We start from the raw sequence: 919353 nt of genomic DNA, 5'->3' as shown, positions 1-919353 counted from the left end.
TTTCGTGCTATTAATTTGCATTCTACGTGCATATTTCAAAGTTCATATTTTTAAATATGTCCATGCACAAATTCTGATCCAAGTTTCGAACATAGTTTGCGAGAAATTTAATATTACTCCAGCTAATGCATCGATCTATTGAGTAGAATTCGTAAATCTCTATACAGGCATTTCGTAGGTTGAAAGAAACGTAAAAGAAAAAACTAAAAGTCTAATTGTGCGGACGCAATCACAAAAGTTGGCAAATTGATCCTTTTAATTAGTTTCTTTTGCTAATGAAAATTTGTTCAGTTGATGGGAATATGGGAATCTAGACGGAAACGACGCTCACTTTTATCATGCATAGGTAAAGAAGGAAGTGAATTTCCAACACATGGGTTACCTTTGATATTTGAATTACAGTGTACTTTTATTTTATATGTGAAATTTATATATATAATTCTTCTACTCTTATCACAGGCATTCAGTTTCGTTAATATTGGTTCTTAATATTCAAATCTTCACACGATACTATAGATATATCTTAACTTAGGTTAAATATCTTTGGCACTTTTGGTAATTGCACGTTAATATTACGCTGTGATGTCACCCACACTGTGGTGCATTCAAAAGTGGCGCTTTTCTCAAAAAGGAAAAATCGCAGTCTTCCAGCTTTTCTTTCAGCAGTGAAACTAACTATCCTCCGATATTGATTTTGTATATGTTGTAGAAACCAATAATCTAAATAATTTTTTCCTGTACATATAAGTGATGGACTCGCCACTTAATTTCACTTCACGTATGTGTCAGTATTGACTGCCGGCCGCTGGCCCCTTATTTTCTGTTTATAAACGAGAGTCAGGCGAGCTTAAAGACCTCGGACATAATCCGCATATGCGAAGCTGTAAGAAGCGTTTGTCACAACTTATAATTCAATTAAAAGTGCATAGCATTAATATATTGGGTTTAAGTTTGTATAAGATGTTTCAATCCGATCGCCGCGAGGCAGCTGGCAATGCTTGCACAAATTTATAACAAATTAATTGTAAAAATAGTAGGAGAACAAATAATTGATATTATTTTATGAAAACATTACAGATTGAGAGAGCAACCCCAAACTCAAATCCAATACATTTATAATAATTGCGTTTAATTGAGTTATAACAGGCATTTTTTACAATCTTAGATACGCATATTGTGCACGGGACCTTTAAGGTCGTCAGATCCTCGTTTATAAACAGAAGATAAGTGGCCGGTAATCAATACTGACATATGCGCTTCCACAATTTACACAGACTGCAGGCAGAATTTACAGTAGTGGTAACGGTAGTTCTCCGCAAATATTTTAGAAACGCGCGTTCAGCACTTACATATGTGGAAAAATGTCGGTTAAAATGATAAATTTCACAACATATCCAAAAATCATTGAAATCAGAGGGTAGGTAGCGTTTCTACAGTTTCACACATCTAGAAGTGAGGGACCCTTATGTCTTAGTTCTCCCGCGAGAAATTTTAAGCGGAAGTAATCTTTTCGCTAGCTGAGCGGAAGTTTGAAAAAGTTTGAAAAAGCTAACGAAAGACAAGTAATTTCTCTATCCCTTCTTGTCCTACATCGCTCATATGTCTGTCCTTGTTGCACACAATTGCTTTTGCTACCTACGGATGTGCTACCATCTATACAAAAATACTTGAAGTTTCCGTTTCTTCCTACGTGGTAAATGGCAGTATATGACTCTCCCGTAGACAAAATGTGCTATTTTGTGCAACAAAGACAGATTTATATCTTGTGTACAACGGAAAGTCAGTACTGTGCGACAGGGACAAACAATATAAAAGAGAGGGGAAACACTGTACGACAAGAATAGACATGCTTATCGTTAAAGGAATGATTAATCATTCTACGATTGCTAGACAAGCGGTTAAATGATTAAACACTTGATTAACTTTAATCCCTCGTTTATTAAAATATTTTTATAATGTATAAGTTGTAAAAATCTGAAAGTTCTACTAATATGATTTTCGTAATTCCTAATCCGAATTGATTAATATTAATTAATTTCGACTAATACTATTAATTGCGCAACACATTGATCTTGAATTGTGAGAATGACAATTTTTTGTAGGCTTTGTGGGAAACAAATGTCAGGATAAGGAATTTTGTTCTTCGTGACCATTTTTTGTAGATCTGTGGAATCATTCTGTGGTAGGCAAAACTCGTTTTGTGGAAAATGACAGTTACTTGTGGGAAGTCAATTTCGTTTGCGAAGCGTGACTAATTCTTGGGAGTTGTTCGTAGGAAAAATAAAAAATACTTTATATTCGCATTTTCTGAGATTGTTCTTAAAAGCAAACGAACTTATCACGCAACTCCATGTGATTATTAATTAATAAGATGATTAAGTAAATCGTCGACTAGATGCTTTTTTATTATTAATAAAATGATGAAACCGAACAATCTACAGACACGTATTTACTTAATAGCTTGTTTCTTTTTACGACTATTTTCCCCTTTATCGTTGATACTAGTATAGCTACAAAATTCTTTGAAATCGGAAGAAGCTAAAGTATGGGTGTACTCTTTTGTAAAGACGAATCTATTTAGCAACATAGGTTGCATTTGGTAAGACGGAAATAGGATCAAAGTGACGAACTTTTTATAAGCGATCTACGTGCAATAGCAATGGCGTTTGGTGTAATTGTGTCGTTTCGATCGTTTCAGTTGCTGTTCTATCGTTCAACTTTGTATCTTGCGAAACGACTTCCATGTGCCATCTACAAGAAAAAAGAAAAGGTTCTTTTAAAATAGGACAAAAGAAAAGATGCGAGGAAAGAAAAAGGAGAAAGTAAAGAGAAAAAGGAAAACAAAAAAAGGGAATAAAAAAAAAGGAAAAGAGGAAAAGGAAAAGGCTCTTCCTTTTATTGTTATCAAATAAAATATTCGATGCTTGTAAAAACAATGATTCAGCTAGCTGAATGTGGCTTAATCATATAAAAATGGAGGAATTAATTTTTTCTAAATTAAACTCGGAAAATTAAGAAAAATCAGTCATCGAATATCTTGTGTTCACAAATAACCTAGGCAACGAATTAGTCAGTTCGTTGAATGTTGGTTACTTTTACTCTGAAAGTAAAATGTTTCAAAAAACCTAACTCAAAGAACGGAAAAGTATTAACTGCATATCAGGGTCAGGCACTTTTTATTTAAGATGAAAATAATGCGTAAAAAGTTCAAATAATTACTCCAAATAAACTGGCAAACTAATTTGTTTAAAAATAAGATAATTTGCAAATAAATTTCAGAATCTTATTTGAGGAATAAATTTTCTCCAAATAACTAATTTGCCAAATATTTAATTATTTCACATAACAGTAGACAAATAAAATACATGTAATAAGCTATACCTATGCAAAACATTTCTCGATGTCAGATTAAACATAGTCGACCTTCTTTTCTCTAATTTCTTAGTCGTCAGAGGATTCATAGCAGCTTCGTCAGCGATAATATTTCTCAGTTGTTCGAGGAATTCGCCGACGAAGTTACTTTGCGTGAAGAGCGGGTGTTGCAAGAGCGCTACAGACGTGGCTCTTGTTTCGGGATCCATGCGAAGACATTGAGATAAGAAGTCGACCGTCATCGAGTTCCAAGTGGGAAATAATTTACGAATCGAAACGACATTCGAATGAGTTGGTCCTACCAGCTCATCCGCACTTGCGTGTCGCAACTTTTGATTAGATCTGCTAGGACTGATCATCGTTTGATGCTTCGTACACAGTCTTCCTAAAAATTCCGTTGTAATTACTTCGTCAACTGGTAATACGAACGGATATCTATGAAAGTTATCATCGACGGTAAAAACTTACCCAAGACTTTGGTTATTCGATAGAGCTGATCTACGTCGCTCTCGCCAGGAAAGAGAGCATCTCCCGTAACCAGCTCCGCGTAAAGACAACCTACCGCCCAAACGTCGACCGCTTTGCCATATCGTGCATCACCAACAAGAAGCTCCGGTGCTCGATACCACCTTGTTGCTACGTAATCCGTGCAGGATTCGTTGATACTATTTGTGAAACGTGCAAATCCGAAATCACAGAGTTTGATCACTCCGTTCGGAGATACGAGAATATTTTCAGGCTTGATATCACGATGCATTACCTAACAAGGATCAGTGTTCGAATCAAGAATCCTTTAATCTCGATTTAGTTGAATTACCACCTAAGTGATAAGTATGTATTAGGGCATTTATACGGAATAAGATAAAGCTAAAAAAGATCATTAGATATATACGTATATTCCACGTGTTACAAAAATATCTTATCAACTAAATCGAGACTAAGTGATAACAACATGCGAACCTTTTGCATGCTGTACAATCTTTCTCGTCTACTTACATTTCTGCTATGACAGAAGCTCAAACCGCGAAGGATTTGATAAACATGTCGCCTGGACACTTCCCAGCCCAGACCGTTTCCGATACGTTCCAGCTCATCCAGCAAGGTGTGATCCAAATACTCGAAGACGAGATAGAATCGTTTCCTTTGGCGGAACACTTCGATCATATTTACTAGATTATCGTGACACAATTGCTGTAAATATATGCGCTATTCTCATTCTCGTTCTTACTGGCTCTAACGGAAAAAAATTTAATTCGATGTCGACTGTTGATCAGTCTCGAATTCCTATTAATCGCAGTATGAATTTCTTTTTAATACACGTCGAATTTATCATTTTTTGCATATTATATACATAATTTATATGTATATATTGTAACCAATACAACCAAGACCAATTTCCAAACTCACAAGACTAATAATAAGGTATGATTTATGACAGTGTTTGACAAGTAGAATCCAAAGATATTATTTTAAAAGTTGTGCGTATATACAGTTCATACATACAATCTTGGACTTGGACGTCGATCGATATCGTTAATTAATACTATACAGACTCATTATAAATATAATTCAAATATAAATATACGCTCGATGCACCACGTACTTTCAACATTCTGATTTCACGAAATGCCATTTCTCGCACTTGATGGTCCTCCTCGGTTTCCAGAAATCTCTTAATGGCTACGAACTGCCCACTTTCATGATGCCTGCATTTCATCACTACACCGTAGCTGCCTTCCCCTACGATTTCTAACATTTCGTATTTCTCCATTTTGCTTAAACAGATTTATATAACAAAGAAAAAATGTATACGTAAGGTATATAACAGGTTTCCTGTAACAAGGAGGTATGCATAGAAGGTAATAAAATAAATAACAAAATAACTTCAGAAATAAAGTAATATACACGCGCTGCAGCACGCTGAATTATAATTTATGATAATTATAGCGTTGAGAATATTTACATTGGTTATTTACACTTCTTAGCTTTTGGACAAATACAAATTATATCCTCGTAAGAAACTATGATCGTCGAGCTGTCAATGTACACGATATACATATCTCACTGTTTATTACACCACTAACGACGCGAAGAGTCAAATGATCTCAAATGTTCTTAAACGTAAAGTGCACAAAAATAGTACATGATCAAATTTGATTAATTATGAGGCAAATTGTTTAGCTTGACCCAAATATTCTACTAACACAGCTAACCTTATAAGACAGACGCGTTATATGGAAATTAACCCTCGTTAAAATTTGACATTCAGAGCAGTATGTTCAGAATAGTACGTACAAAATATCAAATACATGGTTAGACGTTAAAACGACTCTGAGATACTTTAATCGTCTAACAAAGTACATAGACACACTGCCGTTCAAAAATATTCGAATACTTGCTTACTTTTGATAGGATGAAATTTAATAACAGAATCGCGAGTAAAAATTATATATCGATACATAACGATTTCATTCAGTATTATTTCGTTCTTACAACACGATAAAATTGATTATTAAAAAACTAATAGGTACGCGTTGAAATACAGCCATCTATAAAATTCAACAGTTATGGAACGGTCAATGAAATTTAAAAAAAAACATTTCGCAATGGCTCATTACTTTTACTCTCTAAGATACGGATCGGATAAGGAAGTTTCATTTAAAATAATAATGAAATTATATTTAAAAAATGTTAATAAATACCACAGAGAAATAGACACATTTATGGATCACATATTGAATTTCGATACTCTATCCTTTCTAAGCAAATAACTTAAATTAATTGTTTCTTAATTCTAAAAAGAGATGATAAGTATTGATTTTAGTTATTAGTTTCTCGTTAATCTACGAATCGGCTAAAGTGTTCGAATACTTGTAAGCTGTACTTACTTACTCACACGTGAGCGTAATCCAAATCCTAGTTCGATAAAAAAACGTTCTATTTATCCAATTTCCATTTTCTTGCAAGATATTCGCAATTATGAGAAAAGTATACGCGCGGTCAAATTGAAGAAATCAACTTTTAATCGGTGTTTAAAAACACCAAGTTCCGACTTGCTCGCCATCGGACTGGTTGGAAGCGACACGCTGGAACCGGGAATCTTTGCTAAGTAAAGATCTTCGAGGCAAAGTCCGAGAAATACTCGTACTCGTGGTGGCAAGCTGCTAGATAGATAGCCAGCACTGAAATAGCTGCACCACATGGCGGGGGTCTCTTTAATGCTGGTTAGATCCATGTGTATGCGTTTTTACGTATACGCTGCTCGCGGAACATTGTCGATGTTCAGACTAGAGGCAGACCCTCCGCGGACGAACATAGTCGCCGACTGCGGAAGTACGCTTTTCGTGAAATCGTCTCCTAGAAGTAGCTTTTTCGATACTCACCGCGGCCTCATTTATCCTCGACTTATCATCCGCAAAAATTCAATAATTTCCGGCTAATCGCTCGAGATAGAAAAAGAAACATAGGAAAGGAGTAGCGTCATCAACATCACCGTCAACCATCGGCATCCACCATCGGCATCCACCATCGCCACTATCGACAACGAGCAACGACAACGAATGTCGAAGCACAGATAGTGAGACAAATGCTCGTTAATGAAAGGTAATCGAAAAACCCTGCAACTTAATCGAGAGTAATTGTGCAAGACGAGAGTAAAGCCAAAATCAAGGATAAAAAGGAACATGAATTAGTGAAAACGAAAGAATAATTTACCTCGTACGTTAAAACACGTAACATTAGGTAAATCGCCCGTATGATACCTACTTACACATGTAGGTATAAGACGAGAGAATGAACTTACACGAGAGCGAAATTATACAAGAGTGTAAGACAAAACTGGGTGAAATTATTTGCGTTCGTTTAGCCTGAATGATTTAGCAAAACTCGTTACTCCGATCTATATCAGGCTAAATGGGAACTCTTCTCGCCAACATGTATGACGCAATATAACGCGACGTATTTCGTGAAAATGCAAGAAATATATCGAAAGTGAGAGACTTCGGATTGCTGATATTTAATATTTAATTCTAACGTGCATCGCTACAACATCGTCTAAAAAAAAGTATTACTCGCTAACATACTACTCGTTGACAGTACATGCAGATTTCAGTGTCTGATGTAAAATTAATCTCGAGGAACAACTGGCTACTGAGAATGTAACGAAACGTCGAATTCGTATTTTTAAACGAAATAGTCAGCACAGGGTTGCCAGTGGTGTATCAAAAGTTCTTCGGGTCGGTGGTTTGTGAAGACGTTCGATACGAAGATGCATCGGTAAGAATGAACGGTATCGTTGCATTGGGAAAATGTCATTTAAACATTCCTCGAACATGCTCGAAAAGGTGATAATTCGAATCGAGAATCTCGTGGGACAACGGTAAATTCCTAAGCATGGCCGCTTGCCATCCAACGCCGGCGATTCAACATTTGCAGCCACAGGAATCGCCTCAGCTTGGCCTTGGACCTATGAACGCTGCCGGTAGCCAAGGTCAGAAGCCGATCCACCAACCACACTACTCGCCCCATTTGCTCAATTGGGTGTACCTGGCAATCGCCGATCAGAATTCTGCTCAAACACGAGATCAGGTTTAACAATTTCTCTCTTTTTCTCTCTGTGTTTCTCTCTTGTCGACTGAACATTTTTTCGATTAAAAAAGAAAAAATCAAAAGCCTTTCCATTGATACGATGGCCCACGAAAGTATTTAAATACTTATAGAAACCTTTCATAAACGAAATGTTACGTTAACGCGTTTCTTGTTTCTTAATATAATCTACCTTTTTATAATAAAACAACAGACGAAACATCGATCATGTACTATAGTTTCAAACTATAAATTCACGTCCCATAAATATAATTCACTAAGCTCCTATAAATTCAGAATACTTTTACACCTTCGTGAAATTGACTTTGGCAAAATAACCTTTTAATGACAATTGATAGAACGATGACCGATTGTGACTCCAGAGCAAACTTTTCCCGACGATATGGAGTGGTTTTTCAACGGCGACGTCGCAAACTCATACGCATCGTAGCGCACTTGATCCTTGTTGCGCGATAGGAAGCAACTTTGCGGATAATATCGGCGAGCTTGCGGATCGTTTCAGAGAAATAGGGCTACTAGATAGAAAACCAACCAAGAGGCCACCACCTAGTTACCTCTGTCACCTGTGCTTCAAGAAAGGTCATTACATCAAAGACTGTCCGCAGGTGTGTGTATGTGTGTATTCGTGTGTGTTTGTATGTGCGTATTTCTCGATCATAAACGATCCAAAATGTGATCTTCGTAACAATCAAATCGTATCAACGTAACTTCATATGGCTATGCATAGATATATAATGTTCTTGGATAGATCCGAGTAACAACACCGTCATAAATATTTCATGAAACCTGTCATACAGTATTTCCAACCTTTTGAGACTGACTTTCTCGTACTTGCACCTATTAACACGTTTTATTTGAACGAAATATTAATTAGTACCCAATTAATTCGGTGATCCTATAAAAAAAGTAGTAAGCAAAGTTGTGACGAAATTCTCCTCAACCTTTACGAATTGATTTCGATTATCCACTATTTCCAAAATTACATTTCACTATTTCAATTTCTTAATCGTTGGTACATGACACTGTGAACATATTACTGGCTGTGTGCCTACGCTACAGTTTGGAAAATTCTCCTCACACGATAAAATCTCTTATGTTGTTACAGGCTTATAATTGAGAACTCAGTCTTATAACTCTGAAGCTAATGATATTTGAACTCATGTTTATCAAGATTCTTTTGCGTATTTTGATGAGTATTAAATGCTTCTGAAATTTGGCTGAATATTTTGAAACACCTTGCTTATATGATCTGATTATCAGACGGATTCGAACAAATAGAGTTCTACTCTACGTGAATCAAACGTTCAAAAAATGAATTACTCGAATCACTTCGTTTCACTTGCTCCCGTCACCATATAATCGATAACTAAGTATTGGATAATAATCGTCGAAATGAATACCTATTCCAGGCACGTCCAAAAGGCGAGGGTTTGACACCGTACCAAGGAAAGAAACGATGCTTTGGAGAGTACAAATGTCCCAAATGCAAGCGTAAGTGGATGTCGGGGAACAGTTGGGCTAATATGGGCCAAGAGTGCATCAAATGTCATATAAACGTTTATCCTCATAAACAGGTGAGAATGTATACTACCGATTATAAATCATTGAACACTTATTTAAATATACTTGTAATAAACTATTCGAATATTATTTAATCGTGCCTATTCTTTAATATGATTCGAAAAGGCATACTAAGAAATTCATAAAAATATTTTTAAAAAATACTATCGACGATTTTTTTAAGTGCTAACAAAATTTCTAAATGTTTTGTATAATGTTTAGAATTATATTCGTAAAACTTTTGTAGTTTATTTTATCTAATATCGGAAATGGAGAAAATCTCGAAAATAGAGAGATGATCATTTTGTAAATCATTCATTCTATCAAAGTGTCCCGTGACCTGAACGTAAGCGCATATTTATCGAAACTATTTAAACGAAAAAATAAATACTCGGCAAACAAGTGCAAATGCAAGTAAACAAAAGCTAGCAATAGAGTTTCACGATTGCGAACGGTCGCCAAGGGAAAACTTGCTTTGAAGCCAACGTAACATTTCTTTTCCGACAAATTCCGTATGCATTGACTCTAACGACGCAATAGCGTTAAAATATAAATGTAGTTTTGACTGGTAATATACATTAAATTCGTACTAAAACTGTCTTCTGCCAAACTGGCAAGTAAATCGAATAACCAAGCGTTCACTGAGCGCTACGTCATATATTCATTATGCACCAACACAATTACGTTTCGTAATCTCATTACGTTTTCCGTGTTTCCAGAGACCATTAGAGAAGCCAGACGGATTGGACGTATCCGACCAGAGTAAAGTTCATCCGCAACACCTCTGTCAGAAATGTAAAACACTCGGATACTATTGCCGAAGGGACCAGTAGCAAACCAAAAACCACATTGTCTGTGGTGATAATTAGATTGAGGATTTTTATACATTTATGAGAAATTCGAAGGCGCAAGGATGCACGAATTGGGTATAATATGCAAAAATATATAAAGTATCCAAAATACTTTCTATAGTATCTAGTAGGTAACACAATTTTCTACTTAAATTTCATCTTGTTGATTATATTCATAGAAATATAAGTTTGTATAAATATCCGCAGTCTGGCGATAATGCTTTGGGACTAAACAATTTTAACATATTTCGGACCAATTGCATAAAAATATTACTATTTATCTGTAATTACCTGTTGCGGTCATCGAAAATTATAAATTTTAATCGTTGGTCGATCTTACGACTTGCATCCGACTTTTTACTCGATCTACGCGGTGTAATTCCCATGTATAAATTTTAGTCTTCCACTAATTTTATAATTGCTCTATATCTCCACCTTTGGTACATCGAACGTCTGGTGTACACCGAATACAAATTTTATACGAAACTCTCTTTTAATGAAAAATAATAAAACTAAGCTATGTACCATTGCATTGCCACGATAAATGATACCAAAAACACGAAAGCGTTAAATGTCTTTGATCTTGTATTTTCTATACAATCATGTACAACAGAGAGACATAGACATGTGAAAAAGGGGCAAATATTTAAAAATAAGTCGAATATCTAGGTTGCTTGTGCAGAATAAAAAAACGTAAGGTGAACAGGCATCCGCGAACAGAGGACCGAAATCAACTGCAGTTACGAATATTCTAGATCCTAGAATCTAGAACGATTGTGTATCCAACTAATTATAGCTGCTTCATGTTCAGAATTATACGATAATTTACGCGCATGCATGCGACATCAACGCGTACGTTCAAGTAAAAGACCTACATATAAAAATGTGTGTGCTACACTAGTGTTGAAGAAATTGAAAGGATAAAGGGAAGAAAATCCAAAGAAAATGTTGATTTATACCTCGTTTACGAAACTCTGTTTCTAAATCTGTCTCGACGCTGAACGTGCGCATACATACACATATCTATACGTCTGCGAAATAAGAAACATGGATACATAGGTTTCTCCTATATTTAAAAAGTCAAGCAGCACGGCTGCTTCGAATATTATTTAACGCGATTCTCAATTACATTGTCTACTTGAGTCAAGCGTTGGGATAGCGGTGTAAGTTTACCTTGTAAAATATTTCTTGTAACTGTGTCTCAAACATGTTACAAGGCTTACAGAAATTCATATATCATAATCAAGATATAACGAGTATGTACAAAGTGATTATTCGTAATCGAACCACAGAAATCACAGCCGTGTCAAGTAGTGACACGCGAAATTGATTCGACCCTTGACCCCAGATATCTCAGATTTTACATATTCATATGTACATACATAAAATGTAAAGGAATAGAAAAAAAATATAAATCAAGAAGGATGAATCCTCATCTTGCAAACTGTACGTATCGATGCATACATGATGGGCTGAAAATCATATTAGTGTAGGTCAAGATTTCGAGAATTTTGATTTTGCCAGGTATCGAAACTCTTGAAGGTATCATCCCATCAATTATCGTGAAAGATTCAAGAAAAAATCTTTTTTGTTAGGGCTCGTTTCAATATTTATTTTAATAATTTTGATTAAAATATAATATATTTTAATTTAAAAAATGTAGTGAAATTGTTATGATAATAAACGTAGAACGCTATGGATAAAGTAATGGATTGATTTAAACCTCTATGATTCTCAGCCCTCCAGGTATCGAGATACAAGCAGTAGATTAATTTGTAATTATTTTCGTACAGTTGCAAGAATTTGAACTGATTTACCACCACTCGTTCGCCTAGAAACAGTTTATAATAATATTATCCCCGATATCGTAATTCGCGTCGTATTCCGGTATATCAATACATAATGATACATCGGTTAAAAGAACTAAACGTTCATAAAGACGATTAAGAAGATAACGAAATTTCACGAAATACGATATCGCATCACACACATTATTATTATTTATGTATATATACGTGTAATGTATACAATGTTTATGTATACGTATATATTAATAATAATATCAAATGCATCATTATATATTATTATTAATATATCGTAATGTAAAATATACAAGAAACCAAAGGTTCATCTACTGCAACGTGTACTAATCTCCCTTTCGCTAAAATCTCGCCCAAAAATTTCTCTTCTGGAATAGCAATGGTAGAATATACATAATAAATATACAGTGGTCAAGGATTAGTCACGGCAAATAATCGATCCGCTGCCGGATCTTCAGTAAAGTATGCTGCAGAATTGAACATTGTTGTTGCTGCGGAATCTACAGTCATCGTCTGTAAAGAAAATACTCGGTTACATTTGCTAAGTATAACTGTAGCCACTTTCTGATCAATTAAGAGAAAAATGTTTCAGACACGTTTCAAAAATTCACTGATATCAAATGAAGAATATATCGAAATGTTAAATGTTACTGAAAATGTTAAGGTATCATTATTACCAATAAACTTTTGTTGGAAACATTTCTTTCTTAAATTACCAGAATTATTTCAAATACCGTGGCAAACGATTCGTGAACAAGATAAAAGGAGAGAGAAAGGAAAGGTAGAACGTAATAGATTTTACCTGAGATGTATCTGTCCGGAGAGAAGAATTTAGTGCTCCAGCGTGTTCTATTTGTTGATTATATGATAAATGTTGTTCAGATTGCGAATGTAATAATGCTTGCTGGTATTGCAGCTGCTGTCTCCGTTCTTCGTATTCGTTCTGCACATTTACTGTTATAGCCTTCTCTAAATCCTTATTTCCACAAATAATCGACTTTGATAGACATTCAGAATTCTCTTCATTCGATACTTTTGGTATCGTCGATGCCACTATTGCTGACATATCTTCGGAATCGATAACGATTGATGAGGGATGATTATGATGTGTATCATCGGTTGATACGTTGGGTTTCGGTTGAGGTGGTGCTATGGACCCGGGAAAAGATGGTTGTTGTTGCTCAATCAAACTGATTACTGGTGAAGTTTGTTGTGTCTGAGACAATTCAGACGAGGATGATATAACCGGGATAACCGGTGGTTCTGGAAATAATTCTGCCTTCAAATTAGGTAAAAATGCATCGATCGTTCTCCAAGTTGGAGTCCACAGATTTGATGTTGGAGCCAATACATTAGCGGAAGACATGACCAGTAACATATTCTTCAATGATTCCGGTATGGCTTCGAAAAGAAGCTCGCTATTATCGGCATGCATATAAGCACGGAGTAAACTTAACACGGTAAGCCAGAGTGGTAAAAATCCAGGAAGGGTTAACAACGGATTCAAATGATGAAGAAACACTTTTGATAATAACATGGCTGCTCTCACTCTTGTCTCCTCTACACCGATAGGATCATTCGATGCTATTGGTCCGAGTAACTGAGCCAGTAGAGGGAACAGAACCTGTTCCAAACACTGAGACCACTCCACCGCTGATAATTGTGCTAAATCGTGAGCAAGCAGAGTACTTTGAAGATATGTTATAGCTGCCGTGCGTACCTGTCTGCGAGCATCACAACACAACCTCGCGATTCCTTGCAACAAAGGCCTCCACACGTGTAACCATAATGAAACATTTTCTGTACCATTCCCTTCTTCTGCCCACCATCGAAATACTTGGGCGATCCTGGTATGAAGCGTGTGCATCAGATCCAGCAATTGTATAGGACTCTGTTGATAGGTAGCAGCGGTAGCTGCAGCAACAGATTCATCAGTTGGACTGAGTACTTTGTTCCTTTTTCCCGAACACTGAAGGACTGCTTCGGCGAATGTCCTCACGCAACGAATACACAATTCGAAGTTAAATGGAGTTACATGAGCCACATCTCTGACTAGAAACGTTAAGCTTTCACAGCATTTAACGAACGCAGCAGGGTCGTGAGGTTGTAAATCGCGGTCTAAGACTATCGTATCGGCAGCAACAGGCAACGGTGCTTCCGTCCCTGTTGGAGACACTAGTACCCATTCAGGCACAGGACTAATCGGTCTAGGATCCAATATCGATGTTCTAGAATTGGTTGCTTCATCCAGTACAGTGTTCGATTGTTTTGGCAGCAATGCTCCGGCACCTGCACACTCCAACAAATTGAACACCACTTTCCAATCTTCCGTACTGTGAATATTAGCAGCACCAGTTTTAAGCAACTCGAACAAACCGTACGCGATCTGTCTCGCGAGTGGTGTACTCGTAGAAGAAGGCAGATGAGCCAAGGGCAACAAAGGAGGCAAAACGGTACACGCATATTCTTCTCCTCGTAGTAACCTAATCGCTAATCTCAACATTCCAACAGTCACCCGTTCCAAAAGATATGGGTGATTTTCACGTGCAGCTGTTGTTAATAGTCCATCTAGATAACCTTGAACTACTGGCCAAATGCACGCTACTCTATCACGATTTTGAATAGTTACTTCCAACAATAATTCCAGCAAAAATACAGATACATCTTCATCGTGAGAATTTGGCAATACCAAAGCACCGACAAGAGACCGAAGCGATTCGACTTGCAAGAATTTGCTTTCCTCGATAATTTGTTTAAGATAACAAGTCCCAATAAATTCTGCAGCTCTTTTTCTTGCAGTCGTTTCCGCTGGATGAGACATGCGTGAGGTATCCATTGCTATATAGGAATATAAACTAGATAATATTCCCTGATCCACCGGAGCTGGTTTAGGTGTAGTAGGTTCTCGAAGTAACGATATCTTCCCGGATGGATCGATAAAATCTTCTCCTTCAGTCAGACTCTTCGGCAGTAGTCTTGCCTTGTATAACGATTGCAGACAATCAATGATATTTTTCCACGACGCTCTTATTGCATCCCCGTGTATATGAGTAATTTTGAACAGTGTACGTGCGGCTAATTGACACCTGCTACTTCCACCCAGTTGTAAAACTACTTGATCGGGCTCACCACCAGTCGCCAGACCCGTAAACTTGCATAAACTTACTATAAGAGTATCCAAATCGCTAGTCATCCCATAATGAGCACTAATTGAAGCGCAACTGCAACATAAATAAAAAAATGCGTTTTTATCGTTATTACCAATATATTCCTATTTTTTATTACGATATTTTAATCTCAGTTTAATTTAATTTAATTTAATCGATATATGAAACATACAGGTAGAAAGCTTCAGCGACTCGACGTTGTAACGATCTATCGGGCGCTTTATCATACGCTCTGCAAAGCGCACTTATAATAGGAGCCCATGCTTCTTCAGCTAGTTCCTTATCCACAAATTCACCACAATTCCCAATTCTTAGGTAGAAACTTTCAAGACCAACGCCTCTACGTAATAGAACTTTCCACAAGTAATTATCTTTGACCAACCCAGTCTGTTCAGCAGGCATCACGATTTCTTCACCCCTAACAAAAAATGTATAATATACAAACAATTCATAAACACTAAATACCATAATAATTATTGTTGAAGAACGTAAAGGAAAGTAATTTTACTTTATAGAAGCATATATCTCATCAAGCATCACTTGATCGAAATCGGCACCGCCGTTCACCTTTTTTAAATTTCTTTTAAATTCGTCAACAGTCATAGGATTGTTTTGTCGTTTTACATTGTAATTATGTTGATCAACGTTTAACATAATTACAGCATACGCTAAAGTAAATGCAGCATCAGCTGACGCAAACGGCCTTCCATTACTGTCCTAGAGATCAAACAGACGATTCTTTATATTTTAAATCATTATACTACATTATATACGTAATATGTGGAATACCAGACTTACATGCCAATGTTCTGCAAATTTTTCAAGCAACAAAGAAATAAGTGGAGCTTCACCAGGAAGTCTGAAAGATTCTAGATAAAGTCGTAGAGCTTGATCGATTCGCATATCCTTCAAATCAAAATTATGAACGAAACAATTTAAAACGCTTTTATTTTCTTTTTTACTAATATATTCTCCAATAGCTTTTTTGTCAAGCCCAGGGTTTTCCTTCAAGAATTTGGCTACTTTCTCTGGATCAGGGTTACCTGGACTTCCACCCAGAAGACCATGTTCTGTAAGTTTAGCGATTCCCTCTCGCGGATTTTCATTAAATTTTTCCGTACCGTGTACCAACCACTATATGGGAAGAATACATATTTTTGAAATTTTTCTTAACAATAGAAAAAAAGAAATAGAAAAGGATGAAATAAAAACGGAACGAAATGGAGAAAAAGACAAAAAAAATACAAGGTTTATTTTAAAATTAGCTAAATACAAACCCGCTTATTTGCCTTTATAGCCAGCAGTTCCTCTCGTGTTGGAAGATTTGGTGATGCACTATGCCGAGACGGTTTACACAATTCTTTGTAGCCTTTACATCTGATTTCCATTCCAGAGATCAATGTAAAAATGGCATCCAAGGAAACGAATTGCATATTCTGCATATTACCTATTAGTGCTGAAGCATTCTAATAACAAAATATATCGAGTGCAATTTGTAATAAAAAAGATATATTTAATAAACATCTATATTTGTTTCGCATATTGGAATCAATATATTGTATACCTTTGACAAAAGTTTCATTAATTCTTCATATAAATTAGTAGAATATAATCCGCAATCGTAGTTTAAGTACAATTCTGCTGGTAAACCGGGTATTCTCCATAATTGTACAATGGCCTCTAAAATTAAGGAAAATTGAATTTCCTTTACATAATCGCAGGTAAACTTCCACAAACTATAGGTAATAATATATAATATCCATACCTAGAGCTAGTTCACGTTGTTCATATGATATCCTATTCGAATCTGAACTTATTATTTCCATCAATTTGCTTATATAATGCTCCATTTGAAATTTCAAATGTTCCCTTTGTGATTCAAATAACAAGAATGATACTTGCAAATTCACTGCAAGGATCGACAATCGATCTGTGCCAAGAAGCTGGTAAATACAATTATAATTATTATACGGCTTTTTACATTCCTATTTCCAAGTAAAATTAACAAAAATAAATATGAGTGATTACTGCATCATCATTACCAAGATAAGATTTCTACAAAGATCATCTTTCACAAGCACCAATAATGACTGAAAATTGGAAAGATAATCAGCAGCTGTTTCTAAGACTACTTGTAATAAAGTGAGCCCGAGATGTGTCATAACTTCGCTATTTTGTTTATCAAGAGGACTACACAAAGACACAAGAAACCTAAATAATTCACGGACACATAGAGCACCATACGGTGCTAATTGTTGATGTGGCATAAAACGAACTCCTTGCGCATTTATATATTCTTCAACTTGTTCAGATTCTTTGACTTTAGATACTTTGTTCGCACTATTTGTATTTTCATCTACCAATAAATCCTCTACACTTCCTATAGGAGATTTTATTAATTCTACATTTTTCTCGTCGTCGACTGATTTTGTTAGATTTTCTGCAAAACCCAAAAAATGATAATTAAAACTGCAATTAAAAAAAATTAATATAAGTACCTTGATTTCCTTCCTTTAATAAATTTACTTTTTTAGTTTGATTGTGTTCATCTATTTCTGTATTTTCCATGCTTTTATCTACTTTCTGTAAAACTTGTTCTTTATCATTCACGATATTTGTTTTATCCTCTATTTCGTTAATATTTTCTTTACATTCTTTGATATCTTTTAAATCTTCTTTCTCCCTTTTTGCATCCGATCCATCTTCTTGCTTGGTGGTATTATTTATATTATTTAAATCCTTTTTATTATGATCCTTGTTTTCATTCTTTTCTTCTTCAGGTTTTTCAGCACTACCTTGATCCAAAGAACCTTGCATATCAACAATATTTCCCGCCGAAGTAACCGGTGTTGTGAAACAACCTGGTCTAACTCTATCAGTTGGACTTGGAATATCAATATGTTGACTTTCAATATCCCCTACACTATCTGTATTCGGCCTTGCTTTCTGCTTTGAGTGACTTTTATTTCTTCTATTTTTACTACGACTATTTTCCATATTATTTGTCCTCATTTTCTGAAAAGACACACATAATGTATCAAAATATTATATTTCACTGACTATTTAATAACTTACTTTCATATTCAAGACTCTAGTATCATCTACAAATTGGGGTAGTCGAGTGAAAAGATGTTGCACCATGTCTCTCAAACAATGTTCAGCTGCTTTCCTTAATAATTCTGTAACCAAAGAAACATTGTTGAAATTAAGGAAAAATTTTAATATGCTGAGAATCCTTACCACTGAGGCGTGATTCAAAACATATTCTAAAACAACTGAGCATAATTTCACAAATGCTTTCATTCGAAAGATAATCTCCAGCTGGTGATAGCATAAGAGCTCTCAAGACCTGGAGTATTCTCATTAAAACAACCCCATCTCCTGATGCATCAGTCCCAACAAATCTTGCATGCGTAACAGCATCTGCAATTGATTCTACACATTGTGCTATTGCAGGATGATCAGAATCTGTGAAAACAATAATATTCTAATACATGTTTCTGAAAATATCTTTAATAAATAAAATAAGGGATATATACTTATGAGTCCATAAGATATAATTTTATTAACAGCAGACAAAGCAAGGCTTGTAACAGGTCCAGTTGTTTCTTCTGATCTTATAATTTCCAGAAATGGTGCCATGAACACTCCTGGTTCCAAATAAGATAAATCTTTTGCCTCATTTAGTGCCTCTTTTAAACTATATAATCCTTTTATAAGAGTATCCTGATCATCGTCCTTGAAAATAACCACAAAAAATGCAGATTAAGATTCAAAAATGTATAACAATTTCAATTCAAACAATTACATTATAATATATTAACATCCATTACTATATGTTACTACTATTCTATTTACTACAACCTGTTTGCCTTGATAATGGTCAAAATATATCCACGTGACGATGACACGCGTATATGTAAATATAATTAATAATTCAATTGATAGACATAAGATTATAACTGTACGAAATGGAACATATGTTTTCCCATAAAAAGAGTTAGGATAACAAAGATCGTTCTAACCTGATGAGAGTGAGAGGACCATCGAGCGCTTCGTCTCATAGCCGTTACCAGGAGGCAGAGCTCACCCTCGACAACGTATAAGCCACCTCCCGGATAGGCCATTTCTACGATTCTGCCCATCTTTTTTACAACACTTGTCCTTTACACCATCTTTACTCCGGAGAAACCTTAGAAAATACTCAATAATCTGTAACGTCAAGTGTCAAGGGAACACTCAACACGATAGTCGTCGAGTTGTTAATTTGAAGAAGCGTTCAAAACTGTGCCATTATAACTCGCATTTACGCCATCTATACGCCATCCAACAAATAAATTAAAAATCATCGAGGCTTGTAATCATATTAATATAAATTATCTAATACTTTTTTAGACAAATAAAATTCTGCTTGCTAATTTTCAAATACAGTACTTTAATTTCACAGCTTTCTAAGAATTAGTTTCATGCTCCCGTTTGGAAATTATTTTATTAATGTTAGTTCATAAACAACAACATCATTAACAAAATTTTTAAAAAATATATATACAGGAAAGAAGAATAAAAAAGAATATAAATTTTTAATATCATCAAGTAATAGTGAAAATAAATAGATAAATTAGATAAGATAATTATCTTAATGCCAGATAAAGTATATGTATAGCATAAGATATAAAGTATAAGTATAGAATAAGATATCATCATTCACCATATGTACAACGAGTTCGAACATTAGGTGTGTTTTAAAGAATAATTGTAAGTATTGTTAGCCATTAAAAAAATTTTTTTAAATATATATAATGCATACATGCACATACATATACATATCAAATCTTTTTCATTAAAATAGAAAAGTTGACACCAATCTTTTTCATATTGCAATATATGCGTATGCATGTATGAAATTTATGGTAGTGTCATATTTTAACAAACTAATGCAGAATTAAGAAATGTAAGTATTAGAAATTGTAAACTTTGTATTTAAATAATTGATCTCTTTTGGAACAAATCGATTTCTTCAGTGACAGTATTTTGTTTAAGTAACAAAATAATGAGCTAAAAAAGAAAACTTCGCACTGAAGAGAGTGAATCATTTTTCTCACACCTATCAAATGCATATTTCATTTTAAACTAAAAATTGGAAATGAACATGTATAAAATTTCTTTAGGTTTTATTAGTGACATGTTAAATATAATTCTTAAAATGAACACAACTTACATAGTCGGCAAAAAAAATTATGAGACAGGTAGTAAAATTCGCAGATTTTTAATTTGATAGAAATGTAGCAAAATAACATTGAGATAAATTTAATTTCTATATAATAAGTAATCAAAATAGAAGAATACAAGACCAAGTGTAATGTTATATTATTATAATAACGATTTTACCAATTTAATATGATGGATCTATCAATTTCCAGAGCAGAGGAAATCGCTATGCCTACAACGAAAGATCAAATTCATGAATTCATTGGATCTCACAGCATTGTGATTTTTTCTAAGACCACTTGTCCATATTGCAAAATGGCTAAACAGGTATTAAGCAAATAATTTTCTTATTTTTATTTCAACTTCAATTAATGTGACTTTATTCTAGGTTTTTGATAAAATGAATAAAAAATACCTGGCTATTGAATTGAATGAAAGGGACGATGGAGATGAAATCCAATCTGTATTGGGAGAAATGACTGGAGCTAGAACAGTACCCAGGGTGTTTGTGAATGGAGTGTGCTTGGGAGGTGGAACAGATGTAAAAAAATTGTATGAGAATGGAGAATTACAAAAAATGTTTTAATATATTAGCTCGTACTATCCAATTTTACATTACCTGAAATATTTATGATTCTGCTTTTCAAATTCTGTACTGTTGATTTTTCTCTTCGAATTAATAAAGATTATTATTTACACCGTAAAGAATATTATAATTATCCTTCTATTTCTACAGTAATAGTAATTGGAAGTAATTGCCATCAAACAAATTTAAAAAATACTTGGTCACTTCTTACTTACATAAAAAATCATTTATAATTTTCATTTAAATGAGCATATGCATGTAAGTACTACTTTGTTTAAAAAATTCTAGGGAAAGTTAGATGAAACACAAGTTACTTGTTTATTCATCAATTTCTACTTTGTCATCTTCAGACGTTTCTTCATGTTCCAAACATTCTAAAAACTCAGTTTTCGTGGTGTTATTTAACTCTTTCTGCAAATTTTGTTTTATCACTTCAATAAATTGAAATCAACGTCTCCGTAACGGTTGTTTTAAATCGGGAAAATTGAGAAATATGACAGGGATCCTGGTCGTGAGTACCGTGTATGCAGAATGAGATTTGTTGAATTTTTTGCCAAAATGTTGCGAACATAAAAATTTGAGGTGTAGATCATCCGGTGTAATTCAATGATTCAGATGTTACTCAATAAATTTCGAATTTGAGCGAGCTCAAATCTCATTTGATAGAAACTGCTGTATGCAAACTATTTAAATTTGACCAATATGAAGCTGGTAATACATATAATGTTATAAAAAGATGTAGTAGCTGAATAGGACGAAAAAAAAAAACGATATATCTAGCATTATAGCATTTGACTATTTTTTGTAAACAAAACAGTCCTGGAACTTATTGAACAGAGTAGTAAATATATATATATACGTTACAAGATGAAAGTACATATATTGTGGGAACTATTTCGTCGTTTGTCACCACGTGTCCGCGATCTAGTATACCTTTATGTGAGTCAATTTACCTAAAAATATCCTGACAAACGAGTAGAACAGTGTATCAGTAAGTTCGTTAGGATTATACAAAAATGGATTTTTCTCAATATCGGAAAGCTCTAGTTTACGTTTTGACTTTTCTGGCTTACGCGTGGTCAGGCTACGGTGCTGGTTTATTATCAAATTTAAAGGATGCTGTATTAGCAGCAGAATCGGTATTTCAAGATTTATTTGAAAATGCAATTACCGTAGCTAGAAAAATTAAGGATATACACGAAGTGTTCGATGCAGCGGTGGAAGAGAACTGTATCTTTCAATGCCCAGGAGGTACATCTTTAACCTATCATTCGTTCATTATACTTTTTAACTCAGTCCCTAACATCAAAATTTTACACTTTACGCTCTACACTCGATCGCTAACAATCGATCTCAAAACACGATATCAATGGTCAAACTATGACATGATGATAACACGTCATAATATCCTGTATGTATTATATGTATGTATGTATAATTTTTGTATCCATCTTGGTACATTATATAATTTGATTACAAACAATCTCAACAAACTTATATTGGGATATATTCACGATCATATCTTATTAAAGAGAATTTAACTATACCGAAAACTACCTAATGCGATATACTATACACATGAGAAGCTGGCTAATGGGACAATATAGATGCAAGGGACTGTTTTCCTCCTTCACTACAATCACGCGTTGCTATGTAATCTTATTTGATATGCAACATTTTTGGCCAATATGTGTGCTTATCTGTATGATTTTATTGGTATTATCAGAAATAACCAATAAGACCCACATTCCTTTGCCTAACCTTCTTCTTACGAACGAACAGAAGCTAAATTTAATTGGTTACTGCTTAAAAAGATTGTAAAGCAAATAGTTCGTGATGATTTCAGGGGTCACACCGAAACCAGATTGGAATCATAAACCTCAAAGTAACGGATGTGGTTCTTTAGGAATTGAAGTAGGCAAATTTTCTAAAATACATGCTTCTGTATATGCAAAATACATAAAGAAATCTTAATCGACTTAATAATTTTAGATAAACCAGGAGTACCTACCTCTTACGGAAATGACGAAATGTTGCGATGCGCATGACATTTGTTACGATACTTGTAATTTGGATAAGGAGAAATGTGATTTAGAATTCAAGAGATGTCTGTACAAATATTGCGATGGATATCAATCGGCTGCGATAATAAATACGTGTAAAGCTGCTGCGAAAATGCTTTTTACCGGTACAACTGCTTTGGGATGCAAGAGTTACATGGATGCGCAGAAGAATGCTTGCTACTGTGGAGATAAATGGAATAAGAAACCAAAAAAAGCTGCTCAAGCTGGTGGAGAATTGTAGAAATAATTTTATAGAATACTTAATATTTGTAAGATGCCAATTACCCTCATACCTCGTTTGTGAATTTCTAGTAAATAAATACATTTTGTATTTACCATTACATTGCGTACATGACAAATATTATTTTTTTTTTTTTATATAAAATATTATTTTATCGAGAATTGTATTAATATTTTTAAACGAATATATATATATACGTATATTGTATATACTTAATGATACACATAAAAATATAAGTTGGTTTTCTGATTATTATTCAATCTACTTTTCTTTTCTCCGTCTATCTAACTGGTATCTCCTTGTTTTTCACGCTTTCAATTAATATCCCGTGAAGTAACCATATAAAAAGTTAATTCGAAAATACAAATTTTTTTCGCTCATTTGTTTTCCCACCGAAACAAGGGAAAGTACGCTTCACGTTGACAATGTCACTTCAACTTCACTTTTTACGAGAAGTTTTTGGAAAAAATTGTCAAGTAATGCGGCCTACGACAAAAATTTATTAAACAATTGTGACAGAATTGCAAAGAGAATGGGAAACACTGGATCCGCGCACTCATCGAAAAGAAAAGGACGAAAACGAGAAAGTGGTGACAGGTAAGACAATTTTCGACACATTCTGTTCTCGCGTTTATTTTCGATTCATTTAAATTCATATTATTCAAATTCGTGGTAGGTAAAAATGTTCTTTTCCAACATGGGTTTGTTCAATTATGAAAGATAATACATAAAAACGTACTTTATATGTTTTACCTTTGGGTAGCGTAGGTGATCGTCCAGGAAAAACTAAAAAATTTGTAAATGGTTCCGAATCTCGAACCAGTGGAAAAGAGATAATAAAATGTCGTGCGACTAATCCTTTTATCATCTTCTTTCTACGGTTACGGAGTAAAAAGCCAAAGGAACACGTAACCGTGATTGCTCGTGCAGCTGGAAAATTATGGACACAAATGACTCCGGAACAAAGAAAGAAATACGTACAGTTAGCAAACGCCGAGAAAAAAAGACGAGAAGAGCAAAGAAGGAAACGAAAGTTAAGGTAATCTTGAAACTTTATAAGTATGTGTATGTATCTCTAGATATCGATTGATTTATCATCGATAGCCTGATAAATTACTATATATTTTTGTTTAGAAGAAGAAAAGGAAGATAGAACACACATGTTGATGAAAAGTTATAAGATAAAAACGAAATTATATAAGTGCGAAGTTCGTCTTCTTGAGTGCTGAGTTAAGCACGCGCTTTCTACACAAGTTCTTACAAGTCTTTTATTCGTACAAAATATCATCGTGAAGCCTTTATTTTTGATTCCTTTTTATTTGTTAGTAGTTTTTTTTTTTAACTCTATGTACAATAAATATTGATGTATTTATACACTATCAATGATCTTTTTTATCATTCAAGAATTATGCTAAAAACTAGGCAAATTCCCTTGCCTCTCGCTCTTATAGTCTTGTCTGAAAAAATTAAATTCGTAATATGCTATAAATATATTATTTGTTCGCGACCATTCCCCGAAGCGTCGTGGACAAGAGGGAAATTACAATTGAACGTACATGAACGAGCACCATTTTACATTTCCCATATAGAGGTCGAACGAATTAACATCTCGCCTCTTATAATTTGATACAAAAAATAATTTCAGCATAATTTTTGCGACGCTCCGTGGAAGAGCATTTTTACGCATGTATCATTCTTTTCGAAACTAGTATGTGCCCTCTCGTTCAATAATAGAAAATAAAAATATTACATACAATAGAGAATAAAGAATGAATATATGTGTGTGTGTGTGTGTATGCGCGCACGCTTGCGCGTATTTCTTCCTGTATCTGTGCACGTAATAGGGTTTGAATAAAATGATATTCGCATTGATGTGGGATGAAAATGACGATGACGATGACGATGATGTTGTTGTTGTTATTGTTGTTGATAATGATGATGATGATGGTGACAATGGCAGAATAGCAATTATAATGATAACAATAATAATAATTATAATAATAATAATAATAATAATAATAATAATAATAATAATAATAATTATAATAATAATAATAATTATAATGATAACGATGACAGTGGTGACGAACATAATCATGACATCATAACCATGACCATAACGATAATGACGAGAATGACGATGACAATGGTAATAACTGTAATAATAGTAATCATAGCAGCAATAGTAATAAGAAATATAACAACGACGAAGACAATTGACGACGGCAAGAATGATATCTTATAAAGAATCATTAATGAGAAACACTATGTTCACATTGACGTAAAGGAAGATTACCGATCAATGGTAATGAACGAGTTGGCGATCATAATAATTAATTTGCAATAATACAATTATAATTATAATAGTAGTACAATTATTTTTATGATACAGTAAAGTACAGCGTGCCTCGAAGAAAAAGTAAATAACAACGTTTAACAATCGATAATATCAAACAGAATATTCTTTGCAAATATTATGTGTAGTACATATATATACACACATATATGTATATATGTATAATATATATATATACACTATTTATACACAAAACGTAACACCGTTGCAATTTCGGATGGGAATGCCCTACTAAAAATAGGTGTATTCGTTTTGTCGATTGTGGACTGAGCCATAAACAGTATATACATACATGCATGTTTGCCTAAATCATACGCGCGCGCGTGCACACACACACACATATATATATATATGTATATGTGTGTATATATATATATGTATATTCACTGTCAACAGATCATATTCAAGGTAGAATAGTTAATCGCATCTAAATGCACAAGACGAATTCACGTTTCGTATTGTACTATTCCATACTATGATTATAATTCGTACATACACATATGTTCTGCTCTCTTTTCCGCGCGCGCGCATTCGCATATTCACATTCGGTTTTATTTATTTATGCATTCCAAAACAAGTTAAGAATCCGTTTAATACGAGCTCTTTAATCTTTACGATGCAAGCGCTTCCGTTAACTCTTTAATATTTCTGGGTCTTGAATTTACAATCCTTTTTTTTATAGCGTTTGACGACTGATGGATTTTACATAAGCGCGTGCACGTGACTACGTGTTAACAGTAATAGTAGAAGAAAAAGGAGCAAAAATGCTAAAACGTGTATTAAAAGGCGAAATAGTCACAACATAAAAGAAAAATCATACGTTAGTGATCGTACGTTAAAAAATAATAAAATATTGGTGGGAGAAAGGTAAAAAAAGTCCAGAAGGTGACTGTGGAAGCGAATGCAAGGAGGTAAAAGATCTCTCGATAGGTAACATTTTTTAAAAATTTGCCAGAGTTCGTATAGAAGAGAGCATTAACTTGTCCAAAATGAAGTAATCATTGTTAGTCCATTTTTTTGCGGCCTCGTGTTATTGTAAGTGAGAGAATGTGCGTTTAGACGAATGGGGCTAACGTGGCCTCATCGAACTATTCAGAGGCTGCATAAGACCGCCATTTATGTAACCGTGGTACGTCGTATACACCGCCGCTGGATTTTGTTGATGAGGGTCCTGAGGATACGGTGCAGGTACATTAACGACTCCGACAGGTAACTGGCTAGCTTGATTCATGAAACCACCGAGTTGAGCCGCTTGATTCATGTAGCCGGTAGCAGGTTGTGCCACTCGATAACCATACTGGGCCATGAGATTCGTGTTTATCGCCACGTTGGGACTGACCCGACTGGCAGCGCTCTGCATTTGAGGACAAGTACTTCCAGGATCGAGAGTCTGGCGATATAAGCTTTCGCTTGGATAAGGCTGAGTCAGAGATGCCATGTTTGCATTCGCTGATGACCTCGAGGTCGATCTACTGGGTGGTCCGGGAGTAGAAGGCGGAACCGTATTGACATTATAATAATTTTTCGCGTAACCAAGGGGTACTTGAGGCGGTGTCGGTAATTGCCTCGATGTTTGTGGCGGTGTCATAGTGTGCGGTATAGGAGGTGGTGGCGTTAAATTCATCGCCGGTGGAGGTGTTGGAGGTATCATCTCTAACCCATTCGTTAGTTGTTGTAATTTTGCTAAACTGCACGAATTCGTGGTTTGGTGATTTCCAGAAGCTGACAAAGAGGGTGCTGGTGTGTGCGAATGCGGCGGCATAGCGCTCGTCTGAATGTAAAAATTCGTCGCTGTGGTGCATGGTGTGGGTGCACCGGATCTGCTGCTTCGATGTTGAATCACGTACGTGTTCTGAGTTGGAAAGGTCTGCGAAGCGACAGCCATATAGTTTCCTTGCGAGATAACGGCCATATTGTGCGAATGAGCAGCATGTGTGTGGGAATGCGGATGAGGAACGGGTGGTACGCTCATCGACGAAGACTGCTGATACTGCGGTGGTACGTGCGTCGTATGCGCTATCGTCGTATGACTTGTGTGGGAACTCGTATGACTCGTGTGAGAGGTCGTATGTCCTTGAGATGAGGCTTGAGCATGCGACGTAGGAGGCGTGGTTCGATGCGATCTGCTACTTTGCTGTGTCGATCTCGACCTATGGGTCGTTTGCGAACCACTGGCTCTTTTGTTACTATGAGATTGCGTCTGCGATTGCTGCTGTTGTTGCTGTTGATGCGCAGTCTGCTGTTGAGACTGTTGTTGAGATTGACCATGCGTCATGCTTTGATTCTGCGTTTGTTGGGCCAGAGACAATTGCATCGGTTGAGGCGTGTGAGACGGTGGCAAAGGTTGCGGCGTATGACTCTGTCGCATTGGCTGAGGACTCTGCGTCGGAATACTTTGCGGTGTATGAGATTGAGGAAGAGGCTGTGGTGTGTGAGACTGAGGTAACGGTTGCGGCGTATGGCTCTGTGGAAGAGGCTGAGGGCTTTGCGTTTGTATACTTTGAGGTGTGTGCGACTGAGGTGTACGTGGCTGCTGAAGAGGTTGCGGTGTATGTGGCTGGTGCATCGGATGGATATTAACATGCGTCGATGGAGTATGCTGGGGCATCGAACAATCGGCGTACTGTACTTGCGGCGAGATATTTACGGCGGCAGACGTAACTGGTGTAGTTATTTGCATGGATACCGAAATTGGAACGGAAACAGACGGTGGCATCGACGGTAATGCACTTGGTGGTCTTTCTACGCTATTCTGTGATGCGAGATCGCTAGCAATCGACGTGGGGGACTCCAGTCCTAACTGGCTGACGTCCAAATCACATTGTCCGTAATGCAACGAATGCACCGAATTTGTGGTTGAATCAGGAGTGTAAACTCCCATAGACGGCAAATCTGGTTGCGAAGGGGGTGTTCGTTTCACCGAACCAGGATTGTCCAAATGAGGCGTTGTCTTGCCACTCTCGGGCGAATTTTGTTTCAATTCTTCAGAGTGTGTTTGAAGATGAATAGTCGTTTCATGCTGCTCGATAACGGGCAAAACTTTCTCTTGCGGCGTGAGCGGCCCTGTTTCAGGCGACGCGATATTCGAAACAGCAGAGGATGATTCCTTTCTCTCCGTGGGCGTTGCGGGAGAAGTCTCTATCTTTGGCCTCGTCAACTCCTCTTTCGAACTCTTTAACATTAATCGATCGGAAATTCCATCACCTTCTCTACAGCTACCTACATCTTGATTAACAGCTTTCAATTTCTCGATTTCTTCTTCCTTAGGCGAAAGAAGGTCAGGTACCAATTTAGACGTTTCCAAACTACAAATTGCTTTCTCAGTCTCCGAAGCTTTGTCGGATTCACCCTTCATAATTCTATTTTCTTCCTCTTTCCCCTCTGCTGTTTCCACTAATATTTCGTCATCACCTTGACGTTCGTGACCACCTTCATCCTCTCTTTCAGCCTCGCCCTTATCCAAATCTCCCTCAGCTGCACATTCCGGTCTTTGTGTATCTTCTTGTAGGATACGCGATTTTGATTCCGACATCGGATTTTGCAAAAAGGGAACGGAGGAATCATCTTCGAGTTTCTTTTCTGGTTCATTCTCCTCTGCCTTCTCAGTTCGTTCGTTTGAATCGCTTTTTATATGCGTCACAGGTTTCGACTTCGGTGCAGGTACTTCTTCTTCGCCCTCATCCTCATCTCCTCCCTCATACTCTCCTGGGCTAGCAGATATAGTTGCTTCTGCTTCTGGAAGAACGGTTGATCCACAGATATTGCCAGCGCTACTACCATTGGCATTATCAACGTCTTCCATAGTGCTCTCGTTGCTCTTAGTCGTTTCTGCCACGTTATTAGCTTCTTTCCCGGCAGGTGCTACCAGTAGTTGCTCCGTAACCGAACACGACTGTTGCTGACTAGTTATAAAAGAGCCAGTCTCTTCAGAGCACGGCAACGGAGATAATGACGGAGGGAGTATCACAGGAGTTTCGGGTCGATCTTTCGTAGGAGTTTCAGGTTTTAATTGTGGCATCTTTAAAGCTTCCTTCTCGGCTTTTGCTCTTCCTCGTCTCGATACCGGCAAGGTTTTAACATCCTTCGCCTCTTCTTTTCCATTGCATTGGTTCTGCTCCAAATTTTTCTTTTCCTTACCTTGTTTCGTTTGCAAGTGCTTTGTTTGTCGACTGGTCACTTTTAACAAGATATCATCTACCTTGCATTGCTTCTTCGTAGGTTTCTGCACTACCGACGATGGAGACAATTCTATCGCTTTAGAAGATGACTTCTCCACTTCGCTTATATTGTCTTTATCTTTATCTTTTGAATAATTGTCCCTTTCTTTCGGCTTATCACGTTCTTTAGGTTTCTCTTTTTCTCTTTCTCGTTCCTTATCCTTCTCTTTCTCGCGTAGAGATTCCCGAGTTCTTTTTCTGGAACTAACCTCGGTCCTTTCCTCCTTTTCTTCTGCTTCAGTCTTTTCGGAATGTTTTCGTTTTCGCAGAGGAGTCGTCGATGACGACGATGTTGTCGTCGTAATCGCTACCGAAACACCAGTTACAGGTGTCTTCGGTGTTCTAATTCTTCGTCTAGACATTGTCGTTGTAGTGGTTGTTACCGTGGTAGTCGACGTCGTCGTCGTCGTCGTCGTTGACGTAAATGAAGTCGTTGGATTTGTAGAATTCGCGTTTTTTGAAGCAGTCACTGCACGAGAATTCCTCGATGTTGTCGTGACACTTCTCGGTTCTACTTCCATCGGTTCTTTAGTACTTTCTGCCGACGCAGCAACTACGTTTCGACTCCTTTTCTCTAATTCTTTAGTTTCTTTCGTGTCCTTCACTTCATTTGTCTCCTTTGCTTCCTTCTCTTTTATTGCTTTTGTCTCTCTCAATTCTCTCGTGTCTTTGGAAATAGGATCCTTCTGTAAAGATGACTTTTGGGCAGCCTTATGTTTGAATGGTAATGATCTTCTTTGTCCCAACCTTCTACCCCTTGGTTTCTTTTTGATCTTAACCTTTTGAATTTTTTCAACAATCGCCGGTACATGTTTGGGTTCCACTACGGGAGAAGATTCGGAGCTAGTGTCGCCACTTTCTTCCGGACTTTGATATGGATTAGGAATCTGCGTGAGCAATGGTATCCATCTAAGACAATCAGGATCTAACTTGATACGAGAACTTTTTCGTATCTTTGCCATATGAGCGTCCACTTTAGCCCAATCTACTACCACGGCCACCTTAGAATTCCCTTCACCGGGCAAATGAACCGATCTAATAAATCCTAGCAATTGCATAGCAGTTGCGATATCATGAGCTGACACGCCAGTTTCTTTCGTTATATCTCCCAACTTGATATCCGTAGAATCTCTATGAGCGTCAAGATATTCGAGTACAACACTTTTCCAGAACGAGTGGTACGACACCCGGCCGAGATCAGAAAGAGGTTTCTCTGGTGTACCAGGAATGCCCTCCACTTTGGATAGAAGATAACTAAATTCGATCAAGAACCTACCAAATCCTTGTCTTTGATATTGCGGCAAAGTCATGATACACGATACATTATATCTCTGCGCGGGACAATGTTTTTCTTTGCTGAAATAACCAATCAAATGACAACCATACTTGTCGTTTTTCGTTACCGCATAAAATAAAAATGGTTCTACGTCGTAGTAGAGCGTTTTATGGTCCAAGAACAATTTCGCTAGCAGACACAAATTTTGACAGTATATCTTGTTCACATTACCATCGATCTGAAACATAAGAATCAAAATTCTCATTGTCTGATTTATGAGTAGATTGCGGATATTTAAGTAATTTTATATTTTTATGAACATAATTAAATGAGTAATTAATGAAATCTAAATACAAATTTTTTTCGTCTACTAAGTATTATAATAAGTACTCTACATTTTCACATATTATATATATTCTATAGATTTTTGCAATCTTAAATTTCCCAAAAATGCATGGAGTCTATAAGATATATCATATAGAGAGTATTATCAGTGTATTAATCCTTTCACAGAGGCAAATCATTCCGTAATTTCTTTAAACTTTATTTTATTGCACTATTAAAGGCTTAAAGAGAAAAGAAAAAGTTTTGTTCGCGAACCGTACCTCGAAGACAGACAAGCCGTTACACCTATAGATCTCGGTTGCCGGAGGATGCCTCCATTGACATTTGTCCATGTGTCTATCAAGTACAGCCCGACTTTTCGTATACTTTAAACAAAATTCACAGAAGAATAATTTTGGTAGTCTTGCGTACTCCTGGGGAAACGGACTGGAATACCATGTTTCTACTTCGTATCGACCGAAAACTATGGCCGCGGGATTCCTAATACCACTTCCTGTACTTGTACTTGCTGAACTATTTCCTGGATTCACAGTCGCGGCTTCCTCGCCGTCACCATTCACGGCGGTTAAGCGAGCCGCTCTGTCTCGTGCTTCCTTAAATAGGTCAACATCCTTTTGCGTGACACCAGGTGGCAAGGTCTGAGGTAGAACAGGTTCCTCTGTAAACAAATATAACAAATTGGTTTCCTTTATGTTCTTATGTGCTTATTCGCTACTTTTATTTTTTTCTGTTTTGCAGTGAACAGAACAAGGAAAAGAAATTCCTTTATAATCCGCTGTAATAATTAATCCATTGAATTTGAATCCATGTCGATTTGTCCGATTTCTCTTACTTGTTTACCACAAAAGAAACACTAATCCTGAAGGGTAACTTGCAATACAGACAAATCTTTCATTGTACCACAAACGACATATACTAGGACTTTGATACGGTACCAACAGTGAAAAACTTTTTGAAAACAGATGAATAGACCAACAAAAAAAACTCCACGGGAATGTTATGATAATTTATTGATATGGAAGTGTACGGTATTAAAGAATGCAATTGAAATGAAAATATAATTATATTCGATGCGTGAAAAAAGAAAAGAAGAGGAACAAAAAGAATCTGTCCACTAGAGAAGCGGATATTGTAGTCGCAAAGCATAAATATTAACTTGTGCATTGACAATCTTCGGTAATATCGAGTGCGACAACAATTAATTAGCTGTTAATATTGTGAGTAGTATCCAAAGCAAAGCTATGGGGTAGGTGGTTTTCGTGGGATGTGTTGGCAGAGTATCAAGTTGGCTCTTCAATGGCAAAAGCGGATTTGTTTTCCTCTCGTTCCTTTCTTTCCGTTTCTCTTTTTACTTCTCGTTTTAGCTTTTCTGTCTCTCCTTTCTTTTGCTTTTTTTATTTTACTCGTAAAACGTATACATTTTTTATATTTCTCTTTATGGTGGAAGACGGCGAGTTACGACAATAGAGCCTGCTAAATGTCAGCAGCAGCAGGTAGACTCCGATATTATTAATACCAGGCAACTGTTTGAGATATGCCACCTAGCGTCGTATTTCTTCGTCCTGTAAAACTGTAAACTGATCGGTATTGGTCACTTTATCTTTTCTTCCCTAATACTTTCTCCTTTTCCTTTTTCTTTTGTCAATCTTTGATCGTATATAGAATCCCAATATAGAATCCCGAAGGATTAGAGAAACTTTTCCGATATCCGTTAAAGCTTCGTACTTATTTCATATTTGAAGTAATCACAGATCAACTATTCTAAATTCCTCAATAGAATAATTCAATATTTCAATACTTGTCCTTTGTAAAACAATAATAGCAATTTAATAGAAAAACAGCGACGAATAAGAAACGTTTATACTCTATTTTATATATCTGGCTAAATCTTTGTACAAGTATCGCCGACTGTACAACTGTAAAGAATTGATCAAGTTAGAAGTAGTGAGAAGTTAAACGAAAAAAATTGTGCAGCAGCGAAATTATCACGTGAACAGTCCCATAGTCGAGTGCGTCTATTTACGAACTACGTGCATTAATTATGTATTTGATAATTATGATATATGGAAAAAAAGAGAGTGTATGCCAGAGCCAAATAACGTTATTAGTAACATGCAATAACCATGTAAGAGTCCTCCGTAGTGCAAAACGAATGGAAATATCATCCATATAGCTTACAAATTTGATCTGAAAACGATGAAAGAGAAATGAATGCATTCATTCGCATTTTATATGACAGATGTTTCCGCAAGTAGAAAACTCGGATTTCCATAAGTTTCACACCACATAATAAGCAATAAACACGTCCTATCAAGGAACCTGATTGTTCTTATTACATACAGATAAATGTTTAATTCTCGATCATCCGATACATTGTACGATATAATTATCGGTGAAGTTTCATGAATTCAACGACGAAAAACAAGTTGTTGGCCGTTATTGGAGAACAATCATGTTATCTTGAAACAGATTACGTCAGACGTACATGAACACATACATCATACCACACCACACCGCCAACACATCCACGTGGTGGTGAGCGAGGATTAGATTAGAGGGAATTCTTCTTTGCGACTTGGGTGCATCATCGAGGTTAGGACTCGTGAACGGGTGGGGTAGATTCTTACCCTTCCTGGTGGAGCAGGGTGTCGCGCGGGGTGTCGTGGTGGTGTTGGTGGTGGTGGCGCTAGTACAGGCTCGTGGATTGGACTTTAGGCTGGGATTTGATTTCACGGAATCAGAACTCAGGCCGGACTTCGAAACAGCGGGCACAGGGTGGCGTGTTTGGCTCCCTTCCACGAGTGTGTTTTTCTTTCGCGAGGACTGATCGGGCTTAAGAGTCGATGTCGGCATTGACGTCGATGACGGTGACGACAGCGACGACACCGGTAACGAAGACGGTGATGATGATGATGATGGCAACGGTAACGGTAACGATAAGGGTGACGATAACGGCAACGGTAACGGAAACGACGACGCCGCCGCCATCGTCGTCGATGATGATGAGGACGACGACGACGACGACGACGACGACGACGACGACGACGATGATGACGACGACGACGACGATGACGACGACGACGACGACGAAGACGAAGATGACGATGACGACGACGACGACGATGATGACGACGACGATAACGATGATAATAATGGCAATGGCAACGACGGTGACGACGCGCCCGCTGCACACTTCACTACCGGCGCATCATCTTTCATTAGTTTTCTCCTTTCGTGCTCGTGCCTTTTACTATTAACCGCAGTTTTAACTAAATTTGACGGTGTCATTTTTGGTAGCTTTTCATTAAGGGAACTAAATAACGTTTCATCGGAAGGCGTAAAAATTCCAGGGCGAGGTACTTTCGCTACATCGTTGTCTGCCTCCATTTTCTTTTTTTCTTTCGATTTGCCTAGACCGGACGACGCGTTTTCACGTTTATTACTCTGCATCCCTCTCATAACTTTGCTCGCTCTATTATCACTGTCGTCTACGTTAGGCCGCTTTCTTCTATCAGGCGCGTAATTAGGCGTCAACGCGCTAGATCTTACTCTGCTGCTAGTAGGTACTGAAAAAAAGTGACTCAATCCATCGAAAAGGCCTTTCAATTGACCACTACCAGGTTTAACCTTATTGGTGTTATCTGTATTAGCAAAACTGCTCGCTATACCAGCACCGTTCCGATCGTTCTTCTGTTTCTTCTTCCCGTCGAACGAATTAACGGCTGGTTGTATGTGTAAACCGAATGTCGGTGTACTGCTTACATTGAGCTTAGGTAACGGCGCACCAAAGGTATTGGTAATGTTACTAAAAAAAGGCGATTCCATATTGAGTTTAGCCGCAGCCGCGGCGAAACCCCAAGGCTTGTCCTCGTTTAAATCACAAGAGAACGGACCTCTTGGTTTAGGAGAGTTACCGGCACCGCTACCGATAACACCACCACCACCACCACTATCGCCACTGCCGACGACGACAGCACGACGTTTTTCATGACCATCGTCACCGTCGTCATCCTCCTCCTCTTCGTCATCGTCGTCGTCGTCCTCATCCGAAGTGGACGTATTGCTGGACGCGCTAGAGCTATTACCATCTACCTCTTCCTCTTCTTCTCCCCCCTGCCCATTCCCTTCCGCTCCCTGCTCCTCCTCTGCGTCGTCTTCGTCGTCATCATCAGTTGAATCACTGGAGTCATCGGAAGAATCGCTATCGCTCGCGCCGCTGCTGCTGCTACTGCTAGACATTGGCGGTACTACCTTTTTACCGGGCATGGTTTGTTGTTTCTGGTTCGCGTTACCCCGAGTTAACCTAGGACTAACGTCCTGTGAACATTTCGATTTCTCACCGCCCCCCACCCGCTTCAACTTATTATGGTCCGCATTAAACGCACTCAGCCTAAAAAACTTCTGCTTCTCTTTGGAAATCCGATCGTTTTTCTCTTCTAGTAGCCTACCCTGGCCTGCGAGTGGGGTGGGGGGTTGTGGTAAGGGAGAGGAAATCAAAGGTGGTTGACGAGGGGAGACAACACCCGCATTACCGTCCGAGCTGCTGTCCACCTGTGCCACTCCTGCGCCGCTTTTCCTCGTCGGAGTCGAAATCGCCAAACTCTTTCTGGATACTGCCGATCTGAAACAGATATTAATCTGGTCAAATCGTGCATATTGATAACTCGTCGTCCCTTTCCCTCAGTCTTAACTTTTATTCTAATTTTGAACCCTGATCTTAGGTCAGGTAACCCTATACAGTAGTAGATGTTGAGAAAAACAATAGTTTATATTAATTAGTATAAATAAAAAAGCAACAATGTTTTTTCCGTGTGATATTTATATCATATTATCTAACACAATGCTATATTATATGCATAATGCATATACAAGAGAAATGTAGTTCAGCTTACTTCAGCGGTCCTTAACCTGCGAAGTGCTCACACACGCAAGTTATTGTCGAATAAAAAATATTTAGTATATGTATTTATTTACTTATAATGAAACTTTTCTCTCCAAAATGATTGTCGATGAATGATTTAATTATACATACTTGTTACATTGCTGATTTAGATTTTGAGTTAAGCTTGGTGGTCCGCGACAAGAAAAAATTATTTAAGAGAGGTACGTGGTAAACAGAAGATTAAGAACCGCTAGCTTCGTTCATATTTTCCTTCAATGTTTCGTATATTATCTATTAAAATTGCATCGCGCATATCAAATATACTCGACAAGTCATCACAAATGAGAACTAACATTAATCCTAAAATTGGTTTACATCAAATTTTCGCTTACTTTCTACTTTCACGTAACTTGCTAGGTCTCTTCCTCGCGCTAGTCGGCGTGCCTTCGAGAGAACTAGCTGCATCCTGTGTTTTGTTCCTTTTACTATCATCCTTCGATATTGGCGTATGTGCTGTTTGACAATGTCGACACCTCCATGGTGTTTTGTTCTTTTTATCAAGTGCTGGATCCAAGCAGGCAGGATGATAACACTTAACACAACCAGCGCATTTTACCAGGTAATTCTGCGATTCCCTTTCCAACTGGCATCCAGCGCAAGTTGGAGAACAGTCGTCACAAGACCACGTTATACCCCTATCGACAAGTATTGAGAGTTCCGGTGGTGCGCAAGAATTGTGCAAAGCTGCACCACACACACTACACCTGCTCAATTTCTCAGTAATATTCCGTTTTGCGTTGTTATTATTTCCAGCTATTGTTGCACCAAGGCATTCTTTGCAAATTGGTAGTGGAGCTGGAAGCTGTGACAAAATCAAATAATATATAAATATACCTACTTTACGATTATGTTATAAAGGGAATATTATAAACAGGATGATTTTAATACAACATAAATGAAAGTTATTATGTCTAGCTAGATGCTGAGAAGTTGACGGAGTTTCGTGAAAGTCAAAGATATAATTATCGAGATACATATTTTAATATATTCAATATTTTAATATTATGACGAGCAATATTTTATATACGAATGATAATGAAATAGTAATAATTGAGTTATTCACTCGTAATCAAATGATTAACGCTAAAGTAACCAATCCTTGTGTAATTCATACTTAAATATACAGTGTATCAATGATTATAATTCAAGGAATGAAAATAAGAAAGTATATAAAAGTATATAAAAAAATCAAAAAGTGTATATGTATAATCATGTTTCGATTTCGATAAAAGTATAATATATTAATTTTACAAAGATTTCCTGTATATTCTTAGCAATCAGAAAAGAAAGGAAACCTAAAATCTGCCATTTTACTGTATTTAGTATCTTTCATTTCTAACTAGTTGACATTTTTGTTTAGTTCGAAGCAGTAGAGTACACAAAGAATACCTTGAACATACAGGACACGCGTGATCAGGATTCGCGTCTCGAAACAACGACCTGTTGCGCGACCAGAGAACTAGCTATAACTAATAGTTATGGGATTGAACGATCTATTGCTAAAGCTTGCACTTCTTGGCTTCTTGACATATCCTCCGTCGATGCATCGACAGATTTTTATACACACGAAAACTACAAGTAATAGCCATACATACATACATATATACGACAAATGTTTCTCGGATACCTTTTACCTTTACAAATTTTCCGGAATTAATCCTGCTATATTCTTGAAATTTTTTATGTTTGAATCTTGTTCTCGTTGCAATTGAAAAGAAAATTAATATAACTTTTAACAAATCATTGGATACATTTTATTTGGAATGAAAATAATGAATTAAAAAATCAAATAATTACTTCCAATAAAATAACAAATAAATTTATTTTAAAATAAAATTGTTTTCCAAAAGAATACCAAAATTTTGTTTGAGAAATAGATAATTTCCAAATAATTTATTGGTCAAAAATATTTGATTATTTCGAATAATAATAGAAGATAAAGCATAACAAATAATTTTTATGCAGATAAGGAATCGACCTACTGACCTGAAATATTCATCTTAGAAGCAGCTAGACATCGAAACATTTATCAAATCAGGTAACGCGAAAGTTAAAAAGTATGAAAGACAAACATTTTTGTATTTCAAAAGTTTCATTGGATAAGTATCCAAACACTTTCATGAGCTACTGTATCTAGAACTAATGATTCTCCCCTTTCTACTCTTGTTCTGAAACACGCGCGCACCAGCGTCTGTGTATCAGACACATTAGAGAGTCTTAAGAAGTTCTGTTTCCGAGCATAAATTTCTGAGCATATCGGCCAACTTACTGAACAATTCAATATGAAATACTAGTACAAAAGCTCATAGGAACTAATTAGGTATTACCATTCCATTATCGATCAATAAATAAACATCGAGTTTATAAAAACTAAAAAGGATCATCTGTTTGAAGTTGAAGAATGTATAAAAGAAATTTTATATTTGAATTTACCAATAAGTTATATTATATTGACATTTCTTTCTCAATTTTATTTCTCTCATAGCAATGGCATGTAATACACGAGGACTAAAGGTGTATGAAGGGTTCCAACCGTGAACAGCATTGGACTGAATAACTAAATAGTGACACTTGGCAGCGAAACCAAGAACCACTTGAGAATTCGAGAAGGAAGAACAAGGAATAAAAGGGCAGCGAGCAACCGACGGGGAGGAAGGGATTGTCAGGATCGCGCCGGCGTGATCGCTGGATAACTTTCCGTGCTCTCTGCGGCCTGACACGCATAAAACGCGGTCGGTAGGAGAACATGGAGGAGAAATGAATGCAATAGAGGAGGGGAAGGAGAGGGGTGATTGAGAAAGAGAGAGAGAAAGAGAGAGACGTGTGCATGGAGGATCAATAAGAGAGGCGATATACACAAACGAGTCACCGGAAGTTGACCGCGATAGCATATCGTCCTGAGTCTCGCCCCTCTGTTCAAGTTCCCCTCTAGCGTGAGGCCGCGACTAACCATCTTGAGGCGTGGGCACACGCCGTGACTCCCCAGCTACGAACACGAGGGACCATAACGAGAGCGTAATATTTCCCTTGTTGACTCCTGAACTGAGTGAGCCACGAATCGTATGCGATCATGCATAACATACTCTTCTTGATGTATTGTCATACAAAACGTCCCAGTATTTTCTCATTATATTCCTGTATCTTCTACATACTTTATTATTTAGGATATTATTACTAATACATGACGTATTTTTTGAAAATGGTGCTCTTAGCGTATTCTCTTTCTTAAAAAAACCCCTTTCAACCTAAATTTTTATTGTGTATCAACTAACAAGTATCGTGCAACAAACAAAGCGATATGTTACGAAGTTGTTGATACTTTTCCAAGGAAGTGCGGCGGAAAAATTCAAATTCAATATTCGCTCAACTTGGATTTCTCGAAGATGACTCCGAATCGCAACTTATCAACGAAATCTAATCTAGCGTTTAATACGAATTAATGGGTGACGGGTACATTGACAGATTTCTAGATTGTTCTTTATGCGGTTTTACGATTGTATTTACTATGAAATTAAATTAGAGTGACGTTTCATAAATGCGTATAGGAATCCTACATGTGCGAATTGGTTTAATCGTAGAAAACGCTTTGCATTAACTACAAATATGTCACATATTGAAGAGAACGTAATAATTCTTCATATGGTAACTATATTCAATTTGGAACAAGGAGAAAAAGAAAAAATTAATCGCTTCTTTTATATTTACAAAAACAATAATTCCAAATTACTCCTAGCTAAAATGGGAAATAACAAAATATAATTCTACAAAGCATATAGTGTTTCAAAAATATAATTCAACCGGGAATGCATATTTTTCAATTGTTCGCGCCAAATAATTTTATTTGCTTTATCTTACTTTTTACACTAAAACAATGCATGACGCATGTCTCGTTATATATTACGAATACTAACGATAGGTTTACGTTGACACTACGGCTGCCAGTTCACATATGACCGCATGTTGTGAATTATATTATTCACTGCATGGAAGTGAATAGCAAGCGAATACCCACGTTTAACACGGCTCTATGAAACTGCACTTTCTGAACAGACTTCTGAACACAAGCAAAGACAAGCTGATGGAAAAGTCTAATCAACTTTCGTGAACACTGTTTGAACTCGACACTGGTAATAAAATATTTCTACCAGAATACGATAATAACGTAAATGAACGGATGTACGGAAGAGCGCGCAAGTTGAACGAATTCAGTTACAAGTGCGGTAGGTACAAATCAGTATGTTGCATACGCGTATAATACTTTATGTACTCTAAAACCTCCATCGGATTAATTCAAGTAACTTGAAACTTCTTTATTTACTTGGTTTGAAATATCCTTAATTCTTTCAAATATTCATTTTCACACTTATTACTAAATTAAGGACGTATTTATGTACTTCTGGGAAATGTAAAGATGCAAAAATGTCCCGAATGTATATAACATACAAATATATATAAAATATTTAACAAAATATAAAAGTAGTACATAAAACAAAAATATCTAAATTATTTAATATTTAGTAAGTGAAGCAAATTTGTCTAATTTCCACTTTTGGCTGTGTTCGTAAAAGTATGAATTTTCATAAATGTCTGTGTTTACTTAATCACGTCTTGACTAGATAAAAAATATACTTTAAGTTTGAAGTTGAGATACTTTTAACTATTTCTTGATTGCAGCAAAACAATTATAGCTCTGTCAGCACTTTTTGTTTGCGAGGATATTTGAAAGGTTTGATATTCTGTACATTTCTACGCTTTTAGCTTTCCCATAAATGCATAAACATACGTACTTTAATGACGAGTAATGAAAAAAATGGCTCACCTTAGCCACAGGGGGCTCCGGCTGGGTAACATGAGAAGTATCCGCATGTTTCTTGAGATAAGGTTGCCTGTCCGGTTGTCGGAAAAGCCTACCATCCTGGATCACAAGCCCTCGATCGGCTGCCCTTTTAGCAGACAGTCTAAGCGCTGTTCTCAAGTCGCCCTCCGCTCCTTCTTCAACCGTGTGACTCTGTCTGATATATCTCTCGATACTCTTCAGGCTTGAGCCCTCCCTTTCGCCCAATTCTCTAACAGCCTTACCCAGTACCTTGCTCAGATCGGAAGCTTTGCCAACTTTGAGCGGTTTCGATTGTAAGCCACCAGGATCTTTATACGAGGATTGTCCTTTATTAAAGATCTTGAGTACATCGCCACGCTTCACTGCAATCTCCAGATGTTCAGCAATTTCCTCCTCGTGATAATTATGGTGCTGACGAATAGCATGACATATCCGCTCGACACTCGGCCTCTGTTTCTGGCTGCGGATTTTTCGGATCGCGTCCAGGAACCAGGCCGACCATGTGTCAGCGGACTCGGGCTCGTCCATTTCTCGTCTCCGTCGGCCGTCTGCCGACGAAAACGGCGGCGGCGACACCGGCGGCGACGATCACGTACCAGGCCAGGTTATATACACCCAATTAACAATGCTCGACCGCCTCCGGGTCGGTTTTTACAACCAGTTCTTACGACTCACTCACATTCTGCGCCTGACTCTGCCTCGCACGAGTTTTCTACAAGCTATTGCTGCTTCACATTTCCATCCGTCAAGATCACACGCTCCTTATACTGGTCCTAAAACCCAGAATATGCCAATCAATCAATAAGCCTTTCTCGTTTTCCTCTCTATGTTTGTTTCCTCAGTTCAACTTGCTACTGTGATACTATATTACTGATATTAATTTTGGTTAAACTTCGTTTTAGCGCTAATCTGTTTGAAGTCTCTAATCTGTCTTAAGTTTAGGAAATCATCATTATATTGATTTCGTTCACAGACAGCCTATTCTAGCTTTTGGTCACGTGATTTCCTAAAACTCAATACTGGCATTTTTAAATTGTACTACTTGAATTCTATCGAAAGATACGGAAATACATAATTGGGCTACTCTAAAACGAAGTTTAGGCATAATTTTAATAGTTAGAGCTATCTTGTTATGAATTTAAAATAGGTTACAGCAGATGCTCTTCGTTTAGAATTTTCTTAATTTGAAATAAATTGCATTCACTATTTGCACTATTTGCACATATAGTAATAGTAAAATTACTACCAAGTACACTAAGTAGATAGGTAATAATAGCAAAATTATTATCTATTAGTATCATTAAAGTGTGAGTACATTAAGTAAACAAACAGTAATAACAAACTCACTATCTATTACTCACTTATTACTTTTTATAATTTTAATTACTATCGAAAATTTAGATATTATTAAATAATTATTGATAATATTACTACTATAGCAATACATATATAGCAATGCGGATTTCTATGCATGTATAAAAAATTTAAAGATACAAAAGTACATAAAGTATCCAAAGTATAATATTCGTTACAATATTTAATAGACGAAACAAATGTTCGCTTAGGTCCTACTCTTTTATTCACATAAAAATATGAATGTATATAAGTACCCACAATTATAATGAATATTTTACATATTATGTACATTTTTCGCGCCTTTAATTTTCCCACAAATGCATAAATATTCGGAATATAATCATAACACATGACGTGTTTTCTGCACCATATTAATCAGGTAAACTGTGTGACATTCGATTATATACTATTATAATATGTATGCGTATCAACTAGCTAGAATTTGAATCGTTGCAAGCTGTCCGAACGGATACACCTTTCCCGCTCGTTTTTCGTTTTCACTCAATAAATTCGTGAGAATTCTTTGAGCCTTACACAACAAAACACATATAAACCATATGTACTCTTTTATCAAACTAATCATCTCAAAATAAAACAACAATTTAAAAAAAAATTAAGCTACATTTTTTTACTGCTATATTCTAAGTCCGATATACCGAATCTATCGAATCATCATTTAAAAGTCGTTTAGAATCATTCAAAACTATCTGAAACTGTTCAATTTTTTATCTCGTTACGAACGATTGACCGATTTTCTTCTAAGCGGCAAACTTTCTCCTCGACGTAAGCAAACTCAACACAAGGTGTACGTATATGTACACGTGGAAGGGAGAGAAATATTTTAAATGACTGTAGGTCGTACTGATATTGCGTAATTTTGAACAACTTGTAGATACACGTGATTTATTAAGTCAATTATGCATATATGGATATACATTGGCTCATGAAACTATTTGGGCAATAACTACAGAAAACTTTCATGGATATACATACATATCATGTTTGGCAAATAAAACATTTTGAAATTGTATTAACACTGCAATGAAACTACACTGGTCATGATCATATTAGTTATAGTTAAAATCAATCTGAAAATGCATATAGAAGTTACAAAATATTCACGGGTAACATCTATTCAATAAACATAACATAGACATATAATAATACTTGCAAAACTAAACAAATAAGAAGTAATAAAAATGGTGCCACTGTATTGGGTTGGCAATTAAGTAATTGCGCATTTTGTCAATATCACCTAATAACAAAATTCGCAATCACTTAGTTGTCAACCCAATATATTGAAGCTTATTAATATAACGAATTAAATGTTTAAATACTTTTGTTACTCTTCGAAATAGATACATACATACATATATATATATATATACACGTGCGCGCGCTCACGCACACACAAACACACACTAAATAATCTTGTAGCTGTTATGTACATTTTCAGATTTGTTTGAAATTTTAGTAATATAATCATGATGATCCATTCTCTCATAACAATGCTAATGAAATTTCAAATGTTTTACATTTCATACAACACATATAATAAATTCATCAAAAAATTCTAGAAGTGTTCAAAGACTTTTGTAAACTATTGTATGTAAATTCAGATTTCCCAGAGCTGATCTAGAAAGAAACTATGGAAGTATTAAGCTCTTTCAACCGATAAAAATGTCCATTTATCAACATTGATACTCTTCCAAAGAAAAGGGAAATATTCTAAGAGCAAACTTAATATTCTAATTCAAAGAGTTCTCATAATAATAATTCTGATCGAGCGTACTACACGTGAAAAATATGCAGAAAAGAGAATTTTCAAACGGTTAATAATATTTAAGAGATATAAAACAATTTGAAAGGGTGATGAAATATGACGATATATTTGCTAAGATTTCGTAGGATTCGTTTGACCGATTTCATTCTAATTTCTCGACTATTAGTCTTTTTTCGTAATTATTATTCGTTACTTAGGCAAACAATGGTCGTCAACAGCGAAAGCTATTCATGCCGACCAATAAATTAAATAAACCTAACATTCTTTGTCCGTGAATCACTGAGAAACGCAATCCTATTATATGACTAATCTTTGTTTGACGTACGTGTCGCTGAATGAAGCTTCGCGAAATATGTAATTGTCTCGCACACGTTGAAACTAAAACTAGTTGGGAACGAGTGTGAATGACAAAACAGTGATCGACTGAAGGCTTAGCCTTTTCAAGGGCTTAAATTTTAAATATTAGCCTTGGCTCCATTTCATTAATTCGACAGTTATCGGCACGTTTACAACAATTACGAAGAACAGAAGTGTATAGGAAAACGAACATATGGAGGGAGAGAAGAAAGGAGGGAGTGAAGAGAGAGAATGGCAAGCGAATGAACGCACTACACATTCAGAATTTTCCGTCGAAAATCAACCAATGTATATGTATTATGCGCATAAATCTCTTTTCGGTAACCCTCCAATGTTCTATACTTGCTCGTTTCTACAGGTGTATGTAGTTGTTTCTGACTCGTTCTGTTATTGCCAAAACGAAATATCGAGTAAACGAATACGTTTGTTAGCTAATTTATTTATCGTTCGTCCGTTTAAGACACACGACAGTAACGAGGAAGAAGGGAGGCCAGTAGTCAGGCTGGCTGACTGTATTTGTTGGGACCTTTCTCACCCGACGGAGAGGTAAAAGAGAGGATGGCAACAGAGAGAGCAGCTGCCACTGAGAAAACGGACGGTTACCGAATGATTTCAACTACTGCCGGCTTGGCGTTTCTTACTCCTCGTTACCCGCTTTTACAGATGATTCTCCTTTCTACAAAGACGCTTCCATTTAAGTATTTGTTCCAACAAAAAATACTCACATACCGTGAACAGATCTTTGCTCAATGCCACACGCTTGAAAAATAAAATAAGAATAAAAAGCGTGGCTCGATTCAAACGAGTTTTCAATTACGAAAAAGAATAGTAAAGAGAATGGAGAGAAAATGATTCGGACCGAAAGATATATTTGCTAATAATCACCAACTGGTTACCGTCGGTAGCCATTTTAATCTCAATGATAGCCAATTTATAATTTCAACTCGGAAACACATACTTCCACGCCAACAGGGAAACTCGTCTGGTGTTTCTCAAGCAGGAATAACCGTTACGATTCGTTACAAGTCACATCCCTCGTAAGAAAGACACTGTGTATAGCTAGCGAATGTAATCGACGGCCGTCGCCCACGAAACCACCGCTAAACGCTACGAACTATCGCCTGTTAACTACTCTAGATGATACTACGACACCGAGTTTTTCATCATTTTGAGTGAAATACTTGGTGCGCGATAGGCGGGTAAAAAATGTGAAACGATTGAATTACGTGTCCAAGTAGACAGCGAGGACACAAGTTTCTCGAAACCCGACGGGCAGCCATCTTGGGTAGGCACGGCCAACTCTCGACTGTTTCGCACAATTTTTCGCGCCTAAGAACGATGTTTCAACCACAACGTCGTACTGTATAGCTTCCTGAATAAACGTCTGGCAAATGGATGGCATTTGGTTATCCGCTTGTTCGAGCATAGTAAGAAAAAATGTTAAGAAGAAGCAAGGAGAAACACTGCGTATAGAAGATTATCTCCCTCTCTCTTTTGCACTCTATTGCACACTCACTCTCTCTCCCTCTCACTCTTTCACGAGCTGGCAGCCCGACCCGCTGGCCCGTATGCGTCTGGTGATGATTCGCGTGGTTCTCTTGCGAGATTTAACGAGAGACTAATTGTTTTTACCTGATCAAGGTAATCCCATGTATAAATCCAGCGTGAAATGCACAAGAATCACTAGATACCGTAACACAGGATATTTAATCACGATCACCAATTATCTCGCGACAACGGCGTCACATTTCACACAAATCAACAAAGGTTACCCACTTGACAAAGATGGCGGTCGCGGGGGTTACACACTGCGCGCACGCGGTGGGGAGCGCACTGCGCACACCGCGCTCACTGTTACGGCAGAATCACGAAACAGTTGTAGCGGCACACGTTTTCCTCGACCAATCAAACCGTCCACTTTGACTCGACACTCTCATTACCGGTCACACGTGCGTCGCTTTTCGTCCGTTTTCTACCGCGCGCGCATACATGCGCATCACTTTTGTATATCTACATCGTGTCCCATGGGATCTACATCTCGAATAAAAGCTTTTCAAGCGCGGGAGTACAAGATGTATAAAGTATGATGAAAAATGACGGAATATTCAAAATAGCCTAATATCTACACCTAATAGATATTTATATATCTGTATGATATCATCCTATCTCTTTCTCCCTACTACTATTCCATATCCTACCTTCACTATGGCCGTCGCTTGCTTTGCGCTCACTTTGACCATTCCCAATCAGTTCCTCAACACTACACGCGCGCGTCTGCTACATGACGCTGTACAGAAGCTTTGTCAACGAGCTTCCAGGATCGTACCTGCCCCCTTCTGGGCCATCTACCTGGAGATATTAGCGACACACTTTTTAGTCTACAGTTCCTCCTCGATATATTTCTTTCTATTTCTTTTTTCCTTTGTATTATTAATACATAAACGTGATTTATTTTCTTTCGGTAGAATTGATTATTTAAAATATTCCTTTAATTTATATATAGAACAAATAATGATATATGTAATTAGTTCACGTTTCATCTACCTCAAATATATATTACGTGTTATGAAAAATTGAAAGAAACACCTAATTGGAATAAAATATCTTAAGATTTTAATGATTTTGGTATTAATTAATGTACCATTTTGTTTTTCTAATTGTATGTCTAGAATACAAGTCACATAATTTTTTAAAGAAGCGATTGATTTTTGCACGAATCACATCTTATGCATATATATGTGCATTTATGGTTACATCTTCATCTAGCTTCATAAGTCCTTACACATATGTACTTATATATGTGTCTATGAACCGACGCAAGCGTGTTACGAGGTTGTGCCGCTTTTTTAACTATTTCAACAACTGCGCTCACATCTGGCAATATCAGCGAAAGACTATTGCGCGTAGGTGATTATACATCGACTACTTTTCATGTTCTATAAACTTGTATCAATTAAGACAACGATATAATCAACAAGTAGTGTAATAATAATACCGTAATCTTTGTAATGTAAAGGTTCGTATTACATAATTTAAAAAATAAAATGATATTCGTTTAAATAATACTAGTATTATTAAAAGTACGAGCAATAATACATCATTTAGTTAGTGTTATGTCTGTTTACATTACTACCTTTTCTCCATCAATATACTACGCAATTAATACTACTAAAATTTTTCATGTATATGCATAGTAATTCATGATATATATTTTATTCTACTATATAATATTTCCGCGATCCTTACCATTTTCATCATTATATGCTAATGTAATATTTTTTTAAATAATATAAAGCGATACAAAAATAATATAGTTAGATATAAGTAGGCACAAAATTGTTTTGTGATTCTACAAATTGAGGTAAAAAGTTGTTAAATCATTTATTAAGTACAGAATTTACAATTACTAACTGACTTAAGTGTGATTAAGGAGTAAAATCAGGTTTTCCCTCGTAAGTACATCCAGATCTTTGTACAATTTGAGTTGCAGCCCAAATTCCACATTTTATAGAAACTTCTATGCTTTTTCCTTGCACAAGTTGAGCCAAAAAACCTGAAACAATGACAATATATGTTCTTTTAATCAGGTTATTAATTTTCAGTTAGAGAACCAGGAATTCATACCTCCTACAAATGCATCACCAGCTCCATTAGTATCCACAACCTTATCATTCGGAAGTTTTGTAGCAGGAATCTCAATTATAGTGTTATCTTTAACTACTAATATATTATCGGGACCTTGTGTTATTATAACAATTCTTTGTCTTTTCTTATTCAATTTTTCCATTTGTGATAATTTCAATGCAATTTCTTTCCTATCCGTAGTTTTAAAATCATTTGCTTTTGCAAATGTATCAGCTTCCGCCTCATTACCAAATAAAATATCTACATAAGGAAGAGCCTCCAACATTGGTTTCTTATAATATTCGCATAAAAATGGTGCACTCAGATTCATTATGAAAATTTTATTTTTTTCTAAAGCATGTTGAGCAATCATCAGAATTGTTTCCGGGCTTACAGTTAAGAAAAAGCCCTAAAATTTAATACTTTATATTAGGTTTAAATTTAACCAAATCAAATTAAATAGATTTAGGTTGATACATACAGAAATATAGATGTATTCTGCCATTTCTATAATTTTTTTATTTTCAGATTCTTCTATGTGCGAAGGTGAAAAACAAGTGGCTGCAGCCAAATTGGCACATAAGGAACGTTCATTACCAGTAATAAGAACAGCACAGGTACCAGTAGGTTCTTTCTTTGTATATTGATAACGAACATTTAAGCCATCTGCACGTGCTTTATCCTCCAAAATTTTGGAATACTTATCTATTCCAACACAACCCATGTAAGTTGCAACTCGTGGTTTCTCCAGGAACCACTATGGGATAGTCAATGTCTGATATTTCTATTAATGGAATATAATACATCAAATAATATAAAGAGTTTACTTGTGCTACTCGCATAGTATTTTGTACAGAACCACCAGCAATAAAATTTGCGTTATACAATTCAACTAATTCATCATACATTGGCTTGTGTTTTTCTTCAGCAAGAATTGCATCGTTCGATTTTAAATCATATTTTTCCAAAAAATTCCTATCTACAGTCGCTGAAATATCAAGAAGAGGATTACCCAAGCCTAATAGGAGGCCCTCCCTGAAATATTTTGAAATTATCTCAATTGCATGTATACACCCATTTCTCAATTAAATCTATTATAAATATTTTACGTTCAAAATAAATTAATATATTATACATGTATCTCCTCTCTCTTCCTCTCTTTCTCACCCAATAAGGATATATACATTCCAAAAAAAAAAACAGCATCAATAAATTATAACTTGAATATATTTTTTGCGATATTCCTGTTAAAAATTTAGGATATAAATTACACACACACATACACACACACATATATATGTATATATGAATGTTAGGGGGGGAAAAAATAATACGAACTTTTTTTATATATATTTACAAAAAAAAGTTCGAATAGTTTCAAATTTCATCTTCAATGAATCACAATCACGCAAGCACATGATCAATGGCGTGTAAAACCTAACCTATTAATACTTGAACATAACCTGAACCCTAAACTAGATTAAAGTGTGATAGTGATAAATAATAGAATAAAAGATATATATATATATATAAAATATTAAATTATCATACCGTAAGTGCACCGCCATTTGTTAAGATTTTGGGTACTTAAAGTAACAATCTACCATACATGAATATAGACGATACGCCACTAATTCGTGGCGGAGCTATTCGTTACTTGGTGTTGCAAAGTCCAACGAAATCACGTGCACTTTTAACTCTATTTGTATTAAAATGTTATCTTTACTGCTGTCATTTTATACGTTACCTCAACATTTTTATTGCACTGAATAGCGACTGATGAAAATTTATATATGATACTAATATTTCTATAGTACTAATATCAAATGTACCATAATTCTTTTCGCAAATGTTGTAATACATTATTATTAAAGATATACAAATATGGTACGCTATTATTATCACTTGAATAAACTTACATAACGCTTGCTTAATGCAACATATTATTAGTTTTCCACCGGTGCATATAATATATTATTATTTGTTAGTTTACTATGTTGGGTAATTTATAGGGGAAAGAAAATTTGAAGTAACTGTGTCATCTTTAATGTATGCAATATCTTAAAAAAGAAGGTATATATTATATATAATATTTACATGTTACAAGTTTGTCGTATTAATATTTATATTTTTATGTCCAAAATGTAATTAGCATTTGAGAAAACAATTTAATAGAATTATTTATATACAGACCACATATACTATTCTTTTTCTTAAGTGCTCAACTAATACGCATGTATTATACTTTATTAAATTCAGAAAGAGAATAATTTTTTTGTTTCATTTTACATTCTGATAGTATGCTTCATGTACGCATTATTTATTAAATTTAGCGTTTTTGTACTTACCATCAAATTTCAATATAAACTAAGACCGTGATATATATAAACTTTGATCAAATAAAACAATACATAGTAGTATCCTGCATCAGGTAAGGTATCGTATGCTTTTATAATTAATATACTACTGATGTTCACTAATTATTAAATGTATTGATATATACATATATTCGCATTTTTAACATATTTGATAAAAAAAAAAAGGGAGAAAAGGATAAAGAAGAATAAAGATTCGAACAATTTATATCGTATCATACTGAAGATCAGCAAAAAAACATGGTAATAAAACAGCGCATTTAAACAGTTACAAACACTAACTGTTACGATGCATTAAAAATTTTGTTACGTATAAAGGAATATTAAGGGTGCAGGAGTAGAGATTCTACTTTCCTTACGATACCTCCTTCTTGTGCTTCCATACATTCGAGAAAAATATTAAGAAATCCAGTGTTAACATAACATACAGAAGAGTGTTGGGGATGAACAAATTTGCAGTATCACCATATCCGATGTTACCTTAGAGGCTGGACACCTATATTCGCATATTCTTCGTATTGTAGTTTTTAATGAACATGCGCATACACTGCTGCATCTCCTAAGAAAGAAAACATGACTCTCAAAAAGTTCAGCAGACAAAGAAATGTACGAATTTTTAATATTTTCAGAGAAGAAAACACGTGTGGTTGCTTTTTTTGTTTTACTTGCATTTTCACGCGGATCAGAATGATACAGAGTAAACTTGCCTTGGTACATTGCGGTTTACACCCAACATATTTGTCCAAAGTGGGATCTGCGGTGCCCATATCCACCATCATCATTCACCACCACTTTTGACAGTCATGGCGTGCCTCTGTCAATGAAGTACAGAAGTTGTCCTGGTTGACAATTACATCTCACCTCATAGGATACGTTGTTGTGCTAATTTCTCTCTCTATCTCACTCTAACTCTCTCTTATTGTTTTCTTTTTCCCTCCTTTATTTTTTCTATTTATCTTTTTTCTTTTTCTTTTTCCTTTCGTAATCGACATCATCAAAGCCCAGCTCCTTCCAAGTATGTCCAAAAGCGCTTGAGGCAGGGGCTCTATCGTGTCCTATATCATACATCACATTACAATATGCATAATGTCTTTTTACATTTCTCTGCGGCGCGTCTCTATCACTTTTTTGATAATTGATAACCGACGACCCGGTACGAGACACGTATAATTTTTGTCGCGCATGTGAAGAATAACACGTCCCGGTTTTTTGGCTATTTTACTTCCGTCCTCACATACGCATGTTAAATGTATATCGTTGTCCCGGTTTCTACACAGCCGGTAATATATCTCTATTGCGCCTTACTTTCCGTTTTCAGATACAGCTTTTTTCCCTTTAATACGTGGATATCTTTTTTTGCTTTATCTTTCACTTTTCAAAATTCGCGCGTCACGCGTCGTCTACCATAGAGTGACTGATACACTTGCATTAGTTCGTGGAGGGACTCGTACGTATGTATTTCCGATAGCTACTTGGCTCGGGAATTCTCATACCGTCAACCTTTTTATGAGAGTTTGTGCACATCTCGGCAACCCGACGAATTTCAACTTGAACGGTTGCAACGGCTTCAACGGCGAATATGTTCGTAAGACTACGAAATAACGTGCATAGGTCACCGCAGACGTTCCCGATTGACGTAATAACTCCGGTAGAATGTAATCTTCGACGACTTGATCGATCGAATTGCCGTCAAACATGGGACGAAATCGTGCTTTCCATATTCAAGTTCCGAACACGATGGCACAACATAAGTACATACGTATCTATACGTATCAGTCGATAAATTTCGCTTTTTCTTTTTGGCTCGCTCCATAGACTTACTCGCGTATGCTAATCGCGTAAACAACGAACGTTGCTGTCGCATGTTTTAATTACGTAACATTAACTGAGACGTATATAGAATAGCATTATACGCCTGCCTATCTTTTTTTAATAAAATTTTTCCTAAAGATTCGTTTCATGTTTAAGAACGCATGTTTAACGATACATATGATCTTTAATAGCACAGAATTCCCTCGTATTTTATTTACAAATAGTATTTGGATCATGCTTAAGTATTTCTCTACATGTAAATTGAGAGCCCTATCGTTAAGCTGACCGAAACTATTATTACGATTGCTTACTAGAAGCTCAGTCCAACAACTTTTTCACAATCGTTAAATAATAAAAAATGGGAAAGGTTCGGTGTGTAAACATTGCAATACTTTCAGCAGGATATCCAAAATATGAGAAGAATGTGTAAAATAATTAAAAAAAATACATACTAACATTTGTGCAGCGAAAAATGGATATACATGTGTATGTGTGTGTACGAAATTGATACCATTGTTCATCTTATATTTCAACTACGTTTATCACTATTTCACGATTTGTGAGAGCGATCGTTCATTTGTATCCAAATAAGAAATAACGAAAGAAATAATGAAAGATGCGAAGGAATCGCATACAGAAATAACGCTATTTATACAACAGAACAATGAGCATGGTTATTAAGAAATTAATTATCCATAATACCTTCTGCCTATAACGTTACATACCAGTATTCTGTATAAATATATAATTTTACGTGTCTCTCTTAGACACGTAAAAACATATAAATGTATCGATTTCTAACGGGGAAACTAATCTAAATCTTTCTTTTACGCGATTACGAGAGAAAAAATAGGGAATACAAGGAGCGTAACTGCGCGGAGACACTGTACGTGTATGTTGGCCGATTTACTTCATAAAGAGGGTGCGACGACGAAAATGAGGTCGACGACACGCATATTCGATTATTCAGGAATTGTCAATATCGTGTATCTCATGATCACGGCACGTTTATAACGCACGACACGCAGGAAGCCAGTAAAAAGCGCGTACATCCGTTTAACTAACGATTATATGGGACGTGCATCTTCTTAGATAATAAACCTTACGGAGGTGATAGGGACTGGACGGTATAGTAAAGACTCTGGTTATAAGGGAGGAAGGGTGGTCATTACCTTGAGTGACGAAAAACGGTGCAAATGATGATTAAAGAACACGAAACGCCTTTTTTGTGAATCTTCACAAGTACATTGTTATTACATTCCTTTCTTTAAACCATTATTAGTATGATTATCATTAATCTAATTACCTTTGAAAACAGGTCGTATCATCAAAAAAAAGGAACAGAGGAAAAACAGGGGGAGAGAAATATTACACACGTCATTAATGTGTATACGCTGTTTAAAACGAAAAAACGGTGGTCATCGGTATATCTGTGTGTGTGTTGTGTGTGTGTATGTATGTATGAAGGGGTGTATCATGGACGCACCCGCGCGTGTGTACGTGTGTTGTCAGTGTGTATGTAAGTATGCATTTATAAGCTAAACGGAGCACAGCTGTAATTGCCGTATTAATCTTCGGTAATTATTCACGATAATTAATTCTAATATGTTAATAAAACGATATTACGTTACTACAGATTAACGATATAATGTTCGCACGACCGAGATTTAGATTCCCATACAGAATCGGCGCATCTTGAGTCAACTGGGTCTCTGAAATTGTATCTTTTAAGACTTTTATTGTTTGGTAATCGGGAACCGATTCGAACAGTCGAACCCGCACGCACTTCTCTCGTTGAAAGTAAAGTTACACATAAATACGACAGTATCCCTATTATCTCGTATCGAAAAGCATTATGATTATACGGCGGAAGAATATTTAGACGATATCGGTAAAACACACGCACGCACATCGTCGCCATCTTCGGATGTTATTTCATACGCTAGACGGTAAAAATTATCATCGCATGATATCGAACAACCGTTCTTTGTCATTTACAACACATTTTTTTACACGCATCACGAAACTCGGTTTTTGCTTGAACAAACTGAGATTTTATCCGAGGCGCGACGATAAAAGAATATCGCGCATGATGCCGATTAAACGCAGGACCACTTTTCTCTCCATTTCTTATATATATAAGTATATAAAAATATATACATATATAAACATAAGAAAAGATAGAAAAAGAAATGGGGGGAAGTGAACAATTAGATATTGACGAACAAACGTTTGAACGATGCTCCGATTTTGTGATTACGACACGTTGTCGAAAATCGCCCATCTAAATTATTACAAAAAGGGACCCGATGTATATTCTATGTTATATTTGTAACTGTTAATTTCATACTTTTCAATTCTGCTTAATGCACTCTCTGTACTATGATTAAACTTCAAATCGATCGATATTCTTGCTATCAAATCTCGATACTCGATGTATTACTGAAAGATTTCTTGCTTTTCTCCGTTTGCCACATTAGCAGTCGCGATTAAGTTCTTTTTGCTTTAGAAGCGCGTGGAAGTTTTGTACGATCGAGAAACAAGAATACACGTTACGTGCGCGTCATCGTCACAGAAACGGCATCGAACACGACGCGATATACATACATACTTATATACATATACACATGCGTCTATGTATACATACACGTATACATAACATACATGTTTATGCATATACATACGTATGCATCTATGTATAGGGTTAATAGCATCGTCCTACCAGCAGCGTTCTTCAACACGTTACACCAGTTTCCACGACAATGAAGATACGGAATTTGTTTTTAAGCATTTGCCATAATATTAGTAATACTCGCATTTTGATAAAGAACTGGATATAATTCAGGAAAACGAATTGAGTCGCGTTGAAAAATTGTCTCGGTAGGAGGATGCTACGACAAATATATATTTTTCTTACATTAAAAGAGAAAATTCTCGACATTACTGAATCGAGACACGCGTGAAAAAACTTCATATAGGTCCGATGAGGGAGGTTTACGGAAGGAAAGCGGGCGAACGTCACGACGAGATGCGTGTGCGCTTACACATATACACGCACGCACACACTCGCGCGCGCGCACGTATGCATGTATATAAAATGTGTACAAGGGAATTTTTTTTCTTTCTTCTTTTTTTTTTTTTTTTTTTAAGGGAAATTGGAGGAGAAGTGGCAGAGAAAAAGAAAAATAATAATGAAAGGAGGTGTAAAGGCGACGGCATAGAAAAAAAAAACCTGTAAATTCAATAAAATACTTTATCATTCTGTTTGTTGCTTGTTTAAATCGTCCGTATCATATTTTTTGCTTTTTGTCTTCTTTTTTTATTTTTAGGAGGATGGGCGGGGATTCTCGTCTAAATAGCGCATTACGGGGAGAGTACATATTTTCCGGATAGAGCGGGCGAATGGTAGATCTTCGCGCGTGCAGATCGACAGACATAGACGGCCAAGAGTATCTCGGTCCCGAGGCTTCCTGCTAGCGACAGACACAGACCCGACACACAGAGACAGACAGACCGACAGAGACCGATCCGAGCCCGACGCGACGATTTAGTATGGTGCGAACCGGCGCGACGGCGATGGCCCTCGTAATCCCGGTCTGGTAACCAAAATGAATCTACGTCAGTTATACGAGATCGATAAAAAAGAAATCGGGAAAAAAACCACACGAGCTAAGAGAGGAACAACTTGTGAGATACAGAAAGGGCGGATAGGTAAGTAGACAAGGGTGGTACGTCGTATTATATCATATGAAAAAAGAAAAATCGTACTATCTACGTACCGACAGAGAGAACGATTTATATACGGTATATATATATATAATCTTTTTAAGGTACGGGGGAAAGATAGTTACTCATGGGAGAAACTTGGTGGAAACACCGTATTGAGTACGTTTTTTCCTCGTTATTCTCGCTAATTATTTTCGGCAACGTGTATTAGTAGCATGTGTACTTTTTATGCCAACAAAAATTACTAAAACTTTCAAGTTATATATATACATTCTACCAGCACTCTCCGGTTTTCTCTTCTTTGCAAAATCCATACACCGCCTTTCTGCTTTCTTTTTTCATCAATGTTCTCTTGTTGTTTCAATTGATCCGGTTAAAACAATAGATAAACAGGTGGATAAAGGTAAATTAGATAGATCGTAACACTGTATTACTGTAATTGTAACGAATTTTCACCACAATTAAAGTTTTCTATATTTCCACGTGTCAGCAAGCTTTAATTTCAATCTGGTACTAACTGTAATTTTGTCAGTAAATACTTTCTTAATAATCGGGAATAATAAGAGAATATAAAAGAAGAAAAGGCAATTTGGCGCATCGTGGCATACAAAGAAGAGAGCATAATCAATTCAATTAACAATCGAATATTTGGACACATTTCGACACACAAATTCAGTGTGGATCAATTTTTAACCCGAATTGACACGTCTACTTACCTACGCTCTTCAAATGAATCTCGGCTGAAGTCCTCGTACATGCCTCTACTATAACAGCGGTATAATAAATAATCGAAACTACGAATGATCAAAGATCAATATATACACCATACTTGCTCCCTTGTCCAAGGCTTAACTTTGTGAATTAGTCCCTGTATAATGGATAATGCAAGAAAAATTGTCGCGTGCTGCCTAATATGACTGTTAAAAGTAGTTAAAAAAAGATCGGAAATGGTTCGGCAAGAAACTATTTTCATAGGCAGTTTTACGTTTAGACAATGTACAAAATAAAGGAAGACGCTACCATCGACCAAATATGACGACGAGCACAATCACTGAAGAAGTGAAGAGAAGAACGTATTTATGGAACAGACGAATATGTACATGAAATATGCTCGTGTACAATTATGGAAAATGCTATTTATCCACGGTTAACTACCTATCCATCCAGATGCACATTTGAACATCAACTGACGAATATATATTGCCCGAATGAGTCGTAATTATTCGGAAGAATGCTTGTGCAAACGTATGTACATACGGATTAAAACTTGAACCTGCACAAGGTGGCGCGCATTCGCATGCTAACCAGACATCTATCCAAGACAACGAAACGATTATCGCTTCAAAATCAAACGACTAATCGTAAATTCAACTCGGACTTATTTCTCTTATATATGTTGTTCGTGTATGTGTAGTTTTGTACATGTGTTAAGCTACGCGTACTTAAATTATATCCAAAATATCTGAATGCAAGCAGTAACCAAGTATTTCTATCCGCTTTATTTCATACGAGGTACATTTACTAGAAGGAAAACAAATTAATAAATGGACGCGTAATTCAAAATTCGCAATGATAAGAACATGGGATCTTTCTTTTTCTCTCTCTCTTCTTTTTTTTGGCCAGTCATATAAGGCAGGCAGCGTTAGACTGGATTTTTAACCCATGCGACTTTCAAATTATAAATCAGTTTATATAATCAGAACGTAACGAGCCATTTGCAGCCCAGGCTGGGATCATGTAGGATAATAAGGTTACATGCAACAACAAATTCAAAGTATTCAGAAAGATTGAGAAATTCAATCAACTCTGTTTTCTATTTGAAAGTTTGCGAATGGATTTACATACATGAAAAGCTTTGAACCTCGTGAGTAGAAGTCAGCTTCAAGAACTTATGGATCGTAATTTTGAAGCAAATTTTTCCCCCTATCCATCTATCTCTCTTTTTCTCGCCCTCTTTCTCTCTCTCTCTCTCTCTCTCCCTCTCTGCATAAATTTGTGTATTTGTTCACATGTATGTATGCATATGCACGTATGCAGAATAGGTATGTATTCGTGTCAATGTGTACACGCGCGTTTTCATAATTCTTTGCATATCTTTTCGCTTCAATATTGTAATACACGGGGCCGGTTTCATGAAACTTCCACGGATAACTTAACATTTTCAATCAATTCGAAGTGCAATTTTATAAATCAATTAATACAATTTTTATCCTTACGTTGCAACAACGTAATTTTACTAAAATTAAGATCGATAAAGCTTCGCATGAAACTGAAATCAAAGAGAAAAGAAAAAAGAAAAAAAAACTGAAAGAAAACGATCATACGTATATAATCATAGAGTCGATAACGTAAGAAAATAAATTTTTCGTTTTAATAAACGTAAAAACGAATTACTAAGAAATTAAAGAATTACATACTTTCCCCCGATTACTTGGAAACAGAAATAACTATTGAAATACACGACATGTGCATCATAACTTGCTTTTCCTCCTTCTAACATACAACTCGAAACTATCTATGACGCTGTTCGTAATTTCTTTCTCCGCGATACACATTTTACGATTTACAACCTTCCGTTGGCTATCGAAAAATTACGATTGAAAAATTTGATGAAATTACTTTGAACCAAGACTACATTGAAACTGATGCGCGTTTAATAGAATGTTTCCGAAGCGTATCTATGAAACTGGCCTTAACAACTATTAGAAACGCCGACATACAAACAAACTTACTGTCCAATGCGTCTGGAGAGCTGGTTTCTACTTACGAGATATTTCAAAGACAATCGATAGGCGTCGTTCCTGAAAATCGCGCCAGCCCTTTTTTTTCTTTTCTTTTTTCTATCTACAGCGTACGAGAGTTTGTTAGAATTGTAGGATCGCATCCTGGCTCGCGGTAGTGCGATCAAGAAATCTAGTTCGCATTCCTTAGGAACGTTTCTTCATCCCAGGCCTCCGCGCCACTCCCGGTTGAGTGATGTACGTAATAAGGAGCGCTTGAAACACAAAGGATTTATGAGAGACATACAGGCCAATCTCGCAGTTAACGCCATGGATCAAGAGAGTCTATGAACAGGGACATCCCTAGAAGAGCAGTCGACATGTTCAAGGTACGATCAGTCGAGACTCGGATTTTGTTGGCACCGAGGAAAATAGAAGCTGATGAAGTACAACGCGCCAGCGACAAGAACGAGGTATGACTACTCGCTAACAAAAGTGGTCAAAGACTTACTCTTGCACGACTTGAACGCTGGCCCGGGACTGTCTCTCTAGGGTTGCCCGCATTCATGGACAAAGATGGTACGCAGCCTGAGGTGCACTGAAATTTAGAATGTACAGAAACGTCCAAGCGTCATGATACACATTAGCATTTTATTACACAGACTCTGCACTCATGTGGGCATCGGGTCGACAATCTACATGGATTGGAAAAATATCGATTGCTGTTTCAACTATGTAATGCAACAAATAAAAATTATACGTGTAATACACAATATGACTATACGTTACCGTATATGCATACGTATGCGCATAATCATGAATATATACGCTCGCGTGTATACGTACACACATATCGTGTGATTTTATTTCAAAAAAATTGAAACAAACAAAAAAGATGTAATAACATAGAATCAACGAAAATTGTATAAAAATGATCAAATGTGAAACGGCAGCTTTGAAATTTTTTATCGCGAACAAAAGAATAACCTGAATTTGTCCGATGCAATTTAGAAATGACCATTTTTCCACAAAATAATATATACCCGAGAGAGAGATTTGAAAAATATGCGTGAGATCGAGAATACACAAGAGAAAAGAATAAAATACACGGTAAAGTAAGTACTCTTATTTGTCGACGAATAACCGAATCCCAATTCGCATGAGCTGTCAATCCAGCCTGGAACGTTCACAATGTTAAGTCGGACGAATGGGCAGTCAATAAATTGGCTCTACTCACCTGAACCGGCCATTGTTGCCACTTGGAGGGGGTGATCGGCGGCTGAACATGCCATACTCGTTACCACGGGAGAAGCCAGTGTCGCGCATGGATCCCATACCTAGAGGAGGCATAGGAGGCATTGGGTCTCGTCTTGGGGGTAGAGGTGGCATTGTCATTGGTGGAAAGTCAAGCCCGCACATGGAACTTCCCATGTCACAGGGCCCTGTCATACCCGTAAACCGCCTCTCGTAGAGATCCCTGGTGTCCTCGAAGCCTCTCCTGTCATAGTAGCTTTCGTAATCCTGGAACACAGATAAAGAAACATTGTTACGGACAATCACAACTATACAACAAATTTCTGTTCTTTCTGTTTTTTTCCTTCCCCCTACTAAATACTTCTATTCTGAACAGTTACTAAAATAAGAAAAAGAGAACTACTTACTCCAAAGCGGCCACCACCCATTAACCGATCCCGAAGGAACGGTGGTGGCGGCGGTGGAGGATACGGGTCGCGTCCAAACATTCGGTCTCTGTATCCGTTTCTATCCGGTCCTCCTCCCATTCCTCCTTTTGGGCATTCCTTGGACCAATGGCCGCCGCGACCGCATCGATAGCACTGTTCAGGATCCCCCATTCCTGGCCTTTGTCGCACTCTGCTTGTAGAAATTTGAACCTTCATCGGTTGACCATCCACCATTTGTCCATTGAGTTCCTTGATGGCATCGTTGACATCACCTGTTGCTTCTAGATGGACGAATCCATAATTTCTCACGATATCGCATTCTACAACGGTACCATACTTGGCAAACAACTCGCGCACTTGAGGCGCTTTCGTATTATCTGTGAGATTGCCAACAAATATTTTGGTTGTAGGAGTATTAGGTCCCTTACGACTCTTTGCAGCCTCACATTTGATCGGCTGTCCATGAACTATATGTCCATTCAAATTTTGTATCGCATTTCTCCCTGCTTCTTCATTCTCCATATGCTGTTAAAAAATATATTATAACATATTTGTTGTATGAATGTATTAAAGGCTCGTCAAATTTGGGCCAAGATGTAACTATCCAACAGAGATATACGTGTAAAGTAAAGAAAGAGGAAACGATAGATCAAACAAAATATTGTAGTAAAAGTATACGTTACATGGAATAAAGGAAACTTACCACAAATCCATAATTTTTGACCACATCACATTCTACAACCTTTCCATACTTTTCAAATAATGGTTTAATATCGGCATTTGATGTTTTGTCGGCTAAATTACCGATAAAAATTTTAAATGTGCCAACGCTACTAAAACCCGGCATTTTCGGCTCGTTGCAGAACCTAATTTCAAAAGAAAAAAGTATTTCAAATATTACTCGTTACTGACTTGTACAATTTTTCCAAACATACAGTATATACAAAATAAATACTATATTGCAACAACACTAGAAAACTATCTAATATATTTAGAATATTCATGACTTTTTGCATTTACATTTGTTGCTAACATGATTAAACCAACACACGCCACTCAACATTACTCTATCCCACGTATTTTCAACGAATAATTAACTTGCTGTAATATGATTTTTATACATGTTACATTGTATATTGAAATGTAATATTTACGAGCTTTCACTTTGTACAAATAAACATAGCTTCAAAAAATTGATTACGATATTCAATGGTGACGCGATTGTTTAGATTCCCCCTCTAGTGCACTTTTTCCACCATTTTGCTAACGATCTAACATTTCGAATTTCGAAGGTCATCAATTTTGCCAAGATATTTCATTTGCGCATACGAAAATTAACAGATACAATCAGTTTGGTAATTTCTAAATATAGGGTAATATAACTTTTTCAATTTTTACTTCGATAGGGCAATGAAAAGCTACACAAGCAGCGAACAAGTAGTGCGTTATAAAATACGTAGTACAGACAGCGTACCGACCTTGTCGAAATGGCGCACCAAATCTAGGAAATGTCTGTGGTAACGATCACCCTCTAATTATCATGTATAAATTTACGTTCAAACACCATACGCTTTCTCACACTCACCGAAGAATACTGCGTATTATTTTCAACGAATGATTTAACCAACGCTGATAATAGGCACACGACTTTATACACGAGAACGCAATCTAACAATGGCGTCTCACTTGCCGCGTCCGCTAGTGCGCGAGATGTTGAAGCAGTGGCCCCTATCGGAAAACTGCAGTACAGCAGACCGTGAGAATGAGGTGTCCAAAAACCTATCACGAACATACCTTCAACTATATTTCGTTCACTAGAAATAAGTTAACGCGGGAACTATTTCTATGCTACACTTATTTTCCTTCTTACCAATGTTAATCTTACGTTTTATCGCTCTTGGAATGGGATAGGTTAAATTTCCATTCTTTGAGCATAATATATGGAATATAATATATGTTTGTTCACATGCAATATTGAAACATTAAAGCATGTATTAAGGACTATTCAAGCTGTATTGAGGCTGCGTTCGACACACGTTAAAAACGTTTTACTTGTTATACATATTTAATTACATTAAAAGTTACATTAAAAGTTTTTTTTTAATTCTTCTTGTTCTATTAAAAGCTTAGTAAACAATTTAGAAGTAAATGAATAATAATCATTATATAAATTATTACACTATTAAAGACGACTATAGAGCTTTGTACTATTTTGCTAATACTACTGTATACGAATGTTACTAATACTTGCATAAAATTCTATACGATAATATATACTATTTCTACAATTCAAACTACAAATGATCCTTACGTGTGATGGATTTCAAGACTAAATCTATACCAAATCCATATCTCATATTTTATGATTCTAAAATATATGATATATAAGTACTATGTGGAAAATTACTATAGGGTAATAAAATTAAAATTTACTGGACGAGCAACATGCGACAAACCGTATGTATCAGGAGTTCAACTGGCATCAGTTTATTTGTGCATGATATACAAAAACAATTCAATGATAATTATATCGCATGCTATTAGATATAAATTAGTTTTTACGTTTTAATAACAAAAGAGAATTATTTATATAAAATTTTATGGTATTAGGGAGCTGAATAAACGTGAAATGGCGTGCTTCATGTATCTTCATGTCGACGCTACGAACCATAACTACATAATTTCAATGTTGCAACTATGTAACTATAAACTTATATCTATATGTTATTTTAATCTTATAATAAATTACATATGAAATATGGGGGAAGTATTAAAACACTTACCAAGTCAGTATTTCCGTAAAACAATCCGATAAAACACAACGGCAAACCACACGCTTTCCTACGTAAAAATGGCGGATCGAAACAGACTGGGAAGTGGAAAGCTGCGCGGCGTCTCTTTCAATACGAAACTCAGGGTCGCCAACTGTTGAAAACAAAACTTTCTAAAAATTTTCTGAAAACCAAATGCCTATTCAAAATTATTGGCACGTCTACATGTGTTTGATGTCATACTTATGTCATAATATGCTACATATTTTAATTTAATCACCTGATCATTTTTTTCGTAGATATTGTAAAGAATTACATTTTTAATCTAACTGCTTTATACAACTAAAGCAGAAGATAAAACTATATAATTTAGAACTAGACTGCGGAGTTTTATGCAAATTCGTAAAAAATAAAATTTTCGTAGAAAGATTGTCTTACCTACCAAATATTATAAAAAGCACTATACCTTGGATAGTTTATTTACTTTTTCTTATTATATGCATTCTGTGGAATTTTTGCGCTTTTAAATTTCCTATAAAGGCTTAAAATCCGTAATTTATTTATAACAATACCGATTTTTCTTACTTTAATTCTGTATAATATTATTTAATATAATATTTAATTTAATATAATATTTAACTTAATATAATATGTAATTTAATATTTAATTTAATATAATATTTAATTCTGTATAACTTCATAATACAATCATACCACACTAAATGTGTAGGTATTGATTTTCTATCTATAAAATTCTTTCCATTTTGTTGACCAATATTTTTTTGTTTCGTATATTTACAACAAAACTTATAGAAAAGAAAATAACCTTGTAGCGTATAACCGTTATTTAGTTATATAAATACTCACTTGCAACATCCTATGTAATCATATTAAAAGTGTTGCACATGTACGGAAAAGAATAGTATTAAATTTAGTACTTGTGAAAAATATAACTTTAATTATTTGTAATCCACCTACTATTAGCTATAATTTTAACATAGATACAATCCATTTTCATAGAAAATTTACGAACTCACCAGAGATTGACTTCGAGTACGTAATTTGTCGTATGTGATGACAATCTGTAACTAGTTAAAATTTGGATACATAATATTAAAAAGACAATTTTTTAAGAATTGTCGATGAAAATTTTTATAATTTCTAATTCTTGTAAATTTTACCGATCCGCTAAATAATTTTATAGAACAAATCGATATATTTATATTTTTATCAAAATAATATTAAATCTTACAAAATACTTTCACGAATAAAATTGCATTGCCAAAACGTGGCTTTGAAATTTAACAATCGACGAACTAAATGAAATAATATGACGTTTGTTAACTTAAAAATATAAATTATATACTACAATGTAGATAATACAATATCATATAAAGAGACACAGTATTTAACGTCAAAATCAACACAACGGAAAACCATATTAATAAAAAATAATTTTCCTATCTTAGAAGTCAATAATAAGCGTAGTAAAAAAAATGTATGGAAACTGAATATTACTAAAATTTACCTCGTATCCTGAGGTATTCTGACATATAAGAATATTTCAAATATTTATATTTTACAATCGCTACATATTTCATACGTTCTTAATATAAAGATCGTCTTTATATCTATAAACGACTTAAAATTTCATGTATCCTGTAAGATATTTCATTTTCCGAATAAAATTGTACACTCATTGTAGTATTGCACTTTTCAATGACAATCATATCAAAAGCATATGAATATTATAGATTAACACGATTCTGTTAATGGTGGGATTTTAATACGTATAAATTCGTAACATTGAATAGATACGATAAATTTAAATGCTATCATCAAAACGGTGTTTTCACTTTTCTATAGATTTTTGCTATTAAATTTATTTGAAATGTTTTTGTTTAGCGTTCATGCGCGCTTGTTTTTTTGGCTGGAAAAACAATTATTTTTTCTAAGTAGTAGCCATTGTTGAATACATTCAATAAATTTTAACACAGTGAGGCGCGTTAGAACATAGACTATTCATCATGTTTTGTCGCCTTTCACATAAAAACAAAAGATATACACATATACAACGTTCATTCATAATTTCTTTCTTCTTAACTCACAATTGATCATTCATTTGATCATACAAATTCGCACATTCATACATTTTCATGTATTTTTAAATCTTAATATTCAGTCTTCAGGCTTGCAGTCTGTCAATAAATCTATGTACACCGGGTTATTTACAAGGGAAGAAATTATTTTTCAGCTACTAGCGATAAGATAGAACACATTCGACGAATATCGTCGAACGCTATACGATTTTAATAGCATTATCAATATGTAGTTTTGATATTGTCTTTTTCACACGTAGCGCTGTTAAACGAACGGCTGGATTTGCGTGCCAACATTCGGCTATCAGCTTACTCAGCGCAAACAGAATCTGTAACAAAAGGCAAAAACATTTTTTAATGTAAAAAACGTTTTACTAAGATGCTATTATGTAAAAATATGATTATTTCTATTCTTACTGAATCATTTTCCCACCGCGCTGGTATTATTGGACGTAATCGTTTTACGCAAACTGCTAGTCGCATATCTTCAAAGTCTGGATCACTTGGAACAACATCATGGTATGGCAAAGCATATGGTTCCACCATAGAACTTTTGCTACCTGTAATGCATCTTCTGCAAGCTTCCCAAAGCACAAGACCAACAGAATACATATCTGCCATTTTGAAAGCATCAAAGGAAGATGTGTTTAAGGTTTCATCCAAAACTTCTGGAGCCATATATCGACGAGTACCCACTCGTGTATTAGGTGCAATATCAATTTCTCCACTTTCACTGTAAATAAAACATTTCACTCCTATAACTTTGTGTATATAGTGCAAATACTAAATCAAGTCTTACAATGATTATTTCATTCTTTCATACATACATATGGATATCTACAAACATGCACATGCATGTTTTGCGCAATCATCATGATAATGATAATACATTTCCAGATTACAATATTTATTATTTACCTTATATATCTTACTGCCAAACCAAAGTCAGCAATTGCACATTCACCATTCTTTTTCACTAAAATGTTTCTACTTTTGATATCTCTATGAGCTATAGCAGGCTTTCCACGTGTGCCAAAGATCTCTGTATGAAGATGAGCAATTCCAGAAGCAATTGAAAGACATATTGCTAAAAGGCTAGGGTGATCTAGAACAGTAGTTTGGAGATAGTCATATAATGAGCCTCTTTCATGATAATCTGTAATTAATAACATTTGTGTCCAGGATCCTGTGCCTTTGATATCAGCAGCAATAAAACCCAAAATATTATCATGCCTCATTAACACTGTTTGATAAATCTCAGTTTCCCGAAACCAAGATGCTTCTTCCAATGTAAAAAATACTTTCACTGCCACTTTTTCTCCTCTCCATCTTGCAAGCCATACTTCACCATAACGTCCCTTCCCAACACACTGAGACAAGGCTAGTTGCTTGGCAATAGTTCGTTGTACTAAAAGAGGTAATCCTGATCCAGAGCCACTACTCTGATCAATAAAGTCTTTAAGCGTTCCCTGAGAAGGCACTAGGCAAGGGCCCCTTTCTTTTCTTCTGTATCTGTGATATATGATCACCATAGCTATTGAAATTACCATTAAGCATATAGACAAAATGGTAGTCAATATTATAAGTGGCGCACCCGATGCTATGGCCATTGGATTAGGTACTGTGGTAGTTCGGGGTTTATAATCAGGATATAAATCTTTGTTACATAGTGCACTTTTGTTACAGCATATTATGCTTTTCCCCTGTAAGTGTGGCACAAGGTATCCTTTACATTGCATAAAACCTTGTTCATCTGGTGGTAGACAGCCAAATGACCATTCAGGCACATATTCTCCTGATTCTGCATCCCAAACTTCTTCTACTGCACTGAAACAATGACCACCAGGTCTCCCCTCACAAGTTCCATTTTCTCGATCATCTGGACAGTGCCCTTCACAATAACACGTAATTCCTAATGCTGAAACATGAAGAATAAACTTAAATAATTAGTCTTAAAACAATGTAACACAATTGTGGAATTGGAATAGTAAATACTATAAATTTATGTGGAATGCTAGAATAATCTATTGTAGCTTTTAGACCTATGATCGTAACATGCAAAATTAACGAGAATGTATCTTTCTTTTTTATTTGAAATCTTTACTTCAATTCTTTAATTATTCTATGTATAAATATTATAGTAAAAATGAATGAAATTAACAAAAATGGTCGCTAAGAATCGTTATTCCATTATTAACGTTTGAAATAACAACAAATGACGTCTGTATGATCCAAATGACCGTGAGTTCCAACAAAAAGGAATTATATGTATAAGAAATAGAAGGAGAGTCGAAGAGAATGAGAAGGATCGGGTAAATCGCTTATCTTCTGTCGCAGAATTACTCTTGTGTCTATTTTACGGTGACCGCTCTATTTATATCTTCAAATATTTAGATGAAAGATTAATCTTCTGAATGTGTGCTGTTCTTGTTCCATCCCTTTGGTCCTTCCCCTTTCTCGCTTCTGTCGGAATTCTTATTTATTTTTTTTAAAATAACGAATTATACGTAAACTAGAAAACTGCAAAATATTGTAACATTTTAAGTTAATTATGCAGTAACGGTATAAGTTGAAGATCACGAGCGTTAATATTTTTGTTAAATGTAAGCTTTTCCTTCGTGATAATAATTTCAAAAAATAAAAAAGGAGAAAAAAATAAAAAGAATTGGGTGATTTCTCAGGTTTGAAATGTGTTGTTAATAATCCGTAATTCAAATTTAAATTGTATTTTGCTGAGAGTATGTGTTCATAACCGACCAGTTTTTTAGCCTGCGGCATAATAACGCCGTGTGTGCCGATCGCACCGTACAAGGAAATCACTGATGCACGATTGTCCGACAATTTCCAAGAGAGGTAAAACATGTTTAGTGCGGTTTCAGTCACGTGTTTCTTTTATCCTTATTTGAAGAGTAAGGAGAAAAACAAGAAATGTCACAAAATAGCTTTATTAGGAAAATTAAGTTTTAATATTTTACTAGAAAAGAAATAACATCTAATGAATTTAACTGTATTGTTCATAAAATGAAATTTATATCTTGCTTAGGCATCACAAAAAAGAATAATTAATAAAATATTAGTTATTCTCATCTGTGTTTCGTTCCAGTGCAGAGTGGACATTCCTCATTTTTCATTAGTGTACTAAATCTTTAACACTATCTTTAACACTAACTTTAACACTATCTAGAGATATTTTGAATATTATAATCATTATGATTTGATAGTTCCAGAGTCTTAGTTATCACAAAAATGTGTTATAAAATGGTAAATCACGAAAAAAAGGGCATTTCTTGTTTTTACCTCCTTATCCTCCATTTATTTCACAAATGTCAAAAAAAGGTCTCATAATGGTCAATAACTGATTTGTATTTTTCTAAGATAGAAATTATTCAATAAGAGATTCGATATAATCCAGAAAAGGAGAACAAGGAGCTGAATTAAATTAAGTTGAATTGAATCGGATAGCTTCCTAGGTGCTCAAACGAATAAGTCTCGATAAGTTTCCATACATAGATATTCTTTTGTACGACTTTCGCGAAATAATTAGCACATATAGAGTAGCGAGAAAACTACTATTAACGATACGATGCATTTTAAACATAAACGATCTTAGCTTCTGCGCGTGACAAAAAATAATATTGATGTAAAACAGATATTAAGATTTCCCTGTAATCTTCAACTCCAATCAAGTATCAACAATTTAACTGGTATTCAGGTCTCTTCGCTAGAATTACGCCATTTTATTTTGGTGCAACTAACATTTACCGAAGATCAAAGAGTTAAAGCGTAATAGAAATCGCTTGACAGGAACCTTAACATAAGTCGATAGCATTTATAGCATTGAAGAGTACAAAACGAAAATTGAAGGGTGTAAGTAAAAGTGCAAATTCAAATTAAATCTTAAACTACATATTAACTAATAAGATATCCTATTGAATGTGTGTGTGTGTGTGTGTGTGTGTGTGTATCAAGCGACAAGGTTTTATCGGTTTTTATATTTTCTATAGAAGAGCGTATTAACAAACGATGCATAACGTATATATATAAAACTTTTTACATGTCTTAACTACAAATACATATTCTCGTTGTTAATTAGGAAAATGTATATGATATGTAATAATACGGTTTCAATTGATATGTGCAGAGTTCAGACATCATGATGGCGCAGTGTATCTGCCGCGCGATGAATATCGTGTTTAACGAGATGCGAACTGTTCTACATGTTTAAGTAACGATATTATATATGTACATATATTACATATTACAATAGCTTTTCCGAAGACACAATGATATGAAAATCCAAAGTAATTGCGCAGTTCAGTGATTTTTCCTAATTCTGATTATTTAATTTCAGTCCCCTTTTACGAAATAAAGCAAAATTTTTTAATTATAATGTTCTTTCAATTTACTCTACTTACTAACTTAACCTAATCTAACCTACCATTTTTATTAAATTTTGAACATTAAATAAATTAAATTGAAAATTCTAAATATGACATTTTTTCATAAAATAATAAAAAGTATATTAATTTCTCAAGTTCTTCCGATAAATCTGTTCGTTTCATGATGATAATTTTAAGTAAAAATGGAATTGGAATGAAATAGTGAAAATTGGGAGAAGTTACTAAACTATAATTATCGAATCTGACATTGTTGATACGAGCACGATAATACTGCATGAGATGAGTAAAAAATAAGGAAAAGGAATGGAATTTGAACAGTGTTTAGAGATAGTGGTGTGGATCATGAAACCTGAATGTAACACAACAACGCAACACAAGCCTACATCCAACCTGTCAAAATCCGAGGAAAGCAATGAATTTGGAGATTAAGAAGTCAGTCGTTCTCTCGAGAAAGCAATTTCGGCAAGGCCTAAAATTAATCTGAACTGAAGCTACGGGGACAAACAAACAACTAGACAGAAATACAGGATAGTCACACGTGAAACCAATGAGACCACTCGAATATGGCGCGAGTCACGTGAAAAAAAGGAAAGAAAAGTAGGAAAAGGTCGAGGCACAGTCGAGGGGAACTTTAGAGTGTATAACAGCAACGAAACACTGTTGTTGGTATTTCAGTACCTAACCTTAACGCCGAACCTCCTCTTTCTTGCTCGTCGCTCGCTTTTCTTCTCCTCCTTCTCTCATCTCCGAGTCAAGGGTAAGAAAGAATGTGCGCTACTTTGGTATAAGAATTCCTTTTGCAAAAATACACTCGTCGCGTAGTGAATCACAGTCTGCGCACTCACGAATATCGAAACTCGCGTTTGTTTACGAAAAATTGAAGTTTGTAAATAGTACCGATAAAATTGAATCGTAATAAGTGTTGTGGAAACACTGTCGAATCCGCTATTCGATACTATTATCGCTTAAGGCTTAAGGAAATTCTCTAAATCGCGCTAAAAAAGAAGATTGCCCTAAAATCTTATCTTATTTTGATCTTTTGCTTTCGCAAAACATTAAAAAACCAGGCATGTGTTTGTTGTCAATATGTTGAAAGAAAAAGTAGTGCTGCAGCATCATTAATCAAAACGAGAGCGACTAAGATTGAGAGAGAAAGAGGAATAGCAGCGAGGGAGAGCAGAATAGCATAGAGGAAGGGAGGGAGGGAGGGAGGGAGAGAAAGAGAGAGAGAGAGACAGGAACGGCAGAACGTTCATTCGTGTAGCAAAAGGCGAACAATGGTTAACAGCATACATTAATCGTTCTCACGTCGAGAATCCGCATCCGATCGATTCTTTGGTACATTGCACACTGTTGCACTTACTACTTTACGTAAAATACATCTTGTACGTACAATTGTAAAACAGATCACGAATATACTCACCACAAACAAATTTCGTGATAAACACTCCTAAGCTGATCCACAGGCCGTATTTACATCCGCGCCGACCTGGGGTGGCGAAGAGCGCAGCCATTTTCTACATCCGAGAGCACATACTTCACTGTGACGTAGGGCGAGACGCGTCGGCCGCAGAGCGCAGGCTGGATCAGGTTCGGCTCTTTCCGTCCTTCTACGGAAAGAACTGACAGCTTATTGGAGAGCTGGTTTTGTAGCACTTCGGCTGTTAAACAAAGACAACTGCTTGAGATTATCTAAAAGAGAGAAACAAAGATATGTTCACGTATCAGCAGCGTATCTTTAATTCGTGGTACCTGCACAAACTATTTCGAATTTTTTCTAATTGAACGATATTTCAAATAAATATGAAATTTCAATCAAAATTGGTCCATAAATATTCAATATATATATAGTCAACTTCTTATTTTTTTAATCGCATTTACGCACAGATACATCTTTGCAGTATTCTCAGTTTTCGTGATATATATTTCGTGTTTAAATCATTATCTAATTCATCAATGTTCATTTTAAATGATCATTTGAAATGAAATTAAAATTTTATCCGAGAGAGATTTTTCGAACAAGATGTTTTGTTTAGTTCCTTAGTTTCTCAGCTCATTTGTTTTTGTACTACATTATTCAAACGTGGATTACATACTTAATTTGTTTAATATCTTATACATGATTAAATTCTTGAAATCGCTAAAACACCGTCGTAGATCCTTTTTATCTTATCCGTAAAGATTTCACATTTGAAGCTACGTACCTGGTCTGTCATCGTAGCTATATAGTAGGGAGTGTGCGACGGCGCCCATAGGGCGCCATCGTGCCGCGACGAATGCGGTTTCTGAGATGTTTCTTATTCTCTCTTCTTTTCCTCTTCGTTGACTACATGTTCCTAGTACCGATGCTTTAGGGAACTAAATCAGAAAACTCATAAGGAAATACAAGAGAGAATGGTTTTTTTAAAAGGTGCGAAGGTTCTCGCGACTGACGCATGGACTTAGACAAAGCTGGAACTCAGCTTTATTGAATCTTTTCATTCTATCCGTATACATATTTATTGTCGACTAACAGACTAACCGTACCAGAATACAAAGATTTTATACAACTATATATTATGTAGCTCCACAGCAGAACATAAAATTACGATTCGTTAAACTTTATTCTAAGGCACTCTAAGTTATTCGCTTCTTTTTCTTTCGATAGTATTTGATATTTTTTATATTTTTTATTTCGATATTTTATAGTGATATGTATACGATATATACATATAGTCCACAAAGAAATCTTTCATCCCGAAAACCCGATTCCTTTACGTTGTGTACATTCTGACATATGCATGTATCGATATATCTGCATCGATATACGAGGTAAAATGATAAAACGCGTGCGAAATGAGAGGAATCAGAGAGAAGGGCAATACATATTTCGCCGACAGTTTTGAAAGTGGTGCATTCGCACTTATGCGGCGCCGTTTTGATAATCGAGCCGATTGGACAAAATGGAACGCACCATGGGGGTGCGCATCACGCTGAGCTTTCAACCTTTAATCTTTAACATCGAATACGTATACTATTTTTATTTCTTCAGGATGGATATCGAGTTAACTAACAAGTGAATGGGTAATACGTTTCCATCGAGAATGATATCTGAATTTGAGAAAAATAACTTTCTGAAAGTTGTGGAATTTCGAAAGACTATATTCATTGTCATGACCATACTCTTTGCTCAATGATATTTATCAAATATTACTGTTCAAACACGAGTAAATGACAGAAATTATCGATCGATACTATTTTATTCATTCATTTTTTCATTCACCTCAATGTTAATGATTCTCAAATACCAATCAGGGAAAAATAAAAAATTACAAAATAGTTTAAAATCTGATAATCTTTTATGTTTCATTAAGATGTAACCCAGCGAGGAAAAGGTGAATGTAAAAATCGTATACGAATGAAACAATAAGAGTAACGACTACGAAAGCAAATGGATTCGAAGATAAGATTAATAACATCATGGCGATATACATGTGCGTAGAGAGGATAGAGAAACGTGAACGTAGTAATATGAGGATATTGTACGTGTAATAAGAGGTACACGTTACGAGCAATATTATCGCGTGCGAGCGCAACGAACCGAGGACGTTTGATCAAAGCACCATAAATGTGCTTACTCAAGAAGAACTACATATAGGGATAAGATAAAAAGGCTGCATAGACATCGTAATATCATATATCGTGAAATACTGACTATACCGAGCCAGAAAGTATCCACTTCATTCATCAATTTATTAATTTACCGACTCGTTGAATCTTTCAACCCGACAACGCATCTCTCTTCATATACACACATATGGACTTAAGTAATACATAGTACTTACACTATATTACCGATAGTTGTTCTCTTCATAGATAATAAGTGGATTTTTATGTATCTGTGCGAAACTTAACAAAGTGGAGTATTCGTTGTAATTTTTAATAGATAAGATGAATTCCTATTTAAGTTCTATTTCTTTAATTGTATCTATAAAAATGTAAATTTACATAAAAAAACACAGTGTAATGATAAATATTAACAAATTAGAAAGAATACGTTACGATTCGATCGACAATAGACTTTGCTAAATGATGTTATTTGATGATGTTTGATTTATGTTCGATACAAAAACATCTGATCTGATTACTTACTTTGAGATTATAATCACTTGGGGATTTACCCTCTTGAGAATGAATTTGTTCAATTAAACGCGTTAAATCGAACTACCTGCCCCGATAACAGCTTTCCGTTCTTCCAACGAGTCTCGTGTGCCCATTAGGGATAACGATATCTTTAGAGCAAAGTGTTATCGCTAAAAGTCAGGTGTGTACCAGGGCATCTAGTGCTCGATCAAAGTAAGCCTACCGACGACAACTTGACAACAGAATTCGAAAAGCAAACAAGCACTCTTTTTCTTTTTCTTTGTTATTTCACTACTTACTACCTGTATTTTTTTCCGTCTCGCACGCGTGTCTAATTCCTGTTATTAAATTTTGTAAAAGTTCCTTATATGTAAATTTAGGAAAATTTTTCGTAACCTATCAAACAATATTTTATTGATTTTTTACGGAAATAGCTAGTCACTGATGAAAGTTACGCTCGGAACTAGCTACTTGTCATAATGTTAATGTTCAATTTGCTTTTAACAAAGTTCACGCGAATAATGTTTGATCTGTGTCTTGCATAAATCGCATTTTAATAAAATTTTTGTTACGAATTTCCACAAAAAGGTCATATGTAGCTGCTTGTTATTTGAACATTTTCCACGGAAGAATTTTGTGTACATATCGTGTGTATTACATAAAACATTTTAAAACTTCATTTTCAGATTTGTTTGAAATTTTATCATTATGATCATGATGGTCGCACCTCATTGATATTATTATAATGATATTTTAATGATACACATAATATATTTATAAACGATTTCTACGAATTCGCGAGTTATTGTATGTTGCTTAGTCAAGAAATTATGAGAGAAGATACAGTATTCGAAGTAGAAAGTAGAACATAACTATTGGGAATGGTACTTATTAGATTTCAGAGCTCACAGCGATAAGATAAGGGTATGTTGTACACTAGTTACGGTCCTGATACACTTAGTTAGTCCTTATTCAGAGATGCGATGGATGAAGGTGAGGCGCGAGGGCAGGCACCTATAACAAAGATCCATCGGAACCGGTTTCGTGTTCTGCCCTTTTTTTACATTCCCGAAAGAGGTCCCGCCGAGCCACGGGTGTGAAAACCGACACCCACCCCCACTTGTTATTTTGTCAAAACAAAGCCCTGTGAAAATTATAGGAATCACGCAGCATCATCAACTTACTCATTTCTCTTTTTTCCTCTGAACATTTACTCCTGTCAAATTATTCTCGACCGCACACGTTCTCAGTACGTTTTCTAGCCCTACCCTGATCGAACGTAACGCCGAACGAATTCCATCATTCTACCGTTCTACATTCCTCTCCATTCAATCGAAATCGAATATGCCACACATAGATTTTAACGAAATCTAAGGTGGAAGAAAAAGGAAAAGGCAGAGAGTGAGAGAGAGAAACGGGAGAAAAAGAAAGAAATTACAAAATTAATTTTTAAATTCACACAATCGTGAAAATAATAACAGAACAATAATTTTACAACTACTAAGATGTAAGAAGTTTTTAGACTGTTAGACTGCTCAATAAATTTTATCCGTAATACTAGTATTTCTTTTTATGTTTACTTCTGTAACGTTCCTCAACTATAACGTTCCTTGTGTCAGTTTCTATATATTTTACAAAATTATTCAGATCTTTTACTCTTGTATTTTCTCCGCATTTTGCTATTACAATAATAGTATAGAGAAAGTTACTAGATAATAGAAATATTTCTATATTAATTGTGTTCAATATTAAAGGTTAGTGTTATTAAGTCAATTTAAAGTTATTCCATTACAATTAATTGAAATTCACTTCATCTATCATTTTACTATGACAAGCTATTTCATCTGCATTTCCATTCGTTCGTTCTTTTACAGAAACCTGTTATGTTGACATAGGGTAAATTTCTTGTCAGGCGGTAACGATGATTTCGTCTATGTTTTTAGCACACGTTTCTCCTTGTCATTTTAATGTCACATGTTACATTACCGATATATCATAAAATAACATTGCGACATTAATAGTGGTTAGAATTAAAACTATCTTTGTGAAATTAAGAATATAATGTACAGTAGAACAGGATACATCTAATGAGTCATCAACTCATCACAGATCTTATAATTACAAATAAAATAAAGAATTTCATTTCCTTATACATAATATTTGTTCGTTAATTTTACAAATTCTCATATGAGAGAATAAACAATTGATTGGGACGGTTAGGTAACACAAACACACACATTCTCTCAAAAGAAAATATTGAATTCTTCATGTTAGATTTCACATGTTTTAATCGTCGTAATAAAAATTTGATAACATATACTATACGGTCGTATGAAATCTAGTTACGTATCTAACACTTATTTTTTAGTAATAACTGAAATTTTTTAGTGACAGAAACATGAGTGAAGATGTAAAATGCTCTCAATATAATGTTAAACGAAATAAAAAATTGTCAGACGTTTTCCCTTTGCAAGCATCTGGACGATCTCAGTCTATCAAAGAAGTAAGTAAATTCGTCTACATTGTTCTGCTACGTATGTATATCACATGATACACCACATTCCTAGCCAGCTTATTATACTTGTTCAATTCCTTGAATCGCAAATCAACTTTATAGAGTAATGTGACGCATACGATATCTAAGGAACAAGATTACTTGAATGAAAAAAATATTTTTAATATATTCCATTTTCTGCTCTCTCATGTGATCATTCATCAACCAGCAGATCCTATCCAATACTTGTATGAATTGCTCGATGATTTTATATTATTTAGATCGGGGCTCAAAGAGCCACGATTACTTTGGACAGAAAGGTATGTTACGTTACTGTGGTCACTGTCACGTTTGAAAATATATGTGTACATATTTTATTCTTATTCCATTTATTCAGGCATCTTAATGCGATATTCGAAAATATTCTCTTCCATGATTCGGAATTTTTACCTTTGGATGGTTATAAAACTGCTATGAAAACAATGGGCGTGCGTTCTTACGATCCATGTCCAGATCAGCTTGTCCGAGGATATGTAGATCGGCAAACTTTTTATACGGAAGCGTAAGAGATAACCTTTCGTTACCTTACCTAAGATGGATTTACAAATTATGTTTGAATATTTATAAATCAAAAAAGAATGGGAATGTTCGTATTCTTTTCCAGATTGAACAGCATGAAAAATGAATTGTTGCATATGGCGACCGAAACCAGTTGACGTACATAGGCGTGAAACAAAATTAGCTTATAATTCCTTTGCATATCGTATACTTCATCGCAGAGCGTATATATTTTATGTCTACTTATTATTAAATATATACAGTGGTTCACGAAAATATTCGAACACTTACCATGGAAAATTTTTATGAATATATTAATTAATAGAAATTTTTTATATATATTACGTGTGTTATACAAAACATTTTGAAATTTCATTAGCAATGTATTGAGACTCGATCTCCTGATTATATACTAATAAAATTTGAAACAAATTTAAAAATATGCATACAAACTACAAAATATTTAGCGCAAATATACGTTTCTTAAAGGTCACAAAGATATTTAAACAATCAAATATTCATTATATTAATAAACCTCGATATTTAGCGGAACCATCTTTAACATTATTATATGTTTAAGATGTTTGCAATAAATGTCTTGCAATTTCTATATGTATTTTCATGTTGATTTCAATGTCCAATGTAAATATAGTAATAGTCGTATCATAAAAGTTTTCTACAGGAAGTGTTCAAATATTTTTGTGAGCTACTGTATTATTACGATGCAAATTTTATTTATATGCGTAGAAAAAAATGAATTTCTTTTGCTAATAAATACGATCAACGATATGTTCTTGTGTCACGTTGAAAAAGTATAGAAACGAAAGGAAACGAAAACGAGACGAGACGAGAACAGAAACATGACAAAGCCACTCGAAGAACCAACCAGAGAGAGGAGAGAAGGGTGAGAGTCAACAGACGAAGCGAGTCGAGGTAAAACGAGTCGACTCGAGTCGAAGTGGACTCTAACGAGCATGGTAAAGAACGTCAGGCTAGAGAGAAAGTGAGTGAGCGTGCGTGCGTGCGAGCAAGCGAGCGCGCAACCAAACGATATAGTTCGAAATAGTTGTGCACAAGTTGTGTAAACGGTGTTGGCACGCGTAGCTGATCAAACCGATCGAGATTTGCGTGTGCTTTAACTTCATCGTACTATAACATCGCCTTGTGATCAAACCTTTCTACTTTCAACGCATTCAACGGTAACAAGCATGATCCTTAGAATTTCCTCCGTCTTGTTCCTCGTGCGTACACCATTACACGATCGTTCGACGAAGAATACGCAGTGCAGAAACCAGAGCAAGTAGTTTACACCAGTGAGCGCAATCTAAGGACATTCGTGATTTATTTTGTCTTTGAATTCTTTAACGCTAGACTATTACTACATCGTTATGCCATTCGCATTTCTAATAACGATGGTTAATCTGAAATCAAATATCGTGTTTTCCTGTAACAGCAACGAAATTATATTAGAAGAGTGAAATATCAATATTTCGAAGAAAGAAGAACTTTACTGTCGAATACTTGTACACGCATTCGTGTACAATTTTTTTGCTAGCACAGCACCAATTTTCTTTATCTAGTGTACATACATATGTGTAAGGAAACGTATATATATACATGAATGTTTTCCCTGTAAAATTGTAAAAAATCATAACCAACGATGTTGAAAACGTATACTACCACTGTTATTACTACGAGTTAAATCGAATTTGGAATTTAAGAAACATCGGATTGGGAAGATTTCCTCTTGCAGAAATGCAAATTCTAATTGAAATTTAGTCGAAACGATACGGAATCACGAAAAATGAGACTGCTCACATTTATGGCCTGTTCGGTGCTTTTACTGTCTTTACTGCTACTCATTAGCATCGTGTCATCGGCCCCTTCCTATGAACATGTTGCCCTTCAGGCTGCCGACCAATGTGATTGGATTGGAAGGTTAGTATTCTTTATTCTTGTTATATTCTCGATTTCGATCGATCCATAAAAAAATTAAATATTCAGTTTGAAATATTATGAAATATTTGTAAGCCTGTCTTTTTATCTGCATTTTTTTCCAATGACTTATTCCGAAACTCGCACAATTATCATTTTCCCTCCAATTGAATCTGTTACGCAAAAAATTCATCAATTTTATCCCCACGTTTACATTTAAGTGCTTATGCATACGTGTATATCTTTTTAAATTCCTCTTGATAACGGGTAACGAAATCATGTATGTATCTAATAAACATATATGTGTATATATGTACATATACATATATATAAACTTTTATTAAGCGCGAAACCAGTCGCCCGACTTACGGTGAAACCGGTTTTCCTCGTCCAACGAACAAACACAAGCAAACCTAAGAAAGATCGCATGGACTGGACTAGAGCATTCGATTTATCATCTCTTTCTCCTTTATAAGGGAGAACGAGTGGCTTGCGTGCATGTATCTATGTATCTCGACGTATGCACGTATGTATGTATGTATATATGCACAAGTAGAAAGAAATGTACAACAAGCTAAAAAGGAAGAATGATTACGTGGCCAAGTGCAGTTGTCGATAATAACCATTATCATCCTAAAAAACGAAAGAACCGTTTCTGCTGTTATAATTCCATTTCAACTGAAGACTTAAAAAAGAAAGAATCAAGATGATATAAAGATATAGGGAAATTGTCTGAATATCTTTCATCTCCGGAATATGTATAATATACCAAAATATAATATGATTGTACTCATATACATATAAGAAGATAGAAATAAGTAATGTATATTTAATCAGGACGTAAATAATTTCTTTCTCTGCCTGATTACGTTACAGCGGAGGTGGAGGCCGAGGTGTTCGACCAGTATATTTGCGATGTTCCAGAGGAACGGTACTTTGGCGGTATCCACGAGGAGCTTTACGAGTTGTTCTCTCGCCCCCTGTTTTAGCTGGATTCGTATCGAAAGTAAATTACGGAATGAATCACGGAAAAAGCAACGTCAATAAGAAAAACGACAGCTATTGGAACGACAACGATGACCCGTTTCAGTTATCTGGTTTCCGTACTTGTACCAAGATTTCAGGTCCAGTACGAGTATATCTGGAAACTCATGGCAAACTTCGGTCAATATACTCGCCGAGGGACGGCAAAGATATAGCTTCACATAGATGTTTTCATGCGAAAAAACAACCTGCAGCACTTTACATAGAAGCGGAAGAATTTATGTCGGGTGAACTTCACAATGCGAGATTACAATATGATTTAGAAGTACGGTACGTCGACATTCGACAAGGAGTATCGCAACGATTTAATGATGAGGAAGAAGACTGTAGACCGTGCACTATGGACGAACTAGCTAAGGCGTATTGTCAAAGCGATTTCATAGCCAGAGGTACCGTAAGTGCTGTCCAGAAACGACCAAATTTAGAAGCTGCCGAACTCGTCCTTAGAGTAACAAAAATTTTACGTCGGATCGAAGAGAATGAGGTAACAGCTTTTCCTTATCTCTTTTGCTATATCTGTTCACAATTGTATACATAGACATGTTTGTAAATTAACGTTCATTTTGATGCATTTTGAAACAGAGTAACAACGATGCAGATCCTATCGATTCCCATGACCGTAAAAATGTTCGTGTAAGGGTGCCAACTGCCTGTGATGCACGTCATGGCCAAGGAGAATTTGTGATAATGGCTAAACGAAGACTCGGTGATCTTGTTCTGGTCTGTGCACCGAGAATAGAAACTTGGGCAAAAACAGTCCGCGAATTGGAAACTGCACCGTGTGTTCTTCAAAGTTAGCACACCCAAGTTCCAAGAATCACCTGTAAATAATTTATTTTCCTATTCTGCGTTGTATGAATATCGATCTCTAAACTGTGATATTGTTTTGTGGAAATTTTATCGTGAGAAATACATGACTCTTTAGCAATATAACTAACAATTTCCATCTATCTCTGTTATGATTATGCATCCCGAATTTTAACCGAGCAGTAGCAATTATCTGAACGTGTGTTTGGAATTTTAATCTAATCAATCGCCAATCGTCAATTTAGAAATTTAAACGATTATGAATACACTTCTAATTCTTATTTGTTTCATATATTTATACAAGATTAAAATTTTAATCTATATGAGTTCACTTGCATTACACATTGAAACATTAATTTAACAGTCACATTGTGATATGTACACATACGAAATATTAGTATATCGCAGTGTAGAAATAATTTACAATTATTATGCTATGTTCGAAACTGATAAATATGCGCGTTCGGTTTATTTCATATTTCGCAATTCTGACTGTGAAGTGATCAATTTACAATCCTATATTATAGTAATGTTTATAAATAATAAACAAATTACTCTATCGTTAGATTTATATTGAGTTATATTACTTCTCAATCATCGATATCATTGATGCAAAAATAATCATTGATGTCGTTGAGACACTGTTGTTATTATTAATATTAATATTATTATTATTATTATTATTATCACAAATGATACGTATTAAGCCCTTTTTGTTTTACACGATGTAAGCTTTACACATTGCGAAAGCGAAGGAATAACACGATACATGGTCCCAAAGAAACGATCAAAAATTTACATATTGGAAAGTTATGTAAAATTAAAAAATTACGAATCAATATTTTCATATGGTGTGAAAGAAACGATGCTTGAGGAACAAAAATTGATCACCATTTACTAGAACGTATTTAATACAACTTTAGTTGTTAGTCTGTTCTTAATTCTTTGTTTACAGTACTCGATTTGTTCTTAATCCGTATTCGTTGCTTTGGAATAATTACAAGCGTTTCATTATCTCTTTTCTATTTCATCGTAATTCTTTTGTCGTGAAGTTTGTCTATAAGTTATAATGCACATATAAGAAGAATATATTGCAACAGCAATACTATTGAGAAGCGTATACACGCGAAATTTTGCAACGATAATATATTTGTCATTTGCTGGTCGAATATACATTGCAATTATGAATTAGATATGGATATACTACACGGTAGTTCATTTATCAATGGATTATATACAATACGATACGACAACCAGAATTTTTCATTTATTATGCGATTACCGTATTGTTGTATAAGGATAATTAGGACATAATGGTAAAATGAGATCGTCCATATTTGGCAAAACAACCAGTTTTTCAAATTCCCTGAGTAACTTAGTTTCTATCCATTTTGTTATGTAAACGATATTAACCGTTCTTTCACCAACCGCGGGTTTTACGGTAAGACTCACTTTCGGTACGGGCTTAAAACCGTACCATAAGCGATCGGACGGTGCTGGTGGAATGTTTAATGATAGACAACCTTCGATACTTGAAACGGTAACCATCAACCGAATTTCCGTATTGGAAACACCTTCCATAGCCCTTCGAACATAGGACAGTTCGGTGGCCTGATAATTGGAACACATGAAAAAGCAAATATTAATAGGTATTGATCTGAATGTTACTAAATAAATGTTTAGAAAATGTAACAAAACATATTTACATGTTGAAAATATTTATTTGCAGCTATTTTATCCACCATACTAAGAAATTTTCTTCCAGATGATTGCGTAGATCTGCAAAAAACAAATGAAGAAAGAAAGAGAGAAAAGAAAAACTAGATAGATTAAGGAATCGACATAGAACGAAATGAATGATAAAATGATATTACTATTATAACTTACGTTGTTTCTTTGGACATATTGTACGATTGCGTTCTAGAATTATCACAATCGTCTTCTGTAGACGTTTCTGGCGTATCTTCTACATCACTATCGAAAATTGGTGATCTAGTTATCACTTCGTTTGATTTTTTTGTTGAAATAATCGTATCATCAGGAACTGATCCAGTTCTTGTCAATTTCATTAAATTCAATTTTGTTTCAACAGTCATAGTCAAGGATCCTTTATATGTTATATCTAAATTAAGCCAGAGACCTCTTTCGTTAATTACTGGTTTTGTTACATTGTGAATAACAGGAGATCCTTGACCTATTGCTACCTCTGAAACCAAAAGGCACTCCATAAAATATGGTAGTTTTATATTGGATAACTTGCGTTGTATTTTATCCTGTATAAGATGTATAGTTTCAGGACACTTGCGTACGTCGAAAAGTATACGAGCTATTAGACAATTAATCCAAAGTGAGTTTTCAACAGATGTGGAAATTGCACCTTCTGACATCGGTGAACAACTACTATCCAAGTATTTTGCCATATAAGCGTTATAATTAAGCTCAGGTACGGTTTCGTGTGAATTACTAGCTGAAAGAGAGCTTTTTGTTTCTGCGTTGATTTTATGTTGCGTTGATTGAGTATTAGGTATATTGGACGATGTATCAATCGCAAATAGTAATGAATCATTTTTTTTAACTGATCGAGATGCAGCTAAAATTAAACGTCTGTACCAATCTTCTTTTTCACGATCAGTTCTGGCAAAAATAAATATTTTTAATTTATTTTTTCGTTCACCATTATTATGATGTTCTCCTCCCTCATCCCTCTTCCCTTCCCTCCTCTCTTCCTCCTCTTCATCTTCCTCCTCCTCCTCTTCCTCTTCCTCCTCCTCCTCCTCCTCCTCCTCCTCCTCCTCTTCCTCCTCTTTTTTCTTATTTCTTTTCTTGTGTACTTTATGATGATAATAACTACCATAGTCATCAATTACCATCTGTGCTTTTTCTTCTTCTGATTTTTCTAAATCTTGTCCTTCTTTCCGTCCATTCTTTGCTTTCTTTTCATTATCTCTTTCTCCTCCTACTTTTACTGTTATTTTCTTCCCTTCCTCTTCCTCTTCCTCTTCTTCTTCCTCCTCTTCCTCTACATCATCGTCTTCTTTCATCTCATTCTGCCTCATTTTCTTTCTTTGTGTGCTCTTCTGTTGTTCTTCGTTTCTACTCTGCTTTTCCTCTTCCCACTCTTCTTCTTTTTCATTCCATGTTTTTACGATTGATTTCTTACAAGTTTTTATTTCGCTTGATATATCTCTTCGTTTCTTTTTTTTTTTATTAGTACTAGTGCAACTCTTTCTCAAGTCTCTTCTTATTTTATCCTCCTCTTTCTGTTGTTCCTTGTAGTCTTCATCCTTCTTTTTCAACTTCTCTTCCATATAAATTTCTGTTTCTTCATTCTCTACAAAACATTCTTCATATTCGTTGTCAAGATAATCACTAACTGAATCATAATTATAATTTTTATTGTCTTCGTCGTCTTCATCGGTATCTTCCACTTCCACAAACTCACAAAATTCTTGTTTTACTATTGGTTCCTCATTCTCCATATTGACAAACAAAATTTCATTCTCATCTTGTGTTTCTCCATCTAATTTTTTTGTATACTTCTTATCAAATTTATATTTGACTTTTTCTTTTAGGTCCATTTTGTGATAACTATTTATCGAATATTCATCATTGGTTGTACTTTTCAAAATTACATTACAAATTAATGCTTCCTTTTCAAGGGCTATACAAATTGGATATTTTTTACTCCATCTTCTTCTTCTGGCAAGCCCGTGGGGAAGAAGTTCTATCTTTGCTCCAGTTAAATTATAAGCTCTTTTTTTAACGAATTTTAATTTATGTTTAGGCTCATCCCAGACAGCTTTCTTTGGAACTTTTATCCTGGTTTCCAGAATACGCAAAATATTTCCCTCCATTCTGAAGAAAACAGACTTTGTGCGTGCCACATGATAATTATTCGGTTCATAATTATAAGGCAATTCATTTAACCAACCTTGATATCTTTCAACCACAGCATGTTCCTCTACAGCTGGAATCTCTAAAACATGTATTGGTTGACTAGAAAGGCATTCTTCATCTGGCAAAGTGGTTAAAATCTTCTTTAGTTTTGTTACTATGTCATAGAAGGTAACAGTTACAAAAACACCCATCATAAATCCCAGTAAATACTCTGCTAATGGAATAACATAATAAATGCAGGAAATACCAATGAGAACAGCAATAGATTTATATGTTGCTTGGCAAATTAATTGTTTAATCAATTGTAAAAACACAGTTTTGAAATCTATTTTCTTTGAAAATGCTACTGAGCCTGTATAGGTCTGTTGTGGGAAGATGTTATAATTATTGTTACTACTAGGTGGCTCTGAATTTGATGAATCATTTATTGAAGAGGAAGGAACATCTTCGCTGACATTTTGTGGAAATTCAGAAGCTTCAATGCCACTCTCAACAGACTCATCCTGTAAACTTTTGTCTTTTAAGCCAGTTTTTACTCCAGAGAAACCTACGTATCTGGCTGCATTGCCCCTTTTACGAATATCATCCACCTTTTCATCGCTAGGTGTAACACACCCTTGATCCTCAAAATCACTGACGCTTGAGCTTTCTGCTTTGGAATGACGTCGTTTCCGTTTGTCACTTTTTATTTCAGACAGTTTTTCCTCGAACGTCTTGGTTATTTTTCCTTTAATATCGGAGAATACTTTCCATGGATCCAGGGATGGCGGCGTACCTTCTAGTAAAATATTTTCCGCACTGACAGAGCGGGTTTCCGAGTTGTTTTCGGAAATATCCGACTCGTGAATGCATCTCGATGGAGTAGAAGTTACTTTGGACGAGATCTTTTCGCATTCAGGTGTTAATCGCTTCTCTTCGTCTGTGCTAGGATATATTTCTTCCAATTCGTCGTCACTAGCATGGTAATGAATTACAGGAACTGAAGTTGCAATAGGTTTACCTTGCCGAAAGAGAAACAAACGATCGATCAAGTACCTTTTGTCATATCGCTATTACGTTAACTCTGTAAAATAGATACTTATTTATCAGATCTTACCTATCTATCTAAATTAGTCTCACCTTTTATCATGGCCAGTGTTATTTTTCTCGGGCTGTGCTTAGCACTCATGGTCGAAGCAAATTGGTTCGATAATCAGCCGATTCATAAACATCCTTTAATGTACATCATCACGAATGTCGACTACGTTATTGCTTACAACGATAATCATTTTATCATTTCTTATTAATCTCTTACTATCATTTTAATCTTTTCTTATGATAAACATAATCAGAGAAACATTTGCGCGTTTACTTTCAACACCCAACTTTTGGATTCGTATGATCCAAATATGTGTACTTATGTGTGTGTGTGTGTGTGTGTGTACATATATGCACATATAGATACTATATTCACACTAACATCAATGTTTAATAATAATATCTCAAATGTATATACATTTTACTTTGTACGCACTGCCTTAAAGTTAATACCTTGCCAAAATTATTCATATTTTTTCCACTGATATTTACTACTTGTCTCATTTTATTAAATCTATATTTCTGCCATATACGCTTTGCTATGTTTATATACAATATTTACAGTATATACTATAAATGTCAAAATTAACCAAAAATTAAAACAGTTGAGTTATGACTCAAGCGTTAAGATTATGCAATAGAGAGTCAATTACAAATTACTAATGTCTCGTGCTTATTATTAAATATACTTACAATTACTGCATTGTATTGACAATACAATACTTTGGCATACGCGATGCACATGAGCCACGTGTCCATGACGTTATCTATGTATACTTTGGATGTATGCGCGTATTACTGAGTTATCTGCTGCGTCTCAAATATTTTAATATTATACGTTTTCTTCTTACTCTTAAAATTCCCTATTAATCGTGATGAGTCATTAAATTATTTAATTCTATTTATAATACATCAGTTTTGAAAGTAAACAAACTGTGTATAACAAATTATGCATTTTATTTTTGTTAAAATATATACCATGTGAGATTTTAGTTTATGATTATCTTTCAACGTATACGTACTTAGTAGTACCTACGCGAATAGCAATGTTAACTGTGAAAACAAACTTCTATCGGTTTTTTAAAAAGTCATTAAATATATATCACGATACTCAACATGTATGTAATATTAAGTATATATAAAGCAAAAGGAAGACAAAGTATTTTGTAACAATAACATTTGACGATGGTTATTTATGAGAGATTTCCGAAAATTATGAAAACCCTTGGACGAGATGACGAAAAAAGTCGTCGTTTGTTATAGAGAGGGATGTAAAATTAGAATATCTTACCATTTTATAGATATAGTTTATTGCTTTTAAAACACCTATTTATTTGGGTTAACGTATAAACAACTAATTACATAAAGTACAAATCATGCGATTTGGGCTTATACTAGTCTTTTTGACCATTGGACTTTTCATTGAGAATGTCTGTGGTCAAACAGAAAGATCACAGAAATCAGATTATTTTAAGACCTCTGAAGGAGAAGTATGTTGATTTTTTTAATTCTTCTAATGTACATAATTAACAAGTTTCCTCTATAAATTTAAGATGAACTTTTTGTAGTACAAACAAAAGAGGGATACGGAATTAATACCAGAGCAAGATGATCCTCTCTTAATATTTTCTACATTAGATGGTTCCTTGGTTGGTATAAAACAACGCTCTGGAAATGTGCTCTGGCGACAAAGCGATGGTATTGTTAATAGGTATAATTTATAGGATCTAGGTTTTACCACACTAGTATAACCATTTTTAAGCATTTGTTGCAGAACCAATTGTCAAGGTACCAGTTGATCTTGGCAGGACTTCCATGTGAGTATATTGGAATTTATTTTGCGAAAGTATTATTATAGTATATAACTTAATTATTATTAAGTCCTGTGTTTGTTTCAGGCCTATGTTTTTACCAGATCCAAAGGATGGTTCTTTGTATATATTTGGAACAGAAACTGAAGCTCTAAAAAAGCTGCCATTCACCATTCCACAACTTGTGACTAATAGTCCTTGTCGTAGCAGCGATGGAATATTATATACTGGTAGAAAGATTGATACTTGGTTTGGCATTGATCCTAGAACTGGTGAAAGGAAGCAACTACTAGGATTTGATGAAGTTAAAAATACTTGTCCTCTAGAAATGCAGAATGTTGTATTTATGGGACGTACAGAGTATAACATCATGATGGTGGATAGCAAGCAAAAGAATCGAAAGTGGAATGTTACGTTTTATGATTATACCGCTACAAAAATGGAACCTGAAGGAATAGAAAATTATGGTTTGATCAATATATAACTTTTACATATTGCTTTGTTATATAATATATTACCATGAACGCAATAGCAATTTTATTTTATAGATCTGGTTCATTTCGCGACGAGTTCGACCGGACGGATTGTTACTGTAGACAGAAGATTAGGAATAATTCTGTGGGAGCTGGATGTACAGAGTCCAGTGATAGCAGTGTACATCGTAAGGGAAGATGGCTTGTTAACAGTTCCTTTTACTAGTGTTGCAGATCAAACTTTGAATCTTCTTCTAAAACGTTTTGCAAACAAACCGAGTGACATTCAATTATTGTTAGTAATTGATACTTTTGTAAATTATATGATTCAAGTATTCATCGTTATTGTTTTATGTGAAATTAATTCACGACACCTGTTCTCTTTTCACAGTCCAACATTATACATTGGCCAACATAGACATGGACTGTATGCCTTACCATCTCTTGTAGATTCAACAACAGCTACAATATCGAGTAATATTGGTCAGTTGCTACTTGAAGGTCCATTATCAGTTCCACAATTAGCAAAAAACGACAACGGAAATGTTTCTCTGTCTGATTCATATTTTGACAATACTGACTTTATTGCTCAGACTGGATATCAGGCAGTCATAACGTTAGGTAATGGTAATGATTAAAAATAATTGATTACGTTAATTAATACTAATATTATTTACTAACTGAATTTTGTGAACTTATTTGGAGAACAGGTCACTACGAAATACCAGCTGAATATAAATTGCAGGATCAACAACCACTTCAAATTACTGGTCGGTCTGATCCTGTCATCGAAACATTACCTTTGCAATATTTCAATTCCACAAAACAATCATTGTTCAGCTTACAAAATGATGATAAATTTAACAACAATGGAAATAATGGATCGTGGCGTGAGTTGATGCAGAATACTTATATAATGGGCAAGAATTGGCTCAGTCAGCAAGAAAATAAAGGATTGAAATTAACGTTAGTCGTATTACTGGGATGTATACTAGCAATGTTCTGGTACTTTAACGCACAATTTAAGGAGTTTCAACAACTTTCTCAGGTATGTTTTTTTTTGCATTGGTGCACATTTGTTTTTCATTATATTTAGTTTTCCTTTGCTATTAGTGTATTAGTTCTAGAAATCTCTAAAAAGCAGCTAGTTTACGTCATTGGAATTTCTAAACGATCAGCAATTCTTTTCCACAGGGTTCTCGGGAAAATAGTAGTACCAATGATTATTATGGAATGCGATTAAACACACTCGTAGTTCCTGAGGATATAGGTGAGGGAGTAGTCAAAGTTGGCAAGATAACTTTCGATACTGGACAAGTTTTAGGCAAGGGGTGCGAGGGAACTTTTGTATATAGGTAATATAGAAAAAAGATAGTATGCTTTCTCAGTGTTTTAATTAAGATATACAAAATATATGACATTGGAATTTTATACATATTTTCAGAGGTAGTTTCGATGGACGCTCTGTAGCTGTAAAGCGTTTGTTACCGGATTGTTTTACATTTGCCGACCGGGAAGTAACATTGCTCAGAGAATCGGATGCGCATGCAAATGTTGTGCGATATTTTTGCACTGAGCAAGATAGGATGTTCAGATATATTGCATTAGAATTAGCTGAAGCGACTTTGCAAGATTATGTGGCGGGAAAGTACGATAAACAAAAAATATCCGCGAAAAGCATTCTGCGACAGGCTACATCAGGATTAGCTCATCTACATCTTCTTGACATAGGTAAGTTTTAGGTTTCCCTATGATCGCTAAAACAATAAATATATTTATATCAGTATTGTCTTTATAATAACTTTTTGTTTTTCCTTCTGAACGACAGTGCACAGAGACATCAAACCTCACAATGTGTTATTATCGGTCCCGGGACCACGCGGAGAAGTAAGAGCTATGATATCCGATTTTGGTTTATGTAAGAAACTTCAGTTGGGTCGCGTGTCTTTTTCGCGTAGATCAGGTGTAACAGGAACCGATGGTTGGATTGCACCAGAAATGTTAAACGGGAACAGAACTACTTGCGCCGTAGATATCTTTTCTCTTGGCTGTGTGTTTTATTATGTTCTTTCTGATGGAAAGCATCCATTTGGAGATCCATTACGGCGGCAAGCTAATATTCTTTGTAAGAATATACATAGTACTTTGTTTATTTCCAACTTTTGTTTATTTTATTGAATGCGGATAAAACTGCATCTTCATTCTTTCTCTTTTTTTTTTCGATTTCTATTTCTGACAATGAACAAATTCGATATATCATAGGCGGAGAAAGTGATTTAATGGCACTTCATGATGGAATTTCCCAGAATGACAAAGAATTGGCGTTAGTGCTTATAAAAGCAATGATCGCAAGTAATCCATCGGAAAGACCACCTGTAATGGCAGTCCATGATCATCCAATATTTTGGGAACCTGCTACAATTCTTGCATTTTTTCAGGTGCTCTACTTATATTATTTCACACCTTCTTGTATTTAGATTATTTTAGCTGTTACCTATTAACTATTATCAAGGATGAAATTCATCCTTTCCAAGTCCTTTTAATTTGTGAATTAGGATGTGAGCGATCGAGTGGAAAAAGAGCAGATCGACAGTCCGGCCTTAATTGCACTGGAATCTAATAGCATGCGAGTGTTGCAAGGAGATTGGAGATTAATTATTGACATAGAAGTTGCAACTGATCTACGAAAGTATAGAAGTTATCGTGGCGGAAGTGTTCGAGATTTACTAAGGGCATTACGAAACAAGGTTCGAATACAAACGTAAATTGTAAAGATTGAGAGAATGACGTTTGAATTTTATCTTTCATTAATGGTTCCAATGATTTGTTGTAGAAACATCACTATAGAGAATTGAGTCCGCAAGCCCAAGAAAGCCTTGGATATATTCCCGACAAGTTTACCGATTATTGGCTTTCTAGATTTCCCATTTTACTTTCGCACGTATGGTGTGCCATGCAAGCTTTCCGTGAAGACCCAACATTAAGGGGATATTACCACGCTGATTACATATTCGCAAATACTTGTGAAACAGAATCTTTACAGATACAAAATACGCGACCAATAAATTACATGATAACATCAAGTCCCTGGAAAGTCCAAGATAATATAGATTGGAATCCGAATAGAGTAAGATGTCGTGGTCAACGAAGAAAACAAGAGAAGAAAAAGCTAGAAATGCCAGTTGCTTGGACCTTACCTTCGAATTAGAGAATCAATGAGTTGTGGTTTTATGTTATTTTATCAACATGATGTATATATATACTTCATTACCGAAGAGATAAACGTACTTTTTCAGAAACGCGCTCAAATAATGATACTGCGATTATTAGTAGATTTTTTAAAAAAGGTCAACTAACTCATTAAGCGCTGCAAAAAATTGAAAATATTTGTAAATAATGCGATACTAGTAAAGAATATTTGTAAATAAAGAGGAAAATAAAAAAAAAAACAGAAAGAATTCATCGTGTTAAATATGTATCGTTTATTTTGAAAGTGGTGCAGTCCATCTTTTGGTTGTTTCGAGAAAATTAGAGGTTAGCATATTCGTTAATTCAAAAATATAGATTAATTATGTCGTCTGGCAATGTTTTTACTAATTTATCGATATGTAATTTGATTATATAAATTTCTGTTAGGCGAATTTAATTAAAATAATATTTATTTACAGACTCTCAATGGACTTGCACCATTTTCATAATTAGTCAATTGTAAAAATCATTTAATTTCAATTGTGAAAAATTAAATCACTTAAAATATATTTTGTATTAATCCTATTTTGTTTATAAATAATGATAAGAAATAAAATAGGAGTAATATTTTTTATTTAGGACGTTAATTATATTTATATATTGTTAAACTTAACATAAAATATTGATATTATTTATTTATGCTTTTTATATTGCAGTGTTTCAAAATATTCATGATGCACAGGAAGTATATAAGGTAATAACTGCTCCATATCCTTATATTTTTCATATGTAATAGGTCTGGCATCGTTATACAAAGGCGTCAGAGCGATTCTTTCAAATTTTAGCGATCTTCCCCAACATGTAGGTGATAAATCTAATGTCTTAAAGTCTGTGTCCTCCATCGATGTTTTATATAAAACAGTATATGGTGCACTTTTGCAAAACCTCATCCAACATATTTTCAGTTAGTTTATCTTTTCTCCGTTAGTATTTTTTCTTACTCGTTTTTGAATTGTGTTTTGTAGATTTTTTATTGAAATGAAATTCTCTCGTTTCATTTCGTGTAAAATAAATCTTTTATTTTGTCTACATTGTTTTATAACATCATAATAATCCTGTGGTGCGTACAAAAAATTCTTTTTTCATACTGCCCCGCCACCTATGTCTATGGAAATTGGACTTACACCACTTTCATAATTAATCGCTACGCAATTTCTTTTATTGGCTAATTTTAAATTGAAGAAAGCATTGGCATTTTTTAAGATATTAAATATTAACTAGTTATAAATAAAAAGTTTACACTAAATTAATCACAAATTATGTGATATCTCATTTTTTTACCAAAATGGACTTACATCATTTTCAAAATAAACGGTCCATATATAATATACCTACATATGTATAAAATCTGTCAACTGTTTACGTGATATTTGCTTATTTGCTATAAAAAGAAAAACAAGACAAAATTTGTTTTCGATATAAAAAATATTACCTCAATGGTATAAAAAGAACGGCTTTTGTTTACGTAAAGTGTTCAACTTTATTACTTATTGTTAGTTATGGTGTATCATTGCTGTAGTAAATGTCTGATATGATAAAATATTACTAGTTTATTGGTATAGAAAGAAAGATTCTTGATTACATAAAACGTTCAATTTCATTTTTGAGTTACGTCGTATCATTGCTGTACTAAACGAGTGGTGTATAATATATGATAAAATATTACTACCTGCTATTACTACTTGCTTATATAAAACGGTAAGTAAACCTTAGTTTTGAATTATGTCATATTATCGTTGCAGCAAATGAGGAATGCGCGATTTGTGATAGAATTTTTCGAATCATAATTATTAATACTAAATAATAGCAATCAAAAAAATACATTTATTTTTTTCACGTTGCAATAAAGAGACAAATGTAGAAGTTTATGCCAATATTTGCCGTACGTGTCATATGTTTTATACTCCTATTCATAATATATATGTTGTCATTCATATATGTATAAGTGTATACGTACACGTTTTATTTTAAACAATCACATATATATCTATATGTATATTTTTTCATCATCTTCTCATTTATTTCAGAAACAATATTTAACGATGTAACACACGTAGTTACAAAATATTTTTCAGGTACGCTGAATCTCGTTAGTCGCGAGAACACGTCAATGTAACATAATAGCCAGATGTGTCTTTCATTCTCGCTCGTTAACGTGTGTTCGATGGAAATGTATCTCCACAGTTGTTCGACTTATTATTCGTTTCGAACTTGGACTAGACAGAAGAAGAGAAAGGAAAGATATTAACTACCGAAAAATTTGAAATACTATTAAGGCTGTACAAAATTTCGTTCCCTCACCATATTTTCTCTTGTTCTTTTTTTGTTTATAATATCCGTTTGTTATACATTATACTCAATATTGCATAATCTGATAAAGCGTGATAAAAGAAAATATAATTAAGGAAGAAGATATTTTGCTTAAGAAAAGAATGTTTTCATTCCTAAAACATTAATAAGAAATATCGGTTTATAGAAAGAAACGAACTATATTACACTTAGAGGTCTAATACATTCCATAAACGAATAGACGGAATGAATTTTTTTAAATTAATAGAAAATCTAGCGAGTATAATAAGGTAGATAGTCATGAATATAAACGACACGGATACATGTTTTATGGTTTAAGTTTAACGAGTCACTTATATATACAATGCACAGAACTTATCTGCATGTATCTAATATGTATCTCATGCATATTCTATTCAAGCTGTAAAAATCGACGTGTGTTGATTTTTACGCGAATTACATTAAGTCGAAAATATTTTCAATCGCTCTTTAGGTTTAGCAACTTCTCCTTTTTCGTTTGCAATTTTCATCCGTCTCTCTTCCCTTTCCCTTCTAACAAATTCAGGATCGTTCCAGTACTGAACTTCTCCGCTTGCATACAGTACAAAAACCAGATTAGTTAATACGAAAACAACAAAAACAATCCAAAATACGAGTCTCCATTGGGCAAGTGTCTGATTCGGAGTTAATTCACTAACGATATACGGTGTCAAAATACCGGTAAAAGCGCCTATTCCGTTCACTAAAGCCATTAAGGTGCCAGAATAGTTTGGACTGAGATCTAGAGCATTCACCTTCATACCTGGATAAAATGTACCTATGGTAGGAAAAAGAAAGAAATAGAGTTTGTAGTCAAATGGGAATAGAAATTTCCAAATTAAATCGAAAGAAAGAAATTGAGGAGCTCACAATAAAAACGACTATTTTCCATATTTATCTTTTTCTAGAAAAGCGGACTCCAACATTTTATATTCCTGTTCGATACATTTGAATTTTTATTAACGAAATATTCATCATATTACAGTATTATATGATTGAACCTCTCGAGAATCAAACTGATTAATTTCATCTGTCAGTATTTAGTCTCTTAATTTCATTACATGAACACGCGATTAATATTCAATTCTCAAGAAACAAATTTTGAAAGACAACATAAATAATAATAAGTTCTGAGGTAAATTTAAAAAGCAGTATTTATAACATTACTACTTTCTCGTACTTTTCAATTTATAAAGTTGATCAATGTGGTTTCTGAACGGCTCAATTACACTACGCATATCTCTAGTTAATCTTAGATTAACTAGATTAATCGTAAACAAATTATATTTTTAAGCCCGATTTCCATAATATCGATTGCAAAATATTGCGAGTTTCAATTCTGACTACTAGAATGTGTTATCATTTGAAGAATTAAAAATGTTGATAAGAGTCGTTTTTGTTGTTATCCAATGTATTGCATATATGTATACATACCCATTAATGTCGTACCAATGGTAAACATAATAACAACAGTTGTTCTGTCACATTCGGCATAAGATGCACCTATGATGAATGCTCCTGGTCCGAGCGAGGCAATTGTAGTACCCAATTTACGTACATTAGTACGTGACATTAGGCCTTTTGTGATCATCCAGTCGGCCAAACAAGATGTCACTACACTACAAATCCACATAGTTAAATAAGGTAATGCGGAGAGTAATCCATTGTCTTTGATCGAATACTTGAGTACGCTGCTCATATATTTCGGAAGGTCATTGACCAAGGTGAAAAAGCCCCAATCATGACCAACTTGTGCCGCTATTAGTGCCCAAAGCGGTACAGATTTAAGAAGGTGTCTCCATGGAACCGAAGGTGGTTTTTTATGCGTATGCGCGTGCATCCTTTCTTGTAGAAAATTTCGTTCTCTTTCGGATATAAATGGATGCGTGTCTGGATTATTGAAACATGTTACCAGCCATATCAAAAACCAAAGAATTCCGACACTACCGAATACGTAAAACACAGCCGGCCATCCTATCGCCGAGTAATGAATAATGAGACCGGACAAAGAGTTGGCAAATACCGTGCCGAGTTGAGCACCGGCGAATACCAACGAACCGATCATGGACCTTTCCTCCGGTGGTGTCCATTGGGCGAGCATTGCATTTAATGCCGGAAATGTTGTCCCTTCGCAAAGGCCCATTAACACGCGTACGATAATTAGACCTATTGCTTCTCCATATTCTACGACGAGCGGTGTAATTAGCGTGAAAACGCCGGTCGCCAATATACCCAAACCGAGGGAATATTTCCCACCGAATTTTTCAGACAACATTCCTCCAGGTAGATGTGTTATCACATAGCCCACGTAAAACGACGACAAGATAATACCCTGAATGAGAAAGATTAAAAACGTGTATTACAAAGTACATATAGGAATACATATGTACCGTAAAGCACAATTCGTAATTATTGCAATATTTTTTCTTTCGATATCGTAAGTACATATCATTCATATATATATATATATATATATATATATACACACATATACACTGCTTGCCATAAGTATTAGAAATCTAAAGTATTTGTTTAATTTATTGGGAAGCTCCAGAATATCTTAATTTACTTAATATTTTACATTATAAGGCGCTTCTGATGCAAATGAAATAACAGATTTAAAATAACATAATTTAGACGCGCATACCACTATGATTGTCTCAAAAAACATCTTGCTAATAAGCCTAAAGTACTGGAACCTCTAGCAAAAGTGAGAATAACATGTGCATTGTTTTTACCAAAGAAGTAGTAGCTAATAACCTTGGCAGTTGAATGCGATTAAAAAAAAAGTAATATAGTAAGAAACTAAAAGCAGTGAAAAGCATTCAATTTGTATTAAATATCAACAGGTGTCTGTGTACTTATACGTATGACAGGCAGTGTACATATGCACGTATGCGCGTGTGTTTTTACCTGCATCGTCTCACTCCACTCATACCGTTTTGCGTACGATTGCGTGCCATTGTTACCCCCTTTCCCACTCTCATTCCTGACCGGGCAAGTATTGTCATAGAAGTGTGTCGTATTCTCATGCATCGGAATTACCATCTCAGTAATTGTAATCGATAAGCAGACTCTCATCGCGTAAGCGTTAAAGAGCGCCAAAAAACCCATTATTGCGAATATCCATCGTTGCGGTATTCTTCCACCTGTGTGCATGTAAACATATCTCTTATTGGTAATAGCGTCGATAAATAAACTCACGCTGTCATGTCGCAAAGAAGAAAGCCCGAGGTTAACAGCGCGGAAGGAATGACGATTAGCAGCGGAGCCTTTCCCTATTGGCAGCTGTCTAACGAACCGTACAAACTTATCTAGGTAAAGGTCAGATTCCTTGCACGTATCACTGACTTCGGCATAGCGCATAATTTCGATTTCGAGTTGTGCTTATTGAAAAGGTAAACGGCAAACGTTGAACCAACAAGGAGTAGAAGAGAGGAATGGAAGAAGAGGAAAGAGCGAGTGAGAGAGAGAAATTCGAAAACGAACATATCCTTGATACAAAAGGTCATACTCCGATATTTAGCGATTCCGGTAACGATAATTCGTGATCTGTTTTTAATTATGTAATTATGATCTGAAGGGACTAAAGTTACGGATGACATGTTTTACAAATAGAGGAATTGAAATTCCATTCGCGATCATCTGTTATTAGCATATCATGTATCAAAATGTAAATATCGAGAAGGAAAAAAAGAAGTGAAATATAACCAGGGAATAATAGACGGATAAATTCTATCAACGGTCAGATTAGAACTCTAACCAAAAGATTAATAAAAAGCTGGGCGACAAGACGATGATAAAGAATATTTGTATATTACGGCAATATATCGAGACCCATGAGAAGAGTGCTACTTATATAGTTACGTACACGCTATCTATATCGTTTTCCTTACTTATAATGTTCTAACATTTTTTCATTTTCCAAGACGTGTTGAAATATCTGAAGTTCTCCGTATTTTTTTTACCTTCTAAATAAAGTTACATTATACAGACTATAACGAAATAATGACTAAATATTTTAAGAGAAACAAAAACGGTGCAAAGAAAATAATATATAAAACTTCAGTTCCCTTTAGTTTCGAAATGGTATAGAGAACATTTTAAATTAAAGAGGATAGTATGAATATCTATATCTATATACGTATACAATAAATTGTATTTTATCTGTGTCACAATATCAGGATGTTAGATGAATTTTTCCTTATTTTCTGGTATCTACCATTATTCAAACATCATTGACATCTTCATATCGTAAATTTTTCTATTTGTAGCTTTCAGTTTCATATCAAGTAACTATATGTATTGAATCAAAAGAAAAAATCAAATGTTTTTGTAGATGATAACGAATTATTAGCAATTGACTTTTTTTATTTAAAAAAAAAAAAATAAAATTGAAAGAATATATATGCGATGTATTTTCTAAATCATTAATGATCAATCATTATTGATCCATGATACAATCAAACGATCGCATAAATTTTTGTCACTCAAGTTTTTGTTTAAATATCACCAGACGCAGCATCAACGAGTTTATCTTATCTGATACAATATAAGGAAAATCCAAACATAAGAGGCCAAAAACTACCAATAATGATCATATCGGCAGACAGAATCGTTGATTCGCCGTAAAGATAACGAGAAAGCGATTGTCGGCTTATTTCGTAGATACAAATGATCTTAATTGCTATAATTTTGTCTTATATGTGGAATCAGTTATTTTCCTTACTTCGGTCAACCTTCTCTAGCTGCCGCTCTACATAAAACCAGTCAATGCTATATAAAATCTCCTTTTAATCGGAACACGGTATTTTTCATATTTTTTACCTTTATTTTTACGTCACTTTCAAAAACTTTATTCATGAATTTTTTTAGTTCTTTTCCGCTCAACACTTTACACGTTACGTTACTTTGCTTCGTTCTTCTTTTGAAGGCAAAGCAATCTTTTTTTTTTTAATGCTTTTTTGTGCCATGCGCAAGGGAATTCAAAGAATTCTCGATAAAAATTCAAATACATCACCTAGTTACAGATTACCTAAGATAAGGATAGACTATTATTACTGATTTCATCACTCATCTAATACTACAGATCACGGAACTTCTCGTAATGTTTCTCTAAATAACATTGACATTTTTCTACGTAGAAAATTATTTGATTAAGCAATAACTACCATAAATGTAAGAAATCTGCATCGATAGGTATGTAATGATATGCCAATGCGATATAACTCTACATCGCTTATGTACATTTCGTTGATCGTTAATTGTCAAGGTACAAAGCTAAGGAAGAAATTTATTACCACGATACCATGAAATATTAATATTACTTTTTTTTCAACAAATCATTTACGTAACTTTTATCGCATATGTAATTGATTTACCCACATAAGATTATTCTCCTTCTATCTCATTCTTAATCTATCTCAATTCTTATTCTATCTCACGAAACGAATAATTATCGAATAGATGAAGCAAAATCCACTGATATTCAGTTCGATACAAATTGTCGAAATTTATTCCTTATTACACGGGAAATAATAATAATGAATTTTTGTACCATTTAAATAACAATGTGGTACTCGGTGCGTATAATTTTTTTTACAAAAACTTGGACGTCTTACTAGCAACGAGAGATCGGAATTATAGAAAATTAAATAATATCATATTTACAAAATGCAGGTAGTACTTACAACATATTTTGCAGGCGGATAGCATTGTGCGAACGAAAATATATTTTCTGACGATTGATTATGATTGGAATGAGAAACACATAAAAAATTACACGCTTGAAAATCGAACATAAATTGTATGAACGATTCGAAGACGAATAAAATACATACGATCGCGTTCTTATTTTAGTCTATATACTCGGCGCAGCGAAAGGATAAATCTAGCCAACGAAAATCACGAAAGTTTATGAACAGAAACGGTAACAGGTATATATGCGTATCCCGACTACATGTTACGATTGACTGAATCGATGCTCTCCGTGCGAATTCATTTTATACTCGTACACGTGCTCCTCACTAAACGCAAAAAGGGAAAGGAAACGTGGATAAGACGCTAAGCGTGTTAGTAAAAGTTGACACGAAGGTATGTCTAATGTTAGGGGGGGATGATAACACGCAACGTATTATGTACCCATTTTTGATATTTTTTACTTGTTTAATATCAACCACATTAAGCGCTTTGATTCGTCGAAAGAACGTTGAAGGTAAGAGGCATTAGCCAGTACATAGATTGATTGCATTCTTTCGATTAAGGAGGAAACACAGTTATAAGCATAAGGGTAGGAGGGAAGAAGAGAGGAAAAGTAAAACAGAAGAAGACAGAAAACATCTTTCGTTTGCGGTTATATCTTAATACGTATTTTCATTTGAAAAATTGGTTGTATACGTATTGGATGAGGTACTTACTTTACAACTTTTCTGTACAACATGATTGATTTATCCTATTTATTAAAATTCCTTGAAACAGATTCCAGTTTTCTGAACAGAATCCATAATCCGAATAAATTAAAGGTTTAATTTTAATTTTATTAATAAGCGAGTAACTAAACCGTAAAATTTTCTTGACATATTACCGGATCATCGGCAGAATTACTTAAATTCAAAGATGAGATTGCGATATCGTAATATCCGTATATGTATACTAAACAGTTATTGTCCATCTTTTTAACATCAATATTTTGTATAAAAATTAGATAATAAATTGGAATTAAGATGTCACTGATAAAATTATACAAGTTTGACAAGAATAGATATTGTAAATTGCTTCAACGAGATAAGTTCCCAATGTCTCTTACACTTCAGTTTTATTGTTTTCGCCAATCTTAGATCATTATCAAATGAATTATCTCCTCCTTTCTTGAGTATACAACACAGTATTATGTATACTATTTAATTTACAACAGAAAACAAAAACATACAAGAGAATAAGAAAGAAAGGGACAGGAGTAAACAATCTCATCGAAAGGAAGGTATAGTATTATTTTCTCAGTGACAAATTTTATTAGAAAATAAAAAAATTAAGTCATAGTTGTATAAATAGAACTATGCACATAACCAGTCTCAGATTACTTTACCAAAATCTTAACTCTGATATTTAGAGTTCTTCCTTAATCCCTTATAAATGTGAGGTATTTCATGTACTAGCCGAATACTTTCTTCTTTTGCCTTAGCTATAGCTTTGTCCAACTCACGTGTCTATGGAATTTATATATATAGATCCTCTATATTCTTCATTATATTTATAAAATAATTAATTCATTTCATAAAGTAATACTTACGCATTCTTTTACTGTATATTTTTTGAACAAATCAAATAACTCATACACAGTCCACGAAGTCTCATCAGGTTTTCCCAAACTGATAAAGAAGCATTCTGAATGATGTTTTACATGCTCATTCCTGAAAGTAATTGGAATTAAGTTGCATAGTTGGCATCAATACTATATTAATAAAATCATTGCAATACATACCATGGGTCGTCATCAGGATCCCAGCCATCAAGTTGTTTGGAGCAAATAAAACATTCAACCAAGTCAGGTTCTTCCTTACCACCTACAGCAAAAAAACCAGCAGCAGCCATTTTCTCAGGATTACATGAATTATCAGAGGACTGAAAAGGCCAATCTTCGAACGTCTTTAATCTACCAATTTTCCAAAACATTGAATCGTGCTCTCTAAACAGACAAACATATAGCTAATTTAGGTTATACTGCATATTTGATCTTTATACTGAGAATTAAATGATATAGATTATCGTAACAATATCGTCAATTATTATTATAAGTAGAGAGTAAAATAATATAAAATGATGCTTACGGTAGTAAATCCATAATTGTATAAAATACGAAAATTTTTATTTTCAAACAAGATACGTTACGTTAAAATCCACCGCGTCCCACATAAACACATCATAAGTGCTGCGATCTATGCCTTCTTTACGTCATAATCTGTGATATCCTATGCAAACGAAGTACATGAATATGTATGCAAGTCGTATCAGTACTTGAATCTGCATATGCATTTTTGTATCTTATGATTTTGAATCTATTTTTACGTCATATGAGATTTCATCGATTCAGTATAAATAAGATTCAATTAGTATAGATCTAAATCTAATGTAATTATGGAATGACAAATTATTATTATAAATAAAATACTATGATATGTATATCCTTCTTGAATGAACCGTTGATTAAAACGGTAATTCCGAATAAAAACTATGTATATAGTATGTAATATGTAGTATATAGATGTTATTACTATGTTCTTAACCTTTTCAGTACGAGCATTGTCTATGCTCGATAACTATCAAATACATACATCCCCACGGTCGTACGTCGTCTATCGACTAATGTCAATAATAAATATACAAGACGACTAATAAAAATATTTACGTCAAGTATCATTACGCGGCGGATGAGCGCCGTACCGAAGAGGGTGATTTTTTTTCCAATAAATAGTTTTGTCTTCGAAATTGTTAATGATATGATTATTATGCTATTTTTTCATTTTTATTCCTTTAAATCGAATTCAATCCCTTTGCAGTTTATTTTTTATTATTACAATTAAGTGTAATATCAAATGTTTTCTTTCCGTGATATTTGCAACCTAAATTTATTTTCTTTTTAAATATGGCTATTCGCATGCAACAATGTGTATCGGTTAAAGTTTTCATTTTCGCTTAGAGTTTCAGACTATCCTTTAGGGACAAAAAACCAACCAAATAAAGAGTTTTTCAACAGGAATAGATGACAGAATCAACGTATTATACTTTAAAAACAATTGTTTTATATATTTTTAGTTCTATGGTAATATTTTTAATTCACAGATCATTATCGTATAAATATCGTAATAATTCTGGAATATTCTTACCATTAACTGCAATTTCATCACTAGGTTTCTTCAAGAAGGAAAAAATCAAATACCAAGAAATTACGAAACTACTTATAATAATGACGGGCAAATAAGGATATATTGAATGTATAATACTGCTTTCAGAAACGATATTTTATTATCAATAAAGGCAAAATACTATTTTACGTATTATTCTAAAAGATGGTCTGATTATAATGGTCTGACTGACTGTAATAGTTTTTTACTAAATATATGTTTGCAGAAAATATGTACATTTTCAGATTTGTTTCAAATTTTGAACGATTAGTATATATTTCAAAACATCTGATGTAAAGTTCCGCAAGCCGTAAGATGTCACGTCTGTTCAGTAGTCCATTTGTGATTCTATTATCGATATTTTTCCATGCTAGTTCTCGATATTACCAACTTTTGTTATTTTCATTAATAAGAAAATTATCAAATTATAAAAAGTAATCATGAAGACAACAACGGCGATGAAAAATCAAAAACTGAAAATTTAATTCACTACTTTTTAAACGTGTTTCTTTTTAAATTTCATCTATCTCTTTTTTAATTTTACCTTACGTCTTATTTCTTTTTCTATAAACTGTAATTATATGTATAGTATGTTTTTATTTTTATAGTACGTATTAGTTATGTTCATCGATGACTATTTCGATATTCGTTATTACTTACACCTGTTGTGATTGCCATAGCGACGCAATTCTTATGCTGTTAGGAAGAGTTTGTGTATTACAAGCTATCAGTTGATTATAATAAAAGTCGATTCGAGTTATTATAATATTATCTTTCATTATGTCCCTAAAAGAACTTGAAATATTTGGAATAATAGCATTTGACGGTTAGTAATTACAATCATTTCGCAATAATGTGAATTCATTAAATTTCCAATATAAAAAGAACTTTGTCATAATTATATAGCATATATGTATGTACAGCATATGTGCAAACACACCCGCGTACACTCATATACACAATATATGTAATAAAATTGACTGATTGTCACATTTGTCACCGTGTCATGTAATCCAAAAACTTTATACATATATATATATATGCATATAAAAGAAATATATATATGTATATGTTTTAAGCTTGCTTCTGCTATTTGCTATGATATTTTTGTGATATTTATCGTGTATGAAGGTCAAGAGTTTGTATTTGGTAATATACCACGAATATTATTCTTTCGTTTACCACAAAAATTACAGTGATTACATAGTCTGAATATCATATTTATTTGTAGGTGTAATAAAAAATGGTTTACGATTACATCCTGATGGAGAACACCTTGTGTATCCTATGGGTAACAAAATTACTATCAAACATGTAAAAACGAGTGAACAATTCTTTCTTACTGGACATAAGAATTTCGTTTCCGCTTTATGCATTTCATCTTCAGGCGATCTGATAGCTTCCGGCCAAATAAACCATCATGGTTTTAAGGTAAATTCATTTAAAATGGATTGAATAGTTAATTTCCAGACTGCGGATATTTATGCAAATTAGTATTTTTTTATATTCATATATTTCTTTAAATATAATAAATCTAGATAAAAATATATGTAATAGTTTATGTAGTTCGCATATTATATATATGTATTCTATTTTTACACCTTTACATTTTCCATAGAAGTATAAAAATTTACAATGTATCAATTTCATTAACTTCAAAATTAACTAAGAGAGATCGAATACTTTATTCAAGGCAATGGTTATAATATGGGATTATAGAAATCGTAAAATGAAATCTAGCTATGAAATGCACAAAGTTAGAGTCGAAGACGTGTGTTTTACGGAAAATGGACAGTATCTTATTAGTCTTGGAGGCAGAGATGATGGTCGTATCATAATATGGGATATTGAAAATGGAACTCCTCTTTGTGGTAGATATCTTCCTCTCTCTCTCTCTTTCTCTGTTTCTACATATGTATATATGTATTTTAACGCATTAAAGATTAAACAGCAAAGAAATAGATAAAAGTTATGTAAATGCAACATTATCGTAAAACGTAACTAAAGCATATATCTATATTACTTCCTCAAGGTAAAAAATACATTTGAATAATAGATACTTAGCAATAAGATACTACAAATATATTAGAATTATAGGTATAAAAGTTCATTACATAAATCAAAGCCACAAAAAATATTTTTACAATTATAAAAAAAAAATAATTTTTATTATTGTGCTTATAAATACTCCAATTTCTTTAAGCTTCATAACATAATAACTCTAGGTGAAGAAATAATGATAAATAAAATATGAAGTAAATTTTGAAAAAATCTTTCATAACTGTAATGTTGCAAACAGAATTGAAGTATCTAAATTAACTGAAAAAAAGCGTCAACGCACTTACGTCTTTATTAAGATAATTTATTTCTGTCAGTTTTGTGAGTGGTGCTCGTATTATACTGTTACACATTGTACAGGTACTTCTGCTGGAAACGAAACATGTGGAAATATTATAATAATTGCACGAGCTAACATTTGTAAAACAAGTTTTATCACTGGCGGTGACAGGAATCTTAAATTATGGCGTATCAATTCAAAGGATCAAAAGTTATACGGGACAGATATAAAAGTTGGAAAGATCAAACGTTCGATTAATTGTGCAGTTATAGATGAGAACGATGAAAATGTTTATTGCGGAACAACATCTGGCGATATCATAAAAGCAAGGTTACTCGTTTGATGATATCGATGATAATAATTTTAACCTTTTGCACCCGAGAGGCGTGTTAAATTTTAACTAGAGAATGATTAATTGCCTTTCTTTACCTTTGCCCATAAAATAATTGAAAAGTTTTATTCCTTTCGAATAGGCTAAACATAGAAGAATCCGAGGAAGGGACTAAATATCCCGTAATGATAGGATGTTACTCGAAGATACCAACGAACAAGAGAGGACGCATGAGGAACGCAAATGAACTTCACATAGAAGTATATCCAGGTGGTGTGAAAAACTTGTTGCTTTTAAAGAAAGACAAGTTAATCGTAGGTACTGGCGATGGAACAGTCGAATTAATTGAAATAAGGAAAGACTCAAGACTTAATGCAAATAAAACGAACAAGTCATTAACCATACCCGCTATTGTAGCAGTGAGTATACATAATTTCTCACAAACATGTATATTATATTTTCTTGTGTATATGTATGTATGATATGTAAAATAAAAATTTAAGGCTTTACAGCAGTAAGGAGGCAACTTCAATATTTAAATTCTATTTATTGGTTACATTGCTTTCAATCATTCCACATCCGTTGCTGCATGTATATTATGTTCACATTCTTAATGTATTCATTACCATTGTGTCTACGTCATACGCAATATCTAATATGAATTCTCTGCATCAAGAAACCACAACAAAGCACAACAAATAACAATATTTAAAAAAATAATTTTCTTTGTTGCATAGTATCGCACAACGAATGTGTGTGCCATGGTAACGTCCATGATTCGCTATCAAAACAATTTGGTATTAGTAGGAACCGCCTTATGTGAGATTTATGAGATCGAATTATCAAGCTTTCAGATGCGTTTAATCGTCACTTGTCACACTAGTTCAATATATGATTTAGCATTTCCAAGGTAAATCATTTGTTTCTACATTTAACAAGCTACTTTTATTTGAGGTACTTAAAACCGCAGAGATGTAACTGATACTTTTCTTATGTCGAGCAAATTATATTTAAAATTCAGAAATATCAAAAAGTTGCAGGTGAGGTGTATATGAAAATTAAATCATATTCTTTGTTTGACATATACACAAATTTTTAATGAGTTTCATCTTTTAATTTGAGTATCGAGATTTGGAGAAACAACTTGCGTCATTTTAGCATCAACATTTTTTTCATAAGCAACGTTCTGCGAGAAAAGTGACGTAAAATGCGAAGCAACATATTCTAAAAACGCGCTAATGCTAGAAAATGTGTTTATTGCAGATATAAATAACTGAGATAGTTTTAGATTTGCATTAGGCTTATCTTTACAACCTGTCATACTTGACAATGATCCATTACAGCAGAAGATAACCAATCTATAACATTTTACAAGCTAAAAATAAAGTCTAATAATGCACACACAACAACAGTGTCTTCTCACTAATAGTAGATTGAATTTATATTACAGTTATATGAGAAAAAATCGCTTGCACCATTTGCCTTCAATTTACCTGTATAGTTCCCTCAGCAGTTAATTTTTATAGCCTCTAAATGATACTTTTATACAACTTGGGATTATTTACATTATTTGGACCTTATTTTTTAATACCATAGTGAACCATCTCTTTGGTTTTAAATCATCTCGTCTGTATTTTATAAAAGATACAAAGGGGAAACAAAGTGCATAAAAATCCTATTATTTTTGTAGCAATAGTTCAGAGATATTTGCAACCGCTAGTAAAAATGATATACGAATATGGAAGTTGGCCACCCAAAAAGAATTACTCCGAATCACCGTGTCAAATCTTACTTGTTCCAGTATATGTTTCAATAGTAATGGTGGTTCTATAATATCGGGTAAGTTAATAGCATACAGTGACGAACAAAAGTATTGACGCAGCCAAACTCATTTCGTGAACTTCTAAGTGAATTTGTACAAAATACGATTCTTTACTCAACTTTTTTATAAAATATGAGAAATAGCATAATTCTTATAAGGAATTAAAATTTCTGTTTCGGTTACGATTCGTTATATCGCCTTTTATTTATTTGCAAAATATTGTTATTTATTTCTTAAACAGTTCTAGAACGACTGTTATATCGATTATACAGTAGGTAATTAAAATTCAGATTTCATAAAATTTCACAGGAAAATTCGATCTCTGCCAATATTTTTGTTCATTACTGTACGTTGCCACATATCATGCTTAATTTAATTTGCGTTAATCTATTGGAGGAAGCTTGGAACGATGGTACGATAAGAGGATTTGCTTTGAATGGCGGAAAACTACTATTCGAAATTAATTGCGCTCACACAAAATCTGTGTCAACAATCACTATTACCAAAGATGACGATAAACTGATTAGCGGTGGTTGTGATGGACAGGTATACGAACTTTATACCTCCTTAAATTTTCGAATTAGAATGCTCATTGTTGTTCTTTGTTAGAGCAATGTTTCAATTTCGATTTATTGAAACGTACACCTTCGTTTAGGTGCGAATATGGAATGCAAAATCTGAATTACGACATTTATTGCAAGTCCTAAAAGAACACAGAGGTCCAATAACGTCATTACATGTTTCACCTGATAACAAGAGTTTGATCAGTTCTAGCACAGATGGTACATGTATATTATGGGATATAAGGTAATAATCCGGCAAACATAAAAATTATAAACCTAAACTGTTATTCATAAGTATTTGGATACTTGGTACAATTTAATCAAAAGATTGTAAACTAATGTACAGAGTGTATAAAAAGTAAGTGTAAAAATCACCGTAGCGTGATTGTACGCCTCTGGATCGGTATAGATCTGTAAAAAAAGGGTTCATGCAAAATTGACTGAGTATGATTGTCAAGGTGAAAGCCTTTTTTATTGTAGCACATTCTATTCATCGCGAACAATAAAAGTTTCAAAGGAACCATGAGTCGCAAATGACTTCTTCTCCCGGAAAAAAATGTTAAAGTTTTAATAATTCTTAAATCAGCTTTATACACAATGTGCTTACATACTACAGTGATATACCACCAAAAAGTAGCACCTATTGTTACACATAGATGCTCTAGATTCACCATTACATATTTTATATCTTTCTTTATTTCTTTTTCTCTTACTGTCTATTTAAATAGCCCCGAATTTGCATTTCTATATCTCCGTCAATTCTTCCCCAAGATTATGTATTGATTCTGCATGGCAAAAACCACATTCAATCGGATGTTGTAGCTGTTTAACGGACGTAATCCGTTAAAAGAAAAAGATCCGTTGCCGTCAAATCTTATGAACAAGGAGGCCATATGTGAAAAGCAGGTCTATGTCCTATCCGTCTTGTTTAAAACATTTCGTTTAAAAATTGGTATACCGGTCAGCTATAGTGAGGTAGAGTACCATGTAACTAAAAAAATGTTGACCTTAAAAATCATGCTTAAGGTCAATTTTACACGAACTTTTTGCAAATCTTCGCCGATCTTGAAGTTCAAAGTTACACTACAATATATTTTACACTTTTTATACACCCTGTACACAAAAGACTTCAACATTAATAAAGAATTCAACACTATGATAACTCTTATATCTATTATACAATACGCGATTTTATTCATTTTTTTCTTTAGAAATTTCACGAGGAAGTTCATGCTAAGCGGAAGCACAATGTATATGGCAACATGTTTTGTTCCTACCGGCGTTCAAATTTTAACATGTGGTACAGATCGCAAAATAGCTTATTGGGAAACATTGGATGGTTCATTGGTTCGGGAAATTGAAGGTTCGATGGCTGGGACCTTAAATACTATAAGTATTAGTCATGATGGGCAATATTTTCTCACTGGATCAGAAGATTCTATTGTAAAACTATGGGAATATCGTACCGCTAGTACTATTCGTTTGGGACTTGCACACGCTGCTGCCGTTACTCGTTGTGTCTTTGCTCCAGACAATAAATTTATTGTTACGGCAAGTGCAGACGGTGCTATAATGCTTTGGGAATACCCCTTTTCGGAAACATCGATTGCACTGATTAAAGATGATACCAAACACACGCTAGAACCAACATCAGTACCTTGCCCATCGAAAACGGATGACGTGTGTAAACCAAATTGTAAATAATACACTACATAAACTACAATACACATTCACCAATTACTCGAATATCTCATAATAAATCAAAATTAATTGTCGATAAATTCGATGACTATGATTCCACATAGAAACATTCACATCTTATTTTTAAAGCAAGATATTTCACTTCTTTGTGTGAACAATATCATTGAATTGTTCAACACTACCATAAACGCATTGTATTTCACATAAAACCTGTCGGTACAAAACGATTCAATGATGTTATGTATGCATACAAATGGTGATAGAGAGAAAGAACAATTTTTTTTATAAATGTTCTTCTTTAAGAATAAATCATCTATTTCTTATTTAACATATTTACTTCTTTCTTGCATAATTATTTTTCAACAAGAAAGAGGAAACAAAAAGGATTAGGAAGCAAATAACAAATATAGATCATTTTCTATAATTATAGTAATAGTTACAATAAGTATTTTATGGTATCTTCACCTTATTTTCTGACATTCCATGAAATCTGTTATATTATCCATAATTAAATTTGAAATACTCATTGAATACTTATTGAATAGAATTTATATCTAATACCTAAGAAAGTAAATGATGATGAAAGTATTAAAATGTTTGTAATATATTTATGTGATAATTCATAAAATTATTATATTTCGAAGCAACACTTAACCCCAAGCTTGGCTTTTACAATAGTGAAGTATTAATTTTCCATCTGCACCATAACAATCATACAAGTTTTTTACTATCTGATCTGGTGCAGGTGCAAATGTTTGATTTACATAAAGAAACTAGTAAAGAAAAAAATGTATTTATATATATAAAAACATTATAAGTTCTAGAATAGATATAACCCTTACCTAACACTTACCAGTTTTTCATTAGAATCTAATTTAAGGTATCTTCTGATAAAATCAGAAATCCGACCAATGCAATAATCTTGACTGACAGACCATTTCTTTTGTTTCATTATCGGTGCGTTTCCAGTTGCTTTCAACAAAATATCAACTGAAAAATTGGTCAAATACCACATAATTATTTTGCACTGACTCTGAACTTGTTAAGTTTAAATTTAATATTATATCTCCTCTGCAAATAGTAAGTGTTTTACTTTTTGCTCTATCCTTTGAAGCAACTTGAACTCCATTTCGCACTAATGGTGTTTCTGAAGGTATTGTTTCAAGACTAGCAGGTGCATCTTCGTTTGTTAAATTTTCTCCCATTTCCTCAGATTTTTCAGTTATAGTTACATCATTTCCTTCTTTTTCGGACATTGTGTATGTTCGATTACAATTTTAAACGTTTGTCAAGAAAGAAAGATTATGTCATTGGAACTTAACCAAACTATGCAAGATTGAAATAAAGTATAAAATTGCCATAAAAGATAAATTATATAAAAGCAATCTTCAATTGAGTAAAAAGTAAATGTCTTAATGTTATCTTAAATTATTTTAGCGAAATGAATAATTTTCATGTGCAAAACATGTTTCACAAACTTAATAATTTTTATTGGATTTTATAAATATTCACTTTGGTATGTCACACAGGGATTCAGATCCATGATATATTAATTCTTTATCAAAATAAATATGTGTATAAGATAAATATATTAAGGCAAACGTATCGTTTCTTAGTATTGTCTTTTCTTAATAATTTCAGCAAATTAGAACACTAATATTTGCTAATATGCTGGTATTAAAAATTGAATGTTGTCATATTTGTACTACACCTAGGGAAATTTGAATCTCATGATAAGTAATTGGGATTTACATTGATGTTAAGACAAGAAGTGCGTGAAGCTTTAAAATAATCTTATGTTTTGGGGACGAATTCGGAACAAGAAATTATTTTATTTTCTAGTCCTAATAAAGTATGATATCAATACTAAACTACTCTTGCTATCATTTTATTTTTCCTATATAATTACTGTCGAAAAAAAAATATATTTTCACAGTAAATGAAAGAGAGAAAAAGACTCTCATACACATGGCGCCATAATTACTAGCAGTGTGAGATCATGATCTTGGACTAAAGCAGCAGTCCCCTATAGAAATATACCTATGAGTTCGAGTTCGTTTAAGTTTAACATTTGTTAGTGCTATTTTACAAATGGTGGATGACAATCAGTTTTGAGTCATGTGGGATAGGAGAAATATTAGATTTATGTGAATTATACATATAAAATTATATGTAAAAAAAGTATTCCTATACCATTTTAGTATATTTGGATAAAGAGAGATAAATAAAAAGAAAATATATAAAACTTTAAATAAAGAGCGATTATTTGCTAAAATTAACCGTGTCGGTTTTGTTGGAATAGAAGTTTTCCTACAATTGATATTTCAATCAAGGTAAGATTAATATTTTTACATATCTAATGTATTTATACTTCTAATGTTAAATTATTTAACTGATGATCCTCTTTGAATAAAGGTTGAAAGATTGGAATTGTGATAAAATTGTGAAAATGGAGGTGGATTATAGCAGCAACTGCGATATAAAAATTCCAGAATGTAAAAAGCTAGCACATGAAGGAAAGCTACATGATGCTTTGGATCAATTATTAGCATTAGAAAAATTAACACGAACAGTTAAGCTTTTAAAATATTGCTATATATAACTATATAACCATGTTTGATTATAGTACAAATAATAAAAATAATGATGGGTATTTTTTAGAGTGCAGATATGACATCTACATCACGGATCCTTGTGGCTATTGTTCAAATTTGTTTAGAAGCAAAGAATTGGGCTGTTCTAAATGAACATATAGTGTTGTTGTCCAAAAGACGTTCTCAGTTAAAACGAGCTGTTACAAAAATGGTTCAGGAATGTTGCACCTATGTAGATAAAATGCCTGATAAAGAGACCAAAATAAAGTTAATAGAAACATTGCGCACTGTAACTGAAGGAAAGGTAAAGGATTTGAGCCCTGTGATTGTTTCAAGTTGTATTTTTAAACATTCTGAAAAAACAATGTAATTCTGTTGTTGAAGATATACGTAGAAGTTGAAAGAGCAAGGCTTACCCATCGCTTGGCAAAAATTAAAGAAGAGGATGGAGATATCTCAGGTGCAGCAGCTGTTATGCTGGAATTACAGGTATGAATTTCTCAGAAACATATTAGGCAATTAAACATTGAAACATAATAATATCATACTATACCACCTGTTCTAGGTTGAAACATATGGTACCATGTCACGTTTGGAGAAAGCATCTCTTATCCTAGAGCAAATGCGATTATGTTTAGCAAAAAAAGATTTTATGCGTACACAAATAATAGCAAAGAAAATTAATGTTAAATTCTTTAGTGATGAAAATGATGAAGAAACTCAGACTCTCAAATTGAAATATTATGAGTAAGTATACTATTATCAAACTATCTAAACGAGTATGAAACTGAAACTTATTGCTGAAAAAATTTTATTTATTTCAGTCTAATGATGGAATTGGCCCGGCATGAAGGCTGGCATTTAGAATTATGTAGACATAATCGAGCAGTGTTGGAAACTCCAGCTGTTAGAGATGATCCTGAAAAAAGACATGCCGCTCTTTCACGTGCTGTTCTTTATCTTGTACTTGCACCACATGAACCAGAACAAGCTGATTTGACCCATAGGCTGCTTAATGACAAACTTCTAGATGAAATACCAACATACAAGTATTACTTGTTTACTTTTGACAAAAATATTTAAATGTGTGCATAAAATCTTCTATTTTCTATACTGACAGTCAGTTTTTATTTGCTTAATTTTTTTTTAGAGAACTGTTACGTCTTTTTGTAAATCCAGAACTAATAAAATGGTCAGGACTGTGTGAAATTTATGAAAAAGACCTTAAAGCTACGGAAGTTTTTAGTACTTGGACTGAAGAAGGTCGTAAGCGATGGGCTGATCTCCGAAATCGTGTCGTTGAACATGTGAGTTTGAAACCTCAAAATCGTTTCATTTCATATTGACGGAATTGCAATGAATATTTATTCTATTTCCTTTAACTTTTAGAACATTAGGATTATGGCAAAATATTACACAAAAATTACACTGACTCGCATGGCAGAATTATTGGATTTACCAGTTGAAGAAACTGAAGCATGTCTATGCAGTTTAGTAGAAACTGGCGTGATAAATGCTCGTACAGATAGACCAGCCGGTGTAGTTCGTTTCACAGGAACCCAAGAACCAGCTGCTCTTTTGGATGCCTGGGCTGCATCTTTATCAAAATTAATGAGTCTTGTCAATCACACAACTCATCTTATTCACCAAGAAGAAATGTTGGCCGTAGCTCAATCCTGAAAGATAAATTTCTCCTTTCTCTTTCTCCCTTATTCTCTGCCTCTTTTTTCCCTCCTCTCTTTATACTATACTCTCTTTTTCTTCAAATTTCTTCTTTACTAAATCCTTTATAAAAATTATTTGTACGAAACTACTACACATAAACAATTATACAGTTTGTATGTGCGACCTAAAAAAAAGCATTTAACAAGCTCCTTTCGATCTGTTTTTAACGCGTGTACTAGATCGTAAAATAAACATTATGCGAAGTATAAAACATCTTTTTTTTTATTCGCTTTTTCATTAAATAATACATCGTAAATGTACATTCAAATAGCTCTTACAAATTTTATTAACAGTAAAATTCAATATCTTCTTCTCGTTTTCGTTATTTATTATAACCTTTCAATACACAAAAATACGCGAGTCTTTTCTTCGTTTCCTGCGAGTATCAAGTTCAAATAAATAATTTGTAGGATAAAACAACTTCCCCAAATTGCGGCAATATTTTATTATTGTCCATTATAGGTTTCAATAATACTTATTGACCATGTTATTCATCATATTTTTATCATTGTACGAATATGTTTTAACAAACAATATCTATCACGCTACTGTAACTTCTCAATTTGTAAAATTCGTTATATTATACATAAAAGATAATGTAAAAATTTATATATATATATATATATATATATATATATATATATATAATTTGTATTATGTTCACAAAAGATTTATATGATCAAAAAAAAAAACTTATTATATATAGTGACCTCATTGAATTAAATTTCTACATATAATGACTCGAATATTTCACTTATAGAAACATTCTCTTATCAATTGGACTATTGTGCGAATTTCATTTTATTCATCAAACAGTTATCCGACATTTTGTTGATATCGGCATTCTGATAAAATAACAGACGATGAGTATCGAGTACACCCTTCTTTCCCCTTTATCCCTTAACGGGTAGGACGTGCGATAATATTTCCGTAGTAATAGAAAAAAAGTACGTTCAATGTAATAAACGTATGTAATAAAAATGAACAATAGTTCATAATTCAAAAGTATAATTTACAGTTTTTGTTGCGACCGTTTTTCGATTGAAAAAAGATATCGTTTCAAGGTTTACACCTGACGTTTTGGTCAATAGCGATGCTATCGCAAGAAACACTTGCACTATTTGATTTGGTATCTAAAGTGTAAAAGAAAGATAAACGCTATAATGTTAATAGTAAACTTTTATAACAGAACGAAAGATTCTTACTGCTCTCGATAGTTTTGCGTACAAGCGCTACCGCCTCTGCATAAGAAGGCGGAGGTAATTCATTGCAAATTTCTTGAGCGATTGCTTCGTAAGAGGGTGGACCTGGAGTTTGTATGTCGATACGTTCGATACCACGAGCACCGCTCAATTCCTGTAAATGCTGTATTCAACGATTAAATCATTTTGAACTATTCACCAATAAATTTATTTTCATTGAATTTAATACATTCGAAGATAAAAATAAGTTGGTAGGTAATAGAAGTATAGGTATCAATGAAGTTTAATTGAATGTATAAGTGTTATATATTTAAGTTTTATTCATTATATATCTTTAACGTATATACATTATTTATTGAATAATTGAAATTAATATTTACATTGTCGTGTAAAGAAACCGTACCTAACGAAACTTCATAGGTGCCTATCTCCACTACGTACCCATTTATTTTTGTCACTGATTGTATATCGACTATATTTGTAATCTAAATGTATTTACTATTTTGTATGTACTTTAATATTCGGATGATCTTTATTTGATCACACATCAAAAATTGTGCAAAACGTGCACACATACACAATATATACTTTTCGAGAATCGGTACTTTTCTAACATATATGACATAGTTAATATATATAATGTATAATTTATGTAAATGTTATAAAAATCAAGGGCGTATGAAATTAATTAATCAAAAACTATTCAAATATCGAAAAGATTGTAAAAGAACAGTTACTTACTCTGAACAATTGTCGTTGATGAAATATCATCTGTATAACGGACTTTCGTCGCAGGTAAAGCATACATTTGACAGCTACCATTAGTCCAGAACAAATGAATATTGGACCAATAAGCCACATGTGACCAAGTTTAAAAAATATGTGTCCGCCTACGATATCGTCCAAAGAAAAAATAGTAATAGCTGTCCCAATCATAAACAGAATGACGCTCAATGCAAGATAGCTATAGCTAGTGCAGTCACATTTGCCAAAAGTGTTTGCCGATTCTTCATATCGTTCCTCAACACGATGTACTCTATTCGATAAGAACGAACTTTCGAAAACCGTAGCCATATTCCATTAATAATAACCAAACGCAAGATTGAAATTGGATCGGCCGGGGACAAACCAGAACGAACTAACCTACCTATGTTACACTTAAATCCCTTGCGTTCTACACTTTAAAATATTACTTTCTCTTTCGAAAATTTCTCCGAAACTTCACTTTTAGCGAATATTAAATTCTAATCACGCAGAAACAAAAATAATAAAATAAACGTCATTTTAGTACTTAAGGAAAAATAACAGAGCAGGTATTAATCTTAATAACTGAGAATACATTCCGTTCCTTATGTATGTTGGCGATACCGGGTATGTAATAATAATAAAAATAATTAAATGGTATTCAGTTTAATATTACGTGTCTCGCCTATTTTTTATCAGAAAAATCACGTCTTTACAATTAAAAATGTTTATGATAATGTACATCGAAAGTTAGTGATCTGATTTGAATGTTCAAGAAAAACAGTATTTATCTAACGAAATATATGATTGTATCTGCAAAATAAAATTCAGTAGATATGTATAGATTACTTATTAATCGAACATTAGTTACAAATCAAGTTCTAAGGAAAACAAGTGACGAAGTAGCCGGTAGTGTTAAGAAAAATACCAAAATTACATCAAAAGAACAAAAAAAATATACAGAAACCGTTCTGCTTCCACGAACCGAATTTCCTGTACAACTTAATGGAAAAGCACGAATAGAGGCAGATAAACGCTTAACTGAAGTAAGTCATTATATTCTTAAGTATTCTATTGTTTATTTAAATATTTATTCTCCTAATTATATCATTATAGAAGTGTGGTTTTTCTGAATTGTACGAGTGGCAAAAGAAAAATCTTTCAGGGCCAGATTTTGTTTTACACGATGGGCCTCCTTATGCAAATGGAATTCCTCATATGGGACATGTTATTAATAAGGTTTTGTGTTTTTTCAATAATTCCTCTTCTAGATTATGCATTTCTCTAACTGTTTTAATGGCTTCTTACAGATTTTGAAGGATGTAACATTAAGACATAAGATTATGAATGGAAATCGAATCCATTATATACCAGGTTGGGATTGTCATGGATTACCAATTGAGTTAAAGGCTATTAAAGGTTATAAAAGTGAAAATGATCCTTTAGAGATCAGGAAAAAAGGTATAATTTATAGGTTTTTAGATCATAAATTTCTTTTGTCATTAGTTCATATGATACGATATATAATCAATATTTAACATTAAATCTTTCTATTTATTGTATTATTACTTTTTTCTTTTTTTATGCATATTCAGCCCGTAATTATGCTGAAGAAGCTATTGCTAGACAGAAACAAGCTTTCCAGTCATGGGGTGTGACAGCCAATTGGAGTGAATCTGAATGTTATTTTACCAGTCACTCATCATATATGAAAAATGAACTTCATCAATTTATAAAATTGTATGAGAAAGATATTATATTTAGAGATTTCATGCCAGTTTATTGGTCTCCTTCTTCAAGGTAAAATATTCAAAACTGAATAACTTAATTTCAGTTTTTTAGAAGTTTACAGTTTTCTCTTTATATCTTATATTATAGAACAGCATTAGCTGAGTCTGAATTAGAATACAATCAACAGCATCAAAGTAAAGCTGTGACTGTTCGTCTACGTATTAATGATATTCCAGAAAGGTTAAATTCATTTAAAAATCGTGCTGTATATGCATTAATATGGACCACTACATCGTGGAGTTTAGTGGCTAACCAAGCTATATCTTTCTCTTCAGATGTTACATATTGTCTTGCTGAAGATGATAAAAGAGACTTATATATTGTTGCTAAAGAACTATTAGGAGCTACTGAATCAAAGATTGGTCCTTTGAAACCAATAGTATCCTTCGAAGGTAAATTCGAAAGGTTAATTAGTATTTTTTAAATATTACTTGTCATTTTTTTATTTCAAATTTAACATAGATGATAAGTAGATAATATATGTTTTATTAGGCAAAGAATTGGAGGGCAGCACGTACTTTCATCCCTTCACCAAACAAAAATGCCCTTTATTAGCTGCAAATCACGTTACGACAAATGCGGGAACAGGTTTAGTTCATATTGCTCCTGCACATGGTCAAGAAGATTTTCTAGTTGCACTCAAAAATAAAATTCCCATTGTAAGCTAATTTTTTCTTGTTTGTAACAAATAATATTAGTATAATATCAATGTTAGATATTATTCTAAATATAATATCAATATTTAATAATGCCACGGGATATGCTATAGTTATCCATGGTAGATTCTAAAGGTCTGTACACTGAAGAGGCTGGGCCAGAATTTTATGGATTAGAAGTATTAACAGAGGGAGTTGATAAAGTAATGAATCTCCTGGCTCGAGATATATTGCATGTGGAAACATTAACACACAGTTATCCATATGATTGGCGAACAAAACAACCAGTTCTTATTCGTGCTAGTCATCAATGGTTCATTAATATAAATTTTATCAGGGAAAAAATTATTGTAAGTCAGCATTTTGTTACATTTTTCTATGTATAAATTATTACAAAATTTTGCTAAAACAAGGAGTATATTTCCTTTATTATTTTCATAAGGAGAACGTTGCGAATGTGAATGTATATCCTAAACGTAATCGTGCATCTTTTATGAATGCTTTACTTGCTGGAATAAGGAATCGACCGTATTGGTGTATTTCGCGACAACGTTCTTGGGGAACACCCATACCTGTAATATATAGCAAAACAACAGGCTTAGCATTTACGAATAAGTAAGTACATATATATGTATATAGTTATTTATAGTATACTGGCTTTACAGTATACACTTTTACTTATTGTTCTTTATATTCCTCCATTTTAGAGAATTAGTTGAACGTTTATGCGATTCGATAGATCGATATGGTCCTGATTGCTGGTGGGAATATTCTGTAAAAGATCTAATAGGATTAGACATAATTAAAAAATTGAATATTGATCCGGACGATATAGTAAAAGGAAATGTAAATTTCAATAAATTTTCAAAATTGAAGAAAGTAAAGTTTCAATATATCATTCATTAACATAAATCCTTCTTAGGATATCATGGACATTTGGTTCGATAGCGGAATTTCATGGTCAATGGTTTTACCAAACAAAAAAGCAAATCTTTATTTAGAAGGATATGATCAATTCAATGGTTGGTTCCAATCATCCCTAATAACATCTGTAGCTTTACAGGGGTGCCCACCTTATAGGTAAATAAAACGAATATAAAATGTTTAAAAAATGGCTGTATCAATATAAACGCTTTTTTTATTGTTTAGTGATTTATTTGTACATGGATTTGCAGTCGATGAAAAAGGCTTAAAAATGTCAAAATCAATAGGAAATGTAATAAATCCAGAAGAAATTTTGCTAGGTGGATCTAATTTGAAGAAAAATCCAGCGTATGGTGTCGATGTTTTAAGGTATTAAAATTTAATTTTGTAATATAATGGTAACACACTAATAATTTCATTCCATCTAGATGGTGGGTAGCTAATCACAGTTCCCAACATACACATGTGCCGGTTTCAAAAAATTTATTTGATGAATGTAAAACATGCGTTAACAAACTTCGTTTAATGCTGCGCTTCCTTCTGGGTACTTTACATCATCATCCGGGTATAAATTGCAAACCTGAATATCGAATTATTGATAAATACATGTTGTACTTATTATATTCGTATAATGAACAGGTAATTTGATCTTATTCTTCAATTAAAAAATTAAACATATTACTGTATTATTATATTACAAACTAATATGTCATTAGATGCAGCAACATTATAACAACTATGAGTATCATCATGCGGGTAAAACGACTATGCATTTTATAGCAAATGATGTATCAGGTCTTTACTGTACTATAATAAAAGATAGACTTTATTGTGACGAGATAACATCTTCGATGCGCACTGCAGCTATGCAAGTTATAAAAGAAATTCTGAATGTTCTTATCAGATCCATTGCACCAATTCTACCTCATCTAGCAGAAGAAGCATGGCTATATCACCCCGAAAATATCGGTATGTTATAGTCCTTTTCTATGAGAAATATGAGATTTCAAGATACTTTTTTATTAATTAAACTTAATCTTAATTATAATGTACAGCATCGATACCATTGCATTGTACGCAATATAAAATATCAGAGTCATGGAATGATTCAAAAATCGCACAATACATAGATGCGGCAATTCGATTGAGAAATAATGTTTTAAAAGTCGCTGATAAAACTACATGGAAATTATATGGCGTTATAGAAGCTACAAAAGATGATTTTGTTTTGCTTTCTGTGAGTATTATTTATACAAAAGAAACTAAAGTTATGTTTTGTATATTATTGAGTGAACACTCGATATTATATGAATGTGTACACTGACGTATACTTTCTCTATTTACGTGTAGCTTCTTCACGACCAGCAAAAACCATCAATGTCTGAATTATGTGAAATATTACAACTGTCATCGGTTACATTAATTGAAAATCATACTATCACTGAAACACAAATCAAACTATACGATATTCAGGAGAAGTTGTGCGAACGTTGTAGGAGATATCCTAGAAGTCAGAAAGATGATCTATGTCCACGTTGTGTTAATGTACTCATTAAAAATAAACCATTGATTGCGGTTGTGTAATAATTTTTATCGAAAATGCTGTTTCATATGATTTATCCTTACTCTTTCCAATTCTGATAACGAATACAATCATTAATCTCTTAAGAATATATTTCAAAAGCATTTTATGAAAAATTTTTTGTTTGTTGTTAATTATTGGTATGTCCAATAACTTTGAGAAGAAGAAAAAATGTAAAGATTACAATAGTGAGGATATTGGCATAGTAAGTTCTTAAATTTGCAATGAAAGGAAAGAAGCTGTATAGTATTACATTAAGGCTCTGCAGAGCCTACAGTGTTACGATAACTTTTAGCGGTTAAATCATACAGTGGATTTATATTAAGAGCATTTAGGAAATGCATTAAATGCGGTTGGTACCCGCTAGTGGCTAACTTAAACGCAACGTGCGACATGTATGCTCGTAACTCAAAGAATGCTTGATACATTTGTTCCAGTTTTTTAAAATTAGGATGTATATATCCTGTAGATTTCATTACCCAGTTTTGAGATCTTATTCTGTTATGAAATTTCAAAATGACTTTAAATATATTAGTTAAACATACGCGTACTTTTTCTCCACGACTATTCAGCATACATCTGAAAAGAACAATCATTAAAAATAATTAATACATTTTACATTCGTATATATTTTTCGCTTTAATCCAGAGATAATACCTTGATAGTATGCGTTTTATATAGTTTACATGTGCCATATAAATTTGATCTACAGTTAAAGAATGTTCCAGATCTTTTTCAAATTCAGCCCAACTTGCGTGTAACACGCTACACGTTAGATAATTATGCAACGCGTTCATAAATTGTGTCATTGAATGCCTATATAACTGCAGCTAAAATAAATTAAGATTAATAGTTACATTAGAAATTCTAAAAAAAATCATAAGATATAATGATACCTTATGATACTGTTCTGATGTAATTGCTTTTCGTTCTCTTTTCATAATATTAAAGTCCTCTTGCAACACCCATGAAACTCGACCGCTTGTTATTAGAAATTTAAATACTTTACTGTATTGTTGCATGACTGTCTCATCAAGTATAATATTAAGTGGCCAATTTATCTTATAGTTGAGAGTAAGACAATCCAATGCAGCTGGATCTGATATCTATAAAGATTTCATCATAAGTAAGATGTATTGATTTCATTGAAGAAAATGAAACTGCGATATATATCCAAAAAGTATAATTTTATAACAAGAAGGATAGCGTAAGATAAAATATTTACATGTAATTGAGCTGGTGTGTCCGTTGCTGAGAGATTGAGAAGTTCCGAATTAATATAAACATTGTTAAACGAATTAACGAGTGCTCGTTCTAGAAGATTAGTCAAAGTAGCGGAATTAAATAGTTCGATAGGTATTGAGATTTCATATAAACGAGAATACAGGGAATCTGTTAAGCTCTTTGCAAATTCCCCATTTAGCAAAAAGAAATAACTACGTAAACTATGCAAATGTGAGAGCAAGCTGTTTTCTTCCAAAAAGTATTTTATAATAGCATTATTAACGAGACGGCTCTGTACGTTGAGGGGAATACGAATCGACTTTTCTAAATAGGCCTGAAGAGAAATATGATCAATTATCTCGACATCGGTAATACTCAAAGGAACTATTACTGGCGATACGTTATTACTTTTTTCATCACGAGCCAATTCAAATAAATCTGAAAATGTTGAATCTCCTTTCATGGCAAGAGATGATTTCGTAATTAACTGAGTCGAACTCGATGATATTACTGTAGATGAAATTTCCAAAGGAGATGAGTCTTCTAAATTATATGTTGAAATGGGGCTCTGTACTGATGAAGTAGTAAAATTATCCGTTGTACATGACATCGGTGTTTCTAAGTCATTTTCTTTATTTGTGATGGCTATAATTTGGGAGCAACGAGTATCCGTTTCATTTGTTTCATACGTAACAGAGGTAAATTCGATTTGACGTATATCAAGTTCATTGTTATTTGGCGTCATATTATAATCTAATGGTCGCATGCATACGCCGTCAATTTGAGATTCTGTAATATTATCGATTTTCATAACGTTTAAAAGAGTGGGTCTTTCTGCTACTGATGACTGTGTGTGATGAACTGATAGGCATTCTAAAATCTCATTCATTTTCTTATTTGTTGTATTTTTATTTGTCGAAACTTTTGAGGTCGGATTCGTATTTAGTCTTTCTAAATGTTCGAAGTTATGAAATTCGTGTTTTTCATTATTGTTGCTTATTATTCTCTTATGTGCGTAATTTTCAAGTGAAGAACTTTGCCTTGAATCTTGATTAATTTGAGTAGACGGTATTGACATTACATTTGATGTTTGATAAGATGTATTCCTATAATTCTTATTTTCATCTTCAAGTGAGATTGGAGTTTCAATTAAAAAAAAATCTGAAGTTATTGCACAATTATGTCCTTCAGTTTTTTTTAAAAACTCGTTTCTTGATTCTTGGTTTGCTCTACTTAATGTATCCACTCTTTCATTATACAATTTCATTCTTTTCTTCCGCCATTGTGAACGAATGCATCGTTTATTAATATCATTGGCTAAACCTTCATAATAATTCCAAACAATTGTCCTGTAAGTGTTTAAAATTATAATTTTATACTTTTAATTTGATTTGAATATTAATAATATAGCAAATCATTAATTTTCAATACCGTTCTGAGGATTTTGATGTTTCCTTTATTCTACTTTCTTCTTTATCATGTTCGATTCCTAATTGTATCTTGTTTGATAACTCAATTTCTTCAGCCTTATTTGATTGTAAGTTATTTGTAAGTACTTGTTCTTGTGGACTTGTTAAAATATTTTGTTTTACTCGTGTTACTGTTGTTACTGTGTTTCCTGGTTCTTCTTTGTCTTCTAATAATTTCGTAACAACTAACGTTCGTAGCAACAATGCATCTACTTATAGGTAAATTTAGTTACTAATAAAAGCACACTTACCACGAAGTTTCAATAATGTATCACGTTCTGAAAGTATAGTTATTTTTGACATTTCTTTTTCTAACTGCTTCTGGTTTAAGATAGCTGTGGAAAGAGAAAGTATCGAACCAAGTGCAGCTTGACCTTTTTTTTCATATTCTCGATATCTTGATGACTGCTCATGTAATGACATTATGCTTAAGCAAACTTTTATTTCTGGTTGTTCAGTCACACAGATACGGCATACTGGATTCTAAATTCTCACGATACAGAGATCAGTACAATACGCTGTCTGTAGTAGAATTAACTACAATATGATATATCAAGTATACTTACTTTGGAGTCGCAAGTTTTTAGAAGTCTAACTGTTTTGCCACATTGAAGTATTGATTCAGCTAGATCATTTAAAAAACCTGGCACCTCATCATTGCAAATGCTAAAACTTTTCGTCCAAAATTTGTGACTTCTATTACGTAAATATTGTGGACGCGTTTTTATCATAAATTCTCCATATATATCGTCGCATATACCTTCAAATATCCATTTCTGTAAAAATCTGTTGTAATGAATTTAATTATACTATCCAACATTCCATGTTCAAAAGTAAATGGATTACATAATGAAGTAAAATATACAGATAAATGGAAATAAAGACGATAGAAAAACACCTGGTGTCACGGATACACCATGTTTATCACATTCTATAATACGTACCGAAAATAAACTTCACAGCAAGATTTTAATAATGAATAAAATACCAAAGCAATTTTGGCATCTGTCACTTTAATTGCTTCATTATAAATTCTAGTAAGAATGCTACTTCCTTCTTGGGACATGTACTGATTTTCTTTGTAAGGTTCACAAACTTTAGCAACTTTAGTGATTAATTTAGCCACAGAACGTACTTTTTGAAATATTTTTAATATTCCCTCTGATTCTTTTTCATGTGCAAAAATTCTTATTAGTGCTGCTTGATAGTAAAGCAATAATTCTTTGATATTTGTACATAGAGCCTATAAAATAATAATAGTATAAATATAATAGTCTATTTGTTTTCTAAATTTTTTATTCAATTTTGTTACAAACCTTAAATATTAGTCCTTCTTGTGGTAATTTGTTACTTTGTGATTTGTGTGTAATTAGATTCCACAAGAATTTAAAACAATTACCCCAATTAATAGCTTCTTGACAAATCTTCTTTATTGATTCTGGACTTATACCATATACACTAATGTTTCTTCGTAAGATAAATCCTGTCTAAAAAATTGTTTATAAATAATTTAAAAGCAGATTTTTTTTAAAGATTTTTTTGTTGCTTCTCATTAAAATTAATTAAAACACATACAGCACATCTATACTCAAAGGAATTTGATTCTATTCCCAGCAACATTGATTTTACATCACTTATAAATTCTTTGGCTGACACTTGTTCCAAAAGAAGTGAAGAATTCATTAACTACATTAAAAAAATAAGTACATGTAAGTAATGAAATACATGATTAATAATAAAATGCTTGAATATATATTTTACTTAAGAAATAATTATTGAAGATAAAATGAATGTTTGGATTTATATACTGTAAATAATTCAATATGTATGTTTCATAACAACTTACTTTTTCCGAGATTATAAATAAATCATTCATCTGTTTAACTTTTTCTAGATGTATTGCTGCAATTGGAGTGTCTGTTATAAACATCAATTCTTTAATAGATTGTATCTCTCCAAAGCATTCCCATGTTTGATGATCTATAGTTGGTAGAATATTAGTAATACTGCTTTGATTCCATATATGATTCCAAATGTTCATAGTACTATTTGATTCATTGCTAACACTTTGATCTAAAACTTTCCATGTATCTATAATACTTTCGTTTTCATCTGTATTTGTCTGCATAAAAGGGAGATACAAATAATTTGTTGTGTCTCGTTTTTCCAAAGGAAAGCTGCATATATTTTCACACTTGTTTCCAATCTACAAAATAAATCATCCGAAGAAAAATTTTAAACAGATTCATCATTTATCTAAAAATTCATATTTAACTCAAATTGTTGCGTAACATATATTCAATACAAAGTTTAAAAGCTATATCTTACCGTATTATTTTGTAAAATATGTAAATTAAGCTCTGAATTTATTGTATACTGTTGGTTTGGGCATAAAAGCATATGTGATGATATTTTATCAAATATATGATTGGACATAAAATCACATGCAGTAGACATGCTGAAAAAAACACGCGTAAACATATATATCTATATACAACGACTACTTGAAAATAATGATAAAATATTATTTATATAATTTACTCAATGGATTCAACCCCAACTATGGCTTTGGATTTTATTGAATTATCCAAAAAATTAAATTCATTCATAATATTTGTAGGTGCAATTCTTTTAGTTGGATATCTTTCGAGTGTTGCTTCAAATTTATCCGATGATATGAAACATTCCATTGGGTATATTTGAAATGGCGGTATTTTATTATTATTGTATGTGATTTCAGGAAAAGCAGGATTTGCTTTGTCGAAATAAAATATATTCTACAGATTGTAATAAAATGTATTAATACATTTATGAAATTCTAAAAATCCATCTTCTTTCCAAATACAAAAGTTTAAATCCTACCGTTAATGGCTCAGGATTAATATTACAATTTTTTAATTGCATTAGTAGCTGCAAAATAGAAAATACTGGTAGTTCACCGCATGGGAATTCTTCAAGATTTTCCAACAAATGTTCTAACATATTAGCATTGTATGAATGGTTTAATTTCAATTTCAATGTAAAAGCATGCTTTTGTAGTTCTAAAAGTGGATCTATCTCTTGAAGTACTTCATAATCTGTGGATATGAGTGAGATTAAAGAAAGGCTGAGTTGAAAGTTAAATAAATATATGAAACACATCTAGCATAATCAGGTATTAACATCACCTCGTCTAGGGATCAAACGATCACTTTTTTTCAGTAATATTTCAAAAGCTTTGATTCGAAGGTGTTTAATTATTTTGATATCATGATCATAAGTAAACTGTACATTTCGGTGGGAGGATCGATATGCCTGTAATATGTGCCTGCTCAATTGAGTTATGAGACCATAAACATCATCGTTATAACGGTCACTGATTTTGTCATTGGCACAAATGTATCCTTGAACGTTCATGACTGCACGTCTAGATTGTATAACAAACAGACAAATAATTGTATCACTGTTGGTTAACAAACAGAATCGTTTGATATAATACAACAATAATACTCATTCATAGTTTTTCACATATATTGTGTTTTTTGCTTGTTCATTCTTAGTTATTGTTATACAAGCAAATAAGCACATAAGAATACGTTGTATTTAATATATTTTCCGATATATGCGCATTAGCTAAATTCAAATTAACATCAAAACATCATTTGTATCATGATTGATGTTTTGACCCTACTATAACAATGTCTGCAGATGTTACTAACTTCTATTAAAATAAATCGACAAATTCGAATTATACGTCATTAACCTCAACAACCATATTCAAGACTTTGCTTTATTTGACATCCTAACGTTACTTCATTTTCAAATCAAAGAATACAACGCGCGTTACATCACGTGGTATTTAGTTCCTATCTTTCAAATTAAGAATAAGTAGAAAATACAGTATTTTTAGAAGAAAAGTTACACTTATATTTAGTTTGAATAGATTTTACGATGTGAACCAGCAGAAAAGAACTAGAAAAAATATGACAAGTTAAATAAAAAGAACATAGAGGAAATATAATAGACAAATATGTATCAATTAATTTCTAGGAAATGTAGAAAAATTTTTATTTTTAATACTAAATATCGTTTTATGGATCAATCAGAAAAAAACAATAATGTGATATTAGCTATATATATATATATATATATATATATATATATAAGTTGATTGTATAAATTTCGTTTCGTATACTACGGCATATATATGTATGTATATTTTTATCCATTCACTTCATCTGTGTATGGATGCTATCTTTTCCATAAGAAATTATAATGAATAATTCATATATCGATTCTTACGTTTTTTGTAATTATCATACATATTTGTTTAATGACCTGATTAATTATTAATTATTAGATATTCAATTAGTTTGCTCAGTTGCACCGTTACGTTAAAATCAATCGGCCGGTCGACTAATCGACCGGCCGGTCGATCAATCGAATCAATTTGTCAGACGATCAGTTAATCAGTCGATTAATCGATTGATTGTTCGATTGGCTGCTTGTCGAATTTGTACGGCAACTGATTATTTCAATAAATTGAATTTCATATGCTATTTCACGTGGTTCCTCGCGTTATCGTCGATATTAATTGGTGTAATCTTCTAATCAATCCGTTTATTTTCCTAATCCTCGGTCCTATAGTTTGCAAGGTGTGCATATACAAGGTAATTTTAGGATTGTTTCCTCCTCTGGCGGTAACTTATCGCTCTCTATCCGCATCTATGTATCTAGTTATCTGATTAATTATCTATTCGTTTATTTATCTATCTATCTGACTATCTATCTATATCTGTCTACTTCTCCTTTTTCTCCCTCTCTCATTCTATCCCAAAGGAGGGTTCGCTTACTCGGTGCTATGTCTACTACGTACTCCCGTACTCAGGAGAGCGACGCGTGGGCCCTTCTGGCACTGAAGTCGGCACCGGCCAGCCCGACGAAGATGCAGTGGAACCCGGAAGCAAAAGGTGCACCGATTGCACGGTTAGAGGGTCGCGAGTTTGAATACATGGTTAGACAGCATAGTATCACTATCGGACGTAACAGCAGCAAGGGTGAGGTCGACGTCAACATGGGCCACTCCAGCTTTATCTCACGACGACACCTTGAAATCTACTATGATCACCCGTATTTTTTTATGGTTTGCAATGGTAAAAATGGTGTTTTTGTTGATGGAATTTTCCAACGAAAGAGTGCGGCTGAGTTCCGATTACCAAAGACGTAAGATATCTTTCGGAGCTTTATCGAGCCGACTTAACCTTTCTTGCACGTTTCTCGCATGCCACTGGCAAACTTGTTATACGGTTTTTATACAGTCTCTTTTCAGTCATGACTTATGATAGCCTCATCATTTGGCGATATTGTCTTTTTCAAATTATATCTCATAGTTTCATATGTGATAACAATAAAAAATTGTCTTGTGATATTTCATGCAAATAATTTTAAGCAGAGAATTTATTTAAGAGCTTTACTTGTTCTTTGCACTTTCTCTCAGATACTTTATTTGTTTCTTCCTTTATTCTCTTTGATCAGTCGCATGTTTCTTCTGTTTCAGATGTACATTGAGATTTCCAAGTACAAATATAAGACTTGTATTTCAATCGTTAGTAGATGAACAAGAAGAAAGTAATGTATGTGTACGTTCTCCTCCAAAACATAGAGCACCATTACCACCTTTACGTATTAATATTCCGGATGCAGGCTATAGTAGCCCATTCCCTTCTCCTACTGGAACAATCAGTGCTGCTAATTCATGTCCTGCAAGTCCACGTGCAGGACAAGGAAGGAGAAACATATCTGCGGATCTACAGATGGTGGCTGCGTATGCAGCTGCTGTTGCAAATGACTCACAAAATTCTAATATGGAGAGACACGAGGGTGGACAAAGTTCTAATAAAATACAAATAAGTCCTGGTACAACAGCGAATTGTAGTCCTCCAAAAGAAGATTCTAAACCTCCATACTCATACGCTCAGTTAATCGTTCAGGCAATAGCATCTGCTGCAGATAAACAGCTTACGTTATCTGGCATTTATTCTTACATTACCAAGAATTACCCATATTATAGAACTGCAGATAAGGGATGGCAAAATTCAATAAGGCATAATCTATCGTTAAATCGTTATTTTATCAAAGTACCAAGGAGCCAAGAAGAACCAGGTAAAGGATCTTTTTGGCGAATAGATCCTCAATCGGAAGTAAAACTTATAGAACAAGCATTTAGACAAAGAAGACAACGTGGAGTTCCATGTTTTCGAGCTCCTTTTGGACTTTCATCCAGGTAGATAAATTTTACAAGTATCTTTATTTTCCAGTTCCATATATACCAATTATTAAAAATCCTAATCTAATGCTTGTAACATTTGAAATCATATAGAAGTGCACCTGCCTCTCCGTCTCACGTTGGAATTAGTGGTTTGATGACACCAGAATGTCTTAGCAGAGAAGTTTCGCCAGGACCAGAATCGTATCCAGATAGCACTGTATCTTCTCCGGCTGGTCAGTTGACTAGTCAGTCCGCACCAGGATCACCTGGTCATCCTTATGCATCCTCGAGTCAATCGTCTCACAAAGGTCGCCTAATGCAACAGATTACTGTTGTCACGAACGGTGTTAGTAGTGATACAACCAGAGAAGGTAATAGTGTTTTTATTATGGCTTTTTTTATGTTTCTTATTTTAGAGAAAAATCTCTTTTCAGATCCTACAAGTTGTATTCGCTCCCTTACCGGTAGTTTCCTAGGCCATGGACGTACAGAAAGCGGTAAAATAAGTGATGGTATAGGCAACATCAATGCTCCAAATGTTGATGTCGCCGCTTACCGCTTACCACTCTCTGTATGTCCACAGCTTTACGTTTATATCTTACCGTCGTCATCAATCATAAAAGTATCTATCATTTGAAATATACTACGATATTTTTTTAGATAAGTACGTCGTATCTGGAAATACTACAGAAGAGCATTCTCTTTCCCCAGCTGGTCAATATAGTCCAGCTCCTGTTATTGTACAGACCACGTATAATTATAGGTACGTCCGTATTCAATATTTTCCTTGCTGTATTTTTGTATCGATTCATTGAAATTGATTGTCATTTTGTACCATCAAATTCAGTGGAAGCTTTATTGGTCCCGACGCAGGCGTCGGAGTTGCGAAGCGTTCACACGAGGAATCGGATAGTTCTCCTGGATCACCAGCACCACTCGCTATTGTCGAAAGTCCTGAACCACCTGAACACCAACCTCCATCGACGAAACGTCAACGCGTTCATGATATGGACGACCACTGAACCATCGTTGTCCTAGACTATCGTTACGTAGGACATTTTTTGTTACATCGCGCTACTCGCTCATTGTCAAATATATCTGCACGCGCGTGTACCTCACACTTGTTCGTGTGTGCGTCCGTAAACACGTGCACGCTTAATGTTCAGAATTTCGAATCGATGCCCATATCCATACGTTTAAATCTCTCCATACATTTTCATCTTTGATGCGCGCGCGCCGACAAATACGTACATGTACACACTCAGTTCTGTACTGTTTTTCATTTGACCACATAGTGGTTACTTTATTTTCTGTGTATGATAAATACTCGATACAGTTTACTGTTTTACGCAACAAGTGGAATATTCGTAAGAAAAGCGAGAGCAGACAAAGTTATTCCCTCGTCTCACATTCTGAAAACTCGTTTTGATGTTGTATCTTTTCTTTTCTCCAACTTTTGAACTTGAATCAACTGCTGAAGTAGTACCAGGGTTATTCAGTCGTCATGATCATCAGTATGCACATACACGTGTTTCGTTGAGTAAATTTTTTATGTTTTTCTTTGATGACATACAGGTACAAGGAGGCGACGGGAGCTTTGATGTATTTATAAGAGGGAATAAATATTTGTAACACTCGTGGAAGAGTATTATATATAAGAAACATCTTGGATGAAGTTATACCGTACTATATTCAAAAGATGTTGAATCTCAATAGAAGGAAATATTATGTTAAAACAGCTCACGTTGTTCGCCTTAGTGCTTTGCAAAAGAAAAAGTCGCCTATTCTAGGACGATGCCAATAATGGTAAATGAACTTGTTTGAGAAATTTGTTGAAAATTATACATATTTTCAATCGTAAATAAGCTCATATGAGTTTGAATTACAAAGCTTTCCCCTCATGAACCACGTCGATATGGTTGATTGTTTTTGTTTAATATCCGGTTACTATTGGCTAAAAAAGGGGAATATTCACTGGCTCTTTCCGATTCTTCGATCTCGTCGATTTTTCACGTTGTATGAATCGATCAATGAAATTGATTATGACGCAATTCGCGTTCAGTGAAAATGCTCGCGAATCGTAGAGACAAACTTTAGATTGTAGTTATGCGTATGATTTTACAAAGTTTCTATTTAAAAAGAAAGAAATGAAAGAATGAAGAGAAAAGAAAAAGAACAAGCAATAATCTTATGCTGAATACGTCGATCGAAATTTCTTTCTGACGTGCCTGTTTATCTAACGAAGATATTAACTTACTATAATCATACAGGAAGAGGTGATAGTATTTTTGTTGCCACTTGTAAATAAACTCTTAAACGAACATTCATTGCTTCGAACTGTTTCTCTCTGTGTTGAACAAAATCGAGAAATGTCTGCTTGCTCTCGTGGTACGAGATAGATGAACAATAAGATGAAATGATAATTTAAAATGACGATCAAGTGTAAAATTCAAAATTATGTAACGATTAGCTCAAACTGGAGTAATTCTCTATCAGGACTTTTTCAATTTTTTTTTCGGTTTTCAAACTTGACAGGAACGCATTTCGGTTGCGCATTTGGATTGACATAGCAAAACGAAAGAGTTGTATTCAGTTTTTCACTGTCGATAATTATTGTATTGCAAAATCAAACTAAATAAATGTTATTCTGTTTTTCATCGAGCAAGTAATATATCAACGGTATAATATCGGTATCGTTTCACGAGAAGAGCAGAAGCGAGGTAGAACGACGCATCAGTTATTTGAATAACTTGAAATATCAATTATAATCTATCCAACGAATCGATCCTCTGAATCGATTATTTTTCTATTTTTCTTTTTATCTTTTCATCAAACTTGAGGGAAACAAGATGTTTCTGTTTTCTATCCAAAAATAACTTCCCCTTCATCAAAGTTATACTAATAATCGAAAACGCTTATTCTATATAAAAAATTCCGTATTTTTTGTTTTACGATTTCGACTTCGGATATGCATATTTGTTTCTCTTTCTTTCTTCTTTTCTAGGTTTTTTTTGTAACCCGTAACAATTATCCACAGATATTGTCCTTAATTGCTAACATCTTATTCGGTCTCTCGACTCTCTTGCTTTCTAAAATTCATATAATCATTTATTATTTACGAGTTTACTGTTGTCGGAAAAATTTTGAAAAACAGAGAGTCAAAAATGAATTCTACCAACTACTAACTAATAAGTAAAAGAAAGAAGGAAAACTTGGAGCATGGTATGAATAACAACATCCATTTCATGAGGATTAAAATAAATATTTTCATACACTCTTATCTCCACCTTTATTATACAATGTGGAAGAAGTGAACGTAATAAGAGAAATAAGACAAGCTCGCTATAATGAGTTAAGGTACATGTTTGCGAGAGATATGATGGGAAGTAAAGGGTACTTGTAAAATAGCAAGTATATATGGAAAAAGGGATTATAGGAGAAAGGGAAATAGAGAAAGGAAACGAGAAGGAAGAAAAGGGAAGTGAGAGAGGGCAAGAGGGAAAGCGAAGAAGAAAGAGGGTGTAGAGAGTTTGCGCGACGTTCGACCCGAATCTCTCATCGGACGTTAAGCCAGCCAGCCAGCCAGCCAGCCAGCGAGCGAGCCAGCCAACCAGCCAGCCAGCCAGCCAGCTAGATATTCAGTCATCTAGCCATCTATCCAGGCAGCTAGTCAGCTAGTCAGCCAGTCAGCTAGTCAACCAAGAAGCCAACAAGCCTCTCATCCAGTCAACGTTCCAAATTTTTGAGTCAACTATTGATGGAACCTCGATATCTTAATTGGTACAGTAGCGATTCGATTTACCCTTTTGTTTAATATTCCGTTCATATTTTGATTTTCTCCGAAGCTTCTGTTCCTGCTGTTTCTGTATCTACTTAATCTTCCTTCTGTTCTTTTTTCTTCTTACCTTTCACTTGTTTTCTCATATCTTGCGTTGATTTTTACTCTTCATGTCTCTCTTGTCGCTATATGTTTGACCCTCATTCCAACTGCAAGTTCTGCCCTCTCGTTTTCCCTCTGTGTTCCTATATAATCGTAACAAGTATACATATTCGTGCGAATTTATTTTGGACAATTGTTCTTTTGTTGTTTCCTTTCGATATACTCACAATCGCGTTCATACGTGTGTAACATAGCAATAATTGATCAAGCTACGAGTTTAATCGAACATGTGCTAATAAAGACAGAACAACAGTAGGAATATAAAGGGGAAATGCGAAAGAATATAATAATCGGTGATTGAAGAATAAGAGAGAGCGAGAAAGAGAGAGATATCTAGAGGGAAAAGATCAGCTTCTGCTAATGATCTTTCGATAATGCAGTGTCCTGGTATCCATTACCTCGTGAAAACCTTGTCTGCGCTCGCGCAGTATTTACCGCGTATTTGGTTTATCAGTATGATTATGTGAGAGGAACTTTTGAAAAATGATTCATCTTGAACATAATATATATATGATTATCTTATGATATCGGTATCGACTATTTCCGTATAACTGATAAATATTGTCAAAATTGCGTTGATACTCGTTGGTGGCGTTTTCGCAACTTCATCAACAAAAATTCTATATCCAGCTATATATAAGTCTGTATTTTGAAATTGTATATGAGACAACAAAATTTCGTTATATTTTTAAAATAAGTTATAAAAGACCGATTTATTTATGAACACACAAAAATCTTCGATTACTTCTTATTATTCTAAACATGTGCCACATTCTCGCGTTCTACAGGTAGTAAAAGTAGTCTTTATTGTGACAAATATAACGTCGACCTCGTTTTGAAGATACCTCAGCTAAGTAAGTAATTCCTTTCTGTTTTTGCTCATTCATGTAAGAAAAAGTGTAGTATGACTTCAAGAGCCACGTGTTCGTGTTATGTTGCGGGCGCTAAACAGGCGATGCAATATCGAGACAAATGAGTGAGTGGTAAAACGGAAGTTATTTTCATTATATTATCGCCATCCTTTTGTCTCATATTTGCGCGAGATTTTTCGTATAATTTATACATTTAAATCTTGTCTACTATCTTTTTATTTATAACTCTGTCGTGCTCTTTTTCTGTTCTTTTGACAGTGATCCCTATATTATATCGATGTGTAGCAATTTTGTTATCTCGGGAAAACTTTGAAATCAGCGCGGCGACTTGGACGAAACGGGAGAAACAAATAGGAGAAAAATAGAGCTGAAAGAGTGAAAGTTACGTAGTCGTGCGTACAGAAAAGGGGGAGTCGGAGAATATACGTAATTTGCTCGGTCCTGAACTGTCAACAAGAGGAGAGTTAACACGGATTGAATCAATTATAGCCCCGTTTTGGAGTGAACGAGCAAACGACGGAACGAGCAATTTCCGGGCTTGGTTAATCCATATAACGAGTAAATGAATTTTTGTTAAGAATTGTCTTTGACCATAGCCTACAGATTATATTCGCGATGTAGGTGTTAAGATGAAGAAACAAAGGTACCAAGTAAGAATTCGTTTCGCATTTTTCCTAATTGTATCTTTACCGATAAGCTTTTTTCAGTTTCATTCAGATCGCGTTATGTTGTTTTCACTTGCAGTATATATCTTAAAAGATATCGTAATATATTTAGTGGTAGATTCAGAGAAGGACGATAGGAGCGACCGCCTCTTCTCTCTAAGAGTATTAAAATATAAAAATATTGTATCACATTCTGAAAAGTGTTAAGTATATACTTAATGTGTTGTGAATGTATAATATATACATATATTATTGTTTACGATTTGTATGCTTAGCGGGCGTACTTGTTAGTGCATGGACGTTTTTAGAACGTTTGCAGAATATCACTTGAAAATGTTTATAAATATCTGATAGAGGAAACTTTACTACGAATCGTACGAGGAAATGACAAGTGCACATCGGGGTCGCGTCAGGACCGGTCCCCTGTCCCCTGATGAAACAAATGTATGTCGATCAGTCGATCAGATTCGCAGTTGTTATCCGAAGCAGTCTGAGATACCGTACGTTTAGTCGTGTAGCGAATAGATACAAGAAAGAATAGTATGTATATTTTTGATTTTATGCATCCTTCTTAATCTGTTATCCTTACAAATTACACTTCCAGAACGTAATGGCAACTCAGATATTTCTCTACTTATAATTTACTATTCGTATTAATGAGCATTGTAAAATTTGTATTCTAAAAAAGCTAGCGACAGAGCGTAATTATATTTATATTTTTATTATACATGTAATTGTTATTTTCGAAATCATTTATCTTTTAATTTATAGAGTTTATAAAAATGTATATATACATATAGAAATACGTGACAAATAACTTGAACAGAAAATTTTCACGCGAAGATCTTTTATATTTTTCTTTTATAGTTTTAAACGTACATATATTTCTAAATAAATGGCTTTGTATAATTTTGCAATTATATCATCGATGAAAAATTATATGAGAATTGTTTTCAAGAAAAAGTGCTAGGACTAATTTATTGAGAGATGGCTCTTTCTTCTTAATGTATACTGTCATTTTGCTAAAAAGATTAATTAGCAGAAACATTAAAAGAATTAATTTTAAATATATATTCTTATTCTACAAGTATTGAATTATTTTCTTTTTTTACTATTTGAATAAAAACAAGTTCGATAAGAAAATTAAAAATAGTTTAAGTATTAGCAAGAAACGAAAAGAATAATATTTAAGTTTTCTTTTGCCCAATGTCGAAGATGGTTTCACAATCATCAACAGCAAATACGTCCGATATGCAGACAAACTTAAATGTTAATGTTTGCGACAAATTAGGCCATAAGACTTAAACGTTGTTCATCGTTTAATCCAGATAAAAAGAGTAATAATGCTCTTGATATCGGAAATTACGTAGAAACTACAGTGTATGATTTAATTTAAAAACAAAAACATTTACAGTCAAATTCTTAATTTATCAATATCCAAATCGTTGTCAATTCGATTAGAAATGCAGTAGGTACGATAAAGGAAACCTTAGCATGTTTTGTCGCTTCATCTAAACGCATTTACACGCTTAAGAATGTAATGGAACATCAACTTTTTGGACTTTGTGAAATTCGATAGATTGAGCGACATGACAGAATTTTTCAATTTGGAGCGCTACTTCCAAAAATTGTTGAATCGCTGGATTATATATTGTCACGGAAAGATATTCAGAAAGTCACAGAAGTTAGAACATTGAGATGGAACACTTTGTGATAGTGAATTTTTAGTCACAATTGTTTGTCTTTTCGATTTGTTAAGTTCTACGGTCCAATGAAGATGTTTTTTCCGATAGCTTCGCATTGATCTTAAATCAACACAGAATACACTTGGGGATACTTTTAAACTTTTAAAAAGAAAATGTGACATGTGTGTGGAAACGTTTTCAAGTATTTACGAGAAAACTTGTGGTATCGTAGAAGAATTGTGATAAAACTATCCTTCCAACGATTCTGTTGCATATTATATTCAATTTGTTTACATCTCAATAAGAGAAAGTGTAACTAAGGATTCGAAATATCGATTTTCCGAGGAAAGTGTAGATTTCTATTATTTATCAATTCTATTTCCTAATTCAACAACTTTGAAAGATAATACCTTGTTTAAAGAAGCAGTTTGGAAAGTTGTTGAAAAATATCCCACTTTTTTAAAGAAACTTACCGATACGTTAAAGAAAATCATTATCTCTGAGTTAGAGTTGTGGAATGTAAAATAGGACAGAAAAAGACTCGATTCTTCATATAGCGCAATTAAATCGAACTCTGTGATTGTCGTATGTATCCTACTTTACATGTTCTTCTGAGAATTCTAATTACACTACTTTTAAGTGCTGCAAGTATAGAGAGATCATTTTCTACTTTAAGAAGTAGACTCGATACGTGGTCTGAATCAACTATAGTAGTGGATATATTGATTCATTGGGCTTGCGTTGTTAGATATACATTGTGATGTAGAATTAAGCGAAGACCATGTTATAGATCGATTTGCGAAAATTCACAAACGTAGAACAAAATTTATATTGTCAAATAAAATTTCGATGGTATCTTAATCTTATTAATTTTAACACTTTTTATACCTGTGTTCTTTATAAAACAACTGATTCTTTTATAATGTATAAATAATTAATTTAATTATTTAGTCTATAATATCGGATAGAGACATTAAAATATAGATTAGAAACAAATCTTAGATCTTGTGAAAGAAGATAAAAACTGAATACACTGTAGGATGTGCTCATGTATAAACATTTGAATTTATAGATATTGTCAAATAAAAGAGGACAAGCGATGCTAGGAAGCGGAAACCTGAAATTAGATTGACAGTATAAGGAGATCGTGAAACGGCGTGCCTAACTTGGAATGCTTATACCGGTGGTGTCGGGCACTTGGGGCTGGGGATTCTTCGCTCTTTTCCTGTTCGTTTTTGCCACCCCCAGTCCAGCTGCTATCCGCAGAGGTAATACGTTCTTTTGTTACTTGTAGACTGCAGACGTTTGTGTACACATTTATCGGAAATTTGAAGATCCAAAGATATATATAAAGTAAAATTCCATCTATATGGACGAAATTTTAGTTAATGTCCAATTCAACGTTCAATTCCTATTGATCGAATCCACTTATATGAACGTAAATTCTTATGATATGAACGAAAAATTATAGGAACTCCACTTATATAAATTTAATAGTGTCTCATATCATATGATCAGTTTGGTTATTCAATGTAAATACAAGGCCAAATTTTAAGACGTTGAATATTAAGATTTAAAGAAGAATGAAAATGGATATGTCTAACCATTTTTTTTATTTTTCTCTTCGTCTTCTTCCTTTCCTTTCCTTTCCTTGTTGTTCCATTTCCGTTTCACCTCTTAGCGGATCGAGATCATTGTAACAAGACAGTGGATTTATACGAAGATGTATCGAGTCCGGCTGTGACTTCCGCAAATTGGGGAAAACCACTATCTTGCTGGTATCGTTTTCGATCGTTTCGTGGAACTCCACGAGATTGGATCCTGCGAGTTCGTTTCAAGAAGTTTAAAGTTGGCGTATTAGAAAATGCCACCACCTGCTCCGGCGGTTATTTACAGGTATGTTTATTTTATTATACTACGCTTTTGGCTCTTTCGTACGATTTAACTAATATCGTTAGTGAAATTGTGCAATCACGAGTTACAAATTATTAGAATCAATTTTCTTGTATCATAGTAACAAAGTCGCGTTAACGAGCCGAATGAAATTTTACGATCAAATGTTATAAGCCAAATGAGCCAACAGAAGAGAAGGGTAAATACGATTTAACTAACGTAAATGGTGGAATTCGCAGATTGTAGATGGAAACACGAAAACAGAAGTGAGCAATCGAAAAGATCCTGGGATTTATTGTGGTGAGTCGGAGCAACCGCAAACATTTATTTCCGAGACAAGTTTCGTCCGTGTGATATTCCACGCGGATAACTTTACGGACCAAACGTACTTTAGCTTCGACTCCCGCGCGGAACAACAGTTCGAGGTATACTTGAGATACGGCCAACATCCTGAACTCTACCCAAATCGAAGAGGTGAAATTGTGCCCGGTAGCTATTGCGAACGAGTTTTCAAGGATTGCAGGCTACAAACGTGTTACGTACAGAGCCCTGCTTACCCAGGCATTTATCCGCGCGCGTTACATTGTAAGTACCGACTGAATACACGGCTGCCTTTTATAAAGCTCTACATTGAGAACGAGGAGTTCAATATTGACGGGCAAAGATGCGAGAATATAATGACTTGCCCTATGAGACCGATAAGCTCTGGCTCGGAGCATTGTCCGTACGACTATATACGAGTTTACGATGGCAAGGATGAAAATAGCCCGGCGATCGGTACGTTCTGCGGTATGGGAAAATTCCCGTATAGCATAATCGGTACCAGCGAGGATCTCTATGTGGAATTTGTCTCGTCACCAGCGGGACCTCTGTTAAATACCGGTTTTCACTTTAACGTTGGCAATTGGCCGGGTCACGTAGAGACTGCTGGCGTTCGAAACGGTAGCTGCGATTGGTTGTTAAATAGCGAATCTTTGCATAGCGGTAACGAAGGAATATTTCTCTCGGTCGCGCACTGGTATCCACCGTATACCAGCTGTACCTATCTTTTGAAAGGTCGAGCCGGCGAGATCGCGAGACTCTATTTCCCTAGTTTTCGAGTTAACCGGATCGAGTCACCGATACAACCGTACGATGGTGACTGCGGTGAAAGTTTAACACTATACGATGCCGATTGGCCGGACGATGCGAAAATTATCAAAACTTTCTGCGACACGTTTAGCAAACCAATGGAGAAGCACGATTTCGTTTCGAGCTCGAATGCTCTGTTCGTTAAATTCGAGAGCAAAACGGGAAGCTACTCCGGCAGCTCGTTGTATTATTGGGCGCATTATGATTTCTTTAATGCGACGAGGTTCGGCGTGCCTGTACCTGGAACCGAATGCGACGAAACGTTCGCCTCCTGGAAAGAACGATCTGGCAAATTTCGATCGCCGTTAAATACCCTGGTTTACAAGCGACCAGGTGATCCACCGGCGGATCTTTCCTGCACGTATACCTTCGTCACGGACAAACGATTATACGCACGAGTGATTCTTATCGTGGAATCGGTCTCTTTTAAGGTCCATCCGTATGCGCAATGCGGTAACTGTTGGGATAGTCGAGTCGATCGATTGATCGTTAGAGAACCGCCTGTCACGGATGTTAACAATGACCAGTATTCGCAACAGCAGCAGCATCAACAATATCAACAACAGCAACACCAGCAGCACGCATCGCGTCAATTACAAAATAGCAGTATCGGTAGGGGTCATTGTATTTGTCGATCGACGATAACCAATGGACCAAACAGCGACGGGCAACCGGTGCTTCGCGTGATCTCACGAGGGGAAAAACTTGAATTAAAGCTCCTAGTAGATGGTGCACACGCTGCAGCGAACTATTTTAAACAATCCTCACCGTTGTTCGAGGCAAGGTACGAGTTTGCTCATAGTCCATTATGTGGCCCAGCGATTTTGCCAGCTACGACCGACGGCGAAATTGAATTCCCTCATTACGAAGCACTCGGATACGTTGCCCCGCCTCGACAGATCAAATGTATCTGGGAACTACGAGTGAATCGAGACAGAGATGTTTGGTTACATTTCGACAAGATTAAATTTGCCTCAAGATCCTGCGAGGATGGAAAACTCGAGATATTCTTGCCCGGATCTACCGAACCGCATTTCGGCATATGCGGTGAAAATGTCAGTTACGTACGAGAAATGCCGATCATATCGGCAGCGCAGATCGTCCCAAATATTCGTACGTCCGGGGATCACGAATCTGGACATTTCAACGTGGATTCTATTCAAACTCAAACGCACTTACAGCAACCGGTATCGCCGCCGCCGCCGTCGCAATCCTCACTGCCAACGGATCAACAGCAAGAAGAATTCGAATGGCCGACGGTGATCGTTCAATTCACTGGTTCGATGGCACCGGCGAGAGCCGCGTTTAAAATCGCTTGGACGGAGTTGTATCACTTGCCACGCGATGCTTCGGGCGCTCTGAATACGCAGAAGCTCGAGGAATATTGTGGATTTCAATGTCCGGGCGACGCTGGTTGTATCCCCGCGCGACTTGTTTGTAATGGTGTTGTTAATTGCCCTATGCCAGAACCTCGGTCGATTTTCAAAACAACGCACAACGGTACCGGTTTGCTGGGAATAATCGAGGAACCGAACGACGAATCCATCGAAACTTGCGGCACCGATGTTGTCGGGGAACGTGGTGGCATGGCCGGATCTGGAAACGGTGTCGGTGGCTTGGCCAGCGTCGTTGGATCTGCTGGATGGGCTGGAGCTGGTTTAGGCGCTGCTCTTGCCATTCTTCTCGGTCTCATCTGCTTGGTCACCGTTTGCAAAATTTGTCGGCAACGAGCTACTTCTAGGGACATTCATGTACCTTATTGACACTGTCACGGACACGAACACGACAATTACGTAAATGTAATTACAAACGCGAACGTAAACGTACGAGTACAGACCCGCAATTTCTTCTTTTCGTTTCTTCTTCCATGTTGGGTTAATTGTTTTCTGTATATCTCGATGCGAGCACACTATCAGTGGACAACGTTCGTACTCGTGTCGTCGAGCGTAAATCTGTAACAGAAATTATATCGCTCCACTCGTTTTATTCATGCCAATGAACAAGAAGCAAGGAATAATGGCAAATTAGGCGGATGACTGATTAAATAGGTAAATAAGATAGGTAAACATTTTAGGTATACACACATCTATACCTATATGTACAACGTGCGTGTATGCGCGCGCGCGCCTCTTCCTGCAAATGTACAGAGTGAATTTGAATACGACTGTAGGTAGACTCTGAATTTTTATGGGTTTATGGAAAATTTAGACGGTAGAAAGTATGCAGAATTCATATAAAATGCAAAAATATATAAAATACAATATATTCGGTATAATATTCAGTAGATGAAACAAATTTCTGCTAATGTTCCATTTCCATTCATCTACAGTGCACGCATAATTGTTGCAAGCGAATATCTTTTAAATCATTCAAATCGAAAACAATTTGTTAGTTAACGAAGAGCATTTTGAATGGTTATTATTGTACCGTTTTAACAGATATTCGTTCGTTACAATTTATATGATTTACTCTGCACCTGCTTGGTAGCGCGTGCGCGTATCCACATATGTATAGAGAGAAGGCGAGATAGGGAAGGAAGAGAATGAAAGAATAATTTCAATCCCAAAATGCGTTTTTTCCCCACATGTAGTATCATCATAAAGTATCAAAGGAAGGAAATAAGTATTGGAAACGTGATCTTTTCTTTGCGGTCACACATATTACGCATACGTAATATACCCATGTATATGTATGTAGGTTCGACAAAGCAGCTTCATCGACAATTTAATTCGTGTTCAGTTTACGATTATATTCTTGTAATTTTTGCACAATGTACTCGCGTTATACATATTAATAAGAGTGCCTGCGAATGTTTGCACGTGTGCGTTATAAGTCTGTTAAAAATGATGCGCACGCGCGTTATTCCTCGAGGATATGCCAAATAAAAAATTGTATATATCGAAGTTAGAAAGTTTTTAGCATATGAGCGCACCTCGAGTGAATAACTCTTAAACCAAACATCGATAAAATTGCTATTATATTAACCGACAAGAACTTACGTTCTTTTGTATATAGTTCGAATTCTCTAATTAGATCACATTTAATATCGTAACAACTTAGAATATTAGCAGAATACCGATACAAGGTTAACGATACTTCACTGTGTCAGGGGTATGAAGTAGCGTACGCGTTACAGATGTAGCAAGCGAGTACGTGCTCACATGTACGTACATTATCGGAAATGATGTGGTAATTATATATATAGAATATGCTACATCTCACGGACTGTAATGATTTTGAAATATGTTAAGTCAACGTTCTAAATAATTTCACTATTACAATTTATCGCTAAATATAGAGCGATCAATGTTGTGGTGAGATATTATTCAGAATATTGTCTTCGACAATACACATATCTCAAGATCATTGAAATTAATGAGTTGTACTCTATTCTGTACAATTACCAATGCTGTTTATGAACATCGTGGAACGTGTAACAAGACAAACGGGAAACGACGCGTATTATATTTATCGAGCTCTGTTTGTCTTTTCGGTTAAATTGAATATAAATCGATCAAGTTGATTACGCTACTGAACTGCTGTGAATCAATTGTTCAGTTTTACGCATATATGATCATAGTCGATTTGAACGACGACGATGACACACAAAGAGCACCGAATTCTTCGAGACAATCGAAATTCACCCATTCTCCTCCTCCCCTATCCTATTTAGATTAAACTATACCATTCCATTGCCAATTTCGAAGCAAATTCATCGGAATATTAGTTGGAATCGTTTTTTGTAACGTTCTTTTTGTACTGTTATTATGATGTTTATCGTTTTAAAAAACGTGGCACGTATTTGTTGATGTTGCCACACTTTCGTCATTATATACACATACACACACATATATACATATTATACGCGTTATTGTTACATTAATTTATCGTCTTTATCATTATATTTAAGATAAATAATAATTACCATATTGTGCGATTACATGAAACATCATTGTTATATAATCGTTACTGTTATTGTACCGTTTCTCGTCGTTGTCAGCACCACTACCATCGTTGAAAATATCGCTACTGCCAGCAGCGTCAGCATTATATTATTATATTTTTTACAAATAAAAAGTATCCTCATTGATGGGGTAAAATAGAGTTTAATATTATTAGACAAATTGAATTCGATCATTCGTTGGATTGCGCAAGATATTTATTTCTTTATTTTGCTTTTAAGCAAATCAACGTACGTAAGTATATTTTATAATTTATGGATGTATTTTGTTTTCTTTATCACAATCCATTTAGAAATCCATGACTTTCTGCATTATCTATAATTTTTCGTTTATATAGTAAGAATCAGACATTAACTGAAGTTTCGTTTAAATAAATGCAGTATTTATTTTAGTGGATTATATAATTTTCTTTATAATCTATAAGTTACCCAATAAAATGTATTTCTAATATTAATAATTAGTGAAAAACAATTTTTCTGACAGACTAAAAAAAATATTCACTCTTAGAAGAGTTATATAACATTTGATTACAAAAGGCAGCGCAAAAACGATCATATCTGACGTTTGTAAAGTATTTCAGTATATTAGAAGATTATATGTACCACTGATACTTTGCTAAGCATCTAAGATATTATTTATTAAAATGAAAATATATATTGACGATCGACGAGTAGATTAATCTTCCGCCAGCCATATATCTGATGTACAGTCACCTCCTGGATAACTGAAAACGGAAATTATAATTATTATTTCGAAATTACATTGAAAAATAGGAAACGTTAAATAATATAATAAGACTCAAACCGCATTTCGTGTGCAAGTAAAATGTCATTTTTGTCTGTGCCAAAGTCCACCAAAAATTGTTCATCGAGTTTCAAGCCTCCGTTTTGAACATCAACATCTAGCTTGACCATGGTCGAACCATTTCTAGAATCGTATAAACGTATGTATGCAAGATATACGGTAACTCATAAAAGTATATCAATTTACAATAGAAAAATTTTATGTATATATTGTATGTTATATTTTATATTATATTTTGTATACAATTAATTAGAAACGATTGAAGGAACTGAAGGAAAGTATGCACATACTTGACATGTTCAGGATAAAATTGTTGATCCCATGGTTTGAAAATTGAAGTAGTCACATATAGACGTGTCCCATCGAGACTTAATTGAAGCATCTGCGGTGATCCATCGAGTCTCCGGCCTTTGACATAAACTGGATTCGGTTGGCTACTTAGTTCCTTGTCTCCAATTACACGAACTTTCGAATCGCTTAAAATTGAGCCTCCAAGAAATATTTGTCCGGTTAATTTCGGATTATCCATGTCAGAAATATCATATTGTCTAACATCCCCATGAAACCAATTCGATAGGTAGAGATACTTGTCGTCGAGACTGATCAAAATGTCCGTTATCATTCCTATATATGAAAACAATAAATTAGAATGATACATTATGAATAATTCTGTACTTTAAAGGTGAGTCTGCTGCTAGTTGACTTAAGTGTACCTTCCATTTCTGGAAATATCCATCCTTCTACTTTTTTCGGAGGAACTTGAATAACTTTTTTTGCAGCCCATTCGCCGTTCGGCGTTTTGTAAAACTTAAATACACTTGAAGAAATCGCACACCCGACGAGTCCCTCGTTAGCTTTTGGGTCATGAAGAAATCGTATTTCAAGTGGCGCGATTCCATCATCGCCCAAATTCAACACTTGCTTTAACTTTCTTTCATTCCACGAATAGAAATTCAAGCTTCTGCCATAAAGCGCTATAAAAGGGAAAGATCGAACGAGATATCAATTAAAATTACTTTTAGATTATACTATAACAATGAGGAAGTAGTAGCTAACCAGGATTGGAGCTGTTATCCGGAGAGAAGCCTTTTTTAAAAATTCTAGGCACGCTCCATTCACTCGCAACAAGTGTATCGTGATACGGTTGATACCAAAAATCGTAACCGAACGCTGCTTTTTTTTCTCCCATGGTCCATGTGGCTTTCACTTCGAGCGTTTCGGAATCGATACAGAGAAAATCACCAGTAGCGTCTCCATTCGATTTGCCTAGCGTAGAAATTAAAATTTCTCCGGTTGGCGCACAGTGACTTGTATGCAATGTCGATACTCCGTATTTGTGTACCTCCGTTGGGCTCAGTACCTAGTCAAGAAGAATACAAACAATACGTATCATTATATCACATATTTACTTAGAAAGCATCATAACTTAAAATAATTTAGTCCTGTATTAAAAGAACGTCGAGTTTTCAAACTTGATTTCCTCAGAACATGAAACTTCTAACGCGATTTTATGCGCTATTTTTTTGATTCTCGTTTTATTCATAATGTCATCTTCTTTAGAAACTTTCCAACAAAATTTGTAACGATTTGCAGTCTAATGTATGTAAATGGAATTTTCGGTTAATTATATACTTATACGTACAATAATATATGTATATATACCTAACAACATACAATACGTATACATAATAAACATACAAGATATTCAAACCTTTTTGATTGTTGGAGCCCGTTCATTGGTTGTATCGATAAAGTAGGCGCGATCAGACACCAGACAAGGAAGTACCAAGGTATCCCGTTTTCGTGGTACACCGTGGCAACTGCTACAGATATTCCATCCGGAATGATGCAATTCGTCGCCAATGTAGGGCATTCGCAATTTGTGAACGATCTATGAAATATGAATATTTTGAGTGAACAAGATTTGTCACGTATATAATGACTGTAAAATCATATCATCGTTCGTATCATTCGTATTATGACTATTTTACATATTCCAATTTCAAATAAAAAGCGCTCAATCCTTCTAATACAACAAAAGACCGTTTAATACTTTTGCATTTAGAAATATACAGCTAAAAGCCTGAAGTAAAAAATAATAAAATTCTAAAAATAAATTGGGAAGATCGGAGTTTTCAAACACGAAAAATTACGTATCATATTGGCACATATTTCACTCATATCATATCACATATAAATACTTCATTTTGAAAGGTTACAGATAAATTTTGTAAATGTTATTGCGATAGAAGTAACTTTCGATAAGATACTATTTTCGCTTTATTATCTCGTGTCACGAACATATTTGAAAAATTATTACAATTCGTTTCTTCTCAATTGCAAACCATAATTTTTCAGATTTCTTTTTTTTTTTGTTATAATAAAATAACTACTTGCAGCTCTTGATTTTCAGTTCTTTTAATTTTCCTATCCAAACAATGATATTTAAATAACGAATGTATATAGTAGTATATCTAATAAATAGCAAAGTACTTTATTGCTGTGTATCTTAATAGATCATAAATTTATAGTCATGATGAAAATCTATATTGATGATTCTATAAAAAGATAGTAAATCGTTTCTTCTTATTATTAATTCATCATTAATTGTATATTTTAATCGAATTGTATACTTAATCATCGAATACTTAATCAAATTTAAATAGCGTTATTACGAATCGATTAAAATATTTGCATAGTTATGAGCGGTAGTATATTCACGGGACTACTGTATTAAGCTATTATAAGTAGTGTAATTGTATAACTAAATTCTATGTGACGCTCATCGTACCTTACAATAATCGGGACTATCCGGATCTACGTCAACGGTGCACAGGACATCGGATTTATTTTGATCCGTATGAACACAGGCGACGTATAACAATTTCTCGCGTGGCCCTTCGAGCATCGCTGCACTAGGTGACGTGTAGCCAGGACCGTCGCAACTTTTGCAACCTGTGTGTATAATAACGTTCATTAAATTGATGTCAGAAGTCTCTATTTCACGTGTATCTAAATCAAAACTGTGCCATTGTGCGTATACTTGTATCTTTAGAGCCACGAACTCTAATTATTATGAAACAGAATAATGTAACAACTATACCTTTAGCCTTCGGCATTTTGCTGGCGTTTGCTCGATTTCGTCCGATGATCGATGTCAAATGACGTGGAAATTATTACTTTCGTTAAGTTACAATTGACGGACCAAAGAGCCGAAACTAGAAAGACAAGATTGAAAATGAGAAAAAAACAATTAGAACGATAAAACAGAGAAAAAGTTGGTTGAAAAGATAAAAAGTTATACTCTAATAATGGTAAAAAAAAAAACGTAAGTGATTGTTTGCAAATTGAAAAAGAATTAATTTTGTTACATCAATAATAAGTTGATCGAATATTTATGTATATAAAATGTGGACGTTTTCGACTTGATCATAAGCAAGACTGTTCTGGACTGATCGAAAACATTTAGCGTTGAGTGAAAGATAACGGTACTGGAATTCTCCACTTATTATCATCAGAGAGGAAATCCCTCTCTGTTATATGATGATATACTACGTAGGACTTTATAGGATATATCGTGCCACGAGTTTCAATATCGCTAGTGGAAGATAAATTTACATGTTTCAATTATTTAATCATTATTTGAGATATAATATGACGCAAGAAAGTAATGAGTATACTATAAATTGTGATAATTGAAGAATCTGTCTGATGAAACTCATCCCAAATTATTAGAAATATTAATCTTTCAAAAAGCGATATAAGAGTGATATGAAACGAGAGGACAAGTTCATAATTAGCTAATAAACACAAAACTTGAATAAATTATGATTTAGACTCTTCAAAATTTTAATTGGATAATCAATTGGATAACAGGCTTCAACTTAGTAATAAACGGATTAAGCTTGAAAATTACAAAGAGCGTTTTATGTTAATAAATTGGAAAATGTCTGGTTCTTTCAAGCGTACTGATAGTTCTAAATCTAATCTTCGTTGTTCCACACATACATATGTACTCAGTTTTAAATGGCAAAGTACTGTTCATCTAATATCCAAATAAGGAGATTATTAATAACTAACGTTAAAAAATGGATTTAACTGGTGTTCATCATATAGTAAAGTAATGTTTATACATATATCAAATATGTAAATTGGTGAGTGATTGTAGATAGTTATCAATGATAATTAACCAATTTTGTTATCAAAATCAAAATACTTTTCTTTATTGCCTCGGTTATACGATTCATATTTAACGCGCTAAAATTAACGTTACGGGGAGCCACAAAATACATAAAGTTCTTAAAATCAGCGCTACGAGGAGCCACAAGGTACATAAAGTTCTTAAAATCAGCGCTACGAGGAGCCACAAGGTACATAAAGTTCTTAAAATTAGCACTACTAGGAGCCACAAGGTATAGATAGCATACCGTTCAAAATATAACGAATTCTGTTTGTTTGGGTTAAATAATATTGATTACTTTTTTTCGAGGGATATCAAAACAGTTTAATGTTATAAGTTATCTTGGAGTGAGTAATAAAACCAAAAATCAAGTGATTTTATATGCAAAAATTAACTGAAAATGTAAGGTATTGTATGTTATAAAAAAATTAAGTTTGAAAATCCTACAGATCTATGTGCATCTAACTAAATTGTAATCTCACAGCTAAAGGTTCCTTCCTTTATTTTATTTCTAAATTTTAATATTTCTGTATTAAAAATTGACAATATTGAAGATAATCAGTTGCTTATTATCATTCTTACTACATTTAAAATAAAATGCCTGTTGATAACATGTGCTTGAATATCAAATGATTTTGTATTATTTAAATATTACATGTGCAGGATATGATGATTTTGTCCTAATTTTATTTGTCTTATTTTGTATCATTATATTATCACTGTAAATTCAACATTAGTCCAGTGATTAATGTATTTGTAGAACACAATGTACAATTGTTCATCAATTCATGTTCAATATAACATAAGAACAATAACAAAGGCTACTGTTGATTAGGTAAAGAAGATTTCGTAGAAAAACAAGACAGAACATAGCAATTATGATGCAAATCATATATCGTATGATAAACATTGATCTATAGAGTTGAAAACTGTTCAATAAATAAAAGAAGTTTGATAAGTTGTTATATAGTAACATATCTTGTTTAAATATTATTTCAGATAATAAAAAAATGGTAGCAGAAGAGTTTAATGAACTAATGGATTATTCTTGTATCAATTCATATACAAAAAAAAGTTTTAAAACAATAAAATTATCAAGCCAGTGATAAGCTAATACTAAGGACAACTCATATGTTATAGAATTATTATATATTTCTATTATAAACATTTTTGAGGTTTGTAAATTTGTTATGATCCCTAAAATATTTATCGATATATTCTTTTGCAAAACTTAATGACTCAGAAGAACAGCAGTATTAAAAATATAAGTATTGAAACCATCAAGTAAGTTGACTGTCAGAGAAAATACTTGAACAAAATCAAAGGAAAATAATAAAGTATCATTATTACTTTACAGTAAGAAATTACAATCAAAGTTATATATATCTGATAATACTGTAAGTGAAAATTGCAGCTTATTAAATCATAATAGTATATCCTCATTTGATATGAGGTATACTTTAAAAAGAGTTTCAAAATCAAAGATGGGATTAAAATCTCCAAAATTATGCTCAAAACCTAGAAATCCAATATTACTAAAATCAAAGATTCCTACTTTAACAGATTTGCATTGCACTAGTAGCAAAAAGAGCTCACAACTAGAAAACAGTAAAAATATTCTTATGAGCAAAATCTTAAGAGACAATGCATTTAAATTGAAAAAACCTATAGTATTACTGAAAAGACTTTCTGACATTATTAAAGTTACATCATCTTCATCACTACCTACGATAAGCATACATATAAATGATCAATTTAGCAATAGTAATATAAATATTTCACAGAAGATATTTGATGCCATATTTAATCATTCTCAGACTATGAGTCATAATAAACTTAAACAAATAAATACACCATATAAGTCACAAACGCGTTTTCTCGAAACATCTCCACATAATAAAATGATTAGAACATTTGATAATGTAAGTACAGCATTTGTGGAACCCTTTACGTCTTCGACACCAAAAGAGAAAGGAACATTTAATAGAAGGAATAATAAATGTAATACAAGACAGATATCACATAATGAGGACACAACTTACGAATTAAACGAACAATGCAATACATTAAACGTTCAAAATAGTATTATATCAACAACAGAAGAACAGCAAGGGGAAGTAAAAAAAAAAGACGATACCTATGACCTTATTGAACCTAAGACTCCAAATTTACGGAAGAAACTATACAAAAAACAAAAAACTAAGTGTGAAAATTTTGATCAAAAGATACAGAAAACGGATACGAAAGTACGTTTTGTAAACTGTTCGTCGGATTATAAATGTAATTCATCTTTAGTAGATCGCAATAAGCAGAAAAAACTTAATAATAATAAGAATAATTCATGTAAAAACAGTTCAGAAAAGAATATTATAAAGTCGCTGACTAGAGATTCTCGTAAAAAATCAAATTCCATCCCCGAAATTGTAGTAACAACACCATCCCGCAATCAAATTCCAGGTAATCTGTCAATTGCCATCGCAAATATTTTATGTTACAAAGAACATTCTTTATTTAAGATATTTCGTTATTGTTATGCAAAATTATAAATCAACTGAAACCTAAAACAAAGTAATATAAATATCTGTATTTATTGTAGATTCAAAGCCTGCTACAACGAAGAAAGTTCCAAATTTCGCTAAAATCCATCAGAAAATATTCGCCAAAGCAGAATCTATTATTGATGCAAAGAAACGAGTAATAGACAGATATACTGAACTGAGTAATATATCCATATCCATAAATAAGCTTTATAACACATATCAAATATGTACCTTTAAATATGCGATTATTATCTTTTAGCCACAAAAAATGAAAAGACTAACTCACGGGGTAAAAATCAGTTATTTAATACATTAAATAAAAATTCTTACAATCGACTTGAATTAAAAGTAAGAAAATTGGAAGCTACCGATTGTATCATGAAAAATAATACTTCACGAATAACAAGGTAAAGTTATTAAAATTATGAAAATTATAAAATAGAGAATAGTTACCAGTATTTCTTAAACTTTTTTATTGTAGGAATAAAGAGCAAAACAGAGCTATTTTGAAGGGTGTACGAACAAACCGACGTTTTGAACTTCAGATGAATTTTAGGAATGTGAACCAATAAAATAAATATAATTATGTTAGGTAATTTATATTATCATAAAAGAAGTTCTTGTGCTATTTATTTCATTATGCTCTCTAATATCAATAATTAAATAATGAATGAATGTAACATATGTCTATAACTGTTTTCCTTTCATGTTCTCTTTTACCTTTGTAAGCTTTAATAAGCTCAATTCTATCTTTTCATTTTCTTTCTTTTTTCATTAATGTTAGACGGGCTAGAAAATGAACGCGTCTCTTAAAAATGTCAAAGACCAAAATTTTCAGTGGTATATCCAATATGGTAAAAACAGTAACAATTGCCGGTCTAATAGTTTTATCGAGTCGAGTTGATTTAGGGTAAATCAAACGAGAAAGTACAACAATGATTTTGTGGAACGGAAAAAGGATCTAATAATACAGAAATATGTCGTACGAATTAACAAAAATTCATAACTGGTGAAAGACGACTTCTCGCGCAACGTGATAAATCGTCGGACAGTGTACTTTGATGGGCGAAAACAAAATCATTATTTCGCGAATATCTATTTGCTCGAAAATATGATAGTCGTGATGTCTTTACACTTTCGATTTAAAATGGGAATTCTGGATGGCTTACTTTTATCACAGCCACCGCGGCTGCAAATTGCGTGGCACTATTGTCGAAGAATAGTATCTTATAATAGTATATTTTATAATCTTACCCTGTAATAGTATTTTCTGCTAGTATCTCATAATAGTGCCTTCTCTATTTACGAGTAACGAGTATGTGACGCAGTGTTTCCCTTTAAAGTCGGACCATGTTTAATGTTTGTGATCCGCTCGTCTTTAACCTTGTATAAGGATTAAGGAGCCAAATGTAACGAACTTCTAACTTTAAACGGCCTATACAGAATGTATAACTGAAATCGATGAAAATCGAACTCGAGCTTGTAACATAAAGTTACTATCGAATTAGTTTCATCTATTCACCTCTAGATGGTTGTATGGTCTGTCTTTCTTTATTTTCTCTACTTTCCTTTTTCTTTCTCTTTTCACTTTTTTTTACTTTTCTTCTTCCTCCCCCTTCTAGTCATCATATTTCTTTTTATACTTTAGATAATTCTTTTTTATTTTCTTTCATTTCTTTTTTCCTTCTTTCATTCCTTTTCTTAGCTTCTTTCTCTTTTTTTTCCTTTCCCTAGGAGTCGTTTGTTCAGTGCACGACCCTTTTATTAAGCAAAAAGCAAAACATTTAAAATTTCTTATACATATTTAGCCTACAAGTATCATAGTTTGTTCACTAAGGAAATGTTTCTAGCGTGTAATATTTCAATTTTTTGCGTCGGCTCCAATCGAAAAGAAACCGCATCGCCTCAGTTAATGAGCAGTCAGCTAGGTGAGCATTTGGCGGGTCGGAACGAAGCATCATTTTAGTGTCGAAAAGTATGACGTTTATACGTGTTATTACAACCGTTCGCGGAGAGACGCGGTCGCGAGGAAAACGCGTCAGCGAGAGGCGTAAATTCTCGCTACGATTCGTGTAATCGACGCCGCGAAATAGTCGTTCCCCGTGTTTCGATTAAGATAACAGGGGTGGTTCAATGAATTTAACACTGTGTTAACAGGTTAATATAGCATGTATTTTTAACAACAAATTAAGTAATTATAAAAGCGTCATAACTTGTTTCGTAATAAATACACTTAGTGATTCACAGAAATTCGACTCAACTTTTGATATTTCTCGATATTCGTTAGACTTAGCGATTTTATTCGTCAGAGCTCTCGATGTATGCAGTATGAATTTTCATATGAAACTCATGGACCTTAGACCGATTCTTTGTCTTTCGGGGAGACAACCCCCCCCCCTACGCTCAGATTACGCCATCGCTCGTGCCGATGATCGCGTAGGTCGACTTCTTTGTGAGAATAAAATAACGGTCCGAAATCGACGGTTCCAGAACTCGCTGCTTGGTGATAACTATGCGCTCGTCGATACATTGTATGTTTTTCGTTGGGCAGATAAGAGGATATGGCTGCGACGCTGGAGGACCGCGAACGACGGTTAGAAATACGATCTATAGTGAGCCTCGTGACGTAACACGTGTTATCGCGTTTGAAGTGCATGATCTCTACAACGTAGTAATCCTTCATCTTCCATAAACCAGGTTTGTTTAACTAATACACGTTTATTTAATAATTCATCAGATAATGTTATATCGAAATTAGATAATTTCTTTAATTCATTTTGTTTGTGTTTTATTGGTCTCCTACTGGACTCACCCACTTCTAACTCATCTTCCTCATTTCTTCGATCCACCCCCCCCCCATTCTTCCCTATTATTATATGATTATAAATTTGATTTATGTCGAACTAAAAATTATCACCTATTTGCTTTCTATCTATTAATCAATTTTATCTAATGAAATAAAATTATGACATGTCTCAAACCATAAATATTCATTCAAATCATATTGGCCCCCAAGTGTTTATTTTCTACGAGCATCTCCATGTTCCAATTCGATGAATTGGTTGTTTACTTAGAACATAATATGCTTACTACTACAATCATATCCTTTCCAAGAATTTGACGACTTTTTTGCACGCTCGACTTACCAAGGCCCTTCCTTCTGCTCACTCCTTACTGACCGTAATTTGATAGGCAAACCGAGACGTGGGATGTTATTCTTGTGTCGAGAATCGGAGCGATTAGATGTGTTTAATGTCACTCAGACGGGTTTCCATCTCTCTATTACGCACTATGATGTTTTTTGTAGCCATTCTTTTACCTTTTTTTCTTTTTTTTTTTTCGTGGAGGAAATCCGCACAGACACCCGCCGCTTCTAGGGGGAAGAACGGCGTGGTAGTGTCGGACTCCAACCGACTAAAACCTCCACGATAACCGTCCCTCTTGCGATCGAGGGGTGCCCGGGAACCGCTGAACCCCGGGAACCTTCCCAGCACATTCTGTCCGTAAATGGCGCGGCGTGCTGCTGCCATGTCACGTCGCGTCCTCTCCCAGGGGCCGTTCGGATCCCCAACCGGACTGCTTGGTGGCTCCCGGGTGCTGGAGGGTCTAGTACCTAATTTCAATCCCCTTCGGAGGTCGCGGTGGCCCTCGCGCGCCTCGTGTAGGCGCGTCCTCGTCGGCCGATCCTCTCGGGTTGGGAAACCCGCTCCCTCACCCGCTCCGCCGCCTCCTTCCGCAGGATAACTAGCTCGCAGAAGGAGGCTACGGCCTTCCTGCCCCTCTCGCTCGTCAGCAGCGCTTCAAAAATCGCCGGCGGCGAGAGGTCGCATCCTATTTCCCCGGTGAGAGAATGTCGCGGCGCTGCCCACGCCGGGCAATGTTCCAGCGTGTGCTGCGCCGAGTCCACACTTGCTTCGCAGTGGTGGCAACGCGCGGTTGCCTCTTTCCCGATTCGGTGCAGATATTCCCCGAAGCACCTGTGTCCCGTGAGCACCTGCGTCACCCTGTAGGTCAGGGGAGGTGCGCCTCCGTCCAACCAAACGTCTCAGTTTGAGAGGACGGTCTCGAGGACCCTTAGCTGCGGCGCGCCCGTTCTTGTGTCGAAGCCGGTGCGCCATCTGTCGAGCAGCTCTCGCCGAGCCCGCGCCTCCGCGTCAGCGTCCGCCGCGCCGACTCCGCCCAGCAGACCCCGAGTGCGGAGATAAATCTCGCAACACCTCAGGGCCTGCAGCTCGAACGGGGGAACCCGCCCTGCCTTCGCCGAAATGGTGCGAAAACCCCTCGCTATTCTGATGGCCACCGCCCTGTGCAGCCTCCTGATCGCTCGGAGATTGCAACTGTTGGTCACCAGGTCCTCTGCCCAGATCGGAGCTCCGTAGAGGATCTTTGTTCGCACCACCTCGGCGTACAGCCTACGCACTCCGACACCGGGCCCGCCTAGCTGAGGCAGCAAACGTCCTAAGGCGTTCGCCGTCGCTTCGACCGACGGTATTAGACGCTCGAAGTGAGCGCTGAATGTCCAGTAGCTGTCGAGAGTCAGGCCCAAATATCTCATACTGGTCCCGACCCCGATCTCTGCCCCCACCAACCTCAGGCGATAATCCGCCGGAGGCGTCCCGTAATCGGACTTCCGGCAAAACCACATCGCCTCGGACTTCTCGGAGGATACCTCCAGCCCCAACCCTTTGATTGCGGCGACCGCGCAGGCCACCGCCAGTTCCGCCAGACGGACGGTCCTGCCCCATGTCGATCCCCATACCAGCACCAACGTGTCGTCGGTGTAGTACGTCAGCGCCGAGTCTGGGGGTAGCGGTGTCCGAAGTACCGTGTCGTACGCGATGTCCCACAGCAACGGGCCCAGTACCGAACCTTGCGGAACACCACGGCACACCGCCCTCCCCATCATCCTTCCGCCCCGCCCGGTGTAGATGATACTACGGTCCCGGAGGAAAGCCCGGATCACGCCCCGCAGGTAAGCGGGCACCCGATGGAACTCGAGGGTCCGGCTTATCCTGTCCCAGGGGATGCTGTTGAAGGCGTTGACCACGTCTAGCGACACAGCCAACGCCACGTAACCCCGCCGCACGGGCCCCTCGACGAGGGTGCGGACACGGCCGATGGCATCGGCCGTAGACCGTCCCTTCCGGAAGCCAAACTGGCTGTCGTGTAGCCCGGGAGCACGCCGGGACAAATGCGACTCGAGTCGGGCAGCCACAACCCTCTCCAACAGCTTGCCAGCCTGGTCCAGTAGGCCGGAAGACGGAAGGTGAGTCCGGGCAACGTCTCGGCTTCAGCAACAGGACTATCCGCCCCTCCTTCCATAGGACGGGGAATTCGCCCCGTCACTGTCCCCGCCGTCGGCTGTCCCCGAGCTGCTGCTGCACCAGCAACGCTAGAGTAGTGTCGGACTCTTACCGACTAAAACTCCACGATGGCCTTCCTACGCGTCTGAGAGGAGTGCACCGTGGACCTCTTGCGAATTATCTGCTCCGGTGCACCCCCTTACACGTCCGTTCGTTCGTTCCAGCCAGTCAAAAGTTCTCCTACCTATCGACTTCTGGCGCTAGGGGGGGAGCCATTGCCCCTAGCGCCATCCACCCTTCTTCTGGTCGCGGCCCGTTGGGACAGCGGTGAGGCGGCTCTCGGTCGTCTCTCTATCCCTCTCTGCCCGTTCCTTCGCGAGCATCACTTGCTCGCAGAAACAACGGACAGCCTCGTACTCTCGCGGCCCGTTTAGCATCGCTTTCACGATCGCCGAAGGGGCCAAACTCTCGCCGATGATGAGACGTAGGGTGTAGCGAGGCAGCTGCCACGCCGGACAAAATTCCAGCGTGTGCTGTGCCGTGTCCCTGCCCTCCCCGCAGTGGTAGCAGACGTCCGTCTGCTTCCGGCCGATCTTCTTCAAGTACTCCCCGAACACGCCGTGTCCGGTGAGCAACTGGGTCATCCTGTAGGAAGCCATTCTTTTACGTACGTTAGTGTCAACTTCGTTTAATCAATGTACGTTCTTATTCAATAATTTATTATAATTTATTATTTTGATTTTTTCATCGTCTTTTTGATTGGCTGATAGGTCATATAATGGACATTCAAGACGAAATTTCACTTTGATTAGCGTTTGATTTTTATATAATTTCTTCTTTCTATATATTTCTTTTAAAATCTTGGTCATTTCTTGTACAGATTATGACGGGGAAAACTTCCAGGCATCAGAAGGCGCCACTATGAAATTTAGATGAACGTTGCTGATAATTGACGATGAATCTGGAAGCCTTCAATGGTGATTTTGTGAGTTTTGATTTAATTTAGATTTTTCAATAATTTTTAATAATTTTGTATCACTCTTATGTTGTTCTTTGAAGAACTCTCTATTATTTGTAATGCCTTGGGTTTTTATCTTTTAGTGCATTTGCTAGTTACATTATTTTAATAGCGAATGAAACATACCACAATTTTTTAAGGTAAATGTTGACAAAAGGTGACCAAGACCCAATGATCTGGTCATATCTTGTCAAGCACGCTTTCCTGAGTAACATTCAGAAGGTTTTAGTCGCCGCTCGTTATTTTTGAAATGGTTATACTATATACATCGCATTTTGCCGACACATAAATACATACACGTGAGAGTTTATATTTTAAAGGAAACATTACACGCGTTGCTCACTCACTTGTGAAAATCCATTCCAACCCGATACTAATTCCACATGTGAGCGAAGGGGTTTAATTTTTGACTAAAAAACTTTTTCTTAAAAATTCCTCACTCGTTTGCTTCGTTCACGTGGGGGATTGGTATTGAGTTGGACAAGGATTTTACGAATGAGTGGAGTGAGCGAACGACGTTCTTTACGTATGTGTATATATATACACTGTTTTTTAAAAATCTTTTTTTTGTCCTTTTCAAAATATATCAAGGTCAAGGTCATTGGGTTTGCATCTCCTTTTGTCAACATTTATCGATCTCTTTTTGTGTTCATAATTCGTGGTAGATAAGCTTCAGCATTCCGAAGCCCTTCTCATACTTGTTCACTATTTTAAATAATCACAAGTCATAAATACACCGAGATCGTGTGAGGATTTGCGACGCAACAATACACGTAAACATAAAAAATCTTCAACATTTAACCTTAAATTTTAAGCTTAAATTAAAAACCTATCCGATTCATTTTCCCGTGCCCCGTGATAGACTCGCGTGATTATCCCTTTTTCTTCGCCCTCTTTCTAATGAAATAAACTTAAACGAGCGTAACGAATGGCGAGATTTACTATCCGGATGTGAAGGGGATGAAAGCAAAGAAAAAGATGAAGAAAAAGAAGAAACGGAAGGATATACTCGTATAACGCGGGATGGGAAGACCGGATTACGTTCGATGCGCGGAACAAGCCGGCCGTAATGAATCCGCAGTAGTTGCACGCGTTTTAAGTCAGACACCGTAATATTCCTACGCGGCCAGAGGCACGGTTTAACCGAAAGTTATGGTACAATCGAGTAGGTGTGTGCTGGATGTGAGTTATTACCGACTTGTTCCAGACCAAGCGTATCGCCAATTCGAGCTAGAGCTTTCTCACGTCTGCGTTACTCGAAAATTTTGTCGGAATTATAGTAAAGATAGGTAATATCCGGGCATCGGCTGTTCGGGCTCCCGTAATAAACCGAACGGCTCTTCTCTCGTAAAAATTATATTTGTCGAACGAGCTCGGCGTTCTAAGTGATTTTAAGCTTTTCCCGTTTATTTTAGACTGTTTGACGTCTGCTGTGCAAAATTTTTTGATTAATCTTGCTATGTTCTTCAAATTCTTTTCGAAAAAATTATATTTTTCTAATGTGAGAAATATCTTTACATGTAGTTTGCATAAAATCTGAAAAAGATCTTATTGGTATACGTGATCTTTTGATTCGATGTTTCATATTTATGATCGTATAATTATTTGCATAATTGTTTTGAAAATTGATCATCAGTTGATTAGTCGTCATGCCATACAAAACGTCACTGAAAGCACACAATATAGGAATTGAAACTATATGATGCGGAAAAACTAACGTTTGATGTATCGCGGCTGAAAGTATTAAGATATTCTAGCTTGTGACGTATGAGCGTGGCGGAAAGTTTGATCGATCGTCTCTCGGAGGCGATACGTTACAGGGAATTAACAATTACGCGATACTTCGCGACAAGCGCAAAAAAGTATCGCGATTAATCAAGTTCTCGCTTTATAAAATGCTCGCGCGTTCGAGAACTGGAACCTCAACCGACCATCATTTTCATAATCGCGCGTTTCTCTTGCAATCAGGAAGAGGGAAAAAGCGATAAATCACACTCTAACAAAATTTATTCTTACTTTCGTTGATCTTTTAGAAAATACGAATTAAAAGAAATTCATTTTCCTAGTCGGAACGAAGTTCGGTACGAAAAATAATTTCGAATTAGAAATGTTCATCGTAACGAGAACTCTATCGTGTTCTGCTCGCGGTTCTCCTTTTTTAAACAGGGAAACCCTTTGAAAGTACCGAGAAACAGTTTGCGAAACGTTCATGGAAAATTAGGCGGAAGTAACGGGCCTAAACCCTCGTTTCCACATAAAAAGATATCGAGTTTGGTTTCTCGTTTCTTTCTTCCTTTTTCCTTCTTTGCGATTTTTCTTTTTTTTTCTTATTCATTTTATTGTAATTTCACAATCTGTTTGCTGAAACGCGATATCGCGAATAATGCTGCTCGTTATGTGGGTTTGTCAGTTGTTGACTCGCGTATTCGTTTGCTTTGATGTAGCAGACTTTTATGGGCAGAGCCGGTGCATGGGGGCGGGGCAGGATACACGCAATAATTAAGAGTGCATAAACAAAAACAACCACAGTTGAGTGTAATGTGATTTCTTTTAATTGCTCCGTTTGCATCCACAGCGTTATTAGTTAGTGGGATGTTGTTCACGACATGGTTGTTTCATCTTGTTCGAGAGGTTGTCACTAGGGGTGGAATCAATTTCAGTCAAATCAATTTCGAAGAAAATTTCATCTAGGAAGTATTTGTATATATTTAGAAACTATTAAGCATTTTCATAAGTACAACTTGGAACGACTTCGAAAATTTGTAGTATTTGAAATTTACGTTTGAAAACGTTTGAAATTTATTAATATCGAAATGAGAGGCGATTGTCTTGATTATATCGGTAAAATTTCACACAAATTTCGAACATACAGGTTTTAATAATTCCTTAATGATCATTCGTATTTTCCGTAAGTGTTTTAACTATTTCAATACTTATGAACGAAGTCGTAGCCATACAGCGGGTATTTTTTTTTTTTTATAGAGAAATGTTTCTAGAAAAATTCACGATAAAGGAGAACCCGTATGTCCATATATGATATACACAATTTTTTTAGTGGACTTATGAAAAGATTATCAACTCGATCGAAGTCGGTGAGAATTCGAAATTTTGCCAACGAGCAACCTCTCATAAATTAACAAGTCCTACGTCTCGTCACACCTAAAAACGCAGCGCTACCACTTTTTCGTCCTCCGGAAAAATGTAAGTTTCATTTTACGTAAATTATGTAAAATCCAAAGTTTCTTAAAAAAAGAGAAAAAAAAAAGAAAAAAGAAAGCAGGAGAAGAAGGAACTAAGGGAAGAAAAAAAAAAAAAAAAAGAAAGGAGAAATCAGACTCTGAAACGTAACTCCACGGCAGTCGAAGGATCCGATTATCCTCGGCAAGCTACTTTTCAACGTGTTCGTGAATTTCAAAAGATCATTTGAAGAATCTCAAAAAGCGCTCGAATCTTTTCCGCGAAATTCTCCGAATCTGGAAAGCTGCTCCGTGTAATTCGGTCGCCTTCGAAACTTTTGAAAGAGAGATCGGATTAATCATTCTTATCGTCGACGGTTTGAAGCCTTGGACATCGTTCGTAACCACGAACGAAGATAAAGCTCTCGGTCGATTGTTCCTTTAAACCCTCTAATTCCGATGCACGTTTCCCCACGTGCTCGTTGTTTAAGCTCGATTGCCTCGCTGGCAATCGTTTGCGAGTCCTTTCTTGTCAATGGGCCGAGGAAAATCACCGAGGGAAGGAAAGGCGGCAAACCGGTTGATAGCTCTTCACCGTGGCAACTTGCATGGACAATTCTCCTCGTCTCGTTACCTTTGTGAAACGCAGAAATAGAGATTCAGCCACTTCACGGACGCCCTGCGTTCGCGCTTCTCGTTCTGATTTTCGGGAGAGATTTGTCTTCGATGAATCTACGCGAAGAATCATTGCTTCATGAGGGAGTGGTTCAAAGATAGAATAGGGGAAATGAAGTGTACGAGAAGTATCTTCTCGGATTGAAATCTCTCCAAGTCTTTGACGGATACGGATTTTGCTTCGTTGCTCTTCCATTTTATTGCTCGACTGATACGTAAAAATTTGAGACCTGAAATTTATGAAATGCGAGGTGACTTTTTAGTTTTACGCGTGTGCCATTGTTTCACTGCTATCGGTACTTCTGGATTATTGCAAATATTGGACCGATTCTTTTTTAGTTTGCGAGAGAAATGATTTTTTATTAATTACTAATGACAGAAATATGTTTCCTAGGGTAGTTTTATAAAGAACGCATAGTATGCTAGAAACTAGCTTTACTGAAAATGAAAATATACAGGGTGCGCCGTTAGAATCCGGACAAAAGAAGTTTTGTGCAGAAAGTTGTTTATTTAAGTCAATACACAAAAACACATGAAAATGTTGTTATATCTCATTTAAAGGGTCCTTGCTGAGAACTTTTATTCTATGTAACCACCCTCTGCCTCTATGACCTGCTCTATTCTTGCTCTAAAGCGCGAGCACGCTGACTTCAACTGGTCGCGTTTAATTGTCGCGAATTCTGACTCGATAGCAGCTCGTAGGGAGTTGACGTTGGGGTGCCTGCATTTATTAGTTTGTCTCTCGATAACGCCCCACACGTAATAGTCCAATGGGTTTAGGTCGGGACTGTTAGGAGGCCAGAAATCTTTCGACCAAAACATGTCCACATTGTCAGAGAGCCAATTTTGAACAAGATGACTTGTGTGAGCAGGTGCGCCATCTTGTTGAAATAAATACGGCCTTCCAGAAGCCGTAATTTCCATCCACGGCTTTATTACTGTCTTCAGGACCTCCAAATAAACCTCCTTTGTGATTCTTTCGCCTTTTTGGAAGAAGTGCGGAGGCATGACGTCGCCCTCACTTGAGACAACGCTCAAAACGTGAACACTTGCTGGAAATTTGGTTTTGCCCACAACAGGAACATCTTCGAGATTGTGGGCCAGCCAACGGTCGTTCCTCCGATTCACTTTGGCATCCACCCGGCGCGAAGACTTTCTATAATCGCCGCTGTTCTATCGTATTCCGGGTTTTGCTTAACGAGTTCTGTCATTTTGAGGTTATAGAAGACTTATTGACATATTTAACTAACTTCAGAGTCAATCAGCACAAACATCTGAATTCTAATATGGTGGGAACTACAAATTGAATTCTGTCCGAATTCTAACGGCGCACCCTGTATTTCTTCATGGTGATTGAGTGATTTTCCATCGAGTGAAAATAATAAAGAGATGAAAATACACGTCTGCGGAGATAAATGACGATTAATAATTTTACGATTAATAATTTCTCGAGTCTAATTACGATCCAACATTCCTGCACTAATCGTATCACAAACAAATCCTCCATTATCACCACGTTGTATCCCGAGACATCGAACCTCGGAAACCGATACTTCCACTTGGATCAACGCAAATCCTTCCAAACAAACTCTCTATCTCATTCTCCTCCTAACTAAACGTGCTTCGCACGACAGAAAACCTGCGACACGTAAATGGCATCTCAATCGAGATTAAACTAAGAAATCTCAACTATAGTCGTTTGCGGTAATCAACCACCGCGGCCGGTAATCAGTTGCGATGTTATCGACGTCAGTTCCTCTAAGCAGGCACGTGAATCGAGATCGTCTCGGGAGTCCATGTACTCGTAGGAATAACGTGGCAGGTCAGCTACTAGAAGGCCGCGCACAGAGTCCGTATGCTCGGTCGTGCGCCATGTAACACGCAGAACATTCTGTACCAGATCCGTTCGATCAATCCGATGTGAAAGGTATTTCCAAGCACCAGGTCCCTATGTATCCTTTTACGTTGATTCTGGCCAGCGTGTACACCGGCCACCGCCTTCTAAAGCTGAGTAGAAAAGCGGCGCGATAGAGTGATAACGCGGCTGAAAGAAAGTGGCTGTTCCATTTCGTCGGATCCGACGTTATTGGAACGAGCCTGTTAAAAAAGGTTGTTAAAGATGAGGAACGGGGCAACGTTCGCCGACTGTAGTCACAGGCTCTTTTCTTTTCCAAGAGATTAATGGAGCCGCGAAATCGTTGCGCTGCTGATATTGAGCTATTAATGAGAGAAGGGTTCTTCTTTGCTTGCAGTACGAGTTTATTAGAGAACGATGCGGTATAAGCATATTGATTTCGTGCGTTTGAGGTTTGGATTAACCCATTTACGTGCCAATTTTATACAATTTTTGTCCAACAAATTTATGTATCCTTTCTTCTTTATCTGGCCAGTCTTCGATTTTATTTGAAAGTACTCTTTCTTATATATCAAAGAATTCATATAGAATTTGAATTTGTCGCGTTTGGGTCCGAGTCTATTTGAAAGTACTGCTCCTTGTTCTCGAAATACCTATGGAACCAATCACTATTCGAACCTACTTGCGACGTGTTTTAGTTCATCACTCGACCCGACTAGTGCTGTTTAGCGTTTCGAAGGTGATCCTAGTTTGGAAACTAAACATGGACGATTTAGACAGAAGGGGTTCGACGATGAGATGCCTAAGAGATTAAGTAGCGAAGGGTGCAGTACTCGATACTAGCTGGTTACGTTTAAGCGCTGCTTTAGATGAAGAGGGTGTTTAGAAGGGTTAATCTGATCGCCTTTTAGTGAAATACTATACAATGGCTGTTGGAAGTATTCGAACATTTATTATAGAAAACTGTTATGTGTATATTGTGTGTACTCTATACAATATTTTGGAATTTCATTAGCGCTATTCAAATTTTACAATGTTTCTTATAACACGGAGGATATATTCATAAAAAGTCTCTACAAGTATTCAACTACTTTTGTGAGTCACTACATATACATTACATGTATAAAATATAATATTAATGTAGTATCGTGGACAAATAGTCTAAGAAATATGGGGTGAAACATAAATAATGTTGCGAGAAAGTCTAAGTGCTGACAGGCTCATCAATGTGTCGTCGGTCCTTCAGTCTAATAGTTACGTGGAAAAAAGATCTACGTGACCATGGCCACGGACGGTTGCGGAACACGTACGTGGGGGAGGGGCTATGAGAAAAGACAAAGGGATGCTTAAGGGAGAAAGGAAAATTAACAGTTAGTGTGAATTGAGAAGTCAGAGTGTTGCCAGCGTTGTCGAGGAGTGAGGTCCGCGTGAAAGAGAGCGTTGGAACCGTGGTGACGAGAGTTGTAAATTAACTATTTAGTTGTCTTAATTATAGAACATTATTGTATTTAGTTCACGTTAAATAACCATCGTTTCCTGTTTAATCCATGTTAAATAAATAATAAATAAAATCGTACATTAATATTAATATATAATTATATAAAATTTGCATGATGTCCTAATTCGATTGTCAGCTATTGTATATCTTATGGATAGTATTAGAATTCTGTGAAGCGAACTTCGCTCATTGAATCTACTACCCGATTTTTCAATATACTATATTGAACTCGATCCCATCACTAGCAACGACTATCGTTATTTGTAGCATCTCTACTTCGAACGATTGCAAACCGACCAAAACAATATTTACGAGCATGCGGGCCGATAACTGATACGAAGTTACAGGTACGAATGATATTTCTTGCCCGTGTCGGGCAGCCGTAATTGTTTGCTGGGCCGGTCGACGAATTATTGAACTCTCGCAAGCAAGAGAGTCAGCCAGTGTTGCCAAACTGCAACACATTGATAGCGACGCGTAATCTGTTCCTGTTTACAGAAATTTATTGGCGCGAAATCCGGTGCCAACTATGCAGTGACGCCTCGTTCTCTCTCTATGGCCGAGTGGTGTTAATGTTCCCCAAAGTACCATGCGCGCGTTATTAAAACGCGGCCAGTTTTCGGCCGGCCAACTGCCACTGCCACGCTGAAAACTGCTCGATCGAGCTCTTTCAACTGAGCGTGCCTCGAGGATATTTGGAATTTTGTCAAAATTGATGAAGATCATTGCGCTGAAGAATTTTTAAATTGCAATGAAATACGCCAAGTTTCAAGGTTCTTACTCTATTTTGCAACTAAACTCTTAACTCTCATTTGTTTAATTGGGGACAGTATCAAATGACATTTAATATAACGTCTAATATTTGACAATTTTATAAATTACGAATTCGGAGCAAAGGAGTTTGAGAAAATTTTGAAAGTCACCAACTAATTCTGTTAAAATGTCCTTAGATTTGGAACGGAGACCAGGGTAGGATGTCGGTTGTTTAATCTCGTACGTATCCTACGCAAGCTTGCCACAAAAGAGACACGCAAGCATGCAATGTAGGGGCGTTGCACATGCCCTTAATTTGGGAAACCAGCCCTACATCCTAACTTCCACATCCCAACTTTAGGTATTCTCGCGGGTTTGTGATACGTAGTAATCGCTATTGAGAAGCAAGAAACAACTGCATGTCTTCGAACTTGCTAATTAAAACCGTGAATTCCCTTGCTCGTGTACAATGGAACTAACCCGTGTCATTCAAGCCAGAAATTTCTCAGATATCCCAAAGTCATTAGTAACTATGACCTATTTAACATTATTGATTAAAATTACCGAAAAACTGAGTCCAGATTGCGGTATACGCAACATCGATCGCAAGAGAGTTTACTTTAACCAGAAGGCTAAAAAAGAGAATGAAAAATACGAGAAAGAAATGACTAAAATCGATATTTTATTAGTAGAGCGATTTTCACCAAATTTTCTGCAATTTAAATATTTGAATAGTACACGGAATAGAGGATTTTACAAAGGTGGATTTTATAAAGAAAACTTTCCTCGTAAGTCAAGGAGAGAACCTGGCTTGCATACTGGACGATAATACGCGGGGTACCTTCTTTCCTCGAAATCCTATGCTCAGAAGAAGGGAAACGTGAAGATTAGTGCGCGTCTCGTGCTGTTCTTAAATGCAACGTGCCGCAGATAGCCAGTAGGATTCAACGTGGAAACCACGATAACGAAAGCTTTATACAGTCAGTAGGTTCACGTCTGGACGTTGAGAAATAATTTATGTTGTATCCGTGCAAAATGTTTGCGGATTCCATAACTTCTTTCCTTCTAGACTTCCATATTTTCCTTGAGAATCGTGGCCGTCATAAATTTCTGACTTGCCACCTCTCTTAATTGCAGTTAATACCGTAATTTATTACCAAAGAATTTTCATTATCTCGATCCTTGAACGTATATACATTGTCGTTCATAATTATATAGATATTTCGCTCCATTTCTATCGACAATAAATTATGAATGACACACGAGCTTCGAAAATCTATTTAAAACTATCTCGATATTCGAACGAATCGATCGCTTTACAACGAGCGATCGAGCCACGAGAGGCGGAGAATCATCGCCATTTTATTAAATTCTTCGAGCAGAAATATTAGATGGAACTATAGACGTGTACTAGAATTTCTATAAAATTTTATCTTAACGTTTACATTTGTGACTATTTAAAAATGATAAACGGGAAGAATGATTTTAAGCGAACGAAGAATTTCTTTGGTAAGGTGCTGGAGAAGTTCGAATCTATTCGGTAGTTCTTCTTGCGAGTATCTTTTTTGTTTCCTAAAGTATTCATGAAGGATTTAAATCTGTCGCGTTCAGGTTCGAGTCTGCTCGAAAGTTTCCCTTTTTTTCAAGATACAGAGTTCGAATCTAGTCGGTGAATGTTCAAACTTACCTGCAACGTGCTAATGAGCGAGGTTGTATCGCATTTCGTATAAGCTGCATACACGAAACCTAACTCATCGACGATCCTTTCAACCTGAATCGCCCGAATCTCTGTCGAAAATCTCGAGGTTCGTACTTCCACGTAAACCTCTTGTGAACGTTTAACACCGTTGGCTCGTTTCAGCCGGAGAATTCCCCGGATTCTCTGGCGAACGTGGGATCTCCTGTCACGATGCCCTCAAAGATCGTATCGCGTCGGTAAGGGTTGCGTGGCAGCTGACCCGACGACAACGAGAGCATTCCTGCACCGTTGCACCCGAGCCAGTCGGTGCTCGAGCGCGTCAAGTAGAAGTGGTCTGCGCGTAACCCGTCCGCGCCTTGGTTCGCAGTGAAAACGGAGCGCATGCGTCGGTCGGGAGACGCCAGGCCGCAGATTCATTTCGCGCCGCGACGCCAAGCGGCTCCGCATCCGTGTAAACGCGGCTGGTCCATGTGCGTTCGACGTCGGCGCGTGCACGCCGACCAGGACAATCAGTGTGAGACGCGTGTCAAAGTATCGTGTACCTTCGCGCGTGTTCTTCAACGATCTTCGATCGTAATCTTCGTCGACTGCATCATCGAGTGATTAATCGAGTGGATACTTTGATAGAGCAAAAAGGAATTACCGTAAGAACGACGTTGTCCCAGGCTGCTCTTTCAGATGAATTGAGAGGTAAACGGGGACGAATGACGCGACAGACGAGCGACGATCGCGCCTTGTGGATCGCGATGATCGTCAGCAGCAAGGATCCACGTGTGATCAAGCGTGGGTTTCAACGCGGTTGCACCAGTCGAGCATTCGACGCAACACTAGTCCAACCTCGTTTCTGAGGATCTTGTGGAGAAGTCGTCGAGATTTTTCGCCTTGCAACTGTGGGTTCCTTTACGTGACTTGTTGTATTGGCGATCTGTCCGCGGGATCTCACGTGTGATTTATCGTCCTTACACGAGTTCTCGTGGATTCTCCCATCTCGATTCTTTGGTTCGTAGCTGATTTCCAGGTGTTGGATCCTGTACGGCAGAGGCAGTGCGTTATCCGCGAGGGAATTTATCGTGCTACGGACGATTAACTTGACGCGGTGGGAGTATACGTCGCGAGTGGATGCTTCTCGTTGAACGTCTGATTCTCTGGTGAAACTCGGTTCTCGCAATCGTCACGCGTGAATCTCTGCTTGATCCACGATAGTCTTTGTGTTATATATGTCTGGTAATAGTGACTGTAGATGCTACAGTGAAGTTCGAATCGTGTACTCGGAGACCGGAACGAGTTGCATAACAGGGTCTCTGCTTGAGTGTATATATATATAAGTATATATATAAAGGAGGATATCGTGCGAAGAGAAAGTGCACGAGAAAGGAGGCAAAAAAAAAAAAAAAAGGAAAGGGTGGAGAAGAAAGACGTAGCTGGAGTTTAGAGCCGATTTAACCAGCTCTGTCGGTTATCACGATTTTTCTCTCCGGTGTGTGCACCAGGGGAACGGTTTTACCAACAAAACGATCGACGGTGAGAACGAGTGAACGAGGTGTTAAAAATGCTGTGTCGTTGGCTCGCCGTCCTGATACTCGCTGCATTTCTCCTGGTTATCGAAGGGATCGCGGTCACTCAAGGTACGTGCAACCGAACCATCTCAAAAATTTGCGGAACGTGCACGAACATTGCTCGACTCGCTTCTTCGAATTCGCTCCTTCGAATTCACTTGGAGCATCTGTGTAAGAGCTCTCGTAGGTTCTTCAGAATGCATTCGCGTGCATGGCCCAGGTTTCCGAACGTTCAACGGCCAGTTTCAGAAGATTCTAGTGGAGTATGGTCGCTGATTCGGTATTCGCGCCCGTATGCACCGATCGCTCTTGCGGGTGCATTAACAAAGTGCGTGACAAGTGTTGCAGAATGGAACGTAAAAGTGTGAGAACGTTTCGATTTTGCGGTCGAAAAGAGATTCCGTTTTGTATTGTACGCATGAGTCACCTCTTAAACCCTGATGAGTTTGGAATGGTTCAAATATCGGAAGTTCTAATATCTGCATATGTTTCTTGAAAGCATTTATTTGTCGGACTGTTGTATCAAACGCAGAATTGGGTTGTGTGAAGTTATAATTATTTGTACTGTTTACTTTAACTGGCACATATTCTATGCAGAATAAAAATACATCTATTCTATTAGATCTAGATAATATCTTAATGCATGTTAACGGGAACTGTAAGTGTAGATTCCATAAAGTTGCGTTCGAGGAATTTTTGAATTTTAGAACTTTTAATTCTTATAAATCTAAAGTAATGAAATCAATTAATCAGTAGGAATGTACTTACATTGAGCCATATGAAAATTACTTAAATTAGTACACGTAGCTTAAAAAACTACGCACGATCAAAGTTACATTTGGCTAAAGGATATTTCCTGTACATCGAATTAATGCAGTGATAGGTATATAATACTCAAGCTACTTTTATTACGATAATACGCAAAAATCAATGCCACTACTTCCAAACAGTCATCGTGTCGTTAATTCTCAAACAATTTTCCTCCAAGTATCACAATTCACGCTATCTACGCCGTTAACGACTTTAACTTCCAGGGAGAGTACGACGTAAGTCGCATCTACCGATAACCCCAAGCCATAAAAGACGGTACAATTAATTTCGACGCCTTAACAACTCGGTACACGCGGGCGCCGCATTAAGACGCATCATTCACCTCAACGTTTCTTCCTCTCCCTCTCTCTTTCTCTCTGTGTCGCGTAATGTGACTGCTTGCGGACTCAAGTGTCTCAGGGAGTAGTTTATGAAGCACTTTGGAAGGCAGGCGCACGGAGCACAAGTTTCGAAGCCAGAAATTTCGTTTGCCATTCTGCTCGATAATTCCGCCTGCACGCGTGTTCTTCGCGTGGATTCGACCAATGCAACGGCAGCGCGCGCTTCACCGACGCGAGTTACTCGCTGTTCCATGAACTAATGGCGAGAAAAACGTGGCTAACAAACAGTGGCAGGCCGCACGGTGGAATGCTAATGAACAGCACACGATGGACGCGTTTACAAATTAAGCAAGACGTCAACGAGAAACGTTGCACGGAGCTCCGATGCTAATTGAATAATTAAAAGTCACCGCGGTCGCACGTCCGTCCACTGGAAAATGCAATGTCTGTGGCAACAGTGACACGCTGTGGCAAAGCAAATAATCACCGGCCGTAATTGTGCAATCAGAGGAACGCGACTGCTCAAGTGGCCACGGCGAAACATTACGCGGGGAAACTCAGATGCGTCGAAAATAACACCTCTAGCCGAATCTCGATAAAATATGGAAACCACTCATCGACCTACACTCATTCATATACATTTCAACACTTACTGTAGAAAATCTCAACTGCATATTTGTACAAAATATATCGTAGTTTCCACGTATTATACATTTCGCGTAGGCAGCTGTGTCTCATTTTAGCGCTAACAAAATTACAAAATGTTTTACACGACACGTACAATGTATTTATAAAAGTTTTCTGTAAGTGTGGGCATACTTTCAAGAGTCACTGTATGAAGTTATTAACGATGAAGACTGAATACGCTGTGGGGACTAGATGTTGTTACAGAATAACGTGTCTTTTGGAAAGGAGAATATTTTTGAAATTTGTTAGCAATCTGTCAGAATGACTATTAGATTTTTGTAAATTCCTCAACGAATAATACAACACGTTCAATAATTCATAAATAATTTCGCGTATGAGAGGACATAGCATAATGTGTTGGCGATTGGAATTTCAGATTAGGAATAAAAGTATATACGCGTCCACTATGAAAAATAATTCCGAGCTAAACTCAAAAATGTCACCTGCAAACATTTCAATATTTTTATAATTATATATAACAAATTAAATCAGTCGAAATTAATCTCGAACATCACGATTCGAATTCAGTATCCAAAGCGATCGTTTTTAATCCTAATTATATATTTAAAACGATTATTCATACCGTATACAAATTCTTTTTTACCAAACAAACATATACGGCGTCAAACATTTTGTAATTTCTATACACTGTTTTGATTAGGTTGTCAACTTTTCCCATACGATCTTCATATTCGTGTTTCATTACAGTGCTAATGAAATTTTAAAATGTTTTACGCAGCACACACGATATACGCACAAAAGTTTTCTACGCTAAGTGCTCAAGTACATCCGTAAGCTACTGTACGTGTACTTAATACGATGTTAAACCTATTAAAGAAAAGAAAGAACGAAGTGAAGAAACGAAATGTAAAAATTTTCGGAAAGTGTCCGGACTGACAAAAGATCGTACCATTGAATTCCTAAAGCGTTCGACAAAGTCAGCATGCATTAAAATGCAAGTTTCAGCCGGATGAAATCTAGAAATCGATGAACGTGCTACGAGCGTGGGTGCGAGCTTACAAATGGTTGGATCTTTAGACGATAACCAACTTTCAACGCGGCATGAGGTAAAGCTCATTCATCATCGTGTACTTCGGCGCGGCGCATTGTCCGCATCACGTGCACGCGCCCCGGGAACATTAAATCGATTCTCGTTCACGCGTGATTTACCGCGGCGAATTGAATCGTAAAGAGGCTTGCGTGCTTACGATTTTTCCTTTATAATTGTGCCTCGATTCTCCCGTTCCACGAAATCGCCGCCGTTCAGCGAAATTCGCACTGTTGGCACCGCGAAATAACTCGACAAACCCGTGAACGCGACCGATATTATTCTGGTTATGTTCACGAGATAAAAAGTTTTCTGCTAGACTTTTATGCCAGACTCTAATTAGAGATAGTTCATCAAGGTGCTTTAACTCTTTGTACATGGGAAGCATTTTAATATCTTTTTTTATTAATTCTATAATTAAAAATTGAATTCGAGAAAGAAGATTCAAAACTCCACATTAGAAAATAAAATATCCGTTAACGAATTTTTGACGTTTTTCCTTAGCTCTCTTTGATGTGCAATTAGAATCAGTATTTGTTCGAACGTTCCATTTTTGGCAGAAGTTTGTAATAAAAATGTTATGAACTTTCTGAACGACCCAGTGTTGTACAACAATCTCATAAAAATGAAACATCCAATGTCCGGCGTATCTACGTGGAAATTTTTAGCAGAAAGTGAAATATACAATATACGAACATGGTTTTTAGTATATCTCAAACATAAACCAAAAAGGAAACGCGAAATCGCATTGGTTGCACTTTATCATCTCTGAGCCTGCAAAGGGGACAAACAATCGCCTTATTTATTTTCCTTTCTCCGGAGATCTCATTCTGTCTCATTGGATTGCGTCACGTGTCAGGAGCCGTTTAGCGGTTGCTTTTTCTTCGAGAATCGAGAAAATTTTTGCACTGAATTCGGCCCTTGATACGCCGCGACACTGCTTTGCTTCGCTTCGTCGAACAGGATTACTTTTTTCCATGTATTTTCGGCCAGTGACAATCGAGAAAAACTTGTTAAATATTTCTATCAGCAAAATATCGTTGGAAACCTGTTCTTTGGCACCGTTAGCAGCTCGATAAAAACGAATGTACGCTACCGTTGATACATATCTAGACAGTTTGATCAATACGCGGCAATAATATTTGAATTTCTATAAAAGAAATCTGCAGCCAGGAAAAATTCCAGAAATACAATATAATAATATAAATATATAACATTGAATATAAATATAAAACGTTGTTATTGTCCATCAAATTCCATTGAATTTTAAAAATGGAGCGAGAGAAGGAGAGAATAATTTTTGGTCACAGCTTTATAAAAAGTTTCATGGAGTTACTATATAATTATAAGTATATTTTAACGTTTAAAATAATCTGCAGACAGATATTTTTAATTTTGTATAGACTCTGCGCTTCTAAATTCTATCGCAGTGAATTATGAAATACAAATGCACGCAGTTTATTACACGTAGACTCTATTCGCCTGGGGATCGTATTAATTTGAAATTGCTTGAGCTTAAATCCTACTACCGTTACCGTTATGGTTGTAAGGGAACAGATGTAGGACGAAGGAAAAGCCTTTATGAAAACATTACCAAGTTCCTTATTATTATCAGACAATAAATAACTTTACTGATTCATAGTAAAGAAACTTTGCGTTCGTTTCCTGAAAGAAAATTACAAAGAAACGTTTAACTATCATTAAACAACGATTCAGGGAAACTTGTTGTTTGGTTCTTAGGTATACTAAAAAAATCTTCAGGCAATGTACGATCTCGTTAATTTTAATAGCTTCTTACAGATAGTATCGTAATTTTTCTGAGAGATTTATGAATTACGTTTGATTTTCATTCGAAAAGTAGTAGTGAAGAAATCGCGTAATTCTTCCGTTCTTCGTTTATATTTTTATTTTTATACCTCAAAAAAATCAGCAAACGTTGCAAGTACTTGCTGAAGGAATAAAAAAATTGGACAATTACTTGTCAGTTTTAGCGGCAATATCTTCTACCATATAACCGAGCACTTCCGATTTAAGTTTTATAGTGACATAACATGAATTTCTAAAATCTTAATTACCGGCCAGAAAGTGTCTGAAAGTTACTTTATACATTCTCTGTGTCACAAACTTCGGGAAAACTAGAATATAGGGCAATTCCTCTTGTTTGGCATCAATTTTATATGTATTTTCCGTGACGACGAGTCGAACAACTTTTGGAACCAAGTTTGACCATTTTCTTTATGAAATGAAAATAATGAATAAGAAAGCAACTAATTACTCCAAATAGAGTAACAAATAAATTTGTTACTTGAAAGTAAATTTGCTTTCAATTAAATTTCTAAGCCTTATACGAGTAATAAATTATCTTCGAATAACTCGCCTGCAAAATCTTTGAAGAAACTTTCAATGTATTTGATCGATACGGTTTGTGAAAATTAATATTTATGATATTCCGTGTCGGAAAATAGGGCTTCTCGAGTTGAGAAAAAATTGAGGGTAACCCGATTCAACAGAACATCATGCAGGCAGCATGAACGAACAGATTCAACGTAATCACGCGTGCATCCAAAAGAAAGGCGCTGTATCGAGTGTCGAGGCAGAGCGTGCTCGATTTATGTAATACATAAAACAGAGCACGGCTTCGCGATATAAAGGCAGAAGTCTTGCGTCAGGGTGCTTGGAAGCACAGTAACCAGAGAGAAACGATGATTTATGGATCTACACCGCGAAAGGTTATGGAGATTTTTGCAGCGGTGGCTCTGTTCATCTCGAGAAAGTCATCTGAGCAATGTGGATATTGATTACATCGAAATTTCCCAACGTTCCATCGATAATATTTTCCGTGGCACGCGCGTGTATTGCTCGCCTGGCAGATAATTATTATACTGCATTATTCATTGTTATTATCTTATCGATTTAACGGGCCGCGTTAAACAATTCTATTACTGCTTGCATCAAGCGAACGTAGCCGTTGCAAATTGTAACGTGTGCTTTAATTGCTATCAAATATTACTCGATATATAACAGGTTTAATAGGTAATGGCAAACTGTGATGCTGAAGCGCATAATTTAGACGCAAATAAAGCATATTATTATTTAGGCAGCGGACGCCGATTTTGTAAATGATTGAATTACGTCGGAAGTTTGAAGCGAAATTTTGAAAACTGTTTAGAGACAATGTATTTTCGTCAAAAAAAAGTTTATCGAATAATACCGGACGTAGAAATATTGAAAAAAATATCCGAAGGCAATGTATTTTCATAATAACACTTTACTATGAAACTTGCAAACGGTAAAGAGAAATTTACTAAAGATTTGAAGACGACGTATTGTTATGTAATAAAATAGTAGAATAATAGTAGAATAATAATAATAATGCAGAGAATAATACCGTATCGAGTAATACAAGACGAAGTTGGTAACGAAATTAAAAAAGAAAAAGCTTTACAGACAATATATGTTGCTGTAATAATACTGTGGTTACATAGAATAACATCGTATTGAACGACACACGGCAGAGAACATTGCAAAATTTAGAATTGACGTGGCCCGTCATTAAAATGTTTTAATACCTGTAACACGGACTATTTAATTGCTTTATATTATTCAATTTCACGTCGAGTAATTATTTTATTTAAATATGTTGAAACGTCACGTAAAATCAGTTGAATGAAACTATTGAAGAAAAATTTAGCTGTTTAACGTGGAACGTATTGGCCTTTGTTTCGAGCATCGAAACTTTCTGCATGAATTTTTATACGCTAAATAAACTTTACGCATAAATTTAACGGGACCCTGGTACGTGTCTGGTTAGTCGCAAATGAAAACATATTAACAAATCTAATAGCGTAGGAAACATAGGGGCATAGCAAACGGGCAATCGATATTAGAAAATATTTCGACAATGGACACCATGTTTATTGACATTCGAAAATATATCGCATACTGGGAATATATCGATTTAACAGGCGCAAGGGATAGGTATCGAATGTACATACATATACAGTTGACATTAAGTAAACTGCGATATTGGCGTAGGGATTGTTCGAATGGTAATAGTTTAATGACGACGATTCTCTGATAATGCCACTGGTATTAGCGTTCCTCTGCCTACTAGATTGTAGCATATTAGATGAAGATTTATATGTGCCCAAGGCATTGCTAACTTCGAAACAGTCGTGTATGTGTAGGTGCACGTACACAGAAGCTAACGGGTTATGTACAGTCAAAATGTTGTCTCAAGTTCAAGAACGTAAGCTCTGGGATATACGGACTTAACATGATTAAGGTTATCGTATGGTGTTAGCGTACTATACCTCTTCGACGATGTACCATATATATTGAAAAAGCTTTCACGGGTATTAGAGCGGAATTAGAACACGTGGGAGATCTTTTTATTTGGCACTGTAAGATTTCAATTGTTGAATCAGTGCTAATTTTGTTATCGAAATGATAGAAATAAATTCTCACATTTTAACTAGCGGTTAACTATTTTACGTCTGATGTTACGTATATGCAGTAGTCTATTTTGCAGATTGTTAATTAAATAATTAGTATATTTGATTTGACAAAACTGATAACTTAAAGTGATGCTTGTGATGTTGAATGAATTTGATTATTCTTTCTCATCAAATATTATTTTAGAATAACTGATACTTTCGTGATATAGCATCCACTAATCTACAGAATAACAGAAATTTACGGTTTTATAAACCTAGAACTAATCTATATTTATATAAAATACTTTTAAGACAAATTTTAAAGATTAGACAAAGAATAGTAGAAAACAAAAGATTATCTTAAAATGTTAGTAGATGAGAATGTATATTGTTTTAGAACTCATGGTCTCAATTTTCTATATAATAATTCTTTACCAATGATCTTTCCAAAGCAAATTCCTTGATATTAAAATTCGATTGAGAAATAAAGCGAACAATTATAAGTTCTGTACGCATTCCATATGCTGGATAGGAGAAACGGAGTTACATCGAAAGTACCAACAGTAAATTTATTCTCATTACGACTATAAAAGCGTCCATTAGCACGTAACTTTCGCGTAGATTCCATCGTCGTCGTATCTGGCGGAACTCGAAAAGTATGTCGTTTAGTTACGACCATCTTACGGTATCGATTCCAGGGAAGGCTTCAGTACTATCGGTGATTTTTATCGAAAGTAGAGTGCTGTAACAGTGGCATCGACGGCTGTTCATCAATGACGCGAAAATCGTATTGCAATAGAGGCCGCGTTTACGATACTCCTTGGCGATCATAAATTACCCCTTTATAACACCATTCCAGCAGTTCTTTCTCTGTATCCCGTGGCATCACGCGATTTTTACCAGATATCACTGGCAGATTTAAAAGCTTCGTTCCTTTGAAAATTGTCCTGTAAGAGTTTTGCGTTTACGGTAATCGCATATATCGCTTCTCTTTCGAAGCTTATCATAAAGTGTAGTTACGAAGAAATACCACTAATAAATTCCTAACATCTTCTTCTGGAAAATCGTCTCGTACCGTGTATTTACGTTGCTTCTTTACAGCATAAAGTAGAGCGTAGTAATATCGAGCCAAGTATGATTATCCATAAAAAAAATATGTCGAAAATAAAGAATAATATTTTTTAAACTAAATCTTCGTTTACGAGAGAATCGATTTAGTAAATGTAGCAAGTACGCGTGCACTGTGCACGTACCTTTAGATAACGACATTTATAGAGTGTTTTATTTATCGTGGAGTCTTAAATTTCTTAGTTATTTTTATTAATATCAAAAAATCAGGACAAAGTTATTTGGTTCAAGACGAAGAATTTGTGACTCGTGATTTTCTTTCCACCACGTCATTTTCTTCGAGTTTTCAAGCAGATCCATATTTTTAAAAGTGAGACTGGATACCTTTTCATATATAGAATTATCAATTATAGAATCGAAGAATTCTTGAAATGGAATTGTCACACTTTTTTCTTGAAATAATTTGCGTTTCGAAAAATTGTTTATTATGAGAACGATCATATCGGAAACGTTTGATCAATTTTATGACTTACTATACATAAATCGTGAAAAGTTTCTGTAATGAATGTCCGAACAAAGGTTCAGTAGTTTTAATTTCTGCTACAAAAGGTCTGATTAAAAAAATGATTGGAAATCCAGGCTAATGTTCCTGTTTATAAGCTCGTAAACGTAGACGTGGACGATTGAAAAGAGAAAGAAATCCCAGTGGACAATTTGGGATGGTCTTCTAATTACGCGTCGCCCACGAACGTATTATATGTGACCTGCAATCATACTCTTCAGGAATAGTGTACAAAGGACTCCTTATCCAAGGGAATCGAACCATAAATTTCAGGTCCTTTTCTAGCAGTGTGTGGGTACTCGATGCATCAATCATTATCGAACGCGGTACGACTGGAATATTTTGCTGAAAAAGTTGCTTGACATTTTCCATGCATAGCCAAGTCCCCTATAAACTGACGCGAACGCCAGTGCTCAACCAGCGACATCTCGAAAACGACCGATGTCCCTTCAACCATGTGTCTTCGATGTTACGAGAGAGCAATTTATGATCACTTGGATGCTACAGTAAATGTAACTTCCATTATGAGGCCAGTATCGAGGCACGGAAGCTGTAAATCTGTCAGCGATATCTGTTAGAACTCCTACTCTGTTGTGAACTTAAAAAGAAAAATCGGAAGTTAGCGTTATACAGGGTGTATAGCGTGCAATTTACAACTTTATACGGCTGTAAAAGGGAAGTGAATCGAGAATAAAGAACGCAATGTTTTGAAATAGGCATTTGTTGTAAAGTACGTGCGCTTAATTCCAATATCGATAAAATAATATCGATCGAGTGATAGTTCGTATGGACAAGAAACCCATTTTTCAGGGTGACATAATTTTCTCATCAATGGAATAGCGTTCATTGTGAGCATCAAATCGCACGTAGAATCTGATAAGAAGGCGCTTCATTGAAAGATAAGAGTATGTGTATACCTATTATACATAGTTTCTAATTAAAAATATGTCAATTCAAGCATTATAATAAGTACATTTTATTCCTGATATTTCTATTTCGAAGCAGATTCCAAACCTTTATTTTACGTCTGGTAGGATAAAAAAAAAAGGAGAAAAAAAGAAAGAAAAACGAAAATATCCATTGTCGAAGAAAAATAGCGGTCCATTAATTACCGAATGGCAAAACGGGAGGAAAAAGGAAGGAAACCTGTGACGACACAATTACGCAGCGCCGGGCCGTGTTTCCGCCGAGTTCGCGGACACTGCTTCCGTAATTACCTGACGCACGCCTCGCATGATCAGTTTCAATTTGTGAAAAAAGCTTAGTCGGCAGGGAAAAAAGTCGAGCTGCCACGAGAAATTTATCGCACAGTTTCGTAGTCATAGATACACGGGGTATCAGGTTTTCCATTCCCGTTCAATTTTTCTACCCTTGTCTGTTCTTTTTTTCCTTTTTATAAACAGCTATTACCCAAGATAATTCATTTCTCTCGTTTCTCTTTTTCATTGACAGCGCACAGCTTTATTCCAAATCGTACGTTTCCTGTCATACTGTATTATTTACAGACGAAGTATTAGGTACCAACGTTCCGAAAGGACGATCCGATAATCATATACAGGATCAATGTGTGTAATTAACGTACAGGCTAAAAAAGTATTCAATCCTTAAAGAGTTAAGCTTCCAAATGTATCTATATGAGTGTTTGAATATTTTCGAGAGTCACTGTAAATACTATACTGCAGATAATATATAAAGTTATTTGATCGTTAATTATAATTAGACATTAGTTAGAAACGAAAGATTACAAATTTTCCGAAAGAAGTATTGTTCTTTATACATTATGCATTAGATGGATCTAGTATAATAGACTATTATATAGGAGATTACACCAGAAGGAGCTTTAGGACTCAGGGGTTTTGGGGGCTTCAGAGGATCAAGGTTATTATGTTTGTTAATAGGTAGATGAAAGGTTTAAGTAATTTTTAATGATTCAGCCGTAACATTGAAAAACAGTAACACGTGTATTATCCTTCATCTTTTATTACTATTATTAAGTATCCGACGAATTCATTATTTGGAAGCGATTTATTTCTCAAATAAGATCTTGGAATTTATTTGATTTGCAGAAACTGGTTGATCCTTTCATGTATTACTTTCGTTTTAAATAAAAAATGTCCAATTCTGGTATGGCACGTTGCAAAGGAATTAAATTTGCACAGTACACGCTTGCGTGATGTCAGCATACGAAACGAAGAATCTGTTTCCTTTATTTTCCATTGAGTTCACCCCAAGGACAGGCCGATGCGTGACGACGAGCCATGGGGAGCGGCGTTCGGTGCTTCCCCTAAAGCGAACAATCCGGATAATCTTGTGCAATGAGAATGATGACTCTGGGCATTCTTTCCTCCCTTCGTCGAATCAGCATCGCCATAATTACGAGGCGATTCGACGATGGTAAGGGTCTGAATGGTTCGTTATTACGTTTCAATTAGCAAGCCCGGATATTTACTGTAATTACAATCGGTTACATTATTAGGAGAAACTGAGTGTTCCTAACGAGTACAGGCCGAGACAGAGACAAACGAAATTTAGGTAATTTCCTGCTGGTGCCGTTCTACTTCTTATTGTTTCGAAATTAACTTGGTCAGTTGCTTGGCATTTGTTTAAGAATTTCAATTGGGGGAGAAGTTAATTAATTCCCACCTACCTGGTTCCGATTATTCACCACTCTGTGGCGGATGTCGAGTTTCGAACCACGTCCAACTGTTTGTTCAAAGTTCACTTGTGTGAATAATGTGCATGTCGATATGTTGGCATAAGCTTCATTGGAAAGTCTTGATTATCTTACTTTTGTAGCAGAATTTCCGTTCGATGATCTTTTTTTCGAACGATTTACGATGACTACCTGCGATGAAAATATTTGATGCGCTGCATAAGATATTTCCAAATTCCATTACGATTCTCACAATTATGTTGGTAGAGTTTGAAAGTAATCCGGAAATGTATATAGATAGATATCGTACATATTGACGATTTGATAGCTCCCGATCGAGAAAACCACCTTGGTTTTAAGGTGACTCGTTTACAACGGATTGAGTAGTTAGTTTTCGACTAATAGTTACGATAGATTTGTTGCAAACACAAAATTAGTAAAATGTAATGTACAACATGAATAGTGGTCTGAAACATACAAATATTGTAACTCATTAATGTAATGAATAATTGGCTATTTACATAGTTTAATGATCTTTGCAGAATGTATTTTTATATTATTATACTTGTATTATTACACAGTATACTTACAGCATACAGTATACAGTATATAGCATAATTACAGTATATTTGTATTACTATACTTGTATTATTATACAGTATACCTGTATCTTCCATAAAGATACAGCAGGATAGAAAATATTTTCTATCTTGTATATTTACTTTCGTTTCAAATTTTTCCAACATGAATATGATGGCTTCCTGCATACAACACGCGTAATACAGATATTCATAAAACGTTTCGAAAAGTGATATTTTGGGAAAAATGAATATCTGAGAGTAAAAAATATTTGAACTGTTTTAAGTTAAATGTCAATCAAATTTATCGATTTCCGAAAGAAGCAAAAGTTTCATTGAAAAACGATCTAGCATTTATTTAATGACAATCTATTAAAAGTATAAAATAAATGAAGCACATGGATTTATAAAAGCTGGGAACAAAAATGTTCCTCGTTAGACCTCGTCCGATTGAAGTCTTGGAATTGGTTAATTTTCATTGAATAACTCCTTCTTAATTAAGGTAACAGGATTGAAATACTGGCAGGGCGTATAATGAGCCTTAAAATTGTCTAGGTGTAATTAATAGCTTAAACGACTGAATGGCGAACTGGACGCAAAGCGAGTTGACTAACTAGAATTCTCTTGTAAGAGATTCGACATGGTCCATGTGACAACTGTATAATGAGCTTGTGAACAGTTAATAATAATTACTGTGTCTCGTATGGTCGATGCAGAATCCCATGCATACGAGAACACGACGATGTTTGAAGTAAGTACAATTTACAACGTTGTCGCTTTACGTGACTATTCCCACAGGAGAAATTAGACGCTTTGTTCGAGTTATCTTTAATCGTTATAAGTATGAACGTAACATTTTGATGTTCATGAATGAGAATATATTCATTTTGTGTATAAATATTTCGCAGCCAAAGCATTTCCCCTGCTACGAATTCACTAGTTTAATTTTATAGTTGCAACTTTAATTTTGTCAGAATTTTCTTTTTCTATGCGATATGAGTAATGATATTTTATTCTTCGGTATAAATTTGTGATTATTATATTTATGTTTCTCCGCATAAAATAAATTTGCCGTAACGATGCACAGACGCTATGCCTCGATACGAAAAATTTACAACTTAGTAATTTACTATAACTTAATATGATTATTTATGCAAATTCAGGGTAATTATATACTCTGGAAATATATCACGAAATATAACTAGCTAACATATCGTATTGGCTGAAATGGTTTTACGTAAGTTTGTAAGTTGGAAATAAATTTTACTTATCCATCAAGATGCACCATAGACCAAGAAACATATTCACAAACATATGTAGTGTGTATGGATGGTGAAATAAGATAATAAATAAATAAGATAAAAATTAGCAAATATAAAAAAAAAACAGTAATACAAATCTTCTCTTATTTTTGTGTGTATAACATAGTCGATGATTCGCTGGGCAAGTTTTCATTTATCCCTCGATGCGATTACTTTATCTTGCGTGTCTGGAAAATTGAGGTTTAATGTGAAATCCACTTTTACAGAGTCCATTGAACGTTATTGACGATCCGAAAGGGGTTAAACGAAAATTCTTGTATCCCGTCGATACGCAGATATTTGTCGTCGCGTTTTCAACGCTTCATCGCAAAATCGCAGGGAAATTTCTGAAACAAAATCTATAGTTTCAGAAACTTCGATTCGATGTTACTGAGAATATAATTAAGAAAGTAGAACCTCGGTAGAAAATCATCCTACGTGTCAAGCATTATGCAAAACACTGGATATTTTAGATATTTTTTTATATTACATACGCACATCCTACGGAATTTTAAACTTTCAAATTTCCTATAAAAACATAAAAATCTGCAGTTTACTTATCAGTGATAATGTATCCGATACGTTCGTTGATATAATAAACCCTCTGGCGATCGAAAAGTGTCTCGCGACTCGTATTAAAACTCCAGTAAGTTAGGTGTTTACGTGCTCCAATAATCCTCTTATAATCGTTTTGCAGAGTTAAAACGAGCAGGATCTGTATTATTACTGTCGTTACTTTGCCCAATGTTTCGATTTAGTGCTATGCGTCGTCGATTTTTTATCACGACAAAAATTGCAGGCTTCGTTTCATCGATATGCCGAATATTCATACGAATATGGGACCTTGTTCAAGACCGTTGGAAAGCTAAGAATTTATGACACTGCTGACTGGGCCCTAACAGAGATCCAGACCCGAAAACTCTTGAAAGGCCAACAATATCATAAACCACTAAAAAAAGCAAACTTTTATTCTTTATCCCCATCTTGAGAGGTCAACAGCGGGGCAGATGCGAAGAATCAGGTCAAGAGATGTTGTCTTCCACCTGACAAAAAGCAAAGGTCGTAGTCTGGCCGCCACACAAGAGGGGCAGAGGCGCGAAGGTGCAGTCATCAAGAACAGGGTTGTTCCCTGTCTTACGACACCCTCAGATCGTGGTCCAACCGCTGGACGCGACATAATAGTTGATAATTTGTGTCATATGTAGAGTTATAGAATAGTAGTAGCTATAGAAATAAAATAGTCAAACTCGAAGATGGTATTCCGCTGGGGGTAGCCATCCACGTGTTATTTGGCAATTAAGTTAGAAAAATTTATCAGATGTCCAGCTGGACAAATTGTAAAGTACAAATTAAATAAAAAAAAATATGTAAAAGAGGCAGTGCCTTAATAGTCACGCATGCATAAAATTATGCAGTCCGCTTTGTAATCATCTGTCTGGCCTGTAACTCCTTTCCTCCATCATGCTGCACACAAACCGCGAGTGTTGGGATGCGTATAGACCTTGTGGAGAAACTAAAATCTATACGTACTGTTTCATGGCTGCAAATATGGATGCCGGCTATGTCAGTTGAATAAAGTGTGAAATTCGATGACATTGATTAAAACAGAACACAAGATAAATGCATAAATTCCTCGTTAAAAAAATATTAGATATTATCTTATATTATAACAATCAGGAAAGAAATACATGCGTTTATTTAAAGAGATTGATTGTTGTTTAAAATAGAATTATTAATTGAAAAAAGCAGAGTTGCGAGGATTACTAGGTGTTTGGTTATTAGATTTTTTTATCAAAATTTTATATAAAGATGACAAGAAGAGATAAACTTTGAAGCGTTTTAATTTTGAAAATCGTGATGTGATTATGGTAGAGGGAGAAAAATTTTAATCAAGTATACATAAGTTAGCAATGGGATTGAAGGTGATTTATTTATCCTATTTTTACTTATTTAGTAAGCGAATCACAGAAACTTTGAAATCTGAAGTTTCAAGAATTGAGCATACGAATAGGTCAAGCAAATTGACTGAATAGAATACTAACGAGGTGAATGAATCAGAGAAGTTCATGAATTCAATTGACTAATTGCTATATTCTTTTTATATATCTCCGTTTCCTCGATTTCTCTTTGCGCAAAATTGATTATCTTACCTTTTTATCGAATTGTTTCACGTGCTGCGTACCCCGAAAGTACGTAACTGTCTCATTCCAAGATTAAAATTTTGGGTCGCAATTGCTTTTCTCTGAAAATAGAGAAATTAATTATTTAAGTCCAATGAAAACGTATTTATTATCGCAAAATAATTTGTATATTTATTCAACGATTTTTAGTAGCATTTATCTCATTCAATTAATGCTATTTATAATTATGTTCACGTTATAATTATAACGACCATCCAGTATTTCTTTTTCCCTTAGGCGACTGGAATTTACTATCGCGATTGTATTGGTAAAGTATGAAACAGATGTGGAAATGTACACAGAAGTCACAAGATATTTACTGCACGTAAATACATATTTCGCAGAAGTCACAAAAGGACTATAAAACAACTCGGACATTATTCAGTTCTCGTTAAAGCCTTCCATTATCCGACCGATAATCCATACTATCTCGCCGCCACTCCAAATAATCAACACTCTCCTCAAATTTACGCAAGCCAAAAATGATTGCAACGAGCGCACGCGAGTAACCGACGTGCAACAATCTTCGCTTAAGTTAATTGCAATCAGCCATTCGCCCGCCGACCTATTCCACGGATATTCAAGAATCGCGAAAAGCAACATCGTCGACACTTTGATTCTCGTGTTCTCGTTTTATCATTTGACCCCTTTTATCCTTTTATCCGGTCGAATCATGTACGACCGCTCGCGGAGAAACGTTTACGAGCCGCAAACGAAAATCAGCCACGTTCGCGCGCCGTTTATGCGGCATGCTCGTAGTTGCGGTTAATTTGCAACTGGCGGGGATTATTGTCTCGTGGGATATTTTCGGTGTATCCATGAGCATCGATGATACTTTCGAACGATTTGGTTCGTGGCGAATAATCTTTATCTGGCCTCGTCGCAGCTATGAACGTTGTGCCAGGTAGACGGCTGTAAAATAATTATCGTAACTTCTGCGGGGCGAAAGAATGGCCATAGAACGGTTAGAAAAAAACTACGACGAAAATTAGTTTCGCCTTCATTCACTTCGATCCTGTTTCCGAGCTTGTCCGCGAAAATCATTGCGCGCCGCGGCAATTACCAATTTGCATTGCGGCTCATATGACGCGGATGCATCGAGAAGCGCAGCGTGTTCCAATTCTCTTGTCGCAAGTTTCTATCTTCGTTCCTACCGTCTCTCTCCTTTTTTCAGCTCTTTCCATTAGGAAATTGAGCGTCGTGAAGTTCGAGATTGTTGGCAGTTGTTGCTTTTCCATATATTGCGTGCGGAGCAATATAATATTTAAGCCTAATCGAATGTCATTGGGTCGTGGATGACTAAGATACGTTAGGTTAAATTTGAATTAGATCATTAATACAGTGGCTACGAGAAGTATCGTCACATATTCTTATTTTCCAATGAAGCGTTTTTCTATCAGGTTCTATTCATTTCCTGTTCGCAGTATCACAGTTATCTAAACTGAAGCAATTTGAAACCTCTTTGCTATCAACGGCTGCGTACAGTGGCCTTTCGCAGACTTGTCTCTGTGTTCAAACAGCTATTATGGTAGCCGTCCGTCGAAGCTACTGCTGCGTACAAACGATCACTATAATGTACACAGTCCATACGTGTCACGTGCGAACAGTAGGTTGGCTAGTGAGATGACAATAAATTATTCATTATGGAGAATAGCAGCGATGTTCGTTCATACATTATTCTAACGAGTAAATTTCGTTTCGTGCAAACAGCTTGAATGAAGAAATTCCGTTTTAAGAAAAATGTTGACGTTGTTTAAAGGTGTCAAGGAAAAAAAAAAAAAAAGAATAGAGGACAGAAAATCGTGAATCACATTGTTCTTTGTTCTGGACCCAGCAAGGAGAGAAGATATTAATAAATTCGAAATAAATGAAATACTTTGCACGTTACTAATTATTATACTAATCGAGTGCAAGCGTCTGTTTTAAACGTTTATTATTTAATTAAATGAGTAATAGAAGCGTACGTACCACACTATGGAACAAGTCCGTAGATCGTAGAAACAATTCTGATGATCTTTATTTGAAAGCAAGCTGTTGGAGAAAGTTTCGAATTACCTTGCATTGCATGTAATATCTTCAATGGACGTGTAAATATAGTTCTTTGCAAAAATTGTCTAGCTGCGCCGGAGATTTGCAATCCTTAACTCTGACAAATCCTTCAGCTATTATCTCAACGGTTACTACACTTCTGCCTTGTGTGATCGAGAATCTTGTCGGTTCGCAAGAGATTCTTGGCAATTTTCTAAAAAGCTTTCGTGCATCGAACTTGTCGCAGATCCGCAGGAAGATGCTACAGTCTAATTGTAAACTTTCGAAGCGGTGCAACGTTCTTGCTCGTGAATTATAGTTTACTATCGAAGTTTACGATCTTACGCCTCGACAATTTCATGACACAAAATAGCAATGTGATTCGCGAATAGTTACAAGCGAGACATTATGAAACATAGAATGCTTACACAGAGACGATCGTAGAACTAACAACGACGAGTGATAAGAGCAGCTCACGCTACTTCTGGCACGATTCTAATATTATCGGTGCATTGTACATTTAAACTAAAATTTCCAAAACTTGTAACACATCCATCTTTCTTGCTGAAAGACCTTAATATACGCCTGTTTACGGTACGGCGTCTCGCATTTTCAAGCTTAAGCGATGTAATAAGTGTTTGCATGGCGTACTTCGCGAAGATAAGTCCGATCACATTTCAACGTCATCCAACACGGGCCAGGAGGACCCTGAGAAATCGACTGGGTTCGTATCTTCGTGTTCCTGTTTTTCGAGGGTTAAGATTACTCGATATTTCAACCGAGAAAATGAATGATTCATGAAAGCAGATTAAACATAACGATCAACTTTAATAATTGGTTTTGGAAAGAGGTATGATATACAGAATTACCTCGCTGAATCGGATTTTCGAATTAAGTGCGGGTTTCTGCGCCTCTCTTGAAGATTTCGAGAATAATAATAGCATTAATTATATAGACTAATATTAATTAAGGTAAACTCATACCTACAATAACCAAACTAATATTATTCGAATTTATCAGATTATTCCATTCTTCGATTATTTTATATTAAGATACTTTTCCTATCCAACGACTAAGATAAAAATCAGAAAATAAAGAAAAAATGAATTTCTCCTTTTGTCCCGACGTGATCTTTGAACATTTAGAAGAATTATTTTTCGTTATTAATAACACACATATCTACAATTTTTGTATCTCGTTTTTCGTTTCATATTTTTCCCGTACATAGAGCTTTATTAATCTGCTACTCTATTTTCTCGGAGAAGATGATTCCTACGAAATGAATCGAATATCTCGTTCCCGTGGATGGCATTCACCCAATCTAACCACGAGCTAATAACATCACCGGCGAGAAATATGAAGCTGCAATCTCATAATTGACAACGGGGATCGTGTAACGACATTCGTGTGACCGCGTGACAAGTCCAATTATCCGATGAGTTGTCCCCCTTGCGCTCGTTACGCGATGTTCCAATCTACTTGAGAACAGCCCTTAAGCACGCGTTTCGATTGTTAAGAGCTCCGTCGTCGTTTCGTTCTGTTTCGTGCACGTGCAGCTATCGTTTATTCGGTTTATCGCGACCCAACGACGGACCGAGAACCCCTCTGATAGTAGCCACGTGAAAATTCGCTCGCCATCGAATTATTTCGCCAAACGAACTATCGAATTTATTTTCCAGTCGTTTACACGTACCTCGGCTCACGTTTCATTATGTGCAATAACAGTGGCAAACGTTCCGTTTTCACAGGTTTCAGTACATTCACATCAGGCTAACAAGGTACGTAAATTGAAAGAAATTGCAGGATAAAATAATGTAACAGTCCCTGTAATTTTCGTTTTTAAAGCTATAGTTCCATCTCGAAGCGACGTAGTTTTATTCTGCATTTTGGAGCTTCTATACAAATAATAAACATTTATCGCGAATATAATAATATATAAATATGAAGATTGCAGGGAAAATAACGGGATACGGACATTTTTATTCATTTCTTTATTAATTTTATTTATTATTTCTTTATGACTAGAAGAGGACGTCTTAATGTAAAACGTCATATCTATGTATGAGGAGACGTGTTCTCACCTACTAATACGTAACATTTAAAAAAAGTGAATACTTAATTACGCGATGTTTCAATTTTCAGTATTAACGTATAAATTAACATGCACCAGAAGATACTATGATAAAATATTAAAAAACGATACATACGATGTTTGACAGTCCTTCCGTATTTTATAATAATGTTTAATTGCTGGTGGAATCCATGCACGCGAAACATTTGAATAGAGGTATACATTACTCGAAAACAATTGTTAAAGTGTAAAGTGTTCCGGCAAACGAACAGGGAATTTCGTAATTGTGCGCTTTATTCGCACGATTTTCACCGCCCGCGGGATATAAAATTCCAAACTGTTTAATCTGCCAGCAGACATTCTGCACAATAAAAAAATGATTGTTTTGTATTCGAGCGCGAAACGTGAAATTCATACGTTAAATGGTGCTTTTGTCGACAAGAAAGCCGTAACATGCCGATAAAATCGGTGGTTTTAGTTTTTATATTTGGAAGCAGAACTGGGACGCGCAATTAGTAAATATTTGCAACTGGAAACTTAACGATTGAACAACTATTTGAAAAAATGTCTATATGTCTACGGCAAATACATGCAGCGGAATTAGAAAGTATTCGTACACCTTTTTAAAATAGAATAACTTTTTCAAAATTGGGCCAAGCAACTTGATTTTCTTTTGACAAGTTACAAGAATTAGTTTATGTGGCGTGTAAAAAAATCTCTGGGAAAGTTACAAGTGGTTGCGAAGAAAAAGTTAATGGTCGCCTTTTACGACTTTTTTTATCTGGATTTGTAATGAAAATTTAAACGTCATAATTTGAAGAATTATGTCAGGTACGTACATGCTGAGAATTTCTTCGAAATCGGATAACGTAGTTATTATTTGTTTTTAAAAAATACAGATCATTTGGTCTAATTTTATAAAAGATATTCCGTTTTAAACAGTGTAGGAAAACTTTTTACGCCCACTGTACGTATATATAGTTGATCATAAAAATATTTGAACACTCGTCACAGAACACTTTTATGCATATTATGAATACAGCCTACGTGTTTCTTACTAAATTATTGCACGCTTACAACTGTTACTATGTTTCTTTCGATTAATGTTCATCGCTTTTTAAAAATATTATTTAAAAAGAAATGTTTTATCAATCGAATAAACCATCTGTTTCTCAATTTATTACTCTGACAATTATTTACTTAGCTTTAAATTTCTTTAATTGATCAAACAAAAATATCGATCTCAATACAATATTTTTTATATAATATTTGATACATATATATTTAAAATATTTATTTAGGAATTATGTATTCGAAGCACGTTTCGCTCAGGTCTGTCGCAAATCGATTCAAGTGAATATAATATTATAAACAATAGCGCATGTGCAATATCGTCTCAAATTTAGCATACGTTTTCCGATAACGATCCATTTCTAATCGAGAGGCTGCCGGTTTAATTAAAAACCATTCTCTCAACCTTCCAAATAAACACGCCGCTCTTCCAACCGAAGGCAATTTTTTCTCACGTGCGGGCCTTTTTCATTAACACGAAGAACTTGAAAACTGGACTGGTGTGAAAACGCGCCGCTTCGAGAAATACGACTAGGATATATCGAACTTCGATTGATTTCAAGCTTGCTTCTCAATAAGCACACGTTTTTCATTTTTCCTCGATGCATTTGGTACAGTAACATGGACACGTTCTCTGTAGCAAAGTGTAATTATGGGGGCGGATTGAGATGAAAGAAGTAGGACGTGTACAAATGGGATATTTAAAGCGAATTCTAGAGTTGAATTTTGTGCAGGTTGTCACGATGCTATTTCAAATTGCTATCTCGATTTGTATCCGCGATTTATTATCGTACGATATTATTTTGACATTGCCAACAGTGTATAGAGATTTTAGACAGTCATTTGTTTAAGGATTCTCCGTGTCCAACTTCTGTAATCGGAGGGTCGAACCAGTGCTGTTTGCTAACCGAAGGCACTGACATATGTCTACTGGCAGACATGTGAATTTGAATATAATGTTAAAATACGGTGGTTCTCGAAAACATTTGAATACTTGTGGTAGAAAATTTTTATAAATACAATACATGCGTGTACGATACTTGAAAAAATTATTTATTGAAAGAAATGTTCTACATTTAGATATATTCATAAAACAAAATTTCTGAAAATTGTCTCATCTTTTAAACGTTATGAGAAATATTTTATTTGAACATTTCACACATTTTCAAACGTAATATGCATCCTATACATTTTTGCATATTTAAATTGCCCACAAAAGTATAAAAATTTGCAGCTTAATTATAATAAGATTTGAAAAACTGTAGTAGATATTCAGCATGAATATTGTTTTTCCATACTATATTACCATAATTTTTCTATTACTTTTCATATTTCCTGACGGTTATGAAATTACCAAGTTACAAAAACTCTCATCTATTTTTATCAAAACTCATTCTATTTTTTCTCCAATATTCCATTATGTGCCAAGGTCCAAGAAGCTCTTGAATCCCACCTAAAGCATTATATCATGTCTATGTATACTTGTCGCTTTATTAGCACGTGATATTCCACACTCTGTCCTTATACTCTTGCGCTCTTTTTTTCTACCTAGCACAATATTCATTCACGAGAAATGGTAGAGCAGAACTTTTTTAAACCCTCTTCAGAAACAAAAAAGAGGACGAAAAAAAGGGACTGCATTTCGAGAGAGAAACCCTTGTAACAAAGCCGGCCGATGAACGCAGTAACGAAAAACGTCAATTGACCTTCTTCCTGGCTTACAACCCTCCATCATAACCCGTCACTCTAGCCGGCAATGGCTTAACGATGGGCATTTTTACACTGTCATAACCTGGGATAACAAGTTCGCGATTTAGCCCGAGGGCCAACCTCGACAACCGCCACTGATCGTCTCTCGAGGCTCTATATCAAGTCGTAGACGGCCTACGCCCATGTCTGACCACGCTCTGCCAAACTGGACGATCGTATATCCTCGCTCATAGGTATTAGAACATCCGGATGATCTTGCCCAGAACGTGATAATTAATCCGGATTGTTAGGGACGCAACTAATCGGTCAGAATCTTTCACTTATTTCCTGCTATATATTTTGAATATATATATTCATATTTTACATATTTTTGGATTGAAGGTGATTATTAGAATGCCGATGTTTGTACACATTAAAATTTTTGTAAACACAGATGAAGAAATAGAATGCAAATAGAATGAAGAAATAGATTTGTTTCACTCACCAAACATTCTAACATGTATCCTTTGGATATTATATATATTACGTTATTATCCTTATTATTACCTCTCTTTGAACCTGGTAAAAAATCTACATTTCCTTTCATAAACGACGATACATAAAACTGTGTATATATTTTATTTTTATATTATACGCACTCTGTGTGTCTTTGTAGTTTTAAATTTTCTGTGAATGTATAAAAATCCGCAGTTTAATTATAATAAATACGATTCGCTAGACCTGAAGAGGCATACCTGTGCAGGAATATTTCATGATTCTACTACTCGCGCAGTTGGCTTAAGACAAGGTCAAACCAGTCGAGATTATAATGTTCTTTTATTTATCGAGCCCCTCAAACGGCACATCGGGGAATTGCCAGACGGGGAACTCGGACTCGAGCATTTTTCATTAATGGGAATAAGCTGCGTGAAGAAAGTGGAGTTTCATAGTCAAGGGCTGAGAATACATGGATAGAGGGGTGGATCCGAGGGTAGTTTAATTGGCGGAAACATTTCGGAGAGGAAGGTTCCTGTTTTTTACGTAGGTGGGTGAAAGATCTTTTCGGCTACAAACGACGGATTTAGTGAACGTGATTTTGTGCGTATGGCTGGTTTAATTGGTATCGAACACTTAATCTGTCCTCGAAAGCGAAGATTAATCGATGTACGAACTTTCGTGGGAATGAATATTGTATGGTTGCAATATCTTTTGGGATTCTATATGAATTATTGATATAAGAAAAGAATATTTTGTTTTCTCGTTGTAGCTTAAAAATCTCGTACTATTATGTTGTGATGTTCTCATTTTTATTTTTTATATTGATCTGAAGTTGATTATTATACGTGTTTATTATTATACAAGGAATTCGTAATTGTCAGTGTATATTAAAATCACTTTAAGTACAAGTACAAAGATAGTGTATGCCGGTCGTAATCGTCGCTCGCTCAATGCTGCTGTTCAACTCTACGCTCGCTATTCGACTCTATGATTCGCTATAATGATTGTTCTAAAGAGCACGTTTGTCTATTTGTATCGACCTATGGTATTATAAAATTTCGAATGTAACTCCGGTTGACGATTATAAAAACGTTCGTTCACCCTTGAACCTAGCAAACCAAAACAACTTTGGCGCTCCAAGGCACAAAAATATGAGTCTCTTTCGATTCGAATCTTTCGTTGACTCATGCGCTGCTACAGATCTATTCGGATACAAATGTCCAGATTCCAAATGTATCTACGTGTGTTGTACGAATGTAATTTCAAATCACTGCGTTATAATTAATTTTCACAAATGCACAAAATAAAAGAAACAAAAAAGAAAAAATAAATGAACATTTGTTCAGAATCAATCCACTGATCGTTTATCCAAGCAAACCATACTCTCGACTGAGTTTTCGGATTATACTTGCCGTGTTAGAATGTTACGTGTCAACTGCTGGTAAGCTTCCTGTCACGATTACTTTCGAAACTTATTGCAGTTCGCCGCAAATTTCTCCCATACTAGGCTTTCGCGTGAGAAATATATTTTCGAGCCAAAACGACGTCCACAAACACGGTCACGCCGCACGGCAACTCGATCTGATTTCCCCGAGCGAAATCTTTTCGAAGAATGATCGTTCGCTTTTTGCACGGCTGCATCAATGGATTTTGACGCTTCGACTGAATCCGGTCGCGTATAAAATCGACATCTGAAATTCCATATTCCGGTGGCTGTCACGGGTTCGGAGACCGAGGCGACGAATTTCCGAACGATGGATGTGTCGCGTTAAGCTTCCATGTAGCAATTAAACGATTTTCGAATCAATCGATGCAATTGCATCTGCATGATGCGAGGCGAATTAAAATTAACCCTTGCGCGAAACTGTGGCCCCGAATGTTTTGCAAATCAGCGTGAGTAATAAAGGGTTTAATACACGTGTGTGATAACTGATTTTATAATACGAAAATATGTTAGATAAAACGTGAAAAGAGGCAATAATTCGAAATTGATTTCATTTGCCTCCGAAAAATTCCTTAGGATACAGTGGCTCTTATTAATATTCGGACACCATAGTGTTGGAGAGATAATTGCTCTATATATTTGTTTATAATAGCGATATTGAATTAATTATTCTTTAGTATATTAAAATTCTTTTGCGATTGATAGAGTATAAATTTTATTTATTTTGTGCGTATAGTCTTGTGCATAACAAACTATAAACTACAACGGCGAAATTTTTAATCCTTTCAAACTTTATCAGTATAATCGCGATAGATACGTATCATTATAATGCTAATGAAATTTCAAAATGTGTTCCTAACACACACAATATATACAGTGGTTAAAAAATGCATTTGAACACCATTACTGTAGCATTTACATACTAATTAATTAGGTCCAAGTATTATACGCCAACTTTCATATCACGTAGTAGTATTCTCGTATGCGAAATGTTATATTATGAAAATGAAATGTATAAAAATGAAATGCAAAAAATGTAGAATGTTCAAAAAACTCTTAATTATGAAATAAGGGTACAAATACCTTTTGTAGCCACTGTGCATAACAGTTTCCCATGGTAAATGTTCAATTATTTCCATGAAGCATCGTTAATATTTTTAAGAGAAGTTTAAGTTCGTTTATTTTTCTAAGACACCGTGTATACCATTATCTCACTTGTGATTTACATGAAAGTTAACGATGCATTTTAGAAGAAATTCGATTAATTCGATCAATGCCATTAATAAACACAACTAGGCAATTTATAGCAATTTTTACCGTTATGTACCAAATTACTCTCATTACTAGCATCGAAACAAATATAACAAAATGATCGTCGTTAATGTCCACCACTTCCCACTAATTACTGTCACCGTTTACCATTACCAAACAGATAAAACTATATCTGTTAATTTTATGCGGTATTTTACGCGGATACGATACGATCCTATAAATAATCAAGCACTCACTCGAAATCCGCCAATGTTTCCAACTCGCATGTCATTATTCTTGTCACACGGGAATTATATGCAAATAGACACGTATTCCGCGCGAATTCCTTTTCGATCCGGCCATTCTCGATAATATCGAAAGAAATAGCGATAAAAAAGGAAGCCGAGGGATAAATTGAGAAAGAAAATTGGATATACAAGAAATTAGCCATGCGGAACGCACGCGTGCCGGATCGGAAACGGAAAGAAGAGAAACAAAAGCTTGAAGAGGAAAAACAGTGACTATCTGGGGGCCAATAATCGAACGCAGCTTCCCACATGTTATGCGATATTATATTATACAACAGCGAAATACATTAACGAAATGGCGCGATGCTGATATATAAACATATTATATATAAACAATTATATATAAACATATATAAATATAACGCATTTAAATATTAGTTTAAAGATTAATATTTGCGTTTTGATGTACTTAACCTGTCAATTGTCTGAGACGAACAAATCATTATTTTTCGATAAATGATATGTCGATTAAAAGCTTAATTACGTTATCATAAACTGTTTGAAGCACTTCTGATTATGTAACTGTTGCGACCGTTCGCGGAGAGACGCGGTCGCGAGGAAACGCGTCAGCGAGAGTCGTAAATTCTCGCTACGATTCGGCTAATCGACGCCGCGAAATGGTCGCTCCCCGCGTTTCGTTTAGGATAACCGGGGTGATTTACTGAATGCAACTTATTCTACGATTGTAGAATAAATATATATTTGTATCACAATAACACTTACAGCTTATATAAGGTGTCGGTTTAAATAGTATCGGAAGTTACCACTAGAATGTTCGAGTTATATGTTATACAATGTGACTGATTTGGACGCGACCGTACAAAGAGTTTTCGACTGCGACTGATCGGTTAGAATGTTAGATTGCGACTTTACGATGCTTCTCAGTGAGTTCGTTGGACTGAGCGATCGTGGTAGACGTGTTGATTGAATTGACGACGAAGACGAACTGACTTGATCGTGACGATGCTGTGTCGGAGGTGAGCTAAGGAAGGGTGTGTCTAACGCACGGAATCATCTGATTTGTTGATGACAGTTTTTGGTTGGAGAAGTGAGGGTAATAGAAATTGTTTCTATTGGTTAGTAAGACTATCGATGGACTAGGAAGGGTATTAGCCACCCTCGATGGAAAGTTGGGAGTAGGAGGCATCGCACGTGTGAACACTTAGCGTTCACGTGTTTTCCAGACGTTAACCAGAAACCTTAGAAAACGCTTTCGTGGAAAAGCCCTTGTTTGCAATGAAAGACTTTCGCCAGAGTTTTCTGAGATTTATAGTCAGGCTGCGAGTGTTTTCAAGAGTACGCGATAAGGATGTGCGGACATCTGGCTGCCATCCGTCCGCGATGTGAGGTCCGGCTCAGGTAGAGAGTCGGCCGACGTAACAGTAACAAAAAAAATGTTACAAATAGCAGGACCTAAAATTGCTAAAAAAATACTTTCTATAAAAAATCACAGTCCTCTTGACTTTGTCGAATGACATCATATATTTTTGATTTCATAGCGTTGTAAATGATGTCAATTTAAAAATCGTGCACATCATTTCATCGCATTCATTGACAAACATCGCAGAGTGTATGTTGTTAAAGGATTTTAATCTGTATTCGATAATTGCGAGGGTATGAACGCATCTGTGACTCTCTGTTCATAGAAATTAATAAGATTCGTGATAATCAATGTTTTATTTGAAATTCACGAATAAGTTTACAGTCGTGAAAAATAAAGCAAGTGAAGTAAAGTAAAAGAGATAAGTAGTTGACTTCTACCTAATGATCCGATAACACAATCGTAAGTACGTTGATCCGCTTTGAATATTAATTCAGGCGATTTCCATCCTGTCATTTATTTTCCTGTCATCCTTCTGTCTCGAGAGGAAGTTTATTGTTGCGATACTGGTTAAGGTGAAAAATAATTGTATGCCCGGAGGTGCATTACAACATGCAGATGCGCTTAAACGGTGATCCATTTTCATCAGATGAATTAAACGCGCGTCTGTTTTAATGCGGGAATCGGTCGATCCAAGCTTGCACGTTTCCTCGAAACGAACGCAAGGAAGTTCGACTGGAATTAGTTCAACAAGTAGCGAGCGGATCTGGTTGGTTTAATTTGCAGATAAATGGCACAGATGATATTCTTCGCTATTTTCCAGTATTTGATTTCCGTTCGTTTGAATAGATTTTCAGCGTATAAATAGTAATAATAGATATTCGTGTACATTCATATGTTATAGGTATTTAATTCAATTTTAATTTTATATCTAGTCAAATTAATTTAGTTAAAAAAAAAAATAAAAATTGAATCTTCGCGAAAAACTACAACTTGAAAACCTCCACACTAACGATCCATTTCTACACTAATAATTCGCAAAACAGTCATAACAAAATGCAACATAAAAGTTCCATCATAAAAAAATTTACCTTGTAAAAGAGTCATTTTTCTCAATATCATCTTTTTTTTTTATCAGATACGCCTATTTAAATTAATAGGGTAGAATATTCGTCAATCGCTTATCACAGATCCTAAAACAGTTAATTTCCAGTTTATCCTTGAGAAAATTTGAGAATTCTTCGGGACTGAATTCTTTGTAAAATAACAACTCTATTAAGAGTAACTTGACTCAAGCGACGCGACGAGCGGAAACTGGAGAAATTCTCGTTTCTGGTCGGAATCGAAATACCTGGTCGGCGAATTCAACGTCGGTGGCCTTTGTACACGAACGATTCATTCACTTCGTTTCTCCAATGTGCAGGAACATCAAAGAATTTCTTCGTCGGACTTCCTTTTCGTCGCACTAACCACCGAAATGTATTCTTTCTATTTATCTTGCGCATTGTACTCGCAAAGCGTCCTCCACAACTTTCCTTTCAGCTTCAACATGCTACACGCACGCTGGGCTAAGTGGTTTTCGTCGAGGGATGTGAAAACATAGGCGACTGTTCTCGTGAAGTGATCCTGCCCTGCATGTATCACGATTCTTCCTCCTTATTATTCGGGAATGTTGACATTATTCGGGGGAAGCACGTGAACGGAGAAGTATCGTGATTTCGTACGAGATAACATGTAAATAAGATTGCAGCATTTACGATGTTAGTCAAGCTGATGAAGCGGTATAATTTACAGCGGAGTAACGAGGGTTGTTCAATTTCTTGGATCACCGACTATAGTTTGATGTTCCACAGATTTATCGGTGTTCCAAAGTTTTGACATTCGATATTGTATGTTAAACCATGTTCTCGTCAATAAATTCTGATAACAAATAACTTTCTTTGACTTTTGTAAGAAAAATACCATTTTAAATCTTGCAATTAAAATACGTCTTGTTGAAGATAAACAAATGTTGGAATAGTTTTGAGTGGTAGCGTTTAAGAATAATTACCACCCATCGTCGATAAGAAGTACATAATTAAAAATATTTAACGCAAAACCGTAGTTACGTCCTTTGGTAATTTTCGTTAGCAGTGAAAAGTCTGCAACGTTTTAAAAGCACGCTAACTCTGCGAGTAAGTGTAAGTAGTACGCGTAACCTTTCACGCGTAAATTTTAATTTCCTCGTCGAAAATTCCTCGAAATTGTTAAGACACCGCGGATGTTTGTATTATTCAAATTCGCGGGTAATGCTGAAAGGATGATGTAGCGCGTTTAAGGTACTAACTCGCAACAATGTGAGGCATGAAAACTTCAGTGTCGTAAATTATCCGCATGTGCTGCTTTCGGCGAGAACAGTACCGAACACGAGCGATATTTTCTTTTGCCAACACTGTGTTTACAACCTTGTTTCCTGAACATTTCGCAGCAACGCGACGTTCATATTAGCGAGCAAATATACGAGAGGGAGGAAAGGGCTATTCGCATCTAATACGTCCAGCGATTGTATTTACGGCGAATTGGAGTGTCCGCGCGATATATTCAAACGATGCTGGTACGGTTTTCTCTATCGTATAACAAAACACTATGCGAGTTATGCAACGTGGCCAACTCAGTTATTTCAGAAATATAGCTTCAATGAAATAAAGCTTTTGCGCTAAACTTGCATAGTACCGTGAGGTATGTAATAATTGAAGATCACAAGAGGACGTAAGTACAACGGTGAGAGCAAAAGATATTGGTACATATATACAATTATTTTCCAATAGGAGCACTGTTTCATCATCTTTTACATTTCGTTTTCGTAAAGTGAAATTTTTATAGCCATATAAGGAAAATATATCTATCTCTTATCGTTTATTTATTGTAATACTTGCCTTTCGGCTTTCGATTACACTTCTTACACTTATTATATCGTTTACTTATCCAACTTGTCTTACGTCAATTTTCTTATTTAATGTTACTTATTACTTTGTCGCAGTTGCTCTTTGATACTTTTCCTTCCTATACATGTACATATATTATTAACGTTCATATACAATGTATTCTTTCCTTTATTCGATTGAAGGAATTCTGATTGTAAGAATTTAGTATGGAACTAATAACAAAATACGACGTAATTAAAAAACTCGAAAGTGGTGTTACTGCGACAGAATGATGAAAAATATATGATATTGGAAAAGCCACAATAACTAACATTAGAAACAAAAACACTATATCGAAAATTATCTAAAGCACGCAGATTCTTTGGATATTGGCAAGAGTAAAGAAACTTTAAATATACGGACGTAATAAAATGGTTTTATCGTGACAAAGACGATGATAATGACGACCTTATTCCGGTGGAAACAGCAAACAAAAGTGGTAATGGTTTTCATGCCGAAGCGTTTGTTATATTCGAAAAATCGGGCTCCGATGGTTCGGAGTACAAAAAGAATGTAACTGTATGCAGTTACTTATGTTGGAAAAATGATGACTTCGTAGCTAAAATACGGGATCCGTAATAAATATTTAAAGAATCTTAATTAATATAGATTAATCTTAATCTGTATTTGAATGAATGAAATTTCACATAGGAAAAGTAATTCTATTATTCGAAAATTCCATTATCAGAACAACTTCTATCTTCTTATTAGTTCGCATAAGCAAAGCTCTACTGTAATTAGTATGTAAATGCTACAATAAATATAAAGACGTGCCAATACCTGCTGTAGTCACTGTACATTTTCGTCGATTTTTTGACTTTAATATCACTTGATGATTGATCTTAACGTGACATAATTGAAAAAGAAAATAACCTGCTGGAGGCAAAGAAAGAAGTACCGTGAAAGAAGTTTAACTAATATTTATCGGAGGTTTTATATACGTAGATAATATTCATGGTAATATGGGTAATATAAATAATGTAAATATATTATTTAATATTAATAATATAGCAATATGATGATATAAGTAATAGGTAATATAAGTGATAATAATATAGTTAGAACGAGATGAATGGAATTTCGCGAAAACAGTTTCACGAAAATTTTCACGAAGGTAAACAGAGAAAATTAGCGCGAACAACTAGTGCTTTCAACGAATACGATAACGATGGCAAACAGTCAAACCTACTTAGCTTATGGTATGATAGCGATAATTAAATACCTACTTCTGTTGTCACGTTTTAGCGCCGGAACAGCCGGTCAATGATACGTTCGGGTTTTCAGTTGGCCTAAATAACCTCGTTTCGCACAATTTGCAATTATTTGATAATCCGTTAACATGGTCGGTTTAATTGATTACTAATTTATTAACCCGAAGAATTCATTGAAATTACTGGAATTGAGAGAGATTATTATCGGACAAACCGCTACGATATATGTATATCGGCAAACGTGTAAGGGGGGCCATTGTTCCATCGGCACAATGCACTGTGCCTGAAATGCTGCCAGTAAATCAATTTTTCGAATTCCCTTGAAAGCAACCAAGAAAAATTTCGTCTGCAAATACGCTGGTCGAATCTCAGTGTATAATCGTTGGATTTCGATAGTATTCGCGGTATTACGTTGGTCATATGAAATTTCGCTTTTCTCAAGTAACACTCTGACCACATGTAATTTTTCCAGAATATCGTATGCATATTTAAACAAAGTAATTTGCACAAGATTCGATGTATTTGACCAAAGACCACATAGTTAAATGCGATTATTGTTACAATATTCGAATTCGAATACATGAATTCTTCATAATCTATGGTTTAAAATTAAATAATCTTAGAGAGGCTTGAATAATTTCAATAATATAATTATCATTTTCTTAATCGTGTTCTAATATTTGCGAAGCTACAGGAATATTATGAAATTTGTAACTTTTTCAATTACGAAAAAATACGAGTAACGCAATTACCTGCATAAAAATCCGGATATACATTATTTGTAGAACAACACGACCAAAATGAAATTCGTTGAAATTCTCTCTGGATAAAAGCATCCGTTGCCAATTATTAGAATGTTGACTATATCTATAAATATTGGATGTACGATATCGTAACTTTAACGTGAAGACTTAAATTACAGCAGACTTCTATTTCGTCTCTAAGTGAAAAATTAAATTCAATTACCGTTTTGCCGGAATAGTTTCCCAGCTGTAAGATATTTAAAAAAACCTGTAATATGGTATTTCACACTATTCTCGTGCGATATCGATTATTCCTTCTTCTGTTTCCTCTTTATTTAGTTAAAGAGTCAAAGAGAAAATTATTACGATATAATAAATCGTAATAAACATTAATTGAAAAAACATACTTACTATCAGTCTTAGCACTTATACAACAATATATTGGTAAGAAAAATTTCACTTTATTTTATTTCCATCAAAGTCAAATAGCAAACGAACATACTGTTATATATAATAAGAAATTTTAAACTATAAAAATTCCTATCGGTCATTTTAACCGGTTTAATAGTTCTAGCGTTAGAATGATCGCTCATTCCAAAACAACATATCGTTTAATCAAAGTATCGACTAAATGAACCTATCCATCCACGAACGATAGATAGAAGCTTCCTTAGTAGCCCTTGAAGCATTACGCGATCGTAAATTAGATGGAGCTTTGGCGGAATTATCGTTGTTGGACCACCATACGGTACACATAGGGGAAAACTCGATTCGTATATCGGTGGGACGTACATACGAGTATCGGACACTTTGTCGTTTACGAATAACTTAGCGGACCATATGAATTCACAGGTTGCATCCGATTTTCAAGCAGACCTCTCTAAAGCGTATCGAATCTTAGCGAAGGATGTAAATAGAGGCGCAATGTACCCTGGACTGCACGGGGTTAAAACTGCTGAACGAGGAATGAAAACAACTCGTCCGTGTTAACCTTAAGCCGCGGCAGCAGCGGTTGCATTCAATCACTATTGAAATGTGGCTTTCTTATCGCATAGAAACGCGTACGTATTCAGCGTATTACACACGTACCACCCGTTTGTATCGCGCCATATTGAGATTCTTCATCGTTTCCGTCTGTGACATGATAAATACCTTACGTATCGACCTTTTATACTTGTCCGCTTATCTCAATGGATTTTACACTCGGTTAACGCGAAAGGATATTCGCCCTCATGCCTCGTGATTTACCTGTAAATTGCAATCACTAGATTTGAATGGAAATGGGCCATCCTATCGCTGCTCTCTGCAATACGTCAAAGCGATTGTTTTGATCTTTCAAACGCCTTAATTTGTACTTTCACTTGTTTTCGACACAACTGTGTGTGTCTGTTTTTTCTCTCTCAAAACGTTTGACACATTTTGGTGTAATTCGTGGACACATCGAACGATGGAACTGGAAAACGGTGTAATTGGATAACAAATGTCCTCGAAATGACATAATCTAGGAGAGCCGTAGGATCTTAAAGTCAGACTGTATTAAATTTAACGACAAAATCGTTTGTGTCTGGCCGTGTTAATTCGGCCGTGATGATTCCGCGCCGTGACCCACATCCACCGAGCATATTATCTTGTTAAATCACCGAAACCACTCGTTTCACGAACGAAAGCCCATTAACGTGCTCTTTCTGTCCATCATTGCAAGGGAGAGTTTTATCTGAAGGGAGGCCGGGGTTGGCTCAAATTATTTCATCGATTCGAACGGTATTCTGGAGGTGCTTAATCGACAACGTCCTCCCGTTCTTTTCGAAATACATTTTTCCGATCAACTTGACAGAACCCGTTGTCCAGTTTCCTATAGTACAAAATTGCATTTTTGAGATTGCGTGTCCCATTGGAAGTTATATTTCATAGCCGAAATAGAAAAAAATCCTAAAGTCAATCGCAAAAGCTCGTACAATTTTCATACTATAAAATTCAGTTGCTTCATAAAAGATTTTATGACGAGCGGTGTATGGAGCTAAAATCTGGTTTTAGGGTAAAACGCACTCTCATATTTTAATAATGTTATATGTTAATAACATAACAGGCAACCATCGTGAAGTGAATCATTGATAAGCAACGCTTCGTTATTGTTGAGATTATCTGATAGAGGAACGCGTGAATGATCTTGTAATATAAATACGTATTGGAGTAAACACAAGTAAGCAAAGGACATTACCAAAAAATTAACCTTGGTACATAACCCTAGCTGAAGGTTGCAAGAAACAGCAACAAAGATCTACTTATAGCTCTTTTGATTCTAGACCTTGTAACCCCAAAACAACATTCATATTCAAGGACACAATAATATGAACTTCTCCTCTTTTAATTTTTTTTTGCTTGGCTAAATTCTATTTTCTTCGTAACGACGGTGTCACGGGTATACAAAAGAAAAAGATGTAGAGTTTTCCTAGAAATAATTACTTGAACAGTTATTAAAAGCTACAAATTTTGAAACCTTCAAAGTCGAATCCTTCGCGCAGCAACAATGAAACATGCATCGCTTCTATTATACGCGACTAGTCGAATATCACATGACGGTGAGTGTTTTTCAAAGGATATGAAATTGTTGAATTCGGTGAGATCGTTACGCTAGAGTTGAAGCGCTCTTGAATCGCAGTATTGTTTCAAAATTGTCTTCTTGCCTCGATGCAGATCGCGGCATGGTCCGTAGCCATTTTTCAAGGATTTGTTACGAGTCAAGAATTGCATAGTTGAAGTGCACGCGCTCGCCGTTATTATGCGCTTCTTTTGAGACCGACGTAAGCTTCTTCGAGAACAATACGTTCGACTGAGCGCGCGTTTAGTAACTTTCAAGATACAAGATAATGGCGTCTCGTTATGAAAAATACTTGAGAGCCGGGCTCTCGTTGACTTATGGCCGACGATTTGCTGTAACGCTTCGTCGTTATACAGAAATTCGAGCACAATGGAAGGCGAATGAATCACAGAATGGAACGAGACGAAAGTTTGTAAAGCAGGTTATTGCAATACGCTTACATTTCCAACACGGTATGTATTAAGAACAACGGATTGCTGAAAGTTTACGTCACCCGCGGACAGCGATTGTTATTTTTCAAACTTTCAACTTCTTACGATCGATTAATATGTTGGCTGCATATGCTGTATGAAAAGTTGCTATTCTCACGCTAGGAATGGCTTTTGATATTTTCTCGTTCCCACTGAAATCGAACATCTACGTTATTTCTAGCGCTGTTAAATGCGAGGAAAGGGAGTAACGAGGGAAGTTTGTCAGACGAGTAATTAGTTGAAAAGAAATAATTGTTGGAAGTTATAGCACTTTGTCTTTTAATAACCGAAATGAGTCCCATTCGCTCGGAAAATTCGATATTGACTAGAAAAATGACGTCCAAGTCCGCTCCATAAGCAGCTCCGAAAATGGAAATAATGATATTTCTTCGTAATTATTGTAACCTTTTCCTAAATGCGTACAAGTATTTTGTTATTAATTGAGATGGTGGGTCCTAAACATTTTTCTTATCCATTCCACCCGAAGTTCAGATTGTGTTTGAATTTAGTTCATTATGAATCTACACGTATAAATATAATTTATCTTTATTGTTTTTATCCACTCGTATCTTATATCCATTTTTCTACACCATATGCGTTAACGTTCTTCCAATTTTTCTAGTAATCTAGGAAAAGCTACGATTTAACAGAATATTCTTCAATATCCCAAATTTCGATTCAGAACCTACTTTTTCGATCTGCATGACAATTGTAAAATTTTATTTTTTAATTAAACTAGAATATTTGTATATACACGTACATACACTCATAACGTATATCATACTCGAACGCAATTCGAAGTTGGAGCGAGATAAATAAAAAAGAATGTTTAACCCACCGTCGGAATTGAAAACCAAGCCTTTTTTTATTCCATTTATTGCGTTTGCATGTATACAGAAAAGTTCAAAAAGTGAACAAAAATTACAGAAAGATGTCATTTACGCTCATTTTCAGAACTGTTTATGACAAACTTCCACACGATTTTTCTAATCGATGTCAAATTTTCCGAGCGAATGGTACTCGTTTCAGTTACTGGGAGGTAGAGTATTATAATTTCCAATAGTTAATTTTTTGTAAATTAATTACTCATCTAGGAAACTTATCTTATAAGAGAGGTTTAAATTGCTTCAAGACATCTAATGGCAATATAAAAGTTTACCCATTGTCACCTTAAACATTGTTCCAAACTACTTGACTTCATTTGTATATTAATGTAAATTCTTGTTATTCAATAAATATTGGTAATAATGGTAATGGCGAATGTTCAAACATTTTCATGAGACACTGTTTGTTTAATAATACCGAACGCAATGATACCTGGAAATACAGGGAACGTAACGCAGGACTAAAGAGCACACGCGATCCGGTTAACGAAACCGTTGCCGCTGTAACGTACAGTTGCCGGAAACATCAGAAGCGCGAATTACACGATAATAGAATCGAAGCACGGTTAATCGAACGCAACGAGACTTTCGTTTTAATCGCACCGCTTGCCCGAATCTCCCGCAGTCATCGATGTTGCTTGTTTCTCGCTATGCGCTAATTCGGTATGAAAGCGTGGAAAACCGATGCCTCTACCCGATATGGAAAGCAATAATTTCACTGGGAAACAATCGAACGCATAAATCCAAATCACGACGCGCATATCGCTCATTCATTGGCACCGTGACATAACTCAAACTTTCTATAAAATTCGCAGCTTTCGCCAAGTGAATGTCGCGTCAAAAGTGTCACGACTCGAAATAGTTTTATATTACCCATTTAATTAACTACGTATATAAAAAGGTGTAGTAGCTTACTTTATAAAGTCGTTTTGCAGAATCAGTGGTTACAGCGATGGTCAGTAAATAAAGCAAAATCGCCAGTTCGATAGACATGGCATTGGTCGTATATATTTTTACAACGTACACGATGTTTCGTTTCTGTTTCTTGAAACATTTTACGAAGATTAGTCTTGCGATGGGGCGGAGCCGAATCGAGAAGTGGAAAATAGCACGCTAGGGATGCGTTGGCAGTGCATCAAGAAGATAAGGAAGGTTACTCAGAGACAGCTTGGCTTGCAGAGAAAAAGAGTAGAATGGACCATTGCTTTGCTAACGGTGTGCATAAAACCGTCGTGGCCGATACGTACATTGGTTCTACGCTGGAGTCGATGTATCGAACCACCTTCCGGGATATAATCGTGATATACAGCCAATATTATGGGACCTATAGATACTGCAACAATGCTTTCAGACGCAGCGGGGTAGATGACAGAAGGGGCCGGACGTAGAACGCCGGTACCACCGGGGATGTAGAGAAAAGTAGGATTAAGCCCGGGCTCACGATGTATTGGAATCCTGTTGTTCGTGGTCGTCTGTGGCGCTCGTCTTCCGCCATGCTGCGCGGCGAAATTAGAAAATTTTTGGGGAACACGCGTGGAAGAATAACGACCGGTACCGTGTACGCTTCGATAACGGTTTATAAATGTTCCCTTCGGTATTTCCACGTTGCAGCGATTTACCACGGCTAGTGAAACCTGACCGGCGTTGGTTGATGATCATCGCGGAATTTCATTTTCTTTCACCTTCTATCTGAGATATCGCCGACGTTACTCAGCGAACAATGCATCGCAGATAGACTTTTCAGCGTTATTGGTTTTGGTAATTATGCTGTTTAGTGACATTTTCCAATATTTACTATTCAATTTTATTCAGTTTTCTAAAAATTCATGTTACTACCAAAGGAAGAAATCTCAATCGAGATAGCTAGTGAAAGAAACGTACCTTTTTATTTTATTAATAAAGGAATGCGTGATAACAATTAACGATGAAATTTCAAATGCTCACTTGATATCGTTCGTGATCATTTGTTGACTCGGGAGAAGAAGTATACAGATCTGTTTCCTAGTACTATCGAAGTCAATATACGAATACAAATTATTTATTAACCTATCGGTATGTATATTTTTTCTGTATGCTATTTGCTAGTATCCACCAACCGAAGATGGATATTTAGTTTACATAGTTTGGTTTTTGTACGCCATCGACAAACACAGAGGGTTTGAAGAGAAATTCGAGTTCACACGACAATGGTTTTGATGTTTACAGGATAGTTCCGTTTTTTTTTCTCTTTTTTTTTTTTTGCTTCCTGGTAAAAATTGTATCCTATCTTAAATCGAATATATTTACTCCGCGTTGTACAAATTTGTAGCAGATGTTTGCTAAGCTATTGCATTCGAAGTTTTCGTGTTTGTTAACAGTATGGTTACGACTGTACAAACATCTGAACGTTGTACTAACGCAACAAGATGCCGTAGATTATAAACGATCGTTTGATAAAAACTATTCAATATGCATTTGAAAAGTTTCTTCCAGATAAGACGCAAAACTCGATGGACTATACATGTATAGGGTGTTTTAGCTGTGCCTATAGAAGTCGATACTTTGGATTAAATAAAAGTTCTAGATATTCGATTATAAAACATTGCGATATACGCATAGTATAATAAACTATCAACTAATAATATTAGTGAATTCACAGATTAAAAATTGTATCTTGTAGCAACCCTTTAAGGATCAACTTAGATATTTCATTTCCTGTTTATTAATTAATTGATGTTATCGTATTCCGCTTTTTACCATTGTAGCGAAAGAAGGGGAGTCAAAGAAAACTAAACCACCTGCATAATATGCAAATTTAATTTATGCTACGATACCCTAATATTGAACTGTATATTTAAAAAATATATTTCATGTTTGAATACATTTTTGTCATTATTCCTTCCGCTTAAATTTAATGATATTATGAAACTTAAACAAAACCGTCGCTTACTTCTTAATACGTTCAGAAAAATGAACATTTAACAAGAAAGAGGAAAAGTTAAAAGAGGAAACAGTGTGCAGACACATGCAATGTTCATTAAATATAAAAGCGACACGAACGAAAGTTCTCTAATTGTTTTAGCCAGTATTTCGCAAACGACATAAACTTTAAAAAATCATAAAAAATAAACGATATCTCTTCCACTAGAATCAAACGATCATCCTCTTCGATCAATCAATCAGCACACCGGCATGTCCATTACATTCAGAGGAAGGCTGGAAAGCAGATCCTAAAAAACCATTAGAAAAGGAAGCCATTATTACCGTCACGTGTCATTACATCGATATTCTCTGATTCCCGCTTCTTGTTCGTTCTTGACGAAGCTCGGTTGTCAATATGCAAGAGAATAGAAGCCAGAGTAAAACTCGATAACGTAATGCGTCGGCGAGGGTTGCCACCCTCGCGGGAGGAAGGGGTGGCATCATGATATTCATCGACGTGCCCCATCGCTGGATATAATCGAACAATGAGCCGGCTGTAATTAATCGATCACGCGAGAAATATCTGACAGAAGTTGGGTGTACTTCGGGGCTCGGTGTGAACGCATTCCGACGCATTGATCAACGCGACGTGGGATCATTATTCGACATATGGACTACAGTGGCTTGTTCGGTGATTCAATTATAGTCGCTCGTTCGCCGGCCCGTTGCACGTTCCATCGTGTTTGGCATACTTGTACGATCTGCGTTTGACGCCGGTTGATTCATCCCGTGGCCGTGTTAACAGCGTAACGCATTTTCCGCCGGTTAATGTCGCCGCGAAAATCACCGGCGGAACATTGAAATCGTCGCGTAATGTCCCCGGGAACGGTACAATGGCATGTTGGATTTTCAATCAGACGAACGGGCGCGCGCGCCACCGAGCTTCTGGTTACGAGCGTGCTTCGCGAGCACTTGTCGTAAAAAATCTGTCCTGCCATCGCACGACGCTCGATGACGTTTCGAGTGATGCTCCTCTATAGCAACCGACGAACGAATTTGTGAACGGCATTGTGCCCGCGGCCAATGCCAGTAATGGCAAGATTAATTCGTCCCCATGATCGATGGACTCCTGGCCGCTCTAATTTAGTGGTCCGCTTGATTTATACTTACAATCACGTGTAATTTAGCGGATCAGATGGGTTTAGAAGAATTCTACAGGTTGTTTTGGGACACCCATTTTCGACGAACAATGTATCGCTCTGTTTGAGATTTTGTATTACAGTGGAATCTTCCTATGGAATATATTGTTGCTAAAAATTGCGCAAAGTGTATGGATAGTTGTAAAAGCATAATAAAAATATAATAGCATACAGCATATAGCATGTACTTGAAGTGTAATACTTATTACTTCAAGTAATCGTGTTTTAAAAGTTTCGCACCCGGTTAAAACAAGTCGATCGATCTGATACATTATGATCCACCGCTTAAGATGTTGAATTGTAAAAGCGATAACAGTTCATTCTTGCTCTTTTCCTTGAAGTATAAGGAAGGACAGGGAGACCATTATAACTGGTACAGCGTGGCGGAGCGTTTTGTTGCGACGAGAAGAGACGAGGCCTTGGCCGCGTAACGAGGTTAGTCGGAAGAATGAAAAGAAGAAACGGCTCGAATGAATATTGTGCCGAGAGATTATAATAACTTGAGAGGTGCACTGTCAAGAGTGGAAAGAAGTTTCGAGATTTGTATTCTCGTCTATGGCGAGATGCTCTTCTCTATAAATTTTTCTCTTTTGCATTTTCCTTAGCGCACCTCCAAAGGAGTGTATTCAGCTTGTCTTATCGTTGCTCTTTCGAGCGACTCTTAAAAAAGACGGTCGTCAAGTGCAAGATACGAATAACGAGAAGAATACGACAGTCTCGAATCTTACTTGATTTCACAAAAGTATTCGTACACTCGTTCACATCTTTTACGAACGTACTACGCGTGTCATTCGAAACAATTTGAAATTCCGCTAGTACTGTAATCACATCCGACTATCATAATTATATTGGAAGAATTTTAAACGACTTATCTACCATTGTTATCTCGAACATTTAAAGTAATTATTTGTAATCTTTTTTTCTATATCCATTAAGCGTACTTGCTTTTTGTTACAACGTAAACAGTGTCGTCGCTTTCTAACCCAGTTTCAAAGTTTCACGAGTAGTGCAGTAATCGTTTTAATCGAAGAAGTTTCCTACGATTACAGATTCTATTCTAAGGGAGCGAACAATTTATTACCTAGAAAAATAACCTCAACGTTCTAAAACACCAAACTTCAAATGGCCATAAATTTCAAACCTTTTCTTTATAAAGAACCTGCCCTTTCTATAGCTTCAGTCTAGTAATTTTCACACCTCCATATATTATAATTTCTTCCCTCTAAATTTCTTCTCCTTTTCTTCCTTCTAAACGTTAAAGTGATGTATTCAGCAGCATAAATTCTCCTAAATAAAAGTCAAAGGAGATATAACACAGGTCATATATTTTTATTTCATCTTTGAGAAAACCTATATATAGTACCAAGTTTGAAATTGTATTTTCAAATTAACAAAGTATTTCCTAAGAGATATAACTCGAAGAGAGCTTCTCTTTGACCTAATCCAATGATTACAATTTCTCCTCCAATTATCACCTTCGAATAAGAAAGAGCGAAAAATATTTCTCTACGAATTAATCGTCCAACATCATTCACATACCCTTATCTTCCAGTGAAGTTTCTTTTTATCAGAGTCTACCTTCCGTCTTTATGGTATCAAATTTTTTAACGATACGAGATTACCGCTAGATGATACGAAAATTAATATACTTGGACGTAACTAACTGGCATGTAAATGTCGTGTCAATATTTCTTGTAGCTAATGTAAATTCGAGTAGAATCGATGAGGAGGTAGAAAAGCCGACAGGTCTCGGGAATCACCGCCTTGAAAGAGAAATCATGGCAACTTCCAAACTCATTTCGCGGACGCGCTGCGTCACAAACGATGTTATATCCGACTCGAGCCGTTTCGATTCGTGCCGCGTGTTCTAATCAAAAGAGAATGTTTGCCAGTAGCAGAGAGTTACGAATCCCACGGTATGGAAAGCATCGGTGAATTGAGGATGATTTACGATTCGAGAAATCGTGGTAAATCCGCTGGAAACCTTTCGATATCGGGAGTATTTGCTGGACCGAAGGTCGACAGGGGATTTTCGCGAAAGCGTCATCAACCATGTTACTTTGAGAAACGTCTGAATGTCAATTTTCAGTTCCTTCGTTATTGAAATTCTTAGCCAACTTCCTTGGCTCTTTTAGAAATGTCTCAGTCAACTTGCTAGCTATTACTATCGAATGCTATATAACTCTGTTCGTAAGTATTGGAACATTTAAAGAAACTTAAGTAGTAAATTTGAGAAATCGTTGGCAGATTATTAAAATGTTTAAGAACTATTAGAGGATAAAAATCTGTGTCGACTGATGTACGGAAAAATATATGACTGTTAAATTTAAAAAAATGGAGGATATTGAAATTTTCTTTTTTATGATTTGCCTCAATCGCGAAACACACTTAATACATCGTAGAATAGCATGCTGCAGATTATACTTTAACTATTGTTGTAATCTAGACCACTTAAATAAATAGCATTCAAAAATATCTTAAATCCGCAGAGAAAAAATTTGGCAAAGATTTTAGAATCATTCGGGATTCGAAGCAGAAATGAATAAAAAAGGTTCACATCTAATAAATTTGATGAAAAAAAAAAAAAATAAATAAAAGAACAAGCGTATATATCGAAGTTCGTTCGTGTTCGCTGTTCGAAAAGTTAATAAAAATGCTGGCTTTACCGATTGCGTGGCTGGCATGCTCAACCACATTGCGGTAGGTCATGGAATCGTGCAATATTTATTGGGCTTTTGCAGGCAGAGACTCGATTTTCGCAGTTGGTTACACGTTCTCTATGGTCTAAGTAGCATTCTCGTGTTGTTTTATCGAATACGCTGATTGCAACCAACCCAGTATTTCATTAAACAGAGAACTATCGAAGTTTTTCTTTACTTTAATCTGCCTTTGCTTTAATCTTTCTTCTTTTTATTCATGACGAATCGAATTACGTTTATCTCATGTAGACTTTCACCGATTCTCGAATAGGCATCGTAATTGGAACACGCGTTCGTTGATGCGAGCTTCATCACGTTCGTTGATGCGAGCTTCATCACGTTTTGAAACTACAAAGCAAATTCTATCCGATTACACTTTGTTTCGTTTATACGATAGCTAGCATTCAAACATTTTTCCCAATTTTTCCGTGAAATTTAACGTAGCTACAATTTCGATAGGCGTGACGTTCGAGCATTGTTCAGAAAATACTGCAGTTTCCATCGGCAGAAGTTTCGGATCGGATAGCGTCGATGAATGAGAATGAATAGGACTTAGAGTTGCGGAAGAAGGTATTCAGAATGTATAATTAGTTGTCTGGAAGCTTCAGTGTGATATACCCATCGAACTTCGTATTTTATGCGTATATATTTGCAATCTTTGAACTTGTAGTCGCGTTTTATTCTCGCAATTATTTAATTTTATTAGTTTAATGCTATAATGAATTGCTGCGTTTTTTGAAACATTCTAGATTTAATTGCATTTTTTATATCGTTAACAAGTTTCTTATGTTTGAAGAAAGTATAAAAGAATCGTCGTTGATATGCACGAGTTCCGGTCTTAAGTGTATGTTAACGTTTTTCTTGAAACCTTGTTACAAACCTTGTAGCTTGTTAAAAGGAGTAAAATCGCGACATAGAAAAGACCGTAACAGGATTAATTACGTGTCCTGGGATTTTCCTTTCAGCAGTTCAAATCAAGTACCATAAAATAGGGCATACGGTCAGATACTTTGGTCAATTTACAGCAACTGTATACTGACTTACGACAGTGTTTGAATACTCATGAATAGACTACGGATTTTTATGCGAATTCATATTTCTACAAGTACAAACCAAAGAAATACAACTTGAGAGATTTACTGCAGCCACCAGATATTATAACAAGTATTTTTAACAAACGTTATAACTTTTCATCTTTTATATATTTCTGCATAGGTATTGTGCAAATTCCGTGTTTATTTGCATTTTTAAAATTTCCACAGATGCGTAAAAATCCGCAGTCTATTTATGAAATGTAACACTCTGTACGTTTTCGCAGCTTTAAATTTCTCATGAACGCAACGTTCGTAGTCTATAGTTACAAAGCATTACCACCTTTTTTGTAATGAATTATATCATTGTAGGTTGTCATTTGTCTCCGAGATTTCAGTAATTTAATTTTCAATCTCGCTAAAGATATCACGTTCCTTCATCTTCTGACCCAGTTTCTACATTAGGGGTAATGGTTTTCTTCCCTTCATGCTCCGTTTATGCCAGTTTATGGATCCTGCGAGGGAACACTGAAGGAAAAACTAATACCACAGTCTTTGTGTTTCATATATCAGGAGAATACACACGCGTTTATGATAAGATATTTGACGCATATTGGGACTGAACGATACAAAGGAAATATTTATTTATGTCTCGCGTAGGATGATGTGTAACTGAATCTCTGGTTACTCGATCAGAGAACCACAATCATTTGTGTGTACCTTGCTAATGAAGTTTCTTGGAAACACTATTATTTCTACATAATAACAGTTTTTATTTATCATTTAATTATCACAAAATATGTCGTTTGTTTATCGTTTTGTTAACGTTATTGTCCTCTTTTTTACAGGTATTACAGGTATGGTCAACAAATCTGGAACTATTGAAATTTCGAGCATGCCAAATTATCGGAATTTTACTCTATAAATTAGTTGTTCCTATAATTCATGCTGTTAGTAAGTATTAACTTCATTTTGTAATTACAACGTCCATTTGTGCTTGCCCTAAATATATTAATTCTAATTGTCCTATGAGTCACGTGTGGTAGTTTATATACAACTATACCTTCATTTGCTAATGATAAATATATCCTAACGTTGAAATTAATATTGGTAACATTAATATGATATAATCATCAGTAATTATGATTACAATTAATTACAGATATTTTTAGTACCTGTAAAAACCAAGAATCTGAAATTTCGATGAGTATTTTAGCATTAAAATTGTAAAAAAATTCAATTTAAAACGCTATTAGCTGCTTCCTAAAATATGATAGCTTCTGAATACATAGTACATATTTTTCTTGTTACTAATATCATTTTTAATTTTGTAATTATCTCCAAGGTAGACCATCTCTGCTGGTAGTGGTTTTATCAAAAAGTAGTCAGATATGCGTATTTCAAGTCTGTTGAGATTTAATAAAAATTTTAATTTCACTCGGCAAATAAGCTATGCGGAGAATAAGAAGGTCCAGGTTACGAACGATTGTGTTTCTCTCTCGGTTCATTTCTTTTTCTTGTTATTTACTTGTTCTAAAGAAGGATGATGAGTGTGGTTTTCCCTGATGCTGCGAAACGAGCCCACAAAAATGAGAAAAACGTGGTCTTGTTGTTCCAAAACCAGATTGCACACTTCGAGCTCATTCGCTTTCTCAGAATTGAGTTACATCATTTTTTGCTCTCTATCTCCAAAAGTACTCATTACGTAACCTCTGGTTGTTTCGAAGCCTTTCGCACGATCTCACTTTCTGCTTCCTTTTTGTATCGAGCAAGCAAAAATATATTTCGATAGAATAAACAAGTATTTTCATGAAACCAATGAATTACTTCCTTTTCAAAAATTTCTCTTTGACTTTTTCATCGATTTTGTCACGTATCTAACTCATATGTAGATATTAGGCTCAATTTGCATTGACGTATTTTCTATACTAATCTTCTACACATACTGTAATATATAAATTAATGATGAATTAATCATTAATGATTAATTAATTAAAAATATTAGACCGCCCAATTAGTTTGTGACGTTTGTTATTTAATTCTGCTATTTAAATTGTTGAAGTGATCGCCACTTCTAAGAAAACTCTACATCTGGTCTTCGGTTTTCTCAAGCGCTAAGGTCATCGATAGCGCATAGACAAAAGAACGCGTCGATGACAGACCATAAGCGGTACACGTGCAACGTTGGCTTCAGGGTTCTTTTAGTCTCAGGGTAACATTGCTAGCGTGAGGATCTGGACCAGCTTACATTGTATTCCACACTTTGTACTTTAATATTCACAATATATATACTTACAATACCTTACAATTTACCCACGCGTTTCTTTAATTCCATATACACCGAATAACCTTAACATAAATCAATATTTGAAATATACCCTGGGATGCTACGAAAAAATATAACCAACCCCTGTCCTACATTTTCTTATCCTCTTAACAAAAACATTATGTCGTCATTATGAAATTCCTTCGGTTTATTAGACCGCAGATTTCTCGGAAATTTATAACGTGTAAAATATCCGAAGTACTATCTTTAATAAAATTTAATATAAAATTTAGAATGCATCTTTTTAAATTAGTCTCATAAAAATACGAATTTGTTTAAATATTTGCAAATCTATTCACGATTTCAGATTTGTTTTACTTCTCGTGAATATCTTAACGCTTCTAAACGACGGTGTGCCTGGAAAATTTACAAACACAATTTTCTCAGAAACGAAGATACGTATGAAAAAATGTTACCGCATACTTTCGCCTTGTTTTCTCCTATACACCGCGTGCTTAACTATTTTTCTACCGTGTCGCGTATCTCTAGTTACGTGGCTTCCTTGGATAACACGGGCGTCCGTTCGTTAGCTATAAATTAAGCTGAAAAATCCGCGAACTGTCTTGTTTGAGCCCAACGAAATATGGCGACATTTTAAACAGAAATTTACGTGTACGTGAACGTATACGGGCACAATGAAGCTTTGTCTCATTTAGCCGATGATCATCGACAAAGGATCGTCCCGCACTTTAGAAATCAAATAGCTCCATTGAAAGCGGACCAATTCCACTTGCTTGCAGCCTTGGCGAAGGTTTATGGATAAAATACGCAACGCTTTGAATCTTACTGTAACTTTAAAGATGCTTGACTAGCACCGCGAAATATGGATAAAACGAGAATAAGGGAGTGCTTCTTCCTACTCTATCTCGCCGGGTCTTCCTCCCTTCGAGATTTTTTAATGAAATCTTGTCGGCCGAGCGCCGTTATATGGGTCGTTTTGGAAGTTCGCGGAAAAAACTTGAAAAGATCACGGAACAAGCGGCATTTCGCAGGCAAGAAAAATTCCAAATTGTTACGTTACAGACAGAGGTGTTGTTTGAGTCGCTTCAAAACATTCAAAATCGTTTCATACGCGTACAATAAAGTTCGCAAGCAAAAAAAGAGTTGTATAAACAAATTTTATTCTATATGTTTTCTATAATTTTATTCTATATATATTCTATGTATATTATCAACTTACTTTTTCATGTAGTACCAACGCATATCCGGTTATAACACGTATATGCGTATACACAGGGTGTCGTGCGTAATTGTAGAACGTGGAATATCCAGGAAACACTAAGAAATATTCATGAAATTTCACGAGCCTCGAGAAAGGCGTACTTCCCTTATTTTTCCTGTCTCGCGGAACTTAATTGGTTTTCCTTTATTACCGTTCTTCGTGTCGTCCGCAATTGAGCACGGTGAATGCGACTTGGTAAATTGGACAAATTTCTTGATACTTTTGACTTTGTACTTTTAACTTGAATTAATTCCATCACGATCTGCTGGCTTTCATTCATGTTTTCCGATTTACATCCTTTGAACGAAATTGTTGAGTTTATTGTAACTTGTCGGCTAATTTGTAATTGGTTTGAATCCATCTTAATGCAAGGTACGCTATTTTTAATTCAGTTTGCGAAATATTTCATGCGCTGGATTTTCTTTGTAATCCGCTCCTTTTCGACAATCTTATTTCTGTTTATAAACTTCTTAAAAAATAGAACTGTATGTACTTACAATCAAACAATCTCCCGAATTAAAACCCCGCTTCCTAGTTTCTCATTTACAGACACGATCTATTTAGTTTGATAAAGAATAATCAAAGAACAACAAATTTTACAAAATAGCTTTATTGAGAAAATCCAATTTTCGTGTTCCAGTTCTTCAATAAAAAAATCTTTTCCATTTTGATCTCGAAAATTAATCTTCATTATCGAAAGATTGAAAAGTGTACGGAAACGGTTTATTTCTGCGAATTGTCAGGTGCAAATACTTCGCCTTAATAAGCGTCATTTTCGCTCTATACGTCGTCTTTCTCCGAATGTGCGACTGTTATCGTTCACTTTGTACCGTTTTCAGCATTTTTTAGCTGAAAACGCTGCGAATTCAACGCAGCATGGCCGCATAGAACGAAAAGGAGTGAACGAGGGAAAGTTAATTTGTCGCAGCGTATCGCATTTGCGTCGTGACGCGATCTTGTTCGTCGTGGAGGATGCGACGTCGTTGCAACCCGGCAGCAAAACTGACGAGAGATTTAATTTCACGGATCAAAAATTCAAACAATTCGGTCGGAGCCGAAGCCTGGGCGAATTTCACGCGGCGCTGCCGCCGCGTGTTTTCTCGGCACACGAAAATCCTTCGCGTTACAGCCTTCCTTTTCTATCGCGGTTACAGCCAGCTGCGGAGAAATCGTATGATTCAGTTTAAGCGCTTGGCGCGTTGTGTATCGACGATAAATTTTCTCCGTGAACAGGTACACGTACGACGAGACGTTCGTTCTTCTTTTACTCGCTTAAAAATTTAACTTTTTCGTGTGCAACTTTTTTCGGTCTACGCTGTGGATTTTGGTTAATTTCTAGTAACAACGCCTTAAATATAAATTATTTTAAAAGAAAGGACAGACGAAGAAGAACTGTAACAGTTCGATTCTAAGAATTTTGGAATTTTGGAATTTTAGAATGGTAATCATAAATCGGAAACAGTTCCATTTGATTGAAGAAGGATTTTTAAAAAATCGATGTGCTAACTGTAAGTTTTATAACTAGACTGTGAACTTTTACGCGGATGCATATCTTTCATATTACATGTGTTTTGCATAGTTTACACGAACAACATAGTTGCATATCTTTCTTTGATTCACATTTATTATGATGCATACTTTCGTAAAATAATACGCCATAAAATTAGTTTATTAATTTATATCAAATATAACTGCTCGGAATAAATTGAATTCATAATTCTTTAAGAAACGTACGAAAGAATGAAATAAAAATTAATTAATATTCGAAAACAAATATTGGTTACGATACAATACTGAAAATTTCCAAAATTTTTGAGTCTCGGCATGATACTGAAGCAAATTTAAATATGTATATTTCTGTAAATACGTGTATTTCTTATAGTCTATAAACTAATTTTTTTAGATAAGTGATACAAATTTGCGGTAGAAAAGCTTGAAACTATCGTTATTTATTGTAACGCAAGTTATGATACCAAATATAGGTACAAAGGAACATGATTCACATTGCGTAAATATAAATATAATATGTATTTTTTATTACATTAATTAACGTATATCTTGCATGACATGGCATTTTTCCTACGTATAAGTTGAATATTTGAATACAGTTCAGCTGCATAAAAGTTCGCAGTCTGTTATAACTTTGACTGTATTTTAATATATTAATATATGTATAACAGAAATGTTAAATAAAAGAACAATAATGGTATTTTATAAATGGTAATTTGGTTACGTTATCATTCTCGTTCTGTTAAACTCTCCGCTGAATTCACACTCAAAAGCTCTTGCTCTCGATTCTCCCAGAAACTCTCTGCCTCTCAACTTTGAATTCGGAACTCAACCGCCAACTTTTATCTAGTTGTGCACACATTTTCCACAAGTATTTATTGTAGCACGCACACATTTCACTTTTCTCTGTTTTCCCTATCTCTTTCACTCGTCCACTTAAATTCTTGTGTAGAGACATATGTACATCGTTGAAACGTGATCTTAAAAGCCTGTTCAAAAAATATTCTTTTCTCAGCGTATATCAATATGTTATATCATCTTCGTAATTATAAGCAAACTCGCGTCAACTGAATTCAACAACTTCATTTTCTATACATATGGTACAGAGAGGAAAGTTCCGGTGAATCGTGCAAACAATAAAACCACTTTAAAATAACTTGGTATTCGTTTCAACTCGGTCTTCCATTATATATGCATGTCATCCACTTATACGAACAGTTCTCTCTTATCGTCGGCAACAGGGTAATCGCGATCGCCAATAAAACAATTTCCTCTGAAAACCCTAGAACTTGACGGTATACACCGGAGTTAAAGCTTCTTCCATGGAACGGAAACGCGAAACGCGATAGTACAAGACATCGATACTCTCGTTTTTCCCTATCGCTAAAGAAGAATACATCACAACGATGTCATTTAACCTTGTCATTTTCTACTTTAGAAACATCTATATGAATTAGTTTCAAAATAAAAAAACTCTGTCGCATTAGTATTGCGTGTAAGCAGTAACGTATCGTGATACGACCAATTTCTATAAGAAGGTTGAATAAGAATTAAATGCGAAAAGGAATCGTGTAAAGAGGATCGATTGTTACTTGGCGATTAATACGAGGATTAATTTGCCTGTACGTAGGTAACCACGATCGATGAAACTTCCATGGGGAAACTTTGAAACCGGCGCGGATCTTTCATCGTTTGACGGATCTCCGACGCCTCGAATAGCGGTCGGATAGACATTCGCGTGACAATGCCGAGTATCTCGTGCACCAAAGATAATTACATCCCTCTCTGGCATATTATTGTCCCAGTGGACCATTGTTACCTGGCTGCTGGCGATACAATGGTTTCCTCATGGTATCTGCTGGCCTATTGTCCCGTAATTTATATTGTGATTTTATGAGTTTTCGACGGAGCGTAACGCCGCCGTTTGTACCGTCGCTTACGGAATCGTGCTGTAAACAGCAGGCTGTCCCGATAAGAGCGTCACCGAGTCGTAAATCATAGAGGCAGGCTGATGTTCGCTGGTTGACGCTGTTGAATCTTTATCGCGAACGATTTCGTTCTCTCGTTTATGGTTGCGAAGAAAATTGAACAATTTTGAAAAAGGCAAATCCTGCTGTTTCCGATTCTACGTCGCATACTGTACATACATGACACGTTAACGTACTGACTGCCGTGCGAATTTTATATATTTTGCCTCGAGAGCTACAATAGACGGAGATATACTACACCGTATCATTCAATTTTTACAAATATTACATTATATTTGCGTACTTTTTCTGTGATAGTCATTATTTGTATAGAAAAGGACAGGTAATGTTTATTTTAATTTCTCAAAAAGGTTTTTATATTTTGTCCTTTTTTTGTATAAAATGTGAGAAAGCGTGATACACGTATAGTAGAATATTACAATACTGACAAGAGTACTGTTTTTCTTTATATTACTTTTTTCCCTTATACACTGCGCAATGTTTTATTAGATGTAATAATTTTGTTTTGTCGCGAAAGATAGTTGTACAGGACAGTAAGAAGTTTCTACAAGATTTCTTCTCTTGATGGAGAAAATTTTTTCTTGAATGAAATGTTTCTTTAGAAAACCAGCAATGTCTCTTCATATTTTCAGGATTGTGTTTTTCTTTTCCATGGAAATATTTCCACAGTATGGAAGGATAAGATATCGTAATATCAATGAAATATAGGAACATGTACAGTGTATATTGGATAAATGGGCAAATACCTAGTGTTGCTTTTTAACGATTTAATTAAGTATTTACGAAACGCTTAATATCCATGTAAAATGTTCAAAGTAGGTGGAACGTGTTGTTATTTAGGTTCTGTTTCATCATTATTTCGGAAAAGCATCACGATGTTACTTGACAAATCAACAAGCAACTGCATAAAATCCTAACTCCAAACATATAATTGCATAATAACGCGATAAAAATGTATTGTCTTGAAAGTTTCCTTCGGGTTGCGTATATCGTGGATTATTATATTTGTTGGTTTATTAAAGAGACGAGTGATAAAATTGTAATAGTCAGTGTATATTAAAATCACTTTAAGTACAAGTACAGTACTTGTACTCGTCAAAAAGATAACCCAAGCGTGTTATCTTTAATTTCTCAATGACGCGTGCAAAGATTTTCGTCTGTAACGTATAATACCAAAACATTATGTGCTCAAGATATGCGATTCGTTGAAAATAATTAAAAATCTTATGAGGTTTAGTGTGTACCAAAGAAAAACTATTCCATACTAAGGTCGAAATGATAACACACTCTGATAATATGTTTAGAGATTGCTCAGTAGTTCATGATCTATCAACGAGTAAAGATTACAGTAAAATATTAAAGAAATTTGTAAGTATGTGGGACGCGGAAAAAAATTAAACAAGTCTGAAAAAAAGCAAATTCTTGAACTAAAACAGCAACAGTTATCAGTAGTAAAAATATCGAAAGTAATAAGATGAAGTCGTAGAGTAATACACAATTTTTTAAAAAATGTTGAAAATTAAATAGCAAAAAGAAAAGCACTGGTCGGCCGTCATCGTTATCCGATCAAGACCTAAAACTAAATTAAAAATAAAGTAAAACTAACAGGCTGTAAACTTGATTAATTCCTTTTTGCACAAGCTATATGGCACAATTGTAATTAGCAATTAAGCGGTACATGCATCAGTTCAGATTTCCTAAAGCAGACTGGCTAACGATGCGTTCTCTGTTCGAAGCGATATCCCAAAAGGGAATAACAAATCACTTTCCAATTCTTCGAATAGGATTCATCGTGAATTTACGACGCCGCCGGTGTTATCGATACTGCATCGAGCGCTATTTTATTTGCTCATGGAGCGCGACCGCAAGCAAGGAGCACAAGGATCTTTCAGCCGATGGGGTTTACACGTTCGTATGTGTTTCTCTCCCTATTTTCCGACTTGAAACGGCCCGATATATGAACTTGCTCGAAATCGAACGCGTGTGTATTGCAGGCTGTGGCTCAAACGTACGTAAGCATATACGTTTATCTACAAACCGATGCTTTATGTTACAAAAACATGTTTTCGTAGTTGCGCCACGCGCTTTGCATTCACCTGTATTTGCATGCACGCGCGAGCTTTGTACACGCTTCGGCCATGTACGGGTTTATGTACACATCTGTATCCACTTTAGCTACTGTCCTTTACAAACCCATCTTCAACGTGCATTTATGGCGTTCAATATGGCTTGTATCAGCAATGGGACTAAGTTTAATATGTACATTATTATAAATGCAATGCAAATAAATACAATTACAACAATAAAAAATAAAACGAACAAATACAAATAAATAATGTATATTATATGTATGTTATAAATCCGATTCAAATACGATGCCCAATATTTACTTCTCAGAATTTAGGTGCTACTCGCAAGATACTATAGGCGGCTACCTAGCGACATGTAAAAATTTGGGAGGAAGTATTCGCCGACAGCTTAGGTAGCTTAATTTGGAAAGCACCTGCTCGGCAAGCGGAAAATCCTGGGTTCGAATCTCTGGCCCAGCAAGACCTGATCGGCTGAATATGTTTCATCTTACAGTGCAATAGCTTGTTCGCCATACTCGCCAAGTATTCTATCTTCACAAGCCGGTTTCGAACCTCAGGACGAGTACTTGCAAGTTTCGATAATCTGCTTATAACTACTTTGATACTCGAATGGATCGAACCCCTTACAAGTAACAATCGAATCACAAGGGTCAGGAAGAAGCACACCAACGTCTCTGTTGAATTTCTTCTAACAAATTTAGGAAAATTATGCGCGATGAACAAGGCTTCCTACAAATTCTATTGCAACGTTTGTATTTGTAATTGTTTAAAAACTAGCTGCCGGTCGGCGATTTCATGCGCACAGTATTTCAGTTCATGTTTATTATCTTCTGTTTGAAAACTCTTTAGAAGTTGAATGTCAACAAACGCGAAACACGTGTTTGTTTATTTTTAATGAGAAGTTTATATGAGGAGCTTCGAGTAGAGGACATAGAGATTTACCCTTTTATTTTTCGATTCATTATTTCCAAAAATTCTTTCTTATTTCACGCTACGTCATAAAAGAAGTATACTGTCCAAATTTGACGTTTCTACGTACAGCGGCTTGGGTTTGGCGTTGATGAGTAGATCAATTACTTTTGCATTATATTATCAGGAATAGTCTGCTTAACTATATCACCTGGAATATCTCGTTTGTTTCTGATAATATTAAAAAATATTTCAGGTATGAGTTGAGTGATTTCGAGAGAGACATAAGGTGACATGATTATTTTTTCCGTAGGTGAAGGCACAAAAGGTGTATAAAAGTCATTGATTTTGTTCTTAATGGGATCATGTATTTCTTAATTTGATCTGAATGGATATTGTCCACAAAAGATGTTATCCTATTTATCTTAATTAAAATTAATTAAAAGCTATTGGCAGACATTTTAGCAGATGTGTCAACGTTAATTTTGCAAAACTTAATGTATGAGAAACAAGGAAAGATGCGAAGCGGTATTCTATACTTATAAAGTTAAATGGACTACCCCGTATATATAGATAGATGATAGCCGAGGAAAATGATTTTAAGCGAATGGAGAATTTCTAGCAAGAATTTCATAAAGTTTTGCATGTATTCGATCAGTGTTTGATTTTCATTAGGAACACTTTTTTAATAGTATTTTTCAAAGTACTCGTAAAGAGTTTGAATCTGTCGCGTTTAAGTTTGAATCTACTTGAAAACGTTGCTTCTTTTCTCCGGGACATTTACGGAGATTTTTCCGAAATATTCGGTCTATGAACATTCGAACCTACTTTAGCTCATCACTGGTTTGTACGCGCACACTATGTCTCTGTGTGGTGGTGCATTCGTCTCACAGCTACTTCCTTTACCTATATATTTGATTACATACGCGTTCTCTCTACTGCGGGAATGTTTCGAAAATGTCGCGGTTTACGAAGCGACTCTCTTCTTCCTTTGTCCTCGAATCTTGAATTTTTCCATCAAGTACTGATCGAATGGTCTTTGAGCCATTTGCGGATGAAACGTCGGTTTTTATCGATAAAAAATATATAAATCGTCCCGTGTAGGTTTACACAAATGATATTTTTCTGTCGGAAAAACCGCCAACGAGAAAACATTTAAAAACTGATGGATTTCTAGAAAAAACGAATATAGAACAGAGAACGTAATACGAGATACAAACAGCCCGTTTATATTTTGTATGGTTATAAATTTTATAGAAAAAATTTCGTGGCTCGCCTGCGTTGGTTCTCGCATTAAAGAAATAATTACAGAATTTTAAACAGACGAATTTGAAGTATTTGTATTTGCTAATCTTCAGTAAAGAAATTAGTAAGTATTTTTTTATTTTTTTTCTTTTTGAAAGTAATGTCGGTACAACAATGTAAGTTAAAACTTTGTTATATTCAATCGATGTTATTGTAGTTTCTTACCGATATAGTATTTTAAAATCATGTCATGTTGATGGTTACTAAATGCTATTATCGAGTTTCATGTATGGTGGAACTTAATACCATGAATGTTAACAAACAGCAGTAAAACTTTCCAAAGCATACAAGTTATTAGTCAAGATGCAGCTGCGTATGGTTGCTTGATACCAATTTCACCCGAGAAGTTTCTTGTTTCAGTTTGTTAGCTTCATAGATGTTGCGTGCAATTGAAAATCGCAAGATTCATACCTAAGCAATAATTTAATATTTTCAACTAATTACTTAGTTCATTAGATATATGTTATGTACATATTGTTCGTAAATGTTAGGTTTGCAACATATACAATGTCCGATTTTTGTATACTTCACATTGTCCTAAAAAAGCTGTTTATACGTAAAAAGTAGAAAATTCAAATTGTGTGCGAGAAAGAGAATTCTCAGTTTTAAAGCGATACATAAAATAATCTACAGAGATTGAAATATTTATTGGGAACCATTTCATCTCTATACTGTGAATCTCGCTTCCATTCTCTTTGTAATATCAATTGTCTTTTTAACGTTTTGACGGTCACACGTTTCGGCGCAGATCTTACGCACCTTTCACTTAGCCTATTATTGTACAATCATAATACACTTTTCGAGAAAATCATATTAAATTCATCGCCATTATTGAATCTTTATCACGCTATCTTAATGTGTCTTTATTTTGTAGACTTATTCATTACATGGATTTATTTATTTATTTCCTTATTACCCCATGTAGTTGCAGAAATCGGGATTGTAATCATTTTCTGATCGTTTACTTTCACTGGTTTATGAGATTTACAAATTGTCGATCTTCTCAGTGCATTTGTAAATCGTTTCACTTCAACAGAACACTATCAAATACAAAAATCATTTGTTCACGCGTAAGTACTGATTGGATTAAAAGAAAGAAGCTGAAATTACGTAAATATGATTTGTTAAGTGCGGTACAAAAAGGTGTCTGTTCTGATGCAGATACAATAAGTTATGTAGACGAATTAAAATTTCACTTGTCTGCCAAGGAGGAACAAGCTAAAAAACTTAAAACATTTTTAAATTAAGTAAAACAAGAATATATTTATGTTACCACACAAGAGAAAGAAAAAGGAGAACGTATAATTAAAAAACAAGAAGAAAAGTTATTTGAAAAACAAGAAAGACGACTTATTAACGGCATATTAACATGCACTTAATAGAAGAAACAAAAGCAGTTAATATGCTGGAAGAAGAATTAGAAAATCGAGATGAAACTATGCCGTATTATGAGAACAAAGTATAAAATATGCAAAAGCAAATAAATAGATTGGAAAATGAAAAATTGTTGTTATTAGATGAATTTGAATTATTTAAAAGGACAGTTGATACTACAAAGAAACAAGATTCTATCTCTTGATGGCATCTTTGCCGTCTGTGGTGGCTTCGGCGTCGATTCAATTGATGTCTACTATCCTGCTGGTGATGTTGAAGAGGTATAACGCAGAAAATGAAGCACGCCATTTCCGCACGAGACTGTTCTTTCCGACTGCTAAGAGGTTAAACGATTCTCACTCCACGACTGCTTGGAGAAGACGTTCGCCACTCAAAAGCTCACGCAAGACTGATCTTCTTAGATTCGATCCAGCAAGGCCCAAAACGAAAGTGCCGAAAAAATATGCATGTTGATCGGTTTTCGCCGAACAAGCAAATGGCCAATTAGCAGGTGCGCTCGAAACGCGGAAGCCCTTGATGGGAAGATCTTGGAAGAGAATACTTTGAATTTAATTAGACAAGGATCACGGAAATTCTTTCGGATGGTCCTCGACCGATCGGATCGTTGGAATTACCCATATTACCTTTCAGAAGTCACCGCGTTAATGACACACCCGGCCATTGAGACCACAACGGACATGAAAAATTAAATTACAGTTAGAATCGCTGAAGGAAATGGTTCTAAGCGCTCAAATCTTGACTCAAACGTAACCTATTGACTGCGAATCCGTGCGTCATAAAATTACCGATAAAATTATCAACCTAAAACGTTCGCGTCTTTGTCCCTCCGGACGAAATACGTTGTTACTTTTAGATTTTGAACTTTCACGATGTCTATATATATAGACGACACAGTCGTGGTTCTTTGGGGTTCGATCGTTCTTATTTTAATAACTTACTTAAAATACACTGAATATCAGAAAATACACTAATACACTACAGATTATAAAACACGTAAAGACTAAAAAATACACAAATGAATCGAAGAGATCTTAGTTAATTGACCAATCGAAACATCGAATGAAAGTAATGCAGGAAAAGATCGTGGTGCGACGCCTAGACGCATTAACACCTGGATCTGAAACGCACGAAGGGTGCAGAGTTGTGCAAGGGGTGACGGCGAAACGTGTCTGGGTGCAAGCAGATCCTCACGAGGGACAACTGCAGAGAAAAGGGTGGAGAGTAGAGGCCGCGCACGCCTCGTCAGCGTCTCCAACCTTTCGGCCTTTCATTAACTCAAACAGCCCGGCTCCTTCGTCCGTAGAGCGGCTAAATGTAACCGTAGTCCCGGGTCGGATTGCATTCTGGAAAGTTGCCGGCTACGGCATCCGGTGAAACTAGCCGTTTCTTTCCGCTTGGCTTTCTCCTTTTGTCCAACTGAAAATTAACGAGTAGTCAGGCAATCACGAGTTCACACCGCCGACTGCTTTGCGCAGTTGGTCGCTGCCTGACAGCGATAGAAAATAGGTTCACCGGTTAGCAGCAGTCCGAATGGCGGAAATAAAAAGTAAATAAAAGATAAAGCAATATATTCAGCGATTTTATGAGAGCGGATGTTGGATATGTTTCTTCTGTAAAAGATGGTTCAGGCACGCTCATTGATTTAGTCGAGCGTCGAGTACTCACTCGCTATTAAATGGTTTAGGGTATAGAAAGTGTTTGAAATGAGACATATAAATTGGTCTTTCCTATTCAAAATATCCTCAATATTTTATCCAAATAACCAGCTAGCTTTCTCCTAACAAGTTTTCTTCTTTTGAAAGTATATCGAACCGAGTAGCAATTGAGAATTATGAGGCGTCGAATTCAGCCACACGTAAAAACTATATTTTACCGGAAGAAGACGAAAGAGAGTAGAAAGCGGAGGTTAAGAGCATATTTACTGCATTGGTATTGGTATCACGAGTTTGATATTTGAAGTACCAAATGGGGAATAAGTGCGATAATAATTCGCGTCTGCAAACTTTGCCATCGCTCACTGCGTATACTATTTTTATTGATATCAAACTGAGATACAAGGTCAAGAGCACTAAATCCTCAGTAAATATCATATATTTGTAATTACTCGCGATTTTAGTTTAGAGAAAAGTTATTGCAAATTGGAGAAATTAAGAAGCCTTTTTCTATCGAGGTTTATATAATCTATGAATACAGATAGATGACGGAAATATTTCGAAAAATTACATAGAATACAATAAATGATATTTTGTTTCATTGACTAAAAGAACTTCTATTTGAACGATTATTTCAATAAACGTTCATTTCGATAACGTTCGATGCTGCTTTCGAATAGAATGCATAGTAACGATGATAAAAAATTATTTGACGCAAAGGAGCTGTGTAAAGAGGAGTTATCGTGGCGAGAGAAGGGGAGGGGATGAAAACGCAAGGAGAAAAAGAATTTTATCCCTCTCGGCGTGCTTCTCTCGTCTAACCCCATTCACAGCTTCGTACGATGCGATTTTGGGGTCCTGTATCGTGGAAACTTTTTGCCCGCAAACAAGGATAAGTACTTCCACTCATTTCACGTGCCAGTCGTTGTTCCTTTAGACGATAGTCGACTCGAAATACGAGATCGGCTCTACAAGATTACTTCCAGCGAAAACGTTTGCACGTTCTATATTATTCGTCATTCTCGTTATTAATTTCTGCCTATAATGGCAATTCATTTGTAGACTTAAACAAATATCGTATCTAGTGTAGATCGATAATGAAACCGACTGATATTGTTACTTTACTTGATCACGTGCGTGCAATTTCGAAATTTGATATTTTATCGAGATTCGTATTTGTATTGAAGATTATTTGTAAATGATCGTTGCATAACGAGACACTTATCACCGAATTTATGAGTTTGTTACACACACGTAACCTAATTAAAGTTCCTGCGGCCGTGTCGTAGCATGAAAATACGCTCATAACGTGCTGAGTCACGTAGTCAATACTTGCATCTGGATTCAGTGTTTGGTGCATCGTGGCAAATGGCTTCACGTCCTCCTTTTCCAGCCTATATCACCCAGGTAAGCAGAATTTTTTCGCTGAGAATTTCGTTTGATAGGTACTCCACAAATAATCTTCCCTAACTAGCGCTTTAATTTCCATTGATCATCGATACGATATCCGTGTAATAAAAATTCCCCAGTTCTCTGTCCAAACTAATACAATTAAATAGTGGAAATAAATAAGGTTGCCAGTTCTAAAAGATTAATTTTACGAGAACAATTTTCCGTTTAACAAAATGTTATTTACTGACAAAATATATCGAAACTTATTTATTGCATATATCACCCTGTACTGTATGTAATTTTATAATGTTACAGTTATATTATACATAACTGTATGTACTTGTAACAATAAATTTATGCAAACAAAAGATAATCAGTAAATGCTATATAACATCTTAAAGAGATCTTATATATTAATTATATATAAAAGTAGATACATCTGCTTTGTCTTCCGCGATTCACGCAATTATCCCTTGTCCTTTCGACTTCTTTAGTCGGAACTCCTTTTGTGTAGAATCCATCGTTGCCAGCAGTATTTCGTTTTAACAGTATTCCCCTGCTGTTTTTAAGTAGCGCAGTCCAATTCCTTTAATATCTGCAGGCAGAGTGCACGAGTTCGAAACTTTCCACGCTAGAATACTACGTGAAAAAAGAATCAGCCCAGATTTCGCTGACTGTGCGGTGCCTTCCTCTCTTGACCAATTCCGCTTGCTTCGGCGATTTTTTATCATGATGGCTTTCGCATTCATGTAGTCCGGATCATCAATGATCGTGCAACAGCTCGATATGTTAATTAAGTTTGCACGCTAGGGAGATTTCTTAAACGTAGCAACAGTAAATATGCATGTAATATATTTATATCAACTTTGGAAATTAAGAAAGATATGTAGCGGCACATGAGTTAGAGGACGATTATTCGTGTTGGTGTATATAGTGATGAGACGAGTTGATACTTAGTGTAGTCTACACAGAAGGAGTTCCAACTAAAGAAGTCGAAAGGACAAGGGATAATTGCGTGAATCGCGGAAGACAAAGCAGATGTATCTACTTTTATATATAATTAATATATAAGATCTCTTTAAGATGTTATATAGCATTTACTGATTATCTTTTGTAATATATTTAAAACTGTTTGCAGTACAGAGTTAGCCGTCGTTCGCTAAATGTTCACTAAATGCGAATCGAGAGCGACTCATGTTGTTGTTTTACCTTGGGATATTGACACTGTCTTGATGTACCAAACGTAGTAATAAACAAACTTCGGACAAAACAATATAGCCGCTACGCGCAACCGTCAACCGAAGTCGAATTTAAACTTTCCGGTTTTTAACTCCCCCGACCAGTATAAATAAACGAACACGATCGTTAAGACAAGGAGTTAGTCAGTAGTCAATCATGAATTAGTAATCAGTTATCAGTTAGTTATTATCGAGCGTTCTTATAGCGAGTTAGTATCGAGCGAACGTACGCATACGCATATCGAGCAACATTTAGAGAACGACGGTTAACTCTGTACTGCAAACAGTTTTAAATATATTGACCACACTAATTATCAACTCCTCTCATCACTATATACACCAACACGAATAATCGTCCTCCATAGATGTCTCAATTAGATGTATATATATATATATTTTTGTATGTATATTTGCTGACTTTCGAAACGGTTTCACCAATCGCAATGATTGTTTTTGCATCTTGCAGAACATCTCTGTGTTTTTTCGTAAATTGTTGTTTATTGCAAAAATCTAATTCTTATGTATGTTCGTCTATTGCTCTGCGCTGGACTAAGCTGTTGGGATGAAAACTTTTACATCTTGTAGGGATAGTCCATCGATTGGGCCCGTTTACAAAATGATGTCAATTTCTTCAGTCTTAACTACAGTCGTCGCAAATAACTCGTTATTGATCGATTTCATTTCATCGCGTCTAATCGTTCCACCGGAAAACTCGTCGCTGCAAGCGATGGAATTGGACAGTTTCTTTACAAAATTGTCTCTGAAAGCGTACTTCGTCCGCTTTTCTACGTAGGTTTATCGCTCAAAGCTGATTTAACCCGTGTCTTTTATTACTGACTCCTCGTTTCGAGTATACTTGAGTCGTATCTTTGCACACTGAAGAAGTCCTCATCGTAATCTTTGAATTTCTGCAAGTGCTCTTCCGTCATGCGGTTTATTCGAAACTTTGTTGGTGCTAGAGTAGATACGTCTACAGCGTCTAAATTGTTCACGCAACTAAGAATGACGTAAACCTTCAAAATTCTTTTCGCCAAGATCAGTCACAGCCCTATTTAGAGTCCCCTACAATAGTCATTATAGTCCCTTGCAGTTTACATACAGTTACTGTCCAACCTACGGATAGGGGGTGACATTCTTCGTTCAACGTCTCCAAAATCCTTGGTCATCTGAAGTGTTGCTACTGCTGGAGATGTCAAAACGTAGCTATCGATATCTTTGAATCTACTTTCGATGGATTCGTTGTCAAATTTTACGAGCACCGAATCTGGAAATTTTCCATCTATCGGCTGATTTCTTCGAAGTGCTGGCCATGTAAATTTCTTTACGATTCCCATTGCTGTATATGCTAAACCATCAGAAATTGATATGTTTCGTTTGCCTTATAACTCGTGATCAATGGAAGAGTACTCGGTTTGAATCCCGAAAGGCCTGGTCGATTTTTCAGCCGACGCAACTTAGTCGTAGTTGCATCTGCTTATTTCAGCGCAGTCTCCGATGGTTCGGAGCCCATCTTAACATGTTGCCCAACTATACCAAAAACTATTGTTGCACACTTAGCCAGTACGCTCCAAGACTACCAGTGTCTTGGCGCGGAGAGACGGATGTTCATGTGCCTTGGAGTACTAGAATTCGCAATAATACACGTGTTGTAGTGTACAAGTCAAAGTAGTTGCTAATGATTTTGTAGTTGATGCGACTTTAAATAAATGACACAAAAAAAGATAACTCGTGATCGCTAAACTGACGTTATCGAACGCAACAATCTCTCATAATCCTTCTGCGTGTGCTGCATACGAAGCAGCAGTCTGATCGAGCGTTAAATAAATAAAATACAAATAAAATAGAAATTTCATATTTTTAATATTTCATACTTTTTCTAGGAAAGCATATTTTCTATTCAACGTGCAATCTTTTTCTCTTATACGTGCAATCGCCGCCCGGCTTTAGTTTCCAAGATATATGAAAATATTTTTCAGAGCTTGGGATAGGTTCAAATTAGGTTTGCCTTAGATAATAAATAAAAAGATAACTATATAATTTATAGTACGTTGTTATCAATATTAAATTGACGTTGATATTAATTGAAAACATCTCAGCCATAATATTAAAGCCAAAATATATCAAGATTAATTAGTGAATTTGGTGATGTTTCTATTGCACACGATGTTTATATCGCACACAGCAGTCTTTGATGTAACAGTGCGATGTATATGGAAGAAAAAAGGACCAAGCCGTTATCTTTCTTGATGCAAAGATTATGCAATTTGTTAGACATCCAGAATCGTGTTAGCCTGATTTTGCACGATCCTCCGCCTAATCCCCGGTCAATCCATGCAGCAGTCTGTGGTCCGTGTGTGCGTTAAGCGTCGTCTTTATGAACTTGTTGCAGCAGTTAGGCGCGCGTTATAAACGTGCGGGGGAATTTTCACCCTCTGGGATCGATGGTGATACGCGCGAAAAGCGATTCAATTAGACAGAAAATATCCGCGCATGTTCCGGTTGCCTAAGTATTCCAATGGAACTCGCAAATGCGCCCCGGCTTCGTTACCAGCAAATGCCAAGTAATTTCGCGTCTATACACGTGCGAGAGCAATCGCGTATCGAGGCAAGTTCAACACAATTTCGAGGGAATCCGGGATTTTTGGTGGAATTTTGCGTGAAACTCAACCCACTGACCCTCTCGACTACTACGCGACTCCTATTCTATTGTTTGAAACACACAATAGTCCTTCCTGCTGCAACGAATCTTTCAAGTTTCGTTCATTCGTAATTCGTCTTCGATTTATTTTGTAATTTTCTTTCTCAGACTTTTGGTCCACATTCTAATTACCAGTTGTATAATAGTTATTAGTAAATTTTATAATAGCCATGTAGCAACAAAACGTACTATCAAAATACGATAGAAACCCGAAGAACCACAGATATATCGTATTATATCTTGTATGCAAATTTGATGTAGAACTATAGATTGCTAATTTTACTTAGAGTTTACAGAAGAATCACGCGAGGTGTGATTTTTTCCTTTCCTTTACGATCATTCTACGAGCCTTACCGGCAAAGTTATTTTTGAGTTGCAATCTATCTATAATGTAACATATGCGGCGACACATGAGTCAGAGGACGATGCGAATCGAAAGCGGCTCATGTTGTTTTACCTTGGGATATTGACACCATCTTGATGTACCAAACGTATCGATAAACAAACTCCGGGCAAAATAATGTCGCCGCTATGTGCAACCGCCAACCGAAGTTGAATATAAACTCTCCGCTACTCTTCCGACCAGTATAAATAAACGAACACGATCCTTAGGACAATGAATGAGTATCGAGCATTCTTATAGCGAATTAGTATCGTGCGAACGTAAGCATTACCTTGTGTACGCATATCGAGCAACACTGAGCGAACGAAGATTAACCCTGTACTGCGAAGAATTTTAAATTTGACTATACTAAGTATCAATTCGTCTCGTCACTATATACACCAACATGTTTAATCGTCCTCCACATATAATACACACAATAATACAGTGAAAGTATTGTTACTACTCGTAATCTATGCAGATCAAAAAACTAATTTTTGAAATTTTTGTCTATCTGCTTGTTTCTTTGTTCGCTTCACGTAAAAGCTACTGAACAGATTTTGATGGGGCTCTCTCTGTTGTAGCCATAGTTCGGAGTCCGGCAAAGAAAATAGGATATATTTCATCTCGATCCGTTTTGTAGAAGCTGAGAAATAGCCTGGCATTCGAGTTGTATGTGCTCCTATGTTTGATAGAGGTCAAACAAGGATGCTTATCGCAGTGTTTGCTCTGAAATCGAACCTCCCTATAATTTAATGTTTTCTAAGAAAAATAACGGAAAATAACCTAACTAATCAAAAACATGTAGATATGTCATTCACAGAAATTGATCTGCTTCAAACTATTAATAATCTACGTAAACGAAGTCCTGGACGAAGCTATTCGTAGAATATCAAAGTGTAGTAAATAGCATATTCTTTAGGATTTTTATCTTTTTCACTCTGAATAGCCTGTTGTAAACTGTTGAGATTTCTGAAAGGTTAATTAGAAATACATGTAATGCTAGCAATTGCCGAAGTTTCTGACCTACAGAAACATCGCAAACCTTCTGAAAAACCTAACAATTTACGTCAGTTCAGGTATCGTGCCAGCTTCACCAAGAGAAAGCTCAGGATGGCGTTGATCGAAAGATTAATCGACCAATCGACGTACATACTGAACGGTTTTCAACAACACCTCGGACAGTTCGAGTACACAGACACATTTTAGAGTCGCTGCGGCACTCAAATCGATCGAACATTCTTAGAAACACCCAAATAAACTAAGTTAAACAGGTCAGTCGTATTTAGTTTCTGCTGTTACCTTACTTCTTTATTAAACTTACCTTCATTAAAGATTGTGTTATTTTAATGCAGTTTACCGCCTTTCAATCATCTCTATCGCAGTGAAGCGTCGCGTCATAGGGAATCACGTACAGCTTGCGATATCGACACGATCGAGACGAGCTTTTAGAAGCCTCGTTAGCTCGGTACCTCTCTGCACCGCTCCATTCGCGAAGGCCTCAGCACACATCGTCGCATATTATTTATAAAAACATGGAAATTACGTCAAAGAGGTTTGAGAAAGATCACGATAAGAACAGTTCCTGACAGTCCATATCGTTGACGTAGCGTCTCGTTGGTTGATTTCGTTGGGCCAGCGGTATTCGGTCACAATTACTGGTACGTAACAGTTATTGGATCTGTGAAGTCTCTCGTGAGGAGGAGCGTCCATTGTTCAATTGTTGATGAAGTAATTCTTCGACGTACAAAGTGAGTCTATTTTACAATAATTATTTCATTTATTTCGCTGATTTACTTCGATTCCATACCGAGGATGCACGAAAACAATGCAACTGTCAGGGCTAAAATCCCGTTTTATCAATTTGCTAATTTTCTTTCTATAGCTTTTCGTATTATGTAACTTCCTACAATGTATTCGTTCGGTCATAATTTTCGTTTTAACGATAAAAAGGAACCCAATGAATTACGTGTACGCAAGAGAGAGAAAGATTTAGTTCGCGGATATCGCCATGTAATTGACGTGCTTGCATGGATATAAGATCGGACAAAGGATTGTTCTCGGGTCAGAAAGTTTTTTTTCTATTGCATCATTATTAACAGACAACAACTCGCAACTTTCGCTCGAAGGCCACTCCAATTATAGTCGAATACAACAGCCGAATTACTCTTCGTATACTCTCGTACGTAACACGCTCCACATATCTTGAAAGAAGACAAAGGCATAACCCGTCAAAAAAAAAAAAAAAAAAAAAAAAAAAAAGAAAAGAAACACTCGAAAATAGCAGGATTTTCAGCAGCCGCAACTTTGATTCTTTCCACAAGATTTTCGTTATCGTATCGGAACAATTTTTTAATATCAACTCGACCTCAATTTATTCGCACGTAACATTGCTTTTTAATTTCCTGGTCAGATAACAACGAAAAGTGATATCATGAATTTAGTGGTGTAACGACGAGCTTGACAAGCTACACGCCGTATAAAAATTATTAATAGGATCCGCATCTCGTGGGACATCAATGATTCACGATTCTTGGTAAAAGTAAAACTTTCTTATGCAAAGATTAAGGTATCTGAAATTCAGTTACTTTTCTCTAATTAAACGTGATAATGTGAAGGGAGCTCTTCCGTTGTGATTACAAATTTCTCGCTCACGTTTTCTTCTCCTCCGAGCACGAAACTTCCTTTAAACGTATAGTGAAGCCTCCCATATTCGAAAAAATAGACGGCTAAAGATATTCAGATATTGGAATTTTCGATGATAGAACAATCGCTCTTTTGTATTTATTCTGTATTTAGTGTTATAAATTCCACATATTGAAATAGGAATCAAGAAAGTTGTTCGTTTGTTTTAATACTGAAAAATCTAAAATGATTATGGTTGCTCGATTACATATATATTTTAATATAATTAAGTGTATAGAATTACATTCTTTTTATGTTTATGTAAGACTAACGATGCCTTCAGCATCGAAGCAAGAGCAGAATTATTATATTTTCATTCAAAAGTTTTTGTTTAATACTTATATTTATGAAAACGAAATTATTCGATTCTTCCGAGATTCTTGAATCTGAGAAATTCGATTATACGAATAGCGTGTTCCACGATTGGTTCGGATAATCCAGGCTCAATTCTATTTACAGTGGCTCACGAGAATATTTGAACACTTATTACAGAGAACGTCTATGCACAAGTATATATTCTACATTATACATACATATTATATAAAACATTTTGAAATTTCATTAGCACAATAATGAGACATAACTATCATTATCATATTGGTAAAATTCGAAGCGGATCTCATTATACAATGCTAATGAGATTTCAAAATATTCCGTAGAGAACACGTACATAATATATTCGCGAAAGAATAGTTCGAGTATTTTCGTGAGTCGCTGTATTTCTGAATATATCAGGCGAATATGGAATTCATAATAGTTCGTCATCGTGAACGAGGAAGATCAAACACGGATGACGCGAAGACACGATGCCAGCTATTATCTGTGCAACACAGAACATGTATTCCGACGTAGAGGATATTATAGAAATTGCAGAAGACCCAAGACTGGTATCGATGTTTACTGGATGCTTCAGCTGCTTCGCCGGTAGCAAAGATTAATCCTATATGAACGAATATTCGGTGTATCTTTGTTGATACAACGAGGATGTATGTCCGAGCATTGCGTGGAATTCTCGCTCACAAGCTTTCCATCATTTCCTCGGGAAATGTGCACCATCTGCATACACAGGTAACGTTACGTTACGTTTTCAGAGCGTGCATTATACTCATATTGCATGTCGTAGGATACTGAAGTTCTGGAACACAAGCTTAAAAGTTAGATTCTGTTTGTAAGAAAACTGGCAGAACACCGAATATTTAATACTTTATTTTTGCACACTTCGTATTTTATTTAGAAAAGATATTCTTTTCGAGGAATGAAAATCGTATCTACGACCAGGGTAAACCTTATTTGAAGTAAAGATAAAAACCAACAATTTGAGATGATGACTTTCAGATCTGAATGATGGAATTTCATCGAGAATTAACTTGATGAAATTCAACATAGAGAATGTAGGTATTTAACTTTATTTTGCATCGAAATCAAATAAATCATCTTCGAGTACCTTTCTGTCTTAATTGACGATATTAAATGAAATAACAGTTGAGTTATAAACGGTATAAGTGAATTATTTTACAACGTAACGATATTCAGGATATTTCAATCTTTTAATTCTACCTGGAAGAATGCACATTATGTCTTCGTTAAATATCATATAAGTATTAATAAGTTTACTATTAAGGCGCAAATACATATACTATTTAAATAGCCCATAAGCAAAAAATTCCATTTTCCAAAGTTTCTTCTTGTAGACCGAGTTTCTGATTCTCACGTTTGCTTACTCTGGAATATTCTGTTGGACTGCGATGTTTCCATCTACACCCTACGCTCATCCACGAATGTAGAACAGGTTGTTTCAGGATGACGTTACAGGAATTTCACGTATTTCTCAGAAACAAGTTTGCGGATTGTAACATGTAAAAAAGCTGAGCACAGTCAACTCGAAAATGTAATTAGACACTGCCACGCCAAACGTAATAAGCAAGAGGGCATAATACTCTTTCATAAATATATAATCGCAGCGGAAAATGAGCGACATAATTTTTCCAAATTTCTACTCGTATCGTTAGTCTTTTCGTGTTCACGAAGTTGTCGTAATGCGTGGGTGAAAGTATCGCGCGCTCTACACAATCGAAAGAGAAACTTCCGCTTCCTGAAGCGAGGTTCTTGTTATGTAGACGAGTCAATTACGCGCGTTTTTGCTCTTGACACTTCAGGGTTTCTTCGAGCGAGATCGACGTGCACGCACATCTGTTTGAACGATCGGGATGTTGGTTACTAATTATTAATTTGCGTAATTACCGCACCGCGTGACACCGAGCAATTGGTTTTTAATTGAAGCTCGATGACTACCCCCGTTTTAATGCAATTCTGATGTCGTGTTTCGGTGGCCGATGAAAATTGGAAGCATATAGACATATACTGAACTGACGTAGCCAGCCATTCGTATTTTAATTGGTTTTTCTACGCAAATAATTTACGAGTGATAATTTGACGCATCTCGTTGTTTTGTATTTAATATGTTCCTTATTAATAATGATGGTAATCGCGTGTATTATTGTACAAGTATTATTTACATTATCATATTAGTTTACCTTCTCATTTTGTGTTGTAGAATCGTAGGAAGACAAATAACGTTTCATTTAAATCCACGTTTCAGCGAACGCGAAATTCAACGTGAAAAATCAATTGTATCATTTTCTCTCACTTTTCCTGCCAACTTACACATACCAGGCAATATACTTGAAATACCGCTACGGAGATAGAAGGTTCTCCGGATTTTTTCCTGCCGATATGTACGCGTCAAACCGCGCTTCGACCGACTTGAAAAACTGGTGCTGATAATAACGAAACGAGTTTTGAGATAAAACGAGCGAGCAGTATTCAGTTCTGTGCCACGTTCGGCAGATCCACTCGACAATCCCTCACCTTTTTTACCTCTTTTCTCTCGTTTTTTCTCCTCACCCTATTCCTTTTTTTCTTCTCTTTTGCAGTGTCATGAATCTAAAAAAAAAGGTGAACTATGACTTTTTGTTAACGAGAAATACAGGTACGAAATGATCGTTGCGAAGAAATCCCTCGCAAATGGCCCAGATGTGAAGCTGATAAAACATCGGTGAAAAGCAAAAGCTGACGATCGGTTTCAACGTTTGAAAAATGTGTATCGATACGCAGAATGTTGGATTATTGATAACAAAAACAGACAGACAGTTTTACTAGCAAGATCGACAATCAGACAGTTGTACGCTGTGTTTCGAAAGTATTTAAATATTTACCATACGTAACTCTTACTATCACGTGTTCGCCGTGTTACACGAAGTACTTCGAAATTTCAATATCGCTGTAACAAGATAATTTTTATTAACGTTTCTAATATTTTCTCTAATATTTTATGTGGACAGACTTTGTGAGATACCGTACATCTCCAATTCCAAATCCTCCCACTCAGTTTACATGTTGTATTGTTCAACAACAATCCGCGCGCGTTTAAAAAGCATCGATAGAACTCGTACGTATTATTCGACGATATGGAAAGATACTTGATTCGATACGATTCTCTGAAGTATACTACAGCAAGAGTATTTGAACGCACATAGGGGAAGGTCAGCTGCAGTTGTCGTGGTTGATAACTTCACGTATTCTGTGACTCTGGATTCTCTCCACTTTTCCGGCTGAAAAAAAGGAACTAGAACTTGTACGTTCCTTTTGTAACTTTTCGAGCGACTGACTTCTTTCTATTCCCTTTCATCCTTTGCTTCCTATCCCTATTTCCGTGAACGCTTCCGTAGACAATTGGCCCCGTATTCTTTTCACGAACAGTGACCATACGACTTACATTCGTGCCACGTTGAAAAAAATATCCAGTTCTGCAATTTTTAGGCTTGTAAACGCTGGATAAGCCGAGTAAGAATGTCTCGGTCGATCTAAATTTCCGCAGAGGAGCTAACACAGAGGAGTTCATTTCAGGTTTTTCGTATACCTTTAGCTTTTCAAGTCGGACTGATAAAACGTACAAGTACAGTGGCTGACGAAAGTAGTTCAACCTGCAAGCAAATTTACAAAGTAGTTAATATCATTGGTAATTATTATTATTACTAATTACTATATAACGATTCAATCGTAGCTTTAACTCAGACAAATAATCTTAGTGTCTTAAGAACATCTGCAGCCTATAATTGACACGAGAACTTCGTAACAATTATTTCGTGTTTCCCTGGAATTTGAGAAACTTTTTAACGATTCAGCTCCGATCGAAATGTACCCAGAGGACACGGCACAGTTAAAACACACTATTCACTGAGTCGTATTGGGTAGTTATGAACTGTTTCTATTCAAGCGATCGAGTATCATGAGCTTGTAACTTTCAGTTTGCGTTAATGTTCATAGCGAGCTGCGATGCATGTCATTCATTCGACATCACTTTCACGAGCCATTCGATAAAACCGGACACGATAATTCTGGCACGGCAACCGTTTCATCGTGCTATCGGCGTTAATTTGTATGCCCGATAAGCGTGGAAATTGCAGCGACGTCTGAATGCTTGATTTTCGTTCGACCAAGGTGGTAGTTGTTTTCGACGAGTCACTCACATCAGTTGAATAGATTTTGCTCCTGCTTTCACGACTGTTCTTCATCGAAGTTTGGTACCCTTCCATTCAACTGGGCCATTAAGAGTTGGCTAATACCATGATTTAACTCAATGTCTTTTGTGCGACTCATGGTTTTCAACGAAACGCCCGCCAAGTCATTATTCTTGCGAGAATAAATTTTGTTTCAAGTTTCAGGTTATCGTCTATGAAAGATATAATATCCAATATAATTAAATCGTGGACGTTCGTTTAAATTCATATTTTTGTGAACGCAACCGAAGAAATAAAGTGGCTACGAAATCGAAAGCTGGTTCGTTAACGAAAGCCGCTGTTCAGAGTTAATGGTGTGCTTGATAATTCTGTTGCCATAGAATTTCAATTGCATTCGACAATTTAGTATGCCGATCTCGGGACGATAACGCAAGAAGATCAAAGGGTAAAAGCTATACGTATCTATAATAAATGGTATCATTAATGGAGCCCAGTCGCCATAAGATCAGCGCGAAATATCCTGCAGCCATCATCTATAATAGTCTCGCGTGTGCCGATGAGTTCACGCTCGGATATATCCGAAAATCGCGATTATTTTTAGTCAAGAATATTTTAAACGGGACCAGAGAAAATTACTAAAAAATGAAGCCACCGATACTGATTAAAATATTCATTACTGACTGTAGGAAATTCGGTAATGAATATTTCAATTTCAGAAAAATTCTTGCCTAACTCGACTAACGATAAGATTCGTTAAACCTCAGATAATTATCGTCGTTGATTATGGAACGTGATAGTTATCAACGTTGGTTACAGAACGTTATATTACCGTTAAATAATAACTATGCAACGATGAATAATATGTAGATAGCGAATTTTGTGTAAAGCGTTAGAAATAAGCCTCGTGAATCATTTTCTTGGGAAATATCGGAGATAACGAGTAAATTCTTGTTTGACGTCGCAGAGAGATAAGGGAAATGCAGCACCAGCCCCTTGAGGTGCGATCATGTTACACATGTCACAATAAATAAGTTCTAAAACATCAAAGAGCCTTATTGCCGTATCGAAGTATTTCCAAAAGCTTAAATAATTTATTTCACGTAATATTGGTGCGATAACTGTGCAATTAAATCGTTCGCATAATTATAATGCTTCAAAAATGGCGTCGATAAATATTGTAAATTAAACGAATCTCTTATTATCGCCTTAGCTTTGTAGCAGCACTCGACAGTAAACTTTCCAATGGTTTCTGTCCCGTGGCTCGCTACACAAAGACCCTATTCTTCGGATAAGATGATTGCCGGAAGTCGATATATCCTAACAGAATATTTTCAGCCAGCCTAAGGGCCCGTTATAAATCTTAGGATTTATTTAGCTAAGGTTCTTCAAAGGGACAAATAGTCTTTCTCTTAACAGTCCCTGAATCTATCACCTACTAAGGGAAGATACGAGAAATTTGCTTTTCTCACATACGATGCTTCCCGCTAGCAACTTTCTCTCAAGGGTGTCAGCATTCTTTTCCAACCACCAACACAAAATTAGCCAATTAACAGCGACGTCCATTCCCCTCATTTTTCGAACCAAGGCTTTGCTCAACGAATCCGATGATCTCGCATCCGTAGACACACCCCGTCATAGATTTCTTCCGCTGCATCATCGTGACGGAAAGTCAGTCGTTAGACATCAGTCCGAGTCAATAGTTGGTAGTTTGCAGTAATAATTGATCAGAGTTCCTCGATATCTTAAGCGATCATTATCCGAACTTGCATCGCGCATCAAAACGCATCGACCAGAAGTCGAACTTGTAATCGCGAATCGCGAATCACGAACCGCTAATAGTAATCGCGAGTTCTACGGAAAGTGTACATGTAGAGTATATGACAATAAATATATATTGTTAAATATACTCAAGTGTTTCTTCAGTACCTATCACGACCTATTCACCTCAGCTTCTATAAACATCTATATCCATTGAAATATCCATTTTGCGTGTTTCCATCATCAAACTAATTCCAAACGAAGGAGAATTGTCTAACGCCCATTAACTCCAAAAACGTTCGGGATGATAGATGTTATCGTGACAAGTAGCGTGCCATTCTGTAGTACCCTGGGAGACATCACTAACTGTTACTACTGTAAATGAAATATGCCAGACAAGCAGAACATTCCGCCATTCATTTGTTCGTCGAACGGAACAATAATAGCGAAGATATATTGCGCTGTAAACGATACGTAATTCCTATGTTTATAATTCTACGTTTCTATAGAAATCTGTCTTTCTAGATGAATGTTATCATCGAAATAGTGAAAAATTTATTGTTAGAAAATTTAGATTTCATGTGAAAAAGTTATAAATTAATAATAACCTTATTATAACATAATAATTTATAATATAAATTCTCTTTCCTAAAATTTTGCTCACACAAATACCAATAAATACGATAACAAATACAAATAAATAAGATAGTTGCCTAATCTACTTTTCATCAAATACTAAATATATTGAAAACTCATTTAAGGAGGATCGTCCACGATACTTTAGCCATAAGATTCTCGCAAACAATATTTTCACAGAAATAATACAACGTTTAGAGTGGACTCAGTTCAGCTGGTCGCGAATGGAACAAAAGCTGGTGAGATTATTCTCTTCCTGCGGGATACTCGAAGCACAAGAAACCGAATAGAATTCGTACGATCGATCAGAAAACAATTTACATGGACGTGTCCGCCTTTCCACATACGTCTAGGTTTGCAGCTGTTACAGAAAGAAGGATGTGCTTAAGACGTCACGATTCAGCTGGGAAATTCTTCCTTTTATTCCCCTCTTGCGTGGTCACCTTTGAAGCGACCTTACATCGCTCTCGTTGCACGCCTCGTTCGGGAGTTTAATGCATTTCGAATTTCCTCCTCTTTCCAGGCAACGTAGCCTTTCAAAGTGCAGGACTATCGTCTTTCTGGGACTCGGCACTCATCGTGATTGCCCGACAGTGCTGCGATCATTTAAAAAGATTGTACGAATTCCGTGCTCGGACTGTGTCAATTTTCAGTTTCAAGATCTCGCGTTCCTAACATTGTGTATCCTTTGAGGCTCTACAACGCATCGTGAAACACCGATGCCGTGGATTTAATTTACGATGAATTTCAAAATGAAAATTGCGACTAACTGCGACTTTCTTTTATTGTACAGGGACTATTGCAATAAGATGGCAGCCCCACTTTCCAGTAATTTGAGTAAAACAATAAAAAAATAACGAAAAAGCAATCACTATCAAATCATTGTTTGAAATGTACTATACATTTGTGGTCGAATAATATACACAGCAATAAATTGAGTTATACGTAACTCTAACCAAATCCTGACCCGAAGGAAAGATATTATAAAAATTAAAAAATAAAGTCGAAAATTGTAATCTGAAATGCTCAAGAAAACGATAATCATGTCAATTCATAGGAATCTTACTTCGTATGTTCCCATATTCATCCATTAAAGATATTTAACGTGAAACTTGTTGGTCAGATAATTGTTGCATATTATTAGTAAATATTTTGTTACATATTTTCTATCGAAAAAGCGCGTTATTTTACGATTCTCGTTATAATTTAATACTACGCCAATAGTACCGAAGTAGTGTCGGACAGTGACTAGCCAGCCAGTAGATATAACGTCTACGGATGTCTTTGAAAGTGCAGTTCTATGAAGACATAATGACATCGAGCAACTGAGAGGAGACATTCTTTAAACTAAAGGTTATCCAAGCACTTTTCTTGGTACTTTATAAATGCATCAAAAGAAGAAGAATGAAGCTTATGTAACATATTCTAACAAAGAAGAAGTGGAAGTGACTCGTTTAAAAAGCAATGTGGGCTCATATCAGATAAGGTCAAAACCGCAGTTCTTTAGAAATGTGTTCTTTCCGAGATACCCTTACAAAATGTTGTACGAGGATTTTCTACAATAACGAAATGGCGACCTTTTAAAAATTAAATTTTTTAATTATATAAATTGCTTTTTAGTTCTGTTCGAATTGCTTTTGGTTCGATTTCGTTGGAATTCGAGCAATTTCTCCACGATAGCGGACAAAAGAAAATTTTTAATTGAAATTTTTGTATGCGAGTAGATATTTTTTATCTTGGTAATAGTTATCTAATTTACAATTTAAATTACATTTTATACAAATACATTTTACAATTTCATCTTTTTTTGTATCACTTATCTTTCAAATTTTCTCTTGTCCGCCATTGCATACAGGATTGCTCAATTTTCATTGTCGAACTTGGATTTTTACGTATAAAAGGAGAACGCATTTTGTATGCACGGAAAAATTGAAAAGTCGTTATTGAAATTTCGAATGATCGGTAATTTGTGGAAAACTAAATAGATGAATGAAAACGTGTACTAAATATATTTATCTACTTAACTTTTCTTACGGTACAGAAAATCAATTTCTACCGAAGCATCTAAACACGTTCAAAGAAACCAACATCAAACACGGCGTCTTGTAACTTTGCATCTTCGACAAGTAAACTTCGAAAGTCTCAACCGTCGTTGCTGCAAGGTTGCTGGCACTACCAGCAAAGGTATCACACACACGTAGAAACACAGGCTGGAAACAGAGCGATGTGTTCGGCTGTTAAATACGTCCGTTCTATAGAGAATTGCACGACATCCCGAAGACGTTGAATAAATTATGAAGCATTATCCTTCGTAATACCGCAGCGATAGCGTGACGCGACGATGTTCTCGATGTACTGCATGTTAACTAAATGAAATACAGCTGATTCCTATAAAGGAAATAGCTTCGTATCGATCGGATTTGAAGATGATCAATAAATGTAGGAAATCTGTACAAAACACTATATTTCAGTTTCTAGGCCTATCGTTTTTTATTTCATAAAAATGATCGTATAATCAAAATTCGTACTTATTAACTCTGCACGATTTCCCAATTTTTCTACACTTTAATATCGATATAAACTTGCATCTAATTAATATGTAAACGCTATAATAAATACAACTCGCGGATACTTTTTGTAGCCATTGTAGTTATTTCTCCTATTGTAGACTTCAGAACAGGAAATACATATTTACCCGTGCGTTGTCGTAAGAACGACGAATCTCAACAATTTATATCTTCCAGTGTATCCTCACGACATATGGGCTCAATAGCAAAATCTTCCCTGGATTTGAAATCTTACCTTCTTTTCCATGTGAAACGTTAAAGCTGCAAGTTCACCGCCGCTCAGCAAAATATAACAGAAAGAGGAAACTTAGAAAATAAGGCGTCTGATAAAAAGGAGCACTTTGAACGCGATCGAAAAGCATTCTAGCGAAAGTTCGCGTCATCGAATTTCTTCGTCGAAAACTTCTTCTCTCGATGGAGCTAATTAGCGGATCGCGTTTCCTATATTTATAGCTGAACCGATGTAGTACTTGGCGGAGCGACGATCTTCGTAGCAGCTCGTATATCATTGCGGCCTGAATGCGCCGATAGCTCGTCGAGTATCATGGAGATGAGACGCGGAAGGAGAGAGAGAGAAAGAGAGAGAGAGGGATATATATCCGCAAATTATTGAGCCGGTTGGTTGGCTTTCGAGTCGTATGGCTTGATTGAACTCGGCAGCAACGCACACGAGATCGTTAGACGATGGCCTGAGTATCGATTCTGCCTCGCGATCGAGCCTACAGTGTCGCGTACACCGACTGGTCTCTCCATCTCTCTCGTATCACGCGGCTAACACCGTGACACATCGTTCTCTTGCTCGTTCTCGAGAAAAGCGACCAGGTAGATAGTAGGGAGCCTCGACGTGTCGAAGCCACCTCACTGGTGTTAATCACGATTGATTGTTGTGTTCTGGGACGCGTGTAACTTTCGTTGTCGCTCGAGTGTCTGATCGAGAGACTGGTAACCAGACTACGGAGTTTGATGTAAATTTATATTTTCGAGAATATTCTTAAAAAGAAGTAGAACCTTGATGGAGAATCGTTTGGATTGATCAACTAATTAGTTGGGTCTATCTGCAAGAGACGCGGAGAGATCATCGTGCAATCGATCATTGTGCATTCTCTTCGCACGAACAGCGGAGGGATACCGATTACTATACTATGAAACCACGACGAAGCTATCACAGGACACACGAGGAAGGATAAGCAGTTTGCGGAACTGTGCGTTTACCTCTAGTGAGAACACGAAGCTGTTGTTTAAACGTTCTGATCAACGATTGTAGATCTACGACGATGGATCGAAGCACAAGTAGAAGAATTAATAGAGCGTTAAATTGTGAATCGATGAAAAAATGGTCCATCTGTGAAATATAATATTGTAACTCAAGTTCTTATGCTTAAGAAAAAAAAAGACAGTGCAGAATAATTCCAGAACTGGATGAGATAGATTTTGATAGATTTAGATAAATTTTGAAATACAACTCAAACTGACAGGTGCTATTACTATAACGTATCATAGCAAAGCTCAAAATCTTCGTTGATTAATTTCCATTCGTAACAGGAAACTTCTTTATTATGAAAATCTATATTATGAAATATAATAGAAATGCAAGTCTTCTTCCATATTATGAAAGTGAATACTAAACTCGGATAATACGCGTAAGAGTAAATCATGATATTTCTAGGCAAATACATCTAATATTAATGCTAACCAGATCTGAAAATCTAATGCTGACCTATTAACGAAACGCAAGTCATATCAGCATAAATATGAAAATATTGAAATATGATGAATATTAAAATATTTTTGTCTGCGAGTAGAAAGTTCTTCGAATCTTTTAAAGCTTAAGATTTTATTTGATAGTGTACCACCATAATCCCCGTAAGCAGTTCGTAAGTAAATGAAAGTTATATTAAAAAGACGACGTTCTGAGATTTCTAAAAGTACTTTGAACAGACTATGCACATTTCAACAGTATCGTAACTGATAAAATATATAAAAAATATTATCGCATTTAATACTTGATAAGAGGAGGAAAAGAAATTTCAGTGCAAAAGATATTATAAATAAATCAAACATCTTGAAATATTTAAAAAAACGTTAATAGTAATGCTTAAATTATAATTGCTAATTACTTAAATTAATAGTATAGCGATTAACATTAGATACTGCTAATAATAAAATTACATTAACAACATCGATTCAAAGAATCTGCCTTTTTCTCATTCGGTTTTATCGCTTTCTTTTCATTCGCTCTACGCTATCCGTGCGATTCACTGTAAAATTGATAATGCACCATGTCACGCGATTATCACATAAAACGAGCACAGCTGTATACCCGAAGCAATCACGGAAACGCGAGAAACACGATGATTCAGGAAGTGCTTTATGATACGTTTGTCGGCGATATCGATCGATATATTTCTACAGGCATGTATCAATGAAACCATATTGTGTTTTCGTCGCGTGCATTAGGTCGCAAGCTGACCACTTCGAGATACGCGATGTATAGTCCGCTAAAAGGATTTGACAAGATATAGAGAGACGAATACAGAGGTGAATTCTGCTTATCTGATATCATCCTACTGTAGTTAGATCAATGGTACAACACACAGTATCTGACACTATTAACAGTGAATATACTATTGGCAACACGGTGATTGACACGTTTAACCTAGCCTATTTTCGTCAGTCTAAAATTGGAAGCTAAACGATACTATCAGTCATGGATTATTCAGAATGAATTATTCTATAGCACTGGCTCTTATGATTCTTATAAGCCTGAGTAGCGATAGTAGTTATCGGAAAAGTGCATTTACAGAATGTCGTGTCGAAATTATTTTGATTAAACGTGTATGATAATTTTCATAAAATACACGACAATTGTAAATTTACATGAGTGATAATACGAGAGTAATTTTGCATTCAGTAAGTGAAACGTTTTGCTCCAATGAATTGTTGTTAAGCAACACGCGTCTTTTCTATTTTCGATCTTAATGCTATTTTCTGAAACACTTCAAAGAGATGAACCTATCACTCAGCTATAAAATTCTCTCACTGCTCCTTGGTCCATAACAAAACAATTTATAACACCCGAAACTTTTCGTTTACGTAATCTTCTTCATGAAACTTTAATTAATTCGTACGAAAGTTAAATTAAGTTCAATGCTTCTTTACACCTGACTTGAGAAAAAATGACCGATACAAGGCACGAGTGAATGATCTGATATATGTTTGTATAAGTATTCTATAGAATCTTATTAAAAACAAGAAAGTGATACTTTTAAAGCGTATGAGAGTAAAACTTTTAAACAGATCAAGTGAAACCAACGTAACGACTGAAAATTTCGCAATTAGTCTAACAGGCATAGAATTATGAATAGTTGGTCCAACCATCTGCCATAAAATCCTCTTTAAAAGTCTAGCAAATCCTGGATTAAATATTTTATTGAAAGTAGAAACGTGTTGCAGCCACGAATGAATCGAATTGGTACTTATGTGATTTTCAATAATATTTGTGAAATTCAAAGCGTACTACGTCTCAATTTTCTATGAAATTTAACTAGTTCCCGCGTAAAGTTGCGCTTTTCGTATGTTCTTTGAACGAAATAATTTAACCATATAATGATTTATCGTATTTTGCAAATTCCAATATCTGTTTAAAATACCTAAATACTTCTTTTATCAACATTTTTACCGAATTACATTTGTGCAAAGTGATATTTTTATAAAGATTTTGATATTCTTTGTATTTTTGCATTCACGTTCGTCTTCGTTCATTGCTACACAGTTGCGCTTGATACAAATTCATCGAACAGCACAAAATTAAACAAATGTAGTCAAATATCAATGAGTGCGCGGATTTTATTAATCAAAATCAGCGATACACGTGGCACGGTATCGCAAAATCAGCGATGTAAGAAACGGAGCAGAATTTTCCACGAGATCTGGTATTATCTTCTTTTATCGTAGTCAATCGGCAGCGTCAGATTGCGGGATTGAAATCAAACCTGGCCCAGCAGCTTCCCTTTCAATAAATCAACCAATACCCGAACATCTGGCCTTCTGAAACTTCTCCCCTCCTTCCTGGTCCTTTGAACCGGAATGAAAACCTCTTGGAAGAAAGGGAGCGAAGCTTTCAGTCTGTTTAGGTACGCAGAAGCAATCATCTATCCTTGAGGCATAGAAAAGGGATCGTTAAGCGTTTCTCGAGAATTTAGCGATCATTTGCTCGCTCGTTCTTTAATACTTCGTTACACACTCGAACGAAAGGTAATTAGCTGGCCATGCAGTGCAACCCCTGGATCTTGACTTCGCTTCATCCCTCCCGTCTCGCCTCCTGCGCCAGCCACTTCTTCATCCGTGGCCTCGTTTCCCGGAAACATTAGAATTAGCCGTGAAATTAGCATATTCAGAAGTTTTGCAGTTTAACGGACGACTTGTACGCGCTCTTGCCGGCGGTTGCACCGGATGTCTTAAAGCAGCCCCTGGTGCAAACAATGTAGTCACGTCGTCTTTTGGACGGAAAAACGTCTCTGTTCGGGCTAATTATCGCAGGTGGTAGAAAGGGATATCCAGCGGATATCCGGGTTAACGAAGAGTCGTGAACGGGCAACTTCTAACCTCCGTTTCCCTCACCGCCGCCTCTTCGCTAAGAATTCCTCCTTTTGGCGCGATTCTGCTCAGCGAAATTCTTTGAAATTGTGCCGTTTCCACGAAGCAACTGGCTGAATTGCCCTTGTAACCGAGTTTCCAGTTTGCCTCTCGATTTCGAAATTCAACACTTTCCCGCTCTTCACTGCCGTTTTCCACGACCTGTTGACTATATTTTCAGCATTTCCGAGAAATATAAAATAGCAATTATATCTAATGGATGTGTATATAGATATGTATATATATGCCTAGATATTTTTTCAAAATTATATAAACCATTTAGCGGTAATTGTTGTAACTAATTGAGGTCTGAAGTTTACTTATGCAAAGATCTTATCTCGTGTAATCTTGTTTGCTTGGACGTGGCTCTTTGTTAAACGTGACGTTATAATACCGTGCATTCAAACAATGGACAAGTAGCGATTCTCATAGCGCGACTATCGTTACGAAATTTCTTGCAATGAAAAGCGTTATACCTCTAAATATGCCTAAATGTACGTTTTGCATTACTCATTCTCGTTTGTTATTCCTTTACTTTTTAAACGCCTACAAAAATTTCAAATCGCGAGTATTTTGAGTTTCCTGTGCCGTATTAAAATGTCAGCATTGATTATTTTATTTCTATTTTATTGTTAAATACAGCTATTTATATATTTTGTTAAAATCATACCTACTATAGTAATAGTAGATTTTCTAATATATTCTGTTCACCGAATCGTCAACTCGTCGCGAAAATTGAAACAGCCAGCAAATCGATACAACGGTACATGATTTTTCGCTCAACTTGAGAAAAATATTTATTTTAGTTTTCCAATGCATTCATTTGCATGGATAAATGGCTGTATGCTTACAGAAAGAATCATATCCTGTGGCCGTTGTTGCTATCGATTGGGAATATTTAAAAGAACAATAAAATCGGAGAAATTAAATACGAATTCACCGTTCAAATTGTGTTTCTAGAGAAAAATACTCGAATTTACACAGAGAATTTGTTACGAAATTATGCGTAAAAACTCTTGCACCAGGAAACGTTGTACATCAAATTGAAATGATTTTTGCACAAATAATTTTAATCTGGTGCAGCAATTGAGAAAAACAGTTTATACGTTGCACACCATTAAAAAACATAAAAACTTCAATCGAAATAGATTGAGTTAATAATTTTTTCTTGGTCGTTTTCTACGTATTTCTGTTTTTAGCGAAATGTTATAAGGTGAAATCGATCTGTTACTAACGATTACAAATTTTATAATCTTCCGATATTAAAAGCCATTGAAATTGGATTCCTATCTAACAAGGTTACGCTAAAGCCGAATTTCATCGCCTGGTCTTCCGCTTCATCGAGATTTTTCCCATCAAGATGGTTCCCTGTCATTAATTAAACGCCACTTGAGAAGGAGAAAAGCTTTTCCCTCCCCAAGAAGCAAAAGTTGGAGGTTTATTTACTCCGACCACCACTTCCCAATAATGTCCCTACACCGTGGGCTTCGGCTGCCAATCATGAGAACTTGCTAAATTACCTGTGTTCCGTTCAGCCATCGAATTTATTTCGTCGATACAATAATGGCAAAACTTTTCTACTCTTGGCTGTGTGTGATTGAAATATCTAACAAAAGGAATTTTTGTAACTTCGAATAACTCGCAAGATATACAGACTACACTCGCAACTTTCTGTTTAATCTTTTTTTAACTCTAGCTGAGAGAGAGAAAAAGGTAGAAATGGATATTAACCGATGGAGGATCAACATTCCGTTAACGTAATAACTCATCCGTGATCTTTTCCAGTCCATCTACACGTTATTGGATTCCATTTTTTAACGTCGCGTTTATGAAAAAGAATGCCGAAGATTTGTTTAATATTTTCCGTCTTATTTTCTTCTGTCTATCTAAATTCTACAGTGTTACGAAGTTTGAAGGAACTGCAGAATTTATGTACGTCAATATGCTAAATTATTCATCTTTCTTAAATTATGGAAAATATTCTTGCGCTGGAAGAAATGATAATTAATTTATAACGGGCTGTATATTAGCGAAACACGAGTAGACAGCAGTAGCTAACGTTTTTTTCAATTAATTAGATTCTCGACAAAACCATGCATATTTACGCGCGGCTGCAGCAAAGTTTCGTAGCCGGGTATGCAAAATTCAAGAGAACGCCCAGGAGTCATATCTATTTCATCGACAGGTTTCAAGCTCGTGCTGGAATTTATAGCAGCGTTGAAGCTATCGCCGGTACGGAATTGGTAAAAAAAATATTTATATTAACGGCGTAAAGTTTACTGCTTATTACGCTTGAAAAATATGTGATATCGATCGCATGCAAAAGGGTAATATTATTTACGTTTGAAAAGGAGAAATATTAATCTGATAAGGGAAGCATCGAGGTATCATTTTCAATGGAACGCACAGCGCATGAAAAGCAGCTTTGTTAAATCGAATATGTTTTCCAATGCGACAAACATTTATTCGAATTATTTCGTGCTGTCATCGTTTCGTAGAGGATCCTTCTACTTCGACTGCAAAAAGTAGCTACAAAAAGTGGCTACAAAAAGTATTTTCACGTGCCATTATTTTCCAATCAAGCGTTTGCTTGCCAGTATGTTTCATTTTTGCGGTATCAATTTTTTGCAATCATGTGACATCATATCGCAGAGAAGATATTTGGAAAAAAAGAAAAATACGGAAAACCGTACCTAGAGTTAACTATTCCTTTCATCCAAGTATCGTGCAATTAATTCGTACTAAAGTGAAAACAAAACTGCACTTGCTGTGGATACGTAGTTAGTGAAAGCCCGAGGCTAAGGAAAACGAAAGAAGAAATTATATCAAGAGCAAGCAGGTCTAGAAAGGCGAGCCCGAGAAACAGGGAGCAGATTCGTTTGCCTGGATCTACAAATCTCAGTTTGGTTCAATTTTCCTTCACGCTAACTGGACGCTGACAGCGAAACGATTGTCAGAGTTACAATGGATTTCACAGCGCTTTATAATCGAACGGAGGTAATCGCCGCCTCCATTCCAAGTGCAATTACTGGCCACTGTTCGAGCGTCTCCAAAGCCTGCAATTAAACTTTATCTTTAATCGATGTAACCCTGGGATAACGATCCTTTACAGATTTCGTCCAGCTTTGTAAGTTAAACTCAAGGAATCGGGATATTAATTGTCAACTAGAATGTTCGAACGTGAAGCCAGATTTGGTGGATGCGATAGTGAAACGTCAGCGAAGAAATACAATTCACACAGGAGGAAGGTATCAAATATGATCGTGAAACTTTGGAAAATTTGAAACATGCGAAAATACGAATTTCAAAAACTCGACGGAGGTCTGTTCTCTTTCTGTTCGATGGTTTAATTTATATTAGTTCCATTTATGCGAGCATACAGTCCCTTCTACAGAGAAACCGTGAGAGAAAAAATTCTATTGAAAAGTTTTATTCCGATTTTCAATTTTCTGCCTTTTGAACTTCCTGTTTCGTATGTAAATCAAAAATGTATTTAAAAAGAGAAAGAGAAGTGAACGGTAGGACACAGTCTTTATCGAATAATAATTCTCGTTTTATTTGAAAGAAGACATTATGAAAGCAAATGAATGAATGAACATTTTTTAAACACTATATTTTCCGTGATTCTGTATTTATTTCACTCTCTCGAGCGAATTAATTACTTACTTAATATGTATTAAATCTTCTTTTCGTGTTTATGTTTTTAATTACTACTTAACGAGTTTCTCGCTTCCTGTGTTCCGAAGAAGATCGCGACTCACTCCCCTAAAACGTGCAATGAATTTTTAAATAGTCTCCTTTTAGATTCTCGAAACTAAACGTACACGTTTCTTTGCTTTTGTATAACACGTAACTAGACAGCGGATTTTTATGCGTTTGTAGAAAATTTGAAATTGTAAAATTGCACGGAACACACGTAACGCGAAAAAATGTATAAAATATCCAGAGTATAGTGCTTGCTATGATATTTTCTAGGTGAAATAATTTTTTACCAAGGCTCTAGCCTTTTTCAACTGCACTCTTTAAAGTACGAACGTGCGTGAAAGTCTGCGGTCTACATATAACGTTTCACATTTTATCAATACACGTCTTTTGTTACAAAATTTATGCTTAATAATTAAATATTCCAAATCGAATAAAAAAGGGGGGAGATAGGAGACACGAGTGGAAAGAATGGAAGGAATGAAATGAAAATACAGTTGACAATCGAATATTTTGCATCGTTTAACTCGAACCACGTCCAACGGTTCGCAAAGCAGAAAACAATCCGTAGACTCTGTGCAACGTAGCGAATATAACGTACACAGTGTTTTACACATTTCGCCAATAGCAACGGTTCCGTTGTAATTAAACGACGGTTCTTCGTAATTGAACGACAATGAATAATGCCACGTGGAATAGAGCAACGTGTCTTTGCGGTAATGACGCTAGTCCGCAGCCGAGGATCGCGTGTAATAAGTTAATTGCACTAATTACTCGTAACTCGACTTGAAATTGCTTCGATGTAATAACGAAATTTTCTACGATGAAACGCTCCTAGTCGGTTATCATCCGCAAACTTGCGTGGCACGCTTGCACTTCGTTGAATAAATTTGCTGACCGTTAATTTCAATGTTTTCGGAGTTAGCGTTAAACAAATTTGATATTTGATCAAACAATATTGTTGAATAGTCCACCGCATTTTCTTTGAGTGTCTCTCTTGTTTGTTGCAAGGCATTACAATTTAACTAGAATTACGAGGCATCGTAATTTAGTTATTAACGATAAAAAGGCAAACGTGCCATTAATTATCTAGAAAGATTATTTAATTAATTATGTACATCGTGTCGCATTAAATCGTAAAATGTACAAAATGTCACTTCTTCAAATGAAACTTCTTCTCGTTGTGATTTGTTTTATTTAGAGAACGCTCACTACGAGTATAATTTAAGATAAACGTAATTATGCTTTCTTGCTGTATCGCGAAATACAAGATGAAAGTTGAGTTATTTTTGGAAAAAACAAGTAGAACGACGCGACCTAAGAAACATAATACGAAGACGAGAATATTTTCTTTCAAATTTGGTATTACTAACGATGCTTAGAAGTACATGGTCAACACTCAAACGGGAGGAGAAACTTATGGTATATCGCCAGAGGCTTCTTTTTTAGCTCGACAAAAGGTTAAAATTTACTGTTTCTTTTCGCATTGTTTCGCGAACTATCCAGTTTGAAAGAAACTGCAAGAAACTTTAGACATAAACGAGAACCTCAGAATTAAGTCGATAATTGATAAAGTTACATAACGTATCGATCAATAAATTTCCATAGTTAACAACTCCTAATTAAATTTGCAAAATGTTTCATGGAATTGAAATTTCTTTAATACTTCGATATTGCGAAGAATTTTCGTTTCATGATCTATCTCATTTGGAAATCGACGACAGTTCTCTTGGAAAATATCGATTTTAAAATTATCGTCGACGCTATTTTAGGTATTACACTAGCGATTTCCAATCTTTATGCTACTACGTCTCCACAGAAAAAAAATTTTTTTTCGCGCCTCCCTACCTCTTATTTTTTTTAACAAATATAATAATATAAACACGTTTTAAATAATAAAAACTTATTTAAAAAAAAACTGAAAACTACAATTAACAGAATAATAACAAGATTTTGCTGTAATAAATACGTGGGTTACGATGTGAAGTTTTATTTATTGGAAGATATTAAAAAATTTTGGCCCCTCCCAGATTGGAAACCGCTGAGTTACAACATCAATTTTGATGTAAATAATTTCAAGAAAACTCCACAATCTGATTTAATGAAGAGGCAGTTTTGGTAATACGCAACTGGTTGATAGGATATCGTACTTGCGTATTTTAAAATTGTTCTTATGCGAGGAACACATCTATACGTCTTCGCGTAGCAAACATATTTTTTAAGTAAAAAAATCTCGTGCCATGTCTCTAGTTAAGGAGCATGAAAAATAAATAAGAAGCGCAAAGAAAAGTAAAGAAAAAGCGGTTTGAGACGGAAGGCAAAGGGCAAGAGAGGAAGAGAGAAATTTATCACGTACAGATGTCTGCGAAGATACATCAGGATAATGAGATCCGTGCTCCTTTCTCTGCCATAAACTTGTAAAAAAAGACTCGACGCTGTAACAATGTCCCCTGGTCCACGAGTGATCCATCCTCGTTCCTTCTTTTTACGACGGTTTCGAAGAGGCTCGGTGTCGGTGGGTAACGAGTGACAGTAGTTCCTTACGGCAGCGCTCAGGTTCAAGAACTTCGTGTGGGAAACGTCGTCGCCGACCTTGCAACACAGACTGTCCAGCGTCCAGTAACGTTTCCGCATTTTTACGAGTGTCTACTGTCGACTAGATTGCGATCGATCGCACGCTGACAGAGGAATTCATGACCCTAAGTCTGTGTGAGAAAACCAAAAAATACTGGAATCTCTTTGTACCACTGAACTAAATTTAGTTAGCAAAGCTTTGGAAGCCAAGGAGTTGCAAGTTATCGATGTTGATAGAAATAAATGAATATTAAATTTAATAACAAATAACCTGTTTAATAACAGGTGACAAGCTTAGTGATAAGACGAGTGAAGATAAGAACAAACTCTCGTCAAAGTAGAATTATTAAAGTACGAATACGTAACGATGAGACTGATCTAAAATAATTATAGCCGAAGATAATGTAACATTATATTTGTTATCAGTTTTTAATAACTGATAATCAGTTATCAGTTATTTGTAATCTTACCAATTATTTGTGAATTATTGATTGTTAATTGTTATCACAGTATACACGTGCTAATACATGTACTAACACGTGCATGTGTTTATATTGATATGTCACTGTAATTGAATACGTGGACCAGATCTGATCAGAAGTTCTTTGATTAGTAAAAGACACAAAGATGAATAGATTATGGTTGAAAAACTGATTCCTTTAAAAGTGTAAAATAATGGGAGAAAATAGATAAAATGTATTAGATGATTATTGATATAGAAATTACTTTCGAAAAAACTATGTGCTAATCCAATACAAACTATTAGTAAATTATATATATGTTCAAGAAAGTTCAACTTTTCTGGATAACTTTAGTTGAATTCAAGTGTTTGAATTAACCCAACTCCCAATTAGTGAATTTTACAGTCAATTCGTGAAGGACTTATTGGAAAAACAACCTATTCTCGAGTTAATCCATCTTACAATGGACGTTTTCTTAAATACGTGATATGTCCGTTACCTGAGAATATCTGCTTCTCGAGTTCAGATATTTCGAACGTTGTCTTCAAGACGACCTATCGTCCACTTAAAAATATCTGTCGTGCATCGATGCAGGAATTTATAAACCAAGCTTAACGCGGTGCGAGCGATGCGCCGACGTTTTTCCCCAACCTGTGTACTTACTTTAACTGACTGATGTCGCTTCGAGCCGCGTACATTCTGTAAACTTTCGTTGATTGGCGTGCTTCTAGCTCGGTTTAAGTGTATAAAAGCGGTACAGCAGAAGACATTTATGTGCATATTATACTTAACTCAGGTTATCGATTTTCTAACTCACTGGAAACTAAACACAAACATCCATAAAGCAGAGACAATAATGTTCTGTAGAAAGAATACCCAACAGCCATTGACCGTTCAAAACTAATCGATCAATTCAACTGATCACGCATCAAACGTCTGAACGAAACTACAAAAACACACCTCTATACCCTACTAATCGTAAAGGGTAGCTCCTCCGCTTTTCGAGTACAAAAAACATTGCCGTACAAAGCTTGCGCAAGGTCAGTTCTAGTCTGTGGCGTGCAAGCCCAAGAGACGGCGGTCAGAACCTACATTCGCAACGTGCAAAGGATTCAGGAAAATTCAGATTTCTGAGAATAATCCTGGATACTGGCAGACACTATGGCACAAGAAAAGTATCCGAAGAAACAGAAATGACAGGTTTCGTGACATACGTAGAAGAACTGACGCGCGAGATACTGAATAAAAGTCATGGCAACTCACTAGTACGTCAAATACATAGCGCGATATAATATACACGAAATTCCACCAAGAAACAGAAAATCTGTCTCTCAACTATCTAAGTCCGTAACCCCAGTGGAATAGATGTCGTGCTGACGGATTCTTGAAACTTTTCCCTTGTCACTCGTGCATTTGCAAGAAACCATTAACCGACAACCGAGCATAATCTTGCAGTTTGAGGTTTAGTGCGGGTATTAAGGCGAGCACAACTGTTCCCGATACTGCGTTAAAAACACGCATTGAGAAACCGAAAAGAGATTTATGTGTTACGTAGGAGGCTTTTTTGGAAACTTTCTGGTAATACCGCGTACTTGCTGTCGCTACGATAAGTCGGCTAAGGCTTGATGCGGACGAACGGTTTGTGGTAAATCGCCGCAGTGGCAGTGGGTTGGAAGAGCGAGGAAACATACGTATCCTTCTTTTATGAGACGGAAGAACCTTATTTCTTCGTTCTTGCAACGGTACCGCAGCGGTGTTGTACGGTAAAATGTCACTTGTCCGCAGCGAGCCTAACTGTGAACACACGCGAGCCACATTTTATCGCGTGATACCGCTGCGACCATATGTTCGTCTTTGTTGTTCCTGGTAGGAAAACAAAGAAGGATATATGGTCGCAGCGATATCACACCGTAACATGTCGATCTTCTGCATCTGATCTAAGGTTGATGACAGGTGTGGTTGTTAATCTTTGTTACCGATATAATAGCAGCCTGTACCAAGCACGATTATCAATTCGCTGTTGTAGAATGCAGGAACAATTATACGACGGTTCGCTAAGCTAAATATACGCCTTACCTCTGGTTCGGTCTAGCCTCCGTGATAACTTCAAGCCAAGAGAAGTTCTTGCATTCTCGAGTAGATTTATTTTCGAATTGACGCTATATCCGAATTCTGTTTAAGGCAGCATCCATTCGTGGTTCGTTCGAATCCATTTGTGGTAGTATACCGGCTCCAGTTAACTAGGAAGACTGTGCACGTTCGTGAGTCAATCAACTTCTCTGAGATTATCTCTACGAGTTCTATACTGTTAACCGCAAACTTATACCAGCCATGTTGCGCACATTCTACGGTCGAATCTTCTCCAGGCACACATACGAGTTACTAATCTAGTTAGATAAGAGAAGGTGGTTGCAAGTACGTTGCAGCAAACAAACATACATTTGCAATTAATCTACGAGTATCCTATTGGGTTGTAACATACACTTGTTCCGTTTTCCGACATGTTTATATCATATACAATGGGGGAAAAACAAGTGTACAAGTGGTGGAAATAGGTATCAGTGAAGTTTAGTCGAACCAGTTGACGACAGCTTTGATAACAAAACGAATGAAATTTTACTAGTTTTGTGAATTACAACTTACCTGATCAACTTATTTGATATAAAACCAGAGTATGTATTTGTGTTATGCATTTAGCATGACGATTAACGTTCAATCATAGTACGTATTTAACATAAAAGTATAGTACCTATGTGGTATGTGTGTACAATATTATATTAGTGTACAACATAAAAGTGTAGTACCTATGTAATATGTGTGTACAATATTATATTAGTGTACAACATAAAAGTGTAGTACCTATGTAATATGTGTGTACAATATTATATTAGTGTACAACATAAAAGTGTAGTACCTATGTAATATGTGTGTACAATATTATATTAGTGTACAACATAAAAGTGTAGTACCTATGTAATATGTGTGTACAATATTATATTAGTGTACAACATAAAAGTGTAGTACCTATGTAATATGTGTGTACAACATTATATTAGTGTACAACATAAAAGTGTAGTACTTATGTAGTCTGTGTGTACAATATTATATAGTACAATATTAGTTGCCTGAAAAGTGTCTTTCTTTTACAGACACGTCTTTTACAACAACGTATCTTTATACAAACATGAAACCCAATCTGTCGAACGTTGTGTTCTTTATTTTTATAGAACAAAATGGATCATACGTAATTCGATAAAATAATATAAAACGGAAAATCCGCTATTTCCTTATAAAACGAAAGAAACCTTTCGGACGACCTAATAATATAATACGTAGCGTAAAGAGGAGTCGATAGTATTGTGAACGATTTACGCTTACTTTGTTTTCTATGTAATTCTATTTCTACGTGGAAAACGCATTCCTCGCCAAAAGTACAGCGAAATAATCGTCAATAGTTTACACAGACGAGCAATCAATGGACGACACTTCCTCGCGCGGATTAATAACATTTCGGCCGGAACAAGGAAATTTCGGATGTCGAACTGCTAACAGGTCCATCGACAAATTGCTTATTTGCGTCAAATGCCCCGGGACGTTCAGTACAGGTCCGATTGCAATGCAATTCCGTCTACCCTCGATATAATGCTCTGTGTCTATACGTGCCAAAGAGGGTTATTGAATTAACTGCTTCTAACTTTGAAAGCTCCGGCGTAATTCACTTCCACCATCCACAGAAACTCATTGAAATACTTAAATATCTATCTCCCGCGATACCGTTACGGTTAACAACACAATGAAAATTTGATTAGCTGCAGAGAATATAATAATTCACCGACGATTATTTCTTATCAACGATCACGCTGATTATAAAAAACACAAGTCTATATCTTCAACAAACTTCCGAGTTTCATGTCAACTGGTAACTAAAAGAAGATACTCCATTAGGTTGTTTGTGATATTTGTTAACAGAGTTGAGAAAATCTTGACTAGATCTTTGAAATTTATAACGTGAGATTTTTGTCACGATACTGGACATTTGAGTTTCTCACATAATTAAAATTTCAAAAATTTCCGCCCACTCTGATAACTCTAGAAACAAACGAAGGGATATGTACCTTGAATGTATCAATTTATGCGTCAATGTATCTACCGTGTCTTAATTATAACAATTAAATTGTCCAAATTTTTGTTCCGATCTCACTTATTCTTTAAATTATTCCAGCAAATATGAATGATTTATAATCCAATAAGTCTAATGGCCTGCAAATATAGAGTTTCTCTATATGGGTGTTTATACCGTGTCGCTTAAAACACGACACGACCTCGGTGTATAATGGAGAATGTTAGTAAATTCTCGTAAAAGAGGTTCACAGAATTTGTAACACAGGAAAGCATAAACCCAGTACACATTCATTCTTCCACGAATCCAATCAGCTTTCGGTTTAAGAGACTTTCGAGACGAACGTAAAAACTTGCCAGACATTTCTGCGTATCTCTATCGCAAATAACAGGCACATATAACTCTGGTCGAAATCGATTTCAACCTCAAATCCTTCCTCAATTACGAGTGGAACGAATGCCAAACTTTGTCTATTTTAAAAAATTCCAGCTCAAAATTCGGTAGCCGTTCACCTAGATTACGTTTCCACAAGACTGGCACGAGATGAAACTCGAACGGTAAAGCGGCCGGATTAGCATGTTTCGATTGTTAAATATCGAATGAGATGATATGTTCTTTTTTTTTTGGAAACGAAAGGAGATTGAATTTACAAAAATGTAAAATATGAAATGAGGAAAAGGGCCGAATCAATGTGCCACGCTCTGTAATCAACGGTTTTCCAATTACGAATTTTATACATGCTTGCAGGAAATTGTTATAAAATTAAGTTTCACGAGAATGCGATAGAATTGCATACATGAAATGCAAAACAGTTTCTCATGTACAGAGAACCTTCCCGTACCAGAATTAATTTTTCCCGGTAACACGTAGTGCTGAAGCAAAACTGTGTGCCACACAGAGCGAAACACTGAGTTTTCTCTAGATTCACGAAATTAAATCATCAAAAACGTGCTTCTAATACGTGAAACGTGTTTACGCCGTGTAATACGTAATTTTGCGTATCCGACGGTTCCGGATAAATCATCCTGTGCCGACGTTGAGCGAAATTATAGTTTCGTTAATGAATTAAACTTCTTCTATATCGATATTTTTAATACGAGTACGATATATCAGTCATATTTCATCCTTTCTTTGCTGCAGAGCACTTCAAGGACAATAAAACAAATTTGTTCGTTCTGCTTTCTGGCTTTTGCACCTTCTATTTTCCCCGATCTCCTGAATATTCTAAAAAAATCGATTGTAATAATAGAAATTTTTATATTTCTAAATTTCTTATCTTTTTGGATTCAACGTTGTTTTGTCCCTTTTAGTTATGCCATATTAATTACTCTTGTACCGTTATACTAAGTGCATTTAGATATCGCATGGTGTTAAAATCAGAAAATCTTATAAAAATGCATTCATTAGATTTATTTTGTGTAATGTTGAAATGTAGCTTAAAGAAGGCCCAGCGAATTTGAAATCTCTCATTTCTATAAAATGTGCGATAAAATAATCTTTCTCGTCTTTCGACTAATAAGAATCAGCAACAACAAAAACGTTCCCTTTCATTTCGGGACGAGAGTCAGAGAGGAATTTCGTGTAATTCAGGCTTAAATATGTATGTAACACTTGACAGAGGGTACCTTCTGCCAGTTTGCATTCTAATGAAAGAATTCCACGGAAATAATTGCCAATCGACTAAATGGATTTCGCTACTATTCGCAAAGAGGCTGTAATTACGAAGCTTGAGGAAACTCCAGTGCTCCAGCACACCTGTCGCTAATAAAATAACATTTTATAACTCTTCCCAACGTCGGCTGCTGTTCTACTGCTTCTGGTTTAACTTCGGTTAAACCAAACCGTTTTTGGATCTTTCTTCGACCGATTAACACCTGTATCCATTCTTACTCGGCTGTTTTCTTCCCGAGATTCGAAAACACGCGGCGGCTGTTTGAAGAATAGCGAGCTTTGGGATACGTGTGACGACGTAATTGAAATCGCAAATACAATTTAAACTGTTTTTAAAGAACTATTCTCTTGGTCAGAAACTTCCACGTATAATCATGGAACTATGAGTTAATAATTTAATTAGATCGCAAATGTAAATACAATATAATTTGATGTATTTGTGGTTGCACTTCGTTTCAACATTTATTAAACGTTGCAGGTGATCTTTTCAGGGGAAACTTGAAATTGTTTCAGAGCTTAGACGGTCGATCAATAATTTTCTTCCGGAAGGAAATCCCCTAGCTCAGTTTCGTTTACATTTACAAAAATATACAATTTTATACTTGGAGATTATTGGAAATTTACTTCATATATCTACATATGTAATCGAAATCTCATTTTCTGATTCGAAATTACATTACGCGTCGCAAGAAGGCGGAAATAATTGCTTTCTGTGGGAAAGAACTATTTGAGGAGCGAATAAATCAAACCCGGTCAAATGAAATTAACAGCATCGCATTGTTCCTATAAAACTAACAATACCATGGAATTTCAGTTCTGGTAACAAATCTATCCACCGACGTTGCAACAAAACAAAATCCCCCGCGTATACGACCTAACGATAAATCTTCAGATCACTGCTAATCATAACTTCGATTCACAATGGAATTTCTTACAAAGAAACCAATATAATTCGGAAGAAACCATTAATCACGATTATTAAAGATAGATGTACGACAACTTCCATTACTAACCGAGATTTCTCATCATACGTGTACGGCGCTGTCTCTCGGGCATCTATTTCTTTGACTTCGATACACGCTGAAACGCTTGAATAATCGTATTCGGTCACAATATCTTACGTGCACAGACAGAACCGAATCGAATCCTCGATTTAACGTTTAATTCTCTCCGGATTTTTCACAGGAATAAAAACACCTATGCTCTGATTAAAACTGTCGAACGAATGGGAAATGCGATTGCGTGTATGACGGGCAGAGAATCAGCGGTGTAATCTAATATTTTCAACATTTTTATTCAATTACACACGTATTTCGACTGTTTAAAAAATCCTTTAATCTCGTAACTAATTAAGATGTAACTTTGTCATCTGTCGCGATACGGTCTCGTGACTCGAACAAATTTACCGAATCGTTTTATACGAACAAATACAGAACGCTTTTATTACTTTTATGAAAATTGGCAACACGTTTCGCGACGGAACAATCCGAGACGAGTCTCTTTTGTTCTCCGTTGATTTTCCGGAATGATAACCATATCCTGATTACAAACCCTTAAGAGACAGGTTGACGAACGTGAGAGCAGCGGACCGCACGCGTGAAACCACACTCATAGGAATATCATTTTCCTATGTATCAATTTCCCTCGCTAAAATGGGGACTGGCAGACTCGCGTCCTTGAGCAAGGCACACATGACGGAATGGTCCATGGTAGTGGAATTTGGAAGTCCATATATCGAGATAGTAACTGACAGGTGGCGTTCCCCCGTGGTACGTCTTAGCAGGCCCTAGGGGTCTTCTTTCCCCTCTTCTTTTTCCAATTTCCTTGCACGGTCCTGAATCTCTCGGGAGACGCCAGAAGAAATAAAAGTGCGCCATCTTCTGTCCGTCTTAAAAGTTCGGCCGACCTGCCAGGAAAAGACGAGTTTATGGCTGCGGCCTCGGTACGATCCGCTCGGGAGCCGAGGCAGAGCAACTCGCCCAGAGTCCGTCTTCTTCGTTGTTTGTCTTTCGTTGTTGCCCTTAAACTAGTTTCTGCTCTTCACTCACGAGTTGCGTCGTGAATTATTAGCGGCTCCCCGGGTCCACTTTTTAAAATGACCAGCTCGATTAACTGTTTCAACGTTCGCTGCTTGTCCATGGCTCGCGAAAGTATTTCGACACACCTAGAAACTTTGTAAAAGCACACACCAAAAATCAGTTGGCCAGGAAACGCAATTGCACGCGTGAGGTTGATAGTCCTTTAATCTGGAACGTTCGGCGATCATCAGTCGTTATAATTTCGTGTTATAACTGTAATGAGACATGACTCATGTTGGTGAAGTTTGAAACAAATCTGAAAATGTATATAAAAATTATAAAACATTTATTGGGAGCATACACCTCGTAAGGATTAGAAAAATAATTGAACAATTAATTATTCTATACTTGCATTCGGAAAACAACAAAGACAATAATAGCAGGGAAATTGTCAACTATGCAGCTAATTTAGATAAAAGTGGAAAATACACGGAAGTAGGAGGTGCAGTAATCATTAAGCGCAGAAGACAATGAAAGTTCGCGACAAGTAGCATTCTGACTGCAACACGTAATCTGTGTAGACTCACCACACGGAAATGAACGAACATTTTCAGCCGCAAAGGAAGGAAATTGTATGTTTTGTTTAGAAGAGAAACTCCTAGCATTGCCAGAACTTGCAATTTTCCTTGGATCTTTAGCTTCCTAGCGAGCACGCGGTGAATAAAAAGCTACGATATTTCTACAAGAGCTAAATTTTTGCGTTTTGTGCAGGCGAAGTTAAGCAAAAACGTACGTGAAATCAAAGAGAAACCCGATAAAATTGGATTACTCCGAAATGAATGCAAAATTCTTGTTTGCGGATTCCTGTAACGCAGGCTGGTAATTTGCATGGAATAATGGAAATAACGAAGGAATAATTTTGCATTCCATCGCCACTTATACCGAATCAATATCACCGCTGACAACGCAACCACTTTTCATTCTGTAAATAAAGTAAAAATCAGAAAACCAACAAAATAGGCATATTTTCCTTCTATCTTTGTTATTTAGATTTTCACGGAAATATGAACGCGTGACCTCAAAAAATATTCTCGTGCATCGATAAAAAGGTGATACCATAACGAATAATGGTACTCAATAGAATTTATTATCTGTCTTATTGTTAGTATCGACGATTCAGGGACCTATGGACGTACGCGTTACGGAAAAATTCGTGAAATCGTAAAGTAGCCTGTGCATATTAAAACTGTCCTGTCGGTAGATGTCTTCAGGAGCGATGAATATTTTATTACATCATAAAATATCCTGTACGTAACAACGTTCAGTCCGGTTCCCTTTATGCTCACGATCGATAAAACTGATTCATTTGTGCCCGGTGTCGTAAATCGGGATCACGTTTCACTTTGTTAAAACGATTTGTTTCCAAACTTCACTCCGCGTTCAGCCTCCAGACAAGTTTATGGTTGTTCAACGAGAGTTCGACCGCTGGTCAGAGCGTAAGGGTGAAACAACGAAAAAAAAAAGATAGGAAAAAAACGAGATCCTGCCGACGTTTGTCTGCCAATACTTTTTGGACGTATTTATTTTATAGTTAGCGATGCACTTTCAGTTACGAATTTGTGTATTTGAGTTTGACGTTTCTGTTTTACGCGTGGATGCATTATCGGAGCGGTGCGTTATGTTGTTTTCGTTTTATGTTTGGTACTTGTACGCAGCGTGTAAAAAATTTGAACACGCAATTTTTTGTGAATGGTATAAGTTTGAAGAATTGGAACTTAAATTACTCCTCTTAAATTCTTGAATATTTCAAGAAATCTACGACGTTCTGAAGTTAAAATTATGCAAGTTGAAAACAAAATGTGAGATTCCTAGGTTTCCTAGATGCGAATAAATAGATTGGAAATTTAGGATTTAACATTGACTGCCACGCCGAAATCACATGTTTCGCTCAGGATGCCACGGGAGCATTTTTATTATTCAAAACATATAATGACAAAATAATAATAAATTGATGATGTAAGACAACATTCTTCCCTAATGGACCATTTATCTTATTGGTGGTCACGGGTGACCACCGTGGGGCCTTACCATCAGTTGATAGCAACATATTATAACAAGGCTTCGTTTATTTCAACAAACCATTCGCATTCGTTATTTCGTCGTAAGCAAAACGTCTACAAGATATTGTTGAAAGGTGTAGAAGATATTAGTAAACAGTATTTGCTCATTCTATATATAATAGTAAGGTATGTTCACACTTCTAACTTCAATTATATGATTATAAAGCAGCATTTACAATTATTTTTTAAGTTGAGTTTATAATAATATTCGTAGATTACCCAACAAAGATATGGATGCAAACACAGTGCACCGTTAGATGCAAGATTTGTTGTGATTTTTTTTTTATTGATGTTCTAAAAGAATGTCTAATTGTTCAATGGGACACTTTTTATTTAAAACTATCTTCTATTTATCGGTTATATTGAAAATGCCCTAACTGTCAATTTTCATTCAATTTTTACAATTGTAAGAAGTTCAAGCGCTCCGCTCATCAATGACCACCGTGGCGTCACAGGAGAAATCGTGGTCGATCATATATATATTTTATTTTTCTAGTTTATTTATTGATTTTTACAATTTTTCCAGAAGGACATTTGGTAAAATACTATATCGTAGTGATTAAAAAAAATAAAAATAAAAATATAGCATGTGGGTGGCTACCCCCAGCGGGGTGTCATCTTCGTGTTTGCTAGGTTATATCTTTTATGAGATCATATATGACCAACGTGGCAATCAAAGTGTTAAGCATTAAAAATATCGAAAACTAGAAAATTCACGATGTTCGAGATCGGATCTCTGATCGTTAGGAATTTTAAAATTTGCCACCTAGTAAATTCTGAACTGAAAAATCTGTTGACTCAACGACTGCGGGTGAAATGAAAAAAAGTAGTAATTAATAAAAAAAAGAATCTACAAATGTCCATTTATTTATTAGGTTATAATTGGAAAACTCTAAAAATAGGAAAATTAACGTATCTCTGTAATTCCATTTCTCTAATTTCGGTTATATTTATTTATCAATATTAGGATAGAATCTGAGAAACCAGTTATTTACGATGTGTACACTGGTCTGGCCATCAACGTTCTGTTTACATGTAGCCCTAGCAGCTGAAACGTAATTTCAGAGATACATACATCAGTTCTAACGATATCAACGTGAAAAGGTGAAATCGGTGAAAGCGGAAAGTAGTACTTGAACGAAATAAAAGAGGCAAAGGAGCGATAGAATAGAAGAAGAAAAGAGTACTTCGTTTGATAAAGATTCGCTTGATTCGATAACTGTAAGTCTTCGAGTCTTGTTGCTGATTCATTCATCCGTAGCATATCGTTTTCCTCCTTTGACATAGCGCGAGATTTTCTCTTCGTACGCGTAAGAACGATTCTTCTTTTGTAACGAGAATTGTCTGTCACGGTTTGATTCATTATCTTGCTTTCTTCTGAAGACGCTTAGAAAAAGGTGATTTCAATTCGAAGGTGCTTTTCGAACTGCAAACAGGTTGGACCAATTACATCAATCGAAATTTTCTGTTTAAATATTTAATATCGTCACTGTATCATGTATGTTTAAAATGACGATGCAAATTGAAGATTCCCCCGATGATGATTTTACGCTTTTGGAAACGTAAAAATTCCTCCAAAATCAATTCACCACTGAATTGCAGCAGTTAACGGTAATAGAGTTGTGGCTGAATTATTGGTAAGAGAAACTGTACGTAGAAATTTAGGCAATTTAGTATATATACTAAAATTACAAATAAAGAAAACATTTTAAAATGCATTTGCATTGTTGTCATTCGATTGTTGAACGTATTACTTTCAGGACGATCCTCGTAATTATATCGACCGCGATCAAACTGTTTAGCTGTGACTAACGAACGATCTCTGCTTCAAATAATTAGAAGAATATACTGCATAACTTTTTAGATGGATTCTGTATTAAAAGAAGCTCTAAACCGCTGTAATTCAAATTTGGCATAAATTAACATTTTCGATATAAATGTTAATCTAAAATTTTGACAACTATTGTTTGAATGTGATTAAAGACGCTAGAGAAGGTTTCCCTAAAATTCTCAAGCTTCCGCTTCCAGCATGGTTAAATGTACACTTCCTAGCCACAGGATGTAAATTTAAATTCTGTCTGAATCATGGTTGCCGAAGTATGGGATCATGTAAATCATTTTCCTTGACTATAGTTGTAGAGCAATTAGCATGCAAATACATTTTCATTATTAGTCTATGAGTCGGCAAAGTACTCGAAGATATGCTCCAACTTTTAGGTCCTTTTCTAAATTAGCCTCTACGACTCGATTACCAATGCTCTTCTTCGCTTGCTGAAATTTAAAACAACCGAGGGGAAACCGTTTAAAGCAAATGCAAACATCGTAATCGAAGCTCGAAAAAGTGTACGCAACTATTTATTTAATTCGTTGATTTATTAAAAAAGAAAAAAAAATAACGCTTGGTTACAGTATTTGTTTCTTCGAAAAGAGTACAACTTCTTTTCTTACGTACATTTTACCGTAAAGACAACGAAAATACTCTAGGTATCCCGCCATACTATAAAAACAATAGAATATTACTCTGAAGGAATGAATATTTCATAAGATACCAGAAATTATTCAACAAAATGTTTTCATGAGATAACTACTTTCTCCAACATGTGAATACTTGTGAATGTGAATATTTCAGACACAATACATAGGTCTACCCACATCTATGTACATAGTCGGGTCATGTACGGGTCTACATAGTCTCTAGCAGTGTCTCCACGTCCACGTATTATATTTTTATCTCGAATTTTGTCGACGTAAGACTTCTTCATTCGCCTTATTTAAATGCATACCTTGAAGCAACGTATTAATCTTTCCTCGAATTCCTATAATTTCCACGTGATCGGACAGGTATAATTTTGACGAGCACGATACGCGAATTAACGCGTGCAACGAGGGTATAGTTTAACTGGGTTCGTTCGCGGAAATAACGTATCTGATCTGCGTGAAAGCAGCCAACAAATCAAATACCGCGTATATCAACCAGCGTACGTGAAATATTTCAGCGAAATCCTAGCTTTTGCATAGCCAGTGTCGGAGTACATAAATATTTAGCAGCAGTAAAAAAGCTACTCCCATGGCTCCGAAGTAATTCCTCCCTGGTCACTGGCTGAAAGTTGGAAACTTCGTGTCTCCAAAGCTTATTCTGCTACCCTCGACTTCTTCGGAGGAAAGTTGCCACGCCACGAAAGGAACAGATGAACGTGCGTGAGAACGACGAGAAAACATATCTCACCGTTCAGGCAACGCGTTATAGTTATACGTATCCACTAGTCGCGTGTCCAAATCTTTCGTCGCGATCTTACTTATAGTTAAGGGCATCTAAATCTTATAAGGATTTCTCAATTTCCTCGATCGGGCACGTCTTTATTTTTCTTCCAAGAACAGATACAGTCGGGGACGAAAATAGTTGGACAGATATTGGAAATAGGTAATGACAAAGTTTCGTTAAATACGGCTTGTTTACGCAAAAATGTAAATATTAATTCCGGTTACAAATTAAATAACGTATGTAGCATAAGAAGATATATAACAAATAAAACTTAGGTATATAACGTTGATATTAGTTCGATCGAGCCTCATTGAGACCTACTTTCACCATCTGCTCACTTATTTTTATTCCTGACTGTACCTCCGGGAAACATCCACGGGACTATCTTCCGACAAACATCAATAAAATCAAAGCCCACGGACGTCCATTTTCGGATTCGAGCAGCAGTGGCCATCGTTTCCATTGTTTTCACCGTTCTTGAAACCATCCCGAAAGCTTCGGGGAACGAGATGTTCCCCTTTAAGACGTGCTTCGTTCCCTACGACCACGTTTGAGGGATCGCTGGTTAAAGCTGCAAAGACTAATGCCGCCTTCTTACAAGTTCTCTATTCTTTTCAGAAATCCCTCGGTTCGTAATGGATGGAAGTTAAATTACAGATTGACCAACTTGCAATTGACTTCAAATAGTTATTCGAATAAAGCTTTCATTTTATTTGTTATTTGCTTCGTTACTTTCTCTGGAATGACGTTGTTTCAAGAATAATGTATTTGAGAAATAAATTGTTTGAATACCTTACCTTATTATATTTCGTTCGATACGTAGGTATTTGGAAGAGGTTTGTTACAAAACCTATGGTTCAACTACAATTTTTTTAGAAATCAAACAAATTCATGTACAATTGAATTTGCTTCAGACGCTTTTCGATTGAAATATAAATGAAATATACTATTCATTTTATTACAAAGGAAAAAAAAAAAAGAAAGATTTGTATTTCCCAACGAATCTGGTTCACTACGATGTTAAAGTAACCAATTTTCAACGATATGAACTGTATCACATTGACATACAACTACGGTTCACACGTCATGTGTCGCTTTTATGAATTATGCAAGCATCGGGCTCCGACTCTCGCTCTCTTCTCATCCACGCGTGTTTCTCCGGCTGTACGCTCGAAAATCCGGTCAGAGTCATGAAACGAGAATGACCGGCCGTGTCGTTACCTTTTATGATCGACAGAAAAGCCAACGTTGGGAATACAACTCGTCAGCAAGTAGTAAAAATTTCGCAATCTACCGATACGCAGACATCACAACCGATTCTCTGATACGCTCGACCACTACTTTTTTCAACCCTACGTTTTTCCTTTTTCTCTTTCAAAGAGAAACTCCGACGATACGAATAGTAGTCGCCAGCGATTAGTAGAAAATTGTGCTTTAGACATTGCGTGTCGAATTAAGATATAAATAATATAATATATAATCAGCGATAAAAAATAATGGAAATTTGTACGGAAGAAGTTTTGTCAAATATGGTTTGTTTCCACAAAGCTGTAAATATTAAATTCAATTATTTACTGAATAATCTACGTACGGCTATACAGGACGTGGCTTGTAAAGAAATAAGGGAAAATATAGAAGAACATTTTTCCTCCGAAGCTTGGTCTTCGAGAAACTTAGGTTTGAAAATTTGTGAGCTTAGACTTGGTTAATTATCGCATTTCGGATGCGAAAATAAGCAAAAAATGTGAAATAAAATTTTTCAGTTTAAGGCTTCATTTTCAAGGAAATTCAAATTACTTTTTTACTCGGAAACGAAGCGTCTTTTGAAAAAATGTTATTCCACATTTTCGACCTATTTTTACGAATAGAACGATCAGCTACTTGATAAATCTTCACACTCGATTTTCTCAAAAACTAAGCCTCGGACGAAACAATTTTACTCTGTACATTTTTCTTATTTTCTTTACAAGCAATCGCTTCTCATCCGCTTGACATGTTACTCGGAAACACCCTGTATAATAAAAGGAACGTAAATACATTTCGGTATATACAGGTCTTTTTTAATATAACGCTTCACGGAACAACTCTTCAATAATAAACAATGAATCTCTTTTAAGGTAACAGTTCAGAATGACTCTGCTGGATCTGGCTTTCGTGACATCTGATCAATATCTGCTTTTCTTATTTTTATCCTTTCGTTCTCCTAGTGACGATCCCGAACCATCTTTAAATTGATAACAGAAATACCCTGAACCATATTCAATTTGGAAACATTTCGAATCAAATTGAAAACTTAAATTGCATCGGTACCTGCCTCCATTACCTGTCCACTTACTTTGATCTCTTACTGTATATGGTTGCACCAAGTATCTCGCAGATTCTGCGCATTTTGAAACCTATTTCGAACGTTGCCAATATATTCACAATAGTCGAGTCTCATAACAGTGGCAATGGAATTTCAAAATGTTTCGTATGAATACCTTTTATATTCATAATATATTCGTAAAAGGTTTCTACAAGCGTTCGAATACTTTGCGTACTACCTCGCTGCTAGTTAGCCTGACGACACGAAAATGGAGGTAAAGCCGAAAGTTCACAACGTCGCTATCTTTGAAAAATACCGACTGTCCGAGCGACGAGCTGAGATTAATAATAATAGGCGAGTCGACTTCGTTTGATAAAGAACAAAGGACACTGAGGAAACTGGAATAGTTTTGATGGGAACGAATGGAACAATGGTACAGGGGACCCTTCAACTTTCTACAGAAGATGATGTAAAATTGTGCGCCATCTTTAAGTCGCGCAACTTCGTAATGTCAACTATCGAGGAAAGAAAAGGGTAAATTCTTCGAGAAAAGAGGGGAAACAAAAATCTACGTTAAATGAATTTACTAAGTTACGTGTTTCTTCGTAATCGCCAAGAATGTTGTTCAATTCTGAGTACGATAGAATAGAATTAAAGTGATTTCTGTAATTACTGCAAGCGCTGATCAGACGTCTCATTGAAAAAAAAAAAAAAAACAGTTTGAACTACATGAGAAACGCAATTAAATTCTCCAAAAACATTGATCTGACATTGTTGAAAAATTGAACTGCAATGGTAGAGTAGCAATTTCGTCGATACGAATGGGAGAAGAGAAAAAACACCAGAACTTGGTAATCAAGAAAACGGAATTACCTTGATTATTTAAACATACTAATTAAAAAAGGTGCACTGCGTTGGTATCTCAGGTATAATATACTTACGATCGTCGATTCGCTTAAGGCATCGTTAAGAAAGTATCACAAAGGAATCTCTTCGTTATCACCCGCGAAGACTAAAACTATGTACAAAGAAAGTTTCTGATTAAGAAACGACTGAGCTAACGGCGCAAACATTAACAGGCTATTTGAGAAAATAGGAGAAAACGAAGCGGCGGGTAGAATTCGCGTTGCTGGCGACGAACGAAATACCTTCGTTTCCTAAGATAAAACGATTATAATTTGGGGCGGCAGTTATGATCGCACAAGTGCCGCCGGTATCGCGCGAAACCGTGAAAATCTCGAGCGGAAATTCCGGTCGTCGCCGAAAATTTCGCGAATTCCTCTGGCTGCCGGGCGAAAAAGGGCAACAGGACGTTCATTTCCGTTAAAAGGCTTCCTTTGCCAAGCCCGCGCTCTTAATGGGTCACGGGATCCTTCCGCTGAAACAGAAGCCTCTGGTGCGAACAGCTTTGCAAATCAGCCTGCAATAAAGCGTTTCTCTCTCGCCTGGACTCGAAGACGAGTTTCACCCCTGGCAACTGTAACGAGCCAGAGGGTCGTCCCTGCAAGCCGACCTTCTACCGGCGCATCCGCCGCTCCCTCTCCCTTTCGATTCGCTCGTTTTCTGAATTTCAATATATTCGGCCGAGCCGCGTCCGTTAATTACCGACTTCTCGGTTTAACAAATATTTGGCGACTATTCGCCGACCGAGCTCGAGAGAAGCCGAAGGAAGTGTCGCGCTTTGAAATTTTAATTTAACGCCTCCGCGTTCGAGCAACGACTCCCATTAATTTCGAGAGCTACACGCGGACCAGCCTTCTTCACGCTGTCGTCGTCCGCCCTTTTTGCTCTTCTCATTGTTTCCCTTTCGCGCTGGACCACGATGATAAATCGTGCCACGGCTCCGCAGAATTTTTAAACTGCGAACTGGAATTTCTGTATCGCTCACGGGTCACAGCCCCTTCTAACGATCGCTCCTTCGGAATACAAATCCTCTTGATCGGTATGCTTCGCGTAAATGTAGCGGCTCGCGATAATATTCGAACGCTGCTACGGAAACTTTTTATGTACCGTCGTGCATAAAGATAAGTGGTAAATACTTGAGTAGTTGGAAAGGCGTTGTAGTTTTAATTCTCTTGGAATTACGAGAAGCACGGAAAACATAGGTACGGAAATACTGTTTCGCGTCTTTCTTTCATTATATGTGCATTGTAAATTGTCTTTACTTGATTGCGAAGTATATCTTTTATTAAAACCTCTTCGTCAATTTAGCGAAAGATCCAACGATTCGTCGAAACATCGCTATGAATAGATGCAACGTAACGTCGACGAATTCGATATGGAAAGGTTTTAATTTTAAATGCTTGAAAAATAGAGGATATTCAAATATTGCTATTTAATAGTTTATAACAAATTTTACACGTACGAAATAATATCTATGTACAAATAAATATTGTCATATAATATTTTAAATATTGTATTTCTTTTATATCCTACGATATAATTATATTGTTATAATATCGTAAAAGAAATAATATAAGTAAAAATTGGTGGCATTGCAGTGCTACAATTTCAAACATTTCTCAAAGTTTTCATACAAATTTCATCCGCAAATACTCTGCACGCTTTAATTATACAACCTATTTACATGAGTTTTATATTTTAAATAATGGAATTATGTGGAAATTATTATAATACGTTAATGGAACAGAAACGGAAAATACGAAATCCAGAGACGACAATGTCCACAGAGATCGCGGGAATATTATATGCAGCTAATTTATTTGAAATATTTACGAAACATCAAGTTACCGGCGACACTTCATTTCGATGAAAGCGGATAATTTACAGTGAAATTTCAATTACGATAAAACATTGGATAACGTTAAAATATCGCGGTTTTAATTTACGCTGTTGCCGACCAGTTTAATCACTCTTTCGTACTGCGAGTTCCCTCGGTTCGACGAAAAATTACTTGATTTATCTGTTTAAACTTTCTACTCGAAAATTCCCACAACTAGTCCCCGTACGAACGAGAGTTCGTGGTTATTCCATCGCGCGCTACGTTTCCAAATTTATCCTTTTTTTGTTTTTTCGGTGCAAATTGCCAAAGTTTCAGTAATAATGTCATATATTTTAATATCACAATACCGCGACAGCGCATTGTTTCGAATGACATTAATATTATGTTCGTTGGACCTCTTCGGCCTTGTTTCAACGAACAAAGGCTATTCTTATCGAATAGAATAGAAGAAAAATTGCCAACTTTGCGAACAATAAGCTCTTTTATCGAATACTTTTCAACTCGATAATCGTGTCAAATTACGTACTGGAAATTTGAAACTTTCTTCCGGATATGAATAATATAACTTGGATAATTTTAAGAAACATTTGATCGAATTTATTATAACAGGCCCGGTAGACATCCTGTTAACTTTATAATTATCCCGAGATATTAACTTTCAGTTTAAATTTTCGTTCAATGAAGTCTGTAGTTAGCGATTTCCGCTGATCTGACTCTCTTGGATCTAATTTATGATATTTTATGAAAATGGAATAATACGTGGCAGGCGTTGCATTCCTTTCAATAAACTTTCCCATATTATGAATAGGAAAATACAGGACAGCATTAAACAAAATTTTTAATTAAACATTCCGTTTACAATTGATGAACATTTTTATACGTATTTTCTTGGTACAATCAAATAACAGCTTATTCTATAAATGATCCAGTACAAATCAGCCAGGAGTGATTGTACGTGAAAAAATAAGTCGAAAATATGAAATAAATGTTTTTCGTATAACACTTCTTTTTCGAGAAAATCAAGTTTGAAGATTTGTGGAGAATATTCAAATTTAGTTAGGTATCGACTTAGGTACCAGTAAAAGAATCAACAAGAGGTTATTCTACATACAAAAATAAGTAAAAAATGTAAAATAAAATTTTTCCATTTAAGGCTTCATTTCCAAGAAAATGAAGTTTCCGCACATGTAGTTGAGAACTGATCTGGTGCACATGCATGATACATTTTCAAATTTATTTTTCTCAAAGGCAAAGCGCCTTATAGAAGAACGTTATTCTACATTTCTTTTACTTATTTTTACATACAGTTTAACCTTATTATCGATTATATACTACTGTTCAGTTCGTAATTAGCCAAGTCTAATTTTCAAACTCATATTCAATTTTCAAACGTATGAAAAAACATTATCCTAAATATAATTTCGGCTTATTTTTTCACGTAGAATCACCGTGCATCGAAAGAAGTTAACATAACTTTCATATCTTTTGAATTACTGAACTTACAGAAAAATTACTTGCACCTCCCGATATCTCCCTGTTCCTATTGTCAAACAACTTTTGCAAGAGTAATTTTTTCATAACTTCAATCCCTCGTAAAATATTCCACGATGTCGTTAATATTAATATTGCAAACGTTAGGAAATTCTGTACGAGTCTTCCATCGAGTGATTAACATTGTGCCAATTAAAAATAATCCTAGCTTTCTGCAATAGTGAACGGCAGTATATTTATCGAAAGCTCCAGGGAATGGAAGCAATTCAAACGGAAACGGATCGATTCGTATTGGCACATTAAATTGGCAGATCAATGGAGGCCATACTTACTTGTTTGCTTTTCAATTTCCATGATAATAGGACTGAACTGCCACGAGCAATTCCTTTCCATTGGTTTACATACACTTCCTCTCCGACAAGGGTCAAGTGTTCTGCGCTCGTTAACTATGTAACATGTTATTCGAGATTTCATTAATTCCTCGAGTGGTTAAAAGAACCAAAAGAAGCATTGTTAAACACACTACACGTTTCGTGTTCGTTGAGAAATACGTGTTTCCAGGATCCACTAACTTCAACCAGAAGAAATTTGCACATCGTCCAGTCAGATGGATGAAATATTTTAAAACAAATGCTTTAAGAACGTAACTGTTACTGTTGAATAAATTGGAAACCACTTTCTAAGCTATCACTCACGAGTATCTGAATTCTGCTCAATTTACAATAACGCTATTTGAATTTTATTAATGTGTACAATTTAATGATCAATTAATAATTAGAGACTTAATGATTAGAAGGCTTAATAGTAAAATATTTCGCTGTTTAATCGTACGGAGAATACCGCATACGTACATTTATTATATTTTAAATATCGCTGCCTGCATTAACGTTAGATGTTTTATTATCAACTTACGAGAAATTTTTAAATCTAATTTGTAATTCTGAATATAACTAAATATATAAAATGTAAAAGGAATGTAAATATTATAATAATTATTATTACTAATATATATTATCATAAGTAAATATTATATAATAATTGTAGATATTATGTCGTAGAATAATTGGACTAGGACATCGAAATTTTGGAATTTTCGTACGCCACAGATAAACATCTTTATATTTTCCTAATGAAATTAAATAATACAATAAATAACTACGTATCAAATGAAATATCAATTATTCAAATAATTATATTATTAAGAGCAAAGAAACGAAGCAAATAACAAAGAAACTACAAAATTTTATTCACTTAATTAGAACATAAAATTTCGATGTGTTAGTCCAAGTCCTAGGTACGCGTTCCTTTCATACGTTATGAAATTATCTTAAGATATTTTAATTTTTTTTTTTTTTTATTTTGGTTATTTTACAATTTGTCCTTGTGGACATTTGGTAAAGTGTTATATCTTGTTGGTGAAGAAAAAAAAAAATAAAAAATAAATATAGCATGTGGGCGGCTACCCCCAGCGGGGTGCCAGCTTCGTTTTTTCTAAGTTATATCTTTTATGAATTTTAATTTTTGAATTACGAATCAGATTAAGATGGATGTTGTCAGTTAATAGGAAAACTTTCGACGTTGATGAAATAATTTCAACAAAGGTATATTTCGATAATGCTTGATCCTGTTCTTGGTCTACTTTTCTCATCATCGGTGTCGCTCTCGTTCCCCAGTTCATCCCCGTGTGTTCATCGAGAACGCAAGCACTCTTAAGGCAGACCTAGTTTGCTCTTGTTACAAAGGTCGACAACTCGGTAGATCGAGACAGAGCAAATTGATAAAAGCATCGTTAATCGTGGACTATAGATGAAACGTTTGCAACTCGTATCGCGTTACTATTCCCTTAAGAGGTGTGCAAATGCGAGCTAGTTAAGTGCGAACGGATGGAAACGTAGTGTCTGATCGGTCTGACTTGGCAAACGCGAGGATAGTAACAGCCGTTTGTTTTTCAATTTCCCATGGAATTGTCGACACAAAAATATACACCCTAAATCCACCCACCCACCCACACATACACACATACACACACGATTCTGCTTCTGTATGTACGTTCCTACGTATATAGCAGAGTCATTGGCGCACACGTCCAACAGCCTTGAGGGATAACACCATTCGTTCAGGTCAGTCAGGACAGAAGAATTTTCCGCTCCGAGTAACGACGCAGGATTCTGGATACTGTCGATCGACTTTCCTCGTGATAGATAGTTGCACAGGAGTCTAGATTTTCTGCTTAGTCTCCGATCAAGTAGACGTTACTACAATCTATCTTGCGAGTAGTCGTCGACTGAAAGTCGCGATAAACTTTCTTTGTCTTCCGCTTTTGCGCGTAATTATTCCAGCGAGTCCATTTTTTTCACAGCGATAAGGAAGTCTTTACAGATCGTAAGATGTTTCTGCCATGTTCTGAGATACGTTTCACGCTTTTATGAAGAGTATCAGTAGGCGATGTGTGACTTTGTCAGCAATTATAATGTACGAAATAAGTGGTACAGAAATTATTGCAAGGTAAAATAGGTGTTTGCAAAACATCGAGAAAAAGTAGTGGTGTGTTAAAGTATTTAAGAAACATAAATTTAACATAATCTTCTTTAATTAGATTAAGATTAGAGTAGAAAATTTCAAACATCTTACGAGTAATTCCAAAAAACAAGAGAACCTACTCGCAGATTGAACTTGTATGTGAAAAGTTTATGAAAAAATTCATTGCTTTTTTATGATATAGGCTGTAAAAATACACTCCTCGTATGATATCTTGAAGCGTTATAAATATAGAATGGCTTCCAAATTTTGTTTAATAATTATCTAAGTGCAGCTGTTTATAATATTTATAAGAAATTTCAAGGTACACAAGTATTCAATAATCTCAATTAACTTTTCTATCAACTTCGCCAAAAGTTTCTATGTGATTTTAGCAATCGTAAGAAGAAAGTTGTTAAAACCCATGGATTAATTTGCAGGCACGAGTATACATATTTTAATTATTTTTGTTTGAACTTGTTCATTATTATGAAAGATGATGTGTGGTTTTGTATTTAATAGATTCATTAAATTATATGTAGATTTATTATGTAGGTATATTCGATTTCTATTGGTTTCCCACGTTGTGTACACATTCAAATTAAATTTACACGATTGATAGCATTGATTGGTTATAATCTGTATAAAGTAATTGTTTATTAATAATAATTACGCATGAAAATTTGAACTCATAATTGGATATGCGAGGATTAAATTGATACAATTGTTGGAACCACAAATTCTGAAGCCATTGCAAGATTGTTATGCCCACTCGTGAAAATTTTAGTTTCTTTTTTCTAATCGTCCTATATTAAATTCCATTATACATCCGAATCGAAAATACAAGGAACATATTTTATAATGAAGTTTCAATATTTGTTGTAATCTTGTGAATTATTGCTTTTCGATTATCTCGTTTTTCCTAAGTCGAACAAGTACGAGTATAATTAATTTCGTTTAATCCTATGTAATAGAAATCTGGAAAATTACGTTTAACGTGTACATGCAATTATCAAATAAATTTGATCAAAATTTTCCATTTCAAACCATTTAGTATTGGCGAGCAACACGAAAGGAAGAATATCATTTTTCTCGCGCGAACGTCTGTATCCATTCGTTTCATCGACCTGTACTACACAAATGCTACCAATTGTGTCTATTGTCGTGAAATTCGAGTACTAACATTTGTCCTAGAGATCCTGACAAATCATCACCACGTCTAGAGTTCACGAAGGCATTGCGTTGCCAAATTAATCCTTCGAAATGGCGAGAAAGTATCGCCGGTTCCTTTCACGTATCCATCGATGACGTGGACAAACTCGAACGTCTCGCAAAGGCAGCTACCTGCGATTTGTCAGTGGCCTGGCATCGTTTCGTAACGACAAAAATAAATATACCACGTAGCTGGCAACCGAGATCCACACTCCTTTTACGTTCTATCGAATTTCCTTTACAAATCAACAGAAGTTTCCATCGAACGGATATTTTCGTCTTACGTAATACTACGCTACGTTCGTGTATTAATTATGGCGAAAACTACGTAGAGATGAAGAGGGACTGGGTCTGATCTTGCTATGGACAAAAGGACCGCGCAGAAAGCTCAGGGATTACGAGATGAGATTTCCGCATGAAATATTTATGTAGCAAAGTCGACGCGTACATTTTTTACACGATTCTCTCTTTCTTCCCTGCAGACATTCAAAATAACCAAATTAATTGAATTTGCGGGCACATTGGTCTCTGTTTGCGGGCGGAGTTTCTTTAAAACATAGAAAGAGCCAATGATTATTTGGCGAGATTACTCGTAATCCTTATTTATAGGCAGTATCACAGAACTGTGGCGCCGCTAATTTCTTTAATCACGCCCGCGCTGAGTAATAAGTGCCACCTGTTCTTGATTGCTTTTTGCTTCGATTATCGAACTAACGATCGTATCCAGGATACGTGTTTTAAAACGAAGAACGCCGATTGCGAGCCAGAAGAGAGCTGACGAAATTTTTGAATTTGATGGATTTATTATATGCACCGTGTCTATCTCGTTGTTTCGCACAAAGTACATTATAGAACAACTAGACGGTTTTAAATGATATTTTCAATTACCTTGAAAATATTTTGATAGCAAAAGATCTTCGTACTTTCATAACTTAATTTGGTTTGAAATTATTATTCAAAATGAAAATTTGAAAGGTGTTTCGTATTTATTAGATTGTCCGAAAAGTTTCTTTCGTTTTATAAGGAAATAATAAACGCACAATGTTTTTTGTTTTATATTAAATATTATATGAAAATAATATTAAATGGATTATACTTAATTCAATAAAATAATATAAAACAGAAATTGTTGTTCATCTATTATCACCTTATGAAACGAAAGAAACTTTTCGGACAACCTAATATAACGATTCGTAATACACGAACTGTACATTGAGAAATCTTCAAATGTGCATTACAAAGTTTCTATATCATATCATAAAAATACTAAGTACTGGTTTTCAGAACTTTCAGTGCTACTTAAATTAAATATTTCTCATACTGCGATTAGTCGAATGCACGTCTATCTTCGCCTATGTTCAATTGCAAAATACGAGAAAGATATTCGACCAGTTAATCGATACCAATTTAGACCATTCGTCTCGCGATACGTTTGGAGATTGAAAGAATAAAGAAATAGACGACTCACAGAAAGCTCGTAGAAAGTGGACGAAGTAGCAGAGTAAAAAAGGGCCGAGTACCAGCAACTTGATGACACTGCTGCTCTGAGATAGTCGTCGGAAGGACTGCCAGGGAAGTTCATCGGGGACATCATTAGGGAAGATCCTCCATGTCAATGGGTAAAGGTAAAAAACTGTGAAGAATCCGCAGAGAGAGAGAGAGAGAGAGAGAGAGAGAGAGTTCTCTATGTAATTATAGAGATAAGAATCTGTAGTTAAAAATCCAAAACTTGAATTTCTAGACTGTATTAATTACTATACAAATATGGCAATACTTGTGAAGTCCAGTTGTGTATCATTGCACAAATTAGTAATTTCCTAAAATAAAGATCCATAAACGCAGAAAGTTTCACGCACAAACTATTAGGTTGTCCGAAAAGTTTCTTTCGTTTCATAAGGTGATAATAGATGAACAACAATTTCCGTTTTATATTATATTATTGAATTAGGTATGATCCATTTTGTTATATTTCTATTATTATATTCGTACATGATTCAATAAATTAATATAAAACAAAAAACCTTGTGCGTCTATTATTTCCTCATAAAACGAAAGAAACTTTTCGGACAACCTAATACCTCAAACTATTAGAAGGTACAATCATTTCTTTTTACGAAGAAAACGAAGTGTGTCGGTTCTTCCCTCTGCCCATTGCATTTGTCGCTCGATGCAGCAAATAACTAAGCTGACTTAGCGTGAAAATATTTAACCAACAATTCTGTCGCACTTTGTACCATAGCAAAGCATCGGAAACCCGTGGCACCGACAATAAACGCACCTTCGATGCAGTAGCGCGACCGAACACGCATCGATAACGCAACATCCGCACATTTATCCGCGACAATGGTCTCGTTTATTCCAGCGGCGGTTCCAAAAACCGTGGGCTCGGTCCACCTAGCCATCGTCAGAATCGGAAATCGTCGAGCGGTCAGAATCCCCAAGAGTGGGACACCGCGTCAAAGCCAGAAACTTGGCCGCGTTGTTCTATTATGCAACGGAAAAACCAGGAACAACAGCTGCGAGCGACGTTAGGAATAGAATTTACTATCTTTCGTCGACGAGTTCTTCCGAGGAGAAGCCGCGCGATGCTTCCTGAAATATCGATGAGACGCGCACGAGCACGGAATCGCTGCTGCTGATCTTAGTTAGCTTGGTACGTTTAGACCAAGCGAGCGAATCCTCGTTTCCTCCCACTTTCATATTAACACTAGAACTATCACACCAGTCAAATTGACTGGTTTGACAATTTTATTTTAAAATTTCTATTTCATGTTATATGTTTTTCCGCAATGACGTGATGACTTTCGCAACGATAATTAAAAGAATAATATAATGAATTTTATTTTATTTTTTATGTGTTCAAACTCAAAATAATTTTGTATCAAGGCTACTTATACCAATACCAATCAAACTGACTGATACCTGTCAAAGTGTAAGAGGATGCTGCAATCTGTTTATCGAACCCCAATTAACCAGTTTTCTCGTTTTGTACAACTACCCGCACGTTTTTTAAATTTTTACTGCGTATCATTCAATATGATGATATCAGTTATCAGGATAATTCCAGATCGATCGCTGGATCGCTAGATGCTAGAAATACCACAGCAGTCAAAATGACTGGTTCTACAATTTTATAAATGTGTCAACCCTCGTTTAGGGATCATGGTCCCAGATGGATTAATAATGGAAAAATAACATAATAATAATGGAAAAATGGATAAATAACATGGAATTGCTTCTGTAAGAAAATAATAAATCAATAAATATAAAAATATTCTATTATTACTTATTTTTTAAATACCAGTCATTTTAACTAGTTTTGGTAGAAATAGCTTCGTATTAACTATCGGCAGTTTTAGTGTTAATAAAAATTAGTAAAATGAAAGTACTAGTACTTTCAACGATCTTTCGCGGATGGAAAATAACATTTGAGACGGTATAAGTTCAACGTCGGTGAGACAGTAACTTTCCAGGAAAGAAACTATTTTATTTTTCGTTCAGGAAAGCTGTGATAAAACTGCCGACATTGAACGTATCATGTTAACACTGCTCGGTTTCGTCTCTACGAACATTTCGTTACGTTCGTCCTGAAGACAAAGGACACTCTTAGAGTGTTCGAACGTTCGATTTCCGATCCAGCGAGCAACAGCCAAACGGCGAAAGGATGCTCGTTTGCGCTTTCGTTTTGCTAAATTTGACCAAAGTGGGGGAAGAACGAGGATTTCCTTTCTTCGCCTAAACGCGCCATTGCTCGCGTGACTCTGGAATTCGTTCAACTCCAAGTAGAGGGAACGATCGTCTCGCGAACATTTCATCGATGATGATACGATGTGCAACGAATCGAACGTTCACCGCTGAAACACGCGAGAACAGCAGGATCCGGATCTTCGAAATTTATTAACAGTACGGAAATAAACGCGATCGAGCGTAAACAAGATTATACATTGCGTCCAAATGTTATATCGCTTGTAACTGTAACTAAAACAACAACCTGACCGCTCTGTCGGATCCAGAACCTGCAATTTGTTTGCGATACCGCGCATTTGCGTGCAGTAAAAATACATTAGAACGATGTTTGTTTCGATGTCGAAACGGTTCTAAATCATTTTGATCGTTGAATACATTCTGTGTTTAGTTTTTGCTGTTGGTTTTTGGAAATACCGAAACTGAATATTGAATATATCGATGGCACGTGATTCAACGAAATATTTTTCTATTTGCAAAGTGTAAAATGCATCGCATTGGAAATGTAAAACGGTTAACGTTGCCGATTTCTCTTCACGAGAATGGCCTGCTGTATCTTTCAATCATTGGATATAACCGCGGATATAACATGCAGATTTGATTTCGTATTATCTTTTAATTTCTAGTTCCACAGTTGTAGAGTATTTGCGTAAAATGTGAACTCTTTTCTATCGAAAATCTGGACTGGCGAGTATCGAGGAAAAAATAAATCACACAAACAGCAATGGTAAATCGTTTGAGGAAACGTATCGACTCTGACTACGTTACATGCGTTCGTGTCACTGAAAAACATTTGACATATTCCTTCGTTAACGAAAAATACATAGTATATACCGATTGAATGCAAGAATTTCGTTTAGTAAGCGTGCAATTGCTGGATAAATTTAGTTACAGAAAGTCAAAGTTTCGACTGTTACCGTAATGCTTCTAGAAAATTAATTACGCACGCTGTCAGATAACAAAGATTTCAAGTTACGCCAACTGAAATTGCCTGAACAGAGAAGTTGATTAATTCGAACGAATCTTGACGGACGACGGTAACAGGAAATAGACGAAATCGCACGAGGAACAGGAAAGAAAAATAGAAAACTGAAGAGATAGGAATGGAAGGAGCGACTTAGAAATGACAGAGAGACACAGTTAGTTCGCATTGTTGGCTAACCTCCGAAGCTAATCGTACGGTGTAAATGAGCTGTTTCGTTTCCCACGTTGATTGCATGTCAGCCATGGTGATAACGTTTGTATAGAGTCCCTTTATGCAGTCCAACCAGCAAGGGATTCCAAGGGATTTCACGTGCACCGTCGCTAAATTCAGCCGTGAAATTGTGGCACAACCTTTAGCCTCGTCACTGAGCTGTCACAGACAAATCACGTGATTCAGGTAAATGTGACCAAAAGCGTTGCCGTACGAATCGGTTTTGCCTTTGCCATCCGCCAATTCGATTTCAATTGAAAGTTATTAGCGCGAATCGAAAGTGTTTTCCTCCCCTTCCTGTCCTTTTCATTCCTTTTTCCTATCTTTTTCTCCGCCAGCTTGATGGCTCGCAGCGATTGATACTTTATTGATAGCGTACAGAGGAAATAATTCAAACTCGAATCACTTCGTGTATTGCTTTAATTTTAAAAAATAGATCTTCATCGTGTTTCTGCGGCGTACACCGAATCCATGGACGTTTACAACGACGTAGAACTACAAGAAACATCGACATGCATTTGGCTAGAATTAATAGTAGATTTATAGGTAGAACTATTCTGCCGTTGTAGGAACTCGGTTAGTTAGTGAACGTAATCTGAAAATAAAAGCTTGGAAAAAAATATATATTCGATGACTTTCCATTTTGTTTCGTGTGAAATTGTCGTTTATTTTTATTGGCGTTGGCTGTCATGTTTGATATTCGACGATACAATAATTAAATTTACGTCTGGACATCAATGTCCGACTGATAGTATAGTTATTCTATTTTCCAACAACGTAATATAAATTGCTTCTTAACTGTTTCTTTTTCGTTCTCTTGGCCATACCATACAACGACTTGTCTTAAAATTAATATCTTTTTTTTTTTTTTTATTTTATTTTGGTTATTTTACAATTTGTCCTTGTGGACATTTGGTAAAGTGTTATATCTTGTTGGTGAAGAAAAAAAAAATATAAATAAAAAAATAAATATAGCATGTGGGCGGCTACCCCCAGCGGGGTGCCAGCTTCGTTTTTTCTAAGTTATATCTTTTATGAGGTCTATTGGGTGTTTCCTTTTTAGTCTTCTTGCGATATTTGTTGTGTTGCACGTTTCAGCTGCCAGCTGGTTCGGGTGACTTTCTATTCTTGTTCTGTATCTTGTTGCGAATCTGGTAATCTCCTCCTTGACCGTTGGTATTCCGAGGTCTTTCCGTATGTCCTCGTTTCTAACGTACCATGGGGCGTTTACTATTGAAAATTAATATCTTGCATAGAATTTGTGAACATTTCTCCAGCAATTTTTGTTATACTTTCAATCGTGCGAATGATTTTGTGACTCGTGCCACCTCTAATAAGGCACCGATGTAAAGATTCTTTCCGCAGACACGGATTTATTCGCGCATTGTTATTATCCGGATCTTCGCTGGTCAGCTATTTCTGCAGCGAGAAGTATACGCCGTCCTGAAAATCTAATTAACCGGCTGCAATTACTGACCTCCCCCATGTAATTAAAGTTGATTCTCATAACCACTCGACATTGCGGCAAAATACACTTTTTGATGAATTTCCGTGACTCGTGTGCGCGCGGCCGCTTCCTTTGCAGAAATTTTCATGTTTAATTGCGTAGGAAAATCCCGACTGAATGATCGACTATTAAAACCGAGCTCTCGTCTCTCTCATTCTTTTTGCAAATTTCACGCAAAACGAAATTACGCGTACGTTATTGCATATATGATTCGTTAGTATTATTGTGTAATATCGCGGCCGTGACAAATTGCTGTAAAAAAAAAGAAGAAAGAAAAATTAATTCTATTTTACGCCGGCTATGATTATGAGCATTTTCCTTGGAAATAAACAATGACGTTTATAAAAATGGAGAAATAATAATTTACACGGAACATGTTGCTTTAAATAGGTATTTTATTTATTTATTTTTCACAGTCCATCCGACGGTTTTCCAGTTACATTTTACACTTTACACTTACGGTTTACTTTTCCAACCATTAAGTTTAACTCCCGTACTTAACATTTAGATTTAAAATCTGCAGCTTAAACCTGATCTCTTAACATATTCTTGCGGTAGCTAAACATGTTGCGTAAGAGATAATAAAAATATCTTATATGAAATATCGTCAGGTGAAGGTAAAACGATATTTCATCGAATATATAGCTTCGTGTTCGTACGTTCTAGATGTCTATAAATCGATAGAATTTTAGTTTGAAAATATTGCAAGTAACAATATCGAAACCTGTGTTTAATATTGCGAACAAAACATGATCTGTTATTTACGCGAAGAATGGAGAATTCTACTTGTAAAATAACACACAACAACTTATCACTCTTATATTTCTATAATTAATATTAAAGAAAATGGATTTAAGAAATCGCAATGCCGCGAGAAATTTAGTCAACTAACTTTCAAACTTGATCGAACTAAAATTATTAAAATTAACGTATTACTGGTATTATAAAATTCTATTAGGTTATCCGAGAAGTTTGTTTCGTTTTATGAGAAAATAATAGACGCACAACGTTTCTTGTTTTATATTATTTTGTCGAATTACGTACGATCCATTTTGTTCTGTTGAGACAAACACCGCGACATTTCACAGACTTGGTTTCACGTTTGTATGAAGGTGTATTGCTGTAAAAATGACGTTTACGAAAGAGAGACACTTTCCAGACAACCTAATAAATAAATAGCAGAGAACTATTATATTTCTCTCACAAACACAATTATCCTTCCGAATAACGCTTTACAAATTAAATAAATAACCAATAGTTCTCTTTCCTATGGAGTTGTATCCTATGAATACAGATTTTGACCATAAAAGATACACGAAAAGTTTCTAGAAACTAAAACCATGAATTCTGGTTTCCTTCGAGCGTGGATCCTCTTAAGGTATCATAAATTCGCAGGATATGTGAGGAAATTCGATATAAGAAGCGTCCGAGAATCACGCTCCTCGATTGATTCATGTCACAGGAGAGGTGACCAAGAAGGTTAGCCGGTCATCCTGGATATCACGTTCACGGAAATTCCAAGCTGGTGAAAAATTTGCGATGGACAGGTTTCAAGTATTGGGTAACCATTAAAGCTGGAAGATTTTCGAATCATTTTCTGTGTCGTATCAAAATATTCGGTAAGAGTACCTCTTTAAAAGTGACAAGCAAATAAAAATATGGAACAGGATAATAGGAAAAGTGAAAAAGATGAAATTAAAGAATAAGTCTGATAATATCGCCGAATTGCAACGTGCTAATCGCTTGTTCGAATCTTCATTATTAATATAGATTAAATTTACGAAATAAATTGATGCGTTGATCGATACAGCCTGATTTAATCTTCTATGTCACTATAACCGAATAGAAACCTCTGTAATAATTAATCGTGAGTTGCGATGCGATTTGTAAATGTTCGAAAAGTTTGAAAGCGATACAATTTTGAAATCAATTAAACCGTGTGATTTTTAAATCGAGCAATTTAATAGGCTTTAAACCATAGATTTGTATAAAGATCACCGTAAGTTTCAGGTATTACGCGTGTTGCATTATCACACGAACTGTATCTCCGTTTTATCCATACATTTTTCAATCCCCTTCTATATCATTGGGTTTCATCGTTCCCGTTGTAAAACACGTAGCTAACAGCAGCTTTTATTTTCTCTACGTTTGACTTTGCACCACATTTCATTCGATTTTAACCATCAAAACGTTTGATTACTTATAAACGATTCGTTTTTATAGATTCGACGTAAAGATAACATCGATAGCATCGCAAACACTTGTCCAAGCGTGTTCAGCGTTTTCAATTCCTATGAAAAATTTACTTTGCCTTCGTGACAGCCGAGCGAATTGACGAGTTAATGTACACCGCGGAATAACTAACTGGCTATCATAAATGTGTTCGGCGTGAAAATAAACGTGCGATTTTCGATCGGAGGAAAAAGGCCCGCGCTATCGCGGCTACTGTATTATTAATCGTGAAACAAACGGCTTGAATTACGACACCAAAATGCTCCGGGCAGCCATTGCTCGGACATGTAACGATTTTTGCTCGTTGCAATCGACAACTCCGTTATTTAGTGTTCTCTATCTATTGATCTGCTACGAACGAAACGACCGCAATGACAAAACTAGCCCTCGAATGTTACGCTCTGAACCAGGTATCGCCAACATTTTTGATATTTATTGCATTTAATTCACGGATTACTTCGAGATACTCGATATTCCAGATCGCTCATCCACGAGTAAATACATAGTGATTCATACCTTGGTAGATCCGCTATTAAGATTTCTCTACTACGAAATAAATACCGCGTGAAATACATCACGTGATTTTATGGACAGATAAAACGCAATAAATCGCCGCTTAATACTTATTTCACTTTGTTCTCTGAGAATTATCTTTGATTCGTTAACTTTGTTATACGCGTATCCTGCTTTCTAATTTTCTGAATTTACGCTTTTCAATTCCAGTTTTACGATCCACCGATTCTCCCGTACATGAAATAAATAATAGCAATAATAATTTTGTCAATTCGCTTCGCGCAACTTTTTATCATCGATAGCTTGGAAATCGAGTCAGACGATATCGATTGGATGCGACGGGCAGAACGAAGAACGGAACCTTTGCACAGAATTAACATACAAATCCCGGCGAAACTGATAAAATTTCCATCATCACGGGCAAGGCCAGAATCTGCATAATTCGGCCGCCGGTCGATATGATTCCACGAGGGAGGCGGTGTTAATAAAAACAAAATTCAAAACTGAATATCCTTCCGACAAGCGATCCGAAGCAACTCACTATTCTCCACGAGCTAAATTCCAGATTCCAGGGATCAAAAATTACAGCTAAGAAATTTTAATAAAGAAAGAAAGAAGATCACCGACGAAAATCCTAATTTTTGTTTAAATGAAAAACTGTGATCGCTAAGTCTGAAGGAAATTAAAAAGAAATTTAAATAATCGAACAACATGAATTTTTAAGTGTTCTAGTGGCTACGAATAACCATTATAAATGACCAAAATATATTTGGTTACCGATAACCAATAAGTATTGACGTGAAAAATTGTTTTTGGTTATCAATAACAATTATCGATGAATTTCTTTTCGGCTATCAATAACTATTATCAATGACGGAATTTTTTTTTTTTAGTTACCAATATTGTCAATCTGATAACTGTCATCGACGAAGGAATGGTTATCTGTAACCAAAATTATCTGCTAATTTTTTATAAGTTAAAATATATAATTCTTACATACTATAACTTTTTAAATTTCGTTATGGCCCTTATTGAATTCGCTCGACACATGCGTTGAAAATGGCCCGTCTTCGCCAAGCAATACCATAGAAATTACTGGCCAGATAGCCTTCACGTTCGATGTCCGTTAAGTCGTTTCATAGTGGCAGTAAAAAGCGGAATATCTCCTTTATACGTGTTACGGGGAAGTTAGCTTTTTTTCGCAGTCGTCTTCTGTAAATTCGACGAGGGACAGTTTGAATTTCGTAGCGGGAAATTCGCTTTTTCTTCGTTTCTGTTTTAAATGATCTCTTTTACGTCTCGTCGTTTTCTTCCTAACGTCTCGATAACGAAATACACGAATCGGGGTTCTACGTGAAATAATGATAACGTTAAACAACGACATAGGAACGATAATGAAAATTCGGTAAATTAGAGTCAACGTAATAACTTGCCGAATAACTTATCGTTTCTCGGTAAATTAAAATGCAGCCAAATATATGCTCGAACGTGGAATTTATTCGTTCCATTAGCAGCTATTATAATTCCAGGAGAAGCACTGGGAACTTTAATAAAAAAGTTCTGGTGTTTGATCGAAGGAGTTTGATATAAAGACAGGGAAGATAGAACTTAGAGGCGTGTCGACTGAAATATGAATAAAAACTCGATCCCGTCTGATGCCTGATAGGGTGAGCTGTTTTCGAAAAGTGACGTGCACAAACGGTAACTAGCTTTCCTTTGATCGTCGGAGAGCAATAGTTTCATGACGAAATCTAACGAACGGATACCAGTCCGGACGATAATAAAATCGTATCACGCTAGTTGACATCAAAGAAAATCCGACTGTGACTTGGACACGCTTGTTTTCCAACTTTTGAAATCCCGCTGCAAAAAGTCATGCTTCTCCGGAAAATGAAAATTTCCTAATGCTGTCAGAGTGAACGAATATGAAAAGCAATTAATAGGTTTTGCTTATGTTACACACAGGACAGATGTCTGGTAAAATGGTTGATTGGAGGCAGTTAACGAGAATTGAATTGACGTTGAAATATCACAAGAATATTTACATTTTCAAACGTGTTTTCCGGATGAAAAATTAGCAATAAATATACTTTGACACGCGAATTTAATGTTACACGTTTATATCTGAGGAGAATCGTATTTTATGTGACATAATGGTTGTCATTATTTGTTTATAGCTTCTATAACCTGACGACAGGCAATTTAATACAGATTTTTAAATATACAACATATTTTAAATATTTTAATTTCAATCATTTTATCATATTTGTATTTTATTCGCGTCATCAAGGTTTTTATATGTTTATTCTTACTAATTTTGTTTATCATCCAATTTTTTAAAGAAAATAAAATTTTTCGTCTTTGGCGGATTGATTATTAATATGTACATTTGTGTTCTAAATACTTTTGTATCATTTTTACTGCATTTTCTCCTTCTTAATATGCATTGTACAATATGTGTCATTTATCTTATTTCTTTGAGCAAAACTTATTTTTTCTCGATTCCTCGCCGCACATAAATTTTGCTGTTATTTATGGTCGTTTCTCCTGTTTATATTCCGTTACATGAAGATTTTAACCCTTATATAACGTACAAAATTTACACCTTTTAAGAGTGCATGATTCAATCTTCTTAAAAGACTTTATGATAAATGACCTCTCTGAAATGCTAAATGATGTTACAATCATTATGCAGCGAGAACGCAGTTAAAACTTAATGTTGCAAGGTAATTCAAACCATCCTTTTAACTATCACGTAGGCTGAAAACAATTATTCATCGTAAACCTAGAATATCAAACATTTGCGAATACATTTTTAATTTCAAAACATTCGAAGTTTTCTGTATCCCAGTGTTACGAAAGAAAATCTGAATATGTTAACGTGTTACATGACACACTAAATATAACAGTTTATAAACTTTCCAGAATCTTTTGGAGAGTAGCTGCAGGAAAACAAATATTTTGAAGATTATTTCGTTTACCAAATTTCAAATAAAGGAACAATTGAATCGTTCACTATTTGAAATTGCTGTTGTTTGAAACAAATCGATATTATCTACATTTCCAGATAACAGTACAGAAAATAAAAAGCTGAGATATTATTTCAGTCTAACGTAATCACGATAATCGGATCTCGTTACGGCGCCAATGAAATTTCAAAATGTTTCGTACATAACATACGTAATACGTATATTTATAAAAAAAATATATATTTTTTTCTTTACAAATGTTCAAGCGTGCAATACTTTCGTGAGCTACAGTATACACATTTCTTTTCCTTTAGAACGTTTCAATATATACAGCGAGACATGTTTCACCGTAAAGTCGTACAAATTCTGGCCGAGGATTAAAATAAACGTGCATTTGAAAGGGTCGCGTGCACCGGAACTTTGATACTTTAAAATGTATCTACATCGCTGGCTGGAAGTCCGCAGGAGACTGAAGAGACTTTGAACGACGACGCGTACGTGTCACGAAACCTTAAACTCCAGTGCAAGCAACAATCGCGAGTGGCGGATGGCAGGTCGATTTCGAGACATCGAGCTGACCTCAAACTCGCTTCGAATTTCTCTATTTTATATCTCTCTATAATTTTACGCTGTACTTCAACGTACTCCAACAGCCGACGTGTTTGGCGACGTCACGTATAATATAAGATACCGCGGCCAGAGAAATATACGAAAACTCGGAAAAGAAGATATACGAGAGGGATTTCTTTTCTTTGATTGTTTGAAGTCGTATCAAACATGTACGTGGGTTATTAATCAAAATAATATTAACTACGTCGCAAATAGAACGGAATCTATCGTAATAAATCGATTCATAAGCAACGTCATACTTACATATATTAGGCTATTTGGAATATTCGTGTTTTTGTCAGTTGATTTATTCTCTTACGTTTTGTATTATTATATGTTCGACGAGATTTTAGAAGATTTATTTATCGTCTGCGTAAACGAGCCTGTTTGAATAATTATTCGAAAGTCTGCTATTGATCGATGTAGTTTGGTCGAGTGATTAGATGATTGAGAGTCGTTTTCCAAGAAGAAAGGAAGATTTTCAATTTCGATAAGAGATAGATGTTGATTATTGGGAATAAGAATTTATAAAACCATCTTATTCGTGTCTGCATTTTTACGAAATATTTTTATTACCTGATGAAATTTATATATTGTTAAGGAAGACAAATTTTTCCAAAAGCAACTGAAAATCTAAAACACAGGCAAAACCTGAAGAAATATGTCATCTAATAGATATTGTAAAATTACAAAATCTAAAATTTGAAGAATATTACATTGATTTAATGTCGATTTAACATCTCTTTTCCTTTACATGGTCCTATCTCTTTGGACGTGTACAGCAACCCTGATATCGACATGGAAACAAGGTGAAGGATGAAGTCCGTTGCAGATAGAGGAAGGGTTAAGACCGTGTCTTTGGTGTCTCAGTGAATGGACTGATCAAAAGACGACGTTGTAATTTATCTTGCCTTTCACACCGTCATGTCGTCGTAGTTATGAGTTGCGGAGTATTGTGCTGATTATAAGATATAGAGGAAAGTCTCATTTCACATCGTCAAGGGTTTTACGGATTCTTATGGATTTTAGTTCTGTGCGATTCTTCAAAATTCCTCGCTTTTTGTAATATAATAAGTACACAGGTTCTTAGAACGTCTGACGATTGAAAATGTCGGTTGTAATTGTTAATGCGACGGAAAAATCAATGAAAGAAAAATTCTACGATACATTATGCGTATGTATATTCTAAGGTATATTTTATATCTTGTCTTGCATTTAAAACACACCAGTCCATGTTTGGTGAACTAGTCGGCGAGTAAATTATTCATACATGAATCTCCAACACTCGTTACGAGTACTTCAGAAGATGTAGAGAATTTCCGCAAGATTCAAAAAATTCAATAACTAAGGAGGTTCGTAATAGAACGGACTTTTAAGAAAGAGAAAGAGAAAATAAGGGAAAGAAAATACCAAGATATCTGGTATTCAAATGAATGCGTGAAGCGAGCAAATCGATATGAGCGTTCTACGATAACCTCCCTTGAATTGTTGGCCAAGCAGCTCGGAAACCGCCCCTTTACTGCATCGATTCAACCATCCGAGAAAAGAAGTCACGAAGGCCAAGTGCATGAGGCCGATCAATTGCAAGGAGAGAACCGAGTCTGACCAAAGACCGTCTCAATTCCCTTCATCCGGTCTCTCTAGTTAATTAGGAAAAATCTGGCGGATCTGGTCGTAAGATCCTAAAAATCTTTCTCGAGTCCACTTAGCCGAAGGAGTAGCAATATCCAGGGAAGCTCGGCTACTCGCGAAAGTAGAATATTAGTCTTTGAAGAATAAACCGGCAGAGTCGTGTTAGGCGGGTGCAATCTGCAAATATTGCGCCACTTCCTTTAGATCCTGTTAAAATTCTCGGATTAATAAACGGAACGAGACCCGAGACCAGGATGACGTCGGTTGTGTGTTTTCCTCGTCTCTTCCCATTTCCAACGGTGTCTCTAGATTCGAACTTACTCGGAAACAGAGAGAGAGAGAGAAAAGAAACTTAGAGAGAGAAAGAGAGGGAATCGGTGACTCTAGCTTCAATACAATTGAAGCATCGTGAAAAATCAACGAGCGCCTCCCCCGGAGATTGCAAAGATTATCGTCACGAGACAGAAGCGGTCGTGAGATTTAATTTGTTCGCGTAATCGCCGTGACGACAATAACGACGATTCGCTCCGTCGCATTCAGATCCGTTTTCAGAAGAAGATTCTCTCTTCCTGTTATTGAATTTTTCTTTATAAAACAGCGCACGAACGGTATAACTGGCTCTATACATATACAGTCGAGCGCATAAGCAAATGGGCGGTAGTGGTGAAAAGTTTCTTTAAACAACGGCTGGTTATACAAAAATATAAATATTAATTTCAATTGTTTACTACGTAGATTTGCGTTGTAAAAATATATAATAAGTTGAACCGAAGTACTAGTACTAGTTCGATTAAACTTCATTGATACCTACTTCTACCACCTGTTTCTGTTCTCGACTGTACTTTTGCACGAACGAAGCTCCAACTCGTCGATGGAAAATTCAAATCTTATTCAAATGTGGATGACCCGCCGTTTAGCCACGAAATTTCGCACTATCATATGGAAATACCGACGAGACGTTTGCGAATTCGAACGTTTGCCTTTCCGATAAATGGCGAAATGACGGAGGTATGTTTGTACGTATCAATGTTATTTCATGGAAAGCCAACATTTTCGTCTGAGAGACTTTGTAATAGAGTTATCGTGCCGAGATAGATTCGTATGTAAGCATGAATGTTTTTTGTTTGAAGATGGAAAACGAAGTCATTTTCTTTCAGTCTTCTAATTGTTCTTGTAATTTTATATTTAATACGCTTTCATATTTGTATACAAGGTACATGAAATAAATGTAATTCGATCTAGTAAAGATGGTGTGTTTGAACTACAGAAATTCCGATGCCTATGATCTTTTTCATAAAAGGAGAGGACACAAGGAAGTGTAATGAAAGCTGATATTAAATTAAAGGCTGCCATTTCAAGGCTCTAATATATATTTTATATTAAATTGATACTTTAATCAAAGCGCTATCAGGTTAAAAAAAACTCAACTGAAAGGTTTTCATTCGCGGGTAAAAGAGACATATCGTGTTACCCCATTAGATTAAAAACCTTCTTTCTCAAGAACTACAAGCTTGCAGAGTATCAAAGAAAACTGATATTTCGATACTAGCTTTAATCGATTAAATAACGTATGATCGAATTTTCAATATCAAATGTGACATAAACTTATGAAATACGCACGTATATTGATGTATTATTTCGTACTATATCACGATAAATATGAATAATAAATTCATCACTGTATAGATTAAAATCAAGTTTGATCTTTTGTATTTTCTTACTTTTCAACCGAATTAATCCGTATCATCAGCATGACAGCGTGATATTACAAAGTGAATGTTTGAAATTCAGCCTGTATATTCTAAGATCAAGGAATGAAAACTATCTTCTCTTAGAGAAAAATAAAAAGGAGTATCCGTCATTTAATAACTTCAGGTTGTAAAAGACGCTTGATAAATCAAATTTGCGAATAACACTTTTACTTGGAGTAACGAATCCAGAGTACTGCTCGCATATAGGGCTTTTACACTCTATAACATAACCTGCAAGTAACCTAATTTATGGGTGCATTAAGCTTAGTACGCTTCAAGTCAAATTCGACGCTTTGTCGTTGAAATCACGGTGTTCACAAGTTAGCCCGTTGTTGGATTCCGAAAAGGAGCCGCTCGTGTTCGACAAGAATATCGATGAGGAAACGCATAACTCGAAACAGTTTGGTGCTTTCACGAAATCTTCCTGTTAAAAGCTTAGATTAATCAACCTTTGACGATTTCTGGTTACCGGTGGTCGGAGAGCCATACAGTTATCTGGTTCAAGCATCGACAATCAATAATGAAGTAGGCATTGACAGCTGTCATTGGAATCCGCTATTTCTCTTGATAACGATAACAATAGCCAATAGAAATCACAATGCGCCACGGCGATTCCTTGTCGGCTGGGATCTCATAATAGTTACTGTCATAAAAGGCTATCGTGACCGTAGGAACAATAGACTCGCAGGTGCTACTGGCGACGTTGACGTTGCCTCCATTTCCAAAGGAGTTATTGAATTTCGCTTAGCTTGTTACTACGAGGCGAAAGATGACAAAATCCGTGATGTTGTGATTTTGATAAATATATTACATAATACATTTCGACGTCAAATAAATATTGAAAACTAGTGACACGTTTATTTGAATTTAAGAGTGACTGTAGGTGAATCATGGAACCTTACTCTCAGAAATCAAGCGGATGTTAACACAGACAATATCCAAATCCTTTTTGCGTGCTTTTCAAAAAAACCTTACTTTTATTCGAGATTTAAATTGAATGTATTAAGGTTTATGTAGACAGTCATAACGCTGTGTTACTAACGAACAGGTCAATTTGAAACTTGAATGTTGAAACCATCGCATAAATTTCAACATAAAAATATGCAAAATATGGTGATCTTAAAATTAACACTTTGACTGCCACGTTGGTCATATATGACCGTCCACGGTTTCTCCTGTGACGCCACGGTGGTCATTGGTGTCCGGAGCGCTTGAACTTCTTACAATTGTAAAAATTGTATGAAAATTGACAGTTAGGGCAGTTTGAATATAACCGGTAAATAGAAGATACTTTGAAATAAAAAGTGTCCCATTGGTCAATTAAGCATTTTTATTAGAACATCAATAAAAAAAAAAAAAAAAATGAGAACAAATTTTGCATCTAACAGTGCACTGTATTTGCATCCATATCTTTGAGGGGTAATCTACGAATATTATTATAAACACAACTTAAAAAATAATCGTAAATGCTGCTTTATAATCATATAATTGAAATTAGAAGTGTGAACATACCTTACTATTATATGTAGAATGAGCAAATACTGTTTACTGATATCTTCTACACATTTCAACAATATATTCTGGACGCTTTGCTTACGACGAAATAACGAATGCGAATGGTTTGTTGAAATAAACGAAGCCTTGTTATAATATGTCACTATCAATTGTTAGCAAGGCGGTCACCCGTGACCACCAATAATATAAACGGTCCATTGGGGAAGAATGTTGTTTTACACCATCAATTTATTATTATTTTGCCATTATATGCTTTGAATTATAAAAATACTCCCGTGGCGTCCTGAGCGAAACATGTGATTTCGGCGTGGTAGTCAAAGTGTTAAACATAGCTTCATTGCCCATTTGACTTTAATTCTATTAATAAATCCTATAAATAATTAGTTGATTAAGCAATTCCACAATCCTCGTGAATTAAATTGTACCTAACCGTTGTTTCTAGGCACATTTGCTCGGGATCAAAAGCTGGTGGGAGGAAATGTTTTCGGCAATCACAACATCACCAACGCACCGACGTTCGAAATGAACGTTCCACGAAACGTGACCACCGCGGTTGGCCAGACTGCTTTCCTTCATTGCAGAGTTCATCAGCTAGGTGACAAAGAGGTAAGAGGATTTACCTGTTACTTCGCGTCAGGTGTAACATTCACCTGATTGCAGAGAATAACGAAGAAGAATGTTCTCATCCTTTATTGCTATATTAGTTTCTTTCGTATAATGCGTTTCAACTGCCTGGTCATAATAACTTTCCTCGTGACAAACGTCCACCTTTACATTTGAATTCAAAATAAAATCTAATAAAATTTAAAATACATATGATACGAGAAGCGAAATCTTCGTAGAAACCGATTTTTAAAATCCCGATTTTTACGAATCTTTTTGTTTTAGCGAGCTGCAGCAATTAGTACGATCAAATTAATTTAACTTATCTTCTTGTTCTTTAAATATTAAGATGCTTTTTATTGAGATAATTATCACAACAGATTCATTTTTTTTAATTTCGTAAATTATACGAGTACCTGAATTTTCTAATGAAATATCTATCACACATGCGAATATGCGATGAATATTTGTAGATACGAATATCTTCGTTTTATAGAAACCCATTAACAGATCAAAATTTTACGAACTGTTGTTCAAAGTATAGTGTTTAGATAGTGTTAAGATGGTTAAATTTCGATTACATTGCTGATTCGAACCTCGAGTACTTGATGTAATATTTATGCACCATGGAAAAATCGGCGTCAAATCTAAAGGTTCAAGAATTTTTATACTTCTTTTATATATTAGGTTGTCCGGAAAGTGTCCTTCTTTCGCAAACGTGTTTTTACAATAGTGCATCTTTATACAAACGTGAAATCAAGTCTGTGAAATGTCGCGGTGTTTGTCTCAACAGAACAAAATGAATCGTACGTAATTCGACAAAATAGTATAAAACAAAAAACGTTGTTTGTCTATTATTTTCTCATAAAACGAAAGAAACTTTTCGGGCAATCTAATATATATAAATTCTGTAGAATTCAAACTACCGGTCAACCGACATTTTTACTTTTGCTTTGTTTATCCAGCTGAGTAGAATAAATCACGTGAGAAGAATTTAGGACTTAAATCGATTCTCGACTTTCCAAGTAAAATTTGTATTTTAAAATTTTAACTTTTATTGTATTTAATATAATTATTCCCAAAATAAATTCGATTTTCCAGAATTGATCGTCTGATTTACCCTAAGGATTTACGTTATTACATATATATATATATGTAATATATATAATATATTACATATGTAATTTTTAAAATGTATTAAAATATATTATAATGTAATATAAATGTAAATTAAAATGTATTATAATATATATATATTTATAGGTATATATTATATATATGTATATTATATATACATATTTCAAACGTATTTCTTTCGTTCAGCATAGAATAGAGCACTCCGCTAACAAGACGCTCTCGCGTAGAATCTTGAGAATTGAAAAACAGGGGAGAAACATTCAACAGGAAAAGAAAAGTTGTTTGACACAACGTTCATGAATAATTCGTCAGAAGTTTCTGAAATTTAACTTTATTCGTCAGTATTTTTCCGACTTTCTTCCAATACAATTCGTAGCACGGAGAAATATCACGTCGACTAGGGAAGAACACGCAGAGGAGAAATCGTGCGCGCAACTTCGCGTACGATCAAAAAGGATCACCCTGTTGCGGCCACGAACGACCGATCCTTTTTCAAAATCTTCGATCCGAGGCATACATTGGACGAAGCTAGGCGATTCCGAGAGGCTTCTAGGATACCATTACCGCTCCGTACGGTTTTCCAACCGCGCTCGTTGATAGAATATGCATAACGCGTGTTTCAAGAAGGGAGGCGGTCTGAAAGACGGGCCAGGCGAATACATGTGCAGCCATTAAATTTTTCATTTTTTCCTGCTGTGCCGAAAAAATTATGGATATATACATGGAAGGAGAGACGTGCATGGAAAAATTCAGTAACAGGTGGAAGTATTTGGCTCGATAGTATTGATCTGCTGACTATACCGATGCTATTTTCGATGCTACACGATGCTACTGATCGATAAATAGCGTAACATCTCGTGGGTGATAAAAGCATTATGCAACGTTCTATAAAAAATGTTATGAGGCTGAGGGAATTATTTTTAAACGACACGAGCGCATGTGTCACGTTTTGCAATAATTAATTTTTATTTCACCGAGTTCACAATTGAACCAAATTCGTATATAAGCTCTTTGTATTGGATTGCATTAAAAAATTGTAGCGAAATTTCTTGATAAAGCGAACAGATGATGAAAGCGAAAGGATTAATTAGAAGATATTCATGAAAAAAGAAACGTGTGTTTCGCAGAAGGTCGAACATAGTTTACAGTATATACATTTTTCATTAAATTATATAGAGCGTAAAGTATCATGTTAAAGTGAGATTCTCAGATCTCAAGAAAGAAGTTGAAGGAAATTCTGAAACGTGAAAAATGTTTCTGAGAGAGCAAATAAGTTGCAAGTTACAAGATAATTATTCCGTTTCTGCGAACGTGACAGATTACGTCTAAATGTTCCCATTGCGAGCAACCATAAATTCCTCTACCATGATTTGTACGGCCGATTAAACAGAAATTACAGTAACCAGAATTTGATGAGTATCTAGCGTGCAAAGTCTGCAATAAACGTCCTAGTTTTGCAAATATGAAATATGTAACTTATTGTAGCTGGTATCATGCGACGAGCCTGACAAACGAGCAACGTAATAGGAATTGCACATATTTATATATTAATCGACTTTCTGTTGATACAAGTTAGCGATATAAAGGCAAATACCGCGCTAATTCATTGGAAACGTAGGTGACGTAATGGTACAGCTTTCGCGGTAATAATAATCGGATTGTCACAAATTTTCCTGCTGCTCGTTAATATGGGTCAGAACGAAACATCTGCACATCAGAATAGAAAGACTACTTTAACACGTTAATACCTTTCCAAACGAGCAATTGGAACAGGTCTCCATTCATTTTCAGCGAAACGATGTTTTCATCCTTATACTCGTGGTGAAAAATTCCGATTCGTTATTTTCCTATTCATAAAAGCGTGCATTATTTTCTTGGTAGCACAAACGAAACACTATTTGAAGCTTAGTAATTTATTTAAATATTTACTGGGGCGTGAATTTAGATTAATAATTACTTTTAGCAGATATTCCAAAATTAACATTGCTTTGAGCATTTTTCTAAAGGAATAAATTTTAATAACATTTTAAAGTGAAATATGTTCGATGATATATTCTACAGTACATAGGACGTTTCATCTAACTTTGTCGTCTAAAATTTCATAAAAATAGTTGATGGTAAAAGAAGTCATTTTTTAGCCGAAACCAATGTATAGCGAGGATAGTTTTGTTCTATTGGACAAAAATTCACGAAATAAAGAGAGCAACTTCTAATTTTTTATTTGAAACTGTATACGTCATTTATTTGAACAAGTAAATTTAATAATAAGCCATGTGAAACTGTTGTTACTATACACCACACCAGTAAAACAATTTTCATTGAAGGCATTTTTATGGAATTTGAATTCTATTGGACTGTTGTATGTTGTAAATTGAAATAATCATCGAATTTCTAATGAAGCTAATAAAAATGACAAAAATTCATACTTCATCTATACGTTATTATTGGTTTCATTAAGAGTTCGTTTCATAAAATTACTGAAATTTCATATTTTCCAGAATCTCGTCACAAGTAGTGTTAGTCGGTAACTAGTCAGACACCTTCATTTCGATCGAACTTTACCGTAACGCAACGAATGTTACTGAAAATTTATAATCGTTATTTCACGCTTGTCTCCTATTTCGTCGCCATTTCATGAATAGAATATATTCTTTTAGCTAAATTTACTGAGTTGGTGGCAATTTTCTCCAACCACCAAAATACACTTTCTGTGCCGATGATCGATTCCGTTGGAACGCGTTTATCATGCTTTTCCAGCGTTCTCTGGGAACAAGGTCATTGTTACAGGATTGTCACGAAATTATTTGCTAACCGTGAGAAAGGACTGCTGCTCTGATTGCCGATTAACGTCGTAATTATTCACCGGTAGTTCAGTAATGTGAGTTTCGAGCATCTGTGACCAGAGCCAAAAGGTGACCAACATTCGATAATGGGACGAATGGAAATCTATGCTATTCTATATCTTCACTTTGATAACTACATTATGAGTCTTCATATATTTATGTGAAATTTAAAGGTGCACGAATGGACAGAATGCATAGTGTATCAGAGAACCTTGATCGATCATATCGTACAAATTGTTGAAAATATAAAATTACGATAAACACACAGATTGTGATAAACGTAGTGCTTGCTTTCTTTACGTACGAACAGTTAAATTCAAAGAGAATTTCGTGCGCCGAGTTCCGTAAACATACCCATTGGACTTTAATAAAATAGTGCAGCTTTAATAAAAGAAGAATGTTGAATTACAGTCACGTTAAGTCTTTTTTCTCACCGTCAAGCGATGTAAAAATTAAGGAAACGCAATTATGGCCTGTAAGCAGCTTTTAAAAGAAAATATAACATTGTTATCGCGGAGGAAAGTTGCTCGACAGATATTTCTTAATTTAATTCGCTGCGCTTCCAGGAATGGTACTCGTCTCTGAACGCTCTTGAAAAATGCAAGTTAACCATGTTGCGCGAAGAAAATGGCATAGGGCTGGAGTACACGCGATGCGTAGCGAAATCCGGGCCGCTTTTTCCATGCTTTCACGTCGAGAAATTTCGAGTTTCGGGTTTTCAGGCCGTGGAACCGACCGGAATATCGTTTCATCCCTTCTAATTAGGTCACAGCTCGTCGGTAGTGCTCCTTTCCTTTTAAAGCCATTGATGTTCGCCGAATGAGGCAATTAGAAGACCCTTAGAATCGGCTAGAAAGGCCGCCGGAATAACACCAATCAATTTTATCTTTAAATTTTAAGAGTACGTCCAGCCCTCCAGTTTCCATCGAATATAAATCAAATCTTCCCGGAAAAATTCTATCCGGTTAGGATGGTAAAATTGCGGTTAATCACACCAATATTCGCACACAGTACCATCTCTCTATTTATCGCTTTGTAAAAGGAAATAATTACGATTTATTTAGTCTACACACAATAGTATGAACTGCTTATTGTAAATTGAAAATGCGTAAATAATTTCTGTTTAATAATAAATCCTGTTTAATCGTACAGCAGATTTTTAATTTGATTAAGACATTCATTGCATGCTATAAACATGCTCAAACATATCAACATTTGACAAATTTCCAGTTCCTCCAAAATGTTTTAATTCAAAATTTAGATGTCTGCGTATTGATTTTTTATTTTTTAAAAGATTTAACACGGGTATTATTTTTTCAAGCGAAACTGTCGGCGATCAATATGGTTTACGCGAGTTTAAATGGACTTGGCCAATGAGTCAAACATCTCCGATTTTTCCAACGATTACTTACAACGTTCTCGGTACAAAATGTTCCATTTCCTTTGAAACGACTACCACGAATATTAATTTTATTATTATTAATCCTTGCACTGCAATCACCTTTGAAAGGAAAGTAATTTTCACTTTTGTCAGAGGAGAAAAAAATCGTCTTTCTGCTAAGCACCCTCTCGCTTTCATAATGAAAACAACCGTCTCTAAAGTGCTTTTCTTCTTTTAATTTATTACTCTGAAACGTAAAATAAATATCTGTAATTATACTAGCTCGAAGTAAAATAGAATTAACTTCTGTACGTTTGATATTCTCGGCTGGTTTTTGCAAAAATCTTGTAGAAAATGTTTTTTTCGAATAATGAATGTGTATTCAAAATTTATTAAAGCTGGAAAATTAAAACGCGTAGTCCAATTCTTTTCGTAAAAAATTCCCTTCGATGTAATGAAATAACTACAATAACAATCTCAAGGAAAGAAAGCTTTTGAAAAATGCTTTTCACATAATTTAATTAATAAATTTCACAAATTTTCGATGTTTATTGTATTTTTGCTTTTATGTACATTTACAAGTTGACATACGATATATATATGTAATATGTGAATATATGTAATAAATAGGCTCTGATTACTGACGTAATTTCATACTTTTATAAATATAAACAAGGACAAAATGATTCTTAAAATTAAGATAGTCGCAGAAAATGAAATTGATCAGTTTAGCTTCTGAGTGGTTGACGTTTAAAGATTGGGCGTAAATTTATTGCAATAACGATAAGGATAAGATAATGAATATGTTACAAAATAATTCAAGTCTCTCGTTTTTAAAGACCTATACGATGAAACAAGTTCCAATAATATTCCAAATCTATTAATAATCAACACGTGAAGCGTGAGCTGGTGGAATATTTTACTTCATGACATTGTCGACTGATAAAGTAATTTCAGGTTGCCATGCCATGGCTCTCATAAATTCACATAATTTTATGCAGTCACATTTATCTTGTTCATTTTATGAAACGTGGAAAACGTAAAATAACCGTAAAATTTAAACGCTCTTATAAATGATGGACAAGCATAGTAAATTAAATTTGTTAATTTTCTTACTGTATTTGACTTTACAAGTTCTACGAACATTATACGTTCAGTTCGCTCTTATCGTTAAAAAAAAAAGTGCGAAATTCCACAGAATGCGTATAACATGAAAAAATATATAAAATATCCAGAGCACAGTGCTCTCTATGAAACTTGCTAGGCAAAAGAATTTTCTGTCTGGTTTCTATTTTCTTAAATTATATTCTCGAAAATATAAAATTCGCCGTCTATTCGCCACACTACTAATTAAATAAATGTTTTCTATGCCAAGTATCTTGATATTTTCGTAATTAAGTCTACCATTACGAATGTAGAGCTAATAGCCGGCAGCGACGAACCGATTCGATTATGTTGTTCGAAACGGAGTATAATACAAAGGGAATTGGGTGAGTTGTTTCGCGATACCAAGCGTGTATTCTTCTTTCGTAACGAAGTTAATAATGTACGACAGGCCGCCTAATGCTGTTTAGAATGTTCTGGAATTTCGACAGAGTGTTTACCCTGGCATATTATGTCAGTGGTTTAGTCCCGTTCGAAATCGGAACATTAACTACGTTTGCACGTGTGGCGGTAGCGACTTCGCGCTGGCTTACGCGGCTTACACAGGCTGCCCATCCGTAAAATGGGACAAAGCATTTGCATTGCTAATTTCTTGCATCGCGTTACATTGTGCGCGTTTGTTGACCCGGAACAAGATTCCGTCGGGCCCAAGTCGCATATTTTCGTACGAGGGTTGTTCCTTATTTGCTACGACCATCCCTAAGGTTTGCTTTATTTACTTTCGATATTCATTACTGGAGCAACAAAATTTTAATCTTTACAGTATAGGTTCTTCTATGATATAGCCTATTTGATATAATTAGTGTGATATTTTAAATAACATCACTTACTACGCTTACAGAACCATTTTTGAACGTATTATATGTACAACATATTAAAGAAACGTTTTTTCTATAAGTTCCCAATTTTTCCAAGTATATGTTTCCAATTTCCAAATATTTTTCTCACTCGCTATACGTATTGTGCGAACTTTCGTGATATGGCAATTAATTATACAAAGTATTATGGTAGTTATATAAAGGTATTTGATTTACAATAAATTTAAGTTATTCGTGCTCGACTTAAATTATCTAACTTTGTTGCTCGAAAATATTCATATGACACGATATTCGCGGTTCAAATATATGCAATTTGTACTACAAGTTTTAGCTACGTTCTAGCCTAATTAAAAACAAGTTATCTAATTAGAGATAGTTTTAACATGAAATGTTTCCGTTAGAAGTTTAATGGGGAAAAAAACCGAATGAAACTCATAGCAGCGCATTTCATTTATACGACGTCACGTTTGTGAGGGTATAAAAGAGAAGCGTGGAGATACAGCCTTGCTAACAAAGAGTTATTGCCCGATGTGATATCGCGAACAGCTACGATAATACGTAATACTACAATGTTAATTTTATTAAGAGATACACAAGGCGAGGAAATACGTAATACTGAGTACAACGTAGCGAAACGACATTCATCTTCTGTTTGAAAATAACCCGCAATCCCTAGCTGAATATTAAATATAAACGAAGGGAGAGCGTAGGCTATGCGCCCACTTCATTAAAGGATATAAATATTACACGTCGATAACGAAACACGAAGATATTTTCATCGAAAGTGCTGTATGCGTTGCGCGCTAGTTATTCCAAACTGAAATCAATAAAAAGGAAAACAAATAAATCTTTGTCGTTCACAAGATCTTTTTCTATTCTTATAAACATCGCTAAAACTTTCACTTTAATCTTCGAAGGTGATGCGTCAAGCATACAGTTTCAATTTTAGCTTTTTGAGGTATCTCGATATTATCTTTTATACAATAGAATGTCCAGCTTTTAACGTTGATCTGAGATGAAAGGAGAAGAAAAAGTTAGGTAATCAGAGACCTAATGAATATTCGTCGTGGAACAAGAAGAAAGAAATTTCGTGTCAAAAGCTCCTGAATAAAATAGTTTTGGTCTTGACGTGTCGTTATGGTAGTGTACTAGCCACAATGTTGTTTTATAAATCAGATGCGTATCATATAATAATCGTTGGATTAGAGGGGGCTACGAGATTACGAAATAAATTTTCTAATAAATCTAAGTAATTTCCCCTGAAAAATCTACGAACAGTTCAACTTTCTAATATACAAACTCATGTATATAATACGTTTGAAAAGCGAATTTACAGCCGTTGCGAGTCAGTTTCAGCAGCGACGTTAAAGAAAGTTTAATTCAAACGAGACCTCTTGAGAATGCCACGGAACGAAGTTAGCCGAGCAAAGTGTCAGCAGTAGGCAGTTTCGTAATTTAATCGGTTCGAAAGTCTCATGGCTCCTTCCTCATTTCGCATAAATATCACTTGGGAAACGTTCCGTTTCGTTTATCGTCACACTCGAAAAGGCGCGTCAAGACGCCAGCAGAAAGATGAGTTGCTGTTTCCACGAAACACTTTGTGTTTGATCCACGTTGAACTGAACGATTTACTTCACCAAGATCAAAGCGAGGTGAAGATTCTAGTTGTTCGTATCGTCAAAATAAGCGAGGAATTTTTTGACGAATACTTTCAGTTTGTCTTTAAAAGAATATTATCGAATATTTCTATAATTCTTTTATATAAATGCTACATATGTATAATATATATATATATATAATACAATACAATACTTCGGTCGTTTAGCGTGTAAGTTTTGTACAAAAAAAATTCGAAATCACAATATTATTATCGTATAACACGCGTTCTTAACAATTCGACCTTTGGATAGTGCGATAAAATGACAGAATTCCGAATGACAGAGTTGCTAAATGATCGTTTGTTGTCAAGATTTTTCGCATTTCTCATATTAGTAGTTCTAACTCTTTAAATAATTGCGTTTACGTATGATGATACCTGAAATGGGGAGAATCAACTTAGAATGCGAAAAAGGGAAGAATCAACCTCGAATTCTATTATAAAATTAGTGGATGATTTCATACATGTAAATCCAGCTACAAGAGGAATTCTACATCGAAAATTTTTTTCGAAAAGTCCGAATTTCTATAGTAATTTCAGGAAATTTAATTCTAAGCAAATGGAAATTCAGTTTGGATAAAAAAGCTTAATTTTAATCTGATCCGAGTTAACTTCATTATGTTTCACCTAACGACTGCAATAGAATTCAAGGGTTAAATGGATTCCATGAATTTCTAATGTAAGCTGATTACTATCTAAGGTCATTAATATAGTGAAATAGCTAACGTGCTGAGTGTATTTTCCAGTAAAATAGTTAAATTATTAAAATCTTTACAAGGCCCTGTTCTAGAAGCTTCTCGATTTATTACGTTTTTGAAGTTGAGAACAATCTATAGGACTTATCTATTTGGAACACATTTCGCGAATAATAAAGAAAGAATTTAAATCTAAAACTTTAGCAGCTACCATAGAATTGTGTATATTTCGCGAAATTAAGGTGAAATTTAGGCTATAAAAGTAATATTAATATACCGCAATATATTCTATCTAAGTACAAATGGCAAATGGCAAATAAACAGTTTGAAAATTAAAAGAAAGAGATGTAACATTCAATTAAAAAGAATGTGTAATATAAATAGGATATATTAATGCATATTTTAATGCACGATATTTTAATGCACGAATTTAATGAAATAGGTTTTTCAAACTTCCAGAATTTTCAACGACACGTAAATTAATTGCAACGTCATAGAATTTCTATATAATTAATTTGAGTCGAATTAAAAAATATTCGCAATTGGTTAATTGCGCCTCTGTTTATTGCGCTGAAAATAATGTAGATCCGTATTCAACTGTGCTACGTTCTCTCGGTCATCTCTGACCCAATTATATTCTTCTAACGTCAAAAACAAGTTCAAATTTAAAACAAAATTAAAACGATATTAAGCTGGATTTTTTGTGTCAATTCTACGATAATCGTGTTCTTAAAACATTAAAAGTTTTCTTGTTTGTTAAAAACAAATTTAAATATATGAATTCGAGGATCGCGACAGCATCGAATCTATATAATTTTAATGATAAGACGTAGAACATGAAATTTCGTTGGAAGATCACACTTCGAAATTGATTAGTAAATTAAAGTCGTCGAAACGATAAAATCTAAATTGTCCGTAAACGAACGAGTTGCGGATAGTTTGAAGCGATTGCTTAAGCGAATAGAAATATTTGTGCATTCTGAAGAACAAATAAAGAACGTTACCTTCGGCATAATACATTTCCAGAAGTCGCTTCCAAGTTTCAACATCCCCACGTTCGTCACAGAGTTTTGATTGCTTAATGAGCTCGTTAGTGCTTCCTGAATTTCGAAGGGCTTCTGACGCGACGTGAAAAGGTTGCAGCTGTCGGTTTTTTCAAACAGCTATTTATGCGTTCCAAAAGTAATCACAACATGAAATAAAATTTCATCAAGATAAAATTTCAAGACATTTATAACGATTATGCCTAAATGATAACTGTTAAAAATAGATTTATTTATTATTAGAGAAATAACTAATTCATTGATGCTAAGTTACCGAGAAGTTGAAACACTTGAAAAGCAATATGAAGAACACGAGTATCGATTTATAATTAATATTCATAACATAGTAACAGGACGTACTTTACATAATTATACTCAAATATCAAATAATAGCAGGGATGCAGCTACCTTTAATTATAAATCAATTGTGATTTATTGAACTTTACTTATACTATCATTCAGTCAGATATCTGAATGTAATTTGAAAGATAGTTCGAAGTAAAATTAGTAGCCCACGAATTTGTAGATTACAAATATTCTAAATTAATAGGATTGTATTACTATCAATAATAATATTATACTTTATACTTTAGAAATTAGTGTGTTTGGGATGAGACTATGAACGGGTGTGAGTCTTTGTATGCGATGGGTGCATTAAATAATGTACGAGTGAGAGTTAGAAATATGTAAACTTAGTCTTTTTTTCTGATCTGTGAAGCTAAAAGATAAATAAATATACATATATTTGCGAAATTGTTTGAAATAATTTCTGTTAAAACATTACTGCATTATTTAACGGATGGAAAGCATTACAGTGCGATCAATCGTACCAGATCATCCTATTTGTTAATAGTTCAATATTTCAGTGAGAAACAAATGTTTGGACACAATTTCTAGGATGAACAACTGTAGTGCTCGATTAGTTAGAGCAAATTAATAGCAAGCGGTGTCAATTTGTTCAAATATAAATTGGAAGCAATAATTAATCGTAAATTACGAGTAACATCATTGGAAACATGTTGCTTTGTTCCAAACAGGATAAACTCTTAATTCTTCTGAAATAACAATTCTCCGCCATAATAATAGTTTACTCTGATCAAATCATCATCGTTTGTCGATAATTGTAAATGGAAATTCGATGAATCAATTTGTCAGAAAACTTTTCAAAATCTGTATTTAGCATTATTCCTTAATAGTCCACGCTGTAATTTCTACTAAATTGAAACTTGATCATTAATTAATTAGTAGGAAAACCTTTAAAAGTTTCTGTGTAAAATTATTTCTAGTGATAGTTTATATCGTAATTTCTATTAAATTTCATTAATTTACTAAATTGGAATTTGATTAATTAGTTAACAGAGGAAGGATAATGAGCAAATTACATCAAATTCTCACACTTACATATTAAAAATTCAGTTATACGTATAATTGCGTATATTAAATATATATATATTATCAAATTCCAATTTAGTAAATTAATGAAATATATATATATATATATGTATATATATATGCGCAATTGATTTATATAAAAGTATAAAACTTGTTTTAAACCAAAGGAAACACTAAAAAGAGCAATTTAAAACATTTTATTTCATAAGAAAAAGGTAATTTAAAAGGAAATTTAACAGAAAAGGTAAAAGGTGTTAAGGAAATAAAAAAAAGTTTCTTAAAACAAATCGATATTTTATTCATGCCCCTCTCTGTTATATCGCAACGAATACGGTTTCTTATCACTGAGAAAATTTTCGTCGTTCGAAATATTCTTCGTCTGATCGTTTTGTATCAGCTGCGATGACATACGTTTTGTTTCTTCTTTTAATAATTCTTTATAACAAGCCATGCAGATTCTAAAATCCCTTTGAAATCGTGTAAAACGTTCGAGATTCGTATCATTTACAGCGAAATGGTAAAACGTGTTAAAAAAAATCGCATAACTGTAACCAGAACGTGTTAGAGTTAACGGTGTAAAAGTTAATAACACGTGTTACAAAAAGCCGTGTAGAAGCGAATAGACCGCATAAAAGTACAGCCATGTAAAAGTGAATCGTGTGAAAAAAGAAGTTTAACCGTGTAGACAGATTCGCAGGTGTGCATAAAATTAATGCAACTTGCTGATTGTTAAAATATTTTCGCGATGTTCTACTTATTCAAACGCGGAACTAAATTGTATCCGCTGAAGAGTAATTCTGAAAATGGAATTACCTATAATACAGAAGCAATTACTAAGCTGAACTATTACCAGAAAATCACAGTCATCATTTCGAAATCCGTACAATTATTCGCAATAAAACAGTGTCGATTTCATAGGAAAAGTTACTCGTGTCGTGAGACAAAGTAATTTGTACAGTCGACACATTAAAGCGCAGGCAGTCAGTATAATTTGATACAGATATAAATTGTAGCGGTAGAAAGTTTTCCTGGTTACTCTGATGATCATGACCGACATAACGGAGTACAGCCTGGCCGTGGTTCCTGACCAATTTTCAGTAACAAATTATCCAGCTCGCGGCAGCTTGTTAACGCAAATATAACGCTAATAATACGACATGCATTTATCGGTGTCATTAAATCAAAATGCGCTTATTTAAATCGGCTGTACGTTGGCCACCGCAGACAAATCGCGCTAAATTTCGAATCGGTCGAAACCGACAACGTTGCGCAACGTTCAACGTTCGTTGCTCCCTAAGAATAATATCGTGCGTGATTACGCTCAACCAGCGAATATTTTTCGGTACCGAAAAAATAAGCAGATTTCTATTTTTGGATACTAAAAAAAAAAAAAAAAAAAAAAAATAATATGAATCCTATGTACGAATGTACGAAGAATATCGGAGAATGAAAATACGAATGCGTGGAAAGTACATGGTTGGATTTAACAGCTTTCGCAGAAATAATAGAAATCAACAATATAAAATGTGAAACTTGGTATATCGTTAAATTTAGAGTTTGCTTATTTAATCGTAAAATTTCTTCCGTTTCCAAACGGCTCCCTTTATCCGCTTGTGCATTTATCGCTAAAAAGTAGAATGTTCGATATTCACGGTAAATCGAGGAATGTTTTGCTCGGAAATCTAACACCCTCGACCGGCCACGGTGGCAGCCGTGAAATTAATTGAATATTTCGAATTTCTGATCAGACCAGCAGTAATCGCGATTCGATCACGCACCCCGGTCAGACCGTGCTTTTGGGGGAATAAATTAAATCCGGATATGAAAAGGTCCAGTACGGAAGACCGACGCGTTTAATCCAGACAATTGCTTTTCCGATGCTCGGCATTTTGCTTTGCGCCTGCCCGCTCTTCCAATTTCGTGTCCTCTCCTCCCTTTCGTCCATCTTGCTCGCTTCTCCTTTTTTCTTTTTCCTATATTTCTTTTTGTTTACTCGCCTCACGCCCTTTTTATGGCGTAGCAATTGGTCTGACAAAACGAACCGATAAAATTGCAAAATAACTTCGAACTGTTACCAGAATCCGATTTCTTTCCCTTTTCCTTTTCTTTCTCCTTTTTTTATTTTGCCCGTGCTGGTTTTTACAGAAACGTATTCGTTAAGATCGCTGCTTTATTATACGACGCGCCTTTAACGCGGGCCTTGTCCTTCCTCCTTTTTCACTTTATCGACCTTTTGTCGGAGCTTCGAGCCAGCTTTCGTGCAACATTAATTAAGATACTTTGCGAGCGTCGAAGCACCGTTCGCGAAAAAGAATTGGTCACTTGTGACGTGCTGTATTTTAGGTGGATGAGGTTTTAGTAAATTATGTATGGGATGGGGCACGATAGCGCACGGTGTCCGAGTATGGAATTTCTCAGAGAGTCAGCTTGTGGGTGAATTAATTTTTCCATATGCGACAGTTGCCAAATAAAATAACGTGTCATGTAAATAATGATTTTTCAAACGTTTCGTTGAGATAATGGATGCCTAAAAATAATGGAATCATTTTTGTCAAAAGTTTGCATTCGTATCGAACTCTTCGAACCTAATAGTGCACCATCTAAGAAAACTGACCAGTTTAATATTTTCCAAAACTTCTGCTAGTTTCATTGATACTCTTAAAATTGCGATGAACAACTTTGCATCTGTCTATTGATGACATATATAGAGTAATTTAAACCTGTTAGTCTCGCGGCACGCACACGACACCTCTCACATAATAAAACCTTGTAAATCAACTTTGGAATGAAAAAATAGCCTCCGAATGGCGGGCAGGTTTTGGGAAAAGCCGCGCGTGGCGGCAACCAGTTTTTCGTGACACACGGCAAGCAAATACGAATAAAACGTATTTCGTGAATATTCTGACACGCTGTGCGAAAAATTCCCGCAAAATGCGTGAGACTAAGCCGCCCAAAAAGCCACGTGCAAACAACTCGACTAACGAATGACCCGCCAGCGTTAATAATAAAAGTGTCCCGGTTGCCGTCCCTTCGACCCCTGACTGAGCATTAGATAAAGTCAAAAAGCTCGAAGGCAATCCCTTCTAAGGTTTCGCAACCGTAAAGTGAACTATGTATCACACAGTTTGTGTTTTAATTGTTAATCGCATTATGAATTAACCCCAAATTTAATTACTAATCGCATTTAATTCGATTAAGAACTTTAAACTAAAAATGAATTATATACAGTGACTCTGAAAAGTATTGGTCCACCGTTGTATTTATTATTTATTATTGCATTTACAAACTAATTGCAAATTTGTATACAACATATTACATACTAATATATGTTTATACCAATTGTATGTTTCATACCGCTATTCGTCTTGTATACTAATTTTTCACTAAATGTACGTTTGCAATAAATGTTTTGTAACCTCTATATAAATTTTCGGGTTGGTTTCAAATTTTGCTATTATAGTCACGGTAGTCGTGTCTTATCGTAGCGCTGACGAAATTCCAAAATGTTTTGTATAATCCAGATATTATATTCATAAAATTTGTTGTTATAAGTGCTCGAATACTTTCGTGACCCACTGTAGATACATCGCTGGATGTCAGTACTACGCATTAAAGGACAAATTTAATTTAAACACTAATTGAGAGCCAGATTTATCGTGTATTAACTAATTGATCATTAATTGCTCAGATCGTTGGAAGTTCGATATTTCAGTAGCTAATTAGCAATGGTCCCAAAATGCATTATAATATGTCTGGGAACCATTTGACTTCTAGCTTGAAGCCGCAGCTTCCGCAGCTCCACCCCTTCTTCAAATGCACCAGCAAGTGGGAGTATAACATGCCTGCTCCGTGTCCGTTGGTGAACAGAACTTTGGCAACGAAGCTGAATTTCCTCCGAGCCCTGAATCCGCGCCCAGAACCGACAAAAACTAATTTCTGTCTCGCTCTTTAGAAACTTCGGAGTTTATGACACGTTAGACTCCCATTGAAACGTAGCGAAGAAACGAAAATCTGAATTGAATTGCCGTTTCCACTATTACAATGGTTTTTTGCCAAATCTCCCAATAAAACGAAGAAAAAGACTAAGCTCCGTTGGCACACTGTAATGGAAGTTTCAACGTTGCTGTTCTATCTTACGTGTTATAGCTCAGTGAATGTGGAATTTCTTTTCGATAATTTAAGGGAAATATACAGGGTGTAGCAGAACACGCGAAGGATATTTATAGGGTAGACACGAGAAATTGCAGACATCGAAGTCGACGAAATAAACTCATGTACGAAAATGTAGTTTGTGATTCGTTTTTCAAATTATATGTAATTTCATTTTACGCTAGAGATATAGTGGCTGTGGAAAATATCGTCACACACCCTCACCTTCCAATTAAGTATTTCTTATTATTAGGCCGTCCGAAAAGTTTCTTTCGTTTCATAAGGAAATAATGAATGCACAACATTTTTCGTTTTACATTATTTTGTCAAATTACGTATGATCCATTTTATTCTATCAAAATAAAGATTACAACATTCTACAGATTAGGTTTCATGTTTGTATAAAAATACGTCGTTGTAAAAGATGTGTCTGTAAAAGGAAGACACTTTTGGGACAACCTAATAGCTTCTACGTATCTCGTTTTCGTAACACCAAACTATTATAACGATATGAGAATACTACTAAATGTGACGAAATCTAATATACTGGGATCTGTTAATCCGCATTTTTCTTTCTTTCACTCGTATCATAAACATAAGAATTACATGGAAAAATGTAGAATGGCAAATAAACATGTCGTCATATATTTAACGCAAGAATTAAATAGCGCACCGGTATCAGTGGAATTTCTAGCACGCAAAGAAATAGCTGACGAAACGAGGTCTCCCCTGGCGAGCACTAATCGCGACGAACCGTAGGCTGACATAAGAATAATTAATCGCTGGGACAACAAGGGCAACCATTGCCGCATTGCTGATACGTTTCTCGTGTCCCTCTCAACTCTCCTCCATTTCTAGGTGACCGCGCGTACACGCTGCAGGTGTGTCGAGAAGTATGTGGGTCAAGTTAACAATGCATGACGCGGGGACGGGGCGGTGATGGTCTAAAGACGTCTGTTTTTTTAAATATTGCCACCAGAAGGCGATAAGCGCAAATCCTGACGACCGAGAATTTTTCACACGGCCGACGTTCCTTCGGCTAGCTGCTTTGTTAGCAAAAAAAAAAAAAAAAAAAAAAAAGAAAATAGGAAAATGCCCAACCGCTTTCCAGCGGAGTAAGACGTTTCGTTTGCACATCGCCAAAGGAGAGCGCCGGAGTCGTGGACGTTCCGCGGTCGCGTTTCGTATTTCCTACGTATATAGAGTGTCCCAGATTTTTCTGAGAAACTTTGGTACACGCGGTTAAAAGGGGGCGATATTTAATCTTCAGCCGGGCTTATGACGAGAACGTGATTTTCCTGCTACTTGGGAGTTTTAGATTCTCTAGCCACTTGGCTTCTATTTTGTTTTTTTCTTTTTTAGTTGTGTTGGTGAAAATTTACATTTGCATAAACATTCGCGGTCTACCTAGAACCATAGAATGTATATGCAGAAAGTTTGGTGGGGAAAAAAACTGGGGCACTCGGTATGAGAAACGCGTACACGAGGGCTCTAGGGTGCACCTGGAAGTGGAGCTTTTCGGCAATGAGGTGCATTGTTTGGAATCTTGAATTATGTATCCTAAATATGGTGCATGTGTTTTGGGATATAGGCGTGGTGCGTTGGCAGTGTTATTCGTGGCTTCGGGAAGCGAAGTGTTGGTAAATTAGTAAGTACGACGATCGTGGAAGTTTAATGTAGTAATCCTCATGATACTTTCGGCTAGAAAGCTTTCAGCCCAGTCTCATCTTTGGAGGAATAATGTCTACGCGCTTATTTTACGGCGCATGTTTAAGAAAATATTTTTGAAATTAATGTTAGGAGCGAAGTTCTATTCTATACATGTCGTCTGTGTGATTTCATTAATATTGTACATGGATTAGATTCATATTAACATAGAGCGTAATGAAAATGTACTGTGACACGACTTAAAGTATAAATGATATTTTCCAATATCGGAATGTACTTATTTTCTTTCACACGTGGTCAATAGAACTATGGAACAAACAAAATTAATCTCATTTACCTTCGGTAATTGCATTTCAGAAGATCATCAACATTCTGCGAGCGTAAACGTGGTCCATTATGAAATTTCCAACTATTCGAAATAAGCTATCCTGCAGTTTGCGGAATTTACAACATTAATTAACTTGAACTGAATTAATGTAATCCCAGTCGATCATATTTGCAGATGCATATTAACAAGATTGTATTCCATTCAATGAGAAAGAATCAATTTACGCAAAACGCCAGGATATTAATTTTTCGAGAATTCCAATTTCAATAGATAAGTTCAGAATATAGTAATATACACCCTTGGACAAAAAGATAGCACATGTGTGCTATCATTAATTTCTCATAGATAGAGTCCGAATTTCCCAAGTTTGACGAATGGCATATAAACAGTACCTTGTAGTAATAAGGTATATGAGCTTGAAACTGTATCTTCGCTATTCCTCTTGTATTTATCAACAATGATTGTGAAATCCGGTCGGCGAAATGATAGCACACCAAGCATTTTGTTTCCATTCCTTAGTATTTCTGTGTATTCTGAGTGGTGTAGACGTAGTGAAAAGTAGAAGAATTTCATTAGAAACCTTACAAATTTCGATTCAAACAATGGGACGTGGAAAACAGCTAAATAGTGAAGAGATTCAAACAGTTTTGAAATTAAAGAAAGAAAACTTTACTATTTCTAAAATTGCAAAAGTTCTCAGTAGAAGTCGGAAAGTCATTTATAATTTACTGAAAGATGTAAATAATTATGGAACAAAAAAAAGCAGTGGGAGACCTTCCGCGATTAGTACTCGTGAAAAACGTGCAATTTTACGTGCCGCGTCAAATTCGCTTCTCACGTCACGTGAAATTGCAGAAAAAGTTGGCGTAAAAACTAATCCTCGGAATGTCAGACGTGTACTACAACAATCCGCGCACATAAAGCGGATGAAATTAAAACGAAGACCAGCTCTAAAGCAGATTCACAAGGAGCATCGATTATATTTTGCAAAAGAACATATACGGTGGAACAAGAAGTGGAGGAAAGTTATATTTACAGATAAAAAAAGATTTAATTTAGATGGCCCAGATGGATTCAATTTTTACTATCATGATGTAAGAAAAAAAAAATTGTCACAAATACGGCGTCAAATGGGTGGAGGTAGCATTATGCTTTGGGCAGGTATTGGGTATAACGGAAAGACTGATTTAATATCAATTCGCAGCAAGATGAATGCTATAACCTATCGTAATTTGATACAAAATCAAATTGCAAAGTACGCAACACATATTGCGAGACAAGATTTTATTTTTCAGCAAGATAATGCTGCAGTTCACACCGCTAAGGTTGTGAAAGAATATTTTTCAACAGAAAATATTGCAGTTTTGGACTGGCCTGCATGCTCCCCCGATTTAAACATAATCGAAAACTGTTGGAGTAAATTAAGCAATGCCGTTTATAGAGAAAATAGGCAATTTGAAAGTATTAATCAGTTAAAAAAGTGCCTTGAAGAGGAATGGAGAAATATATCGCTGGATTATATTAGAAAACTATATCGTTCTTTGCCGAAACGAATGCTGGAGGTGGTGGAGAATAAGGGAGGATCCACACATTATTAAATTTTAAAAGGTTTTTTATTTTTGTACAATTTAGTAGATAATAAACACTACAACTTTTGAAAGTGTGCTATCATTTCGCCGACCGGATTTCACAATCATTGTTGATAAATACAAGAGGAATAGCGAAGATACAGTTTCAAGCTCATATACCTTATTACTACAAGGTACTGTTTATATGCCATTCGTCAAACTTGGGAAATTCGGACTCTATCTATGAGAAATTAATGATAGCACACATGTGCTATCTTTTTGTCCAAGGGTGTAAGTACAAAAATCACGTTTTGAGACAATCGAAAAGGTACTTTTGATTTCATGTGTCCTTTAAAATGATATGGTATTTACATAAATATTGTGATAATAGAAAATTTGCTTACATGAAACTGTTAGTATACAAATGTAGAATATAGAATATAAGAAGAAAATAAAGAAATATATTGTAGACACATCTTCTATTATTTACTATTTTTTATCTATTTTATTTATTATTTATTTCTTATTACATTAAACTGTTACTATACAAATGTAGAATATAGAATAAATATATAAATAAAATAAAGAAATATACTGTAGACAAATCTATTATTTATTATTTTTATCTATTTTATTCATTATTTATTTCTTATTATATTAAACTGTTGCTACACAAATGTATAATATGGAATAAATATATAAAGAAAATAAAGAAATATACTGTAGACAAATCTTCTGTTATTTATTATTTTTTATCTATTTTATTCATTATTTATTTCTTATTATATTAAACTGTTACTATACAAATGTAGAATATAGAATAAATATATAAATAAAATAAAGCAATATATAGTAGACAAATCTATTATTTATTATTTTTTATCTATTTTATTCATTATTTATTTCTTATTACATTAAACTGTTGCTACACAAATGTATAATATGGAATAAATATATAAAGAAAATAAAGAAATATACTATAGACAAGAATTAATGGATTAGATATTTAATTGCTGGATATATTAATGAACTCCTTACGTTTTGAGAAAGTTTTAAAATAAACTACTCTGCTACCAGCCAAACTTGAGGGTCCATTTTAAACGTACATACGCTATATCCGCAGCTCCATGGAGTTGTTTATCCGCGAAAAAAGGAAAAGAGAGGAAAGGAGCAGAAAACTAGAAGGAAGATTCTGATTTACCAGCACCTCCAAAGTGGATGTACACACACTCTCATTCAAATATTTGTTTCTGCCACAATATACGCCAATAATTTTGACTCGAATAAAAGCTACTGTCTTTCGGCAACCGTCATACTTTTTTACATAAATTCTCGGTTATTATGCGAAATAGGGAAATACCTTACCGACCTCGATGACATTGAAATACGTCGTCAGGATCAACATTCTGAATATTTTTTCTCTGTACATACAACCGACGTTCAAAATATGGCGCAACTTACGTTCTATATTACATGTGTTATATATCAACTAATTTTACAAATTTTTGTTTCATAAACAATATTTTAATAACGGATGCTATACTTATTACATTTTTAATTAAACGAAGACTAGAATAAAGTGCAATATTCCATAAACCGATCGATTCATCAAAAATTATTTCTAATAGCGTTATCAGTTGGCCATCGGAAGTCGGCTATTGATCTAGTCCAACTCGTTGACTTTTTACGATTTTTTTATTCGCAGAATATTAAAAATGATTATCTCGTCAATGAGTTAAGCCTAGGTTGGGCTGTATAAAAATGTGGCCAGCTACGCCAAAACGGAGTGTAATCATAACTTCAACTGAATCTTAAAATTTAGTTAAAAACGTTGAATTTAATCGAGGTTTTTTGCGAATATCTTGAAAACCAAGGCCACATAACGTATATTAAAAATACCCGACAAATACTCAGAATGTTGATCTTGGCAACATATATCGTGACATGTCATCTATCCTGCGTTACTAACGAATTCCCTTCGTTTCACTTGCACTATCATCCAATCGACGATTCAATGAACTTGGAAGAAAATTCTGATTACACAGTCGTGGCCGAGCAACGAGCAATCCTAGTAACGCGCAACGAGAGCCAAACGTTTTACTTCCATCGAATACATTTCAGCAGCAACAAACAAGGAATAGAAGGCGTGTGACACCGGTTTGGCTGAACTCTGCGATGGCATCTCGTTCTTTCTCAAGACTTTCCGAATCCCTTGTTAAAAGTTATTTTCGCATTTTGATGCAGACCGCCTGTCGATTTTTCGCTTCGAATTCGCTAGAACCGGAGAATTTGGAAACTTCGGACACGCGGAGAATAAATTAGGCGATGGGATTTCGGGCAACCCTTTCTGGGACAATTGTCATGCGCATGCATCGAATGGCTCGCATTTAGAAAGAGTCTTTCCAGTAAAGTATTTCTTCAGAAAATTCTCTGAACCTGTCTCTTTCGAGGGAAATTCGTTCTCGTTCGTTTCTTCGACGAGACAGAAGGAAAAATAAAGCCTCGCGTGTTACTTTGGAATAATTAACTTCAAGATTTTTACGGTTTTACGTCTTTTCTGTACAATACTTTAAAGCTTAAGGTGTCGTAAAAAACGAAGAACCCTCTTTAAGAAAGATGAAGGAACCTCTGTTACGAGATACTAACTCGAGTTAGTTTAAGTCTACCACATTAACGTACGTTATGAACAATCATCGTAGGAAACTTTTACGTACATACGATCTGTATTGAATAAAACATTTTAAAATTTCATTATCATTTTAATAACATACGACTATTGTGATTATACTTATAAGATTTAAAATCAATCTGAAAGATACTTCTTAATTTATAAAATGACTCGATATACATAAGAATTAACAAAAGGATGATTGTAAAGAATGTTTTAATTTTACAATCGAACATCATTATTTTTGGCAAGATCGTTCGAGCTTTTTTAACGAAGATTGGCTGAGGATTTTAGAGATGGTTAAATTAATTAATGAAAAACGTTATTGGGAGAAAAAGCAAACATAGTTACCGCGTTACAAATTATACAGTTTTCGATATCGATATCGAAAAATTCTACACCAGATTTTATTACAAGCCATCACTCCGCGTAGTTAATTAAAAACATGCATTATGATATAAAAATCGTTTATGTGTTTAATACATACCATTATGTTCTACGAAGAGCTTCTCACTTCGCTTGTATGGCAACCAGACCATTAAATCGATATCCTTTGACAAAGAATGCGAATATCACGCGACTGAAGCGTTTTTACATAGAAGGTGGATTTGTATACGTGAAAAATGTATCATAACGTCGTTAAAAACTATTTTAGGAAATTTACTGTCTAATCCTATTAAAAGATATCGATCATAATTCACCGTAAGCTCTTGTTATGAACTAAAAATCACTATACATGTTTAACGACTTCCACTGCACTATCTTACAGGGTCTTTATTCCCTTTTTATTATAGTAGCATTTTTTATCATAGCAAGAGTGATTAAACTGATATGCTTTTACCAAGAACATAACGCTGATCGATGTACAAGCCGGGTTCCTTGGAAAATTAAGTTCGGTGAAAGAAAAATACATCGTAGTTTAAATTTTCTTCGTGTTAAAACGATCTTAAACCGGAGATAAAATAATGTTAGAAAAGATGTGCTAGCTATTACAACACGATTAGTGATATCAAAAAGCTTCTTTTTTTCCTATTTACAAAATATACAGTAGATATGAAATTATAATAAAAATTCTTGCTGCTTCGTGTCTTTTACTTATTTTCTCGAATATCAAATATAAAATAATAAATGTATAATACCGCTGTTCATGAAAAATCCATAAAGTGAAAAATTCATTAAAGCAATTCAGTTCGTTAAACAGTGTTAGTGTACAGTTCGTAGAGAGACAAAGCTCTAGCGCATAGTTTTACATTGGAATTTTAATATATAGAGCTTTAATACATCAACCAAAAACTGCAACGCGTTGACAAGCAAGTAAGCACGTTTGTCGAAAACAACGCGGTTGATCTTGCGTTTACTTGGAAAATACATTTTGTAATTTATGAACCAGCGACATTCACGGTATCAAAGAGGTATTGTTCGTATCTAATTTCCTTTGGCGAAGCGTCAGCTTCTGTATCTTTCCAAGAATAAATCCCACAACAAATTACACAATGGCAACTTTTCGATGATCTTTCGAAGGACGTTTCTGCGGTGATTTTTCGTGACGAAAAATTCGCTCGAGGTTCGATCGCCAAAGTTGTTCAATGTCACGAGAGGGTGATCGCCACCCTCTCGAGGAAACTCGTCCAACCAGAAGTCGATTGCCTTTAATCGAACCATCCGCAATCGAGGTGTTTCGTTCGTCGATGGAAAGGTGTTACATCAAACAGAGACGAACGCGAACGGTCCCTTAAGCTCCCCTGTCGTGATTCAACTTTCTCTAATTTGATCAGGTTTGAGATACCACCGTCCCGCCGCGAAAAACGTTTCAGATTCGATAGTCTCTCCCCAAACAGATGCCGGAGGAAACTTCGTGTCCAAGAATCATTCTATTCTTGGGTGAAACAATGAAACCTGATCCTTAACACATCTTCCACCTTTCATCGGACAAGATAGCTGGAGAAATTTCAGGGAACTTTCGCGCTCGGTTAAATTTTATTTTCGGGTGCACCGAATCTGTGTTTTTTTTTCTTTTTATAGAACGCATGATAGTTTCCGAGTAGAATAGAAAAAATATGAATTTTCAGACTCGCAGATCTTTGTTTTAAAAGCTATGTGCCTTTAAAACTAGTAGTTTCGCAGTCCAGAAATTCGTCAAAAGCTATCATACGATATGAATGATATAAAAAGGAATTGCCTAGCTCAGTGTGGCCCAAAACGAAGTTCGATCCAGAGCCTTCACCGACTGGTGCTGCACTCGTTCGCCCCATCTTGAAACGTGCCTGTCTCAGTGCGTCTTTATGATTTCAGGGATTCATAAAGTCGAATGTTACGTCGTCGTTCGTTTTATGGACATTATAAATGTCGGGCTTAGCAGGCTGGGCGTACGATTCGGTCTTTGCGCTTTGATAAATTTTCGTTCCTATGGCGTTCCAACTGTTGCGATAACGTGGTTCGCTCTTCTATTTGTCAAATTAGAGGCATTGGTCTATTGAACGTTCTCTGTTATGCGTACGCGTGCATTTCGAACTTTTCAGATCCGAGGAGTATAAAGGAAGAGAATGACAAGGAATGTAATTTCTACGCTCTGAGAACATATTTCGTACAATAATAAAATAATAAATAATATTTATGGATTTTTGGGAAATTTAAGATTTTAAAAATTTACAGAATGCGTATAATACGCGAAATTTTTTACCATACCATTTCTTTAAATATGTAATAAAAATATAAAATTGCGTAAACATACGCAGTCTAATAATAAGTAAGACAAATATTTAGGCAGTCGATGTTTGTTTAGTTGGTGAATTACGTTATATTAAAATGCCTGATCAAGCGACTTCCACGCTCCAATGTATACTGTATATCACAGTTTAATAAGAAGATAATTGTATTTCGATTCACCAAGATTGCATCAAAGAGAAAAAAGCGTCACAGAAACTCCTTTCAACCCTTTTAATCGGCGAGTTTTTATGCTAATATAATAGGGAAATTAATTTAAAACACTATGGCCATAAAAGTATGATGGGTTGTGGCAAACCAGCGCGGCGTCGATAGCTATTAAATCGCCGACGAAAGGAATCGATTTTTTTCTTCGACGATTAAGAATCCTCGTTAATTGTATACAACTAAGTGCCCTTCACTACATAAAGGAATCCCATTTTTAACGTTGGAAATGATACAGAGATGAAATGAAATCTATCTATTATACTAATACACTGATACATCAGTGGAAAATTATCGTTGCAAAAAAGCATTGTGTGCAGATTTTACATTGTTTTGCTATTCTTTGCACAAATTCAATGTATAGGAAATGAATTTAATGGTTAAATCAAACTAAAATGAAATATTAATTTAATACGGAAACTGTTTCAAAATATTTCAGTTATCTTATTCGAAAAACCTCTGTTGGATATATTTTTCCAGATATCAGGTACGATATTTACAAAGCGCAGGCTTTTTTAGTCGAAGATCATTCTCTCTGCTCGTGAAACGTGTAAATATTAAAAGTAGTAATTCTCTGATCAATAACACGGTGATACAATGTTTATAACAAATCCATGAAAATTCTCCGTTATAAAATATTAATTGATAATCGGCCACCTTTCAGTCGATATTACCCGTCGTTAATTACGAAAACGAATTAGCTCTGCGCTAATTTTTTGTTACTAGCAATTGGAAAAAAAATTTATCATCCTTCGAGGCCTTTATGCTGATATACAAAGAGCGAACTCATGAAAGCATTCTCTATAAACTCAAAACGAAGATTCTCATAAGCGTTTTTCATCGCATCGACATACACGAACTTTTATAGAGCTCTTTTATAGAACTTTTTTTTAAGCTCAAATAACGCGTTTTACTTTACGTTCTTTGCTTAAATGCACAGGAAAGAATTTTCTGTTGCAACATCATATTTAGTACATTTCCTGCTTCGTTCAATTTCGTTGACTGCGCTTCGTTCGCTAATTCTTGTAACGTGATCGTAGCAACATTTTATATATTTGTAAATATATTAGGTTGCCCGAAAAATTTCTTTCGTTTCATAAGGTGACAATAGATGAACAACAATTTCTGTTTTATATTATTTTATTGAATTAGATATGATCCATTTCGTTTTATTTCTATTATTATGTTCGTGTATAATTCAATAAACTAATATAAAACAAAAAACATTGTGCGTCTATTATCTTCTTATAAAACGAAAGAAACTTTTCGAACAACCCAATATAACATAAATAATATTTTTGACATATTTCAAAATTAGCGGACTCGGAACAACAGGGAACATTCTGAACGTATAATATGCTATTCTATGACTTACAGAAATAAAATGAAATTTGACAAAATTTAAATCAAAACTAATCTATACCTTAAAACGAAGATGATATTGGTGGAATCGAGTTAGAATTGCGTTTGACGGGCGCGAAATCAAATTACAAACTATTTCTGTCTCTTGTTCGATAAAACATTTCCTCTATCGTATCCATTCACATCAGAATAAATCTATTCGAACGGAATTATGAAACGTTTGAAACGAAGTCACGGGTGCTGCACTGGGATTGCTGGAATGAAATATCCACCAAAATGGTGAACCGATTTCTCTTGGAATACCAGTTTATGTTAGCCTCTGATCAATTTGCTATTGCAACTATGCATCGAGCAACCATATGTAGTTTCGACTGGACCTTGTCACGAGTTTATACTGTCAAGTAGCGATCACTGCGTCTCCCAGGCGGACGAATGATGAATTCATTCTAGTCGACGCATGATTGCGTTGTGTGCTCGTCGTTTGTTAATTACAGTTCTGTATAATGGATTTACGACTTCGCTGGAAGTCCCTGTCCTAGCGCGTTTGACCGTCTACGACTATCTTCATCTCGTTCGTCTTGATCTGCAAGGTCGCGATTTCCAAGAAATTTGAAACTACAGAAATACACAGAATGTGCATAATATGCAGAAATACGTAAGATATTAAAAGTACCCTTTACGATATCTAATAGATGAGGCATCTTTCTATAAGTAAGTTCTATTTTCTAAATTACATTTACAAAGATACGAATTTGCACAAATATCCGCGGTCTAGTTATAAGCGAGGAAATCGAATGATGTTTTCGCCGATATACGGACGCAGAAACCACACACGCTTGTAACCTCGAATATGTTAGCAATGTGATTTCCTATCGAGATTTCCGTCGGTCATGTGGAAACGTGTTCAGCCATGGTTTACAAAGATTAATGACTTCCGAAAGTGTAATGTATCATAAATTATATACCGCGTGTTTCGAAACACGTGAACTTACCTTCAGGAATAAGTTCAATATATATATGTATATAATATATATATATATATTTATTTTTTATATATTTATTTACAATATATGTACATTTTGCTTATTATCATTATATATAATAATAAATAATTATATTAATTAATTATATATGTGTAATAATAATAAACAAAATATAAGAAACACATAATATTGATTTATTTGAACGTCTGAACTGATTTACTTGAACTGATTTATTCGAACTGAAAAATGTATAATGCATCGAAACGTAAAATGTTATTTAGCAGGCATCAATTATGACTAAATATAATCCAGTTTAGCTGAACTTATATTCTTTCCAGGAAATTTCAATTAGATGAAGTATGAAGGATTTTAAAGATATTAATTAGCCCACTGCGAGAACTGGTCTTCAAAAGATGGGATATAATGGATTCTCTTAAAGTTTTAAATATATTCCATCCAATATGCTTGCAATTAAACCGACAAAGATATTTTGGAGGGCAATGAACTTTGCACACAATGAAGAATTACGTGTACCGTAGAAATTTACGTGTATAAAGGTTCTCTCATTTGTATCGTGACTAATAATTAAATTCTGTCTTCCGTATTTTACTTAACGTGTTATTTTTCATCAGCAATGTTAATCAGCATTCAGAATTCAATTAAGCAATTACACGATGTATTAAAATATTAATGAGGCTCGGTGGATTCACGCGATCTTCAATTGAAAATCTCGCGTATCTCCGTATTTCTACAACGCGATGCTTGTCACTCATTATATTTGTATACATCAAAATTTTCATCGAGCTTCATTATTTCGCTCTAATTGAAAATTAATCCGTACACATTTCATGTTTCATCGTATTTATTACGTCAATATTATTATATTGTTTAAAATGTATCTTTACACCTGCCATTGCTATTTATACCTCTTAATCTTATTTACGAAAGAATAGAAATATTAAATTTCTAAAATAAATTTACGGTCCGCCAAAGTTTAAAGATTATTATTTGAATAGTATTTAAAAAGTATGAAAAACGTGAAATTTTACGTAAAAAGAGTAATAAATCTTGAGAAGTAATATTTCATATAAAACCAATAGAAATACTAGAACAAAAATATACATTTTAAATTCTGCTGAAAATATGGCGAAAACTGAAATTTTGTGGGAAATTGAAATTCAGCCACCCTCCATAGGTCCATTTTCTCGTATATTATTAGAGATTCCTTTTAATGAAAAATTATTTTATTTCCAGTGAAATAAAGTAAATACTCGAATTTATAATACCTTTATTAAAATCCACCTGATAATCGAAGCGGAATTAATGCATGACGATTGATGTATCGAAACCATATATTTAGGTATAAGAACTCGTTTTGATACACGGTTGAATGCTGGATGATTTTAAATCTGCCATAATATGGTTGGATTTTTCGACAATCGCGCTTACTGTGCCAAAGCCGGCTCGATCCCTTCGAATATTTTGATTTCATTACAGCCACGAGGAAAACCGATAATCGTATAACCGTGTTGTATCGAAAATCTTGCGCAAATAAAAGTCCAACAATAAGAGTTGCTCTGTGAGAAATCGGCCAGTGAAACGCGTATGCGATCCTTGAAAATTCAATAGTTGTTCTATATATCGGTATAATATGATACGGTCGGCTATGTGATCGCGAACATGATTAAAAATAAGATTAACGCGGTCATGGAAATATATTTAAATGAAACATGTTATGTTATCCTATGTCTATTTACGAAAACCGGTATATTTGAAAAATATGTTTGTATTTTATAGAAACAAGTACCGATTGTTATACGATGAATTATTTGAATTTTCTGACTAAAAACTAAAATGGAAAGCGAACTGAATCACAGGAAGAGGTAATTAAAAATAGTCGATTAAAAACTGCAATTTCAATTCCATGCAAAGTGCAAAGATAAATGAGATAAATCATGTTTCCTGTTTTTAGGGCAGAATTTTTTCTATAATTCTATTTTAACATTAGCAAACATTGCCTTTTATTCGATATTCGGATTAAATATGTATCTCTGCCATCTTCTTGTACATGTTTAAAAAATTTCTTTTTTATTAATTAAATTATTTTTTTCAGAAATTTGATATTCTTAGTCTTCTTAAACTCTTCCTCCTTGCAGTTACGTTGTATTTAAGATATATAATAGTCACCAAATTTCATGAAAATTAACAAAAGTTAACTTATTGTTTTTTATATTATATTGACTTATCCTGTTTGATCTTCAAACAGCATCATATCAGTAATCGGATAAAATTATGGATCAATAATTGCTCGAATAATAAATTAACACCTCGTATACAAGTATTATTTTCTTGAAACTGAAACACGAATTCCCGATTGCCATAAAGCGTAGAACCAATCGTTCTTGTTAATTCGCAGTCCCTAAATAATTAATGCTGTTTATTGGAAATGATACGATAAATAACCCCGGTTTGTAGTCGAGAACAGGAGAAAATTGAAATTTATGCGATGAGCTGTGCACACATGCATCATGAATTATTGCCACTGTATTTGAAATAAGTGAGAATATGTATAAGATGATATCATACTTTTCGCGTCGGAGTGAGGCCATAAATGTAAGGTGTAGATGCAGAATAACGTGAATTATGGTTGTACGTTAACGCAGGAAATATATGTCCAATCCGCAAAGTGTGTCCGATAAAAGATCGGAATTATTAGTAATGGTTATAACAACTCTGAAGGAAAGTGGAAACGATGCGAATCCAATTTTCATAGTTTTTATTCTGATGCTGAAAATCATCCCTGATATTTTCTTATGTAAGATGATAGCTTCAAAATGAATATTCATTCAAATTGAGAAATCGGATTGACAGAATGACGGAAAAGAATAGCAAAATCCAAAGAGAAATTCTAACTCTCACGATATTTTACGTAATATAATAGTTTCGAAATAAACGTTATTTGTAACAGTTGCCATAAATATTCAACAGGAGATACGAAATAATTCTCGAGATATAGATTGCAGGATAAAGATTAAAAAGATTAATCTGTGAAATAATGCGTGACAATTTAATAATGTTTCGATGCGATTGATTCGACGATGCGTGTAAAACTTGCGACAGAATATTGTAAGAAACACTCATACAGCGAATTATGAGTTTATCGTCTTCGATACTTGTCTAAATATGCTATTAAACCTAACAATTAAGCAACAACTCTGGAAGCCACATTTTAGGGTTTCTAAAGTTCAAGAAGCCGGTTATACAACATGTACGTCAAAACTTATACGCACAAATATTTGATAACGATAGCAGTCAGTGAATTTGTTACTTGAAAATAGAAAATATTTTCATCTCTTCTAAACCCTAAAATCAGCATAAATTCTCTGCTTGGAGAAGAAAAATATTCGAAATTTCACAAGGGAGTGAGCATAGAGAAACAACAACAAAGGTGTTAACGAAGTTGGCTTTCAAATGCGCGCGTATTTTAGCCAAAAAGAGGATTACTACGCGTAACGTCCAAAAACTTGCTACAAAGTATGTACACGCCTGTTACCCTTAAAATGATTAATACAGTAAAGAAGAAAAGTGAGTGTACGCGTTTTTCACCATGACTCTGCTTTTTTGCTCGGCCCACCATAGTCCAGCGATGTCATAATACGTGACCGACGTGAATATCATCTCTTAGAGGTTTCATCGAGCCCCTTCGCTAGGCTCTTGTGAAATTCTATTCACATTGTTCCCATGTACTGGTAACTTGAAGTACGCTTCTAGCGCCGTGGTTGTTAAGAGGATTTTAAAAAAACTGACGTGCTTGCAAATAGCATATTTTCCAACGCGTTAGGCAGACTAACGTGGTGCCCTAACGATTGTAAATGTCACGCGGCGGATCATATTAGCGATACGTGTTATCGTTAATATAAATGATGAACGATAAACAACGGAATTATATAAAGCAAGCAGTTTTATTAAGGAAACTTTGTAGCGTGTGAAGAAATTTGCATAGGTTATATACGCATATGTAACTTGATTCAAAAGTTGAGACACGTGAGCGTTTCGCAGGAAACTCGGTTAAAAGTTGAGAGACGAGAGTTAAGACAAGAGGGTAATGCAATTGTGCACGTTGAAATTCAGTAGGTAAGATACGACATAGTGAAATGAGTGCATGTTGGTGGAAGAAGCTGAAATTTACAGCAATGTGGAAACAATTCGACGTAGTTACGACAAAGAAATTAAACGCTCCACCGTTTCTGTTTGCAAGCCATTCGGATTTCTTGATAAGTAAAATTTTTTCGAAGACACGCTAAATATTCGCGCGATGAATTTACTTCAATGTAACATTGGTTAAAAGATCCGGACGTTGCTATTAATTCAACAAGATTTCTGACAATTATTATAAAGTAGAACGTGGATCAGTGTAACATTTTTAATGCAATATAGCTAAAATAGTGAAAATTCTTAAAAGTGACTTCAAACTACGGGAATTTCGAAGGTGCAGAAACGCACAAAAACGCATAATATCATGCAGATCATAAAATGTAAAAATACATAAAATACCTAAAGTAAAATACCGGTTACAGTATTTTAGGAGACGAAGCAAATCTCCATTAGCCCTTTGCTTTTCTTAATTGTGTTTAGAAAGATATGAATTTGCATATACATCCGCAGACTCACTCATTTCGAAACTGATCTGTCCTTCATGTAACGCTCTCTGTTAACAGACAATCCGTGTCTTCGAGCAGGTTGAACAGAAAATTTTCGTGCAGGATAGAATTGTGAAAGCAAGTAGCGATGAGAACGTGCGAGAGAAAACATGGCAAAGGGGATAATCATAAGTTGGTGAAAGGCGAGCGCGAGAGGTATAGAAATAAAAAGAAAACGTCGCTGAATGGAGTGCCAATGAAAGGCTTTGTGAGATTGATAGAGTGAATCAGATATGAGCCGTGACGGGACAAAGCGCGAAATAAAGTGCGAGTCGAGACCAGCCAGCAGCGTTACAAAGGGTTAAAAGACGTGTTGCATTTTTCCGGATGAAGTAACTGTGCCTGTCGTGCGACGAAACTTTTGTAGAATCGAGCACGTCGGAATATCGATTGCTTCGCGACAATGCAAAAGACGAAGGTGATTTGACGCCGAACGTGGTCCGATCGGTTCCCGGAAGGAGTTTCGACTTCATTGACTGTGGCTCGTTTCATGGTTTGCCGGAAGTTAACGTAGATTTTTAAAGGTCGAAAAATACCGGCTACTTGTGTGCCGCGATCATCGTGAATAAGTTGAAGGAACTTGGATGAATATCACTTTTAATACCGAATAGTAGCTTGCAAAGTAGATGTTTGGCTTTTTACACGTTGACTGTCATCGATGCACTACGTTGCTAAATTTTTTAGAATGATTAAAATAAGATAAATTACATGGATTGGAAAATGTTTAGCAATGCAAAAGACGAAGGTGATTTGACGCCGAACGTGGTCCGATCGGTTCCCGGAAGGAGTTTCGACTTCATTGACTGTGGCTCGTTTCATGGTTTGCCGGAAGTTAACGTAGATTTTTAAAGGTCGAAAAATACCGGCTACTTGTGTGCCGCGATCATCGTGAATAAGTTGAAGGAACTCGGATGAATCACTTTTAATACCGAATAGTAGCTTGCAAAGTAGATGTTTGGCTTTTTACACGTTGACTGTCATCGATGCACTACGTTGCTAAATTTTTTAGAATGATTAAAATAAGATAAATTACATGGATTGGAAAATGTTTAGCAATGCAAAAGACGAAGGTGATTTGACGCCGAACGTGGTCCGATCGGTTCCCGGAAGGAGTTTCGACTTCATTGACTGTGGCTCGTTTCATGGTTTGCCGGAAGTTAACGTAGATTTTTAAAGGTCGAAAAATACCGGCTACTTGTGTGCCGCGATCATCGTGAATAAGTTGAAGGAACTCGGATGAATATCACTTTTAATACCGAATAGTAGCTTGACTGTCATCGATGCACTACGTTGCTAAATTTTTTAGAATGATTAAAATAAGATAAATTACATGGATTGGAAAATGTTTAGCAATGCGAATGATTTACATAACATTTCACGTTTTTTATGGGAAAAGGACATTTTACATAAAATTGCGTTACGTATTCGCATTACACTCTATTCGACAGTTCTCCTGAGTCTCTCTTGCGCTTATCATCAAAGGGTTAAACAACTATTATCAGCGTCAATCAGATATTGCCAATAAGAATCACATGGAGGACACGTAAAGATTTTTATCGATAATTAATCTACAAATTTTTCCTTAAAACACGTCAATTTATTACCAGACAAACGTCCAGCTTTATCGCCTGTCGAACGAAGGATTAACAATAAAAGCACAGTAGTTTCTAATGACTCTGGCACAGACAACGGGATACCCAGGGCTGCATATCAGACAGTGTTGTCAAACCTATCGAATGAGCGATCGAACAACTAGATTTGGCACGTTTACGTGCACGCATTGTAGCAAACATTGGATCAAAGCTATTGCTACGTTGGCCACTCTCTCTCTTTCCCTCTGCCTCTCTCCCTCTCTCTATCCGATCGTCCTTGGTTCATCCTACCAAAACGTGTGTACCAACAGGAGGGTAGCCAATTGCGTTACACGCTGCGAAAGCTATCGTTACAATGCTCAAAGTCGTCTTTACGTTCCGTTACGTGACTCGGACACCGGCGATAACGGCAAATCCTGGAATTCAGAGTAATCCAGAAGCCATTCTCCCTTTGCTAACTACTCTGTTTGCCCGGATCGCCTATATAAAGACGTTCATCGAAGATTGATTGTCTGGATTCGATCGAAATATTGGCCTACCGCCGCTGATTTCTGTCTGTCTTCTGATTACTCGGTTAACTGACTAATGAAATAACCATGGTCAAAGTAAACGTCGTTCGAGTACATATTAATCACCGTGATTTATTACGCTAATCTTTACGAGAATGGAGATATTCAACGTTTTGCAATGATTATAAATACATAGATCCTAAATGAAATCTGATACAGTTACTCGCATTAATATTCGAAACACTATCTGTGTATTCGTTGTTTCGTATAAGAGGGCTTGATTTAAACACTGTGTTGCTTATTCCACGGATATACGAATGATTTCTTGTAGCTTGATGTAAACAATTTCTTTCTAACAATAACGTTTAATCGCACAATGAATTTTTAACCAAACAAGGGATTGTCCCATTTGTTTCTTAAATTCGATACGATCTTCTCCTGTATATTTTCTAACGACACGAAACTCTTCTATGATAAGCGTTCAAACACTTTTCACTGTATATAAATAAATGCAATTATTACTCTTATTTGATTTCAATTTCTATAATGTTAATAGAATTAAACATTCGTAAAAATCAGAAATTAATAAAAATGCACTTAACAGGTTCCTCTCTCGCAGTCTTCGAGTAATATCAGAATTACACGTATGAGAAGGCCTGGCTAGATGAGTTTTAACAATAGAGTTAATAAACTGCCGCTGACATTCTCTGAATGCAGTCTGAAAATCAAGGTTCATAGGTTTCCTTTCACGGGAACTTTTACGATCGTATGTTACTTCCTTCAAAAGCAATGGAAGTTTCTTCACCGTCAAAGGTTCTCTGCAAAAGTACAAACCATAGTTACACGAGTCCTTCGATGTATCGAAAACCGCACGGTGCATTCGCACTCCGTAAATCGAACTGAGGTTTCACGTGGAACGGGTATGGTAAATTCCTTTGCAGAACTCACCACCCGTATTCGTGCATTTTCACGCAATTTTCCGCGAGCAAAACAGGATGCGAAACTGTTCAAAATCTCTTGGAAACGTTTTAACTTTGCATCGATGTGGAGAACATTTTAGCAAAACCAAAAAAAAAAAAGATAAAAAAGCAAAATAAATATACAAGTTTACCAAGCAGACGTTTATAGATTGAAATATTTTATAGATTGAAACAGAAATATTTTATCTCGTCTGAAAGTACTTTAACGAAAATACGTGTTATTTGGTTATTTGGTTTATTGAAATTTTTCCACTTGAAATTTAATATAAATAGTTATCTTAATTTTTTAAATCCTATCATGTTTCCAATAATCATATTCTATCTGACATAAAATATTTATTCTTCTATCAAAGAATCCCCGTTTAGCTCGGAAAACATATGAAACATCAAGAGAAAGTATTCGATCATTAAATTAGGAACGAAGGAAGATACAAACTAACAAAACTAGAGGAGAAATTGTCAAAAACATTTAATTAATATCTCGTGTCGTCTAAGACGAAATTGATAATCGAAGAATCGCTGAGAAATTCAAATGTTTGACGACTTTAACAAGTACTCGTTATCAATTTCCAGTTGTTCCAAAAGTATGCTCGGGTCTCATTACGATCGAAAGTCAGCGAACTGTTGACGGAGAATTTTGCACGTGAACTGGAACGTATTAATTTTATATGTGCGTTTTCGAATTCAGAAGCGAACGTCGGAGTTCTGTTGATAGAAACGGAAACTAAGCAAATTATGGACGTTCGATAATACGAGTTAGAGTCGAATAACGATAGAATAAGGAACGTTAGTCATCGGTATGAACGGATTGTTGTGAGTGTCGCAACTTTTAACAGAGAGCAATGAGCAGCGCGTGATATCTGCTCTGGGCCGTAATGAGTTTAATGCAGAAGTTTCAAAGTAGTCGTTCGTTTCCATTTCGCCGGAACTTTCTTTAAACTCGCCCCGTCTGACCTCCATTCCGCGGAACAGGATCCTTACGAATCGAGATTGAAGTCTCTGCAATCGTTTTTCGACTCAAGCTGACGGGATATGACGTGGCGAAACGTCATAGGTTAAACTTTTGATACTCGAAACCGTTTACATCCAAACACATCCGTCCGGTTGCCGAAACTTTTTAATTTCACCGAAGGAAGCTGTGTATGAAAATTTAACAAGCATCAAACGACGCGTTTATCCCACAGGCGGGCAAGAAAAATTTCCAGCTTGATGGAATACATCCTATCTTCTTAAAAACGCGATATCTTTAGGATAAACTGTTAAAGCTTAACGCTCCTTAGGCGATACATGTTATACCTTCAAACGTTGGAACTTTCTTTGGCATTTGGTACAACTAGGTTCAGCCTGTTAACGAATAAGTTTCAAACGTTTTTAAAAATTTAGTAAAAGGGATCTTGCGTAAGGAGTTATATCATAAAATTGTATCGAAGGAATATAATATATGTATTTGATATATGATAGAACATTTCGAATCGTTATCTCATACGAATACAAATTCCGAACAAAGAGAGAGCTCTTTCGTGCTGAAACTTTTTGTACAGAGATATCAACGCGTGATCCTTTTACCGGTACATTCTGCGCTCCAGCCACCTATGTTCGAACAGAAGACAAAAACGTACTTCGACGTTACATCTATCTCTCCATCTTTGACAATTTATGTCAGAGAAGTTTTTCCCACTTTATTCACAAGGTACTACAAGCTTGCAAGTATCCGTCTCGCCTCCCTCCGACACTTCGTACGAAGCTGCCATCGGATCATCACTGACCAACGCTCGTTTCACCGTGCCACCTCGACTCCATTCTTCTATACGACACTGACTTTTAACGTTGAATCGCGGCGAGTCAGTCTCCTCTAAAATCCCCGATAAATTTCCAACGAGGGAAGAAACAGAATTTTATGAAACTCTGGAGAATCGTTCGAGCAAAAACGACAAGCTGATAAAGATAGAGGAGGAGAGCTGAAAGAGAAACTCTCCGCCGGCAACTCTCAAGAATTAACTATCACAAATTACCATCGGCCTGTTCGATATCTACCAGCAGCGAAAGGCTTCGGGAAGCAGCACATCCCAGCTAGACGGCCCAGAATTCCAAGAAGTCGTCGATCTATGCGACCCATCCGGACGCTGCCGTCATTGACGGGACCAAGCACCGTAAGAAGTGGTGAAAGTTTCCGCAGAAAGTCCGATTTATCGCGCTAATTGAAAGCCGACTCTTAATTTAACTTGGCCGACAGTTTCTGCCGGATATCTGGCGGACTTTCGTTCGGCTGACCTGACAAGATTCCCAAGACTTTTCTTCCAAAGGCCTGGGCTGTCTGAGCAGGCCGAATGGAAACATAACAGTTTCGAGGCGAGGCTAGCAGAAAACGAAATGATCGAATAGCAACGGCTGTGAAAGAGCCGCAGTAACGCGGTTAATTGCGCTCAGTTGACTGCGAGGATTTTCCGCGAAGCTGTAGGCTTTATCGCATCCCCGTAGCGCACCAATTCCCCAAAAGACCTGAATATCGGTTCGTTCTACCTTCGGTTGCTCGATAATCTAGAGAATTCAATTTCGAAATTGCCGCTTGTAACAGTCTTGGCGACAGTTCGCATCATTGGATAACTCGTACAACGTTTCGCAAAATTTCCACTCGCGTGAAACAATGCGACAAAATAGTTGGCCAGCTCCCGCTCCATGTTTCTATGGAATTTGTTCACACGTTACGGCTGATTAAGAGCATACGTCACGTTTTCTATTCTATCGTCGATACTTGGTGGTGCAGCTTGTATTTTGTTTTAACAACCGGCGAGTAATACATTTGAGGAATATATGCATTTTAGAGGAGTTTGCGAAAGGCAACAAGTCCTTGAAGCGAAGATAATGAAAAAATCGGAGAAATTTAATATAGGTAAACGCATCTTGAATACCATTTTCTCTTTCAAAAAATAAGGTAATTAGAATTCCAATAATTTTTACATGTAGAGTATCTTTTCCATAAAAATGTGGCAATAACAATTTCCTTATCGCGACTAAATTTAACGCGACTCAACAAATGGCTCGGTCGATTCTACTCTGACAATAAACGAAAAAGAGATTGCTGCGTCAATTTATAGAGACAGCAAGGGAATCGTATTCGGTTGAAATGCTTTCAGCAACAGATGATAAGACGTCCTGAAGTGACTGTGATAATTCTTGACGGAACGCTCTCGGCTGTTCCGTACCTTCTCTGTAGAATGTTCATCTTTGAAAACCGACCGCGTTATATAAACCCGAAGGATTAAGTCTAATTCCTTAAGAAGCAGCTTCATCATTGACACACAGATATTGCTTTGGCAAAGAAGTTAAACGTTGCTTTGGAAAATCTTCTCATTATCGCAGGTATCTACCGAAAGTTGTCTGTTTTCATTGTCATGCCATAGAAATTAGGAAACTTTGTAAGATTTTCGACGGTCATTTAATGCCGACACTGATATTTCAACCGTACACAGTTTCTACGTTTCAGAAGGTAGCTCGTTTACTTGTGATGGTAACGCACGAAGATAAATCGTTTAGAGTACACAATTCTCGCATAGTACGAGAAACGATTTTAATAAGCTTTCGACTGGTAGAAGGAAAAGTCCTTTGAAATGCAAAACTTCTTGGTTGTAGAAAAATCCTGAGGACCTAGTGATACCTATCATACGATATTTTTCTCAATTTTAAAGAAATTCTGTTTGTATTTTTAGCAGAACTTATCGATCAATCTAATAAAGACCAATGTTTTACTATTTTCTGCAGTATATGCGTCTAAATTTATAGAATTACCGTTTTATAACAATTTTAAGTCGAGTGTCGAGCTTCTGGCACTTTTTCAGAGAATTTTTTCCAATTTTACTGGGATATTTCTCAGCTACTTCGGTAGAATTAATCGATATAGCATTTTTATCCATTCTTTCACGAGACAGATGATTTCATGCAACAGCGGAAACCACTCTAGAAAGATGACATAAAAACGGCTTCCGCGAGCCACGGCGACGGGGGCGTGAGGTTTCTAAATTTTCTTAGCGGAAGGTTACGTACAAAGCAGTATGGAACATACTGAAATCGTTGTATCAACAAATCGAATGCGAAATAAAATTTTAGATGAGCTGACAGATATTTTTCGCGTGGTCATCAAACTGTTGGAGAATGCAGCAGCCATAAAAATTCTCAAGCTCGGAAGTTTACAACACGAGCTTCGTCTCTGTAATCTTCTTACCTATAATAAAACATTTTTAAAACATGAAAGCAAGGACGAGGGGTTATTAAAGTATTACGCGACCACTGTCGAAATTTTTACAGCTAGAATTGGAAGTTAAAAGATTATAAAAAGTAATTTTATAATTATATATATATATATCAAATAATGATTTAGAATAATTAAAAATTATAAAAATCATTGGAACACCGAATTCTAATTCGACTAATTTTCAATCTTTCTACGTGAAAGGTATCTTCTCGTTTCCTGTCCGATCGGAATATTTCATAATTTCAACGAAAAATCGAGAAGCAATTCTTTTTGTAATCAAGAATTCGTAATTATTATGTGGAAACCCAGTACGGCTGCACTCGTTTGATCGTCATAATTATAGGAATGTTAGTGCGGAATCTTAGTATATACAGCGTTCGCAAAATGGTTGGAAGGCAAAGTTATCGTCACCACGACGCACAAACTTGCCATTATGACGCGATGAGTCGGCGATAATCGTTACCGTCCAAGTTAAGCGCTCTACATCGAGATTGAGTCTAGCTGGGATGACGTTTAACCGACCGCGTTTAACTTAATGGAGCTTTGCTCCGAACTACAAATTATCCGACTTAATCGAATGAACGGAAAAAGTTATTTGTTTCAGAGATCGAGGGAAAATGCAATTTTCTGCATTTCAGAACACTATATCCACGATAGTTGCGTTATCGTTCTATTCTTTTCTTTAAAAGATTAATATTTTTTATATGAATTACTTTTCTATTCCGTTCTTTGGTAATATCGGCCTTTCATCATTTTTACTTAAAAGAGACGCATTTCTCACGTAATGTAAAAATAGTTCGTTAATTTCTTCGTACAACGTCTCTACAACAATATCAAATTTTGTAGTAATACTTATTCTCAAAGCAGTTGCTATAATTATGGATTTGAATGGGTAGAACTTTGTAATGCATTTAAAAAGAAACGTACAGTAGTTTGTGCAAAAAAATGTTTATAAAATTTATGCTCCTTTGATGTATTAAAGGAACTTTTATTTGAAACATTTATTACTGCGACGAATAATATGTATAACTTTTTAGACATCGACCAATTTTCACACAAGTATTTAGAGCGAGGATACTCGTGTATTTATGTCAAGTATAAGAATGGAAAAAGAGCGAAAATACAGAGATATATAATACATCGAAAGTAAAATACATAGTCATACTTTTATTCAAGTTTCTGCTTTTCTTTATTATCTACAAAGATATAAACTCGCATACATATACATACGTTATGCATCGTAATTTCAAAATTAAGTTTCAGAAGAAGAGGAAAACAATGGAATCGATGTTCGATCAAAATACTGCACCTATAATTATCTTACTTATTCTGACATAAATTCTGCAACAAATAAGATTCACGTCCGCTACAATGACTTAGCGTTCTCCTCGAATGTTCTAATTTTTTACTGTCGGCCCGTTTCATATTTTTGACCGACTCATAGAGGGTACGGTACATATGCAAATGATTAGAAACGAGGCAATTTAAATGTGCAATGAGATGCATCACAGAGCGAAAAAACTATTTTCGTTTCGCGTTAGTTGTGCCGACTCCCGGCTACCGAAAAGCCACCGGATGCCTCGAGCAAAGAATGTTCCATTCGGAAATCCGCTTTTGCAGACCTCCCGAGGCTCTTTCTATGCTCACTTTTCTCTTTTTCCACCGGTTCAGAAGAGCAACCTGACTCGTGTGCTCACCGATAAACGGAATATAATTTCTTGTTTTATTTGCCTTTATCGCTGTTCATATTCCTTGGACCGGGAAATTATTGGAGAAGCCGATAATAAGTGCGGTATTGGCGCCGAATCACCTCCAATTGCTTATCGCAAAAATTTAATGACAATTTTTACATGACAATTTATATTGAACATACAGATAACGGCTATTTTCGTTCAGAAAATTCGATTGTATCGAATTTGCAATTTTATAGTAAAACGAATTTAATTTTTAATCGAAAACACCTATCCGCTTGCTTTCAGTGGTTCGTAAAGTAAGCAGAAAGGATCATTCTGCTAATCATGTGCGAGTTTTATGTTAAACTTCACTTTAACGAACGCTCCTCTCCACGGCTGACCATTCACGAGTCAAACTACTGCGCGGCAACGAAGCACACTTCAGCGCGAAAAGTGTCATCGTATATCAAAGAACTTCAAGTGAAGTTCATCAACGCTGTCAATACCAACAAATTGTGAAATGTATCAAGGATGTTCAATGCTGTTCCCCCTCCTCTAATCACGTTGTTAAGTTCCAAAAATAAAGAACCTTTAATCTTCAGGACTTACGGTATAATTGAACCGAACATACTATACTAAATATAATTAAAGAAAAAAAAAATGGAAGTTTATCGCTTTTGAGGATAAATGATATCGCTAATTACATTGATTATGTTGTCAATTACATTGATAAATATCAGACATAATGAGAATCTTAGGCAAACAATGCTGAACATAACGTATTGTTTCTTAATTACGTAAACATGTAACCTAAATCGGATAGAATGACCACCTTTGAAATCTATAAACACCCTTAGTAGAGCCAGGTAAACTAGATTTTGCATAATTAGCGAGCCGTCAGATTATTTTTACTACAAATGAAATAATTCCATAATGAGTTCGCGGAATATTACTAAATTATCATTTTTAAAATCTTACCTACATATATGCCCATCGTAAAATAATAATTCTGAATGTAATTATCCAGGTTGGCGAACATCAGCCCTTGTTATCTAAACAGGAAGATTGTTGACAAGGAATAAAATCAGCGAACCCTGCTGTCTATAATAAATTATCTGCGCAACGTTTTATCGCGTCTGGTTATTAAATACCATTCAGTCTCGAATTTCCCAGTCAGTTTCACAATACGAAGCGAACAGAAATACGAGACAAACGTTTCAAACTTCGTTTCAACGAAACAAAACTACAAGCGGCGGGACGAGAGTAGTCCTGTAGAAAATAGGCGAAAAAGAGATCGGTGAGATCGGTAACGTGTGTATTTCACGTCGATTGTTCGGCGACTTTGTATCGTTCGCCAAGTGACGATCGAAATTTTCAGGCGGCTTAATCGAATCAACGCGACGTTCCCAGCGATCGGCAATCCGATTTTCCCCGGCATTTGTCGGTCCCAACGTTCGCAGGAGCAATTTTCCATGGCGGAGAACTATGTCCACTTTCCGAAGACAGAACAGAGAAAGGAAGCAGAAGGCTTGCAACACGGCATGTTCACGTTTTACGGTCACGAGCCGTGGTAATTGTTTTTTTATTGACCGTCGAACCTTTCGCCAAGTTGAATGCTGGCACGTCGTTTCGTGTAAAAGCGCTCAATGGAAACTCACTTGCTGACTAACTGTCTGACTGACTCGCTAACTGACTGACGACGTCATCCTGTGGACAGTCGGTCCCGCAGTACGTTGATCTCGCTAACGCAGCCGCAAATTAGCTGTGAAAACTGGCCGCTTTGATGTCGAATCGACATTTCCGTTGCGGTTTACCTTTTACAGACTCGCGTAATTTCTTTTGACAGCATGGCGTAGTCGCTCGTTTCCATGCGAATGATTCTTTTCCACCACTCTCTGCGACAACTCGCGAGAATCAGGGAAAATGTCTGATTGGACGAGTGTTTTGTTAACCGTTTTGTTAAGCCGTTTGAATACGGCTGTTATCAATGGGCAATATTTAGATTTTAATTGAGTTTCAAATCAAAGAAATCTTGTTAATGATTCTATTTTAAAATTACCTTGTTATACGGATAATTACAGTTTGCTGTAATTGTGGGACTTCATTAAACCTACAGAGTGTATTCCTTTTCTTTATTAGATACACGATAAAAATGAATATTGTAGCAAACGAGGCATTTTCATTTCTTTCATCTTGTTGTACATTAATTTCCCTTTATAAAATAATCTCGTTAAATCGCTCTTAATTTTTAAACATAGAATTTTCACAAAATATCTTATCTACTAGCTCATAGGATCAAAATAAGACAACAATTTTTACGGATGCTTTCTAATTTCCACTTAAAAATAAGAAATGCAGATGCGTTGGTGTAGTTACTTTGCGTGTTGCTACTATACAGGGTGTTCCGGTATTTATGGTACAACCTGGAGGAGGTGATTGTACACGAAATGTAAGCCGATAATATGTAGTAAATTTTTAAATAAAAATCGACTTTGAATTTCCTCTAAGTACGCATGCACTTGACTCTGTCGTGGTTAAACGGATCACGATACAATCCATATGTTGTAGGTTTATGAGTAATAATGAAGCATGTAATTTTTAAGATTTACTTTATTAATGCAAAAATTGTCGAAAATGCTGGCCACCGTATTGCATACACAGGTGTGCTCTCCGAATTAAATGTTCGTGCACGCTTTTCAACGTATTTTCTGTTTTTAATTCTTCGAACTCCAAAATGATCCTCACTTTTAATTGTGGGAGGCTTCAGAATAAACTTTTGATTTAATATATATGTTTTTACATAAATGGGCAAAGTAAATAATGGTTTATATCGAGATCTGTTTAACCACGACATAGTTAAGTGCATGCATACTCGGAGGAAATTCAAAGTCGATTTTCCCAGAGAGAACAAAGCCTCAAACCACAAAAATTTATTGCGCTTTTTCTCATCTACAATCACCCAGTTCAGGTTGCACCATCAATACTGAGACACCCTGTATAATGATCAAAGACGCAACTATAAATTAAAGCAAATGCACGAAAACGTGACAGCAAGGTAAAATATTAAATATTATGGCTAAACATAGGATGCGATCGATAAAAATGTCGTTCCACTTTTTTAATCATAGATGTATTTCTCTGGCAGATGGAACAAATGAAAAAGCTCGAGCTACGGTATGAGAAAAAATATATGTGTATATATATGTATATATATATATAATTAGAGATTACAGAATACGTAGTGACCGTAATTATCTCAAACAGGCAAACATCTCACCTGGGGTTTCTCCACAGCGAAGCGTAAAAATGAACGGGGAAAAAAGCTACCAATGACCTCGTTTCACTGGCCACTCGTATCAGCTTTTATCCCTTCACATGCGTTTATTTACATAGCTTATTTCGTTAAAGTTTTATCTGCTTGATGTCACTCCGTGTCCGGTTTTATTACGCCAGGAATTTTCATTGAACGCCATACTCTGGAACGGCAGAAGAGGAAAGTGGATTAACCAGAAGGATGTCGAGGTAATCCTGAAAGTCCAATGAAAGTAGACTTGTGGTCTATTAAATATCGTTAATTACGTTGCTCGATAAAATGATAGTCGCGATTTCAATTCACCGAACTGTCCCAAACCATCTTCATTTCTTTGGGGATTGTGTGACCATCAAACACACATTTGTAATCGTTATAGATGTTAAAGAAGCATATAATATGAGAACCTTTAAAGTAAATTAAACATAGTATTTACTACCGGTATATCATTTCGAAGTGTCCAAACATTTTAGCCGATTTCAAGCAACGTTAGTAAAATGTATAAATGAACGAAAAACTAATGATCGAAAGCAATATTTACCATTTTTCATAGAATCGATAGATGATAAATTTTAATTATTTGCTTAAAAATTCACGGGTGGTATATTAAAATTCAAAATTCAATATTTTAAGAACACAAAAAATATTATAATGGGGGATGTAATTGACGAGTATCGTCTCTTTATCGAATTACATAAAATATGTTAAAATTTAATCAGATTCGATTATCACCTCGCTGGTATAATTTCGTTACGATTATGTGTAATTCCGGATAAGTCATATTGCCACGCTAACGATCCGTAATGTGTTATTTCGTTAATGAACGGCGATCAGAACGAAAGGCAGGCGACAGTAAATGCATCGCGAATCGATCAAATCGATAATGAATTTCCGGCGCTCTGTCAGGTAATTAAAAATCACCCTTATGCATCTGGGTCGCGGCTTGAATAACTGAATTCCGATCGATTCATTGATTTTCTATTTTTCCCTCTCGTGACACAAGCAGTCAGAACACCAGGGTTTGACGAGTGTTTGGCTTAATCGAGATGAAGCGAAGGTATCCGGTCGATCGGCTCGGTAAATAAATCATTGCTCATTGCACGCAACGTCGGAACTGATTGGTTTGGCTAGTTTCCAGCGATAGTTGACATCGACGACGTTGATCTTCGCCGTGGATTCAGATTAGGGTAAGGCACTGATCGGATATCTAGATGATGCCCTTCGATGAACATGCGGTATATGTTTGTTTTGAGTGTGTAGTTAACTTAACGACTCTGGAATTGCCCTATTACCAAGTAAATTTGTCTTCGTATCAATCTATTGAAACGCAAAACCAAAAGGTGCAAGAATTTTGAAGACGTTATGACTTCTTTACGCAATAAGTTAGTAATGAATAATGTGAAGTGTCTCGCCTAATTTTGCCATCCTCAATCCCTCTCTTGTTTGCTATGATACAAAAAAATGTTTCAGAGAAGTGTTGTTGATTATGAACATACCGTGTGCTTTTCTCTATTTAATCTGGCGATGGTCTTGAAATGTCCAGTAAAGATGACATTAAGAGTTTTACATAGATGCTGCCATTTCTTTCTTACATATTCTTGTAGCTGACATTCAGACAAAGAATTTAGGACTACAAACTCGTGTCCTTCGCACCATTCGCTATCGAGATACAAACTTTTAAATTCGACAGAGTAGTACAAGATACATGTCGTCTACACACACCTGCTTGGAACTCACTGGTTGTTGTGGAAGCATTAAAAAACTGCAACCTTGCGTTTCGGCAGTGTCATATCAGTAATAACAGAATGAAGATGTGTTGCCAACATACCGAATTCTAATGTTCACATTTTGATAACAGATAGTGCAAACATCACTTGTTTGTAGAGTTTTGAAAACGTCTGAATGTCAGCTACGAGAATATGTAACAAAAGATGAAGGTATCAGTTTAAAAATTTTAATGTCACCTTTACAGGACGTTTTAGGGTCATCATAAGGTTAACTAGATGAAAGTACAATATGTACTCCTCGATATTATACAACTTCTTTCTGAAACGTCTTTTGCGTCATCACAAATAAGAGAATAATTAAGGGTGACACAGTTATGTGAGACACTCCGTATAAACGAAATAGTCTCTTTCGTATTAAATGTTATGTTACATTTTGAAAATATTTTCCCAAGTACATCTATATTCCTATTGTTGGGTGCTTTGCCTCGCATTCGATTAACTTCGTATTTAATTAATTACATCAGTTTCACCGTCATCATCCATCATCACCGACTGTCGATAAAATAATCATTATTTATAGCAAATTTAAAATATAATACTAAATTTTTAAAATTTACTTGTTTGTTACTAAAAATATAATGATTATATATTATCTTTTATTACTATTTATTTATATTTCAGTTAAATGTATATAATAAAATGTATGTAATAAAAATGTATAAATATTGATAATGAAATGTAAATTATGCTCGTTACGAATATCAGTGCATACGTAGAGTATGCAAATTTGTCTCCTACTATATGCGTGCTTATTAGTTCAAATTACAGCTGCAAGGAATGTTGTTGGTATGACACAATCGACAAATAACTGATAATTTTTTGTATAAATAAAATTAAATAAGACATTCATTTATTTATTTAATTAATAGATTTTTCAAGCGAATAACACAGGCGGAAATCGTATTCTAACAATTTAAAAATTTTAGTACGCTACCAACTAATCACAAATTTGTCTCGTTATTCGGCTTTAAGATTAAATACATGTATGTATTATCTCTTCGAAATTTTAAAGATACTGAAAATTACAAAGTTCAACATTATTTTAACTTCGAGTGTTTTACAAACTCGCGTTTATCTTTGCAAAAACGACTCATTTATTATTAAACAATGAACCGTTAATTACTAAACAATTAAATGCAGTATATTCTTGCCGAACAATTCACAGAATTTCTACGAAATTTTATAATGATTTATGCAATGAGAAAATACGTTGCAGCTGCGATTGCTCATTGAGGTGTTTTAATTAGTTCAGCTTTTAATTAGCTTCTCTAGTTAGACGACATAATGACGGAATAAACGAGTATCTGGGCTTTTTTGTTAAAAAAGCTTGTTAAACTGGTCACGGATAATATTCTAATTACATTCTTGCATCAAATCATATGATAATATTTGAAATTTAATTTTCGAAATTAATATATTCTGATTTAGCTTTACGCTGTGCATAATAGTGGAAGTTTTTCAGTAACGTTTTAATCTACATAAAATAATACTTATGAAGCTTAGAAATATATAAAATTATTGAATTGTGTACAGCTATTGTTAAAATTGCAGGGAAATAACCGGGTTTTACCATACTCTTATAACTTTATCATTTTTCGTCAGATAGCATTTGTGATTGGTACTCGTAATATGTGACTCGTAAAATTTTCCAAATAATACATTAGTTCAATTGAGAAAGTAAGAACAGGACGAAAAATACATAAATCTATTCGAATTTTCTCATAAATATTCACCACTTAAAACAGTGCATTGAAAAATAATGCACACGTTCCTATTCATCGCTTAAACGAGAACGAAGCCAAGCATTTTCGCGAACGATTTACGGATGATTCGTTAGCCAACGAGCATCGCCAACGCGAGCTTATTGACAATTTTAACAGAAATTTCGGCGGCAAGCAGCAACGAAGTGTGTGTACGTTGTATTCGTGAGTAATGAGAAGAGCGAACCGGGGACAAGATTAGAACGATATCTCGGCAACTTAATCCTGGTAGCCACAATTTCCCCTTTAAGCTCGCCACTCCTCATCGGATAAAGTTCACGCAATTAACGGGCAGACACGGTTAAGAGGTCCTCGAATATGCGGATGCACTTTTAGATCGCTTATTTCAAAGAAAAGAAATCGCTTTTGCACCGTAATCGATCGGTTACTCCGTAACATCGACGATGCCACACGCTTCAGCTTTGATTTTAACGAATATAGGCTATCATGGATGAAATTTCACCCCTTACGAATTTCATTTTAATATTATCGTTAATATATTATACTTAGCATAGAAAAGTTTTATGTATGTACGAATTTATTTTTTATCCTGGTACTATTACTACTACTAGTTTGCAGAATATTATTGATATACGAGACATAATTATTTGCAAATCGCACCAAATTTACTAAATTGACCGCTGTGATCGCATTTTCAATGTAAGATTTATTGTTGCTCGCAGGATATGGACTAGCAGGCTGATACATGGAATATAGTTCGTTTTATTAGTCAACCATGAAACGCAGTAATTAACATCATACTAAAGCCAATACAGCTATAACAGTAAATCATCCAATTAAACCACAAGGATGCATAGCACATTCACGATGTAAAATATCATGTGAAAGAGAATGATAATCTCCTTAAGTAGGTATAATTTGTTACTGGAAATAAGGAGTAAACAAAATGATTGAAAACTGACTTGAAAATTTCGAAATGTTTGTGGATCACTTAACAGTTGAGTTGTCTAAGTATTGGCTATCGATTAACCGTGTTTACAATGGAATCTGAAATACGAGAATGGTTTTAGTTCTCTAAGGTCCTTTGAAGATGAAGTACTGGATGCTCGTTGCTATCTTCGAGTCTAGAACTTCCTTCCAGCAAGCGAAAGCAAATGTCTCTCAACCTATATCTATTATTATATTCGACATTACTGATTGTGTGAGATGTTACGTTACTCTGAGGTTGACGGAAACGTTAAAATTATCCAACTGCTTCCGGCATGAGTTACGTAGTATAATTCTGTCCGTACGAATTTGACCACATTTGAAATTATTCAGATTTGACGTTATTTCACTTTTCTTCGTGTATTGATTACTAAAATAGTAACATTCTGGTTGAAGTATCGCCAAACGCAACGACAACCGACCTGAACTTCTATAGACGAAACTCCTTCTTATTTCTTTGGAATCAGCCGACGCTTCCCTTCCAATTGTCACGAAAACAATACACAACAATAGAATAAAATATACCGGCGCATTCACAAAAGAAACGTCGATAAAAAGGTTCGTTCGCAACGGACGAAAGACGGACAATCGCGCGAGTTACGTTTAGACCAATACATCGGGGTCACAGACACGAGAAAAACAGCGTCCAGTGATTCAATCGGTTGTTCTCCAATGACTAACATCGACTGACGTCGAAACTTAGCTCCTGGGATGGAGCTGACCGTTCAACGGATTCTCAGATCCCGTTCCAGCCGGGAGACCTTACCGTGATTTTCAAGAGGAAAACGTGACAATCGTAGTATCATGCTTTTTTGTGGCATTTTACTAGATATTCTTACGGATCATGGATTTTGTACGAACCCAGAAACATCTCTTTCTATGAAAATGAACCGGTTCTTCAGATGTTTGTTAAATGATATTAAGATTCCATCTCGCTTTGTCTTTCTTGTTCTCTTCCTACCTATCGATCTCTATCTCTCCTTGCTTTTTACGCTAACCCCCGTTTAATCACCTTCTGTCAAATATTTTATCAGCTCCCTCGACAAACATGTCTCGCGCGGTCTCGTATATTCCGCTAATCTGTCGTCCGATAAGTAATTCCCGTTGAAAACCTGGAATAAGAACGGGGAAAGAAGCTACTAAGTCTCTTTGCTTTCGAATGGAAGCGTAAAAACTCGCGAAAAGATAAGATAAACAGCTTCTGTTTGGCCGAATTGTGGGGATAAACAGAGAATGGCGTCGAGGGTAATTAACTTCGTCTTTAGAGCAAACGAGACCCGTAGCAAGCCAGGAAAATAGCACAAGTTTCAGTGTTACGTAACAGAAAAGCTCGTAAAATACAAGGTACATTAGGTGTACTGCAAGTTGCGGTACAGTTGAAGAAGTGTGATTGATTATACGCGAAGAGAAATGAAGCAAATCCCCCGAACCATGTATTTGCAATACGAAGTTTCGGGAATATTTGTATTTTGAAAGTTGTAGCATGTACGTTGAAATTACATGCATCTTTTAGAAAGCTTATCCAAATGAGAAGTGGTAAAAATCTAGTGTAGCGAAGTCTATTACGAAGGTATTTTACTACAAACGCATCTTTAGGCATCCTTGGAATTTTGAACGAAAACATTTTCTGCCGACATATTGCACACACATAGATATACCATCCTACCTAACTGAAAGATATTTTTCCTCAGAACAAAGATGGAAAAATATTCCTCTTTAAAATTTCATAGAAAATTTCCATTCCTTATTTTCTACTTACAGTTTTTATACAGAAACATCGCTTTCTTAAAACTCTATCACTACTAAGTATTAATGGACGAAATGTCCAGTATTAGAAGGACATTTTCAAGCAACGTTAGTTAGTCTGAATTCGAGTAATCTCCACTCGAGAAACTGCTAAATTGGATTCAGGTATCTCAATGTGAACTTCATCTACACTCCCATCCATGTACAGATCTAACCATAAGCCTCTGATCTCATTCTCTCTCTCTCTCTCTCTCTCTCTCTCTCTGCTTCTCTCGATACTTAATCGTCTATCAATCGGTCTATTCCACTAATTATCCGTTCAATAAAATACACGACTACCATTACGTTCGACCAACTATCTATTACCGTTCTTGTGGATTTAACTATTCGCCTTTCCATCCGTCTCTTCTCTTACATTGCCTTTCGTACACGACAGAACGTTGGACTAGTGGACTCAGGAGTAGAATCACCAATGGAAATCCCGACGGAGAATCCGCGGCGATGACACTTTGCATTTCCGAATTCGCCAGATACCGTCGAACAGTAGTTGCCATTCCGCGACCTATTTGTTCCCATGGAAGCTTTCTGGTGTGCTAAATTCTATATCCAGGCCCGTCGAACTGCTTGTTGCAGGTGTTCACTTTCGAATTCGAATTGGAAGTTGCTTTGAATCATGTGGGTTAAATTAGTTATATATATGTAAATCAGGTGATGGGGTCGGGCTAATGTAGTTTAGAGAGTGCTAGAATTTTGTCACGAGGTATTGGTGTCATTTATTCATCGATTTGTTAAATTAACGTTGATTTTCGCTTTTTCTTTTTTTCTTTTGTTGAGGTAGTTACTTGTTTCAAATTTTTTCTTTATCCAAATTACACTTGCTTAGCCCTCTCCTTTTTACAAGAATCACTACTTCCTTTTACATAACTGCGATCTTATTATTCAAAATCATTTTGATATAGAGCAATTTCGATGCATTAAATAAGATTGCAAGACGCATAGGGAACAAGTTCTATATATCTTGGTTCTTTGATATGTTACAAGAGATTACTTCTTGAAGATAACTTCACTGGTCTTCCAGATCTTCGCAACCACATAATGGATGGTTATCACGAAGTTCAAAATGCTTCTAAGCTCCAGTGAAATTTACATCACTATTCAAGAAAAACTTGTCAAGCGTTTTCTACTTGATGTAGAGACCACGATTCAAGGAAAGCATTATCTTGTATATATATATATAACGACTTCCATGACGCTACGTTACATCAATGCTTTGACGCGAAACTCTGAAGCAACGTTTCACGAGTATGCGCAATATAAATCGAGCGATGTATTTTACAACGGTATAAATTCTTTACAAACAGCCGAATGCATCAAACCGACGCGTATCTTTGACCGCAATTAAAACGTGATCCCAAGATCATTATCGCGAATTTTAAATGAAAGCTAGAGCGCTACGATGAAACAAAGCTAATTCATCTCTCTACTCGACTGTAGAAAGATATCTCTGGTTGGAAATAAGATACAGTCGCGAATTCCGTACCCTGCATTTCTCTCTTTCGTTTTTAACTTTTGGCACGTTCGAACTTGGAACATTTAAACGCGTATTGGGATTTCAAAACAACAGTTATTCCTCTGCTTCTGACCATTTAAGTTCCCAACTCGCAAGAAGCAGCGCTGTGGGAAATCTTCCTCCTGAGAATCTAACCCATTCTGAATTCTCTTTACTTCGAAAAGAGATCTGTTTCGAAGAGATTCCATTTTTCCTTTTCTTTGCACTTCATACTTTTCTCTTTTTTTCTTCTATTTTGCTCATTTTTCCCCGATATCTTTACGAGCGTTTTATAATCAAGAAACAAAAGCGATATTCATTATATTTAGAATTTTTGACTACGCATAAGAACTCGTGACAAAAATATATATTATATGGGTATTTTAAATTAAAAGAACTTAAGAAACATCTATATAGAAAGATTCATGTAAGAACTGGATATAAACAAACCTTCCTTTTAATTTCTCTCTTCACAATTTCCACATTTAAAATATTTTATGTATTATACAAATTGACACTTTTTATCAAATATGGCGAATTTCTTTTGTCAATATTGAACGAATATTAATTAAATATTATGAATTTAAACAATCATGTCTATATATAACGGAAATACATATAAGCTATTAACTGTAATACGAATACATTTAAATACATAAACACTTGAGTACAAAAATTTTGAACAACATTTGATTCCAAAAGTTTCGTAACAGAATATTACTTACATGGAAATAGTTGAAATGGTCGAATATGGCTGCTGAAAGCGAATAACACATAAATCTATCTTGTTTTTTCCAGCCCGGTACATTTTTCATGACAATTTTTCACTGCTTCGAAGCACACTCTTACACGATAAAAGATTGAACTGAACTATGCGCTTATATGTCAATATATTATATCTGAAGTTCTGAAGTACAGTGTGTGCATACTTCCTTTAATAACATACTTCACACCGGTAGGACTGAAGTACATATATACATTACATATGTGATTGCAAATTATAGAATCAAATACGTTTGTGTAAATATATTTCATATGATTGTATATCTTAAAAATTCATATTGGGAAAAATGGTATGTGATATTAACTATTAAATATTGACAGCACACGATTAATAATCCAAGTATTAAACAATGTATTATGTTAGTATTAAAATCTTAAACTCAAATCTGGACGAATTAACATAATATGAAATAAATTAAACAAAAATTTTCACTATTTTCCAATTTTCTTTTTGAAAGCGAATTATCGAATCGAAACGTCTTATTTCACAAAAAAAAAATATATATATATATATACGTGAATATGTATGTTGAGAAAAGGCGGGTTTTTTCTTGAAGCGCTCGAAGCACCACCTACAGTCGTTTAGTATATCCTACAATTGTCAAGCAAAGTGGAAGTAGTGCGGAGTTCAGAAAGATCTGTCGTCTTCTTGTGCAAAATATGTATTTGTGCATCAAGAAAGCTGTAAGGAGTTGCATCTTGGTACAACTGTCGTCTCCATTTATTTACAGAAATGGTAAGTGAAAGAGCAAAACTTAAGTCTGTTGAATACGCGGCATATTTTATGTGGCAATGAGAAATGCTATGAAAGCCGGTGCAATTACGAGAATTGCAAACAGCAAATGTTTTGTGTGATGTTTAAATTCTTCATGTAAACATATGGCTATAAAAGAAATGTTATGATATCATAAGTTTTAGTAACATATCGAACATTTACAAAAACATTCACGCGTATATTCTACAAAACTTGCATAATAAATCTCTTGTAATTTCTCTTAACAAGATGGCGGTTAGTTTGAATCATATATATGTATATCATACTTCTTTATAGTTATACATAAGTACATTCAATGATGTTTATCGTTTACGTTGCTTAGGTTAGAAACTTATATAGATATATGTGTAAGATTTTATTTATTTATTTAGAATGGATTAAACAGGAAACGATGGTCATTTAACGTTAACTAAATACAGTAATGCATCCCTTTGTCTTTTCTTATAGCCCCATCACGTACGCGTTCCGCAACCGTCCGTGGCCGTTGTCGCGTAGACCTTTTTTCAGCGTAACTATTCGATTAAAGGATCGACAACACATTGATGGGCCTGTCGGCACTTAGGTTTTCTCGCAACATTTTTTATGGTTTACTCGATATTTCTTAGACGATCTGTCCACGATAATACATACAGTGCTGGACAAAAGTATTGGCACAGCAAGATTGTTATGATACAAATGCTTATAACTATTAAACAAATTGATATATATATATATATATATATATATATAGTAGTATATATAGTAATATATAGTAGTATATATATATACATATATACTACTATAACCATTACTAATATTGTATTACTATGTATATATATCTGCTGTATACTATACATACAGTGCTGGACAAAAGTATTGGCACAGCATGATTGTTATGATAGAAATGCTTATATATATATATATAGTAATATATAGTAGTATACTAAGTAGTACTATTAATTTGAAAATTTGGTAATTCATATCTTGTTGTTTATTTGTACATAGTAAGAAAATATTCTAATACATATATTCCGTGAATAAAATCTTACCAGCAGAGTAAAATACGACAAAAAAGTTCCCAAGAGAAAAAGTTTCTTTTAATCGCACATACGTGTCTATGAATGGTTATGATATTAAAGTACACAGAACAATCCAAGTTCCTGCTTCGCACCGTATGATGGAAAATAGATACCACGCTATAATTTCCGACTTACACGCGTTCAGTTTATCTCATGCTTAAGAGATTCGAAAGTTTCTTTCAATTTTATCCACGGACCAAGTACCCGTCGTAACGCGATATTTCACCAATTCCGTGACAACGAGAAGCCAGAAGTACGAATCTCGGCGAGGAATCTTTGTTCTTTCGTGGTGCGATCGATGAAACCCCTTAAACGTATTTTTCTCGTGTCACGATATTTCTTCCATTTCATAAAAATAATCCAGCCTGTGAGAGCCCCAGGTGCGGGGTAGAGGCGAGACAAAAGCGGAACTATCTCAAATCCGGAGTTTTTTTCGCGGATCGATCTCTTCCAAATGCACTTTCCACGCCCAGGAAAATGACAGTGGACAAGGTACGTGTGTGTGCAGTGGGAACAGCGTATAATTTCCCGGTATCTAGTGACCAGTGACCAGTGACACAGACGCGCCGGCACCGAGTCTTCCCTGGTCCTAGGATATCGATTAAGTATAGACCGAATTCATAGCTAAACGTTCCTTTTAACCTGGACAATAATTTTAAGACGAATCGCGTGGAATGCTCATGTTAAGTAGAGCGTCGTTCAAACTCGAATACGGTCCACCGATAGAGATAAGAAATTTAAGGAACGTAGCGATAAGCTGTTTTTAAGTCGATATTGACACGGTTCGCGAATGGATTGGAGTTCGTCATGTGGAAAGGAAATAGCAAAGTCAAACTGTACATTTGGTCCAATGAGGATTTAATTTTTTTTTTTAAACCTTCTAATAAAATGATAATAGAAAGGATTTTCGATAGGATTGTTCTTCATTTTAACAGTCGCAAGAATGTGATGAACCAATATCACAAAGTTATGTGAATTATCCTGTGCATAACAATTATAATTGTTAAGGTTATTCAGTGGATGGAATTAAAGAAATGCGTGGGCAAACTGCAAGGTATTGAAAGTATATATATTGTGAATAGTAAAATACAAAATATGTGGTACTATGTAAGCCGATCCAGATCCTCTCGCTAGCAACGTTACCCTGAGACTAAAAACAACTGCCGAAACCAACGTCGCACGTGTACCGCTTATCGTCTTTCCTCGACGCATTCTTTTGTTTACGCGCTATCGATGACCTTAGGCGCTTGAGAAACCGAAGACCAGATGTAGAATTTTCTCAGAAGTGACGATCACTTCAACAATAATACTTGCAGAAAGATAATACACCGAGGAGTCCTGTTTTGCGGCCAAGTTTCAGGACAAAATACAACACACACAAGAATACACAAAAATCACGCACCAATGCGACTTAAACCCAAAAAAACAAAAAAATAAACGCAAAAACCGAAAATCCACGACACATATTAGACCATGGCTACGTCGTACCGACGCGTATCGGTACTTTTGCCTAAACACACTATACTCAATTCATTGTTTATTGTGAATCTCAAAAATGTACAAAAAATCAAATATTGGCTAAATAAACTATTTAAAAAAAAAAAAAAAAACTTGCAGAAAGATCCATAAGAGAAAACAGTGAACTGAGTAAATTGAAATTCTAGTTCTAATTTTTAAATATCAGTTACATTTGAATTGACTATATTGAAATGGTAATGGTAAATTTGTCTCAGATATAGCAGGACAAAAGTCACTGACACAAGTATGGTCAAGCATCGGGATGTATCAAATTGAGTGAATATTAGATGAAACACTTATAAGATTCCACTATTTGAATAAAAATTTTCATTTCACAGTAAAATAATATAGATTCCCAGTGAACTAGTTTTTGTAGCGTACATCACGTGTTAACACGAGAGAACGCTAGAGAGAATCGATTCTATCAGAGCTTGTTGAATAATCGGAAAGAAAATCCGAGTTGAAGGAGGAACTACGTCATTTTCCTAGCACTATGATCTTTGAACCCGTCATAAATTCACGTCATACGATCATTTCCACTGCATAAATTGAATTCGTAAAATACCGATAATGTACGAGTTCGCGTAACGAGTATTTCGGCGCGATTATTTTCAATTAATCCGAGCTACGGTTCAGTTCCTGTTTCAAACGATATCTACGCATGACTGTGGATCGCATCGAAGCGCAGCTGTTTCACGGGAAAAATAATAGAAGGCGGCGTCGAATCCAGGAAGCGAGAGTTCGTTTTCATTTATAGCTAACCCCTTCGATAAAGATCGTTTTCGAAATTCACTTGCCGATGAATCTAATCGAGATCGCCCATTCGAGATTCAAGTCCCCTTCATCCTTTCGAAAAAGCATTTAGAACCCATAGATCATTTGCTGTGCAAACTCATGGAAACGAAGTGAATGGCTATTTGTCCGCGGGCTGGATAAACGTGAAAAACGTTCAGGCATTCTCGTCAAAAACGTATCGGCTCTCCTTTTCTTCGCGCGTCACGGTAAACAGTCTTTTGTGAGTTTGGTTCGAACAAAACCAATTCAGATCCGTGCTTAAGTCGATTCTTTTCATAGCGTTTCGGTAATTTCTGCAGCGGGACAAAGTGGTCCGGTAGTTTTATCACCGACGCCGGAATACGGTGGTTCTTTGTAAAAAGAATACATGGTGTCTATTCAGTTCATCTGTTTCCCCCATTTTATTTATTCTGTTGTTAAAATAAACTCCACATGCCATGGAACGTGCTTTTCAATATCTTCGTGTTTTTGTTTCGCTTCGTTTGCTGCGAATCTTTATTCGCGTGAGCGTTTCTGAAAAGGATAGGGCGCCTTATTTACGTAATACTGGAATCGCGTTTAACGCATCCCCTCGAATGGAACGAACAGCAGAACGAATTTTTTAACGAAAGGCTATCACGACGGTGATTTTCAATTTACAAGTTTCAACACTTTCACGCGCAACTCGCTTCAAAGAGTTGCCAAGCACCGGCTCCACTTCTTTTTATTCTGCTTGACTTTAGTTAACAAATTCATATAGTAATTAGTGATCTCTCAGTGCCTTGAAAGCAACGTCTATCAAATTTTTAATCTGGCGTTGACACCCGTAAGTGTGAAATAAACGAAAGGAAATATAAAAAAGAATGTCTGCGAAATATCCAGAGAACAGTTACTTTCAAAATGTATTAATTTTTAGTCACGTAATAGAGTGTTAGCGTTGAAAGATTTATTATTTAATATCATGTACATTACATTTTAATGAACTTCCTAAAAGTTTTGAATCTTTTTTAACTATCGTGTCTATCTCATGATTACAAGTCCTTTAGAGTAGAAATCTACACAGAGTAAAATTAAGAACTTGAAAGTACAATTATCTTTTTGAATAAGAAAGGGTTCAAAGAATAATCTTCAACTATTCATCCCTTATCAAGTTTCTGCATTTATGCATCTCCAATGATCTACTTTTAAGAGACGATTAAGGATAAAATTCGTAGAAGCCGAAGCACAATGAACCTCTTTGAGACAATAGAAAGTCATTTCATTGATCGCAATCTAAAAATGGAAACCCCATTCTCTATATCCTTTCGTTTGATTTGCACGCGCGCAGTAGAAGTTGTTATTTCGCTTGGCAAAAGATGCGCAGTGCAAGACGAGTGGGTGAGGCAGAATGTTAAGGAAACGCCGATTCTCGTACAGCTACCGAACAATAAAGTAAAAGTGGAAACTTTTCCAATCTAGATGGATCGCGTGCAGAAAGAAATCAGTCTTAGAACTTGCATTTGGATTAATCTTCCCGTGACCCGAGCTTTCTCTTAAAGCTAAGGTTAAATGATTCATCCAGCTCAATGGAATGTTCGGTCGTAGATAATACAATTCGGATATTCCAGCCGCTTAATTCAAACTTTTATTTTCCGAACTCTTTTACGATCTCATCGTGTTTCTCGGCCCCTTTCAGTTTCTCCTTGATTTTTTTTACTTGATCTGTTTTACTGGATTTTTTTTTACTTGATTTTTTTTATGGATACTGTTCCCATAATGGACATTATGAGCTATATATACTTAATGTATGTATATATATATACTTAATGTATATATTATATATAGTATATATGTGTATATATACTATATAATGTATATATATAGTATTTAATGATAGGTTTATTGATATTTTCTGTAGCATCACGGAACTTTTACTTAAAATCTACCTCTACAAATAAGCTTAATTTTTCATCTAACATTCCACTATATCGCTCATACTACGAACTCATAGTTAAAATTCTATTAATTATGAGTATAGTTTCATATTGCAGTATAAAATAAAAACTGAAGATACAATAAAAATTACCTTCTATTGAAGTCTAGAAAATATAGAAGAAAAAATTAAATTTTCTTTTAAAATTGTGCTGTTAGCTGTGAGAAATAGGGATCCAAAGTTAATTTTCTTACATTTTTATTCAATATTTAGAGAGTCCTTTTAAATTTTTGATTACTTTTATTAATCTGTTAGGTACACTCCATTAGCTTATTTATCGTTTCGTTTCGAACATTCACCCACACGGATTTTATTTTTCTTTCGCTTTCAATTTCAATTTCAATTTCGATTTGGATTTTTTTTTTTTCAAATTCAACGATATTTTCTATAGATGGCTTTTCGTGATCATAAACTTTTCTTGTTAGAATTTCTCACAAGTTCTCGATCGGATTCAGATCAGGACTCGATGCTGGCCAGAGTAATAATTCTATCACGAAATTTTGAAATTACTTTTTTTTTGTAGTGACGGCTGTGCGAATAAGAGCATTCTCTTCATGAAAAATTGTTTTTTTGTCTTCTATTTCAGTTATGAGAGGCAATAATTTCTCATGTAACATCTCCTGATATTCTATAGGGCTCAATTTATTCTTTGAAAGAACTTAACATATCCGAGCATCATCAGCTGGTTTCTTGGAAATATCGAAGAAAAAATACAGAAAATGTGCGTTGAATTAAAAATTATTCACAGCACTCTATTATAAAATATGCTAAAAAAAAAACAACAACAAAGAATTTAATACAAAAATTACTTGATTTAATACTGGTAATGGATACTGTATCCACACAAATATCTGTAATAATATAAATCAACAGCTAAAACATGCAATGGATATCAAATATTTTATTGTAATCTGATAAATTCTGCGCTTAAAGTATTCGCTACAAAAGATGCAATATTCTTAGCATTGGAGATTAATATTGAAAAGTATGACAAACAAATTGTCCAACGGTGAAAGACTTGAGATTGAAAGACGTGTCGAAGGAATTTTATCCTGTAGCCCGGTTACCAACAATATTCCACATCGTCGGGTTAATTAAAACAAACTTTGCTACGTGACCTGAACATTTTAACGAGCAGCAACCGGACAGTGAAAGAAACGAATTGCATGAAACAGCTACCATAGCTCTGCGGCGTAATATTTGAAACGATCGATTCGCTATATTCATGAACGTAACCGCGACGAGTGACAAGTTTCAAGCGCAGAATTTCTTTACCATTTGTATGGGAAAAAACGCAGTGGCAAGGTATCCGAGCGTAAAACGTACGATATGAATAAAATCGGCTCTGGAACAATACTCGATCGTCAAGTAGGAAGCTCAGAATGAACTGCGTGCTCTGTAATATTTCTTTAATTTCATTAGCAACTTTTTCGCACGGCGCGATATTAAGCGAACAAACAGCGATATCTGGGGAAATACATTTAATGACATTCGTGGGTTGCGTAGTGTAACCGAAAACTTTGGACGCTGAATTTTAATAGTGAGAAAATTATTATATTCGCGATAAAATCAGTTGGCCACAATGAAAATTAATAACACGCTGATAAATAATATCGTCATAGCTGTGACTTGCGTAAAAACCATTTGTTCCATTGCTGCGATTAAATGAGCGAATTGTATCCGCGATTGCGAATAATTATCTGTTTTAATTGCAAGGGAAATTCGTAAAGTGAGAGACGTCGCTGTTTTCGTTCGTTCTCGCGCCAGATAGTCAAATTGTGAACATTGTAACGTTAAGAGGGACGGAATCGCTGTGGCCACTATCCTGAATATATTGGTTATCAATCGACCATTCAAACGGTCGATGGAAAATTCAGTCGGTCAGAAATCCTTTCATCGTACACGTGGGAAACAAAACATTTTTTCAAACAGTTTCACCGCAGGCAGCCAGGCGCGTTTCGCGTGCACACAATCGCCTTGAATTTCCGATTGTTGCCAGGGTCTGGTGTTCTGCAATCTGCAGCAACCGATATTGCATTACCTGTACCTCGCTGTACGTCTCGCGATAACAAGGGCGGACGTAGCTTCCCGATTATTAGATTTTTTGGAACCATTGGTCGTCTTTCACTATGTCTTCTGCTACGATCGTAAATAAAGATCTGCATTAACCTTTTCGCAGAGTTCAATTGTATACTTCATATATGTTATATGACAAATTTCATATTTTAAATTTTATGTTTGCGAACGAATACGAGATATAGAATTATGCTTGAAATTATAATATCGGAATATTTACTGTAGATGGGATGTATTTATTGTTATAATATTTAATACTTTTGTCCCTGATTAACGATTAAATAATTCATAGAATTTAAAGATGAACATATCAGAATTTTCTAATAAATAAGTTAAAGCTTTGTTATGTGATAGACAATATGATACTTGATCCATTTGCAAACAATAATAAAACAAGATGATATAAACATCGATGGTTAAATTAATTCTCCACAATGATTTACGATAATCATTTAAAAACATATGGACGTACTTGTTTACATCACTTAATTCTTCATCTAATATATATCATTAAGAGAAATATTTTTAAAAAGTTATCATCCAGCTAACCATCTAGAATTCCAGATAATTATTTACATAAAAACATAACTGAGTTATGAAATGCTTTCGAGAGCCTATTAAATTTGAGCCGATCGAGAAGTATGTGTAATGTGGCTCGGATGTTAAAGGTTTGAGAAGTACGTTCGAACAATTACGCGTTCGTGACAATCTATGTTTCACGTTATCAGTTCAGTGGTCTGGTAAAGTTATGAGTAGACAAGGCTGGAAGAATCAGACGGAAGAAACTGGAAAGGAAAGAGATGGTTTCGTGGTTTGCTCGATAAAGGAGGAAATAATATCTTCTACCTCCGGCTAGTCGATAAGCATCATTCCGAGCCGGTGGATGGGAAATTGGATTGTCTCCTTTCATACATTTTACTCCCATTACCAAGAAAGTACAGCCGATACGGTCTAATTCAGTCTGACACTTACGATTAGTGAAACTTGTGTACACTACTTCTTTTATGCGCCTCCTCGAGATTCCACCATTTTCCAACACCCCTTCTCCCCCATCTTTTTGCATAGCTCGTTGTTTTTCTACTCTGTTTTCCTGTCGAACTATGCGGTAAACAAGCGTTCGTTGACTGAATCGCTTGATTGGAGCTTTTTTCCTGCCTGTTTGATACGACGACAGGTCAACAAGTTTGCTTGATTGTTATGTCAGCCTTGTTTAGGCAAGTGTTCCAAGTTAGAGAAATTGATTGATTGCATTCCTTTTTCTCTCCGTTTTGTTTTAGCATGTTATGAGTTTGAGTACTTTAAAGATGTACTACTGTTGTTGATTTCTAAAATTATAAAAAAATATATATATATATTTTACAATACGAAGCGCCCACTTTGTGGAATAGTCAAAGGTTTCGAGGGGGAATTTTTTGGGTCTGATAATTGTGGCATACAAAGATCGAATTGGTCAACTTCATAAAGTACATTGTTTGAAAGTACCTTAATTTTTGGAAAATAATACTTGTAAATAACGGAGTTGATCGGTCAACAAGGTAAAAGTTTTTACCTCGCCACTAAAGTTCTATTTTACCATTAGATAATATTTAGAAACTTCAATTAGTAATTAAATATTCTTAAAGAGATTATTTCTATTAACTTTCTAATTTTTTGACATCCCCGGTCGATATTTTCACGGTGAAACCTTTTTCTTCTCTTGTTCTCTTCCGCGGTTTAAATGCAGTTTTATCAAGTAATTAAACTTCAGCGTTAGGCAGTGTTCCTCTATTCTATTTGAAGTTCCAGAAACGGAAGTTGTTTGACTGTGCAGTCGGAAACTATTGCATAATGAATTACATTCGCTGCCAACTCTGATTTGAACTTAAATGTTAAATATTGCTAACGTGGCTGTCTAAAACCCACGGACAATCGTGTAATTCCTTGACGTATTGTTAAAGACATTCTATCAAGCACTTGAAATTAGTCATTTTGTATTCCGAACTCCTAAACTCTGCGAGCCCTATTCTGAATACTTCAGTTATCACAATTCCTGCATTATGCACTTAAGTTCTCGAATTTTGATCACAGATCATTAGAATCTCCTAATTGCAATTCAGAGTACTTGAATTTTTAAAATTCTTATATCAATTTCTTCCAATGCTAATTGGGAACCGTTGCATTCTCTAAATTCCAAATCTCAGACCTCTGATATCTTAAATCTTCGAATCTTGAGTCATCAGTTCCCTAGACGTTGACTTAGATGTTGAATCTAATTTTTTAAATTCACACATCAAACTTCCAAATTCATGGAATTCCCATTTTAATTTCTGAAAATCTTCCGAATGTCCACGTGCAAGTAAGCGTATAGATTATTATCAGATCTTCAAATCGCAAGCAAAGAGAGTAGAGCTCTTTCACTTCGTGGCAAAGATCTCGATAAAAAGTGCCTACGAAAACAATCGAGAAATAGAAACGAGAGCAGCAACGTTCCAGCCTCCTTTTTATCCAAACAGACGAAACGAACACGGATGATTATAAAAATTTCAGTCGGCTCATTCATGCCGTTTCTTTGCGTTTCTCCTACTCTGCGAGGCTTCAGTCGGTCGAAACGAAAAGGAGAGACCCGGAGCAGAGATCATTACGGCGTAAGAAAATAGACGGTATGGAGAAGTTAAAGGAGTCGAACCGCATTTGAAACGATACGTATACCAAAGTATTCTTCCTTTTTCTCTGATTTTCCCTTCTTTGTCCTCGTTTGCCTCCTCGACGATCTCGTTTCTGCTTCCGAGCCTCTCTCGTGCATGTCTCAAGGCTGTCCTGCGGCAGAATTCGAGAGCGATAAAAACCTCGGAACTTTAGATGCTTGCGAACAATCGTTTTTCCGGTCGCCTCGGGGTAAGCTTGAGCTTGAAGATTCGCACGTGAAGTTACGTATACAGATGCATAGGTGCGCGCGGGCCTGCATTCATGACGACGTACATTCAACCTGCATTTTCTTGCGTCTGGCTGAAACGAGCCGCAAGTTCGGAACTGTTAGAAACTGTAGGTGGAGAGTCTCGATCGAGAAAGTTCAGCATTTTTGCTTCTTACGCCGGTGAATTCCTCGCGAAACGTTTTAATCGCGTCTGAGAAATTTTTAATGACTCTCCCATTGTTCTGACCGCTGGGTATAATTTTTGACCGATCCTTTTGGATCGACAATATCTCCGATTATTTCAAATAGTGAGCTATGAATACGCAAATTATAATTGAATATAGAATATAAATAAATATCGAATATTGTATTGTTACGACCGTTCGCGGAGAGACGCGATCTTGAAGGAACGCGTCAGCGAGAGGCGTAAATTCTCGCTACGATTAGGCTAATCGACGCCGCGAACTGATCGCTCCCCGTGTTTCGTTTAGGATAACAGGGGTGATTCAATGAATGCACTTTATTCCACAGTTGTAGAATATAGATATATATATAGATATATTTATATCTCAATAACACTATAACAACTTATACAGAGCTTATAACAATAACTTATACAGAAAGTATTGATTCTAATCGTGGTTGAGGTTACGGATAATAGGTTCTAGCGAGATCGTGTGAAATACGAATGACTTGTATGAATGATGCGAAATGCTACTGATGCGACTGATGCGTTTAATTGTTCGAATGCTACTCAAGAGTTTTACTGTTCTGGGGCGATTTCTTTGTCTTTCGAGGAGACAACCCCCACCACCCCAGGATCACGCCACCGCACGCGCCAACGAACACGTAAAATCAAACCGATCCGAATCAAAGTCTCTGGAACTCGCGGCCAGACGGCAACAGTACGCTCGTCGATGCATTGTGTTGATATACGACATCGGATCACCTACCGCGGGCCGCCGGCGACGGTTAAAAACACGATATTAAAGGCGCGCCGCGACAATGTATAGACTTCTGCTTGCCAGCCTGCCCGCGACACGCGATCCGATGGAGGAGAGTGCTACTCGACGTAACAGTATTATATATAGATATTAAATATAGAATATGTATAAAGCTATATAATTAGTGCAGGATATTAAATTTGCTACAAAAATAATTTAATATATAATGTATGTGAATGTAGAGTCTGCTTGAAGCTTCAAACGGTGGAGAATACTCCAAGGAAAGTAGCAGGACAAAATTTTGGTACCTACATTTACTCATGTTTGTATTATATTTCTCGTACTATATCATGCTTAACTTGACATTTCTGAGAAAAATATGTTGGAGGCAATCCCTTCGTACCGTTTTAATCTCTAGCTTCAACAAAATTTATTTCAGCAGAACTGTTTCCTCTTAAAATCCCTAAAACCCGTAAAAACGTAAAAGCAAATAGCTACTTTTACAATTTCTCGCAAGAAAGTAGCAACTACTTCTTTCATCTCCCTAGCACCAGTCTCGTTCTCTTCTTCCTCAAACGAACTTTATCGCAGCACAAGGCGCTTTAGCGATTTCAAGAGTCAATGTCAATTTGTCACATCTAATATTCTTCTATCTACGTTCACATCCAATTTCTAAATCCGATCCATCAACATGCGAAATTGCCTTAAATATACAGAGTGTCGTTCTAAATCATCGCAAGGAACCATTACAATAATTCAAATAATATCCGAATAAAATTCCCTTGCTCCGCAATGACATCCTGCGCTCGTTATTTTCAATGTGTCGTCTTATAGAAGCGGATAGGTTAATGTCTCACGGCGGCAGCTGCCCCCAATCAAGGTTACCTTCTCACGAGCCAGTTTTCTTGATGAGAACAAATGAAAACACATGTAATCCAATCCGGGGCGAACAAAGGGCGAATGATATCGGGCGAATTAACCAGCCTGTAGTCCGAGCGTAGCCGATAGTTTCGAGCCAGCTGCTAATTAATCGCTTTCGTATACGCTGCCGGTGAAAAAAGCCACGATAAATTAACCCAGGATTGCCTGTTATTTTTCTTTCTTGAACGCCATACGTCACTATAAGCGCCGAGCATATTTTCTGGTTCATCTGCACCGAAATTGAGGAAATTCATTTCGTCGAACGTCGCTCTAGCGTTAACCAGTCCGAGCTAAATTACTGTCCAGTTCTTCGTTTGAAAAAGGTAATTTATTTTTGTTAAACTCGTAGATGTTTAAATATCTCAGATACGTTCAAAATTCTGCGAGTGTTGTCAATAACAAATTGCAATGTTTCGTTATAGGTAAATTTGAAATCGAATCAAAAGACATCGTGCAAGTGATAGAATAATCTTTTTTGGTCTTTTCTTTGTACTTTTCACATGTATGAACGGGGACACGATTAATCTAGATATTAATTTCCTTACGTTTGAATTTCATAAAGTTACATGTTCGTTTAAAGTACACCAAAATGTTTCCATAATCCCAGAGCTCATGAATGCAAACCAACAGAACACAGTCTTAAATTATACTGGATCTTACCGATTCTAAGGCGCTGTTGCCCGATATTCGTGCAACCGACGATTTATCATGATCGCAATGGTATCGATGTTCCCGCGCGATTTTGTTCCCATTGGAAGCTCTTTGCAATAGGTACGCAAATAGCTATCGCCCTGATCGGGGATTATCAGCCCAATCGTGCAAACTTGCTCTGGCTTTCGTTCGTGCCATATAAACTTGTTCCTCTATTTCCGTTGACTTCCCTTCTCCTTCTGTTTCTCCTCTTCCCTCATTTCCCCGTGGAGATTCTCCGTTCTATCCAATTATCGCCTATTTGGAATGTCGAAGCGGGTTAACAGGTCAGTCCATTTACGCTTGCAATTCTTATTGTTACTTGTCATCGTTGTTGCTGCAGTCTTAATGGTAACAAATCAGACTGGCGGAAGGCTATATATTGCTACGAAAAATATGCTGTAAACTACTTAAATAAGGTTTGTGTACCGTGCATATAAGATATAGTCTATGGTCACTAGTGATGAGCTCGAGTATTCGAAAATTCTAAATTCGTATTTTCTGTAAGTATTTAGAAAAAAGGAACGATACTTCCAAGGACACTGGAACTTGAACAGATTCGAATCCTCCGTGAGCACTTTGGGAAGTAAAATTTGATTTCCATATTTGGAAAACTATGTTGTCTACTAAGAGTCACAGAAGCGAACTACAACAATTTAATCGCATTCTTAGATCGCCGAATACTTTTCGTTTAACGATCGCCTGGGGAATTAATCATTTCTACCAGCAGGAAAGAATTAATCGACGTGGACTGTGTTTCGAGTTTGATACAGATTGGCGAGGCGCGAAACGCTGGGAGGAGCGTTTACGAGTGAAAGAAGGCAGGAGAAACAGTTTGAGAAGTTTCCGTATGAAAATTTCATGGTTACGGAGGTTTTTCAATTTCGTTTTGGAAAGTTTGCCCGCGGGCACAGTTTATAGGATTTCCCGCGGTTATGGACGCTTCTAAAGTTTGAATTGGGGCCGTGTTTCAGGCATCGATTCTGGGATTGGTCAGTTATTTTTTATTGTGGAGAGTTATAAGTTGTCTCATTATTACGTACCCGAAGAAAGAAATGGGGATAGCGTTGCAAATCGTGCCGGCGTTGGGAAATACTTTCCAGCAACCTTCTCCTTTTATGCCTCTTCATAATTTCGCTTCTCCGCGGAAGTTGCTCGCGAGTTTGATACAAGTCTTACTCGAGATGCATTTTTATTAACTGCCTCAAACACTGGTCTTTAATAAGCGTCTCCCTCTTCTTCAAGTTCCATCGAGGTAGAACTTACCAGTCGATAGCATTTTATATCGCTTTTAAGCAACGTCCTCATCAACAGCATTTTCAACAGTTATTACTCGATAAGCGATATATGATTCGGACTGTCTCTTGTTACTAAAACTGAACTTAAACTTTAATTTTGACCTGAAGATTAAAGGTAATGTAAATATTTACGAATTCCAAGTGCAGTCGTTGCTTCATTGTTAAAATGATGCATTGTATACCATCTTTGTATATCACGGAATTTTCTATATGAGTGGAAAATGTTTAATGGCGAAGATCATATAAACAAAATAACTGCAGATTATTTCAATACGAAACCAAAAAATTTATGTGTAGGAATAGCTGATAAAAGTATGGAGTCTAATGACGAACATTATATCGCAGGTTAACGAAAAAAGATGAATACATCTTCTCTCCTTTTTTCTCTATTTTTCTTCTACCGTCACTGACATATTAACATTTTGTTTCGATATTTAAAGCTCCAATCCCGAAACATTTACCGGGCGCAAGTGTCCAGATCGTAATGCAGTCGCATTTATAATTTTAAAACGTTTAGTTGAGCAGAAGATTTGTCAGTGTTGTTATTAAATTGTCCCATTTTCAAAATCGTGAGATAACGCAACCTGCCGCAATTGAGGACGCATTCTGTCCAGCCAGCAGATACGTAGTTGGTTGACCCAATCCAGTCATAACCATTATAGTTGGCTTTGCTCCTTTTTCCCCCTCTCGTTTCCTTCCGACCGCTTGGATTTTGCATCAACTGCACGTTTACTACCAATATCGAATCTTCCTCTGGTTTATGATACCGAACGGCCATTCTAATAAAAATATAACTGAAAACCGTAAGTCCGGAGTTCCAGAACTATTGAACAGTTTACTATTAATCTATATATACTGGCCTAATGTCGAAGTTGACTTACTACAAATTGGAAAATATTGAGCTGCTTGATATTATGAAAATCGTTAGTATTCTTTAAACGAATTCAATGCATAGTCGTATTAGTTATATTGGAAATACCTAACTCAAATTATTTGAATAAACCAAAGTATTAAGAGTAATTCATGAAACTCTTTTATGGTAATTCTCAAAAATTATTCTGTCACTGTTCTAATAACTTCGATAATGTTATTTCCCTAATGGTGGATAGCTAAGCAGTTTGTATACAAAGAAACAAACATGAAAGTTACATTTTGCAGTCGCATAAATCATTAAAAATATTTCCGGCACGCTCACTTTCTTAAAATTACAACATTACAATTTCCTTATATTTCAGTATAATTTATCTTCGTCAGCGGTGCATTCGTGATGCAACATTCTTAGCATAATCCGTCTGACAATAAATCATCTCTATACGCTTCTTATTCCGCGAATAAATGGACTTTCTAGTACGTAGAAAGTAAAAAGCCAAAGGATTAACTCGGGTATTTCGAGACGTGTTTTCACAAAAGTATTAGCTAGATGTACTAGAGCTTCTTTTAATTACTTGTTATTACTTTTGTTTTTCTTATCGTGGGTAATTCTGGATTATTAGTTACGAAATATTTGTTTCTTTAAATTGAAATATAAAAGCCTCGGCTTTCTGAATAATACCGTTTTAAAAATGTTTTTAGCATTTAGTTAGAAAGTTCCGAATTCTTTTTAATTAATATTTATTTCTTTTAATATCTCCTTAATTTAATAAAATTTTTACTAATATTCAAGTGTTTTAAACAATAGAGATAGTTATTATATTTCCTTCGTTGTGAAAATTACAACAGATACTCTCCCCCCCCCCCCGCTCTTAATGAAATAGAAATGTAATAAAAATTAAAAACTTTAGTGAAAATGAAAAAGTTTGAGGATACACTGGCTAATCAAACGTAGACAAAGTATAGTGAAACAATTCTGTATGTTCGTAATATATAATAACTCTTTTATTTCTATATTACGATAAAAAGAGGTTAGTTGAAAGACAAATTTATAAGCAACTTTCGAGTTGTGCTTCTATGCCTTTTCCATTCAATATCTCTGTACTTTTGGTCTCAATGTAATAAGTACGTAGGTAATCGTAAAACGTGTATGCATTAAACGGAAACATCAAAGAATTTATCGTATCTCATTAATCGTAAACCGGACTGGAGTTTTACTCTCATACAATAAAAGGTAGCGTTAAAAGAGCGAAATATCGTCGAATCTCGAACGTTGATTGGACAAAGTTGAAGAGATCCAATGGTTTCGCACTCGGTACTCAGTAGCAGGCATTTCATCAGAGAAATATTTCGCGTGTTTGGTTCGCTTTAAAAATTCCGCTCGTCAACATGAAATGCTTTGTGCGTTTGCCTATTTATTTCGTAGTCAGCAGTATCGATAATTGGCTTTCGCAGATCTCTGAGAGTGTTTTAAAGTGTATAACTACAAGCTTCTGGTCAACCACCAATTACGATCGTCTTTACGAGTTCCACGATAGAAATTTCTACTTTTGTTTTTATGTAATTTGATCTAATCATCGTAAAAGGAATGAAAATTTTTTGAACATATGAAATAAAAATATAATATTTGTGTTATGTGTTACTTGTTGAAATTTGAGCACATAAAAAAGCATCTACTGTTATTTTGTAAAATGAATATACAGTGTTAATGATTATTCGTTCTTTTTTATTTTCTTTATCTATTTATTGCTACTTAATAGGTCAATCGTTATTGGTTCAGAGTTAGTTTCAGTGAGAAATAAAAAGAATATTTTGCAAAATTGTTGGAATCGTTTGTTCGAATTCTGTTTGTGTAGTTTATTTCGGTAACCATCTGCTAAAATCTCGACGGGTGTAGAACAACTCCTGGGTAACGCACATGTCAGTACGACACGATAATTAAATTCTACAGAACTGGCACAAAGAGAGTCGACAAAATAGCGAACAAAATGAGCCGTTCGTACGAAACATTTAGAGTAAAGGATCGACCATGTGTGTACGCTTTTACATGACATTTCGTTTCCATGAAACGCCAGCCGAGCTTGCTTCTGCGCTTTCTGATTTTCTTGTTGATCCATACGACTCTTTTGAATATTTTAGGCCAGTTTTAATTGCACATCGTGCCAGAGAATAACATTTTATGGAACAGACTTTACGCTTTACTAAAATCTCACCGTGCTTGCGTATTATTAGAGACAAAAATATTTCTATTAATTTTGTACATTCAGATTAATCGTATTTTTTATTGTTTGTAATCATATTTCGCGAGGGATACCTTCTAAGGAAATTTTACACGCCCTGTTCCTTCCAAGAGATGCTTTAAACTTGATAGAGCACAAGAGTAATTGCAACTGATATAATTTAGTTTCGTTAGTCGTAGAAGTGTTATAGGAAAGTCTTACGAAAGCGGATTATAAACTTTTGCAAAGATTATGGCGAATTACTCTTATAAACTTGCTAATATTTTTCGGGTAGAACGTCTGTTTGTCGACTTTACCGTTACGTTTCTTGCTGTTTTAGAAACTAAGATTTTAAACGAATGGGCAATATTTAAAAAATTATTTTCGTTAAAAGAATTTGTTGTAATTGTTTGTTTCAGGATGCATCCACTTGTTAGGAGCAAAATTATTTATTAACATAAAAAAGACACAGCTAATGGTAAAAATTGGTCATTCAGGTATTAAATCTAGATGGTAGAATGATCGTTTTTATTTAAATAATGTTCAACTTAATCATCACTATATGCGATTCTTTTTATATCGTGCGACTTAAATACTCAGCTTTCCCATATTTTTCCATATTTTGCCATATTTTCCTTACGCATATACTACGTACTGAACTGTGAACATACGAAACGATAAAAGGTATATACACGTAGCATTTAACGCTTTCGAGACGAGTTTCTCTCCATCCAACAATGAAGGTAATGATATAATAGTATGAAGTATAATACACTCATATTTGAAGAAAAGTAGGTTAATCCTCTATAACATCATGTTAATATGAAGTGTCAAAATATTTCATATAATATATAAAATATGAACAGGAAAAATTTACCTTCGTGAGTCCATAGTCCTTTCATCCAAAGAATTTCTTCTAACACAATAATCTAACAAATAAAATGATCAAGTCCTTATGTATAATTATTAATTATCAAGTGGATGATAAAAATATGAACATCTACAGTTAGTCCTTTAACTTATCACGATCTTCCATCGTCGCTCTTTTGTCAACGCGGACACCGAACATTATCAAAACTTAAGATAGAATATGAATATTGAAATTCTCATTATTCCCCGATGCTACAAGCCGACCGTGCCCGGTTTGTACGACGCCAGATATAATTTAAAGTTTCTAAACTAGCCGGCTTAATTACGCTTGTATACACGGCTATTAGACATTTACAGCAAAGCTGAACGTTCATCTAACCTCTACACGCATAGGTCACTAGACACTTGTTTTGAAGAAAAAGGAAAAATGAAAGAGGAAACGACCATGTTTAACCGGGCTCAAAGATGATGAGCAGATGTATGACAGAATATTTGTTATACAGCATCATTTTCACGAAAAGTTTGTTATTTCACAGGGTTAAGGTTGTATTTCCTTCGTAAAAGAGCTTTTTGTGTATCTTTCATTATTTTGTTGTACAATATAGAACTGAAAATTGTGGATTATTATACGTGTTGGTTTATTAAAGAGACGAGTGATAAAATTGTAATAGCCTATGTATATTAAACTTACTTTAAATACAAGTACAGAGACAGTGCATGCCTGTCGTTATCGTCGTTCGCTCAATACTACTGTTCAACTCTACGTTCGCTATTCGACTGTATGACTCGCTATAATGATTGTCCTAGAGAGCACGTTCGTCTATTTGTATCGACTGGTGGTATTACAAAAAGTTCGAATGTAACTTCGGTTGACGATTGTAAATAACGGCAATAATGTTTTGTCCGGAGTTCGTTTACCTTTGAACCTAGCAAAGCAAACAACGTCGGCACTCCAAGGCACAAAAATACACTCTTCGCTAAAAAGACAGCCCAGATGTGCTATCTTTAATACCTCAATGACGCGTGTAAAGTTTTTCGTCTGTAAAGTATAATATTAAAAAATTATGAGCTCAGAATATGCGATTCGTTGAAAATAATTAAAAATATTATGAGGTTTAGTGTGTAACAAAAAAAATTGTTTTATTTTAAGAACGAAATGATAGCACATGTACAATAATAAAATAATAATCAACATAAATTGTAACCAACAATAATGTTACGACTGTTCGCGGAGAGACGCGATCGCGAGAAAACGCGTCAGCGAGAGGCGTAAATTCTCACTACGATTCTGATAGTCGACGCTGACCAGTCGTTCCCCTGTTTCGATTAGGATAACAGAGGTAGTTCAAATGATTGTAACACTGAATTAACAGGGTTAATATAAGCTTCTATTTTTAACAATATTTAAAATTATAATTAACACGTTTAATATGATTTAACGATGATACAACTAATTTATTATTATAATTCGACTCGACTTTATAATGTTTCTCGACGTATTCGTTTGACTAAGCGACCTGGATTTTATTTCTCTGAACCTCTCGATGCATTCGGTTTGAATTGCCCTCTGATTTTTTCCTCTGTCTTCTCTTGGAAACAACCCCTGCCACGCTCGGGTCTCGCGATCGTTCGCGCCTATGATCACGTGTGCCACCTATTTTGTGTAGGTAAAATAACGGACCGAAGGCGAATCAATGTTTTTTAGAACTCGCTGCTGACAACAACTATGCGCTTATCGCTACATTGTGTATATCTTGCCGGTCATGTAGACCATCTATCTGCGACACTGTAGTAGTAAGGGGACGGTTAGGAACACGGCCTATAGTAAGCCTCGAAGCGTAACAAATAATTACTTATCAAACATATAGTCTCCTGATTGGAATTTTCCAATGTTGATTCATGTGCCGCTACAAAATAATATTTTACAGTTTGGTGGAAAAATTGCATGTTTTGCGATTGTCTGAAGCATTCGCACACGTGTTCCGCGTTCTGCTGTATTTTCTAAGATGATGGTATAAATCTTAATTATTTTATAACGATGGCGATGGAAAACAACAACAAAAAGAAGATAGTCGTCGTCTATTTAGCAAGGTAAAGGTAAGATAATATGTTTTATTGCAGCGATATTGGAAAAAGATAACCAATTAAGTATAAATTTACGACACGAGCGTTTCATTATTCAAATTTCCGTTCACAGTAAATTATCCTAATGGCGATAATGTTGCTTGGATCTCAACAGTTATCTATCAATTTCAAAATAATTGCTGAAATTATGATATAACATAGTAGTCGGATCGTTTGGAATTTCTTGTAAATTACCAGGTGTCTGAACGAGTTTAACGCGGACAGAGGCGTTTCAAGAGAAAATAATTAAAGCTTCGGCCGGTGAATTTGAAATCCCATCAATTTTTGAATATTCATTAACGAGACCCGGATTGCATACTAAAATAAGCTTTATTATTTTCCCTCAACTATGAACTTTTTCGACAGAATAATCAACTAGCATATTAATCAAAAGCTGCTCCATTTCCAGTATTGTAAACATTTACTTCGTATTGAATATTCAATATCAGATGTGACCAATATATCTAAGACAGCAATATTTCATACGCGTGTAATTGTATAAAAATCGTATATGCTATTATTAGAAAAAGAGATACTGCAAATATTGTGAAAGAAATGGACGTTTTTGAAGCATGTGCTAGTACGTAAAATTAGTAAATCAGGCCTCGTTGTTTATTCGTCTTGCTTCTAAAGAACATTTACCAGATATTGGACGCAAATACACATATTGTTTTCTTTCAACGCTTTTCATTCATTGGATTCTTCGGTTACCTTTCTATTTTCATCGCGAGTACACATTTGTGTCTGAATTGTTATATTCTCGATAATCAATACGCAATTTCTTTGCACACAGACTGGATATATAAACCTACTAAGAACCGAGCAATGAAACAATGCTTGAAAGTTGTGCGATATTATTGAAAAATGTAAATAACTCATTTTGTAATTATTCCAGTCATTCTTTCGTATACTTCAGTTATTAGCTTATGATATATTACGATTTATTTCAAGTATTTCTTTCATTTATATACCGATATCTAGACTGCAGCTTTTTATGCAAACTCGTACTTTTATGAATTTAAAAAATAGAATGCAGGCAAAAAATCGTTCCACCTGTTGGATATCATAACGCATGTTAGATTTTGAATATTTTATATATTTTTTGTAAATAGTTAAATTTATCTTTCACAGAGAAGTTGGAAAACGCCTATTATTCACGTCCTATGACCAAAATTATCAAGGAATTAAATCAGGGAACAACTCTTATGTTTTCTACTACGTTTCCTCGAGCGCATAATTATCCATGCTCGTAAATAACGTCGGCATAATGTTTAAATGAACGTATATAGAGACCTGGGTTCCCTGGAAAGACGTTATTAACGTTTCTGTTTGAAAAAATGATTTTTAAAGTACGCGTACACTGAGTAAATGCATACGCGACAGTAAATTACGTATCTTCAAGCGACAGAAACTTAGTTTTCTCTGGCGGGAGTTGGCATTAATGGCACAGCGAGTCGCTATCATGCATGGTGCAAACTTGGAAACCTGACAAAAAGTTATCACGTTGTTTTTGATTACGTAGAACGAAGAATTTCGGTGGAAACGTTTGTTAAAACATTTAAAGGACACAGCCAGTGTTCGGTCGCAGTAGAAACATGAAATACGTGAAAAAGAGAATGCCGTGCATTTTTTATATTGGACCCTTCTGGCATTGTAAAACATATTTTAATCCTCTGAAATCTATATACAACTCATTTTTTTAAAAAGAAGCATCAGACCCCGTTGCTGCATTGTAGTTATTAAAATGTCCTGTATATTGCGTACATATTTTATATTTTTTATTCGTATCCTTCTTTCGATTTTTCAAATCATTTCGATATACATTTTGAGCCAAAGAGTTTTTGTAAATGATTACGTTCAATTATTTATGTCATTTTGCAATCAAAATATCTATCTATACGCTGAATTTATAAGTTGATGGAAAGATCGGTTATATTTTTCATTCCTCAGTGAATATCTACGTTTATTACGTATTATTCGATCTCATTGTTTAGAAATAACTTCTTATAATAACATAAAATAACATTGGTAAAATGCATACAGCACAATACAATACTTTTATTGTTGCGTGTATCAGATAAGGTAGATTTTGTTTGAAAGCCATAATATTTGATAGGGTATGGTTGTTGTAATATATCCGATTCGATATTGTGTTCTCTCCTTTCTTCTCTGTTTGTACGAGTGTATTTTCTTTCAGAAACATGCTCTATCTAAAAATCTGTATTTCCTAGCATTGACGTTTCCCTAGATCGTGGAATATGGCATTATCTTTACTTACAGTCACTGAATAAAAATATATAAAATACATCAGCGTATGCAATTTCTCGAAACATTTCTAATTTCCATTATCGATCCGCCAGCAATATATTGAAGCGATATATCCTCATTTGCTATTGCACGTTCGAAACTAGATTATTTCGAAAATTATTTTGATGGAACTCGTACGTATTTAGTACGTATATAGTATCGTATATAAATTTTGCTATTTATAAATACACAGATTATTCAATGATAACAAAGTTATAAATTAGCACACAACTGGAATTTTAAGTTAACGCGCGACAAACGTAATAAAAATGTTAAAAAATCTTAATAAGTTCTAAATTCAAACGTTAAAAATATATTTTATGCAAATATTAATATTATCATGAAAGATTAAGTTATCCACTTGTAGAACCATTTCACTGTGGACCTTTGGAAAAGTCGATTTCTCTAGCATTTTCTTGAAGAATATAATTCAAAAATATGTATATGTACAAAACTTAATGATATCGTTTGAAAGGCTGCTTGACGTTTTCAGGTTGTTAAAAATCTATTGCGTAATTACGTATTATTGTTAGGGAGAAATTGTTTACGTATTTTCAAGCTGCAGAGAAATAAGTTCATTGTTACTCATGTGTTCGAATATTACTGCGAATAACCGTACATATTTAATGAATAGTATGGCACGTGTCAAAATCGGTATAGCCACATATTGTAAGCAGCTACGTCGGTGGGGCCATTAATTACACCGACTAATTCCGCGAATTGGTCATTAAGGATCAGCTGTTCCGCACTTAATGTCAAGCTAACCGCGCAGTTCACTTCGTTCCTGATCCAACGATAGTCAGTGCTCCTTCGTACGACACGGGACACTGTAATTGGTTTGTTGGAGCTTAACTAACTACCGGATAAAGTCGAACGAACCGGCCGCCGTTTAAGCACGGATTATCCAGAACGAGGTGAACAATATTTACTGCTAATTGCCGGGCTTTAGTTTCCCCGATTTATTTCCGCGATAAGAAAATCTGGCGAACACGCAGCTGCCCATGGGATCCTCTTTTTTTCGATCAAGTATTTTTATCTAATTTTGACACTATCAGTCTCTCTTCCCTTACACTGAACACTGATTTCCATTGGAGATTTGTTACTTCGAAACTTGGATTTTTATGGAAATCTAACACCTTTTTCGAGTACCAGGAAACGAAGGAAATTATTGATATTATAATAAACATATTTTTCTAAAAAAATTGTTAGCTTTTGTACGCTCCTTTTATAAGGATTTGGATCTGCAAGGTTTTTAAATGAACGTTGTAGAGAATTCGAGTTCGCTGTTTAAATATGAGATTGAAAACCTTTCCATTTTAAATCTCTTAAAACGAATTTAACAGGATGGTATGAAACGAGAAAGTGGTTTCAAGGATCTTATATTTTACGTATGAAAAGAAAGGCATCGTTAACGTGAACGTGCCTTTAGAAACGTAGCGGCTAATTATTTCTTTGGCCGTTGAACATACAAAAGAATATCTAAACGGGGACGTTCAAGCGATGCGTACGTAAAATTATAAATTCCCGAGTACATAGAAAATTCCTACGTCTTTTTAAACGCTTAACAAGGGAGACCCAATTTCACAGTGGGCAATATGAATTTTTATCATGGAACTCGACTTATTCACTGAGTTATCTCCGCTGCAATTCCAGATCTTCGTTCGTCATAAAAACGCTACATAATTCGCGCGTCGTACGGAAGATTTAATCTCACAAATGAGATTCGAATACTGGCTCACCCAGGACGGTGCATTAAACAGGAATATCCTGCGAGCTTAAGCACACCTTTTGCCAAGAAAAAATTAGCTCATTCGAACGTGCCCGCGCAGAGAAAACGAAACTGCCGCTGATCTAGCAATTAACTCACCTGGAATTCTGCCAACTATTTATATTGCGCTATTATCATACGTTTCGTTCCCAGACTAGGCCTAAATAGTTATGCTTATCTTATCGTAATTTAGACATTGCTCGACGAATTAAAATATTCCAATTACATATCCGCGTTTATTAGATTGAACGTGGCAATTTATAGAAAAAGACATTTGAAGAGTTTGTTTAATCTTCTATTTTGTGTTATTTAAAGATGATTATTTTATATCATTCTAGAAAAGGATATTATACAATGGCTCTCGAAAGTATTCGATTACTTACCATAGAAAACTTTTATGTAAATTTAGTAACGGTGACAGTATTAAACCACAAAGCAAATGAAATAAATAATCGATTTTATTATCGTAGATTAATAAACGCAAGGAAATTCACACCACTCTATAGCGCGTAGATTTTAATTTCGGTACAAAAAGATCATTTATTTTCACTTGCGTTTCGCTCTCTCTAAATTCGCACATTTCTAAAATTTTTTAATGCAACAGAACAGAAAGTAAATAAATCCATGAAATTTAAAATGTTAAAAATTAACGATGTGACCGATGTTACAAACAAGGATTCGTATTTTCAACGCGTTGAAGGCCACGTGTGAAATAAATTACTTTCAGTTACGTCGCTCTTCAAATACATGTGCAGCGTGTTAAATTTAACAATTATTGCCCTATTAAAAAAACAGAGAATGTAAGTTGTCAAGTTTCTTCTTCGTAATATTTATCTGTATCTTATTCGTAGGAGATTATGTCTGAACTTACAACAGGATTACCCGACGTTTGATTCTCGTGAGCTTGAAATGATTCTGACGGCAGCCTGGATAGTTGCGGATCCATGATAAGCCTCACGTTGACAGTGCTCTTCCACCACCTATACCACGGCGACACCTGGTCCTGACGAAAAGAAAAATGAGTTGACTGAAGTGGCGAAGGCAAAGGGGAAAATCTGTACAAGCGGTCGTTCTTTTCTGGTCGATTTAAATTATCTAGATAGTTTCGGTTGTCACGGCCAAAAGACACTCTGCTCGATAAATTAGACCAGAGTGGCTTCGAAGTGGCCAGGCTTCGAGCTAGCCTGATCGAAACCCGAGCGAAACTGATTCCGGGCTGTCACGTATTCAAGATAATTCTTAATTAAATGTGCACCGGCTGGATTTCGATTCGACTATTCGACGGGAATTGAATTTATGCAACCAGGAACAAGATTTTGCTTGAAATTCTTGTCCCGTTTCTGTTGAGATATTCGCTTCAAAGATGTGATTTACCCTTTCTAGGAATCACTTGCTCCGGTTTCCCTGTAATCTGTTACTTTATACGTATTTTCCGTAATGATCGTGGTATAGAGAAACGAATGGAATTACGTGATGGGAATTGAAATTGAGAAATGTTTTCTCTAAGGAATTAAGAGTGTTTTTGTAGAATTAGAAAATTTCCCAAATTTTTCCAAATGGCATTTGTTTAGTATCGTAAAGATACAAACACATCTGCGCCATTTGTATATATCAAATTGGAATGAAATATTTTGTACACTTTCGTACAGTAGATTCCATAGTGATTATCCGATCATTCGTGGATATCAATAGTATTTGAAATTTACTATATAAAAGCAATTCGTTTTGAATTTTAAAAACATTGTTTTGCTTTCGAATGTAAATTTGTATGTTTTTTTTCTGTAATTATTATAAAGAACTCTAAAGGTTTCTAGGACATCCGAATGGGATGGAAATTTATTTCGTAAATTTTTGAATAAGATGAAATGTGGAACTGCATGGTTAGATTCTTCTAATTTCCTACTATAAATGTTATACTATATGTGCTATAAAAAGTATGTCATACCATTTGATGAAATTTATCGTAAACCCCTTCATAATATTGAATGTGGAATATCATTTAAATTAGAGATTTTTCACGTGAACAAGTTAACACTTTTTTACGGAGAATATCGAGCTGGGTGGACGAGTGCGTTTAAAAAATATGAGACATTTAAAAAACGAAATTGACTTTCATATGCTCTCTCTCTCTCTCTCTCTCTCTTTTAAAATTAACGATATCGTATGATGCGTCTGTAGAAGAAGATCATTCGGTTTATATGTGAAATATTTTCGACATTATCGATAGTTTCGAGTTAACTACTGCTCCGACAAATAAACAGTATACGTGAGGGTGCAAGTTATTAGATATTTTGTTATCAGCTATTGGTGTCCAATATCATGAAACATTGGACGTAAACCATGTAATATCAAGTATAAAGCGACAGCAGAAATTCCACCGCGAGTTCGCTATATTTTTACAGCTTCTATCAACCGTAGTCAAGATCCAAAGGATGAAAGGAACTGCTAGCGATTCCTGGTACGGCTAGCTCTTTCGTTTTTCAATATCTTGCTGCTCTTTTTACAATCCAACTCCTTTCCTTTTGCCCTTTTCCTCCATTTTTTTTTATCTTTCACGTTCTTCGTGTCTTCGTTACTTTGTCCTGCCTTCTAGTCGAGGCAATTTTATAACAGCTTTCTTCTTTGTAAACTTGAGAACTCGGACCGAGCTGTACTCAAGAAATATAGTCAGATACTGACGTGTAATTTTCTGCCTCAAAGCGATTGTCTTCTTTAGACATCAACTCGATTGTACGTTGGAAATTTTCATCGATGTTTCCCTTCTTCCGCCTTATCTTTCTTAAATCTCTAAGAAGTTACGGGAATCATAGTTTCTAGTGCGTTACATTGAGAAATAACTTTTATAAGAGTCGATCGATGCGTTACAGTGAAGACACACAAAGGCAATTTGCCATTGATCGTCTCAGTTACTTTACGCATCGATATTCTCTCAGCTAAGTTTGTTTCTCTTTTAGATCGCGAGCCTGTCTTTTCAAATTCTTTGACTTCTCTTCCCTTTCTATACTCAAATATCAAAAGTTGCAAATATAAATATATTTTACACAGAAGATTCCACAGAAAATGCAAACGAAATTTGCTGTTTTATATATACATTCTAATGTCCTATTCTAGTTTACCAAACATTGAAGACCAGCCAAAAATTTCATTGCAGAAATTTCCTTTCTTTTCTACCACCGGTGTTCCCCGCGGACATGTACTATCATCATGGAATTTTGTTTAAAATTAGAAATAATCGAACCGTGTCCTACGAGAAAGAAAGTCAGCGACAAACTTTATAAAGCGGATAGCTGTCGTTCCATTTACCAAATGCACGCCTTCGCGTGTCTTTCGCGTTATTTTCTTAGCCAGAAAGAGTGTGTCGCGGCACGTTTGTTCCGGTTCACTTGGCTGACGCGTTCCATTCACGCAGCCAAGCGTTGGCTCACCTGTTTCACCTCTCGGGCCACGACTTAATGCATCCGCTCCGAGGCAGCTTGTTATCTGGGTCGGCGGAATCGTGTCGCATAAACATAAACCGCGAAAGACAGTCGCAGCCACCACACGGGCGCATCGTAAAAGGCCGTCGACCTAGACCTGCCTCGGAGCTACCTCGAAATGCGCCGTGTCTCTAGCGGCAACCGCCGCGATATTTTTACCCCCGAACGAAATACTCGATACACTCGGCGTCGCGAGCTTGAAAATTCTCGCGAAGAAACAACGGGCGTGAATAAAACGCGGGCTACGTTTACCTCGGGGGAAACCAGGTTCGTTCCTCGGGCGGAAACGAATTTGGAAATGCGTCGCTGCTTTTCAGAGACGCCTCGTTCCGGGATAATTGCGTTTCCCTGGCAGGAAAATCTTTTAACCCTCTGGCTTATAGCCATGCAGTCATTCCAGTAACGGAGATTATGATCGAATTGCGGTAAACAAGGCTTCCATTTGTGATTTCCGTATTTGCGTTGGGATGTTGGGCGTGCACAGGTTCTAATGTGTGGAATTTAACAGTAACAGGTGTATTTAATAACGACAGAGTTGTTTTAGATTGGACTTAGATTTCCTTCGATTACCACTGCTGCTTTCTTCAACCTCGTTACGATTCTCGAATTTTTATACGCGTGGAGGATGAAGGTACACTTATCATAGACAACTTTCATGTATCTATATGTTGCATTTATTAGGTGTATGAAACTTTTTAAAATTTCATTGGCATGCGACGTGCATAATTATGTTCATGAAAGCTAGCTACAATTATTCGAGTACTTTCATGAGCCACTGTATTTGTTAAAATCGGTACAAGTCCCATTATTCTTCCTATAAAATATTTATATGTTTAAGCGAAACACGTCAAGACTCGATAAGAACAAAGGTGATGAGTCTGGAGCTTCCGTCCGGCCACCTCGCGAATACACCGGATGGATTTACAGTTACGAAAAAGAAAAAGTGAGACGCGGTACCATTAAAGGGATTACTCGCGGCAAGAATATGCTTAGAATTTCCGCGAAAGATCAGTCCGTGGCTGACACGAAAAAAATTCGCAAGTTCTCGAGATTACGCCGGGGCCATTAAAAAACTTGTTAGGAACCGCGTTACTTATTGTAATTAGCATTGCTGATTATAAATATATATGGGGCGTACTATCGACTGTTAAACTGAGAAATAAAATGGCACATCTGAAGAAGGTACTTCGTCCAAGAATGTTTAAAATACCCACATTTTTGGCACGGTAATCGCTTTTTTCATGTACGTATTCAGAAAACTGAGTCCATTGTGTCACGGAATAAATGGAGAATTTATTATCAGATTTACCGGTTGCTTACAAAGCTAATCCAGCAACAGCCAGTCGGTTAATTGCAAGAACGCGACCCGTCGCTTGAAATGGCAAACAGAAGTTAAATACGTTTTATTACAATACCATTGCTGGTTAATGCTTATACGTATAGATCTGCACCGTACGTCTTTTAAGGGCAGTTTTCATTATAGGTAGAAGCAAAATGAAATAAAGTAGTTATTTGAAGAAACGATCAATCGATGAAAGAGCTGATATTGTGAATATTTATTGCCACAAAGCAATCGGTTTGAAGAAGTAGGAGGTTATCATATTGTATATTGTTTTAAAAAAATATGATCTTGGATTCAAACAATGCTTTGGGTATTCGTGATTAGTTTAGGGACTTTTATGAAAATTTATATTTTTCTAAACAACCGTAAATCGAATGGAATTTAAGTAATATTTGATTTTGAATATTTCACATATTTTTACATAGTTGTATATTCTTCGCATTTCTGCATCTTTGCATTTTTAAGTTTTCGTTTTAAATCTTTAAATTTTCCATAAATGTATAAATATCCCCAGTCTACTTATGATACTAAGGTAGAAAGTAACATTTCCCTTTATGTGCAGCGATGTTTCATACATACATATTTTGAATTAAAAATATAATTACCTTCCCGAGTAAATAGACCGTTGTAATGTAACCCAGTACCACGATGGTGAGAAAAAACCATATAGCTCCTCTTGTCCAGAGTTTGGAAATTCCAATCTTATTTCCCTCGATGACGAAATATTGCATGCCTACGTTTTAACAGACGTATAAACGTAATTAACGTATTTTCAGTTATAATTTTATCCCAGTCAGAGAATCAAATTTTAATCTACGTATGTACGCAAAATAAATTTTACCGTAATTTTACTTCGCTATTTGTTATTGCAAATTGACTCACCTAAGAGACAAACTGTTACCAAACCCACAGTAACGACGGAAAGTAATGTGAAGATAAGCAAATCTGACTGTATGTTTCTACGATTCCTGGGGTGAGTAATCCATATCCTCAACGATTCTGGCCTGAAGGTTCCCATAAAAGTGATCACTATACAGGTCGAAAACAAGTTGAATGTCATGTGTTATTTTCTATGCAAAATCGAGTAACTTTCGTCAAATATACATGAATATTGCAAATGAAAATGAAATTTAACCACAATTCATTGGATAATCGTTACCACGTTAGCAATATCATTTCTTTTTTATTTTCATTTTGAAAACTTCTATATGGTAACATCGGTATTTAATTCTTAATCGTTCGGAGAATCAAACCTCGAACGAGCAAAACGCGCGTAATTACAATCTTAAAATATGGAATTTTGAAATTCGATGCTTACCATCGATAACGAGGTGTTTCGATAACATTGAAGTGATAACGGCATAATTCGCAATAAGATCGGCACGACTGGTTCAACCATCTTTCCAAACATGCCAAATGCACGTAAGCCAACGATCCTTTGCATCTACACAAATTATGTTTCATTCTAGGAAAATATGTAAGCATAGCAAATAGCATTGAGAAAGTATTTCATGTACATGACAAAGATTTAGTATTTTCGCAAAATGAAGTGTTTTTTGTTTGCAGAATTTCTGTCTATCAAGCATATATTGGCTTTTCCTATACCTGAGAGAGTAAAAGCTTTACATATAAAAGAATATATGGTCAGAAACCTTATAATTAAAATAGCATAAACTAAAGGAAAAAGAATAAAAAACTGACAAAAGACGTAGGTTTATGCGATTTTTTTTATTCTTATTATTTATTATACATACTACATTCCGGTGGTATACGGTGTATCTCGTGCAAATTGAAACATACACCGAGCAACGCCTAATTCCATTCTCAAATTTCTGACAAATGTGACGTAGAGCCAATTTTCTCATATCCTTACACTGTTTCTTTTATCGCTACAATGCTTTTCTCTGGTGTCCTCACGTTGCTTTTACGACCCTAGAATCTCTTTCCTGCTGCCCTTATGATGTTTTTTATTACTAGAATCTTTCGTTCCGCGGTCGGGATTGATAGAATTTTTTCCAGAATCACCCACGATGGAATTATTTGCTCGAATATGGAAATTTTCCCAAATCCTAATTTCACCGTAACAGTGTGTTCCTCTAGCAAGTAAAGTACTACAAAAATAAAACTCGTGGCTTAATAGATTACTTCCTGTCACTGTTTCCAGATTGACACTGTCCAAGTAGTAGTTTAGACCGGAAGGAAGTCCCTCAGAAATGACCGCAGAAGTCAGGTAGTCGCTATGAATTATTTCGGAGAAAGTAACCGCTAGTGTCACCGCTGACTGACCACAGAGTGGACATCGTTTAAACCAGGTAGTTGGCAACTTTGGACATTCGGAATTAATTAGAATTGTCCGTGAAAAACGTACGCTATCCTACACAGAACTTTGGCGATCGATACTCTACCTGCAAGAGCATCTATCAGCAACCAGCTGTTCCGCGGTATACGCCTATACTAAACTTCGTAGTGCCAGCGAAGCCAGGAGAAGATTCTATGGTCCGGAATAAGATGAAAATCAAGAATGACGAAATTATGTTGGAAGCTCCATTTCTAAGAAAATCTACTTTGAAAACTTGTGAAACTTGTGTGAATTTAGTTATGAAACACTTTGACCTGCACGAGTCACGTACTTTGATCATTACTGGTTGATCCAGTTTCTATGACTGTCATTAAATACTTGTTTCATTGCAAGTTTGGAGCGTGATTTAAAGACAAATCCAACGGATAGAAGGAGCGATTTATTTCGATTAAATATTATCTATATCGTCATCTGGGACAGATGGAGACGAAAAGTAAGCTAGTTCTTTGCCCGTAACAATATCGTCGTCACATTTTTCTCAACGAATCGACGGTCGATTGAATCTTGCATTTTACGAACGTGTCGCAAATTCGCATTATAAAAGTGTTCGCGCATACATCACGGTCTGCGCTCGATCTTATTTCCTTCTGGAGTATTCAGACTCCTTATATTTCACAGTAACATTCGAATAAGAAGAGAAGTTCAGTAAGTTTGAAAATTACGATCGCGACCATTCAGCGAAAGAGATTTGCATGCGACACTTGTCTTACGTTTCACACGCTCTCTTAGTTCTCTCTTTCTCTTTTTATTTGATTCTATAAGAATTTCTTTCTCTTTCCTCTATTTTCTGTTCTTTTTTTATTTTCCACGAACCGAGCGTCTTTAATCACTTCGAGAGCGCGTTTCTCGAATTATTCGTTTCCGTGTTCCCGAACATGTTTTCATGCAAGACCACCCCTTTTAACACCATAATTCTCACGGCAGGTGTTAAAATTACGCTGCTACGGGAGCGTCGTTTCGCCGCCTGGTGAAACGCATCTTATTCAACTTCGTCGGAAGCATGTTTGCCTACTTTAGTAGGTTAAGACGGTTCTTTCAAGCGAGTACCCGCCGAAAGACACCGTTGAATAAGCTGAATCACGTAAAGTCTGCGAAATTTATACTTGCCATAGTTCGAGCGGACTTCGTCATGCGAGTTGGAAGCCGGCTGATACAAAAAGACGAGATGTGCTTCTGTTTTGCTAGGGAAATTTACCGTATAAGCAGTTCTAGCGTGTGTCTATTGAAGATACGAGGAGGTTGACTTAAACTAAATGGATGTCTGGTTTGAAATAGCAAGCGGAGCAGATAGATCCACATTTTTTTCCCAGTTATTATTAATGAATGTGTAACAGAGAGACGCTTGTGAAATTAATAACAAACACGCTTGTATAACTTTACATTATAAACTTTCAGGATGATTAAGTGACGTAATGCGACGAGGTTCTCTGGGTTTCAATCGTCTTTTTAATCGTACGTTCTATTCTCGCGTTCCAAACGTTCCACTTCATCTTTTCAATTTCAGCTCTATCTCGAACATTATTATTATTATTATGAAATATCGCTGAATGTGTGAAAATTTGTACAATCAGTTAATTTCAACTTCTAGTGATTTCTTTCTAAGAAAAATAAATACTAATTATCTTTCCTGATTTTAATAAATTCTTTATCCATATCCTAACTAAACTTGCTAGAAAAGTTTACAAGTTTCATAAATGGAGTAAAAGCTTTTTCAAGTTATCAGTATGAATAGCAGAAACAAATTTATATATGCATGCAATTAACAATTAACACAAATCTGTATTTTATATTACAGGTAAGGACTGACGTGTCAAACCGTAAACTAATGTTCACGTAAAACCTGCAAAGTGGTAAAGTACTTTATTTCAATGGTCTTATTTTACTCTGCAGTTATACGATTTCATTTTGCGCATTTCGGTTTTTCAATTTCAAACTGAAACCATTTAATCCCATTCAGACCGTTTCTATTTACCATGAACGAAGTAGGTTACGGATAAACAAGGCGCGCAGAAATTAAGAGAAAAAGATGATAGAACGTAACGATCATTCACACGAGACTCGAATGAATTACTTTCCACCGCGTAAATGTGAAGTACGTTCTGTATGTGTATTTACGTTATGGAGCGGATGATCCCTTACCGCGTAGGTCGTCCAAGTTAATTAATCCATTTCAGTCAGAGAATACTGTTCCTGGACAAACAAACTCTAAACATCCATGCGGATGACATTCCGCGGTTCGTCGGTTTCTCTCGGCCTCTGTATCGCGAAGAGAATTTTAAATATGCGTTTCATCACTTACGCGCGTCCGCGATTTCATAGCTGCTTGGGAAACGAGATGCGTTTAAAGAATTCAGCGTACCTATTATTCAGCCCTTTCAGTCTTCTCCAACGAGACGGCCGTGTAAAAGAAAACTCGAAAAAAATTCTAAAAAAGGAAGTAAATGTGAAGACATGGAAAAACGCACCACGCGTGTACGAACAGTGATTTTTCTATTTTGCTCGAGGTGCTGCACGTAGATAACGTTTCCATTAACTTGCTCTACTCCTTTATAATACGTTTCATGTAACTAGCTCTTTGCTTTCGTTTTTTCTTTTATTCTTTTTTTTTCGTAATTTAAATTGTTTCATCTTTATATACTTTGCACGGATGTTTGATATGTTTAATATACTTAGCGCATTATTAGAATCTCTTTGTGCCGTTTGTGGGGATCTTACGCCAGCGAGACTACGTTAGTTTTTAACATTGTAACGTAAGTGGCGGATCAGGTTTGCGGACAAAGAAGGCCGGTGTCTTTTGAAACTGAATTAAAAGGTACAGAGATCAGGTTTCAGACAACAATTTACACAAGAATTTGTCGTTATAGTAACAAGTGTAATAAAGTTAGAAGACTAATTGACTCGACATTATACATTTGTAACGTAAACTGTGCGCTACTTTTGCGGAACTTCGTCTAACTACTTCGACTAACTTCGGAAGATATGTGTGTTAACCTGTTTCATGGAGTTTACAAACAATCTTAGTTCTTATTATTACTGAACAGATAAATGCTACATCTAAATTTTTATACGAGCCTAAGATCTGTAAAACAACAACTGCGATTAACCGATTACTAGAAGAAGTTTTGATCTCATATGCTACTCGTATTTCACAAGTCGACTAGATATAACTCGCTACTTTGAAAATGCTCAATTTTCACAGCGATGAATGGATAAATAGTTGGAGTTTTTAATCCAGATCAGATTCGGTTAAAATTTTATCAATAAAGTCATATCATTCGCGTCTCATTATGGCCAATGAAATTTCGAAATATTTTATCACACGTACAGTACGTACAAATAAGAGTTCTCTGTGATAAGGAAAGACACTTTTGCGAGCCATCGTCTATCTTACTAATAATATATTAGATTGTCCGAAAAGTGTCTTTCTTTCGCAAACATGTTTCTTACAACAGTGCACTTTCATGCAAAACCAAGTCTCAACAGAACAAAATGGATTGTACGTAATTCGACAAAATAATATAAAACAGAAAACGTTGTGCGTCTATTATTTCCTCATAAAACGAAAGAAACTTTTCGGACAACCTAATACAAATCTAACTTGCGCCATTTATCTGAGATTTCTCCCTTGCATCTCCGACGAGAAGCAGCCATATCGAAGCCTACCGCAAGACCTATTAAAATCAATCACGTATTCAAGAAAGACTCCTCTGAGATTTGTAGCCGTCTCTCGTGCCGAGTATATGTCCGATCCGATTCTAATCCAGACATAGATAGGGCTCAAACGCAGCTCTCGCAAGGGATCCATCGCGACCGGGCTAATCTCAATGACAAATTGCATAAGCAGGTCAGCGTGCACGTGGGCTTCTGTTAATCCACGTGAACAGGCTCGCGGACTCGTCCTGTCACTTTTGTTCGACTCATCGCGCATTTGAATTTGAGTTACGCAAAGCCACGAGATTAAATAATGGCGACGCGCGTCGACGTAAACGTACGGAAGTGTTACGTAAACGTACACGTACAAACGTAAATGTGTACATGTAACAGAGGAACGCTCTTGACGGTCCCTTAGACGCGTCGCGGCGCTTTCAGACGCGAGAACACGATGGCGAGGTGACGCAACGTTGGACGAAGCTGTGGGACGAACGAAGGAAAGAAATAGGTCGCGCGATACGCGTGTCATTCCACGAGAATTCTCGCGAGGGGCACCGGTGAGTTAAGTTTCTCGCGGCGTGTCACTTCGGGCGGGAAAAGGAGCAGGGAAGCAGAGGGCGTGGGAAATAAACGGCCAGGGGAAGCGTGGAAAGAGTAGAGGGAGAGAGAGAGAGAGAGTAAATGGCAGGTGGCTGAAGGAAAACGGGTGAAAACGGGCAAAACCAGGCTAGAAAAAGGGGAGAAAGGAAGAAAAGGGAAATAAAAAGCGGAGAGAGGTATGGCGCACCACCGAGATTTTTATTCACGCATTGAAAACACTGTGGGTGTCCCATTTGACTTTAGCGGGTTGCCGCGGCGAGATTAAAATTGTAGAACACCGGCACGTGTTCTCAATTCGATTAAGAAGGGTTAGAAGCATCGCGGGGTTGCAAGGTTGCGGTAAGCAAGTGGTTCGTGCAAACGGAGCTACCATTTGCGAATAAGGGATCGTCTCATCAGTACTGTGTTTTATTGAAACGATTTATAGTGGGGATAATGTTCATAGATTTACCTCGTGAGCATCGTTGGGGCTGTTAAAAGGAAAGAAGAATGATTCTAATTTTTACTCCGTGATCGCGTTCCCCTCTTCCACTAAAGAAATCTAATTCCAAGGAAACGCGCTGGTTGTTAAATGAGATCCAAGGGAACGTTTTGCCACAAGTTCCGCCACAATTCGTTCATTTTCTTTAAAAGTCCTTTGCTTAGGAACAAGAGTGTTAATACTCAGGATCTACATACAAAAGTATTATTATTATATGATATAAAATCGTAGCATAATCTTTAGATTCTTCTAACACAGGGCTATCTCACTAGTTTATAATTGTCAACTCTGAAGTTATCTTCGTCGTGTTTCAAATTTCCATGGAAATTGTCAGAAATTGAGAGTATTTCCCTCGTATTTTGTAATATCTATTACGTGGCAAAGGCTAATACGACCAATTGGTTAGCTGAAATCTAGTTTTCGTGTCGTTTTGCACGAGAGACAGAGAGCAATACTGTGGTTCAAGGTACGCGATTAACGTATCGGCGAGCCGTGTTTGGCGTGATTATTTTAGTCTTGTGAAAATACGCGTTAGTGAAATGTACATATCTATCGGCAAACGTGCACGTCATTGCATTCGATAAATTTGTGAGTATAATTTTGAAAGGATTTATTTCTACCAATAGGAATTGTTCCCGGCATTGGAGTGTTTGCCACCTGTTTCGACTTTCGTTTGAACAAATGACGATATAGTAAATATTCCATCGTATTAGCAAGCTGTGTAGATACTAATTGATTTGCTAAACTTTTTATTTTGTCAAAAGAGTCTCATCGGTTAGATTCGTTCCATGAATCGTTTCTTTTTTTTTCATCTCTAAGACGAAAAAGTGTTTATAACTTCTAAAGTATCAATTTTTCGATTAACGAAATCTAACCACTCGCAAAGTCTACCACTTTAAATTCACAATTAGACATTAGTCTCGTCCGAGGTAACAGAGATCGCGTCGGTAGTTAATGAATTAGTTTCGAAAGGCCTGGCGTCCTTGAATTTCAAACAACGTCGTCTGCTTAATGTTGATGGGATTTCGTAGTAATTAGTTGACACAGGATAATCATTACTTAATCAGGCAACGCGAGGATTAATTAGGATTCACGGGCCCGGAATTTTACTTGCAAAATTGTTTGCCCATCCTGCCGGACATTGTAAATGTGGGAATAGCAAATGGTAGAGAAATGGACTACCCCATTTTAAGGCTGAGTTTAATAAGTTTATGCGCTTACGCGATTCAATATTGGCGCTCCGGATGAACTTTGCATCGGTGAAATTTCATTGCTGGTAAAGTAGCCAGATAATTAGCCAGCAACGGCAGAATTTTCGAGCTATTAAGGCGAAATGTTTACAAGTGTACACTGGTATTTTTGATCTTCAAAGACGTTTGAAAATGATGGCCGACGTTAAATCATGAATGGAATATACTGAGCGGTTTGGGTCAAAGGTCTGTCATTAACAAATTTCGATAAATCTTATCGAAGCGGAATTATAATATACAGGATATCTTAGGGTTTTTCTAGAAAACGAAATTAATACATTCTATGAGCTCCGAAGCACCCTAAATCGTTCCCTACAAAGAATTCTGTTTTCTCGTCGTCTGATTTTATATGTTTTCTGTTTGACTTGTATTATTTGAAGAAAACTACGAAGTTATTGAATTGTTATTAATTGGCTATATATTGGCACAGCAATTAAAATGGTTCGTAATCGCAACATGCTAGAAGTGAAAAGATTTGGAAATCGTGTTTCGTAAACTAACGTGCCTTAGCTCGCGTTCAATTTCAGCGAATTGGAATCGTTAGTTCACCTCTAAACGTCGATTTAACTTTAAATGAGCGATTAAGTCAAGATCTATGTGCTAAATCCGTACCTAACGAGCACGAATCTACGTAGTAATATTGTTAAATCAGTAAAAAATATCGCGAGTTCGTCTGCTTCTTACAAATTAACAAATTCTGAAATTAGCTTAAGGATAAAGCATTACAAAGATATCAAATAAAATTAATATCTAGCGTGCGAGAATAGTTAGAATGAAATGCGAGTATATCTAGGTAGGCTAGGAGTTTCCATTTTTTTAAATTCAACAATAGTTTTCACAGTGCTTGCAGTATTTTTTTCATTTGGAGTTTATTATTCAAGAGCCTGAATTTTTTTTTCAAATATTTCCCCAGGACAAATGTGTTTTTAATAAAAGAGATTCTAGGGAGTTTTACACTAATTAAAGTCGCTGTACATTAACGATAATCCATCGCACTGTTATTATTAACATCTCATTAAAAAGCGAAATAATAATTCAAAAAATGAAATTCAAACATTCTGATAAAGATATTCCAATGAATTTCATTAATCCGCTACTAAAATTCTATTTCAACGAAATCTAACATTTTCTACATAATCGCAAGCACTTTGGTCTTCAAATATAGTCTTCGATATACATGATATAAAGCGTAGCTTATACCGCTATTAAATCCTCGAAATGATTTCCAGAAACGGTATAGCTTAGAGCTGAAAGCTCTCATTGAAATTCTCTTGAACGCGAAGAACGTACGCCACGAAACTCTCTAGAATCTCGAATCTCGGACGAAAGAGGGATCACGGCAAGCACATGGCCAGGGATGAATGTCCCGTAAAAGGGGCCAGTCGTTCAATTGGTCGATGATACATTTACCTACAAGGTGAAATGAGCGGCTCCTTGGACGTGTTTGTGTGACATATTCGGCAGACGATGGAACCAACCGAGACCAGGCTGCGGGTAAGCCGGTGTTGTTGGCCGAGCCCGAGAGACATTTGCTGCGTGTCGCAGTCATTTAAATTGCAGGACGAACCCTCGGGGACGGTGACCGGTAGCATCGGGATGCCGTGCTCGTGATCCAAGTTAACTGCAATCGAAGAGAAGGATACACACGAACCGGTGCATATGTATGATCCAGCACGCTCCCTACGCGTTTACTTACACCCTATTCGACGTAATGGCCGGCTTTCTGCGAAATTCGCTGCTTCGAATATCGATTAACACTCTACGGAGTTCGATATATTGAAATGTTTTCGGGCCGATTCCAATAACATGGCGAACAGACTTGAAGATTTTCAAACAAAGGATGTACGCTAAAGTTTAAAAGCTACACGCTTATTTGCGACTGATTATTTTTGACAAGATGTATTTTATTTGCACGCTCAAATCCAGACCAACACGAGACCCGGACTAGCAACGAGAATGTTTAGATTTCGACAACGAGATAGTCCTCCAAAACGTTCTAATTTCAATCATTAAATATAATGATTTTCGAATGATATTTCATTAGGTTGCTATTTAACTGGAATTAGACTTTCTGTTATCTATAACTTCGCGAGTCTTTTCTACGTAAATTGTCCGTCAAACTCGTTTAATATCGTGACATTATTTTTAATATTACGAAGAAGATATGATAAGGTAGATAGATAAGGTACAAAGAAAACATAATGAAATTTTTCGAACAATTTATTAATTAATTGTTAAGATATTATATAAATTGAAAATAACAGGAACCAAATACGGAGAATATAGTGCATATGTATGATCTACCACACTTCCCACGCATCTGCGTGTATTTACAGCCTATTAGGCGTAATGGCAGGCTTTGTGAGAATTTACTTCCCAGAATTAATCAATGCGAAATCTGATATTGCCCCTTGAATTACAAACAGGATGGTACTATTCGAACTGCAGATCCTTAGTTTTGCGATGACGCTAAATTTCGTTAATATCCCTTAGTCTCTGAGGGAGGGTTCGATAGAGATAATGATTTTACGATACCATGTTGCATGACTAGTATCCAAAGTCCCTTCCTTTGTTCGCAAATTAATATGTATGTCTTTTCAAATTAAGAAATACGTTCAAATTTTGCATGGTAAACAATTATCTGTACAGCGATATTGAATTATGAAATTCGCCGAAAAATATCGAAATGCGGTAAAATAAATATAATGGGAGAAGTTAAGAATTTTTTAAAAAACGCACACAAAGAAACTTTTCTAGAAAATGAAATATTAAATAATGCAATGTTTAGTAAAGCGTTGCACATGTAAATACCATTGCCGTAAGATAAAATTCAATTTATTTTTCATGTGAGAGTTTGTTTCCGTTTATTTCGTCGGTACTTTGACTTTCCCGTTTCCCGTATTTTCCTTTTTCTGTAATGCAGAAAATTGAAATTGCCATTACAGAAAAGATTTGAATTTGCCACAGTGACGAAGATTCATGCACTACCGTAAAAAGAAACGCAAGACGATAAAAAAATAAGATTCTGAGACTAATGAAATAAATAAATATTCATCTTCCAAGGGTAGGAAGCACATCTCCAAGATATTTGGTTACTGTCATAGAATTTTTAAGGGTTATTTTTTTGTTTGTATTTTTACGTGATATCCATATCTTCTTCTATATATTTAAATAAATGTACAAAGAATTTTTTATCCGATGTAATCTCAAAAACTTGGGAAGCGAATTTCGTGTAATTTTAAGACGAATAACACAATCGATCTTCGAACTGGTGAATGTATTACAAAACACATAATCATTACATAAAATGAAATGCAAAATATATAAATAGGTATTGAATAACGAGTAACTCGTTATAACTAAAAATTCTTCAAATTCGCTTGTACTCATATTTATTAAAAGAATAGATTCAGATATTTAGATAAGTATGTACATACCTACTTGCATCACCGATGTGACAAATAGACACTTGATGATAAAAATATAACCAAACGAACGGTTCCTCGAGAAAGTCTGACCAAAGGATTGCTCGAGAATAAGTCGATTCAGTAATTTCTGCGAGATCTGTTTCTTATTCCACGCGATCTTTCCGTATGTAAATGAGACGAAGAAGAAGAGCCAGCTGGAAAAGGGAAAACGATACCGGTTTAGATAACCGATAGAACTGTCAGTTCATCGTAGTGAAACGCGACGGCACGCCCTCTTTTACAGCCAGCAGCTCTTCCCTTTTCGTTTTAAAGACAGCGGACGAACGAAAAAACAAATAAAAGAAAAAACGAACGAATAAACGATAACGTTGAATTTATTGAAAGCTACGTACATTGGATACTTCTCTAAAACAATAATATTAAGAAAATAATGTTAATTGATTTAACACTAGAACTACCGATAGTTAACGCGAAGCTATTTCTACCAAAACCAGTGAAAATGACTGGACTTTAAAAAATACGTAATAATAGGATATTTTTATATTTATTGATTTATTACTTTCTTACGCAAGGAATTCCACGTTATGTAGTACATTTTTGGTATTATCAATCCACCTGGGACCATGATCCCTAAACAATGGTTGGCACATTTATAAAATTGTAGAACTAGTCATTTTGACCGGTGTGATATTTCTAGTGTTAGACGTTTAACATATGTATTATGCATCTTATTCGAGAATTATTGAAACTATTGATAAACTGTATAACAAACTAAATAAATATTCTATTAAATAAAGTAATTAGTTAAACGAATAATTAACAATAACAAAACAGTGCGATATTTCTGTTCACCCGTAGTCGAACTCGTGATAAGGATTAACCGTGTAATTTTACTCCAGATTTGTATAATGGAAGATTAAAAAGTTGGTTAAAATAACTATGCACATTGTTTCGCGCGTAAATATTTATAAAATTTTCCATGCGATACCTCTGTAGCTATGATTCTAAAACAATACATTTTTCAAACGATTCAAATATTTTACCTGCATTCAATGGAATTTAATTAAATACGTTTAAATTAACCTTTAGTAAACGTAATATATTCGCAGTAAAAAAAATCATTGCGCTTGATTTATTTGTATATTCGCAATGTTATAAATTCTCATTCGTTCTTATCGTATTTTCGATTTTATTTCATTTTCAGTGCTACACATGTTGCCATTGTTTGCTCGATATTTACAAATGTTTACGAAGCCCAGCCAATTCTTTATTGCCGGCAAGATATCATGAATTATTAAACAGGATTCACGATCACCGATTTCCGACATATAATGCGTAATTTTCGTTCGTTCGTTTTGTTAGATTCGTTAGCTTTCGTTAATTTTTAAACGCAGACGCGACAAAAGGTTAGGGTAGTTTTAGAAAAATGTAAGAAAGTGAAAGAATCAGTAGGAAAAGCTACTTCACCGAACAAATCAATTTCCAATCTTTGTAAATATCTCTTATGAATGAAATGAAATTAATACCAATAGATGTTTCGATTTTCGAGGCGCGAAATTGACTTATTAGAAAATTATACTCGGGAAATTGCGGAGCTCGTGGAAAAATCGACATTTTCATCAATGTTATCGACTTATCTGTTCAATTACATTCGCGTGTAACCTTTTAAACTATTTAACACGAGTGTCATGATAATCGACATGCCACAATCGCGTATATGATCATTTTTATCGACGTGTCCTGTATAATTGTACTCTCTATTGTTTTACTTTATTAAATAAGCGTCACGTTCGTGTTTGTGCAAGCTCTTTATCATTTCTGTCTTTAGGCGAATTGGTTAATAGGTTGAAAAAAAATTGCAAATGAAATATTTTTGATAATGTAGATTGATGCAAAGGTTTTCGAGATATATGCAAATAAAAGAACTGAAGAAATCGCTGAAAGTGACTTTATCCAGGTTTGAATTTATAGTAGGAAAGATATTCAGGGAAAGCAAATCGATACTTGTATCGCTGGTACGTTGAAAAATAGCGGAAGAAATGTATCTTAAGACGTTGCCCCGGTCATAGGATTATGAAGATTAATTAACTGCAGAACCGTGCTACGTCGTCGTCAGTAAATTGAATCTCCCAAGTCAGCCGACTGGCTGATTTATGGCACTATTGCATCGAAACTTTTTCCTGCGAAATATCCGGATTTGCATTGCATTAAATGGAAAGGTCTATCACTCATAAGCGATAACCGTCGTCTCTCTAGGATGAGATCCTTTTAACCAGCGACCCTCCGAGTCGTTGAAGCTTCAACAAATCGCAATCGGACCCGAACGCATTAATGAATATATTTTAAGCTTTTGTTATGAATTAAATTAATCTTCTCCGTGAATTTCGATCGAAGAAATTTTAAATTAAAATTCTCTGCGATCGAAAATCAATAATGTGATATTGCCTGATATTTTTTCGAGAGCTAAATGACGTTAATAGAAATTACATAGTGAGAACCGATTCATTTAGCGGAACTGTTTTATCATTCGCAAAACTGAAAATATCTAATGCTTTAATGATATCAAATATTATTAATGTCAAATGTTTGATATAGAAAATGAATATCATAATATCAACATATTAGTTTCTCTTAAATTATCAGACATCATAATTTCTAATTAGTTCGATTAATGAATCGTTCACCTCAGGATAGAAAAAGGGCTTCAATACATGAATGAATAAAATGCACTTTGTCCGATATATTTAATTTGATATAAATTCTTCCTCTTATACGATATTGACCTCGTTTTCAGTAATATTTCAGTGTAAACATTTCTCAATACCAACTTCTGTTTTTCCTTGGTTTCCAATAATTTCAGTGTGATGCTATAATTCGTCCTTGACATATTTTCAGATATTCCTGCGATTGTACGAGTTTATATGAATTTTCGTCAACTAGTAATGGCAGAGATAGATCGCTAAACTTCTTCATTGGAAAAAAGAAAATAATTCGTGACCATATGTTCTTTATGTGGAAATCGTGTAGAATAACCTTACCTAAACTGATCTAACCTAATCTTACCTAACTTAATCCATTTTTAATATACGATACATCAGGCAATGAATAATTTGGGCGCGATGCGAGTAATTTTATCATTTTGCATAGGAAAAATATTCAAATATCTGTAATGAAAACATAATACTATACAATGATAATTATCCATATATGTTTCTCTAGACACACGTCCGAAAATCAGCGCAATCTTTGTTGAAGCTCTTTTTCTATAGCTTCATCTCTTATTTTTCTAAAGGAAGAATATACAATATACAATAGTGTTTAAATCATCTTCCCTTATACAAAGTATATCATCGATAACATGAATATTAACACGAGTAACTGAAACAATGATCAATGTTTCGATATCATTCGGTAGAATACCAAACTGTATCCGTTTAGAATTGGACATCGCAGCAAGTCCTGCAAGCCTCAAGGCACATCTGCTGGTCAAGGAACATCTTGCTTTTCACCCTTTCTACCCCTTTCATCGTCGTCCATTGTACAAAAACAGGAACGATTCTTGGACGATTTCCTGTCTCTTTTCCGCGACGACGAGGTACGCAGCGTTTCAGATTGAATTCACTTGTCTTCACTGGCGGACATAACATTTCCACCGAAGAAGTTTACCTTTCGACTTTCGTATTCGGGATTTTGTTTTCGCCAATCCTGGTCGAGTCGCGAAACCACCAAAGTTTCCCGTCCTCCGGTCGCCGTTCACGGATTTCCTTCCTTGCAATCTTCCATCCTTCTTTTTACATTGCTCTGCTGATCAGAGGAACAGAAAGATTTTCTATAAAATCCTTTCGACGCTGCAACGTCATGCTTCAACTACGTTCGTTCGGCCAGGCTAATAGCCATTGTCTGTCTATGACTATTCTTGCAAAGCGAAAGGAATTCAGGGCACTGAATGCTTAACATCGAGGGATTTACGTTTTTATGGCAACGCGCCTTGTTTTGTTTATCGTTACAACTTAAAGAAGCAGAAATAACAGCTTTCTTTCAAACGTTAACTCCTGTAGTAGGTTCGTTTGGATTCCTTTAAAATAGTCTCTAAAATCGTTACTTTTACGTAAGATTTATTTATACCGACTAAAGCGCAGCAATTAATTACGAGTAATTAAAATTATAATGATTAATATATTGGAAATTTTCAAATAGGCCATCTTTTTTCACTATGAAATGGATATATTCTTCAGTAATATTAATTTACTATTGTAAATACGACGAATTAAAATTTAATATCACAGGAATATATTTTACAAGTCGTGATTTGATTATTAATTATAAAAGAGGAGATACGAGTTATTTCTGTCAATCGTTAATGGAATATTGTTTCATCGTTATTGCATTTTACGTACATCAGCTGACCAGTAAATCGTAATTTCGATGCGGAAGGTGGTGCTTTTTGGCGAATTGAGAACCGCCAGCAGCAGAGTCACAATTTGATGTTGATATACTGGCATGGATATACGTATACGTAGGTCCTATTGTGAATACCTTAGATAGTTCAGTCCATTTCATCTCCACTGCTTTATCACTAAATATTGCCTGACTTACGCCACGGAAACTGTTCAACGGGCTGCCGTAGGTACCACAACGATTTCATTGTTCACGTTCTGTTCATTCTACGTTCATCGGCATTTACGGCACCGTGCAGCGTCGTTATACTAGACAGGCCACATTTGTCATTTTCAAGGAAATAGTTGATTCAACGTTTCTAATTAAATGCCGGCAATAAGTATATTCAGCGCAGCATAATTTATCGATGTTAATAATTTATCTGTTCGTCAACTTTCAAAATGGACCATTGTTCAGCTTGACGAAGTTTTAGTTGTTATTTGACGAGAAAATTAACAATGGCGTATTCTTCAAGCAGTTTTATCCTAAATAATTTGTTAAATCTCCGTAATATATATTTATTCCGTATCAGTCAGAAGGTAACGATCAGTTAACACGTTGACGCCGGCGTCGATATTCAAGGTTTTCTCTGTGAAGCGGCGCCTGAATGCACGGTCTGCTTCGTGGGGCGGCGTAACGTCAGATTACACTGTTCAACACGATCGCAATTTTTCAACTTTGACCTCAATTTATAGCAAAATTACAAAGGCTATCCTGTTGGGTTCAATGAATTTCGTGAACTTCAACAAATACATTGATATACAATAATTTGGCAATATCAATTCGCACATATCTGTAAATTTTAAGTAAAGCTAACAGAATCAGCTTTGGCCCTAATTTTGGAGTACTCTTCCGATTTTTCTGAAAAAGTAGAGCGCGAATTCTGACCATCGCACGCAATTCTGTGAACATTTTTCTATAAGAAACGTTCATAGCGCGAATCAAAAAATTTTTCAATTTCGTACAGGAAAAAAAAATAGTCATGCATGTTCGTCGAAGAACGACGGCACGCGAAGACAGTGTTAGGACGTACTGTATGTACTGCCAAAAAAACATTCACAGTTTCTGCAGTCGTACCAAGGGCCCGCGAGTAAAGCGAAACGACGGTGTAAACAATGTTATAAACGTATTTCTAAAATAAATAGAACAAGTAGTAGAGTAGAGAGTATCCTGCGAATAAAGCCCAAAAAATAACATCATATTGTGATCGTCGTAGGGGCCATCCGACATTCTGCCTAACATGCTTTAAAAAATTGCATAAAAAAATAAATAATTATGTTAAGTTTATAACATTGAATTGTTATGTTTTTACTATTGAATGTCTGTTTATAATGTTGAGATAAAATAACATAAACCCATTTTGTACTACCTACTTTGTGAAATACTAGCGTGACCCACAGTGATGCACGCCGCCTCACGGAACAGACGTGTGACATTGATATACAATAATTTGGCAATATCAATTTGCATATATCTGTAAATTTTAAGTAAAGCTAACAGAATCAGCTTTGGCCCTAATTTTGGAGTACTCTTCCGATTTTTCTCAAAAAGTAGAGCGCTGAGCCACCGGTGATGCACGCCGGTATCAACGTGTTAAATTACGCTTCTCTTTCTATATGTGTACATATCTGCAGACTGGATTCAAACTTTGCGAATGAGCTGGTATTAGGTCATCCGAAAAGTTTCTTTCGTTTTATAAGGAAATAATGAATGCGCAAGATTTTTCGTTTTATATTCTTTATCGAATTACGTATGATCCATTTTGTTCTGTCAAAATAAAGATCACAACGTTCGACAGATCAGGTTTCATGTTTATATAAAGATGCGCCGTTGTAAAAGACGTGTCTGTAAAAGAAAGACACTTTTCGGAAAACCTAATATTAAACGTGTTAGTTATTAAAGAGACGAGTGGAAAATTGTAAGTCAATCATATTAGAATCACTTCAAATACAAGTAGAGAAATAGCGTAGGTCGGTCGTAGCCGTCGCTCGTATGACTCGCTGTGACAATTCGCTATATTCTTCGCTATACTGGTTCGCTTTCAAGACTGCCCTTCCTTCAAGAGGATGCTCTTCTATTTATATTGTCCAGCGGACATACAGAAGGTCATATTTGGTTCAGCTTGACGATTACTCATAACGGCCATACTGTTTCTATCTGGAGTTCGTTTATTCTAGAACTTTGCAAATCAAAACAACGTTGATACTCTGAGGCACAACAATATCAGTCACTGTCGATTCGAATCGACCTATGACTCATATGCCGCTACACGAGTATAATCGTGGCACTTGCATCTCATTATAGCGCCAATGAATTCTCAAAATATTTCGTGCGACATTTACGATATACGTGTAGAAGTTTTCCATGCCAACTGTAAGGATACTTATACACGAGTCACTGTATAAAGAAATGCTTTCGTCATCCATTTAAAATCACTCGTACGTATGACGAATTCGTGTTCTCTCTACATACAACGAGCAGATTTTAAACGACAACTATCACGGAATACACGCGCAATTTCACGAACAGCCAGGGGGATGGGTTTTGAGATGTCGTGTTTAGTGGCAATAAATTTCAGTGTTGTACCTTAAGACGCTCGGATATATACGTGCACGGCCGTGTATACGCGTGTACGCACACAAGACGGTGTGCACGCGTGCTAGTGACGTGGTAGTTAGGAAGGAAGCTCGGGGGAGGCGCGAGCGACACAAATTTTCCAAGCTGCCAGCCGCGAGGACATATTTAAGGCGTCGTGTCGCCCACGTGTTTTCATAATCTCTCTAATTTCCATTAAGGCGATAAGTGCGCTAGATCGTGCGCGATCCCTTTGGAATTTAAATACTTTAATCGCGACAACCATTTTTCTCACCCTTTTGCCGGGTTGCTGCTGTTCGCGCTCGCCTGTTTCTTGCTAACAGCGAATTTCTTAGCTCTGCGAATCTTCCTCTTCCATGCCGATCCGTTGCCTGATTTTTATTTCCAACAGTTTCGAGAAGTTCATCCACTCTGTATCTTTTCATCTAGACTCAGCATCGTATTTTGTTCCACTGTTTTCGCTTTCAAGTATAAAGCGTACTTGTACACCTCAATTCGTAGATTCAGATATCACTGGGATATTTAAAACTGTACAAAACGTACCTTATATTATTCTGTTCTCTCCAAACATAATATTCTCTCAAGATAATATTATAATATCCAAGATACTCGTTCTTTCTGTTTTTAAAGAAAGTGATTGTTCTTTAGAAATATTTAGCACTTTATATTTTATCCAATCTTCGATGAAGAAGTTCTGTATGTAAAAGATACTGATCACTACAGTGAAATTTCCAATTACTTAAATATGTTTATCATTTATTTTTGATGGAAGTCACGAAATCATCATCAGGGAACTAAATTATCGCGAACTATTAACGTAATCTAAACTTTTTCTATCTCTGGTGCAAATTCGATACAGCATCGACTAAATGTAACACGCAGAGCAAGAAATAAATTTATGTGACCCGACTGACATTTATGCATCCTATAATGTGCTACACGCTGTAATGTCGTTTCTCTTGGTTTGCAATTTCGCCTTCTTGACCGCCTTGGAAACGGAAACATCGTTCTAAACATATCACTGGTTATAACGTTCAAACGATTTTTCAAGAAAGGAGAATCGAAGCTTGCAAGCCGCTTAAAGTCGGTTTTGTAGTCATTTGTCGTAGCACGTAAGAGATCGAAACGTGGAAAAAAGCGTTCACCACTCTCCAGCATCGAGGGACGCTTTCAAAGAACTCTTCATGGACGTAGATTCCATATATGAAGGCGTAAAGCACTTTATAATGAGTATCTGTCGCTTTTCGTTTAGTTACGCGTTTTGTTATTTATTAATCGTCAACCATTCTGCATTTATTCTCCGCTTTATTCTTGACCTTTGGCGAGGATTTATATCGTACGTTATAGAAAATAAAAATATCAGTTGAAGATACAGTTAGTCGCGAAAGTCATGGTTTCCAATTAAACGATATGAGGTGGTTTATTATACGTGTTGATTTATTAAAGAGACGAGTGATAAAATTGTAATAGTCAGTGTATATTAAAACCACTTTAAATACAAGTACAGAGACAATGTATGCCGGTCGTAATCGTCGCCCGCTCAATGCTACTGTTCAACGCTACGCTCGCTATTCCACTCTATGACTCGCTATAATAATCCGCTATACTGACTCGCTATGTTGCTTGTCCTAGAGAGCACGTTCGTCTATTTGTATCGACCGGTGTTATTGTAAAAAGTACGAATGTGACTCTGGTTGACGACTACAAACAACGGTAATAATATTTTGTCCACAGTTCGTTTACCTTTGAACCTAGCAAACCAAAACAACGTTGCCATTCCAAGGCACAATAATATGACTCTCTCCGATTCGAATCTTGCGTTGACTCATGTGCCGATACAGATATAAAATGAAGGAAAAATAGGTAAACAGACAACTAGAAGGAATCTATAAAAATTGTTAAGGCGTTAACAATTAGCTTAAGCATAGTTTGTGATAACAACACGACTTCGTTGTTAGTTTTGAGCTTTTGTTTCTGGACGTATTGTTGCCATATATCACTAGAACTCTATTTATATTAAATTTATATTAATATATATATATGATTAATACATATGATCATATACATACGAGCAGAACTAATAATCTTGTCGGATTAACGAAATGACCGAAGTTTCTTCTGGCCTATCAAAGCAACTGATGTATTGTAATCCCATAAACAATTTTCGAACTTTTGCGCATGAGCTAATACTGTGCCCTTGGATTTTCTCTAGCTCTAGTCACCTGTGTCCCGCTTCAATATCCCGAGGACGGTGTTTTCCTAGGCACTGTCAATGTTTAACACTCTGACTGCTAACGTTGGTCATATATGACCGGCCAAGGTTTCTCCAGTGACGCCACACAATTGGTGACCGGAATGCTTGAACTTCTTACAATTGTAAAAATTGCATGAAAATTGACAGTTAGGGCATTTTGAATATAACCGATAAATAGATGATACTTTGAAATAAAAAGTGCCACATTGAACAATTAAACATTTTTATTAGAACATCAGTAAACAAAAAAGAGAACAAATCTTGCATCTAAGGGTGCACTGTGTTTGCATCCGTATCTTTGAGGGGTAATCTACGAATATTATTATAAACACACTTTAGAAAGTAATCGTAAATGCAGCTTTATACTCATATAATTAAAGTTAGAAGTGTGAACATACCTTACTATTATATATAGAATGAGCAAATACCGTTTACTAATATTTTCTACACGTTTCAACAATATATTCTGGACGTTTTGCGTACGACGAAATAACGAATGCGAATGATTTGTTGAAATAAACGAAGCCTCGTTATAATATGTCGCTATCAACTGTTAGCAAGGCGCCACGGTGGTCACCGGTAACCACCAATAAGATAAACTGTCCATTGGGGAAGAATGTTGTCCTACATCACCAATTTATTATTATTTTGCGATTATATACTTTGAATGATAAAAGTACTACCGTGGCGTTCTGAGCGAAACACGTGATTTCGGCGTGGCAGTCAAAGTGTTAAGAAGTTAACTAATTTTTCATTGGTCGGCACTCAGCCACCTCTCAGGAGTAGAATTTGATCCATCCTACCTTGGTGCAAGGGCACGGAGGATGCGGGTTCAAAACTCCAGACACTTAGTACATAGTTATTCAAACCCTGGAACAGAACACGTCGAAATTCACTCACGAAGTTCTACTCGGGTAGTATCGTACAGTCCGCGTCAAACTCGGGAACCGCCAACTATTCGCGGCGTAAGAAAAATGAATAAAAAGATATCTAATATAATCGTGGCAGATGTGTGTCTCATTACGATGTTGATGAAATTCTAAAAATTCAACGCCTGGCTTTAAAAGAATGTTTAGTGGCTATAAAATTGTATTCCCTCCATTCTCTCGCCAAATATTCCTACCGCAAGCAGCGAAACTCGTGTCGAAACACGAAGCAGCACACAATGTCTATTCTACGGTGCAGAGGAGTATCGGTGTGCGGTTTAATTTGTATCCAGCCTGAGGCTCGCGTTCAGGCGAGTATAAAACCTGTGGATCAACAAAGGTTGCTTTACTGACGTTTGGGGGAGAACCAAAAGAAGATATCTCTCGTGGCTATTTTCAAATGTTTCTTTCATCTTGGGATAAATACCACGGCACAAGTATTTGTTCTTCAAGTTGCTATCACTTTCCACGAATTTCATGGCCATCGTTTCTTTATATTCTGTTCGTAAAGCGTTTCATTTCTGATATAATTTTACCCACAGATTTCTGCGAGTCAAGTGTCTTAATCTTCTTCATCCTTTTTAGAATTAATAATAATTTTATTGATATGTAAACGTAGATAAATTTGCACCTTTGGTTTCTCTGGCAAGTCAAATACGCAAAATTCGGTAGGTTTACGTAGACTTTGCTGACTGACTGTGTATAGAATAGAATAAATTCCACTACGATATTTCCATTTGAACTCGCAGCTGACTGTTTCAGTTCAATCTCAGCAATCATCGAAACGGAACGCATACATTTTCCTTGCGTCAATAGAGGTCGATAAAAATACACGCGTTTCCACGTTTAGTTTGCGTCTTCCAGCGATACGGGCGCGCATATTCGCGTAGCAACGAGTTCGCTCACATTTTTAACAGCATTAAAGCGTTGAAAGCATTCCGGATAGCGAATGATTCCACCGAAACAACGTTTCCTTCGAAATAATATCGAAAAGTGAACCGAGAATATTTCGTGGCGGCGAGTGACGCGTAAAAATTTCAAAAAGGCACTTTTCCCGCGAATCACAGGCACGTTGAAAAATCTGTTACTGTAAATGTGTGCATTTCAGTGGAAGAAACCTAGGTTGCGTATAAATTAACCATTCATATAGTGACACGCCACCTGGACATCGGGACACATTTTTGAAGAAATTCTACAACGAGAAATCTTTTCCTCGTTTTTACTTTGGAAAGAGAAATATCTTCTGTATCGCTTATTATTACTAATCCAATTAAACGCAAGAAATTCTCCCTTCTTCGGACCCAATTACCGAGAATTAATGTTATTTCGTGTTTGTGCGGTATTTTAGAACATAACGCCAACTCTATAAATTGTTTATATTTATGTGACATTTAAACGAATACTCGTTTGCATGAATTAGATCGCATGACAACGTTCTAATTTTCTTACAAATCGCGTACTAGGCTATCGATCCGAAACACGTTGTCGCCCCCTGTTTCAACTCACGAAAATTTATTCACCTTGGTATATGGATTTCACACGCAGCTGCGAAGACACGCGATAATGTTGTTCGACTTAAAAGCGATGTCTCATAATTCCGATTCTAATCGAGGTATGCTCGTAGTTCCATGTTAACTTCGTCGGGAATCTCTTACAATCGCTCGGAGAATTAATACATAATCTATGTTAATTCTTTTTTTCATTTGCACGCAGCATTCTCTACATATTTTCTGTCGGTTCAGTCGTGACCGAAGTGTGAAAGTAACGGGAAATTCGCGATCAGACGTAGAAACATGAGCCATAGGCACGGCTGAGTACTCGTAGATAATTAGAAGCGACGAGGAGCGTGGTCACAACAACACGGCCAGCCGTAATCACAGACGCTTGAACGCACCGAACCGCGTAATAAGTAGCCAGTTTGCCGACCATAATTTCTTCCATGTGACTCGACAATTTTCTCGACTTCGCGTGGCCGTTTTCTGCAGGAAAACGCGTGTCGCAACTCGTTTTTCTTCTCTTCTCTTTAAACCTCTCCTGTTTCATTTCCGTTTCTGCTGTTTTAGATTATCTCCGTGATAGTCGTGCGAGATCTACTCTCGTGGCTGAGGTCTCGCTATTCTGCTTTTACTTGCGCCGTTTTGTATAATTGCTAGTAGTATGATAACCTGATTGATTCCTTAGTGATTTAAGGCATACGAGCTATCGTTTCGTCCAATAAGGTGGCAATTATTCCTAGCTTCTTCAAATATTTCAAACGTCAAATATTTAATCAATCTTCCACAATAACTCATTGTCCCTGATTTATGGGAATTATTTGTTCTAATATGATGCTCCGTTCACACGAATTGACGAAAATAATTAGTCTGAATTTCTATCCTTTATCACGCGAGAAATTCTTTCCTGACAATTTGTTCGAATTTAGGTAATCTTGTTCAAAGTAAAAAAATGAAAAATTAAATCACCAATAGGAATGGCAACATTTTATATCAATTTGTTCAGCTAATAATTTTTCAACGAGTCTGAAAAATTAATCTCAAACATTCAATTTTTGTTGAAAATAAAAAGTGAAAAATTAGATCACGAGTAGGAATCGTAAGTTTTTATTTATTAAATTTTTCCATAATTTAACAATAAATCGTTTCTCAATGAATATACAATCAGTCTCAAACTTCCTACAATTTACTCTGTCTATTTCTGCAAAATATGCATTTCCGTTTCCATTCTAATGTGACGTTTATTTATTCGAAAGCAGCCACTGTTGCTCGTCATTAACGACAAGCAAAGAGGGTTGTGAACAATGAGAAATCGATTGCAGGGACCCCTAAAACGATACGTTTCCAACCCACCGAGAAACATGAATCGGTTACCAGACCTAAACCTTTAAACGATCGTTTATAAAAACGTTCCATCTTTCCATCTTCTTTAATCGTGCGTAAAGCCGCGCGCTGATCAGTTTAGACGGGGACGATGTATTGCGTCGTTCTACCAGATAAAGGTTGAAATCACGGTTTTTGATAGCGAAAATATTCTTTGGTCGGTGCCAGATAACAGGATTAAAGAGGGAATAGGGGAAAAAAGGAGAAGTGGACCGGGAGCAAGTGAAATTCTGCTAGCTTTTACAATACCAGGTGATTCATATCTGTCAGTGACATGAGAGAACGTATTGCTGGTTCTACAAAAGCATTTTCTTTCGATGAGAATATCGCTCAATCTAAATATTAATTTGTTCTTAACTTATCCACCTATAATGGTGTGTTCCTTTCTCCTACATGCTACCTTTTATGTACCAAAAGGTTTATCCCATGGAGAAACAGTTGAATAAGCAAATAAATGAATGAATTAATTAATAAATGAAGACAGTATAATCCGCGATTTCGAGAATTAATTAGCCAGGAAAAGCGATTTGAGGTTGCTGTTTGAATCATTTTAAAGCAAACAGCAGTTCGCTTCTCATCTTCTTTCGTTGGGACGTAATAATGCATTGATCGTGATCGTTTAGTCATGAAACGCACCTTTTGAAGTAGCTCGTAAGAAACGTTCTTTTCATTTCTGTGTTAATTTTTCTTTTCTTTATATTACTATTGCCATAAAAACGAGTTCTTCCAAAATTCTTCTCGGTCAATCCGAATCCTACATGAACATTATTACCAATACTCTCCTCTGTTCTATCAGCAAATAAATGGTTATTCATTTGCCATAAAACCGTATCTCGAGTGGTGAGCAATCAAACGTACATTCAGTCATTTTATCCGTATAAGCTCCAGTTTCCGAAGTCATGCAAGCACAACGCCGACGTCTATTGCATAACATCGAAGCACACAATCAAATGGTAAAAATAAAGCGGCTGTTCAGTGGAGGAAATTCCACGTCTTTGATATCGCGAATTCCATGCTCGGCGTGTCGCAATGAACGAGGCCGTCTTACATATCTGTAGGAATGGAATCAAGCGAGCATCAAAAGCCGCTTCACAGCGTCTCCTCTTCCGCTGAGAATCCCAGAGAGATTCATTGAGTCGATGTAAATACGACAACTCACCAGTCCCTCATTCCAGCCTCTGATCTTGACGTAAGATGGGACGACGTCCTTCCGCGAAGGCGAAACGTAATTAACGCTCAAGATCAGACGAGGCTATTTCATCTTGGCTTCGTTCTTAAGACACCACCGCGATTGAAAGCTTCTCCGATTGATATTTTAATTAACTGCGATACTGGCCAGTATCACGCTGACAGGCTTTTAACCTTCAGTTAGTGATCCATTTTTACGTAACAATAGATCCCTGTTATAGCAACTTATTTATGTATCTTCTTACGTATGATATTCGTTTATCTAGTTATTCGTTTCTCACAATGAATCCTAATCCTTCTCATTTTCTATTTTATTTTACTTGTGTGCCTTATTGCCACACTTTATTTTACCTATCGTATCTATTTCATCGGCTAATAGTACATATTTCATTATTCCGTCGACCAACAAGCTCTGAGAGACTTAATGGACTGGACCCAGAAATCGAGGTCTTGAAATTTGCAAGTAAAATCGAAGCTCGAGGATCCAGATATTCTCCTGAAGTAACGCGAAAACAGGTGGGATAGTAGGTGGAAGGCTCGTGGAAGATTAAAAAGAAAAAGAAGGAGGTTCGCAGCCTTGGAAATACGAAACAGATCTTAGAAAGTCGATCGGAAAATTGAACGGATGCCGTGTCTCTTCCGTCGAGACAATAGAGAATTTAATCAGTCGAATGAGCAGCATGAAACACAGAATCCTGGCCAGTGGAACTCTTGGTCGGCTTTTTTGTGGGAAAGTTCTGTACGAGAAACTCGTGCGGAAGTCCAAATACCGAGGACAGAAAGCATCTGGTGAATTAGTCGGGATTTCATAGATTAATTTCTACGTAGCTCTTGGTCGAGATTTGTACCGGACTCGGTTTCCAGAAAGCTCGCGCTGAAAATCCGATTATTGTTGTAAAGTACCGAACAAAGTATGGGTAAATCAAATTGGCTGCGATTTAATTTTCCTAACCTAAAGGTTAAATGGTAAATGGGACGAGTTAACGTGTTCGTTGGATTACGATATTAATTCATCTCCGATTCTACCAATTGTTTCAATCTTCAGGCCAAATAAAATTTTCTATAGACGAACAAATAATTCAATTATGAAATTATTAGTTGATTATTTTCGCCTATAATCTTCGCAAACAATATTTATCATTATCTCGTGCAAAGAAAGTAATTGTTTGCCTAACAATCCGAATCGATTATCACCTTAGCAGGTATCTCGATACTCGTGAGCGCATCTGCTTATACGCTAAAATAAAGTATAACGGAATAGATAAAGTGTAACACCTTGAATACGATGAAAAGGATCGATTCTTCGATTCCTCTAGAAACTGTATTCACGTCAGTTCGAATTGTTCGACGTCTGTTACCGAAAATACGATGGAAAAACGTTCAATAGCAATTTCGTAGAATGTCACGACGAAAACTCAATTGGCCAGGGCGTGATTAAAACGTATCTATCCGAATTGAAGAACCATTCGACCGAGCGAGTATATACATCTGGAAGAAAGGAACGGAAACGAAATAAAGGCGGGCCTCTAATCCGACCGGTTGGAAAATGAAGCGAAAGAAATAGAAGCGATGTTGTACGTGCTATGCACTTTTACTGCATCATCGAGGCGGATATTCGTTGGAACGCGGTATCAGTTGTAGCTTCTTCTGTGCGCGGAATTTTAAAGCACTGCAAATTACATTTGCTTGCCATAGTTGTTGGATACGCGCTTGGATACGCTATAGAAAAGAATTTTGTACCTTCCGTTGTCGAACTTGCTCCGTGATTCTGCCAATGAAACAGTAGCTTCTCTTATTTTTGCTCGTCCGAAGTATTGTATTCACATTTCGTCGTAATTAGGACAGAAATGCTTGTTCCAGGAAACTTTTAATGGGCGTAGATTGTTTAAAACTACATGTCGAATGACAGTAACTCCATAGTTACACGATTTTACTGTTCTGTTATTTTATTATTTTATCGTTTGTTATTCGTTGCTTTGCTATTGTATTATATTAATTTCTTATTCTCTATATTGCATAATAATATTAAATTCACTTCGTCGTTAACATATGGTAACTGTTTTACGCAAATACCGGCTCTGAAGTTGTCGGTGGCTGTTACATTGGGTTGCCTCTTTTGATATATTGTTGCACGTCGTTCATTTTTCATCCACGGTAATCAATCTGTCTAAAAACGGATCGACATTGTGGCGACTGACAGGGGACGAACAAATTCTTACTGGTCAGCAAAATTCTACTCTGACAATTCGTGTGAAAGCCGGACACGCTGCGCTTTGAAACAGATTCGAGACGTTTCATATGTTGGCCCAAATGATTCTGCGATGTATGTACGTCGAAAACTACTCTGATAACGGTGAATAATAAAATTATATTTTTTTTCTCTTAAATAATAATTTTGTTGGATGTGTCGATGATACTCCCATCCTAGAAAATAGTTCGCTGTTAGATTTCATCATTGTAGATACATTAAGATTGAAACTTTTGATCGAATTGACAATTTCTCAAACTTGTCGCTTTTCTAGCAAATCGATTTCTAGCAATCTCCAAAAGAATTCACAATGCTTTTCTATACTATAATTGATCTAAGAAAGACGTGCCATGAAGTAGCTAACAACAAGTCTTAGAATGCTGTCTCATTGTAAAGAAGAAAGGTATTGCTAGGATAAATGTCCCGTATCTTTCAATCAATAAAAGAAGAACGATAACGTACGATAATGCGAACGCGTACAGAAGGCAGCTGACGATCTCGTTTCACCATAAATCCTCATTTTCTTTGTAAAAAGATTTTCAAAGGGTTTTGGATCTTCTCTCGTAAAGTGATAGCACCTAATTTTCGATCGTTCGACGAACATAAATGTACATTTTCATTTTCTCAGCGTCCGTAAACGCAGGCAGAAGCTATTTCACTTGCACGGCAGGTGTTTTTCTTTCTGTTTGCAAGCTGAATTAGACGGCTACAGAGGGTGGAACACAACGCCCTTGTTGCAACACGAAGTGAGATATGTATATGGGCCGACAGTTAGCATAGGAACAGCGAATATCCACTTGCCGAGTCTCTGATCTATAAACTAATCTTCCGCAATGTCACGCAGAGTTGTCTGTATATACACGTAACAAGTACACAAATGTTTATTTGGCCTAAATATTTCGTCACAGTTGTATCAGTCCAAGACAAGAAACATTCGGTCGTCGTAAGTTGGTTGTATAAAAAATAATTTTCCACGCGTATACAGCTGGAATATTCAATCACATTCGTCTGAAAGCGAAAGGATACTTCGCCTGCTATCGATTTTTCATTATCTATTATCGTCAGTGGAAGATTTAAATCTGAAATGATCTAGATCTAGATTGTTAGGATTTATATCAATGAAAGAGATTTTAGAATCGATGACATATTTATACGTTTCCTTAATAGTCGGTGAATATTCGTGGGAATTCACATTTTTGAGAATGTGTCTGAAAAAAGAGAATAATGGGATTTAGACAAAGCATTGTTTCACTTAATAAATGTTATCATAGGTAGTGTAGTTTGGGTACTTTATATATTTCTACATGCTGTGTACATTTTACGTGTTTGCTCTTCAAAATGTATCATAAATGTATACAGTCTATAAATAGCAAATGCTACGTTGATTTTGCTTAGAAGAGAAGAGTCTGAAATTGACACGAGAGAAATACACTTATTGACTAGATTAATGTTTCATTTGATAGCATCTTTGCAGGTGGTTCAGCGGCGTATGTAATAGAGATAGCAAAGATTTATGTACAGGGAATTACTTTAGGGATGAATACGAAGACTTCGAGGCAAATTTATTGTTCCAAGTTTTCCAATAAACGAAAACCTCAGGAATCAATCACCAACTATATGGAATATCAGAACAGCTTGCGTACGCAGTGCATATTTACGTTTTAATAATTAATAAGGTCAGGACCACCAGCTTTGACTCGCGGTTTCGAGGCTTAAATTTTCCACGTTCACAAGACTATCTTACAAATGCAAGGGAACAAATGTATTCTTGGCTTTATTTCAACTTTTATGCGAAGGATTCACGGAGCAGTATTGTTTCTTTAACCGAAGTTTTGAATTCCAGAGGAAATTCTGACGGTCATAAAAAGGTAGGTGAGAATACTTTATGCTTCCTTTTTATTGTAAACGTTTCGAGCTAGGGATTGTTTGGCATCCAGAAGAAACTATCAAAAGTACTGTTTCTCCGCGAATAAATGCGAATTGGTTAGGAAATATAATATAATTGACAAATATTCGTAGACTGATACATCGTTCAATACAAAACATTGATAATGGGACTTAATAATAACTTCGGATGAAACGTATCCAATTCTACGAGTTCCTTAATGGAATTTCCTTAATGAAATAAGCCTTTTATTTTATTAGTTATGTTAATAAATATTGAGATATGTATAATTTTGTGTGCTAGACTAGATTAGCCGCGTAGTATGTGTGTGCGCAGCGTCTCGAAAAACAGATGAATGCAACTGTTCCGTTGGTAGTCTGGTATGGAAGATGGCGAGACAAAGAAAGTGCTGAGACGCGTGCAAATGTATATCGACGAAGATCCTGGAAATCGTTTATTAAATAAATCTAAAATTATTTTAATATGAATTCTAAATGTAACCTTAACGTTCCTTTACTTTTATTTCGGCAATTAAGATGCACAATTCTCAACAGTAAAGATATGAAATTACATAAAAATTCACAGTCTACTACCGTTATAGTAATCGATCCGATTATAAACAGTGAATTAAAAAGATTATTCTCAAGATTCAAGAATCTCATTCCGAGAAATTAAATTTCGAGAAACGCCTGATTGAAGAAGGAAACCTTTTTTCGGGATTTAATCGAATCAAGAGATGCTCGTACAGATTAAAAGCTCCGAACTCGGTACGTATACGCGTTTACCAGCCACAGTTAACGCGAATCGACAATAAAAAACGAGGGAACAGGTTGTCAAAAGCAGAGAAAGATCGATAGTCGGATAAAGAAGGAAGGCTGATGGAAAGTCGAAGCCGGGACGTAACGATGAACGGCAGTATTTTCTGCGTAGCTAAATTGGATTGGCAGTTTATTGGCAATATTCGTTTGCGTGGCGTTACGCCAAGCCTTCGTGTTCCCTGTGACCAACAAAAATATCCTCCCTGCCTCTCTATCCGGCTCTATCTTGTCGAATCCTTGTCCTCCCTGTCGTCTACATGCCAGATGCAAGTTTCGTCGATCCCAGCATGCGCTGGAATGTCTCGTCCGAGCAGGATAACGATTTCATTCCATACCTGCTGCCAATGCGTCCCAGTGACACTGTTCGGATTCACGAACGCAAAGCCACGAACCAGTATTTGCATTTTCTTGTAGTTGTGTCCGGCGATGTCGAGTGGCCCCGCGTCGGTCTTTGAATTTCATTCGGGGCGAGCTGAATTCGCAGCTGCTTTCTTCGACGATTCTCGAGATTCAAAAAAGAAAAAGAAAATATCGACTTAGGTTTTTCGATTATGTCGAGTACATACAGTATATAAGATTGTTTATTTGTTATTTATTTATTATTCGCTTATTTCACATATTTTAGCGTACTGCTTTACAAAGTATGAAAAAATCGGCGAAAGTTCCGCAATACTTTCTCTTTCACTAGAAACCACCAAAGTAAAGCCATTCTTATATAGGAGGAAAAAGTTTCTCGAAATAATCGAGTTAAACAAGAAAACGAATTACTTGGGAGAGCACGAACCAGTTTCTTCACGTAATTCATGCAAACGAGAGAGATAAAAGAGATTGGGGATGAAGTACCTGCAGTGTTCAACCACAATGTTGATCCTGAACTTCATCGTAACTAGGAGGAGACGTTATCGAAGACGTTTATTTGTTTTCTCTTTTACAATGGATAGATCAATCAAATATCTATTGCTCGTTTAATTGTCGTAATTAATCAGCATGTTCTTAACTTAAATTTAACTTAAATTTCGAAATAGAGCTATGAAAGTTACTATACAGTATATGTACCTAGGGAAGGTTACAGACATCCTCAATTTCATTACAAATCCTTTAAAAAAATGAAATTTGACTTAATTTTATTTTAAAGATTATTTAAAGATTATTTTAAATAAAACCACGACGGGACTCCATTTGACAAATAATTGAATTGCCATTTTGATAGTTAAGATTGGAGCAATGCAACTACTTATTTGTTGGGAATATGCATTGAAGGAGCTATGTATCGGGCCGAGGATTTACTTGGAAAAACGAAATTTCATATGCATCAATCCACGTGTATTTACATTTACATGTAGTTACATGTGTATTTTTTATACACATGAAATAGGAGCCTCCGCTTTGAAATCTCAAAGACGTTTTTACCTAGAAAAAGGAAATTCTGTTCATTATGATACTTTCAAAACAACAAACAGTATGTTTGATTTATCTTGAACCATTCAAATATCGCGAAAAACAAGCGATACAAAAAGATGCCTCAAATAAAAATTGTGCGATGTCAGGGAGAATATATTGCGATGACCTTGAGACCTCCTATAAAGCACACGTTGAAGATACATTCCGACGATTTCAAAACACTGTAAGCTCGCGTACTTTGTTTCATATTATCCGCTATCGAGTTACGAATTTAAAAATTCGATGTGCCACCGGCACTAGAGTCGCCCTACGTACATCACAGGAACACAAAACATGTTTTTCATAATATTACTACCGGTATCGCTGAAACACAGGACCCAGCTGTTTTGATGTTTCCAAAATAGTCAGTCCGTTCTGAACAGTCATTTTTAGATAATACGTAGCTTATATCCCTCTGTCGAATTCAAAAGTTTACGTCACGATGACAAATAGTACGAAAGACACAAGTTTGTACTGTTTTAAAAACGTCTGAACATCAACTACAGGGATATGTAATAAAAGTTAGAGGCATCCACTTAAAAATTGTAATATCACCTTTACAGGAGATTTTACGGCATTGCAAAGTCAAATATATTAGGTTGTCCGAAAAGTTTCTTTCGTTTTATAAGGAAACAATAGACGTACAATGTTTTTTGTTTTATATTAGTTTATTGAATTATGCACGAACATAATAATAGAAATAGACAGTGAATAGAAAGAAATGGAAATAAGAAAGAATACCTAATTCAATAAAATAATATAAAACAGAAATTGTTGCTCATCTATTATCGCCCACACCCGAACCATCTGGCAGCTGAAACGTGCAACACAACAAACATCGCAAGAAGACTAAAAAGGAAACACCCAATAGACCTCATAAAAGATATAACTTAGAAAAAAAACGAAGCTGGCACCCCGCTGGGGGTAGCCGCCCACATGCTATATTATTTTTTATTTATATTTTTTTTTTCTTCACCAACAAGATATAACACTTTACCAAATGTCCGCAAGGACAAATTGTAAAATAACCAAAATAAAATAAAAAAAAAAAAAATCTATTATCGCCTTACGAAATGAAAGTTTTCGGACAACCTAACACGACATATCCCCGTTCGTATCACGAAAATTTTGTCTGAAACATTTTTTCTTGTCGTTGGTGTTTTTCGAAATACGTGAGCGTTTCGAGATAAACCAGACACACATTGTACAATTCATCAGAAATATTATTTCAGAGACAAAATACGTAGTTTTGGATATAACCGCGTGGAAAGATTATAATAGCACGCTGCTCTGTGCCATGATATTTCTTTGCTTTTAGAGCGAATGCAAAATTCTGATCTCTCGATGGATTTTCATGCGAAAGTGTCACGGAACAATATCACCTGATCCTGTCCTCTGTCAAAGAAAATGCACCGATGAAAATCTCTCCGCGACAACGGTTTTGCACCCTCGTTTCCCGTTCGTTGTTTCCGCTTCTCTCCAACTTTCGTTTTGGATATTTGTCGTTCGTCGCGACGCGAGACACAACTTGCCAGCTGTTTGTCTTACCCCTTTTCAAGCAGTTGTCAGCTGTCGTGACGGGAACCGTCGTACCGAAATTCCGTCGCCAATGGAACTGGTCGAAAGATCTTCAAGTTGTTAAGACTTTTATCGATAGTTGATAAGAAGCGAGACGCTCTTCGTATCAACACAGCAACGAACGTAGCCGTGGCTCTTATCTCTTCGCGCAAAGTTCCAACGAATTTTAGGAATATTCGCGAGGAAGCTTGATAACTGAGGATTACGTCATCAAAGGCTTTTAGCTGTAGAAATAAACTGTTCCTAAAATGCTTTAGATTATCTTGGATTGAGACGTCAAATATTGCATCCCCAACGTCGAAATTCTATCTCAGTGACGCGATGATTACGAAATATGCGCTCGTGTTCGTTCGTTTAATACCGTAAGTTCGTGAAACTCTGTTCTTGCAAAGTGCATTTCTGTTTGACGATATTTTATGCGATATTAATACGTTTTAGTTGTTATTCTCGTTTGTAACATTTGCACATTTTACTGAAACAGTATACTATAACGATATAATAGCGAATAATAGAAATATATTTGAAGTATACGTTTAAAACACGAAGAAGATCAACAAAAGATTCTAATAATTCGATCTGTTATCTGAAACGAAGTGTCGAGTATGCATATTTTTTTTTTTTTTTTTTTATTTTGGTTATTTTACAATTTGTCCTTGCGGACATTTGGTAAAGTGTTATATCTTGTTGGTGAAGGAAAAAAAATAATATAGCATGTGGGCGGCTACCCCCAGCGGGGTGCCAGCTTCGTTTTTTCTAAGTTATATCTTTTATGAGGTCTATTGGGTGTTTCCTTTTTAGTCTTCTTGCGATGTTTGTTGTGTTGCGCGTTTCAGCTGCCAGCTGGTTCGGGTGTGTTTCTATTCTTGTTCTGTATCTTGTTGCGAATCTGGTAATCTCCTCCTTGACCGTTGGTATTCCGAGGTCTTTCCTTATGTCCTCGTTTCTAACGTACCACGGGGTAGAGTATGCATATCGCAGCTTTGCGTGAGAAGCGACACAACTCGAAAAACTATATATTCCAGAAGAAGCGAAAAGCTGTTTTTCGATCGTAATCGAATGAAATTTACGAGCAAGAAGAATAATGCTCGTAAAACAGGCTCAAGCACTCTTTCCCTTTCGGCTTTAGTCCTTAACCTTGGAACAGTCGCCTTTCTAGTCAGGACACAGCTAGTAATAAGAGCATTTGTAGGATACAGCATAGTGCCACATAAATCAAGAAGAGCGACATAATCTTCCTCTATCGGCCAAATTATGAATATGAATGAATAAGATTTCCATAATTGGTCGAAGAGTATCTCTGCAACATTTTCATAGTGATAACTCGAGAATCGCATTTTTTCTGTTCTGTCACTCTTCGCAAAAGTGTGCAGTGATACGCACTTGTACAGCTTAAAAACGCGAGTCAGTAACAGAATGCTTCGATTTTTATAAAATTTTATGTACGTGCCGTAAGAACCGGTGGCATCATCATCTTCGCTCCAATAATTCCTGTGTTTCCTTCAAAATTTCACGTCGCTGCATTCAGCAACAGGTTAATAAATTTACTATCTCGGGGCGTTTTTCAGAAAATACGATGGCTGTCATGAATTTATATTTGTAAAAGGGCTCTCCTCTTGATGGATGTGCTATGCGCTCTTTATTACGGTACCTTTCAAAAAGAATAAAGAAAGATTATTCAAATAAGATTTTGTATTAGGAAAATCGTAAGATTGCGAGTTGTGCGACAAAAGACACAGGCGCCGTAATTTGTCGATGAAATAGATCGCTAAAACGTATTAAATTATTTAGAAAATGTTTTCCACGATGTTAATATCTATATGAGAATAAATAACGCGTTTGTAGAGGATACAGTGATTTGCGAAAGTATTTCGACACTGTTACAAAGATCGAAATTCATATTTCGAATGTCTTCCAACAATCAGTTACAACTTCAAAAATGAAGCCGTCGATACCATCTTCGAACGCAATTTGTAGCACTTCCTCCGACAGGATAACCAGTTACGAACATATTGTTGCAGAGGGACGAAACTGCTCCACGAATTTCTGCTTCCGAGCAATTCCACTTACGATTTGCCTATGTCCACTGCCGTTAACTCGAACCTCTGCCCAACATCATAGCAGCGAAACGCTATTACGCGATGCTTCGAGTGATCGAAGCAAGCGAATTTACCGGAATATTCCAGGAATAGAACCTTCTTGTTCTTCCTGACGCCGCTACTTGCAACAAGAAATCACTACGTACGTTCGATCGTGAATGTGTCTCAATGCCCCGGAGATCGAACACGGAAGATTATTTATGAAAATGTAACTTTGTCTCTGATTACGATTCTCCTCAACGACACTCTCTTCTTACAGTATGAAAATTTACAACATGAGATTTTCGATAAATAAAACGAAGGGAATGTAGATAGTTGGATGGTTCAGAGAATTCTATCCAAGTGTGACATTTTTTTGCCTTGGAATTTCACGGCTGTAGAATTGTTCGGATTTCTGAGGAGATTGGGGAATCGATTTATACGAACGTCGCATCGCATCGTTGAAACGCCTTTGAATCGTTTTTTGTTCTAATCCACAGGATCAATCAGATAGAGACTCATTCATCGAGTTTTTCTTGTCTCTGTCTTCCTCCCTCTTCCTTCTCTTATGTACAGACTGGATTTTCTTTCTTTTTACGACGCGGAGAAAATGTTTCCTTCTGCGGGATCGTGTGTTCTTCAAATATCGGTGTCCACAGTTTCTTTCGGTGTACAGGGATTTTCTGCCTATCTTTCTTTCTTTGTCCCTTCATTCTACTTCCAGAAATAGTACTTTAAGAGGAAAGTCACTTTATCTCCTTCTCTCGGTCTCGTTTCTCTTGTTTTGTTTACCAAACCAATTTTTGATTTACCGATTATCCAATTTGTTCTACCAACGTTGCACAAAGTGGTTCTTTAGAAAAGAAACAAAAAGTGAAATTTAAGAATAAATTAAATATATGAATTATATTAAAAATTATATTCTGTTTTATTTATACCAACATTTTCTACAAAAAAAAAAAAAAAAAAAAAAAAAAAAAAAAAAATATATTGAAAAAAAAATTAACCATTTGGTCATAGTATTCTTTCTTCTAAACATGAATTTTTTAATATTTGCTGCTCCGATATTTGATAAATTTAGAAAAAAATGATTTACAGATTCCATAAAATATCATCCACTTTCTAATGTTAATAGCTGAATCATTCGTCTTAATATATAATGAGCGTATTAAAGAACGAGGTTTCACAACATGTTTTCGAGTAAAGTGCTATACCATTATTGAACTTCGTGAAACATCTTCTTAGGAAGAGGAAGCAGACGTTACTGCAACAAAAGATCAAATCTCTCGGTGAAAAGAATGAAATAAGAAAATGTCGGTGACTTTTTTCTCTTTTAACCTGTTCTCTTCATCCTGTTCCTTTCATTGTTCTCGATTTATATGGTTCTTCAAGCTTGTGCACAAAATATACACCTTCGAAAAAAGTTCACGAAAGTCATCGTACGATTCACAATGAGAAATTTGATAAAAAAAGATTAAGAAAAATTGCGTAATAAGGAAATATTTCTTCCGAAATACTTCGGTTAGCTGCGTTCACACAGAACCATAAAAGTATCTTTCCCTGGACGGCAGCGGTAGAATGAAATATATTACGATTATAACATTTAATTTCTACAAAGTATCATATCTTATTATCCAGGTCATTCGCATTATTAAAAATTCTTCAGTCCGTGAAATTAATCTTGTTTTAACTATTTTAGGAAATTCATTAAGTAAAACGCCGATGACCACCGATGATCATCAGCGTGTTATATAAGATCTGTAAAAAAATACCAACTCCTTGCGGAATTTCGTAAAATGGACTCTATGCATCGGAATGATTTTTCCCTCTTCAAATATAAATTTCACCCATCTCATTCCCTAAAACACACTCCGCGAATCGTAAATCAGTGCCATCGTCCACGAACTCGCTCATCCCCGCGACGCAAAAAACGCAATAAAAGCGGGCGAGGCGACAAACGAGTTCACAGGATGAAAATAGTTCGAACTATGAGAAAATTTCGCCGATGACGCGGTCTGAAAAGGCCGGCGTTCCTCGCGAGATTTCGGCCGGTCGTTTCTTATCCGGGAAATTTCTACGCTCGCGTGGCCAATTTCGACTTGAAGGCTGTTTCCCAGCGGACTTGAGTATCGTCGCGCATACCGAAGAAGTTTACTTTGATGCATCCCCCTGGGTGTAGCAGGCTGCATGCAATCTGCAAATGCGTTGGATAAGTCGCGTTTCAGCGATTCCTCCGTACTCCGTTCGTATCAACCATGTTTATCGAGCTGACAACCTTTCCACGATCATGGTCAACTATTCTAATTTATCACGACGAATTTCTGGTCACTTTGCGTCCTTTTTTAATTATTTATTTATTATTTATTATTTAGTGAGTGTGGTTACTTAGTATCTCATATTATGACGAGACTAACTCACTTTACATCTCATTATCAAAAATATTAATAAGAGTAGTTTGGCAATTCGAAAATTTCAATAAATTCGAAACTTTGCACAAACGTAGTTCGTGCGACGCTATTGACGGAACAATTTTTTTTCCAGCTAAAAAACAGTCATAGGAGTGAAGACATCCTGGCTTTTATCATTCTGAATATTTCAGGAACTATATAGAAAAAGGAAAGAAGTTACATTTAAGTTTCCATTGTTATATTAATTGTTAAATTACATTAATTAAATTTTACATTAGAAGGTTTTATTTTATATTGTACATTGTGGGCGTGAGAAATTGAAAGAATTGTTTCTTCAAACTTTACTCCACTATAATATTTTCGATAGTTCTATTTGTTGTTGTCACAAGCATAGATGGCTTACGAAGAGCTCTTTACAAATATAATATATATAAGTTGAAACAACAAAATGTTTGCTAGTACAAATATTTGTGCTTTAAACACTTTTTCGAAGAGTATCATCGTCGTAACACTTCCATAAGGTAAATACAAAAGGGTAATATATCCGTGAGCCACTTCATGTAACGTTTGTGTGATTTTAATCACCGGAATTTTAATGTATAAATAAAAATTGTATGAAAAGATAATAAAAAATAAACATGGGATAATAAAAGGATAATAACAGGATAATAAAAAATAAACTTTGGGGATGTTTCCTCCCCTATGACCGTTTTTCAGCTGGAAAAAATTGTTCCTTTATTAACATAACATGAACTATACCTGCATAAAGCTCCAATCTTTTCTTAATTTTCCAGTTGCCGAGCTTGCCTTGTAAGTCGCCTTGCCTTATAAAAATAATTTCCGTATTGCTTTCGCACAGAAACTTCAATTCTGACAAAGTATAAACCATTGAAAGATGTATATATATACAGGGTGCGCCGTTAGAATTCGGACAGAATTCAATTTGTAGTTCCCACCATATTAGAATTCAGATGTTTGTGCTGATTGACTCTGAAGTTAGTTAAATATGTCAATAAGTCTTCTATAACCTCAAAATGACAGAACTCGTTAAGCAAAACCCGGAATACGATAGAAGAGCGGCGATTATAGAAAGTCTTCGCGCCGGGAGAACGCCGGTCGAAATTATAAAATTCTTTAGCTACCCAAGATCGACGGTATACGACATTGCTAAGAGATACGCAGCCTCAGAGTGGTTCGAGAAGGGTTCTCCTTCTCCGGCGAGAAAAGTTCAGCGTTGTCTCAAGTGAGGGCGACGTCATGCCTCCGCACTTCTTCCAAAAAGGCGAAAGAATCACAAAGGAGGTTTATTTGGAGGTCCTGAAGACAGTAATAAAGCCGTGGATGGAAATTACGGCTTCTGGAAGGCCGTATTTATTTCAACAAGATGGCGCACCTGCTCACACAAGTCATCTTGTTCAAAATTGGCTCTCTGACAATGTGGACATGTTTTGGTCGAAAGATTTCTGGCCTCCTAACAGTCCCGACCTAAACCCATTGGACTATTACGTGTGGGGCGTTATCGAGAGACAAACTAATAAATGCAGGCACCCCAACGTCAACTCCCTACGAGCTGCTATCGAGTCAGAATTCGCGACAATTAAACGCGACCAGTTGAAGTCAGCGTGCTCGCGCTTTAGAGCAAGAATAGAGCAGGTCATAGAGGCAGAGGGTGGTTACATAGAATAAAAGTTCTCAGCAAGGACCCTTTAAATGAGATATAACAACATTTTCATGTGTTTTTGTGTATTGACTTAAATAAACAACTTTCTGCACAAAACTTCTTTTGTCCGGATTCTAACGGCGCACCCTGTATATATATATAAAAAATTTCTTATTCCCTTACTACTAAGCGAAAATTATATTTTTTAAAGACTTGATCTACCAGATATCTGCCTATTCCGTCAATGAAATTTCCATTTAAATATTTGTACAAATAAATTTTTATGTTATGAGTTGACACATAATAGCGAACATTCAATACCTGACTTTCCACGGTTGTATTCAAAAACGTGTTTTACTCGATCGCGTGTGAGTTTTACTAGCCAGAATAGGACGGACGGGGAAAATTTCCATATTGGTAACACAGCTCTAACCTGTAACCGACTTTCGTGATCGATTCGAACGAGGATTTTTGCACCTCGGTCGGTCCTTCCCTTCGTCGTTCGTGTTTCCCTCTGGTCGGATTTTTGGCAGTCTCCGCAATACGGGACGTTTAAAAAATCGTATACCGTGATACCTGTTTACGTTTTCCAGGGTTTATATCTGCGCCTCACTTCCGGCCCGTGATTTATGACTCATAAACGTATCCCATCGTGCCGAGCGATTTCCACAAATATACGGCAGATCGAAACGTTATTGCAAACCAGCCTGGGTTATACGTTCCACGCAATCAGCGGATTAAATCGTTACCCGTGCTACGGAGAATTCCGGATGTATTTTTTATTCACCGGAGACGTAACTTGGAAAATACAATGACGACCATTGCCCTGGAAACACACGCGTCGATATCCGAGGATGCTTAAATTACGTACACGATACTTGACAACCGTTTCGCCTCACTTAGACGTAATTAAAAATCTCGTCGAGTGTAATTAGTTCGTTCTTAAATGGAACAAGTGAGACACGTATTTTGTACAAAGAGATTTCAGATGGTCGATTTCCTAAAAATTTGTATTTTTCAAATTTCCATAAAATTTGTATTTTTCAGCAAATAATTATCAACTCTTGGTATAAGTTTGAAGGTCTAGTTAAGTTCATAAAATAATCGACTTAGACAAATGTCGAGAAACTATTGTGGACGAGGCAAGAAGTAATAGTAATTTGTAAATTTAAGAATTCTCTGTAACTGTGACTACTTTCGATCCATATCCACGTAGGATTGACATTTATTTTTGAACCATAAATCCTCTCGTTCGGGAACATATTAAGCCGGCCAATTCTTTGCAATTCTACAGCCATTCAATGCAATGTAGCACTTATCTTAAAAGCTCGAAAGCTTTCGACGTCTCTGTAGCGGTCGGATTCCATCTAGGAATGAAAAAGATTACGCGTGAAAATGCGGCTGAATAGCGCGAAAAAAAGGCTTTGCAGGATATGTATACGCGAAACGGTCGGCATATAATTCTTGTTCAGAAAAATGGAAAGGGGCGGATTTGAAAATAAAATGTGATTCTCTTCAGAGAACTGCGATCGGGTTTCAATTCTTATGAAAAAAAGAAAAAATTCGATCAATGTTGTAGAAATTTTTCTCTCTCTTTCCGTTTGTATCACAAAATGGTAGGATGTGCTTCGCGTTTCCAATAAATTGTTCGTACTACTATAGCTTCATTCAAGTTGCGACACAATGTCGTTGATTTCCCGATCATCCTGTCTTTTACATATTGAGCGCGATTTTACAGAAACAAAGGACAAACGTCTTTGAGATACGGCTCGAGGCGCTTGTATTTAAAGCAATGGACAAACTGACCTATTACTCGTAATTACAGCATTGAAAGAGCTGCAAATCCAGCGAAGGCTCCTTCACAGAGAGTTTCTTATCGAATCATTTTTCTCTGCCACAAAGAGCTTGCTCTCTGAGAAGCTTCATCTCAGGAACATGTTCATTTTATTTTCTCTAGACAATAGCGTAATCGGATTATTTCTTAATTCCTGTAACCTAATTTCTGTATGATAAGCTTCGAGCGTAACAAGGGTCTATATTATATATCGTTTTCAAGCATTGTATTACTCCGATTATTCATCAATAATGGATAAGGGAACTTGAAACATTTGACAGTGTAAAATCTAACTAGTTCTGTATATACATATGCATATGAAGTTTTAAGTGAAATAACTACGCTCTTGTTAGGTATAATTCATTGAACCGAATAACGTGAAAATAACAAGTAACATACAACCTATTTAGCTATATTAACAAATAGGCACGTACAAGATAAATTTCACGGACTAAGAGACTGTCAATAAAACAAATGACTCAGAAAAGAGTGCGCAGATACAATATAATATTTTGCAAAAATTAAATGTTGTGGCGTAGCATATATCAATCGGCGCGCACGGCGAAATATACAAAAATTCTCGTGTCAGTCAACACGTTCGAAACTATAACGAAATTACTACGCAACGCTCCCGGAGCCGTCAGAAGACATCAGCAAAAGTCATTTCGACCCCGTATGAAACTCGAAATTCCGTTATTTTAACACTAACGATCGTTCATCCAAGCTAGTCTGTTCATTGTTCACGTGCGAGATATTCGCATTCTGTGACGTCTAAATACCTGCCGTCATTCGAACTGCTGTCTAAGTAATCCGCAGAAGTTGGCCAGACCTAGCACCTCGGACGAGGACAAAACCAGCTCACGATTTGACAATCGGCGAAGTTATTGTGCGCGAACCGTCTTCTTGTCTGCATCGGTTCGAAACTTCTGGCCGTGTAAATTACACGGAGAACGTAAGCAGCCCCCGTGAACACGACAAGTCTGCTCTGTCCTCCCGGTCTTACCACGGTTTTCGTGGCCGATTGATTGTCAACGGATGCGACGTTGTCCCTCGAGTACACTGTAAACGATCGAATTGTTGTACAAACGTTGGAACACGAAGGATCTGGTTTGGGGATTGTGGAGATAACGCGCTGTAACGTCCATCATTCGCCGTAACACTGACAGCGCTCAGACATCACGATTTTAAGAGAAATGCGTTTAAGGATCTACTGAATCGTCGTAATTTCCTGATGACATATTAAAATGTCAAATTTTGTACACAGATGATATAATATTCTCACTTATATTTATATCATTTATTGTTGGAACTGTCTTTGTTCAAGATCATGACGCCCTTCGTATTAAATTGTGCCAAAAGTGTCTTTCGCTATCTGCACGCAGCTGCTTTATCTGGCAATGTTTATACGAACATGAAGCCTAATCTGTCAAATGTAAATAGAACAACGTAATAGAACAAAATGCGTCATACATAATTCAATAAAATAATATAAAACAGGGAATGTTGTGCATCTATTATTTCCTTATAAAACGAGAGAAACTTTTGGGACAACCTAATACAAATTTCATTTAAACTCGTTCACTCGTTAGTTCAAATTCAACAATATCGAGATTTATTTAATATTACGAAATTGTTCTGGGAAAGTTTCGACAAAAGTCGTGCGTATTATTATCAGATAGTACCTAGCGCCGTGCGCTATTCGAAGACACGTTTTCCTTGAGGCTGCGCTATATCCAAGGTAAACTCGACAGCTAAGTGTTAATATCGTTGATTCCAACTTAATGAGTCACTACGAAATGTAGCCGTGAGGCAAGCATGTAGAAGCGGCAATTTCCAAAGCGCATTAGCGAAACACCACGGGCTTCTTCTCGTCGCGTCTTTGAAATTAGTAGAAACTCATTCGCCCTTTTGAGGCCTGGTGGCCTGAATTTGCGCGAGCCATTCGCGTCACTCCGAGTGGGAAAACGCGGTACGCGTCCGAGAATTTAATATCAGACTTTATATCGTCGCGTGTAAAATTTACTCGCACGAGCGTGCGCCCGCTCGTGCGTGCCAACGGCAACCGCTTGAATTCGAATGTATCCAAGACGCGACGTCGAATATTTTTCTGGTAGACGTTGCGTTCCTTGAAATAAAAATTTTTCAAGTTCACAGAATACGAAGGTACGACGAAGGTGTTTTTATTTATATTCAAATATATTGGTATTTAAATATAAAGATTTTTCGGAAAGTACGTAGTGAAAGATAATATTAGGTGTGGAAATTAACTCAGTGCTCTGTTATGTATAAATTATATATGTATTTATATTGTATGTTTTATATTTTATATATTGTATATGCCCTATGTGTGTAATATCTGATAAATGTTAAGAAATCGTTTTTTTTTTAATCGCAAAATGGTGAACAAATGTTTACGTTTACACTGAAGAAAAATGTTTATTTTTACATTTACGCCAGATTTGGAATTGGTTCGATATAAACACAATGAGTCAGTTTCTACATCTAATATATTTTCATAGAATTATCATCACGGAATATAAATACAGGAAGAAAGGTGGAGGAAAATTTTATGGAAATATTGACAATCAGTTGGCGATAAGTCAGGAGGGTTGGGGAGCTGACAAGATCGATTTTCGTCAATTTCGAATGAACGTCGATTGGAGTATTTCGGCGGGCTCGTAAATGATTAAGCGCTCGTCGATAGCGTTGTAAACAATGTCGAAAATTGCACGCACAATTTGACAGGTCGTTCGACAGCTCGAGAAAGAAGCTTCCAGGAAATATATGGAGCAATCGTTTTGTTTTAGCCGGAGATTCGAGCAGCTCTTGTCTAAGGAAATTTATTACATCGATAAATAACTAGCTGTAAAAAGGCAATGGAGGGGTATGAAAGATCAATTCGCTATGATAAACGCATCTTGTATTGAATTTTATTAGCAGCACAGCATATAGAATTATCATTATCTATTAGCATACTTTCAAAAAAATTTTACGCTATTATAAATGAAGACTATAGGGGAGGAACACGATAAGTCACGTTTTCCATTCTTTACAGGACAAGAGTTTTAAAATTCAATACACCGTCTATTAATCTTACGTTACCAAAATTGTCCTTTTGTTTAATGTTTGAGTCACACGTATATTTTTTCACCTTCTTCATAATTTAGGAAATATGGGTTGTCATAATATTAAAATATGTTCTTCCCAATTTCAGTTATTTTACGTTAAAATATTCCCTTATAGAGCCATAGAGTAATATTAAAATTAAAAATCATCAAAAATTTACGCACGATATCTCTGTCCTCGAGCGCAGTACCGTTCTCCAAATGCAAACAGCTTGTACGAATATGTATAGGAAAACAGCGAACAAAAGATGAAAGAGAAAGACTTCTTTAAGAGCGTGTCAGATATTTGAAACGTTCCATTAGAGGGCAAAGTACATATTTAAAAAGTTTCATAACTGAAAGTTTCATCTTGACTGTCATAGTTGCCAGCGTTTTACGAGTACTTTTAAAGTTCTTTCGTTTCGCGTGAAATAAAGATTAGACGCAATTTGAGTAATTTATACTTCCCTGAGCGCACGCCAGAGAACAGCAAGGTATAATTACATAAAACATTTCTATCAAGCCAAGCGAAATGCGGTTGTTCAATCTCTCCTTTGATACAGCTTCAGTGTGTGGACATTGCTTTACTAATGCCTAACAGGCATTGCCAATAATCATCCTGGTAAACGTATTAATCGATGCCATGCTGCGTCTAACTGCGGCATCCGCGCCACTTCGATGACTATCGATGACGATGAGACTGATATGGAATCAATAACGTCCCTGATGGCCAATCCATAAAATAGAACTTCGTATCGAATAGCGTTGAACACGTGAATTCTAAGCTTCCTCCAACTTCTCCGTCTCTGTCTCTCCCTCTATCTCTCTAGTATAGTGTTTAGAGCCAGACAGCTGCAACTAATAAGTACTAGTCGATATTGTCCCGAGAGATTCAAATTAGTCAAATTAATCCAACTTCCTAATAGGACACGATGACTCACAGTCGATACTGCTAGTGATATCTGTATATGTATAAGCTGGTAATTGTACGTATCGTTTGATGATTGCGCGATAGATTTCTTGAGGGAATCTTCGAATTACGGAAATTATTCTTATCATTTTTTTTATTGGATTTATTGGATTAAAAAATTCTATGATAATGATACTGTTGGACGAAGTTGCACGAAAGAGAAACAAAGTTGCGTCAACTGATTAAAATTTCCAGTATTAGCGATAATTCGGATTTATCAGTTCGCTAGCTATAAAATCACCAGTTAAAAAGAGCGGTAAAGCGACGAATAAAAAGCAAGGGAACGATTATAATGTGAATGGTGGTTTTGGGAGGAAAAAAGGGTTCGCGATAAGAAAGAAATAAAGGGGTAAAGTTTGTAGATGCGCGGGTCGTGTTTTAATTTCTACCGGTGGATAAAGCGATTCAGAATCAAAGCGATTTGAATGCTAATGTTTGCGTAAAAAGTGTATTAGTGTCCCCGGTGAATGCATGCGTTGAATTTTTATTCGACTCCGGAACGAGCATTATATCGACTGAATTATACGAGATTGTTTCTCCAACAAACTTCAACGGAATTAATATAAACATATTGAATTACTTTGAAATAACAATATTGAGATAGTAACTTTACATGTTGTAATAATTGTATTTACGTCAGACATAATGTGAAATATCAATGAAATTAATTCCTCGAATAATTAACAATTTATTATGTAACAAAAACACGATTCATTTCCCCTATCGCGCGCTGTCCTTGGAGTTACACACTCGCTCGAAAATGTCAAGTATTCGAACGCTTCAAAATTTTATTTTTAAATTTAACACAGAAATTGAATACAAAATTTTAATCGATCAATTAAATATTACGTTTTGTACAAAAAAAAAAAAAAAAAAAAAAAAGAAAGAAGAAGCAAAAGATCCCCTAATATATAGGTGCTTCTGAACGATGGCGTTAATTCTCACCTAGCGTAATTGCCGTGCAAAGATTCTTGCTTGTGGGAACGTCTGAAATGTTCATAATTGCAAGCTCGTAACGGTATCGCGAGAGAGTGCAGTCGCGAAATTAATTATAAAACGATGCACCAACCAGCCTCGTGGTTAGACAGAGTTTCCTGTGTAGGAAAATTCTATGATGAGTAACGTACCATGGGCAACAATTTATTTTATTAATTGCCCCATGCAAGTTCGTCAGCGTGGAAAATAAATCTCGTTAGAATATCTTGGAAGATGTTGTGACTTTTAATAAAAGTACAATTAAGTTACCTCGCCCTTATGTATATATTAGATTAATACATTATTAAGGGAAAATAACGTTGATTTCTAACGACTTCAATTGGCTTACCGTTCACCATTGATCTAAATTACCAACTCTACTTGATTTCTGAAGAATTGTTTAGGTGGAGAGAGATACAATTAATATAAATAAATATCCAGCTAGTTCACCATAGATCTAAATTACCAACTTTAATCGATTTCTAAAGAATTGTTTAGGTGGAGAAAGATACAATTAATATAAATAAATATCCAGCTAGTCCAGTCATAAGATTAATATAATCTCAATTGTAACACGTTCGTAATTTTCTTTAAGTTATTTCCACTTCTCTGGAAGGAAAGTTTCTACTATTTAAGTTTCCAAATCTTGTCTGCTTAGTTAAGGCAGAAGTGTAGAAAAGGGTCGAGGGTCGGACGTGAAACGTAAACGTAAGCGGATCTGTCTGCTGTCAAAACAGAAACCCATTGAAAAGAGTTGTTTGAACGAGTGTGCACTGAGTAATGCATCGTGGTGTGAATAATTGAAGTGGAGTGTCGGCAAACCTACATCGTCTCGAAAATTGAATTTATATTCTTTTCTCTGAAATGTTATTTTCCTTACGTTGTGACGAAACACTTTCTGTTCGCCGAGAGATATGTCGGTAAATATTCTGACTTCAACTCCTGAAAAATCTGGATACAGGGAAGAAAGATGTTATTTTGTTAACAATTACAGTATACAACATACATAATTGATATAATTTAACTTTTTTGAATGTAATAATTTTCAAATATAAGTAACTTAAAAGAATGTCCTTCATCACATTCATTAACGTTTAAATTTTTACGCTATGCAATTAACGTTTACCGTTAAATTATTTCCTCGAGAAATTGAAGAGAAGCACAGCTTACAGTGTAATTTCTTTGTTTCGTTTAATAATCTTGAATTTATTGTACTCGTTTAAAGGGAAACATTTCATGCGTAAGTATTCAGAGAATTTGTTGTTCGCTAGAACACGAAGTTCACTCAGCAGTGACGAGGGTATTTTAAATAATGGAGATTAAAGTAGAAAAAAATACATTAAGACAGAAATAATCAAATTAGATAAAATATCATTACAAACAAATACAAACAAATAGTAAAAATCGCAGAAAAATATATGGACGCGAAAATCATTTTGTTTCGTTATTGAAAAAGAAGAATCACTTGAAAGAATTTATTTTCCCCAAGTTGTATATTCTTTCGCAGTTCTCAAAGTTCGAAGCTACGGATTTTATATAAATATCTTCTATATGTTGAATGTTACGATACTTTCGCAGAGTAACAATCTGCTTACCTAACTAACCAAACTCACATAAATCCCGGATTATGTTCAAATTCAAAATGTACCGATAGAATTCATCATTGGTCAAGGCTGCAGCTGCAGACCCTCAAGTGACACTCAGAGCTATCACCGGCTTACATGCTGCGCTTCTTGTTTATCTTGCAGGTGTCCTGGATGCGTAAAAGGGACATGCATATCCTGAGCGCCGGCATCCTGATGTACACCTCGGACCTGAGGTTTCAAGTGATCCATCCGGAGAAGTCTGAAAACTGGACGCTGCAAATCAAGTCGCCTCAGGAACGAGACTCCGGGGTTTACGAGTGCCAGGTCAGCACCGAGCCAAAGATGTCGTTGAACTACAGCCTCAACGTGGTCGGTGAGTGAATTCTGAATAATTCAGGTGGTCACACAAGTCGCTTAGCTCGCGTCGTTTTTCATTTCCCAGCGAAATCCGGCCGATTCAACCGGGCCATCCTCCATTTTCCATCGTGGTAGAACCCGTACTCGATTGTGTCGCGGATTACCATAGCCTGAATTTTTAAACCGATCAATTTGTGGATCGTTACCGACGTTTATTGTTTGCGACAATATTCGACAGCAGGCTTTTCAGGTTGTGTATTTTTGCCCCGTAACGGAAGTGTTGTCACTTCCTTCGAAGATTCAACGTTACAATCGTTCACGTTTCTTCTCTTTACTGGTCAGATTTTTATTTAAATATTTGAACAGTTATTTGGTCGGCAAGTTATGATGCAAGCAATTGTTAAGTATTGGAACAATCGGACTTTTAATTCTGATTAAATTGCCATTTACAAGCATTATGTTACAGCTTTAAAATTTAATCCCTTCGAAATTTAATCATTGCAAATTGATTGCGAACATTTATGCAAATTCATATTTTCGAAACGCGATGGTAGAAACAAATATGGAATGAGTATATGATATATTTTAATTGTTCGTTTAAAATCTGATCGACAGTACATTAAAATTTACTACATGTGATTAATGTTTCAACTAAGTTTCATTCATTTTCGTTTAAATATCGCTTATTATATTAAATACGTTTATCAGATGAGGAGAATCTCTTTTTATCCAACTGAATATTTTTCTTTCTACAAAGCTTAAAGTAAGCTAAATTCTCAAACCTCACGATAACACTTCTAGTCTACAGAAACTACTTCAAACGACCGAACTTCCTTGTGGGGAAACTCACCTAGCTAAGTATATACTTGGCATTCGTTTAAATATTAAACTGGGCGGAGATATCTAATTCAGCGGAATCAGATAACAAGTTTTTCGCCGTTTAGTTCTCGCTTACACAACCCTCTGCACGAAACATTAGGGATGGAATGACAACGATAACTCGGAGTTCTCGTTTCGTCTTCCTGTTTCCGATGTCTCGCGGCTGCGAAATAAAATGCGAAGCAAGAAATAAGTTATTCCCGCTATCGGAAGCCAGAGTTAAGGCTAGCTATAAACAAGCTAACTTGGTTCCGTGTATTCCGGAAGGCTTTCATATTGGCATAACTGCCTCACCGGCAACTTAATCTTTTGCAGTTCAATAACTTTGCAACTTGCAGCCTTGATTCTCGTAAACTTTCGATCCGGGCCGCCCGACGTCGGTTTTCTGCGAAATTAAAAGCGCTCTGCGCAGATACATTTCATTACACCACACAAAGTACGCTAAACTAACCGTATTCAAAATCTCTTCGTACGATTCTTGTCCGTGGTTCAAATTCTTAAATCCTTGTATCTCTCTCGATTCGCTAGCTCCAACAATAAAAATTAATTTCATTCCTCACTGATTTTATGACCTCGGTATATCATACTCCGTACTACCTACACAATCTTGCGTCCTATCACGTGATCCCTTGCAAAGAACGTCGGAATGCAGCCAGAAAGAAACCTATACAACATTCTGCCGCACGGATGGCACGGTAAAAACATCTCAAGCACGATCCGCGACTTACGCGGCAAGCAAAAAGCCACGATAGTCGCGACGATCCATGAAGAATCGTCCCACATAAAAAAAGGACAATAAAAAAAAAAATGGAAAGGAAAAAGGAGAGGAAAGGGCGATTTTCCAAGCTCTCGTGTCAGGTCAGTCCTATCGCGATTCACATGCGGTGGCAGTGGAGAAAGGAGCGGAGCGAATTTATCTAGCTTGCCTGAACAACAGGGCGAATGCAGACTCACGGAGACAAGCGTTGACGTTCAAATCTTGGCGAGATAACGGCGAAACAGAGGACTGAGAAATCGCGAAAGAACGGGACGACGAAGGAAAAGGGGCCGGAAAGACGCGTTCAGGGGTTGTATTCCGATGGAAACGAACTCGAATGGGGTGGTGGCTGCTCGATAAGCTGCTTGATGGAAACGCCTTAGCCAAATGATTGCCTTTGGCCGTGTAGAATCGCGGACTCATGCGTACCCGCACGCCTAATACAGGTACAATTCGTGCTCGTTCTTCTGGTGTAGCCGGGCGAAAAAGTTGGCGCGAAATAAATCGCTTTTCTTCTGGCTGCTTCGTCGAAGTCGTAAAGCATGGACTCGATGGCGAAATCAATTTTACAAATCCGTCGCGCAAAAACGCACGTCTCGAAACTTTACGCGTGCACCCCGTAGGCGAGAGATTTGTTGGCCTCGGGGCTGGGTTGCGAGTTCGTTGCCCCTCGATAGAGCGTGTTTTAGTTGGGTTAACAGCCGACGTTTGTCGCGGCGATAAGTTATAAGGGATTTGCCGGGACCTTTAGCTGAATCTGAAAAATTCGTCGGGTTTCTCGTTTGATTTTATCATTGTTGTCTTTTAATTTGATAACGTTTAATTTTAAATAACATTGCAACAACTTCCAAATTGTTTTATAAGATTTATCGATTCTAACGAACTGATGGAAGAAACGCTCATTTTATTATCTAACGAAATGACATAATTTGAAAATTGTTTAAATATAGGTTGTAATATTAATATTACATATATGTTATAGAATAAAAAGAGATTTTGTACGTATTGAATGATATTGTGTGGTGCACTTTGTATAAAGATGTATATCTATATTTCTTATATCTTGTTCGATTTATGTATTATCATACCAGCGATGATTACATTATTATACTGTTCTTAATCAGCGACTTTATAGAAATTATCTTTTGATTTTTATTTGTCTGTGTGATTAATTGAACGAAAAGAAAGGGAATCAACTATAAGGATTTAACATAGACACTTAAAACATTGTTGAGTTTAATAATTCGTTGCTGAAAATTTAGTCAAAGTATGTTTAATTGAAACTGATAATTTAAGAAAATAAGCTTGTTTGAAATGTAGTACGAGAAACGACAGTTTCATAATATTTCATTGGAGATGTCAGGAAAAAATATCTTTTATTGCAGTTGTGGAACATTGCACGCTTAGAATCGAGTTATATTACGATATGAAATTGTAATTAATTCTTTTGCAAAAGGACGACTATTAAATATATATAAAAATGTAAATGCCACTGAATTATACTGCAACGCAATTTAAAAATCACGTTGTCCATCTCGAGTTGCTTTCTCTGCATTTACAAATTTACAATTTAATGCAATCACAATTACCAGAGCATGACCATTAAAAATGCGAAATAGTTGCATTAAAAAATAATATATTAGAATTTTATTATATATACCTTTGAAACCATCGAACTTTACTTTAAGGTAACCCACAGTCTATCCTTATGGGGAAATTTCATACTGCATGACCTATTTTCTCCCAAGCCACTCAAGCACTTTTAATCAAATTTTCACTGAGTACTCTATTAATAGTGCTAAATAAATTAAATACTCGCTTTCTTCAGAAATCTTATAGAAAAAAGATTAAGCAATGAATAAAGAAATGTTCAGAAACTAATGAACAATAATCGTCATTTTTTCTAGTGTAGGTATTATTCCATATATTCAACAATTTGTTAAAACTTGGAAATTAAATTTGTTAGAAAGTATTTATACTAAATTCTATGTAGCAATTCTATGTAACTATGAAAATGTTATAGGCATTTCATGCCATGTGTGCATGTGCTTCATGTGCGGCAGTGTGCTTCAAAGTATAGAAAATCTATTTTTAAATGGTTGTGTAAAAAAGTTATAGGAAAAGCATAGAAATAATACTTTTTATAGCATATTTAATATCACACTAAATTATCAAATATCACTTGCGAAGTAAAAGAACAAATTTTGCTAACAATTTTTCAAAACGAATAACCAACGATCTTTGAAATTATAAACTATAGCAGTTTTCGCAGCGTCCGTTTTCTTCCGCTCCGCCATTTGAAACCAGGATCCTCCGCAATTAATTTACATCTTCGTAACCTCCTGGGGAGGTCTTTAAAAACGAGAACAGCCACCAATCGCTTAATCTTCGGTGAAATATTCCTCTTCGTTGACGTTGCACCGATGTTGATCTAAACAAGTGCAATAAAACACTAACCTCTGACACGATTTTGAACCATTTGTTTAGGCCCCCTTGTACTAAGGAATTAAACCCTTAACCACACGAGTATCATTTTTTTTACCAACATAAACAATCACGTTTCCTCGTATTTCTAAAATTACTTTCTTTCGTTCATTTCACACTTTGAATTTTGAATTTTATTGTATTAAGAACTAAAAACAAAATTGTGCACCTTTCAGCGGTTAGGTCGCGAAAAATTGCATGTTATGAGGTTAATCAACTGCGGCAAAATAAATTCAGTTGCTTTACTCACGTAATTCGATGATATATTCGTACCGGTTTCTTGTATCGGTGGAATCTTAAAGGGAAACTGCCGGCCTAGAACCAACGTTCTAGGTCGAATCGATATGAGCAGTGGCCGGATATCGGACAGCTAATAGTAGCGGGGTGGAATTTCTGTAATTAATAGCGTGAGCATAATAAGACGATACAAATTTTTCATTGTTCGAGAATTTGGAATGGTATTGGAGAAGATCGAGGTGATTTTCCGAAGGAATGAAGTAGGCGTCGAAAGAAAAAAGAATCGAGTTAGCAACAAGATAGAAGATAGCGACGATCAATAGAAAAATGAATTTACGTGTTTCTAACATATATAAAGCAAATACACCAAATAATTTTCTGTGACGTAATATTCTGTGACCACTACAAATAGAAATTATTATTATTACAAGTCACATTTTTCGGCTTCCTTGGAAATGCGATAATTATAAATACACTATTTTTCTTATCACATCTTTAATAACTGGTTTATTAACTTTTCAACTTTTAACGTTTCTTCTTAACTGCCCAATACTGAGGCAAGTATTTATTTGAACGTTTCATTGTTTGACAGAAATTCACAATGAAAATGCTACTGAGTTTTCGGGCAATCCAATAAAAGTCCCAGAGAAATCCAATAGAGATTCGTACAAATTCCAAGATATAGCAAATATTTTCGTCCACATCCTCGACCATAGATTCTTCAGATTTTCATATATGAAAAGTATACAAAATAGGGAATTCTCCATTATTTAGCACTATCAAATACATTTTACACACAAGATGTTCTAATAAACTTTCCCCGGAAGGGCGTCCCATCAATGAGGATTCAACGAGTCAAGATTATTCTCTATCCTACTGATCCCGAGCTAAGCTCGAGAATCTCACTCTATTCAGAGTTTAACGAAACCTTCCTCAAAAATCCACCAATCTACCCTTGCATCTACACGCTCTACTGACCACGAAATAGCTCATCCATCTAACCAAGCATCAGGAAAAACGCACGATGCCTTTCTAGATGAATCGATGTTCTTCAATTTGCCTGTTACTTTTCGTCTTCTGCCTAAAATTACCTACCTGTTAGCTGGCAATATTATACTCGTATACGCTGTAAACGACCATTGTATTTAAAGCAATAAATATCCTCATTTTCCAACGAAGTGGTATTTCTATCGAGTTCTAAGTTACAATACGATCGAAAAGTCTAATTGCAGTTAGATCTTTCCGAAATTCAAGTTACGTAACCGAAACGTTGCTGTTTGTATGCTCGTCGCTGCAAGTCTTCGCAGTATTTGAATAAAAGCATCAAGTGGTGACGTCGATTGATGTATCGACAGTTAGGGTTGGTTCGAACGTTCCACCCTCCTGGAAAAAACCACAGGGCAAGTACAGTGAACAGAAAAAAATGCTAGGCATCTGAATTGTTCGTTGGACGATAAAATCCATGTCTCACGCGGATACGCTCAATTCGGAAAGCGTAAAATCTAAAATCTTTAATTAATCTTTGGCTTCAGATTTCCCCACTTTCTTCAAAAATTTACTTTTCCTAATCACGTTATTCTTGTAGCAGATATGCGTGTGTATGTGCATAAATTGCGAACAGGTGTAACATTATGACACAATTGCAAAAATGTCGTTCGTTCGCATCGATCCTTAAACCTATAATTTTGCCTGGTGTCGCAGCGGCTTTAACAGCTTAATGGCTAAAATATACGTTCTCAGCACGATCCGTAGATCGTTCTACAACCCCTTTCTCGTCGCTAGCAAGCATCATGGTTGCAGTGGCACGTGCATAATGTCCAAAGGATGCTCTCAGCAGCGAGTTCTGCACTGGATCGCAGCGAACCTTGTTTTGGTTTTGCCCAGCCGCGCTGACAACGTTATTGTTTGCCAAATCCGCGCCAGTTAATTAGCATTTTCATCGGGTTGTCAGGCCACGCTGCCGATGACGCGGCACCGTTCGAGACACGCCGGTTTAATGGTTTCCGGTCAGTGTACGGTGATATCGGTTCCGATAGTAACCCAGTGCAAGATATTTCAGCGACGCTGCAAGAGTGGAAAAGCGCAAATTACCTACTTTTAGTGCAACAGTGAGTACAGGGATACGAACTATACAGGATAACGCAGCCAAAAAGGATCATTTAATATTAAATATTTGCCTTGTTTTCTGTTGTATGCAAAAGAAGCTTCTCGTTAAAATAAAAGGTACTTTTTAAACGATATGTTTTTAAATAGTTTGCTATATTTATTTTTCGACTCTTTTAATTTCGATAACTTTATCCTGAAAAGGCAAATATTTAGCTGATCCCAATCAGCTGGGCCACCGTGTATAGGGCAAAAGGGTAGGTGATGCTTGGATATGTTAATTAAGACAGAGGAAATTAGGAAGTATCTGGTTAAATGATCGCGTGGATATGAAAGTAGGAAAGAAATTTCTCTATTCTCTACGTAATATAATTATTTCATAACGTTAATCCACGTGTGAATCTCGTGTGGAGGTATTTTGCACATGTTAAGATTAATTTCATTTTTTTTTTTTTTTTTTTAGTAGGATCACGCTCTGATTTTAAATTTTACGATTAATGATTATTTAATTAGTATGTTAAGAAAAGCTATTAAAATAGTTGTATTTGGGAATGATTAATTCGAATGATAGTATAGAGTTAGGGAGAAGCAGAAGGGAAATGTTAAATTTTCTCTTTCATTTTTAAGTTTCGCTGAGCTTCGCTTTATTGCGTTTCATATAGTCCATGGAAATGGAAAACAAAAATATATATGTAATTGCTACTTGCAAAAACGAATTAAGAGTCATTTAAAAAATATTGGAACTTCAAACGACAGATATGATTTATCGTGTTTACAAAAATGTTGTTTTACACATTTTATCCTATTAATTGCCATTTACAAATATATATGTACTCAATTTATTTGGAAAACTGCAGCACTTCCACAGAATTCAGCCATGTTAAAATATTGATACCAATAATTGCTGCATGAACTTGATCGAAAATGTTTGATAAAACGAAACGAAATGAAGTTCGTTGAGAAAAACAGGAGAAATTTATGGCCGAAAATTATGCTTTCTTATTCGACCATGCTTTATTCGGAAAATAGTAAATCACGAGTGAAACATATTTTTTTCATACGACTGAGTAATTTTCAAGCGCTCGCCGACATTCTGTTCCATGATAAAAAACGAATAATGCAATTGTATCTGTTTCCTCTTGCTTCTTTTTTTCTTTTTTTTTTTTTTTTTTTTTTTTTTTGTTATTTTCGAAATACTAGAAATTGAAATCAAATGACTTCTGGATATTTTTTCTTTTCCGAACGCTGTAAATTTCCTTCATTTTTATGGACATTGGATAACAATTCTTGGTCTTACGTTATTATATCAATAAAGTTTTAGTATTTTTAATTTCAAACAAAAATTGCCCAACCTTGCTTTGACGCTTCTCCATACGAACACCTTACTTAGCCGACTATCTTTAATATTATACTATTTTTCACATCTATTAACAATCTTAAAATTCCATGCACACATTAATCGATCGTGGGTGAACTAGTAATGAGGTGGTAGTTGGAGTGGTATAGAATTTCGTTCGTATATATACCAGTAATTTATTTACGAGACGGTGCGTCGAATAGGCAGGCATTACAGCATGATTCCGCTATAAATGAATATTGGTTAGCCGAGCATAACATCGCGATCAATTATGCAATCTGACGAGCCGGTACCGACACGAAATTACCCCGTTGCTCGATTCGAGGTGAATTAACAATGTTTTCCATCACCGAAAATCGTTCAACTTTCCACGATCGTCACAGCTCTATTTCTCGAAACGATCCCTCTTACTGTGGTCTACGTGACATAGCAGCCGGATACCAATAATTAATCATTTTTCACCTATCGGCCAGATTCGTGACATAATGTCGTTGTGCTACATTTCGATCGGATATCATTGCATACAGGATGAACCATGTAAATGGTATTGTCTAAACATGAGCTCTGTCTGGAAACAATTTCACCAGTGGATACATCTTTCTACCTAAATATACTGTTGTAAAAAACAGTAATTCGCAAAAAAACGTCGATATATTTAAATTTACACCCTGACAATTTTTTGGAAAAATAAACATACGAGAACATCGATAATGTTAAGGAAATCGTGAGTTTGATACCAGTCGAGGTAGGAACACGGTAATCTTGCGATTTCGTCATATCCTTTTTACTCGCTATATCCATTAGCGGATTATCGAATACAGTATCTGCTTAAGAACTTTATTTCTAACGTCTGAAAAAGCAGGAATTTTTGTAATAAGAAACAGATAATTCTGGGAAAGACTTTTACGCGATAAAAAGATTGCACGAAGATACAGAAAAAGGATTGTAATACCAAGAAACTTAGTGCAAGAACATTGGCAAAAGATGCTGTAGCAGTAAAGAAAGTGGTAGTAGTAGTACAGGCACGCCAAAGACGGGATTGTAGCAATTGAAAAAGTAGCGTAGGTACACTAGGGAAAGGATTTTAGCAATAAGAAAAGACACAATGAGACCCAAAGAGATTCTAGCAAGAAAAAGGTAAAAAGAGGTACAGGGTCGCCAAGAAAAATTACAGGGCGCAAGGGAAGGAAAACTTACGAAAAGTGAAAATATGGCAAAGAAAAATCAATGTGATCCTTAAACGAAACAGATTTCCAAACGCGTTCAACTAACCTAAGTTTCTATTCTAAATAGAATTTATTAAAGATATGCAGTAGCTCGGAAAAGTACTCGAGCGCCCTTCGAAAAAGGATAACTTTTTCAAAACTGGACCAAACGACTCGAGATTTTTCGAGAGGTTAGAAGGATTGGTTGACTAAATAAAGTTTTCAATATGTATATAGCTGACGTAACTCTTGAAAATGCGCTGTTCTAATTTTCATTACACGTTCAGATAAAAGAGTTGTAAAAGGTGTCGTTTACTATTTTCTTCGCAATTGCAATCAATTACATTTTTCTCGAAACTTTTTCACACGTTTTCTATTCAACTAATCCATTCTAATCTCCCCCAAAAAAACTCGTGGTTTGGTCCAATTTTAAAAAAGTTATTCCCTTTCGAAGAGCGTTTGAATATTTTCATTACTCGCTGTAAAAATGACAGCTTTATTTGAAATGGGATTAAATAAATATAGAATATTATATTATATTATATTATATAAATATAGAATAAATATTAAATAAATGTGAATTATTTATATACTTGCGAACGCAACTAATTCTACAATGAAAAGTCTTATCTTCGCTCGATACGCTTTGTTTAAACAAACATGACACTTTTTCGAAATATACGACAAATTTTGTATATAGCTGTATATAATATTTAATTTCTAGGTTGAGAAATTTCATTCTACGAAATTATAGATTTGAAGTCCATGATTTCGGCCCTGGCTCGCTTCCAGGCTGAATCTTGAAGGATCGAACTCGAAGACGAGGATGAAGACAAAGAGGAAGCAGATCCGTTGAAGGGATGTCCTCACTGCGTTGGATAATTTCCTAGCTCTTCAAACTTACTCTGAAATAATTCAGGGGAAAATGGAGAGTATCACTAACCGTCTCTAATAACAAGGAATATTTTACCGGCTCAGCCTTCTTACCACATTCTCGATGTTTTCATCAACTCACACAGAGGAGAACGAAAGATTGCGAAACGTAATTTTCTTTGATTAAATTGCATGTCGCGTCGGTCGATTCTCTCATAGCGTACTTTCGCTCGCAGAAAGTATCGTTGATTTTTGGTTCTTTAACTCGAAGTTGATCGGATCCATATGACCTTCTTGGGCTTATAGAAGTTACACATGTAATCTTTATTCGTATTTATTTTTGCAATTTTTGCAAAATTGATAGAGTCTCCTTTTGCGTTATAGTTACGCGTATTGTTTCAATTAATTGGTCAAGAGTAATATACTTTTCGTAATTTTTCTTTTCTTCTGACAAAGTGGATAATTGTTTAATCTGAAAATGAAATATTTTCCCTTTACGTGCACGCGGGCGTAGATCGTAAAGTGTGTGCACTTAACGAAATCTGATAGCCGAGTATAAATAAAAGCGCAGTTGAGAAACGTGTGTAAGTAGATCCCTTTTTATTTTAATGGGTTTCTGGAATGTGAGACTCTTACGGAGATTGAATTAAATTTCACTTTTCCTGTGTTATGTTTAATTTAAAATTATTGTGCAGTGGTAACACTAGCCATAATGCCGACTGTCCACCGTCTTATTTACGATCGCGTCGTGCCTCTCGCGTTTCAGCCTTTTCCTACCTGCACGTTCTAACGAAAATAATTTTTACCGACGCTAATTAAAATTCCAAATAAAGTGGTTATCAATGAAACAAAATTTGACTAATAAATACGAAGAAACAAAACAAGCTGTAATTTTGTTTCTTTTTTACTGTATTCAACAACACTAAATGCGATGAACAATTTAGAAATTTAAACAGATAATATATTTTTCTATTCAAGTTCTACGTTGTAAGTTGTATTTACGAAAATATAAATTTGCATAAATATCGGCAGTCTACTTATGAATGATAAACAGTGTGGATCTTGACGAAATCGTAAAAGTTGTGCAACAGCGTCGAAGCAATGGCAAGTGATTATTAGGCGCTTGACATTGTTCATGCAATTAAGTCTCATTGTCGCGATTGGTCACACTTGGTTACAATATGGGACCGAATGACACGCGTTAACGCACTGACGGCTTAATTGGTTTCACCCTGCACCCCTTTCTGATCTGCCACCCACGCCACACAACGGTCGCGTTAGCATTGTTGCAACGCAGCACAGGAGGCTACAAATCAATTGCGAAATTCGCGGTAATCACGCGAGAATAATGGTGTTCGTTCTTCGAGATCGATGTGGCAACGATTTAACCGGAAACCAACGGGTCCACCGCGAGAAATCTCGTCCCATTCCAACTCGAACCTTCGTTCAACTTCGTGTTCTATTATCTATAGTGATTTTACACGAAACATTTCGAACAATTTGAAATCAATACAACTAATTTAAGTGATTTTTTTTTGTTGGCAAATTTAGTCAAAATTTATCTTGATTAAATAAAGAATAATTTTAATAAAGGGACATATGTATATAAAAATATCTTTCCTCGTTATATATTAAAATTATTTTACACTCATAATTTGCGATAGTTTAACACATTTAACATACTCAAACTTCAACATATCAAATCTCCAAGTTAACATAACAAGCTCGTTTCTTGTTTCTTACGAACACGTTTCCACCATGTAATCAACGATCAGCGAGAATGCCCCCTTATTATCGCACGAAAACGCGACGATTCACGATTTCAAGAACTCTATCCACCTATCGATTCTCGATACCGAGCATCCACAAAATGCGACAGTAACCAGCAATTCGCGAAGCGTGACACGTGTGCGCGAAACCGCCATTAAACGTATGAAAATCGGAACTGAAATCGTATCCGACGTTAACGATAAAGCTCGATAACAGGCGGCGCGTGCTATTAAACAATTTTATTCGTGGTTCGACCTGGTAACGCGGCGTTTCATGGTGCAACGTCACCTAAATCTCCACATGGTGAAACATCGCGACACACCCTGACAGAATAAACATCTACGCGGACGCGCATGCAAATTTATCACGGGTTGGCTTTACCCTTATTTGTCACTCATCCGTGTCTCTGGTAATCGTGTTTCGCGATCATAAATTTTAATTTCTCCGCCGGCGAAAACGGAGCAACGAGATGCGACTTGGTTCCTTTGCCGGTGAATAGCCGCATAGATCAGAGCTGTTCGCCGGCCCGCCGACGACAATAGCGGACATCCGGTTCCTCTGCGGCGATCCCGAAACGCCTTAAGTTCCGCTCGAACGATTATTTGTCTTTCGTGTGGCTTTCGCTCTATCGTTTCCCTCGCTCTGATGCTTTGATTAATTCTTGATGGCTCGTGCACCACAAAGCCTGTTAATACTTTGAATGCCACACCGAAATCACCTATTTCGCTCAGAACACCACGGGATTATTTTTATTATTCAAAGCATACAATGGCAAAATAATAATAAATTGATAATGTAAGACAACATTCTTCCCCAATGGACTGTTTACCTTATTGCTGGTCACGGCTGACCACCATGGTGCCTTGGTAACAGTTGATAGCGACATGTTATAAGAAGGCTTCATTAATTTCAACAAACCATTCACATTCCTTATTTCGTCCTAAGCAAAACATCCAGAATATATTGAAACGCGTAGAAGATATTAATAAACGGTATTTGCTTATTCTGTATATAATATATAATAGTAAGGTATATTATAATATTAAACGGTATAATATAAAACGGTATTTGCTTATTCTGTATATAATATATAATAGTAAGGTATGTTCACACTTCTAACTTTAATTATGTGATTATAAAGCGGATTTACGATTATTTCCTAAGGTGTGTTTCTAATAATATTCTTATATTACCCCTCAAAGATATGGATGCAACACAGTGCACTGTTAGATGCAAGATTTCTTCTCATTTTTTTTTTTTTTTTTATTGATGTACTAATAAAATGTTTAATTGTTCAATGGGGCACTTTTTATTTAAAAGTATCTTCTATTTGTTGGTTATATTCAAAATGCCCTAATTGTCAATTTTCATTCAACTTTTACAATTGTAAGAAGTGTTAACATGATGGTGAATGACGATAGTATTCGATGATGTTGACTGTACGTGCGTACGTGGATTATAAACATGTACTTAATTACATTAAAAAAGATGCTGGTAATCTTGAAATATCCTTGATCCCTTCGTGTACAAAATATTCAATTTGGTTATCTGATTACTGTACATGTACAGTTATAAACGAAAGGTTATGAACCCCAGAATAATTTAAATTTTCTTAACAACATTTTTTTGTATTGCCAATATTTCCGATAATATTCAGCTGTCGTGGTTTACGTGCCTCACCTTCTGTAGTATATTATTTCAACTAGAGTTCTATCAAAGTCTGTCACGTCACCTGAAATTGTAGTTTCACGTCACATTTCCAACTGACTCAATCTACCAAAACTAATAAATAGCAGGAAACCAGCTTCATGCCATATAATATATGTAACTAGCGTACAGATCATTGCGGATGATGGGAACTCCAACGTAAGTTTAAATATGCCACATTATCTAGTGTAATAATTTAATAGCTGGATATAACAATAAAAATATCAACAGCTTTTTATTGTGAATGTATATTTTAAATACCTGTAATAGCTACGGTATACGTAACTTGCAAACAATTCACGATAAAATTCTTTCACTATAATACTTTAAAGATTCTTTAAAAACTCTCCAAGGAACTGATCCTGTACACCAATTTTCTACGGCATACTCCTTGAACTCTTACATTTTTTTCTCTCTTTTGTCTTATTTCTCTATCTCTTTTACTCAATTTAGTCAATCTCTGTAAACATTCGAGCATGTGCAGCTAGAATCTTAAACGATCACGTACTTTTTCTTTCTTATCTTTACCCTCGAAATTGTCTCGTTGTCTATATACATTCACGCGAAACTTTCCAGCGAATTATGAGCTATCAACAAGATATTATCAAACAAACCCAATTTTGTCTGGGTTTTTACGTTTTGCAACAACAGCAACGTAATAGCGCCTAAGATGTGTGTTTATGGATTGTGCATAAATATTTTTAGTACGTATTTAGTATTTTTAGTATTTGATCTTGAGATGAAATATTTCCAGCGACTTTTAGCTGCTTTTGTCATTTCTGAAATATATAGAGAATATCTGGATAATAAGAAATAACAAAGCTTGACATGTAAATTAAAATTACATGAGATCATTAAAGTGAGACATCATCTTTGTAAAAAAAAAAAAAAAAAAAAAAAAAAAAAAAAAAAAAAAAAAAAACACTTTTGTAGCTCATTCGTACCGTATAACTGCTTAATATTTCCACTTTTTTTTTTCACCTTTAACATCAAAGAGAACTGATTCCATTCGAGAAACATCCTGTACCCGTAGATGAATCTTTAGAAGAACATGATTTAATAAATTAATGAGGCAAATTGAATTTAATTCCTTCTTTTTAGTTTCACGTTCGTTTATTCGCGTACAAGAATTATAAAAAATTCCTGAAACGAGTAGAATACCATTTACGAGTGAAATAAAGAAAAAGAAAAAAGCTTCCGTCGAAGGCAGTCGATTCGCAAGGAAGTTATTTGTGCTCGTGTCGATGGAAAACTGATCTCCGCGACGTAGAATGGAGTCTTTCCCCGAATAACCAACGGATTTGCTCGCGGAAGCGTCACGTGAACGCGACCGAACCGAATAAATTTTCACTTTAGGAAATTTATGAAGAGAAATCGACGATTCTACCAATCCCAAATCAACTGATGCCTTCAGCATTGACGCTTCACGAGAGAAATTATACCTCGGTAGCTGCAGGATTTTTCAAATAGCGTGAAGTATCCCCGATATTTTGCCACGATATTGCCAATACGACGTGAATAATGCTCCGTAATATTTTTACGTATGTTTCTAGCTGCATAGAGTCTCTTGGTAAATTGCATAAATCACAATTCTGAAGTAGTAACTATTGCGTTTTTCCAATAAATTTTGACGTAATGAATTTGGTAAAATTGTATAAATACCTTTATTTATCAGCGAGCAATCTCATTGATACATCATAATAATTGAATTATTTTCCAGCTATTTTCGTTATTGAATTTCATGTAATTTATAGCTTCTTGAATAGCATCGTACACGTTCGATAATTATAATTACAAACGAATGAAACTAAAATTCAGTTATAATTCTGGTGACGAAATTGAACGATAGGAAACATCTGTGTAGTGATCGGAGTAATAGGAGAAATTTGAGAATGCCTAATATCCCGAATCCATTGGTAAGCGGGCGAAAAATGATCTTAGAAGTGACGTACTACCTGCATAAACTACTTCCACCGGTTCAGAGCCATTTAAGGCTCGCTATTATCACGTGAAGCAGGGCGATCGATATGGAACATTATAGATTCACTTGGTCTGCCGAGAGTCTTTAGCAAATAAACCGATCATTTGATTGCAAATAAAATTGTTCGATTCGAGTAGTAATCTCACGTGTTCATCAGGCAGAAAAACAAAGAAATGTCCCTTTTTCCGTTTGATGAAGTGGCCTTCCCTTTTTTTCAGTTTTCCGATAATTGGAAGAATTCCTCGACCAGCCACTTGCATTATTAACTGCTGCTATCGCATATTTTTGTCACGTCTCGGCGTCGTTATCGAAGCTAATGTTCCTGCGAAGAAATAGTCCAGTAATTCGAACGCGATCCCGTTTCACAGAAATTATTTGTTTATCGTTCACGGTGATTATAATATATCGACAAATGTTGAAATTTAATTCGGTTTAATAAGCTTCCGGAACAGAGTTTATTCGTATAGACATTATTGCATAAATGTTTCTACGTTCTGTTGTTGCTTCCATTTCAGACATTGCGACTGGCTAATTCGTTTTATGATTTTTGTCGACTATTTGTCGATTATTCAGATCAAATTTTATGGATTTCTTCGTGGCGATGTCAATTGATGTTTCATCTCTAAACGTAAAAATGATAAAATCATTATTGTTATTATAATATAAATTCATCTTTCAAACACTCGGACGCACCCTTTTCTGTCTTTATCTTTTGTTCAATTTCATCGTCAAATTTCTTTCGTAAAAATTTGACCAAATTTTCAGGATGATCAGAAAAACTGTGACTTTTCGTTCCACTTTTGGAGTTCGGCTGTCAGTAGCAAACACGTATAAAATGGCAGTTGTACACAAGGTTTCTGGCGGGGATCGATATTTTCAGCAGGGTGGGCAAGATTCGAAGATTAAAATCAACGCGGTTGCCGCGCCGAGCGGAATTTCGAGCATGGCGTTTGCATTAGTCTGATCGGCTAGTCCGACGAAAATATCGAATTCCCTTTTTTGGGCTGTGGAAACCTTTTGGTTCATCTGGAATTTCGTCAGCGTGCTTATAATTTCGAATAGCGTGCTTTATTTAAAATCACGGCTAGGCACCACATCTCGCGATTGTATTTCGCGACTAGCCTACCACTTACAACATAGTGTTTAGTGCTGCTGAAAAACAGAAATGAAACAAATATTCTGAAGATTGTACCTTATGGTACAATCGAAACGACATTATACCTTTATTTGATACAATTGCAAAATTGTATTGTTTCGGGAACTAAATCCACTGAAAGCTGGTAGAAAATTCCATTATTTTCGTTTACCATTTTGTATTTTGTTAAACTCGTCTAGACTCCTATAAAATGTAAAAAAGTTTTAGCAATGAATTTAGGAATATTCGTGACCCGATCATTCCGCGAAAACCATTAAAAATGTCTATTCAAGCCATCGTGTTACGTATAAAAAGCACTCAAACTTTTCTCCTCTCCTATTTTTCTAAAAAAAATACTACTACGTATGAAAAAAATACTGCAAACGCTTATACGCGAGTCATTTCCAATAGAATTATTTCAAAATGTAAAGCTTCAGTTGCGCTGCTTGAAAACTTCTCGTATGATTTTCGCGATTAATCGATATACCGTTCGTGTATTTAGAGGTACGCATTCATTTTCAACAGGATTAAATCGTTTATGACGTCCTGTAAAACGTTATTTTCGAGGTGGTAGTAAAATAGTCGGGGCAAGAGTACTGTAACTTATTTAATGCATAAAGGTGTAGCATAGACCATACTACCAAGTAAATGCCAATAAAGATTCGTTCACAGGGAAAGTTGTTGAAGTGAGCTTTTAGGGTGGGATTTTAATGGAATTAACAAAACGGAGAATTACATATAACAAACACGTTTTAAGTCATTTTAAGTTATTTTTGCTTCGTTCTATCTCTATTTACTAACTTACGCAGCAAACTGTAAATTGGAGTACAAATTTTGTTCAAAGTATCGAATAAGAAATTACTAGCCGAGTAAGATGATATATATATTATTTGTACAATGCGAAAATCATCTTCGAAATATTTTATTCAAGCAATGCTCAAGCTTGGCAGAATATTAAATTCTAACAAATTTAATATGTCATTACTTTAATATTCTTCGTATATAGTTCAAAATTGTGTCGTCATCATAATAAGAATAAAGTACATTAATTTTCTCTATTGATCGTAACCCGCATGCCACTTTAGTATTCATAAGACTTTACAACCTAAGGAAACAGGATTATGTAAGCTGAGATGAGTCGCAAAAAAGTTATTAACAAACGTTGTAAAAGCGAAATGGCGGTTGATGCTCGTAAAACCGATCTCTTTGAGAATAATACATTTTGCATCTGGTATAAGTTACAATTGCATGCCCGTTATATTGAAAAGTGTAAAATTTCGATACACTATAAGATATTTGTTTGGAAAAACGTAAAACGTTTTAATAGTTAAATGAACAATGGACCAGGAAAATAGATTAAGTGCGTTGAAGAGAATTTTTGAAATTTTTGGTTGATCGATTTTAAATTTATAGTTGGCAAAAGATAATTAACGTGAGACTGGTATAATATTTTTCTTGGAATACCAATAATTTCATTTTATTTTTTCAAAAACTTGTCTCGTAACTTGCGGGATCAAATTTATCGCTTCTGTTGACATACGTAAATTAAATTCGAGGTTGCGTTTCGTAGGAAAATTCATAAATAGTTTTACAGGAAATAAATTCAGTCAATAATACTTCCTTTTTGCACCGTAAAATTTATTTACGGTCTCTGGCAGAGTCAATCAAAGCTATATAACAAGCATCGAAAAATAATGTAGAATTTTTATTGATGAACATGAAAATTTGGCTCTTCGTTGACGTTAAAGCTAAATAAATTGAAGTTAGATCAATAGCCCAAAAATTAAATTGGATATTCCTTTTACCGCGATATTTTTTGTGACAGAGTTTGGAACTATTTGGGATATATTTTATCTAAATATTTTAAATAATTATTACTGTATCAAATATTGTCAAATATTAAAGTAGTCTATTCTTTCTATATTATTCGACATTCTGTCTCGATTTCTTCAGAATACGCAATTAATTTTACACATAAACTTCACGAATGAAAATCGAATGAAATTACATTAGAAATACCAGTGCCTTCTACGAACCAATTTGATTCCATATTTTTCATTTATTTCCTCATATAGTATTACCGCTACTCTACACTGATTACAACACACGTTTTGTAATAAATAGTCAAACTAAATTTTCCTTGCTGTAATATCACCAAATATTCAGAAGGGAAGTTATATTATCGATAATCGATATTATCATATTATTCTCATATTATTGGATTATTAGTAACTCACAATTAGAAGCGAAGTAGTAATTTGAACAATGCCTGATGGAATAACCGAGCGAGTAATTGCATATAAATAGAAGGAGCAATAATTATAGGAGGTAGTTTCACCGTAACAAAAGATGCGGTTTCCCATCCACCAGCCATTAGTTTTAGCATATGAAAAGGCATAATAATGGACAATAATCTGCATACAAAAAGAGACGGTAGATCGGCTTAGATACGCTGTTGGAAGTGTTGAACCACGTCTCCGACTTGAAATACGTGTAATCGCATACTTGAAAGCGTAAATTAACGTGGTCGATCTTCGACTCTTAGTCGTGGTTACGTTAATCCATGCAATCTATTCGCGACACGCCGAAATGCCATATTGATTTACGGATTTGCGGCCACGTGACAAGCGATATTTACAAGACAAATAAATTCAGTTTCGTGAGCCGAGGTTTACCGACCCTTTTGAGACTTAGACACACTTCAAATTGGCATTTATGCTTTAACAGATGAGCAGAGACAGTACATAATACATAGGAGGATCAAATAATTAGATGAATTCAAATAATAAATAGGTTTATTCGGAAATAGCGTTGTTCGCTGTTGGATACATTCCAGGATTTTATTTGTGAAATAAATTGCTTTCAAATAATATATTTACCAAATATTTAATTATCCAAATTGTTGATGACTCAATCGTCTAGCAATTGAAACATTCTTTTTCTTCACGATCTTTGAACTTTGAAAGTCTTTAATAAAATACTATATATATATACTATTTTATTAAAGACACATTTTATTATCAACATGTATACTCAATATTTAAAAAAATATTACATTATTAGTTTAAATGTTTGTAAATAATTATTCTTGAATTACAATATTACCATCTTAAAAAGTAGTTCACTTCTAGCATTAACTTTTACAAATATATCGAGAATTATTAGGTCGTCCGAAAAGATTCTTTCGTTTTATGAGGAAATAATGGATACACAACATTTTCCGTTTTATATTATGATCCATTTTGTTCTATCAAAATAAAGATCACAACATTCGACAGATTAGGTTTAATATTTGTATAAAGATGCGTCGTTAAAAGACGTGTCTGTAAAAGAAAGACACTTTCCAGGAAACCTAATATGATTTCCTGGGCGTATTAGCGAATCGATAATATGTAAATATGCGAAATAATCGTTATTGTGTTATTTTTATTTAGAAGTTACGTTATTTAGAAGTTTAATAATCGAACGATGCATAATGCTGTTTAAAAGTGCACACTCTGCTGCATACAGAGATTATGATATACTAATTAACGTAATTCCTTAACACCTTCCATTCCCACTTACCTGTTGAAATATTTAGAATCCTTGAACACGCACGTGTTAATGTTTCAACGTATCCTTCTTGCTTGAATTCTACAGCGGAAACAGCAGCCAAAGTTTGATCAGAAAAGTTTCAGGTATCCCATATAATTAGTTATGTAAAACACAATTACCACGTCCTCGTGAATCTAATTTTGCAAATGTGATAGTGTGTGTATATACAGTGTTAATGAGCCACGGTTTACGAGCTTTGACCTAACGGTAGAAATGAATCAATCGGGACATTTCAGCTAGTTCTCAGTTAAAATTATCGTATTAAAATTATCCACAGGGAAATATGAAGGGTTAATCAGCGCAGATAGACATGTTCCATTATTATGTCCCATATTATTAAATGCTGGCGAATATTTTTTATTTTATTTCATCGGAATTTCTACGTTAAAGTACGTCTACAGAATATTAATTTTACGGTGACTAACTTGACGTGTTAAAGTTAATGACGATGAGAATTTTTCCGGTTTAACTCAAACGGATTGCATTTCTAAACTAAGCTTTCGTTTCTTTGTAATACACAGATATAACTCAATTTCTTCTGACTTAGTCTTTCTGTTCCTCTGCATTTTTATAATAAAAACGCGGGAAAAAACTCGTAAATTAACATTTTCAAAAAAAAAAAAAAAAAAAAAAAAAAGAAATTGCTTTATGCATGTGTTGAACTGATCTTACAGTTTGTTCATGATTTGATTTTTATTTTAACAGTATGCGGAGCTGGACGATCGCTAATCAGATCGAAATCAGCGCAAATTAGGTACTCGATCTCTGATCATGAAAGTTGTGGTCCAGGTCCAAGACCTATTTAATTTACGCGCGATCTTCCGTTTGTTTCCACGAAAATTGGAAACTACGTCACGTCCCTGCGGTACACTGAGCCTTTATTAACCTACTCGATGAATTTTTACGCAGTCTGCATAATTAGATCACGACGACAATAATAACAGGAATTCTAATTGGTTCTGTTTGATTTACCACTGGTATCCTCCCTTCTGTGTATTCGATAGAACGAGTAATGTATTTGTATCCTTGATAAATACATGATCGGTCTTTCATCTATTTCGATTATACTAGGGTTCGTGGTTGAAAATTAACAATTTTGTATAACTGACTCTAATTTCAGATGTTTTATTTCTTTTATTACTTCTAATATTCAACCAGGAATAACCCTTTATTCAATTGTATAGATTTTTCTTAAAGAAAAAAAAATTGACTATCAAAAACGCTACGAATTTTTCGAACAATTCAATACAACTCGTACCAATAACAACGATAATGCTAATAATAACTAACAATAATGATAACAATTTCTCTTCCCATTTATTCGATCGAATGTATCGTAATCTGTATCTGATCTTTGGTTTATTTCGTTCGTTCATCCTCTGGCGAATAATTGGTCCGTTTTTGTGGGCAAATTTGGAAAAAGCTGGTCGTTACTGGGTACGTTGGAATTTTTGCTTCGCGTAATAAACGAATGGTTCGGTCTTTAAATTGTCGCATCGCTGAAGCCGTTACGGGTTAATATCTTTGAACCAATAAAAAAAGATAAATTCGCAGATTTACCCGTTTTATTCGTGCGGAAATGGTACACCACTAATGATACACCGGAATGGAGTAATAAAGATTTAGATCTGAGCCTTCTTGCGCGATAACTCACCAATTAATGATGTTAGTGAATTGACAAGTTATACGGATTGTATGTCGCAGACTATACGATTTTACGACGAATAGAATGATTTGTGAATCGTAGAATTTATTTGCAAAATTTTGCAGTGATACTTTCCAGGAAAATACTTTTCGTTTAAAAACAGATAGGACCATTTTGTAGCCTGTAATACAAATATTTAGGAAATATGTTATTATAGAAATTTTTTATTTATCCTACAAGTTTATTGATCGATAGATCTATTTTCAATGGATTAGACAGGAAAAGATGGTTACTTAATGTAAACTAAATACAGTAATGTGCTATGACTAAATAGTTAATTCACAACTCACTAATAGTTTGCAACTCATAACAACTCGGCAACTCAACTCTCGACTCCTCACAGCTCGACTTCTTACCACTCGACTCTCAACTCGCGACTACTCGACTCCTCACACTTCGACTCTCAACTCACGACTACTCAACTCGACTCCTTCCCACTCGACTCCCCGGTAAAACTGCCAGGCCCTTTTTGGCCTAACGGCACTTTGGGCTTCCAGCAATATTGTTTATGATTCACCAGATATTTCTTAGGCCATTTGTTCACGACACAACATTTCTTTTAGAAAATTGTTGTTCTTGAAATTGGAAACTACATAGCCTGAAATATTTAATCTTCGTTTTAATAAACTACTAAAAAATGATCTTCTGTTCTTTCTTCTAGATGAGTTGTTCTATACCATATTCTGCTCCTTGCTATATTAAAGAATCGTACGACGAATTTTCATAAAGATTAAAGAACTCTCTATTTATCAGACTTTATTTTATAAATTATTTCCTAAGCATACACGCATCGGGAAGCTACAGTGCCAAAAAATATTACTTCGTTAACCTTAATTCGACTTCTTCCTCGCCTCTTGTATTTTCCAATATCCCTGAACGCATTATCTCGCTATCTTCACGGACTAGAAATACCACAGCTTTATTAAATACGGGAATACACCCTACGCGGCATCCATCAACGAGAAAAAGGAAAAAACTACGGGAAAAGTAACAAAAAGCGTGCATAAAAGCTAGCGTACGAACGGAAGATAGCAATTATGGCAAATTAATGGTAATTGTGACCCTGTTTACTTTCCTAATGAATAAACGCGTGAATGTTTTACAGCTTGATTATTTAAATATTCAATTTTCTAGCGTTAAATATCCCTCCTATATCTCTCTGTGCTAATATCTGTTAGTAACGTGTCAATTTTTGTTCATCAAACCAACCGATTTTCCATTTCGATTAAGACGAATTATTTTTGAATAACTATGTCTTCTCATGGTAACTTTGGTAGTTTCATTTTAAAGATGTTCTTATCTTTAATTAATTAAATTCTATGTCACTTACAGGTATATTAATAAATCAATATTTTGTTCGTTGATCGATTAACGTTAACTTCTAAATTTTCTGACGCATTTATGAAACGAATCCTTAAGGATATTTGTATATTTCATGTTACTTTCGTAACAGCACGTCTCAACTTTTGTCGATCAAACTGGTCAATATTTATTAACTGAATTGTTTATCTGCCATGTAATGATGCGATAATATTTTCTTTGCAATTCTAATAGCACATCTTATCATCTTCGTACGATTAGTATTTTTATAAAGGTGTTTTTATAGAAACGTGATTATTTATTAGTAGAAAAACGCGCTAAAATTGATTGATTAAAAATAGCCGTACCCGTGTCTCGCACGCCGATAAAAGGTTAAAATAATATTTGTTAGGCTGTGGATCGTTGATAGGCTGACATTGAGTCAGAAATATCTCGTTAAATGGAAGGTACTATGTATAATGAATATGTGCTTGTTAGAACATAATAAACGGTTGACCCGTTTACGTCTAGCAGGTATCTCGCGGATTCCAATATTGAACGAACGGATCGGAATTCTTTCGTTGAAATCGCCCCGCCAATGTGTGAAACCGTTTACAAATAAAAAGTAACATCGTGAAAAATTACCGTGGCCAGTGAAGTCGCGGAAACGTTTCGAAAACCCGACTGGTTCTTCCTCTAAGAAAATATTGTTCAATCGACCTAAAGCAATATTTTGTCGCGTTCTCGCTTCTCTCGATACACGTTTTTTTTTTACGATACTTTGTTTATCTCTTTTCGAATCGACGAGTCTAATGGGAGGTTCGTAAAATTTCCAGGATGGCGAAAATATCGCTTAAAATATCGCTTAAAAGCAACGGATAAAAAGCTGCAAACAAGTGAATTGACCGTACGAGATTCTACGGTGGCCAGATAATTTTTGAGATTTTTATATGTTTTTATTGTAAGGGATTACTAATTGTGCGGCGAAGGGTAAACTCGCTTAAGGGAAACTGAAGGATGCAAAAATTCAGAAAGTGCACGTATATAATTACCGACTAGATCCTACCCTCTTAGTTGTATTCGTAAAAATAAATATGTGCAACGCAAATTTATAAAAACATTTGCGTAAATATACGTAGTTTTTTCATAAGAGACGTAGTTTTAAACGCTAATATCCGTTTCAAAATTTGGCTCCATACTTGCCCTCGCCGGCAATTTCTCATTAAAAAAAGCACTATCGAAAACGTGTCCAGAAGCGAACACCAACGTACAGTGAAATTCTCCTGATCTCACGAGTTTCAAGCTGCACATAAAACCGACCGTAATGTGACGCAAAGAAGGAAAAAGGAATCGAGGTGTCCGTGTATTTTTCCGATACAAGAAAAATCACACGAGGAACGGTTTTCCGTGAAACAGAAACACGGAAGTGTCTCTGTGTGATCGTAGGATATCAGCGGTATCCTGGCAATAGAAACCGCATGAGTATTGCTCGAATCCTCGGATCCTTGGATCCTCTGCTGGAAGCCAGCCTCTCTAAAATACCAGGATCAATATTATTTTTATACAGCTGGCGTTTGGCGGGTGAAGCGTGTCGTCGCCGTGTGAAGCGACTTCTTTCATTTCGGAATTCCTCGTTCGCAGGGGAAAATATGGGGGGACACAGATCGATTCCCCTCGAATTGAAAAGAACAAATTTCGAGCTACCGGCTATTTCGTCCCGCTGTCCGCGCCGATGGGAATAAAATAACTACACCGTTAAGACACCGTGTAGAATCGTACGTAGTACGTTCTAACGTACTTACGTTCTCGTTACGTACGATCAACCGTGAGTTTAAAAATTGATGCTACGTGTTAACGTACGTATTAAGGATAAAATTAGATATTTTTTTTTTTATTTTTTTTTTATGATTAGAGCATAATTTTTGGATTATGGTTGAAGATATACCCCTTTATAAAAGGTTCGAACATTTATCGATTGGATTTAGAACTCTCTATAAGCATTGAATAAAATATAGACTGCCAATTTTTACAATACAAATAATAATTTTTAAAATACAAATTTACATTTTTTTTCGAAGATAATGGAACTTAGCAGAGAATTGTTTCACCCACTAAATATTATAATCGGCAGTATGTTTAGATTCATCATAAATGCACAAACATGCGCAATCTACAAATAAATCTGACAACTACACCGCGTCCCTTTTATATTCAATATTTACAAGGTCATTACAAGTTTTACGACAGTTCTTACATTTTTCAAATGTTCCGAAAAATTGATGCAATACTGAGAGCAATGTGCCCGGTACCAAAGGAACGATTGTCACGGATATAAATGGAAAACCGCGACTGGTGCGCCTCCAGAGACAGATTTCATTTAAAATACGTTCGAACATGTATTTGTAATCGCTTATCAGGTCTTTTATCGATATTATATTTTGGAGATACAGGAAAAACCAGCGTCAGCAGTGTACACAGGAGGAACGTAAATATTTGATTTTGTTAATTCTTCTGACACACTCGTAATTCTTTATTTATCTATCAGTTTGCGAACGTTGAACTCACAGAATCGTTTTTAATCCTTTTTACTAATTTTACGTAAAACATTTACGATAAATATCCTTCCATATTTTAAAGTAACGGTGGTTGCTTTCGATTGCACAGAAATTTGTATTCCAAAGTCGTTATCAGATATTCGAAATAATATCGGTAAAATAATTATTAAATGCTTTCACATACGTATAATGTATGTCGCTGCAAATTAAACACGCTTCGGAATTTAGTTATATTATAGCACGATTTACGTATGCACAATTTTCGTGTGTTCAAACATCTCAAAGAGTAGGTTTAATACTTCAAAATGTATTATATTCAAACCTTCTTTCATTTATGCTTTAAATTAACGTGGGTTGAAAATGTAATTAGTAAATTATTGAAATTGGCGTAATAATATCACGCTTTCAGTAACCAACTTTTTTCTAATCTTGCGATTTTCCAAACTTACTTTTACGTCGCAAAGGAAAACGAGAAGATTCCTGCGATCGACAATTTTCTCATTAACCCAAAACTACCACATGTTTGCATTAATCGAAGAAATATGTAATTAAGCTAGTAATATCTTCATTTATATAAATAAGCTAATTTTTTTCTAAGTTCATTTCTATTCCAAAAGGAACAATTGTGGACAGTTTATCCAATTAAAAATCCTCTAATTATCGTACAAAACAAAATCCAGTAAATTAAAAAAGAATGATATTGCTACTATACGACTGTACAAATATCAGAATAGTGGTAACATGAACTTCTAAAAGAACGATTGATTTACCTCGTGCAGTGACCATTTGATTTTCTTTCTCGCAATGGAGTCTCGCAAAAAATTGTGCTGTGTGGAGGATGACGCAGTAGAAACCGCATTTTTTATCGTAGCCTTATCTACAAAAAGTAGTTTCCTAGGAAGCCACGTTTCCTTAGATACGAGATGTTCCATAATATTTCAATAAAAAATTAATTTTCGAAAAGTGTAACTTGAAGACATTGCAACGTAGAATTTTGGTGTTGCTCTTTTGACCCGTTCCTGAAATTATTGAAATTTTCGATCGAAGACTATCGATTGAGACGAACGATCATTTTCGAATAACTTTGTCTTCTTGTAGCAACTTTGGAAGTTTGATTTTAAGGATATTCTTTATCATTTACAGGTATATTAAGAAATTAATCTTTTGTTTAGTAACAGATTAACATTTCATACTTTCGTAACAGCATAACGTCGATACGGTAGCGACTATAGTGATACAATATTTAACCTTGCGCTTCCACTCGCTTGTAGTGGAATTTCAAGAGAGCCACTCGTTTCTACGGGTTAGTTTCTTGAAATATCCAGCGAGTGCATCTGCAATCTCACGAAAATGAACGTCACGTTGTAAGAATTCTTGTGTTATTCCGCCTCTGGCACATTTATTTGTCGAGGATTGCTTGACGTCTAACAGTACTAAAAAATTCGATCGATTTCGACGACACTAATCAAAATTTCAACGACCCAGTATTCCACGGAAATTTTATTTCTTCATTTATACAGCGTCGACAAGAATAACTCATATGATATAGCTGAAAGTAAGAAATATTGAAACTCAATAATACCCTTGATTTAATCTGTAAATGTAATTTTATAGTTACGTGTTGTAACTTTTAGAATGTTAGAAAAATTCGTAGTTCGAAAGTAAACAGTTATTCGGCGAATGTAAATTTACGAAGATGGATAAGATATTAGGTTGTCCGAAAAGTGTCTTCCTTCCGCAAACGTGTTTTTTACAACAGTGCACCTTTATACAAACGTGAAAGCCAGTCTGTGAAATGTTGCGGCGTTTATCTCAACAGAACAAAATGGATTGTACGTGTGTCGACAAAATAATATAAAACAAAAAACGTTGTGCGTCTATTATTTCCTCATAAAACGAAAGAAACTTTTCGGACAATCTAATAGATAATACTTTGTAAAACAACTGCTAGCTGAAATGGGTCAAGTATCAATATTTTCAAAATAATTGTGCAGCTTCATATTGCATAAATAAGAATTACACTGTATAATACTTGGAATATTCGACGCTTTCAAAGAAAATTAATGTAATAAATCCGATAGCATTTCACCTCCAGTTATTAATTATTCGTCGCTGCAAACCAATCATAAAATGTATCACTGAAAGCAATCATTTAGCTTTAAATTAAAATGTATTTTATCTATCTGTATTCGTGATGTAGCCGTATTTTAAGTACTTTGATGTGAAATTGAGATCGACATGTTATCACATAATAACAATTCACATAGATGCAATTATTGAGTTATATTAGGTGCGAAAATAAAGTTCCCAGAAACTTACAATATTACAATAGTTGATAGTTCTTTTATTAAGAAGATATTGAGTCGTGCGGAAAGTTCGGTTCGATTTACATTTCGATTCGATATACGTTTATTGAATTATATAGGTGCCATTTTGTTCCATAACCTTTCTCCATTTTTCAGGCAACTTAAATATTCCATTCTTCCAGAACCTCTCTGGTTTTTCGGTGAAAAACTTTTCAATCTGATCTTTCATGTCGACCAAATTCCTTAAAAATCGGCACGAACTTTCCGGGTGACCTAATGCAATTCTAATAAATTGTAATTTCATTTATCACGAGCAACGAATAATCTGATTACACAAAGTTAGGGGATACATTTTCAATATTTTATTATCACACGTCGTATATTGTTACAATTTCAACGTATATAAAATATTCAAATGAATTTCAAATTAATGTTTGAACATACATATATTGAAAAAAAATATAAATACAATACCGAAACGGTACCGTTACAAACATAAATCTTATTCCAAAGTAACGAATTCAATTGTCGAAAGTTTCACAAATCGATTTGGAACGATCTCTCCTCGCCCAAGATTCTCTAATTACTTTTCCCGCTACACGACACCGTAGCCACGCGAAACATGCCAATCGAACGGGTTATAGAGTCGCGTTCTCTTCGAGTTCTGGCCGCAAAACCAGCTTCTTCGACCGAATGAAGTCTCTAAGGCTTTAGCAATGACGAAAGTTTCCCACGGCAGAAGTTGACTTGTGTGGCGAATACTTTTCTGGCTGTTTGGGTCGATGGGGCCAACATTCTGGCACTGACAGCCTCTAGTTACTCCCTTTTACTTTCTCATGCTTCTTTACGCACGATGCGCAAACTCAGAGCAAGATTCATTTCTTGAACGACTTTTGATATTAGTTGCTTGCCATCTCAACTTTAATTGATGGCTAGACCCTAGGTGGAAACGCTACCGCACCTATTATTCTCAGTCTGATAATAGTTCGTTATTCGAAGTTCGTTAACCAGATAATTGTAGCTACGCGAATAATTATGGGGATAGTTGCTGTTAACTATGATGCTATATTTGACTATGCAATATCGTAGGTTTATGTTTTGTGTTTCTCGCGATGCCGCGACGATGAAATACTGGGAAAAATATTAAGATTGAGTTTCTGTCGGACCTCTGAAATATTTTCCTATATTTATACTACTTGTCTACGATCTATACGATATATGTTATCTCTGTATAATATGATAGTGATAGTACTAATAAAGTAGCTCGCACGAAGGTATTGAAACAATACCCATAAAAGCTTTTCATGAATATACATGCGTTACGTGCATTGTATGAAATTTCATTAGCACTGTAATGGAAGTCGACTATCATAATTATAATTCTGAAATCTAATAGTTTCATTCGTTCTATACCGTGAAATTCAATTCACTGATAAAATTTTCATGGTTCATAAAAGCGGCAATGGTACGTACAGCGAATATGAGTAAACTTGTTCGTCGCTTATGAATAGCAAACGCTTAACAAAATTCTGCGGTAATCAAGCTACTATTCGGAATAAGAGGTTCGATTTCGGCTCAGATATGCATTTCACGGTTTCTCAGTATGGAATTTCAGATGCGAAGTTCATGATGCGAACGTGTGGCGCGTATATAATTGGGTCGAAACGTCTGAAAATGAGAAACGTTTGAACCCTTTGAGTACGGAGCGCTTCAGGGCTACATACTTATCACATAAACTTCTAGTATTCACACTGTAAACGTTACACGAGTCTACTATGCGGTACTGCTAAATATCGAGCAATTATACCACGTATATTCACGTTGTGTAGAATTAAGTAATATTAACGTCAACCAAACAGAAGTTTGCTCTTGAGTTTCGTTTTCCTTTCTTTTTACAGGCTAATGTTTCTAATATTTGATATACCAAAAACGATTCTAAAGGTCTCTTTTATCTCTAATTTTTGGTCACACGCATTCTTAGAAATTACTAATAACGAGTTTGTGTTATAAACGTACGATTACCTTAATACAATATTTGTATACGCAGAACACACGAAACCATAAAATTTTGTTACAGGAACTTTCTTCTGGTAAGATATCCAATGAGTTTGACGAAAAGTCATTTGAATATTTGGTGTTGCGTATGTCACAGACGTCGCGTTACAATTATTAATTTTTTGCCAGCCGTCTACGAGATGAGATTCGATTTACATAACTTTTTCATTCGCACTCTCGTTCAACCTCGATATACGTTAGATTATTACACTCTGGTAATAATAAATGAATGAGTTAGATTTGTACAGCTGATGTTTAATCTAGTTAATGAAAACGCGAAAAAACTGCGTTCATTTCAGCTGCGTTTTATGCAACTGCTGACGATTAAAGAAGACAGAAGTATACGTAAAACCTGATCGTTTATCGGTCGTATTACTCCATACCGATTCTTCTTCGGCTCTTTTCATTTCACGAATATCGTCTTGCAAAAGTTACCTCATCGAGACGAGTCCCGTAAACTCGCAGGCTCTCGAATCGATTTCAATTTGTAATGAATTTCTCGATAACAGGCAAGTCACGTCCGCGTTTGCTAATCGCAAATAAACGAAGCAGCGCGGGAAGCGTTCGAGTCGGCTTGGAAATTTCCTTCGCTGACCGGATAACTAATTCAACTTTAATTCATTCTCGAATATTACTCTTTTAACTCGATGAAAAACGTTGAAACAATCTCCATTCGCTACCTTGACAATAAGCAAACAGCCTTCCTAATACGCCTTCTTTTCCTTTTCTTCCTCCTCGTTCTTTTGTCCCTCGCTTTTTAATATTAACGAATCGTATTCTGTTCACTGTTCGCGTCATCGATGCGACCTAAAATATTTATTTCTTTCTCCCGAAGTATCGCGACTCATCTATCGTGAACCATGGGCTTAACTCTTTCATTGTCAGACCGTATAATGGATCTTGGTTGTTAAAAATTTTCTGCGAAAAGGTCTTTAAAAGACAGTGAAAAGATTTTTAACCCTTTCAGCGTTGACTAAAATGATAGCGTGCTGTGATAATTGTACCGCAGAATATAACAATGTTACATTCAGATTTTGTCTTAACGCTGCTATTGACACATACGGTGCGTCCTTTTAATTACTTAAAATTTAAATGCTAGGCTCTTAACGATAACTATCGACGCAATTTTTTTGAATTGGCGCGTTTCAGCAAGATAATTTAGAAAGATGGGAAAAATAACAAGCAATTAGGTCATAAATATTATTAATTGAGCTTAGAATATTTCTGATATAAAAATGATGTGCAGTTTCTACTTATTCCTTGTGTGTGATTTTAAAGCAAGCAGTGCGGTAATTCGAGTAACCTATGAAACATTTTTTTCGTAGCTTAACTCTCAGCAAAACTCGATTATTGGTCATCGATGAAGGAAATTATTATACTTGCACGTAAATCTAATTACGTAGTCATTTTTTTATAACCTCTTTGGAATTCATACTAATGGAATTTTAACGCTGCTTTTCAGTCTCAACGAGCGTTCGCTATCGACATTCAGAGAATAAATATCATCTAAAAGAGTTGATGCAGCCGTTCATTTTTATCCACATGGAGCACGTGATTAGAATAAATTTTCTTTCCAAGACGATGCACACGCGAGCGCGCAATAATAATCCTGCGAGCCTAGAGGGTGGAATGTTAGTCGCGAGCGATTCTCCCAAAGAACAGACAATCGAGCCTGTATGGCGTCGCTTTATGGGCCTCGATGTATAGAAACGATCATGGAATCCTGCCCGTGGGTTTTGTTGGAAGTCTCAATGCGACGTCGTTTTCACGAAAAGACAGGACACGGCTTTGATGGAATCGCCAAAGAAATTCTGACTATCGTATCGCAATATCGTAAAATTTCATGTTATCTCGAGCATTCTTGAAGTGCCTCTTTTTACAGCATTTTGCATTATTTGAATAAAATATTTGCAACATGATTATTCGTTATGAAATTTCATTATGACTTGAACGTCGTCTTATCTCGTTTCTCCTCAAAAAATGTATTGTATACGAATTATATTTACTTTCGTGATACATGTGCGATATACACCGATATTATGAAACATTTGAAAAAACACAAAAGGACCAGCCTAGAAATTGCAGATATTAGAAAAAGAAATTAAATATACATAAAAATCAAAAATAAAATGATTCCAATGGCCGTTATAATTAGTATAGCAATTATCATAGCAATAAATTCGCACGAACTGCTGGTTTCTCGGGTTCATCTGATATACACATAACATACTTTCCATAGTTCCATCATCCGCAAGGTCTTGGTTTTCTCCGCGTGCGTGAGCGCTCATCCATTATCCTTATCTTGTCAACTTCAGCACTACTTGAAAAGTCCAATAGGATCTCATTCCTTACCTCGACGTCAACAGCGCACAATAGCCAGGGAGTATTCATTATGGGACGGAAGCGAATAATTTTCTACTAAAAGCGGAAATCCAAGTGCGCCGCCCTTGTAGCTCGGTGCTTCCTCTTTCCATTAGTCGAGTCTGCTGGCCTTGTTTATTTCGACGCGATTTCTGAACGTGGATTTAATTGCACCGGGTGCCTGTGTCTGAAGTCGGAACACGTCTATCCAGCTCGTCTGGCGACCCTCCTCGAGTCTTTTGCACCCGTTACGATTATTTTTGCACGACGGAATCGCGGAAATCGCGATCTTTTGCCGATTAAAACAGACGGAACTTGAATGGAGCCGGAACGTTGAGGATTCATTTTCTATTGCAAACGAATGTATTTCTTTTTTTCATTTTGTAAAATTCTAATTAATATTGAAATCGAAATTATTTGCCATTTCATCTGAAACACCTTGACTACAAAACGGTAAAATACAATTTATGAAATCTTCGAATAACTTCTTGCGAGAGTGGGTGTATTTCGAAATATTTGTAAAATAAGTTAGTACAAGCAATGTCTGACAAAACAACGACTTATACTACTGCGAACTAGTCCTACGTGTAGAATATCTACTTCAATCAGTTTTTATCATTTCGTTAATATCATTATCATTTAATTTACACTTGTACACGGCTTCCTTTTAGAATTACTTGATGTTATATTGTTTTGTCGTGAACTTAGCTATTAATTATATTTTCTTACTTACGAATAGGCACACTTATTTTACATTTTATATATAGCAAACATTATTTTAAATTTTATATTTTAACGTGGCGTCGCATCAACTGCATCTACTGTTCACGAATCTATCTTCACAATGCATCGTTTAAAATAAAATTTGCTATATATATAATAAAGCAAATTTTATTTTATATTATTATTGCAATAATTATTTTATATTATTATATTGCAATATTTGCATGTACATAATATAGTTGCATGTATATAGCAAATGCTTTATTATATATATAGCAAATTTTATTTTAAAGGATGCATTGTAAAGATAGATTCGCGAACTGTACATGCAGTTGATTCGACGCCACGCTAAAACCTGTTTCAAAGGAACAAAATACCAAGCTACTCCCAAGCTTAAATTATTCCTTAACTACTCGTTATACGTTTGACAAGCTGGGTTTTTCAGAGAAAAGTCTTCATGATTCATGGTCAAGCAGGAAATCTGCCTCGGGAGGTTAACAAGATAGCGCCTGGCATCTTGGCGCGACAGAGCAGCCTCACTATTTATTAAAAAGAACGGAGAAGCTTGGTTTGAGAGATGAGGCGACTTTTGAAAACCGGTTAGTGAGAGCGGCTCGGCCGTGAATTATTTCACTGAAGGAACGGCTCGCCTCGTTCATACGTAATACGTTTCTCCGTATATTTCCTTTCTGTGCTTGCACGTGACGCGCCAAATGGGAATACCCACTTTCTCCGCATAGCTTTCGATGCAACTATAAAATTTTCTTAGCCACGAAAGAAGCCACTTTCTTGCTTTCCAGATGACTCTCCTACATTCGGACGATGTTCTCTTACACTTGCGTATTTGCTCGTTTGTCTACCGGCTTCGTGGATTTCAACTGTTTGTGGATAGCTCTGTTGGATACACAGACTTTGTTTCAGTTGCTTCGTTGGAATTTATCGCTTTCGAACGCTTGGTTGAAAAGAATTGGATTTCATTTTCTCAGGTTGACTTGGAACAGATTACACGTCATTCGGATGTCGAATCGAATAACACGTTCTTTAAGCTATTGGAAGCCGGCGTTTCATTACAAAGCAACTTTGCTACAAAATACTGCGTGTTGCAACGCGTGGTACACTGAAACATTCGCACCGGCTACATGAAGCGTTTTGTCGGTTCTTTGTCCAACTGTCGCTTTAAGCTTTTAACGGCGTAATTCAGGACATATTCTTCAAATTTAAAAACACGAGCGCCCATAGAAAAATTTTGAGCCAAAGTGTCTACAACGAAAGCGGAACTGTTTTACCGAAAACCAATCGATAAAACAGTAGCTACAGAAAGTAAATTATGCAGTAACGCGAACATGAACTGTGTATCGATAGGACCCCAAAACCAAGAAATCATAATATCCAACCCCGATTTGTAGAACAACGATGATCGCAGTCGAGTTGCCGTAGAATATTCATCGACGATCGATCGTAAAAAGAGGGTCAAGGAAAATAGCCCTACTGGTTGCCAGAATCGTTGAGGTCAGTCGACAAAATCGTCATTGCGGAGGACAAACGCATGTTGCATAGTTAAAACTAATCACCCGTAAGTGACTTCATGTGACAGCGCATCGCGATAGCGTTTCGTCTCTGTTGTTTGTGCCCAGAGAGGGTTGTCGAGCAACATAACCGACAACTGTCTGCTCGTTATCCTTGCAAGGCTGACGTAAATGCTGCGTTTCTTGCGATTATTTCCACGGCAAGATCCATTAAGGAGACATGGGGTTTGCGAGGGAATTACATTTGAAGTTCGTCATAGCTCCGCTGATACCGCGGTTTCTGCAATCTGTTCGACTACTACAGAGGCTCGGTAAACAGTGGCTTTTTTGTCAGACAAGTCGTTGGTGCGTTGTACTGCAGGAAATCTCGTCGTTTAATTAGCTCTTGGCTGGAAGATTAGAATCGTCGAATTGAGAACTGTTGCGACAACACGGCGTATAGTCGCTACGACAAGAAGAGCAGCAATGTTAAATGTTCTTACAATTAGTTGCTTGATGATTAGTCGCTTATGATGAGTTTGTATCTTTGAACTATTCATCGGTTCTAATTATGTTCTCGTGTCTACGTTTTGCAGCGGTGTATGTAGATCGTGTTACAGAAGATGTTACTGTCACGTTATAACGAATAATCGACGTAGGTCGATGAATTAGCTGACCAACTCTTCTCTTTGTTTTATTTAGACCTCGCGTTTCTCAATCTCAGGCAAATGAAATTAAATATTAGAGTCGAAATCCTATCGTCGTTTGCTTCAATTTCTGCATTTCAAAAAATAAATTTCAAAACATCAAACGACATTTTTGAACATGAACTCTTTTTTATCGTTCTCGTATCGTTCTAGCACTTTGCACAGTTTGTATTACTCCATTTTAAATTCCTAAATACAAGCAAAAATCTACTTGCCATTCAAGATCCTTACAAAACGAGAGGCGAGATATGTATCTCGTTATCAACGTGTTAAGGTGGCATTTTTTCCATGGGAAACAGGTAGCTGTTTCACAGAAATTGCTATTGCTTAGGCGGTGCTTTACGAGCCAGCCATCGGTCGGTCCCTAAACAGCCAATGAAAAATTTCCAGGGGCTCGTCTGATTCTAGGGGTTCTCGAAATTTATCGAGCGACGTTTCCCTCTTATACATTCTCTCTCTCTCTCTCTTTCTCTTTCTCTTCCTCTGCCGTTCCGTTTAGTTGAAGAATTCACACTGGACCAGTTATTACCTGGTTACCGTGAATGCATCTCTGGGCAGCGCAACATAGCGAAGAATTATGATAACGCGTTGGGTCGAGCGATTACAACAGTTGAAATTGAATGCACAAACCGACGGAATTATTTTCTTGTGCATCTGCTGCAAATGTTTGACACCTGGAGATGTTGACGAAGATACGTTGAGGTTGGTACGTTGAAACTTGTCAGAAATAAAGAGCTTCTGTATTTTCGACGAAGGATTAAGAGTCATTAGAGGAACAAGTAATGCGGCTGATTAATAACGAAGATAGAAATCGTGTAAGATATTATACAATATATTGAAGTAATCGTGAATAAAAATTGAAAAGAGAAATAAAAAACACAATGGAAGATGGTGGATTTAAGATATATTTAAAAACATAAACATGTGTGTTGTAACTACGAATATTTCAGTGAAATATTCATCTTTTCTCAAAATCTGTCATTTTCTTGCAAACATCATGCTAATCTCAATAACGTTCGTCATAAAGAGAATCCGTAATTTGACTGCAATACAGTTTCTTTTAATCTGCCAATAAAATCTTCCATGTCTCAAACCGTGCCGCTTTAATACTCCGTCTACGTTACATGTTGCGGCACAGTCAGTACGAAAGCACCAATTTTACCAATTCCCTATAAACTAAACGCCTTAACTCTCTCTCTTTAAACCTTCTTCCTCGCGTGCACCGCTTGATATCCAAATTGCCCATCAAGAAACGTATCCTGTTGCCGGCGGAACTGCAAATCTGCCTGCGATATCTAAACTGCAACGACATGGCGAATTGTAGCTGTTTTCTCTGGCCGTTCTCGTAACTCGCATCGGCTTACACATCTACTCGTAATCCATAATGTCCCCCGTGATTCCCACTGTAAGTACAATGTCGACTTATCGACGAGCATCGTGAAAGAGGTTATAGTTGCGGGGGACGCTTAAACTTCAAAGAACTTAGATCGCCCGACATGGCCGCGACGACGTCGGCAAATATCATATAATGGTAACAGAACAGACAAAAAGACGTTTACAGAAACGCGGCAACGACCAGTGATACTACTGTTAAGGTTATTCAGTGGATGGAATTAAAGAAATGCGTGAGCAAACTGCAAGGTATTGAAAGTGTATATATTGTGAATAGTAAATTACAAAATATGTGGTACTATGTAAGCCGATCCAGATCCTCTCGCTAGCAACGTTACCCTGAGACTAAAGACAACTGCCTCAACCAACGTCGCACGTGTACCGCTTATCGTCTTTCCTCGACGCATTCTTTTGTCTATGCGCCTTCGAAGACCTTAGGCGGTTGAGAAACCGAAGACCAGATGTTGAGTTTTCTCAGAAGTGACGATCACTTCAACAGCTACAAAGTTCAGTAAGTTCCAAATCTGAACCAAAACCGATACTCAAGGTTCGCTTGGTATTAGTTTGAGCGCTACTGATGAGTGGGCTGCGGATTTATGCAAATTCGTATCCTTATGAAGATTGTTAAGGTTATTCGGTGTATGTGGAATTAAAGAAACGCGTGGGTAAATTGTAAGGTATTGTAAGTATATACATTGTGAATATTAAAGTACAAAGTGTGGAATACAATGTAAGCTGGTCCAGATCCTTACGCTGGCAATGTTACCCTGAGACTAAAAAAACCCTGAAGCCAACGTCGCACGTGTACCGCTTATGGTCTGTCATCGACGCATTCTTTTGTCTATGCGCTATCGATGACCTCAGCCCTTGAGAAAACCGAAGACCAGATGTAGAGTTTTCTTAGAAGTGGCGATCACTTCAGCAAAGATAATTAGAAAAATGGAGTTTAAGTGGGGAATAGGGTACCTAATTATATAGAGAAAACGTCGTTGAGTCTGACGACCTTGAAATATATTGTCCAAGTTAACATTCTGATCAACTTATTCCTCTACGTATTACCGACACTCGCCCTTCGGTTCCGAAATATTCGCATAAAACTCTGGTCGAATTTGTGTTACGATTCGTCGTAAAGTGGGCGCATTTTTATATATTTCAACCTAAACTTTCAGATTTTTTAGAGCTCATAACGTAAACACATCGCATTATAGCATCGTAATCGTAATTGATATCGTCAGTGTGTTTGTAAACGTAATCGGTATCGGTGGCATTCGAAATTTCGATGTATTCAGAATTATCCTTAAAAAATGGGGCGTATGTTAAAGATACCTAGCATCAATGAGTTAAGATCAGGTTGAGCTAATAGGTTGTCCGAAAAGTGTCTTTCTTTTACAGACACATTTTTATACAAACATGAAACCTAATCTGTGATCTTTATCTTGATAAAACAAAATGGATCATACGTAATTCGATAAAATAATGAAAAATGTTGTGCATCCATTATTTCTTTATAAAAAAAAAGAAACTTTACGGACTACCTATTATAAAAATACGTATGCCAAAATGAAGTGTAATAGATACTGAGAGCTCGAGAACAAAGGCCGTGCGACGGTTATACGTACAGAGGAAAAGAATTGTTGAAAATATTAATCCTGACACGTATTTCAAACTCGTTGGAATCGCGCCCTTTCCGATATAATTACCGAAGATTACGTTACATAATAAATATTATACGGATTTACGGGGAGACGTAAATTCTCTTTTACCGTAAAATGTAAAGCTAACCTACGGTAGAACGTGTTACTTGTAGAATTTTCCCGTAATCCCCGCCTGGTGAGTGCATTGAAACATTGCAGAGATTATAGTAAGACTTCGTAGAATAGACGATTGTATGATGTCGCGCGTGTACAATGTTTGTAAGTGTAGGAAACTCGATGTGTTGTTTTAGAGTTACGACGTGGAATTGCGTCGTTGCAACGCGCTGTGTACTAGTTAATACTTAGGAGGATTAAAATCCGATTGAGGGGATTGACCAGCATCTATTTGTAGTTGCATCTCTGTTTTGCTGTATCACATCACGCGCGTCTCTACCTGTAATATTTTGTATCATTTCGCAATTGCAACATAACGAACTGTATTTGCACGTTACGGGTACTTACCTTCTCACCTTGCGGATTTTCCTCAATCGGAATTTCTACTTTCATTTGTGCGCGGCGAATATTTTGGAAGAGTGTTCTTCAATTTACTATTCTTCTCACGTTATGGTTCAAATACGTAGATATACGTATTTTATATCCTGATCAAACGAATCTACAACATTCACGTAAATATCAAACGATGACACGAACCGTCCCATTTTTCACAGGAGGATCGACATTTAATAGCAGCCTCGATAATTCCAGATACAGCATAAAAGTTGCCAGCGTAATTCCCTGGAACTTGTTTCAATTCTAAAGAACAGCGAATGGTACTCACAATCGCACTTTGCAATAAGTTTATGGAACAATAACGCGGATGTTATTCCTTTGTGTCGCTTTCGATCGGCCACTTACGTTCCGAAATGGTAGTTCGCTGTTCCAAGGACGAACATCCCAGGCAACGAATCGAAAAATTTTCAACGGTGAATCACACCGTCAAATTTTATATTCCATGATTTTGGTATCGAAGCGCAATCTCACGTACGATATCGCGATCCTACGTTGTACGCGGAACGCATGCAAAATTAGTTTCCGTTGTGAAAGCCGTCTCTGGTATCTCGGAGCGTCACCGCACGCGTGTTTCGAAATTACTATTTCGTAATTAGCGGCAAGATCGATGGAAAGTAATGAAGCAAAACGACCCACTATCCTGCCTCAGAGGCGCTGTTTAATTTTGTAATTAAATTTGCTGTTGCCATGTATGCAATCGGTGGTTTTCGAGTTGATCTGCTATCGTTGGTCGATTTCGAAATTAAATGAAACGATACGATGGTGGTAGAAAATGTTTCTTGTTTATTAAGTTTTTATTTCTATAGGAAACAAAGATAGAAAGAAAAATTTAAATCATTAATTTATTTGCTAATACCAGCAGCGCGGTCGCTCATTGCGAGGAGAGAAATAGAAACATACGTTCATAAATATCAGAATACTCTAATACAAATTAATGCTAAATTAACTATTAGAAGTAATCGTTATCTTTTTTTCTGGAAAGAACGATAAAACTTGAGTTTCACAGTATAACCGTATACAGTAAAGTTTAATTAAAATTTTCAACAACGATATTTAATACAGTAAATCTATAAGCATAATAGATTCGACGAGATATAATCGTACCTACAATCATATCGTTTTCTACAATCATAAATCTCTATTCGTAGTAATTCGGATGTAGGTAGTAAATCTATCGTAAAACTTTTGACACCCATATCAATCTTCTAGATTACCTTCATTGATCTGAGAAATGCATCATTCATACATAGAATACACAGTCTTAACTTGGTTACGGTTGGATCGTGATTTATATCCAAGTTCTTTCGCGCCACTTTTCTTCTATCTGTCGCGAAATAAGCGACGAGATTCACATGAATACGAGATATCTCGATACGAACAGAGAAACTCGTTATCGAGACGGGCGAGTTCGATAGCGAAAGCATCGAAACACGATTCTTGAAGATTCACACGGGAAATATACATATGTATGGAATTTCTCGTGGCTGATACGAATGTGAGCACGGAAGTGCGTCCACTTTTCATTTTTCTGCAAGAACAGGCAATTTATATTTTTCCATCGTAACAAGATCTTGTTATTAATGCATACAAATTCATGAGATCGTGAAATTTCTATCTCTCAGATTTTGTTGATATATAGCAACTACAGGTATTTTACGATCGTGTAACGATTGATCGGTACGATTTATTGAAAGGCCGTAGTCTGAATCTGCAAAAAGAGTACAAATGAATCTTCTATCTGTTTATTTCGATTTTGTAGACGATTTTCGAGAAAAATATAAAGATCGCTGTACTCAAAAAAATTATAACTTGGCGTGAAACTCCTTCTTATTTTCTATGATTCTTTGATAGAAAGTTTTTCAGGTGCAGATCATTGATTACATAAATAACTATTCCTAAAATTTCGCATATTTTTATTCGAGGTTTATATACTTTATTCAAATTATAATACTGAACATTACACAAATTAATCATGATAATAAATGACGTTCTGGAATTCTTCCTTTTTGTTTTTATAAATTCATCAATTAATTTAACTGAATTCCATACACCATCATTAGGAACATCTCTTCAAACCCTTTACGTTTGTGCATATAAAATATCGTTTCAAAGTAATTTGTTATTGTGAAGCGAAGCAAGAGATAAAACGGAAAATGCCATCCGCAATAATGTTTTCGAAAGATATTACTGAAATTAATCCATGACAAGCAGTAAGAGAAATAGCGTTTCAAATGAAAGTAAGCCATCCCACCATTATTCATCACTTGGCTCAAATAGGAAGAGCAAAGAAAATGGACAAATGGATTTCACGATATATAGATCCTTACACGGATGAAGATAGCTAGAGTTACTTCAAACAAATAAACAAGATCCTTTCTTGAAACCAGATGAAAAGTGATTCTCGTATGATAATCGAAAAATTCTAAGATAGTAACTCGACAAACATACTGAAAATATAATAGACCCGCTACTTTATTCGAAGAAGAGGATCGCGCTTGTTTAATTTTCCACGTTCAATTTTTCACGTTATTGAATTCGACTGAATTCGTACAGTGATCGATCCATAATACCGTTTCGGATTTCTCTTACATTTATTTGCCAGAAACCAAAATTGAATTCTTTAGGTTGACACGATGGCACGGGACTTGATCATTTGACATTTTTTTTTTTTTTTTTTTTTTGCGACGTGATAACGACACTTGCGATAAACGGACTTCTAAGATCTTAGCCAGAGACACTTTTAGTCTTCGTCAGTTCTGTTGTTGTGGTAGTAGCTGCACAAGAGGATTGCTGTGTGTACTTCGTTGTAGCGTCTTGCGTTTTTTCCTCGAATAATACAATGAAAGAAATGGCGAAATCATCGTGAAGAGCTTTGTTCAAATGTCAAACTAATGTCAACTATCTATTAAAAAAGATAATAAAGTTTATAAAACGACCTGATAATATATACCAAATATGACAAGAACGTACGAAACACGAGGCATCGTTATTTGGAATTTTTCCTTGAGAAATTCGATGAAATCGAGGTTGGTTTATCTCGCTGTAGTTCATTTTCCGTCTGTTCGCTCCTGTTTGTGTAGATTTGCCTGGTATACGAGGCAAAAAAGCGTTTCGAATCTCGTTATGCGGCCCAGTGCACGCTCTAGGAAGCACACGAGCGATAAATTTCAAAGATCCCCGCAAGCCAGTGGAAAAGATCACGAAATTTGCAATCGACCGACTTTTACCATGCCACGACCAGGCAATGCGTCATTTCCCGACTACCTTGCTCCCGCGGGAATCTATTGCTCGGAATTTGTTTTCCGATTTTCGAGCAACATTATCGCCTCGTGCGTTTTCCCTTCATGGTGATTCGATTCGGATAATCCCTCTTTCAGAAAATACATTTCTCTGTGAATAGAAGAAAATCCCACCGAAATGTAAGGATGCTTTGGGAATTTGTCTATCCAGATTTTATCGTTGCTACAACGTTACGTTATTTAAATTGCGTTATTAAATTTTTTTAAATCTATTCTCTACTTCTTAATAGATATTCTTATATTGTTAATATCATTACACACATATTTTAATTCTTTATGTTTCCAACGAAGCATCTTTTCGTCATATTCTACATCCATTTTTATAGTCTACAATTGAAGAGCACTTGTGGAAAACACTGTAAGTGACAGAAATTGAGAAATTTTGCTTTTTACTGGGAAATATTCGTTAAAAATATAGAATTTAATTGCAATTTCCCATTATAAATAACTAATAATGGCAGAAAATGGTGTCACTGGTACGACTAACGTAGTCTCTGTAGAAAAACATAAATTTCAGTAAACATCGATTAATTATTTCTCAGCTTTTGCTTATGTCATCTATCTAAACGAATGGAACATTGAGTTTTATTTATGGTTGAAAGGCCACACATACAGACTTTTCTATGGATATACTTTTCTTTTTCATGAGTTTCGACGACATCGTAACGTGCAGGTTCTTTGTTTCTCCTGAAAAGTCTATCGGTACCTGCGGTATTTCCTACAAACTACTTCTCTACAATTTTTGTAATTACGTGAGAGCACCTACTGCTAGATGCTATTTACGAAATTTAATATATCATATTTAATATATCATGTTACACTGCTAGAGATCGGAGTGTAGTTTAATGTAATCGAGTCACTTTAAAGCTTAAGGACAGTTTGGAAAAAACTAGGATAAACGCGTTTACTTGGTAGAAGAAATGCGTGTTTACTCGATGAAATTTCACTACAGGCTGATGATAGCGGTTTGCTGATAGATGTTTGAAGTTATGCAAGTTTCGAGGAGGTGGACACTCGAATCTCCTAATTTGGTATTTTCTCACGATGGAGGAGATGGAGAGAAAAAATAATTGACAAGTGGCTGTTTTAAAGAAGGAGAAAGTCCAATACGCTCTGAGAAAAGAAAAAAAAGTACGCTAATCCAAAAAAATTCCCTTTCGTTGGATTGTCCTCGATTTAAAAACAATTGTCGTTTCCTTAAACTATTTCCAAAGACTTTACAATCGTATGGTTGAGCAAACAGATCTAATTAATTAATTAGTATGCAGATGCTATAACAAATATAAACGTAAATACTTTTGGTGGTCACTGTGATACAGCATATCGTTAGCAAATAACCAATAGTTGTTCCTTCGGGATTTCTTGAGAGAAATCGTTTCACCTGTTCCGAGAAAGCTTTCGTTAACATCGTCCCACGACCATCCAGATAAATCTTACTGCTTTTTGCTGCTCCATTTATCGTTCGGTCGATTCTCTGTTCAACTTATCTATTTCGGTCGACGCTTAACAGGCACATCGATTTCGGGCCAGAAATGTCTACCTTGTTTTCTTCGGTGCCTCGTAAACTCCCGCGTCTTGGTATTTTACATTCGACGGGGGTTGCTTTTCTTCCCGGCAGATATCCCTGAAGGGAAGAAAAGAACGCCGGCGTGGATACGATGATTGATACTTTGGGAAACGCTTCGCTTATCGATTCTTCGTGGATCAAGACAGAGACGAAGGATCCTGAATATTTTGATATTTGTTCAAACGTGCCTTTTTTTCCTTCCATATAGAAGGATTTTCTTTGACAACTCTTTTACCCATGGATTCTCGTTCTCTCTCGCTCTTTTTCTTTTTATTTTTTTTTTCTTTTTTTTTGTTGCATGTTACTCGCCGAAAGATAGGAACAAGGTAGTAAAAAGGTTATGATGGTTTAAACCTTAGTGGTTCTAAAAATAGTTTGCATATCTATAGATTATTTGTTTCTGATGATTGTTCGAGATTATATAACGACATTATATACCGAAATTATATTATATCGGTGTGTTTTTACGAAATTTCGATTCTTCTAAGTTAGAATTTGACAAATCATGCCATCAAATTTCATCGTATTAAATCAAAGTGATTTTATAATTAAAAACGACCTAGCGGAAATATCGGAAGGGAATAGGCGAAGAGGAGTCTCGTAGAAGCTAAAAGTTCTGTTAAAATAAAAGTTTCGCGAATCAACGAGAAACACAGAAAACATCGTGTTTCCTATGAACACAAAAATCAATAGCGATCGGTTATATACCTCTGAAAATACCTTGTACGAATTAAATACATAAGGGAAGGTAAATGATGACGTATTAGCATTGAAACAAGTTCTGAAAAGAGTGGACTGAATGCAAATGCGCGATTCGAATGATTCGACCGATAATTGGAAAAGCTCCAAGAGTTGAGGGATCGGAGAAGTTATTCGTGCCACCGTCAAGGGGTAAAACGAAAAAACAAAAGGAAACGGGAAATGGTAGTAGCGACAAATCCTATGAATAAGCATAATAATGGACAGCTTTATGGTAGATATCACTTATGGTGATTAAACGGGGAAACGTTGTGCCAATTTGAAATTGAACTTGCATAAAATATCTCATCCTCGATGGTAGCGACATTACAATTTTTCTTTTTTCTTTTTTTTTTTTTTTTTGTTGCCATGTCTCCACAAAAGGAAATAATTCTTCAAAGTGATTCTCTATTTTAAACGATACCTTGGATAGGGTAACAGGTAATTTGGATTTTAACATTAATTCGAATTTTATATTTCGGCTATACAATTTGAGATACAATAAGAAAACGTACGATTTAATTATTCCAGACGTTGCTGTATAAATCAGAGAAAGTTAAATCGGTTAAAAAATGTCCGCTCTAAAGAAAGTTTCGATTACCTCAATTCACAACAGTCAGAGCTCTCTATCCTAGAAAGTAATTTCGATAACCAAACGCTGATAATTTTCAGAACGCGAACGATAAAATTCACGGTGCACACATTTACATTCCATTAAATTAAGGGTGTTCCTAGTCCCGGTTGAAAAAAGTAAAAAGTTAGTTGCGTCGAAGCGACCGATTAATTTCCTTATCCAAACTTTACAGCCTTTTCGCGGCTCCACGGAATATAGATCGAGTATCCGTCGGCCGATAAAACGAAGAAAGAGACACCTGCCAGGTAAAAGAGAGAAGGAAAGAAAAAGATATCGATTCGTCGAAAGACGGTGGTGTAACGTTATTTTACAGACGCCGTAAAAGAACGTGGCTAATAATCCGCGAGGCTACGAGATTGCTTTACACTCCTCTGCGAGGTTAACGCGCCTGGGAAATCTCTGGTGCGTGAAGCGAATTACGCTGATCAAAGAACAAAAATTATTCTGCAGTTTGTTCGACAAGCACTGAGTCTTTGAAATCGTGTCTTTTAAAACCATTTCGCTTTTTCATTTGGCGCTGGCTAGACGCTGCACAACATTCTTGTTGAATACTGGATTCTCTTTCACGTCTCTCGATGGAGTATCGTTCCAGGAATTTATGCATGTTTTGATGGTTACAGTTAGATGATTAATAAAAATATTGAAGATCGTTTATTATTAATGGAGTTTTTCTTATTGATATTTCTCCAAAGTATTTCCTCGAAATAGAATCTCCATCGTTTCGAATCTCGTGCGATTCTGCTTTCCTTCTGTATTTATGTTACAATTTATTTGTTCGTTATGAAATAAAATACATAGAAATACGTGTTCTGAAACATAAGCTATAACATTAAGAGTACAGTTTACTCACTAATCAAGATAGACAAGAAACTCTTAGAAAATGTAACGAGATAGAGTAATTCAGATCGTACATGACCAGACAATATTCGTCATCATTATCTTAAGACAATGTATATCTTTGTAAGAATTAAGTTCATTTAGACAACACTATCGTGATTTAATTTGAAAATTGACGAAGTATGATGTACTATTTTCTGGTCAACGGAATATATTTCCTATGTTCATTCCACGATATATGTATAATTCATTGATTAAATAGTTTTAGATAGTTATATATAAAATTGTCCAATCCAATTTTTAAACAATTAATATCCTAGTATACATGTATACGATATATATACGAATACCCTAATATTCAAACGTTGTATCATCAGAACATAACATTTGCCAGTAAAGGATATTTTCTTTCGTTTCAAATATCTACATATCTTATTAATTTTTATATACACTGTATTATTTTCTTTAATCGATTGTAAATTCTGATTATAAGAGTTTAGTATAAAACTAATAGTGTTCTAACTATAATTTAAAAAACACTCAAAAGTAGCGTAACTGCAATAAATTTAGCAAAGGAAGAGCAATTTAGTTGAAAATTTATGTCGAAAAATTTATGTGTCTTATTTGTCAAAGATAAAATAAATATTTAAAGAACCGGTAGATTAATCTTAATCTCTACTCGAATAAATGAAATCTCCTAAATTAGAAATATACTAAAATAGAGAATTCCATTTTCTGCACAATTTCATCAGATCGGATAAGAGAAGCTCTATTGCAAAAAGGAAAGATACTATGCAGAATTAATTACAATCGTATCATATGATACTATTATGATAACAGCAATACATTAATATGATATATTATAAAACATAACTTCACAATGGACATTCCTAATAAATTTCCTGTCAGATTTCATCAATACCCTTAGTTAGTAGTAACAATACTTCCAACCGTAATTCCAACCATTGTTAACGCACTCTAATTACATACCAACTATATATATAACATTAATTGTTCTCCGTATAATCGACTGTTATATCGACATTTCGATGAAATTACAATAATATTATCCCTTCTCCAAGAATCTCTCCACGTCACTACGTCAGTTATAATCATTATGTTTCGAGACATTGAAATATCCGAGCGTTCTCATTTGCACATTGCGTAAGGAATATGATTGAACGAATGCAAGCTGCGAGATGACTGTATGAACTCTAAAGGAATATCTTACACGTTTTATAGAATCAACCTCTCTGTTTCTACGCTCCGACACATTGTGAATTATATTTTCGAAAACACCAACGAACCCTTCTCTTGAATTAAATATTCAAAGACTGCTCTTGGTTTGCTTCCCGTTGTGGAAATTCTATACAAAGCTAGATCCGTTTGTTTCGGTAAGATACGTTTCTCAGTGGTTCAAGTTCCCGAATTTCCAAGTATTCGTTCAATCAGATCTTCGATATTTCAGACTTGTGACTTTTTGAGTCTTAAGATCCTCAAAGTTCTGGATTGCCAAATTTTTAAACTTTCAAATTTTCAGCGTTCCACGCTTGTGTATTTCAAAATTTTCAAACTTTCAACACCTTAGGCAAGGTATCTTCGTTAAGGATCTCCGCTTTCGACTTTGCCAAATATTCGTTCAGTGGAATTTTCAGCGTATCAAATTTCCAAATCTCGAGGTCTCCCAATTTTCAGATATTCGCGTTATCTGACTCTCAAGTTCTGAAATGTTTGAATTACGTTATATCTACCTGCTGTATGTATCATTTAGTTACAAAAACGAAACTTGACGAAGCAACAGCAAAATCAATAAACCGCAGCTGAAACAGAGCATAATTAAACGCCTGCAATCAGTCGACGTTGAAAATCACGGAACACAAACATTTCGCGATTTTATAATTTCAATTACATTATCAATTTCCGCAAATGTCACAAATTTAACATTAACGTGAAATGGACGAACATCAAGGCGCAGTGGTACTGGTTCGATAGGAATCCAATCTGCGATTGTATAAACACAATCACCAAATTCCTCTCCTTTCGGTGTGTATTGCTATTTTCGCGTTAGCGACGATGGAAACGTGTCCAGAACAGAATGACCCTCATTTCCGGTTCCGCTCGTGCCTGGACGTTGTCTTGCACAGTGTGTTTGGCAAGGCCCGTAATATCGGTTGGTTATGATAGGAGCGTGATTTTTCCGATATTTCCGAGATTTGGCGCGCTTATGTTATTTTTGACGTTATCTCTTACGAACACTGAAAAATATAAATACATCGCGAATATTTATGCAGATTCATATTTTGATGAACACAGTTGAAGAAATGCAATCAGAGCAGAGATTTGTTCCGCCTGCTAAATGCTACAACGAGTACTCGTTTTCGATATTATTTTCCGTATTATTTGCCATTTTTATATAATGTACATATTACGCAGAATGGTCCGTAACTGATGGTACAATTGGATAATTCTACGAGAAGAATTAAGTGGAAAATATGGAATGAAATTTTTTTATATGACGCTTCGTTCCTGAGAAAAAATTTGTCAAATATACTTAAATTCGGCTACGTACAGACTAGGTATGAATAAATAATTAGCAGCATATTGTTACACATACGAAAGTAAACTGAAATTGTAAGATCATATTTTTCCCTCTAAACCCTCATTTTCAAGGAAATAAAGTTTGAACATATTTAGTTAGGAACTGATCTGATACACAGGCATGGCATTTACAAATATACTTTTCTCTTTTTTTTTTTTTTTTTCGAAACTGCAAGCTTAAACGAAAAAATTTCACTTTACAATTTCGACTATACTTTTCGTATGTATAATAACTTCCTTCTGATTGTTTACTTTAGGTTTAATATGAAATTAGCCCAGTTTAAACATACTTGTCAAATTTTCAAACCCGATTTTCTCGGGAAACGTTATAGAAAAAAATTGTATTCTACATTTTCGCCTTTTTTTCACAGAATCCACCAGTTACGAACTACCCTCTATGTATTTTACGTATCGTGTATCGCTCTATACACGTATATAATTACGCGGCTGACGGGTCATCCATTACACGTATTTATTTTCACAAAATCCCTGTAATTCGGACTAAACAAATATTAATCCCGCTACAAATCAGTTCAGCCAACAAACAAACCGCTACCCAACGCTACCCAAGTGTCGGGTAAAAAACTAAAATCACAGAAAGAAACAGTACCAATGATCAATAGAGGGTGGCAGGATAAAAATGCACGTGTTTCAATGTGTACGATTTATTATCGCCTTCCCCATACATATTCCCATTCGAACAATATTGCACGATGGAGACTTTTTTCACCATCACGCGACCGATGCCAATATGAGACTTCCAATATCATGCAAATACAACGTTACGGTTCCTATATTTATCTTTAATTACAAATATTACCGTAGTATCAAGCCACGAAATGAAACGAATCCGGGTGAGGTAACAAGTCGCCGATACGAGACTGTTTAATCGACTTTAATTAACGGAAATCCGGTGAAAAAATGGAGAGACAACAACGAAGAACGTAGCTGCTTCATTTTCCCGAATTAACGTGTAACATTTACTTCGTGCTCTTCAACGCGAACATAGGTCGTTTCTAACTTTAATAAAAAGAAAAAGATGGAAATTAAATACGAAGAAAAGAGTAATGAACTTATTATTAATATGCTACAGGCGGAGAATAGGTTTATATTCGACGTAATATTTCAATTAATACTTCATTTCAAAATATTCGCTATTCTTGCCGATACGAAACTGAAAGCGATAAAAAGAATTGAATTTTATAGCCTACAAAACCCATTTTGATTTTGCTGCGTCTCGATGAAGCAATCGATTCTTTGTATCACTTCGTCACACGTATTAATACTTCTCCCTTCGTAACAACATTCGAACTGTCAATTAATTGATCGAATTATCGATCGTACAAACTTAGATTATCGAGAGGGATGTTTTGAAGGTGTCGAGAGCTATCCGGCAAAACTTGGAACAGAAATGCATTCGCCGACAAACAGGAGTTTTCCAAGACGTGTTCGTCGAGCATTTGCTGTATCGACGTGAAGGATTTATAGGAACGCATAATTTGATCGAGTCGAGGGAGGTATCTTTGTAGCTGGGAACTGAATGAATGCATGAACGCCGTTGGCCGAATATTTATCACAGCCATGGCATAGTATTGAATTTTTATTTCGAATAATAATCGGGTGGCGGGGATCGGTCGTACGTGAAAATCAGACTGACGGGAAAATATTTGTTTTCCACGCATTCAAATTCACGCGACCAAGAAAAATCTACTCGTATCATTGCGCGAGTAGACGCGACATCTGGCCACGGTAAAGAGTAAACGCGTTTATTCGTCATCGTTTTGGTGTGTTCGTGCTGCATTCGCATAATCGACCACCAGCCGAGGTTAATATTTGCCGCGGATTTTTACGACGTTTTGATCGAACGACTTTTTATCAGCGACTTCACTGAGCCTGAAATACAACTCGATCGAAACGATTTGTTGATTTTAAGACGACGAAATGGTTTTAATAGATTTCAGAGAAACGGGACTGAACCAGAGCATTTAGATTTTTAATTTAACCCTTAAACTTGTAAAGTTTAACTTGTAAAGTAAAACAGCGATGAAAAATAACAGTAGTTTGTAACATTTTTATGAGAAATGTCATTGACGAAAAGGTACTTTTTGTTTAAATGGGTGACGCTGATCACGAAATTTCAACCGTTTGAGTCCCAGGGATCTTTGAAACAACAGAAAAATCCTGAACAGCGTGATAACGCTTGTCTTAATCGACTGTGAAGAGAAACAAGCGGAGCAATAGCGCTCGTCATATTTGTTATTTCATGAAATACATCTACATTAGTTTATAAATATTTCAAATTTTGTTCAATAAAAATTATTCAGAAGATAACAATGAAATACAAAATACCGTGAGTCTGTGACCGTTCAAATGTGACTTTTCGACACAAAATCTAAACAGCTTGGGACTCAAACGGTTAAAGAAATTTTCGATCAGAATAAATGATTGGAAAATATTAGTTTTCATGTGCTCCAGCTATAAATAATTATCATAAATGATCAATACTCTATTGTTGTTACCAGTAACTATTATCGATCAGAGAACGTTTTTGGCCATCGATAATCATTCATAGCAGCATTTTTTTTTTTGTTTGGTTACCGATAACCAATATCGATAATAGAATTGTTTTTAGTCACCAATAATCTGTTTTCTTTAAGTTGTAGTAGCCTTCTCCAAAGAAAACGTATTAACACTTTGACTTCCACGCCGAAATCACGTACTTCGCTCAGGACACTACGGGAGTATTTTTATTATTTGCCATATAATGGCAAAATAATAATAAATTGATGATGTAAGACAACATTCTTCCCCAATGGACCGTTTATCTTATTGGTGGTCACGGGTGACTACCATGGTGCCTTGGTAACAGTTGATAGCGACACATTAGAACGAGGCTTCATTTATTTCAACAAATCATTCGCATTCGTTATTTTGTCTAAGTAAAACGATCAGAATATATTGTTGAAACGTGTAGAAGGTATTAGTAAACAGTATTTGCTCATTCTATATATAATAGCAAGGTATGTTCACACTTCTAGCCTCAATTATATGATTATAAAGCAGCATTTACAATTATTTTCTAAAGTGTGTTTGTAATAATATTCGTAGATTACCTCTCAAAAATATGGATGCAAACACAGTGCACCATTAGGTGCAAGATTTGTTCTCATTTTTTTTTTTTTTTTTTTTTTTATTGATGTTCTAGTAAAAATGCTTAATTGACCAATGGGACACTTTTTATTTCAAAGTATCTTCTATTTATTGGTTATATTCAAACTGCCCTAACTGTTAATTTTCATACAATTTTTACAATTGTAAGAAGTTCAAGCGCTCCGGTCACTAATGACCACCGTGGCGTCACAGGAGAAACCGTGGACGGTTATATATGACCAACGTGGCAGTCAAAGTGTTAATATTATACACAGAATGAAGTAAAATCTTCACAGGACGTCAAATATGATTCGAACGTTGTGTGTCACGTTTATCAATACAAAGAAAATACGAACAAACTTTTTCCTCAGAATCCGACAACGAACGAAGTCTAGACGATAGAAATTTTCAAGAAGAAAACAAGTGACAGTACTGGTGTGAAACTTACCTTTTGTATAGTCGCTAACGGAACACTCTGGTCGCTAATTAATTGATAGTGTGATGGTCGAAAGCCTTACGGAAACGCGGTTTCCAGCAATCGTTAAGCTCGCGCGGGATTTCAAAGCGTCTAATAGAATACTGTTAATGACGAGAATCGCAAAACGATGCGAATGGGAGAACGGAAGGATCATTCCCGCGTCGACTCGTTCACGTGACGTTTGAGTAATTAAAATGCAGCCACAGTCTCGCGAAAATCCGGGCTTACACGATGAAAAGCGACGAGGCACACGATTTTCAAAGGATCGTCGCTGTCTGGTCGAAACAGTTCAACTTGAACACTGACAGAACTCCTGTCGTTGGTAAAAATGTGACTACTGGGTCTTTATGTTATGTTACTTAAAGCACGCGTGAAACGAATAAAGATTCAAATATACCCATGTTTCAATGTTGAGTCTCACGGATACCAAATAGGACAGTTTGCTAAAAAAAGGGGCTCACAGATCTGAGATGAAGAGCAATATTTAATTTATTTAGCAATTATTTTATGCGAAGATCACGCGAGGAAGATATGATACACCAACAGCAGGATTTTAATACAACTTCGCTGAAAATGGAAACAACCTGTAAATTAACTGTTGATAAATTAGCGGTATTTTATTACAGTTATTGACACATGCGATATTTTAATATCTTTAATATATTACAATGTTACGACGAGCTACATTTTCAAAATCTTTCTATAACGTACAGACCTGGACCGCGCACATATCAGTCACCAAACTTGCAAACCTTCCACAATTTCAGCGTTCAAGCTCAATTTGGATCTCAATCATCCCCCAAAACTAAAGCTATCAAATATTCCTGGACGTGATCAAACTCTGACTGAAATAACTCCACAAAGACCCATAACCCGTATATGAAAACCGCCATATATAAACACAACTACAAGATACCCGCACGATAGTAGCATATTAAAAAAAAAAGAAGAAAAAACGAAAAACGCCACGCATGCGCCGTTTGCAGCCCGAGGCATGATCTTATTCACTTACAGCGCAATGTAATCGAATAAGGCGGCAGGCTGCCATTAATTTCAAAGCAGCAGGGGACAAAGGTCTTTGGAAGGAGTAGCGAAAAGGCGCGACGAAAGGTGGCTTGAAATTTTCAGTGTGAATTTTCAATAGGAGCGAGTACGATCAAGAACAAAGCTGAACCACGCTCGCTATCTCTCGCCTCGACTCTACCACGGGCTGGATTAAAGTTTCTAACGCCTGCGACTATTGACCTAGCAGAAGTCTCCATCATAGAAAAATACAGCGGAAAATATACGTAAATATGAAGTCAAGTTTATAAATTATATTTTAAAATCATTTAGTAAGCATTTTTTGAAATACGTGTACTTTTTATTTCGTGATAAATTATATTCGAAACTGTTTGCTATGCATTTTCAAAATGCGCGTATTTTTTCATTTTTCTTGAAATAACGTATACTCGTAAAACAGAATGTATTTTTCTTGGCGAGATGTACTTTTCCGAACAGACGAAGCCCGGAGCTGTGGCACCACCTAGCACCCTCTTAATCCGCGCCTGGACTCCACTCTTTGTCTCTCTCTCTCTCTCTGTCTTTCTTTTCTTCTCCATTTATTCTTCTCTCTTTATTTTTCTTCAAAGTCGTTGCAACGGCGTCGTTCCTCGAGCATACTACCGACTCCACATCCTTCCTTTTTCCAACGGCGCGCAGATTGATTTCCAGCATTGCCGACGCCGCTCCCTCTTTTCCGCAATTCGTAAGCGAGTGCTTCCTGCGAGGAAGCCTCATCACTAGCCTCTGTCTTACCCTCCTTTCTCTCCTCCACCGTCAGAAACGTCTTACCTCCGCCTGTTGCCCCGAGATTCGATGGGCCTTTTTAGACGTTTCAGACTAGCTAGAAGATGGTGTGAGGGCTGTTGCGGTTGGTGTTTAGTAAATGATGATGGAGGCGCTCCTTTTTCTTCTCCGATGGTGGTCGAGATGATGATGTCGAGGTTGGCTTCAAGTAACGTAATAACAGAGGCGTCTCTTTTAAATTTGAGGAAGGGGTAGCGGTGTTTGAAGAGCAAATTCTTAGTAGTAGGGAAATGAACTTTGCGAACTGCTCATTGTATGCGAAATTTAATGTTTCCCCTTTTCATAATGGGTTTCTTAATCCTCTCATTAAAATGATATTATCTTTTAATAAAGTATCAAATGTTTTTAACGCTATTAATATTGCTAAATCGCTTCTATTTATAATCGTCGCGTTCGAAAGAATTTTCATACGTGTTTTGATAAAGTGGAACAGATCCTCTTAAAACCAAGTAGAGTTTGGATAGCTTTTAGCGGAACTTTAAACTAATTTTACTTTCATGGAGAACATGTTTAAAAGCTCCTTTCAATATCATTTAACATGAAATTTCAATACGCTGGAATCCCGATCTTAAAAAGTTCATCGATTTAAATATCTTAGAGAGTTTCCCTGCTATCGGTCGCTTAAAATGTGCTATCAACGTTACTTCGTTAGTATCGATTACTTATACCTCTAAACTATTGCTTAAACATTTACTCGATGATGTAAATCAAGCAGCAGAAATCTTGGATTTTTCACTTTGGGGAATAGATATTTTCTACAAATTGTTATCTATATTATTATTAATAATCTTAATATTATTCAAAATACGAGATAATATGACACATGCACAAATATTAATTTTTTAATATTAACTTCTATGGTAATATACGAATGTTTCGGACTAAAACGTTGAGATCTACTTCATTAGGAGTGAAGAAAAGAGCTTTGCGGAAAACGCTGAATATTAATTAAGGACATAGTTTGATGTCGTTTTGAGATACAACAAACGGTGCAACTTTGGGAATTAAAAAGTTAATACGATTCAAAGAATCCAATGAATGAAAAACGAAACAAAAAAAATCATTTATATATATATATATGTGTGTGTGTGTATCACAATCTTTTATCCACATCTATCACTATCTCTCTTTCCAGTTGAACGTCATCCAATTTAAAAGTTTCGGTCGAATAGCGCGAAGCTACTACTGAGCGAGTCAACTGAGGCCGAAGTAGTACGAGACGATAAATGGTCAGACATTATACGTAACAATGTCGGGTGTGGAGAATGTAGTTTATTTTCCTCCTTTATTTCCCTCTCTTGACTTCATCGCGCTATTTTGCGTCCGTTTCCACGCACGATTTCCCAGGTTCGCCAACCTTCAACATTCCGTTTCACCTTTTTGCTGGCGACACGTAACCCGCTACTTCCTTTCAGGAAGCTTCATTGTCGGCGGGCTTGTCGTAGCCGTTTCACGTTGCTCCAGTCAATGTCTATGCTCTCCCAGTCAGCCTTTATTCACAGTAACGAGGTTAATTTATCGACATCGTATCGTTATATTATGTACGACATTTGCCGTAATATCAAATACCAGTTATTATGTTATTTAATAAACCGTATGTAGTTTACTAGATCTTTAATTTTTATTATATCCATACTGCAATTTAATATTTACTGCATTTATCTTATTTATATCAAATATGTCATATTATATGGCTGTCTTAACCTTTGAAATTTCAGAATTTCACTGTCGGTCGTCGTGAATAACTAGGTTGCTCGGTTTTATTTTCTTACATAAGGAAAAGCGTCGTGAAATCTTTTTGTAGCTTGAATGCGTCACTCGAGCGAGGTTAAAGACATCCTGCATCTCGCTTAAACAATTTTTTGGAGCACAAATTACTTGAAAGAAAGCTTGCAACAATTTCGTACTAGAAACGTTTTATTTACAGGATCGATTTTACGTACTATTAATAAGTATTAACTACTAACACTAAACCTATCGACTTAAACCTTCTTGTAATAAAAAAATGTAATAGTTTTTATGATCTAACTTAAATAATGGTTAATTTATAACTGAATGTATATAAAGTGATGAAGTTTCATAAAATTTCCTCCAAATTTACTTTTGTTTAATTCCAATTTGTAAGACAGAATACAATTTTTTCTTAGAAAAGAAAAAAGCAAACTAGAAGTAAATACCGAAAAATATATTGTATGAAAAGTCAAAAATTATGAAGCGATATGATAACGTTTAAATATGCTTAAGTTTGTGTAGAAATTTGAAAACGGTCAATTTGACCAGTAGTGATAGATTTAGTGTTAATAAGTCTTCATCCCAAAAAAACGCTTCTAATACATTAGAATACATAGAAACCAATCTAATACATTACTCTTCATTCGCATATTGACGTTTGAGTATTGAAACTAATCCAAACTTTTAAACGGTACTGTATAGCCGAAAAAAGAACCATTTGCACCTGATTGAAAAAAAGTAGAGAGGAAATTCGACCACGATGAGGTTAACGATAATCGCAGTTCGCATTACCATTAACGATGAAACGAAAATCGAAGGGGAATCGCGATATCGATAATCATTAATTACTTTGGAGGCATCGTTGTTTCATTCGGCGATCGATGAGTTGAATAAGGTACGATGAAAAGTTGGCTGAAATAAAAGTGGGCCAACGACGTTCGGTCGCTGATAAAGCTGGGAGCGTCGCGATTTCTTCGTTCTCCTTTTTCTCTTGGCATTCAGAGCTGCAGCAGGAATTCCCCGCGGAGGAATCACATTTCCCCGGGAGTCGATTTCTAAATTCGCCTTAAAGGAAAGGCTCCGGCACGAGACGTATTTCTATCGATAGGCAAGCCGCCGTGGAAAGCTCGGCTTAAAGTTTAATGCGAGGGCTTAGGCCGTATCAGTTTCCCGATCCGCATTACACTGAGACGATCGTTAACTTTGACATCGTCTGGACAGCCGTACATGCCTGTTCCATCGACAGATTAACGCAGCTCGTCAAGAATTCAATCGCCCTTGAAGAAAACGTTGAACGACGTACGTGACAGAATCGACAAATTTTGTCTTTTCATTGAAAAATATTTTTATATTAATGCAAAGTGGCATCTCTCTTTGTAGGCAATTAATAGTAGTGCCAATAGATAGTTATCCGAAAAGTTTCTTTCGTTTTATGAGGAAATAATAGACGCACAATGTTTTTTGTTTTATATTATTTTGTCGAATTACGTACGATCCATTTTGTTTTGTTGAGATAAACAACGCGACATTTCACAAATTTGCTTTCACGTTTCTATGAAAATGCACAGTTGTAAAAAGCACCTGCAACACAGAAACAATATACGGTTACAATTGCACCGATAATTATGAAAATGGCTTAAATCAATAATTTAAAAGAAGAATAAATTTATCGCTCATTTTGCATATCTATATCTATCTTTGCAAAGTGGTAGAAACTGATCTGTCGATTCGTCGTTAAACGGAATTTGAGACACCTTGAAAGAAAAAATATATGGTTTAGGTCATTTTCTTAATCAGCGGCACATTTATGTTAACTAAGATGACCTTAGTTTCGTTATGAGAACAAAGTACTTTTGTTATTTCTTTATTGCTATGCAGTATCATTTGTAGTACACTCGATACCATTACAGTACGGTTTAAAATATTTTTCATCGTGTTACGCGGAACACCCTATATAATTAATTTGCTCTTGTGTTATATGAGTATATCTATATATGTATATAATATTCGTATATTATTGAATTTAGGTTAATGAACAAATAGATCGATAAATAGGTCAATAATTATAATCATGGTAGTTTGATAAACTATTAAGTGTTGAATATTAATCGAACATTAATTAAAACGATCTTATCGGCTGGGTTAGACGATATCGATATTATGTTCATAAAATATTATCAGGTATTAAGATGGTAGTTATCGGCTTACAGAAAATGTAATATCACGCCTTGACTCCTCAATCTCTATTACCTGTTAACTGGTTTCTCGCCGGAAGCTCTGACATCTCTCATTCGATTCTAATTTCTCGCAAATACTGCTAATACTGCAAATACCAAACGCTTACGATTTTTTCTCAATATACTTCATTAGAAAGTTACGTAATTGGAAGTTGATCATTTTACAATTCTTTTCTTTTCCTTTTTTTTTTTTTTTTTTTTTTCTTTCGTAGACTGTATTACAAAATTATCTAATTAGAAGATATAATGAAAATAAAAATTTTCTATCTTAGTACTCTCGATACTAATACTATAAGTATAATACCATAAGTCTCGATATTATAAGTTGATTTAGTCAGTGAAATACTTTTTTTTGTATATAACGCTCTATATACATTTTCAAATTTCTTATTATATTATATGACATAGAAAAGTCACCCAAAAAGAGTTGTACATTGAAATATATGAAAGCTTTTTCCGTCACGCTTTTTACATCACGCAAACAAAAAGAAATCGCGATATTCGAACGATGCTGGTACTGAGCCACGTCCAACCACGCGGTCGCGTGAATACCATTCGGAGGATTAGCAAAGGAATTGCCGCGCCGTTAGCCACAGCATCTTGCTATCTCATCCGCGTAATTAGCCAGCCTATGCCTACGATGGAGAATACGGTTATGGGTGTCCTCCTTTTCCATAGACGACAGTCGAAGAGGCTGCCAGATACTCGAAAACCACAGAAAGAACCAGCTGTTCGTCGAAAGACACATTGTGAATCGAAAGACTTTTCTTTTTGTCCGAAGCAAATCCTTTGATAAGCTCCAATGAAAGAGAGATGTAGGTTTTTAATTTATCCGGCGGATATGTAGTTCCTGAATGTATTACAGAATTTTAATAGAGAGCGACGGAATTATAAAAAATTAACAATATTGCTGTTTAAGATTTATCACTTGCAAGGTTTGAGTTTCCCATATTTATCGCCTTTAGGAATTTAATGGAAGAATAAATTCATAGGAATACGTGGATCTAGTTCAATGTTTAACCACAATCTTCGATATCTTGACACCTGTAATTGTATTTCTATCCTGCGATAGTCTTACAAAGCCTAAAATAAATTTCGTTCTAGTATTTATTATTAATTAAAATAAATCATTTTAGAATTTTCCTGCTTATTTACCGGAATATAAATTCATTACTTATCTTCCGATCATTTACGCTATTAAACCATTTCGATTCTTGAGATAACAACCGACGATAGATAATATTGACTCATCAAACTGAAATTTCAGGAAGGCATTTCACGAATTCGCGAATCTAATATTCCAGCGAAGTGCTTTCGATATGCTTACGTTTCAACTTAATCCACACCACAATTTTCAGGCAATCGAGATAACCGAACGACACCGGTTCACCCCTTGCTCGAACGGTTTTCGCAATTTATGGAAAATCGCGGTATTATTGCCGCTGGTTTTACACCAGCTTTCTTGCGGCCGGTTCGGTTTTATTTTTTGCTGCATTGCAGGCTGCAGTTTCGACCGTTCGCGCGAATAGTTTGCGGCGACGATGAATCGAAGGTTTGCGGCCAAAAGAACCAGCGCGGCGGTTTTTGTTGTTCGTCGCACATGGCCACCCAGTAGTATGTAAATTTTCTTCCGGTCGTTGTTTTTAACGTCGATAAAAGTTTCTCTGTCTCTCTTTCCCTCCCGCTTTGCCGACGTTCCTTTTTTTAGTAAACGAATGAAGCGGTCCGCTGTATTTAGACGTCAAACATAGACGCAGGGACACGTGACTCGTTTCGAACTTTTGAATATTGGAAGCGATATGAGGGTTCGCTGGAATCCACCACAGTGAACGTGCAACACAGTTGAAGTTTCCTTGGCGACACGGATGCTGCCATATTGGTCGTGAAAAGGTAAAATTGCACGCGCACCATGTGATTCGGAGTCACGAGGTGTTTGATGAAAAACAAGTCGATATGAAAAACTTTCTTGGGATATTTGTTTGTACGAAATTACCAGCGCTGAAATTTTTTGTAATTATACAGTTTAACGATTTTCCTCAATTTTGAGTATTTTCTTCTCTCTCTCTCGTTAAGGATCTATTTTGCGTCGTGAAATTGCGTAACTACTAGATTTTTAATTTTCAACGACAAGTAAATCAGAAAGCTCGTCTCTATGATTTTAAACATCATATTCTGTAGTTAAAAATGGTATTTTCTATCTGTAATAATTCTAAAATAATTGTTTCGACGCAAAAATTCTACGAAATAAAAGAAACCCTTTCTATTTAATTTTCCATAGAGAATCATAGTTAAAATGAATAGTTTCATATACTGAATTCTTTTCAAGAAAGAAATTGGGCACGAATTGTATCCAAAAGGAGGAAAAGTATTTGAATGAGAAGTTCAAAACTTGCAATTAGAGTAGTGTCGATCTGTTCCATATTTATGATGTGGCATGAATTATTTTTCGTGGTCAAGTACCAATGAAAGTAGATCGTGCGCCATCATCGTATTCACCTTGATCCTTTTTAAAGCACTATGTAAACAGGAAATATAGTTAAATATAAATATAAAAAAATATAATAAAAAAAGACTAATTTCAAACTCCCGCGATCATAAATATTTCTAGTAACAATTTATTTTAAACTTTTGCTGTGTAGAGTATACATTATTAACAAAATCGACTTATTTCATGATGCATAAAGAGCCAGACGAACGATATGGAAGGTTGGAGCGTGATAAATCGTCGTTTCACCAACCGGATAGCTAAATACGATATTCCGGACACGTGTACGTGATCGTTGTGCCGTTCATAGAGAAGAAAAACATGATAAATGATGGTTCAATCAATAGTTGCGTTTCCTTCGTTCTCGATAACGATCCTGCACGACGTGATCGAAATATCTGATAAGCCGCGAAATGGTTACAATGGTAGGAGAACGGTTATTTAATTACGAAAAGAAACAAGCCAAGCATCCTCGACCGTATCAGATAGAATCGTTGGAGCAGAATGGTCAATATTGAAATTCGACGTGGTTCATGTAAATAAGAATATTTTTCTTTTCCTTATCTGCAACTAAATATCCGGCGTGGATGTTGATTGTTGATTGTTGATTGATTGATTAAAATATTTTTGAAAGACGTTCTCAGCGATTTATGAAACGTTGAGTTCGATTGTGATTTCTTAGATTGGAGTTTCGCTTTGTCAGTTTTATCAGAGCCCAATAATATTTAGTTTTATGGTAATTTGCTTTATCATCTTCTATATATTTTTTTCTGAACTTCAAGTTCCAAAAATCGTACAAAAGAACTCTGTCGAACTTTACTAACGATAATAATGCTTTTACACTTTCAATAATTCGAACGGTATCCTTATTTATAATAAGTACCAACAAACTACGATAAATATGACATACTACGTTAATATCAATCAGTGTTTTAAATATTAAAATGAATTTACCGTATATTACTTGTAAATTTAAATATGAAAGTATTGCTCGAGCAAATGATAATGATAATTGTTTAATCTGTGCTTTTAAATTACAAGCAACATCAAACAGTAGATACCTCCAAATTTCATGTTTCAAAAATTTCGCAAACGGTTAATCGTGCAGAAGTTCCTCCTCAATTTTTGCTCTGAATCGCACGTAATTGAGCTTGATCGAAATTCTTTGTCGCAGGATATCGTGGAACGATGTTTGCGAATAATTATGGCAGAAATAGTGAAGTCGATGATAAAAACAATGCCATTAAGCCGGGAAGCGATGAGGAAGCACCGGGTCGATGATGATGCTCGCGTACGTTGACCATAAATATTGAAAACCACTGAATATCTGTTCATTATCGAACTTGTTAATTAGAAACTGGGCGCTTATTATAGGAGAAAGATTGATTCAAATTCTAACGAGGCAGTATTTCCACGTGCAGTTTAAATTGACCGATATCTAAAGTAGATATCGATAGGCGCGTTTTATCCTATTGATAAACCATCGATCCACTTTCACACGAAGAATTTGTAATTATTTGTTAATAAGTAACGAATCGACTGTTTACCAAATGATACGATATAGTCTTTAATTGCGTTATATAGACGAGATGACGCTGAAATGTCTGATAATGTGATTAAATGGATACAAAGAGAAGCAAAAGATGAATCGGAATAATTATGAAGCTTAAAATAATAAAATTTATATGGTAAGAGCGACGAAATATTTTCGCCAGCTACTGCATATCAAAAGTTCAATTTTTGTTTCTCGTTTAAGAAATTGTATACGAATCGTTCGATAAAGTAAATTGTTCGGGCGAATCCACTCTACAATTTCAATATGTGCAACAACTTCGACGTATGTTGGTAAATCGATATGGCGGTGGTTTGAAACCTGGGCAGCTCTCTCATTCTAGACTTTCACATTACATGTTTATGAAACCCCGTTCAATTTCATGATTCTCGCGCAGCTTTTTTCATTCTCTTTCATTCTCCTCTGTTGTTAAAATCTCGTCTAATTAATGAAACAAAGGAATCCTTGGCTTTTACATTTGACGACGTAGCTACGTTTCTGAAAAGATATTTCCGGTTACTAGTATTGTGTCGGCAATCAAAGGGAAAATTAACTTGAAAAATATTATAAAATCTTAAACTCGACTTTTTCATTAAAAACTGAGGAAGTTGTAGATAGGATGCTTGAATCAAGATTGAATACCTAATCGTTTCAAGATTTCGTATGCGGAAAGATTAAAGGCGGATCAGTTTCTGTTTAATTAATTTCGAAACTGCGACTCAGCCAACTTCATTATCTCTTTGAGCTTGTTCGTTATCTTTCAACGCAAAAAACCTATTAATTATAAGACCATCTAAACACTCGTGTTCCAAAGTTGCTCCTGTGAAAACGTTTGCTATTGCAAAATTATAATCGTGTTCGAGAAAAGCCTCTTGACATCGTAGCATCGGTGTCAAGAGCTCTACCACGATACTTTATCGTTATTGAAATTCAAAGGACTTAGATCTTTTCTGTCCTCGCATACCCTACAAATGTTCTGACATTTTTACGCGCCTCCGACGCGGGAAAAAAGACGGACAAATCTCGAGACCGACATTTTTAGTCCTTCGCTTCGAGCACACGAGGATTCTTTTCGAGATGACATTTTCAGAAAAATATTGAAACGCGTACCACGCTTTCTTCGTATACGGAGAAATTAGTTGCGAGTTGTAGAACTCGGCATTGCGTCGAAATTAATGTTTTAATTAGAGAGTCTCTCCATAAATATTCGGTTCATCAGGTTTCAGAGTTTTCTATGAGATTATTTTATTTATATAATACGTTTTAATAGATACAAAGGTAGGTGAAATTTTAGTCAGATATCCTTTTATCTTAATTTTTTCTCGAGTTTTTAGAGAAATACACGATCACAATGAAACACATTAATTAAAACGATGTTTTTACACTTTATATGATAAAGATAGGAATTTGCATATATTCCAGTCTATTATCTCACCGCGCTCTTGCTTTCTCTGCTCACCACCATATCACACACTTTCTAAACCTCTCTTTCTCTTTCTCTCTTTAAAATCCTTCGCACACTCTTTCACCCAGGTGCAAGTGGCACGAGCGAATGGAAATTAGCGAGTCGACCGAGATGCGCCTGTAATTAGAAAGCTCCTGTCCGGACTACTTCGTCGTGCTTCATTCGCTAGCCACCCTCCGCCACTCTAATCCCTTCACTATGATGCCGGAGTGCATTCTAATACACAATAAGCGAGATACCGTGTAGTCATAGGAATCGATGGCGATGCGCTTAACCTTCGCGCGAAAATTGACAATTAACCGGGCTGCTTCTTGCGAATTTTTCCACAAAGCTAAAAGTGTTACCCGAAAATTGAAAAGGTAGGAAAACGTGGTTTTTGGCCCTTCCGGTTTGGGTTAGGTTTGGGCGGTACCACCGTCGTTTATCGAGCTTGGCTTTCAAGTGTTTTTCAAATATTTCGTTTGGTTTGGCGGGTTTAGGATGAGAGAATTTTTATGAAAGAGAAGAATTCAAAGCTTCGTTTAAAGTTTCGTCTTTGCAATTTCTTTTTTTGTCGATTTATGTAATCCAATTTTGTTTTATATTCGTAACGTGGCGATTTGAAACGCGATTGTAAAAATTAATTGAAACGATAGCTTGTAATAAACACGATGTTATCTCTTTTGTAGGCATCGTAGGTACGTAAGATCGTGGCTGAATAGTGGTAACAAATCTAATATTATTTTGTCAACGATAAAATTTTAATATTAAGGTCTAGTCTAGAACTGGCTATAAATTTCCCTCGTTTCATGCGCGAAAGGCTTGTTACGCTGCAAAAATTCCATAAATTTTCTTCCCCTACGCGCGAAAGAAAATAAAACATCGCGCCGTTTATTGGCAATGAAGCCTTCAGAATGACGCACTTCTCGCAGGAAGTTTTTATTTCAGCTATAGTAACCGTACATTCGTTACCATGTACTTTCTTTCATTGTTTAACGATATAGATTTAGATTTAGTAACATTCGCTTTTTTATTATATTTCTATGAAGAGATTATGTTGAAATATAATGTACATTACCAAAGAAATTTTAATTACAAATTACAACGGTACTATCGGAATTAAAATATATTTTGTTCTCATACTATCGTACTAAGTTAGCTTATTATCCTATTACGCTATTTATTTATACTATTAAATCGTGAAAAGAAACGAAAATTTTCGAATTATCGGCAATTCCCTACTTCAGATTTTCAGTAACAAACATCTCAATTAATATTCCTAAAAACCAAAGTTTTTAATTTGTTACTGCATTCGTATATAAACAAACTGCACCTTTTACACTCGCACGGTAAGAACAATCAATAAAAATAAACTTATCGTGCAATTAAATTTTCCTACATTAGGTACTCGATCGAAACAAGGTTATTTCTTACTTGTTGGAACAATTTTGCACACGAAACACCATTTTACAAAGCCAATGAAGGGTGGCTGACGAAGAAAAGAGTCGGTATTTGTTGCTGGGAACTTTTGTAAATGGAAGTAACGGCGTTTAAATTCATTCCGTCGTTCAGGATAACTCTATTTCAGATACACAAAGATACACAAAAGAACAACACGGGAATTTCCCTTCTGTTCCTTTCTTTTCTTTTCATTCGTCCTCTTTGGTATCCCTGCGATAGGGCGAACGTTGAAGAGAAATTTAATCGAGGGAACGCACGCTGCGAAACAAATATTTTTCGCGAACCAGCTTACAAATATCGACGCGATTTTTCACGCGTAAACGTGGATATGATAAATGCAAAAGTATTTTTCGCTTGAGGAACCGTCGTACAAGCTTGTATGTAATTGATGAACGTCGTTATCTTCGCTATCAGTTGTTACTGTGACGTTTGAAACATCACTCCCAATATAAAAAATAACAAATTTAGAAATTTTTAAAAAAGAAGAAAGGGGCACATTAATATTCCGATATTTGAAACGACTCATTAGGATAGAAATTGTGGAATTGGTTTCATTTGCAATTTTTCTTCATTCATAACTATAACCACTCGTTTCTAAAAGGAGCTCGAATATGAAACTAAAACGTCCTGAAATTTATATTTTTTCGTAGTAAAATAATTTATTCTTTTTCAATTTCCGTATCATTTTGGATGGGTTTGTGGCGGGTTTTGTGTCCTCGTTTATTTATGTGAACGATGAAACATCGAATTTTGTGATATCTAATAGTGAAAAATTGTATATTTATTTTACACAAATTTATTTTAGAACATTTCTATTCGTTTGAACGATGAAAAATATGCCTTGGCTATAAATAATATGAAAACACGAAAGACAGACATGGACACGGACGCTGCGTATTTTCTGTCAGAAACTTGTCAAATAATTTAAAAAAAAAAAAGCACTGAAAAAAATGAGATCGCTTGTGAGAAGTGGCTTTGAAATTTTCGACGTAGATTAATATTTTTCGGCATTTTTCGATGGAATTATTTTAGAATACTTCTATTTCCAATGGATATTTAATTAATTCTATTCGTAATACAACATACTATAATGAAAAATGTTTGTACCATGTTTTTTTCAATTTTACCCTAATGACTGCTCTTTCTTTTCGCGATTCCATAATCAATCATTTATATATTAAAACTGACGGTTCTACGTTTCACAATTACTTCACTGCTCGTCTTTTCAGTTCCATCCAAAGATTTCATTTTTGTAATTCATTTGTTGACGTTCGTTTGTTTCTCCACCCTCATTTATTGTTCATGGATATTTTCTAAAGCTTTCATTGTTGTTAACGCAGCTATAAAATCAAATAAAACATTCGCTGAAATATATCATCGACAAGAGGAAGATTCTTCGTGAACTTGAGCAAGATTTATTGAAGTAACTACTTCAAGAAAAACTTTACATCTTTATTTATGTACATCCGTGACCTGGAGACTGCTATTACGCAAAAATATTCTAAATAAGGAGAGGTGCATATAATTGTACCCTTCAATATACATTATGTTTTGGGTTTCAAGGTTTAGGAACAAAGGCATTAGTAAACAGATGTCTATTTATATTCCTTGTAGCCTCTAGCTAAAGCTATAAGGTCAATTTTTTTGGTAATGTCCTTTTGCTACAAATATATTGTAGTATCGGGAATACTACTTAATAATAATGATGGTCTATTTACAAAGAATGGATTGATACAAATGTTGATTAGACAGGAAACGATGGTTATTTAACGTGAACTAGACGCAATAACATACTATACTTTAGACAACTCAATAATCAATTTACAACTCTCTTCACAACGGATCCAACGCTCACTCTCTCGCACGGACCACACTCTCTCGACAACGCTAGCAACACTATCTCGACAACGCAACTCGCACTCTGTAGCTTCTCGATTCACACTCTCTGACTTCTCCACTGATACTGACTGTGAATTCGTCTTTCTACTTTAGCATCCATTTTGTCCCTTTGTCTTAGTCTCACCACGTACGCGTCACGTAACCGCTCGTGGCCAGAGTTACGTAGGCTTTTTTTCTACGAAGCTCTTCAACTGAAGGACTGACGACACATTGACGGGCCTGTCGGCACCTCGGCTCGCGACAATGTTTATGGTTTACGCGATATTTTTAGGTCTTTTACCTACGATACTACAATATGAACGTGCTCCCTATCCATTGTTGATTCCATTGTTTTGTAACACTAAGAGAGTAAGGATCTGAATCAGTATAAATTTATACTTATACATTATACTTATATTTATACCTTTAATTATTTCAATATACTTTTCTATTACAAATTCATCCACTCGTTCTTCAATCAGTCAACCTCAACCTCAACAAGATCAAATCTTGAATTTTATGCAATTTCTCTCGTATCAATATGTATTGAAGACGGCGATGTATCATACAGTGAATCGCGAATTATGTTCAGATTGATTGTATGAATACAAAAGGAAAACTAAACAACTACACCTTTAATATCTTTTTTAATTTTAAAACGACTTGGTAACGTTAATTAAGCAAAAGAAATAAGTTATTTCGTTAATACATAATAAATAATTCTTGATGTAGTACTAGGATTTTCGTTGCATAACATTAACGTTTTCCGTAAATACGTGACATCAATTTTTAACATTAGTTTCTCGACCAACGTTTAGTATAAAATTAAGAAGGCGAGAGAAATGCTTCGACAAAAAGTCTACTTTCACAAAAGATCGTGATTATATCAAAAATTATATTCACAGATTGCATCAGCCTGTGTCTATTTGTCATAATTAAATAATTTTCAATGTGCCATGTTAAAATAGAGCTTACGTATTTATCGCGTTTTTCTTCTGTGATCTTTCTTTGACGACCTGTAAAATAAACGGTGTAAAAACTACAGGCAAACGTGCATAACTGTTAAATGCGAGTAATTTGGTCGTGAAAGGGTTACGAGAGCAAGGTTATATTTGGTTGAAATGGAAATTGAACCATCGCAGTCCATTAATAAATACGTCAAAGTTGATCAACTTCGCTTGGTTTGAAAGCGTTACGTCCAGGAAGGTTGGTCGCGTTGAAAACGATCATGAACGATATCGTTGCGACACGATCGCTGGCCATTAATATTATTATTCTCGGTCGTTGGCAAAATAATTGGGAACAAACGGCGAACGGACAGCAGGTGCATGGCTCCGACTGACGCCTGATACGTTAATGAACATTCAATTGTCCAATAAAAAAGCCACCGCCATTATTTCGTCGGTGCAGTAAATGCCAATTTAAATCGAATCGAATGTTGCGCCGCGCCGTTTCGCAAGTTCACGTCCTCGATATTTTTCCTCGTTTCCTTTTTTCCCTTTCTACTCTTTTGTTCGTTTTTCCATTTCCTTTCCACCTTTTCTCCCTTTTTCGTTTTTACAACGTCGATTTATCAACGAGCCGCAGGAATAAATAATTGCCACGATTTCGATAATCGACCCGCTGGGGATCGGGTGGAAACGTCGAATGAATTTCGAAGGTGTGCGCGGGAAAACATTTTCGTTCACGGAAATTAAGTGAAATTTATCGAACGTAAAAACTATCTCGTACGGTAATCAGTTTCAATAAAAGTTGCATAATAAATTCTATTTACTATACAATTTCCGAAACGAATGTTTTTATATTTGTGGAAATCATTGGACTAAATTACAAGTTACATAAGATACAGATAAATCGTTGGTATACTTTATGAGAATATTAATGAAAAGTGTCGATTCATTGATATTATTGGTAAATTACTGCACACGTTCCCGATTAATGAAACCAACGTGTGGTAATACAAAATATCTCAACATTGTAGCTTCACTCGTGAAGGAAAAAAAAGTAGGAAGGGGAAGAAAATTTTTGTTCAATCGCTTAGTAAGCATATTATAGCTACATTAGGGTATCGTTTTCTGCATCGTGTCATGTCTATGGAATTGCATTATGCAAGACCAATTTTCCGTGTCAATGCGAGGAGAAATGAGAGACCTTGTCAGCGCTCGCTTTGATATTAATTATCGCCGCTATAATTAATAATCCCTTCATTAATACAATTTATAACTTAGGAAGCGAGCTCTTTGTCGGTTAGTAAAGAACGCCACGCAGCCGTGTTGTCTTTTTTCCAAAATTGGATATTTTTTTTTTTTTTCACGCTTGAACGTTGGTTGCATGTTACAAAAGACTATTTGCCAGTAAAAAGGAAACGAACGGATTTCTAAAGGAGATCCATTTCACTTCAGATTTTATGAAGATTCCTGATCGCAACATCAACCGATTTGATGTCCGCCATGAAACCGCAGCGAGTCTCAGCGTTTTTAAAAACGTTTAGTTTCGATTGCTTTATATGGTGACACGATAAATTTTAAGAAGCATTTAAAGCTACCCGGGAAATCGTCCGTGTACGATGGCTGGATATTGCGTTTCTTGCAGCGATTAACGACTTAAATACGTGGCCATGCTTTATGGTTGATCCATATTCCCGATAAATGTTACTGCGGTGCGTTCACGGTTGTTCTGATACGCCAAATAAATGTCGGTATATATTAAGTTATCATAAATCTCATATTATCCGCGCAATCTTTTATTCTTTTAAGAGCCAATTAGAATTTAAAGTGCAATTAGTCTGAGCTTAATTTGTAAGATAGAGACAATACAAAAATGTTTGAAATTATGACGCTGTCTGCAACGATAGGTCAAAGTTTATTAACATAATATGCATAAATTGAAACAAAGTTTGGCGATGAATCATTATCGGAGTTGGGAATAAAGGATCGTTCGAATAAATTTTAATCTTTTTTAACCTCGGCGTATGGGTTTCGGTCGTGCAATAAAATGCGAGAGGAAAAATTCAATATCGTTCCATGAAATATGTTCTGTGACATACTTATTGAGTTTAAATCGTTATATTATATATAATCAAAAAAATACCATATTTGAAATTTTCATCAGCAAAAACTGAAATACAATTGCAGCCATATTTGGTGACAGCCTACGCTCAGAAACTGCCGTTGTTTTTCCCTAAAAATAATACGGTTGGACAAGCTCGATGAATGTGTTCCTCGCAAAAAAGGAAAGCCGACACACTGTTCGATTGAACGTTCATTCGTCGAACAAACACGCCTCCATTCGTACACGTGAACGAATAATCAACGCTCGTATCTAACACACACGAAAATTGAAATTGGAAAGAAGGGAAGATGAATCGTCGAGGCGAAGAGGCCCGAAAAGACATTTGAGCCAGGCGCTAGCCATTTTCAACAAAATTTTACGTCTGTAAATTTTACTTTCTAATTTACAATTAATAGATTAACACTTCTGAAATAACGTCTCTTCGAGTTCCACGACGATCGTATAGCCGTCTAATAAAATTGAGAAATTTCGTTAAACGCAGAGCTCGTTAATTTGGCTTCTAACTTCTCACTTCTATCGACAGGAAGCAACTTACGCGTACATACGCGTGAAAATGTAACGACACGGTGCGAAGATTACGGAGCTACATTTCTATGAAGGTTGGAAACGACAGCTCGATAATTTCATCGAGTCACGCTTTAATTACCTTCGATGATGTCTTCGCGACGTAATTGTAGCAGTTCTGTACAGATTTTATGGCGTTTGACGAGGCGACGAGCTCTTTTATTAACTCGATGTTTAATAGGGATTGGAAATTAGCGGACCGTGAATGAGGGGTTTTATGGGGACAAGGTTCCTGTGCTTTCTAGAAGTAGCTTCGGCGAACACAGCAGACATAAACGAATCTTGTAATTACGCGAATTAAATACAGCGTGCTGGATTCGTTTGATAGAGTGCATCGAACGTTTCGAAGCGAGAAGTGTTGGTTTATGGAATGATTCTCGTTAGAAAAGTTCAGGTTTCCGAGTGAAGCAGAAGAACAGTGTTTCCGGAATTGAATTCCAGAAGAATTGAAGAGTTCAAACGATGTGAGTGGCAGAAACGGGAAACACGTTTCCCTTAATCCTCCCACTTGCCTCATTGAAGGATGGAGAGCTCGCTTAAAATGATACAACGACTCTGTAATATTATTTTGAGTTAGAATATATGAGTGTAGTTACAAAAAATATATATCAAGACGCTAATAAAAATTTCGTTGATTTCGTTGATCGTGTTATGATGGAAAGCAAAAGAAAAGAAAAATTCGTAGAAGCGTCCATGAATGTTGCATTAACACTGCGAAAAGGGTAGAAAACTTCATAAGACGACTGCAAAAGATTTCACGTTTTATTTTCTAAGTGGATATTAATTCGATTGTATCATTTCTGGATCGGGGAACAGCAGTTGCAGTTGCAATGCCGGAAGTTGCACGGAATAAAATTAACTACTGCCCTCCTTCACAGGGATACGGTAGCGATTTATACGATTCTTTGACATTTATGTGAAAACGCGCGGGAAGGAATTATGACCAACCCTCGAAACCCCTGCCCACCCCGTTAAGTTGCGTTGTCTTGAGAATTCATTTTTATCGTTAGCCGAGCGCACACGTACCACAGTTCGAGCGTTGTATTTTTTACGTTTAATGTCTCGGAATGCCAACGCTGCTAGCGGTGGTAAATTATAGGATCTTAACCCGGAGACGGTACATAAAGAGAGAATTTTGTGGCTAAGTATTTTTCACGCGGTCTTTGGGTTAAAATAGCTGTGACGTTCTGTGGTGAATTGCGGCCACACTTTCGTATGAAAAGAATCCTCGCGTTATTTCGTTGGCATAAATATCGAGCAATAAATAAAGCGATAAACAAGCAATAAATATCGAGCAATAGCTTCCTGTATTTTATTTTGAACTCTATTACTAGCGTAAATTCCAGATCCTTCGTGATCTGCCAGAAGACAAAAATTTACTCTAAAGCACAAGCATAATAGTAAAAAGCGATTGGTGCAAAAGCTGTAAACATGTTTGCAAGAAGCTACCTCGTCAAAGCGGAATGCTTAACAAACAGAGAAGTCATGGGCAGAAGATAATTTGACATTCCTTCGTTTATTCAATTACTCATTTAACTTGTACCTTTTAGCAAATGACAAATTAATCAGCGTTCTCATTTCTCAGTTCCAAAAGTGCGAATTCGTTAAATACGTATCTGTGTACATGAATTCGCAAAGTGAATTTCCTTAAATATTTTTCAAAATTCAATGCAAATAATTATACGCTATGACAAATAAACTGATAATTGAGCAGCAGGACGATATGTTGTAATAAAAATACCAAAATCTGTGGAAAGATCGTATTTGAACACATAACGCCAAATAACGAAACAAAGGAGAATCTGAAAAATCGATGCTGCTTATATTTTCACGATTCTCCCACGAGTCTTTATCTGAAAGGAAAGAAACGGATTTTCCTTGATTCGACAATTGCAAGCTCCTTCGAGAGAGATACCTGCTTCTCTAAACAGGGCTTCGTCGATCGTCGACGGTAATATCTCGATGGAAACAACTTTTCCAACCAACTTTCGAACTGTTTCGTTCGCGACAGCAAAGCGAAGTCAGCCTCTCCGACGAACACCTATTAATTTAGGCTCTGTTCCTTTTCTCGTCCGTTTGGCTACATCGTTTTTCCTCGTCGACGAACGCGGTTCCGCTCTGCAAGATTGGTCAAAGCGCTCGATTGACCCAGATCGTACGAGAGGAAATCAAAATCCCACGAAAAATCCTTTCCTTTCGATGCGCACGGGGCACTCCGTACCACGACGCTTCGGCTTTGTAGGCGGAACTTTGATTGCTGTGTAATTAAGGTCAACGACTGTTTTAACTCGTCGCCTCGTTTTTTCTCGTTATTTTTATCCTCTTCGCTTTTTCTCCCTGTTCCTTTCGCCTTTCTCTCACTCAGATTATTTCTGATTTTTTGCCAACAGGTCGAATTCATTTGAAAACGAGGAATTTTTGATTTCACGATGATTCGCGAAATGAATCTTTAGTTGCATCGAGCGAAAATTGTGATGGGTCAATTTTAACAGCGCTGGTTGTTCCTTATCAGGTATGTTACTTATTAATGGAAAATAGATTTGAATGTAATTAAGAACATAATTAGGAAACTCTACAAATAGGATTAGGAGCCGCTTCATTTTCGATCTCTATGTGATTTATGTAATTTGTCTTTGGACTTTATTTGCCACTGTAATTTATTTATAAAAGTGTTACAAATTTGAAACAGTCGTATTCTAGAAATTCTAAAATCGATAAATTCCTTCATAAATCGAAATAGATTGATACAAAACGTAAATAAGAAACGAAATCGAACAACTTAAACTTCCCTGACGTTTTAATTTTCGGCGACCGAAAGGAGCTGCGGTGAAAGGAAACGCTAGGGTTTCTAATGTCTTATCGACTAAAACGATCCTTAACCGGTCGAAAGAAAAACTAACGGCCATCCACAGATCCGTAACGACCAAAAGACTCGGTCTGTTCCATTAGCCCTGATTGGTCAGTTTATTCACTGGAATCGGCTACTCTGCCAGTGCGAGCGGTGATTTGTCCCAAAGCGAGAAAAATCTAGTCTCATGGGGAGCTACAGCTAAGTGAAAAGGGACGTAAAATGACGAGCAGCCGGCAAATCGAAGGCCAATCGTTCCGCTTGGACAATGCGGCGACCAGACCTGGGAAGAAACGGCGAGATGCTCGAAATCCCTTCTTATTTTATGTGTCCTCTTCATAGAATTCGGTTAGACACACGGTCTCGAAATTGTTTCCATTATCTTGTTGCGATTGGAAGGGTGAAATCGATCGTGGCCTGGCTCGATAGGTCGCAGAAATTGTTTGGTGAAAGCACCGACGTAACTGTTGACTAATACATCACGTTACCTCTAATGCGGCTTAGTATACTATGATTTTTATAAAACTTTTCATATATTGCGATATATAATATCAAATATTTCACATACTTCGTTAGCTTTGTATAAAAAATTTCACACAAAATTACCACAATAGATCTAACAAGCTTTCATTTCCAATGATGTCATATTAAATTAGAACATTGACCAAAGAAGATTTGCCATATTTTTCTTCTTGTGATCCACCTATTCAATATATGTAGTTCATTCATCAACTGTTACGACCGTTCGCGGAGAGACGCGGTCGCGAGGAAAACGCGTCAGCGAGAGGCGTAAATTCTCGCTACGATTCGCATAATCGACGCCGCGAAATAGTCGTTCCCCTTGTTTCGATTAAGATAATAGGGGTGGTTCAATGAATTTAACACTGTGTTAACAGGTTAATATAGCGTGTATATTCAACAATAAGTTGTACAATAATAAGAGCGTCACAAATTATTTCGTGATAGATACAGTTAATGCTTTACAGAAATTCGACTCGACTTTTGATATTTCTCGATATTCGTTGGACTAAGCGACTTTATCCGTCAGAGCTCTCGATGTATGCAGTTAGACTTTTCAAAACGGACTGATTCCGTTATAGACTTGTTGACTGTTCTGACGACGAAAACGAACTACCTTGAAAGTGACGATGCTGTGTCGGAGGAGAGCTAGAGAAGGGTGTGTCTAGCGCACGCGACTATCGGATTTGTTAATAAATTTTTGGCCGGGAAAGTGAGGGTAATAGACATTGTTTCTGGTTGGCTATTAAGATTGTTGGTGGACTAGGAAGGGTCTTAGCCGCCCTCGATAAAAAGTTGGTAGTAGGAAGCATCGCACGTGTGAAAAACTAACTTTCACGTGTTTTCCCGAAACTATAAACCTTAGAAAATGCTTTCGTAAAAAGATCTTTGTTCGATCTGAAAGACTAGCTAAAATTTTTTGAGATTTATGGTCGGTCCTTGAGAATGTTAAGGGTACGCAATAAGGATGTGCGGACATCCGGCTGCCATCCTGCCCGTGGTGTGTGGCCTGGTCTAGGTAGAGAGTCGGCCAACATAACATACATGTAGACCGTAAACTTTCGTGACTCTGTCTGAAACTAAACGATGAGTACGAATAGTTGAACTGATTAAAAACTAATATAATATAGCATGTGGGCGGCTACCCCCAGCGGGGTACCAGCTTCGTTTTTTTTTTTTTTTTTTTTTCTAAGTTATATCTTTTATGAGGTCTATTGGGTGTTTCCTTTTTAGTCTTCTTGCGATGTTTGTTGTATTGCACGTTTCAGCTGCCAGCTGGTTCGGGTGTGTTTCTATTCTTGTTCTGTATCTTGTTGCGAATCTGGTAATCTCCTCCTTGACCGTTGGTATTCCGAGGTCTTCCCTTATGTCCTCGTTTCTAACGTACCACGGGGCGTTTACCATTGTTCTAAGGATTTTGGCTTGGATTGTTTATTAAAAACTAATAACCATAATTCTTCCCATCGTTTCTTCCATACCACCTGAATTCTTCACTAATGGCCCATTTTGCAGCCATCAAACCTCATCTATCTGTAATATTATTTGCTATACACCCTGCGAATGCAGAAACAACCCTCAAGAATACTTGAGAATTCATAATATCCACATCCCGTATGCGCAATTCCGCAAAATCTCTGTACCCTTGAACGATTCGTTGGAAGGGATTCGAACACGCGATATCCGGCCGCACGAAGCATCCCTACAGATCACAAGGATCTTATCAGTCGCTGTAACGGTATAAAATCATTAAGCATGCTTCCTCTGTGCAACCATCAGCTAGAGCATTCCAGGCATTATGCGACGAGCCGTAAACGACATTCCTCGGTATCATCGAATTCGACGCGAAGCCAAGAACTTGGACTAATTCGACGAAGAATTCTGCTGATCGGTGCAAACGCTCCGAGTCACTCTAAAGAGTTCCACCCTCTTCGCCCTTTTTTTTCTCTCTCTCTCTCTCTCTCTCTCCTTGTCTTTCGTTCTTTTTCTCGCTTCTTCTTATTCCGTTTTCGTTTCTTTGTCTTCTCTCTTCTGACTTCTTTCACCTGGGTCAGGCGGCACTCGAACATTGTCATTGTTTCGCGGAACAAAGGAGTTCCGAAAGGAATTTCATTGGACGTCCGTTGATTACGAATCGAATTGTAAGAGATACAGACCTTGCGTCCAACTTGGATTCTTTGATTAATCCACGCTGAATCCTTCGCAGCTACGCCTGGAAATGACCAAGCATTGTCGAACTGTTGAATCGGCACTTTGGTTGGATGCACGCTGCAAAGAAATCGGGTTTACGAACTCTGTGTTGCGACGATCCTGGACGAAAATAGAAGAGAAAATGGAAATTTGGGAGTTCCGTTCTATTATCGTTGCTGATACCATGATGTGTTTGGCAGTTTTATAAGAAGCTCCATGCTAAAGCATCGGATTGGGAAAATTGAAGAAATTGTAATAAGAACTACCCGTGTCTATGTTTGACTTTCTCTGAAAGAAAAAATAATCTGGCATCCTGTTCGATTTCAAGCTTTTTTAATAATATACAATAAAATGTTGAAATTTAATTAAAGCTAATTTAGTTTATTTTATTCATAAATGTTGATTCAGACGAATGATTTCGTTCTTATTTAAGTAAAAAATTACAGAAGAATTTCCAAAAAAAAAAAAAAAAAAAAACAAATTTTTAACGATATGATCTATTTGAAACCGGTTGGAAGATTCTAATTCCAATGCACTTCATACAAATCAATTCTGCAATTTAGTTTTTAAGATGTCACAATTGTACGCTGGTAATGAATTTTCCAACATAATATTCTCGTATTCGCTATTAAAAGTTATTCTGTCAAGCGACAAATTGGACGCTTACTGTTGTTATGTCGTATGAATACGTGTCTTGCCACACCGTGTCGCAATTCCATCACATGTGATAATCACACTGCTAGATATTCTGCCTATAGCGCATATAAATTATGCGAAGACATACATATGTATATGCATACGTACGTTTCTAGCACCTCGCTGTAAAATATGTCATTAGTGGAAAACTGGTAGTGGCGACTGGTACATAGCATACTCGCGTTAGATAATTATTTGTTCGACAGAAATTAAACACGCACCATTTTAGACTTTCTCATTCGATAACAAAGATGACGTAATTGCTATTGCTCTTTCGTCTTGTATCTTCAATACTTGCAACTTTATTTTCAGCTACGTTTTAAATTGTCTCAATATAACCATGGCTCATATTCGTGTCTCGTTATAGTACTAATAAAATTTCAGAATGCTTTTGTTCAAACAATTACTTCTAGGAAAACCCTACATCTTTTTTTCTGTATACCCGTTACCTGGACCCGTTATGAAGAAAATAGAATTTAGTGAAGTAAATAAAAATTAAAAAAAGAAGAGCTCCTCTTTATTGTGCCCTTGAATATCAATGTTGTTTTGGGTTATAAGGTCTAGAAACAAAGAGCTATAAGTAGATCTTTGTTCCTGTCTCTTGTAACTTTCAGCTAGAGTTACACACCAAGGTTACTTTTTTTGGTAATGTCCTTTGCTGTAAATGTATCAACGTGCTCCCTATCACCTTCAATTGTACTGTAACATTGCTAGAGTGAGGGTCTGGATCAGTATACTCTATACTTATACTTATTTCAATATATATTTCTATTACAAATTCATCCTTCCTCTATTAGATGACCTCAACAGCTTTATATGACGCATACGATATTACATATATATATAAAAGTTTTCTATAGTAAATGTTCAAACGTAATTGCGTGAGTCACTATATATGTAACAGAACTTAGGAATAGAAACAGCATGAAATAAATCTCGAAGGGGCGCCAATTATTCGGATATCGAAATCGATGTTATCCGATCGCGTCTTTTGTTGTCAATCCGTCGACTTGTTTCTTATCCAATTGATCCAAAGAGCAAGCATCGGGCTGCATCGTCGCGTTTCCTCCTGTAACCGAGAGTTAAACCAGTCACGGGGGAATAGCGCAAACAAGGTAAACAGCCTCTGTTATAATGGCTCTGTTTTCTCTAAACCGTGTGCATTTGCTTCGTCTTTGAGAGGCAAACGATACATAGAAAGCATCATAGGTCGGCGAAAGTAAGACGATCGATGGAACCGCTGGAAATTTTTTTTCTTCTCCTTCTGTGAACGAAGAAGTCTTCTTATCGGTTTTAGCGATCGTTAATGCCTCTCCCACAACGACGGAAGAAGTCTCGAACTACTTATTTCCTCCGGCAGCCGTGATATAAGTCGGCCGGAGATCGGAAAGTCATATTGTACCGATCGCCGAGACATTTGCGGAATCCAGCCGCGTGCTTGTTTTCCTTTTGTTTGAATTGCCACCGCTTTTTGGCCCATCGTTTCTGTCTGCGTTTCCACGTTTTTCTGCTTCGCTGTGAGAAATCATCCCGGGAGGAACGCTGCGTTTTCAGTACGGTAATTTTGTTTGCTCCAAGTTAAGCCCACCGGAAGTTGTTGATAGAGAAATCGTTTTACTACGTTTTCATGCATCTGCGGAAGCAAGAATGTGCGTGATTTGATGGCTGAATTTTGCGAATTGACTCGATAGCTGAATGTAGTCCATCTTTGAGAATGGTAGCGTATTTGCTGAATTATTTCATAAAGAAGAATCTGAACTCTGATTGTTTTATTTTTTTTAGTAGAAGTCAAAGTCGTATTAGAAATGATTATATAATCATTTTCTATATAAATTGCACATACAAAATTTTAACAGTGTTCGCGTCGTATAAACGATACGTCTGACCATATGTCATCCTGCTCTACTTACTCACTTGAGTCATTTTATTCGTTTGATTAGCATGCTTATTTGTATTGTACCTTTTCTCTTTCATTTATAATATGTTTACAGAATTTTGACCTGTAAATCAGAAGCTGATGAATTTCTAATACATCATAACAGAATATTACTTTTTTTCTCATTGCTCATTATCTAATTGTATTATCAATTTAATTGCAAAATCAATTTGTAATCATACACAAATATAGGGTACATCTTCCGGCAAATTTCCAATCGTTTCAAAGTTTTCCCAAATTTTTAAACCAATTAAGGCTACATTTTGTCGATTACATCTCTGTAGTTATTTATTTCTCTGGATCTCTAATTTGGGACAATTGAACAGTGTGAACGTTCGAAACGGAAAGGGGGGAGCCCGGAGATGTGTGATTGGATAAATGTCGAAAACAAATAGGATGATTCCATTCAGAAAAGAGAGGAGGTAGAAACGAGTATGGGAAAGGGAGGCAGAGTGAGAACACTTCTCAGCATGACCATTGTTCAACATGCGTTCATTTTAATTGAAAGGATACATGGTGCACACGAAACCTAACAAACGGCACGTGTCATCGCGCCAGCTTCAATATTTGCGCTCTAGCACATAGCCGCTGAGATTGAAATGAATTGAATGAATGCTGGGACGCTGGGGACGTTGCTAAAAACAACAAGATACTGTGCAAATATATAGAAATACGAAAAGTATAACGACGACACTTGTGTTCAGTCGTTGGCAGTTGTAAACAAGCGTGACGAGTAATACCAGTAGCTGTCGAGAGATATGGTTGTCGAGCGCCTTTCGATAACAACACACTAAGCATGCCGCATTTCACTCAAGCGTGCGGATTTTTATATTTTTACTACAACTTCCCAAACAAGCATTCGCGAATCTATCTGTGTTACATACATGACATTTTTTCAAATTTCTACCCATAGAATGCTACGATCGTTTCACGAAAACAATTTCGATAAAATCGAAGTAACAGTGACCACAAGAGGCAGTGGCACGCAAATTATGAACGCAAAGAAGAATTTCAACATGTAACAAGAGAGAAACGTTTTTCGCTACCAATTGCGAGAAGTAAGATAAATTATAATTATAAACTGGGAATTATTATTTTCATGTATGAAGTTATATAAATTTTTATTAGGAAGCTTGATATTGCTGGAGACAATAAACTCGTAAGTTCTCTGAAAAGAAGGCGTATCGCTATCGGGAACTCGTTTCGTTTTCTCAAATCTCGAAAGTCGCGCACAAAATTCCAGGCGCGTACTCACGACGGCGAGAAGATTGCAAGGATGCTGTGAATGTCGAAGAAATGGCAAGTGTTGGCAACGAAAAATTCGCCCAGGATTCCGGTGGAAAGAGCGTGCAATGCGGTCTAAATATTTGCTCGGATGGCAATTGTCGTTAGAGGGTAGGGTGATGGAAAAAGTATGTGGTGCGCGCGGAATACACGCATTCTCTGGCTGGGTTGGCTGTTTTAATTGAAACGGTGCGAAAGGAGGCGTAGTCGGCGGCAAAAACACCGGCACGCGGCAATATTTGCAGCGAAGTGTAGAAATTGGAACGACTCGCCCTGAAGAATGGCGTCATTTTGTTTGGCCGGCTTTGTTCGCGCCGTTTACCCGTTTCCCGACGTTGCCCAAGCATCCGACCGATCGATCCCCGTCGAATACGAATAAATCCGATTCCGTCCTCCGGTTATTCGATGCTAAATACTCCGACGATTGTTCCACGTGCGTTGCTCTTCGTCTATAGAACGCGTGAGATTCCATTAAATGCGATTTTCGAATATCGATCGATTTTTCACAAACGATCACTTCTCTGGTCGTTTCCTAAATTCGTTAAGCTTTTCTTCAAAGTATCGGAAACACGAATCGTTTCAATGTAAAGTAACTGTAAAAAATACTTACGTACCATCGTATTTATTATAACATTTACATACTACGGTAGAGCCTATCATATGTTCCTCTGTAGTATTACATTCGTAGTCAATATTCGTCTCGATAGTCAACTTCATTGTCTGAGATTTGGTTAAATTGGAACGCCATTATTAAGTAGAAGGATAAAAAATAGTGAATGGGAGAAAAGGTGCGATCAGTATTTCATTTTTCGTCTTTATAGTTCGTTTGATTAGTGTGCAAACGAAACACCCGTTCGAATATTCTTCATCTTTAACACTAATGCTGTTACATCTATACAGCTTAAACATAAGTATATGTTACACGCAAATAATCTTAATGTTAATCCTTTGTATTTCAAACTACATTATACATTTTATCGTGATTGTTTCCCATTTACTGTTTCTTCGTATACATATTTGCATCATATGTTGTAATATTACTCAGATATAATAACAGTTAAAATTCGTAGGAAATTGTTATATAGATTAATATTACAAGTTAGTTTGATGGCAGAAAATTTTGTTTCTGACAATTTCATATGCACTTGGTACTGACTGGGGAGTATGAATAAATTAGATTTTCGAAATTTATTTCGTTACAATCTCTTCTTTCTCCCTGTGTTCCTATTTCATAGGTTCCCACTAAAAAAAAGTATCGTGCCTCTGTGTGCATACAATAATGAAATTGTGAAAATTTAATTTCCATCCGTAGCTGAATTTACGTTGAAATTTCTTTCGCCTGTCATCTGTCGTCTAAAATGCATTTTTATACCATAAAATGAGCATTATTCGACAAATACATCCTAGCTCTATTCGCGAGTGTTTCCGTTAACAGTTGAAAATTTTGAATACAAAAGAAAACCAAATAGAAAGACAATTTTATCTGGACTGTATTACAAACTGAAGAACTGTAAACTGTAAATTGATGATGTCAATGAATTTAATTGTATCATACAAATAATTTTATCAATAAATAAATTCCAGCAGTCGTTCGAAAGAATTTATTCTTCGCTAACTAGGAACCAAAACTACTAAAATATGCGGAAAATGCAAAACAACGATGATTTCTAAAAATATTCTTACAAACATCGTATCTCTATGACGAAAGTTCGTGAATGTCAATGATTTAAATTAAGAAATTTATTCTGCTGGAAACTAAAGTATACCTAACTAAGGGATAATTAAAACCATAATTTTCAAGTTGCTACGAATCTTTTTGAACAAACTGAACTGGTGTTCAATGAATAGTCGCCGAATACATTGATTTTGCCACAAGCCGCGCGTCAAAGGGGACCGCGTCGAGGAACATAAGGAACGTTGGAAAATCGAAAACGAGGAAGGAAAGGCAAAACCAAACTGCCTGAATTCCGGCGATGTGGCCAGCGCCATTTGCCGGTACGACACATCCGAAGATTCGTGGAGGCAAAACTAAGTTGTTGAAACTCGCTTGGCAGTCGTCAAAGCGGCGCGACATCGAGGCAAGTGACATGGTAGCGCAACGTGGAGGGATTAGCACAGGTTCTCGTGGCAGTTTCGTGACCGACTGGCACCAGCCACCGCAGGATCTAATTGTGTGTCCTGTATTTCTATCCCACACACACGCGCGCGCTCGTGTACACATATACGCGTGCATTGCATATCGTGTAATCCACGGAATGATTTGTATTCAAAGCTCGCCAAGGAGATAGCGTAACGTCGCGATACCAGCTATTCTAATTGACTGGTTGTGTGCTTTTTGCTGTCCGTGCTCCGATACGTCGCTTTTCTACGATTGCAATTTCGCGTTTTCGTGGTCTTCCAAATAGTTTTGAAGAAAATATATGCATACTCGAAGTGGAATTGTATATTCCTTAGCACATGCCATACCAGCGCGGGAAATCAACGTATGTAATTTATGGTTAAGCGAAAGAAAGAGCCGCACATATGAAATGAAAACCAAATGAATGAAATTCATATCATGTAAAAAGTATTCGTATTTTTCGTTGCGTCAATATAATGTTACAAAATAAATCTGCAACATTTCCTTCGTTAAATCAACGAACATTAAAGAAGCAGTAAACAAGCTACGCTTCTAGAATTCTGATTATTTATTCGTTACTAATGAACTTTCTTCTTTGTGTTGTTTCTTCATGAATAATTAAAACGTCCATTTGATCGGAAAATATTTATTCCGACAATAAATAGATTTCTACGTTATTGGATAAACCTGCACAAAGTACGAATTTCCTATTAAAAGGAGGGGAAGATTAAGAGAATTTTATTTCGCGTTTTTAATTTGCTTTTCCCCATCGGAAAAAGGAGTATGATCGAATTACCTGTCGGTAGCCTTTATAATTATCTTTCTTTCATCTCTCGTATCGCTAGGGAACTACAATTATCAAAAGAATTCTGTGATTAACCGACGGATTTGTGCGTAACGAAACAAATATCTTGCAATTTCTCTACTCTCCTCTTTTTCCTCGACTTTGAGGCTACAATGATAAACGAAAGCACTAGTCTGATCGTTTGAAAACCGATGGTTTTTTGGAGGTCATTGACGATTTTCATCGAATTAACAACATGGTAAAAGATGTTCGCTGATATGTCAATGAAGGCTGCGAGGAAAAGTTGTAAATTTAAAAGTCTTTTACGAGAAAATTGATATTAAGTTTATGAAGCGAATAAGCTGTTTCTCGTAAGTAGAGTAAGCTACTTTAACTAAGATTTTCATTCGATTCTTGGGCCTCGGAATGTACCTTTATCCACCCTGTCCGTAGTTGTCGCAATATTAAAATCAATTTATAACATCAACGATTTCATTCCAATATCAAAGATAATATTACTATCATTAGGTATTGTATATTAATATACCACTAAATAAAGGAAAGCCTAAATAGAGTGTCGAGAATTAGTTAAAGTCAGAAGTTTGACACGGACTACTCGAAACATCGGAGAGATTAACACAGTTCTGTAATTGGTTTCGTAGCTGCCTGGTGCAGCTGTGAGTCGCAATTGCGTTCGATCGCGGCACATGTATATGCAACCCCCTCGAGAGGACATCGAGTCGACAAATTACGTTTACTTTCACATCCGAACAAGCTGCGACCGCGCTTAAATTCATTGCGCACTCCACTTGCAACTACTTGATCTTAGCAATGACTGGATCAACTGGAAACTTTTCGAAAGCATTTCAAATGTCTGATCGTTGATTAGAATCTCGTTGCTCCTTCCTTACGATTCCTACACCCTTGGACAAAAAGATAGCACATGTGTGCTATCATTAATTTCTCATAGATAGAGTCCGAATTTCCCAAGTTTGACGAATGGCATATAAACAGTACCTTGTAGTAATAAGGTATATGAGCTTGAAACTGTATCTTCGCTATTCCTCTTGTATTTATCAACAATGATTGTGAAATCCGGTCGGCGAAATGATAGCACACTTTCAAAAGTTGTAGTGTTTATTATCTACTAAATTGTACAAAAATAAAAAACCTTTTAAAATTTAATAATGTGTGGATCCTCCCTTATTCTCCACCACCTCCAGCATTCGTTTCGGCAAAGAACGATATAGTTTTCTAATATAATCCAGCGATATATTTCTCCATTCCTCTTCAAGGCACTTTTTTAACTGATTAATACTTTCAAATTGCCTATTTTCTCTATAAACGGCATTGCTTAATTTACTCCAACAGTTTTCGATTATGTTTAAATCGGGGGAGCATGCAGGCCAGTCCAAAACTGCAATATTTTCTGTTGAAAAATATTCTTTCACAACCTTAGCGGTGTGAACTGCAGCATTATCTTGCTGAAAAATAAAATCTTGTCTCGCAATATGTGTTGCGTACTTTGCAATTTGATTTTGTATCAAATTACGATAGGTTATAGCATTCATCTTGCTGCGAATTGATATTAAATCAGTCTTTCCGTTATACCCAATACCTGCCCAAAGCATAATGCTACCTCCACCCATTTGACGCCGTATTTGTGACAATTTTTTTTTTCTTACATCATGATAGTAAAAATTGAATCCATCTGGGCCATCTAAATTAAATCTTTTTTTATCTGTAAATATAACTTTCCTCCACTTCTTGTTCCACCGTATATGTTCTTTTGCAAAATATAATCGATGCTCCTTGTGAATCTGCTTTAGAGCTGGTCTTCGTTTTAATTTCATCCGCTTTATGTGCGCGGATTGTTGTAGTACACGTCTGACATTCCGAGGATTAGTTTTTACGCCAACTTTTTCTGCAATTTCACGTGACGTGAGAAGCGAATTTGACGCGGCACGTAAAATTGCACGTTTTTCACGAGTACTAATCGCGGAAGGTCTCCCACTGCTTTTTTTTGTTCCATAATTATTTACATCTTTCAGTAAATTATAAATGACTTTCCGACTTCTACTGAGAACTTTTGCAATTTTAGAAATAGTAAAGTTTTCTTTCTTTAATTTCAAAACTGTTTGAATCTCTTCACTATTTAGCTGTTTTCCACGTCCCATTGTTTGAATCGAAATTTGTAAGGTTTCTAATGAAATTCTTCTACTTTTCACTACGTCTACACCACTCAGAATACACAGAAATACTAAGGAATGGAAACAAAATGCTTGGTGTGCTATCATTTCGCCGACCGGATTTCACAATCATTGTTGATAAATACAAGAGGAATAGCGAAGATACAGTTTCAAGCTCATATACCTTATTACTACAAGGTACTGTTTATATGCCATTCGTCAAACTTGGGAAATTCGGACTCTATCTATGAGAAATTAATGATAGCACACATGTGCTATCTTTTTGTCCAAGGGTGTACGTTCCCTCTGTCTTATGCAAGATGTCACAGTTAAATTTAATTAAATTGTTTCCACATTATTTTTTCTCGTTGTTGAAAATAAGGAAACGTGGCAAATTGTGAGAAGAATTTTAAACATTGTCGGGAGGAGTTTGGTTCCAAGCGTCTGAACAGAAATATAATCTCGATAGTCGCGTTTCAAACAATCTCGTTTAACACACATAACACATTTTTTATGAAAATTTGCTGTGGTTCGAATATTTTGATCAGTCGCTACTTGATGATACGATCGAGATACAAGAATTTTCGCCAAGAATTAAAAGCAATTTTTATAAATTCTGGGAAATATGTTAATTAATAGATTTGTATTGATAACACGAAGTTTATTGAGCGAACGGATAAAAGTCGAGCATCATAGTTCACAACTTGAACTGAATCCCGTGGGACGACATTGTCGTGTTAAATTTATCCGTAGAGCTGATGCACGTTCAGCGTCATCATAAAATCTAGTCACGTTTCTAAATGCATCTTTACGCCATAAAACAGCCATAAACGTAGTCACGTCGTGTTCGATGAAGCCTTTTCATCCGCAGGCAAAACTGACTCCGTAAAAAGGTGTAGTGTACGTTACTTTAAATTGCCACTTCGTTATTAATTTGTACACTTTGACCAAATGTAAGTAATTACATACTTGCATTACTCTGTGTATGTACTCTGCACACTTGCGAGCAACAGTGTACCTTGGTGTCGTAAATTTATCTCTCTTTTCCTCGATCGACGAAATGAGAGCATTCTCAAAAATAAAGTTCCATCGTCCATTCGCAGATTAAATCTCTGATTTTCGTTCGTTCCAGCGTGAAAATCCCATATTGATATCGACGTTTTCTACAAAATTCAATTTGCCGTTGTTTACCGTAACACGCGAACGATCGTTTCGCGATTTACCGGAGTGACTTTAATTTTCGTAAAAAAAAAAAAAAAAAAAAAAAAAAAAAAAAAAAAAAAAAACCGGAGAAAGAAAGGAAAATAGATCGTTGCACAACCGGATACACGCGATGCACGTCGTACGGTATGACGGACAGAAGCACAGTAGGAAAATTCGATCACATCCTACAAGCGTTTTTGTGCGACACGTTCGTAGCTCAAAGTTGCTTCTCGAAAAGCATAAATACACGTCTCTTTCTGTGCCAGGTCGGAGTATCTGAAATTTAATTAGCAAATGTCAGCTAACGCGTTCTGCTCGCAGAGTTGATTAATGTATAGACCAGGGATCAAAGAGTAGCACGAGTATGGAAGCCATTCCAGAGCCAGCCTTCCGTTTCCCACTTACGTTGTAACGTGTAATCACACGGTTTATTTGCATGAAGGATATCGTTCGGGACTCACACCGAGGTGTAATAAAAGCTTTCGTCCCTCTGGAAATGGTTGGTTGTCTTTGCATCGGTAGTTTTGCTACAATTTCTGAAATTTCATGAGAAATTGAAATGACAGGAGAAACGATATTTTGTCTCTTTCGACGTTCTAAGAACCTGATTATATATTTTTTATTATTTGTAGTTGTATATATAAATTCTTTTTAGTAATTAGTCGTGCCTATGTTATGCTACATCAATAATTGTTCTTATTTAAGAAAATAACTCTCAGAGATGAAGGTTGGAAGTATATTTCTCAAAATATGTTCCTCCTTACACCGCTAGGAACAATATTAAAAATAGTGGGATTATACAAATGGATTATATAAATTTTATGCTTTTGAACGATTGTTTCTTTTTTTTTTTTTTTTTTTTTTTTTTGGAAATGACTTCGCTTTCAATATTTCGTATGTTCCTGTATATTATATACATCCTGTGGATTTTTACGCATGAAGATTTTCCATAAATACAATCTAGATGTAGCGAACTGTTAGTAATAAAACGTAATAGCTTTATTTGAACTTGTTTGAAAAGGATGTGTAGGCTGTAAGTTAATAATTCTCGTGTTGAAGTTCATCGCGTCAGGTTCAGGATTTCTCCATTTTCCTTTGAGTTTATTGGAATGCAAGCTGTAATATCAGGAAATTGGAAGTAGAATTTAATTTTGAATCTTATTGCCATATTTTTTATTTTCTATAGCATGGTAAAAATTAAGGAATATTCAGTAAATGTACCACTTCATGTCTGCTTCTTCTTTTCAGATTTATTACAATCATCCCTTTGATGTTCTCAGCTTTATCGTAAATAGTTTTGTATCTCGCAACTTTTCTGCATAAAATTCCTTCTCACTGCAGTTGTTACGAACCGGTGACAAAAATGTTTCATTCTGAAAGTTTCAGTTTATAAGGTAAAATTAAATGCACTTTACGTATACTCTTGGAATGTGGTTATTACGTAAATATGTATATTATATGCACGTGCAATGTCGTTACTTCGTGAATTATAATACTTTTTTAAACTTTCAATGCTCTATGGTCACAGTATTACAATCAAAAGACGTTCTTGCTTAAAAATAAAATGGAAATAACGTGTTCCCTCGGAGCAATGGACGTTCCGTCCTTCCTCAGGCAGGCCAATCACGCTCCCAAAGTTGCTCTTATAATACCGATGTAAAGTCAATCTCAAGTAAGCCTTGGTTCGGCAGCTTTATCGGCGAAGAAAGATTTCGCGTAATATGCAAAGCAGCCGAAAGTCGATCCGTCCCAGATCAGCATAAAAATTGCAACAATGTTATCATGGATTCTAGTCTTGACTGATAGCACCGTTTTTTATAGGTCGACTCATTTATCACAAACATTTTTGTTGAAGTAACTACTTCAAGAAAAACTCTACATCTTTATTTATGTAATTCCAACATAGAAATTCTTCAACGATTCCAATAAGAAACTCTAAGATCCTTAATAGATGCACCTTGGTATGTTACCAACGAAACAATACATTACGACCTTAAGATACCTACAGTTAAAGAAAAAATATCCAAATTCAGTAATAGATATAACATAAGAATTAACAACCGCCAAAATCCACTAGTTACTTAATTACTTGTTTCACTACATGTTAACTACATTTCCCTCTAGATTTAAACATTAGATTCAGCTAGAATCAAACATACGATAATCACTTATTCACGTTATAGTACCATGCCAGAATGATTTACTTATAATTCTCAATGATAATTGATTGTAAACTACTTCCAAATAAAAAAAAATCTTTATTTATGTATATCCCTGACCTGGACATCGCTATTACGCAGAAATATTCTAAGTAAGAAGAGATGCATATTATACCCTTGAATATACATTATGTTTTCGGTTGCAATGTCTAGAAACAAAGGAACTAATAAAGAGATGTCTATTTATATTCCTTGCATCCTCTAGCTAAAGCTATAAGGTTAACTTTTTCGGTAATGTCCTTTTGCTATAAATACATGAACGTGCTCCCTATTGATTCCATTATATTGTAACATTAAGAGAGTAAGGATCTGAATCAGCATAAACTTATACATCATACTTATACCTTTAATCATTTCAATATACTTCTCTATTACAAATTCATCCACTGGTTCTTCAATCAATCAACCTCAATCTCAACAATTTTGAATATATCTATTGGTCAAGTATTTTTTCTGCTTTATCGATAACGTATTCGATTATTACTAAGTAATAGCATTCCGTTTATGAGGATCCATCTGTATGAAATGCTGAAATAGATAGAGTCTTAAATTAAATGTTATAGGAGGCACAATGTATGTATATGGAATGTTTAGAATAAACGTATGAGGAAATACGAAATCAAAGACGTAAATTAAAACACATAATAGAAAGAGAAGTAATGAAGAAGTGAAAAGGACCACACGAAATAATAATTACTTGAAATTAATCGATACTTTTGAGGTATTGAATATTATATTAAACGATTAATTTAGAATTAGCAGTTATTGAAAATTCTTAGGTATCATTAGCAATATATATTCTAATCAATAAACACGAAATATTTAAATTTGCCAGGTAGCCTAGTTCCAGTTTAATTAATTATTTCCTCATAAACAGACGACAATGAGTTAATTGATAATTATTTCACAAAGTAATCAAGCTAGCTTTACATTCCCTAAATGAACATCCAATACTCTTCAACTTTAAACAGTTACCACTCGAACCTATTAAAACACACCACGAAGATCTAACTTCTGGTCGACGATTTATTCCGACACGGTCGGAAAAGGGATTTCTTCTCGAATCGATTCCAATCGACTGTTTTCGCCAGAAGGTCCCGAAGCTTTTACACTGAATAATTATCAACTGGATTTCGAAGGAGAAGATCTGTTCGCTGCCAGATCCGTTCGTCCATCGCGCGAACCAGATCACAGGGCGGAAATTTAAGAACTTACTTGGAAATCCCTTTCATCAGGAAAACGGACAGGCTCTTATTGTTAGCACCGCGAGAACTCGTTTTCCACCGGTCGGCCATTCATTCTTACAGCGTACATAACTGCCTTCGCTGAAAATCTCATCTCCTGACAAATTTTGTTACGTGCCCGCAGCAATTTCCGCGTATAGTTCTCCGTTGCTCCGTTCCTCGGTGTTTCAGTTCCTGTAACGTAGCCTGTCACATTTCAAATTGAACTGTTCTCCACTCCTCTATCCTATATTGTAGCAAGAATCAAAAAGCTAGTTTGAGCTTTCGCTACGACGGTCTGAGAACGAGATAATTTAACGATTACACACGGTGACTCGCGAAAATATTCCAACACTTGTGGATATCTCTCGTGAATGTATTATATGTGTTCTGTATGGAACAATTTGAGATTTTTTTCGACGAATAAGGAATAAACTTCCTTTCAATGAAGAAAACTTGAATCCGTTTCATATAACACACGCAATATACAAATAAAAATTGTCTACGATAAGCAACTCATCCTCGCCACGTAAAAACTAGGTTCAACAAATCATCTTACCACCAAATTCTTGATACATCCCGGGCACATGTAACGGAATGCAAAAGCACCCTTTGAGTCGCGCGTTGAATATGCACGCGTTCATCAGAGGTTCCTGAATGCGCGATCTCTCCCTCTCTCTAACGCATACTCGCGCGAACTCACACAGAATCGAAACAGAGAATACAGTGGAAACACGCGAGGCGTGTAAGCTCGTGCCAGTTCAAGCCGGGTCGGTTGCATAATACGCGTGAACCGCAGAAAATAGCCGCGCGAGCTGAAACGCGGAGCTCGGAAAATTACGAGCTCCTTCATCTTCCCTTTGCCGGCCAACGCAGCAAGGCTCAAAGGACAAACCGTCTCGTGGAAATTCACAATCGCTCGTGCAAACGTGTCCTGCTTGACTCTGTGTGTTCCTGTAGTTCACACCTGTATACGTACCCTGTATCCTTTGTATTCGTACGGTATATCTGTGTCTCTTTCCATGTATCTGTATATACATGTACACGCACGTCTGTCTGCTTGGTTGGACGACTGAGTCAGCTTTTAAGCTCGTTGCTCATCCAGCTGAATTGCCGAAGCCTCTTTGGATGGCTGTCCCTCTTTCACTGGCTGTGCTTCTTTCTCTTGCCCATGGAATATATGAGAGAGAGAGAGAGACGAGAGAATATGAAATTAATTAAAAAGGTATCAGATACGTGGATTTCTACTGACACACGCTCGCGAACTCGTCCACGACACGACTGCCTGTTTCGCTCATTCTTTTTGTCATCCTCTCTTTCGGTTTCGTTTGAAGCGACTCGAAACCTTTGATGAACCGTCCTTGAGTAGATTTCTGGATTGCGGTGAATTACGGTGATTCGTGTGAACGACCGAGATTTGCCAAGTTATCGAATAGTACGACGGACGTTTAGCGATGTTCTATTTTATTTGTATGATTTCAAATTACAGAGTAGTCTAATAAAGAACGTACAGGGTGTCTTTTTTGTTCTTAATAGGAATAAAATTACTTTGCCCGTGTTATCTTTAAAATGAAAATAACAAGATATCTATTTGAAATGATTCATTATTTGAAATTATCTTTCTTATTTTTATTTCAAATTCAATTTGCTTAAGCTTGTTCGATACTTAGGGAAATTACATACAGCTGACAGAACGTTAAACTCTCAAACATATGCTTGCTTTTAACATCCAGTGTACATCGCACTTCTTGATATAAGTGTTTCCTCATTGACACACGAAGAGACGCTGAATAGAAACATTCCACAGCGAGAGCAGTTGGGCAACAGCCAGCATGGGCGCAATTAGTCTGCAACGATAATTCTCTAGAATACTAACCATTAGCCCAGTTCTTGCGTCAGGAAAGCATGCATAATCGAGAGACGTACCTTGCCTTTTTCTCCTCGTTTCGTCAGACAATCTGTTCGCCTTATCTTCCCTTTTCGCTTCCTTTAACCCTCTACCAGCTCGATTCGTCTTTTATCCGCGACTCCGAATCGTATAAACGACCCATCCAGCCAGAAACTACAGAGTAGCACTCGCGAGACATGGTATGAGAAGATAGCTTGAAGAGCCGCGTGTTAACGTTTCATCGGAGTTACTCGACGAAGATTACTTGGTCGGAAGGACAATTGAAATGAAAAGATGCAGAATTAAACGTACCGCGCGTAAAAGTTTTACTTCGGGAACTGCGCTAGTTTTCCTTCATTATAGAGATTCTTGTTGGAACGATAGCTTGTTTGTGGAACGAATTTAAATGGCGACGTACAATGTTTCGTATGGACTAATTAATCAGACAAGCTATATATATATATATATTCTAATTTCGTGAGAAATGGCTGCTTAATGTATTCTTCAATGATTAAGTATGACATACTTGTTAATAATATCTAACACACGTTAGATTATTGAAAAGTATGTTAGAAAAAATGACGTCGATACGTCTATCAAACGATATCAAAGTGAATATCAAAAAACGCACACTTTTCTTAATCTCATTTGATGGTAATGAGGATATCTATTTTTACAGAAGACATAAAGTATGTTTTATGATCAAGATCTTTAGAATAGAATACTAGATACTAGTTAAGTTATCTGAGTTTTTGATGGGTTTGTGCAAACATAGCAATCAACGTGTTAAAATTTGATTTCCACGGCACGAATCCGCAGTAGGACTTAAGTTTGTGACAAGATGCGTTTAGCGGAACCCAATTCAGACTTTGTTAAGTAGAATGCATTAATAGTCTCTCGCGGTTATTGTCTGTTCCCATTACATTCTCGTGATTCCTGGTTATAATTACTACTGCGTTCACGTTTCCAATAACCGTGCTGGTTAATGATATTTTATGGATATCCTATCGGTTCCCATAATTCTACATCTGTATTTTAGGGCTTCCGTTTCCGCTCAAACTGCGTTCCTTGGAAATAGTGGGTATCTCTCTTCCCCTCTCTCTGTCTCTCCCTCTTTAAACAGAATACTGCAGCAAGTTAGTCAGATGTTATATTATTAGAATATTGGAAGTATGAAATTATTTAAATATAACTAAACATTTTTAAATCTCCTTCCTTATCGATATTAAAACGCTTGTTCTTTTTTTCTATTCCGCGTCAAAATTTCCGTCCGACTGACGATCATTTCAGCTATTAAAAAATAGAATGATACAGGTAACTTGCAACGATTGCTTTTTCAAAACTAATTAAACTTTTGGGGAACTTTGCTTGTAAAAAATCATTTGTGTAAATTTCTTATTTTTCTCGTTCGTGTCAATTAATATTCGATGATAAAATCAAATCGATAAATATCGAGTAAATCGGCCAAGTCAGGTTTAAAAAATTTATTCGTCAGTGAGATAATATATTTTAAGGAAGATGTATTGAGAGCTTGACTGGGGTCAGCTTTGAAGTACGGCGATCGATACTAACGACTTGAAAAATACGTAAACATTCTCTGCCCGTGAATTATGGAACAACATATTTTTAGAAGATCTTCCTCTACGCCACTATAAGTATTCTTGAAACAATTTAAATAATGGTTACTCTACTTGTATAATATGTTTACATGCGAGAAGGGTTCGCAAGAACTTTGTTTTATCTAGGTTAGAAATTTCCGAAAACTTGTAACCATTTCGTCGACTACTTGAGAATTCTACTTTTCCTTGCAAACTGATTTACTGCTAAAACTCTTAGCATATATATAATGTACAGCGAATTACAATTAAAACGTACGATAAAAATAAGGCAGATATAGAGCGTTAATTGTAAAAGAAATTGTACAAAATTATGGTCGCCTTAGAACAATTTAATTTTTCTTTGAACATTCATTATTCATAACGAAGAGTTTCGACAAGAAAATTCCCCCGAATTACAACGAAATCGTAGAATAACCATTTTGCTGAAAAAATTAGACTTATACTGAACCTTTTTGCTGAAAAAATTAGACTTATACTGCTGTGTATCCGTGCCAAAATTTATCAGGGGAAGACAATCTGGAAACGGGCGAAGGTTTGTATTCAGGTGGAAGAGGGAAAATGTGTAATGACTGTGGAGAGTTCGTGTTAACTTGAATATTCAGACACAAGTAGATAAGTACATATCTAGTCAGACAACTTTGCCAAGTTGCAATCAGGTATTTAGCTCCAATTGTTTTGTGTCTCGACAATTTTGACAGGGAAATCTCACAGGAAACGATACGTATTACTCGTTACTCGTTATACAATAAATATTTTTCATTTTGTAGTTTTTCAAAAATATCTCTTGTAACAAATATAAAATTTAATTGAAGATATCGAAACTACAATTATTTCTTTCTCAGCTATATTGTTAGAAGAACAAAAAAAAAAAAAACAAATATCTATCGAATAGAAATGAAAAATACTAGACTATTTTCTCGCTTTCCCGAAAAAAAATAAAAAATTGTTAGGGGCAGTTTTTGATATCTTTCGATATAATAAATTTTATTCTTTATGTTTCTTTGACGGTTCCAGATCCAATTTCAACGAAATATCAAATTCTCGATATAATAACTGGGTGTTGCAAACAATTATATTGTGAAAAGAATAGAAAAAAAGGAGACGGGTGTAAAAATGAAACGCAAAATGAACGCCTGCGATTTCTACAATAAAAGAAACATCAACGTGAGTCTCGGATCGCCGAACGTCAGCTATTGATCGGTTTCCCTAAAATTACAAAGAAATTGCTTTTTAAAGATAGCGGAATCGCAATTGACTGTAACCAGATCGAAAGCAGTTGCGGGAAAGCAATCGATCTAAATAAAATATAGGAAATCAGATGTGTTTAAAATTGTTTGCTTCTTAATGTTTGCATTCCATTTCAATTTATCATGAAACTATTGCGAACGACACCGTGAAAAATATATTTATTATTAGAGATTTTTCATGAATCATAGAAACGAGGAAACCAAGTTGATCAAACTTTGTTATCAAAATAAAATACTTCTGAGCGATAGAGAATGAAGACAGAAAGAAAGAAATATTATAAGAAATCGAGAAAACAAAAACAGAAATTGGAAACCACGCTTGAAAAACGCTAACGAAAAATTGGCTGGTCGTTACAGAAAACTGTCAAAAATAGAAACAAAATTACTATTGTAACGTTTAATCGTCGTCCCAGCGAGTTCTATCGTTTCGCTGAGCGTTGCTTTTTGCAGCGTTGGCAAAAATAGCGTGACAGCGCTCTATCTTGAATTTGGATCAGATAAAAAACACCAGGACAACGGAAATCGTGTTTGAAAGTTCATTTTATAACGCGTATTAAGATACGCCGCCGTTACGACGTTCTCATACTCTCGATGCACATATTGCATCGCAGCATAATGCAGTCATGAAAGTCACCGATGGTTTGGGGGCGCAACTTGAGCGACTGCAGCTGGCGAATAATAAAAGCTGTCGTTGGCTGTTCCTGGCCTCGTTTTCCGTCTTGTTCCGCCGTTATTCTATAGTGTAAAAAAGCATTTGGCGAACGATTGTTTTATTTTGGTGATGCAAACGGATCCGCTTGAAACTCGAGCATCCCGTCTTTGCCTTGTTACGCTGCGCGCGTGATTAAAACACCACAGATTTTCCGGGCCATTCCTCATCAAATTTGCTGAATTCTCTCGTTTCCGGCTTTTCTTACGTTCCTCTAGAGCTTTATGAATAAGCGAGTCATTTTTTATTTATATAGAATATTAGCTTCTTTGGATAGTTGACATTTATCATCGGCAGCGTACGGATTTTTACGCATTTGTGAAAATTTTGAAAGCGTAAAATTGCGCAGAATGCACGTAATATGAAAAAATATGCAAAATGTCCTAAACGCAGTGCTTCATATGATGCTCGTTGAGTAAAACAATTTTCTAGCGAGGTTCTACTATTTTAATTACATACTCGAAAATGTAAATTTGCATAGATATCCCGTGGACTATTTATAAATGTTAAAAACATCAAATGTTCGTTTGTCGATTTCCTACAAGTCTCAGCCACATACGCCGCGTTCGGCATTTCTACAAAAGAGAAAAAGAATTTCGATACGTAGAAATCTGTTGGATTTTAGCTTTTCCTCACCCTCTCTTCCTTTCAGTTTTTCCGCTTTCTGCTCGAAACGTAACCGTGTAAAGAGATCTGGCTGTCCAGTTTGTATCTGGCGCCACTTTTGATACACTGACCACAAAAATCTCGCAGTCGCAGTTGATCAAATGACATCGTTTAGACCGGAATGGAGAATTATTGTTTAACAAAAACTCTAAGCTCTGACTAAAAACAATAATTGGATTACAATATTTTTACACATTAATCCTAGACTTTTAATGTGAATCTAACGTGTTTTTATCATTGTTTGCATTTATTTGTTACTTAATCATCTGTATTAATTATTTTTTTAACACAGAAGTTTAACACAGTTTAAAAACTACTCTTTTCTATCCCATTCTTTTAAATATTTAAACAAACCGAATAAATTTTTCGATGACGATTTATCAAAAAAATGTCTTACGTAGGTACGTGCTACGCTATGTTTTTAATCCATTTTCCACACAGGATTTTCTTGCTTTAAACTGTTTAATGATACATAATTTCTAACAGACGTCTAATTTTTATAATGATGTCAGGGAAACGTCAATAATCGATCCAGAATATCTCGTCCGATATCTACAAGCATTAAGAGCATGCTCGTTGCGAACAAAAATTAGCTCCAAATAATAATTCGAGCAGCCTCTAATTAATACCGGCAAGGTTTCTAAAACGTCATCGATAGTCGATACTCTCCACTCTCTTTCCTTTTTCATCTCTTGGTTTTTGTTCAGCCGTAGTACTCGACGATTCTCAGGCTAGCGGACGGACAAATAATTCGTGGCTCGTTCCAAGTGGCTCGTTAATTCTTCGGCGTCACGATTCCACGATTCTCCGGCATCGAATGTCGATTTCAGACCTCTGCACCGCGCACAAGGCAAACTCCCCTCCGCGACAGTTTCCCCCTTGAACACAGCCAAAACACGAACTTACCTCCTTTCGAGTCAGCCAATAAAAATTCACTTTGCGAACTTTACGCTACTCGATTTTTCGCTGGCTTGCTCTTCCATCGTTTGCAAATTCTGCGGAGAAGTTGGCCGACACGTTCGATGTTTCGGGAAGATTCTCACACATATTGTCAATGCGTTTGCTACTCTTTTATCGTGATTTGTCAGTGTAAATTGCTCATAGTGCTTGGCTCAACATTTTATTACATCGCGCGGTATATCTTAACACGAGATAACTTTTATGTGACACGCCACATTACCTTTTTTAATAATCAACGTCGTGAATAACCAAACGAAAGGAAGATGAATAAAATTTAATGAAATACGATAATGAACGTAACGAGTAGTTCGTTTCCTATATTCGTGAAATCGAAAAATCGTATTTAGAATTCTACGATAAAACTTATACGATTGTACGTTAAAATTAATGCTGGATTCGCTCCTAGTATGGAATTCGAAGGAGTGAACTTGCTGACACGACAGCGAAAGCTGCTTTCACAGATTTGAGCGAGATATTTAAGAAAGCTATGACTGATATCTCTGAGAATACGTGATCGAAATGGATTTAAAGAAAGGAAAAGACTTCTTTCAAATTTTACAATGAAACCAAAACCATAGTTAAAACCTTAGTTTGTTTAATAGAAAGCTCTTTCGTGAATTGATTATTACGATTAAACACTGCAGAGCTTCATCTCTAGCTCGAGTTCGCATAATTAACGATCCGAAATACTCATGCACACACAGTTACCATTAACCATATTGCGTGATAATGCTTTGTTCGACATCCAAAGAGTGAAATTAGCTTTACAAGTTCTGGAACTCAAGTTACAACTACCCCTAAATATGACTGTCTTATGTTTTCAAAGTAAGTAATATTACTTACTTTATAAAAAAAACTATAAAAAATAAAGTATAAATCGACGTGTATAGTTATATTTACAATAAGCTTAAATGAAAAAGGGAAGCTCGACTAGATCTATGACCTCACATGACGTTAATTTGGATTGCGAGCTTATGCTTGGGCTCTTCCAAATTGCGGCAAAGAACGTGATACGCAACACAAATTGCAGATTATTAATATTTATTATTCATGTTATTACAACAACGATATACTGCAGAATGATTAATAATAGACTGATAAGTACGTCGTAGCAAAATAAGTCAGTCATTCTACGTATATGCGACACTGAAAATATTTAATGTTTGACATCATAAGTTATCCACGAGTCATATACTCAGTGACACGTTTACACTTCGCTAACCGCTGAAGTTGCGCTTGATCGAGCACGTCGTAACTCGAAACTTTATAACTTTCTTACCACGAGAACTACTGAAATAAAATTCGAACGTTAAAAACCCTTTGGAATTTATCTTCGATATTTACACTCCACTTAAATAATAATTAAATTTGTCCAATTCTAACGTTCGATAAATCAAATCGAATATCATTCGTGATATCAAATGGTTAAACTGTTCTCGATGTTGACCACGTCGCATCGTGGAAAAACAAATATCGATTTAAAAGAAAATGTCGACGAATAACTTTCCAGACGATGTTGAAGAAAGGAATTCTTTTTTAATCGTTACCGAATTCAATTCTTAAAACTACGGAAAATTTCTCTCAGTGGTCTTTTCTTATCTTCAATAGTAGGAGGTAATTTAGATAGTCAACTTAAGTGAAAGTGTATAAATCTGAAGAAATGGTTAGTACATCTCTAAAGATAGTACTTTTGAACTTTGAAGTTACCACACTGAAAATTTCCAACGATTTAAGCTCTATTCTCGGATACTCTAGAATCTCGAAACTCTAAGCTTCGTAACTTTAGAGCTGCAGAATTCCAGCCCGACACATACACCAAACGTCTACAGAACATTCCCCAAATGTCCACCAAAATCCCACCATTGCCTATCAATCTTCCAACAGAATCAAAACTCTCGACCGCAATGCTTAAGTCGAAATACGCTACTATTCAAGAGTATTCGAATACTTGCTTATATTTGACAAACTATGTTTTATATGCTTCAATTACGTTCGGATAAATTGAACTTTGGTGATTTCATTCTTAATATCACATTGCTGATTATCATTAGAACTATGTATAATAGCATATTTTAAATTGATTTTTGAAAGGCAAGATAGTGAATATCGTGGAAGCAATTACTTCAAGAAAGACTCTACATCTTTACTTTTGTATATCCGTGACCTGAAGACCGCTGTTACGAAGAGAATAGAATTTAGTGAAAAAATTCAAAATAAGGAGAGGTCCATATTATTGTGCCCTTGAATATAAATTTTGTTTTGGGTTACAAGGTTTAAAAACAAAAGAGTTGTAAGGAGATTTCTATTGCTGTTTCTTGTAGCCTTCAGCTAAAGCTACACACCAAGATTATCTTTTTGACAATGTCCTTTGCTATAAATATATGAACGTGCTTCCTATTATACACATATTCTATACGATACTGTAGTAATATATCTTTTATGTATACCTTGTATTTTACTCTAATTACGCACACCTTGTTCACACGAATATTATACTTTATTCTACTTGCGTAACCTCTGTCGAAAAAAATATTCCGCTCTTCTTTAGTTAGTCTGTCTGTGTAAGTACATTACAGTGAAATTGTACGAGTGAAATTTCAAACGCTTGACAGAAAAAGAAATCATTAATTTGCATGCTTTTATAAAATTCGTGTACTGTAGGTGTTTCTAGAAATGTAAAGTATACCGATAGCTACGAATGACAGTATACTTTCTTCTAACTCCTTCGAGGCCAACGGTAATCTCGCGATCCATTCTGTAGAATGGAACAAAAAGCAAGACGATAAGAGGAACAAAGTCGCTTTTCCGATTTCGGAACGGCAGAACGGTGAGCGACTACTCTAAATATTTTACGAACAGCCTGCTAGTAATTCTGGAATCCGAAAATCCCTGTTTACACGGCCGCCTCGATGCGACACCTTCGGGAACGAAAGTGGAGCGAAGCCGATGTCGTCGTCGTCGTCTCGGCGAACTTGCCCTGTGCCGTTTCGTTCGGTGCCGCTTGTTTGTGCAGTTGATTGCCTTTGCAGACGCCTGGCAGAAGTTAAGCGATCAATTAAAAATGTAAACTCGACTAATTGCCACGTTAAACGGCATATCGCTTTGAAACGCGGCGAACGGATCGGTGACCTGATTACACGACACGGCCGCGACTTTGAATTTCCCGATGTCTTCCGTTGGACCCATAGGGAGGCATCCAATGCTAATGAAGACGAAAAATGATGAATTTTAGAGGGGAGTCATGTTAATTGAATTAGTCAGTTGATGGAGATGGGAGATGGGAACTGGAGTTCGTAGGAAGCGATTGAGTTTTAAAGTTCAGAGACTTGCGCTGAGTTTGGTCGATGCTGCAACGAGGTTGCATTGATAAATTGTTGATTACTTTTCATGAGAGTATGCGATATCAAATTTATGTTCTTTTGGAAATATACGTTTATATATATATTATATATTATATATGTAGTTATATATTATATATTGTATATATTATATTATATATTGTTGTATATATATATTATATATATATATATAATAAATCTTTAGGTCAGTACAATTTTTGAAAATTGAAATTCATAGAGAATATATTTTAGGAATAACTACACGAATATTTCTAATGTATTCGTAATATTATGTAATATGATCGGAATTTTGTTGCCAGAATATATTAATATATAAAACATTTGCAAAAAAAAATACTCGTGTGAAATATTCCAAATTGTGGAAAATCAGCAAAATTGATAATGCGTAATTATCAAATTTAGTATTAACATTCATTACGCGAATTTCGATGATAATGGGGTATGTTTAAAATATATTTGAACGGATCCTAGGATTATTGGAATTGTAAAAGGCAGGAGCGTGAATGGCCTGCATAAATTACGAGACCAAATTCCACTACGCGCGACGCGTAACGGGATGTCCGATAAATATTTGAAGGTTCTTCTGCAATGAAATAGTCGAATGCCAAGCAAACAGGCTACATCGTTCGTCGTTTTAATTATTGTTTGCCGCAACGGCCACGGCTTCTGCTTTTTCCTTTTTCCGTTCCACCGTTGCCTCTGTTCCATCCACCGATGTTAAGAGAATATTTTTCAGCATAATACGTCGAGTCCCAGCTGTTTACTATAGGTCTGTTTACGTTGTTGATTTTGTTTTGCTCACACTTGGTTATTTCTAACGATGAGATTTTTAAACGGGATTTTGAATGTACGTGGAAAAATTTTAAATTTGCATTTGAGAATGAATTCCGTTTGTGGGTGTAATTTAATAAGTGGCACTGTTGGTTCTTATTGACAGTTGATTTAAAGGATAAAGAAAACGAAACATAGAACAGATTTTAGGAAAATTATTATAGCTTAATGTATTGCGTTTTATTGAAATCTGGATTATATATTTCAGAATATAAAATTATATATATATATAGAAATTATAAATTAAAAATTATGTGGTGAAATATAAAATACTGCAAAATATTAAAGAGTAAATATTACAAAATAGTTTAGGAAAAGTATGTAATTTAACCAGAGACAATATCTAAACCCATCATTTGGCTATTTTATGAACTTTAACCCAACACTAGTGTTAAACCTAAAGAACACAGCTTGTAAGTTATTATGTACCTTGTGGAAATTAATAAGCGTTAACGACAGGGATGTTTAAGTACCACAATGTTCTTGAAATACTAATTAGGCTTGATACGAAGCGATGGACTATGGTCAGATTTAACACACTGAAATTTTCGAACCCTTCGAGCCGATAACAAGGTTTGCGAGGTTGAAAAATATTTGCATTTTCTCTTCGTACAAGACAAGCAAGCTCTATTAAATTCATTAGGCTAATTTAAAATCTGTTGAATTTGAAAGAAACCAACGGGACAGAAGAATATTAAAATTAACAAATTATTATAATTAGCGATGCATCACTTTGAAGGAAGTAGAGCAAAACTTGCTGCAAATTTTAGAAATCTGATCATTTGATTTGGTAACTAGAATCTCTCAGTTATGCATCTTCATTAAACAGTTTTTTACATTCACGTAATTAAGAATGAATACAAATAAGCTTATTTGTTTTATCTATAGCATGTATATCTATAACGAGTATAACGTAATTTATCTTTATTATAAGATAATGTTAATAAAATAACTCGAAATTTCAATAAATGAAAATTAACATTGTACCGTAACATGCTGTTAATTAACTAGACGGTAAATGTATCTGTTTTCAATGTGATAAATCTTACTTTACGAGCGTTGTATATTTTTTATAAAAACGTTAGGAAAAAATTTATATCCGTTAAAAATAATTGATAAAAGAAATTTTTTCCTACAAACCGATGGATATTCCCTCCTGAAAGAGATTATTTTCACACTTTAGCTTTCCGCTGCATGTTCCCCGTACACTTTTACCAAATCGCCCAGTACTTTTATCCGCATACAATTACAAAAAACTAAATGCACTGAAAAAGCGCTACGAACGACGATGGAAAGCTACATTTACGTAACAATGTGAATTTCATTTATCACGTCTCTCGCGAAAACAACCGACTGGTTTGCTTCATAACAACGAATACTCGACGCGATAATGCAGTGCCAGATTCGAGATTTTTCCACGAAAAACGTATCTAGCGTTGGAAAAATTGTTTGCAGTAAGCCGTGACGAGGCAAAATCGCGAGTAGCGGCTAGCAACAAGCGTGGCGAGTGCGAAACGGTCGAAATAGGTTGCATAAATTACAGGCCTGGGGCGGGAATGTGTCGTATAACGAGATAATTAATACATGGACGACTGTTCAGCGAGGCGAAAGCTCTGGCCGCGGTAGAATGCGCTTACCGACTGTTACGTTGCTTATAACCGGTCATATATTGTTCACCGGAAGCACGTGCTGCCTCTTTTGTTCTAGCGGCGATCTATGCGCCGACCGAAGAACGATCCGCGAATTCGAGAAATTCAAGTGATGCCGGTTCGAATCGGCGAACAATTAGAATTCACCGGTCGGCTGGCTCCGGTTGCATGGCCTGGCCAGCTGCCTGGCTGCCTGGCTGGCCCTTCATCGACCGTGACTTTTGCCATTCCGCGCGATAGTAATGAACAAAATTAAATGCCGAGTGTTGATAAGGTGACTGGGGCCCTTTTTCGTCAAAATGTGGTTCTCGTTGCGTGAGATGTAAAAAATGCAGCCGGATTTTCCATCTGAGATGAAAATTTTACGTTGATTTCACATATTTGAACCAATAATTCTATTTTGCCTACATACGACAGCTGACGAAAATATTAAAACGCTTGTAGAAAATGTGGCCAGAATTTTCACGTTGAGTTTCGTGTTATTGTTCGATTGAAATTGAAATCGCACTAGTCAAGATCAACTTTTTTACCCCGCGTATGAATCATCCATTTCATAGGTCGATTCATAGATCGATTATTCTTTATTCATATATATACATTGCATATCATTTCTGTCAAGTTTCTACGGATCTCCGTGATAAAAACTTTTATTTGATTGTACACATCGCCGTTGGTTTTTGCTAACAAGGCTTTTCATGACAAAGTCAGCCGTAAGCCGTGGCTTAATATCTAAACTAATATGTCAGTGCGTGAAATTTCAATTTAGGATATGCACAAGCAAATAGTCGGTGAAATAGTTAAGTCTGTGTCTTATGGGGAATGTAATCTATGCTAGCCGCTTCCTTAAGCTGCTTAACGTCAAAATAACTTAAAGCGTGTCCACGATGTGCCAGCGAGAACTCCAATGTTCTGTAACCCGTTGGGAATCCTTTGTCTGTAACAGAAAATTTCTACCGCGCTACTGCAATATTCTATTCGTTTTATAGATCTATATCAAACTTTTTTGCTAATGAACTTACTCTTTTACTATCATCAATCTATCGTATTTAATTATTATAATCCAACCCATTGGTGTTAGTGACATCAAAGTACTATATATCCCTTGTACTATAGTAAGTACTATATATCCACCTGGATCCATTGTTAGATTCGCACAGTGAGATATCGAGATAATGGCAGTTCAATTAAGAGAGGGTCTGCTATATTAAAATTTTTAAAGAACTCTCTCAGCGCTGAAAGGCTGGAAAATTTAGGGACCAGTCTGGTTAGGATAATGGAATACAAATCGGGCCAAGAGAAGTTCTCTTTGGCCCATTCGAACTGTCGATCGAGATTTATCACGACCATGCGTCTTTGGAAAATTCAAAACCTCATCGAATTATCGGAATTGCTACTGCGAATTTCGAAATTAAAATATTCTGATACGTGTAAAAACTCTTCAGTGATCCTTGGAAACTGTAGAGCCACAAACTTTACATTATTCGGCAAGACAACAAATTATAATTAGCGAGCCTTAACAATAACGTTTGCTAACATATACAAGTGGTTACAAAAGCGTCATAATTTCTGGCACAGTCTGTATAAATAACAGCTTAAACTTATCCTCAGAAACGACCATTGTTTCGATTTCATCTATCCCACAGGTTAATAAACGCGACTCTCACAGATTATGCGAAGGATCCAGCGACATTTACATATCCCGTAATTACTCTCTTGATATTTGCACTGGTGATAACGGTGCCGACGATCCCGTCGAAGCGAGTAATTATCGTGAAACTTTCAGAGTTGCGGCGCGTGTCGTGCGAGAGCATAATCGTGTTTATGATTAGAATACCTCTGGTTATGTAGGGTGAATACAAGCCGGCACACGTGCCCCGTCGCTATCAAGAGGGAACATCGATTATTATCCGCTAACACGCCGCGTTCATCTGCTTGATAATTACAATCTCGTTTGGTATTCTACTAAAACGTACGAGATACCCGAACGAAACCACTTGTAGCTTAATAACAACACCATTACCTAAGGTAAGATGGCCTGTGTAACGCTATTATTTCTGTTCCTCAGAAGCAACCAACGAATTTGTGTTCCGTTCACTCCTGGAAAATACCATCTACGAAGATCAAAGGATCAAATTCAGAACATTTATGATACTTTTATAATCTTAATAAAAAGAAAATTGGAAATATCAGTTCGATTTATTCAAAAGTTTTAGATGTAAGAACATGACAAAGATGATTTCCAAGATTCCGGAAGAATTTTGAACAAATACTAAATGAAAGAGATTCTACAAACTAGGGATAGAAAATTTATTTTTCAAATAGAAAGAGGAGATAATTTTTTGCTAACGTAAATGAGAATGTGTGTTTTTTATTCTATCTTTTACGCCTAATTATGCCTTTGAAAATTTCCATTTTTTTTTCTTATTAAGTCTCAGTGTCTATCAGATACGCTCCAAAATTAATAAAAAACATTGAAAATTATCAATGTTACTGGAAGAAAGGTGAAAAATTGTTGTCCTATGTTAAGTTACTGATATGTTCTAGACATAGATTTTATACAAGCAAGACAGTAAACGAAGATAAAATGTAAATTAAATTAACAATCAAATGATGAAACTAAAAATAAAGCAGACTAATTTATAATACAATGGCAGTCCAGCTTATAGTGCAATGTCCAACACGATCTAATTCATTCATTTTATTTCACCATCTCGCTTCAACAATCTTCCGTGCTTTTCTACCGCGGAACCGTGTGTCCGGATTTCAGCTTCGGCCATTAGCATCTAAACTTAAACGAACTTCCGCGAACTCGTCGCCGGTATTTTGCGGCTCGCTCGGATTTGCCCCCGGGGTGAATTTTCTTGGATCCCGTCGAACGAATCTACTCTCGGTTTTTCGTCTCGCGATTTTGCCCGGTTCATTGTCAGTCCGGCGAACAACGAGGTGATTATCATCAGCAACGATTGTTCCGTGGACCCGCATCAGGATTTCGCGGTAGTCCCATGAGTCGAATAACTCAGCGACCGTACGGTTTGCATCCCGCCGTATAAATTCACTTTGCTTCGTTGGAATTGCGGCAACTTAGAAACACGGACACGCCGCATATCATAGCTCGCGGACGCGTACTGCGCTCGTCCGCCTTGATGCACCGGCAATTTATGAACGCCGTGGAATGCGCCGCTGCGAGGATTCGGAGGCAATTCTGTCTTCGTTTTTCATTCTCGGAACAATTTATTGGTGAAAGCATCGAGGAAAAAGAATTTTATTCTAGAGGCGGTGTTTCTAGTTCCAGGTTTCGTGACCTATAAATTAGCTTAATATTATTGTGTGTTTAGACCAAGCGGCCGGATCCTCCTTCTTCCTCCGGTTTGCTAAAATTTAGTAGAGTGAAAAGCGCAAACGAATGTTCTTTCGCCGTTTGACGACTTCTCGCCGAATTGGAAATCGAGTATGGAAATTACGACTTACGATATTTTTCACCTCTGGCTCTCCTATATTTGCGTGTCCTGTCTCTATGATTGCCTGAGGTAAAATGGAGCTATCAATTTAGTTTCAAAATAAAACCTGGACCAATTTCAACCGCTTAACACCGGGTAGAAAGATGATAAATTTACGTAACAACTTTGGTCGTTTCAGTTTCTATCGTTGTAAAATAAAATGATGTAACAGATACGGTCTTTTTATTATTTAATTTGTACTTTACAATTTGTCCAGCTGGACATTTGGTAAATTTTTCAAGCTTAATTGCTAAATAACATGTGGATGACTACCCCCAGCGGGATACCATCTTCGAGTTTGACTATTTTATTTCTTTAGTGAGGTTAGTGGGATGTTTTCTTTTTAGTCTTCTTTCTATAAGAGTAACAGATACGGTGACTACGAAAAGTAGCGACACACTGTTTTATTTGTTACAACATTTACGGATTAATTGATTCGATACCGTGGAACAAATCAATTAGTGCATTCCTTTGATACTATGAAAACGAAATGTATAGTAAATATATGTAATTTCATTGGAAAATAAGAAAATGGTTTTTCTGTAATACTTCTCGTAGTCGCTGTATTGCGTCTGATCTAACAACCATTAGCTCAGTAACATTAGTCACCAGCTCGTGGAACAATGCTATCATAAATTGTTCTCGACTGGTTGAGACACTCGAAATTTCGATGCGTCGTGGTTATCGTTGACCGTGAAATTCGGAGAAACCCATTAGGTGTTTTGATAGGTTCGCTCGGTGGTGGATGAGTTGTATGAAGTGAATTATGATAGGCCATGTATTGAGTTATAATAGAAGGGAATTATTGTAATGTGGCATGAATGATGAACTATACGTCCACGCTCTTCATCCTTTGTTTTTATTATCATTTGTACGGAATGGCTTGACAGTACAGCAGTCTATTTAATTTAATTCCTCGAATCTAAAATAAAAAATAAAAGATGAAATAGAGATCAAACATGAAATAGATGAAATAGATTTGAATTTGTTTAAGCTTTTTAAAAGCAACGCGTAAATTTGTTAAATCGCTGTTTGGTCGTATAATTTGTAGTAAACGTTCGATTCTAATAACATACAGATGGAGATTTCTACAATATTATTAAAGGAAACATGTAAATTAGAACGTTGAATTCTTAACGAGTGACTAATTAAAGTAGTCATTTATGGGTTACTCGATGTAAAAATTTGAAAGAGTCTATTGCTTTGAGAATCTGAAAGAAGTATTGAACAATGGAGTATATGAACCGTATTGAGTGAAGTCCTCCAAAGTTAACTTGAAGCGTGTTTGAAGTAGCCTCTAATGCTTCCAAAAGAACTTTGGGCTTTTGATTTAAAAAACTATTCACTTCCCCCTTAACTGCATTCTCAGCTGACTTCTTCTGGTACAAGAAAGTAACAAAAACGAAATTTTTCCTCATTCTCTTTTGATCGAATTCTCGTAAAACTATTATAAAAGAGCGATTACTCTATCTCAGACTTCGAACACTCTGATTTATCTTCAGAGTAAATTGCATTAAAATGATCCTAAATACTAAACTGTGAAATGTTTCCATATAATTCCTATTTCCATTTGAAGCTACTGTTTCAACTGCAAATTTACTCGTTTTTTCACTTAATTTATACTGAAACGATGAATACACACGTAGTGTAGGAAAGGCGATTAGTGATTATACTCTAAGCTTGATTTATGGCCTGTAGAATAATCTGATTACATTCTACATTCGATTGTGAATTTCCGTAATTTACCAAATCGCACATACCTGATATTGACATAGGGGAAACAACATGTAATACAATATCACTTACTATTTATACCCTACTATAACTAACCGTAAAGTAGAACGAGCACAATTTAATCTCCATTGCTTCATACAACTGGAAACCCGTAAATCTACGATCCTCATATATTTGATAAATAGACTTCCCTGAGTGTCCTCAAATTTGGAGGAAAGGAAGTTAAGGCTTTCCAGATCACAGACTGATAACATTATGGATTCTCAGATCTATTCGGATTTCAAAGGATCAAAAATCTATCATCTACATTAAAAAACTTCTGTATAGTATATATACAGTAAATATACAGTAGCTACAAAACGTTTCGCGCATCTTTTGATAATTTATGCACCAAAAGATTAAATTATAATACCTACATCGTAACGTAAAATGGAAAGATTCTCGAACAACGGAAGATTAAAATTCAGCAACTCCGCTAAAAACCTTGCAAACCGTCTAAAAAGTTGATAAAAACCAAAGAAGCAAGAAAATTAATTTAACGCGTGGTAATGTAGAATCGAGGTATCCTCCAACAACGAATACTTAGCCACAAAACAACATAATAACTGCGCTTCTGTGCAAAATATTTCCGCAACAAGCAACACAGACACTACCAAGCAAAGTATGCTTTATCTTCGCTCTTTTATACTCCCGTTTTTCGTACCTAACTGCTAGCGTAAGAACGGATTGTAAAACTAGCGAGAGCACAGCGGAAAAACGATTCAGAAACAGGAAGCAGCAATGAAGAGGAGCCGGTCTGCCGTAAAAATTCGTCTCGATCCGGACGCGACGTATAAAATATCCAAGCCAGTAAATACGTAGAAGGGAGTCGATTCAAAAAGCGACGTACTCGTAGCAGCGGCGGCGGCTGCCACCCTCGACAACAGGCTGAGGGGGCGTTTATATCATACACGCTTGCACGTCGTAAAATTTGGAATGTTGCCCGACTATCTGGGTTAAGAGTGCCCACTCGGGTTGCGGCAGTACGAAGAAAAATGCTCGGCATCGTTCGTGGCCGTTGGATCGCATACTCGCCATCCTAAACTCTTTAATCGATTTTCAACCTCCGGTTTCATCGACCTCCGAATCCTTGATACATCGATGCGATCGTTTGATACTGAACAGAAAAACGAAAGAAGGAGTGGTTACCGAACGTATGATAGGCTCGATATCGATGAAACACGATTCTTCTTGTTTGAATTAAGAATCACCACGGTCTTCTAGATTTCTCGATGTTGAGTTGTTCTGGTTTCAGAGGCAATTCTCGCGTGTTCTTTCATTTTCGCTACATACCTCAGACTATTTTTTTTTCTCCAGATTTTGAGGACTGAATGATGTCAAATGTCCTTTTATAAAAATTCGTGCTTCATTGTTCGTTATTCAAATAAAAGTGTAGCCGAATAAATGAATGTAACATGAGTGTAATTACCATGCATACGTTTATTTTTAACAGTCCTTTCTGAATAGAATAAAGCTCTTTTTACAATATACGCTAAGAATTAATAGAACAGACTTTACATTTGAAAAAGTAGTTCACCAGTGAATTGCGTCACTAGTTGATATAGTTAGATATAGAACGGTATTAATAACGACTCGCCGAGTTATATTCGTTTAAAAATCGAAGAAGTCATAGTATTATTAGACGAGTCAATAAAATAACGAGACGAAAGAGACCTCTGTACAGGAAGAATTTGAAATTTCATTATTGGGAAAGTTTCAAATTACGTAGCATCAAATATGAATTTGACACGAAGTCTTCGTCACCGAGCAGCTTCTACGAAAAATAAAATAAAGTTTCGTGCCTCTCTATCATTTTTCTATATTTGAACTAAATTTTAAAATTCCCAATTTCAAATGAAAAACGAAGTAGCTCAGCTTAGATAGCTCGAAGCCACATGAATAGCTGGCTTAAATACTCGAAGGTGCTTGTCCGAATCGTGAGTACCAGCAGCTGCTCGTATATCAAACGTCAGTAAGCCGGATTTATTACGTTTCGAAGTTTAACAATGTCCAATGGAGTCCGGAGAGATCGGCGTGACTTTAAGGGGAGTTCACAATGAGGTTCCACTGACGAGGCCAAGTTCGATCACAGTCCAGTCGGAAGTTACCAGCGGAGTAGTTTATTGGTACCGCGCGTTCCTCGATTTATCCGAAAGAAAATAGAGACCAATAAACAGTTGCGGCTCTTTCCGCACGTTTGCAACGCTATTGCTGTGCAATTTATGATTTTTGTTAGGACAGATTTTAGAGTTTACGGAAATAGATAACAATGAACGTTATATTGAAGTTAATTTGATAAGAACGAGTCATTCGCGATGGTCTTCAAGACGAATCGTCAGAGTTGATTGCTCTCCTGATGCTTCGTTTCGTTGGCGTAGCCGGCAAATGTTGATACGTTATCGTATCGTGGATTATTCGTGTAATTTACACCGATATCGCGCAACCTGACCGAAATCGATTATTTGCCACGTTTAACTTCCATCAGCAGCTAACCAACCGTGTTTATGCACTCGACAGTTGTAATAGGAATTGCGTGCAATTAGACGCATACTGCAATGATACAACTTAACGCCCTGTAGGAGAATATGCTTCTCTATTGTTAGTTGCCGACAGTGCAATCACGCGGGAAATTTATTTTCCACAATGTCCGGCATACATGGTGCCCCTTTTGTACACGTATCTGTATGAAACACACCTAAGTGTTTATCTCTATAAGACACGCCGTATTTCGTTTGAAAGCGTTTCAATGTTACTAAAACTACGTTGGATATCCTTTCCTCGTGTTTTTGTTTCGTAGATACACTGAATTGTTGAAAGCATCGCCAATAACTTAAATTTAATACGTTTTAACTTACATTCAATATTTGTATACGTATTTAAGTAGAAATGTGCAGAAACTCAAGTAGATAATCCAAAGAGTAGAAATTCGGATAATAAAGATTCTACGGTAATTAGCTGCTTGCATGATCGAGCCTCCGCGTTAAAAACCAATTTTAGCCTTTTTCAACTGGCGAATTCGAATACCTTTCTTCGTCCGCTTCCCTCTAACACTCGAAACTACTCCCATTTTTTATCCTCTCTTATTGCTTCCCTGATAATCGCAACAGAATCCCTGCAATCATCTCGTAACGACAGAAAATAAGCGAGATGATCGACGAAACGCGAAAAAGTGAAACGTTAAACGACCGGCAATTAATTAAACGCGAAATTCTGAAGGAAAAAGGCGGCCACTAAGAACTGCATCGTTGCTAATTATTCGGTAGGGAATCTTCATCGTCCGAGGAAGATACAGCAGGCTGAATCACTGAAATTAGGTTGCGAAGTGGAAGACGAGTGTCATTATTATAAGAGGCGCGAAGGGGCGCGAGGGTGAGGGGGTTAATCGGATTTGCCGGTCGAGCAATTCAGTCGACTCGAGAACTGGCAACATCGTTCAATTTGCATAACGATGTAATTTAACGCATATCTGCCTGGTCAAAATGCTTCTTGCCTGTGAACGTAATCATGGTTCTTGTGTTTACACAGCTTTCAAATTTTGCCGATAACCTCGTACGCTAGGATCCGTGTTTTCCGTATAATTTTGACACCCGGTTCTCGCTAGCAGCGCTCAAAATTTCAGGATTCTAGTGGAAGGGACGGTAAGTTGAGGTTTTGAATTTCTCGAAGATTTACTGTTGTTGACTTGTTAAGCAAGCGATTAGTATAGTAGACAACTACATATTGGAAAATGCTTCACGTAGCAAGTGAAGGTAGTTCGCAAACTTCATCACTGATCGTGCTTCTATTATACAAGGGGAATCAAAAGTGAATACATGCCTTAACAAAACAACTTACCTACGGATTTACCTATGCTTCTGGCCGTTAATTTGTATTTACACATATCTTATTCTCTTTTCAATTAATTTTCAATTCCTGCCAAATGTATGTAAGAATTGTTTATTAAATTTCATGCATCCACCTTTGTAGCCACCGTATGTGCGAATATTTTTTATACTCAACGCGTTTCGGTAGAATATTCCTTGTAATGTGACACGGAGAAGCGAATGAACTTATTACACGATCTAATAAAATAACCAAAAAACAGAGAAAGAAAAAAAGATAAACTTTTGTTCCTTCATCGAACTGCAATGCTTCCCGCAATTAAGTCTGGAAGGAAGGCACGATTAGAAGGCAACCATTAAAGAAGAAACCACGTCCACGTGTGCTGTAAAAAGAGCAAGAAGAAACGCGCAACGAAAAGGGAGAAGAGAAACTGCTCGCTTGCACGAAGGCTCGCTTCTAATAAACCTTAATGTTCTGCTGGAGATATTAGCATCGTCGGTAACGACGGGCAACGTCGCGACGCCGGGTGTCGGCGGTTTCCACGGCAGGCGACAAAAGAGCAGCCACCCTTTCAGCGTTTTTTCTCCTGCCACCGCTAGGTCTCACTCTTTTTCACTGCTATTCTAGAAGTACCTCAGGTAAGCTCATTGCCGCTGCTTACAAAGCTTACCTAGCCCTCGTCATCGTCGTCTTCTTTTTCTACCACCTCCACCAACTCTTTTTTCATCCGTGCACTACGTCTTTTTTTTCACCCTTTTTCACCTAACGTCTCTTTAGCTCTTTTTGGAAACTCGACGAGCGGTATCATGTGGGTCTTGTTGGATTTCTCCTTTTTGTTGTTGTTGTGTAGGTTCCTTGTTTCTTCGACCCGTTCATTTCAACGAAATGTAGCGGATCGTGGAGAATTTTTGGTGCTTTTACAAAATTTGTCCTTGATGGCTGGTTAGCCTTGATGTGAACGATAAATAGAATAACGTAGATACAAATACCATTCTTTTATGAGGATAATAGCAAAATTATTTTAGGTGATCGTTAGATGTTTGTGCTTTTTTTACAATTTATCATCGACATTTGGTTGATCTTTACTTGATTAGTAGATTATTGACAATAAGCATATTGCGGATCCATGAGAATGTTATCTATTACGCAATTTTTTGTTCTTTTTTTTTGCAATTGAATATATTTGACGCTATTTTTTTAATTCAACAGCTGGTAAGTTAAATAAAAGATGAACGGTAATACAAAAGTTAATTAATGCGTTTGATTTAAATCCCTAGGAGATAAGAAAGAATGTGATTTTTAATTAAATTAGATTTCATAGATTTGTAGTGTTGTTATGTAAACTAAGATAAGTGTTACAGTATAAACAATTTAAGGGAACAGAGCTATCGATGATGATAACCAACCGTCCATAGTTTTCTGTTTAATTTTAAGATCAGCGAATGATGACGAGCTGGTGACCACGTGTGGTCCTTGTAAGGCACGTAGGCTTAGGTCAAAAGGGATGTGCATGGGTGTGCGTGCCTGTATGTTACATTACACAGCGAGTGCGAGCGGAGTCTATTTTTACCTAGCAATAAAATAATAGTTCAACCCTCCGTAATAATCATCCGTTTTATCGTCCCTACAGATTTTAGTATAACTCATTGACAATAAATTAATTTACATGTTTACAATAAACTTAGGAAATATTCTGCAGAATATGAAGAAGAATTGTAGAAATATTTTCTTAAAATATATGTATATGAAATATTAATGAGGAAATCAACAATGATTTAACGTCAAATATTTCATTTTATTACGTAGAGGATTTTATTTAATGCTCACGAGAAATTATTTGAGCAGAATTTTATGTAATTTTTTATATATTCACGTGCTCTTATGATGAATTTTATTGCATTGCTATGGTGGACGTATTCGAGAGACTTTCCACAGCATGTAAAAGTTGTTGATTATTACTCGCACCTCGACCTGGAAACTGCATAAATCTGCCCTCGAAAAGGTAGTTAGTGCAATTAGAGGCACGCGAGCAGTTCTTTGCAAATTTCCACGATGAGCTCCGCAATTTTGCACCGCACGGATGTTCATACTTTTAAAGCCTCTACCATTGTCTACTTACACAACTGTACAGTATATTTCTACTCTGAAGAAGAGACACGAAATAACAATAATAATAACGTACTGTATAACGTACAATTATATTCAGAAACAAAAAAGAGAAATGTTATTAACAGTACTATATTATCATTTTAAATATATATTTTTTCTTTAACAACATTCAATTAGTGCACGGTTTTATTCATTTTTAACCAATTATGGTATTCGTATTATTTTTCTCAGTTTCCGATGTAAAATTGCAATTTAATGTACAATCGAACGTGATAGGTTTTTCTATTTAATTTGATAAATATTTTATCATTATAATCCCTGTGTTACCGAATAAATCTTTATCAAGTTAACTTATAGTTAACTGAATGAAAGTCTCCAATTTGGAAACACAAAGCGTCCGATATTAATTAAAAAAATCAGCGAAGCTGTATCATGGAAAATTCGCGAAGCTTGGCAATTTTTTAACCGCTGCTGGATTTAACAATCGGAAGCCTCTGGCGATACTTTTATTGTGTCATCCACTGCGTAGATTCATGTGGCTCGAAAATCCACGTACGCAGAAGCTTTTCTCGCAACGAACAACGCCGGGTGCGTTCATTCGTCGCGGCGACCGCTCCTAAATCTTCAGCGAAATATGCACAACAATAGCGATGATAATAAATTCACGCGAGGACATTAATTAGCGAATGCGTTGCATGGAGATAAAAGTCTCGTTTTATCGGGATCCTCATTTTGAAAACATATCGTACTTTCGTACCTAGAGATATTTGTAAGTTTAGAACGCAGCTGAAAGCATGCATACGTATCACGGTACAGACAATCTTGGTTAATGTGTCTTAATCTCAATGATATACAGTGTGCGCTGTGCACAGTAAGGAACCACGACTTTTGAACTGCTTCAAATGATATGTTTATACTATACATTTTGGCTGTTTTAGGTAGTACTATATATAGAGGACTAAAAATTACTTTTACGTATAAATTATTACTGTGAAATTACTTGAAACAATATAAAAATCATGTACATTCTATATTCCTGTGTTCAACGAATTTCCATTTTTTCGTTACCCTTGGTAAAACGTTAAATTTCCGAATAATTTTATTTTTCTTAATTATTTTACATAAATCTCCCCTTTTTCTGATTTCACATTGTATTATTGTACATTTTCTAATACTTTGATTTTTTTCGAAATCTACACTGCACGTAAAATTCATAAAATATAGAATGAATTTTCGAATATTTTCGTTGAAATGTTATTTTTCTTTATACTTATAGAACTGGAGTTTATATAATTTTATACCGAGATAATAGATACGAGGTCTTTAGTGTGCAAATATTAAAATTTGGGCTTTATTGAAATTTCAAACAGGTCAGAATATTTCAAAGAATTAAATAATACCTCTGCATTGGCTTTGGAATTTTAGTAATAATTGTAAATTGAAGCAAAATACGAACGCGGAAACGTTTTCTGACGCAGTTAATTTTAATAATGACTGCATACTTTATATCTGAAGCTTTGACAATTCACTTGTTTCAATTCTTCCGGAATATTTATTCCGATGAATATACATTAATGTACATTAATTACTCATTATTACAATGAAATATTTATATAAAATATTGCCGATAATAATATTAATAATTTTAATTTTAATATAAAATTTCTTTAATATCTACATACGTACATATTTCTTCTACTTTTCTGGAGAAACAACGCAAGCAGGATATCATGCTCGATATAACAATATTTCTATATATAATATATATATTTTTAATTCATACTATATACTATATACACACTATACACACACACACACACACACACACACACACACACACACATATGTATAATATAAATTGAAAAAGCGAGCAGAAACGACAAAGAGTCTGTCTCTTGTTTCTGTTAACCATTTAAAACAAGAGTCTCTAACCTAGATTCGCAGTTGGGTGTAGAATTTTAGAAAGGGAAGGAAAGGAAATGATGTTGTTATCTGTTTTGTGCAATACAAGGGGAACAATTTCATTAAATTTAGAACGAGCTCTGTTTTTTTCCATGACAACCATTTTCTAGCTTTCTTTTTTCCAGGAAAGACAAATCCACTATTCGATTATTAAACTAATCAATTATTCGAATTGGAAACAGTTCTCCGAAACTTCGAAATTAAATCAAAGAGAAATTATAAATGGCTGGTGTTTTAAATAATGCAAACGATGTTTCTTACGGATGAGCGGTAAGCAATTTTGTTTGGCTTCCAGCATCTCCTTGTGAAACGAACGGATCATTGGAAAACAAATATGAAGATTTAAAAGGAGTTATTCATACGTCCAATTAACAGTACCTTTGAATTTATAATTTAATTTCGTGAACGAATTATTCTGAAAAGTAATTAATGGCTCTGAATTAACTATGTCGATATGGTCGTTTTAATTATAAACGGAAGATAGCGCTTATATTCTTTCCCTTTTTATATTAATTTGTATTTTATGCCGTTTCTTGTTAAAATACTTAAAAACTTAATTATATACATATAACATATTTATATAATGTTAATGTATACAATATCCCTTATACATAGAGATACATGGTTTCTTAATTACAATGATAGATATTTCGTATCTATATACTTCCACAATATTATAGTTTATATTCATAACATAAAAATATCGAACAGATTAAAAACAAATAAGAAGAATCATTAATAAATTCTGAACACTAAGAAAATTAGACTAGAAATACTTTGTAATGCGAATCAACTTTTTATTCAGAAATTATTTTTTATATTTGATCAATTAATTGATAGGGAAGTCTGTTACCATGTTAATTGTCATTTCAGCATGTATTGTCCCACAGATTTAGTCACACCAACACGACGCGACGCGACGTCAGCTTTCCGAATGTAGCACTGTACGTATATTTGCAGAAACTGTTTAACCGTTGAAGGACTGTCAGATGTTTGAGTTTCCAAGTACTTTGTCTCCGACTACATACAAGATACCGATATCATTACGGTATTAATCCTACCTATTACGTTATTAGCTCAGCTAATTTTCATGTTTTTATCGTAGGATTGTGAAATTCAGTACGTAACGGAATTTTTCACTACAAGATTAATGGACGATCGATATACACACGTATCCGATATGGAATTGCTGTGGATGCTTCTAAATGCGGGATTACTTCAGATATATTTCTAAAGATTTCAATTTTTAAATTTAAAGGAAAATGAGACAGATCTGAGGATTTAAAAACGGCTTGTCAAATGTACTTAAAATTTACAATTTTTACTGCAAACTCTTATGCATCTATGAGACATTTGAAGATGCAAAAATGAACACACCACATGCATATAATAAGCGTACGTATAATATGAGTATAAGGGATATTTAAAATAGGATACTTGTTATTGTGTTTAGTAAATAAAGAAATTTTCCGTCGCGGTTCCATTTTTTTAACACTTTGACTGCCACGTTGGTCATATATGACCAACCACGATTTTTCCTGTGACGCCACGGTGGTCATTAGTATCCAGAGCGCTTGAACTTCTTACAATCGTAAAAATTGTATGAAAATTGACAGTTATGGCATTTTGAATATAACCGATAAATAGAAGATACTTTGAAACAAGAAGTGTCCCATTGAATAATTTTTATTAGAACATCAATAAACAAAAAATGAGAACAAATCTTGCATCTAACGGATGCACTGTGTTTGCATCCATATCTTTGAGGGTAATCTACGAATATTATTATAAACACACCTTAGAAAATAATAATAAAAATGCTGCTTTATGATCATATAATTGAAATTAGAAGTGTGAACATACCTTACTATTATATGTAGAATGAGCAAATACCGTTTACTAATATCTTCTACACGTTTCAACAATATACTCTGCACGTTTTGCTTACGATGAAATAACGAATGCGAATGGTTTGTTAAAATAAACGAAGCCTCGTTATAATATGTCGCTATCAACTGTTACCAAGGCGCCACGGTGGTCAGCCGTGACCTCCAATAAGATAAACGGTCCATTGGGAAAGAATGTTGTCTTAGATAATCAATTTATTATTATTTTGCCATTATATGCATTATAATAAAAATACTTCCGTGGCGCCCTGATCGAAACATGTGATTTCGGCGTGACAGTCAAAGTATTAATTATATTTGCAAAAATCTGAATGTTCATAAATATCCGCAGTTTATTGATGACAAAGAATCCTATTTTTCCAATGGTATCAGAAATGAGCAATGTCAGATACCTTCAGGCTGTTGTATCTTCAAACTGTATTACATATGTAATAGTCTTCGACCATTTTCCCATTTTCTGTCGATCAGATTTGCATTAAATCGTAAATTCGGCTTGATTCCAATGCAGAAATGAATTCCGCGATTGTTAGTATTCATCGAAGATAATCATTCAATGAAATGCCAGACTGCAACTGAATCGTACTTCACGAGCCTCATCGCGTAGGGTTCTGCTCTCTTAATCCTGTTCGAACATCAGTTAAGCGTGAAAGATCCCATAAAAACGCGCATTAAGCGAAGATTAAGCGGTGGAAAAAATCTTCCGCCTCTCGGATTGCCCTCCTATCTTCATCTCAATGGATCTTGTAATTTAAATTCGAATAAACTATTCGTCCTTTTCTTATCCGCGAAGATCGGAGGGGCGTTAACGCGCGTTACACTTTTAGTAATTAATTAAGCGCATTGTATGACTTCTTCGATCATCCTAGATCGTTGCAAGTAAAATGGCCGAATTCTTTTATAAATCTTTCAACTTTGCATAACTTTATTGAAAATAGTATTAATAAAAATATAATTCAATAGTTTCAACATATCTTGATTCAGATATAATAAAAATCTTTGATTAGCCATTATTGATAAAATTTTGATGCATTATCATTTATAGTCGTATTTTGATATTTAGATCGAAATATCTTTTTCAATGAATTCTCATTATTGCATTCCATTGTGTAAGATCCAATGGTGAAATAGAATCTCGCAGATTTGCTGAATATTTTTATCATCGCTGGTTTCTTGTATCATCTGGTACGTAAACAAAATTTTCTGTTTTTTAGTTTTTCTGTAGCTTTAACAGAACTGTGTTTAATATCTCGATATTACGATGGCTCGTGACAAATCTTTTCTCCTAAAATATTCCACGCGATAATTGAGGGATTAACATGGCCAATCTTCTGCAGAAATGCAGGTAAATTTGCTTCCAACCAATGTCGCGTCGTTTTATCTTTATAACCTCGTGCAGATTATCGCCGAAATGCCCGATATCTTCCAGAAAACGGAGTACAATTTAAAAGTACGTCGTTTCTAGTTATTTTTATATTTTTTGCTTCAACGAAACTTCTGATCGAACGATCCGTTTTCTCTGCCTTGTTAGTAGTTCTCATTATTTACGGGCTATAATCATATAAGGCGATCTGCACTTACACGCTGAAACATCCGACAAAATGTGTTCGTGCTACCGATCATTCCTCTTGACGAAAAATGGCATCGCCAGCTTCCTGATTCAATATGGATATTACGTTTTTACACGAAGGCTTTCGATCGGTATTTTAAAAGGTGAAAGATTGAAGAGCGCTAACACCACGTGAAACACCGTCGATTAAAAAGGAATATATGCTCGATATAGCGTTGCAGATTTTTACGGTCTTTCGAATTACATGTTTTTCTCTTTTTGTTATTACTTTCAAAGTTTTATGTAGCTCTGGTAGAAATACAGAGCTCGCAATATTTTCAAATATCGTTGTTATTTTACTCAACATTCCAGTTTCTATGTTTTTAATTATACATAGTTCTTGTAACCGATGTATCTGTCATTTATTCGGACGTTTAATTCGAATTTCTCATAGCATATTGTATATTCTTTTACTTCTTACTTAATTGTTTTCTTAATTTTTAAATTTAAAAATGCATGTTCATGTCCCTTCAAACGATCGCGGTTGATCGATAATTCGCAAAAATGTGGAACGCAGCAGTGGCGAGACAATCGAAAACGCGGCTCCTGTGTGTTTGTCTTGCCTAAAAGCTTGCAATGACGCGACGATAATAAAATACCGAACGATAATTAAACCATTCGAAAACGAACAAGGGAAACGGGCGAAAAAAGCTATGGGCACCAGTTCAAGCGCAGTGAATTCCTTTTGTTTCAAACTAGGCGCCAATGATGCGTGCGCACACGACGGTATAAATCATGTAGCCGGGCAAAAACATTTATTCGGAATACGGTAAATCCACGCGAAATCTTTTTATCGGACTTGCTTTTGTCCGATAGCGGAGATCCCCATACGCGCGTACCGAGCCGCGATTATTCGTGTAATCGCGAGTTCCGCGTGTACGATACCATCGTACGCGGCCCATAGTCATGCTCATCGCTACGATGATAAATGGGAGAACATCTTGGCTACGTTCGATCGATAAACCGGCTACGTTATTCTCTCTTAACTCCCTCCGTATCCGAAGACGAGATTTCTTGCGATACAACGTCGTTCATGCGACTCGTATCATACTTATATCACTGTATAAGTATCGCCACTGTATAGGTTTACATATTTACCTTAGAATGCTTATATATACACTTGGTCGCGCGACTAGAGTCCTACACGAAGATACTGAGAACAATAGTCAACATGGTATGTCAGAAACGAGGATACACGCAAAGACTAAAAAATACCAACGGTCAAAGGTGAAATCGACAGGTACGCAGAAAAATACAGCTGGCTGCTGAAACGAGTAAAACTCTCATAAAAAGAAGACTAAAGAGAAAACACCCCACTGACCTCGCTAGAGAAATAAAATAGACAAACTCGAAGATGGTATCCCGCTGGGGGTAGCCATCCACATGTTATTTAGCAATTAAGCTAGAAAAATTTACCCAATATACTGCTGTACAAATTGTAAAATACAAATTAAATAATAATAAAAGAAAAACTTAGTCACGCAAGTCTACGTACTTCTGCCAAATTTTGTGTATCTGACCTATCAAAGAAACTCAAAACGCAGTTCGTCATGAAGTTAATTAAACTTAGAGTAACTAACGAAAGAATTTGTGCACTCATCGACGGTATCATGATTTGTAAAATTTGGAACGATTCCGAAAATGTATTCACAAAGTATACAATATTTAGAGTTGGTATATGTTTCACAGAATTCAGAAAAATATTTAGGCAAACCATCGTTCGCGATAAGAGATCTCGGTATTCAGTAGGGCCATTTTTAAATTTTACCACGTGTTTAACACGATTATTCAGGCTGTGTACCAATTTTTCATATAACCGATATTACTTTCTTTCCTCTAGTAAGTTTAGCAAGTTACTTTTCGTGCTTATCGTAACTATTTTTACATTGCTATATGGTGGAATAGTTCATTTCTACTCGACTACTTGTTATTTTTACATAACATTGTTCCAATAATAAATATTAAAATAGTCAATTCCTAATCGTAAATAAAATTCAAGAAGCGAATATTTAATGTTATTTTATCAGATTAAGAGATTATAGAAGTTCTGAATTAAGCGAAAAAGATAGCAATAAAGCTCTGTGGTAGGTTAACCAAAACATCCGGTAATGTTCGATAATACCAGACAATGTACGAGAATCGCTGGAATGCAAAAATTGCAGTATTAACGGGGCATGTTGAAATTCAAAGCGAAAATCGATATGCCAATCCCGCGGTGAAATAGCGCGAATCAGATGCCCGTTATTCTTGCACGAATTTGATATCTCAACAGTGACTAGACACATTCTTCTTCTGTTCGCTTGAAGTCATTGAACTGTTGCCTGATAGAAACCTTCGCTGGCCATGGTAAAATTGATGAGTGCTTTCTGAAAAAAGGAACCAGAAAAAAGGGAGCATAAAAGAAGGGATGAAAGAGGGAGCTTTCGCTATGAAAACTGAATACGCGATATCGTCTTTGAAAACTGTGTCTGAGCTGTTTGTTTGAAGATTTATCAATGAATTAAGAAAGATGCAACGGTTTGCCTACTCGCTTCAGAAGCACGTGAATTTGAATTACAAGTATTTCGCTGAATAGCTCAATTCAAACCTTGTATTTTTCAAAGTTCAACCCTTCACTTCCATTTCACGGCAAATTCAATTCATTAAGTTAAAATTGAAAATCTGTGTAAGGGTTAACACGAAGAGGCTGCAGAGGGTAAAGCAACATTTTCGCAAATCTTCAAACTATCATTAAAGTCACACCCTGTCAATCTTGTGAAAATCTTTTGCATTTAAAGCTTCTCTTTATAAATACAATTTATTAAATTAACATTGAAGATCCATTTAGAGGTTGATATCAGGAAACTAGAAAGAATGAAAGGATAGTTTCGCAAATCCTCATATTATTGTCACAATCACACCCTGTCGACGTCGATCCTCTTATTTTATATCGCTAAAATCCATATACGCAGCAACTACAATTTTAAACGATTTAATAGTTGGCGCATGTTTCAGCAAAGTTCGCCCCCTCTCGCTCTTCGCTTTGGCGACAATTTTCCTCGCACGATAATTACTCGCGCGGCCATTATAAATGCACAGTACCGAGGAAACATTCGCGTGCTAATCACAAAGTAGGTCGAACCGAATCCCCAGGATAGCTGAACGCTCGCTGCTTATATACGACGCGATTTGCTCGCGATATGAATAATTTATCGGCATCGGATATCGGATAATAGTCTCTAAAATTGACACAGCTTGGAAAGCAGCATTTAGCGACTATTTGACGCACCTCAACGTCCCCAGGCTTCTTATCGTTACATCCTGTAACCGCTCTGCAGTTACGTCGTACGATGTTGAAAGTTTAAGATGTAACCGAGATTCAGTTGACGAAGCACATACTTAATAATGAATTATAGTGTTGCCGTATTAATGGTGATGTTCGTCATGTATGTCAGAATCCCCAAGAAACACATGAAATTCTGTAGAATAAGATAACGATATATATCTTAACCATAAAAATAAATGATTAATCGAGTGAAATAATTTTTGTTTGCAGAGGCACGAGCCAGAATAAGTGGCCCGTCGGATATTTACGTGAAAACCGGCAGTCTTCTCACGCTCACTTGTCTAATGTCTCAAGGACCTCACGATTTAGGCACAGTGGCTTGGTACCGTGGTAGTCAGCCAGTAGTAACATCTCCGCATTCGGAAAACGACGTAAACGGCGAACCTCGCATCGCTGTTGAAACCGAGTGGAGCGATGCCCTCACGTCAAGGTATGTTTCTCTCACTTTCGTTAGTAAGTTATTTTGCTATTATAATGGCAATTGCTACTAATATGAAACGAAAAAATATATTTTCTTCTGAGATTATCAATCCTGAGATTATCAATTGCTATTACATGTATATGAAAATCACGCGTAAAAGTCCGTTTTTGTTGACTTTCTGAGTTTAGAAAGGAAGTTGAATTTCTCTTCTATAGTTCTGCATAATAATAAATATTTGTTTGAGTATAAATTTAATCGAATTTTTAATAAATCAATCTTCATATTGAATTTGAGATAGAAGATAGTATAATAAAAGTTCGTTGGATTATTATCATTATCATGATAAATAGATGAACTGAAGATGCACTTTCTTGCTGGTTTTAAAATCAAAAGGACATGCGTCGCTGACGCCAAAAGCAATCTGTATCCTAGTCCGAAGTCAGCAACATTGCTCAGATATTGATCAATAGATTAACTGGTTGAACGCATAACCTAAACACAGATAAGCTTTCAATCTCAAAACTAGAACAAAACAACTATATTCGCTGGACTGAACCGAATTTACCTGACCGTACATCTAAATTCACTTATCGAAACTACAGTCATTATTTAACACATTCGTATACGAATCAAGTAAACTAATCACTTGCACCAACTTTCAAAAGCGAATCAAGTATATTCATCATACGAGACGCAATACCTACCTTCAAATCTATTTCGGTTAACTACGGAGAAGGGCAGTACAGCGGAACTCGTTTATCTGAACAGGTCCCTTCCATCTCTTCTTGTTAGTTCGAATAACAGAATATAACTGTTAGGATTTCAACTGCTCCTCCTTTGACAACTAAAATTTATTATGCGTACAAACAATAATTACATACGTCAATATATTATTCATATTCACTGTGAATATATTTATTGTAAGAATATTTGAATGCATATTATTGAAATTGCGCTCAAAAAAGATTCAGCAATGACTTCTCTATATAGTCTAAACGTTCTACTGCACATACAGTAGAACCTTAATTACTACGAACACGCGTTACTTTGATTATCATAAGGAAGTTTCTTCTTAACTATTTCATAAATATTCATTAAAAACTTTGGACTAAAAATTAGGGATGCGTCACTGAGAAATAATATCCAAATACGAACTCGTTTTCAGTAGAACTGAAATCATCGGTAAGCACATTGAACCCATAAATTATAGTTCTACAGAGTCGGTATATCGAAGCTGATCTGTGGCGTTAGCTTCGACGCCATCCGTCAAAATTATACTCGTTGATCAACTCGTAGCCGCCACGTTAGACGTGTAAATATCTAGGTGACAATTCGACGCAGGGAATCTGCCTTGCCCGAGACAGGAAGAACGCGTCGCACGCAATGTCAGCCACTAGACAATTAATTTCTGCTTCTTGAGGTCGTGGTTCTGGAGGTCGGCTGCAGGGTGATCCTCGTCGTAAATTCATCGACGTGAAACGCCAGCCTGACAATCGTCAATCACGTCCAAAAACAGACGCAGCCAGACTGCAATATTCCCGCGACACACAAGCACCAGGGCTTACAAGGGTCGGCTAGAAATGCAGAGCATGCCCGATGCGTCTTCACGGTGCACAGGCTGCCTGACAAAGGACTACCCTGTTTCCTCTATCATCTGAGGACCGGCTGAATATCATACCACGTGCTGAGACACGTTGCACTGCTAAGACGTAATACACACAAACAGAGGAAAGGTTATGGTCCCGGATAAAAGAGTTTTTGACTCTCGTATTCGGCAGATTCTCTTTGACAAGAGAAGATTTTCGTGCGCGTCGTTTAGATTAATGCTCCAGTTGAGTGCGTCTTCCTATTTTTCTTTACAAAATCGCAGACGAAATCTGTATCTTCTAAATTTGTATCTACGATACATTATTTATCTATTATTAGATAGATAAAAAATAATCTTATGCAATAAAGTATAGCGGTCGGTACTTTATATTTTATTCTTTTTATTGTTTTTATTATTTCTATGTATTGATTATTATATAATTTAGAATTCATACCTAGCCCTTGATATGTTCGATCAAACATCCAATATACTTTCTTGAAAGCTCTTTCTTTCTTCCTCCTCCTCTTTTTTTATTCTCTCTATTTCCCTATCTTTTTCACTCGATGCAGACATTTCCAGGCGACATTCCTAGGAGACATCCAGACATGTCTACCCAAACCCCTGGATGGCCATACACTCTTCATTCACACCATGACCTCAGGCATTCTCATATCTGTAACACTCTGAACTACATACATCCTTATTCCTTTCTATTGCTCTGGTTTCAAACACGTTTCACTCGTTTAATAAAAATTCTATCATTCCTGTGATAGTAACAATGACAAGAAGCGGATAACGTTATTGTCCATAAAATACAAACGCGAACAGAAACAGAAGTCCGGCATTAATACGTATCTTGTCGTGTAATTCTTCTGCATTACTCGAGGGAGTTTATCAAGACTACATACAGTTTGGTCCCTGAAGCATTTAAATAATTATTTCTTAAGGCCTATTCGGTTGCAGCAGCTACAACTGGGACGCTGTTAGGCAACTCTTAAACGGCCGTTATTAGCCTCAAGGGTGCGATACGTTACTATACTACACGATGAAACTGAGTAGTAAAATGCAGCAAGTAAATGATTAATCGATAATCTATTGGAAGCAAGTTACCGAAATTTCTTCACAAGTTCCATCGCCCTATAATCTGACTACCGCACTGTGCATTTAACATGGAATTATTTGCTGTTGTTCGAAAGGCTACTCGAATTACATTCGAGCGTTTCAAGTCTGTGAAAGAAAGAAATAAAGCTGTTTTTATTAACGAATTTGGTATTTTGAATTCTCTTTTTATTTGTCCCTTTTTAATTCTCTTTGGTACCCAACAAAGAACAGTATTTGTTCGAAGGTTTCGTTGTTTGATAGAAATTTATAACAAAAACGCGACGAATCTTTTAAACAATCTAATGCAATAAACGTTGTTAACACTTCAAATTTCGCGGCTGATCCACAATTTCTCAATCGTATTAGTTAGAAGGTACGAAAATACGAAAATGCTTTCCGCGACTGAACTATATTCTTCCCAAAGGGACTATTTATTTTACTTAGAACCGACATATTGCTCCCCTAACGTCAATGCGCACCAAGGCATTATGTTGCGTCAGGGAAGTGTTTCGGGCTATTATTATTACGAGCCTGAAAAGAATGATGTACAACGCTGCCATTGGGATGCTACGCTTAGGTGAACACGATTGTTGGATTTATTTTACGACGAACTTGTCTATGACGCTCCGCTGTTTCTGACAACCGTTGTATAATGATTTTCACTTACCTTGTTGCCTGCTCATGCTATGTGGCACCGCAAAATGTAATTTAGTTTAACGTGTACAGTAAATGACGAAAATATCCGAATGCCGTGGTAGAAAATAATTCATCGTGTAAAAATTGTACGATAGATTGCGATTTGTTGAAACAAATTGCGTCCGTACTATCATATATATAGTCACTAAATGTACGTAAAGTTGAAGAAAAATTCACCGTGTAAACAAATTACACAATATTTATCACGAATAACGAAACGAAAGCATTCGAAGGCTGTTCTGAAGTCCATAAAGTCCGTGATTTATAAATATAAACATGTATTTGTCCAAAAGCCTAAACATAGAAAGATCTTAAAAATTCAAAAGTCAAAAAATCTTCTGTATGCTACTAACAGTATTCGAGGGCAAATGGTTCAAGTTAGCTGGTTATGGTTTCGGAACAAGCAAATTCCGTCCGATTATACTTAATTTCCAAATTGCTTTGATCCTCGATATTCCATTAAAACAATTTCAACTCTTTGAATAAAAATTGTGAAATATCGAAGCAAATAGGGTTTGCTTGTTATCTTTTCTGTATACCATAAAACGATTTTCGATATACATTGACTATACATGGATATACATTTTTTAGTCAGTGTTCAACGATTCATATTTATTAATTGTTACACGCTGTATTTTACTAACAATTAGATCAAACGTGTATATGTGATAACAAATGCTTGATAAAATGTTTGTCGTCAAAAATATGTTTCCTTGTTAATTGATTTCCCTTCTATTATTTTAAAAAAGCGAATTGAATGTAATGAAAATCCATTTTTAAACCTGGATATCTGATTCTGTATATCGCTGTGTTTATTACTTTCAATAATATTCACCATTACATTCACCATTGTACAAAACAAAAACGACTTTCATCTATGTTTGTTTATCTTCCAAGGGAACAGAAGAATGCTGCGCGGTATTTAATTTCTCTTCGATACATTTTAATTCTTTTTATGGAGAAACACCCACACCACCAGGCCTCTCACAGCGATAATTATAAATGTGAAGTAAACAAATTTCAAGTAAACCTCTATGCGAGATTATATTTAAAAAAAACCAGTCGTGTACAATCTAATGACTACCAGCGGCGGAAATACGCTGCTCGAATTAATCAAATGTACTATCGTTCACAAGTCATAAGCACCTAGCCAACCGAAGTTTATCATTTAGAAGCAGGAAGTACTTGTATTTGATTCACGATTTATTTCTGACTTGATGGAAAATACTCAGTGAATTTTAACAGTAATTACGGTAGTTCGTATAGCAATGAATTACTATGAAGTAATTAAATTTTCAGTTGATGAATGGGCCGTGAAATTGAATCATGAAACGCATGTATTTTTCATACTAGAGAGGTAGGAAGTGGACACAGGTAGGAGGATTAATCGTACCGCAAGCGCTATTTATCGTCGATTAATAGCCGCTAGATCATCGATGCTTCATTGTTAATTTCGTCATCAATTATTTCATATACATATAACCCAGCGCCGGAACCGCGTATCGATGACCACTCACGAAATTAAAGCCATTTCTATCATTCATATGCAATTGCTCGGTCAAATTTATGCGTCTGACATGTTTTTGTGTATTGGAGCGATAATTACATCGGACGCGAATGACAGTCAAATTACGCGATTGATCGTTTGCTTGATTTGGGAGTAGATACGAGTGGTTTGAGAAGAGATATTGCAGGATATTTTGTGTTATTTTTACAGTTACGGTGGCTGCAAATGCTGTTTGTACATACTCTTAATTTTCGATTAAGCCATTCTTTTTACCAGATTCCACGTTTCATTCCCACGCTATCAGATTTCTGTGATCATATGAAAATACTACTGCAACGTAATCATTTCTAATTATATTATTGCAGAAACCTTTTTCAAACATTTATTTCACTCGCACGTAATAAAAGTACGTATCGAGTTGTACACAATAAATATACTACATTAAGAAAAAGGAAGCAATTTCTAGCAAGTAATTTTACAGGATACATATATTAGTTAAAATGTATTAATTCGTAATCGTAAACGTCAGATAAGACTAATAAGGTTACAAGTTGCGCTTAATGAATAATAAAGAGCAATATTTTCTTGAAACGAATGTTAGTTTTTCATTCTATTGCAGATTGAGGATCACCCATGCAAAACCAAGCGACTCTGGGAACTACAGTTGCGTGCCCACTGTGGCAGAGAGGGCCAGCGTCAACGTGCACGTTATTAATGGTGAGTCTCGCATATAAATTGCTTAGCATATTGCTTTTAATACCGTGAATTTTATTCACTGACGTGATTATATATGGATCGATGTCTGCGTTTCAATATCGATCACAATTGTACCGTCTAACATTCTAACAAAGCTCACCTATGATTCTACAGTTATCATTGTATGTAAAGTTATCGTTTTAATATGTTTATTTCGTTCAAAACTTTTGAGCAGAACTAGTAAATAGTAGTATTGTAAATAGTAATTTTGGGAATATTGTTATATGTGAGGTGGTGTTAGATGTAAGTTGGCCAAAAAATGCTCTCGATGTTCAACGATATAATTTATTTAACAATCAACAATCCTCGCTTTTCGACTATGTTTGCTTTGCTGTTACATTTGACCCCTTGCACTTCGCTGTTCAAAACCGAATGAATTTTTGGATATATTCTTTTCTTTTGTTGCTGTTCTATATCCCCACTATGCACGTGTTAGTTAGACATCCGAACCGTTGCCCCGTACGCGTTCTTCCGAATATTCGGGGGAAGGACCGTAGGGATATCGATGACACATTAGGCATGTCGGCCTAATGCTTGTGTCGTGAAGCTGTCGGCAAGTTCTGTCGTCGAGTGCCGCCACATATGTTATAAAACAAAAACATACATATGTTATACATATTTGAATTTTATTATTTTTTATTCCAAGTTGTGTATATATATATACATAAACTTTATATATAATAAATATTTCGGAATTCTAACTAACAGAATAAGCGTGTTGAGTGTCGTTATATTTTTACGATACGGAACACGTAGTATCCATGAAGTTCGAGGAATTCCAAAGAAAATGTGCTGCAGAAAGTCCATGATAACTATATTATAAGCAGGATTTTCATGGTTCTTTCTATCGCGTTTCAAGCATCCATCGAAAATGCCCATACGATTCCCGAAGAATCCATAGAACGAAGAACGCTGTTCTTCGACAACCTTTTTACTGCTTCTCAAGGTTTTTAGTAGCCTATAAAGGCCGGCGGACCGTTTTCCGAAGCGATCTTCTGAAATTTGAACGTCTCATTTATGAGCCGCGTAAGAACGAACGCAGGCAGCGGGAAACGAAGGAAGGAAAGTTCAATTTCGTCTAGTTACGAGAGTTTCAAATTTTTTGGTAGCTTCAGGTGGGTCGTTCGCACTATCTAGAAAAATCGAGGAATACCGAAAATGAAACGTTTTACGAGAAGATGGTTAGATAAGCTATCTAGAAAACTGTAAGGGACAAAAATTGTCAGAAGAAAGATATAACAGCCTTTCATGCTGTGCAAGGCGAGAAAAATGAAAGGGTTGAAAATTTATTATTAAAAAATCCTTCGAAATTCTATCAAAATTCTCGTCTACTTTCCAATAACACTGCGAAGGAATTCACTAAGTACAGAAAGCAAAATCGTAGATACAGAATTACGAAACATGGTCAGCATTTCACAAAAGTTGAAAAAATGGATGAAAAATGCGAGCAGAAAATTTGAACGTAACGAAGTTCTCGGATGGTTATGGATCCAATAATCATCGGTAGAACGTACTGCGAGTTAATTAACCCGACAGCTCGTTAATTTCGCGTTGTTTCAACAGGGGGAAACCTTTTAATTACAAACAGCCCGCGAAATTCGAGACGATGGCTGATCGATCGATATCAACGATCGATAAACGTGATCAGCTCGTCGGCTGTTGCACGTCGTGCCTCCATCACTCGAATCGGTGTCGCCTCGTTTCATCGTTGAACGCTCGAAACGTCCACGGATTCCTGTCGAAAATGTGGCAAACAAGCACGAGTTTCCACGAAACTTTCCGCCAATGCGAGATTGTTATTTCGATGAATATGCCGGTTATTACGAAATGGCGAACAATTGGCCGTGGTTTGATTATGCGATATGCCCGAACGGGATCAGTTTCGATTTTCGTCAGTCCACGTTCTGTGACACTGTGTTTGATGTTACGCACCGATTACCGATATTATCACCTTGGTACTTGGTTTCGATTTAATTGTTGATCGTAACATAGGAGAAGCGTTGTGACGCGACCATTTTTTAGTTCCAGTCGTTTTTGCAATCAGTTCCATATCATTAATCTACCTCAAAATAAATAAATGCTATTCATAATATAATCCATAACATAAATATTTATGTATCATTGTATTTACGATAGCATTTACATGTTTCCGCTTAATTGGTTCCGATATTAAATTTCATATTACTTGCTAGTATTATGTTGTCCGAAAAGTTTCTTTCGTTTCATAAGGTGATAATAGATGAATAACAATTTTTGTTTTATATTGTTTTATTGAATCAGGTATGATCCATTTCGTTCTATTTCTATTATTATGTTTGTGCATAATTCAATAAACTAATATAAAACAAAAAACATTGTGCATCTATTATTTCCTTATGAAACGAAAGAATCTTTTCGGACAACCTAATATTTTCACATGGCTATAAAAATTTGATACTATGAAAATGAAACGCATAGAGCCTGATATGAATACGCTTGATTGGAAAATACTTGATAGGGTATGCTCGATTACTTCTTTGTCGAAAATCTTCTCACAAGTAGAAATTCTTTCCAAAATTTTCACCCACTTAAATTTCATCGTACAGTACGCATCACTTACGGATTATCGGATAATATTTGGAAATCGCGCTGAACTCCTACGAATTTGTCAACAGGAAAGGAACCGTCGCTGGAGCAAAGTTGCAAACATATCGGAAAGCCTGTCATTTGCCGTTTCAGCGAGAAATTCTACGCAGATCCATTAACTTTCGCAAATGAGCCCTTTGACAATGGTTAATAACATATTACTAATTGAACCAACTGATCGTAGAACTATGAAACTGTCTTGGTCGCCTTTGCCCGTTGCGCGCCAACACGTTTCTGTGTCCTGTTAACGTGTCCTCTCGAGTCTCGGGACAACACACGGTACAAACTGCATTCATATCGTCTCGTGTATACATTTTACCGCGTGCTAGTTGAACGTCGACGATAAGCAAGTGTTTAACTACGTGCACAAGTACGAATACGCGAAATGTTAACGCCTGAAACTTTGCCGGAAACGAGTTAGGTGGAAGAAAAATGTTGTTGCTCCATTCCTCGGTGAAAATGACGGGGAAACGCGTAGGAGTGATCTTGATACTCCTACTGTGTAGAATCTAGAGTTTAGTAGATACTATTATGTGAAAAAAAATATTATGTGTTAGGTTGTCTGAAAAGTTTCTTTCGTTTCATAAGGTGATAATAGATAAAGAAAAATTTCCATTTTATATTATTTTATTGAATCAGGTATGATCCATTTGGTTTTATTTCTATTATTATGTTCGTGCATAATTCAATGAACTAATATAATACAAAAAATATTGTGCGTCGATTATTTCCTTATAAAACGAAAGAAACTTTTCGGACAACCTAATATTTATCTTCGATATTAAGTAATGGAGATGTAAATGTGTCGGAATTATTAAGGAAACAGTGGAATCACATAAAATCGAGAAAGCTATGGGTAACGAAGAAGATCAGATTACAAATTGGAATTCAGCGTGGAAAAATACGTAAGGACTTTGTTTCCATTTTTTGCTAATCACATTTATTAATGTGAAATAATTACGTACAGAAGAATATTTGTGTAATGTATGGTTTAATATTCTACACGAAGCTTAGTACCAATTTAGCTGATATTTTTTCTCTGATCGATTTTAATACACTTTACGTCATGCGTCTTTTGCGTAAACGGCTATGCAAATTGGAATTAACGTTGGGAACCACATGGAAATTAGACTACGGGACTAATGGGATTTAGCCTTCCGGGAAACCGGATTCCACATGATTCGTTGTGAATCTCAGCGAAGATTAGGGCATCGATTTTAACGCAATATCTGTACTAGACTTTACTGACATTGATTAAGAAGATATTACCGCTATAAATCTCCGAGTTATAGAATACATTAAACTAAATTAAATTACACGGTACTTTTATTCGTCGATGTTAATGCGTTGCAAATGAACAAAAGCAATATTTTTCTCTGATGACACCTTATATGTAATATTCGGAAACAAATTTTTATGTATATATATATAGTGAACGAAAAAACTATAATTTTGCACAAGTTGTTGACTAATCGCTTGAAAAATTTAAAAATTGTAAAAATTATAATATAATGTATTTTATTCTATTTATTTTACTAACTTTAATAAATAACTCGCATAAAATTAAAAACCTAATTAGGAAAAAGGTTGACTTCATCGTAAAAAATACGAAAATATCTTCAGTAAAAACAGAAATAACCAATAAATAAAAAGCTACTTTCAAAATTGCAATTTTGCTGAAAAGAGAACGAGATAATGGTCAAAAGGCAGTTATAGTAATAACCACTTAGTTAATGGAAAATTCTTCAGGAAATATAAAGCCATTAATGAAATCATAAAACATAGTTTTGAAACATAAAAGTGTACTTCCGTAAAATTTACGTCAAATGATTCCAATCTTTGTTTTCCATCATTTCAGTGAAAAACCTTCAAATCATTTTTTATTTCAATTACTTTAATGAAATATTTTGAAATGATACCTTAATCTATATACTTTTTATCTGCATTTCAATAGAATTCGTCAATCTTGAAGTTCAACATCAAAATATGAATTATTTGAATGGCCCAAATTTTTATAACGAATTATAAGAATAATTTTAAGAGAATTTTATAAGAATTGCTTATAATTTTGGTATCGTTCTAAATTCGAAATAGTTATATTTATTTTTTACTTTACAAGTTTACACTGCAGCTGACTGTACCGATAGCTTCACCATGTATAATACACCAGTTCTCATCGGGTTACTTAAAGTTAAGCTGCACGAGGCACGGTTGGTGCTTAAATTAAGTTTGTCGCATAAAATTAAGTGTAGACGCATAATAGTATGCTTTGGCTATGCAAAGTATTCGTACACCAACCAATTTGGTCAGAAAGTTTGCAAAGCATTGTTTATTTGAAACATTTTAATAGAAAGCAATTAATGTGAAATGGCAAGCTAAAAACTTGGAATTAGAAATTTTAAAGCTTTTTTAAATTAACAAATTTTATTTCCTCATTGCTGCAGCTATTACTACTACATAAACGATATGATATCACATATGCTATCATTTGCTAATACTTTCATATAACTACGAAAGTTTACTGCTATAAAAATAGAATGTGAAATCTGATTAAAAAACGCTTCATAAAATGAACAAAACATGTACACATATACAAATACTTACTGTATAACCACTGTGTATACCAAACATGAGCAAACCGTACAAAAAATTTTACTTTCTGCGAAGACCAAATGACGAATACAATTCCGTCAATTACGCTCATTTTTTTCGATTTTCGTTATTCGTATCTTCTGCTTATTTAACAAAGAAAGGCACGAACATGGTCAAAAAAGTTGCACGATAAAGGCGTATATAGGAAGGGACATTTCGTGACATGTTTTCTTTGGACATTTTCCTCTGTGGTCTTGCAAGCGTCTCGACGCCATTGATTGGACGTTGCCAGGGAGGTTTGACGAGCTCTTTGACATTACTGCGACCTCGTGGTCCCATACGATCAGCTGTATTTGACAGATTAATTAGACTACAAGCATTTTAGAATGATGTAGTGTAGGATGTTAAGATCAGAAAAAAAAGGTCACAAGAAGTTATTCTTTTTCTTCTTCTATTACGTCTTTATGCCATGCTATTTTATAGTTCTCATTTGACCTATTTTGCTGGGTTTCAAGATAAACCGTAAGATTAGTTTGTTTTTAAGCGATGATCGACCGAGAGCAATTCACCATGAATAGCTGATGGATCCGTGATTGAAGGCTGCCACGATACGTTCCCTCGATTGCAGTTTCTTTTGCTCGTTTTTTTGGTATTCGGACTGCAGTGTTCTGTGAAACTTTCATGAAGGTTGATTAGAAAGGTATTTTGTGTCGTCGAAGCTTTCATTGACGTTTATTAATAAAATTCCTATAAAAAACGAGACAATTGTCAGATATTTTTGCTTCGTACTTTACCATACTTGGTAAAAAAAAAAAGTGTTCAATCGGAAAAGTTTTTCCGGGCAAGTAGTTGATAATCGTTTGATCTAAAAGTATAATGCATCGCAATGGAAAATCTGTGCAATGTGGTCACCCGACACAAGCGATGTTTACAAAGCAGGTTTTTATGAACGATAAGATCTCGTGTTTTTATTAATTTAGTCCAGTGAGATTTTTCTCCTTTGAATCCAGTAGTCCTTGCAAGACAGTTACACCATAAGCGTTTTATGATCGTCACAGTAAATGAAGATTGCCAAATTTTTCTGTAAAGGAAATCATACTCGCTTAGAGATCGTAAAGTCACAGAAAGAAGAAAATATCGAGGCAATCACAGCCACGGAGTCGTTTCAAAGTTCTTATCAAGTCATCCTGACGAAGCTATTAGGAAGCAAAGACGAACACGAAATTTAAGATCGCGCAAGTTTATCATCGATTGAGCAACCAATCGAGCCGAAGGAAAATTATCGAGGCAGCAGCTTGACGAGCTAGCTACCCGATGAGTGAGTGGAAAACGAGGGCGGAGGTGAGGACGTGAACCGTCTGAAGGGTAACGAGATTAGCAGCGATCGCGAAGGCTGCAACCTTGCAAGTCACTCAGATATCCGGCTGGTAACCTTTAACCCCTCGGATGGGCCGCATATTGGCATAGCGTTCCCTGCTATCAGCTACAACCACTTCCTTATGCCTTACCGCCCTCCTCTTCGCTCTTGCAAGCCACTTCCGGCGACGTTAAAGCTGATTCCGTGAGCACCCCCCTACTTACTTCACACATGTGATTAAAGCTGTCGAGGATGATCTTGAACTTGATTTGGTCTTTGGCGCATGAACTAGTATCGTGAGCTCTATGAAAATTTCTTTAACTAAAGAAACCTATAATCTCGAGTTTTATATCTGTGGAAAGATTTTAAGTTCTACGAGCTATTTCCATTTTCATATTAATGATATTAATTGAATGATATTTATCAAACGATATTGATCGAAGATTTTACTCCAACTTCCTAGGTTATTGAGATCTAATAGAGTTTGTAAATTACTAGCTTCCACTTCATTCGCGTGGACTACTAGTATTCTTTTTTACATAATTTTTAAGGAGAAAACAATTACGATTTGTAGACAAAAACAATTTTTAACTAGATGAATTTTTATGAATGAGATACCTGCATATTTTTATAACAACAGTTTCAGAGGTTACTCTTCGTAGTAAAAAATGTTAAATTACAAAAATGTTCGATTTCAGAAGAAACATGATGTAAACAATAACCATCGTTGCTTGTCTCTACGAAACATGGGAGCGCGTACAACATCCAGTGATGCCAGGCTATTTCGCAGCTTGCACAAAAGGGATCGAAATGAAACATAGCCTATTTTCTTTCCTGCGCTGTAAGCTGTAGATATAACAGAAAAAAGCCCATCAAAATCCGTTCAGTAGTTTTTACGTGATGCGAGTATAAACAGATAAACAAACAGAGAGGCGAAAAATCCAAGAGTTAGTTTTTGCAATCCATAGCTTATGGTCTGTAGCTCGATGACTGTCTTATTTTCTTCTTTTTCTATCCAATGTATACACACAACTCTTTTACTCCATTACATGTATAAATAAATAAATGTAGCACAAACAATCTTCTTTTATTTTCAGAAAATATATTTCTAAATAGTTCTGAATTTCATGACTTATTTTCGATTTCTCAAACAAATTTGTTGAAATATTATTCGACAGTAGTCTGAGGAACGACTTTTTTTCAAGAATAATCTCAAAAAAGGATGTTGATAATCATCTGTTATTTCCAAAAATTCAAAATCGTATGGAAAGTCGTCATTTTTATACAATTGAAGTGTATGATCGACTGTATGTAGTACAGGATAAAGAGCAAGTTATTTTAAGAAATAGAAGAGATATGTCCAAGATTATATTGTTACTTATCATGCAGATTTCTACAAATTAAAACGATCGTTAAAAAAGGAATACTTATTGAACAATAACCTTATTTATTACTTTTCACTAAAAAATCGTTTAAAAAAGATACTTTTAGAAATATAATTTTATTAACTACTTCTCGGATAGATCGACGAAAAAATTAAAAAAAAAGAACAAACATTTTATCATAGAAACGAGGACTAAACGCTTGTTCTACCGAACTAAAATGAAGATTTTGTTTGTCTACCTTTTCGATCCTGTCCATCAAAGGTAGTAGCAAGAAGCAGAAACAAATGGAATAATAAATGTAAATATATTCAGCGGATATTATGCGCGATTCAGGTGCGTTTGTAAAGAATGCACACTGACGTTGGATACGATTTTCCAGCGCGTATTTCTATGGTAATCGAACACAGCACAGTCGAAGGTATTTCTCGAAAGCCTCGAAAATACTTGGTAATTCGATACGTTGCGTATGTATGGAACTTGCGAGTATCCAGTGTCTACCACGATGCATTCCGATGCCTGAAACATGCTGAAGCTCTTGCATTTATGGAAACTAGCAACGTAACTTTAGATAGTACCTCAGAATTGAAACTGTGCTGTCCGTTACGCGGAAAAGAAGAACCAATGGTGTTAACAGAGAGATAATGAAGAGGAAAATTATTGGAACAAGCGATAAGGAGGACGAGAATTTTGACAATTTTGAGTAGAGTTTAAAGTTGAAAATATCGCTGTTCTGGAATTTTTGACACGGCACTGCAAAATGCTGGAACTCTAGAAGATCATTTTCTACATCACTTTGACTTTCATACGTAATTTTTATTTCTGTAGATTTTGTTAATTATTATCTTAGCTGAATTGTAATGTTTGAACGTCATGTAACAAATATAAAAATCTTGCTCCAAGTTTACAAACTGGTAGCTATCTACATTATGTTATTCTGTTCTAATATTCTACTCATTAAAGGTACAACTTGTTACTCGAATAGTATTTTCTGAAAAGCTTTTAATAACTAAACGAACTTTTGTTCCGCGTCTGGTTATTCTGTATTATAATTTATTTTATATTATATTACATTTAATGCAGTTTGCAATATGTTAATATGTGATTAAACTATAACTAATTATGGAAATGAAACATGACGTGGGGGTAGAATTTAGAAGCTGGAAAATCAGTAATGGAAAATTAACATATTAAATTTCATTTAATTAATATTAGAACAACAGACAGCAACGTTACTAGAAAGAGCACTGGCCCTTTAACGAGTGAAAATGAAAACAATAAAATTTGAACTCAAAAACGGAAGGTTTCATTTTTCTAGTGTGTTGGAAATTTTGATATCGAGTTATTCTAACAGAGGAAGTTCGGCAGCTCGAAAATTCAAAAATATTCGTAACTTCGCACAAGTGTAGTTTATGTGACGCTAATGGCGGAACAATTCCTTTTTGCAGCTGAAAAGCGGTCCTAAGAGTGAAAATACCACCGCAAAGAAATCTTTACTTTTCATATCGCATCACGTTGTTATTAGCATCACGCGAACTACATTTATGCAAAATTCCAAATTTTCCAGTTTACCAAACTTCCCTCGTAAGTATCTAAATTCTAAATGTATATGCAAAAGTATCTAAATATCTTATAGTTCAATTGATTGATAAATGATCTGCCTCTATTATTATTCTGCTTGCAATAAAAAGAAAAATTATTCTACATCTTAATTTAGTAATTTAATAATCTGTAATTGAATGTCTTACAAAAAGTGTCTACTCCCTCTCCTTCCAATCTATATTTTTCGTAATGAAATCTTGAATTTTATTGCGCTGTTCGACATGAGATTATCAGAAAATTTCAATAACTCGTCCTTCTCGCATAAATCCCGGCCGATTCGTTCGAAGAATACTAAAATAGCGGCAGTACTCAAAAGTTTCTCACTGTACATTTGACATTACAACCAGCTGGACGGTGTGTAAAACAAGATGCATGGAAGGTATTTTATTGCATGGCAGTAAAATGCAACAGATTATTGTCACGAAGTGACCTATCGAACACGACACACGTTCAACGCTGACATAACGATTCCGTATCCATCAACGTTCTCAACCTACACCAGAACTCTGATTCGAATGCCAACTATGTTCCTCATCTGTCGAAGTCTTGAAATATCGAACATTTCACAAAAATATAATATTGAACGTAACATGGTATAATATAAATAAATATTATAAGAATGGAACGGACATTATCGAAATAGATTTTCATTCAAGCGATTATTCAAACAAATTCTTTATTTTATTTCTTATTTGCTTTGTTACTTTATCTTAAATAAGATGTATCAGAACGCTCTTCTATTATTTTTGTGATTGATCCCATAGATTGAAATAGAACCCCGTGGGAAATCGACAAAGTATCCATCGAAATGAAACGAAAATGAAATAAATAACTTGAAATCTAAACTAAAGGAAAATGAAATAAATAATTTTAAATCTGAACTAAACGAAAGTGAAATTAATGTGCATATTATTGACGTGAATAAATTGATTTTTATGGTAGAGCCATAAAATACAGAGAAGTCATCCGCGTAAACCTTAAATAAATTACAAATAAATTTCAGGTAAATGTATCAAATGTATTATATGATTTCTTTGCTTAAATAATATTAATTGTTAATAGAAGCTGAAATGAAATTAATTTTCTGGGAACTGAAAGTAAAAATAATTAGTGGAATAAAAATTGGCGATAATATTCCGGTTATTTTTCTGCAATAACTTTCCAGAAAATTGACTAAAATATCGATCCTTTTGAAATAACAATGTCACATCGAAAACATTCAATAAAAGCATTCCATTATCTTTTTTATTTCGAACGTTAAACGAAAAATCAATCAGTGAAATAATTGCCATTATTTTATTTTACATTACTTCTTGCTAATAATGGTTTAATTATTGTGCAAAATGCCATTGCTAATGTAATTCAGTAGTACAACTCAGTAGTAATGCAGCCAACTGATACTATTACACAATCGGGGCAGTGCAACCGACTAACGTAATTTGAAATTGAGAACCAATAATGTGATTTAACGCTGAACCTTAATAGCGCAACTTGTAGCATCAGCGAATAGTAAAATTGGATGCTAAGCGAATACTTCGATTGTATGTTACAGAAAGAGAGAAATGGGGAAAGAATTATGATATAATTGAAAATTAACATTTTTTTAATGACACACACATATCATTTTTCTACAGAGACTAATACCTTGATACTGTTAAGTTACGGTATCGACATCTTTATGTAATCAATTAATCACTCCGTAACCAACCAATCATCCCCGTGCGAATAGAAAAATACAATTCGGTTAAAAGGGGGTGAAAGAAAGCAGCAAAGTTGAATCCCGCTATTTGTAAAATTCAGCATCCAACGTAAATTAAATAAGGAAAGGGTAACGGAAACTAATATCCCAGCCATCTTAGTCGAAAGAAACAATAGAAACGAAGAAAAAAAGGAAGATTCTGATATTCGATCAGGCGATTCCGTCGAGACACGCGGAAAGCACAGAGAGAGCTTTCGTAATTCGAAGGCTAGTCCGGGGAACTTCTCCCCTGGCTGATTTTCCACGGCGAGGAAACGGCGAATTCCCGCGGGATCGCGGTTGGGTATCGAAATCAAATCAGGACCAAGTAGACAAGCGGCAAGCCGGGCACGTAGCTACAGGAAAGTAACATAAACGCGTAGCGCTCGCACTTCCGCTCCGTAGCCAAAGTCTGCGCGGAAGGCCCTTGCATCAGCTGGAATCTCGATTGTATTAGGCCGAAAGACTCGTGAATCCGGCTTCTTTTCATCAGCCGACAATATCAGATTCTTTCTTCAGGCTTACTAGAAATTTCCTTTCTTCGCAAGAAGATTCTAACGACACTGTATAAATATGTATTCCTACTTTTGGCTTATTGACCCTTTTCTTCTTTTATTCTTCTTCTTCTGTTCTTTGTCGATTACGTAGTCAAATAATATGACTCTGTTTAGCTTGTGGTATGTCGGATGGATTATATGTCTTTCATTGGATCGGATACGATTGTTTGTTAGTTGGATTAGTAAGAGGAGCGAAGGTTTCATTGTTTGGCCAAGGAATTGGTGCAACTACATAAAAAACTACATAAAAAGCTACATAAAGAACTACGTAAAAAACTGCATAAAACTACATAAGAAAGTGTTGATAAAAAAGTTTTGTAATTTTCAAGATTTTTAAATCTGCCGTTTCATGTGCGACACTAACCTAAGATTTAGTAATTTAAAATGTTATACGTGCAATTACGACCGAATCTAAGGTAACTAGGAAGATAAAGATTGAAAGTGACAGGGGCAGAAAGAGGAAAGCCGCTAAGTAGGTAGAAAGAACAATACGTGATAGGGAAAGCGGTTACAGAGTAGGAGAAAATTGCAAGTTACAAAGCTGCCCGTAAAGATTATACGTATGTAGTGCCACGGTGGAAGACTCCTCTTTCTGTTGTGTTCTTACCACTTTGCTTTTAAAAGTTCTTTCGTAGTTGAGAGACGGAGGCGAGTTAGGGGTAACTATGTACGTTGCCGCGATAATGAACGATCGATTCTTTGCGAAGGAACACGTATGTTCGTTTATAGAGAACGAAGCTTTTCAGGTAATTGAGAATTTCATTTAACAAAGAACGTTGGAAAAAGAAGTTGAAGCACGTTAATTGGAGAAGTAAACGGGGGTTAAAAGTATTATATAACAGCGATAAATTAGAAAATTTCATACTGTTATGATATATTATTACACGTATTGTAATATGAAAGTTTCTATTTTTAAATCTTTTGCTTTAATAAAATTGTAACCTGAATAGTTACGTTAAAGAGAGACGAAAAAATGATTTTCAAAAGTAGAAAAAAAAGTCTAGTCTATGTTAGCCATTACTCTGCGATGTTCGTCTATCGCTGCTGTATACGCGTTATCTAAAAAATTCGATTTAACAATATAAATCTACATTTAACGATGTAAATGATACATATATCGTAATTTGCATTATATCGTAATATAAAAATCGAATGATAGAATGAAACCGAACGAATCTAATCCTCACATAGGTTCAAACGACGTCAGAATCAAACACGAATCGAATCATCATGATCGAATTCCAGAAAATCGTGCTCCGAATTCCGGACGTGTCAGTGTCCTTGCAGCGGAACGCATAATTAACCGAAGACGTGTTAATTGGACGCACGAGGCGCGAACCAGCAGAAAGGAGGAGACAATGAAATATCGTCGGAGCGTCGCATCGATGCGAAATTAATTGGCGAAAAGTGAAAAGAAAGCCATCCAACATGTGTGCACACTCGCACGAACGACCGTTAGCATTAATTAAAAGCTGGAACATTCTATTTCAATTTCAAATACCATGGATTGGTCGCCGAGCTTCATAGCTTGTCTGTGTGATCGTGATACGACAATACCGTTCCTTCAGTTACCTCGACCGATCATCCGTATTTGCATAATTCGCTGGCCAACTTAATTTCCGGCATCTCCGGAGACGTTGTCGGAAGTCTGCGCACGCTTCTTCGACGTCGACGAGTTGTCGTTCAACGGAAACGGTTTCACGCTGACGACCTTTAATATTTGCTGTGCCATGATTTTATTGGGTTTTATCAGGTAGAAGTAATGAAAATTTAATTAAAAGCTAATTTGTGTGGTAATTTAATGGACATTTTAGAGCGTTTGTAAAAGTATTTTTATGGGGGGGATTCCAAAATTTGAGATATCGCGTAATCCAACATGACGCAGTAATGCTGAATCGAATAAAAATTGTTGAATAAATTGGAAATAATAATGCAAGAAAATTGAATCTTTCTTTTGAAGAATAGGTCACGAGTTTCATGTAGCTCTATGCAGTTTTGGTACCTCACACAGATTCATACGTTCGGTTATTTGCATTTAAAAAAAGAAATTACACACGTGCCAAGAAATTTCAAGGAGATCACAAGTGTCTCGAATTCGCATTATGCTTGTCAAAGTGCACAGTAGGAATCGATATTTCTCTTTCGATTCCACGATTGTCAAATCAACGTTTAACCAACCCCTACGTCCATAAATTACAATCCTCTCTACCCTTGCAAAACCCCATTTCTGCCGACAAGCCGATTTTGTATAAACCGTCGCCGTGTATTTATACCAGCACATTTATACCAGTGCACTTGGTACTTCCGTGGGTTAATTCGGTCATAAATATACGGCGACGTCTTTACAGCGATAATCACGAATGTGGTCACGAATGTGTATATTGTGTATAAAGGTGCCACAACAATCACGGTATAATCGGTAATAGGATGATTCTACGTGGTAAAGCAAGACAAAAATGTTGGATAGAATATAATACTTGCTGTGGTATTTGGAGCGAGAATACAGTTTCTTCAGCTGTATTCATAAAGATATGAATTTGTGTAAATAGTCCGGTTGTTAGATAGGTTTGAGTGAACGAAAAAGTGTTATAACATTAAATCATGCGTCAAAAAATGAATTCCTGCTATTTTGCAATTCGTAGCTTCAATTGCATTTAGTATTTAGTAGCAGATTGCTTGAGCTTTTTTGGCTAAAATTTATTTCGAAAGAAAATGTCGTACAATTGCTTTTTAGGCCGTGTTTTAATTAATTATTAATTTGCTTTGAAAAGGAACACGGAAGAAGACGAGGATCAGCTATTTAATTTTATTTACGAGTTCTGTTAAATTTCCCTCTGGATTATTATTACCCGAATGTGATTTAACTCTGATTTAACCTGCGATTTAACATTTTCAATGGCAAATTAAAAAGTTAACCTTCTCGACTGGTGCATCGTTGAAAACCACGGATTACGAAATATAATTTTCTGGGTTATTTCGGAGTATGTAATTAAATTTTATACTTCCATTCTGGGAAGTTTAATATCATTGGACGTTAAAAATATGATTACTACGGTTTGGAATGTTCTGTCCAATCGCTTCGTTATTTTAATACGAAGCGATTTGCCTGGCATAAAATATACATATTTTAAATATATTTTATAAATGTAAAACGTTTCGTGTTGCAACAACTGGAACGAGTTGACTTCTTGTCCCGGATTAGCTGTTATATGCTCAATTAATTGTTTTACCTACTAAATATTATAATAAATATACTATACTTTGGAATTTTATATATCTTTGTGTATTACGTGTATCCTCTGCACTTTGACACCATTAAATATTTCATAAATGCATAAAAATTTAGGTTTACTTTCAAGTGACCTAATATTTATAGACCAGGGTATTCTTGCTTTGTTTTTCTTCCACAATCCGTCCTTCAAGAATATTTTGAAATTTTCCAAACTTTTTGCCGATGGCGTACGTTTGATGGACACCCTGTGTACTAGGAAAGTCAGGTTCGACGTGTTTCACCAGAAACGGGGGTGATCCCTGACGATAGCGTATAGAGATCCATCACGCGTGTCGCGGGCAACATACAGGTAACCCACGAATTCTAATCCCGCGCCGTGGATACGCATATTACCATTTTCAAATGAAACGAAAATTGCGCCGGAATAGCCCAACGCGTTCGGTCCGATTGAACCGCGGTTTCGATGAATCAAATCGCGATTACGCTCGCGCTTAAGTAGCAACATTTCTCTGCTGATTGCTGTAATGACCTATTAAACCACCTAAACAGAACTATTGGCACGAAGCTGAAAGAAAGGTTGTTTGTGTCAGAGGTTGCAGCATGGGGAAGAAATAGCGACAGTGATTGGTGCGTGCAATGAATTAGGTACTTTCATGCAATTGTTATTACTATTATGGTTTTAGTGCTATTACCATAGCGAACTTTAACTTTGTCAATGAACACAATGTTAGCTTTTCAAACAGAAATTGCCGTTGCGCTGCCAACTACGATTTTCCACATTATTCCACGCTCCAAGCATTTTACTTTTTTTGTTTGAATATATACTAGAACTTCGTTTATTAGAAGGAAATTTTAGTTAATGTTAGTGTTAGTAAATTTTGAATAATAAAAAATAATATCTAGGTAGCGAGGAAAATTGGTGAATTGTCGTTACACGTATACAGTTGAACCAATTGAAGAGTTGAAACAAATGGAGCTATGATGCAATGAAGAGCACAGTGAGGCTCTTGCTAAACGCCTGGATATACAACGGCTACGAAAAGTATTTATTGTAGCATTTATATACCAATTAATTAGCCCCATGGTAGTTAAAAAAAAATCCCAAGTGCATTGCGTTTCCTATAATTCCAGATTTTCTTTTTGCCAGTGATTCTTTATCACGAAGATTTCCTTCGATCAATTTCCTCGTAATTTGTTGCCTCCGGCTCGCTTTTCCGTGCACATAGTCTATATCTCCAGGTATCGGGGCAAGTGATTCGCGCGAAGCACGGCTGAAAAATAGGTCGAAGAGCAAACAGTCGAGGAACATCGTTAACGAAACACGGAGAGCTAATTCAGTCGAAAGGATGGCTGTTTTCCAATGGAAAACTAATATCCGGCATTATCGAGCGCGTTATTTATTTTACTTTACCATGGAAGCTGATTAGTTTTTCGATATTTATTTCAACTGTCGTCGATTAATCGTGAATAGACGAAGATTTGCTCCTATTGTCCGACAGCATTTTCCTTTCGATTGGTATCGTTGCAACGAATCTCGTTCCACGTTTATATGCAAATCAAACGTTTTCCTTGTATAATATTCACTTTCCTTTCCTTTTCTCAATTCCTTTGCTCCTCCTCCATCTGTTAGACTAGAGATTCGTTGTTATTTGACATAGATAGCGACGATGTAGAGATCGAGTTCGTTATTTCTCCTGCCTGTTCCTTTGTTTCCATATCACGGGCTGGATGTATTGCAGTTTTCTTAAATTATGTGAATACCAGTTGTTGAAATTGAACGTGCTGATTGAATACGCTCGAGCGATTCCTTTGTGCTCTATGTTCCGCTTCACTCTTTTTTCGTTCCTTCGTTTCTCGAACGGAATTGAATATAGTTTGTTCGATGAATCTTTTACCTCACTGATTGTGAGATCTTCTCTTGTTCAAGTGCAAGGAAGAAACTTCATTTTCTTTTCTCTTTTCTTTTCTGCCTTATGAAGTCTATTTGCTTGTAAGAAATAATGTTCCTAAATTCTTAGGTAGACATTTTTAAACCTATAAGAAGAATAGAAATTTTAAATAAGAAATAAAATGATTATATAAGAGTATTAAACAAGATTACATTAAAAAAAAAAAGAAATATTAAAACTAGAAAACCCATCTTTTAACAGTTCGAATATTTTTCATTGAAAAATTAGCTTTTCATTGCGCTTAATTTAATTTAAAATCTAATTTTCTATAAAATACTGCTTCCTCCTCAACTAAAACGATTTTCATATGTCTAAAATTTGCATGCTGGTACTCTGCGCATAAATGAGTTTAGTTTTCCCAATTCTCAGAGCTATATAAGTTTCTAGTTTATTTTCCACGCTTTCCATCACTTATGAAATCGTCAACTCGATTTAGCCGTGAACTCCATTTGATTGAAAACTCGAAATCTAACTATCGTCGAAATAAAACTTCAAAACCTGTACGGTCCCCAAAGCAGCGACGAATAAAATTTCAACCGAACAAATGCACCTATACTATCTCTGGTCAGTTAATATTTTTCATTGCATCTGCTGCTTTTACTTTTCGTTGTGTTTAAAATAATCAAATATTTTCCAATATCCTTTTATCCAAAAAATTACGCTCGTTTTATTCTTCATCGTAAAAGAATTCTCTGTTAGCGAATCCCACTTTCACGTCAATTGCTCATCTATAAGTTGCAACCATAGAAGAATCAATAGCGTGCTACATCAGCGTTATTAAAATTTTTTTCCAGCTTTACATAAAGATAGACGTTTCAGCGAAATTTATAATTCCATTGGAAAGAGTACGTTGGGATTTCGAATATAAAGGAAAACGACTTGATAATCAAAACCGGTTAAATTCGTTTCCATCGTCTCCTTCACCTTCGTCGTCGAATACTCGACGCGCCTATTCGTTTCGTGGACGTTTGCTTGTTCAGCCGCTGGTAGTTCCGCGATGAAACGATTTTCATAAGGCATTGTTGATTCGAGCGAATCGCGTAGGCGCGAACGCGATGCACACGTTCGTCCAATATTTGCGAAAAGTGTGTCGACGCGACTGCCGTGTGCAAATACCAGCCAGAACGTGTTTGCCGCCTACGGAGGCGTTATAATATTTAATTCGTTGTTTTGAAGTTTGTATTCATGTGTCCGGTTGATTTGTAACCGCTGGCGTTAAAAAAAAGAGTTGGATCTGAGGAGAAGATGGGCTTCTTTTAGAAAGACAAATTGGAAGAACTACTCTGGAAAGATGCGAATTTGTGTGTTTAAAAAAACTTAATTTTATCAGATTAGCATACATAAGTACGTATAATGTGGATTATAATTTTTAGAACCAGTCCATATATCTATTTATCAAATAAATATTTTTCTTATTATTGTTTTATTTTCTTTCGATTACTGACTACAGATATAGCCTACAGATATTGTAAAAGAGTACTAGCGTTATTTCAAGAAAACCATCCGACTGTATGAAAATAACAAAAAAAACTGCAGCTTCTTTGCGATTCTTCAGAAAATGTGTTACGCGCAGGGAACAAGTTCCGAGGAGGAGAATGGGCAAAAGTTTCGGTTTTGCGTCATTTCGCGAAAGTTTCCTCGCAATGGGCACAAACAATTGTAAACAATTCCACTGATTAAAAAAGCTAGAAATTTATCATTTTTCTAGAGATTGCTAGATACGGGAGGTAGAATATCTTTCTCGCAACTTGCTCGTTCAAACATCTACATTTTTTACATTTTTTTTATATCTTTGTACTGCATCCAACCTTTGTTCCTTCTTTTTTGCAATCTATGCATATCGCACAAAGAAACACACAGAAAGTTTTTATTTAATCGTCTAAGAAATTATTTCATTGCCAATTATTAGACACACCATAATTGTTAAATATCCCGGGATATCTCGCGGATTACAATGATATCCGAAAAAGATTGGAATCACCCGTGATGGAGCCTTTTTGTACAATTTCCTGCTCTCCGAGTTCATTAAAGCAAGGGGTTGAAGTCTGTGCCCTGGCCCAGTTACGAAGAATGCTCTCGCAAGAAACGTCAGCAACAAGCTAAATTAAAAATCTCACGCTTGCGAAAATCTCGCAATACCGTATTTCGACTATCCAGCATCAAAGAATCTTCAGTCCACGTACGTCATACAATCCGAACCATGTGACACCACGACGGCGAAACCTTAGACATGCGCGTTCTCTTCCGTTTGTTTAACGAAATTAACCTCTCGGCCATGAAAAGTGCGACAAAAAATGCTCGTGCTGAATGGCAGCAGTGAAGACGGCTTCGCGCAAAACCCTGTGAACGTTCGTCACGGTCTAAACTTCAGACCTGAGAAAATTTAGATCAAAGCAGGTCTAGCTTCTAGCTCGAATGAAAAGGGAAAACCATCCGTGATAAGAGAAAGGCTGCCCTCAGCCTTGTACAGGCCACTCGCTTTGCTGATCTCGTGAGGATACCAAACGTCCTGCATAAAAAATGCAAGGGACACCAGCTTCCCTTTGATTGTCGCTGCGGCAGGACGATGCGATAGGCGAAGAATAAAAATGAAGACAATAACAGAGGGCTTAAGAAATCTCGTCTCTCAAAGGAAATCATCTCGTCTAGTAGGATGAGGCTTCTTCTCCGCGAATCGTCGAGGTCGTGCCTGACCGCGTACTTGCTCTTCTTCCACCTTCCTTTTTTCCCCTTCCTTCATCCTCTTCGTTCCGACATTAAAGTCTGGGGAATTAAGAGACTACTCTGCTCGAAAAGCAGAGGCTGGTTTTAATGGAACGGCGTAAAGTGAACTGGATATGGTTTTGGAATTTTTTTACATGGGATTAAAGCGGATAAAGACGAAGAACACGCAGACGAAAGGGGTTAATTGTTGACGGTGGTCGAGTAACACGCGGCAAGGCACACGTTTTTATATTTTTATGAACACAGCTAAAGAAATGAAGCTTAGATATCGTTTCATCTGGTAAAAGTTGTAACAAATATTCTACTTTGGATGGTTTACATTTTCCATAAATGCATAAAAACTGTAGTTTAATTACTATAAATATTATATTCATTTTTGGCGGTATTGGACATTGTTGAAAAGCGTGTTACAGGTTATGGATTAATTAACGAATTGAAAGGTTTGCAGCGAAGGATAAAAGAACGGATGACTTGAATTCCAACCAGTCAGAAAGTGAAAGACGAGAGGCAAAGTGTAGCACCGGTGGAGAGAATAAATTTATTTTTCCAATGGAGTATTTTTCTTGCATTAACGTGATTAAGTTAAGTTCATTTTAAAAGCGGCTACGCGGTGTTTGCGCTCGATAGCGATGCATTTTGTCGGCGATTGAAATTGTTAAGGTAGAAAAGGGGTTGATTTTAAATGATCGATTTGCGTTTAAAATGCGAAAGGTAATTTAATTTCGATGAAAATGTTTAATACGATAAATCGAGGGAAAGGGAGACAATTCTAACGTCGTGCTAAATTAAATACACGAAACATAATAATCCCTATGCTCTGAATTTAATTGAAGTTAAATTATGTGGTAAACTGGAAAAGGGGCAAAAATCTCAAAGCGAGGTGAATGTTTTTCTAATTTTATTATTATGATTTACTGTTTATAACATTATTATGCATTGATGCGTTAGTTTTATATAAATGATTATCTTCAATTATAAATCAATTTCTCTAAGTCGATTCATAGAATATGAAAGAAATAAAATTAGAATGCTGTTAATGTCACTCACTAAGTCTTCTAACTTAATAAATAAAATTTAATCAAGAAAGCACGAAATACATTGCAGACTATACAATTGACATTATGATTCTCGATACCTTTACTCACGAGTACGTATATAAATTAATTAAAAATAAATTAAGACCTAATGGAGATTCATATATTATTAAGACAAATTCGCTAAAAAGTGTCGGAACAGTTATGAATGGCAATAGACATGTCATCGATATGCAACAACTCTATTGTTTTTCTTCAATTAAAATGTATCGTATAACGTATCCACTATATATTAAATTCTCAATATAACAATTCCATTTGTATGTGATTAACGCACCCATTCGAATGATTCGTTTATTCTCTCTATTAATTTAAGTAAGGAACCTTCCAGCGGCCCTTTCGCAGAGGCTGGCCTAGTTTCGAATGGCAGACGAAACGTATCTCCCTAAAGGCGGTATTGTATTGTATCAAAAGCATGTTCTGAACCGCGACCAGAAAGCGTGGGTTCGCAAACTGAAATGACTCGGCGAATTTGCGGATTTCAATTCGCCAGCGGCTCCTAAACTGTTGAATTTCGCGATAGGAAACTCGCCCCCTCGCTCACTCTAATAATTGCACACTGCTCGCAGAGTTTCGCGTTCTTACAAACCATTTAAATGTCGCTCCGTTGGAACTGGAAAACTTTCGACCGACATCTTCGGGAAAGGACGCCGTCACGACGTTTACTCCAAGATTATCAAGGCCTGCACCTCTTAGCGTTTTCTCTCTCTCTCTCTTCCCCTCTCTCTTGAAGCTAACGAAAATTGTCGCGAGTTTTACGACTTAACACTTCTTACGGGCCTTAAGTGTCCGTTTGAGTCAATATTGGAACATTGCGTCTATTTAAATAGCGAAAAAATCGGATCTGAATTCCGGAATTGTCTCAAAGAAGAACAGTCAAAAATTAAACATACACAGAGTACAAAAATGGAATATTTTATACTTTAATGCGGCCAATGGGAGAAAGTAACGAGTCAAGTTCAAAGTTCGAAGAAAAGACATTTCGCGTGCACCGACCCAACAATAGTTCCAAATATCCGTGTTTCGTTCATCCACGTAGCTGAACGAAACAGTCAGCAAACAGCCAGTAAAAAGTTAAGAGGTAAGGACACCGCGAAACGATCATGCGGAATATCATTTTCCACTTACTACCCAGAACGAGCTAAAATTCTCATCAACTCTCATTAACAACTTCCCAGAAACAAGAAATTGCAAGGCAGTAACGCAAATTGCACTTCCGAATATCATTTACTGACCACAAACTGTCGTTAAATCGTAAACTACGAACGAATTGTCCCGAATTTTCGACGAATCGAGGCAAAACTAGTCGTAATTTTCTTATCGTTTCGAATGACCACAGAGAAACTGTCAAAGGCACGTAAGGCACGAGATCTCTGACGAATGGAAGTTTGCGAGAAACGGTGCGTCGTTCGTATCGAAAAGCTGCGTGTAATCTTGTGATACACGGTTGTAATTAACGCGGCTCAATCGACCGAAAAACAGCCGGATTATACGGCTTGTTGCTTGCCGGTGGATCGACGAGAAATTTCCAGCGACGTTTCAGCAGCGATGCTGCTATCGCTTCCGATTGATTGATTTATGAAGATAAAATGGACTATGCCAGCGAGTGATATCGCAAGCTTGATCTAATTCCGCGAGAAGCGTTTCGTTTAAATCACCGAAACTTTCAGTTCGAGGATAAAATTGCGCCATTTATTTTGCGGCATGCGTTTTGTCGATACTCTCAAATTAACACTTTGACTGCCACGTTGGTCATATATGACTGGCCACACGGTTTCTCCTGTGACGCTACGGTGGTCATTGGTGACCGGAGCGCTTGAACTTCTTACAATTATAAAAATTGTACGAAAATTGACAATTAGGGCATTTTGAATATAACTGATAAATAGAAGATACTTTGAAATAAAAAGTGCCCCACTGAACAATTAAGCATTTTTATTAGAACATCAATAAAAAGAAATGGGAACAAATCTTGCATCTAACGATGCATTGTGTTTGCATCCATATCTTTGAGGGGTAATCTACGAATATTATTATAAACACACCTTAGAAAATAATAATAAAAATGCTGCTTTATGATCATATAATTGAAATTAGAAGTGTGAACATACCTTACTATTATATATAGAATGAGCAAATACTGTTTACTAATACCTTTACACGTTTCAACAATATATTCTGCACGTTTTGCTTACGACCAAATAACGAATGCGAATGGTTTGTTGAAATAAACGAAGCCTCGTTATAGTATGGCGCTATCAACTGTTACCAAGGCGCCACCAAAAAGATAAACGATCCATTGGGGAACAATGTTGTCTTACATCATCAATTTATTATTATTTTGTCATTATATGCTTTATATAATAAAAATACTCCCGTGGCGTCCTGAGCGAAACATGTGATTCTGGCATGGCAGTCAAAGTGTTAATACAGCGTGGATGTTTCGGTAAATTCATATTTTCACGAATAAGGAACAGAATGTAAACAGAGACTTTCAAACCACCTTTGCCAAATTTAAATACGTGCAGGAAAATCACAGGAATATCTATCAGCACTTGGGAAAGTCTTTTTAAAGATATTTTTCATCGCTGCTGTTAGGAAATAAATGGAGTCCACAATACCGGGAGTTCTACTGTACTAGTAGCTTCAAAACCTCGTATCTTTGCAGATTCCTGAAAGCGGTACCAAAGCAAAACATTCGACCGATTATACCAAATTGTCAACAAATCATAATTTCCTGATACTCTAAACGGAACATATTCAATACAAATATTTCGCTTTACGTAAGAGAAATCGCTCGCTCAGCGTTTCAACTATTTTCACGAATCAGCAACTTTTTGAAAAATCACCCTGTCATACATCCGCGAAGGTAGTCCTTTTGGAATAGTCCTATTGAGTCGTAAGAGCAGCCGAACGTTCTTTGATCCGCCATTGATTTCGTAGCAGCCGGTCAAAGGCAAAGGTTTTCCACGAAAAGGAGTACGGCTTTTGGTTATCACGCGTCGTTGAATCCTGAAAACGGGCTGCCGATTTCACCATTTCCACGTAACTTCGAACTGTCAACGAACCTACACGAATTTCCAACGCAACTTCTTCCTTATTTTCTATTTTCCTTTCCTTAATTCTTTAAGTATATGATTTAAATATTACGATTTAATATATGCGATTAAATTGATTACGACGTTTTAAAAGCACCACACAGACATTTTTGATATCTTTTTCTCATTACACATAAAATACGCAATATTTCCTCGTTTATCGTTCGACGTAATAATGTACCGGCAATAACTGTCGATCTTTTGAACGTTCGTATACCGCTTCAGTTACTATCTTCAATAACGAGTTTCTCAGTTTACAAATTCTCTTCGCACACGCATATGAATTTATAGCATAGTCGTCACGTATGTATGCGCGTGACTTAAAAAGCCATCCGATTGAAAATGCTTTGTTTGTAGCGGCTCTATCGCTAGCCATCAGCTAACCTTCGACAGGAAGCTGCTTGATCTTGCTCGAATTAATTTAGTTGTGAAACATGACGACTTTGATGCATTCGCGAAATAATGCAGCAGTCACGGCTTCACAGGTCGAGGCTACCACGCGCCACGAGTAATTAATGAAGACGAATCGACTTCTAGCTCTCTTCTTCGTTTCGAGGCGAAAAATTCGCCCTTCTACAAACTGTGTACGTTTCCTGATGAATCACACTTAATTACGGTGACTAACGAGCTCGGTATCGCCGCTACTCATACGCCGCTATCGTGTATCGTTCTTCGTAGGAATCTTTCATTTTTATCTCTTATTAACATTCGTAGATACTCACCCCCTTTCTTTTTCACTTTTACCCCATTATTTGTAACAATAAAAATCTTTACGTTTACGAATTGATTCTTTTATTTTGTACAATCTGACGTATAAAAAACAAGGGACGACGTAAGGAATTACTTCTGTACTTGTATCCATACAATACATTCCTCGCAGCACGTACATATGTTGTCTTTCGTACGACAGCTTTTACAAAGTAAAAATTAAAATATCTATTAAAAATTAATGATTTTTCTACTGGTTACATTAAGAGATATAATAATATGAAAGAACATTAATCGAAATAAAATAAAGGAAAGCAATGAGATATACTGTACCAGATACAAATCAGACAACAACTATTAAACGTTCTTAGATAGAAACACAAATATAGAAGGATACCGTAAGTCATAGACAATTTTCTTTCCCATAAGTGGCTCCCTTATCATTTGTTACTCCCTATATATCATTGCCTTCCGTTCTTTTAGTTTCACCCTATCTACGTACTTGCTGCTTATCTCTGTACTTCACTTCCCCTTCCTCTATGCCCCCGACTATTTTTCTCAGCCTCCGCCTCTTTATCTTTTGGCTTTCTTCCACTTGAAAAACGCGAGTAGGGGAGTGGTCAGAGGGCAGGAGATAATTATCTTCGGTGAATTACCGGTAATTGTATTTGTTAAAGGGGTATTTGAATTCATTTAATTCGGACCATTAACGAGAGAAAAATTAGAGAGCAGGTGAATAGAGAGAATTAGATTTCTTTGGCGGCCAGACAGAGACACGCAACATGCGATTTCGTAAATAAAGCGTTACCGGCTCAACGAATTAAAGGGTTTACCCGTTATTTCCCTACGATTTTGAAAATATTCAATGCCTGTTTCCACTAGGGTGTTTAATAAATTCATTTGCATTAGACCTATTTAAAAAACGTTGAATGCACGGTTAAATCCATATACTCTTATTTTTCAATGAAGAATTTCTTTATCAGAATATCCTTTAAATTATTTACCGATAAAATCATGACGGTCATTTTTTATTGCCGAATTACATTGCCAAAAAAGTTTCGAGACGTTTTGTGTAAAATATACTGTAGGATCTTTATTACAATTAGTTTATTTACAATAAATGTATTAAACAGATGTTGGTTAAACAGGAAACAATGGTTGTTTAACGTGAACTAATCACAATAACGTATTATAATTAAGACAACTAGATAGTTAATTTGCAACTCTCAGCACCACGGATCCAACGCTCTCTTTCACGCGGACCGCACTCTCTCGAGAACGCAATTCGCACTCCCTGACTTCTCGATTTACACTCTCTGACTTCTCAACTGATACTCACTGTTAATTCGTCTTTATCCCTTAGCATTCCTTTGTCTTTTGTCTTAACCCTACCACACACGTGTTCCGCAACTACTCGTGGCCAGGGTCATGCAGGCCTTTTCCGCGGAATTATTCGATTGAAGGACCGACGATACATTATTGGGCCTGTCGGCAGTTCGGCTTTCTCGCGACATTGTTTATAGTTCACCCAAAGAATTGATCGACATCCGAGGTGGAAACCGATACGCAATCTCAATAAACCTGGTGCGATCCTTCGCTATCGAAAACTGCTTTTCGTATTCAATCCGTAGAAATGAGTTGCGGACTCATTTCGAACGGCAATTATCTCAAGCAAAGTGCATAAATTCATCTGTGCTCCATGCTCTATAAATGCAGCGGACGCCGCGGAAAGATAAATATTCAAATATGCATAACAGCCACGAAGTCAAAGAACGTTGTTACCAACTATTTCTACTACTCGACAAATGCTGTTCCTTCGAATTCTCATCTTCTCGTTGTTCAACTCTGGATACGAATTAACTGCTTTGGGGAAAAAATAAAAGCGGTAAAAACAGGCGTAGCTATAAAGGGCGTGGATCGTATGAAAATGAGACGAACTAAAAAAGTCTATGAGTGTCCTGCTAGGCAAAATGTAGGAATGGAACTTTTGTTGCTGTTTCAAAAAATTATTTATCGAAATATTCGTGGCTACTCAAATGTAGATTGGACTTATTAGCTGTTATAATTCATTGGCTATTATAAAAAGAGTCAAGAAAGTCATGAATGCGCGAGTCTTGCTACGTAAAATATGCTAATGAAACTTTTGTTCCTGATTCTGAAAATTCTCCATCGAAATATTAGTAGACAATAAGATTGTGAATTGGATTTGTTGATTATTATACTTGGGAATTATCGCGCTACAAAGATCTCTGAAATCTCTGCTAATTTCGCGGACCTTTGCAAGCATAGCTTTGATTTATTATTTAACGGCCACGGTTCGTGATTTATCACTTACTGTGGTGTTGGTCGACTCTCTTTTTTCCTGTCTCCCATGGCGCGCCGAAATAAAATTGCCATGTATTTTCGGCGCAGTGCCAAGGCTTGCTTTCGCTACTAATTTCAGCCCGTCATACACCTTACTTGTTGTTGCACATCACGCGCAATACGATTTACGTGACGTGGCCGGCCTCGTGACGAGCTTTCCCAGTGTTCCGTAACAAGCTGCATCCCTTTACCTGGTAATTTCCAGCGAAAATATCGCGCTACTGACTCACGGCTAATACGTTCTAAATAGAGCTTTGATGATTTTGGTTCTTCGAACAATCTGTTTCTGGGCAGAAACGACCGAGATAACGTTAGGAACGGAGATTGATAATAAGAACATGATGAGTGCATTTTTGACGAATTTCTTAATTTGATGTTATTTAGCGATTAAAGAAATATGATCCTACGTAATGTAGTTAATTAAGAAGAACAAAATTTTAAGAACAGAAAATTTTAATAACAGGAAAATGACCTCAATTATATCACGAAATTATGTAGGACCACGGTATATGATATTTCAAAAGTGCAAATGTATACAATCGTAAAAAAAAAATATAAATCTTGTTTCTCTAAGAGAAAAAGATAAAGTTTACTAAAAGTTCTCAGGAAATGATGCAAAGGAAGAAACTAGCCGAAATTATTGATTTAGTTTTAATCAACGTTTTATTTTATTTCCACACGCGACTTGCTCGTTAAATTATTCTGCAATTAGCAGAGCTACTAATTAGTATAATTACAGCAACAAATAACGCAAAGTACTGAGTTTTACGTTTCGGTATAAACTTGGAATAATTGATATAAGTCATTCAAAATTTCGTAAGCATCGTGTCAAGTTCATGAAGAAAGATTCGATGGAAACTTAAAAAATTCTTGAAAACGTTTCTTGAACGTTAATCGTGTAACTGGATGATAAGATTGACGGGGTTAAGGAAAGTGACGTTGACGAGTTTGTCTTCTGAAAGGTTCAATTGCGAGAGTAATTCCAACGCTATTGTTCAAATCGACAAAATCTCAGAATCATGTCCCAAATACGAATCCTTCTTTTCAAATCTACATTCAAGACTATATATCACCTGTCGACGATGATTTTTTCTAACCCAGTGAAATCAATCTTCCACGAGTTATTTCATTACCACGACACGTAACCTGAATGTCATGTCATCTCGTCAGCGACGTAAATTCCCTTTCTCAATGGGACTTAAGACACGGAACGTTAATCGGGCTGGCCGTCAATTGCGTAGGGCGACGGGAGCCCTTTAAACCGTCACGACAGAACAGGAATTAGAGCATCGATTAGACGGTCAATTATGGAATTGCGTCGGGCAGACATCATACGAGTAATTCGACGCTTCCAGCCGGAATACTCGTGCCGGGAATGTGGATCGTTACGGGACCGGGCACCGTTCGAAATATAATTAGTTAACGTCGTGTAATTAAAAGCATTCGGTACGAGACTCACGTAGTTTCGACGCGATTTCACCGGCCTGTCGAAATGATTAAATATTCTATTATCAATGATGGAGGCACAGGTTAGAGGGGTTTTTGGCGTCCATTAGAACAGGTGACCGAATATAATCGGACGCGCTGCCACCAATTGACAAATCCTTACCGCGCGTTAGCTCTCCGTGAAATCTATTTTTCTCTGATTTTCCTATAGAATCGCACGTGCTTCATGGTCGAGATTTTATTAGCAGATCTGTGAAATATATCTCAATGGTGATGTTCGAGCCACGTATTGTAGTCGAATTGCAAATATAAAAAGAAGGTAATATTATTTCACACGAAAAGAAACATGCAAATGAAACTTTGAATCGAAAGAAATTTCATTTAATAACGTAAACTGTAAGCTGAAGTCAACGTTTAATTCATTATTTCAGTCGACTCGATCAATAATTCCATGTCAACGGTTATTACGTTCATTTATACAAGTGAAATATACAGTCTAAATATTAGTAAAGCATCGTGCAACCTATAAACGACAACTAATGCGCGTGACGTACGTGTAACACGATATAATGACTGAAATATAGTTGATTTGTTATTTTATTTCGTGTAATATATCGATTTTATGCTTGCTAATTACAATGCTAAATGTATACCATTTAGGCATTGAACATTTTACTTTTAGATACTTGTTCAAGTAACTTTTTTAGATAAACCTATTGAGAAACTCGGTCAAGAATATATATCACGAACAAATTTTACTTTGAATTTTAGCCGGAAATCTCTTTCGACTCGAATCAGATTGGCCGAGCGAATGCAGAATTTATTGAACTAAAGATTACCATGAGCGTTTCTGGAAAATGACTATAGAGGTAATAACGACGAAAAATGATAACAAGCTACTAAATTCTGATAATAATATACAGTGATCCTATATACAATGACTCTGAAATAATATTCTATATAGTGAACAGTGGCAGGAAATTAAATAATATTTCTTCATAATTGAAACAAGTGGCTCTTGTTCCTCCTGTTGCTGGTATCATCTGCGGTACAGTGAAGCCTGCTGCATGCAATTACTATCTAATTGCCTATACGAAATGGACATCTAATCTGGTATACATCATGGTACTCCTATAGCCGATAGCAGTAATTCTCTGGTTTATCCCGTCAACGAACGTCGTTCTAGCTTGCTGTAATTAGCGAGAAATTAATCAAAGATACGATTCTAGTGGAGAATGTGGTGCATTTCCTCGCTTTGATACGCATATTTTATTTTTTTCTTTTTTTTTTTCGTTTTTCTATGGTAATATGGCAATACTCGTCTGTGAGCAAAACTTATGGTTTTTATTTAGACAAAGCTAGGTAGCCCTTTTTTCAAGCTTTCACGTGCAATTATCTTTAATCGATACAATTTCCTAGCTTTTTGCGCAATTGTTTGGTTGGTATCGATCTGTCTGAAACGCCAACTTTGTGATCGATTGACGACCGCTTCACAAAACCACAGTAAGCACGATGAGCAACAACCACAACGCCTAAGCCGCATGTGGCTTGAATCACTATCCTTAACTTGGGCTGAGAAGTTCCACAGCACGCGGTGTATTCTCCAGATTTGACGCCGACAGATTATCGCTTATTCCGGTCGATGTATTTAGCTCTCTTTAGTCGGACAACACTTTCGAAATATTGCAGAAATACGAAAGTGTTCTAGTGTGGTTTCTTCGCGACGAAATCTGAAAGTTGACAGAAAATCGTACCAAGTGTTTCGAACATCACTTTATAATGCATTGAAAGTAATGTAGTTGAAAATGTAAAATTGATAAAGGGACTTGAAACTTTTGCATGCGTCTAATATTTGAGGGAATAAAAGACAGAACTTAAATAGAGATCAGTTTTAGCTACGAGATATTATCATTGAGTACTTTACTCTGCATATTCTGTATATTTTTATCTTGTAAGAATTATTACCGTGAACGTGTCTGAATTATTACACAAGCATGGAGCTACCAAATAAGTAAATGACAAGGAAAAAGAAAAGTTACAATTTGAAAATAAAAGTTTCTTTTATATCGTTAAAGATAGTTCAAAACGGGACGGAAATATCTCAGAAATTAAGCCACCGTGGCTTTATATCCCTGTGAATTTTGTACTCGTTTTAAGTATCTCCACGCTCTTCGAAACTTTGTCCATTTAAGCCAGAAGCAAGCTGTTTATGTTTCATGAGTTTACGACTACCAAGACCATTTGGAAGGAACACACACAACGTTTTTGTACGATACTTTCAGGTTTCTTATTCCTCAGTATGACCTATTTAAAGAGAGTGGTCATCTTGTTCTTGCTATAGGAAAATTCTTCGAGCTACCAGAAAACAATGGCCCTGTTTTTTCAAAGTCAAACCGAAGTCGTAAACGTTCCATCGTAAGAAAATAATCTTGAGAAGTTTGCAATCAGAACCTTAAGAGAAGGTACCTTCAAAACCCAAAGACCGTTTTAACTAAACTTGAAAAAGAAAAATAGCAAACTGGTGGACCAAGCGGTCGAATTTTTAGTAATTTTCTATCTCAAATTTCCTATTTCAAATCGACGTCCTGGAAAATTGACTTCCCATACTGTTATTCTCTTCCACCGAACCGTCATCTAAAACAGTAGCTTCTGAGAGTTCTGTAAAAGATAAAATTCCGCAAAAAAATAAAAGATTTTTTCTTCCATCTCGTTCTTTTTAAAATATACATCGAAATCTCCGTAAGGCCCGATGCGGTTGCTCGTAATTCGAGTAAGTATGCCTCGGAACAGAAAAAATATAGGATAAGAGGAAAGACCCGAAACCAAAGAGGAAGAGGGTAACAACACGGGAACGTATAAAACCTTCTACTTTTTTTCTTCTTGTACGGTGCAAACCGTGAAAAAACGAAGTGTTCCGGTTGGAACCGGAAGTGCAGGACAGACACTAATCCAGCCTTCGTTGCTCTTGTTCCAGGAGAGCATCCAGCTGCAATGCAGCACGGAAACACGGCAGCAGGCTCGCCAACATCGAAGACGGTCCTCGTGATGCTCGCCTTCCTTTTGGGTCAATTGAGATAATGTGCGTTCTCGTACGTGCCCGTGCGTGTGTCTCCGAGCTGTCTGTCTGCGTGTATACTTTCTGCACGTACTTACGTGTGTGTGGATGTTTGTGAGCGCGTATGACGGTGTGCGCGTGGCGATTTAAACGCGAACATGAATGAATATCAACGGGAGCATTAAGTGAAACTCGATGGATCGTTGGACACAATAAGACGTAGCCAACCCTTAGCCTGTTTGTACCTTGATCGGAATTAAATTGCATGCAACCGGAACGATCATCGATGAAGAAGCTTTCTTGCGGCCACGTGATGGACGTTTTAAGAGAAAGGTTGACTGATAAAAAAGTTTTACGTTATTTCGGCCTTTTCAGCTTAGTTTTTCGATAATCGTCGATGGTATTTCCTACTTTTAACACGTTTAGATATACACACATATAACGATGAATTTTTGAAATATTTACTGAATGTTTAGTATTGTTTTAAGAAGTAATAAATTATAAAATACAAATTATAGGCAACATATACAACAAGATAATTAACGCATACATACATAAGAAACGATGCTCAAAACTATAAAAATAGAAGCGTTACACATTAATAAATGTACTGAATTATTGTAAGTTAAAGAAAATCGATGCAGAAATTATCGTTACGAGCAAATTTTTTTAATAAGTCAATTTTTAATATACATTTTCTTTTAACTTAAAATAATCAATTAAACTTCATTGACCGTAAGAACTCTCGCAAGAACAGTTATGAACGATTAATTTTAATTATATTTATTTTCTGTCGTCGTGTTCGAAATGCCTTTTCAAAACATAATTTCAACCGTCGAATTCTCGAAACCATGCTCGCCAAATTTATCAGTCTAGAAACTATTGCCCGATGAATTAATGAATTAAGTTTTACGAAAAGAAAGCTTCTTCGAGTGCAATTTCTTTTTATTGCTGCTCGTTAAAAAATGTTCAGTTCTCAGTGAAGGAAGAAACATATATCGATGAAGGAACTCTGTCGCGGCCGGTTTCGCGTTGGAAATCGCGACTTTCAATGCATCCATAGGTGAAAACTGTCGAAAACGTCGTCGTAGTATCCCAGGTTCGATATGTGTAATAACTTGCAAATTACTAGCGCGTTCTAGTGTCATCGAAATAAGGAAACCACAGTATCGAAGTAACATTGTACATGGTATATATTGTAAGCGACGATTCAATGAACAAGAAAGAAAGAAATTGTAACATGTAAGAACGTGAACGTGTGCTCGAACATGGTAAATTCGATGTGTAAGTTTGCGAATTAGTAGGGACGATTATGTATATTGTAATTGTTACAAGACGAAAGCGATCGTTCCAATAACGAAAGAGTTCGTTCGTTCGTGGCAAAGAAAGTTTTAATGGATATTTTCATAGCTGTACGAATCTTCGGCGAGATATGAACTTTCTCGAGAAAAATCTCGTATTTTTCAAAGATTTGATTACTTTGTTCGAACATTGTTATCTAGATTTTTCTGCGTAATAGTCCTTCAAAAATTACGCAATGTGTTAAATATTTAATTGTTTATATATATTCTATGTTTGTTGGTATTGTTTTTCTTTCTATGGAATTAAAACATTTAATACAGTGTGTTTTATACGTTTTTGGTAAAAACTGGAAAAGTGAAACGATAAATACCACGTATTAGTTAATAAATTAATATATTTCAACGTGGAATAAGGTAAAAGGGAAAGAATGTCATGTGAACAGTGAACACGTGTGTTTCATTCGCTTTTGTTCAGATATGGAGCTTTCAGCTTCCACAAAGGAGACGCCGGCATTATTTTGTAACATAGGCCAATATTGACAAGGGATTCTCTCTCGCGGATGCCTCTAGTTTCAACGAAAAGAAATTCTGATATTACAACGTTGCAGGATAGCACACGTTTTCGGAGGAAAACTCGCGAATCCCGGAGCATATCGAGTTTTACGCTTCGTTGTGTGTTTCTTGAATGAGACGTGCATTATCCGGTTCCAAATGCATGATGGAGAAATGCGAATTCTTGTCGAAATCCGAGGGAAACTTGAAGGGAATGCGAGACGAGTTTAGCAACTGCAACCTACAATCATGACGATCCTGTTATTCTTATTTTACTTCGTCGAAATATTTTATGAATAGAGAGGGGGAATTTGAGAGAGTACGAGACAAAAATGAAGTTAAAGAACTCGTGACAAAAACGACCTTTCAGATTCGCCAACATTTTAGATAACAATGTATTTTATACATTTATGAAATTGATCGACATATGAAATATAGCGTTTCTCACACAAAATTTTAACTGGAAAGTAACTTCAATATTATTCGATACACTTTCTCTATTTAGTTTCCAAACCTTTGAATGTATGTTATCAAAGTGATTATGTATAACAAAGTTCCTCTTCGCCAATTAGTTGACAACTGATAATATGACAACGTTTACTGATTGATATTGACCCGTCAAATTCAAACATTTGTCGAGATCGAACTCTTCGTATCTTAATCGTATCTGGAAAAAATACTTAACATATGATGATTCTTTTAATCTTTCGTGATAAATGGAAGAAACGTAGAGAACACCGCGCGACGAGGAAGTCGAAGAATGAAAGGAAGGTATTTTACGGCGAACATGCGTATCAACAATGTGGATTGTGAATTTTATTGCGGAAGCCTTTGGAAACATTCGACCGTGCTCCTGCGAGCAAATCCGCGCGAACTGTCTTTGTGGTACAAAGAGTTTGTTTGATTGTTCTGTGGTGAAATAACTCGATCTCGGTCTAAAAGCAGAAGAAAGGACGGTTCTTAAAGAGGAGAAAACAATGAGGGTATTAACGCCTGAATTGAAATCCACAGGATTCTTTAACGTTCAGCACGGTTTTCTTTTCTTGATTTTCTCTTTTTCGAATTTTTATTCGCTGAAAGATCTTTGAAATATTAATACGGATTTATTCGTATAATTGGCAATTACGTTGTACGCCGAATTTAGTTTCATAATACTATTATGTCAAAATAATTAGGTCGTTTATAAATGCTTAAGTATAAGCTTATGTATAAGCTTACAAAAAGATTGATAAAACATCGAGGAAAATATCTCGAAGAAGTATAAAAATTCTTCGTTACTCGATATACGAACGAACGAATTCATCCTATCGATTGTCAAAATAGTCTTCCGATCGTCAATTACCAAAGACTATTTGACAATCGCATCTAGAAACCAAATGATCGTGAAAATGACTCAAACTCAACGCATATGTAATCTAAAGACATTTTATAATAATTTATCGATCGTCATCTGTGTTATCTTATCGTTAGATCAGCTCGACGGCTTGTATCTTAAGTAGCCAACGCTATTCGCTGTCTCTCACCATCGATATTTTTACAAACTATTTCAGAAGCTCAAACAAATAATCACCAGAACCACAACATTTAATATAAAACAGAAACAAGCAGGATGCAAATAAAGATCACGTACCAGCGATTTATAATTTTTAAAATAAAACCCATATATAAAATGTCTAAGTTCCACACACAAGCAAGCCACAAGTGCGTAATCGCATAGTACTCGTACGATGATAAATATTAATAAAATAGATCGTTAGACGCGATCTCCACTCGATTAACGAAACAATGTTTTTGTAACGTGCAATTTTATGGGAAAGAGAGAAAGAGTGAGAGTGAGAGAGAGAGAAAGAGAGAGAGAGGAAAAAACTGCGTATGTTGCATAACACGTACGACACGCGCATGAGTTTGTACAGGAGAACGAAGACAGAAACGACGCGTGACGATGGAAAAATTACTCTGGATTCGCGTGATAAATTAAAATAGCGGAGAGACGAGACCTCTGGAGGCTTAAAGAGTCGTAAAAGAGGCCAAACGAATCTTTCTCGTCCGCGTACCAATTATTCTTTTCTATCGTCGAGTTGTTCATTTCCCTGTTGAATCCAGAAGGATTTTCATATCTTCAGACTGCGTCATTTTCAAATGGCTCTCGATCTCGTTCGATTCCACGTGAGTGCTTTCGTTCGAATAAATTGCGAATCGATCGAGAACGAGTACCTGGTTGAATAAGAAATTTTGTATGTTCGTTTGGCGAAATATAGCGTGTTTCAATGAACGAGAATCGTAACGATTACGATGGATCTTACTATATCTCGTTGCGTCAATCCTGCTTCATTTGCTAAAATTATATTCTAAATTAATTATTTTGTATTTAATTTTGACTTTATTTTATTTACTCACCCTTTTAATTTGCATGTATTTCAACGTTTCAGCCAGCTTGAAAACCATGTTGGTACCATTTTCGCTTTTTTTACAAAACTATTTCAGAATCATAGACATGCAACTAGAAACATGAGATTGTTACATTTTACTGGCAATATATCGCGTAATTTTCAACGCAGTGCAATCAAAAAGCACGTCGCCTTTTGGGACAATTCGAATTTTCACCCATCCAAATATAACATTCGATCCATGCCTAATCGTCTCGTTAATTTTCGTCTCATACTAAGTATACAAATAAAACGGAGAGTGAATGTGGTAGGATGAAAGGAAACAGAGAGAGTCTGTAAGAAGAGTGTTAATTAGACGAGGAACGTATTCAAATTTCCGAACAAGAGAAGAAACTAAAAAAGCCAGACGTCGTCGTAGAAAATACGATGTCCACCGAATTATCCCCCTCCACTCTCATCTACACCCCATCCCTTGACGAAATACTTTCTACTACCGAGTAAGCGTTAATATAAATGGAAATAGAAAGCGAAAAGAAAGAAGAAATGGCTGAAACAAAAGCGATTCGTATCCCTGGACTGCCACTTTCGAACAAGTTGTCGGTGAAGCGAGACAAAGTAAAATTTGTCGTCGTCGCGAATTTTATACTGTGTGCAAATATTCGTCTGCTCCTCGTCACGATTTTAACGATTCTCTGATTTTTTAATAGTTGTTCAAAGCGTCGACACCCTGATCGAGCAACGCGGAGATCGTTATGTTATCGTTATGTTCGTTTGTAATTTTTATTCCGGGCCATTCTACTTTTACAGTTTCTTTTCAATGGATGTTGTTTATTGATTCTGTCGAATTTTTTGAATTTGATAGTTGCGCGGAATTTTGTCGGCCGAGTTTTCTAACGAGTTCGTTTTGCACGTTTTGCTAAAACGTACAATGGCAAAGTACAATGTTCAACAGACATGGGCATTGTTTCGGTAAAATGTTTAGAAAATTATCGTATTCTATAATATGTCCAAAGTTGATCCACAAATGGCCTGTAAATTCAAAAGAACATCTTAATGAGAAAAGACTGAGAAAATGTATAGAATAATAGAAAATTTTGTTAAAAGCTTAATATTATCCGTGTGTTCAGTAGGTTGCAAGTAATTGTTATTCCTGAAAAAAGCAAACCAAATATTAATTATAACACGGGCATCAATTAATACCGCTATACGAGCAACTCCATCTCGATAAAGTGTTATTATTATGCGGGTTTCGTCCTAAATAATTCAATTAACATTTGTCTGTGTACATTACTGCGAGTGTCTACTATTACTAACATTACCATGTGTAACGGACGGTTACATATATTTCAATACATTTAATAATATATAAAAAATATTTCTCTGTTTATTTTTATTATATACCAATTGTACGAATACTTTTATATATTTATTTATTTATTTACTTATTTACTTACGAGCTTATTTTAACCTGGCCCAATTAACAATAAGGTCGTACGAATACCTTTGTCTCTTGTCGTACGCTTTAAAAGATTTGTTTCCAACATGAAAAAGGAGTTCACATCTTTTTTCTCTGTCGAAGTTTCCCCAAACGGAACGACACGTAATTAATCACTTTTTTTATATTAAGCACGGCCCTCGTTGCTGGAGTTCAGGGTCGTAATGCTCTAACGACGACTTCGAAGCGTGGTCGAATATTCGTCGGTGGGAAAAATGATGGCAGTTCAGGGCTACGAGAGCGATCAGAGGAAAGAACGAAATAAGACGTAAGAAAAAATCTCTGTGTATGTGTATACCACGTGAACTTGTATAATTTCTTACGTGAAACTAAACGCCGGTAAAAAAAAGAAAGAAAAAGAAAAAGACAGAAATAACGAATGAAACTGTGTTCCCTTTCCACGACCTCTCAGCATGTATTGTTTTCACACGATTCTCGACGCATTCTTGTACATAATGTTTTACTCTTGTAAATAAATTATCCATATGATTTGGACGAGTCGGTTGATTTCATCCTGTCAATAATAATTACGGTAGAACCTGAAGCATCCGAATCGATACGAAGGCACGACGAGGCAATTTTTGGACAGTCTTTTTTCTTTTTTTGTTTTTGGACGCCTTTTATTATAATTTCAAAACATTTTTCGTATAATAGAGATGTAGATTGTGACAGATTTATAGAAAACATGAAAGAAACAAAAGTGTTTAACGATACGAGTGGCTCAGAGATTACATTATCAGAAAAATGTGCGCGAATACGATATAACATCTTGCAAAAATTACGGTGTATAGTGCATTTCAACGTTTTACATGTGTCAGGGTAAAACATATGAAAGTTACGTGTTAACCTATTAAAATGAGAGAAGCGATTGTTCCATTACACGAAAATTCCATTATTCAGACGTTTCTGTCTCCCTAGTAATTCAGACATGGAAGGTTCTATTATGCGAATCTTTCTAACACAACACAAAGTGAGTAAATTTCAATTCGAAAGGTTTGTTTCCCAAAGCGGGATTTCGACTTTAAAGACCATCTCAGAAAGAGAGAGAGAGAGAGAGAGGGAGAAAGAGAGAGAACTGATTGTGATTCGGAAGTAATGGGAATTGGAGCGAAGGCGTAGGCCAGAGGAAGATCGATAGGTCTGACCTCGATGCGCTTGAACTTTTCTTACCTTTCAGGATATTTAAGGATGCTCGACTTCGAATCGCGAAGCTTCCCTTGGCACACGATCGCGAACTAACAACGATCGACCGATTAATTTTATCGTTCACGTAAATCAGCTCGGCTCGAAACCAACGAAAAATAACGGTGATAGCGAGGTTAATTAGACGAGCTCGAATTACTCGTGAATTATATCGCTTGCACGAACGAGGATGCAGAAGTAAAAATTAACGCAACGCAGTCGCGAAGCCGCTTGCAATTAATTCGTCGAAACAGGTCATCCTTCGTTACATGATTCTTTTTGCGTTCGTTAAATTGGAAAGATACTGCCAGTTTAAGTGGCAATTTAAATAAGTATTTCAAGAATACATTTTCTAATAAAATATCGACGAGACCAGTAGGTTTGGATTCTTCCCGCTTTGCTTATCTACGTTAAGGTTAACAGTTGAAAGAAGAAACTCTTATATCCTATCAATCTGAAAGCAATCGTTTGAGAAAGTAGGTGTCCAGTTTCAACGTGTAATCCAACTTCAACTTTCAATTACGGTCATCTGTTTGAAGGGTTGTAATGTCGTAAAGCTCGTTAACGAATAGTCCAAGACAGACAAAGTATTCTTCCGTAGCAACGAAATATTTTAATCTGAAACATTCTTTTCGTCAACCGTCAAACGATGAAACCCATGCTCGTTTACACCTTCGCTCCGATTTTACTAAAATGGGAGGAAATGGAGCATTCGCTTGTTCGGTCTAAACTCTAAACGCACCATAACGTATCGGCTTTAAAACGTACCATCTCTTATCTCCGTGCAAACTTTACTCTACGTAACAAGGAAACAAACAAACGAATCTCGTATAATTTTTTTATTAACGAAGAAAGCAATGGCATTGATGGCATAAACGTATCACCACGGATGAGGAAACAGTCAAAAATTCTCAGCGTCCAAGCATCGTATTCGAACACAATTGTGTCCTTTCGTCAGCCAAGTGAAAGTAAAGTGGCCTGATTAACGTTGTTAATTAAATTCGACCAGCAAACAACAGCAGGCCGGCTTGCAGTATCTCTCGAATTTAGTGTACTGACTGGCTCGAGTGTCGGTTAATCAGCGCTACTTGTCTCTGCGTCGGCTATTTCGCGAGCTCGCGAAAAATGTTGAATTAGCATTCATCGCGGCCTGCAATAATTAAGGCTAGTCATTGTGAGCGAGAATATTTCATTGCCGCCTGCTGCTCCGTCACCATTCCTTGTGTGCCTCGCTTTTTATTTTTTTTTTTTTTTTTTGCTTCTTTTCATGTTTTTCTTTCCTCTTATTGACACGATTCGTGAGAACGCGTATCCCTGTCGCCCAACTGATTCGTTCTCATCGATTCTACAGAGAGATACTGGTTTTTCCGATTGTCAAGTAAAACAGGAAATCGTGATTTAAATATTTCTTCCGAAAGGTCGAACAACGATTTTGTTCCTCGTGTCGATACTTTGCTTACGATTGGCTCTGTCACTTGAATTTTGCCAGTTGGTGTTCCTGTATTCTTCGTTGGAAAAATATAGATGTAAATTTTCTTTATTTTCTATGTTTGCTATATCTACGCTTTCTTTTTTCTTTATATTTTTCGTATTTTCTGTGTTTCCTATATTTCCTTCTAATTTCTATATATCTGAAATTTCTCAGTATTTATGCAAGTGTATTTAAATGTGTATTGAATACACTTAGATTCGTTATTCATATTCCTATAAAAGTTGGCCGAAATTAGCATATAATACATCGTATAATATGTAGCACCGTAAAGCCAACGCCGGTTCGAGAGATGGATTCTGCGTGAAACGGTGCCAACACAAATTCGTTAGCGTTTTCAGGTCGCGCGTTTTAATTGGAAGTAGTGTTATAGCGTTGGATGTATATGTTTCTTTGTGTGCCAGTTGCATTAAATACAGAGTAAAACGAAGAACGCTAGTAATTTGTTGAATTTGGCTGCATCTGCTTGTTAGTTCCGTTGATTTGTAGATTTTTCCTCGCATATTAAAAGACTGTCGTGAAACTGACGTTTATTACGCCAGTGTTTCGTCGAAATTTTAATGTCTATTCGATTAAAATTAACGACATAAGTATTAACGAAGTAAAAGGTGTTATTTATATGTAAATTCTTTTTCGATTACGAAACTGATCTTTAACGTGTTTAACTCAACTTCTCAGAAGCAGCGGATGTTTTGTTCCCATCATAAATTTAGTCTGTTAACCTTAACAGTAAGAGTCAGTGGTATCAGAGGTGTCAGTGGATTGAAAACTTTGGCGCACGCTGCAAGTTACACTTGAGTTTTTCCACTAAGTTTCCAGTGAAAATTCGTCAGCTGCGGCTAGTCGACACCTGGGCGTTATAAAGCGTCTATTACTCAAAACTTACAACTTTCTTGGCTTTGTAACTGTACGCCTTTACGCCCCAAATATTAACTTTAACACACCGATGCCAGGATAATATTGATTGTTTTTTCATGGTACGCTCTACAGATATAAAATCATACAACTATATGAATTATAAATTTATCAAATTACAAATCCATTGTAAAGTCGTGTGTAACGACAAGTGGCGATTAATACGACTTTAACAAACTATTAAAGAAGAGGAAGAAAATAAGAAATTCCATCGAAGAGGAAGACTATTAAAGGAAAAGAACGTCCAATAATTACGTCTTAACTTTTAACCGCTTACAAATCAAGATTCCCGACGAAGCTTCCACGACCGACCGCTCCCCAGTTTTCTACAGCCGCGTCTTCAAGTATAAAAACCTACGAACCAGTCAATTAGATTAATAATCGAATAATAATCAGTCGCAGAAGTTGCTCGATGCCCTAACCGTTCTCATTCTCCGCTTCGTTTCCCTCGTTCGATTGATGAATTCACGCGTGAAAAGACGCTCACTCGGTATAGAAAGCTGGTGAGTTCCTCGGTGTTGGCGGCGTCGTGACGCCCTTACCTTCGCGCCGTTCAAAGGACTCGAGATTCGTAGCCACGTGCGCGAGAGTTCACGCGTATTGCTGAATTCGTGCGAAGCGCAAACAACGGGGAAGGGAAAAAGGTCAAAAGAGCGGCGCCGAATGGCTGAGCCCTGTCCTTTTCAATTTCCGTCGAAATCTTCTTTGGACGAGATCTCCTTCAACGTCGTAATATCTCTCATCCGCTTGATTTCTACGAGCTCGCTCCAACATTTTCTTCGGACGACATCGTGAATTAAACGTCCGTTACTTTCGATACTCTCTGTGAGGAAGAAGGTTTTCTAAACGTTTCCAGTGGGATAATAGTAGAATTTGCGAAGAAGTGGAAGTGAAGTATTATTGGATTCTTTTGTCTGCGGGATTTTTGACTCAATTAAGCAAAGTTAACTTGCCTTCGGTCGAACTCAATTTTACAATCTCGAGACCAATGTATAATTTGATCTAACGCGCAGTTGCATTCGTTAGTGACGTCTTGTCATTGAACTGCGATTTAAGTAAAAGTAAAAAAGTAAAAAAAGAAAAAAATAAATGATGTGACAGTAAAAGAGATTTACGCGATCGATTAAGAAAACATATTTTCAGGTTACTGGCGCAAAAGGTGTTAATACGTTCGATTCGAACTCTTTCTTCTAATTCGTCTAGTTAAATCTCTATATTCGATACATTGAATGCCAGAGTAAATAATAAGAAAGGAAAGTACGAGGAAAAATATCGCATCCAATATCAAATAACGAGTGAAATATCGCGATTCCTGACTCCCCTGGTACTTTACAAAACAGAAACGTTCGTTGACATTCCACTAAATATTCGTCGGAAATTTTACTAGCCGACTCTCTCTAACAGAACCTATGCTTCTGACAAACGAGCAACGTCACCGAAAACGTATACCGAATGGTAACAAACAATAAGAAATACGCGCGCCGGGATTTCCGCTGACAGCGTCAAAGCCGAACTCAAAATAACCGCAAAATCCTGCCTGTACGGGAAAATATTTTCCCGGAATTTTACGAGGCAGATCGCTTCGTGAAACGTTTTCTGAACGCGACAATCGTACGTATACGTAGCGTTCCAGAGCATTTATTAATCCCGAAAACAAATCTAACCTTTTAGTTTATCAACGTTACCCTATCGGTAGCTAACGATTCGCGTTAAACAAACGGCTTCGCGTCAATGGTCGGCGCATAATATTCATACAAAATACATTGGGCAAACACGTTTCGATATAGTTATCTAGGATTTCGAGAGCATGCATCGATAAAAAAAAAAGGGTGAGAGGATCTCTGGATGCAGGGTATACCAAATCTCGATTTACTAGTGGAACGTTGCTGGAATGCGTTCTTTCGGTACCGTGCATTGTTACGTTCCTATTGGACGATCATCAATAGTCGAACAATTTTAGTTGACAGCCATGGTCAGTCGACGGCAACTTTATCGTAACTCGGTCTACCAGAAAAATTTGAGAGCGTGAATCTAAAAACCTGATTTTGGATTTTCGATGGATTTTCCAGTTGAAAGAACGTTGCGACTCGATTAGTTCACCGTTGAATCGGGTTATTCCAGAAAAGTATCGAAAAACAAGTTTTATAGGAAATAATGTTTAACGGGCAAACTATCGACCTATGACATACGTACACTTAATCTTTTTAGTTTCGACATTATTTACCCTGCGCGAAAATTCATACTCTCATTAGCAATGTATATTACTAAAGACAAATATGTTTATCGTTTAGATAATTAACTCGACTAAGTACGATATCACGTATAGAGGCGAGTAAATACTCGCTGTAATAGGAATAAATTTTAGAAACGGGTCCTGGTCCCTGATATTAAGGCTAGTCTCGTTACGTGCTCGCGACCATATAAAGGTGCTTAGCTAACCGTGCGAACCACCATTCGAAATCAGCAGGGAGGATTCTCGCATACGTTGGAAACGATCCACGCGCCACTTTGATCGGCGAACCGAGACGTTCAGTGTTACGCAAGGCTCTTCTGATGTCTCCCTTCTGGAAATTAGATTATAACGACACTCGGCCACGGTGTTTAATTAAAGAGCTAGGATTTCCTTCTCCCCCGATACACGTGTCGTTTCTACGGTTCTTTAACGCTTCCGTTCTCGTTTCAGAACTGCCGGATATGTACCTGGAAATTGATAATTGCACGATCAAAGTGCCAGAGGATTAATAAAAGGGAATTTCAAGAGAAGATCGTTTGTGGAATTTATTTAGATTGCTAATTTCGATCATTTGACCCTTAACTACCAACGTGACCAACATGTTTCTGTCACATTATCAACGTTATTCGCAATTTTCACATTACCACGGCTATCGTCATTCAGTTTATTATCATAAACTTTGAAAGAATTACAATTCGTTTAATTACAATATACGTGGGATTAAATTATGTATATTTTTTTAACGAAAATGTTTTATGAAAGTAACATGAATTATTTATGATTTATAGAAAACAAACATTTATTATACGCATTAAGAATGAACCACTGCTTCCTGAAAGATAATCAGTTTCTATTGAATATTTATTAGTATTATTGAATATTTATTAATATTCTGAAGAAGAGTTATACCGAAAACAATGTAAATTCAAAATGTTGTAATAAATGGCGGTAAATAAGTTACACACGTCAAAATGTCGAAAATAAAGCGTTTGCATAAAGTGCTGCAAAAATATTTACAAGCATGCATAAATTTAACATCGCCATAAATTTAATCCAGATGTAAACGCTTTTGCAGCAAATATACATAAATTCTACTCATAATAATTATTATAAAATTCAGAAAGACATGCACATCAATGCGAACGATGATATTTGCAAATTGAAATTTAATATACAAATTAAAATAATAATAATAATTCAGAATTTTAATGTAAGTTAAAAGGCGTTGCTTTTTTATTAACATCAAATAAAAAATATAAATTGTTACGGAAAATCAAGAGGGACAAAATTTTCCAATAAAACGAAACATTTCAGAGCGTTACTTTGAAGTTTCAACAAACAACAGAAAATTTTAGAAAATCTTACACCATACTTTAGTTCTGTATAATATTTTATATCCAAATTAAAACGAAAGGATAAGAGTTAAAGGCATCGCTTTTGCAGGCACAAAATCCTGGCGGATTTCAAATGTCTTTGCCTGAGTCATCCAAGGTGACGAAAAACAATTAGTTTTGGCGAATACAATAGAACTTTTCGATGGAATTTTAATACGTTGTTTATTGATGAACACTGGCAGATTGGCGATATCATCGTGCCACTCACCCTACGTGATAAATGTTTTCGCACGTTTAATCTTCCACCGATGGAATTTTAATGGTTTCCTTAGGATTAATTTTGCGATGACAAATGGAATTTCCCGCGAATATCGAGCAACGTTATGCGCGAATTTTTCTGCGAAATATTTTGCCATATCTTCAAATATTATTTTATCTTCTCCTTTTAATAGCCGACTACGCATAAATTTCTCAAACGAAGAAATTCGATCGAAATATTAAATATTATAAACCGTAATATCAATTCTACGCTGTTGAAGTCAATCTTCATCTAAAAAATCAAGTATTATTCGGGAACGATTTAAGAAGAAATTAAGTTCTGACAAATAATGTTCTAGGACGTTCCAATATTCTTCTTCATTCGCTGAGAAGTACTAAATAAGTACTAACAGCTTTCGCGCTCAGATTACTTTATTTTACGTAAATAACAAAATTCTCTCGGGAAAGTTTCTAGTTTCTAATTTTCTGGAACCAAGATAAATTGTTATTCCGTTTGCGTTCCTATACCGTTATATATCACTGTAGCGACATTCTTTATAAAAAAAATTTCATTCCCCAAGCCATATCATATATTGCAAAATATTATTTTATACAAAAGGGACGATCTTTCACGTTTCCGTAGAAAAAGTGCGAACAAATTTATCACAAAAGCTAACAGTTCCTAACACTTGCAATCTTTTGGCTTCCTTTCATACACCACTTTTATCTTTCTTCCTCCTAATCTCACTAAATACACGAATCTAATCTCACGACGACTCGATAAATCCGTTATCGTGTTACCATGACCGTCAATGGAGTTAATGGACTCGATTGAACTTCAAACATTGAGAAGCGAGCATGTGCATCGCCTCGCCATACTTGGCGCGACAAACATGCCGAAGAAACATTGACAAACTCATTTTGGCATTCAACCACGCGATAAATTTGTCGATCAATCTGGACAGATTAGCACACGACCACACTCTAAATTCCACGCGAAACGAACATACAAACATGAGATTGATCTGCAAGATCAATCGTATGCGAGTACAGTTTTCCCTTAGTCAGACTCGAAATTATGCAGCTGTTCATACAATCGTGTTAAATGGCTACAAGACAATCGTTTCACGTTTGGTGTGCAAACAAGCTTACGCCGAAGGGGGTCGTAATACGTAAACAGCATAGTCTCTGGTTACGTTAACAGTATTCCGTTCGTGCTATACGTTTCTGACTGCGCAACCGAGGAAACCCCGTCCAACGATGGAATTTGATTAACAGAGACGTTGTTATCTGGTTCAACACGCACCATCGTCAAATGTACCGAATTAAGATCTTTAAACTTTTTCCTACGAATTGATCTTTGTGTCGAATTTAATTTTGAAGGGTAGACAAGAAAGGGAAACTATAGAAGGATCGACTATCTTCCGATTTCGATGATCTTTGGATATGTCGTAAAACTCGATATTATGAACAACTTTTTGTGGAAAAAATTCCCAGTACTAACACATTTAATTCTGCCTATAGTTGTACGTCTATGGCAATGTTTGCGTCAGTTTGGTTGCCTCACGCCTATTCGATAACATGACACCTTCCGATATTTTTTTATTTAACCCGAACCTAAATATAAACTAAAAAATGAAAATAAAGATAGGGTTTTGGTTAGATGTTATTTCATCCGCAATCAATATCAATGGATACGTTGGCACAAACGCACACTGTAAACAGAATTCACTGTAACTGTTATGATGTCGGCAGTTTTTTGGTATCTCGGGGACTAAGCGAGTGCAGCCCTTATGCGTATCGGAAAAAGTTGCTCAAGATATCGATTTCTACGACGTATCCAAAAATCATCGAAATCGGAGGTTAGACAGACTTTTTACGGTTTCACCGATAAAAGTTTGTCTGAACGTTCTCTATAAAATAATCCCTACAATCTATTCAAGACCGTAGTTAACTCCTGGAATGAGTAACGAAATAGTCGAATGTGGCGAATTGGAAGGAATCCAGTTCGGTAAAATAGGACGAACAACGAAAGCGGAACGTTTACGCAAATGGAACATGAAACGAGGATGAAGTTCGTTTAATCTGCAGCCATCACCTTGCTAAATCTGTTTCGTTCTTTGAGAACCGCGGGATTTTTGGAGACTCGGATTGGTGACATGTGGTTTGAAAGAAAATTTCAAGGTGTAACTAGGGAAATTATGAACATTGTTCCATACTTATTAAAGCGGTTCTTCATTTTGTAAAACCCAGCTTTATTATCTAATACATGAAAATTTAATATACAGGGGAGAAGTTATTTTTTGCGAAGGACGGTAAGTAGCTCGTAAAGAAAACCTTTAATATAAAGCAAGATCAGGAAGCAGCTTAACCCTCTGAACAGCCTTACATGCTTGGAATAAACAGTTCCCTTTAAAAGAGGTACAGATATTAAAATGATATTGATACATATTGTAACTTCATATCAACCAAATTCAATCTTTTTACTGTAACTTGGACTAGGGAAAATTCAAATTTTACAAATTTCAGTCATAATATGTAGATATTCTGCAATGAAGTTAACAATATCCAACGAGAGAATTCAATTTCGCAATAAACCGTGGGGTAGAAATTTACAGAAATTAAAAAGAATTTTGCGTAGAATTTTACAAGCTTGGAAAATTAAAGAAAATGAACTTTTAACTTAGCCGATTAAAATATTCTTCTTCGGAAGGAATAATGTATACGAACTTAAAAAAAATGTACTATAGACTTAAGATAAAAAAGCGATTTATTTTTCGACAAGTGAAAAGCGTAACCGCGTGTTACAGCACGAGGTTTATGTTGACGAATAAAAACTTTAGTTCTTCTAATCTTTTTCCAGCGTACTTCCTTCATAGCTTTACAATTAGAAAGTTGTAAGCTAAACTTTGTGGCGAAGTATCGGCTTGTGAGAGGCCAAAGGGGAATAAATAAACGAGAAGATATTAAAACAATTTCGAGGATATTCGCATGTAGCATGCATTCTACCTGTATTTAAACATTCTCTTTGAGAGACGAAAAGAGGGAATAAATTAACTAAAAGAGCTTGTCTACTCGCGTCAAAGTGTCGCGCTGCAAATTACTTCTCGCGAATACTTGTCAAAATACTAAAAGTCGAATTTCATTTTCAAATCCGTTCAAAATAAAATAACCCGGTTTCTCTACGTACTGTATTAAATTATTTTATTTTTCGAATTTTCAGTGGAAAAAATATAGTTCTCTGATTGATTGTTTACAGTCGCATTAATTATCACCATAGGTTATCAACAACTCAATTGAAGTTACAGTTTGAGTTTATATCATTTTTGTAATATACATTTATCTTTCATATGTCTACAATAGGTCCAACACTATGACGAAAAAAGAATTTAATTGATTACGAAACCAATGTAAAAGAATGATCTAATATTAATGTATATCGAAATAGCATTTTAACAATAGACATAAAATCAAGAAGGTCATGTACGTTCAAAATGTCCGCTATAGTGTTTTTAGACAGAATAAAATCACCGAGGTCCTAGCGTTAAAACGCCGAATCACTCTCGGATTACCATACAAAAGCCCTTTAATTTCAAACGATTTTATATGACGATGATTATCAACCAGCGAATTCTCTCTCCATCAAGAACAAATTGCCACTCTGCCTTTCGATTTAGCACGATGTAACACCAGGGAATAGAGTTACGATCCGAGAGATCATCCGATAAGATCATCGCCTAGCATTTGTACTCTTCCCTAGCCAAAAGAGGTTTAACAAAAAAAAAAAAAAAAAAGGAAAAAAGTAAAGGAGCAAAAAAAAAACAATAATAGAAAGGAGGAAGATTATCTGACAAAGAGATCGAGCAGCTCTCCCTGGTAGGCGATCGTGCTCCCAACCGATCGCCAAAGCCCGTTTCCGGTATATTCGATTTCCTGCACGCGAGTCAGGAGGAAATTGATTCGAACGACGCGCCGCCATCGTCGCTGCATTTCAAAGTTAGGCTTGAAAAACGGATTCGAAGCGAGAAAAATGTGTTCAGCCGATGAAAGTTGGCACCGGAAGTACGGCTGTCTGCACGCACCCGATGTTCCATCGTGCTTAACCCTTTCAATAGGAGTGTACCCGCAAAATATTGTAACAGTGATCATTAAAAGAGCTTACGTATCGATTCTCTATTCTTTCTCTCTGGTATTGAATTTTTTCTTCTAACGAATTATTAGCGAATGATCGAATTATTATGAACTTATTGCATCTGCTGTTTTGTATAATTTTTGTATCGCTCTTTCAGAAACTATAAAAAAATCTATTGTTTCTGATGACTGGAGATGGCTGTCGTCAGTCTTTTACTCTACTTGCTACTTATATGAATGAGTTAACAGCAGAGATGAGTAAAAAAAGATTGTCGATACGAAGTTAAACAAGGCAGCCGAACGATGCACACTGAGAATACCCAAACCAGCTAAGAATGACCAATGGCCGAAATAAGTGTACGAAGGATAACTGTGCGAAATTTAAGGAATCTTATAAAAAAGACCACGAAACATCTTCCGAAAAATTCCCGAAACATGACATTTCCAAAAATTGGCAAACTGTGCCACCTCCTACATTACCATGCTCTCGTGATACAAAATCTGAAAATTAATCGAAAAAAATAATCATGCTACTTCCAATGTTATGTTCTCCTGGTACAAAATCGCAAAACCGGTCCGAAATTTTCGACGAAACCTCGGAAATTTCGTATGTCACCTTCCAATATTATCCTGTTCTCTTCATAGAACATCGCAAAATCAGCGATGATTAAACGCTTTGTTCATTTGCGAAATAAGATCGTATTGTTCGATTCAATTTGCAAGCTTGCAACAAATGTGCAATTTTACTATGAGTTCATAGGTTTCTGTGCGATAATTTGCGCAATTGCGTAGTTTTGTAATAATTTGATACGATCAGTGATACGAACACGTTGCTCGATCGGTGAAGCTGAAACAATTCTTATGCGGAAACGTCAGATCAAAAGCTTTAGGCGCTCGTGGAACGCTACAGCATTTTGTCGCTTGTTTTCAAATCACTGCTAAGCGCCTGCTTTCGACCAACTCTGTACGATCCGGTACGAACACACATTTCCTCTCTCTCTCTCTCTCTCTCTCTCTCTCTCTCTCTCTCTCTCTCTCTCTCTCTCTCTTGCCGTGCATATGCACGTTTTTTCCAGCAAAAGAAAAAATGTACGTATAGATCAGCTGTTTCACGATTACAGACAGTAATTCGTGGAGCAGTACTTTTGGCTGAATTTCTCCCACATCTGTTGACAATCTCCCTTTACTCAGCACAAATTAACAGTAGCTGTTTTCTAGTACCAGTGATATATTATTTAAAGAAATTGCATTAACAACCATACATGAGTTAAACGCACACCGTAAGCGTAGAGCGTCCATTAGATTTTATTTAAAGTCGAATAGAAACCCCTTTAATCCACGAAGGGCATTATGAATGATTCATTATAGAATTTTGTTGAAATAATTACTTCAAGAAAAACTCTATACTTTTTGTTTTGTATATTTGTAAGCTGGAGACCACTGTTATGAAGAGAATAGAATTTAGTGAAACAAAAAAATTCGGAATAAGGAGAGGTCCATATTATTGTGCCCTTGACTATAAATTTTGTTTTGGATTACAAGGTCTAGAGCTATAAGTAGATTTCTATTGCTGTTTCTTGTAGTCTTCAGCTAGAGCTACAAGGTTTTTCTATTGTATTGTAACACTGTAAGAGTAAGGATCTGGATCAACATACATTACCTATACTTATTTCAATATATTTTTCCTATTACAAATTCATCCACTCGTACTTCTATCAATAAACGTCATCAGTAAATCATCAACAAATGTAAATCGATATAACGATAGTCGAATATTAAAAACTTTGGAATATAAATCACCCGCGTGATTTTCTGCGCACGAAGATTCCTTTATTGACTGTAACAAAACTCGTCAAAGGTAAAACGTGCTACCCTTATTTCTACTAAATGAAATACGGTTGACTTTACGACAGCATGGGGAAATGTTATAAGTTGCAGACAATTTTCTACTCTATAGGTGCTCCCCCTATTATCACACCCCTCTGTTCCTTCTCGTTCTCCTTCACCTAGTAACTACACCTCTTAGCTGCATATCTACGAGCCATCTCTTTTCCCCACCATTTTTTTCTAGCCGCGATAAAAGGTGATCACAGGGTAGGAAATTGCCCGCAATTTACGATGAATTTCACGAAAGTCGTGCTTGCACAGATTCGTATATAATCTCCTCGTTTACGTTCATATGCTGATAATTTAAATTTTCTCTATGAAGGAAAAATGTTATAAAGTCTTTCAAAAGTTATTACTTTCTTTTTTATGTATTATCGTTTTATTCTTTTCCCTTCCCAATATAGCATCGTACAAACTTCCTTTCCATAAAACGTAACAATTCCTTCTCTTTCACCTTACTTCTCGCTCGAAGACGAAAAAACAGAATCGACAAACTCCTGCTCGGCGAATATGTTATAAGGAAAAAGGCAAATCTCAGGGAAACAGTCCCCACGAGCATCTTCATCTGATAGTTTCGCAGATGATATATCACGCCCTTACAGATATTTCTCTGTTGTAAAGCGATTACTTAACGCGGTCGGTGCACATAAATCCCATCGCGATTAGCTGCAGGCTGTTTGCGAGGCGATCGGTCAATCAAAGCTTCCAACTATTAATCGACGAGTACAGAGAATGAGAACAACCGGTGGAAACAGAGGAAGATAGTTGCGCCCTAATGAATATTGATTCCCGAAGGTGGCAACACTCTACCGCCAGAAGAAACTGGATCAGAACGAAGGAATTTTACTCCCCGGCGACTGTAATGGGTCAGGCTCATCGGCCAACATCGCGTAAGTAAGATAAATGATCCTCTAATATCTGTATTCCGCAACAGTTGCTGATGAGCCGACTGGAGCCTGGTGGAGAGAGATTCGAACCGCTTTCAAATTAAAATCTCGACCATTCTCGCCTCGTAATTATGCAATCGACAGATCAAAATCGATCGGTTAAGTTGATGGAAGAAAAAAGAAATAAAGCGCGTGTCTATAAAAGTTTATAAAATGATGGTCGGTTTAAGTTGGTGTACGCGTATCGTTATTGGAAAAGTACATTTTCCAGGAAATTAGATTAGCTGTAAAAGAATTCATGGTGCAAATTATTAATAGAAATGTATAAAATTATTATTATGAAAAGTATATAAAATAAAACATACGTATAAACGGCGCACGATAAGGATAAAAATCAAATTTCGAAAGAAATAGTCTTACACATTTGTCTCCTATATTCCAATGTAACTAACATTTTTCGAACGATTGAAATGACTTTTTAGTGATAAAATTTAATTCGTATGGGCATGTATACATGCATCTCATTTTGTAACTTTCTTTTCTTTAATTCATACGTAAGCTAGAACTATACTTCGCGCCTTACCATTATAGTTTGGAAACTGTCTACATTAATGCTATTGCACATTTTGAAATATACATTAAATAAACGAGTAGAATTGCCATTGATTCACATGCAGTATAATACAACAATAATCGTTTTATGGTACCGTTGTAAAGTCTACAGCTGAATCTGTTATCTAGGTCAAGCAGTAAAGAAATAAGTATAAACGATAAAAGCTCATGCGTACTCCGTCGAACAGAAAATTTTTAGACGAGGTAAGTGGACAGAAACTCCCTTTTTGTGTCTCTCGATATATACGAGATGAAAAGCAAATAATACAAATAAGAAGCGAAAAATATTATTCCTGATCCATTCGTGTATTCTATATTTTGGTATCATTTCTTTATCGCAATTTTTGCAGTAGTTTATTCAAGTAAAAGCATGATTTTTCGCTGGTTCATGATCCTATAGAGACTGACATAATCTATCAATATTTTCGGTAACACTTACGTATATTACATTTAACGATATTCCAGTTTGTATATTATATATAAAAACATAAATTATGTTAATTAATTGATAGTAATCATTATTATTAAATATAAGAATATATAATAAATGTTACTACATGTTATATATATAATATAACATATATTACGATATGTTATATTACCGTACTACTAAAATAAAAATTTTATTATTCATAGAAGAACTTACGTTGAACTTGTGGGACCATTGCGTCCTCTCTGATTTCGATGGTTTTTGAATATGTTAAAGGAAACAACTCTTCGAACAACTTTTTTCTATGCATATAACCATCACTCTCGCTCAATTTCTGAGATATTCGCGAAAAACCTACTTTACCAGCACATTGAATTCTGTGTCTGTTTATAAATGAGAGTCGGGTGAACTTAAAGGCTCCGTGCACAACGTGCATATGCGAGGTTGCAAGAAACGTCTGTTATGAGTTTATATCTCAATTAAAAGTGAATATCATCAATGTGATTTGGATTGGGTTTGGGTTAGAATTTTCAATCCAGTCACTGCGATCATTCTATTTCATAAAACAGTACCAATTATTCATTTATCTATTATTTTTATAATTAATTTGTTATTATTTCACGTAAGCGTAACCAAAGTCAATACATTGTCAGTCAATTTTTAAGTGAATTATAACGAATATTTCGTGCTGTCTCGCATACGCAGTTGCGCTCGGGATTTTTAAACTCGCCCAGCTTTCGTTTATAAACAGAGAATAAACGGCAACCAATACTGACGCATACGCTGTTACAGACGCACTACTATAGACAGAAATACGCTGTGTGGTACCGGCAGTTTTGCGCGAATATCTCGGAAACTAAAACCGACCGACGGTTATACGTGCAAGGAAAAATTATTCAAAATGTAGAGATTCACAATATACTTAAAAATCATCGAAATCGGAGAGGACGGATCGAGATGACAACTTCTCTGACATCGGAAAATGATATTGCTTCAATTCAAATAAGCTTCGATTAAAAATAGTACTTTTGCAATTATTTCCCTTGAATTTTCGATGTTGATAATAATTTAAGGAGAATACATCGTGCAGTAAGCTATAAATTTCTCGAGTTTGAATGAAATATAGACGAATACGCGTGATTCACGAATTAACACATTTCCATAAACGCCTACATCGAACCTAAAAATAAAATACAGTCATTTTATGACGAACTGCACCTATGATATTTGAAGTAATATGAAGAAGGTTTATATCGTTCTTAATCCTAGTGTCTGACTTGAAAGAAATTTTCAATCTTTGACATCTTTTAAATTATGCTCTTTAAGTGCAATAATGTTTTTAAGTTTCTTTTGTAAATTAAATTTTTCTATTAAATGGTAGCTATTTATTCTATTATTAGCTTTAATTAAATAATTTGGACTTCATAAAAAAATTCTTGATGCTAGATATCTTACATCACTTTATATGCATCTCGTGTAAATTTCTCTCATAAAAAGTCGTCAAAATAATTATACAAACGTAGAAACAAGAATGCAACATGATATCATCAATACAAATTGCAAGTGATGTCATCTCTCTAGCATGAGTTCTACATCATGCCTCTCATTTTCTATTATCTTCTCCGCATAAAACGAGAAAAGTATTCGTCAACGTGTTTGAGTCACCGTACTTGTGATAAACAAATAAATATAATTCAATGATATTTTTAAATCTTTAGTGTAAATTTACGCGTACACTTTACTTAAAGCTACTTATTACAATAATTATTATGACTTTTATATTTTATACAAGCTGGAACCAAATTTATATGTGCTCCTTGTACCAAATTTATATTAAATGTCAGTTTATGACAAAAATAATTACACTATAGTAGCCAAACATTAAGTTAACCAATGGTCAAGAATTATCACGCAATGATGATGCATGAAAATCCTAGACTTGTAGAAGTTTCCTTTCTCTAAAGTTAATGTTGCAACAGTACCGCTTATCATCCGAAAGAAAAAAGAATTTATACATTTCAATTCCTAATAATTAGAAATTTTTCGATTTTTAGAGGAAATTTTTCGCATTACGATATAATTTATCTACTAATTACCATGTAGTTCATTGCTCATCAGCGAGTACGTGTTAGATAACTCAGTGAACATCAAAGTGCCATTCATATTTTCTCCTTTCTGCTTAATTAGATTTAATTCCGTTCGATCGTTTTAAACTCATTAACAGAACTCGGGAAAAGGAAACGCGATGTCGGGAACCAAGAGTTTTCCCGTACTTTTCTCAGACGTGGATCGCCTTTTATTGCGCTTCTTCGTTTCCTTCGAGTCTGATTTCTTCTACCTAATAACGCCAGTTCAACGTTCTTCTGTCTGGTATTTAAAAAATAAAGAACCAGTTTGTTTCATATCATACTACGAAAATGTAAATGATCGCTCAATATATATATACGTATATACTATTTTATATTTCTCCGATAAAGTTACATGTGTGCGATACGTGTTAAAATTTCATTCGCATTGTAATAAGACATGAAAATCATAATTACATTGATATTTGAAACAAAGCTGAATACAATCACTCATCACCATTATTAATTTAATTCGAAATCATTCATGACGTACATTCACAGCCTGTATAGGAAAAATTCTACTGATATTCTATAGAAAAAATTACAATAATTTTAAAGATATCATTAACGGGTATTTGTTAAGAAGTAGTAACACTGTTAATACTTTATTTTTCAGTCTCCCGGACATGAAGATGATTCGGTTTACTGAATCATACATTCTTCTGATACATATATCCACACTCTTATTAGACTGTTTCAATTTCCCAATATTTCATTCCTGAAATTAATAATCCTCTGTTACCATCAATCTCGACGAAACATATGTGATGAATAACATATTATATTTATACGAATTTAATCCGCTTTACAAACAATAGGATATAAAATATCATTATACAATATTTTATAACACGATACATAATCCGTGATTTTCAAATTTGTGTAAGGTAATAACTTACGATATTCTTTTATCCTTTAAACCACAATGATACTCTCTATAATTCGATTTATTTTCATAATTATTGATGTTTACTCCTGCTTAAATTAGCACGCATTTCTTTCATTTCTTTATAAATGTTAATTCTTAATATTCTGTCTCTTACGATTCTCCGCTAATTTTCTCGTGCGTTTCTCGCTTTGTCTCCCCATTCATATACTACTTCTATTTCTTTAATATTAAAATTTATAGTTTTCTAATTTAGAAATTATTTTCACCCTTTTTGTATATTTTATTTATCTGGGAAAAACATTTCCTTAATTTAGTAGGAAATATTCTCTAGGAATTATTCTCTAACATATGATATTCCAAAAGTAAACCAAATAATTCTACAAAAATATATCTGGGTCATTGAACTCAAGCAAATTATTCTGATGTGCCCCAGCTATCTAGCATTTAAAAGAATTAACAGCACCATCGTTCCATCTTGAACTTAACGAGGTCGAGAATTTTTTCTCACTTCGATTTCCCGGCTGAAAAGTATGAGAAGCTATTCGTGTTGTCGGCTGATTCGACGGAAAAGGTCTCGTCCAGGATCTTCGTTTCGAATTGTTTGTCTCGACAAAATGCAAATGAAGAACAATCATCGCCTTGCATAAAGACACGTTGACGTATAATTAGGTACGAAAGGACGCGTGGAAAGCAAATACTGCCTTTTCCATTATAAATTTGATACACGGAGATAGAAGATTAGAAAACGGAACTTTTCTTAAAAACTTGGACGTATATTTTATCGAGGTTCGCAGAAAAAGTCCAGGCGACCAGAATATTTCATGTTATTATGTACAATGGCGTTAATATTCAAACATAACGAAAGATTTATATATATTAACGTTATCGAGTTATTTGTTCTTTAATATTTATGTTAAAACATCTATTACATTTAGTAGAACATTTACGATAATTAATATTTACATACTAACCACATAAGGAACGTACATCTCTTATTAAACTGTTAATCGCTAGTAATTACGTCAAACAGCAAAACCAACTATTCCGAGAACAGCTGATGGATATCATATGCTAATTTAATTAAATTAATTCTTAATGCTTCAGGGATTTTTCATCGAGCAAATATTATAAATAAAGCGAATCTTATGAATAAATATTACAAATGGACACGCAATCGCCATCAATTGTCTTCTTTTTATCTTCCTATCACATAATTATTTTTTGGGACTTCTTCTACGTGCTTCTCCTTCGTTAATCGACAGAATATTTTGAAAAAAATGTCCAGTTTTTAAGCTGATATTTTCCCTGAAAAATTTCATGGACCATTCGGCAATAAGCAACAGCATTTAACAATAAGTGGAACTGGAAGAAAACAGTGAAATAAGAACATAAATTGCAATGAACAGAATTAATTACGCGAGCGGGTGGCCGCTAGTCCTAACGATCGACCACGAAAACCACAGATTTCTGGGGCGGTGTGCGGTAATTGTGCGAGTAAAATCGCATAAAATCCACGTGCTGACCAGAACCCAAGTAACGACATGTCGACAATGTGCCTGGCACAGGCTGCAGAGATAACCAGCTTGCGTGGAGGAGACCAACGTCGTTCGAAATCAGCTCCGAAACTTAACGAAAGGATACCACGATATGTCTGTACGTATTATAATTTTTCTATCGTATTTAGACGTTATGTACGTATGTACGAGGTGACACTATTTCAAGTGGTACGCGCAATTATCTCCCAAAAATTATTACTCGTTGTGTGAAAAAATGTTTTAAGCAAAGCTTAGCTTATTTCGAGTGGGGCATCTTGCGATGATCGCAAATCTTATCTAGGTGGATGTATCTTACAAATTTCAAAGTGATCCTTATTTTTTTTTTTTATGTATTTTTGCAGAATTATATGTTTTTGTGCAGATAAGTGTGTAGCCTGTTCCGTGACAAATTCATCGATCTATAATCTCTTACTTTTCAAGGTCATTCAAGATCGTTTGTTGCCTTCGACACCATCAAGTGACTTTGCTATCTCCCCTAGAACCAAGGATAACGGAACCCAAGCAATCGCTACGAACGTTCGAAGCCTCACGTTTTCAGACATCACACTCGCAATACGTTGGGACTGGTGGCCTACACACCATGCGGGTGAGGACTTAAATTTATGGTACCTTTAAGTGTTGACGCTTTCTCTTTCCCATAGCCGAAGATAACGAAGAGAAGTCCAGCGGTAATTTGCAAAAGAAAGATGTTGATTTATTGATTGTTTAAGATGTTGATTTCTACAACATTTCGAAGCAACTTCCTAAATAATTACCAATTTTTGACCATCATAAAATGTTCCTCGAAATAAAGTAAGTTTTATGAACTTCAAACATATTTTTGCATAGCGAGTATTTTAGGAGGTAATTACATGTATCACTCCAAATGGATCACATTGTATATACTACGAACTAAAAGATTAGGCACACACATGCTGCATTGTATTTCATTAACTCCATACTTAAATGCAAACTGCAAGATTTAATATTTCATTATGTTTTCATTGTGGCATCTTTTTTGGGTGGTTTTATTATTTTTTCTAAAATTTCATGAAAACTATTCAGATGTACATCTATCATAACATAAACTATTATTATCTTGGTTCCTGTATCTGAATAGTTTTCCTTTTTTCCAAAAACAAAACCTGTGACAATTTTCACAGCTTTTCGCTCACGAGCATCACACTCTATGCTCGTTCAACAAAAATTTGATGCAATCTTTTTATATCGAAAAACGCAAACCGGAAAAACAAAAACGGGCCAGACGTCATGGCTGGAAAAACATGAGATTTTGAATCGGTATTTTAAAAAGGAAAGAGAGACGCGTTGAAAACTATTTTATGCCACTCTCGTAGTTTTACTACCTATTTTTATTTTTCTCGTTTTTTATACTCTTTTTTTGTTTTTTATATACTGTTACATGATTTAAAAGAGAATTTTATTACAAATAACACTATTTCTTCTAAACTTTGTATCGAACTATTTTACATCTAAATTATTCTCCGTTTAATATGCCATTTATGAGCGCTGTATAACACATCGAAAACAAATCATTAAAAAAGGAAAACTATAGGTATATTATGATAGTACCTTTACATAAAATACTACTTATTTACTTATTCTACCACATGTACCATAAAACGTAAAAAGAAGAATCCTAAAATCAAAAACGCATAGAAATTGAATATTCAAATAGAAGTTTTTATACGAATTTAAAAGTAAAAATCTAAATGACAGTAGAAGCTACACGGTATCGAATAAAAACTACGTTTTATTTCGAACTGTAGGAGTTTAAGTGACAAACGATATAAAAAAGAGATAAAAAATAATCTTTGTATTGGAAAATTGTGTACATAAATTCCACGATTTATAATTTATTTCATTTTTTTTAGGGATATTGCAGTATAGTGTAAAATACTTAAATATAACAATGTCTAACAATCTATGTACCTATTTTATATCATATGTCAAGAGCTAATCAATCTAACACACTTTTTACCATATACATATTTCTTTCTGCCAAAATTCCTTAAAGTAGAAATTATACTATGAACTATAGAATTTATCATAGCAAATGATTAAAAGAAGCACCAATTTAAAGAGCCATGATCATCTCCATATTTAATTGAATACAACATTTTTTCAATTGCCAACTGATTAAATTTTGTTCGAAACATCTTTTTATCATACTAAGAGAAATGCTGACAGATCATGATCATCGTTACAATAAACATCCTGCATAAGCATCGAAATTGACAAACGCGCGTTTTCATCCTTCATACTTTTTATTTTCTACCTACGTAATTTATCATTCAACAATTACCACTATGTAATACATGCAATATCGCTATAACAGTTTTCCCAGAAGGTGTCTTGCTCGAACAAACAATTATGATCAGATAATAATCAGACAGAAGAAAGACGATTCGCTGTGCTAAAGTTAGGCAAGCCAAATGAACTAATATCGAACGTTAAGAGCAAGACAAGAGCCAGGGATAGAAACACCACCAGATTTTCCACCAGGTATAATATCAGTGGTCGCGTAGTCAAGTTATTCTGGTACACGCCCACACGGTACACTCTGTACATTAGAATGTATATAGCGCCACGTGCTAATTATACCAGCAAACGAGCAACACGCTGCATGCTTTGTACGAGTCGATAATACAAGCGCGTTTGTCTTTTCACGATTAAAGAGACTAAGACCGTGAACATACAAAGAGCCGTAAACGGTAAACAGCAAACGGTAAGTGGCAAAATTGGCATTTGGAGCTGTGCTCGGTACCTGACTCGATTCCAGTTGTGTTATACCTGAACGTTCGCGATAAATCAATCGGTGTCGACTGTGCGAACAGTTGCGAATGACACGAACCGGCAAGTTTGCCTCCCCATCGTGTTGATCAAAAATCGCAACTTTCTTTTAAAATCCACACCGGTCGTGAAGTGATTAAAGTTTCTGTTTGAATTGACTTGGGCCGCGCTAGGTAACTACTTTTAATTAAAAGAAAAGTAAGAACGCCTCTTGGTCCGTGAGAAGGGAAGGCGGGAGAAGGGTTCTTCATTGTTGCACGCTGATCGCTGTTCAACAAGAATGGAACTCGGGGAAATTCCTTCTTTCATTTGATCAAGGATTACGACGCTACTTGTGTCCAATTTTTAATATTGAGAGATAAAACTATTTAATTTGTTAGATTGATCGATAGTTATAGAAATTATTATTAATGATCGTTAGAAAGAATGAATCAGGAAAGCCGATCGATAGATAATTTTCATAATTGACTTTATAGATTGTTAACTAATTCTCATTCTAATGTTCTCGTATTTCGTTATTCTCATTCTCTCATATCTCTTTCGTTCTCATATGTCGTGTAAAAACTGTATTGTTAATCACGATTGATAATCAAATATTTCAATATTAATTGTCGGTTATTAATTGCACTGAACAATTCCAACACTGTTTTTGGAATGTGATTTTCCTGCTCTTACGCATACATGGGAAACCGAAATTTTGTACAATACGCACGATAACAGAATTGATGGTATGATAAAGAGAAAAGGTAATTACTTGTGCAGATATAAATCGAAAATGTGGGGCGACAATTTTTGCAGAAGATTGGCTGAAAGTTTGAATAGTCCACCTACACATTTTCGTTGTCGAATATATCTTTTCGTAATTCGGTATTTCTATTTAAAAAGGTTCATAAAAATTCAAACTTAATTCACTTCCTACGCAACCGTATTTTATGCACAAAAGTAGAGGCAGACAGACAGAATGATTTTATCGTTTCAACGAAGCTTCGTAAAAATCGCGAGCGCATTCAATTAAATTTATTTCGTAATTCTCAACGTAGACATACACAAGTTGGATTACAAATTGTACGACGTTTCTTCGGTGCAAACGTAAATTTATATCTGTATGTCATTACTATGCAACTCGAGGCACATGAAATGTATCAAGTATACGATTAATGGGACCGTTTTAATGTCGCTAAAAGCACCAATTTGTTTCCAGAATTAGAATGCATTTACAAAGGAAATGCATTGCCGCTGCTATTTACCTGATAACTCTGTTACACAATGTGTCTTCATATCGTATTTCGGTATTCATTTATTACACATCATGAAACGTAATCGTTTTTGTAATTTTGCCAACTTAAATATGTATGTAATATATGTCTCGTGATTGTTTTCGCGGTACACGAATCTAGGTATCAACGCAACAGCCGTAACATTATTTTCGATACATTTGCTACGCGATATTATCGCCATTATTAGTTATTATTATTTAAATCGTTCATTTTCATGCGAATTTACCACTCGCCATTCATGAACGTTAATGTATACTTCTGGAAATGTTTCCAACATTATAACTACCTGTTATCGTTTCATTATGGAAATTTTACAACTATCGCGTCAGCAATCAACGATTTCATAGGTGTTTCTAAGATTTTTAATTGCATTTTAAATATCATGCACCGTAATAATTGCATTTCACTGTTAGTGACTCGGGTAACTCTAGGCTTCGAAGCCTAGAAGATTTATTATCTTCTCAAACTCTGTTATGTTCAATTCTCCTTGTTGTAAAAGCTGACATTATATAATTACCTACGTGATAAATCTGTAACAAATAATCTGTGATATCGCTATATGATTTTTTAATGCGATTTTAATTATAATTTGTAACATTGTTTGCGTAGCTTATGATTATTTCATTAGATTTATGACAATTTAAATAAATGTCCATTCTATTATTAAAAGCTTATTTCGTAAAAGTTGCGAAAATTACAGTGGCGCGATTTCAATAGTTAATTTATTTTCTTAACGTATCAGAGCAGTTTATCGATATAAGAAGTGACAAAACAGAATTGACCTTTACTTACGTTTACGCGCAGATAAATAATGACTCAATAAATATTGCAATAGAAGAAAATCGATATTTCTTTCTGAAGAACATGAGATAATCTATTTAAACGAAACAACTTGCAAGAATGTTTGAAATTCTAAAACACGATAAAGGCGAATCAGATTATTCTTTTACAAATTTCCGGTTTTCTATACATATAATATACGTATAAATATATGCTTTTTTAAATGTCAGATACTACTTTCATGTGTAACATGTCATAAGAAATATCTCGTAAAGCGCAGGAAAAGTAACGCCCTTATCAATTATCCAACTCGTATCATTATTAAACGTACACGATAAATGCGTGTGTAAACCACAAACGTCAGTCACATAATTATTGCGTTACAAAACAACATATTCTATTAAAAAATAACAAGTAGTCGGCGAAACGATGAGGTTCGAAAAATACGATAATTTTGTCGCAAATATATTTCTGTAACATTTTTGAACTTAAAAAAGAAATGTACGGGATTACCCACTTATTAAATAACAAGGTCGTATTATATAATTACCAGATAAACCCTTGCATGTTTATGCTTTATTTATAAGTCTGGCTATCGTGTAGATAATTTAAATAACATATTACTGCATATTTCATGTTTGTAGGCAAACGTTCGATGCATTTTAAGAAATTAGATAGAAAAATAGGATATACGATTATCATGTTAAGAGATAAGATTTTTCTTATCTATTGGATTAGCTTTGGATTGCGTTTATTTGATTAATATCTGACTGATTTTCAGTGTATCAGTCAGTCATTTAATACTAAGAATTTATTGGGTCGCTCGGAAAGTTCATCCCGATTTGCATTTCGATTCGATATACATTTATTGAATTATATAGGTGCCATTTTGTTCCACAAACCTTTCTCCATCTTTCACGTAACCTGAATATTCCATCCTCTCTTTCAGGTTTTTCGGCGAAAAACTTTTCAATATGATCTTTCATGTCGACCAAATTCCTTAAAGATCAGAACGAACTTTCCGGACGACCCAGTAAGAATCATATTACGAAAATAGTTACGGTTCACTTAATATCTAACTATTCGAAATAAGTAACTATTAAAATAATAGGTAACTTATTCGAACAGTATCCAGGAATAAAATTGGTATTAGGTAAATAATAACCGTAATTATATTAATAAATGTGTTCCACGAGCACTCTCTCCAAATAGAAAAAGTTCGATGCACACAACACGCGACGCGATTTTATCGCTTCATTACAATTCTGGAAGTTGCATGCTTATCACACAATACGTAATACCGTTCACAAATTCTATTATCGCGTTCAATAATGTATATCACGTCGTGAAGTTTCTATTCGCAAGCAACAACTGTATAATTTATCAAACTTCTGATACACAAGAAACCGTTAAATATGTAGATAGTACGACCGAAGACAGAAACTTCGTCTTACTGATTTCATTTATCTTCGTTTTTTATTTATTACGAACAATTAAACCAATAAAAATGCAAACAACCTTCCTCCACATAAAACAGAGTTTATTGAGAGTGTATTGAATAAAGGGACGCAATATCGTTCGCCGTTCACTTTCAATATATTCCTTTTTTCCTCTTCACGTGTTTAATCTGTCAACGTGATAGAAAATCCCTGTATTGATAGGAAGAAAAACTCAAGTGCTATAGAAAATTTTTCTTAAAAATATAGAAAATATATAAAGCTGATATTATTCGTAGATATAAATGTGTTTTCAATCTTCCTATTTTATAATTGTACATTGAAAAGAAATTTATATGTTTCGATATAGTAAACCGAACAGGTTGTTGTGTGAGTCAGACTTTAAATTTATTCAGAAATTCAAATAAATAGTGCCCCAAATAATTATTACTTACGCACAATTTTCTCTATTGTTTGTATCATACTGTTTTATTAAATTGCAAAATGTATCTACTCAAAATCTGGATATAATTTTTTAATTCTCTTCAGTTTTAAATGTTTGTGTCGAACGTATTTTATTTTTCAGGATATAAATTTAGATCAATTACGTACATCCCCTTATCACAATTTCATGAAAAGTTTTGGAATGAAACATACTGATTGCCATTTACTATGTAAAAAAAGAAATGTTTTTATCCATTAATACTGACTTTTACCAGGCCATAATAATAGACTTCCTCCATAAATTATAATGTCATGAAAAGTTCTAATTATATGAATTCAGTTCCTCGTATGTAATGTGTTCTTATTAAACGTATTTTATCTGTATACTCGGAACGTTATTAACTTTACAAATTTTTAATTTTAGCTGCTTTTTATCACTTTGTATCACTTTTTCTAATTAACCGCTTTCACGCGAGAAGTAAAACTATACATACCAAGACTAAATAAACAAAGATTTTATCTAAACTGGAAATCATACTACATCATCTGCCAACATTTTCCTCATTAACCAACTAAAATGCTTGTTACACCTGATTTTCATATAAATTATATTATTTTTTATATTAATCTATCTCGATATCTTAACGCGCTATAAAATATTTCTTAATAAGTAAATAGAGAAATGTAATCACATGTAACTCTTGTCGTAATTGTACTTAATATTTTTAGTGTCATTTTTGCTAATTTTATATTAATTAAAAAGAAATCTTTGTCTAAAATTTACAGAGCTTAAGAGACTTTTCATTATATACTATTAATAATCAAAAATATTTCCATCATTTATAATCATTGTTTGTTCGTAACCAGAACAACTAAAAATTAATATTTTTAATCATTCAGGATCCCTTTAATATTTAGTCAAGATCATAGTCTTTTATTTAAACAAAAATTGACTTTATCTCAGTGAGTTCCATAAAAATGTTAAAAATAGCTGTTAATTCTGGATCCTGGCTCAAATACATTTGTGAGTCATTGTACTCCATCATAACACCGCGAAACTTCAAAAGCCCGTGCCAATAGCCAAGAACGTCCGTATCCTATGTTGTCGCGCATCAAGAACCGCGGTTGCACGCAATGCGCGAGCGATGCAACTTTATCACCTGCTCGTTGCAAATCGCTCGTATATCAGACACGTTGCAGGTACGTGCAAATCTCACGATATCTTACGACGCGATGCGTCGTTATCAGCGAAAGCGTGCGGCTATCGAGTCGAATACGAGCGAAGTCGATCGTTCGCGATACGAGTGGAGCCCATCGTTGCATCGCATCGGGTGGAAAAAGCTGGTAAAACAAAAGAGTAACGAAGGATAACGCGTGGAAATGAGATAAAGATAAAGATAATGCTAGGGAGCCAAAAACGAAGGGAGACAATAGACTGTCGGAATCTGTGCGTCGAGTCAACGGTCTTTTGTCTGCGTTTCACGGCGTTCACTAAGGCGTCACGGTGAACAGAAAGAATTGAGATCCAGGAGAAAAGTGTCACGTACGCGGCAACCGCGGCGAAGAATCGTTTTTTAACGACCGATCATCGAAGTCCATCCATTGAAAGAAAGAGTAATCAAGATCCAACGCTGTAACAGCTTACTCCACAGCGGAATTCGTGGCGGAATCGTTCTGTATTGTAAGTCTTTCCATTTATTCGGAATCTCTTTTACCGATCCTTTAGATTGTATGATTAAATTAAACGTTGACGTGAGTTACGTTCGTTTGGCTTGGAGAATTGATCAAGTGATAAAATCGTCGCGGAAGAAGAGGTAACCGGTTTCGAATTAATTTTGAACGTGCGATTTCTGATAATTCGTGATGCGTTATTCAACGATGGATGTTTGTGCTAATTTAAATTTATAGAAATATAAGAAGTGGAATCTAAATAGAGGTTTGTTTCACCATATGATTGTTGTAAAATGTATTTTATATATATATATATATTTTTTTATATATTGAATGCACTCTCCTTCTTATGTATATTTGTGTTATCATTAATCGATTACTATTCAATTTCCAGACTGTACGTTATACCATGTTTGTGGATTACGTATTTAATGTTGAAATACGTACACATATTCTTTCAATAATTTTATAATAATTCCACGTACTACATAGATAATTAAATATTTTTCCAATAATTTTCTTCTATTAAGTAGTTGAAACATCGAAAGAATGCATAATATTATTGCTCATATAACATTAACGTCATAAATGATCGTTAATCTAAAAACGTAGAAATGGAAATATTCAATTAAGGAGCCTTTGAAATCGTATCTCTGGTGCTCTCAATGGAACTGCATAATTTAACAACATTTATGTATTATATTTGATATTCCCTTTTACCATTAACATTTAAAATTACTTGTATAGGTTATCATCATGCTGTTATCATTCGTTTCTTTGATATAAGGTGGAATTATTCTAATCATAATACATTCTGTGTAAAAAGTAAATTAGGCATAAAATATTTGATTATAGTTGAGACAAAAAATTCCTTCGTTATAATTTCATGCGATACGTACGTAGTTACAGAACACGTGAACTTCCAACGAGTTACACAAGCCAGTATGTAATGCAGCACAAGGGTGAATGAATTTCACAACTGTCGGATATGAATGAGCATCTCATGCGTTCCATGTGAATGACAAGTACAGAAGGGATTGAATGGTTGTTTATGGTTGAAATTCGGTTTTATGCAAAATGTACATCTAAATGAGCTCTAGAAACGTACATGGTGCTCTTAGAATGAGAAGATAATCTCGAGTAAACGATGTTGACATGTCCGTGATATATCTGCATGGTAGTTTTTATATTATATTTTTCTAATATATTATCACATAATGGAAAAGACTAATTAATCCATCAGAATCAAAAATTCAATAAATGAGTGGCATTTAAAGCGAAAAGCGTCCACCTTGACAAAATGAAATTAACTTCAAATGATAAAATAAAGATGTGAACAATCGTTGATGAAACTCGACATAAATTAAATTCGTTTTAATACTCGTTAAAAAAGTAACGTCAAAAGGATTTGTTTGTAACAGTACATCATTCTGTATTTAATATCGTTAATAATTCCTCGTTCGCGAAGGAATACCTCGTGAACTAATTTTTACGCCATGAACGAGATATCTCGCATCTTAATAAAAAGGCGTGCAAGATATATCTCGTCCATAACGTCACATCATATGAACAACATTGCGTCATGAAATATCTGATCGATAGGTGAAAATTATTTTTATCTTCGAATGCAAGATTAAAACTATTATATGAATCAATATCATACGTATCGAAAGTACAAAAATGTATTCAGTTCAATACGATCGCTCGTAAAACATATAGAATTGACAAGATTAAATATATTTTATCGTGAAAATTCGCAGCTTTTATCATATCCATTTCGTATTTTCTTTTTACTATCTACCTATATTTATTTTACGTATATGTAGACTAGATTAGAACCAATGATTCGTCAACAATATTAAATGAAAAGAAATTTTTCTCCAATTTTTAAAACGATTCTTAACTCAGGATTCTCGCATTAATTGATCCCTTTTCTGCGTTTATCTCTCGTACTATGTTTGCTGATGGCACTATTACATCTGTAGGTGATAGACTGAATATTAACGAAGAGCAAACCTGTAAATCTAGAATTCGTTTTCCGATATTCTCCATCTACAGCCATTTTCCATACTGAATTCTGATGCGTCGTTTATCTTGATAGTTGTGATCTATTTAATCTTCGAAATTCTTAAGTAAAAGATCTATTTGACCGGAAACTTCAACTGTATGCCGTTTTAATTTATCCGAATGATCGTACTTAATAAAGAACTGCAAGTTTCTCAGCAGTTAACCCTTTCAATCTCGACAGAAACGTACCTATGTACATACACACGTCGAGTTTCATTTCCCTTTGCCATTTTTTAATTTCAATGAAATACTCTACTTTTTTTTTCTACCAGTCGGGAGTAGAAAATGCACCGCTAGAGATACAGAGAGATGATCGATTTTACCATGTTTGCCGAAGCTAGGTTGAATACTAATCAACCTATCAAGGTGTTTCAATATTCCCTCGCCAACCTCCTTCTCCCTTTTTTTGCTGCCGAAATCCACTTGAAAAGCAATCGTGATATTTGAACACGATGTTCATTATACCAAGTGAAGCGCTTCAGAAAAATCATCGACTTCGCTAAGACGCAATTTCTGTCGTTGCCATTTTTTTCCCGTCGATATCTTGTTATTTCTCTCTCAAAAATATTCACATCACATCGACTACACTTAACGTATCTTCATTATCAACGACGATTACTACGAGGATGAATGATTCCTCTTTCACCACGTTTCATTCAAATTTTATAGTATCAACATTTCCTATCAGAGAGCAGATATGAAACTGTCGAACACATGCACAAATAGCGAAACCAGACTTGAATATTAACCAATACCGCTGACGCGAAATGCTCCAAGCGCGTTTTAATATTTTTTACTATTTACATGGGATTTTGCTTTGCCATATATTGTAAAAAGTGAACGTGACGGCTGAGAGAAAGCTTTCAGCCGTAGTCGAAACTACAACAGATTAGTTTTATTTTACGTTGAAATTCGTGAACTTCAGGGGCTTTTTTATTTTATTTTAATTTCGATGTTTAATTGATTATTGTATTTTTCGTATCTCATTTGTGACACCTTGTTCACGTTCTACTACATGATTAATCATTTTAACTTGTACGTCATCATTGATATTTCTTTCACGATTATAAACTTTCAGGATAATAATATATCGAAATGAAATTATTTTAACTTTTGTAGTGATGTACAAAGATATTGTTCGCACAAAAATGTTTCAAAAGTCATTGTATTTTTACCATAGCAAAATAGAATACATTCAACCAACAGTCCAATTAAAAATCTGCAAAAATAATTGAAAACTATCGTAATCAATCATACCTACATCGTGGATTTATGTTGTAGATTTATCAACAATAATGATATAAATCATAAATAAAAAAGGCTAAATAATTTATGCATAGTAAATCTATGATACACGATGATTTATTACAAACAATTACGAAAATGAAAAAAACATGAATAATTAATACATTCTAAATTTATCATAAACGAAGATGAGCATAAATTTGCTAGACATGATCTTACTCGAACATCTTAAAAAAGTTTCATAGATGGTACATTTGTTAGCTACAAGAAAGAAATGATAATAAATAATAGTAATATTACGTTTATTGTGCATGTTGTGGTGTATGCATTAATCTAGTGACGGTAATTACTGCCCTAGACAATTATTCTTATGATATTATACGGAAACATGTATCATGAAGGTGCATTATAATGGGAATTTAGTCGTAGAAAAAAATTCAATAGAGTGATAGTTGGTCGTGCGCAATTCGCCTTCCAATTTTCTCACGTTTAAACACCGCGGAGAATTCGATAAATTCGGAACAACCAGCACGGGAGAAATTCCGCGGATAAATGAAAGACAAAAACGAGCCGTGGCGAACGGATGACCCAGTTGAAACAATTTATCAGTGCTACAAAGCGTGCGGCCCGCTCTAAAAAAGGATAAATAACAGATAACGAGAGATAAGCTGCAGGCCAATTTATCGCTACCGTCAACAATTTTCCCAGAGTGCAACGTGCAAATGGAACTTTATGCAGAGGCGTCGTAACAGCCGCATAAATAAGAAGTACGATTCACGCCGACTCGTGCTAATAAATTTTACTTACAAACCAGTTTTTAACGATTCATCTCATCGAGAACGATACCGATATGCGAAAACGTGAATTTCTTTTTACGCTCGACCGTCCGTTATACAGTCACTTTCATGTTAAATACCTATGACACACGTATATCTTTAGAACACGTCGCTATGCAACACACTTTCGATTTGTTTCAACCAGTGTCTATCTGCCAATCTCAACTAGAAAATAATGTAATTGAATGTGGATCAAGTTATTTATTTCACTGATGGTTCTCATACAGGTATCTAACTATTTAAGCATCGAGTCACGAAAAATTAATGTTCGTACCGTTTAATCGCCGTTTTTCATTTCGAACACGTTCAATATCTTATTATAGAACGAATATCAAATCGATTATTGTTCGTGGAATCTCACCTTTATTATTCTACATGCACGTGAGATACTTTCAATCGAACATTTCCTAGTTTCGTTTGCAATGTTCACCAACTGTTATAGTGCTAAAGTTAGATTAAAAAGTAACGCTACTACTGTATTGAAATACGAGAAACAAATATGTACACAACTGTTTCAATTTGATTCACGTACTGTTTTAGCAAATCTACTAGAACTTCAACTTCAATTGGCAGCTCTCCTTCACCTAATAGTGACATTAGAACCACGTGACTTAAGAACGAGTACGCAGGCGCAGATGATCGAGCAGGCGGTTTACTGCCAATTTCGCACGTGTGTTCAAATGAATTTAGTTGCGTTCCAGTAGTTTCCAGTATCTACAAAGGATTTATAGTACTGCCATCAGTTTCGGTGATCGTATCAAGAAACTCGGTGAATAATACGGAACTGCGAAACCACGTGAATCGGTGAGCGAATGTAACGAATCTAACGTTGAGTTAATGGAAACTAAATCGAAATCGAGGCTATACATGAATCGCAATCGACCCACGTGTGATGAGAATATCTGTTTTACATACGTGACACGATTCGCCGCGAGCTGATATGTAATGCGTGTTGCATAGACGTCACGGAATCGCAAAAATCCATGTAACATTCAGTTTCCTTAGTGGTAGATATACCTGTCGCGAAACAAGATAGCAACTGTGTTAGATCGTCATTTTTTTTTTTACATCGTTGTTGATGGTGGCATATCACTCGTTTTGATAAATTTCTTGTTCCCAAGATTAATATTAATAAGTTTGTTAAACGTGAGACTGCGTGTGTTTCATTATTTCCGATAAATATTTCCGTCGCCTTGTTCTTGGCACAGAACTTCTTTACACAAACGCCTCTGGATAAGAAAAATTGCTGCATGCGATAGGAGATTATTTTTATTTGATAAATAATTTGTAAGTCTGTCGTAGAAGGTAAGATATTATTGGATGTATTCTAAGCCATTAATCTTTTGTTCTGAAGTATTTGTGTACTGTATTGAATTTCAAGGTCGACCTTGCCGATACCATGTATAATCTTCTACTCTACGCACGTACCAAAATATCTCGCCCTTGTACAAAAACTGAGCGTTCGTTTCAAACATTTGTTAAAAGAAATCTTCGGAGACTCATAATTTCTACGCAAATTTATACATTTTTTTTATTTTTTTGAAATTTATATATTTTTAAATGATAAAATTTCTATGTTGAAGATATTATAATGTAAATAATATATATAAATTCATTGAGAATGAAAAATTAAAAAATTATTTAATCCTTATTATTATGTGTGATGTATATTGATATTATAATGTATATGAATCGAATTGTGTTTTTTTTATTAATATTCATTCATTATTATCTAACATTGAATTTGATTAATAAAATTAACGTTAATGGACTATTTTTATATTGATCTATTGAGAATATTAATATGAAATATTATTATTTTAAATATTCTGTTTTGTGTAAATAGAAAACTATATTATATTTTTTGCAGATTATTAGTTTAAGAAGATGGTGTCGTCAACAATAATGGAAAATGGGAAATCCATCCCATCAAGGAAATCTACTACGGGTATTGGCCCAGGCAACTATCGTTTAGTTGGTTGGGATATGGATACTACAGGCAAAAAAGTTATAGATGAAATATGCCAAATAGCTGGGTATACACCTAGTTCTTCATATTCACAATATGTAATGCCATATAAAGATCTTAATCCTCCAGCTATAAAAAGGCATAATATGAAGATAGTAACTATTGGCAAGTTTCGTGTACTTAAAGATAGTACAACTAATAAGGTAAAAAATTTCATTAATATCAAAAAATTAGTATTTAATTTGTATTTGATATTAAACTTTATATTCTTTTACAGGCATTAAAAACTAAAAGTGAAGTGTCTGCATTAACAGACTTTCTAACATGGCTTTCCTCTATAAGAGGAGACGCAGTAGATGGTATCATATTAGTTTATCATGAACCACGTAAAGTTATTCCTGCTATGTTAATTGAATCTTTAAAGAAATATAATCTTCTGGAAAAATTTAAAGAAATTGTGAAAGGATTTGCAAATGGGTTTAATGTCGCAGAAGTAAAATGTGCAAACACAGTTCGTGCATATACTCTTAGGACATTATCTCAAAGTTTATTTAATCGAGTAAGCAACATCTGTTTTATAGAATGTGTAATTATAATACATCAATGATAAGTTTTAATAATAATATAAAATCGTTATAATAATTTTAATATGAAATTGTTATTATTTAAGGAAAATCAGTTAAATAATGCAAGAGACAGAGCATGTTTGGCTTTACAAATAGTACAACACTTGAGTTCACTAGAAGTTACAAAAGGAAATGAAACAGATGGTAGTGGTGATAGTGATAGTGCCATGAAAAATACTGTTGATTTCATTAGAGAATTTGTTCAGCCAGTAGAAATGGAAGAACAAGAATATGCAGGTATATAAAATAAATTAAAATTTAAATGTTTAAATATTGATTAGAAAAAATTCTATTATATAGTATTATGTATTTCAGAATTAAAAATAGTATTTGAACGTCAAAATACTTTAAGACCTATTTTTGGGGCCCTATTCCGTGTGAATCGTCGAGAACGGCAACATGCTAGTCCTTTACGTCGATTGCTCGCCGAAGCAGGCATAGAATATTCTCAATTACAAGTTTGTATAATTCAAATAAAATATTTATATCTATAGAATTGTATTTTGAAAACTAATGAAACTAATAAAATTACTGTTTTAACTTGTGTTACAGGAAGCATGGAATAATGGAAAGAAAGAAGGTTTAGAAAAATTAATTAAAGAAAAATTAACTTCAACTGAAGAAAAGAAAATCGAAGATTTATTGATCGTCCTTGAAGATCATTTCGATCCTAATAAGAAACCCAAATTAAGAATATCAAGAGAAAAGAATCAGATAAAGATGGAAAACTCTATGATTAATGAGGATAAAGAAAATAATAACAAATGTGATTCAAGTATCGGAAGTCCGGATACCACTACTCCTAATTCACCGCTTAAAATTAAATCCGAATCTTCTGAGAGTAGTACAATTATAGCAGAGGAATAAGAACTAAACAGTTCACTTCTTTTCTTCAGTGCCTTTTAACTAATTATAAGATCAATATTGTTATCAGTAACTGAGTTTATAACCATTCCGTTCATTCTTATCATAACGTTATTCTAGTGTGATAAAGTATGAGTGTTATTTGTTGCAGTATTGTATTTAAGTTTTTATTTTCGTTATAACAGAGTATATATTGTATCCTTGAAGGATATGAAACTCGACTTATTGCTAGTTAACAAAAACATGTACAAATAACACATTAATTATTTTTTTAGTTTATGATAAAGGAATATTTAATGTTCGTTTTTTTAACGGTTAATTTTATGCTCATTGATTTTTATTTAATCGGATTAACGTTTAACGTTGTAACAAGTGATTGTTTAGAGACTGTCGATATAGAAATATATTCGGACGCTAAAGATTTTTGTTTTTCATCATTCTGAGATTACCATAAAATATTCTTTTTTTTTACTTAATGTTAGTAAGATTTACGTATAGAGTACAGATAGTAATATTTGAAGAAAGATATAATATATTTTTGTACGCCAAAAGTTTAATAAAATGAATCATGCATCATGATGTTGCATTTAAAAGTTAAATTTTGTTGTACTAAACAATTAAATAAAAACTTTAAATTACAACTTCTTATTTCGATCATTAACACAAACTTACGGTATTTTATTTTTACTCGTCTCTTTTTTTCATCTCCTTTTTTATGAGTATTACAAAGTCTTAATTTACAAATAATTAAACGTATCACGCAATATCGTTCTATGTTCCGAAACGACGGTAACGGCATGTTTAAAGGAAAAACAAGAAAAGACTCCAGCGTGACTTCTCTCTGTTATAAAGCGCATCTCGAATCGGTGCAACCATCGAGATAAAGTCAGAAATGAATTAAATATATGAATGCCTATGCAGTGGAGCGTTGTATCCGCTTATGGGGTTCCATAAAGCATGCCAAACGCCTCGAAGCGTAAACAAGCCGGTGCACCGCGAAAAAATTAGAGAAATATTTACTTGCTAAGAAAGGTATCGACGTAAACCCCTTTAGTACTAGGCAAGACTTAACTGTTCGATAAAACTTTACGAAACGTACTTGTCACATTCATCAGAGATTTCTAACTGACCGACAGAACACGTAATACAAAGGATATTTCTTATAATTTTATTTCGATCCACTAAACTATGACATAGCATATCAAAGTTTTATCTGAGAATGAATTATCTCTCCATCATTAGCTCTATATAAAAGATTTCTAACTTACAAATGGTATTGATATATGATTAATTAAAATTTAAATGAATGCAGAAGATGACAACAGTATTTAAAAAAAACATGGGTCTACCAATATTTCAATAACTATTTGCGTGTATTTTTAGCCATCGGACACTCAACTTGGCCTTATTAATTTCTTTTCATGGACGACGAACCATAAAGCACAAAATACACTTACTGCATCGCCATTACTGTAACAGGCAGCGAAAAGGAAATTGCTGTTACTGGAAGGCTCGTTAATTGAGCGCCTGTAACCGTACGAAAGTATAGCGATAATAAATAATCTGGTGATAGTGGTGTTTGTTAAATCTTTTGTTGTATAAGATCGGAATGTTAATGAGATAAGAGATCAAGAAATAAATTGGATTGCTTGATATAATAAATATCAATATCCAGTATTAATAAGCGTGGAATGCTAGTTTTTGGTGTTCTCGATACATTAATTTTGCTTTATAATAATTTTGCAATATCTATCATAAATCAATATACGTAGCTAAAAATATAGGAGAAAGATTTGATGTAAATAGCATATTTTAATATATTATACGATGTTTATCTGACATTTCCTTCATGTGTTAAACACATGAAACATGCGTTGAAATTGAAATGAGAAAATAAAGTTTTTTCTTCCACGTACATTTTAAAATAAACAGAAATGGAGACATTTTCATTAAAAATTCCAATATTAAGTTCCATAAATATTGTTACAAATTACAATTAAAAACGCTTAACTAGTGAACAATTTTATATCTGGCGTTTAAATTATTACTCTGCGGTAAAAAGAATGTATAGAATAATTATAAAAATATTAAATTTAATTTACGTAAAGTAATATGTAATAGTGCTGGAAGAATATTTGTGTTGCTCAATAATTCTTCGAAGAGTGTTCACTAACGTGATACACAAATATTTTTTACAGTTTTATAGAACCATTATTTTTCATTTTTAGCGAATCTCGAATTTCTGCAACAGCGGAATTCTCTACTTCCGAATACCTACTGTTCATCCAGCTCGAGTTTAAGATTCATAGAACATAATTGCGTATACAATAGCGAGGAAAGCATGAAAAACGATTATGATAATGACTTAACAAGTGTCGGTGATTATTTTCCCTTCTTACTTCTATATAAAGCTCAAATCATATTGTAATATGCTGTAATTGAGCATAGCCATTAAAAAATCTATCTTTCTTTCATATTTAAGTGTTTTATTGCTTCTTTAAATTAATGGAATCTTTGCATGCCTACGTTAAAAAAGTTGCACTCAGTTTTGCCTAATTATTTAATTAAAATTTACGGTTGCTCTATCCATCGTAGGAAAAAGACCAATCTTTCTTTCAAATTATTTGTATGTAAGTCGGTTTGATAAAACCGTTATCTAATAATTTGAAAAATGCTGGAGAACGCTCGTGAATGTACAGTTTCAGTTTTCATCGTCAACACTTTCGTAATATGCAACTAACGGATACATTTTCCGTCTTGAAGCGTAACAAACGATAACGGTGAACGATTATTACTAAAACCTTTAGCGAGTGAGGCCGCGTAACAAACGTAATTACAAAGAATACGCGCGTGCCACCGTTGAAACGGATCCCTCGTTAAGGGAGCGTGCTACGGAGAATAGAGGGACGAGAACGATTCGATTTTCATTAAAAAGCAATCGTTTCGCGGCGTACGTACGGTCGTTGCCGATGATTCACTACGAGGTCTGGGCAGACAGAAAACAACGGGAGAGCAATTTTCCCGAGAATCTCGGTGCGTTCGAAACGCGTGACATAGCACTGTGCTCTATTAGTCTCAGTCAGTCAGTGACAGGTACAGTAAACCGGCACGAAAATGACGACCAACACGACGTCATTCTCACTTTTTACGCAGGCATCTGACACAGCTGATGAAAGACACGATCCTCGATGAAAAATAAAATACTGTAACAAAACTAGAAACTTTTCATTTTTTTTCCTTTTCTTTTTTCTTTTTTTGACATTTCATCAAAATTTATATTCGACTGTGTAGTAAGTTTATTGGTATTTCTTTGAAAGAGCATCGGAGATCATTACTTCTATATCAGGTGTATTTACAATCACCGCGCATTATTTTGTTCCATTATCCTTTGCAAATGAATTAAGTAAATGAAATTAAAAATATTTTAAACGTTTGCAAAATATATCGAATTTTTCTTTACTGAAAATATTGCCACAAAGAATTATATTTCAGCATTCCGATTTGATTAAAGATTTTTGGTATTTTTAATGTAAATCATCTTTTATGTATTCTTCTTTATCTGAATACAAACCCTAACAGCGTTCCAACATGTTTGATCGAATACTGGCATTGACCCAAAATCAACGCACCGGAAAAGTCAGCAACCGGCTAAGCAATTCGTCTTTTATGCATGTCGGAATCACGTAATGTCTCGCAATTCCGCCAGTTTACTGAGGCTTCCTAGACTGGAATGCCGCCGCGAGTAAAAGAAACCGAAATGAAATTTTGATTCGTAATAAAAATGCTTCACGCATAATGAACATTTCTATTCTTCGTTAGAGATTGCATCCTCTTCCGATAGAATCAAACGTGGAATATACATGAAATATAAACTCACCATTGGAGATAATCACCTCGATTTCTTTTATACAAATCTCCTCTATCTATGTATCATCCTTCCGTTACCTGAAAAATAAAAATGAAACGTCAGAGAGAGAGAGAGATTTACTCCTTTCAATTTTTGATCCATACTTCCGTTTAATACAGTTGCAAAGAAATCAGATAAGAAATCTTGCAAGGGATTCTATATAAAAGTAGACAAGTAAATCTTTAAGGATTCCACGTAGAGATTGTTTCGATTAGAATGTAAGGGCTATCGTACCTCTTTATGCCATATTTTAGAAAAAGTAAACTGAAACATTGTCTCGAATTCTACTCCACTTCTTTCATTTTCGTATATCCGATTGTTCATAAATTATCCAAAAGAATTCAATTAAATTCAAACATTAAGATCGAATCTACAGGGCGATTAAGTCTCCTTTGAACTAAATTTCTAAAAAAAGAAGCAGAAAAGAATAAAATTAAATGCGGAAGAAAATGGGGCGAACGCTATCCCGAAGGAAGCTCGGAAAGGAGACGCGATGTCCGTTCGAGGCCGTCACTGCTCGCGAGGAAGACGCGGTAAGGATGGTTGTTAGCGGAGGCAGCAAGCATGCATTAACAGTACTCTGGATGGGCCGGTGGTTCTCTGGTTCCTTGATTTCCGTTCCTCCCCTCCAGGAGACAGTACCCGTTGGAGGAACATCTACCACGGAGGGAGAATTCTTGCGTGGTACACGCGCCTCAGTTCATCGGGAATCTTCGTCAAAATTGCATCCCTCTCTGTGCAATTCCTTCTACCAGGAAGTGTGTTTCTCGCGTGTTTTGCGTTCACGATTAAAGAAACAAGGATAAGGAAGGGAGACACTTTGGCTGGATCATGTGGATCGTCCTGATCGCTGGATTTTGCACGGTGGGTGTCAAACTTCGGTTTTTACCTTTTTATGTAAAATCTGCGAAAGGGTTCGCACGAAGCTCGGAACTCCGGTGAATTTCCACTTTAAAATTATCGATCTCACGCCTGACACTTGTCGTTGATTACGTAGGGAGAATTATTTGAAATCACATTCCAAAGGGAATGAATTCTATGATAATATAATAACTCGACTTTTCAACCCATTTTCCTCTTGTTCTTTCGTTTCACTTCTTACAACTTTGTCGAGCTTTTAGATGAAGGATTTATGGAATTCTGTCTTTCTTTTTTTTTTTTTTATGTGTTTCTACGTCTTGATAAATTTATAGGAAAACTTGCAAATTCTCTGTAGGGCTGGGGTGATAATGATGTTTTCATCTCGTAGCGGAGATATAAAATTTTATTTGCATAAGAAGACCGCGGGTATAATCCTTGGAAGGCGTTTCACGTCGAAATGTTAACTCGGATCTTTTTAACGCGTTCGGTGCGAGCTGTATTCTATCAAACTTTTTCAATTCCGACTGTTCTTTTAAATTACTGGTTTAGAAGTCACAGATAACTGAATCGAAATCTGAAATTTACGTCCATACAAACGATTTGAATACATAAAAATAGAATTTATCGAGTTACATTAGAAATATCTCTTTAATTTAGTCACGTATCGCTTTGAATATATATTTTTAGTATGACAGTCTATTTATATTAACACGTATTTTGTATATTCAGAGTTCGGGTTAAAACAGTGTAAAATACATTATATATAATATAACAAACTATAATTTATGACGTACAATAAATTAATCGCAGGAGTATAAAATATAAATAGACCAGTATACCAAAATCTTTCCACATCAGATTTCGTTAATTTACACCATTCCAAAATCTCAACGTTTGATCGTTAGTGAATTCAAGATTTCTTCATCAATAGGCTATTCAGGAAGTTGTTAACTTGTATGGCATCCCATATGCGGAGACAAATCCATGTCATCCTGCCGAAAGCGTCAGTGAGAAATAAGGAATTTACGGCGCCATAAAAGAGACGGGTGCGGTTCTTTCGTAAAAAAGAATAAAACGAACAAATGTACGTGTATATAGTTATCTAGGAAACAATCTCGAGGGAATCAGGCGCACACGAGAGCCCGTTTCACGTAACAGATTCGGCTGTTTGTCTCTTCCCGTTAACCTTCCACGCATCAATCGAATCGGAGCGTACCGCGCACACGCGCATGTAACACTTTACGTAAATTCTTCCACGCGTGTATTATTCACCACTGCTCTGTTAATTTGCCTTTAATTTAACGACACGGTACCTACAACATACCTACAACAAATTTAACAATTACATCTGAAATATTATAACATTTATTAATTATTTATCGATATCGATGAAATCTAATTATGTATCGGACTGCGGATTATTATGCAAATTTACATTTTTGCCAGTACAAGGAAAGAAATGGAATGTGAATAGAGATTTGTAACATCTATAAAAGAAATAACGGCAAATACACTATCTTGGAAATTTTATGTATTTTTCCCTATTGTATGCATTCTACCAAATTTTATTTTTGCAATTCTTTATTGCTCCATTTCTTGAAATTTCGTATAAATGCACAGAAATCCGTAGTCTAGTTGATCACAATTTTTTCAAATTCAAGTCATTTTCATTCGTATCACACTTTACCCGTAAGCCCCTGAAATATGAAAAAATTGAGAGGGCGATACGTATACGACTGTGGAAAGTACCTTACAGTATGATAAAAAAGTGAAGTGTTACGTTCCAATTTCGATAAGCGACGATTTATACGAAATAAACAGAAACGCTGCGATACAGCGTTCCTATTACCGCCGTCGAGTTTGCCATTATTATTACGGCTACAATCGGTAGTATTATTATTCGCAGTTTCAATTGAATTTCGTGATACAGAGAACAGGATCGCGTTCGTTTATCGAACGAGACCCGACCGGTGTCGGACGATCGATCGAAAAAACATTAACGTTTCGATAAAAGTCCTATCGACCGGCAGCAATCCATAGTTTGGCATTCAATTTGAAACAAGGCTTGATCAAACTTCTATTAACTCCACAAATTGGATACCTCGACTGTCACGACCATGCAGTAACTGGGGTCCGCTTATTTTTCCCTTCCAACCGGTCGGTTTCTTCTTTAATGCGAATAGTTTCCGTTTAACGATTCGGAAATCATCGTCGGACGTTCCAATTCCATCGAAAACTTTGTGTTTCAGCGTCGTTTGCTTCACCCGTGTCCGATTAAAGTGCTGTTACAATAACAGTTTCGACGCACGCCATATCGGCCAAGTAATGGCTCAATGCTTATTAACTCTTTAACTGTATCGATTTCTAAATTAGTAACTTCTTTCGGCCATGGATTTAAAATTTCGTTAAACGATCGGATCTTTTCGTTTTTGTCTGCTCAGAAGTTTGCACTATCTTTTACTCCTTAAACGAAACAAACTTTTGAGTATAATTTTTCTGAGATATAAGAACGTTATACCTAATTTTCACCTCCATTTTGAAGTATAATTAATTACAGTTTTAATGTTATAAAATATTATAATGTATAAAATATTTACCTACTTGAGGAAATCATTATTTCTTTTGGAATCCCAATATGTTTCAAACTTTCGTAGTAGAATTATATTAAGTAGAATTATGTACATGAGTAGTAGACAGTAGGATCCTACTTGTCATTATTTTTACTTAATTCTACTTATACCTGAGGAAACGATTTGGATAACTGGACATCTTATAACAGGAGATCGCTGATTTTCTTCACTATCTATAATTTGTCACTGAAATAACCGGAGGGTATGTTCGAATAACTGTATTCGAACGTATGTTACCCATTCTTTTGCTTACTAACGTACGCAAAATTGTAAGCGTTCGTATAATTGGAATAAGATTCACCAATCAGTAACATTAGATTCCATTGCACATGACAGTTACAAGCTAAATGACTAATATTGTTAGTGTGTTAACTAACTACATAGATCCTACCAGTTCCTTTGTTTATATAAGTACATAAGAAAGCTATCAATAATATGATAGATATAATGTTGGCACATACATCAATATAAATGTGCTTCTAGATCTTACAGAACACAGAAATAATATATTTCACATTATAATGATAAGTCTGATATCGACGTGTTTTTATTTCTTTCGAGTATCATAAAACAGTTTAGATAAATGAAACTAAGTAATTTTTTATGTTAAAACACTTACGCAACAAGTTCAGTATCTTGTTTCTTCCAACCAATGGATAAAAAACACAATGTCTGTGACAACATCAAAATTGATTATCTCCGTAGTGTTTATATCCATGTGACATCTTAATTGCTAATTAAGGTAACTACGCGAAAAATCTATGAATTATTTATAATTCTATGTAATTTTAATATCCTGCTATTTAATATGCATGCAATTGACACAGATGATCCAAGATAATTTATTAGCCCGTCTTGAAATCGTTAATTACGCGACTGCGTTTGGATCGCGTTTTTCCAATTTAGCCGCAAATTTTTCGTAAATCCGCTCGTTTCATATCGTCGTCCATTCAAGATTATTGATGAAAAATCAGTGAACCTGAAATAATTAATGATACGACACAGTAAATCGATGTATTTCGGTTAAATCCGATGAGATTTTGTTTAAATTAATCGCTCTTCAAGTACGTTGACTCAATTACCCTCGCTCATATCTGCCCTCAATTATACTCATCTTTTTGCATTTAATACAAAGATTAATAAAAGCGGGAAACAAGAGTGAATTTCTATAATATTTTTGCAGTCCATTGATGATTATTATATTCAGTATTTAATGAATATAAACCGCGCACATTAAGCGTTTACTGTATGAACATTGATTTTGATACATTAACTTTTATGATCATTGAATATATTCAGTTTACCAATAAAAATTCATCGAACAATCAACATCCTTCATCAGCGATAGGTCATTTTGATTTGAAATAAGTAGTTTTTAAGTACTTTGGTAATAAGCTTTTGCCTCTCATATTACTAGACTCAGTATCTAATTATCAAAATGTTTTAAATATTTTTATTAAAATTACGTAATACTATTAATTGAATGTTGCTTGTTACTATAACGGAATATTAAATAATGATGGATCATGTAAATGAAATTGTTGATTGTACCTTCTACCTTCTACCGGCAAATTATTTCCCTATTCCTCAATTATGTTAATACTAGTGTGAGTTCAATGACTCTTTGGTAATTATAAAAGACAAAAGTAATTCGATAAGTTACATTGTTCATAAAAGATTTGTGTATCTGAAATTTCCCCTTCCTGGATAATAATTAATAAATAACTATAAATTTCAACATAAAACAATTCTCTACCAAGATTCCATACTTTTAATCGTATTCGTAAAAATATGATCTTGCATAAATACTCGCTAAATTAGCATATTAATAAGACATCTAGAGAGTTGACAGGGTACACCCTTTTATCGATCAGCTTATCAATCGTATCGCGGAAATCGAGCAATCCTGAAAGCTGGGTTGACCTACCTCGAAGAAATAACCATGACCTGTACTACGATTATACGCCTGGCTGACCGCACGATGAACAACCAGTATGGTACGCATACATATAACGAATAACTTAGGCGGGCACCAGAGCGTTTCTCTACACCGTTACTCGTATTGAAGTCTTTTCTCTCCGCGTGTTGGTCACCTTGTTTCGTATCGAAGTTTCATACCGCGCTGGACATCAGCGGGAATGGTAAAAAGGCGCCTTGGGCTCGATATCGCGGAAAAAGTCCAAGGCGACCCACATTAATTAAAGAAATTACTTTATCTATAGTCGCGAGAGGTCACTCAACGCTACCGTCCAGATGTTCGGACGAAAAAACGGCCGTCTCGAGGACAGTGACACGGCTGAACAGATGTTATTTCACGGTGAAATAGTTCAAAAGTTTGTTAGTAAAGTATGTTAATGGTTAATGCACTCCTGTTACCGCGAAACGTTCGCTCAACTATGAAATTCTTCGTTGCCGTGCCCGCATTGTATTTTGTATCATTAACACCGAGGTTACGGCATTCTTTCACATCTTTTTATCTTGCTCCTCTCTGTCGCTGAATCTCATCTTTAATTACGATCAAACGTAGCGTAAACTCGTGCTGACGGTGTACGTGTGTACACTATCGCTCAAAAGTATTCAGATACTTGATCTTTATTATTCATAGGATGTACTTTAATCACAAAAGTGCATGTTGTAAAGCTACGCTATGGATATTTTGACGCATTAAATAATAAATAAATAAATAATAAATAAATTATGAATTAAATCGTCCGAAGTGACCCAATGCTTTTGAGCGGTAGTGGCAAGTACTTATGTACGTTGTACATCGTTTATAAGATCTTGTTATGGAAATATACGCGATAGATAACGGCATCAGCGGAAACTGGCGTAAGAGATAATTAAAAGTGTGATTGAATTTCCACAGATAGTTTTATCTCTAAGTGTCCATGAATATTATATTTCAAGGCAATTGGAAAGGAAAAAACTATATGCAAGAAGGAAATGAATTACATACCAGGAGGTCACGAATGTCGTTCGAGCAAACCTGTGTAGATGAATGACTGTCGTATTGTTTCAGGTTGCCGCCACCGTTGCCCAGGATTACGAGGTCTCTGACATTCAGTGCAGCGGCGCAGGATCAGCAGCCGATCTCCTGACAGCGAAGATCAAAAGACCAGTTGGCTTCAGAGGGGCGCCGCTCTTTGCCGACGACAGATCCGCCAATCCGCTTACCGACATTCACTGCCAGATCAGGCCAGATCCCAATGATCCTCAGGAAGATAACTATTTCCTGAAGGTGACTGACTTCTCGAGATGCGGCATCCTGAAGAGAAACGTGAGTCATCGATCGAAATTTTGCTTCCTGCGCTCGTTAGTTGTCCGCGTCCGTGTTCTGCTACGCGCGTCGATAAACCGAAACCGATCAACTAATAAATGCTTTCGTATTATCAACTTGTCACGTAACTGATCGCAAAATTCGATTATCAATCGCTTCTTGCTCAGATCAGATGATCGATGAACATACGCGACGTTTACGATCGTCTTGTATATATATCTAGGGAAGATTTTTATATATTTCTAACGAAACGTAACTACAGTATAACAATATAAATATCGTACACTGCAAACTACTCTGACATATCGTATGAATTTATATAATGCGATTGTATATTATCGTAATTGTTAAAAAATGAGTATTCAAAATATTTAAATCTAGCGCTTGAAAGAATCTTGAAATTTATCGTTGACGTTACATATAGATACGAGCTGTTAGTTATCTAACTCGTTAAGGACCAAATAACAAAATAATACATAAATAATGAAATAAAAAATACATAAAAGCTAGGAAAGAGATACGATGAACAAAATTTTATTGTCATTAGGGTTTCATTCACCTGCGAGTATGGTTTCCGGCATTTCCCGGTGTCGTCATGCTAGCCGATCAAGAATTGATCTTAATGTGCCGACCACCTGAGCCCACGTTACTCCGTCACAAAGCTGCCGGTTTCGCTGGAACCTTGTAAGTTGTTATTCCACATTGACAAGATTGTGTTTTATCTGATAACTCCTATGGAAACAGACATGAATTGCAAAGACACTCGAATAAATATTTACTTTGTTTAAAGTTATTTATGGTATTAGTGATAATTCTGATCGTTTAATTATTTAGATCACCGACGAAAGTATACGTGTATGTACATATGTATAATAAAACTTTCAACAGTTCGTTCTATAAAAAAAAAAAAAAAAAAAATAAGCGTATACAAAAATTTTCATGTTGGCACCGTATTGCGGAAGATGTTTGAAACATGTCGTGTACAAATTTTGTTTTCTAAATTTTGAAATTCTAATCTCTTTCAGTCCTCACGGGGCAAGAGTATCTGGGGTGGTCGAAGAAACACCTGGACGACTAGAGTACGAGGTAGCCCTTTACCGCGAAGCTACGGGCAACGTATCGGACGCATCGGGATCGCAGACTGTCGATCAAGCGGTTCCCATTGGTACAAAGCTTCAGTTAAGAGCTCGAATCAGTGCAGACAGTGCATGGGGTTACATTAAACTGTTGGAAGTAACCGTTAGTCCCGATCCCGATCAGCCTCACGCTCCAGGAAGTGTCGTGTTGGTGAAGGACGGTTGTAGAAATCGAGATTTCGCGTCAATAATTCCTCATCAACCAGCCCGTTATCGAGAGAGAAAGAACGAAGTTTTCCTCGATTTCGAAGCCTTTCTCCTCAGTTCCATGAGAGAACGTTCCACGCTGTGGATCCACTCGCAGATCAAGGCTTGCATGGAACCTCAGGACTGCCAACCGGTAAGGACATAATTTACGGTCCAATTTAACTTGTGGTTGACGACTGAATGAGTGGCTATTCACCTGTTCAGCTTTGTAATTCGCTGTCTGACACAACAAAAACATTCGTCCTTTAGAGGGCTCGTGCTTAGGAGTCTGTGGTTTTTCAAATGATTGTTTGGGCACGTTTTTCGTAAATGCGAACGGTTCAAACATAAAAACGAGATTGACGTATTAAAATGGTAAAGAAAGAATCTAAATTCATAATGGATTTGTAATTAATTCGATAGATATGTCAAATTTATACTTTTATTTTTTTAAATTACAAATTGTTAATTATTTAAAAATCTCTTTGTGATCAAGTGTCAATATCTAGTAACAGAAGATGGCAAAATTAATATTTTAAACGATCATAATTCAAAAGTGTTTCTTCTATTTACAGAAATCGTAAGAATAAATAACATATAACAACTTATTTACAGGATTTTTGTCTCGATCTTTTTGAACCATCGGGACATGGAAAAAAGAAAAAACGATCTATCGTAGAAGGTACGAACGAATATTTTCCTAAAGTCGACCGCTTGATAAAGGAATACAACGATTCGATACCTTATACAAAATTTAAGGAAAATATCGAATACACAGTGATGATGCCTGATGGTGAGTTAAAAAAAATTCCATTCTTTAAACTTATTAACACTAAAATAGTAATTGCTATTTTCAAATATTTAAAACATATTTTTATTGCAATTGTTGAAAAATGTAACTTTAATAAAATGAATCTTATTGAAAAATTCATCACCTACGTATTTTGTGATTTCTAGATATATATCAGAAAGTAACTGCTGGACTTGAAAACAGTTGCGGTAGTTTCCTTTACGTTGCAACAGGACTTGGTGCACTTCTGGTTTTATCCGCTTTTATCATGTGCTATCTTGCAACAAGACTTCACAATTTGTCGTCAACTATACCACAAAATAAATCGATCGACGAACTAGTACGAGATCGTGCTAGAAAATATTCTGAACAAACACCAGGCTACACCGGCCGATCTACGGTACAATAGCAAAATGCAAATATTATATTACATATGTACTTTATTATGCTCAATCAAAATGAAACGGTAGTTTTCGTGAAATGAAATAAGAAACCAAATTAACAGAACGACTTATGGTACGGATATAAGCAAAATATCATACAAAAATAACTAAATTGTATTATAACGTAATATTTTTTTTAATATCTGTGAACGTTAAGAGATTATATACTAAACTAAAAACACAGAGTTTAAAAAATATATGAAACTAATATATTTAATTAATATACTTAATGTATATTATTTAAGGTAGATAAGATAGATAAAATTTGATAAGACTTGATAGAATTACTGCAAAGATACGGATATGTTATATATTATTACATATTTATGTATAACATAAAAAAACAAATGTAATTTACGAACTTTAGCAAATATTAAATTCTTCACTATTGCTCTTCGTAACTGATCATTCACTTTTGCACGTTTTATACAACAAATTGCACGAAAAATTTATTTTATTTCATTTCTCACATTGAATACTTATTACATAATTGCAAATCTACTTCTCCGCTATTTCAACATTTTGTTAAACGTGCAGTGCTATTACGTGACCTGAAACAGTGCGTATATAATCTTTAATAGTAAGTAATCCTAAATGAACTGTATTAATTTATTCATTGTAGAATAATTTACTCATATCCGTTACGGTTGAATATAACTATAATGTATTTTCTTTTGAGGGTGATTGTATACGTTTGACTTAATGTACATACATACAGTAGTAGAATACTATTTGTTGTTTATAAACAAAATGTTATCATTTAAAGATTCTAACCATAAGTTTCTTAATTGGTCGAATAAACGAATAGGTATAGAAATATTACAAAATATTTACTGTATTAATATGATCGCATATAAGTTATTTATTGCAAAATAAAACATCACTACATCTTTATGCATGTCACACTTTTAGGAATATTAAATTATTGATAGAAATTAAATCGATCGCTCCATTTCGTAATATTTTATAGCATGTCATTCTATTACATGTTTATGAATATAACATTACCGAGGGATTGGTAATGATGTGCAATAGCGCGTATATAAATTAGGATACAAGGGCGGACTAGGACTTGAATTTTTATTGTAGAAATAAAAACATGGGACCTCTTGTGTTCTTATCTAATACGCATTTACATTCGTACAGTAAATATATGTGTGTAACTCAATTAGCGAGCGGGGCGTCAGTTGCATGCCTGATTAGACAAGAACAGAAAGGTCCTATGCAGAGTTCTCTTTCAATTCCCACATCGCATCCACTTTCGCGCTAACATACGACTCGCGTATTCTATCTTTATATCTCTATAAATTTTACTGGGAGATTACAATTCTACATAGAACGGATCCAAGTCCGTAAAACCTCTAAACCCTACTGCCTGACCGGGAATTTTCCCAAACCTCCCAATAGCCAGTCCGCCCCTGTAGATACAATTTATAACAATCAACTTTACTTAAATAAAGTAAAGCATATAAGAAAAAAAATTCTACATCAAATAGATTTCAGTCTACAGATAATAAGAGCGTAATATGAGCAAAATAAAAACGTAGAACAGATTGCCTACTTTGTATCACGATCAAAATGTATCTTTGGTTAATATTTAGTTTCAAGTAAAAATAATGTAACATGATTATGTTACAAAATGTGGCACTTACGATTTATTTTACAATTTTAACATTTGTTTATAAATGTACATTTTCCTTGTACAATGCATTGTTAATTCGTATTAATTAAATACACATGTATTTGATAATAATGAATACAAATATTATTTCTTGTATACACAATAAATCTACAAATACTGCACAATTAAATATCGTAAAAAAAATATCGATTGCAAATGCACAAAATTACAGTACATTTCATAGAACAATAATACTATAATAAACAATTTATTTAAATAATTATGTTACTATTATCTTTAATTATTATAATATTGTGTGTTTATGTGCTATGAAGAATATATATAGCTATCTTTCCTTCCAAATAATTATGCAAAATTATTATAGTCATACTCCAACTATATTCTAAGTTATAAGAAAAAATATTTAATGTAAAAACAGATTTAAAAATAATCATAACATTCCACAAATCAATCGTTTAAGAGTTAATAAGATAGATTTAACAATTTACACTTATAAATTTATTTACTATTTCCACTTTATGTGCTATAAAAAAAGAATCCAATTATAAACTAGATTTAACTAAGTGACTATGAAATTAAAAATATACATGTTTTGGTTGTAAAATGTTTATAAAATCATTTTCTTAAATTTTTAATTTCATATAGATTAATTATAATAATAAAATAGTACATATATTGTCAAAAAAATAAACAATGCCTCAAATATGATGATAAAATCTCTGTAAAAAAATACATAAAATATATAAGTAAAATCTAACATTGTAAAAGTTTCATTTTTATATAATATTCACACCATGATACATAATCAAAAGCTTATTAATAATGTCCTAGTACCAAGTTTTAATACCAGATTTATATATATGTGTGCATATTTAGACTTAGCATGTAACATAAAATAAGCTTCTCTAAACCTTCCTAATTAGAAATATTTAAGTTTACAAATATTCACAATTTTTTGCATACCTTTATCGTTGTATTTGTTTTTGTCGTTGAGTTGTTGGAAAAAAAAATTGTCTATAATATGTTAATACCTTAAATATTTAGCATGGTTATAAATATTTAAACCACACATATTTTCAAATAGAATTAAATAATTTAAATATTAGTGTGATATATTTACAAATATGTTCCATAAAATATAATTATCATACACTTTGAGTGTATAGAATAAATTATTCAGTCCTTTCTTTTTTCTGAGACTTTATAAAGGCTTCATAAGCTGCTTGTTCTTTTTTTTCCTTCTTTAAATTCCTATTTTCAAATTCCAATCTGCAATTAAGCACTATATCAAAACATCGTGAGTCTGTCTTAAAACGTTGGGATATGCAAATATGTTTTACAATCTTAATTATGATAAAATAAATAAATTATAAACTTCTTTATAAAGAATTACACACACTTATTGTACTACTATTATTGTACATACTAATTGTACACACTTACACAAACTACACGTAAATAGAAATATAAGATGAATCCATGAAATGTTTGATAGCATAAACTTGCATATCCCATTATAAAAGCATGAATAGATGAATGATATAAAATTTCAAAATAAAGTAAGGAAAAAGATGTTTATTTCAAGCTGAATGAGGAATGGCAAAATGCAAAATGGCAAGATTCAACATATAAACAGTTGTTCAAATTTTTAATTATTATATGTAGTTCATATGACCTAGGAAGACAAAATATTGCATACAGTACATCTTTTTGGTGGAATTATTTAGTAATAATAATCTTGAGTAATCTTGAATAATATTGAGTATCGACTATATTTATATTATAAAAAAAATATTATATGAAATAAAAATATTTCTATATCTTTTATTTAATGAAGTATGATAATTTAAAATGCTCATTAAAGTTGCACAATCATTATTAGATGTATTTAATATTTTTCAATTAAGTGATAATTTTAAAAAACAATTACATTTAAGTTTAATATAAGTGTAAATATTTTGTAATATTAAAATATAATATTAAAATTAAAAATTATTTTCAACATTTATTATTACTTATTTTCATTTCTTCTAAAACAGCACAATTAACTTCAAAATTTTATTTCTGCTTAGTTTTAATTTTGTATCTTAAAGTAACAATGTGTTAATATTTAATATATTAGATTTACGCACATTATATGTAATTTTAATTTGGAATCTAACAGTAATCTTTGTAATAATTTATAAATTATTTTTAGTCATTCATCCACTTAAAGCAGTTAAAACTTATATCATTTAAAGATAACGTACCTGTGAAGAATTATGCGTTCAACAATTTTCTCTGTAGTCATGTCATTACCACTATCCAATAATTTAAATTTATTCTGTCTTTTAGGTTCAGTATATGGATCTGAACCATCCTCAGAAGGCATGATAGGAGTCTGACCATGACAAACAATAGCTACATCAAAATGTTCCATAAGATCTTTAGTAACTTCATATGGAGCCCCAATTACTACTTCATTAACATACTATATGTAAATCAAATAATAGACTTTAAATATACTGTAGCTCGACTGGTATTTTATAAGATATTTGAAATAATATTTTATTTCTTACTTTGCATGCCAGCACACTAAGTACTCTTTCATGAAGATTCATAATTGGATGATTACCATATTTGTATCTATTAACCACTGGATCTGTATGAAGTCCAACTATAAGATAATCACCTTCTTTTTTTGCAACTTCTAGGAAATCTAAATGACCAACATGAAAAAGATCAAATGCTCCTGCTACATAAACTATTTTATCTCCAGGTTGTGGACTTTTCCCATCACTGAATTGGATAATTTTTTGTGTAGTAGGTAAGAATTGTGAACAACCTGTCCATGGACTTCGAGCTGTTCTATCTTGACCCATGCTTTTACTAGGTTCTCTATCAACACTATATTCACTATCTCCTTGTTTAAAATGTTGCCGTGTCATTAACAGCATTCGGCCTACTAGATCAGTTGTTGATACACCAGCTGTTCTTTGAACTTCCCTGTAATAATTATATTTGCTTATATTTTATTTATTCCTAACTTTTATTATTATTAATATAACTCTCTTATATTAATTTATTTTATATATACCTATAACGACCTGCTGCTTTGACCAAATGATACGTGTCTACACCATCCGCTGTCATTGTGATATCATCACCATGAACACAAAAATCACAATTGTATTTGTCTAATGTTTCTAAAGTCGTAACATAAGGTGCTCCTTCAACTACCTCATCTACCCACTTGATACCACGAACCATTTTGTACCTAATATAAATATATTTAATTACAGAACAACCATAAATTAATTTGCTTTAATGCTAAAAGTATAATAATTTGCTTGTGATATTACTTGTACAATATTAATTATTTTTTATATATTTATACATAATTAACAAAAAATGCTATAAAAGTTATTTAAAATTCAAAGTAATTCAATTGTTTTATTTGAATAAAGACATACCTTTCTTGTTCCATAAATACTGGTGGTCCCTTATGCTTAGTAATTTCTTCATCTGTATGTACACCCACAACTAGATAATCACCTAATGCCTTCGCTTGACGCAAAGAATTCGCGTGGCCAAAATGCACCATGTCATAGCTGTGTTGAAAAAATAATCATTTGAAAAAGATATCTGTACATTTATAACGAAATGTACAGGTGAAAAGTTTAAATGTATTTGTTTGATAGCGGAATTCGCATAGTTTAATACAATAAATGTTTTATAAATTGTCTCATACATAATACGTTAAAACGTAAAAAAGAATGAAAACAGCAACTATAACAGTGTCACAGATATGAACTACTCAAAATTATCACTGTAATTTCTGTTATACGTATAATTTTCTATCACTGTATACATATAATTGTGTCATCCGTATCAAAACTTTATTGATCGACATCCTATTATCAAAAAGTCATAGTCATACACCAATTGTGGACAACAAGCACGTAAAATTTAAATTAAGTATAGGACAAATATAATTTAATAAGAACTTACCATCCATCACACCACACCCTTACTTCCTTGCGATTTTCTGTCATAATGAATGAAATTGATATTTATAATACAAAATAGAAAAATTCTTTTGCTCAATAAATAATAACCGGTAACTACAAAGCACACTACACGAAATCTTGGAGTGCACTGCGCTGACTGCGCGTATTGCCGACTCACGCGTCATATACTTTTCATCAATTCATCCCCACTTCGATTATCATTAATATATATATGTGTATAATACTCTATCGGTAGTAGACGATATATATGTATAAATATATATATCTTGAATATATCTCATAAATCATCGAAATTGAAAAAATAAAATTTTTATGTTCTTTTATTATTGTAATTAATTTTTGAGAATTTTCTGATGAACATATGTCTGATTCATTCATCGATAACACTTTTATTTCACTCTCGCCTTCGAGCCTCCAATAATTTATAAGTACATACTTAAGACAGGAATCTACCGGAAAATTAAGATACACTTCCTAACTATGGTACACTATACTAAATTTAAAAATATTTGTTCCAATATGTACAGAATTGTATCCATCAAAATTAAAACATAGCACGCCTTAGGAAACATTTTAGTCTTTGATGTAAATGGTTCTGTATATATGTGTTGAAGCAAATATTTTTTAATTTAATACAATGTACCATAATTCAGCTTAGTTTACCGGTGGATTTTTTACTTTAAGCGAAAAAGCTGAAAAGATAACTGGCAATTTCCACGCACCTATCTCCCTTATTAGCATACACAACTCGGTTCCAACATGCGTCTATTATCGAGGTAATACTGTTGCTTATCAGTTGTAAATATTTCAAAATTTAATAATTGGAGTTGTTCGTAAGGTTTTTTACAATGTAGATTTTGTATAATATATTGGAATGATACCCATGTATTAAATATATAAAGTGATTTACAATTAAGTAATGTGGGCCGAAACAACTTATTTTATGTTACAGATTTTTAAATATTTCTTAATTTCGTAAAAAGATCTACCTATATTCCTATAAATTCTATAAATTACGTAATTTGAAATTGACACATTTTTCCTATTTCACAAATTTAATGTTCCAATTAGACATAAACTGGAATAGAAATACACTAATTATGGAACAATAGCATAATGACATAATATAATATTACAATGAGAATGGAATACTTCATTATTTATTAGACAACATTGTACAATATAAAAATATTACGACAATTTCAGATCTACAAAATTTACTGTATTGATAAGACATGAATATTTTGTTTTGGGAATTCTGACCTAATGATTCTTTAATTTATTCAGCTAACATCAAAAAATATATTCACGCAACATCATAGAACACTAAAATATACAGATTAATATATTATACGCTAAATACTATAAAGAATGACTAATGATATTACAGTGTAAATTCTATTATCGTAAAAGTAATCAAACAGGCACACATAATCGGCAGTTGTGTAACTCTATCGCAAAAGTGTAACTGTACAAGATTGTATTGGAATGAATCAATAAACTCTGACCTGATCACATGATTTCTGATAAATGCCACAATGTCACTCAATAAGAAAGATATCTTTTCGTGGAACAGATAAAACTGATTACTCGCAATGTCATATATTATCGTAATATTTTACCATAAGCGATGAAATAATAAATAAAAAATATTGTTCCAATGAATAAAAACTCTAGTTATTTTTTAACAAAATTTGTATATAGAATATAGTAAATTGATTGTGACATTGTTCCAAGATAATATGAGTTCCTAATTTAGTATCTTTGAATCTAATACAAAATTTAATGAATACAATTTACTTTCCAAATAAGGAAAGCTGTGATGAAATTTTATATAGAATTATCAAAATACTTTATACTTATATTATTTTATTAAATGTCTAATACTACACTGCATAGGATTTTATATCCTCTTAAGTAGAATACAATTCAATGTACTGGACGTTTGAAATAATACAGATGATCCATGCATTTACGACTTATACCGATACATTTGCAAAAAACACATCTTTGTAAACTAAGCAACTCTAACATAAATAGTCAGCGTAAATTAAGTATATTGTTCTGAAATAATTTTTTTCATTTCTTACTATTTTTCTTAAAACTCTCATATTTTAAAGAATATTATTTGTCAATATTTTGTATTCAATTTTATAAACATTTCTTTTTACTTTTGTTTCATGTACCAAATACATTAGGACTTTCAAATAATTAATTTAAGTTGTACGTGAAATATATAGTCGTATTTGCAAGTATCACATGTCAGAAATCATTAGTAACGTTCTATCTAACATTACATTTGCATATACACTTTTTATCTTTTTTCATTTTTTTTTTTTTTTTTTTTTTTTTTAAGAATGATTATGAATGTCCTTAAATTGTCGTAACCTAGCTTGCTAATACATTCAATCATATTACTTTATCCGGTCATAATATCACGTGCATTTTACTCTACTTTGTATTTAACCATTGCGAGAAGCACGTTACATAAAAAAACCTGTTCTATAGAACATTTTTTAGTTTGTTTACATTTCTTTACTATATTACATAAAACATTCATTCAATATGAATTATTTTGTAATTAATAGCCATTTTGTTGTCTATAATTACTGCCACCTCCACCTCCTCCTCCACTGCCTCCATATCCACCATTTTGACTATAACCGCTGGAACCACCACCAGACCCTCCTCCATAATTATTTTGAGAAAATGCTTTACTATTATAGTTGCCTCCTCCAACACCACCTACATAGACATAGATTATTTAATAATGTATATTAAAAAAGTAAACTAGAAAATTGGATAGAACTCTAGATAGAACTCTTACAATTTTTATTTGACGTTATACTGCTATTATTACCATTCCACTTATTTCCTCGATCTCCACCACCATTAGAACGATCAAATCTGCCACCTCTCTCTCCGTCGCGACCGCCACGCGAACCACGGGAAGTGCCGCCACGGCCCCCAGAACCACGTCCTCCACCACCTCCACTACGTCCCCCATAACGACCTCCTATAATAAAAAACGTAAAACAGTGATATTAAACGCAAAATTAATTACTTCAAAGAAATATGCATACTTTTATAAATATACATACTTTTATAAATGCCTGGATTCCTCGATAATTCATATAATTTGGGATTTACAACTTGTTTTGCTTCTTCTAAAACTTGAATTAAGTCACTAGCCTTGTGTGCGTTACCAGGAGTGAAAAATGCGTATGCAGTTCCCGTACGCTGTGAACGTCCTGTACGACCAATCCGGTGTACATAGTCTTCAGAATTGGATGGATAATCCAAATTTATCACAAACTTAACATCTTCCACATCTATATAACATTAAAAGTTATAATCATCAAAAACGAAAATTACTTGTGTCTTTGTGGTTCAATTAACTTACAAAGCGAATTAATTAAAGCATTAGTAGACATGTTATGTGCAATACAAATGGAATTAAACAGTATTTTTTTGTATACAAAATTTGATGAGATAAAACATTTTATATTAGAAATATTTATTCATCATTATTCATCACTAACTCCTCAGTCCTTAATTCCACTTATAATTTTCACATGAAATACACAAATGAGTTGACCACAAAGAGCAAATTTTTATATTATTTACCTGTGGTTGCCAAAAGCTGGAAACGTAAATACATTTTTGGAAATGTAGAGGAATCAGAGCTCAGATGGTTCTCATGGAATTCTCACTTTATGCGTTAGCGAGCTGTATATTTACTCTTAGTAACTTCACACCCTTCTCTCCCGCACCAAAGTATGGATCTGTGCTGGTCTTTCAAAATTTGGTCCTTGCGCATTGCTTCCGTGAGGTTGGAACATTGGATGAGCACCATGTGCATTCTCCGATCAACCCCACACGCATTCCATTGTATGAGTAACACCAACATTTATTTTGCACTGTCGGGAGTTCACAAACTTTCTTTTGTACTAATGCATATTTTTAACAATTTGTAAATCGAATATAGATTATAAATTTAAACTAAATTTACTTTTTTTTAATTTAGTGGAAGTATAATTTAACAAACAGTGCAAAACAAAGTAATGCCGTTTCCTACCCTTCTAATCTAAGAACATAAATGGTACAACATCTATCCTGTCTAGTAGTCCTTGTTTGCTAGATACCCTAACTCTATGATTTCCATACTTTGGACCGTCGCAGGTACAGAGTGAGAGTGTGTTTTTTCAAGTGGCACGGTGAGCCGAGGCACAGCGTTAGGTTAGCTTGTTGCGCGGGGACAGACCAGCAGTCACGCCCCATTCAATTATATATTCCAAAGCAAGCTCTCCAGAGTTCTTATCATTGATAAAACTCCGTCGCATGTGCCTCTGAAAACACATAGAACAGCACGTTAATACCAGACTGACAAGACTTTTCTCAATCAGAGCAAAATTTAAAAACATGAATCTTCTATCGTCTTACCTGTTTACCTACACTAATTTTAATGCTGAAATATTTTGACTTACTTTTAATTCCAATATTGATAATAATAATAATGTAGAGCTATAATCAGGAAACAAATTATGATGTTCCTAAGAACATAACTCATGTCTTAAATTAATATTAAAATATTCATTTATTAAAATTAATAAAACTTTATTAAAAAAATATTATGTTATAAAATTTATAGAATATTATTAGAGACTAAAAGTATGTCAAAATCCACCTAAATTGTAATAAAACTAAAATTACAGAGTATCCCTTCAGTATTGTTGTGCTGAAAAGACGAAAATAATAGCATTAACTTTCTGTTTGTGATTTTATAATATACCATTAAGTTCCCTAAATAATGAGTTAATGGAAATCAATTAAAATATCCTAAACGAAATAGGAAAGAGACTTGAATCAGTAATTGTATTAATTGATAGTTCTCTTCTTGAACCTCTGTATTTTTTAAACAATTTCCATTCACACCAAGAAAGGACTAATGTCAATCAGTCTGGCACATGCCGTTATCCGTTGCCACATCACAATTATACAACTCTCACAAATGTGAAATAACCATCGCAGCCTGACCCTTACATCATACCCACTTGCGTGTAAACAGATTCTTACCTAATCCTCTTGCTGCAACGTCTGTAGCTACTAGAATGGCAGATCTGCTATTCCGGAACTCTGAAATAAATTCTCTAGTATTGGACAGAATATGTTTATATACATAGAATTTTACAGTTAACACTTACGATTTAATACATAATCTCTTTCTTGTTGGCTTTTATCTCCATGGATGCCAATTGCTTGCCATCCATACCTATTAATTGCACGTGTTATATCATCTACTTTTCTCTTTGTTTCAACGAAAATAATAGTTTTATTCTCTGGTTCATTTGATATTTCTTCTAAAAGTTTCATAAGTTTACCCTCTTTTTCATATTCTTCGCATACATCAACAATTTGAAGGATATTATGATTAGCAGCTAATTGTAGAGAACCAATATTAATTTGTATATAGTCAGTTAAAAATTCTTCTGCAAGATTGCGAACTTCCTTTGGCCATGTTGCTGACCACATAAGAGTTTGTCGATCAGGTCGGATTTGTTCTACAATTTTTCTAATTTGTGGCTCAAAACCCATGTCAAGCATTCTGTCAGCTTCATCAAGTACTAAGTATGTGCATCTACGTAAATTTGTTGTACCACGTTCTAGAAAGTCAATAAGTCGTCCAGGTGTTGCTATGCAAATTTCAACACCTCGTTCAAGATCACGAGCTTGAGGGCCTTTTGGAGCTCCACCAAAGATACATGTATTTCTTACTTGTGACGAGACACCAAAATCTGATGCAACTTGTTGAATTTGCTGTGCAAGTTCTCTTGTTGGTGCTAAAATCAAAGCTATAGGACCATCATTTCTATTTAATCTTGGTTGATGATTTATATGTACTATTGCTGGTAAAATATATGCTAATGTTTTCCCAGATCCAGTTTGAGCAATTCCAACCATATCACGTCCAGATAAAGCAATAGGCCACCCTTGTGCCTGAATTGCAGTTGGTTCTCCAAAACCTTGTCTACGAATTTCATTTAACACATAGTCTGGAAATCCACCTTCCTCAAAAAATATATTTGGCCCTGGCACATTTGTTCCTTTTACAGTAATTTCTTTATCTGAACGATAAGATTCAACTAAATGTGAACTTCGAGTTGTAACATTAGGATGAGGTTGATAGAAATCTTTCCTAAATGGTGGTAATGTACTCATATCCCATCTTGGTTTTCGGAGTCGTTCTCCAGGTTGCCGGTTTTTAAAATTATTGTTTCCAAAACTACTATCTCTATTGGAATTACTACCAAATCTCCCACTTCCACTACTTCCATCTCGACCACTAAAACGACCTCCTCCCCGTACTCCTCCTCCTCCTCCTCCTCTTCTATCACTACGTTCACGATCACGATAAGCCCTTAAACATAAAGTAATTTATATGTATTAACTAAATGTGAATACAGTACACAGTTTATATACATAGATATAATTATGTGAACAGTTGAAAGTGATATTATAAAAAAATATTTTGTTTTCTAATATATCGAACATTATTTATAACATAAGAATATGTACTTAATACTATTTTAATCGTATGAAGTAAATTCAATTTTAATAATATAGCTTAAACACGTGCTGTGAATTTGTGAGATTATAATTATAAAATCAAGATTCACATATTTCATACTTATAAAAACAAATTATTAATATTAAAACTTTCCTTTAATAACTAATATGTTACAAATAAGTTTAAAAGCCATACATATATTAAGTATGAGCGCAAAAATTTCTTTAATATAAGAACAATATGGAGTAAAGCAGTCAATCATAGACATCAAATGTCAATAAGAAATTTACAGGAAATAGGTATTTTTAAGTAATGATAATAGAAATTTCATATAACTTACATTCTCATAAAGATACTTATTACGTCAAATTCGGAATTACGGTGATTTTCCTTAATAGAAACACGTACCACTAACAAGAACCAAGCAAAAGTACGTTCTACTTTCTACTACGCGTTCTCGTTATACGATTCGAAGAGGATCTGTGAAACAAATATCATGGCGTCGTATTGTATCAGGAAATACCTCCATTTTACTTTCAATTTTATCATTTTATATATATTAATACTTCTATCATTTAAACATACTTTAACTGTGTACAAAATATTTTATTTCCTTTTTTCAACTATTAAAGTTTAAATATTAAGTATAAATATTTTATGAAATATAATTGCATAAAATACCGGAAATAATAGTATCGAGCAGGGAAAAATACATTAAAATAAAATATCGGATTGATAAGCAAACTATCAACTTACTAATGTCTTTTGTTTTTATAGCTTATAGGTAAGAACAACTCAGTTAATTTTGTTAAAAAGGATAATTTTATTAATATAACTCGAAACAAACACACACACGCGCGCGCGCGCGCACACACACACACACACAACATAAAAATATAACAAAATACATTTAGTTATAATTCTTTAATGGGAAATTTTAGCACTTATATAACTTGTTTGATATATTCACGCAGTGAAATAAACTTAATTTATTTTATACATGTATCGAAATTTATTCAATAAAATTTTATCATCATAAATGAAGATTAATATATATATTTGTGAAAAATATTAAGTTTTAAGTTTTTTGTAATTATATTTAATGAACATCATTGTATTAAATTATATTTAATAAACATCATTTAACATTCTATATGTATATGATATGTATAACACAATATAACAAGCTAATCTCATTTAAATATTATTTTTCACAAAGCTTCCTTAATTAAAATATTTTTTACTTTAACACAAAATATTATTAACACAAAATATAGTATAGTTATAAATTATATAATAAAAACATAATATATATTTTTAACCTGAAATGTTTTTTAAAACATTTTGTATAATGAAATCTAGTTTTTAACTTTTAAAATAATACATACATATTTAACAAACATTATTTTTACCATTACTATCTTTTTATTTTTTTCTTTATCATGTATATAAAATACATGATATTTTTTGGTTCTGTTTCATATTTTCTGTATTCTTTATTTTATTTATCTTAAGATTAACACAAATGTAACTATACTGTTATTAACATACTTTGATAGTAAAATTTGTTTGTAATATAGTAAATGTATTTTTAGTATGTTGTTCCTCTATATTGATAAGTACTTCCATAATTATCTCCTCCCCCATAACTTGGTGCTAAATTGCTTTGCCCATAAGTTCTCTGTGTATACCCATACCCTGTATTCGGATTAGTTGAATTACTTTGTCTCATATTATTATAGCTATTGTAGTCCGAATTTGAATAATTGTTTGAAGTAGATTGATAAGAATTTCCACCACGACCTCTTCCTCTCGTAGAACCACCTCTTCCTCTGGTATCAGTATTACCTCGTCTAGCATTACTTCTGTCATTGCTCATAAATCGTTTGCCACCTTTCACAAAAAATACAAAATAAATGAATTATGACATTTATTTAAGCTTCACATGAAAACAATTTAAACACATACTTCTGCTTCCATAACTTCCTGATTTAGCTAATTCTGCCATTTCAGTAAGTCGTGGATTTATATTTTGTCCTGCTTCTCTTAATACCTCTATTAAATCTCCTGCATGTTTCATGTTATGAGTTGTAAAGAATGCATAAGCGGTACCAGTTTGTCTCCTTCGTCCAGTACGACCAATTCTATGTATGTAATCTTCTGACGATGATGGATAATCAAAGTTTATTACATATTTAACATCATCCACATCTGTGAAAAAATATTTTACAAAATATAAGAATTTTCCTAATATTTATACTTATATGTATATTGTTTGTAATAATCATCACCCCATTTGTTGAGTGTGTTAAGTTCACAGAATGATCTTCAAACTTGCAAAAGTAATTATATAGAATGCTTGAGATGAAATATATAAAATGGTTTCGAATATATTAAATTATTATAAAATTTTTAAAAGTTTTTAACTTTTATTGAGATGGAACAATATCCCCCAATTTTCACTTAAATATATTTGTCTATAAGTCAGGTTTGAAAACCACCCACCTTTTAGTTGGAAATTCCATTTCAAAATCAGCAAAAACAGCCCCATTTACTTTTAAATGTAGGGCTATTCAGTCATGTATGATGGCCTAGAGATTAGACAGACACAGCGGTAGTGTCTGGTTTGGGATAAAGGCAGCATTTTAATGTTTAAGCCTGAATGCATTGACCTTTTTAGATTTTAAATAATAATTTTAACAATTAGAGGCACTAGAAAACGCTTGAGAATTGTTTGACATACTATAACGGCAAATCAATAGACAAAGATAAAAAAATAAATATAATATATACTACTTACATATATATGGTAAAACAGAATTTTTTTTTTTAATGTATGATTACTTTATAATAATTGTATTATAAACATTTTCGATGTAATCATTATTATTATTATATCATAAAATTAAAATCTGTATTAAATTTTTAAATTTAAATTCAAAAATATATAATACTATATAAGAATTTAAAAATTGAAAACACAGGCGTATGTTTAATATTTTGATATTGTTATTGATATAATACAAGCAAAGAAAAATAAAACATTCACTGTGTCTGCCCAATACTGGCAGTACACTGCGTTCACTTAGGGTACTCTGTGCCTCTGAAAAAGAAAAGCAGACAGTCTTAGTGGTAGCTTGTGTGCATTTCTTTAGAACCCTTCATATAAATTTTATTATTGAAAAAATATGTTTATTTAAATATTTATACATATAAGTAACCCTATATATGTTATTAATGATAAAAAAAATACAAACCTGCTTAAAATATAAATCATATCATAAAGTATAAAAATAAAGTTAAAATAGAGTTTAATCTGTGTATTGTAAGGGCTCTGCTATCAAAAAATTTCAATAAATCACACATTGCTACATACATAGCTGTCCACTGGTCTTATTAATAACGCATCTGGCTAATCCAATAAGTGTTGCCAATTCCCATATTCACCCGATATTCTTGACTGTGTAAATAATCTAAGTACTATGAAGAAGTAACGCATACCTAAGCCTCTAGCAGCTACGTCTGTTGCAACTAAAATAGGAGCTCTTCCACTTTTAAATTCCTGTAATACATGATCTCTTTCTTGCTGATTTTTATCGCCATGAATACTCAATGCTTGCCATCCATCTCGCCTGATATTTCTTGTAATATCATCCACTTTTCGTTTTGTTTCAACAAAAATTATTGTTTTATTTTCTTTTTCATTTCCAATTTCTTGAAGTAGTCTATATAATTTTAAATCTTTTTCAAACTCCTGGCAAACATCCACAATTTGAATAATATTATGATTAGCTGATAAAGTCAGAGAACCAATATTAAGATGTGTATAGTCAGTCAGAAAGTCCTCAGCTAATGCACGAACTTCTTTAGGCCATGTAGCTGACCACATCAAAACCTGTCTATCAGGTCGAATTTGTTCAATTATCTTTCTTATTTGAGGTTCAAAACCCATATCCAACATTCTATCAGCTTCATCTAATACTAAATATGTGCATCTAAAATAATGCATATTCAATATCATATATATTGAAAATATTTTAATTGTACATAATTTTAGTTAAAAATAATAGTTATACCTGCGTAAATTTGTAGTCCCTCTTTCCAGGAAATCAATAAGTCTACCTGGTGTAGCAATACATATTTCAACACCTCTTTCTAAATCATGTGCTTGTGGTCCTTTAGGTGCACCACCAAAGATACAGGTATTTCTTACACCTGCTGCTTCTCCAAAACAATTAGCTACTTCCTGAATTTGTTGGGCTAATTCTCTTGTAGGAGCTAAGATTAAAGCAATTGGACCATCTCCATTACCAAGACGTGGTTGATGTATGATATGTACAATTGCTGGTAAAACATACTGAAATAAAAATATTTTAAAAGTTTATCAATTCATATAAACTCATTAAAACTTATTTTTATATACATGTATTATGTGCATATTTTAACTCTTAATAAAAAAAAAAAAAAACGTCTTTACATTTCTACAAGTTAAAAATTAATGTATCTCTAATTTGGCTCACTCCTAGCGTTTTTCCAGAGCCAGTTTGTGCAATAGCAACTAAATCTCTGCCACTAAGTGCAATAGGCCATCCTTGTGCTTGAATTGCTGTAGGCTGAGAGTATCCCTGTTTATGTATTTCATCCAATACATAAGGTGGAAAGTTACCTTCCTCAAAATATTGAATAGGATTAGGTATATTGTCACCTTTTATAGTTATTTCTGCATTTTCTCTGAACTGGCATACTTCTTCTTTTGACCTGGTGTAAAGTATTGTATTGAAATTTATATTGTAGTTAAAAAGAATAATAAAGAGTGGATAAAAGGTTTTTACCTGCTTCTTACTGTAGGATGTTCAATATAAAAATCTTTACGCAAAGGTTCTAAAGATCTCACATCCCAATTGATTTTTCTAAGAGTTCCTCCAGGTTGTTTGTTTTTTACAATACCTCTGATATTATTAGTAGTGCCTCTACCACGTATACCGCATATATTAATGCTATTACCACGAATACTATCACTACCTCCTTTATTATTACCTCTGCCACTACCACCTCTGCGGGCTCTATTGTGATCTCTGTCTCGATTAAACCTGGATACATAATCTATTTTAATTTATAATCAGTTTATTATTATATTATAGGATACAAATTTATTAGATATATTATATGAATTTCATATAAATTTAATATTCGTTATAGTAACTGAAATATTTTAATGACTTGTTTGTTTATTTAGAGATATGTATATATTCCGTAATAAATGTATTTTTTTCATATAAGTATGTACTTTTCCAATAAAATTATGAGAGTAATATAAAAATTATATTTTATTTTAATAACTACTTTAATTAACGATCTATTGTAGATGTACGATAATATAGACACCTATATAGAGATATGTTAAAATATACAATCATTTTTTATCATAAATTTTGATTATTGATTACCATTATCTGCAATACGATTTGGCGCTACATACTTGGTAACTACGATAAAATAAATAATTAAATGCCTATACTCTTAATTACATCCATGGAAATTTGAATACAAATGTTTATTATGTAACTTTCAATTAGGTTGTCAAGTCGTACTTACATTTGGAAATTGGAATATCCTTAAATATAACGAGCAACAGATTATTCTGCTTTGCGGTCACTTTCGCGAACGCCAATCGATACTTTAGTAGAAGCGAATATTAGGAACAGTCAATAATCCTAGTTGAAAAATTGTATTAAGCTTAGCGCAAGCTATGAAGTCTCTTGACGGTGAAAATGCAATTGATATACTACGAATAAAATATAATCGTTGTCTTTAAACTTGCCGGTATATTCGGCGGATCAAATTGACAAGTGAACTTCCGAAAGTAGTTCCGTATAAACTGTTTCCATGACAGCATTCGCGTAGTAGTACATAGAGAACGGATGAATTAAAACAAAAAAATATAAAATAGAATAGAATACTTATAGAACAGTTAGAAGAAATATCAAATATAAAATAAACGTAAGCAGAAATCTTCTTTTCGCGAAACTTACATTTAATTTAAAAGCTTTGTAACTAACTTTTTAAATATATTTATAGTTTATTATATAATTAATTGATAAATCTGGTTTTTGATCTTTATTACGTTCTTGTGGTAACAATAAAATTGACAAAAACTTTAGTTTAAGTAAAATTTCTAGAAACTGTAAGTAGGAGCAAATAAAATTGTCAAAATTGAATATGCCGCGGTCTTATTAATTAATATATCTTAAGAAGATGTCGCTGGACTTTAGCCTCCAGGTTCATAATTTCCTTTCTGATGATGTGTATACTCCATACAAATTCTTTATGTTTACGATCTGCAGTATAATCATAAATATAGTTTGACACTATTTGATAATTTTTTAAATTTAGGATGTCATCTGAAATAGCACATGTAATTTAATATTTATATACATATGACTGAGAAATTATAAATAGAAAAGAAAATTTTATTAAGTTTATATTATAAATTATATCACGAATACTTAACCTGTCATAATCTGATATTTACTTAGATTCATTGTATTTTTAGTTTTCATTTTATTTTTCAAATTTTATATGGAATTCAGAAATAGGTTTTTAAATATATTAATAAAAATATTTATTATTAAATATATTAACAAAATTATTTCTTTTAGGCCTCAGATACACTTAGAATTCTTCATTTGCCACCAGAACTTTCTGATGAACGACGTAATGAATTATTCAAAAAATATGGTGCTACTAAAACCCGAACTTTGAGGTTTTCTAAAAAGTACACTATAACTTTTGCAAAATTTCAATCTCAAGAAATAGCCACACAAGCATTGTTACGTTTACATCAATTAAATGTCAAAGGACAATATTTAACAGTTGAATTTGCTAAAAAGTCTATGTCAATAGAAAAAACAGAAAATAATGTTGATAATGACAAACTAATAAAAGAAGAAAGTAAGAAGGAATCCATAAACAGATCTAACTTTCAAACATTTCTACAGAAACTAAATAGTTGGACTATGAACCAAGTTTTTACTCAGCCACCTCCACCAAATATACAATATAAATATTCAGCACCAACAAAAGGCACTTTAATAAGAATAGCCATACAATTATTAAAAGAACCAGTGTTTTATACTCAGGTGAAGAAATTAAAATATAATATAAAAGTATAATTTAATATACTATATTCTTTATTTATTTATATTCTTCATTTATTCTTTATTTATGTTTACATAGGTTTTACATTTGATGAATAGGATGAATTTACCACCTCCTTTTGAAGAGTTAGAAGCAGAATTTCCAGCACTTAAGGAAGCTTATGATATAGAAAAGTATAATGATATTTTTATAAAAGAAAGTTTATATACTAAAGAAAACGAAGGTAATGAAACTATATTTTCTTTTCTTCTTATGTTCTTTTTTTAAGTTATATATATATTTAGTATATAATATACAATAGATATTTTCAATGAGGAAATAGAAGAAGAGGAATCGGAAATAGAGTCAAATGAGGAAGATAATGCAAAACATATGGAAATTATACCTGTAAAAAGAAAACGTCTGCAACATAAAAAACGTTTAAAAATTCCAAAATTTATTAATCCAAATAAACAAATAACATCTTCAATTTCTACACAAAAAGTTGTAAAACCAGCAGATATGTTTGAGCCAGTACAACGTGGTGAAACAAAAAATCTTAAAATTGAACTGAAAATGGTGGATAAACTCTTAGATGCTTCAAATAAAGAGGAAAATACTGATTCTAACAATGCTGCAGATGGTGGCTTTGGTTTAATGTTTCCACTTTCTAAACCCCTTGATCTTGCTGAAAATAGCAAAAATACTAAGGGTGTTGAGCAAGAAGTAATTACATCTAATCAATTAGCAAATAACAGAATTTCGGCTAATGGTAAGAATTATTATATTCTCAATAAAACATTGTATTCTTCTAAATATAACAAAACAATCAAAGAAAGAACATGTTGTTTTTTTTTCATTATATTTTATTCATTATAGATCAAAGATTACTTCCTGTTTTTAAAAATTACCATCCTGGAAAACCATCAAATCGCTTATATATAAAGAATCTTACAAAGCAAGTTGAAGAGAAGGATCTACATTTTATTTACCGGAAATATATAGTACCTGAATTAAAAACAGAATTTGAGTAAGCATTAAATAAGAAACAATTTGCTTGTTATATAATTTAATAACAATTGTTTCTAATAATAATATATTTTGTTTTAGGTATGATGTAAGACTTATGCAAGAAGGTAGAATGAAGGGTCAAGCATTTATCACATTGCAAAATGTAGAACAAGCACAGTTAGCTCTTAATGAAACAAATGGTTTTATTGTAAAAGATAAGCCAATGGTTGTACAGTTCGCTAAAATATCAAAAAGTTAATAAGAATTTTGTTTAATATGTTATATGTATTATATTATTTATAGTCAATACTAATTTTAATAAAGACAAATTTTTTACATGCCTAGTAATTTTATGTTACGATAATTAATATGTTATATGTATTATATTATTTATAATCAATACTAATTTTAATAAAGACAAATTTTTTATATACCTAGTAATTTTATCTTATGATATTTTGTTTGAAACAAGATGGAACTTATTGTAATGCATACTACATATTTACATTTATGAAAATTTTAATCACATATGTATACTCTTGTAACGTGGATCTTTGGATCGATGCGGCGAAGTGATTAAATTCAGTACTTTCTACACAAAAGAATGAAAAATTTATATGATACATTATTCTTCTATTATTGATAAATTATAATCGCTAATTTTATGATATTCTGATGTAACGATATCCGTAAATGTGTTATTTAATTTCCATAGAAACTTTTGTGAATATATGAAATAACACCTCGCTTGAGTTATTTAGTGGCATGTCACAGCCGCGTCAGCGAAGATCGGCGCCCGCCTGGCATTTAGTAATTCGAAGACTTTCCACTAGAGTGCTATGTTTTGAGTTGTTCGATCTGTATCGTGTGCGTTAAGCGTTCGGTTCACCGATCACCGTCGAGTTGTAACCGTATGTGCTGTCGCCGTCACTCTATTGCCGTCCCTCATTTCCGTCGTCGGTCTCGCACACGTTGACACGTCCTTTGTATTGCCATGGACGTCAGCTTGCTGCTTCAGCATTCACAATATGCGTTACCTGTGGGTATCGTGCTTGTATGTGCAATTCTCGTTTTCGTCTTTGGTTTCAAGAAGGCCGAACAACCACCTTTTGCACAACTTTCGGTAGGCTCCGACGTGGACCGGAAATTTGCCAGCAAGAAACGTAGCAAGATCAAAGAAAAGGTTAGCATGATATAAGTGAGCGATTCAAACAATATATCTTTCTTTTTTTTTTTTTTTTTTTTCGAATCAACTGACAATGCAAATCTATCAATCTTTATCGTTTACCCTCCATATGGTTGTCTATTTGTTGTAAGTATTTATACACGAACACATGGTTGATAATCAGCTGGCATCACCAGTTGAAAACGATTATTCGTTATCGTCTTTCCCAATGCGTAAAATGCAATTTAATTATGTACATGCTGTTCAGAGTCAATATTATTATCCCTTTCTCTACTTTTTTGAAATATTTTATTATTCATTGTATCATAATAGACATTTATGTATCCATTTTCAAAAAATTCATAAAACTAGGACAATTTTAATTAATATAATTTTGTTTTTTATCTGTATACAAATTATAAAAAATGAAAAATTTATGTATTCTAAATTTTTATTGAAACAATTTATGTATATTGCAGAAATCTGTTAATGGTCAAGTTACAATTGAAAAGCCAAGTCCTACTAAAAAATCTGTATCAACAAAAACGGATGCTGCAAAGAAAGCTGTATCTAAATCAGATGATATTGAAGGAAAGCTGAAAGAACGAAAACAAGAAGATAATAAAATTTCTGTAACAAAAAAAGATAAAGATCAAGTTGTAGTAAAAGTTGGCAAAGAAAACAAAGTTGAACAAGTGAAAAATAAGAAGAACATAAAGAATTTATTCCAAGAGAAGCCAGTTGACTTCGATGAAGGTAACATCCTATTGAACATTTTTAAATGACTTTTAAAATGATATTCTAGATAAACATTAATTTTATGTTTAAAATATAGGCGACTGGGAACAAGCTTATTCGCGAAAAGATAAGAAAAATAAGAAAAAAGAAGAAGAATCTCCTTCAAAGAAGAACAAAAAGAATGCTAAAAAGGCTGATTTAATTAATGAGGATGTTACAAAACAAAAAGTTTCAGAAAAAACAGAAATTAAAGATGAAGTTATTAAGGAAACAGAAAATAAAGAATTGCAAGAGAAGGAAAAAAAAGATGTGATACTTACACCTATTTCTAATGAGGAAATAAGTAAGGAAAAAGAACAACAAAAGGAAGAACAAACTAAGGTATTTTTTAAATGTTCATTTAAATGTTTATTTTTGTATATATATATGCTTAATATTTAATATTATAATAATTAATGCAATTTAATTATATTTAAGAATGAAAAGGTAGAAAAAGAAGAAAAAAAGAGTGGAAAGTCAAAGAAGACTAAGAAAGTTTCTGAAAGTGAAAACACCTCCGTAGTGATCCCACCTACATCAAAAGTAGATAATAAAGTTCAAGAACAAAGAGCAAAAAAGAAGGATGAGAATACAGAAAAAAATTTAGATAATTCAGAAGAAAAAAGTCCTAAAGCTATACAAACACAAGAGAAGACTGGATCAGTGTTTGATGAACTAGGAGGTAATTTTGTCCACTGTAATAAATTCTATTTTTGTAGTTTCGAATATGGTAATAATAGTATAAATTCTTGAATCTTAAGAGTAGAAATCTTAAACGTGTTTTTAAACATATTTTAGATGTCTGGACTGAAGCCAAACCTCAAAAGAAAAGTAAAAAGAAAGCTCGTAAAGATAACTGAGGGTGATTAAGTATGATGAAAATTACGTTCCTTGTGAAAAGGAATAGAGTGAGAATCCTGCTTGGTCCAAACGACATGTGTCATTTCGGACTTACCAGGTGTGTTTTAAGTGACTTACCAATTAACCACCTGACCAAATTGTTCCTTCCCCTTGTACATAATGCCAATTGGACTAGGTTGTTCGATCAGTTCGATTTTATATGCTACATGACTGCAGGGGCAATCGTTGTATGCAGAAAAAATCTTTGTTAACTATTGATTTTTTCAACATACTAATTATCTGCTTTAATGAAGCTGCTTTGCATTTAACGAAAGAGGCATAAGTCATAGTTTTCACTATAAAATAGTTATTATATATATATTATTCTTTTAAGGATTTTCATATATGTCTATAATGATGCATTAGTATTCTGTGAGTTACAGCTACATCTCTTAGTATGTATTTTTAAGAGTTTCATTGTAAGTATAAATTGTTAACAAATAGTACTTATGTCCTTTACGTTTTGTCAACAAGTCCTATGAACAATATTTTTGCTAGGTTATTTTGCTACATGTTTGCATCCACGTTAGTGATATTTTAAATATTGATTTTATGCATTATAAGTAATTCAAATGTTATAGATGCGAACGGTTGAAAGCCAAAACTTAGAAAGTATGAGATATATTTCAAAACAATAATAAAATGCAGGACAATCTCTTATGGAGAAAAGTTTGCATTACTGATGTACATGTCATTTTCAATGTACTAAGAGAAATATTTTCTTATACTTGATAGCGAGTAATTTATTCCATCATATAGATCCAAAATTATATACTTTGTAATAATAAACTGTATGTAATATTTTATCATAAAAAGTACATCAGTAATGAATTTTAAGGATTGATATGTATTTATAAGCATATGCGAATCTGTGACAAAATTTGTGCCAAGTTGTGAAGAGAAGTAAAACAAGGTACAATGAAAGTCATTATACAATTACATATGATTAATTTATTAATTAAAATAGATGGTTTTAATTGAGATAACTGAATTTTATTCATTATTTATTTGTACAATATATAATTATATATATTTTTGTTTTCGGATTTTAGTGTTTATATAATACCAGTAGGTATGTATAATACTTAAAAATATAAAAAATATTTAATTCATATCTAGAATACTTTTACTAATTATATTATATGATTTAATAAGAATAAAATTGTGTTCTGACTTTCAAAGTGTCTAGTTATTAAATATATTTAATAGAAAAGAAGGTACTGTTTACTGCAAATATTATCTTTTCATGTATAAGAATAATTCTACTGAACAAAAATCTGAAGGAAGTCTTATTAACAAGTATGATCAAACGTGGATCAAATAATCAAAGTTATAATGTTATCTTTTAATTTTTTACGAACAATCTAATCCAGCCGTTCACATTTTATGCCATGTATAAAATATAGTGAGTATATTGATTATACATTAAAGGTTTTCTCTGAATAGTCTTTTTAACTAATGTAATTTAATCGTTAATATCTACATTATGTATAGTAATATCGCATATGGAAATGCAAGAGTTAAACTCTATAAGAGAAGTAATATCTTGAAAGAAGAATTAACTATTAAGAATATCTTTAAAGAAAACATTAAAATTGAATACTATATTCAGAGATTTTTGGCTTCTATTTTCTGAAAAAATGAAAAAACAAAAATTTGAAATCGAAAAATGATGTTAGTTGCAATCGCGTTATCGCGAATAAATGCGTAATAATTAATATAGAAGATGCATTGTAACGTCATTTTCTCGAAACAATTTACTAATTAGTGTTGTATGTTAATATGTAAAGATAAAGAAAGAATATTTAGGGTGTATGGCAAATGAAATATTGTGATAAGTATACTGTATACCTGAGCATTACATGAACGTTGTAAAATAGTACTATTAAATAATATTATCATTTATAGCTTTTACTTATAAAAAGAAAATGAAAAAATATTCGTTTAAATAGTTTTCCATATTTTATATTTTTACCCTTAATATATTTTCACAAAATATTCATTCTACCTGTATGTTTTGAGATATACATACAAGCTATTAAAGATTTTTAGTATTTCACATATTTTAAAAAATTCTTTGTTATGAAATATTGATACTTTGAAAAAAAGAAAGGTTTCTTTATATAATACAATTTTTTCGAACGAGCTTCAATTCTATATACATATAGTGTGAAACCACGGATCATTATTACTATATAAAATTCAATGAAATATAGTCGCTTGTATCGAGTGACCCCATCGAGTGCCAAAAGTATATGTCATACTTTACTATGGGCAACTGTTGTATAATAATTTTTGGTAATGAAAAGACATTAATATTCATCTTTCAATTATTTATAAATATATCGTCTCTACATTTCTAATTTTATGTAGCAAACACTCTGCATTCTTATAATTTTACTTTCCTATACGTAATTATTCAAACGAATTGTTGGAAGTACCTATTCAACTATAATTGAATTAATAAAAAGGAAACGTACGGAATGTAAAGATTTTTCTACAGGCGTTATGATCAGTGTTGAAATAACGATTTTTCTTACTAGTAAGAGTTGTTACACTTCGTTGTTTAAGGTGTAAACGGCACTAAGGAAAAGTAAAAAATATAGTCTTTATTTTGTTTCTATTGCAACTATAAATGCAAACATCGCTTAAATAATTCACGTTGCGTGTATACTATCCATATTCAGTGTTACAGCTATATTAAACTTATATATTTAAATGGACAATTGATCGAGCAAAACTAAATGTAATTAATTATAGTTTTATATTATGAACGATTATGTAATGTTATTGTTCAACGCTGGTCGTAAGAAACGTTTATATTTACCAAATAATCATTGGTGTACTTAAGTTCAACGATCGAGACAATTTGAGTAGTTGCCGAATCATGCGGTCTAAGTATTTAATATCATCATATTTTTGTATGTAATATTCTTCGGGTTACTAACTCGCGTGACGACACAATGACAAAGAGGCAAAGTTAATTCGGTTAATTAGCCTGAAAATTAAGGGAGTTTTTAAAATCGTGTTGATAGAAGGATATCATATTTTGAATAACATTTATATGCACTTTATTCGTTTATCGAGTAATTAAATATCGATGTAAAAATCACTATAAAACCGTTACTATCGCAAGATCCTAATAAAAAAAAGAAGAATTACACAAAAAATCAAATACTAATGATATAAGGAAGTCTTTCTAACAAAACTAAATTTAATTGTACTGATTATGATTAAAAAAATATTATCGCTATTGTATATATGTATAATATATTAATCAGCAATGTTCATTCTAATTAAATATATACGTATGTGCAATTTTATTGTATACTGAAGTGCTTGAAAAACTAGTGATTGAATAACGTGGTTTATATAAGTACCATTGTAGAGATATTTCAAAAGTGTCGATCAGTGTCCAACGAAATTAATTATATTTTTAAACATACATATATGTACTTTGATTGTAGCTTAATGAGACTACTGTAGTTTCATATAGTGATTATGATGTGACGTCGATATTTTGCTTGAGTGTAGTTCAAAGTAATTGAAATAATTTTTGCTAAAGAAAGTCTTTCTCCTCATATAAATAAATGTACGATACGAAGTAAAGTTTAGTGGCCTAACGCTTGCAATATTATTAACCTGATAGTGATGCACCTGGACTCTGATCATAATAGAAATATCGAATATAGAATAAACGAAACTAAGTGCAGATTAGATAAAAAGATATTATTCCGTGAAACAGAAATGTCATGGTTATTCACGATGTATTTTATTCACCAAAAGTGTTAACGTAGCTACTGATATTACGATATCTATATAAATATATTTGTGTAAAATGCGTGTATTTCAGTCAGTTCAAATACTATGTATAGCGTACGATTTAATGTTGAAATCGATATAAATGGAATTTTTTTTCAAAATCGATGGAAAAAATATAATTCAAGAGAAATATTTTGTTTCCAACGGCTGCATATTCTTATTTGAATTATGATATCATTATAAATTCTGAAAATTTATATAAGTCCTTGCAATATAAATATTTCGTAGCTGTAAGTTTAAAATACATGATCAAAGCTACTACAAAAAAAAAAAAAAAAAAAAAAAAAAAAAAAAAAAAAAAAAAAAAAAAAAAAAAATCGCGCAATCGGTATAAATGCGAAAATAGAATATTTCTCGTTCCGTACTTACATTTTTGATTGTGACAGTTTTGGGATAGAAATATAAGCGAAAAAAATAATGCATTGCAAAATAAAGAAGAGGCAAAAAGAGGTAAATGAAATGAGGAATAAAAATTATATTTTTCAGCATTCAGTTGCAACCATTCACTGCGCCCGCCCACTAATTATCGTTACAATGAATGTTTTGTACATATTTAATTGTCATTACAGTTTTTAAATATTGTATAAGGAAGGCTAGTTTATTCCACGTTTCAAGGGACCACAGAATATAGACAAATAATAAAACGTACCTCGTTTCTCATTTTACTTTTTCTACTGTCCCTTCATTATTCTCTTTTAGTTTCTACTTCCTACATGAAATTATTTACATTATATAAACTTGTACAGTATCTATTCTTTTTTTTTTTTTTTTTTTACTAATTAATCTACTCATCGTTGGGAACACAAACAATATCGTTAGAATACATACGTTTTACATTTATGATTATCATATTTCACTTTCATTATTAAAAACAATCATTTACTTAAATTCGTTTTTCTAGTTTTCCTAAATGTTACTTTCTACGCTTATTTTCGAAATCCTTTTTTAGGGTATTTGCTGCATTTCCTTTTGAATGGTTTAACAGGCTTCGAATCGCTCTCGTTCTCGATCTTGACTTTATTGTTCTTTCTTCCCAAATCAGTAGATTTCATTCCTTTGTGTCTAATTAACAATCTTCCATTCTTTCTGGACGATCTGTTTTTATTCTTAATTCTTTTCTTCCTCTTGCGTTTCTTTTTACGATCCATATTAGCTATTATCGCTTCTGTGTCAGCGGACACTTTCACTTTCGGTTGCTGAATTGTAACAGTTACTCTCACAAATAGATCGTACAGAACATCGCCACAAAATTCACCAAAGCAATATTCTTCTCCACACTCAGCACAAGTTTTTACGCTACTTTCGATCATACCGGCACGGTTTTTACTGCGTCTAATGGGACTTATAATTGATCGTCGTTCTTTAGCAACTGTTTTTGCTTCTAGTTTTCCCATTTCTACCTGAGAACATAATACAATATAAAATAACTACACGATCTAACGATTAATTTTAAAAATATGGTTCCCAAAATGCTACACATAAATAATAATATTCACAGCTTAAAGCTATTAATGCAGAGTAATCTACGAATCATCAAATATTCAAGTTGGCTCTGATAGTTCGAAATGTTTCAAACAAAAGTTTATTGATATAAAATGTGGAATCTACAGATTAAAAAAATGTTTCAAAAGCTAATTTGATTTGATTGGTGCGGAATTACGAGGCCTAAATAAAATAAATACCAATCTGGAAAACATTTCTTCGTCTTGTCGATGCTTTGGTCTGATCGGCGTTAACATTCTCCAATCAATAGCAACCTGTTGTAACTCGTGAAGATTCAAAGCTCTCATGTCTGGAGGTATCGGATTTCCATAATTCCATTCCTTTCCAAATGCTTTCAGTTCTCTTCTGGTTGGCTTCCAGGAAAATTCTTTATCGCGCACTTTTGCATCATCTTTTTTTACCTATTACCATAATTATTCCATAATTATCAGAGAATAGAATTTTCAGATTTTGATAGTGAATTTTTTGTCATTTTATTACACCGTTAAAGGATCTTAATTGTACACGATCGTGGAGAAACAGTTAAATTATTCGTATTACTCCAACCTTTTCCGGTTTAATTTTAAATTCAGGGCAATTTTCGAGCAGTCGCCGGAATTCTTCTTGAGAATTACAGGTTGCTTTACTTAGATCAGGTAATAAATTTGCATCCTTCTTATCTTCTTTTAGAAGATCGTCCAATTGGAAGGCCATTATTTATATCTGTAATCCAAGAAAAATATTCAGATCTCATTTTCCGGTACGTAAATCATTATTCCTTCCTTATTTTATGCTGTCTGTACAAATTCGTTTTCTACAAAAATAAAACGAAAGAAACGAAAATGTGAACAAAAACGCGATTGTTTGGTTTTTGTTAAAAGATCTCTGATGCAACGGGAGAGATTAGGCATCTCTCGGAATCCCATTCGATCTGTTTCATTAAAAGACCCTGCAAAATAGATTTACATATATCAATTTATGGAACACTAATATATTTAAAAGCGTCTCTATTTTGTTATACGACACGTACGTTTTTCAAGGTAGATAATTTAGATAGAATTTCTTGTCCGCACCAAATATTAGAATTGTCATTTCGTGATCCTTTATTATCAGTATTATTAATATGAACATTGTTCAATCGAGCTTTATCACTTTGCTCGCATCTATTCTCTTCGATAGAAATTCTCCCATTCTTGTCAGTTCTCAATGGTATGATAGAGTTTAAACTATCCATCGAAAGATCTGCGTCATAATTGTCAACTTTTAATTTTGATCTATTTAATGTTCGAATTTTCGATTTAATATTCATAAACTTTCTTCTGTCAGGAGAGGGTGATCTATCAAAAAACACAGTTGATTATCTGCTATAATATTTCTTATATAATATTTTTAATGCACGGATCGAAATATTAATAAGAATTACGTGTACCTAGAACGTTCATCGCTGGATTCAACTTGACGTCTCCTCAATCGCAATCGTCGTTGATAATGAGGATCTTTTTCGCTTTGTGTGCGATATCGAGTTCCTGGTCTAAGAAATTAACAATATTTAAACATCTTTCGTACAGCGATGAGATAACCGTTAATTAAATATTAATCTATATTTGAACATTATTAAAAATTACCTATTAGCATTCCACTGTGGTCTAGATTCGATAGCTCTTCTAGGTTGAGGTTTCGACCGAGGAAAAGTTTTTACGATAATGTCTTCCGCCGATCCAACGTTAGCAGACCTTTTAAATTAACGAAACATTGCACGTAACATTTAATATCGTGCAAATGTTAGTTAGAAGATAAAATATTTGCATATTTATAAACACCCAAATATAGCGAAAGCAAGCATAACTTGTGTAATAATAAATAATGTATATACGTGCAAATAAATATACAACAAAAGATAGTAATATAAAATAAAAATAATTGTGTAATAAAGTGCGTAAAAAATAGAATTTCGAGAAACGAAATGAAATCATAATTACCGCTTCTATTTGCAAGACAGAAGAATAATATCCTCTACGACTCTTCAAGTTTTGAAGTGATTCAATGCATCATGTTATGACTCACTTTTCAATGTCCCTTTTAATAGCATTTGTTGCATCCTTGCGGTCCTTCATAGAAGTATCCTTAGTGGTCAAGTCCTGCACTTTTTCCGGAAAATCCTGAACATTGTTTTCTATATCTGTTTGCGTACCGAAATCTCGGCCATTTATAGCTCTGTACTTGCTTGGCGTGAGTAATCTATTCTCTACGATCATTGATGATATTCTGGAGGAATTTGGGGTAAAGTTCGAACTGCCTACATTCTGTATGAAGGTATTCAAGCCTACAGATAAATTACTGTTCGAATTATTTTCTAATCTTCTTGGTGTTGGAGTCAACACCAAGTTGACCAATTGTAGATTTGCCTTGCTGAGTAGTTCCGAATCTTCGAGTCGACCACTTAGCACAATGGCTACATCTTTGCTAACAGGAACTTGGACTGGTTTTATGTCATCCATATTTTGTTCTGATTCGTTCATCGTATTATTGTCATCGCTATTGTCATTGTGTGTTTTGTTACTATCGTTATCAACATTATTATATTCCCCTGTATTTGATGTTTCTTTCTCGACAGTTTTGTTTTCGACATCGTCATTATTAAAAGATAGATTCTGTTGACTTCCTGCACTCGCGCAATTTTGACCGACCTGGTTTTCATTCGAAGTATTGGATTCACAGTTTTTAAGAGATGCAATGGGCTTCTCTTCGCTACTTTTTTCGCACTTCCGCCGAAATTTCTTTTGCTCCTTTGCCAAACGCTCTGCTGCTTCTAACACTTCACGCATCGCCTCAGCTTGTCTTAATTTAGCCGCTTCTCGGTCTTTTAATTTTCTTTGTTCTTCCTCAAATCTAGGATAAAGATGATCTTGTATAGACTTATCAAATTACTTATACGTGTGTTTACTTGGTAGAGACACGTATAATCAGTTGTAAAAATAAACTCAATATATTTATACCTTTCCTTCTCTTTTTCCCTTTCTCGTTTGATTCGTTCTTCCTCTAATCGTTCCTCCCTCAGACGTCGCTCCTTCTCTTCCTTCCTTTGTCGATCCTTTTCTTCAAGTTGTTTTTTAATCGCGCTCTGAAGTTCTAGAGCTTTTTGTCTTCTTACTTCTCGTTCTTGAAGAATTTGTGCATCGACAGGAATATTTTGACCACGAAGATAAGTCTTGTTATCGGATCCGATCGAGCCTACCGTTGAGCTGTCTGAACTACTCGCGCTCTCGTGATTAATAACCAGAACCTTGATAAATATTAATATAAAGTTACAAATTCTGATTATAAAAGATATTATCAATGGAAGGTACGATATTTGTTCTATTGATTTAAATTAGTATTAAATAGTTATCGAAATCGAGTTATAAGGTATTTCTGATAGTCATACTTGGCTCGAATGTCCCAATCTTGACAACCAAGACGGTGGTGGTGGATCTCCTCGTGTAGTCTCCTGACCCCAGACACTGCCCCATCTTGGCCTGTTAAGTTCGCCTATTCTACCATCAGATAATCTCCTCGATGGTGGTAATGAACTTTCAGGTGTTGTGTGATAAGGATTCTGCCACGTCTTTTCGGCCATGTCCGCTCCTAGTGGCTTGCAACTGGGCAACAGCGCTAGAGAATCAAACAGGAAATTACCTATTATTTAAAAGCAAATATTATTTTATCGGCAAATGTGAGTGCTTCTTTTTTAAAAAATCGAACATAACTCTTCACATACATATGTAAGAAACTGTAATAACTAATAATAGAAAATAAATAGCCTAAGGCAAGAACAAGATGATTCCAAAAATCTAATTCGTAGATGACATATTCTAGCATGTCATGAACTTATGCAATATGATCTGGTACTTACTGCATTATATAATATGTTAAGCTTCTTACTCCAAAATCTACCATACGAACTTACTTCCTTTCGCTGATACAGGTACGTCTACAGAGTCGCTGGCGTAACCGGAAGTTTCCCCTTCGCGTTCTTCACCTTGCGAGCCGTAATGATTGTTTTTCGAATTCTCGTAACGATCGTAAAGTCGACGTTTCTCGGAATGGTAGTGTAAGCCTTCTGTAGCGAAGTCTCGTTGTTGGCCCTAAAATACCAAGCAATGAATTTGTTCTATAAAGGCAAAGATAAAACGGTTCGCGTGACGAGAGAGCAATTTCCTACTTTTTCATCAATCTGGATATCGTGTTCCCTTTAACGCGCATATAAATATACATATACATATACATATACATATACATATACTTATAGTTGGATATGATAACTGTACCAGTACGAGACAGGGACGACAAACCGTGATAGGGTTCTGTATCGACTTTCGAGATTTGTAGGGCCTGTTTGCTATCTTGACATAGGTTTAAGTTTAAGTGAATACGATTGCTTTGCCTTTATCGTGTTTCGTTATTTTAACGAAAACAGTTCTTATAAAATAAATGCTTCGCAGGAAAAGAATTATTTTCTATTTTAAAAAGGAATTATTATAAATATATTCTGTTACAGCTATATTTCCTTAAGTGCCTATGTTATTTATGACGTTATTGATTGCATTGAAAATACTTAAATTGATTTTATATTGTTATATTGTTATTTTATATAAATTTTAAAAATATGTAGCTATCTTAAATTTTATATACATATAACTCGTTATGTAGCATCATAATTTTCTTCCAGTTCAAACTACAACAATCTATAGCAAATATATGTAATTGCTTCAACTTTACACATATAGTGACTTCCAAAAGTGTGGCAACGCCCTTTGAAACTGAATTTGGTCATTTGGTCCAGTTTTAAAAAAGTTATTCAGTCTTAAATAGTGTTGCACCAGGTGTGGTAGTCATTGCATGCCCCATGTACATTCAATATGAAAATTGGGATATGTACAAAGTATGTAATTTTGGTAAGAAACTTGGTTATATACAGACAAGGAGTAGTCCAGAGGTGAGTGAACTTTGGTTGGAAGATAAGAATCGATTTGCCAGACTGCCTTACTTTTGCTTTCCCCTCACGAGTAACACACAATCACGTATAACTTTCAACACAGTCTCAAAGCGGCAATTAAAAGCACGTGCTCATTTGTTATTCCGTTATCGTATAGAACGGCTTTTAGAACAAATTTTACGTAATGAATATTAAAAAATAATCAATCATACACAATACATAAGCGCGGTATGTAGCGTAAAAAGTAGGACAATGTTACGAATTTTCAAGTATAAAAAGAAATTACCATCATCTTAAATTCTGTACTACATATTTTGTTGTTCGCTTACCTTCCTTATATATTTATATATGTATCGCTTTACAATATTTTTTATTTAATAAAAATCGTATGTCTAATAAGTAACATATCCCGTTAGAATTTGTAATTTATAATTTACAATTTATATTTTGTAATTGTTATTCCTGGTTACAATCATTGAAAGTAATCGAATATTTTTGTGAGCCCCTGTATGTTGACGAACCTGACAATGATATTGTTGTTGATCCTTGTTATAAATCGGTGGCAAGCTCGGACTTCTGTGCCTAATCTGCGAAACTTCCGACTGCTCGTGCAGATTTATCAAGCTACCACCATTGCAATCCAGACATTTTACACTCGTACCGCCGTTTCCGGAACTCTCTGTCACCAGACTCTTCAGGCTGACGGTGCTTCCATAATGTCCAGCAGCACGAAAAGGTTTCGAGGACGATTGTTTGTCTTTCGTTTCCGTCAAGGACATTCTTGCGCCATTCGGATAGGTGCTGCGTTACACGTTTTATTAATACATCGTACAATAGTAATAGAAACACCTTGATTTACAATCGGATCGATGCGAACCTCTCTAGCTAACATTGAACACGTTTATTTAATATCACTAATCTAACGAATTGGATACGAGTACCTTGACCCTATTCGATTGTTGATGAGTTCTTGAATAATTTAACAAAATTCTCTAACTATTATATAGAATTTATGTTCATAGTGCTTACTATATTAACGTATTAACCGAGAAAGATGAGTTAACTCGTCACTCAGATTGCCAATCTCTTGGATATAATAATATCTTTATTTAAACTTTCAATTTTGCAAAAACCAGAAATCTAGCTGAAACTAATTTAGCCTTGGTAACATCTGATTGCATGATTATGAAAATTTCTGGTTAAAGGATAATCCGTTTAACAGATGAAATATCCTTGATCTACTCCTCTAGTGTCTAAATATTATTTTAAGCTATATACGAAAACACGAGCAATTGAAAAATAATTATACGTAATGTCTATCTGATTACTTAAACATCATCTTATTAATAGTTTTTTACACGACTTACTCTGTACTTAGAATAAATTCAATTAATAAATATATTTAAAGAGTCTTGGTGTTTTTGAATGAAAATTTTAAAACAACTAAATTTATCGTGACCTTTCCATTTATTGTATTTTTGGTATACTTACCGGATATTGGTGCGGATATTGATGTTATTTTTCAGAAGGCCCCAACTTCCGCCAAGACGTGCCATTTCTTCTACAGTATCCGTATAAAGTATTAATTTGCCGCGCAATATTACCATATTTTCATGCTAATATCTCTCTCATATTTAATTCAGTATGTATATAAATGAACATTATTCTGTATTTTCTGTTGGCTACTTCCATTAAGATTTCATATGACCTGATGTAACTTACATTTCCATCTAAATTTACTACGATTTCGATACGGTACACAGCACGCGATATGCTATTTTTGTATCAAATATATTATTGCAACTTTAGTTTTCATATTTTTCAATATCTACGATCATTTCGAGCAAATCTCAAGGACGCTAAATTTTTTTCTAAGATTATCGAGTATAGGATCATTCGAATGATTGGAATTTCGAGACCTACCTCTCTCTCTCGCCCATTGGATCCTTTTTTGTTCCACTAATGACGTTCTCCCGAACATTGTTGGCGCGCGACACGTTTCGCGCGAAAAGAGATTTGCACGTTCGGTAATGAGGGTACGGTCAAATACGTAGGGAAAAAATAAAACAGAACCTACATCAATCAGTCCTTATTTAATGCCAACGCACGGCAGTTTTACCTATTTAGCCGTTTTCGATCTCCGGGCGATGAACCATCCAATGTTTCGGTGCACGACGACTTCCGGCGCGAATTTGAAACCCTTAGATGTCAAAAGACGTTGCCCGAGTTCATCGCAGGTCGTGTCAATATTTAAGACTGCGGTAGGCCTGCAAGACTGTACAAGGTTCACCTGACAAGTACACACACGTGTGGCTTATATTAAATGCGAAAGGAACGCGCGGTCGCGATTCGATCGCGCGGTACGTTTCTATGGGAACAATCGTGAATCAACCACGGAACCTCTTGCACTATTGTCAGGGTCGATAATATTGACCAGACAGGCAAGATAAGGGATAATGACCTCCAACCGTCTATTTGACGGTCAGAGATCACATCTTCGACAGTGGCATATGAACGCATGTAAGTGCATCGTTCAAGAGATAAAACTGCTGTAATGAATAACAACTTAAATAGCTGTATCAATGTAAAGCAGAAGATGCAATGTTTCATAGCTTTCTGCACGACTTATGAATATCAGTGACATTTCAATTTAAAATTCTATGTATCTTATTTTTTATATCAATTTTTCGTAAATGTTATTTTATATTGAAATAGAAACAAAGATCACACGTATATTTATGTAACGAAGAAGATTTATTTTACATAAGTCCTTTATGTCGAGCAAACAAAACCTCGTCGTTATTAATATAATAAGTACATGTTTATTTAGCTATTCAACCAATTCCATATTTCTAATTTAGTTTGTCTTAGATTGGTATACTAGATAGATATAATCTAAAATTATATAATTTATTTACAATATATACGTTTTGTGTTAATACAGTTTATGTATAGTTTAAATATCATCCACAGATATGCTGTTTTATGAAATTGTAAATAAAATATCATCATTAAGTCTTTCATAAAACCAATATTTATAGGATAAATAAGTAATTTTGTTAACTTTGTATAATTGGAACTTGTTTCATATATGCCGCTTTTAAACGATATTATGAAAATACACGTTGCTACCATCTGTTATTAAAACTGTAAATCGACAATTAACGGATTTCTCTAGCGACATCTTGAAACGGTAAAGTTATCAACATAAATGCACGTTCGCCCGGGAAATCTTTCTTATGAAAAATGGAACTATATTAGAATGTAAAGCAATGTCTTTCCTGTTTGCCACAATCTCCTATTTCTAATTGTTTCCATTTGTTTAATTTTTATAGTCCTAGTTCTAAAACATAAATAAGTTCTGTAAAACGTAACATCGCTATTAAGAATTCGTACGTGAAAAATTATACTTTATTAGTTTTTTATTCAAAAGAAGATATCTAACAATACTAAAGTATTATATCGTATTTGTGAATGTCAGTATAAAAATGTTTATCAAAAATATAATTACATGTTTATTTATCTGATAATTCGTATTTTCAACGATAGTGGCGTGCATGATGTGATTTTATAATCGGAATTATTTGTAATCCGTTTGCTTTAAATATATACATATGAAAGAAGTAAAACATGTCTCTAGATCAAACAGTGTGTGAAGGTAAAAGTAACAATTTAGTAATTTAAACGATTAATTTAACGCATTTGGTGAGAAATAGCAGTAATGTTATAATAGCAAATACAAGATCAGTTTTCAGGTTATATTGTGTTTGCTTGTAACTTCTAACTCTTTGTTGTTTTCAGATCTGAAAGCTTTTGAAAGGCGACTTACTGAAGTAATTGCTAGTTTACAACCAGCTACTTTGCGTTGGAGAAGTATGTTTTTCTATTTATCTGTGTCTGTTATATTTTATAAAACTCTCTTATTAATGATAATGTAACATTAATGTTGCTTATTCATTTTATTACTCGATGTAAATTTATTCTATGTATATTTAATGTAACACTATTTTCAGTGTTGTTAGGTTTCATTTCTGTGTGTACCGCTGTTGGTGCATGGCATTGGTTAACAGATCCAAATACACCAGCAGTATCATTTACACAAAGTCTATGTAATCATCCATTTTTTGCAATTGCTAGTATTATTTTAGGTAAGCATGATCAACATGATTTGTGTTGTCTCTGGTAACATATATACAGATGTAGAAATGGATACACTTAATTTGTTTCAGTTATATTATTTATGATGGGAGTCCATAGACGTGTAATTGCACCAAGTATCATAACTCAAAGAGCTAGAAGTGTTCTTAGTAATTTTAATATGAGTTGTGATGATACTGGGAAGCTCATCCTTAAACCAACGAGATCACGACATCATGAAACTTAAAAAATAGAAATGATATAGATTTTACGTTAGGTTCTGAAGTGTTCATTAATACCTGAATTGCTATGCAGGGTGTTTATAAAAAATATATGTATACTATATGTATAAAACACATTTTTGATACTAGTGTTAGATTTAAGATATTTTCTTGTTGTACTTAGTATTTAAAAGATTCAAGTTGGTATCTTTTATTTTTTAAACTCTATTCATATATTAAAATTGATACACATATAAAAAATGTTGTAGTTCATAAAATTATTTTAAAAAATAGTAAAAAATGTTTAAATTATATATATTCCATGCACATTCATTTTGAATACTCTTAAACAATAAACATAGTAAAAATGATTGCCAACAGGTGATACAATAATTTTCATTTGTATTGAAGCAATAACAATTAATAGATTTACAATGATTTATTTCAAAGCAATGATAAATGTAATTTGATATATATTTTATTTCATGTACGTCATAACTTCCTAAATAATATAAGTTATAAATAATATAGTTCTTAAATACAAGAATATTTGTAATGTTCTTATTTATTGTGTGTATATATATATATATATACGTATAACATATGTATATGGCAAGAGATATAAATATTATATATTTATTTGATTGAAAAATATTCGCAATCTTATATATCTAAATTAAAAATTATATATATTATTATATATATTATTTATATACATATTGTGATTTAAAAATTTTTTTAATTTAGATATATAATATTGTGAATATTTTTCAATCAAATATATAATATTTATATTTCTTCCCATATATTTGCAGAGAGTTGATACATGTTAAAATTTTTGTTTAGCATTTCATTAATATTTATGACATGTATAAAGATATAAGTATAAACGTAAGGTGTTGTAGTAATTTAAATTCATAAATAGATAAATGATACATGTAACATCATAATTGTATATATATATATATATATTTAAAATAAATTTTATTAGTATACTTTAAACAAGTAAAATTCTTTGTTATATTCATTAAATATACATGTGATGTACTATTTTAAATTTTATATGCAGATTAATTATTATTTTTGTTGGTCGTGTGTGTGTTTCTTTTTATAATAACTTTAATTACAATTGAACTATTTTAAATCATAAACAGTATTATCATACTATAAGTAATGAAACATAAACAATAACATTGAAATATTTGCTATAAAGCAGAATTATGACTATTAAATGAAACATACTATTATAACGATCAAAACATTTATTCGTATTAATATTCTGCATATTATTACAATTTTCGCAATGCACAATCACGCGATTTATTTCGTACAATATTACATATACAATATTATTTATTTACGCAGATCAGTATTCATTCAAAATCAACTATAGCATTATGTATTTAAGACGCGTTTCTCAGTCCCAGTATTACATTACCTACGATATATATATACAAGGGATAATTAGCAAGTATTATAAGTGTAACATTCTAATTCTAACACTGCTAATAGCAATGTTTGGACAACTAAAAATTTTCTGTATTTGCCAATTTCTAATTGCATATTTTTAACATATATAATATATTTCGTTATTTCATAAATATATACTTTTCTTTTTCATTTCTATTGGAAGTTTTCAATGGAACAATTAAATTGAAAACAAAATTTCCAATTTGTATCATTTAGAACTTCAAATAATGGACATGTTTATTCATATTTTTCTTCCGTTTTGTTTCTTTATAATATATGTTTCTTTACAAGTAATATATTTGAAAGTTATAAACTTATCAGATACTTTTTATGAATAAAATATGAAAGCAGGGACATTGTTAATTTTGGACCAAAAATTTTTGTTTAATTTTTCAAGATATCCTAGTAAAAATTAACTTTCATTTGCATTTTACTTATAAAGCTTAAAAAAACAAAAAGTAGGTAGTTTACAAATGAAATGTAACATTGAAAATGACTGGCACTATAGTTTTATAAATTCTGAAATGTTATACAATTACTTGGTTCGTTTGCTTTATTCACATTACTAAAATATTTTGTAAAATGATCCTGTGATATTCATTTATCAGTACCTTTCTTTGTAATTACATGCGAGGATCAATATTTAATGTATTAAATATTGAAAAGTATAAAGTTATAATATAAGATATATTTCATCACAAAAACCAAGCTAACATAGCATGGTTGCATTTATTTATGCATGGAACTAAAAAATAATTCAGCAATCGTGTTTTCTAAACTCACGTGCTAGTGCATAGAAAACAAATCACCAGCTGAAGGAAGTGGTGCCAATCCGCCTGTAACATCAGGTAATTGTGTCAAATCAGGTAAATTGGAAATGTGTGACTTCACTTCGGATCGGACAGCGCATACTTTTTTAAGTTTTTCTTTATAGTCCTGTAACATTATTAAATTTTATATTATATGCATATATATACTTTTTTAGTAGATATTTGTGATTTATTTTCTAAAAAGAGTACAATCATACTTCTAACGTTGCTTGTGCCTGTTGAAGTAACTGCCTTTGTGCCAAAGTGTAATCTCTGAGCATAGTTAGCAATCTCCTTCTGTCTTCCATTTCTGCTTGGAGTCGTCCGTTATAATCTGCTAACAATGCAGCAGCTTCATTTACTGCAACACTTAATTGATCTGCAGCTGCTCTGTCTGCTAAATTCGCAAGAAGCGAAACTTCAGAAACTTCTGGTGGTAAAGAGGCAATACGTTCTCTAACACCAGCATCTGAAGATGCTGTGTTTTCCAAATCCTGAAATAGAGAAGGCATTTTTTAATAATTGCCTTCAATGTGTTTATGTATATATACATGTTTAATGTATTTGTCTTATACTATTTACATGATCATATGAATGGATCATTTAAGAGGGTGAGGTATTCTTTTACATAAAATTACGTTTTATTAAATAAGATTACTTCTAAAAAGACTAAAAAGGCTATATAGGAAAATTTTAAATAAATCCAATGTTACTATTTTATTATTTATGCAATAAATAAATAAAAATTTTTTAGTAACAAAAAAAGAAAATGTATTGTGAAGTAGATTAAGAATAAAAAAGATGGTTATGAAATGATTAAAATTTCTATTGGGGATGGAAATATCAAACTGTAAATATGCTTGCCAATATGCCTTATGGATTCAACATATATTTTTCTATGTATAAGATAGTTTATTGCTAACGATACATATTCCGAATTTTTGTTGTTTTTATAAATGGTATTAACCATTAAGGCTTTGATGAGTTCCTCAGTTTCCGGTGGGTCTCCAGCAGGAGTACGAGGACTTAGTGTTACATGTAGCTCTTTGGTTCCATCCACTTCAACCTCAGTCTCTGATTTCTTTCTCTCCTTTTTATCTTTCTGCAATGTATGATACACATAACATAATTAGAAATATTATACTTAACATCAACTGAAATCAGTGTTTTATTTTACCTTTACTTTTTCTATATCATTCTTAAATTTCTTTTTTGGAGGTGGCGTTCCCGGATCTTTTGAGGTATCTGTAAAAGCAGCCTTAAACTCTGCAATTTGTGCCTTATCATAGACTCCTCTTTCTTCCCAAATTTGAAGTAGCCTATTTAATCTCTCCCTTGTCTTTTCATCAAATCCCTTCATATGTTCAAAAGCTTTCGGTAAAACTGTCTCAAATTCTTTTCCAAACTCTGGTCCTTTCTTTTTACTATTTTGAATAACATCATTTGCCAAATACATAAACATCAGTTTACGATTATCCTTCACTGTAAAAATGTCAATAATAATAATACTTGATAAAGTATAAATTTATCAATTTTATGAAATAATTGTATATAAAAAATATAATCTAATTTGCATTTTTTCTGTTAAAATTTAAATTGTAACAAAATGTAATATATGAGAAAAGTTGTAATTATACAATAAATCAGATTTATTATAACACTTTATTATAAAATAAATTATGACAGTTATGAAATAATTAGTTCAAACATATATTATGTAATACAATTACAATGTGACAAATGAACAACTAATATGTAAAAAGTGGAGAAATATTTTTAAAAACCTCTAAATAATTATGTCATTTATATAAAGAATTAATAACAATTGCATTGTATATGTGAAAGCATATTATGTACTGAATTTTACTTTTACATTGAAAATTATAATATCATGTAAAATATAACATATTCTGATTGTATTAAATAAATACTAACGATATAAATACAATTTTGCAGTTGACATACTGTTACGAAAAGTATGTTCATAATTACGTAGCGAAAATCTAACTTACGAGTTAACCTAGACATTTTTCGAAGATTATTTCACATGTATTTGATTTGTAATACTTTTTAAAATAATTCGATAAGAAAATAATATTCGACCACGTGTCCAAAGTTTTAAATATAGAATAAATAGCAAAGATATACTTACGACAAGCGTCACGTACCTTTACACATCTCTTTAAACCAGACTTTCACGATGGTCGGATGATGTTTTCTGTGGTGAATTAACCAAAGAGAAAGTGTTTGAATGCTTTGTTGAGAGGGATTTAAGTCCATTAATCTTTTCACAAGTGCACTTTCTGTAAACCCTGTCATTTTTAAATTAGAACGTTTGTTTTGTCAGCAAAAGATGTATAAAACCGTACGTTTCCCAACTCACGAGCCGCACAACTGTACGACTCAACAGCTGAAATACAAACACGAACGGCGTATAAAACGTTGCACTTTACCGCATATTATTTTCGTCATTTCAACAACCAACGCCACCTTTCCGAGACATCTTCGAACTACATCGCATTGCGTTGTTAATTTCATGATCGATAATTCAAATATTACAGTACAGATAAAATGCTACTCATATTTTCTGGTGGTCAATGACAGTTATTATCGTATATATGACAGAATTTTTTACATTATTTTACTTGAAGAAGAAACAATTCATAATATTAAAAAGTATACACTATCAAAGCAAAGTGTATTCTAATTTCATTTTATATATATAAGAGGTATTAAAGGTTTTTTAAATGAGACAAATCAATAAGTATAGACAAAAGAAATATAAATGCATATGTATATATTAAAGAATAAAATTCCAAATTCTTCTTTATCGACTGTGCATGGTTTTGGTAAGAACCACGAGTAGAGGATACTGGATCGCCTTGAATAGAGCGCAGCAGTGATTTCCAGAGACCGCCAGAGATCAGTGCGTCGTCGCAGTCGAGGGATGAAAAAGGGATTATGTATCGTTGGGTTAGTTCGTTCTTCGAACCTGCCAATTCGTATTTCGTGTTTCGTTGCGCGTGAGACTTGTGCGATCCTCGAGCGAGGCTCATCGTAATGGCCGCGACCTGACTCGGGTGGTGTGCATGCGAGCTACCGTGTTCGCGTTACGTGAAGTAGACGAGCAGAAGAGGAGATAGAGTAAAAGAAATACAAGTAACGAGAAAATACGACGGAGTTTAGGGTTACCCGATTTCTGTATATATCGTGAGTGCGTGTGGGTGGGCGAGGTGGGTTGAGCTCTCAAAAAATCTGGAGGACGGCAAATCATGAGCGAGGATAGGAGTGAAGAGGATCCCCTAATGGATCTCTGGTACAGCAATTGGGAACAACAGTGCGTTGAGGCGCTGGAAACGGAACCGGATTACGAAACGCAACTGCATAACGAAAAGGAACTCTATTCCCAGCAGATGTGGACAAGTTTTCAAACGACAGCGTCGGCCATCGCCCAGCTGTACAAAGGCAAGTTAATTCAACGATAATACCGATCGCCGTTCCTGTCTTCCTTTTTGCTCATCTTCAGAACGAGTTCTATACGATGTTTACGAGCAGCAGAACGTCTTGCTACCTCGTTGTAGTTACCATTTTGCGTGACATCCATTTTGTGCGACGTACGAGAGGATACGCCACTGTTCACGCTTCTCGTTTGCTTCGATTCCCTTTTTTCGCCGCGTGTTGCATATCGATCTGATCGTGTAACCAGTTCCTTTCGGCTTTGCTCTTTTACAGATCGTATGCAGGGTGTCTCTCTATGGCTACCCTTCCAGACTGCCGCAGGTACCGTCACATCTTTGTACAAAGGTGCGTGCACTTCCTTGGTCTCTCTTGTCAACAATGTGAGCAAGATAAACCTACATTTTGTCTTTTTCTCTCGTGATCTTTCTTTCTTTCTTTACGATATTATTTTTTTCGTGTCAGCTTTTTTTTTTCTCTTTTTTTATCTACAGGTTTACTATTCGGTCATCCTTTGCACAGCCGTCATCCGCACACAAACATACATTCACATTCACAAACATTGTTAATGTGTTTGCATGTACATGTGCGTCAGAACGCTTTGCACAGCTGACCAATACTGAAGGTCAGCTGTTAATTGACGCAAACTTTCAGGACTATTACGAATATTTATAGAAAACAGAAGTACATTCCTATCATTTCCCGAAAATTAGATCATTCTTGCAGATAATTATGAGTCATATAATAAAATAATATCAAATGTTTATCAGTACAAGTGTCATATGTGTTGACTATGATGCTTGTTTTATAAGTAATTATTGATATTTTTGAATTGTTTATTTTGGAATAAATTTAATGGTTCTTTATGTTAAAAGTTTGATATGTTCTATCCTATTGTAATTTAAAGAAAGCTAATATTGACATTTTTAAATTATTATTTTAATTTCTAATAATTCTTTCAAAACGTTAATTGTTTTTATGAACATTAAATTTAAGTTTATGACCATATTACAAAAGATTTTAATTTTATTTTTAATCTTAATAATGCGGATAACAATTTTTCGTTTTTTCATTAGTTACTTATGCCGATAATCATATACGTTATATATTTAACACAGTTTGGTATACAAGTGTAACATACATTTTTACAGATTCAATGGACAGCATGCGTCGCTGCAGTGAATTAGGTGTAGAAATGGGACGGCAAAAACGTTGTAAAGAAATAATGAATTGGGCTAGGAAAAAGAGACGTATGATTCGTAGAGAAGACCTGTTAGCATATCTCGCTGGAAAGCCACCTCCACCTCGATCACATTCGCACAGGTAAGTATTGTATCAATATCTTTAATAATATTTAATGTACAAATAAAGGCGTTTTCTATAGTTTTTGTATAAAATAAATTCCAAAAGCTGGGAAAGGCATTAATGTCATGTTACTGTACTCCACTATGAATAAAATCTTTTATATGTGTTATTTTATAGGACTAATAACTTTTATAAGGTTTGTCTTATTAATGGAAGTAATACAGATGTAAAATGAGCATTAATAAATTTGCAGAAGTTCACCTAAGCCAAGAATGATGGTGTGTAGTTCGCCTTCATCAGAAAGTTCATCACCAAATATGGTTGTTGCACCAACACCGCTACCTGGTAGTGATCCTGATCCTGAATTACATACATTTAGAGAAGCAATTGCATTATCTGGTAAGAATTGTTGCAATATAGTAGTAAATGTAAAAAAAATTAAGCTTACCATGAATTATTGAAATCATTCTGTGTTAGTTATAATGATGGAAAGATCTTCACGTTGATGTTCAAATACTGTTCACTGTAATTTATATTGTCTTTAAATAATCAAAATTTCTTTTTAAATATTGTGTATAGGTTCGCCAATATCTCGGCGCGCTGGGAGACAAGCCGAATTGTCAGCCTTTATTAGTAGCGAATTCGCTCGACATCATAAACGGCCTGCTTCGCACGATGTGGATATGGGATCTCCCACGCACAAACGTTCGCGTTTCATGTAACGGCGCGCGATGTGTAAAGTAGCCTCGCTCCCTTGTTCCCCATTAATTAATCAATTGATAAATTAATTATTAACGGTTCAACTCCCCTACATAGTTCCCGGTTAAACATAATCACTTCAAGAAGGTGGCAGTGACTTGCATTGCCATATGAAACACGTTCGTATATCTGAACTGTTATAATATTTGCCAAGTTACATTATTATTATTATTTATTAATATCAACTCTAAAGTTTTGATCCTACTATTAATGATTAGAGCAATTAATTTAATTATTAAGTAATTAATTTAATTGCGAGGAGTAATTGAGCTATCGAAATTACTGTGTCATTGTTTGGAGAAATATTAATTTGTTAACTTAAGTTTTTAAAATTATTACAAGAAAAATGATTAGAATTTATTTGAAAATTATTTATTTATTTATATATATATATATACAATTTGTATCCTAATGAAAACGTGTTATAAAATACCATTCAAAGTGCCCATACAGAGTGAATGTCATTGTTTCTTGTGCAAAAATCTGTATGTGATTATTAGTTGATCAATTTGTAAACCAAGAGTATGTACCTTGCCAAACATAATATGATATGTTAAAAGCTGCAACAAACATGCTTTACACATAATTAATGTGTATCTTGAAATTAGCAGCTAATATTTCGTGATATTTTTTAGTCAGTTCATAATATACCGTAATTTGTTCGAGTGCGATGTTTGACAAGTGATGAATTGGTGATCTAGTATTTTGTAATTATATTACTGTCCATGATTGTAATTTTATAGGAAAAAAAGGGAACGGGGAGAAAATGACTGTAGATCGTTTTTTCACAATCCAAAGGATCGCTTCTCTGATTATAATATTGTTATGATTATTAAATGATCATAGGTAATTCGTATTTGGACGCTTTTGTGAATAAAAAGATCACATTTTATACGACTTTTGTTGGTGATATAAGGGAAATATGTGATGGGAGAAAGAATAAGAACATAAGTGAAAGCAATGAAAAACAATGTGTTAATGAATTGGTTTCTGTAATTCTGTAATTTTTATTTATTATGTAAAAACAAGGGATCTACATTTTCTGTTGTATGACCTCTATATGATGTGGAGGAATCATAAAAATGTCTTTTGGATAATATATTTAATTGTTTCTGCAATCCGTCTTGTTTGTAATTGTGCATCTGCTTTATTTGTTTTGTGTGCGATCCCTTGGAAGCAATCGAAAAGTGTTTGCTACCATGTTTTACGTGTCATGACATCCACGCCTAAGTTTTAAATAACATGAGATCGAGTTTAGAAGCAAGGTTCAAGGAAAATGCTGAAAAATGATGTTCACGTCTTATTCTTTCCATATGTGTCGCGGGTGCTCATAATTGTGTAATTAATTGATAAAGGTTCTTAAATAGACTTTGTGTAGTTATAAATCTTAAGCAAGTTAGGGTAAGCAATGCTTATATCAAACAGAATCGACAGATAAAATTAGCGGATCGGTGGAAAAGCTCTATAAAAAGTTTCTTCCAATCTTCTTGTATTTGACATCAATGATGGAAGATTATCATAGTATCGAAGTTGATTTTTATTTTTTTGCGTATTTGTTACAAGCAAAGGGTTGAGCAGTGTATAGTGAAGATGTGTCTCAGGCGAAATCAGCATGAAAACCGTAAAATGTAAAGGTATCTACTTTTCCACAATTTCTAGTATGGATTTAATCAATAAACGAGCTTTCCGTCTTAGATGTAGCCATTATCAGAGAGACACAGGCAGCTCTTTGCTGTACATGCACATACACATATACACATGTAATGTATATATGCGTATTTGTACGTATACGTGCATATTTTATAAGAAGCATTATGTTCAAAGGGAGAAGTTGAAATAGAGTGATTCATCACTCGAATTATAAGGTCACTGTACATGTATATTATTTCTAGTGTTGTGCCTCTTAACTGCTTCTACTTGAATTTTGAAGATCATCAATTATAGGAAATTCGAAAGTGTTTTAATCGAACTGCCTATAAATTTATTTAAGAACAAAGTTCATTCTTCCTATTCACGTTTCGAATTTCCTTTTATTCGTTCTTCGAAAATCACTTAGGAGCAAACTTGTTTCTGTTTGTTTCCTTCTTCACATCGTTTGAGCACCGTTCCGGAAACAAGCGAAAAATTGTTATTCAGTTGTAAATATAGCGTACGTTTATAATGATAACGATAAACAATAGCCTTAGGGGTATTGCTAATATTATCATTATTGATATCGATAACTATGCGATAGCTTTAATAATATTTATCATATGATCGGCAATTAATAAAACACCCAGGATTCCACTTGACTCAATTTTCCTGACCACTTTGGTTACGCAGGGTCACGTTTTTGAAAGTTCAATTCAAACGAAATGTATAGTACTATATCGAGAAGTATCTTTGTACGTAAAAAATTTAGTCGCATTATTTGTTTTTAAGTTTTTCAGACGATAATATTCTATTGATCTGATTCATTTCTTGGTAGATTTTCGTACAAAGGTAATTCTACTTAAACATTTACATAGAAGAAAGTAACACGCTGAAGATGCCATACTTAGGAATACGTTATTGATAAGAAAATAATAGTCAATGATGGAACATCGAGTCATTTTGTACAGGCATTGTCATCTTTATTTTCCCTTTCTTAGCAAAGAGATATTTTCGATTTATATTTGAGAGGTTTGCTTTTGGTCGTAAGAAAATCGATATTTGCTTATAATCTAATAACGTGTTACTTGTTCGACTATTTGCAAGAATTTGTTACTATAACGGACATTTTCCTACCTTGTATAATCCAAGACTATTCATACACGTGAGACGACACTTCGAGATCAGCAAACTAAGTTTTCCCACGTATATAGGGAGCTTTCCCTTTCTCATAGGAAGTTAATCTTGTTAGTAATCTATGTTGTCTTTTATACTGATACAATATTTTTTATTTATACAGTCAGTGCAAAATATTGTGCATAGTTTCAAAAGAAAATATACGGGTTTATTAAAATTTCTTGTCATTTATAACGAAAACTGCTAGAAGGTGATACTTTTTGTAAGTAAATATTTTGAGATTGTAAATGAATAGGAAACGATATGAATATCATATCTTTTATGAAGAAATTAAATTTTACGTTATAAGTAACCTTTTTGTGAATCGATGACTTCCGTGTTTCTTTAATGAAATTTGTCATTCATACTTGCTGCCAAAAGGAGTTTCCAATGAAATTGCCATTATGCAAGACCGACTGTTGTGTATAGAAACAAAAGACATAGCTTATAGGGCTCTGAAATTAATCGATTAATAGTAAAAATAAATTAATCCGTTTTTATATTAATAAATTGATAGTACTCTAGAATAATCGGACAAGTTAAACATCAATATTTATTATTTATTAATCGATTAATCGGGTAGCCTTAGTAGGTGAGATCGCGAGAATCACTTCTGTATCATATCTTTTTCACAATAATGGTAGTTCGTACGCTAATCATACAGGTGCGTAGAAACGCGTACGTGTCACAAACACAGGGCACCAACAAATTTTCTACAAACCATTTTTTTTATTCTGATGCACATTAATCGCAACGTGATGTACTTTTTTGTCAACAAATGTATCACCAAATTCTACTTGCACGAACACGGAAAAACCGTAAGAGAACATGAAATGTCTGTTCGCGGCGAGGCGAGAAATGGTGCTGTAATTTTTTGCGACTATAAGAAGCTTGTATATTTTTGCGTCTCTTGTTTGTAAGATAATCATTTACAAATAAAATTACAAAGAAACAAATATTATTATATTGTTAGTATTTGCCTTTTGTGTACAAATTATTAATATATTTTTTACAAAATAAGGCTATTTTATAAAATGTTTTCAATATTTATTTGTATCATATTTACATGTTTTAATTTTATGCGATTTGTACACTTTGTATATTGTATTTATATGACCAATAAGAAAAAATTAATTTCACCTATCCTATTGTCTAAAGAATCTATAAAGATACATTCTATTAAATTGGCATTTACATTCTCATTTACATTGATTAACTTAGTAATGTATTCTACTGTTTTAAGGCACCATACAAGCAAAAAATTAGGATTTTTGCATGATGTCGTCCATACAGTGAATTACCAATTTATACTTTTATGGCTTGTAATTTTTTCCGGAAATGAGTAGATTTTTTATAGTACATTAATTATAAGGAAAATGGCAAGGAGCGATACATCGCGTCTTATGATTTGATTATAGCAAAAAATAATGTAATCTTATAACACCTATACATCCGTGTAATTAAAATAACTTTAATCATACAATCACGCAAAATTTTATACGAACTATAATTAAAACGTAAGTGCAATTGTTCGTATTGATTTTTTATATGTTGTATACAATTTAGTTTTGTATTAGAAATTAGTTGTATAATTTTTTAATAGGCACTTAAGCAATTTATTAGGCAAGATTAAAATATTCGAAAATAAAGCTAATATTCTTTTGTTTCCTCAGTAATATTTCAAGTTTCACAGTCTACTATCTTTAATGACATTTTCTGGGGCATCTAATGCTCTTTTTCTGTTAGCTATTGCATTCATTAATTTCCTTTTAGGTCCAAGTGGAAGTTTAAGTGCCGCTATATCAGTTTCAGTTAGTAACATTAGTGCTTCTAGATCAATTTGTTCTGATTCTAAAACCGGATGTACCGATGAAAGATTATTGGCAACTAAAAATCTTTGCAATGGTGTCCATTCCTCATCGGTTTCTTCCTCTATAATTATATATGATTTTATATAAATTATTAGTATTTAAGATAAAAATTTAACAAACATATAAATATATTAACAATTTTCAACAGAATTTAGCAATATAAAGGATTTTACCTGAAAGTAAATCATCATCCCACATACTTTGTCGACGAGCTAAACTACCTGCGCTTCCTATGCTGATTTCTTCGTTGTGCCCATTTGAGTTGGTTCTATGACCATTTATAGATCCGTTTACAGAACCATTCACGCAAGAGTTACCGTTTTGTTCATGTGCATCCACTTGCGAGACTGGTAGATTATCGAAAGTAGTTGTTATCTAAAGTTAGAAAACAGCAGTCTTCTATACACTGCTTTAAATAAAATCATATATTTGAGACATTTCAATAATATTAATGAACTATTATTCTATTATCTATCCATTGTAATATTAACAAATTCTTTAAATGAATATATTAATATCTTTTGTTGTTAATTTTGCATTTGAAATGCATTACGAATTCAACGTCTTTAATATCGTTGAAGAAATGAGTAATATAATCAAATTGGGTGGAATGTAACTATTTAAAACAATTATCGCGAGCAGTGACCGTGTAATCATTTAATTTTACAGCTATGTATGTCATTATAACATTAATAAGTGTTGTGAAGTAAAATAATCACAAAAATAGAGCACGCTAAGGTATATTCCGTATTCTGTGAATGGTTGTTATAAAGAACGTTTCACAATAAAAATTTTATATGTTCGTGAAATCATAATGTGAATTAATTAAAATGTCCCGTAATCATATAAGATATCATAAAATATCACGCTACAACATTTAAATTAATTAATAGGCATTTCTCGTTTAGTCTCTTTTACCATGCAAAAATATAATACATAAACTTACCGCTCTTCGAAATGCTACCGATCCAAAACCAGGTCGATTGAAGATACTTGCCGGTTCCTGCAGCAAAACATTATCTCCTACGCCATCCATATCTTCTCTGTCATCTTGTTCGGTATCTTCGTCAAAGGATCGATCGCCCAAGAGATCAGGAGTACTTTGTGCTTTGCTTAGTGTACCCCAAACATCAGAGATCTTTCCTCTCCTTCCTGCTTGTTGAGTTTGCGTTTCGTATGTTCCTACGTACATTACTTCAGAATCTCTTCTAAGACCAGTGAGACTACGTATCGATTTTTTTCCATTTACTTCAATCTAAAAATGTTTAATCAGAAAGAACACAGCTTAATTCTCTTTGATAAAAGAAATATTATACATATGAATAAAATAGATTCAATATTGATTTTTAATTATATTATTGAATTATGTTCAAAGGAACACTAATAAACTTATTCGCTGGTATTAAAATTCGTTTTTTAGTTATTTACAATTATGCTTAAAAAAATGTAAGTTTAAATATTTATTTTACCTCTACTACTTTGAAATCATCAACGGCTTTTCTCGCTAAAGCTTTTCTGCATACTGCACTGCCTTGTTTCTTTGCAGTAGTGCCAACGATATCGCTGAATGTTGGTGAAGGCTTCACTCGACCTTTGAAGGTCAACATACTGGGTTTGTGAGGTAGAATGCCGGTTTCGTTAACCGTAGCTAAATCCAATTTCGTTCGATCTTTTAATAACTTTTTCTGTTCCTTTTCAGCTCTGATTTCCGCCATCTTCTGTTTTTTCATATATTCTTTTAACCTGTTTTATACATAATTGATGATGATAAAAATTGAAAGTGGAAGTTGTATCAGTGTTGAGGTATAACATTTTTTTACTATACTCTTTTATATATTCTTATATCTATATACTTCTTTTGTACATATTTAAATAATTGTATAAATACCTTTTTTCAGCATCTTTTTCTGCCTTTTCTCGAAGTAAACGACTCTTTTTGCGATTATTTAATTCTTGATCAGCTTGAGCAAGATCCAGAAACTGAAGAGTCATCTCTCTACCATTTATAGCAGCCAAGTCTCTAGCTGAATGCCTGTCGATATCCAATGACCAAATATTGCAGCCGAATTTCACGAGGAACTTGACGCAATATTCATGACCCCTTGCCGCTGCCAGGTGAAGGGCCGTATTACCAAAATAATCGGTTTTGTCGGGATCCCCCCTACAAAGAAAGTTATTAAAATACAAATTATTCCACATCTGCTACTTGTTACTCGGCCGATATATTCACAAGGATGAAGTTGCGTGTTCATTTCCATATTGCTTTTGTAAATATCTTCATTAACTTTTAATTTTAAAGTTTTGAAGTACAAGGGATTATGTAAAATGGAATGTAATTAAAATAATATAGCTTGTATAATATGTGGTGTCATTATTTTCCTATTGACAAATTTGAACGACGTAGTAATAGTTTGTATTTTTACAATTGTCGTTGAAAATATATATTTTTACCCTAGGGGATTTGACCTTCGAAAACGAATGGAGGGAATAAATGAGTCCTGTAGCATTACATCCTGTCACGCAATGACACACGAGCGGAACAAAGTTCCGGAAAGATACCAGGTCTTATATCGAATTTCTATCGTTCGTCGACCACACTGAAGCCAGTCGAACGACATATGATCTTATTCATAATAAGGCACGTGCTGTCTTTCAGCTTTTATATCAGCTCTTCATGGATCGTCGCTGATCCTATGAAATAATGTACAGTCGTAAGGTATTTTCAAAGATCCCATAAGAATTATCATCCAAAATAAATCTTGAGAAATAGAACATTTGTGAAATTGAAACAAATAATAGAAGACACCTGAATAGAAAAATTATAGTAATATTCTATTAAATGCATTTACCCTTTTATACATATTATGTTATTAAATGATACTGTACACGCTATATGAAACCGTATGCTATCCGTATATAATAATGTAAGTAGCAGTAAGTGCAATACGTGTAAGAAATGTGACTATTTTATATTATACTAGATTTTATATCTTTTATCGTAGTGATCAAACATTACTCTTTTTATGTATGTATTTAAAAATATTTAAGCTTAATATGTAAATACATATAATCCATATAATTTGAATATTTTGTGATAATGTATATCTTTCATGATTTATTATTTAAAGATAATTATTAAAAACATGATTTCTTACATTTTTTAAATATTATATAAATTTATATTTCTGCTAATTATAATTGATTAATTATAGTGATATTTGATTTATTTGCTCAATATTTCAAATGTCGCGATAGAAAGTGATCGTATTAATATCAATGATCGAATTATTAAATGTTTCTGTTACTTCAAGAATAAGTAAGAATTTCTGCATTTTATTTTGTCTATAAAATGGGTAAGTAAATATTTTAACTAGAAAAGGTTAACGTCCAACAACGATTTTAAATGATTACATGAATGGCAATTCCTTGTTCCCCTGTTCCATTTCATTCCGTTCCCCTGCGTTTTGTTCCGTTCGTATTGTTTCCCACTCCGATTCGATTGTTTTCCATCGGTGCTTGCTTGGCCGTAATTTCCGTTCGTGGGGTCGATAGATGCCAGATTATAGCATATATTTCCGGTTTCGCACATCTGTCATCGTTTAATACAAAACTCTCGTGTATATTCATACATGTACGTACTTAAAGGAAAAAGGAAACCACGAATATTTCATATTAGAGGTATGTTTTAAAAGTAATCTACGTTTCAGCGATTAATGCAACTTTTTTCATGTTTTGTGAATATTATTCATATGGAGTATTGTTAAAGTATCCGCGTTCACTAACCATAACGGCCTCGTACTTAATTTACATGTGACTTTCAAGGTTAACTAAAGATACATATGTATAAGTTTCTTCAATTTCGTATATTACATGTTGATAAGTCTACTTTTTTAAGTAATAAATTTACAAGATGCCATAAATAGAAATTGTTAAAAAAATCGGTAATACAATATAATAGGACCAAATTTGTTGCAATGAGATTTTTGAATATTTTAATTGAACTATTTGTTTCAAAATATAATATTTATATTTAATTTATCTTATCTAATATTTATATCTCATATTTATTAAGAAATTTACATTTTCGATGTAAAATATTTTGTGCAAAAAATTACATCAAAAGTATCGTCTGTGCATGCGTGAGCAGTTACATTTTACCGCGAACCTTTTCTGTTTTAGTGCGCAGATGCAGAAATAGGAATGTAACCAGAAATAAGAAATGTTTGACGATAAAACTGTTCATCCAAGAATCGAGAGGTATTACATCGTTTCTGTTTATAGATTCTATTTTCCACGAGCTATTGCAAGTGATATGGTAAATTAATATAAACATGCACATGCAGCGATAAAGTCTTCTTTTGAAATAAACTAGTTATTAATTGTAACTTGTAAAAAGAGTATAGCATAGTATAGTATAGTATAGTACAGTACAGTATAGTATATAGTATAGTTTCGTAGAAACCCTGTGATGCGTATGGATGTTTCTCGAATGTGTTTATAAGTAAATAGTTTTGCGAGTATACCCTCTGGCGACGAGCAGTCTCAGAGCATCTATATGACCTTCAAAGGCTGCCCATAATGTAGGGGTCATTCCACCGTCATCCCGCGCGTTACAATCCTTTTTTGTTGCTTCTTTTAAGATGTCTAAGGCGCCATCGCGTGCAGCTCTATAGAGAAAACAATTATTTTCAAATAATCACTGATCACATATAACCGCTGAAGAATTCTGTTATAGTATGTTTTTTAAAAGATAAATATTTCAATTATATGATTTTATATCCAATGATATTCGATGCAAAAATATTTTGATTTTTTAATGACAGACATTAATAATCAAGATTATAAATTTTATAATAAATGAAGTTATCTCTTTTGACATATAATACAATTAGAATTACAAAGAAGTTGTATTCTACTAAAAGATCATTGAGTCTTTAAATAATTACTATCTTTTGTTGTAGGAGCACTTTCCGCTGTATTTAAAAGTAATAGATATTTCATTACTATGTAGTTATCTCGTTTCTTGATAATTTCCTAGCTCTACTTATGAATTAAACTGCATATCTTGTGTCATGATAATGTGACATAGCACGTCATCGTTTTCTCCTTCGGTCGAGTTTTCTTCTTTTAATTAGTCTTTCCCTAATTAAGAATTATTATACAAGATTTTATATTCGTATATATATGTATATATATATAATGAAATTTAACGCTTAAAGTTTACATTCACTTTTTAACACTTCGATTATTTGACATTACTCTATTTTATTTTATATATTTTTAAAGATGTACGAGTCTATTTGTAATATGAAAAAAAGAAATGAGAAAAGAGTCCTAAATGAAAAATACGAGCGAAGATGTCAGAGAAAGTACATACAAAGTTCTAACGAGCTCCTTGCATGATAATTTTCTCTATGTTACAAATCATTAACCATGAGTACATCTTGACACGTATTGATTTTACTTAAATGAAAGTATGTAGAAGTGTTGTAAGAGAAATGATTACTTTTATTAAATTAGATGAGATTCTTAATTGTTATTTTTAAAAATTATAATAATTGTATATAATTATGTATAAAATTTTATAAGAAAATATAATATGTCCTACGAACTCTGTCCACCTGAAATATCTTTGTTATTTCAAACAATACGCGAAAATGTTTCTAAAATGAACAAATGGTATCAAAAGCACAACAGTACCACTTCGTATGTCTATTATTTGTTCGTATTTGAAGTACTACGTACATCTTCCAGTATGACTCATAACGAAAGTAAAAACATGAACATAATCAAATATCTGAAAAACGGCAAGGTTTGGGATAAATGTACCTTTCTTTTATACCCAGAATCCGCTATGGTACCGAACTCAAATATGAAACATTGGATATCGCATTTAAAAAAATAAAATTGATCTCCTTATCTTCCCTGTGCATCTACATGTAAAGAAACCATTATCTGCTACCATATGTATGTATTTCTTTAAATCCTACAACTTTAATTCGTAATACTTTCGCATATTGTTCGAAATAACAAAGATATTTCAGATGAACAGAGTTCGTGGGACTCAACTGCATATGTGTTATTCATTAGGAAGAGCATTGACGATTTACATTTTATATTCTCAAAATAATGATTTAGTTTATTAAATATTTCTATTCGAAAAGTAAATTATTGCACCTTTTAATTAAATGGATACTTTTTTCAGTGAAAGGTGATATTCAGAAGTGGAGTATACATTATACAACTGGTGCTCGTAGAAGTGGGCTGGATGATAAATCTTCCTGCTGAATCAAATAAAAGCAAAGGTGTTCTCATGCATAAATTCCGCACGCGTGCTATGATGTACATATACCGATGAGATAGTACTTACATGATCATAGCCATTGTACAGTTCTGGGTAAGTAGGTATGTTTCAAATTTTTTAAATTCTTTCATTCAGTTATACTGCACGTATCACTTATATTAAATGATGCAGTATTGTTACCAAAATTTTGTTATTAAATCAATTAATATCCGTGTACTATCTTTGAATGTACTAGTTAATTTATATTAATAAAAGACCTGTTTTTTATAATTGTCGCAAAAAAAAAAAAAATAAAAGAAAAAAAAGAACAGAAATATCTACACCTATATATGAAACTAGAAAATAAAAATAAGTGAATTTTGAACTGTGATGTTGCAGTGATTATGAAACAATAAATTTCTTCGATTGATTTCTTATCGAATTGTAGTTGGTGGTCAAGATTTCAAAGTGCAATACTTCGTTCTCATGGTTAACCAGGCATGTCATTTTTTCACTCTAGCCAGAGACAAGAACCTGGCTCCACGACATTTCTCTGCTTCCTGAATCTTAGATAGATATCTTGTTGTAGTATATTAAAGCGTACCGCGTACCATTGGTAGAGAAAGAAAAACATGAAAACTCAGAAAGGTATGCACAAAGTTTGTTGCTCGTATAAAAGGAAATTCACCTGTGAAATCGTTCGGACGTCATTCTGTTCCTCTGTCCCTTTAGGAAGTTTCGTTACCGATGGCAAAACATCCCTGCTGGAGGCAGAACTTTTGGCACTTTTTTTATGAGATGCACTTTAAATAACAACAAATGAAAGTATCATAGACCCTGCATATTTTGAGCAAAGAGAAACAACCACGCGCGCTGAGTATGGCGTCCAGCAGTGTACTGCTCAAACGAACGAAGGTATTATACTCTTACTGTATTACTTGGACCGTGTTCTGTGGTCCCTCACCAAGTCTATCTTACTTTCGACCGTTATATTGATAAGTCCTCTCTCGCTCTTTTACCAGTTCCCGCCGTTGCTTACCTGTCTGGTATCACCATAGGAATACTTTCCGCCACCTAGTGTTCAGTATTCCGTTGCATACGTGTGCAATCTATTTCTACTCTACCGACAAACTTTCATACTGTCTTTTAAAAATTAATCTGCTATAGCATTGTCAACACTGGCGTATTTTTTATAATAGCTATGCAATTCGATCTAATATATTTCAATTATGTAGAAATTTGAAATTGTTTTTATAGATTAATTGTATATTTGAGACAATAGAAATTTAAATCAACCTGAATTAGTGTTAAGTTCTTATTTGCCGTTTATTTATTATATGCGCATTTACATTCTTTATGTTTTGTTGGTTTTATATATATGATCACAGTTAGGAAACATTTAATAACTTATAATAATAACTTATGTATATACATGATAAAGAAATTCTTTTGCATGTTATAGATAAGGAAGATGTAGTAACGACGACTTATATTAACGATTGTTGGATTAGTCGGATTCCTTTCATCAGAAATGAACGGAGAAAAGTTGCAATTATGAGAGTTACCAACATGAAGATAGAATGCTGCCCCGCAATCGGTAAGTAGGTATTTTAAAAAGATAAATGATTCACGCCTAGTATGCAATCGCTTTTATATCTCTTAAGTAATAATTTATATACAAATTATGTTTTCGAAGTTGTTTTATTGAGACGTTACAACAATCAGCATGCAAAGGTTACATTGAGTCCAGAATCTTACAATATTCATTTGTTTCAATATACTTGCTAAATATACAATTGGCTTGCAACAAAACCGCTTATGTCAAGCAAAGAACATTGTTAGTGCTGCAAAAGATACCCTTGAGTACAGATTTTGTGCACATTCAATTGTCAATCGGAAATTCTTTTGATATGTTTCTTTATTGCTCTACAACATGGACGTAAAATAATGATTCTTTAAGAATTACATTTTTTAAACAAGTTGTTTATATTGCACATTTATTGCCTTCATTTGATTTTAATACAGACATTTAGGAATAATGTTACGTGTAATATAAAAAAAGATTAAGTATTCATCATACGTAGTTCTTAATTCTGTAAGAAATAGTCTTTAATTTAAACAAAATGTTTTGAATTAGAAACGAACTAAATATATTATTATTAAACTTTTAAGAAATTGATCTTTCTACACATTTTCAAATTTCATAGTAATAAATATATAAATTGACATTAATCATGTATTCCATGAGTATCTTTAAGTCGTTAATAATACAATCCGCTTTTCTTGAGTTCAATTGTATACCTTGAAATTTTGCACCGAATTTGCAACACTAACGATAATACCAAGCAATCTTTCCTATTGTTATTAACCCTTATTTACTTATAATTTCATCACAGCTTGATTATGTTTTTATTGTTAATTGTTAACTGTGTATTTCGTATATTTACATGTTATCAGTATGAATAATTAACAGAGCAACCCCAGTATTGAATGCATCATTTTGAAATTGCATTGCACCTCATCGTGTATATGAAATTATACTTCAAAAGTTAAAATTTCTTATTATGTAAATTTAAAAAAAACGATATAGATATTTTGTTCCTTCAAAGTTATGCTTTTAATAATTTTATTCATAAAAGTTAAAAAAAATTATTTTATTATACGAAAAAATGTTCAACAATATTTCAGTTTTGTAACATGTACATAACTAAAAATTTTAATAAATTTTAGCTTTCAACGTATATACACAAAATATTTAACAAAGATTTCCCTAAGTAAGTACATATAGGTGGGACATATTAGCCCAGAGAAATAATATTCCAAATATTATCGGAGATTTATCATTTTTACATTTATATTTCTTTAACCATTGGTCCATTCAAACTCGAATAATAAACAACTTTTTGTTTTCTGAACAAACTCAATTCTTCCCTTCTCGTTTTATTCCGTTTACCAAGAAAATGTGTCTCAGCAGTTTTATCATCAATTTTTAGTGCAAAATATCAAATAAAAATAAACGAAGAAATTTCTCTACACGTACAAATGCTGTTTTACTGATTCCATATGTATATTATTCGTACTAAAAATAAATTAAACTATAGAACGCTGTTTTTCATTATATGCTGACTTAATATGTTCAATTGTGTTTTATCAATGTCACCATATCATCGTACGAGAGATATAAAAATAGATTTTTATATTCATTTGGCTAAGTCTCTGTTTTTAAAAAACAACATATATACGGTATATCACTCGACGTCAATGGATTGTCATTTTTGCTACATTTCTTTTCTTTTACACTCGATTCGAGTATACCTACAAAATTCATTTAATTCCTTCGTTCTTATTATATCATCCAAGGAAAAGTATTTTTTCATGGAATTTAAGAACGATTTTGATATTTTATGCAGGTATAATGAAATAGGCCTCAACTCGTGAAACGTTTAACAATAGAACAAGAAAGATTTTGGCAGTTAATTCTTTTTGAATTACTGCACTTTCACAAATGTGTTACAAGGAACAGCTCAATGCTGTGTAAATATAACATTGTACGTCATACGTATTTAAACGAGTTTAATACGATATGACAAAACCGTGTCATATATAAATGTCATAAATACATTGATTGTTTCTTTATATTGTTTAATATATCGTTTATCGTTTCAATTTAAGAAATACGTTGTTTGAAATGCCAACGCATTCTCTTATACATATATATATATATTGTATATATTTTTTTGTAGCAGTCGTTTAATAGCTAATATAGATTGAGTAATGGTAATACAATTTATCATATGTGTTAAAAATTGGAAAATACATTTTTAGTAAAATTTCGCTACAAATACATATCAACAATTTTTTCGAAATATTTGAAATGCATGTATGTATTTACGTCAAATATTTTTAAAGCGACTTGAAAGGCTTTTTATACATTGCCAAATATGAAATCACGTGAATAATTTTCAACATTCTCGCGTTACAATTGTCTTTTCGGTTTATTTTTCGTATCATAAACATTGAGAAAATTGTATAATGTAAAAAGAATACAGCGTAAAAGATTTGTATGATTATTCTCGGTAGAAATATGTATCGTAATTTCAACATAACTTTTATGTACCTTCGTTATAGGTTAATGTTAATTTTGTACAGATTGATCGATCACATAAGAGGGTATATTATTTGTCATTATCGCGGCAAGCTTTTATGTTTATCATGTTTCTTTCGTCAAGAAAATAATGTTCTTTTGAAAATGATTGTCTTGCAACAGAACGCAATTTGTGAAAAGCCATATTAGCTTCACTTATACTATGTTTTGAGATCATTGAGCACATATTATGTTACTGTATATTATAATTCGAAATTGAAAGATAGAATATTTAATTATATAATGAATCGTAAAATAAGATACAGTGAAACAACGTAAGAATCGGAGTGAGTTCGTTAATATTAAGCAAAATATTTATCTTTTAAAAAGCAATTATTCTAATTTTAATAGTCAATACACTTATTCCTGATTCAAATTTTGTCTAAATTACAAGTAAAAATATGATCGTAACAAACTTGCACGTAAAACTATATCTAGATTTGTAAGTCTATCTTGCCTAAATGTGGCTGTAATTTTACTAATTCACGCAATGTTCCATTAAACTTACATATCCAATATTATGAATATTTACCTTTCTAAGGAATACGTTATCAAATAACAAGTGATTGTATCAACCTTTTACAACAAACAATTTCACAGTATCCTACTAAACGTGTATCTAACGTGGAAAATGCGAACCTATTTTCACTCAAAACTTTGGGATTCATTCGTGTAAATTTGTTCACAATCAGCCTTTACATTTCTCAGTTTTACCTGTTGCGAAGCTTTTCTTCTTTCAATCATTCGAAGTAATCGTATATCTCTTATATCTCGCAATCCAATTATTTTTTTATAGGTAATTAATCCATTAATTGAGAGTATCGTTTCTTCAAACTTCGTCATCCTCTATGTATAAAGTAGTTCCTTCGCTTTTTACAAAATCATGCAATATCGCATCATCGCTACGAATATTCATTTTCTGTTCTTGTTTCTTCGATACTTGATTGTTACATATCAAATTTTCGGTTATTAATGAAACTTCATTGCGTATTTCGGTCTCGTCCAATTCGTCCCTCGGCGTTTCTACCTCTATCTCCGGGACATTTTCTAATTCAGGTTCCTCAAGTAAGGCATCAACTTCAGTCGGTCCATCGGACGATACATTCGCGGCGATAGGTTCATCGACATCGATTGCATGGCTATCGTCAGAATTGTCTGCTCGACTTTCTTCAGTGTCGAGAGATGCTGCTGTGAAGTACTTGAACTCGGATTCGGATCCGCCACTTTCGATAACGGCTTGCGTGTTCAAAGAGTATCTGCTCGATTGCGCGTCTTTCTGCTGTTTCTCGAAAGATGCTCTCTTATTGTCGTCCGACCTAGAATGGTGCAGTTTCGCTTGTCGTTGTCGTTTTAGATTTTCACCACTGCTTGCCCTTGACCTCATTTCCACCTCGTCAGATAGGTATTTCGTGCAATCAATGGAGAATCTGTCCACTGACAATTTTCTAGGAGAAATTCATTAAATAGTTTAGAATATCCCTTTTGTTTATTTTTTACTTGATATAAGATTAACACGTTTCGCATTATGGTTGTCTGTGATAATCATCAAAGACGAAAAATATTAAAATACTAGGTAAGAAATATAGAAAGGATATTTTTTTAATAAATGAAAATTGTAAAGTTCCGTAACAACTTTCGGCATCTGTACGATTCGGAACATGTTATTAAATAATTCTTAATATTACCTATAATCTCCTCTGCGAAAATCGGGACTCTTCCTGAATTCCAGGCTAGCTTTACGTTGGCTCATCATTCTTTCAATTCTACGTTCGCTTCCAGCTTTGTCAAATGACATTTTATGGAAGCTCGGCGAGGAGATTTTACGGAAATCTCTGGGGGATATTTTTGTAAGATCTTTCGACACGGTCAATTCCTCAAATAATCTTATGTCTATCGAGTTTCTTTTTCTCGGTACAAAATCGTCGGGGTATTTGCTGTAGGCACCTGCAAAGAAAAATAACTGAACATTCATAACAAATGTCATAAACCTATTACAAGTCAACGTTACGCGAATGTGATATTTCATTTGCAATGTTGATTATGAAAGTGGATTCTAAGAATTCGTTTGTATTTATAGCATTATGATACTTTTATTTTTAGAAATTGCTTTTATGTTTGAAAGTATTTATTATTCGAATATATTTCGTAATAATATTGCATTTGCACATTATTTCTTTGCTTAGTCCTTGGTTGGTTGGTTAATATTAACCCATTTGCATCCAAGCACGGATTAATCCGCACGCTTCGACTGTCTTCTATCACCAAGCGCGGATTATTCCGCAATCGGACGACTGTCTTCTATTACCAAGCGCGGATTATTACGCGCGCTGCGACTGCTTTTTTTAATTTCCATTTTAATCTAAATAATTTTTTTTAAATAAATAATTTTTACTTTTTTCCTCTGTTATAAAGAATGTAAGATGCGATGTTTGCGAAGTAACATTGTCTACCAATCGTTTTGAACAGTAAATTTTCAGTAAACTCCATGAAGAATTCGGATGTCATTTACTGTAACTACGACTGACTGCGCGCGGTGATAGGGACCAGTCCTCTTAATTAGGGCCATGATGCAAATGGGTTAAAAAGTTCATTACTGTCGGCTGATCTTTTTACTTCACAATTTCTAACTGACCTGATAACTTAGGCGAATAACCACGACCCGTCGGGGATTTAACTGCTTCTTCAACTTCTTCGACATAATCAACTTTCGTTTGCCGAAGCAGTTGATGACGTCTCGCGGTATCCGATCTATCTTTAACTTTCAATGTAACTGGACCTTTATTAGGAATGTGCAAATCCATCGCCATTGAAACTTGGCTGCCTCCCATTTTTTGTTGATCCAAACTTTCCCTGCTGACCTATTCAAAAAATCACGTTAGCTATGTCCCAATTTTATAATAAACTCTCATGACAAAAACGATCTTCGTCAAAATTGTTCAATTTGTTGTTCAATTGTTATGAGTTTAATTGTTTATTAACAAAGAATATACGGCTATTGTATTCTTGTTATACCTGATGAGGACTGTAGCTTGGATTATCAACAGAAAGAGCATGCCTCTGTAACAATTCTGGATTTAATAACGCGCATCCAGCGTACTTCGGTGTTCTTTTACGAGGTGATTTCTTCTCAATTAACGTTGGTGCACTGGGGCTTTTCTTAATTGAGTGCCCAGTCTGTTTCTCGCTCAGTTCTTTAGAGAATTGCAAGAACTCCGCGGTCAATTGTTTCCTAGAGACTTCGTGTATGCTTGGACTTGGACTTCTGTTTACTTTGAATACACCGAGTTGGTGATCCCATTTGGTCGTTTGACTAGATGTAGACCTACGATTCCGTTGATTTCTCGTGTATTTTATTGTCGACGTTTGATTAAAGCGAAAACGGGCCGGCACCACTTTGGCAGCGTTATCACGAGCCTCGAAGGTCATTACACAGGCTGCTACTACGATAAAACCTGTGAGATTTCATCGTGTTATTTGTAGATCGCGCTTTAGTAAAATTGTATACCTAATTCGGCAGTCCTTAATGATAATGATTGATTAACTATCAACGTTAAAAAGAAAGTTAATTGCGATTTTTTATTAACATAGCGCACTTCGAATGATTGGAGAAATTTTTTTAGATTTGATCGAAAATTAAAAGGAACGTTACAGAATATGCTGATAATTAGTTCTTTTTAAATTATTCTTCTGTGAAGAAAAAAATCAATTCGTAAAGCGAATCGGAGAACAAAGCGATAATAGATGGATTAAGTGGTGCGAGAAGGCTTTTGAATATTTTTCCGTGATGTTGGATGTCGAGAAAAAGCATTTATATGTGTTAATTTAGGAATATATTTCAACTTGTGTCATATTTTATATTAAATAAAATTGTGAGATAATATTAGTAATGATCTTGCATATACATATCAATATAAACAATTATTTAATTATATAAAAATTTGTTATAATTATTTTATTAATTTCAAAGTAGAAAATTTAAATTTTAATCATAACACATACGTTTAAATATTGAAAAAAGAGTTATTTAATTATTTCAATTTAAAGAGAAATTGTCTTATGTTATATTTGCATAAATAATAATTAATTTGTATTGAAGTTTTTATATATATTTTATACATTTTTAATAAATGTATAAAGAACCGTGTAAGGAGTTCTCAAGACGCTCGTAATCGTCAAGCCTCCATAGCTCAGGGGTTAGAGCACTGGTCTTGTAAACCAGGGGTCGAGAGTTCAAATCTCTCTGGGGGCAAACATTTTTTTTCATTTTTTTCCAAAAAACAAATATTATGCACAATGTACAAGCATTGTTTCAATCACGATCAAACATTATTTAAATATATTAAAGTTTTAACAATATATAATTTATCCCACTTGCTATTATATTCTATAATATTCTAGATCACTTGTCTTTTATAATTTTTTTTTAGAGATATATTTAGCTGTGATTGATAAATTGTTAAACGATGTATTAAAAATTTTATATTCTTTGACATAATTTCATTCGTAATTTATAATTTCGCCGAAATTTCTTTCGAAAAATCTTTGCATTTGAAATTAAATACGGAGATTGTGAATAATAAAACTGTTTGAAGTAGTTGTTTTGAAACAGGGACATAGTTTTTGATGTATAGAATTTAAACAGAGGACAATATCATTTAAAAATTTTTATAAGATGTTATCATTACCTCCTACTCCCATTACGATCGGACCAGCATAACTGAGGTTATTTAGATGGAACCCACGTGATTCGTTTTTCACTCTTATCGTTAGATTACCTCTGATTTCTTGTGCCACGGACAGTTGATCTGCGAAGTATCCTGTACGATGTACAAATACAGATTTTTTAAATTTTATTTTAAAAAAGAAATGGAGCAATATCAATGCATTATCTGGCTTTGTATGTAAAATGTGGCATTTTATTTGAATTATGAATATATTTGGTTATTAGAATAATATAATTTCAACTTGTGCTCTTAGTAATTCGCAATATTATTAGTTAATATTAAATAAGTTGGACGTGGTTCTTGATTAGTAATATCCTAGAGTTCTTTTTGCACATACTGACCAGTAATCAAAAATTCGCGAGTGGTATATGTATTATGTATGTATAATTGGGTACTGCTTTATGCAGACGTTATAAAATAATTACACGCATTGAGCAAGCAGGAAATTATTAATCAATACCATGCAGCTATCTTAGTGTTTTGTTTTTCATCTATTTTAAGAAACAACGATGGCACTCATGATTGTTTACTGTTTCATAACCCTTTCGCTACCATAGCGTCCAAGCTCAAAGCGTTTTTGGTATATAGACTAAAACAGTATTTTTTAATACAGGAAAATTATGCATATAAATATTTATAACGTATCATATAAACGCAAAAGATATGATACAACAAATGTAAGTAAATATAATAGGATAAATATAAATATAATATAATAAATGCAAATAAATATAATATAATGAATACATATATACGTGTATCGTAGCAAAAGCGTTAATAATTACGAAGTTTTAAAACGAATGTGTGATATCATATAAAGATTAATTTATTTCTATCAATAAACTATCTCTAATTATTCAGATAATCTGTAGTAATAATTACATCAATTGAAATTTATAAATCTCATAAATCTACTTACCTATAGTCGCCATGCAAGCTCCTAAAAGCATTAGTAGTAGACCAATTCCGAGAGCTTTGCAGGCGTACCACAAACACCGCGTTGTCACTTTGCCTCTCACCACCTATTCGATTTAATTGCTTTCGTTAACAGTTAATAACCTGGACGATGTCCAATAACTTACTGGGCACATTCATCGACGCTTCATCATTTCACTTTACCTAGTTCTATGGTCTGCTAAAACGATCACATCGATTCGTTCGTCACATTCTATTATGACGCAGTATGCAGTAATACTCGTCTGTTATAACCTTAACTTGCGTGTTAAATATTTCCCGGTATAAGAGAAATTCCAAAAAATAATCTTCTCTGTGTCATTTAAAGTACACAATACAATAATTAATAAACACAAATAATTAAAGCGTATAAATCAATTTTATGTAATAATTTAAAAATTGGAGGAAATTGTGAGAAAAGTACTAAAAAGAACATAAATCTGGCAGAACTAAATTTTGATATAAGAGAAAAATTTTACCAAATGCATACTTCATCTAATATTTAAGTTTATTTAGCAACATGTTAATCATCAAAGATATAAAACACGACTAAACTATTCGGATTACTTTTTCTTTTACAAAATATAATTTCATCGAGCTTTAGGGAACACAGACTGCGATTTTTATTTGCACGAAATTCTTACCTCATTAATGTATTGCTTCTCATATTGCAAATATACATACAGTAGTCGAGTTTGTATGCACAAGAGAGCTTCTGTTTGCATATACTACGGAATAATATCGCGAATCAAATACGTGTTTCAGTTTCGAAATTATATGTGTATGAAGATTATTCAAGTAACAATCTTTCAAAGAGAAAGATATACTGTTCATGTTTATTAATGTATTTCTTGTTGAATATTTCAGTTAATAGTCGAACTGTGCCAACATTTTCTATGGATGCAAATAAAAAAAGAATATTTGTTTGAAACAGAAAACGTTTGGATCATAACTCTATATTCTGCTTTTAGCGTAATTCCCTGTATAAAAAATATAGTACTTAAAAGTTTTTAAAAATATTGTATTAGTAATAATGCTATTGTATTTACATATTTATTTTCATAATACTTATAGTACTATTATTATATGTATACAATAATAAATATTATAATAATATACAGTAGAACTTCATATATTCAGATCTCGTTTATACGCATAAATAATTATTTAGCGTCAATTATATAAACTCATAACTGAGCCTCTATTATCCCAACTACGATCCATCGTACTTTATAGTTATATGAACATATATTCTCAAGTAATACACGTTCGATACCCGGCTGAATGTTGGGTCAGAGTTGTTATTGACCCTCAGTTGTCCGAAGGTTATTAGGTATCGGACCTAATAAGAGGAATTAGAGGAATAGCTAGTGAAACTTTATTATCGGAACTTGTCTGTTATCCCAACAGCCTTGTCTTCCATGTTCGGATAAACAAAGTTCTACTGCAATTAAATTAATTATAATTGTATAATATATCATAATAATACTATAGTAATAAATATTAGTTAAATCGACAATATTCCTAATTGAATTATATGTTAATAATTTAACAATTCTCTCACAAATTATATTTCAATATCTTATTATAAGAAATATTGGTAACTTTTGCAAAACTTCTTTTGTTAAGTTTACAAAGGGTATTATGTATTTTCTATTACACTGTTTTATATGTGCGATATTTTCGTTATAAATTTATTTGTTTCTACATTTGTTCAATATTTATTCTTAGAAAATATGTATCAACATATCTCAACTTTGCACTAATTTATACACATATCGTGCCTATATTACTATACACGCTCTATTTATACAATATATATCTATAACACAATATAATCGATCAAACAAAAGTGAATGAATTTTATTTCTATAAAAAAAAAGTATTTACGTAATTCGATGACTGAATATACATTATACACTAAAATTCTATTTTATTCATTATGATCGGAAACATATTTTCATTTATTTATAAATAAAAAGATTACGTTATTTATAACATTAATACTCGAGAGAAATTTTTGAAAATAAAGATGCAGGTCCAATGAAGCAATAAATTACAAAAAAAAATTAAAACGTAACGTTGTAAATTTCGTATTTATCAATGATTGAAAGTGATTTTGTTTCGATTAAATTCTTAGTAGTATATTAATATTAGAGGTTCTAGTTGGAAGTTTGAAATATACCTGTACATTCCAGTGAGCTCCTGGACCGCAGGCTCTTCTCTGCGTCCCTTGCCAGTGAATGCTTCCTTGGGGCATTTTGCGTTCCTGAAGTTGAATAAATCCTGCATTATTAACAGGAGTTAGTGGTGCAACAAATTTAATAAAAGATACTGTTCTAAAGAGAAGTTAAAGTGAAAATCTAGTTGCGAAGTTAAAATTAACTGAGTTGAAACAAGATAAAACGGAATTACGAAGCATTTATCACAGATTTATGTGATTCGAGATATTTTCACCGTTGTTGCAATACTCAAACGTTTTCAGAGTTTAATTAATTTGATTTAAATGTATTTTGAAAGTACGTATATTGGTTTCCAATAAAAGTATTTTGGTTCTGGGCTGTCGGTAGAATATAGATTGAGAGTTCAATTCGAAGATCATTTTAGACTTTCATACATATAATTTTTATAGAACTGAGAATTTTGCATAGTTTTTTACTTTACTTCAGTACTTTGTGTAAAATCGATAGACCGGTTATTCCTTTTTTAATTTTCAAAGTACCAACTTAAGGTTATAGTTATTAATTACGGTATCCAACTTTTATACTTTAAGAGTACAATCATTAAAAGTTTAAACGTGAATCAATACTTTTAAGTTATTTGGTGTAATAAATTTGGTTGAAAAACTGTGCTATCTTTAAATCAATATCATCTTTGAATTTTTAATAGTTTGATAACGTTATAAAAGTACAATAATCTATCCATGACAAGACTTCCAAAACTATCTCAAAATCGCTACAGAAAGCAACTAACGTCTTCCTCGTGGGTATTATGGTTATATCGAATTTAACACTTGTATGCATCATTTCGTAGCAAACGTTTCCGGTAAACAAGTTACGGCTGTGACTTGTTCGCACGAAAATAGAGTACTAGCTCACTCAGTGCCTCATTTCATTTAACAGAAGGCGTAACTTCTTGCTCGGCATTCGCTTTAATTCAACTTCGCGATACGTATATAGTACTTGCCTCGGCTTTTACCACCCTCTCATGCTCATTCACTTTTACATAAGGGTAGGTAGACATAGCCCAGGCGTGCACAATACGTCCGTGTAAAATTATCTGTCAGTCTTCGATATGTATATGTGCCACGCTCGCATATTACACGCATACTACACGCATATAACAAGTAGAAGCATTGTTCGGATCTGTTTCCTATCTTTTCTGCATCTTTCACCGTAGAAACTTCCCACTTCGTATCGATCCAAATCCTTCTTTAAGGTTTCTTTCGCAATCTCTGTTTACAACCCGAAAACTTGTCTATTTTCTCTTTCACGGGTTTACTCCGGATTCAAGACCCATTCGAGCTCGATTGCGGTTTCAATCGCGTCTCGAGAGCCTACGCCAATATATTGCTACCTTTTGAGTTTTAATGCTCCAAGTAATCGCGAAATATTTCACGAGAAATATCTATATTAGAACCGTTAAAAAGATATTGATAATCTAAAGCACTTTGAATCGCTAACGAGGAAACTTGGATATACTAATTGTTTTACAATAATCAACATAATGTTTGAGTACATGTAATTGAGATCTAAATGCAGAAAATTGAAAAATATTATGCAGTTTATTGAACAGAAGGACTTAATATTTTAAACGCTACTTACTGATTATAAAACTCTGAGAAAGTTGATTGTAGATTTTACGTTGATCAAGCGTAGAACTACGTACTGCCAGCTCTTAAAATTTTAAATTTGTATTTTTTAACGTCCTATGGATATATTGAAATCTGCTTTTAACAGGACGTACAAAAACACAGAAGAATGTTCCTTTGAAAACACAAGAGTTCAGAAAATACAGTTGATATTCTAACATCTGATTTCTTGTTTTTTATTCGTATCGTATCGTATAACTCGTTCCTGAAAAAGTTCTTTACTTCTTCTATGCTACATTCGAACACAATGTTCACAGAGAGAAGTCTTCATTGTAGGTCAAACGTAAGCTCCATTGTGCATAAAGTGAGAACTTCCAAGCATGAAAAGATTCATTACAATTATGGCGATTAAAGCTCGACACGTTTCGGGCTTTTAAATCCTTTTTGACGATTGTTATCTTCTTTATAAAACGATAAATTTTTCAGATGCAATGTTCACTCGTATTTTTTTATCTTTTGATATATGTGGGAAATTTATTCAATACGATCATAACACACTGTTATCTTATTGTATATTTACATTTGAGAAGAACAGAGGATGTTTCATCCGAATTTATGGGAATAAAACTGAAAAATGGAAGTAGAAAGAAAAAGCAACGTTGTGTTGACGCAACATTTTGTATGTAATTCCTTTTTAATGAATTCACATTATTGAATTCATGTTGTGATTATGAAAACGAATTTCAAGAATTTCTCGATACTTTCTTTGTTGCTATTTCTCTTCTTCTATCTGGATCCTACAATTTTATCAAATTTGAAGAAATTCAAGTACTGTTATGATGAACTATATTTTTTTCAAATAATAAAATTTCTTTTTATGATTGTCTGACGAAACAGCAACTTTATTCGTGTCCGTTCAATAATATTGCGTTTACGCAATTTCTGTATATATTACTTTACTGTTCAACACGAATAAAAAATAAATAAATTATACTTTGGTATTGGATACCGCAGAATGAAATACAATATAGAATGAAAGTTTAAATAAAGTTTGAATATACGTTCGCCACAACAACTTTAGGCGAATAGTGTAAAACATAGTTAAAATAAATGACGAATTCCATCCGTTGTGGAGTATTAGTTGCCGTAACGATCGAACCGAGCCATTTTCATTTGCATAACCGCGACCTTTGACTACGTTGCAGTGTTCTCCTTTGTTCAATTCGACCACGGGTGCAAGTAACAGAATGGTTCTTTTGAATAATTCATTAAAAAAGAATTTGGTATCCCTATAACTTTCTCTCTGTGTTCTCGAATATTTCATCGTTAAAAGAAAGTGTTCCTTCCATTTATGAGATTATTTGTGATAGCCGAACATTCTCGGGAACACGAGCAGAAGCATTCGGCTTTTAAGTTTGCCCTCGAGCGGTGTTTTAATATGCAGAAAGCAGGATTGCTTTTGTGATTAAACTTTGTCCTATGGAAGCGTTTCCTTGCAAACGGTACTCACACAGAAACCGTTCACGTGGAACGTAAGATAAGAAATTTCAAGAAAGATAATGTAAGCTCTGATTCGTGCTACTATTTCTTTTAAGCGTTTTAACAAATTTTACGTATAAGATTTTAGCTGATAGAATTCAAGTAAAGTCAACATTTGGATTGAGAATCTCTTAGATAAAATAATTTCTTTATTTAGAGATTTTCCGTTTTTGTTGAAAGTAAACTATATGATATCTACATTTGTAAGGATTAAGATCGGTACAAGCGGGATTTATTTGTTCTATCCACTTTAATTTCGAAAATTTCGGATTTAGAAATGACGTTAAATACAGAAGGAAAAATAAATTCCTTTTTTCTTTACTCACCTTCCTGCCTCTTCGGATTTGTTATCGCAGCATCTTCTTCTATTTTTTCTTTCAACGACCAGTGTGTTTGTGTGTCTCTTGTACCATTTTCTCTCTTCGAAACTCCGTTGAAATTGATTGTACAACGAAATAGTCTGTATGTCATAAATTTTCAAAGAAATGTGAACAGCACTATAAGTCGCATGGTTACGTCCAATCGCGATCACAGATATATGTTTACATATATATGTATGTAGAACGTATGAACATCAAAATACAATCAACTATTGTGAATTCACGGGATGATAGTTGGCGGACTCGTACCGACGGGACTGCGCTTTATTTTTATTCCAGCACGTGGTATAGGTATGCGAATTACCCCGGGCGAGAAACCTCGGCTCGGAGACGAGTGTAAAATGTACTTAGACCATAGTTCTTGAACCGCGTTTGTCATTTCAACGAGCTCTCTTTACGATGTCTCCTTAATTCTGTAATTAAGCAGGCTGTGTGGAGCCACAGAGCAAACACCAATTAGCTTCCATGTAAATTCCATTCATGAAACAACTCCACTCGTCGATCTATCCGTGATATCGTCGCGTATACTTTGTCTCGTTCCTTTCAACAGTTTCTTCTTTCCAACACCTCCCTTCGCAATTTTGGGAGTATCGATTCGAGTTCGCGTTACAGGATAATTTTGTAACTGGGACAACCGGATGAACTTTTGAAAAATACCCTCGAATGTTTTCCTCAGTCGGTCGTCTGGACCCGCTTTGAAACGTCTCTTCTGTCTGATATTTTTAATGGATGCACACCGTTCTCGTCTGTATACCGGTAAATGATTCTAATTACGTTGCAGCGCGCTGTTTTCACAGATCGAACATGTATTTTCCACGAAAGAACAACTCAGATGTCATATCGTGTTTGGTCGAGGGAAAAGTTTCATTGAGAGCCAAGCTAATTCATCAATAACTCATGCGAGTGTTATCTCGATCATTTCTACGATTCCTTTCTTACGAATATAACTTTTCTTTTTTCGAATTCGATTCAACAGAGCTGTGTTAATTAAATGTTTTTATAGGAATTTTGTTGTATTTTCTTACAATATGCAAATTTTTTTGACGAGTATTACAATGAAAGTTCGTCTTTTTTTTATTATTAACTAGCTTCCTAAAGCTACTTACTTAGCTAATACTTAGACACGTCGATCTTATTTAGCAATTTATCGTAGATTAAATTGCACGGGAATTTCGTTACATTATAATATAATCAGATGAACCAGAGTCATTTTTTTTTCCAGATGCTGTTTATTTGCATCGATTGTATTTGTATTATTTATGGCTTCGCACTGTTTATGCCCACTGTACTTATTTATTCATTATACGTATGAATATTCTGTACATATTTTTGTTTCACACTTGGTTCCATAGAATTCTTATATCTTAATTTAATAGTTTAATTTAATAACTTGAAGATTTTAGAAAGGAATTTTGATATTTATCATCAATTTATTCCTTTGTATAAAATCTACGAAGGTGGAAGAAAACTGTTTGTTCGTGGTTTAATAAGAATGCAGAAACATGATTTATATCTGTTTTTGAAGACAATATTCGAATAATATCATTAATATTTTTGCGATAAATTTCAAGAGAGACAGTTATTTATCTCGTAGAAATACTGAGAAATACCTCAAGAGATCTTTCAAGATATAAATATCCTGCAGGTTTCTTTCCTCGATGAGATGTTTATGATCTTTGTATCCATTCAAATTCTTAAACTCTCGTAGAATATGAGACAAAATTGCAAAATATAAGCTTCACTTCTTCATCGATACGGCAATATTGAATCTCTTCCGTCTCTTTTGCAGTACTATTTTTCAGTTATGTTTGTCTTTATTTTTATTTTTTTACGGGTTTACTATGTTCGAGTAATCAACAAATGGATGTGTTTTACTCGCCTAACTCCCATTCGCTTAAAACGAGTCCAATGGAATTAAATTTTATGGTCCGCTTAACTCCTGCCTTTTCTCACACGATTCTGCGTTTCATCGCGGAAGGAAGCCACTAAATCTGCACTGGATCATCGTCGGATCGTAACTCTTCTCTGTCCCACCATCGGAAAACGATTCCCACCCTTTCAACCACCTTACGAGACACGCGTTGCTCACAACTTTCGAACTTCGTCGTAGAAAGCACGAGGTGGAAAGCGCGATCACTAGGTCTTTTTAAAGCGGCCAAGCAGAGTAGATATTTGTCGGTTTATCGAAGGTTGATCCTTCTGGCGGTATATTCAGTGCCTCCTAAGGTATCACAGAGTGCTTGACAGCAAGTTTTACGTATAAACTGAAATAGATAGAAAGGAAAAAAAACACCGAACCGATGGAAACTGAATCGTTCACTAAATCATCGCGCGATGATCGAAGACGCGACGCTGATCGTCAATGTTTTAACCGCCACGATTTTCTTCTCTGTTCATCGTTTCCTGCGTCTCTTTAACGAGATCCGGTCCCCCAGCCTTGTCCTTGTTCACCCTGGATGGGTGCTGGCTGTTCGCCGGAGAAGGAAAAACGGCTGGAAATGCTACTAAATCACCGTCAGGATCAGGACTCGGGGGACGACGATCAACGATGCCGCTTGAGGGAGTGTCTCTACTCCTCCAGCATCACCTGTTGGTATCGTATCCCGGTCACGGGCTATACAGGGTGGCAAGGGGAAAATCTGCTCGAGCTAGACGCCGAAAACACGCTTGCGCGAACGCAGATCGATGTGTTATATCGCAAGCTCTCTTATACGGATCCTCTGCTCTAGCTCTGTCTCCTTCTCTTGAACGTTCGTTCCGAATGAGACGTGACGCGACGTCGACGCTTATCGTCGATTTGACGAGTGCTATTGTGTTTATCGGACGTTGCTTTGTATCTTCTTTTTTTGCTTCTCTTCCTTTTTTGGGTACAGCACGATGAAACCTTCCTGTTCTTCTTTGATCCTCTTTTCGAGCTGAAGTTGGAATTCGATGATTAAACCAGATTGATGACTTTTGGGAAAATTTTGCTTTAATTATTAGTACTGTAATTTGGTTTGTTTTATTGATTTAGTTATTTGAAAATGTTTTGTTAATAAATAATTTCAGTTATTTTGCGATTTTTCTGCTACGTAGCTACTTTACCATAATATTCCATTCGTTTTCAATTCAACCGTGTTTTTCTGTTTCGAAGCTTTCTAAAGTTTCAGAAGAATGTGGCAGATATAATTGATTTCATGTTTCAATTTTGTTCTATTTTTCTGGAGCATTAAAACTCTTTGCTTATTGAACCAAGAACGAGATTGAGATTAAATTTCAGAAACTGTATATTCAGTCCGAAACGTAATGCCACGATACGTTATACGTTTTTAAGCCACAATTAAAGTCGGAGTTAAAGTTGAAAGAAACCAAACTTTGGTAAAAATTTAATCCATCTGTCGAATATATAATTAATGTATAATATATAATATAATTACTAGATACATATAATATTTTTGTTAGTATAGGTTTCTTTAGTTCAACACGTTTCGAAATTATTCTTTTATCAAATGTTTTTTAAAGTATGCAAAGAGCTGTATATTCTTTGACTAATCGATTTTCCGTTATCGATTCTTATATTTTTCTTTGCGCTTCGTTTCAGAGACGGATGACTTCTTTCGACAAGAAATTGTTGATCAAGTCCATTGGCTCGTAAAAGCTTAGCATACTACTACTACGTATACTTACTTTTTATCCCTTTAACAGTTTCGATATGTTAGTACTATTTATACGATATTTATTAGTCATGAAGAATATTTGGGTTTGAGAAAATTTTATAAAAGATTAAGTGAGAAGAATTCAATATGCATCAATCGTATAACGTTAATATTATACATTTAACGAATTATTGTTTCGTATTTGTGAATTGTCAAGGAGAAAAATGAAGAAATTCTTTTGTCACTGTATCAACTAGTTTTGTAAATAATGTTTATTAGATAATGCGTGCTTACGAGTATTAGGTAACATAATGTATTCTACGGTCCTTCATAGAAGGTGTACAAATCATTGTTCCAGCAATGTCTTCTAGATTAACATAGATAAAATCATCATCGTTGTCATCGCTATCGCCTTTGTCCTTGTTCGATTCATTATATCTATTTCTCTCGCCTGAGTTTGTTACCGTGCGAGCTATTTATCTTGCATCGACACTTAAAATCGAATCTGTTTGTCAAACTCCGAGACCATTACTCGCATTTTTGCTGAATTCTCAGAAATTTTTCCCGCATCTCACGGCAAATATCTTAAAATATCGAAGCGTCAACGGATAGTAAAAAATGTTTCGCGAAGTTAGTAGAGCCGACATGTACGTGTGGAAAAAGATATTCTTCTGGATGGATCGTTAGCTGTTTATTTAAGTACGAGGTTTATTCTTCAGGTTTGTAGCATCTTTTACTTCAAAGAGTTAGAACTTTAATCTAGTTTAACTCACGTTCTAAGAAAAAAAACTATTAAACAAGATCGACTACATCGTGCAACGTGATGAATCACTTTGTTGAACCGAATGGCGTGCTCTTCCTCAAAATCAAGCTGATCAAATAAATATTGGGGCGCGATAGAAACGCGCAGTTGGCCTCCGATTTCTAATAAACATCATTCGATTTTAGTGTTCCGTTATACGAGTCCACGATGATCAATTCAACATTCCCGCGAGTCTTTCAACATCAAACAAACCGGAGTCCCTAAAATTATAATAGATTATACACGATCTAGGGTTCACCACCTTGGGTATAACTAAAACTGTTGATAAATAACGTATCACTTTTGGATGTTTTCTTTTTCTAAATTCGTCAGGGCCATTCGGAGCATATATAGCTCGTGAAAAATTGGCCTGACGAGTCTTTTAAAAAATGCTCGATTTCTTTCATTTCCCTTTACGTTCGCTCAGTCACTTTTCTCCCTCATTCGCATTCTGCATTCATCCTTTACTTCTATATATATATATATATATAGAATATATAGAATATATATATATATATATATATATATATATATATATTTGTTTTGTTTTATTTATATAATATATATAATATATATTTTTATGTAGATAATAGCAAGTAACTTAGTCTTATGTGTCCGTTCCACGTTCGTAATTATAGCAATCTCGAGTCGAATGGAGATTAATTTATTTACGCACGGGATTCTGCATATTCTCACCATTTCATGTTCATAGGATTGTATGCCGTGTACGTGTCATGTATGCGTGCGTATTCCCCAATGATTGTATAAGATCATGTAAATGTTTGTATTGTATACATGCTTGTAAACGTACTATTTTCCTTAGGTAGTAGGTATCAATAGCGTTTCTTGCTTGTAGCGTTAATAATTAATTTATTAAAACTTTCTATATCATTTTAATCCTCATAGTCTCTTTAATAATCGCCTATACATTCCATCTCGCTCTCTCCCTTTTCTCTCTCTTCCTTATCATCATACGTCTTCTTTACAATCTCTCTTTCTCTCTCTCTCTCTCACTCCCTCTCTCGCTCGCTCGCTCTCTCGTAAATAGCTGCCCTTTTATTTCGTAAACTCTCTCTTTTATTAGTTTAAATTCATCTAAAAAGATATTCGCGTGCAGTGTTTGTCGAACAGCTCGAGAATCGGTTTTATCATAGCAACAAACTTATTTACTTCCATTTATTTAAAAAGTGTTTATTTCAAAATTCGTCTACTTGATAATCTTCTGTTTAAAACAGTATAATTCAATCGTAAGAAACAACTAGTTGAGTTAATGAAAATAATAAACATGATATAAACAAAAATGCTTTATTTATGGTTTAAACAGGATAGATTGCCGCAAGTCGAAAAAAAGAAAGATAAAAAATATTTGTAGGGTACACTTTTAATATTAGAAAACGTATGTTTCCATATGGATTGGGCTGGTCTAAGTTTAGCTTTTCTCCTCATCTATATTGCATCCTGATCTGATTGCATCGAAGCATTATTAAATAATCTAAAATCATCGAATCTTACACACTTTTCTCGAGCGTTCGACATTATAACAGTTTAAGAACAGTTTAAATAGACAAATGAACGAAGTATCAGCATTATATTTTCCAAGCATTTAATCGGTTCCAAGCCTAAAAGTTGCAATTGTTGAGAGTTTAAACATTAAATATTAATTTGAATTTTTATTAAAAGTAACTTATAAATCTTCAAACACTAAAACTCGCGAAGGAGAAAGCTGGAATGAAACAACTTTAAGGGAAAAGGAAAAGGTTAGAGAGGAGAAAATATCTAGAAAAGAAAGCAGCTCTACAAATTCAATCATTTAGGTAACAGTTTATAAAAATCTGAATTATCTAACGATTATTATTAACGAATTATATCTTTACCGAATAAATAGGGAAAACACAATTCTGCAACTTCGTTCAATTTATCTCTTCATACGTACATTGGCTACAAACTTTTTCATCATGAATGGTCGTAAGTATTACATTCTCGAGGAATAAAGTGAAAAATTGTAGCCACGATCAGACAGAAATGGCTTCAAGTTTTCTCGGGTTTCGGTTTTTGAAACTGCTTCTCTTGCACATCCCCTGTTATATACATCTGTGGATTACACGTCGATATATCCTATTTACATGCGCGTGTCTCGTCTTGCCAAACTTGCCCTTTTGTGCGTTTGGACATGTCGGTTGTAATTGTATATAATATAGTAAGTTACAATATTATTAATCTGAGTTTCTAGGCAGTTGTGTGTTATTTATGTTATGTACGTTAAGATTTATCTCTAAAGTTCTTCTGTTTCTCTTTCTCACACTCTCTCACACTGTTTCTCTCTCTGTCCAAACGTTTTACTTTCGCCCTTTACACGAACAATTGATTTTGGCCTCTGTTTTCTTGCTAAATCGGTTCAGAAAAGGAAGGTTCATCTACGCATGCGTGCTTGATCGTTTCGCTACTTAATTCATAGAAAATGAACACGTTGAACAGTTTTCGTTCGACGTTCGAGCCTTTTAAAAAGATCGTTGAGCGTATCGATACTCGACTCACACAAAAGAAAATCATCGATAAATAAAATTTGCAAAAATAAGAATTCGATTTGATTCTCACGCGAGAATAAAAAAATGTAAACAAATCTTCTTGAAATGCTCGAAACATCGATTTTCTTCAACTCGTTCGATATTCCTCTTGATTATTATACGACGATTTATTTCAACCGTATCCATTTCTCATTTTTCCACTTGCACTCATGTACTCACGCACGCTCGAAATGATTATCTAGAGTTTCCTCCCTCACGAGTCGATTCGAAATTAATTTCTTTTCGGCATCTCACGCGGCTTCGAAACCCATCTTCGGCAATTTTTTTTCGCCTCGAAGGAAAAACGTGATTTCTTCTTCCCCCTTATTTTTTCTCCCCATTTTTTTCTTTATACAAAGAATACACCGTTGCGGCTATACGAAACTAGAACGGTATCATTTTGTTTACATGTGAATAATTCCATGAGTCGTGTGGTTGTAACGCTATCGTAAACACAAGAGTGAGTCTTGTTTCCATCTCCATGTCTCGATCAATGGTATTGAGCAATGTACTGCCGTCGAATCAATCGTTTGAGAAATATACTTCGTCTCCCTCGAACATCATCGTTCATGAAAAAATTTGAACAGCTATAAATTATCATCGTTGATAGAATGTTAGAATCAAAGAAGCAAACCAAATACGAATTTCCTTTTCTTTTTTAGCATTCGAAGATTTTACTGTTCTCGACATCAAGTATTTCTCAAAGAATCGATCCAATCAATATTTTTAACGTGCTAGACTTACTCTTTACGAATTAGAAATCGTAAATATCGTCCTATTGGTCTTTTACACTACTTAATCGTTCACTACGTGGCGGTTATCAGTGTTATTGCTGCTAAGAGTTCGTTCAACAGGATCCTGCTGTCTCGCTAAGGTTATTTTATCGGTAGACAATAAATTCTGCTTGTCGATTTGAAATTGTTATCCTTGTCAACGTCGAGGAAAACGCAAGCGTACGTATTTTTACTTCGAGGAAAAAAGCTTCCACTAACGATCGTACTCAAGACCTTTCGCTTCGTGTAAAGTAATTAACGATCATTCGCTGTATAAACCGATAGCCTTTAACACAATTGTTGTTCTCGACGTTCTTTGCATTTCGCGATATATTGTGCATATTTGAGGGGCTCAGTGAAAAAGTGGTACAAGTGAATTTTTTTTTCGACACTAAATAGGACAGAAATATGAAGAAACGATATCTGCGTTTATGTAGAACGTAGAAGATTTTGCTATGAATAATCAAACCTTTATAGGTATAATAACTAGCATTGTTATTGTGTATAATTAAAAGAATAGGAGTAGCAGAGATTTGTTTTAGCTAATACGTATTATAACAAGTGATAGTGCAATTACTTTGGGTATTTTATATACTTTTTATATATTAAATGTATTCTATCCATTTTTGCATCTTTAAATTTCTCATAAATGCATAAAAATTCGCAATCTAACGACATGTCTTAATTAACTTAAAAGCATATGCATCTCTCTATTAGAGTTTAATTTTATTTATAGTTTTCTTAATTGAGAATTTTTTCATTCGTACTAGTTTTCCTCTGAACCCTTCCTTTAATCCTGTCGAATCTATGGGACGATATATCTCTTAAAAGTTTCTTTTGTACGAAACGATACTTAGTTGTATTAGATCGTCCAATAAGTTCGTATCGCGATCCGTGTTTACTTTTCGTGATGTGTTTTATGTACATACTGGCTAAGCGACTAAAATGACTAATCGCTTATGGCATAGAGTCGAAGAAAAGATATGAAGAAAATAAATGATAAGTACTACCCAATAGTGCAATAAGTTTTTAATCAAATACGATAATATTAAGCTAACTAGAAATACTAATGTTTTTGAGATGTAAAACGTTATAAATACGAGACATAGAAATCTCAACAAAAAGTTAAGATCTAATTAATGACGTTAATGGACGACGAATTAAACATGCAAGATATATCGTCCAAAGTGTTGCAGAAGCATCGTGTGGCGAGATATTTTGTCCTTAAATGCGTCTGTGGATACAAATGGGTTGATACAGAACGAATTTTTGTTAATTCCTTCACCACGGATTAATCTTCTACCAGAGTCGTAGAATGCTGCTGCGAGTTGTCGAAGGCGCCTTGGTTTCTTTTATATAATATATGTATATAATATATATATATGTATAGTTGTTAACAATGTTAATTACAGGTACCTAAAAATTTCTCGCACGCGTTCCCCACGTCGGAAAAAAGTAAGAAAAGTCGAAATGTTCGTACAAGCTAGGACAGTCTACGCTAGTTTTCGGTATCATTCGCATCTTCTGATTCGCAGTGCGTTTTTTGCCTTCCTTCTTTGTGTCTTATTTTCACAATCGAGCGTTCCGTTTGCTATCTATCGGTGATACTTATCGTGATATTACAAAGTCGATAATGGAAAAACGTCGTTACGAAAAAATCAAAGACGCTTGCGAGAATTTCGTCGAGTAAACGCTAGGGAAATCGGTGTAATATTTGATGTATGCGAGCACGACGTTATATATATTTACAATGTCTGCAATAATAGTAATTGATCCGATATTATTTCCCAATGTTTCACAACGCGTTTCGCTTCGCAGCTCAGCTTTTGCCTCGTTCAAAATTTTCGCATCCTTCTCTTCTTGATCCTCAATACGTATCGTAGATTTTCGGATGACTTAGGACAATGTCCGAGAGCGATTGGCAAACCAGATGAAATATTTGTTTAGTATTTGCTCACTGTCTCTAATTTAAGTTACATCCCAAAAGAAGTTCCCTTTTCTAGATATGTAGAAGTATTTTCTACGTGTTCTCATTCTCGAGTCCTCGGTTTTATTTTACGATTTACCGACTAAAAAGTTTATTGCTACATCTCGACTACTATATCGAAAAGGGATTTCGGCAATTATAGGTTCTCATGTCATAATGGTTCAGTATAAATTGGCTTGGCAGTGTTTCATATTGGTGAGCATAATAAATAGACCTGCCAATTTATCCGGATTTTCAATGCTTGATCTAATTTAGATAATATTCAAGTATCCAACATTAACGTCATTACGTCAAAATGACCAAGCTAAGTAGAGATTTGATTAAAAATTTCATATTGAATTTAATCTTCTATCAAGAAAGGAAATTTTAGATACAAAAGCATTTAGTATAATTTAAGACTATTCGGTTATTAGTTGAATTTTCTACTTAATTTTCTAGTAAAAGAAAGGTGCCTGACACAAAGATGTTTCATATAGATTGAAAATTATCCACTTCGATTGAAATCTAAAGAATTTAGAAGAATTTAATTATTTAAAATTCAAATGTAACACTACTATAAAAAGGTAATTATCTCATGTGTGTTTTCAATAACACACAGTATGCATATACATATGTATGCAAATCTAAATAATGGTAATTGAATAGCGCAGTTGATTCTATGAAATATTCAATTTTTTATATAAATATAATTGAATATTCGAATATTATCGATATCCGGATACTCGCAGTCCTAACAAGGTATTTCGTTTACAAATGAATCAGCAGTTGCGTCAAATAATTGCGTCATGCATGCGTAATAGAAGCCTCGTTATAACAAACGTTATAAGAACATTTTTAAGGATTTCAGTCGGAGGTTGGAAACATTTAATAAGTGACGAACAAGTCTTTCCTCTTAATGGTCTTTGGTGACGAACTCTAAATGACAAAAATTCTTTGCCATTTGTAAATATAGAAATTCTAAAAGCTTGAAACAATCGTATATACGTAAATATTGGTTTCTGTGATCTGGTTTCAAAATTTCTAATTAAATGTTACAAAAGTTTCATTATTTTCTCGCCGATTTTTCTAGTTCTTTTTTTTTTTCTTTTTTGGTTTTTCTTTAATTCCTTGGTATTAAGCGCACTTGTTAAGTTGGCAAGGAGCAAGCATTCAAATGATTATCTACGTCTTTAATGGTATAATTTTCATATCATTCGTATTAAAAAAGAAAGTATATCAAGGATAGGTGTAATATTTGGGAGATTCGTATATTTTATATAGTAGTTATTTCGAATATATCCTAATTGCTCCTCTATGTCAAGGATATTATCATGCAGTTATAAATTACAAAATAAAATTTATCAAATCATTCAACGTTAAATCATGATTAATAGATCTTTTCTCTGATTGACATTTGAACGCGTGCCACCTAGTATCCTTCGCTTGAGATCTTATATAATTATTCCAAGGTAGAAGTATCGAAAAACATTTATTGGAATTCTGTCAGAATAATACCGGGAGAACGTTTCTTAAAGAGTATCCTCGTTTGAAATAAATTCTTCCTAGCAAGCATTTTTGGCCGCCTCGATTGTCCGCATCATTATAAGCTATTCATTCAGGAACGCTTTTTCTTACTCTTATAAGTATTCATCTATGAATATCTTCAGGACCAGCTCAGATTTCTGTATAAAATTTCTATGTAGATGAATACGCTAATAAATACGGTTTGTGCTATAAATATATTTCTGGTTGAATATATTTATGTTCCTATAAATTTCAACAGTTTCGGTGTTAACACTATTATGAACGAAATAAAACAAATGTTCGCGGTTTCTCAGTAAAATTCCTTTGGGAGGTAATACAAGCGCAGTGTGTATCAAAAAGCTGATTTCCGTAGATGCAATCGATACAAGGAAATAAATAAAAAGTTCTCAATAATTATGTATCTGCTTGAAAGTATGGACGGACGTATCCAGCTATTAAAATAGCAGCAAATTAATCATTATACGTTATACAGATATGTTCTTTCAGCGAAATGCGACAACAATACGAAGAACAAGATAGTTTGTTCATAAAGTTAGTCAAAAATGGCCAAAAAAATACAATCGCATAATTCATGGCGGCGCGGCGTGTGAATGAGAGGAGAAAAAGATAAGGAAGAAAATTGAACTTGTCCTGAAGATGATCGTTCAACACATGGTCTCGATCTTATCAGTTTTCACAGATGGAACGTACGTTCTTGTTCAATTTTTCATCTTTCATAAGGCGCGATCGAATTCCCCGGAGAACTCAAAAAGATGTTATCAGGGAAAAGCGATCTTTCAGCTGATCCAGTCCGCACGTTTACAGGGTCCTATAGTTCCATGAGACGTGTCGAATCTTCGGCGATCGTAGAAAATCGAGGAATCCTGCTGTGAATGTCTTCAAAGAAGATCAAGACGCTCCGTAGACGCATGCAGAGTTGTCAGGTGGACTGATCTTCTCTACTGGCAATACTGCCGCTCTGTGCCATTCGTCACGCACCTAAAATTCCATTTTTTTTAAATCCATAGAGTTAATAATTAAGAACGGCAATATACAACAATAATTCAGTACGGCAATGTACATAAATATTGATAGGATTTAAATAATAATCTCGCGTAGAAGGCAAATTTTAATTGCTTTGGAATTTTTGAATTATTCAACTTTTTATAAGTAACAAGCCCGAGGATATAGCTTTTTGAATATTTTATGATAAGGGCATTTTGTTTATCTTAGATTCCTTATTATTTTAGCTAGTTTTGTTTTTAAAATTTTAGTTGGTTGTTACAACAAATTTTATCCAGTAAATCTTATAAATCGTAATAAACAAATAAAGATAATTTTCATGTTATATTCGGAATACAAATTTTTAATATAAATTTACATTATATGTACTGTAGTATAAACTTATCCATTCCATCTATTCCTCTTGAGCAAGTATATCTCTTATACAATTAGCATAAATCCTATTTTACTCTTTGATTATATCCATTTTAATTAATTGGCAAGAAATATAACTCACCTGCTCGACCTTAGCGAATACCCTCAATAAATTGAGGCCAGCTAGCTTTTTAATGTCTTCCTCCGTCCACGTTGGATCCTCCAGTAGAGTAGCCAACAATTGCGGATACCTCGAAACATCCTCCAAGCCGGTAGGAGTGCTGAAAAGCGCATCGATAATCGCAGTGTCGGTTTGTTTGATTCATAATGGCCTCTATCATTCAGAGAATAGATGTTCGACACTAAAATTCGTTTCAGCAGTCTCGTATCAATGGAAGCAATTTTACGATTTACGCGTTCGCCTAAGTGTTCATTGTGTGTGCCAGTGAAATGTTAGCAAACTCCCTCCCCATAGATACAACAGTAATTGCTTCATTGAGCCGAGTATCGATAATGATTATTCTCTGAATGCGCGTTGTTGTGCCGAGGATACTCGAAAGATAATTACAAATTTATCCCGTCGAAGCCGGCTCCTATTCCAACATGATCGATTCCCGCCACCTTTCGAATGTGATTGATGTGTGCTGAAACAGCATGGTCGTCCTTAATAAACTTGGTCGTACCGTGGCATTTGAAATGTTGATTTTATTATTTTCAACTTGCACCGTCATTACTGTACTCCATTTGAACAAAATACGTTTCTGCTTGATTGTTAATTGGTCCCGGCGCGCGTGTTAATCAGTTTCACATTAATTTACGTGAACGCGATCGAACAGAAGAAACGAATCATTGTTCAACTCGAATATAAATGTGTTTTATTAACATAGTAGAAGTTATTCCATTCTTATATTTATTGTTTTAACAATATTATCAATTAACAATATTAACAATATTAACAATATTGTTTTAACAATTATATATCATTCCTCTCGATAGGAACGTCACGTATTCATTTCGCCGAAATTCGGACTAAAGAAGTTTCCGAGGTAATTTTTTGGAATTTCAAGGATCGTAAGTTCCAATTATTTTTTAATTCTCAGTTCCTACACAGAGCATGGTGGTCCCAATCTTTTAGTCAACAGTCCAGTTATAAATTATATTATCTTGCGTACTTCGCAAATCAGTTCACAGTCGACGTTGAATTTTAATTTTTACTTTTTAGAAATATCTGTATTTTCAGTATTTGCAAAGGTTTGACAACATTTATCGAAATAATAAATTCAAAATTCGAAATTAAATGTTAAATTAAATGGATCATGTTATTACGTAGTGGAAAGTATTTCAAAGCTAATAATTGCAATGCAGTTTCTCCTACAGCCGCCTATTGCTTTAAATAAGAACGAAATAACATATCGATGATGCTTTACGTACCAATAACGTCTTTTATGGTAGCTGTACTGTTGCACGTTATGAAGTATGTATAAAACGGAACCATTGCCACACCGCCATTTTTAGCCTGCGAACAGATGTATTAACCTGAGATATGCCAAGATTGTACAACTCTGAATATTATTCGCGCAAAGAGAAGCGATTGTAAAATGGTGCGGAGGAGAATAAAGCGGTTATTTCATTTTCCGCGAATATACAAAGGCATTGGATTTTTATTCTGCTTTCAAAAAATTCTTCTCATTCCTGCAGTATACATATGGACTATTTCAAAAGATAAATATAGGTGAAAAATTTAGAAAGCTGCTGGTAGTTTATAAAATTCATAAATAGAGTCGACAAAAAACTATCAATTTCAGAGTATGTGGCAACTGCTGGGGTCAATTTGTAGAAAATGCTCATATCGTTTGTAATTCAATTCGTTACTTATGTAGGATAACAGTTTTCGGATAAATTTCGTAATTTATCTTGATGTACTGTATTATGTAATTTACAAAATGTATCTACAGAACGCAATAGCGCACAATTAACGAAATCTTTAAACAAAAATTACATAGATCGTTCGAATAAAGTATTGGAATCTGTAAATTCAATTTTCTAATTGTCAAATCTGAAAAGTACAAGATGGTATGATAAAGTATTCGCGAGACACGCAAGCTCTCGGAAGCGACAGAAAGTAACGGTTTACATCGATTTGTAGCTTACGATTTCTCCGCTTCAATCTACGATTCGAATGTTCTACGCCGTTGGACGATATTAAAAAAGTTGCGATTTGAGACGGCATACTTTCTGAAATGCGACTGGGAAACGCACGTTGAAATTCGATGAGTTGGTCGCTTGCTCAAATCTGGGGCGCATTCGTAGCTTTCCATATTGATTTCGTCCACAGTCCTTTTTCAAAAGACAAACGGAAACGACTTTGGCTACCATTAGAATCATCTGTTTCCACTTGCTTTTATGTTCCTGTTCTTATAGCGTTGGTAAAGGGGACATCTGAAGTTGTTCCTCGTTGCTTTTTATTTTGCACGCATTCGATATTATAGGGCAACAAAGAAATCGGTGGTTATGTCGCAAAAAGTTTACGCGTTTGTTCTTCCTCCGGAAGTTTTATTTACTATGCAGTATAACTACGTTAGATTGCAAAAGGTACAACTTCCTCGTTGTTAGATGACCGAGTCATTAATTATTTTCCATTCCAAGCCGACTTTTTGAAGCATTTAATTGTTTTAGTTGTGTGATTTTTTTACTAGACCAGTGGTATGGGTCTTGTGGTCAGTTCTTGAATTGCTCGCTAATAAAATTCAAAGAAATCGTAAAGTTACTCCAGAGGAATGCAATTTCCATTCCACGGAGACGGTACACGTTGCATTGAAATTTTAATACCGCCAACTGCTATAAATCATATTCCCCGTTTACTAGGATTTTTGAACAATTGATTCAAAATTCCATGAAACATTTAATATCCACGACGCGACGTGTCCGCGCGTCGTGTCATCGGAAATCGCCGTGTTTCCCGATACAAAATTTTGCTTTTTCGAATTTTGCCATAGTACAATGAAAACGTTTCTCTCGCTCGACGTTATAAAGTTCGTATCACCAGTGCCTGTCGCGCTTAAATTTGGCATGAGATTGCTTTACTCCTTTCCGATGCTATTTACATGAATATTCATTTGATCTATCCAATTTTAAGTTGCGCCATTAACCAATAATTTAGCAGCTTAAGCGGAATTTATAAGTGGAATTTACGTTACTCGCATATGTTAAGATTAGCATTACGAGAAATTATTTAAAGTTACTTTGCAGGTTCCCTTATCAATTTGCATGGTAGAGATTTTTACGGTACAGTAATCGATGCACTCTAATTAGAAAGAAAAGTTAGATATAGACATAGAATCGGTACGAAAGAAGCGCGATAAACTACTCTAATTTCCTCCATTTAGCTGACCTCTATATTCCTCGTTCAACTTAACTTTATAATCTGGTCCAAGATAGAAACGCAGCTACATCTGGCCGATTCGTCAATGCCGAACTTTTGGTGAAAATCTAAACAATCTCCTAAAGTACCGGACCGATCTTTATCCGTTTCGGTTAACACGAAATGCTTGGAGCTAGTGCGCCATGGCCATCCAGTTTTATCAGGACCTTTTTATCTCTACCTCCTATCGACAATTACTGAATGTGCCAATCGAGAGAAGAGACAATGCCCTGCCGTCTAGTCGATACCTGACCTGACTTAAACTATGAAGTAGCCAGCGTTAATTGGGGCAGCAGTGTGGCACAGCTAATAACATGTTACCAGACAGGCCATCGTTCGGCCTCTGATTGGTGTAACTCATCCCCTTGTCGCTTCGTCATGATCGAGCCAGTATTGATTGTACCGGTGAAGCAAATAAGAAACACATATTGATTCTCTCTCGTAAAGATACAATTAGTTGGGATTTTAATCAAGCTAATTGGATTAGTAGATATTGCTTGTCTCTTAATATCCAACTGTGATTTGATTTTTATATAATTCAACTTTTATTTTAAGAATATTTATATAATGTTTTACTATTTCTTTTTAAGTTCTTTGTCAAGTTTACATTAAAACTTCGCGCGTCTATTACGAATTTTATACAAAAAAGAATTAATAATTGCCAGTCGAGTGCACGAACGCATGGTTAAACGGAATTTAAGGCATTGTTGTCGTCGTCTCAAATTTAATCCGATAGATTAACTTGAAGCATCGACGCAGGGTAATTGTCATTTCGACGTCAGTGATTGGCAGGCGCAGGGCAGCGATAGGATTAAATTTTAATCGAGCTTTGCACGCGAGACTTAATCACTTACAATCAGTTTACCCAATGTTGCGTCGTTAATGTGAAATCACTTACGAATCCAATAATTGTGGAAGCTTGGCCACACGGTACAGCGTAAATTACTGCGAGAGCTTTGTGCTTCGAGTGGAAGATCATCGCGATTCGAGTTTCTTCTGATTTAGAATCCTGATGATTTATTTCTTCGGCTTTTTAGCTTTCGTACTCGCGAACTCGACGAAAACCGTGGAGAGTATTACTGTCCGTAAAGGAAAGTTTAACGCACGTAGAGGGTCGTAAATATTTAGATAATTGTTTAGTCCGAGTGTTTATGGTGCATGGGAACGTTTTAAAAACAGATTGTACATTCTCATTGGCCAGTTGACTTCCTTGTCGGATAAATCATGTACCTTCACGTATTGTAATCCCAATTTAATCCTACAGAATTCTCTGCAGAACCATTTTTTGCCAGCCTCATTGACCCAGCTCGTATATTATTTTATACGAGTATCCCGTGTGACTTTTTTCCACCATTATCCCAAGCGCGAATTCCGCGCCACGTTGAACATGTACTTTCTGCCCTGAATATATCCTCTTGGTCGTTTCGAACTCGCTTCGAATTTCCCTCGTTTTTCATCCCGTATGCTTTTTTCTCGATTCGTTTGCACGGACCTGACACATTCAACGGACGAATTCACCCCCTTTTCCTTGTCGTTCAGCTGACGTTTCAACCGCTCGACTGGTTTCGAATTTCAGACAAGAAGACAGAGGAAGAAATAGATAGATAGATAGGTAGATAGATACGATAGATAGATAGATAGATAGATACATGGAGAGAGAGAGAGAGAGAGAGAGAGAGAGAGAGAGAGAGAGAGAGAGAGAGAGGCACGTAACGCGTTTTCATCAAATCCTACAACGAGGCTGGACCGGGCCAACCCTGAACTTTTCGAAACACCCGACCTGGTTCTAGTCGCGTGTTTGCTGACCTAAAACCAAATAATCTCTTCGTTGGCCATAGTTTGCGAACAGTTGGTCAAAACGGATGGAACGGTTAGGAATATTCGTGTGTATTTTTGCATACATATACTTTTGAACTATAAGTAAGTCAATCACTCGAAGCAAGAGGTGATAGCCGATGATAGAGGAAACATTTTGATCTAGTGACTACAAAGTTTAGTTTCGGCTATTAGACTTATTGCTGGGCTATTTACGAATGTGTATATATGCATTCATGGGAAATATAAATGTGCATAAATGGACAAAACGTATAATTAGGATTTAAAATTCATATTTATATTTAATATTAATCTCAATGCCAAAATTAATATTAACATTAAATATTAATTTTGCATTAAATATTAATATTAATTTTGTCACTAAACTAAAAGGTGTTAACAGTTATAATTTATTATTTGGTGTTAAATTTTATATCTTTCATTACTATAAAACGAAAGGAGATTGAACGCACGTTTATTAAACGCAAAATGTTTCCTTTACGTTTTTCAATCTTACTCGATCGATGTGTAATTTTAAAGTATTTCATGTCCTTCACATTATAACTAGCGTTACTATGTTCACGTATTTCATTAATTTTAAAAATTATATCACTGTAATTAATTTCCAGAGTTCGCGCACGCTTTTCAAAATTTGTTATGTAACATTAGAATGCCATGAACTTTAAGTATATATTATCTGAAAGGGGATTAAACTTAATGTCGGTCCACTAACTTTCAATGTAGCAGTTGGAAAACTGTAACTAAAACGTTAAAATTTATCGAGCGACCCAAAAAGCTACGACGACGCGACGGTCGGTAGTGGGTTAAGCATGGATTACATCATAAATGCTCACTAACAATTTTATCTGCTACCGTATTTACGCTCAAACTGAATTATTTTCTCCTGCTTTTTTGCGTACAAAGACCATCATTTTGGGCGGACCAACGAGATTGCTTGGAGATTTTAACAACGCTGAGCTTGTAAAAGATACGCGACAACTAGATTAGTCAGTGTTTCGGTTTATTTTTCAAAATGTGGTATTAATATTTACAAATTTTTTATTTTCTGGAAGAAGCACTCGAACAATTATCTATTTACGCCTGTCCAGCCTGGAAATTAGTTAAATTCAAATATACTTGACAAATTCTCGAACTCGATTTTTTCGAAAAACAAGCCTCAAACGAAAAAGATTTATGCTATACATTCGTTTCTTATTTTTTCGTAAGGAATCACCCGAGAAACATGTTATACATGTTATTCGATTTCATTTTATGTGTTATATAATGAAGTTAATTATTGAATATTTTATGATCCTGAAACGGATAAAATAAAATTGTCGTTGAAAAGCGACACTTATTATTGCTACAACCAAATAATTATTGTCTGTTAAGTTCAACAGTCGCCGTTAGCTTTACCCTAGAGACTCAAAATGCAAAATATGAGGTTACCTTATTTATGACTTGATATATTTCTACTGGCGCGCTTAACGAAAATTTACCGGAAATTTTTCAGAATTATATGATATTATATATGTCTGAGCAATCAAGAGTAGGAAAAACATTGACGACTGTATTTTCCACGACTCTACGACTTGGTCCAGAACAAATTCATTGGTCTTAATAAAATATCTACTTAGCTCCTCCGAGACGTAGAAAAACTCGTAACCGTAATGTTAAGACTTTTATGTTGGTTCCTATCTCCTATATTCGGTTAATAGTTTCTACGCGGAAAATGTACATAGATACGTGCATACAGTGTTAATCATGCGAGCAAACTTTATACATGTTACTCTAGGAATCGCAATAAATTGAAATATACTACACCATAACAATAAATTTTTGCAAAATATTATGTTCTATTCACGCACTTTTTCTCCTGCAATGTTGTCTCTGGCATTCACATTGTTGAACATTTTTTTAGTCCATAAAATTTATCTTGTTTTAATGATTTTAAAAAGTTTAATGAAACGCGGTTTAATAAATCATCAATGATTACTGTGACAGTAAACGTGCGAACAATTGAGTAACATAAAAAGTAGAAAATCAAGAGAAGTGGACTTATCGAGTAAATAGATGAAAGTAGACAGTGAAAACACATTTTCGACCACTCATCGCACATTTTCTACAGCTGGTCAAACCTGCTCCGTTCGTATGCAACACACGGCACCCTGCTGCACTCATTGCATCACTTTGTGCAGGCGTCGAGTGCTCTTGGCGGTTCCACTCTTACATCGCGTCGCGGCGCCTTCAGATGAACTTGCGAACGTGTAAGTCGATTTTTCTCTTTCCATTTTAATTCTTACACCCTATCCATCTACCTTCCCTTGGTTTACAACAACATTCTGCGCGACCTTTCCTTTTTTCTTCCACGTTCGTTTCCGTAACCAAATACTTGGCTTTTTACGACGTCGTTTCTTCTGCTTTGTCCTTTTCTATAGATTTCTTTGCTAATTGACATACAACGTTTCTCCTATCATTTAATGTTTCTGTTAAATGATACTATGTTTATCGAGTTATTGTTGGTTTGTAGCGAAATCGAAGAATTTCAAAGTTATTTTATACAAAATAGAATTTTATACAAAAATAGCACTTTCCATACTAAACATTTTCTAAACTGTATTCGCTAGTCAACATTGAACGATCTTATTATTCAGCTTGATATATATTACTACAGTTAAAGAATAAGAAGTTTAGTATTGAATATTCCAGCTTCATTAATACGTAAGATTTAACATTGTCTTCTTGTATTTAATTATTTTTATGTATTTAATAATTTCTATTCTATTTTACATATGTATATTTTCTTTATTCATTTTTTATTGAACGCTCTGTCAGTCTTTCGACACTGCGTTTTACTGTCTAAAGGTTACGCTTGAAAAGAATTGAATTCTATTGCAAACAAGGATTTATGCAATGTCCAATTCATGGAAAGGGAAGCGTATAACGTTCATCTGATCGAGTATCGAAATTGGCTTAACCTTGCCTTACTATCCTATCGCATTTCCATGCACTCCTAACTTTTCCACGTCGATGTGGTGGAACTTACCAGATTTCTAAGCACGTCGTCTGGCACGTTTCTAGTGGAATTGCAAAGTGCCCTAGCAGCACTGTGAGAGAAAATCACCGGTGCCCTCGTCGTCTGCAGGGCCGCCCTCATAGTCCTTGTTGAGACATGAGAGAGATCCACTAGCATTCCCAGTCTGTTTAGTTCCCTGACAACTGCCTGAAAAATAATAAGATATAAGTATGCATATTTCATGCTTAATTTTCGTTAACCCTTACCCTCTAAACGTCGACTCATTCTTTTTAATAAAGAATTTCACTTTCTGCAGTCATTGCAAAAATTATTGTACGAATACAAATAATTCTCTACGGAGAGTTTTCACACTTTTATATACTTCGAGTCCTTTGAACTTCATAAAATGGTAAGAACGGACTAGACGGACGAAAAAAATAGCAACGAGAAAATTGACTAATCTCTTTCATAGAAGATTACTCTCTTTCATAACCACACCGTGAAAAAAACAGACAATACGATAATGGAAAAAGAAATTTCAAGCGAAATGTTATGTTAACGCAACGTTGATCTTTAATTAAATCAGCACATCATTGTGACACTACTGTATAATTTCAAGAATAATTTCAAGGAATTATCGCGTACGTTATCACCGCACACGTGACTGAATTAACTCTTGGCTCTAGGTAGGATAAATACCGTCGACTGTTAAACGTGCCGATGACGTGGCTAAATAATTGTCACGTATTTAAAGATCGACAGAGGTTGGCTTTCGATACGTGGATTCGGTCGAACCGCGTGTAATTCCATGAATACGGTTAGAATGCAAATTTTCATGCCGGCCACCGCCGCCAAAGAGATTACGTGATTTTACAGTTTGCATTACCTTCAGCCACGGCGAACTTTATTCGTACGCAAAATGACTTGAATTTCGTTTCGGCAGCCTAGTTTTCGAGCAGCCACGTGTTCCTGTTTTGCATTCGCCGCTGCCACGGACATTATAGAAATTAACTGACATAACGGATGGCCGTGTATTCTGTCGTGATGCATACGTATACGTGCTCTTTAATTAACAGAACGAAACTCACAGAGCGCAACATTGACCGTACAAGGTTGCGTTGCTCTAACAATCTTTTTTTCACCCTCTCCAGTATCCGCCACTCTAGCGAACCTTTTTCTTCGTTCCATGCACCGTGCTTTTCTGTTTCATACCGTAGCCCGGTTAGCGTATAAAACTTAATTGCCCGTGAATCGTGAGCAACTCGAAAACGAAAATATACACGTACTGGCCCCATACACTACATACACTGCATTTTAAACGTATTATTCTGTGCCGATTTTTTCATCTCTGGCGCGGCCGCTGTGTTTTTTCAGTAAGATCGAAAACCAAAGTGTACACTGTCGCTCATGAATACGTGGACATTTTGGTTGGTTTGTATTAACGATACACGAACGTTCACTGCAAACAAACGATCGAAAACAATACTCGCTATTTTCTTATTTTAAGAAATTATACATTCTACATACGCGTAATGAAAAGGAACGGGATTAATCGAACGATTCCGTAATCAGAATTTGTACAATTCAAAAATTACGGGACGTCGTAGTGTTGAAAATTGCTACGCCCTCTTTGCTCCTTAATGCCGCGGCAAAGTAATATGGGAGCTCGGCAATCTCGCACAATTACAAGACGTGCCACTTGGAGGCAATTACTCTGAAACGCCGGAAGGGTCAGTATATATGTACGTGTGCATGGACTTAAGAGATATCTTTAATTCGGCGCGATTTCACAGGGCGTTGATTAAGAAAGATGATCGGAGTTTCTCGTAACACGAGAGACGGGATGGTCTCGAGGTATTACGTGTGGGAGAAGGAAGAAAGAGAGGAGAAGAGGAAAAATCAGAGATCGTGAGGGTGAAGGATGAGAGGGGATGGATGGTGGTAAGGTTGAAAAATAGCGTAGAGGACGAAGAAACGTCGGCATTTCGACTGGCGAACATTAGTCGATGGCGTAAGCAAGCCGCCTCTCCTATCGCGCGAAAATAGAAGAAAAAAGCTGCTGCGGTGCATAGACCGGGACGTCGATACGAGAGAAAGGAAAAGAAGGAACACAATGGGCGCTGTCTTTTTTTTGCGAGCGCACTCCCGCTCTAACAAGAAGCCAGTGATGTTCGTTTTTCTCGGTATGCGCGATTTTGTACAGACAACGGGGACGAGGTGTTTCCATCGATTTAAGCTACCTTTCCACGCGGCCATTCCTTCTTCATAACGAATATTTAAACGTTCGCGCGTTCTCAGATAACGAGATTCTATTAGCGAGGTTGCTGGAAATAATTTGACTTTGCGGAAGCTATATTTTTCACGCGTAATTCGAGGGAATATTCTACCGTAGACCTTTCAAAAGATGGATTATTTTCTGGCATTATCAAATGGCATATCAAAAGGATATGGCTTAAAAAATATATTTGCCAAAACTTCTGCAAAAAAATATAGTGTATATATTATGTCCATGCAAATTTCATTGATCGATCTAAGCAATGAAGTAATAACGAATACAAGATACTCTCAAAAATTAATGTAACGTATTTCCTTGAATTTTTAAGCTTATCGCGAAGAATCGTGTTCTAACTGAGCTATAGCGCGCTTCCCAGTGTATGTATTCTATAAAGAAAAGCGTGCACGTGCTTACGCGAAGCAACGAAGGAGAATACCATGGGTGTGCAATGCGAGTGTTAGGTAATCGAAGAAGGAAATAGAAAAGGAACAGGGGAAATATCGTAAATATCGTGTACTAGTGTACATACACATCGAAACGAAATCTTTTCTTGAAATATATTTGGTCCACAAGGTACAGAGATGCAGTTTCGTATTTAAATGAGAAAAATATTCCGTGCAAAAGTTACGCGGCTCACGAGGACAAATAAATATGTAAATACGAAGCTGATCGTAGGATTTCCAGCTGTCAGTTTCTTTTATTTTTGCGTCTGTTTGCGATCACTTTTCTAACGAAACGCGCCGCTGTTTGTTTTCAGCTTTTTCGTTCGCCTCATGCGGGTTGGCAAACTTCGAACTGGTGGATATTTTTTTCAATTTTATTTTATTTTGTTCGAGAGAATATTCATACCTTATGCTATATAAATGACGACAATAGACAAATATTTAAGACTTTAAAGTATCCTGATATTTATTCTTAGTAAAAAAAAGCGTTTAATATTATAAATATGAAATTCGTAAAAATGTCCAGTTTGAATCTTACTCTTTCAGAATTAATCAGAATATGCACGTACTTGAAATATTTATATTGCACGCGAGGAAAGTAATTTCCTTCGATATTATAAGTATTAATAACATTATCATTTTACGAAAAATGTTTAGCTCGATATGTCAGTTTTCTTCATCAAAAGCTTGTGCCATCGAATAACATAGACAACGCAATTTCCTCGCGAGCGGTGTGGAACGAAATATTAGATTATTTCCCAGCGATTTATACGAAAGATTCGCGTCGTCGGATGCTTACGTAATGTCATACAGTGGTATTGAAAGCCACTCGAATTCAATATCGAAAGAAACAAACGCGAGGAAAATCCTTTCGAGAACTCGGTTACATCACGAAATTATTTACAGTCTGTATCGTAACAGCGGGTCGAGGCGAGGGTGCAGCAGGAAAGAGAAGCAAGACAACCGGGAATAGCTTTGAAATCCTCGGATTAGTGGAATTTTGTAGTAAATTGTCTAGCAAGGTTGCCATGTGGTACCTTCGCAATAACGATTTTGTACCGACGTTGTTTCAATATAGTCGATGGTGTGCTTGAACAATCGAGCTATGCCTGGCAATGTAGCTTGCACACGAACACAATGGAAACCGTGGTCCACGGTGGTGCGCATGTAAATGAGAGGGAAAAGAGGCAAAGAAGAAGAAAGAACGGGGAGTAACAAAGAGAAAACGGTGGAAAGGGCAGCATCCAGCAGAACGAGACGAGAATTCGAAGGGGAGAGATTAGCGAAGAAGGGATGGAAATACTGAAAAGCAAAGGTGGTGGGGAAGATAGCAGAGATGGCTTATTTGATTTACGTTCTCGCTTGCATCTCTTCCGCTTCCAACCCCTTTCTTTCTTCTTTTTTTTATCACGCGACAGAGACTACCACCGAGAGAGTGCAAATTCCGCAAGATCGATAAAAAATGCTCCATCTCGTCCCCATCTCTGTTCACAAAAAATTCACCAGTGTTTCTTTTTCTCTTTCTTTATTTCTTTTATCTTTGTCGTCGGTATATCGAGATTCGTGCAACGAATTTCGGCTGGAAAATTTTCCCCATTCCGTTTTAACGATTGAAACTTCTCCGCGAGATTCTATTAAAATAGGTCACGCGCTTATAACTTCAGGAAGAATGAAGAAACGTGGCGTAAATAGAACGCGCATCGTCATTGATTGCTTTTCATTGATTATTATTTACCTTCGTTCATCGAGAGTACTACGGTTACTTATAAATATAACGTTTATCGCTCGGAGACGATCGATCGATCGTTCTTTAATATTTGCCCGCCTACCTGTTTTCAATACGCTGTAGAAACTGTTCCCAGCGAAATGTTAAATGAGATGGAATATCTTTTCAAGAAAACATTTTCATGTACTACCTTGGTTGTTGATGGTACAGTTATTACGAGTACGATTAACGTAGTTTAGATATGATATTTCGCGCAATTGATTTATAAGTTCAAGCGATGTATTAATATTTATTTCAATGGAATTAAAATTCGATGGAATTTGATTTAAAATTGCTTACTTATTATGACGTACGAAAACAACAAGAGGGATTGTTTATTGACAGTTTATTCGACTTAAAAATTATCTTTTTGTAAAGCAGGGAACAGTGCTATATGCATGTATATGATGATTTCGTTTGTTAACTTACCTTTCCAAACTCACTGAGGCCTGGTGTCGAATCCTGGGTACTGTTCGTCTCGCCAACTGAACAGACTGCCCTGCCAAGAAAATGTTTGTTAGAATTCCTTTCTTCTTTTTCCTAAAGCCGCCGAGAGCTGTAATAATTTTTTAATACACACGCTTCTATCTTTGTTCACTCGGTAAACATGAATTTCTCACGTGTTAATTTTTCATTTGCCAATGGAAAAATTTCATTTAACCAGAGGAAGGAAATGTCAGGTCGAAATCCTACGAATCGTTTTAAAATCGAGAAATAATTTATCACCGCGCGGAAAAGCAATTTCTGATCGTAAGAACAGTTCGGCAGAGGCGTAGAATCGTTCGGGGGTGGTCGCGGTTCAGAAGGTAAAAGATCGAAAGATCGTCGGCGACTCGCGAAGCCATAGAAAATTTAATCCGAGCCACGAAAGCCGGTAATCTTTCTTCTCCGGTCGATTCTCACCTCGATGCCGATGTCGCCGCGGAAACGTTTTCAGGGGAAGGAGGGTCGACAGCTCGTCGTCATCGAGAACCGCGGGAAATCCAATCGTCTTGGCAATCCCCCGTTCCCACGAGGAAATAGCGGACGAAGACAAAGGAGAACGTGAGAAAAAGATGGAGAGACGGAGGTCGAGGATTGGAGATCGATTAGGCCTACGTAACATTTTCTGTAAAGCGATTCCGATATCGTCGCAAGAAAATGATTGTTTGATAATAATTAGGGACGAGACCAAGTTCAATGAAAACAGAGTGGCTGACGAAAATATTGGGACACTTAGAGAAATTTTTCATGGATATATTATGTGTGTTATGGAAAATATTTTGAAATTTCGTTAACATAGTACCGAGACACGGTTATCACGATTACATTGGTCAAATTTGAAATTAATCTGTAGGTAATTAGTTCGGATAATTGAACTACTTACTTCCCTACTTACTGTACTTTTGTTTAGTCTCGACTGGTCCCTAACTTTTCAGCCAACGCAATTACAATATGTACACGAATTCGTTGTACACGGAGTCTGAATTCCATTAGATAGAATTTTCTCGACATGCTTCCCTCACATACGTATCTACTTTTCCTTATCCGTGACACCTTGCGGCGAAGCAGGGCGCATTAGGCCTGTAGAAGAGAAAAATATGTAGCATCGAAACAGAGATTTGTTCGAGGACAACGTGACTCTGGTTCTTATTTACAGCGCCGCCAGCCACAGCGTCGAGGGACTCGTAAAGTAGGCAAGGATTGAAAAGCAGGCTGTGAATCGGGTCGACGCGGCGGCTATTGTCGTCTGATACTTTGGACTCGAACTGTTAGTTACGGGCAACGATATCGGCCATCGAGTAGTACATTTTGCATTCACGATCATAGACGGATACATAGCTGGCTCGTTCCTCGTTGCAAACTCTCGAGGGTATAAATTCCAGCTTTGTGACAGGAATTATTCTATCTTAATGGTGAGCTTTCGGTGTGGAAAGTATATAGGTCGTGTTGTGGATACGCTTTAAGGTCTGTAGCTTCGCGAAGTGTTCTCTGCAAAATTGATGCTCAATAGCGGCGTATCTGCTATCTGAAAGGAACTTGTTATTCCGTTGCTCCTATCCGCCGCGTTCGATACGTTTTTCGGGATTCTATTTATCGAGTTTTCAACCACTCCACCCGTTGTTCTACCGGTAAGATAATTTTGTTAGTTTTTGTCGGATATCTGAGTGGTATTTGTTCGTGAATCGTACCGACAAAAATTTATCAACACTGGGATAGAAATTTAAGTAATCAAAGAAGTCAAATAAATGTAAATTCATGTGTTTATGGATGCTGCTAAACAAATGGAGCCGGAGATTTGCTGTACTTAAATTGGATTTAGATCTACTGGAGATTTGTGTCACACCTTAAATATCATAATTAAGATTAGACTGAAAATTTTATGTATTTTTGCAAATTAGGTTTTCTATAAATGCTTAAAAATTTACAATCTACTCGTTGTTGAACAAACAGAACTGTAAAAAGTTCCATATGAAACGCACGATATATCTATAAAAGACTTTTTACGTTGAATTTTCAAATACTTTCGTAAGACACCGTATCTCAGAACTACACGACTCGCAGGAACAAGGATTTAAAATGTTTACCTCGCCGTTCGCCAGGGTAAAACCCGACAGAATTGAAGAGATGCATGAAGAAAAGCTTTATTTACAACAGAGCCCGGTACAGAGCGTGGGGTATCGTGGGACGCATAAAACTTGCCTGTACGATTGATGTCCTCAAGGAACTCACATTTCTAGCTCGTTTCGACATTATTCTAGTAGCAATCCCATGTTTCTGGAAAGTCCGAGCGCGACGATTTCGGGATTCCCGCGAACAGAGAGAAAATAATAAGAAACTTTGCAGGCTGTAAATACGGGAACCCAGATCGGGTCTCCGGAGATTGAACCGTATAGCGAACCTCGGGAATTTCGTTGAAATATAGCGACTGAAAAGGAAACCGCACGAAACTTGTTCGATGCAGGGGGGAATCGATGCTGAAAGAAATTCCTGCGAAGGATCAACTTCTCGTAAAAGGAATCGGTTATCGGACGTACGGGAATCCGTGGACTCATTGAGGCATCTTTCGGTCCATTCACTGCTTAGTTAGGGTCGAATAAATATAAGAATGAATTTTCGCATGAATTTTCGTCTCTAAACACAAGGAACGTTTTTACGAATTATCATGCTGATAATTCCTATACGTTCTATGTACTATTAACGAGTTTGCTTTACTCTGAACAATTTGGTTAATTTACAGTAATAACATGTGAAATTTGTCAAAGCGTAAGTGTCTCACCATAGATTTTACGAATTTCTATGAAATTTTTCTATGAGAATGAAACGTATAAAATCTGATAAAAAATGCTACATCCGAAAATAAGAGAACTTTTTGTCGCCGTTGTAAAGTTTTGATTTGAATTGAATAGTATTGAAATGAATACGAACGAATATAATATAAATATAAATGAATATAAATGAATATGTAGTATTTGAACTTCATCTTTTCTTTGTATAGTTCGGGATCAAGAAATGTCCTAATATTGATGAAAGGGGATGTACTTTGCTGTGTATTGAGACTGGATTGTCGATCAGAATCAAAGTTCCTTTGTTTCCTTTCGAAACAAGCTTCTTTTGACCGTTCATTTCTTCGAACGTAAGACGCGAATGGAGGTTTTTGGCAGGGTACTGAAATCGCTGAGATGGAGGAAATTTTCTGTGCGCCAAGGTTTCAGATTGCGTCGAGCTCTTTCAGGTTGATCGGCCATGGCATAGGTTTTTCTTCGGCGATGGATCACGGTACAAAGCGGGGCCGAACGACCTGGTAAAAAGTACTCGTAGTAGTCGTATTTGACGAAAGAGCGGGACGAAAGAAGTTTCACTGGCCGATTAATTGAAATGGAAAAGGGTCCTTTGGTTGAGAAATGTTTTGTATGGAATCAATTCAATGTGCGATTTCGGTCTGATAGCAATGCTTTCGGGACTTCCTTTTTTCTCACCGAGCCGAAAGAATACCATTTTTCTTTTGTACGTTTCTTTCATGATCCCATTATATTTCTACGGGATATATTTTGTACTCGGTAGTATAATTAAGAATAAAATTAAAAGAATTAGCATACGAATAGAATGGTCGATTAATATTGGCAGCAATAAACTTTTTCCATTGAATACTAATGCGCTCCTTCCGCTATTATTATAAGTATTTCATTGAATACTTGCATTCCGAAAATTTGTACGATCAATCTTTTACAGTGAAAATTTATGCAACCGAAATGAGAATTGTAACCTAAATGTTTTATTCATTTTTATACTTAAAATCATTCTATCCTTTGTTATGCCACTCATTGTGGTTTTGCAGATGTATGTACGTACGTATAGAGACCTGAATTAAATCACTTGGTCGACACAATGACAATATTTCGATATGAAATTGCGTGTATTGTAATTCAATCGTTAATTAAATTGCTCGTAGATTCTGGCTTCTCGAATGGATTATCGATTTATCGCAACGTGAATTGTACCGAGTATATTTTGATACATAATTAATGGACTGACATTATAGAAAATGATACGCAGACAGTTAAAGGTCTATCAGGTCAATTAGGCAGTTTGGAAGTCTATACACGGAATATTGAAATACTAAAATAAATTTGGAATCCAACTTAGCTTGTTCGTTAAGTTTAACACCAAATGTTGGAAACTGAAAATTTAACCCTGTTTGATCGTAGCTGTTGATTTATGCATATAGGACCATAGCGAAAACATCTGCCTCTGCTTCTACCCAAACTTTATTTAGAAGTTTGACTATAAATTTTTTTGGATCTTTCGAAAGTGGTATGGAATGTACTCACCAGGAAGTATCGCAAGCATGCGTTAAGGTAAGGTATCTCGCGCCCAGGCCGTAAAATGTCCTGAGAACACCTAAGGAATTCCCCAGGGAGTGACCACCTTCCACCCCGATAAGACTTGCGATTTTGCCTTCTCGATGCGCTTCGATAAGACCTACGCAATACGAAAAAGTACCACTTTGTTTAGTACGTTTATTGCATCCGTATATTTGAAATCGTCCACATTTTTTATTTATTTTCACCAGAACAGGATAGGTTACGCTCGTTGAGAAAAATAAACACGTTATCGATGTTTCGATTTAATCGTGATTGAAAGAGCAGAATAATAATAAAGAACAGAATAATTTGAAGATATGCCGACAGTTAGAAAAATATGTATTTTTAATCTCTGTTCCAATAAAATATCCCCTTTTTCCCCTCAAATATTCTCTCAAACTCGTTCTCCATTTCAATAAAAACCATGGTAAAATTATTTTTGTCCTTTTCTTGTCGGTTTTTTTAATGTTGCCTGCAAATTTTTAAAAGGGCGGGAAAGTGGGTGGGATTTGCATAGAAAATTTCTTATCACCGTAGACCAATCAGGTATCAAGGAATTGCTTGGAACGAGTTTAACAAGACCCAGTGTTTTCAAACTAGATTATTCAAATCGAGTGAAGAATACGTAAGTACGCAAATAATTCGCTGCTTGTTCGTTTTAATGGTTACGGAATTGTATTTTCTTCCTGAATGAAGGAGGCTCTTTATTTTTCGATTTTTTATTTACCCAGCATCAGTTGTACTTATGTAGTTGTCAGGAGTTATCGTTGCCTATTTTTAAACAATGAAAATACAGAATAAAACCGTTTCGTTAGGTACACGTGACGTAAACTGGTCGAAACTCACGTGAATCTTATCTGACCTTTTTTAAATTTTTCATTCACTGAACAATTTATAATTTCTTAATTCTACAATTTATTTGGATTTTTTGTATCTGGTTTGTTGCAATATTCGACCATCGATTCTCTTTAGCCAATGATCCATACTATTGTAGTATGAATTTAATAAGTCGATCAGTCATACGAGGTTTTGTAGAGTTTAACCACCGGTTTCTCTACGAATCACCTTCTTTTCCATCTACTGCCCTTTTCCTTCCACGACCTTGTTTCGGTTTCTCACTTGGCGGAGTTTCTCAAGCTTATGAAAATGGTTGACAGCTTTCTGGAGCAGGTTACTTGTGAGAAGTTTTACAACAAGGCGTTTGTTATACTTCGCTCAACTCCGACTGTCGCACTTGCCTTACGTCCTCCTCTCATTTTTCTGCAACGGCGCATGCATAACGCGACCTTTGCTTTACGTTTGTTGCACCGTGAGTACGCACTGAAATTCCACCTGACAAAATTCTGTTGACGACTCTTTGTACCCAACCTTCCGAGTTACTTGCAATGACAGAAATTGAAATGACAATTATTTTGGAACTTGCACTATTTTCCACACTATTTCACGTGAAATAAAGGTAAAGTAAGTTGTAAAGTAAATTTTATAAAGTAAAGAAGCTTCATTATGCAAACGTTTTTGTCTTCCTATTAGTTCGGATATGGAAGACTCTACTATCATTTAATATATATGTATATACTTGTGACTGTAATATATGTATGTAAGTCAATAATAAATTGACATATGTAGCTCAGTTAAAAACATTAACACGAGTTCAAAGTCCATTTCTATTTTACTTGAAGTTCAAATGCGAACTTCGAGATGTAGGTCACAAACTTCAAATACGAATGCGAAATTCTAAGAATCTAGTGCAAGTTTAAAATAGGTCACACAATTGGAAGTTATGCTAACGTACTGACCATTCATCGAAGATAAATTCTCTTTCCAAAGTACTCGAAGAATTTTGTTCACCCCATAGCGATAAAAAATGGGGTCGTAAAATATTCAACGGGAATATTAGGGTGGTACTTTTGCAAAGGAAAAGCGTGGGCGTAGAAACCGCGTTTGACACGATACTAAGTTGCAAATTGATGTTACAACACTCTGATAGGATTTGTTGCGGAGCTTCGTATTTTCATAAGTATCCTGGTTTAAAATTTTTCGTGCGTCGAATTTAAGTTATACTGTCTCGTACTATATAGGAAATATTAACGTCCATATCATAAACTTTAGATTAAGAGCAAATTAAGACTGGTTTTACGATCATCTTCAGGTTTCAACTATGAAAAGAAGATTATCTCGAACCAGGACTGTGGTTAAAATTTCAATAGCAGGGATTCTGCGTTATAAACATAACTTGTCAAGAAGTTCCTTATAGGGCTTCTGGTTTTATTTAATTTCGTATATTTCCGTTCCGTTACCCTGGTAATGGTTTCCGCGTGGAACTGTCTGGCTTCGTTGAGAATTCAAGGAAAATGCATGTAGAGGCTCAAAAGACAAGTGAAAAGTTCTATTCCTGACTTTCCGTTGGATGTTCTTTTCGCGACCCCGATTCGGTTTCCTAGTTGCCAGAGTTTCTTGAGCTTATGAAAATGGCTGACAGCTTTCCGACGTGGGTTACTTGTCGCCGAAACTTTTGCAAATTTCCTCGCGCAGGTTATAGACTCCTTCGTTTTTGTTTTTCTTCCTTATCATTCTCTCTCGTCCTTCCCTGTGGTAATTTTCCAAACTCTTTGCCAGAGGAATAACTTTGCGTTTTTAAAAGTCCGAAACTTGCGTATTGTTTGACCGAACAAAGCTGGATGAGAGAGGAAATGTCTTTGGCGGCAAATAGGATTTTATCATATTTTTAATAGAACCGTCGCCGTCGACGAATGGACTGAACTTTATTATGATATTTGAAAATTTTAATTTAGAGTTGGGTCTTCGCGAAAGAATATTCGGCGTATTCCTGGCAAAGCCATATTTCACAAAATACAAGTGCGTTGGAATTTTGACGTCAATCTACGCAGTAATGAACGAAACTAAATTTGCTTTTAAAAAATGTGCAATAATTGTTTGCTCGATTTGTGAAATTGTTTGATGTAAACGAGCGAATAGGATATTTTCGTGGAAACAAAGCCGCGAGTTACAGTGTATTTTTGCACTACTTTATTCGTTAACTCAGTGAGAAAATGTAGGAAAGGGTAGAAGCGATGTGAAAATTTGCATGAAGGCAATTTTATCGATTAACTAGCCGCCGATAAGCAAACATTTTTCTCAACCGTCGGTAAAGCTACGACAATATGAAACGGTGCTACCAAGTTGGAACCAATAATTACTTTCCTCTTGAATGATACTGCTTCAGAGAAATCGAGCAATTAATACTAGTTTCCTTTGTCCTCTTGAGTTTCCTCGAGAGCAAACTTCCTACCCGGTTCTGTCGTTTCTGTTGCATCCATTGTTACTTGCAGTTGGTACGCGATTCTAGCAATCTAATTATCAGTAGAACAAGTAGCAACATCTTAAACTTGAAAATCTGTTTTGTTACTGCTTATTGACTGTTATTGTACCGAGTTCCTCAAAATTATTAATTTCCATCGCTTGTATAAACTTCGCAACGTAATTATAGAAACTTATAATTGCATTATACTTTGTTCAATTCGTTGAATATCTTTCATTTTATACGAGGGACTACTCGTTTCAACAACTTTCTACTCATTAACATATACACTGCTACTAAACTATGGCTATTCATCTTCAGGAGCTGCACAGTTTGTTCATAAAAATATCTTTAGCTTCAATGAGTCATTAAATTTTTGTAAATTAAAATGGATCATACGTCTATTTACGTAGCATTGATTTTTAATTTTATTGATTTCTAATTATATGCAAAACTGTTACAACGTAATTGTTCATCTTGTAAATCACTTGGAAAATATTATATACAAAAATGAGTTTTCATATTATTTGAAAGAACAAAGAAGAGATTTGTTTACTACGCTTAGTTCTTATTTTTTTATTATATTACATTTTCATTTTCCAGAGTAACTTTTACGAATTGTTAGAATTGTTAAAATAGCACCTTCTCGTACATATAATTTAGCCTGAGTAATAATTAAGTAAGGAACAAACAACATCGGAGTTCCATTCCACGATGCAATTTCTGCTGTAGTAAAATAGAGAATTGTAAATCTTTCGAAATCCGTGGTAATGCATTGTTCGTTCCTAGAACGTAAGTCTCGCTCCTTTTCTGTTTCTCAGTGCTATGAAGTTGCATTTTTTATTTCTGTAGCAACCTTAGGGAATCGTACCTGATAAATATTGCCTGCACCATTACGTACACCTTGATATTCTGTGCACCAATCTTCCTCAAGACGCTCTTATCTCTTCTTCGTAAGTTGAATCGAACAAACTCTAAATCTCATATCTTGCATTATGAAATAAAAACTGTTATATAGTTTAATGTTTGAAGGAATAATCTCAATTATATTAGATGTATGCTGCTCTATATATGTAGAACTTGAAGCTTCGATAAAATACAATCAAAGTAGTGAATTAGTGCGATCAACAACTTCATTCGCATAGCGATTTTATTAGTTCAATTTTCATGTATTACTTGGGTCAATGATTACCAAATCAAAATACTATTTAATAATTAAAAAAATTCATGTATTTCAAAAAAATAAGATTAAACTTTTGATTCGAATATTCGCATTATATATAACGTAATATATAACGTATAAAGATATAACGTAAAGCAAATTTTCCAGATCAATGTTTTGCAATTATAAACTGATCGTGAATTGAAGTTTCGAAGCTCACCTTTGACGGAGGTAACCAAAGTTAAATGTTGAGCATTCATCTCGGCGAGCCGGCGGATCACGTCGATCTGTTCCAAGGAAAGTTGAACCGCATTCAACTGTGCCGCACCGCATGGAACGTAGGCAGACCAAAACTGAAAACAATTAAAGCAAATGTTACGAATAGTTTACAACCTTACTTCTATGAGAGATTACTAAAAACACATGTATAACTTTTAACCTTTTCTAAAATACTTCAATAATTCTAATATATTAAATTGTGAGAAATATATGCCGAAGATGAGAGGCGACGAGTTCTTGATAGAAACATTTTTAATAAACCATGCCTTCCACTCATTTCGTATATTCATGACATACATATTTAACGCTTGTCGTATTGAGTAGGATCAAAGACTTTGATAGAGTAAAGTGGATTCAGATGGATTATTATTAATATTGTCCATGCATTTGTATGGTTTCGGTATTGTGTGCCGCTAGTTAGCCACTGATTGTAGCAGATAATACGTCTATAATCATAACACTTGAAAACACTTAGCACTGGACGATAGACAGTTAATTAACACTCGTCGTTGTACGAGCCGAATTACATTCACGTGCTCGCGTGGAGTGCTTCTCCCTACTTTGAAAATTATTGTGCACAGACAATTAATCAGCTCGTACATTAACGCTAATTTCGTTTCGTGTCAAACAACGAAAATATAATATTGCGGCAGAAAAATAATCGTAAAAATTGAATTATTATATGTACTGTAACATACCAAGTTACCATTTTATTCATTATAGATGCTTTTTGTAAATATTATTTTATTCGATAGGTAAATGGAATGTAACACGTTGATGAACGTATTTCTCGGTTAGGAATGCTTTCCGAGTACTATTAAATGATAAAAGAAACCAATTAACAGATCTTGTTGATATTAAATGCTGTTATAATTTTAGATCAAAGATTATAATATATTGTGGCCAAAAGAGAATTGTTGAAAGAGATTATCGGTTAAAGCTACGCGATACCTAAATGTTATTAAGGCTGTACACGAAACGGTACCTAGTGATGAATAAAAAGTTTTCTGGAACAGAAGGGGACAAAGCAAAGAGCAATGAGGCGCGCCTCTGCATTTCACTAGGTTCCGCTTTGAGAAGCAACGTTACCAATTACTCGGCGGTCTGATTACCGTAGAGTTTCTGTGCCAGTGTAAATATTGAATTTCGGCTCTCGTCTAACCCGATTGGCATCCCTGATTCCCATGGTGCAGCTGCCATGACGTCAACGTTATTATACTAATCGCGTGGCGATATAACGTCGACGGTGGCAACATGAAATTTTATGGAAAACAAATCACCTTTTAAACAAAGGGGAATAATTAAGTGAGATACACGCCATGAGCTCAGCGGTGGCTCCTTTGTTAATTTTACCCGCTCAGCATATTTTATAATTTTCGTTTAACTTAATTTTAACGAGAGTGGTATAAGAGAGGAAAAAGAATTTTAATCTTCAACGAGAGTGGACAAAGGGATGTCTTATTAAGTCAATCAAAATTACAGGTTTGAAAAAGTTCGAATATTCATTTAAATATCGCTTAGTAAATCCGAATCGGCTTTTAAATTTCCATTAATCGCTTGATTTTCATTGGAATTTATATTTTTCTACAGGATTCAATTTTTCGGATTTTATCCACCGATTACTATTTGCAATCTTCGTAATGAAACGTTTATCTCTCGTACTCAATTTTGTATCAACTTTCATGGCAATGAATACGAAAGGGAGGGGGAGAGAGAGAGAGTGAGAGAGAGAGAGAGAGAGAAAAGACAGAGAGACAGACAGACAGGTACAAAATTGTAATATTTGTAATACTTAAAAGTACCTTCAGTATTGTCGTAATGTATATTTATAAAACTTTAGTAAAACCATTGTACAAACTGTTAAATACTTGTAATCCCTATAACATATAGCATAAAAATAGTATTATCTTCTTATTCTACGTAACGCAATTGTAAATCGATCGTAATTATAACATTAATACAGCTTTAACGCGATTTAAATGTTTCCAAAGCTGGGGGTAATGTTGAAAGCCAGGTAATGAGAAGATGGAAACAGCAAATACAAGTTACGCAAGGCTTCATTTTACTTTAACTTATGCGCTCCACGTTCCGTAATTTAAATCGGCTTCGTGTAATTATTTAAATCTACTAGATTTTAATGAGAGTTCTTTATCACTGAACACGATGCCCCTTTTGAAGTCACCTGTTATTAATTAGTCGGTTACAAATTAACCGGCCGTCGTCGGTTTTCCCTTTTTATAACCAGAATGTTTCCGATGTGAATATAAGGAAAATGGCTTCTCCATCTCGAGCTGGAAAAACGGATTAAATATGAAGCGAGACAACGTTTCATGGTTGGCTTTTTACACCTCGTACTCAGAGAAAATAATTGAGTTGTTGCCGCGTTGCTGAAACTTTCACGGTAAATTGGGTATTTTCCCAACTATAAAATGACAGGATCCAGCTAAAAGGCGCGACGCTGGATATTCTCGGAACGCAGTTATGTGCGTAAAAATGAAAAATCTAACAGGAGTTTGTATATCGTGCCTAAAATGTTTTATGAACGTATCAAACAGAAATTCTTTTCTTTGTTATATCCGTTCATTTGAGACAGCTAAATTTACTTATCTGCATGCACTATATGCTTTCACTCGTATACTTACAATTTTAAGATCGAGAGATCTGAGATTGCTTACTGATCGAGTCAACGTTTCAACCAGTCAGCGAAGCGAGTCTGATAAGTCTATCTCTTCCCTGACACCCGGTACAGTAAGTAGTAACACACACTAAGCGTGCATACACAGGTAGTGGAAATCGCGGTTAATAAGCGGACAGGAGATAAAGCCGTCTGACTGGAAAGAGACGCGCGTTCTTCCAGAAGGGAAGCTGATAATACGTTAGTAACGTGATACGTAGGTAGTTCGGCTGCCGTATTTTATTCAAAACACGAATTCGCCGTCAGGGAAGTATGCTTTCGATAGAAAAAAGGAAAAAAAGACAGGGAAAATGCAATCAAGCCGGTGACGATTTCAAAGCAACTTGCTTGTTGAGTCTCGTATAGCAGTTGGCGTTCCGTCAAGTTAACGTTCGATAGGAAACAATTTGTTCCTTCTCGCGTGACCAACGTCGGAAAGCGTCGCACGGCAATTAAAATTCTTTTGGTTTTCATCGCGGCCGAGTTTTCACCGAGAAAGCAATTTCGGACGTCATCGCGAAAGTAGAAATTAAAAAGTCTCGTTGATTCAATTACCGATTGAAAGTTTCCTCGGCCGTGTTAATTAAAAGCGAGACACGCGATGTGATTCCTCTGCTTTGTTTTTCGTATCGAACAGTAGGTCGTCGTTTTTTCTTCTCTGCTTTTGTGTGAAATTAGTTCGAACGTTTTCAGGCTATTATCCTTAGTGGCGCAATAACTGGACTAACGACGTTTGCTTAACGTCTTATTGGTGTTTGGCGCACCATCTATTAAGCGTGTATCTACTTTATTTTGCAATTAGAATATCTGATACGCCAGAACTCCATCTATGCCAACTGCATTTATCTGAGCGAAATTTTAATTAATGCTCGATTAACTGAGCTTTTGCTGGTTGGATTCATTTATCTGAACCTGAGCTCCTATTATATGAATGAAAAATAGTAGGTAGTGGGGATAATTGCTACAATTACATAAACTGTTTGCCCTCTGACAAGTTCAGATAAATGGAGTTCCAACGTAAATGGAGTTCTACTGTACTGAAAATTAGCGTCGTTATTTCTCAAAATATGTCGAAATATGGAATTCAGATAAATGCGGTTCTATTGTACGTACTACGCTAAATATTGGACGCGTTTAATAAGAAAGTAATGCCAGTGCCAAAAATGATTCTGTCGTAGCCGATGTTGTCACGTTAAGACTGTAAGGTATCGAGTAATTTCGAGAAAGTCATAAAAGGCCCGGTTTGCTCAATATTCTTAAAACCAGTCGTTTAGTACGATCCCTTTTCTTCTCTTACGGTAACTAACAGAATGAAAAGTTCCTTTGATAGCGAGGAGCTGTAATAATGGTGGTTATTTACGTTATAACGAAATTCTTTATAGGAAACAGCTCAAGAAAGACCGCTGTAAAGGGTGCGTTTACACGACACTGGGTTTCTTCGCGTATTTCCTTTTTGTGCCATTCGTTGTTATGTTTCCTTCCGTTCCCTTCTGTCCTCTCTACCGTCGAACAGCAGTTTCGCCACCAAGAAAATGACTTTCTTGCCTGCCTCCTGGTTTTACGCGATATCTCGTCCGTTCGAAATAACGGAGTATTACTCGAGGTAAACGAGCAACGATAGTCGCCGATTATTGCCGGTGGCTCGTCAAATTCAGTTCACGGCGTGTGTCTACGTATTGTCGATTATCTTTCGCCAGTGGTTTTCCATACGTTTTCGAGGGAAATCGATAGGAGAAGAGAAAACGGAGCGAGTCGATTTGTGTTTTCGTGCTTTTAAGGATGAAATTTCGTTATTTTTCCATTGTCCGAGGATCCTTCGTGGACCAAACTCGGTAAACAGGATAATTCTCGCGAGATATTTATCGACGCTCGTGCATTCTCTCTTTTATCGGTGAACGCTTCCGGTAACCGGCTCTTTTATTGGCTTCCACGGTTTCCTTCTTGACTTTCCCGAGGTTCGATCGCGATCTTCCGACTAACCCGACTGGAAATAGAAATTCTCTGACCTGTCTCGCGTAGAAAGATTTTTTATCAAGCAGAAATTTAGTTCTTCCAAGGAGAAATTCGTTATTTTATTCTTTTACAAATTGGAAGTATCGATTCTCGTTTTTTATAGCTGTAAAGATTTTCAAGAATGAAATTACTCTATGTGCCAGTGACAATAAGAAGTACAGGCTTATCAGGTTTTTCATTCACGATCTCCGATTATCCTCGCCATAAACTAGAAAATTAGTTTCTAGTCCACTTCTTCCGTCGTGCACATGCAACAAATCGTGTTAGCTGGCCGCGTAAAATGTTTTCATATTCCTATGATGGTTTCACAGGAGAAAGAACTGTACCCTTCTGTGTGGTCTGCATCCAAACAATCGAGGGGGCATCGAAAGTGCGTTAATACGCAAGAGAAATCTGCATCGACAAAGTTCGCTGCACGCGAGTACTTATGTATAGATAAAGACTCGCGGAGAATACGCGGAGAGTGGGGAGGGGACTATAGAATCTCGTTTCCATTCTAACTCCGACGAAAACTCGAAGAAAGCGCAGTAATCGCGAAAAGAGAATCAGCCAGGACGCTCTGCTACATCATTTCCGATGTTCGGTTCGACGAAACAACCGCGGCAACTTTCGGATGCCATCACGCGAAACTTAACTAACTGCGTTCCGAGCGGAAAACGACAAGTTAATTTAAGCGAATTGAAAATCGTTAGTGAGTTATGCACTGTTAGTTTCCGCGGGATAAACTTTTCCAAATGAGAATGAGTCGTATTCCTTTAATAGAGCCGCGGAACTGGTGGGGAAAGTACGTGCCGAGAAATTTGATTTAATACGATTAGACCGTGGATAGTTATGCAAATTCATGTTTCTATGAAAGCAACTGAAGAAATGGAATTTGAATAGAAATTTGTCTCATCTACTAAATACCATAACGAGTATTCTACTTTGAATATTTTATATATCTTTAGATCTTTGCGTATCGTTGTATTATGTGTTCTCTAAACATCTTTAAAACGCAATATGCATGTATAGCCTAAATATGATTCGATAATTTGATAGAATATAGATGTAATCTTCGTAATGATTGTTATGCACATTTAATATTTTAGTGCTCAACGTAATTCTCTTTCATGAAAGTAAGAATTTTTTACGTATACAGACGTAATCGTAGTGAAATTTCCGCGGGCTGCAGCAATTTATATCGCGAGGCATGGAAGCGTGTTTCAAATTGTCTTCCATAGGAATGTGTCGCGTAATTAATAATTGAATACGGACAATGACATAGAAGTAACAGCAATTGTTAGACTGCAACGTTCGTGTCTAAAAGCTCGTATAATTACACCAACGGTCACGAATACATTAACGAACCTTGAAATCAATTTTTAAAACGAATACAGGAACGAATTTGCAAATAATTTTACAAATTTTTCAATCTGTAATGCTTCGTATATAGGATATTCCAATAATCGTAATCGTATAATTGACAAGGAAGCAAGTTTTCGTGAAAAAATATAACACGTATTGGCATGTAAACATACTTAAATAATTTTGTGATAAAATGTTTAGTTTCCTTGGTAAGTTAGATACACAAAATTAGGTAGATGTATGTATGCTTTCGTGACTGACTGTAGGTACACGAAGAGTAACCAGTGATCAATATTGTTCGTTATATTTGACGTTAGCCCGCGGCATGGTGTCAATTCATTACAACGATGGTGGAACGAAAGCCATACAGAACGGTAGGGTCATAATACGGGGGAAAAGAAAATGATCCTTTAGGAAACCAATTCGGATCGAATCTTCCCCAGAAGCCGTAAAACATACTGCTCCCCCAATTTTTGTTGCTCTCTCGCAAGGGTGAGAACAAATCCATACTTGTTCTTTACTTCTGCGAACGGCCCTATTACTTTTCCTTGGTTGATCATCGTATTCTTTCCTTTTTTTTTTTTCGTCTCCGAACTTTGTGCTCCGTCCTTGTTTTTCAGGACCAACATAAAATCCACGATTGCGTAGATATTAAACCTTTATCCTTTGAATTCTTAGTTATATTTGTAGGAATATGAATTAGCAAAAACATCTAAAATCTAATCACTGTAAAGTTCAACATTAGATTTGCTTATAGATATCGAATAATCGTTAAGTGGAAACTGGCTGCAAGCTAACGTTCTTACGCCATCGGTAGAAAAATGCGAGAGTGAACACAACACGTCGTAAACCAATCCTGCCTTTAAAAGCATGAATTTCCGGTTCCTCGATTTTCCGTGCGAACGCTGTATTGCCTGTTTACATTATTAACGAAATAACGGATGATGCTTTTTTCTCTTGAAAATTGCAAGTTGGAAGCCCACGACTCGTGCATCTTCCCGTAGTTAGCAAAGTCGTTTACCAGTTAGAATCCAGGTCAGGGAAATGGTTTCGCATCCCACTTCCGATCAGCTCCCCATTTTCTTGGTAGGCCTTTGTCTATTCTTTTGCTATTCGTAGACAATCGCGAGAAGGGTTCGCTGGATACGATTCTCGTCGTTGGTCCGGCGTTAATACGATATGGATTCATTTTCAAGTAGCTACGATCGATTTATCGGCGTGAAAGTGATTCCTTCGGGAAACCTTAGAGACGTCGCGTCGTTTCCATGGGAAACTACTCAATTGGATTATCGGATGACTTGGCTTTAGACCTTTTCCTACACTTGCCTTCCTTTTATTTAATCTTAATGCTATTGTTTTTACTTAATTGTTTCGCTTCAGCGAACGTTATTATCTTGCGATCAATTTTCTTAATCTCTTTCTCCCCTTCTCTCTCTCTCTCTTTCTGTCGAAAAAAGAACAGAGTATTTGCCAAGCAGTGCAATACAGGGACTTAGAATCTGCAATTTAAAGCGAATGAAAGAAATTTATGCGTTGAAGAAACAACAGAACATCCGCAACGAGAATTTCCTTCTCTTGTATGCGCTGCTCGTGTTCGATCAATTTACAGGGGTCCGCACTTTTCCGAGTAGTTTCCACTCTCACGTAACCCTACCTTGTTAGACGTCAAAGTCAATATGCAAACGAAGAAGCGGCGAAGTGCTGGAAGCGCGCCGGGGCCGCCGGTCTTATCGAGTTTTAATATTTATTCGTGCTGCGGGACTGCATTTTCTCGAAGAAACTAAAAAATTGAATTCCCCTGGAGTAGGCGCTTACCATCGATGACAATAGAATCGCCACCCTCTTGGAATTGAGTCTCGATAATCAAATTACAAATCGCCAATAGCACGACAGGGGATTCTTTGCCCTGGCTTTCCTCACTGACCCTCCAATAAACGCAATCGGAATTTCAGATCCCGATTACCTGCATTTTTCGCGCTTATGCTCGCGTCCATTCCATCTACATTTGCATTTCGCTGCTTTTCTCCCTGTTTGTTTTCTTCTTTTTACCTTGTTTAATCTTTCTCCATCAGACTTTTATTTCTCCTCCTGTCCTTTCGATTCGAATAAGAGCGCCAATATCACGATTTTTCATATTTCTCTGTATATCTTATTTTTTAGTTTCATCATAAAGTACTACTTTATGATATTATCTTATCATATTTGTATACCATTCATTTACTATAGCATTTGCATACTAATCGATTAGATCCAAGTATATTAAATCTACTATTGTGTTATTCAATTTATTACTATTTATTTACTAAATTCCGACCGTGAATAAATAATTGCAATGAAAATTTCAGATCCAGGCTACCTACGTCTTTCGTCCTTATGTTCGTTTTCTTTCAACTTTCATTTGCATCTCGCTGCTTTTTTCAATGTTTGTTTCGTTCCTTTTACCTTGTTTAATCTTGCTCCACCAGTTTCTCATTCCTTTACCCATCCCTTCGATTTTCTTACCCTCGTCACGGTTTCCCTATCTCTCATCCTCCTACTTTCCCTCCCCCCGTTCCTTTTTTCGAGTAAATTTAAAGCTACCCCATTGCCCGAGGAAACGCCCTGTCGATTTATCAGTGAAACTCAGGTTAAGTAGAGAGGAAGGAAAACGAGACCGAGAGACGAGGGAGGAAACGCGAACGAAAATTGGCGGATGTATTAGTGTTTGCGTTAGCTGGCCGGAAGAGCCGCTGGTGTACCCAAACGTATCCAAAGAGAATAGAAACTACCCTCGTGTTAGTGGGAGAAGAGAAATTTTGTTGGGCGCTCGAGTACTCTTCTTGGTTTCGTATAATATGATGTATTTAAGGCGCGCTTAAAACATTTACAACTGTTAACTAGGATACCGTTTATTACGGAGCTCGAGGATCTTGGTTTATGAGTCGCACCAAATTGTTCTACATTCTACGTTCTCTTCTTTAATAAGATGTTACGTGTGTAGCATGCGTATACAGTTGCTTCAAAAAATATTTCTACACATCTTTATCTTTTAACGAAGTGCTTTCTTATCAGGTTGTACATATCATTTCCATATTTGTGTACGAAATTGCAGTTGTATGAATATAAAAGTGCTACCTTTGAATGATACGAAAATTAATACACCGTGGGTCTAAATTCGTGGTACAAACGAAACCAGGGAAGTTCTGTGGTTTGAAATAAGGCGAAAATCAAGAATCAATTTGATAGAAGCGTGATGGTGGAAGCTTCGTTTCTGAGAGAAACGAACTTGAAAATCTGTCAAATATACATGTACTTGATCAATTGTCGATAAAGGCGATGCATTAATCTTTGGTCCGTCCGAAATGAATCTTCGACACGGTGCGGTTCGTTGTTAATTACTGAAATAACTTTCTAGAGCGCGTTTGCGAATTCCTGTTAGCCTTCCCGCATAACCATGGTTCGCATGCGCTTCGTATTTATCGCATGGAACGCACGCAGGTATTCATTTTCAAGTATCCGGCAGGACGTTCGTGTGCTCTGGATCGTTGTGCACGTGTTTAATTTTGTGGTACACGCCAGTGTATGCAGATGAATCTCATATGCGAGTGTGAGTATATCATTTATCGAGTATTTTCTGCATTCTTTGCAATATTTCACTCTATATAAATCATAAAGATTACGATGGTTACTTATGATTTTGCAACGAGATTAAATCTTATAAATAATAAACAAACCGCGGAATACTTTTGTGCGGCAATGTACACCGATGCATATTTTAAAAAATTCTGAAATCGCGTAAACGAAGTATGCGAGAGTATCGCAAAATGAATTAATAAAGAAGTTGCGTAATACGTTTGCAACCATCAAGATGAATTATGATTATTTTTGAAAATAACTCTCAAAAATAGCGTGCAGTGGTGAGATTACAAATGGATAAATCCTCTCTGTTCAAATTATATAAAATTTCCACCGATGAAGGAGCTTGTTGAACGTTAGTTCGTAGAAGAAGTTCAATTCCTTCGAAACGCTTGATCGTGAATTTCAATCGATACGCTAAATTCCTTCGAATATTAAATAGAATGCAACACAGTTTTATGAAACTTGCTGTTAAACGATGCATACAAAACGAACTCGTTTTTACGTAATATTATGCAAATACATTTTCCAAGAAAGTTAATCTGCTCGAAAACTTAGGTGGTGCGTTTCAAAACACTCAAAAGCGCATAATCAAGTAATAACATGACGGACTAAGAATTGTGGTGATGTAAGCCAAAGTTTCGAGAATTCAAGTTTAATCGTGTGCTTCAGCTTTTAAGGATGCCGACAGTTTAGTTTCTTATCCGACAAATTACAATTTATAATTTGATTTTATGGCAAAATTATAGGTAGTATATTGGACTCCTGAATTATATTTCTATTATTACACAATTTGTTTTTTTATAAATTGAGAAGCTACAGGTTCAATGCCATGAACAGACAATTTTTGTCAGGTTTACCCATTACTGAAATGAGCTTTAAAATTAGATAATTTAAACCTATAATCTGCTAATTGTATAAAAAGATATTAATTACTTTTTCTAGTTACCTACTGCTTTTCTACTGATTCTTATACTTTGATAAAATTCACATTATGATTAAAAATGATCTCAAATACAGGATCCATGTGAAAAGATAAAAGGGAAATGCCTTCGAAGTCTGTTACAGATATCTAACGCGTCAATAGCAATTTGCGATATCGAGTTGAAGCTTGAAAAAGAAAAAAAAAAAAAAAAAAGAAAAAAAAAGAAAGTAAATGAAAGGATTGGATGGCTGGGGTTGTTTACCGAAGTGCAATATCTCGATGAAAAAGGATGTTTCGTAACACACGACGAACAAAGAGGAACGGTGGGCCATACGCGAATAGATCGGAATAAACGGTAAACGCAGCCAGGGTGGGAAAAAAGAAACTAGCCTGCAGCCTGTGAGCCCTCTTTTTACGAGTTTGCATCTCGAAGGATGTTTGCGAATGCCGAACTAACGTCGAAGAAAACAAACACTTGAAATGAACTAACGCAACTGCCGAGAAGTTTGCAAATGCGAGCATCTCACGCATACATAGGTATATGCAAGATGGATGCATCTTTGAATTACGAATGATCCGTCTGCGAACTTCCAGGGAGAAGTTTCACGAATTTCCGTGAAAACATCCGCGAACGAAAGATGTGTCTCAAATTTTTCACGTGAGTCGCCTTCGTGATTTTAATAAATCTCTTCTGTTGCTGTTCCCACATGCGTGCGCTTGTGTGCGTGCCTGTGCATATATGCATGGAATATCTGTTATGTTACAAACGCGTATTCTATTTTTCGCGTCAAAATTCCGCAGTTTTAAAAAAGAATACAGATCACAGTCGTTTTAATATTTCCTTCTTTTCTTTACAAACAGAAACGATATTCCCGTGACATTCTTAGTTCTTTGCGTCTTCCAGTGAAGTTTTATACGGTGTATTACTATTTTTACACAACAATTTCAGGTTTTATACAACTTTAGGAGATGAAGTTGGCGTGATTTGATTGCTACGGTGTTTAGTTTGACATTGTAAGAATACGCAGGCGGACTTAAACTTGCAAAATATTAAATGAAAACTATGTTTAGTAGTGAAATTATTAACTTAACATTAACAGCGAATCGTCTGATTATTAAAATTGTCCGAAACTGACGTATTTCGTGAAGAATAGAAATCGAAATGCCTGAAATCGAAGATAATTTAAAAGTTAAGCGCAACGCCACGATTGTAAATACTTTTGTAAGCCACTGTACATAATATATTATACTACACCTTTTCTCTTCTTCTTGATATTGTAAAAGTAGTAAAAGTAGTGATGAGTAAAAAGTGTCGGCGCTTATTTCTTTTCTTTTATTACGTTTTCATAATTTAAAAGTCAATCAGAGCAAGTCATCCTTATTGCAGAACCAGAAATTAAGCTTTTGGCGAACAGCCCATGCAATCAATACTTCTCATGAACAGCATGCAATAAAACACACCTCTGGTTATTAGCACCCGTTGAATTTTGTCGAGCCATTTCTTACACGAGAAAAATGGTTCAAAACGGTTCGATAAATTTTACTTCAAAGGATCGAACGTAGCATTGTCTCGATAATACATTGCACGAAATCGATTCGAAAATACACGCATACATAATATTGTAGATTAATATTGTAATATGTATTGTAATAATATTACATTTGTACATTTGTAATATTACAATTGTAATAATATTGTAATATGTATTGTACAAATACATAAAATTGTAGTGGTATGAAATTAGGCAACACTGCGAGTCTAAATATTGTCCTTTTCATATTTTATATTTTTGTCATAACTTTTTAATGAAGCTTCGAACGATCTATGTTTATATAACTATGTTTATATAACATTTTTTCTTATTTATATCCATAGAATCCCAAACAAGTTTGGCCCGATAAAACTGAATTACTATATATATATATACCTATTTATTTTCATCCTATCACTTTAATTCTCTTCGCCTCGCTTCGTCATTTTAATTCTGGTCATCCATAAAACGTATTTAGACGCACGTTACAGATACGTAGTTTCAAACAGTTGTTTCTATCGAATTATAGCATCTTCTTACAAAGCAAGAATTTATCTCGTTTCGATGTGTACCATCCATAATCAGTGCTCCTTTCCCACTGATTTAATTACGTTCGGTCGAATTCACGGTACGTTTGCCTAGAAACATTTCGCATGAAAGAATTTTCCACTCCTCTGTACGCGATTCGTTTGCTTGTAACCAACACCGGGGGTTCGTCGGTTTCGTTCAAATAAAGAACCCAATGAAATCCTCTCGTTAAGTAGCAGGGGAGTGCGTTTACTCTTTGAAAATGGCTGCGTGCATCAGGACTGGCTGGTATGACCTAATTATGATAGCGGTACGCCAGCCAGAGTGCCATGCACCTACTATAAATGGATGCCCGTAAACCAGTCCTGCATGTGCTGCATCACGATTATACCCTCTCGTAATAACAACCAATCCGTCTCACCCTTCCTAGCCACCGCCGTAAATGACGAGGAGAGGTGCATGTGCGGAAGTAACGTTTTGTGAGCCGCATCTCCGTAACCCCGGCGAAGTGATTGACATATCGACAAACGCAACCACCCCTTTGCCCGATTTTATCAGCCCCTCATAAAACTCTGATTCGTTGTTTAACGATTAATCGTTAACGAGGACAATCAACCACGCTCCACTTTTCACGGAAATTTCATTCAGAGTTTTTCGATTCGATTCAAGCAGATGGAGAAAATTCTTCTTCCTTCGAGTTTGATATAGATGAAAACATTGGAATTTCATTGTACAGGGTGATGGAGAAGTTGGAGGAGCTCGTATGCATGAGCTGCGTTCATCGATCGTTCTTTGTTCGTTGATTATTTTCGAGTAATGGCGATGTACGCGAGGGAAATTTCTTTTGTCGAAGGAAGGTGCTGTTTTATGTCGAAGATAGAGGAAGAAACGTTGAAATCAACTTTCTCGTATAGGTAGTGCGGTATAAGTTTTTAAGAACAAGTTCCAACCCTTATGCTGCTAGTTAGAAAAATCTTATGTCTATATAAAATCTGCGTTCTTAAAATTTGTAAATCTTTAAAATTTGTTTAACACTTGGTCAGTTCGTTTTGACCGATCCATTGATTTGTTTTATTTTTCACGCGAATATTCTCCATGTTCGTTCAGTCAGTGTCTATAGGATAAGTGGAAGAATTAATTTCAACGTGTGGTAATTAACAATGACAGGCAATAATTTGACCCGATGTTCGTAAGTGACATTTTCGGTAGTTTATCGTCGCGCGGAATATATATAATTGAATAATTTAAACGTTCGAGCAGAATTTTGTTCGCGTTGCGTCAGTCGCAGTGGCGTGTAAGCACAGAAAGCCCGCATGATGGTGGTGCTTCTGTTCGTAGGTGAACAAGAGGCAAAAAGAGGATGTGTGTTATGCAGGGTGGATTCCAATGATTTTCATAGTGATTGACGTATCGACACGTGCCATCTCTTTCACCTGGTTTTCTCGTCACTCGTACAATGAAATTTCAGCTTTTTCTATTTGTGACTTTCAATGTCGAATTAACGAACCTCGAATGGATACGCGTTTCAAACGAAATTAGTTCCCTTCACGAATCGGATTCGTTGATTTCGTTCGGAACGTGTAGGTTAAATTAACAAGACGAATTTCTACGTGAAAATTAGAATAAATGTTTTAACACGTACGCTGATTCACGAAGTTATAATGGATATATCGTATATATCATAGGAAACTTTTGGAAATTTCATTCGCGCAATTTTACGATAACTTTGTGTCGATTTTGTTATCTTCAATCGTGATGTATTGACGTTACCGAACTATGGAACATTACTCATTAGTAATCTGCGTGGTTGGATCGTTAGAGGCCAATCCTTTGAGTCCAACACAAACCAGTTTACGTATGAATTTGGTGATTAGAAACTATTGATTAGAGCTTGGCAATTACGTGAGACGCCAGTCGAACGATGCTGGAATTTAGATGTGGCTCTTGTTAATCGTTGTGATAGGTACATTCCGAATTCGTCATCAGTCCTGAGAATCAGGAACAGAAAATATCAAATATTTAAAATTTATAGAAGATATATAATACTGCTTGACATAGGTCGTAATGAGTTCGTAACAAACAGGATCATCATAACGCATATCTCCAGTGAGCGAACAAAAGAATAGAACTTTTAAAGTAAGATATACGTTAAAAAAGATGTAACGTCTATGAAGAGTTATTAAAATCATACTACTTGACTCTGCCGTAATAGACTCTTCCGTAGGTTATAACCGCAGTAGTTATAACCATAAAATATCACATTCTTCGGAATTCAGCCGATAGAAATGCGAAATTGAACTATTAAGACGGTGAGTAGTAGGTGATCCGCGCGAGGTAACTAAGCCCGCGTAATTATCGTGTCGATAATCGAAGGGCAAAGTTTCTCTTGAAGCTTCCCGGCCCATTGACACTGGCAGAGTCGTTAGCAAGCCTTCTTCCTGCTCCGCCAAGTCCAAATAGTACCCGGTGCAAACTTGTCGAAGTTTCGAATGCACCACGGCCCAGCCCGAATACGTAATGAGTACGTGGCCTCTTGGCTTTGGACCATTATGCGAGCCGGACCATTATGACTAATCGCTTGGAATGCTTTGCTATCGGGGCCAGGCAAACATTTTGCGACGAGAATGATCGGCTGAGCCTTCCCACCCAGACGAGAAGAATGAAAATTGCTCGATCGTTAACTTCGATTTACGTTGAGTTTCTGTTGATTTCAAACCTGTTCGTTATGATGCTTTCTGCAATGAAGAAAAACGTCATAGAAACGAAGGAATATCGTAGGTACGAATGGTAGGTCGTTAAACCTTTGATACTTTTTCGGTTTATTATACCTGAATTTCATTGAGAGATTTACCGATTCTGTAATAGATCTGCAATAGGTTAATTATCTGACTGGTCTCTTTAATGGTAATATGGCGCTATTATGAAAAAAAGTACAGCATGCTATTAAGAAGAAAGATAAAGGTGATCCGAAAATCTTCGAAAGCCCTCTAGCTTTTGTCAGCGAACTTCCTATATTTAGAAAATAATTAATAGACAGATAATTAAAGAAACGAAAGGATACAATGAAGTATTCCTTTGTTCACCTTGCGTACAAAGAATCATATTTGGTCGTTTCCCGATTTCTTGAAATATCTTTCGTCAGGGAATTTCTTAATTTCACAATATCGGTTTTTCTTAACAAAATTTCCTTTGCTCGCGACGTAGCTTCCCTAAGGAGGCAGACTTACTTGACACGACACAGCGTCATCTAATCTATGACCTAATCTCAAACGCAAGTACAGTTCAGCTGGTCCAGCGGGAACACCGAAGAGGGAAAGAGAGATGACGATATGTGACTAAGTATACGAGTATGTACATGTTGCCACGAAATTGGAGCAATAGAGATGGACATGAAAGCTGTGGCACTGAGAAGGACAGTGATAAATATGTATATAGAGAGAAAGCGGGCCAGAGAGAACAAGATGGAGGAAGAGAGAGGGAAATGGACGTTCAGGCATTGGTAGCACCGTATTAGTGCACCGATTGCCCGCAGCAGGTCTGGGCTAAGTGAATGGGTCTGCCGAGGGCTTTGCTGATTATGGTGTCGTCATTGATCCAGATCGAAATTGGCTTGCTTCTGTCATGGAACGCGCCCAGAGGACCATTAATATCCTCCTGGGGGCCTGGATGGAAGCAGAGAAATAGCCAGGGGAAAAGGGAAAGGGGTGGATGGTCACAAATTTTGCGGTATACGAAGACTTTGCGCGACCCTGTCACCATGAATCCATTCCATAATTAGACTATTAATTTTGGATTGGGACCACTTTCGCTCTGACTCTGGGTTTTTATGAGGTCTCTGGAAAGACTTCCCCTTATAGACAACCTCTAGTGATTCTGGCATTGGTTTAATGAGTTTTTCATTGATTTCCCCCGTTTGCGTTTTTCGGGAAGACGAGTGAACTCGAACATGTGAATTGTCAATCTTTTTGTCATGATATTTTTAATTACAGATTCTATATATGTTTTACACGCCTAATAAATTGTATATAATAATTTTACAGAAATTTATAAATAATTATATAAGGATCTTCGTATCACGAGATTGTATCTTTTAGTATGATATTTAATAATAGCAAATTAACTTGGCAACATCTTTCAAGTAACGTCGATTCGATTGAAATTTCTATAGAATCACACGCAAATAGAACGAGCTCTATGGTCTGAAGCAAGCACGGAAAGAAGAATGGAAGGAAAAGAAAAAAATAGGAGTGATTACAATGGTGAATCCATCGAGTGTCTGCATTCAATTCGTGAGATTGAATTGGTTTTCTGAGGGAGTTTGTGCAAGATATACTGGTTTGATAATGTACGTTGACGGACTTCATAATTAGGGGAGAAGTCAATTATATGGAAATGTGGCGCTTTCCTTTGTCGGACGCGCTCAGAATTCTTGCAGGTTCTTCTTGTACGGCATTGTACATTCGGCCTTTCGAAAACTATCATTGTACCATCTGCGAATTACGAATCAGAGCAGCTTTGCTATTACCATTTTAAATTACCACCGTTCTATCCTATAATATTTATCCTTCTGCACTCGTTTTAGTAATCGATTTATCGAGACAATCGACAAACAATCTAACCGGCCAACATGCATCCGATAAACAAGCTGTTCATGGCCGAAAGAAACACATTTGCCATATTTTCAGCAGCACAAAAGCGACAATTTCCTTTCTCCTTAACTCCCATCCTCTATCAGATTTCGAGATCAAAGGATTAATTACAAGCCTGTCTCCAATTCGACGCGATAGAAAGTCCCTTAATTTCGAATTTCCAGCGTGTCACGCCGGTTCGTGAGAACAAAGGTTATAACTGATAACAGTGAACGCGAAACCGATACCTTGTCGAAGATATATAGCCTTTCCAATCTGTTGGCAAAGTGGAAGTTATAGTTGGGCTTTTGCGGCTGGATAACGCACGAAGGGTAACTGGAAACGTCGAGTCAAAAGAGAGGTACTTTCGTGACAGACTTTTAGGATTGTCGAAAGATTGTGCGGCTCTATATCCTGCTCTATTGACTAATTGAAGATCCCAAGGAAGATACCTACTGGCTATCTCTCGAATCAGATTAAAAGCTGTCTCGTTACGCGAGATCAAAGGAATCCATTTTCTAGTGGTCTGGTAAAAATACTCGTTTCAAGTTGCACTAACGTCGATCGCCGTTCCGGTTGGATCGCAAAGGAAGACGCACATAGATTGTAGTAGCCTTCGTGGCCGATCATTGCTCTTTTTTCACTGCTTCTTTCTCTTACTCCCCAACCCCTCGTTTATCTGCCCCTTGTTCACGGCCTACCTATCCATATCTGTCGATTGCCAATATCTTGCGAAGATGGTAAGAACCGACGTGACGGTACAAACAGGATCTCTAGGTCAGATAAGAGTTAGTGCTCACTTGTTGACCCGTTTCAATGGTCGTAATTTATCGAGATACGCGAGACGGGCTGGAGGCGTGGCCAGTTGCTGAAAGATCTCGACTTATTACTGATTTATCGGGGAAAAAGTAGGATTAATGATGTACGCCATCGGTTGAAAGCATTCGCTTGGTTGGTTTTGACAGGATGTAATTTTATTACAGAATTGTTGATAAAATAATCGCAGATTATTTTGTTGCTTATAATTAGATTGCGGTCTTTCATGCATCTACGAGAAATTAGAAAGCGCACAAAATGTACACAATGCATGTAATACTGTTGAAGTAATTACTTCAAGAAAAATTTTTATATCTTTACTTTCGTATATCCGTGACCTGGAGACCGCTATTACGAAGAGAATAGAATTTAGTGAAAAAATTCAAAATGAGGAGTGCTCCATATTATTGTGTCCTTGAATATAAATTTTGTTTTGGATTACAAGGATCTAGAAACAAAAGAGCTACAAGTAGATTTCTATTGCTGTTTTTTGTAGCCTTCAATTAGAGCTACAAGGTTAACTTTTTGGTAATACACTTTGCTATAAATATATAAACGTGTTCCATATCATAGCTTCTTCTATTGTATTGTATTGTAACACTGTAAGAGTGAGGATCTGGATCAGCATACATTATACCTGAACTTATATATATATATATATGCTTATACTTATACCTTTACTTATTTCAATATATTTTTCTATTACAAATTCATCCATTCGTTCTTCTATCAGTCAACTTCAACAAATATAAAAATATACGAAATGTCCAAAATAAATATATTTTAATATAATAATATTTATTATAATTTGTGATGAAACTACATAATGTTCCACTCCTTTAATTATGTTCAGGAGAATATAGAAACGCATAAAAGTTCGTCTATTTACAATCGTTATAATTGTGTTCCGTATACAAATATGCGTATGCAAATAACGCATAAGACGAAATGTTTGTAGCTATCATTCACTTAAAAATTTCGCCAAATGCAATTACAAACGCCCTAATTAATTTGCACTTATTATCGATCTATCGATATTGACGACATACATATACCAATAAACGATCTGTATTATTAATTAAACGTTAAATTACCGCACCTCGTGTAATTAAGCACAAACAACAAAATTACCAATTACGCTTTATTCCTTGCATTGATATATCTACGTATATACATTATGTATACCAACATTGAAAAAGATTCTAATAATTAACGAACACGTTGTTCCGTTTCTTGCAAAATTTAATTCCAAATATTTTTATTAAATCATTTGAAAATTAAATAATCGCCGATGTTCAGTCCCAATTAAAATATACTACTAGACCGAACACACATTTACCAATTAACCGTATTCGGGTATTTAATTAAACACGAAAGCATTATCGGAATTTTTCGATCGACACTGCTGTAGTAATGTATTCGACTCGTACTTAACATTTCGTGATTTCATGCACTGTCTGTAAGCAAACGTTGCACAACCAATTTCTATTTCCTCCAGTTCGACAGGTTCTCTCCGAATTTAATTGAGCGCTCTTGGATTACTCCCGAAGGGTTTAGGCATAAACTTGCTTGGGATTTACCGATACGTTCCTTCTGAAGCCGGTCGAATAGTTTCAATCGAAAGTTAGCAGGTTTCGGTGCCATTAAACGGTAAGTCATCATTCCCACCAAAATTGTCCCCGAAGTGAAATTCAAAATGACTAGGAATTTCCAACTGCGTGAGCCAAGTTGCGATGATAATATCGTTCAAATTTTCCACAATAATTTGTATGTTTTATGATCCTACGCTTTGTTATTTATTATCGTTATTGGTTTACATATTAGTTTCTATTTTATATATTATCAATCTTCTATTTATTACAGAACGCCCACAATAATTCTCCAAAGTTTCATTTCACGTGTTTATTTTAAAACAGAGGAGTCGAGTGTCGTTCACCGAGCTACAATAATATTTGTACGGAAAGTCTCTTTAGACGGTAGGTCGAAGACAGTTGTTCAAACAGAAGCCGCACGATCGAGGGTCGACAAGGTGCTCGTAAAGTTTGTTTAAAACGCAAAACAATAACGTTAAGTTGGATTGAAGTAATTAAACGCGGAGATCTCGTCACGTTGGCAAAGTTGAAATTGTAATTAGAGATGACTGAAAAAGCTACCAGGGACTGGGTTGGGATCTGTGTTATTTCACGCTCACCTGTGCACCGACGAGACCAGCACGTAATCTAGGAATGTCTGTGTGACTCCAGTCTGATCTAGCCCAAGGATCAACTCTGCCGAGATCGCTGCTCAGATTGACCTCGCCGAGTTGATTGTGTACGAACTTTCTGACGTTCCAGGGCAAATCGTTGTGCCTGGGGAACAAAGCCGTGGAAAACGCTTCGTGAAGAATTACTTAATACAAATCGCTCGCTAACTATATTACTAGATAGGTAAACTATATTGTCACATATCTTTACGTGGATTATCGACTACCTTATGTACTATCCAGGGCCCTTTTACACGATAATTTACCAACTAACAATATTCGTGAATCGACACACTACTACTTATGAACTCCTTTTTTTATAATTTTACAACTTTATACCCAACAGAATAATAAGTTGCTTTGTAATTTGTACGATTTACCTGTACAATTTTAGTTTTTTACTTAACTCGTTATCGATAGTTTGCGACTTGTAAAATTTCGCTGATGATTTTAATTCAATCGTGCAAGAAGGCCTGGACGAAAGAGAGAAAGTAAAATGTAATAGATATTCAACTAGTAATTGGAGAGCATTAGAACCTGTGAATCATTAATTCGTTTATGTCATAGAATAGATGGCACTCGTAAATGCTTGCGAGAACTGGAAGGCTGATTTCACTCGAATTTCGATCGATACCTCCGTTAGCTTTCTGTGACGCGATTCTTCCGTGAATGTACGAGCTTACCCGTCGATCAGAGGCACTTCAGTGAGGATCCTCCTGATCACGTCCAGCCTCTGCTGATGCGTGACAGGCGCGGATTGTAGAAGCAATGGTAGACAAAGCCCTCCGAGAAGCAGAACCGCCACTAGGAGCAAGATGGGCGCCAATACTCGGCATCTTCTGCGAGGACTCTCTTCCCTGCGGTCTTTGCTGCTGCCGCTACTTGGGGAATCCTCGCACGGCGGTGGCAGTCGCACTGTGCCGTTGCACGGTGCCACGTCTGGCAGTTCTGTTAGGCACGTCGTCTGCAAATCAGAAATAATTCCTGAATGTTTTTGGGACAAAAACTCAATGGAAATAAGGAAAACTAAAATAATTCACATATAGAATTTCGAAATTCAAATGAATTTTAAACTTTCACGATAATTCGGTCGGACATTTGTGGCCCTCCGGGTTTCAAAGTTGTTTTAGTCGAGAGATTACGTGTGTTTAAAAATGTTATTTATGCGTTTAAGATATTTTTTTTCGTCAATAATATGATTGCCTTGTATGCCATCAGAGGCAAAAATCAAATAAAGGAGTTATATTTCAGATACAACTAATTTATATACACATTTGCAATAATATGGAACGGTCCAAATACTTATGGACGGCAGTGTACAAATAACGCATAGTAATATGAAGAGGGAATAAAACTGACCCAATTGTAGAAAAGGATAATGATATTAACTGAATTAATTATGTTATTAATTGGCGATCAAACGAACAATTGTAACTACATTTCCATATTTAATTCCAAGCCGATTTACCTAAATTGCTGTATTCTTTTAATTTTATTGTGAAATGTTAAACTGTGATACGGTTAAACAAATTTGTGTCCATTGAAACCAGTCATTAACGAGCATTTAATTATCTTTTTGAAAATATCGTAACAGGTCATGGTTGGCTAATTCGCAGCTGAATGAATGGCAACCATAACCTGTTCGTATAAAAAGATAACAACCAGAGCTACACCGACACGTAACCGAGGAAATATCCTCCAGAGCTACCGACTCGCATTGCAGACACCGTGGAACTTTTCTTCGCACTTATCCTAACTCCTATAAAGTAGAGTAAGACTGAGACCGGTTTTCCACGCGTGTCTTCAAATCCTTCTACCATCTACTAACACCCTGAGCACCGATGAAACTTTTATTGGGCTGACACGAAGCAGAGGATTCTTTCTCCCCGTATAATAACAAGTTCGCAACGACTTCAGGCCGATGTTGAATTTATATGATGATTTTAAGCTTCGATTGATGTTATTGAAACGTAGCTTACCTCTGTACTTTACATGGTAGGAATAATTAACGATATTCATAAAAAGTGTAATGTATAAAACGTATATAATTAAATACTTTAAGATTAAGGTATTTGATCCATCTCAAATTTAAAGCTCAATGAGACTCAACATCTCAATGTGAAATTTTTGTCGATATTTTTTTGTCTACATATCGTTAAATATGTAAAAACGACGTTCTATATGTACTGAGCTAATACAATAGTTCTTTCTCGAGGGAAATTTCAGTTCTTCCGTATTTATGAGACAGTGTTTTAACCGAGCTGCTGCGTAATCCTATCTCATTGAGAAGACTAACGGATCATCGAGTTCCATGCGCTAATTGTCGGTCCTTTCACCGTATAGGTAATTCCGTCCGTAACTCTGGCAGTTTAGGGTAGCATTGTGCACCATGGAAAGCAAGGGAAATCCCAGTTTCATTCGGATTCCTCTCGTTCCGCAATTCTCGGGTTTCTTCTATATACACACGCGGTATCCACTAGAAACTTCGCATCCCTGTGCATCCGCATTATTGTGCGCCATAAATACAGGAAACTCGCTGCTGCCGTCTACACACGACCAAAGGGAGACACAGAGTTGTACGTCAGCCAGATAAAAGTTTCGCCGATGCTCGAAGTGCCAGCTTCTTTCAACTTCCTCGCTTCCGCAGTATAAAAACGTTATATCCAGCGACAATGAGGCGGATTGCGGATGCGGACTAGAAGACCGTTGAAAATTGCTAAAACGCGATCATCGTCGATCGAAATAAGAAGCCAGGTTCGTGGAAACGTTACGGATGATGGATATTAGGTAGCTGTATAATAAACATACGATATATGAAGTATCGTTTCGAGATAAGTACCTTTTAGTTAGCGTAATTTAAACTATCGCTTAAAATTACACTACTCTTATTTGTAACCCGTGATCTTGGGAAAACATTTGATAAAGCTGAATGTAAATTGGGGTTTTACAGGGATTACCGGCTAATGGGAAAATTGGATTCATTTAGGCGAAACACACGACCACCTAACGCGTTCGTTCGCGCGAAATTTAATTTTCCTTTTAATTGATCGATACTATTTGGAATTCGTATTCGAATTTCAGTTTTAATTAGAATAGATCTACGATGCATTGGCGTAATGTTCATATAAACTATTGGGCTGCGTGGCGTTACGGTACGTTAACAAGGAATTTCGTGCTGGTTAAATGTTATTAATGTTACACGCGGTTCTGTCGAAACTTCTCGTAAATAAGCGTTTAATTACACGCGATCGTTGTTTGATATGCGCGGTTTGAAACATGTCGTAACCGACCGTATCTTCCGCATCGATGGATTCGAAGTTTGTGGTCCGCGTTAATTGATGCATTTGTATCAAGGTTCCAATTCGTTACGATGTTTTTCAAACGTAAGGCCGTTTGTATTTCCCGTAATTACTTCACTTCGAATTTTGTTATAACACGATAATTTATGCTATACAAAATTTATATACGTATTTACATACTCAATTACATATAATTTTAAATATAATAAAAGTCATATGTTATTTCATTAAAAATGTATCGTGAATAATATCGAAAAGTTATTCACACACGCACACACACGTTATTTGAAGCTGCGTAAGTAGTATGGTCTACGCTTAGTCCGCGCATAACGCCTTGTTCTACTGACAACTTATACTTTGTCATAATGAAACAGCCGCTGTCTATCTCATCCCAAGTGAGCCCAAAGAATTGATTACTCTCTGAATATCTCAGAGTGTATAATAGTCAGGTGATGCTGTCAGAGTTCTGTGATAATGCGCTCATTCTAAAATCTTTCGGGGCCAAAGCCGCGAACTGTCGTTCGACTTTCGAACTTCCGAACGTTCCCGTGCACTGCCTAGTTGTTTCTGTTCGTCACTTCGTCTCGTCCTTCTTCTTCTTCGTGTATTCTCCTCTGAGATTCCATTTTCTGTCCTCCTGCTTCCTCCTTCCTAGTTACTGGCACATCGCCACGCGTTAACGAGAGAACAAGATGAAACTTCGCCGACAGATATTCCTTAGCAACGGAATTCTCCGTGCACGCTTTAGGAACCGGAATATTCAGCATTGATGTGACATCACGTACACCCCGAGTTCCGGGTTTTCTCTGCGGTCGAACGGTTCTGCTCCTCTGTTCAAGGCCATTCAACCGATCGGTGTCGCCGGATGCCCATGTTTCGTTACAGAATAGAAATTGTCTTCCAATGCAGGTAGTGGTTTGATGGATTGCTTACCACTCCTCCGACGACGTTTGCGTTCATTTGGGTGTCAAGTTTCAACTTGTATCATAATTTTGAAGCTGAAATTTACTGTGTGTATAAGCATTCACTTAAACATCTATCGCACCAAGAATGGAGAAAAGTATTCGATACGTTTTTCGGATATATCGTCAAAAAGAGGTTCGTGAAATATGTTAAAAGTACGCTCACCCATATGTGGAGCGACTTTATAGAAACCACTCTTAGTATCTTGCAACTTCATGCTCTTCAGAGAGACCCAGAATTCCATTTTACCGTTCGTTCGGATTTTATCTCGTTTCACAAAGTGTGTCAACATTTTCTACCCATTCAAAGCAATCGAGCAAAGCCAAAATAATTGCCGCACAATAATTGTTCACACTTGTGACTTCGCCTCGTTTGCCAAAGCGGTGCGCTGCAAGAGAAATAGACAAACTAAACGCACGCGATAGCTGCCAGAAAGTTCCTGTGATCATCTAGCGCGTTGAATTCATTGTACGGTAATAACTATCGTCCGTTCGCACGCATCTGGTCGCTCTTGACCGGAATAAGAAAAACGAAAATTCGAGTGGGCGACGCTTTCGTAACCGTGGTAATTGTTCGAAAGTTTTTCATTTGAGCTCGTCAGACATTAAGGAAGCACGTTAATTGTGGCGACTGAAAACGAAGCGACGAGATAATGTCGTTAGGGGAAACGTGACGGTTTTTTTTTATTGTAGTTTCCTTCGCGACTCGACCGCGTCCTCGATAAATCAGAATTATTACGCAATGCGGAACCAATTTCGATATCTATCCTCGGGGCGAAATTGCCAATTCATTTCACGGGCTTCCTCGAAAAATTACGATCGTACGGGATAAAAAGTAATTGAAATTTCAGGAATTCTCGCGATAAGGCACCGATCGAGTTTCGACTTTTATCTCAACCAAGTTTACACATTTTATGTTGGACTAAAAAAGTAAATTTTTCAAGAAATCCTTTCCGTCTCTAATCACACGTACTGTCTTAGACCGTGGATCCCTTACCCATTAAATATCATAATAAACATTATACTCTACATATTTCGTATATTTTTGCATATTACCTGAATTTATTTTGAGCGTTTTCGCAATTTAAAATTTCCCATAAACGCATAAAAATTCGCGAAAGAAATACTTGCTTTTAATTACTAAGTAACATAAAAAACATAAAATCAACAAAAACCGACCAATCGTATCTTTTGCATGCGGTTTTCGTTTATCTTCTACCATGAAAATGAGTGGATTTCCTATTTCGAACATTAAAGTAGACAATTAAAGATCGCGTCTCTAATGGAGCATTCTCTACAATTGAGTTTTACCAGGTGGTTCGACATAATTATTCGGTCGGAGGGTTGCTTAAGGCGCCTTGCTCGATTGCAAAATCGATTGCCGCCGTAATTCTCCGTTGTTCTGTCGCCCTCCGTTTACGTACTCCTTGCCGTCGTTTTTTGGCCATCGTCTGTTCTAGTAATTAAGGAACGGTCGACGGCGGAGTCGTAAATGGTTATTAAAGGCCGCGTGTTACGGTCGTTATAGAGTTTCTACGAAGGTGGCTTCATTAATTAAAAATTCTTTAAAACTAGTTCCTATGGTTGAGCTTGTGCGATACCCGCGAGACATCTCCCGTGGACTTTGCCGTGGATAAAACGGACCTCGACGCACAAAGTGACTCTTCTCTTTTCTGTTTTTTTCTTTTTTTTTTTTTTTTTGTTTCTTTTTCTGCATAGAGGAAACTTGTCGGCCAACGAACTTCGCCTAACGTCTGATTTTTTTACGAGTTTCTTAATTGCACAGCCCTGAGATGTCGTAAATTAGCAGCTCTCTTTGGATTGAATTTAATTAAATGAATTCCTTGACACATAATTAAAATTCAAGCCTCAGGGCCGCGTCGCTGCGTTTTGTTACAAACACGTGTACACGCGTGCGCTTCGTGATCTGCTTTGGGATTACCGCTTGTGTACAATTACATGCTTTGTGCTGGTTTCGTGAAATTCTCAGTGCGTTAACATTTTGTCGAAGATATACGATGCAATCGGTTTAGACGAATACATTGGAAACTAAAGAATCGTAGCTATTTATTTGCTGGTTAGTTGAAATGATTTTTACTTGAAGTTTGTCAATGAACAGTAGCTATTTATTTTTGTCGAAATCGAAATATTAATGTCTGTCGGCAATTAAGCAAGTTTCTTAAAGTGACGAGAAGATCCGTTTAATCCAAGAATGTACCAAGCAGAAAAGCAATGGGCATTACGGAATGCAGGTAAATCGATATATTGCTGCGTGAAACGCGAAGCGTGAAGTGTTTATCGAATTAACGGGCATCAACGTTACGGGATTTATGCTGGTAATCAGATTCGTAGTTTGCAAAGCAGATAGCGATTCCGTCGTTTCTGCTGAAGTTGCAAATCCATGAATATCATCGAATTCCTGGAGAGAGCCCTCTGTTGTCCTTCGGAGAGGTAATATTATGGAAAGTAGAGCAAAGATTAAAGTGTCTGGACTAGGGTGAGGGTTAGGCAAGGATATGAGAGGCGATCTTATTCGAGTGTCTGCAATTCGTACAAAGAAAAGGAGGGTCAGACCGTGCTGAAAGGTGCCTGCCAGTTAATGGAACTAAGAACCATGCGAATCTGTTACGTCTGGCAAAGGCTTTCCGCTTTGATCCGTCAGCTGCATGTACTTCCGTCTTTAGTCGTCTGAATGCCTCGTCTGGCACTTGATGCGCACTCGTATCTGCATTCGCGCGTTGTTCATTTGTCGTTATCTTTTTCGCCTGTGATATTAAAATCCAAAGCTAACTGACGCTGTTGAACTACTTTCAGTGTAGAGCTTATGATATTATATGATATTTTCTATCGTATCGGTTTAGCTGGGAATAAACAATGACAGTCGTGCAGGATGGCATATCAACTCTCTGTCCATGCCAGCTATATCTATTATTTCAACTAACAAACGGAAACATTACGTACAAAAGGTGTACGATTCCGCAAGAAAGACATAACGCGATGACGATAGTTTCTGTTGAAAGGCGAACTTGTTGGCCATACCGATGGTCAACACGGTGGGCTAAAAATATATCTAAGTCAGATATACAATTTTAACCGATCGAATTGCGTTTTGTCGTAGGTAAGCAAGTATATTTTAGGACGATAGTATAACTGTCGCTTTTGGACTCGTATTCATCATCGAACTTTATCTTTAATTACACTTTCATATCTATGAAACCATGCGAAAGCGCATATCTCCGCAGTAAAGCAGCTCCGTCGAACACGTACCGCCCCCGAAATACTAAATCAAATGCTTCCCTTCGGAAAAGTTTTGAGAGTCGAGCGAACTGTTCCAAACTATCGACAGCGCGATAGTTTTCATTGAGGACAGTCGCGCAGTTTCTCAGATCCTACCACGTCGACCTCAGGAAGCTCTCACATCGAGGATGACATCGCCCTTCTACATCGTGAACGATGTTCTCCACAATGCTTCGAAGACTATAACTCACGCGTCTTCATCATTTGATCGATTTGACCTCTTAACGTCTGAGTTATGAAGATAAAATTTTGCGAGTATTCTGTTGGTAAGAAAGTAATATCAGTTTTGTGCACATAAAGTGCATTACCTTACGGTGTTATTTTTTTATTTAATTAGTTATATTATATCCGTTGTTTTCTATGACTATCCCACTAGTTTCGGAACTTCTGCATGGCAAGTTCAAAGAAGAAATTGATTTTCATTGAAAAAATTAACCGAACTGATTGTATCGCGTCTATTCAAATGATCTCGAATGCCTCGAAAGAGTACAAGTACGTTCCTGCCATATCCGGAGAACAGGTAGAATGAAAAAGAATTTCATCTAACTTACGTCTTTTTTAAAATTTGCGTACAGTTGATGGCAGTCAGACTTTGTCAGGTTCCATGTCCACCTGTCAGTACCACGTATTCGAAAACACAGTGGTTATAATTACTATAATTATAATTTTTACCAGGTTTCACGATATTTCATGGTGTATATATATTTTTTATAGCCACTCTAACACATACCAGGCGCTAAGAAGCTTAATACACGACGCATGGTCTAAGACCAACGTCTTGTTTCTTCGCTAGGTTCAGAACCTTTCCTTTGTCGTGTACGATCTCGTACACACGGTCTTCGTAAGGATATGTATATATACATATGTGTGTACGCGTGTAAAAGAGGATAGAAGGGAGGAAGGGCCAGAAGAGGACTTGAAAGCCAGCGAACTCAGTCCAAGCATTGTCAAGTTTTCGTATAAATTTCTCCTCGACGTAAATTCAAAGGCCGCCGTTGGTGCACAAAGCCAGCTCGAAGGGGGTAGCTGAGACAGAGCTGGTGTAGTTAGAAGGGGTTGAACGAAGAGAAAAGAGAGGATCCGAGCCAGGACGCAACTGGGGTACTTTCAAGTCTCTCTCCTTACTCCACCTACGCTACCTTCCTCATCCTTCTGCTCGTTCTCCTCCTCTTCCACCATCGTCTTTATCTCCGGCTGCCTGCTCGTTCTCTTAATTCTGCAGCGATTAACGATCCAAGCCGGCGAGAAATTAGTCCTGCTTGTTTTCATCCCCATCCGCATCCGCCTGCTCTTCTTCGTCAATGTCCTTTCCTTCTCTAAACACCTTACTTTTTGCTCTTCCCAGTAATTATTATTTGCAGATTTGAACGTTCCTTTTGTAGAACTTTTCCGATTCATTCCCCGGAATTTCCTTCGAGTTTCATAAATTAAACATCGGTATTTCTCGTAGTGGTTTCATCTTACAAGATAACGCCAGAAGACGCGGCGCGACGTAAACGACGAGAATCGCGACCGAAAGATACAGTGGAACGGCTCTGTTTATTGCCCACTTCGCTCGATAATTTCAAATAACAGTCGCTCGTTCTTTCCCCGTTGGTATGGAACTCGGTTTTATTGCGGGAATTCTGTTTGGAAATTCTATTTTGTCGGTTAATCCGTCTCAACTTCCGCATCGATTATTGCTCCCTCGATGGGGTTTCGTGGAATTAAATGGATATGGGTGTAACTGCGTTTTACGAAGAGGTCGTCTTTTATTTTAAATTAACAGGTAGATACAGTAACATAACAGGCAATTGATTGCATTTATCTGTGTATGTCTTCCATTGATAATATTACCAGTTGCTCTGTTTTCTCTCCATTCGATGTACTTCGTAGAATTAAATCAATATACGATGGATGATTAAATTGTTATGATCATCTCGTAGTCATCGGCGGTTACACTCAGAATCTTCGACAGTATGTCGACGACATACTTCGAGGTCATTGATATCGGTAAGACGTGCCCTATTTTACATAATTACCCGAAAATACGTACGTATATGTAATAAAAATTCCTATGGTCTATTTATTAGATCGTCATAACAGCGTCTGTCAGTACGACGAAACGTAATTTTATCTTGCCTATACTACCGCAGGACCATGTTCCGTGACATATTACTTTATAATCCGAACGCATTTACAGAGACTGACATTTCCCTGCTGGTAGCTGGTAATGAGACAAATCGCGTTCGACTGCTCGTCGATGTTTTATTTCGACGGCCACACGTTTCCCGTTGTTTGCTGTGGCCAGAGAACGGCGTGTGTAGCTGTTTCATGTTAATTAGTTTAGTTGGACGGCGTTTGTGTGCGTATCACCGAACGAGCCGTGAACCCGAACGATTTTCTGGACGTTAAACAATGCGTCCTCCGCCCGCCTCCTATTTACGCATAAAATAAGTTTAAACATGGCCAAAATTCGGCCTGCCATGCCAGCTGGAAATCGCTTCAATTTACATCGTCATGGGAGAACGTTTGCGCTTGTTCGTAAACAAGCTTGGTCGATTTTCGAAGATTATTTGGATGCATAATTCTCGCATACTGGATCCATTCAATCCAGACTTTGCAATTTATATTTTTCGTTCCTCATGTATTGAATAATCCGCTCGAGGAATAATGAGTATTATAAATATCGATCAAGTACGGAGTGTTTCGTATAACGCGTGCAACGCATTTCAGCAGTGGTCAAAGGATACAAAAAGTGCTTTACCTGCTACATAATTACAGTCCTCAATATGTTACAGGAATATTATGTTTATTCGCTGCAGTTAAGACATATAATATTCTATAATATTCTACAAAATGTAACGTAGAGAGGTGAACGAATTCATTAAATAGCAACCTAATAGGAACTTTTATTAGGCTATCTCTAGATTGCCAATTGCACCGTAATTACTGGAGCATTCCGCACATTACTTTTTCTTTCCATTTTTAGCTCCACGATTGCGAGTACCGTTGCTTGAGAAAATTAGAATTGAACGGAATTAGGGTGAAAAGAGTAACACGATTCGAAAAATGAATATTCTTGCTCCTTTTACGAGACCTTTCAGACAAGCGTCGCGACCCGGTGAAACAGTGTGACGAAATAAGCGTCTATTTCTTAGTGAAAGGTAAATATTTCACTAGCAGTGCGCGCCTAAGTGGACCACGGTCAAACCAAGCAACCCGACCAAACAACGCCACGTGGCCTAACTTCTCGTCGACTTAATTTAAATGCATTCGCGGTCGGTGGAAATTTTACAAAAGTGTACGGGCCTGTGTAGGAGACACTAAGAGGAAACATCCTCTACTAAGTAAAAAGTTTGCGAGCAAAGTTACTCGTGCAGGGCATGTCCTATTTCATTTGTTCGCTGTGGAAATACGCTTGAGCCTTGGAGGGCTGATGTCTTTCTCGCAGATGTAAATATTATACTTAACACGAAACAATTAGAAAACGAGAAACCGTAGCTTTTGGATACTTCTGAAGAATCCGTGAGATAAACGAGATATGATGATATTCTTAGCGGAGCTTTCAAATTTTCCAAGTGCGAAGAAGTTAAGAGATCGATTGTGAACAGGTAATTGTTAAATAGTCTCATCTTGATCATAATTATCGTCGTATAGAAATAATTAAATGTATAATAAAACAGCTTTCAACCATGACTTAACAAATTAATTTAATTATTTCCTTCAATTATATTCCGAATAGTTTGTTACGAATAACGAATTATATTATTCGTAATTGTGCCTATTGTTAAAATAAATCACGTTCGTCACTTCATACCAACCACTGTACTTTCTTGCCGATCAGATTTTGAGTGGTAGAAAATTATAGTGATAGTGTGCAATTATAAACAAACGGTATTTCTGGACAGTTCATGAGATTAAAGGGCTATTCATGACCTGATCGTACAATTTAACGATGCGGTTATTTTCGCCATGCTAATGGCACCAGTGGTGTCGTATTTACAGTAATGAGAGAAAGCTATTATCACTTTCGAGTATGCATTAGAACATCGGTGTAGCGTGAACGTGCGTTGCCATCAAATGGGAGGAATGCAATATGCTGTACACTGTTTCATATGCGATCCGTGGAATGCAAATAAAGTTTGCGTATGGTGCACTTCATTATCCTTCATTTTGCATCCTGTCCGTTATTTAAGTGTACATAAAAGCTCGTAGCATGGCGGACGAAGGTGCGTTCTTTGTTTAAGTAGAAGTATATTCTTGTTTCAATAAAAAATTGCCAGCAGCTTTGAAATAACAATATTTTCCAATTACGCTGATTATTTTACTTTTTTCGCAACAGCTAGGTAGACAATGTTCGGACAGCTGTAAGACTGTAGTGGCAAAGAAGAACGTGATATAACGTAATCAGAAAATAATTGGAGCGAAAAGAAACGTTGCCTGCAAGGTTTTCACGTTTAATTTTCTATAGCATTACGTTATAAAGATTATACCATCACATGATGAATATTTCAAAAATAAACGAATGACTAGTCATCTCACTGTTCTTTCAAATGATGATGTACTACGACAACTGTGCAACGAATATATTTTACGTTACGTAACCAGAAATTGTTAAGTTGATTGATTTAGTATCGGGTACTCAAAATGTGATTGCAACGAAATTTTCAATGACTGTATGAAAACATGTAAGGGTTATCGTAAACACTTCGTTTGTTTTCAGTTACTTTGTTAATGTAATAATCGATAAAATGACATAATTACGCGAAGAAGTGTAAACATATTCGGCGATTCAAAGTGCGGCCATTAAAATTGCATTCGAAGGTATTCCATGGAAATGACAGAAAACGGATTAAAATGATTAAACGGAGGCCGCTCTGATTGCATTCGAAAGTTGCATTTAATAACATTTTTGATTACCTATAACCATTTTTGCTATCTCGCGGAAATAGCGGCCCGTTAATCAACGATATCCGATTAAGTCCTGACTGTCTTTGCGTTTGCGAAACTTAATAAACAAAAAACTAAGCGGCCGCCTTGAAATAAAACTATTATACCGATCGGATAACGTACCGATATGGTTTCTTTCCTGTCTCGAGATTCGATTTCAAGCAATATCGGTCGATCGCTCAAGCTGCAAAAATACCCTGCAATTTATATTTCGAACGAAGTTTAGTTTTAGAGCGAAACGAATTTGAAAATTTATTAAAATTTTCTAGACTGAACTTTCTATAATACGAGGCCTTAAGGGGTTAAGTCACCTACAATCGGTTAAGTTTGTTACGATCTTCCGCAATCTTATCTTGTAAGATGATAAGATCAAGGAAAAATGTAGGATACAGCCATTATTATACATGAAATAAGAATATCAAGAAATAATTCTGTATTTTTCTTTTACCTTTTTTTTTTGCGAAATAGTTAGACTGCGATCTTATTAATGCGGTATAAATTCTTCACGGTGGCGTAGATTACGGTGCCACGGTTTGAGCTGAAGAATAAAACCAAATATTTTTAGTTTCTGCGTAATATTTAGTACAGAAGTACGTAGGACTTTAAAAAATGTTGATTTTCGTAGAAACTGTGCACTTTTAAATAAAAAGTTTCATTTTTCACGCTTTAAAGCATATGTTCGCAAAATATGACTTTTAAAACGAGTGGCGTAAGTTTCTTCTACAATTTTTATCCGATTCGCTTCAAATTTTAACACGATTTTCCTTTTTACATAATCTAGGAAAGTACGTATGGTTTTTTGCGAGATATTTAAAGCTTTCTTCGTTACAGATATTTTTATAAGGAATTTTTCCATGAAAAATGAAACTCATCGTTCAAGAGTTTTCACAAAAGCCAACATTTTATTTAAGTCCTACGTACTTCCGTATGTTACGTAGGAGCTAAAAGTATCCGGTTGTATTCTTTAAGTATCTACTCCACCGCGAACAATTTATGTTGCGTTAATAAGATTCCAGTCTAACCTTTATGTAAAAAAATTATTTCTTAAGATTCATATTTCTTGTATAATAATGGCTGTATTCCAAATTTTTCTTTAACGTCGCTTCTTTAACCAGACAGAATTGCCAAAGGTTGTAAGAGATTCAACCAACTCAAGGTGGTCTAAACCCTTAAACGAAAAATTGTATTCTACACTTTCTACTTCTTTTCGTAAGTAGTATAATGTAAAATGATCTTCTATCGGTCGTTTACTCCTGTCTAGTTGTTAAATTTGCGAAAAATATTAAAAGAATGCGTATGATGATAATCATTTATCTTTCTGTCGATTGTCTCTCATCATCAGGCTAAAACCGAGTAGAGCAGTAATCGAAATCAATAGTTGGAAGAAAGTCCTAGAAGCGACCACAATAGTCAACAGGAATAATTTTGGGCAAAGTGACAGTTAGTGTCTACCGACAAACCACAAAGTGGACATCATCTCCGGTAGATAGAGCGTCAAGAGTTAGTTGATAATGTGCAGCAGTTTCAGATATTCTAATGTACATAAAAATGGAAGATTGATTGAGTTAATTGAAAATAAAATTAATATCAAAATTGAAAGATTTAATTAGAATTTCTGACGTGATAAACGCGTAGTTGCATGTCATTTTATGACGTAACTATGCACTTTCATTCGTCAGTATCCCGACACCTTGGACAATTTAGCTCATAACTTTTGATTTTGAGTTACACAGACTGTAGAAATTAATAATGCATTAACAATTATGATATTTGTATTTTTTAATTATTAGAATATCAAGGAAGTAAACTAATACCTTACTAGTTGAATTTCAAAGACAGCGGGATTTTATAAATTACATTTCGCGCTAGCGATTCTCGGTCACGTAAACGATCTTTCGTCCAGTGGAACAATACGGACCAGAGAGAACGAGTTTCTTGCTTTGCTTTGAAACAAAGTGTCCATTTCGTTTATTTTCTAAGGCACTCGGTTCTATGTTACAACTCCGAGAAGCTTCTTCGCCCAGTAATCAATCAATTTACTTCTAGATCAAGTTTCCTGCCCGATCCGGCAAAAATTCGAACAGATTAAAAAGCGAGAACTACGTTCACCTTTGACGGATATTTTTATGTGCTACCGGCTTCTTTCGGTTAATAACTTTATGTTCAGTGACCTTTCTCCTTTTTCTTCTTTTTTTAGCTTTTTTTAGATATCTTTCTTTACATAACTGCAATATTATATTCTTAGATGTTATAAGAATATTAAACATTTTTTGCCTATCGAAGTAGATCGACAAAGATATGAAAAATAAATAAGATAATGTTGACTACGGCAATCAAATGGCCTGATTCAACTTCGACTATACTTGCATGTATAAATAAAAGTCAGATAAACGTATATTATATTTTAGAAGGTTACTTTTTCAATTCTGGTGAGTAACGCAAAACACTATTTAATTGCGTTAATCGATAGCCACTCGATTATCTAATTTATTACCGCGATATACTCTCCTCATTGACCACAATTGTTATCGATCTCACCTATTGCGATTATTATAAATGGCTAATTTCTTCGAGCCGACAGGGAATAATATCATTGATTTTGCATAATTGATATTTTAAAACTGTACTAGTTAAGCCGTTTATTAATTTAAATTATAAAATATAATATCACAGAATAAAATGAAAATATTAGGAGGTATAATAAAAAGAATAAAAAGATATAGTGGAAGAAATTTCTTGAAACGGTCGATAGAATCAAAAGAAGTGAAAATTAACCCATAACTGCACAACTTTCAACTAATATTTAATTTCTCGAGGCTCTCTCTTAAGAGCCATTGTGACGTGGATCAGCTAAATTGCTGCGATTCGCAGTCGATTATCGCGAAACGACTTTTATCGTCGACCCGAGCGTAAATCGTAGCTCGAACCGATCTCTTTGGAATCGGACTTTCGAAATAATGCAGCGCCGCTCTAGAAACTGGGGCAGCGAATCGAAAGGGGCCAGAGTCGAAGGAAAAGCCTGTTCACGGCTGGGCGTAGTTGGAAGTTCGCGTGAATTCCCGGCTTTCCTGTGTTTCCCGAGCGAAGCTGTAATACCAACGAGCCGCGACCGTGACTTTTGTTCTCGAATAAAAGGAAAACTTTGATCTACGCGAAGATCAACGCGAAGAAAACTTGAACAACCGCGAAGCCACCGCGAATGAAAGATGCATAAAACATTATCGACGTTCTATTAGACTTCGCGACGTTCGTCCTATTGAAAAGCTATCTTCGTCCAGCTCACGGTGTTTCTTGTGATGGCGTCTACTTCCGCAAGGATGCTGCGACGCGACGTTTATGAAAAATAGCTGTAGGAAGTAAATCGATACCCAATTTCTCCTTATAGCCTCGCTTGGATAAGATTGGATAGTTCAAAAAAACGTTTATGGCGAACTTTCAGAAAAATTTTATAGTGCTGTATCTGTTTACTTTGGCGTTTTACCGAAGCCAAGTCAGTCCACGCTCAATTGAGATTAGATTTAATCTCAGTCTAACAAAAAATTTACCCAACGAATTTGAATTAAACGTTGTATTTTGAATTCATTTGAATCTGTACTTAGATTGAAAACAATCTAACAATCTCGTGCAAATATGAAATTACAAATAGATCTATTTCGAGGCATTTATGACTTTATAAATTTAGAATTGTCAGAGATAGGTTTGAATTATGATCTTTTAAATTTTATGTGAAACTTATGATATCAGGATGTATTCGTCGATGTATGAAAATTGAATAAAGAAAAGAAATTTAATGAAATAATTAAATTTTTAATAATTTTGTGCAATTCACCTATTTATTTTTAACATTTTACGTGCAGAACTCAAGCTAAATCGATAATGAGATAGCCATATTCACCCTCGTCAATTCCCTACTCTTTAATTCCACTAGACTTCGCACCATTGCGAGCTTTTTATTTTCTGTCGTTTCTTTCCCCGTCACTTTTTACTCTTCAACTTCTCTGATATTACGTTTGCCCGGTTCTTTACCACTTTACGCGCTAGTTCAACACGATTTTTTCCTCCCGATGAAGTCTAGCCATCCCGGCTCGCATTACTTCCATTTTCGGTTCATTGTTCTATGCCGCTTCCACCCCGCGCCACGTCCCTACGCTTCGTTCAGCTTTGCTCATCTTCTTTTTACCGCATTTACCTCCGCTATATCATCGATTCTACCTTTATCTCGTCTTTATCGCCGCCACTTCCACCTCTATTATCTCTTTCACCCTTCGCTTGATCTTTAGGTCTAAGGCGGCGTCGTTCCACTACCTCTTAAGGGTCGAAACTTCAACGTCTGGCTAACGTTTAACTTTACACCGCAAACGCATTTTGCTGTATCGAACGCGGTCTCCTTATTTTCTATTCCATCCGAATTTTCTTCGGTTCCTTTGAAAATTTGTATTTTGCATTAAAAAATTTGCCGCAGGTGAATGATAAATACAGTTACTCACATTGATATTCTGACACGGTATTATCTACGTATTTATCGTTTTGTATCAGAGAGAACGATTTCAATATCGTATTGCCGATTCGACAGGAATATGTGTATCGTAACCCGAAAGTACATAAAAAGTTGCTTCCTAAATAATTTTGGGAGGATGCAAGTATATTTGAGAAAAAGATTCATTCTTCCACTTTTTTTTTTTTCGTCGATTCTACGTTTTTCATCAGTTACATTTTGTAATTTGACCGTTCCGTAGCAATTTGCATGGTAATACGTTATAGATATTAACAACGCTTGGTAACGATCGATATTATTAATTAATTTTGTTAAAATGCCGAATCAAAGCGGCGATTTATGCTGCAAGGGTAACTGATTAAATAGGATAAGTTATTATTGAAATACAATTATCAGATTAATTATTGTGGCTTAATTTAAAGATGAGTCGAATCATTATTAAAAAAAGATCTATCCATAATTAATTCATTCGCTAGAGATAACGATTAATTAGTCTTTGACTATTAACAACTGTACAACTCTTCAACCGTAGTTTAGTGGGAATAAAAGTTAACGTTTATTATTACCATTTTTTAAATTCAAGCAAACGCGAAAACACGTCATCTCAACCTTCCATCGGAATTCTTCTGAAACAATTAGAACGTAACGCAGCTTTTTGCTCGAACATTACCCGAAACGCGAAAACACCAAAGGCGGCTACATCATAACGAACATCTCGCGTTCCGTATTTCAGTCATTGATCACGCAACTCATACTTCTTCATTTGTCTTCTTGCAGTCGTCCAATATCGAGCAAAAACGACGAACGTGAGAGAGAATCATTTTAGTCGCCAAGTAAAACTGCCGATCGGTTTGAAGAAACACAATTATGGCATTCCGCGTGAAAGCATCAGAGAATGAGCTTGCTATATACATGTACACAGTACTGTGGAAAACGCTAGCTGCCGGAAATCCATTTTGCGCGACGCTGTCGTTGGAATTTCTAACAGGCTAGCCTCGCGGATACATTTTGGTGCACAGCTGGGTTGATATCCTCGGTGTTATTAGAGGAAAGAAGAACCAGGAAGGAGCAGAGAGAATGGAATCTGTGTGCCAGACTGATTGCAAACGAAAGCACAAACGTGAGTCGAAGTAATGTTTGCTTTCTTTTTTTAGTATTTGTTTTGAGGAAGTTTACATGGGTTGACGAGAGCCGATTGGATTTCATGGTGACTACCATTGACCCGCTTTTTTCTCTTTTTATTCTTCCTTTCGAGAGGGAAAATCGACGTTCATTGTTACGGAAACTGGAATTGCATCGTGAAGGCAATTTGTGGAGCGTGTAACGCTATTGTGATTAATTCTGGCTGTTCTGGCTGTCAGAGAATTCAATTGGAACGTAAAAGTATGAAACTAATACTAAATGAATGAACGGCCATAGTGAATTCACGAAACGCCTGTTTTATCACCATTTTATCGGGGAATTTTCGTGAATTTTATTGTACAGTTCGCATTCAGTTCTCTTTCGGGGTGTAATTAGGGTGTCGTGTCCAGTCATTTCTGTTGTGGGACGTGTATAGGATGTCGATCGTATATTTCGGCAGACTTTATGAGCTGCTTTCTATTGTAGTAAAGTCGAAATATCCTAACAATCACACATATACGAAATAATTGGTATTGTAGAATATTGTTAATTATTCGATATCTAATTATAATTTATTATAATTTAATATAGTACATGTTTGCATTATCACCGTTGGACCAATATTTCTAATTTTCTGCTCTATACAAATGATGAAAAATGAAAGGCAATTTCTAGAATTGTAGATGAAGAAACGTATGATGTGAAGAATATAATTAGTCGTTGTTGTATTTTTAAATTCTAATTCAGATTCAGTCACTCGTGTTATCGCGTTATGTGATCAATACCTCGCTGCTCTCGTCCCCGTAGCGAGTACACTCGGTTCGCGATGAACCGTTGAACGACGTCCAGATGACTGACTTTTCCCCGAACGACACACGTTCAAGGACTTGCAATTTCGTGGCACCGAAGTGTCGTGATACTTTGAAACGTCCTCGTAAAACAAGCGATTTTCCAGGAAACTGTGAATTCGCTACTAGCGATATAAAAAGTTGTCTGATAACGCTTCCAGTCGACCTCTGTATCGTTCTTGTTTTCTTTCTCTTGGAAACGTATGGCCGTATCCACAAAGGAAAAAAATTTATGATTTACATTTTTTTATAAAAGGAACGCGACGATTCTAGACTCGACGTTGTAACATCGAACACTACCGAATACTGTTGCTGTTTTAATGTGTTTTAATATTTAATATCGTTTCGCATGCTGGAGTTGGACGTTATATAGAGCATTGGAAGGCTTTGTCGGCGAGTCGGGCGAGGATTGGACTAGGAAAAGCTCATCTAACAATTTTTTAATAAACCCACTTTTTGTTGTCTACTATCCTACTATCTTTCTATCTGCTATTTTCTACTATAAAACATTTTTAATCTGTCGCTTTGTTAACAAAATCATAAAAAGTATATTAATCGAATTTCTGCGATTGATTTCTCCTTTCGGTGTTAAAATATAGTTTAAAAAGAAAAGGTGAGGATTAAATAGTCAAACTTGGGAAAAATCATTACACTGCGTACTTATTATCTGTTTTTGTAGGAAATAATTCTTAGAAATAATTTTTCTAATAAATTTTAATCTCCACTTTTCATTTCAAATGATCACATTTTCAATCGATTTTTTTTTCTCTACTAATACCTATTCAGATGAATATTGCAGAAGCTTGTTCCGTGGGCAATTCTCTGGTTGTATAAATAATCTAATAGTATAAACTCGCCACAGTACATCTGCGGCTGGTTTGTGTAATCTGAGGGCAGTTATCCCCGCGGGAATCTCCCTTTACGTGTTCAATCCTACATAAACAGATTCGTAGTTCCCATGTAGCGTAAATCTCGTCTAAACAAACCCTTTGTACTACTTTTTAACATTATTTGATAAGCTAAATAGTTTCTATTTTTCAATTTTTTTTACAACGGAAGTTCGCTGGGAGTATTGCTTTTTTAGAGAAATTCCGTCTTGTTTCATTAAGGATGGAATTATTAAGAAAAGGTAAATGTGACTTGCAATTAGTGTTTCTTAGTTCTTTCGTTTCGATTTTCTGATCCAATTAAAAAAATTACTTGTTCGCCCAAGCGATGACAATTTTTAAATTTAAACTTATAATTTTTGAGACAGTTTTCTTTTTAATTAGTCAAAAACGTATATTATTTTTCACATCATTCGGCATAGAGTAAACGTGGTAAACCAGAGGGAAATTATTTTATCTAGAATTTCTCAAATTGCTAAGCACGTTCATAAAGTTCTTTCAAAGTTATCGCCAACGAGGTGAATTTTTTTGTTTTAGTAATTTCGCAGCAGGAAATTGTATCTCGTGGAAATGAAAACTCACGAACGAAGCTACTTAAAAATCGATGTACCCATTACAACGGGTGGATCTACCTTGATGCCTTCGGTGCATCGGGACATCATCTCCCACCCGTATACGCGTACTCGTGAGTTCACTTCATGCTATACGTGTGTTTTTCGGTCACCAGGACCGTTCCATTTCTTGACTCGACAGGAAGGTCTTTGGTACTAGGAAAATATTGACATTTTCCTTCATCGAATACACAGGATATTTAAAAAACTTGAAATCGAATTTTAGGTAGCTACATTTATCAATATATTTCCGCTTGTTTCGATGAATATTACATACTCTCGAGGGTTTGACTTAAACTTTCTGAAATGCTCTGTAGAAAGAAACATAAGAACAACATCGGATCTGATGAATTTTTCTTCCCATTCGTCTTCTTCGTCTCCTTTCTCTCGACCTTAAATGTGCGTTCTTCTACACACGGACCATCCGAGCGTTTTTACACGAGACAATTGGACGACAAAGGAATTAAAAGCGGGCCACATTACGTAACCGCCAGGCTGCTGTTTGCTTCGTTATGAAACTAAGCGGCATGCTTTAAGAGGCTCTCGCCTTTAAATAGCCTCCCGGGTATGATGAGATGGACAGAGATAGAAGAAACTGGAATGAGAGAGTATCTGGAAAACCGTGGGGCACTTTAGCAGTTAGGACGCTCCTGTTTTCTGTCTTTTCGCTCTCGTGTCCTCTTTACTCGTCTCTTTCTGCCTTTTTCCCTCTTTCTTCTTCTTTCCTTTGCCTCTGTTCTTTTCGTACTCCACCCACCCGGCCAACCATCCACGCAAACACGAGCACATCTCTTTCTGTCACCTGGTTCTTTTGTGAAATATACACTACCGCTCATACGTATACGGACGCTTTGATCGATCTGTAGTATCAGAATACGAGTTCTAACAAACTATGCGTAGTGACATTTTAACGTATGTATATGAAAGACAAACACACGAAAGATATCTTATACAGGGACAAGATACCATGCTTATGTTTTTAATTAATTCAAAAAATCCTTCAAACATTTGGCAGTCACTTTTCACCATACTCTGAGAAGTCACATAATCTAAGACTTACATCATCTACCTATTAAATAGTATAACGAGATCTCTGCTTTGTATATTTTTACACCTTCGAATTTCTCGTAAATTACACAGCAGCAGTTGATCACATAATTGATAATAAAATTTGGAAATTTACCAAACACGAAATTCATCAATTTTCGAGAAACAGCTTCTGAGAGATACTATATACGATTCGTATCAAATATCTGCTTTGTATCAAGAGATTTGTAATACTGATATGGCTTACTGTGTGTATTATACGCTATGTATCGTATTCATGTCATAACTGTATATCATCCCGTAGCAATTATGTAAATGTCTGTTGTATCGATATTTATTATAAACTCTGATTTTCTAATCTTTTCTAATTTTATTTTCACATAATCTAGGTTTTAAGAGGATAATGGAATTAATGTTTCGATTTATACTTATTATATTCGTACGCAGTTAGACGATTTAAGAAGTCGCGGCCGTAAAGAATTCAAATAATTGCAGATATTTTTATCGCAAAATTGTATAATTACATCACGTGCAGTTCAAAAAATAAACAAATGTGTAGGTACTCTTGAGAGATAGTGTATCTCGGTGGACTCAAAGGAGAAGACTTTCTTTCTTACAACCCGTTTTTCAAGTGACGACCAGGTTTTATCCTCGTTACTGTACTAGGCCTGCAAATCTCTTCTCTTCCTTCCTGTCTTCTTTTCTTTCTCTCTACCTGTCACCTTTTTTCTCTCGTTCTATGCGCTCGCAAAATTCTATGGGATTAACTCGGTCTCGAATGTGATTTCGGTGAAGTGTTTAATCGCGTTTCTCTTCATTTCTTTCTTCGGTTCTCTTATTTCCCTTTTGAATCCTTCTTCCCTTCGAATGGGAAACCTGCGCGTTCACGCGGCGCTCCACGCGAGAAACAGAATTAACTCGAGCAGCCGCGGCATTAACGTAAATAATGCTGTTCACTAGATGTATGCAAATTAAACTTGCGACAGATTTAATTGCGTAATGGCTTCATTAAAATTTATACGTGCACCGGCTCGAGTGTGCTTCCGGCGTATCGAGACGGAGACAATTTGTTCAAGTGTGGCTCCAATTAGTCTCAAAAAAATAAAAGATTCTTAGGAATTAGTCTCGAAAAAATAAAAGATTCTCATATACGAAGAGAATCGGAGAATTCTTAAATATTCAAAATCTAAGGGACAAAAATCGTCTTTTTGCGCATTGTTTCTAATAAATATTAGAACACCTAATAAATATTATTATATACAAAACGTAATAACTGATTTAAGTTAACAAAGCATGATTTGACGAAAATTATACGTTTCTTGCAAAACAACGACCGAAAAGTAGACGGTAGTTTAAGAGAACTCGAAAACCTGAGAAAATCGAACTCTTCGTTAAGCTGTAAATGCTAGAGAAAATTCCAAAATTTATCGTGAATGGTCAGTGTGAATACGTACCTATGCAACTTTAGTTTCACACAATAGTCTTTATAGAGGATTTGTAACAGAGTAGAATTATTGGAAATCGATAAATTCGGTCCGTCACCGAACTGATATCTATGGAATATAGTTATTTGCACGTTTGCACCTAGATATCACCGAGTCTTTAATAAATCCAGACTCCTGTATCACGGTCGAATTAATCGGTCTACCCAGTTATTTGTTTCAAGTTCCACAAATCGTATCATCTGTTTATCGTTCAAACCTTCATTAATCAAAGTATCAGAATCTTGTTACTGGCCATCGTGGTTGGGATAACATATCAGAAGAAAAAGACACCTAAGATAAAAGAAATACCAGAGAAAGAAATGTTATTTAATTAATTTCTAATGTTATTTAACAATTCTACTGTTCCTCCACGCTATTTTATCAGGAGTTCATTCACTTCTTTTGCAATAAGTACCAACAATGCGTACAAATCGAAATCCAGCTCGTTAAAACAAGTAGTTCGAGCAGTTAAAATAAATTGTTCGTGATAAATGGTTAAAATAAATAGTTAGGAGAGAAAAAGCGGAAAGCGATCGAGAGATTCTTCGTCGTTACACTTTAATTCGTTATAGATCAGCGACACCCTTTTAAACGCGACAAGAAACGGAGCGTAAAGTTGATCCTAAACACAGCAAGAAAACGTACTTTGGATGGGATCGGTTTCGCCGCCGGTGTAACAACATTTGTTCAGAGAAAGCATGCGATCCACTACGTGTTTGCTATTCTTCGGCCGCCTTCGTGTAGCGTGATGCTGCCTGTCTCTCTCATCCTACCTAACCGGTGCTTGGATCCCTTTTAGAGTTATCGGTCGTTCCACAGACGAGCGATTTCCCGTTAAATCGGCCGCCAAGCAAACTGAATGAGAACGAGTTTTCGACGATGTAATAGGGTTGTCTTCTTTCGTCTCCCCAAGCTTGGCCTATCGTTCGGACTAACGGAGGGTAATGGACATCAGAAAAGTCCTCTGAGACCTGCGTTCACCCTGGTATCACGGGGCTACGCTCCATTTTTGTCTCCGTCCGGCTATCTCGTCGCGCGAGAGGAGCCATGCATAAAAGCCGTCGGCAAAGCAACCTGCCGACACATTATGTAACGACGTTTAAGCTTGACGAGGCGTGAAGCGTAACCTTCCGCCTTCGTCGTCGCTCCTGGTCAGTTCGACCGATCTCTCAGGATTTAATGCAGTCACAGGTGAGCAGTCTGTGTTGGTAGACGGCCCTGCACCACGCCGTTTCCAACGCTACCTCGAAGGTCAATGATCTTACGCCGTCGTCTGTGAAACGCCTTCGGGTATGTTAAGAGCTTCAGGCATTCGATTTTGCGATAGCTACATACGTGTTTGGAATATGCTCTTGTGGAATTTTTAGACTGAACAGAATTTAGACTGGAGCGTAACTACGTCCTTATCCAAAAATTTCAGATATTGCCAGTTTAGGGATTAATTTGATTCTTTCGGTGTAAAAATGATGCAAAATGTCAAAATGTGGAATAACGTTGTAGATTGTGTCGTTTGTCTCCTCGTGTTATATTGTACATCTAACGATTTTCATCTAACAATGTGTTATATTTATTAACACATTGTTATACCACCGGTTATATTGTTATATTATATTATAACAATATAACACACTCGTATATATATTGTACATCTAACAATTATTTCACGATATTCCTTTGTTTATAAAAATTGTATAAAAGCCTTTCAAAAGACACGACGTTTTATGGAGCTTGCACGATACAACGAATGAGCTAACATTAAAAGTCATTGTTGTAAGCAAGCTCCGTGACAAGACAAACCGCGTTTGATATTGTACGACAAAAGCGAGTCCTTATGCACGGCACCGTTACACAACCGAGTACAAGGCTCTCATTACAATTGTTGCTTCCTGCACATAGCCAGACCAGCGAATTTCTACCAACAAAATATAATCGGTGTTCTATTTAAGAAAATAGAGGTCATCGTCATTAGTTCAGAACTCGTGGCCACGTATAAGGTTCAAAAGGTGCGAAATAAAAAATAACAAGACAAAGGAAAAGAGAAACGTAGAAAATGCCAGAAACAGTGAGTTATCTATTTGATTCGAAATTGATTAAAATTGTAGCTCAGAAATTGGATAAATTTTTAGTTCAAAGACAGACCAAAATTTCAATGTAGAAGTTTTGTCGAAAAAAAATAATTTTTCTCTTTTTTATTTGATTTATTGTTCCACCTAAAAAAAAAAAAAAAAAAAAAATAATAATTTTTCACTTCCTTGAATTCACTCGATTTCGTGAGAATTGAGTATTTGAGCTACACACTGGAAATTGGAGTATTTTATTCCCCTTCCTCGTAGTAATAAGTCGAAGGAAAAAAGGAAAAGAATTTTGGCAATTCGTCCGAAGCGAGTCCGGATTAAATGTTTGAAGAAACGTGGCTCGCATTCCGCTTGTTTAAGTTATGAATAGGTTCCGTAGGAAATCTCATCAGAAAGTTTTCATAGAAAAGTGCAATCGCGTTTGCGCTGCACGCCACGCTGTTTCCTTTCGTGTTACTCCAGAATTTTGCCGGTACTTACTCCTACGAAAGGAAAGAGTAGAGTTTCATCCGGGAAACAAATAAGTAAGACGTATCTTCTTCAAAATAGAGTCTTATTATTAATGTGTGTTGCAGCTGGAGGCAGCAGTTTGTATTCTAAGAGGGCCATGCACGTTTTTCACAGGTAAAACCACGGGGAATGAATAGGAAAATACCGTGATTTCGTGCTTTAATATTTTAAATGTATTTCATTTACTTTGCTCCTTTCCTTTTTTTTTTTTCTTGTAGTAGTTTGAACTTGCGTTTAAATATTTTAAATATTTTATAATAGAAGGTTCAGTTTCTTTTTATATGTATTTAACGTCGCGTCGATTACGAGGTCGTTAACTGCGACGTTAGGCTCAAACTGATTAGATTTTAATGCACGCATTTTTATTTCTTTGAGGAAATTTAATGCGTTTGATAAGTGGTCTTGCAGTGTTAAGTCTGTCTCACGTTCCATTCCATGCCTCTATCTTTGCGTTTCTGTATATTTGCATTGATAGAATATATGAGTGGCTCAATTGTTGATTACGGCAAGTTCTAGTTGTTCTTGCGAGCTTAATGTATGTTATTTGCAATGTATTTTTTTTATAAGAGAAAAGCAACTAAATATTCGGCATTTTTTGGATTGTTGAAAACTTTACACAATAAAAATAAAAATAAAAATACATTTATTTATGTCTGCAAGAAAGAAACGTTTCATTGGAAAATAAGAGCATATGCGGATAGTTCTTGCAGTCACCGAACATTGCCTGTAAATTATTCTTTCTCGCTACGACTTTCCCGAGCAATCCGTTATTTTCGATACATCTCGATTTTGATTTATCGACATTCCTATCACAGTGGCCTAGTTTTTTACGCCGATCATTAATTTATCACGAGTTAATTAATACTCTGCTTTAATTACGAATCATCTAAATTAGCTCTATCTCAATTTTCACCTGATTCTGCGTTCAGCTGATTCTCGGCTATAATGTTGTTTCGAAGCGAGCTGTACACGCATTCCAAACGCTATACTCGCAATATTTCGAGTTTCGATTAATTGCTTTGCCGTAGGCCACGTACCCCGTATTGTTCTAAAATCGTTCACTTAATAGTAATGCACCCCCAATATTCGGTTTTCGCGAGAACGTGCACAATGCTGCAAATTAAATCGCGAATTGCCGTTTTCGTCCCGGGCGGAAATTAAAATGCATTGTAGAGCAGACCGATACCAGTCGCTATTTTCGTTAAATCTGTGCGATCTGTCTATTGTAAATATCATTATCATGAATGGGTTTCGATGGCCTGTTTCGTTGCTTATCGTTATGAGAGAAATTTCAAGTAATTAGTTTAATACGCGGCGTTCGGTGTTTTGTGTGCATTCCAGTGGTTATAAGATATAATGACAAATATAATAAATAGATCGCGTGTTTCTATACAGATTTATATTTTCATTATATTTTATATTATTTATATCATTGTATTAGGTTGTCCGAAAAGTATTTTTTCGTTTTATGAGAAAGTCATAGGCGCACAACGTTTTTTGTTTTATATTATTTTGTCGAATTATGTATGATCCATTTTGTTCTGTTGAGATAAACTCTGCAACATTTTACAGACTTGGTTTCACGTTTGTATGAAGGTGCATTGTTGCAAAAAACATGCGAAAGAAAGACACTTTTCGAACAACCTAATATATATCATATTTATATATTATATTTATATTATTACATTGTATATCATTATATTTACTTTTACATCGGGTAGAGCTGAAGCAATACAAATTATTATAGGCAGACTTGTCATCAGATCAATCAGATCTTTTATACTCAAATTAAAATATAAAAATGTTAATACCAGAACATTTATTCCTATCTCTCCTATGATTTTTATCTAGCATTCTATAATAAAGTTCCATACAAAACGCGCTGTCTAGAATCGTATCAGGCTGGGAGATTAAATCAGTCGTCCGAAGAAATATGTTGGTGGAAAATATAAAGGAAAAACGTGAAGGTGGGTGGGGCCTGGATACGATGGAGTAGAATAGAAACGAAAACGTGACAAAAGGTAGCACACGTGGCAATCACCTCGTTAGCGCGCCATTCGCCTGGAAAGGCGCTTTTTCAAGTAGTTAGGGTTCGGGATTTCACGGGAATGGAAAAGACGGGAAAAGAAAATTGTGGGTAAGGTCTTTGTGCGCGCGAAATCATGGCTCTCGAACTTCTCGCATCTCGAGGACGCTATTGTGTCCGCCTATTGGCTGGATCGTACGCGATTTTTCACCCTTCCTTCAACAGGGACCCCTTCTTCAGACGCGTTTCTCCTTTCGCGATTTCTTTAAAGTTTCTCTGCTGCTACCACAGCAGATGATTTATTAGTCATGTTGAAAAGAATCGTTAATGGCTTGGCATTTCGTATCAGCGACGAAGAATAAAGTAAGTGTTATAATACATAATATAGCGTTGGTTTACGCCACGCTTGAGTGAATTTTATTTGAGATAAAGATAATAGATAACGTCTTGAAAATAACATGTCAGTTTCAATATTGCGTCGATTAATCCGAAACTTTTTAATGTGAAAAGGGCAATGATTTCATATCGGACTAACTGTTGAACATTTTGAAGTAAGAAAGATATAATAGATTACACTTTAGATACATTACACTTAGATTACATAGGTTTTAAAAAGTTTTATTCGCTGAAATTTATAGAACACTAGGATAAAATAAATATTGTTACGAGAGCTTTCATAGTGTCAGAAATAACGAATTAAGGTATTAATAACAATATAAAACATGCTTTATTAAAAATGTCAGAATGTAAATTAAAATTATAATTTGTATGATAACATATTATATTAATACTTTGTAGCCGAATCGTACATATTAATTATTATTTTAATCTGAATATGTATGAAAATTTTAATTTAGTTCCATGTAAATTATTTGAAAATTGAACGTAAATGATGATAAATATGCAAAATTATTCATTAGATGCTTAACAGTGAATAAAATTTCGTTAAACGTGAATAAGACTGTTGCGTGTTCCATTAATACATATGGTCAATATTGTTTGTTGAAACAGATCATCTTATCTATTCAACAATCCACTAGATTTATTCCCTCGTTACAAAGAGAATGAATTCAATATTTTGTTATCAAAGTTTTTTAGCAATCAATTCTTCTTCGATCTCGAATACGTAATAAAATATATCTGATGTCAAAAACACTACGATGTTCTGAACAGCCTAGTCAATTTCAAATTCTTGCTGTTACCTTAATTGTGGAAATCCCGCTTTAAAATTTTGGTCAAATTACAAGTACAAATATCTGTTGCGTTAATACGACGGTTGCGTAAATATTCGTTTCGGGTAGAAACGCGACAAAAAATTGCTTTTAAGTTTAGCAACAACCTTAATCCTAGAGGCTGTAAACAACGCGGATACGTCTATTAAAACATTTTAATTTAATTTCTGCATGCTGTGCGCGGTACAATATTCATGCTCAAGAATTTTAATTAAAAACATTTCATAGAGAAAATTCGATGCTATGAAAAAAGGGGGCGAAGCGGCGACGAAACAGAAAAAAAAAGCGGCACAATGTAATTTTCGACTCTTCATAAATCCAGGAAATTTCGTTCGATTCACGTGGTAAGCACCGATGGCATCGACTTTTGAAGGTGGCTAGTATGGCGAATTGAAACCGCAGACTGGCGGTTTCCGATTAATTCGCGCGGATACACCACACGGACACCTCTTTAATTCGATCGGTTCCTTTATTTATATGGCATCGCGTCCTTCAAAAAGAAATAGAAAAGAACGCAATAAAACATGAACATTTATAATAACAAATTTATGACACCAATTACTTTTAGATATTTAGATGGCCATTAAACAAGGTATTAGGTTAATTGGAAGTTCCGTATGGAGTTCTGTCTGAAGTTCTGAAATAAAAAGAAAAAATGGTTAAAGCATAAAGGCAACAAGATCGCCTCTAATATCGCGGCCTCCTCTGTAGCTTGCGATCGAGAATTTAATTTTCTCTCGAATTACGACAGTCTTCGTACCTTGCTAAAGCGAAATACTGAACCGAGTGGATGGCACTGCTTCTTTCTCCTACCTTCCCTATTTTTCTTTCGCTGATCGAGAAGACTTCGGTTGACTGGAATTTGTCCCCCGTAATTTGCCTGCTCTCTCGCCATGAAGCTGTACATTCAATGATGTACTTTGAGATGAAGAGAATCGACGCGATTCAGGTTGAGGGGAATGACGAAAGTTTCTTCTATCTCGAAAAGTTGCAAGAAGAATTAAATTCGACTAATGTTCCAATTCGATTCTCCGATGTTCTCCAATTTTCACGCGTAACTTTTTCTCTCAGATTGCTTCTCATTAATAATTTCAATTTAACACAGGGAAGCATAGATAAAAATCAAAATCTACCGTCATAATGAACAATTCCTGTAGTCTCGAAAATACGATTGTACATTGCGCGGATTAAATTATAACAAATTGCAGCGGGAAAATGCATGGAATCAGCGGTGCGAGAAGAATGTAATAATGATAAAAAGGATAATCTTTGCTGTAGGGTCGTTGTTGTTTTAATACATTAGTTAGGCGCTTCTCTTTATGGAAATCCACCATCTGCTGGATCAGACAAAAATTTTCTTGTCGTTTAAATTAATTCACTCGCGAGTTAAATTACTTCACTGTACAATTATTCATTATCCTTTTATTTAAAATTGCATTAGTTCATATCGAAACTAACACGTCTATCGATAATCCTCAGTCTATGCGATATCGAATTATTTTTACTTCGCTTTTTACATTTGAGATTTACAGGATAACCGCATTTAAGTGTTTGGAGAAAACGTAAATTTACATTAAAGTATTAGAGTTTGAATTTCTTCTATTTCTTCTCGGTGCTCCATTTTCCGAACAATCTTAAATCAATGTGCACTCTGCCGTGTAAATTCTCTTTATAAGTGCAATTTAACACCAAATTCTTCGTAAGCTGATAAAAGCGATCAGACACATCCACATGGGAAGCGGAGGAGGAAAACCGCGAGTCATCGCTCCGAAGCTGAGGCATTTAATACTACACATATAATTTGGGAAATTCGTTATTAACAATAAATCTTATCCATTAAAACAATGATAAAAAGAGAAATTAAACTGTTAAACAATAATCATGTTCAACGCATTCAAATACATAAGATAATCCTTATTGCTTGTTACTATAAGCTTTTATCGTCGTCTCATTTAAATCATTTTCTTCACAAACACCTAATATAAATATCTCTGATTATATTTATCTATTGCTTTTGACTACTGTTTTAATTAATGCATATTTTGATGTGTCTATAGACAGCCAAAAGAGAACGAATTAATGTAATTATCGATTTTTCCGCACGGTCTCGTGAAATTCACTTGCTTGTTGATTCGTCGAGAGTCTCCTTGAAATGAAATAAGGGGCGCGGGGTATTCAGGTGTTAAGAGAGGTCAAAGTGCCTGGCTGATGAGTCGCAAAAAGGTTCGCAGAATGAAAAGTCAGGGTTGCTACTTCGATATTGATCGATCTTCATTCTACGAAATAAGAGTCACGAGTTTCCTCATTTGTACTTTGTCGATCCAAAAATTGCTTCTCATCAGATTTCACGCTCTAATTAAACAATTTTTCAATTCGTTACTTTGCACGAGTTTAGAACAAATGTAACAAATATAACATTTTAGTCAGCGACAGTCCCTCTTTTATTTTCGCGATTCTAGTTCACTGATACTCTGCAACTCATCTAATAAGAAATACATCTGTACGTGGAATAGTTACAAGGAACATTCCATGTTAGGAAAGTGCTAAAAGTTTTTAGAGGCTTTTAATCTAAAGATCGATATAAATTGTCGAGTTTCCACGTTGCTTTCTGTATTTCGTTCCTTTCATTCCTCTTCCATCCCTTTTATGTATCGCCGCACGGCTTTGCTAAGCGAATAAATTACTCGGAATAAATTTTCCTTCAGGAAATCGAGTGATTTGGAGAATTTCCAACTTCGATATCTCGAGGTAGTCCGGAAATTAGAGACCCTGGTTTGTATACTCAAAGGAGACACAATCAATTCGAGAAGCAAAATGCTAGGGATGCACGAAATTGGCTCAAAAAATTATATTCCAATTTCAAATGCTGACTTTTTCCAGTATAGATAGTATTTATTCAAAGATACAATCTATTTGATATTTTACCAAATGGTCTACAATATTACAATTTTTAACATTAAAATTTCTTTATTATATAACGGGCAATAGTTCAACGCGGTTCGATTTCATCTTCCTTCGCCGATAAAAATTTTAATTGAATCTTTGTCCATGACCAATCACACAATGAACACGTACATGGCTGAGTTTCTTAATTTCGCAGACATTTAGAAGCAAGAAGCATCACCGTTTCGGACAATTAGTTTTTCCGGCTCGTTCGTCGCGAGCTCATAATAAAGTTTGCACATTATGCACGCAAATTATACGTCCTCTGCACAACAGAGATGTTTCCATGCGCACTATAATGAATAATAAAATTTATTGCCACTGTGCTGTTGTTGAATCTCGTATCTTGTTTATAACGTTCCGTGGCATACATCATCATGGTTTGACGTAAAATGAAATTGGCACTGTGAATTGTGCATTGATCCTAGAGAAAGAGTATTGTCTTATTAGTATATCATTCGTTTGCTGGAAGCATGATACAAAAATAATTAAAGCTTGTTTTGATTATCGAAGCCAAAGAATCACAATATCATTCGTAAGTGTGAATTATTGTTTTGGCTTTAATTTCATTGCAATATCCTTAGCAATTAAAGTATAATTTGCATCGGGACAATTTAATAATGCTTTACCTATGAATGAGCTTGCTTTAATGAAAAATAACTATAGAGGCTAATACTCACGTACAATATGTTCAGAATTTAGGTCAAAGAGACAATGAAAAACATTCGTATAGAAATACCTCTGTCCTAGTTACTTTTGCTTTTAAATAAATCATATATTTTCTATGCGAATTAAAATACGATCGAAATTGTCCAAAATTTGGATAGAAAACATATTTACAAAACGTGAAATCTTTACAGATTCGATCCAGTTAAAAAGAGTGTGCAATCCTAGCCGGTTAGGCGAAAAAAATTATACGTTAATGGGCTTATCTACCAGTAACCGAATCCATAAAATTTCCTATACCAGTAACCATATTTCTGTTTCATTCTTTCACCTCAATCTCCCAATCTATAGCATCTTTATGTAACATCTACTCGCAAGATAACCTGAGCAAAAGGAACTAATTAACCTCCAGACACCATGAAACGAGCAAAAAAAGGCGCAGCAAACAAACCATCGTGGCACATTCGTGCAAACAGAAGCAATTAAAACGCATGTCTGAACACGGTTCGTTCTTTTTACTATCGGTCGTATATTCACGTGGGGGTGGCGGGCTCCATTACCAGAGATACGGTTGCCTGGTGTGACCAGGGGCCATGTGTATGGCGGTAAACGAGAGTCGAATGGAAATTCGATAATAATTATTGCGGGACCGCGGCGCGAACCTCCGTAGCGTCGAAAAGCTGCGGGAGCAGGTCGCGGCTGTAGCGGCCATAAATTCTGGGTCGGGCTACGTTATACGGCACTGCACCGCGCTCAGATTGGCCAAGGTACAGCCGGGAGCTAGACGAATGTGCACATTTATCAGGGTCGGCCCCGGACGGCGGCTGATAATTCGATTAAAAAATCGTCGACCGCCGTCGTTGCGAAAAGACGAATCTCATCCTTGTCCTTTTTCTGAATATTTATCCTCCAAGCTAATCCCGCCTTTCCATTCTGGGCAAATTGCTCGCGGAAGGCGGAGAGTCCAACGGCAGGAGAAGGATTAAGCGACGTCCTCGCGTGTTATCCAAGAAATTTTGTAATTTACGTTTATATTTGCTTCGTCGTCTTAGAAATTCCAGAGGAGATTGATAAATTTTGGCGATATTTGTCGACTGCAGATTGTCGGATTGTTTCATAAGCTTTGCGATATATCGCAGAAGAGCACGCTAAAATCATCGTGTATCATTTAAGGGTTTAGAATAGGTGCTTCAACATATACCATTGTTAACACGTACTGGGCGGTTTGCGATGATGTAGCGAGGCGACAATGCTGCTTTTGAAAGAAGTTATTCTGAGGATTTTTGGGATTGTATAACATCGCATTGTAAAAAGAGATGTTCAGGCCAAGTATTATGGTTCCAGATCGAGTCTGCGAGATCTGTTCGCTGAAGGTAAAAAGATTTGTACACGAGTTAAATTGGCGTGGCAACATTTGTCGAGCAGAAAGAAAGCTGGAAAGAAACATAGATAGATCTGTGCGAGTTATTTCGCGGATTTCCACGTTCATGATTGGTTTCCTTGGGATGTTTTTTCCCCATTTAATTGTATGAGAGATAATCTGTTCCTGTTTGCCATATTGTACTACGGAAATATTAACGTTGCTATATTCCACGAATTCCTTTCGACAAAAATGAATTTTTGTGTTTTAAAAGGTTGTGGTATCTTTGAGAAAGATGTAAGTTGCTAATTTGAATATTTCTTACTCCATGAAGATTTGGATCGTAGCTTTATCTCACGATAACCCAAAAAACTAAAATAAATTATTCCAGCATTTATAATTTTCTCCGCCATATTCAGCATCAAGTTATATCTTTTTCACTAAAGGAATCGTTTGTCATTTTTTTGATACTTTCATCGTTTATAGTTTCAATTTCTCCCTTAATATGCCGGTATATACTACAAACAAGAAAATGCCTATGCAACTGAACGACCATCTCATCTCATCTATCGATCGATCCCTTTTCGTTCGAGTATAGCGATACTGCTGCCAATAATGCGCCGGAATATGCGTACATTCGAACGGGCATTACGGAATGTTATTATAACCGAGTGGAATTCTGTTGCGTGTACTACAGTGGATCACCATTCCGACTAAACGCCACTTCCGAACGATACTGACATGTAAATGTTCGGTTAATGAGCTGCATATAATCGCGATTTCGCTTCGTTGTTCTTCACTCTGGACGCGAAGGCCAGTCGACGTTAAATTCGGCTAGGTTATTGCAATCCCTGTGCTCGAATAGCGATCATCTCTTGAATCTCGAGATCGTAATTTCATAATCGAGTGAAATCCTTCATTTCCTAAACTTCGACGTGTATTTCCTGCTGTAGAGAATATTTGTCATATAGAATTTTTTCCCACTTTTTCGATATATTATTTCATAGAAAATTGTTGTTATTTCTAGTTCTAAGAAATAATTTCTCAATGTTGATAATTTATGCTTCCCTGAAAACATAGATATCATCTACGAAAGTAAACAGTTTAGTTGTAGCCATCGCATAAATTATTCTTCGAAATTGCAGAAGCAAATTTTGGACGCTCTTTCGGCTTTTCGTTTTCTAATTTACGAGCAAGGTTCTGACAAGCGGATGAAAATTTTGCGAGTATAACAACAGAGCTCTAACTTCATATCAATTTCTAAAACTTTAACGAGATATAGAGAGTGTAGCCTCGTAAACTTTCCTTTCTACAAGTATACGCAGTTTGCCCAGGTCGGGAATACTTTCTCATTTATTGGACAAACGATTAAACGGCGCTTTATCACGAGAGAGCATTATGTCATACGAGCGTTTTTATGCTGTCGCCCTTTGATGTGGTTTCCATGAATTACCCAGAACGTTGAAATGACAGTTTAAAGCTATTGGGCGTGTTGCATGATTTTCGATTTATGCAGATAAATTTGAAAAGGAAAAAATTCAGCTCGAGCCTATTAACAAATAATAGTATCACTTTAACGATATTAATCTCATAGTAGCGTGCAAAGGAAACTTTAATAGAGAATTTATTTGATAATAATCTTTGCCGTGAAATTAATTAAGAAAGTATCTCCGAAAGCATCGTGATTGTAGAAGAAAAAATCGAGGCCAAACGAATCTGCCATTATATCGAACAATGCCGGTGCGAAACACATTATACCGCCCTTTGTTTCTTCCATTATACCTGTACTTAGCGCTTAAACACTCCTTTGAAGGAACGCACCGCTTGCACCCTCTCGAGAGGGTTGCTCGCTCACCGGTGAGTATCACGTAAGAAATTACATCGAAAGAGTGGGACGCTAAAGGAGGTGAAAATATGGAATGGAGGACGGCAGGCGGTGTGGGTGTAATTATTTAAATATACGTCGCCGTCGGCGAGCTTCGAGCGGGAATATTTCACAGCTCGCGCCATATTACGCCAGTAACTTACGTCCGGCTATTCGGGCCAGATGTTTCTGGGAGGTTCAGACGGACGAGTATTTACGAGAGGAGCCGACCTCATCCGATTTCTCCGTCCCTCGGCTCCGATTCGTGTCACGTGGTCACGTCTAGCTATGAAGTGGGGATAGAACGTGTAGTAGTGGGGATGTATCGCGCGGTAGTGGGGCAAGCGTTGTTGGGGAATTGTTGCGAGGGTGGGGAAAACGGAGGTGGCTGTTGTGCCCGATATTGATGTCAAGGTCTTCCATCTCGGTCGTACTCTCTTCTCGCGTGGGTCGCGCGAAATCAATAGGATAAAATCGTTGCCGACAGGCATCTCGTTTCTTCTCGCTTCCCACAGCTTCTGACTGCGTTTCAACCGATGCAACTAGCGGCGATTAAAGCGTAACATGCTTTGGGATTTATTTGGGGCTTACATCGTATTCAAGCTTCTTCTGCTCAGCCTTTGACTTCCAAAAATATTTTTCGGACGCGCTTGTTATTTTCGAGACGAAAAGCGAGATGGACAACATAAGCCATAAAAAAGTGCTTCCGCTGAGAAATACAATAAATTGTTTTCACATTTGCAAGAAATGTTTGATGCATTTTTTCCATTTCAGTATAAAATATTAATATCTGCAGATCATGGACGATCTGGTATCACACGATATACATGTTTTACTCGTTGTAGTAAGTCTAGTTCATTATTTCTGATTAGAGTCTTTAAATGTGCTCACAAATGACACCCATAAAGTTCCAGTCAGGTGATTGAAGATGCAATTCTGCTGGACCTCCTCTCTTATCTATCTCTCACTAAAGATTCCATTTAAATGTTGTCTCACATTCATTAAGAAATATGATGGAACATCTTTACATCAAATATGATTATGGGAGTCGTGCTTCATTATTATGCTAATGAAATTAGAAATGCTAATGAAATTTCAAAATGTTTTGTATAATACACACAATACATGTAGCGATTTTTTATGGTAAGAGTTTCAATATTTTTGCGAGCCACTGTGCACGTTGATTAAACATTTTTTACTTTCCTCGGTGAGTGCTATAAGCTCACTAAATCTTAGAGTTCAGTTTTAACATCCTATATATTCCCAACTGCGGAAACCTTTGTCATAATTCGTAAAATTTTATGCTTTCTTCCAGAGAGTTTCGATACTTCTTTTTCCTTTTCGTAAACGCAGAAACTTTGCAACTTCTTAGTACCATCGGTTTATATTCGTGCATCGTAGCGGCAGTTAATCACCGTGACTTTAATTTCAGTGTTATCACATGCAGCCTCTACTCTACTCCTCCGGGAGGACCAAGTTGTCGTATGTAATAAATTATGTCTTCTGCTTTGTTTCTATGTCCGATTGTTTCCTTTCTTCCCTGTGTTCTCAACAACGATGCTCTACGAAGGCTGTTTCTTACACCTCCGTCTTCATTTTGCTCTTCGTCGGGGAAAGCGACTCCAAATTTCCACGACTGTTTAACACCTTCGTTATCGTTAAAAAGGTTAGTACCTTCTTATCTATTAATGTCTGCTTCATTCATAACAGAGGTAATATCAGAAGAGAAGTTTTATTTGTGACTATAATAAAATAACGGCTATAATAATGAAAATCCTTCTAATGATGATGATTATTTATTAACATACCGAAATATCGAATCGCCTTTTCTGAAATTTTTGCTGCATTTGGAATTCGCGTATCGATAGCGATAAGTAGAGGCAGTTTATTTATTTATGGGAAATATATTAGTATAAAAATATGTAGAATGCACATAATGAGGATGACTACGTGAAATACGTGAGCTAAACCGCCCATTATGATATTTAATGAGTGGAAGAAATCTCTATATATATATTTCACTTTGTTGTCGTAAGAATTCACTGTAAAGATTTGCATTTAAAACCCAACAATAATAATGATTTAAATTGTTATAATAAGATATATAATATCTTAATAATATTTCTGCGATTGTAATAGCAAATTCTATGTCTGCATGATCGCAGAAAACGTTTGGATAGGTTCAAATGGAATTGTTCTTGCGTGGCAGCTCTGCGAACACTCCATAACACATATGCCCCTTTATATTGTCTGATCACAAAACTCGATATCTACTTTGACGAGTTTGAATCTACCTACACCATTTCGTCGATTGACGTCAGTGAATGCACTAGACACGTTCATCGATTTACTTTCAATGTCTCTTGTTACCGATTAATCTCGAAGGTTCATGGTTTAGCGTCCGTTCCCCGAAACGCATATTTCATTTTTATCTTTCATATTTATTCATTTTCTTCTGGTATTAGAGATCCTTTAGAATCGATATTTTTTTAAATTTATTTTTAAAATTATCAAGTGGAAAATATTAATTTAAAGCAACAGATAAATGTTATTTTAAATTAATATTTATTTATTTATTATGTTTGAACAACGAAGCGACTAAGTGAAAACATAAATGTAAGCGATTTTTTAATATACATACGATCCGTTTTTAACAAATATTTTGAAATAATGATTACTGGAACTAAATATCATTTTTCATATTCAAATACTAAAATTGTATCCGTAGGAAATGAGGTTGAATAGTCGCATACAATAAAAATAGTCGCGGTTGGTATTTATGAGAGTGCTTTGCCTCGCGGAAGTTCTAAGTTTAAAATAAAGTGTCACGCTCGTGATTATAAGAAGTGGATATGGTTTCAATGATGTAAATGTTTATAAAAAGATTTCCTTTTGATATATAAATAGTTATTTAGTATTAATACAGTGACGTATATCAGTGAATGCAAATATCATTTAAGTAACACGCGAAACATGTTGCACTCTTTCACATTTTGCATATGTCATTCAACTGTGGCTGTTTCAAGTTTCAAACAGAATGAGACTTCTTGAAATATATGGAAAGTGTGTCACACGCGTATCGATCGATAGGTAATTGGTATCAATCCTATCTTTCTCAATAATAATTATTAAAAAGTAGAGATAGAAGAGAATCTGCAATTTTATATATACCTAATTAATTTAAAAAAACTATAAGATATAAACAATTTTTATTAAATCTGAAATTACTTTTCAACACGTTTCCATAGATAGCAGCTTTGTACATATTTGCATTCGATGTCATCAAGATGTCCTCAACTGTCAGTGTTTTATATAAAAAAAATCCCCTCTAAAAAATGTCTAAAAAACAAACAAGCAATGTTTACCACCACTATTTATCAGCAAACACTAATCGTCTTGTCTGCACATGATACCGCACCGGTTCGTCAACAAAATTTCGATGCCAGCAATTTGAAAGTTTTTTATTTGTCGAGATTCAGCGAAGAGTCCTCGATCCATAGTTTGTGATCTCCACCTCGCAAAAAATTATTCGTTTACGGATGCACGGAAAATGGTCGAGTATAACTTTTTAATTGCTCGACTATCAAAACCCTTTTTCCACAACGATGCCCATACACGAATGAAAGGGTCAGGCTAGATCGAACGCGTTGCAGATGCTTTTAAATATATAACGTCCTTTTCCCTCATCGATCAGTCTCGTAAAACGATTTCGATGGCAACAGGTGCACGAGTGGAAAAAAAAAGTAGGAAGAAAGTTATATCAACCCAACGAGGATTTCAGATTAATGGGATAACCTAGAGGAGAGGTTGCGGAAGAGTGACTGGCACGGAATAGGAGGAAACGATCCGGTAACACGATGCAAATTGCAAATGAAATTTCGAAAAGAGTCGCTGCTTGAAATCCGGTGGAATTTTCTCGAGGATATCATCTATGTTCGTTTCCCATCCTCCTGTTATTCTCGATATTGTATTGTTAATCACATTTAGCAAACTGATTGAATGATTGTTCCCTGTGATACTGATACTGGTCCCTGACGCACATCGCCATAAAGATTTTATTTCTATACATATGTAACTGTATTATTGTGGAAACCTTTATTGTGAGCATTCTCAATTATCATCCTATACGTCATATATATTCAAATTTAGAGAAACTCACGTACTCCATATGTTATGCTAGTTGGTGAGAACTTCATTAACGTTATCTGACTAAACGGTGTTCGAATAATTGGTTGTTCGATTAAGCGGTGTGTACGCTGTTTGGATAATGTTCAGTTAAGCGACATTCCAGTAATCGGATGTTCGGTTAAACGCCGTTCAGACAATCGACATTCTAACGTAGTATAGTTCATGACCTATCATAGAGTTCAATATTACCTTGCGATAATAAAAGGATATATGTGTCCCATAGGTAGAAAAATGATTAATCGACAAATCAGCATAATCTATCAACGAAACATTAGATGATGGTCTAATATTTCACATTCAATTCTTAAAATATAATTTTTCATTCTGCAATCTGCTTTATTTTCAAGTAAAAAAAACGAAAGAGCAATATAGGAAAATCCGTTTTTTTTTTTTCTGTGCATCGTTTAAGTAATTCTAAAGCTAATTACTTGGAACAGAAAGATTAAAGTGTTTAAACGTGGATGATATTTCATTCAACCTAATTTAATCGTAAAAAGTAAGACGAGAGAGGATATTCGATAGAATGATGATCGTAATAAATGTTTTTATAACTGATTTTTGTTCCAATCTTTTCTAAACATCCAGAATTCTTGAAATCGTTATTTTAATAAATAGTAATTGTAATAGTAATTCTAAAGAAGATCAGTACACTACATTATTTCATAAAATTTGTATAAAAATATGTAGCTTCTAAATTCGTTACAAATTTTTCGAGAAATCCGCAATATTATATCCACGAAGCTAAAATCGTAATATTGTAGCTGTAGTGCTCAGGAAACTCACGATACGCATCAGATACAATGAGGTCCGCGTAGCACCATAAAAATCGTCGCGAAAAGAATAAGCGAATCGTTCAATTGTTCAATCGAAATCTGTTTTCGAGCGGCGTCTTTAACGTTTCTTTTTTTCTGGTTCGATTTCTCACCTCGAAACGCTCTAATTGCATCCAGCTGTGGCGTTTTCTATTTAGTTTCCGGGCTGTGGTAACCCAATTAAAACTTGATCGAGGCGACGAGGAAAGAACGGTAAAAGGAGAGGGGGAAACGAAGCTGCCGGATGAAAGAAGCAAAATGCCCCCGTTACAAAAATGCCACGCTACCCAATGAAATAGACGGTGGCGACGTCGATTTTGAAAAATTCGATTAGCGAGCACAATGGCTGGCCATTCTCCGCGTCCTGCAACAACCTTTCGTCGTTCGCTCATTTCCGACCGCCTCGCCAATCATCGTAGGCCCCGTCTTTACCTTTCCTTTCGATAGACACCTATTCTTTCACTGTTTCTCTTTTTCACCTTTCTGTCGAACCTTTCTCCACATTTCAGCTAAATATAGCGACGTATATTGTTAAAACATGATGATTCTGACATGCTAAATTGCGAAATATCACAAGAAGTTACAGTGGCTGGTATTTTCATTTATATAGATTCGGTATCATTTATAATAATTTTCGTATCATTGGATAGTACTTTTGTATGGTTACTAAAATGTCATACTATGGACGTGAAATGTAGCATCTAGTAAAAATGATGTATTGGAAAATAAGGATGTATATAAATATTTCTTTCAGAAATGTATCCTCCTTTATATCGTCTGTATATCACTATAGAAAGTCTAGCAAACTTATATTTGGACTGAATTGGACTGAAAATTTATCTTTTAAGAAATAACTGTTCACCGATGTAACCAACAAGTGCATTAAAAGAGCGGCGTTACCTATCCCAAGTTATCAGATATAATAGAGAGTTTTTCAAAGAGCGATATAAAAGTGGTACGAAACGAGGGAGATAATAAGCTCATAATCCGCTAAAAAAATTTCTGTAATTCGTCAGAAAGAAGAAATGAAATTCCGGGATTAGGGAGTAGAAACCGTAAGCTGTTAACTAGGAGTGCGAATGAAAGGCGCAGCCATCGCACCTTGAAGGCAACCACGCAGAGAGACAGAGAGAAAGTTAGGATTAAAATGCGAGAGAATAGAATAGAATAGAATAGATTTTTCTCGGCAGTGGACGAGGAGTGAAGTCACGTTTCGAAATTTTTCGCCTGTGTTATTTCCCCGTGTAATGTTGGAATTACACGACACGGCGAGAAATTGCAAAACAGCCAACTCTGCCACGTAATGTTCTTCTTAAAAGCTGCGCTGCCGCAACGGAACGGTGCCTGAAAGTTTCTCTCTCCGGACGCTTAATACAGTGCACGGGACTGAGTAATAGCGTGACACTCTCTAGGGGTAATTAGATGATCGCCCTGTGAAATGGTTCTCTATCGTTAAGTATACGACATTTCGTTCGGTTAATTTCACGAAATTGTCCGGAAACGTGATTGCTTCGTGCGTATAAGTACACTTTTGTTGATTTATTTATGTTAATGTCACTTTACGACTTAAAAGCAACATTTTATCGTAAAGTAGCATAAAAGTGTAAAGAACTTGTTAGATGTAACTAAAGATATATCTAATTATTAGGACAAACAATAGTTGAATATATTCAATATTTTAATATTTTCACAAGTAATATCTTTTAAATTATAAAGAAGTTTTAGCTTCAATATCGAGTAAAGAGACAATCAAAGGAAGCAATTTTCTTTCGAAAAAAGAATTTTATATCACCTAACACGTTGCAGTTCTCTGGTAAACACAAACTAGAGAGCCATTTTCGGAATTGTATCGCAGGTGATCGTATTCGGTGCTTTAATAAATTGTTATACTTGTCAGAGATCTGATTGGCCCCGATATTGTTATATAATGAATATTCGCTACCCGCGTATCAGGCTATCAAACTTTCAATTCGCATTAAGTAAATTCAAAGCAACACGTTCTCATTATGAGCTCACAATCGTTCTCTCCTCGAGTCCAAACTTTGAATTTCACGTCGCTCCGCGAATTAATATAGGAATTTCTACGTATATGCGAACAAATGTAGTCAGATGTAGTTATATACATAGTATATAATGTTTTATTACCTTTCTACTATTTTTCTATTATCAAATTCGATAAAATGAGGGATTTTAGATATTTTTCTATTATTATTATCGAAAGCATGCACATGTCTTTGACCAAAACTATGTTGGCTTTAATTATTTGAAAACTACGTTATTCGGATATAGGAATTTTTATTCAATTTACAATAAATTTTTATATATATCTGTGGGTCGCTATCCAAATTCAATTTTGTCTAGATCAACTAGATCGCTGAAATATCAAATTGTACGGCTTATAGCGTAATAATTCGTAACCACAGTATCGCCACAGCCATAATAGAAAGCCTTAGGTCTATGTATACACATGTTTCACACCTCTACCAAAATTTCGAAAAGTGTTAAACTCGTCTCAGTCGCACGTAACCCAGAACTAATTCCAATCTTCCGTGGCAACGTAGACAGGTTAAAAGAAAGCCAGGGACTCCTGAAGAAGTTTCAACGTGGAAACTTCGATTAACTTCCACTCGGTTGAAGAAGAAACTTCAACTAATATCTCGGGTCTATCGTGTCTCAAAAATAATTTCATCGCGTGCGTTTGCTGGAAGAACGGACGCGAATTTGTCGCAGACACATTCGACTGGATGTTTCTGGTAAAATCTCATTTTTAGTTTTGAATGATACTACAATTGTTAGTAGCTGCACCACTTATCTATATTTCTAAATAAATACAATAGATTAATGTGACAAGTAAAAAATTACATATACAATAATAAACAGTATTTATTTGTTATAACTTCAATATCTTTCACTATCAATTAGCTACAATTTCTCTGATCCTTAATTTTGAACGTAAACATGTAAAATTAATCTGATTTGGTTATTTTTACATGCCACTGTATATGACTTTAATGTTTTTATACAATTATTCAAACATTTTATACAAACTTATACAATTTAGCAATATTGAAAAATAATGCCACTTGTATTCATTTCTTCTTAATGAACGTTTGCATTCTAAATGCTTGCAAATATTCATTTTTAACAGGAATAAAGTTTTAATCACTTATAAACGTAAATTTGTTTACTTACAAGAGGAAAAATCCTAATTGAGTAAGGTTTCTCATTCTGAACTGCAAACTAGGAATTGATAATTGTTACTATAGACAGTTTCGTAGCGGTATAATAGTATACTAAAGTGAATCATAAGTTCTTGCATAGTTTAAGCGGAAAGTTTATTTCTCTCGTAACAGTTCTATTCGAAATTAAGGATACTGTGTTCTATAGTCTTATGCTAATCGTATGACTTCCCATTATATATGAACATTATCTAGCGGAATAATCAGTTGCAAACTGAAAACTGATAGTATGATTTAACTTTTAGTTGTCGGCAATTTTATAATTATATATAATATGCACCTATATGTGCTCATAAATTGAAAATACTCAAAAATTTGATGCGAAACATCTTTCATTAAAGATATACTGTTGACTTCCAATACTGTTGCAACACCCTTTAAAACTGAATAACATTCTTAAAGTTGTACCAAATGACTTGGGTTCTTTTTGAGAAGTTACGAGGATTAGTTTACCAAATGACGTATAAAAATATTTTTGAAAAAAATTACAATTGGTAGGAATCGTGAAGAACAATAAAACTCACAAATTCCAACTTTTTTATCTGGGCTTGTAATAAAGATTTAAACAACACATTTTGAATATTTATATTAACTATTATTTTATTTTATTATTTTATTATTTTATATCAACTGATATTAACATATAACTTGTGTATATATGCTGAAAATTATATTGAAATCGGTTTATACGGAAACAAGTAACAGGCATCGAAAGATGTAAATTTTAGTCTGAAGGTCGTAAAAACCGCGATTTTCGCTACTTTTACCCATTTGTAGCTGATAGCAAGGTTAACTGACCTTAATGAATTTTCAGCACTGACATAAATGTTCATTACAAACCCAGATAAAAAAGTTGCGACCTTTACTTTTTTCTTCGTAATTTCAATCAATTGCAATTTGTTCAAAATCTTTCTATACTAAGTCGTCTAATGGACTAATCCCAACCTAAGCCTCTTAACTTCTCAAAAAAATCCGAGTCGTTTAATTCAACTTCAGAAATGTTATGTAGTTTGCAATGACGTTGCGACAATTTTAGAAGTCAATACATTTCGTAAAATTTTACATAAATGAAGTTGTTTATAGATACAATACGATACGTTCGACAAAACGATACAAGAGATGGAATTAGTTAAAAATCAATTTTTAAACTTTTAGCATTTGGACAATTTCAATAAATTTTACGTAAGCGATATGAACTTTAAATTGATTCAATAAATTTCTTCGACTATCTCTTTCGTTACTTTGTCGCAATAGAGCTATTTCTTAATATTTTACCGTGCAATTTATAGATACGCGAAACAATTTGGATAAATTTTGCATGGAGTGATATAAGATTAAATACGAGATTGTAGAAATATTTAACGCAAACGGAGAGAGATACAGTGAGTGTCAAGGGAAATATATTTATTCGTGGTTCTGTTTCAACACGTGGAATATTAAAGCTACAAAATGTATGTAGATTTAGAGCTCAGATGTTCCATTAGCTTCTACGATTTGTGCACACGCCCGTAAAGAGGAAAATCCTTTACATCGACCAGTCGAAAAGATAATCTTAACATCTGCGAACTTTACTGGTGTTCGTGTTATCGTTTGTCATTTTCACGTAAAGCTGAATGCGCAGCTGTTAAACGCTAACGGTTATGTAATGTCTGATGTTGAGAAAAGATATATACCCATTTCTTTAAAGCTAAAATTTATTTTCCGAAAGGATACCATCGGTTTCCTAAAAGAGTAACGTAACTAGAAAAACTAAATTTTTTCAGGAATTTAACGTGAAGTAGAAAGTTTGAAGTAGAAAATAATGGACAAATCTTTTTCTTCCACTATTTAGGTAATAACTTTCTGAGTTTGGTCTTAATAAAATATTGTTTATATGTATTTTGTTTATGATTAAGGAAAGGATTAAAACAGTTTCTTAATTTTAATATTCTTCCTGTGAAATGGCATACTTTTATCAAATTAAATATCTTCTGTTCGAATGAGTAGTTCACTTTTGCAGTCATTGTTTATTAGCGAAACGCAAAGCCGCGAAATACTAGCTGGCTGGAAGATGAACGAAAAAGAAAAATTACAAGTCGGGCAGCGCTGTATGATGCTTAATGACAAAGAGAAAGCGCGATAAAAAATTCCGGGCTTGTCGAGACGCGGAGTATTAAAACCGCCTTAAACAACCACTAGATAAGCAACAATAACGTTGTATACTTCTGTGAACCGCGGTCGTCAGCTAGATCAGAACTGGGGAAAAAATAAAGAGAAGGGGAGAGAGGGAAGGGAAACCTTGCCTATGTCGCGCACTTATGTCAACAAGCAAGCTCGGGGTCAACTCGGATCCAACACGCGGAAACACAGAAAATCCAATATCCGTCGTGAAACGAAACGACGCTTGAATATTCCGGCGATGCTCTACCCCTTCGAGGCGCACGCCAACTGAATGGCCATGAATTCGAAATTCTCAGATATAACCGGGATTTATTGAAGTTTTTGACAACGTTGATTTCGAATGTTCCTCGTACTGGCGTCTCAGTCGTATCTCACCTTGTCGAAACGCGGGCTTGTGCGTTGATACATGGGTGATGTAAGTAGGTGCAGTTATTCTCAAATGTATTCGTACTTAGCGTAGAAAATTCTTATAAGTACAGGGGGATCCAAATAAAGTGTTACGAGCTGTTATCTCAGTAACTAACGAAGGTATCGATTTTATGTTTGCTGCAATTAAATGGTATATGGCCGCTAATTATTTGGGGTGCAATCAGTTTTCTTATAACGAGTTGTAGAGTGAAGAAATCTAGTTTTCTTTAAATAGAAGATGGCATTAAGTTTATATTATTCGGATACTTTTATCAAAGTGAATAACATTTATTTAAACTATTCTTTTTTATTGCGCGTAGTTGCAGAATTATAGTAAGATCAAATAACGAAATGGTGTAATTAATGTGATGTAACACATAATATCAAAATAGTAATTTTGTACCAAGAGATACATATTTGCAGTAATGATCATAATAAACTAAATATGCTTATAATGTTAACATTAATGTAAATTTTGCTTGATTTTATTAATAACGGCCAATAATTTCCTCCGGGCAACATTATCATGCACTCAATATAATGGTCTGTGTCGATGATAGGGGATAAAATTTTAGCTAAAATGTTAGGCGAAATTTAATTTTCCTGCTATTGTTTTACAAATGTTAATGGATACTGGAATTTAGTCGATGCAGCATAATTTCTAGTTTGACGGATATTTGTGTTAAAGCAGTATTTTCATTATTGTAATAATTAATAAGTTCACAGAACTATTCATGTAAAATTATGGATGCATTTTATAATACAAATTAGTCGACATTTCATAATCAATGCCTTCTGCTTGATCTCATACTTAATTCTGTATTATAGACAAAGTCCATAATTAAAAGTAAGGTATATAGGACATATTATGCTCGTACAATGTTTTTTATTTATTTTGTGTAGAGCTTCAACTACTGGAGTATAACGTGTATTTATGATTCACTGGGTATAATTTTAATCTGCTTCATGTTACACGACAATTGGATATGTAATATTAATACAGCGATATTGCAAGCATAAATGTCATTCTCGTAGAATTTAATAACATAAATGATGAATGTCCAGAACCCAGGAAGATGTCTTTTCAAAGTTTGTTAATTGATCAATGTCGAAACCATTGAAATATTGTATAAATGAAATTCAGCACGAAGTTCAAAAAAAAAAAACAAACCACTATTTTGTTAAGAAGATGATATAAAAGTTTTTAAATGGCGAACCTCGTATTTTTACAAATATACCAATTCAATGAGTCAAAAGGAAATATTTGCATCGGTGTGACTATTTAAAATTAGAATCTCTGATGATAAAATAACTTTCTATTCTATTTTTTACCTAATCCAATATTACATTTTTACTTTTACGACGAGCTAACAATTAATCAGAAAGCTACATTTATACGCTACATAAAATAATTACGAATTTCATGTGGATTTCATTACGCCCGCTTTCTGACCTATACAAATTGGATTCTGTATAAATATCACCGTACAAAGTACACAGAGTCATCTAGGGACGTAAGTTTTAATTGTTTCGAGCAATACGTTATCTTCACTGAGATTATTAATCAGCTTGATGGAAGAGTTAAAATTTTCAGTTTTAGATACGAGAAAAGGAAAATCTGAAGATAAGAATTAAAGATAATTAAAATCTGCTTGAAAACCTACTCTTCAAGATACGTAGCTTTTAAATGTTACGATAAAATAAACGTAAAAATCGTTTAATACAATAGTTTCTAAAGGTATATTCGTAAATTGTAAATGACGAATATGATTTTTCGAAATGGCTCTTCTCAGGTCGTTTACGATGAAACATGAACAGAAGGTTGTTAGCTTTCAAGGTAGTACTTGAAACTAACCCCTATTCATAGTCATGCACGGTGACTTTTTGACGAGAATAACGCAATCCATCGTAGCGTGTCTCGCTCTCTCGACATAATTATACGAAGTCGAGATCTTGAGGAGCTCGAGAGATCATGGTTTGCCTGAAATCCTCTGGCGGCACGAAATTCCCGGATATAATCCGTAGAATCCCTTTTACGTAGTTCTCAAACACTCCAGAACATGGAAAACCATTATTCTGTCAAATATTTCGAATCCAATCAAGTGCCTAGCTATGGTGGTATAACGCGATTCGTCCTAGCTCGAATAACTTTCGCTTTCTACCAGATAATCCCGATAGATATCGTTTGGAAATGCCAGAAAATATTAAGGATATTGCTTGAGAAATTCATGACGTTATAATTGATATAGAAGTGAATTGCTATGAACTGTGACAAGTAATGTAGAGGTAAATTACTCGAAACACAATAGGAGCAAATTAATTGGCTATACGAATAATAGGTTACTTGCTTTTGATGATGATTTTTATATTTTTATCTACGTAAAAGAAAGCAACATGGGGTTATCTAGAATTTACTAAATTTAGTATAACACTATTTCATTAGAATAGTTATTTTTAGTGTTACTTGTTCAATAATTAAATTGATCTAAATAACAACTGTATTAGATGAATATACTTTTGTTAGAAAATGATCGTACAATTAATTTATTAAGCATTTTATTACATTATTCATATATTTTATTATTGTATATTTCATTATATTGTATAAGTCTGGATTATGTTATTTAATTGTATTGAGTAATATATAAAATATACACGCTATGTATCTACAAATTAAAATTAAATAACCTAATTTGTATCTAACTCAAACTGTTGTGGTCACCTGTGTCCCAACGATATCAGCTGCGGGTTAATCTGTTTTAGATCCTCTGGGATCTATAGATTATTATATTACAAGCATAGAAAATAAAAGTAGCTAAGTTTATTATACGCATTACCATTCAAACGTAAAACTATCATTTAATTTTGAACATTTAATTAACATCGTGGTTATCACATTCAGCGAACGCATGCGAAATGACTGCATCGTAAAAATATACAAGAAATAATAATAAATTTTTCGTTTACGCGATATACATATTTCGGTGTTGAATAAACTTCCACCAAATAAGATTCAAACGCTAATTAGAACTCTCAAAGCTGCTTTTTTTCCATTGCCAGTGAATATAACTGCCCGATAATGGCCAGCTATACACCTAGATATATTTTCAACCTTTTCACCACGATCTCGTACACCGACCCTTAAAAAACAATTCCTATTAACGGCGAACCGTTTCATTCGCAAAACGCTATTTCCCCAGCACGATCGAGACAAATGAAAAAATATTCAAACTAACCAGAGCGATCGATCGTGAAAACAAAGCGATTATACAACCCCTTCCGAACCTTTCGTCACACCTGCACCGGCTTGTTAGAGACGACAAAAATCAACGTAAACGTATGCCATGGTCGAAAAACCGAAACAAAAAACTGCACAAAAGAAACAGACACACAGGTAAAATGGTACCTGGAGCCCGAACGGTATGTAAATCAGAATCAGGGAAGAACAACGATAAAAAAAGAAAGAGATATACGAGTTCCATCGAAGGACCTGACTATGTCCATGTGCGTCCCGCTTGCACGGCCGCCAATGCACACACAGGCCAATATACATATGTATATTGCCGAAGTTTACTTGCTGCAGTGCAGTAGTAACGTTGCCCCTTCATCCCTCAGGCTGGTACCGTGCACCCTGTGCATCTCTCCTTCTCTCTTGCCGCACGATTCACTTTCTGCCTTCCTGCATGCACGCTTCGTTCCTCTCTTTTATCCTCTCTCTTTCTCTGCTCTTCCTGCACCCTGCATCCTTGTCTCTTTCCATTGGTCTGCCTTCATCCGGTATCTCTCTCGCGTGCCACCCTCGCTCACCCTCTTTTTCTCTCCGCAGCAACGTCCGAAAATGGATTCTCTACCTGGCCCGGAATAGTTCTCGAAAAGTTTTGCTCGCACGCGACCGGCCGTGCAAACACACGCGGGTCCAGCTGTGCGCAAGTATGTGACAGCGTATATACAGCCGGATACACGCACACACGGCCGCTCCTGACAGGTATTACGATGATAGATACGCGCGTGTCATTTTTTTTTTTTTTTGCGCGCGCTCGCTTCACCCCCACAGCCAACCCCTCGTGCTGGCTGCTGGATCTCTTCCGGTCCTTTTGCAACTGGCTGGCAGCCAGCCAGAATTCACGGTGCTACCACGAACCAGGACACTAGAGTTCGACGTGTAGCATCTCCGTGGGCAGCGCCATTTCAAAATGAATTTTTCTTTCCTCTATTCGTATCTTTCTCTGTTCCGCTTTGTACGTGTAACTTGTGTATATGTGCGTGGATGGACGTGTGAGTGTGTGTTTTTACTGTAACCGCGCGGCTTACCCGGTCAAACGAGGGCACGATAGCGAGGTTCGAGCCAGAGGATCGCGCGGTTTGCCCAAAAGAATCTGTTTTCACGAGAGAGCATTTCCCCCGGCCGCTTCTTTGCGACAGTTTTCTCGCGCGCTTTTTTCCCCCTTTTATCGTTTCTACTTTTAATATTTTATGTTTTTCTCTGTTCTTTTTTTACTCGTTTTTACTCTTTGATTATCCTAAACGATTGCCTGCGGAACTTGCCCTAGATGATGTTCAATTTACGCCACCGATGAGCGAACAGTGTTATGTTTACCAATGGTTTTTGTTTTGCAGTTGCAATTCAATTTCCATACGTGGAATCAATTGATTGGAATAGTTAAAGAAATTTGATTAATTATTAATCAGTATTTTGTATTAGTTGCTTTAATTAATTAATAATTTTTTAATTAATTAGCCAACTAATCTCAAGCGAGCTTGAATTAAAGAAGTTACTAGTAATTGATAAATGCCTAGTCATTTGGAGTTATTCAGACTCTACTTACTTTCGTCAGCTATAGTATACGATACTCTATAGTGCGATTTATTTTTTCACCACGCTTTGTCACCGCAGAGTCAAAAATATCGAAAATGAATTTTTTTTAACGAAACGAGAACGTTTCTCTCAATCACTGCTATAAAACCAACAAGCACAGAAGCTGTAAGCCGCTTGCCTGTATATTAAACGCCAAAAAGAAAGGCTAGAAGTGTAGAATATATATAATAGATCGTTTGAAGAGGTGCACTACAAGTCTTGAAATTCTTTTTGGTGTTGGTTGCTACGGTTCCTGGAGATGCTCGAGCTTTACCGCTCCAGTCATGTGTAAAAGATGCGTTCTAACACGGACCCCCGCTAAAGGAAAAGTTCGCTCGGAGGGATCGTACATAATCGTAAAGAAACAATGTTGCGAAGCTCGCAACACGCCGGAACAAGAGGGGCCACCTATTTTGCCTCGTCGCTTCCGCTTTTTGTGCGGCCAGGAAGCAACTTTAAAGCGTTTCAAATTAGTACGAGTGTTAGGGAGAGGGGGGGAGTAGGGAAAGAGGAAATTTAAATGGTTCACTTTGGACGGGGAATTAATTAACTTGCAGAGAATATCAGAGAATTTTTTTGCTTAATGAAAATGGAGGCCAAGTTTGTTAAGAAGAATATTCGATATTCTTTTATTTAATTTGCAATAATTGGCCAATGATTACTGCAACGACTGCATTGGATTTAATTAAAACATCGCCGTGGATGATGTTTCGATCGAGCACGTAGTTTGTTATTTGAAAGGATACGAATCATTAATGGTGTAACTCAATACATTGTTATTTTTTATTGAATAATATCCTACGTTTATTGTTTCAAAAAGCCCATTATATTTTTCCAAACTATGAAAACGTATTGTAATAGAGAATAACGTTATAACGTAAATGATTATAAACTACGATATAATAAATTCACGCTCTCGAAATCTTCGCTTATTATAATTTCAATCATTTTTAGAGTATGTGCACTATGCATAATACACAATCGTACAGTAGCTAATCTCAAGAAGAATTTTCTGATAAATCGTTTATTTTGAAACAAACAAAAAATTATTCATTTCATATCGAACGCAATTAGACGTTTATATCTTATCTGAGCAAAATGCGATTTGCCTTATTTCGTCTCTCGTTCATAACAAATTCACGATTGTTAGCCTATCATCTATCTTCGAATTGTCAAGAATTCTGAAGTCCCTTAATCGCCAGTCATGTAAAAGAGCCCTAGAAAAGAGGAAGCGGTGAAAACAAACATTATTCCCCTGATCCCTTTCCACTATCCGTCCTGGACAAAGGTTGGCCAAACCTTGACGTACATTTTCCTCGGATCGACAAAAGAACAATCGATCTTTCTCATCGCAGTTGGACGCGTTCCCGTGGCATCAGGGAACCTTCAAATTTTCCCGAAAGCACACAGCCGTAGCAGTGTGCGGAATAGAGAAAGCGCGGTGACAACAAACGCCCACCATAGTCCTCTATAAGAGAAGTAGCCTTTTGTAGGCGTTCCATAGAAGGCTCGTACGTTATCGCAAGTACGTAATCGTAAAGACTTAAAGTATAACGCCGTCGGGTCCTTTCTTTCGCCGGAAACCGAGTGCCGCCTCACCATCCTTCCTTTATCCTTGCCTCTCTCTTTCTGCCTGTCTTTTTCCCCTCTTTCGTCTTTCTCTCGTTCCATTCTATCGTGGCCACGGTGTTCCTCGACTTCACAGAAGAATTTCAGGGTCCGATATAAAAGACAAGAAGACGCTGCCAGAAGCCAGGAAGCGTATAGCCGCGGCAGACGAGAAATTCTTTGAGAATTTTTCAGAGTGGCAATGAATTACTCGCGATAGCGGCGTTAACGAGCAGGGCTCAGATAGGGCGAAAAGAGACAGAGTGGGACAAAGCTTGGAGAATTGGAGCACGAAATGTAATAGTTCGACGAGTCGCTATCGTTCCTGCTTGTTATTTGTTTCTTTGCGTCGCGACGAACGCCGTGTCGCAACAACGGAACGTTCTTATGAAATGATATATGTCCGTAATCTCTCTTAGAGTGATGCCACGCGAGGTGCGTCAACGCGAAAGCAAGCAATATTTCACGGTTTTCTACGATCTCGCGATCTCCGATCGTAGAATTCTTTATTGACTTAGGATCCGGCCCGATGTATTGCTTATAAAGTACAGGAAAGTTTGATTTCCTGGATGTTAGTCAGTTCGGAACTAATGTTACTCTTTCTGATGAGTTTGTAGGTGATATATTGGATTTGATATTAGTTTCGATTATGATTTCGACATAAAGAGACAAATTATAATAAATACTTAGAATCATTGTTACTTTTCTGAAGCGTTTAGACACGATGGCGCGACGTCGAGGTCTTCGCGTGTCCTTCTGGTGAAACGTACAGCAGAGTTTCTTCAGGATCCAGTTTCAGAGTCAAGGACTTAAAAGCCATTCGTTCGATGAAGTTCGGACACGTTGAAAGTTGAAAGTTGGACACTATCGTCGTTTGTCGAAGCAAGCCCCGACGAATACGCCGCGTCCAGCTTTTCTCATGCAAGAGAACCAGCTCGGCCGGTGCCATTAACGTTAAAACGTTTACTTTCGACAGATGGGAAAGCAATCAAAAAGTGGCTGTTCCGAGGCATAAATGGGGCGTCGCCGCTGAACTTTCATCGTACTTGCTCGAAATCCTGATCGAAATGTAGGCGTAGGTCGTATTTTAGTAGCAAGCAGATTGCCAAAAGGAGGAAGTGATTTTAGCATTTAAATTTGAAACTCGTTCAGCGCTACATGCATTAGCTCGTTTGTTAGAAAAAAATAGCTTTATTCGTGCGTTGTTTATACTTCTACAATTTTCTTTTTTAATACAATGTACAATATCATCTTTTCGTAATTAAACAGACATAAAACATCATTAAACATCATTCAAACGAAATTATTGTAATTTGTAACCAAGCGTTTCCTCTGTACGCTCTGCATCATCGTTCGAATTTATTACTCGGCAGGTCAATCCTTCTAACTGCCAGCTGGCAGAATTCTGAAATCGAGTTTGATATATCCAAGCGAATGGTATTAACGTCGAAAACCCTCGAAGAGGGGTCGCACTTCCAGCAATATATTTCATTCGTTTTAACTTTCTCGCGTTTAATACGCTACTTTTGCACGAATGTGACCACAGAAACAATTTAATTCCCGACGACCGATAATTCGGCCCCAAAACAAAGGCGCGAACGCTAAATTTCATTTAGCACCGTGAACCCAGCCGTTCCGCTAGGAATAATCCTTCTGATGAGTGTGGTGCACACACAAGGGTGAAATGTTTGAATACATACATCGATGCCTGTGACATGACGTTCAAATTATTGTGCTAATAAGAGTAACGTTATGCGAGTGTTTAGGATAAATGTCGACTTTTTATATCGAACTAGGTATTGATCAAATTCTTTACAGTGCAAATATTTTTTGTACGTTAAACTAGTCGCGGTTTTTACATTTATCCCAATTTTAATTTTCCAAACGATATCCCAAAGCAGCAATCATTGCTATCACAACACGGTAACGTTAGCAAAAACAATCCCATTCGCTTTAACATAGTCGCATATAATCGCAAATAAAGACGAATCGATTAAAAGGATGATTTACCTGATAGTCCATGTAGTTCCCGTAGCCCATGTGGTTGCAGGTACAGGCACATGCCTGGATGTGCCTCCGCATGTCTAGTTCAACCTCCTCGCCGCAGACGCCTCTGCTCGCGGCCATCATGGTGTCCCCCATGCAGTAACCGCTGGTGCAATACATCCTTGGATCGCTCTGGTCCAGGTAGCCACCTCCCGTGTCATCGTACCCGAGTCCGCTAGCGCACCTGGAATCCGAGGTATATCCCACGCGAGATTGGGGACGTTCCTCGTATCCCAGTCTGGACTGGGGTCGATGGAAGCTCGGAGGTACATCCTGCGACACGGAGAAGGTTTTGCGATAAGCTGCGTTCACCTGCTGCATTATTGAAGAAGGTGAGACGAGGTAATGCGTGGTGGGATTTCGATAGAAGTTTCGAAGGAAACGGAGGGTGGGATATTCGAGTGGAGAATTCAACTGTTCAATACGTTTCGCACTAATTAAATTTTCATTATTAAGAATTACGAATGTTCGTAGTAATCTATGTTTTTAAGAACAAAATTAAAGACATAGATTATATATGTATATGTCGGGTTAACATTATGATTAGGGTTAGGGGCATGAAATGAATCTTCACTGGAATTAGCCATTGTTTTTATACAATCGAGGTAATGTTGATTAGTACAAGTGTGAGTATTACAGAATCGACAAGTAACCACCGTGATTAGACACTAATGACAATGGTCTTAGGTTCGATAACAAATCCGTGGTCAACGGGATAGTAAATGTACTTTCTTCCAAGGCCTAAGTTGGACTTTTGGTTAAAATAAAACGTGACAATATTCACTGATCGTAAAGACGTTGTTTTTCTCGCTGATGAGGTCGCACGAGTGTGTTTTCCGTCACGGTGATGCTGCAGAGGAAAATTATAATGGGATATGTCTAAGGGTTAGAGATTATCGGATTCGTTGAGGAAAACCTTCACTCGGAAAGTGAGGGAAATGGACGTTGCTGTTAATTGGTTAATTTTTATGTTGGTGGTTAGAGAAGAATGCTAGCCGCCCTTGAAAGAAAGTTGCTAGTGGGATGCGTCGTTCGTGAGAAAAGCAGAATTCCCGTATCTTCCCGTAGTAGGTGAAAGATTTAAGGACTGTGAGGACAAAGACGGTTTGTCCATTTGAAGGACCTTAGTTAACTAAATCCTAAGATTTATAGCGGGTCCTCAGGCTAGCTGAACATGTACTGTGGAGATGCATCGACATGTAGTAATTATCTTGCCCGAAGAATAAGGTTTGTGTGTGGCGAGCCATAGGGCAGGAACCAGTGGAATGTTTACTGTCGAGTGCCGCTACAATTATTTCTTTTTTAAGGAGAGCTATACAATTTTATTCTATGCTTCTATTAGTTAAAAACGTTCATCCCGTGACCGCGGCTACGTTCGGCGACTAGTTGTCGCCTCGAGCCCAAGCTCATTATCGCAAGTCTCGGACAATTATAATCGGTTTAACTTATAAAGATTAAAGTATTGGAGTTTTCCCAAAGAATTCTAAAGGGAAGGCCAGATGTCCTTTTATCTCCGATATATATATGTGGACAACGTGGGGGATAAATTAGAAGGCCGAAATGAAATTTTTTTTTCAATGGAAAATATATTTTGCCCCAAAGTGGGACAAGAAAAAAATCGTTCTTCTTGAATTAAATGGCAATGAACAATCGTACAACAAATATCCGATTATATATTCCTCTCATTTCATGAATTTTAGTAGTAAATATAACGTGTGAAAGAACTTTCATCAATTCCTTTGCTTGTTTAGAAAGAAGAATTTACTAATTTTCAGTATTTATATCTAGCGTCGAATAATTGCTATAAGAAATTTAAAAAATAGTGGTGGATATAATCGAGAAAAGTCGTGAAATTTCGCACGCTGTTAATTTCCTTCAAGTCTTCGGTGGAGATGGATGACTCTGGAGATAGTTCTTAGATGCTTTTTAAGTATTCTGAGGTGAGTGAATCATTTAAATGTTGTTTAAAAGGTCTTTCTGGTCTTTACTCTTTAAGAAACCTTTTCGTATTATTTATCAATTTTTGTCCCATTAATCATAAATGGTTGTATTTCATTTTGTCAATGGAAGTAATGGTAAATTTAATTTTTATTATTACAAATGTATATTATTAATTTATATTCACTATTACTTTAAAAATGACAAAGTTAAATATTGTTATTAATTAAACTTCTATTTTATATGAATACAAATTTAAAGGCACTACTTGTTATAATAAAACTAATTTATTAATAATTTTATATAACAGATAGCTATTATCATTGATAAATTAACATTACAAATTTATTCTTTATTACGTAGTATGGTTTATATAACTTTTATATATATGCAATTAAATTCGTAGAGTATAATATTGATAATATTTCTATACTCTGTTTTCGTATTTTCTACTACAGAAATCGTATCATTTGCCATTTAAAGATACTTTGTATCTATACTGCGCTAGATTTAAGTATGTTATATATTACAACAACTTGAGGTTCAGAAAGATGTACAATTATTGTATAAATTGTATTAAAAACCTATTCTAAATCATGTCCATATTTTCCTGATACAAAATTGCAATTTTCTGTGCCACATCTTCCCAAGTTATGTTCTTCTGATTTAAAACTACGATTTTGGTTAAAAAATTTCCCGGAACATACAAATTTCAGTTCCGGAAAATTTTACGTGTCACTTAATTATATTCCACTGATGCAAAATTTCATGTGCGGTTAAAAATTCCCACCATGATCTAAAAATTTTAGTACTAAAAAATTTTTACGTGTCAGCTCTTCGTCAGTTATGTTTTCCTAATACATAATTTCGTTTGTGATAAAAAATTGCTGTCAATACCTGAGAATTTCAATGCTAAAGAGCTTTTGCGTGCGACTTACTTACGAGTTATGTTTTCCTTATGTAGATTCTTAAATTTTCGCAGGATATTTTTATCAAAAGTTGTCTCATCTTGCTTTCTATTTATTTCTGTTACGATTCTATCTTATACATACATGGATGGAAGGAAGGGTGGATATATGGATAGAAAGATGAGCAATGGATAAGAAGCAAAAGGAAAAGGGGATGGGAAAGGAGATAAGGGAAGGGAAGTATGAAAGGGGCAAGGAAAAAATATAAGGAAATAGAAGGGAAGGATGGAAAGAAATATAAAGGAAAGAATACAATGAAAAGAAATATAAAGGAAAGGAAAGAATGGAGAGGAATACAGAAAATAACTAGGAAGGGAAGGGAAACGAACTACCTTTGTTTTTTCTACTTTCAAGGTTTAAGTTTAATTGGGAATGAAGGAAACAAAGAAAAGGAAGTACAGTAAAAGATGGAAAGAAAAAATCATTGGATTTATCATTTACCTTTGCTCCTGTCGATTCTAAATATCAAATAGGAATAGAAGAAAAGAAACAATGGAGGGAAAGAAAAGATTATTACTTTCCGTGTATTCCTGCTGATTGCAAAATTTCAGCAAGATTGAAGGAAAGAAAATACAGGAAAACATGGAGGAGTCTCTAAATACATATAATATGTACTGTATACACAAGAAATCTGACAGATAAAGAGTTAATTGTTTTCTAAATGTTTTTTCTGCATTCTTTGTTATTTTATTACACTGTCAAAGGGTTAGTATCGTCGTTGTTCCTTAGAAAACATTTAATTTGAGAATTAATTTGGAATGTATTGAAAATATTTCATTGATCTATCTAAATTAAACAGTACAGCACAATAATCTCAGAATATTGCTCTGATTTCGTGCTACAAACAAGAAATATAAATTGAACGTGTTGGTTTAACAACAACCTATGTAGAGATTTAATGGTTTGCAGAATATTTAATGATGAAGGTCTTAACGTTCGTTGGTTGGGTTACCCAAGGGCTGATTTATGCTAAGATTTCGATAAAGTTTTAGAGCTGGGGACATAGGAAGTTTAGAAGTATTTGATTTATACTAGACTGTTTGCGTAGACAGTGGTTTCTGGAATAATTAACGATAATGGCTCTAATACAGAGCACATTGATAAATATTTACACTTGCCGTAAGATAATCAACGACTGTAGCAACTTAGGTACTCTATACATTTCAATTCTGCAGTAGTATTTATCTGCTTACTCTACTTTCATTTAGGTAGCTTCTTCTTAGGAAAATAAAATTCCTTAAAATGATTAAAAAATTAATCTTTAATATGATCTCTACCATGTTTTATTAGGATCGTTAATTTCTCCAGAGTCTGATGATCATCAATGCTATTCCTGGATCTATTTCCCCTCATAGTCTGTCTTCCAATGTATTATTTTTAGTCTATTTCTGAATATCTTGTAAAAAGTCTAAAAATTTCGCTGAATATGAACGAATTTACATCTGTCAATGTTTCCCACCACTTTATCATTCTATAATTCCACAATATATTTATATTTACCAGGACTAAAAGCGACCTAACCGAAGTTAATTCATCTTCATTAGTTCTTAATTCCGTGCCAGAAGGAATTTCTCGCTAAAAGACGACCTAGTTGATAGGTTAAACGCGGAGACAACGGAGGTCAGGTCAGAGAAGATATTTGTACGAACGGGATGATTAAGCGAAAAGTTGTGCGAATGCTACTGAATACCTTCTGGTGACGAATATAGGATTGTCACTGGTCTTTGTTTCGTAGAGGTATAACAGGCGAGGAAGAACGGAAAATCTATTAAAAAAAAAAAATAAATTGTAGAAGACGGCGTCCGTTATGATAACGCAATCAGCGCTGATCAAAGGAGGATGTTAAAAAGTGTCCATTTTTGGACCTTCTTGCGAACGAAAAATTGTTGCAGGACATTGAAGAGTATCTATCTAGGAACAAAAAGTTTCAGTAGCGTTTATCCGAGAAAAGAATGGGAAAGTTGGAAACAATGAGCGAAACTACCAGCGGTCGGACTTACTCGTGCGTTACACTTAATCTTCATCTTCTTCAGTTCCTAATCCATCTACGAAATAATTTTTTAGAAGTTTTGCTGTTACGTCAATTGGTATTTGTAATCGTTCAAATCCGAAATAGCACGACATCGTTGCTACGAGAGAACGGTAACCAACAACACTGTCTTTGTTTTACTTTTATCACTTAATACGCAAGTAAAATATTTTACATTATTTAAGTGCTTAGAATGTAATCATAATCAAATGTTTATCATAATCAAAATGCTATTATTCGTTTATATTTCAATTTGATACTTTTGATAGTCAAGGGTATCGAACGCTATTGCAATCTGGAATTCAAGGTCTCTATTTTCGTCAATACGGTCTGCACAATATCCAGGTGGCTGCTCTATTTGATGTATGCCACATGTACATAAACATCTTTATGACTTAGTGTTGCAAGAAATTCCAATCGAGCAACGTCTATGCGGTGAAATTGTGCTCGCCTTTATTTAAGTTTTCTCCGCATATCAATTCAGATAAATGATTAACTTCATTCGAATAATGTAGAATTCTATTCGTAATACGGCGATCAAGAGGAAATGTAGATACTGGTTTAAGTGTGACATTCACAATGTGTTATGACACAAGCCGTTTTATAATCCTGAGATAACGTAGACGATGTATTATTTTAAATACTTTTGTCGAAATACTCGAATTGACTTTTTTATGCGTCCATTAATGACCTCAAAAATATACCGGTTTTTGGTAACAAGTCGTAACTAATTTATTGGTTCATCCGAAAAAGAAGAAGACAAAGTATAACGAATGGGTAAATTGGTCCTCTGCTATTTTTTCATCTTTAAATTCATTTTTTTTTTTTTCAACTTTTCCATCGTTTTTCAGATATATGCTAGTAACAGTTTTGTTCCTAGAGAGATGTTCTTTAATAACCTGCAAGAATTTTTCGTTTGCAATGAGGTCCAAAAATGGCCACTTTTTAACGTTCTCCACAATATGCTATACATGTCTTAGTATGTAGTACTCGTGGCTGTGCTGTGCTTTGCAATATTTCTTTTCTTTTCTATATGTATTGTTTATAAATATTTTTTAGAACATGAAGATTCCAATTTCAAATCTCAAGGAAGATTGCCTCCCTTTCGAAGATTTTTTATAAAGGCGCAAGCAATGTTACAATATTATATTAGGATACATCGATTTCACAAGTTGATTGAAAGCGACTCAACAACGATCCCGAGAAGAAGGTTCCTCTAGGAAATGTCTTACGGATGATAGTACCGTGCACATTCTGTTGACCTATATCGTTCGAATTCTAATCAGTCCCCATTCCATATGAGTAATCTGTTGTCCTATAATTCTTCACGTTGAAAAACATCCGAGAGGCAGTGGATATCGATTTCAATTTGTAAATGGTCTCAATCCGTAAACGACGAAACAGCATTCTCCACAGGGAACTTTTAGCCAGGCTTTGTTTCTTGGAAGTCTACCATGTCGATGAACGTATTCTTCAAAAGTTTCTATCGTATTTTACACTATTCGTTTCTTATGTATTTTTACACTTGAAACTTGATAGTTTTACCGATAAATATTGAAAGTATTTGTGTAAAAATCGCATACGTACTATTGAAAGATATCGAGAAATAATGCTGAGATCTGCGTTTTTATAAGACATAATTTCTAATAATTTCTAATAAATAAGACATAATTTCTAATAACATTTTTCACGTGAATGCGATACATTTGTGACTTAATAAGAGGAAATTTTTGAAATTAATATCGCAATTATGTTAGAGACTGTGATAGGAGATAGACATATAATTAGCAATTTCGATAATTACCGGCTAAATCTAATTAATTGCTCTCGTGTTTAATGGTTATCTGATGCGTACTGAATCGATTCAGTATTCTATTATTATGTTCCATTATTTGCGTCAGATGATCGAAGGTTTTGCTATCATTTTGAAGATGAAAAATTGAAACTAAAAGAGTGAAAGATAGTGGGGGAAAGCTAGTTATTGATACAGATATCAATACAATTATTACACTGCACTAAGATATACATCAAACGAACAGAAGCAAAATCTAATCTCTGCACGTGTGCGAAGTAATAATTTCCATTTCGCGTGTCTGTTTCCCTTAAACGTCATAATGACGCATCGATTTCTCATTTGCCGAGATGAAGGTAGCCCGTTTCCTCTTTGGAAAATAGCTTTTAAGAGTAACAGCGAAGAGACGACGACGAAGAAAAAAGGGGAATCGGTTCGATGACCGTCTGCTTCAACACCGGCTGACAATAAAACACTTGAGAGAAACATTATCGATCTCTCGCGGCTCTTTCACCATCGATATTCCCTCTCTATGGTTGAATCTCGTAACGTTACAACTATCGAGAATCGTTACGTCCATTGTTTCACGAGAGATGGTAATGTATTTCCAAGCTTTTCATTCGAACTGCATGGCCGGCTTGTGAAATCAGCTTTGGGAAATATCGCAATATTATTTCAAAGATTAATTGAGGATTAATCATGGGATCTCTGGAATGTGTAATTTATAAAATACTATTAGGTACTGGCAAGTAATTGCCGCTTAATATTCGAAATATTTGGATGTTTTGAAAGATAATGTAAAGGTTAAAATGAAAAGACAAAGAAAGGAAAGAGAGACGAAGAAAGGCATAAATAGGGAAAGGTGATGTGTACGTGGTGCGTTCCACGCGCGCATTACGCATCGAAATTGCATCGAATAGCAATAGAGGACGAGTTTGGGACAGGTGGCTGCATTCCCAGGCTTATTGCCGAAGAATAAACGTTGATTTATTTCGAACGGTAACATTTCCCGGGACCGCTTTTCTCTCGGCTCAAGCGCGCGTTGCCTGAATTCCTAAAATATGGCGAGGAAACGCGGAACGGGGAAACTGGGCCAAATCGATACCGACCAAATATACGTACGGCAAAAGTTCGAACTTGAAGCATGCATGCCGGCCTGTCGAATCAATTTTCGGTAACCGAAAAGCCATAATGGCCGCCGGAAGATTCGACGCTGAATTCGAGGTTCAGCCGAACCGTGACCAACCTCGCGTTTTCTGCACGAAAGCTTCACTTTCCACCTGATGAACACACGTTGCTCCTCGATGCTTCGTATTGTTGTAGATGGCGATCTATGAAATAATGTTATTACAGTTCGCGATGATGGTCGTTGTTAATGACACCTGTTCTATAGCGTTTTAGCAGTTAATAGATAATCGGATTGAGAAAGAAGATAGTCGTAATTAGTGGCGGGACCAAGTTCAATATGTACTTATAAAGCCGAATCAAATCCGCTAAGGTTCATCTGAACAACTTCTTGCGAGAAAATGTTCTTGCATTTAATTTCAACTAAGTTGATTTCATCTAACACTTTGTAAGAAAAGAAATATAAAGTTTTACGAAAAGTCCTATAAGAAGAAGTCATAAAATGAAAGGAATCGAAGTAACTCGAAGGCAACTTAAACATCTACGCTGTCAATCGAATTCTCAAAGTTGAAACACGAATTGAAACATGTCAGTAAAGTTCGTAACGATCGCTATTGTCAGTAACAAATCTCTCTACCATTGAACGTAGTGATACACTTCACTTAACAATCGGGTCGTGAAATGGAAGGCTATGGAAAATAGCGATTTTTTTTCACTCCCTTTTGAAATCTTTTTTTTTTTCAAATCGTTATTGAAATAGCGTTATGACTGTTCGCGACGAATATTGTTGACAGTAACAAATATTCTGATATTGGATGTAGCGGTAGCACTTCAGCTAACAACTGGGTCGTGAAGTGAAAGAGTAGGGAAGATTGTGATTCCTTTCGTTTGAATATTTTAGAATAGGTACAAAACAGCCGCGGATGAGTATCTGTTTCCAATAAAATGAGATATTATCGCGTTTGTTTCACATTAAGCACTCTTGGTCTTCGATTTCGTTTCTTTTAATATAAGAAATTATATTATATTATATTATATAAGAAATTCTATATATATATATATTTTACATATATCAATGAAATGTTTATTTTTGCCTTTTCAAACGAAAGTTGTGATAAAGATCTAATTCAATTTTGAGAAATATTGACACGAAAACGCATTGTATAAATATTACCATTAAAAAATAGTGACAGATAATATTGGAAACTATGTATATATATAATAGACATATCGATGAATCGTGTTTTAAATTTTTAATTTTACTGGCGATATTTATGCGAATAATTAAAATTTCGTATTTATTGATTTTATAGAAGAAGATGGTGAGTACTAATTTTAATTATTAATTTTACTTCAAACGTATAACAGATCAAATATTTTATATATTGTACTCAAACAGCTATAAATAAAACATTCAATAGCCTGGTATTCCCGATATATCATGTATTGGTTAAAACAAGTAAAAATATTTGAGGAATATACATAGCCCATGTTATTCTATGTCCAAAATCAATTGACCTCTCGAGACTACTCAACTATGAATAACGTCACAAGTGGCCTTTTCTTTCCTAATTTCAATACACACTTCAACTATGTATAACCTAATGTGTTATAGACACAGAGCATGTGCCTATGAATTCAAGTTTTCAATATCTAAAATAAACGATACTGAAAGATGCTTAGATACAAAGAAGCAATAGTTAATGTAAAGTATAATAGTTTAAATATTCAGAAAAAATTTCCATATTAGATAGAGAAAAGTAGACATGCATATTTATCTTCCACGAACAACAGGAAAGATAACCTTGTATAATTCGTTCTGGGAGTCATAATTTCAGGACAAAACCTTTTTGTTCATTAACAACCGTCACTTGACTGAAATGCAAGCTGCGCGAGGATGGGGACAGCCGGGAAACATGTAACAGCGAGAATAGTTTAAGGTAACGACGCGTTTCCATGAAACGCAGCCACGTTAATATTTACCAGCTCAAAGAAATATGCGCATATCGTTAATTTTAGGTGCAACGAAGTAGACGAGTAGTAATGCTCGCTGAAGCAGGGATCAAAGAAACACGGTCGCGCGCATGCCTAGGAATTTCAAAAGGGAACGAGAATTCATTGAAAGAGAGATGGCACACCGCGCTTAGAGCGCGAACAAAAAATGGAAATGTACGAAATGCGTTGCGTAGAGATGCAATTTCCAGTTATTTTCGGGATCAATAGCCGCTCCAAGCCGAACCACTCGTGAATTACACGTAAATCGATTCAACGATAACAGAAATTGAAGAATAGGTTTCGTTAATCGATTATTAAAATCGCTGTATTGTCACTTTACGATGTTTTGAGAAGAACTAAGCATGGAATTAACATAGAATTTACGTGGCTAATATTTCTGCGTCATCTAATATTAATATAGCCGTTTAAACTTAGGTTTCGGACATAACATTTCCAACGATTGCAAGCACTCTGGTACAATAATCGTCCAAAATTAGCTTCAGGTGCTCGAATTAATGTACCAATTAGAAGCGTTTCAGGGGCACTAGTCGGCTGCGTGAGGTCGGATGTAATTCTTTAATGTTGCACGAACTCCTCGTAACATGAGGTCTTAGAATTAGTTAAGCCCGAAATGGCTCATATTGCTGGCGTCAGACTATCGAACAAAGTTACCTGCTGAATCATCAACGGCTTAAAGTTTCCCTTCTCAGCACTAATTAACCCGCTCTTTTCCCCGGTTTGCTGCCGTGAAATTTAATTTTCAACGAACAATAATCATAAATATTGGGATCGAGAGGACCTAGGTTCGTTGCGCTGCTGCGAATTCGTTCAATTCTAACGGGCCAATTAAAGAAACCTGCACACGCCTCAAGCCAAATTAAATTTAATTAACGCGCTGCAGGATCGAGACATGATATTCACGTAGCTACAATGGAAGAGAGGAGAAGGGTACGATAGTGCCGATAATTTCATCGAATCTTCATGCCGACATTTTGTAATTTTCTATGGCAACGAGAGATTTATTTAATGAAAAAATTCTTCGAATTGTTCTCCACTTTGAAACACGTTAGGAAAGTAGAAAGCGAAAGACGTGAAGAGCAATTGAAATTGTTAGAAAGTTATGCGATATTGCCATGGAGGTGGAACTGGGATAGGATTCGAGAAAAGGAAATGGTGGATCTCAATCGAGATTTTTTGGAATATACAAATCTATTGATTCCACAAAAAGATACCATATTAACTGTTAATTTTGGCCACTAATTTACCATTAATTTATACGTTTAATAATATTCACACATTATTGATAGAAATCGATCAAAGTATTCAGATATTTGTGTGTAGCGGTGTATGTGTTGAAGCAAATATTTTTAAACCTAGCATAGTACGGCATAGCATAATTTATCTTAACTTAGCTTCCCAGTGGATTTACGATTTGAGGAAAGCTCTAAAAAATGTTAGAAATATAGAATTTCGATCACGTACCTGGGGATAGGTGTCCTCCTGATATGGAGTCCTGCGATGACATTCATCGTAGCACCTGCCGTCATATCCGCTGGGCGGCCGTGGATATGGATCCTGGACCGCAGCTGCAGCTGCACAGCAGTCCGGTATCTGCGCTTGGTAGGTCTCGTAGGGACACTTGTCAGGTTGGGCGGTAGTTCGCGGCGCCTGGTGCACTCGCTCCTGGGGCCCGGTCCCGTAACCGGTACCTCCGGAGTGATGCATCGTCCTCCCGTCGGTCCACTACTCAATCACTGCATCGTCGCGATCGCGTCCACAATCGACGCCACGTACCACGTCTGTGTCGCGAGCCGCTCTTCGTGCGGGTCCATCGTCACTTTTCTCGCCACCACACGTGTTCCCGCCTCGCCAATTTGATTTAGCCCAGGCCTAACGTCGACCTGAATAGATACAGGGTGAGACAGGGCAGAACTGTCTCACCCTGGTCTAGTGACCTACACTATTCAAGGTTTTCTTTTGGATTCATATGGGGAAAGGTCTCGGAGAGCCCAATTAGTCGGAGGATAATGATTTGTTATTATGGAAATGCTGGTTGACCTGGGAAATAGAAAATCCATTCAATTGATTTACCATCCACCTGATTTTAACTGATTTTAACTTTATCGTAACCTATCGACGAACTTCTGCTTCACTTTTATAGATTCCAAGCGAAGATTTTCTATTATTTCACATACTCATTCGGATAGATACATCAAATTCGAGAACAAAGCTGTAGATTCGAAGAAGACTTCTCGCGATGTCCAATTATAGTTTATATAATATATATACACGAAAGTATTGGTTTCCAACGGCTTGGTTGGTACGATCGTTCGATTCCAATTTACCACAGGTTATTCCTCGTACGAGGCCATTATTTTCTTCCACATTTCTTACACAGAATGTTCTGGAAATCTCTCGACTTCTCTTTTCCACCTTTCTTCTCTCTCTCTCTCTCACTCTCTCTCCCCCTCTCTCCCCGTGAATCTGAAAACGTCTCGGTGAAGTGATATCGATAGATAAAAGCTTGATTCGTTCAATCGAACGATCGAACAATTTCCTGGAAGCAAGGAACTCGGCACAAATACCTCTAAAAGATATCCGTAGCTATTCAGGGTAAGTACGTATGTTGCAAAAAGGAGGAGGAAGGTGCAATTTCGAACAACGCCTCTCGAGCAATGTGGTTGAAACGTTCGGAGCAATTATCTTTCACGGTTATGTCGTTTCACAGGGTGTTTTAAATTTTCAATCCATCTTTAATTACCGCACGACTAGCTCGCGTATCTCGTTACCATGAGCATTTTGGCACGAAAATCCCACAACGAAAAATACTTAAGGGGAAATATCGCGTACGAGGAATCGTATCCGTGCTGAATAAAATCGCGTTCTCAGTATGATTCAAGAGTATGTGTTCTGCTCTTATTTTTCCTTTTTTAGCTTAGTAATAGCGGTATTATTCTTGTTTCTATTGTAGAGTGGCTATAAAAAGTACTGGTACGGTACATAATACAATAGTAAGTACGTAATTCTTAGGAGAAATTTTAGAAACAGATTTAGATTAATTGTCGATATCTACTGGATGATACATATCTTATTCCAAATTCCCTTCCTTTAATTGGACTTATAAAAAGATGATTTTGCATAAACACGCCATAGTCATCATTCTCTGAAAGGCGTCACCATCTACGCTGAAACAGTCAAAATCTCGCGATTCCACGGGTTCTGAAGTTCGCCCTCAAATTATTCCACGCGATCAATCCTCATCAACCGAATCATCAATCTTCAAACGTTGGGGGAAGGAAGCGAAATCTCCGCTCGTTTCCCTTTCCGTGTCTCTCGTCAAGACACGCATGTACACACGCGCGTGTCCACGATCTACCTGGTCGTTTCTCTACATGATTCGACCACGAATTCCCAGCCCAGCCTCGAGTTTGTTACGCTAGACGAAATCCTTTGTTTCAAACCGTCCTTTTGCTCGCCATTTCGACTCGACGTCCTCGGAACGCCACTTCCGGTGTACGTGCTCGTATTCCATAGGTTTCGCTTCCCCTTATTCTCTACGTGTCGCTGACTTCTTTTCCCTCGAATGGCGGATACTTTGTATCCCGTGGAAAAGCAAGCTTTTCGATCATCATTCGGCTAGTAAAAAGGTAAAGAAAGAATGACGACGCTGAATCTTGACCAGGAAGTGGATGGGACTTTAATTTTTGGCTTTTTATGTTTGTGGGTGAACGTGACGCGTGCGTTACAATAAAGCTAATTTTAGAATTCTAACTTTTACGATAGTTAGACGACATATTTGTGATTTTTTCTGGTCAAGTTAGATTTGGCTGAATGATTGGATATTTAAATTTAAAGGTTATGCGTGATATTGAATTGAAGTTTCGAGAAAACGTTTTTACGCAGCAATGTAATAATATTAATTAAGCCAATATCATTAGATAGGTAAATTAATAATGATTGCGGAATCTATATCTCACAGAACTACCAAACTAACCCAATTGTTCCTACAATACCCAGAAGCATCTATTCTCGAATATCACCACGAAACTACGGGCATTGCTGACAATTTTAATTAAAGCTGCCTAAAGCTCTCACAAAGAGGCAACCTGCGAGGCTGTTAAATCCATAATTCCACGATCTAAGAGAGGGTCGACTTGCTCCCTCCTTTCAGCCATCTATTTCCCCTTTGCTGTTCCTTCGTGGACTCTACTCCTTGATCAGAAGGCTTGCTACGAAGGAAAAAGCTCTTCCATGCTTCCAATGATCAGAAAGGTCGAGTGTAGTCGGTGAAATGCAAGGAACGCAAAGAAAGAAAACAAAGAACGAGCCAAGAGAGGGAATAAAAACAGAATCGAGCTAAGAACTCGTCGGTATGATTTCCTTGACGTTAGCATGCTGTTTTATTCATCACCGTAGTCATCTAGATAAGATAAGATTGGTCAGCTTCAGTCTCAAGTTAGCAAGGTTATCCTGTGGACACTCGATGAACAAAGTTTTCGTTTAATTATCTCTGGTCTGATATCGAAGACAAATTCAGAAACTGAAATGGCAAACTACGTAAGTGCCAGAAGAGGAGATCTCCTTCATCTCGGTGTTATACATTTTTAGTATCTGCCTCTTCTCTTATCAAGTAGAATTGTATTTTTAAGAACTGCACGTTAATTGGCATAGGTAAAGCTTGCAAATAAATTTCTCATTTGTCTCATTCCCATTCTGGAGTGAAATTAAATAATAAATGTTGGCAGTTAATGAGCTAAATGAAAGTAATTACATAGAATACCGAGATAATTAAGACTGCAAGGTATATTTCTCACTTCGCCTAGGCTTTTGATAATGGACCACCAACTTTAGCGTTCCTTCATTTTCATAATTCTCAATTGAATTTACCGAGGTACAGCTTCTAAATGAAGAGGCTTTATTTAGTTACATTTAATTCTTACAGCAACTGTATTCGCTTCTCCACACTTTCTCGCCTCCTTCTCATTGAGTTACTTTGAACACCACAATTCCTCGATTTTCACAATATCAGTTGTTCGCTACTTATTTAGCGTAAATACTAAGTTTTATAATGTAAATACACATTTTCACGAATGTAATTAAGGAAATGGTATCTACATCAGTAGTCTAATTAATACATATATTTCTATAAATAAACGATTATTTATTATTTACTTATTGGCAACATCAACGTTCATCAAAATACTTAACACACCTACCCTTGTTCCAACATTATTAATGACATTTTTTTCATTGTGAATTCTCCCAAAATTTTCAAAATTCTACGAAACCTTCAATATAAAAAAGAATAAGTTCTTGATGAAACAAATATTTTGCCAAACAGTAATCTTCGTTTCTACTTTAATGAAAACGCCTATTTCCTAAGTAATCATCTCGTTCATTTGGAAATTCCTACTTCGGTTTATCCAACAAGAGTTCTTCAATAAAGTGACACGCACTATTTACTCGGTGAAGAGCACCGACCCCAATTTAAATATCCCGAGGAATACCGTGAAACGCTGCGGTCCTTCGGCTCCCTCGCATCGAACGACTTCGAAACACGCAATTTCTCGCATTGCCGCCGCGCCGAACGACAAATACTTCGCCCGGCGGATTCCCGGGGGCCGTTTACACGCGGGAATTATCAGTCGTTGGCGCGAAATAAAGGTGAAGTCGCGCTCAAACGCGCAATACTCTTCCAGTTAGTCGACGAGACTGCCGTCAGATCGGCTAGATAATTTTCTCTCTGGCTGGATGTGAAAACGCGGCTCGGTGGAGCGAGCCGAGGCGTCCTTCGTCGCGCTTCCACGTTTTCTCCAGTTTTCTCGACGTACCGTTCGTCTTTTCGTCGGGCGGCGATCATCAATCTTGGACAGTAAGGGGTAACACGTTCATCTCCCAATTACGTCGTTCTTCCTTCCGGGAGAAAGGATTTGCATCCCGGAAGAACATGCCGCCAATGCGATGTCTCCCCGATAAATCGACTTCTTGGACGTGCACTTTCTCGACATACTTCCCTTGTATGGAGATAAACTCGCTGATGACGGAGCTCCGCGAACCATAGTTTCTTATTTTTGTCAGATGCTTCTCATTAGTTATTCGTTGGCTTTTTGGGAAGGTTATTGCCACGAATTTTATCACACAATTAGTTTGAATTTATCACTTTAATAGCATTGAAAGATTATGTGAAAAACATGAGATGAAATATTAATATTATAAAATAGAAAATTTTTATCATATGTTATATTGTCGGTAGCTTTACATTTTATGCTATGTATAATATAATACATAATATTATATATTAGGTTGTCCGAAAAGTTTCTTTCCTTTCATAAGATGATAATTGAAGAACAATAATTTTTATTTTATATTATTTTATTGAATTAGGTGTGATCCGTTTCGTACTATTTCTATTATTATGTTTGTGCATAATTCAATGAACTAATACAAAACAAAAATCATTGTGCGTCTATTATTTCCTTATAAAACGAAAGAAACATTTCGGACAACCTAATATTATTATAAAAAAAATATATATATATACATAAATATATAAATATATGTATAAATTATATACAATATAAATAGTATAAATATAGTATAAATTATATATAACATTTATGAAATATATATATGTATATATATTTCAAAATTATTTTCGATTATTCCTGTTTTTTCTGTATATTTTGTCATATATTAATTTTGGCTTTATAAGAATTAATTTAACTTTTTAATATATACATATATTTTATATTTTGGTACAATCGACATCACGTAAATATTGTGCACAGTTAATAGAAAACAACGGAGCTCAGACTATGACATAGAAGATTCGATGGAGGAAATCCCTCCCCCTTCTGAGTACAGGTATTTCCTCGTCATCGGCGGCTGTTTCTTTGAAAATGCGAGGCACATATCTCGCAATGCTTAGGGTGGTCTCTCCATCAAAGAATTACGACCTGGTTCTGCACAAGCGTACACTTAAGAGTGGAAATCCTCGATTTCAAAGAGATAGAGGCGTCGAGAAAAGAGGAGAGGAAAGGAGACTCGTCCCTCTTTGTCTCGGGAGAGGATGATAAGGGTACAGGAACAAGGAGACCCTCTTTCGAAGGATCGTCATCCAGTTTTCACCAACATTGCGTACGAGTAAGATTGCGTCGTTGTCGTGTCAAAATGTTGATGTTTTTTTTCCGCTGTTTAAACTTCCTGTACTATTTTTCTCACTATTTTCGTCATTATTTCTGCATTGTGTGAATATGTTTTTTTTAAAGATTGTACGTTGAAACAAAATTTCTAAATCAACAAATCAAACTTGAAGGGAATGAGAATACATACGATACACATTCCACTATAAAGCACATTCTTTCCAAAAACTTCAACAACAATGGCGACACGAACTTTCCTGTGCGACGCGTAGTTTTCCATAAACATACGTTTTCGACAAAGATCCTGGTCCGCTTCTCGCAATCGAGTATCCTGAAGCAACTCTAACACCATAAACTCCGTGAAAGTCAATTAAATCACAGTATTGCATCCCCGGTTTCGAGCACATCCTTTATCTAGACCTAGAGGATCCAAGACACCGTGTACGCTTCCCTGTCTCTCCTCTCCTTCTCGACAATAGCGATCTCTCTCCTGCTAAGAATCACCCTCTTTTTCCCTCCTTTCACCCTCACACACGCAAACCACGTAAGATGTCTCTCCCTGGTCGGAAAAAGACTACATTTCTGGAAGTCCTTGGATAACTTTCTCATTCCCCTTCCGGCTCACCTATTTCTCCATTCTCGTGATGCTTGCGTATCATGGAGCGTGCAACAAACGTCCGTGAAACTCTTCCTAGAAACTTTTCGCCGGACTATCCTCACGAGGACGTCGGATTCTGCTTAGCAAACGCGAGCAACGCTCGTTCGTAGGTGTGTTTTTCTTCTTTTCCGTGCTCGCGAATGGATGATAACTGCGAAACTGGCAAGGAAAAGTTTCTTCGAAAACTTTGTAACGGGTTGGCGATTTTTTTGTTTGAGTGGTCGCGCTGGGTAGCCTCGATGGATGAACGAACTGGGCATTGAAGTTTCTATATCTCTGTCGAATTTAATAACTTGACAAACGTATTGCGTAGGTTTTAAGTTGTAGACATTGAAAGATTGATCGTTAATTATCATAATTTAGTTTTTGATTATTATGTAATTTAGATATTGTGCGGTCGATGTACTCGATTTCATCTTACGTGTGCTTGAAAGGTGATAGTTTTGATTGTCATTTATCATTTGTCAATTTTTAAGCGTATTTTAGTGAATTTACTTTTTATGAATCTTCTGACAAAGGTTCGTGTAAAATATACTTTCGATAACAAAATATCTTTGCATTTGGATTTTAGAAGAGACAAGAACATGTAATTTTTCTTAAATAGGTATTTTCTAAAACAGTTTTAATGTAATTCTCAAGTTAAAGACTAATTATAGAAATTCTAGGAGAATTGGTACGTCAAAAATTCTTATCATTCGTAAATGTACTCGATTCTTTATTTTTGTAGTTCAGTAGCAAAAAGTATTTTTAAGTATTTTTGTATTTCCAAAGGAACGTACAAATGAATGAATTCTGTTAAAAGCCGAAGAAAAATACCTATATAATAATAAATAAGATATTATAAGAATAGTGAGGAAACATATTCAAACTTTTGAGTAGCTTCAAGGTCTGTGTAAATTCACCAGGTTCCTTTGGTTCCCTTACTATCGTGGAAATTGTAGCCCGAATATACGTGGGGAACGTGTCCTTTCGATATCCTTACAAGATCTTTACGAGTCTTTTTACAAGTGTCTGGATAGAGGAGCAGCTCTCATATAAATGCACATTCAAATCTGCTGTTTATTGAATTTATGTTTCTTCTGCTGCATTGCTATCCTGCATTTTTTAAATAACTGAAGAACTTTGCAACAGGTAATTTTCAAGTACGTAATTATTTCTCCATTCAGCATAAATTTATATTTCTTATTTTGCTTTTTTAAAAACAGAAAATATCTTCCAAGTGTCCAGAGAACATCCACTTCGTCAGTCAGTTTTACATCCAATCTTTCAAAGAATCCTCTTTCTGGCTTAATGAGAGATTTTCAAAATCTTCTCCATCTTCTTTTCTCCCACTATAAAAATTCCTCGCGGAGACGCATTCGTCTTTCCATGTCTGCCGGATCGTCGATAGCAAAAATCGCTGAGGAAGAGCTTCGTCCGAGGAGTTTTAGCAGGAACCCTCGTAAAGTTCTAAGAGTCGGATTTAGCTTAACGAAGCCTCGCGATATTCAGACCGCGGTCGCTCGTAAATTTTTCCAGGACAGATAAAGCTCGCCAGACGAGTTAACCAGAGAAATGCTCGGTAACTCGTATTTATCTCGTTGGATACCGCAAATTTTTTCGAGAACAACGGCGTGAATTTTTAAGTTCTGGCCACCCTGTATGCCATTCACCGATTACTCGCTGCTAGTCAGCTCGCAGATTTGTGCAAACTCCGTGCTTCTTCATGCATAAATGGAGATAGAATAAAATTATTTGAGAATCTTGCAACGGAGTGTAACTGTTGTAGCCTCATTTACCATTACAAAATTGTAATGATCGAAACTTACAAATTAGTATATTAATAAGTATATGTATATATAAAATCAGTAATTCCACTTCTAGTAATATTTAGAAAGAATCTTTATCATATTAGCAGCAAATTCTGTTATCCCAATGCCAAAATCGTTCCTTCCCAAAATTTGAACGAATCTTATTTTCGTAAAAAAAAAGGTCGAGCTTGATACAAATTTAAATCACCCGAAATTCATTCACGCAGGTAGATCGACTGGCGTAAAACAGGCGATAAAAGATACTCGAGAGAGGCGGGGAAAGTTACCAGCGCAAAAATAAAATTACTTTTACGAGCGACACTGGCCCCCGTAGGTCGGCCATAAACGTAGATACTCGTGCGCCGCGCCTTTGCCGAATCCCTGTGAAATTTTTTAATAAAAGAAATCTTGCCGTAGCACCCGGGAAAATTTATCGCCACGGAAATAATTTTTGCTCGAGATTCGCTGGGCTAGACGCGAGTACGAAATGAAGTCCGCGAACGCAACGAAACGGACACGTGATGCGCCATGGAGAGATATAAATTTCGCTTCTTGACAAGACACAAAACAATGTGACCGTGTGGTTGTTGTACGGTCACCGAGTTATTTTATTAACCTTCTATTTATCAAGTCTATGTCTAGCGTTTGTTTTCTCACCCTTTGTCCAACATTTGCCCAGTCACGATTCTTCCTTATACGAGTCTGTCAACATTGACTTTCATAAATCGTCCCATAGGGAATGATTATGGTCGTCAACGGGATGACACATCCCTCTTTCTTTCTCTCTCTCTTCGTTCTGGAATTTCTTCGCCGTTACCTTAGAGAAGCGAAGTAAGTTCTGATATCGCGAATCATTAACATGGCTTCCGTTTTTAGGAACATTTAATATTAGTCGTGTGACATTTATCTTCATTTATTCAATTTATTGTATTTGCGCTAGATCTGATGTCAAGAACGAACACAGAAAAGGAAGCCATTTTGGGGGTCGAAAATACGCTCTAAAGCGTTGCTCGAGTAAAGGATCGCGGAGATTATCGGTGGACTCATCTAGCTTGTCGAAGGATATAGATCCCTTGCAGCAACATAAATCCTGTATCCTGCCGGAACACGGTGCCAGCAGGGTGCGGCTATCGGCTTATTCCATCGTTCTTGTGTTTATCGAGCTGGCGTTTACCCTTTCACGCTCTCCATTTCTTTCTTACCCCCTCCCTCATCACAGCTTTTCTTCCTGTTTCTCCCTCTCACTCTCTTTCTCTCTCTCTCCTTTAGAGCCCTACGCCTTAGCTTTCTTTGAGCTATTCATCGAATTGCTCAATAAGGTTTCGCAGTTGAACCTTCAGGTCAAAGGTATTCGTCGAAGGCTTCATAGTGCAACGACCTCACCTTGCATGGACATAAGCTCATTCTTTTTATTTTCCTTTTTCTCTTCGTCATTTTTCTCATGCTTTCTTATTGCTCTTTCAATGTGGGTCCGTGAAAGACGATTATTTTTTCTTTCTTTCACTATAATTTCGCCAATAGTCATGGAACTGATATTCTTCTCGAAGAAGTCATTTGGAGATACTCTTTATTGTCCTTTATCATTTTGAAAGTCAGAAATTACGAGTTTATTTTACCTGCGTTAGGTAGGAACTTTTAGGTTGAAGTTGTGGTAATGGAGATTGTAAGATTCTTTTGTGATTTTGGGATTATATGAAATCGAACCAAGACTATTGGTACCCTTGCACTCGGGATTGGAACTTGGGGTTAATCAGTATACTTCAAGTTTTAGCCATTTAACTATTTTAACTTCTTAATTATAAAACTACCGTAATAACATTAAAATGGCATTAAAAAGCAGTCTCAAGTTTCACCAGATTCTCTCCTTTCTATACTTCGTTATTCATGAGAAAATTTTCCAGCGGGCATCATAAAATCGTGAAATCTCTTATATTTTCTTAAAATTTATTCAAATATTACAATGAGTGTTCCATAGAGTAGTGGCCGATTGGCGATTAGGAATCTCGTCATACGATGATGGCTGGTAGAGCCGGCGACGAACAGCTCGTTCCATTTCCTGATATAACGACCTCGAGGGGTCGATCAGACCGTAAGCCCCCATCGTCGATGTTCGACGAGCTTCCGACGAGCTTCCACGTCTCAGAAACGAGACGAAGGAAGGGTATTTCCACGTGACCTACAGCCGCTTCCTCGCGCTACGTGCAACTCGAACGCCTCGATACCTATCACAGTTCTCGCGCGGATTTTCCGCCTGATAGCCTTGAATTCCATCGAAAGGTCAACGATATTTTTCCGTTTGCTTCCCACGTTTCTTATTCTTTGTTTCTCTGTCTTTTATTTTTCTCTCGATGTAGGATTCATGATATTTACGTGAGAACTTGATACGTATCGTGTAAGGAAGTAAAGAAGGCGTAAATAGGTTACATTTTTGAAATTGTGACTTTATGAAGACAGGAAGAGTAATGTTTTAGCGATTTGATCACTGTATTATTTCTTGTAGGTACATGCAGTGATATTTGATACTATGTATAAAGCATAATCGTCAGCAGAATCGTTTAATTTATTTTACATAAAATCATTGTTTCGTAAGCAGGATTCAAACTATACATGTTATCTGATGCGTAAAATTGCATTTATAGGAGGTTGACAAAGGATCGTATTGATAGATCATCGATTGAATAGTTCATTGATGACAGATTATTAGGTGTCGGATTATCGAGATTCTATTGTTTAGACCATAACAAGCGCCGCAAATGAATAGTGATTTAGACGAGCTGAACGCCGATGTGTACGTCCATTCAAGATAAGTTATGGCATATTGCATTAAGATCTGAATTATCTGAATTAATTGGAGCCCGTTGTGCAAACAAATTAATAAGTAAAATCTACAAACAGAAATATTATTCATAATTATAATTGAGGAAGAAACTCGATCATCGTATTTTGGAATAATTAAGTAATTATACAATTTATCAAAGTATTTTCTTTGATCAAATTTTGTTTAATTAAAAATATCTTTTCGTGTACGTAATTAATTTTTGTATAACGAGCAGCAAGATATTCAAAGAAGCCGATTTATCGCACGTACATTCCTGCACGTGTTTACAGTGTACAAGTGTTTACATGTCTAAGGAAGGTTTGTCACGTGTAATGCCATTCGTTTTTCGCTCGCAACGATTCGATGCAGTTTCATTGTTAATTAGACAACTTCAAGCTTCTTGAGTAATTGGATAAGTTTACGAGTTGCCGGTATAGCGGGAGAATGTGACAATTTTCCTCGTATTCCTGTTTATATAGAAATTGATTAAATAAAATAAGTTTAAAATAATTGATTTTCATATCTAACACCAACGTTACTTATTTCTTTGTTTCATAGTCTAATTATTTTCAAAAAATGAACTTTATAAGAGAGTTTAACTTTTAAGAGAGGGATATTATTATAATTAATATAACAAGATTCCGTCGTAATTTCGTATTTTTATTATAACTTCTAAATAAGTTATTTAAAAGTCTATGTTTATAAAACATTTTTTTTCTTAACTTTACTTACAGAATATGCTAATATTATTTTACCGAGAAAATTGGGATGCTCCGTATAAATATTTCTATAGAAATATTAGACTCGAGTAAAATTCTCAGATATTTAGTTCTTCTTATACATCTGTAAAGATATAATCCGCGACAAAAGAATAGCACATCCTGCAATCTGTTAATTCTTATATCGAAAATTATAAAAATTTAATTTTGAATACATATATACGTTTTGTACATATATCACTTTCTGCCACGTAGATATGAAGGTGTTAATATGAGATTCGTTTATCTGTAAAAATGGAAATATTATAAAAAACCATTGATAGCTAATTTTTGCAGAGGTGCTAGAATTTCGTATAATTGAAATGACTCGCCTTGGCATTGATAAAAAGATCTTTTGATTTTTTTATTTATTTGTTCTCATTCTAATAAAATGTATTCGGTCAATTCATTTATGCTATTGAATTGTCTGCCTTTACCATAAACAGCTCTAGCAAGTTTTCTATTATATATATATATATTATATATATTATATATATATTATATATATATATATATATCAGTGGAATGTGCCATTTCAAAAGTGCAACATTATTACTCTTAACATATGTTTTTACCAGCTTTGCACTCTTACTACCATGTGAACCGCCATGTTATCCTGTTGAAATATAAATTACTCCTCAGAGATTCCTGTTATATATGTTCCAATTTGTGCCAAAATTAATTCTAAATACTTTTTGCTATTCAGTTTACCCTGGATAAATTTTGTATTTGTTCCGCCATGAAAGCCAATATCGACCCGCATCGTCACTACCCCGTCTCCATCTGACGACAGCTCAAAATTTTTGTTTCCTTTCGCATATCATGATAACAATAATTCCACTCGCCAGAGCTTTCCAAATTAAATTTCTTTTCATGAATAAACGACACTTTTCTGCATTTCTTTTTCCAGTGCACGTGTTCTTCCACAAACTGCAATTTTGTCTTCTCATGTGCCTCTGTTAGAGGAGATTTCCTTTGCAGTTTCTTTCGCTGTAAATGCTTACATTGTTTCAGGATACGTTGGACATTTCTGATATTCGTTTTCAGCAGCTTCAGCAATCTCCCTTGCAGTTATCGATGAATTCTATGCTACTCTTGAAATAGCACACTTTTCTCGTACTGTTAAAACTTTAGGTTTTAGTAGTAAAACCTAAGTAGTATTTAGTAATAGTTTTAGAAGTAAAACATCTATGATGTTTCCTTCGGCCGTAATTTTGTGCATCACAAGGGAAATTAACAACAACTTTTCTACTTCTGCCGACAGCTTTAGTAATTATCTTTGTTTTTCGTATTTATAATATATACGATCATAAATACGATTATAAATAAATAGTAATATTCACGATTATTCGTAATTATCTTAAAATAGAAATTTTCCTTTTGATAATATTAAAATCGTTTACATTTCCCGATCTGTTGGTTTTTTCCACATCTTACCTTCTACAAATTACGTATAATATCTCACTACACTATATATATTCTAAACTATCACTCACTGACACTTGCTTGTGTTCAACTGAGAAAGTGAGAATATACAACGTGCACTATCATTTTGTCGGGCTAATTTTGCACAATGCAAATAGAACAATGCACAATACAATAAAGAGCTACGCATTTCTACACTCGTTCTATTACAAGCTTCACAGGGTATGCTATTTTTTTATCGCAACTTGTAAGTATTTTGATCATCTTTCAAGTAATCTCACTTTAATACTTGCTTGAAATTGTTATGTAACTTATATCATTGAGACAATGTGAATATATTTCAGATACGTAATTTAAGAAACAAATAATGAATATAATTAGATAAAGATATTTGCAGATTTTTATTGAAAATAATCTTTTTCTTTGTTCCTCGTCATTTTTAATAAAATAATTCGTAATTATACTATATTGGATAATGTGCAGTTTTAAAATGTTATCAGACGATGATAAAAAGAATCAAATCAATTAGAGTGCATTAATACTATTAACACTATTCGCACTGTATTTCGTTGGGTTCCGCCCTAAATTCGAGGTATCGATTTCATCTTTCGTCTAACGATCACAGGTGGCTTCTTCAGGCGTCTCTAGCCTCTCGTTTCTCTCTCGAGCCGGTTGCATTGGCGAGTCAGCCGATTTTTGTGCGATTTCCACGCGCTAACGAGCCGCGAATCTCGGGTTTCCTGGAAAAACTCCGAGAAATATCGTAGTTAAAGATATCGTGGTGTGTGTGCTTAAGCGCGAGTGTAAAAGTCCGTAGGCTATTTCTTCCAGCCTTTCCTCCCTTCTTCTGTTCGTCGGTCACCAGGTCTTACACTTTTCCCTGTTGCCTTCTCTTGTTTTCCATCTCTTGGTTCTTGGCCTTCAGTTTCTCTTTCTTTAGAGCTCGCGTACGCCCTTTAAGTTTAAATTAGTGGCAACCCTATAATTGCTGGACCGACGGAAGATAATAGAAAAGAATATATGTATCGGTAGATAAATTGGAGGGCTATAATTCGTTTCATTCCTTTATTCTTAACTGAAAATCCTGTTTTCTGTTGTAGGAATATCATTTTGTTGAAATTAATAACAAAGGTTACTGTATGCATAATAATCGAATCAGGTCTTTTTATCTTTTTTATTTTAGCCGTTTTGATCTTCAGTTCATAGGATTCAAGAAGTTTTTAAACGTGTGTTGTGGTTAGTCTCAATCCGCTGAAGAGCTTAAATCGGGAATTAACTTCGAAAGTTCCAATAGGAACGATGGAAAAACAAATTAAAATCCAGACGATCTTTACCAAACATTTTCTTTGAAATTTGAAGCTTGGGTATACCTCTTCCTGTCTCTTCCTGTCATCACAATTTTATTAAAACGTTAACTTGAGATAGTTTCGCTATTTAAATTCATAAGTACTTATTGGGTCGTTCCACATCAAAGCAATAAATTCAGTAAATTCAGAATATAATCCAGTAGGAATTTTTACAAAATATATATCATATTAATGCTTAATAATATAGAGAGAAAAATATTCGGTCAATCGGATTACTCGACTGGGATTTGAATCCGGATTTTCCACTCGCCGAATGAGTAGTTTCTCCACACAGTTACCTAGACCGTCGGCGAATGTTTTCTCCCGAATTCTTATGTGTCATTAGACGGTTGCCTACAGTAATTAAGTAGTTCTTCGATATAAGAGATAATTGAACGATTAGTATTGATTAAATCATTTAAAATGTCAAACATAATTACATATATAATTCCCATAACACATAATGTTCGTAATTGCAATAATTTAACCCTTAGATTGTAAATGTTTTTACCCTAGTTTCAGTATCCTCAAACTGTAAACGTAAGTTTTTCGTGTCCGGCGCATTTTTCAACAGGCACTCAATTTGGATTTTTGCAAAAGTAAGCTTGTATTTTTAGGATAAGGAATTTACATGACGCGAATAACAACAAGCTCTAATTATCAGTACAAAGTAGTGTTATACAAAAGACAGAAGTAATCGTAATCGTAATACATCACAATCAATGATAATTAAAATATTAAACAGAGATAAATAAAAGAACATCTGTCTATAAATGAATCTTACCTCTGTTTCTTCGATATCTTCCAAGCGAAACTATACTTTGTTTTCTTTAACGATAGATATACATATTTAGCTTTGTACGTTTGGATTCTTTACAATTGAAGATACCGAAATACCAATTGATTCTAAAATTTTTAATTACATCGTGATAATAAAATAAAAATTCACATTCATATTTAAAGAGCTAAATGTAGTGACGCGTTTGAATGAAAATTCACCACCTTAAATTTAATTTCTTCATCGTATACGAACAATAAATATCGCCGCAAATATTTCGCTTGTAAAATGGAAAAATCAATATACATGTAGAACTGTTGCCCATCATACTCTTAATCAATAAATTAAAAGACAAAACGCGAGACCAGTCGGGAATTATGTATAAGGAACAACGTTATTCTTGTTCTCGTCGCTAAAACGTTCTGGCTGGAACTTCTCAGGCTCAGGAAAATAATACTTAAGATCGTGATGCAATGCGTAAACAGGAGACCATACAATGTTATCCAAATATACGATTAAATACTTATAACCGGGTTCCGCTGGAGGCAATTGGAACTTTCGCGTACAACCTGTTGATGAAAACCATCGGAGGATATTTTCGACAATGTCTGCGACGTCACCATTTCCATGTACTTCATTTTCACGAGAGCCTCGTACGAAATCAGCCCGTTTCCTTCTTCCATATATCGATCCACCTCCTCCCTTAGTTTCTCTTGAACGTCCGGATTAAGCGCCAACTCGTGGGCGATATAACACATCAAGATGGAGGACGTATTGAAACCAGCCAGAAAGAAGATGAACGCCTCTGAGCTGTGATATCATCGATAGTCGTCTGATGCTTGGCAGGCTTCTCCTTATCCATAGCCTGCATCAAAAGGTGAATCATGTTCGGTTACCTTATGGAAGAAGTTAGTAGCGTCGCGTGAAAAGAACGATAATTCTATCATTCTGATTGAACGTGGATTTACGCTCCCTATAAATTGACCGCTGTTGCAGCGCAATAGTGCGATTGTAATCAAGGACAACCCAGCGACGCCGAATTTTGTGGCATTAGTATAACTTTTTCCGTTTCTTAAATTGTACGCGTTTCCTTGTTTTATTGCCTGCGAATCGTTGGTTGGACACTTAAACATCGCATGCGATCACCTCATCATTTTGAAAAATGCCCTCTCCATCTCGAGAAAGTGTCAAATCAGAAAATTCAAGTGAGCAACTTGGCAACTTCAAACATCGTTCCTATCATCAGTCTGTAGTAGAACTTTATCGGGTAAACACGCAGTTCTTCTATCAAGTATACGCGCCTGTTCCTATTTTTTCCCGAACTGTCGTTAAACTTTAAAGAGACTCAATTGCATTAAGTTGCACTTCGAAGCAGTCGAGTAAAAGTTCGTGTGAACGATCTCTCGCACTGCAACAATCGCTATTACTTGATTTTGGATCGCTCTGCTGTGAATTTAAGAATAAGGAACAGAGAAAGCAATCAAGATACAACAAGACACTTCACAGACTTTGTATTTAGACAGATCAGTTTAAAAAGATTGAAATGAATTTAACCCTCGTACAAGGACTGTTTTTAAACTTTGATGCTCATTTACAACCATTCGAGATCACACAAGTAATAATGATTCTGGACATAGTCGTATTCAGGAACATTTCCCTATCTTTTAACGCTAATTTGGAGTTTCTAATGCTTTTAATTTTTACATAACATCTTACTTTCTAATCTAAAATCGTGCGTTTGTACAAAAATTGATGTTTTTCTGAAGACTGAGAATAGTGCAGAACAAAAAATAATTTTTTTTTGCTGAGCAGTAACAGGAGAATAGGTTAGATGAATTTTTCTGTATAATGTAGCATTTAAAATTACAGTTAGTTAATTTCCCTGTCTGCTTCATTTTCGCTTACTAGTTTTAACATCTAGTCAACATGATATCATTAGTTACAAATAATATTCGCGTAATATATGTGCACCTAACTTTTCAGCGGCAATCATCAGCGAGAAAGAAATGATTCTTGCTTCGTACCACCGGGAATGGATTACAATAATTCAATGAAACAATTAAATTTATTTGTTGTAGAAAATAAGGGAAAAATTTCTATCTCTAGAGAACGTGTGGTTACATTTTAATAGGTTTGGACAACTTCAAAGCCTGTAGTTCGCAAACTTGTGTAACTTAACCTAACTTCGGCAGAGACGAACTCCCTTTGCACATAATATCCGATAATCTCATGCTCACATAGCTAATAGCTCCTATAATAAGCGTCTATTTCGCTCACAGTCATAGTTTAAATATGCTAAATCTATCTGCACAATTAATTCACCACTTTAAAACTAGGTTAAATTAACCTACGATCTATTCGTATTTTGTTTATATGAATTTATAAGTATTCGTAAAATAATCATTTAATGTTGTTTTTTTTAGCTCGGTGACAGTATGGTGGAATATATTCATTGTATAGACTATATAGAGTATAGAGTAGAGTAAAGTAGGCATAGAATATATTATAATATACTCTAACATTTCTAAAACGGCTAGTACTTTGTCATTAAACATATATATGTTCCTAATCTTGAGAATCCTTTTGTAGAACAAATTTTCCATCCTGTTATTCATTTTTCCATCGTTATTTTTTATTGCATCTTATTAAATTAGAAAGTCCACTACGTTATATCGAAGTTATCTTTAACACGTAGCAAGAAAATGTATCAAAACTTTTCTAATTTTGGTTTTCAAGAATTGTCAGGGGAATAACTTCTTTATCTTAAAGTTCCAGCTCTTATAAATGTATCTTTTTTAGTGTGTTTGTAATTTTCTTTCAGTATACTGTACAAACTCCTTTGAGTTTGACTTTCCTCGTATTTATCAAATTGTTTCCTGCAGTTTGTATGCGAATGAAAGTTTGAATTAAATTTTTGTCAGACTGAATTGAAGAGATTTTGTAAAACTTTTCTTTGTACATCGAAACATCATGCAGTCTTTGTTGTAAAATATGCAAAAAAAAGTGTTCCTTACAACTTCTGCTCTTCTGTTTGCAATTTTTCTCGAACGCGATAATATTTTCTTTAGATCGACCTATCTCTTTACATTCTTTTTCGTACAGGATCAATGTAACATCTTCTTTTCTTGCAAAAGTAGGGCCTGTATGTTATTTTATTTCCTTAAGTACCTTCCCATTGCATGATCTCGTTCGATTCACCTAACCCCCACCGAGTCTCCAATTTCTACTTTCTTCCACCATTTCCTCCTCCAATAGTACCTATACCACCCACCACTGGAAAACAGCGTCAACACATCGCAATTAACCATCTCCCAGCGATTCAACCCCTTCCACACCCCCAGACAAGTGGCGCGAATCACTTTATATCCAATACCTCGTATACTTCTACCAGACTTAGAAACATCGACATTCACCCATACAACGACGCACACGCTGTCTACCATCGAGTCCCCAGTTCTCGGTCTGCCTTTCCGTAGTACTGGAGGGTTCTTTTTTCCCCCCTTTTACGAAGTCGCGAGGTTGCCTCGCATTCTATTAGCGTCTGGCATCGACTCAAAGGGCACCGTAATCGAAGATGCAGGCAGCTGGAGGAGTATCGAAGGTTGGGGGAGGGTGGGAATCGATTCTAATCGAATCATGCCAGCCTGCACGGATTATATCCTTCTCACGAGATTGGTCCGGTCGTGGTCAAAGGACATATCGCTGGTCGACAATCACTTAAGGCCCACTCTGGCTGGTTAGAGAGCCGACCAGCCACAAACGTGCCGTTGGCCTTCTTCCTTGGTGTCCAGGCAAATCGATCTTGATCTCACGGGTTCAGGAGAGAGTCTCTCCTTCCATATCTCCATATCTCCCTTTCTCCTTTTCTCCCTCCTCTCTCTCTTTTGGCTTTGGTCTCGATTCAATCTTCCAGATGAACATTGCGGTCGTCAAAGGAATTATCATTCTCCTCCCTTTCATTGATCGACCAAAACTCTTTGGTCGGCGAATACTTTGACCATGCCTCGCAAACGATATGATGCTAACTGCTCTCTGCAAACCTCCAACCGAGTTGTACGAGCTCGTTTGCAACGTTTTATGACTGTGGTGGTTGTTTCGTTGGTCATCGAGGTGTGGCTGCTAGATTGTTTGGTGCAATTAGGCGGCAAGCCTGATAGGGGGAGATCGTATTGCCCGATGCGAATCGACAGGTGTTGGGGGTTGGCCAGATGGCGGCTCGTATCGAGTCTCGGTAGCACGGAGGATGCAGTTTGTATTAATTGCAGCTGGGAATTTTTCCTATTGCGATTGTGATTTGATGTTGGTTTTGGTAGTAAAAGATACGCGTGGTGTTCGCGCAATTTGGAATTTGTAGTAATTTTAGATGGGAGTTTTTGGTATCGCAGCTATTATAGTAATATATATGCATTTTATAAAGTCATAATTATACGGAGTTTTATGCAGTTCATATACATTTCGAAGCATAACAATTACACCATAGTGTAATAATACACCAACTTTCGAATGTTCTGGAGTTCTATACAGTAATTTCTAAGTATTAACAATATCGTATAAAAGGGATTGGGCGACGTTATATGTAATGAAGAAAATTCCAAAGAGCATTTGAATTTGCAATTTGAATTTATTTGAAAATAATAATGAACAAAATATTTCTCTGGTGAGCATCTATATGTACCAATGTATTTACAACGTATAACAATTTATTAAATTACAACGAAATGATAAAATTATAATGTAAGTGGTCAAAATAAGTAATTTTAATAACAAGTATGAGATCCATCTTTATCTATTAATTCTGAGATGCGATTTGACATACTTTTAATTAAATTTTTCGGAATTCAAACTATTTGATTTTAGCATACAAAGTAATTTGATTTTACACTTCAGTAACAACTGTTTTTGACTACAACATTTTTGAAAGTTGATTGTTTGCATAAATATGCAGTACCATAATGCATCATAGATTTTCAATCAGACTTTTATCTGGGAAGTATGCAGATGTTTCAATAAATTCATGTTAAATCTTCCAAGTCATACTGTGGGTTCTCAGCTTTCATGCATTGGGACATTATATGGCTGATAAGTATTAAATTATTAAGTACTAAATTATTTTTCAAAATATCAATGTCAATCTCTGTACTTTTCATTTTTGAAATAGGGAAAGCAAATTGAAGCTTACCCCTGCAGCAGAATGAACGCCACATGATAAGTATTCCTCCACTGGAATTATGCTTAGAGAAGTACTTTTCTTCGTTATGAAGGTAAATAGTGAATTAAGTAAAGAATATTAAACATAAACTTAGCTCTTGATTTATTAATGTTCAAAATTAATTTACATTATTTCAATTTGTACTCATGTTTTTACGAATGTATTGAAACCTGACTATATTGTAGTGTTTTAATAACGTAGATGCAGGCATCATTTTTTGTTTTGTAATGTGCGGATTACGTTTAAGAACACGTTAAGCGGTCCAATCAGGAAGGTTGAGATCACATTCCTTCACGGTTTCTTTTTAATGTAACTTTTTAATGTACTGCGCGCAATTTTAACAATTTGTCTTTCAGTACGGCGAGATAACTTCTTCTTCTTGTTTTCTCCACGCGTAGTAGGACCACATAAAAATTTAGTACAACTTTATGAAATCGCTTGAGTTTACATGCGATTTCAACAATTCCCAATTTTTGTTCTTTGTATGCTAAAATCGCACCTTGTTCTTCTTCGGCGAGATAGCTATCGCGTAGCATTGTCTAAATTAATCGAAAAACTTTGTGCTCGCTAAACACTTTATAAAAGAGACATTTGAAAGAAGTTAAAAGTGAAGCTGGCGCTATTGTCTTGCTCCGATGATAAAACAGTTTTTGATTATATCTTGACATATGCACAGGCAACTTCGATGATTTTCGCTCGAAATCATCATTAGCATCAGCAACGCCCTTCCACATTATGCAAGTAACTTCTTCAAATTATTTTCTTAAAGTTCGAAAATGTTAAAAGTATCAGTGGTGCTATAGTTAGGCTCCAGTTGTACGCTTCAAAGCGTATGTGTCTGATCTATACTTTCTTCTGTTTCAATAAATCGAATTAAAATAATTTATATGTACATCAATATTCAAAGTGTATTTATGATTTATCGTATATTATACATTTTTATGTTATGAATCGTTATATCGAACTAAAAAGAGGAAAGTGAGAACTCTGATCGACAAATAGAAGAAAATCTCAGGATCTTAGGACATGTGTGAACTTCTATGAGAAAACGTGCCCAAGTGTCTATTGAAAGAAACGATAAGAGACAGATGGTACGTTTACTCAGGAACAAATCAAAAAGAATTATTTTTATATCCGTTATAAGAACATTTCCAATTGTTTGGACGAACGAATCGTATTTTGTATTTTTATCAAAGCTTTATTTATTTTACCATTTATTTTTCCTGCTCTCGCGGACATTCTGTTTCAATTTGGTTCTACTCAAACGCTATTTTCTTTCGCAGTGAAAACAAATTTATTGATTCTAGTAATTTATAGATGCTTAATTGAAACGTAACGTTTAGCCAAAATGAATTTTATAATATAGAAGTTTTTGCTACAATTGAAAATATAAAAAATCTTTTTTTTTCAATCAATACTCTACTAGTGTCCCTTAGAATCCACATACATGTATGTTATTTGAACAGTTTTTATATATCTAGGAAATAAAACTGTGGTAAAAAGAGCAATGATAATATAATTCAAAACAAACAATTCGATTAATTTCTCGTAGAATTTTCTTCTTTAAACTTTTCACCCTATCTTGTTGAAAATCACAATAAAAAGTTATGTTTCCCTTTCCTTCTTTCAATAATCTTCAATACCAAGGATATCTACATTCACTAAAAAGAACTTCCTCGTTCAACATATCACTCTGAAGCAATCAAACATTATTTACATAATTTTTAATCTAACTTTCCTGTCACTCGACAAGATAATTTGCGCGGTATGCAAATAAAAACGTTGCCCCATCGCTAAGTATTCTTATCAAGCCTTATCAAAGCAGAAAAAAACGTAGAAAAAACGTAGAAAAAGTGAAGATTCCCCACCCCACCCGCCATGAAACTTTCGCTGAAATTCAATTCCGAATTACCGGTCAAATTAATTATTCGAACGGACAGCGAATCGCTGGATGAACGTATTGCTCGTCAAAGATCGATTAAATCCACCCACCTCTGCCCCGCACCTCCTCGCGTCGCTGAATATTCCCTCTTCATAAATATGCTAATGTTACACAAACACAAATGCAATCTGACCGCATTCGTCGTCTAGCAATCGTTTTAATCTCTTGTTAGTTTGAGGAAGCAATCATGCTCACTCCCTGTCTCTATCCATTTCGATCCTTTCCCAATCTCAGCCCCTCCTTTCGATTATTTAGCTTGGTCTGTCTGTAATTGAGCGTACAACGAATCTGTCTCACCGGGAATTTCGCATAAATCATACTCATCCCACTGGCGGAATCTGCATAAATCGATATCGATTGTTATTTTATGCGGGGCCATTTTTTATGCGGCTTACACCAGCCAAGACCGCGGAAGCCAGGCTGAACCGCTGCCGCGGGTTTGCATTCAACAATGTTATTGGAGTATAGTGCGGATGTTTTTTGAGACTGATTTAGCGATTTGGCATAATTTTGTTGCAGCTATTACAGCAGATACGTGTCGCTCGGTTTACTAGAAGATAGAGACACGGTTTAAAAATTTGTACGTTATTCTACAACGTGTACATTGTGTACCCAATTTCTAACGAATCGGTGTAAATGAAAATAACAAAAATTATATGTTTTTGTTGTACGAAGAGATATAAAAAAATACCAGATTTCGGGCAACGAATGTTTTTTAATCAATACATCGTATACTTTCAAGCAGATCGTTCCCATCTAATGAAAATCTTTAACGCCCTGTTTACAATTTTGTATATTTTTTATTTTCGAAATTACGTAGTTCACTCGTTTGAACTATCTTTTAACTTCTACGTTAGCGTAATCAGCGCCGACAAAAACTGCTGCGGGCAACTTGATCGAAACACGAATTTACAGGTCGTGTGCGGTTGTCTGGCCACAAATGACTCACTCCACTAGTCTCTGCTAACTCTCCTGTTCACTATACAAAATTCGTAACAGTCCTCCTCCCGTATTTACGTTTCATCAAAGCAGTTAGGCCGTATTATGACGAATAATAGATGGAAGTAGATTACTGAATTGCCCCTTACTCAAAGATTAACTCCTGATTCTTCCATAAAATGACTTTCCTAAAGGGTAAGCTAATTCGTATCTTTTAAGATAATTAATTCTCTTAAAAAATTAATTCTCTTAAAAAATTAATTCTCTTGTTGTCCTCATTAAATTAAAAAAGTGACGATGTGCGTTACTCCTTTCAAAAGTAGTTAAATACAAAATATACAATATTTTCTTTAAAGAAATAGAAAATAATTATATCCTTTTGACGTAAATAAATTCATCTGTAAAAAGATTGAGCTCTATTTATCTTTGCGCTAAATTTTCACATTATGATAAAGTCTACTGCCATTAAAAATTTAATTATAATCTAATATGCATAATTTTAAAACATTTGTTTAAAGATGAAGTTTATAAATACTGTTTATAATCTATCAACCTTATAATAAAATAAAATAACATAGTGTCTCTCTTTATTTTCATTTCTAAAATATGTGTCTATAGTTTGTCAACAAAAATTAAGAATACATACCACGTACTGTTTCGTTTAATATCGAAGTTTTTAATTTACCTCCACAAACTTAAATTTACGTTAGACGTAACTTAATCAAAAGAAATACAACTTCAAATTTATCTACGTGTTAAATTTATTTGCCATATAAATACATCAAGTACAGAGAACAAAGCATCAATGGATGCTTACCGCCAAATCGTATATTATGTTCTGCTTCTTCTTGTTATCGTAAAAATTATTTATTGTTATTTTAAGAACAGATTCTAATCTAATAATGTATGCCATTGAAGAAAAACGTGAAGAGACAATATTAGTTGGAATTTCGTAAGCTTTGGTGACAAGTTTCACGCGACTCACGTGTCGTATTCGACGACGTTTTCTCAGACGAATGCTGAGATTCGCGCGAAACGAATCCCCACCGAAAACATCTTCGTTCGATACGAAGCTTGGATTCACGAAAGAAAAAGAGAGAAAAAGGCAGCAGCGTGTCTTTGTTGGAAGTAAGTGGACCGATAAAATCTCGACGGCTTCCTCACGATAATATCATTTCGAGATACTTTCACGGGGAATTCACCGCACACGGCACTCGCACGACGAGAGAAAAGAATACCAGTGACGACAAAATACGATCGAGTCGGTTGAACGGATCTCCCAGGACCTTTCGAATGAATTTCTCGCCGCGTTTTTCATTCGCTTGCTACGTCGCGAAACTCTTCGGCTCGATCCGGATGAAAAGCTTTCAGAGATAGAAATCTGATGGACGGAAGTGCCCGTTCCTTCTTGCGAAAGTGAAAGTTCAGCTTTTTACGATTAGTTCGATTACGTTTAGATTTTCCATCATTACCTTAATTACGTATACATTTCTTTCATTATCCTTAATTAGGCTCAAATCTTTTTAAGATTAGTTTGTTTAGATCCTGCCTAGATTTTCTTTTGTAACTAAACCAAGCGCATTTACATTTTGTTTATTTCGACTTAATTATACCTATATTTCTTCTACCATTAACATGATTGCAACTGGATTTCAGGACTTATTAGGAAAATAACGATTGTTTGTGTAGTTGAAAGGAAAAATAAGTTTTTAGCTGTTACGGAGTTTTAGTTATTGATAGTTGCAATTACTAAGAACTGAAACAGCGTAATATTATCACCAATTTATTTTTTAAAAATTAGTGTTTAAAACTTTACGCTTAAAAAATATAACAAAAACTGCATTATAATATATTAGTGACGTTAAAGTAGATTTTTAAAAGCTTCTTCTTTGCAACGAGAACGTTAAACATTTAGTAGAAGACGAATTTGAAATTCAACTTTTAAAAGCATGGCGTAGCAACTTCGTCGTTTTCAGACTTTGAGCAGACTTGATCCAGCCTTAAGTATTGACTTAAATCATCTTAGCTTCCCCAGTTTACGTTTTAGTTCAATTATGCTGAGGATTTTTCGAAAACTTTCATGTTTAAAGTAACCTAGCAAATAAATAATTTCAAAATTATTAAAGTGAACATTTCATATTGTTAGGAATTCTTTCAAAATATTACTTGTCCCTACTCTGAGAAATAAACCTAATGCTTATAAACGGAAATATATTTTAATTTTACTACAAAGTGAGTATGTAAGCCCGTTGTTAGTTTAATAATAACGTAGCTCGATTTTCTCTAGTAAACGTAGTCACAAAGTGCATGGACAAATATCTTTCAACAACAGATTATTATTACGAGGTTGACATACACCGTGTGAACCAAAATTTCCGGCTTCTCTCTTGATTCTTACGACGACGCGTGAACAGTGAGCTTAACGCGCAGTTCAAACATCCGTAGATATTTGGATTACATGAGCTTATCTAACATCTTTATGCACTGAGCGAATGTTTGAAAACTTATCGGGATAAATTTTCCCTAGAGGATCTTCTACGTGCAGTATATGACATGTTACGAATCGATCAGATTACGATTCTGTTATTAAAACTGAAAATAATGAATGATAATAAATAAATAATAAATAAACGAAAAGGAAGATGAGAAGAGAGTAACGTACAAAATCTTGATGCGTTATGAGGAACGCGTGCAAGTAGAATAGGGACGTGAATGGTCAGACATAAGAGTTCAAGGCACATTCCAGTGACACCGACACGAAACAAAAGGAGTACATCAATTCCGCGTAAGCACGGGTTGTTTCTCGAATCACAACGTGTAATCTGCAAAGCAGTTTATTGTCTGTCACGATGAGAATGTAATTGTTAATCCCACTAACGGGCTGAAACTGTAATTACGCGTTCTAATCACGACTGCCATAGGTACGCCACTCTGATAGAGTTGATCAACGAGCAGATCGGATGAATCATTTCACTACAAGGAATCGGGATTCTGTATTTTTGGTGTCGAACTATCGAGTGTAGTTTTGAGAAAAAAGGTTAAAGCACATGTACTGTATAAAAGAATGTGACAAAATGAATTACATATTGCATTCAATATGCTTTTAACATACTTTTAATATGAGAAATCTTTCTATATCGGTTAGGTTTAGAGTGTGTCTAATTTAATATCGTATTACAATCATGTTCTCAAAACATAGCTGATCCTAACATTCGATCTAACCGAAATTTAACAATAAACTTCAAGATACTTTTTCATGCGTTTTGTATTTTTAAAATATCGAGATATTTTATGTACTTTAATTTAGTTCTATGAAATTATTAATGTTCTTCCAACATTACATTTAGTATGCATCAATCTACAACATTACCGATTTACTTTATATTTCCCAAAAGTGTTACAAAATACATAATAAAAGTCATAATTTCGAAAAGTCTGTTATTTAAATCACTGCGTGATTTCCATAAATGAATTGTCATTTTAATCATTCTTCTTGTCTTCCAACGGGAGAAAATATTCGAGAAAACAAATTCCCTTGGAGGCACAAAACTTACTCCAGACTCAAGAAGAAATTAAGGAACTTACTATTCGCGTAATAAAATATTAACAATCTAAGTTAAAACTTTGACTCCTTAAAATTTCGTTCCAAATTCCATGAAACTTCAGCGCATTCGCTTAATAATAGTAAGTAGTGGATGTTTTTATTATTTATCTTGAACTCGTTAATATCTTATTACGAAAGATTGTATCGGAATAAAGTTGGGATAATAAAATTTTGGGTTAACATAAAAATAATCCAATTTCGGCACTTCGAAATCAAATAGAATCACGAAAGACGACAAAACTTTGTTATGATGTTTAATTATTTAAATTAATAGCTACGACATCTATGTTATAATCGAACAAATAATCATGTAACAGTGATAGCTCGGTAACTAGCACATTTTAGTATTCTAATTAATTCGACGGCAAGCAATCATCGAGCTTGAAACCCGAAACTCGGTTTGAAGTGATTCACGATCGATTTAATTATCGAGAATCTATAAAAAGCGGGAACGATCTTGTTTGAGGCAGAAAGAATGAAATTGCGGCGGGCTGCGAAAAAATCAACGAGCTGGGATCCCCAGGTGGTATCGGGAGGAAGCGTAGCTATTTGCTTTCGAATCCGTCGAATTAATCACCCTAGAATATCAGTCTTGTCGCGCTCGATTGCCGAGTCGGTCTAACATGATCGAAACTCGCGATATTCCCGGTTTAGACTTCTACGGTTCGATAGCTTCTCTGGTGAAAATCGTTACGGTAGCAGTTCGCTGAAATACTGTTATGCATGAAAGTACCTGGCAGAAAGTTTTCATATGCTTTTTATTTTATTGCGTTGTTACAATTTTTTTCAGGGATTGCTCGGATGTAAATTTCCGATTTAAATTCGCAATAGAAATGGTAGAGCTTGCAAAACCAACTATACAAAATTGCTATTCCCTTTATAAAATTGCAAAATGCGAAAAAAATTTTGTAGAGAATTACTTAGATATGCCGGGGAAATTTCTACACTGATATTCGCATGTTTGCATTAACTGAAATTTATGTTGGGAAGAAAGGGCTGATGCACTGAGTATTAATCAAAGAATCAATTAGCGTTAATATGGTACTATCCGAATGTCTTTTAAATACTCTGTATATATGTAATTAAAAGTATTTGATACAAAAATGAGCAAAATTTAGGAAAGGAAATGATATAAAATAGTAAGAGAAGTCATTATTTTATTTATAATTAATAGCCAACGGTACTAAAATTAGTTTATCTTGGTCTATATATGTATGTATATATATAGTTCAGAAGTTGTCAAATTTTGCCAATACTTTACCTTATTTCCACGTAATATTTCGCGCTTGGGTTTCAAACTATTTTCCAAATATCCTCTTAAATACTCATTGGAATCTCCAATTATCACTTTGCGACGTTCATCGTGCAACACCCACTTATCATTTACTTCTCCAATGAAATCGACGAAAAATGAAACTAAAATACATATCATTCCCATTCATTTTGATATATTACATTCCTTCACTTTGACTGGTCGGTTCCCCGCACTGTAATTTCACTGCACGTGTTCTCATTGGCAAAATATCACTGTGGTATCCTAGTCGCACGTTAATTAAAGTCTTTAACACGAATTCAATTCCAATTAACGTTTGATATCGGTCACGGTCGTTTGAAAGATCAGAGATACGATCTCCAACGTCGGGCACATACTCAGAAGCTGAAATTATTCGCAGATATCAGCTCTTTCGCCAAACACTTGCACGATTAACAGGTTTCACGAGTAACAGATGGAACAGGAAGAATCTGTTGATGTTAAACTCCGTGATTCGAGATTCACCATTCATGAACACAAGAATTCGCAAACGACTGCTCGTTGCTTTGTCATGAAAAGGTAACGCAGTATCTAACGTAGACGACTATAAAAATCTAATTACACAAAATTTACGAAGATGATTATAATTAGAGGATGATTGTACTTTTACACTTTCGTGAGAAATTGACGTACATACAATATCTTGCAAAAGATGAAACGAATAAAGCTTTCACGTATTAATTTCTTTAATTTCTCTACATAAAGTCGACTTCTAACATTTGTTTATGATATTCATCGAATATATGTTCGTGATATTTAAATTTCATCTTGGAATAAAAGTAAAAGAATTATTTTTTATCTTCATTCCACCTAAAATTCTTTCAAGCCCAAGCTATCTTTCGGTCACGAAAACCAGAGATCCTCAAACCATCCTATAAACGAAAAAAGCCAGCTAAAAAGGAAGAACAAATGAAGAAAGAAATCAGATAGGAAACGTCTAGAAAGATAACAAGAGGTCGCTATTTATCCAGACATTGCTAGAGGCTCACTGTCACGTACGTTTTATTTACGACGTGGTTGAACCGTTGCCAATCAATCCATCGACTCCACGTGCTTCTGGCGAACACGACACTAGCTTCTAGTCAAGGATCGATATCGAGCGGATATCAGGCCCGATATCGAGCCTCGAGGCGATCGTCTCGTGAAAATCTCCGTGGCACCGGTGTAAAAAGTCTGAGAAGTCTTCCAGAGAAAGAATTACGATCGACTGGCGACTATCGAATGTGTGTGCGTTCGATGGAAAGAATGGAGGTTTGCTCCTCTCGAGGAAAAGCGTGCGAACGCGACGCTTCTACGGAGCCGCTGAGGAAACAGGCGCGACATGAGGCTTCAAGAAAAAAAAAAACGAAACGTCACGCGAAGCAACTGGTTGCAAAGGCGAAGAAACCGAGAAGAACCGGCGCGAAGAGAGTTCCGCGGAATATTCGCCGTGGAGAATCGTTTTTTGGAGATTGTGTCTCGCGAAACTCTTTTCTCGACTGCTTCGGGGTGCCGCTGAAGGGATGATCGTGTATTTGCAAAGTTTCCGAGGTTCGGGTGGGAAAACTGAGTTGATGTTGCGTTCCATTTGGGAATTCAGTGAGCTACGATTTCTATGTTATTATGTAGTACATATTACTATTAGGTTATCTCATAACTAGATTGTCATATTCGTGGAATCTATATTTTTTGGATAGACGACTAGAGAAAATACAAATTTTAAATACAAATCTGTTTCACTTATTGAATGTTCCAACGAGGACTATGTCTTGAATAGTTTATATATTTTTACATATTATATTTGTGCATATCTTTAAACCCATAAATACAAAAATATCTGCAATCCACTTATGTATTCTAATATGGTTTCTTAGAAATATATTAGTTTATGCAGAAAATTCGTAGCGATAACTGAGAAAGATTTAAAGCCGATATATTGTCACACTATTTTATTGTATATGCGCCATTTCTTTTAATAACTTTTTGGTATCAGAACTTTTTTAATTTTCTGTTCTTTCCGATAACGATTTCAAAGTATGTATGTTTTTAAAGTAATACTGAAATTCGTCGGTCATCCAAACACGCACAATTTCATTGCTTACAAAAGAAGATGTAGCATGCTACTTGAAAAATAAAGGTGACCTTGAAATATCGTACTCTTCCAAATAAAAAAGAAAATGTAATAAATAATAACAGAGTTCTGTATGACATACAAACTTCTAAAGATAAGTAAAGATTTCTCATATCGTTAAAAATTGTGGGAAATATTCAAAGCGATAAAAATTATTATGTTACTCAGTATATCGTTCCATCGTTCTTGCAATATTGTGCTTCATAACCTGATTAACACCCCTGTACGTGAATTTCAATAATCTAATTGAAAGTTTAAATATTATGATCAATTAATTTCTGTCGTCCGCATGTGTATATTAAATCCGCAGTTATCAGTTGTTTGTAAACATTACATGTTTTAAAAATACGCAAATGAAAGTGATTCATTTGGTTCCATATGTGATTAAAATGATGGATTTTAATGTCTTGCCCTTGTAAAATATTGAAATATATACCGTGTATTAACAATCATTCTAATGCTCCATAATTTTATAAATTTGGTTTTTCCTGCTTGATACAATAATAACAGAACAGCTAGTCCAGTTTATTCTGGACTAGTTTATTTCAGTCACTACTAGCATTATTCTGATATCTTAGTTTACTTAAAAACGCTGTGCAACACGAGACGTCGAAGGAATATGTATTTGAACATGTACGTCGATCTATGACCTGTGGCTGCCACTCGTATCAAAATGGAAATAAGAGACATCAAACATATCTCTCAAATCTAAAAACAAACTCACATGTACAACATCGACATTTCGTCATAAAATATTTTTCATTCCTCTTGGCAAGCACCTACTATAAACATGAAAAAAATTCTTAGATCCCTTTTCTTTCTCACTTTGTGTAATTCCTTGGTCTTTACTCGAAAAACGTATAAAGACTCAAAAATGCGAGGTGTCGTCTCTTTTATAAAATCAATGAAAGACGATCAAAAGTATTCAGGGAGCTTAGCACGAATTCTCGACACGTGAGATCAAGACAGAAAATAGAAAGAAAGAAGAGAAAGACGAAGCGGAAGAATCTACTTCAATTTTCAAAATTACGTTCTTCCGCTTATCTCGCGTCGACGAAGCCGCGCCAACGAAGGATCGCGTTTCTCAACCAGTCTCACCTCTATTTCGCAAGACTCCCGTGAACGAGATCACGCGAGGACGCCGCGTGAACTTGTTAACGGAAGTAAACGAGCCATCCTGACGACGCGACGGGGCGTCGTCGCGCGAAAATTGTTTGTCGCGGCAGATCCGCGTGGCGATTTAGCCGGACGAGTATTAGGAACGCTCGAGTTGGCGGAAAATCATCAACGGGAGCGAGAGTGAGCCTAATTTATTTATCTATTAGCTGACACTGTACTGAAACGCGTTCATACACTCGATACGAATGTGTTCAAATTCTTAGAGTACCTGAAAAACGCGAGAGACTAGCGGAAAAAGTCAAGAATTTTTCAACTTTTTCAATTATATTGCAATATTCCAATATGTACAGTGGTGAGCGTAGTTTTTCTACCAGATATATTTTTCATTATACGTTCTAAAAGCGATATTTTAAAAATTTGTATCTACGTAATATTATATAACTGTACAAATAGTGTTTAATTGTAGTGCTGTTTTCTTCTACATGGCATACATAGTATTTAACTTAGCAACATTTGTCATTTTATAATAATGCGTTTACTGTAATAATAATCTCTTCTCTCTAAACCTGACATCTTCTAAAATAACAAGAAAATATTTTAAACAGAAACTTACTTGCAGAAATTTAAGATACTTAAAGTTCGCTAACAGTTTACGAATTAAAAAATTAAAAATTTTTCCAACTGTCAGATTCTGGATGTGGCCAGAGTTCCATTAATTTTTCCATGGAACCTGACGTCTTATAACAAAACAAGACCATATTTCAAACAGGACTTGAAACTCACTGCCAGATTCTGAATATGACGAGTGTTCCCATTAATTCTTAAAATTTCAAGTAATTTTACATCACGTGAAAATCCACCGAAAGATAGAATTTGTTCACATTTCTACGAAATCAGGCCGAAGATGCAACCTCAGATTTGCAAACTAAGAAAAATAATCTTGGGTCGTCCGTAAAAGCAAGAAACGGGATCCCATCAGCTATCTTCGTCATACGAATCCAGGTCAATCGAATCCTGTTAATTCTTCATACCGTGTCTGTTTTACAAACTCGAGTAAATAGTCGCGTAAAACGCGATACGAACAAACACCAATAAAAACATCCTTCCTTCTTCCTTTTGAAGTACAATTTAAAACTCCTATGAAACTATCAGGCAGCTTAACGAAAACAAGTATCGAAGATCCGAAGCACTTCGCGAACTTTGATCCTCCAAAATCCTGGCAAACAAACTTTGTGCAAAACCAGCTATGTATTCTTCACTTTTATTACAAAATCGCCGCTAAAATTAAAAACACAATCATATCTATCGATTCAAACACTAAACCGAGAAAAAGAGTCACGAGAGCAGATTTTATATTGCACGTTTCATTTCGAAAATCCTCAAAATCAAACGCTTCTATTGATACGAAACAAGTCGTACTCGTCACTCCTAGGAAAAATCTATTGACACAATAGTTGCAATAGAATGCCAGATATGTAAGTACGAAATCGCAGAGTTTATTATGCTCCATGTATATTTAAAAATGTTGACAAACAAAAAGCTTATTAACTTCTAGGCCTCTATTCATATAAAGCAAGGTATATTTTTTACTTCTAGTACCACTAACCCAATATAACTAATAACGTATTTGCACATACAGAATTTATTGTATTTGTCCAGAAAATCGAAGAAAAGGGAAGTAAAGTTCGCACTGCATATATCGTTTTTAAACTAATTTTAAATTACTCAAAACAGAAATATTAATTTCTGAACTCTCACTGAAATGGAACGAATTATATTTCTATCTTGTACGATAAAATCAACACCAATAAAACTATCAACGTAATCATCTCTTTAGAATGCCAGACATTTAATCGGAAAACCTAGAGAAAGACATGTGTCGTTTCCAAATTTTTCCTTTCTGATAAATAAAATGAGTCATATCCTTTGTTTCCACTACAATAACGCAATCATGGCTAAAGATCGCCAAATATTTAATCAAGAAACCTGCAAAAAGAATCTTGAACGCAGATATTATACTCCACGTACGTCAACAAATTTCTTAGAAGACAGTGATTCCTCATCCCCGAGATCGTTTAGTTTGTAACTTTCCAAGACACTTAGCGAGCTTCCCTTAGCCACGCGTTTCCTCGACTTTACGATCTCGGCCGCAATCTTCTCTCCGACTTTCAGCTGATTCTCGATCCACGAATAAAGACGTTTCTACGAAGCTACTACAGAACAACGACGTTGATCATCCTCATAGAAATCTATTCACCGATCCTCGTACAATTTCTCTCACGCCGATGTATCTCCGATTTACGATTACAATTTACAAATCTCGTTGGTCCACTCTAACCAGGCGGAAAAGAAAGAAAAAGGGAAGGAAAGAGATATTTCTCGATCAAGGGACAACTGGCGCGACCAGGTATTTACGCGTGGCGATCACTCGAGCGAAAACAAGCGGCGAAGAATTACATTCTACTGGCTATCTGTCAGCCGGCCGTGTTCGACTACGGGCATCCGGTTAGACGGTCGCGCGCACTTGCCAGGGTTTGTAACCACTAGACTAATTCACCAGAACCGGGGAGAACGAGCCACGCAAGAACCGAGTATATATCACCGAGCGTTCTTCGAGGAGACGACGACGAAAAAGAAACAAGGAACAGAGCCGTTGCGCACTCGGCGACCGCCGCGGCAAGACTGGGGTCTGCTACCCGGCCGGGGTAGCTGCCATGGCAACCCGACAACCCCCGAAAGCTTCATCCCACGATCGGATCCTCTCGCTCTTTTCCATGGTCTTCCGCAGTCGTCGATCTCTTCCCACGCGATCTCTTTCCATCCGTTGGAACCATCGCTGCACACACGCTCGCTATCCTCTTCTTTTCACCTCTGTTTCACGCCTACCTCTTCGTCCTTTCACTCGTGTCATTTCACTCGCACTTGCAGCCTCCCTTTCTCCATTCCTCTTCGCCATCCTCCCTCCACGATGTTCCTCTGGAGCAGAACGGAGCTGGCCTCGCGCAAGCTCCGACCGCTGCCGGAGGAAAAGTCGCAGAAGCTCGTGGCCTCCAGGAGAATCTCTGCCTCCAGGATGATGCTCTGTCGCCCCGACTCTCTCCTTTTCTTTCTATCTACATCGTGAACGAGTGCGCTCTCGCTCGTACAGGCACGCCGTTACCGCGCGATTCTTCTGATACACAGGGTTCTTCTGGTTTTCTTGAGCCTTCTGCTGGTGAGATCTGGTGGCGAGCGATTTCGTGACATTTCCGGAGGAATTGTTGGATTTTCCATTTATGCGATCGACCAGCGGCGGTAATTGTTTGGGTGGTTCAATTTTTAGATGGACAGTGGGAAAGGGTTGGCACAGGGTTGTTGAAAGGATGCTGGATTTGGAAAATGGTTTAATAGTTATGACGGGAATTGTTTTTGGATGTTGGATGAGCTTGTTTTCTCTTTATGTTTTTATGCTTGTCTTCTTATGGTACATTATGCTGTTGGTTATGTTGGTGTCTTATAGCAAATTGTGCTGTAACACATATACACGATAATGATAGCTCTAGCTGTCTTATAAAGAGTTGTTTAAATAACATAATAAATAATCTTGTGATGACTAATCGATTCACAATTATTTTCATTGTTAAAAAATATGTCGGCAAAGATAATAATTCAAGTACTTCCAGATAATTACCTGCCGTTTTCTCTGTAGAAAGCAACTCCTTTATATGTTTCTCTTTCTCTCTTTACAAATAATTTCGATCACTGTTTTGCATCGTAATAGCGTTCAGTATTAAGGAATAGGGTTATGCAACGCTGAAGCTCGATTAAACGCTTAAACCTACCTTTCCCTCGCAGCGAAACTTTCGCTTGCGAGAAGTTAACTTGAAACAACTGTTGTTAATAAAGAAGTTGCTAGTTGCTTGCATAAAAGTTCCGTACTTGCGTAACACATTCTCGCGTTATTTGTACATCCTGTCATAACGTGTTAATTAGGCGAAGTGGAAAATCGATCCGTAAAGTTTTGCCACATCGATTGAATATTTAAGTCGATTGACTTTGCATATTGCTTGGTTGGTTATTGATCTTAAGATATGAATTTAAGATATGAATAATATTGACAATTCATGAAAGGCCTTTTACCCTATTTTTACGTTCCGAGGCCTTTAATGCGGCAATGTAGAAATGACAAGGTCTAAATTAGAGTGCCTTTCACGACCCAGCAACTTTCATTCGTATAGAACATTTTCTAAAATATGACACAAATCTGGCTTTGGATTTAAAAGATCCAGCAAAATACATTTGATTGACAGATCTCTGAAGAATGTGCTTTTACACAATGTGAGTACTCGGCTCGAAATTTATGTATCCCATATGTAATTCTAAAGAAAAAACCAGTGGGTAACAATATCATGAAATTATTGTTATTAGTGATACAATAATTAATTACTCTTTAAAGCTAATAATGATTAATTACTCTTATCATTTATTATTCAATAATAATTCAAACTCATTACTATCTTTGGTGCTAATTTGTAAAACTAAATATATATATTTATGTAAAACTAAATATATATATATATATATATATTTATATAATTTGAAATTGTCATACAAATTGATAAATTAACTTACTCTTTCTCCATACATTTTGGAAATATCGGCGACAAAAAACAAATTTCAAAGTTTTCTCTCTTCTGAAAGACCCGATGTTGAATTCTAATCCATTTTCAATATATTCCATTTATTGTTATTATACTGCAGACTTTTATACATTTATGAGAGACATGATGATACAGAAATGCAAAGAATATATGTTATAATTCGCAATTATATATGAAATGTCCGTAGTGTATTATTCGTTATGATATTTAGTAGGTAAAACAAATTTCTCTTTAAGTTTCATTCCTTTAATTATATTCATTATTTAATTATATTCATAAAAGTATGCATAAATATCCTCATTCTATACTCATCGTGGTTGTTAATAATATGTGCAATTTGACACGCAGTTAAAACTTATTTAAAAAGACAGTCATCTTTCTAGACCTATCTTTAAACTTATAGGAACGACCAAAAATCTTACGTGTATTTGTCAACTGTCTTAGGAGAGGAAATAAAACCAGCGTCGACATCGTCTTTATCATTCGTTGGAATGCACTCGAAGCTATCGTTTTATCCTCGATGAATGTGAGGATGAAAAAAGACATAGCTTCTGATGGATCCTCCTCTCTTTCCTCTGTCTTCTTCCTAAGGCGACCCGTATAGATTACAAAGGAATAGCTTGTAGGAATGTCGAGCTGGTTCTTTACTGGGTGAGAAATGCCAGCTCTCGAATTTCTTCTTCCTGTATTCGCGCATCGGATGCCTGTGAAACAAACGACTTCATTTTCGCGCAGTTACAAGGGATGCTGCCTTTCCACTTTCTGACAACTGTCACTACCCTTTCTGGTCGTTTCTATTCTAAGATGTAAGTGCATACGTACAATTTAAACAATCGATTTTTAATTTAAAGAAAAATATTATTTAATTTAATTTAATTACCATTTAACTTAATTAAAAAAATTTTTAATTTGAAGGAAAGGATTACTTAATGATACGGGTTTTATTGTACTACAGCATTGTTGGAAACTTAGGATTGCAGGCAGGTTTACTCAAGAGATGTAAATTAAAATAGCAACTATAACTTTCGTAAGTGACTGTAGGATACAAACACGTGAAATTATTCCCGCATAGTAACAACCAATACACAGTTTTCAATATAGGATGGAAAGGAGAAGCGCTATAGCCACGATTCGTCCTAAAAAATCGTTTAGCGGAAAGAGTATATCGGTATGTAGTGGTCAAAAGATTAAACATCAAAGGCTAAGTCTACACTCGATTAATTCTTGGCCAATGGGTGGCGACCGGTGAATGGCGATTACTGAGTCATTTCTAATCCATATATTTTTTGAACTATATTTTAGCCGTTATCTTATCGTTATTGTTATTATAACATTATTTTTTACAATTGCAAGCTTGCACAAAATACTTGTAACTTCTTAGGACACAAACTATATGTGCCAAAAAATATTGTTAAATATACTGGTAAATATATGACAACTAATCACAACTAATCTTCGGTATATCAATCTTATATCGAAAATATTAGCAGCATATTTTGCATATTTTTTATGCAGTTAACGTTTATCGCACATTTAACGTGCGGTGTAGTTACATATTATCTTTTCATTATTATTAAAGGACCGCGGGTCTATATTTCAAAGATCAACATACATTAGGAACTATAGCCACTACCTATGTTTTCGCGCCACCAAATCATGCTGTAACCGATGTATAATAAAAGGAAGGAGGAAAATTCTGTTCGACACGTAAGATATTCATAACGTCGAAGACAGATGTTCCCAACAAGAGATGTCGAAGAAAGATCAAAATTGACGTTCAGCTGTTGAATTTAGGGAAATTCCGCTTCCCGACGGCGGATAATCTAAAATTAAGGGAAACGTATACGCTACCTTCCAACGTTCTGCATAAGCAATGCACCGTGCGAAACAGGCGAATTTATTTGAACCCGTTGTCCTGGCCACAATTACTGTAAACGTATCCTTCGCTTTTAAGAGGTAATTATTACTGCGGAACGATAAATCTGCTTTAACGTGGTTCCCCTCCACCTGCAGAACTCCTTTTCCCTGTCCTCTGCTTTTCCACGCTCTATTATTCTTACTCCTCCCCTTTTCACCCCGTGTGTCCCTTTCCCTTTGTATAGCTTTCAGAATTTCTTTCACGATTTCTTTCTCTATTTCCCCTTTTCTCTTCCATCTCTCTTCCTCTAGATCTCACTCTGTTCTTTTTATCCTGATCGTTAAGTCTCCCCCTATTTTCCCTCCATTTGTTTCTTTCTGGCTTCTGCTTGTTGTACATGCATCGTTTCTTTGAACTGTTTACCCTTCTTTATATGTATACACAAGGCGGCACGTAGTTTACGGTTGTAGAAAGTAAGTTCTCCATAGTTTTGCAGACTTCGTTCTACTCCGCAGATTAGAGAAACTTCAGTTCTAAGAGAACTTGAGGCTTCAGTCATTACTTACTAACAAAATTATTAAAATATGACGCGCAATATAGTGTACACGAAATTTTTCCAGGGTAAAATTTCAAATATTTTTGTGAATTAATCGATATCGTTCGCAAAACAATTCCTCCTACGTATTAATTCAATTATTCTGAGTAGTTGATCCTCAACTACCGCTACTGCTATTCATTCTAATAAGAAGCCACGTTTCCAGCGTGATGCTGGAGGAAATCACTTTCCACGCAACCATTCAACTTGCGTTAAAAAGAATTAATACTCTGTATTTTCACATGGATCATGTTTGCGCTCGTAACACAGTTCTCGTTTCGAAATCCCCCTACGTACGAATCAAAATAAAACCGTGAACGAAGTTTCCAAAACATTTCTAACATTCATCCAGGCAGGAGGTATGGGGCCAACCGTTAATTATCCTTGGTAGAGCATAGTCAGTGAGTTACAGCAAAATGCCAGTGGTTTTCAGCCTTTTTTTCGTGGACACATCTCCTTGAAAAAGGGGGTGATAAGGTAGTGGGCTGGCCAAACCAGCGTTTGCTGTCGGTAGAAAGAGAGAGAAGAGTTTTAAACGGTTCTTAATTTAATTTTAAGTAGATTCGGATCCCTCTCCCAGCTTGTAGCCACGTCTGTTGGAATTTAATCGCCCTGTTTCAAGGAAATAATTGTAAAATGTGAAACTACCAGCATATTCTAGACTTTTTATAAAAGGTCCCATCGTTTTTAGAAGCTGCCGAAATGTGTCCCGAAATTGTAGTTGGAATAAATAATTCCATCATCTAAAACAATTTCTTTCAATAAATTCGTACAAAGTCTACGCTTTAGTATATACAAAAGTATACATACTTTTACTTAGAGAATTTTGTGTATCTGATTTATCAAAGAAACCAAAAACGCACTTTGTCACAAAGATATTTATATTTGCACGACAATACAATTATTATTAACATATTTTTAATAAGAATTTAAGAAATTATTACATGAAATCGTAAAATCACTCGAAAAATGAATTTTCACTTTAAGAATATTGGTTTAATGAGATCATTTTAATATTTTTTTTCCTTCACTATGTCCTTCAAGTTTGTCCCTTAAGATCTGACGCACACTGCATAATCAGGGCTCATTAAACTCTTTGGGAGTGGTACAATGTTATTATGTTTCATGTAATTCCGCTCACGAAGCAGGATGCAATAATGGAGAATCGCAAAAGAATATATTTCCGCGATTTAATCCAGTTTTACATCGAAATTAATTTCCAATACTTATTTGAAGAGGCGAAGTTAGAGAATAAATGTCGTAAGTAGAATGCAGAACGCGATATCGAGCGTTTCGAATGGTCCAATCAATAACTCGAAACCAGCCGGGTAAAGTTACGCAGAAACGCGTGTAATTAATTCAACTGGGAACTGCGTCATTAATACCTATCAACGATGTTGCAGCGCCATAATTAGATTATCTTTTAATATAAGCCTGTCTACCTCCGGCGGATATATTTTCGATCAGCTGTTGGGTTATTAACACGATCATTGTCTTAATCATGTGCTTGCGTGAATCACGCATAGACAATGTGACACAATATGGCAGAACGTGACAAAGATACAAAATAATTCATTCTTCTATAGGTCTCGGTTTCCTTTGCTCATTGTTTTCAACCTCGGTTTACATTTCTGAAATTCTAGATATCATTTAAAATATTATGAACCTATTCGTTGCGATACATTTGTTACAACATGTCTCAATAAATTTTTTCTATATGCCTACCTTTTGATAGATGATGTCGTTTGCCACTGTAGGTCAAATTTTGATACATTTGGGGTTAAGATCCATCGAATTTTTCCAAGTTGAATAATTGGAACGTTAGGAACGTTATCCATTCCCGTTTTAATTATTTTTACGCCTAGTTTGTAAGAGAATTGACACTTGTCCGTTGATATTTTCTGCTGTTGAAACGGGTGTATAATTAGGGATCAGCGAAAACAGGAGCACGGGGCGTGAGTACAATATCATAATGTGACAGAGTTATCAAAAAATTTCAAATTTTCATATAAATCTCACTTTGCTGCTAGCAACATCATGACCCGTCACTGGGCTGTACGGACAGCTATGTCGTTTGTACAACAAAAGTAATTCAAATGCAGGCAGGTATAAAAAAAATACTTGATTGAAAATTTCAAAAGAATACATTGTTTGTGTAGTAATTTCTTTAAATATTTGAGGAATTTATGGTAATGTATAAACAGATGTTGAATAAAATGAATAAAATTCTCGTTGGAAAATAAATGATTGATTTCCAATTTTATTGATATATGTACATGTTTCTCTTTTTCTAGACTTTTTTTTTTAGGACAAAGTTTATTGTTCAAGCTATTCGCAAATGCATGGCTGTAGTCCTTGTAAGGATTTTTATTCTTCTTTTTCCAATGCCTCCTTTTCCTCTTTTCTAGTTTTCGTTTGTAGGAAAAGCATGAAACCATAATTATATATGATTTGTTCCGCCAATTACGATTATTATGAGATACGATGATTTACGAAAATCGATTTGAATATCGATTTTATATTCGTAGAAAGAAATAAGAATTCTGACGCGGAACGTTTTGTTAATGAATTTTAACTCTGAGTTGCGTATTTTTAAATATTGGCTTAAAGTGATACAAATTAATATTAAATTGATTTTGCGGATGAAACGGTAAATAAATTACATAAAAAATTACAAACATATGAAGTTTATGTCATATTATATCGAAAAGAGAATTGAATTTATTCTTATATATATCAAAAAAGGAAAGACTATATATCTAGAAAAAATTTTGTTTGAAAATAACAATTAAATTAAATTCATACAAATTGAGAACCATATGTACTTTTCAATAATGAGAATTACATTTCTTCATTTTACATTATTTAACTTTTTTAGTTAATTCTGTTTCCATTTTTCCCTACAAAAGAAAAGAATCGATGCGTTTTTAATTAACATTATTCAACTGTTCTTAATGAACGAATACGAAATTTTTTAACCAATTCTTTTCATTTTTCGTGATGAAAGATTAATCATCGAATCTTTTAGTTAAACTTTCCTTTTCAAAGATTCTTACAGAGATCCCCTGGACTGACTGTATCTCTGTTTGTAAATTATTCAGTGAAATATCACAGAAACGGGACCCGACACTTTTTCCATTTCGTTTCGACGTATACCATTAAAATCGGTTAAATTCCACCATTTCGGTTTAGCTTTCAACGTAACAAACAGAGATGTAGATAATAGATGGAACGAAACGGTATCCAAGCTACGACCATGAAAAATCCAGAAAACAATAATCGAAACGGAATGATAAACGGGTGACGGCTGATTTTCAGGGCGAAATTATTTTTCGGAGGAGGGAACATGGGGGAAAAGGAGTCGATGCTCGTCGAAACTTTCAATTAATAGTCCGTTCTCAAACTGTCACACGCACTTGAATGTTTATCCGTTATCAACGTGAATTCGCGTACTAGTCAAAATTTCACTATAAGTCGATAAAACATTTTCGACTGGGTAACACACGACTGAAAATTCGTGTCGATTCGTTTTATCGATACGTGGGTATCCGAACGAAGGGCTTAATTTTGAATTCCATAAGACTCGAAATCAGAACAAATTCTTTCTTTTTGGAATATTACTAATATATAGAATTATACACTGCCACTCAGAACTCTACATGGACATTTGCTTACCTCTGGCAAGATGCAATTTAATTAGAAACATCAAAGACAATTTTATTCTTTATAACAATTCCCTGTAATAATCTCTTTTAGGAAAATAGGGCAAGATTTGCAAGTTGCTTAATGTGAAACGCCTGAAAGTTTCAGCGTACGGTCTTGCTAAGTTTACATCGATCTTTCAGCGTCCAAAAAAGTTCTTAGCTAGACGTACGATTAATTAAAAAGCGTCTACCCGGCTAGTAGTATAATCCAATGCGACGGGATTATCGGCGAGCACTCGAATCTGTAAAATAAACCTTCGAGTGAACTTAAAACGCGAACGAAAAGGGAAGGCCGAACAGATTTGAGGGAGAGGGAAAGACGAGAAGTCCGTTCCGCTGATTGAATCGAGAGCTCCGCGATTTATCGACGACGCGCGAGGGACAAATAAACGAAGGGGGAAAAGGTAGAAGAACGAAAAGGGAAGTCTAATAGAAAAAAAAGGGAATCGATGGAAGGACAGCTGTAACGAAACGATAATAGCGCTAATTGATGCGCCGACGAATCGATAAAAATCGGACGGATGAACAGGTCACCGGAGTACAAGAATTGGGTGCACGCGCGAGAATCGTTGTTTGTCGCTGCAACGAGATACAATTTATGGTCGTCAGCTATTCGTCGTAATCACAACGTCCCGTGTACGCGACTTGTTTTCCCAGAGTTCGAGGCCAAACGCTTTCCATCGACAACGAGTTTCGAAATTTCTGTTTGTCGCCTAACTATTCGCCGATGTTTTATTGGCTGTATGGTAACTATAACAGAGATTTTAACAGGCGAATAAGAGATCTGGAAAATAGAAGTATGATAGACTATGTTTAGAAGAGTTCTCTGCGTTTTCATCAAGTAGGTGCAAAAGTTATACAAAACCGTTCCTTTTCGGATTGGACTATTCCTTAGTAATAAAATTTCTGTGAAACTGAAACGTTCGTAGAAATCATTACAACATTTTATTTGATTGTTTAGAAATGAAATAAAATTTATCTGTAATTGTATGATTAGCTTCTAATGAGAATGATATTTTACTTTATAATTTTAAATATATAGATTTATTAATTCTAAATAAATAGAACATAAATAGAACATAAATAGAACTACTGCAATTGCGAGATTAATTTTCTTAAACTATTAGAACCAAGGAATGAAGAGTGTTCTTAATGCTTCATAACATAAAGTAACGGCCAATTTTTGGGTTTCCTTTCACGAGCATCCTCCATCTCGTAACAATTATTCCTAACGATTTTCCAATGGTTGCAACATAAAACCGGTAAGAACCGATAAGAAAGAAAGGAAAAGGAATTAAAACCTTAAAATCCTTTAAGAAACTAGTCAGCAGTTAAACTATCGAACTTGAACGGTCAGCACAGTGGGTTGGCGTGTCGAGAACTCGTTTCTCCATGTCGATGGAGGTAAAATTTCGTGACGACTTTCGTCCGGGTTTCGAAAGCGACCACGTGGCCACGGTCGAGTTAAGCTCTGGAAAAGCTTGGAAAACGCCGCTGACCGCGGCTTCCCGTGGCAATAAATAAAGCTGATAAGCCGGCCACGGTGTTTGCGAACGTTTTACTATTACTTTTCCATCCCATCGCCATTATTCTTCATCGTTTCCATGTCACGATGAACGATCGGTCCGGAGCCATTGCTTCGATTTACGACGAATATCCACCACATTTCTTTGATCAGTATTTCTTCTTTCTTTCGAATGTTCTAGGCTTGTTTTTGCATAGTAACAATATGCTAAATCTGAACGATATCCGATTAATGTCATATAAAAATATATTTTGAGGAAAAAATATTGTCCCTCAAGTTTTTAACTGTTCTAACTCTATCTTTCAAGAACAATTTACTTAACTAACCCGCGTGTATCTCATTAATCTAAAGAAATCCTAGAATTCATTACAATCTCGTCTGTGCTATTAGTCCTTGTCGTTTCCCTGTCGAACAAACGTTCACGCAAGCTCTCGGTCTCCATAACTCGGTATTATTAATAATGATTTTTTCTATCGAAACGTGCCCTATTTGCTAGTTGATATTATTATAGCATAAAATTCTATATAAATTGTAATTGTTTTTAGTATTTATTATATAACTGAACTAAATAATCGGACGGTCATTCAATGTTTCTTATTATACTGGGACAAAGAAAAGAAAGGAACTGTCGAGTGCGTTAAACAAAGGCTCTTTGCAAACGGCGATAACAACGACGTTAACGGCGTTTCACCGGTACCAGATTTTCGGTGGCGTAGCGTGTATCAAAAGCACGTGCTCTCTTGCACGGCGAACAAAAGTAACGCGGTACGTAAAAGCGAAGAGCGACGTTTTGTTTTCCCGGCACGCAGCAATTCGCAGTTCGTTGCGACATTTTTCGAAACGCGCTTCGAAACCATTTTTTTTAGTAGTTTATGGAACGCGACGGTGCGGCCGGTTGACAAGGAACGAGTTTCAGTCGAGGAATTTCGCGATTATGCCGAATGCGTTTCTATCGTGAAGTGTCAAAATTTGAAACGCGTTTCGTTCGGATTAATTCTGTAAAAAAAAAAAGATGGCAAGAGAACAGCGCATGGTTGATCGGAACAAAAAATAGGATTTGGGAAAAAAATTTTAGATAAAAAAATTGCATTGACACTAGAACAATACCTTCAATCTTTTTTTTGTAGTAGTTGAAATCATGTAGCTGCTTTGATTTTATACTTTTCCATTTACTCCGTGAAACATCTGTTTCCTCCAATCCTTTTGTACCGTGCGCCTGTTACGTGCACGTGTGTCCGATATCGATGACACTGCGTTGTATGACTTGTCACTCGCCGAATTAACCTCGGATAACTGATTCACTAAAGTGTAAGTGTGGAGAAAAATGGTTGAATGTGCGAAGAACAATCAACGACACCAAAGGTTATACTTCTCCGAACAATGAGGTTTCGAATTGTGCTTGACAGCTGAGACGAGATTTACGAATGCTTAGTGCTGATGATTATGCGATACGAAACGACTGCTGCGACGCGATCTACAACTGAACGTTACGAATGCAGGTCACGAAACACTTCGATGCATGTATCGTACGTTAACGATACACTGGTCCACAAACGCGTGTCGATGCTACTTGCAATTGAAAAACAGCTGATTGTTCACTGACTAAGATGACTCTTCCTTTCATTCCACCAATACTTGGAAATATAGTTTACAGATGAAGATCTCGCACAGAACTGTCAACTGATCGTCACGACTAATAGAACGATTCCTCCTTCACGATCGCTTGAAATCGTGTCCACGAACGCTTAAAGATGTTGACGAGACGAGAAAGACAACTGGAAGAACTGTTAACTAGTCGTTGCAACTTATGGAACGATTCTGTCTCCACGAACGCTTAGAGATGTTGATGAGTCAGGAAATGCAGATGGGACTGCTTTCTCCGAAAGCTGAGAGATGGAAACGATTCTTTGCTCCACGTCTGGTGAAGATGTTACCGTAGAAGGGAGATTGAGCGAGACCCTTCTCTCTGAAAGTTGAGAGAATTAACTAGTCTTACTTCATGTTCTGATGGAGATGTTAACGATTCAAAGACACGGATGACGCTCAACTAATCGGTTCAAATGATTAAACGAGACTGAATCTCCGATCGATATTCACAGTTGAACGTTTGGAACAAGATTGCTCGCACGCTGATTTGTTTTCATCGAACGCAAGAAGAAGGGTAATTAGTATACTCGCTCGCATTCACTGACCTTCCGTGCGTTCGAAACGCAGAGGTTTCTTAGAGGGAAGTGTGTAAGCGATACTTGGAGGAGCGTGAGGCTTCGATGTTATTAACTCGTACTAATAGGGGCGCGGTACATCGTCCGGGTGACGCTCGACCGATCGCACCATTATAATCCAAAAAATTAAAAATACAACTTCGGAAAAAATCGCGTTTATGACGCACTCAGCTATAGAAACTACGATGGGCATAAAAAATTAAAAATACTGTCCCGCTCTCTAAAAGTCTCTTGACTGCGAAAGTGAGAATCATAAATTACACTCGTAAATCCTCGCGTTTTTGTTCCTTCGGACGTAATACCTTTCCTCGTTCGTTTTTTAATTCGATGGTTAATAATGTGATCAAAACCTAACATAAAGATTATTTCTATAATACTGTGAGTCATGTTATCAGGTTGAAAAATAAAATTTTAACTTGAAAATTCAACTTTTCGAGTGCCTTTCCGCTAACACGAAAGGGGAGGATAATATTCAAGAAATACTTTGGCAGGCACTTTTTAAGGAAATTTCATCGTTTATTCGTCTCGAGGCTCGACAAGACAAAATAGAGTGGAATTAAACGAGCCAGGGATCCCAGACGTTCGGCGGTTTATGTCATACGCGCTGACAATTCGAGCGGAGCACTTTAAACTTCGTCAATTTTTCACCCTGCGGAAATTGAATACCCTCTTCTCTTCCTTTACGTTCGTCGTCGACGTGTCGTTGTCTTGATGAGACCTTCCTTGTGTCTGATGGAAATCAAAATTGAAACGAACGTTCATTAGGGTCTCTTATATAGGGTGTCCCGTAGTCTGTAAGGCTTTTAACAAACTCCATATATTCTATAGACGAATCATTCTATTAGCTTTTTTTAATAAATTTCGTCGTTCCTTCCTTTTGTCATACATTTGGCATAAAAGTACAGAAAAACATTAGTACGTTTAATAACTAGATTGCTGGTATTTATGAAAATTCGTACTCCCATGAAAATAGTTAAAAGGCTAGGATTTGGGCAAAGATTTGTTTCACTTATTCAAGATTGTAACGAGTGCTGTATTTTGGGTATTTTCTACACTTTTACGTATTATGTGCAGTCTGTGCATTTTTGCGTATCAATCAAATTTATAAATATAAACGCATGAATTCATAAAAATCTGCTGTCTATTAATATCTATCGTCGTATCTCATTTACGAACTAACTTTTCATAATTTCGAAACTAATATTTCAAAAATTAAAATTCACTGCCATTGAAGCTATTTAAATTCAAGTTTAAGTTTGAGAATTTTTTAAATGCTCGGTAATGAAATCTTCAAGTCTTCCTATTAATGGACATCAATTTGGATATCATTGCACAGAATATTCTTTAATATAAACATGCTGATTTCTCCAACTTCTCATTCGTGAAATTAATAATTTTTCAACGCAGAAACTGATTCATTCTTTAATCTTTGTACAAAAGTTTTAGTCTCTGTAAAACTGGCAATAAAATGTAGAATTTTTAAAAGCAAACAACAAAGTGAAGACAAGATAGGCGAGAAACATGGACTTTAAAATCGCATCGGCATGGTACATATTTCTCGTGGTATATGTACATTATAAATAATTAAGCCCATTAATGACGATATGTAAATACTATAATGGCAAATACTCACGCTCATTTCGTGTTTCAATTACACACGAAACATTTACGAAGTTAGTGTCATTGGACATGGAACGTTCATTTGTCTTCTTTTAAAGTGAAATATTTTTTTAAAAAACGTTCTTCAAAAATTTATTTCGAATAAAAGGTGTATTAGTTTCGAAGGGACGAAGAGCGTGTTCGGTTAAATCACTTCAAATCAATTTTTCGATGCTTTAGTTTCAGCCGGAAATTTTTACGTCTGTACGTATCCAGTGGCTCTACGCTATCTGTTTATTTTTCCTTCGTAAAAACTTCGCGTATTTTAGGATGCACTTTTAGCGAAGGTATTGTTGCTAGGGAAAGTTGACGATGAAATGACTGTCTGGCCTTATTTATTGTTTATTATATTAAAGTTATTTATTGAAAATTAACGGCTTTCGCGAAAGTAATTTTGCTATTTCCATATTATAAATTGTGCTAAACGTTTACACGACAATGTTTTTTCTGTGTTAGCGCAGCTAGCTGTCACAGTTTCATTTCTAGAAATTTAGAATAAATTATTAATTAGGAATGATGTTTCCTGATTAAATATACACGAGACATATTTTATTTATAGCGAGCTGATGTGGATGTACTAATATTAACAGCTATAATAATTAAATGATCATTATGCAACTGTGCCCATTTGTATTTGGTTTACGAAATGATATTAAAATTAACTGTTTCATTATTAAGTTGATATAATACAGAAATAAACATAGAATGTTGTCGAATTAACTGTAGAGACTTAATAAAGATTTAAATCTTATGCGATTATTAATATTTTTATATCGACTTTAAAAGAGAAGGAAGGTACTGTATGTTCGACATGTACATTTCTTTTTTCTATGCGTGTTCGCCGATGTTGCACGGCATATTCTCCCTTTGATTCCACTAAAACAATTTTTTTGATTTGGTCATTGCAAACTTTCTTCTTGAAAAAATCCAATTTGTATGTACACTGAATATTCTGTACGACTTATATTCTGAGCTCATAATGTTTTGATATTATACGTTACAGACGAAAAACTTTACAAGCGTCATTGAGAAATTAAAGATAGCACATCTGAGTTATCTTTTTGCTAAGGAATGTATATCCATTACTCAATATCGAATTGAGTTATGGGAATGAAAATTTTCGTATCTTCTAGGGATAGTTCACCGATCGCTCCCATTTGCAAAATTTCTTCAATTTGTTCAGTGTTAACGATCGTTATTGCAACGAATTAGTTGCTCACCAATTTCGTTCACGTGTATTCAGTGATTGCTCTGCAATTGTTGGACTGACGTCGAGATGATTCTGAGCGCTTTGAAACTGCGTTTTTCAATATAGATTTCAACTCATGTTTACGTCGCAGGAAACATTGTTCTGCGAATTTGTTTTCGGGCATAAGTCTACTATCATTGCGACATGACATGTGACACGCTATTAGGTTATGGAAATATCCTCCTCTATCACTGTTCAAAGTATAATATCGGTGGCAGAATACAGCTGGTTTATTTCTTATTCGCATTCGGGGCTGGACAACAATCCATGCAATTTTGTATACATTAATAAGAATCAAGAATCGAAATAAATAATAGAGAGATAGATATAAATTGAGAGAAGTAATAAATAGATAGTAATAAATTACCGTCTTATTAATGACAATGGAAACCATTTTACATGGGCTGTGTAACATTAATTGCACCATTAAAAAATGTGAAAGAAAATAAAGGATAAATATTTTACCAAAAATATTACCGACTTTCTAAAACGCTAAAAAATATGGAAAATTCTTTATTTTATTCATATTTTATTCACCACTTATGCAACAACGATTGGATTACCCAACTAAACCGCATACTCGGTATAATTGGTAATATTTTTTTGACAAAAGATCTTTTATCTACTAATTGAATTAATAGCTTTCCGACAATGCTTATTAATACAAGTCGTCTCCTCTTGTAACATTGTCATATTTGATAAATTAAATCTCTCTTTCTCGAGACGACGATTTATTAAATTCACCAGCTATTTCATTGAAGTCCCATTAAACCGACTAAATTTTCATTTATTATCCTCTTCATTGAACAATTCGCTCGAATGAGAAATTTCCTTTGTAAAAAGGAAACTATTTCTGAAATCGTGCATGCAAGTTTCTGCTTTGAACATCGTCGATATTATTTCCCAGAAGAATCGTTGAATCAATTATATAAAACACTCAATAAAAAGCTCATTTCCATGTGAAAATAATCATTGAAGCTCAACAACAAGAAGTACTAAAGCTAAACAATAATAATAAGGAATACGGTTTTAACATATGATCTTTTACAATTTTTAATAAATGCAATCTTTGTTAAGAGGAAGAAAAATATAAATAATGATTCGCTACAAAGTAATATCCGAATGATTGATCAGAAGACGCATCTTTGCACTTAGATATGGAAAGGAAATGCCAAAGATAAGAAATTCTTGTCAATTCTCGAGAAGGTCGTTCTAAAACCTTTGCAAACTCTCTACAATTCATTAATTATATTGTACCTCACTTGGAATATGCTTGTGTCATATTCCATGCTGTAGTCCCAGTTATCAATCCAGATTATTGTAATAACTCAACATAAATTCCTGCGATTTATATCACGTGCAGTTGGTTATCCAATTCGGAGATAGGACCATAGTTGGAGAAAGATCGCTAATATATATATATTCTTTTTTTTTTTTTTTTAATCATCGATAATCACATTGACAGTCCTCTATTACTTCAACATACTAATTTCAATACTTGCTTGTTAATATCTTCTCCGGTAATCTCATTGACAATTTTTGTGATCCCGTAAATATAAATAGTATGAAATGTAGTAATGTACTATGTAAATAGTAAATCCGAACGAGTCGATTTTTTCACTAAAACTTACGATAAGTTAAGACGATCAGCGTTGCAGTTATTTAACTTCTAACATATTATTATAATATAACCATTCTTATCCGCCCTTCTTCTTGTGTCTTTCTTCTTCTATGTTTATATTTCTTTATTTTTTTCATATATTTATATCCTCTTAATTTTCCTTTTCTCTGTTTTGTATTTATTATTCATTATTGTAACTCCTTTTCTTCCTTATACCATAGGACTAGGTGCTGTGATTTGCTAGATAAATAAATACAAGATTTTTCGAAAATTTATCGTATTCACACAACTACTTCTCCAAATACAGTCACATCTTTACCTAACAAATTCTTCTAATACAAAATCCTAAATTTCGACAAAAAATTTCCATTCACTGTCGAGAAATTCGTCACCAAAAATTTCCCTTATCCTTCTCTTGCTCATGTACCACTATTCAATCCCGACTTAATAAAAATTCCCTATGCGATACTTTCCAGAGCGAGAATTCCTTGGATGTTAGTCCATAAGCTCATTATCAAAGTGGTTGAAGGTCGATTCGCACTTGGATGTTACCTAGTCAGCGATTCGAGGAGACGAGAGCAGGAGTTTCATGGATAAAGAGAAATTGGATAGGTTTGGCAGGGCATCAGCAAAGGGCTGTGGGTGTACGCGTGGTAATTAATGCCGCTGCATCGCTGCGGGCCAAGAAGCCGGGACACGCCGGTGGTGCAAGCCAAAACCAAACATTCCTAGAGTCGGTATATCGCGTATTAGGGTTATCTCGGTATTAGTTCGACACGTACCAATTATAAGCTGGCACACGAGTCATTTCTAACGCACGTCAGGGCTGGAATGTCGCAAAACTCGATTTAGCGAATGGTCAGCTAACTTGAAAACGATGGTTTAGGCGTTTGGAATTGATTGGTAACGTGTTAAATTCTAAAATTACTGTTCCATAAAAATAGCAAGATACGTGATTTTTCACATTTTGTTTTCACCTGTGTCCTCCATATATAGACTGATTTAAAAATATACAAAGGAATAATTTTTTTTGATAATATACACACTGTAATGTTTATGTGACGAAGCTTTGTTCGATATATTGCTTATTAAAAGATATAAATTCGTTATAGGATAAATGAAAATTTAAGCAAATTATCGAATTCGATCATTGAAAGCGATGCGAATTATCAACTAGGTGACGATCAATCAGGTTGCAACTGGTTGCTTGATATCGCGAACCTTGAACGTTATTAACGCTCAAGGTGGAGGTAGATTAAAGATGCAGAGTAATGTTGTGTTTAGTTGGTTTATTTGCACTCTGTTTAATATAGACTGAAGAGTTTATACTAATACTAGTTCGTGTTGAGTCTCTCTTGCTGACTGTGTGATGAAGACTGTTTGGAGACCTGGTCCTTATATTTTAATTCTCCTTCCAGGGGATACCCTTTTGTCCATGTTTCGTATGAGGTAGGAATCTATTCCTATCCAATCTTGTGATTGTTGAATCATCGTGGGCACATCTCATTTGGTGTTGATGGTTAACACCAGATGTTCACTTTAAAGCCGACCCGTCGAGCACTTAGAGTGCCGATTAGCCCCTTGACGAGGTCCGCACTGTAAATTTTACAACTTGTGATTTGGAAATTTCCAACTTCGCAAAAAAAGCAGATGTACTGTCCATGTTGTAAACTGTAGTCTACTCAAAATTCCGAACAGAGAGAGTACGACTACTTCTGAAACTCACTGCATTCGAATTCTATAGCATTCTTTCAGTAACTAAACAATTGTGTCAACATCAAACTGACAAACCGTGTCACAATTACATTTCATTTCTCCATTGAAGGTATTGCTTATCTAGCGCCTACTTTATTTTAATCTTCGTGCGTTTGTATTGTCAAAGTCCCGAATCTGGCGAGCGTTCTAATAACTTAATAACCTACTGACTAACTCTCCAACCAGATACAACCAGGGAAACGTGGGGTGTCATGGGACAAAACAATGCAAAGTGAAACTTGGCGATTACAGCCAGTATCTGATTCAACCCAATTTATCTGGCCTCGTTGTTCCCCAAATCTTACATAAGCTTCCGTTCGCGCCTTGTTGCTCCGTTCGAATTGCGCATATACAATAGGCACAAAAGCCAGCCAGTTTGCAAGACGAATCGAGCTAATTAAAATGTTGAGACTGAATCTTTAGTAGGTAGGGCACGCGCCATTTCTGCAGAATTTTAAGATGTGGCAGATAATGCGTGCGAAGGTCGTTTGATGGATGAAAAAACATTTGGTATGAATAGAATTTACTTGTGTCTTGAACTTTGTTTCCAATAATCGAATATTTAAGCCACGGTATCCACGTACTAGTTTCAAACTTTGGAAAGGCGACATTTCATGTACACCGACCTAATACTTTCTTCTTCTCGTCGTTCGCTTTTCTGTGTCCCAGAACGAGTGTGAAAGTTAGCAAAATTGTTTCAACGGTCAGTTTGAGTAAAAAATATCATATGAACGTAGATTCTGTTCATAACACTTAGATAGTTGTAACAGCTCAAAGTTTTACTACTCTCGTAGCAAGAGTGCAAGTTTATTTCACAGTATTGCCTGTATTTCAGCTTGAAAGACGCATTTTGGACATTTATAAAATTCAACTGGAAATGGACGATATTTCATATACTTGTGTGTTTCATGTAACTGGGATGAAAAAAATGTCAGAAGATAAATTAGACGATTTACACACAGGTACTGATATATTAATTTTAATGCATCCGGAAAGGAAAGATGCGTTTGAAACAGTACAACTGCACACTTTTTTTTAAGCTGTACTATATATTTTTACACGCACCAATTGGTGCATGTCCTCATACATCACTTCTTTCCTTTGTTTAAAAAGAAATTGTGATCGTTCTTTTATTCGAAATATAACTATTCGTATCGCCAATACTGGAACAAAGTTACAGTGTCTATACCGATTTTTGTTGCAAAAAAGAAAAACTAATATTGTGGGATCTATTCTCCCGTATAGTCGTAACAATCAAGACATTGTTCATGCCAAATCGGCCATTTATTTGCCACTGGTTACATAGCGGCACGCTCAGTTTGAAAGAGTAATTCCGACTATATAATACTCATTGAAAGGGGAAATAGAGAAAGAAATCGAATGTAGACTGTCTGCCAACTCGATCGTTCTCGCTGAGATGAACAGTTCGCTTTGTGGACGTAGCTCATCTGATGTTGAATATCGAACTAAAATAAGCAGAACAGTTGTAGATTTTTATCTCTACGTTCGAAATTTCATGCACTTCCTTCCCATAAAAGCTTGCATAACTTTCAACAGGAAATTCATCTAGTCACTTTGTAAACGTTTAGTTATTCTTGTTTTTATTATTGTAGATCGAAAATTTGCTGCAAAATTATTGAATATAACGTATTGACATAATATTAATAGAATATATAGTATAGGATATTTAAAGATTATTATAGCTATTATAAAAATTCGATTAAAGTATATATATAAGTGCAAGGATAACAAAACAATATTATTTCGCTTTATAATATTGTAGTCAACATTTTTGTTCAATTTCTAAATAAAAGTTAACATAAAGTTTTACTTCCTTTTTGCTTTCATTGGAACCGTAAGTCATTCAAATTTCTTCGTTAGAACATTTTACTACCATTCTCATCGATTCCGCGTGTTTCTTCGCTTAACTTCGTGGAAATCGATGATAGTACAAATAATTCATATTTAATTTGCATGTTATTTACAGTTTTGTAAATATTTATAAAATTATACCACGCAACTCTGCATGTCACATCATTCTTTCAAATCTCGACACATATCTGACTATCTCAAAATCTTTTCAAAGAATGTTACTTTACAATCATATATTTTTTAATTATTTGAAATACATACCATACCATGAGAATAAATAGTTTGAATATGAAAATCTTGTTTGGGACAATTCAGACACACACGTGCGCGCGCGCACACACGCATAGAAACATTTAATATTTTATATTGTACATCCTCTTTAATAAAACGTGTGTTAACGTTTTTATTACGAAGAAAATTTTGAAAATCTATGTGCTGCATCGCAGTCAGTGATCTAAAAAAATTGTATCAAAAATATCGATAATTTATAACACGATACAACTTCAAAGCGAAAACCTTCTTTGGATATGTGTATTTATGTATTTAATTCGCATTGTTTGCCAATGAATCAAACACGGCGAGTCTCAATTTCACAAATTTCTCACGAATTCCAGTTGAATTGATATCACTGATACATTTTCTGTCAGTGCAAATTAAATTCCTACAAGATCGGAAAATAACGAAGCACAGCTCCGAAAAGAACACAGAACGTTCGTGAAATAATTATCGTTGCTCACGGAGAGGATTTTAATCGTGTAACAGTTTCACGAGAGTGTTCGCTAGGCTGGTATCTTTGTTCAAGTCCGAGAAAGGGGACACGTGTCCCGTAATTGCAGGGAATTTTTCCTAATGAAAGGCCGTGCTGGTCAAAAAGATCCTAGAGCCGAAAGGGGTGGCGAGAATTATAGAGAGAATCGAGGCGCTTGCGAGTTTGATGGAAGCGCAAAGTGCCAGAAACCACGTCGTGTACTATGTAATATCATGGAACATTTTTATCGAACATCCTCTAAAAGCACATAGATCAACGTGTTAATAATGGAAACTATTGGCGATTAATTACAAGAAAGGTCAATCCTGTATTTCTATTAGGACCACCTCGCGACTAACTTCACAACAAATTATACGAATAAATAAATTATGACAGTTTACGAACGATAAATATTTTACAATATTTTCATAATTATTTGCTAAATCATGTTGTAGCCCGGCTTACAAAAAATTACCAGCACTTTCTCCTTCTTACGTAATTATATGTAGTATAAATTCTCATACGGTATCGTTAATAGCATTGATGCTAGATAAAATAAAAAAAAAAAAAAGAAAGGAAGAAAAATCAACTGACAAAAAGGGACGCGCCAGTACGGAAAAAAGGGAAAGAAAAATTTTTTAAATCCCGTCCTGTATGCGCGACACGAGGAATAGCTTTTTATTTAGCCAGTCGATTTAAACGGGACGAAGGGTCGAGGATCGATCGGTTTTTCTCGTGGCTAAATCCCTGTCGTGATGCTATTGAGAATGGTCGGGATTCTGGAATGGATTTCAATGGAGCCAGAATGCCACCGCTTCTCCCATGGGTATCGCGTTTTGCGGATCCGCCTTAACGAACCGTGCACTCAGTTTGCCGTATGCGTGTAGTTAGGCGTGAACCCATCCACTGAGGATCATTACGAGCGGCAAATAAAAAGGACCCAGTCTCTTGCCCCTTTTCAAGGACAAGTGGAAAATCCTGCCGGATGCGAGATGGACGTTGATCCCGTGATCCCATTTCAACGTAATTCGCCTTCAATTTTCCATTTTCACAAACGCTCTCTCTCTGTAACGTTTTGTAACTGCACGTCTTGTACACAAAATTCACTCGTTATTCGTTAGTACAGTATGATTCAAAATTCTGTATGCATTTTGAAGGCACGCACGTTTGTTCAAGGACTTTTATACGTATGTTGCGGAAATTGGAAATTAATTGAAAGGATATAAAATATGTAACGGAATACAAATTAATAATAAAAAGAACATAACTAAGTCTGTAGGTAATTTTTGTTCTTTTCTTATTATTGTTTTTAAGATGTATATTTACTATTGACTTTCGCTGTATATATGTATATGTATATATATTAGCGCATTTATGCGTACGCGTGTATGCGTGAGAATGAAAGTCGCGAAAACTGGAATTTAATTTGAATTGAATTTGTTAGTAGCCAACAAGGTGAATGACGGTGAACGATAGTCGGCGAGACTAATCCGATCCGATTGGATTGAAGCGTTTAGAGTGAATAGGGTGACTGGGGAAATGAGAAGTTGGAGAATTATTGGTTTTTAATCTTCTTAAAGGTAAAAGTTCTTCTTAAAGTTCTGAAAGTTAGAAAATGAAGTAAGATTTAACTTTCTTTCGATTTTTTGCTTTCAGTTAGTTGCGTGTTTTAGTAGAGTTGAAACTTTAAATCTCTATAGCAATTCTTACGTTCAGATTAAAATTCTTTTTCATCCATAATTAAACATCAATGAAATTGCGAATCCACGATGCATTCCAGGGTCCATCGTACGAATTCATTTGTCTCTAATTTCCAGATTTTTAATCGCTTAGAACTAAGCAATCGCTGCTTAGTTTTGTAGCGGCATATAAGTCAGAGGACAGTGCGAATCGAGAGCGACTCATGTTGTTGTTTTGCCTCGAGACATTGACACCGTCTTGACGTACAAAACGTAACACAGACTCCGAGCAAAACAATGAAGTTGAATTTAAACTTTCCGGTACTCCCCCGACCAATATAAATAAACGAACACGATCGTTAAAACAATCAGTTAGTATCGAGCAATCTTATAGCGATTAATATCGAGCGAACGTACGCATTACCTTGTATACGTATATTGAGCAACACTGAGCGAAGGACGACTAACTCTGTACTGCAAATAGTTTTAAATACATTTGACTACACTAAGTATCAACTCGTCTCATCACTATATACACCAATGCGTTTAATCGTCCTCCACAGTTTAATAGTAGTACTACCTTAATAGTAGTACTACTACTAATAAACGTACGCGTTTCCAGAAAAGAATATAGGTCACGGCGTGTTCAATCTGCGTTCATTGGTCTGTGCACCGTGCGTGCTACGCTTTGAAGTCCAGTATCTCCGTAACCAATTTACAAAATATTGATTTGAAATAAACTTTGCCTTCTACTCGACGATTTTTCTCCACCGTTTGAGTACGCTAGTGAATAAAATTTTATGAAAGAATTGGATATATGCATGTGAATAGCTTATTAGAAGAATTTCTAGAATATTATTAGAGGAAGTTTTACGAGTTTCGAAAAATTACCTGACGTTATTTGCTTAATTAGATGGAATATATTAATGAGATGATAATGGAAGATATATATTTAGCGTAAGGAATTTTCTAACGAATGGAAACTTTGTAAAGCAGTATTGAAACTAGACAAGACTGATAGCAACGATAAGAAGAACGGTGCAAATATTGCACTTTGTAATTTTTAAATTTATCTACCATTTGCAATAGAAACGAGAACAAATGTTTCGTGTATAACTTTTTACTTTCTGTGTTCCAACGTGTACTATTTGTTTGACAAAGGAAAAAACAGTTTTCAATGGTAAAAACAACATTGTTGTAAAAACAAATGGAGAAAATGTTACGATCAATAGCACAATCAAAGTGGACGCAGGTACAATATCTATTCCGAGGAAATTCGACGAAAAAAAAAGGTTCTGACAAAGCGATGGAAATTTAGATAGCCATAACAAATATTAAAAAAAGATTTTTATTTAGAAAAATGTAATAGTGTGTAAAAATTTCTATTGTTTCTGAAAAATGTCGTGCTTATTTACAGATAAAATTGGCATTGGAAAGCTTCCAAACATTCGAACATCTTATAAATCTAGATGCAGTAGGCTACGTCTCTCTAACAATGTATAACTAGTTGTACTTGCAAAGAAACTTCCTAATAGTAACAAAGTTTACCTAAGCAACTCAAAGTCGATCCGACATCTCTCATGGAAGACACACCATGAATATGACAACGTCTATTAACTCCTGTTTAATACTTACACGACAGATAAACTCGAAAATTCTATGTAAATATTCTGCTACTAGCGAAACAATTGTTCTAATAACAGACTTTGACGAAAGTAATTGACACAAAGGAAAGATATAGAAGAAACGGCTGGAAAAATTTGTTTTAAAGGATATTTTATTTTAAGGACAGAGTTTCATTTGTTATTTATTTTTAAAATATATATTGCACATTGGGAGTTAACGAGTTAATTGTTAAATTTCAAAATTGTTATCCCGCTATTTTCATTTCTTTTCTGTCACGCAAACAATACTTCACCCAAGCTGAACTTATCCTCCATTTCATAATCTCCATCAAGCTTTTCTTCTAGCCATTCAATTAGCTCTGTATGAAGAGAGCAGTACATTTCTCAATTCCTCGCAGTAAGTTCGGCTTGGTGACACGAAAAGCGGCGTGGCGTGGTAAACGGAAGCAAGTAAATTGGTCAGCGGTAGAAAATCGGATGGGCAAGTACAGTGACGTGGCACCACGTCAAGCCCCGGGGCGGATTAATTTAAGGGTCAGATAAATCATTCCGCTATCTCGCCGACTACGACAAAAACATTTATCTTCCTGCTAACCTAGCCGGAAGCGGTGCCTCCGAAACTCGCGGTTATAATCGCCAACGAATCGAGACTTCGTGTTGATCATTATCCACGAGCAAACACCGGGGATCCAACGTGGGATTTTTCAGAAATCCCCCATGAATCCACGCTGTTGCTTTCGGACAAATACGCCGTGAATTTATAGTCGTGCTGGTTCGTCTTTCGTTCTCGATTTGGGTCATTAATGATTCTGTGGAGAGTGCAGGATTTCTCGAAGCTTTACAAAGTTATAAATGAGGTGGGATATTTAAAAGGATAAAGTTGGCATATTAATTGTTCCAAAAATAAAGAAAGAAAGGATACGTGAAATTTCCTTTGGGAAATATGTTTAAAAATTATATGGTATGTCATATACTTTTTAAACGTATCGTAGCTCGATATTTTTTAAACGTAGAAAGCTACTTTTCAGAAATGATGTTTTTTGAAGTAACAGAAATAGAACTTCTAAGGGTATAGTGCAACTAACTCGTGGTTCGAAAAAAGTTGTTACGATCAATCTACCTCGAGGCAACGTTCTTTTCTTTCAACAGCTCCTTATCAGACTTATTTCGTGACTTTTACACGGCACAATTTGTTACTGCATACCACGTAATTGATTTTTCCATCGTTCTTGTATTCTTCCTTTTGTTTAGAACGCGAGTCCTCGTTAGCGCCAACTTAAGGAAAATCTTGTAGTTAACGCATGAGAAGCTTCCAAGCTAATTCGAGTAAATTGGAGAATGCTGAATACTCGTCTCCTGGTATCTTTAGATCCGTTATTTACAGAGCATTTCCCATTTTCTAACAACATTGTCCCATCGGAAGGACGAGTTCGTGTTTGATGCGACAAATAATTCAACACAAACGTACACTGGGAAAGATACGCCATCCACTGGCAGATATTTTAATTGCTTTGGTGTTATATATGATCCAGAATGTTAACCGTGACAACATATTTCAAAATCACCGAAATCGATGAGGTACAGCCGTACAATTACCTCGTTTTTTCGAGAACAAAACGTTTGAAACACGGAAGAAATTTTGAACAACTTGGCACAAATTATCCGTCAGTAACTAAATAGGAAAAAGTTCTTTACTTTAATTTAAATTTTATAAATTGTTGCAATCAATAGTAATCGATATATCTATAAATAACCAGAATGATCTCGTTGCAACTCGCGATATAAACGACCAAGCAGAAAGCGCCGTGGGCGCGAAACTCATTACTGTGATAGAAAAATTCCAACGGTCTCTAGAGCAGAAAATTCGCAAAAAAAACTGTCAAGGTTGCCGAGCTAAGCCGGGATTTAGCTGGCACAGTTCACGGCATTAAACGTAACAAGCCGATCCGCGTATGAAGCCGGCTGCACGTAGCCGCGACTAGGTAATTATGTGTAAGGCTTAATTACGCAAAGCGGTCGCTAACTAAGATAATAGAATGCCATGTAGCGAAATTAAACTGTACCGACAGGAATTGCATATGACGCAAAATAAATCAAAATGCTAATGCAAGAACGTAAGCTGCTCGTATTGCATTACTCTTGCGAATATTTTAATTATTTGACAAAAGTAAATTGCTGCTTGAGATTGTTTGTTTGTTGCGAGTTTCATATTTAAGACTCGGAAAACTCAAAATTTTTGTTATCGCAGGATTGACTAAACTCTTGCCGATTGAAATCGCTTATTCGAAAGATTGCCAAAGTAATTGTTCCGCAGCATTAACCGATCCACGAGAAACGTAACTACGTCTTTAATAACACACGAGTTATAAGGGAGTGGTCCAAAAGACAGCGGAGTCGAATATGTGCATGCAAAATGCGACATGTACCAGCGCACTTGCTCTTCCGTTTCTATTTGACATCGTTGCATTCCATGCATTAAATGTAATACGAAAGAGCGTGCATGCATGCATGAATAGTTCATGCGAGCTGAACATTCGCCGGGTCCTCGATGAATCGAGCTCTCTATCTACTCCGAGAGAATTCCAAGTGAGCAGCAAAGTCACGGGAACGTCCACGTTCTTTTTCTTGCGCGACTGTCGACGTTATCGAATGTTTACAGTTATTCGATGCATCAGTGAAAATCTGCTTTCGTTTCGTGGTTACGTTCTCTTTGCGAAATGTTACGTAAATACGTAATTTTAAACTTATCTGGAATCGTATTAACAATTATTTTACGTAGTTTCATATTCAGAGAGGATAAACTTTTACTTGATTATCTTTCTACTTTTCAATCACTTTTCTTCGATCGTTTAACTGTAAGTCATCGGGAAAATCCTATAAAACTCTACAATATATAGCAATCCTTTGTTAAACAGTGAAATCAATTTCGTCGAGTATATCGCAAGATCTGTAAAAATGTATAGCCAGTCACCGAAGGCAAACGTACAAGAATTTTTCCAGCGATCGTTCTTCGATCATAAATACTTGGCAGACGGCAGTTTCTCGTCATGCTACGACTCCATTTTACGCTGAACCGGTCGATTCGATATCCTTCTTGACAGCGAATCATTAATTCAATCGTATACTCCGAAACGTTCGTGTAAAGTCCGACTGTACTGTTAGATAAAATTCAAACGACTGTCGTCAAGTTTACCGCCTTCATTCACAGTACTCGCAGCTCACCAATCAAACATAATCCTATTATGATTTTTATGAAAAATCAATGTATATTTAAGAAATTACGTTGTAGCATGTGAAACAGCTTATATATAAATTGATTTATTTCGATATCGTTAGATTACCGAAGTTACGTTCTGTAAAGAAATTTAAAAAACGATCGATACTCTTTATGAAGGTATTTGATAGAAACGTGATTTAAAATGAAAACGTTGAACAACGCGTCGAAACGAATTTGTCGATGTTTTTGAATACTAAAGAGATATTAGCGTTTAAAACTGCACTGCTGATGTCAATCGATATTAAACATGAAAAACTGGATAAAAGTTTGTATTTTGAATTCCAAATTTTAATCAGATATGTATATGAAAGTATTTATGACATAATAAAATCTACTTATTTAATGATATTATATACCTTTTAATTGGAATATTTTCCAAAGATGATTGGCGTATTTCGAATATTTTCAATTTTCTGGAATGAACACAAGTACGTCTAACGAACTGCAAATACAAGATTTGATTATTTATTTGATTTTATGTATGAACGAACGCAGATAGTTGCTGATTTTTTGCCAAGTAATTTCAAAATAATTTCAAAAACTTGTCTAAAATAAAAAAATTTTCTCCTTCGTTCTAACTGTCGATACAATTGCTACGATACGAACTTTTATTACGATGCTATGCTTCGATCGAAAATTTTGCTGAATATCTAACATCGAAATAGGAAATTCCTTCGTTTCCGAATTAACCGATATTAAATTTTCGTTTGAACGAAAAGGAAAGTGGGCAAGGACAACTAACTAGACATTTTATGGATAGTTGCGTGTTAAGATCTTATTACTGGAAACACGATACTCGTTCACCTGACTGAACTTTACGTACCGTTTCCGTTTATGGGTACGTACGACCGGACAACGTCGTAGTTTCATCCTCCTTAACTCGCTTACACGCGTATACGTACATTTCACTTAGACGCTGCAACTTTAGCTCTCATGGAAAAAACGATACGACGCGCTTGGACCGTAAAGGCGGCCACCGAACGACTATCCGCTATTTTCGTGTTATTTTTCTAGGCGAACAAATGGAATTTAACGACACCATTCTATTTCCTCTATCGCTTTCTTTGTTTTCGTAGAGTTTGCTTAATAGCATAGAAGTTGCAAGAAAGATCGTTTACCTTCGTGCTTCTTGAAGATTGTAAAGCAAAATTTTTTGTTCAGGCATTTAGTAGGGAAGATTATTCGTTAAAAAGATTAATATATAAGATTCAAGATATTTAATTTTTATAACATTGCATTTTATATTTTTTATACGCTTTTTTTCTTAATAAAATTGAAAATTGAAAAGAATAGAAAATAGATTGCGTTACATTTTAAGAATCTGAGTCTTAATGTCTTATATTGAATAAGTGTATGTAGACTCTGCGACTGACTATAATATCGAATGTATAATATCGAATAGAACGCCAACGCATATCGAAAACGAAAAGGAAATAGTAAGCGAGAAACTATTAAAAACCAGAAAAACGTTTCATTCGAAGGAAAGATATCCGTCTGTGAAGAACGAGAGAGCATGGATAATAAATTCATTAACACGGAACTCAATGAGCTAGGATGGAGGACAATAAATCGTGGCACAGACTTATTAGCCTTTCATTTGAATTCACTTTCTTCCATTTTTGCTCCGTTGACCCGAGAGATTCTCAATTTCTTGAAGATGGAACGACTCCGGTCGCTATCTGTGTACTCTGCGGATCGCTACGGCTCTCGTTCGTGCTGCATTATTAACTCGAACTTGTTAACTTCGTTTCACCCTGGCTAGCTGAACGGATCCTTAGCGTTCCTCTCACTTATATTTCCTAACAAATTCTCCTCTCGCCGTTGGATAACCGTTACCGAATCAAGTTCACGCTGTTGCTTGCCATTGATCGTTATTTATCGGTACTACGTTTATTATGTACTAATGTATTTCTATATGTTCGATTATATATAGCTCAGTCATGACCGTCTTATGAAGAGGAAAGATAGCAGTAATTCGAAGAACATGGACAATGCGTACAGGATAGAGTGCGAGATTTTTGCGATTTCTCCCAGAAAGCAAGAAAACAACTAAGAGACCAAAAGACAGAAGAAAGAAGAACGAATAGAAAGAAATGCCGAAGGGCGACGGTTAGATAAAAAGGAACGAAGAACGGATTGAAATATATTCTTCATCCGTTAGCCTCGAGGCTGCTCGAACTACACACGCTGCTATCCTGTCCTCTTCTCGACACTTATTCCAACCTCCTTTTTTCACTTTCTTATCCTCGGGTGAAATTTCGTCGATCGTCATCGTGGTACGCCCGGAAAATGGAAAACAACGGAACCAGAAAAAAGAATACGATACAAGAATCTCATTTGATTTCGATAACATTGCCCTTGATACTTTGTTATAAGCTTTTATATTATTAGTTATCAGCGCAAGAAGAAATCAATTGTAATTTAGAATTCAGCAAAGGATAAAAGGGAAGCGCAGTCCAATAATATCGTCGATACTTTCCGATATTTATATTAATATTTATCATGCGAGACCCCATTCATTCAAGCATTTCAACTAACAATTCGAAGAACAAATCTTTGCGCGATTTCATAAATATCTTTAATGATGCTAAGTGGCAGGGAAATTTACGAAATTCCAATCGCGCAGTCAGTCGATGTAGCCACGAAGAACCATTTCCGACGACCTTAAGCACCGTGCACGTCTCGTTTTCTTGAGAGGAAAACCATCCCAAGATTTGCCGTTGCAAGCTCGTGAATCCGATTTGCAACCCTTTCCATTTCTCCTTCCCTCTCTCTCTCTCTGTTTCTCTCTGTCTCTCTCTCTCTCTCTGTTTCTCTCTGTCTCTCTCTCTCTCTCTCTGTTTCTCTCTGTCTCTCTCTCTCTCTCTCTCTCTCTGTTTCTCTCTGTCTCTCTCTCTCTCTCTCTCTGTTTCTCTCTATCTTCGCACATTTAACCCCCGTTTCCACCCTCTTAGTCTTGTACCCCGAAGAAATATGCACGAAAGAAGCAGACAGTTTTCTCGACATCTTGTCGTTCCTGTCCTTTCTGAATTGCGATACGGAAGTTTAAATGGCACTTGCTGTAAACCTTCCCACGCGCGAACCATAATTCTTGTTTTTAATTTAACTTTTTCTGAAATGAAAATAATAGAAGGAAACGCGCATGTTTATTACATCTTACAACTAGTGCGTTAGCCGTATTGGCTGTATTAATCTAAGAATTAGTTGTGAAGTATATCCATATCCTTTGATTAAATTATTTAATTATGTAAATACTATATAAATAATACAACATTTTAATGCAAATTTGTTGAAATAATTTTATTTAAATCTGTTCTCCTATATTAATTGCTTCAAAATATAATTAACGCATTAATTTAAATTAACATATAATTGACTTTATTCTATTTTTCAGTATATAAATAAGCATAAAGAAATAAGCTTTTTAAAGAATGTCGCACGTGATTGAATCAATTTTTAAGGTGTTATTAAGCAGCACATACTCTCACAGCCTGGTTTATATTCTGAGCCACTTTGATCTCAAAAAAATGCAAGGTAGTTATTCATACATGAACATGCAGAATTTGCATCACCTTTGACGTATTTACATAAAACTGATGCGCGGCCACATCTTTACACAAGAAAGTAACCAGCATTACTTCCCCTTGTCAATATCTCTCAGAGTACAAATAAGTATAATCATAAAAACAACAAATTAATTCTATATTATTTGTTTATTTATAAAGCAATGTATTTGTTTATAAAGCAATATAAAACTGTTTATCGACATATATTTATCAATTAGGAGGAAATAAAATAGTTTAAAGTTGCGTGTAATACATAGTGGAATCTCACTGAATTCAATTACCCTGAACATACAGAATTACAAGGAAAATTGGAAGCTGTCTCGGTTCGGGAAGTCAACTCATTAATTTTCACTCAGTAACTGCTGGTTAGAACCCTTTCTAGATGGCAAATGGTGTGTTAATGCTATTCTCTACAAAGTGTTATTAGGTTTCGGCGCTAACATAGCACTAAAATATTTTACAAAATGATAACGCATCACGTGATATAACTTTCCATTTATTAACTTTCAATTTAACCTAACATGTGCAAGTATTTTCAGTTTTCACTATCCGGCCACGTCGAGGGATGTTAAATGCAAAGAATAGAAAATTGTACACGCCTAAGCAACAATGTTTGCAAACGAATGAAGATAAGAAAGAAAGTTGTTGAGTTTTACTTCATAGAAATTCCTTGTGTTACAAAGTAAATTTTTGATCAAAGTATATTTAGAATTTCATAAGTTTTCCAAGGAATTTATGTAGACGAGTATCGTAAAGTTGCTACTATGAAATTTAAAGTAACTCCGCTCTGTGTGTGCCGTTCTAAAATATGCGACGTTTACATTTCTAAGTCATGAATTGACCGAAGCATGTTGAAACTTGTTGAACTAAAATTTTTATTAATAATGTTAAAATAATGTCAACACGTAGCAGAAATGTCCAAGTGAAATGTTAATATAAAAGAAATATTTAAACAAGTTTTCAAACGGGGTACATCTCACGTACAAGCAAAGACGATTCACGACGCAATCCATAGTCCATACAAGACTAACTACGAAACATCCAAATTAAAACAATTTAAATACGAATAAAGGCAGTTCAAGCAAAACGAAAGTAAATAAATCAAGCGGAATCCCTTTCGATCTAATAACGGACTCTAACGTTCAATCATTATACGTCAAAAAATTCCAATGGTTTTTAGTTGACTGGCGCAACCAGGTTACTGCAATTGGCGGTTATTCAGCAGGGACTAGACATGCCCGGTGTAGCATGGAAAACGTAATTCCATTGTTTATCTGTGTCCCATGATGGCTGTCAAGGTACGCCGAATACATTGGTCACGTTTGCGAAATGCGCGTAAAAAACAGGTTCACTTGGACATAAAGCACGCAAGCTTGGCTAGTTTTAATTTTTCCACTATAAATCAGCCGATTCGATCACTCTGAATTTATTGTCATTAATAATATGCGCACTGTCACCGCAGGCAAGCCAATATTCCCCGTAAAATTAAACGATGATTGTTTTCGACATCAAGATATCAACGATGACACGTATCTGATTCGAAATTAAATTTACGACGACGCAACGCGATACACGAACGGAAATACACAGTGAAAGACGAAAGTATTCGTACAGTTGATTTACGGTAGAAATATAAAGAGAAATATTTTCTATATTATTACGATATATTCGTCGACGAAAGCTCTTTACCTGCAACAATTCCTAAGTACAAATTAAACGATGATATTGAAAGCACCGAGGGTACACCGTTCGAAAAGTGTAACTGGGAGAACGTTAAGAATCGGTAAAAATTAAACGACGAATCGTTAACGGGTTCCATGAACAAGCGGTTGGGGGTTAAAAAAAAAGGACAAGAGAAGCGAGAGGAAGAGAATTTCCTGTCTTGATACAGGCTTAGAATGCTTCGGGCCCGGTCTCAGCCAGGACACCGGTTATTATTTGCTGTCGCTGGCGAAAGTCACGATGAAGCAGAAAACGGAAAATTATTCAAGCGTGCCTCGACACAATGAGCAAAAAAGACGTCGTCGCCCCGGTGGCAGCAGAGGATGGTATGATAGGGGCGAAGAAGGTTTCGCCAGGGGGTCCAATCTAACGATTTGTGTTTACGTTGGCAGTTGGCGTCCTCTGAGCGATACCTTCTTTTTCGCTTTGTCTTCTACTCACTTTTCGACTAATATCGGCGATTCTCTCGAACAATAATGCTAGAATATTCGCTTTTCTACCTTTGACTAATTTTTCTGTACGAAATTCAGTTAAGAATTGATCGATAATGAAAGTTTGTGACGCGATCATTTTTGTTCAGGTCGAATTTGCATAGATATCTAGCGATCGCCATTAACGAAGTCAGCTTATACCTAATAAAGACAAAGACTTGTCGCTAAAAATTTTTCTCGAATCTGTGGAAGTTATACGAAACTCAAGCTTAAATTATTATCGAAGCTCTATACACGATTTTAAATGATTCTGCATTGGACCGCGTTATACAAGCAGATCTCGCGCGATTTTAAGCACCGAATGGAAACAGTTTGGTGAATTTAAAGTTGCGGCAACGTAACGGCGCGGCGTGAACAATGCGTCTAGTTTTCGAATAAACGCGGAACGAAAACTTTGTCGAGGGGCCACTCCAAGTGTTCTGATTGACCGAGTTTACCAACGCCACGAATATTTTACTTTCAACTCGTACACGGTCCTTTTAATTTCCACTTTGATCCGATCAATTTATCGCATCGCTTGGTTTAACTCACCGACATACAAAGTAAACGCGAAACATTCTTCTAATTTCATCTGAAAAACCTACCTTGCAAAATATTTACCAAATAATTCCCCTGAGTTTCTAAAGTAGGATGTAATGTTGTTAAACGCGCGAAAGTGTGAAATTACTGTTTATTGCAGTACAGTATTCAATTAGAGTAACAATCTTACCACGGTGAGCTGTATTTTATTTTGTATTTTTAGAAAATTCTCGTTTATTGTTATTAATCAAAAATCTTTTTCTCTTTTGTAGCTACCGTAAAAAAGAAGCTAAATTATATCTTCTGGTACTGAATTATGCAATCATAAAATAAGCGAAATAACAGAACCAACAGAAGCTAAACGATCAGATTAAATAGAGTATAATCAAGAATTCTGATTAAATGAATGCAAATATATAACTTCGTTTTAGCAAGCTTAATTCTACACTTCAAATCTTTCCAGTTAAGAAAATAGAAATCCTGCTCATCAAATTATCAAAATCTGTTCTAATTTTTTACTAATCACAATTAATATCGTAATCACACGTAACGAAAGTACTCGAAATATTCAAAAGTATTCAAAACGTAACGAAGAAATTTGGGGAAACAGAAAGGAAGAAGAACGAAAATCAACAAAAAAAACGATTCCTTTGGAAAAGTCAAGCGAGATCTTTACGTTGTGTCGTGCTGATATTCCCAGCTGCTGGGAAATATTAAATTAAATTAAATTACGTATGGATGTGACCGTGTACGGGTTTGCTTGTGAAGCTGAGCGGCCGTGCACGTGGCTAGACTGTCGAGAAATTTTCTCGGAAATGTTCATCTCGGTCGGCCTGCTTCTGCTCCCGGAATCTATTACTTTCGTCACTCGGTTTCCTTCGAGGAGTTTCGCGATTTCCAGACGACGAGACGCGAGAATTATAATCCCCGGAAGTAGCAACTCGAACGCGACTGAAGTGGAATTTTTAATAGCGTTCGTTTTGTGAAATGCAATTTATCTTCGAACTGTCGGGAAAATATCGGGAGCCTTGGGAATTTTGTTTGCTGAGTTGATAAAAGATGATATCTACATTATGTTCTCGAGCCCAAAATTAAAGAAGATCAGATTAGGGAAAGTTATTTCAACCGAAGAATAAACATGATAAAATTCGATATTCCTTTTGTTTAGTATAAAATCTATTCTCTGTCGAGAATATTTCAACGCACAACCAGTCGCAAGACCATCAGTGTATGTAACTTCTTTTTTCTCGAGCTCCTTCAACCTTCGATCGAGGAACAAACCTCCGCCAGGCAGATTTCAATACGACAGAATCGAAAAGGTCCTCAGGCCTGTAGATCTATCTCTTCAATACCCTGGACACGTTGGATACGGGCCAGTCTGGGAGTTTTTAAGATATTGCTCGTGCCTTCGGCTGTCTACGCGGAAAATGAAGAAAAAACGTGGGAGAAAAGACAGAAGAAGGGAAGAGTAGGAGATGGACGTTGGTAAGGTGGTGAAATAAAGAGAAAGTCGAAGAAGAAACTGGCAAGATGTTTCTCTATGAAGAGACCAGGACGAACGGTGGGGGAGGAGGAGGGATGAAGAACGTCGAAAGATACATCGCTTTCAAATATTTCAACCGCAACAAAAGCTCCGTACTCCCGGAATCCTCGACCCAGCCGTGTAACACACTGTCTATTCTCTGTCTTCCGGTGCTGTTTCCAGTTGTGTCTCTACAGGGTGTTTCCCATTTAAACAATCATACCATGTACCAGTAATGTCTTAGAAGCAGAAATATAAGAAATATCTTATAGGTGAATGTTGCCAGACTACAGGAGAAGAAACTGTCTTCGTTAGAGATTGAATCGTGCATACTCGCAGAGAAAGATGAACATTGAAATAATTGTTCGTTATTTCGTTTGTATCATTCAACGAATTATCCAAATGCTCTATTTCTATTATTCGAGTTTTATTATTTCTAAAGGTACATATTTTTCATTTCAATTTAAATTATCTGTATATTTTAAATGTTCTGTAAACTTTGAAGACTGTCTCACAAATGATTCAAATATTTGAAAATTATTAAATCCATTATCCATAAATCAATTATTCATTAACGTATGGATGTAATGATTGATTGTTTAAACAAGAAACACCCTGTATGCATCACCATGTAGGGAACATGGCGAGTGAGAATTCTCTCCATGACGCATGATGCAACGTTCGCCGAGGCCGTCAATGTAATGAGAATGCTACGGGTTTTCTATGGAAGATACAGACAGACAAATGTGACTGGAATACACTTAACAACGCACCCGGAGATTTTAGAAAACGTTTCGTGATGATGCATTTTCATGACTGCTGACGAACGCGCGTGTTCGAACTGATTATACCGTTTAATCGGTCTGGTTCGTTCTGGATCTCATTCCCGCTGTGTCACCCGGAAGAAATGAATTCCAAGGCACGAGAATCGATTGTAACCGCTGCGACGGAATTAACGACGCGATCCGTCGCGAGAAAGTGAATCGAAAGTTTTCGTCTCGGCAGCTATCCTTTCAGAAAAAATGTTTTACTACAAGAACGAATTTTCTGTTTGGAAAGATTAATTTTAACGTAAATTTTATATTAAAAAGAACGATGATATAGTGTAAGATATGTGTGCAAAGTGTAAGCATACTGATACAATTGAAATGAATATGAATATTTATGACAATTAATGATAACTTTTTATATAATCTGATTATTCTATGATTTTAAATGTTTTGCACTGATGGTAAGATAATGAACAATGAAATATATTGTTTCCAATTCTTCTTCTCCTTTATAATTAAAAGTCCTCGCAGAAGAAAAAAGCCAATTATTAAATTCCTGTAACTACTGAAATTGCTAACAAATACACTCAAGATACAGAACTCACCAACAACAAACATTCCTTCTAATATTTACTTTATGAGAGACCTCGATAGAAAAGAAATGGAAAAATTTTCTTCTTGACTCCGGTGGCGGATAAATCAAATAAAAGCTTCCACCGAATTAACGTCACTTTTCTTTGACAATTCACAAATGGAATAAATGTCAAATTCGTCGAAACGTAAGAAATAATCGTAGGTGTATTAAAAAGTTGTACTATGCGAAGAAAAAGACAGGAGTTTGATCATACGAGAGGAGTGGTCTAGCATCTTGGGAACTTATCTTTGCTCGAAGAGAAGACGACACAAAATATGAAGAACCCGGTGAAAGTAGCGGGTAGAAACATAGCGAGAGAGAACTCGAGGTGGAACAGTCAAGATAAAGTACGTTGAGGTCCACAATCCTAAGTGAATGGTGGGCAAACACTGGAAAGGAACGAAGAGACCTTTGGAGGCTCGCCGAGTGGGTGGCGGTGATGGTGAAGGATTATACGAAAACGGAAACCAAGAGGAATAATCGTGACCTCTAAGTTCTGCCAACAGAATACAGCGTTATTCAGGCTTGTCTTTGCCTACAATGGAACGAACGAGTTTTGTTATTAATTTAATCATAAAATATACTCGACTAATAAATATTAATAAAATAAACGTTATTTTTGAAAAAAATTTCCTTTTATCTCGCTTTCAATGTATATTTAAAATTGTTATTTTAATTGCCTTTTTGGATAACATTGAAGTTTAGGTTCGAAGGAAAATTGAGCTACAATTTTTTTTTAAATTGACTTGGTATTCTGCAAATAAATAAAATATTTTCATTACTATTTGACATATAAAACATTCTAATAGATTTAAAATTTATTAACTTACCATTATCATAATTCTTGCTTCTTGTATTAAGTGAAAAAATTCAAGACGTAGATCTCTTAATTTATACTTAACAGAAATGACATTTTTTTAACGTTTAAACCGTTCTCCCGTATTCAGGTTGTAAGTTGCAACGATGTGCGAAAGAGTATTCCTAAAATAAATTAATTTAGTGATGTTCATAAATTAATTAACGTAGTTCACGAACTATACTACAACGACATGAAAGTGTGATAACGAAAGATCATTAATTAAAGTCTCTTATCTTCCGCAAATTATTTCGTGGAAATAGGTTTCCTCGAAACTAAAATATGTTTCCTGCAAAAGAGAAAAACAAAACAACAAAAAAGTATAAAACCAAGGACTCTAAGTAAAACATTAATTATATCATAACTCTTTTCTCTTATTTCATAAATTAATGATTGAAACATTTCAAATAATTTTAATATAAAAAAATCCAAGCTCTATACTATTAATCGAACCGTAACAAAAATATTCGATAAAAATATTCGGTGAAGAATTATCGTGATCGAGAATCTTTGTTAAAATAATTCGAACGAACGGGATGTCTAACTTAATACAGAGAGAAGTTTCGCAACAATACACCAAGAGCTTGTAAAGACATGACAAGGGTAGCGAAAGAAGCTCTAAGGGGTTAGAATCACCGAACTGCATATTTAGTGGAGGAGGATAGTAACAAGATGAAGCGTGTCTGGTAGCGGCCAGTCAAGAGCCATCAACCCATCTTCCTTGAGCTTCGCCCCTTCGAACCCCTGCAAACCTCAGAACAACAACCCTTTCTGTCCAGCCTAGTGGCCGTCATGAATATTACATCTTGTTATATTACCAAGCCATGTTTTCATAACATTACAACATAGCTTTCGTAATATTACTGAATTCTGTTTATTAATATAGTAGTTATGAAAGGAATGTCCAAGGATTTGTTTAGTATCCTTTTCATTATTATTTCTTCCTTCACGTAGGTAGTACAATTTTATGAAGTTTGGAAGTATGCATAGGACTGTGATGAACTTTATTTTTAAGCCGTAGAAGTATTTCTTTACACTAACTTGCAAAACTATTTAATTGATGTAACATCTTAATTTCAAACAAGTTCAAAATCATTAATTTTCGTAAAAGAAGAATTGAAGTTCCTTATACCCTCTGAGTATCGAGCTTCCGAGATTAAAGACTTTTAAAATCTCTTCGATAATTTCTGATAATTCCCTTATTTCGTTATCATTATTGGCTACACTTTGATTGATCTTTAATTCTCAATTCGCAAACCTAAACATGCACTATTTTATTACCTTCCTTTCTCGAGTACCTTTCGAGAACCTTTCGAAACTCTGTGGACCACTTAAACGTCCTTTGAAAGCGTTTAATTACTTTCCTTTTCTGTAATTCACAGAGCGTACAAGTCGTTGAAAGTTACGCCGTTTTGTTTCGCTTCATTTTAAAACTTCATTGCTTCCCCACTTTCATTACTTGTGCACACTATACAATTTCATACTTGTAACGTGTTTATAGCATTGCCTAATAATCTTCAATGTTACGTTTAACAAACGAACACGGTGCAGAGGATTATTAGATTTTTTCGAATGTACGATCGCTGTACTTTCATTTGTGCTTTCGTTAATCGAATTTCCCTTCAATTATCTGTTTGTTATTTAACTCGGACTTCACAAAGCTTTTCAACGTGCGAAATGAAATTTGTTACTTTAACGTTTTCATTAACAAAACAAAAAAAAGGAAAAAAAGCGGAGGTGTAAAAAATTTAAAAGAAACTTCTCAAACTAAATTATTTCATAATATTTATGTACATGTATACACACAAATATATCTGGCATGAAAATATTTTATATGGATATTTAATCTAGGAACGTAACTGAAAATAGAAGTTAACATTAGTATTTTTACACTTCTCACTTATCGCATATCATGCAATATCGAATATAATATACATACTTCACGAGATATATTTTTAATACTTACTGTATAATTATTGTATTTTTAATAACATATCATATAAATATTATAAGTTATCGGGAAAATATTTTCAAACATAATTATTACTTAATAAATTGTATTTTTCATTTTTGATCGTTGTCATTTGTTAATTAATAGAACTCAGAAATCTTGCGGATTCCTTAAGGTATTAATACCAGCATAAACATTATTTTCATTATTGGCTGTATCATTTTATTATCATATTAGGTTCGCTTCTCTTTAAACACGCGACCACGGCACGTTATAGAGAGCCGTAAACAGATTCTTGTTTTTTGAATCACCAATTAAAACACAGTATACATTTTTATCTTACGACCCCTGTATGCACACATTACAGTAAACCAATTAAGAAGTTTATCGAGCGGGAGAAATCCTTAAGCCGTGAAGTTAACTAGATGTTTGATAGATAGACGCAAGACAAGGCAATGTTTCTTCTATTTTCTTACTAAAATACTGCCAAAAAGTTGTTGAAACTCTAAAATATTATTTAATAATACATTGATTTTAGTTTTCCTATTATACTTTTCGAATAACTAGAAGAGAGAAAGGATTGGTGCTGGCAATTTTCAAGGAGAAAAAAACGGAAACTAGAAAAAGGAATAGTGGGTTGGCTCAATTCTAAATTAACCTCCTAGGAAAGTAGAGGAGATGAAAAGCGTGATAGTCCATAGATAGGTAAGTACTTGTGGTGAGCGCCAGAAAAGGTGAAACGGCTCCATTTTAAGTCAGGTCGACTGTAATTGGAATATGTGATGCTTCATTGTATAGAAAAATGTGAAGAGAATTTCTATTCAATGATTACATTTTTAACAGACGAGAGGAATTCAGTGAAAATTTTGCAATTTTATCGAGTTATTCTTTCGTTATTGTTACTCGAAGTTGGCAAGTATCTTCGTTTGTCTCTTTTCGTTTTAACTGAACGCGTCGGGAAAAACTACATCAGCGTGAAAATCTGTGCTCGGTTAATCGAACGCATTCAACGCGGGCCAGTCACCGTTTATCTGTGCCCAGTCGTTGAATTCGAATAAATCTTCACCAGGTCGGCTGATCGTCCTTGTTTGCGACCTACATTTTGTTTTTGGCAACGCCACCAGAGAGTTAGTTTCATGTATTCGAGAGCACGACACGAATAGTCGATGTTTCCATTGATTCATATTTTTTTAGACAACTGCCTGGTTCTTTGTAAATACCAGATTCATTTTGTAGTTCACTACACCTTTTTCATTCGCTACATACCAGACATCTCGAATTAAGCTTATCGGGGGGGAAATTAATGGGTCAGTGGTCGTTCTGATCAGAGGAGTTAACATTAATTTATTGTGAATTTAGGAATGTCTATTGTGGGAACGTTTACTTTTCGAGTTTGCAGCGACAGAGGAATTAGTATTAATTCATTGAGCATTTGGAAATGTTTGCTGTGAGCGTATTTGCTTTGAAATTTCGAAAATCATAAGGATTAATATTGATATACGGTATAAAACTTGAATAAACGAATATATATTTTGTGCATGAAAAATATGAGAATTTGGAAGGAATAATTTTGAGACAAACACAATTTTTGGAAAAATATAAACACGAAGGAATCTAACGATTTTTCCAGAAATATAATTTTTAGTGCAAGTATTACAACTAGAATCTTATTAAAGGAAATGGCAAAGAAGAGACTTTAAGGCTACACTTTAAAATCAACCAAGAGATTGAAACATTTGCATCCCTCCTCAACCGTGAAAAGAACCATGATATTTAATGTTCAGTGATATTGAACAAGAAGCAAGATTCGAGGAATCTTTTCATTTCGTCCTATTATCTTTCATTGTTTCTTCTTATTAAGCGTTTCGCTTTAATCGAGTCGTGAATATTGATTTCCAGAGAGTTGAGCAATTCAAGGATGCCGAGGGAAATAAAGTTTCACCACACAGTTGCAGAGAAGCTTCTGCAGCGAACATCTTGTCATCTCCGTAGGCAAGAAGAATCTTGTAAGAAACTGCTCCAACTTGAACACAATCTGTCACTTGCAAGTGATTATTACATATGTAACATTGTTTGTTTTCAATATTAAAACAGTATGTCATAAAACATAAAATATTTTTAAATATATCTTTTGCTACGTTGTGTATATCTAATGTAGAAGACTGATAAAATAGACAGCTAGAAACGATATTTTTATGAATAAGGAACGATACTTTATCGTCAACGAGAAAACAGAACATACAAAACGATATAACAGTTTAATCGGCACTAAATTATTTTTCAATCAAGATTTTCCAAGAAAACTAGCAACTTGCAATACAATGGATCCCCTACTGGCGAATCGAAGGTAAATCGAGGTCGAGAAGCGGACGCGTCGCCAGTCAGACAGCCACTCCGAGAGGCTCATCCTCGTAGCGAGTGCGTTACAAATAGGCTCAATTAATTACAGAACAGTCGGCTGCGAAATGACTTGACGCGGCGGTTCGCGTTATCGGCGAGGGCGCGTATACGCGATTGCACGCGGACAAAATCGATGGCCCTGGACGATGCTGGACGTTTCCTCTCGAACGACGGAACATATCGCGAAACGTATGTCACCTATTCAACGACTGACAGGCGACTGGCGTACTCCAATTAAGGCTAATGACTTTACGCGCCCGTGCACGTCCCCCTTACCTTTAATTGTCACCTCTCTGCTCTGCCCTCCAGTTTCTCTGTCTTCCTTTTTTCATTCTCTTTTTCTCTCTCCCTCTCTCACCCTTTTATCTCTTACATTCATTATTTCCTCTATTCCTGCCTTTCTCTTTTTGTTTTTCATTGGCAATCGCGCTGTTGGATACTCGGTTACCAAAGAGACCACCGGAGTCAACTAAGATAATCACCTGGATTAGGCTAAATTAGTGTATCGTGTTTCAACGGTGAAATCGATCGGGTTTTAAGGCGTAATTTTCGTCACGGTTCCACGACGCGACGCTTCGTTCATCGTGTGCTTAGCACACTTTGCTTTCTCCGCCTATCCCATCCGTTCCTCTTCTTCTCTCTCGCTCTCTCACTATATATATACATATATCTGACTCTATGTGTGCGTTAGTTACTAGTGAATCAATTAGTTCTCGATGTTTATTTGCGCGGTAGGGATTTGCGTTTCCGCAACTGTTTCGAAGCTCGAGGAGGATTTGTTGCGTGCCTGAATGAATAGTTGGAGTGAATCGTTTCCGCGAATGTGCTTCACCTCCCGATAACGTCGTCTCGTCTAACGATTAGATTCTAACTCATTCTTAACTGTGGTATTCGAAAATAATAAGGTAACTGTTCGCGATAGAGATATAAGGATAATTATTCATTTTTAACGTATTTGAAGAGGAAATATTCTATGAATACTTTTAGAAATGTAACCATATCACATATTTATGGTCTTGGAAGTCTGATAAAGATAGAAAAACAGTGTAATCTTAAGAACAATGTAATTGATAGTGTTACGATAATTGAAACGTGTTAATATACGTTGAACATTTTGTTCTTTGTTACAATTATATTAAATTATTGAATCAGTAATTATTACTCTTTTATTAGTGTATACACTATTATTTAAAATATTATTGCTTCTTCATTTTATATCAGAGAATATCCTTGATTTCACTTGCATCACAAATTGCGGTATTTTACTTCCTTTTTTACTCTCCATACATAGTACAACACTAAACATTTCTTCATTTTAAGTCACAAAAGATTCTTGATTTCACTTGCATCACAAATTGCGGTATTTTGCCTTTTTTTTTTTTTTTACTTTCCATACATAGTACAACACTGAACATACCTACCTGAAAGAAGATTCTATTTCCGGTAAGAGTATTCTCAAATGAATATTAATTTGTAAATTATATTGCTAAAAATGAATGACATAAGGACTTTAATTATTAAAATCATAGTAAAGTAATGTTCAAGAAGTCGGTGATACTTGACAGGTCAGCACTATCCTCTTGACATCAATAATTTCAATTCGCGGTCGTTTGCTTTGATTAAGAGAGCCGAGTCTGCCGTTGGACCGATGTATACGACACCCAATGGCATTTGTCCTCTTCCATGGCAGAATTGCGCGGTACAATGGCCCATTACATAATGGAATACAGACGTATGGCCAGCGCCCTATAATGCGGCGTGCAGCGGCCAGAAACTCGGCATAGCGTTCCTACGTCCTTGCCGCTGCATCCTTCGGACTACCGCAACAAGAACAATGCGACCAGGTGTGCGTGCATTCGAGGAACTTGTACGGAGCAAAGCCACGTTTCGGCAAATTTGATTAAAATGCCAATTGTGTCTTAAAACAATTGCTGATTGTAACTTTTCAAAGCTCCATTTGATGGTACAAGTTGTTATATTTGATGTTATATTCAAAACTACAAAGTTGATTGACATAATCGGTACTCTTATCATAAATTCATCGTGTGGGTCATTTTTTGCTTTTACAGCAGATTATGAGTTTATCGCCTTCGCCGCTTCGTACCACTTTCATTTATATTGCTTAAATAAGATTTAAGTATAACAGTGGTATAACTAGTCCGATTAAACTTCATTTCACCTACTTCCACTGCTTATTTACTTATCTTTGTCTCCAACTATATTTGAACTCAATTAATTAGGTTGTAAATACTACAATAAATATAATGTGTATATTTGTATCCACTGTGTACTGACATGTAAATCCAGTATAGTCGCTAAAAATAATCTGAATATGAAACATGGTATTAAAGGCCGAAAAAAGAACGAGTTCGAAAGTTGTAACACTCAACTCACTACATCCTGGGAATATCGCGCAAAACGGACAGCCCTAAGCATCCAGCAAGCAACGAATGAATGAACGAAACGACTGGCGGCTGCAAATTGTCACGTCACCGAGAGAACGTCAGTCCAATATCGCGATGCCAACAATCGTCGAATCAGCGCGGCAGAAACGTAGCGAGCATACGTTCAATAGTTCCTGGACCACCTTGCAATTCAACGCGGCTGCGATTCGAACCCGAACCACTTACACACGCCTCTCTATGCTCGACTTCCTCTCTACATTTCGCTCTATTCACCGTTTACTCTGATCGCTCCTCCGTCTGACCAACAACTATTCGTATATCGAACGAGGATGCAACCATTCCGAAACTCGTACGATACGGGATTATTGTTTGCAGCCGTGGCTTTTGTATCAGAATCATAGCCGGCGATGGTGAACGGTTAGGCTGTGGCAAGAACTATGCTTCGATCGTCCGAGCATCGTCGGATATTGTGAAAGTTATGTTATGCAAATAACGACGCGGATGGGGATGCTTGAGACCAGTTTCGAGTTACGTATTTCGTTTGCGATTTCCGGGGAATTTAGCAAGGCTGCTAAGTGCGTTAGTTTCGCGACGAATTCGACGTACTTCTTCCTTTTTTTAACGATCGTGCTGTAATATTGATGTGGTGACATATGATAGTTTGGCGCAAAGAAAATGGAACAAGGAAGATAAAGTATTGAGACGAATTGGAATATCAAAAAAGTATTGAGAGGAATAGAAAAGTTGCGCGTCAAAGTATTGAAAATAATTGGAACATGATGAAGGGAAATTGAAATTACGTAGATATATTGAGTACAGAAGAGTAAAGTGGTGAGAGAATTTTCGTTTCGCATTTTAACTCTTAAGCTCTTTAAAAACCATAAACTGCAGACACATAAACTCATAAATTCTCTCGATATAATCGATCAAACCAAGCAAACATTCGGAAAATTGTTTTCGGCAATGATGGACCAGGTAAGCAAAAATGAAATCTCGTTCGAACGTTAATCGCATTGGCTAACAGTGGCGAAGCGAACAGAAATAATACGAAACCATTATCACGCTCCGATACGATAACTCGCAATGCATTACTATATAACTGTACGGTGCAATATAGCCTACGATTCTGCCGGCGACTCATGCAACTGGTACAATCCCGGATTATTGCTTGCAATGCAGGGTTTGCATGCAACGTCCGGTATGTGTGGTTTTGAGCCGTTGGAATATAGCAAGAACTCCACAGCTTGAGGTGCACTGATGTCTCAGACCGTGATTCTGGACCGTGTAAAATCTGTACTGACTGGAAATGCTGGGGATCGTTAGCGAGAACGTCGGCAAAAAACAATAAGACGGAGATCTCCGTGTTATTGTAATGGTAAAACGTGTTACCGATTCGATAAAACGAATTTGTAAAGTAATAGATAGTTACAGTTACATGTGTTGCGAATATAGAGCGTAAAAGAATATTATTAATGTGTAATGTAAGATGCGATGTAAAGATACTTTGAATAAGATTTTATTATTAAGATTGCATAAGAATAATGAGGCCGGTTCCTTA

At 35.4% G+C, this 919353-nt stretch overlaps 43 protein-coding genes, 3 long non-coding RNA genes, 1 other non-coding gene and 1 pseudogene across 93 annotated transcripts; 21 read left to right on the top strand and 27 right to left on the bottom strand.

Annotated features, from left to right (window-relative positions):
• Nucleotides 1-1918: 1918 nt before the first annotated feature.
• LOC132913453 (cyclin-dependent kinase-like 4) lies at nt 1919-6527 on the bottom strand. 6 transcript variants are annotated; one of them, XM_060971828.1, is made up of 6 exons: nt 6261-6527; nt 4976-5205; nt 4369-4563; nt 3841-4132; nt 3382-3757; nt 1919-2751 (listed from the first exon to the last, which is right to left on the bottom strand). In XM_060971828.1, the coding sequence occupies exons 2-6, from the start codon at nt 5141-5143 to the stop codon at nt 2634-2636; spliced, it is 1149 nt and encodes a 382-aa protein (XP_060827811.1). In that variant the 5' UTR covers nt 5144-5205; nt 6261-6527; the 3' UTR covers nt 1919-2633. The 6 variants fall into 6 exon arrangements, with proteins under 6 accessions (XP_060827811.1, XP_060827812.1, XP_060827813.1 ...); XM_060971829.1 differs by lacking the exon at nt 6261-6527 and adding an exon at nt 5349-5815; XM_060971830.1 differs by lacking the exon at nt 6261-6527 and having other exon boundaries at nt 4369-4656; nt 4876-5122.
• Nucleotides 6528-6644: 117 nt separating this feature from the next.
• LOC132913472 (zinc finger CCHC domain-containing protein 24-like) lies at nt 6645-12516 on the top strand. The gene is made up of 4 exons (XM_060971870.1): nt 6645-7959; nt 8340-8582; nt 9387-9551; nt 10257-12516. The coding sequence occupies exons 1-4, from the start codon at nt 7765-7767 to the stop codon at nt 10368-10370; spliced, it is 717 nt and encodes a 238-aa protein (XP_060827853.1). The 5' UTR covers nt 6645-7764; the 3' UTR covers nt 10371-12516.
• LOC132913414 (Golgi-specific brefeldin A-resistance guanine nucleotide exchange factor 1) lies at nt 11441-19616 on the bottom strand. Its single transcript, XM_060971746.1, has 14 exons — nt 19401-19616; nt 18915-19113; nt 18616-18843; nt 18451-18554; nt 17874-18390; nt 17418-17815; nt 17141-17318; nt 16940-17055; nt 16653-16841; nt 16174-16509; nt 15884-16092; nt 15548-15793; nt 13011-15429; nt 11441-12721 (listed from the first exon to the last, which is right to left on the bottom strand). The coding sequence occupies exons 1-14, from the start codon at nt 19518-19520 to the stop codon at nt 12620-12622; spliced, it is 5361 nt and encodes a 1786-aa protein (XP_060827729.1). The 5' UTR covers nt 19521-19616; the 3' UTR covers nt 11441-12619.
• Nucleotides 19617-19982: 366 nt separating this feature from the next.
• On the top strand, nt 19983-21291 carry LOC132913483 (uncharacterized). Of its 2 annotated transcripts, none has more exons than XM_060971883.1 (3): nt 19983-20130; nt 20796-20910; nt 20972-21291. In XM_060971883.1, the coding sequence occupies exons 2-3, from the start codon at nt 20812-20814 to the stop codon at nt 21167-21169; spliced, it is 297 nt and encodes a 98-aa protein (XP_060827866.1). In that variant the 5' UTR covers nt 19983-20130; nt 20796-20811; the 3' UTR covers nt 21170-21291. The 2 variants fall into 2 exon arrangements, with proteins under 2 accessions (XP_060827866.1, XP_060827868.1); XM_060971885.1 differs by lacking the exon at nt 19983-20130 and adding an exon at nt 20291-20621.
• Nucleotides 21292-22024: 733 nt separating this feature from the next.
• LOC132913475 (group XIIA secretory phospholipase A2) lies at nt 22025-23604 on the top strand. Its single transcript, XM_060971875.1, has 3 exons — nt 22025-22420; nt 23016-23083; nt 23162-23604. Exons 1-3 carry the CDS (start codon nt 22186-22188, stop codon nt 23471-23473), a joined length of 615 nt encoding a protein of 204 aa, XP_060827858.1. The 5' UTR covers nt 22025-22185; the 3' UTR covers nt 23474-23604.
• Nucleotides 23605-23727: 123 nt separating this feature from the next.
• Nucleotides 23728-24735, top strand: LOC132913485 (high mobility group protein homolog TDP-1-like). The gene is made up of 3 exons (XM_060971887.1): nt 23728-24070; nt 24237-24512; nt 24608-24735. Exons 1-3 carry the CDS (start codon nt 24006-24008, stop codon nt 24624-24626), a joined length of 360 nt encoding a protein of 119 aa, XP_060827870.1. The 5' UTR covers nt 23728-24005; the 3' UTR covers nt 24627-24735.
• A 35-nt stretch (nt 24736-24770) lies between these two features.
• LOC132913413 (histone acetyltransferase KAT6B-like) lies at nt 24771-47253 on the bottom strand. 4 transcript variants are annotated; one of them, XM_060971743.1, is made up of 6 exons: nt 47141-47253; nt 41429-42219; nt 36942-37411; nt 34295-36288; nt 31928-32325; nt 24771-31560 (listed from the first exon to the last, which is right to left on the bottom strand). In XM_060971743.1, the coding sequence occupies exons 2-6, from the start codon at nt 41972-41974 to the stop codon at nt 26899-26901; spliced, it is 8070 nt and encodes a 2689-aa protein (XP_060827726.1). In that variant the 5' UTR covers nt 41975-42219; nt 47141-47253; the 3' UTR covers nt 24771-26898. The 4 variants fall into 4 exon arrangements, with proteins under 4 accessions (XP_060827726.1, XP_060827725.1, XP_060827728.1 ...); XM_060971742.1 differs by lacking the exon at nt 47141-47253 and adding an exon at nt 46575-47099; XM_060971745.1 differs by lacking the exon at nt 47141-47253 and adding an exon at nt 46575-47093 and having other exon boundaries at nt 36200-36288.
• A 1045-nt stretch (nt 47254-48298) lies between these two features.
• On the bottom strand, nt 48299-50444 carry LOC132913455 (uncharacterized). 2 transcript variants are annotated; one of them, XM_060971835.1, is made up of 5 exons: nt 50314-50444; nt 49394-49601; nt 49048-49323; nt 48567-48975; nt 48299-48495 (listed from the first exon to the last, which is right to left on the bottom strand). In XM_060971835.1, exons 1-5 carry the CDS (start codon nt 50427-50429, stop codon nt 48368-48370), a joined length of 1137 nt encoding a protein of 378 aa, XP_060827818.1. In that variant the 5' UTR covers nt 50430-50444; the 3' UTR covers nt 48299-48367. The 2 variants fall into 2 exon arrangements, with proteins under 2 accessions (XP_060827818.1, XP_060827819.1); XM_060971836.1 differs by lacking the exon at nt 50314-50444 and adding an exon at nt 50118-50279.
• An 865-nt stretch (nt 50445-51309) lies between these two features.
• LOC132913459 (RNA-binding protein lark) lies at nt 51310-63822 on the bottom strand. 13 transcript variants are annotated; one of them, XR_009659379.1, is made up of 8 exons: nt 63665-63787; nt 62467-62660; nt 61585-61747; nt 60861-61406; nt 60651-60720; nt 60437-60536; nt 59711-59797; nt 51310-51500 (listed from the first exon to the last, which is right to left on the bottom strand). XR_009659379.1 is itself a non-coding variant. In XM_060971849.1 (8 exons), the coding sequence occupies exons 3-8, from the start codon at nt 61726-61728 to the stop codon at nt 56301-56303; spliced, it is 975 nt and encodes a 324-aa protein (XP_060827832.1). In that variant the 5' UTR covers nt 61729-61747; nt 62467-62660; nt 63665-63821; the 3' UTR covers nt 53957-56300. The 13 variants fall into 13 exon arrangements, 8 of the variants coding, with proteins under 8 accessions (XP_060827831.1, XP_060827832.1, XP_060827828.1 ...); XR_009659376.1 differs by lacking the exon at nt 51310-51500 and adding an exon at nt 51677-51996 and having other exon boundaries at nt 63665-63821; XR_009659378.1 differs by lacking the exon at nt 51310-51500 and adding an exon at nt 53957-56367 and having other exon boundaries at nt 63665-63821.
• A 1388-nt stretch (nt 63823-65210) lies between these two features.
• Nucleotides 65211-71716, bottom strand: LOC132913438 (bone morphogenetic protein receptor type-1B). The gene is made up of 4 exons (XM_060971794.1): nt 71575-71716; nt 66670-67669; nt 66169-66484; nt 65211-66080 (listed from the first exon to the last, which is right to left on the bottom strand). Exons 1-4 carry the CDS (start codon nt 71663-71665, stop codon nt 65952-65954), a joined length of 1536 nt encoding a protein of 511 aa, XP_060827777.1. The 5' UTR covers nt 71666-71716; the 3' UTR covers nt 65211-65951.
• A 4468-nt stretch (nt 71717-76184) lies between these two features.
• Nucleotides 76185-77991, top strand: LOC132913477 (uncharacterized). Of its 2 annotated transcripts, XM_060971877.1 has the most exons (5): nt 76185-76493; nt 76662-76776; nt 76891-77087; nt 77165-77329; nt 77432-77991. In XM_060971877.1, the coding sequence occupies exons 2-5, from the start codon at nt 76672-76674 to the stop codon at nt 77481-77483; spliced, it is 519 nt and encodes a 172-aa protein (XP_060827860.1). In that variant the 5' UTR covers nt 76185-76493; nt 76662-76671; the 3' UTR covers nt 77484-77991. The 2 variants fall into 2 exon arrangements, with proteins under 2 accessions (XP_060827860.1, XP_060827861.1); XM_060971878.1 differs by lacking the exon at nt 76185-76493 and having other exon boundaries at nt 76636-76776.
• Nucleotides 77992-78206: 215 nt separating this feature from the next.
• On the top strand, nt 78207-81966 carry LOC132913463 (meteorin-like protein). The gene is made up of 3 exons (XM_060971858.1): nt 78207-79263; nt 80137-80788; nt 80887-81966. The coding sequence occupies exons 1-3, from the start codon at nt 79130-79132 to the stop codon at nt 81100-81102; spliced, it is 1002 nt and encodes a 333-aa protein (XP_060827841.1). The 5' UTR covers nt 78207-79129; the 3' UTR covers nt 81103-81966.
• A 276-nt stretch (nt 81967-82242) lies between these two features.
• Nucleotides 82243-86372, bottom strand: LOC132913418 (testis-expressed protein 2). Its single transcript, XM_060971758.1, has 4 exons — nt 86128-86372; nt 82999-86008; nt 82818-82890; nt 82243-82722 (listed from the first exon to the last, which is right to left on the bottom strand). Exons 1-4 carry the CDS (start codon nt 86174-86176, stop codon nt 82390-82392), a joined length of 3465 nt encoding a protein of 1154 aa, XP_060827741.1. The 5' UTR covers nt 86177-86372; the 3' UTR covers nt 82243-82389.
• A 499-nt stretch (nt 86373-86871) lies between these two features.
• Nucleotides 86872-91841, top strand: LOC132913422 (serine/threonine-protein kinase/endoribonuclease IRE1). Of its 2 annotated transcripts, none has more exons than XM_060971764.1 (13): nt 86872-87575; nt 87654-87783; nt 87860-87902; nt 87984-88363; nt 88445-88664; nt 88761-88990; nt 89080-89417; nt 89564-89724; nt 89814-90100; nt 90198-90494; nt 90632-90807; nt 90925-91116; nt 91203-91841. In XM_060971764.1, the coding sequence occupies exons 1-13, from the start codon at nt 87462-87464 to the stop codon at nt 91575-91577; spliced, it is 2943 nt and encodes a 980-aa protein (XP_060827747.1). In that variant the 5' UTR covers nt 86872-87461; the 3' UTR covers nt 91578-91841. The 2 variants fall into 2 exon arrangements, with proteins under 2 accessions (XP_060827747.1, XP_060827748.1); XM_060971765.1 differs by having other exon boundaries at nt 87654-87796.
• A 1309-nt stretch (nt 91842-93150) lies between these two features.
• Nucleotides 93151-101151, bottom strand: LOC132913439 (putative inorganic phosphate cotransporter). Of its 3 annotated transcripts, none has more exons than XM_060971796.1 (4): nt 101031-101151; nt 96860-97095; nt 95381-96278; nt 93151-94724 (listed from the first exon to the last, which is right to left on the bottom strand). In XM_060971796.1, the coding sequence occupies exons 2-4, from the start codon at nt 97058-97060 to the stop codon at nt 94369-94371; spliced, it is 1455 nt and encodes a 484-aa protein (XP_060827779.1). In that variant the 5' UTR covers nt 97061-97095; nt 101031-101151; the 3' UTR covers nt 93151-94368. The 3 variants fall into 3 exon arrangements, with proteins under 3 accessions (XP_060827779.1, XP_060827780.1, XP_060827778.1); XM_060971797.1 differs by lacking the exon at nt 101031-101151 and adding an exon at nt 100363-100473; XM_060971795.1 differs by lacking the exon at nt 101031-101151 and adding an exon at nt 99637-100342.
• Nucleotides 100568-101933, bottom strand: LOC132913479 (baculoviral IAP repeat-containing protein 5-like). Its single transcript, XM_060971880.1, has 4 exons — nt 101773-101933; nt 101427-101630; nt 101235-101355; nt 100568-101151 (listed from the first exon to the last, which is right to left on the bottom strand). Exons 1-4 carry the CDS (start codon nt 101784-101786, stop codon nt 101038-101040), a joined length of 453 nt encoding a protein of 150 aa, XP_060827863.1. The 5' UTR covers nt 101787-101933; the 3' UTR covers nt 100568-101037.
• Nucleotides 101934-103453: 1520 nt separating this feature from the next.
• On the top strand, nt 103454-109929 carry LOC132913427 (cilia- and flagella-associated protein 52). The gene is made up of 10 exons (XM_060971775.1): nt 103454-103672; nt 104078-104277; nt 104540-104717; nt 105265-105514; nt 105658-105934; nt 106253-106425; nt 107206-107354; nt 107738-107883; nt 107993-108144; nt 109112-109929. Exons 1-10 carry the CDS (start codon nt 103627-103629, stop codon nt 109602-109604), a joined length of 2064 nt encoding a protein of 687 aa, XP_060827758.1. The 5' UTR covers nt 103454-103626; the 3' UTR covers nt 109605-109929.
• LOC132913484 (autophagy protein 12-like) lies at nt 106043-111330 on the bottom strand. Its single transcript, XM_060971886.1, has 3 exons — nt 110695-111330; nt 110455-110591; nt 106043-110374 (listed from the first exon to the last, which is right to left on the bottom strand). Exons 1-3 carry the CDS (start codon nt 110855-110857, stop codon nt 110252-110254), a joined length of 423 nt encoding a protein of 140 aa, XP_060827869.1. The 5' UTR covers nt 110858-111330; the 3' UTR covers nt 106043-110251.
• A 313-nt stretch (nt 111331-111643) lies between these two features.
• On the top strand, nt 111644-114131 carry LOC132913448 (26S proteasome non-ATPase regulatory subunit 12). Its single transcript, XM_060971814.1, has 8 exons — nt 111644-111934; nt 112017-112173; nt 112263-112499; nt 112580-112684; nt 112761-112942; nt 113020-113244; nt 113346-113502; nt 113585-114131. Exons 2-8 carry the CDS (start codon nt 112051-112053, stop codon nt 113873-113875), a joined length of 1320 nt encoding a protein of 439 aa, XP_060827797.1. The 5' UTR covers nt 111644-111934; nt 112017-112050; the 3' UTR covers nt 113876-114131.
• Nucleotides 114121-116196, bottom strand: LOC132913476 (uncharacterized). The gene is made up of 3 exons (XM_060971876.1): nt 115864-116196; nt 115126-115285; nt 114121-115053 (listed from the first exon to the last, which is right to left on the bottom strand). Exons 1-3 carry the CDS (start codon nt 116194-116196, stop codon nt 114980-114982), a joined length of 567 nt encoding a protein of 188 aa, XP_060827859.1. The 3' UTR covers nt 114121-114979.
• A 390-nt stretch (nt 116197-116586) lies between these two features.
• Nucleotides 116587-120837, top strand: LOC132913423 (isoleucine--tRNA ligase, mitochondrial). The gene is made up of 15 exons (XM_060971766.1): nt 116587-116912; nt 116983-117105; nt 117177-117327; nt 117462-117666; nt 117745-118049; nt 118150-118316; nt 118427-118663; nt 118756-118928; nt 119021-119159; nt 119236-119393; nt 119463-119606; nt 119666-119876; nt 119954-120206; nt 120293-120474; nt 120588-120837. Exons 1-15 carry the CDS (start codon nt 116703-116705, stop codon nt 120819-120821), a joined length of 2892 nt encoding a protein of 963 aa, XP_060827749.1. The 5' UTR covers nt 116587-116702; the 3' UTR covers nt 120822-120837.
• A 214-nt stretch (nt 120838-121051) lies between these two features.
• LOC132913415 (gamma-tubulin complex component 6) lies at nt 121052-127529 on the bottom strand. Of its 3 annotated transcripts, none has more exons than XM_060971748.1 (15): nt 126680-127529; nt 126375-126589; nt 126054-126289; nt 125841-125970; nt 125359-125718; nt 125088-125198; nt 124829-124999; nt 124457-124755; nt 124079-124298; nt 123764-123995; nt 123475-123676; nt 122045-123392; nt 121716-121925; nt 121477-121649; nt 121052-121398 (listed from the first exon to the last, which is right to left on the bottom strand). In XM_060971748.1, the coding sequence occupies exons 1-15, from the start codon at nt 126906-126908 to the stop codon at nt 121074-121076; spliced, it is 4461 nt and encodes a 1486-aa protein (XP_060827731.1). In that variant the 5' UTR covers nt 126909-127529; the 3' UTR covers nt 121052-121073. The 3 variants fall into 3 exon arrangements, with proteins under 3 accessions (XP_060827731.1, XP_060827730.1, XP_060827732.1); XM_060971747.1 differs by having other exon boundaries at nt 123475-123679; nt 126680-127527; XM_060971749.1 differs by having other exon boundaries at nt 123475-123679; nt 125398-125718; nt 126680-127527.
• A 500-nt stretch (nt 127530-128029) lies between these two features.
• LOC132913434 (forkhead box protein K1) lies at nt 128030-132080 on the top strand. Of its 2 annotated transcripts, XM_060971787.1 has the most exons (6): nt 128030-128161; nt 128380-128714; nt 129049-129774; nt 129871-130130; nt 130420-130522; nt 130607-132080. In XM_060971787.1, the coding sequence occupies exons 1-6, from the start codon at nt 128045-128047 to the stop codon at nt 130779-130781; spliced, it is 1716 nt and encodes a 571-aa protein (XP_060827770.1). In that variant the 5' UTR covers nt 128030-128044; the 3' UTR covers nt 130782-132080. The 2 variants fall into 2 exon arrangements, with proteins under 2 accessions (XP_060827770.1, XP_060827771.1); XM_060971788.1 differs by lacking the exon at nt 128030-128161 and having other exon boundaries at nt 128316-128714.
• A 630-nt stretch (nt 132081-132710) lies between these two features.
• On the top strand, nt 132711-142184 carry LOC132913420 (uncharacterized). Its single transcript, XM_060971763.1, has 4 exons — nt 132711-133539; nt 137994-138189; nt 138603-138817; nt 139054-142184. Exons 2-4 carry the CDS (start codon nt 138093-138095, stop codon nt 141706-141708), a joined length of 2967 nt encoding a protein of 988 aa, XP_060827746.1. The 5' UTR covers nt 132711-133539; nt 137994-138092; the 3' UTR covers nt 141709-142184.
• An 8-nt stretch (nt 142185-142192) lies between these two features.
• LOC132913442 (methanethiol oxidase) lies at nt 142193-148137 on the bottom strand. Its single transcript, XM_060971800.1, has 8 exons — nt 147821-148137; nt 147503-147672; nt 146423-146602; nt 145768-146071; nt 145425-145685; nt 145002-145335; nt 144712-144834; nt 142193-144631 (listed from the first exon to the last, which is right to left on the bottom strand). Exons 1-8 carry the CDS (start codon nt 147828-147830, stop codon nt 144583-144585), a joined length of 1431 nt encoding a protein of 476 aa, XP_060827783.1. The 5' UTR covers nt 147831-148137; the 3' UTR covers nt 142193-144582.
• A 1124-nt stretch (nt 148138-149261) lies between these two features.
• Nucleotides 149262-152111, top strand: LOC132913446 (uncharacterized). 2 transcript variants are annotated; one of them, XM_060971810.1, is made up of 5 exons: nt 149262-149293; nt 149891-151348; nt 151488-151610; nt 151691-151838; nt 151913-152111. In XM_060971810.1, exons 2-5 carry the CDS (start codon nt 150340-150342, stop codon nt 152001-152003), a joined length of 1371 nt encoding a protein of 456 aa, XP_060827793.1. In that variant the 5' UTR covers nt 149262-149293; nt 149891-150339; the 3' UTR covers nt 152004-152111. The 2 variants fall into 2 exon arrangements, with proteins under 2 accessions (XP_060827793.1, XP_060827795.1); XM_060971812.1 differs by having other exon boundaries at nt 149262-149298.
• Nucleotides 152112-167725: 15614 nt separating this feature from the next.
• On the top strand, nt 167726-907490 carry LOC132913464 (zwei Ig domain protein zig-8). 2 transcript variants are annotated; one of them, XR_009659380.1, is made up of 7 exons: nt 167726-169033; nt 298222-298385; nt 430436-430646; nt 553444-553663; nt 559166-559263; nt 590745-591659; nt 907481-907490. XR_009659380.1 is itself a non-coding variant. In XM_060971859.1 (6 exons), the coding sequence occupies exons 1-6, from the start codon at nt 168958-168960 to the stop codon at nt 590846-590848; spliced, it is 873 nt and encodes a 290-aa protein (XP_060827842.1). In that variant the 5' UTR covers nt 167726-168957; the 3' UTR covers nt 590849-593336. The 2 variants fall into 2 exon arrangements, 1 of the variants encoding a protein (XP_060827842.1); XM_060971859.1 differs by lacking the exon at nt 907481-907490 and having other exon boundaries at nt 590745-593336.
• On the bottom strand, nt 377567-391929 carry LOC132913563 (E3 ubiquitin-protein ligase MARCHF1). Its single transcript, XM_060971993.1, has 5 exons — nt 391399-391929; nt 382966-383091; nt 382530-382651; nt 382253-382380; nt 377567-378048 (listed from the first exon to the last, which is right to left on the bottom strand). Exons 1-5 carry the CDS (start codon nt 391578-391580, stop codon nt 377671-377673), a joined length of 936 nt encoding a protein of 311 aa, XP_060827976.1. The 5' UTR covers nt 391581-391929; the 3' UTR covers nt 377567-377670.
• On the bottom strand, nt 519422-523572 carry LOC132913115 (uncharacterized). The gene is made up of 4 exons (XR_009659329.1): nt 521355-523572; nt 520864-521271; nt 520297-520499; nt 519422-519609 (listed from the first exon to the last, which is right to left on the bottom strand). It is a non-coding gene; the product is annotated as an uncharacterized LOC132913115 (long non-coding RNA).
• On the top strand, nt 624526-633135 carry LOC132913450 (maternal protein exuperantia). Of its 3 annotated transcripts, XM_060971819.1 has the most exons (7): nt 624528-624897; nt 629576-629839; nt 630906-631207; nt 631282-631563; nt 631675-631867; nt 631946-632088; nt 632183-633135. In XM_060971819.1, the coding sequence occupies exons 3-7, from the start codon at nt 630923-630925 to the stop codon at nt 632495-632497; spliced, it is 1218 nt and encodes a 405-aa protein (XP_060827802.1). In that variant the 5' UTR covers nt 624528-624897; nt 629576-629839; nt 630906-630922; the 3' UTR covers nt 632498-633135. The 3 variants fall into 3 exon arrangements, with proteins under 3 accessions (XP_060827805.1, XP_060827802.1, XP_060827804.1); XM_060971822.1 differs by lacking the exon at nt 629576-629839 and having other exon boundaries at nt 624526-624897; XM_060971821.1 differs by lacking the exons at nt 624528-624897; nt 629576-629839 and adding an exon at nt 630057-630340.
• LOC132913488 (uncharacterized) lies at nt 637648-642820 on the bottom strand. 2 transcript variants are annotated; one of them, XR_009659384.1, is made up of 3 exons: nt 641820-642820; nt 639364-640871; nt 637648-638586 (listed from the first exon to the last, which is right to left on the bottom strand). It is a non-coding gene; the product is annotated as an uncharacterized LOC132913488 (long non-coding RNA). The 2 variants fall into 2 exon arrangements; XR_009659383.1 differs by having other exon boundaries at nt 639364-642820.
• LOC132913578 (uncharacterized) lies at nt 642891-646432 on the top strand. Its single transcript, XM_060972008.1, has 5 exons — nt 642891-643169; nt 643717-643853; nt 644195-644645; nt 645107-645284; nt 645449-646432. Exons 1-5 carry the CDS (start codon nt 642891-642893, stop codon nt 645688-645690), a joined length of 1287 nt encoding a protein of 428 aa, XP_060827991.1. The 3' UTR covers nt 645691-646432.
• LOC132913458 (ethanolamine-phosphate cytidylyltransferase) lies at nt 646571-651539 on the bottom strand. Of its 2 annotated transcripts, none has more exons than XM_060971840.1 (6): nt 651357-651538; nt 650819-650956; nt 650443-650622; nt 649925-650351; nt 649616-649836; nt 646571-648635 (listed from the first exon to the last, which is right to left on the bottom strand). In XM_060971840.1, exons 1-6 carry the CDS (start codon nt 651398-651400, stop codon nt 648539-648541), a joined length of 1107 nt encoding a protein of 368 aa, XP_060827823.1. In that variant the 5' UTR covers nt 651401-651538; the 3' UTR covers nt 646571-648538. The 2 variants fall into 2 exon arrangements, with proteins under 2 accessions (XP_060827823.1, XP_060827824.1); XM_060971841.1 differs by having other exon boundaries at nt 648516-648648; nt 651357-651539.
• Nucleotides 652515-658546, bottom strand: LOC132913431 (uncharacterized). Of its 2 annotated transcripts, none has more exons than XM_060971784.1 (6): nt 658285-658546; nt 656581-657794; nt 656453-656512; nt 654478-654708; nt 654237-654392; nt 652515-654121 (listed from the first exon to the last, which is right to left on the bottom strand). In XM_060971784.1, the coding sequence occupies exons 1-6, from the start codon at nt 658290-658292 to the stop codon at nt 653958-653960; spliced, it is 1833 nt and encodes a 610-aa protein (XP_060827767.1). In that variant the 5' UTR covers nt 658293-658546; the 3' UTR covers nt 652515-653957. The 2 variants fall into 2 exon arrangements, with proteins under 2 accessions (XP_060827767.1, XP_060827766.1); XM_060971783.1 differs by having other exon boundaries at nt 654204-654392; nt 658285-658541.
• Nucleotides 659242-663848, bottom strand: LOC132913756 (uncharacterized). 3 transcript variants are annotated; one of them, XM_060972289.1, is made up of 8 exons: nt 663540-663843; nt 662777-663034; nt 662650-662702; nt 662465-662550; nt 662021-662301; nt 661446-661939; nt 659913-660155; nt 659242-659837 (listed from the first exon to the last, which is right to left on the bottom strand). In XM_060972289.1, coding segments are annotated over exons 1-8 (1719 nt in total). In that variant the 5' UTR covers nt 663542-663843; the 3' UTR covers nt 659242-659535. The 3 variants fall into 3 exon arrangements, with proteins under 3 accessions (XP_060828272.1, XP_060828271.1, XP_060828273.1); XM_060972288.1 differs by having other exon boundaries at nt 662465-662702; nt 663540-663842; XM_060972290.1 differs by lacking the exons at nt 659242-659837; nt 659913-660155 and adding an exon at nt 660827-661047 and having other exon boundaries at nt 662465-662702; nt 663540-663848.
• On the top strand, nt 664217-666440 carry LOC132913444 (RNA-binding region-containing protein 3). 2 transcript variants are annotated; one of them, XM_060971806.1, is made up of 6 exons: nt 664217-664359; nt 664604-665083; nt 665181-665325; nt 665425-665853; nt 665961-666111; nt 666192-666440. In XM_060971806.1, the coding sequence occupies exons 1-6, from the start codon at nt 664339-664341 to the stop codon at nt 666349-666351; spliced, it is 1386 nt and encodes a 461-aa protein (XP_060827789.1). In that variant the 5' UTR covers nt 664217-664338; the 3' UTR covers nt 666352-666440. The 2 variants fall into 2 exon arrangements, with proteins under 2 accessions (XP_060827789.1, XP_060827788.1); XM_060971805.1 differs by having other exon boundaries at nt 665404-665853.
• LOC132913461 (nucleolar protein 58-like) lies at nt 666874-673244 on the top strand. Its single transcript, XM_060971854.1, has 5 exons — nt 666874-667275; nt 667737-668013; nt 668093-668376; nt 668473-668716; nt 668833-673244. Exons 1-5 carry the CDS (start codon nt 667087-667089, stop codon nt 668892-668894), a joined length of 1056 nt encoding a protein of 351 aa, XP_060827837.1. The 5' UTR covers nt 666874-667086; the 3' UTR covers nt 668895-673244.
• Nucleotides 673417-674965, bottom strand: LOC132913467 (uncharacterized). Its single transcript, XM_060971862.1, has 3 exons — nt 674806-674965; nt 674439-674660; nt 673417-674156 (listed from the first exon to the last, which is right to left on the bottom strand). The coding sequence occupies exons 1-3, from the start codon at nt 674950-674952 to the stop codon at nt 673683-673685; spliced, it is 843 nt and encodes a 280-aa protein (XP_060827845.1). The 5' UTR covers nt 674953-674965; the 3' UTR covers nt 673417-673682.
• Nucleotides 675079-680030, bottom strand: LOC132913430 (histone-lysine N-methyltransferase, H3 lysine-79 specific). Its single transcript, XM_060971782.1, has 9 exons — nt 679735-680030; nt 678185-678362; nt 677663-677889; nt 677235-677521; nt 676303-677127; nt 675864-675971; nt 675668-675769; nt 675269-675575; nt 675079-675187 (listed from the first exon to the last, which is right to left on the bottom strand). The coding sequence occupies exons 1-9, from the start codon at nt 679990-679992 to the stop codon at nt 675113-675115; spliced, it is 2367 nt and encodes a 788-aa protein (XP_060827765.1). The 5' UTR covers nt 679993-680030; the 3' UTR covers nt 675079-675112.
• LOC132913482 (nuclear envelope phosphatase-regulatory subunit 1) lies at nt 682426-683832 on the top strand. Its single transcript, XM_060971882.1, has 4 exons — nt 682426-682871; nt 683015-683086; nt 683227-683361; nt 683443-683832. Exons 1-4 carry the CDS (start codon nt 682844-682846, stop codon nt 683595-683597), a joined length of 390 nt encoding a protein of 129 aa, XP_060827865.1. The 5' UTR covers nt 682426-682843; the 3' UTR covers nt 683598-683832.
• On the bottom strand, nt 684816-688313 carry LOC132913462 (regulation of nuclear pre-mRNA domain-containing protein 1B). 3 transcript variants are annotated; one of them, XM_060971856.1, is made up of 5 exons: nt 688019-688313; nt 687034-687332; nt 686818-686952; nt 686069-686344; nt 684816-685977 (listed from the first exon to the last, which is right to left on the bottom strand). In XM_060971856.1, the coding sequence occupies exons 1-5, from the start codon at nt 688167-688169 to the stop codon at nt 685828-685830; spliced, it is 1011 nt and encodes a 336-aa protein (XP_060827839.1). In that variant the 5' UTR covers nt 688170-688313; the 3' UTR covers nt 684816-685827. The 3 variants fall into 3 exon arrangements, with proteins under 3 accessions (XP_060827839.1, XP_060827838.1, XP_060827840.1); XM_060971855.1 differs by having other exon boundaries at nt 687028-687332; nt 688019-688311; XM_060971857.1 differs by having other exon boundaries at nt 687028-687332; nt 688003-688139.
• LOC132913470 (HUWE1-associated protein modifying stress responses) lies at nt 688715-693656 on the top strand. Its single transcript, XM_060971868.1, has 5 exons — nt 688715-689315; nt 689583-689654; nt 690458-690629; nt 690865-691010; nt 691191-693656. The coding sequence occupies exons 1-5, from the start codon at nt 689123-689125 to the stop codon at nt 691331-691333; spliced, it is 726 nt and encodes a 241-aa protein (XP_060827851.1). The 5' UTR covers nt 688715-689122; the 3' UTR covers nt 691334-693656.
• Nucleotides 690795-691196, bottom strand: LOC132913486 (uncharacterized). Its single transcript, XR_009659381.1, has 2 exons — nt 691060-691196; nt 690795-690971 (listed from the first exon to the last, which is right to left on the bottom strand). It is a non-coding gene; the product is annotated as an uncharacterized LOC132913486 (long non-coding RNA).
• On the bottom strand, nt 694816-703299 carry LOC132913441 (pre-mRNA splicing regulator USH1G). Of its 2 annotated transcripts, XM_060971798.1 has the most exons (7): nt 703018-703299; nt 700570-700713; nt 697935-698207; nt 697516-697789; nt 696993-697301; nt 696220-696421; nt 694816-696107 (listed from the first exon to the last, which is right to left on the bottom strand). In XM_060971798.1, the coding sequence occupies exons 1-7, from the start codon at nt 703038-703040 to the stop codon at nt 695863-695865; spliced, it is 1470 nt and encodes a 489-aa protein (XP_060827781.1). In that variant the 5' UTR covers nt 703041-703299; the 3' UTR covers nt 694816-695862. The 2 variants fall into 2 exon arrangements, with proteins under 2 accessions (XP_060827781.1, XP_060827782.1); XM_060971799.1 differs by lacking the exons at nt 700570-700713; nt 703018-703299 and adding an exon at nt 699458-699723.
• LOC132913432 (uncharacterized) lies at nt 704012-720558 on the bottom strand. The gene is made up of 8 exons (XM_060971785.1): nt 717828-720558; nt 714337-714420; nt 712117-712219; nt 711159-711290; nt 709486-709925; nt 709106-709331; nt 708159-708417; nt 704012-707918 (listed from the first exon to the last, which is right to left on the bottom strand). Exons 2-8 carry the CDS (start codon nt 714409-714411, stop codon nt 707303-707305), a joined length of 1851 nt encoding a protein of 616 aa, XP_060827768.1. The 5' UTR covers nt 714412-714420; nt 717828-720558; the 3' UTR covers nt 704012-707302.
• Nucleotides 710650-710722, top strand: Trnat-ugu (transfer RNA threonine (anticodon UGU)). The gene has a single exon. It is a non-coding gene; the product is annotated as a tRNA-Thr (tRNA).
• LOC132913429 (dipeptidase 1-like) lies at nt 728245-873629 on the bottom strand. Of its 5 annotated transcripts, none has more exons than XM_060971776.1 (13): nt 872959-873629; nt 839463-839881; nt 828098-828406; nt 773841-774121; nt 773107-773263; nt 752782-752914; nt 748069-748219; nt 743687-743756; nt 738805-738981; nt 731954-732038; nt 731091-731166; nt 730665-730803; nt 728245-730144 (listed from the first exon to the last, which is right to left on the bottom strand). In XM_060971776.1, the coding sequence occupies exons 2-13, from the start codon at nt 839703-839705 to the stop codon at nt 730055-730057; spliced, it is 1911 nt and encodes a 636-aa protein (XP_060827759.1). In that variant the 5' UTR covers nt 839706-839881; nt 872959-873629; the 3' UTR covers nt 728245-730054. The 5 variants fall into 5 exon arrangements, with proteins under 5 accessions (XP_060827759.1, XP_060827760.1, XP_060827761.1 ...); XM_060971777.1 differs by having other exon boundaries at nt 873188-873629; XM_060971778.1 differs by having other exon boundaries at nt 873388-873629.
• Nucleotides 852915-855513, bottom strand: LOC132913577 (cytochrome P450 9e2-like; annotated as a pseudogene).
• Nucleotides 907491-919353: the final 11863 nt, after the last annotated feature.

Source organism: Bombus pascuorum, chromosome 13, assembly GCF_905332965.1.
Source record: "Bombus pascuorum chromosome 13, iyBomPasc1.1, whole genome shotgun sequence".
NCBI lineage: Eukaryota > Metazoa > Arthropoda > Insecta > Hymenoptera > Apidae > Bombus > Bombus pascuorum.
This window is presented reverse-complemented; position numbering and strand designations above follow the sequence as displayed.

What these genes read in the sequence shown, in the direction of transcription:
- LOC132913439 (XM_060971795.1), bottom strand. Translation starts at nt 99,661, where the DNA reads ATGCTATCCGCCTGCAAAATATGTT. An exon ending in AGTGGAGTGAGACGATGCAG is followed by an intron (nt 96,279 to 96,859) that starts GTAAAAACACAC and finishes TTTCTCATTCAG; the next exon opens with GGTATTATCTTGTCGTCGTT. An exon ending in CATTGGTACGACATTAATGG is followed by an intron (nt 94,725 to 95,380) that starts GTATGTATACAT and finishes TTCCTACCATAG; the next exon opens with GTACATTTTATCCAGGTATG.
- LOC132913441 (XM_060971798.1), bottom strand. Translation starts at nt 703,040, where the DNA reads ATGACGTCCGAACGATTTCACAG. An exon ending in GAAAAAGATGCTGAAAAAAG is followed by an intron (nt 697,790 to 697,934) that starts GTATTTATACAA and finishes TGTATAAAACAG; the next exon opens with GTTAAAAGAATATATGAAAA. An exon ending in CGGTAGCATTTCGAAGAGCG is followed by an intron (nt 696,422 to 696,992) that starts GTAAGTTTATGT and finishes TTCTAACTTTAG; the next exon opens with ATAACAACTACTTTCGATAA.
- LOC132913484 (XM_060971886.1), bottom strand. Translation starts at nt 110,857, where the DNA reads ATGTCCGAAAAAGAAGGAAATGATGTAACTATAACTGAAAAATCTGAG. An exon ending in TTCAAAGGATAGAGCAAAAA is followed by an intron (nt 110,592 to 110,694) that starts GTAAAACACTTA and finishes CCAATTTTTCAG; the next exon opens with TTGATATTTTGTTGAAAGCA. An exon ending in TAGATTCTAATGAAAAACTG is followed by an intron (nt 110,375 to 110,454) that starts GTAAGTGTTAGG and finishes TTTCTTTACTAG; the next exon opens with TTTCTTTATGTAAATCAAAC.
- LOC132913448 (XM_060971814.1), top strand. Translation starts at nt 112,051, where the DNA reads ATGGAGGTGGATTATAGCAGCAACTGCGATATAAAAATTCCAGAATGT. An exon ending in CTCAAATTGAAATATTATGA is followed by an intron (nt 112,943 to 113,019) that starts GTAAGTATACTA and finishes TATTTATTTCAG; the next exon opens with TCTAATGATGGAATTGGCCC. An exon ending in GAAATCGTGTCGTTGAACAT is followed by an intron (nt 113,503 to 113,584) that starts GTGAGTTTGAAA and finishes TTTAACTTTTAG; the next exon opens with AACATTAGGATTATGGCAAA.
- LOC132913422 (XM_060971764.1), top strand. Translation starts at nt 87,462, where the DNA reads ATGCGATTTGGGCTTATACTAGTCTTTTTGACCATTGGACTTTTCATT. An exon ending in GCTCTGGCGACAAAGCGATG is followed by an intron (nt 87,784 to 87,859) that starts GTATTGTTAATA and finishes CATTTGTTGCAG; the next exon opens with AACCAATTGTCAAGGTACCA. An exon ending in TGAAGGAATAGAAAATTATG is followed by an intron (nt 88,364 to 88,444) that starts GTTTGATCAATA and finishes TTTATTTTATAG; the next exon opens with ATCTGGTTCATTTCGCGACG.
- LOC132913430 (XM_060971782.1), bottom strand. Translation starts at nt 679,992, where the DNA reads ATGTCCTTGACGGAAACGAAAGACAAACAATCGTCCTCGAAACCTTTT. An exon ending in ACCTGTATCAGCGAAAGGAA is followed by an intron (nt 677,890 to 678,184) that starts GTAAGTTCGTAT and finishes TTGATTCTCTAG; the next exon opens with CGCTGTTGCCCAGTTGCAAG. An exon ending in GATTGGGACATTCGAGCCAA is followed by an intron (nt 677,522 to 677,662) that starts GTATGACTATCA and finishes ATATTTATCAAG; the next exon opens with GTTCTGGTTATTAATCACGA.
- LOC132913444 (XM_060971805.1), top strand. Translation starts at nt 664,339, where the DNA reads ATGTCATCTGAAATAGCACAT. An exon ending in TGTCATCTGAAATAGCACAT is followed by an intron (nt 664,360 to 664,603) that starts GTAATTTAATAT and finishes TATTTCTTTTAG; the next exon opens with GCCTCAGATACACTTAGAAT. An exon ending in AACCAGTGTTTTATACTCAG is followed by an intron (nt 665,084 to 665,180) that starts GTGAAGAAATTA and finishes ATGTTTACATAG; the next exon opens with GTTTTACATTTGATGAATAG.
- LOC132913756 (XM_060972288.1), bottom strand. An exon ending in CGTAGCTGCTAGAGGCTTAG is followed by an intron (nt 660,156 to 661,445) that starts GTATGCGTTACT and finishes ATTTTTTCACAG; the next exon opens with ATGTGGATGATGTTAAATAT. An exon ending in AGGAAGTTATGGAAGCAGAA is followed by an intron (nt 659,838 to 659,912) that starts GTATGTGTTTAA and finishes TTTTTGTGAAAG; the next exon opens with GTGGCAAACGATTTATGAGC.
- LOC132913483 (XM_060971883.1), top strand. Translation starts at nt 20,812, where the DNA reads ATGCCTACAACGAAAGATCAAATTCATGAATTCATTGGATCTCACAGC. An exon ending in ATTGCAAAATGGCTAAACAG is followed by an intron (nt 20,911 to 20,971) that starts GTATTAAGCAAA and finishes ACTTTATTCTAG; the next exon opens with GTTTTTGATAAAATGAATAA.
- LOC132913431 (XM_060971783.1), bottom strand. An exon ending in CGTTGCAGCAAGAGGATTAG is followed by an intron (nt 654,709 to 656,452) that starts GTAAGAATCTGT and finishes AATGTTATATAG; the next exon opens with ATGTGGAAGATGTTAAGTTT. An exon ending in GAATCCAGGCATTTATAAAA is followed by an intron (nt 654,393 to 654,477) that starts GTATGTATATTT and finishes TTTTTATTATAG; the next exon opens with GAGGTCGTTATGGGGGACGT.
- LOC132913450 (XM_060971822.1), top strand. Translation starts at nt 630,923, where the DNA reads ATGGTGTCGTCAACAATAATGGAAAATGGGAAATCCATCCCATCAAGG. An exon ending in AAGATAGTACAACTAATAAG is followed by an intron (nt 631,208 to 631,281) that starts GTAAAAAATTTC and finishes ATTCTTTTACAG; the next exon opens with GCATTAAAAACTAAAAGTGA. An exon ending in CTCAAAGTTTATTTAATCGA is followed by an intron (nt 631,564 to 631,674) that starts GTAAGCAACATC and finishes TTATTATTTAAG; the next exon opens with GAAAATCAGTTAAATAATGC.
- LOC132913414 (XM_060971746.1), bottom strand. Translation starts at nt 19,520, where the DNA reads ATGGGCAGAATCGTAGAAATGGCCTATCCGGGAGGTGGCTTATACGTT. An exon ending in CTATAAAGGCAAATAAGCGG is followed by an intron (nt 16,510 to 16,652) that starts GTTTGTATTTAG and finishes CTTCCCATATAG; the next exon opens with TGGTTGGTACACGGTACGGA. An exon ending in AATTTGCAGAACATTGGCAT is followed by an intron (nt 16,093 to 16,173) that starts GTAAGTCTGGTA and finishes TTTGATCTCTAG; the next exon opens with GACAGTAATGGAAGGCCGTT.
- LOC132913476 (XM_060971876.1), bottom strand. Translation starts at nt 116,196, where the DNA reads ATGGCTACGGTTTTCGAAAGTTCGTTCTTATCGAATAGAGTACATCGT. An exon ending in ATCAACGACAATTGTTCAGA is followed by an intron (nt 115,286 to 115,863) that starts GTAAGTAACTGT and finishes CGTTGAATACAG; the next exon opens with CATTTACAGGAATTGAGCGG. An exon ending in ACGCAAAACTATCGAGAGCA is followed by an intron (nt 115,054 to 115,125) that starts GTAAGAATCTTT and finishes TTTACACTTTAG; the next exon opens with ATACCAAATCAAATAGTGCA.
- LOC132913464 (XM_060971859.1), top strand. Translation starts at nt 168,958, where the DNA reads ATGCTGTGTCGTTGGCTCGCCGTCCTGATACTCGCTGCATTTCTCCTG. An exon ending in AGGGATCGCGGTCACTCAAG is followed by an intron (nt 169,034 to 298,221) that starts GTACGTGCAACC and finishes CGTTGTTTCTAG; the next exon opens with GCACATTTGCTCGGGATCAA. An exon ending in ATCAGCTAGGTGACAAAGAG is followed by an intron (nt 298,386 to 430,435) that starts GTAAGAGGATTT and finishes TTTATCTTGCAG; the next exon opens with GTGTCCTGGATGCGTAAAAG.
- LOC132913458 (XM_060971840.1), bottom strand. Translation starts at nt 651,400, where the DNA reads ATGACAGAAAATCGCAAGGAAGTAAGGGTGTGGTGTGATGGATG. An exon ending in GTATTTATGGAACAAGAAAG is followed by an intron (nt 650,623 to 650,818) that starts GTATGTCTTTAT and finishes TATTTATATTAG; the next exon opens with GTACAAAATGGTTCGTGGTA. An exon ending in AAAGCAGCAGGTCGTTATAG is followed by an intron (nt 650,352 to 650,442) that starts GTATATATAAAA and finishes TAATTATTACAG; the next exon opens with GGAAGTTCAAAGAACAGCTG.
- LOC132913442 (XM_060971800.1), bottom strand. An exon ending in GATATTTCCAGAAATGGAAG is followed by an intron (nt 145,336 to 145,424) that starts GTACACTTAAGT and finishes TTTCATATATAG; the next exon opens with GAATGATAACGGACATTTTG. An exon ending in TTTTATCCTGAACATGTCAA is followed by an intron (nt 144,835 to 145,001) that starts GTATGTGCATAC and finishes ATACGATTCTAG; the next exon opens with AAATGGTTCGACCATGGTCA.
- LOC132913423 (XM_060971766.1), top strand. Translation starts at nt 116,703, where the DNA reads ATGTATAGATTACTTATTAATCGAACATTAGTTACAAATCAAGTTCTA. An exon ending in ACCAATAGTATCCTTCGAAG is followed by an intron (nt 118,050 to 118,149) that starts GTAAATTCGAAA and finishes ATGTTTTATTAG; the next exon opens with GCAAAGAATTGGAGGGCAGC. An exon ending in CAGGGGTGCCCACCTTATAG is followed by an intron (nt 119,394 to 119,462) that starts GTAAATAAAACG and finishes TTTATTGTTTAG; the next exon opens with TGATTTATTTGTACATGGAT.
- LOC132913455 (XM_060971835.1), bottom strand. Translation starts at nt 50,429, where the DNA reads ATGTATTACAACATTTGCGAAAAGAATTATGGTACATTTGATATTAGT. An exon ending in ATACTATGCGAGTAGCACAA is followed by an intron (nt 49,324 to 49,393) that starts GTAAACTCTTTA and finishes ACTATCCCATAG; the next exon opens with TGGTTCCTGGAGAAACCACG. An exon ending in CAGAATACATCTATATTTCT is followed by an intron (nt 48,976 to 49,047) that starts GTATGTATCAAC and finishes ATTAAATTTTAG; the next exon opens with GGCTTTTTCTTAACTGTAAG.
- LOC132913420 (XM_060971763.1), top strand. Translation starts at nt 138,093, where the DNA reads ATGCTTATACCGGTGGTGTCGGGCACTTGGGGCTGGGGATTCTTCGCT. An exon ending in TCCAGCTGCTATCCGCAGAG is followed by an intron (nt 138,190 to 138,602) that starts GTAATACGTTCT and finishes TTCACCTCTTAG; the next exon opens with CGGATCGAGATCATTGTAAC. An exon ending in GCTCCGGCGGTTATTTACAG is followed by an intron (nt 138,818 to 139,053) that starts GTATGTTTATTT and finishes TGGAATTCGCAG; the next exon opens with ATTGTAGATGGAAACACGAA.
- LOC132913418 (XM_060971758.1), bottom strand. Translation starts at nt 86,176, where the DNA reads ATGAGTGCTAAGCACAGCCCGAGAAAAATAACACTGGCCATGATAAAA. An exon ending in AACACTGGCCATGATAAAAG is followed by an intron (nt 86,009 to 86,127) that starts GTGAGACTAATT and finishes TCTTTCGGCAAG; the next exon opens with GTAAACCTATTGCAACTTCA. An exon ending in CAAATAAATATTTTCAACAT is followed by an intron (nt 82,723 to 82,817) that starts GTAAATATGTTT and finishes TCCAATTATCAG; the next exon opens with GCCACCGAACTGTCCTATGT.
- LOC132913462 (XM_060971855.1), bottom strand. Translation starts at nt 688,169, where the DNA reads ATGACAGGGTTTACAGAAAGTGCACTTGTGAAAAGATTAATGGACTTA. An exon ending in AACTCATCAAAGCCTTAATG is followed by an intron (nt 686,345 to 686,817) that starts GTTAATACCATT and finishes TCTCTATTTCAG; the next exon opens with GATTTGGAAAACACAGCATC. An exon ending in AGGCACAAGCAACGTTAGAA is followed by an intron (nt 685,978 to 686,068) that starts GTATGATTGTAC and finishes ATAATGTTACAG; the next exon opens with GACTATAAAGAAAAACTTAA.
- LOC132913446 (XM_060971810.1), top strand. Translation starts at nt 150,340, where the DNA reads ATGAGGTATACTTTAAAAAGAGTTTCAAAATCAAAGATGGGATTAAAA. An exon ending in ATCCCGCAATCAAATTCCAG is followed by an intron (nt 151,349 to 151,487) that starts GTAATCTGTCAA and finishes TATTTATTGTAG; the next exon opens with ATTCAAAGCCTGCTACAACG. An exon ending in AGACAGATATACTGAACTGA is followed by an intron (nt 151,611 to 151,690) that starts GTAATATATCCA and finishes ATTATCTTTTAG; the next exon opens with CCACAAAAAATGAAAAGACT.
- LOC132913563 (XM_060971993.1), bottom strand. Translation starts at nt 391,580, where the DNA reads ATGCTACCGGTCACCGTCCCCGAGGGTTCGTCCTGCAATTTAAATGAC. An exon ending in GGTAACAGTTTGTCTCTTAG is followed by an intron (nt 382,381 to 382,529) that starts GTGAGTCAATTT and finishes GTTAAAACGTAG; the next exon opens with GCATGCAATATTTCGTCATC. An exon ending in CGGTCTATTTACTCGGGAAG is followed by an intron (nt 378,049 to 382,252) that starts GTAATTATATTT and finishes TTGAATACGTGA; the next exon opens with CAGCCCGGAATCAGTTTCGC.
- LOC132913479 (XM_060971880.1), bottom strand. An exon ending in GATCCTGATGACGACCCATG is followed by an intron (nt 101,356 to 101,426) that starts GTATGTATTGCA and finishes AATTACTTTCAG; the next exon opens with GAATGAGCATGTAAAACATC. An exon ending in AATATACAGTAAAAGAATGC is followed by an intron (nt 101,152 to 101,234) that starts GTAAGTATTACT and finishes TAAATTCCATAG; the next exon opens with ACACGTGAGTTGGACAAAGC.
- LOC132913463 (XM_060971858.1), top strand. Translation starts at nt 79,130, where the DNA reads ATGAGACTGCTCACATTTATGGCCTGTTCGGTGCTTTTACTGTCTTTA. An exon ending in CAATGTGATTGGATTGGAAG is followed by an intron (nt 79,264 to 80,136) that starts GTTAGTATTCTT and finishes ATTACGTTACAG; the next exon opens with CGGAGGTGGAGGCCGAGGTG. An exon ending in GTCGGATCGAAGAGAATGAG is followed by an intron (nt 80,789 to 80,886) that starts GTAACAGCTTTT and finishes ATTTTGAAACAG; the next exon opens with AGTAACAACGATGCAGATCC.
- LOC132913477 (XM_060971877.1), top strand. Translation starts at nt 76,672, where the DNA reads ATGAGTGAAGATGTAAAATGCTCTCAATATAATGTTAAACGAAATAAA. An exon ending in CGATTACTTTGGACAGAAAG is followed by an intron (nt 77,088 to 77,164) that starts GTATGTTACGTT and finishes CCATTTATTCAG; the next exon opens with GCATCTTAATGCGATATTCG. An exon ending in CAAACTTTTTATACGGAAGC is followed by an intron (nt 77,330 to 77,431) that starts GTAAGAGATAAC and finishes ATTCTTTTCCAG; the next exon opens with ATTGAACAGCATGAAAAATG.
- LOC132913453 (XM_060971828.1), bottom strand. Translation starts at nt 5,143, where the DNA reads ATGGAGAAATACGAAATGTTAGAAATCGTAGGGGAAGGCAGCTACGGT. An exon ending in GCTTCTGTCATAGCAGAAAT is followed by an intron (nt 4,133 to 4,368) that starts GTAAGTAGACGA and finishes GATCCTTGTTAG; the next exon opens with GTAATGCATCGTGATATCAA. An exon ending in TCGAGAAATGTTTTGCATAG is followed by an intron (nt 2,752 to 3,381) that starts GTATAGCTTATT and finishes TTTTTCTTGTAG; the next exon opens with ATGGCACATGGAAGTCGTTT.
- LOC132913429 (XM_060971776.1), bottom strand. Translation starts at nt 839,705, where the DNA reads ATGCATCACTCCGGAGGTACCGGTTACGGGACCGGGCCCCAGGAGCGA. An exon ending in GCCTCAGTGAGTTTGGAAAG is followed by an intron (nt 738,982 to 743,686) that starts GTAAGTTAACAA and finishes ATTATTTTTCAG; the next exon opens with GCAGTTGTCAGGGAACTAAA. An exon ending in GGCTTCGACGGGATAAATTT is followed by an intron (nt 730,804 to 731,090) that starts GTAATTATCTTT and finishes TGCGCTTTTCAG; the next exon opens with CACTCCTACCGGCTTGGAGG.
- LOC132913470 (XM_060971868.1), top strand. Translation starts at nt 689,123, where the DNA reads ATGAGCGAGGATAGGAGTGAAGAGGATCCCCTAATGGATCTCTGGTAC. An exon ending in CCTCGATCACATTCGCACAG is followed by an intron (nt 690,630 to 690,864) that starts GTAAGTATTGTA and finishes ATAAATTTGCAG; the next exon opens with AAGTTCACCTAAGCCAAGAA. An exon ending in AGAAGCAATTGCATTATCTG is followed by an intron (nt 691,011 to 691,190) that starts GTAAGAATTGTT and finishes TATTGTGTATAG; the next exon opens with GTTCGCCAATATCTCGGCGC.
- LOC132913427 (XM_060971775.1), top strand. Translation starts at nt 103,627, where the DNA reads ATGTCCCTAAAAGAACTTGAAATATTTGGAATAATAGCATTTGACG. An exon ending in CCATACCCGCTATTGTAGCA is followed by an intron (nt 105,935 to 106,252) that starts GTGAGTATACAT and finishes TTTGTTGCATAG; the next exon opens with TATCGCACAACGAATGTGTG. An exon ending in GCGGTGGTTGTGATGGACAG is followed by an intron (nt 107,884 to 107,992) that starts GTATACGAACTT and finishes ACCTTCGTTTAG; the next exon opens with GTGCGAATATGGAATGCAAA.
- LOC132913578 (XM_060972008.1), top strand. Translation starts at nt 642,891, where the DNA reads ATGACTGTCGTATTGTTTCAGGTTGCCGCCACCGTTGCCCAGGATTAC. An exon ending in GCCGGTTTCGCTGGAACCTT is followed by an intron (nt 643,854 to 644,194) that starts GTAAGTTGTTAT and finishes AATCTCTTTCAG; the next exon opens with TCCTCACGGGGCAAGAGTAT. An exon ending in AACCTCAGGACTGCCAACCG is followed by an intron (nt 644,646 to 645,106) that starts GTAAGGACATAA and finishes ACTTATTTACAG; the next exon opens with GATTTTTGTCTCGATCTTTT.
- LOC132913485 (XM_060971887.1), top strand. Translation starts at nt 24,006, where the DNA reads ATGGGAAACACTGGATCCGCGCACTCATCGAAAAGAAAAGGACGAAAA. An exon ending in AAACGAGAAAGTGGTGACAG is followed by an intron (nt 24,071 to 24,236) that starts GTAAGACAATTT and finishes ACCTTTGGGTAG; the next exon opens with CGTAGGTGATCGTCCAGGAA.
- LOC132913461 (XM_060971854.1), top strand. Translation starts at nt 667,087, where the DNA reads ATGGACGTCAGCTTGCTGCTTCAGCATTCACAATATGCGTTACCTGTG. An exon ending in GTAGCAAGATCAAAGAAAAG is followed by an intron (nt 667,276 to 667,736) that starts GTTAGCATGATA and finishes TGTATATTGCAG; the next exon opens with AAATCTGTTAATGGTCAAGT. An exon ending in AGTGTTTGATGAACTAGGAG is followed by an intron (nt 668,717 to 668,832) that starts GTAATTTTGTCC and finishes AACATATTTTAG; the next exon opens with ATGTCTGGACTGAAGCCAAA.
- LOC132913413 (XM_060971743.1), bottom strand. Translation starts at nt 41,974, where the DNA reads ATGGACGAGCCCGAGTCCGCTGACACATGGTCGGCCTGGTTCCTGGAC. An exon ending in CGGAGCCCCCTGTGGCTAAG is followed by an intron (nt 37,412 to 41,428) that starts GTGAGCCATTTT and finishes ATTTTGTCACAG; the next exon opens with CTTCCAGCTCCACTACCAAT. An exon ending in ACCCTGCTCCACCAGGAAGG is followed by an intron (nt 32,326 to 34,294) that starts GTAAGAATCTAC and finishes ATTTGTTTACAG; the next exon opens with AGGAACCTGTTCTACCTCAG.
- LOC132913432 (XM_060971785.1), bottom strand. Translation starts at nt 714,411, where the DNA reads ATGCCCCAAGGAAGCATTCACTGGCAAGGGACGCAGAGAAGAGCCTGC. An exon ending in AGCTTGCATGGCGACTATAG is followed by an intron (nt 711,291 to 712,116) that starts GTAAGTAGATTT and finishes TACATCGTACAG; the next exon opens with GATACTTCGCAGATCAACTG. An exon ending in TTATTCGCCTAAGTTATCAG is followed by an intron (nt 708,418 to 709,105) that starts GTCAGTTAGAAA and finishes TTTTCTTTGCAG; the next exon opens with GTGCCTACAGCAAATACCCC.
- LOC132913459 (XM_060971845.1), bottom strand. Translation starts at nt 61,728, where the DNA reads ATGCCGGGTTTTAGTAGCGTTGGCACATTTAAAATTTTTATCGGTAAT. An exon ending in TCAAAAATTATGGATTTGTG is followed by an intron (nt 61,407 to 61,584) that starts GTAAGTTTCCTT and finishes ATTTTTTAACAG; the next exon opens with CATATGGAGAATGAAGAAGC. An exon ending in GGCAACAATGGCCGGTTCAG is followed by an intron (nt 57,244 to 60,436) that starts GTGAGTAGAGCC and finishes CCGCTGTTATAG; the next exon opens with TAGAGGCATGTACGAGGACT.
- LOC132913472 (XM_060971870.1), top strand. Translation starts at nt 7,765, where the DNA reads ATGGCCGCTTGCCATCCAACGCCGGCGATTCAACATTTGCAGCCACAG. An exon ending in ACATCAAAGACTGTCCGCAG is followed by an intron (nt 8,583 to 9,386) that starts GTGTGTGTATGT and finishes TACCTATTCCAG; the next exon opens with GCACGTCCAAAAGGCGAGGG. An exon ending in ACGTTTATCCTCATAAACAG is followed by an intron (nt 9,552 to 10,256) that starts GTGAGAATGTAT and finishes CCGTGTTTCCAG; the next exon opens with AGACCATTAGAGAAGCCAGA.
- LOC132913434 (XM_060971787.1), top strand. Translation starts at nt 128,045, where the DNA reads ATGCTATTTCACGTGGTTCCTCGCGTTATCGTCGATATTAATTGGTGT. An exon ending in GCAAGGTGTGCATATACAAG is followed by an intron (nt 128,162 to 128,379) that starts GTAATTTTAGGA and finishes TCCCGTACTCAG; the next exon opens with GAGAGCGACGCGTGGGCCCT. An exon ending in GAGTTCCGATTACCAAAGAC is followed by an intron (nt 128,715 to 129,048) that starts GTAAGATATCTT and finishes CTTCTGTTTCAG; the next exon opens with ATGTACATTGAGATTTCCAA.
- LOC132913415 (XM_060971747.1), bottom strand. Translation starts at nt 126,908, where the DNA reads ATGAACGTTCAAGGATACATTTGTGCCAATGACAAAATCAGTGACCGT. An exon ending in ATATTTTACAAAATAATACG is followed by an intron (nt 125,719 to 125,840) that starts GTAAGATATAGC and finishes TTTATTTTGTAG; the next exon opens with ATTGGAAACAAGTGTGAAAA. An exon ending in TGCTGTGAAGTTTATTTTCG is followed by an intron (nt 124,299 to 124,456) that starts GTACGTATTATA and finishes TCATTACAACAG; the next exon opens with ATTTTTACAGAAATGGATAT.
- LOC132913482 (XM_060971882.1), top strand. Translation starts at nt 682,844, where the DNA reads ATGTCTCTAGATCAAACAGTGTGTGAAG. An exon ending in AGATCAAACAGTGTGTGAAG is followed by an intron (nt 682,872 to 683,014) that starts GTAAAAGTAACA and finishes TGTTGTTTTCAG; the next exon opens with ATCTGAAAGCTTTTGAAAGG. An exon ending in AATTGCTAGTATTATTTTAG is followed by an intron (nt 683,362 to 683,442) that starts GTAAGCATGATC and finishes AATTTGTTTCAG; the next exon opens with TTATATTATTTATGATGGGA.
- LOC132913467 (XM_060971862.1), bottom strand. Translation starts at nt 674,952, where the DNA reads ATGGCCTTCCAATTGGACGATCTTCTAAAAGAAGATAAGAAGGATGCA. An exon ending in TTAAAATTAAACCGGAAAAG is followed by an intron (nt 674,661 to 674,805) that starts GTTGGAGTAATA and finishes TTATGGTAATAG; the next exon opens with GTAAAAAAAGATGATGCAAA. An exon ending in AAGAAATGTTTTCCAGATTG is followed by an intron (nt 674,157 to 674,438) that starts GTATTTATTTTA and finishes TTATGTTCTCAG; the next exon opens with GTAGAAATGGGAAAACTAGA.
- LOC132913475 (XM_060971875.1), top strand. Translation starts at nt 22,186, where the DNA reads ATGGATTTTTCTCAATATCGGAAAGCTCTAGTTTACGTTTTGACTTTT. An exon ending in TATCTTTCAATGCCCAGGAG is followed by an intron (nt 22,421 to 23,015) that starts GTACATCTTTAA and finishes TGATGATTTCAG; the next exon opens with GGGTCACACCGAAACCAGAT. An exon ending in GTGGTTCTTTAGGAATTGAA is followed by an intron (nt 23,084 to 23,161) that starts GTAGGCAAATTT and finishes TAATAATTTTAG; the next exon opens with ATAAACCAGGAGTACCTACC.
- LOC132913438 (XM_060971794.1), bottom strand. Translation starts at nt 71,665, where the DNA reads ATGGCTGCGCTCTTCGCCACCCCAGGTCGGCGCGGATGTAAATACGGC. An exon ending in TATCACGAAATTTGTTTGTG is followed by an intron (nt 67,670 to 71,574) that starts GTGAGTATATTC and finishes TTCATGTTTCAG; the next exon opens with CATTAGGAATTACGTGTTAT. An exon ending in TTGGCAGTAAGATATATAAG is followed by an intron (nt 66,485 to 66,669) that starts GTAAATAATAAA and finishes TTTTATTTACAG; the next exon opens with TGAAAGTGGAGAAATTGATA.